The sequence below is a fragment of the Triturus cristatus genome, chromosome 10 (genome assembly GCF_964204655.1).
Source record: "Triturus cristatus chromosome 10, aTriCri1.1, whole genome shotgun sequence".
Classification (NCBI taxonomy): domain Eukaryota; kingdom Metazoa; phylum Chordata; class Amphibia; order Caudata; family Salamandridae; genus Triturus; species Triturus cristatus.
Window position 1 is genome coordinate 630267896 of NC_140593.1, and position 1153433 is coordinate 631421328.

General features: G+C 45.8%; 2 protein-coding genes and 1 long non-coding RNA gene across 6 annotated transcripts; 1 reads left to right on the forward strand and 2 right to left on the reverse strand.

The window, feature by feature from the left end:
- The first annotated feature begins 134373 nt into the window (after nucleotides 1–134373).
- TBC1D24 (TBC1 domain family member 24) lies at nucleotides 134374–796056 on the forward strand. Of its 4 annotated transcripts, XM_085632168.1 has the most exons (8): nucleotides 134374–134705; nucleotides 374329–375347; nucleotides 452736–452753; nucleotides 466294–466452; nucleotides 545616–545679; nucleotides 545762–545857; nucleotides 694970–695192; nucleotides 791423–796056. In XM_085632168.1, the coding sequence occupies exons 2-8, from the start codon at nucleotides 374383–374385 to the stop codon at nucleotides 791575–791577; spliced, it is 1680 nt and encodes a 559-aa protein (XP_085488294.1). In that variant the 5' UTR covers nucleotides 134374–134705; nucleotides 374329–374382; the 3' UTR covers nucleotides 791578–796056. The 4 variants fall into 4 exon arrangements, with proteins under 4 accessions (XP_085488294.1, XP_085488295.1, XP_085488296.1 ...); XM_085632169.1 differs by lacking the exon at nucleotides 452736–452753; XM_085632170.1 differs by lacking the exon at nucleotides 694970–695192 and having other exon boundaries at nucleotides 791423–791721.
- LOC146789815 (uncharacterized) lies at nucleotides 232963–238984 on the reverse strand. The gene is made up of 3 exons (XR_014969869.1): nucleotides 238707–238984; nucleotides 238202–238304; nucleotides 232963–233218 (listed from the first exon to the last, which is right to left on the reverse strand). It is a non-coding gene; the product is annotated as an uncharacterized LOC146789815 (long non-coding RNA).
- An 82732-nt stretch (nucleotides 796057–878788) lies between the features above and the next one.
- LOC146789816 (uncharacterized) lies at nucleotides 878789–917417 on the reverse strand. The gene is made up of 4 exons (XM_085630140.1): nucleotides 917367–917417; nucleotides 910655–910750; nucleotides 908542–908877; nucleotides 878789–879071 (listed from the first exon to the last, which is right to left on the reverse strand). The coding sequence occupies exons 2-4, from the start codon at nucleotides 910712–910714 to the stop codon at nucleotides 879012–879014; spliced, it is 456 nt and encodes a 151-aa protein (XP_085486266.1). The 5' UTR covers nucleotides 910715–910750; nucleotides 917367–917417; the 3' UTR covers nucleotides 878789–879011.
- Nucleotides 917418–1153433: the final 236016 nt, after the last annotated feature.

Consider the following 1153433-nt stretch of genomic DNA (forward strand, 5'->3'; position numbering starts at 1 on the left):
GCAAGTTCGGAAGGAGATCGAGTTCCAGCCTGATGCACTGACCTGACGCTGCCATCCTCCTCGCAGAGAATCCAGCTCCAGTGCTCTCTGACTTCCCTTGTGGGGGGTTAGATTATCAAGTCCAGAAAAGAGATTCCAACCTCTCTCATTCTCAGATATGGAGCTGACTAGAACTTAGAGAAACTTTTGGCAACTCTTGGCTAAACTAAAATATAGCTAGCTATACTTTAGAAGTAGCACCTACTTCAAACATCGTACTGCACTTAGGTTAGGTACACTGGGGTAGAACAATTTAGAAGCATCAGATGAGTATCACATTTTAGCTTATGTTATTTATGTATGTATTTTGATTAATAATTGTCATAGCTACAAACCATGCTATTGCAGTATTATTTTAACTTACTGCTAACCTCGTATATATTGTACTTCGCAGTCTGTCTTACGATTGTAGCAATTTATATCTCTTGCATGAGAAATAAGACTGTTCAATAAACCCTTTTATTGAAACGCCCGTCTCTCTATTTCTGTGCAACTCTGTAGAAACGAAGCATTCACGATTGACTGAGTGAAACTGTTATCTATTGTTTCCACGATTCTGAGACTGATCCGATTCTAAAGGGAAACAAAGTTGTCATGTTTATGCGGTTGTCAGAGACTAATCCCTTCTTGTATATTCCAGAAGTTTCTAGTGACCTCTGACTTAGCTGGCACACATAAGTAATTAAGTTTAATATACTCGATAGAGACATACTGACCTTAGTCCTATGTCAAATCTATAGTGTATGTTATTCCAATGAGCAGAGCCTATCAGGGATATAGGTACTACACTACAATACTGAACCTATGTCTCTGTCTCTTGCAGCATCTACCGAGGGCACGGAAGGATAGGGGCCCAACAGCATTAGGGGAAGCTACTGGCACAACTGGGACACAGGAGTTCAGTGACACTGAGGGAACCAGTGCCTCGGAGGGGGACAGGAGTGCCCCGGAGAATTCACTTCCGGAAACACCAACCTCCACATTCTCCCAGTCCAGTGGTGACTCCTCGATGTTGGAGGGCACCGGAAGTTCCAGATCGGCCTCTTCTTCCACCAACCCTCATCCAGTGCCCACCCTCCCGGATGCTCCCCCAAGTGTTGTCTGTGCCCGCAGCCCTAAGAAGGGTAGAGTCTCCTTCCCCCCCAGGCACCACTGCCCCAGCCCCTGTCTTCCCTGCTGCCCTCAGTGTGGAGGCAGTAGAAATTTTGCACCAGCTGCGTGTGGGTCAGACTGCTCTCCTGAATGCCATCCAGGATCATGGCAACAAGTTGTCACAGGTTGTTGCGTTCATGGAGGGCATTCATTCGGACAGGGTGGTGTACACAGAACTGTCCAGTCTTTGTCCTCCACAGTGACAGCAGTCATTCAGCAGTCCCAAGCTCCAAGTCCAGCTCCTGTCCCTTCAGCGACCACCCTGCCAGTGGCCCACCTGATGAGAGTACACACACACCTGAGTCCTCAGGCACGCAGTCATCCACAAGCAGCACACAACAGCAGCAGTGTGAGTGTACTAGACACCATACACCATCACCACAACACAAAACAAGCACATATGACCGCAAAACAAAAAGCCCATCACAGGACACTCAGGGACACACAGGGAGTCAGAGGAGAAAAAGGCATCCAAAGGGGACGTTTGTACAAGTGAACACGTTGGCTAAGACTCATAGGATGGGCACTCAAAAGGCTATTTAGATACATACTACATACAACCAACATACTACCCTACATACAACCAACCATCCATATATATAACCTACATACTACCTTACATACAACCATCCATACACCCAACCAACCAACCCACCCACCCACCTACCAACCAACCCACACAACCCTCACACCTACATACAACACCCCCCACCGCCCACCCATCCCACACACACCTACATCCCCCACACACCTACACCCCCCACACACACCTACACCCCACCCCACACACACCTATACCCACCCACACATGCCTACACCCACCCCACACACACCTATACCACCCACACACCTATACCACCCACACACCTACACCCCCCACACACCCCCACCACACATCTAAACCCCCCATACACTACACCCCCCACACACCTACACACCCATCTACACCCCTACACCCCCACACACACCTATACCCCCACCGCCACCTACACCCCCACCCCTACACACACACTAAAGGGAATGTGGGATATAACACTCAGGAACTCCAAAAGGTAAGACCGAAGCTCAGTAAGTTCCTCACCCACAATTGCTGTTACAGATACTGACTGCAAATACCCACATATAGGATATGCATGCAAGGCAGGGTCTGTGGAGCTGATACCTATGGTGATGTTATAAATGTAACTCAAAGACAATACTCACAGTGATCAAGAAATACCACCTAGGTTGTCAGCTGTGCCCAAGGATCCTGGTGAGGAAACAGGAATACACAAGGCAGTAACAGCAAGGGGGTGGAAGTAAATATAAGCACAATAGACAAGGAGGAGTGCTTAACAGAAAAGGGAGGAATTCACAGTTCACGCTTGACTGAAAGCAAGTAGCAAACATTCAAGGTAATAGAAGCAAGATAGCAGGAATAGAAAGACAGTAAACTAGGAACTAGAACCAAGGAAATGGGAAGAAAAGCAGGGACTGGAAAAGGATATACAGAAGGTGAGGCTAAAAGGGTATACTAGAATTCAGGAATTAAGAAATCAAAGTAGCATTGAAGGCAGTGCTCGGGCAGGAACAAGAATCGAGCCAAGGCTCAGGAGTCAAGGTAGCACTGCAGGCAGTGCTAGTACAGGAACAGGGAATTACTAAAGCTCAGGAGTCAAGGTAGCACTGCAGGCAGTGCTGTTTCAGGAACAGAGAATTACTAAAGCTTCAGGAGTCAAGGTAGCACTGCAGGCAGTGCTGGTTCAAGAACAGAGAATTACTAAAGTTTCAGGGGTCAAGGTAGCACAGCAGGCAGTGATAATTCAGGAACAAGGAAAACAGCAGCAGCTCAGGAACAAGGAATAAATAAAGCTCAGGAAACACTGGAAACAAAGACATCAAAAGCTCAGGAAACACTGGAAACAAAGATATCAAAAGCTCAGGAAACACTGGAAACAAGGGCCAATCTCACTGGTACACAGCTACAATGACCAACCCTGGACTGAAGGGAGCTGGGGCTTAAAAGAGCTCACAGTAATCCCATGCATCAGGTGTGAGTAGGCTAGCAGGAGCCAGCCACAGGTGAGCTGAATTCCTCCACTCATTCTTGGCCTGCAGGGGTGGAGACAAAGGAGTTTCAGGCATGAGCAGGCTGGCTTCCACAAAACCCGGCATGGATTGGTAATGCATGTCAATCCCAAAATAGTGACCAAATGGCTGGAAGTCAGTATATGCATGAACGGGAGGGTCCAGTAGCTTATTATGACACTGGAGAGTCCCACAGTTCAGCCCCCTGGTGGTGGAAACGAGAACGCAGGGAGCAAGTCGTGAATTAAATAATATGATTCTGCAGCCAAGCTTTGTGTAAAAATATTGTTATTTTCAATATGTATTGAAATAAAGTGGAGCCCTACTCCATAGTGTGTGCTAAACCTCCTACAGGTAGAAAAAGCGCAAGGCTTATTTTTGCATTACCCTCACCCACCAGGGATGGTGGCATGCTTCATAAAGGGTTCTTCCCATTGTGTTAATGACCCTTCTTTCTACAGGGTCATGGTCATGTCGAAAGAAGGGTTATTAAAACCACATATTGGGACCAATTCACAAAGGTAAACTTAGACATTTGGTCTAAACTTAGACCAAATGTCTAAGTTTACGACTTTGGGAATTCACAAGGGCATTTACGAGTACTGTCTTTATGTGCACACCCAGTGCGGGCATAAAGATAGTTCTCGTATATGCCTTTGTGAATTTCCAAGGTCTTAAACGTAGACATTTGGTCTAAGTATAGACCGAACGTGTAAGTTTACTTTTGTGAATCGGCCCATACTTTCTACATTTCCTCCCTTTTCAATCATACCATCTGAAGCATAGCCTTCCTACCTGGCAGGTGTTTTAGTTCACAATAAAACGTCATCATCTCCCATTTACCCTCACCTGGTGTATACCATTCAGTGCTCCGGTGTATCTCACAGAAAGCAGCACGGCCCGTTCCACAGTGGAACAGGAAGAACCCTATGATGAAGCATGCCACCAAGGGATAACACTGGTGGGCGAAGGTTATACACAAAAGCCTTGTGCTGTTTCTCTCTGGAGGAGGTTTGGGGCTCCAGTTTTTTTCGATGTATATGTAACTAGAAGTACGAGCACCCCGCACCCCCTTCACATATTACTACAAAGTAATTTGTAGATATACATAAGGCTGGTGGATGACATTACATTTGACCCCTTAGGTGTTATGAACCCAAAAGTTACAGTACCCTCTCCCATAGCATATGCACATAACCATACAAGAGGGTCTCACCTTATATCAAACAGGCCTGTTGGCTTAAACACCAGAATAAAATGTCCTAATGCATTATTCTTTTTCTGATTTCAATAACCATAATCGATCTGCAACCACTATAATTAATAAACCACTGCAACCATTGGCAAATTATTATAATACACACATTGCAACCTTTCATGAAAAGTCATTACTGTCTGCATCACATTTGAATAAAGCAATAACGCATTGTAAAATATCAATTTTAATAGCATGACTACACAACAATACCTGTGCCTGCATGCTCCTTTGAGCCACCTTAGGCCACAAAACATGCAGCCATTGAGCCAACCATGTAGGACACTGCATTTCCAGGCTGTAGAATACAAGTTCTAGCCTTAGCACCACTTAAACTTAGGATGAGAAGCGGGGCGGGGGGTTATAATTTATCTGACACTGTAAACTTGGGGTCAGTACTTCATAGCTTTCCATTGAGGAGAGGAGCTGCTGCGCTATTGCCGCCCCCCCACACTCTCTTTTGGTCGTCGGTAGAGCCACTGCCATCCTGGGCTGCCACATCCAGTAAAAACAAGCATTTGCAATGTAATAGGTCTCGCATTAGTGAATTTTTGACCTATTGGTGTTGCAAATGATAATGTTTCTTAGCCTTATTTTGTAGTAAAAAAATAGTCCAGCAGTAACATAAGCAATTAAAGAAAATCCACTAAGCAAGGAAAGGGTGCAGTACCACAGGCTGTTACTAGGTGTCCCTGTGGAGTTGCAAATGGACCACTATTAGCAACATACGTTATTGCACCCTCAATGCAATTAGAAACAGAAAGACTGCAGCTGAGCATACGTTTCCATTTGTTTTTATTGGAAGTAAGATTTTTGTTAGCTTGCGTTTTAAAAATGCACCATTGTCATTTATTTAGCATCCTGCTTCCAGTTCCGGAGATGGGACCCTGGGCTCTTTTCCTTTTTCTTGGGGGACACAACAGTGCTCCCCATTCACATTCCATGACGGGAGCCAGGAGATGGGGTTCTGGGCTGTCTCTGGCATAAGGCGGCCTGCGGGTTGGAATCTCTGGGTCTCAAGAGGTCCGGGGAGGGGACCCCATGAACGCTCCCTCCCAGTTCAAAAGCGGATCCTGGCAAGACAAGGATCATACGTAATTTTTTGGGACATGGTACGAAAATCTGGACCAGGAACCCTTAGCTGGCGCCTGTGGTTAGAGTTACAATACAAAACATCACTACCGGCTGCAAAATATCTACAAACAAGTCTGACCACCCTGGGGCTAACCAATCTTTGGGAGACACCCACTAATCATTGCCTTTTCAAAAAAATAGTGTGGAAAACAGTAAAACGCCTATCATGGATGGAGGATAACACCTAATCCAACCCTGCTGCTCAAACATATTTAACACTCGACAGAGCAATATCTCCACCTAAATGCATGGCAGCTAAAAGTTATATATATTTATACTATAAATTGCCTGGGAAATTAACGATTTTCTGTTTTAAATCAAATTCATTATTAAACCTTTTTTGTAGCGAAATTTATAACAATTTTTTTTATTAATATATTTTTGTAGCAATGGTTTTAAGTAACTACGCTAATAAAAATAAATTTGAAACTTGAAACCCTCCCGGAGTTAATTATTATTGAACATTGCGTCAACCCAGCCCATGGGTTTCTGAAGAGCTGGCAACAGAGCTCTATGAGTTCTAGATCTAGGCTGGGGGGCGTCTGTATCCAGGGCCACCTTGCGTAATTTCGTACAAGCTTGGGCTCCTTTTGCTCCTGGTGGCAAAATCTAGCTTTCCACAGGCCTCCAGTCCTCTAACCCGGCACACTTTTCAGGGATCTGGTTCCATCGGCTTCCTACACTAGCCTTTCTCCTTTTTCTTATCATCTGATGCTCCTCTCCTCTTGTTTGTGCACAGATGTCCAGTTCTTCCCCCTACTGCTCCTAGGTGGTGTAAGGGGACTAGCGTCCCTGGCCCTGATCCTGGAGAGACCCTTTAGTCCTGGGGTCAACGGTAGACAGATTGCTCAGTCCATTAAGGTACCAACGGGTATGTCCTTCCAGATGTCCATTATGTTGTCACCGTCCAGGTAGCTGTATCCAACCAACAACAACTCTCCCTTAGGCAAGAGGTTTGTTTCTCGAATACTTTATTTATAGCATGTATCTTGAAAGACAGATTATATATCAGTTATAGAACCCACACAATGGCAAAATGGGAAAAACAGAGAGTCACCCAATTTGAGCCAGAAGGGACTGGGTAATTAAAAACTATAAAACACAAGGATCCCCTTTGTGCTATGTATTACTTCATGAACCTATCATCAAACAGAGTGCACTGAACCAGAGATACACACAGGAATGTATTAACCCAAAAAACATACACAATTCCGTTTCCTTTATATATTTTTCTTACATTTTTATTTTATTTTATTTGGATCAAATTATCATCTAATACATTCACAAATTGCTTATCTTATAGTCATACATAATAAAAAGAGAAAAGGAGAAAATATACATAAGTACAAAAGAAAGTATATATACACACATCAATACGATCATATTATCAATTCACATACACAAATAAAAGGTTTCTTATGCATATAAATCTCCAAAACTTTTATTCAAATACTTCATGTATTTCTTATAATAGAACTAGTGTTGATGCGGCATTTCGGTGGATTGTTAGGTTAATCCCCGCTTTCTTCAGGACAACATCAGAAATACAAATATTCTTAAAACACATATTAAAAACATTAATTGATCTGGGAAACAGAAACAGATAAAATACCTAATTAGATACAAGACATCATTTCGTATAATACTCTGTTCAGTGCACATGACTGACTTAGTGGGTTGCTACCTCACATGTAAGTTATCCAAAATATTTGTCTTTAATATTGTATTTATTTAAATCCGGAGTTCCCTAAATAGGGAATTCATTAAGTATATACATTACTTCCTCTACCGTACTATTTAGGACAGGGTTTCTTTTACGTGCACCCATAAATTACTCATCGAGTGACGGATATTCTGCTGCTGTTGTACTTGAGGATATATTTCTTGGTTTAGATACAAACACTTATTCAGGAGTCTCAACCTGTAAATTTTATACGGCCATCATTATAACAGACCTGTGCTTTATGGAATGCCCGTCTCTCCTAAGGGTCACCTCTAGTTCCATGAATCACTTACTTCTTCTAGCCGTTACAGGGTCTGAGATTAACATATTAATTTTACTTCCTTTTATTGTTCATACATTTCTCACCTATTTGAAACCCAAGAGCAGTGAAAGCACTATAACGATATACTGATGATTTAAATACCTAAGAAAATACAAGGAAGGGTATTCTTTTTAGTTACCCTTCACGTCTTTAATATATTTAATCAGTCATGAATGATGAGTAGTTCTATTTCAAATTATAGAACATTCGTCCCGTTTACAACACAAGGGCGACCCCTGGTCTTCTATGATCCAGGATAGCCTAAGGAGGTTATTAAACAAGTTACCTATTAGCCTTAACTTTCCAAACAAAATTCAAGTTGCTATTATTTTATCAACATGTTTTGAGTGGTTTTATCTACTGTGTGTTTACCCCCCCCCCCCCATAAGATAAAAATGTATCTTGTTAGGAGCATACAGCTGCATAAGGATTACATAATCTTCAAATGCTGCTTCCCATTAATCTAGCTATTGTATATTCCAGCATTCTTACCTACTCTTCAACGCGCTTTTTCGAATTAATTTCATGCTTGTGTTATCGAGTCGTTAGTTGGAGGTGTATAAGTACACTTCCGGCAATAAGCGCGTAAAGACACGTCCTATAGACCATCATGGCTGCCATGATGGAGTCAGGCTTCGGAACGCATCTATGTTCTTATTCCTGAATCCACAGTGTATCCTACATTATGAAATCCTCCCTCAATATTCTGGAAATATCGTAATTATTTGCAACCTCGCTAATATAGAAAATTCTTTGAAACAAATATACAAGGGGATAATTGCTTTAAATAAGACATAGCAAAGCATGTGTTGCCAAAATGGTGGCCATCTTTCAATGCACCTTAAATCATTATGGCGGCCATCTTTGAGTGTGATAAAAAATGTTGAGCTCATTTTTCAGGTATATATCTATCTATTATTTAAAAAGATTTTTCAATAACAATTACTGAGAAAGTACAGGGAAGGGAGTTCTTTTCATTTACCCTTCACGTCTTTATCATATTTAATCCATCATGAATGACGAGTGGTACTATTTCAATTTATAGAACAATCGTCCGTTTACAATACACGAGCGACCCCTGGGCTTCTATGATCCAGGATATCCTAAAGAAGTTATCTAACAGGTGACTTATTAGCCCTCACTTTACAAACAATTTCAAGTTCCTATTTTTTTATGAAGATGTTACACAGTGATCTTATCCTGCTATGTGTTACCCCCATCAAGTGACAATATAGCTTATTGGAAGCATACGACTCAATAAGGACTACATGATCTTCAAATGCTTTTCCCCATTGGCCAAGCTATTATATATTGAGGCATTCTTACCTCCTTTCCTAAGCGCTTGTTCAAATTAATTTAGTGCTTGTGTTGCTGAGTCGTTCAAGGGAGGTGTATAAGTATACTTTCGGCTGTAGGCACGTAAAGACGCGTCCTACAAAACATTACGGAGGCCATGATGGTGTCAGGCTTCGGAATGCATCTATGTTCTTATTCCCAAATCTACAGTGTATCCTATATTATTCCATCCTCCCTCAATATTCAAGAAATGTCGTGATTAATTAAAACCTTACTAATATGAAAAAATCCTTTAAAGCAAATATGCAAGGGCATAATAACTTTAAATAAAAATCAGCATGTATTACCAAAATGGCGCCTATCTTTCAATACCGTAGATCGTTATGGCAGCCATCTTTAAGCGTAATCAAAAGTATTGAGCTATTATTTTAGGCATATATCTGTCTAATATTTAAAAAGATTTTTCAATAATAATTACTGAGAAAGTACAGGGAAGGGCAAATATGTTCTTCATCTTCATGCATTTACATTTGTTATTTTAAGATAAATGAAACTGGAAAAGACTGAAAAGAATGAAAAAGAGAGAAGTCTAAGGATGATGTTATAAACCTCCTCTTTATATATGATTGTAGTATATATTGTGTGGTCTTTCCTCTGTTAAAAATACCCCTATTTCAGATGGAGATTTTGACCTAATATTCTCTCCCACTAATCTCTATTATTGAGCCCATGACCGTATGTAGTACATTTAGATATGAAAAACTGTTCTCTGTGCTTTCTCTTTCTCTCTAAATTGGGGAAAAAAACAGTGAGCTTAACATAAATGACAGTCATATAGTACATAAACCAATGGAGTGGCCCCAGCCAATTGTGAGTTAGGATGGGCACTATTTGCCAGACCGTGGGTAATAAACACTGAAGTTTATAATGGAACAATAAACAGTAATAAACAATAAGAACAATGGCAGCTATCAGGTAGGCAAAGCATGGTAACGGCGTGCGGTGTGGTCACGTAAACCAACGGGGGCAGAGGGGTCAACACTCACTGCCCCTGTATATCACTACCCCAGGTACCGCCACCTCAGGTGCAGTTAAAGGCATGGCTGCATCCATGCAGGCTCCCCATCCATAACCCATCAGGCTCCCCAGGACATACACACTCAGTCCTCTCCCCTCGGTTTCAGGCTCCACCGTTGATCCTCCAGGGTCATTCCCAGGGCATCCGCTTCGTCCAGTAGCTGGTGCGAAGCATCTGGTCCTGTTGCCATAAACTGGTTAACCATCTCCTCCCACCGTTGGAGGTTTCTTTTCACATTCTCATTGGTTCTGACCATACCCAGCCATATCTCCTCCACCAGAGCCCACTCCCGCAGGTCCCCCCACCATCTACCCACATAGGTGGCGCGGCCACCGTCCAATGAATGGCTATGCGCTATCAGGCCAGTACTAGTCCCAGGGCTGCGAAGCATGTGAAAATCTTTACCTTGGCCTGAGGGGTGGGATGAGATCAAGTAGGCAGTGCCTGGAAGAAGCTTCCAGCTGCATGTCAGTTACGTCCCAGAGCTCCCCAAGGACCACGCAACAGTAGTCCTCCAATAGTGGGGAGGTCCAGGTCATGTGGAAGAACATTGCCAGGCTGGTATTACATCTTGGATATCCCTCACTGTGCACAGAGAAGATTCTGTGTAGTTTCTGGGGAGTGAGGTATGTACGGTGCAGATAATGGAATTGTGTTAGTTTTAACTGAGCATTGCTCGCTACTTCCTCAACCTGTGCACATGCCCTATTGATCAGTGTGCTCTGGAGGTCTGCGTCCCACAGCGGACACGTGCGTAAGGGATCCATGTGTCGTCTAGTTTGAGGGTCGTCTGCAGGCAAAAGATAAGGCTCTTGCTAGATTCCATATCCAGGATGAGTCTCAGTACCTGCGACTCCCGTGGCTCTGTAGGGAACGCAGGCCATATTTCCCGAGTCATGCAAGATATCTTGTTGTACTGTAAAAACTGACCCCGAGTGAAAGCAAAGAATTCCCCAGCCTCTGCAATAGATAAAGGTGTCGCCCTGATAGAGCTCCCCTGGCGACCGGCATCCGCCCTCTGTCCATTGGGTGATATCCATTACAGTATGCACCTGCTGAAGCTGACCCAGCCACCAGAGAGACAGTTGCCTGGCGCCAGGCTGGAACCGGAGCACACCACGCGTCATCGAGTTCCAGGCTTTCACCTTCTGCACTAAGCGCGGACAGTTCGTGGAGTCCCTAATGTCATCCAGAAGCCTCAGTGGGAGGTCCGAACCACTGATCAATCCTCCCAGCAGTCATTTCTCCCAATTTGACCCCTCCTCATACCAAAGCGTCACGTACTGTAAATGTCCCTCCAGATAATAGAGGTGAAGATCTGGCACCCCCAGTCCGCCCCTATCCAATTCTAGATGGAGGACAGCGGATTTCACTCTGCTCCATTTACCCACCCATACCAGGGAAGTCGGGAGGCAATCAAGCCAGTGGCGGCTCCTCCGCTAAGGCAGAGGAGCTTCGCCCCACTGCCAGGAGCAGCAAAGAAAGGAAAATATATTCACAGAATGTTCTTATTATTTAATTTGTTCCTCCGTGCTGCGGCAGTGCGTGAGGGGGCGGGATGGAGCTGCAGGGGAGGAGTGGTAGATACTCCTATGTGCAATAACTGTTTGGTCCGCCCTCTCGAGCCCCAAAAACAGTCATGCACACTGCCCTGTTCTCCATGCAGGCTGCATTACAGCCTGCATGGGGAACATGCCCACCCCTACAGCCCCCGGCGTGTCACGGCGCTCAGACCAATCACAATGTTTTTATTTTATTATTATTAATTTTTTTAAGCATCTTGTGAGACACCCACCCCACCCCAGCACCTTTCCCCCCCCACCCGCGAGCTGTGCCGGCCACCCCCGGATTAAGCATGACATGTGGCACGGGGGATGGGTCAGAAGGTATTTTGCAACACGTACAAACACCGAGGAAGTAGCACAATTTTGCTCAGTGCCAACCTACCTTTACCAGAGAGTGGCAAGGTATTCCAAAAGGTGATGGAGGACTCAAGTCCCTGTAACACCCTCCCCATAATGAGATCATACTGCTGCTTTGTGGTGTGAGCCACCTGAATCCCCTAGTAGTGGAAGGCATTCACCCCCAGCGAGCACGTACATCTGGGAGGGTCTCCCTGGCTACACCCTCCAGTGCCCTGAGTGGGAACACAGCATGGTCTTCTGAGTATTCACCTAAAGGCCAGATATGGTGCCAAAGGCGGCCATCATCTGTAGAAGGACAAGAGTGTCATCCGCATACACCGACACAACGCATGTTTGTTGGCCAATCAGGATGCCCCAGGCAGCCAGTTGAGTCCTAAGATAGATCGCCATCGACTCCACAGCCAAGGCGCACAGCAATGGGGACAGGGGGCCCCTCGCTACTTTCAGCTACTCCGAAACACTTCCGGTGCGGACTCTGTCCAATGGTCCTGTATACACCAGCTGCACCCAGAGCAGAAATCGCAGCCCAAATCCCATGTGTTGCAGCACCTACCAGAGATTCTCCCAGCTGAGAGATTCAAAGGCCTTTGTTTTTATCAAGGACCACATGGGCCCCTTCCATATCGCCGTCCGGGACCAAGTGCAAAACATGGGCTGAGTGCCTCAAATTAGTGTGTGTGCCCCTGCCTGGTATGAAGCCGAGCTAGTCTTCCCACAACAAGTGTGGGGCTACTCCTCTCAGCCTAGCAGCCAGCACCTTCAAGAGGATGTTACAGTTGACATTAATCATTCGCAGGAAAGTGCCTCTTTTTATCATGGTCACCCCCACTTTTTGCTAGTGGTACTGATGTTTTTGTGTCTGATGTGCACTGGGTCCCTGCTGATCAGGCCCCAGTGCCAGTGCTCTTTCCCAAATAATAAGGTAAAATAGTCAAATTGTGTTACGAGTGGCACACACTTTAGCACCCCTGTAAGTCCCTAGTAAATGGTACCTCTGGTACCTAGGGCATGGGTACTAAAGAGGGTCCCTAAGAGCTACAGCATGTACTATGCAACTCTAAGGGACACCATAGAATCTGCATGCAGACTGCCATTGCAAGCTGCGTGACATGGTGCAAATCATGTGTGAAAACACATCATGCCAAAGTCACTGCATATAATATAAGTAAGTCACCCCTACAGCAGGTCTGAGAGCCATAAGACAGGGTGCATTATATTCTATGTGATGTCCCTGTGATGTCTAGTTCTATTACTATATATTACAAGTGATCAGGGAAGCCATCTTATGGTATGTACTGGTCACTGGTCATTACGAGTTACTCAGCTACATAATGACTTCACTGAAACCTATGGTGTTTGGTATCAAACACATTGTCTTACTAAATCTATATTGATTCCAGTATTAGATTTATTATGATAGGCACCCATTGGGCACCAGAGAACACTACTAATCTTCTAGTGTGCTAGATGACTAGTATCCTCCACCCTGCCACCACAGACGAGTTTCTGCCCCCTGTAGGTGATAGCCAGTGCTCTCTGAGGTCAGGAAACAATGCCTGCTACAGAGAAGGTGTTATCACCTCCTCCAGCAGAATGGCTAGTGAATCTGCATCCCAGGCCAGAGCCTTCAACCTTTGATTTGCAACCTCGGCTTCCTCCAGACCAGAAGAATGCCACACCCTGCCCTAAGGCACATATGGCACCAGAACTGGCAGGAAATTAGCTATGCAAATAGGCATGTTACACCTCCAGGCTAGTCACACCCCTAAGGTGGGCTACCTGGTGTGTTCCACAAAAGAAGGGTTCCACCATCTTGTGTTTGGAGGAATTAGGAACTCTGGGATAGGATTAGACCTACTCCCCATAGGAAGATGTCATATAGGGGTTGCAGTGACCCAGGGGTTAGTAGCCCATTGTCTACTACCCTTCACTCCCCTTAACACCCCTAAATGTAGTATTTAGGTTGCCCCCTGACTCCAGAGATTCAGATTTGTCTGCCTGAAAGAAGAACAAAGAAGAGCCAAAGACGTAAGCACTGTGGACCAGCATCAAACTGGGTGTAAACCCCCACCTGGCTGCTGCTGTCCCGACAATCACAAAGATGAACTCATCCAGAAGTGGAATAGCCTCCCCAAACCCTTGGAGGTCTGCCCAGCACTTCAGCGACCTAGCAACATCTCCCTTGGAGTGGAGGAGCCACTTTACTTACCACAGCAGGCACTGACCACATCTGCCTGGTACAGCGTTTTGTCGACCCCAAGCCCACTGAGGGCACAGTGCTCCAGACTAAAGACTTCAAGGCTCCCGGAGGTCAGCCCTGGCCACCAGTGAGTACTGAGCCACTGGACCCTCCAGGAGCCCCCCTGCACCAATACCTGGGATACCAGAGCCAGAGTCAAGCACCAGGGTCTGTTTGTGTTCAGTCGGGACACCACTGCCATCAAAACTTACCTGCACGTTGAGGGATTTTGAGAGAGGTCAGCTACATGCCGAGAGTGGCCCTGCTGTGTTTCTTTTCCATCTGCTGCAGGTACACCAAGAACCATGACAGCCACTAACTCACCGACCCGCCGGACAAAACACCTCTGCACCCGAGCTCCCCAGCCCGGGATCAAGTAAACCGATGGTGTCTAGGTGTCCATCAAGGACATAATTAAAGTCTCCAGCCCACAGCAATGGGGTAGCCAATTAGGCTAGGAGCAGAGTTCTAATTAGAGCGTTACAAAAACATTGTCCATATTGGGAGCATACACATTCAGCATACAAACCTCCCTATCATCCAAAAGCCCCTGCAGGAGGACATACTGCCCCTCCATATCTGCCTCACAATAGATTAGCTGTAAGGGGCTCCCAAGTGCTATCCAATGGCCAAATGTGTTTCCTGGAGGAAAACAATGCAGGCATTGTGCTATCTGAGGATGGTGTGAGTCCTGTATCGCTTGACTAAAGTATTGAGGTCACGCTCATTCCACGTAATCATCTTGATGGGATCCATCATTCTGTGCTATATTGCAGTCATGGGACCCTCTTCCTACATGTCCAAGAGGGCACATCACTGGACCTGCCACCAAGCACACCTCCCCATCACTCTCACTCAAACACATCCGCCTGACTATTCCCACATGCAGCTAGCCTTGTGATAACCAAACATCCTGTACCACCCTCCCCCAGGTAAACATTTATAACACCCAACTGTGTCTCCCCAAATATGCGCACGCAAGTAAACCCCACACCCTCTAGTACTCACTCCCCCAACTTAAGCTTCGGCGGGAACATGACTAGTTAGTGTCCCGAGTACACTCAGTGTGGATGGAGATGTCACAGGCCACACCCGAACAGCTAGTGCAGTGTCCAGAACCACTCTATGGCCCCTCCAGCCTACTCGTCAAGCTTATTATATATGTAGAACTTTGACTAAAGCACAGAGTAAAAAGAGAATATGAAAAGAGAACCAACAGCAGAAGCAAGCGTTCAAGCACAGAGTTACATGGAAGAATTTCAGGTGCTGGGGGCCTCCTCAGGTGCACAGGAAAGGCCTGCAACTCACCACCTGCAATTGCTGCCCTGCAGTGTTCATGTCACTCAGTTCAAGTGTGGAGTGAGAGACTGTAGACCCCACCCCCCGGTCCAGTATCCCCAGTGCAGGGCCCCAGTGGGCGACCACTGACCACATCTGATGGTCCTAGCAGTTAAAGCACACAGTACCAGCAGGTATGGTGCCTGTCAAGCAGTTTCTGGGGGCATGCTTGGCAATCTGCTTGCCAATCGGGTGGCCGAATCCTCAGCAGCCACCATCACTGCTACCACCAGTGCCCTGGCCTCCTCCCTTTTAAGGTTGCAGCCCTAAATGCCTAGCATGCCATCCTGCCACACAACAAACCTGTTGTCTGCCCATTTGTCCTCCGGGGCCTCTGCCTGCGGGCTTGGGGCCAATGGCCCTCCTGCTCCCATCCACCAGAAAATTCCCCCACCTCAAGAGGAGCCCCCATGTTCAAGTGTTCCTCCATCCAGGTCCAAGCCTTGTCAAGGGTATCAAAGAAGTGATCCCTGCCACCATGTAGAAGCTTCAGGTTCAATGGAAACAGCAACATGTAGCATAGGCCCTTAGCCAGTAGTTGTCACTTAACTTCCCTGAATAATTGTTGTAGGTTCTGTACCTTCTAGGTATAATCAGGGAAAATGCGGATGACATGGTTGTCGAATTTAGGATCGCCTGCCCTGGGAACTGTCTGCAAAATCACATCCCCTTCGCAGTAGTTTAAGAGTTAAGTAATCATTGCCCTCTGGGGTGCCACCAGCAGGGGGTGCAGGGTCAGGACCTTTTGTGCCCTTTCAACAACAAACACTGACGACTGCTCACTCTGGTCTACCACCGTCCGGATCCAATGTGCAAGTAAGAGCTCCAGCTCCGCCACCTCCACCCCTTCAGGGAACCCAACAAACCAAATGTTTCCATGCTGTGAGCGACCCTCAGCATCCTCAGTGCTAGCTTCTAGGTGCCTGGAGGAGTCTGATTGTGTAGACATTGTGGCCCTTAGATTTTGCATTTCCTCTCGAAGTAGCTTCACAGTTTGCTCCGTTTCATATGACTTTTCAGACACCTTATGAAGGTCTGCCCATAGGAGGTTGACGTTTAGAGCGATAGTATGGATTTTCGTTTCAAGTGTGGTTCAGGAACGTTCAATAACCGAAAGGATTGGGACCTCAATATCAAACAAAGAGGCTCCTGTGTCCCCTTCAGTTGCAGAGGGTGGGAGGCCGCTCCTGTCTGGGCCAGGGCCCGTGTACTGGTCCATTTTTTCTGCTGGGTGCTCTTGAGTTGCTGATCTTTACACGTTTCGCCTTATGTGTAGTAACTTCAATGATTCGCCTCGACGGGGCCAGTCCCACAGATGGTGCACGGCAGGAGGAGAGCCCCTCGGTCCCCACAGTGCTCAACATCTGAGAAGATCAGGGCTCAAACTGTCCCTCACCTGCAAGGGCCCTTCGTCTTAGCATCACTCAGTAGAGCAATAAGATAGGGGGAGGTCAGTGAGGTCATAGGGGCAGTCACTCCGTGCCACCTCAAGAACGGCCAACTTGTCCAGGGAGCAGACAGTTCCCACCTGCAATCGAGGGGAGAAAAGTCAGCAGGGGAAATCAGCAGGATGCTCCAGGGCCCAAAGTGCCCGGGGCAAAGCCCGGCTCGCACGCACAGTGATGTCTTAGGGATAAACCCAAATGTCCAGTAGGTATTACCACTGCAGCTCACCCTGGGATGGGGAAAGGGGGTCACTAATGCTAACCTTGACCCACTTTTGCTCCAGTCGGCTTCCCTGCATTTCTCCAATCTTCTACGGCTCTCCCAGTCCACACAGCAGGGCGAGTCACCTCCTATCTAACAGGAATCTTCTCAGTCCTCCGGGAGTGCCTCTAGCAAGACATGACCACAGGTGGGAGGCTCAGCAGGCACTTCACATAATTCAGCAGGCGGGCGGTGCAACAGACTTCTGGGGCCCAGCGTAGTAAGGTCACGAACTGCCAACTCACAGCGGCCTCAGCCTCCTTCCCGAGTCACCTCCTTGAGAAAGGCCGCAGAGCCCACCCACCTCGGGCCCCAGGCCGGTACAGGAGCACCCGCACCCCAAAGTAGGGGACTCAAGCACCCAGTCGTGACTCACGGCGTCGCACTCCCTTGCTCCGCAGCGGACACTCCATGGCCGCTCGCCAGGAAAAAGGTGGCTCCTCATCTCAGGTAGGGGCGCCACGATGCGGAGGCCGCAAGTCTCTGCACTGAGATTAAGTGTGCTCAGCAGCACCGGGGGTAAAACAGGATCCTCTTTTGGTTATCCCAGCTTCGGAGAGTGCAATGTATGCAATGATGGTGCCCTAGGAGACTCCTAGGCGCAGGATGCCTAAGGATTCCTAGCGGAGACTTAGGAGCCTGTGCTTAAAGCATACTACAAGCCATCTTGCAGGCCACTCCCCCGTGCAAGAGTTTTCAAATCGGGGTGGAAGGTTCTAGAAGCCAGGAACCCTTGGCCAATCCTAGGGTGTCACATCACTCCTCCACCACTGTCCCAAATGTCCTGCACAGCATGCTAGGATGGTTCAAAACACGCAGTCCAGTAGTCACTGATCACACCACCTATGGGAGTTTCACCCCTAGCTGACATCACTGCCAGGGCCTTTTCCACCAAAATTTCAAAGAGGAGCCAGAGGTTCGGGCTTCCTACTTTTTTCTGTGATGCTGTGCTGTCTCAAACCTGGCACAGTGTGACAGCTAATTAATGGATACAGATTTTCTTCCCCACCCCTTCTACATTAGGGGCTGAGTGAAGTACTGTTAATTGTTCCTTTTGTGTGAGGAAGTCTCTGCTCTGCTGGGGATCAGCGTAATTAATTTGTCCCAGCAGGGTGACAAAAGGCCTGGGCTCTGAACAGGAACTGAGCCAGAGAAATATGAAAATTCTGGACGGCCATAAGATGTACATATATCTACTTGCGACTTGCATACTCAATCTTGGGGCACAGTTTTCACCCCAGTTTGATATTTTGTTGGACTTTGTAAGCCAAAGGGAAGCGAAATTGCACACTAAGGCAGATCTCCCCCTATATGTACATTAAAGTGTCACTGTAGGCAAAACAGTAAACCATAGTGACTTTCCCTAGGTGTGAATACCAATATTATAGGGCCTACCCTAGGTCAATACCTAACCCTGCAGAGCCCTCTCTGTGCCATGTTACCTGTGCGCAGTTACCGGGCTGTGCACAATGGTAGTCTTACACTCGCAATCCTTATATGTGTGCACACATGCTAGCACAAGTACAACCAGCCAAGTGCCCCTTACCCTTGCTACATTGCAGCGGCCTTACCCTTAAAAGGCAGACACTGATGGTAAACATGTGCAGTCTGTTTACCATGTGATTACCTTGGGTGAGACATCAGTTGGGAGACTCACCCACAGTAAACAGTCCAAAAACAGGTCATCCAAAAGCGAAAAATCCAGACGGATTAAATGAGCAGAACCAATTTCGATGCACTTATTTTTTCTCAACCTACAGTTTGTGCTTTAAGGGAATCACATGCACCATTATCCCCCACCTGCTTGTTTTTGTATATTGTTGGAGCCAGCGGTAATGCCCATTTTGTGGCATACCAGCCCTTAAAATGCTGGGACACTAGCAAGGAGAATGCTGCTATTATAATTTCGTCATCTGATAGAGCCTCATTTAAATCTTGTGGGAGCCAATCTGTTTCCACAAGGATAATGTGAAAGGAATCAGTCAACTGAGCCAAAAAAAAATTAACCCAGACTTTACAAACTAAATCGGTTCATTAGAAAGCTATTCTCGTGTTTCTATTTGTATATAGCAAAACCAAAGGGGATGATGGACGGAGTGTTGAACATTGCAAGCACTCACCCCCGGTCAACTGATCTGGGTTTAATCCATCATCATTCTTTAGCTCACGCCACCACCCTAGTTCAGACATGGCCACATGCAAATCAGTCTGACCCTGTGCCTCATGGGAACAGTCCAGCCCGAAATGCCAAGCCATGTCTTTCCTGGACTGGAAACAAGCATCCTGGGACCGGTTTCTGGCTAATCAGCCGTCATCAGCCAGGCTAGCTTGAATCCAGTGGCAAAGTGAGCAAGGGACCATTCTATTTGTATATAGTCATTAGTCTCTTCCACAACCAGGCAGGTTTGAGCTTCTGGTGCATTATAGGGTTTTCCTCAGCACTGACTAGTACAACCACCGCCAATGCGCCAATGCCCCATTCCTCAAAATAATTTACTTTCTGTGGGGCTTGCCATTTCCTTGCTGTAGCTCCTCTGTTCGTCTGAAAAGGTTGCTGTTTTGATCAGATCCCCAACTATCCCCTCACCCCCGCTTATAGGTTTGTCCCTTGTTAGGTCCGGGAGAAGACGGGGCACTTTTGCTTGACTTCAATTTCTTGTCCACATGGTTCTGTGAAAAATAAGAATAACGATCATCAGCGTGCTGATGCCTCCCTGGAGCTCAACCCCCCCCCCCCCTCCTATTGCTGAGGTTATAACATCTCTGTTCTTCATCTTTACAATAAAATTGTGGATTCTTTTGAATCCACACTAGAACTTCGTACTCTCAACTCAGGATCGTTTTAGTTGAGGTTTCCCTTTCTTTAGAAGATGTTCATTTTCTACCCTAATTTGTAACAGGGATCTTTGTGGTCTTGCCCCTAGAGTATCTCTCCCCATTGAGTCATAAACTTGAGATATTCTTTTTGGTAGCTCCACCTTTTTCTGAGCTTGTGGAGTTGCAGCATATTTTTAGCAAATAGGCAATAGTGCAGCATCGCTTTCAATCTTACCAAGAACTAGCTCAGCTACAATAGCTATGTTAACTATAATTTTCATTCCTAAATCTACTGCGGGTGATGCTCTGTGTTCTTCTGTATCTATTTCAATACTTCCTGCCATTCTGCAGTCGATGCCTTTGTTATGTGTATTTATAGGGTAGCACATGGTCAAAATTAGGTGTTTATCCTGTGACGTAGAATGAGAAACCACTACTTTCTCATTGGTATGTGTTTCTTGCTAGCAGTGTCTGCCGGCATAGATAGGGGGTGGCAGGGGTGAGGGGGGATTGTAAAAAACAAATGTTTTAAACGTACCCTATCGCCGCGTCTCTCCGTCTCTCCTCGGCGTCGGACTCGGGCCTGAACAGGAAGCACCCAGGCTCCCCTGGCCAATCAAAATGCTGCAATGCAGCGTTGTGATTGGTCTGAGCGCCGTGGTTTGGCTTTCAGTCAGGGATTGGCATGTTCTCCACCCAAGCTGTAATGCAGCCTGCATGGAGAACATGCAAGACGTGCATGAATGTTTGGCCAGTCCGAGAGGACCGGCCAAACATTCATGCGACTTGGAGTGGGCAAACCACACCTTCCCTATCCTGCTAAGAGAGCAGTGCAGCCCCGCCCACTCCAGCAGCAAAGCAGCAGGAACAAATAAAATGATAATGAGTTACTATCTTTTTATTATTCCTTAAGTTACACTGCTTAAAAGCAGTGGGGAGGCACTCCTCCACCTTAGCGGAGTAGCCGCCACTGCTTGCTAGTCAAAATGGCATATAATTTCGTTTAGCTGGGGAACTCCTAATTATAGCATTTAATGTGTGTGGATTAATGGCTGTAGCCTGTGTCTGCGGAGGATTTTATACAGTTCCTACTACTTCAGTACCTCAATGCATTAACATGTACTGTCACTACATGTTAACAACATTTGTATGAATTTCCATAATGGAGTTTCCTCTATTTCATTTTCCTCAGACAGGGAATTGTGTTTGGTAGATCTCCTCCCAGACCCAAGGGCCTTTCGTAGTCTGCCTTTCTGGGATTCAAGCCCATATTCAGCTTCTTTTCTTTGCATAGGGCCTTCTTCCCAAGACATCATGCATATTAAAACTCAAAAATCATGTTATGCTGTCAATTAAACTTAGAGATTTAAAATTTTCAACTTAATAGCTGGGTAGTACTGCTAAATACAAGTTGTGGATCCTACAACTGAACAGAATGTGAGAAAGGGGTTCATTAGTTGGGGTGGATTGAGGTGCATCTCAAGTTATAAAGGCCCCATCCAGTTAAGTCTAATAGGTCTCAGTAATTTAAACCTGAGTTCAACCCTTGGCAACTATGGCACAGAGCAGACAGACTTAACTTAAAAAAATGTGTATATATTTTTTTTGAGTATCAGTTTCGTTACAGAAGGACACATTCATTTTTGTTAGGCAAGGGGAGATTAAGTGATTTGCCAAGAATCACAGGATGTTAAGCATCGTTGCCGAGACTTGAACCTATTTCCCCCACTTCAAAGTCAACCGCTTTAGCCATAAGGCTACAACATTTAATATTATCAAAACGGGTAAAAAGTAAAAGAAAACAGACCAGAATAAAAATCCCACTTCAATTATAAACATAGAAAAACATTTTGTGATTTGATTTTTTTTAAAGATTTGTGTGAAAATAGTGCCAAAAAAAGTTCAAATTGTAGTCAATTGTCCTATTAGACTGAGGCCTAGAAGTGATTTCAGGTTGAACGTGATGGCGCACGAGTTGAATACAACAATCAGATTCGACCCGGTAGAAGGAATTTGATTTGTTTCTAAACATTGAGGTTCTGTAATTCTCGAGTCTGTTCTGTGCCACCATTTGTGTTGCCCTCACGAAGGTAGCCTGGCGAATAAAGTGGCCTGGCCTTCTTAGTTCCTGTATACATTAACTAGGTTTCTTTTTGACTCTGAAATGAACTGTAAGAAACTGACCTCTGCACCTGAAACTGACCCCGCAAAGTCAATTTCCCTGATCGATCTTTGTCTGAGATTGCCAATCAATGTTCAGGACATCGTTAACTTTTAGTTTCCTTGCACATGCCTTATCTTGTTCAGCATCTGTTACCGTTTCTTTTTTTATGTTTCTTCATTACATGGGTTATGCTTTCAATTATAGGTTTGTCCGGCTTGTGGAGATTGAATTTGGGACATTCCTAATAATTAACTATTGGGTTGGGATACCGTAAATTGAGTTTTTGTTATGTGACACTTTGTTTGAAAATTTACCTTATTGGCTAGAATTTTGTGCAGTGGGTGTACATTTATAATGTGAATATTGCGTATAAAAGGAGACGTCTCGCCTTAGTAAAATGAGCAGTCTCCTGAGAATTTACACCGTGATGTATTTCTAGGATCACTGTTACTAGCTGCAGCTAATAAACTTGGTCTCTGATGCCATCCAGAAGTATTCCGTGTCTCTGTATACCAAGACAGGTGAACTCGAAGATCTTAGGCGTGCCCCTGACGCCGCTGGGTTAAACCCCGGTTCTTCAATTGGCGCCCAACGTTGGGCGACTTCAGCGGTACTGGTCCAAGCCCGAAGATTGTGAGGAGCCCCGTGAGGAAATTCTGGAGGACGGCCGCCACTTCATCGACCCCTGCATGTCGACGTGGACCGAAGGTTTTTTCTGCGAGGCTTCCCCTTTCCGACGGCTGCGAAGGACTGCTGCCCTGACTGTCTCCCTGTCTTGGACCCTCTTGTGATGATTTGTAAGGCGAGACGTTAGACGGTCTTCTGGTGGCGTGACAGACATTTTGGTTAAGTATAAGTGGGTCGCTCCCACGACTTTGTTTTGTTTCTTGGTTTTGATTCGGCCATTGCAATAGTCGAAGCCGGGGGGTTCGTATATTTGCGAGTGTATCATTTTTGATAACCCCTTGAAGTTTGAAGCAAGACTAGTGAGCTAAAAGATGCCTGGTTTTAGCAAATTTAGGAAATGGTTTTGTTGTAGTTGTAATAGGGATTCCCGATTGGAGGACTCGTGTCCGATACCTCCGGTTGGAACTCCAACTTATGAGCTCTATTCAAAGCATGGTGTAGGTCCCATTACCTTTAATGCAGTATGGGTTCGTTATACAAGGAAAGATGGTGTTTTACGATGGCCCCAACATGGTAGTTTTGAATCAGATGTTTTAGATAACCTAGAAGTTGCGCTATTTAAGAAGAAAGCCCGGCCGGCGATGTTTGACTCTTTCCGCCTTTGACGTAAGGAAGCCAAACAGCTAGAAATTAAACAAGCTAAGAGAGATAGGAAGGAAAGGAATATATCGGTTATGCAAGCTGCTAGGCAGTCTAAGGAAGATGAAGAAGATCGTGCGATTGAAGTATCAGATAGACAACATTGCATGGCCATTGACAAATGTTACCCGGCTTTGCCACCTACCCTTTCAAATGTGACTGTAGACCCTGAAAAGATCCTTTGATGTCACATTTACTGAGATTACCACCCCCTTATGTGCAGGGTGCTACTGCACCTCCGTTACCTCCAGTTGTTGCACCCCTTGTTGTCGTTCAACCCCCTGTTGTTGTTCAGCCACCCGTTGCTTCACAGGTGGTTCTTCCTCCCCCGGCGCGGCCCCCTCCAGGGCCGCCAGCCTTGCCACCAGCCTTGCCTCAAACTCCTTTGCCTTACACTCCTTTATCTTCGACTTTTCTTATTTCTGTCCCTACGTCTCTGTCACCTCAAAACACTTTGTCTCCTGTCCTCATGTCAACTTCTTCTCCTTCTGCTCGGCAACGAATGACTGAGACTGTCACTAGTCTTTTGTCTCCTTTCTTTGGGTCACTGAATATGACCCCTGTTTCTGAACGTAAGCTGAGACGTAGTCAGCTCCCTGGTCCCGAAGAGCGGGCAGTGTTAGATCTCCTTGCTCGTAGATGGGTTTCGAATACCTCCAAGTACAGTCCACAAGTGGTTATGGATATCTTCCTACAGTGGGAGGCACCAAAACAAAGGTATGGTTTTGATGTCATGTGTACCTTCCTTCGTCAGGAGTGGGAAGATAATGAGTTGGGTTCAATTCCACTGGAATCGCTTAATGTTCAGTCTGAATTTGCTAAAGGGACGATAGTGGGTTCCGATGTTGAGGAAGCGGTAGAGACACTACTCACTTTTAGGTCTAGACTTCCACCTCAGTCATTGTTCGAACCTGACCCTTCTATTAGGAGAAAAGTGAAGCAGTTTCCTATGAGAGAGGATCCCCCTGTATGGAGAGAGGCAGTTGTGGCTGATGCCGCTCATGGTATTGTGGCTGCACCGGCTCATTTTCAGCGAGTGTGGGTGCATGTCCCTTGAAAGAGAGCTGAGGTCCTGGCTCTTAAGCAGACTTTGCCTGACCCCCGTAAAAATCCTGCTGGTTATTATAAGGAGTTGTCTCAGACAGTCGATGCGTGTGTTATGAATTTAGCTGACATAGATATGTTGATGGGTAATGTAGTTCCTCAACCCTTGTGGGCGAAGATCCGTCACGAGGATCACGCGCCAGAGTTAGGAGATACGTGGGTTAATATTACTGCTGCAGATGGTCGGCAGGTAGAAGGTGCCAAACCTGAACCCTTAGTTGCAGGACTACCTGGTAGGATTATTAATTTAACGAAAACTATGATGCCTTCTCTGCGGGTGAATTGGGACAAGTTAGCAGCATGCAAACAAAAGAAAGACGAGAGTGTGTCTGATTTCTTCACTAGGTTTGAGGAAACATTCATTGATCATAGTGGTCAGGATATGAGTACAGAAGGTGGTCAGAGGTTGTTTGTAGATAAGTTTGTTTTTAATTTACTTCCTGAACTTTCTAATAAGTTAAAGGACTCTGAGAGTTCATGGGCTGTTTCTTCTTCGGCTCAGATATTGGCTACTGCACAATACTATGAGAATAGAGATAAAGATGAGAAGAATAAAGTAGAGAAGAAGACTAGAGAATTAAAAACGAAAGTTCTTCTGCAGCAGGCTTATCCGCCTCGCCCAAATCAGCGTCAGTTTCAGCAACCTTCCCAGTTTCAGCAACCCCCACAGTTTCAGAAACTGTTGCAGAAGCCTGAGTCTTTTGCTTCGCGACTCCCGCTAGGCCCTAATCAGTGTGCTTATTGTAAAGAAGAAGGTCACTTCAAGAATAGTTGCCCGATCTTGCTACAGCATGTGAATGGTATGTCTGGTCTGAGAGGTCGTGGTGGTTTCCAACAAGTACCTAGGGGTAGGGGACGTGGTACGTTTCCCCAGAATGAACGTTCCTTTTCCCCTCAGAATTCTATGAATTATTTTGACCAACAGAATGTTCCGACCGTCCAGTCCGCTCAGTACTATACTGATGATTATTATGTTGGAAGTGAGAGTGCTGGTTTTAACCCCTTCAGTGCCCATGACGAGCTGGACTCGTCATGGGCTGCGGTGGCGCTGTGCCCATGACGAGTCCAGCTCGTCATGAACTCCGCCCGCTAATAAAAAGCGCGGCACTGGGCGGGGAAAGGGGCGGGCATGCAAGGGGTTAATGATAGTTAGGACAGCCATGGACAAAGGGAGGGAGTAGTGTCAGTTCCAGTAGACCAGAGTGGACCTTATGTTGAAGTGATTACATCAGGTGTGGCAGAACCTTTTCTTTTGGATACTGGTGCAGCAAAGAGTTCTATCATGCACTCTAAACTCCCTCGGCGCACCTTTGTCTGGCTTGACTAATGTTTCAGTAGGATTTTCTGGCGCCCCAGTTCGTAATCCGGTTTCTTGTCCTTTGCCCCTTTCTATTGGTCCCTGTGAATTGGAGGCTCCCCTTATTCTAACGACGGGCTGTGGCGAGAATCTGTTGGGTTTGGACTTGTTGAAAAGATTGCATGCGACATTACATTGTTCTCCTTCGGGAGTACATCTTACGGTGGGTAAGACAGTGATTTCCCCGATGTATCTGTCTAAGGATCGCCTTCCACTGGAACTGCGTTCTCTCCCTGATACACTTTGGGCTACAGGTCCCAATGATGTTGGTCTCTTGCAGATTCCACCCTACGTTGTTACCCTTAAGTTGAATGCTAAATTACCTCGCATTCCCCAGTACTAAATTTCCAGTGATGGCGAAAGAGCTCTTTTAGCGATTATCTATGATTTGGTTGAGAAAGGTCTGGTTGAAGAAATGAGAGGTAATGTGTGTAACAGTCCTGTTCTGCCTGTTCTTAAGCGTACTAACTCTTCTCAGCTACCTGTGTATCGGTTTGTGATCGACCTTCGAGAGGTCAATAAGATCTTTGTGCCACAGTTTCCTGTTGTCCCGGACATTACTGCTTTATTGACTATGATCCCTGCCTCAGCTGCTTGGTTTTCTGTTATTGATCTGAAGAATGCCTTTTTCAGCATTCCTATTGCTGAAGAGAGTAGGGATATTTTTGGCTTCTCTTTAGGAGGCCGAAGCTTCCGGTTTAAACGAGCTCCTCAAGGTTATTGTGAAAGTACTTCTATCTCTAGTCAGGCTTTGAAAACACAGCTTGATACCTTTCCTCTGCCTCCTGGTGCTACTCTTATCCAGTATGTTGATGATCTTTTGGTTGCTGCTGACTCTGAGGACATTTGTAAAGAAGTTACTCTTTCTTTGTTACGCCATTTGTCTGACCTTCATCACAAGGTTTCACCTTCTAAGTTGCAGTATTGCCGCCAAGAGGTGACCTACTTAGGTCATCTCTTGTCGAAGGAGGGAAGACGATTGACCCCAAAACGTATTCAAGCAATTGCTCAAATGTCTGTACCACGTACACAGAGAGAGGTGCGTGCATTTTTAGGCATTACATCTTATTGTAGACAGTGGATTCCAAATGTTTCTCTGTTAGCGAAACCTCTGTTGGCACTTACTCTTAAGGATACACCACACCCTCTTCCCTGGACAGAGGAATGTCAGAAGAGTTTTATGGATTTACGAACTGCACTGTGTTCTGCTCCTGTGTTAGGTACTCCTGACTATAGTAAGCCTTTTACACTCTATGTGCATGAGAGAGAAGGTTGTGCGTTGTCAGTGTTGGCATAACAATTTGGGGACAAGCAGCGCCCATGTGCGTATTTTTCAGCTACTTTAGATCCGGTAGCTAGGGCGTTGCCTAGTTGTCAAAGAGCTACAGCGGCAGCGGCTGTTTCTATCCGACAGTCTGCTGGTTTGGTATTGTATAATACATTGATTGTGATGGTCCCACATGCAGTGGATACCCTATTGAATAGAACGAAGACTCAACATCTTACCAGTGCGCGTTTGTCATGTTATGAGTTGACGCTTTTGGCTAGCCATGTGCACATCGAGCGGTGCAACACATTGAATCCAGCTACATTGTTGCCGATTTTTGTAGAGACAGATGCTCAGGAACAGCATGACTGTTTTCTCCAGACAGAGGAGGAAACGAAGGGTAGAGTTGATCTGAAAGATACTCCTCTTTCGAATCCTGATGGTACCTTATGGGTAGATGGTTCGTGCTTTAAGCTTCCGAATGGAGAGACGACTGCAGCATATGCTGTTACAACTTTGCATACGATTGTTGAAACAGCACGTATTGCACAGAATTCAGCGCAAGCAGCGGAGTTGATAGCATTGACTAGAGCGTGTGTGTTGTCAAAAGGAAAGAGAGTGAATGTTTATACTGATAGCCAATACGCATTTGGCGTGGCTCACAGTTTTGGTCGCGTGTGGAAAGAGAGAGGATTTCTTACTTCCCATGGTACGAAAATTCAGCATGGACAATTAGTGAGTGAACTTCTTGAATCACTTACTTTGCCGACCCAAATTGCGATAGTGAAGTGTAGTGCGCATAAGAAGGTTACGGATGATGTGGGTCAAGGGAATGCGTTTGCAGATGAAGTAGCGAGAGAAACGGCGAAAGATGTGACGAGTCGGATGTATGTTGCAGGTCCTGCCAGATGGGTTGTGGAAGGAGGAATTTGTGAAGATACAACAGAAAGTGTGAAGATGATTCAGGCAGAAGCTACTGAGAAAGAATTGAGTATGTGGAGAGAGAGTACGTGAATGTTGGATTCAACAGGCTGTTGGGTTGAGTTGTCAGAGCACCAGCGATGGTTGTTGCCGGATGCATATGTGCTTCCGGTGGTTACTATGGCTCATGGGTTGGCTCACATTAGTTCAAAAGGGATATGTAAGTTGTTGGCTCCGGTATGGCAGAATGGTGGAATTCCTAAGTGTGCTGAGAATTTGGTTAAACACTGCATGATTTGCTTGATGCATAATCCTGGAAAGGGAACCCCAACTCCAGCGGGTCATTTTGCTCCTCCAACGTATCCGTTCGAGGTGTTGCAGATAGACTATATTCATATGGAAAGATGCAATAACTTGAAGTATGTCCTTGTGGTTGTTTGTGCCTTTTCCAGATGGATAGAGGCCTACCCCCTAAAGGATAATACTGCCATGTCTACAGCCAAGGTTTTGCTCAAATAATTCTTTCCCAGATATGGTTTGCCGAGGATGGTATGGAGTGATAATGGAAGTGAATTTGTGGGTCAGATTATGAAGAAAGTATGTGCGGGTCTGGGTATTAACCAGAAATTTCACGCTGCGAATCACTCCCAGTCAGCAGGCCTGGTCGAGTGCTATAATGGGACTCTGAAGCTGAAGTTGGCCAAGGTGCAAGCAAGCTCTGGTCTTACATGGCCCGATGCCTTACCATTGGTACTTTTGTCCACGAGAACGACAGTACATTCTCGCGTGGGACTTAGCCCATATGAGATTGTTTTTGGACGCCCGGCGAATGTCTGGGGTGTGCCGAGGCCTAAGAAGTATAGTGATATCGAGTACCCTATGTTGGTTGACTACTTACATGATTTGACTGCTGAATTGCGTGTTCTTCACCAACAGGTCCATGACACTTTGCCTTCAGTTTCTGTAGACGCAGGCCACACGATTCAACCTGGCGACTGGGTTCTAACCAAGAATTTCCAGAGGTCAAAGAACTTGGAACCAAGATGGACCGGTCCATACCAAGTCCTGTTATCAACTCGGACTGCTATTAAGGTGTTCGGCAAGAAAAACTGGGTACATGGTACCCATTGTAAGAAGATACCTTTGCCCTTACCGTATGATAAGTGGGTCCGGGAAGGTGTTGCCGATTCCGAGAGTGAAAGGGTTCCGAGATTTGTACCTTTTAGCGATGCACATCTGGAATGGACGTGCGGATGATAAAGTCTTGCAAGAAGCTGTGCCGCCGTGTTTGAGACTTGATACTACGCGCCCAGAGACACTCTTTCAGGATCAAACTGTGCCTGGTAAAGAACGCTACAACTTAAGGTCTAAAAAGGACAAATAAAATGTGAATTTTTTTGTGAATTACACTCTTTCAGACAAGAGACTATTTTTCTTTTTCTTTTTCGAACCACCATCCGGGTTCAGCTGCAGGGTCGCGGTATAAGAACTTAAGGGGTGGCCCGCGTATTGACGAAAGGTCTGCGGTTCTAGGGACGTCTAGGACGCCTGGACGCACACTTGAGTGAAGGAGGAAAATTGCCGCGAGCAGCACGTTAGAGGATGGAGTCTGTTGTAACCGAAAGAGATGTTGAGAGAATAGATCTTAAGACAAGATTTTGTACATTGATACATAGCAAATGTTTTATAATATTGTGCTTTTTGATGTTTTTAAGTATCACATTAGCTTGTGTGGGTTGGACTGTCTATGCTACACAACAGACATCTGCACCCACCTCCCAAATTATGCTTTCTTTCACCACTGTTTCTTTGCACCCGTTTTATACGTTGCCTGAACATGAACAGACAAGGAGATCAGAATTGGTCAACAACTCGTTTATACAGTTGTTGCATCAGCATCAGTTAGTAGTAAATACCACTAATTGTGGGGTTTGTGGTCTTATGCCTCATACGAGAGATAAAGGTATGCCATATTTGGTTTTGCCTTTTTCTTTTAATGGGTCTGTGTGGGCTTTTCAGACCATGTTTATCTATGCAAATGAGGTACGCCCCTTACGTTCCCTTAAAGATAACTCGAGCAATAGTGCCTTAATAAGGGGAATAGTAGCTATGACCCGAGATATTGATGCATATAATGCTATCCCTAAGGATGAGGTGCAGGTTTACGTTGGTTGGAACGTGACTGGATATAGTACCAGTTTGACAGAGAAGGAGAGACGAAAAAGGTCTCCCCCTATTTGGATTGTACCCCACCGAGGCCACTTTTGTTTTCAAGGTAATGGTCGGAATCCGAAAGCTCAGCTAGGTAAGAGTGTGTGTGCTCAAACCTATGTCTATTCATCTCGGACTTCTCCACCGTTTGTGCCAGCTAAAGGCACATATTTTGTTTGTCATGACAGAGCCTATACATGGTTGCCACCTGATTTTTCAGGAACGTGTTATGTGGCGTTTCTACTTCCCCCTACATACACTACTGCTTCAGACTATCATAGAACAAGATATGGTAGAGGTGTCTTCAATAAGGAAGATACCGCAGCACACGAAGTAGGAGATTTCTTCAAGGGCTTCTTGCCCTTTTGGGGTCCTATGATCAATAGTAGGCATATTCGACAGCTTGTCTGCGTTGTTGAAGCTACTATTAATGAGAGAGCAGGTGCTCTTAGTAATGTTACAGCTGAGCTTCAAGCGGACCGCCTTATGACTTTGCAGAACCGTATGGTATTAGACCTCATACTTGCAGATCGAGGAGGAGTATGTAAATTGATTGGATCCAGTTGCTGTGTTTACATACCAGATAATGCCCCTACAGTGTACCAAGCCATCTCTAGGTTGTATAAAATCTCTGAGTCTATCCATGTAGACGAAGGAGACTGGTCATTGATGGGATGGTTTTGGGGACTGCTGTCCAAATGGGGATGGAAGATTTTGACATTCCTTGGTATGGTTTTAACCATCCTTTTCTCTTGTTGTCTTTGCATCCAGTGTGGTCCCGCCATTTGTAGTCTTTGTGCTACTATGTGTGTTCGGAGACCTGTCCCGGGAGAAGTAGAGAATAATAAGATGATGCTACAGCAACACCTTGATGACCTAATGAATATCGACATAGACCTAGATTCAGATTAACATGAGTCTTAGATTATTGCCTACGTAATGGCAAAAGGAGGGTCTGAGGTTCTGTAATTCTCAAGTCTGACTCCATTTTGCTCTGTGCCACCATTTTGTGTTGCCCTCACGTAGGCCTGTGAAGGTAGCCTGGCGAATAAAGTGGCCTGGCCTTCTTAGTTCATGTATACATTAACTAGGTTTCTTTTTGACTCTGAAATGAACTGTAAGAAACTGACCACTGCAACTGAAACTGACCCCGCAAAGCCAATTTCCCTGATCGATCTTTGTCTGAGATTGCCAATCAATGTTCAAGACATCGTTAACTTTTAGTTTCCTTGCACATGCCTTATCTTGTTCAGCATCTGTTACCGTTTCTTTTTTTATGTTTCTTCATTACATGGGTTATGCTTTCAATTATAGGTTTGTCCGGCTTGTGGAGATTGAATTTGGGACATTCCTAATAATTAACTTTTGGGTTGGGATACTGTAAATTGAGTTTTTGTTATGTGACACTTTGTTTGAAAATGTACCTTATTGGCTAGAATTTTGTGCAGTGGGTGTACATTTATAATGTGAATATTGGGTATAAAAGGAGACGTCTCGACTTGGTAAAATGAGCAGTCTCCTGAGAATTTACACCGTGATGTATTTCTAGGATCACTGTTACTAGCTGCAGCTAATAAACTTGGTCTCTGATGCCATCCAGAAGTATTCCGTGTCTCTGTATACCAAGACAGGTGAACTCGAAGATCTTAGGTGTGCCCCTGACACCGCTGGTTTAAACCCCGGTTCTTCAACATATTTTGTTGAATCTTAGTATTTTTGCACAGAACCTGTACATGGTTAGAAACCAGGCATGTCAGGGTACCCCTCCACAGTGTAAAATATATAATGAACAATATTGAAGAATATTTAAGCATCAGGTGATATTCCCCTAGACCAGTCAGCAGTCATTACAGTAGTACAGCAGTGCATAACAATAGTTACACTTCGGGAAACAGTCTACAAACAGGAGAATACCAATAATTTCTCCCACCTCCCTCCCTTTCCAGTACACCTGGTGTATTGCATCTCATAATAGGTCGATGGTGAAAGGTAAATGTAGATGGCTACAATGACAGGGTATCTACTAGAGTGGAACTTGATCAGCATGTTCGGCGTGCACCTAGTTTCGGTTGTCTGTCCCATCTCCCAACCAGTCTTATGGGTAGTGGGGCAGTCTGACAGTTCTGCCAATCAGAGTCCCGGTTCCCGGGGTCAGCAGGTAGGGAGCATTCAGGGAGAAGGGGCATTGCCCCCCTCATTTCCTCCCTCTCTCTTTGTTTCTATTGGATTCTCCAAGGCTCAAGCAAAGTCTAGCAAAAGTGTCTGAGGAGTGCACCCCGCATTCCACCCATCTAACAAGGTCTGCCTTCCATCTATCAGTCTGTAGTCCAGTGGGTGTTTTCCAATGCATAGTTATGTGTTGCTCGGCCAACATCAGTGCCAGATCAACAAAACAGGATGTCAATTTGTTTTTTGACTGATCGGGGGTGGAGTTCTAGTTTACTAGTAATAGGAGATAATTCACTGCTAGAAACTGCCATTGATCACTAGTCTGTGTGTAGCCTCAGTAGAGCAGAGAAACCGGCAGGCCTGTTGTGTCAGTGTTCAGCTCCTCCCCTCCCCCAATGTTGTGGCCTGGCTGCCAGTAAGACGCAATGTCACAAAAAATGCCCTGCCGGGATGTCGTATTCCTCACTTAATTCATCAAAATTTAGTGGGTCCCCACCAAGAAACAGTTCACCCACTGTCATGAATCCCACGTCCACCCATCTCTGTAATGGCCCTCCATGCTCTTTCCTTGTTAGAGCAGCCAGGTCCCTTAGCAGATGCTTGGGTATGTAGAGCGCGGAAGTATGAGACTTCTGGAGTGTTTAACCACCTTCAAGTCGCTGTGATTTCCAGGGCCAAATTGGGGTCCAGAAGAAAAGACAACAAGTCTGGGGGTGGGGTGTCAAGAATAGATATCCCAGGTTCCCTTCCACAGCTCCTAGAACCAGCGAAGATACCACTCCAGTTTGAGCTGACAAATAATATGTTTCAAAGTCGAGGCTCCAAGACCTCTTGAATCAATTTAGGCAAGGCTACACCCGGTCTGATGTTTTACCTTGGGACTTAATCTTTTTTTCTGGAATTCAAAATTCTTCAGTAGGCCAAGGCAGCAGGCTGTATCAGAGAGGGCTCCACATTGTCGGATAGGCACTGGACGAGGACCTAATGAAGCTATTGGTTTTGATGGGAAAAGCTCAACAGGAAAAAGAAAAACTTTTGCGCCCTGGGAAGTCTGCTTGTCGGTCACACACTTGTGGCTCTCTCTCCTGGTCACGATCTTTACCTTTTGTCAGAGTGGCCATTTTTCCTCAGGATCTGCGGGTGATGCTACAAGGACCGACCTCCTGGCATCTCCAACACCGCATGCTATTATAGCACAGAGCTTTAGAGTGGCCAAGTGGGGGGGAAGGGAACGGAAGGGAACAGCAGGAAAAGAGACACGCAAAATAAAATAATATACAAAACAATACACAAATTTTACACCGGAAATCTCTGGTATGTGCAAGAGAACCAGAGGAAATATGATGAAAGGAAGCACTTAAATCAACATTTTAAAATAATATTTGGCACCCCTAAAAATAAAGAATACCCTAGTGTTTTCAGGGTCCCTATATATTCCTCCATAAAATATATATATGTCTCTAAATGATGATGTAAAGATGCTCTTGGTAAAGAATGCTCATTAAATCATGAGCATAAACCACCAAAACATCTACATACTGCTCTTCAATATTGTATAAACCAGGAAATGCAGAACTATTCGTATGTGATCCTATTCAATATTCACCTATTATCATAAACCAAACAAAAAATTTAAAAAAAGAAATGCATCAACTTACAGCAGCAAGTTGAAACTTCTAGAATATTCTTTTTCTTACCGCGCCGAGTAAGACCAACTCGAAATAAACATTTCTCAATAACGACTCAGCTGAGAATGGTAACAGCCAGTGCTTTAAATGGGCCGGTACTCACTGGTACTGAGTACCGGCACTTCAAATTTTTCTGCACTTGAGTACCGGAACTTCTTCTTGTCCAAAGAGAGTACCAGTACTTGTGGGGCAGCAAGCCAACTCAGTGCAATTTTGACATTTAAAAAAACAAGTATTGGCATAGCCAATAGGTTTCGCCTTTGGGACCTTATAAGTGTTTAGCTATGCAACAGTTGCATAACTAAATACTTATAAGGTCCCAAAAGCGAGACCTATTGGCTATGCAAAGCGGCCGTGCGGCCGCGAAAGTGAAAGGGATCGCGATCACGATCAAACATCAAAGCGGCTGTGCGGCCGCGAAAGTGAAAGTAATCGCGGTAAAGCGCGGCGCGCGCGCCCGCGCACATGCACTGTAGCTCTAGGCTGGCCTGGTAGCACTTTTTGGAGCCCTCTCAATAAGTCTCGCCAGACCAGCGCATGCGCTGGGTCAGGCGAGACCTAAAAAGCGTGACACATAGCTGACGAGTCGGTCTGTTTTTCTGAAGCACTCGAGTGCTAATCTCCCCTTGCCATCTGCTAATTGAGCAACGCTCCTCCCCCCGTCGTGCTCTCTAGCCCAGGCTGCTGCAACCTCCTGGACATAGGGGATTCTTTCAACAGGGCTACTGAGCTTTGTTGACCATCCAAACACCTTCGAAAAGTTGAGGAAGCTTTGTTTTTATTCTTACATTTCTTCTTGTGACCCCTGCAGTCGAGCTCTCTTCAACCCATTTGCAAGGCGTAAAAGACTTGGTGGGGGACAGATGAACGGCCCAATTTGAATCTCGCCCCTCTCCCTACTCAGCAACACACTGCAGCCGTACCTGGTCAGAGCTTAACTTATAAAAAGCAGAAATAATATACATACCTTTCCTTTAAAATGTAATTGAACAAGAAAGTTAGTGATATTGTGGTATGTGGTGTGATTTCTATAGCACTGTCCCAAGGCTTGTGAGGCCCAAGGCCCTATTACACTGGAAACAATTTAAGAAGGGGTTTACATTCAATGAAAAGTAAAATATTTATGACATTAGAAAATAAATGTTAGTGAACTTTTTTCTGAGTGCTTTTGAAACAATTTGTAATCTAAAGCGCCAATTAAAAAAAATCTTAAATGAAGAGTTGCATTCGGTCATGAGGTTTTATCAATGATTTTAATTAATGGCCAGCCCTCCACATTCATCCGCTTGGTCCAGGTAATTGTTGCTTTAGCACAGTTTATTGTGGGTGCAGTAGGTTTGGTTGTACTGCTAAGTGCATCTGGGATTTTCCTTCTCTAGACGCTGCTTTGGCCGTAATTGGCTAAACATGTGTGCCCTTAAACTGCTGAAATCACTATCTTTGCACCCTTGAAGGGCAGAACCCTTCATCTCATACCAAAACATTCCAAACATAGGCCACAATGAACTCACACACTTCTATCCATTGGAATTAGTCAAGAGCACCTATCTCTCATTCCTCTTCATTTCAAATTCAGCAGTGACAACAAGAGGTGGGCAAGCCACTGAAAGCTCGAGCCTGGCTCTGGCTCAGCTTGATGTCCTGTTCGAACCTTGAGCCCGTTATTAGCCGAGCTTTAATGCAATTCCGCCTTCATTCCCCCCTCTAGCCACATATGTGGTGTTTCAGCCAGTGCTGGTGATTTTGGATTTGGGGAAGTAGATTCAAGTCTCGGCGTCAGCTCAACGTCCTGTGATCTGGGCAAATCGCTTAATCTTCCATGCCTATAATCAATGAACGTGATCAACTTGAAGTCATCTAAAGTGCTCCAATTTGTTCTTTGGGTGGAGGTCACGAAGAGGTAAAAACAAAGCCTTAACATAAGGAAAGACCAAGAGATACCCATTTCCTGGCTGATTTGTACAAAGTGAAACCAGAAAACCTGGATAAATAGCAGCTTCACTTCTTAAATTGTGTGATCTTAAGAAAATATATTCTTTCACCAAAACTCTTTCATTAAATACTTCTCAGTGCAGCACAATGATGTGATGTATTAATGTCAAAGCTTCATGTAATGATGTAACATGGCTCCATGCCAGAACACTAGGCATGGAACCAGCTTGTTCTGAGGTTCTGTCATGTGAGGGTTCTATGATGACAGTTGATATGCTGGCTGTTGGTTGAGGCTGTAATAAATACCTCTTACCACATATCTTCATCTGGTGTGGATTTACTTTATTACACTGGCGACGTTTGGGCGGAGAAAAGAACCCAGAGGAAGGGACAGCCTCAACAGCAACAAAGAAGGAAGAGCTTGGATTATTTCAGAGAAAAAAAAGGTGATAACTTACAGAGACGTGCTGGATGAGGATCCAGCGTTTTGAAGCATGTTCAAGCAGTGAAAAGTGGGAAATTGCGGTTGTAAGAGCCTTGTGGAAAGCTGTTTGAGCAGGTACTGAGGATCAAAGTGGTCTCTGTATGCTTCACGACGTCTGAAGGTCAGTGAGCAATTGAAAAAGGACTGAAGGCTGTGGGAAAGGTTGGCGGCCATCTTGAGTGTGGTGAAAGGAGAAGAACAAGCCAGACTAACTAAAGAAAATAGACCGGATGTTTGGTTGCGGCCATTTTGAGTGAGGAAAACGATCCGAGATTGCTCAAAGAGGAAGCAAGCCCAACTGCCTGAAGAAAATGGACCAAATGTTTCGTGGCGGCCATCTTAGATGAGGAAGAGTTTGGTTGCGGCCATTTTGAGTGAGGAAAACGATCCGAGATTGCTCACAGAGAAAGCAAGCCCAACTGCCTGAAGAAAATGGACCAAATGTTTTGTGGCGGCCATCTTAGATGAGGAAGAAGGAATTTTTTCTTATATATATATATTTTTTTTAAATTCTTTTTGGCAGCACAAGTGTTGGAGGACATCGAAGAAGATCATCGACGGTCTATTGGAAGTTGAGAATTGGACGGAGACTGGATAAGGATCACTATATTGGTTGGTGGTCAGGGGAATAAACGTTTCTTTTGAAACTTGATTACACTTGTGGAATACAAGTATTTGAGCGTTGTAAATTGAATTAAACTGAAAAGGTCATCTGCGGTGACAAACACACCATCAACAAACGTGTTTGATATAGCGGTATCGTGCTGGGACATATGGTGACTGACACATCTTTTGGACTTTAAGCACTTTTGGCAACTAGTTGGGTTGTGGGGAAGTAGTGATTTACACCTCTTGTGAGTATGTAGAATGTTACAGCGCCGCCGTTTTTCTTGTCAGATCCAGGAGAACCGGTTATTAAGTGGAAGAAATGGAAAAAGATTTTTGAAAATTATGCCAGGGTGTGTGGAACGAATTTGAGTGGTGAAAGGAAGCAGGCACTTTTGTTACATTGTTTAGGGGGCGAAGGACAAGAGGTGTTGGAAAATCTACCTCCTTTGTCGCAAAATGATCAGAGGGGGTTGAATGAATATGAAATATGTGCAAGACAACTAGATTTACATTACTTGCCAAAGATTAGTACTATTATGGAAAGGTACCATTTTGGTTTGCGGGAGCAAAGAAAAGAGGAGAGTGTGGAAGAATATATTACGGCTTTGCGGAAGTTGGCTTCAAGTTGTAAATTTGGGGCGTTGGTAGAGGAAAGGATTAGAGATCAGTTTATGCTGAGGTGTTGCAGTGATAAAGTGAGGGAAGAACTCTGGCTAAAGGACGAGCCACCGTTGGATGAGGTTATTAGTATTGCAAAAAGGGTAAAGCATATGTTAAAGTGTGTTGGAGAACTAAGTAAAGAACATAAAGAAGACAAGATCAGTGTAAAAGCACAAGAAGTGGAGTGTCGAGCCATACAAAAAGATGAGAGGGAAAAAAATTATGAGGGTGTCTGCGAGAAAGGTGTTGTAATAGAAAAAAACGCAGGAAAGACACAAGGGAATAGGAGGTTTGCAACAACTTTTCAGGGAAATTGCTACAGATGTGGAAGATTTGGACACATGGCTAATGCAAGTGAGTGTCCTGCTAATAGGGTTACTTGCAATGTATGTGGGAAAAGAGGACATTTTGGGAAAAATTATAGGATGAGGAATAGGAGAGATTCAAGATCAGAAATAAAGGAAGTCAGTTTTCAAGTTAGTGAGAGTGAGGTGGAACATCCCTCTGAGTGGGTTTTGGTGGGGGATGTTAGAGTCAAAATGAAATTTGATTCATGCTCTCACATCACGTTTCTCTCAAAGGATCTTTTTATGAAGAATTTTCAAGGAAGGAAGACACTGTCCAAACCTAATATTAAACCTACGGGTTATGGTGGGTTGCCAATTAAGTTATTAGGTTATGTTGATGACTGCATTGAGTACAATGGTAGGTTCACTGATGCTAGGATTTATGTTGCTGAGAGGGGTGATAATTTGTTGAGCTGGAGTCATCAAGCTCGTTTGGGTGTCATTCTCAATCCTAATGCACATCCATCTGTTCAGGTACAATCTATTGAGGGTGACGAAAACAAGTTTGTGAGAGCGTTTGGTGAATTGTTCAGTGACACCTTGGGGTGTTTAAAGGGGTACAATCACCATATTAAGTTGAAACAGGGTGCAGTACCAGTTGTGGCAAAAGTTAGACGCATTCCCATTTGTATCCAAGATGCTGTACAAAAAGAGATAGATAAATTGTTGTCCACTGGTGTTATACAGCCTGTAGAGGCAACGGAGTGGTTAGCTCCCATTGTTGTGGCACGTAAACCAAATAATGAAATCCGTTTATGTGTGGATCTTCGTGCCTTAAATAAAGAAGTAGTGGTTGACAAGTTCCCACTTCCCAATATTGAGGAATTAGTATCATCGTTGGATGGTGCCAGTTATTTTACCACTCTGGATATGGCATCAGCATACCATCAGGTTCCGTTGAGTAAAGAGTGTCAAGAATTAACAGCTTTCATTACGCCAATGGGGGCCTTCAAGTTTTTGCGTATGCCGTTTGGGCTTGTTTCTGCGGCCTCTGTATCTGTATTCCAGAGGATTATGGAAGATCTTTTTAAAGGAATTTCAGGCGTAAAGTGCTACCAGGATGATGTATTAATATGTGGGAGAGACGTGAGAGAACATGATGAGAGGGTACATGCTGTGCTTAAAAGGATGCTTGATGCTGGGTTATCTCTTAGGCGAAGCAAATGTAAATTTGGAGTCACTGAACTGGACTATTTGGGTCATCATATTTCACGGCAGGGGGTAAGTCCAAAAGAGGATTTGGTGGACACTATTGAAATGTTAAAAGAACCGTGTACAAAAGATGAGGTTTCTTCATTCTTAGGTATGGCAGAATTTTATAACAAATTTATACGAAATTTTGCAGATAAGACAGTAAATCTAAGGAAGTTGATGTGTAAGAATGCAGAGTTTGTTTGGACGGAAGAGTGTGGTGCTGAGTTTAAACAAGTAAAAAATGATCTCAGGAATGCACCAAACTTACAAGCTTTTGTACCTGGGAATCCCACTTTCATTGTTACTGATGCGAGTATAAAGGGGCTGGGTGCTCTTCTCTTTCAGATCAGGAAGGGCCAAGAGGTGCTAATAGCTTGTGCTTCAAGATGTTTGAAAGGTGCGGAGATAGGTTATTCTGTTATAGAGAAGGAAGCGTTGGCAATTTTCTGGGCCATAAACAAGTTCAGAAAGTTCGTGTGGGGATCTTCTTTCATTGTCAGGTCTGATCATAAACCCCTGAAAGAAATTTTTGAGAAGAAGGGTTTGGACTCAATTTCCTCGAGGATCAGGAGATGGGTCATTTCCTTACAGGAGTATAACTTCATGTTTGAATACATTCCAGGAAAGGCAAATGTAACGGCAGACTGTCTGTCGAGATTGGTGGAGGTGGTAGAGAATGATAAATCTCAGGATGAAAATGATCAGTGTGATGCTGAGTGTGGCATAAGAGTTTGTGACGCTACGCTGGGGGCTGTAAAGGAAGATGAATGGAGGGATGAGTTGCAAAAGGATAGTGAATTGTGCTCTGTGATGTCTCTTTTGGAACAGCATAAGTCTCGAAGTCTGGTTAAACCTTGGTCCTTAGTTGCGAATGAGTTAGCTGTTGTTGATGGGGTTCTAATGAGGGGCACAAGAATGATTCCCCCATTGAGTTTGAGAGAAGTCATCGTGAACATGGCTCATGAAGGGCATATGGGCATTTCTAAAACCAAAGAGCGCATCCGACAGGATTTCTGGTGGCCTGGATTAGATTTGATGGTGGAACGTACTGTTAGGGAGTGTATGCCTTGTCAAGCTAGTGATAAGGTGCTCAAACCAAGATATTCACCTATGGTTTGTAGAAGTTTACCAAAAAGTCCATGGGATGAATTAGCTATCGATATTGTGGGACCATTGCATGGAGAACATCAGACTCCTTACCTGTTGGTGTTGCTGGATTTGTATTCACGATGGGTGGAGGTGAGTTTGGTGAGAGAGATCACTTCTCTTTCTGTGATCAGTTTTTTAGAATCTGTGTTCAAACGAGAGAGTTTTCCTAACTCTATTCTTTCTGACAATGGTCCGCAGTTCTGTTCTGCTCAGATGGAGGAGTATTTTGTAAAATGTGGAATTGAACATAAAAAAATTGCATTATATCATCCAGAGGAAGTGTCTCTGCAAAACAAAAGGAAGATTTATGTTGATAGAAGGAATAATGCGAAAGTTACAAATTTTGAGGTTGGAGATAAAGTAAAGGTCAGAGCTCCTGTTGGGTGTCAAAATTGGTCAAAATATACCTCTCCAAAAACTATCATTAAGCTGTTTAAAAATGCTGTCAAGACGGATGATGGTCGTATCTGGAATCATAGTCGTGTAGCACATTTTCGGGGGTGTGGTGTGGCCGACAGGAGGGATGATACTTCTTATCGTTTTCCCTCAGACATTGATGTAAGGTCTGATAGTACTTGTAGGGGTGTCAGAACACGCAGGTTTCCTTTGCATTTACGTGATTTTGTGTAGTTCTTTCTACCTTCTTTTTCTTGTTGTTCAAATGTGTTTATTGTTCTCATGTTACTTTTGTTCTAATGTAAAGAGGAAGAAGTGTAATGATGTAACATGGTTCCATGCCAGAACACTAGGCATGGAACCAGCTTGTTCTGAGGTTCTGTCATGTGAGGGTTCTATGATGACAGTTGATATGCTGGCTGTTGGTTGAGGCTGTAATAAATACCTCTTACCACATATCTTCATCTGGTGTGGATTTACTTTATTACACTTCACTTGCTAAAGAAATACACTTTTTAAAATTTTGAACAACTTGGGGGGCGCTAGAGGGCGTCAGGTGAAATGGACGCACACTAAAGCTGCTCCGTCGGCTGATCTATAATCCGCCCAAAATCTGCACTATGATGATGCATCCCAAATGAAAACTGATCGCTGGACATGGAGTGACTCCCCTCGCAGCTACTGGCGCAATATTGGAGCGCCTGGGGGCTCGGTAGTGGGAAAAGACTGCTGAGGAAGCTGCGGCGGCCTAGAGATAAAATGGCGGCGGTCTGTGTCCGGGACTGACCTGACCTGACCTGATTGCCGCGGCTGTTTGTTGGTATCGCCCGGGAGCTGGAGGTGGTGCAAACATCTGATCCTGTCTGCACCCGGCTTAGCTGCTGGGACTGGAGCGACGTGGGGCACCCTGTGCATGCCGGTGGCTGGCTGCTACTGATTCCCGCCACGCTGCGACTGGAGCGGCTCTGCGAGTGTGCAGCTGTGGAGGGACGGCGCGACTGGCCTGGCCAAGCACGGCTGCGTGTGCGGTCTCTGGGTCCCCGGTGGTGGCTGGGTCAGCGACTTGGAGACTGCCGCACACGCTGTCCCGCTCACACGGACAGTGCGGGTGAACTGGGGAGCTGTCCCGGTGAGCGCTGAGTGAGAGCTGCTGTACGATCATGCGGCCGGCGACGGTGAGCAGAGGACGATTTGGCTGGTCCAGTGAGTGAGTGGGCGGGAGAGTGACGGTGCGTTGGACGGCATCCCGTAAGCTCTTGCCTTCATCGCTGCATGCATCGGTGCAGTAGCCCTACAGACTGTACAGTGGTACGGCAGCGCCTCGAGATTGCTTGGCCCCCTGGAGAGCCTGGGACATCGCTGAGTGCCGCCATCGACTCGTGTTGCGGGGCAGTGGTGAGTGGGGTGCGGCCTTGCTTGGGTCTGTAGCTGCGTAGGTGGGTGCGGGCCTGAGTGGTGCGCTGTGCTCTGCGAGCTGCAGCCTGTGGCACGGGGAGTGGTGGTGGAGCACCTGTGGGTTTGTCTCGGGTGGGCACTGCCCCTGCTTGTCCTGGAGCTATAGCTTGTGCTGGTGTTCTCTGGACCTGTGCACATCTATCCGGCTGCTGATCCCTCATTTCTGCCGGCCTCCACGGCCTACTGGGCTGCATTGATATAGACGCGCTTTCTACAGTTGGCTAACGGTATTGCATGTACCCTGGCGCACTGCTGGGGGTTTCTACGGACAATGGTGTCTTGCTCCACTCCGCCAGTCCGGTGAACTCCTTGCTTCGGGTGCACCTGGGTGTGGGTGCATGGCTGGTGCTCCCTGCATTCCTGGGGCTGGACTGTTGAATTGCACGATTTACTGTCTGTGGTCTGCGCCTCCCGGCAGTCATCATGGGGAAGCCTGATAAGTCGCAACCTCGCCTCACTTTCAAAGCGCGTAAGTCTGGAAGGACCCAGCAAAAAGCGGCATCGGACTCCGAGGCAGATGCTCAGGGGGAGGGACCATCCACACTTGAGGTTACACTAATGGCCATGCAGAAAAGCCTCCAATCTATAGAAGGTGATATGTCCACTACTACGCACTGGCTGGACCACATGGCTGCGCAGCTGGAAAAACAAATGTGCGAATGGGGGAAGTGGAGCAGCGCGTCTCCTCCACAGAGGATGGTCTCAGAGAGGTTGCCCGTAAGTCGCTTGATATGGAAAAGGTCCTAGCACTTATCCAGGCTAAGAATGAGGATTTGGAGGCGAGGTCACGAAGGAACAACATTCGCATCACGGGCCTTCTCGAATCTACGAATACTGGACGGATGGAGACGTAGATTGAGAGCCTGCTCAAGGAAATCTTCGGCCCTGAGAACTTATCCAACATGTTCATTATTGAGCGCGCCCATCGCTCTCTGGCTGCTCGCCCTGTTCCGGGCACTCCGCCCCGTCCCATAATTGCCTGGGTTCTGAACTATTGGGATCGAGATACCATTTTGAGGCTGGCTAGGGATAAGGGCAATATTTTTCATCAGGGGAACGCCTTGTCTTTCTTCCCGGACTTCACGGTAGCGGTCCAGGCTGCGCGCCGTAAATTCGGAGCAGTAAACAAAAATTCCTCCAGTCTGAAAGTATCCCATATGCGATGTTATATCCTACGCGCCTGCGTATTGGGTCGGACGGTATCTTTAACATCTTGTTCACAAAAAAAGGAGAGTATGCTGTTCCTCAAGGGTCAACATGTTAAGAGAGGAGAGAGAGGTATATATGAGAATGCATACCGAAAGGACAGTTACACCATTATGGTATACATTCTCATATATACCTCTCTCTCTCCTCTCTTACCATGTTAACCCTTGAGGAACAGAATTCTCTCCTTTTTTTGTGAACTATATTTTGGGCTCTGTATGCTGGACCTCTCCAAAAGCCCTTTAATCCCTCCCCTTGTTAATGAACTTTAAGATCTTCACAGCCCCTAGGGCGGCGATGGACTACGCCAAGCAGCTGAAACAGAGAAACAGGAGGACAAAGCTGCCACAGATGAGGAGGAACAATGATATTAGACAGGGAGGAGCAAATCTACTTTTTCTTTGGTGGGGATCGCATTCTATACTTAGCCCCTAGGTTCACGGTTGTTGTATAATGTTGACCTGAGGGGGGATAACACCTAAAGCTGCATCTGCTGGATGCTTTTTGTTATTATATGTCTTGTTGATTTTTGCACAGGTATTAGACCTGATCAGCCACCTCCTGTATTGCAGGAGGACAGTAGCCCTCTGGTACCTGGAGATCCCCACACTATGCACTATTTGGAGATGGGGTTGTTTTGTTCACATTGGGATGGCTTTGGCATGTTGGGCACGCCGAAGTGGGCGGGGGGATTGAAGGGAGGGACAAGACGGACGCAGATGGCACTGGAGTATTGTACTACACTCGTACCTGGGCAGCATGCTCTGAAAGTTAGATCTCGTATAACTGTATCTTTGATGCGTAACCTTATACATGTGTAGTGACGTTAAATTCCTCACTTGGAACATACGTGTCCTCAATAGTCCCAGGAAAATCCGTACTGTTTTAGCTTCCTTAGATAGGTTGAATGTCAATGTGGCCTTTTTACGGGAGACTCATCTCACCAAGCTATCAAGAGAGGAATGTGGGTGCCCGATGGACTGGAGTGAGAGTGGGCTCGTCGTATTCCTCCTATTCCCGAGGCGTGATGATTCTTGTCAAGAAGGGCATGCCCTTTCAAGTGCATGGTACGGATGTGGATGAGCAGGGTCGGCTGTCTTTGGTGCATGGGACGCTTGGCGGCATAAGTATCCTCCTGATTAATGTTTATGGTCCGAATGTGAATGATCAATCATTTTATGCGGATGTATGGCGTAGAATCTCAGCCTTCCCTCATGCTGAAATCATTGGGGGAAGGACTTCAACACCTGTTTGGATGTGGATATGGACAGGGAGGGTAGTGGGGCAACACCACACAGACAGTCCACTGACGTTCTTCTAGGGCTCTTGGATGCTGGGTTTTTGCCGGATGTCTGTCGTGTAAGGCACCCAGGGGTCGGGGAAAGCACTTTTATCTCTTCTGTCCATGGCTCGTCTCTGAGGCTGTATGTATGTGGGCAGTAGACGTTCAACACTTGGCTAAAACTATCTCTGACCATTCTCCGCTACTGCTTGCTTTGCGGGTTCCTGGATATGAGAGGCCCCCGTTTTCTTGGAGATTGCAGCCGTCCTCCTTGACAGATGTGGTGTTTAAGCACACAGTGAGCGATGCTATTCAGAATTATTTCGGAAAAATTCTGTCTCAGTGAACAGTGCTGGTCTTCTCTGGGAGGCGTTTAAGATGACTATCCAGGGGGTGTGTGACCTGCACCATCGAATCCAGAAACTAGCGGATGAAATAGCCGCTCAGGAGCGCGACTATGCCCGCTGCCCTGCCACCGAAACGCAGGCGGCTATTCGGGAGCGCGTGTCAGAACATAATGCAACAGTGGACCAGGAGATGGCACATAGATCACGTCGGTGTGTTGCCCGCTATTACGGAGAGGGGGGGCGGCCTGGTCGCTCCCTGGCTCAGAAATTAGCGGCGCCGCGTAGTCAGGTTTACATAACTGAGCTACTGGATGCCGAGGATCGGCGCACTACGGTTATTCAGATATTAGTGGGGTGGTGCTGGACTACTACTCTAAATTGTATGGGGAATGTGACCAGCCTCATGCGGATGAAATTCATTTTATTCTCGATGACGTCGCCCTGGGCTGGTTGTCTCTAAACCAATGGGAGTACCTCACGCAGCCATTCGATGTCGATGATGTGAAACAGGCAATCATGTCGACGGCCTCCCCAGTGAGTTCTAGAAGATATTTGCGGACGCTCTCGCGCCGAGGCTGCTGGAGGTATATGCTGAGGCGTACAAGTCCGACACTCTGCCCCCCTCACTTAAGAAAGCCTTAATCGTGATGTTACTGAAACCGGATTAGGCGTCAAATGTTTGCGATTCTTATAGACCATTGTCAATAATTATTATATATGCCCAAAATATTGGCAAAAATGATTGCCACGAGGCTCCAACCCCTAGTTCCAAACCTGGTCCTCCTGGACCAATCAGGTTTTGTGCCCTCTAGATCCACATCACATAACCTCCGCACTATCTTTTCCACACTGCATTATTTTGAGAGTGACTTTCAGGCGGTGGCGGTGCTTCTCGATGCAGCTAAGGCGTTCGATTTCCTACAGTGGGAGTACATGTTTGTCGTCTTGCTGCGTATGGGACTACCCCCGTTTTTCCTGAAATGGATCCATGTTCTATACACCGCTCCTGTTGCGTGGGTTCGTGTAAATGGATGGGTATCTGCCACCTTTTCCATCCAACGTGGCACGCGGTAGGGCTGCCCATTGTCGCCAATGCTTTTTGCACTTGCATTCGCACTCGAACCTTTGGCCTGCAAACTGCGTCAGCGACACGCTTAGGTGGCACTGCGGTTCCGGCAGCGGCCTTTAATGGTGTCCCTCTACGCGGATGATATGTTACTTTATGTATGCGAGCTCGCCACATATTTGCCGGAACTATTGAGAGAATATGTCAGGTTTGAACGCTTTTCTGGCTTAGGCATTAACTAGGCCAAGTCCATGGTCTTTTCCGCTAACTGCTGGCACCAAGGAGATCGAGCTGGACTTCCCCCTGCAGTGGTCGTTTGACCCGGTAAAGTATTGGGGAATCTGGCTCCATAGAGACCCTGAAGTAGTGATTACAGCTAATTATGGCCAGGCTGTTCACACAATAACAGATCAGGCGGCACGCTGGGCTAAGCTGCCCCTCTCACTCGCAGATCGCATCGCGGTCATAAAAATGTTCTTTTTACCCAAACTTCTCTATTTGTTTGTCAACATACCCATTAGATTGAACATTGCATTGTTTTCTACACTGCAATCAGTACTGCTCACGTTTGTTTGGGGGGGCAGGAATCCCCAGTGCAGCTGGAAGGTGTTAATGCAGCCATTTGAGCATGGCGGGTTCGAGGTCCCTGATTATCGTCTCTATTACTTATGTGCCCAGGCGCAATTCGCGCATTATTGGTACTACCAGCAGAAATACCAACCACACACGGCTATAGAAGCGGACTCTGTGCTTCCAGTGCCGCTGGCAGCAGCTGCCCTGTTGGGAGGGACTGCGGGGGGAAATTAGCCCGGTTCATTGTATGGCGTGGAGCGCATTGGCAAAAAGAGCTCGGGTGGACTATCTCTATGCCCCTGTGTTACCTCTTGCGGCGCACCCTGACATATCTGCTGCGCGGGACCTCGCTGCCTTAAAAGCGCTACGTCAAGTGGGGATTACACACATTGGGGGATCTCTATAAACAGGGCCATTTTCTGACACTCTCTGAGGTGCAGGGTCGCCATGTTGAGGGTCTGATGCTCGGTTTCACTTATGTGCGGGTGCGGCAAGCAATCCGAGATATCTACCCTGGGAATCCGGCCGAGCCGCGCGCCCTGTGGGCAGTGCTCATGGGGTCTGAACCTGGAGGCTTGATAACCAAATTGTATAACTCGTCCCTCAGGGAGAATGACCTTGAGGAATCCCCCTCCTATACTAAGTGGGTGACAGTGCTGGGCACCACACTGACATTAAATGACTGGAACTTCTGCTGCGTTCTCACGGGCGGCTGACGGCGAACTGCAATCTCCGTATCATTCACTTTAAATACCTACACCAACTCTATTACACCCTGATGCAACTGCACCGATTTGGCCTCAGGGAGAGTTCATGCTGTGCGCGTTGTGGACAGGCAGATGCTGATTTCGTGCACTTAGCATGGATGTGTGCTGGTATATATAATTTCTGGATGAATGTTACGCAAGTACTTACGGACGTTGTGATGGAACCAGTGGAGTGTCTGCCTGCTATTTGCCAGCTGGGCTGGGTGAAAAAGCTCAAACCGTGCAATAGGCGGCTGGTGGCCATCTCCACTTTATTAGCCAAGGGGGCAGAGGCGCAAAATTGGGGGGCCAGGACTGTCCCGATGGTGAGGAAATGGATCCGAGACTTACTTTATTGTAGGGATCAATTGGAAATTTATGCAGAGGTAATACCGGAGGCCTCTCGCCCTAAAGATTTCTGGGCTCCGCTCACGGGGTATTTGCTTGGGAAACCAGACCTAAGATGATCTTCTGCTATTGTACATTTGGGGATTTCTGGGACGACTATTGTTGTGAACTGACACATTACACTCTGTAGGACTACCCAGGTATATCAGATCGCTAAGTACAGTGCTGGGACTGGGGGGGTGGGGGAGGGATTGGGAGGAGGTTTTATTCAGGGCGGGTTGTTTTTCTTCAATTATACGAGAAAAAACACAGCTTATATTGCTATTCGACGCAATGTTCCTTTTGGACCTCATGTTGGGGTGATGTACACTCACTTGTCTACAAGCTGTTTAACAAAGATATTTGAAGAAAGAAACATTGAACAACTTTATCATATTTTTACGTAATATTTCTTGTGTGATTCACATAGGAAACATTTTCAGGGCTCAGCTCTTGCAAGGGCTCTAAGGCTCTAACAAGCATATTATGCTACATTCTGGTAAGCACTCAGTAAACATACCTTTGGCCAACAATCAGACAAGAGCGCCTTTCTAGACATGAAATAATAAATACCTAATGGAGCATGTTATCCTGCTAGGAAGGAATTGTCAGAGAATTGGCGATAAGGGGCAACATTTTGAAATAACTTTACAAAAACTTGTTTAATGTGCTTTGTACAGAAATCTGTTCAAACTGCTTGTTACTTTACTTCTCTCAAGCTCCTTCTCTAAAGTTCTTTTTAATTAGTCTATAAACATTGTCAAATCCACCAAATCAAGTTTGTTCTGATAGTATTTGGTTTTTTCAATATGTTTAAAATACACAGTTTGACACTAATTTGCTGTATTTGCTCTGAGGATAAGTCCACTTTTTTTTTTTTTTAAACAATTTTTATTGAAAGAAATGTACACCTTTAGTAATACAGGCTTCATCCTCATAACACGTTTCGTTATCAAATCTATCATCGTACAACACTCATTAACCGTATTTTGTCCTTGCGACTACCATGTTCACACATCCTACTGTCTGTCCCATCTTCTCTCCCGTAATCTTGTTGTGACCTCCCCTATAGTGCAATGTTGCCCATCCTTTATTCGCTTAGTTCGGACTCTGAGGCCGACCGAGGGGGTTCACATATATTACACCTGAATGTGTTCCATTTTCCCCAAATCCGCTGCCATCTACGGGGGCACCCCCTGTTGCTACACATCACCCCTTCCGCCAACATGGCCCCGTCTAGATCCCGACACCACCTCGTGGGGGAGGGGGCTGACTGCACCCCCCACTGTTGTGCAATGTTTCTTTTTGCTGGTGCCATACCGAGGGCCACCCAGGTTTGGTCGGCGCGGTTAAGATCCATGGCATCCCATACATTAAGCAGACACATCCGTGGCTCCGGGGGGACATCATGCCCGGTCACCCGGGAGACTGTTGCCATAACCTCCCTCCAGTATAGGGCGATGTCAGGACACTCCCATATGGTGTGATAAAAGGTGCCATGCAGGCTGCATCCCCGTAGACAGAACGGAGATACTGCCCTTCCTATTTTGTGAAGCGTGGGTCTCGTGTAATATACTCGATGTAGTATTTTAAGTTGCACCAGCTTTAGTTTTGATGGGACCGCCACCTCCCGCGGAGACGCAAGTGCCTCCCGCCATTCATGTTCGTCCATTGCTCCCACCTCTACCTCCCAGTTCCTTTTAAGGATCTCTGTAGGGTCTTTTTGGTGGTCCACCAGCTTACGGTATGTCAATGATATAGCTTTCTTTGTCAGGTGGTCCGTAAGCAATCGATCCTCAAGCGGGGAGGATTCGGGTGGTTTAGTCCCGCTAGGGATGGCTCTCTTCATTGTGTGTTGTATTTGCAAAAATCGTGCTCTGTCCGCGTCATCTGAAACTCTGTCTGCAGCTTCTCGAAAGATATCATCTCCCCTTTCTTCCAGAGGTCGCCGACCCTGGAGATGCCTATGAGGTCCCACCCCGCAAATTCTTTACTTAAGTGTAGCATACCTATCTTAGGGGAGACCCACAACGGCGTCTGCTGCGTAATCACCCCCTCCCATCCCAACCTTCTCTGTGCCATGTGCCAAACCTGAATGGTGTGTGCTGTGGGGCCCGTCAGTCTATTCTTCTTGGTTTTGTCGTATAGGGCGTGGAGAACTCCCATTAGTCCCAACAGGTGCCTGTCCATACGTAAAGCTGGGTCGTCTTGTGGCATGTGTAGCCATTGATTGACTATTATGAGCTGGGAGGCCCAGTAATAGAGACGTATGTTAGGCAGAGCAATTCCCCCATCGTACAAACTCCGCACCAATTTACAGAAAGCTATTCTGTTAGGTTTACCCTCCCACAACAGACAGCCCACTTCTGCCTCGACCGATTTAAAGTACGATTCTGGGATCACCGTGGGCGTGTTCTGCAGTGCGTAAAGGAAACGAGGTAGAGCCATCATTTTGAACAATGCCGCTCTCCCCAGCAGCGTCAGCGGAAGGGAGTGCCAGTGCTTGACGTCGCTCTTTAATCTTTTCAAGGGCGGAAGCAGGTTGCGTTCAAGGAATAGTGCTGGATCGGCGTGATGTTTATGCCGAGGTACTTGAAACCCTCCCTTGCCACCGAGATCGTCACACCCTTAGGGAGCCGTGGTGTGGTCCCATGTAGGACGTAAAGAACTGATTTTGCCCAGTTGATCGAGTAACCTGAGAATCTACCATAGGATTCGCAGATGTCAAGTAGGCTACCTATGGATCGCTCCGGCCGTGTCAAGTATACCAAGATATCGTCCGCGTATAGTGAGATACGGTCATCCCAGTTCTCCGTCCATCTTAGCCCCGATATAACTGGATCCTGTCTTACCCATGCCGCCAACGGCTCCAGCGCTAGGGCGAAGAGCAGTGGGGAGAGAGGACACCCCTGTCTCGTTCCTCGCCCCAATACAAAGTCTCTCGAGAGTCGGCCATTCACCACCAGAGGTTCTGTATATAGCAACCGCACCCATGAGCAAAATTTGGGCCCGAAACCAAACTTCGCGAGCACTGCGAAGAGAAAGGGCCACTCCATTCAGTCAAGGGCCATAGTCACGTCCAGCGAGATAATAACTGCGTCTTCGTGGAGGTAGGGGCCACTGGCCAATATGCCGTGCAAGCGTCTCAGATTCATTGCAGTGTTGCGCCCTGGCATAAAGCCTGACTGGTCCGGGTGGATCAGTGTTCGCAAATGGGGCTGTATTCGGGTCGCTAATATTTTAGCCAATATCTTGGCTTCCACGTTGAGAAGTGAGATAGGTCTGTAGGAGGTACACTCGTGTGGGGGCTTCCCGGGCTTCAGTATCGTGACCAATGTTGCGACCCTTAGGTCACGGGGAAGTTTGCCTTCTTTCAGACTGGCTTGATACATTTTCAGCAAGTGCGACACCACCGTATCCGCCTCCCGTTTGAACAACTCCACCGGAATCCCATTGGGCCCCAACGCCTTCCCCGACTGGAGGCAGTTAACCGCTAGGGCGACCTCCTCTACTGAGAGATCTTTTTCTAGTGCCAGTGCGTCTTCCGATGTCAGTCGTGGAAGTTGTATATCTTTTAGGAATGTTAAATTATCCTCAGCGGTAGTCGCCACCGCAGAGGTGTACACCTGCTCATAGTGATTTGCAAAAGCCGTCACTATGTCATCAGGGTTCGTCACGACCACCCCGGAGGTCAGTGTGAGCCGTGCCACCCAACGGCTGGCTTTCTCTTTTTTGTCGAGCCATGCTAGCAATTTGCCCGCTTTATCCCCATTTTCGTATATTGTATGTTGTGTTTTTGTTAGACGCATCCGGGCTGTCTCCTCAAGATAGTCTCTTTATGCTTGTTGAGCGAGGTTGCGTGTGTGCGTGTTTGCATCGGTGGAGTCTCTGGCGTGTTCTCTCTCTGCCGCGGCCACTGTTTCCTCTAGCTTGAGAACTTGATGTGCTGAGTCCCGTTTATGGGCTGTGATTACTGCGATGGCCTGTCCGCGTAGTACAGCTTTATAGGCCTCCCATAGGACGATGGGCGAGGAGACAGACTGTATGTTCTCCTGGAAATAGCGTTTCGTCGTTTTATCTAATGTTTTTCTGACGCCTGGGACCTTCATGTACCCGGGATGGATCGGGAAAGTACGTCTCTTTCCCGGGAGGCCTGAGGAATAGGTGAATAACATCGGCGAGTGATCCGATATACCCCTGGGAAGGTGTTTGATCTCCTGCATTCGGTCAATACAGGTAGGGGAGGTGAGAAAGTAGTCAATACGCGAGAGACTGTTGTGTGCGCTAGCTTGATGTGTGTATTGACGATCTGTGGGGTATCGCATGCGCCAACTATCCAGGAGCCCCATTGCATCTATAAACTCCCGCAATGACGAGGGAGCTGCACCCTGTCTCCTAGGGGGGTGCCTGTCCCACTCCCCGTCCACCGTGGCATTGAAATCGCCCCCCTACTATCAGTTCCTCAGGGGGAAGGCCCAGAAGGAAACCTCCCAGAGCCGGAAAAGCCAGCGAGTGCAGTGCTGGGGGGATGTACACCGTAACAAAGTTGAAGTTGGATCCCTCCCATTGTCCCGACATCGCCGCACATCGTCCCTGGTCATCTGTCCATGTCCCGGCCACCACCAAGGGGCAGCCTTTATGGAGGAGGTTCCCCACTCCCCTGGAACCGGAGGTAAACTCCGAGTGTGCTATCATTTTAAAGCCCCATCTATCAAGCGCTTTCACGGCCGTGCCGACCAAATGGGTCTCTTGTAGGAGAGCCACGGAGGGAGAGTGTCTCTTGATGTATTGTAGCACCAACCCCCTCTTAATCTTGTGACCCAGGCCGTTTACATTCCACGATAACACGGTCAACGGGGCGGCCGTGGCCTGTCGATCAATCTGTTGTACACTCGCCATTGTCATGATATTGCTTGTATTGCGTGTGTGTGCACCCATGCGTCTCGGACCAATCCTGTGTTGTATTTACCCATACAAACTCAAGGTGTCTACTGAACAATGAAAAACAAAGAAAAAACAAAAAAACCTTAAAACAATCCACTAAGAAGAAACCACCCCCTTCCATCACCCCCCTCCCTGCTCCCCTGCCAGGCGGATCCCCAACTACCCGCCACCCCAACATAGCAGAGTGCTTTAATCCCATAAACAGTACTTGTGTGTAGGGGGGGAGAAGTCAAAGAGCTGTTGCAGTTCTCCCCAACCTCAAAGAAAGTCTTGCAACCATGATCGCTGTGCATCGTCTCGATTGGTCCTGCTACCCTTATCCATCGTGAGCCGAATCTGTGAGGGAAGGTCGCCATGTCCATGTCTTCCTCGCTTAGTCAAGACATACCTCGTGCTAGGCTCACCACCTTCCATCGTCGTCGGTCTTAATGTAGCTTCTCGCCCTATTGCTCCCCGGCATGCGCACTTGCAGGATTTGACTCCTTCCGCTCCTTTCCGGATAACTTAAGGTCTTCCTCCTCATCATTATCTTGTCGTTGTCGCCTCCTTTGTCGCCCATTACCCTCCACTCGCTGCCAACCCTCAAGCCAGTCATAGGCCTCCTCCGGCGTTTCAAAGAAACACGTCTTCCCCTCCGCCACTACCCTCAGTTTTGCCGGAAACAGCATTGAGTACGGAAGCCCCCTGCTGCAAAGTTCCTTTTTCACCTCCATGAAGCTTCTTCTACGCTGGGCAACCGCCGCCGTGTAATCCGGAAAGAAGGAGATCTGGGAATTTTGGATGCGTACCGGTGGCGCCACCCTCGCTGTTTGTAGGATGGTGTCTCGATCCCGAAAGTTGAAGATGCGTGCCAATATGGGTCGGGGGGGCGCCCGAGGTTTGGGCTTGCCACCCGGTACTCTGTGCGCCCTTTCCACGGAGAAGTGGGTGGAGAGCCCCCGCGGCTGAAGCTTCGACTGTATGAGCTCCTCTACGTAAAGGTCCATGGCGGGACCCCCCTCGCTCTCGGGGACCCCCGTGATGCGAACGTTATTCCACCTGGAGCGCCCTTCCTGATCCTCCAACTTTGCCGCCATAAGTCTATTTTCAGTCTCCAACCGACCAACTCTCTGGAGCAACGAGGCGGTATCTTTAGTGAGGGTTTTCGCCACCTGCTCCACTTCTGTCATCTTGGCGGTCATTTTTGAAAAATCAGCCCGGAGGAGGGAAACCTCGGTGGACATCGAACCCACCGTGGATTGCACATTGGTAAGAGCTGCCATGATATCCTCCAGCGTAACCTTGGTTGTTCCCCCGGAATCCGGGGTCTCATCCGACAGTTCCTTACGCTCCAACGGGCCATGCAAGTCTTTGGCGAATGCATATTTGTCAAGTTTTGCCTGTACAGTCGTGCGCTGGCCCCTGCCCCCCATCTTCTCCTGGTCCGTTCAGTTCTGCCAGGTAATCCCCGTCGCCTGCCGCTGGAGACAATGCCCAGCGCGGCCTCTCGGTTTTCCCTGTTCGCTGTGCAATAACTGGTCGGTGGGTTCTGGGGCCTTCGCTGCCGCCCACCTGCCGCTAGAAGCAGTTCTTTTCATTCTTGGGGTTCGAGTCTTCCCTTGCCGGAGATCCTGGGTGTCACAGCGCCGCTGGAGTTCCGCGCCTGCCAACGCTCGTCGTCTCTGCTCTCCCGGATCCTTCCCACGTTGGTTGGGCTGGTGGAGGCCCTTCACCGAATAGCGTTGGGATCGCAGCCCCGCCTGAGCGCCGCCATGACCCCCCACGTACGGTTCTTAGTAAATCGTAGGGGCCCCCGGGAGGACACGACCTCCCTCCCCACCTTCGCAGTCCGGGCCAAGCTGTTTATGCGCCCTCTCTCTGCTTCCTGGCGTGTGGCCTCATGCGTCTGGGCCGGCCCCTCCGTTTGTGCTCCGGGGCACACTGCTCGCCTATGCCAGTGCGATCGTTCCTGGTATCTTCACCACTCCACCGGCGATGCGCCCCCTTCAGGCGTCCCTTCCCTTCCCCCGCCGGGCCTCACCTTCAATATCCGGGTTTTTAACAAAAGACAGACCCCGGCTGCAGGTACTTGGCAGGGCCGCTCTGTCTCGCGCTACCTCCGTTGCTTCTCCGGTCCCGGTGGGACACAGTCCATAGGGGCCACAGAGGGGACCGAGCCTCGATCCCCCCTTACACCCTCAGGGCCCAGTTATGTGTGCGCTCCCTCCTTGGTACCTGGCATTCGGCCGCGCGTGACTCAGCCGGCTACCTGTGGTCACGCTTCCGGGCACCCATGCACTGGTGCCGCTGTGGGCGTTTCTGGTGTGATCACCACCGGGATGCAGGCTGTAAACACCCCCGGCGTCTCCCTCCTCCGCCGCTGCTCTCCACGTTTTTCCGGGCCGGCCACCTCACGTCCCCCGCCGGTCCTCACCGCGAGGGTCAGGGTCTCCAGCAAATCCAGGCCCCGGCTGCAGGCGCCGGAAAGGGCCGCGTCCTCCCGCACACCCCACGTCGCTTTCCGGGTCTTATTGCGGACCTACGGCCGGACCGGACGATGCCTCACGACCTCCGCTGCCGATAGCTGTCTTTGGGGCAGGATTTGTGTACGGATGAAGCGCCGGATAGTCAGGGGAAACTCCGCCGCTCTCGGAGCTCCTCTAGTTCGCGGCCATCGTTGTTGGCTGCAGGCCACGCCCCCGCCATAAGTCCACTTTTAATTGTTTGAAGTTTTAGCTCCGCCTCCATTGCTTGGTTTGTCAGCCCCCCCAAAGTTCCAGTCTAGTTGCGCCCCTGGTGTAGACAATAGCACTTTAGGTATGTGAGCAGGGCATGCTAACAGGCACATCTTGTGATTCGGGAAACCTAATAGAAGGCTTCCTGCTGGCATAGAAGAGTAGGGCAGCACTTGACTGGAGCCAGATCGAGGAAGAAGGTGGTGATGGTGATGCTGTAGCACAGCAGGGGTAGAGGGGTTCAGGAATCATGATGTAGTAATGTGGACATCAGCGAATATGTTTTTCTAAAACACATGAACTAAATACCCTATCTGCATGCACAAGTGCTTCTATGTCCCTCTGTGTGTTCTTGAATGAGTGAGTGTTGTCTGCAGTGTGCATATCTGCACACTAATTAAATCACAATCAAATTAAACTCGTGCCTCTGGCCCGGTCCCTCAGCACTATCCAAAGCCCGGCCCCCAAAGCTACACCCCATAGCCCTGCCCCACCTAACCCCGCCCCTAGCCCACATCTCAATTTGGTGAGTACCTCCACTTATTTTTTTCCATTTCAAGCACTGGTGAGAGCCTACTGATAAATTGGCATACTGTGGGAGCCGGCTGCCACACCGGAAGACTGCGGGAACCGGCAACTGAAAGACTGCGGGAACTGGCTTGGAAGACTACGAGAGCCGACAGCTGAATCAGACGAAGAACGCCATCGAAACTCCAATGAACCAAAGGACGTCCACGGAGACCTGCAGGATACAGCAGCAGATCCAGAAGAGCAACTCCTCGCAAAGAAGACCACGCCCGCCGTTGGGGAATAAACAAAGGAACCAACGCCCAAGCACCCGAACCGGAATGGGAAAACACTCCAGACTCGAAGCGCTTCAGCTGAATAGTGCAAAAATAACAATTGATTAACAGAATGCAGAACAATGTCATACATTCACCCCAGTACAGAGCTCTAGGCCTAAATTAATTGTTTTTTTGCTCCCCATGCCATTACAGTTTGTACCCAGCCATATGTAAATCAGTCTTGACCCTGCGCCCAATGGGAACAGTCCAGCCCGAACTGCCCAGCCAGGTCCTCCCTGGACTGGAAACAAGCATCCTAAGACCAGTTTCGTAGTTTCACCCCTGATCAGCCAGGATAGCTTGATTCCAGTGGCTGGCTGTGTGTCTTTTGCTTTCTCGCCCTAAGTGTGCCGGGTATACCCAGACATGGGTCCCAGGCTCATCTTGCCACTGGATTCAAGCTATCCTGGCTAATGAGGGGTGAAACCCCAAAACAGGTCCCAGGATGCTTGTTTCCGGTCCAGGGAGGACCTGTCTTGGCAGTTCGGGCTGGACTGTTCCCATGAGGCACAGGGTGAAGACTGATTTGCATATGGCCAGGTCTAAACTGGGATGTCATGGTAAACAAAAGAATGATGGATTTAACCCAGATCTCTTGACTGGGGGTTAATGTTTTGATTGGTTCTGCATTCCGTCCATTAACTGTGTGTCTTCAGCTGAATAGTGAGCGCTGAGAATAGGGTGTGGCTGAGTAAATAGACCTGCCACACCCAACATGGCTGCCACTAGGAAACATGGGTAATGTAGTCCAATGACTACAACAGGTAAAAAACTGTTAAAACACAAACACACAGGCAGCAGATATTGCATCTCAGCCATACATAAACAACAGATTACCGGAGCACTACACTGTGTAAAAGATGAGCACACCCTATCGCAGATAGGAACACTGCAACCACCAACGTGGGGGAAGAGCTGCTACAAGTGCTTTACCACACCGCGGTTTTGCACACAGTGGTAGAAACGTGCAGGGACGCATCATGGAGGTGTGTGAGGCGGGCCTTAAACCGCCCGTAGTTTGACAGTACTCCCCCCTCCCAAGCGCGGTCTAGGGCCCGGCTTCTGTTGGAAGCGGAGGCGTCGAATACACTGAGGAGTATGTATGTTACCAGAAGGCTCCCAAGAATCATTATCAGGTCCACAACCTTTACATGAAACTAAATACCACAATGAAGAACCTCTATACTTTGAATCCAAAATGACTCGTACCTCATATTCCCACTCCCCATGAACTAACAGGGGTGGTAGGTCGCTCCACACAGTGATTGCCAGCTTGAGACGGGGATGTGTGAAACACTGGATGGATACGCAATGATGTAGGAAGTTTCAGTTTGTAAGTCACTGGATTCACTTGTCGAAGTACCTCATTGGTCCTATACATTTTGGATGAAACAAACTTTTTGTTTTGAAATGGAAATATTTCGTAGAAAGCCATACTTTCTCCTTAGGATGATACACTTGTCCTATTCTATGATGTTTATCATATTGTGTTTTATATCGTTGTTTAGCTTTATTGAGATGTTGATGTATTTTATGCTATGCACCACTGTATCTTGTACTGCTGAATTACAGGGTATAGATTTTGATAAGGTAACAGGTAAAGTTTTTGGATGATAACCATAAAGACCAGCGAAAGGGGTTGTATCTATGGAAGAGTGGTAATAATTGTTGTATGCTAGTTCCGCTAACCATAGCAAATTTACCCAAGACCTGGTTGCATCAAATGTATAACAACGTAAAAATAGTTTCAAAGTCTGATTTAAGCTTTCCGTTTGACCATCCATCTGTGGATGGTAACTGGTTGACATAGTAGATGTAATGTTTGACACCAGGTTTGCCAGAATTTAGAAGAAAACTGAGAGCCTCTGTCTGATAAAAATCCCTTTTGGTAGTCCATGTGGACGGACTACCTGTTGAAGGAATAATTCAGCTAAATGACTGGAAGTAGTTTTTTTTTACAAGCAATAAAATGACCATATTTAATAAAACTATCTAGAACTTTCCAAAATGACTGTACATTGTCGTACCAGAGGTATACCAGTGAGAAAATCCATAGAAACATGTTCCCAATGGGATAAAGGAGTTGGTAATGGTAATAATAAACCCTTTGGTTTTCTGTGGTCTGTTTTACAGGTCGCACAGATTTCACAGTTTTTTATCATTTCAATCACGTCTTTTTTCAAAGTAGGCCACCAAAAATGTCTTCGTAGATTTTCTACAGTTTTCTTAGGTCCCGGAGGACCAGCAGTTGGATCTGTGTGTAAATATTGGAAAGCAGTTTCTCTGAGTTCCATAGTGGAGAGATATACTTGTGTTTCATACACAGGTAAGCCTTGAACTAGTCTTTATATTAGGCTTATGAATCCAGTCAGACCAAGCTGTAACTGGTAAATTTTCACGTATTTTATTCAAAAACTGTTCTGCAGATATGAGACACAGAATTCTCCCAGAAGGGATAATGGACTGTGGTTTTTTCAAAGGGACGAGACATGGATAAATCCTTTCTGGAGAATGCATCAGCTTTTTTATTGTCTAGTCCTGGTCTGTATGTAACAATAAAATCGAACACTGCAACGAACATCATCCAATGGAGTTGTCTAGGTGTTAAGATACGTGCTGAACTCATAAAGATTTCTGTGGTCCGTAAACACTGTGATTATATACTTGGTTCCTAAAAGATAGTGACACCATTCCTTAAAAGCGTCACGGATGGCTAATAATTCCTCTTCCCCCGATTGTATAATTTTGTTCTACACTATTCAATTTGCGCAGACATATAAGCTACTGGGTGCACTTGACCAGAGTCTTGATTTCTTTGAGAAAGAATGGCTCCTAATACAACTTCAGAAGCATCAGATTCGACAATTAAAGGTTTGTTAACGTCAGGATGTATTAAAATAGGAGCAGCAGTAAAAGCAGTTTTTAACTGCTGAAAGACATGATCAGCTTCTGTAGACCACTCAACGGTAACTTTTTTTCTTAACAATCTGGTAATGGGAGATAGTACTAATGAAAAGTGGTCAATGAATCGCCGATACAAGTTGGCGAAGCACAGAAAACATTGCACATCTTTCACTGATCAAGGTGTTGGCTAATCAGCAACTGCTTGAATCTTTCGCTCTGCCATTTTCATTGCAGACATGGTTAAAATCACTGCCACAAATTCCACTATTGTGACGTGAAATTCACATTTACTCAATTTGCAAAAAAGTTGATGTTCCCCTAAAGTATTTTACACCTTCTTAACATGAACTTCATGCATGGTTACCGTTTCAGAATATATCATCAGTGTACACAATGACGAATATATCTAAATATTCTTGGAAAACATCATTAAAAAAAATTGAAATGCAGCAGGAGCGTTGCAGAGACCGAAAGGCATTACCAGGTATTCAAACAGACCAAACCGTGTTTTAAAAGCAGTCTTCCACTCGTCCGCCTCTCTTATTCGAATCAAGTGGTACACTCCTCGAAGATCTAACTTGGTGTAAATTACTGCAGAATTTACTTGGTCCAATAACACTGGAATAAGAGGCATGGGGTACGTATTTTTTTATGGTAATCTTATTTAATGCCCTGTGATCTATTCACATTCTTAACTCCCCATTGGCCTTTGGGATGAAAAAAAGAGGAGAAGCTGCAGGAGAATATGATGGCTGTATGAACCCATTGTCTAAATACTGATCAAGGTATTGCCACAAATGTTGGTTTTCTGTATCTGATAATGCATTGATCCGACAGTTTGGGACACTTGATTTAGGTAACAGGTCTATTTGGCAATCTGTGTAGTGGTAACTTTGCTGCCTTCATTTCACTAAGCAAACACAAACAGATGATGGACGGAGTGCTGAAACTTTTCAGACACTCAACCCCAGTCACAGATCTGGGTTGAATCCATCATCATTCTTTAGCTCACTTCGCCACCCCAGTTCAGACCCAGCTATATCCAAATCAGTCTTGAAGCTGTGCCTCATGGGAACAGTCCTGCCCGAACTGCCAAGCCAGATATTCCCTGGACCAGAAACAAGCATTCTAGGACCGGTTTCGGGGAAACACCCCTCACCAGCCAGGTTAGCTTGAATCCAGTGGCACTTCACTAAACACATCTGCATAATTTAAGTACAGTTCTGGTAGCTTGATATCTTTTTAGGCAGCTGTGGCAACATGTCCTTGCACTTGTTTTTGGTCCTGTAGCAAACAGAGCGTCAAACAATAAAGAGACTGGAATTGAAGGTCCTGGTTTTGACAATCGATCATGGGGTTATGTAAACATAACCTAGGCATCCCTAAAATAAAGCAATATTGAGGGGCTTGAATAACGTGGAATTGAATTATTTCTGAATGTTTTGTTTGATTACAGTCATCATATCTCATATGAAGCTGAATGATTTGTTTTGTTACTGGTCTACCTGTTAACATTTTTCCATCCACAGCTTGTACGGTTTCTGGCACTTCTTTCTTGATATATGGGATGTTCAAATGTTGTGCTGTTGCATGACCTACAAAATCCCCAGTAGCACCAGAGTCTATTAATACCTGCAATTAATGTTTCATCTCATCCAAACATATGTGTACTGGTAAACGAAAATGAGAGTTGTAATGGGACGCACAGGAATTGACATAAGGGAAGGCGAGTAAACCCAAGAAATCTCCTTCCAAACCTCTTGGGTTACTTAGTGTTCTGTCATTGATCTAAAGTTGCTGTGACCTTTTTTAGACCCCCATGCTTGACTTTAGGTTTTATGGGACACTCTTTCACAAAATGACGTTTGCAACCACAATAAAGACATTGTCCGTAAGTCTCCTTCTCTTCTTTTGTCAACGGTTGTCTTAATGTCCTGATTTCCATAGGTTCTGGCATGGACTCAGACATTGTTATTTGTACTCTTAATTTCTTGATGCGCCAATTTGGTTTCTCTGGCCTTTTTCTGTCCCCCTTCCTTTCTGATAATCAATGATCGAGACACAAGGCTAAATTAATCAATTCAGAGCAAGAACTACGTTAGGGATCAATTTGGGCTAACACATCTTTCAGCTCATCTTTCAGTCCTTGATGAAACAACGTGGACCGTTTTTGCCCTGACCAGGCTGTTTCAGCTATGAAGCGATTAAACTGAGAGAGATAAGTAATAAGGTCTTTGTTTTACTGTTTCAACTCCAATAATTCTCTATCAGCTGATACAGTAACATCCTGACGATCAAACACTTTTTCAAACTCTCCCACAAATCGTCTCCAATTATATAACAGATGACTATCTTGATGCAATAAAGGGACAGCCCACGTCGCAGCATCACCTGACAAATAAGAAATTTAAAATGCTATTCTGGATTGTGGCTCAGGCAATGCATTAGGCCTACAATTGAAGTGTAATTCTACTTGTGTGAGAAATATTCGCACGTTATTAGAACCTCCAGAGAAACGCTCAGGAGGTGCTAAAAGAACTTGTGTTGGAATGTTAACAGTGATATTGGTAGGCAGGTGTGATTCAGAGGGAGGTGGGTGCGCCATGTTCTATGGCAAAAGAGGAACACCTTGTTGCTGTAATTGTTCCACTTTATCAGACAGTGTTGCAGTCGCAATTTTAGATCCAGCTAAATCTCTCTGCATGTTGCAGCACACCGGAGGGGGGGCTCGAGGAACACTGACTCGGCGTGCTAGAACAACGTAGCCGTCCGAGAAGTACAAAACAAACTTCACTTCCCAGGATTCTCGGCGCGCTGACGTGACGACGTCAAGACGCGAGCGAGGTGTTTCTTAGAAAACGCTACCCGGGCAGCATAGCGCTGCCGCTTACTTTATCACTGATGAGCCATGCTGAGCGCAAGAGGCGGGTAAGGGTGCCGTGTGCACCGCATTTCAAGTCCTACCTATTGTTCAGTACTTACGCTCAAATCCCCGAGTGGCTGTCTAGGGGGTCTGCATTTTGCTTAGGGAGTGCTCCGTTGGTGGTACCAATTGCCGGTTCTTTGCGGAGCAACCCCTACGGCGGGTCCCATGTCCCAGCATTTCCTCTGTCAAAAATAGACCTGTGACTTTGGGGTTTCACCTGGATTGCGTGCTCACTTCATCCTTCCTGAACGGTGAAAGGGGGCAAACTGTTGTACTACTCGTTTTCCCTGTTGGCGAGCCGCCTTCGGCTCTTGCAGGGGAAAACCTAACTCGTTTTCCCTGTTGGCGAACCACTCCGGTTCATGCAGGGAAAACGCTTATGGTTTCATTATACCGCTTTGCCACCGCCAGGCATTATTGGTGGTTCTAATCTTTTATCATTTATTTTCCTTGGATGGTGATTGTGAGAAACAAACTTCTTTAGCCTCTGTAACGAGAGGGGAACTATCCTTGGTGCTAAAGGGATAGAAACCCTGTTGCAAGGTGCATGTACTATATATTGTCTCTGCGTGTGAATACAGCCTCTACCCAAGATGTATTGGGGAGGAGGGCCCGACAAGTTCTCCGCTATTGCTGGTACTGTGCTACTTGTGAATGTCATGTGATCTATTTATGTGTCCTACAGCAGGGGTATTGAGAGTGAGCAGAGGACAGCTCTTCCGCACCCCTGTCTCAACCTTTGGGATTGTTCCATGGTATGTATTAGGAGCCTGTGTGCCTCCTCATGGTTGATGTTACAAGGTATTGCGCAGATTGCTGACTATGGTCTTTTTTCACTTGGTTGAGTTCTAGAGAGCTACAGCCATTAACCTTGCAGAATAGACGAGGCGGTGTTTTCTTTCCTTACAGGTATTACTGGTAGAACTCTGGGTGAAGTTACAGTGGGGCCCGGGTAGAATAGGAAGGAACGGTACACATGCTCTGGTGATTTATATTACTGTTATTGTCTTTCCATGTCTACCTCCCTGCTGTCCCCTTCCTTCCCTTCCCCCACTTGACCACTCCATGGAGTCTGTGTTTATCTACATTCAGACCGTGGTGGTGTCGAGAGGTGGACCATTCTGAGCAACGTCCGATCCTGAGGAGTCTTGGCCATAACAGAGTAACAGCTCAAGAATAATCTCCCTCCCGGTCGTACGTTCTGCTGGATGTTTCATAGACCAAAAACAAGCAGCAGAATTGGGGTTGGTGCTGCAAACCAAGGACACCCCGGAGGCAGTCTTCGCAGTGGATGGAAGATGTCTGGAAGCAGGACCAATCCGGCTCCAAACAGAGGTCCTGGAAGTTCGCCAGGGCCTAGATCATCTGGAAAGGATTGCCTTTAACGTGATCCAAGCCCCCCAGTACGGGATCATTTTGGGATTACCCTGGTTCAGATTACACAATCCCTGGGTAGATTGGGTGGAGAAAACCTTTCGGTTCACCTCGGACTATTGTACTTCCCATTGTGTTCCCTCATCGTGGAGTCCGTCTCAAGTGATGGCAACGCTGCACCACATAGCCACAGCGGCAGAACAGTTGGTCACGTTACCAAACGAATACCAGGAATACGCCGAAGTGTTTAACGACATGAAGGCTGAGATACTTCCGCCCCACTGGCAGTATGACTGTCAGATCGACTTGATACCGGGGGCAGTCGTTCCCACAGGATGGGTATATGCCCTAACGGATCCAGAAAACACGCACTAGCGAGCATACCAGGACAAGTATTTGGCATTAGGGTTTATCCGCAATTCTATGTCTCCGGCGGCTTCCCCGCTCTTCTTTATCCCGAAGGCTAGCGGCGAACTGCGAGCCTGTATTGACTTCAGAGCGCTCAACGCCATCACAGTAAAGAATAGATATCCTTTACCACTGATCCCGGTCTTACTAGACCAGGTGAAAAAGGCCGTTGTCTATACGCGGTTTGATCTGAAGGGGGCCTATCATCTGGTGCGCATGCGAGAGGGAGATGAGTGGAAGACGGCCTTCAAAACGCGGTACGACTTATTTGAGTCCCTCGTCATGCCCTTTGGGTTATGCAATGTGCCGGCTGCGTTTCAGTTCTTCCTGAACGATGTTCTGCGCGAATATCTGGATCATTTCGCCGTTGTGTATATCGATGATATACTGATCTACTCACCCACCTTCGAGAGCCACACAGGTCATGTACGTACCATCTTACAGACTCTGCAAAAACACCATCTCTATTGCAAGATCAGCAAGTGTGAGTGCCGGGTCACCACGGTGGAATATCTGGGGGTGATGTTAACCCCTCGGGGGCAAGAAATGGCCAAAAGGAAGATAGCAGCGGTAAAAGAATGGCCTATCCCTGTCAATGTCAGAGACATCCAGTGCTTTTTAGGCTTCGCCAATTTTTATCGTCGATTCATCAGCCAGTTTTCATCGTTGGCAACTCCTCTCACCCGGTTGTTACAGAAGAAGACCCCTTTTCTGTGGACCGAGGAAACACAAAAAGGGTTTAAAGCATTGAAAAACGCGTTTACCTCCGCTCCTGTTTTGGTGCACGCAAATCCTGACCAACCATACATCGTGGAAGCAGATGCGTCGGAACATGCGGTAGGAGCTGTTCTGTCTGAAACGCCATGTCACCACAGGCCAGCTCCACCCGGTAGCATACCATTCAAGAAAGCTCAACCCAGCAGAAAGAAACTACACGATAGCCGAAAAGGAGCTCCTGGCGATCAAGGACGCCTTCCAGGAGTGGAGACATTTACTCAAAGGAGCCAGACATGTAGTTACCGTAAATACGGACCACTGGAACCTACAGTTCATGACCGCTGCCCGCCACCTATCTCCTCGACAACTACGATGGACCCTGTTCTTTGCCGAATATAACTTCTTAGTCACTTATCAACCTGGCAGAGACAATAAGAAGGCCGACGCCTTAATCCGGCAAACGAATAACCCGACTCAGGAAGAACAGGAAGAAAAAGCGATAATCAATCCAAAAAACGTCATTCGTGCCACAGTCACGGAACCCTTCCTTAAAAGCGTGGCACAGGGCATGCAGACACAAGGTTGGGATAAGTGGCTGAAAGAACATCCAGAATGGATCCTAAAAGAAGGTCTTCCGATACGGGGAACGCAGTTGTTGCTCCCCATCAGCTCTCTGTGAAAGCAGGTTTTCACCTGGTGTCATACCCTTCCCAGCGCTGGTCACAAAGGGGTAGAAAAAAACACAGAGAGAGTCCTGCGCCAGTTCTGGTGGCCTACTGTAAGGACTGATATCTGCACCTGGGTTAAGGAATGCGTAACGTGTAACCAGATGAAAACCTCACATACCAAACAAGCAGGACTCTTACAGCCTTTGCCCACTCCGGAACAGCCGTGGGAATGCATTTCCCTGGACTTCATAGTAGGCATGCCACCGGATAAGGGACACACGACGATTCTGGTGGTGGTGGATTACCTCTCAAAGATGGCCCACTTCATTGCCTGTAAAGCCATGCCCACAGCCAGTCAGTTGGCTCGACTGCTGTTGGTACACGTGGTGAGGCTGCATGGATTACCACAAGTAGTGGTTTCTGACCGGGATCCTCAATTCACCGCCAGGTTTTGGAAGGCGTGGTGCACAGCCCTCAGGATAACGCCTAACCTTTCTACGAGCTTCCACCCTCAAACCGATGGCCAAACAGAAAGGGTGAACCAAACCTTAAAACAATATTTAAGGTGCTATGTGGACAACACGACCGAAGCCTGGGTGGATAGTTTATGGTTGGCAGAAATCGCTTACAACAGCGCTACACATAGCTCCACCAAAAATTCCCCTTTCTTCTGCTCTTATGGTTTCCACCCTAGTTTCATACCTTTCTTGCACCCGGCTAGAACTGAGGCTTTGCCAGAAGTGAAACAGAGGGTGCTACACATTCAAAAAACTTGAAACAAACACAGGATGAGGTGAGAAAGGCAAAAAGGGTGTACAAAGCATACGCAGATAGACATCGGCGTGCAGGGCCTGTATATAAGTTGGGGGATTATGTATGGGTGTCCACTAAGAACATAAGGTTCAAAAGATACAGCATCTTGAATCCTAAATTCATAGGCCCGTATAAGGTAGTGAAGCTCATAAATCCTGTAGTAGTCAGAGTAGCTTTGCCCTCCTCGCTTAGGATTCATCGATCCTTTCATGTCTCTTTGCTTAAACCCGCTTGTTCATTGGCCAAAAAAGGATTGCCTCCGGTATTGGTGGATGAGGAACAGGAATACGAAGTGAGGGGTATCCTAGATTCCAAGATATACCGTACCAGATTATGGTACCTAATAACTTGGACAGGATACGGGGATGAAGAGAACTCCTGGGAACCAGCAACTGGAGTACACGCCCCTCGTTATGTCCAGCAGTTCCACAAACGGTTCCTGAGAAAGCCCTGCCTTTGTCAGTGTTCATCGGGAAAGGGATGTACTGTTGCAGCCCACTGGAGGGGGGGCTCGAGGAACACTGACTCGGCGCGCTAGAACAACGTAGCCGTCCGAGAAGTACAAAACAAACTACACTTCCCAGGATTCTCGGCGCGCTGACGTGACGACGTCAAGACGCGCGTGAGGCGTTTCTTAGAAAACGCTACCCGGGCAGCATAGCGCTGCCGCTTACTTTATCCCTGAGGAGCCGTGCTGAGAGCAAGAGGCGGGTAAGGGTGCCGTGTGCACCGCATTTCAAGTCCTACCTATTGTTGAGTACTTACGCTCAAATCCCCGAGTGACTGTCTAGGGGGTCCGCACTTTGCTTTGGGAGTGCTCCTTTGGTGGAACCAATTGCCGGTTCTTTGCGGAGCAACCCCTACGGCGAGTCCCACGTCCCACCATTTCATCTGTCAAAAATAGACCTGTGACTTTGGGGTTTCACCTGGATTGCGTGCTCACTTCATCCTTCCTGAACGGTGAAAGGGGGCAAACTGTTGTACTACTCGTTTTCCCTGTTGGCGAGCCGCCTTCGGCTCTTGCAGGGGAAAACCTAACTCGTTTTCCCTGTTTGGGAACGACTCCGGTTCATGCAGGGAAAACGCTTATGGTTTCATTATACCGCTTTGCCACCGCCAGGCATTATTGGTGGTCCTAATCTTTTATCATTTATTTTCCTTGGATGGTGATTGTGAGAAACAAACTTCTTTAGCCTCTGGAACGAGAGGGGAACTATCCTTGGTGCTAAAGGGATAGAAACCCTGTTGCAAGGTGCATGTACTATATATTGTCTCTGCGTTTGAATACAGCCTCTACCCAAGACGTATTGGGGAGGAGGGCCCGACAAGTTCTCCGCTATTGCTGGTACTGTGCTACTTGTGAATGTCATGTGATCTCTTTATGTGTCCTACAGCAGGGGTATTGAGAGTGAGCAGAGGACAGCTCTTCCGCACCGCTGTCTCAACCTTCGGGATTGTTCCATGGTATGTAGTAGGAGCCTGTGTGCCTCCTCATGGTTGATGTTACAAGGTATTGCGCAGATTGCTGACTATGGTCTTTTTTCACTTGGTTGAGTTCTAGAGAGCAACAGCCATTAACCTTGCAGAATAGACGAGGCGGTGTTTTCTTTCCTTACAGGTATTACTGGTAGAACTCTGGGTGAAGTTACAGTGGGGCCCGGGTAGAATAGGAAGGAACGGTACACATGCTCTGGTGATTTATATTACTGTTATTGTCTTTCCATGTCTCCCTCCCTGCTGTCCCCTTCCTTCCCTTCCCCCACTTGACCACTCCATGGAGTCTGTGTTTATCTACATTCAGACCGTGGTGGTGTCGAGAGGTGGACCATTCTGAGCACGGTCCGATCCTGAGGAGTCTTGGCCATAACAGAGTAAGCAGCCCAAGAATAATCTCCCTCCCGGTCGTACGTTCCGCTATGGCCTCCTTGGAGGATGTAGTTGCAGCACTGCAGATAGTCCAGAATGAGTTAGCGGCTTCTAGAGCAGAATCCACTGCCTTACAAGCTACCGTAGAGAGGATGCAAAGAAACCCCTTCCGCGTAGGTGTTCCGCTGACCTCCCAGTCTCCCCCTCTGGTGGTGGAGATACCCACACCTGTCCCGTTAGCCACCCCTGAGCGGTTTCACGGAGAGAGTAGCAAGGTGCAGGTTTTCCTCACTCAGGTGTTGTTACACTTTTCGTGTAAACCTAAGGCTTTCAATACCAATCATGCTAGGGTTGCCTTTTTGATCCCTTATCTAGCGGGGGACGCGGCGCAATGGGCAGTCCCTCTAGTCAAAAGAGATGATCCCCTACTGTATGATTGGGATACATTCATAAAAGACTTTGAAAGAACATTCAATCGACGAACCGACTCGCTTTCAGCGGACAAAGACCTGTTGGAGCTACGTCAAGGGAACCGAGACCTCATAGCCTATTTGAATGACTTCCGTAGGCTGGTTACAGAGACCGAATGGCCCGAGGAGAAACAGGCCGCTATCTTTCATAGAGGCCTCAAAGAAGAGATGAAGGACGTGTTGGCCTAGATCGACCCACCACCTGCAAACTGCGAAGACTTGATACGTCTAGTCCTCCGTCTGGATCATCGTCTCAGCGAAAGACGAGGAGAAAACAAGCGGAGAGACCGCACGTCCTGGCGGCAAGACCCCACCAAGACCTCTGACCGCTCAGCCGCTTCCAAGTCGGAGCCCATGGAGATAGGAACGGTCCGTTCCTCCCTTACCAGCGAAGAAAGAGAATATAGGCGCAAGAAAGACCTTTGCATTTACTGCGGGAAGAAAGGCCATTTCATCCAGGAGTGTTCCTTGAGGACGAAGTACCCCCGCAAATAAGTGGCTGCTACATCAGAGGAGGCATCGGGAAACGACAATGCTTGAGGAAGGAAGAAGGGTATTCCTCAAGCCCTGCTTATATCCCTTCTTTGAGTGGTGAAACCCAAGGCACCAGACAACATTTTTTTATAGACCTTTGCCTGCTCGTGCAAGGGGAGTGGCATCAGGTATCGGCCATGGTGGATTCTGGTGCTGCTGGATGATTCATAGACCAAAAACAAGCAGCAGAATTGGGGTTGGTGCTGCAAACCAAGGACACTCCGGAGGCAGTCTTCGCAGTGGATGGAAGATGTCTGGAAGCAAGACCAATCCGGCTCCAAACAGAGGTCCTGGAAGTTCGCCAGGGCCTAGATCATTTGGAAAGGATTGCCTTTAACGTGATCCAAGCCCCCCAGTACAGGATCATTTTGGGGTTACCCTGGTTAAGATTACACAATCCCTGGGTAGACTGGGTGGAGAAAACCTTACGGTTCACCTCGGACTATTGTACTTCCCATTGTGTTCCCTCATCGTGGAGTCCGTCTCAAGTGATGGCAACGCTGCACCACATAGCCACAGCGGCAGAACAGTCGGTCACGTTACCAAACGAATACCAGGAATACGCCGAAGTGTTTAACGACATGAAGGCTGAGATACTTCCGCCCCACCGGCAGTATGACTGTCAGATCGACTTGATACCGGGGGCAGTCGTTCCCACAGGACGGGTATATGCCCTAACGGAGCCAGAAAACACGCACTAGCGAGCATACCTGGACAAGTATTTGGCATTAGGGTTTATCCGCAATTCTATGTCTCCGGCGGCTTCCCCGCTCTTCTTTATCCCGAAGGCCAGCGGCGAACTGCGAGCCTGTATTGACTTCAGGGCGCTCAACGCCATCACACTAAAGAATAGATATCCTTTACCACTGATCCCGGTCTTACTAGAGCAGGTGAAAAAGGCCGTTGTCTATACGCGGTTTGATCTGAAGGGGGCCTATCATCTGGTGGGCATGCGAGAGTGAGATGAGTGGAAAACGGCCTTCAAAACGCGGTACGGCTTATTTGAGTACCTCGTCATGCCCTTCGGGTTATGCAATGCGCCGGCTGCGTTTCAGTTCTTCCTGAACGATGTTCTGCGCGAATATCTGGCTCATTTCGTCGTTGTGTATATCGATGATATACTGATCTACTCACCCACCTTCGAGAGCCACACAGGTCATGTACGTACCATCTTACAGACTCTGCAAAAACACCATCTCTATTGCAAGATCAGCAAGTGTGAGTTCTGGGTCACCACGGTGGAATTTCTGGGGGTGACGTTAACCCCTCGGGGGCAAGAAATGGCCAAAAGGAAGATAGCAGCGGTAAAAGAATGGCCTGTCCCTGTCAATGTCAGAGACATCCAGTGCTTTCTAGGCTTCGCCAATTTTTTATCGTTGATTCATCAGCCAGTTTTCATCATTGGCAACTCCTCTCACCCGGTTGTTACAGAAGAAGACCCCTTTTCTGTGGACCGAGGAAACACAAAAAGGGTTTAAAGCAGTGAAAAACGCGTTTACCTCCGCTCCTGTTTTGGTGCACGCAAATCCTGACCAACCATACATCGTGGAAGCAGATGCGTTGGAACATGCGGTAGGAGCTGTTCTGTCTGAAACGCCATGTCACCACAGGCCAGCTCCACCCGGTAGCATACCATTCAAGAAAGCTCAACCCAGCAGAAAGAAACTACACAATAGCCGAAAAGGAGCTCCTGGCAATCAAGGACGCCTTCCAGGAGTGGAGACATTTACTCAAAGGAGCCAGACATGTAGTTACCGTATATACGGACCACGGGAACCTACAGTTCATGACCGCTGCCCGCCACCTATCTCCTCGACAACTACGATGGACCCTGTTCTTTGCCGAATATATAACTTCTTAGTTACTTATCGACCTGGCAGAGACAATAAGAAGGCCGACGCCTTAACCCGGCAAACGAATAACCCGACTCAGGAAGAACAGGAAGAAAAAGCCATAATCAATCCAAAAAACGTCATTTGTGCCACCGTCACGGAACCCTTCCTTAAAAGCGTGGCACAGGGCATGCAGACACAAGGTTGGGATAAGTGGCTGAAAGAACATCCAGAATGGATCCTAAAAGAAGGTCTTCCGATACGGGGAACGCAGTTGTTGCTCCCCATCAGCTCTCTGCGAAAGCAGGTGTTCAACTGGTGTCATACCCTTCCCAGCGCTGGTCACAACGGGGTAGAAAAAAACACAGAGAGAGTCCTGCGCCAGTTCTGGTGGCCTACTGCAAGGACTGATATCTGCACCTGGGTTAAGGAATGCGTAACGTGTAACCAGATGAAAACCTCACATACCAAACAAGCAGGACTCTTACAGCCTTTGCCCACTCCGGAACAGCCGTGGGAATGCATTTCCCTGGACTTCATAGTAGGCATGCCACCGGATAAGGGACACACGACGATTCTGGTGGTGGTGGATTACCTCTCAAAGATGGCCCACTTCATTGCCTGTAAAGCCATGCCCACAGCCAGTCAGTTGGCCCGACTGCTGTTGGTACACGTGGTGAGGCTGCATGGATCACCACAAGTAGTGGTTTCTGACCGGGATCCTCAATTCACCGCCAGGTTTTGGAAGGCGTGGTGCACAGCCCTCAGGATAACGCCTAACCTTTCTACGAGCTTCCACCCTCAAACCGATGGGCAAACAGAGAGGGTGAACCAAAGCTTAAAACAATATTTAAGGTGCTATGTGGACAACACGATCGAAGCCTGGGTGGATAGTTTATGGTTGGCAGAAATCACTTACAACAGCGCTACACATAGCTCCACCAAATATTCCCCTTTCTTCTGCTCTTATGGTTTCCACCTTAGGTTCATACCTTTCTTGCACCCGGCTAGAACTGAGGCTTTGCCAGAAGTGAAACAGAGGGTGTTACACATTCAAAAAACCTTGAAACAAACACTGGATGAGTTGAGAAAGGCAAAAAGGGTGTACAAAGCATACGCCGATAGACATCGGCATGCAGGGCCTGTATATAAGTTGGGGGATTATGTATGGGTGTCCACTAAGAACATAAGGTTCAAAAGATACAGCATCTTTAATCCTAAATTCATAGGCCCGTATAAGGTAGTGAAGCTCATAAATCCTGTAGTAGTCAGAGTAGCTTTGCTCTCCTCGCTTAGGATTCATCCATCCTTTCATGTCTCTTTGCTTAAACCCGCTCGTTCATTGGCCAAAAAAGGATTGCCTCCGGTATTGGTGAATGAGGAACAGGAATACGAAGTGAGGGGTATCCTAGATTCCAAGATGTACCTAATAGCTTGGAAAGGATACGGGGATGAAAAGAACTCTTAGGAACCAGCAACTGGAGTACACGCCCCTCGTTATGTCCGGCAGTTCCACAAACGGTTCCTGAGAAAGCCCTGCCTTTGCCAGTGTTCATCGGGAGAGGGATGTACTGTTGCAGCCCACCGGAGGGGGGGCTCGAGGAACACTGACTCGGCGCGCTAGAACAACGTAGCCGTCCGAGAAGTACAAAACAAACTACACTTTCCAGGATTCTCGGCGAGCTGACGTGACGACGTCAAGACGCGCGCGAGGCATTTCTTAGAAAACGCTACCCGGGCAGCATAGCGCTGCCGCTTACTTTATCCCGGAGGAGCCGTGCTGAGCGCAAGAGGCGGGTAAGGGTGCCGTGTGCACCGCATTTCAAGTCCTACCTATTGTTCAGTACTTACGCTCAAATCCCCGAGTGGCTGTCTAGGGGGTCCGCACTTTGCTTTGGGAGTGCTCCGTTGGTGGAACCAATTGCCGGTTCTTTGCGGAGCAACCCCTACGGCGAGTCCCACGTCCCACCATTTCCTCTGTCAAAAATAGACCTGTGACTTTGGGGTTTCACCTGGATTGCATGCTCACTTCATCCTTCCTGAACGGTGAAAGGGGGCAAACTGTTGTACTACTCGTTTTTCCTGTTGGCGAGCCGCCTTCAGCTCTTGCAGGGGAAAACCTAACTCGTTTTCCCTGTTGGCGAACCACTCCGGTTCATGCAGGGAAAACGCTTATGGTTTCATTATACCGCTTTGCCACCGCCAGGCATTATTGGTGGTTCTAATCTTTTATCATTTATTTGCCTTGGATGGTGATTGTGAGAAACAAACTTCTTTAGCCTCTGGAACGAGAGGGGAACTATCCTTGGTGCTAAAGGGATAGAAACCCTGTTGCAAGGTGCATGTACTATATATTGTCTCTGCATGTGAATACAGCCTTTACCCAAGACGTATTGGGGCGGAGGGCCCGACAAGTTCTTCGCTATTGCTGGTACTGTGCTACTTGTGAATGTCATGTGATCTCTTTATGTGTCCTACAGCAGGGGTATTGAGAGTGAGCAGAGGACAGCTCTTCCGTACCCCTGTCTCAACCTTCGGGATTGTTCCATGGTATGTAGTACGAGCCTGTGTGCCTCCTCATGGTTGATGTTAGAAGGTATTGCGCAGATTGCTGACTATGGTCTTTTTTCACTTGAGTTCTAGAGAGCAACAGCCATTAACCTTGCAGAATAGACGAGGCAGTGTTTTCCTTCCTTACAGGTATTACTGGTAGAACTCTGGGTGAAGTTACAGTGGGGCCCGGGTAGAATAGGAAGGAACGGTACACATGCTCTGGTGATTTATAGTACTTTTATTGTCTTTCCAGGTCTCCCTCCCTGCTGTCCCCTTCCTTCCCTTCCCCCACTTGACCACTCCATGGAGTCTGTGTTTATCTACATTCAGACCGTGGTGGTGTCGAGAGGTGGACCATTCTGAGCAACGTCCGATCCTGAGGAGTCTTGGCCATAACACTGCAATTGTGTGATGACCTTCAGGAGATCATCTAAGGTGGCCATTGTAACCCTTGTGTAGATCGGGAGAAATTACATTTGTGGGCTCACTATTCTGTCAGAGTGGCAGTTCTCAACTCAGGATCTGCACATGATGCTACAAGGACCCACCTCCAGGCACCTCCAACTCTGCATACTACTATAGCATAGAGCTTTAGTGGGGGCAAGGGAATGGGAAGGGAACAGCGGGGAAGGAGACCTGCAAAATAAAATAATATACAAAACAAAATTATACACCGGAAATCTCTGGTATGTGCAAAAGAACCAGAGGAAATATGATGAAAGGAAGCACTTAAATCAACAAGTTAAAATAATATTTGGCATCACTAAAAATAAAGAATACCCTACTGTTTTCCGGGTCTGTATATTCCTTCAGAAAAACCAAAGTGTATATATTATCTACTGGCGGTCGCCAGTAGATAGTTATAGTTAGGACCCTGTTTCCATAGGAAATCCGCAACATTCTATTTTGAATAACTTTGGCGCCGGTCGACGAATCCTCGCGAACTTTTCAAAATAGGTGGGGCGCTACGCTCCGCTCCTACCCTGAAAGTCTCGGGGGGATTCGTCAAGCGGGGGCTGAGATAAAAGGGGGGTCCCAAAACGCGTTTTTCCCATGCATTTTTCCATAGGACCTTTAGACAGAGCTACAGCCCGAACGGCTGAACAGAATTAAATGAAATTTGGCAGAGAGGTAGTCCTCAGGTCAAGGAAGTGCCTTTTGTAGGTTTGGTGTAAATCTGTTTAGTAGATTCTGAGAAAATAGCCTTTAAATCAATATATATTTCTGAGCCAGCTTACGGTGCGCTTACGGTGCGCTTACCGTACGCGTACGGTGACGTGCGCGAGCGCGATTCTGATTGGCTCTTAGATCTTAGTAAACATTCGAATCGGCCGAAACCAGGAAGCGGCGGCCGCCATTTTCTCTCTCGCACTCTGAGTGGGGCAACAAAAATGAAGCCAAAAAATGTCTAAAGGGGCAGTATATTGAGATCATAACCACCCAGCAGTGATATACGGGTCCCCAAACAACCCCCAAGGCCAAAAATTTTTTTTTATTTTTTTTCGAAAAATCGCCGATTACGCTTACCGTACGCGTACGGTAAAAAATGTTTTAAAAAAAAAAAATTATCCACACTCTCCCCACCCCGTGTGCAAATGGTGCCCGAAGGGCACCATTTGTGCATTGCATATTTATGTAAGAAAATAATAAAGAATACATTTCACAACGATGCGCATAATATGTCCCCCATGTGCGCACGGTGCGCGAAGCGCATCGTGCGTACATGGCCCATCCCGCATAACGTGGGCACGCGGTGCGCGCAGCGCACCGCGTGACCACCGTGCGTGCACGGCACTAACTGCGTAAAGTGGGCGCGCGGTGTGCGAAGCGCACCGTGCGCGCACGGAACGAACTGCGTTAACAGGGCGCGCACGCCACGAATGGCGTAAAGTAACTTAGCATTTAAAAAACCGTACAAATTCACTGAAAAAACCATAGGTTTCACACACGTTATAGTTAGGAATTAGCATTTAAAAAACCTTGCAAATTCACTGAAAAAAACATAGGTTTCACACATGTTATAGTTAGCTGTACATTTCACTCGTAAAAAACCAATGAAATTCCCCCGTTATAGTTAGTGCAGGCAACTATAACTCACGCGACCGCAATCTTCTGCTGATGACATATGTGTCTTTATGAAAAAAAAATATTTGTAATATATGTATAGCTAAAATTTAATGGAAGAAGACATGGGCAAATAAGTGTCTAAATACAGTATTAGCATCAGCAGAGGATTGCGGTCGCGTGAGTTATAGTTGCCTGCACTAACTATAACGGGGGAATTTGATTGGTTTTTTACGAGTGAAATGTACAGCTAACTATAACATGTGTGAAACCTATGGTTTTTTCAGTGAATTTGCAAGGTTTTTTAAATGCTAATTCCTAACTATAACGTGTGTGAAACCTATGGTTTTTTCAGTGAATATAGATATATATATACATACATACATACATACACACATATATATATGTATATATATATATATATATATATTTCTCCAAGCGTTTTTTTGTCAAAGACACAAAACGTGGCGCACACACTTTGATAATCTTTCAAGTTCTTTTATTCCGCTCCAAAGGCAGACAAACGCGTTTCGGCCATGCTGGCCTATGTCAATGTCAATGCACGCAATGTTTGCACTGAATAAATGATCATTGTTCAACCCACGTCATCTCAGATTGAAATAAAAAGAGGACTGTAACATTCAAAGAACTCTTCCAAAAGCAGATCTAAATAGCTGCCATTTTGAACTAGTGAGGAGATGTTATATTCCTATGACTAGAGTTCTAAAAATAAATATGCACATACATATATAGCAAGCATATTTTTTCAATTTTTTTGGCAGAATAATTCCTAAATTAATTGGAATACCCTTTCTTCGCAAATTTACGCCCTGAATGGGCAGAAACATATATGTGCAAATACAAATACAGCAAACATTTCATTCATGTTTTACAGAGCTATTCTTTAGTCAATTGGAATAGCCCTCCTTCATGATATTTCACCCTAAACGGGCTAAGGATATGTTGCATTTAGTTAATAAAATCTGGCCCTGAATGGGCAATCATCATTACAAAGTCACAATTCCTATCAATCATTCTATGGGTTGGACATATTAACAATTAAAATCAATAAAATTCCTTACAAAATATGAGTTTCTTGGGAGGGAAAAGCTTTCATAAAAATATATATAAATGTATGAAGTTTTTCTCAACAGTATTGCCATTAATTCATTTAAGATGCTCTATTTTCACCACAACACATGCAATTATGATTCTTTTCTTATCATGATTTCATTCTTCCTCACTTTTTCACCATGTACTTTTTTGTCTTATTCATCCTCAATTCTCCTCATAAGATATTATTACATCCTATTATATCACAGTTATTTATAGCAATTAAAAAAAAAAAAAATATATATATATATATATATATATATATATATATATATATATATATACACATATATATATTACCTACTGGCGGTCGCCAGTAGGTAGTTATAGTTAGGACCCTGTTTCCATAGGAAATCCGCAACATTCTATTTTGAATAACTTTGGCGCCGGTCGACGAATCCTCGCGAATTTCTCAAAATAGGTGGGGCGCTACGCTCCGTTCCTACCCTGAAAGTCTCGGGGGGATTCGTCAAGCGGGGGCTGAGATAAAAGGGGGGTCCCAAAACGCGTTTTTCCCATGCATTTTTCCATAGGACCTTTAGACAGGGCTACAGCCCGAACGGCTGAACAGAATTACTAGAAATTTGGCAGAGAGGTAGTCCTCAGGTCAAGGAAGTGCCTTTTGTAGGTTTGGTGTAAATCTGTTCAGTAGATTCTGAGAAAATAGCCTTTAAATCAATATATATATCTGAGCCAGCTTACGGTACGCTTACCGTAAGCTTACCGTACGCGTACGGTGGCGTGCGCGAGCGCGATTCTGATTGGCAGTTAGATCTTAGTAAACATTCGAGTCGGCCGAAACCAGGAAGCGGCGGCCGCCATTTTGTGTATTTCACTCCGGTAAAAAAGAGTGATATCTTGAAAAGGGGGCAAGGGAGAGAGTTACAGACCCCCTAACATTTGTAAGGGGGTCAAAGAAGGACAGAAAAGTACAAAGAAAACATTTATTGATTTTTTAAAAAAATCACGGGGTACGCGTACGGTAAGCTTACGGTAAGCGTACGGTAAAAAAAAAAAGAAAAAAAAGAAATGAAATTCAGATTTAAGTGTTTAGATATTAGGGGGCTCTAAAAAGAGCCGTTGTGTTTATTAAGTGATTTTTTAGTGGTACCTACAAGTAAGTACCGATGCAGAGTCTAAGGTTCAAGAGGAAGACTCTGTTCCCTTCATCATTGAAGTGCACACCATCTCCTCTATAAATGTCTTGCATGTCGTAACGCAAGTTGTTGTGGTAAATGGAACCCATACCATAGTCACGGAGGAAAGCAGAAACAGATTTGTTGACGTGCTTTCTTGCTTTGTCAATCTGCGGACAGAAATGATTGGACCAGTTCCATTTTTGCCTTTGGCATATGTTAGAAAACACAAAGGCAGTTTTAGGGAAAAGTGAAAACAGTTGTGCAAAGGTGTCCTTCTAAGCATTTCCAGACCTACCCCAGTCAAAGTGCCTAGGTCATTGCCACCACAGTGCACTATTATGAGGTCAGGGTGTTGGATTTGCATGAAGGATTTCACCAATGGCATTAATTGGTGCCACTTTAACCCTCTCTGACCAATCCATTTAATGTCTACATTTGGCAAAGCAAGGTCTCTCACCATACCGGTTTTCTCTGCAAACTTTTCACTCCAGAAGACATAGCTGTGCCCTACAATCCACACTGTGAACATCTTCAAAGGAGAACTGGATGCACTCAGGAGGTGTCTTTCAGTAGAATGGCAATATGAAAAGAAAGACAGTTTGGAAATGGAGGCATACATATTTTTTTTTTAAAAAAAAAGAACTGATTGGCTGTTTCATACCATTCTAGAATAAAAACTAGGCTGTATGTGTAAATTAATAGAAGCATGTTTTGTATTGGTACAGAAAAATGTGTTACCAAAGAACAGTACTATGGATTTGCTGTTAGGTTTGAAAAGTCAAGCACTCTTGCTCTGTGGAATTGAAACATTGTTTGGCGAACTTCTGACCTGACTCCACACAGCAGTGTTCCATGAGCTGTTGCTATGGTAGCAGGCAGAAGTCAAGTTGGGGGAAGGGTACTAGGCAGAAGTCAAGTTGGGGGCAGAGTACTTTTGGAAAAGGGTTGGTTTTCAACCAATATAAATGTGTGATTACATTTGAAAAAAAGGGGCAAGCACTGAGATTTGAAACTTACATGTATATGTGTGGAAAAATAGAGGGAAACTTTGCCATTATCTGGTTCTGCTGAGAGGAGAGAGGTGTAGAGAACAGAGATCCTGGCTCTGATAATCTGCTGTTTGAGTGCCACATTTCTTTCACAACTAACTAATTTTAAAGGTGAGGTTAGAGTTTGAGAGGGGATGTATATGGTAAATTAAGAAATGAATAATAGAAATGTAATTCTTTTTGTTGAAGTTGCGTTTATTATTTTCTGTTTTGGGAGAAATTTAAATGTGAGGAACATGTAAAATAATATGGACTATGTTTTCACGATAAATTAAGGTGTATTGGTATAAAAAATGAATAGTTTAAGGGTTTGAGGTTGGACTCAGTAATGCAAATACATTCAGCATCACTAAGGCTGGTTGCCCTTGGTGGAATGTAGGCAGTCACCCAGGTTACACATGTTGGGAAATATAGGCAGAGATTTATTGTGTACAACTCTGGTAATTTTATATTTGCATTAGTAGGAAAAAGGGGGAGCGATTTTTTGGTGCAGAAGCAGACTCTTAGCACACACCCAGCTCCTTTCCATGTATAATCATGCACAGTATTTACAAGCGAGTGGGGTTTGAGGTTTCAGTCTGTAATGCAAATACATTCAGCATCACTAAGGCTGGTTGCCCTTGCTGGAGTGTAGGCAGTCACCCAGGATACACATGGTGGTGGTCTGAAAAAGCAGTTTGGACATGTGCATTTAAAAAAATCTGAAAAGTGGATTCATAATGTGTCAGTCTGTAAAAGTGATTATCACTTGCCAAAAAAAAAGAGCAGTAAGTGTGCATTCAAATTGGCAAAGAAATTTCGTTTTGTGACTAATGTGAAAACATGACTCTGTGTGCAAATAGGAATTACAGGCAGAGATTTATTGCGTTTTGCTCTGGTGATTTCACAGTTGCATTAGTAGGAAAAAGGGGGAGCGATTTTTTGGTGCAGAAGCAGACTCTTAGCACACACCCAGCTCCTTTCCATGTATAATCATGCACAGTATTTACAAGCGAGTGGGGTTTGAGGTTTCAGTCTGTAATGCAAAGACATTCAGCATCACTAAGGCTGGTTGCCCTTGCTGGAGTGTAGGCAGTCACCCAGGATACACATGGTGGTGGTCTGAAAAAGCAGTTTGGACATGTGCATTTAAAAAAATCTGAAAAGAGGATTCATAATGTGTCAGTCTGTAAAAGTGATTATCACTTGCCAAAAAAAAAAGAGCAGTAAGTGTGCATTCAAATTGGCAAAGAAATTTCGTTTTGTGACTAATGTGAAAACATGACTCTGTGTGCAAATAGGAATTACAGGCAGAGATTTATTGCGTTTTGCTCTGGTGATTTCACAGTTGCATTAGTAGGAAAAAGGGGGAGCGATTTTTTGGTGCAGAAGCAGACTCTTAGCACACACCCAGCTCCTTTCCATGTATAATCATGCACAGTATTTACAAGCGAGTGGGGTTTGAGGTTTCAGTCTGTAATGCAAATACATTCAGCATCACTAAGGCTGGTTGCCCTTGCTGGAGTGTAGGCAGTCACCCAGGATACACATGGTGGTGGTCTGAAAAAGCAGTTTGGACATGTGCATTTAAAAAAATCTGAAAAGTGGATTCATAATGTGTCAGTCTGTAAAAGTGATTATCACTTGCCAAAAAAAAGAGCAGTAAGTGTGCATTCAAATTGGCAAAGAAATTTCGTTTTGTGACTAATGTGAAAACATGACTCAGTGTGCAAATAGGAATTACAGGCAGAGATTTATTGCGTTTTGCTCTGGTGATTTCACAGTTGCATTAGTAGGAAAAAGGGGGAGCGATTTTTTGGTGCAGAAGCAGACTCTTAGCACACACCCAGCTCCTTTCCATGTATAATCATGCACAGTATTTACAAGCGAGTGGGGTTTGAGGTTTCAGTCTGTAATGCAAAGACATTCAGCATCACTAAGGCTGGTTGCCCTTGCTGGAGTGTAGGCAGTCACCCAGGATACACATGGTGGTGGTCTGAAAAAGCAGTCTGGACATGTGCATTTAAAAAAATCTGAAAAGTGGATTCATAATGTGTCAGTCTGTAAAAGTGATTATCACTTGCCAAAAAAAAAGAGCAGTAAGTGTGCATTCAAATTGGCAAAGAAATTTCGTTTTGTGACTAATGTGAAAACATGACTCTGTGTGCAAATAGGAATTACAGGCAGAGATTTATTGCGTTTTGCTCTGGTGATTTCACAGTTGCATTAGTAGGAAAAAGGGGGAGCGATTTTTTGGTGCAGAAGCAGACTCTTAGCACACACCCAGCTCCTTTCCATGTATAATCATGCACAGTATTTACAAGCGAGTGGGGTTTGAGGTTTCAGTCTGTAATGCAAAGACATTCAGCATCACTAAGGCTGGTTGCCCTTGCTGGAGTGTAGGCAGTCACCCAGGATACACATGGTGGTGGTCTGAAAAAGCAGTCTGGACATGTGCATTTAAAAAAATCTGAAAAGTGGATTTATAATGTGTCAGTCTGTAAAAGTGATTATCACTTGCCAAAAAAAAAAGAGCAGTAAGTGTGCATTCAAATTGGCAAAGAAATTTCGTTTTGTGACTATTGTGAAAAGAAATGTAGTAATATATTTAAATAAAATAAAGGAATTTTTTTTTAGTTTTTTTCAGGTATTGCTGAAGAGCAGTGAACAAAATTTAAGATGCCTACAAAATCCAGAGTTCAAAAAACTCACAAAAAAAACCTATATTTGAAGACAACTGGAGGACCAAAGTTAGTAGAAGATGCTCATGTTGGGAAAAAGAAAAAATCTTCTGGTAAGCAGAAAAAACAATTTCTAAAAAATATATTCAAAAGAATGAAAAATGTACAAAATGTCTGTACTGGAAAGAATGTTTTGAAAAGAAAAGGACAGGAAAAAATTGAGAATTTAGTTAATGCAAATATACCTTCTGCAACTGAAAAGATTTACATAAATAGAAAAACAGCGTTTAAAGAGATACGTAGAAAAATGTTTCAGAGAAGAGTTATGTCCAATTTGATAAAGGATGTGAAGAAATATAAGCAAAAGACTAAGTTTTATAAAAGAAAAAAAGAAATTGAAGCCATTGCAGCAAAGGCATTAGAATTAAAAAGGAAACTATTCATTTTAATTTTGAATAGGATGCGTACATTAGACAAAATGGTTAATGTACTGAAATCACATAGCAAAAGGAAAAGAGTAGTGAACAGAACAAACTTTTGTAAAGTGTTTTTAGGAAAGTGGATGCATAGTTCAAGTAGTGAACCTTTTTTTAATGAAGAGAGCTATTTTCAAAGTGATAGTTTGCTGCATGCAGTTGACACCAGAGGTCGTGCTTACGAAGTAAAAAATGGTTGCGTAATGGAGAAGGAGATAATGGTTCCAAGAGATGAGGTACAAGTGATGGCAGATGAGGCTATGGGGAGACGTCCTAAAGCCCCAGTGTACACTTGGAATTGTAGTAGTATTTGCACTGTGCGTCAGGAATCTATTGACAAATTTCGTGAGTTTCTAAGAGAATATAGTAAAAAAAGTATAAAACAGAAGATTAAGGTGCTTCAAAGTCTAGATCCATGCAGAGTGAGAGAGAATACTGGTTTGCAGGGTCATTCTCTGGCTTGTCTATCTAGAAAAGTGTGTAATAGTGTTTTCCATCATTTTAGGATGCTGGCTGTTCATCATACTGAAATGAGAAAGTTTGTGAGACGGTTGTATTTTGCCAAAAGTCCAGCAATAAAGTTAAATGAATTGAATAGGGCTCTGTTCCGAGGAACGGTATCAGATGTAGAGAAGGTTGTTGATGAAATTCAGTTTTGTTACTTTGGTCCTGAACAAAACAGTGCAGAGAAGGACACAGTAAATGAGGAAGAAGTGGAAGAGAATGTAGAACCCTCTGTAAGTAACACATTTAATGATCACATAACAAAATTTGCAATAATCTCTAATGAAAGACCAAATTTTACTTGTATTTGTTGCCGCAGAACTCATTATAGAAAACAAACTAGGAATGTTGATCTCTACAGAAAGAGTGAAAATGAAGATAATTATAAGTGGAAGGATTTTGCCACATATATATTTCTTGAAAATTGTTTTGATTTGGGTGAAGATCAGCGTATTTGTAAATACTGTTACAACAAGTTAGAGGAAAATAGAATGCCGACCAGAGCTGTACATAATAATTTAGAATTGGATGCTATTCCTGCTGAACTTTCTGAATTAAATACATATGAGTCTATACTCATTCAATGTGTTCATCCGTTCCAGACCATAGTACGTATGGAGCCCAAAACTGGTAAATTACCTCCTTCCGATTTACTGAGAGGTTTAAAAGGTAGAGTGGTGTATTTGCCCTTGGATTTGAAAAAAAATATGGAAACTATTGATGCGGATACTTTGGAAACTGAACCATTAATTATTCTGGTTAATGGTGTACCTACAAAGAATAAGAAGATTTGGCAGGAGCTGGTAGATGTGCGGAAAGTACAAAGAGCAAATTTGTATTTGAAAAGGAATAACAAATGGTATGAATCAATTTATATAGAAGAAGAAGAAGAAGAAGATTTACAAGAAGACACAGAAACACCAACTGGACAAATTGAAAAAGTGGCCAAGTCAAAGGAAGAAGAAATTTATGAACATTTTAGCATACATCCTCTTCATTCAAAAGAAGTTATGGGAGACAATATTGATCTCTTTCAGATGAAGAAAGCAAAAGGAACTCCCGTGAGTGTATGGGAGGAGAGCTTGGAAGCTCGATGTTTTCCCCAGCTGTTTCCTAAAGGAAAAGGAGGACGATACGATGAACGTCCGGAACAGATTCCAGCTTCTGAGTATCGGACTACAAGACTATATGCTGAAGATCCCAGATTTCGACAAAGTATTCCTTATTTGTTCCATCTTTTATTTGAAAGCGACTTGTCTGCACTGTCTTATGCAGTAAATCACATTTTAAAAAGTGGAGTACATTTACAAAATGTGTCTGCTAAGGATTTTATGGAGAAAGTGCAGCACCGAGATGATCATTTGGAAACACAACTGATCAATCTGATGGCTTGTCAGCGTGGGACAAATGAATATTGGTACCGACGCCATGGTGAATTAAAATGCATGTTACGGAATTTAGGAACACCAACATGGTTCGTTACACTAAGCTGTGCCGAGTACGCTTGGGATGATTTACTGGATTTTCTACGAGAGGCAAATTCAAACATTAAAAACATCGAATACAAGACAGCAGGAGAACTGTGCTCATTCGATCCGGTTAATGTTTGCAGATATTTCAATCATAGATTTGAGGCTATAATGTCCTTCATCTGCAATAAAAAAAATCCACCTCTTGGAGAAGTAGTAGATTTCTTTTGGAGAAAAGAGTACCAGGCAAGAGGTGCTCCTCATATTCATATGCTGTTGTGGATCAAGGATGCCCCAAAGTTTGGAACAGATACTGATGAAGCAGTGTTATCTTACATTGAAGAATATGCAACATGTGCTATACCAAAAAGCACAGAAGAGAAAAAGTTAAAGGAGCAAGTTTTACGTTTCCAAAGTCATCGGTGTGGAAAATACTGTCGACGGAAATACAAGAGCAAAGATAAATACTACACTAAGGTGCCGATCACAATCCGGTAAAAACCGGGTACGAACCGTCGGACGGAGCATATTCTCCGTCCGACGCGTACCCGGTCGTCAAAATATACAAACATGGAATTACGATTCGCACGGGTACACCATTACCGTACGAATCGTAAAAAAGACCGACCGAACAAAAAACACCTACCAATGCGAACCGGGAAAGCGCCGACCTGACGTCGGGACGCACGCAGCCAGCCATTCACGACCCAGGAATCACGATTCGCACCGACGTCACCCCGCACGGTGAATATTTTGCGGCAGCCAAAAACTGCCGGGAAATCAGGACGACGCGAACAAGGACCACCAGTACGCGACGGACAGACGGCGACGCGAACAAGGAGGACCAGTACGTGACGGACACACAGGACGACGCCACCAAGGAGGACCCGTACGCGACAGGACGACGCGATCAAGGAGGACCCGTACGCGACAGGACGACGCGAGCAAGGAGTACCAGTACGCGACGGACAGACATGGACCCGAACCTACGAGTCATCCCTGCCCTCATAGCAGTACACCTCCTCTACAGGTTACGACGCAGACGCCGCAGAAGGTCAGAATAACTAAGGGAGGGGGGAAAGTGGGGTGGGGTGGGGGTGGCACGACCAGGGCAGGCCACAAAACAACCACATGAGTGACACACTACACATGGCCTGGACATACCTGACTCCCATGCCCTGGTCACCACGAGGGGGTGGGGGCGTGTCCTGATAATCCAGCGACCGCCACAACGGAAGTCCGTCACCACGCGAACCGGCAACACAACCAGACAGGTACGTCCCGTACCCACGCCTGAAGAGCGTGGGTACGAGTCGGACCACGCCCACACACGTCACCCCAACAATGGCGGGACGGATCGCACCCACGTGGCAAAGGCCTGGGTACGGGCCGCACAAACATCACATAGCGTGGGGACGGATATGTACGGACCCTACCCCCACCCCGTATGCAAGGAGCGTACCCCCCAGCCCAACAGTGCAAGTACGACCCGTACCCCCACCCGCGGACGTACGGAGCGTACCCCCAGCCCAACAGTGTAAGTACGACCCGTACCCCCACCCGCGGACGTACGGAGCGTACCCCCAGCCCAACAGTGTAAGTACGACCCGTACCCCCACCCGCGGACGTACGGAGCGTACCCCCAGCCCAACAGTGTAAGTACGACCCGTACCCCCACCCGCGGACGCACGGAGCGTACCCCCAGCCCAACAGTGTAAGTACGACCTGTACCCCCACCCGCGGACGTACGGAGCGTACCCCCAGCCCAACAGTGTAAGTACGACCCGTACCCCCACCCGCGGACGCACGGAGCGTACCCCCAGCCCAACAGTGTAAGTACGACCCGTACCCCCACCCGCGGACGTACGGAGCGTACCCCCAGCCCAACAGTGTAAGTACGACCCGTACCCCCACCCGCGAATGCAAGGAGCGTACCCCCCTGCCCAACAGTGTAAGTACGACCCGTACCCCCACCCGCGTATGCATGGAGCGTACCCCCCATGCCAACAGTGTAAGTACGACTCGAACCCCCACCCACGAATGCAAGGAGCGTACCCCCCTGCCCAACAGTGTAAGTACGACCCGTACCCACACCCGCGGACGTACGGAGCGTACCCCCACCACACCAGTGTCAGTAGACTCGTACCCTCACCTCTAATGCAGTGTGCGTAACCCCACCGTGTATGTGCCAAGCGCACATATCCAGAAATCGGAGGTGTGTGTGCAGAGTCCACCCAGCAGTGCCCTGAGACAGGAGTGGTGGGTGTGGAGTCCTCCCAGCAGTGCCCTGAGACAGGAGGGGTGGGTGCAGAGTCCTCCCAGCAGTGCCCAGAGACAGGAGGGGTGGGTGCAGAGTCCTCCCAGCAGTGTCCAGACCCAGGAGGGGTGGGTGGTGAGTCCTCCCAGCAGTGCCCAGAGACAGGAGGGGTGTGTGCAGAGTCCTCCCAGCAGTGTCCAGACCCAGGAGGGGTGGGTGGTGAGTCCTCCCAGCAGTGCCCTGAGACAGGAGGGGTGGGTGCAGAGACCTCCCAGCAGTGCCCTGAGACAGGAGGGGTGGGTGGTGAGTCCTCCCAGCAGTGCCCAGAGACAGGAGGGGTGGGTGCAGAGTCCTCCCAGCAGTGTCCACACCCAGGAGGGGTGGGTGGTGAGTCCTCCCAGCAGTGCCCAGAGACAGGAGGGGTGTGTGCAGAGTCCTCCCAGCAGTGTCCAGACCCAGGAGGGGTGGGTGCAGAGACCTCCCAGCAGTGCCCTGAGACAGGAGGGGTGGGTGGTGAGTCCTCCCAGCAGTGCCCAGAGACAGGAGGGGTGGGTGCAGAGACCTCCCAGCAGTGCCCTGAGACAGGAGGGGTGTGTGCAGAGTCCTCCCAGCAGTGTCCAGACCCAGGAGGGGTGTGTGCAGAGTCCTCCCAGCAGTGTCCAGACCCAGGAGGGGTGGGTGCAGAGTCCTCCCAGCAGTGCCCAGAGACAGGAGGGGTGTGTGCAGAGTCCTCCCAGCAGTGTCCAGACCCAGGAGGGGTGGGTGCAGAGTCCTCCCAGCAGTGTCCACACCCAGGAGGGGTGTAACACATGTGTGTGATGCCACAATTACCCACATCCATACTGCCTACAAGGGAACATGTCCCCATGAACTCATGTCAACTGACTCCACACACAAGTACAGTGATCACCAAGGATGCCACGATTGTTGCAGGTGGAGACATGGCCATGCATGCATGGCCAAAGTAGAAGGGCTCCGTCACACACACAGCTCATGTACACACAGCTCTGCGCTAAACATTGGGAACACCCTGCAGGGAAGAAACTGGGTACACAGAGGAAGGAATACACCCTGGGACAATTGAACCATGCAGTAACTGCTGACATGACCTAAGGAAGTTAGCCAACACCTTGTGATGGCACACAGATCCTAGGGTGGCCCCAAAGAGCAGAACACTACTACAAATCCCACACACCCAAAGCCTTAAACACCACCCAAAACAATGTAGCAGCCCCACCAACACCAATACCACCATAGCAGGAGTGTGAGAATGACAACAAAAATAAGCTTTATTCAGCATGAGCACAATGTCCGTGGATCAAAGGCAGTTCAAAGTCAACAAAGGCCATAGGGCAGTCAATGATTCCCAGCTGCATGGGGGACACAGTGGGATGTGTGTCCCCTACCTTGCCTGCACAGTCAAATGCCATCGTCTTCCATACTGGTGAGGGCATCAGGGGGGGGGGAAGCAACAGGCACCGCAGGGACATCAGGGCAAAGGGGCGGCGTTGTGGGTGCAGGGATGGAGGACTCAACCACAGGGGGTGTGTCATGGCCAAAGGCGGAGGCCAGGATGGCACTACACACCTTAGCAAGGTCCTCCAGGGAGTCCCCTGCACCCGAAGTGACCTCAGGCCCCAAGGAGGGGGGGGGTTCAGAGGGATGGGTTGCAGCGCCACCGGGGGAGGGTGGAGACAGGGGGGGAGACTCAACCACCCTGACCGAGGACTTCCTTGACCGCTTGCGTGGTGGCGTAACTGTGGGGCTCAGGGACAGAGCGGCCATGAAGGAGTCCTTGGGGGAGATGTGGCCAGGAGAGCTGAGGGGAGGGGATTTGGAGGGAGTGGATTGTGTGGAATGCGGACTCCCACTCTGGCTGCGTGTCACACGTTTGCCCCCCGACCCAGTGGGTGTGCCTATCTCACCCTGTGTGTGCGTGTCAGGAGGAGTGCGGTGGACCTTCCCTGCTGGTGTGGTGCCTGTGTCTGTTGTGGTGGGTGCATGCCGACGTCTGGGTGTACGTGGGACAGGCATGGAAGTGGGAAGTGTGGATGGGGCAGGGGTAGGTGGGGGGAGGTCGCGCTGCAGGAGACCCACTGCTGCAGTCAGTGTGGAGTCTAGGGACCTCAGCAAGTTGCGTTGGTCAGCCTGCAAAGAATGAATGCCCTCCAAGAATGCCTCGATGTTGGTGAGGGTTTTCCCGTGGGAATGGAGGACATTCAGGATCGCAGCCTGACCAACCTGCATTTGCCGCTGGATGTCCATAGACTCAGCATTGGCGGCAGCAGTGGAGACAGGGGCAGGGGGTGCGGTGCCTGGCAGGAAGGAGACATGCGGTGACCGGGCACGCTGGGAAGGGACACGAGCAAGTGGGAGGCGGTTGGTGGGAACTGAGGGGGCGGTGGCAGGTGTTGTTCCACTGTCAGCTGCTGGTGCAGCCTCCGCCAACTCTGAGACATCCTCCTCGGACCTGTCAGCTTCGTAGTCTGATGTGCCAGTCGACAGGTCCTCGGCCACACTATCCTCCGCCTCTGTCCCACTCGATGTGCCAGCCCCGATGTCACGGCTGCCACTGGTGCTCGGTCCCTCCGCCTGGTCCGTGTCCATGTCTCCCTCTGTGTCCCCCGACGATGCTGTGGGCAGGGTGGAGAGACAGAAATTAATCAGACACCTGTACACATCTGTCACATGAGTCCAATCTACATAGTCAACATTGCATAGCCTGAAGAGGCAGATCCCTAACATCTGCAAAACAAGGTACCGATGTAGGGCATGAAACACAGTTGGTTGAGCCACCATGCCACTGAAATACCATGGAGAGCATGAGACAATAGCTGATGACAGGAAACGGAGTCTGACATAGCACCCAGGCCCTGGGGACAATCCTGCACTGCCTCTGCACCACACAGCGTTTGTGAAAATACCTATGACCAGGGACAATATCCATGAACTTGAGACACATGCTGCATAGGTAATGCTGCAAACATGCCCAACATAACTCGGTCACTGCACCTTGCGTGTGTGTCCAGTAACATCACACTGTCCAGACCCAGCAATTAGGAATCAGGATTTGACACATAGGCATTGCCCGCCCCAAGCAACCCCCACACGATGCTAATTGCTGAGACACAGGTGGCACCAACATCTCATAGTCTGGGTGATAAACACAGTGGCAGGCAAAAGGCAAGATTGGACGCAAAACAGCAAAGGTGCGCCTGTACAAATAATGAGGTACCAGTGCCCATCCTCAGATGAGTATAACAAGACACACAGGCACTGGCAACTGTGAGTATGAAGAGGGACAATCAGGTCAGGCTGCACAGTGGACACCTGTACATAATAGCACGTCTATATACATGGTGACAGGGGACAATGGCACAGAGCACAACCTACGCTGTAGACAGTGAGAGTGTCCACGTTGATGATGACACAAACAACACTGAGGATAAGGTGCCCCAGGGGACAGTATTGGGGACGCAACTACATGCTACTGAATGGGAATGACTGCTACACACGTCACCATCCCTGCACTATGCGTAGCGCACACTCATGCACATCATGTCACAGGCCACTACATAGGACATGCGCGCTGTAAGGCATGACACATGAGAGACCAACTCCCATGTCTGGAGCCAGCATCAGTGCCAACTGACATGGAACCCACATGCAGTGAACTTGACAGTTCACAGGCAAGGTCCCACAACCTGTTACCCACCACCACCACCCATGATGCTACAGTCATTGTTCTCGTGGACAAAGCGCCAGCCTACATTACCTTGTGAAGGAGTGACTACACACAGACCAGGGAACACATTGCAAGGAGGGGAAGGGTGGCAGGGGCGCAGCGCTACACTTGGGCAAACTGGATGGGCACAGCACCTTTAAACCCTGCCAGTGAATTAATGCCACTGTGCCCTTACAAATGCCGGTGACACACAACAAACGCACATGTACCTACCCCCTTCCGCCTGCTGCATCGCCTGTAAGCGCCTCTCCAGGTCTGGAAAGACCACCGGCAGCACACGCCTGTGGAGGTGGGTCAGACGGCGGCGGCCGCGGTTCTTGTGGCTCTCAGGTGAGTCCCCCAGCAGGAGCCGTGCAATCCTCCGCGTCCAGCACCGGATATCCTGCCAGCGTTTCCTCACCTGGGACAGGCTCCGCCTCCGACCATCCACACGCCTCACGGCACTGACGGCGGTCAGCCAGATCTGCTCCTTGGCAGTGGCGCCTACCTGTGAGGGAGTACAAGTGACACCACATCAATACACCAGCCACATGTCACAGAGAGACATATGTGAACATAATAGCTGGTTACTACATGGCATGTAATGCAGCCAACGCATTGCACCTCTGTCATAGGGACATCATCCTCTGGTGAGGGAAAAGGCAGTACGTGCCATAGTGGGTACTCAGGTGGAATGATGGCAATGTCACAATCAATGATCAAGGCTCACACTGTGCATCACACCCACACCTCCTGTCTCAGGGCACTGCTGGGAGGACTCTGCACACACACCTCCTGTCTCAGGGCACTGCTGGGAGGACTCTGCACACACCCCTCCTGTCTCAGGGCACTGCTGGGAGGACTCTGCACACACCCCTCCTGTCTCAGGGCACTGCTGGGAGACATCAGGCACCCCCCCCCTGGTACCCCCCCGACAGTACATGGCATGTGTGTCACACCGGGTCACAATGCCTGAAGACACAGTCACAACATAGGGACAGTCTGTGGCAGTGGCCTATGCACTCACCTGATACCCTGGTCGCCCATACAGCATGGGGTACTGTGGGAGGATCACATCCAGCAGAGCCATGTTCTCCTCCAGGGTGAATGGCTGTGTCCTCTCCACAGCCCTTGACATGGTTCCAGGGAATCAGTAGCAGCAGCTTGGTCGACAAATGCAAAGATGTGCAGGCAAGTAATCCCTCATGGGACCTGGCTGCCTTATATGTGGCCTTCTGCCCAGTCTCATGCACAGGAGTACAGAGTGATTGGTCACTCACATTTGCATCCTATGTTTCCACCAATCCCTTCAAACCTAGCAGTCTGTGGGTTCTCTATCGGTTTCATTCTCCTGCATGATGTCAGCCCCACAAACACATTGCAACAAAGTAGAAGAATTCCAACTGACTTCTGCTGTGCACCTTCCAGAACAAAATCGAAATTTGAACCTGGTCGCCATGACAACCAGCATGCATGTAGGCCTTAATACTTGTCCCCTATGTAATTAGGAGAATCACACACAGGTACGGTGCGTTTCCGGGCCCTAGGGCACCCCAAATGCATGGCAACGGCCCGTACATGCATGCCTACGTTCAAAATCACTATGGGTCTGCACGCGTATGCGTACACGTAGTGGTACGGACCGTACAAATGCCTGTACGCTCACTATCACTATGGTTCTGCACGCGTATGCGTACTCGTTGTGGTACGGACCGTACAAATGCCTGTACGCTCACTATCACTATGGTTCTGCACGCGTATGCGTACTCGTTGTGGTACGGACCGTACAAATGCCTGTACGCTCACTATCACTATGGTTCTGCACGCGTATGCGTACACGTAGTGGTACGGACCGTACACTCGCATCTACGCTCACTATCACTATGGTTCTGCACGCGTATGCGTACTCGTTGTGGTACGGACCGTACAAATGCCTGTACGCTCGCCATCACGATGGGTACACATACGGCAGCACTCCCACAGTGATTGGGGAACATACACAGGCCCTCTTAGCAGCAGTACGCCGGTTTGTACACATCACTGTGGTGATAGTCGACACACAGGTAGGAATAGGGCGGACATACTTGTCCATGGATGGACATACTTGTCCAGGAATGGACATCAAGGCATCGTCTGTGCATTACTACATGTGTGGGGCACAGGTGTGACAGGCTGTGATGTGGAACATGCCTCCTGAGTGGAGGAGGCACCAGATGTATGATGAGATGTGTACAGGTGTACTGTGTGAGGGTGCAATGTGTGCCAGGCATGCCCTTGACTCCTTTGACATGTGTGCATGTCGTACTGCGCACTTGGGGTGAGCGTCACTGGCATGGCACGGACACCAACACACGGAAGTGTCCCATGATGCCCGGTACAGGGGTCATGACACCTGACTTGTCACTACCCACAGTGCACAATGTGACTATGTCATTTATGTGTCCGGGATTTACATCAGGTTGATGTTGTAGCACCCTCAAAAGCTGCAGCCGTTGCAGCAACCAACATGTGTCTGTGTGTAGATTGTCATTGCACACTGTTCCGCACACCATGCCACATGTGGTATCTGATGTGAGGTGCACATGTATGCATGGGACACGGAGTAGCGTGACAAGGCCATGTCAGCAAACTCACAAGGAATGTGTGGGGAGTCATGACATGTGCACCTTCATGGCAAGGTGTGTGGGCTGAACTAGTGTAATGTCATGTGACCTGTGGCTCAAGTGTTCCGCTGCCAGTCTCTGCAATCAGCATCACACTTCTGCTGATGTGTGGGTGTATGTCACTCCTGTCTTGCGTCGGGCAGTGCACTTGCACTGGGACACAGCTATTCCCATGGCGTGGCATGGGGAGGTTCTCAATCACCGTGTGTAGCTGGGTCTTGGAAGGAGTGTCACCTTGCATCCATACGTGTCCTGGGCATGTAGCACATGCCTGACTCCCTATGTGGCATGTGTGTATTGGCAGATTTACATGTGCTCAGTAGACATGAGTTGTTCTCGTAGTGCACTCACTCTTCCTTGTCACTTCCAAATTACTGCAGAGCGCCTCCTGTTGCCCGAAGAATTCCAGACTTGGCCACCATGCAGGAGAATGACAGGATCCGGCTCTACCGCTTCACCCAACCGTTGATTCTGGAGCTGACGGCGAGACTGGCACCACACCTGCAACCGCAGCACAGGTATCCTACGGCACTGACACCCCAGCTGAAGGTAATGGCTGCCCTACATTTCCTTGCCACGGGTACCTTCCAATATACCATAGCTCATGTTGGTGGCATGTCCCAGAGCATGTTCAGCGGTGTGCTGCATGATTTCTTGGAGGCCATGTTGATTCACCTGGATGACTTCATCAAGTTCCCAACCCCTGAACAGATGACTGAGGTCAAACGTGGTTTCTATGCCCTGGGAGGGATGCCCCATGTCATTGGGTCCATAGATGGGACACATGTAGGTTTGGTACCACCACACGCACGGGAGGTGGCGTACCGCAATCGGAAGCACTACCACTCCATCAATGCCCTTGTGGTGTGTCTGTCCAACATGGTGATTTCACATGTCTGTGCACGTTTTCCAGGATCAGCACACGATGCCTACATCATGAGGTGTAGCGGGATGCCTGATATGATGATGCAGCTGCGCAACGAACGTGCATGTGTTGTTGGTGGGTACAGTCTGTCTGTCCTGTATTCTGTTTGGCCGAGCAGCACTACCGCTTCGCCTGTTCTAACGATATCCATGTGCTTTCCATTTAGGGGACGCTGGCTATCCCAACATGCCTTGGCTGCTGACACCTCTCCGCAACCCCATCACGCCGGCCCAGCTCCGCTACAACACCGCCCATGGCCGGACAAGGCGAGTGATAGAGAGGACGTTTGGCATGCTGAAGAGCCGATTCCGGTGCCTCCACAAGACCGGCGGCGCACTCCCATATGCCCCGGCGAAGGTCTGCAAGATCTTCATGGTCTGCTGCATGCTGCACAACATGGCAGTTGAAAGAGCTGTGCCCCTCATCCTGGATCAAGATGACGAGGACCATCCACCCGTGGAGGACGAAGGGCTTGGCAATGGGGCTAGTGATGTGGAGGATGTGGAGCCGCAAGAGGACATCCGGACTCGGCTCATACGCGACTTCTTTGCTTAGTGGTGAGTACCAGGGTCTGAGTGTGCACGCATTGGTCCCCGTGTGGCATGCGTTGTGATGTGTGTCTCCACCTGCATGTATGGCACGTGGGTCAGAGGTGTGTGTGGGTGTGTCACTGGAGTGATGGTGGCAGTGATGGTAGTATTTCCCCAGGCATAATTGTGACCTAGCATGTTGTCATACATACATGTGTCGAGTACATGCACATGCAAGTGGCTGTGCTTCTTGTGGCTGACTTCTTGTGTGTCTCTCTTCCCCAGGTACCTGCGCATGCCGTTTGCTGGTTGCATTGTTGTGGCACTGCTATTCCTCATGGACATGGCATCGTGGGCTGACTCAGCGTTACAGGCACGGACACGTTTGGAAGTCTCCATGGGGTAAGGGATGCATCTGGGATGTATTGGGTGTGGCAGTTGTTCACGATGTGTGCACACTGCCCCGGTCGGGGTTTGGGTCCTCTGCAGACATGTGGCATCCCCATGGGACACGACATGCAGCTGGGTACACCTGAATAGATGGGCTGCCTGGTTGTCAGTCATTAGTGATGGGATGGTGGATTGTGATGAAGGCATCAATGTGTGTGACACTGCCCTCGGACACATACGGTTAACATTGTCTTGACATGGCGTGGGACTTCCACATCAGCGGATGTATGGTGTATGGCAGGCTCTCCGTGAGCAGCTGTGGGTATTTAGCTATTATCCGACACTTGTGTGCCAGTTCCATGGCTATCACGCATTTGTGCTGCAGAAGGGGGGTGCCAGTGTTGGAGCCACATGTTACTCCACATGATGTGTTCATGTGTACTTCAAGTTGCCTCTGCAATCCCAAACAAATGACTATTAAAGGTGTCCCTATGCCTCCAAGGTGCCTCTTCTCAGTCAATGCTGGTGTGTTGGCACGGTGCATCCTGCATGTCTGGCATGGTATTCCCTGATTGTGGCTATGTGTCAATGTGTCGAGTGGCAAGATGCAAGCTGTGTGTGTGTGCTGAGACTGTGTAATGGGCATGATGTCCATGACTGTGTGGGTATTGTGACATGTGCCATCCCCATGCATCCAACGTTGTCCATGACCCCATTCTCTGCATCCACCGGACTCAAGCTTGCAGGACATGGTTCTGCCACCTGTCTACACGTACCTGGGTGCCCCCCAGGACACGGGCCAGGATCCCTGACCTCTGCGCATGACTGTTGCTGTACTCAATGTGTCTGTCAGCACGGTTGTTCGGCCACCCCCTCAGCTGGTTCTGACCATCACGGGTGTGTATGGTGCTCCATGTCTGTCTTGCCTAGAAAACTGTGACCCATGTGTCCTGTGCCAGACTCAGGCCCCAGGGTGTGGATGGTTGAAGTGAACAGATGACTCAGGCAGGTTTAGACTGTACAAGACACATGTTAGGTAATAATGCTACCAGCAGGCATCTACTCTTAATAGTGTGATTTATTATTGGGGGGGGGGGGCCAAGTGAGGGCCTTTCCGGGATTAGGGAATCCAAAGTTCAGTAGGGGAGTTGGTGTCCTTGCCATTGGAAATCCTCAGAGTCCATGCCACAGTCTTTGTCAACATTGGTCAGCCAGTGACCAGCAGGGCCATGTGGCAGAGAATGTCTCTTGATGCTGTGATGCTGTTGCTCCAGTGGGCCAGGTGCCAGGCCAGGTGTCCTGGGAGATGGTGATGTAGCAGCCACCCTCACGGTCCTTTCCGTGGACGACCCGGCTTCCTGCGGGGAACCTCAGCAGCAGGCCGTGACGACGTCTGGGATGCTCCGTCGGATGTTTCCTCCTCCTCCTCATGATCCCTCCCTGTGGGTGGTGATGTTCTCCGCCTTCTGGCACAGGGAGGGTCGGCCATGGTGTCGGCCATCCGACGGAGTTCAGCGTGAATCCCCTGGGACGCCGTCACTTGCTCAGCCTGTCTGTCCTCCATCCTCCGTTGGTGTAGCTGTAGACAGGCTATTAGCTCCGCATGTTGCTGGGCCTGCTGGACCTTGATCCCCTCGAGGACGGACACAACCTGGGCCATGCCCGTGGTGTCCTGCCGGTATGAGTCCAGGATGTTGCGGACATGGGAAAATACCGGATCCCCAGCCAACTGGTCAGGCTCGCGCCTCCGCCGCTCTCCACTCCCACCACCCCTGCCCACTTGCGCCTGGCCTGCACTTGTGGGCACATGGGGTCTCCGGGACCCCTGAGGGGAGGCATTGGCGTTGTCGCCTGCCTCCTCCTGGGTGCCCGGGACACCGTGTCCCTCCTGGCGAGCCTGGCTGCATTGTGGTGTTGGGGCAGGGATCCTGGGTGTCTCCTGGGATGTGGCAGGAGTGGGGGTGGTGGTTGGCACGGTTGTACCTGACGCAGGTGCTGCAGGTGGTTGGACACCAGAGGGGCCAGGTCGGTCGGGGTCGTCCGCAGAGTGGTGAGAGTGGTCGCTGCCGGTGGGATCGGTCTCCTGCAGATCCGGGTCCTGTGAGTGTTCCCCCCCAGTGTTGGGGGGTGCAGCACGACGTTGACCTGTGTGTGAGAGAGACAATGTTACTTTTGATCCATGCAACATCCATGTTTCATCCGTTACAAAGTTGGCACATTTCCTCTTGGAATTAGGATCTGTCTTGCATTCCACTCACAGTGCACTTGTGCATGTGTGTGTCCCTTGGGCACCAATTTGGCCCCTTTAACTATGTGTGGCACAGTCTTACTTGCTGCGTCAAGTGTGACTGCAGTCAGCAGTGGAGTGTGCATGTGTGCCGAGCTATGCGTTTGCGCCTTCCTTGTAGCACTGTACATGTGCACATGGAGTGGATCCACACACTCATATGATGCAGGTGGCTGTCCTTGTGCTCGTGTACAGGTTGTAACATGGCCCTGCGTTTTGCCATGATGAAGAGGGGGGGTTCTGGCACTGGGCACCCTTGTCTACATGCACGCAGTCCACCTGCTGACGAGCAGACATTCCCACACACCAAAGGACTGATTTGCTCTCCCTGTGTCTCCCTCCTTCTCTGTCCCCCTCTCCCTCCCTCTCTGTCCCCCTCTCCCTCCCTCTGTGTCCCCCTCTCCCTCCCTCTGTGTCCCCCTCTCCCTCCCTCTGTGTCCCCCTCTCCCTCCCTCTGTGTGTCAGCCTCCTCCCTCTGTCCATCTTCCTGAGTCTCCCTCCCTCTGTGTCCCCCTCTCCCTCCCTCTGTGTGTCAGCCTCCTCCCTCTGTCCATCTTCCTGTGTCTCCCTCCCTCTGTGTCCCCCTCTCCCTCCCTCTGTGTGTCAGCCTCCTCCCTCTGTCCATCTTCCTGTGTCTCCCTCCCTCTCTGTCCCCCTCTCCCTCCCTCTCTGTCCCCCTCTCCCTCCCTCTCTGTGTCAGCCTCCTCCCTCTGTCCATCTTCCTGTGTCCCCCTCCCTCTCTGTCCCCCTCTCCCTCCCTCTCTGTCCCCCTCTCCCTCCCTCTGTGTGTCAGCCTCCTCCCTCTGTCCATCTTCCTGTGTCTCCCTCCCTCTCAGTCCCCCTCTCCCTCCCTCTGTGTCCCCCTCTCCCTCCCTCCGTGTGTCACCCTCTGTCACCTTGGCCCAGCTTCCTGGGCACACACTGTTAGCAGATCTTTGAGTGGCCCTTGGCCTGTTGATGTGAGTTTGTTTCTGATCTCCAGGCACCCATTTTGTCTGCTGTGTGTCTGTGCGCTGCTGCTGTGGTGGTGTGTGCTGCCACTCTTTCACACTGTTGGCTGTTCATTAGCTGCTGGCATGTGCAAAACAGTGCCTTCACCCCCATGTGTTGATGCAAGGCATCCGCCATTTGCTGGCAAGTCATTCCTGTGTTGGGACACAGTGTTTGTCTGGCTGTGACCTAGGCCATATGGGCAGAGGGCATTGTTGTCTGCTTTGGAGTCGCACTATGTGATTCTTGGTGCCCACACTCCCGCCATCCGGGTTACCGTGTCATGTGTTGTTGTCTTCTGTGGCCTGTGACTTGACATTGTCCAGCTGGGTGCATGGGGCATGGTGGCAGCAGTGGCATGTGCCTGCTCATGGAGTGTGGTTGAGTAATGCGATGGCTTGTGGTGTTTGCGTGCCTGTTATTAATTTTGGTTGTGGTTGCAGTTCCCCCCATGTGAGGTGCGTTGTTTGTGTACTCACCCGGGTCTCGGAGTCCTTCTACTCCTTCAACTGCCTCCACCGGCAGTATGGCCATCACCCTCTCCTCCCAGGGATGGTACTGTACGGGTCTGCGGGAGGGCCCTCCTCCGGTGGCGTTGGCCTGGTCGTGTTCCTCCTGTCTCTTGGCTCTGACCCTCCTCCGCAGATCGTACCACCTGTTCTGGCAATCCTGCTTGGTCCTCCTGGTGTCCGCAACAGCATTCACAGCATCGACGATGGTCTGCCACATGGCTGTTTTGGCTGCCTGGCTGGTGCTTCTGACCAATGTTCCAAAGATCTGTGGCTCGACTCTGAGGATTTGATCAACAAGGACCTCCAACTCTCGGTGACTGAACTTTGGATTCTTGGTAGTGGGCATGGTGAGGGGTGTGGGTGGGGATGGTGTGGGTGTGGGGGGTGTGTGGATGTTGGGGGGGGGTGTGGATGGTTGTGTGTGTGTGTGAATGTGATGAGAGGGTGTTTGTGAGGGTGGTCGTGTGAAGGTGTGCAAGTGTAAGATGTGGTGTCGCTTGTAGTCTGGTTCTGTGGTGTCTGGCAGCAGTGGGTCTGTTGCAAAGGCTCATGGTTTGTGTGTGTGGGCCCTTTTTATTGGTCCATGGGTGGGTGTGGCAGTGTTTGAATTTTGGGTGGGTGTGTTATAAGGAGTGGTGGTGTATTGGGCCTCTGTTTGTTTTTGACAGTTGCAGGTCAGTGATTGTGTTATTTTAGTGGTTGTTGGCCATGTTTAGTGGCTGTGTGCCTTTCGAATGGTGTATTGTTGAGTTGTTTTGTTTTGTCCTTGTTGTGTACGTGCGTTTTGAGCGTGTGTACGGTGTGTACATGGGCCATTTGGTTGTACGATTTGGTCCTTGTGTGTGGCTTTGTACGACTCGTACATGCGGTTGTGATGTTGGGGCATGGGGTGCGCTCCGTACTTAGGAGGTTGTGTTGGGGGTGCGCCAGGAACGTACTGGGGTGGGGGTACGACTGGAACGTACTGGGGTGTACATAGACGGTGGTACGACACGTACAGGGGTGGGGGGGTGTACATTGACGGTGGTACGACACGTACTGGGGTGGGGGTACGACTGGAACGTACTGGGGTGTACATAGACGGTGGTACGACACGTACAGGGGTGGGGGGTGTACATAGACGGTGGTACGACACGTACAGGGGTGGGGGGTGTACATTGACGGTGGTACGACACGTACTGGGGTGGGGGGGTGTACATTGACGGTGGTACGACACGTACAGGGGTGGGGGGGTGTACATTGACGGTGGTACGACACGTACTGGGGTGGGGGTACGACTGGAACGTACTGGGGTGTACATAGACGGTGGTACGACACGTACAGGGGTGGGGGGGTGTACATTGACGGTGGTACGACACGTACAGGGGTGGGGGGGTGTACATTGACGGTGGTACGACACGTACTGGGGTGGGGGTACGACTGGAACGTACTGGGGTGTACATAGACGGTGGTACGACACGTACAGGGGTGGGGGGGTGTACATAGACGGTGGTACGACACGTACAGGGGTGGGGGGTGTACATTGACGGTGGTACGACACGTACTGGGGTGGGGGGGTGTACATTGACGGTGGTACGACACGTACAGGGGTGGGGGGGGTGTACATTGACGGTGGTACGACACGTACTGGGGTGGGGGTACGACTGGAACGTACTGGGGTGTACATAGACGGTGGTACGACACGTACAGGGGTGGGGGGGTGTACATAGACGGTGGTACGACACGTACAGGGGTGGGGGGTGTACATTGACGGTGGTACGACACGTACTGGGGTGGGGGGGTGTACATTGACGGTGGTACGACACGTACAGGGGTGGGGGGGTGTACATTGACGGTGGTACGACACGTACTGGGGTGGGGGTACGACTGGAACGTACTGGGGTGTACATAGACGGTGGTACGACACGTACAGGGGTGGGGGGGTGTACATAGACGGTGGTACGACACGTACAGGGGTGGGGGGGTGTACATTGACGGTGGTACGACACGTACTGGGGTGGGGGTACGACTGGAACGTACTGGGGTGTACATAGACGGTGGTACGACACGTACAGGGGTGGGGGGGTGTACATAGACGGTGGTACGACACGTACAGGGGTGGGGGGTGTACATTGACGGTGGTACGACACGTACAGGGGTGGGGGGGTGTACATTGACGGTGGTACGACACGTACTGGGGTGGGGGTACGACTGGAACGTACTGGGGTGTACATAGACGGTGGTACGACACGTACAGGGGTGGGGGGGTTTACATTGACGGTGGTACGACACGTACTGGGGTGGGGGTACGACTGGAACGTACTGGGGTGTACATAGACGGGTGGGGGTATACATATACGGGGGGTACGTGTCGGACGTACGGGGGCTGGGGGGAGTGTTGGGCGCGTATGCGGGCACATGTCTCCATGGTTGCTATTGGTGTTCGGTGCGGACGGTGTTTTTTCCATACGGTTGTAGGCTCGGACGCACGGGATGGATCGTGATTCCTCGGTCGGACTTGGCTTTTTACGTTTGTAAGGTAAATCGTCCGAGGACGTGTCGGACACATTTTCCGACCCGAGGACGTGTGGGGAATGATTCCCGGTGCGGGTCGTATGGACTTTTTACCATGCGAATCGTGATTGCCAGTTCGTACGGCACTTGTACGATTCGTACGGTAAAAAGACCCGATACGAGTCGCACGGGGGAATTTTTTACCGGATCGTGATCGGCACCTAAATGTCGATTTGGATTTCCTAGACCTGTTCTTTCAAATGGAAGAGTAAACAGTTTTATGTCAGCTGTGAGACATACTATCACAAGAAAATCACCTAAGAATACCTACAACCTTAAAAGAAAAGAAGAATCAAAAAATATAAATGACTACAACCCAGTCATTTTATCCATGTGGAACGCTAACATGGATATACAGTATGTAGCTGACAATTCCATTGCTGTTGCTCGATATGTAACGTCTTACATTACGAAATCAGAAAAAACAGAATTGAAGGAAATGTGGGAAGAGATTTCTCACGAGAAGACTGTCAGTAAGAAGCTGTACAGTTTCAGTTTGAAGATGTTATCGCATCGAGAAAATTGGATCCTACGAATGTTCAGATAGGTTATCTTCTGCAAGTCTCTACTCGAAGTCAAGAAGAATAATTTGGGCAAGTTTAGGCCTTGCAGCAATGAGAAATCGGGTACTAAAATCTGTTGGAGAAATTGAATATTTGGCCGAGAATGACCCAGAAAGTACAGATATTTTGAAATCAAACATGTTGGACACATATTATCCCAAGAGAAGTCAACATCTGGAGAACATGTGTCTCTATGAAGTGCTGCAGAACTACATTTATTCACGGAAAGCCGCAGAAGACATCAACAATGGAAAATATAAAGTCATTGGTGAGGAAGGATGTTTGGTGAAGCAAACAAAAGGAAGTTTGATAAATCACAGGAAGCTGAGTTGCGACACTACTGACAAGAAGGAATTTTACTACTTGGCTCTTTTACAGTTGTTTAAACCATGGCATACAGAGGATGAACTACTGGGAGAATTTCAAAGCTATGAAGATTCTTTTAATGCTTGCAAAGACAGCATACAATGCAGTACATTCTCAAGTTATCTGCAAATGTTAAATGAAGAAATTGAACAGGAAACTACAATTGCAGCAGAAATAGCTAGAGACAGTTCTCAGGACAGCCAAAGTTCAGAAACACTCAGTCAAGATCCCCTAGGACAACCAATCGTTGAAAATGAAGCATCAATAGCCATGAATGAAGTGGAAACGGCTATGAATCAAGCTCAAGAAGAATTTATAGACTTACAAAATTTGGAAAGACAACTGAACGAAGAGCAGCAACAAATTTATGAAGAGATCAGAAACAAAATTGATCACGGATTTCTACATGAAAAAAAAGAGTGCTCATGCACATCATTTCATCCAATCAGGATGTATGTAAGCGGACAAGCTGGAACTGGAAAAAGTTTCCTAATTAAAGTCATCAGAAGCTACCTACAGCAAAAAACGGATTCTACTTTGTCTTGTGTGGTTACTGCTCCAACTGGGTTAGCAGCATATAACATAAAAGGAATCACTTTACATCGTTTGCTAATGTTACCAGTGGAGCATGAGAACAAAATACAATACAACAAGCTAACTGGAGAAGCATCCTTGGAAGTTTCAAGAGTCTTGAAGAAGATGCAAGTTCTCATTATTGATGAGGTGAGCATGGTTTCAAACTTAATGCTTGCCTTTGTGCATTTAAGAATGCAGCAAATTCTGAAGACAGACTATGACATGTTATTTGGTGGAAAACACGTCATAGTTTTTGGAGATCTTTTGCAACTTACTCCAGTTAAAGGACAACCAGTGTTTAATACTGTCACACATGAAGACACGAAGAAGTCATTGGGAAGCATCGGAAATACAAATATTTGGTCCTTCTTTGAGTACAAGGAACTTACTACTAATATGAGGCAAGCAAGCGATGAAGAATATGGAAGTATTCTGAAAGATATCAGAATTGGACTACTCACAGAAGTTGGCAAAAAAGCATTACAGAGTCGGCTGCTACATAATTTATTTCCAAAGGAAGAAATAGTTGCAGAGAAGATATACAAGAACATTGCAGAAAACAAAAGTATCATCTGCTTAATGCCAACTCTACGTGAATGCTCAATATTCAATGAGGAGCTTTTGAAATTGGAAAAGGAAGAGATCAGGAAATTAGAAGCAGTGGACAAAATTGAGGATGGAAGAATTACTGTCACAGTAACAGGCACACTGAAAAATAAATTGGATTCACTAGAGAAGAACATTTCCAAAACAGCTGGATTAGAAAAAAATCTATATGTTTGCATGAACTGTAGAGTATTTTTAAGGAGAAATTTGGATGTTGAAAAAGGTTTAGTTAATGGAGCTATGGGAAGAGTTGTGGGTTTTATTAATTATCAGAAAAAAGATGGAATTGAATGTTTAAAAATAAAATTTGATCAGATAGAAGAAGTTAAAGACATTTGTCGTTGTACAGTTCGTTTCATGCTTGTGAAAGACTTATATGTACGTAGGAAGCAGTTTCCGTTTTCGCTAGCATATGCTGTAACTATTCACAAGTCTCAAGGATTGACTGTAGATTGTGCATTTGTGAACATTGGTTCAACTGTGTTCAAAGAAGGTATGGCATATGTTGCTTTGTCACGAGTGAAAACATTATCAGGTTTATTCATGATAGACTTTGATGACTCAAAAGTTAGTGCTGATACAAATTGTGTAAAGGAGTATAATAGATTAAGAAGAAGCTATGCTCCTCATTTAGGTCAGTATCCTGTGTTGGAGAAACGTGTAGTTTCTCGTAAAAGGAGAAATGAGAATATCTGTGATGAAGATGTACAGAGGAGGAAAAAAAAGAGGAGTGATGTAATTGCAAGCAAAAAGAGTAAGGAAAAAGAAGAACAGGTTGTAGGATGTCATTTTGAAAATAGCTCTGGTGTCAACTGCTACGCAAATGTAGTGCTGAATGTTGCATTTTATCTGGAAAGTTTGCAAGAGCAGATAATAGTAAATCAGGGAAAAAGATTCTGTTCAGAGCTGAGTCTCCTTTTTCAAAAGCTGAGTAATGATAAAACTCAAATAGAAAGTGCTACTGAAATTAGAAAACTTTTAGATGTATGTTCAGGACGAACACAGTTTTCTCAAAATGAACAGCAAGATGCACACGAATTTTTGATGTTTTTTCTTCAGGTACTGGAAGAAGAAGAAGTTGCAATTGATAATTTATTTGGTCTCTCTTATAAATGGGAACATAGTTGTGAAAACTGTTATAATATATGTGGCTCTAATGTTGATAATGAAAGGTTTATTTTTTTGACATTGCCAGAGACTAAAACAGTCACTTTTGCTAAATTAGTTAAAGATGCTAATCATAGCATGCAATGCGGTGAGTGTCAATCTGACATGTTTTCAACATTAATTTTAAAGGAATACGGACAGTATGTAATTTTAATGATGCAACGATGTAGAGCTGATGGTTCAAAATTGGATACTTTAATAAAGAAGTTTACAGGACAGCAATTATCAATTTCAGGAAAAACTTTTGTAACTGTTGCAATAATTTTCCATGAAGGACCTACTGTTACTTCTGGACATTACACAGTTTATCTTAAATGTGAAAAAGGCTGGACACTGTGTAATGATTCCCAATTGGTTTTTAAGCAACGTTTGCCTTTTGATTTAGCAAATTCCTATCTAATCTTCCTGAAACCTAAATTTTAGAGAGACTTGGCAAGATCTGGACAAAACAATTTTACCATTTTATTGGATTACCATTGGAATTTTCAAAAATAAAGATTTTTTAAATTATCATTTGGCCTAATGGAAAGATAACCAATTGTAATGTGGACTTTTTTAATTTTTAATGAAACTTTCGAAAACCAAAAATTTAGAGAAAATCGGTAACATCTGCTCAATTTAAATTTTGGAATGTTATTGGAGTGCCATTGGAAATTTTTTCAAAAAAGATTTTTTACATTACTATTTGGCCATGTGGAAAGGTAAACAATTCTATTGTGGACTTAATAAATTATTAATAAATATTTAGGGAACCAATATGTTACAGAGAATCGGTGAGATCTGTACAAATAAAACTTTAGAATTTTATTGGATTACCATTGGAAATTTAATCAAAAAAGAATTTTAAAATTACTATTTGGCCTAAAGGAAATGGAACCAGATGTAATGTGGAGTTATTTGAGATATAATATTGTGATTATACTTCTGAAACAAACATATCAGACGGTATTTTAAAGAAATAAGTATTGATATTAGATGATATTTTTTTTAGAATATTATGCATTTCTATAATGTTAAGTTTAAGTAAAAAGAGATTCTGGGCTTTTTTAATACAATCTTTGAGATTGTTATTTTTTTTTGCCCGCTGTAAAATGATGAATGCAATTGCTTTCACAATTTATAGTGAAATGCAATATATTCTGAAAACAGCAAAAATAAGGCAAAAATATTTTTTGATAAATATGTAAATATGTGTACTGTATTATAAAAATGTTTTAAAAATATTAATACTTTTTTCTTTTTTTTCAGATTGATATAGAAAATTTTCGAAAACTAGAACCATTTTTAAAGCAATTTTTTAAAAAAACAAATGAATAAATATTTTTTTGAGTGGGTATGGTAAGTCAATAATAATAATTGTAGTCTCTCAAAGACCTTGTAAATTGATAATTGATTTTTAGTGTTTTAAAAAAAAAAAAAAAAAAATACGCGCACCATACGCGTACGGTAAAAAAAAAACAAAAAAAAGTTTTTAAAAACATATATAAAAAAAAGATGAAAGATAAGGTTGGCTCTTAAAAGAGCCGTTGTGTTCATGCAGGGACAGAGGAAAGAAAGATTGGGAAAATTAGTCTCTGCGACAAGTGTGCTGATCTATTTTGAGGTTCACTAGGGAAACACTGGTCTCCCTATGACAAATTAGATCATGACAAGAGGCGCATCGAATATCAACCCTCAGAAATCGAGGGTTAATTTCCAGAGGGCCAGCAAAAGGAGATGCTCCCCCCACAGATGAAGGGCTCACCTGACCTGCAGAAGAAGGACTCAGCCCTGCAGATGATGGTCCAGGCTGAGCTGCTGTGGATGTGCTTGGTTGACTTACTGAAGGGTTACCTCCAGTAAGTCGAGCATGTGTCCTTTTGTGTACATCCTTGAGGTGCCTCATCATGGTATGATTCCCAAAGGAATACTTCCTGTCAGGATTACCTCTTGAAAGTACACGCTGACACAGCTTGCAAGTCACTAAGGGTGCATTTACCTTTTGCTGGCCTTCAGGAAAAGTAAAATAATCCCATACATAAGAGGTCTTTTGTTTCCTCGCTCTCTGCCTCAAGGTAGTGCTGCTAGTGCTAGCCTCACTCTCAGAAGGGCTCTGCTGTTCTGCCATCGTATCACAAAGACAACCCAGCTCCTTCTCCTAAGGGATCACAAGCAGAAATGAGGGGAATGGGTGTGGTGTAGGAGAGTTCTAGAACTGAAAGTAGTTTCAACCAATCAAAAGTTGTGTTTCATGATCACATGACCTACCGTACGCTTACGGTACGCTTACGGTGCGCTTACGGCAAAAGTACGCATGCGCGTAAAAAAGACACGCGCTTGCGCGCATGCGCATAACAGTCACTACCCGACACTTCCGCGTAACGTGTGCGTGTAGCGTACACGCGTACGCGTCCCACGCGGAGTACGCGCGGCTACGCAAATTGCGTAACTATACGCAAACAGCGTAGATAAATTACGGGCATTGCGTAAACCGTACGCTTACTGTAAGCTTACGGTACGCGTACTAAAAAAAAAATAAAAAAAAAAGGAAAAAATGTATTCCTAATAAATTTTACCTGTTTATTTTATAAAATATTTTAAAAAAACATATTATAGAATTTTAAAAATTTAACCATAGTCTTAAAAAAAGGATAGAAAATTAAAAAAAATATATGTTTAAAAAATAGCAGAAAATAAAAAAATTAGCATTTAAAAAACCTTGCAAATTCACTGAAAAAACCATGGGTTTCACACACGTTATAGTTAGGAATTAGCATTTAAAAAACCTTGCAAATTCACTGAAAAAACCATGGGTTTCACACACGTTATAGTTAGGAATTAGCATTTAAAAAACCTTGCAAATTCACTGAAAAAACCATGGGTTTCACACACGTTATAGTTAGGAATTAGCATTTAAAAAACCTTAGAAATTCAATGAAAAAACCAAAGGTTTCACACATGTTATAGTTAGCTGGACATTTCACTCGTAAAAAACAAATGAAATTCCCCCGTTATAGTTAGTTCAGCTAACTATAACTCGCGCGCCCGCAATGCACTGCTGATGACGTCACATATTACATCACTCATGACATGGTCAGTGACATCACTCATGACATCACTGATGACATCTCAAATGACATCACTGATGACATCATTCAGAGAATGTGTGTTTTTCAGAAAATTACATATGTTTTATATATGTATATCTCAAGGTCGATGGAAGAATAAATGGGTATATAAGTGTCTAAATGGATGAATTGTTTTTGAAAAATTGATTGTATAACTGACTGATTAAGTGTATCTTAGTGAATACATGGCTTAGTGAGTAATGTTTAAATATGTAAATATCTGTATCAGTCTCTCACTTTGTGTAGAAGTGGCTGCATGGGTTGGTGAATAGCTACATGGGTGTCTATATAGGTTATTAGTTGGTTTTTTGAGTATCAGTGTCTGATGTCTGTATGGTTCGGTGGGGGGTATTACGTAGTGCATAGGTGCATGAATGAGTGACTCACTCTTTGTATGTGTTGAAGACAGCATGTGTGCAGGACTCTATGGGTGAATGAGTGTGTGCATGGGTGTGTTAGTGAGTGAATGACTGTCTCAATAGTGTCTCTATGAGTAACTACATATGTTTTAAACTAGTATATGTGACAATTGGTGTATATAAGCGAGTATATGTGAGAGTGAGAGATTGGAAGAGTTCCTGTATGAATAAGTATGTGTTTTATAAGTGATTGTTTAAAAGACTAAGTATGTGTAAGTTTCTGTAGAAGTAAGTGTGGCGGTGTGTGTATAACTGTATATGCAAGTAAATGTATGTTTGATTCTTTATTAGCATTAGTGACTATGTGTGTGAGTACCTCTATGGATGAGTGGCATTGTGTAACAGGATGTATACGTGTATGAGTACATATGATGAGTGAGTACATGTATGAGTGACTGTACAGGACTGTTGGTGAATGAGTGGATGTGTATGTGGATCTTAGAATTACTGAATAGGTTGTTGTAACTGGTATTGGTATGTCCATTGTTTTTAAAATTTTAATTTCTATTTTTGAATGTGTGTATCAAAGGTTATATTAGGGGCAGAGGTGGTCTGCCACTCTATCACAAGGATGATGTCATCAGTGATGTCATCAGTGATGTCATTTGAGATGTCATCAGTGATGTCATGAGTGATGTCACTGACCATGTCATGAGTGATGTAATATGTGACGTCATCAGCAATGCATTGCGGGCGCGCGAGTTATAGTTAGCTGAACTAACTATAACGGGGGAATTTCATTGGTTTTTTACGAGTGAAATGTCCAGCTAACTATAACATGTGTGAAACCTTTGGTTTTTTCATTGAATATATATATACTTCCAATCCTGCTTTAACACAAATAACGGGTCTGACACTTGCTTGGGCTGGTCAACACAATTTTAATGCCTCCAGGGTGCACATAAAGAATCGACGCGATGTCCACGCCATCAGCTCCTGGCAGACGCGTTTCGGCGGATGCCTTTCTCAATGCCGGGCGTTTGGCTGAAAGTTCAAAAGGGTAGGTTTTCGCGGGTCTTTGATAAAGATCTTTCCGAAGGTTCCTATTGGCTAGAAGTTGTAGTAACAGAAAGAGGACAGGGAAAGTTCCACCTAGTCAGTACTAGCCTCTTTCAATCAAAGGATCCTCGTATGTTGTGCATGACCTCCCACTAGAAGAAACAGGACAGTCCATAGTTCAGAGCGTGGTACACTGACCCGCTCTCGTATATGATAATACGTTGGTACCGCCAGCTCCTTATAGAATTGTGGGAAACATCCTGACAGACACCATCGTTGCTGGTCAGCCCACTAGCAGTCAATCTGCTCCCTCTCCCCAGTACCTCTACCAAATCCAGGTCGGGGGGGCGCCGCGTTGTGCAATCCATGCACACAAACCACAAAATATGCCGGCAATACGCGGAGCTCCAGACCGAGGGGCGTGCCAGATAAGCGGAGCCGACCACCGCTTCACATATACTTCCAATCCCGCTTTAACACAAAAAACGGGTCTGACACTTGCTTGGGCTGGTCAACACAATTTTAATGCCTCCAGGGTGCACATAAAGAATCGATGCGATGTCCACGCCATCAGCTCCTGGCAGACGCGTTTCGGCGGATGCCTTTCTCAATGCCGGGCGTTTGGCTGAAAGTTCAAAAGGGTAGGTTTTCGCGGGTCTTTGATAAAGATCTTTCCGAAGGTTCCTATTGGCTAGAAGTTGTAGTAACAGAAAGAGGACAGGGAAAGTTCCACCTAGTCAGTACTAGCCTCTTTCAATCAAAGGATCCTCGTATGTTGTGCATGACCTCCCACTAGAAGAAACAGGACAGTCCATAGTTCAGAGCGTGGTACAGTGACCCGCTCTCGTATATGATAATACGTTGGTACCGCCAGCTCCTTATAGAATTGTGGGAAACATCCTGACAGACTCCATCGTTGCTGGTCAGCCCACTAGCAGTCAATCTGCTCCCTCTCCCCGGTACCTCTACCAAATCCAGGTCGGGGGGTGCCGCGTTGTGCAATCCATGCACACAAACCACAAAATATGCCGGCAATACGCGGAGCTCCAGACCGAGGGGCGTGCCAGATAAGCGGAGCCGACCACCGCTTCACATATACTTCCAATCCCGCTTTAACACAAAAAACAGGTCTGACACTTGCTTGGGCTGGTCAACACAATTTTAATGCCTCCAGGGTGCACATAAAGAATCAACGCGATGTCCACGCCATCAGCTCCTGGCAGACGCGTTTCGGCGGATGCCTTTCTCAATGCCGGGCGTTCGGCTGAAAGTTCAAAAGGGTAGGTTTTCGCGGGTCTTTGATAAAGATCTTTCCGAAGGCTCCTATTGGCTAGAAGTTGTAGTAACAGAAAGAGGACAGGGAAAGTTCCACCTAGTCAGTACTAGCCTCTTTCAATCAAAGGATCCTCGTATGTTGTGCATGACCTCCCACTAGAAGAAACAGGACAGTCCATAGTTCAGAGCGTGGTACAGTGACCCGCTCTCGTATATGATAATACGTTGGTACCGCCAGCTCCTTATAGAATTGTGGGAAACATCCTGACAGACTCCATCGTTGCTGGTCAGCCCACTAGCAGTCAATCTGCTCCCTCTCCCCGGTACCTCTACCAAATCCAGGTCGGGGGGGCGCCGCGTTGTGCAATCCATGCACACAAACCACAAAATATGCCGGCAATACGCGGAGCTCCAGACCGAGGGGCGTGCCAGATAAGCGGAGCCGACCACCGCTTCACATATACTTCCAATCCCGCTTTAACACAAAAAACGGGTCTGACACTTGCTTGGGCTATATATATATATATATATATATATATATATACTCCACATCCACAAACCTCTTCAAAACTGGGACACAGCAGCTCTGGTGCGCGTCAGGGTACAAGGACGCCCTGAATACTTTCCGGTCCACCACGCAGCAACGCTGCAGTGCGCACACTCCTTCCACAACTTAAAAGGCTCAATCCATATAGTGCACATATCAACTTACAGCCGCAAGTTAAAACTTCTGAAATATTCTTATTCTTACAGTGCAGAGTAAGATCTACTCTGAATAAACACTTCTCAATAACGACTCAGCTGAGAATGGTAAGAGCCTACTGATGAATTGGCATAATGCAGGAGCCGGCTGCCTCACCAGAAGACTGAGGGAACCGGCAACTGAAAGACTGCAGCAGCTGGCTTGGAAGACTGTGGGAGCGGACAGCCGAACCAGACGAAGGACGCCACCGGAACTCCAACGAACCAAAGGATGTCACCGGAGACCTGCAGGAGACAGCAGCCGATCCAGAAGAGCAACTCCCTGCAAAGAAGACCACACCCGCCGTTGGCGAAGAAACAAAGGAGCCGACGCCAAAGCACCCGAACCGAAACGAGAAGGTACTCCAAACCCGAAGCGCTTCAGCTGAATATTGAGCGCTGAGTCTAGGGTGTGGCTGGCTAAATAGACCTGCCACACCCAACGTGGCTGCCACCAGGAAACATGGGTAATGTAGTCCAATGACTACAACAGGTAAAAAACAGTTTAAAGACCGATAGCAGATATTGCATCTCAGCCATACATAAACAACAGATTAGCAGAGAACTACATTGTGTAAGAGATGAGCACACCCTATTGCAGCTAGGAACACTGCGACCACCAATGTGGGGAAAGAGCCGCTACATGCGATTTACCACACTGAGGTTTTGCACACAGTGGTAGAAACGTGGAGGGACACATCATAGAGGCATGTGAGGCGGGCCCTAGACCACGCACTGCCCGTAGTTTGACACCTTTGGACTTGTGTCTGTTTTGGGAGCTTGAAATCCTACAGCGGGGCCAGGCTGTGGGCTGTATCAAACGAGGGGTCTATTAGGCCAGATACCGTCTTACTGAGAACCTGATTAAATTGATTTGCTGCGGAGTAGCTCTGAGGGGGTACACCTGTTTTGTCAGCCAACTAAGGTGGACTGGCTTGGCAGGTTTGTCCCAGTCATCCGGAGGTCTCAAACTCCAAACTTTTTCCAAGTCCCAGATTTTCAGGAGTGGTAGAAGTCAGACAGAGCAAAGGGTCCCAAGACCTTAGAAACAGCACTTGGGCATCAAGATTCACTTGAGCAGAGGCCACCAACAGGGTTTAGGTCAGGTCCAGTTGATACTGGAGCAGCTTATCCCCACCCCCAAAATGGTTTTGGTGCCTACCTGACTGCAGTGCTTAATTTTGAATATATAAGTGCAGGTGCTCTTATTTTTCTAGGAGGCCACGGTAAATAGACATAATATCGAAAAAAAAATATCGAGTGGCCAGAATATCGAGTTTTAAATATAGAATGGACAGAATATCGAATTGCCAAAATATAGTGGTGAAGAATATCGAAAAACAGGTAAGAAATATCGATTGCAATAATATAGAAGTAAGTAATATCGACAGTCATAATATAGTTGTTAAAAATATCGAATTTTTTATAGTGTTTTAAGTGTTAGTATATGTGTTAAAAGTATGTATTAATATTGTAATGTATGTTAGTATATTTTTAAAGTAATGAATTTTATGTTATTTTATTTTTGTGTAATTTAATTCCGTAGCGGGTTGTGGGTTTATAGGGGAGTAGGGTGGGAAGTAATTTAATTATAGTACATTAAATAATAATTTATAGGAATTATTAATTATTTTTAATTTAATTTTGCGTTTTACTTCTGTAGCGGGTTGTGGGTTTATAGGGGAATAGGGTGGGAAGTAATTTAATTGTTATTAGTTAATTATTAATTGGTATTGAAAATTAATTGGTTGTTGATTAATTATTAATTGGTAAATAATTTGTATTAATTGGTAATTAATTTGTATTAATTGTTTAATTGATAATTATGTTATTTGTATTCATTTAATATTTGTAGCGGGTAGTGTGTTTATAGGGGAATATGGTAGGAAGTAATATAATTGTAAATAATTAATTATTTAATTGATGTGTGTATATTGTTAATTAATATATCTTTAATTTAATTTAGCGTTTTACTTCTGTAGCGGGTTGTGGATTTATAGGGGAATAGGGTGGGAAGTAATTTAATTGTTATTAGTTAATTATTAATTGGTATTGAAAATTAATTGGTTGTTGATTAATTATTAATTGGTAAATAATTTGTATTAATTGGTAATTAATTTGTATTAATTGTTTAATTGATAATTATGTTAATTGTATTCATTTAAAATTTGTAGCGGGTAGTGTGTTTATAGGGGAATATGGTGGGAAGTAATATAATTGTAAAAAATTAATTATTTAAATAATTTGTGTATATCGTTAATCAATATATTATTAATTAATGATTAATTGGTATTATTAGCATTTATTAATGTTTGTTATTGAAAAACAATTGGTTGTTAATTAATTATTAATAGGTAATTAATTAAACAAAAATATATTGGTATTTATAAATAATCAATTATTAAATCTTGTGTGATTGGTAATTATTTGTAATACTTGTTTTGGTATTAATAATTAATTTTTAACACAATATTAATTTATTATTTTCCCTAATTTTGCACTTACTTGAGTGGGAATAGTAATTTTTACCCCTACGCTATCCAATGCTTTCCCTATTATTGCACTCTCTGGAGTGGGAATAGTAATTTTTACCCTACCGCTATCCAACGCTTTCCCTACTGTTGCACTCTCTGGAGTGGGAATAGTAATTTTTACCCCTACGCTATCCAACGCTTTCCCTACTGTTGCACTCACTGAAGTGGGAATAGTAAATTTTACCCTCCCGCTATCCAACGCTTTCCCTACTGTTGCACTCTCTGGAGTGGGAATAGTAATTTTTATCCCTACGCTATCCAACGCTTTCCCTACTGTTGCACTCTTTGGAGTGGGAATAGTAATTTTTACCCCTACGCCATTAGACGTTTTCTCTACTGTTGTAATCACTGGAGTGGGAATAGTAAATTTTGAACTCCCGCTATCCAACGCTTTCCCTACTGTTGCACTCTCTGGAGTGGGAATAGTAATTTTTATCCCTACGCTATCCAACGCTTTCCCTACTATTGCACTCTCTGGAGTGGGAATAGTAATTTTTACCCCTACGCTATCCAACGCTTTCCCTACTGTTGCACTCACTGGAGTGGGAATAGTAAATTTTACTCTCCCGCTATCCAACACTTTCCCTACTGTTGCACTCTCTGGAGTGGGAATAGTAATTTTTACCCCTACGCTATCCAATACTTTCCATATTATTGCACTCTCTGGAGTGGGAATAGTAATTTTTTTTACCTCCCGCTATCCAACGCTTTCCGTACTGTTGCATTCTCTGGAGTGGGAATAGTAATTTTTACCCTCCCGCTATCCAACGCTTTCCCTACTGTTGCATTCTCTGGAGTGGGAATAGTAAATTTTTACCCTACCGCTATCCAACGCTTTTCCTACTGTTGCACTCACTGGAGTGGGAATAGTAAATTTGACACTCCCGCTATCCAACACTTTCCCTACTGTTGCACTCTCTGGAGTGGGAATAGTAATTTTTATCCCTACGCTATCCAATGCTTTCCCTACTGTTGCACTCTCTGGAGTGGGAATAGTAATTTTTACCCCTACGCTATCCAACGCTTTCCCTACTGTTGCACTCACTGGAGTGGGAATAGTAAATTTTACCCTCCCGCTATCCAACGCTTTCCCTACTGTTGTACTCTCTGGAGTGGGAATAGTAATTTTTACCCTCCCGCTATCCAACGCTTTCCCTACTATTGCACTTACTGGAGTGGTAATAGTAAATTTTACCCGCCCGCTATCCTGCGCAGAAAATATTGAATATTTTTAATAAATATTACGTTAATATATATGTATTAATTATTTTTTTTACTTACATTAATTATTTATTAATTTTAATGTTATTTAAGTATGCGTCAGTTAATTATATGTATTATTTCATTAATTTTACATTATTTCTAAAACATTTAAAAAATTCGGTATTTTGACTAACTATAATATTTACAACGATATTTTGGATTCTATATTTTTGTACTTTCCTGTTTGGAGATAGGGAGTCGATATTTTGGTATTCTATATTTTGGCATCGATATTTTTGTAAGTCTATATTTTTGTAGTCGATATTATGTCAGTGATCCGGAGGCCACACCAACTCCCCGGCTCCACCCACTGGCCTCACCCACTTCATTTATTGGCTCCAACCACATCCATGAGCCTCAATACATCACAGCCACCCCCTCACTTCTTGAGTTCTGCAAGAAGCTGAAGATCTGGCTCTTCATTTAAGCACCTCATCCCTACACACCTGCCTAAGTGCCTGGATACCCTCTCAGGTGATTAGTTCTATAAACAAATCAATATGACATAAAATACGGAAAGCCTATGACAACAACTCAAATTAGAGAATGTGTGTACATCTCAAAATGGAGCTTTAGGAAAGATCATTTGAGGACTGAGACAGCTTTGCAAACTAAAGAGAAGAGTACTGTGCTGTTTAAAAGAAAGGAAGAGATGAAGCAAGGAATACATTAAAGAAGGCAGCAACATATGTAGGCAGGAAGAGGAGTACTTAAGTGAGGAAATAAATAAGTAATGGATGACAGAAGGAGGAATTAAGAAAAGAATGTGAAAGGAAGAAATGAAGGGATAGAAGGAGAAAGGAAATGAACGATGTGTGATGAAAAGAAGAAGAAAGGAAACGAGGAAGAAAAGGACAAGAAAAGGTTGAGGATAAGGAAGGAAGAAATAAAAGTAGGGGTGAAGGAAGGAGCAGAAAAAAGAAAGCATGCAACAAATGGAGGAAGAAGGAAGAAATGCACCATGGGAAGAAGGATGGGGAATGAATGAGGATGTAAGGAAGCAAGAATGGAAAGAAGAAAGGAGGCATGGCTGGAGGTGCTGAGGAAGAGAAAAAGGAAAGGAAAAAAGATGGGATGAAGGAAAGAAAGGAGGTCAGTGGAATGGATAAGAGTATGGAAGGTACTGGGTCAAGGAGGGACTGGTGGAATGACAAGAGTGCAATATTGCAAAGAAATTGAAAAACAAAAGATTAAAATAAAATTCTGAGTCTTTAACACACCATGTATGTTTGTAAATGACATATTCACCAGAGGGGGCCTTGACAGCAAATTACAAATGTTGTTATCGAGCCCAATGATACTAATTTTAGCGACCGATGAAAGACTGAGTGGCCACACCACGATTTAAATGTATGACCCTGAGATAAAACACAGAATCCTCGAGTGGATATAAAGATGTGTGCATAAAGAAAAACATAAAAGGGAGAGTGAGGAAAGATGAGAGGTCTGAAGGCAAAAATGGATACGTAAACAAGGAATGTGAAGAGAAGTGGGGAAACAGAGATTGGGAGTGCAAGATTGGAGTGGAACATGATGAGAAAGAAAAGTGGAAAGAGGAAAAGGGCAAAGGAAGAAGAGCAGATAGCAGGGAGCACGTGAAATGAGAGTGCAAGGTAAAGATGGGAAGGTGAAAAATGAAAAGCAATTAGTTAGGGGGGCAGCGATTAAGAAGAAATGCGGATATAGGGCAGAAAGTGAAGGAGAATGGAGAGAAGGGAAGGAGTGAGGTGTGAAGGGGAGAAAGATACGCAGATACTGAGGGAGAGCAAGAAGAGAGTACATCTCTGCTTAATCAAAGTACAGTAATAACTTATATAAAGTTGAGGTGTGACAGGGCTGTATCATTCTTGGAATTGTTTCATCAATGCGTAGCTGTGCTGTACAGGAGTCAATAGCTATTCTTTAACTGTGTTAAAGTTGTATGCCATCACACAATGTTTTGTGGCATCACAATAGATATTTATTCCTGATAAAAGATAATTAAGTGTCAGTTATAACATCGGGATTAAGTTTTGATGGGGAATCTGGCTCTCATGCTTCAAACAAATAGTTCTATTATACAATCAGGCTATAAGACACAAAATCCCGCTGCCACCTATTTCAAAACGAAATCAGACATTCAATACTATTCAGTGAGGCTTCCACATGCACTTTTGAACTAATAAAGCACAAAATTCAGCTGAGTCTGCCTCACTATTGTTGAGATGAGAGCACATAACACCCACCCCCAAACTTCCACGCCAAATGTAATTGCCACATTCGCTGCACTTTCTAGGGTTGCTACCTGACTGGTTTTCTAATGGCACCAACTGTATTTTAATGTCCTGGCCAGTACAAAAATCACACCGCTTCATTTTGTGCCACAGTCTCAGCCCAGATTCTTTATTGGTATGGCAATTCAATTACTGTCAAGGTTCACATATGGGGTGAACAAATAAGGTAAAATCACAGGCATAGGCGAAATCTGGAAAGAAGGAGGATGAGAAGAGATCGTGATAGATCTGTGTGAAGGGAGTAAGGCTCTAAAGGGCACAAGTGAAATGCTTGCAAGCAGAGAAGAGACAGGCGTGGACATAGAAGGCCTGGCCTTTGTGGCCCTGGGGCATAGTGATTTAGGGATTTAGACTGCCCTCTCCGGTGGCCTTCTGGTCATACCCTGCTCTGGTACTACACTTCAGAGGAATTTCGCTGCCAATCATGAGGGCACAATTAGCAGACTGAGCTGAAAGTGTACACATTTTCTTTTTGCTGGTTGCATATGCATAAATATCTGTAGAGATATTGGTCTGTCTGCTTGAACATGTGATTTCTGTTAATATGCACATCTATATTGTGCGTTTGCAAGCATCTGTGGCTCAACTATTCAAAAAGCCAAGCTATTGGTTTTCAAGAGAACACCTATAGTAGTATTTGCTTCTCAAACACGAGGTGTAAAAAGAAATGTGTGTGGAGCAATAGAACCTGTAGAGGATGAATCAGGTTGTAAATCGGGGTAGTATCACAATTGTGGAAAATAAAGTGGTGCCGATTACGATCCGTTAAAAACCGGGTACGAACCGTCGGTCGGAGCGTTTTCCCCGTCCGACTCGTACCCGGTCGTAAAACTTTACAAACATGGAATTACGATTCGCACGGAAACACCATTTCCGTACGAATCGTAAAAAACACCGACCGACGAAAATATACATACGAATGTGATCCGGGAATGCTGCGACGTGACGTCGGGACGCTTTCAGGCAGCGTTTCACGACCCAGGAATTACGATTCGAACCGACAGCAGTCCGGACGGCAATATTTTCACGGCACCCAAAAAGTGCCGCAAAAGCGAAGTACGGCGCGAATCGACCAGAGTAGGTGGCCCGGTACGCACCGTACCCCCCCCCGCCCCCGTAGGTACGCGCCGACCCCCCCCAGCCCCCGTAGGTAGGCGCCGACCCCCCCCCCCAGCCCCCGTAGGTACGCGCCGACCCCCCCCCCAGCCCCCGTAGGTACGCGCCGACCCCCCCCCAGCCCCCGTAGGTACGCGCCGACCCCCCCCCAGCCCCCGTAGGTACGCGCCGAACCCCCCTGTATGTAGACCCGTGTACGTGTCGAACCCCCCCGTGTACGTTCGAGTCGTACCCCCACCCGTGTACGTTCGAGTCGAACCCCCCCGTGTACGTTCGAGTACGCGCTGGGGGTACGCACCGTACATACACGGGTGGGGGTACGACTCGAACGTACACGGGGGGGTTCGACTCGAACGTACACGGGGGGGGTACGACTCGAACGTACACGGGGGGGTACGCACCGTACATACACGGGTGGGGGTTCGACTCGAACGTACACGGGGGGGTTCGACACGTACACGGGTGTACATACAGGGGGGTTTGGCGCGTACCTACGGGGGCTGGGGGGGGTCGGCGCGTACCTACGGGGGCTGGGGGGGGGGGGGGGCGGCGCGTACCTACGGGGGCTGGGGGGGGGGGTCGGCGCATACCTACGGGGGCTGGGGGGGGTGTCGGCGCGTACCTACGGGGGCTGGGGGGTTGGGTCGGCGCGTACCCACGGGGGCTGGGGGTGCGTATGCGGGCACGTCTCCATGGTTGCTATGGGAGTTCGGTGCGAACGGTGATTTTTCCATCCGGTTGTAACCTCGGACGCACGGGATGGATCGTGATTCCTCGGTCGGACTTCACCTTTCACGTTTGTACGGTAAATCGTCCGAGGACGTGTCGGACACATTTTCCGACCCGAGGACGTGTGGGGAATGATTCCCAATGCGGTTCGTATGGACTTTTTACCATGCAAATCGTGATTGCCAGTTCGTACGGCACTTGTACGATTCGTACGGTAAAAAGACCGGATACGAGTCGCACGGGGATATTTTTTACCGGATCGTGATCGGCACCAGTGACTTGCCTATAATTGCAAAATGTTTAGTGCGCGAGATCGGATAATAACCAGAGCAGTGCAGATGCGTGACAACAGAGGGTAAGAGGAAGATGGGAGGGGGTTTAATGGGGTGCAAATTGACACCTGCGATAAAATAAAAAAAAAATTAAAAAAGATTTGAAGCAGTCTAATCTTGAATCATCGAAATAAAGAGGGACGTTGTTATTTAGGACTTTAATTGAGACAGCTCCATGTGCTCATCTGAAGATTGGTGGCCTGGGCCCAGTTCGCCCATTTCAAAAGCCGGCCCAGATCAGAACCCAGGTAAGGTCTCCATTCCAACCCTTCTCTTGGGTGAGTTGGAAGAAGACCAGTGAAGTTAGAGTTCACCAACATTATCTAATTACCGTGAAAGTGCTTAAGGTGGAAGCCACACAAAAGAAAATTGAAGAACTCATTCATTTATCGCTTCACAACTGTGCCTTATACTTTAACACTAACTAGGTGTCTTTACGCTGAAAATAACCAGGACGCATCGAGTAAGATCGCACACAGAAGCTGAGGTCAGAAAAATGGCAGAAAACGAACACACACATACAAAGGAAGGCTCTAGCAAGAATGGAGGTAGAACTGAAAAGAGAAACCCGTTTTTGACTCATTGGCCACCTCGAGTCCGTGTGCCACTGATAATTAGTTTGTGGTGCACACACACACCTTTAGGATAGGTCGAAGAGGTACCCCAGATTTCCATACAGCCGTGCAGATTTATGAGTTACTGCAAAACTGTGCATTTACCTTATTGATTTTCCTGATGCCCCTCAATTTATAATCACGTTGAACATTATTCAAACTGCAACCCACCCACTTTCCTTAGTTTGTTACCTTGCTCGGAGCTGTGAGGACATTAAACTTCAAGGTATGCTCTGTAGCCATATGAAGTCTGTAATGAGACAATGGTACACCTCGTCGCTTGTAATAATTTACTTCATTAACTATTGACACACTACATTTAAGTGTTGCAGAACAAAAGAGGTGAAACAAGAACTCACAGCGCAAGGAGGCGTAAAAAATCAAACCTGCCTCAATTACTTTGTGCCTCATCCCCCTCTCTTACCATCCAAAACATACCAATGAAACGGAACAAGGACTTCTTCTCTCCCTTTCTAGAAAGTGTGTACAAATATGCACACGCTCGGTTCAACTGCAAGTTAACGCAACTTCCGCTTCTGTTCCGAGGCAGAGGTAATGTAGTGGGATGTTAGAAATAGAAAGCAGACCATAATAAAAACTGTTTAACTACGCTGTCATCAAGCATTGGCAAACACAACCAGTGTCCTGGAGAAAAATTCAATAGACCCAGCCCTGAGAAATAAGTGCTGGTGCTAAGCACCGGCACAAATTAAGCACTGCCTGACTGGGAGGACAAAGAAAGGGGCCTGTTCAGTTGTCATCTGATATCTGCTTGAGAAAGGACTGGCACGTTTGAAATAATGCAAGTTCCTCAGCACAGTCCAACTGGTCTTCCTGCTAGGGGACCAAAAACACCTCCCACACCCAGGTCCATGTCTCTTCTCTGGGGGACGTTTTCATACATCATCTGGTCTATTTACCAGCTGTGTGACAGTTGGAAGGCTATTGCAAATTAGAACTCCAGAAGCTTCAGATAGGGAAATGGTAACCTTTTTAAAATGCCCTTTACATATTTTTTATCAAACATCTGACTTCACTTTAAAGTTGGGCTTTTACCCAGTTAGCAACTGCTACCATATTAACCTAAAACATACTGAACAGAGCTACCTTTCATTACCATAAGATCATCCAAAAGCTGACCTTGTGCAAGCTGCGCTCTTAATATTGTATATGCTAATGCAATATGAAAATTAACAGCATTAAAACAAGCCTTACTTGGTGAGCAAACACTGTACGCAAATTTCCATATTAGTTACCCATCATTACTGTGGATGTTTGATCAAATAGAAGGCCTCTAGTCTTCAATGAAATCTGTTTGCAAATGTACATAAAGAAAATGCATGACTAAACTGACTCCATGTTGGAAGTATGGCAGATCAGAAGGACAAAATTCAAGACAAGAAAAGTAATAACTATGATAATAGATGAGCCTGCTAACACCAAGGTCCAGTGGGTGTCAACTCTTGTTTTGGAGAGCAAGGGATATATTACAAAAATTGCTCCAGGAAAGCAAAGGTTAAGTCCACCCACTTCTTCATCAAGAAAATGGAGAAGGATACCAAAAAAAACGAGAAAAGGAAAAAGAGGTGAAAAGATTCTGCAAGAGTGAGAGACATTGAAGGCATAGTGTTATCGAATAAGGAGGCACGAGTTGGCATATTTACCATTACTGCTCCTCCCTAAATGAGACCCTATATGTCCACATCAGTTCAGTTCATAGACTTTATTCGGGTAACTTAATACCCATAAAAGCACAACATCTTAACAAAAAATAAATAGCAAAATGGAAGATTGACAGTACACAATGATCAAACATTCATAGTAATATAGCTATAACAATTAATAAATTTGATGACATATTAAAAAGGAGCTTCATTGGTAATAAATAGATGATTTTCTGTTAATAAAACAATATATCAGCTAACAATAACACAGAGATAGTCAGTCAAGTGAGGGCTCAGGGATCGGGCATAGTCATACGTACTCTAGTCGCAATTCTCAGGAAAGTGCTTGTGCGAAGGATCAGCTCTTCATCAACAAGGGAAACTAAGCATGTATAGGCATTATCCAGACTGATAGGCCTACTCTTTTTAAAAAATGGATTTAAAAGCCACTTTGTATATTTTATATAATACTTACAAAAAAATAAGAAATGTAAAATTGATTGGCCACTCACCCCATCACAAGGGCATGGTACATGATCAAGATTATGATGATAGCCAAGAGGGAAGCACAATGCAAATCTAACAGTTCCTGCTCTAAGGCGGAATAATAGGCTCCTTTGCCAATGGCTGATGCGTAGGGTGAGATATGTAGGTAGGGAGTGATAGTCCTGTTCAATGGACATGTAACTGAGAACAGAAGATTTCTTAGATTCCAGGCCAATCCTTTCTTTGTTATATAAAAAGTAAAGCGCATCTCTAAGCTCCTTTTTTGGCACAGTGTCAGCTATATTTGGTTTTAGAAAGATATTTTCTTTATTGACACTGCACAGGTTTTAATATACTCCACTAAGCCAGGGGATTTCCATCCCTTTGTCACACAAAAGGCAATCGTTACTAATCTCTCTGGTGAGGGAGGCAGCCTGGTTCTTCCATACCGATAGCCAAAAAAGGGCAGGACGAGCGCGTATAAAATCCGATATAAAATTAAGATTGAGTTCTCTGTGGCAGATGTATTGTGGGGTAAAGATTGGGATGCCCAGAAGTTTCCTACAATACCTATTTTCTTCCTGCTGAATGCAGGAACAATTTTCAATGCCCCAAATCTCAGCTCCATAGGTGGCCACAGGGACACACTGTAATTTAAAAAAATTTAAAATGGCTGATATAGCGCCGGTTGTCTTTGGGCGGGGAAGACTAAGAATTAAGTTGGTGGCCTTTGAGATCTTGCTCCTGGAGTGAGCAAGATGCTCAGTCCAGGAGCCGTTTGCAGCAAATACCAAACCAAGATAGGGAAATGTACATGTACTTGTCAATTTCTGACTACCCACTACAATGGAAATTAACTGTCGCTTCCCAGGACCACAGGACATTAAAAATGATTTATTAAAATTGACACATAGGTCCAAGCTATCCATGTACTCAACAAAAGTCCATACTAACCTACGCAGGGAATTCGGAGTGCGGCCTATGAGGACCGCATCATCTGCGTATAATAGCACGGGAAGAGTTTTACCATTGATCATGGGGACGTCATGGGTCGAGGTTTTGAGCAGATTGTTCAGCCCATTGATATAAATAATGAAAAGGAGGGGGGCCAAGACACAACCCTGTCTGACCCCCCTTCCTACCTTAATTGCCCCCGAAACCTCGCCACTCATGCCGATCCGCACCTGCGCCTGGAGGTCTTTATGGAGGTAAGCTAGGAAATGTACCAGAGGTTCGTCCAAACCATATGCCAAAAGAATTGCCCAGAGCTTCGACCTATTGACAAGGTCGAATGCTGAGGACAGGTCCATAAAGGCCATATAGACCGGGGATTTCCGTGCAATGGTTATTTCCCAATAACCAAATTGAGATTGAGACATTGCTCATTGGTACCCGCCTTGCTACGGAAGCCTAGCTGACAGTGCTCTAAGATACTATTTTCCTCTGTCCAGGTTGAGATTTTATTATAAAGGACTCTTCCCAATATTTTTAAAGTGTTATCAATTAATGAGATCGGCCTATAGTTACTAGGCTGGGACCAATCTCCCTTTTTAAAAATTGGGACTATGATACTCTTAGCCCATGTGCCTGGTAACGTAGCATGTGTTAAACTATTAAAAACATTTAAAAGTAGTGGGGCCCAAAAGTCTGGTTTCCATTTTATTAGATCAATTGGTAGCCCATCTGGGCCAGGTGCTTTGTTCCCAATGCTCTGTTGGATAGCCTCTTCTATGTCAGGGATAGTTAACTCAATAGTGGTAAAAGGGCCATAATCATATTGGTTAAGCTCTGGTTGTGGGGTAGCATACATTTTTGAGAAATGATTTTTCCAGGTCTCGCTTGATATATTGCAACTAATGGGAGTTAGTAGCTGACCCATCGATCGAAGCTCCCTTACTGCAGACCAAAAAATGTTGCCCTTTTTTGTACTTGCAGCCTGGGATAGGGTTTCCCAGCGTTTGTTTAGGAGGGTTCCCTTCCTTTTCCGGATTGCTATGTTATATTCCCTCTTTGCTGATTGTACGTCTGTGGCGCACCTTGGGTTAAGTGACAGTGCCCTGCGAAGATTTCTATTGGCCCATGTACACTCACGGTCAAACCATTTGGGATTGTTTACTGCCAATAAGGCGGGTTTTGACAGGAGTGTTTTGATAGCTAAGCACAGTTTTGAAAAATCTTGAACTACCTCAGTATGTGCAGTATGTAGTGACAAGCAGGAATTAATAAGATGCATGTTACCTCTAACTAACGTTTTAAAACGTTTGCAGCTGTCAACGCCCTTCCAAGCTAATCTCAGGTTATCAGTTGAAGGTATAAGAATTTTTGCTCCGCATTCGAGGGAAAACACAGGCCGAGGTGCAGAGCTCAGCACTATTTTAATGGGGTTATGATCCCCATAATCCGTTGCAATTACTTCAGCGGCCATTAGTTGATCTTCAAGGCAGGGAGAAATAAAAATAAAATCAATGGTTGACAAGCAACCGCTTCCCCTAAATGTTGGCAATTTTTTATTAGTGGTATTAGGGCTGCTCACCAAATCCATAACATTAGTCAAGTTATTTGATTTTAGAAACAAGTTTAACTCTGCTCCCCTACGGGACGAGGGCCCAGGATTACTTGTTCCTTTACCATGCGCCACGCCATTAATTATAGCATTGAAATCTCCTCCCAAAAGAATCCCAATAGGTCCCTTCATGTTTTGCTGACTATCTAAGTTAGAAATAAAGTCAAAAAGCCCAATAAAGTTCCTGTTAGGAACAGAGTAAAAGTCATTGTTATAAAAATTTACCAAATATAAACAAACCTTCCTTTTAAAAAGACAATTTGATAGTTTCTACTATTAGTTGGGAGAACCTTAAAACTGCCGCCAGCAGCCACATTAATCCCAATGAATAGCCCCCCTGATGGTCTTCCCAATTTAGGGGTGGGGGCTACTATACTAAAACAATGGAACCCTTCGATGTGAATATCATCGGTGGCCCAGGTCTCCTGGAACATGACTACGTCTTGTTCCTTTACTATGCGCAACCAATCTTGTTCTCCAAGCCTGGATTGAAGCCCCGCCACGTTCCAACTTAGGATGCTCAGGTTGGCTTCCATGTTTACCATAGTTGGAGCCAATTTATCATTAGTAGATGGGAGTACGATATCTGAGTGATCCTCCGCATAGGCCTCTAAATTAGTCGGCAACAGTGGTTGTCAATCCTGAGCGTCCAAGTTGTAAAGTGCGTGGAACCTATTTGCTGCCAAGGGTATTACATGAGCATCCCCAAACGATGAAACTGGTGGTTTGTAAAAATAACCTAAGGGGAGTGCGCAAATGTCGGTATGTTGTGAAAAAGATTGCTCTTGAGTACTAAGTAAATGACGGACCGTGTGTGGTCTACAAAAATTGAGGACAATGCAGTCACCGTTGATGTTCTTGTCCGAGTGGCCAACCCACCCTCCTCTCCTCGCCATAATGATTTCATTCATTGAAGAGGGGTGGAAACCTTTGTGTTTGCGTAGCCAATCTACAGATTTGTTGCGGAGGTCTGACCAGGATTCCCTCTGTCCCTCAGCAAGGTTGGGAACACCAGCCAATACTAACACATAGGCACTAGAAGCCGGTGGCAGGCTCAGCACGTCTGTATTGGGACTGGAGTGTGTATCTCTAAGGTGGTCCATAGCAACATTGTTTGGGTCAGCCTCAATAGTTCCCTGCTGAGGCAAATTACAATTCATACTACCTAGTGTCACATTGAAATCATTTGGATTACATATTTGGGGTATACCCAGGCTTCCCCTCTATATGGCAATGGGATTTGACACAGGTAAGTTGTTTTGATTACAACGGGAAACACTGGGATTGACGACGAAGGGTGTAACCTGGGAGGCGAGAGCGACATCCATCAATTGCGTAGCAGGCCCATATTTGTTAGCCACTGATGGTATAATGTTCCCTCGTCCCGCTTCATCAGAAACTTTGTACAACCTCCCACCGCTTAAGTTGTCCACAATACGGTCCAATTGATTAAATTTCCCCCACAGCAGTTCAAAATTTTTATCAATCACATCCTTGAGGGTAACCAACGTAGACTCTAGAGCTTCCATTGCGAACCCTATTTGTGTGGCTCCCCCCGCAACACCTGTGTTGGCCTTATTGCACATGGGTTCAAAAATACTGTCTGTCTGGGTTGCTACTGAATTTGTAATGGCAGCCACAACAATGTTTGGGTTCCCAACCGGTTGGCGGCCTTTAACGTTTTTAGAATTGGATTTGGCAGAGGCGGCGTGCATTTTTTTAGCAGTTTGACCGCTTAAATTAGTGTTCTTTTGTGCTTTAGCGGCATTACCCCTAGTATTAATACAGGGTACATCCAAAACAGGCACATTAGGGGAGTCTCCAAATGGTAAAAGTGAGTTAGAGGAGACAGAGACAGGTCTTGCTGGAGATATATTTGGTGATATATTTGGTGTGTTCGGACGAGTTGTGTTGACATTAGCAGAACCACCCAGCGACAAACGAGATTGTAGCGTGGCAGGGTCCAGAGACAACCGTCTTTCAGTCAGGTGGATTTCATGAGTTAAAAGTGATTCAGCCCTTACAATGAATACGTCCAGAGTCCCGGCTACACCTTTTAATTTACTCATTTTGCAACACAAAGTGATGTAGTAGCCCAATTACACAATTGTGGGCCTACCAAACAACAGCTAATACAATGGGCAGTAAGCGGCTTCACAGTACCTTAACACCGGATATTCGTAGGTGGGGGGACAGGACGACAATGACAGCCTCTGCTGGGGCCAAATAACGTGGCCCAGCCCAGCCTCCTTCGGCCTCGGACGGGCCCGCCCTTGGCACGGGCTTTGCACGGCGCGCGCCCGCGCACGTCCCGCGAAGCGGGAGCCGCGCTGTACTTTATGCGCCTCCGGGCGCGGTGGAGTGGCGGCAACGCCTCCTGGCGCTAACGTGGCAGCAAGGCAGTGTGGGGTTTGTAGTCCTCCCCTCTCGTGGTGGTTTTGGAGCGGTTCCCGCGAAGCGGGAGCCGCGCAGTGCTTTATGCGCCTCCGGGCGCGGTGGAGTGGCGGCAACGCCTCCTGGCGCTAACGTGGCAACAAGGCAGTGTGGGGTTTATAGTCCTCCCCTCTCGTGGCGGTTTTGGAGCGGTTCCCGCGAAGCGGGAGCTGCGCTGTGCTTTATGCGCCTCCGGGCGTGGTGGAGTGGCGGCAACACCTCCTGGCGCTAACGTGGCAGCAAGGCAGTGTGGGGTTTGTAGTCCTCCCCTCTCGTGGCGGTTTTGGAGCGGTTCCCACGAAGCGGGAGCCGCTCTGTGCTTTATGCGCCTCCGGGCACGGTGGAGTGGCAGCAACGCCTCCTGGCGCTAACGTGGCGGCAAGGCAGTGTGGGGTTTGTAGTCCTCCCCTCTCGTGGCGGTCTTGGAGCGGTTCCCGCGAAGCGGGAGCCGCGCTGTGCTTTATGCACCTCCGGGCGCGGTGGAGTGGCGGCAACGCTGCCTGGCGCTAACGTGGCAGCAAGGCAGTATGGGGTTTGTAGTCCTCCCCTCTCGTGGCGGTTTTCGGAGCGGTTTCTGCAAAGCGGGAGCCGCGCTGTGCTTTATGCGCCTCCGGGCGCAGTGGAGTGGCGGCAACGCCTCCTGGCGCTAACGTGGCAGCAAGGCAGTGTGGGGTTTGTAGTCCTCCCCTCTCGTGGCGGTTTTGGAGCGGTTCCCCAATGTCCAGTGGGTGTCAACTCTTGTTTTTGGAGAGCAAGGGATATATTACAAAAATTGCTCCAGGAAAGCAAAGGTTAAGTCCACCCACTTCTTCATCAAGAAAATGGAGAAGGATACCAAAAAAAACGAGAAAAGGAACAAGAGGTGAAAAGATTCTGCAAGAGTGAGAGACATTGAAGGCATAGTGTTATCAAATAAGGAGGCACGAGTTGGCATATTTACCATTAATGCTCCTCCCTAAATGAGACTCTATATGTCCACATAATATAGAGCCACTTAGTCGCCCCATTTAAAATGAATAACGTTTCCAAAATGTTCACCATGGGCACTCCTGGCTCTGTAAACCACCGTGGGTGATAGTGGTATCCAACAAGCATCACCCTCATATGCAATCGAACGGTTAATCTCATAGATCACATTTTGTATTTTACCACGAGCTTATAAACAAAGTTAGATGTTTTATATGTTAATTAAAGTAAAGCGGAGAGTTACAATAATAGATTACAGTTTAATAAGAGGAACATCAAAGCAATCATGTGACAGAGACGGCGTGCAAGGTAATTAATGTGCAGTAGGGAAGGAGCAACCACAAGTCTGGGGCCCTGAAGGGACAATAAGGGCAGATAAATCCTCTCCCAACGGGTGAACCGGCGAAAGTTGTCCTCCTCTAGCCTCTCAGGGTATTTGGGGGTAGTTCGGCCTGAGTTAGGAGTGAGACGCACTCCTTGCCCCATTTCTTCACAGCTGTGCAGCACTTAGTGCCAGCTGCAACGTTTAGATTTGCGCAAGTACGCACCCTGGTCTTTCGCTGCATTGGCAGCAGCCCCGACATTCTGGACACAGGGCATTTGAGCCCCTTTGAGACGGCCAGTTGACCAGGGGGACCGGGAGGTTTGTAGGGCGCCAGGCCCCAATGTGTAATTGTGGTGCTAGGAAATGTATTTCTTGTAGTTTGATTTTCGGACCCGGTTCTGACTACCTCGAAATGTGTTTGTATGATTTTGAGGTTGTCTTGCATACTTTGGTTTATGCTAGTGAGATTATGCTCCACCCTGTGCTTTATGCCCCTAATGTTGGAGATTCTTAGGAGGTAAGTGTCTAATATTAGACTACTGAGATTTTGGGCGTACAATGTGTTTGGGGCCTATTGTGATGCTGTGCATAATGTGGTTTATGTCGCAGGATGATGTTAAGTACAGTGATTTTCCTCTTACACCACTCCATCTTCTGTCCTATCTTGTTGAATCAGTCCTGTCCTGAAGTAACAACCTGTTCCTAATCGCCTCACCTTCCTGTCTCCACAATAGCTCAGTTCCCTTCACCCGACGTCTGGATTATGTGCCCCCTTCTTGTCCTCATACTTCTCCTCACCACTGCTTTCCTAGTAACACCCTTCTCATATCCCCACCACTCTCCTCCTCAACAATTTCCCAACATGGCCACCACTCGAATTAAGTCTGGAATTAATTGCTACAAAATCATTTACCCTTCTAACCTGACTAAATCTGTGGCAAATCGTTTCAAGCATAACACCATTGAATGTTTCCCCGATTCCCTTTTTGTTGATCAGTTTTACAATGGTCGTTAGGGGAGGCTCAAAAACGATCTCATTTTTTTCACGCACGACATACCCTCTTGGTCTACCAGCTTTTACAACTCCCTTAACGTCACCTCCTCCTCCTCTATCCCTCATGGGAAACAGCTAAAAATGTCCCCCTCTGCGGGTTTTGACGGCTCCCTCACTATCTCACTCTATAACAACGGTACTGTCATGATCCAAGCCAAAGACACCTGTCTCTCTCTCTTTGACCACCTCTTCCCTTCCCTACTCCCCTCCCCTGTGCCCGGGCTATCCCTTGACTCTTCATCTAGCTCCACCAATTACTCCCTTTCTCCTCCCCTGACCCCCCCACTCTCCAATAGGCTACACCCTTGGGAGGCACAGGTCGACCCTCTTCTCTCCCCTCTGCCCTCCCCTCCCATTCTTCCCCCCTCACAGTATGCCCCGTCCCTCTTCACTTCAGCCTTACCTCTAGCTAACACGCTCCTCGTACATTCTGCACCGTCCCGGCACTCCATTCTCTTCTCCTCCCCCCTATTCCCACCGGCCACCCCCCTTCTTAGTCCACCTCTCCTCCAGCCCTCTCCCCTAGTTAATTTTCCTTACGTTCCCCTTATACCCTCCTCCTCTCTGCTTTTCCTCCCCTCACTTTCTACCCCGATTTCCCCACAAATACATTCCATCTCTCTCCTTCCCCACTCTCCTCCAGCAATGCTGTGCTACCCCCTTCCCCCCCCTGGTAACCCTTTCCCTCCCTCGGACCGAGCAGAACCACTTTCTTTCTTCAACTTCCCTATCTCCCAAGCCCTCCCTCACTGCCTGATACCCACTCCCTCATAGCCACCTCACCTAGCTACCAGGACCTCTCCAACCCCCTCCCCTTTCTTCCTCCCAAACCTCCTTAATCCCTTTGACTTCTCACACTACCCCCTCTCCTTCCGCCCCACCGCCCCACTCCTCTCCTATCGCCCCCTAATTTTGTCCTTAATTCCTAGCCTTCTTGCAACGCCAACAATGACAACTCTCCTCTCACCCCTGGTGCACCAACTCCTGCCCTCATCCAAAACCTTTCCCCACCTCTGAACCCTTTACCCCTACTCCCCTCCCGTTCCCCCACCTCTCCCTGCCTTCCACCGCCAAGTGCACCCCCTCCTATTTCCATCGAGCCACCCAACATGCCGTGCTCTACCTTACTCTCTCTGGAAAATAAGCTAGGCTCTCTAATCACCTCCATCTCCCAACTTGAAGCTACCATTTTAGTTTTAAGCGCCAAGATCTCGACGTTTCCATACACCTCAATTCCTTTGGAAAACACTCTCCCTCCCACAAGATGCACCTCGCCCCCACTCCCCATAATAGCTAAGCATAGCCTGTCGGCTGCAAATTCACACAAGCACTCGAACGCCACCCTTCTTCTACTTTCACTTCCCACTAACCCTGTTATCTACACTATTCCGACCATCTCCTCTGTCAGAACCACTCGTCCACCTAAACCCTCCCGAGCGCCCTCATATAAGTACAATATCCCCATCACCCCTCATAGCCCAAGTGCCCCCGTCACCAAAACAGTCGTGACAGAGCTGCGCTGTATGCTCCACAACTGCAGATCTGCAATAAAACACAAACTTGAAATCTCCGATACCATCAACTTGCACAATATTGACATGCTCTTCCTCACAGATACCTGGTTCAACGATACCGCTCACTCTATGTTTGATCTCCTTGTACCTACAGGCTACTCTATACTTAGAAATGACAGAATTGACAAAGTTGGGGGAGGTGTTGCAGTCATCTTTAGAAACTCCCTTCAACTTAAGGCTTTTCCTAACAGCTCCTTCCACACTTTTGAATGCCTATCTCTTGAGCTTCAATTGCACCACCGCTCACCTCTCAGATTCCATGTTATTTACCACCCGCCTGGTAGCAGCCCTTCGTTTATGGAGGAACTCACGGACTGCATCAGCGACCAATACTCGCAAAATGACAATCAGATCTTCGTGGGTGACTTCAATGTCCACTGGGGTTCGCCTCAAGACACCTCTGCGAATTTGCTGGCCACCTTCCTCTCTGCAAACGACCTTATCCAACACTGCACTGAAATAACACACTCTAAGGGCTCAACCCTGGACCTTGTTATCTCTAAAGCAGGCTTGCTGACCATCGCTACCCCTATTCATGTAGATTGGTCTGACCACCTCCTCATCCCATTCTCTCTTCACTTATCACACTCTATAACTCTTGGCCAGCCTAAGAGGGCTACTTCCTGGGTCCGTGACACTAAAAATATTGACCTTGGTACCCTCTGTGATTCGGCTTTGCTATCACTTCCAAGGCTAGTCCTGGACCTAGATGTTAACAAACTCACCTCCCAATGCCTCACAATCCTTGCAGTCAAAATCAATAATGTCGCTCCTCTCCAAAGCAAAAAGAAAAGGCCCACTCCCTCAGCACCTTGGTTCAACAATTCCCTCTATGAAGAAAGGAAGTACCTAAGAGTCCTTGAGAAACAATGGAGACAAGCGCCCTCCACAGATAATTTGGCCACACTTCGTTCAGCAAGATCCAAGTACCACAAGCACATCTTCCTGGGTAAAGCGTCGCACTTCAAATCCCTCCTTGACTGAGCCATAAACAGACCCAAAAAACTATTCGACCTCATCAAGAACCCAAACAGCTCTCCCCCAACCTCCAAATTGGAGGATTCCACAAAGAAAGCAGCGGAATTCGCTATATTCTTTGACGAAAAGGTGAAATCACTTGTAGATCAGGTCATTCATCCTACCCCTACAGAGGAGCGCAAATCATTAACCATTTGGCAAAACTTTGACCCCATCTCTGATGATGCCCTCCTTAAATACATCCTCGATACAAAGCCCTCTAACCATTCCCTTGACCCCATCCCTAGTGCCATTGCCAATGACTTCTATACCCATTCTCTTTCCTAAAGGTCAACCTCTCCCTCAGTGAAGGCTCCCTTCCTTGTTCCTTCAAAACTGGGCAGGTCACCCCTCTGCTTAAAAAAACCCACCGCTGATGTGAACGACCCCAAAAACTACCGTCCCATCACTAACCTACCCTTTCTTGCGAAAATCACAGAAAAATGTGTAGCGAAACAACTCTCTCGCCATATCAAGGACAATGATCTTCTGGATAATTTCCAGTCCGGCTTTATTCAAAACTGCAGCACTGAAACAGCCCTGCTGCTAGTGATTGATGACGCGCTGCAGATACTTGATTCAGGAGAGTCTTGTCTTCTAATTCTTCTTGACCTTTCTGCAGCCTTTGACACTGTCAATCACAACACTCTCCTTAACACTCTTCAACAGAGAATGGGCATGGAGGGCACTGTGCTCAAATGGTTTGCCTCCTTCCTCTCTGATAGATCCCAAATGATCAAAATAGAGAAAATTCTTTCATCTCCTTTGGCGGTCTGTCAAGGTGTTCCTCAAGGCTCTATACTTGCACCCACACTGTTCAATCTCTACTTAGAACCGTTGGGAAATCTCCTGAGTAAATCCGGGATCCACTATCATCTATATGCGGACGACACTCAAATCTACCTTAAGGTGGCCTCCAATCACGATCTCTCCTTCCTAAGCTCTACTCTCGACTCCATTCAAAACTGGATGTTAACTCATCAACTGATCCTGAATCCCTCCAAAACTGAATTCCTCCTCCTCTCCTCCTCACTTTCTCCTCCCCAAGTGCATTCATGGATGGATCAGATTAATCTACTAAACAATAAACCCATCATTGTCGAGAGCGCAAAATCCCTTGGTGTCATACTCGACAAAAAACTCAACCTACTCTCCCACATCGATTCCATTGCAAAGTCTGCTCGATACCAACTGTGCCTTCTTTGGGGGATTCGTCGCTTCTTCCCGGAGCACGACCTTAAAACCCTGGTCCAATCGCTGGTTCTCTCCAGATTGGACTACTGCAATTCTCTTCTTACTGGCCTCCCCAAATCCCACCTGTCCCCCCTGAAGTCTGTTCTCCATTCAGCAGCTCGCTTCATATATGGGGCCAAAAGCATCGACCACATCACACCCATTTTATCCACCCTCTGGTGGCTTCCCATAGAGGCAAGATCTATCTACAAGACTGCCTGTATCACCCACAAAGCCTTGCACTCCTCCTCCCCTCACTACCTGGCGGATAAACTGAAACTCTCTGGAGGCTCAAGACCATCACGTAATGCAGAAAATGTAGTGCTTGAACCTCCCACTTTCAAGAAGGAAAGATCGATGGCCCAATCCTTTTCAGGCAACGCAGTGAGAATCTGGAACTCACTTCCGCCTCAGCCCCGGACCACCAGCTCTTCCCAGGCCTTCAAAACTGACCTCAAAGCTCTCCTCCTCCAAAGACACTTCCAAATTTAATTCACGCCCTCTATTTTCTGAAGGAAGTCCTTCCATTATAGGAAATTCTATTCTCCATGCCTATAGAAGTGCCTTCCCAGTCTGTTTTTGTGTTTTGAGTGTCTGCCATTTATTGCAGTATTGTACTTGTACTTGTATTTTGAACAGTTTTGTAACATGCACACTTGTCACTTTTTCCTTTTGTAACGTATCGTTTGCTACCTCTAGTATTTTGTGTGCTTTTGATACATGCACAACGGCCATCACTGCCTCATGTAACATAACCTTTGTTTTAGTGTTTTGAGTGCCTGCCATTTTTTGCAATTCTTCTTTTTTTACCTCTACGTGTACTTTGTATGCTCTTTTAACCTGCACACGTCACTTTTTCCTTTTGTAACGTATCGTTTGCTACCTCTTGTATTTTGTTTGCTCTTGATACTTGCACAATTGTCACTATTGCCTCATGTAACGTACCGTTTGATTTTGTAACCTGCTCACTTGTAATTTTTCTCCTTATGTATCAATACTACTCCTATTGTGAAGCGCTCTGACACCTTCGGGTAAAGTCCGCGCTATATAAAAACGCATTAAATAAATAAAATAAAATAAAAAAATCATTGAGGTACTAGACGCTAACACTCCCATCATTTATCGGGAAAGAATCCACAAATCCCCCGTATTGTGGACAGGCTCCCTTACTCCGATCTCTAACTCGCCACGCAACTTACGAAGGTTGGGTTGACAAAATAAGCCTGGGCTGCTTAGATGTCCCGACTCCCAGTCCCAGCCCAACGCTGCTGAACCTCCGTCAAAGTAAGACCGAGAACAGACCTCTACTTAACGTAATGGTCACGTGTTCCTACGTCGTTGCTAAGGAAGCCGATTGGGTCCGTTCCTATAATGAGACCCATAAGCTACTACTAACCAAGCCGTCTAACGATTCCCTTACGCTTGCGCAAAAACCATACCTTTTGACAGGCTAGAAAGGATGCGCATGCGCAGTAGGTAACTCTGGAAAGCGGCGGGTGAGTGTGATCGCCTCTGGCGGTCTTATGGCTTTAGGCTCGCGCCCGACAGTTGGCCCTGAGCGATTTGTGCTGCCCGCCTTCGGCTTGAGCTGCGAAGCTCGTGTCTCTGCGCATGCGCGGAGCTGTCATCCAAAGAGCTGGGAGGAAAGAAGAGGAAGACAACGCTTTCTTCGTACATAGACGAAAGGAGACGGCCTACGAGGCAGGTGAGGATAATTTATCAGTTACTCCTAACGGACCTCAAATATTCGGAACACCAGTACCCCATCAGTTTCCCTGATGGAAAGGGTGTATTGACCTTCAGCTTGTGCACGTGGATTTTAGTCGCCAGTGTTTGCTGACTTAAAACCTTTCATTTTACAGTCCGCAAATCATGGCCAACTTGTTTAGGATTGATGCCTTTTCAATTAAACGACAGTTTTGTTGAAATAAGCTATCGACTTCGCTTCCGCGAATGACGGTTCTGCGCCTCCATGCCCTGTTTGCAATTTAATAAGCTTGTGTTTGTGTGCACCGAACATGTTGCACTCCACAAAGACGTGTTTCACTGCCTTAAGGCTCTTTGATTGCACTAACCTAAATGCTATTTGATCCTTTGAAAGCCACATCCCGGTTCTCCAAAATACTTTACTTATTTCCTTCAACAGTGGTTTGGTCATTGTAGAGGAAGGAGAAAGGGCTTAAAATAGTGTCTGGCTGATGTTCATTAAAAAAAAAAAAGGCCATTTAATATATACGCACGTGAAATCAAATTAACTTGCAGCGTAACAGATTTATTAGAGAGTGCATGACAGGTACTACAAAGGGATACTGTATGACTGAAACTTGGACTGGGCCCTCCCCCCTTTTTTTTATTTTTGTAGCAGAAAACCATATTTGAGTGGGACTTAGTAATACCTTGGGGCAGATTTACAAGCCCCTTGCGCTGCCAATATGTCACTTTATGTGACGTACTGGCAGCACATTACACTGCCCCATATTTCCTGTCCTTGTAAATAAGGCCCCTTAACACGCAGCACTTAGTGTGAAAGGGGCGTTCCATGGGTGTTGCTGTGGGTGTTCCCACGCAACACTCATGGAATCGGACACATTTCCAGATTGACAAGGGTTCGTAAACCTGGAAATGCATATAATCCTACGCCACCCCGCGTAGCGAGGCGCAACAAAGAGAAATGTTTTCATTTCTTCTCGTTTTTCTGTTCTTTCAATGCGTGCTGCATTCTACAGCACACATTGAAAGAGGAAAATGCCTGTAGTGATTGTTTTTGAGCAGGAATGGGCACCTTCCTGCACAAAAACAATCTTCCCATGATGCAGGCATCCTTGCACCATGGTGCAAGGGTGCCTGCGCCCGCGCATGGCAGCATATTGTGCGCCAGCGCAGAGGAGAGCACAGGAATGCAACATATCCTTGTAAATATGTCGCATTCCTGTGCTCTGAAAGTGCCGCAGCGTGGTGCAGCCAAAGGGCTTGTGGTGCCATGCTGCGGCATCTTCTTGTAAATCTGCCCGGAATTGTTTTATATTTGCTTGTGCCGCATGTTCTTTCTCATTCTATTCAACAGTAACACATTTGTAGACTCCATCATTTTAAAGGCTAGAAATTACATAAAAGAGCACTGCTAAAGTGTTGCTGAATGTTCAGTCAGAAGGTACACACAAATAAATACTATATTGTGGCATACAATACCTTTATATTCCTAAGTGAATGAGTAACTATTTATTAAAGTAGAAGGCACTATGATGTGACCCTTACATCAGTCGACCTAGGTTTTTGGGTCCTTCTGGACTGGATGATGGACTGTCGTGGTGAAGGGTCTAAGCCAATGAAAATGGCAGTTCTTAGAGAATCTTGTATCCTTTTTTTCTTTTCTTCTTGTATTCATTAAAGACAATGGATGCTAACATTATGCAAAGATCCTTTTTTGCTACCCAAATATAAAACCCTTTAAAGAACATTAATGCATCACAAAGTAAAAGAATGTTTAGAATACATAAATATCCAGACCATGAAGATGTCCTCCTTTATTAGGCTGCAACAAAATAGGAGATTTAAAGGAGTTTCATTTCTCCACTACGCTGGAACGGAGAAAGTTTTTCAAGCGCAAGAAAGCTAAAATAAAAAATGATTACATTTTTAAAAAGTACCGTCCCTAGCTTAATTCGGGAGCATTGGTTGTGAGGCATAGCTTGTGCTTTCAGTCACACAAGGAAACCAAATTTGAGCTAGTGACTAGAAGTCACAGATGGAGTGGCGTCATCTCCAAGCGTGCCCGAGACACATTTCCACTTTCCTTTTCTCTTCTGCAGACTGTTGGCACACAGGCGGCTCCATCCACTGTCCCAGCACCATGTAGTACATTTTCAGCAGCCTCACACATACCCTAACCGGGGCCTCCGCACCTGGACCCTACAATCTCCAGATAACGCGAATAGGTGGGAGGCACATTACTCTAGCCCAATTCGAACACCGGCGGATTAGTATTGCCTCTCGACCTTGAAATACATTACATGAGAGCAGCAAAGCTAGACCTTTTATGAATCTCACGTAGAGGTGGAGGCACATGTCCCTGCTCTTTGCTCTGAAAATTTCCCCCTGCAGTTCCCTGGCCATCAAGCAAAGGACTTGACGAATGTACAGCTCTGACCTTCACAAGAGCTCGGATGAGGGCTGAGGTGAATGCACCACTCTGACCTTCATACCGAGGGCTGAGGAGAGCAACCACCTTAGACGATCACTATGATGGCTTGGGGCGAATATACACCTTTAACCTTCATATTCAGTATAGAGTGTTCACCGGTAATCAAATAGAGTGATTTGAATACTTCAACTTTGCCACTGGGAGGATGGGGCGGAGAGACTCAAGGATGTTTATATGTCTCTTCCTTGTCATTAAAAATAGACGGGTTGAGAGTTTTTTTTATTATTTTTTTACCAAAACCTGATTAATGTTCTGTTAAAATGTATGGGACTGGATGAATATCTTGGGGGCTTACAAAGGGACGTGGCTAGTGATTCATTTCCGAATAAAGGGATTAAAATTATGTTTTGCCTTATAAATGAGGAACACTTGTGAGTCACCATTAACTACCCGCCGAGACCATTATCAAGCATTCTACCTAGAAGAGCATGCAGCGTGGAATATTTGTAGGTGCTTTTTTTTTCTTTTCAGAGTTTTATATAGTGCGAACTTGACCCGAATCGGGTATCAGAGTGCTTTACATAGCACCAGTTGCATTACATGAGGACACATTCGTTTTTGTTAGGCACGGGGATATATAGGGGCATATTATCAAGCACAGCGTTAAAATTATCGCTGCTTTAGCGGCAGAAAACTCCCGCTAAAACGGCGATAATGGGCCTGATAATATGCCGCAGAGAATTCCTATAGAAGCCCATGTTGACACCAGAACATAGAATTCTCAAGGGCATACTATCAAGCCCATTATCGCCGCTTTAGCGGCAGTTTTCTGCCGCTAAAGCGGCGATAATTGTAACGCCGTTTCTTGATAATATGCCCCTAAGTGATTTGCCCAGATTCACAGGATGTTCAGCGTCCTTGCCGAGACTCAAACCCAGGTCCCCAGATTCGAGGTCGACCGTCCTAGCCGTTAGGCCAACTCTTCTCTGCTTTAAAAGCAGGTTTTTTTAATCACATATTTGGTTGTTGTATTTTTACTTTGAGGCACTTTAAAATCAAGTTTTTGCATCACATATTTGGTTGTTTAAATTGTATTTCATTTTAAGACTATAAAAGTAAAAAAAAAAAGGTCATGCCTGAAAAACTGTTATGAAATTAAATAAAGCTGTTTTCAGGTCTGATGAAACCAGTATTCGGCTTGTGGGACAGACATTTTTCAGGTTGATTTCTTTCCTTTTTGTAGAATGCAGTTAAAACTAGTTTACATATCTGCCTTCCCCAAGCACCTGCTGATAATACATTCTACAACCCTGCCTATGTGTGTGAACCCTTTATGAGTGTGCTGAGGCAGAGTCTTTGTGATGTGCATGTGTGTTCGGTGACAGCTCCTTTCCCCTCATTTTGAGAAAAATGGCCCATCCTGACAACACCTATCCCTCTTTGTCTCACTGGGAGGAATAAACAAAGACCAGCTGCACATATTCATGTGACCCAGGATACAGACTACAGACGCCAAAAGGTTAGGAAAGGAAAATGCCAACTTTGCCAAAACCGTGTTTGCTGCCCAGTGCGTAAAAAGATTTCTGTCCCATCCAGTGCTTTAAATGCACTACAACATTTGAGCAAACAGACAAAGCGCTTCCTGTGATTACAGGAGATCAAAACGGACTCCTGCCTGCGTTTATGGCCTTCATACCACGTTCTGGCAGTAGTGGCAGACTGCCATAAAGCTACAAGCACTTCTCGATGCAGTGCTATGATAAACAACAGTAGATGTGACAGCACCCAGGATAATGTGCTGCATGGCTTGATACTTATATGGTCCCAAAGACGAGACCGATTTCATTGCAAATGCTTTTTTATTTCGGTTACTTTCTTCTGAGGTATATTCAACTGAGATAAAACGATGTCTACCTGAAAACCTAAAAATTCCAGATTCTGAGTAGGAACCATGACTGGCCTTTCTGTTTTCACTATGAAGCTTAGGCTCTCCAGTAACTCTATCGTCCAAGCTAAATGTTATCGAAGTTATAGCCTGTTCTGGGACATTATCAGAATGTTGTCCAAATAAATAATTATCCTCACTCCTCTCTATCTGAGAAAAGCTACTACACAATGCAGCACCTTGGTGAAACACCACAGAGCCTAAAAGGGAGACAAAGGGACTGGTAAAGTACATCTCTCCAGCTGACACACTAGTACTTCTGAATGTCCCTGTCCATAGGTGTTGTAAAGTATACGCCCTTGAGATCTAACTTCACTAACCAATCCTCTGATTGTAAAATGTCCCTTAACAGATGGACCCCCCCCCCCCCCATTGTGACATGCCTGTAGAGAAGGAATGTGTTCAACTCCCTTAAATTTATAACAGGATGCCGTTCCTTGCCCTTTTTTAAGGGACAATGTACTTGGAAATCCCTCTGATCTTTCATGATCAGGACCCCGAATCAAGGCCCCTTTCTTTAACATCTGAGTCACCTCTGAATCTATCAGTAGCATCTTCTCTGTGTCTAAAGATAACTTCCTGGGTTGTCTGATATGTATTGGGTAATCCCTAACCTCTATCTTGAAACCACGTACAGTTTCTAAAACCCAAGATTTTCTCCCAATTGTGGATGAAGAATCTCAGCCTTTCCCCGACGTTTAGTTGGAAAGAACCTACATTTCTCATCTTGCAATCCAAAGCCTGAAGATCTAGTCCCCCCCCCCCCCCTCCAGTTTCTCGAGTTACGCCCTTTCTGGGGGTGGAAGTTTGAATATTGGCGGTACCCTCTGCCATAACTGCCATAGTTCCTTGGCTCCTGTGTGTAAGACTGGGACCTGATAGCACTGCTTCTTACAGCTAGTCCCTTACTGTTAGCCAGTCCAAAAACAGCCCTGGATACTAGGACTCTTCACATAGTGGTCTGAGCTTTACTGAAATCAGTGAATGTAGCAACACATTTTACCAATGACTTTACAAATCGTTCCACAAAGAGAAGCCCCTTGGGATCTCCCATGTTCTCCTAGTGGCCAGATCCGCTAGTTTAGAGTTCATTTGAATAAGTATGTCTTTACGCCACTGTTATTAGGCTCGCATTGGCATTACCGAACATGCAGATGACATGTTGTGGCCATCCTCTCAACATTTCCAGTTTAACTCTATTACTCATTCCCCTGGCCTCCTCTCCCATATATAGGAAGCGTGTAAGTGGGCCCAGGACGTTGAGGACCTTGTCTTGACACTGTTTGAGGCATTTTTCAATTCCTCTGATCTTTTCCAAACTTTAACATAAAGGTTATCAGCTCTGGGTCCAAATTAGGGGAGTTACAAATGTTATCCTCCGTAGAGGGTCTAGGATACTCTGTGCAGATCAAGTTGCAGGTCTCCCTATTGCTAAACTTCCTTACCCAGTGGCTCAAATATTTGGCAACGTGGCCCATTGGCCACCATTCCGCACTACGCTGGTGTTAAATTATTGCATTGTTGAACATCTCACCCCAAAGGGGTCCAGCTCCTCGTTGGAACCGGAGGCCTGCTCCAGGACCTCATCTAGGCTACCCAACAACTCCTAGATGTCTTGGGGGTCAAACATTTACCCATCCCATTCCATGACACCATTGTCCTCCTCCGTAGAATTCAAACTGTCCCGTAATTCTCTTGTGTTATGAAGGGCACTCTTAGCAAACATGCCGCTAAGGGCAAATTTCTTTTGTGTCCCGTCATGGTGGCCCTTTCCTCTTGTGCTGCCCGAAGAACCCGACTCCATTGTAGCGCAAAGGCTACCTGCACCATAGGCGTAGATTAACGCCTTTTCAATATGAGAATGAAAAATAGTTTGCTTCAGCTGGCGTGTCCCTCTTTCTCTTTGCTAGTGTGGTGTTCACCGCCTCTTACAAAGGACCTGAGTTCCTCTCCTAAAATCTTTTTGATGTATTCCCCCATAAAATCCAGTACTTGATGGCCCTGGTTGTTTAGAATCTCACCCCCTCCCCAGCCTTGAAACAGATAAATGTCCAAACACAGAACTACAGCCGGGTAGAAGCAAAACTGTCTGTGCTTATATTAAAGTAGGGAGAAGTCTTAGCTGTTTAACAGATTAGTCTGCGATCCCCTCAAAGAAAATCGGGCAATTGTAGAAGAAATTTGCCTGCTTTGACCAGCTGGGGGAGCCCTGGAAAGTCTTATAATATTTTCTTTCATAAACCGTTTATTCTTCCTACAAATTAGCTACTAACTCTTGTTGCAACTGTAGCGGATTCCTGGCAACGCACAAGCTAGCACGTCACCTGGGAGGCTAAACACAAACTAAAGTCCCGGGCTGGCAGCAATGAGCCGGCCTTGGTGCTAGCGCAGTTTTGTGCATAAGGGACGTTGCCCAGCAACGCGCTCAATGTGATGTTGCTAGGCCTTCCTGTGCAAGGTCAAGTTTGACATGCTGCCTAGCGACGCGCTAATACAACGTTGGAAGGCCCTCCAGTTTGACAGAGGGGAAACCCCTTCAAGGCTACTTTCCATTTAAGAGAGGTGGCCGAACAGAGTAAAATCTTCTGTGACCATGCTACGCCTGCCCTAGCATTGTAGGAAGCAGCGGAGGCCGTGGCAATGGGAGGGGCACCTCCCAAGACTGAAGGAGGCCTCCTTAGCGGTTACGACTGCATTGCTGTAGCTGGCACAAACATCATAACGGTAAGGTGTTCAACTTACTCAATATATTTATGACGACAGATCTTGTTAAGAAAATACAGAAAGGAAAAAATGTTACCTGGCTCAAACGTGTATTGAAGGGGCTTAAAAGAAAGCAAACAACAAAACCAGTAAACAAGATTTGAGAATAAAGCACTAATAAATTACTAAAGCACATAATAAAGACACTCTTTTAAGATAGCACAAAGGAGGTACTTATCCTGTCTGGAGCAGCAAATAGAGGAGGAGAATATCTGCGTTCTCTGGATGTTTATGTGTTCTGAACATTGTTTTACTTTGTTATGTATTGATGTTCTTTAATGGGCTGCATGTTGGGGCAGCAATAAAGGATTATTGCAGAATGTTAGCCTCTGTTGTCTTCAATGAATGCAAGATTCTCTATGCATGTTAATTTGAGAACCACCATTCTCTATGACTTCGACCCTTCACCAGGACAATCCACCATCCAGTCCAAAAGAATCCAAAAACCTAGGCTGACTGGTGTGAGGGTCACATCATACTGGTTTCATGTTGGGGCAGCAATAAAGGATTATTGCATAATGGTAGCCTCCAGTCTTGTAATGAAATTGAAATGTGACTGCCACATATTACAAAATGAATTCTGGAATGTAGCGTTAGGTTTTTTTGACTATTGAAATGTCATTTTTATAGCAAGGACCTAATAGTCAAAGGGCAGCAGAGTGCTGTATGTATGCAATCTTAAAGTTGATGGATGAATCATAGCAGAGGAAGCTGGGTTGTGGACGATTAATTCATTGTCAAGTATTCTTTAAAGAATTGAGTCTTCAACTCTTTTCTAAATTGGAGAAGGCTTGTAGTGGTCCTGATGGATATAGGGAGTTTGTTTCAGATCCAGGGTGCATGAATGTAAAAGGCCTGTTGACCAGTTACTTTCCTACGGTTACATTTTTTTTTTTTTTTGTTAGGCATGTGGAAATTAAGTGGTCGGCCCAGAATTTCAGGATATTGAACTGACCCTGATTTCCTCGTTCTCTTGTTTACTAGCTCACCTTCTCATAATTCATCTTTGTTCTCCTATGTCGTCCTTGTGTTTTTGCTTTCCTTTATGCAATTAAAGTACTTTTGTGGTCTTGAGGACTAACTGAAAGGAAACAATGGGGCATATTATCAAGCCAAAGATTACAAGCATGTTTAACACTGAGGAAATACATCAGACTACGTACACAAATAATGGAGGGTTCTCATTGTTTATCTCGTCCCTAAAGCACATTGGGGCATATTATCAAGCCAGGCGATACAATTATCGCCGCTTTAGCGGAAGAAAACTGCCGCTAAAACGGCGATAATGGGCTTTATAATATGCTCTATGGAATTCCAATTGAAGCCCATATTAAATGTGAAGGGCGTCTAACATGGGCTTCAATTGAAATTCCATAGAGCATATTATCAAGCCCATTATCGCCGTTTTAGCGGCAGTTTTCTTCCGCTAAAGCGGCGATAATTGTATCGCCTGGCTTGATAATATGCCCCAATGTGCTTTAGGGACGAGATAAACAATGAGAACCCTCCATTATTTGTGTACGTAGTCTGATGTATTTCCTCAGTGTTAAACATGCTTGTAATCTTTGTACAGGAAATTACCACGCTTAGACCTATTATGTATTAGAGACAGCTCTGTATTAAATAAAATCTGTGGCTGATCGTGAAGACGTTTTAGCCAACCGTAAATGTATTTACCATAACCTCATGCTTCTTAGTACAAGACCACACTGGTTGGCACAGAAAAATCAAAAGGGCGTCTTTTTAAAATAATGGTCAGCACGGTGATGCAGGTGACCAACTTTGGCGCATGACATAAGTTGTGTGGCACTTCATGCGAGGATGGTGGTGCTACAGGTGGGCTTTGCAAAATGTAAATTATGTTGGCATCATTTGCATAATTTATGGGCTTTTGCGTGTACTTTTTAATGCATGACTTAATTGGGAGATGCTCGGTTCAAAACTCCTATTGCTGGAACAATTCGAGCAGGTAGACTGCGAGCTACTCTTGTTTTCGTCACTTGTTTTTTTTGCCCTACTTTTTTAGCGCAATGTGAGACATCAGGTCAGTTTTGGACTTGAGGACGCATGTCACGCTAAAAAAAAGTAGTGCAAAATGCCAGATTTGCATTTTGTGTAAATTATCCAAAATTTCATGCAATTAAGTAAAAAGAAATTATGGATTTCTGCACACTTCCTAGTTATTAGGCATTACAATGTTCAGCTGTAATTTTGACAGAAATGTTTGCTTTCTGGGCTAAAAATGATAGCAGAATATAACAAAATCTTGGTAACATTTTTGCGTGGAGGTTGATAATTGGTATAGTGCTCTCCTGCCTTCCAAAATTTTGCACGTGTTTGAGTGGCATCCTGCAGTTTTCACACTGGAACCATGTGTTCTGGGAGCAAAATGTAGGTATTGTGGATTAAAATGTGTGCAGTGAGTAAGGCAAGTTTAGCTGCATGACAATTCTTTTTGCGGTTGGCTGTGCAAAACAGATGAGTTTTCCTTTAAGTCATAAATTGTATGAGGCTTGAGGTGTTTTGAATTTTAAAAAGGAGGCTGTCCCTACAAGGTGGAGCGGTGACCAGAGAAGCATTTGTCTCCCATGCTTTTCCTTTTAGTTTGCTTGATCAAAGCATGGTGTAGGTGAGATAGTGGGGTTTGATCTGTTGCTTGTGGAGTGTTTGAGTAGAAACTGACCTCTAGTGTTTTGAAGGTAATTCTGGCATCAACACTTAACCAGTATAGGCATCTTAATTGTGAGAAGATTGCCTGGCATGTTTTTATGCAAAAGAAATTGGATTGATGGTCTGAATTTTTTGTAACCTTTTTGTTTGGAACACTGGCAGGCAGGAGTTGTCCTGGTCAATGAGACAGCATTATTGAATCAACCTGCTTGACCTTGAGTTGAAACTTTATATGATAAATCAGTCTAGCCACATTTGTATCCTGAGGTAAATCCAGCGTCAGGTCAAACATTGTCAAAGAATTGAGAATAAGACGTTCTTTCCCCTGTGAAAGTTTGCTAGCCAACAGACTTTTTTGTTGATATCATTAACTTGAGGGCCCTTTTACGCGCACATAAAATCACAACTCCACGGTATAATATGCATATATAAATCCTACACAAGAGTAGGGAAGGCGGTGATTCAAGACGTTTCTTACCTTCAAAGTTTGTTAACACCCAGAACTGGATGAGATTGTGGGTATTTATAACTTCCTCGCTGACCCTTTTCACTGTGGAAATATGATTGATATTTAATCCTGCCAAGGGCAGAAGTAAATTGCGGTCTAAGACTTGGTGGGAGTGTGAAGGAACAGGTATCTCCATTGAGGAAAATATTGTTACCAAGGTGGAAAAAAAAAAATTCTTCTACCTCTCAAGGACGATGGTATTTTAGCAGGTGCAATTGTACACTGTACAGGTAAATCCAATGGAATGCCGACACAAAGGTGTAGCCAGGGATTCTCAAAACTTCTTTAAGTAGCCTGGAACCCTCCGGCTGGAGTACCTTTCCAGGTGAACATGAATAGGATTTTTAAATGAAGAATGTTATATATTTTTATCTGTGGGAGCATGTGTAAATTTACGACCTCCATTCGTAAATCTGGCCCATTCTTTTTGTTTATTGCACTGCCCGTTTTGTTTTTCTCAGTGCTTCTCTGGTTGTTGAAATGTTTGACACATTTTCGCAAAAGTCAATATGAGCGTTGATTTTTCCCTTTTTTTTCTATTTCCAGAAAATGGGTTTTGCTATGACGGTTTCTGCACAAAATCTATAAACCGCACATTTTTTTTTTTTTGTTAAAACCTTTATTTTCAAAAGTCTGGACACAGCTATTCAGCCGACAACCCGGAGGTTCGGCAGCTTCGATAAAGAGGAACAGAGACGCGTCCACAGTACAGTGAAGGAGGAGTGCAAAGGTTCCATTTTTAAATAAACACAAAACACACAACAACCCCCAGCAAGGCAAGAACACTGAATGCCCATGGTGATAGCCCCCCAGGGGAGGCAGGACCCCAATCATCTACCATTTACAGTACTGTGAAAAGAGGAAGAAGGGGGACAGCAGAGGCCAAAGAAGTCCATTAACCATACTGAGCTGGAAAGAAGGTTAGGAGGAAAGCTGTTCCTCGGGGGGGATCCAAATCAGGGGCAAGACAAATTCCCCCCCTGTATTGATTCCACCGCCCCCAGATGGCGTGCCACTTCCGAGGGCGGCCTCTAGCGCAATATACTGTCTTCTCCCTGAGCATACTCCAATCCATATTTTCTTTCCACGCGGTCAATGTGGGGGGCCCCGCGGAGCCCCACAATCGCGCGATATCTCTCTTAGCGACCATGTTACCCAGAGTCACCCATTGTGTCTGTGCCGCATCGTGGTCTGTGGGCCCCCAGACATTCAGGAGGCAACACCGCGCTTCCGGCTGCATAGCAATGCCCGTCGCCTCCCCCATCACTGCATGAACTCTCCTCCAGAATTCCGTGATGACACCACATTCCCAAATGATATGCAGGAAAGTACCCACCATTCCACATCCCCTCCTGCATAGGCCGTCCTCCGAGAATCCCATGTGGACCAGCCTTGGCCCCGTCACATACACTCGATGCAGTATTTTAAGCTGCACCAGCCTCAGACGCGACGGGATCGCAACCTCCTTAGGAGAGGAAACAGCAGACTGCCAATCCTCGTCATCCAACTCGAGGCCATCCCTAGACCACTGGTCCCTCAGCCCCAGAAGCATATCCGCCCGGACGTTGATCAGTTTCTTATAGATGAGCGAGATCGTGCTCTCGGGCATATGGCCATCAAGGACCCGGTCCTCCAAAGGAGAGGACTCAGGCACCTTCTCACCCTCTATGAGGACTGATCGGAGGGCGTGACGCACCTGAATATAGCGGAAAAACTCGGACGGCCCCAGCTCATACTCCTTCTGCAACTCTTCAAAGGACTTCACCCTCCCCTTAATCAGTACATCTCCGACCCTGGAGATGCCGATCAAGTCCCATTTGTCAAAGCCTTTTGTGTGCCAAAGCCTACCCAGTCTCTCAGATTCAAACAGCGGGGTAGCGAGGGTGAGCCTATCCTTCCAGCCCAGCGAGTCAGTTGCCATCTTGGGCCCCGTGAGGGACGAGTCCAGGGACCGCGAGTACAACGCCCTGTAATAGTTACCACCACGCAGCAACCACCTGTCCATGGCATACCCAGGGCTGAGGGCAGGGCCATAAAACCCATGGTTAATCGCACTCAGCTGGGTGGCCCAATAGTACCCTCGGATGTCTGGAAGCGCAATACCCCCGTCGTACCATGGAAGCGTCAACTTTGCAATAGCTATTCGCGGCCGCCCGTCCCACAGCAACGTTCGTTGGAGGCCTTCGACCTCCCGAAAGTAGTTGGCCGGTACCCAATCCAAAGTATTCTGCAGTGCGTAGAGGAACCGGGGAAGAGACATCATTTTGAACAGGGCCGCGCGCCCAACGAGGGAGAGCGGCAGCCTCCGCCAGCCCTCCACATCCCGCCTCAGGCGCGCTAGGGGGGGGAGCAGGTTCCTCTCATATCGCACGGCAGAGTCCATGGAGATAAAGATCCCCAGATACATGAAGCCCTGCTGAGCGACCTGGATCGAACAAGTTCGAGGGATCGGTGGAACCTCGCCACTAAGAACATATAAATACGATTTACTCCAGTTGATAACGAGACCCGAGTTCCTACCGAAAGATGTGAGTACGTCACAGACCACTATAAGTGATTTCTTGGGTGAGGCAAGATACAACAGGATGTCATCAGCATAGAGCGATATACGGTCTTCATGTTCAGGCGACCATCTAAGTCCCCGTATATCCGGCGACGGGGGAACAACCTTGCCGAGTACCCCTCCCAAGCTGAAACGGAGTCGACGCCCGGCCATTTACCACCACACTCGCAAGAGGGCCCTCATACAGCAACCTCACCCAGCTCACAAAACCGTGGCCAAAGCCGAACTTGGTCAACACGGCCCACAAATATGCCCATTCCACCGTGTCAAAGGCCATCGTGGCATCGAGAGACGCCACAATAGCTGGTTCACGCAGCGTACCCGCCCTGGCGATTACACCATGAAGGCGCCGAAGATTTAACGCTGTGTTACGGTGCGGGATGAATCCGGATTGATCCGGGTGGACCAAGTCACCGAGTACCCTAATCAATCGGGCCGCCAGGATTTTAGCCAGAATTTTCGGCTCTGCGTTAAGGAGTGAGATAGGCCTATATGAGGCGCACTTATCTCGGGGTTTGCCCTCTTTGTGTATAACCACAATCGTCGCCAGTCGCTGATCCAACGGGAGGGCCCCACTCCCCCGCGCCTCCACGAACATGGCGCGCAGGTGAGGGGCGACCCTATCCGGAAACAGCTTGTACAGGTCGACCGGCAAGCCGTTCGGACCCGAGGCCTTGCCTGAGTTCAACGCGCGGATAGCCCCCGCCACCTCATCGATCGTTATGTCACCATCTAGATCGTCCCTATCTATATCGGAGAGACAGGGCAATGCGATATCACGCAGGAGGTCACGCGAGTCCTCGGGCGGCCTGTCCGACACTGAGGCATAAACCATACGGAAATAGTCCGAGAAACACTGTACGATCCTCTCAGGTTCCACAATCACCTCTCCCCCCTCTCCCGTCAACTCCGGCACTACTCTATTGACCCGTTCTTTTTTGTCCAGCCAAGCCAGGAGTTTCCCGGCCTTGTCACCAACATCATACAGACGGCCCTGCTGTTCCCTACCGAGGGTCTTAGCGGCATTCGTCACCAGGTCCTTATACTCGGATTGCTTCAAGCACAGCTCATGCAGTGAGGCCTCTGTAACCTCCTCCTCCAGCGCTCCCTCCAAAGCCGCGATCTCCTCAACCTGCAAAACCTCGCCATCTCTCCGCCGCTTGGCAGCCACTACAAGGGAGAGGGCTTCCCCTCGCAACACGGTCTTAAATGCTTCCCACAGCGACACTGCCGAGTCCACGGATCCCTGATTGTCCTTGAAAAAATTATCTACTGTCTTTACCAGCGCGCTGCGCATCTTGGGGTCTCGGAAATACCAAGGGTTGATGGGGGCCACCCTTCCCCCTCCCTCTCGACCTAGATCCAGCCTGACCCACACTGGCGAATGGTCAGATATACCACGCGCCATGTGCCTGGCCTCAGACACCAATGAGGCATGCGCAGCCAGAGTGAGTAGGTAATCAATCCTGGAAAGGCTACCATGCGCCCCGGAGTGGAAAGTGTATTGGCTCTGTGTGGGGTGCCGGAGCCTCCAGCAGTCTATCAGGCCAAGCGTATCTAGAAAATCTGGAAGCCACTTCTGAGCCCCCCCCAGTGTCTCTGGGCGGGTATCTATCCAGCAGACCGGAGCCAACAGCGTTGAAATCACCTCCCACCACAAGCATACCCCCCGGGAGATCCAGCAGGGCCCTACCCAGATCTGTGAACGTGGAGGCCTGCAGGGCCGGCGGGACATAAACCGAAACTAAAACCAAAGTTCTTCCTTCCCACCGCCCCGCCACCGCCACAAACCTCCCCCTATCATCAACAATGGTGGAGTCCACCTCAAATGGTAGCGAGGCTCTGACTAGGATGCCCACACCCCTGGACCCAGAGGAGAATCCCGAATGAGCTATGAATTTATAACCCTTCCTATTCAGGGCATAGCACGTATTACCTATAAGATGCGTCTCCTGCAGCAGGGCAACATCCGGCAATGACCGTTTCAAGAATTGCAAAACAATCCCACGCTTAATGCGATCCCCCAAACCATTAACATTCCAGCTTATAACACTTAAACCCCTACCCCCCATCCCCAAACGTAAAGAGGCCCACCCCACACCCGAAGAGCCACCATGGAACAGTCCTGGAAATAATCACTATGCCTTGCGGAAACAAACCCCCCAACAACAAACCCAAAATCCCAGAAACCCCCCCCACCCTGCACCCCTGCTGCAGCTTACAAAGCCCCCCCAACTTGCAGTGTGCCTGTCGCCCTACCAAACCCAAAATCTACAAAAAGTACCCTAAGGGAGGAAAGAGCTCCCCTCGTCCTCCCACAACCTCCGTATTTACTGCAAGTCATTATCTAAAGTCAGTCCAAGTCAGTCCGGTTCCGAAGACGTCAACCTTGTTCATCCCGGCCACTGTCCCCGTCTACGGCAGTGTCCTCTTCCGTGCGTCGTCGAGGCAGAGCGTCCAGCCATTCATCCGCCATGGCAGGCGACTCAAAGAAGAATGTTCGGTCTTCAAACACCACACGTAGTCTGGCAGGGAAGAGCATGGCGTATTTCAGTTCCCTCTCCCGAAGCCTCCTCTTCACCCCCAGGAAGCCCTGCCGCTGCCTCTGCACCTGCTGGGTGAAGTCAGGATAGAAATTCACCGACGCGTTCTGGAAGGGGACCGGGCCCGTTACCCTCGAGGCCTGCAGGGTAGCGTCCCGGTCTCGAAAATGAAAAAGCCGGGCGACGATCGGCCTCGGTGTGGCTCCCACCTTGGGCCGCCCACCCGGCACTCTATGGGCCCTCTCAACTGCGAAGAACTTCCCTAGACCCTTAGGCTGCAGATGATTGAGCACCAAGTCCTCCACGAGCAGGTCCACTGAAGTCTCGTCCGAGGACCCCGGGACCCCGATAACGCGCACGTTGTTGCGCCTGGCCCGGCTCTCGAAGTCCTCCAGCCGACGGGCGGCGAGATCACTCTCGGCCCGCAACTTACGGACCTCGGTCTGCAGGTCCGAGACCTCATCGGCGAGGCCCGTGGTCTTGATGTCCAGGGATTTGACCCGTTCATTTGTTTTGCCCAAATCTGCGCGGATCAGATTAACATCCACCAAGATGGTATCCACTTTGTGCGCCAGGGCATCAAACTGTCTCCCAATCGAAGTCTGCAGCCCGTCGAGTGCACCCATGACATCCTGCAGTGAGAGCTCCGGGGCCAAGGGTGAGGCAGTCTTCTGTGTGTCCGGGGACTGGCTCGGTGCACCCGGTGACCCCTTCTGCTGGGCATAGCGGTCCATGTTATTGGCTTGAGTGTAGGCTCCCCGCCTGGTGGCCTTAGGCTTCGGCCGATCCACCTCTGCTTTGCCCGACATGGTGGGCTCAAGCAAGTCGGTTCAAACAGGACTGCCCTCTCTCAGCGAGAGAGATCAGGAGTGCTCCGTCTTACGATGGGTCGCCAGTGTGGCATGCAGAGTGTCCAAATGATAATAAAGCAGCCGCGAGCACTCCCCGGGCTGGGCAGACAAAGGGCAAGAAAGTGAAAGTGAAAGGATAGGGACCTCCGTCCGGCAGTTCACACCTCGCCTGGCCGCTGTTGTTCAATTAGAGGTCGGGCATCCTGCCAACTCGAGCCCCTGGCATCCCTCGGAGATGGGCCTCAATCTTCCGCCACGCATAACTCCGGTTCCCGGTGGGCGATTCGACCTCGGGTGGCATCGTTCGCCTCCCTGACAAGTCATCTACACGATGCCATGCATACAAACAGGATTATATACAGGATAGACGACGGAGGGCACGAGGGTCTCGGGAGCTCAAAGCTCACGCGGCCATCTTGGTCAAGCGCTAGGCTCCTCCCCCCTAAACCGCACATTTTGAATCTTGGGGCATATCGGCAAGGGCCGGCGATAATTATCGCTAAGCGCACTTAGCGCTAGGATAATTATCGCCGGCTATCGTGGAATTTTATCGCTGAGATAGCGTGCTATCAGCAACGCTTATCTCAAAAGCGATAAAATTCCTGGCGCTAACAGCCAAAGTGAGATTATCGCTGGAAATCCAGCGATAATCTCACACATTTTGGCGTTAGCTTGCTGATAAGGGAGGGCATTCTTAGCCATTATATCCACCATACATTGGATATAATGGCTAAGTCAGGGTGAAAGTAGGCGTAAGGAAAGTAGCGTTAACTGTGGTTAACGCTACTTTTCTTATCACTATGCCTGTTAGTGATTCCCTTGATATTTGGAGAAATGTCGGTTAGCGACATTTCTCCAGTTATCTTGGGAAGGAACGCCCACTTTGCATCTCATTAGAGATGCAAATGTGGGCGTTATGGGAAAGGGAGCTAAAGCAAGGAATCGCACGTTAGCGTGACCTTGATGATTAAGCGATAAAATTATCGCGGCTTTTCGTCCGAAAACGGACGCTAAAGCGGCGATAATTTGTCATCACCAGCTTGCTGATATGCCCCCTAATTTGTAAACCGCATCATGGCTCACTTGGAAGTGCAGCTAAAAGCACAACATTGTTCTCTGTCCCTTGTAGTGGATAAGACTTGTGCCGACGAAAGTCGTTCCTGTTTTGATTTGCATTACTATCCATGCTGTTGTGCTAGAATCGCCGGACTCGTCTCTTAAGGGCTGGGCTATTTTAGGATACTGAGTGATTGTTGTGAAAACACAACTGAGTAGACATTATGTAGTCACTTAAAGCGCTTTGTATATTTTCGCAGTTAAAAACCAGATTGACTTTCACATAAAGCAGCAGGCAGTTTGCCTTTAAGCGTGTTTATATTCTTTGTGTGCGTGAATATAACTTTCTAAATTTAGGTGGTCTCGACGTCCCAGTTAACGCGCGAAAGATTAGCCCTGCAAGAGCGATACTAATAAAGAACAACACTTGTTTTATTTGGCATCCAATTCGTTGGTTCTTAATGTATCTGCCCCAAAAGGATGAAATGCAGTGAAAGCTCAACTCAAGTTAAACTATTGGGCTGCATGTTGCACTTTGATCTCAGCACCACGCCTTAATTAACTGAGGTATCTTCGCGGTTATTTAAATAATTTTATATAACGGTTAGTGATTTAGTCTCAGTGAAGTGTATTTCTTGGTTTTGTAACATGCTTTGGCGAACGTCACTTTCCCAACGATATTCACATGTTCCCAATTAAATCTAATTGTGTCATGAGTTTCGTGTTTAGGAGCACACAGCAACTCGCTTTGATCGACATATAAATGACAAAACTAAAAAAAGAAACAGGGTAGGTTTTCGAGCAAGCAGCATGTCTTTTAAAACTGTATTAATGGAAGATCAGTGTCCATGAAGAGCTAAGCTATATCCAAGCATATACCCCTATGGTCTGAAGTTGTCAGCTTTATTCAGTGCGCATATCGCCAAGTTTTCCTTCGTACTACACTATGTGACCTAGGTTTGTTTTTAATTACACTTTACTGTTCGTCAGAATGAAGAGCTTCACTTTGCCTTTTTTCCCCGGCAGCCTCCTAGAATGCCTTGCCTTTTTACGTCTGGCCTTTGAGTTTATCAGTCTAACCAGACCATCATTCCCCGCCCAAAAAAATCATACATAATACACATTCATTGAGTGGCATTTGGTCAACGAGTTGATCTGCTTTCCTGTTAAATTGCCACTCACATTTTGCTTAAGACCAGCACAGTAGGTCAGCCCACCTTACTCACTGGCTTTCTTCACTTTCTGACCGCACAAAGGCTGTGCATATTGTTCACATCCTCCTAAAATTAGTTTTTCTCTTCAGTTGCAAAACTACTTCAAAGTGTGCTTTTTATTTTTTGTAATATTCACTTTAAATAGCTACTATTTGTTTTGCCTGCCTTCTATATGAAATTTATGTTGTAAAGCAATGGGTTATTAACCTGTGGTGATTTGACCCCAAAAGGTCCCAAAGGCCTATTCAGGGAGTTCGCAAAAATAATAAAGCATGCACTAATAAAGAAGAAAAATTGAAAACCTTTTCTATATGTGATAATTACACAAAAGATTTAAATATTTGAGTATTTTTGCTTAGTGTATACTTATTTTTGTATTTCTGAGTATTATTTTGTGTTTCAAATCAAATTGCTTAGGCCAGGGAGCCCCGGCTTCCATTAATGACATAGTAGGTGTCCTGGGTTCCAGTAATGATTTATTAGGTGGCCACAAATGTCGAAAGGTTATTATCCGCTGTTGTACAGTGTTTATTTGACTATGTAGCGCCAAGACACCCCCGGGTATACGTGCGCTCTATAAATTCCTGTAACATAACATAACATGTAACACAGTAGAAGCCTGCAATTTGAGGACTTATTTGGTGGTAATTATTTCTTGTCTCCTTCACAAATGCATATAATAAAATGCATGCCATCACTAATAGGTGGTTTTTTAGACAACAGCTCTATTAAAACTGCCACATCAGTGGATGGTTTTTAAAATCAAAATTTTTATTGTGGACATATGATTGCTACGTTTAAGTGACAGTGTGCAGTTTTTTTTCCCATTTCATTTTTAGTGGTATATGCTTGAGGTAAAAAAAACAAAAAACATTGCACCAGCTTGCAAAGGCCAGACTGTTTGGCTTTACCAATGCTTGTTACATTGTGAGTGATTTTATTTATTTTATTTTTTTTCATTTGCTAGGAAAACATTGAAATCTACGTTGGCAATGCTTACTATCAAGAGACCTTAAGGGAAATCGGGTTCCTAGAGCTGGTCCCTCATAATGTATTGATTTTCATCTTTTGGCAGGAGCTGAGAATATTTTCTCCTGTTCTGGGAAGAATTTTTTTTTTTTACTGTTGCTCCTCTCCAGTCACATCTCGTGGTCATGACATTTGGTAACAAAGGGAGTTGGGTCCAGTCATAGTATACTGTGTATAGGAACTGTGTAGGGGTGACCTATCTAATGGTGTGAAGTGCAAGGATTGTTTGGACTTTGAGTGTTTTTTTTGTGACAATTGGAGTGGGGAAGTTGATACGATTATCTGAAGCTTCTAGAGAGTATACATTACTTCAAACCTTCTTACTTGCTTCCAGTACCTCCAAACATGACTAATATGTTAAACCTTATTGTTTGTACCAGTGTGCATGGACATATTTGGTGTTGGCATTATCAAGTTGAACCTAAGGAAATTGTCAAACAAGAATTTGAAACTTTTGAGAAATTTGAAATAGAAAAAATAAAGACACCAGTGCTTTGCCAAGTCATATTCCTTAACATAAGTTAATTCAGCTGTCAAAAGGAGGATCCAATACTTTTGACACCTGACACTTGTGTGACAAGAGCTTAGAGAATGAAGACTGCTTTAAGTACAGATTGAAAGGAAAACTGGTTCCTCTAGTCAAGCCTTTTCAAGATCAGCCTGATTGGCTATAGTGAAGATCCACTGTGGTAATGTCAGGGTGACTAGATTGCACTGGAGAAACCTTCTATGGAGCCTAGTGGGTGGCTTGTCGAGTAGGGATAATTAATGTCCGCATGTCCATGTGTTCATTGAGGACTTTCTCTAATCTGTTGAGGGTAAAACAAAAGTTCAATGAGGGAATACAGGCTACGATGGAGGCTACCTAACCAAATGATAAAGTGTCCAGTTCAATGACTGCATGTTTAGAGGAGTTGATCTTTGGATTCCCTGATCGTTCTGCTGTCGACATTCATGGAGTGGGGTCACTGGGTGGTGAGTGGGAAAGTGGAATTAGTTGTAGTGTTTTAATGTGTGGGCATCTTCATATTTCCCAATCCACTTATTGGCATGAGCCTTCATTCTTCACCTTTTTCTCTATGTGCCTCCTAATGCCCCCTTTCACATGGTTGCCCACTTCCTCGCTGGGCATAGACTTCTCCTGGACTGAGAAGCTCAACTGTGAGATTGTCAAACGGACCCCGACGTTGGTGATGGTCTTGGCCTGTGGCCATGTTCAATCTACTGCTTCTGTTTGCTCCCTCTGTGACTATGCTCTCTCATGCTGTGTGGTGTCCGTAATTTTCTGTGTCACACAGTTCAATGCAGTTGCCTGTTCGCTACTTGTTTCGAGATTACTGATTCTCTAGTGACCACACATTCTGCTCCTTTCTGTGCAAGTTGTGACACATGCTCCTTTTTTGCAGCTGCAGTCTTTATGCCCTGCGGCAATGTGAGACTCCCCATCAGATTGCTCTTCTGAGGTGGTTAATGGTTATCTTTCTTCAACTCCGGTGTGGCGCAGAATCCTCTCATCCCTTTTCTGAGCAGTCATTTTACTGTTGGTTCACAGTGTTTAAGTTCCCTGGTGACCATGCATTTTGCCCCGCTTATCGCACCTGCAGTCCTATTACAGTTTACGGCCATGCGTCGTCCAATCAGAGATCGCAGTAAGGGTATGTTTCGTATTTCCTTTTAAGAAATATGGTGCCAAAAACCTTGACTAATATGATTATATTATATATATGATAGCTAACTTTTAACAACAAAGCTTTTCCCACTAGATGGGAATTATAATGAAGAAAGAACCTAATATCCACCGAGCATGACACTTTTTCATTGTTAGAAATGACGTGAAAGATGAACTGAAACGCTTACACAAGAAGCTCGTATTGAGCCTGTGAATGCTTCTGAGTGGGTTTCTAACTTCGCTGTGGCATGCGTGGCCTAACAAAAAACTTAGAATCTATGTAGACCTTGGATGACTCAGTGGTAATATTACTGATGATCAGTTTTCTCTACTGACGATCGATGAAATTCTGCCTTAACGAGAAATGCAAAATAGTTCTCTCTAGATCTGTTGTCTACATATCACCAGATAGCTGTGCACCTGCAGAGCCAACACTTGACTGCCTTTGTCATGCCCTGTGGATGTTTTGGATTTGTATTAAAGAGTTGTCAAGCGCACGTACACCGGAGCTTCATGGCGCTAAAAGCAAATAACACTGGAGGGAATAAAAACCAAGGTAATTAAAAAGATTGTTTTTCAGTGCTTGCAAGAAAAAAGCGGTTTGGCAATTGACTGGATTTCATTGAGGGAGCTTATTCCATTCTCTGCTAGCTTTTGCAGAGAAGGCTCTGTCTCCGAAATTCTTAGTGCAATTTTTTGGGGATGTCAGGTGCTCCTTTGTCCCTGTAGTTTAAAGGTTTAGCTGGTACCTACAAAGAGAATTTTGATTGAGACTGCTGTGCAATGCAATGGAGAATATGATGTACGAATACGTTGTATGCCTTTTGAATTAGTTTTGGCGGCCGCTGTGTTTCACAGATTTACGACTGATTTCTTTAGTGATGGAGTGGGATGGGGTTTTTTCCAAGACCATATCCTGTTTATTGAATGGTGCAGAAATTAACATGATGCCAGTGTGAGAAGAGTGATGGATGCTTCAGTTGAAACAAAAAAAAAAGTTCACTGTTGACATGTACAATTGCAAGTTTGCTCAGTAGCTTGTAATGGATATGTGCCATAAAAATAGTTATCGAAAGCACTGTATGGGATGGTATAACCCCATGTGGTTTTGGCGCTCCCTTCTACCGGTATTATATTCTTACGTTATATCTAATTTAGGTGCTCCCGGAGGAGGAATCGTCCATTCCTCCAAAATTGTGACCCCCCCACCGGGGATCTGCCTAATACTTAACCGTAAGCCCGAGCACACATACAATATTTGTCATTTGTAAATCAAGACCAGTACAATGCTTAAAAAATTTCAATAAGGGTTTCTTGTGTTTTAATGGTCTTTTCTTTGGTTGCTCCAGTCAACACGTGTTTCGTCGTCTGGGATTAGCCCACGACTTCCTCAGGGCTGTATTAATGCAACATAGTCGGTAAGCCTCTGTACCGGTTATAATTCCGTCCCTGCCAGGGAGGCAGGGAAATGTAAAGATGATCCAAATTTCTATACCTTTGCTTCTCAATAGAATCCGACAAGTCACGGGATTTAGCGTGTTGTCGACAGTAGAGTGGATGAGCGTTAGTTGTACGCTCGATGAGGCACTTTATTGCACGCAGGTATTGTGGCGTCCAACACCGGCTCCCAGTTACGGCAGATGTATACACATTGGCCGTACTGGGAGCCGGTGTTGGACGCCACAATATTGAGAAGCAACGATCTAGAAATTTGGATCATCTTTACATTTCCCTACTGGATCAACAAAATAAAATTAAAACATTAGAAACCCTTTTTGAAATTTTCTATGCATTGTAATGGTCTTGATTTACAAATGACAAATATTGTGTGTGTGCCCGGGCTTACGTTGAAATCAAATTAGTAATACTGGCCTCTAAGCTAAACAAAACCTTTGAAAGCTATTTAAGAAAAAAAATACATCTGCGATCCAAGGACAATTTTAGGTCATTCTTATGAAAGACTGAATTTTCTTCTAAATTTGTAAACAATGTTTCTGAAGTGACTTGCAGCATGATGCTGCTGTTGAAGAACCAAACCAAATTTGAAGGGTCTGATGAATGCCAGCTGTTCTTTGAAGAAATTACATCTGTTATTTGCAATGCTCCGAACTTGGAGGGTTTTGATCCAGAGCCCAACATCATTGCAACAACTGATGCACGGTGTAGAGGTTTGGGAGCTGTTCTTAACCAAACTGATAGCACTAAAAATAAAGTGGTAATTGTGTATGCCTCCCATTCATTTTTTTCTACTGAGGAGAAATACTTTGTGATCAAACGGGAGACATTGGCTTGTGTGGGACTTGAACATTTCCGCATGTGTGTAAAGGGTAAGAAATTCATCCTCTGAAGTGATCACAAGCTGATAAGTGTTTGTCTAATTGATTGTTTGATTAGAGGATCTGTACATATTGCAAGGTTGTCTGTCTTCATAACTTTGTGTATGATGTGAAGTATCTCCCTGCATAAGAAAAGCAAAGAATGTCACTGCACACTTTCTAGGTAGAAGGCCTTTTACCTTTGAAGGAAGTTGATGATGATGCTTGAAGTAGTTTAATATAGCCTTTATTACGGATATGAAAAGGCAGAACATTTCCAATGGATAATTGATTTACTTGTGTGAGCAGGATGTTATTGGTAAGAAAGTGAAAACGGGGTCTGAAAAGGGGTGGGACAGGGTTGTACCGTAAATTAGTTTAAAGCATATTGGGATATGAGAGTAACTGTATGATGATGGTAAATGTTAGCTGAGGTGGGGACAAAGTCATTTCTCAAAAGGAAGAATTTTAGCATTGTGCTGTGAGGGGCGTATAGAGATTGTGAAAACTAAAAGAAGGATCGAAAAGCTGGACTTGTGGTTAAAATTGATGTGGGAGTGGAATGAGCTGCCGGGAATTGTTGACTGTGAGAAGGCTGATTAGTCTCATAAAACCTTGAGGGCGACAATAATTCTTTATCTATAGTAGAGAAAAGGATTATGCTCTCTAAATTCACTTTATTCTCCAACAGCAGCTCACCTTAAATGCCAACAGCAGCCTACTATATATCCCATAAACCATAGGGATATAAATGTAGTTTACAAATAACCAATCCCAGTCCTACACTAGCAATGAAATATTTATATGGCGATCACCCCCCCTACCCCCTTCAGTCGCTGCTCCTGCAGCAAATAAGTGCACCTTCCTTCTTTCAGTGTGGTGTTTCTCTGTACTCGGAGCATTTCTTTTTGAAGTTTGAAAATGCTTTAGTGAAGAGAATCACATAATAGAAATTATTATAAATTGATAATATCATATAAAACACTTTTAGATAGCAGAAAGGTAAATTGAATTGATCATAAAGTATATATCCACACTACTGTGTGTGTGTGTGTGTGTGTGTGTGTATGCGTGTATGTGTGTGTGTGTGTGTATATATATATATATATATATATATATATATATATATATATATATATATACACACAGACACTAAATTCAATCAGATAATTGGCATTTTAAGAATTTTGAAGATTAAAAGGACGTGAAAAAAACAAGGAAAGAAAAATAGGGGGAGAAGGAGGAAGATAGAGAGGGACATCGTGGTAGAAATATTAAGATTCATAAACTTAACAATATGATAATGCATATACCCTCCTAGTGATCCTTCAAAATAAATTATAACAATAGTTCCGGGGTTACAATGCCCTTTTGAGTCTGTGCAAACCTACTAACTTGCATATTTTAAGGGTTTTCAAAAACTCTTTTCCAATCTTTTCCCATACTGACAAATATTGGATATTTCTCCCCACAATGGCAGACGTAAACCTTCTTACAGAGTTCGGAAAAAAGTGGTTGGAGGGAAAGTGAACTTGCCAACATTCAGATTTTCGCATGAGCAAATCTACAAATGCAGATTTGCTCATGCTAAAATGCAGTTCACAAATATTTTCTGGGAGTACTATTTCTTGTCCTACTTCTGTAAATTCTATGTCAGGACCGGAGGCGAGGATTATGCTCACCTTTCTTCACTTTTAATATAGCAGCCATTTTGAGAAACAGTTTAACAAACTACAATTCCCATGATGCCTTGGGAATTTCAGCAAAAAACAATAGAGTCCAGCATGGAGACAGTCTCTTCCATCATCCAATCAGGGACGTGCAGGCCCAGGTAATCCCTCAACTCTGTCCACCCATTCTCTTTCTTCGCTACTACGCAGCCAAAGATAAGTGCTCCTATTTCTCTTGGTCACGTGTTGAGTTATTGCCTCTGTTTTGGTATATTTTTATTGTATTTGATGTATTTTGGTATATTATATTTGGTATTGCTGTTGATCGCGTCAATTGTAAAGCGCGTTTCATTGCCTTCCGCGTTTTCTCGGACTGGGTTATGCCTGTGTCTTTGTTCTTTAACGCGTGATTTGCTCTTTGTTTTTCCTCAGCCGTGGGGGCGTTCTGACCGCTCCTTCGCAGCTTTTCACCTTTGGTGCAGGATCCGCGGTGCGCTCCTCTCACCGCTTGAGGGCATCTGCCTGGCGCCTCCGGCCACGAAGCGCTCTCGGAATTCCGTGCTTTCCTCTTCCCAAGCGGCACGCCGCAGTTGGGAGCCTTTCAGTCTGGAGAGTGACATCCTTCTCTGAAGGGTCTCGTACTGCCATTAGGCAGCTGTTTCTCTGACGCCATTGCTGTCTGGGTCTGTAGTAGGCTATTTAGCCTCGTGCCTGAGGTGATTCTTGGTTTATTTGCTGTTTTTCCCTCAGATCGGGTCTACACTCCTGCGGGAGTATGTCTTGGTGTTGGGAGTTTTTCTCCTGCAGGGACCCTCCCAGACTAGTTTTCACACCCTCATAAAAGTCTTCAGCACCTGTGGTGAAAGGTCTCTGGGGCTTTGACCCACACAGTGAGCTTTCACTCGCATTCAATTCAGGCTGACACCCAGCCCACCCATAATTAGCAGTCTACCTCAGTGTTGTGTATATATATTTGTCCCTTTGCGTTCTTCCTTTTCAAAGGGCATCTCCCTACGATGAATTCCAGGAGAAGGAGGAACCCTTGGCAGGGCTTCCCTGAGATGATGAAGTTTATGATGCAGTAGATGCATCAATGCATAAGACCGTATTAGATACCATGGCTCCCCGGGAGGAGCGTCTTGTGTGCCAGATAGCCCAGGCCTGTGAAATTTTTACCACCACCATCCCCCAAACGCCCTCGCGAAACGGGAGTGGATGTTGATGCCTTCGCTAGATTGAAGTGCATTTGGTGGACTCCGAGGTCCAGTCCCTTCTAGCGAAAGGCGCTATATCCCTCACCGTGCCACATCCCAAGGGTTTTTTCAGCAACATCTTTTTAGTGGAGGTTGCTGGCCAGCCATCAACCTGCCCGAATTCAACGAGTGGATCGTCTACCGTCATTTCAAGATGGAGGAGATCCACTTGTTGCGGGATATCCTCCGACCTCTGGACTGGATGGTGCGTCTGGATCTCAGACGTTTACCTGTCGATACCGATTTACTCTCCTCACAGGATATTTCTGCAGTTCTGTTGGAAGGGCCAGACTTACAAATTCACTACTCTCCCCTTTGGCCTCTCATCGGCCTCATGGTGTTACACAAAGGTTCTCAAACCAGTCATGGAGCACCTAAGGGCTCACGGAATGAGACTCATTGTCTACCTGGACGATATAATGGCACAATGTCCAAACCGTTTGGTGGAGCAACTTTGGCACATGGTCGACCTCTTACAGCGACTGGGTTTCGTAATCAACGATCTCAAGTCCCTTCTGGTCCCCTCTCAGAGGGTAATTTTTCTAGGTTTCTCAATCAACTCTGTCACTTCTCCTCTCAGCCTCCAGTCACGGAAGGTTGGGAAAATCCGGCACAAGCTGAGGCGGGCTTTAGCCAGGCCGCGCATCTCTGAGACAGGTGGCTTGTCTGGTGGGTCTCGTCTTGCCGTCCATCCAGGCAATCTTAATTATCGCGCCCTCTAACGCCTGAAGGCTGCTCACTTGCGCAAGGGTCTCTCCTACTCCCGTCAGGTGACTCACTCCTGCGACGCGAAGGAGGAAATCAGTTGGTGGCTGGCCAACATGGAGGCGTGGAATGGCTGGGTGATTTTTGGCTCTTCCCCGGACATCGTCATAGAGACCGACGCCAGCAGGTCCGGGTGGGGCACCAGATGTGGCGACTTCGCTACAGGAGGACTGTGGTCTCCATGCGAACATCGTTTACATATCAACTGTCTGGAGCTTCTGGCGGGCTCCTTCGTGATTCGGTGTTGGACCAAAGATTCCGTCCAGTCTTGCGTTCTGCTCAGGATGGACAATGTCTCGGCGGTCCATTACATCAATCTTTTGGGAGGTACCCGATCAAAACCAGTACTGATCTTGCATCCAGTCTTTGGCAGTACTGTTTAGGGCATCAGATCTTGCTCACGGCAGAGTACCTCTCGGGTCAGGACAATCAGCGGATTTCCAGTCCTGCAATTTCCGAGATGGGAGTCTGTGGAAGCTCCACAGTGGTGTATTCTCGGACCTCCAAGCCGGAAAGGGGTCCCTTCTCCGATCTTCTTTTTGCGTCATGCCTGGATCATCAGCTTCCCAGAGTTTACAGTGGGAGGCAGGATCTGCTGGCATCAGCAACAGATGCGTTTCTCCGGGACTGGAGAGGGGAGAAGGGTTATGCCTTTTCCCCATTTGCCATGAATACGAGGGTCTCGGAGCAGGTCTGCCGATAGGAGGCGGAGTTGGTTCTAGTCACGCCGATTTAGGAAGTCTCAAGCTTGGTTTCTAGTTCTTCTGGAACTTTCTTGGGATTCTCCAATCCCTCTCCCCATGTTTCCAGAGCTGCTTCTCAACCCAGCTCAGCGTCCGCATCCCCTTGTTCTGCAAGGGTCTCTTGCTCTCATGGCGTGGCGGATTACCGGGGACGATGGGTGGTCCCCTGCCTTTCGGGAGCAGCTGAAAGCTCTATGTCCAAAGCCTGGGCAGGCAGCACGGTCAAACGTTACAAATCTCCATAGCGGAGATGGTGCCGTTGGTGTCTGTGAAGGAATCTCGATCCCGTGGCAGCAGATGTGATCCATGTCTTGAATTTCCTGGCCTCATTGACAGAGGAAGGTTTTGCGTATACATCGGTTAATACCTTCCGCAACTCTATTTCAGAGGGTCATGCTGTGGTGGAAGGCTTTCCTGTGGGGGTGCATCCATTGGTATGCCGTCTACTATGGGGAATTCTTCTCTCCCTCCCGCCGAAACCCAGGTATTCCCCCCCCTCTGGGACGTGAACCAGGTACTGAATCTTTTCATTTCGTGGCGACCTAATAGGTTTCTGTCAAGGAAAGTGTTTTGGGCAAAGCTTGCCATGCTTCTGTGTCTGGTGTCCTGTAGACGGGATTTGGATATTCGAGCCTTAGATGTCACTGATGGGGTTTTTACCCCTTCAAGAGTAACCTTTACAGTTCGCAGGCGGGCCAAGTGTGGCACAAGGGTGATCTCATATCCGGCTTTTCCTGAATCGCAAAAATTGTGTGTTGTGGCATGCCTTAAGGCTTATGAAGCAATGTCCGAGGAGTTTCGCACTCCGGGGGAGCGTCAGCTATTGATTGCCCTGCAGTAACCTCATAGGGCGGTATCTTCTCCCATGATTGCCAGGTTGGTACGGTGGGGTAATGCAGAAAGGTGGTATTGATCTGCGTCTGTTCGGGGCCCAATCCACGCGTGGAGCAATGGCTTCCAAGGCTGTCGCACTAGGGGCTCGTCTTGAGGATATTTTGAATGCGGCAGACTGGTCTTCAAACTCAACCTTTAAAAGGTTTTATTTAAAGCCAGTGCTGCATATGTTGCAACTGGTGGTAAATAAGCTTTGAACTAGCATAATCCTCGTTTCCGGTCCTGACCTAGAATGAAAAATTTCCTAGCTATCGTAACAGAAAGTTTCAATTCTGTTAAGGACGCGGAGGCGAGGATTATCCCGCCCTTTGACGTTACCACGGAGCACGTGGTTGGATCCTTCCCTACATCAGTAAGTAACTGCTTTGATTATTATTATTGCGTGTTTGCATGGATCAGATGAGTTTTCCTATGCCATGGTAGTTGCTCATTGCCGTTTTCTTTAGAGGTTTTAAACTTTAGCCATGGTTGGATTTTTCTAATCTTTCCTCTTTGTTTCAGGAATGGACTCGAATAAACCGGATGCCTGACAGTTTGGATTTGGCGGACTACGCGCGGTGAAAGAGGATGGGTGGATAGAGTTGAAGGACTATACCTGGTCCTGCGCATCACTGATTGGATGATGGAAGAGACTGTCTCCATTCTGGACTCTATTGTTTTTGTTGACATTCCCAAGGCATCATGGGAATTGTAGTTTGTTAAACTGTTTTTCAAATTGGCTGCTATATTTAAAGTGAAGAAATCTGAGCATAATCCTCGCCAACGTGTCCTTAATAGAATTGAAACTTTCCGTTTCGACAGCTCGGAAATTTTTCAGTCTTGGGGAATTCACGAAAGCCCTATAACTGCACTTAATGCAAGGACAAATACCATGGGTGCACTTTTGAGACTTTCTTTCATAATTGGGCACCTAATTTGGTCTGGCGTTGACCATGACCTTTTGCTTTTTTAAAAATTCTTTCTTTCTCTCTCTGTATCGGCTGGCTTCACTGTGAGTGAAAGCATTTTGGTGTTTCACAAGGAGCATATCGGCACTCAAGGTAGTTTTTTTCAGTGCCAGTAACTACTGTGGCAGTGTGCACTTTTTGAGACCAAAAACAAATTTTGCTTTTGCCAATGTTTGTTATAATCGTAAGGGCCCGGCAGCTCCCACACCAATAACGTTTTACAAAAACCATGCCAAAACAAGTCACACATTGACAAAACTAAAAAGCTGACCACCAATTTCAGATCTACTGGCTTTGCCAATGCTTGTTTATTTGTGTTTCCCATAATTTTATTGAAACTGGTTCCAATGATTTTCCATTATGAATTTCTGGGAAATACTAGCATGCATCAACACATGTTACTAAATGATGCTGCAAAGAAATGGTACCTGAAATTTTACAGTAGTTTAGCGAAATGTTTATTTTTCTTCTTTCATTTTTTTATGAACATTTTATTTTGAAAGCAAAAAATCATCAATCTTGCTTTCAAACTTCTGCAAATATTTGCATCAAATCAGAGAGCATTCTGGGAGCATTATACATAGCCTCCTATTGCTAAACTTTGAAAAACATGTGTAAACATTTTGATACTGGAACCACTTGGTCAGTCGTGCTGTCAGAGCTTACAACATTTACTTAGCCTGCTCACCCTAATAATAAAGGCCTTCGACTAATGAATCATAAATACAAGTTTGAACCGCATTAACAATGGACCCAAATATTACCTTAACTGCAGACAGTGCCCTTCCCTGATCCATAATGTGGTACTGCAAACTGGCAGCCAAAGGGTTTGTGCTGCAGGGGGTTGGGCCTACTTGTCCCAAGGACAAAATACACATTAAAACTTGTTGCCCTTGACCCCAAACAGTATTTCCTGGGTGATCTATAGGAATTCCACATCCCTGATTTTATATTGAAGGAAGATGCTGCTCTGTATGGACCCCCTCTGAAAAAGAAATACAACTTATAATCAAGGGAATGCATAATTTTGCAGTGATGGGCCCTGATGAAATGCCAATTACTGTTCTAAAACAAAATGGTCCTATTTGGAGTAAAATTCTCTGCCTGGTTTTTAAATTTTAGGGAGTATCATAGTTTCACAATTTAAGAAAGGAGACCGGGGCTTAACAGAAATCAATCGTTTGATTGCACTTCTTGACGCAGTGGGTAAAGTCTTTGCCAAATGCCTATTGACCCAGAACAGGGAATGTGCAGAAGTCAAACCTATGGAGCAAACTGGGTTCAGGGCGAAACATGGAGCCATCGATAATATAACTGCCCTTCAGGCATAAATGAAATATATGTTCATGTTAGAGGGGGGAGGTAAACACTGCTTTTATTGACTTCTCCACTGCATTTGATAAAGTAGACCATCCTTTCCTGAGGAGTAAGCTTTTACATTTGAGTATTTTAGATACCCTTTTAGAGTTTGTTCATGCGCTCCATTCTGATAGTTAGTGTAGAGTTTTTTTGGGTGAGGACAGAGGTTTATCGCAAGCTGTCCCTACTGCAAATGAATTCAAACAAGGATGCTTACTTGCCCCCCGCTCTTTTCCCTATATTTTTCAGACCTCCCTTAACATTTGGCCTGAAGTGAGGGCATTGCCCCCACAATTGGGGGGGAAAGCCGATTTGTGTGCCTACTTTATGCAGACATCATTTTTGATCTAACCCCTAAGGGTTTAAATAGCCGTCTGCAGGCCCTCCAAAAATTTGCTGAGACTCTCCACTAAAGATCAATGTAGCCAAAAGTAAAATTATGTGTATGCATGGGGAAGAAGAAGCCGAAATATGGGAATTTTGCATGGTATCGAAGTGGTCAAAAATTGGACATTGTGAAATCGTAAACCTTTTAGGGAAGATAGTGTGCGGAAATGTAAGCGATTTAAGCCCTTATAGTAAGTATTTCTAAAGCCACCTCTCAGGCTAAATGTCTGGGATCCCTTTATAGGGCCACTGGGAGAAGACATTTTACGCTTTTATTGGAGGTTTTTCGCACTAAGATCCCTGCTTCCTTGCTGTAGGGTACAGAACTGATTGATGTATCAGTGGAAGGTCAAATTCTTAGAAGCCTAGTCGTTAATCCGCCATTCTTTGTCGCTGCCCTTAGGCTAGAATTAGGATTGAGGAGCACCTAGGTACAGGGCCTCGCAGGGGTAGTGCTTTGGGCCATGGGTCTAGCAAAGACTGACCATGGTACACTCAGGTTCTGGTTGTGCAAAGTTTTAGATGGTCCGAAAGAAAATTCATCAATTTATAATTTATAAAAAAAAAATTATGATTGCAATAGATTTGTCATAAGGGGACCAGTCTTTGATTCTTACTTTGATGCCACACTAATTGAAAGCTACTTGGAAACAAGCCACTTGTTCCTTACGTTTTTGTATCGACGGGGAAGCCTGTACTTTGTAGAAGGATAAACATCTGGCTGTTGATTCCTGTTCGATAAATAAAGTACAGGTTTATACTTCATGGAATCTGCTTCATGGAGTGTGCCGCTTTTGGCTACTGTTGACGCAGGGCATCCTTCCTGTAAATCCCCTCCTGGCTAAATGGTAAGGTTCATCAGCAATCTGTAACCTGTGCAAAAATGGTCTTCTAGATATTAACCATGTATTATTCATTTGTCCTGTTTTGTTATAATGATGGTGAAAATGGCTGAGGTCAATTTTTTTACAGTTACCTATCGCCTCTGCATTACTACAATCACTTTTGATCCTCCGAATAAAATATTTTGTAATAGAACTTTTTTTTTTTTATTGATTTCAAACTGCAAAGAATCACAAATCATTGGAATGCATACTTTTAAAATATGTTGCATTGTGTATCCATGTCAAAACATTGGACAGTCTATCAGTCCACCGATCCGGATAAGTGCTTATTGCACCTTAACATTTCCATTTCAACAGTTGGGGATATACATGAGTCTCCTCTGTGCGCATTCCACCCTCCAAATTTTTATTTTTTTTAAGTGCTTTTTAAAATTACATTAAGGTACATCATTATGTAGGCTTCAGAGGCTGATACTTTATTATGTGGACGATTTTTTTATCTTCTATGTATTAGTCATTTGTATTGTTTGATTGCATTTTTGTGGTATATAAATGTATTCTTGTATGTGTATATATATATATATATATATATATATTTTTTTTTTTTTTCTCTTTTTATTTTTTTAACCCCTCCACCAATGGCATGAAAGTCACTTTATACTTAGCTCTGTAATTATGCTGCTGTTTGTTAGAATCCTGTCAAATGAAAGCTTTTGAACCTTGGATATTGTTTGATTGTCTGATCTCATGTTGGGTTTGAATACTTTATTATGTGTAATTGTAAATTAGAATTTTATCTTATGTACATGTATGTAATTTTGTGATTACCTCTTTGGAGTTCCATATTCATAAATAAAATAAACTTTAAACTTGACAGGAGACTCCATGGATTGTGTGACACTTTGAGACAGTTCTGGATTTTAGATGACAGTACTTTCCATTCTGGGGATTGTAGATTATTTTTCTCTGTAAGTAAGGGTTAAAAAAAGAAATTCCGCATGCGAAGGGTTGATACCAAAAATCCGGCACTGGTTGAAAATGTCATACATATAGCATGGATCCACTTGGTAGCTACTCAGCCTCTATGTGCTTATTTTGTGGAAGTCAACACACATCATGCATATAAACAAATCTCTACAATGACCATTGTTTTTGGCTTTTTAAAGTGCATAGGGAATGCTTTCAGAGTTCTGCTTATAGCGTATGTTCCATGCATTCCTCTAGGCTGTTGGTGAACCCTTGTATCTCCTGGCATTTGCTTGGATAAGGGAGCAAGATCCACACACCAACTTGGTGGGCATGAGTCTGGCAGAGTAGTAGAATGGAGTAATTTGAAGATCGGGTCAGAGAAAGGTAACAGGAAGCTGTAGAAAGGGAGAAAGAGTGACAGGAAAGTAGAGAAAGTCGAGACATAGAATGTGCCAGAGTCTACCTGCCCGTTATAAAATTTAAACTTGCTTTAGTAATGTGTTACATCTGTAGCTCTCTGTAGCTCCGTATATAGGTGCAATGTAAGTCTTCTGTACATGAGTTAGTACTGGGATCTCAGAGTCAGTCTCAGAATATTGATGCATTAAAGATGTCATAGTAAAGGTTCATTATGTGAACTCCTTGATGCCTCATGAGTGGGACTGTGATCCATGTTGCAGATCAAGAAGTATGCAGATTATGAGAGGTCTGTGAATGTCTTAGTACAAGGTAGAAATTACCCAGACTGGCAGTGTGAGTTCTGTGGATGTTTTAGTTATGCAATAGTGTAGTGGTTTGTTGCAATGTCAATGTGTTAGTAAAGGGATATCCCTGCATCGATGGTGGAAGTCCGTGTAGAGGGCTTTGTGACAGCCATGCTAATACCTTAATACTGGAATATCAGTAAAATAGAACACCCTAGAAAGTAGAAGCATTCTGAAAGCTCGCTACACCAGTCTCATAACTGGCATCCCACTGCAAACAGAGGTGCATTTTGAGCTCTGTGGATGTTCCATTTCTTGAAGTTGTGAAGACTAGAGTACTGTGATGGTCAGACTATAGGTACTTTGCAATGGAATTGTGGATGTGCCATACTGGTAAAGGGTGTTTCAGGTCAGCACAGCGCTTAATTTTTCAGAGATCTTACGATGCTTCAACCCTATATTAGAAGTGCAGGCATGGTAAAAATAAATACCTGTGAGTGCCTCAGAGTTGGATAACAGTGCATGGTGCAGATCAGAAAAAGAGACCTACTAATATTCTTCCTTGTCTCGGTTGCCAGTACAAGGTTTCTCAGACAACTCTGGAAATTTGCCTCACCTATAACATGAAATTAGTCCGTCGTACTGAGACCCACAGGTGCAGCACTGACAAGTCAATGCACCTCAAACAAGTCATACATCAACTGCTACACTTTAGATATTGAAATACATATCCACTCATTAAGGTTGTGTGATGCAACAGCCCGGAGCACTTGCTTTGTCTAGAGAGCATTCCTCGCCTCTCAGTGGTGAGGAGATTAGAGGAAAAGCCCTGAACACAGACATGCCATTTCAAGGTAACGTTTCGCTGGGCTAACACAAAAATGCACCTCTACACTTCCCCTTATTCTCTGTCTCATCTTGTCCCTCCATCCTCTTGTGTGTTAACCACCTTTTGTCTTCATTTCTCCTCCGTCTCCCTTGGAGCCTTCTTGGTCATTTATCCTCCTTCTCATACTCACCCTCTACTTAACATAACCTCTCTTCGCACCATCCTCTTCCAAGCTCTTATCGCGCTTAATCAGCTAACACTCTGCTCTCTGCCTCCCTCTTGCAATCACTTTTCTCTAATATAGCTGTTTAAATACCCTACTCCAGTCTTAATACTTTTTAGGTCGAGCCTAGCGGCATGCAGTAGTCGAGTATGCTGTGGAAGCCTCACCTTCTCTCCGCCCATATTTTTGATTGGCTGGTGTCATTGTCCTTGGTAAATGCTGGCATACGATTGATAATAAGGCTTGTTAGTCCCTCCTTGTTACCGCCCTGTCGCCATTTGTTACCTCCCATGTGGCGTTGCACGGTCTCCTTCATAATAAGGTAAGCACTATTTGTTTTTTTTATTTGCAGCGCGGTCCGCTTTCACTTCAGGGCCGCATGTGTTTGTTTGTTTATTTATTTATTTATTTATTTAATTAATTTGCCGTGCGGACCAAAAGGAAGCGTTTCTACTCACTAATCTAACAAGCATTGCAATGCAATAGGTCTCGCATTTACGCAAGTTTGAACTATTGACATTGCAAATAACAATGCCTTTTATTTTGTTTTCATTTTTTTAAACATAAATAAAAGGCAGTCATTTACAATGCCAATAACTTAAACTCGCGTAAATGCGAGACCTATTGCCTTGCAAATGCTTGTTCTTTCATGCCCTCTAGCCAGACTTCTAGCTTCATTTTCGTCTTGCAGCTTTCTCTCTTTAACATCCCTATCGTACCTTCTCCTCTTATCTACTTTCCTTCTTTAACATACTTTATCCCCATAGTCTGTCACTAAAACTATTCTATCCTGCATCCTCCATACTAACACCCATTTTCCATTACTCTTCCCTTACTAAACCTTCTTATACACCCGAGTCCAGTGGTTCTCAACCGCTGCTGCTCGTAACTTGAGGGGCCAGTCTTAGCTGATATTCTTGCGAGAGCTACCCGCACCACACATCGTGAGCTGACCAAGAGGTATAATCATTAGACTCTATGAAGTAGTCTAATCCAGATCTAAATGGTCTAAAAAATTCCCAAATAACCCAAGTTCTGTTCTTTCTCTGTATACATTAACCTTCTGATCTAAATCCCTGTAGTATTTCACTGAGTTCCACCAGCCTCTCCATGTTGGGGGTTCCGCCTGACGCCATAACTTACAGATCTCCCTCCTTGCTAAAAGGACCAAATAAAACACCAATTTATTCTGTATCCATGTAAGGCCAAACGGCCCTTTGGGCATCAGTACAGTGGCAAACAAAATAAGAGAAGGGCTTACCTCAACCTCAATGCCCAGGACGTCAGACAGAGTCTTACCCACGTTGCCCTAGAACTCTTGAATCACGGGGCAAGAAGCAAACACATGAATATCATCTGCCTTCTGGGCACCACATCTCCTATACCTTGCTTCTCCATTGCCCTTTATTTTGGGAAGTTTGAGTGGGGGCCACTATATACTGTGGAGCTTACAAAAGTGGTTTCTATTTAGTGCAGCAGATTTAATCAATGGGTAAAGTGTGTCTAAAGATACTGCCAAAGATTTTTCAGCTCCTCGCTTGGCAAGTACTTCTCCCAGACCAAATATGGGTGTTCCAGCTTCCTATCGCTGCCGCAAGGAGATGATTATACCACTGTGCTACTTTCTTCTTTTTCGGAATCAGATCTAGTAACTCCTCTTCCATGGAGTTGTCCTCTGGGGAAAGCCAGTGTTTGCTCTTATACCATGTTGAAATTTCATAGTACTTAAATCTAGAGAGAGCACCGCTAGTAAGATTCCTGTAGAAATCCCAGGGAAAACATTTGTTGCCGTCCACAATGTCCTTCCAGTGTGTGACACCCGCGTCTTTAAATGGCTGGACTAAAGCATCTAAAAGACACTCTGTGTTTCCTGGGGAATCACTGTAATAGGACAATCCCAAAAAGAAGGGACAGTCCGAGTATAGCCTGGCCACTGCGTACAGAATCTTCAGCCGGACTTTTTAAAAGAATTTAGGAGCGCCAAATTTATACATAAAAACTACCTCCTCTAAATCCAGCAGTTTATAAACATGCTGTCGATCAGAGAGCTATCTGGCCTAAGAAGTAGCATCCTATAATTCTTTAATTGATACGCCCAGCATTACATCTGGAGATCCGGCAAGCTCATACCACCGTGTGAAAAGTTTGCGCCTTAATTTCTTCCAGGACAACTTGATCCCTTTGCCTGCCCAGATAAAAGAAGAAATCTTGCCCTGTATTTTAAGTAGTTCACCTTTATCAAATTCGAGGGGAATGTTATTTAAAAGGTAGGCATACTCAGGAAGACAATACATTTTAATCAGATTGACCCCCCCGAAATGGGATAGTGGGATGTTCTGCCACCTTTTCAGTAGAATATCCACCTCCTTGGAGACTCTCCAAGTTTATTTTGGGAATATCTCTGAGATCCTGGGTTATTGTTACTCTACGATTTCTTAACTACTTGGAGAGCCTCGCCCCTTGAGCTACAATGTTTCAGGCCATGATTTATGTCTTATCGTTGTTAACCTCATAGCCAGACAGTTTCCCAAAAGCCTTAACTTCAATAGGTAGCTCTGATAAAGTAAGATTGACATTTGATGATAATAAAATCAGGTAAACCCATTTTCTGCGAAGGGAGTGATCTTTTCATTCTGCCCTAAACTCTGGGCCAGAGGCTCAATATACAAATCAAAAAGAATGGGAGACAGCGGGCACCCCTGCCTTGTACTACGCTCTATTGTGACCGCCACGGTAAGGCTGCCATTGACCAAAATTTGAGCCGGGGGACTTTATATATTTTCTTAAGGACCTTCCTAAAAATTTTGTCAAAAGCCTTCAAGGCCTATTCAAGTAGTGCCAGTTGACTCGGTCGAAGGCTTTTGCTGCGTCGATGGTAATGATTGAGAGAGGAACGCCCTGTGCAGTTGCCAGATCGATCGAACCAATTAAGGTATAAACCAAATCCAACATCTGCCTGCCCGGGAGGAAGCCCTTTTGATCTTCATGGATTATCGGGCCCACGATCTTACTGAGCCGGGCATTCAATATGCCTGCAAAGACCTTATTATCTCAATTTAGTAATGATATTGGCCGGTTAGGCTGGCACGGAGTTGGATCCTTCCCGGGCTTCAGAATCAGTGTGATGACTGCTTCACTCCACGAGTCAGGTAAAGGGAAAGTGCCTCTAAGAATTTCATTAAAACAGTTTCAGCCAGACCGGAATAATTTCATAGATCATTAAAGTATAGATCTCAATTGGGATCGCATCCGGTCCTGCAGCTTTCCCTTTCTTAGCTTTGTTTAGGACAGCAAGTATTTCACCCCCTGTTATATCTTGGGTGAGTGTTTTTTGGCTATCCGGATTCAGCATTGATAGGTGTTTCCCAGCAAGCCAATGATCTATGGCATCTTCCTCAACCGATAAATCTTCGCGATATAGGCCTTGAAAAAATTCTATAATAGTCTGCTCAATATCCCCTTTGTCCTCCATAACTTGGCTAGCCACTTTAATCTTGCTGATATAATTACACGATCTATCTACTCTGCTCTTCATGGTGAGAAGTTTGCCACAATTCTCACCCTGGTCGAAGTCCTTCATTTTGCTTACCTCCCACTTCTGAAGGATGATCTCTTCAGTTTTAATTCTAAACTTCAGCTGGAGATCTTCAACCTTTCCTAGTAAACTTTCTTTCACTATGCCAGAAGCCTGCCCGATCTTTAAAGCTGCCTCAGCCACTGCCAGCTGCTCCTCCAAGTCAGCCATCTCCCTTTTCAGATCTAGCCCAGCCTGCTGCAGCACCCTTTAAAGTCCCTCTCAACCAGGCCTTAAAGGCATCCCACACTATATATAGGGGCTCCGAATCCAGATTATGCTGAAAAAAGATCGCTGTGTTCCTCTTTATCATATCTGGGATGAAAGGTTGTAGGAGAAGTCTCCTATTCAGGGTCCATCTCCTCAAAGTGGGCTCTGCGGGAAGTTCTAAGTTTAAGGCTATAGCCCCATGAACAGAGAGGTACATAGGTAGATATGCTATAAACCTTACTTTTCCTAATTCCGGAAATTCTATAAAGTTCAATAAAGATGTAACCAATTGTGGAGTAATGGCCGTTGTTCTTACTGTAGAAAGAATATTCCCTAGCATCACCCATTTTTTCCACCAAACATCACAAAGATTAAGATTTTTTAAAATATTGCATAGAGATGGGCTTTAACCCGTGGTGCCGCAATCTGTTTGAGGGAAGGATCTATCTAGCTTATTGTTTAAAAGAACATTGAAGTCTCTGCCTAGTAACGGGGGGACTTCAAAATCTGCCAGAGCAAGACAAAGATAATTCAGAGGGGTGATGTCATCCTCGTTGGGCCATAACAGCTGGCTAACATATATTTGGAACTCTGGCACCTCACCTCTGCCATTACCCAACGTCCTCTGTCATCCACCTGCGTCTTGATAAGCTCTACTCCTAAATTTATTCAAAAAATAATGGCCACCCCTTTCGAGCAACATTGTTGATCAGAAGCTACAATCTTATCGACTCATCTTTGCTTATCAAACAATGCCTTACATTCTGAATGTAACAGATGGGTCTCTTGGAGCATGAGAATCCAGACAGAACTGTCCTTAAGATATTGCAAGACCAGGCGCGGTCTTCTTTTGACTCTCAGGCCATTCACATTCCAACATAAAATTTGAAGACGCCCACCTTGCCCAGGACCAGATCTACCCACCATCGTAGTCCTGTTTCCACCCCGGCTACATATACAGGCGGTTGTTAAGTCACATGAGGTCCCTATTGAGGTTTTTTTTTCTCCCCCCAATGCTCTCCACCCACACATGTGCAGTGCACCCCTCACCTCCCACCCCACTCATGGGAATCCTCCCTGACCACTTATTGGTAATTAACAATTGGCACTTTGAGCCGAAACCCACTAACCTCAAAGAAAAATGTTATCATTGCAAAAGGTAAACTCCCTCCAAAATGTTTAAGTGAAACCTCAACTAGCCGAAGGTTTATTGTGTTGCGAAAAGCTGTCCGCCTCCTCAGGAGATCGGAAATTATACATCTTGTTGGCCCACATCACTTTCAAAAAGGCAGGGAACCTTAACTGCACTTGAGAACCCAATTCTTTCAGGTTGTTCATCCGCTTACCCAGCTCCCACCTTCTATCCTCTGTTATACGAGGAATATCTGTCCTTATTCTAAAAGACTTGTCTTGTACCTGAATGCTCTTAAGCTTAAGAGCCGCCTCAAGTAGTTGTTCCTTAAGAAGGTATGATTGGATGTATACCAGGATTTTCCTAGGCTTCTTTTGTCCGGGGTTCAGTTTAAATGGATCCCTATGTACCCGTTGAATCTCTGACTCATCTCAAACCTCTTTCTACTACTCTTTCCAATGCACTAACCTATTTATCACCCTATACCTCTATCAATATATCCTCTACATCCACTCTCTCATTCATCTCAAACCCCATACCACTACTATGACCCCCAAAATAGGCCTTTCTAGACTCTTCCCTACTCTACCCCTCCTTGCACCATCTGACACCTCTCTTTACTATACTGATTTCCCAAAACAAGCCTTTCTAAACTCTTTCCTCTGACTTTTCTCCTCCACATACCTTTTTACTCCCACTACTGCTATGGCGTCCACTAAATCCTTTACTCTTCTATCCCTCCGCTATCCTTTTCAATCAAAATAATAGACTAACATGTCCACTATTCAAATTTCATATGTCACTATAGTAATTCACCACTAATCCTTATTGGGTTCCGAGTAGTGTGCTACTCACAGAAAAAAGTGCTGCAACAGCTCATTAGGGGTAGCAAGCACTATATAAATGCAACCCTTTTTCCTCTTCTATCCCTCCGCTATCCTTCTCAATCCAAATAACTGACTAATATCCACCACTCAAATTACTTTAGTATTTCACTTTACTAATTCACCACTAATTCTTTATGGGTTCCGTGCTACTCACCAAACAAAGCGCTTCAACACCCCATCAGGGGTAACAAGCGCTATATAAATGCAAACCTTTTTTAGCCCTCCGCTATCCTTCTGAATCCAAATAACTGACTAACCTATCCATCACTCAAATTACTTTCATATTTCACTATTCTAAGTCAACACTAATCCTTCTTGGGTTACGGAGTAGCGTTCTACTCGCCGAAAAAGCGCTTTGACGCATCGTTGGGGGTAGTAAGTGCTATATAAATGCAAATACAATACAATTTTAATGCATTGATGATTTAAACAATCTGCAGGACTACTATTGGTTCCTCAGGGTGCCTTTTATTGATACGTTTCTTGTAACTGCAATCCTATTCGGTCATTTGGAGCAACCAAATCACCTGTTAAGTAACTGCTCCAGTGAGACAACCCCCTGTCAGTCTCTGAAAATATATCTGATGCGAACACACACACATGCTGCGCAAAGTGCGACCCGAGCCTTAGTATTCACCTGTTAAATTGTTGAGATCCACCACTATCTGGGAGTACGTGTGTAAGAGGTGGAAAGAAAAAGCAATAAGTGTGTGAGTTTTTGAACGTGCGAATGAAAAATGGTGTGTGTCTGTGTGAAATTGAATGTTTCAGTGTATGAAGTGGGCATTTAAGTGTGTGAGGGGCGAGTGTGATTGAGCCACGTGTGTATGAAAGTGGGGAATGTATTTAGACTTCTTTTGAGTGCATCGAGTCTATACAGTCCGTCCCCTTTATTCCCAGAGCATCCACGTTGCAGTCTCTATGTACTCAGCAAAAATAATTACACCTGTTGGAAATAGGATGTTTGCAGCAGCACTTTAGATTCCAGAAACTTCGGAGCCTGAGTGCAGGAAGTGCATTTTAATTTCCTGACGGAGAACACTGAATTGGCTGTTGAATTTTGTCTTCTCAATTTCTTTAAGAAAATATCCGCTTTGTGAAAAAATGATGCAGCAGGTTTACCTTTATGGTGATTTTTTTAAATGGGTACTCCATGAGGAATACCGCAGTTTTATTAATCGGGGAAATATCAAGTGTCAAGGGTTTGCAGCAGAAAGTGGGCAGATTGGCAAAAACAATCTGAATTTATATATTTATTTTGTAAAACTCTTTCCCCCCCCCAAATAATTTGATAACAAAACAAGTTTGATAGCAACTCTGTTCTGGCTTACTTCATTGGGAACAGGCTGCATTTCAGTAGATCACATGCTACAGACTTCTTCGTGTGCGGGCTACTTTTGGGATACAGTGGTGGTTTAATAAATCTGGTGGTTTATGCACTTGTTGGAAAGATCTATGTTAATTCTAGTCCAAGGTACAACTCAACATAAACTTGCATTACGGGATAGTGTGCCTCCTGGTAAAGCATAGCATGCAACATGCTGCTCAGATTTTTTAGGTCAAGCCTAACGCAGCGCGCATGCGCTGCCCTAGTAAAACGACCTCTTGGAATCACTCTGAACTTTTCACACACTAGTGCGTGTGGTTTTTTGGGAGCATTTTTCTATTGGGCTTTGCGTGCGTCTTTGTAAAAAGACAGCACGCAATTGGGCAAAGGCGGGTGCATGTTCCCACCTTTACCAGGAAATGTATCCGCCCACGGCCTACGGTTTACGGTTACGAGCAGTGGCGCGCAGTGTGCCATCTGTTATGTGTCAGATTTCACACTAGCGCGCGTTCACCACTCGGGGGATGCTGCAGCTGCCTTCCTCGCATCCCACGGCGTTTTGCCTGTGGGAGCGAGCCGCTGCAGTGCCGCCTTGTTTTCTGTACTTTATTTCCATCCTCTTTGTTCCGCTAGTTTTTTTTGTTTCCACAAATTGTAGCACTGACCCCGTCGTGCCTCTTTCCTTCTCACAGCAGCTCCTTGATCTCCCAGCAGTACGGCCTCCCAGGCAGGTGCCCTCCCCCCGGCTCACGGGCCTTTGATCTCCAAGCAGCGCGGCGTGCACCTCATCAGCCAGCCCTGTGATCTCCTTGTGACTCACCCGAAAACGCTACAGGCTCGGTGCTGCCACAGTGCTCAGCTTACTTGGTCTAGTTCCCTGTTCCGCCCTCCTACTTTCATGCCTCTCCGGTCACCTCTGGCCCTCTCCCCCTGTATCTTGCTCTTAGTCTGTTTCTCTCCTCTCCTGGCTCTCTATCTCTAATTACCTCTCACTCTGTTTGTCTCTCTTACTCTGCCCCGTCTTATTACTCCGTTCTTCCTCTTTATTTGCTGTCTCCCGGGTTCCCCTTCATTTTTAGGTCTCACCCAAAAACGCTGCAGGCTCGGTGCTCACCCCGTCCCTTTTCCACCCTCCTTCTTTCATGCCTCTCCGGTCACCTCTGGCCCTCTCCTTCTGTATCTTGCTCTTCGTCTGTTTCTCTCCTCTCCCGTCTCTCTCTCTCTCTAGTTACCTCTCACTCTGTTTGTCTCTCTTACTCTGCCCCGTCTTGTTATTACTCCGTTCTTCCCCTTTCTTTGCTGTCTCCTGAGTTCCCCTTCATTTTCATTATCGCCGAATGTAGCATCATTGGTGTGTTGTGATGTCACACTTAATGGATAAAGGACTTTATCGCATGTTAGTATAATGGTATTGTGTTCATGTGGCTGCGCCTTCTCTTTTGCTTCTAAGCGCCCGCTGATTGACAGAGAGGTGTATTTACTGTTTTACCTGCTCCCTTGGGTCGCACAGTCACTCAGCTTGCAGGATACAGGTGAAATTCACCCTCCCCTCACATCCTGCACACCGACAGCCTTGAGCTCACAATGACATGACTAGATGATGTATCAGGACTTCGTGCACCACACCAAACTATTCCCATAGAAGTTATTTCCTACAAACACACACCTTGCAACCAAAGCAGCAGCCGCCTGCAGTCACTCCTGACAGGGCCTCCCTGGTTACAATGATGCGTTGTACAAGATAACATAGCACCTACTCTGTGTACTAAGACACAGTTCAATTTGTGGCGCACCTTACATAAATGACTGTGTAATATCATTAAGGGGATGCTCCAGAAGCAGAGGGCTTGGGCGAGGTCACCCCGGCTTCAAGCAGCGATTAGTCCAGACCGCAGGCCCATCTGCGCCATCAGGCCTCGGTGCGTGATTCCATGAGTGTCTGCGAGGGCAGGGGGAGGGGCTGCATTAGCACTCGGTGTGTGATTCCATGAGGGGACCTTCCAGATCACTTGTCTGCATTGCAGTAATGGCTGCTGAGCTTGGCTGGGTGTGTTGGTAGCTGAGACCCCCCCCCCCCCCCCCCACACACACACACACAAACACAACTTACAATAAAATATCAGGACAAAAGAAAACAGGACATTTTTTTATGTAAATACTTTTTTTTAATATGGTCGTTCAGTTGTAAATAAAAGCCTTTTTGGTCATATATAAGGTAACAAAATGCTTCTGACACTTTTTTATTATAACTTTTCAGCATGCTGCACAGCAGCCACACTTCTCTACAGCATAGTTTAAAGACATTCGCAAAGTCAATAGCTCTGACTGAACACTTATAAGGTCCCAAAGGCGAGACCTATTGGCTATGCCAATGCTTGTTTTTTGTGTCGGTAGCTCAGTTGGTTACTTTTTTGTTGCAGCGGTCATTGAGTTACCAGCAGGTCACAAGTTAAAATCCTTGACATACAGCTTATTGACCTAGATCATGGAACTGCATGCAAACTATGAGACCTAGATTTAGAACCTAGCTGTTTTTCCTCAAACTTTTGTTATTTTAAGATTGCTAAAAAGGGCTACTTTGGGTAGTATAAACGTCAGTTATTAAGTGCTATGCAAACGGCTCTGTGTAATAACCATTAGAATCTGACTCCGATTTCATGCATTCAAAGCGCAAGAAGGTCAGTAAGCTATCCCTGTCCCTTTTCCCACACTCAGCACCACCTTTACTCCCCACCCCCCCAAAAATCCACCCCAGTCCATGCTCCTTTTGGCGAGTACCTGCACTTATTTTTTCCATTTAAAGTACAAAGCATACCCTAGCTGCAGCCTTAATCTTTCTCAGGAGCTGTTGGGAGGCTGCTGGATGTGTTTTTGATTTTCTTAGTGCCAAGCTGTCAAAAGGCTTCCGGTTTTTCCTTTGTCGCTCGCCCTTTCTCTAGCCCTTTCCGCAGTTCTCCACAGAAAGATGAGGTAAATTAAAGAGCCAAAACACAGGCGTGTGCAACCAAGTAGTCTAGATCTGGGCCACACTGCATGGGAACCAGGGCTACATGGTGTCATCACGTGGCCTTGTAGTGCAGGTTTGTCCATCAGCTGCAATCCATTTCTTCTTGCAAAGCTCCCGAAGACCTTACTGATCTAGGCCACCTTTATGTAGTGCATAGATACCTTAAGTACCCCTGCTCAGGATTTAGTGGGCTCCTCCTTGAGTTGATTCAAGGCTGCTTCTTCTAGCGGGTTACAGGACTTCCAGTTTCTAATCACTGAAACTGACAAAGGGATTTTACTGTTAGAAGTGCAACCCATGAAACACCCAAACCTAATATGTATCCAATTTTACTGTAAATAGATGTTTATATGAGTTTTGGGTTAGGTCCCATTTAAGTGGAGTTAACTTTTGGAAATTTGCGTTTTCTGAAGGGTTACCCCAGATTTTTGCCTTCTGTTGCTAAACCAATTTTTGTTTGCCTTAGGAAACCGGACACTGTAGTCCTGCTAACCAGTGTTAAAGTGATTATGCTCCCCTTTTAAATTGGCATATAGCAGTAGTGCCCAAACTGTGTGCTGTGGCTTCCTGGAGAGCCATCAAACCTAGCCAGGGGAGCCGCACACCAAGCACTTTAATGCATTTAATGTTGAAGGGTCTGTTGGCTTCAGTCAAACTAATAAGACTTAAATTAATGATCTCGATGATTTGTAAATGACATGCCGAAAGCTGTAAACGTAATGCTTAATTGATGGCGTATTGAGGGAGATGACTTCCATATTTCACTGGATCCCCATGTTCCAACACTCCCAAAGTACGCGGAAGATGCCTGATTTATTTTATTAGACTCATAAATAGGGGTTTTTTTCCAAATACATTTTACACCAATGCAAGTTATCAGGAAAGTACAGTTGTCCTGTCTATTAAACACATTAAGTATTGACACTTTGTACTTGAACCATAGGTACTTCCAGTACACATTTCCAAACAGGCCTGCTCTCTCCTTGAGCACAGGGAAGTAAAACACCATACACAGCAAAATGGCAACATTTGTAAACAAGAAAGAGGGACGTTTAAAAAAAAGAAATCAGAGGAATTTATTTGGCTTGCATTGTTTTGGAGGCAATTTTAGAGAGGAGACAGCAAAACTAAAGCTGTATGTGGTTTAAAAAATCATAAGTCACCCTGCTGAGACCGGTGTGTTGGCACGTATCACATGGGTAGAAATGGAAGTGCATGCAAATATTCTTCAAGCACAGAAACACTTTGGCAATGGAGCCTATGTGCATACGGGTGCTATCTAGCACTCTAAGTGGGATACAAAAGTTTGAGAGGGTACTTTAAAAAAGGCATCGGCAAAGAAGTGTAACTAAGAATATTTTATTAGAGGCGCCGCCTTAGTAATACGAAACATCCTGTGTATATGATTATAATACCTTCATCAGCTTCATCCCAATTATTGTCAGGGAGAAAAATGCAAGTATTCCCAAGGCTAGGTTACATCCCCCCACCCTCCCAAAAAAGTATCAGTGGGGAGCCACAGGCAATGGCCAATGGGTCAAGGGAGCTGCAGGTCTAAAATGTTTGGGAACCACTGGCATATAGAAAAACACGGGGCTATATTATTACATTTTATAATACTTTACTTCAGTTTAGGAGCAGCTAGAAATACAATTCAAGGACTCATTTTAATAGTAATTTAAAATCCAACTTGATGGTAAAGTCTGATTTTATATTACGGTTTGGGAAATGGCGCTTGTAGAAAGTTGTCAATTTCATGCCTACGTCAAATGTACCTTTCCGCTTGTGTCACCTGACCCCTAATGGCACCCCTGGAGTGTTGTGTGTTGCTCCCAGACAAAGGGCCTTTGGTGTGCGAAGAGGTGTTCTCTTTTGTTCAGGATGGCCTAGGGGCTGTACCCAGCCCTTTCCTGACTACAGAGAGTGCCTACCCTGGCACTGCCAGTTGCAGGTCACACCTGGGCCTGCCTGTCCTTTGACTCTCTGGTGTGGCTTGCTCCCATCCCAGGGGAGTAGAGGAATGGACCAGAACTGGTTTAGGGGTTGGACAAAGGCTTGCCTACCACCCACTGGCTTGCACTGGGCATAAAAGTGGAAACTTCTTCTTAGAAAACTCCTGGTCCTGTGTGGAGCTGAATGACTGCCCTGCTAGCTGAAGAACCTGAAGGAAGGAAAACTGGACCTGCTACCTTGATCCCAATTCCACAGAACTGACATCAATGGTCAGTTGGCTGACCTTCTGTCTGAACTACAGGTAAACAACAAACTTCTAGATGCTTCTCTTGCTGCAACTGTCCAGCTTCCTAATTCCAACTGTACCCACCCTAGACTCTGCTGAAGTGAGTCCAAACCCCAAGCGGTTCCCCTCAGGTCTTGGACCCTTGACTTAAGAGTGTATTTCTTTTATTTATTTGCAGAGTTTTATATAGTGTATTCCTCTAACCGAAGATACACATTCTGAGTCTTCAACCCCTTTAATGGCTGTGCCTGGACCATGCTCTTCAGTAACCCGCCGTCGTCAAGTCCTGTATCTGATCCAGCTGCAGCTTTCCCCGACGACGACTCATTGCCAACCTCTTTTTGGGATTTTTCACATTGTATTTGCACTTTGTTACAGTTTGAGTGCTGCACATATACTTTACATATTGCCTCTAAATTTAGCCGGATTTATTTTGTACGAAGCTAACCGAGGGTTAAGCACTGGTTTATTTATTGACTTTTGTGGGTCACTCTAACAAGGATTGTGAATATTTTTTTTTAATTGGGCTCTAACCCCTTCAATAAATGATCCAATGTCTTACAGAACTTCTATTGCATAGGCTGCTCAGCCACATTTCTTTTTATTCACAGGTTAGGCAGAAAGACTACAGCTGGGTAGTCCTTGTCAGGTATTGAAAAGTAATGTTTCATAAGGAAAGGGGTCTTATGTCTACTACACAACTGCCTGCAGCATATCTCTGAGGGAAAGAAAGCAGCAGGAATGGGGTAGAGGCTGTGCCTGCACCTCATAAGGCGTTTCTGTCCACCAACCTCAATTCTTTTGAGCCTGGCTCACTTTAAAATTACCTAGCATTTGTTCCTGTTTTGTTTTTGCATTTCACGTCACTGTCTGGTAAACCCGTGCTTGGCCTCCATATTGTTATCAATAGACATATAGGAGTATGCATGCAGCAAACATCAGATGTAACAGCCTCCCCTCTGTGCACACAATTGTATGTACTTAAACGAAAAATCCAAAATAGGCAGATATGCAATAGTGCGGCGAGTGGAGATCAGGACAGAGTTGTGTGCTATTCCAAAGCATGCCGGGGAACATTTCAGTTCAAATACATTTTCTCATATACAAATCGGGATGTTTCGCTCACAAATGGCCCCTTCCATTCATACACACACATTCCTCACTTGCTTTCTCCTTTTTTAGGTCTCGCCTGAGCCAGCGCGTGCACTGCTCTGCGAGACATTTAGTAAGTGGGGTTTTCAAAGTGCTACCCCACACTTTTGCTGGCCTAGCCTTTGCAGTTACGCACGCATGCACGCGCGCAGCCGCCAGCTTTCACCGTCTGAGGCGCCATCTGGACCGCGATCAGTTTCAGTTCTGTTGCTGATCACTTTCGCTCGCGCGCACACAACTCCCGTTCGCGGCCGCACGTCTTGTTTAAACAAACGTTACAGCCTTGGATTTTTATTTATAGTTGTCCCGTGAAATTTCCCACAGGATACTTAGACTTGTGGCATTTTTACTGCTTCAATTAAGTGGCTTCTGCAACTTTAATGATGACCTATTTTAAGTTTGACTCTTTAATCTTATCATGTTTTAAATTGCGAAAACACCGACACCTCATTCACTATATAGTAAAGTTATATTTCTAAAGAAAGCATGCTTTTTACAACTGTATTCTAGAGGCGAAATTAAGTCCGTCTTTTCCATTATACCAGCTTCATTCACAACCTATATTGGATTTTCTGATCAGGAATTTTAATGGCAAACATTTAATGTGCCTGAATAACTAGTAGACCCCAAGTTTGGAAGGAACATCTTTAGTGAGGCCTCCAGCTGTTCGAATATTTGTTTCTTCTGCAGTCGGTGTGCTACAGACGTGGCATGTGTGCGGATCCAGTTGCTTCTCGCCTGAAATTGGAAGTCAGCGGAATGCTTTAATTTTCCCCTCTGCTGGACAAGGCTGATGCCTTAAAGGCTTATAAAGCATTTTCTCCTTGTGCAGTGATCCGCTTGTCTAACCTGTGAAAGAATCGACATTCCTCTAACCCTGCAGATGGAACGTGCTTCTGGCGATGGCAAGGTCGCCCATGCAGCTTCCGGTTAAATTGGTCATGGAAGCCTGGAATGAGATGGAGATGTACAGTCTCGAGACCCCTATTCCAGTACTTGGATCTAAAGATTTCATATCAGTGCTCTGACATGGTTGACGTTTTCTGAAATTGATTTTACTTTTTATGCAATTTAAAGCTTTTTATCACGCAGTTCCTGTATTAGGTCTACATTTAGGGAGCGACTTTCCAGGTGGTGAAAATGCTCTGTTTGGTCACATATACATTTTCTGTGGTTGGAGTCAGTGTTTAAAGACGTGCTATTTTTAGTCCGTTATTTCATCTGGCTGAGGTACAAACCATAAGGTCTGGAATGCGGCATTCATGTGATGCCTTGATTTGTGTAAATGTATAATTATAGGCCCAGCTCTAAATATGAGATGCTCATCCGCACTGGGCCGCCCTTGCTCGCCACAATAGCCAGTGATAACATTTTCCATCATCAGGCCTGACAGATGCAGAATTGTCTTTCACAGTTTGCCAGAGAAATCGTAATCCATACTGAAGTAGATATGGATTCGGATTGAACAGTATTAGAAGAAGATGGATAAGTGAGAGAATATTTGGTCACTTTTATGTGTGTGTGGTACTAGTGTTTGTGTGTGTGTGTATCCTTCATTACTAATTCAGAGAACCATAAAAAGAATATTTTTGTGCAGCGCTACAGTTCCGAACTACTGGTGAGGAAACAAAATGAGTGCAGTCTGGCATTTATGCCACGTGGCAAACTTCTATATGTGTTATTTGTTAGTAAACTTTGTTATAAACACAACTCGCATCTATTGTTTTGTCTCTGGTTTCAGGACAAAGACTTGTTTTGTGAGATCAGGGTCCTCTTTCCCACCAGGAATCCTTCCAGTGACACTCACCCCAGCTCTTCCATCCATTCTGCTCTAATCTCTTCTTCACAAACTCGCAGCTGCCCCGTTTCCCACTCCCTCTCATATTCCTTCTCCCCTGTACCATTCTTCTCTACCCACACCTTTTTCCCCGTCACTCGTGCACACTTCTCTCTAAATCTTCTTTCGCTCTGTCTCTTGCACACATATCCTCCGGTATTACGCTCTCTCCTGCCACGCATTATCCACAACGCCTTCCCTTTTTTTAAATTCCTTTTTCCATTGGTGTCACTTATTTTTCACCTCACCTCCCACGTAACCTATTTCCCATTACTAGTTCTACAGCGCTGCAAGGTCATACAAACAGCAATAGCACTATGCAAATATGACGACTGCACTGCAAACAAAACAAGCTTTGGCATAACCAGTAGGTCTCGCCTTTGGGACCTTATAACTGTTTAGCCATGCAACAGTTGATGTTGTTGCACCAAGGATATTGCGCTGCATAACTAAATACTTATAAGGGCCCAAAAGTGAGACCTATTGGCTATGCCAATGCTTGTCTTAATTAACTGTAAGGATCTGACGAAGGCCAGCAACAGCAGAGCTGTCTGTATGTTGATTTAAATCGCCCTCTAGACCCTTGAGTTCACATTGGAACTTTAAGCAGTAGGGGTTAGTTGCGTGAAAATAAAGATTAATAGTGTTAGCCCATGCAGTTAATGCCCATAAAAGCTTAACTGTGGCCTGACCAGGTCCCTGATTTCCAAAGTGATACATGCACCCCTTAAAGGCTTCAGCTTAATTCTAAAGCTGCCATCTGGTCTAATGCTTTGGGCTGTTTATTCAAAGAGCTCATAGGGTGTGTTGTGCTTTGAAAGCTATTAGGTGAGGGTATAATTGTACAGCTTTTAGGGCCTGACTTGGGCCCCAACCATGCTCCTATTTTAGCTGTCAAATCAAATATAGTGCAGGACTGCAGTGGTCTGGTGTAGAACTTGGGTGCGAAAGGTCTGACAATACTCAAATCTGCTTGTTCAAAATAGAAAAAACCTGAGTTGGGAGACTGGGGAAGGAGTCCCAACTAAATTCTGGCTGCCAGATCATGATTGAGTTGAGCTTGTGTATATGATACTTGAGCAAATTCAAGTATAAGGCACTGCAGTAGTTCAAACATGAGCAACTGATTACTTGTACAACCAGAATAAAAGGAGTTGGTAGAGAGCAACAGAAGAATCTTTAAGTATTCTTAGATGATAGAAATGGGAAGAATGGCTTGGCAATTTGTGAAGAACCATCAAGCTGGTTTTCTGTGATAAATCAATGATTGCGCTTGCTACTTCTCTACCAGATCCGGGCAATAGACCAATGTGGGTGACCACCAAACACTTCACCAGTCACAAGGCACAGTTTGAGTGCTCTACCTATCGGCACCCCCTTTTTAATAGAGTTTAGGTTTAAAAAGGTGTCATGCCTCCAAGAAGCAACGGTGATCATGAATTTAAATTATCAACCGGCTTGCTCCTTCAAGTCTCAAGATTATCTGATCATCAGCCTATGATAGTACCTCCAAACGGAAGGAACTAATCAATGGGGCAACATAAACACATCAATATATATGTATTGTATGGCTTAATGATGAGCCCTGGTGAACCCCATAAGAGTTGTTCCTGAAATGAGAAGTGCAAGGAGGAATTGTAACAGTTTGACTCAGACCCTGTAAAAAGGACACCAGCCCCCTGCGTGCTTTATTGGTATCAGTTTATGGCACGCATACAATGTGAGATGAGAGAAAGCATCACACGCTGCTAACAGATTGAGAAGAATAAGAGTACGGGTCCCTGCCCTGTCCAGCTCTATTCGTAGTTGATTAAATAAAGCATGGCGTTCTCTGTTCCATGGTGGGCTTTGCTGGAGTATTGTCCAAAATATTGGTCTCCAAAAATATGGTCAGTTGCTTATTCACTATTTTATTTCTGCTATCTTGGCTACAAAAAGCGGAATTATATTGGTCAGTAGTTCTTCAGAACTATACGGTCAGAGTTCAAGGTTTTTAATAGCCGAATTATCAAAGATTATTTTTGATGTTGTGGGGACTACAACTGTATCAAAAGATAAATTAAGGTGACTAAGATGCATTCCATAATAAGATGGTACACCTGACTGGAACAAGGATCAAGTGATGAAAATGATTTGCTAGACTTGCCAACATTGATTAGCATACATTCGGAAATGTGAGAGAACTGCAATAAAGTAGATACATTCTGATGTGACCAATCGCTACAGAAGGTTCTCATTCTGTTAGATTGCTGAAATCTGCATAGATTCCTTCAGTTTTCTCAGAAAAATATGGAGAGAGGACCTTGCAGAGTTCCTAAGATGGCAAAGCAGTATTACGGCAGACTTTGGGCTTGGTAATTTCCTTTACAAGCTTGAATAATCATGGGTGTTAATTATTGTCCGCACCAATCTTAATAGCATAGTACTGAATCTTGACAGTTCTCATAGCTCATTTTGTAGTTCTGGATTGCTTGACAATATTTTTCATTAAATGTTGAAACGTAATTTCTGATATACATCTGCCTGTGGAATCCTCACCTTTTAAATTACCCCATGCACAGCATTCCACTGACACTTTTCTCCATAACTCTCCCACGTTGATGAGGACCTCACAATGGAACGGATCCGCTCTCGACTTTGCGTGATGTCATTGGAGCCATAAGACGACCTCTTCGGCCTGCTGACATCTGTTCGCTTTTTTCCGCACCGTCAACGCATAATGTTTTTTCCAGGTTTCTCCATTTCTGGGAGTTTTTTTGTTGCAAGTACTTTGTGTAATTGTAGCAGCGATCATGGATACCCAGAGGAAGTCTGGTTTTAAGCCATGCAGGGAATGTGGGGGGGGGGGGGGGGGGCAGATGTTGATTACTGACCCCCATGAAGATTGTTTGTGGTGCCTCTGGTCAGACCATGACGTCGGGAGTGTTCGTCATGCAGGTGCATGAACCCCAGGGCTTTAAAGGACAGGGAGGCCAAGCTGTTTAAGCCTAAAGCAAAAAACCTGAAAATAGGTCAATGGAGGCAAGGTCCCGGTCAGAGTCACTGACTCCGCATACCTCGAAGTCATCGAGGAAACATAAAAAGAAGTGGCGCCATGGATCTCGATGACGTTTGTACAAGGATGGAACCAGATCCAGAATATCCTGTCTTCCCGACTTAGGGTACAGATCCTTTGCATTTCGTCAATGCTATGTTTGGCTTGTTTGCCAGAGCGGCTAACTCTGCTGGTACCACCGGTTGTCCCCATGGGTCTGCTAGCATACTCCTAGGGAGGCTTGCCACCTCACTTCCCTCAGGCACCTCTCATGCCTTTTATGTCATTGGCTCTGGAGAGTTGGTCTCTCCCTACGCTGAGGTTCCCAATACCGGTGCAGTCCCTGGAGGGAAGAGTGCCATTGGACGGATCCTCTCTGATGCTGTCTGGCTCCGGTCTGGCGCCAGCATGACCTCGTCCGGGGTCTTCTACCATCCTGGTGGAACTTCCATCCACGATGGTCCCAAAGTCACCGGTGCCACCTATGGCTCCGCCGACGCCTGTCCCAAAAATGCGGTCCAGAAAGGAAGCACAAAGGCTGATGGAAGAGGGGGAGTATCAAGTGCTGTAGGAGGAGGCTGAAGAGGGTGAGATTGTTGACCCTGTACAAGACTTTGAAGGCCTACAGGAGGCTAGTGGCCTGGATACATCTCCTGAATGGGAGGTCTCCTCACCAAAAGGCCTTCCAAAGCAAGAGGTGTCCTCATATCATTCTGTAATTAGGAAGTCAGTGGATTGGCTAAATTTGCCATTGCCTACTGCTGAACCCCCAAATCTAGCCTCTTGACGGAGGCGCTTCATTCCCCTTCTGTCTCGGAATCCTTGATTCCTTTTAATGAGGCTTTGACTGAGCCTATCTTGGAGGTTTGGCAGAAACCAATTACTGCTCCTGTGGTGTCCAGGTCTGTGGCGAGAAGGTATAAGGTGGCTCCGGGGGAATTCTGCTTTCCTATCTACCCACCCATCACCAGAGAGTTTAGTAGTCCAAGCGTCGTGCTCCTCTAAACAGTCTGCCGATTCATTCCCATCTATACCTGCAGATAGAGAATCCAAACGTATGGGGAAATCTGCAAGGAAGGTATTCTCTTCGGCTAGTATGACTCTAAAGTCGACAAATGCGACATGCATGTTAGGTCGCTATATCCATGCTCGGACGGTCTCAATGAGTGAGGTGCTCCCAAAGCTTCCGGAAAATGTTTTGGGTCATTTTTCTGAAGTACTTTCTGATACTCAAGCTGCGGCCCGCCAGGTCATTCAAACAGGTCTGGACACGGTGGACTCTGTTGCCAGAGTAATGGGATCCTCTTTTGCTACCAGGAGGCATACTTGGCTATGGGGGTCTGGGTTTTCAACGGATGTCCAAGCCATCCTATTGGACTTGCCTTTTAACGGATCTCCTCTTTTTGGTGCCAAAGCGAACTTGGCGCTGCAGCACTTCAAAGATAGCAGAGTCACAGCAAGATCATTGGGTCTTTAGTCCCAGTCCAGGGGCTTTGGATACCACAGGTTTCACGGTTTTGGCAGGACTTTATCCTTTTGAGCCAAGTATCATCCCAACAGCAGCAGCAGGCGAACCCCCTGTACCTGTCATACAGTGGAAAAGGTTGAGGTCTGTCTGTGCGGTACGGCTTGGCAGCAAGCCGCCTCCTTCTCCTCCTCCTCCTTCCCTATCTCCTTCTCCTTCCCTATCTCCTTCTCCTTCCCATCCTCCTCTTCCTTCCCATCCTCCTCCTCCTTCCCTACCTCCTCCTCTACCTCCTCCTCCTCCTTTCCTACCCCCTCATCCTCCCCCTTCCTACCTCCTCCTTCCCTACCTCCATAAATCATCCCACAATCTATGCTGGAGACTAGTTTGTCTTTCCTAAAACAGTGAAAAACCTGGTAGTCTACACAAAGACATGATGTGCAGCCAAAATCTCTTTGGAGTGCCACCGCCCTTTTTTGAAGGAAGAAGACAACAGGATGAAAGACCATGCTACAAGGGGTTTGCAATGTGCTCTACACTGAGCAATTTCAAAGGAAGTAGGAACTTACTTTAAAGCTAGAAAATCCTGCGTCAGTGAGATAAAAAACAGATCTTGCTTGTCTTTCAGTCCAACTTTTACCATCACATGTCTATCCTTGGGCATCCCGCAAGCCCATATCCCGCCGACGCCCACTTTGACAATGCACACATACGGGGGTAACAGCGTATAGCAATTCCATTATGGCCATTTGGATGTCTTGCTTCTCATACTCCTAGGACAGCCCCTCTTCAACTCTTAGGGTCCTCCCTGAAATGCTACCCCTAAGGATTACTATTACCACCTCCCTGGGTGTGAAGTGAAGGGGTATAAATTCCTTGTTACAACCTCCTAATTTTCTACAACAACCAGGAAGCCTGACAGCTTGCATTCAAGACTAACCTTGCCCAAAAAGCCATATCTGAAAACCAAGGGGGAGGGGGGTCATCACATTGACGGGACTAGCTGACACCCCCTCAAACTTTCAACTTGTGCAGAATAGGCATTAAAATAAGATATGAACCTCCATTCCTTTTTAAACACATATCCTTGAAATCTGTTATCTGCCTCATTCGCTGTCACAGCAACCCACTACTATTTTTTTTCACATGATCTTGACCATAAAGGCCTTTGTCCATTCACACCTGAACATCAGTAATTCAGCCACATTTGGCCTGCCAGATAATCTGTATAATATAACAGAAACAATGGTTACCGTGGAAAAGTACTATAATCTATACTGGTAAAGATATGCACAATCTCAATGAAAAAAAGGGTTATGATGATGCCAATGAAGAGACCATGTACACCTCAGTTTCCATTTACAATATTTGTTTTATATGGTTCAACAAATTACTTATATATATTCACTGAAAAAACCATAGGTTTTAGGGAAAGTTATAGTTAGTTGGACATTTCCCTCGTACCAAACCAGAGAAATTCCCCCGTTATAGTTAGTTCAGCTAACTATAACTCGCGCCCCCGCAATGCACTGCTGATGACGTCGCATATTACATCACTCGTGACATGGTCAGTGACATCACTGATGACATCACTGATGACATCATCCATTGACTGTGAGTTTCTCTAAAGTTTAAATACGCTTTAATATATATAGGGAAAGGCGTGTTGAAGAATGAGTGGGTGTATACGTGTCTGACTGGATGATTTACTAGGTGTGTGACTGACTCTATAAGTGAGTGATTAAACATAACTTACTGAATGCATGGGTTAGTGACTAAACTGTGTGAATGTCTGTATTTGTCTGTCTGTTGGTGTGTAAGTGGCTGCATGGGTTTGCGAATAGCTGCATGAGTGTCGATATGGGTTACTGATTGGTTGTCTGAGTATCTGTATGGGTGCCTGAGTGTTTGTGTGGGTGGGATGCGTATGACTCTGTGTATAGATGTATGAGTGGGTGATTCACTGGGTGCATGGTTTTAAGAGTGCATCTGTGATGGACTGTATGGTTGGGTGAGTGTATGTATGGGTGTGTTAGTGATTGTATGTACATCTCAGTGGTACATGTGTGAGTTACTACATATGTGAAAGGCAGTATATATGTGTGTAAGAGTATATAACTGTCTATAGGTGAGTGTGTGATTGTGAGAGTGGCTGTATGGATGAGTGTGTGCTTGTATCAGTGATTGTATAAGAGCGTAAGAATGTGGTAGTATTTTTATGAATAAGTGAACTTGTGTGTGTATAACTGTATAGGTGAGTAAATGGGAGTGTGATTAATTATTTGCATGACTGACTAGGTGTGTGAGTACCTCTATGGATGAGTGGCGGTGTGTGAGTGTCTATATAGGTGTATAAATGCATATGATAGTCCTGTTCTGAGTGACTGTAAGTATGAGTGACTGTGCAGGTGAGTGAGTGGATGTGTGTGTAGAACTAAGAGTCAATGAGTGGGTTTGTAGTTATTGGTATTGGAGTATCTATGTTTTTGAGAATGGCTGTCTGAAATTTTGAGTGGGTGTTTCAAAGGTTATATTAGGGTGTGAGAAGATGCACAAATTTATCACATGGATGATGTCATCAGTGATGTCATTTGAGATGTCATCAGTGATGTCACTGACCATGTCATGAGTGATGTAATATGTGACGTCATCAGCACTGCATTGCGGGGGCACGAGTTATAGTTAGCTGAACTAACTATAACGGGGGAATTTCTAGGGTTTTGTACGAGGGAAATGTCCAGCTAACTATAACTCCCCTTAAACCTATGGTTTTTTTAGTGAATTTCAAAGGTTTTTTAAATGCTAATTACTAACTATAACATACCTGCAACCTATGGTTTGTTAAGTGAATTTCAAAGTTTTTAAAAAAAGCTAATTCCTATCTATAACTTATCTCTAAAGCTATGATGTTTAATGATTTTTATAGGATTTCTAAATCTTTATATTTCAGTGCGTCAATTCCTCGAAAAAAAAATGTTATATTGTTTTTCACCAAGTTTTTTTTTCCAATTAATTCTTTTAAAAATATTTTGTTTTTAATGATTTTTTTTTTTATTTGTTAATTTTTGAAAAACTATTTTTTATGTTTTTAAATATTTTTTAAACTAGATTTTTAATACTTTGTTGTTTTTTTGGTTTGTTTTGTTTTTACAATTTTTTTAGATTTGCGCACCGTATGTGCACCTTTCTCGATCCCTGCGCAGAACAGAGTCGACATTTTACGATTGTAGTGTAGGATCCGCGTACGGTATGCAATGGGTACGTTTTTTCGTGCGCGATTGCTATGCGACCGGTACGCGACTCCAAGCCCATACGCGACACGTACAAAGTACGGAGCGACGCTCGCGCGCTTCCGCGAAACGTTCTGTGCGTGTTTGACGCGGTGGGTGCGCGATTCCCGCTACATATTTTAAATGTAAAAAAATATATATGTATTTCATGTGAATATTAATGTAAGACCTAAACTAAACTACTCCTAAAATTAATATATTTTTATTTCTAATCCTATATTCCCTTTAAATGCAATTTCGCGGATTCGCGCTCGGTGCGTGCCGCCTATGCGCACGGTGCGCGGATCCCATGTGACCTGAGAAAAAGATTTGATTGGTTCATTACACTTCCTATTCTAACTATTGAAAGACCCCACCCATTTCAATCATTCTTCTTTGACCTTCTTTGGAGGAGCATCTCTCTGCAGAGAAGTACTTTTTTTGGGAGATTTCCACAGCTGCCATTCATTTCATTCTGAAGAAAATGGCTTCTGGACAGCAAGCACCATCTGATTCAGAACATTCTTCAGATGATGGGTTTCTTCCTGAACCTCCACGCCCTGAACGATACACTTCAGTGGTATGGATTTTTTTTTTCCTTTCCTGAAGGACAAATAAAAACCAATGCAGCTAAGGTGACGTGCAAAATTTGCCAGAGAGTCCTATCGAGAGGAGATCCAACCAATTCAATTTAAAAGCTTTTATTCGATTTGTACATACAAATCATACAAGCAGAAGATACATAGTTAAAATGTTTAAAATCACCATATGAACACTTATAAGAAAAGATGGTAAGACGTTGTGCAAAAGGCTGAAGTGCAACAATTAATAAGTAATCTTGCCATTTTGAGTCAACGTACTATTATAAAATGCAAGACATTCATAAATGAACAGACAGGAGATCAGTAGGGATTACTCAATGGGCCTTTCCTGGCAGCTGTACATCAAAATTTATAAATAATCATAATATACTGTGGACATCAACAAATAAGAATAATACCTTAATTACAGAAATTGGTATAAAACTTGAAGGCGTATATATACAGACAGGAATGTAAACAGTAATAGCAGCATAATACAATACCTGGCAGCTGTATAACATAGGTGCAGACAGGTAAGTATAAAAATATTATAGTACAATACTTTTCCTGACAGCTGTACACTTCAGAATAAAAGTAGCCAGAAAAAAACAGATCTCCTCGTTCTCTAATGAGGATAAAAGTATCAGTGCTGTTTCTGTAGTACGGATATTATATTTAATAAAAATTGGCTTAAGGTATTTTAACCTGAGAAAATGAAAAAATTTACAGAAAAGTAAAAAGTGGCAACTATTCTGCCGAGAAATACTGTCACACGGACAGGGTATATCTGAACTGGTTCTTGTGTTTGGAAATGCAACCAGATGGTGAACAATACCCAATCTGACACGTGTTAAAACATACTGATGAGAGGGACGGGTCACATACACAAGATAGGATTGGAACCCCGAAGTTAGATTTAAATCTTTATAAAATTTCACGGTAATAAGATTGCCAGAAATTTTATCTCGCTCTGCCTTTCGGAAGTTTAGAAACGTTGTCTTAATTTCTTTTTTTGAGATAGAAACAACCTCTTCAGGCTCACGGAACACATCAATATTAAAAAGAAGGAGATACCAACGGTGGATGTATCTCAACCACTGTATGCGTGAAGAGTGGTCCAAGCCTATACAATCAAGAATAATATCCTGAGTAAATCGAGTCTCTGGTTTAGCCCAAATAGAACGCCACAATAAAAGTGGCCGGACTGCTGCTAAGTCAGAAATAAACTCGATCCCGACTTCTTCATGGATCAGCAGAATGGAGGCAGAAGGGGGAACACATAACAACCTCCTTAAAAACTTATTTTCCAGCCAAAAAAGACTCTTGTGGGACCGCAAGTATGATGAAGCACCTCAGGACTCTCCACCCCGTCAACCTTGCAAGGGAAGAGTACAGAAGAATGCGTCACAACCCTCCGCCAGCAGTGGCAAGTACATCTGCAGCACCGCCATCTGTTATTCACCCGGACATACGTCCCGAATTTGGACAACTTAAAATTAGTTGCATTAAATGCAACAAACTGCTCTGTTATGGTTAGCAGTCCATTGAGCTTATCTGCAGGGCGCAGAGAAACCATCAGTGTTCATTTTTTTTCCCCCTAAAGTTCACTATTTTGTTCATCCTGTTCCCTTTTTTTGTTTAAAAAAAAAATCACAATCGTTGAAAAAAGCACAAAAAAGTATAAAAGAAAAAAGAAGAAAAAAAAAGTTCATGTCAGAACTAACTTCTGTTTAAAAAAGAGCTATATTTGTATGTTAGTGTGTGAAAGTTTAGATGAATGTATGTGTAGTGCGTAATTGTCTGAACGAATGCATTAGTAGCGTATGATGAATGTATAAGAGCAGAACTATAAGGAAGTGCTGCAGCATCACACAGTTACCTCTAACTGCAGTGTGCTGTAGTACTTCCGAAGCACAGGGATGCAACATATGTACTTAAATATGTTGCAAGTCCATGCTTCTCTCTGCACGGCTGCTTAAACTGTAGCCGTGTGGTGACACAGACACCCTTGCACCATGGTCCAAGGATGTCTGTGTCATGTGGAGTTTGTTTTTGTGCAGGAAGACACACCTTCCTGCACAAAAACAATCAGTAAAGGCATTTTTCTCCATCAATGTGTACTGAGCATTGTAGCATGCATTGAAAGATAAAACATGAGGAGAAATGAAAACAACTCTCCTTGTTGTGCTTTGCTACACCAATTGGAGAATGGTGCAGCATTCACACACATGTAGAGATTTATGATTTCTGATAAATCTGGAGATGTGTCTTGTTCTATGAGTATTCTGTGCAATCACGCACAGCAACACTTCTAGAACGCCCTTTCAACGCAAAGTGGTGTTTATGATGAGGTCGTATTTACATGGAGAAGAAAAGGTACACAGAGTGCCTTTTCCTCTCTTTGTAATTATGAAAGAGTGTCTTGTGCTATAACCATGTTACAAAAAGTGACATATTTCTGTTTGGAAAATTGCTTGCGAATGATAGGAGGTAAGCACAGAGTTTTGTCTGCAAAGATGCTGAAAGAAGAATGATTGAAATGATTGCGCTCCTTCAATAGGTACAATTGGAAATATTATGAACCACTCAAATCTGTTTTTTTGCAGGTCACATGATATCCTATGACAGGGAGATTCCAAAACTACATAGGTATAAACAGGGTGTTTTGAAAAACGTATTCATAGTTTGTACCTTCTTGCAGATCTGCCCATTCTGCATATTAATACTTAAACTTACCTTCACAGTAATAGAAATAAAAAATGGTACTCATTTTTTTCAGATGTTTTTTGTAATGTAAATTGGGGTAAATTGCTTATTTTAGAATTGGGATCTGTGAAAGAAAAGAAAAAATAGTTATAACATGTAATAATAAATTTCTAACAACACAGCATAATTTAAACAAAGTAATTTTGTTTGCCTTTTTTGCTGTTCTCAGAATATATTGAATTTCACTAGAAATAGTGTTCTCCAGTATTGGGGTGTCTTTCATAGATTCACATGCCTGAATATTCCCCGTCGTCGAAGTGGGAGTCCCACGGTACATAAAAAAGCAATAATTCTCATGTATATAGATACATACATAAACCATATAAGAATAAAATACATATATAAATAAACTTTATATAGTTCAAAATCACATATCAAGTGAAAAGTACCATAGGATAACATTGACACATAGAAAAGCATTGAAAACAAGGAATCACTTTACTGACATATCCATGTCGTTTTTATAGTCCAAACTGCGGCCAATCCGGCGCAAGCACCCTCTAGAACCTTCTCCTCAGAGGCTCAGGCCCTCAGATTTTCTACCGCACGTCGTGTGAAGGGAGTCTCCCTGAGCTCTGCTCAGTTTATTTCTCTGGTTTGAATTTGCTCATCATGTCTTAAAGTAAGAAGTCTCTTTTTCGTCCCTGTGCCTCTTGTGGAAAGTTAAGACTTTTTTCTGAGGATCCACATGTAAAATGTATTTACTGCCTTTACCCTGACCACAAGGTAGCCAACTGTAAGATTTGTAGAACTTTCTCACAGAAGACACTAAAGGACAGGGAAGGTCGCCTCTTGTTGTGGCTCCAGAAACTGAAGGATACAGATAATCCCCTTTCTGAGGTGGAAAGTGTGGCTTCTGCTCGCACCGGAGTCTCCACGCGTAGTAGTGTTCAGGAGTTGCCTTCTCCTTTTCTGAAAAAGAAAAAAACTTCAACTTGTGGGAGTTTCTTCAGTACAAGTGCCTTCTGCTACTACGCCAACGCCCCGAGATCTCACTCTCAGGCGTCTGTGACTCCTTCAGTGCATGTTTCTGATCAAAAACGTGCAAAACCGTCGACGGGCCCGTCGACGGTTCCTCCGTCGACGAGATCTGCTACCTCTTTAACCTCGTCGGTGACGACGGTTTCAAGCAGATCTGCTATGTCGTCGACGACGACTTCGTCGACGTACTCACCGTCGATGGTGGTATGTGTATCCTTGAAGATTGTCTCGTCGACGATCCCGTTATCTTCGTCGACGACTCAGAAGACTGTTGTCCCGTCGACGTCCAAATCTTCGTCGACGATGATGAAAAAGAAAAAGAAATCGACGTCGCCGATGATTAAAACTTCGTCGACGACCGCCTCGTCGTCGACGGCAGCTTCGTTGACGCGGGTCTCGTCGACGCTGACAACGTCGACGGCGACTTCATCGGCGGCCTCGTCGACGGCGGCATCGTCGACGGTGGGGTCAAATTTTGCATCTCTGCCTCTGGTACCATTGTCTACGCCAACATCTGATTTGGTTGACTAATCTTTGTTACAGCGTCGTCATGCTGTGCTGGACTCTATTCTGATACCACCGGCCACTCGGTCACCCGGTCACCTCATCAGTTATTTCCCTCTGGTGACGAGGATGATTCTGAATCTGATGAGGACGTTCAGCCTTCATTCCAGGCTGCTCGCAGTCCATCTGAACTCTTCATTAAATGCCAGGATTTCGAGGATGATGATGATTCGCATGATCATTACAATCAGGAACAGAAACAAGGTCCTCCTGCACAGGCTCCTATGGCGCAGATTCCTTTGTCGCTCATATCCAACCTCCAATTTATGTTGGAAGATTATAATCGTCGCTTTCCATCCTCATCTCATGGTACTCCGCATAATGCATCACCAATGTTTCCGGCTCCTCCTGTGGCGCCAGCGGAGCCGACACTATACGCACCTCCATTAAATCCCTCTACAGAGTGTGTTGGTGACGGTCTTCAGGATACGGAGGACGGAGAGCTCCAAGACGATGACGATACCATGGCTGAATGGGATGACTATCAAATAAATTTGCCTTCATCACCTCCAAAGTCACCAGCAAATTCTCCGCCTGTCGATATCTCAGGTTTCCATCAGCTAATGGAAAGAGCGGCTCAACGGTTTCATCTTCCCATGGTCGTCAGGGAAGAGGATTGCTTTCTATACGACTTCAAATCGCAACCACAAAAACAGGTTCGGGCAGTGCCCATCATTGACTTCGTTTGGAACGAGGGAATTAAGCTGATGAAGACCCCTAATTCAATCCCTGCGGTTCTTCTGCGATTAGAGAAGAAGTACAAGGCCCCGGATTCTTCTCCAGCTTGCCTGGTGTCCCAACCTAAGCCGGACTCAGTTATCACCCAGGCGGCTCAACGTCGTTCGAAGAACCCCTCGTCTCCTCTTTCGTCTCCACCTGACCGTGATGGTCGACGCCTAGATGCCATCGGCAAGAAATTCTCTACCATGGCCTCCACAACAGTAAGAGCGGCTAATTCACTGGCCATTTTGGGCCGTTACGATCGACAAATGTGGTCGGACATGGAGTCTTTTGTTAAACTTATTCCAGAACCCTCTAGAGCGGACGCTCTAAAGATCTTGCAGGAGGGTGAGAGAGCTTCTTCTGAAATCATTGATTGTTCTGTAGACATCGCCTCCACTGGATTTCGACAGCTTGCTGGAGTGGCTGTTTTAAGAAGGCAGGGCTGGCTGCATTCCACTTCTTTCCGCCAGGAGGTCCAGGCCAAGATCCTAGATATGCCCTTTGATGGGGAATCCTTGTTTGGGCAGCATGTGGAGGACGCTCTGCAAACAATCAAGAAGGACACAGAGACTGCTCGTTCTCTCGGCACGCTCCAGTTTCGAAAACAGCCTTTTCGGGGTGCTCGCGGACGCGGCACCACTTCTTCCTTTCGTGGGAACTCCAATCAGTACCGTTCCTACAACCAAGGGCACCAACGTTTTTCAACCCAGACTCAACAGTCTTACAGACAACAGACTGGTAGATCCTATAGGGGCAAGTCAAATTATAGAGGAAACTCCTCCAAGAAACAATGACTGTCTACGCTTAAGTTCCCCACTTCAGTTTTTCCCCTTCCCCAGTTGGAGGATGGATCTCCCAATTCTTTTCAAGTTGGTCCTCAATCGCCTCGGACCGTTGGGTGTTGGACATTGTTTCAAAGGGCCATGCCCTAGAATTTGTAAAGATCCCTCGAAACACCCCTCCATCCGGACCTCCTCCCGCTCATCTAAAGGAACTTTTCCATCTGATCCACATTATGCTCAAGAAAGGGGCCATCAAAGTGGTTCCGAAATCATAGAGGGGTTTAGGGTTCTATTCCCGTTTTTTCCTCATACTAAAGAAATCGGGGGAGTGGGGCCCCATCCTCGATCAGAGGTTTCTCAACCAGTTCATAAAGGAATAGTCATTCCGCATGATCACGCTGAAGGACATTCTTCAGTTCCTCTCTCAGGGCGATTTCATGACAACAATCGATCTTCAGGACGCTTACTTCCATGTGCCGATCTTACCACGCCACAGGAAATACCTATGCTTTTGTGTAGGTCACAGGGATTTTCAAGAAATCTCCGCTGCTGTCCCAGCTGGCTCAGAAGTTCTGGGATTGGGCCATACTCCATCGGATTACGCTCCGTGCGGTCCACCTGCCCGGCATTTCCAATATTCTCGCAGATGCACTCAGTCGGTCAACGTCATTGACCCACGAGTGGGAATTGCATCAGCCGACTCTAGACTTTGTCTTCGGCCTTTGGGGTCGTCCGAGTCTCGCTCTCTTTGCGACCCTACAGAACAGCAAATGCCAGTCCTACGCAAGCTGGCTTCCCCACAGAGGGTCGTGCGGAAATGCCCTTTTCGATGAATTGGTGCAGGATGTTTGCCTACGCTTTTCCGCCGATCCCTCTGATTCCTCGAGTGTTGTGGAAGATGCGGAGACAATCGTGCCACATTCTTCTGATTGCTCCACGGTGTCCTCGGCAGGCATGGTTCTCGGAGTTGCTCCTCCTCTCCCAATGCGAACCCATCCTTCTTCACCCGAGGCCGGACCTTCTAACGATGAACGACGGTCGGATTTGCCATCCGAATCCCAGTTCACTCAAATTGTCTGCTTGGAACCTGAGCACCTTGAATTTGCTCACTTGAACATTCCGCCGGCCTGCAGAGAAGTTTTGGCTAGGGCGCGGGCGCCTTCCACAGTGAAGACCTACAAGCTAAAATGAAAGCGCTTTTGTCACTGGTGTGCGTCGGTGCAAAGTGGCCCTCCTGCTTGCACTGACTTCCTCCCGCAGAGTAAGTGACATTCACGCCTTTACGATGCAACCTCCTTTTCTTCAATTTAGATAAGACTGTGTTATTCTCCGCACTAACCCTGCTTTCATGCCTAAAGTGCCGTCAGATTTTCATCTCAATGAACCAGTAATTTTGAAAACTTTTTTCCCTCATCCGCAATCTCCAGCGGAACAGAGTCTACACTCGTTGGACTTAAAGAGGTGTCTCAAATTCTACATCAGCAGAACGGCACCCTTTCGCAAGTCTGATCAGCTGTTTGTGGCCTACGGGCGCACCTGTAAGGGACAGTCTGTTACCAAACCAACAATTGCACGTTGGGTTTCTTCAGCAATATCTTTCTGCATCCAGAAGGCTGGCAAGCCTCTTTCTTCTGGAGTGAGGGCGCATTCTACGAGAGCAATGTCCTCTTCCACTCCCCTGTTCACCGGTGTGCCCATCCATCAGATTTGCCGGGCAGCTACGTGGTCCAGCAGGCACACGTTCACGAAGCACTACTGTCTGGATACGATCAATGAGGCTGATACGGCTGTGGGCCAAGCAGTTCTTCGAAATCTCTTTAAATAAGGTGAGCCTCTGCTACTTCCCTCCTCCTTGGGGGTTATCAGTTGCTTATTTTTATCATGCAATGTCATTATATATATTTCATGCAACGTTGATGCGGCCTTTTCAGGCTGCAGGGTACTGCTCACTATTCTATTCAGGCATATGAATCTATGAAAGACACCCCAATACTGAAGAAGAACAAATGTTACTTACCTGTAAACTGTGGTTCTCCAGTATTGGTGTCTTTCATAGATTCACATGCAACCCACCTTCCTCCCCTCAGAGGCTCTCTTCTCCTCATTAGACTTTTGTCACTCTTGTGCTACGAAAATCTGAGGGCCTGAGCCTCTGAGGAGAAGGTTCTAGAGGGTGCTTGCGCCTGATTGGCCGCAGTTTGGACTATAAAAACGACATGGATATGTCAGTAAAGTGATTCCTTGTTTTCAATGCTTTCCTATGTGTCAATGTTATCCTATGGTACTTTTCACTTGATATGTGATTTTGAACTATATAAAGTTTATTTATATATGTATTTTATTCTTATATGGTTTATGTATGTATGTATATACATGAGAATTATTGCTTTTTTATGTACCGTGGGACTCCCACTTCGACGACGGGGAATAGTCAGGCATGTGAATCTATGAAAGACACCAATACTGGAGAACCACAGTTTACAGGTAAGTAACATTTGTTCATTTCAATCGTACTCATCACATAACAGCGGGCACAAAAAACAATCAAAAAGATTGTTTAAAAAAAACATGCTATTCTCAGTAAAATACCAGAAAATACAAATCACATATATATGAAATGCTTATGGCAATAAAATTTTATAGCTTTAAATTATAAAAACTGTAAATGTTGTCGCTTTAAAATATTCACCGAGTCAATGAGCATGAAAAAGTCCATAATTCAAACATATACCTTTCCTTGAGGCCAAATGGTATTTTTGCACTCCTTTTTATGTAAATTGTCCAATGGTAATCCTATTAAATTATAATAATAAATTCCTCAGAGAGTGAATTATCTTCCTAAAACTTTGGCTTTAAAAATATTAAGTAGGAATTTGGTAATTCACTAGGCAAACGTTGTTTCAAAACCAACTGAGCATCATTACAAAGTGTCCAGCCTTTGTCACATTTTAAATAGGCAGTGTAATGTCCAGATGTTGTGGAAGGACCATCATGGAAAATTATTGCAATTGCTACAAAAGTCCTTCCTGATATTGATAGTTGTGTTGCTACACATTGCTTTATTAAAGTATTACATTTTCTCCCATCAGCTGTACAACGTTGCATCATTAAAATTATATATTGTCCATAGTTTTTTAAAAATAATGTGGATAACATTTCTGATTTACATTGGCTACACTCCAAGTTTTGATTTGCACCTTTCAACTAATTTATTGAAAGACACTGATTTACAGTCTGGTAATGTTAAATATAGAAATATTTCAGTGTCTACATTAGTGCTAGATGTATACATGCAATTTTCACAATGATGTTCCCGTTTGTAAGAAAGGCCAAAAATATTTTCTATTTCTACACCTTCATTTTCAAAAATGGTAAGCATATACATTAAAAATTCCTGAGCATCTTGTTGGATATTTTGCGTAAATTGTGTAGAACCAGAACACACATCCAAAAGATTACGAACATCTGAAACAGTTTGTATTTTACTTGTATCTGTTGTCAATTTTTCTTAAACGGAATGCAACAAAGAACAAAATCTTTTTTCCCGATTCTGCATAATTTGTTCTTGCAAACCTTCAAGCTAAAAAACAACATTGAACACTACATTAGCATAGCAGTTGACACCTGAACTATTTTCAAACTGATAACCCACAATCTCTTCAATAGTGTCCTTTTTAGGTCTCGCTGAGACAGCGAAAGCTGTCTCTTTGAGACATTTTGTAAGTGGGTTTTCAAAGTGCTTCCCCTGGCATAGAGCTACAGTGCACGAGGCGTGCACGCGCGCAAAGCAGCCATATGGCTTTACGTCGCTCTCCCTCGTAGCCCCTCTCCGCCCCCTTCCCTGCTGCTATTTCACACCAGTTTTCATCAGAACTCCTGCTTCTCTCCCCCACCATCGTGTCTCGCGCGTCAAATGCTTGTTCATTCTCCCCGCCCCCCCATCGCGTTTTGCGCGGCCAATGCTTGTTCATTCTGTTTCATGTAACACGTACTGGGAAATTCTGCTCCGTTGGCTGCGAGCCAATTCCTTAACCACTGGGAGTCGAGTTCCCTTCCCCTCCCCCCCCCCCCCCCCATCAGTGGGCCCCTCCCCTCCACGGCGCCTCGCCTGACGTACTTTGCGGGGCGCACTAGGCTCCGGCACAGACTTTCAATTCTGTGGTAGTGCTATTGTCTGCTTCCCTCTCCTTCACCGAGTCGTGGATTAGAGCATAAGAACATAGGGGCTTCGCCTCACCGAAAAAAAATATAATCAGGTTTACATTTGTCTTCACGTTGACTTTATATCAAGACCCGCCGTCCGCCGCTATCGCCAGGTCCAGGTTAGAAAAGAGACGCTAAAAAAATACCATAGTTTTTTTTTTTTTGTTTTTAAAAGTTTTTATTGAACAATAATTCGATTACAAGCACGGGCCTACAACCACCAGGGCCGGCCGCTAAGTACAGAATGAAATATACATTTATCAAAGCTGCAGTCGGTTCCCGGGGGTCGGCCCCGTAGTGAGTCCGGATAGTTCTAGAGGAACAGGAGACTTAAATCAACAAACACAGAAAACTAAAAGAAAAACAAAAGGCGAGGCATAAAGACAAACGGCGCAGGTCAGGCTTCCTCCGGGGAACTCCAGTTCAAACCATTAAGCAGCACACGAAAGGAAGGAGTACCGGGAGGCTGGGGACGGGGGGGGGGGGCCAAGGGAAATGAACGTCTATATGTAGTCATTCCAAAAGGTGCCCGGAACCGTCAAGGGTCAGGGGGACATGGCGATATCGGTGTCCACCAGGGGGGGCGTACAGATACCCCCGCGATATGCATTCCATTGCCCCCAGATTCTGCCCCATGCCCCCGGCTTACCACGGGCAACATACACAGTCTTCTCCCTGAACATACACCAGTCCATATTCTCCTTCCATACTGACACGGTGGGCGGCCGCTGGGCACCCCAAAGCTGCGCTATATCTCTCTTGGCAATCATGTTCCCCAGGGCCGCCCACCGAGTCTGAGCCGCGCTATAATCATTGGGCTCCCACACATTCAGGACACAGCGACGCACCTCCGGCAGCAGCACAACCCCAGTGACGTGTCCCATAACCGTATGTACCCGGCGCCAGTAGTCCGCCACCTCGCGGCACTCCCACAGGATATGGAGAAAGGTGGCGCTGAGCCCACAACCCCGCTTACAGAGCCCATCGTCGGAATATCCCATCGAGACCAAGCGAGGACCCGTCACATACACCCGGTGAAGAATCTTAAGCTGTACCAACCGGAGACGGGCTGGAATGGCGACCTCCTTGGGGGACGACAGTGCAGACTGCCAGTCCTCGTCGTCCAATTCCACCCCATCCCCCGTCCAAGCCTCCCGAAGGCGCACCAAGAGGTCAGCCCGATGATTAATCAGTTTCTTATAAATTAAAGAAATAGTACTGTCAGGGACATGTCCGTCTAGTATGCGGTCCTCGAGGGGCGAGGAAACCGGGATCTTGGTCCCCTCTCCAAAGACCGAGAGCAGGGCGTGTCGAACCTGGGCATAGCGGAAGAACTCCCTGTCCGTAAGCTCATATTCGGCCTGAAGAGCCGCGAAAGTCTTAACCGCGCCCTTATGCCACAGGTCTCCCACTTTGCTGATACCAATCGTGTCCCACTGGTCAAACCCCTTCGTAGTCCAGAGGCTCCCCAGGCGATCGGAGGCAAACAAAGGAGTAGCACATGTCAGTCGCTCACCCCAGCCCGTGGCCGCAGTGGCAGCCCTCCAGGTCCGCACCGCAATCTTAGTAGGACCCGTAAGGGTCCGGCCAGCCGAGCGGGAGTAAAGCGCCCTGTTATAGTCCCCGCCGGGAAGCAGGAACTTGTCCATCTCATACGCCGGGTTCAGGCCAGGCGCATACGTGGCATGGTTGATGGCCGAAAGCTGCGCGGCCCAATAATACCTGCGAATGTCGGGAAGCGCGATGCCCCCGTCGTACCAGGGGAGAGTAAGCTTAGCAAGAGCAATACGCGCCCGCCCGTCCCACACCAGTCTCCTCTGCAGGCTCTCTACCTCCCGAAAGTAGGCCACTGGGATGACGTCGAAGGAATTCTGGAGTGCATAGAGGAACCTGGGAAGGGACATCATTTTGAACAGCGCGGCCCGACCCAGCGGGGACAGGGGCAGCCTGCACCACCGGGCCGTATCCTCTCGCAATCGCCGAAGCGGACGCAGGAGATTCTGCTCATAGCGAGCCACCGGGTCCAGCGAAACGTATATCCCCAGGTACTTAAAGCCGCTCAGAGATACCTGGATCGGAAGCCGAGGCGGTAGGAGTGGAGGACCACCGGAGATCGGATAGACGCAGGATTTAGACCAATTGATCGTGAGACCCGAATTATTCCCAAAGGAAGTCAGAACGTCAAAGAGGACGTTGAGCGACTGCCGCGGTGAGGTGAGATATAGGAGAATATCGTCCGCATACAGCGAAACCCGATCTTCAAAGCCCGGGGCCCACCGGATCCCTCTAAGCGAGGGCTCCCAGCGGAGCCAAGCCGCGAGTGGCTCCAGGGCGAGAGCGAAGAGCAAAGGGGACAACGGGCATCCCTGCCTCGTGCCCCTGCCGAGGGCAAAGGGCCGAGAGACCCGCCCGTTCACCACCACCTGAGCCATGGGCCCCGTGTAAAGAAGCTTCACCCAGCCAATAAATCCCTCCCCAAAGCCAAATTTAGCCAAGACAGCCCAGAGGAATGGCCACTCGATGGTGTCAAAAGCCATCGTGGCATCCAAAGAAACCAGCACGGCCGGTTCGGAGAGGAGCTCCGCCCTGGCAAGGGCGCCATGAAGACGCCGCAAGTTAAGAGCGGTGTTACGATGCGGGATGAATCCGCATTGGTCCGGATGAATCAGATCGCACACGACGCTCAACAGACGATTGGCAAGGACTTTCGCCAGGATCTTAGGCTCCGCATTCAGCAGTGAAATAGGCCGGTAAGAAGTACAGCGGTCTCGCGGCTTGTCCTCCTTGGGGATAACGACTATCGTGGCCAAACGCTGATCGGCCGGGAGGGAACCCGCCGCCAGAGACTCACGGAACATGCGACTGAGGAAGGGCGCAAGCTTGTCAGGGCGTAATTTATATAGCTCAATGGGCAGACCGTTGGGACCCATAGCCTTGCCCGAGCGAAGGGAGCGGATCGCGGTCGCTATTTCATCCGCCGACAAGGGGGCGTCCAGCCGCTCACGGTCCTCAACGGACAGGCCGGGCAAGGCGATATCCCTCAGTAGAAGGCGAGAGTCGTCCTCATCCCTGTCAGTCACTGGGGAGTACACAGCCCGAAGGTGGTCGGCAAAACATTCCACAATCTCGTCAGGCTCCGTCACACACACGCCATCCGCAGCACGCAACTCCGGGACCACACGATTCACTCTCTCCTTCCTGTCCAGCCACGCGATCAACTTTCCCGCCTTGTCCCCGGCATCGTACAGTCGACCCTGCTGCTCCCTATACATAGTTTTGGCCGCGTCAGTGACCAGGGACCTATATTCAAACTGTTTCAGGCTGAGGGCATGGAGCCCGTCCGGAGTGACATTCGCCTCCAAGGCCGACTCCAGCCCCAAGATGGCAGTCTCCAGCCTCACCACTGCCTCACTCTTGACCCTCTTAGCCACCACTATCTGGGAAAGGGCGTGTCCGCGGATCACGGTTTTAAAGGCTTCCCACAGGGACATTGCAGACGACACCGACCCCTCGTTATCCAGGAAGTATTGGTCCATAGCCTTAACCAGGCTGTCACGAGTCGTAGGGTCTCGCAGGTACCATGGGTTAATGGGAGCGATCCGCCCAGCAGACCGCGGCCCGGCGTCAAAAAGAAGCCACAGCGGAGAATGGTCGGAGATACCCCGCGCCAGGTGCCTGACCTCTCGAATCCGACCAGTCTGCGCCGCGGGCATAAGGAAGTAGTCTAACCTAGAGAGACTCCCATGCGCCCCCGAGTGAAAGGTGAATTGACATTGGGTCGGATGCATTAATCTCCAACTATCCACCAGGCCGAAGGTCTCCAGCATCCCACCCAGCCATGCCTGGGCAGCGGGGAGGGTCCTTGGTGGGTGACGATCCAGTTCACCCGAAACCACAGAATTAAAGTCCCCGCCCATGAGCAGGAGGCTGTCCGGAAGGTCAAGCAGCATTCGACCCAAGTCAGTGAAGGTGGAGTTCTGGAGGCCCGGGGGGACGTAAACTGAAACCAGGGCAAGGGGCTGCCCCTCCCACCTCCCAATCAAACACACATAGCGCCCTCTGTCATCCGAGACTATCTTAGTGATCTCCACCGGAAGTGAGGTTCGCAGCAGAATGCCCACCCCCCTGGAACCAGTTGTGAAACCAGAATGGGCCACGAGGCGGTATCCCCCCCTGTTCATTGCATGACAAACATTGCCAACCAGATGCGTCTCCTGGAGAAACACCACATCAGGAGTCAAACGACGCAAATATTGCAGTACTACACCCCGCTTGATACGGTCCCCCAACCCATTGACGTTCCATGACATAAGCCTCAACCCGTCCCCCCCCATCCCCCCCAATAGATCAAGGGTCCCCCAGCCTGCAGCACAGTTCCCAAATGTGGACAAAAATCAGTACCTCGCCCTGTAAACAAAGAACACACAGCAAAACAACCCCTCCTCCCCCCCAACCCCACCCCAGGACCAACTCCCCCCACCCTGCACCCCTGCGGGCCAAAAAACCCCCCCAACTTGCAGTGTGCCTGTCGCCCCACTAACCCCATTCTACGAAAAGAACCCAGAGGAGGTAAGGGACCCGTCCCCGCCCGCCCCCCTCACTGGTCCTGGTAAAACACAATATGCAAAAGAAATAAGACCCGACTGTACAGTGCAAAAAGGCAAAATCAAGGACCAAAAGTCATTCTAAAGGGGACCCATCACCTGCGGTGCCCGCAGAGGGTCCGGGACGGCCACCTCCGTCCGGCAGAGAGTCCAGCCAGTCACTTGCAGCCACAGGAGAGTCAAAAAAGGCTGTCCGATCCCCATGTTCCACTCGGAGTTTTGCAGGGTAGAGCATCGAGTACTTTAGGCCCAGCTCGCGCAGACGACGCTTCACCCCTTGGAATCCCATCCGTTGTTTCTGGACCAGTTGCGTGAAGTCCGGATAAAAATTGATGGTCGAGTTCTCATGACGAACCGGGCCGTGGGTCCGTGAGGCCTGCAGAATAGCGTCGCGGTCCCTGTAGTAGAACAGTTTGGCCACGATAGGCCTCGGGGGGGGCCCCCGGCCGTGGCCGACCGCCCGGAACTCGATGGGCCCGCTCCACGGCAAAGAACTTACTTAGGCCAGCCGAGGACAACTGTTTCAGGATAAGTTCCTCGACCACGAGGTCAACCGGGCGGCCGTCGGAGGACTCCGGTACACCTATGACGCGGATGTTGTTGCGTCGGGCCCGTCCCTCGAAGTCCTCAAGCCGCCGGGCCATATGATCGTTAACCACCCTGATGTCTCCAAGCGCGGCCCGCAGATCCGACACCTCCGCACCGAGGGTGGAGGTCCGTGCGTCGAGAGCCTGGACCCTCTCGTTAGTTTTGGAGAGGTCGGCCCGGATCAGGGTGACATCGATCGCGACAGTGTCAATCTTACGGGCCAGGGCCTCATATTGCGTCGCGATGGTTTCCCTAATGCCATCAATGGCGCCCATAATGTCCTGCAGGGATAGTTCCGTAGTGACGGTCGCGCCTCCCTCCGCAGTATCCGAGGGGAGGCCAGCAGCGCCAGAGGGCCCCCTGCCCTGGGTGTAGCGGTCCATGTTATTGCTCTGGACTGCTCCCCCGCGGAGGGAAGCCTTGGTCTTGCGGCCCTCGGGACCCCCTTTGCCCCCCATGTGAACACGGTCACTCGAGGGGACCTCCAATCAAGAGGTGTAAGGGCACCAGCAAGAAGACCACAAAATGTCGGTATAGGGGGTCCGAGGCGATAGGCACTCTAGTGGCAGGTGAAAGAAAACCTCATGCAGAGGCCCAGGAAGCACCTCTCCACCCCGAGCGCACCCCCCTGCCGGTCTCCTGAAGTGCAAAACCGAAACCGAAAGTGGTGGATCGGCAGCTGGCACCGCGCTGAAGCCGCTGTTGTTCAATTGCAGCCCGGCCCCTCGGGTCACCTTCACCCCGGGCACCTCCGTCGGGTGGGTCCCAAAAGTTCCGACGACGACAACTAAGGATTCCCAGGTCCGATTTGAGTTTTGAAAAGAGATATACGCTCAGCTGGTCTTTATCTCCCAGATTCCATAAGCCACGTCAGGATATTCTCAGGATAAATTCCGAGGAGCAGAGAGGGTCCGGGGAGCCCTGTGCTCACGCGACCATCTTGGATGCGCGCTAGGCTCCTCCCCCAATACCATAGTTTTAACTGTGTTTGCTTTGCGCGCGTAGCTTTTCGGCACGTCTTAAACATATATTTTTTTGAACCGCCGAGGAGAGCGCACGTCCTTACCGTAGCCGTTTGAGACCACATAATTACTCATTCGCTGCTACTTATAATAGTGGGGTTTTGTTTACCGCTTAATAGGACACTACTACGCTTTCTAGGCACTGTAAATACTGGGTATATTTATGACCCACTTTTTACCTACCTCGCAAGGACTGAGGTTCCATTAGCATGTAAATCACTATTAATTGGTCTTCTGCCTGGGCCGGAACGCTCCCGTCTGCGCTGCCGACTTTGGTGCAGGAAACCAGGGTTCGAGCCTCGGGGTCGCGTCCACATCCTGTGATTCTGGGCGAATCACTTAATCTCTCCGTGCCTGAATGTGTAATGTAAATACGGTGCTATGTAAAGCGCTCCAATACCTTCGGGTCGAGTTCGCGCTATATAAAAGATGCAGAAAAAAAAAATGACACAATGTGACCAGTTCGAAAAGCTTTGCTGTTTTTCCATGGGGGTCTCGCAGCCTTGATGGGACAGGGCCCTCTCCCAAAGAACTTAAAATGAAGTCCTGCTTGATACTGGCTTCAATCTCAGCGAGAATGGCTTGGATTCGCCTTCAGGTCAGAGTCGGATACCAAATTACAGGTTCTACTAGTGGGACGAAGAAACTCCAGATATTCGAGTGGATGACGACTTGTGCTTAAAGGCAGGAACATTTATTTTGCTCTAATTTTATAACTTTTGTGCTGATCCAAGTAAACTTGGAGATCGAACAGTAAATTAGCCCTTAATAGAAGTCAGTGGCTGGTCGCCACTGTGTAAGGGGGAGGGGCGGGCGTGTGCTTATAAGAGACCACGGAAAACATAAGTGCACAAAGACAATGGACGTTCCGGAGTATGTGGCAGGCCCACTGGTGTAAGATTATGCGGTTAAGTTACGTTGGCACCACGTGTGTGTTTTAAGACCACAATCATCTCGAAGTACAAACGCGTAGTATTCACTGTTGGGTCTGAGGCATGCTTGAAGGGTACATGCGCATCACAATATGTGGAGGTTACATGGCTGCTGCAGGCCTTGTGGTATTACGGTGTGTCGACGAAGCAAAAAGCGATCATGGGTCTCAGACAGCACTCTTGTGAGTTCTAAGAGTCCACTCATGGGTGGAACAGCTCCCCTGCAATGGAAGGCCAGCCATGCATGGAATACCGTCAGGGAGGTTCCTATGACGCTATTTGTGACAGCATTTGAGAAGGTCATAAGGGGAGCAACAGATAACAAAGCTCAATTCAAAACCTTAAATGATTATTTTTTTTAAACTTTTGAATTTCGGGTTTAAACGTAAATGTCATTGAAGTGTTTTGAATTATATATGAACATTAATCAGAGCGCCTAAGATACACAGGCGGCAAGCAGCGCTGTATAAAACTCCTACACAAACAAACAGTAGTATCCCTTCTCGGTGATCTAGAAACCCTTCCTCCCTTCTACCATCACTGAAATCAACAAAGCGGCAGATTGTAAAATCGCCTCTCTTCTCTGCAGACGATGCTACAAAGGACTGGAGATTTGCAGGCCTCTGCTGCAGAGCAGCCGGAGGAACAGACAAGAGCCGTGCGCAGTCTGCAGCCAGGACACCTTGTATAGCAGGCCTGTCTGGGACTCAAGGCAACCACGTAACTCTTCCTCCTGTCCCTGATAAAGTCACCAATCACCAGAGTCGCTCTGTCAGCCCTGCGCGAGGTGACGTGCACGAAACGTCCACCGCAACCTCCTAAATTAGCAATTAGGCGATGCAAGTCTATCTATCCTGCATACAACTCGAAGCCCAGACATGAGCCTCCTTCAAAAAAGAAGTAAAAATGCATCTAATTAACAAATTCACATCCTAAGACTTTAAATCATACGCAACATAATCCTATCTACCACTGTCTACCTCTTTTTGTATTGAATGTCGATTATTGAATGTATGTATATTACCCCCAACCATCTAACGTTTCTGAACGGTGTAATGCAAAGCACTCTGATACCCTCTAGGATCATGTTCGCGCTATATAAAACTTTATGAACTGTATAGGAGAGGTTGACAAATCAATATTGTCACACAAATGCATATTATACCTCCTTCAACCTTTTCCGAATTCCTTGCCAAAACTTTTGTGTTGCATGCAGGGCCGGCTTTAGGGCGGTGCGACCGGTGCCACCGCACCGGGTGCTGGCTTCCTGGGGGCGCCGTGTTTGAAAGTTTATTATGCTTTTGAAGCAACTGCTGCAGCGTGTCTTTCCCCCGGCAACAACAGGCCTCACATAAATGTCAAGATAACTCGTGTGAATAATTATCTTCCTTGAGAGAGATCAGCATTTTGCATAGTTGAGGTTTTGACTTAGGTGAAGTTAGTGCAGAGGGTTAATATGCCTGCTGCAAAGAACATGTAGCAAGCAGATTACAGAGTGCGTATGATGTAAACAGATCAGCAGATTACTGCTTTCAAAAGAGACATCCTTTTGTTACTTGCAATTTATAACTTAAAGTCCTAATATAGAATAGTGAGCTATTAACTTTCAACCTAGAGCTGCATACACATTGCAAAGTATACATTATTAGAGCATTGATTAATGTTGCAAGAAGGGTTAATTTGGCTAGAAATCGATTCTTATTATTAAATAAAACTCCCAACTATGCAGTTTCATTACCGACTCTGAGTTTGTGCTTCTCCACACCAACACTCTTAAACTATACTGCCTACCAGTGTGGATGACATGTGACTCCTACACTTTTAGTCCTTTGGCTTATGTAACATTTCCTATACACTGATTTATACACGTATGATTGATTGTCTCTGTGTAATGTGCGTGTGATGCAAAGTGCTCGGACACCCTACACTGGTATGAGTGGCGCTATATAACGAATTCAAGGCATCTGAGAGAGTGTGGTTAAGGAGACTTGGTCACTGTTAAAGGGTGGTAGTGAGAGAATCCGTGGTGGAGGTGGTCATTGGGGGGGGGGGGGCGCCAACAAACACTGTCGCACAGGGCGCCACCAGCACTAAAGCCGGCCGTGGTTGCATGTTAAAATGAATATATACTGTGCTTAGTGCTGCAGAGTCAGCTGCAAGAACCACTGACAATTACTGAAGTACGAGTTTGTACTCATCGCGAAAAGCATATGTGTGTTGAGCATTAAGCGGAGCGTTGTGTTTTGCTAGTGTAATATTACTTAAGCAATGCTTCCAAACATACACAGACGCAGTGGGTGGCGGGAGATCATTACGCACAGTCTTCAATGCCTTGGCGTGTGAGGACCTCTGCGCCTGTTTCTGACTACTGTTTTTACTTCTACTGTTTGTTTGAACCATTCTCCGGTCCAGTTATCCACAGGTAGCCTGCTGGCTGCAAAGGAGCTATAACACGATGCTGCCATGCTCCTCAGCGTCAAACTCCGCTGTATATGAATGCATGTTTTGTACATGTCCAGTTATGGTATTTTGGTAGTCTTGAAGTCTTTGAAGTGAAAGTAGGCTGCTAGGCCACTGCAGAGGTCAGGTATGGACAGCTTAGAAAACATTGCAAGAATGCATAAACACAAATCCAACTGCAGTGCCGAGCTTTTTCAAAGTATATTATAAAAACAGAATTATGAGAGCGACTTTTTATGGCTTGAAAAAAATTGATTTCTAGTTACAGGCTTCTTTTTCTGACATTCTGTGTAATTAGCTCTCACTGTTCACAAGCTGCTAATCGCACAGCAGCAGACAGTCTTCCACCTCGTGCACAAATCTCAGGTTATTTCAGAATTCATGTTATTCAACGCACGAGGGTTCAGCCAAGGGTAGCGGGGCCGTTCAGCTGTGGGTTGCTGATTCGTAACTAACTCTGGGTTTGCCATCCTTGGAAGGCTGAGAGTGTCTTGCCAAGACTGGAACTCATGATACACCGATGTCAGCAGTGAGCGTTTAACTCCTTGGATTAACTGGCTGTCCGGTGCAGAACACTTGTGTAACAAGTCAAGAAAGGTGCATCTCACTCCCAGAATGCATTGCTTATTCGGTAAAGGCCCCTGACATGGAATAATCTGGTGAGGCTGCCTTTTTAATCACTTGTGATGATTTGATGCACAGACTAGTGACTATTGTGAGAAAACTAAAATTCACTTTGTACGCTTATGCAGTGTTCTAATTGTAAACGTTCTATGTCCGTAATTAGTAAAATATATTTCACATTTGTATTCCCTTTTCTCTTCATAGAGTACTCTTATTTAAATGTATTCCCTTCCTGCTGCCACCTTGTGGCAGTATTGAATATTATTACTCTTGCCTGGATTGTAAAGGTATACCCGTAGAAGTGCAGGTAAGTGCTGGAAAAGCAGGCCGGATGTTTGTGAATAGCCACAAATGTGTCTCACTCACCCTTTTCCACTGCATTGCCTTTAACTTGGTGTTGGGATTACCCTGAGAAGGCTTGTCTACTCATCTTAGTGTCACGTACAAATATAAAGGTTGCCCGTACATTGTGTGACATGTTTTTGCCTGATCACCCGATCACAAACTTTTTAAATGTAGACATTCCACCACTGGGACAGGCAGATAGAAGTTGCCAGCATTGACAGGACAAAAAACAACCTCAAGACATTATTTATTGTTAATACTTTTTTAATATGGTCATTCAGTTGTACATAATGCTTTCTTGGTCATAATCAAGGTAACTAAAATGCTTTTGACACTTCTTTATTATAACTTTTCAGCATGATGCAGACTTCTGACAGCACAGCTTAAAGACACAGGCAAAGTCAATATCTCTAGCTAAACACTTATAAGGTCCCAAAGGCGAGACCTATTGGCTATGCCAATGCTTGTTCTTTTTACTTGCAATCACAACATTATCTTGTTCTTTTCCCTTCTCTACACCTTCAGTGCAGATATTCTCAAACCTTCTTTTTCGACCAACCACACGCTTTTCAAATACAGGATATTGACCTAAATTGGGAGCATACACCCTTTTTACCCTATTATACTTTTTTACACAGTTTGCATCTGCAGTAACCTTTGTCTCATCAAAATCAATCAAAAACAAACCAGATAATGTTCTGACTCGCAACAAAGCAACATATGCCATACCCTCTTTAAACACGGTAGATCCAATGTTCACCAAAGCACTTAATCCTTGAGATTTATGAATAGTCACTGCATATGCCAGAGAAAATGGAAGTTGTTTCCTACGGACATATAAATCTTTAACAAGCAAAAAACGTACTGTACTATGACCAATTTCTTTAACTTCTTCAATCTGATCAAATTTAATTTTTAAAAATTCAATTCCATCTTTTTTCTGATAATTAACAAAATCCACCACTTTACTCATTGCTCCATTAAGTAAACCTTTTTCTACATCCAAATTACGCCTTAAAATTACCCGGCAGTTTACACATGCATATAGAGTCTTTTCTAAACCAGCCGTTTAGATATTTTTTTTCTAAAGAATCCAGTTTTGTTTTCAATTTTCCCGTCAAAATAATAGAGATTCCTTCATGCTCTATTCTATCGATGGCTTTCATTTTTATAATTACTTCATTTTCCAGTTTCAATAGTTCTTCGTTGAATATAGAACACTTGCGCAGTGTTGGCAATAAGCAGATCACTGATTTATTTTCTGCAATTTTCATGTAAACTTTCTCAGGAACTACTTTTTCATTTGGAAACAAATTGGAAAGTAATCGACTCTCCAAAGCTTGTTTGCCATGTTCTGTCAGAAGTCCAATTCTTATATCTTGAAGAATACTTCCATATTCAGCATCAGTTGCCTGTTGCATATTTGTTGTCAGTCCTTTGTATTCAAAATATGTCCGAATGTTCACGTTACCAACACTACCAAGAGACTTTCTGGTATCTTCATGTGCAAGTGTTTTAAATACCGGTTGTCCTTTTACCGTAGTCAGTTGCAGTAGATCTCCAAAAACTATGACGTGTTTTCCTCCAAATAAAACGTCATACTCTGTTTTCAGAATTTGCTGCATTCTTAAATGCTCAAAGGCAAGCATCAAGTTTGAGACCATAATTACCTCATCAATAATGAGAAGTTTCATTTTCTTCAGGGCGCTTGAAACTTCACAACAAGCTTCTCCAGATAGTTTGTGGTATTCCAATTTGTTGTCATGCTCTACTGGTAGCATTAGTAAACGATGTCAAGTAATTCCTTTAATATTATGTGCGGCCAACCCAGTTGGAGCAGTGACAACACAAGACGAATGCGACTCATTTGTTGTCTGCAGATAACTTGTAATTACTTTAATTAAGAAACTTTTTCCTGTTCCAGCCTGACCACTCGCGTACATTCGGATAGGTTGAAATGATGTACATGAGCACCCTTTCTTTTCATGAAGTAATCCATGGTCAATCTGCTCTTTCACTTGTTGATATATTTGTTTCTGTTCAACATTTAGTTGTTCTTCCAAGTTTCCTAACTGTATTACATCTTCTTGAGCTTGATACATTGCTGTTTCCACCTCATTCATGGCAATTGCTGCTTCATTTTCAACAATTGGTTGTCCTAGTGGATCTTGATTCAGTGCAGCAGAACTTTGACTGTCTTGAGAACTGTCTCTAGCAGTCTCAGCTGCAATTGTAGCTTCTTGATTAATTTCATCATTCAACATTTTCACATAATTTGCAAAAGCACTGCATTGTATGCTATCTTTACAAGCATTAAATGAATCTTCATAGCTCTGGAAATTTCCAAGTAATTCCAGTTCTGAACTCCGTGGTTTAAATATTTGCAAAAGGGCTAAATAGTAAAATTCCCTTTTATCAGCAGTGTCGCAACTCCGTTTCCTGTGATTATTAAATTTCCTTTCCTTTGTTTCACTAGACATCCTTCAGAACCAATCACTGCATATTTTCCATCATTGATGTTCTCTGTAGTATTCTGTTTAAAAGTGTAGTTTTGCAGCACTTCATAGAGACGCATGTTCTCAAGATGATGACTTCTGTTTGGGTAATATGTGTCCAACATATTCGTTTTCAAAATATCTGTACTTTCTGGTTCTTTTTCTGCTAAATATTCAATTTCTTGAACAGATTTCAGTACCCGATTTCGCATTGCCGCAAGACCTAGACTCACTCTTTTTTAAAAAATTTTTTATTAATTGTCAAAAAGAAGCGATATTATAATCATACATTTCGAAATAATACATATAACATTATATGGGAGAAAAAGAGAAAAAGCAGAATACAGTAGTCTGTCATTAAATTAAATCATGGAGCAGGAATCATATAAATGAGCTAAATAGGCTTGAATATAAAATCAACATCCAAATCGAAACCATGATCCAAATTCTTGGTTGGCTGAATTACCTTATTAAACAGTCATTTCATTTACATAATTTCTTTGTTTTAAACATGATAAATGACTAGGAGTTTTCCTAGTCTAAGACCCCCCCCCCCCCCTACAGATCTGTATTTTAGGAGAGCCCGAGCTCCTGACCTAGACTCACTCAAATGATTCTTCTACTTTTGGAGTACAGACTTACAGATGATAACCGATCTGAGCATTCATATGCTCCAATTTTTGGAGTACAGACTTACAGATGATAACCGATCTGAGCATTCATATGCTCCAATTTCACGATGCGATAACATCTTCAAACTGAAACTGTACAATTTCTTACTTAGTCTTCTTGTGAGAAATCTCTTCCCACATTAGTTTCAATTCTTTCTTTTCTGATTTAGTAATGTAGGACGTTACATATCGAGCAACAGCAATGAAATTGTCCGCAACATACTGAATATCCATGTTTGCGTTCCACATGGATAAAATAACTGGATTGTAGTCATTTATGTATTTTCACTCTTCGCTTCTTCTTAAGTTGTAGGTATTTTTCGGAGACTTTCTTGTGATGGTATGTCGCATAGCTGACATAAAACTGTTCACTCTTCCTTTGGATAATACAGGACGTGGAAATCCAAAACGACATTTGGTATAGAACTTATCCTTTGACTTGTACTTTTGACTACAGTATTTTCCACACCTATGGCTTTGGAATCGTAAGACTTGTTGTTTTAAGTTTTTATCTTCTCTGCTATTGGGTACGGCACATGTGGCATAATCTTCAATGAAAGACAAAATCGTATCATCTGAATCTGTTCCAAATTTGGGGGCGTCCTTGATCCATAACAACATATGTATATGAGGAGCACCTCTTGCTTGATACTCCTTTCTCCAAAAGAAATCCACAACTTCTCCAAGAGAAGGATTCTTTTTATAGCAGATGAAAGACATCATAGCTTCAAATCTATGATTGAAATATCTGCATACATTAACAGGATCCAAAGAGCACAATTCTCCAAGAGTCTTGTATTCAATATTTTTTATATTGGAATTTGCCTCTCGAAGAAATTCAAGTAAATCATCCCAAGCATACTCAACCCAGCTTAGTGTAACAAACCATGTAGGAGTTCCCAAGTTCCGTAGCATACATTTCAGTTCTCCATGACGACGGTACCAATATTCATTAGTCCCACGCTGACATGCCATCAGATTAATCAACTGAGATTCTAAATGATCATCTCTCTGATGCACTTTATCCATAAAATCCTTTGCAGTTACATTTTGCAGATGCACTCCAGTTTTTAAAATGTGATTTACTGCATATGAAAGTCCAGACAAGTCACTTTCAAACAGAAGATGAAACATATAAGGGATACATTGTCGAAATCTTGGATCTTCTGCATATAATCTTGTTGTCCGATATTCAGATGCACGAATCTGCACAGGACGTTCATCATATCGTCCACCTTTTCCTGTTGGAAACAACTGCGGGAAACAACGAGCTTCCAAGCTCTCTTCCCATACACTCATGGGACTTCCCCTTGCTTTTTTCATTTGGAACAACTCATTCGTATTCCCCATCACCTCTTACGAATGAAGTGGATGTACACTGTAATGTTCATAGATTTTTCACATCTGGACATGTTCACTTTTTCAATTTGTCCACTTAATATTTCAGTATCTTCTGCTAAATCTATTTCTTCTTCTTCTACAAACACATTTCTATAGTACTCATTATTTTTATCAGATACTATGATGCCTTTTGCACTTTTCTAACATCCACTAACTCTTGCCAGATTTTCTTATTCATATTAGGAACACCATTAACTAGAATGACTAGTGGTTCATTTTCTGCATGGTCTACACCAATAGTTTCAATGTTTTTCTTTAAATCTAACGGTAAATACACAACTCTTCCTTTCAATCCTCTTTGTAACTCTGATGGAGGTAATTTACCTGTTTTAGGCTCCATACGAACAATAGCCTGAAACGGGTGCCTACATTGAATGAGAATAGACTCATAGGTATTTAAATCTATCAGCTCTGGAGGAATAGCAACCAACTCTAGATTATTATGAACAGCTCTAGCAGGCATTTTATTCTCCTCTAATTTGTTATAACAGTATTTGCCAATACGCTGCTCAGATCCCAAATCAAAACAATCCTCTACCAACAAATAAGTTGCAAATTCCTTCCGCTTATCATTATTTTCTATTTCACTTTTTAAATACAGATTGACACTCCTAGTCTGATTTTTATAGTGACTTCGCCGACAACAAATACAAGAAACATTTGGTCTTTCACCTGAAATTACCTTAAACTTTGTGATTTGATCTTCAACATTTTTTGTAATCACAGGTTCTACATTGTCTTCAACATTTTGTTCTACCAATGTGTCAGTTTCTGCACTCTCTTGCTGAGGACCAAAGTAGCAAAACTCAATATCATCACAAACCTTCTTCACATCTGATATTGACCCACGCAAAAGAGCACTGTTCAACTCATTTAACTTTAGTGCTGGACTTTTTGCATAATACAATCGTCTCACTAACTTCCGCGTTTGAGTATGATGTACTGCCAACATCCTGAAATGGTGAAAAACACTTTGACAAACTTTCCTAGAAAGACAAGCCAGAGAATGACCTTGCAAACCAGTATTTTTTCTCACTCTGCAAGGCTCTAGTCCTTGCAACACCTTAATCTTTTGTTGAACACTTTTTTTTACTATATGCTCGTAAAAAACGACATAATTTATCAATAGATTCTTGTCGTACACTACAAATACAATCCCAAGTGCACACAGGGTGTTTAGGACGTCTCCCTAGAACTTCATCAGCTATCACTACTTCTGCATTTCTTTAAACCATTTTCTCTTTGTCAATTGGACAACCATCTCTAACCTCATAACCTCGACCACTGGTGTCAACTGCATGCAACAAATTATTGCTCTGTAAATAACTCTCTTCATTAAAAAAAGGCTCTGAACTGAACTGTTTCCATTCTCCCACAAAAAATCACAAAAATGTGTTCTATTAATTACTCCTTTTCCTCCTACTTTTGGCCTTCATTAAATGGATTGGTTTATCTAGTGATCGAATTCTGTTTAATACTAAAATGAATAGTTTCCTTTTTACTTCAAAAGCCTTTTCAACAATGGTTTCAATATGCTTCTTTTTGTTATAAAATAGAGCTCTCTTTTTATATTTCTGCACATCTTTCAGCAAATTATGTACTACTCTCTTGAAAAAATTTTTTTGCGTATTTCCTTATACTGATTTTGCCTTCTTTTACCATACTTCGTCTCCTTTGACTGTCCATTTGCTTTTTTGCTTTTCCTATTATTTTGAATATTTTGTCTAGTTGAAGCATTCTCAGAGGTTTCAGCATTCTGTACATTCTGTCTGGTCCTACAAACATTTTTAATAAATTGCTTTGTGATCTTACCAGAAGATTTTTTTCTTTTTAGCCACATTATGTTGTTCATTCAATACTTGTGGTTGATTTTTCTTCAAGTACCTCTCCTTTCTCTTTTTTTTTCTGGCATGATTTCACTATTTTAATGGTGAAAAAGAGTATCTGTAAAAAATAATCACAAATGTATATTAATAACTTTAAAATGTATACTTTTTTATTACTATACAAACACATTTTATATAAATACTGACTAAGAAATTATAGCCCTGTAGCACAAGTGTGACGATGGTTAAAACACTACATGCATAGTGCATACTACTTTGAAGCAGTTCATGCCCAAAAGCCTGCCTCACTGAAAGACTACATGCTTACTGACTGAATGATTACAGTACCATAAGGAGAGACACTGGGTGAGTGACAGGGTGTTTGCTAGAAGTGTATGGATACTGACTGGGATATTGATGGTGTGAAAGACAAGTGTGTAGGTGATTAGAGACCTACATGCATAGTGGATAGACATTTGAATCAATCCATGTGCTAAGGTCTGCCTCACTCCAATAGTTCTTGGATACTGACTGAATGTTTTGAGTATTGCAAGGAGAGTGCCTGGATGAATTTATAAGTATTTGTTTTTTGGCACAGTAAATACGTTAGTACATGGTGCTGAATGAGTCACTGGAGAAGTATAAGGGGAGTGACAGGGTGTTTGCGGGAACTGTATGAATACTGATTGAAGGTGTGAAAGACAAGTGTGTAAGTGGCTAGAGAACTGCATGCATAGTGGATAGACGTTTGAAACAGTCCATGAAGTAACACCTGGATCACTGCAAAACTACCTGGGTACTGACTGAATCAATAGAGTTCTGCAAGGAGAGTGCCTGGGTGAATCTTTTTAAGTTTTTGGGTTTTGGCCAGAGAATAGGTTAGTACATAGTGCCAAATGAGTCAGCGGATGTGTGCAATTGAAGTGACTGGGTATTTATTGGAGCTTATAGATACTGACTGGGAAATTGAAGGTCTGAAAGACAATTGTGTTGGTAGTTAGAGGCCTCCATGCATAGTGGAAACACGTTTGAATCAATCCATGTGCTAAGGCCTGCCTCACTCCATTAGTACTTGGGTACTGACTGAATGATTAGACTATCACAAGAAGAGTGCCTGCGTGAATTTATAAGTGTTTCTGTTTTGGCGCAGTGAATGCATTACTACATGGTGCTGAATAAGTCACTGAAAGAGTGCAAGGTGAGTGACAGGGTGTTTGCTGGAAGTACATGGATACTGACTGGGGAATGCAAGCTGTTAAAGACAAGTGTATAGTAGGTTAGAAGCCTGCATGCATACTGGATAGACCTTTGAAGCAGTCCATTGGGTAATGCATGGTTCACTGCATGAGTACCTGCGTATTGACTGAATCATTAAAGTACTGCTTGGAGACTGCCAGGGTGAAACTTAAGTTTTTCGGTTTTGACGCAGTGAATAGATTAGTACATGGTACTGGATGAGTCACTGGAGGTGTGCAAGGTGAGTGACAGGGTGTTTATTGAAGAATATAGATACTGACTAGTCAATTGAAGGAGTGAAAGACAATTGTGTAGGTGGTTCGAGGCCTGCATCCATAGTGGATAGACGTTTGAAGTAGTCCATGTGCTAAGGCTGGGTTCACTACACAAGTACCTGGGCACTGACTGAATCATTAGAGTACTACAAGAAGAGTGCCTCGGTGAATTTATAAGTGGTTGGGTTTTGGTGCAGTCAATGGATTAGTACATGGTGCTGAATGGGTCACTGGGGAAGTGTAAGGGGAGTGACAGGGTGTTTGCGGGAACTGTATGAATACTGACTGGGGTATTGAAGGTGTGAAAGACAAGTGGGTAGGTAGTTAGAGGCCTGCATACATACTGGACAGACATTTGAAGCAGTCCATGTGCTAAGGCCTGGTCACTGAATGAGTACTTGGGTACTGACTATATAATTAGAGTACTGCAAGGACAGTGCCTAGATTAATTTATAAGTGGTTGGGTTTTCGCACAGTGAATGGATGAGTACATGGTGGTGAATGGATCAGTAGAGGAGTGCAAGGGCAGTGACCGGGTGTTTCCTGGAAGTGTAAAGATATTGACAGGGAATTGAAGGTGTGAAAGACAAGTGTGTAGATGGTTAAAGGACTGCATGCATAGTGGATAGGCGTTTGAATCAATCCATGTGCTAAGGCCTGCCTCACTCCATTACTACTTATATATTATCTGAATGTTTACAGTATTGCAAGGAGAGTTCCTGGGTGAATACATAAGCAATGACTGGCTTCTAATGCTACCAAAACTTGAGAACAGGAAAGGTTTTTAAGCAGTTATGTGTATGCAAAGATATGAAGTACCCAAATGCTTCTCTCACAGTGGTTCCCAAATGCACACAGACTCACAGTGTGATTCTAGACCAGCAACACTATCCCTTGGACTTTACCAAAACACATTCACTACTCTGGAAGGAGTAAGGGGACTGCCCACAATCTACATATTTCACTACTGCACTTTAGTGTCAAAGCCTGACTCATTTTATGAATCCATAAGCAATGACTGGCTCTAATGCTACTAAAACTTGACAACATGACAGGTTTTAAAACAGTTATCTGTCAGCAAATACACGATGTTACCAAATGCTTTTGTCACAATGGTAGGCCCAACGCACACAGACTCAGTGTGATTGTAGACAAGCAACACTATCCCTTGGACTTTACCAAAAATTAATTCAGTACTCTGGAAGGGGTAAGGGGACTGCCCACAATCTACATATTTCAGTACTGCACTTTAGTGTCAAAGACTCATTTTATCAATGCATAAGCAAAGACTGGCATCTAATGCTACCAAAACTTGACAACATGACAGGTTTTAAAACAGTTATCTGTCAGCAAATACACAATGTTACCAAATGCTTCTCTCACAATGCTTACCCAAATGCACACACTCACAGTGTGATTCTAGACAAGCAACACGATCTCTAGGAGTTTACCAAAAGTCATTCACTACTCTGGAAGGGGTAAGGTGACTGAACACATTCTACATATTTCAATACTGCACACTACTATGAACGCCTGACTCATTTTGCAATTGCATAAGCAATGACTGGCCTCTAATGCTACTCAAACTTGACAACTAACCAAATTTTAAAGCAGTAATCTGCAAGCAGATACATGATGTTACCAAATGCTTTTCTCACAATAATTGCCCAAATGCACACAGACTCAGCTTGATTATAGACAGCCAACTACCCCTTGTACAACATACATTCACTACTCTACAAGATGTAAAGTGACTGCACACATTGCAGAAAATGTTCTACTACACATTAGTACCAAAATGTTTCTTTCAAAATGATTCCTAAATGCACACACACTCGCTGGGTGATTCTAGACAAACAACACTATCCCTTGCACTGTACCAAAACACATTTCTTCATCTAGAAGAAGTACTACATTTTAGTGTAGAAACATGACTCATTTTGCAAATACATAAACAATGACTGGTTTATAATTCTACCAAAACATAAAAACAGCACAGTTATCTGTCTGCAAACACATGAAAAACACAAATGCTTATCACAGAATGGTTTCTACATGCACACACACTGTCAATAAGATTGTAGACAAAAAAAAGTACTCCCTGCACTTTAGCAGGAGAAATACATTAGTCTGATTAAAATCAAAATAGACCACATACATCCCCTCACAATTAAATAACTCACCTTTCAAATTGTTTTGTAGATTAAGAAGTATGTCAGTCACACACCAGATTTTCTTATACAGAATCTCTGTACTGTGCACCTTTCAGCAAAACCAAAGAATGGCAAAGTTTCCCTCTCATTTTGCACGCATATACATGTAAACATCAAATCACATTCCTTCCCACATTAATTCAAAAGCTAACACACATTTCTATTGGTTAAACATTTCAACCCTTTCCAAATGACATAAATTCGAACCCTACCCCCAATCTGCCTTCTGCCCGTTACCATAGAAACAGGTCATGGAACACTTAACTGAGCACACAGGTCACCAGTTCAGCACACAATGTTGCTAATCAAAACCGCAAGTGTGCTTGACTTTTCAACATATCAGCTTATCATATATAATGTTCCTTTCAATCAGTTTTTGTTAACCAATAAGAATCATGCGTTTAAAAAACAGAAACATGCACCCTAGTTTTCAGTGTAGAATGTGGTCCAACAACCAATCATTTCTTTTCTTTTTTCAAAACTGCATCTTAAGCCACTATTATTGAAAAGTCTTACTTTTCAAACTGCCATTTCATTTACAGAGACCATCTGAGTGCATCCAGACCTCCCTTTGAGATGCTTAGAGTGTGGAGTGTGGGACACAGCTATATTTTCTGGAGCCAAAGGTATGCAGAAAACAAAGGCATTCACAAAGACCTAGGTTTGCCAAATGTAGACATTAAATGGATTGGACAGAGAGGGTTAAAGTGGCACCAATTGATGCCATTGGTAAAATCCTTTATGCATATCCAACACCCTGACCTCATAATAGTGCACTGTGGTGGCAATGACCTAGGCACTTTGACTGGGGTAGGTCTGGAAATTCTTATGAAGGACACCTTTGCAGAATTTATTTCATTTTTCCCAAAACTGCCTTTGTGTATTCTAACATATGCCAAAGACAGAAATGGAACTGGTCCAATCATTTTTGTCCACAGATTGAGAAAGCTAGGAAACATGTGAATAAATCTGTTTCTGCTTTTCTCCGAGACTATAGAATGGGGTCCATTTACAGTAACAATCTGCGCTTTCATATGCAAGAGATGTATAGGAGAGATGGAGTACACTTTACTGATGAAGGAAACAGTGTCTTCCTCAACAACTTTAGACTCTGTATAGGTACTTACTTATAAGTACCAAAAACTCTCAATGAACACAACGGCACTTTTTAGATACACTCAAGAACACAACACTTAAGCTTGATGTTTATCTCCCAAAAATTTCAGTTTTTTTCCCTGGGAGTAGCGCACCCAACGCGTTAGGAACCGCGCACCCTACGCAAGAGAAATCGTGCACCCAACACGTTGGGATGCGCGACTCCTAATTTTACCGTAAAAACAAAAATAGCCCCTATCACTAATTTGTATTCTCCCCGGGGACCCCATCCCCCAGAGCTTATTAAAACACGTTGGGGACCGTGGGGGGAGCCCCAACGCCCCCACGGTCCCAGCCGGCTCCCCGCGTCCTTCGGGAGCCGGCATTGCTTTTCCACTTGGGGAGGTGCTGACATGCAGCTCCCCGTGTGGAAACCAATATCGTTTGGATTTTGAAAGAGAGAGCAGGTTTCCCTCCTCTCTCTTTCTTATGGATACATCTTCCAGTGGATTCCTCACCTTGTGAATATCCCCTGCGCCAGCAGCAGTCGGAAACTTTTGTAGCAGTCCACGCCGATGAGGTCGAAGACTACGTCACAGAGACATGGCTCCGTTCGCGAGTCCGCTTACGTCACCGGCTCACGTCACCGGCTCCATAAGAAGACCTCGTCGGCGTGATGACATCAGTTCCCTTTTTTCCGCGCCGTCGACGCAAACGGATTTCGGGAATCTCTATCTGTAGCTTCACTGTTACTTTGTTTTTTCTACTGGTTCTCTTTGTCTTCTTCTGTGAAAATATCGACAAAGAAGTCAGGATTCGAACCCTGTCGTGAATGTGGGAAGCATATGTCCATTACGGATCCACACGACGACTGCGTATGGTGCCTGTCTTCGGACCATGATGTAGAGGGATGTTCTTGCTGCCGCAAGATGGGTTCAAAGGCTCTCAAGGAGAGGGAAGCAAAGCTCTTCATCGCGAGGATGAAGAAAGAGGAGAGGCTGGAGAAAGTCGAGAACGAGGTCAAGATCGAGGTCGAGATCGGCGTCGAAGTCGACATCGGAGCATGCTTCCAAATCCAGGAAGCACAAAAAGAAGATGAGGCATTCCTCTCGGCGTCACTCGGATAAGAGTACGGAACCGAGATTGAAGTCGCCCACTCAACGCTGTAAGGACTTTGTATCTCCCTCACCCGTTCCGGATTCACCTGTTGGCCCGTCTTCACCTGTGGCTTCACCGGAACATTCTCCGGCTCCATCTCCGACGCGGCTCCATCTCCGACGCCGGTCCCATCTTCGGCTCTGGCTTCGTCCCCGGCTCAGGTTTAGGAGCTTCCAGTTCCGGGTGAGCCTTCGGCCCCGCAGATTCCACCGTCTGTGCTGGTTGGCCCGAGTCCGGTGATGCCTGAACAGAATCCGGCGTTCCCTGGACCAGGTCAGGACCCCACGCATTATCTTAATGCAATGTACGGGGTATTCTCCAGAGCCATGTACCCCTCTGGTGCACCTATGGGTCCTATGGCCTTCAGGTTGGGGGTTCCTCACGCCTATCCTCAGGCCCCCTTCATGCCATTTTTTCCGGCGACGCCATCTTGGTATCTACCGGCACCGAGTCCGTCGACGCCGCTCCCTTCTTCACCGGCGCCAACTCGACCTCGTTCTACGCCGGCTGCTCCTGTGGATCCACGTTCGACGCCGGCACCGGCGCCGTCTGATTCGCTCACGGCGCCGCCGACGCCGGTTGTAAGAATCAGGTCTAGGAGGGAGGCTCAGAGAGTGTTGGATGAGCAAAGATACCTAATAGAGGAGGTAGAAGAAGGGAAGCTCATGGAGTCAGATGATGTTTTTGAGGAGTTGAAGGAGGCTAGTGGCCTGGACTTGTCTCCTGAATGGGAGATTACTCCTCCTTCTGATGCACCTTCAAAGGATGTGGCACCATACCATGCGGTCATAAGCAAAGCGGCTGAACTTTTAGATCTGCAGTTGCCTTCAGCTGAATTCAAGACGAACATTTTAACAGAGGTGCTGCACTCTCCCACTACTGTTTCTGAGCCTTTACTTCCCTTTAACGAAGCCATCATAGAGCCAGTGATGGAGGTGTGGCGTAAGCCCTTTTCTGCTCCGACAGTTTTGAAAACCATTGCCAGGAGGTATAGGGCAGCTCCGGGGGACCCAGAATTTTTAACTTCTCACCCGTCTCCTGAGTCTGGTGGTTCAGGCGGCATGTTCAAGGAAATCTACAGGTTCGTTTCCCCAGGTCCCGAGCGACAGGGAGGCTAAAAGACTGGATCAGTCGGCCAAGAAGGTCTTTTCTTCGGCCAGCATGGCCCTTAAATCTACGAATGCCACTTGCCTCTTGGGACGCTATATTCATGCGCTCATGGATTCAGCGAAGCAGCTAGCCCCAAAACTATCAGAGGAGGATAGGGTTGGTTTTAATGAGGCCTTTTCGGATGCCCAGGTGGCAGCGCGTCCGGTTATACAGAGTGGATTGGACACAGCTAACTTGGTAGCAAGAGTCATGGGATCTTCTGTTGCCACTAGGAGGAGCGCGTGGCTTAAGTCATCGGAGTTTTCCCCTGATGTTCAATCAACGGTGTTGGACTTGCCTTTTGATGGCTCCGGACTCTTTGGCAAGAAGGCGGATACTGCACTTGAACGTTTTAAAGAAAGTAAGGCTACGGCTAAATCTTTGGGCCTTCAATCCCAGTCAAGGGGATTGTTCAAGGGGTACAGGAGTTTCGGAAGGGCAACCTTTCGTACTTACAGGCAGCAACAGAAGCAACAGCAGCAGAGCACTCTGTATAAGGGGTACAGAGGCAGAATCAGGGGTCGCACTCGTGGCCGGCAGCTCTCCTCCTGCTCCTCCTCCTCCTCTTCCTCAGCCCCTCCCACCACCGCAAAGCAGCCCTAGATCCACCATTCTGGATCATGTTGGTCCTGTGGGGGGCCGGCTTACCCATTTTCTACAAGATTGGAAATTGGTTACTACAGACCTTTGGGTTCTAGATCTTGTAGAAAATGGGTATGCCCTTCCGTTTCGGGAATTTCCTCCTTGCCAAGGGGCTTGCTCAGAGAACCACCGTCTTCTCCTACAGGAGGAAGTCCTAAAGTTACTAGAGAAAGGTGTGATAGAGGTGGTTCCAGAGCAGGAGTGGGGTGAGGGATGCTACTCCCGGTATTTTCTGATTCCGAAAAAGGACGGCAGATTGCGTCCGATATTGGACCTCAGGATCTTGAATCTTTATCTAAAGCAAGAAAAGTTCAAGATGCTCACCCTTGCACAGGTTCTTCAAGCGCTGAATCAGGAGGACTGGATGGTGTCGATCGACTTGCAGGATGCGTATTTTCACATCCCCATCCTGAAGTCGCACAGGAAGTATCTCCGGTTTACGGTAGGGTCGCAGCATTATCAGTTTGCGGTCCTTCCGTTTGGTCTTACGACTGCACCTAGAGTCTTCACGAAGGTGATGGCGGTGGTGGCAGCCCATCTCAGAAGGTCGGGGATTTCAGTTTTCCCCTATCTGGACGACTGGCTGATCAAAGCGGAGTCGCCAGAGAAGGTGCTTCATCATCTGCAGGATACAACTCCGCTGTTATACAAATTGGGTTTCTCGATAAACGTGCCCAAATCTCACCTGGTGCCCTCTCAGCGCAACCTGTTCATAGGGGCGGTACTGGACACTACTGTGTCGGGCATTCCCACCTCCACAGAGGATTCTCGACATACAGGAATTGATTCCTTTATTTTACAATGGAGCGGTCGTTCCAGTCCTGAAGGTCCTTCGCCTGCTCGGTCTATTTGCTTCCTCCATTCTGTTGGTCAACCATGCACGCTGGCACATGAGGGCGCTCCAGTGGTGCCTCCGCAGGCAGTGGTATCAGCACAAAGGGGATCTCAGGGAGTCTGTGAGGATCTCCAGAGAAGCTGCGGCGGGTCTGTCTTGGTGGAGCGTGGTGGGCAATTTGTCTCAAGGAAAGCCCTTCCATCTTCCTCCATCGGTGGCCACAGTAATAACGGATGCATCCACTTTAGGGTGGGGTGCTCATCTGGGGGATCTGGAGATCAAGGGTCTTTGGTCTCCAGAGGAAAGGTTGCTTCACATCAACCTTCTGGAGTTACGGGCTATACGTTTGGCGCTCAAGGCCTTCCTCCCTTCCCTTCGCAGTCCGTCGGTTCAAGTCCTGACGGACAACACTACCGCGATGTGGTATGTCAACAAGCAGGGAGGAGTGGGTTCGCATTGTCTCTGCAGAGAGGCCCTGCGTCTCTGGTCCTGAGCTCAGGATCATCAGATTTGTCTGATGGCAAATCATCTGGTCGGGGTTCTGAACGTACGTGCAGACAGTCTCAGTCGGCAGTTCTCCGCCGACCACGAGTGGAGGCTTCATCCGGAGGTGGTTCGTCACGTCTTTCGGATGTGAGGAACTCCTCGGGGGGACCTGTTTGCCACTCATGAGAACGCTCACTGCCCGTCATTCTGCATTCTCCAGTATCCGTTGCAGGGAGCTTTGGGGGACGCGTTTCAGTTGAGATGGGATGGGACTTGCATCTCTTTTACGCGTTTCCTCCCATACCCTTGATTCCTCGGGTTCTGAGGAAAATTCGCCAAGACTGGGCCCAAGTCATATTGATCGCCCCGGATTGGCCAAGAAGGGTGTGGTATACAGATCTTCTCCACCTCTCCTCGTGCCCTCCGCTCCGTCTCCCTCTGAGGGCAGATGTCCTCTCGCAGTCGGAGGGGCAGGTTCTACACCCCCACCTCCTCCGGGAGTGGGGACTGCTGTGGGAATCTATTCACAAGGTGATTTTCTCCCTGAGTGGGCTACCAAGAAGTGGGGGGCAGCAACATCCAGAACAAAGGAGACCGCTGATCGGAACAATTGCGTGGTCATTTCCCAAGTAACGAAGCCGTTGGTGAGACCTGCGAGGGAGGAACCGGCTGGTGTGGTTTGCCGTGAGTGTGCCCCTAATATGCTTGGGCAATTTGTTGGACACTATAAACTCGGCAGTCCTGCCGTGGGGGGCAGCAACATCCAGAACAAAGGAGACCGCTGATCGGAACAATTTCGAACTAGTATGCGGTACGGCGATCCGGGATATAACAAGACCATGAAAACTTCTTGGTAGCCCACTCAGGGAGAAAATTAACCTAATAGGAACAGTTTCGCAGGACCTACTTAAGGTGAAATATGCTCTGACAACTACATATCCCATAATGCAGAGCGCGCATTACGCGCGTCCTACTAAAGGCGGAGTCTGCAGAGAGTACCCTGTGACTGTTTGAATGGCGACCTCTGAAGAAGAAGCAACAGGCTTTGAAACGCGTCAGGTCCATTAAAGAAGTTTAACTAAAGAAGCTTTGCGTGGTCATTTCCCAAGTAACGAAGCCGTTGGTGAGACCTGCGAGGGAGGAACCGGCTGGTGTGGTTTGCCGTGAGTGCGCCCCTAATATGCTTGGGCAATTTGTTGGACACTATAAACTCGGCAGTCCTGCCGTGGGGGGCAGCAACATCCAGAACAAAGGAGACCGCTGATCGGAACAATTTCGAACTAGTATGCGGTACGGCGATCCGGGATATAACAAGACCATGAAAACTTCTTGGTAGCCCACTCAGGGAGAAAATTAACCTAATAGGAACAGTTTCGCAGGACCTACTTAAGGTGAAATATGCTCTGACAACTACATATCCCATAATGCAGAGCGCGCATTACGCGCGTCCTACTAAAGGCGGAGTCTGCAGAGAGTACCCTGTGACTGTTTGAATGGCGACCTCTGAAGAAGAAGCAACAGGCTTTGAAACGCGTCAGGTCCATTAAAGAAGTTTAACTAAAGAAGCTTTGCGTGGTCATTTCCCAAGTAACGAAGCCGTTGGTGAGACCTGCGAGGGAGGAACCGGCTGGTGTGGTTTGCCGTGAGTGCGCCCCTAATATGCTTGGGCAATTTGTTGGACACTATAAACTCGGCAGTCCTGCCGTGGGGGGCAGCAACATCCAGAACAAAGGAGACCGCTGATCGGAACAATTTCGAACTAGTATGCGGTACGGCGATCCGGGATATAACAAGACCATGAAAACTTCTTGGTAGCCCACTCAGGGAGAAAATTAACCTAATAGGAACAGTTTCGCAGGACCTACTTAAGGTGAAATATGCTCTGACAACTACATATCCCATAATGCAGAGCGCGCATTACGCGCGTCCTACTAAAGGCGGAGTCTGCACAGAGTACCCTGTGACTGTTTGAATGGCGACCTCTGAAGAAGAAGCAACAGGCTTTGAAACGCGTCAGGTCCATTAAAGAAGTTTAACTAAAGAAGCTTTGCGTGGTCATTTCCCAAGTAACGAAGCCGTTGGTGAGACCTGCGAGGGAGGAACCGGCTGGTGTGGTTTGCCGTGAGTGCGCCCCTAATATGCTTGGGCAATTTGTTGGACACTATAAACTCGGCAGTCCTGCCGTGGGGGGCAGCAACATCCAGAACAAAGGAGACCGCTGATCGGAACAATTTCGAACTAGTATGCGGTACGGCGATCCGGGATATAACAAGACCATGAAAACTTCTTGGTAGCCCACTCAGGGAGAAAATTAACCTAATAGGGACAGTTTCGCAGGACCTACTTAAGGTGAAATATGCTCTGACAACTACATATCCCATAATGCAGAGCGCGCATTACGCGCGTCCTACTAAAGGCGGAGTCTGCACAGAGTACCCTGTGACTGTTTGAATGGCGACCTCTGAAGAAGAAGCAACAGGCTTTGAAACGCGTCAGGTCCATTAAAGAAGTTTAACTAAAGAAGCTTTGCGTGGTCATTTCCCAAGTAACGAAGCCGTTGGTGAGACCTGCGAGGGAGGAACCGGCTGGTGTGGTTTGCCGTGAGTGCGCCCCTAATATGCTTGGGCAATTTGTTGGACAATATATATATATATATATATATATATATATATATCACTCCAGCTCGTGTCACCTCGTGATAGCTTGCGCATGAAGAACGAGTGCAGACCTCCAATGGTGCCAAATTATTTTATTTTTATTTTAGTCCTCTGCCATAACGCGTTTCGGCCGTTCAAGCGGCCTTGATCACATGACGACGGTCAGCTGGTCTGTCCCGCTATTTAAAGTGCCAGTGCATAAAATTCATGAACATAGTAAAAATACTATAGTAATAGTACTATAGTTTGTAACAAACCTATTCTCTTGAATTCTTGTGCATGTTATTAATAGACATTCTATGCATTTCCTACATTTTTAGACATAAAATATGTCCGCATTAAATAATATAAATATAATTTACTGGAAATGTACAATCCATGCTCAATGCTGATAAAACCACTCAAGATTGCGGCCTAAATGCCAAGTTTGACCCTCTTTATCCAGTTCATGAGTATTGAATAAAGTGAATGAACAAATGTTAAGCGTGCTCCATAGCTGTGAAAGAAATACTAACATATACTTCACAAAACCAATAATGAAAGTGCAAATTATATATATATATATATATATATATATATATATATATATATATATATATATATATATATATATATATATATACAAAGAAAAAATAAATTTTGTATCATAGCCATATTAAATCCATTATACCTAGTTCTATAAGTCGTCTACTTTTCTTGGGGTTGATTCCATACTCATATGTTCTGCATACATCATAGGTCTTGTGTTTAGGAAATACTCCACAGCTCTCAATCCATCCTGGTTTCGAATGCAGGTATAAAGGGAGCATACATCCAATGTAATTAATAGTAAATCTTTATCCCAAGCCAACTCCTTGATTTTGTTTAAAAAGTCGCTTGTGTCCTGGATGTATGACTTTAATTTCTTCACATGGACCTGCAAAAAATAATCAATAAACATATAAATATAAATGCATGTAAACATATAAATATACATATATGCATACATATGCATGGTATGTACATGAAAGTTTGAAAAACTCTAATACAAGCAAAGCTAAAAAGCCACCTAATTACAAACAGAATTGCTTTAACTTAAACGAGGGCGAGACCTATTGCATTTTCAATGCTTGTTTACTTTGATTCCATCAAGAAGGCATTCAGATGTGTCACACATTTTCCATAAACTCTGAATGGTAGCACTCTAGTTGCTCATTAGATCACTGTAGTAAAGCTACTGCTCACCAGGGAAGTCTGCTGCTGGTATTCAAAGTGCATGTTTCAGTCTGCGTGTCAGAATTTTTTAATGAAATAGAAGAGGATTTGAGAAGTCACTCAAAATGTGCCCTAATTTTTCTTTCTGCAGCACTAATCATACATTCTATGGCAAAATGAACCCCCTCATTTTGTTCCTTTTTAAATTAAATATTTTAAGAGTTACCACTTTATTCCAATCAAGATGGCTTCAGGTGTGCCATACGTTTATCATAAGTAGGAGTTTTAGCGCTCTAGTTGTTCTTTGGAACACTCTGGGAAGCTGCAGTAGAACACAAAGGAATCAACTGACAGTCTCTGCCCTTGTTGGATGTACATGTTTTACTGAGAATGTCAGACTTCATTCTCACATGACTAAGAAAGATAATGTGAATTTACAGAAAATATACTCTCAGTTTAGCTTATAGATCACCTTCCAAACCTCTGTGGGAGAAGCATGAGAAAATAGTTTTCTCTCAAACATGATTCATGATATCCCAGCAGAAGGCTTTTTCACATGGTAAAATCACCTTAGAACATACCACAATTCCTAAAATGAGTATGGTACCATCATCAAATGATGTATAATGTAACTAAAGTCGTAAAACCTTCTATTAACTGCAATGCTTTTTAATGAGGTGCTATCATGTATATTGGTCCCAAGATGGCTGCCAACACTTCTTGGATGAAGTGCTGACAGCCAATCCGATCTCACGATGAGATGTGTGATTAGGCTCCGCCCAGATATATATGTGATTTTACTTTTGATTTTCTCCGGAACTACTGAACGGATTTACACCATTTAAGCAAAAGGCACGACTCTGAAACAAGGTCTACCTTTCTGCCAAATTTGGTGTAATTCCATTCAGCAGTTCGGGCTGTAGCTGCGTCAACAGGTCCTATGGGAAATTGCATGGGGAAATAGCATTTTGGGACCCCCCTTTTTTCTCAGCCCCCGCTTGACGAATCCCCACGAAACTTTCAGGATAGGAGCGGACCGGAGCTGGCCAAAAGTCTGGAAAATTTTGGGAAGATTCGTCAACCGGCGCCATACTTATTGGGAATAGAATGTTGCGGATTTCCTATGGAAAATAGGTCCTAACTATAACTACCTAGGTAATATATATAATAGTAGTGCGTAGTGTCCCCAGTGAAAACGGAACCATTAAAGCTAGAGACATATTTGTGACATATGTAAAAGGTTTCTACAATCTCTTAAAAACGACCATCAATGAATCCACAATAGGAGCAGTCTCTGTATGGAATAATCGGAGCTAGAAAGAATGGTTAGCTTTAGTAACAGACTATAGATTATAGTACTATTCCACGGGAACCATTGTTTCTGTTATATATTACTTACCCTGGTTCCTAGTGAGTAGGGTGTCCCTTGTTCTTGTTTTCGAGATAATCTGTATAAGGCTGTAATGTGTCCAGAGTTTGTCAGCATGCCTTATTTTGGCCTCCGAGAAAACAATCATGCATCTAACAAAACTTGAGTCCTTCACTGTTTACCCAGTTTTAAGAGATTTTTTTTCTAAAGTTGTTTTATTGATGGTCTGCCTATCCTTCCAATCTTTCTTTGCGCTGCACTATCCCATTACGCATCTGCTTGCACTCGTTTCCCCTCTCCTCTGGCACTTCTCTAAGTTTCCAACATCTACAAGCTTAAATGGGGTATCTGACACTTTATTTACTTAGAACCAGGGTGTGGAACTCTTTATTACTTTCTTTCAGACTTTTATAAAAAGACAATTTCTTTTTGCCCTTGATATTAGGATTTGGTCCTGTTGGCCATCATTCTTATTCCGCTTCTCTGATCCGAAACTCAACCCCAAGAAATCTTCAGAGAGGCAATGTTGAGCTATATAAATGTTGGTATAGTATCGTCCACCATTGATTTTAGTCTTTCTTTGTCACATCCACAACCCTCTCATTCCACCACGCAGCAATTCTTGACCACCAGCCGTTCCAAACCCTTTCATAAAACCATTAACACAGATCATTACAATACATTGCAATACAATCATAAACAACCACCTGTATGAACCCAACTGCCACCTAGTGGTAGACTAACAAACTTGTCTTTGTCACAAATCAATTAGATCCATTGATGACCTAGTCTTCAAAATATCCCTAAAAAACTGAGGAAAAGAAAGACTAATGGGTCACCCTAGACTACTGTTAGAACTTGATATTTACAGATCTTCTTAATGCACATCAACCTTGGAGTACATAGCTACATGCTCTCCATCATCTACAGCACATCTGTAATTGTAGCTGTCCTCCTGGTCTCAATACAACCTTCTTAGGGGAGTTTCTCAATCTCTTCCCCTTCAGGCGAAAGCCAACAAAATCCTGATTGTGGGAGATTTTGTTCTGTGAAAATCTCACCTCAAACCTGCTGCTTCCGTGAACGAGAGCAGCAGGCCCTCCGCTTCAGTTTGAAGGGGAGTGGCTAATAGAATTCCGCAGATCAATTTCAAGCTCATGGTGACCTATAGCCTCAATACATCAGATCTCTGAAAGCACAGATCAGGTCAGACCTCTTTCATGTCCACCAATCTGACCAATTTAGAATACAAACCCACCCCATATAACAAGGGTGCTATTCTCCTGTCCCAACCAGGCGTGTAATTTAAGCAATGAGGAGTTAATTTTAACCACGTAGTAGGTTGACTCTATCTTCTCTGACTGAACACATTTTAAATCCTTGCTGGCAGACCTACACCAAAACTTGACATCCAACCTCCGTGAGCTTGCTTGTACTAACAATTAGAAAACCCAAAACAGTCAGCAAGATATTAAACTGAAACATAGCTGAGTTGAATGAGGTAATGGTAAACTGGTGCAACAAAAGTGTTAATCTGGGGTTGGAGAAGATCAAATTTGATACAAGATGCATAGGAAACATCTATATAAAGCACAGAAGAGCCTAAAAGATTGTCTACACTAAATGCCTCCTTTTGGCACTAACTGAAATCTTTTGTATTTATCACGAGCTGACCAACTTGGATGCCCTGAAATCTAACACCTAGCAATATTTCTAAGACCTCCACGATTTTTTCAAATATCTGAAACAATGTCAAAATCTCACAAGAATATTCTCCCTACTACCATTGTTATCTGGATACTGTTGTTGCAGTTGGCTTTAACTTCATTTCAGCTGGAGGAGACTACTGAGATAGTCGGTCTAACCAAAGAAGGGCCTGGTCCTCCTATGAACCTCTGCACATCCTCATGCTTCAGAGAACTTTTTCCTTCCGTCACAGTGGATTCATCAAATGTGATCAGTTATGCCTTATATACTGAGGATTTTCCTGGTCCTTTGAAATATGCTATAACTACTTTTCTCCTGGAAATAAAGACATTTGCGTATTTGAAGACATTGGCCAACTACCAGCCCATCTCCAACATACACTTCCTTATCAAAATCATAGGAATTGAAGCGACAAGACCGGTGCAAAAATATGTGGAACTCCACCATCTTCTCCACAACATCTAGTCTGGTTTCAGACCTGCTAGGGGAATGGAATAAACCTCAGCCAGAATATGTCCTGAGTTCATTCTCTCCATGGACGAAAACAAATACAGCCTTTTTCTTCTCATATATCTTTAAAAGGCTCATGACACTGTAGACAATACCAATCTTCTTTAAATACTGAAACTGTGTGCTGACATTACTGGACACACTATCACAAATACAGTTTTTTCTCATCAGCACCAGTCAAAAAGCCATGATAGTCTGTAAAATTATGTATTTGTTAAGATGCATATGCCTTACCTCAGGCATCATCTATATCGTGAATACAGCACTACATCTGCATACATTCCATTCTTAATCAACACCATGCTGGCTACTAAACTTACGCAGACAGTACGAAAATCCTCTTCCGGACTGACTGCATGTCTGACAGCCATACGAACATTCTCTTCTGCTTGAACCATGCCATCTCTGGATGAAGAGCTTGAGTGGTGCTAAAACCCTACTCATGCGAGCCCAGATCACCACGTTTCGAGTGGGGACCAGGTTATGATAAGAGAGCCACCCATGCAGATTATCCTTACTCTGAGAGCTGGATACTGGCACCTTTAATTACTCCTTTTATAAAATCCTAATTCCTCCCCAAAGTGTCCACTGGCTGGAGTTGTGAAGAACTCGTGTCTTTTTTTTCATGGAATTCCTACTGTAGCATTATCTGTACTGCTCTCACCAAGAAATGTATCCCAAAACTACAACAGTTACAGCATCAAGCAGACTGGCTGCCTGAATTTGTGCAAAGATAACTACATGAAACCAGCATTGAATGCTCTCCACTAAGGCTCAAAGGGAACTGCATATCTTCAGAAAACATTTGTTCCGCGTCTGTTCATCTGGTGAATTGATGCAACCAAGATCAGGATAAAATATAGGGACGGGTCCTTTGAAGTCCAAAGACTAAGAATGTGGAACACCCTTAACTACGTCATAGATCTGAGCAGGTACATGTGGGTTAGGATACCCTTGAAGGCTGAACTGTACTTATACGTGCCTTCAACACAGACACAATAAAAGAACACCATTCTTCTACCATCATCTGATCAGACTCTATCTCTCCCTGCTACCACCTTTACTACATGCCTGTATTATTGATGCTAGTGCTCTCTCCCTTCCTCCATCCCTACCCACCTCAGTTGACTGGAATAGGGAACATCAGCCTCCACCTCCTCCTGTGTGTTTGACCAGGAGCCAGCAGTTGAAGAATACTCTACAATTCTTCCCGATTTCAAGCCTGTTGAGAAAGTAGAAGAAGCCATGTTCAGTCAGCAAAACGACATTACAACCAAAACTACTCCAGTATGTTAACGTGGAAAGGATATAAATTGAGGTGGGATAGCTGTACTTGGCACTACAACAAAGCAACTTGACACCACGCATTGCTCTGCGTTATTTAATGCACGTGCCATCTACTAAATGTTTTAAGCATCTTAATAAGATTGTAGTCTGCATCCATTGTAACCACTGATAATAGTTGTTTTTTTCCGGTTAACAAATATACAATAACTTGTGTTTATGTAGCTTTTGCTACATCATATTTGCTGCATGTACGCAGCTCGTCCTTTAATTTAGATGCAGATTATACCCCGCACGTGCGATATAAACATACATCGACTTCGACGCTGAGCCAACTCACTTGGGTACTGTGGTTGGTCCTGGGACCGTCGCCAGGGATGTCCTTGAGCACCGTGAAGTGTACTGTAGGGGAAGCAGCAGAGTCCCACAAGCAGCAGCAGCAGCTCCGTCGTCAGCAGCAACATTTTAGGAATCCTCCCGGCCCAAAATATCTACACTCCGTACACACTTGAACTTAGTACACACATACTCGTAATAAACATGAACACACTGAACATCGAAACTTTACGCATCATAGTACAAACCATCGGAATAAACATGAAAAACCGTGAAGAGCAACACATAGTCATACACACAAACTCGTAATAAACATGAACACACTGAACATCCACACTCCGTACTCACGCATGTGTAGTACACACCATCGGAATAAACATGAAAAACTGTGAATATTAACACACAGTAAACACTTGCACTTAGTACATACACACCCTCTCTCTCTTAATCCACACTATACACATAGTACAAACCATCGGAATAAACATGTCACCAGGGCTGTAAGTGGAAGCTTTTTCAATATTATATAAAAGCCATGGTTGCTGCTTATTTATCTTATGCAACTAACAACCATTGACAAAGCCAATAGTACTAACTTGTTGTAGGTATCATGTTTCTTATTGTATCATATACTTGGATGCAATGACAGAAGCAGCTAAATAGAAGCCGGGCGGCACACTATGCAGAACACCGATTTTTAGTTTACCTGTGTTAAGCCACACTCTTAAGTATATTGGCCACGCCCCTTTATGAATTTTTTCATCCCACTTAAAGGCCCGTGTGTGTGTATGTATGTACGTGTATATATGTGTGTGTGTGTGTGTATGTATGTATGTATGTATATATATATATATATATATATATATATATACATACACACACGCACACACACACCCCTCCCCCCGCCACCACCATGAAAACACTGAACATCCACACTTAGTACACACGCTTGCATAGTAGTAGGACAAACCATCGGAATGAACATAAACACTCCATGTTAACTATAATTCAGCAGTTGCCTGTTCCAGTTGTTACTACTTTCATTGGTAGGATGCTGATGGAATTAGCGTATAATATTTTGGGTTGGGAGGATCCTGAGTAGTGGATGAGGTAAATAAATTAAGGGTCCCGGTATTTCGGGATTTTAAAGTCCGTTTCAGGACTGTTTTCATTTCCGTTTTTATGGTTCATTCACTCACCTTCGTCCCTTTGTCCCTCACCCACGATCTCTAATTCTTTTGAGGCCCACACCCCCGTGGTGAGCTGGCCTCTGTGTCTCCAGCCCCCAATAGTGATCCTTCCTGTTAAACGTCCTTGCGAGAAATGCTGCAGCTCCCGCCGCGTTACAAGCCTTTCATAGAAGGACGCGTCACAATGGAAACCTTTCCACATGTCACCATGACATCACGAACCTGTGGGCGATTCCATGTGTTTCTGCGCTGTAGGTTCAAGCACTGTAAGGCATGGGTAAATAGAACCGGTCTCTTGGTGGGATATGCCATTACTTTACTAACTCGGATCCAGCCGTGAACCTATAAAAAAGACCCGTTTCTACCTCACATTCTACATCAAAAATGTTCTGTTTCTCGCTGATGCGGTGGCGGACTCCCCTATGCAGGCTCCCGTATCTTCATAAACCCTGGGACTCAGTGACATCAAACTGAAGCGCCTATGACATTCGTTACCAATGTTCCTTTCACAGACTTCTGATTCTAGCGCTACTGTGTAATGACTTATGGAACAAATAAATGGTTCACTAGGGAGAGGGGGGCGGGAGAGACAAATGGAAGGTCAACTGTATTGATCGAAGTCCATCAAAATACCACATCGAGATAGAATGCAAAAATATTTTTTTTTATCAAAAAACAAATATTTTTTTTTATCAAAAAACAAAAGCAAGTCATATCGACATGTAGTCACAGCACTCAATATGTGCATAGAACGTAACGACGCAAGTAATTGAAACAAGGGGCGGAAAGATCCAATACTCTGAATGGTGGTTTAAAACCAAGCAATGGACCTTGATATCCCCTTATGGTGGGCAGGGGACTTTAATTACGTACTGAAGGGGGTCCCTGGATAGACCACCCCCAGAGACCGCGCAAAGCTGTGACGGGTGCACTTTGACAGATCATGGAGCATATAGGCTGCAAAGATGTGTGGTGAGCCTTGAACCTGTGCGCCAAAGAGTTTTCCTGTGTCCAGTCGTCTGGCTCGATTTCAAATCTCCAAGGCTCTGACCACTTGTATACGGGATGCGCAATATGAGCAGGTGCTTCTCAAATCGCTCCTCTTGTTCTTACGTACACTAGAGAGTTGTGGCTAGCTAGGATTCCCGCCTGGCATGTGGCTCCGGAGACATTTGGTGAGCCTGCTTTGCGACAGGAGATAGGGGAGGTTATAAACACCTACATGGACACTAACTGGAAGTCGACAGAGCATAGGGGGATGGAGTGGAAGGCCCTGAAGGTGGTCTTGAGGGGAGCCTGCCTGGGAACCATCTATGGGATCCATAAGCACTTAAAAATAATCTGTTAAGATTGGATGCACGGTTGACAGGCCTATAGAGGGCGGACAGTGACATAGCACAGACCTCCTAGCAGCCCAACGAGAAGTGAGTGAGACTTTGGATGCTTGTCATAGATTTGGCCACACAGACTACAGCCATCACTTGTATGCGCAGGGGAACAAATCGGGCCACATGCTTGCATGGCTGTTGAAGTGGGAAAGAACCTCGTCCACTGTCCTCACTCTGATGCATGTGGACGGGACACAGATGGTGACCCAACAAACTATAAATGAGGCTTTTGTAAACTACTTGAGTGGGTTGTACAAATGGCGTCCGGATCTGCCGGTGGTGGCAGTACAAGAATTCTTGAAAGGCTGCGCGATACCAAGGGTCTCCCGTGTTCAGGCACAGGACTTGGATAGAGAACTTCACCTGGAGGAGCTGGCGGGGGTGATAATTGGCCTTTCTCGGAGTAAAACACTGGGAACTGATGGGCTGTCTCCAGATTTGTATTTACTGTTTAGGGGCCGACATATGGACCGAGTGCTGGAGGTTTATAATGAGGCCAGGCCAGTCAGTAAATTGCATGCTTTTATGAGGGAAACCACTATCATAATGGTGCAGAAACTGGTCCGGGACCCGGAGGCCTTGGGGTCTTATCGACCCCTGTTCATGCTTAATGTGGACACTAATATACTTGCCAAAGTTCTAGCGAACAGTCTGACCTGAGTGGTGGTGACATTGGTGCATGAGTACCAGTGTTGATTTATCTTGGGTACGAAGTACCCACATAAATGTTCTACGGCTCTGTGATGAGCTGCATTAAACTGAGGGCAGGGATGTGGAGGGGGTGCTAGTGGCCTTGGATATTATAAAGGCCTTTGATACCTTGGACTGGGTCTTTATAATGGCAGTACTGGAGAGGATGTGCTTTGGTCCACAGTTTCGCGGATGGTTTGACTTGCTATACACTGATCCAGTAGCCAGGGTGTGCTGTGGGGGCTTACTCTCTAGCAGCTGGGCAGTAGAGGGAGGAACGATACAGGTTTGTCCTTTGTCTCCGTTGTTATTTGCATCGTCTGCTGGGGTCCCAGCTGTGGGACGTGTTGGGGCAATGGGGACTTCAGCTGGGGACAACTAACCACGTGGTGTCAATGTATGCCGATGATACTCTGGTGTACCTGACGCACCCCGAGATGGCGGTTCCTCAATTAATTGTGAGATGCAGCGGTTCAGTAGGGTGTCTGGTCTCCGGATCAACCGAGAGAAATTCCTGGTGTTCCTTCTGGCCTCGCTGGTGTAACCACTGCGGAAGGACCTACCGGTCCTGCAGTTGAGGTGGGAGATGGATAGTTTTTGCTACCTGGAGATCAGAGTGGCACACACAGAACACCAGCGTCATGAGTATAATATGGGAAGGTTTGTCAAGGGGCTGCACAATTGGGTCCCTTTTTGGAATACCCTGCCGCTTTCGGTGATCTAAGGGTGGCGACCGTGGAGTTTCTTCCACAATGTCTGTATACCCTGCAGAACTCTCTGGGCTTGGTCTCGAGAGCTACCTTTCGGGAACTGGACAGATTATTGGTCTCCCTAGTGTGGGCAGCGACGCGGAGCAGAGTGCAGCTCACAGTGCTAAAGAGGGACAGGGAAGAGGGGCCCTGGGTTTACCGGATTTGGAGCTGTATTATTTGGCTGCCTAAACACCGAAAACTGGGAGACAAGGCTGTTGAGAGGATTGACCGATCGCAGATCAATGCCTGTATGTTTGATGAAGTGGGCGACGCAACTTGAGGAGACCCCGTACATAGTGAGAAAAGTAGTGAGCGCGTGGGAGACAACGGTTAAGAAGTCTTGAGACTGGCTCCATTCTCTGGGGGAAGTGCTCCACATTTGGTTGCAGCCTTTTCAGCAAATTGCTCAGTATATGTCACTACGGAGTTGAGAAGAGGAGGTATTCACTGCACCGTGTGACCTGTATCAGGGGGACATATTTATCACCTTTGCAGAGGCCAGAGAGCTGTTTGGTGTAGGAGCGGGCCTATTTTGCAATTTGCTAAGCTGGTCAATATGGCTAGGGAGGTGTGGCTGTGCTTCCTGGATAGACCTCAGGTAAGCGCCACATTGGAGGCTCTGGTGGGTTGTACCCACACAAGACATTTGACATCCTACCTTTACAATGCCCTTTAGGTGAATCGACCGACGGCGTTGCTGGCAAACAGGAGACAGTGGGGGGAGGATCTAGCGGAGTTACTGAGAGACAGGAACTGGGAAAAAAGCATGCATCTTGGTGCAACACATAGCTAGCAACGCTCGCTCTAAGCCCATTCATTTTATATATCGCACATGCATCACGCTGGAACGGATGTACACAGTATACCTACAGAGATCACCATCGTGTGTCGGGTGCAGTGCCAACAGAGCAACCTTCTTGCATATGACATGGGCGTGTGACTGTTGGAGAATTCTGGAGAGAGGTGGGGACAAACCTGGTCAGGACGACCGCTGTACCCATATACACCACAGTTCATCACTGATTGCTGGAGCTCATTCCCTGCCCAAAACACAGTAAATATTGGCAATTTATTTCTCAACTGTTCGATTAATTAAAATCATCACAGTAAAATATATACAACTATGCACCCCACCTCCATCCTCACTGATAAAAAAGTATATAATACAAGCAAATCCACGGATTAGCCTTTTTTTCCACATTTCATTCACAAGCTCTCTTTCGTCATGCCTCAATGCTATCCTAGTTAAGCCAACGATAATGATTGCACTAATCCCATTATTGCAGTCAATGTTACCAAAAAGTTATCTTTCAGCAAATGGTGCACAGAGCCCATTCTTACACTATGCTTCTGTAGCGCCCAGGGGCATTGTCCAGCTCTCGCCCGTACCCATTGTCATCGTCTCTGTTACGGTATATGCATTTATTAACAATTTCAGTGCCCCAAGGGGGAATCTTCAGATAACATTGCACTAATCCCAATTTTGCACTAGGCTTTTTTGCATCACCCTAGGGCACTTGCCATGACTCAAACATGACCATAAGGCAGTGGGCATTGCACTTGCAAGTGCATGCGGCAATGACTGGGGATGCCGACTTTTTGTTAATAAGGGAGTATTCTCAAATACAGTCAGTTGTATACCATGGATAGGAGCATGTCACACTCTAAAACCAATAAATAAGTAAAAACCTGGTGTCCAATACCAATTAAAATAGATTGTCAATTAAAGTCCTTGCCATAAGCTCCTTCTACCGGGAAAGGGAGCGTGCTGTGCTGTGATGTGTGTGTGTGTGTGTGTGTGTATATGTGTGTATATATATATAAGACACTGGTGACTTTCTTTCCAAAATTAAGAACTTTAAATGGAGCAATGAATACTTCCTAATTACCCTCGACGTGACGTCACTGTATACCTCTATCAGACACAATGATGGACTACGGGCCATGAAATACTATCTAGCGAAGAAGGGATCACAATATGAGGAACACAACAAAATGCTTGTCAATATGGTTGAACTGTGTCTCATGAACAACATTTTTATGTTTCAGAACACCATGTATCAACAACTGAGAGGCGTAGCGATGGGGGCCAGCTTCTCCCCCAGCTATGCATGTTTACACATGGGCTGGTGGGAGGAGCAGGTCCTCATGGTGAAACACTCTGAAACATTTGAACGCAACATCAAATGCTGGCTGAGATTCATTGATGATTTGTTTTTGGTTTGGCAAGGCACTGAGGAGGGAGCTTTGGAATTTATTGAATCACTCAATAGTAATGACCTCAATCTCCACTTCACATCCAACACTAGCAAGACCAAGATAGTTTTTTTAGATGTAGAAGTGTATGTTGAAGAAGGCAAATTAGAAACTAGACTTCACAGGAAAGCCACGGCGGGAAACACCATCCTACATGCAAGTAGCGCGCACCCAAGTCACCTTATACAGAGCATCCCCTATGGTGAGCTCTTACGCATCAAGCGCATTTGCAGCCATCCAGAAGCTTTGAAAGTGGCGCAACAGTAATGTATCAACAGATTTAAGGCCAGAGGATACAATAAAAAATGCCTAGACAAAGCTCTCACCAAGGTTAACCTCCCTAATAACAATAAGACACCGGCCAATAAGACACGGCCCAGGGTCCTTGACAATTCTGTTGATGATTTCAGATTCATCTTGGACTACAATCAGCACCATATGTCAGTTAGAAAAATCATCAACAAACATTGGCACTTTGTCAAACAGGACCCCATCATAGGCACCATGGTACCAAAAAAACCCTCGATGACTTACCGTAAAGGGGTTTCTATGAGGGATTCTCTTGTTGACAATGACCCATGCGGAATCACAGCCAAGGGATCTTGGTTGGCCCAACGATTAGGCTTTTTTAAATGTAAGACCTGTAAGGCCTGCCAGCATGGAGTTTCCACAATGAGCTATTCCACTCCTTTTGGCGGTCCAAACAAAGTCATTACCAAAGCCCTGAACTGCAAGACAGATTATGTAGTTTATGTCTTAGAGTGTCCCTGTAATTTAAGGTACATAGGTAGCACTATACTACCAGGCCACAAAAGGGTACTTCAACATTTACGTGCTATTAAGAATAAAGATCAAGCATACCCGGTAGCACGGCATTTCCATGAAAAGCATGAAGGCATCCCCAAAGACCTCAAATATTTTTTCATCGATTCTGTAACTAGAAACAAAAGAGGGGGTGACAGGGAAAAATCTCTGAGATTATTGGAAATGCACTACATCTTAAATTTGGATAGCAAACATCCAAATGGACTCAATAGCTCGGAGGAATTACATGCGAGTCTTTAATTAGGTTTTCTATCCACAATTTATACATTTTCTGATAATTTTAGCCTTCTTGCCGTCCTATCCAACTACAGTTGCCTAGATCTTTAATATCACTCTAAGACACAATCTTTTATTAACAGTCACAACCATGAGGGTATTGTGGCAAAGACATATTTTATGTTCAATCAAAGTCATAAGTGAAAGTCTTATTGCTGCCTCCTTTTGTAAGACCTACCTCTCCTTTTCTCTCAATAACATTAGTTTTTATCACGGTGTTCTTAGGTATTTTTTAGCACTCAATCAAATATAAAAGTTTTTATATGTACTTCTATCTTATTTTAAGTATATGTTTTTAAGTAAAAAAGCAAAAAAAGGAAAAAATAGATCTCAACACTATGGGTATCAAGTCTTGCACTATTATATGTCATCTAGTAGGTGGGCTTTAACAGTGGTTCAACAAACTTACAAATTGAAATGTACGCTCATAATGAGCTGTTGGGCCAGTTGACTTAATTTAACTTATTGTAACTCATTTAGCTATCAGTCCACGGATTGGTGAGACTATATGTGATCCAACATTGAATACACGAGATTATGATCAATTGATGGTTTTAAATAATATGGTATTTTTAATATTTAATATTTAATATTTAAGGATTGATATTTATTGTGTATTTATATGTGTCTTTTACAAGCTATATTTATGCACAGTTTATATATATTTTTAACTTTTTCTAACTATCTCAATTGTGATTCGTGTTACTCAAATATATTTATTCTTGATATTTATGCATATAAGGGAAATCCCACTAAATGATGGCTCTAATACTTGAGAAACAATATGCTGCACTGGCTACAACAATTCTATCTCATCAAATTCTGATCAACTTGAGCGTTATTATTATCTTTTGTTATTGTATGTTATTTTATTATATTTCATCCTATATTATTTTTTTCTGGATTACCATTTTAAAAATTGGGCCAAAATTTTTTCAATCAATACTGTGAACAGTTTACGTTGAACATTACAGGATTCATCCTGAGATTAATGTAACAGTCTAAACAACAACGTTATACTACACATTTTTGTTGATTAAAAGTCACAGGAAATGAAATATACATAGAAAACCACTGTTAAAATACTGCCCAATCGGATGACGTGATGTTAAATAATGTAAAATGTATTTTTCCTTTAAATACCGCATGTCATTGGTTAAACTGCGTCATGTGATCAAGTCCCCCAGGAGGGATGAAACGCGTTATGGCTGCCTGGTTTGTAAATAAACCGATATTTGAAAAGAATCCGTGGTCCGTGCTCCCTTCTGCTCAGCTGGTCAGACACGAGAGAGGAGAGTGCTCTGCTGATATATATATATATATATATATATATATATATATATATATATAGGAATAAAGTGCGGAGTGTTGTCCTGTTAGCTTCCATTTATTGAATTTATCACGCACATATGCTGGAATAGGTCCTTCCGTCTTACCGATGACTTTCAAATTTGAGGGAGGGAAAAGGATAATGTGCGGTGTGCTGGCCAGTCAGGGACTGGTATTGATCTTGAGCAACTCGGTGAGTGTCATCCTGATGGAATTCGTGAACTTCCCCAGTCTTGCCAGGATCCATGCCGTGTTTTCAGTGAAGCACAAATCTGAGACCTCCTTGCAGTTCCTAACTCCCCTTGCCCTGAAGAGGGGGCAAAGCGGGTCCAGGCGGGATTAAAGTCCAAGATTGGTAGAGTGATGGGCCTCATATAGAGGATTTGCATTCAGTGCCGCTGTGATGGGACAAGCGCAACGTTTTGCATAATCCTTTTCAGATGAGGTTATTAACACCCGCCTGTTGAATGCTTTTTTCCAAGCAGACAGCGGAATGTCAGGGGAGTGCAAACTTTCTGCATTGATTTTCAGGCTGCTGATTGCTGTCCAAGCCCAGTTTGCCAGGGGGAGCCTTCCTCTTCAAAGATCTTCCTCAGGTGATATTTGGGCTTGCAGGACCCGGATGAAAAACTTTAGTAGGTCCCCCTGGCTCGCCAGGACTGGTCTCCTAAGGCCGAACTCCAGCCTCAGCCTTCTGGCTTGCCGCTGGGCTAAAACCACTGTTTTATATGCCTTTATCTGAGCGACAGTTAGGATCCTGTCCATAGTTGAGGGTCGGGATTAATTTTGCTTTCAAGGCTGTCAGCATGGGTTCTGATTTGTGAGCGATTGCTTATGCGGTTCAATGTGTGAATGACACGATTGGTCTTTATACGGAGGTGCCTTAAATGAGCGGCCAGTTTGGCTCCCTCAGAAAGCCAGATGCCAAGGTAGTAGTATGCTGTTTTTGTTACTATTGGAAGATCTCCCGCTTGCCAGCAAGTTAAGTTTTTATGAGGATATTTACCAAACACTACAACGTTGGTTTTGCGCTGATTAACCTGCAAATTTGTCTCTTGGTTGTAAAAATGTAGTGCATTAAGGGCTCTCTGTAGGTCATCTCTTGTGTGGCCTATGATTACCCCATCATCTGCATATTGCAGGATGAGAACTCGCACCCTGCCCAGCCTTGGCGTAACTAGACTTGAGCTTTGCAGGGCTGCCCCCAGATCAGCAGTGTAAAGGTTAAAGAGAAGGGGGGAAAAATACTCAGCCCTGTTTAAGCCCGTTGTTTGTGGCTACTCTGGCTGGTCCTGTGGTAGGGCTTGTTGTAACCCAAACCCATGTCCCTGGTATAATTATATGATCTTCTTTAGGAGCATGGGCAGAATCCCCCATACGGACAGTTGCCCCCATTATCTTCCATGATCCACCCTATCGAAGGCGGTGCTGTAACCGATGAAGCAACAGAACAAAAGAGGTTTCTTCCTCCTAACCACTTGTGTAGATAAGTATGTCAGCTCTATGATATTTTCCATACTTGAACAGTTTGGCCTGAATCCCAACAGAAAAAATGGAAGGATTCCTTTTTCCTTTGCCCATGTCTCCGGCTCCTTCAACAGAACACAGGCATTAGCCTTGGCTTTCAAATCGAGCTGGGCAACAAGCCTATAGTTTGCCAGTTTGGAGCGGTCTCCTTTTTTATGGATGGGAAAGAGTATTGAACCTCTCCTAGAACACGGAGTCGTTGCTGTAGCAAAGGCATAATTGAAAATGGGTGTTAGAGTTGTTGCCCAAAAGTCTCATGCCGATTTAAAAACCGGGGCTGAAATCCTTCGGCCCCGGGGCCCCATTGGTCCTCATTTTTTAAAAGGTCGTTCGTTACAGGTGGCTAGTTACAAGCGGTGCGTTGAAGCAGCTACCACTGCCAATGTATCATTTGAGTATAGCGGTTTGACGTACCACACCCAGACTTGTTCTGCAACGCCACTCTACTTTGTCATTTCTGGGTTGCTGAGCTGATTTATATGTTTCCACAGACAGAAGTGGTTCTTTTCTTTCAGTAGAGTCAAGCCTTTGATCCACTCTGATTCGATGTGATCCCTTTTGAGCTCCCATGCTTTCTTTTGTGTAGGCTGTCCTAAGAGCAGCGATGGAATGGCCGTCAGCTGACTTGCTGCCTCTTTTCCCAGCATCCAAGGCCCTGCGCAGAGTGCTTTTAAAGTTTATTAAGCCCTTAGGACAACAGGGCATGCGGGATGTCATTATGGGGTTATTGCTCCAAAGTTTGTGTTTTCCATTACCAAGCGCCTGTTGAAGGTCTGCAACAAGAGCTTTACAATCTCTTATTACTGAAGTTGGAGTGGATGGCTTGGAGCCAAAATGTACCTTCTCTTTCCAGGCCAGCAATTTATCTCCTTGTTAGCAGACCATTTGATTCTTTGAAGAACCATGTGGTGCTCTTCCCCTGTTTCCCTGATCATTGAAAAATGTTAATGCTGAGGGGACAGCTAGTTGCAGGATAGTGTGCAGGGGCCTATGGTCGTTTTCGCACCCTGTCATCAATTTTAAAGTCTTCAAGCATAGGAGCAGTCCTATCTCTTACTAGGATGTAGTCTATTGTGGATATGTTCCTGAAAGTGGGATTTGGGTGTCAGGAAAGTAAGCTTGCTTGCTTTAATGTGTGGGGTTGAACTAAGCTTATGATTAGAGAGTAAGGCGTGAAGGGTAGCAACTCCATCCGCTTGCCTGAGGGAATTTTGTGTCTTGTCCAGGTCCCTTGTATTGAAGTCCCCAATTATGATTACCTGGTGATAGTCTTTATTTAATTAGCAGGTCATCTATTATTCTTATTTGGAAATCAAAAGTATCTTTCTTCTGATGGTGTGCGGGATTAATAGGGATTGGGAGTTAAGCTTTAGGCCTTTTAGAAGTAAAGCTTGGATAGCAGTTGATTTGAGTTATTTCAGTGGCAGCGATTTTTCAGGTGTTTCAAAAAGACTGAAAGACCCCGATGGTCATCTGAATATGTTCCATTTTGTAGCTGCAACATGAAATTCATAATGGCATGCAAGCGTGTAGTTTTCATGTCCGAAGTCTCCTGAAGGCACACAATATCGCCTTTGGATAGATAGTCATAAATCGACTCATCCTCAAAGATTCTCGTGATTAATGCTATGTTCCAGGAGATAATTGACAACTGTTGGCCGGAACCATACCTCCTTTCCCTGGCCCTAATCATGTGACTAAGCCTGTTGGGAATTCTGCCTCTGTGTTCTTTGATTATTCCAAACAGAGGTTCAGAGTATACGATTCACAATAAATATGAAAGAGCAATTAATGAACTAAAATGACCTGTATAACAATGCACACATTGAAATACAGAAAGAAGAAGAATAAAAAGAAGACCCTAATGAAAAAATAATACAAAATTTATTCAGTGAAAGATATCACCAGGGCTCAGTATTGTAAGCTGGTAAATATAACATATTACAACCATATACATAACCAGACAGGTGGCAGACAGGGAGAAAAAGACATAAAAGGCAGAGTTTCAAAGCTTTACATAAAACTCCGACAAACAAAACAATGTGTCCTCCAATAATTGCGGCCACAATTGCGTCGACGGCGTTTTGACCTTTGGCATTAGTCCACGGTCATCTTCAGGACATAAAATTTAACTGAGCATCCCAAATGAACAGTATATATATATCAAGCGGGTTCTGTGTTGCTCTAAGTTCAATTCAGCAACTGGCCTCCAAGGCAGATTAAAGTAATAAAATTCTCATGGGGCCAAAAACGAATAAATCCTCTTGAAATTATGCCCGTATTGTATCCAGTATAAAAGCAACAATATCTCAGCAGGATACAATGTAATTACTTAAATCTGTATGTACAAGACATTACAGTTTAGCGAACAAAAGAGAGGAGACTTCAAATAGTTCAATCCATGCGCCCGTAGGCGTCATATATTATACGAAGATCAGTAAATATACAGAACAGTTGTAACAGCACTGTAGGGTATAAATAGCCAGGCAACCCTAGTGATATGTGTACAAAGTGCTCGTGACAGTGAAGTAACGGCGCAAGTGACAACGTGAAAGATACCACAGCAGAAGGCGCAAAAGAATATACAGTATTTACAGATTAAAAGGTTCAAACATCACCATCTTTGAGACCACGGGGGTGGTAACTTGAGTAATGTAATAGTGTGTTCCTCTCTGTGGGTTTCCGGTATAGTGCCGTTCCAATTATACCTTCTTCCACATGTATGTTCAGATCTAGGAATGGTAAATCATTGGTAGTGTGTTCACATGTGAATTTCAGATGAGTTTGGGAGTTGTTCAACCATCCGACAAAAGATGTTAAAGTCGTAGCGCAACCCTTCCAGAGTAAGAGGACATCGTCAATGTATCTACGCCACAATGAAATCTGGTGTCTGAATGGATTGAGAGGTGAAAGTATAAGAGAAGTTTCAAGTTTATGGACAAAAAGAATGGCAAAATTTGGGGCAAAACAAGCACCCATAGAAACACCTTTGATTTGCAAGTAAAAATCTTCTTTGTACAGGAAATAGTTGTTCTCTAAGGCAATGTGCAACAAATCCATGATGAATTCAGTGGGGATACGAGTAGGTCTAGGTCTGTTTTCAAGTAATTCAGAGATGGCTAGAAGGCCTTCGTCATGAGGGATGTTCGTATATAGGGATTCTATATCTAAACCAGCCATCAATTCGGTTTCCATATCAAAAGGTCTGTCTTCAATGGTCTTGATCAAGTCCATACTATCTCGTATAAAAGTATCAGTGAGGGGTACAAATTCCTTGATGACAGCATCTATGTATTTTCCCAAAGGCTCTAGGGCAGAGCCACAGCCAGAAACAATGGGTCTACCCGGAGGATTCTGGAGGTCTTTGTGGATCTGGGGTAAGACATAGATAACGGGCGTTCGTGGGTGAGCGTTGTTGAGGAAAGCAAATTCTTTGGGAGAAATGATATTTCTAGATCGAGCTTGTTTGGTGATGTTTTGTATTTTGTTCCTCAGGTCCGGAAGTGGATCACAGGTGAGTTTCCGGTAGTGGGCCACATTGGCCAGTTGTCTTCTAATTTCCCAGTCGGATTTGTCATTGTCCATAACGACAATTCCTCCACCTTTGTCTGCCGGTTTGATGGTTACATCAGATTTTTTCTTAAGGTTGAGTAGGGCCTGTTTCTCAACCAGAGGGAGATTATAAGGAACAAATTCAAAACTCTTCTGTATGTCCGTGATCTCATGGAGCACTAGACGTTCAAAAGAAAGTATTTCTGGAGGCATGGTATGTGACGGTGGATTGAAAGAGGAGGGGGGATGAAATTGTGGGATGTTGGCTTGAAAAGTGTCTGGTCTATCCGCAAAGAATTGCCGCAGTCTAATACGTCTGAAGAACTGTAGCAGGTGTACATGAAGATCAATAAAATTACTACGTTCAGTGGGTACGAAGCTTAAACCTCTACTGAGTAGTTTGATTTCATCTTCAGAGAGAATATATTTTGAAAGATTGAATATGGGAATCAATTCTGGGTTGGTATTAGATCCAGGAGCGTCAGGTATTGCATTGATGACGGGGTTCAAGGTATTCATAGGGGCAATCATTGTTGAGGGCCCCAGCGATAGAATTTGTTTCTTGTTTTTCTCTCTCCTGAGTATTGGTTTTGGCAGTTGTTGCGTGGACGTGGACGGTTCTGGCCGCGTCCGCGGCCTTGTTCTAAAAAACCGGGTGGTAACAAGGATGGAAGTCTGTTGGTATTCCTTGAGGTACTGGGTTCTTCGTTTGGATCTGACTCTTCAATTGAGGTGTTGGAGGAATCCGAAAAGGTGATGTGTTGGTTGTTCCTGAATCTACCCCAGTTGCGTGTCCTAGGAGGATTATAGGGAGTGTTGTAAAATTCCTCCTTTAAGTACGGGTAGGTTTTCTCCACGTTATAGTATTTTATATCCCTTTGTATTTTGGTGATTTTTTTGTTTAGCTCAAAGGTATTGAACGTGGCTATAGTGGAATTGATTTTGTCCAGTAGGTTTTTGGCTTCAGGAATGGAATTATCTTCCAAGATGAGTTTCTCAATTTCAGCAATCTCTTCTAATTCTTTTTGGCTGTGTTCTATGGCTGTATCAATCCCCAAAACCATCCAATGACGAGAGCACGTAGTGGCCAGATGACTAAAGCCAGTACGAAATTTAGGATCTTGACAGACTTGAAAAACTAAAGAAAAAACAGATTCGCACAACTCTTCATGCCCGTATGCTCACGGAATATCTCAAATCAGGAATTATTCCTTTGGGCCTACAAATACGCAACGTCCCAGCCATCTTCACTCAAGACCCTAAATTTCGTACTGGCTTTAGTCATCTGGCCACTACGTGCTCTCGTCATTCGGATTCCTCCAACACCTCAATTGAAGAGTCAGATCCAAACGAAGAACCCAGTACCTCAAGGAATACCAACAGACTTCCATCCTTGTTACCACCCGGTTTTTTAGAACAAGGCCGCGGACGCGGCCAGAACCGTCCACGTCCACGCAATAACTACCAAAACCAATACTCAGGAGAGAGACAAACAAGAAACAAATTCTATCGCTGGGGCCCTCAACAATGATTGCCCCTATGAATACCTTGAACCCCGTCATCAATGCAATACCTGACGCTCCTGGATCTAATACCAACCCAGAATTGATTCCCATATTCAATCTTTCAAAATATATTCTCTCTGAAGATGAAATTAAACTACTCAGTAGAGGTTTAAGCTTCGTACCCACTGAACGTAGTAATTTTATTGATCTTCATGTACACCTGCTACAGTTCTTCAGACGTATTAGACTGCGGCAATTCTTTGCGGATAGACCAGACACTTTTCAAGCCAACATCCCACAATTTCATCCCCCCTCCTCTTTCAATCCACCGTCACATACCATGCCTCCAGAAATACTTTCTTTTGAACGTCTAGTGCTCCATGAGATCACGGACATACAGAAGAGTTTTGAATTTGTTCCTTATAATCTCCCTCTGGTTGAGAAACAGGCTCTACTCAACCTTAAGAAAAAATCTGATGTAACCATCAAACCGGCAGACAAAGGTGGAGGAATTGTCGTTATGGACAATGACAAATACGACTGGGAAATTAGAAGACAACTGGCCAATGTGGCCCACTACCGGAAACTCACCTGTGATCCACTTCCGGACCTGAGGAACAAAATACAAAACATCACCAAACAAGCTCGATCTAGAAATATCATTTCTCCCAAAGAATTTGCTTTCCTCAACAACGCTCACCCACGAACGCCCGTTATCTATGTCTTACCCAAGATCCACAAAGACCTCCAGAATCCTCCGGGTAGACCCATTGTTTCTGGCTGTGGCTCTGCCCTAGAGCCTTTGGGAAAATACATAGATGCTGTCATCAAGGAATTTGTACCCCTCACTGATACTTTTATACGAGATAGTATGGACTTGATCAAGACCATTGAAGACAGACCTTTTGATATGGAAACCGAATTGATGGCTGGTTTAGATATAGAATCCCTATATACGAACATCCCTCATGACGAAGGCCTTCTAGCCATCTCTGAATTACTTGAAAATAGACCTAGACCTACTCGTATCCCCACTGAATTCATCATGGATTTGTTGCACATTGCCTTAGAGAACAACTATTTCCTGTACAAAGAAGATTTTTACTTGCAAATCAAAGGTGTTTCTATGGGTGCTTGTTTTGCCCCAAATTTTGCCATTCTTTTTGTCCATAAACTTGAAACTTCTCTTATACTTTCACCTCTCAATCCATTCAGACACCAGATTTCATTGTGGCGTAGATACATTGACGATGTCCTCTTACTCTGGAAGGGTTGCGCTACGACTTTAACATCTTTTGACGGATGGTTGAACAACTCCCAAACTCATCTGAAATTCACATGTGAACACACTACCAATGATTTACCATTCCTAGATCTGAACATACATGTGGAAGAAGGTATAATTGGAACGGCACTATACCGGAAACCCACAGAGAGGAACACACTATTACATTACTCAAGTTACCACCCCCGTGGTCTCAAAGATGGTGATGTTTGAACCTTTTAATCTGTAAATACTGTATATTCTTTTGCGCCTTCTGCTGTGGTATCTTTCACGTTGTCACTTGCGCCGTTACTTCACTGTCACGAGCACTTTGTACACATATCACTAGGGTTGCCTGGCTATTTATACCCTACAGTGCTGTTACAACTGTTCTGTATATTTACTGATCTTCGTATAATATATGACGCCTACGGGCGCATGGATTGAACTATTTGAAGTCTCCTCTCTTTTGTTCGCTAAACTGTAATGTCTTGTACATACAGATTTAAGTAATTACATTGTATCCTGCTGAGATATTGTTGCTTTTATACTGTACTCACCCAGATCTCAGTTTGGTCTATGGGTAAAACTCCTGTGGTTTTTCCGTATTGTATCCAGGCGGGATTAGAATACCGCACAGCAAGTTAATTGCCGAGTAGCGACTTCATTGCACCGTTTCTTTGAACCTCTATGGGGACAGCTGGAGGTTGCCGAAGGTACACTGCCCGTTGGTTGTTACAGCAATGATCCTAATGTCAATGGGAGAGCAAGCTCGTATTTGACGGATTCTGCCACCCTTGATTTATTTATTTATTTTATTTATTTATTTATTTTATTTATTTGGTGTTTTGTATAGTGCGAACGTGACCCGTTAGGGTATCAGAGCGCTTTACAGCAATAGCAAGTTTAATTATAAGCAAATCCTGTGCACACGTGACAATATAATTAAATTAGATCATAGCAAAGATAACAGGGTTCAAAAAGCAATGGAAAGATGTTTTTTTAATTCAAAACGTTGTCTTTCATCAATACAAAGAGCGCCAGCTGACACGTGTCTCGTCAACAGTACAACAACTGTGACTCTTCAGGGCTGGGAAACAATAAGAATTTGGATCAAAACACCACAAAGCAAAAGGAGTGACAATAAGTGCAAAAAAACATGGTTGTGATAAAGCGTGAAACAATTGAGTGAAAAAAACTATATGTGAAAATGAACAAATGCCAATGAAAAAGGGCTAACAACAAAAAGGACAACGGCACGAGAAACTAAACTGAAAGAAAAGGTTCATATATGGAGACTAAATGGCAAAAGCATGAAAAAGAAACATGTCTGGGAGAAAAATGTCTCACCAAGTGGTGTTGCCAAAATTAACATAATAAAGGCACGAAATGGTAGAAAAATCTTGTCATATTCAACACTATATCCAGCGAAAGCAGTTTAGGAAAACAATTATAAAAATAAAAAACATCCTCAATTTCTCAAAAGAAGATTCGAGAACAGATGAATAAACGAAGCAACAACAATGAGGCAAAAGGGCAAAAAAACGAGGTAAAGGTGCTGTACATGGCGGGGTGAAGAGTATACACAAAAGTGCAATACGATAAAGGGGCGCTAAAGCATGCAACTAACATGCGGTACGTGGCACTGTGTAAAAGCGAAACCAACGATAAGTCTGAGTCGATAAGTGAAATGAATAACAACTAGGACTGCGAAAAGCAAAAACGGCAAAACATTTGGAGCATGCTGAGAGTATGTCATTAGGCCAGACAAACCGTAACGTAGTGCGGATGGGCAAAAGTTACAGAACTCACCCAGATGAGCAATGTCAATGAAATAGATCGAAAGCCGTCGGGATTAAAAGTAAAGTAGTCTCCCACGGGTCGGTGCGACCAGGAAACCAACGGGCTGGAAAAAATGGTAGGAATGAACAACTAAAGGGCACAGCATAAGTACGGCATGAAGCCAAAGCGTATGGGAAGTGGACACATACCTGTGTATGTCGGTGCGTTAAAGCTGAGCTTGCTTCCGAAGTGCGGGAGAATGGCGGTACAACCGGAAAGCGGTTAAAAAAGAAAAAGTAAAGTGAGGACTAGAAGGCTGACCTTCGTGAGATTGGCCGGAAGTGAGGGTCCTGGTGACACGAGTGAAGTAAAAACAGAGAAAAGACTACGCCCAATGGATCATGTTGGTGCAGGCAAACGAAAACAAGTGTTAAACAAAGCAGATAAGCATGATTAAAAAAACGCAAATGAGTGGACAATGCCACATTAACAGTACAGGTGTTACAGATAAAGCAAAATTAATAAAATGCAAGTAAGACTGAAAATACATAACATGGTAGGCAAAAAAAGGGGGGGAAGTGGCGAGATGAATGTAGGAAAAGATCGAAAAGGAAAAGGAAAAAGAAGCATGATTAGAGTATTCACAAAGTTTACAAAAAATATGTAATGCGAGAATAATATGTACTTTGCATATGAGAACTAAGAAAAAGTAAAATGATCTCTTTGAGATTCCTGTCAGTGAGCAGAATGTTCCAATGTTGGTTCATACTTCTTCTAATCACAGAGCTAAGGCCATTGTAGTTGGTGATCAGTCTGGTCGTTTGAAGGGTGGGTTTGATCCGAGTTTTGGGTCGAAGTGTGTTATTCCTGTCCGTTTTGATGGGTTCCTAACTTGAGATGCTCTTCCTTCTCAACTCCGACTCATAGACCTTTTTGGCTAAACTCCTCTCGTGTTCTTTAAATCAAGCCTTCGTAAACTTTTTTCATTACTTTGCTGTCCACTTTTACTTTCCACAACTTGTTCTCTCTTCCTTCCTTGTTTCTCTCCACTATAACTTATAGCCTTATTTTCCTATGCCCTAACTTTCTATTATCTTGTTCTTTGATACACTGCGATATACACACTACTTCTAAAACATGCTATTTCCTTTTAATTTTACTTTTTCTTAGTTCTTATATTCAAAGTACATATTATTCTCGCATTACATATTTTTTGTAAACTTTGTGAATACTCTAATCATGCTTCTTTTTCCTTTTCCTTTTCGATCTTTTCCTACATTCATCTCGCCACTTCCCCCCCTTTTTTTGCCTACCATGTTATGTATTTTCAGTCTTACTTGCATTTTATTAATTTTGCTTTATCTGTAACACCTGTACTGTTAATGTGGCATTGTCCACTCATTTGCGTTTTTTTAATCATGCTTATCTGCTTTGTTTAACACTTGTTTTCGTTTGCCTGCAACAACATGATCCATTGGGCGTAGTCTTTTCTCTGTTTTTACTTCACTCGTGTCACCAGGACCCTCACTTCCGGCCAATCTCACGAAGGTCAGCCTTCTAGTCCTCACTTTTTCTTTTTCTTTTTTAACCGCTTTCCGGTTGTACCGCCATTCTCCCGCACTTCGGAAGCAAGCTCAGCTTTAACGCACCGACATACACAGGTATGTGTCCACTTCCCATACGCTTTGGCTTCATGCCGTACTTATGCTGTGCCCTTTAGTTGTTCATTCCTACCATTTTTTCCAGCCCGTTGGTTTCCTGGTCGCACCGACCCGTGGGAGACTACTTTACTTTTAATCCCGACGGCTTTCGATCTATTTCATTGACATTGCTCATCTGGGTGAGTTCTGTAACTTTTGCCCATCCGCATTACGTTACGGTTTGTCTGTCCTAATGACATACTCTCAGCATGCTCCAAATGTTTTGCCGTTTTTGCTTTTCGCAGTCCTAGTTGTTATTCATTTCACTTATCGACTCAGAGTTATCGTTGGTTTCGCTTTTACACAGTGCCACGTACCGCATGTTAGTTGCATGCTTTAGCGCCCCTTTATCGTATTGCACTTTTGTGTATACTCTTCACCCCGCCATGTACAGCACCTTTACCTCGTTTTTTTGCCCTTTTGCCTCATTGTTGTTGCTTCGTTTATTCATCTGTTCTCGAATTTTCTTTTGAGAAATTGAGGATGTTTTTTATTTTTATAATTGTTTTCCTAAACTGCTTTCGCTGGATACAGTGTTGAATATGACAAGATTTTTCTACCATTTCGTGCCTTTATTATGTTAATTTTGGCAACACCACTTGGTGAGACATTTTTCTCCCAGACATGTTTCTTTTTCATGCTTTTGCCATTTAGTCTCCATATATGAACCTTTTCTTTCAGTTTAGTTTCTCGTGCCGTTGTCCTTTTTGTTGTTACCCCTTTTTCATTGGCATTTGTTCATTTTCACATATAGTTTTTTTCACTCAATTGTTTCACGCTTTATCACAACCATGTTTTTTTGCACTTATTGTCACTCCTTTTGCTTTGTGGTGTTTTGATCCAAATTCTTATTGTTTCCCAGCCCTGAAGAGTCACAGTTGTTTTACTGTTGACGAAACACGTGTCGGCTGGCGCTCTTTGTATTGATGAAAGACAACGTTTTGAATTAAAAAAACATCTTTCCATTGCTTTTTGAACCCTGTTATCTTTGCTATGATCTAATTTAATTATATTGTCACGTGTGCACAGGATTTGCTTATAATTGTTCTGGTATGGGCTTTTGCCCACACCTTATACAGGGGTTTTGGGTATTCCCCTGACCTGTTTGCACCGTTAAGCATTGGTTCTTTGTTCTTCTGACTCCATCTGTCCGTTCATCTGCCTTAGCGCCAATTATCCTGTCTCCAAAACCCTCTCTGGTCTATATAGCAATAGCAAGTTATTTACAAGAAGTAGTGAAAACAAGTTAGTTACAAATTGGAGCAGGCGAACATGAGAAAATCAGTGCAGGGAAAAACAGGCTATTAACAGGGAGTAGGAGTGGCAATCAAGAGTACAGTTGGGGGAGAATAGCAAGAGAAAGTTGGCAGGGGCAGATGGAGATTGCCCAGCACCAGCTTTTGCCCCTAAAGCGAAAGTGTGGTGAAAAAGATGTAGAGTCGTAAGCAGTGTCACTGAAAAAATTAAGTGGTTTACATATATGAGAGTAAAGTCGGCAACCCCGGTAGAATTCAAGTACAGAACACTAGCAAATCGCTGAGCTGCAGAAACTGTAGAAGCACTGAGAGAGTTTAGGGTAGGAACTTGCCCATTAGGAAAGTCTTCACCTCCTTTTTTGTGTTAATCTGATGTTGCTATTAGTACCCCGCAGAACTGAAGGGACTCCCTTTTGCCCCATTAGTGGGATAGAGGACATACAGATATTTCTTCGGCCGAGGGGACTGGACATCTATGCCCCAGTCGGCCAGCTGTGGCAATTTCTCCAGCCCTGCGAGTTGGAGTTGCTGTTGGCAGAATCCCACCAGAGTTGTCACCATGGGTGTCCCCAGGAAGGTTGAGGAATCTTACCAGCTCCAAGTCATCTGAATGAATTTGAGCCAGAGATGTTAAGTGATTAAATAGGTGAAGGATGTTGCTCCTATGCAGGATGTCATGAGGGCCCTTGACTTGATATCTAGGAGTGAGCGCAGCCTCCATAGTTGCTGGGGGTTTCATTTGTCGCATATGATGCTGCTGTTCCTAAGCCACTTCCTTGGTTGATGATTGGGGAGCCAGGGCCAAATGAGCACCCCAGAACATTTCCAGTCTAACAGCTGGCTGACCTTTCTGAAATAGGGGACTCCCTTTCTAGCATTGTGGACATTGGCTGTGAAAGTATGGAAGCTCCTACAGGACGGAATGACTCTGCACCATTTGAGGAATTAGCTGCAAAGGCCTGAATGCAGGCATCCATCTTTGGGAGATTTAGCACTGGTTCAGCTTTGAGCTCAGGGACTTTTTTTGCCACGACTAGATCCTGGGATTCTTGTGTGTTACTGGAATGAATAGAGGATATATGCCTTAGAATCGCTCCCCTCTTTTGTTGCCCCTAGTTTAGCCCCCTGTTTGAAGATAAAAATTGGGTATAGTGGCTTTTCATTGTTGTTTCTTGGAATGCGTCTTTTCAGGGTAGATAGCAGTAGATTCCATTTTAGGTTTGGATTTTTTGTATGCTGCTTCCTCATGTTTTTCTTGGATCTCTTAGATAGAGGGGCATCTCCCGCCTCCTAAGGGTCTCTATAATTTCCCTGAGAATCCCCAGGAGAATGGCCCACCTATCAATAACTGCTGCACATGAACCGGAGCAGAACTTTGTGGCCAGATTGCTAAGGATTTTCTCTTCCATTTTCTTCCATTGCCTCCATCCTGGAGCTTAGGTTCACCAGACGCTGCGCGATCGGTTGTGGAATATCTATTTAAACCTCCATTTTTGTGCACTGCCATATTAAGGCTCTTGCTATAGAGTTTTGTGCAACGCTTATGGCAGTCGAATGCAGATCTTCCTAGCCATTGGAAACTTGTGTATCAGGGGGAGATTCCTTTGCATCATCCAGCGTTCCAAATATCTTTGGAGTGCATTCTAGTATTCTTTCTATTTTTTACTCAAAATTTTGTAGGAAGGAGGCTGTGAAGCCAGTTACTGGTGGGGTGGTCCCTGCAGTGGCTGATAGGATTTCCTGATTTAATTCTTTAGATCCAGATGCGCTGTGATGGTGTACTAGCACAGAAATTACTTGAATGCCGAACCCTTTTTAGGTGTCGCCTGGCATTGGAGTGCTGCGAGAGCTATAGTAAACAAGTTAGTTTGGAGAAGGGGACTCGAGCCCCGCCCCTCATTTCCATTGGGTATCGTCAGCGTTTATGGTAAACGCTGGCTTCCCATTGGAAAGGAGGGTTTTTCGTTGTCTCCCTTTGGCTTTTTCGTGGACTGCCTAGCCTGCTTCACGGCTGTTGTGAAGACTTCTCTTATCTGCTTGTTTATTTAACAAGCAGATAAGAAAAGTCTTCACAACAGCTGTGAAGCAGGCACGGAGCTCAGAGGTGCATGGGGTCACGGGGAGGACAAGGCAATGGCGAGCGCATGTCTGTAATGGTGTTCGTACTTAAAAGCATTTTGTCGAAGGAGCTGTAAGGTCAGTACAGAGTTACTCTTAAGTGGTTTTAAATTGCAGGCCCGTGAACAAGTTTACTGTTTTCTTTTTGTATTGTTTTAAGCAGCAGGCGTCACATTGTATCCTTGTGTCAATGTTTGGCGCACACTTTGGTTTGTTTTCTTGTCCCGCCACTTTGATTGTATTACCGTTTCTCTTGTGTTCTCTTGCAGCCTGCCTTCTGTGTTTAGGGGAGAGTTTGCCTTGAATATCCTTTGCTGCGCGGATTGTGTAGTCCTAGGCGGTGTACGCTTTAGCAGGGCCGGACTGGGAACAGCAACCAGCCCTGGTAGTTTGCTTCTCCACCGACCCTGGGATTGGGAGGGGAGGGGGTTGTCAGCCGCTAATGACTGCTCCCGCTTTTCTTACAGAGGGCCGCTTTGCACTGCTGCAAAACCGGCACCCTGCAAGAAAAGCGGCCCCCTGCGGCCACAAAACCGGCCCCCACCCCTCCGGCCCACCGGGGAAATGCCCGGTGCCCGCTACGGCCTGTCCGGCGCTGTGTGTTAGTGGCGGTTCCACCTAGGTGAGAGCAGGGTCAGACAAGCTTGTTTTTGCTAGGCACGGGTAGATTACATGATTTGCCTAGAATCACAGGATGTTGGAGCCGACGCCGAGACTCGAATCCCCACATCTCCTCACCCCATCTTACCTAGAACGCAGTGCTCCACCACAGAGGACTTGGTACCATGTGCATGGTGTGACTCAATCCGAATGTTGGGAACCGTCAGATAACGACGCGGGATATTGTTTATGCTGATAATGTGAGTGAGTAAGATGGTGTGTCAGCCCCTCGCCCACTCTCCTGGGCTTCCTCGGGGTGAGTGGAGGGGAGTGCCCGCTGTCTGCAGATCTGCAGTCTGTTTTTTCAGTCTTTTGATCCGCGCATACTTGCCAGTCTGGTCTCACTGCAGACTCCACTTTATCGAGCAGCCCTCTCTATCTGCGCATCTTGGCTGCTTGCTGCCCGCGTCTCGCAGGCGCTTCGCCGGTGCCTGGTAGGTTATTCAGTTCGTCACTGGTCATGGCTGATTGAGTCATGAGAAATGTAATGTTTGCGTGCAGGTGGCCAGACACCCTGCCCCAGTCCTGGCACTGAGGGGAGGGGAGGGAGGACTGGGGTGAAGCGTGAATACCGACTTAAGTTATATACACGAGGAGGGGGTCGGGATGTGCGAGAACTGAAGTTAGGCAACTCTATGGTTGAAGAGCAGGTGGAAGGAACCGGGTTCTGGGTGCTAAAGGAAGGGGCGAGGTCAGTGCCAGTTGATGGGGGTGACTGCCGTCCCACTTTATATTTATATTATAACAAGCGAGCGTTTATAAAGGACAACAGGTTTGGACATAGGCGCAGGCCATCCGGGACCTCTGTCCACATAATAGTGGCTTTGTGGGTGTAGCGCTGGCTCCCAGCTTGTGTGTTTTATTTTGTTCAAGGAAGACCTTGTCACTTAATCTCTGGGTTCTGGCCAGACGCAGGATCTGTAAGCGGTTTTTCAGATGTTCTGGGCACACACCATGTACCACATTGTGAACCATGCTGAGCGACTTAAAGCAAGTTCAATATTCCACTAGCTGCTCTCTGGGTGATGGAGACATGGTTAGTGGCTGTGTAGTATTGCCCTGTCTGCAGAGTTCCTTAAGGCCTACTGTCTTTTAACATTATTTTAGAGGTCACTGCGTATAGGGCATTGCAATACAGTTACATCTTGGTGTCAGTGATAGCTCCACTTCTAGTGGTTTTATTGTTGCTTATTTAGCAGAGGTGTCATTGGTCTCATTCATTTCAGCTGCTAGCAAATGGACAATACCACTCAATGAATACGGCTATCCAGAGACACTTTACGTACCAGATGCCCAGTGTCTTAGCCTTGTACTTTGGTCTGACCTACCATGAGAGTAAGCTGGTTTAGTTTGCTTATATGGCCGGGAGTTCAGAACCAGAAACTTGTTTCTTTTTGTTGCGCTGAGACCATTGGTGTTGATGTATTTCTGAATGATTCTAAACACCTCAACTACCTGGTCTTTGGCTTTGCAGTCTACTTCAGATAGATGGAACACCACTTCGATGTAATCTGCGTTGTTGTGAAATTTGGTAAGTCAGCAAGTGCTCATGAAGAGTTTAATGTACATGTTTAAAAAGGAGGTGGAACAAACAAGACCCCAGTGGCATCTCATAGAATAGCATATCATGAGCAGTTGACACCTCCCCCTATCCATATGCAAGTTTTCCTTTCTTTTAGAAAGGTCAAACACATATTCTGTCACCCCACCACGCCTCTTCGTTTTTTTGGCTCCATGTGTTGTTGTTGAGTGGGTCGAAAACTCCCATGAGCAAGAGAGCAGTGTTTCCATTGTCCAGTATCTCTGTCTGCACATTAGTTAAGGTTGGCACTGTGTGTCTACCGAGTCTAAAGCTTGACTGCCACGTCCTAACAAAGTTACCTGCTTCAGTGTTCTCCTGCAGCTACAGGCCGACCACTTACTCATAAAATTTAAAGAGAAAAGCGCTATTAGTTTATTGGCCTGTAATTTAAGGATCGTTTTCATCCAGTCTGTTTATTCAGGAATGGAGTATTATCCCGGTTTGAAGTGATTTGTTAACCTGGAAGATTATAGTTTCGACAAGGACATTTGTACTTGCCTTTAACAGTTTTGGATAGCAAGGGTCCCCAGAACATACCATAGAATCAAGGTTGTTAACAATGGTGACACTCACTATTCGTACTTAGCTTGAATCTAAAAGTCTACTGTAACTGTGTAAGGTGGTACGGCCCATATTTTAACCTACTGGAGAGTTGATGGAACCTCTCCTTTCTTCAGAAGCCTTGCGGATGTTAGAGATTTGATTAGAAGAGTCATTCTGGATGGCCGTGCACCGCACTCTGGATGCTTTACCCGTGGTCATTGCAACTCTAGCCTATGCGTAGCCTTCAGGGGTTAAATGCTTTTTTTGTTTTTATTTCTGTTCTATTTTCAGACTTGCGACAAATGTTGTTTTTACCTCCAAAATCCTTTTTTGTACTGATTTCATGTTTTTTGTTTTGTTTTGTGTTTTTTAGCAGATGACATTTTCTTCCACTTGCTCCTTTTGCCTCTTTCACTTATACTTTGTCAGGCTACTATTAAAGTTTCTTGGCTCCTATACCGCTCTGGTGTTCAAATTCCTGATGCCTCTTGTGCTACCTGTTTCGATGGATGCCACTATATCCACCATTGCATCTTAGTGAGGTTGTAATGTGCTACAGCTTCTGTCAGAGCAAGAAGGGAAAAAGGAGAGCAGCAAGAACAAGCATTGAAAATGCAATAGGTCTCGCCTTTGATTAAGTTAAAGCCATTTGCTTTGCCAATAGTATTATATAGCAAAGCAAATGGCTTTAACTTAATGAAAGACGGGACCTATTGCATTTTTAATGCTTGTTTTTAGAGGCCTCCCTGGTGATCGAGTATTCGTTAGAATTGACGTCATAGGCTCCCTCACTTGACTTATGAGAAAGATGTTGAAATCTTTTGGTTCACGATGAACCTTAATAGGGCCAAATTCAGGCACACCCCTCTCCCCTGGACATGAATGCGATCTGTGCTTCGGGTTGAGCTTGCTAGGACAGGGGATGTTAGTCATGCTCAGGCTTGGACCATCCACAGAGCTGATAATTTTTAATCCATCGGCTTCCCTGGCAGTAGAAGTCGTCAGAGTAGATCTTGATCTTGTAGGTATTTGAAAAAACTGTGTGATGAGGCCTCTTTCAGGGCCTTTAAAAGGAGGTTTCACAGGTGACTGCAGCTGAACGGTGCTCCATGTGACCCTTTTAATTATTGGCAGGGAAATGACTTTCTCCTCAAAGTCTAAGTTTGAGCGAGGGTCAGGTTTCCTATCAGGTGCCATAGTGATGTAGCAGTGGCTCCTAATGTGAGCTGCGGGTGGGGGGTTTAATACAGTCCGTAGTAGGAAGGGCCAGCGCTGGCTTCTGCTAAAAGCTTACCAATTGAGGCCCTCTCGAAGCTTGCTGATGCCTCCTGTTGTTTTTTTGTGATGGATTTGGGGGCTGTTTAATAAGCTGTGTAAGAGGCAAAGAGATTGTTATAACTTGTTCTTGCATGCCTCTGGCTGGTCTTTTAAGCTGAAAGTTCTGGGTGGCTAGGATGGTTGCACTAATTCCAATGGCGGTACTGCAAGTGGGGCGTACCATGGCCCTGCAGGCCGCGCTTAGCCTAGCTGAGCCGCTTCTGCAGAGCCGGGGGGCTCTCTCAGCCGCCACACTTTGTGCACTTACTGTGCTTGCTGTGATGAGGAAACCCAGACTCAAGTGTGGTAGATTCTGGGCTATGGGGTTTCTCAGCTACACTGGTGTTACGGCAGTAGGGAAGCTGTAGGTTGAAAAGGACCTTGTTACAGCTCTGATTTCATGCATCTTGTAGTCTACGATTCAAACACAATGAAAAAATTCAATAAATATTTGTATATTTTAAATAGTTTGAAAATAAACTTCTGGTATGATCATTAATTTAGACAGAATATCTGAAACCTTAATTAACAAGCATTTGCAATGCAATAGGTCTCGCATTTATGCGAGTTTAAGCTATTGGTATTGTAAATGACAAAGCCTTTTATTTATGTTTTAAAAACAAAAATAAAAGGCATTGTTATTTGCAATGTCCATAGCTGAAACTGCTGTAAATGCGAGACCTATTGCATTGCAACTGCTTCTTTTAAATGAAAGCGTGAATTGATCACTCAACAAGTTGGAAGTTACAGTCTGTGTTCCAGAGTCGCTACCCCTCTCCTGGTCAGAGAGTGTTGCATTGCATTGTATCATCGATATAGCGCCCTCACACGTGTTGTGTGCGCGAAGCGCTGTTTGGCACTTCATTTGGTGTCTTTAAGAGGAATGGCCGACTGCACATATATTGCATTTTCTGCGTACGCCCCCCCTTGCCCACATCCAGACACATGTCCCTAGATACACACATGTAAGGACTGGAAGTGGCATCACGTGCTGGGGTGGGGGTGTTCTCCGTAATCTGTTTCCTGTGCACCAGGTGCCGGGGTGGGGTTGTTCTCCCTCATCCTTCGCCTGTATAGTCAGTATCAGCTGGGAGGACCGCAAAATAGGTAAGTCGCAGGCCCAAAATGCAGAAGACTCTGGCGCCTGGCACGAGAGCCGAGGCGCATATGCCAGAAGCAATGACCGCCGCCCCTGACCGCTAAAGCACAGGAGCAGTGCAAGGACTAAAACCTACCACCGCCGCTCCCTAGTCTCTCAGCGCAGGAGCGGCAGAGTAAATAAGGCATAAAAAACAGGACATATACTGCTTCTCCCAACCGCTTGGTGCGGGAGCGGAGGAGACCGGGAGACATACAAACTGCCGCACCACCGCACAGAGCGGTAGCGGCGGCAGTATTGAACAAAGATGAAATAAAAAGCAACACATGGAGATGCTATAGCAGTGCCATTAAGTAAAAGAATAACATACTCGCCACTGTAGTAGTGCACGCATATGGGTGTTCCAGCCAGAACACAGAGAAAAAAACTGAATGTGATCTGGGGTTGCCTCACCCTTATAGTGCAGGTGACCGGTACTTCCTGTCAGGCCGCCATGTTGGGTGGGGAATTTTTTATATGGGTGAATGCTGTGTCCCGAACACGTAGTGCTCCTGGGTGACTGTGACGAAGAAGACCGAGGAGAAAGGTAATGTTGCATCCCCAGTTCCCCACTACTCCATGATCTTGCTTTTATCTCTTTTTTTACCACCCCTGACAATTGAACAGAAATACGAATGGGTGGTCTGTAAATAAAAACATTAAGTGGCCATACAGCATCCTTCTAAATAGTCAAGATTTTGCCAAATTGTAACTGAAATCATGGTTATTTGTTAACCACAAAAAAGAATGGCTTTGTCTTTCAAGAAGTTGCTTGTTTGTCAATAATTAATGATTATTTAATTTACTAGGTGTAGATGCAAATTTTAAAGCCCATCTGAGTGCTGCTGCTAAATTAGAAGTTGTATTGGATTCCTCGGTAGGATGTACGTTATTTCTTGTCATACTAGATCACATGACCACGTTAGTTGTCATTGTATTCAGATGCGAAATCTGTTTTGCATTAGGGGCATGGACAATACAGTAAAACATTTCTCTTTTAGTGGTTAAGTTTTGGGGGTTAAAACCTACTGCATCTGTGTAAATAAATGCATTTAAGCTTTCAATTTCAGAGGGTGACAATTATGCCTTTAAGCTTTACATTTCTGAGGGTGACCATGTGGTGCAGCATGGTGGCCCTTGAAAGGGCCAACACCTTCAATTGCGTAAAGCACTCCCTCTTCCCCTACGTTCATGTTACCCAGCTTCTCTCAAGGGCTGGCGACTACCCATTCATTTCAGATTGTTGTGTATCCTCTCCAGCATTGTCGCACTGATCAGCCTCAGATTGGGAAGGCGGGCAGTCGGGCATTGGACGAAGGGCCGGTTCCTAAGGGTGTGTGCCGGTTCCTAAGGGTCACCTGTGGGCCTGTTTTTGTCAACTGGCCCACAGAGCCTTCCTGTCTTGCTTGCCATGCCACTGTAATTTGGCTCCAGCATCATGCTAGCTTCTGTTGGTCAGTATTGTTCTGGCCACTCGATTCTTTATCCTGCCCCCTCCCTCCGCCCAGAAGCAGTGTTCACACCCCTGCCATGCAGTTAAACTGAGGTGAGGCGTTGAAAGTGCAGCTGGGTGCAGGTGATGTTGCCATTGGGCCTTCATCACATCCGCTCCCGTGGAGCAGCCGGCCTGTTAGCACCTTGGCTCCAGTGTCTTTCAGGCCTTGGTTTGGGGGGTTTATATTTGCATAGGCCTCGCTGTAAGGGACCTTTTCCAGATAGGAAAATTGAGGATTCAATGTTTGGGTCAGAGCTGCCAAACGAGGAACTATGGAAATGGGTTCTATTCCCAGCTTCAGCTCAACATCCTGTGACTCTGGGCAAATGACTTAATTGTCCAAGGCCTAAAATAAAAATAAAAACGAATTTGATTTTCTTTAATTTAACTGGTGCTCATGTAATCTCTGCCCTTGGGCCTAGTTCACCCTACATAAATAAATGTACAATAAAAAAAGAACACTCTGTTTGCTCATCTTTTCAGAGTCTGCAAAGGCTGCAACATAATAATGAGAGCGGATTATTTACACAATAATACAAAAGTCTGTATTCCTTCTTATCATGGCTTTGTTTAGTTTTAACAATTAGTCACCCTTCATTAAAGCATCTTTCCACCACATTTTAAACTGCTTTTTTTTTTTTTTTGCAGAGTTTTATATAGCGCTAACTTGACCCGAATCCAATCGGGTATCAGAGCGCTTTACATAGCTTTCACCCTATGTTTACTGTTTCAACTTTAAAGTGCATATCAGTCAGACGAGAAAGTACCAGCTTTAGGTGATTTTCTTCATTTTTATTATACCGGCAAGGACATTCGAATACTGATAATGCCGGTTAAAAAACGGCAAACCTAGGCAGAACAGGAGTTGTGGCCTGCCGTCCACATTATTTCACCTCGCCCGCCTGGCCAACATATAGTGCTTTTAGTTTTCACCAATGTTTCTGGCTCACTGAGCTTTATAATACAATGTTTATCAAAGGGCGGGTATCGAATAATGAGCCCAATGAGATTTGCTGTTTCAGGAACAGGCGTGATCTGGGAATGTGGGCCACTTTTTAGGTCTCGCTGAGACAGCGAAAGCTGTCTCTTTGAGACATTTTGTAAGTGGGCTTTCAAAAGTGCTACCCACATGGATTTGCTGGCCTAGGGCTTGAGTGCACGATGGCGTGCACGTGCACAGCTGCTCCTCTGCTCCTTGCATTCCCCCCTCCCTTCTCACCCAGCCCTTTGATGCTCTGCTCGATTACTTTCACTTTAGCCGCTTTGACCCTTGCATTCTCCCCCTCCCTTCTCACCCAGCCCTTTGATGCTCTGCTCGATTACTTTCACTTTCGCCGCTTTGATGTTTGATCGCAAACGCGATCACTTCCGCTTGGCATAGCCTGTACTTGTTCTCTTTGTCCTCACATATGCTCTTCCCTCTATGTTTTTCTCTCTGGTCTCACATGTGCTATTCCCTCTGTATTTTCACTCTGCCCTCACATGTGCTTTTCCCTCTCCATTTTTCTCTCTTTCCTCACACATGCTATTCCCTCTGTATTTGTCTCTCTTCCCTCACATGTACTCTTCCCTCTGCATTTTTTCTCTATGCTCTCACATGTGCTCTTCGCTCTGTATTTTTTTCGCTGCCCTCGCATGTGTTCTTCTCTCTATATTTTTCTCTCTGCTCTCACATGCTCTCTTCCCTCTATGTTTTTATCTCCGGTCTAACATGCGCCCTACCCTCTGTATTTTTCGCTTTGCTCTCACATGAGCTCTTCCCTCTCTATTTTTCTCTCCTCCCTCACATGGACTCTTCCCTCTCTATTTTTCTCTCTGCCCTCACATGCTTTTCCCTCTGTATTTTTCTCTCTGCCCTCACATACTCTTCCCTGTATGTTTTCCTCTTTGCCCTCAAGTGCACTCTTCCCTCTGATCACATGCATACACAACTATGCACACATACAAACACACACATGCATTTTCACACACATATGAACATATACAAACACAGACATGCATAAACATATGCATATACATGCACACCAACACACCAACCCCACATACACATATAAACAAGCGCGCACACCAACATACTCACACATATACATACACACAAACACAAACATGCATACACAGACATAGGTATACACACAAACATATGTGTACACATCCATGAAGACAAATGAACACAATGACACACCCATACTTGCACACCAACACACACATGCATACACAAACATATACACATACAAACACACACACATGCATACACACACAGATATATACATATAGACACACACACTATGCACACACACACATCTCCCGTACTGTCTCAGGGGAAGAGTCGGTGTCAGCTGTCTCCTAGAGGGAGATCTCGCATGAGACAGTAAGACTCAGAGACATGTGGCGGTGGGGAGAGACAGACATGCCTCCCTTTAGTTGTGTTGTTGCAAGATGGTGACTATCTTCTGCCACTGGTGCATTCAGATAAGCGGCAGGAAGTTCGTCGGACACATGCACTGGTTTCAATTTCGAGAAAGTGGGGTGAACGTTTCACAGATCGGGAGTGTGTGTCAACACGTATTTCTCCTTCACGGCAAGGCCAATCAGTACGTTTTGTTTAACTCTGTGGTCATGAATCCTTTAATTGCATAAGTGAGCGGGTATGGATGTAAACAAAAATGTAACACTAATACCACATTTTCTGTCACTCTTGTGAACAGGTTTGCTGTGAATGTATGAATGAGAATGGCGTTTTAGAATATGTTGCATGGAAAAGGGTCAACATGGTGTATACGTGTTTTTGGGTGTTTTTTTATTTTTATTTTTTATTGCATGGTTAACGTCATGATATACCGGATTCGGATGCTTCATTGCAGATCAGTTGTTTGGCCCGTGGTTATTTACGAGTGTGGAAAATACTTTTGTATTGTTTCGATTCTTTTTGTCTCTGCCCGATCTCTTGGCTGCGTCCTTACTCTCTCCCATCTTCTCTCTCCACCTCTTTGCTACATGTTCTCTCGTAATGTTTTCATTTTCCCCAACTCTCCTCTTTACTCTCTCTAATTCTTTTTTTGCTCCTTTTCTGTCTCTGTCCCTTCTCTCCTCTTTCTCTCCCCACCTGTCCCTTCTCTAACCCCACTCCTCTTCCTCTGCCCGCCCCCCCATCCTTCTCTCTCGCAGTACTGCAGCATAGGCAGCACCAGGTCTCTGATGCCTTCTCAGTGTTGGCCCTGTGGGTGGAGGAGGTAAGTCAGCCCCCCAAGTGAATCCCATTATCAACAGTTAGTGAACCTCTATTTACCAACAAGTACGGAGCGGTCTCGGGTGACGGATGATGCGAACAGTGATCTGCTCTCGGCCCCGGCAGGGCCTGTGGGGTGGGGGCGTTACCTTACACTAGGAGAGGAAGTGAAAGTGATATCCTCCCCTCCCCCCCACTCCACCACTGTCTCTCCTCACCCTCCACCTCTCTCTCTCCTCCACTTCTGATTCCCTTCCAACTCGGTCTCTCCTTACCCTCCACCTCGGTCTCTCCTTACCCTCCACCTCGGTCTCTCCTTACCCTCCACCTCGGTCTCTCCTTACCCTCCACCTCGGTCTCTCCTCACCCTCCACCTCGGTCTCTCCTCACCCTCCACCTCCGTCTCTCCTCACCCTCCACCTCCGTCTCTCCTCACCCTCCACCTCCGTCTCTCCTCACCCTCCACCTCCGTCTCTCCTCACCCTCCACCTCCGTCTCTCCTCACCCTCCACCTCCGTCTCTCCTCACCCTCCACCTCGGTCTCTCCTCACCCTCCACCTCGGTCTCTCCTCACCCTCCACCTCGGTCTCTCCTCACCCTCCACCTCGGTCTCTCCTCACCCTCCACCTCGGTCTCTCCTCACCCTCCACCTCGGTCTCTCCTCACCCTCTACACGTGTCTCTCCTCACCCTCCACACGTGTCTCTCCTCACCCTCCACACGTGTCTATACTCACCCTCCACGCGTGTCTCCTCACCCTCCGCCTCACCCTCCACATGTGTCCCCTCCTCACCCTCCACACGTGTCTCCTCCTCACCCTCCACACGTGTCTCCTCCTCACCCTCCACACGTGTCTCCTCCTCACCCTCCACACGTGTCTCCTCCTCACCCTCCACGTGTCTCCTCCTCACCCTCCACGTGTCTCTCCTCACCCTCCACGTGTCTCTCCTCACCCTCCACGTGTCTCTGCTGCACGCCTCGCACTGCTGCACGCCTCACACTGCTGCACGCCACACGCTGCTGCACGCCTCACACTGCTGCACGCCTCACACTGCTGCATGCCGCTGCACGCCGCACACTGCTGCACGCCGCACACTGCTGCACGCCGCACACTGCTGCACGCCACACACTGATGCAACCGGCACACTGCTGCACGCCACACACTGCTGCACACTGCTGCATTACTCACTGCTGCATGCTGCACGCAGCTGTAACGTCCTGGCTTTCTCGGGGTTGGGACAAACAGACGACGGACCAGAGAAATGGAGGTTTAAGGATGATTTAAATAAACAGATAAACAACTACAGACAACAAAGAATACCGGTACTGGAATCACCAGTTAAAGTACGATACCCATTCACAGCTCGTCTAACCGTCTTCCGCATGCACACCGGACCCGGTATGCTCCAACGGAGGGCACAGTGCTAAGCAGTGGCCGACAATGCCACTCGACCGCTGTGAAGGGTAGTTCCAAGGTTGTGGAATCTACGGGGGGCACGTGGGAGTCACCCGGCCGGGCTCTCTACCACCTGGGAACAGCCGCTCTACCAGTATCCCCCAGAGTACTGCCACAACACAAAGACGCTGGGAACACCTCCTAGTGTGCGTCTCTTGTATCCGGGTTTAAGTGATGATACCCAAGGTGGCGCAGAGAATGGATGGGAGCAGCCGCTCTACCTATCCCAGTTCTCCTACGAGTGTCGATGGCTAAGACGCGGAAACACCTCCTGGATAGCGTCTTAGCTATAAGCGTGTGTTTACCCAAGGAACGAGGGTTGGGAGCTTCGGCTCGCACCAACCTCGTTTTCTCCAAATTGTCAGGCCGTTGGGAGCTTCGGCTCTACCAACGGGACTTGTGCCCAATGACGTTGAATACGGCTCTCAGAACGGGACAGGACACGGGCAGGAAGCACACGCCAGCACCTCTCCTCCGCTCCTTAGAATGTTCCTTCCGCCGCTCAACTCACCAACGGGTTCGTGTACCTCAACCAGGTACTCCTGCAAAGATCAGAATATCCGACGCCGAGTCCCAGTGATCTTCTCCTTAAGTAGTACTCTCGGCGTTGTATAACCGTGACTCTTGAGTTGCATAACATGAAAACTAGGCGTTACCCTTGGTGTTATGTAACCAGAACTCTTGAGTTGCATAACATGAAAACTAGGCGTTCCCCTTGGTGTTATGCAACCAGAACTCTTGAGTTGCATAACATGAAAACTAGGCGTTACCCTTGGTGTTATGTAACCAGAACTCTTGAGTTGCATAAGGCAATTGTTGCCGGAGGGCATTCTGGGAGTTGTAGTCCGCTCTCCTCCAAGCGCACCAGGTTCACGGAAGTGGCATCGTGGGAGGGAATCCATGTGCGGGAGGGGATTCCCGACAGCAGCACACTGCTGCACGCCGCACACTGCTGCACGCCGCTGCACGCCACAGTGCCGCATGCCTCACACTGCTACACGAAACACTGCTGCACGCTGCACACTGCTGCACGCAGCACACTGCTGCACGCCGCACACTGCTACACGAAACACTGCTGCATGTCGCACACTGCTGCATGTCGCACACTGCTGCACGCCTCACACTGCTGCACGCCTCACACTGCTGCACGCCGCACACTGCTGCACTCCACACACTGCTTTTATGCGAGTTTATGCTACTGACATTGTAAATGACAATGCCTTTTATTTGTTTTAAAACCAAAACATAAATAAAAGGCATTGTAATTTTACAATGCCAATAGCTCAAACTCTTATAAATGCGAGACCTATTGCATTGCAAATGCTTGTTTTTGTTGGTGCCCGGGCCGAATTGTGATCCCAAATCCGACCCCGGCACTGATGTATTAAGCAGTCCATCCAGGTCTACTCAAGAGGCCTTCAGTCTGGTAGATGTCCCGAATAGTCCTGTTTGCATGATGCTCCTCGTGTTATTCTGAACACATTTGAAAGATGGAAAGTATGAACTGAATATTTAATTTTAAAGCACAACATGCCTTCACATTGTCGAAGATGGGGGTAGAGAGATTTCACACCGCGCAACAGTTTCCTTGGTGCAAGAAGGAATTGCCAGCAGCTCGCTTGTAAGAATTTTTCCATGTGAATATCGACCGCCTTCCTGGACGCATCGGGAAGTTGGTGCGTTTGGACACAGTGCATTAAGCAATTATCTGGGAAATCGAACTGCATTTAACCTCTTTATAGAAACGTGTTGGACTATCGAGCTGCTAAACCCTGCTCCCGGAAAATAACAGCCTTTGTGTGAGTGATGGATGTTCAAAAACCAAACGGCTCTCTATACTAATTATGGTATATATTGATTTATTTTGGGGGAGCCGCCATAACACACACATCACAGTAGAGCAACATACGAAATATGCATTTCTTACATACAAATAATAAACCGCATAACATATATCGTATTGTTATATTCTAATTAAACTACTATATCACTCTTCCATGCTACTCTGTCTTAATCCGTTGTACAGACATTGTTGTGCTCATGAAATTATAAAGCCATATACAGTATCATTTCAGTTTGTTTACCATGATTGTCGGTCTTAAAATCAAACCTCCTCTTTCTCGTGCAGCATAGTTACTAGCAAAATATTTAGTGCGGGAAAGGCTGATCCATCATAAAGTTCCCAATGAACTCTCAAATTCTTCAAATAACATTTTGTACACTTAAAAAAGCATAAAATAAATAAGTTAAAAATAATTTGTATCTCTTATTTTATGCATTCACACGTGATTTCTTATGGTCAAATCCAATAACATATACAGCAGAGTTGATTGTATACGGCTTGTCTAGATTACTAACTTGAGAATCTGGAATTGTTCCCAATAATGTCTTGTACCAATGACCGACAGATTGGGATAGTCCATTTCCACTGCAGATTATTATATACGGGCAAAAAAATAATTAATATTCTTCCGTCTATCTAGAGCGTTTACACACTAGGCATTGATTGCTACCTTTCCTACCTTTGCCCCATTTAATAGTATGAATAAATAACAATTTCTGAAGCGTATGTAAAGATTTTTTGCAGTATATTTTAGAATGCTTTCCATATATAGTTTAAACTTGAGAGCACACTTAAGATCCAGGAATTTCAATATAAGCCCCTCACGTTTAACTTCTGTAACCACCCTGCAGAAGACATATTGACAGTATTTTATTTCAACATACTCTGAGTTAGCATTTATAGTGATCAGGTTCACCCAGAGCTGTTCACAATCTGGTTCCTAAAGGGGCTATTTTCCATAACTGAGCCATGGGATAATACATGTTCTATCCGCTTCCATAAGATCAATTAATGCAATCCTGTTGCCCCTTCTGTACCACCGGTATATGTAAATGAAGCTTTGTGAACGCCTTATCTGAAAGAAACACGTTAGTTAGATTCCTCACCTTAGAATATCCCCAGGCGTCAGACTGGATCCGGAAAGATTTTTGTAGCAATACCCCTTGCGCGTCGCTAGGCGTCATCTGCGACTCCGCGTCCGTCGTTGGCGTCGTGCGCCGGAATGACGTCGTCGGAGTACTTAGACGCCGCCCTCGCGCGCAGACGTCAGTTCTTCTTTTTTCCACGCCAGTAAGCGCCGATCCGGGAAGAGCTTACCCCTAGTCACTTTTTGACTAACCTTTTGACCTCTTTTGGTTACTCGACATCTGGTGCCGGTAGGATGCCTGGATTCAAGCATTGTGACGTCTGTCACCGACTGATGTCGGTAACGGATCACCATCGCCGGTGCCTGTACTGCCTGGGTGCCGACCATAACGCGGAGTCGTGCCCCGACTGTCAGCCCTTGACGTCGAAGGCTAGGCGGGAGCGGTCCCGTAAGCTGCTCGAGCTTCAACACTCGGCTCCGCGTCGCTCTCGGTCCCGGTCCAGGAGGAGGTCCAAGGACCGTTCGCGGAGCCGCAGCCATCGACATCGCTCGTCGGGATCTTCGGGTAAGTCCCGTCACTCCAACATTCTAAGAAGTCCAAGCGGCGTCCTCCCTCTTCGGACTCCCCTCGTTGGTCGCGCGACCCAGCCGAGGGTCCGGGTGGTTCCACCCCCGCGGCTCCGTTGGAGCCACAGGAGCCGCGCTCGTCCCCATACCCTCCGGTCCCTGGGACTGACGCGACTCCGGCGGAGGTCAGTGCCTTCCTCTCGGCCATGAGGAATCTGGCTCCGCCGTCGACGCCTGCTGGCGCGCCTTCGGGCCCCGCAGGGTTGACTGGGCGACCTCGTGTGCCGGCGGCTCTGGCGCCGTCGAGGGCTCCGGCCCGACTCCGCAGGTCCCCGAGGGATCCAGGCCTGGATCTCTGCCGGCGCCGGTTGACCTCACGACGCCTCCTCCGCCGACACCGGTTCCGCCCCCGACGCCGTCCTCGCACGGCGTCAAGCCTTAGTTTATCCCTATACCGGACCCAGCGCCGATACGGCGCCGTCAGACGCCGTTACCGGCGCCGATGGGTGACCGCTTCATCCACTGTCCGGCTCCGATCATTCCTCCTGTCTACCAGGAATCGGATGATGAGGGTGACTGGGAGGGGTCTCAGGACCCTCTGGCCGAACAGGCCCAATTGTCTCAGGACTGGGCAGAGGAATTGGGGGACGCCAGCGGTTTGGATACCTCTCCAGACGCTGGATTCATCTCTCCTCCGACTGTGGCCTCGGAGGAAGGTGCAGCCTTTTCTGTGGTGCTGCGCAAGGCGGCCGAAGCCCTGGGGCTCGAGTTGCCGGCTGTGGCTGTGAGAACTAACGTCCTCACCGAGGTCCTTCAACCGACAGCAAGCTCCACTGAGCCTCTGCTGCAGTTTAATGAGGCCCTCATTGACGTTCTCCACGGCACTTGGTCCAAGCCCTCCACAGTCCCTCCTGTGGACAGGAACGTTGCCCGGCGCCACCGTCCTGCTCCGGGCGACCCCACATTCCTCTTCCATCACCCCACCCCCGAAAGCCTGGTTATACAGGCCTCAACCTCCCAATCCTCCTTCCCGTCCGCTCCTCCGGATAGGGAATCCAAGAGGTTGGAGCAGTTTGGCAAGAAACTGTTCTCGTCCCTGAGTTTGGGACTGCGTTTTTTAAATACCGCTTGCCTTTTGGACCGTTATTCCCACTCGCTGTGGGATACGGTGGAGGATGTGCTGCCGTTGTGCCTGGAAGAGGCCTGGGAGCGACTCAACCAAGCACTTGCTAACGGGCGAGATGCAGCGCGGCACGCCATTCGATGTGGACTAGACACCACGGGCTTGCTGGGTCGGACGATTTCCACCACGGTGGCGCTTCGGCGTCACGCCTGGCTGAGGTCCACGTCGTTTTCAGGGGATGTCCAAAGCCCCGTCATGGACATGCCCTTCGATGGCACTTGCCTTTTTGATGAGAAGGCGGACAGTGCGCTGGCCCGGTTCAAGGGCTCCTGGGCCACGGCCAAGTCCTTGGGTCTTTCGGCCCCGCGGCCGCAAACTTCTGCCTTTCGCCCCTTTCGTGGCCAAGGAAGGGGCGCCACCTCACGTCCGCCCAGCCACCGGCCGCAGAACCAACCTGCACGCGGTCGCGGACGTGGTTTCCGCCGAGGCGGTTCTGGAGGACAACGTGCCGGTCAGTCCACATCCACCCCAGCAGCATCCGCCTCAAAGCCCTCCTAGTCCGAGCTTTCAGGCCCATTCAACGCCAGTGGGGGGCAGAGTTCGCCATCACCTGCTCCACTGGCGCTCCATCACTTCGGACAGGTGGGTGCTGCAAATCATTTGAAGGGGCTACTCCCTCCCCGTCGAGACGACCCCTCCAGCCATGCCACCGCACAACCACCATATGTCGGGGGATCATTTGCATCTTCTCCGGGAGGAGGTTTCGGCCCTCTTGGCCAAAGAGGCCGTCGAGCGCGTTCCTGGTCCAGAAGTAGGTCGTGGTTGCTATTCCCACTACTTTCTGGTTCCCAAGAAGTGCAAAGGGGGCCTTCACCCGATCTTGGATCTCAGAAGCGTGAACGCCTTCCTCCGAAAGGAACGGTTCAAGATGCTGACTTTAACTCAGGTTCTTGCTGCCCTAGACCCTGGAGACTGGATGGTAGCGTTAGACTTGCAGGACGCTTATTTCCACATCCCCGTCCTGCCGGCCCACCGGCGTTAACTGCGGTTCACGGTGGGTCAGGAGCACTTTCAGTTCACCGTGCTCCCCTTCAGCCTCACCAGTGCCCCTCGGGTGTTCACGAAAGTGATGGCGGTGGTCGCAGCTCATCTGCGCAGATCAGGGGTCCCAGTCTTCCCCTATCTCGACGACTGGCTGTTGAAGGCGGGCTCGCCCCAGCAAGTCGTCTCCCACCTCCAGACTACGGCAGACCTCCTGCATTCGCTGGGGTTCTCCATCAATGTGCCGAAGTCGCACCTGAGTCCTTCCCAAAAGCTCCTTTTCATAGGGGCGGTTCTCGATTCGGCGCAGTTCCGGGTCTATCCGCCGGAACAGCGGGTCCTGGACATTCGAGCCCTGATTCCCATCTTCCGGCCTCTGTCCTGGATTTCGGTCAGGTTGGTGCTGCGGCTTCTGGGGCTGATGGCCTTCTGCATCCTGTTAGTACCTCACGCCAGATGGCGGATGCGGGCTCTGCAGTGGGACCTGAAGTTTCAGTGGGCCCAGCATCGAGGCAACCTGTCCGACCACGTCTTGATCTCGGAGGGCATTGCGAAACAGCTGCAGTGGTGGCTCACGAATCACGATTGGGTCAGCGGCAGATCCCTCTCCCTTCTCCAACCGGAGCACGTGGTAGTGACGGATGCATCCCTCCTGGGATGGGGGGGCCATATGGGAGAGGCGGAGATCAGAGGACTCTGGTCTCCGGCGGAGACTCGGCTCCATATCAATCTTTTGGAGCTGAGGGCGATCCAACTTGCACTGAAAGCCTTCCTTCCCTCTGTCCGGGTAAGTGTCGTGCAGGTGTTCACAGACAACACCACTGCCATGTGGTATTGCAACAAACAGGGCGGGGTGGGGTCGTGGACCCTTTGTCAGGAGGCCCTGCGCCTCTGGACATGGCTGGAACACCAGGGCATCACCCTAGTGGTTCCACATCTGGCGGGCTCTCTGAACGCCAGAGCGGACGAACTCAGCCGCCGGTGCATGATGGATCACGAATGGCGTCTGAACTCGGACGTGGCGCAAGGTCTCTTTCTGCAGTGGGGAGAGCCTTGGTTAGATCTATTCGCCACAGAAGAGAACGCGCAATGTCAGCAGTTCTGCGTGTTGGAATTTCCAAGGCGGCACTCGCTCGGAGACGCTTTTCGTCGCGAGTGGAGTTGTGGTCTGTCGTACGCCTTTCCGCCTATACCATTTCTGCCCATAGTGCTGAAGAAGATCAGGCGCGACCGGGCCCAAGTCATCTTGGTGGCTCCGGATTGGGCACGAAGGCACTGGTATCCCGAGCTACTCAGTATGTCCATCGATCCCCCGATACGACTGCCTCTTCAGGAGGATCTTCTGTCGCAGCAGCAGGGGACGGTCCTCCACCCGAACCTGTCCAGCCTCCACCTCCATGCGTGGAGATTGAGCGGCGGCAGTTGATGCCATTTGACTTGCCTCCTGAAGTCTGTTATGTCATTCTGGCAGCCAGGCGTCCCTCCACAAAGACGGTATATGCCTGCCAGTGGAACAAATTTGTGGCATGGTGCACAGCAAAGGCTGTGGATCCCCTTTCCGGCCCTCTTTCTGAGGTTCTACTCTTTCTTCTTTCTTTGGCCCAGCAGGGCTCTCCTCTGGGCACCTTGAAAGGTTATCTTGCTGCAATCTTACGGCTTCCTGATCAGCCTTCTCTTTTCAAGTCCCCTGTTGTCTCCCGTTTTCTCAAGGGCATTACTCATATGTACCCTCCTGTTCCTTTCGTAATGCCTCAGTGGGACTTGAACCTTGTTCTCACTTTTCTGATGTGCGCTCCCTTTGAGTCCCTGCATAACTGTCCCATCAGTCTTTTGACTTTGAAAACTGCTTTCTTGGTAGCAATCACCTCCGCTAGGCGGGTGGGTGAGCTCCAGGCTTTGTCATCTTAGCCTCCCTTCCTTTCAGTTCATCTGGACAAAGTTGTCCTCCGGACACGTCCTTCTTTCCTGCCTAAAGTCGTGACTCCCTTTCACATCGGGCAATCTGTCACGCTGCCCACCTTCTTTCCGCCTCCGCATCCTTCAAAAGATGAAGAGAGGCTCCACCGTCTGGACCCAAAACTTGCGCTATCCTTTTATTTGGACCGCACAAGACAGTTCCGGGTGGACGACCAACTTTTTGTTGGATACGTAGGGGCTAAGAAGGGTAAAGCTGTACACAAGCGGACCATCTCTCGGTGGGTCGTGTTGTGTATTAAGACCTGCTATTCTTTGGCAAAAAAGGTTCCTCCTGTTGGGCTGCGGGCCCATTCTAATTGGGCCACAGCGGCCACGACGGCACTGGGACGGGGAGTCCCCTTGCAAGACATCTGTCAGGCTGCGACGTGGGCTTCGCTGCACACGTTTGCGAGACATTACTGCCTGGACAGCGAAGTCCGGAGGGATGGCCACTTTGGCCTTTCTGTTCTCCAGGACTTTCTGGTGTGATCTTGGTTCGCAGACCCACCTCCGGGGTTGGTATTGCTGGGGTATCTATTCTAAGGTGAGGAATCTAACTATCGTGTTTCTTTCAGATGAACAAGTTGCTTACCTTCGGTAACGATGTATCTGTTAGAAACATTAGTTAGTTAGATTCCTCACCGACCCACCCAGCCTCCCCGTTCTGCGAACCGACATCTAGGGTTAAGGTTCTCCCTTTCAGGGCCCTAGATTGTTTGGCACCAGTGTCGGTCTCTTGCATGGCTCAGCGTCCCTGGCGCGGAAAGCTGTGTACAAGAACTGACGTCAGCGAGGGCGGCGTCTAAGTACTCCGACTACGTCATTCCGGCGCACAACGCCAACGACGGACGCGGAGCCGCAGACGACGCCTAGCGACGCGCAAGGGGTAGTGCTACAAAAATCTTTCCGGATCCAGTCTGACGCCTGGGGATATTCTAAGGTGAGGAATCTAACTAACTAATGTTTCTTACAGATACATCGTTACCGAAGGTAAGTAACTTGTTCTTCACTAAGCAAAAGCCAAAGTGATTGACACTGTGAGAGGGAGTGCATTGTCCAAGAGGATGGGAGCAGCGTCGGGAAGGAGCTGGGTGCACGCCAGCAGAAGGGGGGCGGGGTAGGTCATGTACCTGGTGGGTACACAAAGGTGGGTAAAATGCAGGGCTGTGCCCAAATGGGTAGGAGTGCAGCATTGAACTCAAAATGGTAGGAGAACAGCACTGGGTCAAAGGGATACATTAGTAGTAAAGGGTCCTGCGGTTGTTTCCAGAGGAGTGATAACATCTTGTTGAGGTGGGGGAGTTATAGCATCGTATCCTAGCAGAAGGTGATAATGGTTCTATAGGGTCCACCCATTGATGATATCACGGGGTGATGGTATTACAGGTCTCTAAAGGTGGTGAGAACATTGATTGGTCCTGGGGTGTGGAATTGTCACAGGGTTTGGGGTTGAGAGTATCGCTGGTAAGTTGCTAGTCTCCTGAAACAGCTTTGGTCTGTGCTCCATGGGTGATTCCGTGATTTGATTTGGACAGAAGTTCCTGTATGCTTTTCATCTAACACCTCTGATTCTCAGTCATTTAGAAATTAAAGGACTGGCCTAGTTTGTAGTTATTCTGGAGGTCATAGCTTGACCTTGGATCTCACCTCCTAAGCCATTCCTCGAAGGACACACACATCTGTCCCCTCCAAAGTAGTATACTTCTGTCCTTGGAGTAGTATACTTCAGTTCCTACTAAAGCTCACCTTCAGCACCTGGTTCCTGAAGAACTACAGTCTGCCTATGTGGACATCTGATCGGAGCATCCTGAAAGCTACCAGGATTTCTCTCACTAATGCACAATGCAAGAACATGTAGCTCTTTTTATTTTTACTGTACCATGCCAAAGAACATCATCTTGCTTACTTTTCACATGGGTAATATTGTGTCCTTTTCTAGATATCTTGCAGAATCATTTGACTAGGTGAACACCGTCAATACCCACATGACAAAAATTGGACATGCATATTCTGGTTAAGGAGAACATTTCACCACTACCTAGCAGGTTTAATCTGCCCCTTCTCTAGCACCCCACCTTCCCTCTGACTTTGAATCTGATGTTGGACTGATTGATACGGAATTCCTTCATGCTCAGGACGTCCTGCCACCTGAAGCTTCTGTTGGAATATTTCCTTCCGCGCAATAGTTAACTTCAGGCTTATGTGCTGCTGAACTATGAACAGCGTTGCACTAGAACAGTTTTGCCAGCGGCACATCTCCCCTTTATCCCGATGGTGTCAGAACAATGACTTTTCTACTCACATTTTAAACATTCATGCATGTCTTGTAGCCATAGAGAACTCTGCTACACAACCTTCAGTATGAGATATCCCTTAAACTTTGATTTAATAGAACAGGCTCTACATTCTTCAGAGCATTGGAGGCAGTGGTGCTTGCTAAACTCGGGTAAGACCACCATTGCAAGATGGATTACACCAAACATCTCTCAAACCTATACCCTTCCTGGGTCAGACATTTCAAGTCTTACTTAACCATACTTCATCAGCACCAGAGCTAGGGTAGCTTAAGTGGTGTTGTTCAGACCAGTCTGCATCAAAAATATGCTGAGTGGCTACATGGGCTACCTGATATGCATTCTGCAGGTATTATGCTTTTTTAACTTCGCCCCCCCAAGTGCTACACAATTCTGCTAGGTGGTTCTGCAGAGCCAGTTTGCTTATCCCCCAGTGTTTGTGCATTCTTCACTATCTCTATTGGCTATGGTTTGCAATCTGCCCACCGGATGGAAGTTTGAGAAAGCCATGGCAGTAGTATGATCATTTTAATTCCCGATGCCAATCTTATATCGCTCAGATAAGAAGAAAATTCAGATTGGGTCCTTACAGAAAGGAGGGAGCTAACAAGAGTGAGCACCCACGTATAGAGAAAAAGATGTAGATCGGCCCGTACGATGTACAACTCACCTTGTATTGTGAGGGTGTATTAAAAGCTAATCATAGGTTTTGTCCCTGCCACTAGCTCGTGCTAATGCACACAATAGGAGACAGCCCGTCGATCAGGGGTAACAGAGTTAATATAATAGTCAATTTATTCGGCAAGAGTGTAGGAATAACAGGTGGGTGACTTTTTGTTAGCATTGTTTGTAACCGTTTTTTTTATTTTATTGGTACGTGCAAGTAAATGCTTGCACCATTTGATGATGATACAGAGAATGTTCCAAATGATTTCATCCACCTGCTGTTTGGGAAGCAATTTGATTACCTCCACTCCTTCATGTCTCTGGGTCCCAACTAAGTTGCAAATATCAAAATAAATGTTTAAAATGACGCAAAACATGAATTTTATAGTCCATGCAAACCTGGTATAGTGAAGCCAAATCTTAAATTGATCCTCTCATAATGAACGGTTGACGCATAGCTTTCTTAATTTGTAAACATTACCAGGCATGAATAGGACTGCCTAAGTTCAGAGGAATGCTGTATTTTGTTCATTTGTTTTTGTAAAAATTTTGACCTGTATCTGCACCGAAGTTCAACAAAACAAACTATTGCAATCGGCAACACTGATAAGCAAATCAATAATAAACATTCAAGAAGCATTAAAAACGTAAAAATCCAACAAGCGTCATAGAGAAGTTGTAGTGAGTGTTCATATTTGATTCTAATGAAGCAATTCCTAATTTGTGATCCAGGAACATCTTTTGTAAATAATTTTTGCCTGGGTCCTATATGACTCCTCAGACAAACAAACACGATGGGTCCCAAATTCTATGTCCGGACTGGAGGCGAGGATTATGCTTTTCTTTCTTAGCTTTAATCACCAAATTCATCTACAGCAGCCATTAACACAAAACCACATTTCCCATGAACCAGGAAAAAAATAATAAAAATCCATTTAATTTAGTCCTTTCACAGTGTCCGCATTTCCAGGTTACATAACATTCCATGTTACTTCCTGCTATTCCTCTTTCTTTGCTGCTCAGCAGCTAGTTAAGTACCATTTTTCTTATTGTCCTTACGCCGACTGACTGTTTACGGTGGGGAACCCCGCTGGGATACAAAGGCGCGTTTTTAACTTTGTTTGCCTTTCGGAGCCTTTATTTGAGTCGTGGGACCGCTCGACGCTGCTTACGCGACTGCTGTGCCAATCCTGAGGCCACGGTGTGGTCCTCCGCCCGCCAGAGGGCGCTGCGGGGTTCCGCGACTCCTTGGCTGCGGAATGGGCGCGTCCCGTTAGGGAATTCCCAGTCGCGTCCGCTCAGCCTGTCACTGCTCGTGTCCCCGGCTGCCTGAAAACCCCTGAGTGTCTGGGTCTATACAAAAATTCCCTGATTATTGTTCAAGATGCCCGTCTGGTCCGGTAGTGGTGAGGGGCACCGGAGCATTGACTCATTACCCCCTAAAGTATATTTAGCCAGGTTAAGTGAAGCGCTGGGCCTGCTGGCCTGTGCAGGGACACCCCAAGTCAGGCAGTGCATACCCTGTAGATTTGGTGGGTGCTTGGTGTCCTGGGGCTTGCGCCTCGCAAAATTGTGCGCCTCTGTCTGTCAGAAATTTTTGGGGTTGGGTAACCCCTCCACCCAAACCCTCACGCGATGCATGGACCTGCTGCCCTAGGGACGCCTCATCCCCCTGTGGGCCTAGTGACTACCCCTAGTAACTTTATCATGGAGCAGGATTATTATGACGAGGAGGACTCCTTAGCTTACCTTCAATGGGATGATAATTTTTATGAGGCAATTGATACCTCCATCTACAGGGCTGTCAATGAGTTGATCACGCCTATGGAACAGAGAATTGGCGATAGGATTGCGCAGGAGTGCGCCAAGATGGCGCAGTCAGGCGCTGGTGCTTCCCCAGCCCTCCCCCAGGATAAGGGCCCTGATGAAGACACGAGGGATGGCTCTCCCTCTCCCAAGAAGAAGTGCGACCAAGGGGTGGCTAAGGACACCTTTACGTGCCTTAAGAAAGCCTTCCTGGCTAAAACCTTGCAGGTATAGTCCCCGCAGGAGCTCCCGGCTCTTGACCATGTTCCCCCTCAGCCAGATTCAGAGTCAGACGAGGGAGCAGGTTCTTCGAGATCGTGGAGACTGTCCGGTCCTCAGGAGCCTCCCAAGGAGGGCATGTCAGACATGCTGGACCTGGATGACTCAGTCCATCCGAGATCAGCAGAGTGGACTCCTGTGGGTAAGGTAGCAAAGTATGTGGCGGCGCGCCTCAGAAAACCTTTAGAGAATGAGGCCCGCAGCAGACTCATGGCTGAGTGTCCTCGCCACACTTTAGAACCCCTAACCCTGGGGGCAAGGCTCCGGACGCGGACAGTATCCGGCAAACCTGCGATTTAACAACTTCTACCCAACAAGGGGACAACGTGCTGCTTCCTTTCGATTGGATGGTGCGCTTTGACCGGAGGGATGCATAGCTTACGGTTCCGATAATTCCACCCCACCATCGTTTCCTCCAGTTTCTGTGGCACGGACAAGCATACGAGTTCCTAGCGTTGCCCTTCGGCCTCTTGTCCGTCCCGTGGTGTTTCACCAAGGTCCTCAAGCCTGCGGTAGAGTTTTTGCGCGTGCTAGGAGTCCGGTTAATTATCTACCTGGACGACATGCTTATTCTAGCGCAATGCCCCTCGCGACTGGGGGTTCACCTTCAGATGGCCGTGGAGCTTCTTTAGGGTTTGGGTTTTGTGATCAACGAGAAGAAGCCGCTCATGGTCCTGACAAAGAGGGCGGACTTCCTGGGGTTGATCATAGACTCCACCTCCCCCTCTCTGAGTCTTCCCTCGCGGAAGATCCGACACGAAATTCGCCAGATCTTAGCCAGGCAGCCGACCTCTTTGAGGTAGATAGCACGCCTCGTGGGTTGGCTCATAGCTTCAATTCAGTCGTTTTTTCCCAGCCCGCTGCACTACTAGCGCATTATCTAAGGAAGGGCCTTACGTACTCCCAGGTGGTCCCTCTGACGGTCGAGGTGAGAGAGAAGTTGGAGTGGTGGCTAGTGCACATGGAGGCCTGGAACGGAAGGGCTATCTTCGGTTCCGTTCCCGACTTGGTGATAGAGTCGGATGCCAGCAGGTCAGGCTGGGGCGCTCGGTATGGGGATTTCTCCACCAGCGGAAGTTGGTCTCCTCAAGAACAACACCTGCATATAAACTGCCTCGAGCTGTTGGCAGGGTCATTCGCGGTCTGCTGCTGGGCCAAGGATCGGGTTCAGTACTCGGTACTCCTAAAGATGGACAACGTCTCAGCAGTGAGGTATATCAATCATCTGGGAGGCACCAGGTCTCAAGCCTTTGCAAACATGGCCAAGGAATTCTGGAATTTCTGCCTGGACTACCAGTTTGCAGTGACGGCGGAGTACCTCCCCGGCCGGGACAACCAAATAGCGGACTGGCATTCCCACCATCTTCGTGACGCCAGCGTCTGGAACCTGGATTTGCAGGTCTTTCGCCTGCTGGCAGATCGATAGGGCCCCTTCTCCATCGACCTATTTGCGTGCCGGCTCGACCACCAGCTCCCACGGTTCTTCAGTTGGAGGCCGGACCCGCTGGCGGAGGCGTTGGACGCATTCATACAGGATTGGAGTCAAGAAAACGGGTATGTGTTTCCCCGGTTCTCAGTGATCACGTGGACGACGGCCCTGGTCTTCAGTCAGAAGGCAATGCTGGTGCTAGTAATATCGCTTTGGAGGTTGCAAGTTTAGTTTCCGGTTCTTCTGAAACTTTCTTGGGCTTCTCCAACCCGACTCCCCGACTTTCCCTGCGTTCTGACGAATCCGTAGGGCGAGCCCCACCGTCTGGTGGAGTAGGGCTCGTTACGCCTCATGGCCTGGCGGTTTACAGGCAAAGGTAGAGACTCCCAGATCTTTCGAGCCACGCTGAGCTCTTGCTTTCCAGAACCTGGGCCGACAGCACATCCAAACGTTATCGGTCCACATGGACACAATGGGTATGTTGGTGAATGCACAGGAAAGTGGATCCCATGGGTTCAGATTTGACCCACGTGCTTAATTACTTGGCGAGTTTAGCAGGGAAGGGTTTGGCCTATAGGTCAATATATACCGTCAGATCTGCCATTTCGGAGGGACACGCTCTGGTGGAAGGGGCACCACTGGGCGAGCACCCTTTTGTATGCAAGTTACTAAGAGGGAACCGTTTGTCTCTTCCCCCGGAATCTCAATACTCTACCCATTGGGATGTCAATCTGGTGTTGGTAATTAGTGGTGTGCGCAGGAAAGAATTTAAATGTCCAGAAGATCTTTATTAGTCAATTTTGATTCAAAAAGGAAAAGATTCAGCCAACGCGTTTCGTCTATGGTGTATGTGAATACTTATGGCTCATACAATCTGATGTTAGTTTTCCTTCAGAGGGGATATTTCCCTGAGAAGCCCTGACTAAGTTCTCTACGAGAACGAAACGTGTTGGTTGAATCTTTTCCTTTTTGAATCAAAATTGACTAATAAAGAACATTGAAAATACTACGGACATTTAAATTCTTTCCCGCGCACACCACTAATTATCTGTTAAGGGGGGGCGGAGCTTGGCTCACAGCGTAGATGGCTGCTTGAGCCTCGGGCTCCAGAGCACAGCACAATTATCCTGCAGAAATCCTGCCTCACACCGCACGAAGTTTGACAGGTGGCGGTGACCCGAGCATCGGAATTTGTTGGCAACCCGGGATCGAAAAGCTTTTGGGCCGAGAAACCAGTAGCGGACGGCCGTGGAACGCGAGGCCTCTGATCCCCGTAAAACAGTAAGGATCGGGGCGGAGCGACGTTGCAGTGCGTGCGGCACAGCAGACACGGATGGGTCGGTCCTTCCCACTATAGAGGCCCGGATCGGAGCAGATCGGTGAGCGCGGCGCTAGCACCTGTTGAGGCACTGCTGCGGACGGGCAGTGGTCGGGGGAGTCTGACCTCAAGGGTGCGGGGCACATACATTTGAATCCCCGGCTAGCGCGTAGAGCTCGTCTGCCCTCTTGCCCCCTCTTCATTCGCCCGGCGTTCGTGTGGCGGCCGGAGCCGAGTTCAGCGCAGAAGAGCTCTGAAGTACATAATAACGGGCTCAGTGGAGGAGCGCGATAGGCAGACTAGAGGAGCCACGACGTCCCGACAGCGCTCTGCAGGCTGGGGCTTGGCTTAGTAACCAGGGGGAGCCGCCATTTTGCCTGTTGTTGGGGGGGGCACCACAGTCAGCCACCACGTGTATCCCCACGGCAGGCGCAGCAATTTTATACATTGCACCGTGGATGCAGGTGCCAGCAGTGATGTGGGGTCGGGGTGGAGCATAAATGTGCAGGAGCTTGGCAATCGTGGCCGGTTTGCTGTATATGCTGAAAGTGTGACGCCGAGAGGGATATCGTAGCAGAGACTCTGGAACATCCCTGCACTTCAGCTGCAGAGTCTGGGACACAAAGACACAGTTTAGAGAGAGGGCTCCGACTGCAGCGACTGGCTGGTGCACTCACGATTGGGCTTTGTGCACCGCTCAACACCGGGCACTGAGAAAGAGGTGAGGCTGCTGTCTCTGTGGAAAGCCGCTCTGCACAAGAATAACACTGAGGGAAAGGCGGCAGGGGTCCTATCCAGGAGAAGTATAGGTGCTTGCTCGAATATGACAATCCTCTTGGGATGTGGTGTGGAGGGCTGAGCTGAGCTGGACTGAAGTAGAGGCACAGTGGGGACGCATAGTCGAAACTGGATTATCACCGCGACCGGGACGTGCCTGACTGCGACGGTGTACCTGCTCCGGGTCTCAGCTGAGTGGTGAGCGGGGAGTCCAGTGCGGCACGGGGCTCCATGTGGTACAACTTTACTTGCCTAGCTGCGCAACCGCGGATGGAGTATCAGACCCTGGCGGTGCCTGGGTTGAGGCAGTGCGGGGTCTAGGGGAGAGGCGGGCACTAACAGGTGGAGCATCTTACATTCTGCAGCGCCGCAATCCTATATCACGCAGCGGCTTGGGTCCGGCGGTCTCGGAAGTTTGTTAGCTGTGAGGAGTCTCCCTGTGAACCAGTATCATCTAGCTCCTGAGGGGGTAGTTGGCGCCGCTGTGTGTATCGGCAAGCTGCAGTAGTAGATATGATGGGCAAGTCGGACAGGACCCAGTCGAAACTGACATTCGAGCAGAAGCGCTCTAAAACCCAAGACCCTGATTTGGGGGAAGAAAATAGACCAACTCCCCTGATGGAAGATGGATAAGATATCCGGAGTCTGTTGCTATTAATGGAGAAAGGATTGCAGAGTGGCATTTCCTCCCTGGGCACAAAGATTGATGCCCTTTCATATAGGATGGATAGGATGGGGGAACGGCTCGACAAGTATGCTGAGAGACTGGACATGTCCGGGCGACGACTTTCAGAAGTCGAGGAAGCGCAGACTACGCTGAATACGGATCATAAAAAGCTTGGAAGGATCATGCAGGTGCTGCAGGATAAGACTGAGGACCTTTAGGCCCGTTCACGACGCTGCAACTTACGGATCACAGTCCTGCCGGAGACAACGCAAACTGGGAACATGGAGCGCTTTGTGGAGGAACTGCTGGTTGAACTGCTTGGCGCGGAGTTGTTCTCAAATATGTTTGTGGTGGAGAGAGCGCACAGATCCTTGGGCCCCCGGCCCCCACCGGGTGCCCTGCCACGTCCAATTATAGCCAAACTATTGAACTACCGGGACAGGGATGTGGCCCTACGCGTGGCGAGGGACAAACAGACGCTGCCTTATGAAGGGTCGAACATTTCACTCTATCCGGATTTCACTGTCCGAGTGCAGGAAGCTCGTCAGCAATTTATCCCACTAAAGAAGCAGTTGCGGGAGCTGGGTTTGGACTATGCGATGCTGTATCCGGCCAAGCTGCGGGTGAACAGGCAGGGGAGGTCCCACATCTTCATAGTTCTTTATTCAGAGGTCCCACATCTTCTCAGTTCTTCATTCAGAGGTTAGTCAAGTCGGACAAATTGTCCTATATCTTACAGTACACCTGTCACCTGCAGGATTCAGGATGATACGTAATGTACAACAGACAGGATGGTAATGACTAGCGAAGCCACTTCCCAGAGACCGGTGGACTCCCTAAGAACGGTGTCTTGGAACGTTAGAGGCCTTAATGATCACCGAAAACTACGTAAAGTATTGAACTACCTCACTCAGCACAACACTGACATTGCTTTCCTACAGGAGACTCACCTCCCGATCCAGAGCCCCATGATGCGATCTAGGGGTTTGGTGGGAAATATTAACGTGGCTGGCTTCACAACACATGCTAGGGGGGTAATGAGTTGGGCTAACCCCAGGTCAGACTATAAGCTGCAATTGTTGTCGGCTGATGGCGGCGGTAGGTTCGTGATCTCGCGCTGTCAGGGCAGGGGTCTAGACTTACTATTGGTAAATTTATACGGCCCCAACTATGACTGACCGGAGTTCTTCAACACGCTAGCCAACATAGTGAGAGAAAGCGGGATTCCTCAAATCCTCTGGGGAGGTGATTTCAATATGGTTAGGAACCCGAGCCTAGACAGATCAGGGGGTCCGATCAGAAGGCCGGCGGCGGCGGTTAAAACATTAGATAGGGCAATGATCAGTATGGCACTAACGGATGTGTGGAGAACACTCAACCCTACGGAGGGTGGTTTTACGCACTTCTCTGCTTACCATAACCTACACACACGTATCGCTTACTGTCTCGTTTCAACGTCACTCATGTCCCAGGTCCGTTTGTGTCAGGTCCAGCCGCGTACCCTATCTGATCATTCTCCTATACTACTAGTCTTGTCCACTCCTAAGAAGTCCATACCTCCATTCACATGGCGGTTTCCCCCATACTCTCTACTGGATCCCCTCTTTAAAGAAGAGATGGCGGAAGCGGTAGAGACGTTTTTTGCCACCAATATTGGTTCGGTAGACCGTTTCCAAACGGTTTGGGAAATGTTTAAGATTTATATTAGAGGGGTGGCCATAACCAAGCCCTCTGGGATGCTTCGAGATATCCGACAGATTGTCGAATCTGGAGCGCAAATTGGGGGATTTGGAGGCCAGACAGCAGTCAGGGATAGAAGAGGGAACTACAGAAGTGCTGAAGAAGTTGTTAGAAGAATATCATGAGGCAGCGGACAGCGAAGTGCAACATTTGGGGCAATATGCCACAGCACGAGTGTATGGAGAGGGCGACAGGCCTGGATCAGTACTAGCAAATATTCTTAATGCTAGGCGGGGAAAGACCTCCATAACCAAGGTCAGATAGGAAGGGGGGGAGGCAGACATTGCTAACTGCTTCAAATTGTATTATTCGACCCTGTACGCTTCACGCCAGAACGATATAGATGGGGGAAATACTGAATTATTTGGAGCACATTAAGGTACCCTTCCTGACTAATCTGCATAGGGAATTCCTGGCTTTCCCCATAGAAAAGGACGAGATCTTGGAGGCACTAGCCGGAATGAAGGCGAATAGTGCCCCAGGTGCGGATGGCCGTACAGTGACTTTTTACAAAACCTTCATAGATCTTTTGCTCCCACATATATCGGAGTTGTTTGATGACATGTGTGTAACGGGACAAATGCCACAGTCAATGCGTGTGGCTATTCTGGTGGCTATCCCCAAACCCGGTAAGCCCGCGGGGGAGTGTAGCGCTTACCGTCCGCTCTCCTTGCTAAACGTGGACACTAAGTTGTTTGCCAAAGTCTTGGCCATGCGCCTGGCCCTGCTAACTCCGGAGCTTGTCACTCCGGAGCAGGCAGGGTTTGTACCCGGTAGAAACCTCACTTATAATTTGCGTTCGGTGTTTGGCACCATGCAACATGTTCGACGGAATTCTAAGGCGCTTGCTGTCTTCTTAGACATGGAGAAGGTGTTCGACTCGGTGGAATGGCCTTTTATGAGACGGGTTTTGACTAGAATGGGACTGGGTCTGGCCTTTTTGCAGATGATTGGGGTGCTATACAATGCGCCTACTGCGCGGATATGGCTGGGGGACTTGGTCACAGACGCTATCCCCATATCCAGGGGAACACGTCAGGGCTGCCCTTTATCACCGATACTATATGCCTTGATTGCTGAGCCCTTAGCATGTGCACTCCGGGAATACCATAGCCTTAGGGGAATGAGTTTTCCTACCTACAAGATAGTGGTCTCCACGTACGCAGATGACACCCTGCTCTACGTCAGAGACCCTGAAAACAATCTGTCTCCGGTGTTGCGAGAGATGGTGCAATTTGGTGCTCTTTCTGGATTGAAGGTCAATTGGTCTAAGTCCATTGCATTTCCGCTCACCCAGTCCACTACCCCATTTGAGATGGAATACCCGCTGCAGTGGTCAGATGATTCTGTCAGATACCTTGGGATAAGGTTACATATGGACTCTGAAATAGTTCTTAGAGAGAATTATGGGAGGGCGGTTGACAAACTAGAGAATGATGTAGAAACTTGGATCGGGCTTCCTCTGTCACTGGTCGGTAGGATATCAATTATGAAGATGGTTGTGCTACCTAGATTTCTATTCTTGTTTACTAATGTCCCTATAGTGTTGCCGCGCGCCTTTTTTGCCAGGCTCAATAAATCCCTAGTGCGGCTGGCATGGGCGGGCAAACAGGCTTGTGTCAGCTGGCAAGTGCTGACTTTGCCTTACCATATGGGGGGCCTGGGCGCGCCTGATTTTGAGTTGTATTATAGGGTGGCGCAGGAAGCTCAGGCGCATAGCTGGATTCATGGTGCGGTATCAGTTCCATATCTCAAGCTAGAGAGATTGTTTGCCGATCCTCTCCCACTCCCGGCAGTCATCTTTGAGCCGGTCGACCGCAGAACTGGATTTTTGGACTCCTTAAATTCAACTAGGCATGCATGGAATAACATATTGCAGCAAACGGCGGGGGCCACCGCGGAGCAGGCCAAAGAACTTTTGGGGACTCTCCGGAGATGCCCTTGGACTGGGCAGTTTGCATGTCCCCCTGCAGAGATAAGGGGGTGGTACGAGCCCTCCGAGCGCTGGGCATCCACAAGGTAGGGGAACTGTTTGCAGACTGTGTTGCTAAAACATGGGATGAAGTTGCGGCCACGGCGGAAGCTCCCACTTTGCTACAGCGTTTTCAGTTCCACAGGGTGAGTGGGGCATTGCGGCAACATCTAGGGGACGACATGGTCGAACCCCCTGAGGTTGTTGAATTATCGTATCTCATTAAAACTTAATCTCCCCGGAAATTAATTTCCAAATTATATAACATAGCAATGTCCCAGAGAGTTCACCAGTACACCAAAGCCAGACTGGCCTGGCAGAGGGATCTGGACTCTGTGATAGACTACGCCATGTGGGCATATTGCTGTGCCAGCACGCATCGAAAATCACTGCATGGCAAACACAGACTGATTCATTTTAAATACATCAATAGAGTCTATTATACACCAGAAAGATTGCATCGGTATGGCTTGCGTGATGGGGCGACTTGTGATAGATGCTGCCACCCGACGGTGGACTTTATCCACTTAGCGTGGTATTGCCCTGGTGTTTACAAATTCTGGGAAGACATATTTCGGAAGATAGGCGCGATGGTGGAGCTGGAGATCCTCCCAGACCCAGTAGTGGTGCTGCTGGGCTACTCTAGAAAACTGCTGTAGGCTGCACGCAAACTGGTAGACTTAGGATTACTGATGGCAAAGTGCAGGGTAGCAAAGTGCAGGGTAGCAATGTGCTGGATGCTCTACTGCTGCATGCAATCTGAGAATTTTAGTGAGCTTATCCCACCGCGGAGCAGGCCAAAGAACTTTTGGGGACTATACACTGCATATCTTAGAGGAGGTGATGAGGGCATAGTGACAGGGACTGGGACGAATGATGGGACGGATACTGGCACTGCCACTCCCTGAGGAGTTTAGGTGAAAATAAATTTAAGGGCAGGATGGGCTCCACAGGCAGGGGATTTGGAGGGGTACAGATCGAGAATGGGACTGGAAAGGGGGGGACAAAAAGGATATCAATCGACAGCCGCAAGACTTATAGGGGGAAGACGGAATGTAGTATCTTCTGAATCAGAACTTAACAACTCCGTAGTGTGTATGTTTATTGCTCTATTGACAACGACTGGCCAGACACATCAATGTTTGTGGGTGGGGGGGGGGGGGGTATTGGTTTCTTTTTTGTTCTAATGAGAAAACTTCGCATTCCCTTATGGGAATCATGTACGGGTTTTGACATACAACGAAATAATATTTGCAGAATGTATGGCATTGCAATTGTTGGGCACAGCGCTACCTGGCCTCCGGGATACGCTGTGATGAGACGTGCCTTACAGAGCGAGTACAGCCGGCCTCAGGGTTGTAGGCGTATTGCTGTGTATGTCAACATGTGCCTTCAGTTAAAAAAAAATAAAAAAATAAATAATAATAATTATCTGTTAAGGATCTGGAGCACAGTGGCACCATAGGACGGTTGGAATCTGGGTCTGTCGCGGGGGACAACACAGCAGAGAAAACTGGTACAGAGGTGCAGGATTTCTAGTCCACCGTCTTCGCTTTGTTGTTCAATCTGGTGTTGAACCTTTTCTTATCCTGGCAACCCAACCGGTTCTTATTGTGTAAAGAAGTTTCAGCCAAACTGGCGATGTTGTTGCGCCTCATTTCTTGCAGAAGAGTTTCTGACGTTCGAGCCTTAGATGTTACGGCTAGAGTTTTTTTCCCCGGACGGTGGAACGTTCACGGTGAGTAGACTCACCAAATCAAACACCCGCACGATTTCTTACCCAACTTTCGCGGACTACCCGAAGCTCTGTGTGGTAAAATGCCTTACAGCCTACGAGGAGGCTACGGCGGAAGTCCGTCCACCGGACTAATGACAACTCCTGATGGCACTTAGTAAACCGTTTAAGGCGGGTTCTTCACCCACAATAGCCCGCTGGGTCAGGTGGATAATGCAGGAGGTGGGCATTAATACAAAGGCATTCGGGGTCCATTCAGCACAAGGGGCGATGGCCTCTAAGGCATTCAATCTGGGCGCTCATTTGGATGATCTCATGAGAGCGGCAGACTGGTCCTCAGATTCCACGTTTAAGAGGTTTTACTTCAAACCAGTGCTGAATGCGGCCCAGGTGGGGGTGAGTAAGCTTTGAAAAAGCATAATCCTCGCCTTCGGTCCTGGCATAGAATGAAAATTTGCCTAGCCTTGGGGAAGGTAAGTTTCAATTCTGTTAAGGACACGGAGGCTCGGATTATCCCACCCCGCAACCAGAATGGATGCAGACCCACCCGTATGGGAGTAGGTAATCGATTTTGTTGTTGCTTGTTCTATGATACAGCCTTACAGTGTGCATTGCTTATCTATTGCATGTGTTTTCTCTGATGTGACAACCGATTTTACATTGCCAATGCTGATACATGTTATCTTTCTAGATAACGATGGGTCGAAGCAAGACACATAAAAATGAAGTAGTGGCGTGACTCGCGCGAAGACAGAGGGATAGCAGGAAGTGACATGGGATGTTATGCAACCTGGAAATGCGAACACTGTGAATGGACTAAATGAAATGGATGTTTCTGATTTTTTTCCCTGGTTCATGGGAAATGTAGTTTTGTGTTAATGGCTGCTGTTGATTAATTTGGTGATTAAAGCGTAGAAAGAAAAGTATAATCCTCGCCTCCGTGTCCTTAATAGAACTGAAACGTACCTTCCCCCAAGGCTAGGCAAATTTTCATTCCACATCTTTAGTCAAATTAGATATACTTTCCAATTTACACTAATAAGCCAATTCCATACATTTACTTCAAGGGGGGAGACTCCACTAGTCAAGTTGAGGGGAGAATGAAGTGCTTAATGCTCATTTAGACTATATAAATATTATTGATGCATAGTTTAGTGATCTGCACACAGGATAAGCAGAAGACTTAAGATTAGCACAACTGTGCATATCCTTTTCAAAACTGTTTGAAGAGCTCTTTTCACTATTTTCCCCTCTAACCTATTTAAGGTACTTAGGGCCACACCCTTACTTATTCTGTATTCTTTGCACAACGTAGTTAGTTGTTTTAGTAAACTTGATTCGGTGTCAAAAAATCATTGCACATCAGCTCACGTTTGGTATATGGGTATGCTCGAATATCAAAAAATCAGATTTTATCATTTGAAAGTCCCAGTTCTCAACGTATAGCCTGGTAGTGAAGACTGTTCCTTCTACCCAATATAGTTTTCCAGTTGGTACTTTCGACTTTTTAAAATTCATTTGTAAGGAATAGCCACAACAGCAAACAATAGCAATGGCTTACTGTCATCTAGTAGACCTTTTTATGAGATTAAGGGCCACATGTACTAACGTTGGTTTTTGGGATTACCAAATAGCGATTGTTTGCGATTCACTATTTGGTAATTGCAGACACTAATGTATTAAAGTTAAACTTGTTGTGATTCCTAGTGGGTCGCAAGTAGACCTACCTCATGAATACTAATGCAGTAGGGCTCAGTTTGCGACCTACTGGGAATCGCTAAAATCACAGGGATGGCACTTTGCTGGGATCAGCAGACCCCCATGTCTGTGATTGCTTTTTATTTTTTTTTAAAAGAAAGCGGTCTTTTTTTTTTTTAAATGTAGTCCATTTTGAATGTGTTTCAAACAAAAAATGGAAAGTTTTCTTTTCCTTTTTTGGGAGTAGGTAGTAGTCCGTGGGAACACTGCCTGCTCTTAAGACTATTTTTTTCAACCATTCTCAAAGGGGGTTGCCAACAATTTTAAGTTGGTGGTAAAATGTGCATGTTTTCCAACCCAATTTTCGTCCAAAACATTCGTACATACAAATGCGAATCTGTATTTGGAAGGGCCGCCCTAAACACGTCCCTTCCAAATACTGAATCCCAAAGGCAAATTACGATTCGATAACGTGTTACTGAATTGCAATTTGTGTTTTGCACATTTGTAAAAGCCTTCTTGCGGTCAAACTGTCAGATTGGACTTTTTGGATCACAAAAATGCTTCAAGCATTTGGTCCCGAAAGTCTTCTCCCTAGCTTTGTATCGGACAAAATTGGAACTGCTCCATGTGCTATGTGGGCCTGTTTTTGTTTTTTTTCTTCTAAAGTTTGATATTGGCATTTCAATGATTGAGGCCCTCAAGTGATGCATTGTGTGCCCCACTTCGTGGCTGTTTTGTGGAGTGTTTGTAGACAGTGTTCCTGCGCGTCCGCTAGTACCATTTCCGTCAGGGCCACCACTCCTAGAACATAAGAATCTTATATGCAAACGCTCGTGGTGTCCTCCGATAGCTCTGTGTCATCCCCCCATGCCCAGGAAAACAAGTAATCCGCTACCCTATCGATACTTCTAGTCCGTCGCGTGTGTGCCACCTCTGCTTCTGCCCATTCTATCTTTTCTGTACTCCAAGCCTGGTTTGGGGGGGGGGTCTAGGACTCAACCAATGGATTGTTATATATTGTTTGGCTACTGTCAACCCCAATACCGTGAACCTCCTGCCCAGCAGACATTGCTTAATTGTACTGGAAATCACCAACCCAGTTACTGGTTTAATATGGGCCAATAACTCCGCCCACTAGGTTGCAATAATAGGGCAACACCATACAAAACATCGGCTTCTCTACCCCCACATCGGGTGCATGTTGGTGTCCTATCAGGGTAGATAGCGTGGAGTCTTTTTGGCGAGAGATAGGCCACGTGAATGTAATTTTATTGTCTCAATTTAAAACATGCAATAATGAAAACCCCCTTTACCACCTCATGTGTTGTCCTCCATTCCCTGGATGTAATGGGATCATCACTAACCCGCTGCCATGCCTCCTCCACTCGGAGTAGTGCCATCCAGCGATCCGCCCGCAGCTCTTGGTACTGGTGGGTTATCTGCTTCTGTCCCTCAGCCAGAGATGGCATCATCATAAACCTCATCTGTGTGGGTTCAGGAGAATCAGGGAAGGGCTGCCAAAGTTGTTTGGCAGTGGCGGATGTTTTCGCATTTTGCAAAAGTTGTCCGCGTCCAAGTTCGAATGACACAGTCATCCTGCTTCATTATAAAACTGCCTCCTGGGTACAAGTTGGATAACCTAATACAGCCACCCTCCTGCCATGTATCGGTCGATATCGTCTGGGCTATTTGAGCAAAGGGTGCAATGCCATACATCTAGGTCTGGAGCATACGGTGCCCGTTGTATTACCTGTCTCGAAGCACTATCCCACAGCGGCATGTCAGCCGTATCACACGGGGTAGTGCATCCTTGATGTTTCTTCCCCTAATCAGGAGCTCGCCCAACTGGTGGCCATCATGGGAGCCAGCTAGGAGAGACCTCTCCCAGTTCTCCTCACCGTCCAGCAACTGGGCCACTTGTTGGAGGTGAGCAGCCAAATGGAGCTCCTGGTCAGGCACCTTCATACCACCCTTTCCACATTCTTTCCCAAGGGTAGCTAACCTGATCCTGCACCGCTGACCGTCCCACAAGAGTTGCACTAGAGGCGTATCCAATTCACTAAACATCCGATGTGGGATTTTATACATGGCTCCTTGCAGGACTTATAAACATCTGAGCAATGCGACCAGTATAGTAAGGGCTATCTTACCCATTAAGAACAGGTGCAGCATGTTGCAGAACTCTATTGAGGGATGAACATTACAGATCACCCGGACTAGATTTAACTCATAGGTTTGTTGTACCCCGTGTGTGATGTAGGCACCCAGATATCTGACTTTATCCTTCGTCCACGGAATCCCTGCCTCCGGTAGCTGGTCCATTGGCACCATGCTCAATGATCCTTTCAGGAATAAAGCCAACTTAGTCCTATCAACCTTAAGGCTTTTGAATTCTCTAAATTATTGTAAGACTTAGAGCACTATCGGGGCTGACAGGCCAGGTTGACAAAGATAAATCATTCCGTCATCCGCATAGAGCGAGTCTATATGCTTCGCATGACCTACTTGTATGCCCCACCCCCATAGTGCATAATGTTGCTGGCACGCCAGGGGTTCCACTGCTAGGGCAAACAGCAGGAGTGACAATGGGCACCCCCTGCTATGGCCCCGTTGTAGATAAATCTCAGATGATAACACAATGGCCATTGCAGACTCTTGTGATTGGGTGTTCATATAATAGTTTTACCCAATGTATGGAAGTTTGACCCGGCCCTACTGCTTCCAACACCTGCCAGACCTAGTCCCAGCAAACTGAGTTGAACTCCTGCTCTCTAGCTAGAAAAGCTAGCACATATGGGTCACCTGCTTTATTAGGGGCATGAAGCACATGTGTCAGATGTTGGATATTATGCAAAAACAACAGTTGATGGACAGAATGCAGAACAATGTCATACATTCACCCCAGTACAGAGATCTGGGCCTAAATCCATCGTTTTTTTGCTCACCATGCCTTTTTTCCAGTTTGAACCCAGACATATGCAAATCAGTCTTGACCCTGTGCCTCATGGGAACAGTCCAGCCCGAACTGCCAAGCCAGGTCCTCCCTGGACTGGAAACAAGGATCCTAGGACCGGTTTCGGGGTTTCACCCCTCTTCAGCCAGGATAGCTTGATTCCAGTGGCATGGAGAGCACGGGTCCCACGTCTGGGCATAACCTTCCCACTCGGGGTGACAAATGCAAAAACAACAGTTGATGGACAGAATGCGGAACAATGTCATACATTCACCCCAGTACAGAGATCTGGGCCTAAATCTATCGTTTTTTTGCTCAACATGCCTCTGTTCGGGCTGGACTGTTCCCATGAGGCACAGGGTCAGACTTATTTGCATATGGCCATGCCTGAACTGGGGTGGTGGAGTGAGCTAAAGAATGATGATGGATTAATCCCAGATCAGTTGACTGGGGGTGAGTGTTTGATTTGCTCAAACTCTCCGTCCATCATCCCCTTTGGTACAGATGTTGGATATTAGGCAGAGTGTTCCGATAGGGGACAAAACCTGATTGATCTGCATGGATCCGACGTGGGAGGTACAGCAGCAGTTTTGCTGCCAGTACATGGCTGAGTATTTTCTTATCCACATTCGGCATCGATAACGCACGGTAGGAGCCTGCTTTCAAGGGGTCCTTCCTGGGTCTCAGGATCAGGAAAATGAGGGCTTCCCTCATTGTTTCGGGGAGTATTCCTGTCATTAATGCCTCTGTGTATACTTGCAGAAGTGTGTCTATTGAAGCACCTGAAAAAAACGTTATCAAACTCTGCTGGTAGCCTATACCCTCTGGGTGACTTAGCAGTTTTCACGCTGTCGATAGCTCCCTGCAGTTCCTGTTTGGTCAGTGGGCCCCCAATGTGTCGCTGTCCTCTTGCACAAGTCATGTCCGCGATAGTCTCGCTTGGTAACTAGGGAGGGAGTGCAGACTGGCACTGAATGGAGTTGTGTACACGCCTCTTAGATGTTCTGCAAATACTGCGTTAATCACCTGCTGAGTAGTGGCAATATGACCCTCCCAGTCCTTCAGCGCCGACACCGGTTGGGTCAAGGTCTCTGAACTAATGAGACCCCTCAGTAGGCAACCCACCTTGTTCCCCTCCACATACAGTCTATGACGGTTTGTAGCTTGAATATGTTTGCCCAGTTGGTCCACAGCTTGCACACCTGATGCCGGTCTATCCTAGTCCGTCATGCCCCGGTGTGTTAGATAGTGCCTGCACTAAGTTGCCAGAGCCGCCTCACTCTAGCTGCATCAATTTCCTCTCTAGTGTCTGCCGTATACGTACCGATGTCGCCATGCATACACCTTGAAGAACCAACCTCAGTGCATCCCACTCAACGGCCCTGCAGCTTGCACTGTTCCAGTTAGCATCATAACTCGGTAGCCTCCTTTAATGTTTTAAGAAATATTGTGTCCGTCAGTGCCTCCACCTGAAGCCCTCACAGTGGTATCCTGGGCGGCATCTAGAAGAGTGAGTATGTCCGTAGTAGAGGGAAGTGATCAGAGATACTACGGCCCAAAAATGACCTAGCTACTACCCATAAATAGCTGTGCATTGTACCAAGTAGTAATCAACTTATCTATGCTTACCGACTCGGGTGTAGCATGAGTACGATTGGGTATGCTGGTGCTGTTAGTGCCAGACATCAGCCTGTCCCATTCCCTTCCGTACCTATGCAAGAGCTGACGCCATATTGAGTTTAGTAGTGGGGATCTGTTTATACCATTGTCCAACATGCAGTTAAAGTCTCCCGCACTTCAGTTTCGGGGTGTACCTGTGCTGTGGCCAGCACCTTACCAAAGAAGGTGCTGTTATCTACATTCGGCACATAAACATTAATTAAGGAGAGATCTTTTCCATTTAGCGTTCATGTGAGTATGGCCTAAACACCCTCAGCGTCCACCTGCACCTGCGTTTTCTGTAGTGGTACCCCAAATGCTACCCATATGAGTGCCCCGTGTGCATCCCGAGTAGGATGTGACATAAACCTTCCCCCCGGCCACCACCTTTTCAAATATTTGATGCAATCCCCCAAACATGTGTTTCTTGGAGAAATAATACTTCCATCCCATATCTCCTGAGGTATGCATATACCCTATTTTTTTCTCTGGTTTATTCAAACCCCTCACATTCCAGGTAAGGAATTTATACTTGCTCCCTTTGTCTTTCATAGTGGATCCATGTGCACAAACCAAGTCACTGTGAAAATTAACAGCCTGTAGTCCTTCTCATTATACCAATAGTCTTTGGAAGCATCCCCACCCAATAACACAACCGGTGGCAACATGTCCCCCAACATTCTCTCCCTTAATCCTACCCTCAGGCAGAACAAACAGAACCCAATTCACAACCCTTGGCCAATAGGGTCCTAGTTCCTGCCCAAAGCCCCTACACCAGTTTACCCCCAACTAAACTTTGCTGGTAGCATTAGTTGTAGTTACCACCTGAGTCCCCAGGCCCCACGAATTGCAAGACCAACAAGGTTCTCAGCAATCCAGAGGAAGCAGGTTCCTCTGCTTCTCCCGTCCGTGAAGCCAAAGAAAATGTAAATCAAAATAAACCTACATTGGTCAGATATCACCATTAGTTTGTTGAGAGGAGTACCAGTCCACAGAAGGCCTCCCGTCCACCCCCCACACTGGTATACTGGCCACAATAATAATAGGTCACGTCTTGGCATCCTATACAAACCCATTGGTGCCAGTCGAAGTCCAGTTGTTCACCCGGCATGTGTGCTGTCTCTCAGCATATCAGGGACCTCTCCAATTTGGGAAAAGGAGTTTTGGGTTCGCAGTTTCATTCCGCAGTGTCACATCTGGCCAAACCAGGATGCGTCCACCCACTGAATTTTAGGAGTCTTAGGGAGCTTCTGCGACTTTGCCTTATTCCTGTCAGACCGGCGCAGTACCAACTGTCTTGACTCTCCACTCTAGTGGTAGACGCTTCCATCCGATGTCCAGCGAGTCCAACCAATCAGCACCCTCGTGAAGTGTTCGAAGAATTGAACTCTGCCATTATATTGTACTCTGAGCTCCGCTGGATACATAAGACTGTACTTAATATTATGGTCTTGCGGTTGTTTTTTAATTTGGATAACGTTCTTTTGGAGATCTTGGACTTTGCAGCTGTAATCCGGAAAGATAAGGATTTGTTTGTCTTTGTATGGCAGGGGACTGTGAGTGCCCAGATGCTGGAGAATCGCATCCCAATCTCTATAGTTGAACAAGCGAGCAATAAGAGTCCGTGGATAAATACCTGGCCTCGGCATCGCTGCTAGGCACGGTGTGATCCAGTCCTCTAGGAAGAATTCTGCAGAAGGGCACTCCACTCGTTCCGGGAATCCAATGAGGCGCATGTTATTCCACCTAGGGCAGCACAGGTAGTTCTTAATTTGTATGGCGCTGCACTTTAGGTCCACCACAGTGGCCCGGGGCGTTTTGATTTCTTGTTTAAGAGTGATGATGTCATCCTCCACACCAGTCACTCGCTCAGTCAACTTACGCAAGCCCAAGCGGAGGTGATTTACATCAATTGTTATGGTGTCCATCTTAGATTCCAGGGCGGCTCTAGTGCCCTGTATTGCCACAAGGCTTTCGTTTGTGGCTAGCGTTTGTGCCACAGGGTGTGGGCCGGGTCGCTTCTCCTGCACTGGTCCCTGCACCCAAGGGCCCCGAACAGTATATTGGTCAATGTATTAGTCTGCGCCGCCTTAGCACCTTTTATTTTTCCCATTCTATCAGGTTTGTATCACTACTCTCTTCAAGCGGTAGAGTCCTTAGCACTCGTATAACAACCCTTCACAGGTGATGCCAGACAGACACTCCTTTAGTTACCTGGCCCGCTGAGTCAGTGATGCCCAACTGGTAGGTACAGTCGCAGGGCTCCCTATCCTGGACGTTTTGCAGCTGTCACTTTGAGGTGCTCCCTCATGACCCAGCACTACAGTATCAGTCCCCATTGAGAATATAGGGCAGGTGCACCAGTCTCTCTCCGGCCAGCAGGGTCCTAGCACCCCACACTCCGCCAATTCGGTCTTGTGGGGGTTCAAGTATGTCTTCTGTCTCCTGGCTTCAGTGCTAGTAATGCTAGAGGGTCTCTAAGGCACCTAGCCCTCAGTTCACAGCTAGCCCTCCCACTGCCTATGTTCACAAAGCATGAATCGCAGAGTCCAGTTGGTCCTTCCGCAGCACCCGCTTCAACCTCTGGCACTGGGGCCGAATATAGCTGCTGCAAAAGTTCAGGTCAGTCCAGGCCAGCCGCCCTCCTCTTGCAGCACCCAAATGTTTACCCTTCACAGTTTCCTAGGGTTCAACCCTGTAGATTGGGCCGTCTACCTCGCCGCCCTAGTCTCAGCTCAGGCTGCAGCGCCATCAGTCCCCTCAGCGGGGGCACAGGTTGATGGTCTTCTCCCGGGTCAAACCCCCCTCACCCCAAGCAATCAAGGGTGCAGGTGGGGACCAGCGTTCCCGGTCATCACCGAGTCCGGACCCCCACGTAACACCCAGCCAGACTCCAATGTAACTCTGTCTTGCCTTACTCGCTCTCTGTGCTGAAGGCAATGCCCACACGTGTGCAGTGCCGTCGCGAGGCCCCGCAACTAGCTCTGCCAGAGTTTCCCAAGGCAAGGTGCAGCGGGCCCCCACACACCACCCGCTCTCCATACAGCACTTGCCAGGGACTGGGATCTGTATCCTGTTCTCTCCCCCTAGGCTGCAGCCAGTTCACGGGCTCAGAGATCAGTCACCGGCTCAGCCACTATTGCTCGGCACAGTCTTCCCCCATTGCGTTCGCCATCTTAGGAAGGAGGATTCTGCTGCCCAGTCTAGCACGGGCCCGAGCAGGTGGCTTCACCTCCCCCTGCAACGTCCAGCGAGCCTGCTTTGAAGCAGCTTAAGCGTCCCCCGGACGCCACCTTTCGCACTGGGGCTGCCTCTACCCTTCTCTTCAATCGTTGCTTCGCCTTACTCCCTCTGGCCGCAGCAGTTACGGCCACCTCGCCGCGAGTTTGGGGCCAAATCTGCCTCCCTTGGTGCAGATGTGGGCGCTGTTGTGTTTATCTGCACCACAGCCAGGCAAGGGTGCAGATGCTGACGCATTTGTGGAGTCCACACACGCTTGGAAATGAAGGATGTTGAAAGATGATGTGGCCTGGTACTACCTATACCCCCTCCTCCTCTTGTTCCTGATATTCTGTGGGTCTGAACAGAGTTTAGTTGGAAAAGGGGGTCGTAGATGACCCCCGGCCGTATTTATTAACAAAATTAATCAAACATTGAATATTTATTTTTTACAAAAGTTATTCCTATCCGAATCTAAGCATACATCATTCGTAATCATAATGGCAATCATTTTCTGCGTATCCATGTTTGAGCCTACGGCAAGGTCAATAACTGGTGTCAGATCCTTATCCCTTAAACCCCGCCCACCCGCCTGAGTGCGCATGCGCAGAGGGCCCATTCACCGTGAGGGTACTCCCCCCCCCCCCCCCCCCCCCCCCGTACGCCCTGTATACTCTCTCCATCGGGGGCCCTTGCAGTTTTGCGCCCTTTACTGGAGCCATTGTGCACATGCGGGATGGCCAAAAGCGTAACTCCCCCCTCCCCCGCACCCATACAGGCACAATGGCTGTAACTGCCCCTGGAGAGTTCTAGGAGGGACGATTTGTCCCTCCCCCTTGGGCAACCCCATTCAAGCAAGAAATAGCGCCGCACCCTAAGGACCTTAAATTTACTGCTCACCAATCATGACCTTACCGCCACAGGCCAGCATAGTTGCCCGACTATCTGGCCCCCCCCCCTAACACTAGGAAGTCATGCCCCCTCTTCTCAAGCCCAACAACCATACCAGCAGATTCTCTGATAGGATTGCATTCCCCACAGTTGATAAATGGACACCGTCTTTTAAGAAGCACGGGTTCCCCCTGATACACCAATGGGCGATGGTCTTCAACTGGGGAGACCTAAACAACCTCTCTATCTTGTTGTTGATATGTCTTACTGAGTGGTTCAGTGCCTTCACAGACTCCCCCCCCCCTCCCCCTCCCCCCCATCCCCTCCATTGACATCTAGGTACCATTTGCTAACCAGCTGATTTCTGTGACTAAGGATTCCACCAAACCCCTTCTCCCTATCTTCACCAGATCATTCCCTCCCAGATGTAGGATAATGATATCCGGACGGGGACCCTCTTTCTTCAGCAAATCCCTTATAAAAGCCCTGGGCTGACTCAAACACAGGCCCCCACCTCCCATGGAATGCAACTTCTAGACCAGCCTGCTCTGCCCTGTGCCTGTAATTCCCTGAACAGAAAAAAGCCTTTAAACGTGTCGCATAGGAATGGCCAATAATCCAAACCACCGAGTTCCTGATGCCGGCATAGTTGCATGTCTTTCGTTTGTTCTTGGATGATCTGACGCGAGTTTCCCCCCTGCGTAACAGGCTCGAGAAACTGTAGAGATTTAAACAGAAAAAGACCTTGTCAGGACTGTCAAACCTTTAGTCAAGAAAAGACTGTCAGTAAACTCTGTATTGGTTAAAACAATAGGATGAATCAGGAAGGCTAAGGGTCTATGTAAACTACTGACAAAACTGATTCAAAGATGGCCGCCAGGAGACGACAGCTCTAGCGCTCACTCGCAATCATGAAGATCCAGGTGAAGCGCCCGTGCTGTGGCGCACTTCACCTGAGTACTGAGGAGGAGCGAGGTTGTTACTGAGGTGCGTCGCGAAGATAGATAGGGTAAACTTCGTCGCGCAGCACAAACCCTGATATCGGCAGTTTCGGAATTCCTGTGGAGGTCGTCTGAGGAGCGCGGTAAGACTGTTCCGTGTGGAGCATTTAGGGGCATGCGCAAGGAGATATTTTGAAGTGTTGTGTATGCGGTCATGCGCAATTGTTGAAGAGAACACTGTGAGGCAGGAGCCTAGTTATCCAGAGAGAGAGAAAAGCGGAGTCAGCACAGGCTACGAGCTAATCATTAAACAGCGCTGTAGAATACAATAGTCAATAGAACTGTTGCAAAGAGACAAATTAGGAGTAAAAACACCGGCTGGTAAAGATAAAAAGAAAAGAGTTGAGAAGATACATGAACTAGTAATAACAACACCTAAGAAGAATTAGGACAAATAAAAAGAGAGTATTGACTAGTTTAATTCCTCAAGTAAGGTGAAGCAAGACAGATTAAAGATACTCACCAACACAGAATCCATTTATACGCTCAGCTGTTTTCCAAATAGGTGAGGAACCTGTAAAGAAAAAAGATAGTGTAAGAAAGAGAGAAACACAACGAAGAATTAACACTATTTAAAACTTTAGTTACAGCGCATTGAAGCAAGAAAAAGATACTAATAGAAAAGAGGCAAAGGTCACACCTAGACAGGGTAGTGTACAAGTAGATTAAGTAATATAGGAAGAACAGCAGAAAGATGAAAGGACTAATAGTGTCATATTTTATTACAGTCTCAAAGAACACGTGCTAGCCAGAAGAAGACAAGAAGGAAGAGCCAGAAGCAAAGAACAAGATTAGCAGCAGTGTGACTGTCTCTTCTCTGTCCCATCCCCTTTCCCCCCTTGGGGTTTGTTTGGCATACGCGCTATTATGTGCGTGTGCTGAGGAACCCGGGTGGGGCATTGGGAACTTGCGGCCGTTCTGCTCCTGTGCATTGAATCGAGCGTGGTCTGACAGACCTGCATCAGAATACGGAGTCGGTCTACCTACAACATGTGCAGCTTAACATAACGTTTGTAACTATTGGAGGACCACCTCCCAATTTTCTTGACATTGCTGCTGTGTAGCCCTCTTGCTGTAGCCTCGGTCGCAGCCCCTATCCTAAACGAATGCGTTCCAAAGTGCGTATAATCCAAACCTATCCGCAGAATTGCCATGTCCTTGACCCTCTTAAACTGGAACCGAGTGAGAGGTGTACCATCTGCATGAGTTAATAGGTTCCCGCCCCCTATAGCAGATCTCTGACTCAAAAATGCTTCCACTTGTGTTACTGGGCAGCATGGGTTGCCCTGTGTTCTGTGTAGAATCAACCCTTCACTGTGGGCCTCCTGATCAGTCTTGGACTTTTTTATGCAGATCAATATGGCATCGCCCTGAATTTTTACATGGTGCACCTGTAAACCACCATGAGCATCCCGCTTATTCTGCGCGACCAATTCCCCTACGCGAAATGCGCCATAAAATGCAAAGGAAAAGGCCGCCCTGAATAATAAAGCTTCCCCTCTTGTCGTGCAGATAGCGTCCAATGCCCCTAGTAGGGCGGCTAGTACCTCCATCCCAATCGGACGCCTTGAATCGGGTGTAGTCTCCTGAATGCCCTGCCAACCTTTTAAGGCCTTTCTGACTGTGAAGCTATCAGTGGGATCCCCTCTGTCCTTGGCTGGGGCAAAGAAAGATATCGCCGCCACATGTCGCCTAGCTGCCGCCACTGTGCGTCCCTCCTCGTGCGATGCGCCTAAATAGCGCAGCAATGCCCTAGGGGTGTGCCACTCCTCCGCCCAATCCTTCCCCAAAAAGGTGCAATATGCCCAAAAGGCCCCCTCATAGGCTTTCTTGGTCCTGGGAGCTAGGCTAGCTGCCTTGAGGTTCGGTAGTTGGGGGCACCAATCAGCCAAAGTACTTCTGGGAAGGGTGTTGGGTTCGCGTCTGCAGAAGGGAGGTGTGTCCTGATAACCTGCATCTTGGAGCGAGAGAGTGCATCAGCAGCATTATTCAACACACCTGGGACATGTTTAGCCCTAAACAGTATATTCTCCTTCATACACAAAAGGACAATCTCTTTTAACAGGCGGAGGATCATCTGGCAGCATGCAGCCTGCTGATTGATGCACTCTACCACAGTCATGTTGTCAGACCAATATACCACCGATTGGTTACGCAACCTGTCCGGCCATACCGTTAAGGCGACCGAAATAGGGAACAATTCTAAGAAACCAATGTTAGACGTTAAACCAGTCTATACCCATGCGTCTGGCCACCTGTGCGCCACCCACTCATTGCCAAGTATGGCGCCAAACCCCACACTTCCCGCAGAGTCAGTCCATAAACCAAGCTCTGCAGAGGTAGTGGGTGGACTGGGCCAGACCACCCTGCCATTGAAATCTTGCAGGAATGCCATCCAAATCCGCCTGTCCTGCTTGACCTCAGCCGACAGTCTGGTATGATCATGTTTATCCTGAAGTCCAGTCATGGCTTGGGCGATAGAGCGAGAGAATGGGCGTGCCATTGGGATCACCTAAAGGGCAAAGTTCAACTGCTCTACAGTTTGCTGCAATTGGTGCAATGTAACCTTCTCCTTAGCTAAGCACTGTTGTAAGGTTTCTTTGAATTTCTTAATCTTATCTACTGGCAAGCGGAAACACCCCTGGACAGTATCTAGCTCGATCCACAAGAGTTCTATCCTAGTCGTTGGTCCAACCGTCTTTCCCGGCGCCAGGGGGACCCCAAAAACCCGCATGAGTGTGCAGAATTCCTGCAATGCCCACGCACACTTCCTGGAGCCCGCTGACCCTAGGAGAAGAAAGTCGTCTAGATAGTGCATGATAAACTGGTGCCCTGTCACACGTCTAAGAACCCATTCCAAGAATGAACTGAACTTCTCAAAAATGGCGCAGGAGATTGAGCAACCCATGGGCATACACCTATCCATGTAGAATTTGTCTTGAAGCCAAGCAAGTGAGAATCCTCTGGGTGCACCGGTAAAAGGCGGAATGACGATTCAATGTCAGAATTTGCCATCAAGGCGCCCGGGCCCAGCTCCCTGAGCATTTCAACAGCCTGATCAAAAGACGCGTATTTCACACTACAATACTCCTCACTGATGGCATCGTTTAGTGAATTGCCTCTGGGTGCAGACAGGTTATGGATCAACCGAAATTCTCCCTTTTCTTTTTTGGGAGCAACACCCAGTGGTGAACAAACACAGTTATGTACCGGAATGCAATCAAAAGGGCCCATTATTCTGCCCAAGCGTAGCTCTTTAGCAATTTTATTTGCCGCCACTCCAGAGTTAGACCTCACCGACAACTGGTTTTTGCAGTCAGGCGTCCCCACAAAACCCAGGGCAGGAATTTTAAACCCAAATGTGAAACCTTCTTGCAGTGCCCTGGCAGTAGCATGACAGGGGTATTTGTTCAGCCATGGGTACATGGCCATGACGTCAATGGGGGAATGTGTTACTCGGTGGCCAAGGCTGTCAATCCTGCTTTCTCTTACCTTTATCTCTTGATTTTTTGAGACACTTAGATTCCGGGTGGGAAGGGTTTGCGCAAATAGAGCAGGCATGCTTAAACTTACATGTGCCTGGTGCCCTAGTACATGTTCTTCGGTTAAAATCCCAACATGTGCCCTTTCGCCTCCCTCCGCCACCTGAGCTATGCGTAGGGCCTGAGTTCTGTGCCGCCCGAAAGGGCTGATGAGGGTGAAACGCTTGCCCAAATTGTCCTCTGCTCGCTTGCGCTGTGCTAAACTGAAAACCGGTCTGAGGTGCCCCAAACTGATTTAACCAAGATATCGTGTCCACCATGTTCCAAGATAGCGCAGGGTCTAATGCTTTTGCCCTCCTGAAGTTAATGTCCTAGAGTTTCCAACCCCATCCCCCGTATTTATCATGTGCCATGGTAATGCGGTTCTGGTAACACGCCATCTCAGCCTGAATGTTGGGGAAACGTTCCACCATTACCGCCATAAATACTGAGAAACCCCTGATCCAATTTGTCAAGTTCTCCTCCACTCTGAATTGTAACATCTCGCTGGCCCATTCCCTGGGGAGCATCCAGTCTTTTTGTTTCTTAGCTTCTTCCCTCTCCCTCTCATCTACTAGTAAAGAAAACATGCTCACATAGCACCCTGACCAAATAAGCTCCTTCAATTCGCGTGACACATGCCTAACCACATTCTCCCTCCCGGTACGAGATTCCCCCACGCCCAGCATAGGCAGTGTTTCCTGTTTACCTGCTGCGGTCACGCCCGCGGGCTCTGGCAGCTTCTCTTTCACTTGGCTCACCACTGGTACTTCCTTGTTGACGCCCCCTGTAGAAACCCCATTAAGCGGGTGGGGAGAGAAAGAGGCACCTGCCCTGTACCTAATGGCCCTACAAACTGTGCAATCAACTGCCTAGCCTCTGCCTCAGGGTCGCCCTGCAGGTCCTTCCCCCCCCCTACAGCTGGCGACAATATCCCTGCCGTCCCCAACCAAGGCAGAACCGCCGCTAAATGCGCCACCAATCTGTTGGAACCGGATTTATGGTACTATCTGTAGGGACCCCAGTATTTGGCACCCCTGTGCCCTGAGGTGTGATGGCTACAGGAACTGCCCCTGCTGGGGCGACCGGCAATGGCTCAGGCAATGGTTCGCCCCCGGGTACCCCCCCCCCCCCAGTGGCCATGACTGGACCGGTGGACTCACGGGGACCCCTCCTGATGGTCCAGGTACCTCGCCCCCTTAGGCTGCAAAATGGGCGCTGTCGCATTAGGCCTACTCCCCCCTTTCTTTGGCCTGACCCTCTTTGGAAGCGGATCCAATTCGCCTCTGGGTTTGGGCGGTACTATGGTGCGCCTGGGTCTTTCTCCGGTCCCTTCCTGACCTTCCAGCCTCTCCTTGAGATCCGCCAAATTCTTCCCTAATCTATCCACCTTCTTCCATTTTTTTGTCCATGCTAACCATTTTGCGCATCATTGTCTCCATCATGAATTCCATGCGCGAGCGCTTGTCGCCCCGCCTTATTTTTCCTGCCATTGCCACTTAGGAGCGAAAGGCTATGACCCTAGACTAACACCGCGTGTACAATGCTAGCTTAGTGCCCACCCCCAGTGATGATCCCACCTGTCCAAAGTACCACGTAAGAACGCTCACTTGGTCACTTAATGGTCCACACTGTGCCCCTGCAACATATACTGAAGAACACTCTTTAATGACCCCCCGTGCTGTTCCTTGACTGAATGCTACATAAACAGTATACTTAGTTTGCGCAGCACGTATTCAATGCACTGTCGACCACTCTCCTAATTGCTTGAACACTCCCAAATCAGTTATATTCCTACGTATACAAGCATGCACATAAGCCTTACTGCATTACAATATCACATGAAAATCAAGATGACTGGGTACCTTCAAACTCTTTTGAGCTTTAAATTAGAAGCATGTAAAACACCCCCACTCTTAAACTCACATGAAAACCAAGATGACTGGGTACCTTCAAACTCTTTTGAGCTTTAAATTAGAAGCATGCAAAACCTCCAACCTTTACAGTTGGCAATTAGCAGCATGCAGAACACACAGTGTCTAGATCCTGAATTTAGTTTTTAACAGTGCCTCTGAGCTATGGCTCTTTCCCAATTTGTTCTGCCCCCAAAGGTTTTGAGCGCTTTACCCGCTCCTAAAGTACTTCGTTATGGGTGTTTTCACACGCGCGCGCGAGGGCACGCTAACTACGATGCCGGCGCGTTGACTTCCCCCTTTACGCGATGCCTACCCTCACGCTCGCGTCACCGTAATCAGCTACAATCCCCTCAGTACTTCGTTATGGGAAACACCCCCAATCAGGAAGAAATACTTTTGGTGTGCTTTAAACCGCTCCCGCTAGCAATGCTGCCGGCGCTGTCTTCACCGTCACACGATGTCCTCCCTTACGCTCACGTCCGGTAATCGGCTGCAGGAAATTATGCCTTGGGCGCTTTACGATGCGTACGGGTGCCCGCTTACCCGACCTTCTACTTTGCCGTCAAGCACCCACACGCTCCGATCCCGATGTTCAGAACAGCGATCGTCGAGGACCTCCAGCCTTCACCAACTGGTCTAGCCAGGACAGTTCTGAGCGATCGCCCAACTCCTTGCCACCCGCAACAGCCTCTCGTCGATCGACGCCCAATCCTTCCAAAGGATCTTCAGGTAATCTTCCCCGCAGCAACGTAGCACCTGCAAGAAAGAAAAAGCAAATATTAACACAACGACCTCCTAATGAGGTTGCACAATAAGGCTGGGGAGCGCGGAAGGAAAAAGAGGAAGATTCCTCTGCTCCCCAGCCTTTTATTTGTGGCGAGTGCTCGCCCCTCAAAAGGGGCGGGCACTGGCGACTTCCCTTACCCGCAAGTGAAACTTTCACTTCCGGGCCATTTCCTGTTTGCTAATGATTGGATGGCGAGCCTGTCGCGTCTCACGGTGCGCGACAGGCCCGCCTCCGGTGTCGTCGGGGCCGGCAGGACCGCCATATTATCGGCAGGTCCGATGCCGGCCCCGCCTTACTATTCTCTTCACATCGTGAGCAGGAGCAAAGCTAGTCTTCTCGGCCATCTTGACTTGCCAGTGTGTTATCTGTTCTTCTCGAAGTGAGCTAAAGAACGATGATGATTTCAACTCAGATCTGTGACTGGGGGTGAGTGTCTTGTCTGGAAAGTTTCAGCGCTCCGTAATTCATCTCCTTTGTATGCTTTGAACCATGTATGAGGCATAGCTGTGGACTCTTTCTTTTTGACATATTTGTATTATAAAATGTGTTAACTTTGGTTCTAGTAAATCGGAAGTGCCTTTACAGAATCCAGAGTGTTGTACTGGCATGACAACATAGTTGTTTATTGAAGCCCTTAAATGAAGCAACAAGTATAGGATAGTTCCTGACAAGGGAGAGGCGGGAAAATTAAAATGCACCCTACTTTGAATCAAATCTCCAGTGACCCAGAGTGAGTGAAAGAAGTAAGTCCAATCAGTCGTAGATTAGATTTGTTCACCCTAATATGCACTTAGATATCCATTCATCCTTCCTTCCTTCCTTCCTTCCTTCCTTTCCTCCTTCCTTCCATCCATTCATCCTTCCATCCATTCCCCCATATTTCCATTTTTATATCCCTCAGCCCATCGGTTCGGCATACCATTCATCCATCTGTTCACACATTCATCCTTTCACCCACCCAGCCAACATTTCTTTTCCATCCTTCAATTATTAATTATTACATCCATCCATCCTTACACCTTTCTAACCATCAAATGACCATTCTGTTCACAAATCAACCCATTCATCCACCCATTTTCATCCTTTCTTTGATTATTCCTTTCACACATCCATCCATCCTTTTAAACATCCTTGGACCTTTCTGTCCATTCATTCTTTCTTATTTTATCCATGAAAACTTCCTTCATTTGCTCTTTTCAATTTGCCTTTCTTCTAACCCTCCTTTCTTTCTGGTTTCCTTCTACCTTTCCTTCTGTCCCCCCCATTTCTTCATCTTTCTTTTGCCTTTTCATTTTCAATCTACCGTCTCTTTCCTTCCTTTCTTTTTTGTTTTCAAGCTGCTCTCCGCCTTTTTTTGATGTTTTCATAATTTCTTTCTTTGTCTCCTGTTTCCCTCAACATCCTTTACCTCCCACTCTCGGCACTTTCCTGGTAGTTCCATAGAGCATATGCAGCGAAGAGGCCAATAAAATGAATACATATTTTGGTGAGACCCAGCTTATCAGGCCATGGAGGCCAATGGTAACCTTCAATAAAGCTGCGAAAGCGGGGTGCTCATGATGCAACTGGGTCCTGAGATGAATACACTAGAGCTATATCTGATAGATACGTCTAGCCGCAGATTCCTTACATTAGAATTTCCCAGGCATCCCTCGGTGTTCACCAAGGTGATGGTGGTGGTCGCAGCTAGTCTGCGCAGGTCTGAGGGGGCCAGTCTTCCCCTATCTCGACGACTGGCTGTTGAAGGCGGACTAGCCCCAGGCTGTCGTTTCCCATCTCCAAACTATGATAAACCTGCTGCATTCGCTGGGGTTCAATATCAATGTACCGAAATCGCACCTGACTCCCTCTCGGAAGCTCCCTTTCATCTGAGGTGTTCTGGACACAGTGTAGTTTCGGGCCTATCCTCCTAAGTGGCAAGTCGAGTATATTCAGGCTATGATACAGATGTTTCAGCCTCCGTCCTAGATTTCAGTGAGAATTACTCTTAGGCTGCTGGACCTCATGGCCTCCTGCATTCTGCTAGTGGCACATGACAGATGGCATATGCGGGCTCTGCATTGGGACTTAAAGTTCCCGTGGGCGCAGAATCATGGTAATCTCTCAGGCATGGCCCCGATCTCAGAGGCAACTGAACAGGACCTGCAGAGGTGGCTATCCATCAGCGATTGGGTCGGAGGCAGACCCCTCTCCCTTCCCCAACCAGATCACACAGTAGTGACATATGCGTCACTCCTGGGATGGGTGGCCATCTCGGAGAGGTAGAGATCAGAGGTCTCTAGCCTCCAGCGGAATCTGCATCAACTTGCTGGCGCTCCGAGCGATTCATTTGGCATTGATTTCCTACAATTAAGGGAAAGCTGGTTCAAGTGTTCATGGACACCACTGCCATGTTGTACTGCAGCAGACTGGGCAGATGGGGTTGTGGACTCTGTCAAGAGGCCCTGAATCTCTGGACATGGCTGGAATAGCAGGGCACATCTCTGGTGGTTCAACACCTGGCAGGTTCTCTGAATGGCTGGACGAACAAACTCAGCCGTCGATGCCTTGCGGATCACAAATGTCATCTCCATCCAGAGGTAGTGCAAGGTATCTTTCAACAGTGGGGAAAGCCTTGGTTAGATCAAGGCACAAAACTGCTAACATTACGCTGAAGTTTCCAAGGCTGCTCTGGATCAGAAACGCTTTTCATTGTGAGTGGAGCTCAGGCCTCCTATACTCCTTCCTGCACATACCACTCCTGTCCGGAGTGCTAAAATAGATCAGGAGTGACCTGGCCCAGACCATCCTTGTGGCTCCGGACTGGGCAAGGAGTGTCTGGTATCCCAACCTTCTCCAATTGCAGGAGGGCAGTGGTCTTCTTCATCTGCGGTCGGTCAAGAGGGCATCTCCTATAATGTGTAAGGTTGCTGTCTCTGTGCTGTAGCATGATCTGAGATCAAATCAAATCAATCTTTTAATTGATTATGCTGCTAAATATTTGATATTGCATAGTCTTGAGAGTTAATTATAGGATATAAATTCTTTTAAAAATTGTCTTGACTCCTGACTGGTATAGGATAGTATTTGGTCCCCCATACGTTTTTGAAGGTGGATTAAATACTTTGCAAAATTCTTTGAATTACCTTGCCTAACCATATCAAAAAGGAAGCTCCATCCTTAATCCTGTTTTGTATGTGGTTCCCTTATTTTTAACTTACCATTTTTCAGAATAGTCCTATTGGCTTTCTTTTCATTTGATTTTTCCAAATATTCTATCTGCTCAGGTCTTGTGATATGGCGTAATACTAAAGTGTCTTTGATCAGTTCTTTAAACATTGCTAACCAATATTGGCAGTACTATTTAGCTTTGAAAATTTGTGTTTGTTCTCTCTAAAAAGTTGTTTGGTTATTTAATTATACTAGGAGTCCAGTGAAGTAAAGTCACATTTGGTTTAATTTAATTCCACCATTATATATATTGCATCCATTCAATAAAAAACGCTTTAAATGGTATTTCTTGTATTGGAGAAGAGTTCGTACTAGATAATAGCATCATCTTTTGTTGATTTGTAGTTTTTGTCCAAATTGGTGAGTTTGCCTGGTGTGTCTCCATCTATAGTTATTCCGAGGAAAGACAGTAGTGTTTAATCAATTTCTATAACAACTTTATTTTATTATGTGGTAGTGGTGTTACAGAATACTATGTCGGGGATATGCCACTCTTCAAGCTGATCATCTTCTAATTATGTTGCTGCACATTACATGATTTATGAGTTGGTCACCCGCGGAAAAAAATGATTTTCCCCCTTTGTTTTGTTACCTCTTCAATTTGATGGAAAATCTAAAATGCAGAACTAACATGCCTCTTGCAAGATGTTATACAAACATGAAACAATAACATATCAAAACTGGAACCCTGTTTAATATCCAGAATCGTAACTTTTTTTATTTTTTTATATGAGAATATACATATTTACAATCAAACTCTACACACAGTAATATTGAAGGGAGAATGAGGGAAAAGTGGGGTAGGGTGAATGAGGTACGGGTGAGTGTAGGATGGGGTGAGTATGAGACAGGTGTTGAGAAAGGCTGGAGGTGAAAAGTGTGGAGGGAGAGAGAAACAAGAATTTAAGAGTGTTTGAGGTTAGGTGTAGTTGAGATGAAGGTGAGTTGCCAGCTATGTGATGAGGTGAGATTGAGGTGAGGAAGTGAAGAAAAGGTCTGATCCATTGTGATGGGGTTGCATGAATGAGCATGTGGGGTTTAGGAAAAGAGCTTGAGTGCCAAGGTTCACCAGAGCAGGTAGTGCGTCCAAAGCTTTAATTGGTAATAGTCGTGCCAAGTTAGCACCCTTGAAATGCCATCCTGCACAACTTCCTCCTTCACGTCTTTAGACTGTTAACCAGTTTAGGGAAAATAATCTGATTCCTGGTCACTCTTGCACAAACATGGCTTGCATTAGTTTAATATTTATGCTTTATGTATGAAAAATATAAAAGTGGTCTTTTAGAGCCTACTATGCTAATTGGGTATGCCTTGATAAAGGCATGTCAGGTGTCCTGGTTTAATTTGTCACATGCAATAGGGTGTTATCTCAGAGATGCTTTAGAAGGAGACATTCTTCAGTCTATTGAACCACTTTCACTGTCTGAGATGTTAATTGTGTGGTTAGTATTCTATGCATCTTTCATGCCCCATGGGGGATTACCAGAGGTAAGGGCCTCACCTTTAAGATCCTTAGTCCTGGGATATGCCAGGAACGCACGTTGGAAGTGTAGTGGGCATTCCAGTCTGCTGTGATTGATTTGTGAGGTACTAGCTATAAGAGTCTGACATTGGATATACAAATGCTGATATATTCTAAAGGTTTGATGGTCACAGGATTGAAGCCCTGAGGGAGTTCGAAGATGCTATAGGTCTTTGGAACGAATGCTGTATTAGCAGGAAAAAAATATTTTAATTGATGTTGAATGCTACTTCATAAAAAAAGATGTGCCTCAATTTGGAATACATATCGCGAAACAAACTTGGTGGATTATTTTAACAATATATTTTGGGCTACGGAATAATACTGCAATGGTGCGCTGAACCTGAAGATTCATGTAACTGGAACACTTTATGTTCTAAAGTGGGATATTTTGGACAACCAAGTATCCACAAATATTCAGTATCTAAGACTGATATTTGGTATGATGAGAAAAGCCTCCACTATCTGGACTGATGAATGGTGGCCCCACCAATTGGGGTTAACACTTATGCCCAATAAATCTTTTAAGAATCTGGGTCTGAAAATCGATCAAACTCTAACGAGAAAGCCCATCTCGACCACTTCCGGAATATGCTATCATAACATGCGCCTGCTGTGTAGAATTTTTCCCTACCTTGGCCAGAAGATCCCTAGTACAAGCCATAGTAACAAGTAGGCTAGGCTATGGCAACGCTGTCTTGGCGGCAGCAGATGAGATGTTGGTAGCAAAATTGCAAGTAGTCCAGAACACTGCAGCCCTGCTTGTTTTCAATTGCCCTCCTGGCCCCAAGTCGGTCTGCTGCTCAAGGAGCTGCACTGGTTGGCAGTGAAAAAAGGTGCTGTTTTAAGATCTGCTGCCTTACTCACAGTGCATTTAAAGGCAAAGCGTCGTTATATCCAACAAAAAATTAAATGGTGCACACCAAGCCGAAGGCTAACATCATGTGATAAAGCCTTACTATGTGTTCCCCGCATTCGTCTGACTCGTTGCGGAGGAAAAGCCTTCTCTTACCTTGCCCCCCACTACCATAACAAGCTGCCACTGACCGTTTGCACTGGTACAAACTATTGCAAATTCAGTAAACTACTTAAAGCCCATCTATTTTAATTTCCTTCCCTCTCGCGGATACTTATTGTCTGCTACAGCGTTGTGATGCCCCTGGGTGAGTTATGCTCTTTATTAAATCTAAATAACATAACATTGTACTAATGATTGAGGTATGCACGTGGTTGGCTCAGATTGCTGATTTGTAATTTTACTTTAGCATGGTGTGCTCCTACTGATGGCTTCTGGGTCATTGCATGCATATTACATGTGCTGAGTAATGTTATTAGTTTATGCTATTTCACCTGCAGCTCAGTTTTCCGGTCACAACATCTGGTATTCCTCCTCCCCTCAGTCGCATTTGTGTGTGGAAAAAAGTAGGAGGGTGCCAAAACGTTAGTTGTTCTCTAGACTATTGCGTGTCTTCTTAGTGTGGTATGCCATGTGCTTGCACAGCACTCTTGAGCCTTGTCACTGGCTCGACTGCACCTATTTTTGCTAATGCCTACCCTTAGGGCGAATTCTGAGGCTTTCTCAGGCTGCATGCATTATTGCTGTTGTAGGTGTGATATATTTCTTGGCCGTGCTCTGAAACATGGACTGATACGATAGTTATCAGTGTTGCCACCACCTTCCCTCTTTGGACTGTATTCGCCCTCACCCTCTTCAGCCCCATTCTTCACCTAACCTTGGATTGGAGGGGGGGGGGCCAGCATGGCTTGGAGCAATTAAACAATACACACAAACTATGCTCTCGTTTTCATGGAGGTTGGAATTGATGTTTACGAAACTCCATCTTTTTAGTTTGAGCGTCAGCGCGCATGCGCTGTCTGCAAGAGCTGTTGTGTTCAATTAAACTAATTTATTCCCGCCCACTACTTACTGTTGGTTCCCTCCTCCATCGCTCTTCTTTCCTGTCTCCTATGTTGGTCACATAGCGATAAATCATTTCCGGTCAAAGCTAAGGAGCACCGTGCAAGCACGATCTCCTTACGCTCAGTTTCTTCATCTCATGTTTTATAGCACTTTTGTTGTTGTTGTTGCTTTAGGCCTCGTAGCTGCTTCCGCCCTATGACCACTGTCTGACAGAAATGTAGCATTTGGCTGTGCCGCTTCTTTTCACTTGAATGAATATATATATATATATATATATATTTTACATTGCTGACTTTCGCCCAGAAACATAGCATTTGGCCATCGCACTTCTTTTAATTTTAATGTTTTCTGTTTTTTTTATCAGTTTGTTTTCATTTGCACGGGTAACATTTTTGCCCTTCCGCCGGTTGCAGTTTGTTTTGATTGCGCCGCCCTCTCTAACTATTCTGGAATGGCAGTAATGGTGCACGTGCTTGCTTTTCACAAGCAGAGCTATGGATGTGCCACTGCCGCTCTTCTGCTGCAGTCTGCAACTCTCTCACCAGGGAAGGGTCCACTCATCACCGCCCGCTCTTCATTGCAGACACTAGTTGCTTCAGTCACGGGGCTTCCTCCTTCTCCCATTAAGCAGCTGCACCCTACGGATGGCAACAACAGCCTGGCACCTCCGCTGATGTCCTCCCGGTTTCTCAGCACAGGGTGAGGGCATTTAGTAATGCTCATGTTGCTTTCACTTTCTGCCCATCACGGTTTATCATTTAGCCGGGTGCAGTTTGTTTTAATTTACCCCTCCCACCTGCTGCTTATCATGACAAATTTTTTTTTTTTAAACTTGTGAGATATTGTACTTTCAACGAACTGCCCGGCAAGCACTTTGTTGCATGCTTATTCAAAAATAATTGTCCAGTCTGGAGGGAATGAAAATAACCACATGCGTTCTCGATTTATCATGCAACTTTAGTATTACTCCTGTTCTAACTTTTATTCGCATCCAGTCATTGACTGTTTTTCTTCAGATCATCACCCCTCTCCAAATCTTATACTAAACGATTCTTCACCACCTGCACTGTACCAACCAGCCTTAGTATTCGTTTTGTCTTCCTGTCATGATGCCTTTCTAACACATTTATATTCTATGATCAGTCTTTGGTGTAGAGTGAAGCAACACGACGTTGAGCGCAAATGTGAAAATTGCAAAATTGCAGAGGCATCGAATTAATGGTTTGGTCAGTGGTGCATGTTTCAGAGCAGTAATTGATTCATGACTTGTAGAGACTAAATAACCTGTCGCGGATTCCTACAAGAATTAATGAGACTGTAAGCAGGGCCAGAGTGTAGGCCTGGGTCCCAATTAAGTGTCCCTCATTACCAAATCAGTTAGCTAAAATAAAATTGGCCTCCGTTGCTGTCTGTAAGTCGTCTAATTAACTATGTCTGGTTACGTTAAAAAACAGTGCATTGTCCATGTTGCTATCCGCTCATTGCTTATGGGGAAGATTCACTTTGACTTGTTGACTGTTCCTGCTCTATTTTGTTATGTTCCACGTGTTACGGATATTTGTTCAAGTAGCTTAATTGTTACTTGAACAAATAAAACAATGAGGCGGAACGCTGGCTTATTTAGGTCGTTTTTACTTGATATGAACTGAATTTATTTCAGTTGCTACACAGTGGTTAAACAGATTTTAAATTCTGCACAAAATACCATTGTTGCCCCTTCGTTTTCTTCATAGTTTTAACCGCTTGTATATTTGGTTTCTGAAGGGTCATTTACTAGCAGTATCTGAGTCTGTGGCAATGAGATAAAATCTCACTACCCATATATGCCCGGTCATCAGCAGTGTCTATCAATGCAGTTTTACCCTTTCGATTGACAATCTGTACACAGGGGCGTAACGCAGGTCCCTTCAGCGCTGATGGGCCCCCAACCTCTCAGGGGCCCCCATTCAGCGCAAGGCTGATGAATATCGGTGAGATGTGAGAGACTAAGGACACCTCTTCGGGCAGTAGCAGTGTACATAAAATATGCATATACTGTTTAGACAGATTGGAAGTGGTAAAGAGCAGTAGTACAGATCAGTTAAGTAGATGGTTCAGCAGCAAGGGTACTTACTATATGTTATTTCTTGCTAGGAAGCTCATCCACTCTCCGGGCATCCTACATTTTTGTTATTTTCATAGGAGTTACCTTGTTTGATCCTTGTTGGGAGCCTCGAAAGTCTGTATCTCCTACAATGTAAAACCTCTGACCAAACTTGTTTTTGCGGAAGCTGGGTGGTGCATAAGGGAGCAAAGTGTGACTTGAAAGGGGCAGTTTGGGCAGGTAAGAAAAAGATAATCACAAGACTGCATTAAGAAAACAATGGGTAGGACTTGCAGACCTCCATGTGTCAAACATGTTGACCCCATACTTGTTTAACGTTAAGCCATGTTTCACATCAGCTCCTGCTGCTGTGCAACTTGTAAAAAAATGAAAAAGCCAATGGATCTTGCAAAGGCTAAACCTACTGGCTTTGCCAAAGCTTTTTGAGAAATAAATTGCATGTTCCTGATTAACACTAAAGGACAAGAAATAACAAAGGTTTTACTCCACTCAGCATTAATAAAAGTAGCGCTGGAAAAGGCAGAAGCCGGGATGCAAAGGGAAGGAATTAGGATATTAAAAAGAGAGCATGTGCTGAGAGATAAACAAGAGAAACCTTTTCTTAGGAATCATGCAGGGTTGGGAGAAAGGCAAATAAAAATGATCAGTTCAGGACGGGATATGAAAGAAGCCCTCGAAATTACGATAACCCCTAAAAACTTAGGGTGGGATGAGGTAGATGCCCGGGTAGGGAATAGACTTGGAGAAATTACATCTACGGACGATGAAGAAGAAGATGGGGATTTGAGTAAGGTTGATTAGGAACAAGGGTCGTTGCACAGCCTTGCCATACTGTCTTGGAATGTAAATGGATATAAAAGAATATGTGATCATGAAAACTTCGAAGATATTCTAAGGAAGACCGATATTGCCTGTTTACAGGAGACTTTGCTGTGCGACGAAACCCTTGCTATGGAAGGCTTTACATACCATGTAAAGCCTGGAAGAAAGAATAGATTTGGGAGACCATCAGGGGGTCAGATAACATTGGTTTCAACAAGGATAGCGACAAGTATAGAATCACTTGAACTTAAGTGTAACTGGGCTTTAGGCAGCAGAGTGTTGATATTGAATAATAATGTAGATGGGGAAGGTTTTTGCATTGTAAATGTGTATATATGTAATGGCAGAACAAAAGAGTATAAAGCAGATTTGGAACGATTAAAAAAGGACTTGGAGATGTTACAAGATACATATCCAAGAGATGTGTTATTGTTACTGGGTGACTTGAAACACACACTAGACCCCCAAAAAACTGACTCTTGGCAGAGGGAGTTGCTAAGAATATATAACATGGAGTTTGCGAAGTTCCCTAGGTGCGGTAGCTCAAACCAAGACGTGGAGCTAGGTAAACTGCTGGGGGCTATGGGCCTGTTCTGCGTAAATGGAAGAAAGGTATTGTATCGGCCTGCAAAGCGCACTTTTAAAATAGGGCAGCAAAAGTGCCCCATAGATTATGCATTTATTCAGGCATGGAGTTTTCATTTAATCAAACACTTTGAAGTAGGTAGGGCAGATGGTAGTGACCACTACCCACTGATGATAGAATTACAAGTAAACAGGGGTCCGCAGAGGCAAAAAGTGTTACAAGTAGACGTGGAATACCCGAAGCGTTTGACAACTAGGATTAGTGATGACCATATAAGGAAATTGAGTGCACTTCAATTAACAGTGGAAATAGAAAATCGACCAGCAGGAGAGGATTTATCCTGGTTTGAGGATATGATCAGGCAACTAGTAGATTGCCTCAGGATTAATATTAAACGGGGTAACTATGGGCCACAAAACGGACCAAAAGTACCTTCAAATCATAAACCATGGTTTGATGACGATTGCCGAAAAGTAAAAGCCGCTATTAGGCGGAAAGAAAGATGCCTAAGAGATATTTATAATGATGCATTATTGCATGAACTTAAGAAATTAAGGATGAAATATAAGGCAACCATCAGAGAAAAAAAAAGATCCTATAAAGATAGATGCTGGATGAACTTACTGGAGGCAATTGAAGATAAAAATGTCAAAGGCTTCTGGAAAATGATACAAGAATGTATGGGGAAAGTTGTAGGGATCTTGCAGTATTCGGTTCTGGAAGATAAGTGGGAAAGTCACCTTGAAGAAATCTATGGCAAATGGCCAAGGAAGGATGAAATAGTATCAAATAATTGGACAGGGGTCAGGGAAAATGTGAAGCAGCACTTCTCCACAGATCATATTAAGAGTATTATATCAAATTCAAAATTAACACGAGCAGCAGGTCCTGACAATCTACCAGCAGTTGTTATAAAAACAAATCCAGAGTGGTGGGCCGAGTTCTTTTCGAAGATGTTTCAGAGGATACTAATTACAGGAATTCTGCCAGATAGCTGGAAAGGGGCGATTATTAGGCCAATACACAAAAATGGCGATGTAAATGACCCAAAAAAATTATCGCTTGATAAACCTCCTGGATATAGGTGAAAAAGTATTCTCCAAAGTAATCCTAGGTATGCTAAAGGATTGTGCATATGATAACCAGATAGTACCCCCAGAACAGGGAGGATTTAGAGAAGGACATTCGACGGTGGACCACTGTTTTGCTCTCTGGGCCATAGCGCGGAAGTCAATAGAACAGAGGGGTGATTTATTCTGCTGCTTTGTGGACTTCCGCGCGGCTTTCGATCTTGTGGGCAGGGAGCAGTTGTGGACAACCCTGATAGGGTATAAAATACAGGATGATCTGTTGGCCTTGATCCAGGCCTTACATACTGAAAATTGGGCCCAGATAATTTTGGATAAGGAGGGAGCATTGTCAGGGAGGATCCAAATTGGAAATGGATTGAGGCAGGGGTGTGTACTTGCCCCCTTACTTTTTTCCCTGTTCATAGCAGATTTACCTCAAAAATTAAGGGAGGTTAGAGGAGCTAGCCCGAAACTAGGAGGGAACCACGTACCCTGTTTACTATATTCAGATGACCTGGTGATTATGGACCAGACGGAGATAGGTCTCCAGAGAAAATTTAATAGGTTTAAAGACTACTCTGTGAATAAAAAATTAGTAGTGAATATGGAAAGACAAAAATGTTATGCTTCGGGAAGAATAAAACAAAGTTTTTATGGAATCTTGGTATAGAACGCCTAGAGAGAGTAATGGAGTATAGATACCTAGGAATGTGGTTTACGAGTAATTTAAAATGGAATACTCATCTGGAAGCGCTAAAAATGAGGGCAGCGGCCTCTGTGAAGGGCCTAAAAAGATTTAACAGCGTATATGGAGAGATGTCGGACAGGCCGGTTATAAAGGCCTATCTAGCAATGGTCCCGCCACAATTCCTATACGGGATAGAAGTACTTTATTTAAGCGGAAAATCCAGCTGGGACAAAGAAGAGGAAAATATCCTAAAAAGCTTGTTCTCGCTGCCAAAATCATCTATGGTACAAGCAGCAAGACTAGAGCTGGGAATTACCTCTTGGGCCATAACAACCTGTATGGCACTAATACGCTTCTGGCAGCGCTTAGGGGCAGAGGAGTCTCATAAAGTATCCCAGTGGTGTAAAGCGGAAATTGCCACGAGTGAGCTGTCCTGGGCAAAAGAGGCAAAAACTGTAATAAAGGAAGCGTATGGAGTATCAGGTTTAAGGCTTGACCTGCAGCTAGGCTATCCCCGAATAGATAAGAAAGAACTCCGGTCATTGGGTTTTGACACGTCCTGTATACATGGCCGGGAGTATCTTTCGCGAAAAACTTCAGTGTTCCATATGACTTTGGCTTGGGAAAAGGATAAACATTACCCGTATATAGATAGGTTACCAAGTCACTATTTACGACGTGAGGTGCTAAAAGTGCGAATGGGGATAAATCCCTGTTATATGAATAATGGGGTGAAAAATCTCATGATAGATTATAGCGGGAAATGCACTTGCACTTTGGGGACCCCCTGTGATATTGTACATATTTTATTTGACTGTATGAAATTTTTAGATATATGAAAGGAGATTCTACGCCCAATATTTATAAAATACAGAATAAGGAGTAGGACGCAAGCTGTTGAACTTTTAATGGAAATGAGGAACTTAGACATAGCTTGCGCCTTGGGGAAATTTATGTGTAAGGTCAAAGTGATTCTTAGGGGAACAGAGTAACCTTTGTATGTGTATGGTAACGTTGTTAAGAGATGGCGCAACTAAGAGATAACAGTACTGTATTTGATCTATCGGAAATATTGGATGTAAAGGTATAAACGTAGGAATTACCCGGTTTTATTAATTTTAGAATATTTTGTAATTGTTTTAAAAAAGGATATGAAATAATTTAGGCGTGTTGAATATGCGTCATATTTTATATATGTATTTTAACAGGTGGAATAAGATGTAATGTATATACTTTTATAGTTGTAACAAACTAAATAAAGTTAAATTGACTGACTGAGTGTGAAGTCTGCTTCTATGATGGCGATGTGCAGAATAGTACAGCAAGTTAGAGTCTCCGCATAACATCCTGTGATTCTGGGCAAATCATGTAACCTCCCCAGTGCATTAAAAACAAGCATTTTTATAATGCAATAGGTCTCGCATTTGCGAAATATTGGGCTATTGGCTTTGTAAATGACAATCTTTTTATTTATGTGTTGGTTTTCAAAACCGAGAAATAAAAGGCATTGTCATTTACAATGCAAATAGCTTAAACTCTCGCAAATGCGAGACCTATTGCTTTGCAAATGCTTGTTTCTTCTGCAATGTACTTTCCTGCTGCCCAGTGGCGTGGGTTGGTGAGGACTGGGGGCGGGCTATGCTGTACCGCCAGGCCTGGTTGGTAGTGAGACACTCTTAAGACTGCGTCATGGGAGCCTAGCGCGCAACCAAGATGGCCGCGTAGGTGCGAGGCTCCCGAGGACCTCCGCGACCTCCTGAATTAATCCTGGCTATATCCTGTCCTTTTTGAGGGGACTGTGTCGGTGAACCCGAGCTGAGGCGCCACCCGTTTTCCGTGTTCGAATCGGACCCCGAACACCGGCGGGAGCGCCGATCGAAGGTTGCGGCCTTCCCCGCGCCGGCCCCCCGGATTGGAGTAGTGGGGCGATCCGGGGACAAAGTGAACAACAGCGGTGGGCACGGCTGGGCGACTCGCGTACCCCGCACTTTCACTTTCACTTTTGCACCCTCCTCGCCTCCAGCGAGGTAGGGTCGCAAAGCGGGGTGCGGTGGTGTGGTCTTGTCCAGGTGCCCGGCTGACCCGCCAGCTGTGGATCATCCTGCGGTGCGGTGGCCGCCCTCCCCCCCCCCCGGACCCCGTGAACGGGTTTATCGGCCCTTTTGAGGAGATTGGCACGACGGTGGGAGAGCAAGCATGTCCACCAAACAAGATGGCGACCGGGCGAAGGTGAAGACGACCCGCCGTGGCCCGGCGCACCAATCCAACAGTATGGACCGCTACACTCTCCAGAAGGGATCTCCGGAGACATCGCGCACGTCCCCGGCGGGCCTGACGGAGACGCCTGCCCAGCCGGTGGACCTGACCCTCCGGGACGTCATGGGCGCCATCGCGGAGATGAAGGCCTCGGTGGACCAGCGCTTCGACACCCTAGCGCAAAAAATAGACTCGGTCCTTGTGGATGTGAGCCTGGTGAGGGCCGACCTGTCTAAGACGAATGACCGGGTCGATTCCCTGACCCACACCACAACGGGCCTCGAGACAGATGTGGCGGCCCTCCAAAAGGAGGTGCGCCGGCTTGGCCAGGCGAGCGCCCTGATGGACCGGCGACTGGAGGATTCCGAGGGTCGTGCCAGGAGGAATAATGTTCGTATTGTGGGGGTGCCGGAGGGACGAGAGGCGGAGGCCGCCGACCTTTTTGTGGAAGATCTAATCCTTACCCATCTGCAGCCCCGGGGCCTGAGTAAGCTTTTTGCAGTGGAGCGTGCTCACCGGGTCCCTGGGGGTAGGCCGAAGGCCGGTGCCCCACCGCGGCCTCTCATTGCCCGGGTTTTTAACTTTCGGGACAGGGACGCTATCCTGCAGACCTCCAGGCAACAGGGACCGGTCAAGCTTGACAACATGGATGTGCGTTTCTACCCGGACTTTACTCCGGCGGTCCAAAAGCAGAGACTGAGTTTTCTCGGTATTAAACGTCGCCTGCGGGACCTGAACCTAAAGTACTCAATGCTCTTTCCAGCTAAGCTAAGGGTGGAGGTGGAAGGTCGCACACACTTCTTTGATCGACCCGAGGCGGCTGGGGACTGGTTGGACACTCTGCCTGATGATCGGGGCCGGGGGGGTGGGGGGGGTGCGGGCGGTGGAGAGGGCCTGCCGGATCAGAATTAAGGGGTGAATAATAGACCCTGCTCGGGACAATACTTCTTTACCATTTCTCGATCGTGTATGTTCCCCTCCTATGGAGGTCGTACGGGGTCTGTTGGGGGCTTCCCTCCTCCTCTGGGGTACTAGTTAGTCTTTCTCTATGGGGCGACAGGCACACTGCACTTTGGGGGGGCTGACTGGGCTCATGCAGGGGTGCAGGGAGGGGGGAGTTCTGTTGGGATAGGGGGGCGGGGGGGGTGTGTTGTTTGTTCGCACCGCAAGGCAAACCCTTTATTGTATTGCTGTTCTTGAAATGCTCTGTGGGGGACGACTGATTGCTTCTACGTATGATGGGGGGTAGGGACTTGGCTGTGTTGTCCTGGAATGTTAACGGCCTGGGGGACCGGATTAAGCGTGGTGTGGTCCTGCAGTTCCTGAAACGTATATCGCCAGATGTTGTCTTCTTGCAGGAGACACACCTTATAGGTAACTCCTTCCATGCCATGAATCGGCGAGGCTATCGTTTGGTGGCCCACTCGGGCTTCACTTCGGGGTCGCGGGGGGTGGGTATCATGATCAAGAACTCGCTCCCGCTGGAGATTGATGAGGTGCGCCATGACGAGAGGGGACGCTACACTGTCCTGGTGGGTAGAATGGAGGGTAGAGTGTTTGTTTTCATGTCAGTGTACGTCCCGCCTGGGCTACAAGCTACTACATTTGCGGACCTGGGGCGCCTCCTCCTGGACCTCCCGGGTGGCCTGCTGGTGGTTGGGGGGGACTTCAATGCGGTAGTTTCTGGTTCTATGGATCGTCACCCCCCTAGGGACCTCCCCCGGGCACAGGCGTGGCTGTCCGGCCTTTTAGACACACTGGGCCTGGTGGATTGCTGGCGACTAAAACACCCTACGCAGCTGCAGTACACCTTCCACTCGGGTGCCCATGGTAGCCTCTCGCGACTTGACTACATCCTGGTCCCGGCGGCCCACGCTGGGAGGGTAGGAGAGGTGTGCCATCTGGCGCGGGGTATTTCGGATCACTCCCCATTACTGTTACATTTTGATGTCTTCCCGAGGGGGGAGGGCAGGGTGGCCCCAATCAATGCATGGTACTTGCGAGACCCCACTATTCGTGCCGACTTGATCAAATCCTTACAGCGATATTTTGACGAGAATGTGGGGTCTGTCCCTTCGGCCATCTCCCTGTGGGAGGCCTTTAAGGTAGTCCTCAGAGGGGAGGCCCTCTCCTTTATCTCCCATGCCCGGAGGCGTGAGCGGGAGGAGGTGACCCGGGTGGAGGCCGAGATTGTGGAACTGGAGGGTGACCTGGGGAGCGGGGTAACGGATGCCAAGTTGCATGTTTTGCACCTCAAGCAGGCGGCCTATAGGGCCCTCGTCACGGAGGCGGCCAGGGGCCTCAGTAGAGAGCAACAGGGACGATTGTATGATGTGGGCGATAAGGCGGGTAAATTGATTGCGTGGTTGGATAAGAGGGAGAGAGCGAGTCGTGTGGTTCCTTTGATTGAGAGTATGGATGGTGCGCGTGTCACCGAGCCGGAAGCCATTGTCTCCTGCTTCGCGGATTACTTCCGCGAGGTGTACTCCCCGGTTTCCCCCTGCTCGGAGGAAGATTCCCATTCCCTGCTTTGGGACATAGCGCTGCCCTCCCTTTCGGTGGAGGACAGGGATTCGCTGGACGCTCCTCCCACCTCGGACGAAATTGCCCTGGCTATTCGCTCGGTCGCGTCCGGCAAGGCCATGGGCCCTAATGGTCTCCCCATCGAGCTTTACAAGCTGCGCCCGGATGTACTAGCGCCCCACCTGCGCGCGATGTTCCTGGCGGCCCACTTGCAGGGTTCCCTCCCGCCGGACCAGCGTCTGGCCACGATCGTGGTGATACACAAGGAGGGGAGACCCCGTGAGCGGGTCACATCCTACAGGCCAATTTCGCTCTTGAACGCGGAACCCAAAATCCTCGCCAAGGTGTTGGCCAACCGGTTGGTCGGTGTGGTGGGCTACTTGGTCCACCAAGACCAATCTGGATTTATACCCCATCGCAACACGGCTCTTAATCTGCGACGCTTGCACGGGGTGCTCGCGCGTGTCCCGTTTGTGCGGGAGCCGGCCATCTTGGCATCCTTAGACGCCACCATGGCGTTTGACACGCTTGAATGGCCATACATCTGGGCGATGCTGGCGAAATTCGGATTTGGCCCGGGGTTCATTAGCTGGGTCAAATTGTTGTATTCGGGCCCATTGGCGCAGGTGGTGGTGAATGGGCGAGTCTCGGCCCCATTCGAGCTGGGGCGGGGCACGCGTCAGGGTTGCCCCTTGTCGCCGCTCCTGTTTGCACTAGCCTTGGAGCCCTTGGCGGAGTGGCTACGGTGGCACCCTTCTATCCGTGGTCTCCGCTGGACCCCTGAGTATGAGGACCGCGTGTCCCTCTACGCCGATGATATCCTTTTGTATCTCGCCTCCCCGCGCAAATCGCTGATTGTCCTGGTTGATGTTTTGCGCTCCTTCGGGCGTAACTCAGGCCTTGTCATCAACTGGGCGAAATCCTGCGTATATGTGCTCTCCGGGGAGGCTCCGGCCCTACCGCGTGACTGCCCGATCCAGATTGCCTCCCGGGGGTTCCGGTACCTGGGTATATATATCACTCTGGACCCGGAGGCCCGCTATGAGCGGAACTTGTTGCCCCCCCTCCAGCGCTTGCGAGAGGATGTCGCCCGTTGGCGGCGTCTTCCGCTCTCGCCACTTGGCCGAGCGGCCTTGTTTAAGATGATGTCCTTGCCGCGCTTCCTGTACGCCCTCCAGAACACTATGGACTTGGTCCCAGCGCGCTACTTCCGCGAGGTGGAGGGCCTGCAGCGGCGCCTGTTCTGGGACGGGAGGCCGCGTATTGCTCTGGCCAAATTGACGCTCCCGTGGTACGATGGGGGGGTCGCCCTCCCGGACATTAAACGGTATTACTGGGCCTCCCAGCTAGCTGCAATCAATCATGGCCTTTACGGGCCCGCCTTGAACCCGGCATTTGAAATGGACAAGATGCTCCTGCCCGGTGGCGATTATAATCGAGCGCTCTACTCTGGCACGCCCGACTCCCGTCTGACGGGACCGACGCGTGTCATGGTGCGTGTATGGCACGCGGCTAATGCAGCTATGGGGTGGAAGGACCGTTTGACCCGGGCATCACCGCTGTATGCGTCTGAGAGGTTGGGCTCCCTGTGGACATCGAAGGGCTTCGAGAAGTGGGACACGATCGGAATCAGCACGGTGGGAGATCTCTGGACGAGGGGGGGCTTCAAGACTTTTGAGACGCTGCAGACGGAGTTTCAGCTGCAAGGCAGTGAGTACTTTCGATACTTACAAGTCCGCCACGCGCTGGCCTCCGTCTTCCCGGATGTTGCGTCCATTCCGGAGTCTTCCCCCCTAGAGGACAGGTGCTGGATGGCCATGTACCAGACAGCACGATCTCCCTTATATATAAAAAACTGATCAATGACAGATCGTGCCTGCTGACTGGCCTCCGCGAGGCCTGGGTTGCCGATGGGCTGGAGCTGGACGACGAGGACTGGATCTCCGCGGTGGCCTCTCCGAAGGAGGTGGCCATCCCGGCTCGCCTTCGCTTCGTCCAGCTTAAGATCCTTCACCGGGTTTACGTCACGGGGCCGAGGCTTCTACGTATGGGCTTTGCTGCTGACGGATTGTGTAAGCGCGGCTGTGGTGCTTTGGCAACTTTCATGCATATACTGTGGGAGTGCCCGAAAGTGGAGCGATTCTGGCGTGGTGTGCATGAGGTTTTGCGTGTGGTTACGCGTGTCGCACTGCTGCCTGAAGCGAGGAGATGCTTGCTGAATGTGTGGGAACCAAATGATTATTCGGTCCCGCAGACGCGGTGGGTGACTCTGGGATACATGATAGCGAAGCGTGACATTGCCCAATTGTGGGGATCCCAGAGGCCCCCGGCGGTGTTGGCCTGGAAAGAACATATGGATTGGTGTATGTTTCGTGAAAAAGTAGTGTATGTGGCGAGGGGTAAGCCTGGGGCGTGGGTGAAAATCTGGAGCCCCTGGAACGCTTACCGTGGGGGTATTTGTGAGCCGCCACTACTACCGGCAGCCTCGCCAGCCCCATCTCCTTAGCCGACCCCCTCCCTCAGCCGTGGGCACGTGGCTCCCCAGTCCCTGCTATACTCCCATTCCCCTCTTCAGAGTTCTGCTGCTGGTTAGGATCCCCCATCTACGGAGCATGTACTGTCACTTGGATCGCGGGTTGCCTTGCGGGTGTGGTTTTTTGTGTTGTTCTGTTTGATAAAAGAAACCGTATTGTGGGCTAGGAGTTATGCGGCCTACGCTATTGATGTCACCTGATTTGCCAATCTGCTCCGCCAAAAGACTCTCACTGTATGTATGCTATATGCCTTTTGCTACTCTAGCGGCCGGCCGGATGGTTGTAGGCCCATGCCTGTAACTTTTTCATTGTGCAATAAACGGTTTCAAAAAAAAAAAAAAAAAAAAAAAAAAAAAGACTGCGTCATGTTATGTTGTGTGCAATCGAAATTCGTTATTGTTGCATTTGGCAGTGAGTTGTTCCTTTATGCTCTTTTCACGGATGGTCGCTTGCATCGCTCTGAAGTGGAGGAGTGAATTGGTGAGTGTGCAATATCTGCTCACTTCAGTAATTCTGGGAGGCTTACTAAGTGCAGACATATAGCAACGTAAACCTCAAGGAAATGTGGGGCATGTGTATGGTTCAAGGGGCTCTGAACGCATCCTGTGGCACCTTCGACTTCTTATTCACTCTAGCACGTTTGGCAAACAGCGATCCCTCTAAGCTCTCTAGAACAGCTTTTTGAGGGGGCAAGCATTGTTAGATGTCAGAATTCTGCAAATTTTATTTTATAAAATGTTTAACTAGTTAAACACACTGGTCTTCGCAGCCAGCATCCTGTACAGCTTTAATTAACATCAGCATGCAGCCTCACAAGTCACATCGAATACTGTGGCAGTCCTTTGTTTTCGGTATTTTAATCGCATTTATCTACTTTGTGTAATGCCATTTACAACACCTAATCTGTTTTATAAGCAACATTTTGTTTTAGAAAACAAATATTGCATAAAAGAGTAAATGCTGTCTAAGTTTCAATTGACGAATGTCTTCCATATATAGAGTGAATTAATTCTCTGAATCTTGATTAATTATTTTACTCGTGTGACATGCAGTTTGTATTTGCGATTAAACATGAAGAAGCAAGCTGTTAATCAGGGAAGCTTGTGTCAGTGTGAAACAAAAGTCAGCACTGCTCCATGACTTTCGTCTCCAGTGTCTTCAAATTGGACACAAAACCACCTTTCGTTGTTAAACGCCATTGTCTGAAAGTGCCTGTTTGGTTCTTTGATAAGAGCCGTACTAGGAGAATACCGGGGCTGTTCAAATTTGGCGGATTCAGTGCATCTTATTAAAAAGCCTAAAAGTAGAGCTTGGCACACGCTGCAACTTGTTTAAAATTGAGCAGGAGGCTAAGATGCGCGTTAGGCGTTAAGGTTGATTCAAGCACAACTTGTTCGTTTTTAGGCATGTATGTATATTGGTCTGAAAGTAACTAGCCGTTGTGATGGTGTTGATTGTGGAGTATGTTTTAAGTTGAATGTGTGCGTGGCAGCAGCGAACTCTGACTCGAAAGGAAAGTGAACTGTTAATGTCGATTGTGTCGGGAAACATGCTTTTACCTCAGTGGATATTACATGTATTCCCTCTGGGAAGCACTATAGTATTGTGTAGCTTATCTTCTAATACATTCGAGGGTTCCAAGTCCATGCATATTAATGTCCGATCGGGTCCGTTCCTGCCCGAGATCCAGTTCGACTAAAGATCTTGTTGATGCTATGTGCTCTGGACCGAAACGGCAAACAGCTAATGAACCTGCGGCGACTGGCTGTAAAACGTCACCTTGCGCCTCTTTATCAGTGGAGGTTCTCTGCAGTCCCTTGGAATTCAAAGGGTCAAAAACACTTTGAGAATAAACATGTAGGACACGGTTCGCTGCTCACAGTGGCTGTTAGGAATGCAAACCCACCTACCAGTGCTTTTTTGGCCGAAGCCTACCAGACAGCGCTGCTGACTGGTGTGCTAACAACATCTTGAGGACTTCGGAAAGCTTTCCTTGGAATACATTACGCCCGTTGCTTACGGTTCGCATTTTGGTTTGTAACTCGCATTTTCTTGCTTTCTATTTGCTGGCCTTATTTGTTTTAGGCTTTCCCGCTTGAGTTCACCCCTTACCTTGCTCAAACCTTCATTATAGTATCCTTCCGAGTGCTCCCTTTCTGTACACAGGCCTTCACATCTTGTTCTTGTCACTTTTGCTGTGCATTTAAAGACAGACGTCAAATGTGAGGAAGCTTGGTGTTTACTTTTCTTTCTATGACTTCAAAGTGGAAGGATTTATGTGACAATTGTAGGAGAGTAGGATCTGCACCTTATGTTGCCCCCGCTTTTTAGGTCTCGCCTGAGACAGCGCTTTAGCGCTGCCCTCGCAAGAGCTTTTGTAAAAGGGGGATCTGGAAGTGCAAACAGTGCTTTTCAGGCCTCCAAATACAGTGCATGTGCGCTGGGCGCGCGCACCATTTGGCAGCCTGAAAAGCACTGCCTGATCACTTCGCGGCCCCTTTGATGTCCTCAGTGAGCCGCGCGGCCACTGAGGACATCAAAGTGCACACCATTTGCCACCCCCTTCCTGCTTGTTATTGTTTCCTTTGATCCCTATCTTTCCCTTTCTCAATCTCACCCTCTCCCTGCCTTTTACAACTGCGGCCGCACCACTGTGCCCGCCCCACTCCCCCCTCCCACTCCCTCCTCGTCAACTTCAGTGCGCGCTTGTTTATATTTATGCCTAATTTCATTTAATGACATGAAAGCAAATGACCTAAATTTCGCGCATCCCTCCTCCGGATACCCAAAAACCTAGATTTTCCTTCATCAAAACCTCTGGTTGCTGCGCTGGTGCTGAGCCGGTTTAGTGACTTGGGTATCGGCTCGTTGGACGTGCTCTGTACTCCTGCGCTACAGGAACCCTGGTCATCCGTGCCGGGACATACTCCACCCCGTCCTTTCATCACCAAGCCCAAGGCTCGCAGCTCACAGCCGGGCTTTGCACATACTCCTGGTACTGGTGCCTGAGGGTGAGTGAGCGACCGTGCACTGACCATCCCTCCCAAGCCCCGGCCTTGCACGTCCCCACACAAACCTCCACTGATACCCCCTGGTCCTCACTTCCAGGCCTTCGCTCACTCTTGTCTCGCGGGGGCTTCTCCTCTGGAGCCCCCACCCTGTGCAACTGCCTGAAACCCCCGAGGCACGCACATTTACTCCCTTGGCCTCCATAAACCCCGCACCCCCTCTCCCTCTCCCTCCACCAGGCGGGTCTGACCATGTCCCACGGGCCCTTTTTTCAATACTAAGTCCTGGGTTCTGTTAGAAGTTCTGTTTGTGCCAATACATACCTCCCCCTCCCTACTTACTCTCTTAACGACACTTTTTCGCAAGCTCCGTTTTATCTCGTTTCACCCTCTGTGACTTTTTCCCATCTTTGCCTTTCAATGTATGTCTCTTTACCTGTCCTTTGTTGGTCTGTTTTTCATTGTCTCTCAGTACGTCCCTTTCCTGAACCCTTTCGCTGTCACGATCAATGCCTCCTTCTCGAGCACTTTCGTTTTTCCATTCTTTCCAGTTCACTTTCAGTTTCTCTTTCACTGACCCTCCGCTTGTTGTACTGGTTACCATGGTACTTAGAGGCGGCTCTGTCTATTAATAAACGGTGCACTGGGTTCCACACCAGGTACTAATTTCATGATTACAAGAATTTTCACACACATTGCACCCCGTGCAGCGCGGGGGCGCCAGCTCTGTTTTCTACACAACCAGAGGGCACGTGTGATTGGCATACTGCCAGCACACGGCACACGTAACGCGTCTCAGAATGGCATTCTCTTGTTACCTGATGTAACGCAATACGCAGTACAGGTGTGAACAAGTGTGTGTTTTATTTATGGCGCTGCGCTATCAGCGGAAACAGCGCTAACTAGAAATACAACAACTGTCATGTAGATTGTGTGACCTGGGTGTCACGGGGGTTAAATATAGAGCACTATTTATGGCCGTCTACAACAGAGTGGAAGAATCCCTTCTTCTCCGTGTTCTGTTTTCGATGGAATGGAAGGACAAGCATTTGCAATGCAATAGGTCTCGCAGTTATACGAGTTTGAGCTAATGGCATTATAAATGAAAGTGCCTTTTATTTATGTTTTAAAAAAACCAAACTTAAATAAAAGGCATTGTCATTTATAATGCCAATAGCTCAAACTCCTATAAATGTGAGACCTATTGCATTGCAAATGCTTGTTTTCTGATGTTTACACTGGTTTCTGGCTATAGTCTGGCTGGGACCCTGCTAATCAGGCCCCCAGCCTCTCTGTTCTCTCTAAACAACTTGGAGTGCATATTAGGTGCACTAGTGATTGGATACTCTGGTACCTTATGAACCCCTAGTATATGGTACCTTGGGTACCAAGGGCATAGGTACTTCACAGGCCTACCAGGGGCTGAAGCATGTATTATGCCACCCCTGGGAAGCAGACTCAATCTGACACCACAGGCCTGCTACTGCAGCCTGGGTGAGGTAGTGTTAGCACTCCTCACTGAGATATAGGTTCACTATATCTCTCCCTGCACACACATTTAAACCCATCAGTCGCCCCTAAGGCAGGCCCTATCAATCCTGAGGGCAGGGTGCTTGGTTTCCATGTGAGAGGGTGCCTCTGCCTGAGCAGGGCCCCTCTGCAGCTCTCATAGTCTATTCTCTGGGGCTGTTTGTGAATGCAGTGAAACCATATACTCTTAAGTGCATTATACCTTGCGGTTAATGCTAACTCTGGGATGGCTGCATCAAAACATGTCGTGTTTGGTGTCAAACGCTTTGGAATCATACCCCACACCAGTAACTGGTGTGGGAGTATGATCCCACCCTTCTAGAGGGATAAACATGTACCTACTGTGGAAACACGGTGAATCCCGAAGAGCCCTGGCATTACAAAATGGATGCCACCAGTCACAGACACTGGGCTGCCCTCCTGCTGATGACCGAAACTCGCAGTGGAGGAGGTCCAACAATAGGCATCCTGTCACAGGGAGGTGAGGAGGTGTGGTCACCTCCCAGACAGGGTTTAGTGTATTGGGGCTGGGTGGGTGCACTCCTAGAGTGCTTTGAAGTCCTGCACTGGGGGAACAGTAGGCTCCTCTGTGCATGCACCAGTTCAAACCGGCTCAGGGGCTACCTGCCCCAGCTCTGGCGTGAAACTGGACAAAGGGAAGTGGGTGTAGCCACCCACTCCCCTGACCCTCCCATAGGTGGGGTCATAGAGCTAGTCCCTCCCTTCCTTTCAGTTTAAGTTAGGGAACCCTTGCCATTGCAAACTAGATATCCCTGGACGACGCTCTGAAGAAGAATCCTGGCCCTTCAACATTCCACTACCTCTGGAAGACGGAAGAATCTCCCTTGGAGTCAAGGAGTGACTCCCCTGCTTGGCAGGCACCAAACTTGGCAATCAACGGTCGCAAACTTTCCCGCTCCTGCCTGAGTCCGAAGTCCCTGCAGCCCAGGAAGAGGATTTCCTGACTTCTCCAAGGCCATCGTGAGTCCCCTGTGACGCTGAGGCAAGTGGACCCCACAAGTGACGAGGAACCTCAATCCCTGGGTACCGTGCACTATTTTCGAGTGCAACCCCTTCACAACGTTCTACAAATTTGTGCATTGGACCACATGTGGTCCAAGCCTCCACCAGGATATCCACCGAAGATCAGAGGCCTACCCCGTCCCGAGTGACCGTGGGCCCCTGTTGAGTGAATCCTCCTGAGGCGTCTTCGCGATCCCTTGCCGGTTGGCTTGTGGGTCTCCAGAAGACTTTTCTACAATTCCAAAGGGCTCCCCTGGTTGCTCCAGGCCTGCCCTGACTTACCCTTGCAGGGTGAGTCCCTCAGGCCTTGCTGGTCTGCACCGCTGACTTTTTACACTTTCCACGAGACTTGCTGTTGCCAAGGCTTGTTGGCTCCTATCTCGTCGCCGACACAGCAGTAAGCTGCAAACTTTGTGGGACATGCCGAATCCAGCTCCTGGTCATCGTCGACGCATCCTGGAACTTGTGGCTGAAGAGTCAAGACACCTGTGGATCACCTGTAATCACCCGACGACTGGGCATCCATCTTCCTTGCCCCGGGTCACTGCCAAGTGACTTTGAACACTGTCCCCTCTGTTTTCAGGTCTTCCTTCTTCTGAATCCTGACTTGGATTCAACTGGACACTTCTCCTGTCTTCACAAGCAGCAAGTCTTCTTTGGCTCCCATTGAAAACGACACCGCGTCCCGACACCAAAAGACACCTATGCACCTGGCTTCCCTGTGTGAGGTAACTCCAGCACTACGGTGCTCCTGTGGGTGTTGGCTCTAGAACTACTTACCCTGTAAGTGACTTGCTTGTAGACTCTCCCGAAGTATCCTAAAACGTTACAATTCCAACCGCGACTTGCTCCATTGAAGTCAATTGGGATCCGCGTCTCTGTTCTCACACTGCATGCGTCTCCCGTGGGTCCTTTACTTACCTACCTTGGGTGGATTAATGAGGCCCCAGCGCTTCTGAAGGCCCTAGGCCTTGTCCCCTCGCAAGTCGATATTCCCAAGTCTCTTTTTTAGTATATATTCTGGTACGCCCCTAGGGCCCCAGCCATATTTGTGCTTAACTTGTTGTGAAATGTTGATTTGTGCATCACACCTCCCTGTGACAGGATGCCTATTGTTGGGCCTCATGCACTGCGAGTTTCGGTCATCAGCAGGAGGGCATCCCAGTGTCTGTGACTGGTGGCATCCATTTTGTGATGCCAGGGCTCTTCAGGATTCTACCGTGTTTCCACAGTGGGTACATGTCTATCCCTCTAGAAGGGTGGGATCATACTCCCACATCAGTTACTGGTGTGGGGGTATGATTCCAAAGCGTTTGACACCAAACACGACATGTTTTGATGCAGCCATCCCAGAGTTAGCATTTACCGCGAGGTTATAATGCACTTAAGAGTATATGGTTTAACCGCATCCACAAACAGCCACAGAGAATGGACTCTGAGAGCTGTAGAGGGGCCCTGCTCAGGCAGAGGCACCCCCTCACATGGAAACCAAGCACCCTGCCCTCCGGATTGATAGGGCCTGCCTTAGGGGTGACTGATAGGTTTATATGTGTGTATAAGGAGAGATATAGGGAACCTATATCTCAGTGAGGAGTGCTAACACTACCTCACCCAGGCTGCAGCAGCAGGCTTGTGGTGTCAGATTTAGTCTGCTTCCCAGGGGTGGCATAATACATGCTTCAGCCCCTGGTAGGCCTGTGAAGTACCTATGCCCTTGGTACCTAAGGTACCATATACTAGGGGCTCATAAGGTACCACAGTATCCAATCACTAGTGCATCTAATTTGCACTCCAAGTTGTTTGGAGAGAACAGAGAGAGTGGGGCCCTGATTAGCAGGGTCCCAGTCCGACTATAGCCAGAAACCAGTGTTAACATCAGAAAAAAAGTGGTGGCAACATAAGGTGCAGATCCTACTCTCCTACAGGACAGCGCACCCTTTCCACAGCTCAAGCTAGGATCAGTAGGCCACAAACTAGTGTAGGTAGTACAACACTGCACAACACTAGAATTTCCTTAAGGGTTGGAACCAGTGGGTCCACCTAGCCTCAGTCTAAGGACATGACTTTCTTTGACTTGAAAGCCATGTGTGCTGCAAGGCACCTGAAGCTAGGACAGAGTCCCTCCACACTACACCTGATAGATCTGCTGACAGCAGATGACCTTAGATTAGCTCTAGGAGCTAATGAGTCTGAATGAGGGGGTGTGTCATTTACAGTGTCTGGGTCAGATGATGAAAATCAGGATGACCTGGACGCTGTGGTTGAAGGGCCAGACCCACAAGTGTCTGAAAAGGACAGAGGAATTCTCCCTAAGAGAACTGACAGAGTGGAGGAGAGGTCTAGGTCCCCTTCTAGGGAGTCTGACCACTCCTATCACTTTGGCAGGGAATCTGTCCAGCAGAGGAACTCCTACCTTCCTAGAAGGGAGACCTCCTCTGACGGAATGTACAAACTGCTGCAGTATGAGGACGCAAGATTTGCCCTCCAAACCAAGCAGTTGGCATTAGATAGAGAAGCCTTTGAGCTCCAGAGAGCTTCTAGAAGAGAGGGGTTAGAACCCCCTGGTGGCAGCAACAGTGTCCCTAGAGGTAGAGAATATATTCCAGACCATAGGAACCTGAGCAAGGTTGTTCCTCCCTACCAGAGTGGGGATGATATCCACAAGTGGATAACTGCTATTGAAAGGGCCTGTAAAGTACTTCTGATGGATACATCTGCCAGTGGATTCCTCACCTTGTGAATATCCCTTGCGCCAGCAACATTCGGAAACTTTTGTAGCAGTCCACGCCGATGAGGCCGAAGACGACGTCACAGAGACACGGCTCCGCTCGCGACTCCGCTGACGTCACCGGCTCCATAAGAGGATCTCGTCCGCGTGATGACGTCAGTTCCCTTTTTTCCGCGCCGTCAAAGCCAACGGATTTCGGGAATCGCTGTTGTTAGCGTCGTGGATACTTTGTGTATTTTCATTGCTGTTTCCTGTCTTCTTTGAAGATGTCATCGAGGAAGTCTGGATTTAAGCCTTGCCGGGAGTGTGGCAAGCATATGTCCATCACTGACCCACATGAGGACTGTGTGTGGTGTTTATCCTCGGACCACGATGTGGATGGCTGTACCAGCTGCCGTAAAATGAGCTCAAAGGCTCTGAAAGAACGGGAGGCAAAACTTTTTATTGCCAGGATGAAGAAGGAGAAGAGAGGGAGGAGGAAAACTAGATCGAGGTCTCGATCGAAGTAGAGGTCGGCATCGAGGTCGACGTCGGGGCATGCTTCGAGAGCTAAGAAGCACAAGAAAAAGAGAAGGCATTCCTCTCGGCGTCATTCTGACAAGAGTACGGCGCCGAAGCCGAAGTCACCTGGTCGGCGTCGAAGGGACTCCGTCTCTCCTTCTCCTGTGCCGGGTTCACCAGCTGGTCCTTCATCTCCAGTGGTCCCTTTGTCTCCGGCTTCGCCAGTTCCGGTCCGGACTCCGACACCGGTCTCATCCCCGGCTCCGGCTCCATCTCCGGCCCCGGAAGAGCTTCAAGTCCCGGGTGAGCCTGCGACGCCGTTGAATCCACCGTCGGCGCCGGTTGGCCCGAGTCCGGTGGGGCCTGACCAGTATCCTGCCTTTCCTGGGCCAGGTCAGGACCCTTCGCATTACTTAAATGCGATGTATGGGGTATTTGCTCGTGCCATGTATGCCCCTGGTGCACCTACGTGTCCGATGGGGCCTTTGGCCTTTAACTTGGGGGTGCCGCAGGTGTATCCTCAGGCTCCTTTCTACCCATTTTATCCAGCGACGCCGTCTTGGAATCCTCCGGCTCCGAGAACGTCGACGCCGCTTCCATCCTCGCTGGCTCCGGCTCGACCTCGTTCGACGCCGATGGCTCCGCTGGATCCACGTTCGACGCCGATGGCTCCACTGGCACCGGCGCCGTCGGAGTCGATTACGGCGCCGCCGACGCCGAGGATTCGAATTCGCTCCAGGAGGGAGACTCAGAGGATTATTGAGGAGCAGAGATACCTTCAAGAGGAGGCGGAGGATGGAGAATTGGTAGAGTCGGATGAGGTTTTTGATGAGCTTAAGGAAGCTAGTGGCTTGGACCTTTCTCCTGAGTGGGAGATTACTCCGCCATCTGATGAGCCATCCAAGGATGTCGCACCCTACCATGCAGTCATAAGGAGAGCTGCGGAGTTGCTTGATCTCCAGCTTCCTACAACAGAGTTTAAGTCAAACATTTTGACTGAAGTGCTGCATTCTCCGACGACGGTATCAGAGCCTCTGCTTCCCTTTAATGAGGCCATTGTGGAGCCTGTATTGGAGGTGTGGCGCAAACCTTTTTCTGCTCCTGCGGTCTCAAAGACGATCGCAAGGAGATACAGAGTGGCCCCAGGAGATCCTGAATTTTTGTCGTCCCATCCGTCACCAGAGAGTCTGGTGATTCAAGCGGCTTGTTCTGGAAAGTCTAAAGGTGCTTTTCCACAGGTCCCTGGGGACAGAGAGGCAAAAAGGCTGGATCAATCGGCAAAGAAGGTGTTTTCATCAGCCAGCATGGCTTTGAAGTCGACTAACGCTACTTGTCTCTTGGGGCGCTATGTTCACGCACTGATGAACTCGGCTAAGAAACTGGCGCCGAAATTGCCTGAGGACGATAGATCTGGATTTAACGACATCTTGGCTGATGCTCAGGCGGCTGCGCGGCAAGTGATCCAAAGTGGGCTGGACACTGCGGATTCTGTTGCAAGGATCATGGGGTCGTCTGTTGCAACTAGGAGAAGTGCTTGGTTGAGAACGTCTGAGTTCTCTCAAGATGTACAGTCGACCCTATTGGATCTACCGTTTGATGGGTCTGGCCTATTTGGGAAAAAGGCAGATGCTGCTCTGGAAAGATTCAAGGAGAGCAAGGCAACTGCTAAATCTTTGGGACTCCAGTCTCAGTCGAGAGGGTCTTTTAAGAGGTACAGGGGTTTTGGAAGAACATCCTTTCGTACCTATAGACAGACTCAGCAGCAGCAGCAGCAAAGTTCCTCGTCCAGAGGTTACAGAGGAAGAATCAGGGGTCGCACACGTGGCTCTCGTCAGCTCTCCTCTTCCTCTTCCTCAGCCCCTCCCACCACCGCAAAACAGCCCTAGATCCGACATTCCGGATCATGTTGGTCCTGTGGGGGGCCGGCTTACCCATTTTCTACAAGATTGGGAATCTGTAACTACGGATCTCTGGGTTCTAGATCTTATAGAAAATGGGTACGCCCTTCCCTTTCGGGAATTCCCTCCAAATTACCCTCCTTGCCAAGGGGTTTGTTCGGAGGACCACCGTCTTCTCCTGCAGGAGGAAGTCCTGAAGTTGTTTCAGAAAGGCGCGATAGAGGTGGTCCCGGAGCAGGAGAGGGGTCAGGGATGCTACTCCCGGTATTTCCTGATCCCGAAAAAGGACGTCAGATTGCGTCCGATATTAGACCTCAGAATCCTGAACTTTTACCTGAAACAGGAAAAGTTCAAGATGCTCACCCTTGCTCAGGTTCTTCAGGCGCTGAATCAGGAGGACTGGATGGTGTCGCTCGACTTGCAGGATGCGTATTTTCACATCCCCATTCTGAAGTCGCACAGGAAGTATCTCCGTTTCACGGTAGGGTCGCAACATTATCAGTTTGCGGTCCTCCCGTTTGGTCTTACTTCGGCACCTCGAGTCTTCACGAAGGTGATGGCAGTGGTGGCAGCCCATCTCAGAAGATCGGGAATTTCGGTTTTCCCTTATTTGGACGACTGGCTGATCAAGGCGGAGTCGTCGGAGAAGGTGCTGTGTCATCTGCAGGATACAACTCGGCTGTTGTACAGATTGGGTTTTTCGATCAATGTGCCCAAATCTCACCTGGTGCCCTCTCAGCGCAACCTGTTCATAGGTGCGGTACTGGACACTACTGTGTGTCGAGCATTCCCTCCTCCTCAAAGGATTCTCGACATACAGGAAATGATTCCTTTGTTTTACAGCGGAGCGGTTGTTCCGGTTCTGAAGGTCCTTCGCCTGCTCGGTCTGTTCGCCTCCTGCATACTGTTGGTCAACCAAGCACGCTGGCACATGAGGGCGCTCCAGTGGTGCCTCCGCAAGCAGTGGTATCAGCACAAAGGGGATCTCAGGGAGTCTGTGAGGATCTCCAGAGAAGCTGCGGCGGATCTATTTTGGTGGAGCGTGGAGGGCAATCTGTCCCAAGGAAAGCCCTTCCATATACCTCCATCGGTGGCAACAGTGATAACGGATGCATCCACCTTAGGGTGGGGTGCTCATCTGGGGGATCTGGAGATCAAGGGTCTTTGGTCTCCAGAGGAAAGGTTGCTTCACATCAACCTTCTGGAGTTACGGGCGATACGTTTGGCGCTCAAGGCCTTCCTCCCTTCCCTTCGCGGTCAGTCTGTTCAAGTCCTGACGGACAACACGACCGCGATGTGGTATATAAACAAACAGGGAGGAGTGGGGTCTCTTTGTCTCTGCAGAGAGGCCCTGCGTCTATGGTCCTGGGCTCAGGATCATCGGATTTGTCTGATGGCAAATCATCTAGCCGGAGTTCTGAACGTGCGTGCGGACAGTCTCAGTCGACAGTTCTCCGCCGACCACGAGTGGAGGCTCCATCCGGAGGTGGTTCGTCATGTCTTTCAGACGTGGGGGACTCCTTGGGTGGACCTGTTTGCCACTTACGAGAACGCGCACTGCCCGTCATTCTGCAGTCTCCAGTATCCGTTGCAGGGAGCGTTAGGGGACGCGTTCCAGTTGAGTTGGGGCTCACGACTCCTTTACGCGTTTCCTCCCATACCCTTGATTCCTCGGGTTCTGAGGAAGATTCGCCAAGACCGGGCCCAAGTTATATTGATCGCCCCGGATTGGCCAAGAAGGGTGTGGTACACAGACCTTCTCCACCTCTCCTCGTGCCCTCCGCTCCGTCTCCCTCTGAGGGCAGACCTCCTCTCGCAGTCGGAGGGGCAGGTTCTACACCCCCACCTCCAGAGCTTACACCTTCATGCCTGGAGATTGAACGGGGCAACCTGAATTCTTTCTCTCTCCCGCCAGATGTGGTGGATGTTATTTTATCGGCCAGGCGACACTCCACCAAGTCCATTTACTCCTACAGGTGGTCTAAATTTGTTAAATGGTGTGGAGAGAGGTCCATTGATCCCTTGAAGGCTCGTCTGTCTAATATTCTACAGTTTGCCCTTTCTCTTGCCCAGCAAGGCTTTGCTGTGGCTACTGTGAAAGGATATCTATCGGCTCTATCGGCTTTCCTTTGTTTGCCGGATCAGCCGTCGCTGTTTAAGTCTCCTATTGTTCTTCGTTTTATAAAGGGTCTTACAAACAAATTTCCTCCAACTCCCTTTATTGTGCCTCAATGGGACTTGAACCTTGTCTTAACCTATCTCATGGGTTCTCCTTTCGAGCCCTTACACAAGTGTCCCATGAGGCTCTTGTCTTTTAAGACGGTATTCCTCGTTGCAATCACCTCGGCAAGGAGGGTAAGTGAGCTTCAAGCTCTAAGTTCGAAACCCCCATTCTTGACCATTCATGCTGAACGAATGGTACTCAGGACCAGGGCTGCATTTTTGCCTAAGGTGGTAACTCCCTTCCATCTGGGGCAGTCCATTACCCTCCCTTCTTTCTATCCTCCCCCACACCCTTCCAAGGAGGAGGAGAGACTTCACCGCTTGGACCCTAAGAGGGCGGTGAGCTTCTACCTGGACAGGACAAGGGATTCCAGGATTGATGACCAGCTCTTTGTGGGTTTTGCTGGCTGCAGAAAGGGTTGTGCGGTGCACAAGCGCACCCTTTCAAGATGGATTGTGCTTTGCATCAAGATCTGCTACTCCCTAGCTGGTAAGGAGCCTCCGGAGGGTTTGAGGGCTCATTCTACCAGGGCGAAGTCTTCTACATCTGCCTTATCTAGGGGTGTTCCTGTGGAGGACATTTGTAGGGCGGCAACTTGGGCCTCCCTCCATACCTTCGCTAAACATTATTGCTTGGATACCGAGGTGAGGAGGGACGGACACTTTGCTCGTTCCGTCCTTCAGGATTTTCTGGTATAGGGGGATGGACACCCTCCTCCGGGAGTGGGGACTGCTGTGGAATCTATTCACAAGGTGAGGAATCCACTGGCAGATGTATCCATCAGAAGAACAAGTTACTTACCTTCGGTAACGCTTTTTCTGGTGGATACAGTATCTGCCTGTGGATTCCTCACTGACCCACCCGCCTCCCCGTTGTCCATCCTTCTATACCAGTGACTCTATGCCTGTAATTCTTTTGATGGGTTTCAAATGTGTTTATCACTGTCAAAGGCATTATGTTAATACTTCTGCTTTGTTATTTATTTTCCACACTGAGTGTGTTGATATGCATATTGTGTACTGTGTATACTGTTTATGTACATATTGCTGTCAGTCCGTCCGTGTGCCTCGAAGGCACGGAAAAAAGGGGCGGAACTGACGTCATCACGCCGACGAGGTCCTCTTATGGAGCCGGTGACGTCAGCGGAGTCGCGAGCGGAGCCGTGTCTCTGTGACGTCGTCTTCGGCCTCATCGGCGTGGACTGCTACAAAAGTTTCCGAATGTTGCTGGCGCAAGGGATATTCACAAGGTGAGGAATCCACAGGCAGATACTGTATCCACCAGAAAAAGCGTTACCGAAGGTAAGTAACTTGTTCAATAGGTCCCCCAGAAGCAGTGGGCAGCAATCTTGTGGCTCTCCTTTTCAGATAAAGGCAGAGACAAGCTCCTCACTGTTAGAGAAGAGAATGCTGTGATGCTGATGACTATGAAGTCCTGAAGAGTGCACTGATAGATAGGTTTGGCTTAACCACTGAGCAGTACAGGTTGAAGGTCAGAAACACCCAGAAAGCACAGACTCAGGACTGAACTGACTTTGTAGATTGTGCAACCAAGGCTCTGGAGGGTTGGCTGGTTGGCAGTAGGGTTACTGATTTCAAGGGATTGTATAATCTAATGATGAGAGAACAGATCCTTAATAATTGCCAGAACCAGTTCTTGCATCAATACTTGGTGGACTTTGATTTGACCTCTCCCCGAGAATTGGGAAAGAAGGCAGACAAATGGGTCAGAACCAGGGTGAGGCAGAAACCCAGAACCAAGGGGGTGACCCCAAGAAGCAGGATTCTAAGGGCTCTGAGAAAGGTGGGGATAAGTCAAAAGACCAGAAGTCTTCACAAGGGCCCCCAAAATCTGCATCTGGTGGGGAGTCGCAATACAACAAGGGAAAAGGCCAAAAGAAGCCCTGGTGCAAATTCTGTAAACAAAAAGGGCACTGGACTTCTGACTGTACTAAGTCCAAAGACCAAACCACCACCACTCCTGCCCCTAAGGCAACTGTTCCCCCTAGTACAGCTACTGGTGGAGGTGATACCCAGAATAAGGGTATAGTAGGGTTGACCCTGGATCTGATGTGGACACTGGCCTAATCAGAGTACCCACTCAGGCATTGCTGATTTGTGATGGAGACATTGATATGTCCTTCCTAGTGAGCCCCAGTAATCTGGGCAAATACAAACAGCAGCCTGTAATAATGGAAAACCGGCTTTGGCATTCAGGGACACAGGTGCTAGTGTCATCATGGTGGCAGAGGATCTTGTGGACCCTGGGCAGATCATCCTGGGTGAAATGTACCAGGTTACCAATGCAAGCAATGTCAGGACCAACCATAGTCTGGCAGTTGTGAATTTCTCCTGGGCAGGGGTAACTGGCCTCAAGAAAGTAGTAGTCAGTGCAGACCTCCCTGTCAAATGTCTATTGGGCAATGATCTAGAGACTTCAGCCTGGTCTGACGTAGAGTTATGGACTCATGCTGAGATGTTGAGCATACCTGCAGAGGTATTTGCTGTGACCAGGTCACAGGCTAAAATGCATAACACTGAACCAGCTCTGGATCCTGAAACTATGGACCAGGTGCTTCCCAAGAAGAGGAGCAGTAGGGTTAAGGCAGTTCCTTCCCCTCTGTCTCAGATCACAGATTCACCTCTTGAGGGAGGAGAAGCAGATCCTGAAGAAGGAACTGCCCCAGAGGGACTTGAGCCTGATCAGGTTGAGTTCTTGGGGGCAGGGGGTCCTTCTAGGGAAGATCTGAGTAAGGAGCAACAGTGCTGCCCCTCTCTTGAACCCCTCAGACAGCAAGCTGCTGCTGAGGCTGCTGGGAGTGCTAGATGGTCCCATAAGGTTTATTGGGACGAGGGACTCCTATATTCTGAGGTTAGAGATCCAACCCCTGGAGCCGCCAGGAGGTTGGTAATACCTCTGAAGTTTAGGGGGTTCCTCTTGACCCTAGCACATGATATCCTGTTGGCAGGTCACTTGTCCCCATTTTCATTGGCCACATATGTCAGAGGAAACCAAGGAGTTTTGTCGCTCCAGTGTCACTTGCCAAGCCAGTGGCAACTCAGGTGGCACAACAAAGGCCCCCCTGATACCACTAACTGTGGTGGGGGTACCCTTTGAAAGGGTAGTGATTGACATTGTTGGCCCCTTGACCCTGCAACTGCATCTGGGCACAGATTTATTCTGGTGGTAGTGGATCATGCCACCAGGTACCCATAGGCAATTCCCCTGAGGACCACCACAGCCCCTGTGGTGACAAGAGCCCTCATTGGAGTTTTCTCCAGAGTGGGTTTCCCAAAGGAGGTCATATCTGACAGAGGTACCAACTTCTTGTCATGATATCTAAAAGCAATGTGGAAGGAGTGTGGTGTAACTTATAATTTCACTACTCCCGATCACCCACAATGCAATGGGTTGGTTGAACGTTTCAACAAAACCTTTAAGGGAATGATTAAAGGCCTCCCAGAAAAGCTTAGGCGAAAATGGCACCTTCTTCTTCCCTGCCTTCTGTTTGCATACAGAGAGGTTCCACAGAAGGGGGTTGGCTACAGCCCATTTGAACTTCTGTTTGGGTTTCCTGTAAGAGGTCCAATATGTTGGGTGAAGGAGGGCTGGGAGTTACCTCTCAAACCCCCCAAACAGGATGTGATGGACTTTGTACTTGGTCTCTGCTCCAGGATGGCCGAATACATGAAGAAGACAACTAAAAACCTGGAGGCCAGCCAAGAATTACCAAAAACTTGGCATGACCAAAAGGCTGTGCTGACTGTGTACCAACCAGAACAGAAAGTGTGGGTTTGGAGCCTGTGGCCCCAGCAGCCCTCCAAGACAAGTGGAGTGGCCCCATACCATTATTGAGCAAAAGGGAGAAGTCACCTATCTGGTGAATCTTGGAACTCCCAGAGCCCCCTCAGGGTGCTCCATGTCAACAGATTGAAACCATATGTTGACAGGGCTGACATGGGCTTGCTCATGGCAACTGATGAGGAACAGGAGGAGGAGAGTGACCCTCGCCCTGACCTGCTCTCACAGAACCTTGATTATGGGGCAGTAGATGGTGTTGCTTTGGCAAGCAGCATCACTGACCATCAACAAACTGAATGTAGACAAGTTCTGCAACAGTACAGACATATGTTTAGCCTGACCCCTAGTCAGACTACCTGGTGCACCCATGAGATTGACACTGGGGACAGTCTGCCTGTCAAGAGTAAAATCTACAGACCACCTGACCATGTCAGGGACTGTATCAGGACTGAAGTCCAGAAATGTTGCAGTTAGGTGTGTTTGAGCCTTCAGATAACCCTTGGGCTAGTCCAGTTGTTCTAGTACCAAAACCTCATACCCAGGGTGGTGAGAAAGAAATGAGGTTTTGTGTAGACTACAGAGGCCTCAATGCAGTCACTAGTACTGATGCCTATCCCATACCAAGGGCAGATGAGCCTCAGCCAAGTATCTAAGTACATTTGACCTAACAGCTGGCTACTGGCAGATCAGGTTAGCTGATGATGCCAAAGCCAAAACAGCATTTTCGACCCCTAGTGGGCACTACCACTTTGTGGTGATGCCCTTTGGATTGAAAAATGCACCTACCACTTTTCAGTGGTTGGTGAACAAAGTTGTGGCAGGGATGGAAACGTATTGCTCAGCATATCTAGATGATATTGCTGTCTTTAGTTCCTCCTGGCAGCACCACCTAGTCCACCTCAGAAATGTTTTGGAGGTCCTGCAGAAAGCAAGCCTCACTATCAAGGCCACTAAGTGCCAGATAGGGCAGAGTCAGGTTGTGTACCTGGGCCACCTTGTAGGTGGAGGCCAGGTTCAGCCTTTGCAGAGCAAAATCCAAACCATCATGGAATGGGTTGCTCCAACCACCCAGACACAGGTGAGAGCCTTTTTAGGCCTGACTGGGTATTATAGGAGGTTTGTGAAGGGATATGGATCGAGAGTGACCCCCTTAAATGATCTTACCTCAAAGAAAATGCCAAAAAAGGTTCAGTGGACAGGTAGCTGTCAGAACGCATTTGAAGACCTAAAGCAGGCCATGTGCACTGCCCCCATCTTAGAGTCCAGACTACACCAACAAGTTCATTGTCCAAACTGATGCTTCTGAGCTGGGTGTGGGAGCTGTTACTGTCTCAACTGAATGATGAAGGTCAAGACCAGCCAGTAGCTTTTATTAGCAGAAGGCTGACCCCTAGAGAGAAACGTTGGTCAGCTATAGAGAGGGAGACCTTTGCTGTGGTGTGGGCCCTGAAGTAGCTGAGGCCATACTTGTTTGGCACTCACTTCATAGTTCAGACTGACCACAAGCCCCTCCTATGGCTTAAACAGATGAAAGGTGAAAACCCAAAACTTTTAAGGTGGTCCATTTCCCTACAGGGGATGAACTATACAGTGGAACATAGACCTGGGACCCAACATGCCAATGCAGATGGACTCTCAAGGTATTGCCACTTAGAACACGAAGACTCAACTGGTGAAGGTTAGTTTACTGTCCCTGTGTTTAGGGGGTGTTGTGTAGGAGAGTAGGATCTGCACCTTATGTTGCCCCCACTTTTTTCCTGATGTTTACACTGGTTTCTGGCTATCGTCTGGCTGGGACCCTGCTAATCAGGACCCCAGCCTCTCTGTTCTCTCTAAACAACTTGGAGTGCATATTAGATGCACTAGTGATTGGATACTGTGGTACCTTATGAGCCCCTAGTATATGGTACCTTAGGTACCAAGGGCATAGGTACTTCACAGGCCTACCAGGGGCTGAAGCATATATTATGCCACCCCTGGGAAGCAGACTAAATCTGACACAACAGGCCTGCTACTGCAGCCTGGGTGAGGTAATGTTAAGACTCCTCACTGAGATGTAGGTTCACTATATCTCTCCCTGCACACACATTTAAACCCATCAGTCGCCCCTAAGGCAGGCCCTATCAATCCCGAGGGCAGGGTGCTTGGTTTCCATGTGAGGGGGTGCCTCTGCCTGAGCAGGACCCCTCTGCAGCTCCATATACTCTTAAGTGCATTATAAGCTTGTGGTAAATGCTAACTCTGGGATGGCTGCATCAAAACCTGTCGTGTTTTGTGTCAAACGCTTTGGAATCATACCCCCACACCAGTAACTGGTGTGGGAGTATGATCCCACCCTTCTAGAGGGATAGACATGAAACTGGAGGAAAGTTACCCCAGAAACATTAGGACCTATACTATTGAACACCCCTCTGCCATTCACTGGAGTCCCAAACTATGACACTGTATATCTCAATCAATGGGTTACAACGGCTCTTGACCAAGTCACTCCTTTGAAATCGATGAAGCAGTCCAGAAATACACCCTCGGCTCCTTGGTTTACACCAGCACTTCAAGTAGAAAAGAGCCGATGTAAGAAACTTGAACGGCTATGGCGCTTATGCTACGACCATGAAGCCAAAATCACATATAAATAGGCAATAAAACAGTTTCACAAATTAAAACGCGCCGCGATTAAAGACTACATTACCAACCAAATAAAATCAGCTGACAACTCGTCCAAAGAAAGCAGGGCTTTCTCAAACCAAAGGCATTGAGAAGTAATATTATTCCCTCTATGGTACTCTGTGAAAATCTCTCAGCATTCTTCCAAAAGAAGATTCAGGATATTTATGCAACCTTTCCCGCCAAGGATCCGTCCATCACCTCATTGCCCCACCTACCCCCCACAACTACTTGGTCTGAATTTGCCCCCTTCGATCTTGCTACTTCCTTTAAGCAGCTGGATAAAACCAAATCCGGCTCCCCTCTTGATCCTTGCCCGCCTAGGTTCTTTAAAATATTAGCACCTCTGCTTAATCCTGCCCTAAACCAGCTTTGGAATACCTCGGTGGACACTAGCATTTATCCATCTAGCTGGAAGACTGCTATCGTTCAACCAATTCTAAAAAAGGGGAACGCAGACCCCACAATTCTGAAAAATTTCAGACCCATTTCCCTCCTGCCAGTACCCGCTAAGAACCACAAAGGAAGTACAAAATCAGTTAGCAACATTCTTGGAATCAAATAAACTTCATGACACCCAATCAGGATTCAGAGCAGGTTACAGCACGGAAACGGCCCTACTTGAGGTAGCTGAAACTGTCAGGGAAACCATGGATAAAGGGAACTGTGCGATGCTGGTGTTCTTAGACCTCTCGGCAGCATTCAACACAGTCTCTCACAAGATCCTTCTGGACAGGCTTCAACACTTAGGAGTAACAGGGACCGTCTTGGCTTGGTTCAGCTCCTTTATGGAAGGCCGCACACAAAGAATACGGCTACATCCCCATACCTCTGGTACTCGCCCCTGATATGTGGCGTACCTCAGGGTTCGGCACTTAGCCTAACCCTTTTTAAGGTCTACCTTGCCTCTCTCGCCACCTTGGTAAAGAAACACGAAGTCGATGTTATCTCTTATGCTGATGACACGCAGCTCCTGTTCTCTTTCGCAGCCTGTTCAGAAGCCATCTTCTCAAACTTTAGGCAGTGTCTCCTGGACATTGTAACCTGGATGTCGGCCAACTGCCTAAAGTTGAACACAGAAAAAACAGGTGCTATTTTTTAACCATCCCTCTCCCCCGTCATCTCAGCTCTGGTGGCCTACCGAACTCAATCCCCCACCCCTCCCAGTCTCTTCGGCTAGGAATCTAGGGTTTAAACTAGATACTTCCCTGTCTTGCAAGACCCAAATATGCCAAGTCTCTTCCTCCTGTTTCTGGAAAATGAAGGCCCTCCGAAGATTCCTCTACTTCCTACCTATGGATTGTAGAAAAACAATAGTCCATGCAGTAATCACATCACAACTTGATTACGCAAACAGCATGTACCTGGGGCTGCCAGCATACTCGCTAAGAAAATTGCAGATGGTGCAGAATGCAGCAGCCAGGCTCATTATAAATATTCCACTCAAACCTCGAATCTCCCCCCACCTGCGCAGCCTTCATTGGCTGCCTGTCAAAAAGAGATCTGAATTTAAGGCTCTAACTCTCGCTTACAGAGCACTTAATGACATTTGCCCACACTACTTAAAAAAGAGCGTTCGTAAATATCATCAGTCTAGGACCCTAAGATCCAACACCTATGAATACCTCATCATCCCTTGTTTCTCCAAATCCAGAATTGGTGGAAGTTCTTTTTCCGTCAAAACTGCAATCCTATGGAACTCCATGCCCAACCATATCAGAAAAGCCAAATCTGAACTCATTTTTCGGAAGACCTTAAAAACCTGGCTTTTCAGCCTCCCGTTATAAACCGGGGACCGATAACCCTCACACACTCTGACAAATGATACCTCTATTAACACCTCTCACCGTGTCCGCAAGCGCCGGAACACTCCCGTTGGGGTAGCTGAGCGCTATACAAGCTTAGAAATAATAATAATAAATAATAATAATAATAGACATGTACCTAGTGTGGAAACACAGTAGAATCCTGAAGAGCCCTGGCATCACAAAATGGATGCCACCAGTCACAGACACTGGGCTGCCCTCCTGCTGATGACCGAAACTCGCAGTGGAGGAGGCCCAATAATAGGCATCCTGTCACAGGGAGGTGTGGTCACCTCCCAGACAGGGTATAGTGTATTGGGGCTGGGTGGGTGCACTCCTAGAGTGCTTTGAAGTCTTGCACTGGGGTAGCAGTAGGCTCCTCTGTGCATACACTAGTTCAAACCTTCTCGGGGGCTACCTGCCCCTGCTCTGGCGCGAAACTGGACAAAGGGAAGTGGGTGTAGCCACCCACTCCCCTGACCCTCCCATAGGTGGGGTCATAGAGCTAGTCCCGCCCTTCCTTTCAGTATAAGTTAGGGAACCCTTGCCATTGCCAACTAGATATCCCTGGACGACGCTCTGAAGAAGAATCCTGGCCCTTCAACATTCCACTACCTCTGGAAGACTGAAGAATCTCCCTTGGAGTCAAGGAGTGACCCCCCTGCTTGGCAGGCACCAAACTTTGCAATCAACTGTCACAAACTTTCCCGCTCCCGCCGGAGTCCGAATTCCCTGCAGCCCAGGAAGATGATTTCCTGACTTCTCCAAGGCCATCGTGAGTCCCCAGCGACGCTGAGGCAAGTGGATCCCACGAGTGACGAGGAACCGCAATCCCTGGGTACCGTGCACTATTTTCGAGTGCATCCCCTTCACTACGTTCTACGAACTTGTGCATTGGACCACGTGTGGTCCAAGCCTCCAGCAGGATTTCCACCGAAGATCAGAGGCCTACTCCGTCCCGAGTGACCGTCTGCCCCTGTTCAGTGAATCCTCCCGAGGTGTCTTCGTAATCCCTCACTGGTTGGCTTGTGGGTCCCCAGAAGACTTTTCTACAATTCCAAAGGGCTCCCCTGGTTGCTCCAGGCCTGCCCTGACTTATCCTTGCTGGGTAAGTCCCTCAGACCTTGATGGTCTGCACTGCTGACTTTTTACACTTTCCACGAGACTTGCTGTTGCCAAGGCTTGTAGGCTCCAATCTGGTCGCCGACAAGGCAGTAATCTGCAGACTTTTGTGGGACACGCCGAATCCAGCTCCTGATCGCCGTCGACGCCTCCTGGACCTCGTGGCTGAAGAGTCAAGACACCCGTGGATCACCTGAAATCACCCGACGACTGTGGGCATCCATCTTCCTTGCCCCGGGTCACTGCCAAGTGACTTTGAACACTGTCCCCTCTGCTTTCAGGTCTTCCTTCTGAATCCAGGCTTGGATTCCACCGGACACTTCTCCTGTCTTCACAAGCAGCAAGTCTTCTTTTGCTCCCATTGAAAACGACGTCGCGACCCGACACCAAAAGACACCTATGCACCCGGCTTCCCTGGGTGAGGTAACTCCAGCACTACGGTGCTCCTGTGGGTGTTGGCTCTAGAACTACTTACCGTGTAAGTTACTTGCTTGTAGACTCTCCCGAAGTATCCTAAAACTCTAAATTTCCAATCGCGACTTGCTCCATAGAAGTCAATTGGGATCCGCAGCTGTGTTCTCACACTGCATGCGTCTCCCGTGAGTCCTTTACTTACCTGCCTTGGGTGGATTAGTGAGGCCCCAGCACTTCTGAAGGCCCTAGGCCTTGTCCCTTCTCAAATCGTTATCTCGAAGTCTCTTTTTTAGTATATGGTCTGGTACGTCCCTAGGGCCCCAGCCATATTTGTACTTAACTTGTTGTGAAATGTTGATTTTTGCATATGTCATTGACTTCTAATCTCATAAAGAGATTAGTAGAGTGTGTCTAGTAATAAATACATATATATTTTATATATATCCCTGTGTGGTGTCCTTTCAGTTAGTAATTCAAGAGATTATAAGGTAAAACAAGCTGCTTTACATTCCTCTAAAGACTTAGCCTGACGGCTGCTCTCCCCAGCTACCACTAGGATAGCTTTCTTTAAAAGGTTGTCTTAAACCTACTACATAAGAGTCGAATTGTACTGGTGCAAGGTGTCCACTTTATCTAGTGAACAGCATATACCAGGCCAACTTCTTACAACAATCATTCTGGCAACTGGAGGCAGTTGTGAAGTGTGGTGGAAACAAATATTTTAATGCAATCAAAACAAATCAATATACAAGGAATATACATTTCCACCCATTATAGTTTGTGGGCTGTATACTTTCATCATTAAGACTGTATGTCTGAGCAACTGTAATGGTAATTTCAAATAAAGATGGGGGCGTGTCCTGGAAGCCTTTGATAGCGGACGTGTGAGCCTGCAGCTCCACGCCGGCCCATCTCATATCCTGTCCAGAAAGCAAACTAGCTGGTGCTTCCGACACCAGAATACCGGCATCGCGGCAGGGACATCCCCACGGCTTCTGCGGAGTATCCCCTGCTACCAGAGAGTGTTGTGGATGACGTGGAGCACCTGAATGATGGGGCACCGGAGGCCTTAAGACGTCTGACTAGCGAATCCAGGTCGGCGGCCCTTCTTTCCGGAGCTCTCAGCTGTTAAACCCTTTAGAAGCCTGTGGCCTCGAGCAGTGGGCATGCAAGGAGCCCGCGACCTGCACCCCCTCTGGCCTGAAGTCCTGCAGTAGTCGGGGCACGGCATCGTTGTTCACCCTGGGCCCTGCAGTGGAAGTCCAGGCGGAAGTGGTGAGCAGGGTGCCGTGGTGACGGCCCGTACGCCCCTGCCTGAAGCAGAGACGCACAGAGCAGTACCTCAGCCTGGCAGCAGGGGCTATCAACGGCCTTGACCAGGTGAGCAGCCCATATTGACTGGGAGGGTCTGCATACACCCCACACAGGGTACTAGCTCCCAGGATGGTTACAGGGATCCCTGAATGGGCACACCTCGAAGAGGCGGACGGGGGAGTCACTTTCAGATTAATGCCAGAGCCGACTGGTGTTTTTGCTGCTAGTTGATACTCCGGAGTGGGACGTGTGGAGTCCTGCAGTGCTGGGCGGCCGACGTGTGTAACGTCCGTGTCCTACACCACTGCTGATCTGTTAGCCATGTGGTAGAGGCGCAGCTCTGTTGACCGTATCGAAACCTGTGGTGGGCAGCATACAGAAGGTTCCTGGCTGGAACAGCTCCCAGCTGTGAGGCGGAGAACATCTGTGAACACTTGCTGTTGTAATTAACCAGCTCGAGCTGAGTTGTGGAATGTCAGAATTCCATTACCTCATGGATTGTCGTGGGACATTCTGTCTCTGGACACGCTGCTGTGAACATCTTTAACCTGCCGGTGGGTGCGTGAATAAAGCCACTTCTCCCTGCTCCTGTCTACTTTGCTTTTATTACTGGTGACGAGGATGGGATCCAAACCCACGCGTGCCAAGCACAATGGATTAGCAATCCATTGCCTTAACCACTCGGGCATAGTGTCCCTTAATCCCACAGTTGTTAAACACAGATGCTCTGGCAAAACAATTGGGATAAGCATAGGAATGAGAATAACTTCCACACCTATAACATTGTCCCCTTTGATTATCATTGGGATTCCTGTCACGTGTAGTGAAACGCTGTTGTTGTAGATCACGTTCAGTGCGTGGTTGATTATCCCTAGGAGTTGCAGGCTGAGATCGAGTGTTCTTCTAAACATTCTTGTTCTTGAGATCATGTGACACTCTAGCAACGACCTTACAACGCCCATCATCTGAGAAGGGTCTGAGAGTGCCACACTTCAAACTATATTTCCTGGCTGCCCAGCTGCAGTGGCTGGCACAGTGGCTGACAGGCATGGGCCCAGTTGGGACCGACCAAACTGACCTAGGATGCTATACAGACCTACTGTTGGCCAAAATGACGAATTCCACAGTGAACATTCCATATTGGTTTCTTACAAATTACAGCTTTGTTACTGGAAGCGCAGCCTGTCGAAGATAGCGAAAACCCCTCTTTACACCCCAGACCTACCCCTGGCAGGACCCCCTCAGGGTAACCCAAGGAAAATGCTGACCTCAGCATTAATGAGGCCTTGGACTGAGGCTGGGTTGACGTCGGTGGGAGACTGTTACTACTCTAGCACCTTTTGGGAACCTCAGGGAGGGTCATGGCCTACCACCAGGTCAGTTCCTAACCTATGCACCTTTTGGGCATTATGGGGGTTGAGGTCAAGAAGAATCCAAGACGCATGCAAGACTACACTCCGTTATTACTTTATGCACTGCGAGACAACAAGTGAAGTGGCTTTATGCTTACCAACTGGAAATGACGTGCACACCCCTGACAAAGTGGCACAGCAGTTGGGATACTATTCTAGGAAAGGACATCACAGACACAGAATGGATTGGAATCCTAGTATACCCTAAAAGTCTCCCGCAATACTAGATTGAAGTGTACTCAATTTAACTACTCCCACATGACCTATATGACACCTCACAGACTTCGGATGGTCTTTGGTGGGGAGGCAAGTAAATGTCAGAGATGCGGGGGCGTAGACAACTGCAGACGGAAATGGCCGCAGGGTAGCTTTGCTCTGCTGCGCCACTCCCGAAACCATCCGTCAAACTGCATCCGCCCTGGTCAAAATTACTCCTGAGGGGCGCGGGGCAGCTACTGGTGAGCGATCTCGCTGCGCGTTAAGTTTGGGCACTCTTGGACGGAGCAGAGCGACGCCATATCCTGTGCCGACTCGGACGGCAGGTGACGCGCAGCGGTATTGTGATGCCTTCCCGGCGCGAGACCTGAACGCAAGACCGCGGCTGCGGCCTGCACACTGATCGTGCGGCTGGTGAGTACGGGCAGCTCTGCCGTCCCCGGATGGGCGTTGAGATTGTGTTGCCCAGGACGCCGCCTACGGAGGATTCGGTGGGGCGTGAGTGTGGCCCTGGGGCGGGCCATGACAGATCTCCGCTCTGTGTGGATTGTGACTCCGATATCGGAGCGGCCTGACTCGGGGCCTCCCCCCCCCGTCCCCCCCCCCCTCACCCACATGCACTTGACCTCTCCCAGCAAGCCTGAGGAACTACAAATACCATCTGGTGTGCTAGGGAAATTACAGGGTAACTGCTCACCAGTGAGAGAACCTCCCCCTGGCACCATACAGACTACCGGAGGCATATAAATTCAGGCGAAGTGCACGGGGAGTCGCAGCCCCAGAATAAGATCTACCCTGAAGTTGCCCCTCCTGTGTGAATTGCCTGAGGGAGTGTTGATTTCTCTGGACCCACTCCTGCCGCCCATTCGGGGACACTAACAACTGGCTGCTTCTGGCCCATAAGTGCCCAGGAACGCAGTTGTGAGCACTAACATGACTTTTACAGAGAGTTGGCTTCTCTAGGCCACACCCCGGGAGGTTGGTCCTGTCGGACCAGGGGCCACTCCATCTGACAGGCTCTGCTACGCTGAGAAAAGACGAACTATTTCGGCTATGTGCCTGAGGTGCCGTCTTGAGGCCCGGAGGTTGCCTGAGGACCATTCTGAAATTTGTGTGCTTCCCCTCGGCTCTGATTAAATGTCTGAGGCTGCACCCGCCAAACCGGACAGGCCGGGTGGAGGGATGAGGTGTGGCACAGCAACCAGGGCGGCTGACTCCGGAATCTGAGTATCACAGTTCGATCCACGGCGTCGGCGGCAGATTAGCCCAGCACCATGTGACTCTGGGCAATAGCTCGCTTAGTCTTTCCGACGGCCCCCAGTGCCTAGAGAACCTTACGGGTGATTCGCGCTTTAGAAATGTGGATATTCTATTATAATGTATGACATTGTTATGCATTCTGTCCATCAATTGTTCTTTTTGCATTTGTCACCCCAAGTGGGACGGGTTTGGCCAGACGTGGTTCCCGTGCTCTCCATGCGACTGGAGTCAAGCTATACTGGCTGATGAGGGCTGAAAGCCCAAAACCGGTCCTAGGATGCTTGTTTCCAGTCCAGTGAGGACCTGGCCTGGCAGTTCGGGCTGGACTGTTCCCATTGGATGCAGGGTCAAGACTGATTTGCATATGGCTGGGTCCAAACTGGAATGGCAAGCTGAGCAAGAAAACAATGGATTTGAGCCCAGATCTCTGTATTGGGGAGAATGTATGACATTGTTCTGCATTCTGTCCATCAATTGCTCTTTTTGCACTTTTAGAAGTTGCCATTTCTGTGTGCTCTGTGTCTACCTCCCTGATGTGAATTGCACGTCTGGCTTTTGAGTGACAGGGGCTGGTGAAGTGTGTGTGGCTCCAGGAAGGGCAGGGTCAATCGGCGCTAGGCTGAATGGGACATCTGCATTTGGAGTAGTGGGAGGAGTAGTCCCCTGACACTGAATATGGCTGTGCCTGCCTATGTGAATGCTGGCTCCGCTCCCTTGTGGTGTGTCTGATGACGAGCTCCCACCTGACAAAGGGGAAGAGGAGCCTTGTCAACAAAGTGCTCCAAAACCCCCCAGAACCAGTTTAGGCTGGTTCCCCCAAGCCCTGTGCCAGGGCAGACAGAGTATATGGTGTATAAATATTGGGGCTGTGACCCCATGAAATTGTTGTGCTTTTTGTGTTTCCAGGTGACTTGTTGCTGCTGGGCTCGTGGAGAAACCGCCACGAGGGACGGCTTCCCTGCTGGAGGGCTCTGTGAGCTGGCCTGCCTCGGCCCAGCCTTTACCCTGGGACTTTGAGAGCAAGAGGAGAGGACTGCTCCTGTGTCTTGGCATACCTTTTGAGCCTCTTGGCTCTTAGCGCCTCATGAGCACTGAAATTTGGCTCCTAGAAGAGCGCTGGAGCTTCACAGCGCGGAGCCGTGACTTGTTTAGAGGGAATGCCGATGTGGGGATTCCCCCGCATTTTGCCGGAGTGGGAGCGTACCCCGCTTTATCCATATTTGAAAAGCAGGTGCCCACCCCGCATTGCCGCTTACTTGGCGGGACCCACCCCGCGTTTTGCTTTATTGCCGCGGGTGCCCACCCTGCATTGCTGTGGATTTAAATAGCGGGTGCCTACCCCGCTGTGTGTGGCACTCGAGCGGGAGCCCACCCCGCTTTTGGTTTTATTTACAGCGGGAGCCCACCCTGCGTCACGAGTGAAGAGCGGGTGCCCACCCCGCATGAGTGTTTTATTTTCCGGCGGGAGCCCACCCCACACTTTGCCTTCAACAAAGAAGCCACCGAAAGGGACCGCCGCTTCCCGGAAGCCAGGCATCTTGCCTGGTTGAGGGCGGAGCCTCCCACCACCAAGACCGGCTGACTACCGGCCATCCGGCCGACCGTGTCTACTAAGAAGCGGGGCCCCCGTGTGCTATTGGGAGCACCGCGTAACGTCAATAGGCGGAGGACGGCGCCCTGTCTCTAGCCCAGGAAGTGGATCAGAGAAGCAGGGAGTGGCATCAGCGGAGGAGCTGAGTCCCCAATAAAGCCCCGGTGAGTGGGGGTTCTTTGATGCATGTCGCCAGGGACACAAGAGGAGTCCCGGTACAGGGGGCGGAAAGCGGAGCCGTGTTGAGTGCTCCAGCAGCCCTGTGTGAGTGCCTGGGGGAATTTGGCTACAGCTGCACAGCGAGAGAGAGCGGGCAGCTGGAACGTCTTGGGCAAGTTGTTGGTAGAGTCGCAGTGGGGGGTTTATGAGGCCCAGTGGTGCCCGTGCTCATTTTTGCCACAGCTGCACTTTGAGAGAGCAGGCAGCTGCAACACTGGGGCATTTGTGTTTTCATCAGGAAGGGGCACCCCACGCCCCCAGTGCATTTGCGCACTGTGATTTTGCTGCATTGGCAACTACGCCCTGACATTCTGGACACAAGGGCATTGGGCCCCAGAGCCAGGTGGCCTGGGGTCATGGTGAGTACCAGTGTTGGTAGGGCGCAAGGCCCCAATGTTATGCCTACTATGATTGTTAGAATGTTAATGCTATGGTATTATTGCATAATGTGTTTATGCTAATGAGGTTTGGGTATAATGTGATTATGCCTGAGCTAATGTGATTTATGCATCCGGTGTTAATGTTGCTCAGGTGATTATAATACTATGTACAGTATTTTACCAGTTTTAGTTGTAATTTGCCACTTCCTATTCTTTATTTTAATTCGCTGGAACTTGCCTTTGGCATATTATCAATGTGTTTGAGGACATTGCCGAATGCTTATTCAGTGCGTTTTTCTTAATTTATTTTTAGCCTGTGACATTGTATCAAAGGTATTTACCTTGAAAGGCAACGAAATTTCAAATAGCAAGAATGATTTGAATTTTATAAGCATTATTGCGTTACCCTGAGAATTCATTAACTATTTTATGATATTGTGTTGCTTAGAAATATTGTAGTATTTTTTTCTATGTTTTTACATATAAGATTATAAAGATTGCTCACAAGATGGCAGTCGCCAGTAGATAGTTATAGTTGGGACCTATTTTCCATAGGAAATCCGCAACATTCTATTCCCAATAAGTCTGGCGCCGATTGACGAATCTTCGCGAAATTTTCCAAACTTTTGGCCCGCTCCGCTCCGACCCTGAAAGATTCGTGGTGATTCGTCAAGCGGGGGCCGAGAAAAAAGGGGGGTCCCAAAACGCTTTTTCCCCATGCAATTTCCCATAGGATCTGTTGTCGCAGCTACAGCCCGAACTGCTGAACGGAATTACACCAAATTTGCCAAAGAGGTAGTTCTCGGTTCAGACTCGTGCCTTTTGCATAAATGGTGTGAATCTGTTCAGTAGTTCCTGAGAAAATTAGGGTAAAAAAGTTAGTGATATCTATGGCCGGGGAGGATCCGCGCACCCTACCCGCACCGTAAGCGCACCCTCCCCGAACCGAGCGTGCACCCTGACGATCACGCTCTGAATGCTAATTGGCTGTCGAGTGTCTGTCTACATTCGAAACCAGGAACTGTTGGCGGCCATTTTCTGCTTCTGTAGAAGCTAGGCTGAAGAAGCAAGGGGAATAAGTGTGTAAAACATAAAGGGAGCAGAGTGGAAATACTCTGACCCTCTAGATCTGCTTAGGGGGTCCCAGAAGGACCCCCTGGGGCCCCCTTTTAAAAAAAAAACAAAAAAAACTGCGAAATGCGCACAGGGTGCGCGCATCCTATCGCGTTGGATGCACGGATTCTCTCGCGTTGGGTGAGTGGTTCCTAACGTGTTGGGTGCGCGGATCCAAAAAACATGGAAAAAAATATATACAATCAAGTTTTGAACATATAGTTAAAAAAATATTTTTAAAAATATAAAAAAATGTTTGAAAAACCCAATAAAAAAATATTTTTTAATTTTGAAGATTTAAATGAAACAATAGGTTAAAAAAATAGTGTTAAAAGAGAATTTAAAAAAAACATAATTAATGAAATTGACACTGAAATTGAAAAATATAGAAATACAATGAAAATCATTAAACATGATATCTTTAGAGATAAGTTATAGATAGGAATTAGCATTTAAAAAACCTTTGAAATTCACTGAAAAAACCATAGGTTTCATGCACGTTATAGTTAGGAATTGGCATTTAAAAAACCTTTGAAATTCACTAAAAAAAACAAAGGTTTCAGGGACGTTCTAGTTAGGAATTGGCATTTAAAAAACCTTAGAAATTCACTGAAAAAAAACATAAGTTTCAGGGGCGTTATAGTTGGCTGGACATTTCCCTCGTACAAAACCCTAGAAATTCCCCCGTTATAGTAAGTTCAGCTAACTATAACTTACGCCCCCGCAATGCACTGCTGACGACGTCACATATTACATCACTCATGACCTGGTCAGTGACATCACTCATTACATCACTGATGACATCATCCAGTGAGTGTGTGTTTCTGTAAATTTTAAATATGTTTAATATATATATAGGGAAAAACCTATGGTAGAATGAGTGGGTGTAGAAGTGTGTGAATGGATGATTTAGTAGGTGCGTGACTGACTCTATAAGTGAGTCATTAAACGTATCTTACTGCAGACTAGTGACTAAACTGTGTGAATGTCTGTATCTGTCTGTCTGTTGGTGTATAAGCGGCTGCATGGTTTTGTGAATAGCTATATGAGTGTCTATGGGTTATTGATTGGTTGTCTGAGTATCTGTATGGGTGCCTGAGTGTTTGTGTGGGTGGGGTGTGTGTGACTGTGCATACATGTGTGAGTGGGTGATTCTATGGGTGCATGGTTTTAAGAGTGCATCTGTGATGGACTGTATGGTTGGGTGAGTGTATGTATGGGTGTGTTAGGGATTGAATGTATATCTCAGTGGTACATGTGTGACTAACTACATATGTGAAAGGCAGTATATATGTGTGTAAGAGTATATAAGTGGGTATATGTGAGTGTGTGATTGTGAGAGTGGCTGGATGAGTGTGTGCTTGTATCAGTGATTATATAAGAGCGTAAGAATGTGGTACTATTTTTATGAGTAAGTGAACTTGTGTGTTTATAACTGCATAGGTGAGTAAATGGGAGTGTGATTAATTATTTGCATGACTGACTAGGTGTGAGAGTACCTCTATGGATGATTGGTGGTGTGTGAGTGGCTATGTAGGTGTATAAATGCATATGATAGTCCTGTACTGTGTGACTGTAAGTATGAGTGACTGTACAGGTGAGTGAGTGGATGTGTGTGTAGATCTAAGAGTCAATGAGTGGGTATGTAGTTATTGGTATTGGAGTATCTGTGGTTTTGAGAATGGACGTCTGAAATTTTGATTGAGTATATCAAAGGGTGTGAGAAGATGCACTAATTTATCACATGGATGACGTCATCAGTGATGTCATCAGTGATGTCATTTCAGATGTCATCAGTGAAGTCACTGACCATGTCATGAGTGATGTAATATGTGACGTCATCGGCAGTGCATTGCGGGGGCGCGAGTTATAGTTAGCTGAACTAACTATAACGGGGGAATTTCTAGGGTTTTGTACTCGGGAAAGGTCCAGCTAACTAGAACGCCCCTGAAACCTATGGTTTTTTCAGTGAATATATCTGTCTGTCTGTCTGTCTGTCTCTGTCTGTCTGTCTGTCTGTCTCGCTATCTATCTATCTCAAGCCCCCGTAACAGAGCAAAGGCAGGCACTTCCGGTGAGTAGTTAATTTTATTTTCAAGTCGTTACACGGTGATCATCTTGTCCTGACACTTTTCGGCAGTAAACTGCCTTTGTCAAAGTAACTCACTGTTCTATTTTTTTTTCTCTTTTTAAAGGTGCATCTTTTTTCATGTTAATACATTTTTATAATTTTTCTTTCTTTTCTTTCTTTTTAAAATGGTGAAAATATTGCACTTATTTTCCCCTATCACACATCCTATCTATCTATCTATCTATCTATCTATCTATCTATCTATCTATCTATCTATCTATCTATCTATCTATCTATCTATCTATCTATCTATCTATCTATCTATCTATCTATCTATCTATCTATCTATCTATCTATCTATCTATCTATCTATCTATCTATCTATCTATCTATCTATCCTGGAAGGTGATGAATTAGAATTGTTCCAAGTCCCTCCCATTCCAGTCCTGCTACCTAATCAATGTTATGCAGCTTATTTTCTGTTAAAGCAAAGCATTGTGAAACTGAGGAACTGTGTATCTGTGCCCCATCAAAGAGTCAATAGTTGTTTAACATTTTTTTTTTCAATAGCAGAAAATCCAACCGGTGTCTGGTCTGGACTCTTTTTTCGTCGAAAGACAGTGTATGTCCAAGGAAGACGCCATCTGTTTTTTGGGGCTTTTCTTAAACTAATAAAACATCTAGGGGGTTATTAGGATGGCAGGCGGACTTTAGTCTGCCTGCCACCCTAGCAGTGCTGGGACCGGCCGCCAGACATGCGGCGTTCCGGCACCTCTAATTAGGATGCGACCGCCACCCTGGCGGTCACATTCCGCATTTTTGACATTGCAGCGGGTGCGGCTGTAAGCAGGCACAGCGCGGTGCCTGCCACCTTGTGCATGGCAATGTAGGGGGGTACAATAGGTACCCCCCAAGTGCAGCTCCCCCACACCCCCCGGGGGCCTGCAACGGGCCCCCAAATGAATTACCTGCCAGCCTTTCCATGGCGTCATTGCCGCCATGGAAAGACCTTAAAAGCCACACATACTAATATGGATGCCGGTGCCTGCTAGGCACCACCACCATATTGTGGCCTACGTCCGCCTGGCTGGCAATTCCGATTGCCGACCGGCGGTAAAGCGGCAGACGCACTCTGCGTCCGCTGCAATAACCCCCGCCATTATAATATGGCGGGGGTAAATCAGGTTGCGATGGCGGGTGGATCGCCAAGCCGGCGGTGGCGATCCGCCCGCCATCATAATCACCCCCATGTTTCTTTCTTCTTGCTGTTGCAGAAAAATATGCGCCAGAAAGGAGCCTGTCGCTCTTTGAATTGTTTTATTAGCCTAAGGGAAAATGCAAACTGTTTATAGCTCCTTGGCATTTGTTTTTGTGCCCAAGCAAGAAGCCGGAAGCTGTGAATTATTTCTTGGATTATATAAAAAAAAAAAAAATCCAGTCAGTCGTTCAGAACAAGCTTGACATTATTATCCGTGTCCAGTTAATAGAAGCCCTCGTGATACTAAACAATATTGAATTTTAGGATAAGCATCCAGACAGAATGGCTGACAGCTCAAGCAGTCGGGCATCCGCAAGGCCGAAAGCATGAACAAAATTAATAAAGCAATTTTTTGTGTTGCGATATAGCTTTCTTGTCTCGCAAAAACAATGTTTCTTAAGTGCAGAAAAGTGTTTCTTCTCTTTGTAGAGTACACTTTGTACTGGTGACTTAGGGAATGGTAGTAAATTAGTGCGTAATATTAAAATTGGACATATGAACATAGCACCTGACACTGAAGCTTTAATTTCTGTATAGTCGCACGCACTCATAAATTCCACTTCATACCAGTCAGTTTTGCTGCAACACAATCTTTTTTTAATATAACTGCTACTCATTGTCGAAAGAGTAAAGGTTAAGTATTGGGAGGGTGGGGTAGTGCCTGCATCCTAAGCTTCTCGGAAGAGTATATACCCGGCTGTCAAATTAAGGATTCTGCCTTGTTTTTCGCATGGCTTATGACTGTCCATCATTTTACGGGGAGGGGGGGGGGTCTTCGAGAGTGGGAGCCCTGGGCAATTACCCACTTTGCCCACGCCTTAAAATGTATATGCATGCGCTGGTTGGATTTTTCGTTAGTTTAAGACAATAAACATCTAGCACTGTTGCTGGGGTACAGACCACACACACCCGTGTCCCAGGAAGGAGCAGTGCCCCGTTTGGATTTATTCTTGGCCAAAGAAACATACATTGGAATAGCCAATAGCTCTCGCCTTTGGAACCTAATAAGTCTGTAGCCAGAGCTATTGGCGTTGCCTACGTCATTCCGCTATGTTGCAGAGCATTGTGACTGCTGTGCAGCATTTTGAAAAGTTATATAAATTGTTATAAACATTTTTGTTACCTTTTTATATAACCAAGAAGATATTATGTAAAACTGAACGATCCTATTAAAAAACAGAATTAACATTAAAAAAAAGTCTTCTAATTCTTTTGTCTTTGCAGTGCTAGCCGCTTTTTAATGCCTGTTCTAATGCTGTTTGTTATAGCTTTTTAGGTCGAGTCCGGAGATGTAATGTTTTGGAGAAGAGGGGCTTGAACCCGCCCCTCTTCTCCCCTCTTCTCCATTGGCTGGCCTCTTGAATGCTGGCCAGCCATTGGAGAAGAGGTTTGTTTCTCCGAACAGGCCCCGTCCTTTTCGGATTCGGGGGCGTGTTTTTTGCTACTTTTCTGATTATCTCCTCCAGCCAATGGCAAGAGGAGAGAAAAAGAAAAATACGCCCCCGAATCCGTAAACGCCGCTGCCTTTCTCCGAGGCATTTCTGCTTCGCCTCAGAGAAAGGCAGTGGTGTGCTTGTCTTCACATTCGGATCCCTGTTTTTGCAAGACGTAAGACGTGTAGCTTGTTCCTAATTAGAGACGGTCAGAGAGAAGGAGTGAGTATGAGGCACTGATCCCCCGACCACGAAGCTGCGGACTTCCTCCTCTCCATCGAATCGTTGTTTCATCACTCGCTGGACACTTTCTCCATTTGCAATCCCCCTTCTCACGCACTTTACATATGTCTCAGTCAACCCTTCTCCCCACTCAACCTTTCTTCTCCCTTCCTCCGTTCGTCTCTGCGCCCCTCCCCGGCTTTCGTTTGCTTTTGTCTCCCTTCTTCGCTTGTTTTCTACCCTTTCATCCCAGGATGGGGGTATTTTCTTTTATCCATTTCTATTCATATTTTTTAAACTGCAGAGTTATTTAAAACTTTGTGGTTCTTGTTTTTTCTCTCATTTCACTGCACAGTATTTGAATGAAACTCCCAGTTCAATCCGAGAAACTGGCGGCAGGCACCCGCGGGTTGGCTGTAAGATCGCGGTGGCCAGCTGTGGAAGGCCAGGACCGCCCCCCCACACACACCGAAGACTTGTTCATTCTGATGCTAACAGACCACCTCCCTCCCCCCGCCTGAGGTACGGGGAGGGAGGGGGTCACCACATGGTGTGCGTCCTCCGCCCCCAATTGTCATTCTGCAGAGAATGAATGGGGCCAATACCTGGCCGGCTCGGGCCCCCTCTCACCTGCAGCTGGCGCAGTCTATTGGGTAGAAGAACCAGCCCAGGGATGAGGGGGGCTGGATCCACAGAGGGGAAAAGGGCCCATAGCTCTCCTCTGCCACCGGCCCCTCGGGCACCGACCCTGCCCTCAGGAGTCACAGGTGATTAAACGTGGAGGTGCGTGGGGGCGCCTGGGCTGGAAGGGCGATGGGAACCCCCATTCCAGGAAGTCAACCATTCACGAACACATCCTGAGATGAGGAGACAAAACAGAGACCCGTCGTTCACAGACTTCCAGCGGTGCCAGCTGCTCACTTCCGGTGGAGGGGAGCTCATGGGACACTGCGTGCAGCTGCAGGACTACGTCATGGAAAATGAACATTAGTCTTGGAGGCTGCACCCACCGGGCGCGCTGAAGCCATGCTCTTTTCATGCCCTCACCGACCCCACCAACGGACACATATGTTAAGGCATAACCAGGGTCGCAGGAATTATGCGGCAGGCGAGGCTCAAGCTATGCGGCAGGGTTGAGTAAATTACGTGGCAAGAAAAGTCAAATCATGCGGCATAATGCTGCATAATTGGTAATAGTATTAATTAATTATTTCGTCATTTTCATACTTGGTAACAGTATCTGGGCATTGGTTGTGCCACACCAGAACCAGTTTAATACTCAAATATAGTGATAAGCAAGAGAAAGGTGACCAGTACGGCTTTCAAAGGGCCTTCCACCACGCAGCAACACGTGCCAATGCATCTTTAGCCACTTTTGAACCGTTCGAGCAACAAAAATGTTATTTTTTGTTAAAACCTGCAGAATATGTGGCAGATGATGGATTATGTGGCAAATGCGGCAAATCTATAACTATGCGCAAATCACTGCAGCCGCACTATCGCATAATTCCAGTGGCCCTGGGTATAACGGTCCCTAGCAGGAGCGGGAAAAGAGAAAACAGTAACACTGGATTCTTGCGCTCTACCTGATGATTTCAGAGGTCAATGGAGAAGGGAGGCTGCAGGCTGCGTGCAGCGCCAAAATGTCAGAATTAACATGTAATTAGAACACTAAGCTTGATCATAATGATATTAATACTTCAATGGGAATTTCTGCGTAAGTACCTTGAAAGAACACGCGTGCACCAACACCTCTTCCTGTGTAGAATTACTACCTCAAGCTTCGTCACTCCAGGCTCTGCTGAGGAAGAGGAGGACAGCATCTACCCGACTTCTGAAAACTGCAAAATAAGGTATACCCTGAACAGCCTGTTCCTACTCCTAGCAATGTGTCATGCATACGTGCACATATCCTATGATCAGTTTGAGATACCGTCCTGTTACGTCACAAGAGCCTTTAGTAGGGCACACAACTCCAGTCTTAAGAGTGCAGATAACTGTTTTAATGAATGTAGAAAATGAAGAGGGCCAACTCATGTCAACGCAAGCATGAGTTGAAGAGGTGTACAGATGTACATGTTCAAGGAAAAATACAGACCCAAGCTATCTACAGTACATGAATAAAACAAGCATTTGGAATGCAATAGGTCTCGCTTTTACGAGAGTTTGAGCTATCGGCATTGTGAATGACGATGCCTTTTATTTATGCATGGTTTTTAAAACAGATAAAAGGCATTGACATTGTAAATAACAATGCCGTTTCTTTAACCCCTTCCCCGCTCATGACGGAGCCACTCCGTCATGAGCCACGGTTGCCGTGTGCTCATGACGGAGCGGTTCCGTCATGCCGCGACCGTTGGCGGTCGCTCCGCCCACGCGGCGCTGTTTCCCCGCCTGTGCGGGGGGACAATGCAACTGGGCGGAGTCATGACGGAAACACTCCGTCATGAGCAGAGCTCAACCGTGACTCATGACGGAGTGGCTCCGTCATGAGCACAGCGCCACCGCGCTGCCCCCCCACACCCCCCAGCGCTGCGGCGGAATTCCCGCCACAGCGAAGGGGTTAAATGTTTTAAAAACAAAAACATAAACAAAAATACTGTCATGAGCAATGTCAATAGCTCTAACTTTAACAATGCCGAGACCGTTGCATTGTAAATGCTGGTTTTGTTATGTGTTTGGGGGAGAGGGGATAAAATGGAAGGGTGGAGGTTGAGAAATAGTACCGGAATTACAGCATGAGCAGCGGATGGACACTAGGGGAGAATCAACAGATCCCAGATTCAGAGGTCAGATTGAGGTGGTGCTGATATGGTTGTGAGCTGGTGCAGAGGTGATGCTCAGGTGATGCTGAATGATACTTGGTGCTGAGTAATGCTCAGGGGGTGGTGTGCTATTGCGGAGGTGGTGCTGAGTGAGACTGAGGTGGTGCTGAGTGAGACTAGGGTGGTGCTGAGTGAGACTGAGGTGCTGAATCCTGCTGAGCTGGTGCTCAGCTGAGGTGATCCTGCGCTGATGCTGAGGTAGTGCTGCCCAATGCGGAGGTGGTGCTGCCCAATGCTGAAGTGGTGCTGCATTGTTGCCGAATTGCTGCTTAGGTGGGTATACACTGGTGCAGAGGTGGTTGTGTGTTGATGCTGAGATGGTGGTGCTACGCTATGGGGGATGCTGTGCTGATGCTGAGGTCGTGCTGTGCTGATCCTCAGGTGGTGCTGCGCTGATGCTGAGGTGTTGCGCTAATGCTGAAGATGTGCTGCCTTGCTGTTGAGGTTAGGCTGCGTTGGTGCTGTAGTGGTGCTGCACTGATGCTATGGCGGGGCTGCACTGGTGCTGAGTTGGTGATGTGCCGATGATGGTGCACTGATGCGGAGGGGTTGCTGTGGTGGTGCTGAGTCATGCTGAGGGGGTGCTGTGTGGAGCTGCGCTGATAGTGCTGCACTGATGCGGAGTTGGTGCTGCACTGGTGGTGGTGTACTGTTGAGGTGCTGTGGTATTGCTCAGGAGGTGCTGAGGTGATGCGCTGAGGTGGTGCAGTGTGATACTGAGGTGGTGCTGAGTGATGCGGAGTTGGTGGTGCCCTCGTGCTGAGGTTATGCTGCACTGGTACTGAGGTGGTGTTGCGCTAATGTTGAAGTGGTGCGTTGGTGCTGAGGTGGTTCTGCATTGGGGCTGCGCTGGAAGTGGTGCACTGATGCTGAGGTGGTGCTGTGGTGGTGTTGAGTCATGTTGAGGAGATGCACTGATGATAAGGAGGTGATGCTGTGCTGATCCTGGGATCATGATGTGCTAATGCTAAGGTAGTGCTGAGCGATGCTGTGGTAGTGCTGAGCGATGCTGTGGTAGTGCTGAGCGATGCTGTGGTAGTGCTGAGCGATGCTGTGGTGGTGCTGAGCGATGCTGTGGTGGTGCTGAGCGATGCTGTGGTAGTGCTGAGCGATGCTGTGGTATTGCTGAGTGATGATGTTGTGGTGCGGAGTCATGTTGAGGTGGTGGTCCTCCGGTGGGGCTGAGTGATGCTGAGTTGGTGTTTTGCTGAAGTGCAACTACGCTGGTGCTGAAGTGGAACTGCGCTGGTGTTGAGGTGGGGCTGCACTGGTGGTGGTACACTAATATGGAGGTGTTTCTGTGCTGATGCCGAGATGGTGCTGTGCTGATGTTGAAGTGGTGCTGCACTGGTGCTAAGGTGTTGCTGCGCTGATGCTGAGTTGATGCTACATTGGTGGTAGTGCTGCGCTGATACTGAAGTGGTGCTGCGCTTGTGCTGAGGTGGAGCTCTGGTGCTGAGATGGGATGCGCTGATGGTTGTGCACTGGTAGTGGTGCACTGATGAGGTGGTGCTGAGCTGATGCTGAGGTGGTGCTGAATCCTGCTGAGATGGTGCTGAGCTGGTGCTTTGCTGAGGTGATGTTGAAGTGGGGCTGCGTTGCTGCTGAATTGAGGCTGCGCTGATGTTTAGGTTGGGCTCCACTGGTGCGGAGGTGGTGCTGTGGGTGATTAGGGGATGCAGTGCTGGTGCTGAGTGATGTGGTGGTGTTGAGCCATTCTGAGGTAGCGGTGCTCAGGTGGTGCCGAGTTAATACTGTAACAACAAGTCCTGTGCACACGTAGTAAGAGTATTATAAAAATCTGTGATAAACGTAGTATTTGTTCAAGCATAAATGGAGATATGAACAAGATGCCAAAAACCAAGGACACAAGGCGTTTCTTTTGGGTGAGGTATATTTTTGACCTTCATCAGAAGACAAAGCATCAAAAGGAAAAGACCAGCCGACACGTGTTTCGTCAATCGGGTAGTCACCCGTGACTCTTCAGGGCTGCAGTGAGTAAAAGCGCAAACAATCGTAGGATCGGTAGAATATGCCAATCCAGTCAGAATTTCCACTTCCGTACTCAGTCACTTCCACTTTATCGGCCTGAACATGGAGATCCCCCAGTGACGGCTGCACCCGCCCGTTCACTATTGTATGCTACCGAGGGTTTTGACGGATTGGTCTTCCCTTAGTGTGGTTTTTTTGTTATCCTTGTCCGCCACCACTGGTGCCTTTCTCTGTTTTGCATTGTGACCCGATCTGACTGGATTGGCATATTCTACCGATCCTACGATTGTTTGCGCTTTCACTCACTTCAGCCCTGAAGAGTCACGGGTGACTACCCGATTGACGAAACACGTGTCGGCTGGTCTTTTCCTTTTGATGCTTTGTCTTCTGATGAAGGTCAAAAATACACCTCACCCAAAAGAAACGCCTTGTGTCCTTGGTTTTTGGCATCTTGTTCATATCTCCATTCATGCTTGAACAAATTCTACGTTTATCACAGACTTTGTTAATACTCTTACTACGTGTGCACAGGACTTGTTGTTTCAATTACTAAGTGGGCCCTAGCCACTTTTTTTCAGGGGTTATTTTGGGTTTCCTCTGACCTTGTAGCACTGTATTACTCTCTGTTGTTCTCTTTTTTCACCCTACCGCTACCAGTTCCTAGCGCCATTCTTCCTGTACACTCGAAACCCTACGTAGACTTTCCACTGAGTTAATACTGTGCTGAGGTGGTGCTGTGGTGATGCTGAGTTGGTGCTGTGGTGGTGGTAGTGGTGCTTTGCTGATGCTGAGGTGGTGCTGTCTTGGTGCTGCGTATGGCTAGTTAGGAGGTTGGCTCCCGGATCGCTGCACCACGGAATTTTATTCAACTTACAAATAGTGATAAGTGCGATTTAATTGTCTCAGTATCATCTTTGTGAACCATCTATTTTAGTACTACTTATTTATCTTTGCTAATGCTCTTTCTGATGAATGACAGCTCCTGCTGATTTTTAGTGCGCTCCCATTGCGAGGATGTAAAAGAACAAAAAACAAACAGTATATCTATTTTTTTTTCATGGCCCCAGCATGTGTCCTTAGATTTTGAGGGGTGTTTGAAAAGGGGGTCTACATCTAAATCTGTTGAGTCACTTCCAGTGAAGTCTAGGGACAACTCTATCTGGCGCAGATGACTCCACATTGCCAAAACAAGTTTCTAGAGCCAGTCTGATGCCTGGGAAGGGGGCCACTTGAGAATGTGGGTCACAAACAACGTGATTAAAGACAAGAAACTTGCTTTGCTTTTTGTGTTTTAAAGAGTAACAAAAACAAACCGTTTTAAAAAGGATTATGTCTTTGTTCTGATCATTTAAATTTTAGGTCTAGCTGTTTTCAGTCCACATATTTGCCAACTTGAGAAACTGCTTCCCTACGATAGCATTCAATCTAATTGCAGTTAATGTAGCAGATTTATGGAAACTACAGAAATATAGAGCGATACGTACGTCACTATGCAGGACTCATTATATGGTAGTTGATGCTATTTCTGCCTTGTATATTTGTTGGGAATTATTTCAAAATGTAAATCTAACATTTTCTGTTTGTAATTTCAGGAAGAAACCATGCTGTTCTTTTAGAGGCGATACCTGAGCCGTTTCTGTCTGACAATGGATGATACTGAGAACGGTCACTTTGTGGATTGGGAAAAGTTCGAACCTAGCAGTGAAGTTCAACCTTGCAAGGAACTGCAGACAACTGACTTCCAGGAACTGAAGAATTTGGCTCGTCAAGGATACTGGGCTAAATGTCACTCACTGAGAGCTAAAGTGTACAATCAGCTTATCAAGGACATCCCGTGCCGTACTGTGACACCTGATGCAAATGTGTACCGGGATATTGTTGGAAAGATAGTTGGAAAACGAACAGCTAGCTTGATCTCACTTCCTGAGTTTGTGGATGACCGGCCGATACCTACCTATTTCTTGAACACTGAGGGCATATTGGCAGTGAGAAGAATCATCATCTGCATTGAGAACCAGTTTCCCGACATATCGTTTTGCCCAGTTCTGCCCTCTTTAGTTGCATTGTTACTTCATTACAATAAAGACGAGGCAGCTTGTTTTGAGCAGGTTTCTCGTATCCTTGCCTGCAACGATCCCAGAAAGAAGCTAATTGACCAATCCTTTGTTGCATTTGAATCCTCCTGCATGACCTTTGGTGACCTTGTAAACAAGTATTGCCAAGGGGCACATAAAATGATGGTGGCTGTGTCGGAAGATGTTCTGGGAGTGTACTCTGACTGGCAGCGTTGGATTTTTGGTGATTTGCCCTTCACTTATGCTATACGGGTCTTTGATGTATTTCTTGTTGAAGGTTACAAGGTCCTGTACAGAGTAGCCCTATCTCTTCTCAAGTTCTTCCACAAGCAGAGGGCTGGGCTGCACACACAGTCTGGTAATGTGAAAGAGGATATCCAGGCCTTTGTCCGAGACATTGCCACGTCAGTGTCTCCCCAGAAGCTCCTGGACAAAGCCTTTGCCATCAGACTCTTTTCGCGGAAAGAGATTCAACTCCTTTATATGGCTAATGAGAAGGCCTTGAAGCAGAAAGGCATTACAGTCCAACAGAAGAGGTAAATTAATCTGAAATTAGCTCACCAACAACTAACAAAAAAAAATCAAGGAACTTTGGGAGTGTACATAACCTTGTACTCAAGTGGCAAGAGTGCAGCAGGTTGTAGCTTGCAACATTTAGATGTCAAGAAAACATGTTGCAGTATGTATTGTACAAATGTTATAAAAAATGCATATAAGGCACATTACATCCTGATGGTAATGGCACTACTGTCAACGTAGCTAAAAAATACTGATTTGTAGGACCATCTTATTGTCTTTGATATGTTTAAGACATGTGGAACCTTAGGGAAATTGTTTCGCAATTTTAGCAGGTGAGCAGAATTATTTTTTTTCCATTGTATTATACCGCAAAGGTCTAGGACTGTACTTTATCTTTAAAAGACTTTGTACTGTAGTACAAGACCAACATATTCAATGCTATATATGTTGTTACTGTTGCTACCAGTATTTTTCTTTTTTTGCTAGCTCTTCTGCCCAACCTCTTTGGTTACATTGTTGCCAGGAGGCCGTAATGGAAATCAGCCTAAAATATAAATCTCATAATAGGGTTTAAATTATCTAAATGGCCCTGCACATATCTACACAAAAAACATAGGAATTCACCCTGTATATACATTTTGACAATTCGAAATATTTCCTCGGGTACAGAGGAAAAAAACGTTCTAAATATGCTGTTTCTTATGTACAAAATGTATATATTTGATGTTTATTGCAAGACCCGTTTTTTTAATCGAAAAGCAAGACTGAATAAAAAAATAATTAAAAAGCAATTCCCCCTACATAACAGAACCACTTATCAGAATTGTTATCGACTCTACACATCAATTTCAAAAGACAAATTCAAATTAGTTCACTATATTTTCACGATCCAGTGACGTTGAACATAATATGCTGTATTCAGACGGTTGTGCTCACTCTTTAATCATTAACATGTAATTACAGCCTGTAGGAGAGTAGGATCTGCACCTTATGTTGCCCCCACTTTTTTTCTGATGTTTAGACTGGTTTCTGGCTATAGTCTGTCTGGGACCCTGCTTATCAGGGCCCCAGCCTCTCTGTTCTCTCTAAACAACATGGAGTGCATATTAGGTGCACTAGTGATTGGATACTGTGGTACCTTATGAGCCCCTAGTATATGGTACCTTAGGTACCAAGGGTATAGGTACTTAACAGGCCTACCAGGGGCTGAAGCATGTATTATGCCACCCCTGGGAAGCAGACTAAATCTGACACCACAGGCCTGCTACTGCAGCCTGGGTGAGGTAGTGTTAGCACTCCTCACTGAGATATAGGTTCACTATATCTCACCCTGCACACACATTTAAACCTATCAGTCACCCCTAAGGCAGGCCCTATCAATCCTGAGGGCAGGGTGCTTGGTTTCCATGTGAGGGGGTGCCTCTGCCTGAGCAGGACCCCTCTGCAGCTCTCTGAGTCTATTCTCTGGGGCTGTTTGTGAATGCGGTCAAACCATATACTCTTAAGTGCATTATAACCTCACGGTTAATGCTATCTTTGGAATGGCTGCATCAAAACATGTCGTGTTTGGTGTCAAACGCTTTGGAATCATACCCCCATACCAGTAACTGGTGTGGGAGTATGATCCCACCCTTCTAGAGGGATAGACATGTACCTACTGTGGAAACACGGTAGAATCCTGAAGAGCCCTGGCATCACAAAATGGATGCCACCAGTCACAGGCACTGGGCTGCCCTCCTGCTGATGACCGAAACTCGCAGTGGAGGAGGCCCAACAATAGGCATCCTGTCACAGGGAGGTGTGACCACCTCCCAGACAGGATTTAGTGTATTGGGGCTGGGTGGGTGCACTCCTAGAGTGCTTTGATGTCCTGCACTGGGGGAGCAGTAGGCTCCTATTTGCATATGCCAGTTCAAACCGGCTCAGGGGCTACATGCCCCTGCTTTGGCGCAAAACTGGACAAAGGGAAGTGGGTGTAGCCACCCACTCCCCTGACCCTCCCATAGGTGGGGTCATAGAGCTAGCCCCTCCCTTCCTTCTAGTATAAGTTAGGGAAGCCTTGCCATTGCAATCTAGATATCCCTGGACGACGCTCTGAAGAAGAATCCTGGACCTTTGACGTTCCACTACCTCTGGAAGACGGAAGAATCTCCCTTGGAGTCAAGGAGTGACTCCCCTGCTTGGCAGGCACCAAAACTTTGCATCAACTGTCGCAAACTTTCCCGCTCCCGCCGGAGTCCGAAGTCCCTGCAGCCCAGGAAGAGGATTTCCTGACTTCTCCAAGGCAATCGTGAGTCCCCAGCGACGCTGAGGCAAGTGGACCCCACGAGTGACTAGGAACCGCAATCCCTGGGTACCGTGCACTATTTTCGAGTGCAACCCCTTCAAAACGTTCTACGAACTTGTGCATTAGACCACGTGTGGTCCAAGCCTCCAGCAGGATTTCCACTGAAGATCAGAGGCCTACCTCGTCCCGAGTGACCGTGGGCCCCTGTTGAGTGAATCCTCCCGAGGCGTCTTCGCGATCCCTTGCCGGTTGGTTTGTGGGTCCCCAGAAGACTTTTCTACAGCTCCAAAGGGCTCTCCTGGCTGCTCCAGGCCTGCCCTGACTTACCCTCGCTGGGTGAGTCCCTCAGACCTTGCTGGTCTGCTCCGCTGACTTTTTGTCCTTTCCACGAGACTTGCTGTTACCAAGGCTTGTTGGCTCCAATCTGGTCACCGACACCGCAGTAAGCTGCAGATTTCGTGGGACACGCCGAAACCTGGTAGTCGTCGACGCCTCTTGGACCTCGTGGCTGAAGAGTCAAGACACCCGTGATCACCTGAAATCACCCGACGACTGTGGGCATCCAGCTTCGTTGCCCTGGGTCACTGCCAAGTGACTTTGAACACTGTCCCCTCTGCTTTCAGGTCTTCCTTCTTCTGAATCCAGCCTTGGATTCCACCGGACACTTCTCCTGTCTTCACAAGCAGCAAGTCTTCTTTGGCTCCCATTGAAAACGACGCCGCGACCCGACACAATAAGACACCTATGCACCCGGCTTCCCTAGGTGAGGTAACTCCAGCACTACGGTGCTCCTGTGGGTGTTGGCTCTAGAACTACTTACCCTGTAAGTGACTTGCTTGTAGACTTTCCCGAAGTATCCTAAAACCTTAAAATTCCAACCGCGACTTGCTCCATAGAAGTCAATTGGGATCCGCGGCTGTGTTCTCACACTGCATGCGTCTCCCGTGGGTCCTTTACTTACCTGCCTTGGGTGGATTAGTGAGGCCCCAGCACTTCTGAAGGCCCTAGGCCTTGTCCCTTCGCAAGTCGTTATCTCTAAGGCTCTTTTTTAGTATATGGTCTGGTACGCTCCTGGGCCCCAGCCATATTTGTGGTTAACTTATTGTGAAATGTTGATTTGTGCATATGTTCCTGACTTGTAATCTCATAAAGAGATTAGTAGAGTGTGTCTAGAAATAAATACATATATATACCTGTGTGGTGTCCTTTCATTTAGTAATTCAAGAGATTATAAGGTAAAACAAGCTGCTTTACATTCCTCTAAAAACTTAGCCTGAAGGCTGCTCTCCACAGCTATCACTAGGATAGCTTTCTTTAGAAGGTTGTCTTAAACCTATCTACCATAAGAGTCGAATTGTACTGGTGCAAGGTGTCCACTTTAACTAGTGAACAGCATATACCAGGCCAACTTCTCACACAGCCAATGAGAGTTTCCCAGGAACAGCCACTTCTTTAGGGCGGTACAGTAGCAAAACATACAGCAAAAGAAAAAGATATAAACACAAAATAAGTACTGTGAGAAGTTGGCCTGGTATATGCTGTCCACTAGTTAAATTGGGCACCTTGTACCAGTCCAAACAACCCTTATGGGGATTTAGGAGGTCAAAGATAACCTTAGACAGCTATCCAACTCGCAGCTTTGGAGAGCTGCCTTCAGGCTTAGTTTTGAAGGAATGATAAGCAGCTTGTTTTACCAGAATGCAACCTTATTGTATTGGTTAAATGAAAGGAGAACCACACAGTAGTTATACAAATATGTATTTATTATTATAACACACTCTAAATACTTCACAGTATCTGCTACACGCAGATAAACACAAAGCTCACAATACTGTAGCAAAGAAACAATCGTAAGTAGCACTAATACACAGTGGGCTCCGGGGTAAGACCAGACCATATACTAAAATATTGGTATAAGATCAACGACTTAAGTCAAGACAGTGTCTAGAGGATGTAGAATCGTTGGGACTCCAAGGAACCACCCAAGGTGAGTAAGTAGGGACCCTACAAAGGGTGGGTGCAGTGTGGGAACGCGAACGCGTGTTCCATACAGTTCTATTGGAGAGTCACGGTTGCAGTTTTAAAGTTTAAGCACCCTTCCCAGTAGATTATGAGGAAGTCCTTTGGATCATAGGAGGTAGACGAGCCACCCCACCTGTGGATACCATAGTACCAGAGTTACCTATCCCAGGGATGCCGGGTGCATAGGGCTGAAATGGTGCCGGAAACCACTGCCAATCTCAATGGAGAACTTCAAGGAAGAGCCACTGCTGGGAAGAAGAAAAGTGTCAGTTGGAATCCAAAGGTGGATTCGGGATGAAGAGTACCTGAAAGAAGAGGGGACAGAGTCTGGGTCACTCAGGAGTGACCAGGGGCTCATTAGATGAATGTCCACCGATGTTGGGTGCTTCAGGTGCGTTGAAGGGGGTCCTGGACTCTGCAGCCACCGGGTCCAGGAGACGTCCCGGACTACCTGGAGCCGGATACGAGCTGTCCCACGAAGGATGTTGAGTGCTGAGGGGTCAGTGTCGGGCTGGAGCACCAACAAGCCTTAGCAGTGGCAACCCATGAAGAAGATCAAGAAAGGTTACAGTTCAGATCAACAAGGTCCAGGAGACTCGCCAAACACAGGGGAGTAAGGGCAAGCCTGGAGCAACCAGGGAGCCCAAGAAAAGCAGTGTTGATCCTCAAGAGGACCCACAGGCCGGAGGCACAGGAGTCTTGAGGGGACCTCGAGCAGATTTACAAAGCAACAGCCCACTGAGCACTCAGTGTGAGGAGGCCAGAGTTCTTTGGTGAAAATGGTGCCAGAGGTTGGGGCTACTCGAAGCCCAGTGCACTTGTTTTGGGAATGACAACAAGCATATGCACTTGCAAAAGTACGCGGTGCACAGGAGTACGGGTATTGCAGCCCCCACGAGGGATTCTGACCTCAAACTTGGTGAGAGGGCAGCTCAGACCTGGAGGGACTTGGGAACCCACCTCCTGTGTCGCTGGAGCCTTCGGAGTCCGTAGGAGCTCAGGAGCAGCAGACCGGTCAATTGTGATGTGGTGCCTGCGGTTTCAGGGGAGTGACTCCTTCACTCCAAGGGGTATATCTTCGGTTGTCCTTGATTCTCCACAGGTCCTGCACGGAGCCTGTATGGTGCATGGGCACAGACGATGCTTCAGAATGAGAGGGAGACTAAGTCGGGCCCAAATGAAGTCCAGCGAAGTCCAGATTGTCCAGACGGTCAAAGTTCAGTGGTTTCTGGTTCAGAATCTTGTCCACGTCGGATCTAGGGTCCTACAGCCAGGTAAGCCTTTTTGTACGCAGGGGAGTGGGTTGACCGTTTCAGGGGACCCTGCCAGGGGAAGGTGTGGACAGTGGGGAGGTTACTCCCATGTCCTTTGTCCAGTTTCACGCCAGAGCAGGAGCCAACGTCTTCCAGGACTATTTTGAACTGGACTATGCACAGGGACACCAAATGTGCCCCTCATGCAGGCTTTCAGTCACTGGCAAGCGCACCCACCCAGCCCTAATACACTAAATCCTGTCTGAGAGGTGGTCACACCTCCCTGTGACAGGATGCCGATTGTTCTGCCTTCCCCTGCTCGAGCTTGGCTCAGCAGCAGGAGGGCAGAAAGGTGTCTCTGGTCGGCAGCAATCATTTTGGGCTTCCCGATGTTGATGGTGACCTCAGCTAGGCCTACCAGTGCAAGGGGTTCGCCCTTCTCTGCACAGAGTCCTCAGACCAATAGGAAGAAGTTGGCACAGAAACTGGAATAGAAAATACACAGTTTAATAAACCTCACGAGGTGAAACCACATTCATACAGCACCCTGTGGTGCTGAATGAATGTAGCACACAGAGTAGAAGAACCATGGGTCTTTTATACCCACACAGGGGCTCAAAGAGGGCGGTACAAGCACACATAGGAGAATTACATACATAGATGGTCATACAGAAATGCACAGTCAACAGTAAAGGAGGAGATAGCAGTTGCTGACTCTGGTAGAAACAACCTGACAGCTACAGACTAAAAACAGATGCATGAACAGTTAGACTCTTCTGCGCATGTGCAGAGTAGCAGAGTCTTAAGTATAGCCAGTCCTTTAAACAGAGCACAAGGGTAAACAACAGTGAAGAAGGAAACAGCCCTTGGTGAGCATATGGCAGACAAAATTGCTGCCAGAAATACAAAATGGATTCCACAAAATTGACAAGATAGCCTCTAAATACCAGATGGATTCCGCTAATGCTAATGCAATCGCAGCCAATTTACAACAGATGACCCTTTTAGCATTAGCTGAAGACATCTCCCATAATCCAGTAGGAAAACAAAAAATATGCACATTAATTTTTTTACATTTTTTTTTTCTTTTTCCATAAATTTATCAATATCCTAATTCATTGCTAGGTGGGCATTTCTCATTCTAAATATTGTTAAGCTGGTATGTATAAGGTATAAGCAGGAGTACAAACGGAACAGAGCATTGGGTCATACAGATAGCAGGAAAGAGTAATTACTATTATCAGAAACAGAACTATTAGCTTTCTAGTCCTAAGCAAATCCTAGAACCATCCAGTACAAACATTTTCAAGGCTCCTATGCATTTCGGTGACCATCAATTTCAATATCAAAATAGCCAACAGTACATATCTAATAAAAACATTTTCACTAGACTTTTCAAGTGTTTCCTTTATGAGGGCTAGAGTATTAATTAAGGAAAGGGTAAAGTATACAATTATGAAAGCAGTCAGACATATTATTCCAAAAATGATCCTGGATCCAGGGGACCAGGAGGACTACACAGGACCATGAGAATTAGGACGAAGAGCTGCAAAGGGCTGCTCCTCCTCAAAAATGGGACGACCAATGGGGTACATTTTCAACAAAAAAGAAAAAGAAGTCCTTGGGAAATTAAAGCCGCTGTACAACCAACCAGAGGGGAGTCTTCTCCCTGTGTCCGTTTGAGCCTCACAGGCAGGCTCTTGTTGTTCCCACGGTGGAGCTGCACGACTCGCAACTCAGGAATCATGGCCTACTTTCAAGGGAAAAGTTTTTTTTTTCAGGATAGGGCAATCACCCGCCAGGGCAAATGCTCTCAGCGATCCTGTCCAGTGTCTCAGGCAGTGCACCAGTTTTCTTCTTTTCAATCTAACAGGCACCAGAGACACAGCACCTGTACCCTGAACTCAAGTCCTTCCCTAACTCCTGTATTGCTCTGCTGGCACACTGCTCTTTCGTTGGGGCCATAGATTGCATTCAGTGTGCCCAGGTATCTCTTGACCAACAAAGGTGAAAACTTTACAGCCCCTTTGGGACCAGGTTTCAGAGGCCTGATGCTAGGATCTCTGAAGCAACCCTTGTTTCAAAGGGGGTTACCTCAAGCAAAAACTTTCTTGCTGCTCTGGTCGGTTTGTGACTCTCAGCTGGGCATCAAAAACTTGATCCATGATTTCTCCTTTCTGATTTGTGACCCAGTCTTTCGCCCAAGACAGTGGCAGGGGTACACACTTCACATCCCAGTGCTTCTGGCCTTCTACCTTCACTGAGGTCCTGGTTGCCAGCAATGCCTGTGCTGGTTACCTTCACTTTGACTTCAAGCTGGACTGGTGCTGACTCTCCAAGCTGGATCTGATGTCCGCGCCCCTCTGGCAATGGTTGTAAGGCAGCAAATATCTATTGGTGGACAGAACAAAAGGTCTTTAGACAAGGCACAGAAATAATCTATCAACAGAGAGGATAGTCTCAGAATACTTCCTAGTCTAGGGACGCCCCATATATTAGCAAGGCACCCAAGAACCACTTTCATCTATGTGAGAGTAAAAGAAACAACAGCCTGGACCTATTGGCAAGTATAAAAGGAACTCTTTGGTGAACTGACAAGAGTAATACGTCACCCAATCCCAAGCAGCCAAGGAAGTCTGTGTTCATTTACTAAATTCTGAGGAAAAGAGAAAAACAATAGACATACTCCAAATCCTTACATCTGTATATTCCTATCTTAATCATCTAAAGACACTCATGAGAAAAGGAAATGTTCTACACTTTTACTCATAGACTTTGCATTACTTGTACAGGACTGCAGACACTTCTAAAATGATTTCTCTTAATAAAAACACCTACATTGTATGCTTAGGACCATGCTCTCATGTTATAGGAGCAACAGGAAAATCTAAAACTGCTACTTTAACAGGGATTCCTATTACATAAAGAACTAAAAAACTTCAACATAATGGGTACATTTTCTCCAGCAGAACATTTTGTGACACACAGACTCCTATAAAACAATATTTTCCTCAAAAATGTTTGCTAAGGATCACATAGGCATCTTCCCTGCATTCTACTTTTCACAATCCAAACTATGCAACATCAGCTCTAGTTAGGACTGTCAGTTTATTTACACAAACTAGCTAATAAAAACTAGCAATGCCCTTGCAAAACTGTATGTAGCATGAGAATAACAAACAATAGTGGTGTTATCACCTGAGAATTTTAGAACAAAAACTACCCACAGCTAGTTCCCCTTAAAGATCAAATAAGGAAACCACAATCTAGACTACTCATCCTTTCATAATTTCATCAGACAGGATGGGCAGTAACATAGCAAATTTATTTATTCATTTTATTAATGCTAATAATGTTTAAAACAGTATTACTGAATAGCCAATTAAATGTCTCATGGCTATTTCACAGACAGTTTAGACAGGCTCAAAAGAAATTAAGAAGAAGAGAGAGAAAACATAAATTTGCCTACCCTCAATTTGTAGAGGAGCTAGCCTCCTCCCCCCATTTTTGACAGTAGGAAACCTGTAACAGGTTTCATTCTGTCAACACTATCAACCCCAATTTGTAGCAACTGGGCATAAACAAACTCTGAGGAGCTAAATAGCACATTCAGCTAGCTAAAGAACATATTCCTTTAGCAAATGTACAAGTGTAACACGAGGGCACATTAATTCAAACTAAATCCCATTGCTTCCTTAATTCAGCCCTAAAAGAATTAGTGCTATACATATGACAGAGCCATTGTCTTAATAAAAGCTGACATATACCATTATTATTATGCAATCTATTCATGTGAGTGAACAAAAACTTGCTTTTGTCCAAAAAGTAAGCAAAACCTCTTTCTGTCCCTGACCTGCCATTTCGTCTTTCAAATGTCGAAATGTCAAAACAAACGTTGCGGGGAGCCCTGCAGGCTTCTAAATGTAGGACTTTGGCCTTTAACCTATGCAGCTGTCCCATCGTGCGTGCAAGGTTTTCATGGGGGTGTCCCATTTCAAAGTGACCCTAGAAACGGAAAGAGCAACAGCAAAACCCACTTCATTCCTGTGTACCAGCAATTCAGAGGTAAGCTTAATAACTTCTGCCAGATTTTTTGTACATATTTATATTTTTAAGCAGTGTGCCGAGTGCTTGTCTAGCAGTATAGATGTCAGCTATTCATTCTATGCTTACATCTGTGCATTTACTCTAGCCTAAGGCAGTTTAAAAGCTGCTCTGACTGGAGAAACCTCATTTAAATAGTGAATTTTACTCAATTTCGACTTAGATGTTTAGGGCACTTAAAAATGAATATCCTACAATGTTTTTGCATAATAGTCATCCCCAGAATGTCCTCTACATATCCCAGAGATGTGGCATCAGAAATGTATAATGTATACCCTTATAAAAATAAGTTTTGTACGCCTGGGTAAAGTGACATTTCACATGTAAGTGACCTCCTATTGCTGTATAGCACGGCTTAAATTCAATTTGGATGCTAGGAGGTCACAGCATCATGATTAGGCATTATAAATATTAAAAACGAATTTAATGCACATATGTTAAATAACATTTGTTATATAAAAATATATATATATATTTTTTAATAATTCTAATCATTTTGATGAGCCCACATATGAAAAGCAAGCTGCATCCCTTTGCCGATCATATTTAAACGCATTCATTCACAGCCCTAAGAACAGAAGCTTATCTTGAAACATCTTAAGTCTGCGCCACTTTTTAACGGACAGTCATTATTATTTAACATCAAAAACCACTCTTATCCTTATTTAAAAAGTCATTAAGAAAATAAATCCCTACTGTCAATCTGTCCTCTGTTTATCAAAAATAATGAAACTGCATTTCTAACTTTTAAAACAGCAGTCTGAAATGCAGGATTTTACTCCGTGTTTGAACTGACTTAAGGGGTAGTAATTTTAGCTGTTTTCTGTGGCCGGAGTCAGAAATAGTCTTGTTTACACAGCTGCTTGACACATAAAGGCGTCGAATTCACACGCCCTTCAAGTCAAGCTTTCAAGCCAACACAAATCTGTCGTTCTGTAATGTGTACTTTAGTGCAGGAACAACCAACTCACTCAGATAATGTGAATGCCTTTTAATACCTAATACAGAAGGATAAATGCTGTGACATTTTGTATCTTTAATTGTATCTATTGCAAAACACACAATTTCGTTTTTTGAAGCTTTTTTATTCCTATTAAATGTGGATTCTCATTTTATCTTTAACATTGTGGCAATTTGCGCACATGTATAGTGTCTTACTCTGTCAATTTAATGATAGCGTGCAGCTATTTAGCATATATTATATAATTCATTGCTGGATTCTTTTAAAATGTATTTTATTTCAATGATAGTTGGCATAACAGAATGATGACAAAAAAAAACATTGAGCTCATTCCAGACATTTTCAAAACGGTGTCATACACATAATACAGGGCACTTAAGGCTAGCCATTCTTGCACCAAGAGCTCAATCACTACTTACAAGTACCACTAATGACAAACCACAGACATTTAAACACACATTTAACCCACTGATCAACACTTAGGATAAAAACAAAAGACAGCCCACAGACTGTACTTAAACCAAACCATTTGTAAATACTCGTTGTAAGTCATATTCACTAGATTTGGCTGGCAGAACACCAAGAAAAAAAACGCTCTGCATATCACCACTTATGAATGTTACTAAGTGCACAGACCAGGATCCTTCCTATGTACATATTAAGTTCCTCGGGGTACTAGTCACCAAAGAATAAATACTTTTTTATACCTAAACCTAGTTAAGTATCCCCTCTAGAGAAGCCGGCTAATTATATACAAGTTTAAAAATGGTAAATCCAAGAAAGCAACACATTCATAAACTCACCTGGGGGAAAACAAAAGACCATCACGCATTTGCTTACAATTAACTGCTTTGTTCTTCAGCTCTAATGCTTTCACATAAATGTTCTTTCGCTGTTCTTTTTTCAATCAAGGCTTGCTCACGCTGCATTCGTTCACGCACTTCTTTCTCCCACATTCGTACACAATCCAACATCTCTTGCCTAGTCTTTCACTTAAACATACATTGTTCCACATACTCAGTCTTTCGTAAATCAAATGACCCAAACATAGGCCAACGCAATTCAGGATCCTTACGAGTGTATTTATTCCATAATGCGCAGTACATTATAGAAGAAAGACCATACTTAATATACATATCCCTATTAGGCGTCCCCTCGGGGGCGGTTGTGCTTCATCTAGTTTCAAATTCAAATTGGTACCACTACAAAAGCTACACATCCTATGAAGTGTGCTAAAAACAGGCATGCCAAAAATAGTGCAGAAAATGCAGTATTATAATCAAAGTAGCACTTAAGGTACCTTTAGTACGATGTGCCGTTCAAATCAATTCAAATAGAGCAAATTCTCCTCATTACCTGCCTATATAGATTGCAATCCATATATAAATCTCATGACAAACCAAGTTGGCCAACACAAATCTCTAAATCCAAAAGCCACAGTAAGCGTTACTAAACTACCTTACCAATCCCAGGCATCAAAACCAACAGCAAGCGCCACAGAAGGACACTTACCAATCACTTGGTGTCCAGGTTCCAACTGCCAAGTTCTGAAATCGACCAAATGGTCACTGCACGGCAAATCAACAGAAGAGATCTCAGTCAAGGACCGGCACCACCTGGATGGTCAGCTCAGAAGGAAAGGAAAAACGCCGTGGTTGCCAAGACTCGGGTCTCATCGGGCAGCGATCGCGTCTAGAGCGAGATTCCAATCCTTCGTCGCGACCAAACCTTTGGCTATCCGAGTCACCGATGAGCCCCAGTAGTTGGGCGCCAATTTGTTGATGGTGACCACAGCTAGGCCTACCAGTGCAAGGGGTTCGCCCTTCTCTGCACAGAGTCCTCAGACCAATAGGAAGAAGTTGGCACAGAAACTGGAATAGAAGATACAAAGTTTAATAAACCTCACGAGGGGGAACCACATTCATACAGCACCCTGTGGTGCTGAATGAATGTAGCACACAGAGTAGAAGAACCATGGGTCTTTTATACCCACACAGGGGCTCAAAAAGAGGGCGGTACAAGCACACATAGGAGAATTACATATATAGATGGTCATACAGAAATGCACAGTCAACAGTAAAGGAGGAGCTAGCAGTTGCTGACTCTGGTAGAAACAACCTGACAGCTACAGACTAAAAACAGATGCACGAACCGTTAGACTCTTCTGCGCATGTGCAGAGTAGCAGAGTCTAAGTTTAGCCAGTCCTTTAAACAGAGCACAAGGTTAAGCAACAGTGAAGAAGGAACAGCCCTTGGTGAGCACATGGCAGACAAAATGGCTGCCAGAAATACAAAATGGATTCCACAAAATTGACAAGATAACCTCTAAATACCAGATGGATTCCGCTAATGCTAATCCAATCGCAGCCAATTTACAACACCGGTACTAGAAGGCTGGTACCGGGAACACCAGGGACCTCCCAAAGCTCGTTTCTGAGGGGTGGAATCATACCTCCCACACCGGTTACCGGTGTAGGATTATGATTCCACAATGTTTTCCAAACACAATAGGGTTACTTTCAGCCATTTTAGACTTGGTCATTACACAGTCGCATTATGCCACTCCACATGTCGTAAATGGTTGATACACTGACAACCAAGGAGAATGGACTCCGTAGGCTGCAGGGGTGTCCTGCTCATGCAGGGGCACCCTCTCACTTAGAACCAGGCACCCTGCTTTCAGGATTGTTAAGGCCTGCTATAGGGGTGACTTATAGGTTTTAAGTGCAGTGACCCTTAGATCGAGGAAACCTATATCTAAAGTAAGAGGTGTATGCACAATCTTCCACGGGCTGCAATGGCAGGTCTGTAGTTCCATTTTGCATGACCTCTCATGGGTGGCATAATAAATGCTTCAGCCCATGGGAGGCCTCAGGGGTACCTGTGCCCTGGGTTTATGGGTACCATATACTAAGGACTGACAAGAGTACCCCAGTAGCCAATCTGGAGTGTACCCAAGTACATGACATAACATTTTAGGGAGAAAGAAGATAGAGTGGGTTCCTGATTAGCAAGATCCAAGTCAGACTAGTCAAAAACAGTGTAACATGAAGCAAAAAGTGGGGGTAATCCTAAGAAGCAGATCCTACTTTCCTACATGTACCATCACATTGGTTTTAACAAGGCAGTACCATAGTTCGACATCTTTCAGAAATAACAAATTGCAAGTGTGCGAATAATACTGGCATAGCTTTTCCAGAACCATTTGCATAGAAGGGCAGTTGTTTAGAAACATTATACCCTCATTGTTGAAAAGAAAATCTTATTTACGAAGAGAAACAACTTGTACCAAGAGAAATACATAATTATGCAATACACTATTCAAAGGCATGTATAGATTCACATTCTTACTCTGAAAATTCCTCATTTGACTGTGTTTATCTGGGCTGTGAGACTCTAGTCTCTTACTCTTTTGTTTAACTCCTTTAGTTTCGTACTTGGGCTTGCAGTCACCATTTTTTGCCTTTCAGTTGTAGGTAGAAGCTTGCTTTACGACAACTATGAAATCTGTGGGTCATTCAGTGCTGATATTTTTACTTGTGCTGCTGAATAGGAGTCATTCTCAAACATTTCCCATACAGTTACATGTTTGAGGGGACAATCTGAACCCTGCTAGGCACTGAAAGTTTTCTCCCGCCTGGCCAGTGACAGGATGTTTGGACCACTTAGTAATCTAAATTCTGGGTCCTTGAAAGTTCATCAGCAGTTAGATCGTATATCGTTAGTACAAAATCACCTAGGATATAAAGCAGATAAAAAGGAATTAGTTCCTAAAAATGTCAGTGAAAATAAGAAAAGAGTCCTTACTGAAATGTATTCTTTTGTTTCTTTGTTGCTTAGCTCACACCTCCCTATGAGTATTGCTCAAACATTCTCTATCCTCAGCATTTAGAACCAATGCATACCCCACCGCAAACTATACAGTAACCAGTGTCACCCCTTCTCTTTATAGTTGGAAAGAGCGAGAGGCTTGTAATGACTGTTGCCACACTGCAACCTCCACCTCACTCAACAGCAACAAGCCTCCTGGGAAGCTGTATGGCAATAGTCGTAGGAAATCCAAAGTGAGCTCAGTGGCATTAATTGACTGACCAGGCGCCCTGGCTGGCAGCAGCAGGGTAGGATACAATTCAGGCCAACTGCAGCCAAAATGAGGATCAGGTGAAGATGGAACTTTTATACAACGAAGCGGTGTGCGGTGGGAACAGATTGAAGACTTTGATTCAGACATTCAGTAATCTGAATCTTGGTGGCTCTAGTTCACAGTGGGAGCATGCAAGTGGCAGTTGGCTCAGCACAGTCCCCTATGTACTGATTTGAAACCCTATCCCTGAATCCGCCTGTATAAATGGTGCATTCCCTGTGCCTGTGTTTAAGCAACCACTTCTAGGAAAGCATTCGGTTTGCTTGATGATCTGCAGAATATGAGCACATTGTCGAAGTGTTAAGCATTGTGAATGTACTGCAGATGGATTCCTATACCTGGGTGCCACACCATACACATAAAAGAATCCTGAAGTCGATTAGGTTCGCTTGAAATTCTACAAATTTGGTATTTCTCCTGTTAATTCTACTTTTGTATAGACTTTTGCTCTTTCCAGGGTCTGTGAACTGCTTTTACAAGTGCTTTTCTGCATCCTCAGATTCTGGAAAAAGGCCCACTCAGTCTTAGGGAGACCTCTGTAAAGTGGCATTAAGTCCTGTTCAATTTTTCATAATGTTCTGCTATTGGAATCTGACTGTCCTCAGTCCTTAGATGGTAAAAACAAATTTTAAAGGACTCAAGAAGGGAAAAGTTACGGACGATTCTCAACATCTAAATTCCCTGGTAGCGACTCCCTTCAGTGTCAGTAAAATGAATATTAACCTAAATTTAAATCGTATTGTTGCATGTCAGTTGAGCCCATCCAATTCAGTCGAAGATAATTTCTGGATCGGAGTGGAATGAGAAATCAAGCAATGGGTCTAATTGTAGATACCTCCCTTGGATCACCTTGTTAGTTCTTTACTATATCTCTGGCTGAGTATAATTGGAGGACTCCTGAAATCACTCAAATTTTCATCTCCTACATGATTTACTTTAAAGGTGTGTTATCTGATACCGCTGTGAAATTTACAGGGGTATAATGTTCTTGGCTTGCGAGGCTTCAGATTCAGCAAAAAGATTTATCCTTCTCACCCTTTTTATGGCAAGAAAACTTGTGGTTTACAAGGCTTAAAGACCTGGCAAGAGCCTCCTTGGGACATCTGTTACTGAGATATTTGCTGTGAAATAAGAATAAACGTATTGCAATCTTTCAGCCCTTTCCACAGAGATCAAAATATCCACAGGCAGAGTAAAGAATTGTTCACTCTGATGCTCTTGACAAAGGTTCTGAAGCATTTAAAGAGTACCAAATTATAGGTTAACACTACAACTGCTTATGGAAAAAGATGGCGGCAATCTTTAAGTTCACTCTAGACATAGTCTGTGATCAAACAATGTTTATGCGCTATTTGTATAGCACAAACCTACCCGAATGGCAGCGGAGCACTATGCAGGGTCAAAGACAAGCATACAGTCAACAGGTGATGGAAGAGGTAGCTTGGTACTGAGTACTGTTATTACATAGTGTTCTCTAAAGGTTTACCTCTTCAACTCTTTCCTAAATAGCAACAGTGTTTGCAGTCCTCATGAATATGAAGATTTTGCTTCAAATACTGGGTGAGTATATCCAAAAGGCCTGCTGCGTTATTTTTTTTGCATTTCTTTTTTTGCATTTCTTTTTTTTTTTTTTATTGAAAACCAAAAATCACAGCAGAGCAAGAATAATGACACCTGATTAACCCCCTCCATGGCTAGATGAACATTCGGACCTTGGATACTACACACCTTACAATCAGGGCGGCATGTCGCCAGGCACTCCAAGCAGCAATGCAGCCTAATGAGTATACTGAGCTCCCGCGGGGATCAGGGGTCCCCCCGCCCACATCATCAGTCTGGCGGCCCGGGGGCATCCCCAGCTGTATCCAATGCAGCCTGTCTCTCCCTCCTCAGTTCTACAGTAGGAGAAATACAAATGTCTCCCCGATATTTGTTCCAGCGTCCCCACTTATGATCCCATTTCCGGGGGCAACCACGACTTTTATATACTGTTTTTTCCGCCACCATTGTCTGATCCATATCAGTGGCCTACACCCGCAGTTGCGGAACGGTATCCAGCCCCCATTTCTGGGCAATGTTACTTTTGGCAATGACCCACCCCAAGGCCGACCACTCCTGCTCCGCCTGAGTCAGGTCTGTAGCTTCCCAAATTTTAAGAAGGCAGAGCTGAGGGGAAGGGGTCAAGGGCTTATCCATGGACCTCGCCATCTGATGGGTGACTTCTGTCCAGTATTGCTGAATGCGAGGGCAAGCCCATAGGATGTGTAAAAATGTACCTATCTGGTGACAGTGCCGCAGGCAGAACTTGTCCGGTCGCCTTCCCAGTTTACACAGCAATTCAGCGTCAAAGTATACACGGTGTAGGATTTTAATCTGAACGAGGCGAAGTCGCATCGGTATTGCCACCTCCCTAGGGGAGGCCAACGCTTCTGTCCAGTCCTTGTCAGGCAATTCCCCCAAGTCCGTCTCCCAACACGTCCTAATTTTCCGCATTGGGTCAGTCCGATTATTAATTAACTTCTTATACGTCAGGGAGATAGCCTTGCGGTCCATTGGATCCAACAGCAGCCTATCCTCCAAAGGGGAGTATTCTGGGAGGGGGGCCTCAGCAGGAAGGGCACCGTCAATAGCGTGGCTAATTTGAAGGTAGCGAAAATACTCTGACGGTGCGAGCTGGTACTTAAGCTGGAGCTCCTCGAATGTCGCCCTCCTACCCTTGACCCATACATCTCCCACGTCGAGATACCAATCAAGTCCCATTTGTCAAACCCCGCACATGTACTCAGCCTGCCCAAGCAGTCAGGCTCCCAGAGTGGGGTGGCCTTAGTCAACCGCCCATACCAACCCATGCGCCGCTGGAGCCTGTGCCATACCTCCACCGTCCGGGCAGTCGGGCCAGTGAGATTGAGTTTTTTATAGTTCGAGTATAGTGCTCTATTATATCCCCCCCTTCCTAAGAGCCATCGATCGGTACGGAAACTGGGGTAATCGTGGGACCCGAACACCCAGTGGTTAATCGCTACCAGTTGTGATGCTTGGTAGTAAAGTCGCAGATCCGGCAATCCTATTCCACCACCCCATGGTAAGTTTTTGCATCGCGGTGCGTGCCTGTCCACCATCCCATAACAAGTCTCTAACGGCAGCCTCGGTTTGTGAAAAATAAGAGTCAGGAATCGGGTAGGGCGTATTTTGCAATGCGTAGAGGAAGCGTGGGAGGGCCAGCATCTTAAATAGTGATGCACGACCCAATAGTGTGAGGGGGAAATTCTTCCAATGAGCCACATCTGCTTTAAACCTCAGTAGTGGGCCCAGTAGGTTGCTATCATAGAATAGCTTGAAATCTGATGTAATGAAAATACTGAGGTATTGAAACCCCTGTGGCGCCACCGGTATGGTGTATCCTCTGGGGTTGTTAGGTGGGTCGCCCCAGAGTGGGTACATCTGGGACTTAGACCAGTTAATCTGGTAGCCGGAGTGGGCCCCAAAGATATGGAAAATATGCAGAACCCGACGGATCGAACGCGCCGGAGAGGCCAGATACAACAAGATATCATCTGCTTATAAGGATATATGATCTTCATGTTCTGATGTCCACTTGAAACCTCTGATTTCAGGGTCACCTCTGATCCAGACCGCCAGTGGCTCAAGGACCAGAGCAAAGAGAAGCGGCGACAACGGACAACCTTGTCTCGTGCCGCGGCCTAGGGAGAAGGAGCCCGAGCGGTGATTGTTGACTGATACGTGGGCCAAAGGCATGGTATATAAAAGTCTGATCCATCCTATCATCCGAGGCCCCAATCCAATCCGGGCCAGGACCGCAAAGAGATATTCCCATGCCACCGTGTCAAATGCCATTTTAGCATTGAGCGCGAGCAGAAGCGTCACCTCCTGAAGTGTGGCGGCCCGACCGAGCGCCCCGTGGACCCGGCGGAGATTTCGCGCTGTATTCCGGCCTAGCATGAATCCCGACTGATCGGGGTGGATCAATGCAGTAAGGTATGGAAGCAGACGATTTGCCAGCAATTTGGCTAATATTTTGGCCTCTACAGTGATCCTGGAGATGGGTCGGTACGATGCGCACTCATCCGCTGGTTTACCAGGCTTGCGGATAACCACAATAGTGGCAGTACGAATCTCTATTGGGAGGGTACCAGTCTCATAGCACTCCTTATACAAATTTAGCAAATGGGGTGCAACCCACACTGCCATAGATTTCAGGAGTTCAATCGGGAGTCCGTTAGGGCCCATGGCCTTGCCCGACCGGGTATCCTGTATCGCTTTTTGGATCTCCTCGACCGAGATATCCACCTCTAGCACCTCTCTATCCTGCTGTGAAACACCCTGGACGTCCATCGTAGCCAGGAGGTCTGCCGCCCACCGTGCTTGTGAGTGCTGTGGTGGAGTATAGATCTGCTCGTAATATGCTGCGAATGTCTCGGCTATGTTTCGGGGGTCAGTGACCAATACGCCATCTGGCCCCTTGATCGCGACCACCCACCGCGCCGCTGCCTCCTTGCGCTCCAACCATGCCAACAGTTTCCCAGTGCGCTCCCCTAACTCATATATTCTGTGTCTGGTAGCAAGGGCACGCCGATTAGCGTCCTCGAGGAGCAGCTGCCTATAGTCTTGCCTCTTGACATTAAGAGTATGCCGGGTTCCAGGGGACGAGGCCTGTGAAACCTCACGCTCGAGGCGAAGTATTTCCGCCTCAAGCTCTCTGACCCGACGCCTACGTTCAGCCCTATGACCCACCATCGCGGATAACGCCCTTCCCTTTATAACTGCCCCATAAGCACCCCACAACGTTATCGCTGATGCCACCGACCCAGTATTATCTTCAAAATAATGATTAGTGTCCTGCCGTAGGGAATCCCTGATGTGCGGGATTTTTAGTAACCAGGGTTGGATCATAATGGGGCCCGGTTGTCGTGCTCCCTGGGCTCCAAAGGCAGCAGTTACCGGGAAGTGGTCGGAAATCCCCCGTGCTAAACACGCCGACTCAGTGAAGTTTTGAATGTGTTGTGCCTGGGTGAACAGGTAGTCAAGCCGTGATTGCCTGCCATGGACCCCGGACTGATGCGACCATCTCCAGATGTCTACCAGTCCTAAGGCGTCAGTGAAATTGCGTAGTTGTGAGCCCTATGGAGCATCTCGTCGAGTCGGGGCACGGTCCATGGTGCCGTCCATCGTTAAGTTGAAGTCCCCGCACACCACCAGGACACCCTCGGGCAAGGTCATAAGGAACATCCCCACGTCTGCTAAGGTCTGAAGCTGAAGGCCCGGCAGGGCGTACACAGAGAGTAGATTAGGACTCTCCCTTTCCAGCAACCCGAGCAAGCCACATATCTACCCTGTGGTTCGGTCCATATAGTGTGGATCACAAAGGGGCAGCCCTTGCGTAGGAGGATCCCCACCCCCCTGGATCCCGAGGTGAAACCAGAGTGTGCCCCCATCCGATATCCCTTTCTGTCCAGGGCCTTGCAGGAGTTACCAATGAGGTGAGTTTCTTGGAACAGCACCAAGTCAAGTTGGTGCCTATGGATATACTGTATTACTATGCCCCGTTTCAGTTTGTCCCCCAGCCCGTTGATGTTCCAGGTCATGAGGCTAAGTCTCCGACTCACTGCCATAGTACCTTGGCCGCCATACAATACATTTTTTGGATTGACCCGTACATGGATGACCTTCAGTCATTGCAATAAAAACAGTTTTCAAAGTCTCGTTAGGAGGCTGGAAAAGATGCGACCAGTAGTCTGGGGGGAAGTACCTTGTACGGCCTTATGATAGCAAGTGCCCTTCAGCCCTGCTGCAAAAAAACAATTGAAAACCTCACTCCCAACCACCCAAACCAAACAAATCAAGAACCTTATGAACCTACCCCCCACCCTGCCTTTTTTTTTTCATTTCTTAGTCTCTATTCTGATCCTGACAGCAGGTGTGCCATAAACCACCAGAAATGAGTTGAGATTTACAGCACGTTGTTTCCCAACAGAGCATCCTGGTGATAAGAAATAGCAACAGAAGAGGGGCAAGTGGTGACGTAAAAATAGCTTATAGTTAGTATACAAGGCTTTCAGTTTTGATCGAGTTTTGATTTCTAGCAAAAGGGAATTTCATTTGTAAAATAAACTTCTAGAGAAAGTCTTCCAAAAAGGCCAGCTGTTACACCCAAGAACTCAAAACAGCAAAACGAGACTAGAAACGCCTAGATAGGTGATGGCGTTGCCAGCCAGGGCACTCTGACAGGGCAGCCTTCAAGACTTTCCTCAGCCTCTACTACCGCCTGCTGAGGGCAACAAAGAAGACAGCCCCAGCCGGATACATGGAAACCAGCGGCAACAACACCAAGGAACTTTTCAACGTTGTTAAGGAATTCTCCAACCCGGCTGCAAGTGAAAACAATATCACACCCTCACAGGAGCTGTGCGACAGCCTCGCAGACCTCTTCTACGACAAGAACGCAACCATATACAGAAAGTTTGAACCCCAACCCACACCTACTGACTTCCTTGACCGATATGCCACCACCGCAAGACACAAACCAGACTGACAACCTGGAACCTCCTCTCCACCCAGGACACCACCTCCACAATGAAATCCATCCACTCAGGAGCTCCCACAGACACTTGTCTGCACTACATATTCAGCCTTGGAAATCAAAGGATCGGCCAGGAACCCGCCACCCTGCTCAACACCTCTTTTATCACTGTATTTTCTAACGCCTTAGAAACTAGCCAAAGTCAGACCACTACTCAAAAAGAAAAACCCCGCCAACCCCAGCGAACTCAAAAACTACCGGCCTATCTCCCTGCTCCCATTCCCAGCGAAGGTACTGGAAAAGATAATCAACCAGCAACTCATGACACACCTGGACACACCTGGAGCAGAACCAGTGACTCAGTGCCTCCCAATCAGTCTTCCGCAGCAATCGCAGCACCAGAACCGCCCTGACCGCAGCCACCGATGACATCGGAACCCTCCTCATCCGAGGAGAAACGGCAGCCTGCAACACCCTATCCCACCACAGGCTGATCGAAATACTCCAACACATCTGCATCCAAGGGGACTCTCTCAGATTGATCACATACTTCCTCACCGGAAGAACCCAGAGGATCATCCTCCCAACTTTCACTTCCAAACCCAAGGAGATCACCTGCGGTGTCCCCCAGGGCTCATCCCTCAGCTTAACGCACTTTAACGCTTATATGACCCCGCTGGCCAAAAGTGTCAGATCCCGCGGTCTCAGCATAATTTCCTATTCAGACAACACCCAACTCATCTTCTCACTCACCGCTGACCCCACCACCACCAGAACTAACTTCCACAGATGCATGTAAAGTGTGGCCGACTGGATGAAGAACAGTGGCCTGCAGCTGAACACAGACAAGACGGAAGTACTGATCTTTGGCAGGAACACATTGAGCAACTCTTGGTGGCCATGAGACCTAGGACCCGCACCCAATCCTTCCTACCGCACCAGGAACCTCTGAATCATTATTGACAACAAGCTCACCATGAACTTACAGATCAATACAGTCTCCTCCGCCTGATTCCTCACTCTGCGCATGCTAGGTAAGATTTTCAAGTGGGTACCCCTACAATTGAGACGCACCGTGACACAGGCCCTCAGCAGCCGACTGGACTACGGCAATGGCCTCTACATAGGAATCGACGAACACCTCCTACAGAACGCCACAGGCAGACTCATCATTTACTTTCCCTGATGAACCCACATCACACCCCACCTCCAGGCAACTCCACTGGCTCCCTATAGAGAAGAGATGGCAATTCAAGCTGCTGACCCATGTACATGAGGATCTGCACAACCAAGGACCTGAGTACATTAACCACCTCTTGACCTTCCACTAACTGTTGAAGATTGCATCACCCTCCTCTCACTTGCCCATACTCCCGCACCTACCGAAGCAGCAAAGACCTGCAACACCCTCATCACGCAACTGCGAACCATCACCTCACTTCCTTAATTTTGAATGGCCTTCAAGCCCTGGGTATTCAAACGAGCCTCTGGGACCTGCAAGTGAGTGGATATCCTATTGGGTGATTAGCTGTGGTTTATAAATCCTGATTGAATGATTGAAACACAATGGCTCCATGCCTGTTTGAAGTCTAAAATAAATGTAGGTAAAAAATATCAAAATAGGCACTCCCTTCCCCAGATTTTTGAGCATAGAATTCTGATTCTTCCCCCAGATCATCACTTTCTATGCATTGTCATCCCAAAAGCAGCAATGTAAAAGATACATGAAATACATAGATTGAAAGTTAAGACTGTGGGAGTTTCAGCTGGTTCAGGGTTTTCTCATGAGAATGATTTAAGGCAGTGCTTCTTAACCTTTTGATATGTGTGGACTCCAAATAATCATTCCTGGACTCAGGGGACCTCCACTTAATCATTATTGGAATACAGGACCCCAGGTGAAGCAGTTTTGATCATTTGAACTGCAAAACAATACAGAAATAGTATTCATTAAACAATTACATGAATATTTAAATATTTGATTTAATTTGCAAACAAATATATAAAAAAAACATTTTTATTGTATTGGGAAGGTAGGAGATTTTCAAATTTCAATTGAGGTCACCCATTGTCCACACTATATTCCATTTGATGCACTTGCACTGCTCCCACAAATAAATCTGTATATACCAAATACAATTTTAGCCTTCAAATTCAAATTCCTTTACATGTAGAGAACGTTTTACATTTTGCTTCTTTATTTATGTGCACTTTATTAATCTGGTAGTATTTAATTTTCTAGACAGCTACGGGCTGCCTCAGAAGGCATCACAGATCGCCAAGGGTTCCCAAACCACAGGATAAGAGCCGCTGATTTAAGGCCCATGAAAAGACAGAGATAAAATACGTTTCTTAGACACTGAGCTAGCCATTTGTCAATCCTCGCCTATAAATGCAAATATGAAAAGGTAGGCTAAATAAGTCTGTAGCATGAGCGCAGTGCAGGCACAAGTATAACATGGACATACAAAAGGGCTTCTATTAAACAACATGACTTTTCCGTTCAAAGTCATTGTAAAAAGTCCTAAATCATTGACAAAGGGAGTTCACATAGTGTTTGGTGTCTAAGTAGTAAAAGGACAGCCAACAGTGCAGCTGTGATGGATGTGTGGAATGTGGCCCAACTTAAGTTTAGGCAATGGAAGTGTTTGTGAACGCTGATAAAGGTGGGAATGTTCCTAAGATATGGAATGCTGGAGAGAGCACTGAAGACTAAACAAATATATGAACAGTGATATTTTCCAAAAAAGGGAGTCAGTGAAGCTCCTTGATGGCAGTAGTATTGGTGAGATGAAAGGAAAGAATAAAGATCAAATGCACTGCAGAGCTTTGAATTTCTTGGTGGTGGTGGAGTAGATAGCCTGAAAGGCCAAGATAGAGGGAGGCGAGTTAGTTGAATCATGAGGTTACCAAGGCTTGTATTACCATCTTGCAGGTGTAGTCAAGAAGAAGAGAAACCATTTTCTGTAGTAGGGGATCTCTGTGTATAGTCATAATCTATGAATAGTCCCGCCCATGTGCGGGGACCCCGGAGCAATCAAAATATCTCTTAAGCTGTCCTGCATTTGCAAACCTGCAAAGACACTTAAGAGACAGACAAAATAATACAGCCTAATAACAACATGGCTGCACTGGCCAGCACTTCATCTGAAGTGAACACAAAAGCCAAAATAAAGTTTAAATGTCATTTTTATTCACATCTGACATGTTCCTTTATTGTATCACACTCCCTTCACCAAAATCCCTTTAAACAATAGAGAGGAAGGGGTGGACAGACAAGCCCTATAGGCTGTCATTATGTGTCTGCTAAAAGGATACCGTGCCTTTAAGGAACTCTCCAGAGACCCCCGGTATCCCAGGATGCACAGCCAAAGCAAGTTACTTTCAGTTCTTTTTTCCGGCTCCTGCTAGCAGGACCCTGGAGCATTGAGCTCTACCCTTTTGGGTGGATATTTTGGATAAAAAAATTTTTTTTGATAGAAAAGTTTGTTCATTCGACGTCTAGAGCCTTTCTCTGCTGCATCCTGCAATTTGGTGCAGTTTGACCCACTCTTAACATGGCTTTATTTGATAAATGCCCTGAGTGTGGGAGGAAAATGGCCAAGACGGACCCACATGATGTCTGTATTCTCTGCTTATCATCTTCACATGTCCCTGCTACGTGTGACATCTGCAAGACCTTTTCCAAGAGGACCCTGAGGGACAGAGAGAAGATTCACCTTCAGGGACAGGAGCAGCAGAGAACAGGTGGGACTTCTGGGCATGGAGGATCTCCTTCCCCATCCTCTGCCCATGCTTCAGCCACTGGAGGGACCTCCGGGCAGAAAAGGGAGCAGAAACGGCGCCTACCGGCCGGAAGATCCCGCTCGACGTCGAGGACTACGACGTCGACGGCGAAAGGTACAGCACCGGTGTGTTCGCCGTCGATCCAGGGCTCTGGATCTCGGCGTCCTTGACGTTCGCCGTCGAAAGAAGGGCCGGCGAGACCTCGGACTAGGTCGCCGTCGAAGGCTTCACAGTCGACGTCGACACAACATCGACGTCGTACTGAGCCCCGCAGCCAGCGCCGCTCGCCATCGAGGCGAGCCCGCTCGCCTCCTTCGCCGTCGACTCATGGATCGACGTCGACGACATCGACGCGAAGCCACCGGAAGCGGACGTCGAGTCGAGGGAGATCGCCGTCGAGGCGAAGGAGATCGCCGTCGAGGCGAAGGAGATCGCCGTCGAGGCGAAGGAGATTGCCGTCGACGTCGAGAGACTCGCCGTCGAGACGAAGGCATTCGACGTCGAGGAGACGCCGTTCGACGTCGAGGGGACGCCGTTTGCGCTCAACGGCGAGGAGAAGCCGTACGAGGTCCACGCACGGCTCGACGTCGAGGACGAGATCACCTGGAGACACTTCTTCGGTGATTACGATCTCCAGTCGTGGATCTAGGAGAGCGGGACGCTCCCCCTCGTTCGCTTCGGCCTCTTCACGGAGCAGACCCGCAAAGAAGAGAAGGGTGGACAGAAGCCCGGACAGGACTAGTCCGGGTTCTCCCGCAAGGAGTGATGGGAGAGAGTCTCCAATGGACCCCCGGCCACTGCCTCTACCGCGACCGCAGCCTCAGCCGCGGCCTCCGACGCCTCCCACGCCTCCTCCTCCTCCTCCGCCACCTGACCCCCGGCTCCCAGTGGCGCCTCCTAAGCGGCCTACGCCACCTCCGCCACCACCGCCTCCGGTGCCACAGCTCCCGCCGTCTCCTCGGCGGCCAGTGGCTCCTAAGAGACTGAGATCACGCTCTAGATCGCGCCGGACGTCATGGAGCGGACGCAGATCGTCCACTCACACAACGCATGGACGACGGAGGTATAGATCTCGATCCAGAGGCACGAGGTATTTGGACTCTTCTGGCACTGGACGGCTTTCCCCCACGTTATCGGAAACGCCGCCTACTAGAATCTCGCCAGTGGATGATATTGCCACTTTCCAAGAAGTTCTGATGAGAGGGGCGGCAAAATTGGGCATCTCTGTGACAGTACCAGTTCCCCCTACCTCTGTGATATTCGAGACCTTACACAAGGCGCATCTATCACGCCCCCTCCTCCCTTTGGTTCCAGGTCTGGAGGAACCAGCCATGGAGGTCTTCTTGACACCGGCCGTGGTGAAGTCTGCCCCCTCAAGGTTACAAAAGAAATACAGGGCCCCTGATTCGGACCCGGCGTTCCTCAGGGTGGACCCTCCCCCGGACTCTGTCATTGTGGTCGCGGCTAGGAAGCAACATGCCACGTCGCCCTCTTCCACAGCTCCTCCGGATAAGGAGAGTCGCAAGATGGACTCCTTGGGGAGGAGGATGTGCTCTACGTCGGCCTCGACTATGAAGGCTGCTAGCGCCTCCGCTCTGCTGGGTCGCTATGACCGATCGTTATGGGACTCCCTGCAACAGTTTGCTGACTCCCTGCCTAGGGATAAACGGGAAGACTTCCAGGAGGTGTTGAATGAGGGCATGATGGTCTCCAACCAGATCATCAGTGCAGCGGGGGATGTATCATTGCTGGCGGCCCATGGGTACTGTCATGGAGTACACATGAGGAGACATTCCTGGCTGAGACTTACCTCTCTAAAGCCTGAAGCGCAGCAAAAGATTGCTAACTTGCCTTTCTCTGGCACGACATTGTTCGGGTCTCATGCGGATGACGAAATGGCCCGCATGAAGGCCGAAGCAGAAACCCTGAAGGCCGTGGGGTTGGAAAAACCCAAGGAACAGAAGAGATCATTCCGTTCCTATGGCAGGCGTTATTCTAAACAACGCGGCCAAGGGCGTCAGTCTGGTCAACAACAACAACACCAGCAACAACAACAGTTCCCGAGGGCAGTCCTTTCAAAAGTGCCAGAGGGGCAGAGGCCAGCATCAATCCTCGTCGGGGAACAAAGGCCCTGCCGGGTCGAAGCCCTGAAAGGTCACTTCCCCCTCATCCGTTACCCGCTCCGGTGGGGGTGGGGGGGGGGGGGAGGGGGAGTATTCAATACTACCTGGCAGAGTGGAGAACAATAACTCAGGACAAGTGGGTGCTGAATATTGTTTGCAATGGGTACAGTCTTCGTTTCACCAGCCCGCCTCCACAGATTCCACCAGTGCGCTCTCCCTTCATGGTGCGGGAGCTCCAGTGGGAGGCGGATGTTCTGTTAAAGAAGAAGGCGATAGAAACTGTTCCTTTGAGGCAAAAAGGAAAAGGTCTTTACTCAAGGTTCTTTCTCGTCAGAAAAAAAGACAAGAACGAGTTCAGGCCTATTCTAGATCTGCGTCAAACAAACAAGTGGATCCGCAGAGAAAAGTTCCGTATGTTGTCCCTGCATCAGATTTATCCTCAGTTGCATCGAGGAGACTGGCTGTGCGCCATAGATCTGCAGGACGCTTACTTTCATGTGCCGATCGCACAAAAGCATCGCAAGTTCCTGAGGTTTCTGGTAGGCAACAACCATTACCAGTATACGGTACTCCCGTTTGGTCTGAAGTCTGCACCAAGGACGTTCTCCAAGTGCATGGCAGTGGTGGCAGCACACTTGCGGCAGAACAAAGTGTTTGTGTATCCATACCTGGACGACTGGCTGATCAAAGCTTCCACGTACCAGGAAGCCCAGTGTCATTTCAACAGGACAGCTGCCTTGCTTCATCGCCTGGGACTGCACATCAACATGTCGAAGTCGGTGCCGATCCCTGTGCAGTGTCTCCAGTACTTGGGGGCCTCAGTCAATACTTTGAACGCAAGCGTGTGTCCTTCGGAGGAGAGACGCTTATCTATCCGTTGGAAGGCCCTGCACCTCCTCTCAGCCCACTCTCCTACAGTGAGGACGGTGTCCTCTTTACTGGGGTCGATGGCTTCCTGCATCTTTCTCACCCCCAATGCACGTCTGCATATGAGGCCTCTGCATGAATGTCTGGAGGATCAATGGGACCAGAGGCGTGGGGCGTTGGGAGGACACGATTCATCTGTCCCAACACGCTCTACAGTCTCTGAAATGGTGGTGCTCCTCAGAGAATGTCTGCAAGGGGACTCCCTTTCACAAGGATATTCCGGTCCAGACCATAGTGACCGATGCGTCTCTCCAGGACTGGGGAGCGCATTTGGGCCCTCTTCAGATTCAGGGGATATGGTCACAGACGGAGATGACTTACCACATCAACTTTTTGGAACTCGGAGCAGTACACTTGGCCCTGAAGGCGTTCCATCCCTCCTTCACGACGAACTCCCTGCTAGTTCAGACGGACAATACTACTACCATGTATTACCTCAACAAGCAGGGGGGCTCCCGTTCACGCAGCTGTCTCGGGAGGCACAGACGATCTGGAATTGGCTGGTGGCCAGGAACCTAACGATCACGGCAACCCATCTGCCGGGAGTGCAGAATGCCCAAGCCGATGCGCTCAGCAGGCTCGTTCAAGAAAATCACGAGTGGGTGCTAAACGACGACGTGCTAAGAGACGTCTTCGCAGAGTGAGGCACTCCGGATATCGATCTGTTCGCTACGGCAGAAAACAGCAAATGCCGCGACTTCGCGTCCAGGTACTACCAACCAGGGACACTGGGGAATGCCCTATGGATCAGCTGGTCCAACAGCTTTCTCTACGCCTTTCCACCCATTCCCCTGATTCCGGCGGTGCTGATCAAGCTGTCGCAATCCAGAGCCAGGATGCTCCTGATTGCTCCGGAGTGACCGAGGCAATGGTGGTTCACCGACCTTCTTCACCGGTCTGTTCTGCCTCACCGGTGCCTGCCGTGTCGGCCGGACCTTCTCACGAAATTCGGAGGACAGATGGTTCACCCCAATCTCTCGTCCTTGAGTTTGGCCGCATGGCTCCTGAGCTAGTACAGTATGGACACTTGAACCTACCTCAGGACTGTATGGAGATCTTGAAAGAAGCGAAGAGACCGTCTACGAGGACTTCTTACGCATATAAGTGGAAGAGATTCTGCTTGTGGTGCAAGGCAAAGGACATTGACCCTACTTCCTGTAAAGAAGATGTTATTTTGCCTTATCTGCTGCAGTTAGCTCAATCTGGGCTTAATTTTCAGTCTGTTAAAGTTCATCTCGCAGCTTTGACTGTGTATAGAAAGGGCCCTTCCCAAACCTCATTTTTTCAAATCCCTGTGATTAAAGATTTTTTGGAGGGTTTGCGTTAGGTGTTTCCCCCTGTTAGACGACCTTCTCCACCATGGGAACTGAACGTGGTGTTGTCCAGATTAATGAGGGAGCCTTTTGAGCCTATTCATAAGGCTTCTCTGCAGCATTTGTCCTGGAAGGCTGCCTTCCTTGTGGCCGTTACATCGGCCAGGAGAGTAAGTGAGATTCAGGCTCTGTGTTGTCAAGAGCCGTATACTGTATTCCATGCTTCTAAAGTGGTAATGCGTACTCATCCTAAGTTTTTGCCTAAAGTGATATCTGATTTCCATGTAAATCAAATGATAACTTTGCCTACATTTTTTTAGCATCCCTCCTCTCCGGCGGAGAGGTCTCTGCATTCGCTAGATGTGCGTAGAGTGTTGAAATTCTATCTAGATAAGACAAAAGACATCCGCAGGTCGGATCAACTGTTTGTAAATTATGGTTCAGTAAGAACTGGTCTAGCTACCTCGAAACAGTCCATCTCCAGATGGATTGTGTCCTGTATTCAGCTCTGTTATCAGAAAGTTAATAAGACGTTAGGGGTAAGCCTACAGTGCATTCAACTAGGGGCAAAGCAGCGACTACAGCTTTGCTTAGGAATGTTCCAATTGCTGACATTTGTAAGGCTGCCACCTGGAAGTCGGTCCATACGTTTACAAAGCATTACTGCCTGGACTCTGATGCTAGGGCAGATGCGCAGGTTGGACAGGCTTCGCTGAGGAATTTGTTTGCACAGTGAATTGTTGGTGTTCGGTTTTTACTCCACCGCTGTTTGTTGGTTGGGATGGGCTTGCCATTCTATTCATAGATTATGACTATACACAGAGATCCCCTACTACAGAAGGAGTAGTTTCTTACCTGTAACTCCAGTTCTGTAGTAGGGGTATCTCTGTTATAGTCATAAGCGACCCTCCCTCCTCCCCGTGGAGTAACCTGACAGTATCAGGCCTGTTGTTATACACCTTCAAAAAGAACTGAAAGTAACTTGCTTTGGCTGTGCATCCTGGGATACCTGTGGTCTCTGGAGAGTTCCTTAAAGGCACGGTATCCTTTTAGCAGACACATAATGACAGCCTATAGGGCTTGTCTGTCCACCCCTTCCTCTCTATTGTTTAAAGGGATTTTGGTGAAGGGAGTGTGATACAATAAAGGAACATGTCCGATGTGAATAAAAATGACATTTAAACTTTATTTTGGCTTTTGTGTTCACTTCAGATGAAGTGCTGGCCAGTGCAGCCATGTTGTTATTAGGCTGTATTATTTTGTCTGTCTCTTAAGTGTCTTTGCAGGTTTGCAAATGCAGGACAGCTTAAGAGATATTTTGATTGCTCCGGGGTCCCCGCACATGGGCGGGACTATTCATAGATTATGACTATAACAGAGATACCCCTACTACAGAACTGGAGTTACAGGTAAGAAACTACTCCTTCCTCTGGTTTCTTAGTAAATAAAAATATTCATCTGTGACCTGAGATACTTGTGAAGAGACGGTCAGATTGTGACCAGCTCGGAAACCCTCCTTTTTGGCAGATAATATAAGGGTTAGGAATGGTCTAAGATCGGAAGGCCACCAAGAGGCACAGAATATGGAAGTAGTTTACCAAACATCAGAATCTTCGGTGTTGCTATTTATCTTCAAACTGTTGGTTTTCATGCAACGCGCAACACAAGACATACATGCGCCAAATCTTTCTTAAATGGAACTACAGTTACCCAAGAAAGAGACTATAATTCATGTGTCATGAGCATCAAACATGATATGGAAGCAGACGCATTGAATAAAGATGCAAGCGGTTTAATATAGATATTGAAAAGGCAAGGCTTAAGAGCCAAAAGGGAAGCAGAAGGAAATGGGGAGAGGTGCAGAAGTGCAATTGGGAAGAGTTAAAGACTGCGATCTGTTTAATAGAAAGGAGTTAACCCAATGAAGTACTGAATTTCAGATCTAAGGCGAAGGAGAAGCTGGTTATGTGAGACTGTATCAAAAGCAGTTGAAAAATATAACACAACCAGAGTAGCAGATGCTTCCTGGTCTAGGATGTGTCTGAGGCCTTCAGTAACTACAAGAAGGACAGATATGGTGCTGTGTTATAGCCAAAATCCTGATTGTGTATTATCGAACATGAGATTAGTTTGAAGAAAGTGAAAAAGTTGTTTGACTAGCTTTTTAAGGAATTTGGTAGGAAGGATAAGCAAGCTAGCATATATGTTAGAAGAGGAACAACCAGAAAATGTTTTCAAGGATCTATAACTTTGGCTGAGGTTGAAGAGAAAGTGCAGATGTCCCTGAGGGTAGGGCATATAGTGTGTCTGCAAAGATTGAGTGTTTGAGGTAAACAGTCATCTGGTGGGAGAGCCCGATTTAATACAATTCAAACTGACAACAATGTCATAGCTGGCAAGAGTTGTGAATTCTGTAAAAGAGCAAGTTGGTGAAATAGAGTGCTAGATCAGAAGTAGGAAAATCAGGCAAAATGGAAAATTTTATCATGAAAATATCTAGAAAGGCTGGAAAATGATTCCAAAGAGGGGTGTATTTGTATTCCACTACAGGGTGGCATAAGTATTTAACTATGGAGAACCTTTTGTGTGTGAACTATTGGCAGATTCAATGACATTGACATAGAAAGAGATCCAGGCAGGTTTGTGACACGCTTATCTTCACAGAGGTCATCAGTGTGCCAGAGCGAAAAAGGAGATTTACGGTGGGACTGACAGTCTTTTAAAGGAGCGAGAGAGTAAACAGAATTAGAAATCCAGGTTTTGAAAGTACCAGCTAGTAAACCAAGTCCAAAGAGAGGAGTGGGTGCAAGAACTTGATTGAAATGAGTTATTGATTTTAGATAAAGTGCATATCACTTGAGGTGAATATGTTTAAAGCATCGGAAGCAACCAGAAAATGAAAAGAAGAAAGAGAATGGGACATTGAAATGGTGTAACCAAGCAATAGAGGGGGGAGGGGTAGATACATTGAGGAGTTTGCGATTAGAAAAGATTGGGTCAAGGATGTTATTTACCTAGTGAGTAGGGGAAGTAGCTATAAAGGGATGTCCTAAGTAGAGAAGCCCTTCAATAAGTGATGCGGACCCAGGGTGAGAATGAATTTCAAGATGAAAGCCCAGTTTTCTGAGAATACTAAAATTGGATACTAAAGAATATAGGAGGAAATACAAGCTATTAGATTTTTGCTAAAGTTACACTTGGAGTCAAGTGGGTGATACATCAAGGCATCAGAGAAAGAGTTAGTAGGGCTGGCTTTCAATCTGAAAACAATAGTCTCTTTATAAATGAGAGTTGGGTTTCAGCAGGATGCGGAAGAAGTCAAAGTTCCTAATTATTGCTGTCCCTCTTCCTGGTCTGTGATTTTGGTCTTTCAAGGAGAGGGAATAGTCCTGGGGAATGGCAGCAACAATGTACGATCCAGATGAATCTTTATGACATGTTATCATCAGGAACACAGCATTAGGGTTGTGGGTCTGAATGAATGTAAAAATATCAAGTTGGTGTTTGAAGAGCGAATACATGTTAACAGCAAAGCAATGCAGTACTTGTCTGCAGGATAGGCAGGGCCGCTTGTTGTGGTGACTTTGTAAAGGAAGCAGAAGACACATAATTGATGGATGGAATGCAGAACAAATCAAAACATTCCCCCCCCAGTCAAGAGATCTGGGTTAAATCCATCTTTCTTTTGCTCACCATGCCACCCAAGTTTAGACCTGGCCATATGCAAATCAGTCTTGACCCTGTACCTAATGGGAACAGTCCAGACTGAACTGCCAAGCCAGGTCCACCCTGGACCGGAAACGTGAATGTGAACGTTTTGATTTGTTCTGCATTCCGTCCTTCAATTGTGTGTCTTTTGACTTTGTAAAGGATGCAGCTTGTTTTGAAGATTGAGCAGAATGGCAAGAAGAGCAAATGGAGTTCCATCAAGAAGGGGGTGCCATGATCATATTTGTTTTGTCCCTGGATGAGACGTGCTGCTGCACATGGATTGAGCAGCAGTTCTATAGTTGTTTTCTGGAAGAAACGGTTTCACTTTCTTTAGAAGAGAGAGCTGGTCTTTGTTTTTTTTTTTTTTTGTGTGTGTTCCTTGAGGGAGAGGTTGGTGTCCATGGTGAATTTAGGTGACTTGGCATACCATGAAAGTTGAAGTTTGGAGCAGTCAAGGTTGAGGTCATGGAACCAGGTTTGTATTATGTTTTGCTTGTTGTTTTTGGCCAATAGCAAGTCTGCCTGGGTGGAGTTGAGCGTCAGGTAGGCTCTTGGCATCCAGATCTCAATGAGGCATATGCAGTGTTTGAAGAGCTGGGTGTCTGGAGCAGAAGAGACCTTCAAGAACAGTTGTATATTGTTGTCATACTGGTGAATTTTGATGCTAGACTCTGTACGTAGTACCCTAAGGGGCTCTGTTGGACTTGGCCCTCTCTGCAGGGTCACCCTAAACTTTTGCCTTCATACCCCACCTCTCCCCCTAATTTCTGAATTTGTTTTTGTTGATATTCGGATTCTGTGCACTTTACCACTGCTAGCCAAGACTAAATAAAGTGCTTGTGCTCACTCCCTGAAATGGTAACATTGACTTACACCTGATTGGCATATTCAAATTACTTTTAATTCCCTAGTAAAGTGATATAACATATACCAACTGCTGGTAAATTAAATGCTACTAGGTCTGCAGCATTTATTGTGTCATCCACTTAAGTTGCCTCGTAAAGCATCTCAGGCTTGCCATTGCAGCCTGAGCGCAGTTTTGAACGGTCAATTCGACCTAGCTAAAAACACCCTTGCCAGGTCAAAAACTCCCTTTTTAATAGGCTTAAGACACCTCTAAGGTAGGTCCTAGACAGCCCATAGGGCAAGGTGCAGTGTATTTGAAAAATGGGACATGTCATTTCAAGTTCTTCAACATTGGAGCTTTTATATATTCCCATGCTTGAATCCTTCCCTGCATCATGCTGAGAATCCCCAGTACACTCAAATAGCAGTATACAGTGTAAAATGTACATTATAAAGTGTAAAATGACCATAAGCCTGCATTTAGTGAGATTCTGTGCCAGGGAGATCTTTTTGATTGACAGCCAACTGTCACCATGTCTGACTGAGACAAGGAATCTCTTTTCAACGCTTTTTCATCCTGTACTCTTAAAGATTTATATCGATGATCCTCATTTTAAGTCTTTAATGTTCAAAGTATATGTTTATTTAGACCTTCGTCTTTTAAGCAAGGATTCTTAAAGCAAGAGAAAATGTGAATACATAAATACTTAATATAAAACAGTATAAAATGCATTTAAAACTTAATTCAACCAATACAATCTACATTCAGAAATTTTTATTGCACAATTATAATCATTCCAATTCTTACAAAAGGATGTTAAAAGTATTTATATCTACATTCACTAAGATCATTTTTAACAATTAAGCAAATAATTCCACATAATTCAATAAGGCTTTCTTAATCTAACTGTAAAAATGTATACACAGATATTAAAAATCGGCCCATGGTACATGCCACATCAAGAAATCCCATTTCAACCAATAATTTAATAGCTTTCCCCTATCCTTTATATCATATTTTATAAAAATAGGTTTTAAAAAGACTTCCGTTAGGCTAAAATATCCACAAACAATCCACTAGGGTGTGGATTAAATTTCCCTTTGTAGTGAGACCGCACTGCTAATTCTAGTTTAAGTGCCCTATAACAGGTTTGATTCCTCCCTCTAGCTCTCCGGGCCCAGTTTAGCTCACTTTGTAATATCTCCCTTTTACATACCAGGGAGATGTTGCGGACTTCCACACTTTCTATTTGTATCCGAAATTTTCTAATCCCTGCCAGTGCTAAATACGTCCACCCCTATGCCCGTTTCCACCCTAACTGCCTACACCATAGAGGAAGGCGGAGAGAAAGTAGGTTTTTTAAGCACGTTCCTTGTTCGAGATCCCAGCTCTTTTTGCTCCCTATGCCTATCACCTCAGCACCATAGTGAAACTGTGGCCATATCATGGCCTGATAGGCCGCCAGCACAGGTTTCATGGAAGGCCCCGTAGCGATTATTACATTTCTTCAGCCCCACGATCGATTGAAGCGCCTTAGCTTGTGTTGAGGCCAGGTGATCCTTCCATCCTAAATCGTGGGAGAATCACACTACTGAATACTTGTATTTTTTTTTACTCTTTTTAATTTGACTTTATTACTCAGGCCATATTTTTCAATTGCTTCCCTATCAGGAGTACTTTGGTCTTTTCCATGTTTATTTTGAATATTTTCCTCATTACAATAATGCACAAAAATATCTATTTTTCTCTGAAGCCCATTTCCCGTTCGGTCTAAACTCACTAAATGATCTGCATATAACACACAGATAATATGCACGCCATTCATTTTTGAGCTAAACGCATTGGGTAAACTGGGGACTCTTGGAAAATCGGCCAGGAACTGGAAAAATAAAGTCTGTGCCGATACGAACCCTTCTCTCAGACCATTTTTTATATTAATCCTCTTGGTAAGGTAACCTTCAATTGTCCAGTTCGACCTTGGCCCAATTATCCCTGTGAAGTTCCTGCAGAATTAAAAGCAAATCTTTTGGGATACTGTAAGCCAATACTGCTTCCCGCAGCAAATTTCGATAGACAGAATCATAATGCAGAATTAAAGTCTACAAAATAACAATACAGGACCCCACACTGCTCTATAGATTTCTTGGCAGTGGCCCATAAATTAAAACAATGATCGATCGTCAAGTGGTTCTCCTTGAAACCGCCCTCTCCCTGAGGGATGATTGTTTGCTTCAGCTTTAACATCTCCAAAGGATTTTTGAGAAAACTCTCCTACTTATGTCCAACAAGTTTATTTGTCTATAATTTGCTGGGAGGGCATACTAGTCATATATTAATAGAAATATTAATGCAGAGAGTATTCTCTGGAATAGAGTATAAAACAAGCCTGTCCACCATGCAGTATTTGTTTTTATTGTGACTGCCGGCAAGTTACCTGGACCGGCAGCCTGTGTAAGCTTTAGAATTTAAATAGTTTTCTTTTTTTTTTTTTTGAAAAACCTTTATTGACATTTCAATCAATGACACGTACGGGCCTACAACCCCCGGGGCCGGTCGCTAAGCAGTCAGAGTAACGGAAAACAATTTTATCACAGACAGCACCTCGGGGAGCAGAATCTCCACGCTAGCATACTCTCGGTCACTGAACAGTCCAAGGAGGAGATCAGGATACAAAAGGTTTACATTTTATAATAAGGGGGGATGGAGGATCAGGTGCCGAACAGTTTCCCAGCAGCGAAAGATGGCAGGCTGAATAATAAACGTAAACAATAGACAGCAATCTATCTAATCAATGGCGCTGAAACAGGAAGTTCAGGATGTGAAGGAATATCACGGCCATTTGCGCCTGCAGTCCCCTGCCCTGAGACCCAGAAAACACCACGGAATTGCGGCACACAGGAAAAGGCAATGATTAACAACGAAGGAGTTCTACCATGCTGATCCCAGAAAAGAAAGACAAAGAAGAATAAGAGAAGAAAAAGGAGGCCATGGAAAAAAGAGGTTAAAGACTGACGAATCCCCTCCCCCAACCCCCCACCCTGCACCTCTGCAGATGAGTACGCCCCCCCCCCCCCAGCAGTGTGCCTGTCGCCCCGGAACCAGACCCGAAATATAGAAGAAACAGAGAAAAAGGAGTAGGAAAAGAAACCCCACCAGACGGGGGGTAGAGAGAGTATTAATAAACTGGAGGAGGGCCTTCAAAACATGCCTCCGGCTTCTCCCTCCCGCACCATATGCTTCCCCCCCAAAGCAAACAATAAACAACACAAAATCGACCATGTCAGGGAAAAATGGGGAACATTACGCACCTATTACACTAACAGTTATGCCGTGAGAGCACGCAACCCCCGAGCCCGCCCGCCTAGTAGATGACCACCTCTGAAGGATCAGCCCTATCCTTGGCCACTCTTCGCAAATCTACCCATGCAGACCCATCGACCCAGTGCCATGTCCAATGTTACAAGGAAGAGGAGCGTCCGAAAAAGACCAGGAAGCGACACACACAGGTAGGGTGGAAGTCTCTGAATAGCGACACAGTCAGCATTATGGAGGGTCTTCGTTCCCAGTGCTGCCACAGGATCTGCACTGCACACAAGGTCCAGGAAGGCGGAATCAGCCAGAGCAGGCGACCGTTGCTTGAATAATGCCTGGGTCGCCGGAGGCTGCGCACGGGACAAGGCCACCACCCCCCACTCAGGTACAAAACCTCCGGAACAGACCAGACCCACAGCCAGCCGATCACACGTTAGTATACTGTCCGGAGTTTCCAGCCGGTCACTATTCACAGGGGCGGCCACGACACTGTCCTCCTGTGTGCAGTGTAGGAAGTCCCTGCGTACCTGGGGACAGGCAGGCCGCAACTGGTCCGACGCTGATGCCACACCATCAAGCTTACTCCCCAACACCCAAGCGCCGTGAACCAAGGTAGAATGAAGGGCACCGATAGCTTCGAGAAGGTCACCGTACCCCAGTACAGCTCCCGGCGCTCGCTCCGCTACGCTCCTCATAGTGGCACACTCCCAATCTTGCTGCGACCCAGTGTACGGGATGGTGGACTTCGTCCTATCAAGATGGCCGCCGGGTAGGTCCAACCCAGATTGGGACCGGGACCCAGGAACACGCGCCTCGAGTTCCTTGTCACTGGAAACAGGGCACCGGGAGCAGGCAAAAATATGTATCCGGTGTGTGGTCACGGGCAACAGTCATCCCCACCACGGACCAGCGCCTGCGAAAATCCGGGAGCAGCCCGCAAGAATCGGGGCGAGTTACGGGCGGCGTCCGGGCAGCTCACCGGCGAAGGCTGAGGCAATCACCGGAGAATCTTGGAATTGCCACCTCGGGCATGCACTCGTTCCGCTCCGCTCAGTGGTAGGAACGACCACAGCGAAATGTAGGCCGATATTCGGACCGCTCCGGTAGTCCGACTCCACACAGTCACCAAAGGCCGCTGTTGTTGAACTGCCGCCCGGCCATGCTGTCCACTCGAGGTCCCGGTTCCAGGGATGCACAGGCCGCAAACTTCAAATGGACATTTCTCCGGCGGTACAGCAGCCAGAAACTTCGGAGTCACACGATCGGTTGCCGCTCTCATTCACCAACACGGGCATATAGCGCAGGCTAAGGATCTCATGCAGGATATCTGTGCGGGATGCGGAGGTCCACGGAGCCGGGAGCCTACGCTGCCGTCCCGGTCGCCATCTTGGCTCCTCCCCCCTTGGCTCCTCCCCATAAATAGTTTTCTTAATTGCTAACTCTGTGAAGCACTCTTTAGTCTCCTTTTTAATAAGGGACCTCCTTAGGCGCTGCACAGCGATTACATCCTTGTTATAAGCATTCTCCAGGAATTCTACCCACACATCCTCACCTACGGAACCAGACATTTGACTATGGCAATTTCCCCATCCCACTCTGATCCAGCCTCCAACATTTCCTTATTTTTCAACTCTATGGTCTCCATCATTGCTCTTTAAACTACGGAGACGTAGTCTCTCTATTTTTTCTTGATAATCTGGTGTGCCTTTCGAGCTTATGAATGTTGTTTTTTAAAATTCTGCACTCTTTATCAAACCAACAGTTCCCAACTTTCTTAATGGATTTAAGTTTGTTTTCTGTGGTGTTAAAGGTAGACATTTCTCTTTTTAATCAAGCGACAACCTTTTTTTATTAATTCATCATCGCAGGATAGCAGGTCAGAAGATACCATCCCTGATATTAGTCCAACATATTTAAGTTGCAGGGCCTTTAAATGACTTAAATGCTTCTCTGAAAGCCTAGTTCGTGCTTAATGCATCCAACCTTTAAAAGGAAGCCCCTCGTCTGCCTAGGTGCAGTACCCAGGTGGAGGGTTCTACTTAATGGGTAATGTTCACTCCCTTTCAACTGAAGAACATGAACATTTGAAATTTAGTTTGAATAACCCTAGCTGTACGAACACATAATCGATTGGGCAATTCTGATTATCATACCGGAACATATTCCTTGCATGGGTGTCACCAGGCACTCAACCATTTAGACTCACAAAAAGCAATCTAACAAAACTACATCTCTCCCTAAGACCTTGTTGGATGCAGAGAGGATACATTCTATATTAAAAGCAGCTAAACAATCCTCATATTTTTCTCCACAGTCTCGGAAAGTAGTTTGTGATTAAAATCTCCTGTCAAAATTATCAGCTCTTTAGTGTACTGTACACCTATATTAGCCACATCCTCCTTGAACACTTCTATAGTTTCCTTATAATTAGAAAAACTTCTTACATGCATATAGCCGTTCAGGATAATGATACATTTTCCCCCGTACATGTGCTCGTCAATTTAATCCCACAAGCAAGAAGCCAGTTACTCTGTGTCTGAATTTACCATATACTTGAGGCAATTTTGATGGGTACCAAAATTAACAGACCCCCTGATGGTCGTCCTGAAATGTTACCTACTACCTTCGCATAGGCCACCAGAAAACAATCTGTCTGCAGGGGTTCTCTGCACAGCCATGACTCCTGGAAACACAAAATTGTATATTGCTCAATTATTTTTCTAAACACCTGTAGCTTCATGATATTGTTTAACCCATGGGAGTTCCAGGAGAACAAACTAATACTGTGCAAGGAGCCCCATCCCTTATCCACGTTACTTAGATTTGCCCATTAATCCACAGCCTCATCCAAAGCCGGACAATCATACCTATTTTGATCGAAGGGGATTCCCCTATAGCTGCATCAGTCATCTTTGGGCAAGACTACTTGGAGTCTTCCTTCACTACTTTCCACTATATGCCTATAGCTAACGTGACCCTCCTGCAGATCTCATTTGACTTGGTGCGTCTCAAGTCCTCCGTGACATTTCATAAAACCTGTTTTTAGCGGAGCAGCTTGGATTAAGGGTGTTTGCCTAGATATTTTCATCCCCTGAAGTTTTAGCCTTGCTTCTGCTTTAAAAAGAGTATCTCTAACTAACCCTGAAAACAGCAGGATCTTCGTAAGATCCTTCCCATCTCTATACTACAGGAAGCCCACTTTTTTCAGATCAGTTGTGGAGACTGCATATAGACTTGGGTAAAGGGAGAATAGTTTGAGGAGGCGAGAACATATTTAACCGCTTTCCTAGCCTGTTTCCTAGATCTAGTTCTAGGTAAACCCATAGGAGTTTGCCTCTTTACCCTAGTCCTCCTTAGGTCCAAGGTAGTGGGAAGCACCCACCTCCGCAGTCTTACTCGGACGTTATTTCTCTTCTGGGACATATCTAACCTTGGGCGCACATACCTTTCTTCCCCCTTTGGGTTCCCCACTTCCTTTATTTTCCTTAATTGGTCCTGCAATCTGACCCCATTGTAACTCTTTGACCTCCTTCTGGCCCTCCAGGGGTCTGTCAGCTGGCCAATTCGCTGAGCCCGGTGGAGAGGACACTTTTTCTCTTGTTTATATATGTTTTTGCTAGGATAGGCCAGCTGCAGGGCAGATCATTCACCTTTACCCTAGGAGGTGCCTATACCCCCGCCTTTCTTCCTCACCGGATTACTGACTATGGGTAGGGACTTTTGTGTTACACGTAAGGTTTTCTCCAGTATTCAATCTTTCATAGATTCACATGCTTCTATCTTCCCCGTCGTCATGGTGGGAGTCTCACGGTAACAGAATGACCACAGCAGTATTAGAAAAAACTGCATAGCAAAATCCCATAGGGAATCCTCTTATTTGGTAACCAAACCTCATCATTATTTGGTCCAAGACTCAGCCAATCGGCTGCCAGCCCTGACATCACACTCCCCAGCAGAGCCTTCCTGCCTCAGATTTCCAACTGCCTTCGTGTGAGGAGGAGTCTCCCTGAGCCTTTCTCAGTTTTTTTCCTGTGTGAACTTTTGACCTCTGATCTGGAAGTTCTTTCTGTTACTGGATTTGAGGTACTGTGCTTCATATTTTTGCTTACTATGGCTGAAAGCTCTACAAAGAGGCTATTCAGGCCCTGCAGATCCTGTGGAAAACCTAGACTGTTTTCTGAAGACCCCCACAAGGACTACTTGTATTGTCTGCACCCAAAACATGTGCCTAAAGACTGTAAGCATTGCAGAACCTTTTCTGCGAAAACCCTGCGTGACAGGGAGGCACAGCTTCTGTTGTGGCTTCAAAAGAAGGTCACTTCAGAATCTGACTCTGAAGAGGAATCTAGAACATCAAAAAAGAGGAAATCTTCTGCTTCTGAAGATAACATAGAGCTTAAAAAGCAGAAGACAAAAGGCAAAGAGGCTTCTTCGTCTTCACTTCCTCATACTCCTCTTAAAAAATCTACAGAGTCCAGAGAAGTCTCCTCAGCTCCGTCGACGAAAATTGGGGCATCGCCGGCTTTGATTTCAATAAAACCGTTGACGGCTCCGTCGACTCTGTCGACGACTACCATTTTGACGACGACAGCTGCGTCGACGACCAAGACATCGTCGTCGAAGAAAGGCTCATCGTCAATCCCGTCGACGGGGAGGCTCGTTTCGACCTCGTCGACGAGCCCATCGTCAGCGACAGCGTCGACGACTCCATCGACGATGACTTCGTCGACGACCACTTCGTCGACGATAATTCAGCTTTCCACGTCGACGAGATCTCTGTCGACGGGAGCTCCGTCGACGGCATCCTTTAAGTCTCCCAAGGCAAAGACCATCTCTTTAAAATTTATTCCACCGTCGACGGGCTCGTTGACGAAGAAGAAGAAATCATCAAATTTTACGGCCTGGACAAAGATTTCTCCGCTTCCTCCATCTAATCTCCTGGAATTGCAGTCAGAAGACGAAGAGTCTTCAGGAGTGGCATATAGCCCATCTCAACTTCAAATTAAGAGCCAGGAGACTGACGATGAATAATATCAGGAGGTTCAGGAAGTCTTCTCTTTCCAGGATCGTCCTGCACAGGATTCAAGGAGATATGAGTCATTTCAGCACACATATGACTATGAAGAGGAGGAAGAACCTCAGCCTGATTTTAGAGAAGACACTATCTCAATGCCGATTTCCCTAGTAACTGACTTGCGGTTTATGATAAATGATTACTATCAACGTTTTCCTGACGCTAACACTCAAGCGTCAAAAACTTCAGATAAGCCTGCTCAGGTTCAACCACCTCATTCCTCTCCCAAGAGTACAACTCAGAAAATTCAATCTCCTCCTATTGTGACAATTAGGGACGATTTAGAGGAAAGTGACGCAGATCAACCGGAAGAAGGAGAACTTCAGGATGCTCAGGTTGGGGATGAATGGGACCATCCCTGGACCTCTTAGATGATTATTTTCATGTCCCAATCCATATAAATCACAGAAATGTTTTGCGCTTCATGGTGGCGGGGCGCCATTATCAATTCAAAGTATTGCCTTTCGGTCTAAAGTCGGCACCGAGAATCTTTACAAAGTGTATGGCGCCAGTAGCAGCACATCTAAGACTTCAAGATCACCAAATTTTCCCTTATCTAGACGATTTGCTCATAAAAGGTGGTTCGTTCAGAGAAACCCAACATTCTCTACGAGTGTGCATGAACCTTTTCAATCGCCTAGGTCTCAGAGTTAACATAGAAAAATCACATCTCATGCCATCGCAGTCCCTTCAATTTCTGGGAGCTCTAATTTGCACAAAGTAGGCGAAGGCTTATCCTTCAGAGGAACGTATTCAAAAGATCATAAAGCTGACGTCGCATTTGCAAATAAAGTCAGTTTCAGTAAGAACCTACAAATCGTTGTTGGGGATCATGTCCTCTTGTATCCCCCTACTTCCCAATTGCAGACTCCACATGAGACCTATTCAAGAACTGCTAGACAAGCAATGGATTCAGTCTCAGGGATCCTTCGAAGATCGAATAGTTATCACTCCTCAGATCCTAAAGGCCCTGTCATGGTGGAAGATCAGAGATCATTTAGCAGAAGGACTGATTTTCGAACCACAGAACTACAGTTTTGTAATGATGACAGATGCTTCGCTTCAAGGTAGGGGAGCACATCTGCAGGAGCTCGAAATTCAGGGTCACTGGTGAAAGAGCGAAACGCAGCTCCACATCAACTTGCTGGAACTAAAGGCTATTTTCTTGGGTCTAAAAGCATTTCTTCCCAGGATTTGCGGTTCAACAGTACTTGTAAAGACAGACCGCTCAACATCCATGTTTTACCTTCTAAAACAAGGGGGTACAAAATCAAAAATATTGTCAAAGCAAGCACAAGAAATCTGGAAGTGGCTTCTGATCCACAACATTTCACTTCAAGTACAACATGTTGCAAGGGTAGACAACATAAGGGCAGATATTCTGAGCAGATCGTCCAAGATTTCTCACAAGTGGGAACTGGGCCAAAAGCAACTTCTCAAAGTATTCAAGCTATGGGGCACTCCTAAGTTAGATCTGTTCGCGCATCGCCACAATTCAAAATGCAAAAACTTTGCAAGCATGTTTGCACAGAAAGGGTCGTGGGGCAATGCGCTACAGATGTGTTGGACAGGGATGTTTGCGTATGCATTTCCCCCCTTTCCTCTAATATCAAAGGTCTTGAGAAAGATGAAATCAGAGCCGTGCCATCTGATTCTGGTTGCCCAAGCATGGCCGAGACAAGCGTGGTTCTCAGAACTTCTCAAACTCTCCGTGACACCCAGGATACAGTTTCCATTAGTGCACGATCTAATCACTATGAACAGCGGCCAGATACTGCACCCAAATTTGAAATCGCTGAACTTGTCAGCATGGAACCTCACAAACAGGAGTTCCAACTGTTGAATATCCCTCAAGAATGCCGGGAGATTCTGTCACGATCTCGAGCAATCTCTACAAATAAAACATATTCGGCTAAATGGAAAAGGTTTTGTCATTGGTGTGCATCTAAAGGTCTACATCCTTTTCAAGTCTCTTCGGATCAAATTCTTCCATATCTGTTAATGTTGGCCAAATCTGGACTCTCTCATATGTCTATTAAAGTACATTTGGTCGCTATTTCAAGGTACACAAGAGTTCCGACCGACCATCTCTTTGGTCCCAAAGAGTTATTAAAGAATTTCTCAAAGGGCTTTTCAGAATGTTTCCTCCAGTTCAAAGACCAGTAGTTCCTTTGCAGCTTAATACGGTTCTTGCACAGCTAATGAAACCGCCATTTGAGCCAATACATAAGGCGGATTTGCAATTTATCTCATGGAAGACAGCGTTACTATTAGCGCTCACGTCGGCAAGAAGGGTCAGCGAGATCCAAGCCTTCTCAATTGCAGAACCATTTCTACAATTCAGGTAAGACAGAGTTATTCTGAAAACAAATCCAAAGTTTATTCCTAAGGTCCCCTCCAACTATCATCTGAATGAACCGGTGGTTTTACCTAAATTTTTTAAAGACCCTTCATCATTGGCAGAAAAAGCTCTACACTCTTTGGACATTAAACGATGTCTGAAATTTTACATTGATAAGACGAAATCGTTCAGAAAAACAAATCAACTCTTTGTAGCCTTTTCTGGCCCTAGGAAAGGTTTGGCACTCTCAAGATCCAGTATTTCAAGGTGGATAACTTCGACGATCTCCTTGTGTCATGTTAAAGCTGGAAAACCTTTCCAAGCCAAGGTACGTGCGCACTCCACAAGAAAGATGGCAACTTCTACGGCTCTATTCGCAGGAGTGTCATTGCCGGATATTTGTAGAGCTGCGACATGGAGAAATGCGCACACCTTCACCAGACACTATTGTCTGGACACAGCATGGAAAAAAGATGCAGCAGTGGGACAGGCGGTTCTACTGCATCTTTTTCATTAAGGTATTTATTATAATATAATTGGATGTGTGTATATATAGATATATATTTATATGTATATTTAGGCAAATGTTTTGATTTGCATATTACAAACATTTATATATCTTCTCGACTAATGATTTTCTGATATATTTTGAAAACTGTAAGAGCATAAGACACTTCATGGGGATTGTATAGTGCTAACCTTCAAATCACCTGAGTTAGTAAAAAGAATCCTATGGAATGGGGGAAATGGATGCCTAAGCACAGTTGATATTAACATTCTCCCTTTGGGCTTTTTCTATAAACCTGCTAACGTAATGGGGAGGGATGACACAGATTGGACATATAAAATAAGTGTAGGTCACCCCCTCCCATCACATTGAAAAACCGATATGCACCACTGACCTCCTTAGAGGAGATTGACTGACTGACCAACTGCCCGAACAACTCTCCCGATGTCCCTGTATATGCTTCCCCTAAGAGTTGTCAAGTTCAAAGGCAGGATTCTAAAAATTATATGGAAACTGGCCTACATTCAATAGAGGCGCTTACAACAATCAGCACCTGCCTTGAACCCACTTTAGTAACAGGTACGTTAGCAGGAAACATTAATAACCTGTCCCACCTGTAGGAACACCCTCCAATTGCCCGTCAGATATACATAGACCCAATAATACGGGCAGGGTAGATGAGCCAGTTCTTTCAAAAGAAGCAGTCCACACCAGGATATCGCCGTTTAGTCCACATGGATCTCAACATTCCATTAATCAAATCCAGAGACCAGCGATTATAAATAGCATTACGATTCTCTTTTGTAACGTTGCAGAACTACGGTCCAAACTACACAATCCGATATGGCAGAATTTTGTGAACAAATTCGATATACTATGCTTGCAGGAAACTTGGTCTCTGGAAGAAAATCACCTTGAAGGCTATAAGACCTTTAATACACCAGCCCTGCCATCGGCAAGTGGGTGGCCTAAGGGTGGTTTATGCATTTATGTGTCAAATTTACTAAAGATAAACAAAGTGGGGTTGCTTTTTTCAGAACCTAATTATCAAGTCTTGGAAATGAAATTACATAAGCGAGATGTAATCATTCTGGTTAATTTTTATAACAACGTGCAAAAGGAATGTATCCGTGACATATTGAAACAGCTTAGAGATGTAATGTCGAACTCTGCGAATGGTAATAAGGATGATGTATTATTGGTCTGGGGGGGTGATTTTAATACGGCTCTATGTCCACATAGTGATAATGTATTATGTGGTTTAACAGATGAAAGAAAATTTAATCTTCCTCATTTTTCCCACAGCTTACAGGGGGAAGTCTTAAATGAAATTTTATTCTTCTTAGACATGGGTTTTGCGAATGTGTTGACCTCTCCACCTACTTCGTTTATGCAGACATTTCATGGGAGAGGGTCAAATACAACTATAGACTTCATAATAATTCCGAATAGGTTTGCTACCAGAGTCCTAAATTTTAAAACCCATAAAAATGTTCTCAGTGATCACTTTCCCCAAAGTCTGGAGGTAACAATTACGTCAAAAATAAAGAGAACACACTCTGAAAGAATTCAACAACTACAGGGTTTGGAAATAAATAAAATAAATGGATACTCATTGAAATGGGCCCAGGTAGAGCCATCGGTAATTAAGAAACTAGTGGTGGAAAATAGTTTGAAAGAAATGTTTAACTGTTTAGAAGAGACTACATCGCACGAAGATATATTAAAGTCATATATTTGTATAACGGACACTATAAGGAACACATTGAAAAGGGAAGTGAAAAATGGGAAAGGAAAGAAACTTGGTTGGTTTGATAAAAATTGTACAAGGTCATATACCACCTTAAAGCATACTCTGCACAAAAAGGAACTGGACAGAACAGAAATAGCGCAATGCAGAAACGCTTATAATTTAGCATTAAAAACAAGAAAGAGGGAAATAAAAAGAAACGCATGGACCGATCTACATAAGGCATGTGCAGAGGGCGATAGTGTTACATTTTGGCGCGTGCTCAACTTACCTTTTCTGAAACCAGAATTAACTCCAAGACTAGAATTAGCAATCGACGAAGGCCAATGGGTGGACCATTTTTCTAAAATGTATGCTAAGAAAATGGAGTTTAATATTGGAACCGTATGCCCTATATCCTCTAGTCCTATAATAGAGCCCTTCCCAATCAATATTGATTTTACCCTTGATGAGGTCCAACTGGCTCTGAAAGCTAGTAAGGGTGGAAAGGCACCGGGACAAGACGGAGTACCCGTAGATATATTTAAACAAAACATTGAGTTATGGGGCCCATTAATAAAACAAGTCCTTGAATCAAGATAGGACTTCTAAGAACCTGGTCCGAATCTTTAATGGTTCCAATTTACAAGAAAGGTGACAGACAAAGCCCAACATGTTACAGGCCAATTTCCCTACTAGATTCGGTGGGAAAGGTTTTAGGTCGTATCATTTTAAATCGTCTTCAGGAATGGGCTGAAGATGATAATATTTTAACAGATTTACAGTTCGGATTTAGGGAAGGTCTAGGAACTATAGAACAAGGTCTAAATCTAACAATCTTGACGGAAAAATACGTTAAGGCAAAAAAAGGGAAACTATACCTAGCTTTCGTGGACCTTTCAACGGCATTTGATTCTGTATCTCATAGCAAATTGTGGAAGATCCTCAAAACAATGAGAGTTGAACTTCCCTTGATTCAAATACTAAGGGAGTTGTATTCTGACGCAAAAGCTAGAGTACGGTATGGACCAAATGGGAAATACACAGCCTCATTTGCAGTGGAGAGGGGGGTTAGACAGGGGTGTGTCCTGGCACCCTTCCTGTTCACCATCTATACCAATGGTCTGGAAAGGGTGATGCTCGAGGGGTGCCAGGACCTACCAAAAGTATTAAATCGACCCATTCCCACCCTACCGATGATGCGGTGATATTGGCTCAAACCCCACTAGAGCTTCAGCAGGCTATAAATAAATATAACGATTACATGGAAAGCCTCGATCTGAAGATGAATGTTACTAAAACTTGTATAATGAGCTGTGGGAAAGCCAGTTAGAAAGAAAGATCAATTTTTATTGGGAATAATAAATTTGAATACACAAAAACGTATCCCTATTTAGGTATTTTAGTGGATAATAAGGGCACTTGGCAACAGGCCATGAGAGCAAAAAGATTGATTTTTATTAAAACAACTACAGCCCTTGTAAATTTTGCACAGAAATTAGGCAAAAGGCCACCGTTAGAATTGATTAAAATCTACCAAGCCAAGTGTGTCAGTGTAGTAATGTATGGGGCTGGGATCTGGGGATATCAAAATGTAGAGGACATTCAGAAAGTGGAAAATGCCTTTATTCGTTATATATTGGCTGTCCCGCGTTCAACCACAAATTTTGTTTGTCATACTGAGCTGGGGCTACAATACATTACGGATAGAATAAGGGCCCAGCCAGTTTTACTATGGCATCGAATCTGGACCTCAACAAAGACAACATTTAATCAGAGGGTCATAAAAGATTCCTTAAACCTGGACCCGGCCCTAGCTATTAGATGGCTAAAATATATCAAAGACTTCATGGGGGACTTGGGAAGGCCCGAATTCTTCCATAGTCCAGCGAAGATGATTAATATCTCTAGAAAAGATTTAAAAAAACAATGTATGATCCATCTGGAAGAACTCAGATATGCTAGCGAAGCCCACAAACCAACAGTCCAGATAAATCAGATTATTCGTCTCACTACTGAAATGCAACCTTATTTGACATATTACGGAACTGGGTATGACAGATTCGTACTCACACGTTTTAGAATAGGCATTTTTTATCGTTTAGTATCATTCCCTATAATAAACGATTGGTCAAAAAATGTAATACCTTGTCCTTGTGACGGGGTTGCGCCTCAATCAACAATTCATATCATTTTATTTTGTAAATACTATTGGGACTACAGAAAAAGATGGATCCTTCCAATTTTAAAAAATTGGGGTTTAAGGCAATGCCGTCCGGCTTATATTGCACTGCAACTACTGGAAAATGAATGTTATGCCAGAAATATTGCGTTATTTTTAAAAGCAGTGATTAATTATAGGAAAAAACTGTAAATTTTAATCTAATTGTTGTCTATTTTATGGAAAAAAAATTCCAACGGGTATATTTTTATTATTATAATTGTATTTTCTTGAGAAGAAATTAATTGGAGCGTAAAATGTACAAATTCTGTAACTATGTATCATGCTTTTATGGTTTTCTAATTTAACATGAAAATCGAATAAAGTGAATTTTGAATTTGAATTTGAAACTGTAATGTATGTTAACATTCTATACAAAGAAGCAGAGCCCACTGTCTATTGGGGGTTCTATCCTGGAAATGCAGTTTGGGATAAGTACTGCTTGCTATTCTGATACAAGCATGTGAATCTATGAAAGATTGAATACTGGAGAAGAAACTAGTTACTTACCTGTACACTATGGTTCTCCAGTATTATCTTTCATAGATTCACATGCGGCCCGCCCACCTCCCCATTTCTCAGGCAGAACCTCATTATCTCTAGATGTATCCTAGTCTCGCACTCGGGGCTGGAAATCTGAGGCAGGAAGGCTCTGCTGGGGAGTGTGATGTCAGGGCTGGCAGCCGATTGGCTGAGTCTTGGACCAAATAATGATGAGGTTTGGTTACCAAATAAGATGATTCCCTATGGGATCTTGCTATGCAGTTTTTTCTAATACTGCTGTGGTCATTCTGTTACCGTGAGACTCCCACCATGATGACGGGGAAGATACAAGCATGTGAATCTATGAAAGATAATACTGGAGAACCATAGTGTACAGGTAAGTAACTAGTTTTTTCTTATTCCTTCCTTTTGCGGTCACACCCGGCGCTCCTTTTTTATACATATGTCCGGTATTCGATACCCCAGACTGGAGGAATAGCCATAACGGCAGCCTCTTTTCTTGATTAGCATCGGATATTTTGAAATATACACAGAGGGCAGCCCTTCAGAACTTTGGGTCACAACCGTAGATTTGGCAAACTTCCCCTTTATGCCTCTAATACCAGGTCTCACCAATGTAGGCATACAGCCATTTATCTGCTTCAGTTCTGAGGCAGTATGCTGTAAATAAACCTTGTGTTGTTTCAGTGCATCTGTGTTCACCACTGCCGCAAAAATGCCCTGCAGGGTTTTCTGCATTAGGACCATAAGATCCAACATCGAAGATGAGGTGCATGATCGACGGCAAAGTCAGATGGTAGTGTCGGACGAGGATCCTCATTCATCGTGCCTATAGACCTCAACAAGGACACCCCTGAGCTCATATCCTGGGCTCAAGCCTGTAAAGTTTGGGGCCTCCTGTATCTTAGCACTGATAACAGACTCCTCCAAACCAAGTGCTTCTTGGCTCCAAGGCGACCCAGAGATCTCTTCTTGAGAGTTTAATTCCTCATTTCCCTTAAAAAGTTATCAAGGAGACAAAGATAATCTTGGCTCCAGCTGACCAATCGCCTTTTTTGAGCAGGTAACAAGACTCGTGTGACTCTATTCTATATATATCTTGCGAGCTGGGGGTAGGGGCAGAAGGGCGGCATACCCTTCAAATGCTTCCCCACAAGTTCTTTGATTGATTTGACATGGGGAGATGCACTTGTTGACCGTCCTCCATCCACCTCTGGTGCTTCTCCCAGCCCTGAGCCACCATCCAGAAGACTTGTTTGTTCAGAACATTTCTTCATCGCAATACACTGGGAGTTTAGCTGGGGTTTTGCTTTCCTTTCCTTGTTTTCCCCACAGGCCCTTGAAAACTTGCTTCGGGCCATATAGAAAGGTGATGCTCACTGCTTATTATTGAATGTACAAAAAGTCCTTATTTCTGACCTGACTACCACCACAGAAAACGCCACAGTATCCACTTTTTGTCTTTATCTTGAACTCTTCTCTACTGTCCTCTTGCAATTTCCTCAATTATCTCCAGTATATAGGTGATTAGTCCATGCCCTTGACATAATAAAGGGGCAAGCGGGCCGTAGTCCGCTCTGGCAGCTAAACGGCAGTGTGTGGGCAATATATATAGACTATGCAATCGGCAAAACCCTGGGAGCACTGGCAGCTCCGCTGTGCACAGCCTCAGTTCCCTGAGGCAGGCTAACGCAGTTACGGACAATAACCCCCCTGGGCTCACTCAGCTGCAAATCTGGCTTGGCAGCTGCCCTCTCCATACTTTTTCCCCCACTGCTGCTGATGTATTCTGTGTTTCCTGGGCCGAGCTTCTGGACTCAGGGCTCCGGCGTGTGGTAGTTTGCTGCTCACTGTTTGTAGCGTTGCGTGACGTAACGTGACCACATTTCTGGGGCTGGGGAGGTCCGGCACAAGGAAATTTTAAGTGTATTTATTGCCTTCATCCAAATCCTAAGGCATCCAAATGTGACATTTGTAGACATTTTTCAACTAAGACTCTTCAAGAACGGAGAAAGGAGGTTGGCATTGTATCTGGTAGCTAAAGAGAAATGTCTTTCCTAAAGGAGATGCCCCCTCTTCTGGGGAAGATCCTGTCAATATTGGTTTTCCAAACACTTCCGCAAAGACAGCACACGAAAGGAATCTCATTAAGTTACCTGAAATGGACTTGTTTGGAACAGCACCAGTTGCCACTCCTTCTGTCACTAAGCAAGGAAGATGTGCATCTAAAGCACCAGAATTCATTGAGGATCAAGAAGAAAAAATTATCTGCAAAATTCTAAACTTCGTTGATGACTACGTTAATGTTGCTGGCATCGTTGACATCGACATAGTCTATGAGAAGGTCGAGGACGAGACCATCAGTGCCGATGGCGACAACTCTGTTGATGGCAGTCCCGACAATGCCGGCCCTGTCGACACTGACTCTGGCGCTGTACGCCTTGATGATGGAACCTGCTCCATCGATGGCGGCTTTACTGTCGACTACGGCACCGTCAACAGTGGAGACTGACATCATTGACGTCCAAACTGTTGACAACTGTAACGTCGACAACCTTACTGTTGACGAGGGTACAGTCAACGCCTATACTGTCAACAACAATAGCAGCATGAAAAACATTGTTGAAACCTACAATTTCATCAACTAAGGTATCAATATTGCCAATAGTTCAGGTTTTGCAATCCGATCGACAAGAGGAGGCAAGCGACTGTTTTTTGCAAACTGCATCAAGTCCAACACAACTGAATGTGAAGTATGTTCCAGATTTTGGAGAGTATTAATCAAACACAAACCCACTGCTTGAGAGTCATTTTAGCAATAAGCTTCGCGTCAAGGATCAATAACAAAAGGGGACCTAAGGGAAGGAGAGGATGCACCTGTTCTACAAGATCAGGCCGATATTTCCAGATTTAATTCTCTTATGGGAAAGAGCTGCAAAGAAGGTTAATCTTGCATTGAAGTCCACAGATCAACTATGTTTCCTTTATGACTTTAAAGGGCAACCACAGAATCACGTCAGAACTATAACAATTTTAGATTTTATTTGATCGGAAGGTCTTAAGTGAATGAAGACTCCAGCTATGCTTCTGGTGGTGAAACCTCGTCTAGAAAAAAAATATCAGGATCAAGAGTCCACTCCAGCTTTTCTTACTGGACATACTAAGCCGTATTCAGTTATCACCTCAGGGGCTCAAAGAACAGCTGAAAATCCACTTACACCATCTCTGGCCCTCCAGATAGCGACAAATAGACAATTTTGGCAAAATAATCTATTCTGTGGCAGCGACCTCACTGAAGTCAGCCAACCCTTTAGTACCATTAAAGCGTTATGGTTTACAGACGTGACATGATATTGCACCATTGCTTCAACTCATCCCAGAGGATGAGAGGGAGCTAGTGAGTGCTATCCTTAAGGAAGGAGAACTCACTTATTTCAATATTGATACAGCAATGGATGTCTCCAATACAGGTTTTAATCAACTTGCAAAGGGAATGGTGTTAAGAAGACAAGGTTGGCTAAACTCCATACCCTTCCGCCTTGAGGTGCAATCAAAGATTTTGTATATGCCATGTGATGGCCTTACTCTTTTTTGCAAACATGTGAATGAGGCTCATCACGGTCTAAAAACAGATCCTGCCAAGAGTTTGGGTCTCCTGCAGTATCATAGATTTGGATCTTCTAATTTGTGTGCCTTTCAAAGATCACAAAGTTTTAGGGGAGACCTATTATCCTCAAAGATAATCTGGATATGATCAAGGATACTCCTATAATTGTAGTCAAAGGCAGCATTACCGGAATTCAGGAAAAAAGAGAAGTGCGCCCCAGTCATGCACCAATGACACCCAGAAAACAGCTAGACACTCTGCCTTTGCCCCCTATCCCACCCCCTACACTGCATTTGGGGAGGGGAGAATTTTCCAATTTGTTCTTACTTGAGAGGCTATAACATCAGACAAATAGGTGAGGCAAATTGTTATTTCTGATGAATACATCTGCCTTTGGATTCCTCACCTTTTGAATTACCCTCATGTGCAGCATTCCACATAAACTTTTCTTCTCGGCACTCCCACGTAGACTAGGACGTCACAATGGAATGGCTCCGCACCGACTGCGTGAAGTCATAGGAGCCATCAGAATGCTGACGTCGGTTCCCTTTTTTCCACGCCGTCGCGCAAGTTTTTTTTTTTTCCAAGGCCGTCCATTTCGGGGGGGTTTGTTTGTTGCAAGTCTCCGGTCTGTGTAGCAGCGACCATGGCTACAGAGAGCAAGTCCCGATTCAAGCCCTGTAGGGAATGTGGGGGTCAGATGTCTATTACTGACCCTCATGATGACTGTTTGTGGTGTCTTGTCGTCAGACCACTATGTCAGGGAGTGTTCAGCATGCAGGCATATGAGCCCCAAAGCACTGAAGGAGAGGGAATCCAAGTTGTTTATGGCGAAGGCTAAAAAACAGTTAAGAGGTTGAAGTAGGTCCAAGTCGCCAAGTCCGCTTTCCTCGAAGTGGTCGAGCAAGCATAAAAAGAAGCAGCGCCATGGATCTCGACGCCAATCGTCAAAGGATGCGACGCTGAAGTCAGGGTCTCTGGCTCCTCTGCATCATCGGAAGGATGTAGTCTGTCTGACCCCTTCTCGCGAGGTGACTCCAGCCCGTCTCCAGTTCCGGCTCGACCTTGTCCGATGTCATCTACCATACTGGTGGACCTCCCTTACACGCTGATCCAGAAGTTGCTGGTGCTACATCTGGTGCCACCAACACCAGTCCTGAGGATGAGGCCTAGAAGGGAAGCACAGAGGTTGATGGAAGAGGATGGAGTATCAAGATTAACATGAGAAGGGTGAGGAAAGCGAGATTGTCGACCCCAAACAGGAATTTGAGGGCCTGTTGAAGGCTAGTGGCCTAGATACGTCTCCTGAATGGGAACTCTCCTCTTCAAAAGGTCTTCCAGTGCAAGGGGTGACTTTGTATCACTCTGCGATTAGGAAGGCAGCAAAACTGCTGGATTTACCACTGCCCAGAGCGGAGCTGAAGGCTAACATTTTGATGGAAGTGCTTCATTCCCCTTCTTCTGTCTTTTAGCCTTTGCTTCCTTTCAATGAGGCTATGACTGAGCCCATCCTGGAGGGATGGCAGAAACTGATGCGGTGTCCAGGTCTGTGGCGAGAAGGTATAAGGTGACTCCAGGGGATCCTGCCTTCCTATCCACCCATCTGTCACCAGAAAGTCTAGTAGTCCAAGCGTTTTGCTCCTGTAAGCAGTCTGCAGGGTCAGTCCCATCTACACTTGCAGATAGGGAATCCAAACGTATGGAGCAATCTGCAAAGAAGGTGTTCTCTTTGGGTAGTATGGCACTCAACTCAACTAATGCTACTTGCCTGTTGGGTCGCTATGTCCATGCTCCGATGGACACGGCAAGGGAAGTGCCCCAGAAACTTCCAGAGGACGCTCAGGGCCATTTTTCTGAAGTACTTTCTGACGCTCAAGCTGCGGCCCGCCAAGTTATTCAATCGGGTCTGGAAACAGCTTACTCTGTTGCCAGTGTAATGGGTTCCTCTGCTGTGACCAGGAGGAAAGCTTGGCTACGGGTGTCTGGGTTCTCACTGGATATCCAGACTACCCTGTTAGACCTGCCTTTCGACAATTCTCGTCTATGTGGGGCCAAAGCGGACTTGACGCTACAAAGCTTTAAAGATTCCAGAGCCACAGCAAGATTGTTTGGTCTCCAGTCTCAGACCAGGGGCTTTGGGTAAAGCAAGTTTCGTGGCTTTGGCAGGACTTTATCTTTTCGTACCAAGCAGCAGCTGCAGTAGCAGCAGGTGAACCCCCTGTACAGGTCATACAAGGGAAAGGGCAGAGGTTGGCTGTGAGTTTCATCTCTGCAGCAAATCTCCTCCTCCTCCTCCTCCTCCTTGTCTTCTGCCCCTCAAACTGGTACGACAGGGAAGCAGCTCTAGGTCCTCCATCCTAGAGCATGTTTGTCCCATGGGAGGACGGGTGTCCCATTTTCTAGAGAACTGGAGGTCTGTTACTTCAGATCTCTGGGTGTTGGACCTTGTAGACAATGGGTATGCCCTACCCTTCCGGGAGTTTAACCCTCCGAACCTCTTCCCGTCCGAGTTGGTGCTCAGAAGAGCATCACCTGCTTCTCCAGCAGGAAGTTCGATCTTTACTGCAAAAAGGTGCGATTCAGGTGGTGCCGGAGAAGGAGAGTGGTCAGAGATGCTACTCCGGGTACTTCCTGATTCCCAAAGCTGACGGTCGCTTGAGGCCGATCCTAGACCTCAGGATCTTGAATTTTTACCTCAAGCATGAGAAATTCAAGATGTTGACCCTGGCTCAGGTTCTCGTGGTGCTGCAGGAGGAAGACTAGATGGTGTCGATAGATTTACAGAATGCGTATTGTGACATTCCCATTCTGAAGTCGCATCAGAAGTATCTCTGTTTTACGGTGGGGTCTCAACATTACCAGTTTGCAGTCCTGGTGCCCTCTCAGCGCAACCTGTTCATAGGGGCGGTACTGGATATTACTGTGAGTCATCCCTTTCCGCTTCTGCAGAGGATTCCAGACATCCAGGCTATGATTCCAGTTTTTCAGATTAGAGCGGCTGTTCCAGTCCTGAAAGAATTGCGCCTGCTCTGTCTGTTCGCTTCCTGCGTACTGGTGGTCAACCAAGCATGCTGGCATACATGGGCTCTCCAGTGGTGCCTCCGCAGGCTGTGGTTTCAACATAACGGAGATCTCAAAGAGGTGTTCAGACTCTAGAGACACTGCAACGGATCTGTTATGGTGGAGTGTTTCGGACAACCCGTCTCAAGAAAAGCCGTTTCAAACTCCTCCGGTGGCCACAGTTATAATGGATGCCTCCACTCTAAGGGGGGAGCTCTTCTGGGGAATCTGGAGGTCAAGGGTCTTTGGGTCTCCAGAGGAAAGCTTGTTTCACATCAATCTTCTGCAATTGCGGGCGATACCTTTGGCTCTCAAGGTCTTTCTTCCCTCCCTTCGTGGTCAGTCGGTTTAGATCCTGATGGACAACACTACCGCGATGGGGTACATCAACAAACAGGGAGGAGTAGGGTTGTATCTTCTTTGCAGAGTGGCTCTGCAACTCTGGTCCTGGCCTCAGGACCATCAGGTTTGTGCGATCGCGAATCATCTGGCTGGAGAGCTGAATGTGCGTGCGGACCGCCTCAGTCGACAATACTTGGCCAATCACGAGTGGCGTCTCCATCCAGAGGGTGTTCATCACATTTTCAATATGTGGGTGTTTCCTTGGTTGGACCTGTTTGCCACTCATGAGAACATGCACTGCCCATCATTCTGCAGTCTCCAGTATCCAATGCGGGGAGCGTTGGGGGGCGCATTTGTTAGATTGGGGCTCACAGCTTCTCTAGGCGGTTCCTCCCATACCCTTGATTCCTCGAGTTCCGAGGAAGATTTGCCAAGACCAGGCCCAAGTCCTATTGATCGCCCTGGATTGGCCACGAAGAGTGTGATACACAGACCTCCTTTATAACAAGGGGAACCCCTGCAAAAAAGATGTAGGTAGAGACTCAGAGGAAAATAGAATCAAAGAGAGAAGAAGGTACTCTACCTATATGTTTCAAAATGTACAGTGTATCATCTCATTGGTATACTAATACTTGGCCTAGACCTACAAGGCAACAGTTTCAAAGAACTTTCAGCACATAGCCAAAGAAAGATTCATTAGTGTTTTATTTTTCACTTTAGTCAATTTCAGAGAAATAAATTTAATACATAGGATTCTATGTATTGAATTTATTTCTCTGAAATTGACTAAAGTGGGATTTAAATTTAGTTCTCACTTTCTTAATGGGTTCTCCCTTTGAACCTTTAGAAGTTGTCCCTAAGGGTTCCTAGTATTTAAGACAATATTTCTGGTTGCAGTCACTTCTGCTAGGAGGGTGAGTGAGTTGCAAGCTCTTAGCTCCAAGTCTCCGTTTACGTCATTCCATGCAGATAAGATGGTCCTTATGACCAGAGCTGCTTTCCTGCCTACGGTGGTCACTCCTTTCCACCTGGGGCAATCCATCACTTTACCCACTTTATATCCTTCCCCTCACCCTTCTAAGGAGGGTGAGAGACTTCACCGCCCGGACCCTAAGAGTGGTTGAAGGCTCATGAAGGCTAAGGTGAGGTGTCTCTGACTCTATCTCTGGAGGTTGCTCTGGCGTCACCCTCTAGGAGGGTCTTTACTCCATCTGGACGCCCTGATTCGGAGACTGTTCAGGATCCAGTTTTGCTGCAGCCTATGCCTCCTAGACTGGAGCAGGAGTACCCGGCATTTCCGACTCCGGGATCTGACTTGCCGAGGTTTCTGAATGCTATGTATAGCATTTTCAGTAGGGCGATGGCTCCATCTGGTACACCTTGCAGGCCCCATGTCTCTGCTCTCTTACTCCTTAGGAGTTTTTCCTGCACACTATCACCAGGCGCTGTTCCTGACATTTATGCAATGACCTGCGCCATCACCAGAGGAAGAGGTTTGTTGAGAGTCTCCGGTGCTTGTTGAACCTCTGGCATCGACTGGATCCGTGCCGGCGTCATGCTGCTCAACTCGAGTGCTGCTAATCAGGAGGCTGAGTTCCCGACGCCGTTGAAGATGCCAGTATTGCCTCGAACGATGTCGATGGCCAGATATACATCTCTGAGAGAGGCCCAAAGGCCTCTTTTTTTTATAAAGCTGAAGCCAATCTCAGTCACAGCATCAACAGCAGACATCCAATCCCCTCTACAGGAGTTACAGGGGGCGGGGCAGAGGCAGACAACTTGAAGCTGTCCATCAGCATTCTTCCTCTTCCCTCACGGCCGATGTCACAGGAAAACAGCCATAGTACCGCCATCTTGGAGCATGCTTGTTCAGTCGGAGGACGGTTGGACTATTTTCTTCCTCAATGGAGATCTATAACGACAGAACTTTGGGTTTTGGACATTGTGGAAAATTGATATTTCCTACCCTTTCAAGAGTTTCCCAAACCTTTTCCTCTCCAACAAGGTTTTTGTTCAGAAGATCATCTTCTGATTCTCCTACAGGAGGTTCAAATTCTGCTTCAGAAGGGCCCAGTAGAGTTGGTTCCAGAGCAGGAACAGGGTCAGGAATGAAATACCCAGTGTTTCCTGATTCCCAAAAAGAACATTCGCTTGCGGCTGATCCTCGAGCTCAGGATTTTGAACAGGTTTCTCAAGCAGAAATAGTTGAAGATGCTAACCGTTGCACAAGTGCTTCTTGCGCTGGAGAAGGAAGACTGAATGGTTTCGATCAATTTGCAGGGTGCTTATTTTCACATACCCATTTTGTGGTTGAACAGGAAGTACCTCTGTTTTACGGTGGGGTCTCAGCATTATCAGGTTGCGGTCCTTCTATTTGGTCTTACTTCCTCACCTCGAGTCTTCACGAAGGTGATGGCAGTGGTCACGGCGTGTCTCAGAAGGTGGGGGATTCCAGTATTCCTTTACCTGGACCATTGGCAGATCAAGGCCAAGATGCCATAGTTGGTGTTGCATCAGTTGTTGTTCAACTTGAATTTTACTATCGACGTACTGTGGAAATATGGATTTTTCTGATCAGTTATGTCCCCTATCTTGGACCCCAACGGTTTCATGTATAAAACACAAGTACATGTATGTTCCCTCCAGTTCCAGTTATGAAGACGCAAACACATGTGCGTCCACCGTCAACATGTCCTCTTTCAGATCCGCCATGAATGGGCCGGATATTCCATTCCTAAGTATGAAAGGCCACCGGCTTTATATGGTTCATTCATCCTATTTTACAGTCCAGGCGAGTAGGCCCTGATTCTGCCATCAAGCTTTTCTTGCCTTCTACCTCTGAGAGCTCCAGTCTGAGCCTGCATCTGTGACCATGAACTTTGTCTCATTCTCTGCGCGGCTAACGGTGCCTGACATCAGCCTGTTGCCTGCCAAAAACTGTATTTCACCTTCGAAATTATCTGCTCCGCTCCCTACCCAATGCATTCCTGTCTAGTAGTTTAAGTAAACATTCTTCCAGCTACCGAGCAAAAGGCCCGGCTTCTCTGTCTTTATGCAAGTAATTCATAGCCCTGTTACTATGGAAGATTTCTGCCCTCGCATCTAGTGTAGACACTTAGACGCTTGTACACGCACTCACAGTCAGTATAGAATAGATTTTGTTCGAAAGACCTTTCTTTTTGGATAACACAGTTCTTTAAACATAGGATGTTAGATATGATTTGGGATTAGGTTGACTTGACCCTCTAGACTTCTGTCGCCACATGTAGAGCTAAATGTCAAGTCCCCTTCACCCCCTAGTTGCACGTCAATCACACGTCATGCTGCTGCGCGCGCATTTCTGCCAAGTATTTCTGCTGACGTTGCGAAATTCTTTCATGGAACCACCCTATTATGACATCATACCTGATGACGTTCTTTAGTTACACCCAGTTACACCCACTTTTGCTACGCATGTATGTTTTATCTTTACTATCAATTGTTACGCCTCCTGCATTTGCTTCACTGTAATGCCTATTGTATAAAAATGATTACTTATCAATAAAGTAGCGTCTTCACTTCCTGAACCTTCGTGGTGATGGAATATGGAGCTCCTCAATTTAAATTGATTTTGGAATAAAGCCCGTTCCGAACCTCTAATACCACGGATTCTGCCTCTTCTTTTACTGAGCTATTATTATAGATTTTCCGCATCAAATTAAGTTCCGGTAATTAAATTATTTACCACATATATGGCGCCCGAATAGGGACACTTTCTCATCTCACGCGCCGGCGGTGCGTTGCAGGCCCGGTCTCCTGTCACAGCTGGACGGACAACAACGCGTACCCACAGGATTTCCTGTATCTCCCTCCTGCCGAGCGGGGGTAACTGAGGCTGCGATCAACACCCAGACGAGGCGGTGAGAAGTGCGAAGTATCCCGACCAGAGCCTAGCTGAGAGAGCAAGATCCGAGGTATACAGAGGCCCACCAGTTTCCGAAGTTTCCGAGTCGAGTCCAGTCCGGTTCAAGTTCAGTTCAGTTCCGAGGCCTTCCGTTCCGAGCTACCCGGTGAGTACCATTATCGGGGAGGCGTTCTGACGTGCACATAGGTTGTGCCGGTCAAGACGGGTTTGGGTACACAAATCCGGTCTGCACTGTTTCAGCAGTGTATCTGTACTGTTTAGCAGTATATCAAGTATGTCTAGTATATAATTCAGAATTACCTAGTTAGTATCGAGTATTATGCTTAGTGACTAGTTCCTTAATGACCATCATTGTTTATTCATTAAATGTTAAATGTTAGAATGTTTTAAATACGTTCTGTATATTGTGGTGTGAATGACTGTTCATTATTGTGTTTTATGGTATTAAACGTGTTCAAAATTAGGTATCAGATCAGTTCTCAATATGCCGCTCTTTTCGAAATTAAGACAGATCACAACTAGAAAAGGGGTACTCGAAGAAGCTGTTCCCATTCCTCCTAGGGACACTCCAGGGTACTTCATGTATCATAAACATGGCCTAGACGCCATATTATTTCTTGATCTATGGGTAGACTACACCAAGGAATTACCAGAAAGTCAGAGGTGGCCCGCAGCTGGGACCTGGGATGCAGATTGCATCATGAAAGTAGAAGAAGAATTATTGAAAAAGAAAGCTAGACAGTCACAGAAAGATGCCATTGAATTATGGCGTAAAGAATCATATAGACGTACAGAAAAAGCGCTCAGACAGGAAGAGAAAAGTAAGGAGAATTTAAATAAAATTCGAGAAAATGCATTAATGGAAGAAGGTACTCGAGTAAAAACAGAGCAAACAGACAGACAAAGAAAAGCCCTTGTGAATGGTATGTATCCTCTTCTGGCCGAAGGATTACCTAAGGCTACTCCGGAGATACCAAAAGACTTGCCACCCCCATTGTTCCCGATAAAAGTGCATCCCAAAGGGCATCCCAGATCCGCAGAAGATGTTTTTCTTTCCTCTTATTTAGACGACGCAGCTCCCGAGTATGCTAATGCTGCGCCACATAGACCGTCTGCCGAGGGGGTTCAACGCCAAGACCCTCCTCCGTCTGTATCTCAGCAACAGCAAACCCCAACACAAGTTCCGGCAAGCACATCTGTTTCTACATCTGCATCCACACCTATGGTTGCTATATCACGTTCAACGAATCCTTTCACATCCAGCACCCCAGGTGGTGCTACCGGAGGTACATCAAGCATTTTTTCTACGCCACCCAGAACAAATAAACTTTCCTTTCAAGAATTAGCCCACCAACGTACACCCAAACTAGTAACTCCCAACACGCTCAAGGAACTTCTAATAGATTGTAGATATGACCCTGTACCCGGAAAAGGGGACGAAATGATGCTGGCATCATTACGTATCCGACGAGCTGCAATATACTTAGGGAAGCTACCAGGAATGACTGCACATTTAGAAAATATATATCATTTTGTTCAGACAGGGCGAGACCCTGAGAGTATTAACAGAGCCATGGAGTACCAAAAGGTGGAAATACAGGGGGAACTGTTACGTTTCCTCATAAACTGTGTGATCAGAAATCAAGATCAACCAGGGGTAAATCCGGAAGAAATGCAAATTCTTACCACATGGGGTAAGAATATATCAGAGGGGAGACACGATAAACGATCATGTATAGTAGCTATGAGCCGAAAGATCCGCAAAGAAATAGAACGAATACACGAAGAAAGATTAGCAGTAGACGAACCTGAACAAACTGAGGACGAGGAAGAATTAGAACTGCCCACAGGACAGTTAGAAACCATGGCCTATGTAGGTAGAGGAAGATCTTGCAATAATACTAGATGCTTTACTGATCCGATATGTCCGACACGTCCAGATACTAACAGAAAATTCCAAACTCCTATAATAAATATAAGGTCCCCCGAACATTCATTCCAAGCCGCTGACAAATTACTCCGAGAACGAAGGGGTTATCATATACTCGATTCTATGGACGAACAAGAATTAGCCAGGTCATTATGTACACGATTGTCCAGTCTTAAAACATAATATTGCCATAGGTAACACAAAAGAAAGACCACGACCAATTAGACAGGATCAGAACCAACAAGGAGCCCCGCAGCATGCACAGTCCATGCCAGCTCCGCAACAGTCTATGCCAGCTCCACCACCGCAGCCTATTGCTGCCACACAAACAACGACCCGACAGATGTATCAGACCGCACAGTATGACTATCCTGATTATCAACGATACTCATGAAACAGCCTAGAGAGGGAAGTTGGCTTACCCCTTATTGAGGTCCCTGTAGATCAAGAAGGACCTTATGTACACAGTGAACTATTAGGCCAAGATAGAAAATTCTTACTTGATACAGGGGCAAGCCGAACAACAATAAAACGTAGTGAAGTACCAGGGGCACCCCTCTCAGGCACACAGAATATTTCCCTTGGCTTTTCAGGAAAACCCATCATTAACGAAGTAACACAGCCTCTTCCACTTACGATCGGTCCCTTGACACGAACTACAGATTTATTACTTACTAAATCATGTCCAGAAAACTTGTTAGGCATAAAAACTTTGAAAGCTCTAGGAGCTATAATATGTTGTTCTCCAGAGGGAGTAAGATTGTTTTTACGAGATTTCAAAGGGCACTACGTGTCCCGAGACATGGATCACCGACTGCAGACTTTACCGACACATTTATGGGCACAAGGCCCTACAGATGTTGGTTGCATGAACATTACACCATATCGAGTCACACTAAAGGCAGGAGTGGTACTTCCACGAATGCGACAATACAAGTTACCCCCAGATGCTGTAGTGGCTTTACTGCAAATCATTGACGAGCTTATTACCCAAGGAGTGGTTGTGGAAACTGACTCCAATGTATGTAATTCACCGATAATTCCGATTCTTAAACGAACCGATCCAATAGCCCCACCAGTATATCGATTGGTTATTGATCTGCGCGAATTAAATAAATGCATAGTACCACAATACCCCGTAGTCCCAGACATTTCTTCATTACTGACAGCCATTGATTCCGAAGCAACATTCTTTACTGTAATTGATCTCAAAAATGCCTTCTTCAGCGTCCCAATAGATCCGGAAAGCCAATACTTGTTCGGATTTAGTTTAAATGGACGTAGCTTTAAATTCACACGCGCACCTCAAGGATTTACCGAAAGCCCCAGCATCTATAGCCAAGCACTGAAACGAGAACTCGACAGTATCCACATGCCAGTCAACACTGCCCTGCTTCAATATGTCGATGATCTGCTGATCACCGCTAGAAGCGAACCTGAATGTGAAAAAGCCTCACTGACGGTTTTACAATTTTTGGCCGAAAAGGGGCACAAGGTGTCCCCTTCTAAGCTGCAATTCTGTGTCGACAGAGTTGTTTACCTTGGTCACTCGCTGTCCAAGGAGGGAAGGCAGCTTAAACCAGATCGCATCCAGCTAATTGCTAATATGCCAATACCCAAGACACAAAAGGAGGTGCGGGCTTTCATAGGCCTCACTTCATATTGTAGGCAGTGGATCCCTCAGTATGCATTTCTAGCAAAACCACTCATTCAGTTGACAACACAGGAGGCAGCCACATCGACTGTTCTCCCTTGGACTCAGGAACATACACAAGCTTTTGAAAGCCTAAAGAAAGCCTTATGCCAAGCACCTGTTTTAGCAACACCATGTTACAATAAACAGTTTACACTCTTTGTTACAGAACGCGAAGGTACTGCCTTGTCAGTACTCACACAGGAACAAGCAGGATCACACAAACCATGTGCTTATTTTTCTAGTACATTAGATCCCGTAGCTCAGGCTTTGCCTGCGTGCCTGAAATCAGTGGCAGCAACAGCTTTAGCAATCAGACAAAGCGATGCCATAGTATTAGGACATCCATTGACAGTACAAGTACCACATGCAGTAGAGGTTCTCTTGAACCGCACACAAACACAACACTTGACTATAGCACGACTCACTGGTTACGAATTAACATTGTTTCAGCCACATATAGAAATCAGACGTTGTAGTACATTGAATCCTGCCACACTGTTACCTGTAAATGGAACAGACCCACTAGCACATGATTGTATTGAAGTTATCACTATCACGACGAAACCCAGACAAGATTTGACAGACGTCCCATTGTCAGACCCAGACCTGACGTTGTATGTAGATGGTTCATGTATGAGAACAGGTACAGGAGAGCTAGTGGCCGCTTACGCAGTCACAACAGACACTGAAATCGTTGAAACAAATTGCATAAATACCTTGTCAGCTCAAGCCGCAGAGCTCATCGCTCTGACACAAGCCTGTATTCAAGCCACAAATAAAAAAGTCAACATATACACTGATTCACGTTATGCATTCGGAGTTGTACATGACTTCGGCGTGCTGTGGCGAGAGAGAGGTTATTTAACTTCTCACGGTGCCCACATTCAGCACGGACCCCTCATTCATGCCTTATTAGATGCAATACATCTACCCACTGCAATATCAATTATGAAATGTAAAGCTCATACGAAAGTTACTGATATCATTTCTCAAGGCAATGATCTAGCTGACAGAACAGCTAAACAGACTGCTCAAACTCGAACATCCGACATGACAAAGACAATAGTCCCGACGCCAACACATTGTATGACGGTAAAGGATCCCGCTCTTGACGTAATTGACATACAGACACATGCTACACCAGACGAAATAAAGAAATGGACTGAATTAGGAGGGATCCAAACGGATCAAGGATGGATGACGAAGGAAAAATCTGTGTGGTTCCTTCCTGATTCAATGGTCCAAGTCGTTATTAACACTGTACATAGTCCAGCGCATCTAGGAGAAAAAGCTATGCTAGACAGCATTCAACACATTTGGTTCAACAAACATTTACGAGCAGCAGCTAAACAAAAAGTTCGTACCTGTATGATCTGTTGTCAGTTTAACCCAGGTAAAAGCATTCCCGTAGAACAGGGTGGATTTCAGCCTCCTGATCACCCTTTTGAAGTCCTCCAGATGGATTATATCCAGATGGAACGATGTCGAGGATTCAAATATGTTCTCGTAGTTGTCTGTGCTCTTTCCCGTTGGACAGAGGCATACCCGGTTTCAGATTACACTGCCCCGACGTTCGAGAATTCTTCCCACGGTACGGTTTACCACGTGTTGTTTACTCAGATAACGGCCAGCCGTTCTCATCCGAACTAATGAAACACGTTTCACTTTTGTTAGGCTATCAGTGGAAATTTCACTGTGTCCGACATCCCGAGGCAGCAGGTCTCGTGGAACGACATAACCAGACCCTGAAAATTAGATTGTCCAAAATTTGTAGAGAGAAAGGTGTCGACTGGGTAGTAGCCTTACCCGTTGCACTCTTTTACATGAGAATGGTAGCACACTCTCGAACAGGGCTATCCCCGTATGAGGTGATCTTTGGCAGACCACCAAATATGTGGGGGACGCCTATACCACGCAAAATAACTGATATTGACTGTAATATGCTGACAGATTACTTGGCTTCCTTGATGTCTGCACTACAATCTTGTCGTTCACAGGTAGCTGCAGCTTTTCCCGACAACACTGAGGTGAAACCCCATGACGTAATTCCAGGGGATTTGGTCTTAGTGAGGAACTTTGATCGGAAGTCTCAGCTGGATCCTAGGTGGAGGTCGCCCCAACTCGTATTGTTAACGACGAGGACAGCCGTTAAGATCGAAGGTCGAAAAGGCTGGATACATTCAAGTCATATCAAGAAATTTCATGGACTACCGTCCGACGTAAACGACACACCTTGCGTGTCTTCACCGATTGACTCAAAACTTCCTTTGGTTGAACTGAGTAACCATGAACAATACAAACTAAAACTTAGGTCTAACAAGTCAGAAAATTTGATTGTTTAAGTCCTCTCCAAGGTGAATCGGTCGAATTTGTCTCTGACATGTACCCCTTAGACCTGTATAGAGAAAGAAACAGAAGGATAAAGTTGAAACGACATGCGTACTGTAAATCACTGCGTAGTCATTACACAGTGACGTTATTAATTTTGTTTTTCTTAAGTCTTTTAATAATTACTGCAAGTATATTGTTGCACACATATTATCCTATTTCTAGACATGTTTATAATGTTACTGCTGAACATTCTTTTAGTGAATTACCTCCGCATGAGTTGTCTTATAGATTTGCGCTGCGCAATAACACTTTTATTAGTATGTTACATCATTCCCATCAGGTTAGCAATGCTACAAATTGTTGGATATGTGGTCGACTCCCTCCCTATCAGAACTATAAAGGAATTTTTCCTCTTTTTCCATACCCATTCACACACAATGGATCCTGTGGAGCATGGTTTAGTTTAATTAGTTCCCTAGATTCGAATTCTGCAGTTTATCAAGACAACTGGGTATGGGGAAATCTGAACTTAGGTTTACTCAAAGTCTGTTACCCTAACAAGGAGGGACTTCCCAAAAGAACAGGAACTGATCTAGAAAATGAAGTGTATGGATTAGGTAATTTTACGCTTAATCTCATGATCCTAAATGTCGAATCCGAAGCTACTCCAATTTTGCCCGCCATGTCAGTGTTTCCAGTTAAAGGTGAATTATGTGTAAGAAAGAATGGTTCCATACATATGGGCCATAGTAAATGCACCACTGTAATAGAATTTAGTGATCAAGGCAAGTCTACATTTAGAGCTTCCCGCCATTCCTATTTCATATGTGGTCAGACGGCATATATACGTTTGCCTCTAGATTGGGATGGTACCTGCTACATCGGATTCCTTTTGCCACCTGTTTTTCTAGCTCCTCCTGATTATCATAGAAATACTCATTTAGTACACAATAGAGAAAGGAGAGATCTCCCAATCGTCGATTACACTGAGACAGCATGGGAAAAATACACAGATTTCAATAAAGGTCTCTTTCCCTATATAGGTACAGTTACTAATAGTAAGCTGATACGTAGATTAACTAGAACCCTTGAAGCAGTAGTGAACGAAACTATTTACGCCTTAGGCAATTTAACAGAAGAGCAGTCTGCTATGCGGATTGTTGTGCTTCAAAATCGTCTTGTCCTTGACGTCATCCTGGCCGATAGGGGCGGAGCTTGTAGGGTCATCGGATCAAGTTGTTGCATTTTCATACCAGAAAATTCGCCATCTGTATATAAAGCTATAACTCGCCTTCATAAGATTGTAAGCCAGATACACCAGAATCCAGGCACCTGGACTTGGTCCGGTTGGTTTTGGAGTGTATTATCTACTTTTGGATGGAAGGTCCTATCCTTCCTAGGTATTGGCCTCCTCATACTATTCAGTTGCTGTCTATGCCTACAATGTGGACCAGCGATCTGTGGTCTGTGTGCCACATCGTGTATTCCACCACCAAGATTTCATTCATCCCAGAAGAAAAAAGAAGAACAAATGATGCTATATGAACAGATCAATGGATTGATGAAGATTGATATCTCTTAACGGGCAAGTAGGGGACAAGGAGGGAATGTGGAAATATGGATTTTTCTGATCAGTTATGTCCCCTATCTTGGACCCCAACGGTTTCATGTATAAATCACAAGTACATGTATGTTCCCTCCAGTTCCAGTTATGAAGACGCAAACACATGTGCGTCCACCGTCAACATGTCCTCTTTCAGATCCGCCATGAATGGGCCGGATATTCCATTCCTAAGTATGAAAGGCCACCGGCTTTATATGGTTCATTCATCCTATTTTACAGTCCAGGCGAGTAGGCCCTGATTCTGCCATCAAGCTTTTCTTGCCTTCTACCTCTGAGAGCTCCAGTCTGAGCCTGCATCTGTGACCATGAACTTTGTCTCATTCTCTGCGCGGCTAACGGTGCCTGACATCAGCCTGTTGCCTGCCAAAAACTGTATTTCACCTTCGAAATTATCTGCTCCGCTCCCTACCCAATGCATTCCTGTCTAGTAGTTTAAGTAAACATTCTTCCAGCTACCGAGCAAAAGGCCCGGCTTCTCTGTCTTTATGCAAGTAATTCATAGCCCTGTTACTATGGAAGATTTCTGCCCTCGCATCTAGTGTAGACACTTAGACGCTTGTACACGCACTCACAGTCAGTATAGAATAGATTTTGTTCGAAAGACCTTTCTTTTTGGATAACACAGTTCTTTAAACATAGGATGTTAGATATGATTTGGGATTAGGTTGACTTGACCCTCTAGACTTCTGTCGCCACATGTAGAGCTAAATGTCAAGTCCCCTTCACCCCCTAGTTGCACGTCAATCACACGTCATGCTGCTGCGCGCGCATTTCTGCCAAGTATTTCTGCTGACGTTGCGAAATTCTTTCATGGAACCACCCTATTATGACATCATACCTGATGACGTTCTTTAGTTACACCCAGTTACACCCACTTTTGCTACGCATGTATGTTTTATCTTTACTATCAATTGTTACGCCTCCTGCATTTGCTTCACTGTAATGCCTATTGTATAAAAATGATTACTTATCAATAAAGTAGCGTCTTCACTTCCTGAACCTTCATGGTGATGGAATATGGAGCTCCTCAATTTAAATTGATTTTGGAATAAAGCCCGTTCCGAACCTCTAATACCACGGATTCTGCCTCTTATTTTACTGAGCTATTATTATAGATTTTCCGCATCAAATTAAGTTCCGGTAATTAAATTATTTACCACAGTACCCAAATCTCACCTAGAGCCCTCTCAGCGCACGCTGTTCATAGGGGCAGTACTGGACACTACAGTGAATCGAGCCTACCCTCCTCCTCACAGGATTCTGGACATTCAGGCTATGATTCCGATGTCTCACAATGGAGCTATAGTTCCAGTTCTGAAGGTCTTAAGCCTGCTAGGTCTGATGGCCTCTTGCATTCTGTTAGTTGCCCATGCACGCTGGCACATGAGGACCCTCCAGTGGTGTCTCCGCAGGCAGTGGTTTCAACACAACGGGGATTTCAAAGTTCCAGTCAAGGTTTCAAGGGACTTCAGTGGATCTACAGTGGTGGTGTGTGTCCAGCAATCTGTCTCAAGAGAAGCCATTTCCCCCTCCACCTCCGGTGGCCACAGTGATAATGGATGCCTCAACTCAAGGGTGGGAAGCTTATCTGGGGGACGTGGAGATCAAAGGTCTTTGGTCTCCAGAGGTAATATTGTTGCATATCAATCTTCAGGAACTGCGGGCGATATGTCGGACTCTCCAGGCCTTCCTCCCTTCCCTTCGTGGTCAGTCAATTCAAGTCTTAACATACCATACTACTGTGATGTGGTACATAAACAGGGAGGGTAGGGTCGTATCCTCTCTGCGACTCTGGTCCTGAGCTGAGGAGCATGCGATTTGCCTCTTGGCAAATCACTTGGCCGGAGTTCTGAACGTGCCTGCGGACAGTCTCAGTTGGCATTTTTCTGCTGATCACTAGTGGCATCTCCATCCCGCAGTGGTACAACACATTTTCTGGCTATGGGAGACCCTTCAGATAGACCTATTTACCAGTCATGAGAACGCACACTGCCCGTTGTTCTGTAGCCTTCAGTATCTGTTGCATATAGCACTAGGGGACACAATTCCCTTGGACTGGGGCACCCAGCTGTTTTACCCGTTTCCCCCCATATCCTTGATTCCTCGGGTTCTGAGGAAGATTTGCCAAGACCCGGGCCCAAGTCCTATTAATATCCCTGGATTGGCTGCGAAGGATATGGTGTACAGACTTTTTTAACCTCCATCTTAGCACTCTGCTCAGTCTCCCTCACAGGGCAAAGCTTTTCACGCTGCCGCAGGGGCCGGTTCTAGACCCCCACCTCCAGAGCCTGCACCTACATGCCTGGAGATTTAACGGAGCAACCAGAGTTCTTTTTCTCTTCCTTCTGATATGGTGTATGTTATACTATTCGCAAGAAGACGCTCCACCAAGTCTGTTTATGCTGGCAGATGGGGGAAATTTGTAAAGGGGTGTGAAGAAAATTCCATTAACCCTTTAAAAGCCCAATTAGAGCAGCAAGGTTGTGCAGTTGCAACGGGTATGGGGTATTTGTCTGCCCTTTCGGCATTTCGCCGCTTACCAGACCAACCTTCCCTTTTTAAGTCCCCTATAATGTTAAGGTTTGTTAAGGGACTTACTAACCAGTTATTTCCCACTCCATTTATCCTATCTCAGTGGGATCTTAATTTGGTGTTAACCTTTCTTATGGGTGCTCTGTTTGAGCCTCTACATAGTTGTCCCTTAAGGTTACTTACTTTCAAAACTATTTTTCTGGGTTTCCCCCAATACCCGACTTTCTATGCAGACAAGTTGGAATCCAGAATTAGGGCTTCTTTCCTGCCAAAGGTGGTTACTCCCTTCCACTTGGGCCAGTCTATCACTCTTCCTACTTTCTATCCTCCCCCATATCCATCTAAAGATGAAGAAAGGTTCATGGTTTGGACCCTAAAAGGGCTGTGAGCTTTTATGTAGACAGAACTAGTGATTTCCAGCTGGATGATTAGCTATTTGTTGTCAATGTGGGCAAGAATAAAGGAATAACGGCAAGGCAAAACAAATCTCTACTGGTCTTAATGATGTCATATGCCATGTTCCCTTTTGCAGACCTGTTCAGCATGAGCTCTACTTGCAATGGAAGCAAGTCGAAGAATCTTGGGAAGATGCTGTACAAGCCACAAGAAGGCTGGAACAGGCATTGCTGTGGTAGATGCTGCCAATAAATTTGAACGCAGGACTGTCTATCCTACCTGTGTCAAACCGGATGATATCTACCACAGATGCATCCATGGATGGATGGGTAGCACACCTGCAGGAACTCTCAACTAGAGGCCTATGGTCCGATATGAAAAAGATGCTTCAGCTCAATGTGATAGAACTACTTTCCATACGTCTAGGCCTGCAAGCATTCCTTCCCAGGCTAATAGGTCAACCAGTCCTGGCCAGATCTGCCAACATATCGTCCATGTTTTATATAGCCAAGCTAGGGAGAACACAGTCCTGATCCCTCTCGTGAGAGTCTCAACTGCTATGGAATTGGGTCATTTCTCACAAGATCCAGATCACAGTGGAAAACTTGCTAGGTTGCCAGAACAATCCGGCAGATGCACTCAGTCTGCAAATGTAAAAAATTTCACAAGTGGGAACTAGAACAAAAGCAGATGGATGACATTTTTAATCAATTTGGCTGGGGGGGTCACCCCACAATTGATCTGTTTGCTACTCTGACCAACAGGAAATGTCAGTGATTCAAATAAGGGTTTTGACATCCAGGGACAATGGGCAATGTTCTTTCGATCATTCAGTTCAGGATATTTTATTATGCCTTTTCTCCTGAACCCCGGGGTTCTGAGGAAGGGAAAGATAGACCATTGTGCTCTGATCGTCATTGCTCCGGTATGTCCACTCCAATATTGGGTCACTGAACTGCTGCAGTTATCAACATGTCCAGCCATTCCTCTGAAAGTGCATCCCAAGTTTTTTTCCAGACTTCACAGAGAGACCCTCTATCATGATCTAGTCATTGAACTTGACAGCCTGGAGATTGGCCATTTGTATCTGTCGCAAACATGTAGAACTATTTTGTCTCAAGGTCCAGCAACCACAAAGACCTCCAGTGCCAAGTATGAGTGTTTCTTTATATGGTGCAGTAATAATGGTCATTATCCACTGAGAATAAAACTTCATCAAATCATCCATATTTATTGAGTCTAGCAAACAGTGGGCTTAAATACTCTTCAGTCAAGGTCCATCTGGCGGAAATCCCTTTGTTCTCTCAAACAATCAAAAACAATTCATGAAAGGGCTCTTTAGAGCATTTCCACCGCTTTGACAGCCACCAGCTCCATGGGAAGTTAATACATTACTTAGTCAATTGATGTTGCCTCCTTTCGAACCCATACATAAGGCACATTTAGAATGTATCTCATGGAAAATGGCCCTTCTTCCGGCTTTGAAGCAGATGGAGCAGGTTTCTCAGCCAGTCCAGCTAAACCTGTTTAGGTTAAGGTAGGCCTGCTTCCGTTACATATTCTAATGTGTAGTGCTTGCTATTTTGATTCAAGCATGTGGATATACATAAAATCTTCAATGTTGGAGAAGTAATTAGATGATTACCTGTAACACCAGTTCTCCAACATTGGTATCATATATATTCACATGCAACCCTCCCTCATCACCAGTGATAGGCTCATCCAATATTATTCTCACACTTGTGCTTTGAAAGCTGAGCTAAGGTGACTTCTGGAAAGTATGAGATTAAGCTTTCACCACTTTGACTGAAGTTTGGATGTTTTCAAATGAGGTAGATGTGTTACTAAATGTACAATGTTGTTTCAGGCCTATGGCCATTTTACATAATAAACTGTACATTTTAAACTATGCACTGCTATTTTAGTGTACCCAATATTCCCAACCTGACAACTGGGAATGATTCAAGCATGTGGATATATAGGAGATACCAATGCTGGAGAACTGGAATTCCGGGCAAGTAACTCATTTATTTTACATGTCCTGGTAATGAAAAGTCACATTTGATTTTCACTATTGTGAGACCTATCTCTTTCATAGGGTAACATTGGGTTGCCTTATTACATTTAATAAGTGATAACCTTTGTTTTGGATCAGGTAGAAATGGCATGTTTGGTGTCTAAGAAATGCGTAATTTAAAATCCTCTTTAATGGTCAAGCCTGATTTAAGTCCTAGTTCTTAAAATGCCACTGTTAGAAAGTTGACTTTTTCTTGTCCTAAACATTTGTTGCCAGCAGCTTATTTTCTGGCTCACATGATTAGGTGAAGTTGACAGTTGGCCTTTGTGTATTCCTTCCAGGTAGTCACTCAGTAGCGGCACTGAGTGTTGGCAGAATAGGCCATCCAAGTAGGATGGGGGCTGCGGAGCTGTGCACAGCCCCACATGCACTTCAAAGTCCGAGGAGGCAGAAAATTCCAGACACCTTCTGTCTCGGGGAGAACTCCATAAGTTTCTTCTACTTCAAGCCCGGGACTAGGCACAAAATAGGACCCTCAGAACCACTCTTCAGTTCATTTCTTGTCCTGTGAGAAGGACTCTGAGGTGCCTCTCCAGTCTAGGAGCATGGGAAGTTATGCTAATGGAGCCCAGATCCAAAACTTGAGAGTTAGAAATTCTGAGAGGAGACAAGGACTTCACTGTTTGCCGATCCGCCCAAGGTGCATCGCCAGTGAGCATGACTTTGCGGCAGCTCCCACAACGTTAGTCTCCAAGCAGCAAATCCTGTTCAGCGGCTCCTCGCAGAAGGTGAGTCCTAGTCGACTAGAACCGGCAGCTTCATCCCGCTGTAGATTTTCGGCGAACATAAGAGACTAAGTTCCAACTTAGAAATCCTCAATGCAACTTCGCCCAGCGGCCACCCCACCACGGCTTGGCCTCTGAAACCTCCTACGGTAATGGAGTCTGGGCCCAATCCACTTCGTGAATACAAACCATGCTCCTTTGTGGTCTGCCATAGCTTTCGACTCAGCCCCGGACTCACGGTTGGCACTTTGATCTTTTAGGTGCTATTTAACACTTTAAAGTTTAAAAAATCATAATTCCAGTTGTACGGATTGATTTTTTTGTTTTCAAATACTTTATTAAAATATACTCTTTTTCTAAATTGGTGTGGAATTTTTCTTTTGTGTTGTTTTCACTTTACTACTGTTGAAGTGCTGCACAAATACTTTACACATTGCCTGTAAGTTAAGCCTAACTGCTTTTGTGGAAAGCTACCAGTGTCGTACAGTTCAAACTTTCTCATGGCAAATTATGCCAGCATAAATGTCAAAACTGTACCTGACTGAGTCCATGCACACCATCAGGATATGTTGGCCTTAATCCTGGCTAGCTCACAGTTCACCATCTGTACCCCTAACGTAGCAAGGTAACAGGGTGGTATGTGCAGCCTCAGAACATGACAACCCTGACTCCCCAAGGAATCGTGGAAACGGATCTAAAGCCCTTTTGTTTGGTAACTCATGCATACCCAAAGGGAAACACAAGAAATCCTCAAATTGGCATTTCAAATATTTATTGAAGCAATAATATTATTTTGTAGAATACGTGTCCTTCAATTATTAATAGATGGAAACAAAGCAGAGTTATCAGCATCACAAGAATAGTAAAGAAAATGAACAGTTTCACCATTGTGCTGTTACACAGAATATATGTTTGCATATGAGTATAGTTACAATTATGCTTCTATGCTCCCTATCCTAGTGTAGTGTGCTTAGGGTGGGTGAATCTGCCAAAATCCCTGAGGGTGATCTAATTCCCCAGTTACATCTGGGTATGTTTCATCTGGGAGCCCTTCTTGGTGTAGAGCTGTGAACCATCCTTCTCAGGAAGAAACCGGGTTTCAGCTGGGCTGGGATTCTGAAATGGGGCCACCTCAACAGTGCCAGCAAAATGCTCCTCTAACCAAAGAAAGGAGCAATGTTGTTTATAGAATAAACTTGACCCCTGTTGTCATGCCAAAGCCCCAGTCAGGCCGCCGTTATTGATTATATCTTTACAGAGATATCGCAGAGCTGCCAACAACAGCATTTTTTGCAGTGAACTTAGCTCTTGTACAAAATGTTCAGGGATCTGATAATATGCCTACAAAGAAATATAAATGTAAGCAAAGCCATTTCAGAGAATATTATCCCATACAGGCACACAAACAAATATGTCAGGTGTCCACGTTCAAGAAATATGTCCGCTTTAAACGTTTGCATATGAAATATTGGTGTTCCTGCCCAGGCCTAATGTGACAACATAACAGTAAATGGTTAAACATATGTTCATTTAGCGACTTTTTGTAGTTTACATTGACAGGGAGTGTGGCTGTTGCCTGAGTAGGATTTCACCCGCCTCAACCAACAATCCAATTTCTCACTAACGCCATGTAGAGACTGAAAATGACTGGGGGCTGTATGGAACGCTGGGGACTCTGGAGTTAATACGGATCATTTGGGGCCTGGAAATGTCCATGTAAACTAACTGATGTTTGTTGGAAAGGTTAGAGAAGAACCAGTGAAGGACTGAAACGGAGAACTTCTGAATGATGTAATAGCATCACCCAACCAAGGATACTTGCAACTCCAGGATGAAACTCCTGGATGAGTTCCATCACATTTCATAATATGCAGGTAAAATAAAAATGGCTGTGTTTCAGTTGAAAGACTTCCTATTAATTTAGGTTTCTAACATGTCTGATGTCGCAGAATATTCATTTTCCTGAATATTAATTATCTAGACTTTCACCGAAGTATATTAATATCACCTAGGACTTCAGGCTGCACAAGGCTTCCTACCTCCTACAACAACTTTGTCTGTTTATCATATGGCAGTAGTCAGCCTTTGCCTTCTGCGACAGGATGCTCTTGATTGATTCCAGGGATGGGGAGCTCATCTAGGTTCTCCCTGGTCAAGACATTTGGACTTCTTGTGTGTACTCCATATCAACATGTTAGAGCTCAAAGCTGTCCATCTAGCAGTGCAAATCTTTCTTGCGATTGGTAACAGCAAATAAGTTATGGTTCAACCGGTAATGCAGATATAATATTCAGTAATGCAACATGAACCCTATGGAGCAATATATTGCACATTTTCAATAGACGATTGATATCTTTGGTGTGGGACATTGATGCAGCAAAGTTTTCTTTCATGAATTCATTGTTGCCTCTTTTTTCCTGTTTACCCCAGAGATCTAATGTTTTTCCATTCTAAAGATTATGGAGTATGATGATCATGTTGTGCTGAAGGAAATGTTTCTTACTTGTACTGGTGGTTAATTATTATTAAAACTTGTTTTTCTTTATTAAGTGCTTTATAACTCACTTCTGCTGCCAGATATGAAATGCACCAAGAGGAGAGGAAATGTGTTGCTTGGCAGACATTTTTGGGATCATCTTTCCTATCACTACTCCCAAGGAGACCTGGTGATCCTTCTGTCTAGAGAAAGCTGTTGTGTCCAGTGAAACCACCAGGGTATTCTCACCCTATTGCAACCTCACAACGAGAGAAATCCTATGGTATTGAATTAGAAATGAACGGAATCCAATTTCTAGACCCAGACATGGTTCCTTGCTTCAGTCTTTGAAGCTTTCAGGATCCAAGAACTCTCCTGTGATATAGCCTTGTAATAAACCTAATGGACATTGGATCGCTTCTGAGGATCCTTGGCCTGTTGCAAGGTCATTTATGTTTTTTAGAAGCTTTCTTAGAATGTACTGATGACTGAATCAGTTGAAGAGTGACTGTTAATAAGATGAAGTTCCCCCTTTAACTGATAACACTTTTTCAGTCCGTGAAATGACTACATTGTTATTTGGCAGTGACCACTGTGAGCCTATTACGGCATGCAGAGAAGCCGTTGGCTTAGCTAATCACGCTTAAATTTCTGGAGGATTGGCGATTTAGGGATCTCTGTGGTAAGCTCTGGGATCCACTGACTTTCGATTTACATGAAATTAAAAACACCTATAATCATTTCAGTCACTGTCTTTGTTTTCACTATCTTACATGGTGTGCATTATGTACTTCCTATTCAACAACTGAAGAAAGCAATATCATAATAGTCTAAATGTTCAAAATAGGCGGGTTTGTGCTTCTCTTGTCTTTATCTCTAAGCTTTTTACGCTAAGTCCTTTAATTGGACATTTCACTGATGTCTTTTTTTCTATTTCTTTTTCCTTCTGTACATACTCCTGTCCTCTCCGTATCTCCTACACCTTTTGTTCGGGTGGCAGGGGTGCAGCTTATAAAAGGTAGGTTAACGAACGTCTTCAATAACAAAAATTTGCTTTAAATCTGCCTGCTTGGCCGCTTCAACCCTGTCTCTGCTTTCTTTAACACTATTTCTGCGGTTTGTATCTACCTGTCTTTCAAAACATTGGCTAATGTGCTTTGTGTAATTTATAAATTCTTCCTCATTCAGTGAACATAAATGGGATATTGTAGATTACGTTGCAACACTACCCAGCAGTCTTGCATCTTCCCTCACTGATCAACTCAAAAAAGATGCTTTACTACATGTGTTACTGAATAATTACAGAGCTTTAAATTTAATTTGTGCATACTTATCCATATTTGTTAAGAAAGTAATATATTTTGTTATTTAATATATTTTAACATATGTATTGTACAATATTTGCAAGCTATGCAAATGTATTTCATTAAAGCTCTGTGTTTCTTTTGCAGCTTCACAATTCATGGATAAGCTGCTGCCATCCAGTTAGAACCAGAAATAACTTTATAAACCAGTAAAATCAAAGTATTGTTGGTACCGTGCATGCTTACCCCTATGCACGGGTTACTACACTTACTATATAGTGTACAAAGAGTAGCTACACACTCAGCTTCTAATCCTTGAGCATCTTTTTCTTGTATTCATTACTGACCAGTGCACATTTTTGGATTCAGGTCATGGGTCCTGAATGCCCTCTTGATACCAGCTGTTTACTCGTTAATGGACTGGGTCCTGATCTAGTGTGCATTTTGCACACTGACTTCTTTGCAAATGGGAGTGCAACTGGCAGTGGGACCATTCAACCCTCGTACGCAGGCTTGAATCTCAAATGGAATCCACAGGCAATGGCCTTGGCCTTCACTGGTCCTCTTCCTACCTTTCCAACCGACACCATTGTGTTCACATGGTGCCGCTAGGTCCTAAAAATATCCCCATCACCTGTAGAGTTACCCAGTGTTCCTTACCGTCCTATCATCTTCAGCCTCTTCATGTAGTGCCTTTGTACTTTAGTCGCAGATAATTTCATCAGGTTTCACCAGTATGCGGATGATCCATAACTCTACTTTAAAGTCTCCTCTGTTTTAAGCATCCTAAAGGACACCATTCAGACTTAGATGCCCAGCACCTGTTTGAAGCTCAACCCAACCAAAACAGAATTTCTGTTTTTTGCCAAGAACAAGAAACAGTACAAACCTGGATGAATAACGTCAACCTTGATGGCTTCAAACCCAAACTATCACTGAATGCCAAGTCACTTGGTTTCACCCTGGACCTCAAGATCCTCTTAAAAGAACAAACTGCCCAAAAAAAAACAGACGACCTGGTACCGGCTTTCTTTTCTCAAGAAAGTGAAACTGTATCTGACAAAGTGGCTTCAGAGCTGTTGTTCAAGCCCTCATACCTGTATCTGGATGGTAGTAATGGTCTGCTCCATGGCTTCCCAGACTCCACACTGGCCTCCCGATCCTATATGATGCAGAGTGTCTTATCCAGGGCCTGAAGTAATATGATCACATTACTCCTATCCTGATGGGTGCCCATTGGAACCCCTTGCCAAATTTAAAACCAGCTGCAACATTTATAGAGATCGCACCTCCAGCACCTCGCTTATCTTGCAGAAAAGCTCACCATCTTTGATGGTTCTCGACACACGCAGCCATGATACAATCAGACTACTGACTAAGAAGTATAAATAAATAAAAACCAAGGCAGCAGCAATTTTCCATCTATACAGCCAAGATCTGGACCAACATCCCCCATCTCAATCAGGATTGCCTAAGCACTGCTGCTATTTAGGGAAGAGTAGAAGGTTCACCTTTTTAAAGAATGGTACATCACAATGCATTAAGCATCCACAAACGGTCTACATCTCAGATGCCCCATACATAAACCTTTGTAGTTCTAGGTCACACTGCAAATTGTTAATTCACAGTGGGTCACAAAACGACCGGCCTAATAAATATGAAAGGCAGATCACAGTTTCCGAGTGATTGGCTGTGAATGCAGGGATAGCAGCTCTCCATCCCTGTATTTGCTTTCCAAAGTGTGGAAGGTATGTTTTTTCAAGTAGCCTGTGCCCAATAAAATGGACAGGTACTGCTTTAAAATATGCCTCTACCTTTGGGATGACATCGAGTGGAGAAGTCAGTGGTCTTCTGTACCATTTTCTGCTCTCCTTAAGGCCACCAGTACAAATCCTAAAGCAGGATCTGTCCCTTTGGTTGGGGGGGTTTCAGGGGGGGAGGGGGTGAAATTTAACTGATCAATGGCTTGAAACTGCAATTGGGATCACAAATCAATGGTACAATACTTTACAAATCTCAAATAGGAGGGGACTACCCCTTTCATGCAGCGTCCTATTTGCAATTATAAAATGCCTTTTTATAAACCGGAAAGGCTTTTTCAATTTTATTTTGTGTTCATTGTTAAAAGTCTTGTCCTGCCTAATGGATACATGTTCTCACATATCCCTCACCTTATGAATATCCCCAGCATCAGACTGGATTTGGACACTTGTTGAATAGCTCACCAGCATTGCCAGGTGGTGCCATGCAACCTCGACTATGACTTCACCTATCTGGCATGTGACGAACTTGGAGCATACGAGGTGTATGGGTGTCAGTTCATGTTTTTCGATGAGTTGTCAACACGGGCCTTGAGCTCTTCTCAGTACTTCACCAGCAAAATTCTTCAGCTTTTCACAAGCTAATAAGTCAAAAGTGTTTTGAGATTTCAGGGTTTAAACCACGTCATAGATGCCACAAGAGACTGCCTTTGTCAGACCAACATGGCATATGCATCTGGGTCTTCAATTCGAACATGATCTCTCAGCCTACAAAGCCGGTTCCCAGATGCATTCAAATGTTATCAGGATGCGGGATGCCGTTCTATTTTGGTCTGTACGAATATGCCAAAGCTTTACCTTTCTCTTCCAGGTAAGGTGCCCAGTAATGGAACGTTCTTTCAAGGGACCTTCGCACCAAACGAGGAAGAAATGTTCTTCTTCGAGGAAACCTCTACATTTCAAGACCTTTTTAAGTCATGAAGCCTTTCCCCGGAACCAGGTGGTTCCTTGTAGCAGGCAACAATGATATTTAAAATAGAAAAATGAATCTGTTGGTTCAGACTCCATTGGACACATTTTGGTTGGCTCCCCTTCTTTTTGGATCACTTCCTTAGGGTGTATCCAATCCTGTGGTTTAAGTGACTCCGGTGGCTCCGACCCAAATGGCATCCAACTCCACACATCCACAGGCTCTGGCCTTGACACCACCAAAAATGTCAGTGCCCTCCAAAGATCCGTCTCCCTTGTGTTCAATGTTACTTATAACTCCAGCACTACACTTGGTTCCGCTTTTGACACCACTCTGGAAGTCTGATGAAATTATCTGAGTTATAAAAGAGAAAGGTCAGGCCTATTTTGATGACTAGCTTTTGCCACAGCCTCTTCGGGGTCAGAAATTGTCTGGTAAGTATAGGCTGACAGAACATGATGACTCGGTGGCCAATAACCCACTTCGCCCCCCCTTAAGTGTTAAAGTGGATTGTATCTTATCTTAGAAATTGTGACTGGTTTGGATGCCCCTCCAGAAGGGAATATCCCTTACCCCTTTGGGCCCCCCTTTAGACGAAGTCACTTTGATGTTGACTTTTGACTGATCTATTTCAATCCCCTAGTGTTTTGGAGCCTCTGCTACCTTTCAACGAGGCATTTTAAGAAATTATCCTGGCTGCCTGGGAACAACCTTTCTTGGTCCTGACAATCCACAGGAATAGACTGCACAGTCCTGTGGTTGTATGACTGAACGACACATTCCTTAACAACAGTCTCAACCACGACTACGTCTTTACAATGCATGCCTTTACCACGCATACCTTTACTACTAATTTTGTTGTAAAGTCATAATTGGTAAAGGCATATGCGTGGTAAAGATTACACCCCAGGCCCTTCCCTCCCTGAGCCCTATAACATGGCCCCCAGCCCTGCAATAAACCCTGCCCCAGCCCTAAAAACTACGCAACCTCCCCCTCCATACTGAGCCCTAAAACCCGGCCCCTAGCCCTAAAAACTACACCAAGCCCCCCCCTCCCCCTCCCCCCCGCCCTGAGCGCTAAAACTGGCACTGAGCCCTGAAAACTGCCCCCCAAGCTCTAAAACCCAGTCCCAGCGCTAAAAACTAGCCCAACCCCAGCTTCCCGCCCTAGCCCTAAAAACTAGCCTCGCACCTCCCAGGCTTAAATCTTGGCCCCATGCTTCACTTACCAAGCCGCCTTCCAGTCACGATCCTTCCTGCTCCTCTCCCAGCCTATCCGCTCTGCAACTAAAGCACTGACTGCCCTAAGCATGCATATGCCTGGTTAAGGCAAGGATTGTTATGCTTGCGTTGTAATGACCCTCGCGGTTTAGTCCATGTTGTTAATGCCCTTTCCTTCCTGCCATGTGGGACCTCAAGTTCTTGTCACAGCATTCGCTGTGAAGTTTGGTGAACCAAGTTTGATTACAGAATTTAACCCATATGCAATTCCCACAGGCCCGTCAGGCCCAGAGACTAAAAGACTGGAACTCAGCAGAAGGAAAGGTCTTGTTACAGCCTCAGTCTCTTCACAACAAAGCTGTGCATCCTTTGTGAACTAGCAAAACTGCCTGATCAGTCTCCACGACCACATTAAAAACGATTTTCTGATATGATCAATGATGGTTTGGAAGCTTCTAAACTCTCAAAGTGCAGCTTAGGTTTAGGAGCCACCTATCCATGGTCAAAGCTTTAACTCTACAGCACATTTGGATAGATTCCACAAGTGTCTCTGGTAGACTCCTCACTGGAATGGCTTAAGAATGGTAGAGTTCAATCAGTGCCTCTGGCTTCCTGAACGATTCGGTTCTGCCACAAGTACAGGAAGTTTCGAGGCTATATCAGGGCACAGCCTTCCTGGCAGAGACAATTCAAACACACCAGTAAATGTACTGCTTCTTTTTGGGTAGAGGTGGATGCCATACAAGCAGCATCGGAACCTAACATCCCCCATTCCCTTTTAATGCCTCCATCTTCCAGTCTCCCATTTTCCTACCAATTGGGTTCATGATGGATCGCTGGGTCATCCGCCTAATCTGCAAGGGCTAAACCCTACCTTTGATCTCCCTCCCCTCTTTCACTAGCTCAACACTTCTTCTACCAGGAAGTGCCCTCGTTTTTTGAGGCAGAAATTCTTGCCCTGCTTGGATATTCAAGAGGCCACATAGGCTGTACTTCTAGAAGAAAGTGGCACAGAATTACACTTCTTTTGCTTCTTCTTTCCCAAGAAAGGTGGAGGTCTGAGACTCCTCCTCTATCTTTGTTTCTTAAACCTGTTTTATTTATTTATTAAAACCACAAGTAAACTTTTAAACACATATACTGTAAGGAAGGCCATGTAGACATCCCGTAAGTAGTGGGTAGTGTGGGCGCTAACATAAACTGATAAGATTAAAACAGGAGATGTTAAGAAAAAACAACAAAAAAACTGTTGTTGCAGATTAAGAAAATCAAGGACAAATAGGCATGTAAAAATACTACACAGCAGAGTGTATACAATCGCCACCAAAAATATTGTTTAGGATATTTACATTGTGAGGCCCATGAGCTGAAGACACATTAATATGTAGCATTCTAGTTTAAAGAGTTGAGTTTTTAGATTAATTTTAAAGTTATGTAGTTTCGACCTGTCCTCTGTGTTTAACGGGAAAGCATTTAATTTAAAGGTTTGAAGCAGGAGAAAGGATTAGAATTTACAGGGGCTCTGGGTGGTTGGTGTGTTGCATGAAAGCGCTAAATGATTGATTATAACTAGCAGTAAGGTATATACCTTTTAGAAGACTCTGAAAGGTAACCTGGTGCTGGTGCTTGAAATTCGGTGTTAAGAGTTTGTTGGGGACTCTGTTTTTAACGCACAGCCTGTCAGTTTGAAGTTTTCATGTTGACGTAGGGGACAACCTGGGGAGATTGAAAAGTCTTAGTGTTAAAGTTTAAAGCTTTGTCAAGGGAGGCGAAGGCTTGATGAGGAAGGTCCACCTGTAGAGTGTGGTAGTAGTCCAGTTTGCATATAACTAGTAAGATGGTCATTGGTTTGGCAGTGCAGAAGTAATTAGAAGATGGATTCTTTGTTTATTTAAGATATTTAGCTGCTGTGACAATAGAGGTAATGGAGGATTCCATCAGCTTGGAGGAGTTATTGAGTGCTCCTATTTTTTGTACGGACGGTGTAGATTTGTGTCTGGCAGGCAGTAGATGAGGGTAGGTTTAAAAGGAGTTATGGCGGAGAAGGGAAAAAACTGGACCTGTTTTAGAAGAGTTAAACATGAGGAAGTGTAAAGCCATCCAGTAATGAATGGCAGCAAGGCAATCTGACGTCCGAGATTGTAGTGTGTTAGGAAAGGTTGGGAAGGAAAAAGCAAGTTAGTTGCCATTTGCATACAGGCTCTAATAGGCGTAACAGTAGGCTCACAACAAAGAATAGAAACATGCCACTTTCAGTGTTAGGCGGTGTTGGTTGAAGATCTAAGTCAGAGGATTAAGTTGGTAGAGGGGAGGTGAGTGAGATGAGAGGTGTGCCTTGCCTGAATGAGCAACATCTCAGATAATATGAAGACTACCTGCACTGATGATGATCTCTGTGGCCAAATCTACCAGATATGCAATTTCACCGGTACCCAGGAACTACATTCAAGGCCAGAGGGGGAGAGGGAAGAGGGAAGCATGTGTAGGCACCCTACATGTGTCAATAGGCTAGATGTTAATTAGGTGTGACTGGCTCATAAGTGGACAGGAAATACCCCACAGTAGTCCAAACAAGGGTCCCCTTCTGCAGTCAATCCAATAATCTGTATGTGATACATTGATGTGTAGCTAGTAGACAATCTATCACAAATGCTGTCCCAATGGGATTCATCCACGGGTTCCACAGGATACAGATCTTTTCGTTTGAGGGGGGTGTCCACCGATTCCAATAATGACTCAGTGGGGGGTCCCTAGATTCCAATAATAATTCAGTGTGGGTCCTCAGAATCCAATAATTCATTGGGGGTTGTCGGATTCCAATACTGATTGAGTGGAGGTCCACAGAAGTTCACTGCCTTATATAATTTAGACTGGGACCCATACCAGTTATGTGTATTTTTAAAATAGGTGTATTTTAGGAGTTGCTCCCTTAGTGCCCTATCCTGGGACTCGAGCAGGGATTTCCAGTCAGTATGTTCCACCCCCAGCAATGTATTAGTGAGAGATAAATGCATGACACTACTCCTCTCTTCCTCCCTATGTTGTAGCGTCTGATAGGATTGACGATTCTGTGAGTACATGGCTGGCCCAAGCACACTTATTAGGCAATGCTTCAGTTGTCTATACATCTATTACTGGGAAGGCGGCAAGCGGAACCCAAGATATAAATCTATCATTGCTCTTACTGTTGGAGAAAGCACTTAGTTTTGTGCTGGTCTTTTGCAGTAGAAATTGTAGAGACCTGGTCTATTGTCCAGATGTGATCATTCAGAGACGGTCTAATTTGGAGGTTGGACACTTTTGTGGATCAAGTATGCCAGCTGAAACAACTGAGGAGATAGATGACATAAATACATGTTGTGGGGCCAGCCAAAGGCCCTCAGATTCTGCAGCTGTATGTAACTTTGAGGCTTTAAGTCTGGGATTTTTGGCAGCCCATATTAAGGTTTTTTTATGCAATCATTGATCAGCCATGGTCTGTTTTGGGATTGGTAGTAGCCACATTCCCAGAAGGTAGCTGTATCATGAAGCAACTATAAATATGACTACCTACCCCCCTCCTCAAAGAGACAGCTGCAATGCAAACCAACACACTATATAATTGCCCTTCTTGGCTAATTAGTGGTAGCAAGATGTCTTGGACCATGTTTTCCAAATCTCAGTTGACCAAAGCCCTCAAATATTTGAATTTAGATAAGTCACTTCAATCCATAGCTGCACACATCTTCTACCCGCTTGCCTTCAATCAGGACAAGAATGTTACGTTATTACTAATTTAGCCTAAATCTTGAAAAGGAGAAGTACTTTGAGACAGATCAGGTTTGGGATCAATGTATCTGGATTCTTTAATGTGAAGAGGATATTGTCCACACATAGTGGCATCTTAGATTGGTGTGCTACAATATCTATACCTTTAACAAGTCCTGACTGCCTAATGGCCATTGCTAGGGGTTCTACAATAAGCAGGAACAAGAAGTTAAGGAGTGTGCAATCATGTGTCAGTCCTCCATGAATAGGAATGATGTCCAACAGAAATCAGCTATAGGCAGTTTGGGCTATTGTTACTTTATAAAGCCATTTAACGTTGTCCTGGAAAATGAGACTAATGCCTGCCTGAAATAGTACCCCATTCGATCGGGTCAATTAGCGTGCAACAATATCGCGACAGTGTACATTTATTGCACCCTATTCTGAGCTCAAGTCTTTTAGAAAGCATTTGAAAATCTGGTTATTTTAAGCAAGCCCAGTTATGTTCATTATTAACTGTGTCTTAGCCACATGTACCCCTTTCATGGAAATGTAAGAAAAATATGTATCCAACACCAAGAAACTATTGGTGATCATGTGCTATATTAAGCTTTCTTGCCATAGCCTAGTAGGGGGGCCCAGTTAAGGCAGTAATGTTATGATTGCCTTGTTAAATTCCACATGGAAGTGAACAACAGATTACGCCTGCTGGATGACCTCCTACAAGAGTGATGCCAGTACTATCTTACTCATCCTGTACAGTTCACTTGGCAAGCTAGCCCCGCATGTAGTGTGGCTATACACCAGATCAGCGATTACATCAGATAGTTCCCTAATTGTAATCGCCATGTCCAGCGGGGCACTGACTTCCTCTGATAACCTAGGCTGGTGCACTTCAAAAATTCAAACAAAAGGTTTTCTTCCACCGAAGAGTTGACCTGATGTGCAGAGCCATACAGGTTCTGGAAGAAGTCCATAAAGGCTTCTTTACTTTCCTGAAGTATCTTAACTGGAGTGTGAGAATGTGTGTATTGAAAAGATGTCCATGTTGGGCCTCCATGAGTCTGCTTGCCTTCTTGTATTGTTCATAGTGGGACCACTGTAATTGAGCAAGCCATATTTCACCTTGTACTTGAACGAGGCATTGTTCTTATTTCTTACATTCAATGTTATGCCACCGGTCACTCCCCGAACCTGCAATGTGAGTGGTAGTTAGGGTTTTAATATCCTATTCCAAGTCAACCTGGTCACCCTAAGTTAGTTCTTGCCAATGGCTGAGTCCCTCATCATGCTAACCCTCAGGACCACTTTACTAGCCGCTCAGATACCTTTTGATGATTATATGGAGTCCTTTTTCAGATTTAGATACAGATGCAGGTGTCGACGTAAGGAGGTATTTCTGAAGGGTGGTTGAATTTGAAGATATTAATTCTCCTTCAGTTAGAAGAGAACCGGATGGATGGATACATGTCCAAAGTCCATGTCAAACCGAACTTGTGAGTAATCGGAGATGCCTCCCTCAAGGCATAGAACCACCAGTAGTGTTCACACAGGATCGAGACTGATGTGAGAAAGTAACCAACACATGAGCATCTACCATGGATGCCGGACATGAAAGTATGTTCCTTGTTCTCAGGGTGGGATGTGCACCAAGGCTCCTCTAGGCCATGATGGTCGGTGACAACTCATGATTAACAATGTCTTTCTGTGTATTTGGACCTTTCCTATCTTTGAATGGATCAAGAGCAGCATTCCAGTCACTGCTAATCACTGTTTGTGTGGAGCCTTCCTCTTTGACTACCCTCGAGATGGCATCCAAAAAGGGTGCTGTAAAGGCATTGAGACTTTGACTACTGCTGTTCACTACTCTCCTAACCCAGTTCCTCTTTTATTTTACCACTTAGGGGATGATATGAATTCAGGAGGTTGGATCTGTTGTTGCGCTGTAATATGCAACTAGTATCCCACAAGACCCTGTTAAATGATGAGCAGAGGGGTGTACTGGGGTGGTATCCTGACAATAGAGTATTTTGCTTTGCTACCTATAACTAACTCTAAATTGACTTCAAACCGACAAAGCTGACCCTCATTAGTTTTTCACCCATCACACCATTACCAAAGCAAACATTGAGACATTGGCACCCACATTTAGAGCCTCCAATGACCTGTAAGTGATGAGGGTTTGGAAACACTGCACTGTACAAGGATCAGAGTAGAGCATTCTTTGTCAAGCTGGACCCTGGAATAGCGAAGTATCGGACCTAGTCTCCAAAATAGCTCCAATTGACCAAGGCCAGCAATATCAAAACAGCGTTCGGACAGTCAGGACTAGAGAGAGGAGAGAAGACTCCTTGTGGCCCACTTATCACACAGGAGGTTCCTTGCTGGTCAGTGGGGCACAAAACGGTGGCTGTACAGACTCAACTGAAGGTAACATAATAAATGTATTAACTCATTGGAACCAGACAAGGGGCTCGACGCCTTTAGGGGGAATCGGAACTTGCCTCTCTACCTCTGTTAAAGTTCATCCTTGTGATGGTCTCTGTTAGTTAACTTGAGATACCGCAAGTCGATCATTTCACAACTATCGGACACTTAAATGGTTTGCGCAGCAGTATCTCCATAAGCACCAGGTGCCTCCACCACCTCTTGGTCCCTGACCTTGTGAGGCAGTACTATATCTATGGCAGGCAGGTTCATTTCATCTAGGAACTCTCGCAGGTCTTAAGGCTCAAATAATTTGCTGTTCTTTCCTTCTGATAGAGACCTCTAATGGCAGAATCTTCACCTTGTGAATGTCCCCAGGCCCCAGACTGGATCCTGAGAATTTTCAATAGCAATTCCCTTGCGCATCGGTTGGTGGCGTCATGCGGCTCTGCATCGGATCTGCCTCACCCCCAGATATGATGGTGCCACTATATCTGCACCCCGTCTGTGTGCTGATGTCAGTAACTTTTTTTCTGTGTCTTCTGAGACCGAGCCAGAGCACCATCAAATCCTTTCAGCTTGACAGAATTATTTCCCTTCAATTTTCAGTATGCAAGGGACATGTCTCCACCTAAAACTACAGGATTCAAACCAGAAACTCTCATAGCCAGATGTTGTTGACAGACATCCATGATGTCGGTTTCTCGTGTTTCGTCTCCAAGCGCAACTCTGTGTCATGCAACTGCTGGGCAAAAGATGAACAGCAAGTTCATCCCTGACTGGGAAGCCAAGCTTATGGTTGCGGAACGCAGAAGGAAGTCAAAGAAGACCTGATCCCGGTTGAGGGCAAGGAATCGATCTCGCTGCCGAAGCCGCTGTATTCACTGATTATCATTAAAGTCACCAAGCTGTGGTAAGACCGAGAAATCCAAAAAAAGACTCAGTCACAACACAGCTCTCCGTCGTCCCTCCACTCCCACTGCTCGGCACCGCATGACGCCCGGGGCTTTCTGGCTGCGGGGTTCCTTGAGTCTTTCGCAGTCTTTTCTGACACTTGGATGGAATCTGACAAGGTCTCCTGGTACCGAACCGACTGAGACTTTAGATCCCATTGTAGAGCCCATATGTGCCAGCATGCATGGTCCGCAGGCATGAGGTAATGAGGTTAAGACGTCTCAAAGCCGCTCTCGCTGAGAACCATGCCAAGGCATGAAACATGGAGATTATAATCTGAATGTCCTGGACTCGTTGAGGCAGGGGAAAAGATGATCACTGTGTCAGGGATGAATACAGAAGGGGGACTGATGCAAAGAATTCAGTTGTGACTTCAGCACATAGATGGAGAAGCCCAACAATGTCAACAGGGGTTCACAGCTGTTTCAGGAGAGCCTTCCTTTGGCAATCAATTGTTGAGGTATGGAAAGACTTGTATTCTTAACCTAAGCAGATGGGCATCGACTACCACCACCACCTTTGTGAGCACCCAAGGTGCACTTGCAAGGCCAAAGGCAGAGCTAGACCCAAAAAGCGAGCAGTTGCCCTGCATTGGCTTCATCGTTCTAGAGACAAGTCCACCTTGGCTCCAAAGAGCTAAAGCCATCAAAGCGGATATCCATTAAGGTTTTCTGAGCATCGTTGGAAAAACTAGTGGAGCGAATCCAGGCTGTGGGATAGCTAGAAACATGCAGGCTTATTTGGAGGTATGGAGAGACCCCTATTCTATCTTGGCAGTAGATTGGATTTTGAAAGGTGTCCTGTTCTTAAGCCACTAGCCAATTGACACCGTCGGAGTTTTCAATATCCAAATATTGAGGCTTGGTAGGTGTTTTTTTCCCTAAAGGGAGCTAATGTGGCCTTACAGCCAGAGCTGCTGACTTTGGAGCTGGGGAACCAGTTTCGAGCCTCAGCGTCAGCTTAGCATCCTGTGATTCTGGGCAAACCACTTAATCTCTGCATGCCTACCAAAACATGAATGTAACGTAACTTGCGCTCATGTAAAGCGCTCCACTACCTTCTGGTCGAGTGCACGCTATATAAATCTGCAAAAAAAACGTTTTTTTTGTTGTTTTTTTTTTAATCCATTGCCAGACCCGATTCCAATTGCTTTCTTCCCTTTCACACAATGCGTCCCATCTCATCTCTATTGCACCCCGGCCTTATCTTACACCCTGTCGGCTAGCCTTCCCACTTCCCACCATCAGTTTTCCATCCATCCCCATTTAAGATTTCACTTCCTTGTTTGACCCTCAGGAAAATGGTGGTATCCTGGCTCTTGCTAATAGTAGATTGTGCCCACCCATCTCCATTCACTGTCTTGTGTTGACTGTTCTAAAATATTACATATTTTCCATAATAACATATTTTCAAAATTGAGATAAGTAGTTTGTGTCTATTATGAGTAGTCCATTCATGTACAGATGCTTTTTTCTACGTGGTACATATACATCTGCTATGAAATGTGTCACTTTGTTAATATGCTCAATAAATATTCACATTCTACTTTATGCGCTCAGTATTTATTCTCTGATTGTCATATTTTCCCTCTGAAGTTGCTTTTTATGCATGGTGCATAATTTCAAATAGGCTTCTAACTTCCTAACAGCAGAAGTAATGACTTGTATCTACTAACTCCATGTAGCTTGCCCACGATACCTTAGAATAACATATTTTGCATTTTAATTGCTTGATTCATACAGTTCAGGATTTCTTGCTGATGTACACATATTTTCAAACTAAACTGCAACCGATAAATTATTTAGGGCTCGATCTGTCCTTTTATGTAGCCCTTCCCTCATTTGGTGTGGCGACAGATGTACAAATCCGTTAGTGAGCAAAATTACCATTTACTAGGATTTACTAAATCTTGCTTCATTATAACAAAGAACTGTGATTCTTTTTGTAAATCCATTGTGCTGTGAATGCAGGGATGGAGACACGAAAGTAGACAACTAATCTGGCATAAACATTTACAGAACGTTAATTTATTTTAAAAAGATGGTTGCATTCGAATTCCAAAAATGAATTGCCATTTTATGAATGGCGTGGGTGAGGAAGCATCAGCGTCAATAATTGAGTTTGTTACTGCACCTTGTCGCTTACGATTGTAAATGATTATACTGTATCTCACAGGCAGAATGTGCACCTTGCAGTACACGCAGAAAACTTCAGCTCTGAAATTGTCTCCGTGAAAGAGATGAGGGACATTTGGTCTTGGATTCCGGAACGCTTCGCATTGTGTCAGCCCATTCTACTGTTCACCAACCTGGAACATGGCAGCACTCTAAACAGGTAAACTGGTTCATTTCACGGCTCTGTTCAATGAAACCAGCAGCAGGAGCCAATTGAGAAATACTTAAAAGTATAAAACTCCTTTTACAGTTTGTCACTTCACTTTCCTTTCTGGTACCCTATAAGTTTGCTACTTTGAGAGGCGTGAATAAGCAAAAGGCTCAGAAAAACAGTTCAATTTATTACCTCATTTTAATTGTAGGTGAGTTACATGGGAATCTCATTCTACTGTCATCCAGTGACCATCAAGTCTGTTATGTAGTGATGATATCTCCGAACTGCCTTTCTCTAGGTTCCTAGCATTCCGCTGGCCAGTGGGATAGAATGTCTCTTGCAGATTTCTGTTAACTTTTATGGCACATGAGCACCGCAGTTTCATTCTCATGCTCCAGTTGACTCCATATCTACTCCAAAGGAGGCAGATTGAGAATGAAGGTGGACATGTTTGTTGGCAAGTCGTCTGTAGGACCTCACTCTGCTGGACAGGCTTGACTAGGTTTAGTGGTGTTCTTACCGATAGGTCTATGGCCAACCTCTTCAGGATACTAGAAAAATGACATTTATGAAAATATTAATGAAGGTAGCATAGCATATTAGTAACATCAGCTTAAACAAACGACTTCTTGAAGGGTCTGGCTGATCTGATTAGCATCCTGTGAGCTGATGCTAATCGAATAGTATTTATAAAAAAGCCTTTGCCTTGCACCTAAGTAATTTTTCTTATATTTCTGGTGTTTTCACTTAATTATTATAGGTTCAAAATTTAGCAACGACTACTGCGGTGTGCTGGAGAGCTACATTTAATAGGTCTCACCGTTTTCCGCATACTTTTGTGAGAGACTGTTCTATTTCCTAGCCACCATTTTGTTCCTTACTTCGTCTTTTGTTTCTAAAATTCCGGTTAATTTCCTGTTTGTCTCCAATGCCATCGTTTAGATTGTTCTGCAAATTCTTCTTTCAAAGAGAAATCTTTCAAACGTTTACATCATAAAAACGTCTTGCAAAACATAATTTCAGACCGCCTGTCACAGTATACAGTTGGAGGCACTTTAAATGTAGAATTTAGTATATCATACAATTTCTGAAAAGAGAGATAATGCAGTTTGTCTTGGGGAGAGCGATCACCCGTTTCACATGCAGTTAAACTGGAAGCACGCCATAGTCATTACAAAAGTCAGACATCATCTACAGATCCAACCTGACACCCCAAATCTATATCAAACCCATCATGACATCCAGAGGAGAATAGATGAGCGCCTGCACGTGGTGACACACTTCAGAAGGAGAGAAGACAGAATCATCAATATCCAATAGAGACTCCTAGCTGCAGATTACTTACCTTTGAATTTCCCAGGCATCAGGCTGCATCCAGAAACTTTTGCTAAGCAATACCCCTTTTGCGTGCCGCCGGGTGGCTCCATTCGGCTCCGTGTGACTGCATCGGTAGTGTCGCTTATGATGCCGCAGTACCTATATAGGGGCCACCCAGGCGCGCAGTAGTCTGTTCTTTTCTTTTTGCGCCAGAGCGCGACCATGATGAAAAATAGTGCTTGGACTGTCGGGCCATGGCTCCGAAGGCCTTGCGGGAGCAGGCAATGAAGCTCCTTGTGGCCCTACTGTCAACACCATCCAGCGAGACTGCGAGGAGATCCCAGTCCCGATCGAAAAAGAGTAGGTCGCGGGACTGCTTGCGGAGCCCAAAGTCCTCTTGATCCCACTCTAGGTCCTCGGGACACTCAGGGAAGAGGCACAAGAAGAAGAAGTCCAAGCGGACTTCATCTTCACCTTGGCAGTTGTCTGGTGAAAGAGATAAAGAGCACCGATACTCTAGGCATGGTTCTGTGGAGCTGTATCCAGGGTCGACTTCGTGCCGCCTGTGCCACCGGTAGGACCAGCCCCATCCTTATCCCGGAACGACATTGCTCGATGCAGATTCCAGTCCCGATTGAACCCAGGGGTTCTGTGTTGTCACCTGTACACTTTGAGGATGTGTTATGCTTGGAAGAGGAATGGGAGTGGTCTGTGGGCCCTTTAGAACACCAGGATGTCTCTGCAGAGCAGTTGGACTGATACGGGGAACTTGCCGAAGCCAGTGGACTGGATACTTCTCCGGATACTTGCATGCTGTCTCTGCCAACAGTGGCTATGGAGGAGCGGCCATCCTACGCTATGGTGGTAAAAAGGGCAGCTGAGGTCCTTGGACTAGAACTGCCCTCTGTGCAGGTCAGGACTAATCTCCAGACTGAAGTGCTTCAACCTGGAGCTTCCACCTCCGAACCCCTTTTGCCCTTTAATGAAGCATTGACTGATGACTTTCTAGGCACATGGTCCAAGCCTAGCACAGGGGCTCCAGTGAATAGGACAATTGCACATCACCATCGCCCAGCACCTGGTAACTGGAAGTTCCTCAGCGAACACCCCACACCTGAAAGTTTGGTGGTGCATGCCTCCACATCCCAGGGCACGTTCCCTTCCGCCCCTCCGGATAGGGAATCCAAGAGGCTGGATTCATTTGGGAAGATGTTTTCTTCCTCCAGCCTGGCATTGCGGTTGGTGAATACCGCATGCCTATTGGGCCGTTTCTCCCACTCCCTTTGGAAGATGGTTGCGCAAGTGCTGCCACATGGCCCTGAGGATGCCCGGGCTGTGCTCTCACAAGCAGTTAGACTGTAGAGATGCAGCAAAATTCACCATACGGTGTGGCCTTGATACAACAGATTTGCTGGGCAGATCAATTTCCACGACAGTGACCTTAAGGCGCCACGCCTGGCTTAGCACAACTGGCTTCTCGGGCGATTTCCAGGCCAATCTGATGGACATGCCCTTTGATGGAACCAGTCTTTTTGGGGGAAAAGCATATTCGGTCCTGGTGAGGTTCAAGAACTCTCGAAGTACAGCCAGATCCTTGGGCCTCTCCTCTACTCCTCGTGGCCAGTCTTCCTTTCGCCCCTTTCATGGCAGCGGAAGGGGTTTCCAACCACGTGAGCTCTATCCCAGCCACCGTCCTGTGCAGGATTCTCAAGCCGTGCGGGGACGTGGACACTGGTCATTCCGACCTAGGAATGGAAGCCAGAAGTAGTCGACCACCCTGCCCCCGGCAGCCGCAGCCTCTAAGCACTCCTAGTCTAACTCTGCAAGACCACACCGCTCCAGTTGGCAGGAGAATCTGTCATCACCCCCCCCCCCCCCCCCACCCCCCCCCACTGGAGATCCATAACATTGGACAAGTAAGTTTTGCAGATCAATCAGGAGGGCTATTCTCTGCCTTTTCTTACTTTTCCTCCTCTCATTCTGCCAAATCGGGAACGGCTGACCGAGGATCATATGAAATTGCTCAAGGAGGAAGTTACAGCTCTCTTGGCCAAGGGAGCTATAGAAAGGGTCCCGGTTTCAGAAGTAGGCAGTGACTGTTATTCCTGCTACTTTATGATTCCGTAGAAAAACAAAGGACTGTGGCCCATTTTAGATCTTCGGACCGTCATTCTCTTCCTCAGGAACGAGAAGTTCAAGATGCTCACTCTAGCTCAGGTCTTTCATGCCCTAGATCAAGAAGGCTGAATGGTAGCGTTGGACCTCATCTCCACTCTGCCGGGTCACAGGCGTTACCTGCGATTCAAGATAGACTGTGGCGGTGGTCGCAGCTCATCTGCGCAGGTTAGGGGTCTCAGTCTTCCCCTACCTCCATGACTGGCTTTTAAAGCCGTCCTTGCTCCATGCTGTCGTCTCTCACCTTCAGACTACGGCAGACGTCCTGCATTCGCTGGGGTTCTCTATAAACATCCCCAAGTCACACCTGACTCCTTCTCAGACACTCCCTTTTATTGGAGTTGTTCCAGACACAGTGCGGTTTGTGCCTATCCTCCTTAGCAAGAGTCCAGGATATTCCGGTTATGATTCAGATGTTTCTTCCTCTAAACTGCATTTTGGTCCTCATGGTCTCCTGCGTCCTATTAGTAAAGCATGCCAGGTGGCGTATGTGGGCTCTGCAGTGGGACCTGAAGTTCCAGTGGGCACAGCATCGAGGAAATCTCACCATCATGGTCCAGATCGCGGAAAGACTTGCGAGAGATTTGCAGTGGTGGTTGACGAAACACGATTGGGTCAACAGCAGACTCCTCTCCCTTCCCCAAGCAGATCTCACAGTCACGACAGATGCGTCACTTCTGGAATGGAGCAGCCATCTGGGAGAGGTGGAGATCAGGGGACACTGGTCTCCGGTGGAGTCAGGGCTCCACATACATTTGTCGGAGCTCCGAGGGATTCGACATTGAAAAAGTTTCTTCCCTCTGACACGGGGAAGCTAGTGCAGGTGTTCACGCACATCACCGCCATGTGGTTCTGCAACAAGCTGGGCGAGGTGGGGTTGTGGACCCTTGGTTGAGAGGTCCTGCGTCTCTGGACATGGCTGGAACAGCAGGGCATAACCCTGGTGGTTCAACTCCTGGCAGGTTCTCTGAACGCCAGTGCGGACAAACTCAGCTGTCGATGCCTATGACGTCTCCAGACGGAGGTGGCGCAAGGTCTCTTTCAGCAGTGGGGAGAACCTTGGTTAGGTTTGTTTGCTTTAGAAGAGAACGCACAGTGTCAGCAATAATGCATGCTGGAGTTTCCAAGGCAGCTATCACCCGGTGACACCTTTCGTTGCGAGTGGAGCTCAGGCCTGCTGTATGCCTTTCAGCCTAAACCACTCCTGCCCAGGGTTCTGAAGAAGATCAGGAGCAACCATGCCCAAGTCATTCTTGTAGCTCCAGACTGGGCAAGTAGAGTCTCGTATCCAGAGATTCTGAAGATGAGCATCGATCCTCCGATCAGTCTGCGCCTTCGGGAGGATCTGATGTCGCAGCAGCAGGGGAGGGTCCTCCGCCACCACCCGTCAACTCAGCGCCTCCATGCGTGGAGATTGGGCGATGGCAGTTGATGGCTTTTGACCTTCCTCCCGAAGTATATAATGTTATTTTGGAGGCCTGGCGGCCCTTCACTAAGACAATATACGTCTGCTGTTGGCAGAAATTTGTATTGTACTGTGCAGAAAGGCCTATTGACCCTCTTTCTGCTTCTCTTTCTACTGTCCTTCTATTCATTATAACCCTTGTACAACAGGGTTCTTCTTTGGGAACTCTCAAGGTTTATCTTTCTGCTCTGTCTGCTTTTTTGTGGCTACCAGACCAACCCTCCCTCTTCAAGACTCTGATTTGTAAATAGGTTTTTAAAGGGGCTGGCGCACTTGTTAACCTCCCACGCCATTCGTTATGCCGCAGTGGGGTATTAATTCGGTCCGTACTTATCCTTGGTGGCTCCCTTCGAGCCTTTATACATCTGTTCCCTCTGGCTGCTTACCATCAAGACAGCCTTTTTACTGGCGATTACATCTGCCCAAAGCGTGAGTGAATTGCAGGTGTTGTCTTGTACACCTCCCTACATGATGTATTTTCCGGACTAAGTGGTGCTTCGCACCTGTGCATCATTCTTGCCCAAGGTTGTGACCCTATTCCATCTGGTTCAATCCATCTTGCTGCCCGCCTTTTTTGCCCTTCCTCATCCTTCTAAGGAAGAGGAGCGTCTCCACCGACTGGACCCCAAAGGAACGTTTTCGTCAGCCGCTGCAGGTAAGACCGGTAGGGCCGGCTAGCAGGAAGGGGGGGGGATTTCGAGAGATACCCACACGGGAATATTAAATAATTGATTTTCCCTTGTGGTCATCTTTCGAAATCCCCCCAGCCAGCCCCACAGCTCTCACCGGCAGGGGCCGTGGCTGATTGTTGTTCTACCTTGACTGCACAAAAGAGTTCCGAGTGGACGACCAACTCCTTGTGGGGTACGTGGGAGCAAAGAAGGGAAGGGCAGTGAAGAAAAGGACCATCTCTCGCTGGGTCGTCCTCTGCATTAAGGTCTGCTATGCTTTAGTCAAGAAGCTGCCCCCTGAGGGATTAAGGGCTCATTCCACCAGGGTAAAGGCTGCGACTACGCTGCGACGTCAGAAGGAGCTGAATGGAGCCACCCAACAATGAGCTCAAGTTGTATTGCCCAGCAAAAGTTTCCGGATCCAGCCTGATGCCTGGGAAATTCAAAGGTAAGGAATCTGCAGCTAGATAGTCTCTACCTGATAATGCATTACCAAAGGTAAGTAACTTGTTCACCATTACATGGATCAGGAAGAGTCAAATCACACTTGTAGGGAGAGTAGTCTACAACCTAGACCAACAGATGCTCCTTTTAGTGCAGAGAAAAGAAGACGAACGCCCCCCCCCCCCCTCCCCCTCGAAATGCATTGGAGATCACAAAACTGCACCTTATGCACAGACAATGATCAGAAATCATATGAAACTAATAAACTAATTGAAGAAAAAAATGATAAAGAATTTTTAATTGGAAACCTTGAGGTCTACTCGCCGACACTCATTACCGAAGTAAATTATCTAATATGGATTAAAACATGTACAAGAGAGACAGTACACACTAAAGCAGTATGGGTTTCTGTGGAGCATCCCTCACTTTCACACATACCCTAGAGCCCCAAAATAAAAGTATTAGCGATTACACACCCTGCTAAATTTGTCTAAAAGATGGCTCTGTTAACCCTGTCAAAGGCTGCTGAGTACTCCTAAAAGCAGCATGCAGTCTCCCTCCTCGACTTTGACTGCTAATATTAAGGGCTGTAACATTATGCAATGATTCACATATTTCCTGAACCCTGTTCGACAGAAGAGAAGGATATTTACATTTCAACCCAGAATCCAAGTTCTCATAATAACCGCTTAGTGTACAGCTGATCACAGAGTCAAGAATGGCTATAGGGCGACAATCCCTTGTGGTGTTTAAATCCCCTTTTTGAAGCGTTTAAAACTGAGCCCCTCTACCTGTCTGGTATAGCATGAAGGTTGAGGCCAACTGAAAACAGTTATCAAGTCACAAACCCAAATATTTGGCACTATGGATCCCAGAGCTCCTGCTCTTCTGTCTCATTGTAAATTAGTTGCAATCCTTTTTACAATGATCGGTAGCAAATTGGCTTTTGCCACAACCGGTTTGCAATAATTAATTTCCTCTCCATAATAAAACTTGGTGACATTTTTAGACCTATCTTCCTTACATTATAGCCAAATTTTTCTTCCAAATTAGTATTACCTCCGAATATCTTAGAGTGCCTTATTTTGGCCCAATTAATTATATCAAACCACCCCTTTATGCATAATACTGATGTTCCTTTTTTGTAGGTGCTCTTAAGGAAATTGTATGCTCTGAACTTGACTGAGTTATCAAAGAGCTTGTGAAAATTTCCCATTACTGCTATGATTATTTTCTTCTTTGCTTTCAAATTTTCTAAACCATTTCATTTAAACTAAAAAAGAGGAGGGACAGGGACAAAAAAAGGTCCAGCATACAAGCCTCTACAGATAGTGTGCCAACAGAGGGTATGAAGTTCCTGTGCTGTCAAACTCTGTCTTGGATCTTGTGACCAATAACTTGTGGGACAATACCAATTTATATTTTTTAATTTTTTTCAGTCTGTGCCCACCTGCTTTATATGCAATATGGCGCCTCTCAGCTGACACTTGTCAAACCGGACTGCCCTTCCCAAGCATGGGCTGTGTGAGAACCGCAAGTTATCTCAGGACACACCCAATGGATCGCACCGAGATCACTTGAGTGGACCACAATTGTGATGGCCCGCTGTCTTTCACCAGTAATATCCCGCACCATTATAAAGATGGTGCCCATCTTGGGACATGTCAGTCCCATACTTCTCACTAGTGTACCGCCCCCGGTTTTCAACCAATCGGAACTACCTTTATAAACCCACCCACCCGCTCGTCGAGGAAAACACTCCTTTACCAGCTGGGGTTGGTCGGCTGTAGATGCACACGCCAACATTTGTGAGTAATTTTTCCTTTCGTAGAGAGGATTTATTTAACTGTTACCTACTGGCCCACTGTGTTCAGCTCTGCCACACAGAGCCTTTATGCCTCCACTTCTTGAATTTCACCAGGACCTTTGGTAAACCAGTTAGCGTCCGTTCTGTTAAACATGTTGACCTTCTTCTTTTGAAAAAACACCATCATTATATCCATCCCCAGCCAGACTATAAGTTTTAAACCATAACAAAGGAACCCAGTCATTAAACATTATTTTGGGTTCTTTTAGTTCTCCAGTATTGGATCTTTCATAGATTCACATGCTTGAATCATTACCCATCGTCGAAGTGGGAGTCTCACGGTATTATATCAAAGCACTCATATGAATAGCATAGGCTACATGGCACTAGTCTTATCTATGACCTTTTTTACAAAAGGACCAAACTTAGTCACCAACCAATCAGGCGATAGCACCCTCTTTCTAGAACCTTCCCCACAGAGGCTAGCTTCCTCAGATTTTCTACCGAAGGTCATGTGAAGGAAGTCTCCCTGAGCTCTGCTCTGTTATTTTATTTGGTTCAGGAAACGTCTCTTCAGGTCAGATATATATTTTGTTCTATATTCCATTGCAAGTTTCTGACCATGTCATCCCATTCTAAAAAGGGATTATTCAGGTCATATAACATCTGTGGCAAAAAGACTTTAGATTGATGATCCTCATAAGAAGTGCATTTATTGCCTCTATCCTGGTCACACAGTCAAAGACTGTAAAATATGTCGCATTTTCTCCCAGAAGATCCTCAAGGACAGAAAGGGAAGGCTTCGCTTGTGGTTACAGAGGATTAAATCAAAAGACAATTCTGTGTCTGAGACAGAGAGCGATTATTCTCTTACATCTGCCAAGTCGCAAAAAAGAGATTATCTGATAAAGAGCTTTCTGAACACCCTAAAAAGGCCCTTAAGAAATCACAACATGACAAACCTGGTCATTCAAGGAAAATCAGGACAAATCTCATCACAAATCTTCTTCTAAGTTTTCTTCTAAGTCTCCCACACTATCTGAAAGACTTATTCCTGGCAAAAGGTCTTGAAAATCCCACCCATCTATGATGGGATCTTGTCATACTGAAAAAATAAAGATTTTGCCATCTTTTACTCCGTCAACGACGGCACTGTTTTTTTTTTTTTTTTTTTTTTTTTTGAAAATTTTATTGAACAATAAATCAATTACAAGCATGGGCCTACAACCACCAGGGCCGGCCGCTAGATTCAGAAAGGATCATACAGTTCTTAAGGCAATAGTCGACTCCCGGGGCCCAGCCCCGTACATGGCTAAGGATAGTCCTAGGGAAGCAGGATACATAGGTTTAACATAAATAACAAATAAAAACAAAAGGCGAGGCATAAGGGCAAAAAGTGTGGGTCAGGCTACCTCCGGGGGACTCTACTTCAGACCTTCCAATAGCTATCAAGAGGAAGGAGTACTGATAGGTCGGGGGGGGGTCACGGGAGAGGAACGTCTATATTCGGTTATTCCAAAAGTCGCAAGGAACCATCAAGGGTCAGGGGGACAAAGCAATATCGGTGTCCACTAGGGGGGGAGTACAGATACCCCCACGATACGCGTTCCATTTCCCCCAGATTCTACCCCATGCCCCCGGTTTACCACGAGCCACATACACAGTCTTCTCCCTGAACATGCACCAGTCCATGTTCTCCTTCCATACGGACACGGTGGGAGGCCGCTGGGAACCCCATAGCTGCGCTATATCTCTCTTGGCAATCATGTTCCCCAGGGCCGCCCACCGAGTCTGAGCCGCGTTATAATCATTGGGCTCCCACACATTCAGGACACAGCGACGCACCTCTGGCAACAGCGCAACCCCGGTGACTTGTCCCATGACCACATGAACCCGGCGCCAGTATTCAGCCACCTCGCGGCACTCCCAAAGGATATGGAGAAAGGTGGCACTGAGCCCACATCCCCGCTTACAGAGCCCGTCTTCAGAAAATCCCATCGAGACCAAACGGGGACCCGTCACATACACCCGGTGGAGAATCTTAAGCTGGACCAGGCGGAGACGGGCTGGAATGGCCACTTCCTTGGGGGACGACAGTGCGGACTGCCAGTCCTCGTCGTCCAGTTCCACCCCATCCCCCGTCCACGCCTCCCGGAGGCGCACCAAGAGGTCAGCCCGATTATTGATAAGTTTTTTATAAATTAAAGAGATAGTACTGTCGGGGACATGACCATCGAGTATGCGGTCCTCGAGGGGCGAAGAAGCCGGGATCTTGGTCCCCTCCCCAAAAACAGAGAGCAGGGCATGCCGAACCTGGGCGTAGCGAAAGAACTCCCTTTCCGTAAGTTCGTATTCGCTCTGGAGCGCCGCGAATGTTTTAACCGCACCCTTAATCCATAAGTCTCCCACTCTACTAATACCAATCGTGTCCCAACGTTCAAACCCCTTCGTTGTCCAGAGGCTTCCCAGTCGGTCGGAGGCAAACAGGGGAGTAGCACATGTTAATCGCTCACTCCAGCCCATGGCTACATTGGCCGCCCTCCAGATCCGTACCGCAATCTTAGTAGGGCCCGTAAGGGTCCGTCCAGCCGAGCTGGAGTAAAGTGCCCTGTTATAGTTTCCGCCGGGAAGCAGGAATTTATCCATCTCATACGCCGGATTCAAGCCAGGCGCATACGTGGCATGGTTAATGGCCGATAGCTGTGAGGCCCAATAATACCTGCGAATGTCGGGAAGCGCGATGCCCCCGTCATACCAGGGGAGAGTAAGCTTTGCCAGAGCGATACGAGCCCGTCCGTCCCACACCAGTCTCCTCTGCAGGCTCTCCACCTCCCGAAAGTAGGACACAGGAATGACATCGAAGGAGTTCTGAAGTGCATAGAGGAATCTGGGAAGGGACATCATTTTAAACAGCGCTGCCCGACCCAGCGGGGACAAGGGCAGCTTACACCATCGAGCCGTGTCCTCCCTCAAACGCCGAAGTGGAAGCAGGAGATTCTGCTCATAGCGAGCCACCGGGTCCATCGAGACGTATATTCCCAGGTATTTAAAGCCGGACAGAGATAATTGGATCGGAAGCCGAGGCGGCAAGAGAGGAGGGTCGCCGGAGATAGGATAGACACAGGATTTAGACCAGTTGATCGTTAGACCCGAATTTCTCCCAAAGGAAGTCAGAACATCAAAGAGAACATTAAGCGACTGCCGCGGCGAGGTGAGATACAGGAGAATATCGTCTGCATACAACGAGACCCGATCCTCGAAGCCCGGGGCCCACCGGATCCCTCTGATCGAAGGCTCCCAGCGGAGCCAAGCAGCGAGCGGCTCCAGGGCAAGAGCAAAGAGCAGAGGGGACAACGGGCACCCCTGCCTCGTACCCCTACCGAGAGCGAAGGGCCGAGAGACCCGACCATTAACCACCACCTGAGCCATGGGTCCCGTGTAAAGAAGCTTCACCCAGCCAAGAAATCCTTCCCCAAAGCCGAATTTGGTCAAGACAGCCCAGAGGAATGGCCACTCGATGGTGTCAAAGGCCATCGTGGCGTCTAAAGAAACCAGCACGGCCGGTTCGGAGAGGTACGCCGCCCTCGCGAGGGCGCCGTGAAGACGCCGCAAGTTAAGAGCGGTGTTACGGTGAGGGATGAAGCCGCATTGATCAGGATGAATCAGATCGCAGATGACGCTCAACAAACGATTGGCAAGGACTTTGGCCAGGATTTTAGGCTCTGCGTTTAGCAGTGAAATAGGCCTATAGGAGGCACAGCGGTCTCGTGGCTTACCGTCCTTGGGGATCACGACTATCGTAGCCAGACGCTGGTCGTCAGGAAGGGAGCCTGCCTCAAGGGACTCCTGAAACATACGACGGAGGAAGGGCGCGAGTTTATCCGGGCGCAACTTATATAATTCAATAGGCAGACCGTTGGGACCCATCGCCTTGCCCGAACGAAGGGACCGAATCGCAGATGCAATTTCATCTACAGACAAGGGGGCATCCAGCTGCTCACGGTCTTCGACGGACAGGCAGGGCAAAGCAATATCCCTCAGCAGAAGGCAAGAGTCTTCCTCGTCCCTATCAGTCACCGGGGAGTACACGGCCCGGAGGTGGTCAGCAAAACATTCCACAATCTCACCAGGCTCAGTCACACACACTCCATCCGAGACACGCAGCTCCAGGACCACACGATTCACTCTCTCCTTCTTATCCAGCCACGCAATCAACTTTCCCGCCTTGTCCCCGGCATCATACAATCGACCCTGCTGCTCCCTATACATCGTTTTGGCAGCGTCAGTGACAAGAGACCTGTATTCAAACTGTTTCAGGCTGAGGGCATGGAGCCCGTCCGGAGTGACACCCGTCTCCAAGGCCGACTCCAGCCCCGAGATGTCAGTCTCCAGCTTCACCATTGCCTCACTCTTTTGCTTCTTAGCCACCACTATCTGGGAGAGGGCGTGTCCGCGGATTACGGTTTTAAAGGCTTCCCACAGGGACCTTGCGGACGACACCGACCCCTCGTTTTCAAGGAAGTATTGGTCCATAGCCTTAACCAGACTGTCGCGAGTCGTAGGGTCTCGCAGGTACCACGGGTTGATGGGAGCGATCCGCCCTGCAGACCGCGACTCGGTGTCAAAGAGCAGCCACAGCGGGGAATGATCGGAGATACCCCGCGCCAGGTGCCTAACCTCTCGTATCCGACCATTCTGTGCCGCGGGCATAAGGAAATAGTCTAACCTAGAAAGACTCCCATGCGCCCCAGAGTGAAAGGTGTACTGACATTGGGTCGGATGCATTAATCTCCAACTATCTACCAGACCGAAGGTCTCCAGCAGTCCACCAAGCCATGCCTGGGCAGCGGGGAGGGCCCTGGGTGGGTGACGATCCAGGTCACCCGAAACCACCGAATTAAAGTCCCCGCCCATAAGCAAAAGACTATCCGGAAGTTCAAGCAGCATTCGACCCAAGTCCGCAAAGGTGGAGTTCTGGAGGCCCGGGGGGACGTAAACTGAGACCAAGGAAAGGGGCTGCCCCTCCCACCTCCCAGTCAGACACACATAGCGCCCTCTGTCATCCGAGATTACCCTAGTGATATCCAACGGAAGTGAGGATCGCAGGAGAATGCCCACCCCCCTGGAACCAGTTGTGAAACCAGAATGGGCCACGAGGCGGTATCCCCCCCCCTGTTCATTGCATGACAAACATTACCAACCAGATGCGTCTCCTGGATAAACACCACATCAGGAGTCAGACGGCGCAAATACTGCAGTACTACACCCCGTTTGATACGGTCCCCCAACCCATTGACGTTCCATGACATCAGCCTCAACCCGTCCCCCCCCATCCCCTCCAATAGATCAAAGGCCCCCCATTCAGTAGCACAGTTCCCGAATCTGGACAAAAATCAGTACCTCGCCCTGCAAACAAAAAACACACAGCAAAACAACCCCTCCCTCCCCCCAACCCCCCCCCCAAATCCAACTCCCCCCACCCTGCACCCCTGCGGGCCAGAAAACCCCCCCAACTTGCAGTGTGCCTGTCGCCCTCCTAACCCCATTCTACGAAAAGACCCCGGAGGAGGAAAGGGACCCGTCCCCGCCCGCCCCCCACACAGGTCCTAGTGAGACAAAATGAACAAAAGAAGTAAAACCCAGCTGAACAGTGCAAAATGGCAGAATCAAGGACCAAAAGTCACTCCAAAGGGGACCCGTCACCTTCGGCGCCTGCAGAGGGCCCGGGACGGCCACCTCTGTCCGGCAGCGAGTCCAGCCAGTCACTCACGGCCACAGGAGAGTCAAAAAAGGCAGTCCGATCCTCATGTTCCACTCGGAGTTTTGCAGGGTAGAGCATAGAGTACTTTAGGCCCAGTTCACGGAGACGACGCTTCACCCCCTGGAATCCCATCCGCTGTTTCTGGACAAGTTGGGTAAAGTCCGGATAAAAGTTAATGGATGAGTTCTCATGACGAACCGGGCCGTGGACCCGTGAGGCCTGCAGAATCGCATCTCGGTCTCTATAGTGGAACAGTTTGGCCACGATAGGCCTCGGGGGGGCCCCCGGCCGCGGCCGACCGCCCGGAACTCGATGGGCCCGCTCCACGGCAAAGAACTTGCTTAGGCCTGCAGGGGCCAACTGTTGGAGGATGAGTTCCTCGACCAGGAGGTCAACCGGGCGGTTGTCGGAGGACTCCGGTACGCCTATGACACGGATGTTGTTGCGTCGGGCCCGTCCCTCGAAGTCCTCCAGCCGCCGAGCCATCTGATCGTTGACCGCCTTAATGTCACCCAGCGCGGCCTGCAGGTCCGACACATCCGCACCAAGGGTGGAGGTCCGCGCATCGAGAGCCTGAACCCTCTCGTTAGTTTTGGAGAGATCTGCCCGAATTAAGGTGACATCGATTGCCACCGTGTCGATTTTACAGGCCAGGGCCTCGTATTGCGTGGCGATGGTTTCCCTGATGCCATCAATGGCGCCCATGATGTCCTGCAGGGAAAGCTCCGGAGAGACGGTCGTGCCACCGCCGGCGGCATCCGGGGGGGGGGCGGTCGCTCCAGGGGACCCTCTGCCCTGAGTGTAGCGGTCCATGTTGTTGGCCTGGACCGGTCCCCCGCGGAGGGAGGCCTTAGTCTTACGCCCCTCGGGGCCCCCCTTGCCTCCCATGTGGTCACGGATACCGAAGGGGACCGCCGATCAACAGTCGTAGGGGCACCGGCACCGCAGACCAGCGCCTCACCAGGGACCACAATATAGCGGTGCGGGGGGACCCAAGGCGATGGGCACACTAGTGGCAGGTGGAGACAAGGCCTCGTGCAGAGGCCAAGGAAACACCCCGCCACATCAAGTGCGTTCGCAGGCCAGCCCCCTGAAGTCCGAAAGTGAAACCGAAAGTGGTAGAGCGGCCACTGGCACCGCACTGCAGCCGCTGTTGTTCAATTACGACACGGCTCCACGGTTCACCTTCGCCCCGGGCACCTCCGTCGGGTGGGTCCCAAAAGTTCGAACAACGACAACTCAGGATTCCCAGGTCCGATTCGAGTTCTGAAAAGAGATACGTGCTCAGCCGGTCTTCATCTGCCAGATTCCATAAACCACATCAGGATATTCTCAGGATAAATTCCGAGGAGCAGCAAGGGTCCGGGGAGCCCTGTGCTCACGCGACCATCTTGGATGCGCGCTAGGCTCCTCCTTCAACGACGGCACTGTTGACGATGCTTTCGGACGACGTTGATGTCCACATTCACTACGGCGACATCGCCATTAATAGTAACATTGTCTCCGACTGCGTCGACGACCATCATTACTTGAAGACTGTTATCGTCAATGGCATCGAAGTCTACACCTTCAATGAAGCGTTCACCTAGGTGCTCATCGGTATAGTCGTTGATGGCTAAGGATCCTGCACCGTCGACGAAGACATTCATGTAGACGGATATTCCAAAGAAACTACTGTCGACTGAGCACTTGTTGATGACAATACTGTCAACATTGTTAACGACACGTCAACGACAACCTTGACGTCAAGACTTCATCAGAAATACTGGTTTTGTCTGCAAAAATATTGAAATCCTTGTAGACAACTGAGTTTTCATCAAAGGAGGACAGGATCGGTCATCCACAGCACCTTTAACACCTCTAGTGCAAGTGTCATGCCTTGCATATACTGATAAGCCTAATGCTGACGTAACTCTTCTGGCCCACACATCACCAAGCAAGGTTTTGCCTTTTCCACCAGCTCTCCTGCTGGAGGAAGAATCTGATGAAGAAAGTCTTTTTAAGCAGCTCATAGTTCTTCAAAATTAAATGTAAAATGCCAGGACTTAGATGATGAAGAATGGTATGAGGAATAATACCAACCATATGCTGAATATATTCCTCAAGAGCGCTTTATACAAATGCCTTTGTACTTGGTAACCAATCTTCAAGGAAAGTTACAAGACTACTATAAACTTTCTCCGGAACCTGTTCCTTCTACTCCTGGTCCTTCTACTCCTGTTCATTGGCTTCCACCTTCAACTTGGTCCGCACAAAACAAACACTTCCTCCTAGGCTGTGCACTTTGCGAATCTCCGGAACCACTCTATCTTCATTACCTCTGGCAGAAACCCAGACACATGATCCTGAAGTGTCGGAAGGTGGTCAAGAGGAAGAAGAGGGAGAGATCGGGATTGTGCTTCCACTATCAACGAGTGGGATGATGATTTCATAACTACACCATCAACCCAAATTGCTCTTCTGGTAGATTTACCTCCGGACGATATTTGAGGTTTCAATAATATCATGGAGAGGGTGGCGTAACGTTCCTAATTGCCTTTCTCTACCAAACAGGCAGACTGTTTTCTTTATGATTTTAAGGAACCAATAAATTAGTAAGGACCATCCCTAATATAGATTTTATTTGATAGCAAGGAGTGTGTATAATGAAGAACACAGACCGCCACAGTGACAGCCGTTATGCCCAGGTTAGCTACAAAGTACAAGGCACTGGATGACACTCCTGCATGCCTCGTTGGACAACCGAGACCAGATTAGATCATCAGCCAACCGGCTGAGAGACGTTCTAGGAACCCTGCTACCCCTATCCCAACACCACCAGATAGAGAAGGGCGTTGGCAGGACACGACTGGAAAACGTTTCACCAGCATGGCTACAATAACAGTTAGAGCAGCAAATTCTGTGGCAATTCTAGGGAGATTTGACAGACTAATGTGGTCAGATATGGCACAGTTCATTGATCTTCTGCCAGAGGGTGTTGAGCCCAAACCCAGGAAGATTCTCCTTGAAGGAGAGAGCTTCTTCGGAGATTATAGACTGTGCCGTCGATATAGCGTCTACAGGATTCCGACAACTAGCTGGAGCACCGGTCCTCCGCAGGCAGGGTTGGTTTAAATCGACAACTTTAAGACCAGAAGTCCAGATGAAAATCCTGGACATGGAGAAGCGTTATTCGGAAAACATATCAACAAAGTTCCACTATCCATCAAGGTGGATAGTGACACCGCCAAGTCCCTAGGAACATTGCAGTTTCGAAAGACACCCTTTTGAGGAGCTAGAGGAAAAAGTGTTTATTCCTACAGAGGGGGATTCTAAAATTATAGGCAACAATACTAGTCTTAACAAGGGCAATATAGGCAGCAATATGTACAACAGTACAGGCAGCCACCGGCAGCAGCTTACAAACAACGAGCCAGAGGAAAACAGCCCAGCAGGGGACGAGATGTCAACAGAAAACAATGATCTTTCCTTTCGGCCGGGTATCTTCCCCAAATCCAAGATACAACTAGGAGGACGTATTTCTCATTATATTCACCAGTGGTCCAGCATAACAGCAGACCAGTGGGTCATGGACATCATAGATCAAGGGCATACCCTGGAATTCATCAGCAAACCACCGAAAGAGCCTCCAAAACGGTTGTTTACTCCCCATCTGAAACAACTATTGAAGGAAGTCACTATCATGTTGCAAAAGGGGGCGATAGAGAAGGTTCCAAAGTCTCCATGCTTCTACTTCTGTTTCTTCCTGATCAGGAGAAAAATTAGGATACTTACGCCCTGTTAATGATCTTTGACAATTGGACAAATACCTGAAAAAAGTTATTTGTAATGGTCACCATGCAGGATATCTTTAATCTTCTCAACCATGGGGACTACCTGACTGCTTTAGACCATCAAGACACATACTGTCAAATCCCAATCCATCACAGCCATCGGAGGTATCTCCATTTTAAGGTAGCCGGCACACACTTGCAGTTCAAAGTGCACCCCTTTTGACTACGTTCAGTTCCAAGAATATTCACCAAGTGCATGGCCCTAGTGACAGCACGTCTGAGACTAAACGGGATTCTGTTTTTTCTGTACCTAGACAATTGGCTCATAAAAGCTCTGTCATTCCATCAGGCCACAGTGGATATTGCACTCTGCCTCTCATTATTCAAACAATTGGGTCTCAAACCGAACCTACTGAAATCAACTATCTAACAGACAACATCATTAATGTTTCTAGGAACAATCTTAAACACTCAGTCAGACAAGGCTTTTGGATCTCCACAACGGCAGGACAAGATTAAAAAACGGGCTCAAAGACTTTGCAAAAGAAAGTTCGCTTCTGTCTGACTGTACAAGTTATTTCTGTGAATGTGCTCCTCCTGCATTCCTCTGATACCAAACTGCAGACTTCATATGCGTCCCCTACAGAAGAAGTTAGACAAACAATGGCTGCAAGTTCTGGGTTAATTTGACGATGTGATTCAGATAACCCCCAAAAAATAATAAAAGCTATGCAATGGTGCATGGTATTGGCCAACGTTTCTCAAGGGATGACGTTTTTCTCTTATGCAACATATATTGTCATTACCATTGATGCGTCCCTGGAGCGATGGGGCGCTCATCTTCAAGAGCTATCAGTCAGTGGCAAATGGACAACTGTGTAAAAAAACATGCATATCGATCTCCTACAATTGAAGGCCATAGCTCTGGCGCTATGTTCATTCCTCCGCAGAATTGCAGGCCCGTCTGTACTTATCCGTACAGACAATAAAACCAGTATGCAGTACCTAAACAAACAGGGAGGGAAAAAATCAGTGGCTTTATTTCATCAGGCACAAGCAATTTGGAATTGGTCCTTACAACACAAGGTAACACTATGGGCAGAACACGTCCCAGGAGCGTCCAATGTGGTGGCGGACACATTGAGCAGACTAACAACTACTTGCCATGAGTGGAAACACGGTTCTATGGTTCTCCAGGACATTTTTCCTTCGGTGAGGCACACCGAAACTCGATCTGTTTGAAACAGAGACAAACAAGAAATGCCAATATTACGCAAGCTGGCATCCCCAGAGAATATCGTGGGGAAATGCCTTTTTGATCTGTTGGTCGAAAATATTTGTTTATGCTTTACCCCCAATTCCTCTAATACCAAGGATTTTCAAGAAAATGAAGAGGGAACCATGCAGATTAATCCTCATTGCTCCAAAATGGACCTGGCAATTTTGGTACACTGAACTTCTCCTTCTCTCCGAGCAACATCACATTTCTCTGACAGCTACTCCGACGTTATTAGCCATGAACCAGGGCCAAGTACTTCATCCCAACCCGACTTCTCTTCAGTTGTCAGCCTGGATCATGACGACAATGAGCTCGGAGAGTTGAATATGCCCAAAGACTGCACAGAAATTATTTCTATTGCGCGAACAGAATCCACGACTAAACATTTCGGTATGTGGTGTCAAGAAAAAGAATTGGTCCAATACTTGCGACACCATTGCAGATTTTGCCTTATCGTCTTCAATTAGCTAAAACTGGTCTTGCACATTCATCAATAAAAGTGAAACTAGCAGCATTTTCTCATTTCAGGAGATCAAGGAATTCATCGTCTCTATGGTAGGCAAGATTAATTAAAGACTTCCTCAAGGGACTATTTAGATATTTTCTCCCGCAGAAACAACCCCCTCCGTTTTGGCATCTAAACGTGGTATTAACCGAGCTAATGAAAAGCCCGTTTGAACCAATCCACAAAACACAGCTGAAGTTTCTGTCTTGGAACACGGCTCTGTCACTGGCACTAACGTTTGCAACAAGAGTTAGCGAATTGCAAGCATTCACAGGCCGGCAGCCGTTCATGCAATTAAAAAAAGACAAAGTACTATTAAGAACTAACCCTAAATTTATACCAAAAGTCCCTTCGGATTTCCTTCTCAACGAGCCTATCGTTCTGAGGACATTTTTTCAAAATCCACAAACTATGGCTGAGAAATCCCTGCATACTTTGGGTGTTGAAAGGTGCATTAAATTCTATTTACATAGAACAAAACATTTACGGCAATATGAATAAAGGACTATCAGTCTCTAAATCTTACATTGCAAGATGGATTACAACAGTCATTCAATTCTGCCATAACGCTGCAGAACGACCCTTATCTACTAGAGTCCAGGCCCATTCAACAAGAGTGGTTTATATGTCCACTACGTTATTTGCTGGGGTTCCGATTCACCAACTCTGCAGAGTGGCTACATGGTCCACCAGGCATATCTTTACGCAGCATTATTGCCTGGATGCTACAGACAAAGCTGACACGACAGTAGGACAAGCGGTGTTGTCCAATATGTTTCAGTAAGGTGAGCCTTTTTCCTTTTATGCTTTCCTATCCCACCATCTGCTATGGTTATCTTATTTCTTTAATTTTTATTGTTGCATCTATTTCCTGTGTTTGCAAAATGAAGATGTGATCATATGTATTTATACTACTGCTAACTATTCTATTTCAGACATGCAAATCTATGAAAGATTCAATACTGGAGAAGAAAATAAGTTACTTGTAACAGTAGTTCTCCAGTATTGGTATTTTTCATAGATTCACATGCGACCCACCCTCCTACCCTAGAAGCTCTCCTTTTACTTTTGGGATTGCATTTATTCCCTCTTGTGCTTGGAAAGCTGAGGGAGCTAGCCTCTGTGGGGAAGGTTCTAGAGGGTGTTGTCGCCTGATTGGTTAGTGACTAAATTTGGTCCTTTTTAAAAATAAAAATAAAAAAAATAAAGGTCGCAGATAGGCTATTAAATTTATGGCCTAGTACCATTGTAGCCTATGCTATTCATATGATTACTTTGATATAATATCGAGGGACTTCCACTTCTACGACGGAGAATGATTAAAGCACGTGAATCTATGAAAGATTCCAGTACTGAAGAACTGCGGTTACAGGTAAGTAACCTATTTTCTTACTTTAATGCACATTCTTTTGACCAATCTCCTCACATTTTTCACATTCCATCACACCTCACCCCTCACATCAGCAAAAACAAAAAGAACTCCAGCAAAGAGCCCCCCTGCGGGGCCCATTGGGCATTGCAATGCAGGCCCAATGAGGAGCTGCCCTATGATGAAGCATGACACCCCTCTGGGTGCGTGAGGGCCCTTGCTCCTAAGCGAGCAGATCCCTCCACCTGCCCTCTGGAGCCTTTGACCTTCTCTGTTGACAGGAACTACATACCCTGTGTTGGCACACTTAACCCTTTCATTGCCAGGCCAGGATTTCTATATATTTCAGTGCTTTTTAAATGGGGGGTGAAGTACGCCCTGCCTTACACTATAACGATATTGCATGTCACCAAGGAGTTACATGACCATATATACTTTATAAGGCTATGCTCCAAGGTGACTTACAATATCCTTATCCAAAGGGGGTATTTTAAATACCCTATAATACATGGTTACACCACCACCTATCCCATAAACCACCTAAATCATTGGTGTGTAGCTCTTTCATATGAAAGAGAAGTTGTTTGCAGTCCTAAAGAATAAAAATAGAATCTCTAGTGCAAAAAGCTTTAAGATATATGATGTGAAAAGATATTCGAATCAGTTTAATACAAGTTCGTTTTTTTTAAAGGTGCAGTGGCTAGGAATATGCAGAACCCTGCAGAACGATTTAAATGTTTCTATAATTAGCTAAGCAGTGCAAAAAATAAAGATGTTACCATAAACCAATACTTTCTGCTTGTTATTGTACAGCTAAAAAACAGAACAGGAGAAAGAAAAGCCATGTTTTGTTTTTGATCTTTAAACAGCTGCTTTAATTATGCTCTCTGACCTTACCAACCTTTCACCTGGCTCTTGACTCTGGCATCAGATGTTTATAATAGGAAGCTGTGTTTGTCACCGGTCCCCTACTATAAAGCAATTTGAGAAGTATTTGAATACAGGGATTGCAGAATCTGATGTATTATACTGTATTTAAACATCATATGAGCAGTGACGGGGCTTATCCAGCTCTTACGGTTTTTATTATTTATCATCACAGTTGTTGAAGCTGAATTAAGTAAATTGTAAATCTGACAAAGCATCAGAATGTTTCTCTGTTAAACACTGAAGTGGCAGACATCACTGCTGAAAAATTCGCTCCTGATTAGGCACAAACAAATGAGCAATCCAAGTTTGCTAAAGTTTCTCCCCCCCATCATTTGTTTGAAGGGCGGGCACACTACTAAGAAACCAACTGTTAAAAAAGAATCCAATTTGCCTACTTTCTACTTAACAGTGTTCATTTGGAGCAGATGGTCGCTCTGTTCTGCCTATAATTTCAAAGGTACTTACATAGTGGATTATTATCAGACTTAGAAAGTAGATTTTTTATGGAAAATAAGTAGATGAGCTAGGATATTTGGTTGCAATGGGAGTGCTAGTATCCCTCCACACAACTCTCCCTTATCCGTCCACTGAGACTTAAAAGCAGTATTCTGCAATATCTCAATACACATCAATTAGATTACGTTCTTCAGAGCCCAAGGTCTATGGATCCAGGACATCAATAAAATGTCCTGTTAAAATGATATGATCTATCCAAAATCTGTAGGAGAATTCCATTGGAACGGTTAACAGGATCCTCTCAGAATTAATACTCCTTACTTAGGATGTACTCATTGACTAATATTTTCTGAAGACTATAAACTGATTTTTTTTAAATTGCCAATTCTAAGATTAGAATATGATTTGAGGGATTTTTTTTTTACTAATACATTCTACCTAATTTGGAAGCAAGTTATCAACTCTTCCTGCAACCTTCTCTTCCTGCACAATCTAGAGGCCGGCAGATTCCAAGGCAGTGAACCCTAATATCTATTTTGTCAGTATCAAGATTTCCTGTATACAAATGTCACCTATTTTATCACATTCTCTGGTTTGAGTACATGATATGCTTATCACATTCCTGGAAATAAGTTTCATTTTGCTTGCATGATTAATATGTTTGAGTGGAGGTGAACCTTTCTTGTTTGGTGCATTTATGAATGGATTAGGATTGCTGGGAACACTTACGTGACAAAGGCATAGCAATCCAATCTTTCCTCACTTGCTGGTTTTCAACTCTGTTCAAGTTGATTCATGTTAAACAACCCTACTTTCACTAAGTAAAATACCTTTTCCTTAGTTACCTTTTAACGGGGTGAAGCCAATACTAGTAACTTTCAACAGATTAAATGTTTTACAATTCTGAGCAATGTTTTAGGCATTCACTTGCTTAGTACCAGTTCCTAGTACCACCGGATATGCTGGGATCATTAAGTAAGAGACCTAGTCCACATCCATGGAGTACTTTTATTTGCCCACATGATCTGCTTTTTTGTTTGTGACGCCGAGTTACCTTGATCACATCTTCACTATGTTTATTTACACTCGCATTTTCGGAACAGTAAAGAAATTCTGCTGTCAGACTATTCTCTGGTCTGAAGCCAGAAGGATTGGGAACAGAAGCCATAAGGCACAAGATGATTTTGTTGTTAATGATTTCATGTTTTTTGCTTTGCGGCCCATAATTGGAAGTAAACACTAGAATGGCATGCAATTTAGCCCTTCATAGATTACCGGATGCTCTTGTCTTCCTTTTCCAAGTTCTTTAGGATCAAATCTCTTTATTATAATCCTCATTATACGTTTATACACGGCATGTTGCCTACAACCCAAGATGGGCCGGCCGCACTGAAAGTATATGCCATTTCAAAGCAACAGTAACACAGCAAACCCGCTACAACCCAAATGGGCTGGCTGCGAGTCAACTAATTCCGTCATGCCGGCATCATAAGATAATGCTATATCACGAGGAATGATTCAAACCTACGGAAATTAACAAGTCAACCAAACTTATAAAAAGGGGGGATGCCCACCCACTCTACTCATCCCCCCCACCCACTTTCTTCCATGCAGCGCCTTGTGTGGCAGGGTGTGTGTTTTTGCGATAAGTCCCTGGGGAGAGTGAGGTTGAACCCCTGCTCTGAGCCTCGGGGGTCTCCTAAGAGTCGCTTTGCTCGGGGGGATCTGGTAGCAGCCGTAGATATGTTGGGCATGTGAGCTTCCTGAACTCTGAGGCGAGAAGGATAAGTGCTCCATGCCGATCAGGAGCCACAGCTGATGAACCCACAGTCTATGATTGGGAAGTCTGTCCATACCCTAAGGTGACAGAATCACTCTGTGTGCTGTGTTCAATGCCATAGCAATCTTTCTCCCTCTTATAGAGCTGCGTGGAAAGGTGAGGGGATTTGGGAGCCCTAAGATAGTGTATGCCGGTAAAATGGGTATTGAGGTACGGAAAGCAGAGTCTGTGTCATCCAGGACCTGGTCCCAGAATCTGCCTAGTTTCGGGCAGTGCCAGAGAAGGTGGAGCAAGGCCAAGGGGCTACCGCACCCCTGCCAACAGTCCCCTGAACAGTTCTCCTTCCACTTCCATAGTCGATATGGAGTATAGTACCAGTTTGATGTGATTTTGTAGGCCGTTTCAGTGTGTCCCATGCTATGTGGCATGTGGTGTGATCTATAGAAAATGTCATCCCATTCTTTGTCTGGCAGTGTTCAACCTATCTCAGCCTCCCATCTAATCAGCCTCAGCGTTTTACAAGGTAGTTTCTTCTTGGTCAGATGGAAATATATCTCAGAGATGAATCTCTTGTCGTCCCTATTGAGGAGCGACCATTTCTCAAGTTGGGGCATCTGACAACTGGCCCAGGGCAATACTTCGGGGCTCGACACCCAGTGCCGTAGTTGCGCATAGGCAAATTGGTCAGATCCTTGCAAGAAATAGTCGGCCTTGAGTTGGCCAAATTTAATCAGTCCTTCAAGATCGAAGAGGCAGCCCATACGGTTGCACCCTCCCTCCGTCCATCGGCGAAAGGAACTTCGCTTCAGACCGGGGGAGGGGGTTGGGGATGGAGTCCCGATTAGCAAATAGAGGCGTCATAGGAGAAGGGAACGAGGTCAGGCCTGCACTAATTGCCACGGAGTCCTATACTTTAAAACTAGGGCTCGTAACTGGGAAAGAGTAGAGACACCAAGCTCTATGTTGGCGAGTGAGCCAAGTGGCTCTCCAAATATGGGATCCCGCCACAGTCTGATCCATGAATACCCAGTGTTTCTTGGTAAGAGGGCGATTCCACTATACTAGATATCTGAGGTGGACTGCTTGATAGTATTTTAATAGATTGGGTATAGCCAGACCCCCACGTTGTTTACTGCGGTGCAAAAGCTGTTGCTGTAAATCGGGCTTCTTACTGCCCCAGATAAAGTGTTCAATGTCCTTTTATAGCGCGAGTCTTGACCTGTGCGGCAGAGCGAGAGGAAGCGTCAAACACATTGAGCGCGCGCGGGAGAATTATCATTCAGAGGGAGCCGTTGCCATTGTGTCAAGTCCTTACGGGTCTGGAGATCAGCAAAGCGTAGTTTGCTGCTTCCGTTTTGGGAAGGCTTCGTGAGAGTGTGAGTCAAAGATAGGGTAGACTCTCAGGGTAGACTCTCTGTGACCCACTGAAAGTCATACCGTGACTGCAGCACCCACTTGGTATCGAGAGCCACCGTGAGATTTAGTATGTGGGACTTTGGAGTGTTCAGGCTGAACCCCGAGAGGGCGACTAACTCCTGCAATTCTGTGATGATAGCAGGAAGGGAGGTTAAAGGCTTCTTCAATGAGAAGATCACGTAATCTACGTACAAACGAATCAAATGGTGGTCTGCACCAAATGGTATGCCCGTCGCTATGGGGTTGTCCCTTAGCCTTTGTGCCAACTGCTCCATATAGAGTGCGAAAAGGAGAGGAGAAAGAGGACAGCCCTGACGCATGCCCCGCTAGATAGGGAACCTGCAGTGTAGAGCGAACACCATTTACTCTGGCACGCAGGGGCGCTGTATAAGCTCTGGATCCAGCTCCTAAACCTGTCGCTGAAGCCAAATCTCCACAGGGTTTCGAAGAGGTAGGGCCAATGCACTCGGTCATATGCCTTTTCGACGTCGTCCACAAGCAATAACACTTCCGTCCGGGAGCGGTGCACTTTGTCAATGAGGTAACAAATGCGTTTTGTGTTGTCGCTGCATTGGCGCGCAGGGATGAATCCAGTTTGTTCCGGATCGATAAGCCCTGGCATGAGAGGGCTGAGACGGTGGGCTAAGATACTCGCAAACAGCTTTGGGTTGATGTTTACAAGTGAAATGGGCCAGTAGGTGCTACAGTGACAGAGGTGCTTCTCCTGCTTGGGTATGACTGTAATGGAGGCCTCGAGCATGGAATCCTGCAAGGTGCCCATGTCAGCAAAGGAGTTGCAGAGCCACGTAAGCAGAGGAGCTAACTTCGGGCAGAAGGTCTCGTAAAACGCAGTGCTGAAGCAGTCTGGATCGGGGGACTTTAAAGGCTTTAGTCGGGCAATAGCTGCTATCACCTCCTCGGGTACGGATGGGTGTGTCCAGCTTTGTGTAGAACGTCTGAAAGGCCTCCGCAATACTGTCAGCGTCCCTCACCCCAGTCCCGTCCCCGGTCGCAATAGACTTCACAGCGTTCGCATGCTACTTACTGCGCAGGCGATGTTCTAGCAGGTGGCCTGCTTCATCTCCCCCCTATGTAGAATTTGTGCTTGAGGCGTAAAATGGCATTCTGTGCCCTGTCTAAATCCAATTGCTTCAATTGGAGCCGCTCCCTCTCCTAGACTCTCTAGACCCTGGTGCCCCTGTGCGTTTGGGGTAGGTCATGAGGACGCGAACCGGGCCTGTCAGCCCAGGTTTCCTGTGTAGGTGGGCCCAGGCAGGAAAAATAAGAAAAAATAAGGGGGGGTGCACGTCGCGCTAACCGTACCCTGGCGGACTTTAGCAATAAGATTGGAGTCCGGAGGATGTCAGTATCCCAGGGGGCAGGTTGGTCCGGACTTCATTGACCCAGGCCCACGTTTCACAGACTTGCTGCCGTGGTCTGGTGGGGCGAGCCCCGACACACCCTTAGAATGTCTCTTCAGTGGGGCTTTCCACCGCCCCCCCTCCACTTGCTCACCAACCAAGCAAGGAAGCGAGCAGTCCAAGCAAGGGGCCCCACCCCAGCCCTCCTTCGAACGATGGGGCCTCCGCATACAGCAACTCCCACTCCCAGGGTCCTGCTCTGATGTACGGGAGACCCAAGTGAGGGGCATCTAAACACTCGCGGTTGCCTAGTTGAAATCCCACGCGGCCTCCTTCTCCTACCTCCTGTGGGCGATCAGTGTTCCCTTCACGGGCCAACTCAGCGTGTGCAAGCAGGCCACTGCAGTCCAAGGCTGGGCGCCTTCTTTCCCAAGTAGTCGGGCACTCCCGCGGAGCTCCCACCAAAGACCAGTCAGCACTGTCTTGCCTCCAGCCACGAATTTCTCAGAAGAAGGCCGGTGCCTACCAAGATGGCTGCCGACAAAGTTCCGGCAGCTGCGGTCGGGACTCCTGACCCGTCCAGGCCCCGCAGACCAGACACGCAATCCCCTGCATCAGTGGATCCGGCCCTACCACCAGGGGACCGCTCCCGGCCCTCAAGCCAGTCAACGTGCAGCAGCGGGTGTTGCGGGCCGTGGGAGATGCGCACTCTGCTCTGCTCTGTTCTGCTCCCGACCACCTCGGGGCTGCGCCGCCCTACATCCTGGGAAGTGCTCCGAGGCACAGCCGTACATATCGACAGGAAGAATATCGTGGTCAAGAATATCTATTTAAGGTAAGTAATATCGATTTTAAAAATATCAGTGTTTAATATTGTTTGTTAAAATATAGTTAAAAATATCTTTTGTTTATTAATGTTATGCACTTATTAATGTTATGCACTTTATATGTATGTGTTGTATTTTTTTTGTATAAGAATTGTTTGTATTTTTAATATGTTACATTTTTAGTAGTTATTATTTTTTTTTATTTGAATTGGGCATTTTTAGTTCTGTAGCGAGTTGTGGGTTTATAGGGGAATGGAGTGGGAAGTAATTTAATTATATTACATTTATTGATTATTTCTTATTTGTTAATATTTGTTTAATTGAGTTGGTATAGTGTTAAATATGGGGAGTCATTTATTATGAATTAATAATTGGTTGTTAATTTTAATTAATTGGTAATTAATTATAGTAATTGTGTAATTAATTTTTGGTGTGTGTTTTGGTGTTTATAGGCGTAAACGGTGGGAAGTAATTTGTATTTAAGTAATATATAGTTAATTATTTGATATGTATTTTGGGTAATTGTTTATTTTTTTGTCTGTATTTGCTTTTAAAGGGGTAAACGTGGGTACTCAATACATTTTAACCCTTTGGGTGCTCATAACTGAATGGTTCTCCAGTGCTCCTGTGCTCATGACTCAACCATTCCGTCATAAGCACATGCTCAGAAAATCCCTCTGCTGCAGACAGCAGATGGATTTCCCATTTTTTTTATTTTTGCCTTGGGGGGTGGGGAAGAGATTCCTCAACCTCCCCAGGCCTATTTTGTGATTTCCTTGCAATGAGGTGCAATGACGATCGCGCACATGGCGCGCGAACGTCATTGCAACAAAGCAGTTTTGGTGCTTGTGGGGCTATCTCAGCCCCCGCGAGCCCCGAAACAGATTGGAGAGGTATCGTTGGAAAGGGGGGACTCTCCCCTTTGCAATGGTACCCTTCCCTAGTGGATCCCTGCTTGGGGAGCACCCCAGATGGGCGAACCCCAAGCAGGGATCCACCCTCTAGCACCAGGGAAGGGGGCGCGGCCCCTTGGTCAAGGTCCTTTGCTCCCCCCATACATTTTGGGCACAGTCTTTCTGCCCCCCCTGGGGCGCAGTAGCCCCCAATCTGCCTCCCTGGTGGGCAGAAAGCACCCTAGACCAAAGGAGGCAAAAGACTTTCTGCCCCTCCCAGGAAGCAGATGGCGACAATAGCCCCTGATCTGCCCACGGGTGGGGGGGGCAGAAAGCCCACTAGGCACCAGGTTGTTTTTTTTGGGGTTTTTTTTTTTTGTACGTAGGGATGGGGGCTTCCCAGAATGGGCATGCCAATGCCCCCGCAAAAAATAAATGCCACAATCTTTCTGCCCCCCTCAGGAAGCAGATGGGGCAATTGCCCCTGACCTGCCCCTCGGGGGGGGGGGCAGAAAGCCCACAAGGCACCAGGTATTTAATTATACGTAGGGATGGGGGCTGCCCAGAATGGGTATGCCAATGCCCCCACCCCCCAAAAAATTGCCACAGTCTCTCTGCCCCCCCTCCCCGAGGCATATAATGGCAGTAGCCCTTGATCTGCACCCCAGAGGGCGTCAGAGAGCAGACGAAGTACCAGCGATTCTGCTGGCTTTTTTTATGCGTGGGGGCTGCCCAGAATGCCCCCACTTCCCAAACTAATAGCCACAGTCTCTCTGCCCCCCTTGAGGGCATATCGGGGCAACCCCCCACCCCCGATTTTCCCCACAGGACGGCAGAAAGCCTAATAGGTGCGGACTTGTTTTTTGTTGTGTGCCTACCTGTGGATTTTGAGCTCAAGCGCAGCTGGCTTATAGGGAAACCTAGCAAACCTGTACTTTTTAAAGAATTAAACACCAAGGGGAATCCAGGATGGGGTGACTTGTGTGCCTCTCATCAGGTTATGTTACCCAGAATCCCCTGCAAACCTCAAACTTAGTTTTAAAAAAAACCACATTTTCCTCACATTTCTGTGATAGAAAGTTCTGGGATCTGCGTGGATCCACACAATTTCACCCACTGCACATTCCCCAAAATCTTCCGATAGAAATGGTACCTCACTTGTTTGGGTAGGCCTAGTGCCCGTGACAGGAAATGGCCCAAAATGCAACGTGGAAACACCACATTTTCGCAGTGAAAACGTACCCTTTTTTTGCAAAGTGCCTACCTGTAGATTTTGAACCCTAGCTCTGCCGGCACCTAGGGAAACCTAGCAAACCTATACATTTTGTAAAACTAGACACCCAGGGGAATCCAGGATGGGGTGACTTGTCTGGCTCTCACCAGGTTCTGTTACCCAGAATCCCTTGTGAAACTCAAAATGTGTCCAAAAAACACATTTTGCTCACATTTCTGTGGTAGAAACTTCTGGAATCTGCGTGGATCCACAAAATTCCACCCACCACGCATTCCCCAAAGTCTTCTGAGACAAATGGTACCTCACTTGTGTGGGTAGGCCTAGTGCCAGCGACAGGAAACGTTCTAAAACTCAACGTGGGCACACCACATTTTCTCAGTGAAAACAGATCCTTTTTTGGAAAAGTGCCTAGATGTAGATTTTGAACCCCAGCTCTGCCAGCACCTAGGGAAACCTAGCAAACCTAGCAAACCTATACATTTTTTAAAACTAGACGCCCAGGGGACTCCAGGATGGGGTGACTTGTCTGGCTCTCACCAGGTTCGGTTACCCAGAATCCCAACCTCAAAATGTATTTAAAAAAACACATTTTCCTCACATTTCTGTGGTGGAAAGTTCTGGAATCTGCATGGATCCACAACATTCCACCCATCCTGCATTCTCCAAAGTCTTACGAGAAAAATGGTACCTCACTTTTGTGGGTGGGTCAAGGACCCGCGACAGGCAAGGGCCCAAAACGTATGGAGGAGACATCAAAATGACCTATCACAAAAACAACCTGGTTTTGCAAGGTGGCTCCCATGATGTTTTGACCCTAGGCTCGGCGGCCATCTTGGGAAACCTACTAAACCCACACATTTCTGAAAACTAGACACCCGCGGAAGTCCACCGAGGTATGGCTTGCATGGACCCCCTAAAGTTTTCCTACCCAGAATCCCCTGCAAACCTCAAATTTAGCTGATAAAAAAATCAAATTTTTCTTAGATTTCTGTGTGGGAAAGTTCCGGAATCTGCATGGATCCACAAATTTCCTACCACCCAGCGTTCCCCCAGGTCTCCCGATAAAAATGGTACCTCACTCGCGTGGGTAGGTCAAGTACCTGCGACAGGCAAGGACCCAAAACCTATTGAGGAGACATCAAACTTACCTATCACAAAACAACCTGGATTTTTGGCCCCGGGCTCAGCGGCCATCTTGGGAAACTACCAAACCCACACATTTCTGAAAACTAGACACCCGGGGGGTCCATAGACCCACCAACAAGCCTGTCTCCACTTTGTAGTTTCATTTTTATTACATTTTTCTTTTTTTCCTACATTTATATTGGTGTGTATATTCTGCACTGATGGCCTTCCGTTATCTTCCATCGCACTGTATCCCTCCTTCTATTGTTGGTACAGGCTACGTTTTCTCACATTCTAGTTACAATACTGTTCCTCTAGCCATGTAATTACTAGTACTTATCTTTTTCCTTTTACTCCTTTGCTCGCAAGTTCCTGGCTGAGTTCCCTGTGAGTACCCTCCTTTTTCATTTTTTCACTTCCTGGGGTTGCACTCATCTCACTCTGACAGCTGATTCTCAATTCAGGTACTACCAGTTCTTGGTCAGCATGTATCCACTGCCCTATTTTCCCAGGCACTTACTGATACGATCTATCGGTTTTTCAGACGTCCCTGCATTTCTAGGTCCGGAGGAGACCCTTCATTGTTGGCAGGGTCGAAACATCTTCGACAATTTCAAAGATAACCATTTTTCAGCCTCTGTCACTGCATTAGAAGGCTGTATCCATTTGTTAATAGTTTTTGGTCAACGTTGTAAATATAGAAACCGGCTTTGTATGTCACAGAATGTCCCAAATTATTGTGTAGGTTTCATGTTCACTGGGGATACTGTGCACTTGATTCTGAATTTTGATTGAAATTGTACATATAAACTTTTGAACTTAATTACATCCAGCAGTATATAGTGTCATATCTCTCTTTGACATCCACCTACCCCCATTTACCGCCATTGAGCCTTGTATTTTTAATTTCTATTAACTACAATTGTCCACAGGAACCATTGTTTTTGGTGATATAGTATGTACCCTGGTTCCAAGTGAGTAGGGTGTCCCTTGTCTTTCATACACTCCATCTGTATTGGGACTGGTCGGGGCAAAACTCCCTTTATACGTACCCTTTGCCACGGGGCGGAGAGGAGACATACGTATGTTATGACTCTAAGACTGAAGTTCATTTATCAAGAACTTGATATAGAAATGGCCAAGTAATGGATTGAATGTTTTCTCGAAATCAATAGCAATAAGTGCAGCGGGCTGTGAAACTTTATGTATGGTTGCGAGGGTAATGTGTATGTGCCGCAGACCGAGTCTAACCCCTCTGGCAGGCATGAAACAGTTTTGGTCCATCCGACCAGTGATCTTATTATTCCTGACAGTCTAGTGGCCAATACCTTGGCCATTATCTTGGTCTCCGTTTTGATCAGGAAAACAGTCCTATACTAGGCACAGTCAGTCACAGATTTCCCAGGGTTAGGAATTACCACAACAGCAGTTCCCCTTAGGTCATGCGGCCACACTGTAGTATGCAGTGCCTCACGAAACATGGCATCCAGTGGATCAACCAGTCTACGAGCAACCTCTAAAAAAAGAAAAATTAGAGTATAACCATTCAGCCCTGGGAACTTACCAGATGGCATGGCTTTAATTGCTTCCAGAATTTCTTGCTGCTCGTATCGGCTAGTCCAAGGCTTCCAGGTCCCACAGTCTGAGTTCCCTGTCAAAGTGGACTCGGGTAGCACCTTCATGACCACTGCCCCCCACACCATCGCTGTTTGTCGCACCAGGTAAGGGACCGGACGGTCAGAACGTCCCCCTCATCAGTAGCTGCACCAGTGTATCCCCCCAACATGTCTGCATACAATCTCTTCTCCCAGTTGCCGTAGGCGGTCAACCATTTCCCCACGTGTTGCAGTGTGGTTGTATTATAATCGGTTTGTAAATCCAGGAGGGCCAGTCCCCCATCTTCTAAGTTGCCTTTAATGACCGAGAGCGCCACCCTACTGCGTTACCCCACTCACACCAACGAGGTAAGCAAACTGTTTAGTTGCCGGAAGAATTCAGGCCGAAGCAGGAACAATGCATTTTGAAATCGGTAGAGACATCGAGGCAAGAAGAACATCTTTGCTACTGCCACCCTGCCCATCACCGACTGAGGTAGCCTGGACCAGAAAGCTGTAGAGGCATCAGGCATGCTAAAAGAGTATCCACATTTAGATGCAAAAAACAGCCTTGGAATGGGCAACTCTGATGCCTACATATCCGAACCCCTCAGTCTGCTGTTGGATGCCCAACTCCGGCAACCGAGCTTCTGGCACCCCGATCAACATCCCTAAGGGAAATAACATAGACTTACGGACATTCACTCTGAGCCCAGACACCTGTCTGAAGGTATTAAGTAAGCCCATCAAGACCGGCACCGAGCGGTTTGGGGAGTGAACATATGTGTCATCCGCATATAAGAAGACCACATGCAGGGAGCCCCCTATTCCGATCACCCGCCGCAGCAGCTCCCGATATAGCAGCATGACCAGAGACTCAATTGCGAGTGCAAAGAGCTGGGGTGACAGGGGGCAACCCTGTCTAGTCCATCGCCCCACTGCCCATGGCCCGAGAAATCACCCCAGACACGAACACGGACCATACAACCAGTGCATAGGAGTCGCACCCAGCTGCAGAACGTGGGCCCAGGTTTTTCCGTCTTAGCCCCCATATCATGTATCCTGTGCTGCGAAGCCCACCACGCAGGTTTAGCCTACTCCACTAACTTTTCTTTTAAGGACAACCTCATTGAATTCAGTTGTCGCAGAGTATCTGTCGCCTTTGAGTGTGTGTCGTTTCTCTAGGGTATGAAGCTGCAACTCAAAGTCTGCAATGGCCTTATCTTCATCCATACTGCAAAAGAAATTATTTGCCATCGTATTGCTTCCTTTAGTGCTTCCCATGGTGTGGTAGCTGAAGGGGTTGAGGCTCGATTCATATTCAAGTAAATCTCTATACCCACCCAGATCTGTCCTGAAAAATGCCCATCTAGCTGCCTGAAGTTGCTCAACTGCCACTGCACTTCTCCCATCTTCGATAATCCATTCAGAAGAATCTCTTAACAGGGCATGATCAAGCAGGAATCTAGGGAGAATTTCAGAACCCTGTATGACTGATATTTCCACTGTGGACACAAATAAATATTCTAGCCTTTAGTGTGATCTGTGCGTACCTGAGTAAAATGGGTATTCTTGATCAGAATGGTGTCTAGCCCGCCACACATCACTCATCCCAAATTCAGCAGCCCCTCCAGGAAGGGTGATACTTTTTCATTGTTGCCCCCTGTGCTCTGGTATTTAATTTTATGGCCATCAGAGCATTAAAGTCTCCCCCAAGGAGTAACCGATTTGCTGGGGCTCCGAGGACCACCTCAACTCAATTTTGTAGTGTTGTTTCTGCAAGGGTGGGCGACATTTAAGCACTTTTAAATTCCAATGAGAGTCCCAAAGGGGCCCAGTGACCAGCACTTTTCAACCCAGGGGGTCATTTTGTACCTAGTTTACTTTGGGAATGCCTTGTGGATAAGGATGGCCACTCCTGGAAATCCTCTCGTAAAGCTGACATGGTATACCCTACAGTATCCATATCAGCCTAAGAAGCTGCATTGGGTACCCAATAAATGTGTCTCCCGGAGGAGAATTTGCCTCAGAGCATGCTAGTTAAGATACTGCAGTATTGCCAACTCTAGATTTTATGGTTTAAACTATTAACATTCCATTAAAGGACTGTGAAGTTAGCCAATGGTGTTATGATTTGAGAACTAATAATGTCTGTGTGTATATATATTTCTAATGTGCCACTGAAAAGGTTTGATCACCAAATTAATAAAACAAGGAAACACACCGATCAACTCCCCTAAACCCATACTTATCAATATGACGCATTTTTCGCCCTTTAACAGTAACTTAAAGCCCTCCGTACGTGGACCACAGCGATCTGATCGCTAAATGAAATGTCTCTATTTGGGCTCTAGAATCCTAGCTATTCTCCTTGAGATAAGCCCTCCTCCCGGTACAAACTCAAATCATATGTGTGGCTGCCATCCTAGTTAGATACTCCTTGATCGTGAATTGTCCCTTGTCCTGGGTAGCAGTCTTGTCCCAGTTGCCACCACATCCCACTCCCATCCTCTTTTGTTAGAAGCAGTGGAGGACGGGAGCTACTTTCTGTCCTGACCTGCGACGCCAGCAGACAAAGCCCCATCATGTTTTACTCCTGAAACTTTAAGCTCTTACTCACTCCAAAGTGCGCAGTCCCACTGCGGCTCCGCTTCTGGAGTTGCCCTTCTCTGTCTTTCTGCAAAGGTCCGCACATTCCTTCACAGGGTTCTCGTGAGAGTGGGACTGCCCGTGGTGAATAACTTTCAGTGTCGGCTGAATCTTATTTCATATTCTGGGAACATGATGACCCTGTCAGAGTGGCAGTGTTCTTCTTCACGTTCCATATCTGCTTTAAGGATGACATCTCTGTCCACATAGTTGATAATTTTAACAATCATTTGGCGGGGAGGCACACCATATGGGGGGCCTAGGCTCGAACATGCGGAATGCACGTACCATGATAAAGTAGTAAAGTAGGTTGAGAGCACCCATCCCGGGATCCATGATCTGAACCGGTCTGTCAGAAATTGTGTGGTTGGGCTCCTCTTGACACTCTAATATTCCCACTAGATAGATATTATATCTTTGAGACCTAGCTTCGGCACCTTCTACTCTAAGGTCAAATTGAAAAGTAATAGCTAAGTCTTTTGTTATCAGTCGTAAGCACTTGGAACTTATCTTCTGCAGAGGAAGTTCAGTTCTCTGCTATCTTAGTTTGATCTTCTAGATTCTGAACATTCTGGTGCAGGATTACCTCCACGCCAAACTCACTTATTTTGTCATTCAAAGTCTTTTGTGTGTCTTGAATCGCTTGTAGGACCATTTCCGGAGACACTGAACCTGGAGCCTTATCTTTACCCATGTTTGGGGCAAAAGCAGTTCATTGCTGCTGGGTCAGGGGTACACAGATGCACAGTTTTTGTGACCTTGGCCGATCCCTCATAGCAGGCTCTATCTCTCAAGGTTGAGGAGTGAAATTTAGGGTATAGCTATGGAGGTGGTTTGTGATCCCACAGACCATCCGGCATGAAACCGGGAACAAATAGAGAGGCTAGCATGTAACCACTCAAGAGATCGACCAGCCTGCCGAGAGTCTCTGGTGTCCATGAAGCAATAGGAGGGAGCATCCAAGTCTTCTACAGCTTCCAGGTGTCAAATATTCCACTTCATATTCTAGTTAAGACCTTCAGTCCAGTGAAGAATGAGGGCCACTGATGTCACAAATTCCCTTTCCCCAGCCCCACTACCAGCCAGGTCGGATGGGCCCACCTTCTCACAATCTATAAACCAGCAGGTGGATGGACGGGGCACTGCCCTGATCCCCCTCTGCTATACCCAGCCAGCTGTGGGTTTCCATGCTCCATGGTCCTCCAGCTCCTGCCACTGCTGCACGAGGTGCATCACTCGCCTGTGCTGCTCACCTGTTTCTCACTGAGGAGGTTTCTGGAAGTAGTGGAAGCATGCAGACTGCCAAGATATCCGGGGACTCCACAACACTGCGTTGCCTCTTCTGATCAGAGTGGTAGGCCGGTCTACATCTCAGCTCACTTTGCAACCTAGCCCCTCCAGGGAGTGGTGAGTCCACCGATTGGTGGAAGGCATCTGGCTACCTTGGCAGTTTAGGGTGACTGGTCCTGGGACCGCACATCGGGCCGTGGCCTAGAATCGACCGCCCGGCTCTTTGCCTGCACAGGGAGTGCTGACTCACCCTCAGCCTTGGGGGCTTGACTCTACATCGATATTGCAATGTCTTCAGTGGGGGAAAACCACAGTGATCCATCCAGGATGGGAGATTGCAGGCTCATGAAGGATGACCGCAGCTGGTCAATAGGTCTGCTAACCTGCTGCTGCCATCTTGCTCTCTGACCTGGACGTCCATGATTCTTGTGATTTACTTTGTTAGCCCACACCATGCAATAGGTGCAGTTGTAGGTTGGTTAGAGGTTACATGTTGGCCCTTTCAACCTTTTTGTTTACTAGACCAACCATCCTACTTAACATCACCTGTGGTGATGCGGTTTCTGAAAGGTCTAACATACATGTTTCCCCCAAAGCCTATTATCATGACACTGTGGGGCCATAACTTGGTTCTAACTTTGCTATATCCTTGCAAATCTATGCATAACTGTTCCTTGCATCTTTTAACAATCAATACGGTCTATCTCATCGCAATCGATTTTGCACCCTATGAGAGTGAACTTCAGGCACAGTCACTGCTACTTCTTAAACCACCTGCTTACCCCTTAATTTGGTGCTGCAGACCAGGCCGCCTTTCTGCTTAAAGTAGGATCGCCCTTCAACATACAGCAATGCAAAACCCTACCAACATTTTTCTCTCCACCACTTTGCTTAAAAGAAGAAGAGACTTCATGGGCTGGACCCTAAACAAGCCTCAAGCTTCTGTGTAGAACGCACAATAGAGTATTGTTCCAGAGAACAGCTCTTTGTGGAGTTTGCCAGTGCCATAAAGGAAAAGGCAATTTAGAAGAGGACTCCATCCCATGCAAAAAGGTCCTTTGTGTTCTAGCTAAGGAGGAGCCCCTTGAAGGCCTTGGGCTCATAAACACTGGCATCCTTTGGGGGTCCATAGAGGGCCCGCCCTCCCCCCCAAAAAAAAGAATGTATATATATCTGACAAAACAGTGGCAAATGGACACAAATGAATGCTCTGTAAGATTAATGAAAACATTAATCTTGCATGCTGAGCGGAAACTAGAAGGCATTCTGGAAAAAATCAAAATTTTGGAGGATGTGGTGAAGAGGAAAGCTAGTAAATTCAATCGCGATCGTATAGACTATGCTAATTGTCGAATTTATACGTTCGCGAGGAAATAGGACTCCCTGAGGAATAGAGCTGTAATGGACAAATGTATTAGCTATGATATTCAGGGCACATATGATAGTTCTGACTTGAGCTCTGCAGATGAGGACACAGATCTCCAAATTGGATTTTTGTGGGGAAATGCGATTGGCCCGGATGGAGACGCGACAGCGCGGTCGAGCAAGAGGAACAACATGGGGAAGGGGACAAAACCCACCCCAAAACCCACTCCAACCAGACGTAGCAAAAAAAAGAGCAAGGCCCAAAAGAGGAGAAGACAAGAAAAAGCAAAAATAAAAAAGATATCATCAAACAAGGATCTGGTTATAAACATCTCCAGTATGCTTTTAAATGCTGACCACACTAGCCTCCTCAATAAGGGACTAACCTTCTGTCCGAATTCAACCATGGATTTTCCAAACTTTCACATCGACCTGTATGTAACGTCCTGGCTTTCTCGGGGTTGGGACAAACAGACGACGGACCAGAGAAATGGAGGTTTAAGGATGATTTAATAAACAGATAAACAACTACAGACAACAAAGAATACTGGTACTGGAATCACCAGTTAAAGTACGATACCCATTCACAGCTCGTCTAACCGTCCTCTGCATGCACACCGGACCCGGTATGCTCCAACGGAGGGCACAGTGCTAAGCAGTGGCCGACAATGCCACTCAACCGCTGTGAAGGGTAGTTCCAAGGTTGTGGAATCTACGGGGGGACACGTGGGAGTCACCCGGCCGGGCTCTCTACCACCTGGGAACAGCCGCTCTACCAGTATCCCCCAGAGTACTGCCACAACACAAAGACGCTGGGAACACCTCCTAGTGTGCGTCTCTTGTATCTGGGTTTAAGTGATGATACCCAAGGTGGCGCAGAGAATGGATGGGAGCAGCCGCTCTACCTATCCCAGTTCTCCTACGAGTGTCGATGGCTAAGACGCGGAAACACCTCCTGGATAACGTCTTAGCTATAAGCGTGTGTTTACCCAAGGAACGAGGGTTGGGAGCTTCGGCTCGCACCAACCTCGTTTTCTCCAAATTGTCAGGCCGTTGGGAGCTTCGGCTCTACCAACGGGACTTGTGCCCAATGACCTTGAATACGGCTCTCAGAACGGGACAGGACACGGGCAGGAAGCACACGCCAGCACCTCTCCTGCGCTCCTTAGAATGTTCCTTCCGCCGCTCAACTCACCAACGGGTCCGTGTACCTCAACCAGGTACTCCTGCAAAGATCAGAATATCCGACACCGAGTCCCAGTGATCTTCTCCTTAAGTAGTACTCTCGGCGTTGTATAACCATGACTCTTGAGTTGCATAACCTGAAAACTAGGCGTTACCCTTGGTGTTATGTAACCAGAACTCTTGAGTTGCATAAGGCAATTGTTGCCGGAGGGCATTCTGGGAGTTGTAGTCCGCTCTCCTCCAAGCGCACCAGGTTCACGGAAGTGGCATCGTGGGAGGGAATCCATGTGCGGGAGGGGATTCCTGACACTGTACAAATTCTGTCGCAAAGCCAAATTAAAGAAATACTTTGAGGAAAAGCCGGCTGCAGTAGGGGACGCAACATGTTTAAAACCTATGGAAATTTCCCCTCTTAATCAAAATGATCTTCCAGCCCTCAGAGCATTGTCCAACCTAGGGAGCAACACTCCAGATAACGGCTTGAATTCTAGTTTAAATATTGAAGGTGACTTAGCAATCTGCCAAAGAGAAGGTATAAATACTCATCGAGGTGGAGAAAGTGGATTAAAATCCCAGTCTAAATTCTGCCCACAACTACCCCCAGGGAATAAAATTGACTTATTTCATGAAATTGTAGTAGAAGAGATTAATCAGCTTTCCATAAAAAAGAGAAATAACAAACAATCCTGGAATCTCACACCAAGAGAACAAAAAGCACTGAAAGATCTGAGGGACAATCCAAAAATCATCATAAAAGCTGCAGACAAAGGCGGGAATATTGTTTTACAAGATCAAGAACACTATATCTCTGAGGCATACAGGCAACTGAGGAACCAGGACCACTATCAAAAATTGGAGAGGAACCCAATGTAACAATGGACTACAGAATACCATACGCAACTGCTAACTTGGAAAGAAAGGGGATTGATCAACTTTGAGGAATACATGTATCTTAAGGTGGAAAACCCAGTAACCGCAATTATATATTTGCTTCCTAAAGTGCATAAATCACTCATAAACCCCCCCGGGCAGACCAATAGTCAGTTCCATGGGCTCTCTTCTAGAAAAAACTTCTCATTACATCGATGTAGTCCGGATGGAATATGTAATATCACTTCCTTCATACCTTAAGGACACAACACGGCCTTCCTGAACAGACTGCAAGACATCAATTGGAATAATCATCAGATCATGGTAACGATTGATGTGACATCATTGTACACATCAATTCTCCACAAAGATGGTTTAATAGCAGTCAGCAGATACTTGAAAACAAGATCATTGAGCTTTTTGGAACACTCTGAAATGATTATGGATATGTTGACACATAATGTTTTTCTCTTCAATGGGGAAATATTTCTCCAAAGACAAGGCCCGGCAATGGGGACGTCATTCACTCCAACCTATGCAAATGTATTTATGGTGGTCTGGGAAGAAGGAATCCTACAGAGCAGGTACAAGTCAAACATCAAATCTTGGATGAGATGTATCGACGACTTATTTGTAATATGGCAAGGAGATCTGTTGAGTCTTGAATGATTCATCCAAAGCTTGGACCAAAATGATTACAATCTATCGTTCACATCCACTAATAGCAAGACACAAGTGATCTATTTGGATGTAGAAGTGTTTGTTCAAAAACAGAAGCTCTGTACCGAAGTCCACAGGAAACCGACTGCCACAAACAGTATCCTGCATGCAAATAGCGGACATCCACAACATCTCAAGTGGAGCATCCCATATGGAGAGATGCTCCGTACCAAGAGGAAATGCTCAGAAGCCAGTGATATCAAGCAAAATCTAGAAGAAACCAGCTCTAGATTTCTGGCAAGAGGCTACCCATTGGATGTTATTGAAGGTGCCAAAAGTAGGATGATGGAGAAACCAAGATCAGAACTACTAAATGAGCAAGAAGAGTTGGAAAATGACGACACTACCCGGATTATCCTAGATTTCAATGTGGAAAATAAGTGCCTAAGAAAGATCATAAAAAAGCACTGGAGTATATTATTGCTTGATGAGTCATTAAAGAAAAAGTTACCATCAACTCCAAAAATAACATATAGGAAGACTGCCTCACTGGGCGATCTATTGACACAGTCACCTGGAAACAACCAAAAAAGAAATACGAACATGGTTAACAACTCCAGGATTTTGGAAATGTTCCAAATGTAAAGCCTGTGAATATGGAGGCAACACACAATCATATCTACTGTCAAATGGAAAGAAAGAAAGGATTACTGCACATGTCACTTGTGAATCTAAATACGTGGTTTATGTTTTAGAATGTCCTTGTAAAAAACTTTATATTGGGAGTACCATAAACAAATTAAAACTACGGCTCTTACAGAACCTCCGAGCAATGAAAAATAAAGATCATGCATATCCTATGGCAAAGCACTTCTCAGAAAAACATCAGGGAAATGTTCAAGGATTGAGATACTTTGGTGCTAAAATGATAAAACAAAATGACAGGGGGTGGCAGAACCCTGGTCCTCAGAAGAACCGAGTCTAAGCTCATTTTAGCACAGGGGACAGAAAATCCATTTGGCCACAATTTGGACGCTGAATTGCATGTTCATATATAAGAATTATGAAATCCATCTACAGTGCAAACTTGCTCAGGACAAAATAAAGGAGTAAAATGCTGGGGAGAGTAAAAAGAAAAAAGCATTCACAATGGTACCTGACTAAGTTATTGGTACAAACATCTTTTACAGTATAACAATTTCCAAATAATTAACTCAGGAGCAAGGGATTTTAAGAGAAGAGTTGATAAAAGAACATACCATGAGGGGGAAAAGGAAATAAAAAGAAAAAAAACTGTTCTTAACAACGAACGAAATGTCAAAAACAAGGGCTTAATAAGAACAATTGAAGAAATGCCCCAAATGAATTCGATTGACATTATTTTTTATAAAAAACTCTTTTTCTACTTTAAATTGCAATTTTGCACAATATATTTGCACAATGCATTTGTCACTTTATGAATAATATCTCATGAGAATTACGAACATTTGGAGACAGGTTAGAAGGAATTTCAATTTGCACAATGTACTTGCACAATGCACTTGTCACATTTTTGCCTGATCCTAAAAAATATCTCATGAGTTTCTGAAGATCCGACTATGCGTAAAATATATATATATATATTTTTTGCATTGAGCACGTCATTTTACTCTCCAGATAATAATGTAATTTCAGAATGTACTTGGGGCTATCTATCAATATCCTTCCAGTTTCGTAAAATACTCTATTACCTTTACAATCTTCAGATTCCCTTGTGTCACTCTCTCTTTTTTATTCTTCTTTTTTATCCCGCCTTCTATCCGAAAACTGTAGAATAGAGAAACAGGCTGTCAGAAAAATCTAATTGAGTTTCTAGCACTTAATGTTAGTACTTTACTGGCAATGTCGTAACAAAATGTTTATATCCATGACAAAAATGTAAATATAAAGAGAAAAAAATGGTAGCCACTATAAGCCAACTTACCAACTTTTGTATGTGGGTGAATGGTCTAGTCTATTTTTTTAATGGAAACAAACAAGGGATCTCTGCACTTAGTCACTTTAAATAGACAGTTTAGACGGTGGGACTCTATGGTCCAGTTGAAGGTATCTGCCGAAACGCGTCAACCGTCCTTTTTGTTTAGCACATGGTGTTAAAGTAATAAAAAAAAAGTACCTTAATTGAACTGCTGTGACTCCCTCTGTGCCGTGGATACTCTGGTGGGGACTTTGCAGAGTTGTCTTAAAGATATATATATAATCTGCTGGCGGTCGCCAGTAGATAGTTATAGTTAGAACCTATTTTCCATGGGAAAAGCGTTTTTTTCTTTTCCCAATAACTTTGGCGCTGGTTGACGAATCTTAGCGAAATTTTCAAAACTAGTGGGGCGCTCTGGTCAGCTCCTATCTTGAACGTTTCGGGGTGATTCGGTAAGCGGGGGCTGAGAAAAAAGGGGTGTCCCAAAACGCATTTTCCCCATGTTAATTTCCATATGAATCTTTAGGCAAAGCTACAGCCCGAACTGCTGAACGGAATTAAGCCAAGTTTTGCAAAAAGGTAGCCCTTGGTTCAGAAAGAGACCTTTTTGTTAAATGGTGTAAATCCGTTGCGTAGTTCCTGAGAAATTCAAAAAAAAGAGGTGAAAAAAATGCATTTCCCATAGGAAACTTTAGACACGCTATAGCTCGCACTGCTGAACGGAATTACACCAAATTTGGCAAAATGTAGTGCTTGGTTCAGAAAGCACCCTTTTTTTGTTAAATGGTGTAAATCCATTCAATAGTTGCTGAGAAAATCAAAAAATAAAAGTTTTGATATCTAGGCCGCGGTGGACCCACGCACCCTCCCGACCACGAGCTTCATGCTAATTGGCTGTCAACACTCCAAACCAGGAAGTGTTGGCAGCCATGGGGGCAGGGTAGAAACACAAAACACACCAGGTACTCTGAAGGGGGGCTGGGGGTCCGAGGGTATATATATATATTTAAAGACCTGCAAGAAGTTATACCCCTATATAGATACACTCTAAACACATCTCACATCTTGGGTCTGATACAGCTTGAAAGCAAGAGAGCAAAGATAAAAGTATAAAGTGAATCTGTGTCTCTTTAACAAAAGCCTAATAGGGGGTGCCCTCACTCACCAAAGGTGACCTGCTTCATCATTTGGGCTTTCTCCTCCCAGTGGGAAAACCTAGTCCCACTGAGGGCTACAACCACCTCACTAAGAGGTGGGAGCTCTGGGATGTTTTTGTTATACCTCAAATATGGATGCTAAAATCCCAAAAGCGAGCAGTATAGTGATGAGAGGGTGCAGCGCAATAAGTGGGTGAAAAAGTGTGAATCTAAAACTGCCTAGTGCAGATGAAAAGAAACTTTATTGACTCATCTATACTGGCAGAGGTAAAACGCAGAGCTACGCACTATCTATTAAAACTGCTAGATTGGAAAAGAGGTCGACAAGTTTCAGCCATTAGCAAACTAACAAGTATGTCTGGCTTTCTTCAGGACTGATAAACAAAGCTGCTGCTGTGAAGTGAAAAATATATATATGAATAAATCCTTAATACAAAACCAGTAATCCAAGTACAGATGTGGTGTCACTGGAACTTGTCTAAAGAAAAAGACACAGAAAAACACAATTATTCTTATTTCTTAGGTTTTGCCAAATGTTTTCTTTTCTATTTGAGGATGACTCTCTATTCATTCCTCAAATTCGAGTCCATTCAGGTACTCCAAAGTATATTTACTAACCCAATGTTGTAGGACAAGTGAGCCCACCTCAACCTGGTCACAACTCAGGGAAGGAAGCCCTGCTCTGAAATAACAAGCAAGCGTCCAACATGTAGTAAGTCCGTATAACTATGCTATTTTCAAATGTGTTAAAAGTGGTGTCTAAAAACAACCAACAAAAATGGACACAAAGGTAAAAAACGACAAAAGATGGTACTCTTAATAGATAGATGCTCTCATTTTTCTTTTAGAAAATTGTAATCGGGCTATAGTCACATTAGAATAATGCATGCCTTGTGGTGTAGAGGCCTTTTTACAAGACACCTTACAGGCAACATTATGATATTCTTATCAGAAAACGCTCTTACATTTAAATGCGTCTTCATCCACAGATGGTCGGGTATCTCATTATACCCCAACCACCTAGCTCTAACAATAGTGGCCCATAACTGTTGATACGTCTTATACCATACACTGTTATTGTGCCGGTTCAAAATTCAACATAGAGATCGTGTCAACCAATCTTAGAAAAACAAAGCGGCAATGCTTTTCAACAGTAAGATGCAATGCTACATGAATCGCGCTCGTTTTCAAATGCCTACGGTAGCTGGTCTGTTCTTAGAAAAGCAAAGGACAAATACGTCCCAGCGGTAAAGTGTACTAAAACGAGGGCTGTGTAAATCACGCCCATTCCCAAATGTTTATAGGCAGCCAAAAATCAGGACCCTAACTCCGCTAACCTATTCTGCAAAACACCATAGTTTTTAAGTAAATTAAATGTGCCACGATAACAGAGCGTTGATTCACTCTACCCGCCCTCTAACATGAAGGTGCAAGTATCTGTGTAAATATGATTCAAGTGACTTCATGCAATATATAGTAAACTGCCAACTGTTAAACGAACAAAGCAACGGTGTCAGCCCATCTTAACAAACCACCCTACTCACCTCTCCGTCGGTACTCTGTTGTAGTACAGAATTGTAACCGGAGGTATAGACGTGGGCGGCTAGTGTTCTTAAATACCAAAGGGGATTGTCTGCGCGGATAGTCCGAAGACCTCCATAGGTATCCCACTCAATCGCCTGTTAAGCTACTGAGCATGCGCAAATGCTAAGTGTTCAATCTTGCGCAAGCTCACATTGTCGCCGTTTCTTCATACTAGCTTTATTGAGACAAATAATGATTGACACCTACAGTCAGTGCTTGGTTTCGTATTTACAATTAAGTGTGTCCATATAAACACATTGCTTCCAAAGTAGATATTTCTAATATACATGAATTAGATCCTAATGGGGACGGCTATGTCACAGGTACGTATATCAAGGACTATCATGGAGTGCATGATTTGATAATTCCTATTTTTGATAATCTGATAGTTCTAGATGTACCCCTATCGTGTAAGTACTGATAATCTCATATTATAAGACCTAATCTAACCATGTCTTGATGTATGTGGTGGAATCACCCCTATACTATGTTGGGGAAGGGGGTGCCCTACTTTTATAAAAGTCCTCATAACGGGGAAAACTTAATCGGTACCGGCACAACCAGCTAAGGGCCATGCTGGAAAAGAGACTGCCGATCACCCAAAGCATAGATCGAAACCCAAAAAATCGACACCAAAGCCAACTACTGAGGATCATGAACTTTTCCACCCTGATCCCACACAAAGGAAGGTTTATATTAATCCTAAACCCGGACATGTCACAGCTGTGTCATTTAAAAAGAGAAAGCTGGACTCAACACCTTCTCCAGCTCCTAAAAACACAAAGGACTCAACCACTTCACCCATTTGTCCTTCTTCTTCTGTACCACCTCCTACCCCACCCCCCCCCCTCTCTCCACCTCCTTTACCTCTACCATCTCCTGCACATACACCACCTCCACAGGATGATGATGATATCTTAGGGGAGGGGGTAATCCGGATGATGCTTATGATCCTTTCACAGTTACGGACACAGTACCTTTAGACGACTGGGCATACCCACTTGATGTTCCTGCTAATACTCCATACCCTTCAAAGCCCTCACCCCCCGATGACCACCTAGGGTTTGGGCAACTCATCCACAGGGCAGCACTTTATCATGGCGTCACCTTACATTCAGATGCACCTGAAGAAGATTTCTTGCTTGACACGTTTGAACAGTCTCAAAAAACAGTTCAAATCTTACCTATGATCAAAGGGGTCATAAAGCACGCACCAGAGGTCTTTAAAGACCCCGTACGCACCAGGGTACTTAACCCCAGAATTGAAAAGAAATATAAACCTGCCCCAGAGAACCCTGCGTACATTAAAGGACAGCTCCCTCTAGACTCTTTAGTGGTTTCCAATGCCAGGAAAGCGGGCTAACTCCCAAACAACCGGAGACACACCGCCCACAGACAAAGAGTCTAAGTTATTAGAGGCCTCAGGTAAACGGGTTGCAACACAAGCAGCTAACCATTGGCGTATTGCCAACACACAAGCCCTGCTGGCACGCTATGACAGGGCTCATTATGATCAATTAGAAGGTCTTTTACAACACTTACCAGATCAGTATAAGTCCCAGGCCAGTGACCTCATCCAAGAAGGAAAGCTCATATCCAATGCATCCATTAAATGTGCACTAGACGCTGCGGACACTGCCTCTAGGGCAATCAACACCAGTGTCCTTCTTAGACGCCATGCATGGCTACGTATTTCAGGCTTTAAGCCAGAAGTACAAACTACGATATTAAATCACCCATTCAACCAAGAACTGTTATTTGGGCCAGCAGTAGATACTGCATTGGAAAAAATGAAGAAAGATACCGAGACTGCTAAGTCAATGGGAGCATTACAGTCTCCACAAACACGTGGCTCCTTTCGACGCTCCTTCTATAGAGGAGCCTCCAAAAATACTGGAACGGACACCTCCTCCAATTTCAAAACCTCTATGCAAACATCCCCCAATAGAGGATATTTTCAAGGAGGATATAGGGGAAACAATACTAAAGGGAGAGGTCGAGGTAATGACAACACTCGTACCTCCCCCACCACTAAACAATGACTTTCCTCCACTCCCCCCAGACCATTCCACTCCAGTCGGGGGAAGACTCACACAATTCCTACATGTCGAACTCCATTACTACAGACAAGTGGGTAAGACAAATTATCCAATCTGGTTACTGCCTACCACTCACAAATACCCCACCCAACATACCCCCCAGACATCGTCCAATGTCACGAGAACATCTTACACTTCTCAAGCAAGAAGTTCTTTCCGTACTTCAAAAACATGCAATAGAGCCAGTTCCACTCCAACATCAGGGCACAGGAGTATACTCTCTATACTTCCTAATACCCAAAAAGGACGAGACGTTAAGACCCATACTCGACCTCCGACTACTCAATCAGTATATTCACTCGGATCATTTCCATATGATCACTCTTCAGCAAGTGCTCCCACTACTACAACAAGGCGACTTCCTTGCCACACTAGACCTCAAGGACGCCTATTTTCACATTCCCATGCACCCTGCTCACAGGAAGTACCAAAGATTTGTGGTGGCCGGACAGCACTATCAGTTTACTGTCCTCCCATTCGGAGTGACTACTGAGCCCAGAGTCTTTACAAAATGCCTAGCAGTAGTAGCAGCTCATCTCAGGAGACAACAAATTCATGTCTTCCCTTATCTCGACGAGTGGCTCATAAAAGCCAATTCGTTCAGCAAATGCGTTCTGCATACTCACCAAACTATCCAAATCTTACACAACCTGGGATTTACCATCAATTATCCCAAATCTCAACTACATCCCTCCCACATACATCAATATCTAGGAGCTACCATAAATACCTCCAAAGCCATAGCTTACCCCCAGCCCAACCAGGATAGCCAACATACAAGCTCTCATCTTAAAATTCAAACCCCAACACTCTCTTCCAGCCAGTGTGTTCATGCAACTATTAGGCATAATGGCCTCATGCGTCTTCATTGTGCCTCACGCACAACTTCAAATGCTTCTTTTACAAGAGTGTCTTGCACGTCAGTGGAATCAGGCTCACGGACAACTCTCCGATCCGGTGTTGGTGGACAGCCGCTCCCATCGCTCACTAACATGGTGGAACACCATGAACCTGTCCAAAGGGAGAACGTTCCAAGAGCCTCTTCCACAGATCGTGCTGACAACCGACGCATCTCTTACAGGATGGGGAGCCCATCTCCTAGGACACACCACTCAGGGCAAATGGACCACACAACAAAAACTGCTCCATATCAATTACCTAGAACTTCTAGCAGTGTTCCTGGCGTTAAAGTCATTCCAACCCCATCTAAAGAACAAGGCTGTCCTAATCCGGACGGACAACATGACAGCCATGTATTACATACAAAAACAGGGGGGGGACACTCTCTCCAGCTCTCACACCTAGCACAGAGCATTTGGGGATGGGCAATTCCCCAAAACATCTACCTACTTGCAGAACATCTTCCAGGGGTTCACAACCAAATTGCCGATTTGTTGAGTCGACAGACTCAGCAAATCATGAATGGGAATTACACCCTCAAGTCCTACTCCCATTCTTCCACAAGTGGGTTCAACCAGACATAGACCTGTTCGCCACACACAAAAACGCAAAATGCCCAACCTTCGCCGCCAGGTATCCCCATCCACAGTCAAAGGGCAATGCGATATGGATGAACTGGTCAGGCAGATTTGCGTACGCTTTTCCGCCTCTCCCACTCATTCCATTCGTAGTACGCAAGCTCAGGCAACAGTCCCTCAAGCTGATATTAGTGGCTCCTACTTGGGCACGTCAACCCTGGTTCACAACACTACTGGAACTCTCCTTAGTTCCCCATCAAAAGCTGAACCTCTCCCCGTCCTTGCTAACCCAGAACCATGGAGAAATCAGACACCCAGATCCCCAACAACTCAACCTAGCGATCTGGCTCCTGAAGTCCTAGAGTTCGGTTACCTCAACCTACCACCGGACTGCATGAATATTATTAAAGAGGCCAGAAGGCCTACTACCAGAGCGTGCTATGCAGCTAAATGGAAAAGATTTGCCATTTACTGCACTAACAATGATATACGCCCACTAGACGCATCCATCCAAAACATCATTTGCTACCTACTACACTTGCAAAGATGTAATCTAGCGTATTCTTCCATACGCCTCCACCTAGCAGCATTAGCAGCCTACTTGCAAAATCGCCAACACTTGTCACTATTTAAAGTGCCCGCGATCAAAACCTTCATGGAAGGTCTTAAAAGAATCATTCCTCCAAGACTACCACCCTCTCCAGTGTGGAATCTAAATATTTTGCTCACTAGGCTAATGGGTCCTCCATTTGAGCCTCTACATAAATGCGAGCTACAATTTCTTACATGGAAAGTGGCTTTCCTTATTGCTATCACATCCCTTAGACGGGTAAGTGAATTACAAGCATTAACCATACAAGAACCATTCCTACAGTTACATCGTAACAAAGTGGTTCTTAGAACTAATTCAAAGTTCCTGCCAAAAGTCATTTCTCCATTCCATCTTAATCAATCAGTCGAGCTACCAGTATTCTTCCCAAATCCAGATTCTGTAGCTGAACGGGCTCTTCATACCTTAGACGTTATAAGAGCCCTTCTTTATTACATCGACAGAACCAAATCTTTCCACAAAACCAAACAATTGTTTGTGGCCTTCTCCCCACCACATAAAGGCAACCCCACTTCCAAATCAGGGATAGCCAGGTGGATAGTTAAATGTATCCAAATTTGTTACCAAAAGGCTAAACGCACTCTTACAGTTCCCCCTAGAGCGCACTCCACACGCAAAATTGGGGCTTCCATGGCATTCTTAGGGAACATTCCCTTAGAAGATATTTGTAAGGCAGCCACATGGTCAACCCCACACACCTTCACTAAACACTACTGTGTTGACCTGCAAGCAAAGCAACAAGCTTCTGTGGGTCAGGCTGTCCTTAAAACCCTATTCCAAACTGCTGCAACGGATACAGGCGACCACCGCTAGGGGAGATACTGCTGTATAATCTATCCTAAGTGTGTGATCTGCAGCTCATATGCCTCGAACGGAATATGCTACTTACCAGTATGCATCTGTTCTTGGCATGTAGAGCTGCAGAGCCACACACGCCCACCCGCCTCCCCGGGACCTGTATCCGTTCCAGCTTTGTCTTACTTAGACATTACACATGGACATCCTTTTCTTTATTCTGACACACTCCATCATTTCCCATCATGGCGAAAAACAATCTGAGGATGGAGTGGATGCCCATGCGCACTGTTGTCCAGAGGAGGAGTCCCCTATCTCGTGACCAAACGGCTTCTTCCGAAGACAACAACAACCTGCAATCATCCGAGCCCAACACCAGATGGCGATCTTATCCTAAGTGTGTGGCTCTGCAGCTCTACATGCCAAGAACAGATGCATACTGGCAAGCAGCATATTCCTTTTCACTTCACTGCAGCAGCTTTGTTTATCGGTCCTGAAGAAAGCCAGACATACTTGTTAGATGGCTAATGGCTGAAACATGTCAACCTCTTTTCCAATCTAGCAGTTTTAATAGATACTGCGTAGCACTGCGTTTTAACTCTGCCAGTATAGATGAGTCAATAAAGTTTATTTTCATCTGCACTAGGCAGTTTTAGATTCACACTTTTTGACCCACTTATTGCGCTGCACCCTCACATCACTATACTGCTCGCTTTTGGGATTTTAACATCCATATTTGAGGTATAACAAAAACATCCCAGAGCTCCCACCTCTTAGTTAGGTGGTTGTAGCCCTCAGTGGGACTAGGTTTTCCCACTGGGAGGAGAAAGCCCAAATGATGAAGCATGTCACCTTTGGTGAGTGAGGACATTCGTTCTCAGAAGGGATTGCTCCCCCTATTAGGCTTTTGTTAAAGAGACACAGATTCACTTTTTACTTTTTTCTTTGCTCTATTGCTTTCAAGCTGTAGCAGGGTAGAAACACCCTGACCCCCTAGGCCTGCTCAGGGGGTCCCACAAGGACCCCCAGGGCTCAAAAAAGCATTTTTTTTTAAAAAAAAACAATCTGCCGAATTCGTGCTGGGTGCGCCAATCCAGCCGAGAAAATAAAAAAAAACGAGGCTCAGGCTCCTGTGCTTCGTTATTATTTAGCCCCCGGTGGGCCAAGTCCGGGGGAGCAACGTCCGCGGCAGCTTCACCTTGACGAGAGACGAGCGGGCTCTGACATCCATGAACAACCCCTCATCATGAACAATGAGCCTGGGAGGCTCACAGACCAGCAACGGAAGCAATTCAGGGTAAATGGAAGAGATTAATACCAAAGACGTGGCCCAGAGGATCACCACTGAGCTGAAGCGCTATACATCCCCCAGGCCATCTTTGCCCAGAGGGTGCTGTGCCGCTCCCAGGGGACTCTCTCCGACCTGCTCAGGAACCCCAAGCCCTGGAGCAAGCTCAAGTCCGGCCGAGAGACCTTCCGCAGGATGTGGAAGTGGCTGCAAGAGCCCGAGTTCGAGAGGATGTCTGCGCTCGGGCTCGCAGGTGAGCGCCTGGGTGCTTCGAGGAATGTGCCTGGCTGCGCGCGGGCCAAGCGCACTCTCCCCACGTGCTGATCAATGAATCCATGCAAGCAGCGCACCCACTCCGAGCCCATAGTCACTGGCAATCGATGCTGTCAGCTCTTTGTTTAGCAATTACTCTCAATGGTCGTGTTAACAATACAGGCTGCTCCCAGTATAGCCGGCCGGCCAAAACACCACCCCCTGGAAGGTGTGTGTCGCTCACACGGCCCTGAGCAGAGAAAATAATAACTGACAGGGAGACCGTGTAAATCCACAGCTCACACACGAACACATAGGTGCGCAGGTACACACACAGACCAGGGAAAAGAGCAAACAGGCAAACAGGCCTATCGCCAAGTCCGGATTGCGCACCAGTTGTGTGTTTAGAATGCAACTCACACAAAGGCCACTTATTTGTGAGAACCTGAAGCAAGCATGTTGCGATAAATCAGTTTTCTTGCACGCCTATCCCGCCGGCACCTCTTAAAAGCTGCGTGTGCACTTTTACAACCATGTTTAATTAATAGCGTTCATGCATAAGGCTGCAAGTCTGTGCCACACATGCATGTGGACAGAGGGCCATTTTCGGTACCTCTTTTTTTTTTTTACCAATTGTGTATAGTGTTTTCTTTTTTTACATTAATTGCATTTTGCTAAAGAATGCGAACGAAGCTAGCTGGTACAGTGAAGTGCATGCATGTATGTTGATATATGGTCGTTCTTTTAAAGCCTGCGCGCCAGTGCCTTTTTATCAGTTGTGGTGTGCCCATGCCTGATTAATAATTATATCTGTATGAGGAATGTATAGGAGGCCAGCGAAAAAGTCTTATTAGTGTATATTGGCAGAGGCCCATTTTCTTTACCGCCGACGCGCCTGTGCCTCTGTGCAGTTGGGTGCACATTCGCTGTGAATTCTGTGTATGGCGAGTGTGTAAGACGGTTCGCTCTGGTGCGGCCTCGGACGCCCCTCTTCAATGCCGCAGCCCTGTGGAGAGGCTTCAGATAATCTCACAATTCGTCAAGGACCCCTCTCTTGCCGCGGGGCTCTGGGTCAAGTAGACCTGACTGTGACAGCGCGGCTGCAGTGCTGTACATTGTGTGCTGTTTACCTCAGTCTTGCTGGCTGCATGGTGTGGGTGGGTGGGTGGGTGGTGAGGGCAGCTGTGTGTGCCTGTGACAGCTGTGTTGTACAGTGTGCGCTGTTTACCGAAGTCAGGCTAGCTGCGTGGTGTGGATGGGGGTAGGCGTGGCTGTGTGGGCCTGTGACCGTGCGGGCGCTGTGCTACACAAGGCGCATTGTTTACCTAGGGCATGCTGGCTTCAGGGAGCTACTACAGTGATGTAGATTCTATAGGGTGAGTGGCGAGATCGGGCCGTTCCGGATTCCACTCACAAACGCTATTCCCTCTCCTGAAATCTAACAGTAATGTCGTGTAATCCACCGGCCACTAAAAAAGTGGCCACCATTAGCGAACTAAACATCGACTAAATGCCCATATTTGCAAAATGAGGAATATCTGAACTTGTAGAGACCTGCTGTACAAGGTGTGTGAGACGTGTTGGTGTTTGTGCTTGCTGCGGGCAGTATTCGTAGTAATATTAGGGAAACAAACAATTGAAAAAAAAAAAGGCCCACCTGAACATAAACAGGCCCACAATCTTCCAAAAACCAGCCAAACAGAGTGGTTAGCCCAGCCCTTCTGGCGCTGCCAGATTGCCCCATAAACCAGTTCCCCCTGCCTGCCTGAGATAAAAGGGCGGCCATGGACAGGCCTGTAAGTTGTGAGCCGGACACAGACTCTCGACAGTTGACGATTTACTCACACGCCTATTTATATCCACATATAGGTAGGATTATGTATGTTTGTGTCACATTATGATCTGTCGATTTACTTATCGATCTATCAGCCCTTCCTTCACTCTGGCTGTATTTATATCCCTTGGCCCCCAAGCCAATTACCACATCCGGTGAGTTGTAGGAGACTGCTGTGTGCATCTGCCTTCTACACAGTGTCTGTAACGTGCGTGTGTGCTTTGTGTGCATGTTTGCGTGCGTGCTAGTCCTGTAAATGTTGGTGCAGCTCACACACTTTGATTACAATTGCGCTTTCCTCAGTGAGGGCTTGTTAATTAACGGATAGGTCTCCATGAATTTGTCCCCGGGGGCCGCAGGTGGTCAATCGCGCCAGAGTCATGGTCACTCCTCTGTTTTATAGACAACAAGTAAAGGAGAGAACCGGTGCATCTTCTGGCCACTGCACGGAAGAGGCTTTGTTTGTTCATTCTCGAAGACGCTTTTAAACACTCTCTTGGATACAATCTTTTTTCCCACTCTTACACCTCCTTTTATTTTTGCCCACATGTTGGATTAAGTATAATTCCATCTATATTTGTAACAGGAACTGCATTGTTGGGTATTGCTACGCTTTAAGAAATGTATCTGAATTAGGAAACCAGACCCATAGGGTTCTGCACAATTGTAAATGAACTTCTAAAATTAAGTCGGCTGAAGAGTTACCACTCTCTTCTCCTACCGTGTGTCGGTGTTCCGCCCATAGACTAAGGCGCAGCGTATAGATTGCCTTCCCATCTATAACCCGAGGCCGGGCCGGCTCCTGCTCATGTGCACAGCGAGGCTATTTGTCTATGCTATTTCCATATATTTTGCATAGATCGATAAAGGAAACCACCTCCGGGTTCAGCGCTGCCAGGGAAGCGCGCAAGCCCAAAGCTGGCTGCAGAGCGGGCGTTAATGAGTGAGCGCAGAGCGGGGATTAATGAGCGCCAAACGCCGACAGTAACTGGGGGCGTTATTGAACGGCCAGTGCTTGCTGCAGAGGGCATTAATGAGCGTCAAACACCGACTGTAACAGGGGGCATTAATCCCCCAACTTACAACGTGCCAGGGGGTGCATTTGCAGAGTGGTGGAGAAAAGGGGCATGGCCTTTGTCTACCTCTCACCAATCCCACTGTGTGGGGCTTACTGGAGGTAAAAGGTAGGCTAGTTGGCCCCTAAAGGAACCCCAGCAGTGAAGGGGACTTCAATCCCCATCCAAGAGCGTGCTAGGGAGCGCGTTTGTAGAGTGGTGGGCAAAGTGGGCGTGGCCTGAGTACTTACCAATGCTGCTGTGTGGGACTGACTGGAGGTAATAGTTTAAGAAGTTGGACCCAAAGGATGTCCTTGGGGGCCAACTACCCCTCTTGTTACCTCCAGAAAATCCCACACAGTGGGATTGCTAAGACGTCTTCGGAGGCCATGGCCCCCTTTCTCTACCTCTCTGCAAACGTGCCTCGTGGCAGACTACGGGATGGGGGATGAAGTCCAGTTTAGTCCTGAGGGAGTTTGGGAGCCAAGAATCCCTCCTGGTACCTCCTGTAAGTCCGACGCAGCGGAATTCCTGAGCGTTTGTTGGACTCCCAGCACCGTTTCTCCACCACTCTGCAAACGCAACTACTAGTTAAAGTAGCATATTTCTGCACCTTTGACTTAGAGTTAGTTTTAATCCCCCTGCCCTATTATGTACTAGGGCCTTACAGAGGAGGTCATGCTAATCACAGGGGTACCCCAACGCATAGTGTTCCCTAGTGTATGTAGGTGTTTTCACTGTATTCTAAGTGTCTTTTAGCATTGCACTGGCTCTAGGCCTGGTTAGTCAGAGTCAGTTACCACCAGTGCCCATCTGAAAAAGTTGTGGGCAAAGGATTTTGCAACAAGGCCTCTTTCTGCTCCTCTGTTGGTTCTTTCTGCACATCTCTTCTTCTTCCTGCACTTTTCTTCGTCTTTCTGGACTTCTGTTGCCTCTTTCTGCATTTGTCTTGCTTCTTTCTGTGCTTTTCTTCCTCTTTCTTCACATGTCCTACCTTTGTACGCATAGTTAGAAATTAGCATTTAAAAAAACATTGAAATTCACTGAAAAAAACATAGGTTTCAGGTAAGTTATAGTTAGAAATTAGCATTTAAAAAACGTTGAAATTCACTGAAAAAACCATAGGTTTTAGGAACGTTCTAGTTAGTTGGACATTTCACTCACACAAAACCATAGAAATTCCCCTGTTATAGTTAGTTCAGCTTACTATAACTCACGCCCCCGCAATGCACTGCTGATGACGTCACATATTACATCATTCATGACATGGTCAGTGACATCACTGATGACATCATCCACGTCACAATCTGATGCACCTCCTCACACTCCAATATAACCTCTGATACACCCACTGTACCAGTTACTACATACACACTCACTGATTCCTAAGTCTACATACACATCCATTCATTCACCCATAGAATCACTCATAGAGGTAGTCACTCATCAATACAACACTATCATAAGCACTCATACATCTATACAGACACTCACACACCACCACTCAGCCAGACTTACTCACACACCTAGTTGGTCATGCAAAGAATCAATCACACTTCCATTTACTGACCTATACAGTTATACACACACCACATCAGTTATTCAAACAGAAACAAATGCCTACTTACTCTTTTCTACAATCACTGATATAAGTACGCACTCATCCATGGAGCCACTCTCACAATCACTGACTCTCATGTATAGTCATTTATATGCTTCAACTTTCACATACACTGCCTTTTATATATGTAGTTACTTGGAAATGTAACATTGAGACATCCATTCTCTCACCAACACACCATACACACACTTGCACTCATACAACTGTTTCCACATGCACTCTTGAACCCGTACACACAGTGAATCAACCACTCAAACATCTATGCACAGACTCGCACACCTCCCACGCACTCACACACACAAACACACACACACCCAGGCACCCATACAGATACTCAGACAACCAATCAATAACCCATATAGATCCTCATTTAGCTACTCACCAACCCATGTAACCGCTTACACACCAACTGACAAACTAAACTGTGTGAATGTCTGTATCAGTCACTTACCCATGCAATCAGTAAGACACATGTAATCACTCACACACCTAATAAATCCTCCATCCAGACACTTAGCTGAACTAACTATAACGAGGGAATTTCTATGGTTTTGTATGAGTGAAATGTCCAACTAACTATAACGTCCCTGAAACCTGTGGTTTTTTCAGTGAATTTCTAAGGTTTTTAAATGCTAATTTCTAACTATAACTTACCTGAAACCTATGGTTTTTTCAGTGAATATATATATATATATATATATGCAAAAAAGACCTGAGTTGCTGGATGTTGATCCAGAGATTAACAGGTACGGTCGGTCCATCATAGTCTTTAGAGATTCAATTAATTAGCATCCACGGAAACAGGTTGCAGCTTCTTTTTATGAGTTTATTAGCATATCACCAAAATAAGCAGACAAGTGTCCGCCCCGGACGCGTTTCGATCGTAAAAACGATCTTGTTCACCTGACGCGCCGGTGACCGGACTCCATTTTTAAATAAATTGCAACCAATGGGATTCATTCAATCAATTGCTTTCACATGATAGCCCTAAACAGAGTTGAAAGACTATCGTACAATTACAAAATTCTACTTCGAAAGGTCTATACAAAGAGGAAAAACTTATTTACAATTAGTCTTGTTACTTAATGTTGTGAGGTTGTTACATCACTACTCTGAATTTTTACAAATTAATCACTGACAATTCTAGTAAAATCTTGGTTTCTGTAAATAATTTACTGATAACATCTACTGTTCTTCAACATGGAGGTAAAGTAAGCACCAAATTGTGTGAAAAGCCAGGTAAGGAAACACATGGAGAAAATTATATTGCCTTTCAACGGCAAATTGTATAGTCCAAAGCGCTGTTTTTAATATAAAATCAGGGCCTTCGGTGCTCATATCACTAAAAATACAAGATTTGAAAAAAATATTGTCTACGGGTGCTCGTGGAAAACAATTTTTATGGACTGGAATCTAGAAAATGCTAAAGTGATTCTGGTATTTTACTGCCTCTGGTGGTCGTTTTCTATCAAGAAAGTTAAATAGAGGCAGCTGCCAGAAAAATAAAAATAGGAAAATCCCTCAGTAGAAAGCAATTCTGGTATTTTACTGACCTCTACTGGTCGTTTTCTATCAGGACAGTTAAATAGAGGCAGTTTAACAAGCAGAAAGCAATTCTGGTATTTTACTGACCGCTACTGGCCGTTTTCTATCAAGACAGTTAAATAGAGGCAGTTGAACAGAAAAAAAGTCCCTAAGTGGAAGCAGACAAGTCCTAGGGATGATCTCCAGAGCCCACGAAGTACATAGACATATAAGTATATACTAAAGTATATACAAGAGCTCTCTAATGCTCGGCCTAATTTTCCTCCACCAACAATAACAGCATTAACTCAAGAAATTTATGTTCGGGTCAGAAGATGAAAACCACCACTAGAAGATGTAACTCGGCTAATTCAAACTCACAGGGCACAGACAAAATGTCACTATAGTAATGCTAAACTTGCCCAATTAATGCCCCAAAAAGCGAGTTAGTGAATTGTGGATACTATCAATTATTATCTCAAACCGAATCGAAGAACTGGAAAAAAAGAACGGTTGAAACTGAGGGAGTTACAGCAAAGAAGGCTAACCGAACTGACAATGGTGAAAAGGCAGTCCACAATATGCCTTTTTGAAATGGAGTACAGAGAAAATCATCGGCGTAGGAATAACTTTGAATTCTTTGTTTAAAGAAGACCTGCAGAGGAGTGATGCGTGCACATTTATTTTGGATTTATTTCAGAAGGTATTCCCAGATCTTGTTAAATGGGATTTTGACTCTCAAGTACAGTGTGCACACTGTCATCTGTTTCACAAAAATGACAGTGAAGGTGCAGAACATAAATTGATTCTGATTTACATAGGAAATTTGATTCTCAAGTAAGCAATTTATTTTCTAAAGCTGGACCGACTCCACCCTTCACTTGGTAATATCACATACATTTTGGCACTCAACAGTGGAAAGATGTCACCAGTTGCTGTTTTTAATGCCTTTGTTTCAGGAGCTCAGTGAGGAGGTATTTCTTCACGAGCCCCCAAGACGAAAATGTATTCATCAAAGAAGAACTTACATTTGTGAGAGACCGAATCCAAATAAAAAAACACCTTTGACAAACAAACCTCTTTCCTGCGATTGTGATGTGGAATAAGTTCTACACTTCAATCAAATAATCATGGTCACATCGCGTTCATAATAGGGGCTGAACTATATTGTATATCACAAATGTATATAATTTTATTTAATTCTGGGCTCTTTATTTCACTTTTCACTTCTCTGGAGTTTCAAAAACTCTTTTCTTTGTCTCTTCTAATCTTTTCTATTCTAGGAGTGAGGCGAGAGGTCTTGGTCTGTTTGGTTACCTTTATTTTCTGTCACTCCACTTGGCAACCTCAAAGTGGATGACTCTATCTTGAGGGGATGATGAACAGTGTGCTGTGGGACTGGGATGGTCTCAATCGGAGTAATGGATCGATGGGGGTGTCATCAAGAGCATGCAAAAGAGAAGCCAGCATTTGCAATGCAATAGGTCCCATATTTGCAAGAGTTAGAGCTGTTGGGATTGTAAATGATTGTCATTTATCTGTGTTTTGGTTTGGAGTGGAGTGGATGTATGTGGTTTGGAGTGGAACTATGTGGGTTGAATTGAATTTGTTAGTTGTGGAATTGTGTAGTGTTTAGTGTATTTGTGTGGAAATTATGTGACATGGTGTGCAGTGGAATTGTGTGGGTATTAAATTAGGTGGCGTTGGTGCTGTACCTTGTTGTCCCAAAGGCGGTGGTGGGTTACTTACAGCTGTTCTAGGAGCCCGATTCATGGGGGGGGGGGAGGAATTTTGAAACTCATTTGTTTTATGTGCCGGAGCAGAGAGGCAGTCATCCTGATTTTTTAAGCATAGGGATGCAGGCCATGCAAAACAAAAGAAAGACGTGCGGTCGCCTTGATTAAAGATATACCATGGCGGCCATGAATGGATCTAAATGTGTAGTGCGAAGTACAGCATATTCCTTGATTAGCGCAAGGCGTGCTGCATGTCGTACACCAAATGTAGCTGCTACATGGGGAAACGGAGCAAAGACACAGAATGTAAAACACTGACCGCACAAAGTAACAAGCATTTGCAATGCAATAGGTCTCGTACTTTCGCGAGTTTCAGCTATTGGCATTGTAAATGACAATGCCTTTTATTTATGTTTTAAATAAAAATAAAAGGCATTGTTATTTGCAATGTCAATAGCTCAAACTCACGTAAATGCGAGACCAATTGCATTGCAAATGCTTGTTATTTTTTTGGTAGGCACGGGGAGATTAAGTGATTTGCCCCGCTTCTTAGGATGTTAAGCTGACGCCAAGCTCTAACCTGGTTCCCCAGCTGCAAAGTCGGTATCTCTGACCGTTAGGCCATATCCTCTCTGTCACATTAAGGGGGTTTACTAGACCCATTTCTGCCTTCCAGGAGGTGGGGCGGTGTGTTTTCTATAGCAGGGCCCTACAGTCAGAAAGCATCGATTTACACAGAACCAATTCCCAGTAGCCAGCACTGAATAGGAAACGTGCAGCTTATTATCGCCCATCTTTTAGTGGATTTATTTAAACCTCTGATTACTTATTGAAAAACAGTTTAGGAGAGAAAGACAGCGGAGGTCTTTTGAGATGTTCACTCTGGAAGCAATAAATAAACGTAAACATTGAGTAGAAACACTGTCCTGAGTAATGGCATGTGCCCTTTTTATGAGTTTTAAATATATGTGTGTGCGTGTGTGCCTGTGTGTGTTTTATGTATAGATTCGTAGCAGGTGCGTCAAAGATCACAAGGGGCAGGATGTAGAAGAGAAATTATATGCAGGAGCAGGTTAAACAGTATTACTAAAACTAGGATGTGATTGGCGGGGGGGGGCATGACCTGGGCACTTTGCACTACACCAAATCGCACCGCTGGTTTGCACAATTTTTACTGTTTTAGCACATGGATATGAAGTGATACGCCCAGAATCTCACGATGTTCACGGCGAAGTGGCAAAGCCACGATTGTACCGCAGATCTACAGGTTCCCAGCTAATGGAGAAGGGGGCAGGGAGGGACATTGCGAGAACCACGGGGGGAGGGAGGGGTAAAGGGAGAGTGGGTGAGAAGAAGGGGATCGTGGGAATGAGAAAGGAACAAGCGGAAGAAGAATAAAGGGAGAAATGAGAAACAAAGAGAGGAAAGGAGACTTTAGAGAAGGAGACGGGAGAAAAGATGTTTATAAGAAGAGCCTGGAGAGAGAGGGAAGGAGAAGCTGCAGAAGAGAGGGAAAACAAGGCGAGATGCACAAAGAGGAGGGTACACGAGAGGAGACCAAGAAACATGGATGGGAGAAAGAGGAGAAACCAGAGGATGGCGGGAGATTGCAGTGTAGAGGAAGAGAAGCATGGAGAGCTACAAGTAATGGCGGAGGCAGAATGAAAGCAAAGGATGATTGAGTGAGAAGCGGAAGATGGCGCTGAGAGGGGAGAAGTAGATGAAAGAGGACACGAGAGAGAAGAACAGAAGAACGTTCGAGAGATGAGAATGTGCTAACGGAGAACCAAGTGGCAGGAGTCAGGCTATGAACAAAGGGATGGAGTGACGCTGCAAGGGCAGTCCAGGAGGTGTGGCTCGGGCGTGGACAGAGGGGACTGGTGTCACAGTGAGCAGAGAAAACTGTGAGACGCGGCAGAGCGTGGCGTGCGCGCTTGGCGGGGCGGGGGAGCGCATTCCAGGTGGGGGAGCGGACACTTTGAAGTATGATGCCGAGGGCGCCAGTGGGCTGAAGCGCTTCCCCAAACGGATTGCATGGCGGCACGATGCACGTGATTGTGCTCGCCATGCAATCCACTTTTGGGAGCACTTTGAAATGCCCCTCTTACTAAAGTCTTGCATTGCGATTGCGTAAACGCAATAGCTAGGTGAAACCTAAAAAGTGAGGCGAGCAGTTCCCAGGTGTTATTGTGCTCAGCTGATAAACAGCGAGAGGTTTGACACTCGCATTTGTCCCCTCAGAGAGGTGGTCATCCTTACTTTAAAGTACAGGAATGCCACGCTGTTCAGAACAAACAAATGCACGCTGCCCCCATGATAAAGATAAAGCACGGGCTGCCAAACTTGATCAGGGCTTAAATACTGGAACAAATATTAACTCCGATAGTGCTAATTTAAGTGCATCAAGTTGGAAATGTGGGCAAGAAGGCAGGCATTTTACCTTTCCACTTGTAGGAATGCTGCACCGTGCAAAAGGAAAGAGGCGCGCGGAAGCTTTGATTAAAGATAAACCATGGCGGTTGTAAATTGGTCTGCATGTGTAGTGCGAAGAACAGCACATTCCTTGATTAGAGCAAGGAGAGCTGCATGTCGTACACAAACTGCTACTCGGGGAAACAGAGCAAAGTCCCAGTATGTAAAACACTGACCGTACGAAGTAGAAAATAAGGCAAGCAGCACCCGGTTTTTGTGCTTGGCACTCTGCCGCGCGTCCGCCATACTTCAAAATAAACCTTGGCATGCCACAATGCATCAGTTTCCAAAAAACAGAGTTCTCCAAAACAATAGATAAAGAATGAAAGTGGAAGGAAACTTAACTTGGGCGGTGGTGCTCGGTGAAAAATGGAAGTGACATTTCCCTGCGTGAACCGGTTAGGAGCGACAGTGCTTATTGAATACAGCAGGTGTTCCAGACAGCGCGAGCTAAAAAGAATGAAAAACACAAATCCTGATAAATAGGATGCTTAAAAAAGAGGTGATTTATGGATGCTATCTGTTAGTAGCCTAGAAGTGCTTCTCACCATGTTTCTAGGTTCTAGAACAGTAAATCTACAATGTTTAAATGTCTTCAATATCACAAATTGAAATATACACTGATTAAATAGTCCCAATAATCTGCTACTTGTAAGAGAAGAGATAATACACTACAAATTGATTATAGTTTGTCTACTAGAGACGCATATTGCATAGTATGCTGAAATGGCATAGTCTGTAACACACAACAAATGTGTACCTCACAGCCTGCAATATTCATTCAAAAGATATAAAAACTAAAATAAGTATCTGGAGTGCAGCTGCCGATACTCTTGGCTGATGAGCTATGGTTCTTGTCAGCACTGGTATATACTGCTTTGTCATTTTAACTGTCCAAATAATGGCAATCCTGGTATATTTGATCACTTGGCTATAGAATTTGCAAGCTGGGCGATGGCGCCCATTTTTTTTGTAGGTCATTTTTAATAGTGGTCTTGAATATAAAAAATTACACAACTGATGTACATGCTCTACCTAGGATGAAAACAGTTAGATCCACTTCATTTAACTTGATAAATGTGCATGGATTAAGTGACCTATGAAGGTCACTGAAAGAGCAAATATATGGGCTATACTTATTTGTCTGTGGTCTATCGTTATTATATACTGATTGATATGTTTGCGCACGTTACAAATATAACTGGTGTGTCCTATGATAATTTCAGATCATAATCCCGTATTTATTCAAACCCTGTGTGATTCTACCCAAACTACTGAAAAGGTTGACTGTTTGATCATTAATTTTGGCTGGAATTTGAATACAGGAAATGCATGTTTAGTCACAAAAACACATTTCTAACGATTAATCTTCGATCGCGTCCCCATACACGTGTATGGGATACACTTAGAGCTACTATGGAGAACAAAAATAAAGGTCCACATGGTAGGTGAATTAGCTGTAACTGTATTAAGGTTAAGCGAAATAGTTCCTGCTAAAGCTATTCGAACGGGGGTCATAAAGAGAACAATTTATTTCAGCAAATGGTCATAACACAGGCATACATTGGCCGATATCATAGAGGGGAAGACTGCTGCATTATTTTTGTTGAAAAGAAGTCTTTAAGTAAAATATGGTGAGTTGGTCTGCTGAATGTTAGCATATGTAATAAAAACAGTAATATACAAAAAGTAAATTCTTAATTGAAGCATGAGGTCAACAGTTAAGCAAAGTTAAAATTCGTCAGCAGTTTCACCAGTTTTGTCAGTATCTATATACCAAGAAAGAGAAGTTTTGAAGGGTGAACTTGAATCACATATTACTCTTTTACAACTTGGTGATGATAAAGTCACACATCTCTGATGAAATATTACTCAGAAATATTACCCATGCTATTGAGTAGTGGCGAATCAACCACAGAAAGCTTAATACTCCTTGAAATGTTATAAAAAGTTCCCCCCAGCATTATCAATTATCGTCTTGCAAGTTGTTCAAAGTATGGACAAGATGGTAAAATACCATGTTCCTGGAATTCAATCAAAATTGCAGTTTCTTAAAGAAAGGAAAGTTGACAGAGTATGGGTCACACAGGCCTATTTCTTTTATTAACACAGACACCAAAATATTTGCAAAAATATTGGCATCAAGGCTCTGCAGAATAATTTCGCATTTAAGTAAGTCCTAACAGCATGGCTTGATTTCCGGGTGTGAAACAATCTCACATATAAACATTACAATTGCCTTAATAAATGACACTCATTGGACTGCGCAGTTGGTTGGTATGATCGTTTTTGAGGCCGAAAAGGTGATTATTATGAGCTGTCATGTCGATAGAGTAGGTTTCGAATATTTATATATTAGAAGAATGTGACGATGTGGACCCATATCACCCTTGCTATTTGCAATTCACTTGGAACTGATTCAGTCTCATCTTTGGAATCAGGCTACTATCCTAATCCCAATTAATGGGTTGATGTTGAAGCTATGAGCTTATGCTGAGGATATTGCATTTTATTCCCCATATGCTGTATCCAAGAAAAATCCGATAAAGAGAGAAGCTGAATGCTTCTGGTACCATTCTGGGTATTCATTGAATGTATATAAAACTCAAATTATTCCTAATTATAAAACAGTATACTTGACTTCTGCATTGTCCCAGTCACTGTGTTGTACACTTAAGGTATGAGGCTCTCTTTAAGCATTGTAATATATTAATTTAATGTGTCAATGGCATCATTTGTCCATGGGTTTGGTCAGCCAATGTAATTTAATTTAAATCCATATACTCCCAAAATTCTTATATATTTTCATATACATATTTGAATCCTTACCAAATTGTTTCCTCACTTGTCTTGTTTCTGTGATATGTACAAAAGTGTATTCTGATTAATTAAAATAATCGCATACAGTAAAGTAACAATTGGATGTGCGATGAGGCATGCACCATATCCTTTGTTCTTCAGTTAAAAACTCTCCATTTTGTGATCGACCCTTAGTAGAAACTTTGTGCAACTGCACTTTAAAATAGTGTCAGTCGGATTGAAGTATGCAAGAATTATTTGCTGATTAAAGCGAATTCCATGCTGGATAAAAGCCCTCCTCACGAGTTTTCTTCTGTCCTGCAGCAAAGCTGGGCATATACATACCAGATGGAGTAAGTTCTATTTGCACATCCCGCCAGGGGCATAGGAGACACTAAAATTCTGGGCGGGACAGGGACAACCTTGTTGACTTTCCAGTGAACCTATACAAATCACCACCCGTTAAACAAATACAATTGCATACTTTCGAAGTGAAATATTGAGAAAAGCAGGCATGTAGTCACAGTTTGCATGTATGCTTTATTGTTATTCACATTCATATAGTAATGAGACCTAATGTTTAAAAAAAACATGTATGTGAATCTTGCATCTTCATGCACAAAGCAAACAAAGGCCACTGACTTAGGGTGGGGGTGTCGTGTTTGCAAGTGCATTATGGTTTGGATAGTACCTGCTGCTGCATTCCTGATCTCAAGCAATTGTCAGGCAACAATAAAAATGTGAAGATAACTTCTGTGATTAATGTTCTTTATTGAGAGAGATCGAAAGTTTGTCTAGTTTTAAATCATGGTAAGGTAGCCACAGTGGGGTAATATGCCTGCTGCAAAGAACGTGTACCACGCAGATCACCAGATGCATATCATGTTAATAGGTCAGTGAGTTACTGCTTTTGTCTGAGAGATTCTTTTGGTATTTGCAGTTTGAGTTAAAATCCGAACCTTGAACAGTGAGCTATTAACCGTCATCAAAGAGCTGCATGAAAACTTCAAGGTATAGATTAGAACGTTATGATTTTTCCCCAGTCTTTCCCTATCCTAATGTTGGAAAATGGGTTCATTAGGATAGAAATCAATTCTGATAATTAAAGAGAACCCCCCAACCATGGTGTTATGTTTTAAATTCTGAGTTTGTGTTTCTCTAGTGTTGCAAAGCCACCCTGTGCCCTGGGCACTCCCCAACCTTTTGCTGACTGGTGGTACCGGACTGACTGACCCTGGCCTCTGCCTAAACCGCCAGTGCTGTTCTGAAAGAGACTCTTAAAAATACAGTGAAAACACCTACATACACTAGGGTGCACTATGGGTTAGGGTACCCCTATAATTGGCATGACCTCTCCTATAAGGCCCTAGTACATAATAGGGCAGGGGGATTAGAATTACCTTTTAAGTCCCTAGAATATAATAGGGCATGGCAGTTTAGATGCCAGCAGGCCTTTCTGCGCTTGCATGTGTGCACTGCTGAAGCCTGAGGTCAGTTTAAAAGTAGCCCGTGTTGTAGGACTGCATTTAAAATGCAAATTGTGCCCAAACTCGACTTTTGGGTTTGGGGAATTTACAAATTGATAGACTACAATGTTGGGGCAAAATTAAGTGGAAAAATGTTTTCCACTTAACTATGGCTGTATCATATTTGCCACATAATACACCATCTACTGCATAATCTAACGATTTCCCCAAAACAATTTTGTATCTCAAACGGATCACAAATTACTAAAAGAAATGTTACTTATGTTGCTGTGAAGTGTAGGGCCCTTTGCAAAGGTTAGTAAAGAAAACTATTGGTCCCAGACACTCCTAATTACACTCAAATGAATACCTGTAGGAGAGTGTAGTATGCAATCAATTCATACAACCGAAAATATATAATGTAAATGCACATTCAACAGGGAAAATCTCATAGATAAGAGGCCAACCATTGCTGCATAACTCCAGTGGCCCGAAAGCAGGCTGCACATGTTAAAATTGTTTGTGCATGAAGCAGAGACCAAGAAGTTTGCAAACTTAGGGGCCGATTACGATGGCAGGCGGACTTCAGTACGTCCGCCATCGAATCGGGGAATGGGACCGCTGGCCTTCAAGTTGGCGGCCCCACGATAGGCATTACAAAGCGACCGGCACTACAGCGTTCGCAGTGCCTATCTTTTACATTGCAGCAGGTGCTGCTGGCTGCATCATCCGCCTCAATGTAAAAAAGTGACATGTTACATATATCACTGCACTATGTGGCAGGCACAATGCGGTGCCTGCCACTGGTGCAGTGATATGTAGGGGGGCATCTATGATGCCCCCCAGGTCCCATGTCTGGGGGCCGGGTGTAAAGGAGCCTGCTACGGGCCCCCAATGTCCCTTTCGCCAGCTTTTCCATGGCGGGTGAACCGCCATTGATAGGCTGGCGGGTAAGGGGCATCGTAATCCCTACTGCGGTGCCCGATAGGCACCACCAGCATTGTAGGAACCACGAACTACGAGCCCCTCTGCCGCACCGGCGGGCTCAAGGAGCCCGTCGGGTGTGTGGCAGTTGGTCTTTCCGACCGCCAGGGAGCCACCCGCCATTGTAATATGCGGGCTGTTGATGCAGTCATCAATGGCGGTGGGACCGCCACCGACGGGGCGACGGGGCAGTCCCACCGCCATTATAATCACCCCCTAAGTTTGGTGTGCATGCAAATCCTACATTGCCAACTCCTGGCAAGTTGCACTACTAGTGCTGGAAAAAGGCCAATGGAGGTACCAATGGGTGAGGTGGACTGGCCTCAAGGGTCTTGTGACCTCAGTGACAGATTCACTGTCGATCTAGGGTGTGCTTCTTCGTATGCCTGCCCATAAGACTGGAAGTGAACTGCAGTATGGATTGTGGTGGACAGGCCTTCAAGGTTAAGTCGCACTTGCCACCGTTAGGGTCCACCTACGGGTGCTAAGACACATGTGTTTCTAAGGTCTATCGGGCCTTCTAAGGTGTAGCATCGGAATAAATTCTGTCAGGAGTGTGGTCTGGTGGACTGGTCATGAAGGCTGAACATGGTTCTCCAGTTCCAAATTCAGCAGCTCTGGCCAGAGTGCCACATTCTCTCCCACACTGAACACCATCCTGCCCCACTGAGAGAAACTCGCACTGCCTTCAGCTACAACTCAATTGTGCTGCGACTAAATTAAAATTATGCACTAGACAACAGTAAAATGCTGCCTGGAAAAAAATGAATAACACCCTGGAAAAAGCAAACACTCGTAGGGAATGCAAGAATAAGCAAAGAATGTGAACTGTAATCAGTAACAACATGGTTACCTTAACGGTTTTAAAGCTCATTATTCAGAAATCAGTAAGTGATTTTGCCTGAAAAGTTCAGGACATGGCTACATGACCATGAAGGGACCCGTTTCAATGTCCATTGCTTATATCCTTTCAAAATGTAAGCAGTTTGGTTTAAAAAAGACCACATCCCCGAACGCAGAGCCACATTTTATACGCTAAAATAATTAAAACAGTTGAAAACGATCATATTAAATGTTTCCACTCTACCCATCAACAGGTATTGCAGTCCCTTTAGGAATGGCGCACTTCCCCACCCTGGGAAAACAATGTTGTTCAAAGAAATAAAGATAAAAAGAAAGTAGCGCTTTCACTGGCAAACTGTGTAAAGTGGCGCTAATGTGTGTGGCTGTAAATAACAATCTGGCCTGTCTGCTGACCACTCTGTATTGCTTTATTTAGGTTTTTAATATGTTTTCTCTCCGTCCCGAGGTGTTTTTTTTTTCAAAATAGAAAACGGTCAGAAAATGAGGACATTTCCAGCCAAAGTGTTCCGCCTTCTTTGGATCCATTTCACAGGGGAACAAATAAAGAAAAGGAGAGGCAAGAGAGAGTAACTTAAGAGCTGCCTCTTGAAATCAGCACGTAAGCAGGAGCGAGACAGAGACAGAAAGAGATGGAGGAATAAAGAGAGGAGGGCAGCTGCCAGAGGCAGATCAGGAGTAGTGGACACGGACCTTGCCATGAAGGAAAAGAGACAGCGTTTTTTTTCCTTCTCTGCCCTTCCCAGAATGGCTGAGCCTTACTGCAGAATAACAAAAGGCAGAGGGCAGGTGGCCTCTTTGACTCCAGGCAGGTCAAGTGCAGGGGCCATTAGGTAGTGCTTTCGTGCCTAATGGCCCTGCTAATAACAGAAGGGAGAGGGGAAATTCTTTTGTCTCCTCGTCCCCCCCACCCTTGTCCCCCGTGTCCCCCCCACTCCAAAATCTGGGGGGGGGGAAATACCCCCCGCGTCCCACACACTTCCTACGCCCATCCCAGGTGAGTTTCCATGGGAGGCTATAATGAAGTGAGGATAAGCATCCAAAGCGAAAGATGAAGATCTTGCTTTTTTTAAAACAGGGAAGCCAGACTGGGAGTGGAGGAGTAGCTTCAACTTCTTATAGTGCTGTATCACCATCCAGGCATGCGATCTTTTTGATTGTGTCTCCTTATTTGCGACAATCAAAAGTTTCTTCATTGAGCAATTAATCAGTTTTGTACAATATGCTTAGATCCCAAAATGAGGCAAGATCAAAAGCTTGTAGAGCTGACTCCAGATACAGCCTGGCTTTTGTTGAAGGGCACTTGGCTATCATCGACCATAAAACTGTGTTAATGGAATACCCAGTTGTGGTTCTTAGCCTGTATCATCTTTTAATGTAGGCCCCCTGTCTGGCATATACTTGTTTACTTATCCCGAATTCCAAACTCATTTGGGCTGGCAAGGCATTTTTAGGAAAGTTAAAAATACCCTTTTACACTTTTAAAACTGTGTCCAGTAGCGCAGTATCGTGGCCTCGCAGAGCCTAACAGCCGTACGTTGATGTAGGTAAAAGCTTGCCATGATACAAGCTTTACAAATGGGGTAAGGCTAAGTCCCTTCAGAGCTCTGTACCAAGAACTGAAAGCCTGTAACAAAGCAATGCCTTTCTGTAGGGTCTGTAACTTCTGGGTCTAAATGGAACCATCTGCTGCAAACAGAACGCCTAGATATTTATACTCTTCCACAGTGTCCAGGGACTGGCTTTGAAAAAAACATTTTTTGTTTCTCTTGATACGTCTATTGATCACCATGACTTCAGATTTCGATTGATTTATCACCATCCCATTGGTTATAGAGTATTGATTTAGTGCATCAAGTTAGCATTGGAGGCTGATTTGCCGATTTTGTTTGGCTTAGCATGATCATAGGAGATTTGAAAGGCTCCAAGCTGTGGAGAATATGCGTTTACTTGTTTCAAGGTAGTGGTCATGTCTGCCTGAATAACCGTGGTGCCAGCACACATCCCTGCTTTAGGACTTGATGTGTGGCGATGCTTCTTGAAACTCAGGTGCCATCAACAATCTTGAGTCTTAGCCAGGTATTGGTATATAGTAATTGTATTGCCTGGAGCAGGTTTTGAGATATTCATCATTTCAATAGTTTGGACCAGAGAAGGTTATGGGGTACACAGTCAAATGCTGCCTTGAACTCGATGAAGCATACATTGAACGGTTGTCGCTTTGGGAACATTTGGTCTATGAATAGGGCCACAAGTGAAGCTGGCTTGGTTTAATGGAATTATGATGTGCTCAGAGGACCAAGTGCTTAATTCCTCAAGTATCTGTGAAATGAAATACTTTGATTCATTGTCAAGTAGGACTATTAAGCAATAACTATTGTGATGGAGCCTCTCCTGGGATCAGTGATGATGGTCCTGAGTGATGTAGTCAGTGTCTCTGACCAGTACCCTCTGTTGATCCACAGTCGCCTGGAGGATGCTATTAGGGCGTGGTGCTTCATCTCAATGGCCTTTTAAAAAATATTTTTTTGACTTTGGATTGAGTTAGCGTTGTTGTTCCAAATGATGAAGTATGATTGGCTACGAGAGTTGAGTGTACCTCTAAAAGTGGCAGTTTTGTAGTCTATGCCACCAGTGTCATCACTGTTTCTTCTTGTCCAATTATTTATGAGCGATCCCCAAGTGTCACAACTTGCGCCCATCCGTGTCTGGACCATGCCCAGTGCCTGGAATGCTGTTTCTTCACCTACCCTCCGCCACCCTGCCACACTCCTCCGTGCTCTCAACCCCAGTCCACACTCACCACACTGCACAACACAACATGGAAAGAACATTCTCATGCGCTCTCCCACACTGCAGACCCTCCACTCCCACGCCAACAAATCAGCCATTCGCTCAAGCTCACACAGACCAAACACCACCTACACAACTTGAAACACTCTCATGCATGCTCCTCAACAACCGCTTGCTCACTAAACACACCACGGATATATGGGACACCCTGCACGATGATGCTCCAAATCTGCCTGCTCTTCTTCACAGAAACATGGCTAAACTCAGCCTCTCCACCAGGCATTGTTACAACCATTCCCGTCGGCAACAAGATTGCCAGATAAGACCGTCCGCATCAGCCCAAAGGCGGAGTTATCATATCCAAAGATACCATCAGCTGAACCACCTACACGCCAACCCCACAAGCTACATGGAACACATCACGTTAAAGGTACACATCACACCCAACGTTTCTCTGAGTGGAACTCTTGTATTATGACTACCAGGACCCTGAACAAATTTTGCCAGCAACATCACTGACTTTGTCGCACCTCTAATCATCGTCAGCACCTCCATCCTCCTCAGAGACCTTAATTTTCACCTGGAAGACAGTGCCAACCCAAACACCACGGCCCTTCTAGAAAACCTTTAACTCGCCCAGTATGTTATCAAACCAACCTACATTGCCGGACAGCTGTAGGAACTGATTTTCTTCTCAAACAGCAACTTCACAGTCAACAGGCCAACAACTATGAGCAGGACAGACCATGCCCACATCCATTTCAGCATACCTATCCTGCACCACCATAGACCTAACACCATCTGAACCACCCGCAGCTCAAAAAGTGTCACAGAAGAGGAGTTTGCTTCTGCCCTCTATGCGCACTGTCCTGAGCACATTAGCAACTTGTCAAAAGCCATCAGTGACCTCAACAGCTAGACCACCACAAGCATCAACATCCTGGCTCCCCTCAAGCTCAAACCAAGGGCAAGAGTTCGACCACAGGCCAGTTGGTACTCAGAGGAACCTAGGCTGATGAAACATCGCTGCAAGCACCTGGAGCAAAAATGGATATCAAGTCATGACACTAAAAATAAAGGCATCTTCAAATCAGCTCTAAGATGCTACCACCAGCAGATACGTAACACCAAGCGTGCAGCCCTTGCAGATCGCATCAACGCCGGCTCTAACAACCAAAAATAAATCTTTGCATCATCAAAGATTCCACCACGCCTCCTGCCGCCTCATGCAACCTCACTCTCTCAAAAGACCTTTGCAGTAAGCTCTCTGAATTTTTCTGTAACAAAATCACCTTCTTATATAGCATCTTCGACCCTCAACTGGACCCAGTCATCGCCCCAACTCAGCTTCTTATCATGGCCAAAGAACAAACCCTGACTGTGTGACCCGCTGTTACCACTGTCTAAATGACTGCTCCCACTCGTGGGGCCCATGCGAGCCTGCCCCCACCACACCTTCACCAAAGGACTCCTAACAGTCCGTGAAGCACTAACACCCATACTCAACACTTCCATCGCATCAGCCATTCCTGGACACCTGGAAAGATGCCACAGTCATGCTCTTGCTCAAGAAGAAATCTGCCGACTCAGCCCGCTTTCCAACTACATACCTATATCCCTCACACCAAATACCGCAATGGGTTTAGAGAAACTAATCAACCGGCGCCTCACCAACCACCTCAGTAACCACCTGCTGCTCGATGCCACACAGGGCGGATTCAGGCCTAACCACACTACAGAAACAGCAATTCTCATCCCCACAGATGACCTCTGTTCCTTGACAGAGGAGACACTGCAGCCTTTATGCTCCTGGACCCCTCTGCAGCATTTGACACTGTCTCATACCCCATCCTTCTCCGGCGCCTTCATGAGATTGGCCTCCAAGGAACAGCTCTCCACTGGATATGCACTTTATTAAAGGCTAGATCACAAGCTGGCAGCTTAGCAACTTACTTCGCAGAAGCCCGCAAACGCCTGTGGAGTGCCTCAATGCTCATCGCTCTGTAACACCCTCTTCAACGTATACATGATCCCTCTGGCCAACATCATCCCAGCAGGAAACATCCTCTCCAATGCCTCGCAACTCATACTCTCCCTCTTTGATAAGACCCCTCAACACAAGAAACAAGTTTATTGCCTGCATGACAGAAATCGCTAACTGGATGAAAGTCAACTGTAGTGATCTTTGGCAAGAAACTTCACCATGGGACTATGTGGTGGCTGGCAGAACATGGACCTACATCCACACCAGGAACCTCGGAATAATCATGAACTGCAAACTGGATATGACTGTACAAGTCTGCGCCATCACTACATCCTCCTTCCACTCCCAAAGATGCTGGGGAATATCTTTAAATGGCTACCACGCAGCACTAGAAAAGTTAACTCATGCCCTAGTCACCAGTAAGTTGGACTATGGTAATGCACACTATGCTGGGACCACCAATCGACTCACTAGAAGACTACAAACCATCCATCACTCTGCAGCCAGTCTTATCCACAAAATCCCATGCAGAACTCTCATCACACCACACGTCTGGGACCTCCACTGGCTCCTGATGCTCATACGTTCACATTTCAAACTCCTCAATCACACATTCAAGGCACTATTCAACTTAGGTCCCTCCTACCTGAATAATCTCATCTCTTTCCACCACCCACCAAGACAACTCCACTCCGCAGGACTCCTACTCGCACACAACCCACACAGAACCAGATTAGACGGACATTCTCTTATATCGCTCCTAAAGCTGGGAATAGTCTTCCATTCTACAACAGAGCCTCTCCCTCACTTCCTGCATTCCCCAAGCAGTTGAAGACCTAGCTTTTACATTCACCATCCTGTCACAGGCAAGGCTAGGTACACACACCTGCTCAGTGCCAGAATAACCTCACAGGTGATGGTGCACTTTACAAATACACATAATAAATACACATAACATCGCTTTGACTGTAAGAGGGCCCTTGTACATCAATCGGGCCAGAAATCATCAGTTCGATGGTAAATGTGTAGTGGGCTTCTCTGGAATGAAAAATAGAAAAGCAGTGTGTAGAAGGCCGGCTCTCTATATGCTATGCCAAAAAGAGCTACAGTGTGCAAGGAGTCCAGTGAGTCCCCAAAGGTATGGCAGAGGTTAAAGTAGATAATACCTTACTCTCAATTTAGTGGTAGCTGGGCTGAGCAGTTAGGCTTATCAGTCGTGTGAATGAATTTGTTGCACACACTCATACAAGGCAGTAACACACACTCAATGACTTGACTATAGGCCAATGGTTGTAAAAATATTACTTTAGTTACTTTTATTTTAGGGAACCAAGTGAACTCAGTTACACACTGTTAGAAATGGCGATTTCTGGTTGGCTAGGGCTTGCGCCAAAGCCAGACAGAAACCACCACTCTAGTCAGGGCTGGGGAGTTGCACGCCAAAGATAACCCCTGCTCACCCCCTTGGTAGCTTGGCACGAGCAGTCAGGCTTATCCCGGAGGCGATGTGTAAAGCGTTTGTGCGCGCACACAGCAACAACACCCAAGGCCCACCACAAAAGAAACTCCACACAAGGTATTATATAAAAATAGCCTTTGTATTACCAAAACACATTAGATAAAAACACACACTTTACAATGTGCCAACAGGCACGGGCAGAGTTTACAAGGGATTATATGTACAGGGGACAGGACCACATGGACCACTGTCAGGAATTAGCACTTTGTAGAAATTAGCACTTAGAACATAGGAATAATGCTTAAGAACATAGCACAAAACAACACATGTAGCACACAACCAGTAACTACTGGTAACAGGTAAGTGTCACCTACGCAACCCTAACCACCTTAGGAAAATGTCACGCAGGGAACCAGGACCTCACTAGCACCACCTGTACTAGGAGAAAACAACCACCTAAGTATCAAAATACCTGTAGGGGTAATAGCACGTTACACATGATGCATCACAACACATTCAGAGGTGTAGGGAAGGAAAACACATGATGCATAACATACATTCAGCGGTGTAAACACAAGGCACATAACGCATAAAAACACATTCAGAGGTGCAGGTCAGGAACAATAGCGCAAGAACTCACATAAACCACCACCTGTGGCAGTCCCTAGGCCAACTGGCCTTGTCAGGGCTAGGACGCCCTGTGTCTCAATGTCCGGGGGGCCTAAACGTGGCAGCTGCCCACTAAGTGCTGGGCAGCTGGGGAAATACTGGGGCACCACTGTGCCTTCCAAACCAAATATGCAGCACTCGCGTGGAGACTCCCTGGGCTCTAACCACACGAAATGCCCCCTAGAGCCTCCGTGGCTCTAAACAAACAATGCGCCGTCGTTGGAGTCCCTCTATACTCTGAGCAACAAATAATGCCCCCTTGAAGGCAGTAGCCCTTCTGGGCCTTGAACAGATAATGCCCCACGTTGTCGGAGCGCACCAGCGCTCTAAGATGACGGGCCCCACGTTGGAGACTGTCAGGGCTCTTATAACACTTTTGCCCCCGACGTTGGAGTCTCTCTGGGCTCTGCATCAAGCAGGCCCCCTGTAACGTGGGAGCCTCAGGGCTCTAAACAAATACCCGCCCCGTTGTGGGAGCCTCGGAGCTCAAGAACCAATGCCCCCAAACGTTTAGAGCGTCCAAGCGCTCTGCAATGGAGAATACTGGCCTCACGGAGCCCACCGGGCCCTCCCCTACTCACCGGGCCGCTCGCAGGGGGGACTCCGTTCCTCTCTCCGCCGGTCTGTACTTCGCTTAGGGAGCCTCCGGGGCTCCCGTCACACTGGACTCTTCCTGAGCAGTGCGATGCGTCACCAGAGAGCTCCCGCTCCTCGGGGCTCTCTCGCTCTCCGTGGTTCTTCCTGCTTCGTCTGGGACATCGCGGGGTAGGCTCCCGGCTACTTCCTGGTTGGGCCACGCCCCTGTCCCAGTCAGCGCTGCCTGACTTCCTGGGCTTCCCCGGCGATAATTCCCTGGTCGTAAGAGGGGTGGGCTCCCTCGTAATCGTTACAAATAAGCGGGGTGGGCACCCGCAACTAAATAATCAAATAAGCGGGGTGGGCACCCGCCAACGAGCACACAATGCGGGGTTAGCACCCGCTTCACTTTCCGGCAACACGAGGGGGGATCCCCACGCCGGGGATTCCCTCGTTTAGGAAACACAATTCGGTGCGGCAGAGGCGTCACCGAAGCGCTCTCTCAGCGCTGGGGTCCAAAATAAAGCGCTCCTAGCGCTATAAAGCAAATAAAAGCGCTCCCAGGCGCTTAGGGATAAAAACAAGATCCAGAAACAAAGTCTTCAGATGCAGGGGGCAAGGACTGGTCCCAGGGGCCAGCTCACAGGGCCCTCCAGCAGGGAGGCAGTCCCCAGTGGCGGTCTCTCCTGGCGCCCAGCAGCAGCAGGCCCCCCTCAAATTAGGATCAGCAAGAGAACAAATTGTAAGGGGACACAGCCCCGTCTTATACTGTAAAACCCTTTGTTCTTGGTTCAGGGTGAGGGGGAAAACCAGTCGCAGCTGGTTGGGGAGCACCCTTGATGTGCTCAGCCCCTCACTCTATTCACTGGCAGGGCTAGGGTCGTCAGTCGCACCACAGGGGCGGAGCCAGCATTTTGTGAGGAAAGCTCTGCCCTATTCAGGTCCAAGGTGCACTCCTCCCCAGCCATCAGCATGCTAATCTCACACTCACCACTGGGGCAGACTCAACCAGACTCCTGGAGCCAGGCTCACCAGCCAGCTCCAGCCAATCACACGCCAGACACATTTTACACTAATACCAACTCCTAGAAGTGGCACTTCCGCACATGACATAATCACGCATTATACATCATTGCGAAGCATTCAATCCCACGAGTCCGCACATACCAAACTCAAGCCTGCACACCCCACGCATCAGGAACTACCAGGGACACATACATTCCACATGCATTCCTATGGGAGGGCAGGCCTATCTCACCACATGCACTCAGAGTGCGCACGCACTTTACTCTGGGACACAGGGAAAGTGCGCAGAAACCAAAAATCACTACCACCAGGTCACCAATAAAAGCAAAAAGTTCAGGGGTGAACCTGCCAGAAGGGCCAAGTCCAACACACACAAGTAGACTTTCCAATTATGCAATATTTTCAATATTATTGACAATAGGTTTGTATAGCATCAACTAATACTTTTCATGTAAATCGAACTCGTTTTAGTCTAGTAGAAGATAGTTTGTATACAGGCTACCACTGAGCGCAGTGTCAGTCGTGGGGGCTGTGCCCACTCGAAAGGGGCAGAATTCAGTATCCGCGCCTGAGGGGGTCGATACCGGCAATGATATTTACCCTTGTGGTCGGCGGGATAGATTTCAACAATAGCCCGATACAAGTACCATCTCGGTTGCAGGCGGGCAGTTGCTGTAGATCAAATGGGTTTCCACCACCATCTGACCCTCCTGGGGGGTCTCAGACCGCGCCAGGAGGAGGCCAACAGGGCCATTTGTATGGGCTTTCGGGCATGGGGCTGTGAACAGCTGTGGTCGTGGGATCGGGAGGATCCCTCGAGGTTGTGGAGGCCGTCCGGCTGCAGTACTTTCTTCTGGCAGGGCAGAGTTGCTTCGGCACAAGTGCCGGTCCTCTAGTGCGAAGGGAGGTTCTTTGCACTTTTGCGAAGGTTGCAGGGTCTCTGGGTTTTCTTGGAGGCTGGGCAGGGTTTCTGGAAGGACAGCAGGTCCCGTGGTTGAACTGGGTGCAGGTGGCTGGAGTTCTTGCCAGGTTCAGTCTGCAGAGATTCAGTTCTTGGTCCAGCAGGGGTCCTGGTAAGGCTTCTTCTTTGCTCTGTCAAATCTGAGGAACAAGGTTCAAAGAAGCCCTTAAATACTACATTTAAGGGTGTTACTAAGGTCGGGAGGGGCAGTAGCCAATGGTTACTGTCCCGTAGGGTGACTACACCCTTTGGAGAGGGGGACAATTCAAGGTGGAGATATTCAGAGACATGAGATCACCTCATCCACCTGTGACCCTAGGGATGTGCCAGGCTGAGGTGGGCACTCGTACTCTGTTTACTAATTTTCCTGCCTGTCCTACAACCAAAAGTGGGACACAGACTGGGGGGTGGTTATCTCCACTAGCTGGAGCTGCTCAAATCAGCAAATCACAAGGTGAGGCTTTAAGGCTCACCGCCAAGTGTCGCTGTTCCTGCGCAGGTGAGGTGTGAAGCACCTCCATCCAGAGCAGGCTTTGTTCCTCAATTCAGAGTAAAAAGGCTCTCACCCAATGAGATCAGAAACCTGTCTGGTTCTGGCTGGCCAGCGGGGACCAGTCTGCCAATACACTAGGAGTTGGTCGTTTTTCAAGGGACATCTCAAAAATGCCCAATGAGTGCACTTTATAATCTATCCAACACTGGCATCAGTGTGGATTTATTATGCTGAGAAGTTTGGTACCAAACTTCCCAGTTTTTATTAAAGCCATCATAGAGCTGTGAAGTTCGTAATGACAAACTCCCAGCCCATGTACTCAAAATGGCTTGACGTCACTTACAATGTCTGTGAATGGCCCAGTACTGTAGGGACATAATGCTCACACAGCTACGCCCTCACTTGTGGTATGGTGCACCCTGCCATAGGGCTGTACGGCCTACTAGAGGGGTGACTTACCCATGCCATAGGCAGTGTTGGTGGGCATGGCACACAGGTGTGTGTACCATGTCTACTCTTCAGTTTGGTCTGCACCAAAACATGCAGCCTGCGATGGCAGTGTGTGGGTGTTAAGGTGAGGGGTCTCTGAGGGTGGCATACTACTTGCTGCAGCCCTTACAGGCCCTTCCTGGTCAAATGAACCTTCACCTGGTGGATAGTTCTGTGTTAAGATAAGCTATGGGCTAACCAATAAGCAAGCCCCAGGAGGCTAGCACACTCATTTCACCAGAGCAAATACTGCTTCCACTGAGCAGGCATACGTTGTGTCAGCCTTAGACATCTTCAAGGCTTCTACGTGGGCATCCTCTTACACTCTGTCACAAACCACTACGGCGTGGATAGCCAGGTCTGGTGGGAGGGTCACTTCGCTCAATTGTTCCTGTAGGATTTCCTAGTTGGAGTCATTCCATAGACACACCACCTGAGGAGGTACTGCTTTGGTATCTATTCAAAAGCTTCAGAACCTGGATTAAAGAGTCTATCAGTAGAACAAGTTACTTACCTTCCATTACACTTTTTCTGGTTCACTAGTTGCCACTAGACCAAGCATACCCCTTAACTTGGCTTCCAGCCCAGTTATATAATTCTCTTCTAGCTCCAAACTGTAGTCTTTCCACCTTGAACACAACTGCATTGTTTGCTATGGTAAAGAAAATTGGAAATCCATTTTGCTGTATGAATGGAAATACCTATCTTATTTCCCTGCTTGCCATTTATTATCTGTTCAAGATCCACATTCACCTCCTCTTTAGGATGTACAATCCTATGAACATCTGTAGCTGACATCTAATATACTGTATGCATATATTGTAGTGCTCCAGTAGCCCACTATTTGCATAAGTGATAGCCTGATACTTTGCTTGTTCATTACTATTCTAAGTAGTAAGGACCATGTTACCCAAGTAATGCAGGTTTTGTCTTTTTCGAAATTAGGTTTTATACTCTCTGCGAGGAACATGAACCGACTCTTCTCCTGATAAAGACATCCGCCAAAGAGGTGTGTGAGTGATAAGGATCAAAGTGGTATTTGGAGCCTTTTGGGGGGGGGAAAAGTTGTCCTAAATTTGTTTCTCGTTCAGGTCTGTGGAGCATTCCTGTCGACTGCCTGGGATCAGCGTAAAAAAGGTGGTAACAAGTTGAGTTTCTTTGGTACGGGAGAGTGTTTCGTGTTCAAGGTAAGAGTTTTCATTCTGCTGATTTGAGAGTTGACACTGCATGTGTGTAGAAAAGGACTGAAGAACAGAGAACAAAAATGCTTAACAGTGCTGTGCATGGATTGTGTGAGTGTTTAAAATGAAGACCCCTTGTGTTCTGTAAATCTGGGTTTACTGTGGTTGGGGAAGTGACTTGTTTTTTAATTGAGGCACTCCTTGTGCATGATGTGTCCAATCTGATTCATGTTTTAGCATAGAGAAGGCAATGAGAAATAGTCGGCCTCTCCTATTCAGACTGTGTAGGTACCATGCCAACTAGTTGTGGACCCGGAATTGCATCTCCACAGTGGAAGAAGCATTTTATAAGAAAGAATGGGAAAATAGTGGTCTGATTAACTGCCTTCGTAGGAGAAATGCACTGATTTAAGGGACATTTTTTTTCCTGGTACCTGATGAGTCGACTTATCTGGGACTTGAAGTTAAGGTTCAGGGAGTAGCATCATCCAACCCAGAAAAACACAATCCTTTAGAGACTAAACATTTCACAGGTCCTCCAAAGACGATGGGCTTTTAATTATGGTAAAACAAAAATTCTGTTTTTTGAGGCCTCAGTTAACCACTATATATGAGAACGTGTTTTTCTGTCTTGACTGTGATGGCTTTGGGACTTTGTACAAAAGTGGTGTGTACTTCTCCATACCTGGATTTATTTCGATTTCACCTCCATCTGCACCTGTGACAGTGTGTAGTTTCATGAATAATTGAGTCTACCTTCTCCTGTGTTCACCTTCCATGTTTACGCCCATTGAAATTCCTTCCCATCCCCAGTGTTTGGATCTCACTTTGTTTCATAGTTTAAAGATTTAAGAGAGACGGCCTACTTTACAAAGAGAAGCTAAGTTCTTAGTTTCCAGCACAAGGCCAAATATCTATCTCAGCCTCCGGGTGGTACTGGTAAAAGTGCAGTTACCTGGAGGCATTGGCTGCTACAGACTCCACCCCTTCAGCCATCCAGACACAGCAGGTAGCTACTTGCGAGTATGTGTTTGCAGCACCTCCTCACTCTCATCACATATTTGTGGAAAAATATGGTGATTTAGAGTCATATCCACTCCATGATGCTTGAGGTGGCTGGACAGCAACCATTTCGTGATAGTGGCCTACCTCACTTAACTTTGACAAGGATTGTTGTCTCAGGAACGTTGTGCTCCTTGAAATATATTTGAGACCAGAATATATTAAGCACCTCGTCTGGCGACGCAAGATCCATTTGACCCTGTTAGCGACTTTGTCACTGTGCTTTCTTATTGCCTGGTCCTTTCTTAGACACCTTGCGCGTCAAGCTATGGTCAAAAGAAATCACCCTATTTCTTCTTTTTTTGACTCCTACTGGCAGTTGACCTCACAAATTCATTTCCTCTATCTATCTTGTGTGACTGGATCCTGAGAACATTTTACACCTTTGATTCCTGGAAGAAAGTCTTGCCTAATTTAATCTTTATTTTCTCTTGATGTCTTAAGAACACATGCTTCTGTGTAATATGTTTCCAGCTTTTTTGAGACTTTTTTCCATTAAAAATGCCATTTTGCCCCTGTTATAGGAGGGAGAAATCTGCTACAGACCCTCATAATGTCTGTGTGGGAACTTTCCTCTTTTCTTCTTCTCATGCTGCCAAAGAGGGTGAGTTGTGACAGATTGTGAAAAGAAAGCTTAAGGACAAGGAAGGCGCTTATGTCAGAGGCAGACATAGACATGCAATACCAGGAAAAGAAGGAATGTTGGATACCCCAAAGAGACTGCTCTAGTTCTTCTAGCAAACCCCACAGAGGGTGATACAATGACAAAAATGGTGAGAAAAAAGAATAGAAACATCATTGCCCTTTCTCACCACCGGCTGACTCGTTCGTAGTTGAAAGTTTTGGTGTCTCAAACAAGTCCATTGGCACTGACATGCTTGCCGTCCTAAGTATTGATGTTGAGACGACCTTGGACACAATTCCTCAAGATGTACTATGGCCCCACTGATGTCAAGGCATTCAAGACAACCAATGGTGTCCTGCTTATCATCGATGCAGTCCACAGGTTCCAAGTCGCCACAACACTCATCGACTGCGCCGTCAGCGTGAAGGCCTCTCTCGAAGTCACCCTGAAGATCGACTTTGAGAATCTTGACGTTTATCCCAACTACAAAAAAGAAATTAAGACTGTCTCCAGGCATTCAACCACCTCACTCCCTCCAGGACTACAGAGGCTTATGATCCCTGCTGAAGATTCCCTGCAGGTTCTTACGGAATCCCTCAATCTGCTGAAAACTCTTCTGGAATCTCTACTTACTCTGGTGGTAGATTTTCTTGAGCTAGCAGTAAAATATTTCTTCTCCAGTATTGGGGTGTCTTTCATAGATTCACATGCTTGAATATTCCCCGTCGTCGGAGTGGGAGTCCCACGGTAAATAATATAGCAATATATACCAATATATACAGTCATAATATATATATATATATATATATATATATATATATATATATATATTCTTTTCCAACACAACCCGCTTCAGGAATCATGGGCGCTCTGCGGTGGTGCGTTCGAGGTACGGCAGGGTTAAGCCGTTGTAATATCCACTTCGTTTACCCACACAGGTTTCCTCGCGCACTCCCAGAAGGACAAACAGCTTCACCAATGATCGTTTTTTATAATTCCTTTACTTTCAGCATGCCAGATACAAAAAGACAAACTCTACGCGTTTCAGTCTCAGCAGAGACCTTGCTCACGAGTCTAGCGGTTGCTCAAAGGTAGTCAAGTTTTTTAAACATACAAACAAATCAATTAGTGACATCACTTCCTGAGACAGTGCTGCTTGGCATTCTGGTAATTGTAGTGTCCAATACATTTTCTGACAAAACCCAACATTTTCCAACCCAAATAAAGTTCGTTATAAACAAGAGTAGGAATGTAAAAACCCATTCCATAGGCTTATGCGTCTTTCTGTACATTTCAGGTCATTGAAACCATGCAATGTTACGATAACTATGATAGACATTTGTAATGATAATGGTGCATAGCTTAGTCTACGGGAATGTTAACAGTGTCTGATCACCGTTTAATTATTCACTTTCTACTAAACATAGTAGTAAACCACAGATTTCTTTTACAGTGAGTCATAATGTTACACCGTGGTGATCTTATATTGAGGATTGGAATTGTTGATTTTGAACATAAATCAAGCCCTCTAGTGGGCAGTATTCTACAACTTGTGATATGAAGGCACTGTCTCTCATAGTGAAAAAAGAAGAAATAAGAAGAAAAAAATGTGAAACATACAGTAATGTAATGAACCTAAAAGTGTAAAAATGTAGGGGGCCAATGTCAGTGTCCTTGGTCAATTCTGACCCTTTCCTTGATGATTTAGGATGGCATAATTAAAGATGGTAATGAAGTTCCTCATCCTGATTTAAACCAAAAGGAGTCAGAGTCCTGAAATTCAAAATGTGTTTAGATTCTTTTTGCCGAAGAGTTTTCTCTCGGTCTCCTCCCCGTGGATGTATTCCTACGGATTCCACTGCATAGAATTTCAAGTCCTTCCATCTTCCTCCATGCTCCTTCTCCATATGCTTTGCGACAGCATTACTCCTGTCAGTGTTGACGGTGGCACGAACATGTTCCAAGATACGTTTTTTCAGTTCGCACTTGGTACTTCCAACGTACTTTAGTGGGCAGGGACATTCGATGATGTATATGACGAATTGGCTTTTGCAATTGATTAGTTGTTGAATTTTCCATTTGCGTTTATTAGCCATCACCACCTCCTTGGTATTCTGAGCAATGGGGCATACCTTACAGCTCGTACATTTATAGAATCCTTTAGGTTTTAACCAGGTTTCTTTTTTGTTCTGATGTTTGAAGTGGCTGTGGATCAATTGATCCCTAAGGTTTCTGGTTCGTCTGTAGGTAATGTTGGGATGATCACCTACAATTGATGACATTGTTGGATCCATGTGTAAAATGTGCCACCATCAATCAACACCCGGGGAAGGGGCAGAGGACGTGGAGGTGCCCGCAGAAACGCACAAGAAGAGGAAAGCGGAAACACAAATTCCAGCACTACTCGAGTGGGAACAATGACGAGGAGCATGCGACAGAAATGGAATTAACAGACTCACAAGAAGTCGTCGCAAGTGAGAATCAAGAACTACAAGTAATCAACCTCTCCAAAAAGACACTGACCGAAATGGAAATAAAACTTCTCCAACGCGGTTTGAATTTCTGTCCCACCACCGGCATCGATATAGCTGAAACAAGAATTGATCTATATAAATACGTTCGCAAAATTAAACTAGCAAAATTGTTTGTTGAAAACCCTGGTCTGGATAAACATCGAAAGATCACCCAAATACCAGAAATGGAACTGCTGGCACAAGATGCAGAAAACTTTGTTACTCTGATGGAACTAGACAAAAATCCTGCACATGAGAAAGGTGACGTACGAACCTACTGTAACCAATTGGGAGCTGGCTGCAGCAGTAAAAAACCGAAGTCTAAATTCTATCCACAACTACCACAAGGCAACAAAATTGATTTATTTCATGAGTGTGTTATCAAAGACCTTTACAAAATTAACCACTCCAAGAAACTTGACAATCTCTCACATAAAGAACGCAATGCCTTAACTGATCTATAAAATGATGATACCATTGAAATAAAGATGGCAGATAAAGGAGGTAACGTCATCATCCTACAGAAAGAAGCATATGTTAAAGAAGCATATTCACAATTGGAAAACAAAGAATATTATGAGAAATTGAAAACCAACCCCACCAAAAGATGGAAGGAGGAACTAGATTTGAAATTGGATCTGTGGAGCAAACAAAATCTATTGAATGAGGAAGAAGTAAAATATCTGAAAATGGAACACCCTAAAATGGCTACAATATACTTTCTTCCAAAAATCCACAAACATCCGACGAAACCACCGGGAAGGCCTATAATTTCAGCAAAAGGAGCCCTACTCGAACCAATGGCCAATTTCCTGGATGTTTTCCTACTACCATATGTGAAGGGGTTATCTTCTTACCTACAAGACACAGGAGATTTGTTAAGACACCTACAAAACACCCCATGGCAAGCGTCCTATAAATTAGTAACAATGGATGTAATATCATTGTACTCAAACATTCAGAATGATATTGGATTGAAGGCATGTAAACAATTCCTGGCTGAAAGAAACATACAATTCTCTGACCACAACGAGATGTTATTACAAATGATACAGCTATGCCTTGAACAAAATACATTCATGTTCGGCGAGGAGATCTACCGCCAAGTAAAAGGTACGGCTATGGGCTTTTCATTCAGCCCATCGTATGCCTGTTTGACTATGGGCGTATGGGAAAAAGCATGGGCATGGAGCCAAGAGAACGACACCTATGTGAATAAAACCATAGCTTGGTTTAGGTATATAGACGACCTATTGATCATCTGGGATGGAACAAATAGCGAGTTTGCAGAATATTTTGAAATCTTGAACAACTCCAACTTCAAATTGAAATTCACATACAATATCAGTGACGAAAAAGTGGTGTTTTTGGACACTGTAATTTACATTGTAGACAACACTGTACACACCACTCTACATCGCAAAGACACTGCAACAAATGCAGTACTGCATGCAGAATCCTTCCATCAAAAAAGTTTGATACAAAACATCCCTTATGGGGAATTTCTCAGGATCAAAAGGATATGCTCCAGGGAAGAAGAGTGGTTCAAACATCGTAATCAGGCAATAACACGCTTCAAAAAAAGAAATTACAGCTCCAAAACCATCCAGATGTCTTTACAACGAACGGCAACTATCAACAGAACAGATTTGTTAAAGGACAAAGAAGCTAAAACAAATGAAGAAAATCAAATACGATTCATAACTACCCATTCAACAGGAAACCAACAGGTGATGAAAATACTACGCAAAAATTGGCACATTTTACACATGGATCCAACAATGTCATCAATTGTAGGTGATCATCCCAACATTACCTACAGACGAACCAGAAACCTTAGGGATCAATTGATCCACAGCCACTTCAAACATCAGAACAAAAAAGAAACCTGGTTAAAACCTAAAGGATTCTATAAATGTACGAGCTGTAAGGTATGCCCCATTGCTCAGAATACCAAGGAGGTGGTGATGGCTAATAAACGCAAATGGAAAATTCAACAACTAATCAATTGCAAAAGCCAATTCGTCATATACATCATCGAATGTCCCTGCCCACTAAAGTACGTTGGAAGTACCAAGTGCGAACTGAAAAAACGTATCTTGGAACATGTTCGTGCCACCGTCAACACTGACAGGAGTAATGCTGTCGCAAAGCATATGGAGAAGGAGCATGGAGGAAGATGGAAGGACTTGAAATTCTATGCAGTGGAATCCGTAGGAATACATCCACGGGGAGGAGACCGAGAGAAAACTCTTCGGCAAAAAGAATCTAAACACATTTTGAATTTCAGGACTCTGACTCCTTTTGGTTTAAATCAGGATGAGGAACTTCATTACCATCTTTAATTATGCCATCCTAAATCATCAAGGAAAGGGTCAGAATTGACCAAGGACACTGACATTGGCCCCCTACATTTTTACACTTTTAGGTTCATTACATTACTGTATGTTTCACATTTTTTTCTTCTTATTTCTTCTTTTTTCACTATGAGAGACAGTGCCTTCATATCACAAGTTGTAGAATACTGCCCACTAGAGGGCTTGATTTATGTTCAAAATCAACAATTCCAATCCTCAATATAAGATCACCAGGGTGTAACATTATGACTCACTGTAAAAGAAATCTGTGGTTTACTACTATGTTTAGTAGAAAGTGAATAATTAAACGGTGATCAGACACTGTTAACATTCCCGTAGACTAAGCTATGCACCATTATCATTACAAATGTCTATCATAGTTATCGTAACATTGCATGGTTTCAATGACCTGAAATGTACAGAAAGACGCATAAGCCTATGGAATGGGTTTTTACATTCCTACTCTTGTTTATAACGAACTTTATTTGGGTTGGAAAATGTTGGGTTTTGTCAGAAAATGTATTGGACACTACAATTACCAGAATGCCAAGCAGCACTGTCTCAGGAAGTGATGTCACTAATTGATTTGTTTGTATGTTTAAAAAACTTGACTACCTTTGAGCAACCGCTAGACTCGTGAGCAAGGTCTCTGCTGAGACTGAAACGCGTAGAGTTTGTCTTTTTGTATCTGGCATGCTGAAAGTAAAGGAATTATAAAAAACGATCATTGGTGAAGCTGTTTGTCCTTCTGGGAGTGCGCGAGGAAACCTGTGTGGGTAAACGAAGTGGATATATATATATATATATATATATATATATATATATATATATATATATATATATATATATATATATATATTACCTACTGGCGGTCGCCAGTAGGTAGTTATAGTTAGGACCCCTTTTCCATAGGAAAACCTCAACATTCTATTTTGAATAACTTTGGCGCCGGTCGATGAATCCTCGCGAATTTCTCAAAATAGGTGGGGCGCTACGCTCCGCTCCTACCCTGAAAGTCTCGGGGGGATTCGTCAAGCGGGGGCTGAGATAAAAGGGGGGTCCCAAAACGCGTTTTTCCCATGCATTTTTCCATAGGACCTTTAGAACGAGCTACAGCCCGAACGGCTGAACAGAATTACTAGAAATTTGGCAGAGAGGTAGTCCCTAGGTCAAGGAAGTGCCTTTTGTAGGTTTGGTGTAAATCTGTTCAGTAGATTCTGAGAAAATAGCCTTTAAATCAATATATATATCTGAGCCCGCTTACGGTACGCTTACGGTACGCTTACCGTAAGCGTACGGCGGCGTGCGCGAGCGCGATTCTGATTGGCTCTTAGATCTTAGTAAACATTCGAATCGGCCGAAACCAGGAAGCGGCGGCCGCCATTTTGTCTCTCGCACTGAGTGTTGTTTATCAAACAAGATGGCCAAAAACATGTTACGGGGCTGTTTTGACAACTCCCTCCCACATAGTCATGTTGAGGGAGTCCCCAAACATCCCCCAAGAGCAAAAACGGTTTTATTTTTTTTTCGGCAATTTCGCCGAGTACGCTTACCGTAAGCGTACGGTAAAAAAAAAAAAAAACACTATCCACACTTACCCCACCCCCTGTGCTTTTGGTGGCCGTAGGCCACCAAATGTACAGGGCTTATTAATAGGTAAAAAAAAGGAAATTTTGGCAACATGAAATTATAAAATCGAAATAAAAAAAACACTATCCACATTGACCCCACCCCCTGTGCTTTTGGTGGCCGAAGGCCACCAAATGTACAGGGCTTATTAAAGTTGATAAAAACCGTGCACGGAACGAACTGCGTTAAGTGGGCGCGCACGCCTCGAATGGCGTAAAGTAACTTAGCATTTAAAAAACCGTACAAATTCACTGAAAAAACCATAGGTTTCACACACGTTATAGTTAGGAATTAGCATTTAAAAAACCTTGCAAATTCACTGAAAAAACCATAGGTTTCACACATGTTATAGTTAGCGGAAATTTTACTGATAAAAAACCAGTGAAATTGCCCCGTTATAGTTAGTGCTGGCAACTATAACTCACGCGACCGCAATCTTCTGCTGATGACATATGTGTCTTTATGAAAAAAAAATATTTGTAATATATGTATAGCTAAAAATGTATGGAAGAAGACATGGGCAAATAAGTGTCTAAATACAGTATTAGCATCAGCAGAGGATTGCGGTCGCGTGAGTTATAGTTGCCAGCACTAACTATAACGGGGCAATTTCACTGGTTTTTTATCAGTAAAATTTCCGCTAACTATAACATGTGTGAAACCTATGGTTTTTTCAGTGAATTTGCAAGGTTTTTTAAATGCTAATTCCTAACTATAACGTGTGTGAAACCTATGGTTTTTCAGTGAATATATATATATATATATATATATATATATATATATATATATATATATATATATATATATATATATAATATATTACCTACTGGCGGTCGCCAGTAGGTAGTTATAGTTAGGACCCTGTTTCCATAGGAAATCCGCAACATTCTATTTTGAATAACTTTGGCGCCGGTCGACGAATCCTCGCGAATTTCTCAAAATAGGTGGGGCGCTACGCTCCGCTCCTACCCTGAAAGTCTCGGGGGGATTCGTCAAGCGGGGGCTGAGATAAAAGGGGGGGTCCCAAAACGCGTTTTTCCCATGCATTTTTCCATAGGACCTTTAGACAGGGCTACAGCCCGAACGGCTGAACAGAATTACTAGAAATTTGGCAGAGAGGTAGTCCTCAGGTCAAGGAAGTGCCTTTTGTAGGTTTGGTGTAAATCTGTTCAGTAGATTCTGAGAAAATAGCCTTTAAATCAATATATATATCTGAGCCAGCTTACGGTACGCTTACCGTAAGCTTACCGTACGCGTACGGTGGCGTGCGCGAGCGCGATTCTGATTGGCTGTTAGATCTTAGTAAACATTCGAATCGGCCGAAACCAGGAAGCGGCGGCCGCCATTTTCTCTCTCGCACTCTGAGGGGGGGGCTGTAAACAAAGGCAAAAAACATATAAAGGGGCTGTTTAGACAGCGCCCATGCACATAGCCATGTTAGTTGAGTCCTCAAAGATCCCCCAAGGCCAAAAACGGTAAATTTTTATTTTTTGAAAATTTCGCCGATTACGCTTACCGTACGCGTACGGTGCGCTTACGCTAAAAATTTTAATTAAAAAAAAAATCACTCTCTGTGCATGGCATATTATTGTCATCACTTACAAATTAAATTTAACAGATTACCTATCACAAGGAAGCGCATAATATGTCCTCCATGTGCGCACTGTGCGTAACGTGGGCACGCGGTGCGCGTAGCGCACTGCGTTCCCACCTTGCGTGTACGGCACTAACTGCGTAAAGTGGGCGCGCGGTGCGCGAAGCGCACCGCGTGCTCACTGTGCGCGCACAGTGCGCGAAGCGCACCGTGCGCGCACGGAACGAACTGCGTTAAGTGGGCGTGCACGCCACGAATGGCGTAAAGTAACTTAGCATTTTAAAAAACGTACAAATTCACTGAAAAAACCATAGGTTTCACACACGTTATAGTTAGGAATTAGCATTTAAAAAACCTTGCTAATTCAATGAAAAAACCATAGGTTTCACACATGTTATAGTTAGCTGGAAATTTTACTGATAAAAAACCAATGAAATTCCCCCGTTATAGTTACTGTAGGCAACTATAACTCACACGACCGCAATCCTCTGCTGATGACATATGTGTCTTTATGAAAAAAAAATATTTGTAATATATGTATAGCTAAAATTTAATGGAAGAAGACATGGGCAAATAAGTGTCTAAATACAGTATTAGCATCAGCAGAGGATTGCGGTCACGTGAGTTATAGTTGCCTACAGTAACTATAACGGGGGAATTTCATTGGTTTTTTATCAGTAAAATTTCTAGCTAACTATAACATGTGTGAAACCTATGGTTTTTTCATTGAATATATATATACATATACATAAGTAATCATATAAAAACAGAGATATAAGTAAGTGATAAACATCAAGAATGCCCCTATATGAAATCTCCATAGAGATACATGGAAAGAGAAAAAAGACATTCGCAGTCTATCTCTGTCATTCTGTTAGTCCAAACTACGGCCAATCAAGCGCCAGCTCCTCTCTAGAACCTTCTCCTCAGAGCTCCTCACCTCAGATTTTCTACCGCACGTTGTGTGTAAGGGAGTCTCCCTGAGCTCTGCTCAGTTTTGTTCTCTTCAGCATGTCTTCAAGTAAGAAGTCTTTGTTTAGACCTTGTTCTTCTTGTGGAAAGCTAAGTTTATTCTCAGAAGATCCTCACAGTAAGTGTATTTACTGTCTTTACCCAGACCATGAAGTGGCTAAATGTAAATTCTGTAGAACTTTTTCTACAAAAACTGTGAAAGACAGGGAAGGCCGTCTCTTGTTGTGGCTCCAGAGACTTAAAGATAAAGATGAAGTGGTTTCTGAAGTAGAAAGCCTTACTTCTGGCCGTTCCCACACAGCCTCAAAGCGCAGTAGTGTACAAGATTTACCTTCTCCTTTTCTGAAAAAGAAGAAAATGTCTTTGACTATGACATCTGCCACTTCTTCTTCTTTGACTACTGCTTTGTCGCACACGAGACATAGTTCTCAGGCTGCTGAGGCTTCCACTTCCCAGTTTTCAGGAAAAAAACTGGCTTCATCGTCGACGAAGTTTCCGACAACGAAATCCGCAATTTCCTGCTCGTCGACGGTGACGACGACGTCCGCATCAAAATCGTCGACGACGGTTCCGTCGACGTTGTCGGCGTCGACGATGATCATCAGTACCATAAAGACTGTATCATCTATATTACCTATTGCATCGTCGTCGACGAAGAAGGAAAAGATCTCGTCGACATTGACATCGTCGTCGGCGAAGGTTGTAAAATCCTCCTCGTCGACGATTACGTCGTCGATTGACCCGTCGACGAGTGGTCCGTCGACGAAGAAGAAGAAAACCTCATCGTCGTTTCTGTCGACGACGACTCCGTCGACGAAGGTCCCGTCGACGATAGTTCCATCGACGATAGTTCCATCGACGATAGTTCCGTCGACGATGGTTCCGTCGACGATGGTTCCGCCGACGCCAATTCCATCGACTATGGTTCCGTCGACGATAGTCCCGTCGACGATGGTTCCGTTGACAAGTCCGTCTACAAAGATGTCTTTCGTACCTGCTATGTCTCCGATCCCGTCGTCTGCAGTCTCATCAGGGAAAATAAAGATTAAAAGGACGACTTCTGCTCAGAAGTCATTAAAAAATCAAATTTCTTCCACGTCTACAGCACCTACTTCGTCTTTTACCGCTGTTCCTTTGTTACCATTGCCACCGAGTTCTCGACCAGATATGTCAGGTGAAGTTATATCGTTGGAGGATTCCCACCTTCCTTCACCATTGTTTGCCACTGATTCAGATCAAGATTCAGAAGAAGGTTTACCTGAATCGTTTGGGACGGCACGCAGTCCCTCAGATTTAATAATAAAATGCCAAGAGTATAGTAGTGAAGATGAGGAACAATTTTATCAGGAAGAAATTCCTACAGAAAGGCAAACTGCGACGCTACCACTGTCTCTGATAACAAATCTTCAACTCATGTTGGACGATTATAATCGGCGGTTTCCTTTATCACCACAAGAATCTGTGGTTCCGCCTCCTCCAGTGGTGCCAACAACTATATCGGAACCGGTGCCGGCTCCAATTCCATCTGTGGTAACACCTTCACTACCGCTGCGACATTCTTCAACTCGGACAGTACCTTCTCATGCTACTGAAGAAGAAGAAGAAATTCCTCAAGACAGGGAGGATGGTGAGATTCTCGATTATGGTGGCGATGATGATGATGAGGATGATGGTATGGCGGAGTGGGATGATTATCATGCTCAAACACCATCTCCCTCTCCAGTGATACCTGGTGACTCACCACCTTTTGATATTGCAAGTTTTCACCAGTTAATGGATAGGGCAGCACAAAGATTCAAATTAACAACGGAACATAAGGAAGAGGATTGTTTCCTTTACGATTTCAAAAATCAACCTTTTAAACAAACACATACAATCCCTATAATCGAATTTATTTGGGAGGAAGGCAAAAACATTATGAAGACCCCAAATAGCCTTCCGGCACAGGTGCCCAGATTGGAAAAAAAGTACAAGTCACCGTTAGGAGCGCCAGCGTGTCTCACTGGTCAAGCAAAGCCAGATTCTGTGGTCACACAGGCAGCGCAACGTCGGGCTAGAAACCCTGGGTCGACGATCACTGCACCACCTGATCGTGATGGACGTCGTTTGGATGCCATAGGGCGAACATTTTCTTCAATGGCTTCCACCACTGTGAGGGCGGCTAATGCTTTAGCCATCTTAGGCCGTTACGACCGTCAAGTATGGGCGGATATATCAACGCTAGTTGAACTGCCGGAACCGTCCAAGAGTGAAGCCCTAAAGCTACTCCAGGAGGGAGAGAGTACATCTGCAGAGATGATAGACTGTGCAGTTGATATCGCCTGTATGGGATTCCGTCAACTTGCTGGAGCAGCGGTATTGCGCAGGCAAGGTTGGTTGCGCTCAACATCCTTTCGTCAGGAAGTACAGGCAAGAATATTGGACATGGCTTATGACGGAGAGGCTTTATTCGGAGATCATGTGGATGAAGCTCTCCAATCGATAAAGAAGGATACGGACACTGCTCGCTCTCTGGGCACATTACAATTTCGGAAACAGCCCTTTCGGGGTGCACGCGGACGCGGCACCTCCTCTTATTTTCGAAGAGGAAACAACCAGTATCGACCATATAACCAGGGTTCCAACCGTTTTTCCTATAACCAACAGCAAACCTCTCGACAGCAGTCTTCCAAGACTTACAGAGGAAAATCCTCTTATAGGGGTTCCACCCCTAAGAGACAATGACTTGTATCAGTCCCAGAAAATTGGAGGTCGAATCTCTCTGTACTCTTCTCAATGGTCCTCCATAACAAGGGACCGTTGGGTTTTGGACATTGTACAAAGAGGTCACACTTTAGAGTTCATCGAATTCCCTCCACCCACACCACCTACCGGACCACCACCGACTCATATCAAGGAACTGTTACATCAAGTTCAACTTCTAATAAACAAGGGAGCTATAGAGGTCTCAGAGGAAAAGGATTTTATTCCCGATTTTTTCTTATCACCAAAAAGAACGGGAAATGGAGACCCATTCTAGATCTGAGGGCTCTCAACAGGTTTCTAAAGAAACAATCCTTTCGCATGTTAACGCTTGTAGAGATCTTGCGATTACTCTCACAAGGAGATTTCATGGCAACAGTCGATCTCCAAGATGCATATTTTCATATCCCCATACTACGACAACATCGGAAATGTCTTCGTTTTCGAGTGGGTCGGAACGATTTCCAGTTCAAGGTACTACCATTCGGGCTTCGCTCGGCCCCTCGAGTGTTTACAAAGGTGCTAGCCCCTGTGGTAGCGTTCCTACGTCTCCAGGGTGTCCAGATCTTCCCATATCTGGACGACTGTCTCCTAAAATCACAATCGGAAGTGCAACTTCGACAGCACACACGTCTTTGCAAGGAGGTGTTTCGCGCCTTAGGGTTCTCCATAAATACCACAAAGTCCCATCTACAGCCTTCTCATCACAAGGATTTTCTGGGGGCAACTTTGGACACAGTGTCAGCAAGGGCACTTCTCTCCCAAGACCGTCTCCAAAGGATTCTCCGACTGGTAACCCTTATCAGATCAAAAAGATCCGTTTCTGTAAGACTGTTAAAGTCATTTCTGGGAATGGCGTCATCATGCATTGCATTGATCCCTCATTGCAGATTACGGACACGCCCCATCCAAGAAGAACTGGATGTTCAATGGCGTCAGGTTACGGGTTCTTTCAACGATCTCGTAACCGTCACAGATCGGATGAAGTCGGCGCTGAAGTGGTGGACACAACCGTTAAATCTAACGGAAGGCATTTCATTTCTGTCAATAGTACCAGACATGACAATAACAACAGACGAATCTCTAGAAGGATGGGGTGCTCATTTGGAGGATCTATCAATCAAGGGAAAATGGACAGTATGCCAAAAAGCCTGGCACATCAACAGGTTGGAGCTCATGGCTATATTTCTGGCTCTCAAATCTTTTCTCCCTTTAATCCAAGGAGAATCAGTCCTAATACAGACAGACAACACAACCTGCATGCACTATATAAACAAGCAGGGCGGAACAAAATCTCCGAAACTGTCTCGACTAGCTCAGTCGATCTGGGATTGGTCTCTCGACCATCACATCACGATTGCAGCAGTTCATCTACCGGGGGTATCCAATATTCTAGCGGATTCCCTGAGCAGGTCCTCCTCATCGACTCACGAATGGGAGTTACATCAGCCAACTCTGGAGAAAATATTTCAACGGTGGGGTCGCCCACAACTGGATCTCTTTGCCACACCAGAGAACCGGAAATGCCGAGATTATGCAAGCTGGCATCCCCACAAAGGATCACGGGGCAATGCCCTTTTGATTAACTAGTACAATCTGTTTGCCTACGCTTTTCCTCCAATCCCACTCATACCTCGTGTCCTGTGGAAGATGCGGAGGCAACCTTGCCATCTACTTCTAATAGCCCCCCGTTGGCCTCGGCAGGCATGGTTCTCAGAGTTACTCCTACTGTCTCAATGCGAACCAATCCTTCTACATCCTCGTACAGATCTACTTACAATGAGCAAGGGGAACATTTGTCATCCGAATCCCTCCTCACTGAGCTTATCAGCTTGGAACCTGAGCACTGTGAATTTGCCCATTTAGATATTCCACAGGACTGTAGAGACATCTTGGCTCAGGCGAGGGCTCCTTCTACGGTAAAAACGTACAAATTAAAGTGGAAAAGATTCTGCCACTGGTGTGCAGCTAATGGGGTTCACCCCTTTCCCTCCACGCCACAACAATTGTTACCTTTCTTTTTGCAGTTAGCTAACTCCGGATTGTCTCATGCAACCTTGAGGGTTTTTCTGGCGGCAATTTCCCGTTTCCGTCAGGATGGTTCGACGTCCCTTTGTTCTTAAAGGATTATCCATCAATTCTTCAAGGGGTTATTTCGCAAATTTCCTCCTGTTAGACGCCTGCCTCCATTGTGGCATCTAAACATCGTATTGGCACAACTAATGAGGCCACCGTTTGAACCTATTCACAAGGTCGAGTTGAAGTATCTAACATGGAAGGTGGCTCTTCTTCTGGCACTAACGTCTTCACGTCGCGTCCGTGACATTCATGCATTTACCATAAATCCACCTTTCCTACAGTTCAAACCAGATTCTGTAGTAGTGCGTACAAATCCAACTTTCTTGCCGAAGGTGCCTTCAGACTTTCATATTAACGAACCAGTGATTTTGAAAACCTTCTTTGCTAATCCTCAAACTCCTGCGGAGCAAAGATTACATTCCCTGGATGTGAAACGATGTTTAAAGTTCTACATCAGCAGAACAGCTTCTTTACGAAAGACTGATCAACTCTTCATAGCTTATGGACGCTATCACAAGGGACGTCCAGTTACAAAACCAACTATTGCACGTTGGGTTTCAGCAGCCATCGTCTACTGCCATCAAAAGGCAAACAAGCCATTGCAGTCACCAGTGAGGGCTCACTCCACTAGAGCGATGTCTTCTTCAACCGCATTATTTGCTGGAGTGCCTTTACATCAGATCTGCAGAGCAGCTACGTGGTCAAGCAGACATACGTTTACAAGACATTACTGCTTGGCAACTTTAAACGAGGAGTATGCTGCAGTTGGGCAGGCAGTGCTTCGCAATCTTTTTAAATAAGGTGAGCCTCTTCCTTCCCTCCTCCATATTGTTTCCATGTACCGTTGAAATAATGGTTCATTTACACTTATATAGATATTCAGTAATATCATATATATAAGGATATTGATTGGCATTACAATTTTTTAGTGCTGTTATGACTATGGAAACAATGATAATTGTTACTGCTGGCTATTCTATATTCAAGCATGTGAATCTATGAAAGACACCCCAATACTGGAGAAGAACAATTGTTACTTACCTGTAAACAGGTGGTTCTCCAGTATTGGTGTCTTTCATAGATTCACATGCGACCCTCCCTCCTCCCTTCAGAGGCTCTCTTCTCCTCATACACTCTAAAGTCACTATGGTGCTACGAAAATCTGAGGTGAGGAGCTCTGAGGAGAAGGTTCTAGAGAGGAGCTGGCGCCTGATTGGCCGTAGTTTGGACTAACATAATGACAGAGATAGACTGCGAATGTCTTTTTTCTCTTTCCATGTATCTCTATGGAGATTTCATATAGGGGCATTCTTGATGTTTATCACTTACTTATATCTCTGTTTTTTATGATTGCTTATGTATATGTATATATATATATATTATGACTGTATATATTGCTATATTATTTACCTTGGGACTCCCACTCCGACGACGGGGAATATTCAAGCATGTGAATCTATGAAAGACACCAATACTGAAGAACCACCTGTTTACAGGTAAGTAACAATTGTTCTTACGATGCCATTGGTAAAAGCAACGAACCCTAGATTAATAAAAAAAAATCCAACTCTTCCCTGCAAGGTTCATAGAGGTTACCCTAGGCCTAACTCCATCCTGGTGTCATCTGTCTTAGTAGGTATAGACCTGATTCGGTTCAATACATTTCTGCTCCTCAACATCAGAAAAGTAAGATAATTGAGATAGCTTGGATAGAAAATATATAGTACAGCAGGCACAGCACTAAGCTGCTGGTACTGTGCATCTTGGCCGGTATGGTCATGAAATTTGAGATTGCCTGAAATAAACTATAAAGCAACTACTAGAATATTAAAAGAGAGGTCCTTCAGGAAATGGTAATAGATGAAAATTTTCTCTCAAAACAGATGATTAGCAATGCTATGGTGGCAGACCAGCTTTTAGCATTAGGCTGTTGCAATGGAGTTGCTTCCCAGGTTCCTAACGGTTGAGACTGAGACTCAGTTGAATTTTTTTTAACCTACCCTTCTCTGTCACATCTCAGTCTGGCAGCATACAAAAGAGGAAATAGCCAGAATGGAAACTTAAGCTGAAACACTGAAGGTGGCAGGTTTAGAGAAACAAAAAACTCCCAGTACAAATACAAAGACAGACTTTTTTTTTTTAACCCAGACAGGGTGAAACCCACCAGCTGGACCCCAACAGCAAAAGCACCACCAACAAGGCCAGTGGTACCCGTACAATAAGTGATGGTTGAAATTAAAACTGTATTACCCCTAGGCCTCAAACACTATAAGCCGGCCACTTGCGAACAACAGACAGTGACATCCTCACTACCCGCTCCATTCTGTTCACCACTCCAGTGGGCTACAAAGAAGAGTGGAGAAAAATGACAGCAGATCAATGGGTTCTCACTATTGTTGAGCATGGCTTTGATTCAACATAAAACTGCCTCCAGCACCACCAAAGGAGGCATCCTCTTACAATCTTCCAGAGTTAAAAAAAAAGAAACTGCAATCTTACTAAAAAAAAGTGGGCAATGAACCTGTACCATCCCACCTCAAAGGAAACAGAATGTACTCAATTCTGAAAAAAAGCCTGAAGAGGGAATTCCGATAAATATTAGATCTGCGAACCACCAACAAGTGGATCAAGAGAAATTTTGTATGTTAGCCCTCCGTCATATCTTCATCTTAGGCAGGGCGACTGTATGTGAGCACTAGTTCTCCAAGATGCATAATTTAATTTACCCATCTGCAGGACATGCAGGAAATATCTGAGAATTGAAGTAGGGAATGCACATTACCTGTTAACAGCTCAGCCATTTGGTCTGAAATCAGCTTCTGACATGTTTTTAAAATGCACGACAGTAGTGGCAGCCCATTAAAGACTTCATGGAATTTTTGTTCACCCTTACTTGAACAACTGGCTAATAATAGCTAAAAGCCAGGTCACAGTTCAGCAGCACAAAATCATTGCTCCAGCATCTAGGTCTGAAGATCCTCCTACAAAAGTCCAGACCAGCATGAGTGATTTCATATGTAGGAGCTTTATTATATGCAATCCTGGGAAGAGTGTTTCCTTCACGGGATAAACTGTCATTGGTTCAGGAGAAATGCCATCTTATCCTAAAGACAACCAATCAATCAGCACGACAAATCTCTGCCCTACCAGGTTCCATGGCTTCTTGCATTTTCATTTGGGGTAATACAAGGCTCACGTTCGAGACTACTCCAGCAGTGTCTAGAGGACCAATGGTAACAGAAATGCAACAATTGGAATGACAGGCTACTTCTCACAACAGCAACAAAACAATCCTTCTCTTGGAGGTGCAAAATAGAAAATCTGAATCAAGTAGTTCTAATCCAAGAGAAAGCTCTTTGTCAGACGGTTGTCATATATGCCTCATTTTTGGAACGGGGTGCGTATCTAGGAAGTCTGGCAGTGCAGGGTCAGTTGAAAAAGAAGGAAGCCCTGTGCCACATCAACTGCTTGGGACTGAGGGCAGCCCTTCTGACTCTCAAGGTCTTCCTGCCTGTCCTAATGGAAAACACAGCCTTTACTACAACAGTACTGCATCAATGGATAACCTGAACACACAGGGCGACACAAGGTTGAGACCTCTCTCCGTAGAGTCTCAATAGATCAGGACTTGGGCCTGACCAGATGTCTATCTCTAGAAGCAGTTTACCTGCCAGGAACTCTCAACTAACAGGCAGATTTCCTCAGTCTGCTCTACGAAGAGATTCACAAGTGGGTTCTAGACTATCCAGTCGTAGCACAAATACCCCTGGAATTGGACACTCCAGGAATACATCTTTCTCCCACGCAGAAAACAAAAAATGGCCAGACGTTGATCCAAGGCTACTAGAGATGGGGGACACTGCGAAATGCACTTTTGATTCCCTAGTATGTTGTTTTACACTTTTCCTCCATTTCACTGATTCCTACAGTGATCCTCAAACTTCGAAGATATCAGTTAACATTGATACTCATTGCACTGAACTGGCCTTGCCTTCTCAGTGGTGGTATCTGGACCTTATACACATCAATCAACCACACAAGGTTGCTTTGAAAACAGAATCGCCTAAAAAGATCTCTTTGAGCCTATTCACAAGGCTTTGTTATGCCATCTATTTTGGAACACTGCTTTCCTCATAGCTATGACAGCAGCACGTAGAGTAAACGAAATGCACACATCTTCAAAAGAAACTTCTAGTCTTTGATGCCAACAGGCTGGTTTTGAGGACAAATCCTTCATTTATCCCCAAGCAAGCTTCTGAAATTCACGTTGATCAGACCACTCCCATTTTAACTTTCTTTCCCAGCCCATCAATTCCAGCAGAATGTGCCTTGCATTCCTTAGATTTTAGGAGACTCCTTCGCATTATTTAAATAAAGCCAAGACATTAAGAAAGTCTAATCAGCTTTTTAGCAATTATGGTCACATGCATCAGGGCCTGGCTAATAAACAATACATTTCCAGGTGGGTAGTAGCTCGCATAGTTCTCTGATATCTGTTTCCAAAACATTATTGCCTTGATACGGATACAAGGGACTACTGTATAGTTGGTCAAGCCGCTCTAAAGAATATTTGTAATCTTTCTTAAAGATAGTGTATATGTAACCACCCACAATATTTCTATAGCTGTTGTCTTTTATGCACAAGAGCCACTACATTTTCTTTTATTATAATGTTTATGACCATCTATAAAGATTCTATGATGCTGAAGATATGGTTACTTGCAGTCCTGGTTCTGCGTTGAAGGACTCTTTATTGTAGTCAAGAAACGATCGGTTCAAAGTGGGGGTCATGGTTGGAGTCGTCTGCGGTGTCGTTTAGAATTACCTTGGATCCCACACCACCATAACTAGCAGAGGATCCTAAAGCCTCAATTTGTAGCACATATTTTCAATTCTCATACTGAAAGTCTATCAGGCTGCATTTTTTTCATTCTTGCTACTGATGGTCAATGCTACAATGTAGCTTGAGAGAGGTGCTTTTTCATGTTTACAATAACTGCTGTTTGCAAAACCCCACATTGTTTTGGCTTCTAGAAGGTAATCTACAGTATAAGACATGTTGGATGCTTCTCCCTTTCTTACTAATTGTACGACAATACTAAAAACGTATTTTGTTGAAGGAGGATTCCGGGATCCCTCAACACAGCGAGCATTATTCCAACAATTATTACTTCATTGAAGATTCCTATCATGGCGAATCACATTTACAAGAAAGTTACCATTTCTTATCCATGGCTCACCTCTCTATTGTTGGAGTTGAAGGGAGCATGGAAAACGATGTATTTCTCTCCATGATCACCGCTGGACCAAAAGTGGCTTCTGAGTCCTCTTGTGATCACTTTGCTCTACAGCTACCCTTGCTGCCATAATTGTTACTGCCTGTACTTTGGTCAGTCAGTAAAACCCCTCTTGGAGGAAGTGAATTGGTTCCGCCTCTTGGGGCCATAGCACATGTCCCACGCCAGAAATGGGCAAGCTACTCCTCCCACGGTTACCCTGCACAAAAAAAAATTTTGAACTTCTCAATGTGCAGGATTTATTTGGTTTGTGCCAGTTCAAGAATATGACTCTGGCCCAGTTATCGACCGCAATCGAGTCTATTGACTGTTTTGTTAGTATACATTATAAATAATTTCATGACCTGTCCGGCAGGCTAACAGTTCCTCAGGTTCAATGTAGAGATGTTGTGTATTGGTGTATTTAGTGCAGTGTGCATCCCTTGGACACAACAATCTAATCTTTCCTCAAAATGTCATAGCAAAACTTATTAGTGTGACTGACTTTAGTTGTCCTGATCATCTTATGCTTATGCAGTTTTGTTTCCTAGGGTGTCAGAGACATTTGTTTCTTGCTGTTTTTATTGTAAAAATGTACCTTTTCCTTCTTTCATTTTTCTGCTTGCCTTTTTTCCTGCACATAAAGTGCTCCCTGTATAGCCACAAACATTTTCCAAGAGGCATATATCTAAATTCTGCCTATCTTCATCAATTAATATAGTTCATATATTATCCAGCTTTATTTTTTGGCCCACGGTAGTGTCACTCTTTCCAATTCTGGCTCCAACGGTTCCATACCACCATCCTCCTCACAAACCTATTGTAGTTGCAGCTCAGGTTAATTTTTCAGATTCTACTACAGCTTCAACTTTTCATTTGGACCTTCCTTAAGCAAATGGGTGAGGAATGTAATCAACTCTTCATTTGTTCCTATTAAGGGTATCTGTTTTCTCTGTTTGTGGATTCTGTAATTGAAAGTAAACTGGCATGGGATCATCTCACTTGCCATTTATTCTCTTGATTTCTCCCTCTCCGCTACATCACTCTCCATTTCTTCTCCTTATTTCTCTTCCACCAAGTATTCTCCATCCTTTTTCTCTGATTGTTTCAAGCTTTTTACCATTCCTTTTCCACTGGAACTTAAACATGTCTCTCCGTTTCTGAAGAGCTTTTTCTGCGCCAGAACGGATGCTGCCAATGCTCCATACTTTGTGAGATTTCCATTCCTTTACTGTTAGTGAAGGAATTTGAATTTTGCCAAGAAAAAGAACATTAAAAGACCATTTGGCCAAAGAAGGAATCCGGAAGACATGAGGAGCAAGGGATGTGCATTTGAGAGTGATATGGAAATGGCTCCTGCTATTGTGTTTGAGCTCTGAACCCCAAGCATTGCCACAGAGGTAGACGCAGAGAAAAAAGGAAGCAGGAGAAGCATTGACATTGCCCTTTGTGGCAATCCGGAGTAATATTGAATGTCGAACTTTGCTATGTTCGCTACATGCTCTCGTCCAAGAACGGATGCAACATCATGCATGATTTTGGCGTCAATATGGAAACCGTTTTTGACTCCAAAATACCAGTTTATTGTCTAGTGTATTGAAAGTCCAACAGTCACCAGCTAGCCATTCAGCTTGACACCACTCGGGAACATAGACACCTACAAAAAAAGTTTGAGGTCGAGAATAGTTCAAAAACTGCCACTTTTGCTACTTTTCCAACTTCCTCAGGGTTTTTGTAATTGTGTCAAAGCACAGAACTTTAACTGTGGCATGAAAATGTCCTACTGTCTCTCGGGAAATGAAGACATCACCTCGGTCAGTAACAGTTGCTCTCTTAGTTCCCTTTTCGAAGCCTTCACACAGAATTCTATCAGATTCTGCCAGCGACCCGATCTTGGTCAAGCTGCCTCCAGTGAAATGATGAGAGAACACTTGTCTGCCAAGAAATGAAACAGACAGTGACATTGATCCAGGCACATTTACTTTCTATACTCGACCTCTCTACCTCATTCTCCATTTAGAATCTTGCCAGTGGATGACATTACCATTTTTGACAACACTTTGGTTAGAGGACCTACAGAGCTCAACACCCAAATGTAAACACTACATACTACTACTGTTTAATTGTACACATTGCATTGGATGTGTCATAGGTTCACATACTTGAATCATTCCCTATTGTTGCTCTGAGACTCCAGGTAACCTTACATAGCAGTAAACATTGTTTTAAAATGGCCATAAGCCCAGCAATTGTGTTAGTAGCAGCCCAACCATCTCATTTGAAGCAAACCAAACTTCAAACTCTTGGCGTCTGTACTCACCCTCCCGCTGCCCCTCCCTTACAGGCCACCACAGCTCAGATTTCTTCTGCATGTCGTGCATCGGGTAATCCCTGAGGGTAGCTCTGATCTCATCTGATTTTTACCTTATTTTTCCTACATCTTGACCACTACTCCCGTTTACCTGGACCTCATCCAGTACTGAATTCAGCCTCCTTAAACTGTGAGTTTATATAGGTTTTGTGGGTTTTTTCCACCTTCTGACCAAGGGGCTTTTCCAGTTACCGACTGCCACTTTGACAGTAAAGAAAAAAGATCTCTGCAAGTCCTGCACAGATTGTGGACAAAATAATTAGAAGGATAACCTGTGCAATCAATAACATCCGATAGAGACTTCTAGCCGCAGATTCCTTACCCTTGCATTTTCCCTAGGCATCAGACTGAATCTGGAAATTTTTCTTGAGCAGTACCCTTGCGTACCGGTAGGTGGCATTGATCAGCTCCATGTGGTGTTGTCCGCGCCAGAAGTGACTTGCACCATGCACATAGGTGCCACTCTAGCACGCTGGTGTCAGTTCTTTACTTTCTGCACCAGTCAGTGCGGAACCAGACTGAGCTTTTTTCGACTTTTGGCAAAAACGTTTTCGAGAATCTTTTTCTCCTGGTGTGGCAGGAATGTCATTGAGGGAGGCTGGCTTTAAGCCCCGTGGTGCCTGCCACTGGCGGTAACGGACCCGCACTTTGTTTGCTTTTGGTGCCTTGAGTGCGACCATGACACTAAGACGTGCGTCAACAGCCGCGCCATGAATCCAAAGGCCTTGAGAGAGCGGTCCCTAAAGCTCCTGGTGACTTGACTTGCGATGCTACGACTGTCTCGAGCCTGGTCGAGAGGAATGTCCTCGGATCAGTTGCGGAGTCCAGGCTCTTCATCGCATTCGAAGTCAGGCCACTCTGGTAAATACCACCAAAAAAGAAGAGCACCGAGTTGAAGAGGTCTACGACTTCACCTCGTCCGTCGAAGTCATCTGATGAGACGAGGGAGCGTCGTCAATCGAGGCATGGCTCCACGGTTGAGCCTGGGCCGACTCGGAGCCTCTGCGCATATCCAGGAGTCTGAGTGACCCCCGCTCAACTCCCAAGAGTTTTATGCGGCCATGAACCTCATATTTTAGCAGCCCATTCTTGCTAGCGCGCCTTACGGACCTTGCAGGTTCAGGATAGATGCCTACCGGTTCCGTTGGGTCACTTGGATCCACGGACGGATCCAGACCGGCAACTGGTATTCCACCTCAACCTTCCCCGGCGTCAGTCCCGATGCAGACACTCCCCATACCATCCTCATTCTCGTCCCCGACATATAGCCGGAGGGGTGTCGCTCGAAGACAATGTTGACTGGGGCCTTGCCTCCCAGGCCTGATCCCGAACCCTATTCCTATGGTTTGGGACTTGGGGAGGAGTGAGACAGGTCTCTGAACCCTGAAGATTGCCAGCCCCTAGAGGCAAATATGGACTTGTGTGAGGACCTGGTGGACGCCAGCAGACTGGATACTTCTCCAGATACTGCCATGGTCTCTCCTAACATGGCTATGGAGGAGGGAGCCTCTTTCGTTGTGGTGGTGAGGAGGGTGGGTGAGGTACTGGGCTTTACCCTGCCCTCAGTGGCAGCCAACACTAATGTCTTGACAGTTGTGCTTCAAACAAGAGTATCTCCCTCAGCACCGCTTCTCCATTTTAATGAAGCCCTCACAGCCGTCCTACTAAGGTCTTGGTCCTAACCCTACATAGGGGCTCCTGTGAACAGGACGATCGCACGCTGCTACCTTCCTGCCCCAGCAGACCTCAGCTTCCTCACCCAACACTCTATACCTGGAGAGCTTGGTGGTCCAAACCTCAACATTCTGTGTAAATGCTGGCATATTTCCTACCACCCTGCCGGATAGGAAATCAAAGAGGCTGGATACATAAGAGAAGAAATGTTTTCTTCTGCCAGACTGGTACTGCGGTCCATGAACACACACACTGGGATTTGGATACGCAGGTGCTGTCAAAGGTCCTGAAGGAGGCCCATGCTGTATTAACCGAAGCTCTTGCTGATAGGAGGAATGCAGCTAAGTATACCATCCGATGTGGATTGGACACCACCGACTCATTGGGCAGAGTGGTTTCATCGATGGTGGCCTTACAGCGCCATGCCTGGCTGAGGGCAACTAACTTTTATGGGGATGTTCAAGCATCGTTTTTGGACATGCCCGTTGATGAAACTAGTCTCTTCGGGACATGGCGGAATCGGTGCTGGAGAACTTCAAGGATAGTAGTGCTATGGCCAGATCCTTGGGTCTATCCATGGCCCCTTGTCAACCTCAGTCTGCCTTTTACGCCTTTCCTGTCAACTGAAGGGGCTGCCAGCACTGTCTCCCAGCCACCACAGCATGCACGCTTCCCAGCTTATGCGTGGCCAAGAACGCTGTACCCAGAGGCCCCTGTGGTTCGGGTAGCCCAAGGTCGGGCTAGTCCATCACTCCCCCGGCAGTCGTAGCCCCCAAACCCCTTCAGTTTGCCCTTAATACATCATGGGCACCCAGTGGGAGGCAGGATGCACCATCACCATCCCCACTAGCAGTCTAGAACATCAGACCAGTAGGTTCTTCAGATTGTCCGAAAGGGTTACTCCCGCCCCTTCAAGACTTCCTCTCTACCCATGCAACCTGCTTGCAAAAGACTGATGGAGGACTACCTTTCCTTTCTTCACCAGGAAGTGACAGTTCTCTTGGACAAGAGTGCCATAGAGAGGGTGCTCTTCCCAGAAAAGGTCTTGGTTGCTATTCCTGCTACTTTCTGGTGCCCAAGAAGGACGGAGGCCTTTGTCATATCCTAGACCTGTGCCCTCTCAAATTTTTCCTCAAGAAGGAGAAATTCAAAATGCTCCCACTTGCTCAAGTCCTGTCTTTCCTGGACCTGTGAGACTGGATGGTAGCTATTGCTTTCACATTCCCGTCCTGCCTGCTCACAGGTGTTACCTGCAGTTTGCGGTAGGCCACAAGCACTTCCAGTTCCCTGTGCTTCATATTGATCTTACTAGTGACCCTCGGATGTTCACCAGGGTGATGGCACTGATAGCAGCTTGACTGCAGAGATCAGGGGTGCCAGTCTGCCCCTTATCTCGATGACTGGCTTTTGAAGGCTGAGGAGAGGTCCATAAAAGCCATATGCATGGCACCTCTCGTCACCTTGGCGCCTGAACTACAGATTATATCTACTTTTAAGCAGTGTGCTGGTCTACCAATTCAAGGCACTCCCTTTTGGACTAAAATCAGCTCCCTGAATTTTCTCAAAATGCCTAGCGCCAGTGGTCGCCTTCCTACACATGCAGGGACCCCATGTGTTCCTCTACTTAGACGTCTAGCTTGCCAAGGCTCCATTGGAGTAAGAGGCATGTGCCTTTAGAGCCGCTGCCATCAGCCTTTCTACCAATTGGGTTTAACACAACCTCAGAGTCCCCCATCTGCTCAGGTACAAGGTGTTCGTTTCTAGGGCTATCTGGACCACTTAAATTGTGAAAGGAATCCTCTCAACAGAGAGGTTGACAAAACTTATTGGCCGGAAGACACTCCACCAAGCCTGTCTATGCGGGCAGGTAGGCGAAATTCATTAGATGGTCTGGAGAGAAGTCAATTGACCCTTTGAAATCCCATATATCAGATGTTTTAAGTTTTGCGCTATCCTTGGCGCAGAAAGGTTGAGCTGGTGCAACTGTTAAAGGGTATTGATTTGACTTATCTGCATTTCTTTGTTTGCTGGATCAGCCTTCACTGTCTTAAGTCCCCTATAGTTGTGAGATTTATTAAGGGTTTCATCAATAAGTTTTCCCCACTCATTTTATAATGCCTCAGTGAGATCTTAATCTTGTACTTGCATTTCTTACGGGTTTTCCTTTTGAACCCTTGCATAGTTGCCCGTTGAAGCTTCTTAACTTCAAAACTATATTTTTAGTTGCTGTTACGTCTGCTAGAAGGGTGAGTGAGTTGCAGGCCCTTAGTTCTAAGCCTCCCTTCACATCCTTCCATGCAGATATGATGCTTAGGACCAGAGCTGCTTTCCTGCCAAAGGTGGTCCCTCCATTCCACTTGAGACAATCCATTACCTTGCCTACTTTTTACCATCCCCCACATCTATCAAAGGCGAGGAGAGACTTCATCGTTTGGACTCCAAGAGGGCAGTGAGTTTCTATATGGACAGAACTGGTGAGTTCAGATTGGACGACCAGCTGTTCATTGGATATGTGGGTAAGATGAAGGGGAAAGCAGTCCACAAGAGAACTTTATCCAGGGGGATATTCCTGTGCATCTAGATTTGCTACACCATGGCTAAGGAGCCGCCACCTAAAGGTTTTAGAGCTCATTTTACCAGAGCTAAATCTTAAGCTTCTGCCTTGGCTAGAGGTGTCCCTGTGATTGACATTTGCAAAGCGGCAACTTGGGCCTCCCTCAACATTTTTGCAAAGTTTTATGGGTTGGATTCAGAAGTGAGGAGGGATGGCCATTTTGCTCGTTCGGTGTTACAAGATTTTTTGGTATAGGTAGGCAGGCACCCTCCTCTGAGTGCGGGACTGCTTGGGGATTCTATTCAAAAGGTGAGAAATCTACAGGCATATGTATCCATTAGAAAAAAGTTACTTACCTTTGGTAACGCTTTTTCTGGTGGATACAGTATCTGCCTGTGGATTTCTCACTGACCCAGCTGCCTCCCTGTTTCCTGTCTGCTTATACCAAAAATAAGTTTATATGGGTTACAAAGCTGATAAAGCTCCACACCTTTTGGATGGACATATATATATATTTCATGTGCATATTTCTTATGAGATTTTTTATAAAACTCATGAGGATGCTATTCACTTGGCAATTCGGTTGCATGTGGTTATTTCATTAATATGCAAAAACAACAGTTGATGGGCAGAATGCAGAACAATGTCATACATTCACCCCAGTACAGAGATCTGGGCCTAAATACATTGTTTTTTTACTCGCCATGCCATCCCAGTTTGACCCAGCCATATGCAAATCAGTCTTGACCCTGTGCCTCATGGGAACAGTCCAGCCTGAACTGCCAAGCCAGGTCCTCCCTGATCTGGAAACAAGCATCCTAGGACCGGTTTTGGGGTTTCACCCCTCTTCAGCCAGGATAGCTTGATTACAGTGGCATGGAGAGCATGGGACCCACGTCTGAGCTTACCCGTCCCACTCGGGGTGACAAATGCAAAAACAGTTGGCAGTTTGGGCTAGACTGTTCCCATGAGGCACAGGGTCAAGACTGATTTGCATATTGCTGTGTCTGAACTGGGGTGGCAAAGTGAGCTAAAGAATGATGATGGATTCAACCCAGATCTGTTACTGGGGGTGAGTGTCTGAAAAGTTTCAGCGCTCCGTCCATCATCTCCTTGTGTTTGCTTTATTTCATTAATATGACATGTACTGTATACTATGTGTGCTTGTTGCAAATGTTGTTGGTTCACCCATTCGCCTCGAAGGCCTGGAAAAATGGGTGGAGACTAACATCAGCACTCTAACAAGGTCTTCTTATAGCTCCGATGACGTCACGTGGAGTCGCGAGCAGAGATGTGGTATTATGACGTCCTCGTCGACATGGGAGAGCTATGGAGAAAAGTTTCAGTGGAATGCTGCGCATGGGATATATTCAAAAGGGTGAGGAATCCACAGGCAGATACTGTATCCACCAGAAAAAGCGTTACTGAAGGTAAGTAACTTGTTCTTCTGCACTCAAAAGTAAGCCAGCATGAGAATGTTTCTTCATGCTACAGATGGCGTTGCTAAACGTAGGAAGAGCGTTCTCATACATATTGTAGACACCATGTTTTGTTGACTTTACATTTTACAGAGAGACTAATCTGAGAGAAACTATAGGTTGCATTTGGTTAAGGCAAATCTTTTTGTATTCATAGCTTTAGTGGTATGTCTGAGCCCTTGTTAATTGACAGATGCACAACCCTACCAGCCTTCATGCACTGTAGGGGAGTGACACCAGATTTACAATTCCAAAAAAGGGAAAACACCTTGCTGGACAACTCGGAATGATTACCCATAAATGAAGTTTGCCCGCTGTACCCTTTCTGGTGCACCTACTTTAGGAGAGACTAGCAGTATGCAGTTTTGGCTGCTATTGAAAGATTTGTTATCTTTTTATAAAACTACCTAGAAACGTATGAGTGAGGCTAGGCTTTTGTTGTTTGCTGAGAAGAACGGAGAATTAGATAATATCCCTCCAACTCGGAGACTCTTCAACAGCATGTACTCCAGTGCCCTACAAGACTGCATATAATTGGGTAAAGGCCTTCAGAAGTTGCCTTAGCTCCCGGACTCAAATATCTTTGTTTGAACTAGAGATTAAAGCCTTTGTCGTATCAGTCACTGCGGTTCGCTCAACTGCCTGCAAGTACCAAGTCCCCAGTATTGATCAGGTATAACTGTAGAAGTGCTTCGCTGTGCCAATGCACAAAGGCTGACTTACCTTGAAGCTCACTTTCTTTATCTAGTGGTTGTGAGCGAGATGAGGTTTAATTTCATGAACTTTTAAAAAAAACTTTAGAGAGTAAAACATTGTTCGTTTTTAAACCTAATCAGTCAGTTTATTGTATACATAAATAACATTAATCAGAGACAGAAGGTAAAAAATTAGAAATAAGTTATATTTTTCATAATGAACTTGATTTTCACGTTGTGAAATGATTACAATAAATAATTACTTTGACACTTTTCGAAGAGGGAAAAATGTATTTGCTATATGACCTTAAGTTTTCAGTAAAATCCTACTTCTGACATTTCCTTTTATAACATAGTTTGTTATCGGGAGTATTTATAAATCCAAATTAAAAACCCTAAGGTCTCTCGGTTCTACAGTAAAATAAAGTTGCAAACATCTAGTGAGTTGGTAAGCAAATATGATTTAAGCTTTTTTCCAAAAAAGGGAATGGGGAGGGATACACATAAAATCGAGTGAGGGATCTTTCCATATCCAAGGAGCTATGTAATGAAATGCCTTACCTTTGTTTTTGAAATTACCTTTGGTTCACATTATTTACTGACCTTTAGTGCTCGAGTTGAGAAGGCTTTGAAAGGAGTTACCTCATTCATGTAAATAAAAAGCGGGTTTTCCAGTATAAGATTAAAGACAGGTGCTTGCGGGTACAAACAGGAATCTCCTGTAAAACATTTCTGTATACGGCAAGTAGAAGTTGCAAGTGGTGCATTGTAAAGCCTTATGTAGCTGTGTACTCCGCGTGCTTCGCCCCATGCTTTTCATTCTCTTGTTTTGTCTCTCATGATTCCTACTGTATTGTGTTTGTGCTTATTGCATTGGTGAGGCTAAATTACTTCATTAGAGAGGTGGGGTATCTGGTTGAGGTTTTATTATTTTAGTAATCTACCTTACTTCATAAAAGAGTTTTTAAACTTTGGCTTTTTTTCCTCTCTTCCTCAACTCGTGTGGTGTTTGGCACTTTCTCAAAGTTGATCCTGTTTACTCTCTTTGGCATAGCGAATCAACAGTGTGGGTTACTTCTAGAGTCACCCATATCATCCTGTCTGGTGCAAATCCAACAAGGTAAAAGGCTGGCTTTGGCCATCTCTTATCAAGCAACGGTGGAGAAAGATTTTTCACCATTCACAGATTACTTGAAAATTGAATCAATCAATAGGAATGAGGAGACTGATTGCAGGATACCCTAGAGAATATATATAGTCAATTTGGAAGTCTGTAATCTGGGGATGATCTATAAAGGCATTTATGTACAAGACCTAAAGCTTTAAATTTGACCCTGTTGTGGATAGGTAGCAAGTGAAGTTTAGCAACAATAGGGACACTAGAGGAGAAAATGAACACTGATATTCTACGTCTAATTGCTTGATTTTTAATAGTTTTTAATCCCTGGATTTGGTTATTTTGAATGCCTAATTTGAGAACATTACAGTTATCAATTGCTGATTTCTCCGCTTTTGTGGAAGGATGAGGTTGGATGGATTTCAGCTTCCGCAGGTTGAAGGACCAGTTAAACTTTTGTATACATTTTATGTTTCAAAATACATTTGACACATGAGGATTATACAGTGGATATGGATTGAGGGAAAGGACTAGGAGCAGATTCGCACAATTCAGTATGCCAGGTTAGAAGGGCCTGGACCACCACTACAATCTCTGGTTTTATTCATGTTTATCTTGAGCCAGTTAGAATCTAGCTGTTTTCTTGTAATTCTTAATGAGACTATCAATCATAGATTTATGGTTACCTTTAGGATAATTTAATCAAAATAGAAGTTGTGTCATCAACATATATGTAAAAATCACAGCAGAAATGTCTGAATAGCAAAGCGAGAGATAGAGATGTAAATAGATATGAGTAGAGAGTATAGAGCATTGAGGGACCCTGATGTTTAGGGTAAATTGAGGGTAAATTGTCATTTAGCTTCACACTTTGAGCTCTGTCATTCAAAAAAGAATTTTGCCACAAGAGGGTGGTTACTGTGCTCCCACACTGTACTAGTCTGGTGGTCAAAAGTTGTGGTCTGCTATCTTGAAGGCTGCAGAAAAGCCCAATAAAATCAAGGCATACAAAGCTCATGTGTGACAGGAATCAAAGCTGATTGTGCTTCTGTTAAGGTGAAAACTGACCTGGGAGTCCTCTATTATTTTGAACATTTCTAAATAGTTTGACAGCTGGCTAGCTACAAATTTTTGAAGGTTCTTGGCCACCACCAAAAGAAAAGCAATTAGTCTACAATTTTATTACACTGTGATCAAGACCAGGTTTTTTCAGGATATGTTTGATAATTCTCCGTTTCAGTTCTTGGGGGACCAATCTAGAACTTGGAAAGAGACATTAACAATTTGCTGAATAGATTACATGAGAAGGGATATCTTTGTGTAAGATTTTAATAGGCACTGGATCAAGAGGGGACCCTGATTTGTATTAATTTTTTTTTATCTTTAAGAGGTAGTGTTTGAAAGTATTCCAAATTGTTTGAAGATAAATTATCCCCTAGTTCAACATGTTTGTGGGCCTACTAATGGCTCACCTTATATTGATTAAAGGACAAGGGCAACTGTATATAGAAATAACGTTGATATTTCATTGCAAAATTATTGTGTACAGACCATTTTCAGTAAACCAAGGAAATAATTTGGATTTGTCCTTCCTTTTTAAGAGAAATAGTGGCTACAGCATCAGAAATAGAGGTAATCGATTGTACTTATTCAAGATGCTTTAATTTTATACAATCTAATACTAGTGAAAGGGACAAGAATTCCAATTTCCTCAGCTGGTCATCCTATTTTTCTAAATAGATTTTAGACTCCCTTAACATAAACCATGTTTGATTGGTTGTAATAACTACGATGGCATCAATACATTATGGGGGATATTTTAGACTGATGCAGTGGGATGATAAATTAACTTTAATGCAGATGAGCAGCTTGATGCAGTAGTACAAGGTGCTAGTAGAATTTCAGCATTCATAATAGAAAGTGATCAAATGTTATGCATTTTAAAATATTTTGATAGATCATAGCTACACCACCACCTTTCTTGGAGCCAACTCAATAATACCTAGTAACAGAATAACCTGTAGTTAGAAAATCATAGATGATTGATTTATTATATGCCAAGAGGCTTCTCTCCAAGAGGACATATGTCTAAAATAGAGCTTTCTAGCACACACCACTAACAATACAGCTAATTATGTGTTAAATAGGGTTGGGGGGGGTCCAAAAGAAAGCCAAACATTCTGACTGCTGGGTGGATGCTACCCAGCAACACTGCAGCTTAGCCTGTTCATCCTATCTCATGTGTTTTCCCAGTAGGGCCAGTACTTATGACACCCTTGTCAACAGTGAGCGAAGTTGCATTGCTACTGCACATGCTGTACTGTGTGTGTTTGGGTTGTCAGCTTGTATTCCTGCTGGGCTACTGCTAGCTGCTGTTTACTTGCTCCTAATATTAGAGTGCTTGCACAAGTCCTACCCATCTTCGAAACCTGGTTTGTGTTATGAACCATTTACCTGTAAAAAGATGATAACGATTGACTTTGCCGTAGGCTTTTTAATTTCAAGTTAGGCAACCACTCCCCGATTATTATGCATCACATGTCTTTTGATTACTCTCCATTTTGGGGAAATGAAATTCACTGGTCTTTATTTCAGATTGGCAGCAGAAGGCATCCTATCACATCTTTGTAGAACGTGCATGTTTGCTTAGTCTTGCTGGGAAAATATTTCTAAATTGTTATGGGCTTTTTTTTTCTTTTTGTCGGAGCATTCTCTTTCAAGAGTTCCTTTATCTTTATTCGGTTATATATAAAACCATAAAAGCATACATCAAGATCATAAATACAGTACGATAAACAGATATGTATTTAAAAATATACAACACAATTAATCTTTCCACATACCCCTTAATTTCATAGTAGCTTTTAAAAAACAAGCAACGTTAAAAATGATATTCATCGGAGAGCAGCTGTAAAAACATAAGAGGAGGTCGGACTTGTAAGAATCCCCTGGCTTTAAGTAAAGGCACAATAAAAGCTTTCCTGGGCACTACAAAACATAGTAAAATATATTGTGTCCTGCGGAGATACATTGTCGCAGCTCCAGTAATCCAGGTTCAAAACTGTTCAGTGACTAAATATCGAGGGACACAATATAGAATGCCCAAAATATCGACGCCAAAATATAGAAGGACAGAATATCGACTCCCTATCTACAAACAGGTAAGTATTAAAATATCGATTCCAAAATATAGAATGTTAAAATATAGTTAGCTAAAATATCGAGTTTTTTAAATGTATTAAAAATAATATAAAAGTAATTAAATATTAAAAACAATTAAATTAAACATACATAATATAATATAAAAAAGCTTAAAATGTAAACATAATAAAAGTAATGTAAAAAAAAGTAGAGCTTTTGTTGGATAGTGAGAGCGTAAAAATTACTATTCCCACTCCAGTGAGTGCAACAGTAGGGAAAGCGTTGGATAGCGCAGGGGCAAAAATTACTATTCCCACTCCAGTGAGTGCAACAGTAGGGAAAGCGTTGGATAGCGTAGGGGTAAAGATTACTATTCCCACTCCAGAGAGTGCAACAGTAGGGAAAGCGTTGGATAGTGGGAATGAAAAAATTACTATTCCCACTCCAGTGAGTGCAACAATAGGGAAAGCGTTGGATAGCGTAGGGGTAAAAATTACTAATCCCACTCCAGTGAGTGCAGCAGTAGGGAAAACGTTGGATAGCGTAGGGGTAAAAATTGCTATTCCCACTCCAAAGAGTGTAACAGTAGGGAAAGCGTTGGATAGCGGGAAGGAAAACATTACTATTCCCACTCTAGTGAGTGCAACAGTAGGGAAAGCGTTGGATAGTGTAGGGGTACAAATTACTATTCCCACTCCAGTGAATGCAACAGTAGGGAAAACGCTGGATAGTGTAGGGGTAAAAATTACTATTCCCACTCCAAAGAGTGTAACAGTAGGGAAAGCGTTGGATAGCAGGAGGGTAAAAATTACTATTCCCACTCCAGTGAGTGCAACAGTAGGGAAAGAGTTGGATAGCGGGAGGGTAAAAAATACTATTCCCACTCCTGAGAGTGCAAAAGTAGGGAAAGTAATGATTTAATTTTAAAATAAGATTACATTAATTATCAATACCAATAAAAACTTAATTAAAAATAATTACCAATTAATAACAATTAATTACCATTAAAATAAATTAATTACCAATTAATAATTAATTATCAATACACATAAATGAAAAAAAAATATTTACTTTATTACAATTAATGTACTTCCCACCCAATTCCCCTATAAACCCACAACCCACTCCCAATAATAAAAAATACAATTAACATTATAATCAATAAAAATAATTTTGTAATTAATTAGCATTTCATACAAATTATTTACCCAATAATACAAATTAATTACCAATTAATAATTATCAATTAATTAGCAATACACATAAAAAAATAATTATTTACTTTATTACAATTAAATTACTTCCCACCCTATTCCCCTACAAACTCACAACCCGCTCCTAATAAAAAATATAATTAACATAATTATCAATTATTCAATTAATATAAATTAATTACCAATTAATAAAAATTAATTACCAATTAATAATTAATTTTCAATCAAGTAATTATCAAAACATATAAAGATAATTAATATTTAATTAACCATAATTAAATTACTTCCCACCCTATTCCCCTATAAACCCACAACCCGCTACGGAATTAAATTACTCTAAAATTAAATTACATAACATTCATTAGTTTAAATAAATGAAACATACATTACAAAAATAATACATAATTTTAACACATATACTACCATACATAACACTAAAACAAAATCGATATTATAGATATCTATATTTTTAAATTCGATATTATGGTAATCTATATTTTTAAATTCGATATTATGGTAATCTATATTTTAAAATTCGATATTATGGAATTCTATATTTTTTAATTCTATATTATGGAAATCTATATTTTGTACCCCAATTTCGATATTCTGACCGATCTATATTTTAATAATTCGATATTCTGTCCACTCTATATTTTGTATTCGATATTCTGGGCAGTCGATATTTCTGAATCGTTATTTTGGGTGTTCACCGTTCAAAACATCCTCTAGGAGTAGCTAACAGCAAATGTAATAAATTAAATCTAACCCTTGTGAGCAGAAATGGTTCCATATTATTTTTCACAATTACTAAATAAGGCTCCATCAACAAGGTCATAGTCAACAAAACATACCACCGAGCAGTCGATTTCAACAATTCGATCTCTTCTCTAGCCAGTGTTTTCAGGTCTTAAAAAACTTCTCTCACCGATTTACGGTCGGTCTTGAGTATAGCCTCAGGATATGGAATAACTCCGCCCTACCCCAGCGTTGGAGTGACTCCTTGATATAACTCAACCAGGGGATTTTAAGAGCATGGTCTAGTGACAAAAACTTTCAAGAGTACCTTCTGGACCGCCTCTTTCTGTTTGTCCTGCCTTCCTTGCAAGCATTTTAACAATTTTGGATAGGGTCATTTGATGATAAATGTGCATCTCCTGAAAAGAGAACTCCCTTAAAACAGTACTTCTCCATCAGCATAAAAACTTGATAGTCCCACCCCCATGCGGAGCTACTGAAGCCTATTTGGTGCATTTTTATTGAAAAGCTGAATTTACAGATGTTTTGATAGCTTATCTGAAGTCTACATTGACCCAATTGTATTTTTTTTTAAAAAGCAATTAAAATAGCAAATTGCTAGTGGCCAGAAATGTCTTCCACATATGCCCTCCCCCCCCCCCCTTTTTTAAGGTTTTGAAGGAACATAGGTTTTGGAGCTACATGGGCTGCAATCTGCAGAAAATGAAAAAAATGAAAACGAATACTACTTTATGAGAGACCACACCATAAGTAGCTCTTTTCTGGTTTTTCATGGAGCTTTAGGATCCTCATGATAATTTTCCTGCTCTTTCCACCAGAGAGGTGGAACAGTTGCTTATGACTTTTATATTAATGAAGATTACCTTGATGGAAAACTAAGATTTCAGTCAAGTAACATTTCATTCTTCAAAGGATCTTCTTTGATTGTCATCAGTACTGACCAGAGTAGCAAGCTCATCCCTTGAAAAGTGGGGTAAAGAAAGCATAAGAATCATATATACGACACAACAAGAGTAAGGGATACATATACCACTTGGCTTTCCGCTCTGGAGTCTAACTCAAGACAGTATTGTATTGTAAAAGTATAAACTGATTTCATGGTGATTACGTAGTTGATCTCTTCAATTAGAATGTTTCCAAGGAGCACAGCCGTGGCTGATTTGCCTCTTATAGAATGGGCCGTTGGTTTGCTAGTGAGCGATCCGTCATGAAATAGATTACTTTTGAAGTATCTGAACCCTTACACAAGGCCGGAATGGCTGTAGCGGGCATCTGGCGTTTGCTCGGGAGGCTGGAAGGGTGGGGGGCGGTTTTGGAACGGCTGGGGCAGGTTTTGTTACTGGGGGGCGGTATTGCAGCGATGCTGCAATATCGGCCCACAGTAACAAAAGCAGCAGTTCTGAGGGCCGACTTTGTTAAGCATTGCACGTTTGTACCCCACCCTTCCTCACCCGGGTGGGGGTTGGTCCGACAAAATTACCAGGACCACTATGGAGTCCCAGTCCGGCCCTGCCCATACATACTGTTCCATAGTTGACAAACAAGTATTTTTTTTTCTAAAGTCTTAGACTCTGCCTTACCTTATCTCTTATCTGATATCCAGTCTTTGGAGATTCATCGCAACTGGAGAAGGATTTTGAGAAATGTTGAAATACTTGATGGTCTGGAACCTATTGAAGTCTATATGTGATTCATGAGCGCAGAACACTTCCATTACACTAACACCTTGAATTGAATTGAATTGAATTGAAAAGACTCTTATATAGCGCATGGCTACTCGAAAGCATCCCAGCGCTCAGGAAAGATAACCAAGGGATAGTGAAAGAACCATTAGCTGATCTAAAATCTCTACTTTCTCGGAAAAAGCCATGTTTTTAGCTTCTTCCGGAACACAAGGAGACTGGGCTCTTGACGAAAAGATAAAGGAAGAGAATTCCACAACTTGGTATTAGATAATGACCACCTTCCAGGCAAGTGTTCAAATTGCCTTATGAAAAAGTTCGAAAGATGAACCCATCAGGTTTGAATCAACGATCATCCGCTCGGAAAGTGGGCATTAACTTCCTGGCTGAAGGTGAAACTTTATTGATTCACCTACTGAATCCTTTAATGCAGGAGCTCTAAAAGCAAAGGATTATGAAGGACACTGTGTGATGTAACAGCAGCAGGATAAACTTAACTTATAAACTGCAGCCATGATTTCTCCACGTTTAACAAATAAGGGAGAAATTCTTGTACCTTGCACTGTGTAAGATCGAAGTTATTTTGCATAATTTAGATGCAAACCGTCTTCCCTTTCAGAAATGTAAGATACTCTAGTAATGGGACGCTTGAACTCTTTTAGAATGTCCATGAAATCTTTTGAAAAATGTAGATGCCCTTGTTGGATGAAATCAGGAGGCAGGCTGCCAAGCTCAGTGAAGCTAGGTTGGTGTTGAATTGAATGACCAAACATGGAATCAGGAGAAAGTTCTCAAGGAGAATGAATTTCATGTAGTAACATTACCCAGACCTTGTGAGCTATTTTCCTTCCACCGCACAGAAACTGACAAGACAGAACTTAACATGAACATTGTAATGGAGGCTTCCACTAGTAAGTAAGTAAATGCTATTGGCGCACCAGAAATGTGTTTCATTAAATTGAAAAATACAAATTTAAAAATCTAATCCAGTACTTATAATAATCAGTTTACAGAATTGTTTGAAATAGGGTCTCTGATTGGCTGAGGTATGTCAGTGTCCAAAGAGAAATCACAGTCCTAGTCAGGTTAGTCAGATACACACCCTAAATTAACCTGTGCTCACTCCCTGGTAGCTTGGCACAGAGCAGGCAGGCATAACTTAAGAGGCAATGTGTAAAGTATTTGTGCAACACTTAAATCAGTAAAACTGTGAAAACACAACACAAAAAAGATACAACATCTGGTTAGGAAAGTAGAGCTTCATTTGTTTAACAAAACAAGACCAACAAAATGACAAAAATCCAATAAGTATAATAAGGATACGTCTTGATTTGGGGAACGTGGCGGCTGACAGGTAGTGCCGGTCTTGAGCTCTCCCTCTCATACGGCGGTCTACAGCATTTTTACTAGTAATGCTTACTTCGGTGTAGACAGCGTTTTCTTTTCTTCTTTTGCGGGCATTGTTGTACGGAGGTTTCGGTGGGATTTTGTCGGGTTGCAGAGGGACTCAGAGGCTCAGAGCCGCGGGTCGGCTCTCTGTGGAGAACAGCGGTTCTACCACGAACAAGCGTCTGGGCGGAGGATGCAGCACGGCTCGGCAGGGGCCGACGAGCCGCTGCTAGGATCAGCTTCCTGGGCAGCTGCAGTGGCAGAACAACACGTGGAGGAGACACCTTTTTTTCGGGACAAACGATGAACTCGTATGGCGGCAAGCTGGAGGATACTGCTTACAGGCCACCCATGATCCCGGTGAGGAATGGGAAAGGGGATTGGGAGACTGTTACATCTTGAGGGGACGCCTAAGCAATCTGAACCAGTCTCCCTAGAGGCGGTATGTGGGGAGATAGTTCGCCCTCCTAACAGATATACTTTGAGAAGTAGGAATATTTGGGAGAAAGGCACTTTAGAGCCCCTTACAGTTTCCTCTTCCTTAAAAAAGAATCCCCCAAAGACTACACAGGGTAAGTAATTTCAGAGTAAAGCGAGCCGAACGTCTGCCCCCACCCATCGTATCCATAAAATCATTGGCTGATAAATCATAACCTAAAACAGCAGGAAGAAAGTTTTCAAAAAAAATCTGATCGAGTGAAGATAACTCCCTCGCTCCGTTCCTACTTCAAGGTCCAGTCTAAGGGAGATGTCTCTCCTCCCCCTCCGGTCCCTTGTTCCCCTCTACACGTCCAGCAGTTGTTCTAAAGCAATGAAGGACACCGTGGTTAATAAAAGGACTAAAGATATTCTTTGACTAGATAACAGGTTCAGCCCCCTAGCAGTAGAAGATAACCTGGATAACAAGGAGCATGAACAGAGAACCCATACATCTATGACTGCTCCCCTTCAATCTCATGACTCTGGAGGGCCGAAGTTCTGGAAGAAAAGATCATTAATTTAATGGAAAGAGTGGGGGTAATGGAGCTGTTGTTAAAATTCCTTTTAAAAATGTTTATACTAATAAAGACGAGATTCAAAGGTTGAAGAAAGGGGATAAAGAGCTCTGGGACAAGATAGAAGCCCTTGAAAATAGTGCAAGGAGAAGTAATATCAGGATTTTTAATATACCAGAAGGACTTGAGGAAGAGAACGTTAGGAGCTTCACAATCAGCGTCATAAAATAATTTAACCCGGACATCGATGAACGTACCTTAGAAGAGCATATCCAAAGAGTACACCGTGACCCATTCCTGAAAAGACCAGCAAAGAAGACCCCGAGAAAGATCCTGGTTAATTTTAAGTCGTAGTCTCTGAAAGAGAAAATTCTTGCAGGGGCTTTGAAAGTAGGATCATACAAGAAGGACTGGTCCTTCCGAATTAGTTTGGATATTTCGCGGGCCACGCAAGACAGGCAATGGGAGCTAGGGAAGTTTATTCAAGAATTGAGAGGCCTTGGTGCTACTGCTAACATTCGCTTTCCCGCCTCTTTAAAAGTGATGTGGAATAACAAAATGCACTATATTAGATACCCCAATGAAGTCAGTACTTTAATTGAACAGATTAAAGCTCAACAGAAGTGACCTCATCGCCGTGATATAGGTGGAGAGCTCAAAGAGGTAATCTTTTAGAGTACCTATAGTTATTCAGGAGGGTTCCCCGAGAGGGGTGGGGGGGCACCAGGAAAAAAAATATAAAAATAACCACAGTTTGTTTTCTTTTTTTTCTTCATTGGGTGGGGAAGCATGTGCGAAAGAAAAAAGTCCTCTTTAGTCAAAATTGACCTAGTAGTTTAGGTAGACGTACCTGGTTTGCATTCTTACACCGAGAAACTCCTGGCCATTTTAAATTTGCTTACTTAATGAATGGCGAGTGTAGAAACACTTAAACACTTGAAAATTCTATCCTGGGATGTTAATGGCCTTAGAGTTATTCCCAGAAGAAAGAGAATTTTGGAGTATCTTAGGCTCTCAGATAGTTAGGTCTTTCTTTTGCAGGAGTCCCACTTATGAAAAGAGGAATGGGGGTGATCTACTCAAAGGACAGAATTGGATAGACCATTGTGTGTGTACTATTCAATCGTGTTCGGTGAAGGGGGTGGCACTCCTTTTTAAGAAATCCATTCGAGCCACTCTTGGGCAGTGTGTTGTCGACTCCTTAGGCAGATGGGCAATAGCTAAGGCTAAAATCTCTGGCTTCTGGTTGACATTTGCAGGATATTATGGGCCCAATATAGATGACACTTTTGGCTTTATTTCTCCATTTTGTTGTCATTAATATTCCTATCATACTGGGAGGGGACTTTAATGTAGTTATTGACCCTGCCCAAGATACGTCATCTAGGAAGGCAACTGGTGCTACACTCAATATGAGAATCGTGCTGAAACAATTAATGGTAGATAATGTACTAATTTAATATCTGGAGACTAGTGGGTAGTAACGAGGAGATTGCAGGGGGAAGGGTAACTTTTCATAATAAAAAATATGGTCATCGGTCTAGGTTAGACTTCTTCCTTGTAGACTCTGTTACCAGTAAGAATACCATTAGAACTAGCCATGTATCGGAGCACCTATCAGATCACTCAGCAGTTAGATTAAGATCACTCTAACAAATAGGTTTCTTCACCGGAGATGGACTTTAAACCGTACCTTACTCTTATACTTACAGGTGGTTGCAAAACTGAAGGTTGCCACAAATGATTTTTTCCTGTCTGATATAGATTCTGCCTTTCTGCATATTGTATGGGATATTTATAAGGTCTTCCTAAGAGCTACTCTAACTAGTTTGAATGTTGCCCAAAATTGGAAGGTCATGAGGAAATTCGCAAATTAGAAACTATAGTACGTACCCTTTAACTACATCTCGAAAAGGCTCTGAATGTCCAAAGTTTGAACCAAATCGAACAAAAATTACAATTAGCAAGATCAGAACTTATTGAGTATTTGGAGGCAATAGTGAGGAGAAATCCTCATGAATACGGGGATGGCTGTGGCAAATTGCTAGCCTGGAAGGTTAATTCCGATCAGACAAGGAATATGATTATGGAAGTCAGATTTCGAAATACAGGTAAAATACTCTCCGACAAAGTTGAGATTGAAAATGCTTTTGCACACTTTTTCTAAGACCTCTATACAGAAGACCTGAGGGTGGGGGTAGATCAAATTTAGTCCTTCAGGACTTGGAACTACCATCTTTACAGGAGGCCTCTAGGGATGGCCTGAATGGTCCCATCTGTCTTGATGAAATTCTCAAAGTTATTGGTAGCCTTAAAAAAGGAAAAACAGCTGGCCCTGACTCCCTCCCTAATGAGATCTATATGATTTTGAAAGAGGAGCTGGCACCTATTCTGTGACAAATTTTTATCTCTGCCTTTTTATATAGACTGGACCTTCCGCCTTCTTGGGATGTAGCCACTATAAACATAATCCTTAAGCAAAACAAAAACCCCAGGGTATGTGAATCTTACAGACCCATTTCTCTCCTTAATACTGATTATAAAATTTACACACAGATTCTATCTAAGCATCTCAATAAGGTGGTGGGCGCTTTGATTTATAACGATCAGAAAGCTTTTATGAAAGGAAGGCTACTCTACGATCTAACTCATGATCTAATAGGAGCAATAGACCTGGCTGGAGAATATAGTAAACCTTTGACAGTATTGTTATTCGATGCTGCAACGGCATTCGATAGGGTCAGCTGGCCCTTTCTGTACAGAATGATTCTGCAGTTTAATCTAGGAGAGGTCTTTTTAGCGGCAGTCAGTTCGTTGTACAAAAACCCCCTGGCCGGTATTTTGATTAATGGGAATCTCACCAAATTAATAAATATTAGAAGGGGGACTAGACAAGGGTGCCCTCTCTCACCGCTTCTTTTTAACCTTTACATCGAGCCATTGGCATGCAAATTGAGGGCATGTATGAATATCTCTCCCTTTGTCTGTAATGGATGGGAGAAAAAAGTTGGTTTATATGCCGATGATTTGGTGATATATACTGGAGACTTGCCTAAATCCCTCTCTGACATTTAGGAGATTCTGGAAGGGTGTCTAGATACTCTGTTAATCAGCAAAAAACAGAGATAATGCAATGGAACACGCAATACACGAGTGACCTAATAAGGCAAGAAATAAGGTACTTGGGAGTTCAAGTAGTCCACAACCTTGATAGAATAGCTCAGCTTAATTTCAACAAGGCAGCCTGCGGAGCTAGAAGACTACTCAAGGTGTAGGGGGGCCCTTCCACTGTCATTTATAGGTAGATCTAATCTCCTGAAAATGTCTATTCTCCCTAAATTTACTTTTTTGTTTAAAGCAATTCCTTTAGAATTTAATAAAGAGTGGTTTAAGAAGGTACAAGGAGAATGTAGTCGTTTTATTTGGAGGGATGAAAGGGCTAGAATTTCCTGGAAGAAGCTGCATAGAAAGAAGGAACATGGCCGCATCGCAAGCCCAGATCGCTATCAATATTTCCAAGCCTTTCACTTAAAGAATTTTCGACAATTGTTGATGCGTAGCTCCTCCTTGTCGCTGATTTTCAGAGCTCTCACTGTCAGGCTCTCAGGACATGGAGATTTTCTTCTCAAATTCGGCTACCCGAAATAAAATAAAAAAGTTAGATTGAAGATCCTAGCGGATGCATGTAAGCTGTGGTAACAAGTAAGACTCTCCTTACAAATACATTACTAGAGGAACTTCGCTCCGATATTGGACTCCCCCAATACTCCATCTTGCCTCTTAGAGACACTCGCAACTCCCGTACGCAAATGTGGCATCCACATTTGGGGGAAATTAATAGAGGATAATCAGCTAATATCCTGGCAGCGTTTGTTGGATATGTCTGAGAGCTCTGTCTCCAAATTTAAATACTACCAATTATTGAGTTGGGCAACAACTCTAGGAAAGGATGGCAAGGGGAACCAGTTTTGGGAGGACAGGATACGGCTTTGGCTGTCTTTGCGGAAGGAAGTCTCAGAGTGGTATTGGGTGCTAATCCAGGCCTGGTAAGAAGTACAAGCCTTGCTCACGGAGATCTGGAGGGAACTGCTGGATCAAGACCTTGACTCACTCTGGCAAGTATCTATGTCTTATATGTGGTTATCTGTGAAGTCTGCACCACTCAGAAAGAATCATCTTTTTACTGTCCATAAGACACTGGACGCCACGGAAACTGTCGTAATTAGGAAGTCGGGAGGTGAAGAAGTATCCTAAGTACGGAGAAGAAAACGCCAATAATGTCCACATGTTCTGGCAGTGCTCATCATTCCAGATCTTTTGGTATAAAGTGGGTTAGACGCTTTCGGGGATTGTGGGCCAAGAGATTAAGGTGAGCCTGGCTTTTGTAATTTTCGGGGTGGATGTTGGAGGGAATGATAAAAAACGCCTTCTAAAGGCACACAAATCACTTATTTTTGTTTTAATTCTTCTTGCACAAAGAGAGCTGTGTATTAAGTGGATTCTCCCTTGTCCTCCCCTGAAGATAGAATGGATATGATCAATACAAAGAATCTGTAAATTTGATCGGGGCACTTTTCACTCGAAGAGAACAGAGTTTTGGGAACTTTGGGATAACTGGTTCAAATATCACTTCACTGACACAATCCCTTAGACTTCTCCTTTGCTTGGTCTTTTTTTCTCTCCTTTTCTTTTCTTTCAATTTTCCCTTTCTTTTTTTCACTGGTGTACAACTTACTGGTCCAATGATTAGCGATATACTATACAGGTTGCGTGGGATTTGGGTTGCCGTTTACGGCTATAACCCTCCCCGGCAACGATTACATCTGTATAGAGGAGTCAGATCTTTGCCTGGGCAGGTTGTGTTTTCTTAGCCCGGGATCTTTGCATCCCTCCCAGGTGGAGAGACCGGGCATTCCTAGTCAGTCTTTTAAGATTCCTTTTGACACTTCAGCATAGCTTTATAAATGAGGACCCCAAAAAAATAAGTATAATAAGTGTTACAAATTTTCAAAGAATATCTTGAAATATAGTGGTTAAAAGTATAAAACACCAACTGGAGCTATCTGGCCACACTTGACTTGGATAAAGGTAAAAGTTCAGGCTGATCGCAATGGAGAGTGAGTCGGATACGGGGACCAGGCTTGGTCTGCCGCATCGTACCTGGGTCTGTCGTCCAATGATAAGAAATGCGAGCATCAGTAGGGCTGATGTGCCATTGCCGAGCTTCCAGCTGAAAATGCATTGCACAGTCGGCAGGCGATGTACTGGATCCTCAAAGATGCATTGGAAAGGTAGATGCTGCGCCACTCAGTCGGCGATCAATGTTCGGGATCCTCCCAGATGTGTCTGCATTGAGGCAGATGCACCCGCGGTTCCGATCGGCGCAACGGTGCGTATAGGCGCGTTCTGGAAGATGAAGCACTTTAGGCCTACTTCCTTGTGTGTTCAGGTAGTTAATTGTCATTTATCTTAATTAGTAGTGAATTTCTTGGGGATCATCAAAAGGGTCTCCTCATAAAAACTTCATCCCACAGATTACTAGCCTTTTGTATTGTCTCCAGGTGCCAGACTTGATCTAGAAAACTTAAAATGGCTTCCCACTGTTGACAGAGTGGCATTGGGTGGCTCTAATCCATTCCTGGATATGACAACAAAAGCCTTCAATCTTATATCCAAAGCTTCCTCGTGGTGTTTGGGTATTTTTACTGAGTACCTTACAAATATTTCAAGACTGGTTGTTAACCTGTGTACCTCTGTTGGCTTGAGGATGTTGCTGTAAATGATGTCCAGTTTAAAACAATGCTTCTTCTGTGGGAAGCATATCTCCATATCTGATTCTCTGTTAGGGGCACTGCCTTCGTATCGATGTGAGAGACGGAGTCAGGCAATGTCACCAAAGCCATATAGCGCCCCCTGGCGCAACAATGTTAGTTCCATTTTTTCCACGTCTTCAATGTAGATTCGGAGCTCACTCTCTCTTAGAGTCATGAGTTTTCCTCACAAAAAAAATTCTTTGGTGGAGTGATATGTTGCCCCCTAACCGCTCGGGCTTCAAGCCCCGTAGGGACTGGGAAGACACATTTTTATTTCAGATCCACACACCTGCTTGTGGTGCCTGGGCTCCGACGAAGATTTCCCTTCTGCAACTACTGCCGAAGTATGCACCTTAAGGCAATAAAGGAGCATGAAGCCAAGTCGTTTAAGATTGAGGCCAAGGTCCAGATCTCCATCTCACACTCTTCCGAAGCAAAGAACAAGAAACACAGAAGCACAAGAAGCTTGAATGAGCTAAGACGCCTAGGCGACTATCAGGCGCAAACAGAATCTTTACCCTCGGCGTCAGATTTAGTCGAACTGGAGTCTTCTGATCCAGCTGCTGCAGTCTCCTAGTCTGTTCCAGAGCCAGACCTACGCTTGAGTCAACCATACCAGTGACATTGGATCCATCAGTGGCGACGACCTCAAATCTGCGTTGTCCAGCGCCGCAGATTTCCTTCCAGAGTTTCGGCGCCAGGTACCGACCCCACAGCATTCCTCAATGTGATGTTTTGCATCTTTGCTAGCGCCTTAAACCAATCTGGTGTACCGTTTGGACCTGGAGCATTGTTTTGCCGTCCCATGTTTATGCCAATGGCGCTATTCGGCATGGGGATGGTTGCTCCAATGCTAGTGCCAACCTTCACCCCAGGACACTACTATTCAGTTCTGCCTTTGATGCCATCACCAAAGCCACCAATACAACTGCCCCCACCTCCACCAGAGGCACATCCAGGGCAGTTGATGCCCCTACTCCATCCATGGAACTCCCTCCGCTCTAGTGGTAGCAATCTTTCTGGTAGATACTCAATCTGCGTGCAGATTTTTCACCAATCTGTCCGCTACCCGGTTTGATAGTTAGTTATAGGGAACATTATTAAAATCCCAAATATGCATATATATTTGCACTGGACCACTCTATTGATGTCATTCCATTTCCTGCTTTTAAGTCTAGGAGGAAAATGGATGGAAACTGATGTTATTGCACCAGTGTGTGTGCTATATTGTTTCGGTGACATCATCTGCCGCCACTTACGGCATCGATATGAAATAGGAGCCACTTACCTGCGACGTGAAATCTTTGAAGTTTCTGGATCCTGTTTGACTCCAGGGATAATACTACAGGTGCGGACTCTGCAGGTAAATATACTAGAAAAATCGTTACTGCAGGTAATTAACCTTTTCTTTTTGAAGATATCTTCCAACAAGAAGCTTAATAAGAACAAGACCTATTCGACGCTCAGATTTTCATCTCTTTCCATGCATGGGTAAGTCAGTGCCATGCCTCCATTCCTGAAGTCCAACATTGCTATTGTCTTCAGAGTCCTTACCTATTCTTAAGAAGTTGAGCCTGGAGTTCCTAGCGATGCCTGATCATACTTAATCAATGGCTGCTTTCACCAAGGCTAGGATTGGAGATCAGCGGCCTACTCCTCTACCCACTCGTGTGCCTATGCCTATCATGGTTCCTTTGGGACCAACAGCCAACTCTCCACAGAGAGCTCAAGCCCATACTTCATAAGAAGGTATTCAGAGGATACTATGGCACCAAGTACAACACCCACCTCTAGTATTACCATTGCCTGTATTGGCACCACCAGCTGTACACCGAGTCACCTGCTTATAAGCGTCCCCACCAATTATCACAGAACACTTGTTCAGAGCAGAAAAGAAAGTGCAGGCCACCTTTGATTTTCCCCTTGTTGAGCACATGTCTAGAGCTCAGACATTCAATAAGATGAAGGCAATATTTGGTTCAGACTCCGATGAAATTTGAATGCCTACCCTGCCCAATCCACTGATGATGACAACAGTGAGTCTCTTCATTCTCTGTCCTTCACTTATAATTGCAGAATGCATTTGGGTTAGACACCTCCCCTGAACTAGAGATAAAATGCCCTTAAGTCCCTTGTTCTGATGAAGTGGCTTGATAAACTGCTGTCATTAGTAAGGCCAGACATCTTCAGTATTTGATCGGGGTTTTGGGTAGTCCCATCTGGGAGGGTGGGGGGTATTTTTGGATAGGACTGTCCCCTGCATGATGTACCTCTATGTACTCCTGCCCTGACGGACTCAACTACACACTAATCTAGTATTTGTACTGAGACTTGAGCCTTTTTTTTTTTTTTAAATAACTTCTTTTAACATGAGACTATTAGCCATGTCCATGGTTGTTGACATAAAGCAGCGGTGGCAGCATTCCAATTCTTTACAGATTAATGAGTCTAAGCAGATTTTCTTCTGTTCTTGGAGAGAGTAGGACTTACTTGTTACACTCCTGTAAAGTTCCACTTTGAATTAGCACAAAGGCCCTTGTGCTGAAATTCAGTTTGCAAGGGTAGTGCGTGTATTTGTGATAGATGTGTTGCACTTGTATGGTAGCAAGACTCAGTGTGTAGTGAGAATGAGTGCTGGGACAGCAGGATGCATTATGGGTAACACCTGGTTTAGCATGGCGCAGGACAAAGGAAAGATACAACCCCAGATAGTGGAAATTTATTGACTGCATTCCTTAAGCTAGAAATGAAGATCCAAGCACGGAAGATGAAGGCAGAGCCTCCATTTCTTCCATTTCGTGAATGGTAGAGAAGGAGTTATGCAGAAGATTTAGTTAGAGGTGAGGAAGGTGCTTGCTTGTGCCTGCCTTTTTGCCTGTCTCATTGCTTCTTCAGGAAGGCTGATGATAGCCAGATGCAGTGTCTTCACCCTTAATTCTGGTGATGTTTTGGATACTTCTGCTTGGTTCCAGGATTATCATTAACTGCTGTGAGAGCTATCACCTTGGTCAAAGGGTGTGTGCAATACAGCCAGGAAATTACATTTTAAGGGGAACCACCTGAAAAGGTTCCAATACCTTAGGCAGTGGGTCCTTGCCCCCCACACTAACCATTGGCTGCTCACTCTCGCTACTCTGACAGTCAAGTTTGAAATTAGTGTTCTGTGCCCAGTTTACAGAGCCATAGAATGAAGAAATGCAGGACTCCAGACGCAGATGACCCCAACTACCACAGTTTTACACGATCTCCTGCCAGACTTCAAACCCTCCCCACAAGTCCTTCCCAGAATGGAATCGACTCAAGCATTCAGACGATGATGCCATCTATTCATGTTTTCTACTGACTTCTCTGTTACAGGTCAACCTCATTGACATGCCATGTGATTGTGAAAGGCTGTGTGAATACAAAGCTGGTTCTGCACTGAAGCACTTCGAGCAGAGAGGGACCAAAGTGCACTCATTGGGGTTGACATCCCCTTCACATCAGCTCCACCAAAATACCGAAGATTCAGATTCTCAAGAGCACCTCCATTTTAAACCACTGTCTGTCCCAGTCAGTCCCGCATATACGTGTTTTTTCATGGCGACAAGATCAAAAGCAGCTTAAGAAGAGACATCATCAGATTCCTCTTGTACCGTCTCAACTACACCCACCACTCCAAAAAATGCTTTAATTTAATCTTGTCACCATGTCAACCTATTGCGCAGACAGATGCAACAGCTCTGCGAGCATTGGAAGAATATAATTTAGGACTATTGGTTATTGCCAATTATAGGCACTAGTTTTGCTCTTCCAGACTTACTTGCATTCCTTCTGTTTTCTGTTTTAGTCCCACTATTTCTTAGTCTTGAAGGATGGCAACTTATAGCCCATCGTGGATTAGAGGATTCTCAGTTTTGCCGTGTTGCAAGAGCGCATTCTTAATGATCAAGGCTTTTAGGACTTGGACTGTCTAGGCTGAGTGGTGTCCATGGGTCTGCAAGATTTATTTTTTTATCTCTGTCCTGCAGTCCAGCAAGAACTGTGTGAGGTTTGTGGTATGGTTCAAACTTTATTAGTTTGTGGTCCTCCCCTTTGGTCCCATGTATTTTTTGCCAAGAATCTAGGTGTGATGGCGACTCTTCTATACAGGTGATGGATACATTTATTTGCTATCTGGAGGATTGGCTTGCAAATGCAGGATTGCCTCTGCAGATATTTTGCCACCTTCAGCACTCTGTTTCTGTCTTGTGCAGTCTGGGGTTTGTGGTCACGCATCCCAGTTCACATCTTCTGATGCGCACAGTTCCTCTTTATCATGTGGTGCTGGGATACTACTGTTCTGAAAGTTTTTTCATCTTGAACGTGGAGTCTTGGACAACTGGGACATGATACGAAGGGCATCAATTCTGGCTTTGACAGTATTCTTCCCTCTTTGACTTCTGGCACCCTACATTCGTTTGGTGCCCCATGCAAGCTGATAGATGAGATTCCTGAAAATCCATTAGCTTCTCCAGTGGTTCCAGCACTGGTGAAACTTCACACTGAATCTTCATTTTCCCAGAGATATCTCAGTCTTCAGCAGTGGATGGTTGTGGATCAGCTGACTTGCACCAGCCATGTTTGCCTCTTTTCTTTCAAGTAAGAGTCACAGATGTTTCTTGCTTGGTTAGGAGAACAGGTGGAGATGGGTCATCTGGAGAATATAGAGATTATTTGGCTCTAGTTGTCCATTGAGCAGCATTTTCAGATCGTCCTGCTCGTTGTCACTCTGGCTATGAATCAACTAGCAAGATCCCTATTGTTGGGGCAGACGTGCTGAGCGGGGTTTGGCTTGTAGGTCACGAATGGGAATCTTCATTTGGAAGTGATTGCTTATCTTCACCCAGTTGGGCGTCTCTACGGGGGAACTGTTAATAACTTTGCTAAATGCAAAGTTCTCTCTTTTGTTTGAACTTCAGTTTCCTTAATGGGGAGCCTTATATGGATGTGTTTTGAATACCTTGGCACTTCAACCTTCATTATCAAGCTAAATCTTATGTTTACATCATCTGCCTTTGTTATGCTGCAGTGGATCTTCAATTTGGTAATGGCTTCACCCTTTGAACCCATGCACAGTTGTCTTCTTTGACTGCTCACTCTGCAGTTTTTCTTATTGCCGTTATGTCGGTTAGACTTCCCAAAGAACTTTTAAACCCTCTATGTTAACCCACCTGACATCATGTCCTTTCCAAACAAGCTTGTTATGTGCTCTACTTCAATTTCTTCTGAAGGTGGTGTCTCCTTTTCATGTGACTCAAACTGGTGGCCTTTCTTTCCTTTTCACCCCATCACTATAAAGATGGGGAAAGGCTACACTGTTTATGTCCCAGGCTGTCCATCAGTTTCTACATGGATAGGATCAGAGGGAAGTCTGGATGACCAGCTGTTTGTTGGCTTCGCTGGTCACAGCAAGGGTAGAGCCATATAGAAACCCTATATTCTGCAAAATAGTTTTTAGCTTAGCACCACCTTGGGACAGAGTGCACAGCTGCTGAAGTCAGAGTTGGGTTGTCTTCCCCACTGACTGAGTTTTGACACATTGATCTTTACTGCACTCCTGAAGTTGCTCTTATTGGGGCCTGCTTTTAACTCTTACAAGATTGATTCCATGAAGCCCAGGAGAGATGAAATCTGGTGGGCCTTTGCATGGACCATCTTCTCATGACTAACATTTGGATGTGTAAAGGATGGTTTCTTCTCCAAAGGAGAAACCTTTCCTTTGTAAGACTTAACCCCATCGCGTACAGTGTAAAATGGAGACTGTCATTTGATAGTAATGTAGAGCCTTTTAGGAACTTGAGGTTTTGATGAGTCATTTGTCAAGGCAGGAATTGACTTTTCTTATTCTGAATAGTGTAGTAACCATTGCCATGCATTTGGAGAAGGCTGGTGGCTCTGATTTTGAATGAGAATATTTTGTACTTGTAAACATTCCCTGCCATTACGAACCTGAAGAATTGTTTTGAAGCCATTGGGATGTTGAAGTTTATTCCTTGAAGGCGTTCATACATTTTCCTCAACAGAGCTGATATAGATGTGATTGAGAGCCAACATACTGTTATATCTGTCCTTCATCCATTTCCTTACCTGCCCTGAATTCTTGTTTGTATCATTTCTTTCAAACCACCAGGTAACGGGAATAGACTGCCTTTCGTCTTTTGAAAAATGGAACTTCTGTATTGCTTGTTTTTCCAGCAGGATGTTGACATATGTTTGCAGTCTTGTTTTGATGGTTTTGAACTGGGGTTTTTCAGCAATAACAAAAGCTTGAACCTTGGACAAGGTAGCTTCCGCTGGACTGGAGGTTTATCTGCTGCAGCAGTTGTTTGCTTACTACGTTCTCCTCTGCATTTATGTTGTTGCTGTTTTGGCGCTTGAAGCCTCTGCTGGTTATAACAGTATTTGAGAATTGTTGTGACCTGTCTTGAGTCATTTTTCTTTTCTAAGCATTCTGCCTTGAGTTTCTTACCTGATTCAACTGCTACATTTTCCTTCCTTCCTTTCCCTCCTTTCCCTACAGTTTCTCCTTTCTTATTCTTGCATCTATTTTTCCGTTCTCTTTCCCTATAGCTTATGTTAGTTCATCCCCTTATCTCACTTTCGCTTGCTCCTACTTTTCCCTCCTTCTTTCTGCTTCTCTTAGTCTCTTACCAAACGTTCCTAAATTCCACGAAATTCCTATCCATCTTTTGTAGTAAGCGGGCGAATCTGCAGTACAAAATGCTTTACAGACGCAGTTGAAGGCATTCAAGTATAAATGTGTAGTAAAAGATCTAAAATGAATGCTTCCAGATCAAAATTGATGATATTTGATTAGTTTGATTAACAGACCCTCAATTGGAGTACAATTCTCTGGATGACCGTAGATCGATATTTGGGATTTGAAGTGGTCAGCATCTTAATCTGAACGTCTTTTATATGTACAGCATCGACAATATCGAAGCAGCAGGCTACAACACTTAATAAGTAAATATGCGTGTACTTGTTCCCTTCAATTGCCCGAGACGGTTGGCACATCTGATATATGGAATGAATGGATTTTTCCTTTTGTATGCATGCGAGGGACGTACAGGTCAGCTTTCTTTACGGGGCTAAGAGGGCTCCCCTATTCAGAGTCTATCCTGTGCATTTGAGACATTGCACTGGTGGATGTGGCGTGAATTGTTTAAAATAGATTTCCTCAAAGACTGAGGTGCTCTCGCCAGCAATTCTCTCAGTGTCTGTGACAGCAGGCTGTGGTCTCTCAATATGGGGCGCTGAGTTAAGATCTAGTCTTAAGACGCAATCCTGAGCCCAGTATAGATTTTGTAGTAGATTTATTAAGTAACTCCCTAGTGCTATCGTCCTACAGCAGTCTCCCAACCAACTGCTCCTATCGTATCATAACGTTTCATAGAATCAGTTCTTAAAGAGACAGGGCATGGGACTTCTACAATACACAAATGTTTAAATGTTACATATCCTTTTGTCTTAACAAACATATATATAAATCTAATATATTTCTTGGATGCATCCTGCTTACAAGTAATGTGTGTGTGTGTGTGTGTGTGTGTGTGTGTGTGTGTGTATATATATATATATGTATATGTATGTATGTATATATATATATATATATATATATATATATATATATATATATATATATATATTCACTGAAAAAACCATAGGTTTCAGGGGCGTTCTAGTTAGCTGGACTTTTCACTCGTACAAAACCATTGAAATTCCCCCTTTATAGTTAGTTCAGCTAACTATAACTCGCGCGCCCGCAATGCACTGCTGATGACGTCACATATTACATCACTCATGACATGGTCAGTGACATCACTCATGACATCACTGATGACATCTCAAATGACATCACTGATGACATCATTCAGTGAATGTGTATTTTTCTGAAAATTACATATGTTTTATATATGTATATCTCAAGGTCGATGGGAGAATAAATGGGTATATAAGTGTCTAAATGGATGATTTTTTTTCAAAAATTGATTGTATAACTGACTGATTAAGTGTATCTTAGTGAATACATGGCTTAGTGAGTAATGTTTAAATATGTAAATATCTGTATCAGTCTCTCACTTTCTGTATAAGTTGCTGCATGGGTTGGTGAGTAGCTACATGAGTGTCTATATAGGTTATTAGTTGGTTTTTTGAGTATCAGTATGAGTGTCTGAGTGTCTGTATGGTTAGGTGGGGGTATTGCGTAGTGCATAGGTGCATGAATGAGTGACTCACTGTATGTGTTGAAGACAGCATGTGTGCAGGACTGTATGGGTGGATGAGTGTGTGCATGGGTGTGTTAGTGAGTGAATGACTGTCTCAATAGTGTCTTTATGGGAAAATACATATGTTTTAAACTAGTATATATGACTCTTGGTGTATATAAGTGAGTATATGTGAGAGTGAGAGATTGGAAGAGTTCCTGTATGAATAAGTATGTGTTTTAGAAGTGTTTGTTTAAAAGACTAAGTATGTGTAAGTTTCTGTAGAAGTGTGGTGGTGTGTGTATAACTGTATATGCAAGTAAATGGATGTTTGATTCTTCATTAACATGAGTGACTATGTGTGTGAGTAACTCTATGGATGAGTGGCGTTGTGTAACAGGATGTATAGGTGTATGAGTACATATGATGAGTGAGTACATGTTTGAGTGATTGTATAGGACTGTTGGTGAATGAGTGGATGTGTATGTGGATCTTAGAATTACTGAATAGGTTGTTGTAACTGGTATTGGTATGTCCATTGTTTTGTAAATTGTAGTTTCTATTTTTGCATGTGTGTATCAAAGGTTATATTAGGGGGAGAGGAGGTCTGCCACTCTATCACAAGGATGATGTCATCCGTGATGTCATGAGTGATGTCACTGACCATGTCATGAGTGCTTAATATGCGACGTCAACAGCAGTGCATTGCGGGTGCGCGAGTTATAGTTAGCTGAACTAACTATAACGGGTGAATTTCAATGGTTTTGTACGAGTGAAAAGTCCAGCTAACTATAACGCCCCTGAAACCTATGGTTTTTTTCAGTGAATTTCTAAGGTTTTTTAAATGCTAATTTCTAACTATGCCTACAGAGATAGGACATGTGAAGAAAGAAGAAAAAACGCACAGAAATAAAAAAAAAAAGGAAATGCAGAAAGAAGCAACAGAAGTCCTCAAAGACGAAGAAAAGTGCAGGAAGAAGGATAACGTGCAGAAAGAACAAACAGAAGAGCAGAAAGAAGCCTTGTTGCAAAATCATCCTGTACCCTCAACTTTTTCAGACGGATACTGGTGGTAACTGAGTCTGACTAACCAGTTCTAGAGCCAGTGCTATGTTAAAAGACACTTAGAATACAGTGTAAACACCTACATACACTAGGGAACACTATGCGTTGGGGTCCCCCTGTGATTAGCATGACCTCCTCTGTAAGCCCCTAGTATTTAATAGGGCAGGGGATTAAAACTACCTCTTAAAATGCGCCACAGGGCGTGTTTGCACACGTCACCTCCGGCCCCGTCCCCACCCTTCCCCACTGTGTAAACACACCCTGTGGCCGTTTTAAGTTGGGAGATTAAGTCCCCTTGAATCCTGAGGGTCCCTAGGGGCAAAATAGCCCACTAGGTACGTCCAGTAAGCGCCATTGCAGAGAGGTGTAAAAAGGGGCACAGCCTGCACCACCTCTCTGCAACGCAGAGCAGTGGCGCTTACTGGAAGCACCCGTTGGGCTAGTTGGCCCCAGGGTACCTCAGGATTGAAAGGGAATTATTTCCCCAACTTAAAACGCGTCACAGAGCGTGTTTGCACACGTCACCTCAGGCCCCGTCCCCTCCCTTCACCGCTGTGTAAACGTGCCCTGTGGCCGTTCTAAGTTGAGAGATTAAGTCCCCTTGAATCCTAAGGATCCCTAGGGTCAAACTAGCCCACTAGGTACCTCCAGTAAGCCCCACAGAGCTGCGTTGCATAGAGGTGTAAAAAGGGACGTGGCTTCAGAACACCTGTCTGCAAAGCAGTTCCCTGGCGCATACTGGATATACCTGTTGGGCTAGTTGGCCCTCAGGGACCCGCAGTATTGAAGGGGAATTAATTCCCCAACTTTAAACTGGCCAGGGGGCGCGTTTGCAGAGTGCTGCAAGGAGGGGGCGTGGCCTCTGGCGCGATGCCGGTCTTTTATTTTTTTAAGAAGGAGGGCTGTGTGGCCCCCCTTCTTTTTCTAATTTATTGGCCCTGGGGACCCCATCCCCCAGGGCCTGCACCCTAATTTTTTTGTTGAAAAAAATAAATTTGGAAGGGGGTCGCGTGGCCCCCCTCCCAAGGCCTTAATCGGCCCCGGGGACCCCAACCCCCGGGTCATGGCCTTTTTAAAAAAAAAAATCTTTAGGAGGAGAGCTGCGTTGCCCCCCTCCTCAGGCCACTTATGGCCCCGGGGACCCCATCCCCGGGCCGGCCTTTGTTTTTTATTATTTAAAAAAATATATATATTTATAGAAACACCTAGGACATGCTGGACAAACCGTATGTACCTATCACCATGACGATTTGCGTGATATTCATTAAAAGGCGTCTATGCATACAATGAATCCACGTGGAATGTATTTACACTGCTAGTAAAGCTCTGACGTGTCTGACGCCCTACCGTGCTTAATCCCGGCGCCCCCGCCGGTGGGTACTCTCCAAGTAGACACCCTTGTCGTTTATTTATACAAACATAGGTAGCTATTGACAGGCACATTTAATATACACGCACACCAAGCCATTCGACAAAAATTCGACCAAACTATGCAAGAAACCCCCCTCACGATTAATAAAATACACATCCGCCACCGGATGTGTAATACTTTTTATTTTACTCTCTGGAAAGGAGATGAATCTCACTTGAGAGTCACAGCGTGCTCCGGGCTGAGCCCAATGCTGTGTTACACCCACCAGTGCCCGCCGAGTGCCACACACCTCTGTGTTGTATTCCACCAGCTAGTGCGTATGCTATGACACTCTCTAGCCCATGTGCACTGTAACACCACCCCGTGAATGTCATGCCACAATTGCCTTCGCACTGGTTATATTGCCCCATCTAACGTGTCTTCCTCGATGCCTATGTTATAACGCACAGCGCTATGCCATACATATTACAATCTGGGATCTATATCTTTGTCACAGTGCCTATGCAACGTTATACTCCCCAGCACATATTTTATATTACAACTTTAGAGACTAGTTAGGTTACACAACACTGCCCTGTGCATATTACACTCCAAGGCACATATCGCATAGCACGCGCTAGTGCCTGTGCTATCTCGCGCTCTCCAATGAATCTGTCATTGCGTACAATGTATTGCATATTATATTTCACGCCCCGGTTCATCTTTTATCACACTTTTTGGTGCATAGTTTATACCATATACTATATCTAGTTTTCATTTTCAATCCTGCTCTCAGGACTATGTTCTATATAACACTGCGTCCACCTACCCTTTTCACAGGTATTACATTTTGCGATGGGGGGTGGAGGGTCAGGAGGTGTGTCTGCCAAGTGAGCCCGGAGTCACAGTGACAAATGTCCTCTTCTTCCTGAATGAAAGTGAGATTATGCTGCATACTTGTTCATATTTTAAGTAGTTCGCACAGACACACATTTTAAAAACAATAAAGTTCCTAATACCCACCTTCTCTGAACAGTTAGCTTGCTGCCCCAATCACCTCCTCCCTATCCTCTGTTGTCTGAATCCATGGACTAGCCTCCTCCCTCCTGCCATGCATGGTCTGATGTGCCGCCACTGTCCTCCATTTAGCATGATGTACCAGCCCACTCCTCCTGCCCTCCATTGCCCAATTGTATGGCCCATCATTGACCTCCTGCTTAGCCTCTGTGCTTAGCTTGATGCCCCTATTCTCCTTCACCCTGCCCTCCGATGTCTTTGTGCATGCCCCTGCTCCATCCTTTTTGCCCACCATGTTCCATGGACCTGCCACTCCTATCTACTCTGAGTGTTCTGTTGAGCTGCCACTCCCCTCCCACCTGCCTAGCATTGTCAGATGACTGTAACCTGTCCCTGCCACCTCCACCCTGCCTGTCCACATGCCATGCCCCTATCCCCTTCCTCCTGTCCTCCATGGTCCATTTTACTGCCACACCCTTCTGCCCTCCCTGGTCTGCTGTGCTGCAACTGCTCCTCCTGCCTGCCCCGCGCGATCTGTTGTGAGGCCCCTTCATCTGAACTCTCTTGTCTGTGCCCAGGTCCTGACCCTCCCTTCTATCCTCCATTGTCCTTTGTGCATGCCCCTGCACCTCCTTCTTGCCCATCATAGCCATTGTGCTGCCACTAACCCTTCCCGCTTGCCATGCATGGTCTTCTGTTCTGCCATGGCCCGCCCACCTTCCCTGTGTGGTTAGCTAGCTGCCCCTGACCCCCTCCCACCTTCCCTCCATGGTCTGTGTGTATGCCATCATAGTCTTACTGTTGCTCTCCATGGTGTGTTTTGTTTCTAGTGCCCATCCCGCCTGACCTCCATGGTCATCTTGCTGCTCCTGCCCTTGCCCCAGCCCTCTGTTTCCATGTGCAGACCCCTATTCCATCCCCCCTGGCTTGTCTGTTCCATTGTAATGCCCCTGATCCGTCCCTCCTACCCTTTATGGTCTGTTATGCTGCAGCTTTCTCTCCTGTCTGTCCATTATGGTCAGCTAGCTACCATTGCCTCATTCCCCTCTGTTCTCTGTTGTCCATGTGCATGGTCCTGTCCCCTCGCTATTGCTTTCTATGGATTGTTGTGCTGCACTCCCGTCCCGCATGCCCTGTGTGGTGTATTGTGCTGCTGCAAACCCTGATGCCTGCCCTGTAGGGTCAGTTTGGTGCACCTCTCCGTGTCTCTCCTGTCCTCTGTTATCCGAATCCATGTCCCTACCCCAATTCCTCCTGCCTACCATGATCCAATGTACCATACTTGTGAACATTTTGAACTTGGTAAGAGGGAGATTTTGAAAAAAACTGGGGTATTGATTTTCCCCTTTGAGTTACATTGAAAAAGAGGAGATTGTAGACAGGAGACAGATCAGATAAAGCCCATTTGAGCTTAAAAACATTGGACGTTTCCTGGCTGAAACGGGTCTGTTGGCATGTATGGTTGTACTACCACTGCCTCTTCCTTCTGCCCACAATGGTCTATTATATTGCCACAGCCTCTCTTGCCAGTCCTGTATTGTTGGTTTGTTGCCCCTGCCCCCCTTTCCACTGCCCTCCATAGTCTGTTGTGCTGCCAATGCCCTTCCTGCCTGCCCAGTTTGGTCAAATTGTTGCCTCTGCACTCTCTTACCTGCCTTCAATTTTCATAGTCCGTGCCCTGGCCTCTGCCTCTCAACAGTATCCCAATGAATAACTAGATTGCTAACATTCTATATTTATTGCAAAAGTGTGGAACGCCTGACGTCATCTTGATGTAATCAAAACTGTAATACCTAGAGCATTTCCTTTAGAAACTACATATATGAGAGGGTCGTATTTGCGTCAAAATTATGGTTAGTGCTCTAAAAAACAAAAATGAGGACTTATTTTCTGAGTTTTCAAATAGCGACAAAGAACTTTTAAATTATTTGTAATTGTTTTTTTATCCAGTTGACCACTTGATTAAATGTTGCACTTAGGGGAGAGGATGTGGTGTTACTTCCAGAGCTGCAGACTTTGCAACTGGGGAACCAGGTTGGAGTTTCTGCTTCAGCTCGACATTCTGTAATTCTGGTCAAATCACTTAATCTCCCCATGTCTACAACCAAAATGAATTTGATCTTCTGTGATGTAACCAATGCTCATGTAAAGCACTCCAATACCTGACAAGTCTGCCCTATATAAAACTGCAAATACACAAAAAATATGTGTTTTGCACACTTCTGTCATTGGGCTACATGTGGGCTACATCTGGGTGATATTTGTGCTGCATTTGGGCTCTTTTGTCTCTAGTGGCCATCTTGGGAGATTTATTTGTTATGAAGTTTCCTAATTTCCTCATTTACTGCAGTCTCCTCAGTAGGACATACTTTCAGTTTTTTACTTTGGTTCCATCAAGAAGGTATTCAGATGTGTCACACATTTGCCATAAATTCTGAATGTTAGCACTCTAGTTGCTCATTACATCACTGTAATAAAGCTACTGCTCACCAGGGAAGTCTGCTGCTGGTATTCAAATTGCATGTTTCAGTCTGCATGTCAGAATTCTTTTATGAAATAGAGGATTTGAAAAGTCAAAATGTGCCCTAATTTTGCTTTCTGCAGCACTAATCATACTTTCGATGGGAAATGAACCCCCTCATTTTGTTCCTTTGTAAATTAAATGTTTTAAGTGTTACCACTTTATTCCAATCAAGATGGCTTCAGGTGTGCCATACTTTTGTCATAAGTAAGACTGTTAGCGCTCTAGTTGTTCGTTAGAACACTCTGGGACATTCTGTCATTGGGCTATACTTGGGCTACATCTGGGTGATATTTGTGCTACATTTGGGCTCTTTTGTCTCTGGTGGCCATTTTGGGAGACTTATTTGTTATGAAGTTTCCTAATTTCCTCATCTTGTGTGATGTAACCAATGCTCATGTAAAGCACTCCAATACCTGAAAAGTCTGCACTATATAAAACTGCAAATACACAAAAAATACGTGTTTTGCACACTTCTGTCATTGGGCTACATGTGGGCAACATCTGGGTGATATTTGTGCTGCATTTGGGCTCTTTTGTCTCTGGTGGCCATCTTGGAAGATTTATTTGTTATGAAGTTTCTTAATTTCCTCATTTACTGCAGTCTCCTCAGTAGGAAATACTTTCAGTTTTTTACTTTGATTCCATCAAGAAGGCATGCAGATGTGTCACACATTTGCCAATAATTCAGAATGTTAGCACTCTAGTTGCTTATTAGATCACTGTAGTAAAGCTACTGCTCACCAGGGAAGTCTGCTGCTTGTATTGAAAGTGCATGTTTCAGTCGGCATGTCAGAATTTTTTTATGAAATAGAAGAGGATTTGAGAAGTCACTAAAAATGTGCCTTAATTTTTCTTTCTGCAGCACTAATCATACTTTCTATGGCAAAATGAACCGAGAAAAAAGGGGGTCCCAAAACGTGTTTTCCCCCATGCAATTTCCCATAGGACCTTTAGCCGCAGCTACAGCCCGAACTGCAGAACGGAATTACACCAAATTTGGTAAAGAGGTAGTCCTCAGTTCAGACTAATCTGTTCAGTAGTTCCTAAGAAAATTACAGTTAAAAGTACATATATATCTATTGCCGCGCTGGCTCCGTGCACCCGGAGAGCACCCTCCTGATCACGCGCTGAATGCTAATTGGCTGTCAAGTGGTTGTTAACATTCGAAACCAGGAACTGTTGGTAGCCATTTTGTGCCTCGGTAGAAGCGGGGCTGAAGAAGTCTGTGGAATAAGTGTGCAAAACGTATAAAGGGGGCAAGGTAGAAATACCCTGACCTTCTAGACCTGCTTAGGGGTCCCAAAAGGACTCCCAGGGCCCCCCCAATGTTTTTTTGTTTTTAAACTGCAAAGTGCGCGCAGGGTGCGTGGATCCTGCCGTAAATAAAAATAAATACATAAAACTGAGCTTTTTTTATAATTAACCCCCGGGGGGCCAAATCCCAGGGGCAAAGTTATTAAATTTAAAGGGGGCCCAGAGGGGTCCCCCAGCCCCGGGGACCGCCACCACCCCGGGGATACAAAATAAATTAAGAGGGGCTCGAAAGCCCCTCCCAGTATAATTTGTGGGGGGGGCTCAACGGCCCCCCCAAGCCCCGGGTACCACCACCCCCCGGGGCTTTATGTATTGAGGGAGGGGGGCTGCGTGACCCCCCTCCTGGAGCCCTTGAGGGCCCTGGGATGGGGTCCCCGGGGATAATAAAAATTAGTGATAGGGGCTATTATTATTTTTTTTACGGTAAAATTAGGAGTCGCACATCCAGCACGGCTCTCAGCGTGGCCCCCTGGTGTGCACGCGTTGGATGCACGACTAGTAACCTGTAGGGTGCGTGACTCCAGCGCGTTAGGTGCACGACTTCTACGCGTCGGATGCGCGATTCTAACGCGTTGGATGCGCGACTCCAAGCACAAAAAAAAATATAAGATTTTTTTGAAGAATATAATATATATATATATTTTTTTTTAAAGGTTTTAAATGTGCAGTGTAAATTAAAAAAATATATATATATATAAAAAAATAAGTAGATTAAAAAAATGTAGTGAAAGAATATAAAAAAATTAGACCAAGAAATACATTTTAAAGATTTCATTTAAAAACCTTTAAATTCACTGAAAAAACCATAGGTTTCAGACATGTTATAGTTGGGAATTAGCATTTTTAAAACCTTTGAAATTCACTGAAAAAACCATAGGTTTCAGACATGGTATAGTTAGGAATTAGCATTTAAAAAACCTTAGAAATTCACTGAAAAAACCACTATAACTTGCGCGCCCGCAGTCCACTGCTGATGATGTCACATATTAAATCATTCATGACATGGTCAGTGACATCACTGATGACATCTCAAATGACATCACTGATTACATCATCTAGTAGATGTAATATATGACGTCATCAGCAGTGGATTGCGGGCGCGCGAGTTATAGTTAGCTGAACTAACTATAACGGAGGAATTTCAATGGTTTTGTACGAGTGAAATATCCAGCTAACTATAACACCCCTAAAAGCTATGTTTTTTTCAGTGAATATGTATATATATATATATCATAAAGCAATTGAAAGGAAACGCCGCACTCGCGCCAGTGTAGTCAGTTGATGTTTGGTGAAGAGCTATGTAGTCAATAAACATCAACTGACTACACTGGAGCGAGTGCGGCGTTTCCTTTCAATTGCTTTATGAAATTTTTACAGGGACAGGTCCTTTCCTCGACGCCGGCACCAGCACAAGTTGTTCCCCTCTTAAGGATATTATTGCTCGTTATATTTATTTATTTTTTTAGAAATATATATATATATTTATTTAGAAATCTGCATGCAACCCTCCAAACTGACAAACTCGTTTCGGCTCTGTGGCCTTCATCGATGTTAGTCAATTCCCTACGATTGTGACAAATTTAACATCCATCATATTGATTGGAAGATTATGGAGTCAATTTAATAGACAACGGACTACCCTTAAAAATGGTTATCAGAGCATTGCAAATGGGGTGGCCATTTTGAAGTATCCAGTATTTACATGATTGCATATATTACGTGGTTGGGGCAAATCTCATGATTCTTATTCACTCCATAAAATTGAAAAATAAAACTGAAAAATAAAACTTTATTAGCTTACAGTGCATTCATATGATGTCCATTATCATAGAGTGGATAAAAATTATACTTAGAAAAAACATTGAGAATTACCATGTAACATTATTCACATATACATATCACCATGGACATTGCTAGCCTATACACCTGTATTCTTCATGAGAAAGGACTCATCGCATTGGAATATTTCCTGAAAAGTAGACCACTGAAATTTCATGAACAAAATCAAATGTTAGCCCCTTTCTGCTTAAAGAATATCTTTCTCTTTTTTGGTGAGCTGTTATGGCAAATACAGGGGACGGCCATGGAGACGTGCTTATCCCACAGCTAAGCAAACTTGTTTGTTGACTGGTAGGAGATGCAGGTGGCCTGGGCGGAACCTAATGAGCTGGGTAGAAAAAGTTGCCCTGTGGGCGATATATATGCATGATCTGTCCATAGTATGGCGTTGCACCCGAAGAGAAGCTGAGGAGTACATCAAAATCTTGAACGAGAATGATTTGAATTTAAGATTCTGATGGATACATCTGCCTGTGGATTCCTCACCATATGAATATCCCCCTCTGCGCCAGCATTCCGGAAACTTTTCGTAGCTCTCTGCGCCGACGAGGTCGTCACAGCGTCGCGGCTCCGCATGACGTCCCCGGAGCCATAAGACCACGTCAGCGTGATGACATCAGTTCCATTTTTTCCGCGCTAAAAGCTAACGTATTTTCTGGGACTCTCCTGCCTTTCAACTGCTACTTTGTTTCGAGACTTTATTTGTTATTGTTTCGACTATGTCTGTTCCTAGGAAGTCGGGTTTCAAGCCCTGCATGGAATGCGGGAGGTCACATGTCCATCACTGACCCACATGATGACTGTCTCTTGTGCCTATCCAGTGATCACAACGTCGAAGGTTGTTCATCCTGTAGAAAATTGAACCCTAAAGCGCTGAAGGAGAGAGAGGCCAAACTCTATATGTCCAAGGTGAGAAAGGAGAAAAGAGGTCTAAGAGATCCAAGTCGAGGTCGTCGACTTCGCATGGATCCAAGAGAAGGCACAAGAAGAAGAGGAGGCATGGGTCTCGACGTCAATCGTCCAAGTCTCGAGCTTCGAAGTCTCCTTCTGCTCCTCGACATCGTACCAAGGATGTTATTTCTCCCTCAACTTCCGAGTCTCCACAGGCCTCTCCAGACCGGTCTCCTGTTTTGGTTTTTCCGGTGCAGTCTCCGGTGCCGGTTGGTTCTCCGGCTTCGGATGGGGATTAGAATCCGGTAGAGGAAGAGTTTCCTGCTGCTCCTGTGGCTCCACCTGTTACTCCAGTGAATCCGACTCCAAAGACTCTTCGTAAGGAAGTCGAACCGGCGCAGTATCCTTCGTTCCAGGCGCCGGGTTCGGATCCATCTCACTTCATGAATGCGATGTATGGTATTTTTACCAGAGCCAGATGCTCCTCTGGAGCACCTTCGGGTCCCATGGGCCCTCTGGCATTTAATTTGGGCGTGCCTCAGCATTATCCTTCGGCCCCCTTTATGCCTTTTATGCCGATGGCGCCGACATGGCAGTATCCGGCGCAGAGGGTGTCCACGCCGCTTGAGCAGTCTCCGGCTCCATCCGGCGTCCCCTCTTCCAGGATTCTTTCGACGTGGATTGTCACAGAGCCTACTTTGACGCCGTTGCCGGATCCGTCGATGCCACGGATGGCGCTGCCGACGCCACAGCCGAGGATGCGTTCTAGAAGGGAAGCTCAAAGGTTTATTGAAGAGGAACAATATCGGGCTGGTGACATAGAGGAAGGAGAAATTTATGAGTCTGAGGACTTATTGGAAGATCTGTGTGAAGCAAGTGGTTTGGATGTCTCTTCGGAAGGGGACTTTGCTTTACAGAAGGCTTCTCCTTCATAGGATGTAGCTCCTTACCATGTGGTTATCAAGAAAGCAGCTGAACTGTTGGGCCTACAGCTTCCTATGGCTGAATATAAGCCTAATCTTTTAACAGAGATGCTTCATCCTCCTTCTGCTGTGGTGGAACCTCTTTAACCATTCAATGATGCTCTGGCGGAGCCGATATTGGAAGTCTGGAGTAATCCTCTTTCTGCTCCTGCGGTTTCTAGACCTGTTTCTAGGAGATATAGGCCGGCACCAGGGGACCCTGCTTTCCTGTCTTCTCACCCGTCACCTCAAAGCCTGGTAGTTCAAGCTTCTTGTTCGAAGCAGTCAGTTGGCTCTTTCCCTCAAGCACCGGCAGATAGGGATTCAAAAAAGCTTGAACAATCGGTAAAGAAAGTATTTCCTTCGGCCAGTATGGCACTAAAGTCCACAAATGCGACTTGTCTATTTGGCAGATATATCCACGCCCTCATGGACTCTGCCAAGCAGATTCTCCCTAAGGTGTCTGAAGAGGATTGGAACAACTTGATTGAGGTCTTGATGGACTCCCAGGCTGCTGCTCGACAAGTAATTCAGTCGGGTCTGGACACTGCAGATTCAGTGGCAAGGGTGATGGGCTTGTCTGTTGCCACTAGGAGGCATGCTTGGTTAAGATCGTCGGGATTCTCACCTGATGTGCAAGCTGCCTTTTTGGACCTTCCTTTTGATGGTTCTAAGCTCTTCGGGAGAAAGCGGACTTGGCCTTGCAGAGATTTAAAGACAGTAAAGCCACGGCACAATCTCTGGGTTTGCATTCTCAGTCAAGAGGGTTTGGTTACAGAAGGTACCGTTGTTTTGGAAGGTCTTCCTTTCGTTCCCGTCAGCCTCAGCAGCAACAACAGCAGCAGCAAAACCCTCTGTATAAATCCTACAGAGGTAAAGGGAGAGGTCGCCTTTGTGGAGCTGGACGACATCCCTCTTCCTCCCCCTCCTCTACCTCCACTCCCCTCCCCGGTAATGCAGGAAAGCAGCCCTAGATCCGCCATCCTGGATCATGTGGGTCCTGTGGGAGGTCGGCTTACCCATTTTCTTCAAGACTGGAGATTAATAACTTCGGACCTTTGGGTCTTAGATCTTGTGGAAAATGGGTACGCCCTTCCCTTCAGGGAATTCCCTCCTCCTTACCAAGGGTTTTGCACGGAGGATCATTTGCTTCTCCTTCAGAAGGAGGTTCTTACCCTGTTACAAAAAGGTACGATAGAGGTGGATCCGGAGAAGGAAAGGGGTCAGGGATGCTATTCCCGGTATTTCCTGATTCCCAAGAAGGATGGCAGGCTACGTCCTATCCTGGACCTCAGAATCTTGAATCTATTTCTCAAGCATGAGAGGTTCAAGATGCTCACTCAGGTTCTTCAGGCGCTGCAACAAGAGGACTGGATGGGGTCCATCGACTTGCAGGATGCGTATTTCCACATCCCAATCCTGAAGTTGCACAGGAAATATCTCCGTTTCACGGTTGGGTCGCAACATTACCAGTTTGAGGTCCTTCCGTTTGGTCTTACTACTGCACCTCGAGTCTTCACCAAAGTGATGGCAGTGGTGGCATCCCATCTCAGAAGGTTGGGGATTCTGGTTTTCCCATACCTGGACGACTGGCTACTAAAGGCAGAGTCTCCAGAGATGGTGTGTCGTCATCTGCAGGTAACAACCCAGCTGTTGTACAAATTGGGTTTTTCTATAAATGTACCCATGACTCACCTAGTGCCCTCACAGCACAACCTGTTCATAGGGGCAGTACTGGATACCACTGTGTGTCGTGCATTCCCTCCACCTCAAAGGTTTCTCGACATACAGGAAATGATTCCCTTGTTTTACAGTGGAGCGGTTTTCCAGTTCTAAAGATCCTTCGCCTGCTCGGTCTGTTCGCTTCCTGCATCCTGTTGGTCAACCATGCACGCTGGCACATGAGGGCGCTCCAGTGGTGTCTCCGCAGGCAGTGGTATCAGCACAACGGAGATCTCAGGGTGTCTGTGAGGATCTCCAGAGAAGCTGCAGTGGATCTGTCTTGGTGGAGGGTGGAGGGCAATCTGTCTTAAGGAAAGCCTTTCCATCTTCCTCCATCGGTGGCCACAGTGGAATTGCGGGCGATGCGTTTGGCGCTCAAAGCCTTTCTCCTTTCCCTTCGCGGTCAGCCGGTTCAAGTCCTGACGGACAACACTGCTGCGATGTGGTATGTCAACGAGTAGGGTCTCTGCAGAGAGGCGTTGCGACTCTGGTCCTGGGCTCAGGACCATCGGATTTGTTTGATGGCAAATCATCTGGCCGGGGTTCTGAACGTGCGTGCGGACAGTCTCAGTTGGCAGTTCTCCGCTGACCACGAGTGGAGGCTTCATCCAGAGGTAGTCCTACTCATGTTCCGGATGTGGGGGACTCCTCGGGTGGACCTGTTTCCAGTTTCCGGGGCAGGGAGCATTGGGGGACGCGTTTCAGTTGAGTTGGGGCTCGCAACTCCTTTACGCGTTTCCTCCTATACCCTTGATTCCTCGGGTTCTGAGGAAGATTCGCCAAGACCGGGCCCAAGTTATATTGATCGCCCCGAAATGGCCAAGAAGGGTGTGGTACACGGACCTTCTTCACCTCTCGTCACACCCTCTGCTCCGTCTCCCTCTCAGGGCGGACCTCCTCTCTCAGATGGAGGGGCAAGTTCTACACCTCCACCTCCAGAGCCTGCACCTTCATGCCTGGAGATTGAACAGGGCAACTTGAATTCTTTTTCTCTCCTGCCTGACATGGTGGACGTTATATTATTGGCCAGGCGACACTCCACTAAGTCTGTCTATTCATACAGGTGGTCTAAATTTGTTAAGTGGTGCGGAGAGAAATCTATTGATCCCTTAAAAGCTCATCTATCTGATGTTATTTGTTTTTCTCTTCATTTGGCCCAGCAGGGTTTTGCTGTGGCCACTGTTAAAGGGTATTTGTCGGCTTTATTTATTTATTTATTTGCGGGTTTATATAGCGCTGGAATCGACTCCAATGGAGTATCTCTGCGCTCTGGAACGGGTTTCAGCTGATCATTAGCAGACAGGGAGAGCCGTCTTAGATGTCACTTTTAAACAACAAAGTTTTAAGCTGTTTCCTGAATTGCAAGTGTTCGGGACATAGTCTTAAGGTTAGGGGTAGACTGTTCCACAGTGTAGGTCCTACGACTGACAATGCTTTACCCCCATGTCTTGCTTTTTTGGCACGGGGCACCACCAGCAGAGAACCATTGCTGGATCTCAAGGACCTGGTAGGAATATAGGGAATGAATTTGTTTTCCAAGTACAGGGGACCTTGGCCATTTATACTTTTGTGGATCAGGCAACAGATTTTAAACTTAGTCCGTTGCCGGATTGACAGCCAATGCAGTTTTTCCAAAAGAGGTTTAGAAGCTGTTCTCGGAGGGGCGTTAAGGACCAGTCGAGCTGCTGTATTCTGGATCACCTGTAACTTGGCCAACACTCCCTCATTTGCTGCGAGGAGCAGGCCATTACAGTAATCCAGCCGACTTAGAACAAGAGCCTGCACCAGGGTCCTCCTGGAGGCATCCGGCAACAAAGGAAGAATCTTACGCAACAGGCCAATAGTGTGGAAGCATACACCTGTAATATAGTTGGTATGCTGCCTTAACACTAAATCCTGGTCAAGGCGTATCCCCAGATTTTTAACAACCTGCTTCGGTTCAGGAACCATACCCAGATCCGTGGGCCACCAATCGGGGGACCACAGTATCTTGGCCCCTCCAAACAACATAATCTCTGTTTTGCTGACATTGCATTGTAGGTAATTAGATGACATCCATTGCCCTACAGCCTTCATGCCTGCCGAGAAAGAGTTCTTAATTTCCGTCGTGAGGGTTTTGAAAGGGAAGAGGAGCTGTGTGTCGTCAGCATAAGACACTGGAATAAAACCAAATTCGCGCATCACTCTTGCCAGGGGTGCCACATAGATGTTAAAAAGTGTAGGGCTCAGACAGGAGCCCTGTGGCACCCCTTTCGTAATTTCTACTTCCCTGGAACGGTAAGTACCCATGGTGACAGTCTGGGTACGGCCAGTAAGAAAGCTTCTCAGCCAGGCAAGGGCTTTGTTCTTCACTCCCATGTTCGACAGCCGGTCAACAAGAATGCTATGTGACACGGTGTCGAACGCTGCCGACAAGTCAAGCAAAACCAAGATTACAGAGTAACCCCTATCTTGAAGCATATGTAGATCGTCTACCACAGACAGAAGAGTAGACTCTGTACTGTGTTTTGGCCTGAACCCGGATTGTGAGTAGTCCAGGCCACCCACATCTTCAACAAAGCCGGACAAGTGTCTGTTGACATGTTTTTCTGTCAGTTTCCCCAGAAAAGGAAGCAGTGAGATAGGTCTTAAATTGGTAAGCTCGGTCCAAGGAATAGATGTATTTTTCCTGATGGGCCTTACCAACGCACGCTTCCAATCCTTGGGAACAGAGCCCAAGCCAAGAGACAGGTTGACCAGTCCTTGAATCATGGGGCCAAGTTGTCCAGAAAGGATGGGCATAAGTTTGGCAGGTATGATGTCATCCGGGCTACCACTTTTTATCTGAGTCATCAGAGCCAATAAGTCTGGGGAAGAGATTGAGGGAAAGGTGTCTAAAACTTGTGTATTAGGCACATGTTCAGTATCATTAAAGACCTGACATGGGACCATGGCAGTGGAGGCGAGATTAGAATTGACAATATTCTCGTAAATCCTGTCTATCTTATTAGAAAAGAAGGACGAAATTTGATCACAGAGAAGTTGGGATGCTGCTTCAGAGCTTTCGCAGGCAACTGGCTTCACAAAAGACTGTAAAACCTGATAGAGAACCCTTGAGGAGTTCCCTGCCGCAGCAATTTGTGATGCTATATGGGTTTTACGCGCCCTTTGTCTGCATTTTTGTGTTTACCTGATCAGCCTTCTTTATTTAAGTCTCCGATAGTCTTAAGATTTATCAAGGGGCTGACAAACATGTTTCCTCCCACTCCTTTCATTATGCCCCAGTGGGACTTGAATTTGGTGTTAACTTTTTTAATGGGTTCGTCATTCGACCAATGCATAGTTGTCCTTTAAGACTTTTAACTTTTAAAACGGTCTTCCTGGTAGCTATCACCTCGGCCAGGAGGGTGAGTGAACTCCAGGCTTTCAGTTCAAAGCCTCCTTTTCTGACCATATATGCTGAAAGGATGGTACTTAGGAACAGGGCTGCTTTTCTGCCTAAGGTGGTGACTCCCTTCCACATAGGTCAGTCCATTACCCTTCCTACTTTCTTTCCTCCCCCTACCCTTCCAAGGAGGAGGAGAGACTTCATCGTTTAGATCCAAAGAGGGTGATTAGCTTCTATTTGGAAAGAACAAATGACTTTCGTCAGGATGACCAGCTCTTTGTTGGATATGCTGGTCGTATGAAGGGCAAGGCGGTGCACAAGCACACTTTATCATGTGGGATCATCTTGTGCATCAAGATATACTACTCCCTGGCTGGTAAGGAGCCTCCTGTAGGCATTCGAGCTCATTCCACCAGGTCTAAATCTTCTACTTCTGCATTGTCTAGAGGTGTACCTGTTTTGGACATCTGTAAGGCTGCAACTTGGGCCTCCCTCCACACTTTCGCAAAGCATTACTGCTTAGATTCCGAAATGAGGAGGGACGGCCATTTTCCGCGCTCTGTTTTGCAGGACTTTTTGGTATAGAAGGGGGGACACCCACCTCCAGGAGAGGTACTGCTGTGGGATTCTATTCATAAGGTGAGGAATCCACTAGCAGATGTATCCATCAGAAGAACAAGTTACTTACCTTCGGTAACGCTTTTTCTGGTGGATACAGTATCTGCCTGTGGATTCCTCACAGACCCACCCACCTCCCCGTTGTCCACCCTTTTATACCCTAAAAGCTGAGGTTTTCGTTTTTTGACGTATTGTGTACTCAAGACTTTATTACCTCTGTTTATTTGCTATTGTCTTGTTTGAAGTGCAAGCTTTCTTCTTTCTTTAAACACTGAGTGTATTTGTGTGTGAATTCTGTATACTATGTATACGTTTTTTCTATGTCGGTCCGCCCGTTTTGCCTCTGTGGCACGGAAAAAATGGGTGGAACTGACGTCATCACGCCAACGTGGTCTTCTTATGGCTCCGGTGACGTCATGCGGAGCCGCGTGCGGAGCCATGGCGCTGTGACGACCTCGTCGGCGTAGAGAGCTACGAAAAGTTTCCAGAATGCTGGTGCAGAGGGTGATATTTATAAGGTGAGGAATCCACAGGCAGATACTGTATCCACCAGAAAAAGCGTTACCGAAGGTAACTTGTTCTTCACTAATGAGATCAGTAAGACAGAGGTATCATTTTTAGACCTAACTGTTTTCATTCATGATAATAGATTGTGCACTAAATTATTCTGAAAATCTACAGCAGGTAATACTGTTTTACATGCTCAGAGTCAACATCCACGATGTCTGATAAACCGTATTCCCTACGGGGAACTCTTGAGATGTAAAAGAAACTGTTCTCTCCCCATGGATTATGAGAAAGCGGAGACAGAAACCCGTGGGAGATTTTGAGAGGGGTTATTCCCTGTCTGTACTTGGATATGTGAGTGAAAAGGTGAGGAGGAAGGATAGATGGGAATTACTTGCAAAAGCAGAGAGGAGATCAAGGAAAGGGGAAGATTTCACAAGTGAACACGTGAGATTAATACTCAATTTGTCCTCCAAGTCTAAACCGATTTGGGGGATAATTGAAAGGAATTGGGGTATTCTCCAACTAGACCAGACGTTAAATAAGGAGCTGTCCAACAAGCCAGACATTATATATAGCAAAAGTGTTTCTCTAAAGGACATGCTGGTCCATAGCCTCTGCCAAGAAAATCCCAGTAGAAACATAGGACTTTGAGATTCCAGGCAGACAGGATAAAAAGAAAATGACAAAGTTATTAAACTGCAATTCGGATTTTGTAATTTATTGTCGAATCTGTCCCTGTGAAAAGTACATTGGGAGTACAGTCCACCAAGCTAAGAAAAGGGTCTTAGAGCATGTTAGAGCCATCAACAACCGTGATAATTTCTATCCGGTTGCTAGACACTTTGCTGAAGTCCATCAAAGTAAAGGAGATAAGTTGAGATTCTTCTGTATTGACCAAGTACAACATAGAGAAAGAGGTGGAGACAGAGTGAGAACCCTGAGACAGTTGGAGTCCAGATACATAGTGGATCTCCAAACTAGGATCCCGGCAGGTCTAAATACAGAGGAAGAGCTCTGGATCCACATAGGATAATGGAAATAATAAACAACAATCCTAAGGATCCTTACATCAAGTGTTCCAAGAAGTAGTCTTGTTGAGTTTATTAGTTTAATTATATTCCTTTTATATAATTTTCTTCATTTTTCTAACTTTCATATTTATATTGGTGTTTTTTTAGGATAGTGTTCGATTAAAACAATAAGAATGGGTGGGGGCCAGTGGTTGGCATATTTTGGGGAGGCCAAAGTAATTTATAACCTGTGATATCATCTTAGCTTCCATACATAGCATTATTATGATGAAACACAAGTGCTTTGATTAAAAGGTGACCGAGTTCTGTATTTATATATGTGAAAATAGCCCCATTGAGGGCTTTATACACGATGTGATATTAACGAGATGTTATGTTTATATTCCTTTTAAATAAGGTGTGTTGAGAATATTGGTATTTATGTCGAGCAGGGATTGGAGTTTGAGCATGCCCAATTGTTCTCTTAGTAGCAAAGCCCATACAGGGCAAAATCTCGAGATCAGGAATTATAATGAATAAGAAATGTAATATGGAAATTAATTTGAACATTTCCATATGTCCTGGTTAAAGTGATTTATAAAGTTTGGCTCTATAATGAATGCATATAGACGATAATCCGGAAGGCATAGAATGAAATAGAAAGTCAATTGGATGGTAATAACTAGCACTTATGCATATGTGAATAATGTTACATGGTAATTCTCATTCTTTTTTCTAATAATAATTACTATCCACTCTATGATAATGGACATCATATGAATGCACTGTAAGCTGGTAAAGCTTTATTTTTCAATTTTATTTTCCAATTTAATGAAGTGAATATGAATCATGAAATTTGCCCCAACCACGTAATATACGCAATCATGTACATACTGGATACTTCAAAATGGCCACCCCATTTGCGATGCTCTGGTAACCATTTTTAAGGGTAGTCCGTTGTCTATGAAATTGACTCCGTAATCTTCCAGACAATTTGATGGATGTTAAATGTGTCACAATCGCAGGGGGTAGCGGACATTGACGAAGGCCCCAGAGCCAAAATACGTTTGTCAGTTTGGAGGGTTGCATGCAAATTTCTGAATAAACTAGCCAAGTGAATCATGAAGCCTGGAGTGCCCAGCATTTTTGTTAGGGGTAGAGGTGTTCGTGAGTCAGTCCTCGCGAGCTGGAAGCACCTCCTGGGCAGAGAGCGGCAACGATTGGCGGAGAACGGTTCACAAGAGATATATACCTTCCTACTTACATGGAACCAATTTACATCTATATACACAATGAATTACAATGCTTGTATAATATTGAATATAACATACATGCTAATTTGGACACATGTTTGACTTTTCGTACTTCATCTGTATTCTTCTGGAGCATGGATCATTTCCCCACCACTTAATCTTTGAACTTCACAGATAAGACCTAGTTCTTTCCACTCTTTTTTCGTTTTTTCCCTCTTCTTGTGATCTATCTCTGCTCTGAAATCGGCATCATACTTCTTGTTTTTGCACACCTCAATTCTACTTTTGCTCCAAAGAGTTCCATCCTATACCTTGAAATAGTTTCTACTTACTTTATTTACCTCCATAGGTTCTGAAAACTTAGCATCCCCTTTCCGCACCATCCATGGATACCCCCACTCCCACCATTTGACCTACATACACGCCAGTATGCTTTACATTTTTTTTAATCAAATCATAATTTATACGTTTCCTGTCTCCTCTTAACCTTCAATCCTATTTTGTCACTATCACACTTGCTACTCCAATCTACTCCACCCTCAACCAACATGGTTTTGGGTTTCCTGCCTCTCAAAAGTTCAGAAAGAGAATGTCTGGTAATATCATGAATGGTCATCCTGTATGACTACTCCATCTGACTAACATGTTCAATAAATGGTTTGCAACTAACATTCGCCAACTGAATACTCTCCTTAACAACGCAGTTTACCTTTTCTACTAAGCCATTAGCTTTAGGGTTGTGCACAGCCGTCGTCTTGTGCCCAATATTGCGGTCTGCTAAATATTTTTTCTTTTCACTTGATCACAGTTGTGCACTATTGTCTGAAACCAGCTCCTCTGGATAACTTTCCCTTAGGATTGTTTTCCCATTAATCTTACCTTTCTGGTCGAAATGTCACCCATTAACTCAATCTTAAACCACTGTGAAAAATAATCTTCCATTACACCAACATACTCATGACTCAGTCCAAGTAGCTCAGTGAGACCTATTATGTCTACTGCGATGTTTGCCCAAGGCCTCTTGGGAAATTCTATTGGTTGCAAAGGTTGTATATGTGTTTTATGTATTTTATCACTGTTCATGCATAACAAACACTCTCAAGATCTTCGTCCATATCTGTCCTCCATTAATCTGCTCTTGGTTCTGTTGCATCTCAAGTTGCTCTGATTTCTCAGTCCAATTAATATGTTCCTTAATATCTTGGAAGGAACCAACTTGCTGCCCCCTTCTTAGACCCCCACTTATCTTCACTTCAGCTTTTATAAAACCAGAACCTCTTAAAACCGTCATAAGATCTGGGCCAACCACTCTGAAACCCACTTTGCCACTGTATTGAGTTCTTCATTCTTTCTCCATAACTGCGCTCAAATTCACAGTGGTCATATTTGCCACCCACTCTTGCTCCATCGTGCTCTCTGCACCAGTTGTGTACATTCACCAATTTAATCCTTGATCAGCATATCCATTGTGTCTCCCTCCCACATACTCAATCACAAAATTATATTCTTCCATGTTTGACAACCACCTTGCTAAATTGGGTAAAGCAAGCCCAGATCCTTACGTAGATCATAATGTATCAGTGGCTTGTGATCAGACCGAACCTTAAAAGGAATTCCCCATATGTTCAAAAATGTTTCACAGCCCAGAATACTGCAAGGTTTTCTCTTATTATCACTGAGTGTAGTTTTTCCTCTATCAACCAATGTACACAACGCATAAGCAGTGATGTTTTCCTCATTGTTTTGAACCTGGCTGAGCAGTGCTCCTAGACCATGAGCACTTGCATCGGTTGTCAATATCGTCTTATTCTTAATGTCAAACACCCCTAGAGGTGGTGTCACTTTAACCTCAGATTTTATGTTCTCAAATTCACTTGATACTCACCTGGGCATAATATTGGACAGCAAAAGCACATTCTCGCAACAAAAAGAAGCCATAGCAAGAAGAGGGAATGCAACTGCAGTTCCATTAAAAAACATTAAACCCAAAATATCCGGCCCGAGTCTTACTCCTTTGCTACAGGTAATTCATGCGAAGCTCCTCCCCACTATCACCTATGGGAGCGAGTGCGTACGAGGAAGAGACGCAGGCATTTTGGACAGCACGGTAGCCTGGGCAATGAGAACAAAATTCAATCTATTCAAATATACCTCGCCGGCTCAAATAATACTAGAATTCGGCGTATGGAATCAACAAATAGCACGTAAGGGTGCCTTCGTCAAATGCTGGCACAAACTCAAGGGAGCGGATTCTGGGACTCTGAACGTGCACCTTTGGAACGAGCTTAAGTAAAAAAAAAAAAGGTAGCACGGCCATGGCCTACTTGCAAGACTCAATAGACTGGTCGTACGAGATCTCTGGGAGAATGCTGGATCCCACAAAAGCTTCAAAGAATAGGTAAACAAAATGGTAAAAACGATGTCCCATGTGGAAGACAAAGCCGCATTAAAGAAAAGTTCACATGGCTGGTTTGTCTGGCAGAGCTATTCAAGAGGTTCCACTCAACCCTACTTAGGCGCAGGCTTCACTAGAGCAACAAAGGAAAAATACCTTCATCTGCGGCTAGGTATCTTTCCATCATTGCTTCATTTGTCACCATGGAAACGACCACAGATAACATCTCACTGTCGATTATGCGGAGAATCAAAAGAAGACGTACATTTACTGTGCATATGCGGGAGACTAAACAAGGAAAGAAGACTCATATTAAAACCTTGCCCTGAAGAAAAAGGGGATAAGAACATGCAGGCAGGCAGTGAAAGCATGCTTTAAAGGCGAGATTATCCAGCTAGCCTGCCGTCTGGTCCAATTTATGGATACAGTAGGAAAAATGTTAAACATCAGCACTTAGCTGACTAACTGGGCCAGCACACCATGTATTTAAGATTCAGCCACTGCTCTGCTAGCACCCACGTGATTCATCCCACTCTTTGTTTATCTTGTATTCTGCTCACCTCAGCTTCTGGAAGCCCCACTGTGGACCGTGAATTTGCTACACAGGAGGAAAAACTTGGAAACGTCGGGGTTCACACATCGCCAACAACCCTGTCTCTCAATGGTACTGCAGTTTTAGACCCCTTAATTTGATTAACCCTTCTAACAATGTTAGAATGTTGCTCCGGCTAATATGACAAACTGTCTACTAATGTCTTATGTATGCGTGGGTCTTATCTCAATTCAAATCATGGTTTTAGAATCCGGGTAACCTGTGCAAGTAAACGGGGTTTCCTTCTCTCTTCCGTGAGCGCTGTCCCTTCCTTTGAAGAGTTGTTGCCAGTTATAATCGGGAAAAGATACCACCATACATCTCTAGGTGGCACTGCTGCACCATAAAGTCAGTTGATGTAGAAACTGAATCAGAAAAATAAACCTCCATTGCATGAATGACAAAGAAGTCTTTGAGGAGCTTCCAGATGAAAAGCAAACTGAAAAACAGATGTACCTGGAGAGAAGACATGAATGCTATGCCTATAGATCCAATGTGCGCATATATAACAATCCTTTACACTGTATTTTCTAGACTGATTGTCCTCACAACAAACACAGCATGTTTCAGATTAACCTTTCAAAAGTACCTGTTTAATAAATGTAGCATATCTGAGCTCCTTATCTGTACATCAATCAAGTCTCGCTGCCCAATGAACTCACAGATGATGGACGGAATGCAGAGCAAATCAAGCATTCACCCCATTCAATAGATTTGTTTTAAGTCCATCGTTGTTTGCTCACCGTGTCACCCCAGTTTAGACCCAGCCATATGCAATTCAGTCTTTACCTTGTGCCTTATGAGAACAGTCCGGCCCGAACTGCCAAGCCAGGTCCTCCCTGGACTGGAAACAAGCATCCTGGGACCTTTTGGTAAGGTTGATAGATTTCCTGAAAGGGGGGTTTCTGGGGAGTTCTGTAGTTTGTTACCTATGTTAACATCACTTCTTAAAAAATGCAATCCATAGCACAGTGTAGATTTACTAGTAAATGTATTGAGCAACTCCCCAGTGCTGTCGCCTTACAGCAGCCTCCCATCTGACTACCCAAATCATAGCATTCCATTCAATTGAATCCAGACTCATGGGAGTTATACAATACACGTTGAACATTAAATGTAACACCTTGGCTCCCAGTTATAAAAGCAGTAAAAAGCCTGGGCTTTTATTTCTTACTCTTATGGCCAAGATTTTAAGAGTGGTCAAAATCTGTTTCCCCCAACTTACACGACTGTTTATACCTCTTCCATTTGTTAGCCTCGTGACATGGTTGTACCTTTATACATGCCCTATTAACAATCAAAGTGCCGCATGTTTTGACCTCCCTGCAAAAGCTATAATGAAACCACAATCGGCCCACAATACTGCTGCATGGGCCCTTTTTGGACTTAAGAAGAACTATCCTATATCTGGTAAAATCAGGGAGCTACACTGGCTCCCTGTGAATACGTTTTGTATGCCTGGCACCGCCTATCTCCTTCAAACACAACCCTCTTTGCTTGCAGGTTATAGGATGAGCAGGCACTCTAGTTCACTCAAACTTTGACCTGTATCTCAGTTTCTTCTCAGTCTTGGAACCAAGCGAAGGTCTTTGAGGCAATAAAGTCTTCAGTATAATCAGCCATGGGCTTTGCAACTCTTTCTCTGAGCTGAAATTTGAGCCAGACCTGCTAAATTCAAGCTATTAATGTTACTCTCTTGCCTTTCCCTGCTCTTTGTTTCGCCTATTGCGGCTACTTGGCAAAAGATCCTATACGTGACGCATGTGGCACTCTCCAAATAACTGAATAGAATAAACGTGAAAGAATGGCAGTATTCTGACAAATTGAGCTGATCTGGGGTCTGACTCCAAACGTCTCATAGATCATTGCCAGTTTTAGAGCAATATGGAGAACAGTGCTGCTCTCAAACTTTTTTTTAGGTCTCGCCTGGCTATCGCGCAAGCGATCGGTCAGCGAGACTTATGTAGGGGCTTCAGAAAATGCTCCCAAAGGCTTCCCAGGCGGATCGGGTGGCGGTTACGCGCACAAGCATGCGCATTCCATTTGCCACCAGCTACTTCCTGCACGTGCGCTGCCTCACGCATTCAGAGAGATTTAGTAAGGGGCACAAGACCTAAGGAATGCGGTTTATGGCCAGTGCATGTGAGGCATTCAAGCGCAAAGCTGGCATCTGGCATCGGACTTGAAAGCAGCAGACTGCTTTCGCCAGCGCATGCTCGGCCTCACTTCCTGCATCCCCTCTTACAACAATTAACTTTCGTTATAACTCACACCTCATATGCTCGTTCCCTCCCACCCTTCCTTTGATGTCCGCTTTTCTTGTTGTTTACAAACCACGCCACACACTGCTGCACGCCACACACTGCTGCATGCCGCACACTGCTGCACGCCGCACACTACCGCATGCCACACACTGCTGCGCACACTGCTGCATTACACACTGCTGCATTACTCACTGCTGCATGCCGCACACTGCTGCACGCCTCACACTGCTACACGAAACACTGCTGCACGCCACACACTGCTGCACGCCACACACTGCTGCACGCCTCACACTGCTGCACGCCTCACACTGCTACACAAAACACTGCTGCACGCCACACTGCTGCACGCCACACACTGCTGCACGCCGCACAATGCTACACGCCGCACAATGCTACACGAAACACTGCTGCACGCCACACACTGCTGCACTGCAGCACTGCTGCACACTGCTGCATCCTGCACGACACTGCTGCACGCAGCACACTGCTGCACGCCGCTGCACGCCACAGTGCTGCATGCCTCACACTGCTGCACGCCTCACACTGCTGCACGCCTCACACTGCTGCACGCCTCACACTGCTGCACGCCACACACTGCTGCACGCCGCACACTGCTACACGAAACACTGCTGCACGCCACACAGTGCTGCACGCCTCACACTGATGCACGCCTCACACTGCTGCACGCCTCACACTGCTGCACGCCAAACACTGCTGCATGCCACACACTGCTACATGAAACACTGCTGCATGCCTCACACTGCTACATGAAACACTGCTGCATGCCTCGCACTGCTGCACGCCTCACACTGCTGCACGCCTCACACTGCTGCACGCCTCACACTGCTGCACGCCTCACACTGCTGCACGCCTCACACTGCTGCACGCCTCACACTGCTGCACGCCTCACACTGCTGCATGCCACACACTGCTGCACGCCGCACACTGCTGCATGGCACACACTGCTGCACGCCGCACACTGCTGCACGCCACACACTGCAGCACACTGCTGCATTACTCACTGCTGCATGCTGCACAACACCGCTGCACGCCTCACACCGCTGCACGCCTCACACTGCTGCACGCCTCACACTGCTGCACGCCGCACACTGCTGCACGCCGCACACTGCTGCACGCCGCACACTGCTGCACGCCGCACACTGCTGCACGCCACACACTGCTGCATGCCGCTGCATGCCACACACTGCTGCACGCCGCACACTGCTGCACGCTGCACACTGCTGCACGCCGCACACTGCTGCGCATCGCACACTGCTGCACACTGCTGCACGCCGCACACTGCTGCACGCCGCACACTGCTGCATGCCGCACACTGCTGCACGCCGCACACCGCTGCACACTGCTTCACGCCGTACACTGCTACACGAAACACTGCTGCACGCCACACACTGCTGCATGCCTCACACTGCTACAAGAAACACTGCTGCACGCCTCACACTGCTGCATGCCACACACTGCATTCCACACACTGCTGCACACCACACACTGCTGCACACCACACACTGCTGCACGCCACACACTGCTGCACGCCGCACACTGCTGCACGCCGCACAATGCTACACGAAACACTGCTGCACGCCACACACTGCTGCACGCCGCACACTGCTGCACGCCTCACATTGCTGAATTACTCACTGCTGCATGCTGCACAACACTGCTGCACGCCTCACACTGCTGCATGCCTCACACTGCTGCATGCCTCACACTGCTGCACGCCTCACACTGCTGCACGCCTCACACTGCTGCACGCCTCACACTGCTGCACGCCTCACAATGCTGCACGCCGCACACTGCTGCACGCCGCACACTGCTGCATGCCGCCGCACACTGCTGCACGCCGCACACTGCTGCACGCCACACACTGCTGCACGCCACACACTGCTGCACACCGCACACTGCTACACAAAACACTGCTGCACGGCACACACTGCTGCACCCTGCTGCATTACTCACTGCTGCACGCAGCACACTGCTGCACGCAGCACACTGCTGCACGCCTCACACTGCTACACGAAACACTGCTGCACGCCACACACTGCTACACAAAACACTGCTGCACGCCTCACACTGCTGCATGCCTCACACTGCTGCACGCCACACACTGCTGCACGCCACACACTGCTGCACGCCGCACACTGCTGCATGCCACCCACTGCTGCATGCCACTGCACGCCACACACTGCTGCACGCCACACACTGCTGCACGCCGCACACTGCTGCACGCCACACACTGCTGCAGGCCGCACACTGCTGCAGGCCGCACACTGCTGCACGCCGCACACTGCTGCACACTGCTGCATTACTCACTGCTGCATGCTGCACGACACTGCTGCACGCAGCACACTGCTGCACGCCGCACACTGCTGCACGCCGCTGCACGCCACACAGTGCTGCATGCCTCACACTGCTACACGAAACACTGCTGCACGCCACACACTGCTGCACACTGCTGCACGCCGCACACTGCTGCACGCCGCACACTGCTGCACGCCACACACTGCTGCACGCCACACACTGCTGCATGCCTCACACTGCTGCACGCCGCACACTGCTGCACGCCTCACACTGCTGCACGCTACACCCTGCTGCACGCCGCACACTGTTGCACTTCACACACTGCTTTTATGCGAGTTTATGCTACTGTCATTGTAAATGACAATGCCTTTTATTTGTTTTAAAACCAAAACATAAATAAAAGGCATTGTAATTTTACAATGCCAATAGCTCAAACTCTTATAAATGCGGACCTATTGCATTGCAAATGCTTGTTTCACTTTCTCTTGAAGTTGACTTCGCTTATAATTACAGCGAAACGGACTGTGCATTATTGTCCTGTGAAGTATGCTGTTTAAACGATGTCATCCTATACCGAATATTTGTTTGACAAGCTTGAGTTGAACAGCTACAATTAGATTAAAAATCGGGATTCTATGTGCAATTAAGGTGGTTCTTTCGACATCATACTTTTATATAATTTTATCCTTAATCCTGTATTTGTTTTTTAAATTTGTGTTCAGAGAAGACTTCTGTGAAAAAGCTGACACCATCTAATCTGTTCTTTTAAAAAAAAAAATCTCGCTCACTCCTCCCACCTCACTCTGCCTCTCCCCTATTTCTTTGGCGTTGGTCATAGGCCACAAAGTAGTACACCAACATCAGTTCTTTCAGTATTTTATTGTAATGATATTTTTTCCTTTCTAAAAGTAATTGTTATGTTGTCTCAATGTAATATAAATGTTTTGATTCAACGCTTTCTTAAATTGTGACTAGAGGTACGGAAGGAACTATAGGAATTGCTATGTTGTTTTTATCATTCAGTCCCTTCAGCAAGAGTGATGTTATAAGATTTTCCTTTGTATTCTTTTTGGGCGTAGTGGTCAATTGTCCCTTTTATCCCTGCAGCCGCCTAGCATCCAGTTCCCCTCGGTCTCCCTAACTACCCAGTGTTTCTCATTCACTGCTTCACTTTTCCTCGCTCCCTTTCAGTGTCTTCTACGAGGGAGGTAGAAGGTGAGATTGACTCCCCCTTCAGGCACAAGGCTAGAATAAGCATCCAGGCTTTCGTCACATTTTTAGGTCTCGCCTAGCGAAAGCAGCGCATGCGCTGCTATTGCGAGTACACCTTTTGGAATTGATTCTGCGAAGGGCTTGCGTGCACACGTCTGCATGGACAAACATGGCTGCTCTTGCCATTTTTCTATAGCAGACAGCATGCGCGTGTCCGTCGGACTGTGGACAGTCCGCCATCTTGCGAAGCTTTCGTTGTCATAGCAACGAAAATGCCGCTTCGCGTGTGCTTTGCTTTTATTTTTGCTGTCAGTCCCCCCAGGGCACAAGCAGGCATCCACTTCTTTTTTTTTGCTGCGATCAGCTGTCCTGACAGAAGTGGATGCCTGCTTGTGCCCCGGGGGAACTGACAGCAAAAACATGCAGGCATCCACTTGTTAACAGGTTGCAGAGAGCAAGACGGTGCCCATTCCTGAAGTCCAGCTCATACCTTTTAGCGCTAACTTCACAGCGCCCGTCCGGGCGCCGCTAATCTATTTAAATGAAGTAAACCAGAGGATACCCCACTCTGAAGAGGTGTGTGAGAAATGCACGTGTGTGTGCTTGGGGGTATCGTCATGTGACCTCGGGCAGCATATATACTCCTCCCCTTCTCACCCTGAGGGACAGTAGCCTACCATCAAAGACATACTGCTCAACACACCCAAAGCAGGGGCCACTTACCAAGCCCAGCCAGGAGTCTGCAACGTCAGCCACTGTTCCCTGGTGCTTGAAAAAGACAGCAGCTACTTTCCCTTAAACGTAATGGCTTGGGGCAGGCTCAGGTATCACGTGGGGACGGACGGACCAAACCTGCGGGGGAGTGAGGATAAAGCCATGTCCCCCAGACGGAGGCGGAGAGCTAACAAGCTGTATTTGTTGTACAGTTAAAAGGATTATTACTCCCAATATGGTCACTAGGTGATGCCAGAGCTATCTATCGAAGACTTTCTAATGGTCCGGAGAATCCTTTACGGAAAGCGAATCTTCGCTCATTTAACACAATAACTTAGCCCTCGTTATGGAATTGTGTTTATTTGGTCCAGCGGTTTGTTGTAAGTCCATGTGCCCTCCATCGTACACCAACATACCTACCTCCACATACCTCATGCTTAGACCAAACCCACCAACATACGTCCACACAACACTCAATATGCCAACACATCCACCATCATATGGCAAGACATCCACCAGTACACCCACCATCATACCGCCAACTCCCCTTCCATTGTTCCTCCACACAGCCATCATATGACAAAACACCAAGCCACATCATATGACAACACAGTAGTAAACAAAAATATAAAACAATAAAATTCTCTTTAAAAAAAGAATAAAGTTGAAAGATTTCCTATAAAAGCAAGGTCCTGAAATGAGCTGTCAGCCTCTTGAATGCATTTTTGTAGCGGATTATAGTTGGTGTATGTTTGCTGTTCCCAACTTTAACACGATAAAATAAATAATTAATAAACACTGGCGTATTTTGACCTCCATCCAACTGTCTTTTGAGAAACCCCTTTTCTCGTTCAAAAAGAATAGAAGCATCCAGGACATTCTGGTGCACACCAGATGTAAAGAACACAAGCATTTGAAATGCAATAGGTCTCGCATTTACGTGAGTTTTAGCCATTGGCATTGTAAATGACAATGACTTTTATTTATGTTTGGTTTTTAAAATGGAAATAAAAGGCATTATCATTTACAATGCCAATAGCGTAAACTCTCATAAATGTGAGACCTATTGCATTAATTACGTAGCCCACGCCTCTTGGAAAGGATGCCTAGCTATGCTCCTTAAGCTACGCTCCTAACAGAAACCACCACACTTTTCTCACCCCAACTACTGTCCTTATGGGACGCATTGGCCTAAAAAGATTTAGGTCGTAAAGAGCGTGTATCAGACAGAGAGTACTAACAAACGCACTAACTCACTGAGTTGTCTTGTCAGTATCCAATAGCTTGCTGTTGTTTCTTACTTTCTGTTGCCCTGAGTGTACCCAGTTTTGAACGTATCCATTCATCATCCATTCATTGTTTATTATCAGTGGTCTAAGGGGACACCCTCTCATACAGAAAGCGCCTGGAATTCGCTGGAAGTCTTTGGCGCGGAACTATAGTAAAGTTGAGACGTGGAGCATTGCTTTTGAAAAGCTAAAGTTCACTTTCAAATTCAAAAGAATACCTCGTCGTGGCAGGGACTTACATAACATGCTTCTGAGACGCAAGACATCCATGATCCGACATCCCTGGAAGGCAGACCGACCAGAACAATGTCTTTTTTAAAGGTTTAGGCGGATTCTCGTGCAGCCCTTATTACACCGTGACTGGATTGGATTGACCCTAACCTGCAGAGAGCTCAGGCCATCGTGCGCTTAGACAAAGATGGAAAACGCTTCAAAGCCACCATCACCACACAATAAGAGTGACATCTCAGGCCTATCCCCTTGTCACAGATGGCATTTGCTTGCATGCATAAGCGGGATGCACACAAAGCATGACCGGCAGTTACCCGAGCCCCTTCCCAGACAGGATGCTTTTTGCGCGTCCCGGCCCAGAACGCGCACCTGAGGTACTCCCCTTTCACTCTGAGGCGTGATATGACAGTGGTGACGCCGAGCTGCTTATCTGCACACTGCGTGTGGCGAGCCTGGTTTATCCTGCTATGCCACTGCCATTGTGGACAGACACCTTCACGAGGTGCGCCGCGCCATCAGTCGTTCGCGGTGCTGTGTATGTGTGTGTTTTTACAGTGCACCACCATAATTCTGTGCCCTTTCATTCCCATACCGGCTTGGTCGGGTTTGAGGGAGGCATTGACGGAGCAGGCACGCTCGCTCCCATGTCAGTGTGAAGTGAAGCGTTTGTGCTAACGCGAAACCCAGCCACTCTCCAAGCAACCTGACAACGCAAACATCCAGATGTCGAGGTTTTCTTGTCTGCGTAAAGGTCATGAACGCTGGTTGCCATACGCCATAAATACCACCACATTTACACCCGACAGCCAGTTGCTGTTGCCCGCCGCCATGACGCTGTGCTGGGACCCCAAACCTCCAATGCTTCCGAGCTCCCCAACTTACTCCACCGCCCGGAAGAAGTCTTCATAACCCTCCTCACGTGACTAAATAGGTGTGGAGAGAAGGAAGTGGAGGGTCAGTACGTCGACAACCTGCATGGCAAATTAGAAGAAACGTAGAATGAATGATGCGTAAAGAGTACTACAGAAAACTTACTACATGAACAAGGAGTCTGAAAAGTTAAAACGTCATCCAAAACACATTTTCGAAGCCAAAGTGCACAATTGACGTGTTCTCGATAAACACAATTTCAAGAAAATTATAGCTTTCAAGTGAATGGTGGAAGGGAAACAGGACACAACGTGAAGAGACACAGCGCGCATGCGCTGCAACGCTAGGCGAGTGGGTGGGGCATAAGAGAGACAGGGCGGACACAAACCCCACTTCCAAAGAAGCCGGACAGAAAACCAACAACTATAGATCTCGCCAAGGCGTGCAGCGCATGCGCTGCAAGGCAGGCGAGACCTAAAACATCACAAAGTCTGTACCCTGTAAAATCTCCCACCTGTAACTCGCCACTGCCCATGTGGTCGATGTACCCGCCTATCCCCTAACTGAAAACAGCAAGCATTTCGGCGTGGGTTCAGCCACTCGTTGGGAACAGCAGACATACCAAGTTTAAATCTGAAAAAGTGGTCTAACTCATTAAGTGCCCTTGCAGGCTATGCTATGTAGATATGACAACCAGAAAATTAAAAGATAAGGATTGGGGGACACAGGAGTGCCATCTGCTGCAAAAAGGAATCCACAAGCCTGACAGCTCATTACCTTGAGAGAAATCGCAGTGAAAACAAGATGTATTAGACGATTATAGAAAAATTGCCACAACACATGGAAATCACAAAATCACTTCTGGAAAAAGAACAATGTGAGTGTACAAACTGAAGAGACACAAGACCGGCCTCCACTAGGCGATTCCATGGAACCAGCTGAATTCCTTTTACTGATACGTGCAATAGATGGTATGGCGGAGTACTTGTCACCACCAGGAACCTCCTCCTCTCCCCCTATTTGTCTCTCTAGAAAGAGAATAAATATTTGTTCACCATTTAACACAAAAGTCAGTCTTAAGTTTCAAGCCACCAGCTGTGAGCCGGAGTGTATACTGACTCAGTATACCAACCCTCTACTCCGCCACTATAATATAGCCACAGAGTGGTCAGATTTTTTTAGAGGATATTTAACATAATGTGTAGGGACTACATCTCACACAATCCACCTTGGAAACTGTTTTTCTTAAAAAAAACATTTTTAATCCTTTCCTCCTTTATGGACTAAACCTTTCCCACCCAACATGTGTATTAGAATGTCTAGATCAACAAGACAAGATCATTTAAATAGCTGTTTATTTGCCACTCGCGCGACATTTAGGGAGTGCCTATGCAATTACTTTACCCACAGTATTTTTAACATCACTTCAAGTAGCAGTATTATACTAATTTCAGCACCAATAGGGGACTCTGAACCAAGTTTTTTTTACACTTTTTCTAAGGTAGTTTTCTTATTTAAAAAAAAAAATTCATAGCACTGTAACACACACGTCAGTGTGACCCCACCTGTGCCCAAGGAGGAAGTCAATTTTTCATGAGTTCCTTTGCATATACATGATGTAGTGATGACCCTCAGCATCATCACGTGACCATCACCAGACAGCGCTTTTAAAGCCGTTTTCCCCGCATACAAAGTTTAGACAAGCTGGGAGAGTATGGGCACTGAGTTAGGTAGCTAAGAGACATGTTATCCTTGATGATGTGACTGGGGGACCCTGTCTTCATAATTTCAGCTATTCCGCACATTTCTTCTTTCTTTCTTGCCAAATTTTAATACTTGCTTAGAACTTTCACTCCACTATTTACCTCCTGGTAGTGGCCTGAATAATATCAGTGTTTGACTACAAGGATATGCTCCCCCGTCCCGAGTGGTAGGGCTAAAATCCCAAAAGGGGTTTGCCATTAAGCCATGAAAAACGAGGATCACAAAATATGTGTAACATATGATATGTAGTAGTCCAAAGGAAGGGACAAGGGGCTTTATTTAAGGAGGTCCAACGTACTAGCCCCAGAGGCCTATTTTCAAAACGGGGTACAGAGTTCCTCAGGTACAGGAAGAAGAGAGATGTGGACCAGGCGGAGACCCAGTCGGTCGCCAATTGGTTGTGGAAAGAGGTATACAGGGAAGGCCAGGGAAGTGCCCTTTGCGGAACTAGAGCTCTCACACACCCAGCAAGCTAGGTGTCATGCTTCATCATATGAGCACTGCCCCTCGTCAAGTCGGCGCTGCAATCCTTGACGGGCTCCCGGAACCGGGGCTCTTTAACGGGGATCTTTTGTTCCTGCCGATTGTGCTTGGGGGTGAGGGGCCTAGTGGAATAGATGTAGCAGAAAATGGAGATATTTAAAAAGGGTTAGTCAGTCCTAATCATGTATTTATTCTAAAGGTAGACTTCCCTGTTAAAATAAGTGTAGAGTGGCTAAGTCGTAGAATTTAAGGTGTCCAGACGTATAGCTCTACTCTAAAAGATCGACATGTTTCTTGCCATAAAATGTCTGGAGGATCAAGGCAATTCTTCAGGATCATAACACTGTCTACATAAAAGTGGTAATGTGGACTCTACATACCACGTCCTAGGTTGCTGCCCTGTGGAGATAAAGTGACAACATGAAGACGGGAAATAAATTTATAAACATCATCTCTTTATCTAGTACATTATTGGTCAAGGGTGGTGTTGTATAAATCACCAAGCAAACGTGTACAGTAAAACATGGTAAAAAGTGTATTATGGTTAAAACCAGTGAGGGGGGGGGGGGGATGGGTGTGTTGTGAAGTAGATCACTAGCTACTAACGTTGTGGCTAGTGGAACTCTCAAGGACAAGCAGGGGTACACTCACCTAGTAATTTGACTAGAAGTGCTAGCAACGGTACTGGCGGTTACAAAGGACACCTGTTGGGTCCTACATTAAGAACGGTATACAAGAAAAAATGAAACTTAAGAAGAAGGTAAAATCACTTGGTCAAAATGACGTAAACTGTCAAGATTACACGGAGCTTATCGATGCGTAATAGCATAGCCATAAAACAAAATGCCCATCATGACCACAGCATTAGTATGGACTCAGTGAGCCCGGAGATCAAAAAGCTAAAGTCTGTAATGACTCGTCGTTCCCAGCGAGAACGAGGGAGAACGATGTAGCGTGGCATACCGATAGATGAAAGATTGCACTCACCAGACGTCAGTAGACGTAATTCCGTCGACCTACCCAAAACCGCCAGGGACCGGGGTGGTGAAGTGCTTCTGCCGCTACACGTAATTATAGTGTAACTGATAATGACGTATCAGTAGTGCGCCGTTGTATGGCGCGATGACGTCAACCGTTGCTAGGCGATGGCCTGGGACGCTCTAGGTAACGGAGACGTGGGGGCGTGACAGGGTGTAACAACGCCGTCAATAGAGGCGTAGTGTGTTACTTAGCAACATGAACGTGTGTGTCACGCCGCAGATAGGTGGAGGGAGGAGACCGTCTCTGGAACGTGGATGGTGTCAGGGGGAGACGCGCAAAATCCAGAGCGCCAATTTACACATGGTTAGTGTAAATTTCACCCAATACAGTCTACGTAGTGGAGACATGTGTTCACCAACGATGTATATGTTGGGTCTGCCGTGGGGGTGAACCTAGTGCATGTTCACGGGACAACTGACTAATTTCAATCCATATACCCAGTATGGTGATTAAGTCAGGTATGGCAGTTATGTTATAACATAGAGGTAGAACAGTTATAACAAATTGGTGAATTCGTATTCAGTGGTAATTCAAAGGCCTGTGTGTCATGATGTTGAAATAGCTGTACCCCATGAGCGTAATATGTAATCATGGTATAGAGCTCCAAGGGATGTCATCATTAAGGCCTAAAGTGTCACAAGAGAGTCTATGCACCCACCTCTGTTCAATCCTGAATAGAGAAGCTTTGGAAATCTGTGTGTGGGATTCTAGTATAATCCAATGTAATGACTCAGGGGAGTGATGTGACTCTAAGAAATGTCTGTAAAGTTTGGTCGTGGTACGTTGACAACGTATACTGCTTCTGTGTTCTATTATGCGGGTTTTAACTGGTCGCATTGTCATGCCGATGTATTGTAACCCACATGGGCACGTGATCAAATAGACACATTGTTTGGTGTTGCAGTAAGTGTGTTTCTTGATTATCCATTTAAAATTGGCATGTAAAGTGACTTCTTTGGTGGTACTGGTGAAGTCACAGACAGTACAGGTACCACAGGGGAAATGACCTCTAACAGGTGGAAGGCCCCAAAGTGTAGTCTGTAAAGGGGTAACTTTTCTCTTGGGTCTAGTGTGAACCAACATATCCCGTAGGTTACTGGTCCTCTTGTAGGCAAATCTCGGCCTTGGTATCTGTAATTCTCCTGTATTAAGGATATCCCAATGTTTCAAGATGGTTTTCTTGATCAGGGTTGAGTTAGGTGTAAAGGAAGTCACACATGTCAGGGTCTCTCCAGATGGTTTAGGGTGTATCTCTAGAAGTGATTCTCTAGGGTTATTGAGGGCCCTTTTCATGGAGTCTTTAATCACCTTGTGTGGGTATCCCCTTGTCATCAGGTTGGTAGCTAGAGACTTAGCTTCCATTTTGTAGTCCTTGGTTGAGGTGCAATTACGTCTAATACGTAAGAATTGGCCCACTGGAAGGTTATCTCGAAGGGCTCGCGGGTGGTAACTTTGGTATAGCAGAAGGCTATTGCGATCTGTTGGCTTTTTGAATAAGCTAGTCGAAAGTAGGCCCCCCGATAGTTTAATATTTAGATCCAGAAATGCAACAGTTGTATCTGAAATCGTGTGGGAGAATTTAAGAAAAGGGTTCTGTATGTTGATCCACTGCACAAAGGTGTTACAGATGTCAGTGGGCCCCTGCCAGAAGATGAGAATATCATCAATAAATCTTTTCCAAAGAACTAGATATTGTTGGAAAGGATTGTGGTCAGTATTGATGATCTGTTCCTCAAAAGATGCCATATAGAGGCAGGCCAGACTGGGAGCAAATGTGCTCCCCATCGAAGTTCCCTGGCACTGATGGTATAGTTGCCCCTGATACTCAAAGAAATTCTCAGTCAGTGCTATGGAGGCTAAGTCCATTATAAACGTGATAGGAGTGGGGGAAGACCATTCCAATGAGTTTAGGGCTGTCTCTACTACTGCCAGGGTATCACCCTGAGGGATGTTTGTGTAGAGGGACTCTACGTCAAGGGTTATGAGCAAATCAATACAAGTAGTGTCTTCTATTGAGTCGATTGTTTTGAGAATATCTGTGGTGTCTCTGATGAAGGACGGGATGTTCCTCACCAGTGGTTGTAGGAAATGGTCGACAAACTGAGATAAGGGCTCAAGGATAGAGCCGATCCCTGAGACTATGGGTCTCCCTGGTACCGGACTTATACCTTTATGTATTTTTGGCAAGGTATAAAAATATGGGGTTCTTGGTTCTGTGGCAATCAGGAAAGCTGCTTCTTTCTTGCTAATCCAACCATTGGTCAGACCCTCGTGTACCAATACTGAAATGGTGTTAGCGAGGCGTGGAGTGGGATCAGTGGAGATGGGTGCATAGTACCTGTCGTTGTTAAGCTGTCGTTTACATTCTACGTCATAGTCATCTCTGGATTGAATCACTGTTGCCCCACCCTTATCCGCCTGCTTGATGATTATGGATTCGTCATTGGCGAGAGTTTGGGCCGTAAGTGTCTCATTCTTGGATAGATTATAGAATGGGGTAGGGGAAGGACTTAGGGCTAGATCCTTTAGCACAGCCTTCTCAAAAGTTAGAACCTCAATGGGGGTCATGGCATTATGTGGTGTAAAGGTGGAAGGGTTACTCAATCCTGAGTCTGCCACCTGATTGATTGGTTTATCCAGGAAATAAGAACGTAGTCTGATCTTGCGGAACAATTTCTGAACCTCACATATATCTCTAAATTTGTCAGTTTTAGGAGTGGGAACAAAGCCTAGCCCTTTCTGTAGTAGAGATGTCTCCATGTCTGTCAGAATACGTTCCGACAAATTGACCACTAGTTCTTTTTGTTCTGGGTCTTGCTCCTGGTGTCCATCCCTCCCATGGGGGGGTCCTGCCAGTGAACCTGTTTTGGAGGCCCTCTTCTGTTGCGCCCTCTTCCTCTGCCCCAGCCTCTGTCTAAAAAAGGGGGGCCATTATTGAAGAATTGGGGAGGTCCTTGTTGGAATGGCTGGTATTGCCAATAGGGAGGTGGTGGAAGGGGACCTGGAAACACCGGCGGTCCCTGGAACGTGGGGATATTGTATTGGTAGTTGGCACGTTGATTGCGACGGCCAGAGTTGGTGCCCCAGCTACCCGTACTGGAATTGCTATCAGAAGAACTTCTCCTATCCGAGTTGTCATCAGACGAATAGCTATTCTTAGCTGATGTATAGTCCGGCCTAAGGTATGGATACACTTTTTCTTTATCAAACTTTTGGATATCCTTTTGCAATTTAGCTATCTTCTGTTTCATAAGGTAATCTTTGTTTTCAGATATTTCAGCATTGATCTCCGCAAGTTTATTCTTATATGAAGAGATCTGGATGGTGGTTTTAAGTGCCCCTTCCGCAATTTGTATTCTCACCAGGAGAGCATCTGCCAAACGTCTCGCAGTATTAATGATGAGAACTAGGAGGTCCCTAGTGCACTTCCATGCAATCAGGGACCACTCCCTTTTGAAGGTGGCGTCATCAAGAAAAAGTCTAGGGAAATTATTAACAATCAACCCTGTTGGAGCGATGTTGGCACGTAGATACTCGGTCATTAGAGCGCCATGTAAAGTTATTTTAAGCCACTCTCTTTTTAACGTTGTCAAGGAGTTCCAGTCATCAGACTGAGACCCAGAAGCAGCATTCCCATCTGTTCCCAAGAGGGAAGGAGTTCTATCAAGAATGTCCGAGACCGCTTCATCTCCGAAGCTGAGGCCTTGGTTGTCCATAGAGAGGGAGGGGAAGGGGAAAAAACAAGTAATTGGTCCAAGGTGGCTAGAATTACTAGACCATTGGTAACCCTATCTAATGTCCCACGGGGGTCACCCGCGCAAAACCAGTAGTCCAAAGGAAGGGACAAGGGGCTTTATTTAAGGAGGTCCAACGTACTAGCCCCAGAGGCCTATTTTCAAAACGGGGTACAGAGTTCCTCAGGTACAGGAAGAAGAGAGATGTGGACCAGGCGGAGACCCAGTCGGTCGCCAATTGGTTGTGGAAAGAGGTATACAGGGAAGGCCAGGGAAGTGCCCTTTGCGGAACTAGAGCTCTCACACACCCAGCAAGCTAGGTGTCATGCTTCATCATATGAGCACTGCCCCTCGTCAAGTCGGCGCTGCAATCCTTGACGGGCTCCCGGAACCGGGGCTCTTTAACGGGGATCTTTTGTTCCTGCCGATTGTGCTTGGGGGTGAGGGGCCTAGTGGAATAGATGTAGCAGAAAATGGAGATATTTAAAAAGGGTTAGTCAGTCCTAATCATGTATTTATTCTAAAGGTAGACTTCCCTGTTAAAATAAGTGTAGAGTGGCTAAGTCGTAGAATTTAAGGTGTCCAGACGTATAGCTCTACTCTAAAAGATCGACATGTTTCTTGCCATAAAATGTCTGGAGGATCAAGGCAATTCTTCAGGATCATAACACTGTCTACATAAAAGTGGTAATGTGGACTCTACATACCACGTCCTAGGTTGCTGCCCTGTGGAGATAAAGTGACAACATGAAGACGGGAAATAAATTTATAAACATCATCTCTTTATCTAGTACATTATTGGTCAAGGGTGGTGTTGTATAAATCACCAAGCAAACGTGTACAGTAAAACATGGTAAAAAGTGTATTATGGTTAAAACCAGTGAGGGGGGGGGGGGGATGGGTGTGTTGTGAAGTAGATCACTAGCTACTAACGTTGTGGCTAGTGGAACTCTCAAGGACAAGCAGGGGTACACTCACCTAGTAATTTGACTAGAAGTGCTAGCAACGGTACTGGCGGTTACAAAGGACACCTGTTGGGTCCTACATTAAGAACGGTATACAAGAAAAAATGAAACTTAAGAAGAAGGTAAAATCACTTGGTCAAAATGACGTAAACTGTCAAGATTACACGGAGCTTATCGATGCGTAATAGCATAGCCATAAAACAAAATGCCCATCATGACCACAGCATTAGTATGGACTCAGTGAGCCCGGAGATCAAAAAGCTAAAGTCTGTAATGACTCGTCGTTCCCAGCGAGAACGAGGGAGAACGATGTAGCGTGGCATACCGATAGATGAAAGATTGCACTCACCAGACGTCAGTAGACGTAATTCCGTCGACCTACCCAAAACCGCCAGGGACCGGGGTGGTGAAGTGCTTCTGCCGCTACACGTAATTATAGTGTAACTGATAATGACGTATCAGTAGTGCGCCGTTGTATGGCGCGATGACGTCAACCGTTGCTAGGCGATGGCCTGGGACGCTCTAGGTAACGGAGACGTGGGGGCGTGACAGGGTGTAACAACGCCGTCAATAGAGGCGTAGTGTGTTACTTAGCAACATGAACGTGTGTGTCACGCCGCAGATAGGTGGAGGGAGGAGACCGTCTCTGGAACGTGGATGGTGTCAGGGGGAGACGCGCAAAATCCAGAGCGCCAATTTACACATGGTTAGTGTAAATTTCACCCAATACAGTCTACGTAGTGGAGACATGTGTTCACCAACGATGTATATGTTGGGTCTGCCGTGGGGGTGAACCTAGTGCATGTTCACGGGACAACTGACTAATTTCAATCCATATACCCAGTATGGTGATTAAGTCAGGTATGGCAGTTATGTTATAACATAGAGGTAGAACAGTTATAACAAATTGGTGAATTCGTATTCAGTGGTAATTCAAAGGCCTGTGTGTCATGATGTTGAAATAGCTGTACCCCATGAGCGTAATATGTAATCATGGTATAGAGCTCCAAGGGATGTCATCATTAAGGCCTAAAGTGTCACAAGAGAGTCTATGCACCCACCTCTGTTCAATCCTGAATAGAGAAGCTTTGGAAATCTGTGTGTGGGATTCTAGTATAATCCAATGTAATGACTCAGGGGAGTGATGTGACTCTAAGAAATGTCTGTAAAGTTTGGTCGTGGTACGTTGACAACGTATACTGCTTCTGTGTTCTATTATGCGGGTTTTAACTGGTCGCATTGTCATGCCGATGTATTGTAACCCACATGGGCACGTGATCAAATAGACACATTGTTTGGTGTTGCAGTTAGTGTGTTTCTTGATTATCCATTTAAAATTGGCATGTAAAGTGACTTCTTTGGTGGTACTGGTGAAGTCACAGACAGTACAGGTACCACAGGGGAAATGACCTCTAACAGGTGGAAGGCCCCAAAGTGTAGTCTGTAAAGGGGTAACTTTTCTCTTGGGTCTAGTGTGAACCAACATATCCCGTAGGTTACTGGTCCTCTTGTAGGCAAATCTCGGCCTTGGTATCTGTAATTCTCCTGTATTAAGGATATCCCAATGTTTCAAGATGGTTTTCTTGATCAGGGTTGAGTTAGGTGTAAAGGAAGTCACACATGTCAGGGTCTCTCCAGATGGTTTAGGGTGTATCTCTAGAAGTGATTCTCTAGGGTTATTGAGGGCCCTTTTCATGGAGTCTTTAATCACCTTGTGTGGGTATCCCCTTGTCATCAGGTTGGTAGCTAGAGACTTAGCTTCCATTTTGTAGTCCTTGGTTGAGGTGCAATTACGTCTAATACGTAAGAATTGGCCCACTGGAAGGTTATCTCGAAGGGCTCGCGGGTGGTAACTTTGGTATAGCAGAAGGCTATTGCGATCTGTTGGCTTTTTGAATAAGCTAGTCGAAAGTAGGCCCCCCGATAGTTTAATATTTAGATCCAGAAATGCAACAGTTGTATCTGAAATCGTGTGGGAGAATTTAAGAAAAGGGTTCTGTATGTTGATCCACTGCACAAAGGTGTTACAGATGTCAGTGGGCCCCTGCCAGAAGATGAGAATATCATCAATAAATCTTTTCCAAAGAACTAGATATTGTTGGAAAGGATTGTGGTCAGTATTGATGATCTGTTCCTCAAAAGATGCCATATAGAGGCAGGCCAGACTGGGAGCAAATGTGCTCCCCATCGAAGTTCCCTGGCACTGATGGTATAGTTGCCCCTGATACTCAAAGAAATTCTCAGTCAGTGCTATGGAGGCTAAGTCCATTATAAACGTGATAGGAGTGGGGGAAGACCATTCCAATGAGTTTAGGGCTGTCTCTACTACTGCCAGGGTATCACCCTGAGGGATGTTTGTGTAGAGGGACTCTACGTCAAGGGTTATGAGCAAATCAATACAAGTAGTGTCTTCTATTGAGTCGATTGTTTTGAGAATATCTGTGGTGTCTCTGATGAAGGACGGGATGTTCCTCACCAGTGGTTGTAGGAAATGGTCGACAAACTGAGATAAGGGCTCAAGGATAGAGCCGATCCCTGAGACTATGGGTCTCCCTGGTACCGGACTTATACCTTTATGTATTTTTGGCAAGGTATAAAAATATGGGGTTCTTGGTTCTGTGGCAATCAGGAAAGCTGCTTCTTTCTTGCTAATCCAACCATTGGTCAGACCCTCGTGTACCAATACTGAAATGGTGTTAGCGAGGCGTGGAGTGGGATCAGTGGAGATGGGTGCATAGTACCTGTCGTTGTTAAGCTGTCGTTTACATTCTACGTCATAGTCATCTCTGGATTGAATCACTGTTGCCCCACCCTTATCCGCCTGCTTGATGATTATGGATTCGTCATTGGCGAGAGTTTGGGCCGTAAGTGTCTCATTCTTGGATAGATTATAGAATGGGGTAGGGGAAGGACTTAGGGCTAGATCCTTTAGCACAGCCTTCTCAAAAGTTAGAACCTCAATGGGGGTCATGGCATTATGTGGTGTAAAGGTGGAAGGGTTACTCAATCCTGAGTCTGCCACCTGATTGATTGGTTTATCCAGGAAATAAGAACGTAGTCTGATCTTGCGGAACAATTTCTGAACCTCACATATATCTCTAAATTTGTCAGTTTTAGGAGTGGGAACAAAGCCTAGCCCTTTCTGTAGTAGAGATGTCTCCATGTCTGTCAGAATACGTTCCGACAAATTGACCACTAGTTCTTTTTGTTCTGGGTCTTGCTCCTGGTGTCCATCCCTCCCATGGGGGGGTCCTGCCAGTGAACCTGTTTTGGAGGCCCTCTTCTGTTGCGCCCTCTTCCTCTGCCCCAGCCTCTGTCTAAAAAAGGGGGGCCATTATTGAAGAATTGGGGAGGTCCTTGTTGGAATGGCTGGTATTGCCAATAGGGAGGTGGTGGAAGGGGACCTGGAAACACCGGCGGTCCCTGGAACGTGGGGATATTGTATTGGTAGTTGGCACGTTGATTGCGACGGCCAGAGTTGGTGCCCCAGCTACCCGTACTGGAATTGCTATCAGAAGAACTTCTCCTATCCGAGTTGTCATCAGACGAATAGCTATTCTTAGCTGATGTATAGTCCGGCCTAAGGTATGGATACACTTTTTCTTTATCAAACTTTTGGATATCCTTTTGCAATTTAGCTATCTTCTGTTTCATAAGGTAATCTTTGTTTTCAGATATTTCAGCATTGATCTCCGCAAGTTTATTCTTATATGAAGAGATCTGGATGGTGGTTTTAAGTGCCCCTTCCGCAATTTGTATTCTCACCAGGAGAGCATCTGCCAAACGTCTCGCAGTATTAATGATGAGAACTAGGAGGTCCCTAGTGCACTTCCATGCAATCAGGGACCACTCCCTTTTGAAGGTGGCGTCATCAAGAAAAAGTCTAGGGAAATTATTAACAATCAACCCTGTTGGAGCGATGTTGGCACGTAGATACTCGGTCATTAGAGCGCCATGTAAAGTTATTTTAAGCCACTCTCTTTTTAACGTTGTCAAGGAGTTCCAGTCATCAGACTGAGACCCAGAAGCAGCATTCCCATCTGTTCCCAAGAGGGAAGGAGTTCTATCAAGAATGTCCGAGACCGCTTCATCTCCGAAGCTGAGGCCTTGGTTGTCCATAGAGAGGGAGGGGAAGGGGAAAAAACAAGTAATTGGTCCAAGGTGGCTAGAATTACTAGACCATTGGTAACCCTATCTAATGTCCCACGGGGGTCACCCGCGCAAAACCAGTAGTCCAAAGGAAGGGACAAGGGGCTTTATTTAAGGAGGTCCAACGTACTAGCCCCAGAGGCCTATTTTCAAAACGGGGTACAGAGTTCCTCAGGTACAGGAAGAAGAGAGATGTGGACCAGGCGGAGACCCAGTCGGTCGCCAATTGGTTGTGGAAAGAGGTATACAGGGAAGGCCAGGGAAGTGCCCTTTGCGGAACTAGAGCTCTCACACACCCAGCAAGCTAGGTGTCATGCTTCATCATATGAGCACTGCCCCTCGTCAAGTCGGCGCTGCAATCCTTGACGGGCTCCCGGAACCGGGGCTCTTTAACGGGGATCTTTTGTTCCTGCCGATTGTGCTTGGGGGTGAGGGGCCTAGTGGAATAGATGTAGCAGAAAATGGAGATATTTAAAAAGGGTTAGTCAGTCCTAATCATGTATTTATTCTAAAGGTAGACTTCCCTGTTAAAATAAGTGTAGAGTGGCTAAGTCGTAGAATTTAAGGTGTCCAGACGTATAGCTCTACTCTAAAAGATCGACATGTTTCTTGCCATAAAATGTCTGGAGGATCAAGGCAATTCTTCAGGATCATAACACTGTCTACATAAAAGTGGTAATGTGGACTCTACATACCACGTCCTAGGTTGCTGCCCTGTGGAGATAAAGTGACAACATGAAGACGGGAAATAAATTTATAAACATCATCTCTTTATCTAGTACATTATTGGTCAAGGGTGGTGTTGTATAAATCACCAAGCAAACGTGTACAGTAAAACATGGTAAAAAGTGTATTATGGTTAAAACCAGTGAGGGGGGGGGGGGGATGGGTGTGTTGTGAAGTAGATCACTAGCTACTAACGTTGTGGCTAGTGGAACTCTCAAGGACAAGCAGGGGTACACTCACCTAGTAATTTGACTAGAAGTGCTAGCAACGGTACTGGCGGTTACAAAGGACACCTGTTGGGTCCTACATTAAGAACGGTATACAAGAAAAAATGAAACTTAAGAAGAAGGTAAAATCACTTGGTCAAAATGACGTAAACTGTCAAGATTACACGGAGCTTATCGATGCGTAATAGCATAGCCATAAAACAAAATGCCCATCATGACCACAGCATTAGTATGGACTCAGTGAGCCCGGAGATCAAAAAGCTAAAGTCTGTAATGACTCGTCGTTCCCAGCGAGAACGAGGGAGAACGATGTAGCGTGGCATACCGATAGATGAAAGATTGCACTCACCAGACGTCAGTAGACGTAATTCCGTCGACCTACCCAAAACCGCCAGGGACCGGGGTGGTGAAGTGCTTCTGCCGCTACACGTAATTATAGTGTAACTGATAATGACGTATCAGTAGTGCGCCGTTGTATGGCGCGATGACGTCAACCGTTGCTAGGCGATGGCCTGGGACGCTCTAGGTAACGGAGACGTGGGGGCGTGACAGGGTGTAACAACGCCGTCAATAGAGGCGTAGTGTGTTACTTAGCAACATGAACGTGTGTGTCACGCCGCAGATAGGTGGAGGGAGGAGACCGTCTCTGGAACGTGGATGGTGTCAGGGGGAGACGCGCAAAATCCAGAGCGCCAATTTACACATGGTTAGTGTAAATTTCACCCAATACAGTCTACGTAGTGGAGACATGTGTTCACCAACGATGTATATGTTGGGTCTGCCGTGGGGGTGAACCTAGTGCATGTTCACGGGACAACTGACTAATTTCAATCCATATACCCAGTATGGTGATTAAGTCAGGTATGGCAGTTATGTTATAACATAGAGGTAGAACAGTTATAACAAATTGGTGAATTCGTATTCAGTGGTAATTCAAAGGCCTGTGTGTCATGATGCAACACCAAACAATGTGTCTATTTGATCACGTGCCCATGTGGGTTACAATACATCGGCATGACAATGCGACCAGTTAAAACCCGCATAATAGAACACAGAAGCAGTATACGTTGTCAACGTACCACGACCAAACTTTACAGACATTTCTTAGAGTCACATCACTCCCCTGAGTCATTACATTGGATTATACTAGAATCCCACACACAGATTTCCAAAGCTTCTCTATTCAGGATTGAACAGAGGTGGGTGCATAGACTCTCTTGTGACACTTTAGGCCTTAATGATGACATCCCTTGGAGCTCTATACCATGATTACATATTACGCTCATGGGGTACAGCTATTTCAACATCATGACACACAGGCCTTTGAATTACCACTGAATACGAATTCACCAATTTGTTATAACTGTTCTACCTCTATGTTATAACATAACTGCCATACCTGACTTAATCACCATACTGGGTATATGGATTGAAATTAGTCAGTTGTCCCGTGAACATGCACTAGGTTCACCCCCACGGCAGACCCAACATATACATCGTTGGTGAACACATGTCTCCACTACGTAGACTGTATTGGGTGAAATTTACACTAACCATGTGTAAATTGGCGCTCTGGATTTTGCGCGTCTCCCCCTGACACCATCCACGTTCCAGAGACGGTCTCCTCCCTCCACCTATCTGCGGCGTGACACACACGTTCATGTTGCTAAGTAACACACTACGCCTCTATTGACGGCGTTGTTACACCCTGTCACGCCCCCACGTCTCCGTTACCTAGAGCGTCCCAGGCCATCGCCTAGCAACGGTTGACGTCATCGCGCCATACAACGGCGCACTACTGATACGTCATTATCAGTTACACTATAATTACGTGTAGCGGCAGAAGCACTTCACCACCCCGGTCCCTGGCGGTTTTGGGTAGGTCGACGGAATTACGTCTACTGACGTCTGGTGAGTGCAATCTTTCATCTATCGGTATGCCACGCTACATCGTTCTCCCTCGTTCTCGCTGGGAACGACGAGTCATTACAGACTTTAGCTTTTTGATCTCCGGGCTCACTGAGTCCATACTAATGCTGTGGTCATGATGGGCATTTTGTTTTATGGCTATGCTATTACGCATCGATAAGCTCCGTGTAATCTTGACAGTTTACGTCATTTTGACCAAGTGATTTTACCTTCTTCTTAAGTTTCATTTTTTCTTGTATACCGTTCTTAATGTAGGACCCAACAGGTGTCCTTTGTAACCGCCAGTACCGTTGCTAGCACTTCTAGTCAAATTACTAGGTGAGTGTACCCCTGCTTGTCCTTGAGAGTTCCACTAGCCACAACGTTAGTAGCTAGTGATCTACTTCACAACACACCCATCCCCCCCCCCCCCTCACTGGTTTTAACCATAATACACTTTTTACCATGTTTTACTGTACACGTTTGCTTGGTGATTTATACAACACCACCCTTGACCAATAATGTACTAGATAAAGAGATGATGTTTATAAATTTATTTCCCGTCTTCATGTTGTCACTTTATCTCCACAGGGCAGCAACCTAGGACGTGGTATGTAGAGTCCACATTACCACTTTTATGTAGACAGTGTTATGATCCTGAAGAATTGCCTTGATCCTCCAGACATTTTATGGCAAGAAACATGTCGATCTTTTAGAGTAGAGCTATACGTCTGGACACCTTAAATTCTACGACTTAGCCACTCTACACTTATTTTAACAGGGAAGTCTACCTTTAGAATAAATACATGATTAGGACTGACTAACCCTTTTTAAATATCTCCATTTTCTGCTACATCTATTCCACTAGGCCCCTCACCCCCAAGCACAATCGGCAGGAACAAAAGATCCCCGTTAAAGAGCCCCGGTTCCGGGAGCCCGTCAAGGATTGCAGCGCCGACTTGACGAGGGGCAGTGCTCATATGATGAAGCATGACACCTAGCTTGCTGGGTGTGTGAGAGCTCTAGTTCCGCAAAGGGCACTTCCCTGGCCTTCCCTGTATACCTCTTTCCACAACCAATTGGCGACCGACTGGGTCTCCGCCTGGTCCACATCTCTCTTCTTCCTGTACCTGAGGAACTCTGTACCCCGTTTTGAAAATAACATATGATATGCAAATAACAGCGAGTGAAAAACGTGGTGTATGAATGGGTGGGGTGGCTCACATGAGCTTGACACCAATTGCACAAATATGCAGAGTGTGGCACTACTCAGTTAATGGCCGCCAATACCATCAAACACGTGCCATGGGAAGCAGACAACGTCACCTTCCAGTTCGTTTCCATGTGGTAGACGAATGATATTGATTTATCGCCTTCACATCTTCAGGAACGAAGATCCTACACCGAGCAAGTACAATTACTCACCTTGCATGCAGTTTAGCATTGCTTGCCTTTAGATATATAGATATATATGATACATTCCGAATGCATGCAATACCAAGGCAATTAACACTGAAATGTCCTTATGAAAGCCCTGGATCGGAGAGGCCGTAGAATAGAGGCGGAAACTTGTTGATGGTCATTTTAGTGTCATAGGACCATTATATCCTAAACCCCCTTCAATAGAAGTTTTAATCCATACCTACCCAGACCACTAATAAATGGATACTTTTTATCCTTTGAAGTGTTCCCGGTCAATGAAAATATCAAAAGTTCTCCCTGGAACACGGTCAAACCCATCATAGCTTTTAGGGGAAAGGACAAGACACGATGATTAAGCATGCCAAAACTAGAGTGGGTGAGGGTCTTACTAAAAAACGAAGACGATTCATTTTTCGTGATTGATTATTGACTGGGTATCCATGTGGGATAGGACTTTCTCTAGACAGGCAAGGGATACCCAGTGTTTGATTTAGTATTGTAACACTAGGGAGAGTGTATCCCCTGGGTTAGTTCACTCAGAGATCTCCCCTTGCCTCCCTGTAGGTGGGGCTCGATTAAGCCCCTTACTTTACTGACTGTATAACGAAGTATAACCCCTTCAGGACTTAACTAAGTAGTAGCTATTGCAAACAGTTGCAGGCTTTTCAGGAAGGTTGGTATGAGGGTACTACAAACTCCGGGGTCAACTACACACACAGCAGTGCACTAGCTTGATAATCTATCCCTGTGCTTTTCTATTAGAAAGTAAAATACTTTATTCTGCAGTAAGGCATAACACTATACAAATCGCAATAATGTCTCAGAAACCCAGTGTGTCGGTAAAAGCCCAATATGCTTTAAGGTGGGGGTCCCCCTCTTCCGCTTTAGGAACTCTACCCTCTTGCTCTAGCCAAGCGCCTGGTGGTGTAGTTACTAGTGCAGGTGCAGCTCTGCCTCCGTGGTTACCATATAATTTCTTTCTGGCTTGAGAGAGCCAAATAGTCTCTCGCCAGCTCCTCTGGGCAGTGTAGGGCCGCGATAGGCCTTCGCTTACAGTCTGCAAAAACAACAGTTGATGGACAGAATGCAGAACAATGTCATACATTCACCCCAGTACAGAGCTCTGGGCCTAAATCCATCGTTTTTTTGCTCACCATGCTATTCCATTTTGAACCCAGCCATATGCAAATCAGTCTTGACCCTGTGCCTCATGGGAACAGTCTAGCCCGAACTGCTAAGCCAGGTCCTCCCTGGACTGGAAACAAGCATCCTAGGACCGGTTTCGGGGTTTCACCCCTCTTCAGCCAGGATAGCTTGATTCGAGTGGCATGGAGAGCACGGGTCCCACGTCTGGGCATACCCGTCCCACTCGGGGTGACAAATGCAAAAACAACAGTTGATGGACAGAATGCAGAACAATGTCCTACATTCACCACAGTACAGAGATCTGGGCCTAAATACATCTTTTTTTTTGCTCACCATGCCATTCCAGTTTGAACCCAGCCATATGCAAATCAGTCTTGACCCTGTGCCTCATGGGAACAGTGCAACCCGAACTGCCAAGCCAGGTCCTCCCTGGACTTTGCATATGGCCAGGTCTAAACTGGGGTGGCATGGTGAGCAAAAGAATGATGGATTTAACCCAGACTGGGGGTGAATGTTTTGATTTGTTCTGCATTCCGTCCATCAATTGTGTGTCTTTTGCTTTCTTGCCCTAAGTGCGCCAGGTATGCCCAGACGTGGGTCCTGGGCTCACTGTGCCACTGGAATCAAGCTATCCTGACTGAAGAGGGGTGAAACCCCGAAACCAGTCCTAGAATGTTTGTTTTCGGTCCAGCGAGGAACTGGCTTGGCAGTTCGGGCTGGACTGTTCCCATGAGGCACAGGGTCAAGACTGATATGCATATGGCCAGGTCTAAACTGGGGTGGCATGGTGAGCAAAAGAATGATGGATTTAACCAATAACTCTTGACTGGGGGTGAATGTTTTGAATTGTTCTGCATTCTGTCCATCAATTGTGTGTCTTTTGCTTTCTCGCCCTAGGTGTGCCAGGTATGCCCAGACGTAGGTCCTGGGCTCACTGTGCCACTGGAATCAAGCTATCCTGGCTGAAGAGAGGTGAAACCCCGAAACCGGTCCTAGGATGCTTGTTTCCGGTCCAGGGAGGACCTGGCTTGGCAATCTGACAGAGACGTCTAGCCGCAGATTCCTTAACTTAGAATATCCCCAGGCGTCAGACTGGTCCAGAAAACTTTGCGCAGCAGCACCTCTGCGCGCTGGGCGGTGGCGCCGTATGGCTCCGCCCTGATGTCGTCCATGGACGTGACGTCAGCGGAGCCATATATGCCCCGCCCCGGCATGCCGACATCAGTTTTCTTCTTTTCCGCGTCACTACGCGGACCCTGGAAACCAGCAGTTCCTGGCCTTGTTTTGGGCCTTCTCGACACCGTTAGTGTCGTACCGGAACAGTGTGCAATGCCCTCCGGGTTCAAAGCCTGTGAGGCCTGTGGGCGTCAGATGTCGGGCACTGACCCGAACCTTATTTGTATGTGGTGCCTCGGTGTGCACCACGATTCCAAACAATGCGGTGACTGTCAACAGATGAAGCCGAAGTCCCTACGGGAACGCCGTATGAAGTTGTTGGCTGCACGGCTGTCCAGCCCAGCTTCTTCTCGTCGCCGCTCTCCCTCTCCAGAGGGAGCTCGTTCCCGAGGCCGCTCCCGTGACCGCGCCCTAAAAAAGGTAAGCGAAGCCACAAGCGTCCACTGAGGTCCACATCTCGTAGGCATGTCTCTGGTGCCCATTCCGCTCGTAAGGGGTCAGCTACGGGTGCCCGGAGGTCATCTCCTCCTTTTCCAGGAGTCGGAGCGGCGCGCGCCCAAATTGAGGCCTACTCCCGGGCTCTTCAGGCCTACTTTGAGTCCCCCTCTCTCCCTGGCACGCCTTTGGGCCCCACAGAGGGGGAGGGTACTCCTGCCGGGCACTTGTTGGCAGATCCTTCCCCGACCAGGGTTGTGTGCACAGACTCCGGAGCCGAGGCGACGACGTTGGGCCATGGCCCAGACCGTCCTGGTCGCTCTAGCACACACCGGCAGATAGCGCATAGCCCTGGGCGGCTTCTTGCGCGGACGGCTGGAGCGGCGTTGGCGACGCCGAACTCGACGCCAGGCTCACACCGCCAGTCAATGCATAGCCCTGTGCGGCTTCCTGCGCGGACACCGGAAGCAGAGTCGGCGACGCCAGGCTTAGAGCCGGGCACCACGTCGGACCCAATGACAAGCTTGATGTCCAAACCCACACCAAGCTCTAAGCCTGATCCCACGTCTGGGGCACCGCATCATCCGATGTCAGTCGAGGTAGCGTCCATCACGGAGGCCGTCGAAGTCCAGTCGACTCCGACACGGCGCCCACCGATGCCGCTGGCGACGCATCCCTCGCCGCCGGTGTACATCCGTTCATCGACACCGGCGTCCATGCCTGGGGTTAACCTCCCTCCGGATTCCTCATCTCTGTCCCCTCAGCGGGGTCAGGCGACTCTGGTATCCGCTACGGCCTTTTTGGAGGCTGCTGCTGCTTCCTCTGGTCGGGGGCCACTGGTGCAGGTTCCGAGTGTGGCATGGCCTTCAGGTCGTTCCCCAGCCCCGCTTTTTATGGCAACTGGGAGAATAAGCCTCCAACCCTCTCCTACAGACGGCCTCTTGTCCACTCCTAGGGTGACTACTGAGCTAGGGGCCGCCTATGCGTGGACTATCAACCGGGCAGCTGCTATCCTCGGCTGTCAGCCTCCTGTGCTACCCCTCATCCCCAATCCCTTAATGAATCTTGCCCATGTCGATTCCATTACCGTAGAGCCCTTGCTACCCCTTGGGGGTGCTTTATTAGAAGCCCTGTGTGGCGCGTGGGCACGGCCCTCTTCCGGATCCCCGGTTGATCGGGCCATTGCTAGTAGGCACCGTCGCGCCCCGGGGGATCTGCTTTGCCTGTCCCTCTACCCTACCGCTCAGGGCCTGGTAATTCAGGTGGCTTTTGGGTTGCAGGACTCCTCCACTTTGTCCTTGTTTCCTCCCACCTGGGAATCCAGGTGGCTGGATGCATGTGGAAGACAGCTTTTTACCTCTTCCAGCGCGGCCATCCACGCTTTAAACACTACATGCGTGTTTGCACGTGCGGCCTCTGTACTCTGAGACTCCGTGGCTAACCTTCTCCCTTCCCTTCCTGAGGAATTGCGCCCTGAGTTACTCCGTCTGGTCCTTCACGGCAAGGAAATGGCTCATTTTACAATACACTCCTCCCTGGATACCACAGACTCTGTGGGCCGTGCTCTTGCACTGTCGGTGGCTTTGCGCCGTCATGCCTGGATGCGTGACAGTCGCTTCCCTGATAATATTCGGGAGAGCCTCCAAGACATGCCGTTTAATGGAATAGACCTTTTTGGGTCCCATGCTGACTCAGCGATCTCCAGGCTTCTGTCAGAGCTACCGTAACTCTGTCATGCCACTGACTGCTTGACTTTTCTTCTTCGTTGCGGTCTTCCTTTACGGACCAGTTTTTATCAGGGGCAGGTTGGTGCCTCTGTATTGTCTGTATAGCCGTATGGCTGGGTTGTTTTTGTTTCAAGTCCTCTGACTGTCTGTTTTGCCAAGAGGACCCCCTTCTTGCCAGGGGTTGAACCTTGCCTTATGTGGGGTATTGGCTGGTGGCAGGTGTCTGCCTTTGCCTTAGTATGCTCCTGTGGAGTTTTCATTATGGATATCACTCTGGGGCTCATATACCTGTTGTCTGTAGTGCTTGGACTCCGGATCTAGGTCTATGCTGTGCGGTATCTACCTCGAATAGCCTGGCATCTTGCTTTTGTCCTATGGTCCGTGTTTTGGTGCCAGCCCCTTCTGGGTTGTTCTCCCAAGTAGGGAGTTGCTGTGGACATCTCTGTTGTAGGCTGTTATGGCCTTTTGGCTTATTCCCCAACAGTTTTCTCCACATCCCTGCTGCTTTCGCGCAGGGATTTCTACGTTCTTAAATGTGGCGGACTGGTGGAGGAAGTTCTCCTTGAACACCGCTCTTCCTGGCGTCTAGGACCTGTGAGTTGGTCCTGAGTAATCTCTTGTTAGGCTCGTCTTTTCTGCTAAATTGTCCTGCGAGGGGACTGTTCTCTCTCTTCCGGACTGCCGGCTGATGTTGCTTGTAGCCTAGCCTAGTTCCACTTTCTGTGTAACTGTGGGTACTTTTGAGCACACCCTAGTGCCTGGGTTTGGACGGGTTTCAGCATCTTCTTGAGGCTGTTTCTGCACGATGTTCTTGCTCATGGCTTGAGCGGCCCGTTGCCTTCTTGCTAATGGGCACTTCTCAGCTGTTCCTGCTGTCTTGCTTCCTAGTGTTCCTTCTGGCCACGTATGAGCGTCTTTTGGACTGTGTAGGGGCATCCTTTCAATGCTCTCCGCATGTCTGACTGGCTAGGGTCTCCGCAGTACTCTTCCTCTATGGTACATGTGAGGGCGCTACGCGTTCTCTCCACCATACCACTTAACGAGTCCTTTGGGTTGGCTTGTTGACTGCCGCATGCTGCGGTTCTTTCTCACCATAAGGTTCAGTTCTACTTCCTGCGAGGAGCTGAGCTATCTTTTCACGGCAGTTCTTTGCTGCATGTATTTTTCTTCCATTTCGGCCCGTGCTGGGCGGTATCCTGCTGCCTTCGTATCTTTACGGGAGCAGGTTTAACAGTGTTTTACACTGTTCAAGTTATTTAGCTGGGGCTAGCTCTGGCTTCTTGTCGACACCTTGGATACTGTGGATCCTTCATGCCTCGTGGTCTTCTTTCGAAGTTCGGCATTTTTTTCAATCAGGCACAAGCATTCTGGCTTGGTGTTTTCCTTCTCTCATACCCTCTACATGTGGGGGTTTTCGTGTTATTCTGGATGGGCTGTGGTGCCCTCCTCTCCTCTTGATTCCCTGCTCTCTTCAGGGCTTAGGGGTCTGGTGGTTGGCTGCGCTGTCACTTCTGTCCCCACTGCGTTTCGCCCTTTGGTTGACAACACTCTTTTGGTCATGTTATTGACGTCTGGGTTCTCTCTGGACCTTTGTGGGGTTCAGTCGCAGTCCCGCCTCCTCTAGGGGTACGGCTTTGGTATCTATTCTAAGTTAAGGAATCTGCTGCTAGACGTCTCTATCAGATGAACAAGTTACTTACCTTCGGTAACGATGTATCTGGTAGAGACATAGTCTAGACGCAGATTTCTTAACGCCCGCCCGTCCTCCTCGTCCTGCGACAATCTTTTCAGGTTGGGCTTCTTGCCTTCGCCTCCCTTTAGGTGGCTTTATTCCTCTGCGGGGTGATGTCTTCTCTTCACTCTGACTCACGAAGCTACATTCTGTTTCGGGACTCTGCTCTGCCCATTCTTGTGATTGGACGTTATGCTCATGTGCCATGTGTCCTTTACAACCCCTACCCTGGGTTGTCTGATGTGAGTCTAAATCCTCCCTTCTATCTTCTTCAACCGCTTGAGGTCTCTTGCCTCCCCTGCAATCTAGCGGTTGCCGTCTGAGAATGCTGCATTCTGCAGGTCCATTTTTCGGATCTGACGTCTCCTTTTGGGTGACGCTTTATGGTACTTTGTCTTTGCTCTTGGGTTCTGGACGGGTTGTCCTTCACTGTCGTATATTGTGGTTGCAGCCTTTCTGCCGGCTGCTGTGATGGTTCACCACGGAGCTATGGCTCAATGGGGAGTCTTGTGCCCCTGGTGGCACAGGCTCACACAGGCCAAGGGTTCAATCCTGCCTATGCTCTGCATCTTTTTCTGTCTGCAGGGAAGGTTTTGGACTTAACGATTGAAGGGGTTCCTCCCAGAGAGGTGCTCTGTTATTTTGCCTCAGTTTACAATATACCGTGCCTGGCACTGTCTTTCTATGGTGATGTTTTTTTTCACCATACCATGTTTTTTCTTTTCTTTTTCCCCACACTGTTCCCATATTTTCACAGTTTTTGTTGGTGGCTTTGCGTCCTGATGTGAAAGAGTCTTCTGATGAAAACTGATGTCGGAGCACCGGGGCGGGGCATATATGGCTCCACTGACGTCACGTCCATGGACGACGTCCGGGTGGAGCCGTACGGCGCCGCCCCCCTCCGGCGCGCAGAGGTGCTGCTGCGCAAAAATTTCCGGACCAGTCTGATGCCTGGGGATATTCTAAGTTAAGGAATCTGTAGCTAGGCTTTGTCTCTACCAGATACATCGTTACCGAAGGTAAGTAACTTGTTCGTTCGGGTTGGACTGTTCCCATGAGGCACAGGGTCAAGACTGATTTGCATATGGCCAGGTCTAAACTGGGGTGGCATGGTGAGCAAAAAATGATGGATTTAACCCAGATCTCTTGACTGGGGGTGAATGTTTTGATTTGTTCTGCATTCCATCCATCAATTGTGTGTCTTTTGCTTTCTCGCCCTAAGTGCGCCAGGTATGCCCAGACGTGGGTCATGGGCTCACTGTGCCACTGGAATCAAGCTATCCTGGCTGAAGAGGGGTGAAACCCCGAAACCTGTCCTAGGATGTTTGTTTCCGGTCCAGGGAGGACCTGTCTTGGCAATTCGGGCTGGACTGTTCCCATGAGGCACAGGGTCAAGACTGATTTGCATATGGCCAGGTGTAAACTGGGGTGGCATGGTGAGCAAAATAATGATAGATTTAACCCAGATCTCTTGACTGGGGGTGAATGTTTTGATTTGTTCTGCATTCCGTCCATCAATTGTGTGTCTTTTGCTTTTTCACTTAGTCTGGCGCACCTGAGCTGGCTGGGCCTTGTTTAGTGACTTGGCAGAACTGCTTAGGCTAAAGAGGAGCAGACCCCTTCGCTAGGTCCTGTAGATAGCTGTGGGAGCTGTTGACTTATGACGTTGGCCCTCTACTGGGCTATGGTGAGTTTAGAAGGAGAAGTGCCGCATAGTTTCAGTGAGCCTGGTTCTTCCACACTGGTGAGTAACTATGGCAAACCAACAAGCTTTATTGTTCTCGGCAATATCCTTAACAATATACATACGCCTATTTAGTATACAATATGATATTAAAACAGGCAAATACATGAACATAAGATAACCTTAGCTAAAACATTTAATAAAAAAACACACCCTGTTTTTTTTCCAGAGTTTTCCATTGTTTTGACAAACTGTAAAAATCAATGGTTATTAGTGTTTACTGTTTTTCACTCCATAAACAATAATGGGGATGGTGTTTTTCCAGTGCTTATAAAAAAACTGCCTTATCTTTCCTTCCTTCCCTCGTTTATTCTATTATAATTCTTCTTTCCAGTTCCTAATTCTTATTGTGTACCTTTTCCTTGTATTTTGTCTCCTGAGTAACTTTTCATTATTTTCCTCTCCTTCCTACCCATCTTGTTTACCAGCATCAAAATCCCTCTTTCCAACAGTCCACCCCTATACTATTTGCAGGATGCACGTGGAAGGGGATATCTCTGCATCCATTAAGATTTGAGTCCTGCAGATAAAAGGCTAATGGTGAAAATTGAACTGACCTTTACGCTGCGCTGTTCTTTAGATGAACGACAAAGATTGATCGAATGAAGATTTTTTTTATTTGGGACTGAAGATATGTATTTTGTGGGGTGCTCAGTGCTCTGTTATCACTAACCAGTGTCACACTGCCCTGCTCTTTGTCTCAAGATACCAAGAACGTGATTAATAAATATGATCGTACTTAATAAATATGATCGTACTGTGTGATCTAGGCCTGTTTCTGCTCTTCACAGTTGTAGGGGAGATGTCTGCTAAGAAATAATAAGAAGACTATTGGCAATTCAGTATTTGGTGACCACAAACTCTGCTGCAGGATGCCTTGATTGTCTGCCTGGGCAGTTCACATCATGAATGAGGTTTACCTTACAGTGTAGGGCCATGCCTGTAGAACTTTGTGTGTTTTTGAAAACCAAAGCTGTAAAAATGCATCAAAATCTGGTCTTTTATGGTTTCTACTGGAAAACAAATGTTGGTGGGTTTTATCAGATAAAATTGGTTTTAACTGGAAACCCTAAATGCAATATATTTGTTTTAAAAAATACATTGCAAAGGGCTTGTGTCTCTAACCAAAGATCTAAGAATAGTATTCAAAAACCCACTAAGCCTGCCTAACTAGGAGTCAGGCAGACCATAGGTAAGTGACTTCAGCAGAATAGATCATGAGATTGTCTGTTCTATAACAAAGGTTTAGGACTTCAACACAGGAATTTATAGAGGAAGCTTTAGATAATGTAACAAGCTAGGAGCTACTGTTTTTATGCATAAAAGTATGAAGTGCAATATCTTTGCCCTCCCTCCCCCCTCCGCCCCTCAAATCACAGTTTAAAAAACAAAACTTTATTTAACACCATACTGTTACATTTTGCTAGATAAACTTTGGTTGGCAGAGTCTAAACTTGATGTATAAAATGCATCATGCGCCTGGATATATCCAGTCAAGGTAGTTCTCAGACCTATTATAAGTTTATTCAATAGGTAAATCAGTTACCTCAGAGAATCCCTAGGCGTGGTAGTCACGTTTTTAAACCTCTTGACACAATTCTCTTATTTAATTGACTCGCGCCCAGTGGTTGAAGGGTCGATCCAAAGATGCCCAAGGTCGTGAGGGTTCTCCTGACATGTAGTGCTCAACAAATACTAGCGCCTCCGCTAGAAGATAAAAGCCCCAACACTTTTTCAGATATGGTGCGCTAAAGCAATTTCAGTGCAGTCTGAGGCAATACAAAACTTGGAATAACTTGATAATATATGAAATGAGTTTAATACCAGTCTGCAGGTAGAGGGGTGCCAAGGGGCTACCTGGGCCTAGCTCCAATAATCTTAAACGCCTATTCTCAATTATTTGCATATCCTTTGCGTTTGTGTTGCCTCACAATTTAGCTCCAAATAAGGGTGCAGTGACTGTGTTTTGCCTGTGCACTTGCAGAATTATACTGCAAGGTTGACTGCTGACCTAATGTTGAAATCTTAGGACCGCATTATTGGTTCACTTGAAAATAGTTTGAACCTTCTCTAAATGTTCAATTTCCAATTGAAGCCTGTACCTAAATAGTCAAAAGTGTACACATTTTCTACTTCTTTAGCACAAATGAAGGATGCTGTCTTACTCTGGGGACTACCCCATTGGTCTGGCAATTCAGGAAAGAACTCAAGACCTGGCTGTTCAAATGAACAGATCACCACAAAGCAGCTAGCAACCAGTGCCTTGAGACCGTCACAGGTGATATGACGTGCTTTATAAAGCCTTGATTGAAAATAATTACCATTAGTTTACTCTTTTCGATGTTGATTGTCCGATCTTTCTCCTTGCAGTAGTTGATGAATTGATTTGTCTGCTTATGCGTGGTATTCTCTGGCACAGATGCAAGGACAACATCATCTCCAAAGAGTCGTATTGATATTTTCTCATTGCATAATTTGAGTACATTGGAGGTGTATTCACAAAAGTACTTGACAAAGTTGTTTAGAAATAAGATAAAAAGGACTGAGCCTAGCACACAACTTTGCCGAACAACTATCTGGTTATCAAAACCACCACAGCATACTCCTGCCAAGTCACCACAAGCATTAGTTTTGTTGTGCAAGCCTCTTATTGCCTACAACAACGCATTGCTGATCCCCATAGAGTTTAACTCTTGCCCTAGTTTGGATCTATTAACCAGCTCAAAAGCAGCATTTAGCTCTATAAATGTTGGATACAATGCGACTTTCTTAATATTGCTGTATTTTACACAGGCCGCTTAGAACCGTGTAAGTGGAACCGTGTAAGTGGGACAATAGGTCCAGAAAATCAGGGAAAGATCAGATGCCAATAGTCTTAGTTGAGTCAAGAAGCGCGACCCTCCAGCCACCTAAATATTGCAGCATTTTTCGTATCAATTAGCATTACATACAGTTTCAGTTTGGTCAAAAGACCGAGAGTGCGGGCTGCCTCCGGAAATCCTTCTCAGAGAACGACAGTACCCCTGCCCTGCCCACCATCCCACACCACACAGGAGCCTGTCAGGCCATTTCCTGCTAGGAAGACCAAACAGTCTCCACGTCAACTCGAGTAAGAAAAGAAATGGGGAAACAATCATTCGCCAGAGATAGACGCAAACGTGTGAAAGTCCCCCAAACCAAACAGCATCAGATCGAGGGTGCCAGGAAGTTCCAGTGGGCTGCGCTTGTTATTACAGAGCTAATCACACAGTTGTTTTCTTATTTCACAGTACTTCTGTTTTTCCCAGTTTAGCGCTGGCAGAAAATTGGCATCCTTCAAGAGCCAGAGCAGCCGTTTTCCTCCTAAGCGGCAAAATGGATCGCAGATATGTGTCTGTATTGTTTTGCCAGGCCACAGGTTTGTGAGAACCGCTCGTAGTCGTCCATTCCACGGCACTTACGGCGTGCCAGCCTTGTAGCGCCAGGACCTGCAGCAGCATAGCTCAGAATGCTGTCACTTTTTAGGTCTCGCCTGACCCAGCGCATGCGCTGGTCTGGCAAGACTTTTTGTGAGGGCTCAAAAAAGTGCTACCATGGCCAGCCTAGGGCTACAGTGCATGTGCTAGGGCGCGCGCGCCACGCTGGATTGCGATCACTTTCATTTTCGCGGCCGCTTTGATGGTTGATCGCGATCACGTTCACTTTCTTTGGTGTTCTCCGTGAGCCAGTTCTTTTTTTTTTTTTGTAGAGTATTTTCACCAACTGAGGTTCTTGTCCATTACACATAATTTAGCGAAAATTATTTCTATAAGCTCAGGTGTGTATTCATGCCTCAATGTAATACACATGTTTATGTAAACATATTATATAAAGTAAATCAACAACTTAGTAATTTTCAGTGAAAAACATGTGCTGATAACCTGACCTTTCGAGAGGCGTGACCCCAGCCGGCGTGAGTTATACCGCCACATACAGCGAGAAAGATCAGCATTAGATGCCATCAGAATTCAGTTGGCGATAAGAAAACGCGAACACAGCAGAAGAAAAGTGTGACCGCCGTATATATCCGCCGGCAAAAGAATTAAGCTGGCGAAAAGACCGCACCTTCCATCTAGAACAAGGTTCTTTGAATAAATAAAGTGAAACGATTGAGCTCGCACCAATGCTTTCTCAAGCATTGAAATAATTAAAGACACATTCTCAGATAGAGAAAGAAAAGAAACTTACAATATTTTCCCCGTGTTATAGATCGGCTGATCTATCCACCGGTTGATTGAGTTTACAGGTCCTGATAAGAGCCCCGTGATTGGAGGGGGCTTGAAACGCGTAGACCTTTATTCTGGCCATAAGAATCACAAATTAATTAGAAACTGTGGAATATAGTCACAACTTTGTCTAGTATTATTCTATGGCTTGTACGGAAGAAGTTTTAGAATTTGCCAAATGTTGGTAATGAGAGATGAGAGGATGTATGTTTTGAGTGTGTAAGTTGAACGTGGGTGTTGAAAAAGGTGAGATTGAAGTGTATGAAAAGAATGAATGGAGTGTGTAGAAAATGTAGGTGGAATTAAAAAAAAAATTGTAATCATAATTTTGTGTTGTATTTCTGAAGTTTCAACAAATCACTAAATTGAAGGTGTAAAAAATGAATAAAAGAATTTCTTGATTAACTCGACGAAAGAGAGGTCTAAGGTTCATGTTGTTTCACTTCAATATGTTCCCTCGCAATTAAATGCGAGTCTAAAGAGAAATAGCAGTATTGGTATTGTTGTTGTTAATTGTGATAACCTGACCTTTGGCAGTCCAATCTGTGCTGTTACTCCACTTCAATTTCGGTAGTTAAACTGTAGCTAAGCAACCATCCATCCTCGGCAACTTCGTTGATGACCATAATAGTGAAGGAGAGGGGGATTCTGCTTCAACACACTATCCTTCTAGAGAGAAAAGTCTACATTGAGCTTCTGGTGAACCTTAGTTCTCCCCTTTCTGGGTAACTGCTATGCCACCTGAATTATTTCTCAAAGTCCAGCCCTACAGGAAAGATGACCCTAAAAAGGAGTTATCCATTCCTTACTTCTCAGAGGAGTCCTTTCACGATGAGTTATAGATAGAAGAGCTACACCTTCATAAACGTTATCCTTGCTTGTGCTTCTTCCTACACTGATCTTGAATCACTGTCAAGAGTTTTTGTTGACTGTTTTAGGTAGTCCTATGATCATGTTCCATCTTCTGGGAAGATTAAATAACCCAGAAAACCACCAAGAACGTGATACATTTCAGAAGTGAGACTAGAAAAACTTGCAGTGAGGCAGTTTGAAGGAAATGGGGGAGGAGTTATATTGAAGAGTGTCGATACCCTCAGAGAGGGAAAATAAAAAAGAGAACGTTTTCCAGACCCAACAACTAGAAGGTGGATTAAAGCACAGCATGTTAATCTAGAATAGCTCCAAGCTACAAACGTATTGCTGCAGTTCACTGATTTGTTTTTTACTATCCACCGTGAAGGCAATATAAACTGTCTCTCAAAATTGCCAAATCCAAGTTATTCAGTAATAACATTTCTCAAGCCTCTAATTCTGCAGAGGTTGTCAAACTTCCCCCATTTGTTTTGCCATTTATGCTTTACATATCTGTACGAAACACGTTAGTTAGATTCCTCACCTTAGAGTATCCCCAGGCGTCAGGCTGTATCCGGAAAGATTTTTGTAGCAATACCCCTTGCGCGTCGCTAGGCGTCGTCTGCGGCTCCATGTCCGTCGTTGGCGTCGTGCGCCGGAATGACGTCGTGCGCTGGAATGACGTCGTCGGAGTACTTAGACGCCGCCCTCGCGCGCTGACGTCAATTCTTCTTTTTTCCGCGCCAGACAGCGCCGATCTGGGAAGAGCTGACCCCTTAGTCACTTTTTGACTAAACTTTTTTTACTCTTTTTGGTCTTCTGTCGACTCAACTCTGATGCCGGTAGGATGCCTGGGTTTAAAGCCTGTGACTCCTGTCATCGACTGATGTCGGTGACGGACCACTATCGCCGGTGCCTTGGGGGTCGACCACGGCGCGGAGTCGTGCATCGATTGTCAGGCCTTGACCTCGAAAGCTAGGCGGGAGCGGTCCCGTAAGCTACTCGAGCTTCGGCACTCTGCTCCGCGCCGTTCACGGTCCCGGTCCAGGAGGAGGTCCAAGGACCGGTCGCGGAGCCGCAGCCACCATCATCGCTCGTTGGGCAAGTCGAAGCGATCTAAGAAGTCCAAGAGGCGACACCGCTCTTCGGACTCCCCTCGCCGGTTGCGCGACTCGGCCGAGGGTCAGGGTGGTCCCACACCCGCAGCTCCGTCGGAGCCGCGTCAGTCTCCATACCCGCCGGTCCCTGGGACTGACGCGACTCCGGCGGAGGTCAGTGCTTTCCTCTCGGCCATGAGGGGCCTGGCTCCGCCGTCGATGCCTGCCGGCGCGCCTTCGGGCCCCGCGGGCTCGACTGAGCGACCTCGCGTGCCGGCGGCTCCGGCCCCGGCGCCGTCGACGACATCGGTCCCGACGCCACAGGTCCGCGAGGGATCCAGGCTTGGATCTCTGCCGGCGCCGGTCGACCTCACGACGCCGCCGGCGCCGACACCGGTTTCGCCTCTGGCTCCGTCCCCGGACGACGCCGTTCCCCGGTTTAGTCCGGGGCCGGCGCGGCGTCGCTCGACGCCGCACCCGACGCCTATGGATGTACCTTTCATCTACTGCCCGGCTCCGATCATTCCTCCTGTTGATCAGGAATCGGATGACGGGGGCGACTGGGAGGGGTCTGAGGACCCTATGGCCTGACAGGCCCAACTTTCACAGGACTGGGCAGACGAACTGGGGGATGCCAGTGGTCTGGACACCTCCCCGGACGCTGGTTTCATCTCTCCTCCGACTGTGGCCTCGGAGGAAGGTGCAGCTTTCTCAGTGGTGCTGTGCAAAGCGGCCGAAGCCCTGGGGCTCGAGTTGCCTGCTGTGGCCGTGAGGACTAACATCCTCACAGAGGTGCTAAAACCGTCAGCAAGCTCCACAGAGCCTCTGCTGCAGTTCAATGAGGCCCTCATTCATGTTCTGCAGGGCACTTGTTCCAAGCCCTCCACAGTTCCTCCTGTGGATCGGAACGTGGCCCGGCGCCACCGCCCTGCTCCGGGCAACCCCAGTTTCCTGTCCCAACACCCCACCCCCGAGAGTCTGGTTATCCAGGCCTCAACTTCCCAATCCTCCTTCCCGTCCGCTCCTCCGGATCGGGAATCCAAGAGGTTGGAACAGTTCGGAAAGAAGATGTTCTCTTCCCTGAGTTTGGGCCTGCGGTCCTTGAACACCGCTTGCCTCTTGGACCGTTTCTCTCACTCTCTGTGGGAGACGGTGGAGGACGTGCTGCCCCTGTGCCCGGAGGAGGCCTGGACACGACTCGCCCAGGCGCTGGCTGACAGGCGAGATGCGGCACGACATGCCATACGGTGTGGACTAGACACTACGGACTCGCTGGGTAGGGCGATTTCCACCACGGTAGCGCTCAGGCGCCACGCCTGGCTGCAGTCCACGTCTTTCTCGGGGGATGTCCAGAGTACCCTCATGGATATGCCCTTTGATGGCACTCGCCTTTTTGGTGAGAAGGCGGATAGTGCGCTGGCTCGTTTCAAGAACTCCCGGGCTACTGCCAAGTCCTTGGGTCTCTCAGCCCCGCGGCCGCAAACTTCCGCCTTTCGTGGCCAAGGAAGGGGCACCTCCTTATGTCCGCCTAGCCACCGGCCGCTGACCCAACCTGCACGCGGTCGCGGACGTGGATTCCGCCGAGGCGGTACTGGAGGACAACGTGCCGGTCAGTCCACATCCACCCCGGCAGCATCTGCCTCAAAGCCCTCCTAGTTCGAGCTTTCAGGCCCATTCCACGCCGGTGGGCGGCAGAGTTCGCCATCACCTGCTCCACTGGCGATCCATCACATCGGACAGGTGGGTGCTGCAAATCGTCCGAAGGGGCTACTCCCTCCCCTTCGAGACGACCCCTCCAGCCATGCCACCGCAGTGCCACCGTATGTCGGGGGATCACTTGAATCTTCTGTGGGAGGAAGTTACGGCCCTCTTAGCCAAAGAGGCTGTTGAGCGCGTTCCTGGTCCAGAAGTAGGTCTTGGTTGCTATTCCCACTACTTTCTGGTTCCCAAGAAGGGCAAAGGGGGCCTACGCCCTATCTTGGACCTCAGGAGCGTCAACGCCTTCCTCCGGAAGGAACGGTTCAAGATGCTCACTTTAGCTCAGGTTCTGGCTGCCTCGACACTGGAGACTCGATGGTAGCGTTGGACTTGCAGGACGCCTATTTTCACATCCCCGTCCTGACGGCCCACCGGCATTACCTGCGGTTCACGGTGGGTCAGGAGCACTTTCAGTTCACTGTGCTACCCTTCGGCCTCACCAGTGCCCCTCGGGTGTTCACGAAAGTGATGGCGGTGGCCGCAGCTCATCTGCGCAGATCATGGGTTCCAGTCTTCCCCCAATCTCGACGACTGGCTGTTGAAGGCGGGCTCGCCCCAGGCAGTCGTCTCCCACCTCCAGACTACGGCCGACCTCCTGCATTTGCTGGGGTTCTCCATCAATGTGCCGAAGTCACACCTGAGACCCTCCCAGAAGCTCCTCTTCATCGGAGCGGTTCTAGATTCGGCGCAGTTCCGGGCCTATCCTCTGGAACAGCGGGTCTGGGATATTCAGGTTCTGATTCCCATCTTCGGCCTCTATCCTGGGTTTCGTTCAGGTTGGTGCTGCGGCTTCTGGGGCTGATGGCCTCCTGCATCCTGTTGGTGCATTACGCCAGGTGGCGAATGCGGGCTCTGCAGTGGGACCTGAAGTTTCAGTGGGCCCAGCGTCGCGGCATCCTGTCCGACCATGTCTTGATCTCGGAGGGCACTGCGAAACAGTTGCAGTGGTGGCTCACGGACCGCGATTGGGTCAGGGGCAGATGCCTCTCCCTACCCCAACCGGAGCACGTAGTAGTGACGGATGTGTCCCTCCTGGGATGTGGGGGCCATATGGGAGAGGCGGAGATCAGAGGCCTCTGGTCTCCGGCGGAGTCTCAACTCCATATCAACTTGTTGGAGCTGAGAGCGATCCGGCTTGCACTGAAAGCCTTCCTTCCCTCTGTCCGTGGAAGTGTCGTGCAGGTGTTCACGGAAAACACCACCGCCATGTTGTATTGCAACAAACAAGGCGGGGTGGGGTCGTGGACCCTTTGTCAGGAGGCTCTGCGCCTCTGGACATGGCTGGAACACCAGGGCATCATCCTGGTGGTTCAACATCTGGCGGGCTCTCTGAACGCCAGAGCAGACGAACTCAGCCGCCGGTGCATGATGGATCACGAATGGCGTCTAAACTCGGACGTGGCGCAAGGTCTCTTTCTGCAGTGGGGAGATCCTTGGTTAGATCTATTCGCCACCGAAGAGAACGCGCAATGTCAGCAGTTCTGCGCGTTGGAATTTCCAAGGCGGCACTCGCTCGGAGACGCTTTTCGTTGCGAGTGGAGTTGCGGTCTTTTGTACGCCTATTCCACTAATGCCCAGAGTGCTGAAGAAGATCAGGCGCGACCGGGCCCAAGTCATATTAGTGTCTCCGGATTGGGCACAAAGGTACTGGTATCCCGAGCTACTCAGTATGTCAATCGATCCTCCGGTACGACTGCCTCTTCAGAAGGACCTTCTGTCGTAGCAGCAGGGGACGGTCCTCCACCCGAACCTGTCCAGTCTCCACCTCCATGCGTGGAGATTGAGCGGCGACAGTTGATGCCATTTGACTTGCCTCCTGAAGTCTGCGATGTGATTCTGGCAGCCAGGCGTCCCTCCACGAAATCGGTATACGCCTGCAGGTGGAACAAATTTGTGGCATGGTGCACAGCAAAAGCTGTGGATCCCCTTTCCGCCCCTTTTTCTGACGTTCTCCTCTTTCTTCTTTCTTTGGCCCAGCAGGGCTCTGCTCTGGGCACCTTGAAAGGTTATCTTTCTGCGATCTCTGCTTTCTTACGGCTTCCTGATCAGCCTTCTCTTTTCAAATCCCCTATTGTTTCGCGTTTGCTTAAAGGCATTACTCACATGTTCCCTCCTGTCCCCTTCGTAATACCTCAGTGGGATTTGAATGTTGTCTTGACCTTTCTGATGTGCGCTCCCTTTGAGCCTCTTCACAATTGTCCCCTTCGTCTTCTGACTCTTAAGACTGCTTTCCCGGTAGCTATAACCTCGGCTAGACGGGTGAGTGAGCTCCAGGCTCTGTCATCTAAGCCTCCTTTTCTTTCTGTTCATCCGGACAAGGTTGTCCTCCTGACTCGTCCTTCTTTTCTCCTGAAAGTGGTGACCCCCTTTCACATCGGGCAATCTGTCAGATTGCCCACCTTCTTTCTGCCTCCGCATCCTTCGAAAGAGGAAGAGAGGCTCCACCGTCTGGACCCCAAACGTGCGCTGTCCTTTTATTTGGACCGCACCAGACAGTTCCGGGTGGACGACCAACTTTTTGTTGGATACGTAGTTGCTAAGAAGGGGAGGGCTGTACACAAGCGGACCATCTCACGGTGGGTCGTATTGTGTATAAAGGTTTGTTACTCCTTGGCGAAAAAGGACCCTCCTGTTGGGTTGAGAGCCCATTTCACCCGGGCCACAGCGGCGACGACTGCCCTGGGACGGGGAGTTCCCTTGCAGGACAACTGTCAGGCGGCGACGTGGGCCTTACTGCACACGTTCGCCAAGCACTATTGCCTGGACAGCCAAGTCCGGAGAGATGGCTTCTTTGGCCGTTCTGTTCTCCAGGACTTTCTGGTGTGATCTTAGTTTGCAGACCCACCACCGGGGTTGGTATTGCTGGGGTATCTATTCTAAGGTGAGGAATCTAACTAACGTGTTTCTTTCAGATGAACAAGTTACTTACCTTCGGTAACGATGTATCTGTAAGAAACATTAGTTAGTTAGATTCCTCACCGACCCACCCATCCTCCTCGTTCTGCGAACCGACATCTAGGGTTAAGGCCATCCTGTACAGGGCCCTAGACTTTTTGGCACCAGTGTCGGTCTCTTGCATGGCTCTGCGTTCCTGGCGCGGAAATCTATGTACAAGAACTGATGTCAGCGCGCGAGGGCGGCGTCTAAGTACTCCAACGTCATTCCGGTGCACGACGCCAACGACGGACGCGGAGCTGCAGACGACGCCTAGCAACGCGCAAGGGGTATTGCTACAAAAATCTTTCCGGATCCAGCCTGACGCCTGGGGATATTCTAAGGTGAGGAATCTAACTAACTAATGTTTCTTACAGATACATCGTTACCGAAGGTAAGTAACTTGTTCTTCAAGTCTTTTGTGACAAGTTCGCCAATTACTTTATGGAAATAATTGACAGGTATGTGAGAACATTAAAATTGTGGATGGTGTGAAGGTACTACTTATCCTGTCAACCCACACAGATTAGAAGTACCCATGCTTCCAAGTTCTTTCTGCTGTTGGTGAAAGCAAAGCTTATTCTCTCTTGTCCTTGCTAAAATCTGAGTCTCCTGATGACTACTGCTCCGAGTTTGCCTTCAGCTTTGATCCACCTATGAAACACCTGCTTTTACACGTAGATTTTACTTGAAGCTTATAGGTGTGGGGGGGTGTCAGGCCCCCTCTTAAGAAGCCTGATCTGGATGCAGTTGTCATTCGATCGTTTCCTACCAGACATAACAAAGATTGGTAGATAATATGTGGCTGTTAGAAATGGGAATTCTGGTTGGCTAAGGCTTGAGCCAAAGCCAGGCAGAAACCACCACTCTAGTCAGGGCAAAGGAGTTACACGCCAAAGATAACCCCTGCTCACCACCTTGGTAGCTTGGCACGAGCAGTCAGGCTTATCCCGGAGGCCATTTGTAAAGCATTTGCGCACCCACACAGCAACAACATCCCAGGCACACCACAAAATGAACTCCACACAATGTTATATCACAAAAAGTCTTTGTATTCTCATAACGCATTAGAATAGTAATTACACAATATACACTGTGCCAACTGGCACTGGGCAATGTTTACAAGGGATTATGTACACATGACAGGGGCCCATGGACCACTGTCAGAACCATCACAAAGCGAACTTAGTAAAAGTAAAGCAGATCATAAACGTACAACCTGGAACCACTGGTAATCACTGTACTTAGCATCAGCCTGTAACAAACTACATTATGCACAGTATCACATCAGGCGCGAATTACATTCTGCGCCAACCTCACCAGCATAAACAAATTATGCAATCCTCTCACGAGTCTAAACACATTAGACCCTAACCTCCTAGGCGCAACTCACATTAGGGGGCATAAATCACACAGAGAGACAGAATCTCACTAGCATAAACCATGATATGCAAAACAACCTCATAATAATAACAGACCACATTTAGAGGTATAACACAGGGTGCGTAAAACATACTACATGAATTACATTTCCCAGCACCACACTCACATTAGGGCCTGGCGCCCTACAATCCTAACAGTGCCCCTGGCCAACTGGCCACCTCAAGAAGGGGCTCAAATGCCCTATGTCCACAGTCGGGGCATGCTGCCAATGCAGCGAAAGTCAAGGGTGCGCCACTACGCAAACCTAAACGTAGCAGCTGCCCCCTACTTGCTGGGCAGCTGTGAATCTCAAGAAGGAGGCCTAAACGGCGCAGCTGGCACTAAGTGCTGCGCAGCTGTGGGTCACACCGGCAGGCCTGGCACTCACTGTGCCCTCTGATCAATTAGGCAAAACGGGCCCTGGCACGGCTGTGCCCTCGGGGGCCTCACTGGGGCTTCTTAAAACAACCATGCCCCACGTTGCAGTTGCCCTCTGTCAAGCGGGGCAACTGTAAAGGATGATGGCCAACGCAGGGAAATCACGGGGCCCTCTGGACCCTCTTTCAATAAACGTGTCCCTTCGTTGGAGTGGCCCACTGCCAGACAATGCACCTCGATAGGCCCCGAAGACTCTGGGGCTCTTCACAACAACTGCCCCCAACACGAGGCAGCATGGGAACCACTGGCCGTAGGGACCCCCCCCGGGCCCTTTAAACAAATAGGCCCACATTGGAGCCCCGTAGGCTCTGGAAATCACTATGCCCACCGTTGCAGCTGCCCTCTGCAAGTGGGGCAGCTGAAGAAATCGCCATGCGGGGAAGCATGGGTCCCTCTGGGCCCTTAAGCAAACATGCCCCCTTTGTTGGAGTGGCCCGCTCTCTTGCGGGACCACTCAGCACCACTGCTATCATAGTGCCGACCTCGACACTAGCAATGCGCCTAGCCTCCCTCCCCTTAGCCGTTGCAACCCACCGGCTCTTGGTGGGGGAGGACTCCTCTCGTCCTGGTCTCCTCTTCACCCAGGTCCCCTTGTGGGACCCGGGACTCCTCTCGGGCTGGCGCAGGGAATCCGCGGGGCTCTCTCCTCACTATGAGAGCCCCACACACCGGCAACCGGGTCCTGCAGAAAAGAGCCCGCGAGGCTCTGCGTGGCTTCTCCCCAGCCGGGGGAAGCGGTAATGGAGCCCGCGAGGCTCCGGCTTGCGTCACCGGCCCCGCCCACTACCAGGCCGATGGCCGGACTTCTGCTTCCGATGCTCCTCTTCTCCCGGGCCGTGGCGGTGAAATGCAGGGTGGGCACCCACATTTAGAACCAAGGTATCGGCGGCATAACAGCGGGGTGGGCACCCGCGAAACAGCGAAAAATGCGGGATGGGCACCCGCCGCTAATTAAGTCACCACGGCATGAAAGCGGGGTGGGCACCCGCGACTTAAAATGAAGATGAAGCGGGGTGGGCACCCGTGAAAGCACGATCACTGAGCGGGGTGTGCTCCTGCTTGGCAGCCATCACGGGGGAATCCCTCCGGGGGGGGAATCCTTCTAAAGGGACGGGCAGCGCCGCGCTGCACCGCCCACGCTCCTCTGGAAAACACAAAAGGTAAAGGAGCACAGCGCTCCCAATAGCAGAAAAGAGCCAGGTGCTCTAAAAAAAAAAAAAAAGCAAAACGCTCACAGGGCCCTAGGGCAGCCTAAAGTCCATAAAGCTGAAAGAGATGAAGCAAAAAGGTTCCAGGGCATAGCTGGGCCCAGGGAGGCAGCCCTCCTGGCAAGTCCTTTTGGGCACCAGCAGCAGCACGCCCCACAGGAATCTGGATCCAAAGCAGAACAATTTCATGGGGTCACAGCCCCTACTTATACCAGTAAATCCTCTGTCCTAAAAGTGTAGGCAATGGGAGAACCAGATACAACTGGCTCAGTGGAGCTCCTGAGCACTTTGTTTTGCTCAGCTCCTCTCTCCCTTTCACAGGACAGGCTAGGTGCTCAGACGCACCACAGGGGGCGGAGCCAGCATTGTGGAGGGAAGGCACAGTCCTATTCAGGTCCCAGGTGCAACTCCTCCCTCCCATCTACATGCAGATCTCTCCATTCACCACCGGGCAGACTCATCCTGGCTCCTGGAATTGCCCAGCCCTCTCCGCTCCTGTCAATCACAAGCCAGACATGCACTCCACATCAGGCAGGCAGACACAGTCCACAGAAATGCCAACTTCTAGAAGTGGCACTTCTCCACCAGTCACCATAAATCTGCGCACACCATTGCGCAGCATTTATTCTCATGAGTTCGCACAATCCAAACTCAACCCTGTGCTCCTCTCACACCTGGAACTACCAGGGACACGCATATCCCCCATGCATTCCTATGGGAGGGCAGGCCCATCTCACCACACATACACTGAGAGCGCTCGCACTTTACACTGGACCCCAGTGCTAAAGTGCTCAGAGGCCTAAAATCACAAACACCAGGTTACAGAAAAAGGCTAGGAGAACGCAAAAAGTTTCGGGGTGAACCTGCCACAAAAGGGCCAAGTCCAACACAACCCCCTTCCAGCCACAACGCAGGGCAGACCAATCACTCCCTTGATGGGCTTCCCTGCTTTTGGCGATAGAACACGGACGCGGGCCCGCAACGGCAGGGACACCCTCCGTTTCCACGCCACTCTGAACTCACTGGTTCCCTCTAAACAAGAACTCTCGGGCCCAACTAGGATACCCCACTGGTACTCCCTAGTTGTCCATGGCCAGGACCAGGCCCTCGGCCATCCAGATGTCACAGGTCCTTGCCAATCCACAGAGTGGGGGGCAGTAACCCCTGGCACACAATAGCCATTCTCCACTCTCCCTCTCAGTGTAGTTGCAAACTACCACTGATCAACCTAGGGTCCGCACCCTCAGGCTGTCCAGAGGTCACGGGCAAGAGTGCCCCACCCTACCTCTACTTCTGGGGTTCCGCACCCTCCCAGGGAAGCACCCACCAGAACACCACTCTCCCACCAGTTCATGACCTCTCCCCATCAACTGGTCTACCACCTGGGATCTGGAGACTCTTGTCTTCGGAAAAACAAGGCACACAGCACTGTTCCGCTTCAAGCTGGGGGGACACAGCACACAGCAAAGTCCCTTAGTCCTCTACCTTAGCAGAAACAACAAACTATAGGTCAGCCCCCAGACACACATCAATAACGGCACTTTTCCTAAGTCTATTCAGCTGTTCTCTTTGGCAGGGATTCTCTGTCGACCACGAAGTTTCCAAGCCTTCCAACCTAGGGTCTAAACCCTCAGGTTGTACCGGGGTCAGAGGCGAGGACGCCCTCCCTCTGCACCCCCTTCCAGAGTTCTGCACCCTCCCACCTTGGGGCGGTACCCCTGGAAGACAAACCGGTCAGGACTCTGTTTACAGATGCCCTTCCCTCCAGGTCAGGCTGAACCTGAACCTGGCCTCCCCAACCTCGGGGCTTAACCCTTTGGTCAGACAATTGCCCAGCGAACCAGGACTTACGGGGCAGCACGCATGCCCCCCCCCCTTGAGGGTGACTCATAACTAATGGGTCGTGTGACAGTCTGCCTGGCTCTAATCTCGCGACCTCCTGTCCACTTGACAGGGCGCAGAGATCCCCCAGGACAGAAGTGGCGTCACCATGGTCACTCATTGGTGGCTCAGCCCTTCTGGCTGGCCCCTGACCCAATTGCTCTTCCACTGGGGACTCTTTCCCCCTCTCACCCCTCAACCAGGACTACTGCACCCTCCACTTAGGAGCGGTACTGCCCAACACCAGGACCCCTGGAGCTCTGGTTACAAACACTCCACGTCCTCTAGACACTAGAAGATCCTCCTCAAATGACCTACAAGTACAGTCTAGGCCCCCGACCAGGCGCTCCCTTAGGGAACCCTCCAGGCCCTGAGACGGGGTTTCGGGCCACCGTGGGACACACCGTCCCACACTCACTCCATCTCCACAGAGACCGGAGGTGAGCCCCTACATCCCTCCCATTCCACTGGGACCTAGCTGGGCTACACTGAACCTCTTCCCCCACTGTAGGAGAGTAGGGTCTGCTTTCTATGTTCACCCCCACTTTTTGCTTTTGCTTTACTGGTTTTCGACTTAGATGTGGCTGTGGGCCTGCTAATCAGACCCACAGCCCTGCTGTTCTCTCTCTAAATTAATACTATGTACTTTAGGTGCATAACCCATTTGGATAGGGTCACCTTATTGGCCCCTGTACAGTGTACCTTAGGTACCCAGGGCCTAGGTATCCTAGGCCTACCAGGGGCTGCAGCATGTATTATGCCACCCCTGGCCTGGCCTTCCATTATGACACAACTGGCTGATCACTCAGCTGGGGCAAGGTCGTGTAATCACCCCTTGCTTAGGTGTAGTATTCCTATACCTATCTTATATATAGACACATGTGTACCTATCAGCCACTCCTATGGCAGGCCTTAACAATCCTGGAGGCAGAGTGCTTGGTAACATGTGAGATGGTGCTCTAGCATGAGCTGAGCCTGTCTGCAGCTTTCGGAACCATGTCCTTATAGCTGTTCTATGATACAGCCTACCATATACTCTTAAAGTGCCTTATAATTTTAAACGGTTATGGTAACTATGGTTTGGCTTTTTTCAAAACATGTCGTGTAAGGTGTCTAACACTTTGGAATAATACCCCCATCCCATTTCTGGTGATGAGGATATTATCCCTCCCTTCTAGAGGGAGAAGACATGTTGAAACCTACTTACCCGGTTAAAGTTAACCAGAGCCCCAGCATCACAAAATGGATGCTGCTGCCACGACACAAGTCTGACCTCCTGCTGCTGGGAGTGATCCCGGCACGGGAGGCTTGGACAATAGGTTTCCTGCCTTGGGAGATGCGAGCACCACCCCAGACAGGCCTTAGTGTATTGGGGCAGGGAGGGATGAAAAGAATGAGACACTGCCTGGGGCACACAAGGTGTCCCATGCATAGTCCAGTTCAAACCGGTGCTGGGGCACGCCAGCCCCAGTCCTGGCGCGAAACTGGACAAAGGGAAGGGGGTGTAACCACCCCCCTCCCAGGTCCCACCCATAAGGCGTGACCTAGCAGGCAACCCAGCCCCCCAGATTAGTATAAGAGTGGTAGCTGGGCTCCAGGAGATTAGATTATCCTGAACCTGCAACTTGAACAGAAACTCTGGACCTTCGACATTCGACGAAAGAAGAAGACTGAAGAATCTCCCTTGTGGCCAAGGAGTGGCTACCCTGTGCAAACAGGCACCATCAAGAGACTTACCCTGTGCTTTGCTGAAGTTCTACGAGGGACCGACTGCAGAGCCTGACCAGAGCCTTGACTTCCAGACTTCTCCGACCCTGATCCACATCCACAGCCGAGCTGAGATCCGTGGAGGCGACGAGAGACGTGGGACCGGCTACCTGGGAAAAGTGGCGAGTATCTTCCAGTGCAGCTCCTGAGGTACCCTCGAAGTTGTGCACCGGGGATTGAGAAGCCCCAACCCCAAGCACCATCTGCACCGAGGATCAGCCCCCCACACTCCACGAGTCCTGCGTGGGGCCCTTCTGCATTTTCCTGCTTGCCGCGTCTGTCCGGTTGCTTGCCCGTTGGCTAGCGGCCTTTGCGACGACACACCTTTGAATCTTCACTGCTGGTTTGGCTCCTCCAGACTGGCTCCCGCTCCTCTGCAAAAGAGAAGCACCCCAGACCTTCCTGGTCTGCAGCAAGTCCTCCATTCTTCGTGTGATCCGCTTGCCAAGGCTTGGTGAGTCCTAGTTCGACTTCGACGCCGCCGACAGCAAGAGCCTTCGTGTGACAGCTCGCCTCCTGGTCATCCTCGAAGTCTCCTGGTACCTGTGGCTGCTGCGACAAGCTTCACCTCTTCACCTGCAATCTTCACGACATCGCCTGGTTCCTTCCTGGTTCCACATGGTCACTGGCTAGTGACTCAGACTCTGTCCCTTCTGCTTGCAGGTACCCTTCCTTCTTGATCCCGGCCTTGGGATCCACCGGACACTCTGCACTGACTGCCTGTCAGCAACTTTCCTTCAGGCATCCATAGAAGTCCACGACGAAACACGACGCAAGTTCACACCTATGCACCCGCAGCCCGTGGGTTAGGTAACTTGGGTACTTCGGTGCTCACAAGGGTAGTGACTATCCTAGGGTCTAGTTTCCGAGTCTCGACTTTCTAGCTATACCAGAAGTGTCCTAAAACTGCTTATTTCAGAACTGTACTATTTCTATCGACTATACGCATTACGCGTGAGTGTTTCCACTCTGCACCTGAATCCCGTGGGCCTCCCACTTCCTAACCTTTGGTAGTGTAGGGTAGCCCCAGCGATTCCCTAGGCCTATCCTATTTCCGTGACAGTGGTCCTTATACCACTTACTTAGTATATGGTTTGCGTGGCCCCTAGGGCCTAACTGTATTACTTACCTGTGTGACTTAATGTATGCTTGAATAAGACTGTGTTGTACTTACCTCGAATCTCATAAAGAGTGCTGAGGGTTTGACTAGAATAAATACACTTTATTTTATATATATATCTGTTGTGGTGTCCTTTCATTTGGTATTCAAGGGGTTACAAATGGTATAACAGCTGGCTTCACATGCCATTCAGAGTTTAGCCTAAGACTGCTCTTGTCCATGCTACCACTAGGATAGCTGGTCTATAAGGCTGACTTTACAACCATCACCATAAGGGTTGTTTGGACTGATATAAGGTGTACACTAGAACTAGTGACATCATACATCAGGCCAACTTCTCACACCCACACAGGACCAGAAGATACCCAAGCCACTACTTTTGGAATCACTCCCCAATGCCTCTGCAAGACCTCTAGCACACAGCCAGAGGTCCACCTTCCATGCAAGCTCCTTATCACCAAAATAACTCACACCCCTTCGTCCAGTGCAATACATCACTCATCCACACACGCCCCCCCCCCAGACTCTTGAGACAGTTCGTCACTGCCCCTGAATCTCAACCTGCACCCCTCTTACTGAGCACCAGGTACCATACCCTGGGAACGGGAATGGGGCGTCCTGCACTGGACTCACTTCTGCTGCCACCACTGGATCCCACCCTTACTGGTGAATCCAGACACTCACACTACGCTCAGGGGATAACCACTTTCCTGAGCTAGCTGTTTCTCCTCCACACTCCCTCTCTTCCCTCCTATCTACCCACACCTCTGGGGACAGGAACAGGGATTGGGCACTGGACCCAGCAAGGGACTCCCTATCTATGGGAACCTCCCCACCTACTGGCGTCCCTCCATGTCATTTTCTCTCTTCTGCCACACAATATAAAAGTGCAGAAAACACCATTTAAAAATGACACTCTTGAGGAGAAAACAAAATCATAAACAATAATCCCCAACATGTGATCTAAAATGCAGAGTTTTGTAGTACAGCCAGTTGTCACTGTGGTACTGCGCAAACTCAAGTCCTATCCTCACCGCTGACAACCAGTGTTAGAAATGGGATTTCTGGTTCGCTAAGTCTTGCACCAAAGCCAGGCAGAAACCACCACTCTAGTCAGGGCAAAGAAGTTACACGCCAAAGATAACCCCTGCTCACCCCCTTGGTAGCTTGGCACGAGCCGTCAGGCTTATCCCGGAGGCCATGTGTAAAGTATTTGCGCACGCACACAGCAACAACATCCCAGGCACACCACAAAAGGAACTCCACACAAGGTTATATCAAAAATAGCCTTTGTATTCTCATAACACATTAGAATAGTAATCACACAATATACACTGTGCCAACTGGCACTGGGCAATATTTACAAGGGATTATGTACACATGACAGGGCCACATGGACCACTGTCAGAACCATCACAAAGCGAACTTAGTAAAAGTAAAGCAGATCATAAACGTACTGTGAGAAGTTGGCCTGATGTATGATGTCACTAGTTCTAGTGTACACCTTATATCAGTCCAAACAACCCTTATGGTGATTGGTTGTAAAGTCAACCTTATAGACCAGCTATCCTAGTGGTAGCATGGACAAGAGCAGTCTTAGGCTAAACTCTGAATGGCATGTGAAGCCAGCTGTGATACCATATATAATCCCTTGAATACCAAATGAAAGGACACCACAACAGATATATATATAAAATAAAGTGTATTTATTCTAGTCAAACCCTCAGCACTCTTTATGAGATTAGAGGTAAGTACAACACAGTCTTATTTAAGCATACATTAAGTCACACAGCTAAGTAATACAGTTAGGCCCTAGGGGCCACGCAAACCATATACTAAAGAAGTGGTATAAGGACCACTGTCACAGAAATAGGATAGGCCTAGGCCTAGGGAATCGCTGGGGCTACACTGCACTAGCAACAGTTAGGAAGTGGGAGGCCCACGGGATTCAGGTGCAGAGTGGAAACACTCACGCGTAATGCGTAAAAGTCGATAGAATTACTAGCAGTTAGAAATTAACAGTTTAAGGACACTTCTGAAGCAGCTAGAGAGTCGGGACTCGGAAACTAGACCCTAGGATAGTCACTACCCTTGTGAGTACCGAAGTACCCAAGTTACCTAGCCCACGGACTGCGGGTGCATAGGTGTGAACTTGCGTCGGGTGTCGTCGTGGACTTCTATGGATGCCTGAAGGAAAGTTGCTGACAGGCAGTCAGTGAAGAGTGTCCTGTGGATCCCAAGGCTGGGATCAAGAAGAGAGGATACCTGCAAGCAGAAGGGACAGAGTCAAGGTCACTAGCCAGTGACCACGTGGAACCAGGAAGGAACCAGGCGATGTCGTGAAGATTGCAGGTGAAGGTGAAGCTTGTCACTGCAGCCATGGGGACCAGGAAACGTCGAGGACGACCAGGACCAGGAGGCTAGCTGTCCCACGAAGGCTCTTGCTGTCGGCGGCGTCGAAGTTGAACTAGGACTCACCAAGCCTTGGCAAGCGGAACCCACGAAGAACGGAGGACTTGCTTCTGGTGCAGACCAGGAAGGTCTGGGGTGCTTCTCCTTTGCAAGGAAGCGGGAGCCAGTCTGGAGGAGCCAAACCAGCAGTGAAGATTTCAGGATGTGTCGTCACAAAGGCCACTAGCCAACGGGCAAGCAACCGGACAGGCGCGGCAAACAGGAAAATGCAGAAGGGCCCCACGCAGGACTCGTGGAGTGTGGGGGGCTGATCTTCGGTGCAGATGGGGCTTGGGGTTGGGGCTTCTCAATCCCCGGTGCACAACTTCGAGGGTGCCTCAGAAGCTGCACTGGAAGATACTAGCCACTTTTCCCAGGTAGCCGGTCCCACGTCTCTCGTCGCCTCCACGGATCTCAGCTCGGCTGTGGATGTGGATCAGGGTCGGAGAAGTCTGGAAGTCAAGGCTCTGGTCAGGCTCTGCAGTCGGTCCCTCGTAGAACTTCAGCAAAGCAAAGGGTAGTCTCTTGATGGTGCCTGTTTGCACAGGGTAGCCACTCCTTGGCCACAAGGGAGATTCTTCAGTCTTCTTCTTTCGTCGAATGTCGAAGGTCCAGAGTTTCTGTTCAAGTTGCAGGTTTAGGATAATCTAATCTCCTGGGGCCCAGCTACCACTCTTATCCAAATCTGGGGGGCTGGGTTACCTGCTAGGTCACGCCTTATGGATGGGACCTGGGAGGGGGGTGGTTACACCCCCTTCCCTTTGTCTAGTTTCGCGCCAGGACTGGGGCTGGAGAGCCCCAGCACCGGTTTGACCTGGACTATGCCCGGGACACCTTGTGTGCCCCAGGCATGTCTCATTCTTTTCATCCCTCCCTGCCCCAATACACTAAGGCCTGTCTGGGGTGGTGCTCGCACCTCCCAAGGCAGGAAACCTATTGTCCAAGCCTCCCTTGCCGGGATCACTCCCAGCAGCAGGAGATCAGACTCGTGTCTGTGGCAGCAGCATCCATTTTGTGATGCTGGGGCTCTGGTTAACTTTAACCGGGTAAGTAGGTTACAACATGTCTTCTCCCTCTAGCAGGGAGGGATAATATCCTCATCCCCAGACATGGGATGGGGGTATTATTCCAAAGTGTTAGACACCTTACACAACATGTTTTGATAAAACCAAACCATAGTTACCATAACCGTTTAAGATTATAAGGCACTTTAAGAGTATATGGTAGGCTGTATCATAGAACAGCTATAAGGACATGGTTCCGAAAGCTGCAGACAGGCTCAGCTCATGCTAGAGCACCATCTCACATGTTACCAAGCACTCTGCCTCCAGGATTGTTAAGGCCTGCCATAGGAGTGGCTGATAGGTACACATGTGTCTATATGTAAGTTAGGTATAGGAATACTACTCCTAAGCAAGGGGTGATTCAGTGCCTGGGTTACCTTGCTGTCTCTAGTTTCAGGATGTCAGCAATACACTTCCGCTGTCATAGAAAGCAACCATGCCTCTACCTTGTGCATATGAACAAGCCAGGGTCTTCTAAAATGGAACCCACGATCTGTCACTACTGCAGGCTTGCCTGGTGCACCCCTCTAGTTCCATGACAGGTCCAGGACCAATTGCAGATCAAAATCATTCCGAAGCTTTATGTATTTGGCACCCCATCTCTTAGATAGTGGGGTCACTCCCTTTCTATTTTTAACTACTTTAGAGGCTCTGCACGTCATTTTGTAGCAGAACGGAATCAGTGTGGATCCACACAGCACCACCTACCAGCATGCAGAGGTACTACGGTTTCTGGATCTAGTCAAACACCTAGGGAAATAGTCAAAGGGTGAGGAATCTGGAGCTAAATAGTCTCTAGTAGAAAGTGTTACAGAAGGTAAGTAACTTGTTCATTTAAGCATGTATTGGGAGTCGGAGTGCTTTGTACAGCTATGTGCCAAACTGAGCGGAGTTCATAATGCAGTGGAGATATTTCATTGAATGAAGAATAATTTCTCCAGTATTAGGGTGTCTTTCATAGATTCACATGCTTGAATATTCCCCGTCGTCGGAGTGGGAGTCCCACGGTAAATAAAATAGCAATATATATATATATATATAATAAAATATATACATAAGTAATCATATAATTAGCGCATATAGGTGTAAAACACACATAGTGTACCTATAAGAGAAAAACTCCATAGGAATACAATGGAGAGAGACAAAAGACCTTTGTAGTCTATCTCTGTCATTATGTAAGTCCGAACTCCAGCCAATCAGGCGTCAGCCCCTCTCTAGAACCTTCTCCTCAGAGCTTCTCACCTCAGATTTTCTACCGCACGTCGTGTGACAGGGAGTCTCCCTGAGCTCTGCTCAGTTTTTGTCAGTAAGGATGTCTTCTAGTAAGAAATCTTTGTTTAGACCATGTTCTTCATGTGGAAAGCTGCGTTTGTTCTCTGAGGACCCACACAGTAAGTGTATTTACTGTTTATATCCTGACCATGAGGTGGCAAAATGTAAATTTTGTAGAACTTTTTCTACAAAAACTCTAAAGGACAGAGAAGGCCGCCTGCTATTATGGCTACAGAGACTGAAGGACAAGGATAACCCACTCTCTGATGTGGAAAGTCTCTTTTCTGGTCGTTCTCAACCAGCCTCTAAGCGCAGTAGTGTGCAGGAGTTACCATCTCCTTTCCTGAAGAAAAAGAAGCTGGCTTTGCCTCTGACAACTGCCACCTCTGTGGTCTCACCTACTGCTTTGTCGCCTAAGGGACACTGTTCTCAGGCTGCTGAGGCGTCTACTTCCCATTCCTCGGGGAAAAACTTGTCAGCCTCGTCGACGATGCTCCCGACGACGAGATCTGCTGTTTCTACCTCGTCGACGGTGACCCCGACGACGACGTCAGCTGCTTCGTCGTCGACGAGCGTTATGTCGACGTTATCCTCGTCGACGATTACCATCAGTTCTTCAAGGGCGTTGACTTCTGTTGTGCCCATTACTTCGACGTCGACGAAGAAGGTAAAGGTTCCGTCGACGAAGACTGTGTCGTCGACGAAGACGTCGTCGAGCTCGTCGACGCCCACTCCGTCGGCGAAGAAAAAGAAGATCCCGTCGACGACACTGTCGACGGTGGTTCCGTCGACGAAAGCCTTGTCTACGAAGACCTCGACGACGGCTCTGTCGGCAGCGGCTCCGTCGACGGTGGCTCCGTCGACGGTGGTCCCGTCGACGACGGCTCCGTCGACGGCGAATCCGACGACGGCAATTTTGTTGCCACAGACTTCGTCGACGATAATTCCGTCGACCATCATTCCGTCGACGACGGCTCCATCGACGAGTACATCTCCACAGACATTCGTAAGGGTACGAATAAGCGGTGTGGCGTCTACCCAGAAAACAAGAAGGGAAGGAGTTTCTTGGACACCATTACCTCCTACTGTGGGCCCGGATAGCCAGGAACATAATATTCCTTTGGGAGTTGCACAGCCTCCCTCACCATTATTCGCTACAGATTCGGATCAGGAATCCGAGGGGTTACCGGAGTCTTTCGGAACGGCACAAAGTCCATCCGACTTGGTTATTAAGTGCCAGGATGTCAGTAGTGAGGATGAGGATCCGGTATATATACACCAGGCCCCTCCGAAGCATAAAACGGCGACTCTTCCTTTGTCGCTCATTACTAATCTCCAACGCATGTTGGACGACTACAACCAACGGTTCCCTCTATCCCCTCAACGTTCAGAGGTTCCGTCAACCCCGGTGATTCCAGCTATGATTCCACCGGTACCTATTGTAAATCCTGCTCCTCAGATGCCGCCTGTACCTCCAAGACAGGTTCCGGAAAGGTTGTTGCCTCATTATGAGCCTGTAGAGGAAGGCCCTCAGGACACAGAAGAGGGTGAAATCCCAGATGGTGATGGGGATGTAGATGACAATGATGATGATATGGCGGAGTGGGACAATTACCAGGCACAAACACCATCCCCCTCACAGATAGTAACAGGGGATTCACCTCCAGTGGACATAGCCAATTTTCACCAACTGATGGAAAGGGCATCACACCGTTTTAAGTTAACAACGGAGCGCAGGGAGGAAGATTGCTTCCTTTATGATTTCAAGAATCAACCTTACAAACAGACTCATGCTATTCCCATAGTTGAGTTTATTTGGGAAGAAGGCAAGAAATTAATGCAGACACCGAATACCTTGCCAGCACAGGTGCCTCGATTAGAAAAGAAATATAAGGCACCAATAGGAACCCCAGCATGCCTCACGGGTCAGGCTAAACCTGAGTCGGTCGTTACGCAGGCAGCGCAACGTAAGGCGAAAAATCCGGCATCTTCTATCACCTCGCCTCCGGATCCTGACGGACGTCGGATGGATGCCATAGGGCGTAAATTCTCTTCTATGGCCTCTACTGTGGTTAGAGCAGCTAATGCCTTGGCCATCCTGGGACGATATGACAGACAAGTTTGGGCTGATATCTCGGATGTGGTTCAGGAGTTACCAGAGCCATCTAAAGTGGAGGCAATGAAGTTGCTCCAAGAGGGAGAAGCGGCATCGGCGGAAATAATCGATTGTGCAGTAGACATCGCCTGCATGGGTTTCCGTCAGCTTGCCGGAGCGGCTGTTCTGCGTAGGCAAGGATGGTTAAAATCAACATCCTTTCGTCAGGAGGTTCAGTCCATGATCCTTAACATGGCATATGACGGCGAGTCATTATTTGGGAGCCACGTCGATGAAGCTCTACAGTCCATAAAGAAGGACACTGAAACAGCTAGATCACTAGGAAACCTTCAATTTCAGCGGAGTAATTTTCGTGGTGCACGCGGACGCGGCACCTCCTCAAGTTTTCGAAGAGACAATAAACAATACAAACCTTACAATCAAGGGTCCAACCGTTACTCTTATGGCCAGCAACAGCAAACATCACGGCAGCAAACCTCCAAGTCATATAGAGGAAAATCCTCATACAGAGGAACCGCATCAAAGAGACAGTGACTCTTACCAGACGGACAAGGTTGGAGGTCGAATCTCTCTGTTCTTTTCCCAATGGTCCTCCATCTCAAAGGACCGTTGGGTTTTGGACATTGTGAAGAAGGGACACGCCTTAGAATTCACCAAATTCCCTCCTCCCACTCCACCCTCCGGACCGCCACCAGCTCACATGAAAGAACTGTTGCATCAAGTACGACTTTTAAGGCAAAAAGGAGCTATAGAACTGGTACCAGTGTCTCAGAAGGGAAAAGGTTTTTATTCCCGGTTCTTTTTGATCACAAAGAAAAACGGAGAGTGGAGGCCCATCCTCGATCTAAGAGCACTAAACATATATATAAAGAGCCAATCCTTCCGTATGATGACGCTAGTAGACATCTTGCGCTTACTCTTGCAGGAAGATTTTCTGGCGACGATAGATCTCCAGGATGCCTATTTTCATATCCCTATTTTACAGCGGCATCGAAAGTTCCTGCGTTTTCGAGTGGGTCAACACGATTACCAATTCAAAGTGTTACTATTTGGCCTGCGCTCGGCCCCTCGAGTGTTCACGAAGGTACTGGCTCCAGTAATAGCGTTTTTGCGCCTCCAGGGAGTGCAAATATTTCCATACCTGGACGATTTTCTCCTGAAATCTCAGTCAAGCACTCACCTGCGACAACACACTCTTCTGTGCCAGAACGTGTTTCGCTCTTTGGGCCTGTCCGTAAATGCGGAAAAATCCCAACTTCATCCGTACCAACAAAGAGATTTCCTGGGTGCAACTCTGGAAACTGTGTCAGCAAAGGCATTCCTCTCCCAGGAGCGTCTCAAAAAGATGCTGCGACTGGTGGCTCTGATCAGATCAAGAGAGTCAGTTTCTGTGAGACTATTAAAATCATTTCTGGGGATGGCATCATCATCCATTGCCTTGATCCCTCATTGCCGGCTGAGGACACGTCCTATACAGGAAGCTCTGGATGCTCAGTGGCGTCAGGTAACGGGATCTTTCCACGACATGATATGTGTCACAGATCAGATGAAGTCAGCACTCGCATGGTGGGCAATTCCAGCCAACTTGACGGAAGGCATGTCCTTTCTGTCGCTGCCACCGGACAGAACACTCACAACAGACGCCTCATTGGAAGGATGGGGCGCACATTTGGAGGATCTCTCTGTGAAGGGAAGATGGTCCACACATCAAAGATCTTGGCACATCAACAAGTTGGAGCTCATGGCGATTTTTCTGGCTCTAAAATCGTTTCTGCCTTTGCTCCAAGGAGAGTCAGTGCTAATACAGACAGACAACACAACCTGTATGCACTATGTCAACAAACAGGGCGGAACAAAATCCCCAAGTCTCTCCAGGTTAGCTCAAAGAATTTGGGACTGGTCTCTCAGTCATCAGATCATGCTTACGGCAGTACACCTGCCAGGAGTATCCAATGTCCTAGCGGATTCCCTGAGCAGGTCCTCCTCGTCGACCCACGAGTGGGAGTTACACCAACCCACTCTAGAGAGGATATTCCAACTATGGGGCCGTCCGCAACTCGATCTCTTTGCTACGCCGGAGAACCGGAAATGCCGAAATTACGCAAGCTGGCATCCCCACAAGGAATCACAAGGGAATGCCCTTTTGATAAACTGGTGCAATCTATTTGCGTACGCCTTTCCTCCAATACCCCTCATACCTCGGGTTCTTTGGAAGATGAGGAGACAACCTTGCCACCTGATCCTAATAGCCCCGCGCTGGCCACGACAAGCGTGGTTCTCAGAACTGCTCCTCCTGTCCCAATGCCAACCAATCCTCCTGCAACATCGGACGGATCTGCTCACAATGAGCGAAGGGAGAATTTGTCATCCAAATCCCTCCTCACTGAGCTTATCAGCCTGGAACCTGAACACCATGAGTTCGCCTACCTAGACATCCCGCAGGATTGTAGGGATATTTTGGCCCAGGCAAGAGCACCTTCTACAATCAGGACGTACAAGTTTAAATGGAAACGATTCTGCCATTGGTGTGCTGCTAACGGAGTTCATCCGATACATTCCACGGCAGAGCAATTGCTACCATTCTTCCTCCACCTAGCCAGTTCTGGACTGTCGCATGCAACCCTAAGGGTTTTTCTAGCAGCCATTTCCCGTTTCCGGCAAGATGGATCAAGTTCCCTTTGTTCCTCAAGAATAATCCGCCAATTCTTTAAGGGTCTATTCCGGAAATTTCCGCCAGTTCGGCGTCCTCCTCCGTTGTGGCACCTCAACGTTGTGTTGGCACAATTGATGAGACCTCCGTTCGAGCCCATTCACAAGGCCGACCTAAAATATCTCACTTGGAAAGTAGCTCTACTTCTGGCACTAACGTCTTCTCGTCGTGTCAGTGACATCCATGCTTTTACCATCAAACCTCCGTTCCTGCAGTTCAAACCGGATGCTGCAGTGTTACGCACCAATCCATCATTTCTACCCAAAGTGCCTACTGACTTTCACATTAATGAGCCAGTAATATTAAAGACCTTTTTTGCCAATCCTCAGACACCTGCAGAACAAAGATTACCTTCTTTGGACGTCAAGCGGTGTCTTAAGTTCTACATTAGTAAGACAGCTTCTTTCAGGAAATCCGATCAACTTTTTATAGCTTATGGACGCTGTCATAAAGGACGTCAGGTTACTAAACCAACGATTGCACGCTGGATCTCGGCAGCTATTGTCTTCTGTCACCAGAGGGCAAATAAGCCTCTGCAGTCTCCAGTGAGGGCACACTCCACTAGGGCAGTATCATCATCTACTGCCTTATTTGCTGGAGTATCTTTGCAACACATCTGCAGAGCAGCTACGTGGTCGACCAGACACACGTTTACTAAGCACTACTGCTTGGCAACTTTAAGCGAGGAGGATGCTGCAGTGGGACAGGCAGTGCTGCGCAATCTTTTTAAGTAAGGTGAGCCTCTTCCTCCCGCCTCCATATTGTTTCCATATATATATTATGCATTTACAATGTTACAGTTGTTCAATACTGTTTTTATGCATAAGAAGATTGATTATCTATATATGTTGAATCTATTTTGGCATGGAAACAATGGTGATTGTTACTGCTAGCTATTCTATATTCAAGCATGTGAATCTATGAAAGACACCCTAATACTGGAGAAGAACAATTGTTACTTACCTGTAAACAGGTGGTTCTCCAGTATTGGTGTCTTTCATAGATTCACATGCGACCCTCCCTCCTCCCTTCAGAGGCTCTCTTCTCCTCATGCACTTTACAGTCACTCTTGTGCTACGAAAATCTGAGGTGAGAAGCTCTGAGGAGAAGGTTCTAGAGAGGGGCTGACGCCTGATTGGCTGGAGTTCGGACTTACATAATGACAGAGATAGACTACAAAGGTCTTTTGTCTCTCTCCATTGTATTCCTATGGAGTTTTTCTCTTATAGGTACACTATGTGTGTTTTACACCTATATGCGCTAATTATATGATTACTTGTGTATATATTTTATTATATATATATATATATATTGCTATTTTATTTACCGTGGGACTCCCACTCCGACGACGGGGAATATTCAAGCATGTGAATCTATGAAAGACACCAATACTGGAGAACCACCTGTTTACAGGTAAGTAACAATTGTTCATCTTTGTTAAATGCATTCTGTGCAGTGCCCATGTTATTATCATTGTGACACTTACTATTAGGTAAGTGTATAGAGTGTAAGAATACTCCTGCAAATGTTTAGGGTAAATTCTTCACCACAGCTTGTTTTCTCCAATATTCATAATAGGTAGAGTATCTCAGCACATGTACGTGATTGCATAACACATTTGGGAAAATTAGTATTTTCCAAAATATGCGACATATCTAGAAAACGTACCCTGATAGGAAACACTTTGTGTGTTGTTTAAACTTGTCGAAACAGTCCCTTTATTTTTAGGACACCACCCCAAAGTACCCCAATGGGAACTCTGTCAAAGCGAGAATGGTGTCGTAATGGCAGTCGATGCAGAGCAATAAAAACATGGTCCTGACATTTTTAGAATTCTAGAAGAATACACTAGCCCACCATACCCACAAAAAATGTATTTTGCATCTCGCTTTTTCAAGACAGTTTTTAGCTACAAACACCAAATTTCTAATTTTGTTGCTTTTAATGGTTATTGTTTGACATTTTCTACCCTTTTCAGTATTTGTTCTGGAAATTATGCCATTGTTGCTGTCTGTTCCTGATGGTGTTTCACCTTCGCAGCCTGCTAGCCGCCATTCATTTGCTCTTTGGCAGTTGTCCCACCCGTGGGGGTAAAATGTCTAGGAAAGGCGACCATGATGTGCGAGTAGGTGGTCTGTCTCTCCGAGACTAATTCCAGAAAGGCTTTGACATTCGCAGAAAAGTGCCATAGAGGAGGATGAGGGAGGGAGAGAGAGAAGAGATCCTTCGCAGGGCTAAGGGAGGTGAGACTTTTCTGTGGCATCTGCATCCGCCTCAGAGTTGAAAGGGCACTCTACTTCTCAGGACACCTATTCTGCCTCTTCAAGAAGAGAGTGCACAGCTTCATGATCACCGCTATTCCATGTCGACAAAGAGGCGGTCGACATTGAGAGGCCGTTCAAGATGTTGAGGCACTTAAAAATTCGCCCTTCATTTCTTCCCAATGTCATTTCAGATTTAAATATTAACCCTACTACTAAATGAACGAGTCTTCCCTCTGTCCATGTGTCAGACACAGAGGAGTCTTTACAGACCCATGATGTTAAGGGAGCTTAGGGCATTATTTGGTTAGAGCTAAAGATATAAGTCAAGTTAAACAGCTTTTTGTAAATTATTGTATTCTCATGCATTATGCGATAGTCGTTTGGTATCTGATGCTTCTAAACAGGCTATATATAGCTAGATGAATAGTCTTTTGCTTTTTTCTTTTGTTTTTGGAAATCTAATGGGCCTTTGCAAATGGGATAAGTGTAGGGCCCACTCTACAAGAGGTAAAGCAGCTCCTGATGCTTTGATGAGAAATGCCTCCCCCATACCTGAAATTTGTAGGGTTGCCATTTGGGGGACAAGCATTATTGTTTGGACTTAGTATGCAAGTGTTCCTTCTGAATAGCGCTTTAAGGTTGTGTTTGCCTGCTACTCTGGTCTGCCTTTTATGACAATTGAGGAGAAAGCCAAGTTGAAGAATGAAAATGTACTTGTAGCCATAGTACTTCCAGTGGCGGCTGCTATGGAACGGATGCGAGAGAAGATAACAAAAATAATTTCGCTTACTTGTTTACAGCCATAGTTTCTCCTCCATCCTCTTCCCTTCTTGGCTAGTGGCAGCACACAGGTTTCTCCAAGCCAATCACGATGCTGCTGTCACCAGCATGAAGCACAGCTAGGACCCTAAGGTCTCAATAAAAGTAAACCAAAAATATTCAAAATGTGCAACAATTATACAGTGAGACAAGATTCAAATAGTGTAAAATCAATAAACAAATAACTGGTTTAGCCACTGTTTGTTTTTATATATTAGCTGGTTCAGTTTGTACTGTTAGCGTCACAATACATCAATTATAGTATATGTGTTTTACAATCCAAATCAAATTAAATTGTTCAGCAATTGTAACATAAAAGATCCCAATGCATTTCGGGTTGATTTCTAACCCTTCGTCAGGGGATATATACATTCACAAACAACAATGAATAAAGAATGAAGTTGCCCTCTTTTAAATTCTTTCAGCCTCCAACCGGAGCTACAACAAAAGCCACATAAATACAATTAGTAAAATGACATCCTTGTTGAGTTTATAGGATTTGCACTCAAGAGAAGATCGTAGAATAGGAACCCTCATCAAGTGGTTAGCGTGTGAAGAAAGTGAAATCTCGCCAAAGGGTGTATGTCAAAGAAGCTGTTTAAAAAGAGAGAGCGTAGTGCTCAAAGTCAGAAGATGTATGCTTACCGCAATGTTATTTAGTCGTGCATAACTCAAAATATCTGTAAGAGAGCGTAATTGATGAGCTCTTAGTAAAGAGCGTGCCTAAACTAAAACCAATGAACAAACACTAAAGAAAAATAAATTTCACGCTGACTCACCCTGCTGTGCCGCCTGGAGTCGTGACAGTGTTTGAATGTCTGCCGGTCGATAAGACAATTATGTCTACGAAAAACGAAACCACGGGTCAGCTTTAAAATATCACAACCGAGTGGTTGTAACGTGATATATAAACTTAATGTGCAATGAACGCTGCCGCGTCTCACCTTTCTAATGAAGAGTTAGTGCTTCTCAGCTTAACTTCCGGGAATCGCAAGCTATCTTCAAGCGCATGCGTGTAAATGGCGATTGTGTCGGTTTTATTGAGCAAAGTGGTGACACAAACGAAGGACTAACGCAATGTTAATGTGACGGAAGTAAAAAGAGTAAAAGACGGTGACTATTCGTGATTGGCCAATTTCTTGACAGTGTTTGTGCTAGAAAGCACTACGTGTAGGAACTGATCTGCCACCTATATGAAAGAAGGAAAAAAGTGCAAAAGCAAAAGTGAGGTTTGAAGTGGGTATGAAAAATGGGAAAAGGTTGGGAAATTGTAGAAAAATGAAAAACTGAATGAAATAGATTCCGAGTGCAAATCCTTTACAAAGAAATGGAATACATGATGTAACGAAACTTTCAAATGAAGCATAACATTTCATAGTGATCATTCAGACCACCCGGGATCACCGTTCCCAGGAATTTTATCCAATATGTCTCTCTACATGAAAGAACTGTGTTCATATCTCTGTCTGACAGTATGGGAAGACGTTCCAAAATGGTGAATCGTAATTGGGGGATGGTATGAGGTGTGTTGATCCAATGTGTAACCAAAGAGGAGGTCATGTTCCTATTACGAATTCTGCTCTTGTGTTCGATAATTCTAGTCTTAATCTTACGGCTCGTTCTCCCAACATATACCAAGCCGCAAGGGCATTTAATAGCATAAATGACCCACTCAGTATTGCAGTCTGATGTATGTTGTAATGTGATTGTTTTGCCTGTGTGTGGATGTGTGAAAACTTTGCCTACAATGACATTGCCACATTGCCCACAGTTGTGGCATTTTTTCATCCCTGCATTATTCGGTGTTTGAGGTTTGACTTTGTTTTTAAGAAGATCCCTCAAATTCTTCGGTCTAGTATGTGCAAACATAGGGGGATCCTTAAACAACTCGTGAAAATCAGCCTCCTGTGCAATGATGTCCCATCGTTTGTAAATGATCGATTTGATGTTTTTGGATTGAACAGAGTGTCTTAATACAAAAACTTCCTGTTTAGGAGAGGACTTAGAGATAGTAAGAAGTAGATCTTCTCGTCTTTTTTGTGCCACTTTTTGTTCTGCCTCTAAAAGGATATTATCAGGATAGCCCCTGTTTTTGTATTTAACCAATTGTTGTTGAATGTCCATCTCACATTGGTGGTTATCTGAAGTAATCCTTTTGATTCTCGTAAGTTGAGACACCGGTAAATGTTTCTTCAAAGAGTATGGGTGGGCGCTGCTAAAATGCAGTGCATTGTTGACATCTGTGGGTTTCCTGTATATCGTGGTGATTAAGCCATGGGTGGATTTGTGAATTTCAATGTCCAGAAAATTAATCTTGTCATGTTGAATGTCATGAGTGAATTGTATTCTTGGGTTGCACTGATTCAACTCGGCGATACTGTGCTCCAAAAGAGTTCTGGAACCCTTCCATATGACTAAGATGTCGTCAATGTATCTCAAGAAAAGAGTTGTATTGGCTCGCCAGACTGGGTTGTGTAAAATGTATAGATGCTCAAAGTAGGCCATAAAAGTATTAGCGTACGCTGGGGCTCCTGGAAAGCCCATGGATGTGCCTGTAATCTGAAGATAGTATTTGTCCTTCCATGAGAAATAACTGTGGTACAATGCGAAGTGTAGTAATTCCAAGAGAAAGATGCTTTTTTCTTTGGTCAATGATGAGTTAAGAAGTCTCCATTCTACAGCTTCGAGACCTTCATCGTGGGCTATCGATGTGTAAAGTGCCACAACGTCAATTGTGCATAGGAGATAGTCAGTGTCCAGATGTTGTTTGATCGATTCCAATTTTAATAGGCAATCAGTTGTATCCTTGATGTACGTTTCCCAAGTTTGGACCAAAGGTTGCAAGTGGTGATCAAGATATTGACCTGTAGCTTCATGCATGGATCCACAGCCTGCTACTATAGGTCTAAATGGTGGGTTTTGTTTGTTTTTGTGTATTTTAGGGAGCATATATATATGCGGAACCTTTGGTGTGGATTGAAAAAGGAATTTCCGGGTGTTAACATCAATGATGCCATCTTCTTCTCCTTTCTGTAAAATGCTATTGAGTATTGTGAGAAATTCTTTTGTAGGATCTTGGTCCATGACAATGTATGTATTGACATCTTTCACGTGCTCATCAACGTTTTTTATGTAGAAATCAGTATCCATAACCACTAGGGCACCGCCTTTTTCGGCTGGTTGAAATGTGATGGACATGTCTTGTCGTAATGCATTCAAGATACGTGATTCTTTGCAGGAGAGGTTCAAGTGTTGAGGTTTATTGTATTTAATTGATTCCAGGTCCTTTTTAACCAGGATCTCAAAGGTGTCTAGAGTTTTGTGTGACAAAGGAGACATGAATTTACTTTTTGGTCGAAATGATTGTGTAGTAGATGTCTCATCCTCAACTCTGGGGTTAATGGAAAAAAACCATTTAAGTCGTAGTTTGCGCATGAATTTGAAGAATGCAATTTCAGTTTCCAGGCTATTGGATATGTAGGTTGGCACAAACGATATCCCTCTATTCAATACTCTTAGTTGTTCTGTATTGAGTTGTTTCTTGGAAATGTTTACAACTAGGGAATTGTTTTCTTGACACTCCTCTGTGGTCTGCCCGTTTCGGTGTTTTTTTTGGATTTTTCTCCTGCGGGTGCGTTGTCGCTTGGTGTGTTGATTTTGTCTGGAGGAGATTTCGAAGATTGGCCCTCGGCTAAAAAAGAAGGTTTGGTGGTTGAAGTGGTGGCTGGTTCTTCTGTTTGATCACCAGGTTGAAATCTTGAACCAACTGTTGGTCTGTGGAGTAACAGATCTTGTTCATTAACCACACTTTCTTCAGAGGAGGAGTTCCCCGTTTTTTTGAAAGGGCGTTTTTGAGCATAAACTTCAGCCCATGAGTAAACTTCGTCAAGTTTGTAATCGATTGTGTCTCTTTTGAATTTTCTGATTTTGCGCTTGTGTACTTCCCTGGCATGTACATCAAGTTTGTTATTGATATCTTCAAGAACTTTATTCCAATCTTCCTGTTCCATATTTTCAGCAATTTCATCTTTCAGTTTGTTGATGTCTTGATCTAATTCTTGGAGTATGGACGAGATTTCTTCAACTATAAGTAATATGAGATCCAAGGAGCATTTGTTCAAGATTGCATACCAACGGGACATGAAATGTTTATTGAATTTAAAGAGCATAGGTTTTAAAGCTATTCTTAAGCCTCTGGGGATTCTTTTTACTTTGTGGTACTCGATAAGCGTGGTAGCGTGGAGACGCTGATTAATTTCTTTCCTCATGATATATTCCAATTGTCGTAACTGTTGTGTTGTGGTTCTAGCGGAGGAGCTGAAAGTACGTGTTTCTTTGACAAGAGAATAAATAGATGTGGCTTCATCAGGTGTATAAGCTTTCGTTTGTGCCTGATTGGTGGTTAGATCTGCTATGTCTTTCCAAGACATTTTTATTGAAGGGTGCTGGACCACAGGGACTCAATAGCATGAAAATTATGTGGTTAAGTGGGCCTGCACACCTATTCTTTGTACTGGTATATATAATGAAAGATCTGAAATTTTTTTTTAATTATTTTAAGCGTGCTTTCACGCTGAGGGATGTGAGTCTACGTCCCTGTTTATGACAATAGTTGAAAGAGGTTCTGGAAGGACCAGAGCCTGCGTGAATCACAGCTAGGACCCTAAGGTCTCAATAAAAGTAAACCAAAAATATTCAAAATGTGCAACAATTATACAGTGAGACAAGATTCAAATAGTGTAAAATCAATAAACAAATAACTGGTTTAGCCACTGTTTGTTTTTATATATTAGCTGGTTCAGTTTGTACTGTTAGCGTCACAATACATCAATTATAGTATATGTGTTTTACAATCCAAATCAAATTAAATTGTTCAGCAATTGTAACATAAAAGATCCTGCAAAAACAGGGGCTATCCTGATAATATCCTTTTAGAGGCAGAACAAAAAGTGGCACAAAAAAGACGAGAAGATCTACTTCTTACTATCTCTAAGTCCTCTCCTAAACGGGAAGTTTTTGTATTAAGACACTCTGTTCAATCCAAAAACATCAAATCGATCATTTACAAACGATGGGACATCATTGCACAGGAGGGTGATTTTCACGAGTTGTTTAAGGATCCCCCTATGTTTGCACATACTAGACCGAAGAATTTGAGGGATCTTCTTAAAAACAAAGTCAAACCTCAAACACCGAATAATGCAGGGATGAAAAAATGCCACAACTGTGGGCAATGTGGCAATGTCATTGTAGGCAAAGTTTTCACACATCCACACACAGGCAAAACAATCACATTACAACATACATCAGACTGCAATACTGAGTGGGTCATTTATGCTATTAAATGCCCTTGCGGCTTGGTATATGTTGGGAGAACGAGCCGTAAGATTAAGACTAGAATTATCGAACACGAGCAGAATTCGTAATAGGAACATGACCTCCTCTTTGGTTACACATTGGATCAACACACCTCATACCATCCCCCAATTACGATTCACCATTTTGGAACGTCTTCCCATACTGTCAGACAGAGATATGAACACAGTTCTTTCATGTAGAGAGACATATTGGATAAAATTCCTGGGAACGGTGATCCCGGGTGGTCTGAATGATCACTATGAAATGTTATGCTTCATTTGAAAGTTTCGTTACATCATGTATTCCATTTCTTTGTAAAGGATTTGCACTCGGAATCTATTTCATTCAGTTTTTCATTTTTCTACAATTTCCCAACCTTTTCCCATTTTTCATACCCACTTCAAACCTCACTTTTGCTTTTGCACTTTTTTCCTTCTTTCATATAGGTGGCAGATCAGTTCCTACACGTAGTGCTTTCTAGCACAAACACTGTCAAGAAATTGGCCAATCACGAATAGTCACCGTCTTTTACTCTTTTTACTTCCGTCACATTAACATTGCGTTAGTCCTTCGTTTGTGTCACCACTTTGCTCAATAAAACCGACACAATCGCCATTTACACGCATGCGCTTGAAGATAGCTTGCGATTCCCGGAAGTTAAGCTGAGAAGCACTAACTCTTCATTAGAAAGGTGAGACGCGGCAGCGTTCATTGCACATTAAGTTTATATATCACGTTACAACCACTCGGTTGTGATATTTTAAAGCTGACCCGTGGTTTCGTTTTTCGTAGACATAATTGTCTTATCGACCGGCAGACATTCAAACACTGTCACGACTCCAGGCGGCACAGCAGGGTGAGTCAGCGTGAAATTTATTTTTCTTTAGTGTTTGTTCATTGGTTTTAGTTTAGGCACGCTCTTTACTAAGAGCTCATCAATTACGCTCTCTTACAGATATTTTGAGTTATGCACGACTAAATAACATTGCGGTAAGCATACATCTTCTGACTTTGAGCACTACGCTCTCTCTTTTTAAACAGCTTCTTTGACATACACCCTTTGGCGAGATTTCACTTTCTTCACACGCTAACCACTTGATGAGGGTTCCTATTCTACGATCTTCTCTTGAGTGCAAATCCTATAAACTCAACAAGGATGTCATTTTACTAATTGTATTTATGTGGCTTTTGTTGTAGCTCCGGTTGGAGGCTGAAAGAATTTAAAAGAGGGCAACTTCATTCTTTATTCATTGTTGTTTGTGAATGTATATATCCCCTGACCAAGGGTTAGAAATCAACCCGAAATGCATTGGGATCTTTTATGTTACAATTGCTGAACAATTTAATTTGATTTGGATTGTAAAACACATATACTATAATTGATGTATTGTGACGCTAACAGTACAAACTGAACCAGCTAATATATAAAAACAAACAGTGGCTAAACCAGTTATTTGTTTATTGATTTTACACTATTTGAATCTTGTCTCACTGTATAATTGTTGCACATTTTGAATATTTTTGGTTTACTTTTATTGAGACCTTAGGGTCCTAGCTGTGATTCACGCAGGCTCTGGTCCTTCCAGAACCTCTTTCAACTATTGTCATAAACAGGGACGTAGACTCACATCCCTCAGCGTGAAAGCACGCTTAAAATAATTAAAACATTTTTTTCAGATCTTTCATTATATATACCAGTACAAAGAATAGGTGTGCAGGCCCACTTAACCACATAGCTGTCACCAGCATGACAGCAGTGGCGAGATTGGTGTGTAGTGCCTTGGGACTTTCTCCATCCGGCTGTGCAACACAGCCAGGTGGAGAAATGCTGAGTGCTCATAACTGTTTGGCCGGCCCGAGGCGGCCGGCCAAACTGTCATAGGCACTTATGGTACACCAACCACTCCTCACTGAGAGCCCAGCCCACCCCACCCTAACTCCGTACTAAAAATATGATAACGTTGTTATTGTTATTCTTTTACCACTTCTCTGAGAGCAGTGGGGCGACACTCCTCCACCTTAGCTGAGGAACGCCGCTGACATTACCGTGGACATTACTTGTGCAGCTGCAGCCTGAAGTTGAACGGTATGAATGGGTTTATCAAAAGCCTCACTCTCGTTCCTGAGTTTTAGGACCAGTTTTGAAACCTGAGCATTAGGTTGCTATATTCTCTGCACTCAAAAAAACAAACTTCCTTCCTGCTGACCACACTGGAATAGTGCAATTTACTAGAATTCTTAAAGCGGGCATAATCATGCTGTCGCTGTTCTGCGTGAAAGGATGGATATTAGGACATCATTTTTTTCTTTATAATTTTTTCCCTTAAGGTATTTTGCAATGATGGTTTCTGTCACATTACCCTTTTTCAATTTAGCGGTTAGCAAGTTTACAATAGAGTGCATTTTGCCTAACAAGGCATGTTTTAGATTTTATTTGTTTTGGAAAACATGTTTTTCTTGAAACGGGTTCTAGATTCTCACACATGCCGAGATATTCTGTCTTTTATGAGTTTGGAGAGACTATCTATCGTGAAGAAGTTGGATTGCAGGTAACACAAGATAGATCTATTTTTTAATCTATTACTGGCTGAGGGAAGCCTTCTCACTCAAAACGTATATTGCAGTCAGTAATTTTTTGCAGCGCATGTAGGTAACTAATATATCCATCTTGTGCAGCTGCAGCCTGAAGTTGAACGGTATGAATGGGTGGTGATCAAGAATCCAAATGTGACCAAGACAGCTGAGCCTGAGGCCTTGAGCACTACTACAGCTGTTACTGAATTATCTCAAGAGGACCCTTCGGACCGTCTCTCTCCCTTCCTTTCTACAAGACACTTTAACCTGCCCACCAGAACAGCTTCCATGTTCATGGCCGGCAGCATGGACTGCATCATTATAGGTATGTGTTCTGTGTCCGTAACTCAGCATGACCCATCTAAATTAAGCAGGTAATTAAAGAAAAGTGAACCCTTTGGCATGTCAGCCTCTTCTTTGTTCAAAATGGTAATACAAAATGCTGTAATTACTTTGATGTTTGTGTCTAAGTAGTCATGGATTTATATCTAGATGCGCCAATAGACAGAAGCAGGCCGCTTTACTCTTAATGTATTCAACATTCACGCCTTGCTGAAATGTAGCTAGAAGGAAGTATTACAGTGAACTGGATGCTAAAGGATTTCCAGAAAAAGGATATACTGTTTATTAGATGGTGTATAGAAAATTTATTAGTGGAATTTCTGTTTTGTTTTTTAAATGAAATGTAACAAATTGAGATTTTGATAATGTGAAATAAAGAGGTTGTGGTGGACATTTGTGCCATAGGGTACATTTCGCAGATGTTATCCTTTTTTTCTTTTAAAGCTCTGCCCCCCAAAAAGGTTAATCTTAAAGCAACATAGCAATATAAACCTTAACCTGGTTTAAATGTGATTTAAAGACCTGCAAGAAAAGAAGATTCTAAAGTGGCCTTCCAGTTGGATGTTGAAATAAAATAAGTATTGTTTAAAACCCCCTGAAATTTGCCAGTTATAGTTCAGTGATCCAAGTATAATTAGCGCCCCGGTCATGCACTGCTTATGACCTTGCATATTACATCACTCATTGCCTTTTAGATCATATCCCGAATTACATATCAAATGACTTAATATATGATATCAGAGAAGAAATCCAAAATCACATTGTTTATACTGCTATTCACATAATGCAGTCCACAATCCCTTACATCACTTTAAAAAAGAGAAATGTGTTAGTAATAGTAAAGGGATTATAGTCCTATGCAGATTAGATTTACTGTGGGTGCATAGAATGGAAATAGTGTATACCTTAGAGACAATTGTGTTTGTGTACTTTGAAATTTATATGGTGCACCATTTATAATCCAGTAAAGTATGGAGTGCTGGTAGCACTCCAGGTTAAACAAAGAAAAGGCTGAGCGCACTCGATGTAGGTTGTATAGACATGTATCTTATAGACTTTTAGCTGCAGATTCCTTACCTTTGAATTTCCCAGGCTTCTGACTGGATCCAGAAACTTTGGCTGAGCAACACAACTTGCGCGCAACCTCAGATGGCTCCATTCAGCTCCGCGTGACATCGGCGGCATAATTAGCATCAGTTATTATGTTGCTGTACATATATAGGTGCCACCGAGGCACGTGGAAGTCAGTACTTCATTTTCCGCGCCAGTTATGTGCCGATCCAGGAAGAGCTACCCCTCTCCACTTCTTGACAGGCTTTTTCTTGACTTTTTTGTCAAATTCCAGATTTTTTTCCATCGTGTGCGAGGATGTCTTCAAGGAAGATGGGGTTGAAGCCTTGTGGGGCCAGTCCCCACACGATGTCGGTCACCGATCCCCACCTCGTCTGTCTCTGGTGTCTCAAGCACAACCATGATCCTAAGTCATGCTCGGACTGTCGGGCCGTGGCTCCTAAGATCTCACAGGAGCAGGTTTTGGAGCTCCTTGCGGCCCCACAGCCAACACTGTCAAGTGAGACTCCGCAGAGGTCCCGGTCCCGATCAAGAAAGAGGTGGTCTCAGTACCGCTCTCTGAGCCAAAAGTCCTCTCCGTTCCACTAGAGGCCATCGGGACACTTGGCGAATAGACACAAGAAGAAGAAGTCCAAGCGGACTTCACATCGGCTGTCGTCCGTCGTCGAAGGAAGTAAGTTGCACCGACACTCTAGACACAGTTTGCCGGAGACAAGGTCGACTTAGCGCCTCCCTCCTTTCCAGGAGTGGGAGCGACCCCCGCTCAGATCAAAGAGTTTTACGAAGCCATGTGCTGCGTATTTGAGTGGGCCGACCCCTCTGGTAAGCCTTCGGGCCCTGTGGGGTCGGTAGGGGCCTTATCTGATTTTACGCCGTCGGCTCTGGCCACGGTGCTGGTGGGGCCTCAGAGATCCAATCTGGGTCGAATCCAGTCATGCCAACACGACCTCCCCCCAGCGTCAGACCCTAAGTCGGTGTCTTCGGCGCCAGCGGTGCCAGCCCAATCCTTATCCCTGACAACACAGTCAGAACAACATCGCTCAATGCCGATTCCGACGCTCATTGAACCCAGGGTCAGATCATTCAGGAGGGCTATTCTCTGCCTTTCCTTTCCTCCCTCCATTCTGCCAAATCAGGAACGGCTGAGAGGAGGATCATTTAAAATTGTTCCAGGAGTAAGTTCTAGTTCTCTTGGCCAAGGGAGCTATAGAAAGGTTCCTGGGTCTAGAAGTAGGCAGTTTCTGTTATTTCCGCTACTTTCTGATGCAGAAGAACAACAAAGGGATGCTGCCCATTTTAGATCTTTGGACCGTTAGTCTCTTCCTCAGGAAGGAGAAATTCAAGATGCTCGCTCTAGCTCAGGTCTTGTCTGCTCTAGACCAAGAAGATTGGATGGTAGCGTGGGAACTGCAGGATGCGTATTTTTACATCCCCATCCTGCCGGGCCACCGGCGTTACCTGCAGTTCGAGGTAGGCCGCGAGCACTTTCGGTTTACCATGCTCCCCTTAGGCCTTACCAGTGCCCCTCGGGTGTTCATTAAGGTGATGGTTGCAGCTCATCTGCGCAGGTTAGGGGTGTCAGTCTTCCCCTACCTCAGCGACTGGCTGTTGAAGACGTCCTCGCCCCAGGCTGTCGTCTCCAAACTTCAGACTACGGCAAACCTCCTGCATTCGCTGGGGTTCTCTAGAAACATGTCGAAGTCACACCCGACTCCTTCTCAGACGCTCCCTTTCATCAGAGCTGTTCTGTACACAGTGCAATTTCGGGTCTATCCTCCCGAGCAGCGAGTCCAAGATATTCAGCTTATGGTTCAGATGTTTCGGCCTCTATCCTGGATTTCAGTGAGACTGACTCTGAGGCTGTTGGGCCTCATGGCCTCCTGCATCCTGTTAGTAAACATTCCAGGTGGCGTATGGGGGCTCGGCAGCGGGCACAGAATCAGGGAAATCTCACCGATGTGGATCAGATCTCAGAAGGAACTGCGAAAGATCTGCAGTGGTGATTGACGATCCGCGATTGTGTCAACGGCAGACCCTTCTCCCTTCCCCAACCAGATCTCACAGTCATAGCAGATGCGTAACTTTTGGTATGGGGCGGCCATCTGGGAGGGGTGGAAATCAGAGGACACTGGTCGCGGAGTCGGGGCTCTACTTAATTTGTTAGAGCTCTGAGTGAATCGTTTGGCAATGAAAGCATTTCTTCCCTCTCTCAAGGGGAAGCTAATGCAGTTGTTCACGGACAACACCAACTGCCATGTGGTACTGCAACAAGCAGGACGGGGTGGGTTCGTGGACCCTTTGTCGAGAGGTTCTGCGTCTCTGGACATGGCATAACCTTGATGGTTCAACACCTGGCAGATTCTCTGAAAGCCTGGGTGGACAAACTCAGCCGTCTGTGCCTAGCGGATCAGAATGGCGTCTCCAGTCGGAGGTGGCACAAGGTCTCTTTTATCAGTGGGTAGAACCTTGGTTAGATTTGTTCGAAGAGAATGCGCAGTGTCAGCAATACTGTGTGCCAGAGTTTCCAAGGCGGTTATCGCTCTGTGACTCCTTTCATTGCAAGTGGAGCTCAGGCCTGCTCTATGCCCTTCCGCCCATACCACTCCTGCCCAGGGTTCTGAAGATCAGGAGCAACCTGACCCAAGAGATTCTTGTTCCTCCAGACTGGGCGCGGAGAGTCTGGCTTTCAGAGCTTCTTATGATGAGCATCGATCCTCTGATCAGGCTGCCCATCCAGGAGGATCTTCTGTCGCAGCAGCAGGGGAGGGTTCTCCACCTGAAACTGTCTACTCTGTGCCTCCATGCGTGGTGATAGAGCGGCAGCAGTTGATGGCTTTTGACCTTCCTCCCGAAGTATTTAACGTTATTTTGGCGGCCTGCCACTAAGACTGTATACGTCTGTCGTTGGCAGATATTTGTATTATAATGTATAGAAAGGTCTATTGACCCTTTTTCTGCTTCTCTTTCTACTGTTCTTTTATTCATTCTGACCGTTGCCCAGCAGGGCTCTGGTTTTGGAACTCTTGCCTTTCTGCTGTCTCCTTTTTTTAATGGCTGCCAGACCAGCCCTCTCTCTAGAAGTCTCCAATAGTACATAGGTTTCTAATAGGGCTGGCTCACTTGTTTCCACCCACACTTCGTTATGCCACAGTGGGACCGTAATTTGGTCCTGACCTACCTAATGTGTGCTCCCTTCGAGCCTTTCCATTACTGTCCCCTCTGGCTGTTGACCATCAAAACAGCCATTTTAGTGGCAATTACATCTGCCTGGAGGGTGAGTGAGTTTCAGGCGTTATCTTGCACACCTCCCTATCACTTTTCCAGACAAAGAGGTTCTTCGCACCCGGGCTTCCTTTTTACCAAAAGCTGTGACCCCATTCCATCCAGGTCAATCCATCACGTTGCCCACCTTCTTTTCTCCCTCACATCGCTCTAAAGAGGAGGAGCGTCTCCTCTGTTTGGACCCAGCCACAAAAGAGTCCTGTTGGATGACCAACTCTTTGTGGGGTACATGGGTGCTAAGAAGGGAAGGGCAGTGCAGAAAAGGACCATCTTTTGCTGGGCGCCCTCTCCCTTAAGTTAGGGTATGCTTTGGCAAAGAAGCAGCCCCCTGAGCTATTAAGGGCCCATTCCACCAGGGGAAAGGCTGCCACTACGGCCTTGGCTCGGGGTGTCCCAGTCCTGGACATCTGTCAGACAGCAACGTGGGCAGCTTTGTACACGTTTGCCAAACATTACTGCCTGGACAGTCGGGTCCGCAAGGACTGGCATTTTGCACCTTCTGTCCTGCAGGACTTCCTAGTTTGAGGTATTGGTACGCAAACCCCTGCCGGGATGGTATGGCTTGGGTATATAATTCAAAGGTAAGAATCTGTAGCAAGAAGTTTCTATCAGATGAACAAGTTACCTTTGGTGATGCATTATCTGGTAGAGACTCGTATCTAGCTGCATATTTCTTACAGCCCCACCCATGCCTCTCCGCTTTGCGGACTAATATTGCAGAGCTAGGGTTACTCCCCCCTTTCAGGGCTCTAGTTTTGCACACCACTACGTCAATTACTTCGTGGCTTTGCCCTTCTGGCGTAGAAAAGGAGTGATGTCTCTGTGCCTGGGTGGCGCCTATATAGGTACTGCGACATCATAAACAACACTAATGACGCAGACCACGTCATGCAGAGCCGAATGGAGCCACCTGACGGCACACATAAGGGGTATTGCACAGCAATAGTTTCTGGATCCAGCCTGATGCCTGGGAAATTCAAAGTCAACAAATCTGCCACTACACAGTCTCTACCAGATAATGCGTCACCGAAGGTAAGTAACTTGTTCTTCAAAGTAGCTTGTGCCTTAAACCAAAAGCCAAAGCTCCTTTTGACAATAGATTTCCAGCAATGGATGTCTGGGCATGTACCCTTGTTAAATAGTAGTAATACAGTTCTATAGACAGATTCTATGCAACAAGGACAGCACAGGGTTCTGCTGGCAAGATAGCCTAACATAATCACCAAGTTAAGGCTCACAAAGCTTCACATTCATCCTTCAGCATCCCCCCATTCCCCTTCCTTGCCCCTCCCCCACTTGATAAAGCCTCCCCTGAATGTCATAGAAGGTGTGGTGACACTGCATAAACCAATTAAAAGTTCAATAGAGTGAAGAAAAGAGTTTTGTGCCCCCATTGCAGGACCTAGGACAGAGCATTAGACCGAGCATTAGGCACAAAGATGGCACCATCCATGTCAGACTAAGCCAAAGTATTTCTCCCTTTCAACAGCTAGGTGAGAGCAGGTCGCATACCCGAAGGTGAAGTTGTGGAAATACAGTCTCCTAGGTGCTATCAGACCTGCGTGGGCACCTGTGCTGCTCTCTGCAGAGGGGCTGAAGCGGAGCACCTCTGGGCACCTCTGAGCCTGGGGTCTTCTCTCTGCATGATTTCAGCCATGATGGCTTCTGAAGGCATCCAAGCCTGAATGGACAGATCGCTGGCCAAGAGAAAGCCATGATGAGCAGTGGACGTGCCAGTGGGGAAGCAGATGGGTTGGTTGTGCCTTGCGGGATGTGGTGGTCCACATCACTGAAAAAGACACTGATGGCAGCCCTTACCACCTCCTAGATCCTGACATGGCAGCCACAGATTTGCCTAATTAACTGTTAGAGAGGCTGCTCACTTCAGTACTGCTGTAGATGCTGCAGAATCCTCGCGCATGACTGAGTGTGCTCTAATGGACCTTTAAAAGAGGATAACAAAGAGGATGTTATGGAGGCATGGACTGACACAGCACATAATTATATCACCCCTCCGGTGCAATAAGGCCAAGTGTGGTCAATTTCTTGCAGCAACTTCAGAGATGACCCATGATTACACAAACATCCCAAAACAAACTTATGGATAGCTAGGTTAGCCTTGCTAACACAGGATGGCAGAGCTTCTGTAGTTCCATTGCAGTATTTGCAGTGGGGGAGGCGAGAGTACCCAGATGAACATGTGAGAGTGAGGAAGGTCTTTGCCAGATAGTCTATGGACATTACAATCATAGGTAAAGATAGGCCACCAAGGACCATTTACCAGACAAGAAATGAACAATTTTCTGGTGGGCCTCGAGAATAGAACAGCAGTGGAGGGTGGAGCATGCCCAGCACCATGGAACCCCGGTATGCGTTTGGGCCCTAGATCCTGGAAGCCTTTCAAAGGGTCTACATAAACCCTGAAAACTAAGATAGACACCTTTTCGTTGGAGGTGAACTTGCTCAGGGCTGACCTTCTCAAAGTCACTGAGACACCTGTGGAAATTTATTAGAACATGGATATCATTAGGAAGTAGATGGAAAGCCTAAAACCCAAGGTCCTTTCCCTCTCTGAGCTGACTAACATTTTTGACGACCGGCTTGAGGATGCAGAAGGCAGTTCTGATTGTAGTAATACTCTTCCTGCTGTTTCCATAGCAGATTGAGGGAAATACACTGAAGCTGTTTCTGGAGAGATGGATCAGAGACTGTCGGAAACCAAGTGATCTGTCAGAAAAGGCTCACAGGGCTCTGGACACCAGCCCCATTGCTGGGCGCATCCCCAAGAACAAATATAGCTAAAATACCCACCTGTGTGGTCAGACATTATAGTACAGTCAGAAACGATGAAGAGACGAGGAACGAAGGCAGGCCTATTCACATCTTCCCAGATTACAGTTGGAAAATTCAAACCCTTTCAGAAATTATGTGCTGCAGTGAACAGAAACTTAAAGCCATGAACCTAAAAAATGTGCTCCTGTTTCTAACGAAGCTCTGTGCAATCCAAAAGGAAAGTCTCATTTTTCATTAGGTCTGAAAGAAGTGTGGCACTATTGCCAGCAATTGCCTGAGAATCTCATTCTCAAACGTTTTAGTTGCATAAAGCTGTATGTGGAATAGCGTTGATCTGCCGCGGGGCAAGCGGCACGACTGACCGTCCCATCAGCTTCCAATGACCTGGACGATACCGGGGGCTATTAAGTGAAGCCTCCCACAAGGGTGTGTAGGCTGACGCGAGGGATCGCTTCTGAGTTGCCTGACCCTACGATTGTGGCCTATCCTGAGGAAACTGTTATCTGTGGGACTTGTCAGTGCCTACAGGGAAAAAATCGAAATACCGGAGTCCGAGGCGAGGGGCCGCGAGACCACTCCCCTAAAAGGTTGGACCGGAGTCTGCATACTCTTAGCGTCAAGTGAGCTTCGACCAGCTGAAGAGAGACGAGTGCCGGAGAGATGAAGGTTTGAGGCAGACGGCTCCTCCCAGTAACACCGGCACTGTTGCGGCCGATGGATCTATGACGATGCCCCCTAGGTGAAAACCTTTTCTATTGTCCTGACCGCTGAGCCCGAGCAACATGGCTTATTCGCGGTGGAGCGGTTGAGCGGTTAAGTCCGCTATAGAGGAGATTGACTTTGGTTTTACCCCTTGGCCGTCACCTACCCAGCCGGACATGGACATTGTTTTTCCTCGTCTCTCTACTGTGTCTCCTTTCCCTCCCCTGCCTCTTCCCTCCATGATCCTGTGGCTGCTTCCTCCCCCTTCCAGCCCTGCCTGACTTTGTCTGTTTTGCTTTTCATCCCCTACACCCTTGTCTCATTCCTCCCCCCACCCATCTTCATGCTCCTATTGACTCGTATCTGTGTATATTGTATGCTATTGTAACTAATGTAACTATGTACAATCTGTTCTCATCTAAAGCGCTCTGATACCTCCGGGTCTAGCCAGCGCTATATAAAACTCTTCAAATAAATAAATGAAATTAATAAACTATTTAGATATAGCTCCCATGAGTCAACCGGGGCAAACATGAGGTTCACAAAAACTTGCCTACGAACAGGCAGATCTTCCACTGCCGGGGGTCAGACTGTGGTTCCCAGCCAGGACAACTCCAAAAGTATGGTAAGGGAGAATAACACAATTGTTTCATTGAATTACCGCTTCTGGTTCTGTGTTCATGTTAAAGCCGTGCTGCGTTGTTCCCATATTCACGGCTGCTGACGCCAATTATGAGCCCCCCGCGGAGCCAGCTCAGTGTGGCGGAGCCCGTTGCGGCTTGGGGAATCGTTAGAGTCCGCACCAGCAGAGTCACCAGTAGAAGCGGGCAGTGAGGTGAGTGGGATTTAACACTGAGCCGGCCCGAGCTCCTGCAAGTTAATAGCCAGAAACTTCTCCAGACACTCCTCCTCCAATAGTGACGTGTTCTGTCGTAGTAGGAGGACTAGAGGCCAACGGGGGGAGTAGAGGAATCTCTGAAGGCTGGGGTAAGAGCATTGCTGGTGGCATCCTGAAGGAGAACCGGTGGAGGTAACTCTTCAACTATTTATAACCTCGTGTGCATGACTATTTTGATTATTAATTATAGCCGTCCGTTAACCTGTTTTCCTTTCAAACCCTGCAGCTAAATACTTGCTGTTTCGGAGCCTGAGTAATCCGGGGGTGGCCCAAGGGTGCTGCAAGGAACATTTTTGTAATAAAAAAACAATAGCTGGGTCTATTTTCAGGCTGTGCAAGTGGTGGTTAGGGGTCTGCCCATATATATGGAAGCAGCCCCATTTGGACCAGGTTCCGCTTGTGAGCAGACTTGCGCCTCCCCACCCTACCCACAAAAAAGCTACGTTTCGCGGTTCGATCAGTTGAGGTCCTGAGACTTCGATCTTTAATTTAAGCTTGTGCCTGCTGAAACCTTGGAGAGCGATACAGAACCGTGGGAGTTAAGAGTATTGGAAACATCATCCAGTAGCCTTCTGGCGACTGTTATCCACCTGCGAAGCAGTGAGATGGTGAGATCCTGAAGGAGTGCAACATTGTGACTGTCTCAACCCCTGAGGTTAGACTTAGCAGAGAGATCAATACAGCTTACCAAAATCTTCTTGGGATGGCATTTAAAAAAACTAAGGAGCCGCACAATATTTATGAAAATATTGGGAACAGCACAATCTCTGAGGAAAAGCAAAATGAGATAGGCACATATAGGAGTAGGAGCTCATATAATCGTAGATTTTCCACCTCCATTATTGGCAGTTACAAATGCAAACAAAACAAAGATAGAAGAAAAAGGAAAACAAATTGTATCAGAGAACGAAGGGGAAAATGAGGCCACAAAACAGGTGATAGAGGGAATTCAATGAAAGGAATACCCAGTTAGTCACTTCAACTATGAAAGATTTAATTCAACTGTTCTCACCAGATTTCGTAAAAGGAAACCTCAAACTAGACTTTACACTTCCTGATGTAAATAGAAGTCAGTATCCACAAATAAACAAAGTTAAGTGTTCTCAAGAGACGCTGGAATTATTTATTAGTAACCCAAGTAATCCATCTAAAACAGAAGAAAATCTATCTCTTTCTAGATTTCCCAATTTTTCCCCTGTCCATTCCAATAACAAACAAGAAATTCTATCTGATGCATTATATATTCTCCAAAAGATACTCAAATCAATTCTCTCATTGCTTGAAAAATGTACAATTAACATAGACAATCTTTTGGAAATGCAGTACATGGTGGATCATCAAATTAACCTCCTAAGTAGGAGGCCTCGAACCAAGTGAGGAACAAAGGAGGTGCTAGAGCTACAAAAAAACTCAAGGCATTGAGAAAATAGAAGTCTTAAACAGAAAAACAATTGTCGATTTTCAAGCCGAAAAGCCCATTGGAAGGGAAAAAAGATCAAAAAGGGAAAGGCAGAGACCGTGTACTCCCTGCGGAAATTATTTAAACAAACAATAAGTACGAAGAGCAATTAACAAAAAGAAATCAAAATGCAGTTGAAAAAACCCTTCCTAGCTATGTGAGCTTTAATTTTTAAAAAGAAGCCACCACAACCAGATCAAACTATAACGGGTCCAATAGCAGTGAAGGAGTCAAATGAGGAGGCAGAACAAAAGCTAAATCCATTATAGAACTCCATCAAAATGAAACTAACGACCACTAAGAGAAAGAATAGAGGTAATCGAAGAATTGCAAAGAAAGCATTGAGTAAAATAAAATTTGCAGGACTTGACAGCTCTGCTGAAACGGAAATAAAAGGTGAAAACATAAAAGGGGATGAAGAAACTTCTATCTCTGTGAATACCTAAGATCAAGTCCCAAGAATCCTATTGGCCAGTCAAGATCCCTTGAGGGAATTAAATCCCCTGGTATTGGAATTTAAAAGCACTAGCTTAGTTACTAGTCATTATCGTTCATTACTGCGCATAATAGATGTAGACGCAAGCACATAAGCAATAGACCAAAATGGATCTCAAAATTCTTTTAACACACTCGAAATACCTAACCTCTTTGCCACAGCTCATGATCCTTTGAACCAACTGAACATTTTAAAGTTATTACATAGTGTATCTTCTTTACAGTCACATCTTCAGAAATAAAGTTGGTAACATTTTTTGATAACCTCGAAACCACCTCTGTGCGGGTGGAATTCTGGTCTTATGTGAGTCCATCTATATTCCTTAAGGAAAGAGACAAGTTGTATAAAAATTAGTTCAATGTAATAGGTGTAAGAAATAAATCCTTCACTGCAGCACGTGGTCCATATATGGAAAGCTCAAGGTTAATTATCAGCCTTGTAACACAACAGCCCTAAAAGCATAATTCAGGACTGCCGGACAAACTAATAATCAGCCTTGAGGATGGAGTCAGACGGATATGGAACCATGATGTAAATGATATAAGTAACAGCCAAATCGACAACGTATGGTCATGGCTACCAAGCAACCTGAACGGAAATAAACATTCTAAATAAGATTGCCAAGCTTCCTTTTTAGCAATCGGCCAACCATAATCTCATGCAATGCAGAGGGTCTAGACTCCAACAAATTATCCTGTCTTGTAAGTAATCATCCTTCAATAGTATGCCTCCAGGAAACTTGGTTAGTTGACAATTTTTATCAGAAAACCTATTTTGTCTTTAATATTCCGGCCATAAGGTCAAGATGAGGGCATGCAAAGGGAGGCCTGGCTATCCTGTTATCAGAAGAGCTAAAATGGGATTTTGAAATAATCCACCTTACCGATCCCAATGTACAGTGTCATAAGCTAAAGAACATAGATAAAAATGCCTGTGTTAGGCCATTATTCTTGTTTAACATTTATGTCCCTCCCAGCCTTGAATATAATGTAGTGCTTTTAAACATATTTGATCAAATAGACACCATATTAGGTTCTAACAAAAATGTGCAAGTACTTTTAATGGGAGATTTTTTTATGCACAAATCTTCAGTTCTCTTCTCATATCGGAACTCCGAACTCAAAGAATCTTGCTTTATTCCAGCTTCTGTCGTCCCAGTCTCCATTAGGGCCGACAAGAGAGGGAAAATTTTACTGGAACGAATCAATGGAATTGATGGGATAATTTTGAATGGGAGAATGGAATGTGCCAGGGTCCTATACAGGGAAAGACCCTACGGGTTTATCTATATTGGACTATGTCATCAGCAAGCTATGACTTATACAACAAGTTTTGTAGTTTCTTCTCACAATATGTCCAAAGTAGCGACCATGCAATACTCCTCCTGGAAACAGACCTTTGATTACAGCCAGTATCTATATGGTCTCTATCATATGGAAAGGGAGAGGTTATTAATCCAACACTCCACAGTAACAATCCATTACTCTGGAATAGTGAGAATCTGAAGCTAATCAATAAAGAAATTAATAGGACAATAGAGTAACAGTTGTTTGAACAAACCAACAAATGAGCAAATCCAGTACTCCCCATTTCGAAAGCACTCTTATCTCGGTATCAACACCCTGCAGAGGAAGCCTCTCCTCATCAAAAATAGCTCTTTTAAAAAGAAAGCCTTCATATGAAGCCCTCTTTCTAGTAAATTGAATAAGCTAATCAGACTCCAATTTATCAAATTCTCCCCAGCCAGGAAGACCGAAATTTCCATCTTAAAGAAAAGACGGAAAAGGCTCCGCATGAACGATAACAGAACAAAAATGGACAGAAATTGGGTGGATCTTCAAGAAGCAGTGCAGCAGAAAAACACCAAGGTCTTCTGGGCTATAAATGCAGAAGCTAGTGGGAATAAAATACATCTGACAGCAACACCAGTCCCACAAAAAGAATGGGTTGTCCATCTGTCCAAACTGTATAGTAACAACCTGACAACCACTGATAATGGAAAATCTCATACAGTTGGAACCTGCAGTGAGATCGATCAGCAGATAGTCTCCTACAGAACAACAAATCGCCTTATATATAAGCAAAGCGAGAGGTACAGCAGCAATGGGACCAGATAGGATCCCTGTGAAGGTTTTAGAGGAAAACATAGAAGGATGGAGTAAACGTCTGCCCCCCTTTTTATGTACTGCTACCAAACTGGCCATATTCCACGTTCTTTGTTAGGCAGTATTGTGGTCCCTCTCTTGAAAAAAGGTTCCCGCCTTTCTCCTAATAATTATCGCAAATTGCCCTCTTTGATGCCACAGGGAAGATCTTTGCCGCCAGCGTTTTGGAGCATCCTGGGGAGCCGTTCCCATGGACCAAGCAGGTTTCCGTCGAAATCACACAGTGATTGATAATATCGCTATTCTGCAAACTATTATTGATAAATTTGTAGTCATTAAAGCCCAGGTAGTCTATAGTCTATTTGTCGACTTTTCTACAGCCTTTTATAAGGTGGATAGACTTTCCCTGTGGAGAAAAGTACTGAAATTAGGTGTCCCGGCAACCCTATTAAGGATAATAGTAGCTCTCCACACATCTACATGGTGTAAAGTTCGAATGGGAGAGGACAAAGGTCTAACCGAGGAGATTCCCACACAGAATGGTCTCAAGCTGGGATGTCTACACCCTCCCCTTCTTTTCTCACTATTCCTTACCGCCTTGCCGGATTGTTTTCGGGAGGTAAACAATTTCCCCCCTTCAAATAGCAACTCAAAAAATTAATCTTTTAATGTACGCTGATGACGTGGTCCTTTTTGACCTCACCCCAATCGGTCTTCAGCGTAACTGAAGGCACTCTTTAACTGTATAGAATTGTTTGATGTATAAACATATCAAAAACAAAAATATATGGGGTAGGAAAAATGTCAATTCCTTCACCTGGAAATTAGGAGGAATACCAGTTGAAGTAGTATCTACTTACACCTCTTTGGGAAGAGTTTTCTCTCAGTCTATTGGAACTGCTTCACATTTCCAAGGGACTAAACTAAAAGTGGTAGCTCATCGTAGTGCAAAAAATAAAGGTTTATTCATCTTCGGGAAGGCAACATTTTTGAGCCATTCTAGAAATTTATTGTACAATGATTACCCCTATATTAATCTATGGGTTAGTGTATACATATATAAAAAGATGGGACTTTTTTAATTTCATAGAAGGAAAACTCTTACGTACGATCACTTCTACAAATCAAGCTACACCTGTACAAGCACTTCAACTAGAATTAGAGGTAGGGAGCGCATTTACAACAGCCCTGACAAACATTGCATGCACCTGAAGGCTCATTGAGAGTGCTTTTCTGTCCTGAAACTTTTAAGGCGGAGTCAGAGAAAAATATTTTTAAAGAAAATCTAGAGGCTGCTTTGGAACATTAATAATGTTCTACAAAACGTTTGCAAACTTGGTCGCCAGCCATCTTGAAGTTCTTTTTTTAAAAAATATACCCCGAGATTAGGCTTTGATATAGATAAGCTTTATTGTCAACAGAGTTATCTCATTATAAGCTATTTTTAGCCAGTGTAGAATATAAAGTGACTCCAAAATATCTGAGATTTTCACTAGACCATTTTGATGTTAAGATTGAGGACATTACCACTAAAAGATTTAACAAAAAGCTGGGCCGGTACATTTGACAGATCTGGCCACTTTTTTTGTAGTGTGGGTATTCAAGATTTGGTTCTTTCGTTTGCCCCAATAAATGTTTGGTTAATGCACGCACCCGTTTTTTAAAACCTATTTGCACTAAATATAATATCTCTAGAGCTATGAATTTGATTGAGTTAATAAGAGCTCCCCCAGATTAATTTGTATGGTATAAAGTTTTTTAGTTTTTTTTAAACGTTTCTTCCGTTGTTTGAGATGTTACGACTATGAATAACAATTTTTTCTGTATATATTACAATTTTACATTGTGGTATTATGGATCAGAATAGGCCAACAAGAGTTCTCCTAGATGAATTTGTATGTCATAAAGCATTAAACAAAAAAAAATAGTTTTTGACATTTTTGCCCTTGTTTTAGAAATGTGGAATCGATGAATAAGAATATTTCCTACAATTATTGTATTATCATATTGTGGATCTCTGATGAGGTCTATAGCAATACAATTTGATTTGATGTATTGAAACGGTTAAGAGTAGAACCTTAAGAGTTGGCCTAGTGAATTCCAGTGTGGGGTTCATGGAACACACACACACACAGACACAGACAGACCTACTGAATCATATAGTCAATCAAGATGAGAACTGCATTGGGACATCCTTTACAAAAAGGATGACACTTTACGATCTGCTAGCTCATTAGAGATGGTCGTAATGAGACTTGGGGTGGTGCAAAAGTATGAGAGTAAGACTGTTTAAATGGCGTGATATGGGTGTTGTTAACTGTATGTATGAAGTTATGGTAGGTGGAAAATGATGGACAGATGAGTTTATCTTCTTAATAGGGACCAGGTATTACTTTGAGAATCTGTCACAGTTTTACCTCTCCTGGTGGAAGACTAAGTAATTGAAGTTGGGGGAGCTGGGAGTGCATTCTACCAACTAGATTCCCCGCGTCCCCTCTGTTGGGCTCCAGGCTCTTTCTGTGGGATGTGACCTTCAACATATAGATCACAATCAGTGCTAGAGTGTTCATTTTATAGTTGTCTACAAATACCTAGAAATGGATATTTGAGAGAGTAGCAGTAAGGGGGGGGAGGGGTTTGAGTTCATACTACTATATATTTGAAGACACCAATTGCTTATTTTCTGGAGTGTTTACCAAGGAGGGAGGGGGTTTATCACACGTTCAGTTTAATTGAAATTTTTGACTATTGTTCCTAGATGGCAACTCTTGGAGTGATCCCGCATAGTACATTGAAATGAATAGCAGGATTATAAAAATAGCCACATGTATGAACGTCCAAGGTATCAATTTTGTAATAAGACCCATTGTGCATATGTACCTGAGACATCATGGTTTGGAGATCATGTTTCTCTAAGACTTCGCGCCTAACATGCTTTGTGGAAAGTAATGGACCAGGCAGTTCTTTACATCCACTCGCACAACCTACACAAGAGGGTTGGCACTGAGAGTCCCTCTGTGCATAGTTATTTCAGGGCAGACATTGAAAGGACATTTTGATATAGAGACTCTTAGATGGAGCTGAGATCTACCTAATAAACAGATAGGCCCCTAATGCAGACAACAGGCACCATTATTGGGAACTATCTTAGATAATAGTGCCATATATAGATAGCCCCAGGTTTTGGGCAAGGGATTTCAAGTAAATTATTAGAAAGTGACATGGATAGGCAACTGCCCAGATCTAGTCAAACCTGACGATGTCAGGGGCGCTTATCAACCCACATATAAACTAGATTGAATGCTATTTCCTTAAGAACTAGGGCAAAGGATTCAATCAGCACAACATCTGAACAAGTTTCACATCACTCCCCATTACTGATAGAGTACAAAAGTGGTAGGCCCAGGCCCTGTGTCCGCTCTTGGCAATTACATCCGGATTCCCTGCAAGATGTGGCCTTTCAAGCTAATATTCATGGTACAATAAGGACTTATTTAGACCACAACTGGCAAACAGTTTTAGCTGAACTCCAACCTTTCCTTTGTTGTATGGCCTACAGATGCATCTCACCAGCAACACAAAGCCCAAGGGTCGAGGTTTGTCTGGCAGCCAGAGTCACTAAAAGAGATTTGTAATCCTGGCCCCATTCATTTGTTCAGGAGTGACTCTAGCCAAGTCACAAACTGAGGTGCTTAAACTGCCTTTGTTGGAGTCCAGTCCAACAAAGGAGCCTTCCTTTTCCATTCTCCAAGATGATGAGTCATATCAGACAGTTGCAATTGGCTTCACAAAGAATTTCAGAGGAAACGACTAGGGGGGGGGGGGGGGGAGATAAAAGTTCTAACTGCCCCTAAACTCTATGGTACTCCCTCAACTATAAACTGATTTATTCTTCTGGTGGTAGGCAGAAATGTACCCCTCCTTTCATGTGTGGTCTGATTAATTGAACTAACACATCTTCTGTAAAGATCTGTGTTTGATACCCATAGTCACAGGTTTAAGTATTGGCTCAACAAGTACTCATCCTCTAGAAGTTAAACAGTCCTTCCTTCTCTCAGCAGACAGGTGGGCTTCTAGGCACTTCAAGCGCTCCCTCAGCTCCTCCAGCAGAAAGTGAACACTTCAGGAAACTGATTGTCAGTCATACACTATCCCTATTTATACAGTATTGGGGTATCTTTCATAGATTCACATGCCTGAATCATTCGCAGTTGTCGAGATGGGAGTCCCACAGTAGCCTAATCAAGCAGTATTTAAATAATGCCTTAGGGAATAACGGCCTAGAGCCATGTTTTAAATATCCTATCTAGGTCCTTTTTTAAAAAGGAATAAATGTTGAATGCAGCCAATCAGCTGCCAGCACCCTGTAGGAGGCTGGCTTAGTATATGGTGCACACTTATGTAAGTGTAGCACTCTGCACTACTCCAGACAACCCTTATGGTGATTTAGTGGTCTTAGACAACATTAGAAAGCTCTCTAAGTGGTAGCTGTGGAGAGCAGCCTTCAGGCTTAGTCCAGAAGGCGTGTAAAGCAGTTTTACCAGTACTTAATCTTATGGCGTTGGTTAAGTGAGAGAGAACCACACAGTGTAGCTATAAAAATATGTATTTATTATAAAAACTCCCTAACACATTGCAATATCTCCTACCCGGAGATATAACCACAATACACACAATACTTTGGTAATAGATCACGTAAGTAGCACAAATACACAGTGGTCTCCAGGGGGAGACCAAACCATATACTAAAATTGTGGAATGCAAACCACGACGTAAGTCAGGGCTGGACCCAGAAGATGATTAAGAGTCTGAAACCCAAGTAATCACCCAAGGTGAGTATCAAGGAACCCCACGGAGGCTGTGTGCAGAGTGGGAACACCGCCATGTCATAAATACAAGTCAGTAGGGGGAGAGGAGTTGGGCTAACGGCTAGGGCGGTCGACCTCTAATCTGGGGAACCGGGTTCGAGTCTCTGCAACAACGCTGAACATCCTGTGATTCTGGGCAAATCACGTAATCTCCCCGTGCCTAACAAAAATGAATGTGTCTTCATGTAACACAACTGGTGCTATGTAAAGCGCTCTGATACCTGATTTGGGTCAAGTTTGCGCTGTATAAAACTCTATCAACAAAAAAAAAGGTAAACCGCGGTTGCAGTTTTAAAGAAAGAGGACCCTTCCCAGCGGACCCTGAAGACACCCAGTGAAAGATGGAAGGTTGGAGAGTCACCTCACCCGTGTATACCCTAGGAACCAGGATACCTACATCAGGGAAGCCAGGTGCAAAGTGACGTCTGAGACCATCGTAGACCACAATGGGGGACTTCAAAAACGAAGCTGCTGGCAGAGAAGACGAAAGAGTCCTGTGGAACCCAAAAGTGGATTCAAGATGAGAGGTACCTCTAAGTAAAGGGGACAGAGTCTATGCCACTCAGGAGAGACAAGGAGGCACAGAAGACAAATGCCCACCGATGTCTGGGATGCAAGGGAGTTGACTTTGCCCTTGAAGTTTCAGCAGTGCGGACCAGGCGATGCTATGGAAGACCCGGAGCTATTCACGAGCTGTCCCACTTCGGATTTCAAGAGCCAGGGGGTCAGTGTCCGGCAGGGACACCAACAAGCCTTGATAACCGCAACCAAAGTAGTAGTCAAAAAGGGTGCAGCGTTGGAACCAGCAAGGTTCAAGTGACACCATGAGCAGGTAAGTCAGTGCAGGCCCTGAGCAAGCAAGGGAGCCCACTGAAGCCAAAGAAGACCCTCCAGAGGATCCACAGGCCGGAGGCACAGGAGTCGCAAGAGGACCTTGATCAGCTCACCAAAGGATGAAGGCCCACGGTGCAAAGGATGCGGTGCAGGCAAAGATTTTGGCTGCAGGAGATGCTTGAGGCTGGAGCTTCTTGGAGCCCAAATATCTCTGAAGGAGAGAGTCAACAAGCCTTGGCAACAGCAAGTCGACGTGGTTCACAGGGGTGCTGCTCCAGTGGTTCCGACGAGGGATGCTGACTTCAAACTTGCTGTGAAGACAGGGCAGACCGAGAGAGAGAGAGAGATAGAGAGAGAGAGAGAGAGAGAGAGAGAGAGAGAGAGAGGGAGAGCTGCAGAACCAGTACATGTGTTGCTGAACCTTTTGTAGTCCGTAGGAGCTCAGGAACAGCAGACCGGTCAGCTTTCAGGTGAGTAACTTATTCACTCCATGGGAGATTCCTTCAGGTGTCTTAGATGTCCACAGGCCTTGTGAAGAACCTTTATGTATCACAGGCACAGATCTTGCAGAAGACTGGCAGGACGACGAGTCCAGGAGCAGCAGGAGTCTTCCCAGTTGCAGTTTGGGTTCGCAAAGCGAAGTCCCAAGTGCTCAGACGGTTGAAGATGAAGTGGTTTCTGATCTGGATCTTGTCCCATGACTAATCTAAAGAACTACTAACAGGTAAGCCCTTAAGTACCCTAAGGAAAGGGTAGAGATGATTCAGGGGTCCCACCCACAGTACAGGCTGGACAGTGGAGAGGATACTCCCATGTCCTTTGTCCAGTTTCATGCCAGAGCGAGAGCCAACGGCTCCCTGAACTGCTTCCAACTGGAGTAATTAAGGATGGCACCAAATGTGCCCTTCAAAGCAGTCTAGTGGCGCTGGCAAGCGCCCCCACCCTGTCCCACTACACTAAGGCCTGTCTGGGAGGTAGTCACACCTCCCTGTGACAGGAAACCTATTGTCCTGCCTTGCCCTGCTTGAGCTTGGCTCAGCAACAGGAGGGCTGAATCTTGTCTCTGGTCAGCAACAGCCATAGTTTGCTGTCCGGGTCTAGAAGACCGGTACCGGCAGCACTGAGGGCCTCCCGGAGGAGCTTTATTGTGCATGGAATCATACCTCCAACACAGTTGGAGGTATGATTCCAACATGTTTGATACCATACACAACGGGGTTCGTTACAGCCAGTTTAGAGATAGCCATCCCGTGATAATGCATGGCCACTCAATGTATCGTAATGGCTGATGCACTTACAACCTGGTACAATGGACTCCGAGGGTCATAGGGATGTCCTGCTCATGCAGCGGCGCCCTCACACTGATAACTAAGTACCCTGCCTTCAGGATTAGGGGTGACTTATAGGTTTTAAGTGCAGTGACCTCAGATATAAGGAAATGTAGATCTGTTGTAAGTGGTGCTAGCACCAACGTACACAGGCTACAAAGGCAGACCTGAAGTCACAGTTTGGGTGGTCTCCCTTGAGTGGCATAATACTTACTTCAGCCCATGGGAGGCCCCTGGTGTACCTATGCCCTGGGTACCTTAGGACCATATACTAGAGACTTATAAGGGTACATCAGTAGCCAATCTGGGGTGTACCCAAGTACTCAGCATGTCCAATTTAGGGAAGAAGCACAGATACTTGGGTCCTGATTAGCAGGATCCCAATCAGACTAGTCAGAAAAACAAATTGCCACCAGCAAAAAGTGGGGGTAACCATGAAAGCTGAATCTACTTTCCTACGATATGAAAAGGCAAATATATGTGATACTTTTTTTATGATTATGTCCTGTGCACTTTTTTTCTTGATCCCTCTTATCCAAAAATATTATAACAGTAGGAACAGGTATAGCCTTTAAGGTGCCTCTTGTGTTACCTCCAAGTTTTTGGATTGACTATGTTTTAGAAGTCCCCCACCATCCACAACAGATGAGATAATATTGCATGAGACTGCTTGCTACTCTGATTCAGGCATGTGAATCTATGAAAGATACCCCAATACTGAATAGGAAAATAAGTTACTTACCTGTAAATACAGTTATCCAGTATTTGTATCTTTCATACATTCACATGCACCCACCCTCCTCCCTGTAGAGGCTGAGTATTTGTATGGGACACTGAGTTTGTGTGTGGTTGGATGGAGTGTGTGTAACTCTGCATAGATGTGTGAATGGTTGATTGACTAGGTGTATAGGTTTAAGAGTGCATGTCGAAACAGTTGTTTGGGTGACTGAGTGTATTTATTTGTGTGTTGGTGAGCGAATATGTTTTAGTTGTACATCTTCAACAAAGTAAAAAAATGAAAGGCATTGTATGTGAGAGTTGGTGTATATAAATAAGTATGTGTAAGAGTCAGTGATTGTGAGAGTAACTATATGAATGAGTGTATAATTGTAATGGGGATTTTTTAACATATTAACTATGAGTTACTATGTGTTTGAATAAATGAGGTGTTGTGTGTATAATTGTGTAAGTGAGTAAATGTAAGTGTGATTAATTTTTTTCATGAGTGAGTAGGATGACTGCATAACCGACTAAGATGACTGCTGATGTGTCAATGTCTATATATGTGTATAAGTGCATTTGATAGTGTTCTATTAATTAGTGACTGCATGTATAAATGATTCTGTTGTTAAATGGAGAGTTGTGTGTAGACTTAGGAATCAGTGAGTGGGTATGTAGTAACTGGTATTGGTGTGTCAATGGTTTCAAATATGGTACTTTGTATTTTACAGTGAGTGATGAAAGGTTATACTAGTGTAAGATGAGGTGTATCAGATTGTCACGTGGATGATGTCATCAGTGATGTCACTGACCATGTCATGAATGATGCAATATGTAACATCATCCGCAGTGCATTGCGGGCGCGCGAGTTACAGTTAGCAGAACTAACTATAACGGAGGAATTTCTATGGTTTGTACGAGTGAAATGGCCAGCTAACTATAACAACCCTGAAACCTATGGTTATTTTCTGTGAATTTCTAAGGTTTTTTAAATGCTAATTTCTAACTATAACGTGTCTGAAACCTATGGTTTTTCAGTGAATTTCAAAGCTTTTTTAAATGCTAATTTTTAACTATAACGTCTCTGAAACCTATGGTTTTTCAGTGAATTTCAAAGCTTTTTTAAATGCTAATTTTTAACTATAACGTCTCTGAAACCTATAGTTTTTTTCAGTGAACTTCAAAGGTTTTTTAAATGCTAATTTTTAAGTAGTTAAACCTATTTTTGCTACTGATTTTCTACAGTTTTTTAACTGTTTATTTATAAATATTTTAATCATTAAATAACATTATATATTTTTCTGAAAATTGCAAAAAAAAATTTAAAAAACATTCAAACTAAAATATTGATAACTTTTTTTATTTTCATTTTTTATTTTAATATATTAATATTATTTTCTTTAAAAAAATTATTTTTTCAATTTATTTTCGGAGTCGTGCACTCAAAGCGTACACATCACGGTGGGTGCGCGGATTCTAGCCGCCATTTTAGAAAAGTTGTGAAGGATACGCGTACGGTGTGCAACGGCTGCGTGTTTTTCAGTTACATCATATACATTTAATATTACATGATGTGCGCGATTGGTATGCGACCAGTCCGCGACTCCTGCTCCCGTGCATGAACGACACATGCACATTACGGTACGGTGGCGGGTCCCGCGTGACATCATATACATGCTGGGGCGCGAGACTCCCGCTAAAAATGTTTACGTTCCAAAATGATATGCATGTCTCTTTAATATACATATTAGGGCAAGAGATTATCTAAGATATTCATAAAAATATTATATTTGTACTTATAATAAACTTATATTATTTTTAAATATATGTTTGTGAAGTCGGGTGCGTGCATCGTGAGCGCAGAGAACCAGGTCAGCAGAGCTGCTGTAGAGCCAGAGAAACCAGGTCAGCAGAGCCGTTGTAGAGCCAGAGAACCAGGTCAGCAAAGCTGCTCTAGAGCCTAAGAAGCAGGTCAGCAGAGCTGCTCTAGAGCCAGAGACCCAGGTCAGTAGAGCTGCTCTAGAGGCTGAGAAACAGGCCAGCAGAGCTGCTGTTGAGCCAGAAAAACCATGTCAGCTGAGCTGCTTTAGAGGGAGAGAACCAGGTCAGCAGAACTGCTTTAGGGCCAGAGAACCACGTCCGCAGAGCTGCTCTAGAGGCAGAGAACCAGGTCAGCAGAACTGCTTTTGAGACAGAGAACCAGGTCAGCAGAGCTCTTTAGAGAGAGAGAACCAGGTCAGCAGAGCTGCTATAGAGCCAGAGAACCAGGTCAGGAGAGCTGCTCTAGAGCCAGAGCAACCAGGTCAGCAGAGCTGCTTTAGAGCCAGAGAACCAGGTCAGCAGAGCTGCTCTAGAGCCAGAGAACCAGGCCAGCAGAGCTGCTTTAGAGCCATAGAACCAGGACAGCAGAGCTGATTTAGAGGGAGCGAACCAGGTCAGCAGAGCTGCTCTAGAGCCAGAGAACCAGGTCAGCAGAGCTGCTTTAGAGCTATAGAACCATGTCAGCAGAGCTGCTTTAGAGCCAGAGAACCAGGTCAGCAGAACTGCTCTAGAGCCTAGGAACCAGGTCAGCAGAGCTGCTCTAGAGCCAGAGAACCAGGTCAGCAGAGCTGCTGTGGAGCCAGAGAAACCAGGTTAGTAGAGCTGCTTTAGAGCAAGAGAACCAGGTCAGCAGAACTGCTTATGAGCCATAGAACCGGATCATCAGAGCCGCTTTAGAGCCAGAGAACCAGGTCAGCAGGGCTGCTGTAGAGCCAGAGAACTAGGTCAGCAGAGCTGCTCTAGAGCCTAAGAACTAGGTCAGCAGAGCTGCTCTAGAGCCAGAGAACCAGGTCAACAGAGCTGCTCTAGAGCCAGAGAACCAGGTCAACAGAGCTGCTGTAGAGCCAGAGAAACCAGGTCAGCAGAGCTACTTTAGAGGGAGAGAACCAGGTCAGCAGACCTGCTGTAGAGCCAGAGAAACTTTCCAAAATGATATGCATGTCTCTTTAATATACATATTAGGGCAAGAGATTATCTAAGATATTCATAAAAATATTATATTTGTACTTATAATAAACTTATATTATTTTTAAATATATGTTTGTGAAGTCGGGTGCGTGCATCGTGAGCGCAGAGAACCAGGTCAGCAGAGCTGCTGTAGAGCCAGAGAAACCAGGTCAGCAGAGCCGTTGTAGAGCCAGAGAACCAGGTCAGCAAAGCTGCTCTAGAGCCTAAGAAGCAGGTCAGCAGAGCTGCTCTAGAGCCAGAGACCCAGGTCAGTAGAGCTGCTCTAGAGGCTGAGAAACAGGCCAGCAGAGCTGCTGTAGAGCCAGAAAAACCATGTCAGCTGAGCTGCTTTAGAGGGAGAGAACCAGGTCAGCAGAACTGCTTTAGGGCCAGAGAACCACGTCCGCAGAGCTGCTCTAGAGGCAGAGAACCAGGTCAGCAGAACTGCTTTTGAGACAGAGAACCAGGTCAGCAGAGCTCTTTAGAGAGAGAGAACCAGGTCAGCAGAGCTGCTATAGAGCCAGAGAACCAGGTCAGGAGAGCTGCTCTAGAGCCAGAGCAACCAGGTCAGCAGAGCTGCTTTAGAGCCAGAGAACCAGGTCAGCAGAGCTGCTCTAGAGCCAGAGAACCAGGCCAGCAGAGCTGCTTTAGAGCCATAGAACCAGGACAGCAGAGCTGATTTAGAGGGAGCGAACCAGGTCAGCAGAGCTGCTCTAGAGCCAGAGAACCAGGTCAGCAGAGCTGCTTTAGAGCTATAGAACCATGTCAGCAGAGCTGCTTTAGAGCCAGAGAACCAGGTCAGCAGAACTGCTCTAGAGCCTAGGAACCAGGTCAGCAGAGCTGCTCTAGAGCCAGAGAACCAGGTCAGCAGAGCTGCTGTGGAGCCAGAGAAACCAGGTTAGTAGAGCTGCTTTAGAGCAAGAGAACCAGGTCAGCAGAACTGCTTATGAGCCATAGAACCGGATCATCAGAGCCGCTTTAGAGCCAGAGAACCAGGTCAGCAGGGCTGCTGTAGAGCCAGAGAACTAGGTCAGCAGAGCTGCTCTAGAGCCTAAGAACTAGGTCAGCAGAGCTGCTCTAGAGCCAGAGAACCAGGTCAACAGAGCTGCTCTAGAGCCAGAGAACCAGGTCAACAGAGCTGCTGTAGAGCCAGAGAAACCAGGTCAGCAGAGCTACTTTAGAGGGAGAGAACCAGGTCAGCAGACCTGCTGTAGAGCCAGAGAAACTTTCCAAAATGATATGCATGTCTCTTTAATATACATATTAGGGCAAGAGATTATCTAAGATATTCATAAAAATATTATATTTGTACTTATAATAAACTTATATTATTTTTAAATATATGTTTGTGAAGTCGGGTGCGTGCATCGTGAGCGCAGAGAACCAGGTCAGCAGAGCTGCTGTAGAGCCAGAGAAACCAGGTCAGCAGAGCCGTTGTAGAGCCAGAGAACCAGGTCAGCAAAGCTGCTCTAGAGCCTAAGAAGCAGGTCAGCAGAGCTGCTCTAGAGCCAGAGACCCAGGTCAGTAGAGCTGCTCTAGAGGCTGAGAAACAGGCCAGCAGAGCTGCTGTAGAGCCAGAAAAACCATGTCAGCTGAGCTGCTTTAGAGGGAGAGAACCAGGTCAGCAGAACTGCTTTAGGGCCAGAGAACCACGTCCGCAGAGCTGCTCTAGAGGCAGAGAACCAGGTCAGCAGAACTGCTTTTGAGACAGAGAACCAGGTCAGCAGAGCTCTTTAGAGAGAGAGAACCAGGTCAGCAGAGCTGCTATAGAGCCAGAGAACCAGGTCAGGAGAGCTGCTCTAGAGCCAGAGCAACCAGGTCAGCAGAGCTGCTTTAGAGCCAGAGAACCAGGTCAGCAGAGCTGCTCTAGAGCCAGAGAACCAGGCCAGCAGAGCTGCTTTAGAGCCATAGAACCAGGACAGCAGAGCTGATTTAGAGGGAGCGAACCAGGTCAGCAGAGCTGCTCTAGAGCCAGAGAACCAGGTCAGCAGAGCTGCTTTAGAGCTATAGAACCATGTCAGCAGAGCTGCTTTAGAGCCAGAGAACCAGGTCAGCAGAACTGCTCTAGAGCCTAGGAACCAGGTCAGCAGAGCTGCTCTAGAGCCAGAGAACCAGGTCAGCAGAGCTGCTGTGGAGCCAGAGAAACCAGGTTAGTAGAGCTGCTTTAGAGCAAGAGAACCAGGTCAGCAGAACTGCTTATGAGCCATAGAACCGGATCATCAGAGCCGCTTTAGAGCCAGAGAACCAGGTCAGCAGGGCTGCTGTAGAGCCAGAGAACTAGGTCAGCAGAGCTGCTCTAGAGCCTAAGAACTAGGTCAGCAGAGCTGCTCTAGAGCCAGAGAACCAGGTCAACAGAGCTGCTCTAGAGCCAGAGAACCAGGTCAACAGAGCTGCTGTAGAGCCAGAGAAACCAGGTCAGCAGAGCTACTTTAGAGGGAGAGAACCAGGTCAGCAGACCTGCTGTAGAGCCAGAGAAACCAGGTCAGCTGAGCTGCTTTAGAGCCAGAGAACCAGGTCAGGAGAGCTGCTCCAGCTGACACTGACTGATTTACACTGACTGACTGACTGACACGGACAGATTGACTGACACTGGCTGATACTGAGTGACTGACACTGAGTGACTGACACTGATACTGACTGACACAGACTGACTACTCTCTACTACTCTACTATTCACTCTCTACTACTCTCTCTCCTACTCTCTCTCTCCTACTACTCACTCTCTACTACTCACTCTCTACTACTCACTCTCTACTACTCTACTACTGCTCTACTACTCTCTACTACTCTCTACCACTCACTCTCTACTACTCTACTACTCACTCTCTACTACTCACTCTACTACTCTCTCTACTACTCGCTCTCTACTACTCGCTCTCTACCACTCGCCCTCTACCACTCTCTCTACCACTCTCTCTACTACTCGCTCTCTACTACTCGCTCTCTACTACTCACTCTCTACTACTCACTCTCTCCTACTCACTCTCTACTACTCACTCTACTACTCTCTACTACTCACTCTCTACTACTCTCTACTTCTCTCTACTACTCTCTCTCTACTACACTCTCTTCTACACTCTCTCTACTACACTCTCTCTACTACACTCTCTCTGCTACACTCTCTCTACTACTCTCTCTCTACTACTCTCTCTACTTACTCTCGACTACTCACCCTCTACTACTCACTCTCTACTACTCACTCTCTACTACTCACTCTCTACTACTCGCTCTCAACTACTCTCTACTACTCACTCTACCACTCACTCTCTACTACTCTACTACTTCTCACTCTCTACTGCTCTCTCTACTACTCTCTGCTACTCACTCTCTACTACACACTCTCTACTACTTGCTCTCTACTACTCGCTCTCTTCTACTCTCTACTACTCACTCTCTACTACTCCACTACTCTCTACTACTCACTCTACTACTCTTCTATTCTATTTACTACTCTCTCTCTACTACTCTCTCTACTACTCACTCTCTACTACTCACTCTCTACAACTCTCTACTACTCTCCCTCTACTACTCTCCCTCTACTACTCTCTACTACTCACTCTCTACTACTCGCTCTCTACTACTCACTCTCTACTACTCTCTACTACTCTACTACTCACTCTCTACTACTCTCTCTACTACTCTCTCTACTACTCTCTCTACTACTCTCTCTACTACTCTCTCTACTACTACTCTCTCTACTACTCACTCTCTACTACTCACTCTCTACTACTCACTCTACTACTCACTCTCTGCTACTCTCTCTACTACTCTCTCTACTACTCTCTACTACTACACCTCTACACCTCTCTACCTCTCTCTACATGCACACATATGCACATATATATATGCATATTACCTACTGGCGGTCGCCAGTAGGTAGTTATAGTTAGGACCCCTTTTCCATAGGAAATCCGCAACATTCTATTTTGAATAACTTTGGCGCCGGTCGATGAATCCTCGCGAATTTCTCAAAATAGGTGGGGCGCTACGCTCCGCTCCTACCCTGAAAGTCTCGGGGAGATTCGTCAAGCGGGGGCTGAGATAAAAGGGGGGTCCCAAAACGCGTTTTTCCCATGCATTTTTCCATAGGACCTTTAGAACGAGCTACAGCCCGAACGGCTGAACAGAATTACTAGAAATTTGGCAGAGAGGTAGTCCCTATGTCAAGGAAGTGCCTTTTGTAGGTTTGGTGTAAATCTGTTCAGTAGATTCTGAGAAAATAGCCTTTAAATCAATATATATATCTGAGCCCGCTTACCGTACGCTTACCGTACGCGTACGGTGGCGTGCGCGAGCGCGATTCTGATTGGCTCTTAGATCTTAGTAAACATTCGAATCGGCCGAAACCAGGAAGCGGCGTCCGCCATTTTGTCTCTCGCACTGAGTGTTATTTATCAAACATGATGCCCAAAAACATGTTACGGGGCTGTTTTGACAACTCCCTCCCACATAGTCATGTTGAGGGAGTCCCCAAACATCCCCCAAGAGCAAAAACGGTTTTATTTTTTTTTCGGCAATTTCGCTGAGTACGCTTACCGTACGCTTACCGTAAGCGTACGGTAAAAAATAGAAATAAAAAAAACACTATCCACACTTACCCCACCCCCTGTGCTTTTGGTGGCCGTAGGCCACCAAATGAGCAGGGCTTATTACATCAGTAAAAAAACTATATTTTGGCAACATGAAATTATAAAATCGAAATAAAAAAAACACTATCCACATTGACCCCACCCCCTGTGCTTTTGGTGGCCGAAGGCCACCAAATGTACAGGGCTTATTAAAGTTGATAAAAACCGTGCACGGAACGCACTGCGTTAAGTGGGCGCGCACGCCTCGAATGGCGTAAAGTAACTTAGCATTTAAAAAAACGTACAAATTCACTGAAAAAACCATAGGTTTCACACACGTTATAGTTAGGAATTAGCATTTAAAAAACCTTGCAAATTCACTGAAAAAACCATAGGTTTCACACATGTTATAGTTAGCGGAAATTTTACTGATAAAAAACCAATGAAATTGCCCCGTTATAGTTAGTGCTGGCAACTATAACTCACGCGACCGCAATCTTCTGCTGATGACATATGTGTCTTTATAAAAAAAAATATTTGTAATATATGTATAGCTAAAAATGTATGGAAGAAGACATGGGCAAATAAGTGTCTAAATACAGTATTAGCATCAGCAGAGGATTGCGGTCGCGTGAGTTATAGTTGCCAGCACTAACTATAACGGGGCAATTTCATTGGTTTTTTATCAGTAAAATTTCCGCTAACTATAACATGTGTGAAACCTATGGTTTTTTCAGTGAATATATATATGCATATGCATTTATATATGTATGTGTTTATATAATCTGCATATCTATATAAATACAAATATAAATACATGTATGCATACATATGCATGTTATGTACATGAAAGTTTAAAAAACACTAATACAAGCACAGCTAAAAAGCCACCTAATTCCAAACTAAATTGCTTTAACTTAAATGAGGGCGAGACCTATTGCATTTTCAATGCTTGTTTACTTTGGTTCCATCAAGAAGGCATTCAGATGTGTCGCACATTTGCCATAAATTCTGAATGTTAGCACTCTAGTTGCTCATTAGATCACTGTAGTAAAGCTACTGATCACCAGGGAAGTCTGCTGCTGGTATTGAAAGTGCATGTTTCAGTCTGCATGTCAGACTTTCTTAATGAAATAGAAGAGGATTAGAGTTGTCACTCAAAAAGTGCCCTAATTTTTCTTTTTTCAGCACAAATCATAATTTCTATGGGAAAATGAATCATTTTGTTCCATTTAAATTAAACTACTGACTCTCTACTACTCACTCGCTACTACTCTCTACTACTCACTCTCTACTACTCCCTCTCTACTACTCTCTCTCTACTACTCTCTACTACTACTCTCTACTACTTCACTACTCTACTACTCACTCTCTACTACACTCTCTACAACTCACTCTCTAATACTCTCTACTTCTCACTCTTCTACTCACTGTCTACTACTCTCTACTACTCACTCTCTACTACACACTCTCTACTATACACTCTCTACTACTCGCTCTCTACTACTCGCTCTCTACTACTCACTCTCTACTACTCATTCTCTACTACTCCACTACTCTCTACTACTCACTCTCTGCTACTCTCTACTTCTCTCTACTACTCACTCTCTACTCTCTATTACTCATCCTCTACTCTCTACCTCTCTCTCTACTACTCTCTACTTCTACCTCTCTCTACTTCTCTCTCCACTCACACATATGCACATATATATATGCATATCCATTTATATTTATATGTATGTATATATCTATATCTATATATATATATATATATATATATATATATATATTCAGTGAAAAAACCATAGGTTTCACACATGTTATAGTTAGCTGGAAATGTTACTGATAAAAAACCAATGAAATTCCCCCGTTATAGTTAGTGCAGGCAACTATAACTCACGCGACCGCAATCCTCTGCTGATGACATATGTGTCTTTATGAAAAAAAAATATTTGTAATATATGTATAGCTAAAATTTAATGGAAGAAGACATGGGCAAATAAGTGTCTAAATACAGTATTAGCATCAGCAGAAGATTGCGGTCGCGTGAGTTATAGTTGCCTGCACTAACTATAACGGGGGAATTTCATTGGTTTTTTATCAGTAAAATTTCCAGCTAACTATAACATGTGTGAAACCTATGGTTTTTTCACTGAATTTGCAAGGTTTTTTAAATGCTAATTCCTAACTATAACGTGTGTGAAACCTATGGTTTCTTCAGTGAATTTGTACGGTTTTTTAAATGCTAAGTTACTTTACGCCATTCGTGGCGTGCGCGCCCACTTAACGCAGTTCGTTCCGTGCGCGCACGGTGCGCTTCGCGTACCGCGCGCCCACTTTACGCAGTTAGTGCCGTGCACGCACGGTGGGCACGCGGTGCGCTACGCGCACCTCGTGCCCACGTTACGCTAGATGGGCCATGTACGCACGATGCGCTTCGCGCACCGTGCGCACATGGAGGACATATGATGCACGTTGTTGTGAAAGGTAATATTTTGATTTTTCACATCTGTGAAATGCCATGCTCAAATGGTGCCCTTCGGGCACCATTTGCACATGGGGTGGGGAGAGTATGGATAATTTTTTTTTTATTATTAATTTTTACCGTACGCGTACGGTAAGCGTAATCGGCGAAATTATCGAAAAAATTTAAATTGCGTTTTTGGCCTTGGGGGGTCTTTGAGGACTCCCTCGACATGGCTGGGTGCTTAGGAGCTGTCTAAACAGCCCCTTTACATGTTTTTGGCCTTTGTTTTTTAACCCCCTCTCAGACTGCGAGTGAGAAAATGGCGGCCGCCGCTTCCTGGTTTCGACCGATTCGAATGTTTACTAAGATCTAACAGCCAATCAGAATCGCGCTCGCGCACGGCGGCGTGCGCGTACGGTAAGCGCACCGTAAGCGCACCGTAAGCTGGCTCAGAAATATATATTGATTTAAAGGCTATTTTCTCAGAATCTACTGAACAGATTTACACCAAACCTACAAAAGGCACTTCCTTGACCTGTAGACTATCTCTCTGCCAAATTTCAAGGAACTCTGTTCAGCCGTTCGGGCTGTAGCTGTGTCTAAAGGTCCTATGGAAAAATGCATGGGAAAAACGCGTTTTGGGACCCCCCTTTTATCTCAGCCCCCGCTTGACGAATCCCCCCGAAACTTTCAGGGTAGGAGCGGAGCGTAGCGCCCCATTAGTTTTGAAAATTTTGCGAGGATTCGTCGACCGGCGCCAAAGTTATTCCAAATAGAATGTTGCGGTTTTCCTATGGAAACAGGGTCCTAACTAGAACTACCTTCTGGCGACCGCCAGTAGGTAATATATATATATATATATATATATATATATATATATATATATATATATATATTACCTACTGGCGGTCGCCAGTAGGTAGTTATAGTTAGGACCACGTTTCCATAGGAAAACCTCAACATTCTATTTTGAATAACTTTGACGCCGGTCGACGAATCCTCGCGAATTTCTCAAAATAGGTGGGGCGCTACGCTCCGCTCCTACCCTGAAAGTCTCGGGGGGATCCGTCAAGCGGGGGCTGAGATAAAAGGGGGGTCCCAAAACGCGTTTTTCCCATGCATTTTTCCATAGGACCTTTAGAACGAGCTACAGCCCGAACGGCTGAACAGAATTACTCGAAATTTGGCAGAGAGGTAGTCCCTAGGTCAAGGAAGTGCCTTTTGTAGGTTTGGTGTAAATCTGTTCAGTAGATTCTGAGAAAATAGCCTTTAAATCAATATATATATCTGAGCCAGCTTACGGTACGCTTACCGTACGCTTACGGTAAGCGTACGGTGGCGTGCGCGAGCGCGATTCTGATTGGCTCTTAGATCTTAGTAAACATTCGGATCGGCCGAAACCAGGAAGCGGCGGCCGCCATTTTGTGTATTTCACTCTGAAAAAAAAGAGTGAAAACAAGGAAAGGGGGCAATGAGGAGAGTTACAGACCCCCTAACAATTGTAAGGGGGTCAAAGAAGGACAGAAAAGTACAAAAAAAACATTTATTGATTTTAAAAAAAATCACGGGGTACGCGTACGGTAAGCTTACGGTAAGCGTACGGTAAAAAAAAAAAAATTAATAAAAGAAAATCAGATTTAAGAGTTTAGAAATTAGGGAGCTCTAAAAAGAGCTGTTGTGTTTATGGAGTCATTTTTTTAGTGGTACCTACAAGTAAGTACCGATGCAGAGTCTAAGGTTCAAGAGGAAGACTCTGTTCCCTTCATCATTGAAGTGCACACCATCTCCTCTATAAATGTCTTGCATGTCGTAACGCAAGTTGTTGTGGTAAATGGCACCCATACCATAGTCACGGAGGAAAGCAGAAACAGATTTGTTGACGTGCTTTCTTGCTTTGTCAATCTGTGGACAGAAATGATTGGACCAGTTCCATTTTTGCCTTTGTCATATGTTGGAAAACACAAAGGCAGTTTTAGGGAAAAGTGTAAACAGTTGTGCAAAGGTGTCCTTCATAAGCATTTCCAGACCTACCCCAGTCAAAGTGCCTAGGTCATTGCCACCACAGTGCACTATTATGAGGTCAGGGTGTTGGATTTGCATGAAGGATTTCACCAATGGCATCAATTGGTGCCACTTTAACCCTCTCTGACCAATCCATTTAATGTCTACATTTGGCAAAGCAAGGTCTCTCACCATATCTGTTTTCTCTGCAAACTTTTCACTCCAGAAGACATAGCTGTGCCCTACAATCCACACTGTGAACATCTTCAAAGGAGAACTGGATGCACTCAGGAGGTGTCTTTCAGTAGAATGGCAATATGAAAAGAAAGACAGTTTGGAAATGGAGGCATACATATTTTTTACAAAACAAAAAGAACTGATTGGCTGTTTCATACCATTCTAGAAAAAAAACTAGGCTGTATGTGAAAATTAATAGAAGCATGTTTTGTATTGGTACAAAAAAATGTGTAACCAAAGAACAGTACTATGGATTTGCTGTTAGGATTGAAAAGTCAAGCACTCTTGCTCTGTGGAATTGAAACATTGTGTGTCGAACTTCTGACCTAACTGCACACAGCAGTGTTCCATGAGCTGTTGCTATGGTAGCAGGCAGAAGTCAAGTTGGGGGAAGGGTACTAGGCAGAAGTCAAGTTGGGGGCAGTACTTTTGGAAAAGGGTTGGTTTTCAACCAATAGAAATGTGTCATTACATTTGAAAAAAAGGGGGAAGCACTGAGATTTGAAACTTACATGTATATGTGTGGAAAAATAGAGGGAAAGTTTGCCATTATCTGGTTCTGCTGAGAGGAGAGAGGTGAACACAACAGAGATCCTGGCTCTGATAATCTGCTGTTTGAGTGACACATTTCTTTCACAACTAACTAATTTTAAAGGTGAGTTTACAGTTTGAGAGGGGATGTATGTGGTAACTTAAGAAATGAATAATAGAAATGGGAATTGTTTTTGTTGTAGTTACACATGGTGGATTCATAATGTGTCAGTCTGTAAAAGAGATTTTCACTTGGCCCGAAAAAAAAAGAGCAGTAAGTGTGCTTTCAAATTGGCAAAGAAATTTCATTTTGGGACTAATGTGAAAACATGACTCTGTGTGCATAGAAGAATTATAGGCAGAAATGTATTGCGTCTTGCTCTGGTGATTTCACAGTTGCAGTAGATGGAAAAGAGGAGCGAATTTTTGGGGGAAGAAGCAGAGGCTTAGCACACACCCATGTGCTTGCCATGTATAGTCATGCACAGTAATTAGAAGCGAGTGGGGTTTTCAGGTTTAAGTCTGTAATGCAAATACATTCAGCATCACTAAGGCTGGTTGCCCCTGCTGGAGTGTAGGCAGTCACAGAGAATACACACGGTGGTGGTCTGAAAAAAAAACAGCTTGGACATGTGCATTTAAATAAATTTAAAAAAAAGGTTTCAGAATGTGTCAGTCTGTAAAAGTGATTTCAAAGTGTAAAAAGAGATTTTCACTTGGCCCAAAAAAAAAAGAGCAGTAAGTGTGCTTTCAAATTGGCAAAGAAATTTCGTTTTGGGACTAATGTGAAAACATGACTCTGTGTGCATAGAAGAATTATAGGCAGAAATGTATTGCGTCTTGCTCTGGTGATTTCACAGTTGCAGTAGATGGAAAAGAGGAGCGAATTTTTGGGGGAAGAAGCAGAGGCTTAGCACACACCCATGTGCTTGCCATGTATAGTCATGCACAGTAATTAGAAGCGAGTGGGGTTTTCAGGTTTAAGTCTGTAATGCAAATACATTCAGCATCACTAAGGCTGGTTGCCCCTGCTGGAGTGTAGGCAGTCACAGAGAATACACACGGTGGTGGTCTGAAAAAAAAACAGCTTGGACATGTGCATTTAAATAAATTTAAAAAAAAGGTTTCAGAATGTGTCAGTCTGTAAAAGTGATTTCAAAGTGTAAAAAGAGATTTTCACTTGGCCCAAAAAAAAAAGAGCAGTAAGTGTGCTTTCAAATTGGCAAAGAAATTTCGTTTTGGCACTAATGTGAAAACATGACTCTGTGTGCATAGAAGAATTATAGGCAGAAATTTATTGCGTCTTGCTCTGGTGATTTCACAGTTGCAGTAGATGGAAAAGAGGAGCGAATTTTTGGGGGAAGAAGCAGAGGCTTAGCACACACCCATGTGCTTGCCATGTATAGTCATGCACAGTAATTAGAAGCGAGTGGGGTTTTCAGGTTTAAGTCTGTAATGCAAATACATTCAGCATCACTAAGGCTGGTTGCCCCTGCTGGAGTGTAGGCAGTCACAGAGAATAAACACGGTGGTGGTCTGAAAAAAAAACAGCTTGGACATGTGCATTTAAATAAATTTAAAAAAAAGGTTTCAGAATGTGTCAGTCTGTAAAAGTGATTTCAAAGTGTAAAAAGAGATTTTCACTTGGCCCAAAAAAAAAAGAGCAGTAAGTGTGCTTTCAAATTGGCAAAGAAATTTCGTTTTGGCACTAATGTGAAAACATGACTCTGTGTGCATAGAAGAATTATAGGCAGAAATGTATTGCGTCTTGCTCTGGTGATTTCACAGTTGCAGTAGATGGAAAAGAGGAGCGAATTTTTGGGGGAAGAAGCAGAGGCTTAGCACACACCCATGTGCTTGCCATGTATAGTCATGCACAGTAATTAGAAGCGAGTGGGGTTTTCAGGTTTAAGTCTGTAATGCAAATACATTCAGCATCACTAAGGCTGGTTGCCCCTGCTGGAGTGTAGGCAGTCACAGAGAATACACACGGTGGTGGTCTGAAAAAAAAAACAGCTTGGACATGTGCATTTAAATAAATTTAAAAAAAAGGTTTCAGAATGTGTCAGTCTGTAAAAGTGATTTCAAAGTGTAAAAAGAGATTTTCACTTGGCCCAAAAAAAAAAGAGCAGTAAGTGTGCTTTCAAATTGGCAAAGAAATTTCGTTTTGGCACTAATGTGAAAACATGACTCTGTGTGCATAGAAGAATTATAGGCAGAAATGTATTGCGTCTTGCTCTGGTGATTTCACAGTTGCAGTAGATGGAAAAGAGGAGCGAATTTTTGGGGGAAGAAGCAGAGGCTTAGCACACACCCATGTGCTTGCCATGTATAGTCATGCACAGTAATTAGAAGCGAGTGGGGTTTTCAGGTTTAAGTCTGTAATGCAAATACATTCAGCATCACTAAGGCTGGTTGCCCCTGCTGGAGTGTAGGCAGTCACAGAGAATACACACGGTGGTGGTCTGAAAAAAAAAAACAGCTTGGACATGTGCATTTAAATAAATTTAAAAAAAAGGTTTCAGAATGTGTCAGTCTGTAAAAGTGATTTCAAAGTGTAAAAAGAGATTTTCACTTGGCCCAAAAAAAAAAGAGCAGTAAGTGTGCTTTCAAATTGGCAAAGAAATTTCGTTTTGGCACTAATGTGAAAACATGACTCTGTGTGCATAGAAGAATTATAGGCAGAAATGTATTGCGTCTTGCTCTGGTGATTTCACAGTTGCAGTAGATGGAAAAGAGGAGCGAATTTTTGGGGGAAGAAGCAGAGGCTTAGCACACACCCATGTGCTTGCCATGTATAGTCATGCACAGTAATTAGAAGCGAGTGGGGTTTTCAGGTTTAAGTCTGTAATGCAAATACATTCAGCATCACTAAGGCTGGTTGCCCCTGCTGGAGTGTAGGCAGTCACAGAGAATACACACGGTGGTGGTCTGAAAAAAAAACAGCTTGGACATGTGCATTTAAATAAATTTAAAAAAAAGGTTTCAGAATGTGTCAGTCTGTAAAAGTGATTTCAAAGTGTAAAAAGAGATTTTCACTTGGCCCAAAAAAAAAAGAGCAGTAAGTGTGCTTTCAAATTGGCAAAGAAATTTCGTTTTGGCACTAATGTGAAAACATGACTCTGTGTGCATAGAAGAATTATAGGCAGAAATTTATTGCGTCTTGCTCTGGTGATTTCACAGTTGCAGTAGATGGAAAAGAGGAGCGAATTTTTGGGGGAAGAAGCAGAGGCTTAGCACACACCCATGTGCTTGCCATGTATAGTCATGCACAGTAATTAGAAGCGAGTGGGGTTTTCAGGTTTAAGTCTGTAATGCAAATACATTCAGCATCACTAAGGCTGGTTGCCCCTGCTGGAGTGTAGGCAGTCACAGAGAATACACACGGTGGTGGTCTGAAAAAAAAACAGCTTGGACATGTGCATTTAAATAAATTTAAAAAAAAGGTTTCAGAATGTGTCAGTCTGTAAAAGTGATTTCAAAGTGTAAAAAGAGATTTTCACTTGGCCCAAAAAAAAAAAGAGCAGTAAGTGTGCTTTCAAATTGGCAAAGAAATTTCGTTTTGGCACTAATGTGAAAACATGACTCTGTGTGCATAGAAGAATTATAGGCAGAAATGTATTGCGTCTTGCTCTGGTGATTTCACAGTTGCAGTAGATGGAAAAGAGGAGCGAATTTTTGGGGGAAGAAGCAGAGGCTTAGCACACACCCATGTGCTTGCCATGTATAGTCATGCACAGTAATTAGAAGCGAGTGGGGTTTTCAGGTTTAAGTCTGTAATGCAAATACATTCAGCATCACTAAGGCTGGTTGCCCCTGCTGGAGTGTAGGCAGTCACAGAGAATACACACGGTGGTGGTCTGAAAAAAAAAAACAGCTTGGACATGTGCATTTAAATAAATTTAAAAAAAAGGTTTCAGAATGTGTCAGTCTGTAAAAGTGATTTCAAAGTGTAAAAAGAGATTTTCACTTGGCCCAAAAAAAAAAAGAGCAGTAAGTGTGCTTTCAAATTGGCAAAGAAATTTCGTTTTGGCACTAATGTGAAAACATGACTCTGTGTGCATAGAAGAATTATAGGCAGAAATTTATTGCGTCTTGCTCTGGTGATTTCACAGTTGCAGTAGATGGAAAAGAGGAGCGAATTTTTGGGGGAAGAAGCAGAGGCTTAGCACACACCCATGTGCTTGCCATGTATAGTCATGCACAGTAATTAGAAGCGAGTGGGGTTTTCAGGTTTAAGTCTGTAATGCAAATACATTCAGCATCACTAAGGCTGGTTGCCCCTGCTGGAGTGTAGGCAGTCACAGAGAATACACACGGTGGTGGTCTGAAAAAAAAACAGCTTGGACATGTGCATTTAAATAAATTTAAAAAAAAGGTTTCAGAATGTGTCAGTCTGTAAAAGTGATTTCAAAGTGTAAAAAGAGATTTTCACTTGGCCCAAAAAAAAAAGAGCAGTAAGTGTGCTTTCAAATTGGCAAAGAAATTTCGTTTTGGGACTAATGTGAAAACATGACTCTGTGTGCATAGAAGAATTATAGGCAGAAATTTATTGCGTCTTGCTCTGGTGATTTCACAGTTGCAGTAGATGGAAAAGAGGAGCGAATTTTTGGGGGAAGAAGCAGAGGCTTAGCACACACCCATGTGCTTGCCATGTATAGTCATGCACAGTAATTAGAAGCGAGTGGGGTTTTCAGGTTTAAGTCTGTAATGCAAATACATTCAGCATCACTAAGGCTGGTTGCCCCTGCTGGAGTGTAGGCAGTCACAGAGAATACACACGGTGGTGGTCTGAAAAAAAAAAACAGCTTGGACATGTGCATTTAAATAAATTTTAAAAAAGAGCAGTTTGTGTGCATTCAAAATGGCAAAGAAATTTCGTTTTGTGACTATTGTGAAAAGAAATGTAGTAATATATTTAAATACAATAAAGGATTTTTTTTTTAGTTTTTTTCAGGTATTGCTGAAGAACAGTGAACAAAATTTAAGATGCCTACAAAATCTCGAGTTCAAAAAACGCTAAAAAAAAAACTATATTTGAAGACAACTGGAGGACCAAAGTTAGTAGAAGATGCTGATGTTGGGAAAAAGAAAAAATCTTCTGGTAAGCAAAAAAAACAATTCCTAAACAAAATATTGAAAACAAACAAAAATGTACAAAATGTCTGTTCTCGGAAAAATGTAACAAAACCTACAGAACAGCAAAAAATTGAGGATTTAGTTAATGCAAATATACCTTCTGCAATTGAAAAGTTTAACATAAACAGAAAAACAGCATTTAAAGAGATACGTAGAAAAATGTTTCTGAGAAGAGTTATGTCCAATTTGATAAAGGATATAAAGAAATATAAGCAAAAGGCTAAATATTTCAAGAGAAAAAAAGAAATTGAAGCCATTGCAGCAAAAGCATTAGAATTAAAAAGGAAACTATTCATATTAATTTTGAATAGGATGCGTACATTAGATAAAATGGTTAATGTACTGAAATCACAAAGCAAAAGGAAAAGAGTAGTGAACAGAACAAACTTTTGTAAAGTGTTTTTAGGAAAGTGGATGCATAGTTCAAGTAGTGAACCTTTTTTTAATGAAGAAAGCTATTTTCAAAGTAATAGTTTGCTGCATGCAGTTGACACCAGAGGTCGTTCATACGAAGTAAAAAATGGTTGCATAATGGAGAAGGAGATAATGGTTCCAAGAGATGAGGTACAAGTGATGGCAGATGAGGCAATGGGGAGACGTCCTAAAGCCCCAGTGTACACTTGGAATTGTAGTAGTATTTGCACTGTGCGTCAGGAATCTATTGACAGATTTCGAGAGTTTCTAAGAGAATATAGTAAAAAAAGTGTAAAACAAAAGATTAAGGTGCTTCAAAGTCTGGATCCATGCAGAGTGAGAGAGAATACTGGTTTGCAGGGTCATTCTCTTGCTTGTCTATCTAGAAAAGTGTGCAATAGTGTTTTCCATCATTTTAGGATGCTGGCTGTTCATCATACTGAAATGAGAAAGTTTGTGAGACGGTTGTATTTTGCCAAAAGTCCAGCAATACAGTTAAATGAATTGAATAGGGCTCTGTTCCGAGGAACGGTATCAGATGTAGAGAAGGTTGTTGATGAAATTCAGTTTTGTTACTTTGGTCCTGAACAAAACAGTGCAGAGAAGGACACAGTAAATGAGGCAGAAGTGGAAGAGAATGTAGAACCTTGTGTAAGTAAGACATTTAATGATCACATAACAAAATTTGCAATAGTCTCTAATGAAAGACCAAATGTTACTTGTATTTGTTGCCGCAGAACTCATTATAGAAAACAAACTAGGAATGTTGATCTCTACAGAAAGAGTGAAAATGAAGATAATTATAAGTGGATGGATTTTGCCACATATATATTTCTTGAAAATTGTTTTGAATTGGGTGAAGATCAGCGTATTTGTAAATACTGCTACAACAAGTTAGAGGAAAATAGAATGCCGACCAGAGCTGTACATAATAATTTAGAATTGGATGCTATTCCTGCTGAACTTTCTGAATTAAATACATATGAGTCTATACTCATTCAATGTGTTCATCCGTTCCAGACCATAGTACGTATGGAGCCCAAAACTGGTAAATTACCTCCTTCAGATTTACTGAGAGGTTTAAAAGGTAGAGTGGTGTATTTGCCCTTGGATTTGAAAAAAAATATGGAAACTATTGATGCAGATACTTTGGAAACTGAACCATTAATTATTCTGGTTAATGGTGTCCCTACAAAGAATAAGAAGATTTGGCAGGAGCTGGTAGATGTGCGGAAAGTACAAAGAGCAAATTTGTATTTGAAAAAAAATAACAAATGGTATGAATCAATTTATATAGAAGAAGAAGAAGAAGAAGAAGATTTACAAGGAGACACAGAAACACCAACTGGACAAATTGAAAAAGTGGACAAGTCAAAGGAAGAAGAAATTTATGAACATTTTAGCATACATCCTCTCCATTCGAAAGAAGTTATGGGAGACAATATTGATCTCTTTCAGATGAAGAAAGCAAAAGGAAATCCCGTGAGTGTATGGGAGGAGAGCTTGGAAGCTCGATGTTTTCCCCAGCTGTTTCCTAAAGGAAAAGGAGGACGATACGATGAACGTCCGGAACAGATTCCAGCTTCTGAGTATCGGACTACAAGACTATATGCTGAAGATCCCAGATTTCGACAAAGTATCCCTTATTTGTTCCATCTTTTATTTGAAAGCGACTTGTCTGCACTGTCTTATGCAGTAAATCACATTTTAAAAAGTGGAGTACATTTACAAAATGTGTCTGCTAAGGATTTTATGGAGAAAGTGCAGCACCGAGATGATCATTTGGAAACACAACTGATCAATCTGATGGCTTGTCAGCGTGGGACAAATGAATATTGGTACAGACGCCATGGTGAACTAAAATGCATGTTACGGAATTTAGGAACACCAACATGGTTCCTTACCCTAAGCTGTGCCGAGTACGCTTGGGATGATTTACTGGATTTTCTACGAGAGGCCAATTCAAACATTAAAAACATCGAATACAAGACAGCAGGAGAACTGTGCTCATTGGATCCGGTTAATGTTTGCAGATATTTCAATCATAGATTTGAGGCTATGATGTCCTTCATCTGCAATAAAAAAAATCCACCCCTTGGAGAAGTAGTGGATTTCTTTTGGAGAAAAGAGTACCAGGCAAGAGGTGCTCCTCATATTCATATGCTGCTGTGGATCAAGGATGCCCCAAAGTTTGGAACTGATACTGATGAAGCAGTGTTATCTTACATTGAAGAATATGCAACATGTGCTATACCTAAAAGCACAGAAGAGAACAAGTTAAAGGAGCAAGTTCTACGTTTCCAAAGTCATCGGTGTGGAAAATACTGTCGACGGAAATACAAGAGCAAAGAAAAATACTACACTAAATGTCGATTTGGATTTCCTAGACCTGTTCTTACAAATGGAAGAGTCAACAGTTTTATGTCAGCTGTGAGACATACTATCACAAGAAAATCACCTAAGAATACCTACAACCTTAAAAGAAAAGAAGAATCAAAAAATATAAATGACTACAACCCAGTCATTTTATCCATGTGGAACGCTAACATGGATATACAGTATGTTGCTGACAATTCCATTGCTGTTGCTCGATATGTAACGTCTTACATTACGAAATCAGAAAAAACAGAATTGAAGGAAATGTGGGAAGAGATTTCTCACGAGAAGACTGTCAGTAAGAAGCTGTACAGTTTCAGTTTGAAGATGTTATCGCATCGAGAAATTGGATCCTACGAATGTTCAGATAGGTTATCTTCTGCAAGTCTCTACTCGAAGTCAAGAAGAATAATTTGGGCAAGTTTAGGCCTTGCAGCAATGAGAAATCGGGTACTGAAATCTGTTGGAGAAATTGAATATTTGGCTGAGAATGACCCAGAAAGTACAGACATATTGAAAACAAACATGTTGGACACATATTATCCCAAGAGAAGTCATCATCTGGAGAACATGTGTCTCTATGAAGTGCTGCAGAACTACATTTATTCACGGAAAGCTGCAGAAGACATCAACAGTGGAAAATATAAAGTTGTTGGTGAAGAAGGATGTTTGGTGAAGCAAACCAAAGGAAGTTTGATAAATCACCGGAAGCTGAGTTGCGACACTACCGACAAGAAAGAATTTTACTACTTGGCTCTTTTACAGTTGTTTAAACCATGGCGTACAGAGGATGAACTACTGGGAGAATTCCAGAGCTATGAAGATTCTTTTAATGCTTGCAAAGACAGCATACAATGCAGTACATTCTCAACTTATCTGCAAATGTTAAATGAAGAAATTGAACAGGAAACTACAATTGCAGCAGAAATAGCTAGAGACAGTTCTCAGGACAGCCAAAGTTCAGGAACATACAGTCAAGATCCCCTAGGACAACCAATCGTTGAAAATGAAGCATCAATAGCCATGAATGAAGTGGAAACGGCTATGAATCAAGCTCAAGAAGAATTTATAGACTTAGAAAATTTGGAAAGACAACTGAATCAAGAGCAGCAACAAATTTATGAAGAGATCAAAAACAAAATTGATCACGGATTTCTACATGAAAAAAAAGAGTGCTCATGCACATCATTTCATCCAATCAGGATGTATGTAAGCGGACAAGCTGGCACTGGAAAAAGTTTCCTAATTAAAGTCATCAGAAGCTACCTAAAGCAAAAAACGGATTCTACTTTGTCTTGTGTGGTTACTGCTCCAACTGGGTTAGCAGCATATAACATAAAAGGAATCACCTTACATCGTTTGCTAATGTTACCAGTGGAGCATGAGAACAAAATACAATTCAACAAGCTAACTGGAGAAGCATCCTTGGAAGTGTCAAGAGTATTGAAGAAGATGCAAGTTCTCATTATTGATGAGGTGAGCATGGTATCAAACTTAATGCTTGCCTTTGTGCATTTAAGAATGCAGCAAATTTTGAAGACAGACTATGACGTGTTATTTGGTGGAAAACACGTCATAGTTTTTGGGGATCTTTTGCAACTTACTCCAGTTAAAGGACAACCAGTGTTTAATACTGTGACACATGAAGACACGAAGAAGTCATTGGGAAGCATTGGAAATACAAATATTTGGTCCTTCTTTGAGTACAAGGAACTTACAACTAATATGAGGCAAGCAAACGATGAAGAATATGGAAGTATTCTGAAAGATATCAGAATTGGACTACTCACAGAAGTTGGCAAAAAAGCATTACAGAGTCGGCTGTTACATAACTTATTTCCAAAGGAAGAAATAGTTGCAGAGAAAATATACAAGAATATTGCAGAAAACAAAAGTGTCATCTGCTTAATGCCAACTCTACGTGAATGCTCAATCTTTAATGAGGAGCTTTTGAAATTGGAAAATGAAGACATCAAGAAATTGGAAGCAGTGGACAAAATTGAGGATGGAAGAATTACTGTCACAGTAACAGGCAAACTGAAAAATAAATTGGACTCACTAGAGAAGAATATCTCCAAAACAGCAGGATTAGAAAAAAATCTATATGTTTGCATGAACTGTAGAGTGTTTTTAAGGAGAAATTTGGATGTTGAAAAAGGCTTAGTGAATGGAGCGATGGGAAGAGTTGTGGGTTTTATTAATTATCAGAAAAAAGATGGAATTGAATGTTTAAAAATAAAATTTGATCAGATAGAGGAAGTTAAAGACATTTGTCGTTGTTCAGTTCGTTTCATGCTTGTGAAAGACTTATATGTACGTAGGAAGCAGTTTCCGTTTTCACTAGCATATGCTGTAACTATCCACAAGTCTCAAGGATTGACTGTAGATTGTGCATTTGTGAACATTGGTTCAACTGTGTTCAAAGAAGGTATGGCATATGTAGCTTTGTCACGAGTCAAAACATTATCAGGTTTATTCATGATTGACTTTGATGATTCAAAAGTTAGTGCTGATACAAACTGTGTAAAGGAGTATAATAGATTAAGAAGAAGCTATGCTCCTCATTTAGGTCAGTATCCTGTGTTGGAGAAACGTGTAGTTTCTCGTAAAAGGAGAAATGAGAATATCTGTAATGAAGATGTAGAGAAGAGGAAAAAAAAGAGGAGTGATGTAATTGCAAGCAAAAAGAATAAGGAAAATGAAGAACAGGTTGTAGGATGTCATTTTGAAAATAGCTCTGGTGTCAACTGCTACGCTAATGTAGTGCTGAATGTTGCATTTTATCTGGAAAGTTTGCAAGAGCAGATAATAGTAAATCAGGGAAAAAGATTCTGTTCAGAGCTCAGTCTCCTTTTTCAAAAGCTGAGTAAAGACAAAACTCAAATAGAAAGTGCTACTGACATTAGAAAACTTTTAGATGTATGTTCAGGACGAACACAGTTTTCTCAAAATGAACAGCAAGATGCACACAAATTTTTGATGTATTTTCTTCAGGTAGTGGAAGAAGAAGGAGTTCCCATTGACATTTTTTTTGGTCTCTCTTATAAATGGGAACATAGTTGTGAAAATTGTTATAATATATGTGGCTCTATTGTTGATAATGAAAGGTTTATTTATTTGACATTGCCAGAGAGTAAAACAGTCACTTTTGCAAAATTAGTTAAAGATGCTAATCATAGCATGAAATGTGGTGAGTGTAATTCTGACATGTTTTCAACATTAATTTTAAGGGAATACGGACAGTATGTAATTTTAATGATGCAACGATGTAGAGCTGATGGTTCAAAATTGGATACTTTAATAAAGAAGTTTACAGGACAGCAATTATCAATTTCAGGAAAAACTTTTGTAACTGTTGCAATAATTTTCCATGAAGGACCTACTGTTACTTCTGGACATTACACAGTTTATCTTAAATGTGAAAAAGGCTGGACACTGTGTAATGATTCCCAATTGATTTTCAAACAACGTTTGCCTTTTGATTTAGCAAATTCCTATCTAATTTTCCTGAAACCTAAATTTTAGAGAGACTTGGCAAGATCTGGACAAAATAATTTTACCATTTTACTGGATTACCATTGCAATTTTGTAGAAAAAATATTTTTTAAAATTATCATTTGGCCTAAAGGAAAGATAACCAATTGTAATGTGGACTTTTTAAATTTTTAATGCAATTTTGAAAAACCAATAATTTAGAGATAATCGGTAACTTCTGCACATTTTAAATTTTGGAATGCTATTGGACTGCCATTGGAAATTTTTACAAAAATGATTTAAAAAATTACTATTTGGCCATGTGGAAAAGTAAGCAATTCTATTGTGGACTAAATATATTATTCAAAAAATTTTCGTGAACCAAAATGTTACAGAGAATCGGTGAGATCTGGACAGATTAAACTTTAGAATTTTAATGGTTTTCCCTTGGAAATTTATTCCAGGGAAAAAAAAAAAATACTATTTGGCCTAAAGGAAATAAAATCAGATGTATTTTGGAGTTATTTGAGATATAATATTGTGATTATACTCCTGAAACAAAAATATCAGACGGTATTTTGAAGAAAAAAGTATTGTTTTTAGATGATATTTTTTTAGAATAATATGCATTTCTGTAATGATAAGTTTAAGTGAGAAGAGATTCTGGGCTTTTTTAATACAATCTTTGAGATTGTTATTTTTTTTTGCCCGCTGTAAAATGATGAATGCAATTGCTTTCACAATTTATAGTGAAATGCAATATATTCTGAAAACAGCAAAAATAAGGCAAAAATATTTTTGGGTAAAAAATGTAAATATGTGTACTGTATTATAAAATGGTTTAAAAATATTAATACTTTTTTCTTTTTTTTCAGATCGATATAGAAAATTTTCGTAAACTACAACCATTTTAAAAACTATTTTTTAAAAAAACAAATGAATAAATATTTTTTTGAGTGAGTATGGTAAGTCAATTGTAATAATTGTAGTCTCTCAAGGACCTTGTAATGTGATAAATGATTTTTAGTGTTTTTTTTAAAAAATAAAAAAAAAGGTACGCTTACCGTACGCGTACGGTAAAAAAAAAAAAAAAAAGTTTTTAAAAAAAAATGTAAAAAAAAGATGAAAGATAAGGTTGGCTCTTAAAAGAACCGTTGTGTTCATGCAGGGACAGAGGAAAGGAACCATGGGAAAATCATTCAAAGCTACAAATGTGCTGATCTATTTTGTTATTCACTAGGGAAACACTGGTCTCCCTATAACAAATTAGAGCTTTACAAAATGTGCAATGAATATCAACCTTCCGAAATCGAGGGTTCATTTCCAGAGGGCCAGCAAAAGGAGATTCTCCCCCCACAGATGAAGGGCTCACCTGAGCTGCAGAAGAAGGAGTAAGCTCTGCAGGTGATGGTCCAGGCTGAGCTGCTGTGGATGTACTGGCTCGTCTTTCTGAAGAGTTACCTCCAAAAAGTTGAGCATGTGTCCTTTTGTGTACATCCTTGAGGTGCCTCATCATGGTGTGATTCCCAAAGGAATACTTCCTGTCAGGATTACCTCTAGAAAGTACACGCTGACACAGCTTGCAAGTAACTAAGGGTGCATTCACCTTTTGCTGGCCTTCTGGAAAAGTAAAATAATCCCAAACATAAGAAGGTTTTACTTTCCTCGCTCTCTGCCTCAAGACAGTGCTGCTGGTGCTAGCCTCACTCTCAGAAGAGCTCTGCTGTTCTGCCATCGTATCCCAAAGACAAACCAGCTCCTTCTCCCAAGGGATCACAAGCAGAAATGAGGGGAATGGGTGTGGTGTAGGAGAGTTCTAGAACTGAAAGTAGTTTCAACCAATCAAAAGTTGTGTTTCATGATCACATGACCAACCGTACGCTTACGGTACGCTTACGGTACGCTTACGGCAAAAAGTACGCGTGCGCGTAAAAAAGACACGCGCTTGCGCGCATGCGCATAACAGTCACTCCCCGGCACTTCCGCGTAACGTGCGCGTGTTGCGTAAGCGCGCACGCGTCCCACGCGCAGTACGCGCGGCTACGCAAAGTACGTAACTATACGCAAGCAGCGTAGATAGATTACGGACGTTGCGTAAACCGTACGCTTACCGTGAGCTTACGGTACGCGTACTATAAAAAAAAAAAAAAAAAAAAAAATCTGGAAATAAATTTTACTTGTTTATTTTAAAAAATTTATATAAAATAAATATTTAATGATTTTAAAAAATTAAGCATAGACTTTATAAAAGGTAAGAAAATTAAATTAAAAATATGTTTGAAAAAAATGAAGAAAAAAAAAAAATAGCATTTAAAAAACCTTGCAAATTCACTGAAAAAAACATGGGTTTCACACACGTTATAGTTAGGAATTAGCATTTAAAAAACCTTAGAAATTCACTGAAAAAACCATAGGTTTCACACACGTTATAGTTAGGAATTAGCATTTAAAAAACCTTAGAAATTCAGTGAAAAAACCATAGGTTTCACACATGTTATAGTTAGCTGGACATTTTACTCGTAAAAAACCAATGAAATTGCCCCGTTATAGTTAGTTCAGCTAACTATAACTCGCGCGCCCGCAATGCACTGCTGATGACGTCACATATTACATCACTCATGACATGGTCAGTGACATCACTCATGACATCACTGATGACATCTCAAATGACATCACTGATGACATCACTGATGACATCATCCTTGTGATAGAGTGACAGACCGCCTCTCACGCTAATATAACCTTTGATACACACATTCAAAAATAGAGACTAAAATTTTCAAAACAATGGACATACCAATACCAGTTACAACAACCTCTTCAGTAATACTAAGATCCACATACACATCCACTCATTCACCAACAGTCCTATACAGTCACTCATACATGTACTCACTCATCATATTTACTCATACACCTATACATCCTGTAACACAATGCCACTCATCCATAGAGTTACTCACACACATAGTCACTCATGCTAATAAAGAATCAAACATACATTCACCTGCATATACAGTTATACACACACCACCACACTTACTTCTACGGAAACTTACACATACTTAGTCTTTTAAACAATCACTTATAGAAACATATACTTATTCATACAGGAACTCTTTCAATCTCTCCCTCTCACATATACTCACATATATACACCAATAATCACATATACTAGTTTAAAACATATGTAGTTACTCCTGAAGACACTATTGAGACAGTCATTCACTCACTAACACACCCATACACACACTCATCCACCCATACAGTCTTGCACACATGCTGTGTTCAACACATACAAACAGTGAGTCACTCATTCATGCACCTATGTACTACGTAATACCCCCCACCGAACCATGCAGACACTCAGACTGATACTCAAAAAAACAACTAATAACCTATATAGACACCCATGTAGCTACTCACCAACCCATGCAGCCACTTATACACAAAGTGAGAGACTGTCACAGATATTTATATGTTTAAACATTACTCACTAAACCATGTATTCACTATGATACACTTAAACAGTCAGTTACACAATCAATTTTTCAAAAAAAAAACAACCATTTACACACTTATATACCCATTTATTCTTCCATCGACCTTTAGATATACATATATAAAACATATTTAATTTTTCAGAAAAACACACATTCACTGGATGATGTCATCAGTGATGTCATCAGTGATGTCATTTGAGATGTCATCAGTGATGTCATGAGTGATGTCACTGACCATGTCATGAGTGATGTAATATGTGACGTCATCAGCAGTGCATTGCGGGCGCGCGAGTTATAGTTAGCTGAACTAACTATAACGGGGCAATTTCATTGGTTTTTTACGAGTAAAATGTCCAGCTAACTATAACATGTGTGAAACCTATGGTTTTTTCACTGAATTTCTAAGGTTTTTTAAATGCTAATTCCTAACTATAACGTGTGTGAAACCTATGGTTTTTTCAGTGAATATATATATATATATATATATATATATATATATTCACTGGAAAAAACCATGGGTTTCATGTACGTTATAGTTAGGAATTGGCATTTAAAAAACCTTAGAAATTCACTGAAAAAACTATAGGTTTCAGGGGTGTTATAGTTAGCTGGACATTTCCCTTGTACAAAACCCTAGAAATTCCCCTGTTATAGTTAGTTCAGCTAACTATAACTCGCGCCCCCGTAATGCACTGCTGATGACGTCACATATTACATTACTCATGACATGGTCAGTGACATCACTGATGACATCTCAAATGACATCACTGACAACATCATCCATGTGATAAATTAGTGCATCTTCTCACACCCTAATATTACCTTTGATACACCGACTCAAAATTTCAGACGGCCATTTTGAAAACCATAGATACTCCAATACCAATAACTACATACCCACTCATTAACTCTTAGGTCTACATACACCTCCACTCACTCACCTGTACAGTCACTCATACTTACAGTCACTCCGTACAAGACTATCATATGCATTTATACACCTATATAGACACTCGCACACCGCCAATCATCCATTGAGGTACTGACACACCTTGTCAGTCGTGCAAGTAATTAATTAAACACAGTCCAATTTACTCACCTATACAGTTAAACACACTCAAGTTCACTTACTCATAAAAATAGTACCACATTCTTACGCTCTTATACAATCATTGATACAAGCACACACTCATCCATACAGCCACTCTCACAATCACACACTCTCACATATACCCACTTATATACTCTTACACACATATATACTGCCTTTCACATATGTAGTTAGTCACACATGTACCACTGAGATATACATTCAATCACTAACACACCCATACATACACTCACCCAACCATACAGTCCATCACAGATGCACTCTTAAAACCATGCACCCATAGAATCACCCACTCACACATCTATGCATAGAGTCACACACACCCTACCCACACACACACTCAGGAACCCATACAGATACTCACACAACCAATCAATAACCCATATAGACACTCATATAGCTATTCACAAAACCATGCAGCCACTTATACACCTACACACAGACGCATACAGACATTCACACAGTTTAGTCACTAGTCTGCAGTAAGATACATTTAATGACTCACTTATAGAGTCAGTTACGCACCTAGAAAATCATCCATTCACACACTTGTACACCCACTCATTCTTCAACAGACCTTTCCCTATATATATTAAACATATTAAAACTGTACAGAAACACATACTCACTGGATGATGTCATCAGTGATGTCATTTGAGATGTCATCAGTGATGTCATCAGTGATGTTACTGACCATGTCATGAGTGATGTAATATGTGACGTCATCAGCAGTGCATTGCGGGGGCGTGAGTTATAGTTAGCTGAACTAACTATAACAGGGGAATTTCTAGGGTTTTGTACGAGGGAAATGTCCAGCTAACTATAACACCCCTGAAACCTATGGTTTATTCAGTGAATTTCTAAGGTTTTTTAAATGCCAATTCCTAACTATAACGCCCCTGAAACCTTTGGTTTTTTCAGTGAATTTCAAAGGTTTTTTAAATGCCCATTCCTAACTATAACGTGCATGAAACCTATGGTTTTTTCAGTGAATTTCAAAGGTTTTTTAAATTCTAATTCCTATCTATAACTTATCTCTAAAGATATCATGTTTAATGATTTTGATTGGATTTCTATATTTTTCAAATTCAGTGTGTCAATTTCATTAATTATGTTTTTTTAAAATACTTTTTTATCACCATTTTTTAAACTTATTTTTTCAATTAATTCTTTTAAAAATTAAAAAATATTATTAGAATTTAATGGGTTTTTCAAACATATTTTTTTATATTTTTCAAAATATTTTTTTAACTATATGTTCAAAACTTTATTTTATATACATTTTTTTCCATGTTTTTGGATCCGCGCACCCTATGCGCACCGTTCTCGATCCCGACGCGTTAGCATCCGCGCATGGTATGAGTTGGGAACGTGTTTAGTGCGCGATCGTAATGCGACTGGTACGCGACTCCCAGCCCATACGCGACACGTTCAATGTACGTAACGCGACGTTTACGCGCTTCCGCGATGCGTCATTTGTGTCTGACGCGGTAGGTGCGCGGATCCCGCGAAATATTTGACATTTAAGAAAACATATATATATGTATTTCATGTGAATATTAATTGAAGACAAACTCTAAACTAGTCTTAAAACTAATATATTTTTACTTCTAATCCTATACATTTTTTTAATTCAGTTTCGCGGATGCGCGCTGGGTGCGTGCTGCGTAAGCGCAGGGTGCGCGGATCCCATGTGACCTGCAAAAAAATAGATTTGATTGGTTCATTACACTTCCTGTTCTAACTATTGAAAGACCCCACCCAATTCAATCATTCTTCTTTGACCTTCTTTGGAGGAGCATCTCTTTGCAGAGAAGAAGATTTTTTAGACTAAGTTTACACTTAGCTCTAACTTTTTTCAACTAAAAATGGCTTCAGGGCAGCAGGCATCACCTGCATCTCCTCATACATCTGAGGATGAATTTTTGGAGGAGGCACCACTCAAAGAACGTTTTTCTTCAGTGGTGTGGAATTTTTTTTACTTTTCCCGAGGGGCAGAATAAGAAGAATGCCACCTTGGTCACGTGCAAGATTTGCAAAAGAGTGCTGTCGCGAGGGGATCCTAATAAGAAATACTCGTGCAGCACGGCAAGTATGATGAAGCACCTGAGGACCCTTCATCCGAACAATCTTGCACGAGAAGAGTGCCGACGGATGAGAAACACTCCTGCGCCTTCCACCTCATCGCAGCCGAGCACTTCAAGAGTGCATCCATCAGCCCAAAACTTGGACATCCGTCCTCAATTTCAATATTTAAAAGTGCTCTGCACTAAGTGCAATGCGACTTTGTGCTACGGTGAGTAATTGATCTGATCTGCCGCCGGCAAGAAAGTCACATTTGCTAGCTTTTTTTTTTGTTGTATTTTTTTGTTCCCTGAAGTTCGTTGTTTGGTTCCTCCTGTTTTGTTTTTTGTTTTTTTGTTTCTTTCCAGAAAAACCAAAAAAATCACAAAATTGTTAGAAAAACCTAAAAATAAATATAAAAGAAGAAGAAAAAAAGTTCTTTTAAGAACTAACTTTCCGGGTTTAAAAAAAAGCTAAATTTCTTTTAGTGTGTGAAAGTTTAGATGAATGTATGTGTAGTAAGTGAATGAATGCATTAGTAGCGTATGATGAATGTATAAGTGCAGAACTATGAGGAAGTGCTGCAGCATCACACAGTAACCTCTTTAACTACAGTGTGCTGTAGTACTTCCAAAGCACAGGGATGCAACATATGTACATAAATATGTTGCAAATCTATGCTTCTCTCTGCACGGCTGCTTAAACTGCAGCCATGTGGTGACACAGGCACCCTTGCACCATAGTGCAAGGATATCTGTGTCATGTGCGGTTTGTTTTTCTCCAGGAAGACACTCCTTCCTGCACAAAAACAATTAGAAAATGCATTTTTCTCCTTCAATGTATGCTGAACATTTTAGCATGCATTGAAGATATAAAAATGTTGAGAAATAAAAATAATTTTCCTTATTGTACTTTCCTACACCAATTTTAGAATGGTGCAGCATTCACATACATATCGAGATTTATGATTTCTGATAAATCTAGAGATATATCTAGTTCTATGAGTATCCAGTGCTATCATGCACAACCACGCTTATAGAACACCCTTTCAACGCAAAGTGGTGTGTATGATGAGGTTGTATTTACATGGAGTAAAAAAAGTACACAGAGTGCCTTTTCCTCTCTTTGTAAATATAAAAGAGTGTCTTGCGCAATAACTATGTTACAAAAAGTTACATATTTCCGGTTTTAAAATTCCTTGCGAATGATAGAAGGTAAGCACAGAGTTTTGTCTGCAAAGATGCTCAAAGAAAAAAGATTGAAATGATTGCGGTCCTTCAATAGGTACAATGGGAAATATTATGAACCCCTCAAATCTCTTTTTTTGCAGGTCACGTGATATCTGAATATGGTCACATTTCAAAACTACATAGGTATAAACAGAGTGTTTTTAGAAACGTGTTTCAACTTTGTAGCTTCTTGCAGACCTCGTCTTTCTGCATATTGAGACTTAGTTAAACTTACCTTCACAATAATAGGAATAAAAAATGGTATACATTTTTTTTTAAGATTTTCATTGCAATCTAAATTCATATAAATTGCTTATTTTAAAATTTGGATCTGTGAAAGAAAAGAAAAAAAAAATATAACATGTAATAATACATTTTTTACAACACAGCATAATTTCCACAAAGTAATTTGTTTGCCTTTTTTGCTGTTCTCAGAATATATTGAATTTCACTAGAAATGGTGATTTCAATCGTACTCATCACTTAACAGCGGGCAAAAAAAAAACAATCAGAAAGATTGTTAAAAAAAAAAACATACTATTCTCAGTAAAATACCAGAAAATATAAATCACACATATATGAAATGCTTACAGCTTACAAAATGTTATAACTTTAACTTCTAAAAACTGTAAATATTGCCGCATTAAAATAATAACCGAATGAATGACCTCCAAAAAGTCCATAATTCAAAAATATACCTTTCCTTGAGGCCAAATAGTATTTTTGCACTCCTTCTTTATGTAAATTGTCCAATGGTAGTCCTATTAAATTATAATAATAAAATACTCAGAGAGTGAATTATCTTCCTAAAACTTTGGCTTTAAAAATATTAGGTAGGAATTTGGTAATTCACTAGGCAAACGTTGTTTGAAAACCAACTGGGCATCATTACAAAGTGTCCAGCCTTTGTCACATTTTAGATAGGCAGTGCAATGTCCAGATGTTGAGGAAGGACCATCATGGAAAATGATTGCAATTGCTACAAAAGTCCTTCCTGATATTGATAGTTGTGCTGCTACAAATTGCTTTATTAAAGTATCCAATATTCTTCCGTCAGCTGTACAACGTTGCATCGTTAAAATTATGTATGTTCCATATTTTGTTAAGAATAATGTGGATAACTTTTCTGATTTACATTGGCTACACTCCATGTTTTGAACTGCACCTTTAACTAATTTATTGGTAGACACTGATTTACAGTCTGGTAATGTTAAATACAGAAATCTCTCAGTGTCTACATTGGTGCTACATGTATACATGCAATTTTCACAATCATGTTCCCATTTGTAAGAAAGGCCAAAAATATTTTCTATTTCTACACCTTCATTTTCAAAAATGGTAAGCATATACATTAAAAATTCCTGAGCATCTTATTGGATATTTTGTGTAAATTGTGTAGAACCAGAACACACATCCAAAAGACTATGAACATCTGAAACAGATTGTATTTTACTTCTATCTGTTGTCAATTTTTCATAAACAGAATGCAACAGAGAACAAAATCTTTTTTGCCGATTCTGCATAATTTGTTCTTGCAAACCTTCAAGATAAAAAACAACATTGACCACAACATTAGCATAGCAGTTGACACCAGAACTATTTTCAAACTGATAGCCAACAATCTCTCCAACAGTGTCCAATTTCTTTTTACCTGCATTCACAACATTATATTGTTCTTTTCCCTTCTTGACACCTTCAGAACAGATATTCTCTAACCTTCTTTGTCGACCAACCACACGCTTTTCAAAAACAGGATATTGACCTAAATTTGGAGCATACACCCTTCTTAACCTATTAGACTCTTTTACACAGTTTGCATCTGCAGTAACCTTTGTCTCATCAAAATCAATCAAAAACAAACCAGATAATGTTCTGACTCACGACAAAGCATCATATGCCATACCCTCTTTAAATACGGTAGATCCAATGTTCACCAATGCACTGTCTACACTTAATCCTTGAGATTTATGAATAGTCACTGCATATGCCAGAGAAAATGGAAATTGTTTCCTACGGACATATAAATCTTTAACAAGCAAAAAACGAACTGAACAACGATCAATTTCTTTAACTTCATCAATCTGATCAAATTTAATTTTTAAAAATTCAATTCCTTCTTTTTTCTGATAATTCACAAAATCCACCATTTTCACCATTGCACCATTAACTAAACCTTTCTCTACATCCAAATTACGCCTTAAAATTACCCAACCGTTTACACATGCATATAGTGTCTTTTCTAAACCAGCAGTTTTAGATATTTTTTTCTCTAAACAATCCAGTTTTGATCTCAACTTTCCTGTCAAAATAATAGTAATTCCTTCATGCAGTATTTTATCGATGGCTTCCATTTTTACAATTTCTTCATTTTCCAGTTTTAATAATTCTTCGTTGAATATTGAACACTCGCGCAGTGTTGGCATTGAGCAAATCACTGACTTATTTTTAGCAATTTCCTCGTACACTTTTGCAGGAAGTGCATTTTCATTTGGAAAGACATTGCAAAGTAATCGACTCTCCAAAGCTTCTTTCCCTTGTTTTGAAAGAATTCCAATTCTTATATCTTGAAGAATACTTCCATATTCAGCATCATTTGCCTGTCGCATATTTGTTGTCCGTTCTTTGTATTCAAAATGACTCCAAATGTTCACATTACCAACACTGCCAAGAGACTTTCTGGTATCTTCATGGGCAAGTGTTTTAAATACCGGTTGTCCTTTTACCGGAGTCAGTTGCAGTAGATCTCCAAAAACTATGACGCGTTTTCCTCCAAATAGCACGTCATACTCTGTTTTAAGAATTTGCTGCATTCTTAAATGCACAAAGGCAAGTATCAAGTTTGAGACCATGCTCACCTCATCAATAATGAGAAGTTTCATTTTCTTCAGGACTCTTGAAACTACACAACAAGCTTCTCCAGATAGCTGTGGCTTCTAAATCGTAAGACTTGTTGTTTTAAGTTTTTGTCTTCTCTGCTATTTGGAAGAGCACATGTAGCATAATCTTCAATGAAAGACAAAACAGTTTCATCTGAATCTGTTCCAAATTTGGGGGCGTCCTTGACCCATAACAACATATGTATGTGAGGAGCACCTCTTGCTTGATACTCCTTTCTCCAAAAGAAATCCACAACTTCTCTAAGAGGAGGATTCTTTTTATTGCAGATGAAAGACATCATAGCTTCAAATCTATGATTGAAATATCTGCATATATTGACAGGATCCAAAGAGCACAATTCTCCAGGTGTCTTGTATTCAATATTTTTTAATATTGGAATTTGCCTCTCGAATAAATTCAAGTAAATCATCCCAAGCATACTCAGCACAGCTTAGTGTAACGAACCATGAAGGAGTTCCCAAGTTCCGTAGCATACATTTCAGTTCTCCATGTCGACGGTACCAATATTCATTAGTCCCACGCTGACATGCCATCAGATTAATCAACTGAGATTCTAAATGATCATCTCTCTGATGCACTTTATCCATAAAATCCTTTGCAGTTACATTTTGCAGATGCATTCCAGTTGTTAAAATGTGATTTACTGCATATGAAAGTCCAGACAAGTCACTTTCAGACAGAAGATGAAACATATAAGGGATACATTGTCGAAATCTTGGATCGTCTGCATATAATCTTGTTGTCCGATATTCAGATTCAGGAATCTGCACAGGACGTTCATCATATCGTCCACCTTTTCCTGTTGGAAGCAACTGCGGGAAACAACGAGCTTCCAAGCTCTCTTCCCATACACTCATGGGACTTCCTGTTGCTTTTTTCATTTGAAACAACTCAATCGTATTCCCCATCACCTCTTTGGAATTAAGTGGATGTACACTGTAATGTTCATAGATCTCTTCACATCTAGACATGTCCACTCTTTTTATTTGTCCACTTAATGTTTCAGTATCTTCTGCTAAATCTATTTCTTCTTCTCCAACAAACACATTTCTATAGTACTCATTATTTTTTAACAGATACAATGACACCTTTTGCACTTTTCTAACATCCACTAACTCTTGCCAGATTTTCTTATTCTTAGTAGGAACACCATTAACTAGAATGACTAGTGGCTCATTTTCTGCATGGTCTACACCAATAGTTTAAATATTTTTCCTTAAATCTAATGGTAAATACACAACTCTTCCTTTCAATCCTCTTTGCAACTCTGATGGAGATAATTTACTTGTTTTGGGCTCCATACGAACAATAGCCTGAAACGGGTGAACACATTTTATGAGAATAGACTCATACGTATTTAAATCTATCAGCTCTGGAGGAATAGCAACCAACTCTAGATTATTATGAACAGCTCTAGCAGGCATTTTATTCTCATCTAATTTGTTATAACAATATTTGCAAATACGCTGCTCACATCCCAAATCAAAACAATCCTCTACCAGCAAATAAGTTGCAAATTCCATCCACTTATAATTATCTTCTATTTCACTTTTTAAATACAGATTGACACCCCTAATCTGATTTTTATAGTGACTTCGCCGACAACAAATACAAGAAACATTTGGTCTTTCACCTGAAATTACCTTAAACTTTTTTGATTTCATCCTCAAATGTTTCTTTAATTACGGGGTGTACATTGTCTTCAACATTTAGTTCTACTAATGTGTCAGTTTCTTCACTCTCTTGCTGAGGACCAAAGTAACAAAACTCAATATCATCACAGACCTGCTTCACATCTGTTACTGACCCAGGCAAAAGAGCACTGTTCAACTCACTTAACTTTAGTGCTGGACTTTTTGCATAATACATCCTTCTCACTAACTTCCGCATTTGAGTATGATGTACCGCCAGCATTCTGAAATGGTGAAAAACACTTTGACAAGCTTTCCTAGAAAGACAAGCCAGAGAATGACCTTGCAAACCAGTATGCTTTCTCACTCTGCAAGGGTCTAGTACTTGCAACAGCTTAATCTTTTGTTTTACACTTTTTTTAGTATAGGCTCATAAAAAACTACATAATTTTTCAATAGATTCCTGTCGTACACTGCAAACACTACTGCAGTCCCAAGTGTACACAGGGTTTTTAGCACGTCTCCCTAAAACTTCATCAGTTATCACTTCTTCTGCATTTCTTTCAACCATTTTCTCTTTCTCAATTGGACAACCGTCGCTAACCTCATAACCTCTACCACTGGTGTCAACTGCATACAATAATTTTTCGCTCAGTGAATAACTCTCTTCATTAAAAAAAGGCTCTGAACTGGAACTGTGTTTCCATTCTCCCAAAAAAATTAAACATTTTGTTTTTTATTAATAACTCTTTTCCTCCTACTTTTGGCCTTCATTACATGTATTGGTTTATCTAGTGATCGAATTCTGTTTAATACTAAAATAAACAGTTTCCTTTTTACTTCAAACGCCTTTTCCACAATGATTTCAATATGCTTCTTCTTTTTATAAAATAAAGCTCTCTTTTCATATTTCTTTACATCTTTCAGCAAATTATGCACTACTCTCTTGTAAAATATTTTTGGGCGTAATTCCTTATACTGATTTTGCCTTCTTTTACCATACTTTATCTCCTTTGACTGACCATTTGCTTTTTTACTTTTCCTCTTATTTTGAATTTTTTTCTTACTTGAAGAATTCTCAGTAGTTCCAGCATTATCTACATTCTGTTTGCTTCTAGAAACATTTTTAATAAATTGCTTCGTGATCTTACCAGAAGATCTTTTCCTTTTAGCCACATTATCTTGTACGTTCAGTACTTGTGGTTGATGTTTCTTCAAATAATCCTCCTGTCTCTGTTCTTTTCTTTTTTTTTCTGGCATGATTTCTCTATTTTAACGTTGAAAAACAGTATCTGTACAAAAGAATCACAAATAAATGTATATTAATAACTTTCAAATTTATACTATTCCATTACTGTACAAACACATTTTATATATAAACTGACTAAAACTATAGCCCTGAACCACAAGTGTGACGATGGTTAAACACTACATGCATAGTGCATACTACTTTGAAGCAGTTTATGCCCTAAAGCCTACCTCACTAAAAGACGAGATGCTAACTGACTGAATGATTACAGTACTATAAGGAGACACACTGGGTGAGTAACAGGGTGTTTGCTAGAAATGTATGAATACTAACTGGGGAATTGAAAGTGTGAAAGACAACTGTTTAGGTGGTTAGAAGACTGCATGCATAGTGGATAGGGGTTTGAAGCAGTCCATGTGCTAAGGCCTGGCTCAGTGCATGAATACTTAGGCACTGACTGAATGATTAGAGTACTGCAAAGAGAGTGTCTTGCTGAATTTATAACTGTTTGGGTTTTGCACAGTGAATGGATTACTACATGGTGCTGAATGGGTCACTAGAGGACTGCAAAGGGAGTGACAGGGTGTTTCCTGGAAGTGTATGGATACTGACTAGGGAATTGAAGGTGTGAAAAACAACTGTGTAGGTGGTTAGAGGACTGCATGCATAATGAATAGGCGTTTGAAGCAGTCTATGTGATGAGGCCTGGCTCACTGCGTGAGTACTTGGGTACTGACTGAATGATTAGAGTACAGCAAGGAGAGTGCCTGAGTGAATGTATAAGTGGTTGGCTTTTGGCACAGTGAATGGATTAGTACTTGGTACTGAATGGGTCACTAGAGGAGTGCAAAGGGAGTGACAGGGTGTTTCCTGGAAGTGTATGGATACTGACTAGCGAATTGAAAGTGTGAAAGACAAGTGTATAGTATGTTAGAAGACTGCATGCATACTGCATAGACATTTGAAGCAGTCTATGTGGTCATGTATGGTTCACAACATAAGTACTTAGAAACTGACTAAATCATCAGACTACTGCTAGGACAATGCCTGGGTAAAACTTTTAAATTTTCAGTTCTGGCACAGTGAAGAGAATAGTACATGGTACTACACCTTAGTGTCAAACCCTGACTCATTTTATCAATGCATAAGCAAAGACTAGCTTCTAATGCTACTAAAACTTGACAACATGACCGGTTTTAAAACAGTTACATGTCACAAAATACACGGTTACCAAATGCTTCTCTCACAGTGGTTCCCAAATGCACACAGACTCAGTGTGATTCTAGACAAGCAACACTATCCTTAGCAGCTTACCAAAACTCATTCACTACTGTGCAAGGAGTAAGGAGACTACACACAATCTACATATTTCAGGACTGCACTTTTGTGTCAAAGCCTGACTCATTTAATCAAGGCATAAGCAAAAACTGCCTTCTAATGCTACTAAAACTTGACAACATGAAAGGTTTACAACAGTTATCTGTCAGCAAATACACGATGTTACCAAATACTTCTCTCACAGTGGTTCCCAAATGCACACAGACTCAGTGTCATTCTAGACAACAACCACTATCCCTAGGAGTTTACCAAAACTCATTCACTAGTCTAGAAGAGGTAAGGGTACTGCACACAATCTACATATTTAAGTACAGCACATTAGTTTCAAAGCATGACACATTTAATCAACGCATAAGCAAATAATGGCTTCTAATGCTACTAAAACTTGACAACATGACAGGTTTTAAAACAGTTATCTGTCAGCAAATACACAATGTTACCAAATGCTTCTCTCACAGTGGTTCCCAAATGTACACAGGCTCAGTGTGATTCTAGACAACAACCACTATCCCTAGGAGTTTACCAAAACTCATTCACTACAGTGGAAGTGGTAAGGGAACTGCACACAATCTACATATTTCAGGACTGCACTTTTGTGTCAAAGCCTGACTCATTTAATCAAAGCATAAGCCATAACTGTCTTCTAATGCTACTAAAACTTGACAACATGACAGGTTTTAAAACAGTTATCTGCCACCAAATACGCGATGTTACCAAATGCTTCTCTCACAGGGGTTCCCAAATGCACACAGACTCCGTGTGATTCTAGACAAGCAACACTATCCCTTGCACAACACCAAAACACATTTCTTCATCTAGAAGGAGTACTACATTTTAGTGTAGAAACATAACTCATTTCACAAATTTATAAACAATGACTGCTTTCTAATTCTACCAAAATATAAAAACAGCACAGTTATCTGTCTGCAAACACATGAAAAACACAAATGCTTATCACAGAATGGTTTCTACATGCACTCACACTGTCATCAAGATTGTAGAGAAAAAAGTACTCTCTACACTTTAGCAGGAGAAATACATTAGTCTGATTAAAATCAAAATAGTCTACATACATACCCTCACAATTAAATAACTCACCTTTCAAGTTGTTTTGTAGATTAAGAAGTATATCGGTCACACACCAGATTTTCTTATACAGAATCTCTGCACTGTGCACCTGTCAGCAGAACCAAAGAATGGCTAAGTTTCCCTTTCATTTTGCACACATATACATGTAAACATCAAATCACATTTCTTCCCACATACATTCAAAAGCAAACACACATTTCTATTGGTTAAACATTTCAACCCTTTCCAAGTGACATAAATTTGAACCCTTCCCCCAATCTGCCTTCTGCCCGTTACCATAGAAACAGATCATGGAACACTGTACTGAGCACACAGGTCACAAGTTCAGCACACAATGTTGCTAATCAAGACAGCAAGTGTGCTTGACTTTTCAACATATCAGCTTATCATATATAATGTTCCTTACAATCAGTTTTTGTTAACCAATAAGAATCATGCGTTTAAAAAACAGAAATATACACCCTACCTTTCAGTGTAGCAGGTTGTCAAACAACCAATGATTTCTTGTCTTTTTTCAAAACTGCATCTTAGCCACCATTTTAGAAACATCTTACTTTCCAAACTGCCATTTCATTTACAGAGACCATCTGAGTGCATCCAGACCTCCTTTCAAGATGCTTAGAGTGTGAATTGTGGGACACAGCTATATTTTCTGGAGCCAAAGGTATTCAGAAAACAAAGGCATTCACAAAGACCTTGGTTTACCAAATGTAGACATTAAATGGATTGGACAGAGAGGGTTAAAGTGGCACCAATTGATGCCATTGGTGAAATCCTTCATGCAAATCCAACACCCTGACCTCATAATAGTGCACTGTGGTGGCAATGACCTAGGCACTTTGACTGGGGTAGGTCTGGAAATGCTTATGAAGGACACCTTTGCAGAACTGATTTCACTTTTCCCCAAAACTACCTTTGTGTATTCTAACATATGCCAAAGGCAGAAATGGAACTGGTCCGATCATTTTTGTCCACAGATTGAGAAAGCTAGGAAACATGTGAATAAATCTGTTTCTGCTTTTCTCCGAGACTATAAAATGGGGTCCATTTACAATAACAATCTGCGCTTTCATATGCAAGAGATGTATAGGAGAGATGGAGTACACTTTACTGATGAAGGAAACAGAGTCTTCCTCAACAACTTTAGACTCTGTATAGGTACTTACTTATGAGTACCAAAAACTCTCAATGAACACAACAGCTCTTTTTAGAGCCACTCAAAAACAAAGCACTTAAGCTTGATCTTTATCTCCCAACAATTTCAATTTTTTTTTTCCTTGGATCCGCGCACCCAACGCGAGAGAATCTGTGCACCCAACGCAATAGGCTGCGCGCACCGTGCGCGCATTTCGCCGTTTAAAAAAAAAAAAGGACCCCAGGGGGTCCTTCTGGGACCCCGTAAGCACCTCTAGAGGGTCAGAGTATTTCCACTCTGCCCCCTTTATATGTTTTATACACTTATTCCCCTTGCTTCTTCAGCCTCGCTTCTACCGAGGCAGAAAATGGCCGCCAACAGTTCCTGGTTTCGAATGTAGACACACTCGACAGTCAATTAGCATTCAGCGTGCTATCGGGAGGGTGCGCGCTCGGTTCGGGGAGGGTGCGCTTACGGTGCGGGTAGGGTCAGCGGATTCTCCCCGTCCATAGATATATATGTACTTTTAACTCTAATTTTCTCAGGAACTACTGAACGGATTCACACCATTTATGCAAAAGGCATGAGTCTGAACTGAGGACTACCTCTTTGCCAAATTTGGTGTAATTCCGTTCAGCGGTTCGGGCTGTAGCTGCACAACAGATCCTATGGGAAATTGCATGGGGAAAACGCGTTTTGGGACCCCCCTTTTTTCTCGTCCCCGCTTGACGAACCACCACGAAACTTTCAGGGTAGGAGCGGAGCAGAGCTGGCCAAAAGTTTGGAAAATTTCGCGAAGATTCGTCAACCGGCGCCAGACTTATTGGGAATAGAATGTTGCGGATTTCCTATGGAAAATAGGTCCTAACTATAACTATCTACTGGCGGCTGCCAGTAGATAATACATACATATATAAACATATATATATAATATGCATATCTATATAAATACAAATATAAATGCAAGCATATATATACATATACATATATGCATACATATGCATGTTATGTACATGAAAGTTTGAAAAACTCTAATAAAAGCAAAGCTAAAAATCCACCTAATTACAAACAGAATTGCTTTAACTTAAACGAGGGTGAGACCTATAGCATTTTTAATGCTGGTTTACTTTGGTTCCATCAAGAAGGCATTTAGATGTGTCACACATTTGCCATAAATTCTGAATGTTAGCACTCTAGTTGCTCATTAGATCACTGTAGTAACGCTACTGCTCACCAGGGAAGTCTGCTGCTGGTATCCTCTCCCCTAGGTGCAACATTTAACCAAGTGGTCAACAACATAAAGATTACAAATAATGTAAAAGTTCTTTGTCGCTATTTGGAAACTCAGAAAATATGTCCTCGTTTTAGTTTTTTAGAGCACTAACCATAATTTTGATGCAAATAAGACCCTCTCGTATATGTAATTTCTAAAGGAAATGCTCTAGGTATTACAGTTTTGATTACATCAAGATGACGTCAGGCGTTCCACACTTTTGTAATAAATAGAGAATGTTAGCAATCTAGTTGTTCATTGGGATACTGTTGAGAGGCAGAGGCCAGGGGCACGGACTCTGAAAATTGAAGGCAGGTAGGAGAGTGCACAGGCAACAATTTGACCACACTGGACAGACAGGAAGGGCAGTGGCAGCACAACAGACTATGGAGGGCAGTGGAAAGGGGGGCAGAGGCAACAAACCAACAGTACAGGACTGGCAAGAGAGGCTGTGGCAATATAATAGACCATTGTGGGCAGAAGGAAGAGGCAGTGGTAGGCCAACCATACATGCCAACAGACCCGTTTCAGCCAGGAAACGTCCAATGTTTTAAGCTCAAATGGGCTTTATTTGATCTGTCTCCTGTCTACAATCTCCTCTTTTTCAATGTAACTCAAAGGGGAAAATCAATACCCCAGTTTTTTTTCAAAATCTCCCTCTTACCAAGTTCAAAAAGTTTGCGCAAGTATCATGGTAGGCAGGAGGAATTGGGGTAGGGACATGGACTTGGATAACAGAGGACAGGACGGACATGGAGAGGTGCACCAAACTGACCCTACAGGGCAGGCATCAGGGTTTGCAGCAGCACAATACACCACACAGGGCATGCGGGACGGGAGTGCAGCACAACAATCCATAGAAAGCAATAGGGAGGGGACAGGACCATGCACATCGAGAACAGAGGGGAAAGAGGCAATGGTTGCTAGCTAACCATAATGGACAGAAGAGAAAGCTGCAGCATAACAGACCATAAAGGGCAGGAGGTACGGATCAGGGGCATTACAATGGAACAGACAAGCCTGGAGGGAGGGAATAAGGGTCTGCACATGGAAACAGGGCAGGGGCCAAGGGGGCAGGGCAGAAGCAGCTAAATGACCATGGAGGTGAGGCAGGATGGGCACTAGAAACAAGACACACCATGGAGAGCAACAATAAGACTATGATGGCATACACATAGACCATGGAGGGAAGATGGGAGGGTGCAGGGTCAGCAAGCTGACCACACAGGGAAGGTGGGAGGGACCATGACAGCACAGAAGACCATGCATGGCAAGCGGGAGGGTTAGTGACAGCACAATGGCTATGATGGGCAAGAAGGAGGGTGCAGAGGCATGCACAAAGGACCATGGAGGATAGAAGGGAGGGTCAGGACCTGGGCACAGACAAGAGAGTTCAGGGGAAGGGGCCTCACAACAGACCGCGCGGGCAGGCAGGAGGAGCAGTTGCAGCACAACAGACCAGGGTGTGGCAGTAAAATGGACCATGGAGGACAGGAGGAAGGGGATAGGGGCATGGCATGTGGACAGGCAGGGTGAAGGTGGCAGGGACAGGTTACAGTCATCTGACAATGCTAGGCAGGTGGGAGGGGAGTGGCAGCTCAACAGAACACTCAGAGTAGATAGGAGTGGCAGATCCATGGAACATGGTGGGCAAAAAGGATGGAGCAGGGGCATGCACAAAGACATCGGAGGGCAGGGGGGAGGAGTATAGGGGCAGCAAGCTAAGCACAGAGGCTAAGCAGGAGGTCAATGATGGGCCATAGAATTGGGCAATGGAGGGCAGGAGGAGTGGACTGGTACATCATGCTAAATGGAGGGCAGTTGCAGCACATCAGACCATACATGGCAGGAGTGAGGAGGCTAGTCCATGGATTCAGACAACAGAGGATAGGGAGGAGGTGGATGGGGCAGCAAGCTAACTGTTAAGAGAAGGTGGGTATTAGGAACTTTATTGTTTTTAAAATGTGTGTCTGTGCGAACTACATAAAATATGAACAAGTATGCAGCATAATCTCACTTTTATTCAGGATGAAGAGGACGTTTGTGACTGTGACTCCGGGCTCACTAGGCAGAAACACCCCCTGACCCTCCACCCCCCATCGCAAAATGTAATGCCCGTGAAAAGGGTAGGTGGACACAGTGTTATATAGAACATAGTCCTGAGAGCACGATTGAAAATTAAAACTAGATATAGTATATGGTATAAACTATGCACCAAAAAGTGTGATATAAGATGAACCAGGGCCTGAAATGTAATATGCAATACATTGTGCGCAATGACAGATTCATTGGAGAGCGCGAGATAGCACAGGCACTAGCGCGTGCTATGCAATATGCTCCTTGGAGTGTAATATGCACAGGGCAGTGTTGTGTAACCTAACTAGTCTCTAAAGTTGATATATAAAATATGTGCTGGGGAGTGTAACGTTGCATATGCACTAGGACAAAGATATGGATGCCAGATTGTAATATGTATGGCATAGCACTGTGCGTTATAACATAGGCATCGAGGAAGGCACGTTAGATGGGGCAATATAACCCGTGCGAAGGCAAGTGTGGCATGACATATTCATGGGGTGGTGTTACAGTTCACATGGGCTAGAGAGTGTCATAGCATACGCACTAGCTGGTGGAATACAACACAGAGGTGTGTGACACTCGGCGGGCACTGGTGGGTGTAACACAGCATTGGGCTCAGCCAGGAGCACGCTGTGACTCAAGTGAGGTTCGTCTTCTTTCCAGAGAGTAAAATAAAAAGTATTACACATCCGGCGGTGGATGTGTGTTTTATTAACCGTGAGGGGGGTTTCTTTCATATTTTTGTCGAATCTCCTTTGAATGGCTTGGTGTGCGTGTGTATTAAATGTGCCCGTCAATAGCTACCCATGTTTGTATAACTAAACGACAAGGGTGTCTACTTGGAGAGTACCCACCGGCGGGGGCGCCGGGATTAGGCACAGTAGGGTGTCAGACATGTCAGAGCTTCACTAGCGGTGTAAATACATTCCACGTGGATTCATTGTATGCATAGTCGTATTTTAATTAATATCACGCAAATCGTCATGGTGATAGGATCATACGGTTTGTCCAGCATGTCCTAGGTGTTTCTATAAATATATTTTTTTTTTAAAAATAATAAAAAACAAAGGCTGGCCCCGGGGGATGGGGTCCCCGGGGCCATAAGTGGCCTGAGGAGGGGGGCAACGCAGCCCCCCTCCTAAAGAAAATAAAATAAAAAAGGCCATGACCCGGGGGTTGGGGTCCCGGATTAAGGCCTTGGGAGGGCCAAATGTATTTTTATCAACAAAAAAAATTAGGGTTTCAGGCCCTGGGGGATGGGGTCCCCAGGACCAATAAAATAAATAAAAGACCGTCATCGCGCCGGAGGCCATGCCCCCTCCTTGCAGCACTCTGCAAACACGCCCCCTGGCCAGTTGTAAGTTGGGGAATTAATTCCCCTTCAATACTTAGACAGTGAGACCTGTCCCTTGAACGGACATGACAGGAACGCGGAGAGCACGATCTGCGGGGACTTCCTCTTCTAGAAGACACCACCGTTGGAGATCTTGACCTTCGTGGTGTTCTTTGTGGAGCCTCAGTAGTTGAAGGAGATATTGGTAGGTGTAAAGGACAGTAGGTACGGGAATAGTCCGAACCCGGGCTACTGAGGGCTTTAGACTTTCAGCGCCGAGACTCTTCGCCAATCGCCGGAGAGCTCTCCGGAGAAACCTGGACAATATGGAGTCCCAGCGACGATGAAGTCCTTGAGGGCGAACGAGATGCAGCTCCACCCTCCTCCAAGGCAGCAGCAGGATCTTTGTCCCTCGACGTCGTCGGCTTCGACGTCGACTTATGCATCTCCTTCGACCCGTGCTTCTCCCTCGATGTGGGGCGATTCAACGGGGACTTCGACGTCGGCCGTATATGGCGTCGTGGTGATCTCGACGGCGAATGCTCTCGCCTCCTCGACGTCGACTGCAATCCTCTCGACGTCGACCGGTCTGGAGCTCTTTGTCGTCGGCGAACTTCTTGACGTCGACCTATGGTGAGGCGACGGAGAATGCCTTGACGTAGATGGGTGTCTGGACATCGATGGGTGCTTACACGTCGATTGACCCACATCCTGAACATACCTCGAGCCCGAGGCAGTCCGCTTCGACGTCAAAGCCTTTCTCGACGACGGAGACTCATGCCGTCTCGACGTCGTAGACTTAGTAGGCCTTTTCTTCGACGGCGGTAACGACGTCGACCAGTCTGGAACCTGCCGTTTTTTCAATGTTGCAGAGGCAGATTGATGTTGGCGTTTATGTTCTTGATGAGAGGAGGGATCTTGACTTCCAAGGCCACTTTCCAACCGGGCTAATCCTCTCTCCAGCACAGCCTGAGGGAGAAGCCTCTCTCTATCACGTAGCGTCCTCGCAGAAAACTTTTTGCAGTGATAACACAAGTCTATCTTCTGACTGGATGGAAGACAGGCGATACACACAGAATGTGGATTTGAAATGGCCATCTTCTTTCCACAGGATGGACAGTTGTGGAAAAGAGCCATGATTCTGACAGGAAAAGATGAAGAATTTTTGTCAGAAAATGAAGATAAACTTCAACCAGCACAGGAGAACCGCAAAAAACACAAGAAAAATAACAATTCCTGACAGAAAAGTTAGAAAACGGTCAAGCTCAAGCGCCAGGATCCTCACAGAAGGAGCCGGAAAAAAGAACTGACCTAACTGTCACCTTAGGGCATGCTGGGAGCAGAGTGTTCCCTCGGGTTCTTAAAGGCAAAGTGCATAGATGCTTGTAAGCCTTAAAGGCAAGGTGCCAGTTGTCTTTTCTGTGCTAAGACAGTTATTCTTAGACAGCCTATGGGCCAAACTGCCTGCACTTACCTGTTATTCCTTATTTTTGGAGAATAAAGGAGCCTTGTTTGAAACCAATATAGTGTATGGTCTCTATTACAAGCAGTCTTGAATGACTTATTGTTATACACTGTTTTGATGGGGCTGCATATTTACATATATGTAGGTATGCATACATATGTAGGTGTTGAAAGTCGTTATTTACTTTATGTTCTGGGCATAAACATGTTATATATATATATATATATATTCACTGAAAAAAACGTAGGTTTCAGGCACGTTAAAGTTAGGAATTAGCATATAAAAAACCTTAGAAATTCACTGAAAAAACCATAGGTTTTCAGGGATGTTCTAGTTAGCTGGACTTTTCACTTGTACAAAACCATTGAAATTCCCCCGTTATAGTTAGTTCAGCTAACTATAACTTGCGCGCCCGCAATGCACTGCTGATGACGTCACATATTACATCACTCATGACATGGTCAGTGACATCACTCATGACATCACTGATGACCTCTCAAATGACATCACTGATGACATCATCCAGTGAACGTGTGTTTTTCTGAAAATTACATATGTTTTATATATGTATATCTCAAGGTCGGTGGAAGCAGAAATGGGTATATAAGTGTCTAAATGGATGATTTGTTTTTGAAAAATTGATGGTATAACTGACTGATTAAGTGTATCTTAGTGAATACATGGCTTAGTGAGTAATGTTTAAATATGTAAATATCTGTATCAGTCTCTCACTTTGTGTATCAGTGGCTGCATCGGTTGGTGAGTAGCTACATAAGTGTCTATATAGGTTATTAGTTGTTTTTTTGAGTATCGGTATGAGTGTCGGTCTATATGGTTCGGTGGGGAGTATTACGTACTGCATAGATGCATGAATGATTGACTCACTGTTTGTATGTGTTGAAGACCGCATGTGTGCAAGACTGTATGGGTTTAATGAGTGTGTGTATGGGTGTGTTAGTGAGTGAATGACTGTCTCAAAAGTGTCTTTATGAGTAACTACATATGTTTTAAACTAGTATATGTGAGTATTGGTGTATATAAGTGAGTATATGTGAGAGTGAGAGATTGAAAGAGTTCCTGTATAAATGAGTATGTGTTTCTATAAGTGATTGCTTAAGAGAGTAAGTATGTGTAAGTTTCTGTAGAAGTAAGTGTGGTGGTGTGTGTCTAACTGTATATGCAAGTAAATGGATGTTTGATAATTTGTTTGCGTGTGTGACTATCTTTTTGGATGAGTGTCGGTGTGTAACAGGATGTACAAGTGTATGAGTACATATGAGTTTGTAAATGTATGAGTGACTGTATAGGACTGTTGGTGAATGAGAGGATGTGTGTGTAGATCTTGAAATTACTGAATAGGTGTGTTGTAAGTGGTATTGGTATGTCCATTGTTTTGAAAATGTTAGTTTCTATTTTTGAGTGTGTGTATCAAAGGTTATATTAGGGTGAGAGGAGGTCTGCCACTCGATCACAAGGATTATGTCATCAATGATGTCATTTGAGATGTCATGAGTGATGTCACTGACCATGTCTTGAGTGATGTAATATGTGACGTCATCAGCAGTGCATTGTGGGCGCGTGAGTTATAGTTAGCTGAACTAACTATAACGGGGGAATTTCCCTGAAACCTATGGTTTTTTCAGTGAATTTCTAAGGTTTTTTAAATGCTAATTTCAAACTATAACATGTCTGAAACCTATGTTTTTTTTCCAGTGAATTTCAAAGGTTTTTTAAATACTAATTCCTAACTATAACGCCCCTGAAACCTATTGTTTTTTCAGTTAATTTCAAAGGTTTTTTAAATGCTAGTTTCTAACTATGCCTACAGAGGTAGGACATGTGATGAAGAAGAAACAACATACAGAAAGAAGAAAAAGAAATGCAGAAAGAAGCAACAGAAGTCCTCAAAGACTAAGAAAAGTGCAGGAAGAAGCAAGGTGTCGTGCTCCTCCGTCCGATTCCTCGGGTCGTGCTGATGCTCAAAGGGGGCCCACCTCTGAATTACCCCAAGTCTGGATTAGCAATGTTCACACAGACTATTGAGGTCATTGAGCGGGGGAAGGATAGGGTAGGAACTGCGGGGAGGGAGACCTGCGGAGGAGACAAGAAAACAGCGTAAGACCTCCTAGTTCAGTACTTCCCCACAACCTTTCTATACAGTCTGTTTCTTCCCTATAACAACCCCTACCTGAAATAAAGAAAAAAGGGGTTGTAACATCAGAAGAGAGCAGAGGGTGATGGCAAGTTCGGAACACCTTCTAGGCAAATGAGAAGACGACAGAGAATACAAAGTTAGGGATGGCTTCTGGTTCCACTTCCCCTCCCCTCTTTGAGTCTTTACTATATACCTTTGGATAAAGTGCCAGACCCTACACCTACCCAGGATTTCTGTCTTGTTTCCTGTTCGCCAAGATCTACCCTCTCTGAAGGATCTCTCTTCTGAATGACACTAAAGAAAGAATAATCACACAACACCAACAATCAAAGTGTTATTCTGAACCACAGGATCAATAATGCTTGATCCCAATCCATTGAGATAGTGTCCAAAAACTGTTAATCAAAGGCAGTTCAAACACCAAGTTATCATACCTTGTTTGTGTTCTGCACAAAGTTTGAAAATAAGGAAGAACCAACTTAAACTTAAGTAAAAGCGTCACTTCCAAGCTAGTGGGTTATTGCAGAAATATCTCGCGGGTGCGTCGATTTCCCTGAATGAGACCGAGGAAGCTTTACAGTCTCTCCAACAAGGGAAAAAGGCAACCCAAGCGCCGTTAAGGCACCTAAAGTCCCCTGCAAGAGACAACAGTTCCGTGTGTCTCATCCAACAGGGGAGTCCGAAGAAGAGTGCGGTGTACTCACCGCCGTGTTGCTGCTGCGATGGTCTGAGATGCAGAAAGGAGCGAGAGCACTCACTAGAGCTCCCCTGCACGAGACCGCGAGTCCTCCGTGTCTCAACCAACAGGGGAGAGCTTAGAGGGAAAGACAGTGAGCTAGTCACCGTAATACACGGAAACAGAGAAACGAAGAGAACCACAGTAGCACCCTTACCGCTCGGTGATTCAGGGAGTATCCAGAGGAGTCTGACGCTACGAAACCCGAAGAATAATCGGCAGCGTCTTCAGGCAGATGCCGTCTTTATTCTTACCTGGTACAACGCCCGCTTTACGTGAACCGGGCGGCATGCCGATAAACTTAGTTTCTTTCCTAAGCGCGCTTCCGTGCAGAAAGGGCAGATAGTGTAGCCTTGCCACGAACCTGACAGCACATCCAGCCTCCCCGGGAACGCTATCTGCCCGAGGGCTTCTCATGATGTAGACGATGGAACTTGGCCACCAGTCTAGGTGCGTGTAGTGCCTCCACGGTTCCAAGGAATTATCCTCTGGCCCATAACCCTTCCAAGCCACCAGGTACCACAGCCTACCCCTTATTCTTTTGGCGTCTAGGATACCCCGAACCTCGTATTCCTGTTCACCTTGAATCCAAACAGGATCGGGCTTCTTCTTTGCCGGACCATGTGAGGTTTTCAAAAGGGATATGTGAAATACCGGATGAATTCGGAAATGGGTTGGCAACTTCAGCTTTACTGCCACGGGATTCACCAGCTTAATCACCCGGTAGGGGCCTATGTACTTGGGGTTGAATATGCTATATCGTTTGAATCTAATGTGTCTTGTTGATGACCAGACCCAATCCCCGCTCTTGTACGAAGGACCAGGTCTCCGATGTTTATCGGCCTGGACCTTGTACCGTTTGGCCTTAAGCAAGTTGTTACACATGGTCAATAGAGTTTTACGCAGCTGCTGTACTCTTTGGCGTAGGTCTGGGTGCGTGGTGTTTGTACATGGGACGATTAAGGTAGTAAACCGGGGGTGAAAACCATAAGTGCTGTAAAAGGGAGTGAACTGTGTGGAAGAATGCTTGGCGCTGTTGTATGCAATCTCCGCCACCCATAACCAATCCACACATGTGTCAGTGGTAGTATCGACGTAGCACCTGAGGAACTGTTTGAGGGTTTGGTTAAGCCTCTCAGTTTGTCCATCGGTTTGAGGGTGAAAGCTCGTAGAAAGTGACGTGGCTATCTTTTACTCTAACCACCAGGTCTTCCAAAACCCCGCAGTGAATTGGGCCGCCCTGTCAGAAACGATAACCTTAGGAAGGCCATGAAGCCGGACAACGTGAAGCAGCAGTAGTTTGGCCAGCTGACTTGCCGAAGGTGCTTGTTAACACGGGATGAAGTGGCCCATTTTGGACAAGTAATCAATGACCACGATGATCGCCGTGTTTCCCTGATCCTTAGGTAAACCCACGATGAAATCCACCGAGATTCTTTCCCACGGGTTTTCCGGTGTGGGCATGATTTGTAGGAGTCCCTGTGGCTTTTGATGGTCGGATTTCATCTGGGCACATTTATCGCATTCTTGTACCCATTTTAGAACGTCAGGACGAACAGACGGCCACCAGCATTGACGCAGCACTTTTTCCAGCGTTTTTGTGCCCCCCAAGTAACCTGAACACGGAAGGTTGTGACACCATGAGAATTCGATTTGGCGTAGGCTGTTGGTAGAGACCAGTACTAGTTGGCCCTTTAATGGAAGACCTTGCCGTATCTGCCAATCCGGACGTATTTTGAGCCAGCTTCTCCAAGCGAACGTGCGTATACGCTGTCGAACCTTGTGAAGGAAGTCGTTAGTTTGTGTAACACCCACCACCTTGCTGGGTTTGATGTTGGACTCTTCTGGAATGACAGATGGAAGCGGGCAAGAGTCTTGTCTTGTGAGGTCCTCCGCTTTTTTGTTGTCCGCACCAGGTTGGAAGGTTACTACGAAATGGTATCCCGCAAAGAATAACATCCAACTAAGCTGACTGGGTGTGAGGTGGCGGGCGGCCCGCATGTACTGGAGATAACGGTGGTCTGAGTAGACCGTTACCTGATGCACTGCCCCCATCAACCAGTGTCTCCACTCCTGGAACGCATCCCTGATTGCTAGGAGTTCCTTTTCCGCAATGGAGTAATTCTGTTCCGCGGTATTCAGTTTTCGGGACATGAACGCTATGGGGTGAAGGCACCCAGTGGTTTCATGTCGCTGAGAGCACCGCTACATCGGATGCGTCGACCTCTACAATGAACGGTAGATCTGGATTGGCATGAGTGAGAATCGGAGCCAACGTAAATGCCTGTTTAAGGCGCTCAAACGCCTGATGAGCTTCTTCGGGCCACAGGAACAGAGTCTTTTTCCTGGTTAGTTTGGTCAGAGGCGCAACCATTTCTGAGAAGCGTCTTATGAACCTTCTGTACAAGTTTGCAAATCCGAGCAGACTCTGGATTTCCTTTACGTTGTGAGGACATGGCCAGTCCGTTATGGCTTTCACTTTTCTCTCTGCCATGACTTGTCCCAAGGGAGTGAGTATGACCCCTAAGAACTCTCTACCATGGTCACATGGAATTCACTTTTTGTGATTTTGCAGAACAGACGATGCTTCCGTAGAGCTTGTAATACCAGGCGTACATGCCCAATGTGTTCTTCTGTCGTGGAGTATATAAGGATGTCGTCTATATAAACCACGACAAAGAGATCCAGGAATCTCCTTAGAACTTCATTCCGAAGGAATTGAAATGCCGCCGGTGCATAACAAAGTCCAAAAGACATTACCAGGTATTCGAAAAGCCCATACCTTATTTTGAAGGCGGTTTTTTATTCATCTGGTGGATTCGGACCAGATGATAGGCCCCTCTCAGGTCTAGTTTCTTTTAGATGACCGCCGATCGTACCTGCTCTAAAAGAACGGGGATCAAAGGAAGCGGGTAGTGGTTCCTTATGGTTATGGCATTAAGTGCTCTGTAATTGATACAACATCGCAGATCGCCGTTCGCCTTCGGAATAAAAAAAAGGGGAGAAGCGGCAGGGGATCTGGACGGACGGATAAAACCCAGTTCCAGGTATTTATCCAAGTATTCTTTTAGGTGCTTGTTCTCTGGCATAGTAAGCGCATATATCCTTCCACAGGGAACTACTGACCCCGGAATCCGGTCTATGTGACAGTCGTAGTCTCTGTGCGGCGGCAACGTCTCTTCCTCTATATCGCTGAAGACGTCACGGTATTCGTCGTAACACTTCGGCAAAACCACATCCTTTTCTGCCACTGTTGTGATTTGATGTAGTGTTGCTAGGATGCTTGAGGGTCGCATCGCTCCTCGGTTGCAATGGCTCTGACAGTATGAGGAGTTCATCTGTAGCATTCGGTTGGTCCATTGTATGGTGGGTTTGTGTCTCTGTAACCAGGGAAGGCCGAAGATAACGCTGTACTGGGGAGCTCGTATGACACTGAAAGACAGCCTTTCCCTGTGATCCCCTTGATACATAAGGTCATACTCGGGAGTGTTATACCGAATAGGACCTGACTCGAGGACCTTGCCGTACATGGCATATACCAGTTCGGGGATAGGTTTCTGGATTAACTGTGCTCCTATCCGTAGTGCCTCCTCCTGATCCATAAAACAGCCAGTGGCTCCCGAGTCAACTATAGCCTGAATGTGTACGCGTTCATGGTTAATTACTATAACCAGTGGCAAAAAAAAATGGTCTGTTCCTCCACTGTCGAAGGTGTTTACCGAAGGGATTACACAACCGCTTGAAGCCCTCCCTTCCTGAGCCTTCAAGCGTGGTAGTTTTCCTCCTTCCTTTCAGTTGTTGTGGCGGTGGCTAACCCCGATCGAGGATGACCGTATTTCGGCTTTACAGGACACTCCCGAAGAAAGTGGCCTTTCTTTCCACAGTACCGGCAGAGGCCTTGTTTGCGGCGATGATCTCTTACGCTGAGCGTCAACGATGCCCTCACCGTTTTGATCTCCATTGGTTCCGGTTTATTTTTCTCGGCGCCCAACGCGCGCTCGCAGTAGGTACTTCCTTTCTCTTTCCTTTTGTGCTCTCCTTTGCGCTCACGCATTCGGTGGTCTAATCGAAGGGTGAGTTCTATGAGAGCTGCACACGTACGGGGCTGGGGGTCGATCTGAGCTAACACATCCTTGAGTTCGTCCGTGAGCCCTTGATAGAAAATAGCCGATTGTTTGGCCTCTGGCCAGTCGGTTTCAGCCACCAGTCTCCGAAAGTTGTTCTGGTAGCTAACTAAATCAGAGGTTCCTTGGCATAACTCCAGCAAGTCTCTATCTGCCGAGAAGGTCTCGGCACGACGATCAAAGGTTTTCTCGAAATGTTCTCTGAATTCATCCCAATCGTAGAGTAAAGGGTCATCCCTCTGCACAATCGGAACCGCCCATTGTGCGCCTTCCCCTCCCAGATAGGAGATCAGGAAAGCCACTCTGGCTTGGTTGGTGGCGAACATTTTTGGTTTACAAGTGAAGTGGAGCAGCACTTGTGTGACGGACACCTGCACTTTCTTGATGTCCCCATAAAACCTCTCTGGCGGGGCCACCGGTATATGAGCAGGCATCTCCACCACCACTGACGTCGGGTGAGAGGGTTCCCCTGCGTTAAACGGATTGCGTTGTAGCCTATTCATTCTAACCTGTAAGGCTGCTGTCTCCTGGCGTGAGGCGACTAGTTCAGCTTGAACGAGTGCCAAAGCCGCCATTACATCTTCTAAGGTGGCCATCTCTAAACACAGCACGACCAGGAGGAAGCCAATTCTTGGGCCGATTATTCTGTTATGCTCCTCCGTCCGATTCCTCGGGGTTGTGCTGATGCTCAAAGGGGGCCTACCTCTAAATTACCCCAAGTCTGGATTAGCAATGTTCACACAGACTATTGAGGTAATTGAGCGGGGGAAGGATAGGGTAGGAATTGTGGGGAGGGAGACCTGCGGAGGAGACAAGAAAACAGCGTAAGACCTCCTAGTTCAGTACATCCCCACAACCTTTCTATACAGTCTGTTTCTTCCCTATAACAACCCCTACCTGAAATAAAGAAAAAAGGGGTTGTAACATCAGAAGAGAGCAGAGGGTGATGGCAAGTTCAGAACACCTTCTAGGCAAATGAGAAGACGACCGAGAATACAAAGTTAGGGATGGCTTCTGGTTCCACTTCCCCTTCCCTACGAGTCTTTACTATATACCTTTGGATTAAGTGCCGGACCCTACACCTACCCAGGATTTCTGTCTTGTTTCCTGTTCACCAAGATCTACCCTCTCCGAAGGATCTCTTCTGAATGACACTAAAGAAAGAATAATCACACGACACCAAAAATCAAAGTGTTATTCTGAACCACAGGATCAATAATGCTTGATCCCAATCCATTGAGATAAAGTGTCCAAAAACTGTTTATCAAAGGCAGTTAAAACACCAAGTTATCATACCTTGTTTGTGTTCTGCACAAAGTTTTAAAATAAGGAAGAGCCAACTTAAACTTAAGTAAAAGCGTCACTTACTTCCAAGCTAGTGGGTTATAGCGGAAATATCTTGCGGGTGCGTCTATTTCCCTACAGGAGACCAAGGATGCTTTACGGTCTCTCCAACAAGGGAAAAAGGCAACCCAAGCGCCGTTAAGGCACCTAAACTCCCCTGCAAGAGACAACAGTTCCGTGTGTCTCGTCCAGCAGGGGAGTCCGAAGAAGAGTGTGGTGTACTCACCGCTGTGTTACTGCTGCGACGGTCTGAGATGCAGAAAGGAGCGAGAGCACTCACTAGAGCTCCCCTGCACGAGACCGCGAGTCCTCCGCGTCTCAACCAACAGGGGAGAGCATAGAGGGAAACACGGTGAGCTAGTCACCGTAATACACGGAAACAGGGAAACGAAGAGAACCACAGGAGCACCCTTACTGCTCTGTGATTCAGGGAGTATCCAGAGGAGTCTGACGCTACGAAACCCGAAGAATAATCGGCAGCATCTTCAGGCAGCTGCCGTCTTTATTCTTCCCCGGTACAACGTCCACGTCCAGTGTTACGTGAACCGCGCGGCATGCCGGTAAACGTATTTTCTTTCCAAAGCGTGCTTCCGTGCAGAAAGGGCAGATAGTGTAGCCTCGCCACAAACCTGACACAAGACATGTGCAGAAAGAACCAACAGAGGAGCAGAAAGAGGCCTTGTTACAAAATCATCCTGTGCCCACAACTTTTTCGGACAGGTACTGGTGTTAACTGACTCTGACTAACCAGGCCTAGAGCCAGTGGTATGCTAAAAGATACTTAGAATACAGTGAAAACACCTACATACACTAGGGAACACTGTGTTGGGGTATCCCTGTGATTAGCATGACTTCCTCTGTAAGCCCCTAGTACATAATAGGGCAGGTGGATTAAAACTACCTCTTAAAACGCGCCATGGGGTGCGTTTGCACACTGGTAAAGGGAGGGGGGGGAGCCTGAGGTGACGTGTGCAAACGCCCTGTTGCAAGGATTCTGCTCATGCACAGAACTATGCGCAGGAAACCAGGACCTCAGTGAATTGTGGTGTACCAAAAACTCACCTCAGTACTCAGAACCCCTATCTGACCAGCATCAGTGTCCCATTCGTTATCCGTATTCTCTCGGAGGTCCCAATGTATAGACAACCCAGAACAAGCGACTTGGAGTACTCTCAGGAATGGTGTGAATCAGAAATACCTGTTCACTATTATTCTCATATCAGTCCACAACATGAGTAATCAGAGACACGGTAAAGTTTAAAAGGTTTATTTTATAAACTACGTGTCCTAAGATGCAGTACTTTGGCTAACATAAGCAGACAAATGATTATAATTAAAACCATCAGCATTGTTACAATACCATAGAAAATGAAGGGGGAAATCATATTACAAATGACAGTGGATTACAGCCACCTTCCCTTAGCTAGTAGGGTAGTATTATTATATTAATAGAAGGTCTCTAGGCTTGAATGGGGAACCCCATACCGTAAAGATCAGCGTAGGTGAATCACATCACAGGATCAGCTTTGCTCTGCGCCTGGAAATGTTCTTCTCCAGAATGTGTTTCTAACGCATGCAAACTGTAATATTAAAGGCTCTCGTCATTCAGGTATTTGCAGCTGTGTGCATATTATGGCTAGAGAGTGGGCCGATCAACCTGAACTCAAAAACATACATTGTCTGTCTGGCAACTTAGAGTGTTTTGCACACAATGTTCAGACCAAGGTCGCAGTGCATGTCTAGGGATGTGAACAACAGACAGTTCTCATGTGAAGAAAAGGCAAGCAAGCAGTGTTGTGTGCAAAAGCAGCAAAAGTGGCAAGATGGCTTTCTAACATCTAACGCGCTTATGCTAACATAGCAATGTATGCATCTAAATCGCTTCCTTCACTACACCCCCCCCTTGATCGGACCACGAACAAGTAGGGATACAAAAAGGAACGCAGAGTTCAAGTTCGATAGAGCGGCTCCAAGTGCATGTATTGAAAATCCAAATAAAGAGGAGTGAACGTTCGAAAAAAAACGTAAAACAACCAAAACGAAGGGAAAAAAGAAAATGGTAAGTCAATACATCATGCAAAGGCTCAACGAGCCCAGATGTTGGAACACACAAAATAAATATGTGTGGTTTGTGCAAGGGAAGCTGGACGATGGTCAAGTTAATCCATCAATGTGTAAGCACAGTATGTAGCAACAGCTTCCAAAAGAAAGTCATTGGAACGAGTTGCAAAAGTGTCCGCCATCCAGTCTAATAAGGTAAACGAACATACATGTTCTTCGACTACTGGAGCCTCTCGCACTTTCAGAGGACAACTGGCGTGTTCTTCTAAATAACTTTGTGCCAAGAAGTCATACGCTGCCGTTCCGATGTCCCAATTCCCTAGGACTCCATGTGCCGCTCCACAGGCCATAATCCTAACACCTGAACAGTCCAACTCATGAGCCACTAATGGACCCATCAGTCGATCATAATCCGGGGCAGGAGACACCGAGTTTGACAAGCACAAATCCAGAGCCCATTCGAAAGGACAATCTAGGCAATGAAAAACAGGTTGTACGCATGTAAAGTAGGCAAACTGGAAGGATAATCCATAGGCTATGCTCAGGGTAGCCAGTGGTAAAGTTCCATAATATTCAAGCATCCGGTTACGAAGATGGAGCAGCCGGGACGGGCTGTCGCGTGACACAAAGTGTACAGCCATTGCGCAGTACGCAGACCAACAGCAGCACACCAGCCGTGAGGGCGAGAATCAACGGGAGCCCTCCAAAGACGCTGGGAAAAATAAAATGAAAAAAGGCCGGTATCACACCAAAAATAGTTTGGAAGGAGGTCACGGGGCCGGAGCCCACAATTTTGAAAAAATGTGCCAAGCCAGTTGTTGACGAGGCGTTGAATATAGTTTGAATCAGGGCACCAAAATGAAGTGGGAGATCAGTATTTAAAAGCGCCTGCACCTCGCTACGGGTGTTGGCTATGTGAAGGACAAATGTTTCACGGGACGAAGTCAGAGCGACTTCTTTTTGAGACAATATAGCCCTTATTCTGCTCATCTTGTTGAACTCTGCTTTCAAGGTTGGAATGGAAGGCCAGATGGATACATCCAGCCGCCCATGCGGGGGTGGGAAAAGGACATTTTTACAGCAGACTACGGTCTGTGATAGTCACAATGTAAGGAATTCCCACTAGCATCCCACAGCAAGCTTCATTATTTAAAAGCAAATAACTACCGTTAGCTAACAACGTGAAAGATGGTGTAATAGCTGGCACTGAAATCCCTTTCAGGACGCATGTTAAATTAGTCGCTTGTACATTGCACGCTCCATGCAATTGGATGTGCCTACAGACTACAGAATGGTCAGGTGTGGAAGAGCATTCCTACCCTTCAAATTAACTTCTTTACCTTCTCTCATGCACCTGTATGTAAATGGGAGTGACCATACTTCATGCAGGAAAGCAGTACCCAATGGTTCATATCTGCCTAGGGCATAATGTTTCATGCACGAACTGAATTTAAATAAAGGAAATGGCAATGTGATTAACCCGTGGATAAGCCACACAGCTGAGTTCAATTCGGCCACTGAGAAAGGCAAAGGGTCTAACTTTTTAATATGCAGTAATGAGTATGTTGCATATTTCATGGACATGAATTGTTGTTTCGCAGTTCGATTAAAAGGAAGGAATAATGATGAAGTATTCATGTAGTCCCAGGGGACTTTCCCAGCTTTTAACATTTGCAATGTCCATGCAAACTGCATTATAGAACGCAATTGATTCTGACCATGATACAAAACAGACACATCATCCTGCACGATATCAACAACAGATGAAACAATATTATCTAATGTGTAAATTCTGGAAGAAAGGGTGTTAATGCTGTTATCTATAACCGCTAGCACCTTTTCCATATTAGCTTGATCAATAGCTCTCAATCTGGAAGCAGCTTCAATTTGTGACAACTTCCAAACTTCATTATAAATAGCATACACCCATCTTTTGGACCTGCCACCCACAGGACCTTTAACAAAATCATTCAAATCTATTTTGTCATGTAATTTAGATAAATGAACTTTAACAGATGACAAGGTGGAGTGTTGCAGCCAAGACTGGCATAATTTCCCAACTGAGTAGGTAGTAACAGAACGAGAAGATTCAAAGCGAGGGTCTACGCGAACCTGCGTATACTCAGGCTGCAGACCCAAAAAACGATGTTGACAGGAATCTGAGCTTGTCTGCCAAGTCAACCATCCTTCCGAATTTAATTTGGAAATATTGAATGATGTGTTAGTAATGTATGACTGCAACGCATCAAGGGACAGATCTGTATGATTATCCCAATGTGGATAAGCACCCAGATCTGGAATAGAGGGGGAATTCAGCTTTTTAGAAGTAGCCAATCCAAAACAGGTGGTCTGAAAAATAGTCCAATTCAAAAACAATATGTGGTTCTGGATGAGGCAGGCACGATGCAAAGCTTATGTTCCTTGTACCTGCCATGGTTTAGAACCCCAAACAGATTTAAGATCAATAGTATCTTTACACAGATCATAACCCCTGACCGCTAAATCATCCATAAAGGATTTGGAATATAATAATTTAGTGTGTGTCAGCCTAACCTTCGAGGTAGACTCCGCTGCCATTTTAAAATAAAAGGCGGCAGGTTGTGAAACACTGAAATCGGTAAAATAGGCAAATTTGTTCACCAATGTGCTTGAGCTGCCTAACATTTGCGTTGGACAATGTTCCCATAGTGTATAATTTACAAAATTACGAAACATATTGGCTTTATGTAGGAAATGATTGCGATAATGTTGATAGCAAAACAACTCTCCGTAATTAGCAGTGTCTAAATACAAATCTTCAGCATCAAAAGCGGCATAATATTTCAAATCGGAAAACAGTGCTTCTATGGCCTGAACGTCCCAATCATCAGAGCGGTTGTTTTGTTTAACCACATCACCCATAGAAACACGAAATACATTTGGAACATTAATAAACTCAGTGGGTTCCTGAATTTGAAATTGAACAGCATCCCACGCAATCCCATATAACACAGGCCAGGCAGTAATATTCACAAAAGACTGGTCTTGCTTCATGATGTGTGATGAGGAGTGGGGGGCCAAAGTTCCATCAATTAGTCTAATTGTAGATCTTTCTTTTAGGTAGTGTCCGTTCACAAGACAAAAAAATACCACCACAAATTCGATGGAAATTAAATAAAAAAACACATATGAGCATTAGCCAAATGTAAGTCCAAGGGGGAATCAAAAAATGTCTTTTAAACCAAACAGCAAAAATAGAAACTTTTGAAGGGGCCCTGGAAGTCATAGAGTGAGAATCAAAGGAGAAACGTGACTGGGTAACTGCGGTTGATTGTAAAACAGGTAATGTTACATCTGCAGGATAAGCATACTCAGTATCTTCAGGTAGACCACCAGCCGGTGGTAGCAACAAAGGATCAATAACTGTATGCATCTCGATGGCAACATCAGGCATGGTGGTAGAAGCCGGAGCCAAAACATAATTTCTCAGCATCGCAGGGCAAGAGACCACTGGAGTCATACTAAGAAGAATCGGCCACTCGCTGTAGTTTGACATTGTCAATGGAGATGTACCTGTTAGGCTTGCGACCAGGAAGTGGAGGTAAAATTACTGTTCTTGTACTCTGCACGCCAAGCACTGGAACCGGGGCACGATAAGAGGAGCCAAACTTCTTCTTGTTCTCCACCTTCTCATGGACCAGGTCACTAACTCGAGGTAGCCAGCCAACTACCGGAATCTGAAGTGCAGCATCAGATGTGGAGGGCATGTGCTCCTTCGCGAGACTATCTCTGGTCTCTTGTAGACTCTGTAACACAGCACAGTGATCATCTACGTCAAAGGGTACGGCAGACGCCGCCATGCCTAGATCATCAAGGTCCGGGACAAACATTTGTATGCCAAAGAGCATCATGTATGGGGTCCGCCCACCCAGAGACCTTCTAGGGAGATTATTAAGTGCACGTTGAACGTTATACAGATGGGCAAACCAGTTCCGGCCAGTGCCTAAACCCTAGCTGTCAATGATTGCTTTAAGTCCCGGTTCATCCGCTCCACTACACTATTACCCTCAGGTCGGCATGGAGACGACAATTTGACTTGGACCCCCAAGGATTTCATGGCTTCTTTGTACGCCTTAGAGGCGAACGCAGGGCCCTGATCAGAATGAAAGGTACCACACGCAAAACTTCCCACAAAGACACGCAAATCCCTGATGACAGTGCGAGCATCAGCACTCCTTTGTGGCCATTCCCGAAAACGTGTGCACAAATCCACTGCAACTCAGATATACTTGTACGCAGTATCCGAGGAGAAAGGACCGCAGTGATCTAAATAAACACAACCAAGTGGTTTATCAGATATGTACAACTGAGTTTGTGGTGGGTGCGCAGCAGTTGAAGGTTTAATCTGCTGGCAAATGTCACAATCAAGAACATAAGTGCGAGCCTGTTTATATAACCCGTTGCACCAGTAACGTTGTTGTAACAGGGTAACAGTTGCTGCAACGCCAGCATGGGCAGAGGCCATGCCCTCGTGAGCCGCTGTTATCAAGGATGGTCTGCAGTCCGCGTTGAGAATCAATCTGTCACCAACATCGTTAATTCTCACTAATGGGACGTTATCAGGACTTAGATGATAATGGTAACGAGAAGGGAAACCTCTCGGGTAATTACTTCCCTTCTCTGTTGCAGCGATAGCTGCCAAAATGTCATCATCTATCTTACTTTTGGATCTTGTAACTGCTGCTACTAGATATGTCGCCACTACTGTTTTCGCTGCCTCGTCAGCCAAGCTGTTGCCGACAGCGTGGACACCAACTCGTTGATAACCAAGAGTGTGAATTACATTCACGAGAGGCAGATGTTCTTTAAGTTCTGCCACTCGAACCCAAAGCATTTTATGCTTAATTGTGCTACCTTTGGAATCACGCTATTCATTTTGAGACCAAAAGAATAGATTGTCGTTAAAAGACTGAACACAGTAAAACGAGTCACTCACTATAAGAATAGTAACCCGAGGATTAGCAAACTCCAGTGCAAGCACCAGAGCACGGAGCTCCGCCAATTGTGCGGTGCAATCACCGAATGACTGCGTATGCACGGCATCAGACTTGAATTCTCCATTCTCAAAAGTACCTGCAACAATTGCGCAAGCTGCAGAATAGGCGTGCTTCGAAACCGTCGCCGGTTGCTCCGAACCGTCAGTATAAATTACACAATGGTAATCTTCGAGCGGGTGCAAAGACAGAGGAGCCGGATGAACGAATTCATATTGCAAGTACTCCTGCGTCTGTAATGAGGCATCAAAGATATAAGTGACATCTGGCGATGTCAAAGAAGTTGCCCATTTTATCCAACGTGGCTGCAAAGCTTTTGAAATGGGTACACTGGCTTTCGTCACTGCCTCTAGGGCAGGATACGGTGTGACCACCAACATGCGTTTTCCTTGCGACAGCGCTCGTTCTTTAAGAATCGCCATCTGCACCGCAGTCAAAACTTTCTCGACTGAGGAAAAGCGCAGTTCAGCCGAAGTGTACAAGTGTGATTTGTAGACAATGGGGACTGTGTCAACCTCATTGAACGTTAAGTATGTGAAACCCACTGCTCCTGGTACTATTCTTATCACCAGGTTAGTGCGGTTATCACGTGTCAGTAAGTATTTTGAAGCAAGAAGATCAGCCTGCAAAGATTGCAAAATAGCTGAATGCTCTGGCAGCCAGCTCAATTTGGAAAAAGTTGGTTGTACCAAGGCATAAAGCGGCTTGATACGCTGGGCATAGTCGGGAATGTTCGTACGACCGAAATTCAGAAAGCCCAGCAAAGATTGTAATTTTTTCAATGTTGTTGGAGCGCACAGACATGCGCACTGCTCCAGAAAGTGAGGAGCTAATCCTCGATCCTCATTGTTGAGCTTGTAGCCCAAAAACAACACTGTATACTCTGCAATGTGAGACTTCACAAAATTGAATTTGTAACCGAAGTCTGCAAACATAACAATAATGCGATCAACGCGACACAGATGCGGCCACAACTCGTCGTCCGTGAGATAGATTTCATCAACATACGAGTACGCATCTGGGTCAATGCTCTCTAACAGAGTGACTACACGTGCGGCAAAGACGCCAGGGCTGTTTTTATAGCCCATGGCCAATCTTTTAAATTTTTTGGGTTGCCACCAGAAGTAAACGCTGTCCACTGACTACTAATAGAGGACAGGTTATTTCTGTAAAAGCCATTGGATATGTCAAGTGTGGTTTTAAACCTTTTACGCACAAGACCATCAACGAGGGCAGAACTGTGGGTATTCTGTACCGCGCACGTCCGGCAATGAGAGTTTAAATGCCGGTAATCCAAAACTAGGCGGTACGGCCCATCAGGCTTTGTTACAGTGAATAAAGGATTATTCATTGGTGACACACATGTTTCAATAACTCCCTGATATTCCAATTGCTCAAGGATGTCCGCAACGTGAGATCTAGCTTCGCGACACACCGGATATTGGGGTTGTGGTTGAGGCATAGACCGCAAGGAATCTCATGGCTGGGAGACAATTTATCCCAGCCCACCTGAGTACGATACAAAGTCGGTGCAAGCACCTGAGCCCACTCTTCGGCAAACCTTTCAGCGTGCTCCCTTGGCACTGTGTGCGCAAAGGACAGGAGGATTACCTCCTCCCCTCTAGGAGCATCTAAAATGAAAGCCGGGGGCCAGAGGTCAGATTATCCCAAAAAATCCCTTGTATCGTACGTTGTATGTCACCTTCAATTAAGAGGACTATGTCATATAGTCTGTCAGGGGGAGCCACTCTAGTGTCAGCAGTTTCTACAGTAATGAACGTGTCAGTTGCTGTCGCCTCCAGAAATGGACGCAGTGCTTGCCGCACTACTGTAACTTCCGCTGCGCTGTCGAGCAGCGTTAGTGCCCATGTCAGGTTCCGAAGCTGCGTCCGCACTATTTGTGGCATACCTCGCTGTTAGCACAGCAACCTTCTTCTTCTGAAACGAGGGACGTTGACGTGCAAACTCGTCTTGCTTGCCTTTACCGTCAGCCTGACGGGGTTGCTCACGTCCCTGTTGGGCACCCTGACCCTTGCCACGTTCTCCGCCACCGGACTGTGATGCCGATGTTTCCTGTGAGGAACGAGGAGAGCGTTGTTCAGTAACCTGAAAACTATCAGGTGACCTAATCCTAGTGCGATCGCGCAAATTGTATGTGCGTTCACTAGTCGGCTGTACGAGAGACGCAGGACGAGACCCCTGTTTCTGTTGCAGCGTTCCCTGTTTTTTTGTTCGCCAATTTTGCTTTGGAAAAGTTGGACGATCGTCTTTAACAGACGAACTCACCTTAGTGTGTTGTATTAAGTCAGGAATGACTATAGTTGGTTTGACCCCTAAACTACTGCAGCCAATAGTTCTATGTGCTTCAGCAATAATTTTAGGCAACTCTTTGGGCTTATCGAGCTCATCGACACGGGCTAAGCCATTAGCCACTTTGAACTGTACCGCATCTCCCTTGAGGTTACCAAGGACGAGAGAGGCAACTATGTCGAACACCCCGACAAGCCGCATTCCCAACTCAACAGCCGCCTCCGGACCGTGGTTATCTTGAACACGTTTAATGATGGAGGGAGTGGACCGCGGCAAAAACCTTACCCCAGTTGTCACAATCGGACACTTCTGGGATTAAATCTTTCGACAAACTAATGGTGAGGATCCTGTATTTCTCAACAGGAGTAGAGTGCGGAAATACTGCTTCCAGTTAGTCAAATTTCTCGGCCAGCCAATAAGGCAAATCGTCCTTATTCTGGGGGCGCTTGCCCATCACCGAATTAACTATGATGGGGCTAATAACAACCGCGGGATGACCAGCCGGTAGTCCCGCAACAGCAGGTGCCCCCACCTGCACGTTGCGTAAAACGTATTGCACTAAAGCCCTATATACTGCAATAAGGGCTGTATGGAGTGTACGCAATTCATCCACCGCAACAGTCAAATAGCGGGGGTGAGGCGTAAATCCGGCCAGCACCGGCCATGTGGCCCCTGGAATCGACAAAGGGCCCATTCTAGCCGGTGCAACTGCATGGGGAAGGGCGCCATTAAACCAAATGCTATGCTGCCAGGCTGAAAGGTAATCTCTTGCATCCTATATGGTGCATAATTAACTGGGACCCGCGTGTGAGTATACGAGTGAAACGTTTTATCATCCGCATTCACAGCCGGCAGCGTTACCCAAGAGTAAAACAACTTGTAGGGGTGTGACGCATCGGCACTCACCACAAAAATAACGGACATCTCATCGTCCGGTACCCCATACTACGTCAAATGACGCCGCAGAGGCGTACGGCTATGTGCTGCAATATCGACCGCCATAAGGACACAGAGAAGAACAACAATGGATTTTACAGTAGCACCAGGGTTCAGAAATGTAAAACACCTTCTTAATTAACAAGCTTGTGTGACCCTATTAGGTGACTAACGGGTAGGTGAAATCCGTCACTCCCGTTATCCGGAAACAAGAGTGAGTGTATTGTGAACTAATATAAGCACTACTAAGGCGTTTCAAATCAAAAGCCCAAACGTTAGGTGCGCCATGTTGCAGGGACGCTGCTCATGCACAGAACTATGCGCAGGAAACCAGGACCTCAGTGAATTGTGGTGTACCAAAAACCTCAGTACCCAGAACCCCTATCCAACCAGCATCAGTGTCCCATTCGTTATCCGTATTCTCTCGGAAGTCCCAATGTATAGACAACCCAGAACAAGCGACTTGGAGTACTCTCAGGAATGGTGGGAATCAGAAATACCTGTTCGCTATTATTCTCATATCAGTCCACAACAAGAGTAATCAGAGACACGGTAAAGTTTAAAAGGTTTATTTTATAATCTATGTGTCCTAAGATGCAGTACTTTGGCTAACATAAGCAGACAAATGATTATAATTAAAACCATCAGCATTGTTACAATACCATAGAGAATGACGGGAGAAATCATATTACAAATGACAGTGGATTACAGCCACCTTCCCTTAGCTAGTAGGCTTGTATTATTATATTAATAGAAGGTCTCTAGGCTTGAATGGGGAACCCCATACCGTAAAGATCAGCGTAGGTGAATCACATCACAGGATCAGCTTTGCTCTGCGCCTGGAAATGTTCTTCTCCAAAATGTGTTTCTAACGCATGCAAACTGTAATATTAAAGGCTCTCGGCATTCAGATATTTGCAGCTGTGTGCATATTATGGCTAGAGAGTGAGCCGATCAACCTGAACTCAAAAACATACATTGTCTGGCGGCTCAGAGTGTTTTGCACACAATGTTCAGACCAAGGTCGCAGTGCACGTCTAGGGATGTGAACAACAGACAGTTCACATGTGAAGAAAAGGCAAGCAAGCAGTTTTCAAATAATATGTATCTGCAGTGTCGTGCGCAAAAGCAGCAAAAGTAGCAAGATGGCTTTCTAACATCTAACGCGCTTATGCTAACATAGCAATGTATGCATCTAAATCGCTTCCTTCACTACAGCCCTGTGGGCGTTTTAAGTTGAGGGATAAAGTTCCCTTGAATCCTTAGGGTCCCTGGGGGCCAACTAGCCCACTGGGTACCTCCAGTAAGCACCACAGAGCTGCGTTGCAGAGAGGTGTAAAAAGGGGCACGACGTAGACCACCTCTCTGCTATGCAGCGCGGTGGCGCTTACTGGAAGCACCTGGTGGGCTAGTTGGCCCCCAGGGGCCCTCCGGATTGAAGGGGAATTATTTCCCCAACTGACACACGTCACCTCAGGCCCCGTCCCTTCCCTTCACCACTGTGTAAACACACCCTGTGGCCGTTTTAAGTTGGGAGATTAAGATCCCTTGAATCCTGAGGGTCCCTAGGCTCCAACTAGCCCACCAGGTACCTCCAGTAAGCACCGCAGAGCTATGTTACAGAGTGTTGTAAAAAGGGGAATGGCCTGGGCCACCTCTCTGCAGCGCAGTGGCGCTTACTGGAGGTAAGTGGTGGGCTAGTTGGCCCCCAGGGACCCTCAGGATTGAAGAGGAATTAATTCCCCAACTTAAAACGCGCCACAGGGTGTGTCTGCACACATCACCTCAGGCCCCACCCCCTCCCTTCACCACTGAGCAAAAACGCACCCCATGGTGCGTTTTGAGTTGGGGGATAAAGTCTCCTTGAATCCTGATGGTCCCTGGGATCCAACTAGCTCACCAGGTACCTCCAGTAAGCGCCACAGAGCTGTGTTGCAGAGAGGTTAAAAAGGGGCGTGGCCTCTGAACACCTCTCTGCAATGCAGCTCCCTGGTGCATACTGTAGGCTAGTTGGCCCCCAGGGACCCTCAGTATTCAAGTTGGATCAATTCCCTAACTTACAACTCGCCAGGGGGCGAGTTTGCACAATGGTACAATGGTGAAAGAAGGGGGCGGGGCCTGAGGTGACATGTCTGCAAACACGCCCTGTGGCGCGTTTTAAGTTGGGAAATTAATTCCTCTTCAATCCTGAGGGTCCCTGGGAGCCAACTAGCCCACCAGGTACCTCCAGTATGCGCCTGGGAGCTGCATTGCAGAGAAGTGTTCAGAGGCCACGGCCCTTTTTACAACACTCTGCAATGCAGCTCTGTGTGGGGGCTCGAGCCCCCCTACACAGGTTTATTTTTTTTTAAAACAAGCCCCGGGGGTCGTGGTCCCCAAGGCCATTACAATATAAAGATTGCCCCCGGGACTTGCCCAACCCGGGGGCTAAGTAATAGCGAAGCGCGGGAGACCGCGCTTCATTTTTATTTTTCGCTGCCTGATCCGCGATTTAAAAAAAATATATACTTGGGGCCCTAGGGGTCCTTGTGGGACCCCCTGAGCAGGCCTAGGGGGTCAGGGTGTTTCTACCCTGCCCCCTTTTCGTGTTTTGCGCGTTTGTTTTTCTCTTTTCTTGTGCCTCGGTTCTACCGAAGCATGAAGCTCGTGATCGGGAGGGTGCGTGCATCCTCCGTGGCCATAGATATCACTATCTTTATTTCTTAATTTCTCAAAAACTACTGAACGGATTTACACCATTTTTAAAAAGGTAGCTTTCTGAGAAGCAGTACCTTTTTGCCAAATTTGGTGTAATTCCGTTCAGCAGTTTTTGCTATAACATTGTCTAAAGTTTCCTATGGAAAAGTATTTTTTCACCACTATTTTTTAAATTTCTCAGGAACTACTGAACGGATTTACACCATTTAAATAAAAGGGCGCTTTCTGAACTAAGGGCTGCCCTTTTGCAAAATTTGGCGTAATTCCATTCAGCAGTTCGGGCTGTAGCCGTGTCTAAAATTTCCTATGTGAAATACCATGGGGGAAACGCGTTTTGGGACCCCCCCCTTTTTTTCTTGGCCCCCGCTTGACGAATCACCCCCAAGCTGACCGGAACGGGCCATTAGGTTGGAAAAATTTGCGAAGATTCTTCAACCGGTGCCAAAGTTATTGGGAATAGAATGTTACGATTTTCCTATGGATAATAGGTCCTAACTGTAACTACCTACTGGCGACCGCTAGTAGGTAATATATATATTGCTATATGCTCCGGGATCCCGCACGAGGGCGGGGATAATTCACTGCGAATGACTTTAATGAGTACACCCCTGAAAGAGAACTAGGATTACAGGTAAGAAACTTATCGTTCTCTACCAGCTCTAAGAAAGAGAAATCTTAATATTCATGAACTTGAGTTACTCATACTTTCATATTCCCATATATTACAAGCATTGTAGTTTTGTTCACTTTGAGGTGACAATTTGCCATTATTCAATACAGTAAATACAATAAAATTTATAAAGCGCTTGGCTGCCTCCGAGGAGGCATCCCAGCGCTAGCAGTTCTAAAGTGTGCTGAGGGGTTAGTCCCCACTGTAAATGGGAGCCTACTTTTCAACAGTTTGCGGAAGGTTGATTCGGAGTGTGTGAAGCGAAGAGTTGGCGGTAAGTAGGTCCAGAGTTTGGTGGTCAGGTAAGAAAAGGTACATCCACCTCTTCTTGTCTTGTTAATCTCCGAGACAAAACAAGTTTTTGCTCATTGGACCGGAGTGCCCTCGTCTGATGATAGGGAATTAATCTCTTCCTCAAATAGCCAGGCCTTTATGCTCTATAGGCAAGTGTTAGGGTTTTCAATTCAATGTGGCTAGCAATGGCCAGCCAATGAAGGTTGAGCAGGGAGGCTGTGGCCAAGGCACTGGCAGGTAGCTTCAAAATCAACCGGGCTGTCACATTCTGAATGATCTGTAAGCGGTGGAGCAGGTAAGCTGGCAAACCCAAATACAGGCTGTTTGCATAGTCAAGTTTTGAGGTAGTGGTCAAACGGCAACACACGCAATTGCCGCACGGGTAGTGACCCGTTGGTCTGGGTTGGCTCCATAGGGTCTTTTGACTATAAGTGGCACCATTGGTGGGATTTGAGTGTACCAAGTTATCCCTCCGGTTTCTACTTTGTTTGTATGCAAAGAGTGGGGGTTCCCACTTCCGGCTTCTGCTGTTTAGGATAGCCCATTTCTTTCTGATAATGTTCTGAATTTTGTTTGAAACGGGCGTATATGTTGTTACGCAGACTAGACGGTCTTTCTGTTCCTTCGGTGTTGTTTCCAGAAGGGCATCCCGGTTATTATTCCTCACCCTCTTTTTCGCTCGTTTGACCATTCTTTTGGGATAGTGTCTTTCTAGGAGTTTACTCTCAAGTTGTTCTGCCTGTGTTTGGAATGTATTGAGCTCAGAGCAATTCCTGCAGATCCTCAGAAATTGTCCTACAGGTAGATTTTTGCGGAGAGCCCTCAGGTGGTAGCTCTCGTACAGGAGCAGACTGTTCCTGTCTGTTGTTTTTCTATGGACTTTGGTGGAGATCCCTTCTGCCGTCAAGGTGATGACCAAATCCAGGAAAACTGCGTGGTTCTTGTCAATGGTGTGTGTGAACCTGAGGTGGGGGTCTTTTACTGTTGACCCACTCCACAAACCGTGCGTCTTCATCTGTGGTGCCCCTCCAGGTGACAAGAATGTCGTTTATATACTGCTTCCATGTCTTCATCTGAGGTTTGAAGGGGTTAGAGGGGTTAAAGATGTAATACTCCTCAAATTGATGGACATACAGCCATGCCATGCTCAGCGCAAAAGTGCTGCCCATGGACGTGCCTTTTACTTGGTTGTATAGGGTGTCCTCAAACTCAAAAAAGTTCTCGGTGAGCGCTAGTTCAGCGCACTCCATGATGAAGTGCGTGGGTGTCATGTATGTCCACTCCAGTTCTTGTAGGATCTGTTCAACCACCTCCAGGGTGCGCCTCTGGGGGATGCTTGTGTAGAACGCTTCGATGTCCATGGTTATGAACATATCCTCGCTGGCGTCAGTATCCAGGTCTCTGAGATGGCAGAGAACGTCCTTGGTGTCTCTCAGGTAGAACCATGACTTTTGTACAATTGGTTTCAAGAACCAGTCTCAAAACTGGGAGAGGGGTTCCAATGCTGATCCTATTCCCGATACTATCGGTCTACCCGGTGGGGGTGTTTTGTTTTTGTGAATTTGGGGGAGGGTGTAGAACCTGGGTGTCCTTGGTTCAGTATTCACTAGAAATTCAGCCTCGTGTTTAGTGATCCATTCATGGGTCTCTGCTTTACTGACCATGTTCTTAATCTTGGTCATGATGCGTGGTGTCGGGTCTTCCTCTTGTACCTCATAGCTAGTGTCGTCTGATAGGAGGCGCAGGCACTCCTCCTTGTACGAAGTGTAATCCATCAGGACTATAGCGCCTCCCCTGTCAGCCGGTTTGACAATCACAGCATGGATGTTCTTTAGTTGTTCCAAGGCTGTCCTCTCTCCTTTGGTCATATTTTGAAAACCCCTTGAATTATTGAAGTCGATTTTTTTCCACCTCAGTGAGGACTGCCTGTTCGAAAGCCAGAACATTATAGGAAACGTTGTGAGTTGGAGGGGAGAAAGTAGATTCTTTTCGTAGACCAGTGTTGGTCCGGTCGTTGTCCAATCCTTCGGTCTCGCCAAAGAAATCCTTCAGCTTAATCTTCCTGAAGAACTGGGCTAGTTCTGTGTTGAGGAAAAAAAGAATTGTTGTTTGGAGTGGGGACAAACCCCAAGCCTTTCGCTAGAACCGCTTTCTCCTCCATGCTGAGTGTGTGCTTACTCAGGTTCACGACATTTGTAACTCCTTGTTCATTGTTAGTGATGTGCCTCTGCCCCTGTTTCGTGTTACCGCCCCGCTGGTGGATGCCTCGTCGTCCCATTGCACCCTGGTTGTTCTTCTCGGTTTCTGTCTGCCTCTCCCTCTGCCTTGGCCTCGGAATAAAAAAGGCTGCTGTCCTTGTTGGGACCCAAACCCTGGTGGGTAGAATTGTTGTGGCCAGAAACCAAATGGCTGCATCGGTGGTACAAACATTGGTAGGTTAGGATTTTGATACCGCCGTGTCTGTTTTCCCCCTGTGCTCTCAGCACTGCTGCTATCGCTTCTTTCTTCCCCTGAGCTGTAAGTCCAATTCTGGGTTGTGGGTCTAAAGCGTGGCTGGCTTCTAGGCACAGATTGTTGTTGAGGTTTGTCGTAATATTCGTCAGTTGTGTAGGGATACACTGTCTCCCGCTTGAATTTCTGAACATCCTTCTGTACTTTGGTGATTTTAGACTGTGTGAGGTATTCCCTGTATGCCGAGTGGTCGTTATTTATCTCTTCAAGCTTTTTCTTGAAGACGGTCACATGAACTGAGGTTTTTAGTTTGCTCTCACTCTGTTGTATCTCAACTAGCAGAGCATCCGCTAGCTGTCTGGCTGTGCTGATGATCAGCACCAGCCAATCTTTGGTGCATTTCCAGGCTATGCTGGACCAATTAATTCTGAACTCCTTGTTATTTAAGAATAACCTGGGTTCATTCGTGACCACGAGTCCTCGTGGTGCCGTGTTCTTACTCGGGTATTGTGTCATAAACGCCCTGTGCAGGCCAGTACGGATTTGTTCTTTCTTTTTCGCTGATAGCGCCTCCTACTCATCTGAGTTCTTGATGGTTTGCGACACTACTGCTTCCACTAGGATGGATGGAGTTCTCAGTATGTCTGCGTATGTACTCTCGTCGAATGCCAGTTCGGTCTCCATGGTTATAGTACTAGGGTAATGTGCAACAGGGTGGAGTAATTTATCAGCACCCTTACTTTCTAGCGTGATTTAAGAGGGTCGGTATAATATTAACCGGTACCCTGGTCCTTCGTGACCACTTAGAAGCCCCTCAGTATTCCCACAGCTCAGAAGCTGTACAGTAATCCACACACACTAACCTCAGCGCTTGCCAAGGGTGGGAACTAGAGGTACGGGGCCAAGGGGCAAGCCAGCCTCCACTCTATTATGAATACACAAAAATGGGCTGCCCCTAGAGTTCGTTCCTACAGTTACCTACAGAGTTAGAGAGAGAGAGATGCGAGTTTTAAGACGGCGAGGACAACCGATGATGAAGCATGACACTGGGCGGTGTGTGAGGCCAGTCCATAACTTTTTATGAGATGCCCCCATTGGCACCGCATCTCTCTCTAACTCTGTAGGTAACTGTACGAACGCACTCTAGGGGCAGCCCATTTTTGTGTATTGAAAGGTGATGGTGTGACCATGTTTTATATGGCATAAAGTACCCTCTGGCGTACATAAGGGTATCGCAAGCTACTTCAGAGTTTTATAACCTTATAAAGGAAATTGGCCTGTGTCCTCTATATGGTTATGGAACTCCTTGGTGACTTGCAGTATCCTTATATGTACAGCGGGGGTACTTTGTCCCTTATATTAAATAAAATAATGAATCTTTTGGCCATTGGGGCATACATTCTATAAAGGAGTCTTTCCTTATCAAAATAATTTGCAGACATGCGACTTGGCTTATATATTGGGCAGCCAGACAGACGGACCTCACCTAGACTGGCACATCTCACATACAGGCACATACGTAGAACCAACAGCACACCTACAGACATACATGCACACACATACTAATTTGAATGCAGTTGCCCATGCATACTAATATTCTTATTTAATAGCGTGCATAAAAACTGCCATGTACCCTGGTAACAGTTGTACATATACACACAAACACTCAGAAAATATGTATAGAGACATAAACAGATGGGTGGGTGCATGGTGGTGGGCAGATGGTACATTAGATCCCTGCCAGGACAAATACATGGATGAGTGTGAACAAGTAAAATAACTAACTGTTTTTTCGTAGAACTTAATAAAAAAACATTCCATAGTTAAAACCGCAGCCGGACAAGAAATAAAAATATCTTTGCACTATTTTAGACGAAGCTATTCCTTATGGAATGGGGAGACTTGCTAAGGTAGGCAGATAAGAAAGGGAAGGAAGGCTGAGGATCAAGCCCAAGGTGCCAGCAGACCCAAACAGATTGCGCCCCAGAAATATCCTCTTTAATGTGTTTACCTTTTACATGGTTGGCTTGAAGGGAAAGATGGGTTATGCGCTGCATCAGGGGGCATGGATTGTGCATCTTTTTCATGTAGTATTAGCCACAAACGTATACACAATAAAACTGGAGGCAAACATTACAGACAAAGGCAAGAAATATGAAAACCTAGTTTAAGTGCAGTAAACCTTAGGAAGGTATGCTTCCTGCTTACTAGCTGCTGTGGTGCATCCTTGCACATAAAGCTAGGGCAGATGCAGCTTGAATGAATATTACAGGCCACTGAGTTGGGCTGGAGCTCAAAAAAATTCTAAACTCTGCCTAAGACGTTAAGTATGCAGTCAATTGTTCTTTTTTGCCAGACTGCGTAAATTATTTCATAACTTTAGTTATCTTCCCAGTAATTTACAGAAGGGGGAGCGGTTAGATGTTTGAAAGGGGCACAGTGGTTTGGGGGATTTAGCCAATTTGCCAGATGGGTCCTCATTGCCAGGGTCGTACATCAAAATGCTTAGGGACCCACGTTTAAGGTGCGGTACACGAGTTTGGAGTGAAATATAACTTTATGTATCGACTTGATATTGTCATGTTTTATCTGTTGTTAATGACTTGGATACATGTATTAGCCCACAGGCTGCATTCCATTGTATTAGGGCAGCACATATTAATACTTCTTTTCGTTTGAGGTATCACACTTTTAGAGATTTCATATTTTTAGGACTTTTAGTATATTGTTAAGAAGTTTACAAATGGAAAGCATCTCGAAAAGATAAGTTGGTTCTACTACCAAGAATCCCGGTCATCACTTGCATTGCCTTTGGAGTTCTGTGTTATTGGCCCACTCTCTGAATCCCCTCTTGTGTACGTTTCATTTGTGCATCCAAGTCAATGTCGGTCATTGTTAAGTGTTTTTGTATTCGAAAGGGTATCAAAATTGCCTGATTTAATCTTGCGTAGATTAACAAACGTGCATCCATTGAGAGAGACATGTTTTAAAGGTGGCATCCTATTGAAGAATTGTCTGTTCACCAAATCCTACATCTCTAAGAGTCATCAACTATGAGCATTCCAGAGTGTTCCCTTGTTTGATGATGTCTGCTTGGGTTTGGAGACCTACTGTGGCATCATTTCTGTGCCCCATTATTGTATGATAGTAAGACCTTAATGGGTCAGGTTCAGGTGTACTGAATAAAAAAACTAATGCTCAAGATTGACTGGTGTTGCATTGAGTTGCTGACGTGAAATTTCTTGTTCCCACAGGTGGTGGTGATGGTCAGGCGTTGTATATTGACTCGGACCTGCATCATGGGAGAACTAGCCGCTGCAGTACCTTCAACAACCAGCCACTTTGCTCAGAGACTTTCCAGATATGGGTCATGGAGGTTTGGGGGTTTAAGGATACAATGAGCACTTGAAAACCAACAGGATGTGAAAGATACCAACCTGCAGACACACCACAAAGTCCTCAGATGGAAAAAAACGACTGCACGAGATATCCACCTAGTTTTGCTGCACAAAATTGACCCCTCCGAGACTAAGATGTACTTCACCAGTAAATACTATTTTAGCCATCTGCAGGTAGACGCTCAATACTTGGCACTAGGAGACTCTCAAGCAAGCAGAAGTGGTGGCTTCCTGCCCCACTTGGAACATGTTCACACTCTCAAGGACAAAGTGGTACCTTACCCGAAGGGCTGAAAGTCCCAACTGTGAAATGTGCATCTGATTTCTAAGCTAGTCTTCCGACTGGGTGGCTTTTGCCTGAGGAATTGATGGTGACAATGCTGTGTTTTCGGCAGTAGAGCCCAGTGTTTGTAAACTTGTGGGTAGTCAGCTTTGAACAAGCAACATATGATTTGTAGCTAATGAAACTGAAGTAAATAAAAGTAGTTTTGATCTATTGTGGGCCGGAAATATAAGCATAATCCGCCATCTCGCGTATCAGTAGCAGCTTCTGACGCAAACTCCACTTTAAGGGGCTAGGCACTGTCCATAAACAGTTCATATTTTTTTGACTTTGCTTTCTATCAATTTTAAAGATGAGAATAGGTATCCTGTACGAATATATGAGCGACTGTAGAGAAATTAACCTGTTTACCCAACACACTTTAATCCATGCAGGGTATATTGAAGCACCTGACTGTCAAGAGTTGCACTTGCTGTTTATTTGCTTTCACAATGTTGCCAAAGGCTCCATATAGCAGAGGTGGTAAAACTTCGCACATGTTATTGTGTCATTAGAGTCTTACAGTTGTGCAATAGAGACTTACCACTAAAGACAGGACATATGAAGTGTAAATGCTAAACCTGAACAGCAGGTGTCAGCAGACCCAAAGTCTAGAGTGGTGAGGGGCTGCTTTCTGGGTTAGGGATGAACAAAGTAGGGAGACGTTCACTACAAAGAGTTAGAATAACCGGGCCTTTTGTTTGTAATTATACATCTGTCTGAACTTCATTTTACACCTCTTCCTGTAAAACAACATAATCAGATATAGTTGGAAATTTTGTCGACGCCTACATTGATTTCACTGCAGACGACTGGGAACTGGCAGTTTTCTTCTTCATTAGCATTCTCACTTGGTGCTGATCTGTCGTCCCCAACAACCTCATTTAAATCCAGAACGCGCACCTTGCTTGAACGTACCAAAGGGTAAATTCAGACTGATGTGGAATCGTCTGCCTTTTCTGCTTCGGTGCTGCAAGGATGTTACAAATTTCAGTAAACATTTGTTGTGTAGTTTAAAAAAAAATAATCTCAACAACCTCACCTGGTGTTATTGACATACCTGCCTGCTTGAAATTTCCCAAAATTGCTTTCGGAAGCACCAGAGCCTTGCTGAGCTTTTCTGATTAGAGTTGATTCAAAAGGCTACGTCATCATTTTGAGCAAGAAAGGCCTCCCTTCATTTTGGGACAGCCTTTCTGGGAAGATAAGACTGTCATGTTATATGGTCGATCCTGACCTCCATATTTACTGTGTGTATAGAGTACTCAACTTCGTCAGTGACCTGACTAGTGTAGTGTGCCATTTGTCGAAATATGTATGTCTGGACAGAGTTGAGGATTTTCCCTCAGTTTTATAGTAGATTTTGCCACTGTGCAGATGACTCAATTGCTACAGTGGAAAACGTTGGAAGGTTGGTGAAGCATATTTGCCCGTGGTTTGCAGCACAGATTTTAGGCACGACAACCAAATTAAACTCTATTTCTAGCCATGGATGTGGTCTGCTCATCAAACAGCAAAATGAGGGAATGAGCTTGGCTGGAACGGTGTATAGCTTTTTCCTTCCAAGTGAGAGCACAAAATGCATATCTGGCTGTGCTTCAAAGTAAACTACATATTAAAAAGTCTCATTTGGAGGACTCCAATCTAGCAGTTTCTTATTGTAGCCATCTAAAGCTGATCCCTGAGCTCCAGTGAGCTAAAAATATTTATCTTCTCGCTAATTTTTTTTTTGCGCTTGTCCTCATGCTTCCAACGTCAGTTAGGACACTTGATGAGTTGATTTTCTATTGATCTTTAAATTGTCTGAGGAGGAAAAGGCAGATTTCACCCTGCTTTAGTTTAGTTACCTCTAAGCATCTTTGAAACTCTTTTGCTTTCATATTTGTTTTGCCAATTTAGAAAAGCATTTATGGAGTTGATGTGGTAACTGTGGTTCCTTATCACAGTATAATGTATTTGATGTTCAGTTTGTGCTAAATAAGAACCAAGAAGATGGGATTCTACCCATGTATTGCTCTCTTAAAACTGTCTGGTGTGTGGGTGAGGGAGATGCTCAAAATTCACTCCAAATTACATTATCTAAAGGGTGTCCTGTTCTTTGATGTGGACCGATAGCAGAATGCTTTTGTGCATGTGAACTATGTACAGGCCATAGGAGCTTTTGCATGGAACTGCAAATTGTCAAACTATATCTTGGATCTTTGGCAAACTTTGAAAATAAGAAATTAGACCTTTTTATTTGTAAATCTTAATAGTTTGTTAATCTGAGCCATGGCATCTTCACCCAGAATCCCATCATAGAGCAGGATTGTGCGAGCAATTGTAATTTGGGGTAATTTTTATTTTAAGCCAGGTTTGGAGTCTCTAAGTTGAAGATCGGATATTCTGGCCCAAAGTTCTCCTCCAATCCCTGATATTCACAGGATGTGGCATTTGCCATAAAGTGTTTGAGAATAAAAGCAACATTGAAAGAGGCCATTCTTCACCCATTGTTAATTTGCTAAGAGGATATGGTGTTTTTCTTGGTAAGTAGGGTTGAAAGAGAATTTGTCTGATTGTATAAAATAAGCATAATAACCTGGAAGGGTTTTTTTTTTTTTAGCTTAGGCAGATCTTTAGCAGTCTTTCCACAGCACAGTTCAATAGTGCCTGTGTTTGTAGATCTCCTTTTGTAGTTTAAGTGTGATGTGCTTCATTCTGTGACTTCACAGCTGACACTGTGTTGTCTGGAAATGGTGTGCCTAAAACCCCACCTTGTGGCTATTGCTGGTGCACAACATACAAGTGAACACTTTCTATGGTTCTAATCAATAAACACTTGTACTCCTGCTTTGTCATGGAAATATCTTAAGTTTTAAAACAAACTTCCTTACTCTTGCTTATTCTGGGAAAGAGGATTTTTCTTTTGTCAAAGAAATTATGTTTTGTTGGTTCTCTTTGATACATGAAAACCAAACCAACAGTCCTCAACAATGTGTCGTGAAAGTTAGAATTTGAGTAGTGGATGTTTGATCTTTTCATGAAGAATTCATGATCTATTTCAAAGCCCTAGTAGGAGATCAGAGAGTGTTGCATAATGCATTAAATAATGACTCATTTCTCTTGGGACCTGACTTGTTGGGAGAAGCCAGTTAAGTGGGCAAATAGCAGTTTAAATGTGCCAGTATTTCATGCTTTTAAAGTACAGAATGAATGATAAAGTGGTCTAACGTCTCCGTAGACTCTTTATTCACTGTTATAAATTGAGTGGAGATCTATTAGACAGAAGTATTTGGCGGAAAATGTCCCTCGTTTGCACAGGCTTCCACAGCTGCGTTTTCCTTTCTTCAAAGGAAGTCCTGTTTGTGCCCTTGTGTAATGCTTAAAATTGCATTCTTTATGATCCAGATGTAACATTGAACGCTTGGAGCACCTTCCTTACCATTTTAATGGCAATGTGACTTCAGCACCTAGTCTGTATGCAATAAGACCAAATTTCGTATTGCACATTACATCCGCTTTTTTTTTTTACATAGCAGAAGAAAAGGATAGAGGTAATTTCGTTATCTCCCATGATCTGTGACTTCCAAGTTCACTCAACATAGCCTCCTGATCCTACAAAATCCCTGATCTGTGGAAATTTTGAACCCAGTCAATAAATGCAATTGTGTTGACCTTAAATAGCATCTTCAAATGTTTAGCCAGGTACTATGTGGAGGCCAACAGACATGCCTATACTTTCTTCTGATGATCCAACTGTGAATGTATGAGTGTTTATCTTGAACAAATTTGTGGTTCGTGCATTGACTATTTAATATTTTGTTTTCTCTTGTATTAATCAAATCTGGGTGCCGTGCCATCCCTGGAGCCTGTGTTCTAAACATGTGGACCAAATGAAAAAAGGTTTAACTTAATGATAAGGAAACTGCATATCACTCTTATTTCTTTATAAAGAAAGCATCTCTCGTTTGCTGCTCTGGATTTATTAAAAGCAATTAAATAATTTGTAATTCAATGGCATGATAGTAATGCTGCAGAAAACTTCATTTATTCATACACTTGACAGTATGACCCTCTAACTGCAGTATTTATTCTCCTGCTTGCGATCTATTGTCTTATATTGTGATGTGATGTAATTTGAAAATAAATAATTTGTAACCAGTGCCTGGTGTTCACCAGTAAAACTAAATGTGATTCGTCTTTGTGCTTTCTGTGCAGGCTGCTGCTTTACCATTTTTAGTTTGACAAGATTAATTGATAACCACGTCTTCCCAGTGTAGATCAATGTTTCTGCGCTCTCATACATTTCAACCTAATCCTTGTAGTTATAGCAATATGTAACTCATGAGGGAAGGACGTTCAGGCATGCTCTTAAACCATGAAGGTTTGATTTGTGTGATTGTGTGCTGTTGTACCTGCTTAAAGTAAACACAGTGTCTGTGAGCAAATATTTGCATTGCGAACACACATGTTACCCACTTTCTTGGTTCTGTGAGATGAATGTAGTGAAGTAAATCGGGCATTTTTCCAGCCTTCAACAATGTTTTTCTTGTCTTCTAAAATTGTGAGATTTCTCTGAAACTCACCTGAGAAAGCATAGATGAACCATTGTGTTACGCGTGACTGGAAATGCAAGACTCCCACCCAGCATCTAATTTATGAGACTTTACCCTAAGACCAACCCTAAACTGCATCACTACTTTATCCAAAGACATTGCAGCCAACCTTCTAGACCCCTCTTCCTGTCCCCTGAACGGACTACTCAAACAGATTCACCATATTCCTGCTCGCTGTGCTCTATTCACAATCTCAAACAAAACAATACACTGTTCAGACCTAAGCCCAAATCCTTTCAAAGGAATAAAAAAACGTCTTCTGGCATAACATCCATACTGTCCCTTTAAACCACCCCAAAGGCATTCTCAGCAACCCGCTAAATGATCACTTTACTCAGCAGTAGACGAGAAGTTCTCCTTGCAATCTTTCTCTGCCAATTCAACATGCCACAGCTCCTTCTCCCCAAACCTCACTGTGATTAAACAGGGCAGGAACCCTTGAGGAAAGCATAAACTGTCCTCTGGTTTGACCATACCATGTACTAAGAACATGTGATTAATTAACCATCAGAAGCTATTCCAAAAGATTCCACAATAACATCAAATCCCACTTAGGCAGTCTCAGGCAACCTTGAGTGTCCAACAATGCCATTACTGCAACTTTGCAAAATATGTTTGTGGCTCACTCTATCATAGTTCTCATTCAGATGGTGTGTGGCTTAGCAGTTCTCCAGTATTGGATCTTTCATAAATTCACATGCTTGAATCATACCTGTTGTTGAAGTGGGAGTCCCACAGTATCCTTATAAAAACAGTAGATAATACTATCATAGGCAACAATAACATGAACAGTCACTGCAATAGCCTGTCTACCTTCTTTTGTATAAAAAAAAAAAAACAAACTCAAGTAATAACCAATCAGGTGACAGCACCCTGTAGAACACTCCCAAGTTCTCGAATTTTCTACCACACGTCGTGTGACAGGTAGTCCCCCTGAACTCTACTCAGTTTTTTTCCTTCAAAAGGTCAGATATCTTCTAGAAAATGTTGAATTCTTCAAAAAAAGGTCTCTTCAGGTCGTGTGGAACATGCGGTAAGAGGATCCATGCTGAAGACCCCCATAAAAACTGTATTTACTGTTTGTACCCCCAGCATAAAGTAAAGGACTTCAAAATTTGTATAACTTTCTCAACCAAAACCCTCAAAGATAGAGAAGGCAGGTTGTTGATTTGGCTGCGGAGACTTAAAAGTAAATCTGATTTAGCTCTGCCTCACATGCATCTCTGGAAAAATCTGAAAGGAGAGAAAGGTCAGAAGAATCTACTGAGGGTAATAAAAAAGCTTCTAAAAACTCCTGTCATGAAACAGCAGGTTCCGCACAAAAAGGAAAGCATCAATTTCCTGCTCAGTAGAAAGCTCATCTGACCTCAAAGCATGAGAAACCCTCTTCAGAGCGATCTACTATAAAGATCACAGTCTCTAAAAAGTGTATGCATCGACGGCACCATCGTCTGGGTCCCCGTCGACGCATAAATCGCCGCCGGGGCATGGTTCCCCTCCATCGTCGTCAAAAAAACAATAGTTGAAGAAGTTCTCTGATGCGCTGTTGACGACAGCTCCACCAACAATGCCTGGCAGCAAACTTCCTCATAAATTCCTTCTCAGACGATGACAACTTCCTCGTCGACGACATTTGTTCCGTCGACTACCACCTCTTCGTTTACGATAACTGCAACGACAAGAGTGTCTGTACCGATGGCGATGATGGTAATTTAGTCTTCTGTTCCCATTATTTCCTCGTCGACTAAGCTGTGACGGCGCTGCATGCTACACCCAGCCTTAAAAGACTGTCACATTGTAACTTACTCCTCTTTATCCGTCGACGACGTTGTCATTGACACTGTCGATGAGGCGTTTTCTTCAGAATCCATCATTGATTTTGCTTTTACCTCCTTCAACATTTTTCGAGAAGTCACATGAGGATGACCTGTTTGGCCCTGCTCACAGTCCCTCTCAGCTTCATGTCAAGTATCAAGATGAAGATGACTGAGGGTTATTATCAGCAGGATTTTCAGTCTCCGCATGCTAAAATGCAATATATGGAACCTGTTTGGGAACCCATAGTTCACCTTCTTATTGTATTAGTTCAAAAATTGTAATGTATGTTGCAGGATTATTGTACTCGCTCTCCCTCATCGACAAGTGCACCTCTGCCTTCACCTCCACCAGCATCTCCACCACGCATGTCTGAACCTTCGCCTAGGATGTCACCAGCAACAGATAGTGTTCCACCTCTGCAACAGCATGACACCTCTGATGACGAGGATGTAGAGGAAGGCGCAATTCAAGGTACTAGACCAGCTGGCAATGAATGGGAAGATTACATAATCTCAACACCTGCTTCCCCATCTCCTCAAACAGCTGATTTTTCGCCTAAGGACTTTGGCAGTTTCCACGCATTGATAGAGAGAACAGCCTCTTACCTTCAGTTACCGATGACAGTCAAGAAGTCTGACTTCTTTCTTTACGATTTTAAAGAACAATCTCAGAAGACTGTGATAGCAAGCCCTATAATAGACCATATTTGGGAGGAAGGTGTGAAAGTCATGAGAACACCTGCTACAGTGATCGCAGTTTTGCCTAGAAAAGATGATGATGATGCGCTTTTCGGTAAACACATTGATGATGCCTTACAAGCCATTAAGGCAGACACAGAAACTGTTAAAGCCTTGGGCACGCTCCAATACAGGAATACCCCCTTTCGTGGAGCTCGTGGTAGAGGAGCCTATTCATTTCGTGGGATCTACCAGAAATTCCAACCTCAGACCTATCAGTCATTTCGCCCTTCCTACCAACATCAACAGACCTATTGTGCACCACCACTGGCTGCATACTCCAGACAACCCAGAAATAAACACCCACTGCAGTCCACAGATGCTGTTAGAAAACAGTGACAATGTCCCGGCACCTGCTGCATTCTCCCCTGTCCTTCCAGCCAGAGGAGTACGCATCACACGCTATTTCAGTCAATGGAAAAAAATTACCACAGACAAATGGGTCCTGGATATAATAAAGTATGGTAATCACTAGAAGGCACTGTTCCAGGGTCGGTATGGTTGTAAATCAACCAAGGCCAAACCACAATAAGAAGCAAAAAAAAAGAGAGAAAGAGATAGATCTAAGGGTTTATGGTCTAGGGTGAGGTACTCTGTATGGGGGGAGACAGCAGAAGTGTCTCTTGTTGCCCTCACACACCCCGAGGGATGTCATGCTTCATCATCGGGCGGTGCTCCTCGTCGGGCCGGCGGTGCAATGCCCTACGGGTCCCCCGAAGGGTCTCTTTAGCGGAGATCTTTTTGAGAGCTGCCGATGGGTGCATGCGGGTATGTGGAGGGGGAGTACCGGGGTCAGTGGTGAGGGTAGTGTGTGCAAGGATAAAAATACCTAAGGGTTACCTGGGAGGCTATTTTAATAAGGAGGTACCCTTGGCACAATAAAAAATCGTGAATAAATTGTTACTTGTCGAGACGTAATGTGTCTGTGGTAACTGGAGATAAAGGTCAAATGGTCGACATGTTTCGCGCCTTTTAGTGGTCAAAATGATCCCTGGCGTTTCATCAGGACCAGTAGAGGTGAAAAGTGTGGGAAGAGGTGCCCAGACTATGTGTAGTGGGGGGGGTTAAAAATCACCCTCTCACTTGGCAACAGGGGGGGAGTGAAGTGTCTCCTAAACAGGTAGTGTGTGAAAAAGGAGTCTGTTGTGCCCCCTTTGCACTGGACCTATTAAAAGAGTTGGGATTACTCCTTGAGTTTAAAGGCGGCGTAGGAGGCCCACACCATCTAGGGGGGTTGCTCAGGTGACGGCACTGGAAACCTGCCCGGTCCAGACGCCAGCTCGAAGCTGGTGTGGGCCTCCTACGCCGCCTTTAAACTCAAGGAGTAATCCCAACTCTTTTAATAGGTCCAGTGCAAAGGGGGCACAACAGACTCCTTTTTCACACACTACCTGTTTAGGAGACAGACATGGTGCCCCACGCACGTCTCAGGATGAGACCTTACCAGGAGCAGCTGGACAGGCAATGGCTTCAGATGACTGGATCATTCGAGGACGTTGTTCAGATCACTCCGATCATAAAAAAAGCACTTCCTTGGTGACAGCCCGCCAGCCATCTCTCTGTGGGCTGACATTCCTCTCTCCTCTTCCGGAGTTCGTTTTGACCATGAATGCCTCCTTGGAAGGCTGGGGAGCCCACCTCTAAGACCTTAAAGTAAGTGGCAAATAGAGTCTCTCCCACTCCAAGATGCACTTCAACATCCAGGAATTTAGGGTAATTTTCCGAGCTCTTCAGTCGTTTCTCCCAAGAATATGAGCATCCTCCGTCCTCATTTGTACAGACAATACGACCTGCATGCAGTATCTCAACAAGCAGGGAGGAACGAGGTCTCCGATTCTATCCTTGGAAGCTCAAAAGATCTAGAAGTGGGCGTTACTGCAACGCATCATCAAGGCAGAGCATCTAATAGGAGTGAGAAACAACCTAGCAGACACCTTGAGCAGAATAGGACAAACATGTCATGAGTGGGAACCCGATCAGTTTATTCTCGACTCCATCTTCCGGAAATCGGGGACACCCAACTTAATCATCTTTGCATCTCAGGAGAACCGAAAATGCTGGTTTTTCACCAGCAGGGAACCTCAGTGAGGGTCATGAGGGATTGCGTTTTCCATAAGATGGTCAGGAATCTTTGCTTATGCCTTTCTCCCATGCCTTCTCATCTACAGGGTTCTAATGAAGATGAAAAGAGAACCGTGCTGGCTGATACTCATTGCTCCATGTTGGCACTGCCAGCATTGGTTCACAGAGCTACTCCTGCTCTCGGACTCCAAGCCTTATCGCCTTCCAGTGATAACAACTTGCCTGACCATGAACAAAGGACAAACCCTGCACCCACATCCAGCCTCTCTCCAGTTGCATGCTTGGCACCTGAATTCAAGGCATTCAAAGATTTAGACTTTCCCAGGACTGCAGGGATGTGTTTTCCCTGGCTAGAGCGGAGTCCACCAATAAAAAATATAGATTGCAATTGAAGCGTTTTTGTTCTTGCCCCCTTCTGGATCTGGTAACTTAGTGATGCAGCTGTAGGACAGGCGGGCTTACATCATCTGTTTCAGTAAGGTATGCTTCTACTCTTAGATGTATTTTTTCCTTCCTCAGTTATGTGTTTTTACCATTATAGAGTTGTGATGTGCTGTTTTGCTCTCGCTTGTTACATTACTGATATGCTAGTGATGAACAATTAAATTGTATGTATATATTTGCGTGTATGTAAATGTGTATATATTCAGTCACTCCAAATCGCTAGTTATCCTGCCTCTTGTGGCGGTGGGCTCGCGGCGAGGTAGCGAACCTCCCAATGTTCTATCAATTGTTCCTTTGTTAAAAGACACGCCACAGAGTCTTCCCAGCTCTTCCCGCTTCCCGTCCGGCAAACAGCGAAGAGAGAGTCACGGACACCAGTTTTCTTCGTGGCAAAGTCAGGTCTTTATTTGAATTGCAGCTTTTCGACGCGTTTCGGATAACACAGTATCCTTGTTCACATGCGGAAGTGCAGTCCGCCAACAGTTTTTATACCCGTATACCTTTTTTTTGTTACGTGTGTAAGTGCATAGTCACGTGATAATCGACATAAACAACATCCTCTTTTAGCGCTGGTCCATTGTCGTTTGGTTTATACATTATGCTAATATAAATTCAAATACACTTTGTATGACACTAGACAGTTATTATCGTCCATGCAAATATGAGTTGCATATATTGTTACTTAATGATTGCATAAATGCTGTACACGTTCCTCAATATATCCTTTTTCTCGATACATTACGTTATGTGGCATCTAAATACCTGAAAATAGGATGAATCCTATACCATGTGAAAAAATGAATATTGCTTTATATATCTAAGATCCATTTGACCCCAAATACATAAGGTATAACCGCATGAATGCTGATTCCTAAACAATTTCATGTGAGGATCGATTTTATAAATATAATGCAAAAGATGAAAGCATGGAAACAAAAACACATTGATAGTTGCTTGTCAAAATTTGTGCAAAATTACGCATTTATGTAAACCACTGGAAGCTTCCATATCATTTATGTTAAGCTTCAAAGTGCAAAGCGCTAAGTTTTATAAGGTGCTGAAAAATTGGTGCAAATGGTGCAATTAATTTATAAAATCATAAAGTTATAAGTGCCTAAAAAAAGGGGGGAAATTTTAAAACAGGGGGAGGAAGGATGTTTCTGTTAGCAGCTGAGGATATATATGTGCAGAATGACCTAAGCAAATACAATATAAAAATCATTTATAAAAACCCTCTACAAAAAACTCTTAAAAGATAAAGAATTTATCATAAAAGGTCAATATAAAAAACCTTCATGTAAAAGCATGGTATTAAAAGACTTATAGAAAACTTATAAGAAACTATAAGAAATTATGGAGATCTTCAGTGTTGTTAAGCCCATTTGGATGTTTTGTATCAAGTTCGACAATCATTCTTGATTCTAATTGTCGCAACAATCTTTCCCGATTTCCCCCTCTTGGGGGATTTGGGATGGCGGCAATTACAAAATATTTCAGACATTTAATGTCATTTCCATGTACTGCTTTAAAATGCCGAGCAACCGGGTATGCCGAATCATTGTTGACAATTGCTCGTAAATGTTGTAAGATCCTGACATGCACCTGTAGTTTTGTACTGCCTACATATTTGAGGCCACAAGTGCATGTCAGAACGTACACTGCATATTCGGTTTTGCAGTTGTGGCTGCTTTTGATCTTGTGTTCAATGGGGCTGAAAGGAGTCATGTATTTGGTAGTTGTTTCACCAAATCTACACGCTCGGCATGAGGCACATTTATAAAAACCCTGTCTTGGTTGAAGCCAAGTGGATTTTTTAGCTACAATCTCGGGAATTTTTCTGACCAACTGGCACCTCATGGACATACCTCTCCTATATGTGATGGTAGGATTGTTAGGGAGATCAGGAGATAAGACGGCATCAGTCAAAACTATGGGCCAATTGCGTTTGATTATAGATCTTATTTGGCGCTCCTGCTTATTGAAGGTGAGAATCAGTCTAGGAGTATTGGAATCTGATGTTGGCTCACACAAGCTGTTGTTACCTTCTAACAGCGATTCTCTAGACCTTTGGGCTACCTTAATAACTGCTTGTTTGAGAGTATATGCATTATAGGCCCTTTGTTTAAACCTTACAAGTGCCTCATTAGTACATTTCTCCTGTTGTTCATAAGAACTGCAGATTCTTTTTAACCTGAGGAGTTCCCCATAGGGAATGCTTTGTATCAGATGTCGTGGGTGGGCGCTTGACGCATGCAGCGTTGAGTTCCCTGCCGTTTCCTTTCTGTGCAAAGTGGTGTTGATTATGCCCTCATTGATAAACAATTTCACATCAAGAAAGTCAATTTCTTTTTCACTGATATGTGAGGTAAATTTAAGGTTCACTTCATTGTTGTTGATGTTATTGACAAATGAAATGGCTTCATCCTCATCACCCTGCCAGATGACAAACACGTCGTCAATATATCTGAACCAATATTTGACATGACTATTATATTGTTCAGCCCAGGTTTTCTTGAGGACCTGCTCCTCCCACCAGCCTACCATCAAACAGGCATAGCTGGGGGAGAAGCAGGATCCCATCGCTACACCTCTTGTTTGTTTGTACATTTGTGACCCAAACATGAAATAATTGTTGTTAAGACACCAATGAATACATTTGATAATGATCTTATTATGTTCATAGTATTCTACAGATCTCGTGTCCAAAAAATGCTCGGTCGCCACGAGCCCAATACCATGTTCAATACATGTATAAAGGGACTCAATGTCCAGGGTGATAAACCTCATGTTTGTTCCCCATTGTATGTCTTTGATTTTATTGAGAAAGTCACCTGTGTCTTTCACATACGTTGGTAGATTCTTAACCAGATCCTTCAAAAAATAATCAACATACTGTGAAATGTGTTCACCCATTCTATTGATGGCGGAGATGATCGGCCGTCCAGCAATTGGGTTTACATTTTTGTGAGTTTTCGGTATGAAATATATAGATGGAATAATCAGATATTCTATCCACAGGAATTTGAATTCCTCTGTTGAAATCATACTATCACGTTTGAATTGATGAAGCAATTTGGTTAACGAATCTTTGGCTTTGTTGTAGTCATTTGTGCTGGTTTGTTGGTAGCACTGTAGATCAGATAGTTGACGTTGTGCCTCCTTGATGTAATCGTTTTGGGGCCATAATACGATGTTGCCACCCTTGTCAGATTGTTTGATTATTATCTCATGGTTTTTACTCAGTTTGTTGATCAGCTCATTATATTCAACTTCCTTGTTGGATTTTTTCCGTCGTTGATGTTTGACCCGATGATATAGCTGTTTGATAACTTCCGTCACTCTTTCATGAAAAATATCAATTGCATCTTTCGGCATTTGGGGGATGAAGGTAGATTTCTGTTTGTAGGGGCTGCTGCCTGCCCCTCGTTGACCAATGTCCGCTTGAGCCAGCAACTCTTGCGTTGATGCAGTTGCATGGGAAATGCTGTTGTTTTCATCAATTGGTTCATGAAGAATAGATTGTATAGCCAAAACAACGGGAACATCCAAAGCTTGTAACGTGTTTGCTTGTTGTTGTTTCGATTTGGATGTATTTACCGGGTTATTCGTATTGCCGTTTTTGATGGTGTAAAATTTCATGAGTTTAAGTTTCCGGATATAGTTGAATACATCGATCCTAGCTTGGGGATAGTCGAAGTCATTTGGAGGACAGAAAGAGAGTCCCAACATGAGCACTTGCTTTTCTTTTTCAGTTAGCTTCATGGTTGATAAATTGATGATGGTTTTATTCTCATTCATATTGATTTTCACTTGCGCCAATACCTTCTTTTTGGCTTTGGATTGCCTCTTTTTACTTCTGTCTCTCCTTTTTGCATTTCTGCGTTTCCTTGAGGCTGTGTTTGTTTCCGATTTCTCAAGGTGTTGCGCCGGTCCTCGACTAAAAAATCAATTTCTTCTCCAAGATCTAGCCTTCTTTCTTCTCTGATGTTATCCGCACTTAAATTGCTATATTCCGAGCCTGTGTCGCTGGTAAGTGAACCATCTTCCGATGTAGGTTCCATAGGGAGGCCTGCCTGATGTTGTTGACTTGTGCTGGCACCTACGGGGTTAAGTTTGAGTTTTTTTGCTGTTGCATACTTTCTGGCAAACGTGTAAATTTGGCCTTGTTCATAGACTGCCCGGTCCCGTGCAAATTTAAATATTTTTCGTTGTTTAATCTTTTCTTCATGTTTAAGTAGACGTTCTTGTATTTCCTTTCTTGTTTTAGTTATGTAGTCGTCTGGTTCCCGTTTCGCCAGAGCCTCATTGATCTCATCAATCTCTTTCATTATTTTTACCCGATCCGACTCTGCATATTTGATAAGAATACGAACTAAATTCATTGAGGCATCTAAGTTACTTTTGCCCCATTCTTTCAGCATCGCCGGGTCCGGGCTTTCATAGCTGGGAGCCAGGAGTATTCTACGTCCCCGGGGTACCCGCCCTGCTTCTTCGTATTTCGTAAGTGACTTGTTTTCCCACCACTTGGTTATCTCGGATCTCATGCATTTCTCCAAACGTTTTAATAATGTTTTTGCCGTGTCATCCACATTGGTGCTTGTGATATTATGCGCACTATTGCCCAGTATTGTAATATTGGGTACTTGATTAAATAATTCCTCTGCTGCTGCCTCCCGGATTCGAACAGCCTCCGCTGACATAATAGCTGTTGTGTTCGCCTGACTCCAATCGTGGAGCTGGCGTTGCCTGGCCACACCTCCCAACCGAGAACAGTATCGCCGGACACTCACCGTGGTTCGTGGGTCGCTGAAGGGTCCTCCGACCCCGCGTCGATCTCACTCCAGACGGCTTATTGTCCGATTGCTGCTGTCGGGGGTTGCCGCCAAAAAAATCCTTGCAAGATCCAGTTTCGAGTGTGGCTGTGGGCGGCTACCTCGTCCCAGGAGGGGGTCCGTCGGCGGAATCAACCAACTTCCGCTATTCAATCAGAAATACTTTTCCAGCTCTTCCCGCTTCCCGTCCGGCAAACAGCGAAGAGAGAGTCACGGACACCAGTTTTCTTCGTGGCAAAGTCAGGTCTTTATTTGAATTGCAGCTTTTCGACGCGTTTCGGATAACACAGTATCCTTGTTCACATGCGGAAGTGCAGTCCGCCAACAGTTTTTATACCCGTATACCTTTTTTTTGTTACGTGTGTAAGTGCATAGTCACGTGATAATCGACATAAACAACATCCACTTTTAGCCCTGGCCCATTGTCGTTTGGTTTATACATTATGCTAATATAAATTCAAATACACTTTGTATGACACTAGACAGTTATTATCGTCCATGCAAATATGAGTTGCATATATTGTTACTTAATGATTGCATAAATGCTGTACACGTTCCTCAATATATCCTTTTTCTCGATACATTACGTTATGTGGCATCTAAATACCTGAAAATAGGATGAATCCTATACCATGTGAAAAAAATGAATATTGCTTTATATATCTAAGATCCATTTGACCCCAAATACATAAGGTATAACCGCATGAATGCTGATTCCTAAACAATTTCATGTGAGGATCGATTTTATAAATATAATGCAAAAGATGAAAGCATGGAAACAAAAACACATTGATAGTTGCTTGTCAAAATTTGTGCAAAATTACGCATTTATGTAAACCACTGGAAGCTCCCATATCATTTATGTTAAGCTTCAAAGTGCAAAGCGCTAAGTTTTATAAGGTGCTGAAAAATTGGTGCAAATGGTGCAATTAATTTATAAAATCATAAAGTTATAAGTGCCTAAAAAAAGGGGGGAAATTTAAAAACAGGGGGAGGAAGGATGTTTCTGTTAGCAGCTGAGGATATATATGTGCAGAATGACCTAAGCAAATACAATATAAAAATCATTTATAAAAACCCTCTACAAAAAACTCTTAAAAGATAAAGAATTGATCATAAAAGGTCAATATAAAAAACCTTCATGTAAAAGCATGGTATTAAAAGACTTATAGAAAACTTATAAGAAATTATGGAGATCTTCAGTGTTGTTAAGCCCATTTGGATGTTTTGTATCAAGTTCGACAATCCTTCTTGATTCTAATTGTCGCAACAATCTTTCCCGATTTCCCCCTCTTGGGGGATTTGGGATGGCGGCAATTACAAAATATTTCAGACATTTAAGGTCATTTCCATGTACTGCTTTAAAATGCCGAGCAACCGGGTATGCCGAATCATTGTTGACAATTGCTCGTAAATGTTGTATATATATATATTCTCTGTCAGCTCACAGATTCTTCATCTCCTGTAAGTACGAGCCACACGAATCCAGTTGAATTGCGATATTTTATTGTTTACGGGCAAACAAAATGACGCGTTTCGAGCAAACGAGCTCTTGGTCATATATATATATATATATATATATATATATATATATTCACTGAAAAAAACATAGGTTTCAGGGGCGTTATAGTTAGCTGGACATTTCACTCGTACAAAGCCATTGAAATTCCTCCGTTATAGTTAGTTCAGCTAACTATAACTCGCGCGCGCGCAATGCACTGCTGATGACGTCAGATATTACATCACTCATTGCATGGTCAGTGACATCAATCATGACATCACTGTTGACATCTCAAATGACCTCACAGATTACATCATCCAGTGAATGTGTGTTTTTCTGAAAATTAAATATGTTTTATATATGTATATCTCAAGGTCGATGGAAGAATAAATGGGTATTTCAGTATCTAAATCGATGATTTCTTCATGAAAAATTGATTGTATAACTGACTGATTAAGTGTATCTTAGTGAATATATGGTTGAATATATGGTTAGTGAGTAATGTTTAAATGTGTAAATATCTGTATCAGTCTCTCACTTTGTGTATAAGTGGCTGCATGGGTTGGTGAGTAGCTACATGAGTGTCTATATAGGTTATTAGTTGGTTTTTTGAGTATCGGTATGAGTGTCTGTATGGTTCGGTGGGGTTATTACGTAGTACATAGATGCATGAATGAGTGACTCACTGTTTGTATGTGTTGAAGACAGCATGTGTGCAGGACTGTATGGGTGGATGAGTGTGTGTATGGGTGTGTTAGTGAGTGAATGACTGTCTCAATCGTGTCTTTATGAGTATCTACATATGTTTTAAACTAGTATATGTGACTATTGGTGTATATAAGTGAGTATATGTGAGAGTGAGAGATTGGAAGAGTTCCTGTATGAATAAGTATGTGTTTCTATAAGTGATTGTTTAAAAGACTAAGTATGTGTAAGTTTCTGTAGAAGTAAGCGTGGTGGTGTGTGTGTGTATAACTGTATATGCAAGTAAATGGATGTTTGATTCTTTATTAGCATGAGTGACTATGTGAGTGAGTAACTCTATGGATGAGTGGCGGTGTGTTACAGGATATATAGGTGTATGAGTACATATGATGAGTGAGTACATGTATGAGTGACTGTATAGGACTGTTGGTGAATGAGTGGATGTGTATGTGGAGCTTAGAATTACTGAATAGGTTGTTGTAACTGGTATTGGTATGTCCATTGTTTTGAAAATTTTAGTTTCTATTTTTGAATGTGTGTATCAAAGGTGAGAGGAGGTCTGCCACTCCATCACAAGGATGTCATCAGTGATGTAATTTGAGATGTCATCAGTGATGTCATGAGTGATGTCACTGACCATGTCATGACTGATGTAATATGTGACGTCATCAGCAGTGCATTGCGGGCGCACGAGTTATAGTTAGTTGAACTAACTATAACGGGGAAATTTCAATGGTTTTGTACGAGTGAAATGTCCAGCTAACTATAACGCCCCTGAAAACTATGTTTTTTTCAGTGAATTTCTAAGGTTTATTAAATGCTAATTCTTAACTATCACATGCCTGAAACCTATGGTTTTTTCAGTGAATTTTAAAGGTTTTTTTAAATGCTAATTTCTAACTATGCCTACAGAGATAGGACATGTGAAGAAAGAAGAAATAACGCACTGAAATAAAAAAAAAAGAAATGCAGAAAGAAAAACAGAAGTTCTTAAAGACGAAGAAGAGTGCAGGAAGAAGGAAAACGTGCAGAAAGAACAAACAGAAGAGCAGAAAGAAGCCTTGTTGCAAAATCATCCTCTACCCTCAACTTTTTCAGACAGATACTGGTGGTAACTGAGTCTGACTAACCAGTCCTAGAGCCAGTGCTATGTTAAAAGACACTCAGAATACAGTGTAAACACCTACACACACTAGGGAACACTATGCGTTGGGGTCCCGCTGTGATTAGCATGAACTCCTCTGTAAGCCCCTAGTATATAATAGGGCAGGGGGATTAAAACTACCTCTTAAAACGTGCCACAAGGCGTGTTTGCACACATCACCTCAGGCCCCGTCCCCTCCCTTCACCACTGTGCAAACACTCTATGGCCGTTTTAAGTAGGCAGATTAAGTCCCCTTGAATCCTGAGGGTCCCTAGGGTCCAACTAGCCCACTAGGTACCTCCGGTAAGCCCCACAGAGCTGCGTTGCAGAGAGATGTAAAAAGTGGCAAGGCCTAGACCACCTCTCTGCAACGCTGCGCAGTGGCGCTTACTGGAAGCACCTGGTGGGCTAGTTAACCCCCGGGGGCCCTCAGGATTGAAGGGGAATTATTTCCCCAACTTAAAACGCGCCGTAGGGCGTGTTTGCACACGTCACCTCAGGCCCCATCCCCTCCCTTTCCCACTGTGTAAACACGCTCTGTGGCCGTTTTAAGTTGGGAGATTAAGTCCCCTTGAATCCTGAGGGTGCCTAGGGGCAAATTAGCCCACTATGTACGTCCAGTAAGCGCCATTGCTAAGAGGTGTAAAAAGGGGCACGGCCTGCACCACCTCTCTGCAACGCAGTGCAGTGGCGCTTACTGGAAGCAGCTGGTGGGCTAGTTGGCCCTCAGGATTGAAGGGGAATTATTTCCCCAACTTAAAATGCGCCACAGGGCGTGTTTGCACACGTCACCTCAGGCCCCGTCCCCTCCCTTCACCCCTGTGTAAACGCGCCCTGTGGCCGGTCTAAGTTGAGAGATTAAGTACGCTTGAATCCTAAGGGTCCCTAGGGTCAAACTAGCCCACTAGATGCCTTCAGTAAGCCCCACAGAGAGGTGTAAAAAGGGGCGTGGCCTCAGAACACCTGTCTGCAACGCAGCTCCCTGGCACATACTGGAGATTGATACCTGTTGGGCTAGTTGGCCCTCAGGGACCCTCAGTATTGAAGGGGAATTAATTCCCCAACTTACAACTCGCCAGGGGGCGTGTTTGCACAATGGTGAAGGAAGGGGGCGTGGCCTGAGGAGCCATGTCTGCAAACACGCCCTGTGGCGCATTTTAAGTTGGAGAATTAATTCCTCCTCAATCCTGAAGGTCCCTGGGGGCCAACTAGCCCATCAGGTACCTCCAGTATGCGCCAGAGAGCTGCGTTGCAGAGAGGTGTTCACAACACTCTGCAACGCAGCTCCGTGGCGCTTACTGGAGGTACCTGGTGGACTAGTTGGCCCCCAGGGACCCTCAGGATTGAAGAGGAATGAATTCCTCAACTTAAAACGCGCCACAAGGCGTGTTTGCACACATGTCACCTCAGGCCCCGCCCCCTCCCTTCACCACTGTGCAAACGCGCCCCATGGCGCGTTTTAAGTTGGGGGATTAACTCCCCTTGAATCCTGAGGGTCCCTGGGGTGCAACTAGCCCATCAGCTACCTCCATTAAGTGCCACAGTGCTGCGTTGCAGAGAGGTGTAAAAAGGGGCGTGGCCTCAGAACACCTCTCTGCAACGCAGCCCCCTGGTGCATACTGGAGGTTCTGGTGGGCTACTTGGCCCCCAGGGACCCCCAGTATTCAATGGGAATTCGTTCCCCATCTGCAAACGCACCAGGGGGCGCGTTTGCAGAGTGCTGCAAGGAGGGGGCGTGGCCTCCGGCACGATGCCGGTCTTTTATTTATTTTATTTTTTTAAGAAGGGGGCTGGGTGGCCCCCCTTCTTTTTCTAATTTATTGGCCCTGGGGACCCCATCCCCCAGGGCCTGCCCCTAATTTAAAAACATTTAAAAAAATGTGGAAGGGGACCGCGTGGCCCTCATCCCGAGGCCTTAATCGGCCCCGGGGACCACATCCCCCGGGGCATGGTCTTTTATTTCATTTTTAAAATTCTTTAGGAGGGGGCTGCGTTGCCCCCCTCCCAGGCCACTTGTAGCCCTGGGGACCCCATCCCCCGGGGCTGGCCCTCTCCGTTGGGGAATGTGGGGGGGTCCCCAATCCCCCACGGTCCCGCGGCTCCCCGCGTACCTCGGGAGCTGGCATTGCTTTTCCACATGGGGAGCTGTTAAGATGCAGCTCTCCATGGGAAAAAGCAATTTGGTTTGCATTTTGAAAGAGAGCAGGTTCCTGCTCTCTCTTTCAAAATCCAAACCAAGTTTGCTATGGCTGGGCGGGAGCCACGAGGCTCCCACCCTGCCATAGCAAACTACAGTGTCCCAGGGGTGGGCACCCCGGGACACTGCAGGAGCCGGCCCTGGGGGGTGGCAGTCCCCAGAGCCATGACAAGGCTCCAGGAGGGGAGCCACACGGCCCCCCTCCCACAATTGGTGGTCCCACAAGTGGTGGTCCCCGGGGCTGGGGGGGTCCGTCACGGACCCCCAAATTTTAATATTTAAAGCCCGGGGAGGTGGCGGTCTCTGGGGCGTGTGGGGGGGCTTGAGCCCCCCACACAGGTTTTTTTTCTCAAAAATGCCCCGGGAGTTGGCGGTCCCCGGGGCTACGGGCGGGGCAGTGTGCCCCACCACAATAACAATTAAGTAGAGCCCCGGGGGTGGCTGTCCCCGGGGCTTGGGGGGGACCTTAGAGGCCTGGGTTAAATTAGACCGTGGAGTCGTAAACTCCCTCACAATGGTGAAAATCTCCTTGCAGGAATTGGAGGCAGCCTCAATCCTCCTGGCAAAATAACCCTTTTTCTCAAGGAGGATATCGCGATGATATGTTTTAATCGCGGTCCTATAAACCAGCCTGGCCGCCGGGTCATAATGTGAGCGCCACGCCCTCTCAGCCACCTTGCACTGCCGGCGAGAAGCTGACAGTGCTTCCGTAAACCAAGGGGCAGAAACCCGCTTCGATGTTACTCGGGGTGTCCTCACAGGGGCTAGATCATCTAGCCTGTCCGTCAGCCACGCCTGCAGAGACTCCAGGTCCCGTTCCAAGTCGCCCGAAAGGGGGCAGGGATGATCAAGAGAAGCCTGAGCTAGCATCTCTGGGGTCACCCGATGGAATGCCCTCGATCCTAGCCCCTGCTGTCTAAAGATGGTACTAGGGGGTTTCTCCGAACCTAGCACATAAAATTTGGCCAATCTGTGATCAGACCAGAGCACCGGTAGAAGTTCTAGCCCCTCTAAGGGGAGCGTCGAAAAGACCTGATCCAGGGTGTGGCCCCTATCGTGTGTTGGACCGGAGAGGTAAGGGACAAGGCCAAGGGGGGCCGTAATATCGATCAATTTAATCGCCTCAGGGTCCTCTCCCTCATCCATATGAAAGTTAAAATCTCCAGCCAACACACAATGTCCGCTCTTAAGGCCAGCATCGAAATAGCTGACTGCAGCTCCTCGAAGAAGGATCCAGCCGGTCCAGGGGGTCTATAGACCAACAGCCCTTTAAGAGCTTGATGGGCGGCCAGTGCGATAGAGAAGGCGAGGGATTCCGAACCTGTAATAGCATCCATAGGGATAATGGAACAGGCGGCAAGTTTATTCACTACAAGTGCCACACCTCCACCCCTCCTCTCCAACCTATCTTGCCTGAAAATATTATAATCAGGAGGAATTGTTGTGGCGATATCGAGATAGGACAGATCCCCAAACCATGTCTCTGTCAACATCAGACAAAGAGGTTTTTCCGTAACAATGAGATCAAAGATCTCCTGAGCATGTCTGGGCACAGATCTGGTATTTAAAAGCAGGCAAAAGGAGCCTAACATTGTTGGGGTTCACTTTCAAAATGCCAAAGTCACACCTAACTCCTTCACAGATGCTCCTGTTCATTGGAGCTATTCTGGATGGATGTATGACGTTACAACGCACACTTTTACAACGCATGACATTACAACGCATGACACTACAACGCATTTTTAAAAAATACCTTTACAACGCATTACCATTACAACGCATACTACCTTTACAACGCATACCATTACAACGCATAATATTAAATTACATTTAAGGTAAGTATTAGATAGTATAGGGGTAAAAATTACTATTCTAACTCCAGGGGGTGCAACAGTAGGGTAAGTGTTGGATAGTGTAGGGGTAAAAATTACTATTCTAACTCCAGGGGGTGCAACAGTAGGGTAAGTGTTGGATAGTGTAGGGGTAAAAATTACTATTCTAACTCCAGGGGGTGCAACAGTAGGGTAAGTGTTGGATAGTGTAGGGGTAAAAATTACTATTCTAACTCCAGGGGGTGCAACAGTAGGGTAAGTGTTGGATAGTGTAGGGGTAAAAATTACTATTCTAACTCCAGGGGGTGCAACAGTAGGGTAAGTGTTGGATAGTGTAGGGGTAAAAATTACTATTCTAACTCCAGGGGGTGCAACAGTAGGGTAAGTGTTGGATAGTGTAGGGGTAAAAATTACTATTCTAACTCCAGGGGGTGCAACAGTAGGGTAAGTGTTGGATAGTATAGGGGTAAAAATTACTATTCTAACTCCAGGGGGTGCAACAGTAGGGTAAGTGTTGGATAGTATAGGGGTAAAAATTACTATTCTAACTCCAGGGGGTGCAACAGTAGGGTAAGTGTTGGATAGTATAGGGGTAAAAATTACTATTCTAACTCCAGGGGGTGCATCAGTAGGGTAAGTGTTGGATAGTATAGGGGTAAAAATTACTATTCTAACTCCAGGGGGTGCATCAGTAGGGTAAGTGTTGGATAGTATAGTGTAATATTATGCGTTGTAATGGTATGCGTTGTAATGGTAGTATGCGTTGTAATGGAATGCGTTGTAAAGGTAGTTTTTAAAAATGCGTTGTAGTGTCATGCGTTGTAATGTCATGCGTTGTAATGGATTATGCGTTGTAAAAAATGCGTTGTAATGGTAGTGCGTTGTAAAAGTTGCGTTGTAAAGGTTGTTCCCCATTCTGGATACAGTATGGTTCCTTGCCTTTCTCCTAGAGTGGAGAGTGCGGAACATCCAGGCTTTGACCCTGATGTTTCGGCCTCGGTCCTGGATCTCAGTTCGGATGAGACTGAGGCTGGCACCTGAGATTGTTGGCCTCCTGCATTTTGCTCGCCAAATATACCACGTGGCACATGTGGGCTCTGAAGTGAGACCTCAAATCCCAGTAGATGCAGCTTCAACAGAACCAGTAGGATTGTATTCATATTTCGAAGGAGACTGCAAAAGATCTACAGTAGTGGCTACTAGACTGTGCTTGGATCATTTGCAGACCCCTCTCCCTACCCCACCCAGAGCGAGTGGTGGTTACGGATGCATCACTACTGCGTTGGAGAGGCCATCTGGGGGAGATGACAATCCGAGGCTTCTGGTCGCCGGTGTAGACTCAACATCAATTTGTTGGAGGTGAGGGTGATTAGTTGAGGATTGAAGGTGTCCCTTCCCTCCACCATAGGAAGGCTGGTGCAGCTGCTCCTCCATTTGGTACTGCAAGAAGCAGGGCAAATTGGGATCCTGTGTTCAGTGACCGAAGGCTGCGTCTAAAGAAGTGGCTGAACTATCAAGAAATGTCACTGTTGGTAAACCACCAGATGGAATCTTTAAACGTCAGGGTGTACAAACTCAGCCACTGATTCTTAGTGGATCACGAATGGCCAGGAGAGTGTTACATGGATGGAACTCATGGGCATGAGCATCTGTCCTTTGATCAAGCTGCTGCTTTGGGAGGATCTTCTGTCGCAGCAGCAGGGCTGAGTACTGCACTGGACCTGCACAATTATGATCTAAATACTTGGAGATTGAGCAGCAGCAGTTCACTTACTTCAACCCCCTCCTTGAGGTTGTAGGTGTCGTCTTAGCAGCGAGGTGCCCATCCACAAAATCAGCGTACGCCAATCTTAAGGACTGATTTGTGGATTGGTGCAGCACCTGACAAATTTACCAATTGCAAGCGTAATTGTCTAAAGTTTTGTTGTTTTTTTCCTTAGCCCAGCAAGGAACTGCTATGGGCACTGTTAAGGGCTACCTATTGACTCTTTTGCACTTTTTGTTGTTGCAGGGTCAACCCTTTTTATTTAAATCACCTGTTATGATGAGATTTTTTAAAGGTTTGCAACATTTATTTCCACCAAAACCCTTTGTGATGCCACACTGGGACTAGCCCTTGGTTCTTACCATTTTTTGTATTTGAATCCCTTTTGAGCCATTGGACAGTTGCCCATTGATACTTCTGAAAATGTAAATGGTCTTTATCATTGCTATAAATCAGCTAGTCATGTGAGCGAGGCTCAGGCTCTTCCTGTCAATCCAACTTAAATGATTTTCTTTCTGGGTAACTTGTTGTTGAGGACCCAAGCTTCCTTTGTACTAAAAGTTGTCACTCCATTTCATGTCTGGCAGACTATCACCCTTACAGCATTTGTTGCTCCACCTCATCCCTCTAAAGAGGGAACAGAGACACCATTGTTTGTACCTTGTAAGAGCACTAAGTTTTTTTTGCACCAAAGAACATCGGGTGGAAGATCAGCTAGTCGAGTTTTCTGGATCAAAGAAGGACAGGGCGGGGGGCGTGGCCAACCGGGCAGCGAAATGGCCGCTCTGTGAGCGAGCTCCGCCGGCTGCACTATTAATCCTTTCCGTAATCCTGCACCGCCCGCACTGAGAGTCCCGATCTACATTCCGGGAGGCTCCGCTGGACTCGGTGTGGCACCTACTGTAATTTGAAGCCTGGCTGCGACCGGGGGGCGGAGATATGCACATTGGCTTCCCGAGCGCGACGATCCTGTGACGCGGCGGCGGCCGGGGGCGGCTGGCAGCGGCTACTAGAGACTGAGGCTGAGTGGTCCTGAGGCGAGCGTGGTGGCTGTGGCCCACACACTGGGGGCCGCGGTCGGAGCGCAGGACGTGCCGAGCGGAGCGGTTCCGCCCGAAGACCTGACTGCTGTCCTGCGGGTGCTGCTCTGGGCGCGCTGTTGCTGGTCCCGGCTGCCGCTGGCGCGGTGAGGGGAGACGCGAGGGGCGAAGCCGCCATTTTGTGGCCTCTGCAGGAGGCGGACACACAGTGCTCCCCGGCTGCGGACGGCTGGTTCTGATCCTTGGTGCCCCGAGCCGCCACGTTCACGCTGCTGTGGAGCCCAGCGACGGACCGAGGTGAGCTGGTGGGGGCGGCTGCCGCCGAACTCCCGAAGAACTGCTGTGGGGGCACACACGTGGCGCTCACCTGGCCTCCCTGGGAAGTAACGGCCACACTAGCGGACTTGGGGCTCTGTCCTGCTCCTCGACGGCAGCCTATAGAATCGTGCATGCGGCGCCCTGCGGTGGGTGGTCTAGAGCGGCCTGACTGGCGGCCGAGCTGCGAGGTCTAGAGATCCTGCCATCCTGCCCCATTTCGCCAGCTCTTGTGACATCGTGGCATCGCCGGTGCCCCGGCGGGCCCGAGATCGGTGAAGCGCCAGCCCTGGGAAAGGGTGAATAGCCTGCCTGGATAGCGACCGAGGCTGTGGGAGCCGTCCTGAGGCCGCCTTGCTGTACTCGACTGGCACTGCCCCGTAGTCATGGGAGGGAAGAACGAGACGAAGCAGTCCAGGCTCACGTTTGAGCATAAGCGTCAGGCCAAACAGACGGCGGCAGACTCGGAGGCGGCGGAGTCCTCCGCGCACGGGGCAGAACCGGAGGTTGACTACCGAGCACTGATGCTGGAGGTCCGCTCGAGTCTTAAGAGCATCGATACCAAATTAGATGCCATGGCTACCCAGCTGGACTCCGTCAAACAACGGGTCGATTCGCACGAAACTAGACTGGACAGCCTGGAACGTGGGCACACTGAATGCTGCGAGTTCAGGCGCGACACCAAGAAACAACTCACGGCAGTGGAAAAAGAACTGGAATACCTCCGGGCCAAAACGGACGATTTAGAGGCGAGGTCCCGAAGATCCAACATCCGAATCACGGGCATACCAGAGACGACGAACATTGGAAGGATGGAACTATATGTCACAGAACTACTCCATGAGCTCTTTGATCCGGCGCTCTCCCCGGTGTTCGCAGTGGAAAGGGCGCACAGATCGCTCGGTAAGAAGCCACCGGTGGGAGCGGCGCCGCGTCCTATCCTGGCAAAGATCCTGAATTTCCAAGACAGGGACCTCATCTTACGCCTTGCTCGCGAAAAGGGGAGAATTATACACAAAGGGAATAACATCTCCTTCTATCCGGACTTCACTCCCTTGGTTCAGGCGGCCCGGAAGGAATTTCTACCTGCTAAGAAACTGCTGCTGCAGGCTGCCATCCCTTATGCGCTGTTGTACCCGGCGAGGCTGAGGGTGTCGCACGAGGGTACCACACACTACTTCACAGAGGCGAAGGCAGCGCTGAAGTATGCCAAGCAACTTGGGGGGACTGCGTCTAGGCGCAAGACGCCACTGGCTGTGGCGGACGAAGGGCGCTTGAGTGACAATGACTGACCCTGGAGGGCGGTTGTGTAAGTTCTGTGTGGGGTGTCCCACCTGGCCGGTGGGACGCAGGCCCCGCTCTGCCTATTGTTGCTCCTGGTACACAGAGTTTGGTTGCTGAGGGGCTGTGGGTGGCCTGCAATTGTTAAAGGTGCTACATTTGCCGAATTGTTCCTTCCTGGTATGGTCTCCCGATTAGATATAAGCTTAGCTCCGAGTGAGACGTGCTCAGCCGGTGCGGAGTGGTGGGTTACATTGTGCAGCCACCCTGTGCAGACGGGGGAGTACGCTTGGTGCACCACGCCCCATGGGGTGCATCCCAATGTTGGACAGTTTGAGTTGCAATCACGCGTTGCGTGATCCACGGGGGGTTCTGTCACCACCTAATTGGGGGGTTGGTGAGGGTGGGGGGTGGGGGGGGAAAGCGGGTTGGTTTGTGTTATGTTGGTTTTGGTACGATGGAGGGGTATGCTCGCAGTTCACCAGGATGCTCCCGTATGCATGGCCCTGTGTGCACACTGGGGAAGTGATGCGGTTTATAGATGGGGGCGGGGGAACCGTACAGGCAACATGGCTGGAGGTATAGCAGGCGTTAGGATATTAACGTGGAACATTAGGGGACTCGGGGACTATAAAAAAGCTCAGCTCATGCAAGGATACCTCTCCCGACACAAGATAGATATCTGTTTCTTGCAGGAGACGCATGTGCGGTCCACCCCCTCCCCTAGACTGAAGCGCTCACGCTGGGCGTGGGTACATTCCACAGCTTATTCTAATTACGCTAGAGGGGTGGCAATCCTCATTAGAGCAGGGCTGGATTGGAAGGAACACCGTACTCATGTGGACGCAGAGGGGCGCTACGTTATCACTCACGGAGTGCTGCAGGGGAGGGAGATGGTGCTGGCGGCGGTGTACGGACCCAATGTAGATGATCCTGACTTCTTCCGGGATCTATGGGCACGGATACTGTTGATGGACTGCTCCACGATCATCCTCGGAGGGGATTTTAACGTACCACTGGTAGATGCGGTGGACCGTAGAGGGGCGGGAGGTCCCACACACACCAAAGCGAGACAGGCGGTCCTTGACATCATGGAGGAGGGGTTGCTGTCGGACATATGGAGAGTCAGGCATCCCGATGATATTGTAGGGACGTGTATCACGAGTCAGCACGCGGCCTGGTCCCGGCTGGACTACTGGCTTGTCTCGCCGGAGGTGGCGACCTGGGCGGAGGGAGTGGATATTCAGGCCCGGTCACTTTCTGATCATGCTCCCTGCCTGTTGGTGGTGCGGATGCCTGAGGCCCCTGCTCGCGCGTTCTCCTGGCGGCTGCCCCCGTACGTGTTTACCGACTCTGTGTTTACTGAGGAAATCAGAGAGGATATTGTGCGCTATTTCGATCTCAACGGGGGCACGGTGGAAACAGAGGCGGCCCTGTGGGACGCATTTAAGGCAGTGATCCGAGGCCAGTGCATCTCTAGAAGAGCGGGGGTCCTCGGGACAATCCGCGGCACACTGCGCAGGCTGGAGGGGGAATTGCGAGACTTGGATGCCAGTTTCTGTGCTGACCCGTCGCCCGCACTGGCGGTTCGGATGAAGGCTAAGCTGTTGGAGTTTGGTGAGGAGGCGCAACGCGAAGTAAAGTTCCTGGGACGACAGGCGGAGGCCCGTCGATATGGGGAAGGGGATAGGCCTAGCAGAACCCTGGCGAAGCTCATCTCCCCGCGGGCGCGATCAGATTTCATAGCGTCCATAAAAGATGGGTCGGGTGAACTCCGGCTAGGACATGATGCAGTTCTGACTGCTTTCGCACAGTTCTACTCGGCCCTCTATACGTCCAGGCAAACTACAATCCCGGAGTCACTGGACGCCTTCCTCGACTCCATTGCCATTGTCTGGTTCAATGACCACCACCGTCGCTATATGGATGTCCCGTTCACTGTTCAGGATGTCGCGCAGGTGATTAAGAGCATGCCGGCGCACAAAGCCTTCGGCCCAGATGGGTTGACCACCAGTTTTTATAAGACCTATGTTGAGGAACTGGCCCCTAGGCTCCTCGCGGTCTTCGCTGAGGCCCAGGAGACGGGATCCCTGCCAGACTCGATGCGAGAGGCGCTAATAATCACGTTGCTGAAGCCGGACAAAGACGGCCAGCTGCTCGACTCGTATCGACCACTGTCCCTCATCAACGTGGACGTTAAGATCTACGCTAAACTGATTGCGGACAGGCTTCAGCCCCTGTTGCCCATGGTGGCATTGCCTGATCAATCGGGGTTTGTCCCCGGCCGTGCCACGTCGCACAATCTAAGGACGATATTCTCAGTGCTGCACTACCTACACCCCTCCATCCGGGCGGCGGTTATTTTTCTCGACGCCACAAAGGCGTTTGACTCGCTTGAATGGCCCTACCTGTTTCGGATCCTAGGCAGAATGGGTTTTAGCCCTCTCTTCATAAACTTAATACGGCCCTTATACGCGGCTCCACGGGCGAGAGTGCGAGTGAACGGGCTGATATCCAAGCCTTTTGGCATATCTCGCGGGACTAGGCAGGGGTGCCCCCTGTCCCCGCTGCTATTTGCCATTGCCATGGAGCCTCTGGCGGCTCGGGTCCGTCAGCACCACACTGCCCGGGGTATTGGCTTTAGCTCTCGTAGCCTGTTGATATCCTTGTATGCGGATGATGTAACGTTATATGTTGCTGACCCCACTGAAAACCTAGATCCACTGCTGAGGGAGTTTGTCAGATTCGAGGGCCTGGCCGGAATAGCTATCAATTGGTCCAAGTCTGTTGCGTTCCCTCTGACGGATGCCACCCCGGAGGTAACTTCGGATTATCCCTTGCGCTGGGAAACAGACTCGGTCAAATACCTGGGGGTTTGGATCAGTCGCAACCTGAGTGATTTGTGGACGATGAACTATGGGCGAGCGATAGACTGGCTGGAGGGGAAGATCGAGATCTGGAATAAGCTCCCCCTATCTTTGGTTGCGAGGATAGCCCTGGCTAAGATGGTAGTCCTCCCGAAATTCCTATATCTCTTTGTAAATTTGCCGTTGCCCTTGACTGCGCATTTCCATACTCGATTGCGCTCGCTGCTGTTGACGCTGGTTTGGGCCGGAGGCCAGGCGAGATCGTCCTGGGCGCTGCTCACCCTCCCGTTGCGACAGGGTGGACTGGGGGCTCCAGACATGGCGCTGTACGCGCTATGTGCGCAAGCACAATTCCTACACTTCTGGGTTTTCCCCACCCCCTACCAGCCGCATGTGGCGGTGGAACGGGCGGTGGCAGCTCCATTGCCCCTTAGCGTGGCATTATACGTGAAGGCGCCCCGCCCGACTGGGGACGTCGACACGGTGGCCTTGCTCCGCTGGTCGTGGCGGGAGTTGCAGAGGAGGGCACGCCTCCCTCTCCTGTATGCACCTGCTGTGCCCCTGAGGGGCAACCCATTGATTCCCTGCCTGCAGGACAGCGGGGGGGAGGTCGTGATTAGAGGAAAAGTTCTGCGTACTTTCGCGGACCTCTACCCCGATGGCACCTTTGGGGTTCCTGTAGAGGAGGACTCTGAGACACCGGAGACATTTGCGGACACGTTCGCGCTCTATAAGCTTAAAGAATCCTGCAGGGCGCTATGGCCTCTGTTCCCAGAGGAGCCCCCGCATTTTCAGGCGTTGCAAAATTTACTGTCCAGGCCCTCCCCCAAAAAACTTGTGTCCCGATTGTACAATTGTATGCAGGAGCAAGCTCCCATTATGGTGCCGTCCTCGCTGCATGCGTGGAACGCGGAATTGGAGTCCCCTCTCTCGGACGAACAATGGACCTTCTGCTGCGGGCAACTGAAGGAATTGTCGCCTAACTATAGGTTGCGCCTAATACACTTTAAGTTCCTACATAGATACTACCGTACACCGCGGCTGCTACACCGTATGGGACTCAGGGAAGACGACACTTGTTGGAAGTGTGGTGCCGAAAATGCCACGTTTCTTCATGTGGCGTGGAGCTGTCCCCGCCTGGAGGAATACTGGTCGAGCATTTTTGCAGCTATTAACCAAATCCTCCATAGAGCCGACACGCCGTCTCCACATCTGGGACTACTAGGTCATGTCCAAAATACTCTACCAAAAGCTAGGAAACTGCACGCGATGCTGCTCCTTTATGCTAAGCGACAGGTGGCGGTACGTTGGGGACGCAGGTGCTTGCCTAAATTTGAAGACTGGGTGGCAGACGTTACATATGGCAACACACAACTTGCATGCTACTGGGAATCTATGCCGGTCACCTCCCGACCTAGGGACATCTGGGAGCCCTTTCTGCACTGGTCCCGCGAGAGGGCGGAATCCCCACGAGCCACAGGCTCACTGTCTGGTGCGGTATCTGATGATATGGGTTAAGGTTGTTTGGAGTTGTGTGTGGGGCCGCATGGGCTGCTGAGCTCTGCATGACACTATGGGCTGTGGGTGGTGGTCGGATGTCGGTGAGGTGCGGCTGGGCCGCACGGTCGGCGGGGTGGGGCAACAGGGTGGATGGTTCCCCGGGTCAGCGGGGGGGAAGCCCACTGGGGTCCCGGCTTGCTGGGATGTGTGTCCAAATGTGATTCCTCTGGCTGCGAGCTTCTCCGACCTTGCCGTCCCCTCTGCAGGAGACGTGCATCAATCGATAGTGTGAACTGTTAGGGTGTTGTTACCTTCCATCTGTACCATTGTTTGTTTTTGCTATGGTTCATCTGTTGACGACTTTAGGTGTAAAAAAGGGACAATACACTGATTGGAATACCTATGCTACGTTACAGTTATCAATTGTATCAGTAAGTTGCCTGCTCTTGCCATGGCTCTACGTAAATTTAACTGTAATGTTCGATATCTGCTGTCCTGAATAAAAAAAAATAAAAAAATAAAAAAGAAGGACAGGGCAGTACAAAAACCAACCATCTCGCCATCGACTGTCCATTGCGTAAAGATCCGCTACACACTGGCTAAAAGTAGCATCCAGAAAGCCTTCAGGCTCACTCCTCTAGGGCCATAGCAGTACAACCATGTTGGCACGCGGAGGGCCTCTCATGAACATTTGCCTCATGAAACACCACTGTCTTGACACTCAGATCTTTTGAGAGGCATGTTTTGCTCAGTCCTGAAAGATTTTTGATCTGAGCCAGTTCGCCTAGGGAAGTACTGCTATGGTATCTATTCAGAAGGTGAGGAATTTGACAACAAGTTACTTTCCGTTGGTAACGATCTTTCTGGTGGATACTTTAGCTGCAGATTTCTCACCAACCCTCGCACCACCCCATTCTGTGAAATGCGCTTGTTTCCAATCTAGAAAGATCCCACGTTAGAGATCTGCACACTGGTCATACCAGTCGTTCAGTGGTCTCTGCATCTGAGGGCGCCGTCAGTGTGGAAAGTAACTACCTAGGTAGTGCGTACATGCACACATGCTTGTTACTTTCAGAACAGACCAATGTCTTTGTGGAGCTACAAGATACCACCTACTGATGCACAAGAGTAAAAGATTTCCACAGCCAGTCTACTGCATGGGCAATATTTACACTGTGTGGGATCTGCAATTAGAGAATCCACCAGAAAGATCCTTACTTAAGGTAAGTAACTTGTTCGTCACAGAAATGAAAACATTCAGATAAAGGGATTAAAGCTTATAAAGTAAACAATACAATTAAGGTGAATGTAATATTCAGGCTTTTCCTTTGAGAAATGATATATGAAAAGATGAACAATTAATTGAATCGGCCCGATACGAGTTAGTATCTACTTTTGCTAAAGGTTTTTTTCCTTTGGATGTACAACCCATTCTTGTAGTTGGAGTATTTTCTATGATGCAAGCCTGGAAGCTGTAACTAAAAAGAAATACACACGAGTAGATGCATTGCTTTAGTGGCCCCCCTTTCAACTTCTCACCAAAGTGTTTGTGTGCAGGAACAACAGTATTGTTAAAGAACCTTAACTATCCTTTTTTCTGGATTAGTAAAACGTTTCACAGATCAACCAGGAGTGAAATTGTTTCACGGTCAAAGAAAAAGCCTTGGATATTTGAGACTGGATCCAGGCTCTTTTCCCAATTGCATTGGGGTTTCTTCAACTGTCCTTTGAAATCTGCAAGAACTGTCGAGTTCCATCTGGTCCACTGGGAGTTCTTTTGTCTCGGGTTCCTCGGCAACTGTCAGCCACAGGAGGGAAGTTACACAGGGATAAGCAGGCTCCTTTGGGAGGACCATGACACACTTGGTTCCAGATGGCCAGCAAGAAAATAACACTACTTGCTCTGGAACAAAATGCTAGGACATTGGTTCAAGACAGAACTGTATTCAACTTCAACTTGTATTCTAGCGTGGGTGAATCCTCACTGAAGCAGGCATCTTTCCATTTAAGTTATAGGAAGCTTATCAGTATTTTAATCATTTTGTTAAAAGAATGAAAAACTCAGTCATGTGTGATGGGGTATATGCAGTATTTACAGATTTCCCAGGCTCTTATAACCAGTTTTGGAAGAAAGCGATGCAGATCTTAAAGTATAAATGTGGTGTGATAACATACAGAGACATGTAAGCCTTTTGAAATGCACTTTAGTTGAGCTCAAACAGAATGTGCTTCATATTCCACAAATGTATTAACCCCTTTAGTGTCGATGATATTCAATTAATTTATTGTGTCAACCTGGGATAGACAGGCCATACAATATAAATTGCAAAATATACGCACTTATAAAATGTGATATACTTCCATAACATTTACAATAAAGCATGCTAATGTATAGCAGACTACCAGCTCTAAAATACTAATATCTATAAGAATACATTCATTGGTGCTGATCAAAGTGACAAGAATTATAGAGCCACGTAGATAATTAAAATGTCACCAAATCAAATTGAAACATTGATAAAGTGCTCCTCGAAGTGACCCTACTACTATAAAAGTGCTTGTGCCTGGCTGTTGGCCAGCTTTGGGGGCATATCATCAAGGACCAGCGATAATTATCGCTAAGCGCACTTAGCGCTAGGATAATTATCGCCAAGTAACGTGGAATTTTATCGCTGAGATAGCGTGCTATTAGCAACGCTTATCTCAAAAGCGATAAAATTCCAAGCACTAACTGCCAAATGTGAGATTATCGCTGGAAATCCAGCGATAATCTCACAAAGTTTGGCGATCGCTTGATGATAGGGCAAGGCATACTTAGCCATGATATCCACCTTACATAGGATATCATGGCTAAGTCAGTCTTGAAGCAGGCATAAAGAAAGTAGCGATAACAGAGGTTATCGCTACTTTGCTTGTTGCTCTGCAGGTTAGCGTGCCCATTGATAATTGGAGAAATGTCGCTTAGCAGGAACGCCCACTTTGCATCTCATTAGAGATGCAAAGCTGGGCGTTCAGAAAACGGGCGCTAATGCAAGGTTTCACGCGATAGCGTGACCTTGCTGATTAGGCGATAAAATTATCGCTGCTTTTCGTCCGAACACGGACGCAAAAGCGGCGATAATTTCTTATCGCCACGTTGATGATATGCCCCTAGGAGCTTTAATTTTTGTAGGAACACATTATTGCAGCTGACCAGAAAGACATCAATTGCTGGGACGCCAAGATAATTTTAGAACCAACTAAAATAAATTGGCTCACTAATGAAGTGAATCTCAGAGTGGCCCTGATTCAATAAAAAGTGCACATGCATAAGCTTGAACCGGGCTGGAGTGTAAATAGTTCCACAATTAAGTTTGTTACAGCTAACCAGAACAACATCTGGTTGGAAAGTCGCAGAAATATGTGAAAAATCGTTCAGAATAGGTCATATCACTCAAATGACCCCACCACTTGCCACGAACGAATATAGCGATACCAAAGGGGATGATGGACGGAGCGTTTGAGCAAATCAAATACTCTCTCTCCCCCCCCCCCCCAGTCAACTGATCTGGGTTTAATCCATCATCATTCTTTAGCTCACTCCACCACCCCAGTTCAGACATATGCAAATCAGTCTGAACCTGTGCCTCTTGGGAACAGTCCAGCCCGAACTGCCAAGCCATGTCTTCCCTGGACTGGAAACAAGCATCCTGGTACCGGTTTCGGGTTCATAACCCTCATCAGCCAGGCTGTCTTGAATCAAGTGGCAAAGTGAGCAAGGGACCCACGTCTGGGCATACCCTGCCAACTTAGGGCGAACAAAGCGATACCAAAGGGGATGATGGACGGAGCGTTTGAGCAAATCAAACACTCACCCCCAGTCAACTGATCTGGGTTTAATCCATCGTGGGGGCATATTAACAAGGGCCAGTGATAAATATTGCAAAGCGTGCTTAGCACTTGCATATTTAGCGCCGGCTATCTCTGGTCGCCTAACTTTGCATCGCTAATGAGATGCAAAGTAGGCGTGGCTGTGAAACCACCCAGGGAATATATCGCGAAGGCAGCTTCGTGATATTAACAAGGAAGCGTAGCGATTATTTAAATTGCGTTAAGTATGCCTTAACGCAGGAATTTAACGTCTGTTAAATTCCTGACTAAGGCATACTTAACATGGGGGGTTGATTCTGTGGCTAAAACGCGCATCGCAGAGGCGATAAAAATTCCAGAGATAGTGTGGATATCGCCGTTTTCCATGGTGGAAAATGGCGATATCCTAGATGATAGGGCCTGTGGTCTTAGCCACAGAATCCACCCCCCTTGTTAAGTATGCCTTAGTCATGAATTTAACAGACATTAAATTCCTGTGTTAAGGCATACTTAACGCGATTTAAATAATCGCTACCCTTCCTTGTTAATATCATGAAGCTGCCTTCGCGATATTTTCCCTGGTTGGTTTCACAGCCACACCTACTTTGCATCTCATTAGCGATGCAAAGTTAGGCGTGCTGGAAAGGGGCGCTAAGTCAGCAAAACACGTGATAGCGTGTCTTTGCTGATGAGGCGATAAAATTATCGCCGCTTTTCGGCCAAAACGGCCACAAAAGCGGCGATAATTTTATAGTGCCGCCTTGTTAATATGCCTCATCATTCTTTAGCTCACTCCACCACCCCTGGCTTGGCAGTTCGAGCTGGACTGTTCCCATGAGGCACAGAGTCAAGACTGATTTGCATATGGCTGGGTTCAAACAGGAATGGCATGGTGAGCAAAAAAACGATGGATTTAGGCCCAGATCTCTGCACTGGGGTGAATGTATGACATTGTTCGGCATTCTGTCCATCAACTGTTGTCTTTGCATTTGTCACCCCGAGTGGGACCGGTATGCTCAGACGTGGGTCCCGTGCTCTCCATGCCACTGGAATCCAGCTATCCTGGCTGAAGAGGGGTGAAACCCCGAAACCGGTCCTAGGATGCTTGTTTCTAGTCCAGGGAGAACCTGGCTTGGCAGTTCGGGCTGGACTGTTCCCATGAGGCACAGGGTCAAGACTGATTTGCATATGACTGGGTTCAAACTGGAATGGCATGTGAGCAACAAAATGATGGATTTAGGCCCATATCTCTGTACTGGGGTGAATGTATGACATTGTTCTGCATTCTGTCTATCAACTGTTGTTTTTGCATTTTTCACCCGAGTGGGTCGGGTATGCTCAGACGTGGGTTCAGTGCTCTCCATGCCACTGGAATCAAGCTATCCTGGCTGAAGAGGGGTGAAACCCCGATACCGGTCCTAGGATGCTTATTTCCAGTCCAGGGAGAACCTGACTTGGCAGTTTGGGCTGGACTGTTCCCATGAGGCACAGGGTCAAGACTGATATGTATATGGCTGGGTTGAAACTGGAATGGCATGGTGAGCACAAAAACGATGGATTTAGGCCCAGATCTCTGTACTGGGGTGAATGCATGACATTGTTCTGCATTCTATCCATCAACTGTTGTTTTTACAAACGAATATAGGCAGCTGCAGGGCAATCAATAGTATGTATAGTTAAAATAAATAAGTAAAAACTGCATCAAAATCTCCTAAATATCAGCCGGACCCCACGAGGGCCCTTAAGGAACGATGGGAAGCAGACGTAGGCGATCTAGATGAGGAACACTGGCAGGCAGCCCTTACGTCCCTTAGAGAAGTAGCAATACCTTCCACACTAAAACTAATACAATTAAAAATCTTACACCGCGTGTACTACACACGAATCCTGCTACATAAGCTAGTAAGGGCAGACACAGCACTCTGTCTGAGGCAATGCGGTGCGTAGGCACCTTTTGGCACACAATTTGGGAATACCCAACAATTACACTCTATAGGGAGGCAATCATGCATACAATTTCGCGGGTGACTAGAGTAGAGGTCCCACCAGAACCAAAGAGATGTTTGCTTAACATTTGGGAACTCACAGACCTCAATCACGCAGGTCAGGATTGGGTGGCACTAGGAATGGTGTTGGTGAAACGCAATATAGCACAACATTGGGGTTCAGGGACGGCTCCGACTTATCGGAAATGGGGCAGTGATATGGACGGCATAATGGCAACCGAAAAGTCTGTTTATATTCATCGGGGTTGTCCCCAAAAATGGACCCGGGTATGGGGAAAATGGAACACATTCGGTGGCATATTTGCGAACCCCCTCAGGAGGGGCAGATGTCAGAAGATAGTAATTAGTTGACAAAGATGGGGTAACCAGGGTCGGGGACGCAACACAAAATAGATCAAAAACCGCTAAGTGTGAGTTGTGATTTATTGTTGAATGTAAGAGATGTACTATTGATAAATGACGCCTATGTTATTCACTGTATGCACTGCGGAATAATCCATTGATATCTTGAGTGTTACATAATACTAAATGCCAATAAAATGTTATTTTTTTTAAAAAGCTCCTAAATCGCATGGTTAGTGCAGTTGTCTAGCTACTCTCCAAGCCACTTATATGTATGAAGAGACATGGTTAATAATGTAATCGGAAATTTAGGGCATACACAATGTCAAAGCATCCTTACAATTTCCCGTGGCATAAGCAATAAAAAGCGAGCAGAGGTATTCTTTTCTGGCTTTCAACGTAAAAGTACAAAACATAAAGTGCATTACAGACTCTGCTACCCCATATTCACATCCAAAATTAGATGCACTACTCCCACCCTTTTTCCATGAGCTAGTGTACTGCTTTCCATGCTGAGTACCTAGCTTAAAATTAATATACAATGATCTTTTAAAAGCGTGGGTCAACTTGTCCATATATGGTACAAAAGTGGGGGTGGGCTTGAATGCCCAAAGCTGTTCTATCTTCTGGGCTGATAGATTAATGGATATATTTTACCAAAACCTTTCCTTCACCTTCTTCCCAATATCCTTCGTCATTTGTCCATGTTCAAATCAGAAGTCTGCATGTCCTGTGGTTTGCAGGGTGGTAGCCACATAACTAAATCAGGGTAATTTAACTGGCATGGCTTACACCCACACCTCTTGCATAATATCTAGGTAAGGTTTAAATTCTGGTTTTGTCCAAATATTTACCCAATATTGAGGCTGCGTACTGCCCAGTGGATATAACACCCAGCTCGTGCCTCAATGCATCCAGTGGGGTCCCAGGACCAAGCAGAAGTAGGCAATATATGAATTTGTTCACTGCCTTAGCCAACCCTTCCACATTTTTATAGCCCCATAACTTTGCCCCATATAGTCTTGCAGCAAGGGCTTGCACTCTGTAGGCTTCAAGGGTGGAGGTTAAACTTTCCTTTTGCCTATCTTGGTCATTGTGTTTTACAGTTTTTGGTGCTTTACATGAACATTATTCTATCCGTGCAGTTCTGATGTCTTATCAGGCTCGTTTTTCTACGGTTTTTCTTTAGTGGTTTTTAAAACATTTTATACAGCTGTTGCTTATAAGATTGCTTAAGGTTGCTTTCTTTTCTGTGGTTCTGAGGAATAGCCAGATCTCGTGGATAAAGCACTATGGTTAGCGCAGCCATGTGACCCGTTATCTGCTCTAACTTCATGAGCTACTGATAATCTCTGGGCCTCGCTGTAGACCTGCCTTTGTTCCGCCCATTGTGTAGGAGCACTGGAAATATTCGGATCTGATTTAATTGCAGTTACAGTCGAAATTCCTCTACCCGTTGTCTTTTTGCAATCTAGCATTGAACTGATGACTTACGGATTCGGGCCAGTTTAGGGACAATCTTTGAGCACGTTCTGATCTCGTTGGAGAATGCATTGCTCTTTAGTGACTTTCACCGCACACTCCATTGCTTGCATACGTGAGTCAATAATTGCTATGCTGGGTGAAATTTCACAAAGGATTTTTCTTTGTTCATCCAGTTTATTTTATGCGCTGTTAGATTATTCACCGTGAGATCCATTGTTCTACACTTCGTGTGCATAATGGTGAGAATTGGTTGCTCGGGAGGAAGACAATGTGTAGCTTTAATACACCTGTGTTTTGCTAATTGACAGTCGAAGGATGCTGATTTATTAGTGCTGTTTAGGAGCTGTTGGGGCTAAGTGCACCATGGTACGTATCTACTATGCCCAGGACTTCATCATCCAGCTCAAAGGCGATGTCAAACTCCCCTCTAGTGATAGCAATAATTGATTTGGGCAGGCCAATAAAAGGGGTAGATGGACATTGTCTGCCATTCACATTTGTTCCATTCTTTACAGGACAACTATTTGATATACTGGGCCTTAGCTCCTGGCTATTATTTTTCCCAGCATTATATTCTTTGTGAGTGGGTGCTACAGTTATGATGTGACGCTTAGAAGAAGTGCAATCAGACAGAGTTGAAGGAGAACCTGTCTCTACTTCAAAACCTTTGTATGTTCACTTCTTTGGCAAGCACTTTCCTGCACGGTTTCCAGACTCTTGGGAGAGTTAATTTGTACACTGGCAGTCTTTCTATGACAGTCTTTACTTTACAACGCCCGCTCTATATTTGCCTTTGTTGATGGCTGCTCGTTGGTTACTGCAATCATAATGAAGTATTTAGTAATTTTATTTTGTGTGTGCTGATGGCTGCTCCAACGCCTTCTGTAAGAAATGTATCCTAGCTCTAGGTGAATAAGAATTAACTGGCACCAACACAGGAGGAAGCAACTGGGCAGGCCCAGTGGGTCGTATAGTAGACACATGCCTGTTCTTGTCATGTGTTGGCTCTAGGCATCAATTTCCCAAAATCTAAGATTGAAAATGATCTTTTGACTGTAGGATCAGATATTTCCTTTGTGGCAAATACAACATCGACTTCCTTTACTTCTACTACTTCTATAGTATCTTCTGTAACATCAGTTAGGAGCTTTGAAACAAAACGTCCACTGTTTCTGCAGCCACTTTATCCATATTGTCCTCCAGAGCTCACTCAAGGATGTCCCCACTAGATTTACTTAAATGTAGTCAAGCTGTCTTGAGATTTGTATTTGCCTGTTTTGCCTCGACATTTTTACAGATCGTGGACTGCAACAAACTGGTTTGATGTTTGATATCTGATTTTTGCCGTTTGGTGGTTGTGTCGAGCCGCCTTCACTGGCTGAGATCCTTTGATCCCCTAGACCTTCTCACCATGGACATGAGCACCCTCAGACACTGTGTTCAGATAACTCCCCCAGCAGCAATTTTAAGACCACAGCAGCAATATAACTTGCAACAATATAACTTGCCCTTGTTTAACCTTCGTCTGGTGTGGTCCTACACTTGTGTCTTGCACTTGTAATCCTCAATTGTGCATGTACTGTACAGGTACTGTAGCAGGTACTGATGCTGGTAAACATGCTGGTGAGGCTACATCCAATATCACTAACACCATTAGTGACAGTAACACCAGTCCTGCCAGTGCAATTACTTTAACTTCTATTTTATAGTTCCAGCTTCTCCACTAGTGCTCAACAGGTGCTGTGGTATTGCTGTGTTATTGCCGCAAGTGACTCATGTGTCTCGTATATAACTCATGCAGCTCTCTATGCTGTCTTAGGACTTCCTAGGAAACTTTGAGCAACAGACTGCCTCCCACAAGCCAAGCCACACCCAGGTCGCCAGCCAATTGTCCTTAGCAAAACTCAATGTCCAAAATATCCCACACACCCACTGTGCCATCACACCACCGGGCGCCTCCGCTGCTCCCCCACATACCACAACAGCAATTCCAACTCAATTCACCTCCCCTCCATGACGTGAGAGGAGTGTGCTTTGTGGATGATCAAACAGGTGGGGTGGGGGGGGGGAGGCAATGCCAGAATATGGTGTTAGAAAGTCAAGTAGATCAGAAGGAAAAAAGTATGGATTGAGGGGCTGACCTGTACTTGTATTGGGCAGCCCCCCCAGTTACAATGACCCAAATCTTTCTCCCTCCCCCCCACCCCCCAGGGATCAGGTTGGAGTATTTAGCACCAATCTGTCCACCAGAGGGGGCCAGGATACTTGTAAGACAAACAGGAGAAAAAAATGAGAAAATAATTGGAGTTGGGTAGTGTGCCTCACTCCTGGGCACCAATAAGTATTTTTTTTAACCAGAATGCCCTACGAATGTCAAAACTGTGCCTAAAATCTAACTTTTTCCATCAGCATTGACTGCAACATTTTAACACTGTGAATGTCCTAGTACAGATGAAAAAACGCACCATTTTCCCCATATTTATATAACCGAAATCTTGGCCACTTCCCGCCAATGGCAAAACTCTTACTACTGTGCATGGTTACAAAACTAACCACGTGTAGACCACATTGACACTAGATTGACCTCACACAGTCAAATGTTTGCCCAGTTTCCGGCGAATATGATAGTCTCTCTAGAATTGTGAAACACAAATGTAGTAGTGTCCCATTTTCATCAGAAGACGCTTGGGAATGCAGGGCGTTTGCTGCAAGTTACTGGATTCTTTCACGGGAACTTTGTTATTCATCATAAGCATTGAACTGTCCCACCCACACCTAGGGTCCCAGAGCATTTTTACAAAAATATATATATACACAACATGATTTCTGTTTTTAAATATTTTTTTTTTTATAAAAAGCTAAAATTAGTCAGTTTTGGTCTATTTTCTTATTAAAAAAAGAAGTTAAAGTAACATGAAATAACATAGGGTCACCAAAAATAGGCATAGTGGCAAGAAAACGTACAAATATTTTTCTTCAAAAGACTGAGTGAAAGCACAATGGGATAATGTAGCCTAATGGACTTCAGGCTGAAAGGCTGGAACGACTGATGCTGTTTCTTTAAAGAATAGCTTACTATCAATGGCCTATCATGCCCTGTCAGTGGCAGGAAAGCAGTTTTGTTTTCTGGCTCCAGGTCAAGATCCTGGAGCACTGAGTTAGACCCTTTTGCTGCTTTCTCTTCTTTTGAAACCTAGACTATTTATTTTGCTGCTTCCTCAAGTAAAACAATCTTATCTTAACAAATTGCCTTCCATTTTTTTGACGTGCCGTACTAGGGTAGGAGTAACGCACAAACAGACCGTCACAATGTCTGCATTATGTACCTTCCCAATCTCCAGATTCCTGCCAATATTGACAAAATGTAAAGGAAATTAGGATAGGGAGACAATCTGACTGCATTGACTGTAGGAAGACCATTGCAGGCATGAGGCATTGGCATCAGAAAGTTCTTTATGACCGCAGCTCCTTCCATCATTTTCAGTGACCCCTCACGATAGCAATCCAAGGAAAAATCTCATGATGAAATACATGAGCGTACATGTTTGATGTTGATATCCATGGCGCTGTGGGTAGGAATAGTTCGTGAGCGTTACAGCCAGCAGAAGGAGGTGCTCTTCCTAGCCTGATCCTGACGAAGACCCCACCAAAAGGAGCCAATCACCATCTTAGACTAGGGGTCGAAACGTAGATAATCTACCACCTCTCTGCAAGCTCAAAGAACAGAATAATTGAAACAATTTGTACTTTTTTTTTTTAAAACAGTTTTTATTATTTTCATGTTCAAGGCATAGACATTTCTAATACATTTAAGCAAATACATTTAATCATTACCTTTGCATTGTTGAAAAATTATGGCACTTGGTGTTACAAAATCATAAACATTTCCGTAAATTGAGAACTATCTTCACATTACATTTCCATCACCCCTCCGTTTTCAGTATCTGAGTCCTCCTCTACTCTGATGTCGGGGGGTTCACAAATGTATCCCCTGTACTTATTCCAGGCCCCCCATATCTTGTTCCATTTCCCCGCGCAGCCACGATTTACAAACACAGCTTTCTCTGCCACCATGGCCAAATCGAGATCCCCACACCAGGCGGCCAGTGACGGTGTCTCTTTTGCACCCCACTTTTGTGCGATGTTGCGTTTTGCCACCATTATCCCCGTTGTTACCCATTCCTGTGCTGGGCGCGTCAGATCATTCGGTTCCCATACATTTAAAATGCATCTTCTGGGCTCTGGCGCCAGCGATATCTCCACCACTTGTGATATGGTCCTCATCACTTTTACCCAGTATTCCATTATCTTGGGACATTCCCACAAGGTATGAAGGAAAGTACCCTCCTCCCCGCAGCGTCTCAGGCAGTACGGATGTGGTGCTGACCCTATTGTGTGCAGGACATATCTAGTGTAATAAGTTCTATGTAGAATTTTTAGTTGCACAAGTTTAAGCCTAGACGGTATCCCCACCTCCCGTGGTGAGGCTAGCGCCTCTCGCCATTCATAGTCGTCGAAATCTCTCATGACCATTTTCCCCTGAGTGCCCCGTGAGGGTCCGGAAAATTGTTCACTAGCTTTCTGTATGTGAAAGAGATGGCTCGTTTATACATGCAATCTGTCAAAAGCCTATCCTCTAAGGGGGTGGCCTCAGGGACCTCTGTGCCGGGTGGTAGGGCCGCCTGTAGTGCTTGTCTGATCTGCAGGTATCTAAAGCGTTCATAGGGCGCCAGGTCGTGTTGTGCCCTGAGATGCTCGAACATGGCTATTCCTCCCTTATGCCACATATCACCCACTGTTGATATTCCAATTGCATCCCATTTGTCAAAGCCCTTGCAGTGTCTCAAGACGCCCAGCCGCTGTGTCGCCCATAGAGGGGTGAGTTGTGTTATCTTTCCTGCCCATCCCATTTTAGCATGCGCCACATGCCAGATGTCAATCGTCTGCCTAGTGGGTCCGAGTAGTATCGGCGTGCGCTTTCTGTTGTAAAGTGCGGACATCATGCCTTCAGCCCCAAGCCCAGATCTATCTGCCTTATAGGCGGGATTCGCCTGTGGAGCATGTACCCATTGATTAATGACTTTCAAATGCGCCGCCCAATAATATAGCTGGACGTCCGGCAGTGCAATGCCCCCATCATACCACCCTTTGTTGAGCTTGCGTTGCGCGATGCGTGCAGGTTTGTTCACCCACAGTAGCCCCGTGACCTGAGCCGCAATGTGCTTAAAGTAGGTGGGCGGCACCGAGATGGCGTATTTTCGAGGGCATACAGGAATCGAGGCAGTGCCATCATCTTAAAAAGCGCTGCCTTCCCCAGCAGCGTTAGGGGAAGAGTCCCCCAGTGGGTGGCATCTCTTTTGAGACGCTCCAGGGGAGGCCCCGAGGAATTTCTTAAAAAATTCATCGGGGTCTGCCGTGATGTAGATTCCCAAATATCGGAATCCCGCCACCGAGATCTGCAGTGGACAATCCTCCGGGAGCTGTGGCGGCGGGCCCCGGAGTACGAAGAGTATTGATTTGAACCAATTGATAGTATAGCCTGATGCACGATCGAATTGGGCACATAAATTGAGAAGTACCAAGATGGAACGCCTGGGTGAGGCCAGGTAAAGCAGAACGTCATCCGCGTAAAGCGATATACGATCTTCCCAGTCTGCTGTCCATCTCAGTCCGCGTATTTGAGGCTCCCACCTAATCCATGCCGCCAGTGGCTCAAGCACCAGTGCAAACAGTAACGGCGACAGCGGGCAGCCTGACGCGTGCCTCGAGACAGTGGGAAGTCCTCGGACATGTGGCCATTAGCCGCTACGTGGGCCAGTGGCTTTGTATAGAGTAGGCGCACCCACGCACAGAACCGTGGGCCAAACCCCAAGTGCGTCAAAACCGCAAATAAGAAGGGCCATTCCACCATATCGAACGCCATACGGGCGTCCAATGAGAGGATAACTGCTGGCTCCTGAAGATAAGGTACACGGGCCATCACTCCATGCAGTCGCCTCAGATTTAACGCCGTGTTCCGCAAGCCACGCCCCCACAATTTGTACTTTTGAGCTATGTGTAAACTTGGGAACAACTAACCTATGTTAGGCCGGAAAGGTCCAGTTCTTTGTAACTACAAATGTATATATGTCACTATACCTTTTCCCTGTCCCTCACTCACCGATTCACTACCATTGACCCTACCCTCCTCCTCTTCACGATAAGAGCACTGTAAAAACTGAATGCACTACCTCTATGTGGAGCAACTCTAATGCCAATCATTAATGCTTTGATGTTATATTGCATTCATACTTGATGGAATTAAATTCCGTTTTTGAATCATATCGAATTTGTAAGCGGTGAATGCTTCTTTCCAGCATATGTGTCTTACAAATAATACTACCACGACCAACTTCATAACATACTGTGAGTAGGAACAGTAGCAACATGTTAATGTTATAAAATGCTTGTTAAGCGCTCGAATGCTGAGGCGTCTTGGTGCTGGTGTGTGTAGGTGGAGCGGAATGAAAGACTGATAGCTACTCGAGGTTAAACAGACGAGATTTCAGGATTTTCCTGAAGCAAGAAAGATTTGGCTGGAGTCTCAAGGCCACCAGTAATTTGTTCCACAATTGGGCCGCACAACTGGAAAGTGAGCGGCCACCCCATCTGGCCTGTCTATATCTAGGGGTACAGATCGAGCCAATATTGGCTGATCGTAGGTCTCACGGGGGGGGGTATAGAGCCTGAACCTATCATGACAGTCCTCAGAGCCACCACCATATTGTGCCTTGTGCACCAAGCAGAGTGCCTTAAACTCGATTCTCTGCTGGACAGGGAGCCAATGTAATGACCTTCTTCCCTGAGAGGTGGGGTGGCCCTTCGGAAGCTTTAGAATCACTCAAACTGCAACATTCTGCAGTGATTGAAGTTTACTGACCTGATGCTTATCAATGCCCAGGAACATCGCATTACAATATTCCAATCTGGACATGAAGAGGGCGGGCATTACCGTCTTCGGAAGTGCCCGGGGGATGAAGGGGAAAGTTTTGCGCAGGGTCTTAAGTAGGAAAAAGCAAGCCGATGTTAGGCTATTCACCTGAACTGACATGTTCAATTTGTCATCGAAAATGACCTCAAGGTTCCTCACCTTTCTTACTGGTAGAGGACACTCCCCCGCCTCTAGTGGCCACCACAGATTGCTCCACATTGGTGATCCGTTCCCAAATTCAATCACTTCTGTTTTCTCCATGTTAAAATTTTCAGGAAACTCAGGCTCATCCACTCCATAACATCCTTCAGACAAGCATGGAATCTTGCCGCTGTTAACTCCGGCATGTCTGAGACAGATATCACCAATTGCGAGTCGTCCACGTACGACACAAGGGTAAAGCCATGTTTCCTCACCAACCTGGCCAGCGGCTTCACATAAACATTAAACAGTGTTGGGGACAGAGCTGAACCTTGCGGAACACCGCAGGGCAGATTAAACCTGTCCGATTGTAGGCCCTCCCAGTTCAGACTTTTTTTCCTGTTGTCTAGAAACGAGGCAAGGAGGGCCAGAGCCAGCTCACTAATCCCTATCTCCTGTAGTCGCCGCACCAACACCGCGTGGTTAATGGTGTCGAATGCGGCCAAAAATCAAGGAGAACAAGGATTGCCCTCCCCATCGACTACTGACCGAATCCCCTCAGCTGCTGCGATTAGGGCAGACTCAGTGGAGTGTTTTGGACGAAAGCCGTGCTGGGATGGATCCAGCAGGCTCTTACTATCCAGATATTCAGTTAATGTTATATTAATTGATCTTTCAATGACCTTGGCTACTAATGGCAGACCCGAGATTGGCCGATAGTTTTTAAATTCATTGGGCTCCAGAGTGGCTTTTTTCAGGATCGGCCTGACACTGGCCGTTTTCCAAGCTGTAAGGTAGATCCCAGATGCCAGGACTTGATTAATCAGAGAGGTAAGGGTTTCACTGATCCTCTCCGCCGCCAGATGCAAGATTGCCGGGGGACAGGGGTCACAGGCTGAGCCAGATTTAATAGATTTTAAGATATCTATTACCACCTCTTCCGATAGGGGGTCAAAACTTGTCAGTCTGCATAACACTGTCTCCTCCCCCTGGGGGAGTTGATGTGTACTTGACAAAGAGCATGTTTGTTGATGAGCGGTCATTCAACGTGGAAGGGAAGTTGACATACAAGACTGCATCAGTTTTGAGGCACTTGATGTTGAGGTAGATTGCACCCAGCAGTTCTCTCCAACCATTTGTGAATTAGGTCTGCAAGATGAAGAACAGGAGAGTGCCATTTACTCCAGATCCAATCTACTATAGTCATCCTGAAACAGATGCGAAATGGCTAGGTATACTAGGCGCACTTTACCACTTTGGTTTGAAAGTACAGAAAATAAAACGTATAAATATGCAAATAGTCAATCTGGTGCTTCAGGAGGAGAGGAAGCCAACCATTCATTCTCAAAAGGGACAAAGTCCAGAAATTATCAATCAATCAATCAATCAGGTGTTAAGCGCGACTACTCACCCGTAAGGGTCTCAGGGCGCTGGGGGGGGGGGGGTCACAGGTACCAGTCTATCAAGGAGGGGGTCTGTCGAAGAGCCAGGTTTTGAGGTTTCTTGCAAAGATGGGGAGCGATGTTGTCTGTCTGAGGTGGAGCGGAAGGTCGTTCCAGACTCTGGCCATGCGGAAGGTAAAGGAGCGGCCTCCCGATCAGGTCTTTCTAGAGCGGGGGACCATGGCGTAGGAGAGCTGGGCTGATCGTGGGGTCCTTTGGAGTGCGTGGAATTTGAGTCGGCTGTTCAGGTATGCTGGTCCGGTGTCGTGGAGGGCCTTGTGAGCGTGGGTTAGCATCTTGGAGGTGACTCTAGCTTTGATGGGGAGCCAGTGGATTGTGAGCAGGTGCTGGTAGATGTGGCAGTGTCTTATCAGGTTGAGGACCAGTCTTGTGGGGGGTTTTGGATGTTCTGTAGCTTGCGGGTGAGGTTTTTGTTTATTTCGGCATAGAGTGTGTTGCCGTAGTCGAGCCTGCTGGTGACCAGGGCGTGAGTGACGGTCTTTCTGTGTTCGAGGGGGATCCATTTGAAGGTCTTACGTAGGAGGCGGAGGGTGTGGAAGCAGGAGGACGAGACGGAGTTGATCTGGTGGTACATTTTGAGCTCTGTGTCCAGGATGATTCCCAGGTTGCATGCGTGGTCTGTGGGGGTGGGCGGGCTTCCGAGGGCAGGGGGCCACCAGGTGTCGTTCCAGGCATCGGGGTTTGGGCCCATGATGAGTACTTCCATTTTGTTGGTGTTAAGTTGTAGGCAGCTGTTTTTCATATATTTGGCGACGGCTTCCATGCCTTCTCGAAAGTTTTGTCTGGCGGTGTTGGGTGTGTTGCATAGGGAGAGGATTAGTTGGGTGTCGTGTGCGTATGACACAATGTTGAGTCCGTAGGTTCTGACGATGGGGGCGAGCAGAGCCTTGTAGACGTTGAAGAACGTAGGGCTGAGGGAGGACCCCTGGGGGACTCCGCAGGTGGTAAGTGTAGGGTCCGAGAGGAAAGAGGGGAATCTGACCCGCTGCGTTCTGCCGGAGAGGAAGGAGCGGATCCAGTCGAGGGCCTTGTCTTGGATCCCTGCGTCGTGGATTCTGCGTATTCAGGTGCGGTGAGAGACTGTGTCGAATGCCGCTGAGAGGTTGAGGAGGATGAAGGCTGCTGTTTCTCCTTTGTCCAGTAAGGTGTAGATGTTGTCTGTTGCGGCGAGGAGGGTGGTTTCCGTAATGTGTTTTTTTCTGAAGCCGGATTGGGAGGAGTCGAGGATGTTGTGCTCTTCGATGAATGTGGCGAGTTGGCTGTTGATGGCTTTCTTGATGACTTTAGCTGGGAACGGGAGCAGGGAGATGGGTCTGTAGTTTTTGAGGTGGGTGGGGTCCGCCGAGGGTTACTTCAGGAGGGGGTTGATCTCAGCGTGTCTCCAGTCGTCGGGGAACGAGGCGGTTGCCAGGGAGCAGTTGATGGTGTGGCAGGGCATGGGTGCGATGGTGTCGGCGGCTCTGTTGAAAATGTGGTGGGGGCAGGGGTCCTTGGGGGCCCCGGAGTGGATTGACTTTGTCTTCAGTGTGTCTTCGGTGGTGAGGGCTGTCCAGTTGTCGATCGCTGGCTTCAGGGTGTTGGGGTGGTTGGTGAGGGTTCAGTGTGTTAGTTGTCTTCGTCAAAGTTGTCGTAGATGCTCTTGATTTTGTGATGGAAAAAGGTGTTGAGTTTGTCGCAGAGGTCTTGTGAGGGAGGGATGTCGATGGACTTGCTGGTGGGTTGGGCGAACTCCTTGATGATGTTGAAGAGTTCTTTGCTGTTGTGTGCATGAGTGGAGATTCTGTCTTCAATCGCTTTTTTCCTCGTTTTTAGGTTGAGCCTGTAGCAGCGCACATGCGCTGTTCTGGCAATACTTTATGTAAGGGCTTTAAAAAACTGACCTAACAATCACACACGCTTGTGCGTGTGCTTTTTGTTTGGTCCCACGCTATTGGCCTTTGCGTGCGTCTTTTTAACAAAGACAGCACGCAAATGGCCAAAGGCGGGCGCATTGCTCCGCCCATGGCCTATTGGTGTCGGTTACCCGCACGGCCGCCATGTGGTTTCAATTATCGTGCCCAGACACAGGCGCGATAATTGAAACCAGATGTCTCGCTGTGGCGCACGCACGCGCACCACTTGTTATAGACAGGGTGCTGCTTCTCAGTCACTTGAACCCTTTTAATTTTCATTCATTAAACACCTCTGATGCATTTAAAACTTAAGTTTACCTACGCCCCCCCAACTCTTACTGTTAAATCTTTACCTTTTTTGCTTGATTAACATATGCTAATCGTCTCATCCGTTCTGGTTAGTATTAGAAAAGATGCAGGGCTAGCCTGCGGTTGCGAGTAAATGTTCAAAACACAGTAGGTTACAGTTCATTAGTTTGTACAGCTGCCAGGCTGGTTTCTTCTTCTGGCCCCCAGGAAGTGGGGCTGAGTAGTGTGCCCCTTCCCTTAATAACACCGATTTACTTTGATTTTCAGATATTAATTACAATATTAATATGGCAAATGACAGAGCAGGAAGTGCAAGCTCGGGCTGAGCAGAGAGAGCATCATTAGGGGATGTTTGTCCCTCGCTTTATCCTCATGTTTGTGTCACTGTGGGATGGGGGGCTCTGTGTCCAGACAGCCCCACTAGTCCCCTGGGAAGGTGTCCAGCATGTGCCATGTGTGTATTCAGTGGCACCCCGCTCTGTCTGGTGTCAGGTGTCCCGTATGAGCTGTTTGCTGTCCCTGAAAATGAGGACCCCCTGCGCACTGGCCATGCTGACTCCGCAGGGCCTCTGCTAGCTTCTCTGGACCACCATGATCTGTGTCTAAACATCGAGCCACAGCCAAGAACTGGGAGCCCTGTGCATAGCACCCTCTCCCCTCTAAGGCCTCTTTGGCTTTGTGAATCACATGCGTTAACTGACAACAGTCAACGTCCCTCTGGGTGCGCCGTGAATACTTCGCTGGAAGCGAATGAAATGTTTGTTTAGGATTAATGAGACATGGAGGTTAATCTTCAATTCCAAGCTTTAATTCATGGAAGTTAGGATCAGTTCATGTGATCAAGTGGTGAAAATTGCATTCATGGGATAACATCACAGTGTTAAATCTCCACTCGGGTGTTAAACTCAGTCCCAATGCATTTCGGGCCCCTCTGGCTCTTCATCAGGGGAATCTATGTTGTAAAGAAATATGTACATATCAGTAAGTTGCAAAATGAGGAATCAACCAATATTAACAAAAGAAAAAAGGACTTTGCCTAACAAAGGTAGGTTTACGCTCAACAGATCACAATGTATCAATGTTTGCTAAATAAACAATATGTTATGTTATATATGTTATATGTTATATATATTTGTTAAGCGCAAACAGCTGCCCCAGCAACGGAGCGTCCCGGCGCTGACCTAACCAATACCAGAGGGGAGGGGGGAACCAGCAGAGGAATTAGATGACAGAGAAGAGATGGGTCTTAAGTGCTTTCCGGAAAGCGATCAGATTGGTTTGGGCACGGATGTGTGGCGGCAGTGAGTTCCATAGCTTAGCTCCTAGGACTTTGAAGGAACGTCCACCCTGTCTGCAGAGCTTAGTTCGGGGGACCATCACGAGGTGTTGTCCCAGAGAACGCAAGTTGCGCTGGGGCGTGTATGGTGTCAAAAGTGGGCGTAGGAGTTCAGGGCATTCGGATTTGAGAATTTTGAAAGCCGTGGTCAGGGTTTTAAATTGGATCCGAGATTCCACAGGCAGCCAGTGCAAATTGCGAATGGTGGTTCTGGCAGAGCACCTGCGTGGGAGACCAACCACAGCTCTGGCGGCCGAGTTCTGGATACGCTGCAGTCTTGCAAGTTCAGTTTTGTTTGCTCCTAAGAGCAAGACATTGGCATAATCTAGCCGGGCAAGAATCATGGCTTGCATGATGAGTTGACGGGTTTTGGAGTTAAAGAATCCAAGTATGGGGTAGAGGCTCCTCATGAGACCCACACACGTGGCTGCCACTTTCTTTGTGTGGGACTGAAAGTTAAGTGAGGGGTCGAGCCAGACTCCTAGATTTTTGACGACTTCTTTTGGCACGGGAGTGGGGCCAAGCACAGCGGGCCACCAATGATTGTTCCAAAGGGCGGGGTTTTTTCCCAGGAGGAGGACCTCCGTTTTCCCGGCGTTTAGCTGCAGGCAGTTGAGTGTCATCCACTGTGCGACTGCCGCGAGGCCGTCTCTGAATTTGGTTGCCGAAGGTGAGGGACCTTCAGAGAGTGTGATGACCAGCTGTGTGTCGTCAGCGTACGACACCAGCCTAAGGTCCCACTCTTTTGCTACCACTGTGAGAGGCTGAATGTATATGTTGAATAAGGATGGGCTAAGTGCCGACCCCTGGGGGACTCCTTGCCCGATGGAGTGGAGTTGAGAGATGTAGGGGGGGGCTGAGACTTGGAAGGATCTGTCCTTTAAGAAGGACTGGAACCAATCAAGGGCTAAATCGCCAATCCCAATGGCCTCAAGTCGTTTCAGCAAGATGTTATGTGAGACCGTGTCAAAGGCCGCGCTGAGATCCAGCAGGATCAGCGCGGCACTTTGACCGGCGTCTAGGATTCCTCGAAGGTGCTCCGTGGTGGTTAGCAGAGCCGACTCAGTGCTGTGACCTGGTCTGAAGCCGTTTTGGGAAGGGTCCAGGACATGGTTTTGCTGCATGTGGTGGGATAGTATTTTGTTGACGTGAGCTTCAGCTAGTTTTGACGTCCAGGGGAGCAGGGAAATAGGTCGGAAGTTTTCTGGTTTATTGGGATCCAGTGCGGGTTTTTAATGATGGGTGAAACCCAAGCAGATTTCCAACAAGTGGGAACCACCGCTGAGGAAAAGGAAAGGTTGAGTATTTTGGCAAGCGGGGGGAGAAAGAAGCCAAGCGATTCCAAGAATTTGGACGGTCGCATGGGGTCTGCTGGGGAGCCAGACTTGACCTGTCTACATAGTTTAGCGAGGTCGTCTAGGGATATATCGGGTATTCTTAGCAGTTTAGATGTCTCTGCCGTTGAATGGGGAATGCTATGGTGCGTAGCATCGTCCTGTGGAAAGGACTCGTAGATCTTCCTCACTTTTTCAGTGAAAAAGGTGGCAAGGTCCTCGCATTGTTTCAGGGAGGTGATGCAGGAGCCTGGATTGGGGATGTTCTGCAGGTTTTGGACTAGGTTGAAGATGGTTTTGGTGGGGTTGGAACTGCATTCGATTTCCTTTGCGTAAAAAGAGGCTCGAGTAGTGCGAATCGCCTTGTGGTAGATGCGAAGTTTAGATAGATAGAGGGTTTTGTTAGTATCTAAGTATTCTTTCCTCCACTCGCGTTCGGCTTTTTTGCACTCTTTCCGTAACATTTTAAGTGAATCATTGTACCATGGGTTAGAGGGGGAGCTGCGGGTTTTGGTCAATTTGGGCGGAATTAAGGCATCGAGCCCTGTGACTATCCATTCGTGGAAGGCGGCGTAAACTGTATTAATATCCCTATTCTCCTCGGGGGGGTGGAATTCACCTAGATGGCTGATGAGGTCTCCGGAGATGAGTTTATGCCAAGGTCGTTTGTGGCAGGAGTTGGCCGTGCTTTTGGGGGGTGGTTTTTTTGCCATAATAGTAAGTTTGACAAGAAAGTGGTCAGTCCAGCCCATGGGTTCAGGGGGATCAGCCGTGACTTCTGATAGGTTCGAGAAAACGGGATCCAGTAAGTGCCCAGCGGTGTGGGTGGGGGAGTGAACCAAGGGGTTTAGCTGCAATGCTGTGATGTCGGCTAGCCGGTTTTTGATGGTGGGGTCAGTGGTGGAGTCGAAGTGAAGATTGAGGTCACCCAGGATGGTAAAGTTGGGGGAGGAGACTGCCAAGGTATGAGCAAGTTCCAAGAGTTCCTCAATAAACCTGGCAGAGGGGCCAGGAGGCCGATAGACGTAAAGGCCAGAGAGAGTGAATTGCGGGCAGGTGGCAATCTTGAAGCGTGCGCATTCGCAGCCCCAGATTTCTTCTTTGGTGAAGGAGCAGTGGTATATGGTTTTGTACACAACGGCTATTCCTCCGCCTCTAGAGCCTCTATTAACCAGTTTCATGGAGAAACCGTTAGGCAGCGTGAGATTTAAAATGCTGGTTTGATCGTTATGGAGCCAGGTTTCACATATGAACAGAATATCAGGATTTTCGTCCATAATGAGAGTGTTGACTTCTGCATGGTGTTTTACAAGAGATCTAACATTCAGTTGCAGAACCCGGAGGGAGGGTAGTTTGGGTATCGCTGCTGTACCACTTACCAGGCTGGGCAGGGGCGTTGCAAAGTTACAGGATTCACACTGGAGTGTAGTTTGCCCGAGGTGGCCTTCGAGCTTGTTGCATATAGTTTTGGCGTTTAGTGCGTGGAGATGATTTCTGTCATAGCTGACTCGAAGTGAGGGATTTTGTGCAGGGGGACTGGCGAGAGGCGATGTCTTGGCGATGACGGGCGCAGACGGGCTTGCCTTAGGCGCTCCCGCTGCGCTCGTCCGCTGCGCTTCCTATACAGGCACATATCAAGGAAAGGGGGGGGTGTGGCCTAAGGTGGGCGTGGCCTCGTGACCTCGCCGTCAATGGCGGCAGGAAAGTGATTCTGCCAGGAATATGTTGCAGCGAGAAGCGCTGTTTAGGGGGTTTCTGATGCTCGTTCTGGACAAGCCAGGTAAGTGAGTGAGGCTTAAAAGCAATAAATTCGGCGAACAAGGTGACACAGAAAATACAAAGTTTTTTAAATGGTGGACTCCCGGCTTCCGCCTCAGGAGTAGTCAGGTTCTGTTTTCGTGGCGCTGCGAGCGGAGTCTTATACTCGGCAGAGCGGTGGGCGTGGCCTAAGGTGGGCGTGGCCTCGTGACCTCGCCGTCAATGGCGGCAGGAAAGTGATTCTGCCAGGAATATGTTGCAGCGAGAAGCGCTGTTTAGGGGGTTTCTGATGCTCGTTCTGGACAAGCCAGGTAAGTGAGTGAGGCTTAAAAGCAATAAATTCGGCGAACAAGGTGACACAGAAAATACAAAGTTTTATAAATGGTGGACTCCCGGCTTCCGCCTCAGGAGTAGTCAGGTTCTGTTTTCGTGGCGCTGCGAGCGGAGTCTTATACTCGGCAGAGCGGTGGGCGTGGCCTAAGGTGGGCGTGGCCTCGTGACCTCGCCGTCAATGGCGGCAGGAAAGAGATTCTGCCAGGAATATGTTGCAGCGAGAAGCGCTGTTTAGGGGGTTTCTGATGCTCGTTCTGGACAAGCCAGAACTCAACGGTTAGTCATACTTTCAAGGTGACGTGAAAAGGTGCTGGTGATATACCTGGAAAAAACCAATGATCGTGGATGTTTCAGATAAACCCTCTGACGGTGAAATATTTAAACAATAGAAGGAACAGTTCACCCTTGAGCGTGTGCCGTAGTGAATCAGAAAGTAAGAACGGAAAAACGTGCCGGGCGTGCCCAAACTTAGTCAAAAGACCCATGTGGTGTGTAGAAAACGCTCAGTGCAAGACTCAGGAAGATGCAAGGAAAGTTGAAAAGTGAGAAAGAAGCGGATTCAGAATAATCGAGTTCGAGAGGATACGCTGGAGCGAACGAAAGGCTCACTGTTGAAGCAAAAGCTCTGTACCTGATGTGTTCAAATGGTGTCGGTCAGTCTCGCATGGGGGTTTGCTAGAGTATTGTGGGACGTGCTCTTAAAAAACTAAACACCGGAAGTGACGTGAACGGTAGTGGGATTACGAGTGTGTGTTTAAAGTAACTGGTCAAACATGGGCGCCATCTTGTAGGGGGAAGAATGAATCGGCTGTGGGTACCGAATGGCTCGTAACAAATAAGTATATCAACTTCAATGTGAGTGCTCATGTAAAAAAGGAAGGAAGAAACATAAAAAATGGTAATCACACAAAAGTAAGCGAACATTGATAACAACGAGATAGTGTTTATAGTTCAAAGGTAGCAAGCGAATTCCAAGCGGTCATTGAGACCCTTCGGCTTCATGGACTCCAGTTTGTAAATCCAGTAAATCTCGCGTTGCAACAAGAAGGAGTTGTTGTCTCTACCTTCTCTTTTCATTACAGTTTCTAAGACCAAAAATTTGAGTTGGGCGATGCTGTGTTGGTTTTCTAGAAAATGCATCGCTACGATGGATCTGGGGTTGCTGGTGCGTATATTACTCTTATGTTCATGGATGCGGGTTTTTATCTTTCTTTCGGTTTTGCCCACATAAACAAGGCCACAAGGGCATTTTAGTAAGTATATTACATTGGTGGTGTCACAGGTGGCATTGACTTGAAGCTTGATCGGCGTGCCCCTCATGGGGTGTGAAATTTTTTGACCCTTGATGATGTTATTGCAATTGCTGCAATTCAAACAGGGAACTGTCCCTCGAAATATCATGGTTGGATTTTCGATTTTGGGTCGAATCAATTCCTGTATGTTTTTATTCCTGGTGTGTGCAAACATTGGTGGATTGCTGAAAATGCCATTGAAATCGGTTTCAAGGGCCAAAACTGGCCAGTGTCTCTTAATAGTTTGCTTGAATCTGTGACTCATGGTTGAGAAGCGGGAGACCACTACCATGCGATGATGTTCACTTCGTATGGTAGGTTGCAATAAAGTTTCACGTGATGCATTGGCCACTTTAGTGACAGCGCTTTGTAAAATGGCTTGAGGATAACCACGGGTGGCGAAACGTTGTATCATTGACTATGTTTGAATTTGAGACTCAGAAGGATCAGATACTATTCTTTTCACTCTTAGCAGTTGTGAGAATGGTAGGTGATTTTTCAAAGATGGTTGGTGAAAGCTTGTATAGTGTAAAAGGTTATTGCGATCGGTTGATTTCCTGAATACAGATGTGGTAATCTGTTCGTCCTGGATTCTCAACAGAACGTCCAGGTAAGTGATGGAAGTATCATCAACATTGAAGGTGAATTGAATGCGATCATTCATCATGTTCAAGTTATCCAAAGCTGCCCCGAGAGAGTTACGGGGGCCGAATCCAAATCCATAGGACAAAAATGTCATCTATGTAACGTAAAAAAATGCGTGCGTGTTTCTTCCAAGTGTCCAGGCTTAAGATGAATTTGTTTTCAAATACATGCATGAAAAGGTTGGCATAGGTCGGTGCGGCGCAATTGCCCATCGATGTGGAATGTGGAACGCACTTCCTCTAAACATTAAGATCGCTCCGACCCTTCTTAACTTCAGAAAGCAACTAAAGACATGGTTGTTCCCTGCCTAATCTCCCCCCCCTCCTCCGGAGAGTTCTGCAACTACAGCGCCGAGACACCCCAGGGTATTTGCGCGCTCTAAAAATCGCCAGAAAAATAAATAAAATAAATGTGCCAGATAGCTGCAAATAATAAGTGTCATTCCATCTAAAATAACTCTGATACAGGGTGAAAGAAAGAAGTTCCATCAAAAAAAGTTGAAAATCGTGATCTAACTCTGACTGTAACAATGTTTCTTCGATGGCTTCAATGCCCAAATTGTGGGGGATCGAGGTATAAAGTGACTTAACATCGATCGTGCACAACCAAACTTCCTCTTCCTTGGGTAGTACAATTTGATTGATCTTAATCAGGAAATCGGTTGTGTCTTTGACATATGACTCCATCTGTTGAACAAATGTTTGTAAATGGATGTCCAAAAATTTGCCTACAGATTCGTGTATGCTGCCTCTTGTGGAAACTATTGGACGCATGGGTGGATGTCTCAAATCCTTATGAATTTTGGGTAGCATATGTAGTGTGGGCGTTCTGGGATGTGAAGAGGTCAGGAACTTTTTTGTTTTTTCATCGATGATGCCGTTCGCCACAGCTTTGTTTATTACCTCTTGTAAATAAGTTTGAAAAGTGGCAGTGGGATCCTGTTGCAAAACCATGTAAGTGTCTTTGTCATTTACGTGTAAGTTGACTTGACCTTGGTAGAAAGACATGTCCATTATGACTAGGGCGCCGCCCTTGTCTGCTTTTTGACAAATGATGTCACGGTTGCCAGCCAGTCTTTGGCTTTGTAACACTAAAGATCACCCCCGAAGCTGAGCCTCCCTGCATATTGGCCTTGTTGCCTCAGCGGGACCTCTGCCGCCGGGTCTGCAAAGACCACGGCATGAATACAGAGTCAAGACGCAGACATGCGACCCTCTGTGCAAAGGCCCCTATTGCCTTTCCGGGACCTATTCCGCTGTGCAACGTCAAATACCTCCTGCTGAGTCTCCGCCGAAGGAGAGGACCTCGCTGCAGTAGTCCTAATGCTTCCCCAGGCCACAGGCCCTCTGCAGCCGAGTCAGTAACCCCAAACGCCTCCAGAGTGGGGTGTGCATGCGTACAGACACTCCATTAAAGTTGGGGACAACTGTGTGCCGGCCCTGCTGCTGCCACAGACTTGTGTGGGCCTGTGGAAAGGGCACAGTCACATCTGTGGGACCACTGCTGCTGGCCCAATAACACCACAGACTTCCACAGCATGCAAGGCGTGTGCACACAGATCCCTCCTTGTGGACCATAGCCCCTCCTGTGCACGAAGCCTACTGCCTCACTGGGTCCTCTTCTGTCGGCTCTGAGAGGGAACAGCCCTATGCAAATCCTAAGCGCAGCCTAGCGACATGCGCACAACAAGCATTTGCAATGAAATAGGTCTCGCATTTACGCGTGTTTGAGCTATTGACATTGCAAATAACAATGCCTTTTTTTGTTTTTGTTTTTAAAACATAAATAAAAGGTATTGTCATTTACAATGCCAATAGCTTAAACTCGCGTAAATACGAGACCTATTGCATTGCAAATGCTTGTTCTGATGAGTTGGTGGTGGGCGTTGGTGGCAGCTCTGAAGTTGTTGTGGGCTTCTGTGGATTTGGTATTCCTCCAGGCCTTTTCGAGGCGGCGGCAAGTGCATCTGGACTCTCGAAGTTCGGTGGTGAACCATCTAGCTTTCTTGGTGTGGATGTTGTTGTTTTTCTTGAGGGGGGCTATGGTGTTGGGGCTGTTGGAGATCCATCTGTGCAGGGTTCGGGCTGCGGTGTTGGGGTCGTCGCTTTCCGCGATGGTTGGGGTGGAGTTGGTGAGTGATGAGGTTAGCTGGTTGTCGGTGGTCCAGTTTCTTCGTGGGAGCAGGTCTGTGGATGGTGGATGTTCTGAAGGTAAAGTGGTCGCATCGATGGTCAGTCCATGGGAGTTCGGTGGTGTGGCTGAAGGTGACGGAGTTTCCTCTTGTGAAGAGGGGGTCGAGGGTGTATCCTGCTGAGTGCATGGGTTCCGTCGCGATCTGGTGGAGTCCAAAGTTGTGGAGGTTGTCCAGGAGGGATGTGGTGCTGGGGTCCAGTTGGTTGTCGTGGTGGAAGTTGAGGTCTCCCAGTAGGGTGTAGTTGGTGGATGCGATGGCATGCGGGGAAATGATGTCCGTGATGGAGTTGGCGAAAAGTCCGCAAGGGGGTCAGTAGATGAGGGTTCCTCGGAGGGTGGAGGTAGGGCTGGTCAGTATCGTGAAGTGAAGGTGTTCCATCAGGTCTGTGGGTTCGTCGGGAGTGTGCTCAAGCGGAGGGTGGATTTGTGGACGATGGCGATTCCTCCTCCCGGGCGGGTGGGGCGGTCCGTCCTGGAGATCTTGTATCCTTGGGGAATGGCGATGTCCGGTCCCAAGGTGGTGTTGGTCCAGGTTTCTGTAAAGAATGCTACGTCCGGGGTGGTGCTGTCGAGGAGGTCCCAGATTTCGGTTGTGTGTTTGTGGAGGGATCAGACGTTGAGGAGGATACATTACAGGGCTTCGGTTCGGTTGTGTTCTTGCGGGCGGGTTGCGCTGGGTCCGTGGTCTTGGCGATGCTGCAGGTGTGCCGGCAGCGGTGACAGTTGAAGGATCCCTGGGTGTCGGCTGGTGATGCTAGCTTGCAGTTGTTGTTGTGGCCTGGGTTGGGAGCGTGGAATGCCGCTGGGTCGTAGCGTTGGCGGTGCAGAGGTCCAGGGTTCCTGGTGCTGGTCGCAGTTGGGTCGCAGACGGGCTTGCCTTTGGCGCGCCAGCGGCGGGGCCGCTGCGCGGCTGCGCAGTGACCACCATTAAGTAGGGGTCCGGGATGGCTGGACAGCTGGGAGGCGAGAGCGAGGAGGGGAGCTGGATTGGGCCGGTCGCACTGGTCATGCGGGGGGCGGGGCCGCGGGGGCAGCAGCGGCGGGGAAGAGCGGGCTGAAAAAGGCAAAAGGAAAAAGGCAAAAAGAGAGAGAAAATTGCAAATAAGGCAGGAAAAGTGCAAGAAAGAGTGGAGGAAAGACACAGAGGACACAGAAGGAGAGTGAAAGGGGGAGATTGAGATGAGGGTAAAAAACGAGTGAAAAACAGAGGAAAGACACAGAAGGAGAGTGAAGGGGGAAGCTTGAAATGAGGGGAAAACGACAGAAAACGGAGGAAAGACCCAGAAGAAGAGTGAAGGGGGGAGATAGAAGTGAGGGAAAAAAACGAGTGAAAAAGGAGAGAAAAAGCAGAGCGAGAGAATGGAGACAGAGGTCCACTGGACCACCAGGGATGAGGCGCAGGTGAAACCTGCAGGTGGAGGAGGGCCTCAAACATCAACACTCGAGAGTGCAGGGGCTCGGGGGAAGGCCTCACTTAATGGTAGAGCTGCGAGGGAGGGAGAGCAATTTCACTGACAATGAGTCAGTGGTCTTGCTCTCCTGTCCCCGCAGCAGCCGCCATTAAGTAGGGGTCGGGGAGGGCTGGACAGCTGGGAGACGGGAGCGGGGAGGTAAGCTGGATTCGGCAGGTCTCACTGGTTGTGCTGGGGGGGCGGGGGCAGGGCCGCGGGGGCAGCAGCGGCGGGGAAAAACTGGCTGAAAAAGGCAAAAAGAGAGAGAAAAGTGCAAATAAGGCAGCAAAAGTGCAAGAAAGAGTATAGGAGAGACACAGAGTACACAGAAGGAGAGTCAAAGGGGGAGAATGAGATGAGGGTAAAAAACGAGTGAAAAACGGAGGAAAGACACAGAAGGAGACTGAAGGGGGAGCTTGAAAAGAGGGGAAAACAACAGAAAACGGAGGTAAGACCCAGAAGGAGAGTGAAGGGGGGAGATAGAAGTGAGGGGAAAAAACGAGTGAAAAAGGAGAGAAAAAGCGGAGCGAAAGAATGGAGACAGAGGTCCACTGGACCACCAGGGATGAGGTGCAGGTGCAACCTGCTGGTGGAGAAGGGCCTCGAACACCAACACTCGAGAGTGCAGGGGCTCGGGGGAAGGCCTCACTTATTGGTGGAGCTGCGTGGGAGGGAGAGCAATTTCACTGACAATGAGTCAGAATTTCAAACTGAGGTCACGGTTTCAGAAGTCTTTTATTCCAAAGTCTTTAGCGATGCCCATATGCCAACACATGTTTCGTCTAGAGCTGTTTCAGTCACAGCAGACTTCATCAGGGCAATGCATTATGTCAACTAGAGTAAAATATTATTTGAATCCAGAGTATCAGATGAATACGTAATAATAATAGTTCTTATATCCTGTGTTAAGTGTCTCCAGTCCAAAGGTTGGGAAATTACTAGTCCAGCAAGTATGTTGGTGAAAATCCTGTGGTCCGCAGAGTAAGCAAGACTGAATATCTGATATGTGACTGAAACAGCTGTAGACGAAACACGTGTTGGCATATGGGCATCGCAAAAGACTTTGGGATAAAAAGACTTCTGAAACCGCGACCTCAGTTTGGAATTCTGTGTGCTTGGAGAAACTGTTTCACTATAGTCATTCTCTTGAGCAGTCTCAGCAGCAGCAACACTATCTTCTCCCTCTGAACCCAGATCACCTTCTCCACTGAGGAGGGACTCTGGCACTCCCTGCCATACTAGTCTTGATTACCCCTCATGGGCTGCCTCCATAGCCAGCTTTGCCACCTCTGCATATTGAGTCTCCTGTTTCTCTAGTTAAATGCCCTTATGCAGCTAGAGGGAAATCATGAACTCTGAGAAGACATTTTAGGAATCCTGAAGTATGCAGACCTCACCATTCCAAGTCTTCAAGTTGTCGCTCTTCTGGTCACTGGCACTCAAAATGACGCTATTCAATATCTCTGAATTGTACATGCTCTTCATTGCATTCTTTTTGTTTTTCTATGAGACCGTATTCGCCAATTTGGTTGAGGGTTCCACCAATAAATTACAACTTTCAGCTAAATCCTAGAAAGAGTGACTACTAAGCTCAATATACCCATCCCAAATGGTCAGCCAAAGACTTTAGTTATCTTCAAAACCCTTCATCATTCCTCTGCAAGACCTTTATTTTCCTTGGTCCTAGTTACGTTAGAACCCGCTATGGAGATGTTCCTAGCACCAGCTTTAGCAAACTGTACACCAGTATGCTTGAAGAAGAAACATAAACCAGCAGAACAAGATCACTTGCTTTTATGGGCACCCCTACCTCTGGACTCTGATTCTCTTTGCTGTGAAGAAATACAGTCCCACCTCCCCATCTTTGATGGTGCCTCGTGAAAAGGAGAGTAAAAAAATGGATGTATTGGAGAGGCAGTTCTATGGCACGTCTGCAACTGCCATGAAGGCGCCAAGTGCTACTATCTTGCTTGGGAGCTATGATAAATCCTTCTGGGAGACTCTCCTACACTTTCAAGAAAAAGTCCCTCTTGAGGACAGACAAGACTTTTAAGAGGTGTTACAGGAGGGGTGATGGTCTCCAATGAAGTAATTAGTTCTGCTGCTGACTCAGCTGATTTGCCACTCCTGAATACTGTCATGGACTGGCTTTAGGATGTTCATCATGACTTCGCCTTATCATTTTGAAATCTAAAGCACAAGAGAGAATCTTAAACCTTCCATTCTCTTGAACCATTGTGAATCACAAGAGGATGACAAGATAGGGGCCATGGATTCTAAATTGAATACAATCAAAGCTTGGGCCTTGAGAAAAGTAAATGATAGAAGAAACACCTATACAAACCCTTTAGTAGCATCATCAATTACCAAGGGTTCAAACCCCTCAGTGGCTGCAGCAATACCAACAATATTAGCAACTGGGGACACTTGCAGGTTGGCGCTTGAAAAAACGGAAAGAGTGCAAGAAACACCAGTACAGACCCTAAGAACAGCATTAACAACAGCAGAGGGGTCAAGCACCTCAGAGGCCACAACAATACCAACAACAGCAACATCAGAAGCCCTACCAAACTTGTAAGTCTGCAAAAGTGAAGCCATCAAACAGCAGCTGCACCAGGAAAATCCAAAAGGTAGTGACTTCCCACTTCCTCCTCTTCTCTTCTTTAATCCAGTGAAGAGACATATTAGGAATCTTCTGGACGAGTGGTAAAAATAACAAAGACAGATGGGTGCTAATTATTGTGCAAATTGGCTATTCTGAGGTTTCATAAATTTCCTTCATCAATCCTTCTGTAAAAAAAATCTCAATATCATCAAAAGTTACTAAAACTGGAGGTAAGCATTGTTCTGATCAAAGCAGCAGTGGAACTGCCCCTTCATTCCCAACAAGGAAAGAAATTACTTCTATTGCTTCCTGGTTTGAAAGAAGGGAGCTAATCAAGAATTTTGACCCACTCTCAGTATACAAAGAAAGTGCATGAAACTTAATCATATGTACTCCCATCTTCATCAAGGGGATTAGATGTGTGCCATAGATCTTCAGGATGCATATTTTCACATCCTCAACTTACAAAACCATTGCAAATTTCTAAGGTTTCAGTTGGGCAGTGTGCGCTATTAATGCTGGGTCCTTCCTTTCAAATTTAAGTCAGCCCCACAAACATTTTCAAAGTGCATGGCAGTAGTTTCTGCAATTCTCAGGAAGATGAAAATGTTCTTGTATCCCTATGAAGACAATTGGCTTATAAAGGCTTTGGCCCTGACTAAGAGTGGGGCGATAAATTCTGACCTGTTTACGCATGGGGTGGAATTACGTGTTTGACTGCGTATTTAACTAATCCGATAATTATCGGATGCATTAAATGCCTCAACTGTCACTAAATTTCAGCAGGTTAAACAAGTAAAGTTGTACCGTATTTACCATATTATGCGTTAAACACTGCAATCTGCATGTTATTACCCACAAAGTTGTGATAGGTGTTATTTATCGCACACAATAAATAACGGACTCCATGGTATCATCATCATGTGCGATAAATAACCCCTAAAATCACAATAATGGTCCTTGACATTTCAGGAGGTTTAACATCACTTCAACCCTACAGTCTCAGTCCTTCAGTGCTTGAGTCTCACAGTAAGTCACTCCAAGTGTACAGCGGTCCCTGTTCAGTCCATCCATTACATGGGAGAAGTTATAGACACACAGTGTGCAAGAGTGCAACCTTTAGAGGAGAGACGTGTTCTATCTGTCTGTAGTGTCAGAGGCTTCAAAAGATGAGGCATCTGACAGCCTAGCAAATCTCATAACTTCGGTGCTCAATGACATACTGAATATTTTTGGTACTCATTACACATGAGACCATCACAACAATTCCTGGAAGACCAGTGGTGCCAGGTCTCAAGCATTTGGGAAGACCAACTGTCGTGGTGAGGCTTCAATTGAGTCTCTTCCTTGGTGGTGCCAATAAGCTAGTATCCATAGGATTTTCCATTTAAATTGGCACTCCTTCTCAAAGCATAGTTTGAAATCCCACATGGATCGGCTTCATGCTCAGAGAATATGCTCTGAAAAAGAGAAGGCTTACTAGATCAAGATGCTAAAGTTGAGGACAGCCTAAGTGTTAAGTCTTTCCTACTGAGATTAAAAACAACATTCCTTCATGTTCAAAAGGACAATATGACTAAAATGCATTAGATCAACAAGCAGGGAGTCATGTTCCAGAGCTCTGTTTGTAGAAGCACAGACCATTTTGAAATGGTTGATTTTGAGGAATTTGTGTATCTCAGTCATCTATACAGAGCCCAAAATGCATACACGGATTCTTTCAAGTGAACAATTCAAGAGAATACCGAATGGGAGCATGACGATGATGTGCTACACAACATCTTTGCAAATGGGGAATTACCAGAAATAGATTTTTGGTAAATAGAGAAAACAAATATCCAAGTTGCTCATCCGGGTATTACCAACCTGTAATCTAGGATACACTATTTTGATCTGTTGCGCCAGAGAGGTTTCTGTATGCATTTCCCCTGACTCCACTGATTCCATCAGTAATCATCAAAATAAGACCGAGCGAGGATGAACCTCATCTGAAATAGCCCCTGAAATGGTGGTACATGGATCACCTGCACTTATCAAAACGTCCACACAAGAAACTGCCGTGCAGTCCAGTTCTTTTATTCAAGTTTAGAGGCTAGATCCTGCATCCCCACCTTTCATCGCTGAGCTTAGCAGATTCACTCCTGAACTCTTGCAATATGGACCTTTAAATCTCCTATGAGAGTACATGAACATTTTCAACCACTAACACTTTTTATTCTTTCAGATGGGTGAAGTTGTGCATCTGGTGTATCTAGAAAAACATCTATTGAACCAGATGTCAAGAGGAAGAAATACTTCCAAAACTTCTTGATTTGGCAGAAGCTAAGCTGCTGTTCTCTTCAATAAAGGTGCATCTAGCAGCCATTAGTATTTAAAGAAGAAGTCCTCTACAAACCTCATTTTTTCCAAATCCTATTTTTAAAAGATTTCTAAGAAAGAATTTAGAAAGATTTCCCTCCCTTAAGGGGACCTTCTCCTTTGCGAGCTTAATGTGTTCCTTTCTAAATTAATGTGTCTACCATTTGTAAAGTACCCTATCCATAAGGCTACTTTACAATTTCACTTCTGGTAGGCAGCTCATCTAGTGGCCATAACCCATAAAGTGTTTGAAATTCAGCCTCTTTGCATTAAAGAGCCACATATGCTTCATCACAACCAAATATGGTTGTGATGAAGACCCATCCCAGCTTCCTTTTGAAAGTTTCAAGCTAATTATTTATTCTCCAGCCCACTAGAATCCATCTTCTTCACTAGAAAGGGCTTTAGATTATCAGGATGTTACAGGTGTTAAAGGTTTACAGTGATAAAACCAAAGCCACTCTACAGACTAACCATCTTTTTGTAAATAATGGACCAATATGCTAGGAGTAAGCCACTTTGAAGTAGCCCATCTTTAGTGGATTCTTTCTGTTTTTTAAATATATTGCAACAAAGTCACAAAAACTTTGTGCTATGCCCATGCCCATTCAGTAAGAGGTAGACCAACTGCTGCAGTATATTTAAGGAACACAACCATTGATATACTTGAAATGGCTACCTGGAGCTCCATACAAACGTTATTCGGTATTACTGTCTCCATACAAATTGCAGAGCAGATGCTCAAGTGGGTCCGGCTTCTGTCCAGAAAGTGATTGGTTAGTGTAGTGTTGTTGCTTTCTCTTTACTATGTTCCTAGAGATGATTTTGCTATTCCATTCCATGTTTATGACTGATAATGAATATCCCCTGGAGAAGAAGGAATTGTTACTTACTTGTAATCCTAGCTCTCCTCCCGGAAAATCTTCATTATATTCATGAGCAGCACTTACTCTTTTCCAGAGATATGGTAAAAGAATGAACCTTAGTTCCACCATGATCCTTGATTCAGGTAAAATCAGAACCAGCTCAACTGCCACTGGTGGGGTATGATGGGATTCTGGTGGTTTGCTATTCCCTAAGCAGCAACACCTTTTCCCAGCCTTTTAGTCTGCAGCCTATAGTCTCCTTTTTCCTCTCACCCTTTACAAAGGGTTTGTGAAAGAGTTCACTTGTCACAGTGTTATTTATAGCTACCCTTCTTATAATGAAGGCTGCCCTGGATGAGAGCTGGGATTACTGGGAAGTAGGGATTCCTTCGATCATAAAAATATTCAGAAACTGATTTTTTTTTAGCCATACTTTAACATTCATAGGGTATTTTAAGTAAGAAAATGTGTCAAGATACACTCAAGCGACAACTGTCACGATTCGCTCCCTGCGTTCTCATGACCACCACCAAAGGGCTGAACTGTGGGACTCTCCAGTGTTCTAATAAGCGTCCAGACCATCACCTTCATGTACATACTGACTTCCAGCCATTTGAACTCTACTTGGAAATGGCCATCCATTTCCAATCCATGCCGGGTTTTGTGGAAGCAGCCTAGAATTCCATGCTCACTGCTTCGTCTCCACCCCTGCAGGCCAAGGATGAATGGAGGGATTCAGCTCATCTGTGGCTGGCTGCTGCTAGCCTGCTCACACCTGATTTATTTTTTAAACACATTTTTATTGATTTTCCGTACATCCAAAAAGGGGGATCCGGTTACATACCCTAGACAGTTACAAAAGTCACAGTTTAAATACGTTTATTTGAGGCACAGTTGAAGCACCATAGGATGTCCATGCCAACTTTTTGGGCACATCATACAATCATCACAATACGTATTTCCAACCATTGTAAATTCCCTTCCCCAACTATCCCTCCACCCTTCCTCCCTCACCACCACCCAGGCGTGTCACTTAGGTGCAGGCTGCAAGAGGTCAGTAGAACTGTTATCTCAGTGGGGCGACGTATTTGAATGGGAGGCAGCTGCAGCTGAGTGTTATCTGGCTTGCTTGTCTAGCGCCACTGCTGAACGTGAGGCTACAGATCGTGGTGGTCTTAGAGCTACCTATGTGTCAGACCATGGCCGCCACAGGGTCACCTATAGAGCATCATCCGCATCCTCTTCGGGGGATTTGAGTGCTACAACGGGCGTTTGCCAAGCTCTCACCCTTTCCAGGGCCTTTTCATTCCCTGTTTGTTTACCTATTTGTAGCCTAATCACTCCTTCACACTTGGCTCATTTCAGGAATTCTGCTTTCCACTTTGTTATGCTGGGGCCCTGTTTCGCCTTCCAATGTGTGGTGATGTTTCTCATGGCCAGGAGCAGACCCAAGTCTAAAAATGTACTAGTCATTTTGTTCTTTGACGGATGGGGTAACCAGTGTAAAATACAGTGAGCCAGGGTTGGTTCTAGCTCTGTCAGTGAGGTCTGACAGTATTGTCGTTAAATCCTCCCAATAACTCGTGGAACGGGCATTCCCATAACATGTGCTTAAAATCTGCGCTCTCTGGATAAGATCACAGGCAGGCTGCTGATTGGGCCGGTAAATATTTGTGTAGTTTTTCTGGGGTAAGGTATGCTCCATGTAAAATATTGAAGTGCATTAAGTGAAACCATGCATTCCTAGTGCTCTTCCAGGCTCTCTCCACTAGCTCTCTCCATGCCTTATCCGGGATGGCCTCCCCTATATTAGCTTCCCATTTGAGCTTCAGGGCAGACAGGGGGAGTAGGGATTCTAGCGTCATGCGTCTATAGAGGCACCTCACTGCTTTAAAATTGCCGGCTGCCATCACCCCGTATTGGCAGCCCAGGGAAGTTGGTGGTTCTGTAAGTCACCCACCCCAGTGCTTCCTGATAGCTGCAGTGAAGGCCATGTACTGTAGGAAATCACGGGGTTTGTAGATCATTAAACAGGATCATGGCTCACTCCTCATAGAGGTCCCCCATGGTAGTCTGCCCTTGTTCCCCCCAAGTCTCCAATCTCTGCCAGCTGCCACCGTGTGGCAGGGCCCTGCACATTATCAATGGTATTTCTGGCTCGTAGGGGCACTTAATAGAGGCTCTCCGAAAATATCTGTTCCAGCATTTTCGTGCCGTGTTAAGTCTAGCCTGCTCACACCTGATGCATGTGATTACTGTGAGCTCTTTTAATCCCCAGCTCCCTTCAGGCCAAGGTTGGTCATTGTAGCTGCGTACTGGTGAGACCGATTCTTGTTTCCAGTGTTTCCTGAGCTTTTGATAACTTTGTTTCCAGGGTTTCCTGAGCTTTTGCTATCCTCGTTTCCAGTGTTTCCTGAGCTTTAGTCATTCCTTGTTCCTGAACTACAGCAGTTTCCCTTGTTACTGAACTAGCTCTGCCTGCAGTGCTGCCTTGACTCCTGTGCTTTTGCTCACCTCTAGTTCCTGCTCCAGGACTGCTTTCAGTGCTACTTTGTTTTCTTGATTCCTGAACCAGCACTATTCTTGTATACACTTGTAGCCTCACCTTCTGTATATCCTTTTCCAGTCCCTGCTTTTCTTTCTGTTTCCTTGGTTCCAGTTCCTAGTTTATTGTCTGTCTATTCCTGCTGTCTTGCTTCTCTTACCCTGTATGTTTGTTACTTGCTTTCTGCCAAGTGTGCCCTGTGATTTCCTGCCTTTCCTGTTAAGCACTCCTCCTTCCTAGCTCCTTGTCTTTTGTGCGTGTATTTAGTTCTACCCCCTTGCTGTTACTGCCTTGCGTGTTCCTGTTTGATCAACAGGATCCGTGGGCACAGCTGACAACCTACGTGGTGTTTCTCGTTCACTGTGAGTATTGTCTTTGAGTTACATTTATAACATCACCATAGGTATCCGCTCCACAGACCCTGCCCTTGCATTCATATCCCATATGTGGGTATTTGCCATCAGTATCCTTAAGATCAATTGTGGTTGAGGAACTTACTGAGCTTCAGTCTTACCGTGTGGAGCTCCCGAGTGCTTTACACCCCACATTCCCTTTATTGTTAATGTTGTTGTGTGTGTATATATATATGTATATATGCCTGCACTTCCATCCTGGGTGTAGTTATTCTGAATGCTAAATTTCCTCTCGAGTGCCCATCCTTTGAGTCTTAGCCATCTTGTTTACTTGTACCCCTTCAGTGACTGGAATCCTCTCTCTAACGTCCCCATCCTTGCCCCACCTAACTTGGGCATAGTTCATCATAGGTAGCCTCATTAGAATTCCTACCAGGACAGATAGAGCCCCCATCAACCTGAGAGAGTCCCAGAGCTCACCTAGACAGACCATGCAATCGTCCACTTCACCATCACAGCAGCCCCCAGCACTACCAACAGACTGCTTAACACATCACACCACAGTTGGAACAAAGTATCTAAAAGCCAATGAAACAACACTGTGAACACCACCCACCCGACACCTCTACCAGCCTCAAACATGTCAAGAACTTCACTGCCTGGATCTCCAACTCTGCCGACAGTTGCCTATATCAAACTCAATAGATCCACCAAACACGCCAGCTGGTACACCCCGGAACTGAGAACCGCGAAACGCAAATGCAAGCAAGTGGAAAAGAGATTTCATTCCAGCAAGGAGCCCACGGACCAAACTACCTTCAAGGCATCACTCAGCCAGTACCACTGACTCCTGCAAGAGACCAGAAAGAGCGCCTTAGCCGATCGCATCGAAGCCCCCTCCAACCACAGCAAATAACTCTTCAGCAGCGTCAGAGTTCTTCAACCCCTCAGCGACTGAAAACATCATCTCCTCCTCAAAAGAACTCTGCGACACCATGACAGACTTCTTCCACAACAAGTTCTCCACCATCTACAAAAACTCATCCTCAGCCTCCCCACTCCCACTTTGCAACCTCTGACCACCTGATCATTGCCTCGGACTAGCTCACCATGCAGAGAACCACTGACATTATACACTCTATCCACTCAGCAGCTCCCACGGACCCCTCCACATTTTAAACCTCCGCATCATCAGGACCATTAGCAACAAGCTCACAGCCATTTGCAACACATCCATCACCTCGGCCTCCTTACCAAATGAGTAAAAAGATGCTGAAGTCAAACACCACATCAAGAAACCATCTGATGATCCCAACTAGCTAAAAAACCACTGCCCCATCTCCCTGATACCCTTTCCCGCCAAAGGTCTCGAAAATCCATCAATTGCCATATCATGGAATACATCAAGAACCACGATCTTCTGGACACATCCCAAACCATATTCCGCACGAACCACAGCACTGAAACCCACCTGATCGTAGCCACTGGTGACATCAGAACCTTTTGGGGAGAAGCGGCTGCCCTGATTCTCCTCAATCTCTCTGCAGCCTTTGAAACTGTGTCCCACCACACCCTGATCAAAAGGCTTCATCAGATCGGAAACCAAGAGGACGCTCTCAAATGGATTGCATCCTTCCTCAATGAAAGAACACACTGGAAGAGAATCTGCCTTCCACTATTCACCTTGAAGCCCTAGACATCATCTGCAGTGTCCCTCAAGGCTCATCCCTCAGTCCTACTCTGTTCAACGCCTGCATTACCCCCGGGCCAACATTATCAGAAGCCACGGACTCAACATTATCTCTTATGCAGACGACACCCAGGTCATCCTCTCTGTCTGAAGATCCATCCACTACAAGGGCCAATTTCCACATACGCATGACCAGCGTCGCGGACTGGATGCAAATCATCTGCCTCAAGCTAAACACAGACAAGACTGCAGTACTGATCTTCAGGAACAACGCCCCACAGTGGAAGGACTCCTGGTGGCTTGCTGCCCTGGGACTCACTCCCACCCCAATGGACTATGGCTGAAACCTCTGCAACATCTTGGACAGCAAACTCACTATGAAGAACCAGATCAAAGTAGTCTCTGCGGCTTGCAACCTCGCTCTGCGCATGCCCCGCTATCTTATTACAAGCCGCTTGGACTACTGCAACGCACTCTAAGCAGAAATCACTTCTCACCTTCTGAAGATACTACAGACTACTCAGTCTGCAGGGGCTAGATTCATCCTCGACCTCCCTAAGCGGGCCCACATCACCCCTCACCTGAAGAAACTCCACTGGCTCCCCTTCCACAAGAGTTGGCAATGTAAGAACCCGACTCGTGCCGACAAAGCCCTGCACAATAAAGGACCAGCATACATCAACCACCGCCTGAGCTTCCACCAACCCTCCAGACTCCTGTGATCCGCCTCTCTATCTGTCACTCACACACCCCAAATCCGCAGAAGCAACAGTGGAGGACTCTCCTTGGCCTACCTCGCCGCAAAGTGATTGAACAGCCTCCCCCTCCATCTCTGGACTTCACCCTCTCTTCAAGAGTTCACAAGGGGTCTTCAAACCTGGCTATTCAACTGATGCCCCTGAGCAGTGCGGATCTCCGCTCCAGGATACTCTCACAGGTGAATAGCCGTGCTTTATAAATCCTGTTTGATTTGAATAAGAGACAAGCCCTAGGAACCAGATCGAATGCTGCTCTCAGGTTGATGAAGGCTACATAAAGGTATTTCTTCTGGATCTTGATATATTTCCAAATGATCAACACAAGCCTAATTGCATGATGATTATTAACAACTGACTAACACTATATATAGAGCGGCAACTAGAAGTTTATGACAGGCCTAAACTTATTATTACTTTCGGTTATCACCCTTCAGTGCAAAAATGTACAAATTAAAACATATTAATTTATTTCTATTTAATTACAATATTAATTTCATTTCAACCATTAGCTTGTTCATTGCCCAAGCTCACACTGAATTGGTATGACGGGGGGATGGGGGGATTAGCCTCCCAGATATCAAAAAATACCACTGGGCAGCACACCTTGCAGCCAGTAATCATGGCACCTATGGTCGACCAGATGATCTGGGCTATGCCATGGACAGATGGCTTCTGCCGGGAGGGAATTACAGTAGGGCACTCCATTCTAAACCTAAACGATGCAACTTGACTGGACCAACCGACCACTCGGTCACGCCGTTAACAAAACTCTGGGCTGGGAGCGAACACTCACTTTGGCAACCCCCTTATGGGACTCCGAAAAATTGGGTGACTTGTGGAGATCGAAGGGATTCGATAGATGGGACCTCATGGGACATCATCAGGATTTCACAGATCAAGGATATGTGGGAGAAGGGCGGAGTGAAAACATATGCTTCTTTGCAACAACAACATGAGTTAGCTGACTCAGAGCACTTTCGATACACTCAAGTCCGTCATGCACTGCAGTCCCACTTCCCGAAAGGCTCCTCCCCTCCAGAACCCGCTCCACTGGAGGATAGGCTGCTGGATGGTCACTCACCTGAGAAAGCCATATCGTTAACCTAAAAAAAATTGATCAATAGTACGGCAGACCGCCTTGGTCGACTGCGTGAGAAATGGGTGAGGGATGGCATTGAGCCAGACGATGAAGATTGTCAGGAAGTAGTGTCCTTCCCAAGAGTGGTAGCAATCTCTTCTAGACTCAGGCTAGTTCAACTCAAAATTCTAATAGAGTATACTTCACAGGGCCTTGTCTGGTACGCATGAGTAGGGCTGCTAGAGGAGATTGTCGGAGACAATGCGGTCAAGAAGGCACATTTCTACACATAATATGGGAATGCGGCTACATACAATCATACTGGCGAAAAATCCACGACATTCTAAGCGATGTGCTCACACTTGTCCTCCGCCCTGAAGCACGTAGATGCCTCTTGAACATATGGGAACCTACAGATTTAAATAGTCTCCACACGCAGTGGGTCACATTAGAATTAATGCTGGCAAAGAGGAACATTTCACAACTGTGGGGAGCGTCGCAGCCACACAAAGTAGAGGCCTGGAAAGAAGACCTAGACTGGTGTATGTATAGAGAAAAGACTGTTTATACAGAACAGGGCTGCCCTCAAAAATGGTCACAAATATGGAACCCCTGTAAAACCTATCGAGGATATATTCGCAACCCGCACATAGCATTGATTCAGACGATCCCCTCACCCCATAACCTGTACTTACAGTGCTCTGACATAAAAGTCTATCTATTATTGCCTTCGCTTATTGTAATGTACTTGATTCCTCTGTATTGTATACTACATGTCGATGAATGTTTATAAAAAAGAAATATAAAAAAACAATTAGCTTGTTCTGAAAAACCATGAACGATCAGCACACTTGACCCCTTGCTAAAATCAGAATTTCTCTTTATTTTTTTTATTTTTTTTAAATACATAGCTTTCCAGATCACCTATAGGTTTTACACCTATTTCCACAAAACAACAAGTGGATAGACACTGCAAGAAAGAGGTAATGGTGACCACAACTTAGAAAATTTCAAAAATTGGGGCGTAAAATATGATTTATAAAAACTTTTTGGAAGACTGTGAAGCGCGTGATCTTAGCTCACAAAACCTATTGATGATGCCATTTTTATTAATTTATTTATTTTTAGGAAAAGACACTTTCTTACACAGCACATTTCTATTTTACTACACTTTGGCTATATTCTGGATTAACTCCAGAAGAAACTTCAAACCCTGGTTACCTTTAGAATCCCAAAGGATAGAAGTTATGAAGGCTTGCCCACAAACTTCCCCAAGTAGCAATAAAAAAAGGGTTCAGCATTTTCTGCAGAAAAGATTCGCAATTAAGAGGTTAAAGATGATAGAATTTGAACACCTTTGGTCTACTCAGCCCAGGTTACCAATATAAATTGGTTTTGATCACACAAGTTCTGTTACATTTTATTCAGCTGGACGTGTCCTGCAGCAGAACTTGTTCAGCAGCTACAAAAAGTGTAGCAGTGAAGAAGGTGGGAAAATATCACCTCGAATCCTGGATGTCACATCTGTGCTATCTTCAACTGTAAAGGGACTCTGTACACACATTTAGCTCACCAGAGTGATAGTTAAGGTCATTTGGAAATAAAAATGTATACCCTTATTTTATAAAGAGACCTGGTGGTTTCGCCTTTTCCGCCAGCTATAGACCTGGCAGAGGTGAAAGCACCATATACCCTAACAAATAAAATGAGGATGAGACTTTGAGTACACTAGCCGTACATGCCACTAACATTATCATCAACTTTCACATTTTACCCTATGTAGTCTAAATAACTGGATGGGTGTGCTTAAATCCAGATCTCTCTTTTGATCAGATCTCCAGCTTCTGCAGATACTCTTTTGTCTATACTTTTTCTGCTTATCCTTCAACATTTATACAAGCCTTTTGTATGAGTTTGGCATTGAGATATCCATGACCTAGCTATACATAACTGCGCAGGAGTAATTATAATATAGCCGTATAGCCTGCCGTAGCAGGCTGTACCTGCAATTAAAGGCCCGCTGTAGCGTTAAAGGCCCGAGCCGAATGGAGCAGGACTTTAATCACCGGTATAGCCCAGCTACGGAGGGCTATAAGGCTATTAGAACATTCTGCCACTAGAGGGCAGAATGTTCTAACGAATAAAATAAAGGCCTCTTGGAGTCCGAGGGGTTTTAAATCCCCTCGGGCTCAGAGAGGCCTTTGAAATATTGCTTTGTGGGCTTTTACGAGCCCGTAGAAGCTCAGAGCACTCCATTGTATTCAATGGAGTGCTCCACATTCCAATGTTCTAATAAACATTAATGGCCTAGAGTTGAAATTGTGCTCATTTTAAAACCCAGCATGAGCTCCCTAATGGACAGCTGAAAGTCACAACCAAAACAGAGTATTACTGGTTGAAACACGCCTGGCCAGAATTCCTGAAGGGCAGGACAGCTGGCAAACATATGTACAATGTCTGCTGCGTGACAGCTGCACTTCGGGCATTGAGTCTTGTCCGAACCATAGTTCGCGATCCATCTTGAAATCCGTTCAGGTGTATAATAAAGCATACAGATGGTCTTAAACTGCTGTAGCTTTAAACTTACAGAATGAACAGGGCATTCAATAATCTTTAAAGCAATCAGGGAACTCATCTTATAAAATCTCTGAAGTAAGCCTCCTGCTCCACTTAGAAGTGGTAATAAACTATGTATACAGAACCTCTGATGTAGTGCACTGATCAAGGCTTTTCTGGGTGCCCTGTATAGGTAAGACAAAATGTCAGATTTTTCAAGATCTATTGAGTGCTTATACCCACAAAGAAAGTAATCCTGCAGTTGTAAATAATTAAAGAAAAACTGACGAGGAAGGTCATACAAAGATTGAAGGCAAGCAAATGAACAAAACCCTACTCAAACGTCTTCAAACCTAACCTTGCCCATTGAGTTGTGGAATTTCTCACGAAATGCTGGGTTTCCCCAGAGTGGCGTATATGCATGCAAAGTGGCCAAGGAGTACTTGGAGCAAATTTACCTCCAGATATGAGCGATGTCCCTGACAATATTAAATCTGACCCATTTATAGTAATTGAGGTCCATGTGCCTAGGAAATAGAAACCTGACATCAGACCGAAGAGCAAGTTGATAAGCGAGAATGGATGGTCTAGTTCCCGCCCAGTAAGCAGATATTGCATGCAGCCAACCAAGGCTGCCCAAAACTAAAGTTTCAAGTCAGGTAACTGAAACCCCCTTGTTTGTACAGGAGTTTCAAAAAGTGAATAGCCCATCTATAGCCCCATATAAAACTAATGATAGTACCCTTGAGATGTTTAGAAAAGAGTCCTGGAATCAGAATGGGATTGCTTGAAATAGATACAAGCATTTTGGCAGAATGTTCCTTTTAATAATTTTGCAGCTACCTATTATGCAAATAGAGAGCCGATTCCATGAGCGGAATTGAACAATTACTGAGTGTAATAATGGTTCATAGTTGAGTTTAAAGTGACTATCAACCCGACTACTCACCCTAACTATGAAATCAGTGACCGTTGCTGCGGCTCCCGGGATCGAATCCTCAGACTTAGAAATAAGCAGAACACGCGTTTTGGCTAGATTTAATTTATAACCAGAGAAGGCTCCAAACCTATTGGCCTCATCAGTTACTTGGCTGATATCAGCCAGTGGATCGGTCATAAAGACAGTAATGCCATCGGCATAGGCTGTAATTTTGAGTTTACAGCCATTAGCTATCACTGGCTGAACTCCTTGATTTGACAGCAGGGACATCAAGTACTGTTCAATATACAAAGCAAATAAGAGGGGGGAGCAGGCACCCCTGTCAGGTGCCCCTAAAGATCTTAAATGGTGAGGAGCAGTTCCCACCATTGGGTATAGGATTCTTGTAGCGGGATTGTACCCATTTGGTGATTCTGCCCCCGAAATCAAAGAACCCCATTGTTACACAAAGACATTCCCATACAACCAGGTTTAAAGTCTTCTCTGCATCTAATAGTGTCTTACTGACCCTATCACCTGTTCTTCCAGCCACATCGAATACGGCATTTGCTGAGTTTGTATGACTTGTTGTATCCCTACCAGGTACAAAACTGTGTTTATGAGGCTAGACATGTTTCAGCATTAAGGAGACCAGTCGAGTTGCCAAAATGTTTGCAAAAAACTTTGCGTCCAAATTGATCAGGGAGATAGGCCAATAAGAGCCCCTGTCCTCTGGTGGCTTGTCTTTCTTCAAAAAGACAGTTATGTTAATAAGATTCCATGTAGCAGGGACCTCTTTCCCCCATCAATATGCCGTAGTAGGTTAATGAATTCTGGTAGTGTGATATCAATGGCTGTTTTATCAAATTCAAGTGAAATGGAGTCTTCACTGCCCCCTTTCATAGCATCCTACATAACCTGCGGTGGGGCCGTTCTGGTATTTAACCGTATAAACTCCCTGAGCAGCCCGGACAAATATATTCAATAATCCAGATTAGAAAGAATGTGGTGCAATATTTTTTCTAATCCAGATTATCGAATGTATTTTCTGGGCAATGTTTTCTTTTTTAAGTTTTAAAGGGTAATTTTATTAGGATGATAAATACAAATTACAAAAAATGTCATATAAAGCAAGAAATTATAACATTGAAATGAGAAGAAGGATTACATATCATTTAAATAAAATTTGGTAAACTGTGGTAATTAATAACCATACACATTTGTTAAATAGAGATAATATTAACAATCATGTAATGTGGAATGTCAAGGAGGCTTCAAAACTTCTTGCTCTGCAAGTGTTCTTATATTATAACGTTTTGCACTTCCATCAATGTATTGAGTGACAGGGGACCATAACAATAGTCTCTTCATAGCGAGAGAAGGAGGATACACATAAACTGTATCTAATCTGTGGTTATGACAATCTGCGTACCACCAAGCCTGGAAGGACAATTTGGATAAATCTTTCCAATTTTTAGGGATGTGCTGAAATGCAACTGCTATGAGCAAGTCCAGAATTTGTGTACTTAAAGAGCAGTCATCCCAGTCATCTGCCAGGGAACCTAAAAACAAATTAGCGTTAGAAAGAGGAGCCACGCAATCAAAAATCACGAATATCTGCTTCCAGACGTCGTCCCAAAATTCGTGAACAAAAGGACAGGCAAAAAGTACATGTTATAAATCAGCATGTGCCTTGTTCATTCTATGCAGGGTTAAGGGAGAAAGGAGACGCCTATTATATATATATATATATACATATATATATATATTACAGCTCCCAAAAACTCTCGTTGTTCGCACAGAGTTAAGCACTCAGAGGAGGGGTTCTGTATCAATAGTTATTTTATTTCGGCAGAAATCCAAATAGCAGCGAGACAGACGCGTTTCAAATCAATCTTCATCAGTGTCTCAGCGGTTAGACCGCGCGCTTACATTTAAATATACATTGCGTCATGTATTGCGCGACAGCGTGAGACGTAATCAATTGACAGCCACTGAAACAAAAGATGGCTCAAATCCCGTTATTTACAACATTCTTGGGGCGGCCATCTTGGAGTGATATATTCACTTATCATGTCCAAGCAACTTAAGTCTTATGCTCAAAGGAGCCATGATACAGTTAGCAGTCATGTGGAGCATAATTCATTAAATCATACTGCATATTTAAATAAATCAACAGAACGCCATAGAAAGGTATATACCATATCATGCAAAAAACCATATAACGCCATGTATTGGCCATAGCTCCCCGTACATTTAAGGAGACAGGTGATGGACAGAAATAAAAAGAGAAAGAAATGGGAGAGAGAGGATGGGAAACATGGGAGACACTGTACAGGAAAGACAAGGAAAATTGAGGAATCCAACAGTATAATAGTATCAAGCATTGCATGTTGGGATTTCAAACTTGTTTCATAGTTGCCGGTGCAACTTTGGGAGCCTTCATATATATATATATATATATATATATATATATATATATATATATATAGTGTTTAAGTAGTGTTTGCTGCTCTAGAGGTTTTCCTGACCTTAGACCACATTTTAGACTAGGTGGTAATTGACCAAACCTTTCCAAAGTCTTGTTCCCAAGCTAATTCTATTTTAGTTATGTCTCCAGTGTTATTGGGCTTGCTTAGAAGAGAGTAAATGGTGGAATCTCTAGGGTTTGTTTGAAGGAGATTACAAAAAAGAATAATGTTTTGGAAGTATTAGGGGTAGATGATGGAAACTGGGCGAGGAAATGACATAAATGTCATATAATAGTAGGTATTTATTTCGAAATGAAGGAGGAAAGTCAAATAGGAGGCTAGCCTGGGAGAAGGACATTACTCTATCAGCTTCAAATAATTTATTCACCCAAAGTAAGCCCTTTTGTCTCCAAGTTTTCCAGTAGAAAGTTTGACCTTTGATCGATATACATTTATTATGCCATAAAGTGGTATTAAGAAACATTTCGCGACTGTCAGGGAAGAATGAAAGAACAGATTCTAATAAGCGACATGAGTGTTTAAGAATGGGAGTGGATATATGCTGGGGTTTGCGGGTGAACGACAGGTATTCTTGAAAAGAAAAGGGAGATAAATAAGATTGCTCAAGTGATGCCCAAAAAGGTGGGGCTCGTAAGGAATCTGATATCCAATTGGAGTTTTGGCACAATAAGAATGCCCTATGGTATTTGGAAAAATCAGGAAAATTAACACCTCCCTCGGTTTTTGGGCGCATAAGTTTTAATAAAGACATGCGAGCTTTCTTGTTGTTCCAGAGAAAAGAAGAAAGAGTAGAATTAATTTTCTTGAAGGATTTAGAGGGTATAGCAAGTGGAATATTAGAAATAGTATAAAGAATAATGGGAGAAAGCATCATTTTGATAGTATATAAGGTTCCCCACCAGGACAAATAAAGTGGATGCCACCTGCTTGTCAAGTTAGCCAATTTTGACAAACTTTTCTCTACATTCGTGGAAATAGAAGTTTTAATTGACGAAGTCTAATATATGCCTAACTATTTTATATGTTTGGGATTCCAAGTAAAGTTAGTACTGATAAAGTCTACTTTGAAGGTAAACTTGGTCAAGGGTAGAATCTCGCATTTATCACTGTTTCGTTTATAACGCATTCCATTACATCGCATGACACTACAACGCATGTTTAAAAACTACCTTTACAACGCATTCCATTACATCGCATACTACCTTTACAACGCATACCATTACAACGCAATCCAACACTTACCCTACTGTTGCACCCCCTGGAGTTAGAATAGTAATTTTTACCCCTATACTATCCAATACTTACCTTAAATGCAATTTAATATTATGCGTTGTAATGGTATGCGTTGTAAAGGTAGTATGCGATGTAATGGAATGCGTTGTAAAGGTAGTTTTTAAAAATGCGTTGTAGTGTCATGCTATGTAATGGAATGCGTTGTAGTGGATGTTGCGTTGTAAAAAATGCGTTGTAAGTGCATGCGTTGTGAAAGTGTGCGTTGTAACGACATACATCCCCTTTAAATATCAACAAAAATACCGAGACAGGGCCCCAGAAAAATATAAAAACAGTACTAAATATTCTATGCCATTTAAAGAACAAACAATTCTGATAGTCAGCGAAATCCTGGAATATTAATTTGAATAGGAAGACGAAGGTCTTGAAGTATCCATGGTCTCTGTCTTGCAGGAGTTTATAAAGCTTCTCAATTTGCTGGGATCTTTGTAGGCAATCGTGTTGTTTCTGTAAGTAACTTTAAAGAGGCATGGGTGGAAAAGGCCATAGCTGGCTCCCAATGAACGAAGCTCCGGTCTCATGCTGAGGTATTCCTTACGTCTGTTAGGCGTGTTCTTGGCGTAATCCTTGAAGAAGAACAAAGCATGACCATACCAAGAAATGCGATTGAGTGATTTTGCCACTGAGAGAACTTTGAGGAGATCTGTATATTCCCAAAAATTCAAGATAACGCCTCTTGGGCGTCTTGGAGAAGAAGCCACAGCAGGCAAGCGGCACAGTCAGTGAGCACGTTGTATGTTTAAAGAGGTGTTTTCAGGAAGTTTTAATAGTTCTGGGAGAAAATTCATGAAGAAAGGGAGAGGATCCGATCCCTCCACATTTTCCTACAGTCTAAAAATATGTAAATTATTACTTCTGTTTCGATTTTACAACTCTTCACCATGTTTTTGTGAAAATTAAACCTGGGTCTGGAGAGAACTGACTTTATTTTCAGTATCACTAAAAGAGAGACGCTGCGCTCCACTTCCACCAAGCGCTCGTCCATTTGAGACCATCTTTCTGTGAGGTATTGCAATTTATTATTTGTTTCCTCCATAAAAGGAGGTAGGGCTCGAATTTCAGCTAGCAACAAGTCCAATGAAGCTGGAGGGGAAGATTTTGCAGGGGAAGGTGGGTCTTTCTTGAGACAGTTTGTTGAGGCTCAAGGCCGTCGAGCCAGAGTTTGTGTCACACAGAGCACCATTTTTAGGAGTAGAGGCTGCGAAGGAGGCTTCCATGGCTGCGAATTTTGAGAAGACCTTGGAATTTTTGATACATTTCATTTGCACCACAGACTCAATGCAAGAATCAGCTCTCCTCAATCTCCCCATAGGGTGACAGATTTGCAAGTAAATAAAAGTCTACAAAGCTGCTAAGGTACTGCAATGAATATGGTGCTGTTCTGGGGGAGAAGCTAGGCAACTTCAGAGACCAAAAAGACCATAGCCACGTTTCACAGACTCGATACAGGACAACCAATCCTCAAATTTCCCATATGATGACCAATAATAGGTTGCAAACTGTTCCACAGAGTCACTAAGGTAAAGTAGTGAATATGATGAGATTATAAGGAGAATGTCATTCAGCATCATTGAAAGCCCAGAAAGATCAAAAACATGTCAGGTTGCTCAAAAGATCATGTAGAAAGAAGTGCTGAAGGGAGCATACCTTAAAATCCTTGACACTCAGTGTATAGGAGGAATTCCCCTCAGCGACGTTTCCTTGGCTTAGGTAAGTTGAAAGGAAGCAGCTGCAATTCAAAATGGCGGCCACGTCTGAGGTGAGAAAGAGCACACCGCCCAAATGCTTAACATTTACTGCTGCGAGGGTGAGGCTCTTGTTCAGCAGCGCGTAGCTCTCCACGTCCTCCCGAACCCATTTCGGCTCGTCAGGAGAGGTGAAGACGAGGTCAGTAGTCCGGGTCGACCTGGTGAGAGTCATAGACGCGACGCCATCTTCCTCGGGCGTCAAGCCACGCCCCCGGTCAATGTTTTCTACTGACATTTGTGAGGAGGTCACCTGACACAAAATTACTAGATAGATAATATTCAGTTATAAGACTCCCAGCCACCTCTAGCATCCTAGAGAAGATGGTGGTGGCACGAGTACAACAGTTTTGAGAGACTTAGGATATTAAATACCTCTGTGGTACCTACCTTAGAGAAGGAAGTGGCACAAGTACAACTTTGTGCATAGACTTTTTGGCTATTGGATAAATAAATGCATCTTGCACCCAGATATCACATGAAGTGTGTTCTGGTTACTCTATAAAGTGGTGCATTCTGTCGAGTGTAGTAAAAAAATCCCATGAGTATTCTCATTCTACTTGTTAGACCTGGCACCTTGGCGTGAGTCTCCCTTCCACTTTTTGTCGCTGTGCCTCATGTGTTTTGCTGGTGTAAGCTGCTCAGAGCACTGTGCCACTGCCAACCAGTGCCACAGTGCAAGTGCTCCCTATTTAAAATGTATATGTTGGTTGGATTCCATGATTGGTTTATTTGGTTTACTGTCAGACCCCAGTAAAGTGCACCAGGGGTGCCCAGGGCTTGTAAATACAAATGCTGCTGGTGGGCTTGCAGCACTGGTTGTGCCACCCACAGAAGCGGCCTGGTAAAATGTATCTAAGGTCTGCCATTGCAGAACCTGCGTGCAGTCTGGTACTGTCATGCTGACTGGGCAAGTGCACCCACGTCCCAGTCCCTAAACCTTCCCTTAACTTCATATTAGTCACCCCTATGGTAGGCCCAAGGGCAGTGTGCATTGTAAGCATAAGGTAGGACAAGCCCTGATGTGTGTGGCATGTCCTGATAGTGAATTGCAGCCATTTTCGTTTTTCACTATTGTAAGGCTACCTGTTCTCCATAGGCCAGAATGGGCTGTCAGAATTGTTACATTCTATGATCCTAACAGACCCAGGGAACATGGTAGAAATTCGAGTTTAGTATGCCTGAACTCAGAATAATAAAATACATCTTTTAGTAAAGTTTATTTTAATATTCTGTGTTTGCAAATACCACTTTTAGAAAGTTGGTATTTGCTTGCCTGACCATTTCAGCCCGCCTCTGCTAGGATGTGTATCTGCCTGTCTAGTTTGTGTGAGTGACAGGGCTGGGGAAGCCCAGAGGGGCAGGGCTAGGTAGCCTGGTGGTGAATAGAGAGATTGACAGCCAGATTGGTGGGATGAGTACACCTGGACTCTGAATAGGGCTGTGCTCTGCCACCACAATGCTGGCTCCACCGTAGCTGACGCATTGCACCACATCAAGAGAAGAGTCTCGCCTCGAGGAAGAAGCGTGTCGCCATCGCAGCCATCGTAGTTGTCGCATTGCACCGCATCAAGAAAAGCGCCTCGCATCCACGGAGAAGCGTGCCGCCGTCGGAGCCGCTGTCGTCGCATCACGTAAGGAGGTGTCGCCGCTGCAGCATCGCATCGAGCGGAAGCGTCTCGCAAATGTCGGAGAAGAGTGCCGCTGCCAAGGCCGCTGTCGTCGCATCTCGTCAAGGATGATGCCGCTGTAGCTGATGCATCGAGTCGAGTCTTCTCGCAACACCGGAGAAGCGTAACGCATCTGGAAGATCCCGTCTTTATTTCTTTTGCACCAAGAACTTCATCGCATCACATCGTTGCAACACTTTCGTTGCCCTGCGTGTCGCATCTAAGGTACATTGACTTAAAGTGTCGCATTTCAGAACTTAAGAGAACTAAGCAAACTTCTACCATCTAAAGTAACAGTATTGTGTATTTTTGTCGTTTAATGGTCTTGTGGTAACTCTATATAAAGAATCCTTATTTTTAATATAAATACCTGTGTGGTGTCCATTTGTAGTGTTGTCACTTGGTTACTGTATGTGTTCACAAATGCTTAACCTATAACGCTCTGAGATAAGCCTTGTCTGCTCGCGCCAAGCTACCTAGAGGGTGAGCAGGGGTTATTTTAGGAGTGTAATCCCTTACCCTGACTAGAGGAAAGGTTCCCTGCTTGTCACAGGTACCTACCTGTGCCAACCAGAGAACCTGGATTCTAACACTCCTTCTCCAGTGCAGCTGACACAGGGTTTCACAGTGCGCTTATTGACAGAGTCCAGCAGGCATCAAAGATCATAAGTACATTGCTTGAATGTTTTAAATCCTTCCTGAGTGAATGAGTATAGTGGGTCATAAAGGTCCAGTGCCTCGAACCCGCTGCTTACGCTGTCATTAATTCTTTTCTAACCTCGGTCTACTAACAGACTTGCTGTCCCACCTTTAGTCATTGTGTAGTTCTGACACAGGGTTTGCAGCTTACAAAACACATTTACTCATGTCCTGTCTTCACATCCTCAGAATGTACGAAGGTGCAAAATGTTGTAATTGCACTAGCTCTTTAGAAGCTGAAAATGTTCATTGGTGGAACCAGAAAACAATTCCAGAACTTATACATACGCAGGGCATCTTAAGGATTTCGGGGCCCTGGCCCAAATGTATTTTGTGGGACCCTGTTCCTAACAGCTTTGAATTTATGATCCAATTTCAGCACTTTTGTGCCAGTGCTTAACTTGAGCAGGTGGTTGCCAGTGCTCGGCACTTAATTGCCGGAACCTGCACTTATGACAGCTGCCACATGGTGTTCCGTTTCTGCAATTTAAAGATGAGCAGAAAAACTGTTGTTTGTTAATTCAATATACATTAAAAACAATTATTAACTGCCACCCGAAACTTTCTTAACCCCTTCCCCGCTCATGACGGAACCACTCCGTCATGAGCCACGGTTGCGCTGTGCTCATGACGGAGTGGTTCCGTCATGCTGTGGCCGTTGGCGGCCGCTCCGCCCACGCGGCGCTAATTCCCCGACTGTGCGGGCGATTAGCGCAGTGGGCGGAGACGTGACGGAACCACTCCGTCATGAGCACAGCTCAACCGTGGCTCGTGACGGAGTGGTTCCATCACGAGCACAGCACCACCGCGCTGCCCCCAAACCCCCCCCCCCCAGCGCCGCGCCGGAATTCCTGCCGCGGCGAAGGAGTTAAAGCTTTTGGCGACCTAGAACAGTCTGAATTGTCACACTTGCAGCAGTGTGATGGTTAGTAGTTGTGTAAGTACAGTGGAATTGTGTGGTGCAAGCTGCAGTGGCCTCCTGGCGAGGGCCTCAGCACTTATTGTTTTACAAATTTCTCACATGTGAGGTCCTATTTTGATCCAAAAGAAACTCTTTATATGGATGTCGCATGGTGTTGAAAGACATTTCTCTGTCAAACGTCTGTAAAAAAAACTCCAATACATTACCCATATTAAAAATACCATAAAGGAAAACGGTATTTAAAATCACGTTAAGAGTTCTTCAAGGTCATCGAGGCAAGGCCCGAGCTGGCTGTATCAGTGGCCCCTGAAAGGCGGGGCCCTGGACAGAGCCCACTTTGCCAATGCCTTAAAACGTCTCTGTATAGATTCTGACTCCGCCTTCCTTCATCTATATTAAATTCCAGCCCAGGCACAAAACACCAACCCACCTCATTCCAGCAACCCCACTCTTTCTGACACATTATTTTGCTACAGGCACCTAAACTCGAACCACCTCTATGAAAGAGCTACTCCTCGTTAGCAGTCAATCTACGGTTTTCCTCCATGAGTTAGTTGGTCTATCCTTCTGATAGGGGCAAAGGGGCAACTGAGTGCTCCATAAACATGTAACCATGAACTTCATCATTTGCAACACAGCCTGCTAGCAGGACTTCCTTTGGGGTGTTTATGGTAATTATTGTTGCGATGTCCCCCAGAGGTAGCGCTCACTTGCTCCCTATGCCGCCACCATGCCTGGGTTCAATGGCGGGAGACTGCAGTGGACGGTCTCATCCGGCTCCTCCCGGGTGTCCACACACCTATGGGAGGCTGAGGCCTGCACCAACTGCCCTCCCACGTCAGCCCAGGTCTCTGCAAACCTACACTAACAGCAGCTCTCACAGAGCCACCTGAGGCCAGGACCGGCGCTGCTGTCCGTGTGAGAGCACGAAGGACAGCTCTGGGCTGGGAGAGGGTGGGCATGGGTGCCAGCAGGCCAGATTATTGTATTCTTTTCAGTTTTGGCGGAGGGGGTTGCAGGAGGCCAGGGCACAAGTCCTTAAAAAAGACGTGGGGGTGGATAACCTAGTTAGGCAGTATGCAAGTGACATCACGGCACGTGACATAACGGTGCACAACTTCAGGGCGCATGACTTCACACATGCCATCACAGGAATTGACATTATAGAAAGTGGCATCACAAGCCACGACTTCACAGGAAGTGACATCTTAAGCCCCCACATATATGTTTAGCAGGTCTATCATGAATACGTTTGAGCACATTGCGAGGATAATAGCACCTTGAGCTATGGAAGATGATATATGACTTCTACACCTTGCAGTCCCCCAGTTTTATGTAACAATCCCGTACATTCATTTACAAACGTCTATAATATATTGTACTTTTAATATGCACGTGTTGATGTAAAGCGCTCTGACACCCTGCATTGGAATGAGTAGGGCTATACAAGAAAAAATAGTGATACTTAAATTATTTCAACACCTCCTCAGGGGTAGTAAGCGCTATATAAATGACATTTATTTTGTATAAATACTGGTAAAGACCAACACATCTGACATTCTTACAGTGCCCGCATATCTCCTAAACAGGGACTGAACAAAGTGAAAAGCTGCCTCTCAGAAGTATGTGTGAAGTGCTAGCAAGGTGTGAGCCTTTGTTTCCCCTCCGCTTCATGTGCCTCAGGTGTGAGGCTCTTGACTGCTCCCACATGTTTTGCTCTCATTAGACCTCATCAGAGAAACATTGCTTTGTCCAGACAAAAGGGAGAAAGGTATGTATTTATAATTAGGGCTCCCAGTTTTATGGTATTTATTTTTTTGCCTTTTCCGTCTGTATTTATCCATATTTATTTCTTGCAAATTTTATCTGTATTTATCCATTTTTATTTTAGTTTGGGGGGAAAAAGTAAGCTGAAATTAGTATATTTCCACATTTATTGAACCGATAAATATGCACTCATACTTGAATGTCTGCCAGGTTTCAGGGCTGTGAACACCCATAGAAGATAAATCAGTGCACTTAAATGAAAATATGCAAATTTCAGTATCAACCTTGTGTATATTTATCTACTGCTGTTAAAGCCTCTTTACTAAAATCCCTGTCTTTTTTAACCCCCTTTTTCTACCCATCCACACATTTATTGGCCTGGCAGTCATGGCAGACAGTGTTTAGAATTACTCAAAAAGCAACCCAATTTCCGTTTTTATCCACATTTAAAAAATAAATACAGACAAGAAAATGAATGTTTTCTGTCTGCATTTACCTGTAAAAATCAGTAACAACGGAAAACAGGGAGCCTTATTTATAATACTAGAACAATGTATTTACTAATATGCCTAGGTATGAAAACTGAAAATAGTGCAGTTTCGTTGGAAAGTCTTTGCTGTTGTTGATATTATGGCACCAGGTGGGTACTGTAACAGTACATGCAACCTTCAGGCCGCAACCTATTTTTTTGCCTTTTTAAGAACCTGATTTATAGCCACAAGGCAAGAAGGTGGTTTCTAAATAACAATCCTGGGGATTGTGGCTTTTTACCACTGATGTCCTGGGGTCTGACCTTCTATGGCACTACAAACTGAGCACTCGTTCTGCACTTGACTCTATAAGCAGCGAGGGCAGCCAGCCCAATGTTTCCCAGGGAGTTAGTGTGGGGGTAGAGAGTCCAAACTCAAGCAGTCAAACACACATAATATGTACTGCCCAGTCAATTTTTTTTCTTTGTGAAAAGATAAGTACTTTAATCACATGCTACAATTTAATACTACACAATAAAAATATTAATCAGCTACAAGGTTCTAAGACACGCGCTATGGGGTTCTATTTACAGAAATACACATATATATATGGTACAGGTGCAAGATCACTATACTATAGTGCAAGATGCTTTCCTTATTCTTTGACCTGTGTGCAGTCATTATACATCATTATTAAGTTTATTTAGGTCGATTCAGTCCCAATGGATTAAAAAGCCAGCTGGAGTTTTAGCAGAGCAAGACAGACCAAGAGGATGTGGTCCGTCGGCTGCGCCGCCGCCTCTGGTGCAGGAAACCAGGGTTCGAGCCTCGGTGCCGCGTCCACATCCAGTGATTCTGGGCAAATCACTTAATCTCCCCGTGCCTAAATGTGTAAAGTAAATACGGTGCTATGTAAAGCGCTCCAATACCTTCGGGTCGAGTTCTGCAATTAAAAAAAGAAAGAAAAAAAAAGGTCCATTAAACTGTTACGAGTCGAAACTCAAGCTTACTTCAGGAACTGCAAGTTTCTGCGATCTGTAAATACCTCTGGAGTGTGTTTTTGCCTAATGGGTAAAGCCTGCATACTTCAAAAGATTTTTTAATTGCTGAAAGTTCCTCATCAGTGCTAGTGTAAATAAACTCTGCTGGTGAGCATTTCTTAGAGGAATAGGATTGTGGATGAATCTATCCAGTAGTTGAATTTCAGTGAGATAAATCATTCCCTATAGCTTGAAAGGAAGCATCTGTGTCCACAATAAAAGGACATCCTACATTAGGATGTTGTAAAATTGAGACAAAAGGAAACATTCCTTTAATAAACAAAAAGCCTTTTGTGCCACTTTTGACCAATCTATACTGCTCCCTTCCGCAGTAAATTGGTCGATGGTCTTACGATCTGAGAAAGAGACCCAGAGTGTTGAGGTTGAAAGGCGTCCTGACATTGAAGCGCAACTCGACACTTAATCATAATTCATAATCCAGCAATACACATCCTAACCTTTGCACTTCATGGTTTAAGAAATTAAAAATTAGACGCCTTGCGCATGTATCTAGTTCATGATATTCGAAGGCTATATCGATCATTACTCTTTAAATAGTGGAGATCTTTAGTTCTCCTTTACCAGCATCTTCCTAATGTTCCTTTCATTAAAGGTCACCCTCTGTGGTAGTACCGCCACCAGTAACTCACTTTGATTCACTGCCTTTGGTAGCAAAGACTGTGACCACTCTCCAACCAGTCCCATTAGTAACTACTCTAGCAACATGTACACCTAAACCACTGAGGCAGACTCCTGCATCTAAAAAGGTTCTTGTTTCCCCAAGAAGACATTTCTCCTACCAAAACATCATTCCCATTGCTTTCACCTTTCCAGATCAGGGCACTCAAGGAGAAGTTGAGGACACCAGATCTTCTATTTCTTATCATTAAGTTTCAGAAGGTACTCTTCCTCATTGATGACATCAGTACCTTCCACGAGGTGCTTGCAAGGGGGCAGCAAAACACTCCATTTCCATTCCTGTGAATCTGCACATACTTTAGTCTTTTTTATCAGCTTTACCAACAGAGCTGCAGCATGCGTTTGCCTGACTGTACTGTGCGCTCAGCTCTTCTTGACTCTTGCTACAGTCGAAACTGCTCCTTCTCATCTGCATAAAAGGTATAGGCCTCCTTAGCAAGGACCCCTTTTTCAAACAGCAGAACAGGCACTGGATTCAGCAAACAGGTCTATATGAAAAGATTTCATGCTACTGCTCCTTCTACAGAACCATGTCTCACAAAGTAAAAAGTGGGATTCAGAAGGAGGTAAAGTCGACAGCAGACCTCTTGAGGAGGTGCTCTTGGCTTAGTCTCACAGGTTAAAACAAGAAACTCAACAGAGTATGCTCAATCTATCCTTCTCTTGAAACACCTTGCTCGAGAATGACATTGATAAATGTATGGAGCATTTAAAGCCAGAACCAGAGACAGTCAGAGTTGTGGTCTTAGAAAAAAAGGAGCATAAAAACATATTGACAGTTCGCAGGAATGGTGTAACATTCAGCACAGGGTTCAAGCCCCACATAATATCAAAAATAGTGTCTGCGGCCTACCAACATGAAAACCCAACCAGAAGATGAGGATGCCAGCCAATTTCTACAGCTGCAGAAAAGTTTTAGACTGTAGGAAATCAGTGACGTCTCTCTTCCTTCTCTACTATTGGCCTGTCTGGAAACAGGAAGATCCTCCAATCATCTATAAGAGTGGCAAAGCATTACAAAGTATAGATGATTGCTAAATATTGTGCAAAATGGCTACTTGCTCAGGTTTCATTCATTGCCTCAGATTCCTCCAAATATGTTCCAATAGCACCAGGACATCAACATTATCCTGTAGAAACAATCTTGGTCATGCTATGCAGAGAATCTGCTAAAGGAGTTCTTTTTCACCAAGACATTCTAACAAAGACGATTATAATGGGTTACTCCTTAACAGAATACAGCGTCTACTTGGATCCCATCGAGGTACAAGTAATGTGGTAGCAAAATGAATACACAGCATGCCACATAAATCTCCTGGAATTCAGAGCAGTCCATCTGGTTTTTCAGTCCTTTGTTCCACTTTTCAGATAAAGGTACCTGCTAAATAGGATTGACAATAAAACATCAGTACACTAAACCAAAAGCTCGAAAATCGTATCTCAAGAAGCAAAAACAATTTGAAATTGGCTCATAGACAGAGAGCTTAAGATCACTACCAATGCTCCCAGGATGTCCCAGGTTTTCAGAATCTACAAGGAAATTCTCACAGCATAACTTTTCAGGGAAGCCACAATGGGTCCTAACTAGCAAAGTGCTGGACAACGTCTTGTGTTATTGTGGTTTTCCAGAAATAGACCTCTTTGAAAATGCAGACAACAAAAAATGCATAGAATTCCCTTCCACATTTTTATAACCAGTAAAAAGTATCCATACCCTCTTGAAGAGCTGGTAAGATACATTTCTCCATGCCATTCCTCTAATACCTGATCCTGTTGGTCATCAACAAGCTGACATACTCCAAAGCCAGAATGACCCTCATAGCTCTAGAGTGGCATCAGCAATCTGGGTATACTGCTCTTATGTATTTGTAGGAAGATCCACACTAGACATTCATGTGGAGACCAGATCTCCTCCTTTGGTACAGAGGCTAGAAAAGATTCTTTATTAGGTGTATCCGACAGAGCATCAGCTCCACCAAGTTTCCAAATTAATGTTGTTTTTTCATGTTAATCGGGTCATTACTTTGTCTGCCTTTTTCAGAGAAATGTCTCTTTCGAACATCTGTTTGTCAACTGTGGGCCCATTTGAACGGAGTGGGACAAAATAAAGCTAATAACCTCAAAAAGGATAGTTTCCTGTATCCTACTTTTTTTTTACAGAAAAGCAAACAAGACCTACTTGATATATTTGGGATTCATTCCACCAATGGTCAAGCTAGTAATAGTGCTTTGGTGAGGAATATCTGGTTGCGGAGACCAGCAAAGCACACATTGAGAGTCTGTCCACACTTTCAAGTGTTACTGCTGTCTTGAATCAAAATCCAGGATTGATGCCAAATCTGATCATGCGTTTTTTGAGGAACATTTTTCCTAAATTCTTTACTCCATGTTTACAGAGGATGTGCTTGCTATTCTATTCAGTGCTTATGATTATTAATGTGATCCCTGGGAGAGGAAGGGAAATATAGCTACTTGTATTCTGAGTTGTCCAGGGGCATCATTAAAATCACAAACAACTTATTTTCACTTACAGGTTCTTTAGTATCTGTAACTGACACTTTGGACACTGACCTAACTGACTGCCGTTGGCAGGGGATAATGGTGTCCTGTAAAATGTGCTTCCTTTAAGGGGTTACGTATATTTTTCAGCCTGCCGGGGTTGTAGGCCATATATGTACAATGTCACTGTTTTATTTCATTTTTCTTTTACAATGTTTGTGAAAGATGTTTTTCTGGTCATTGCCTTAATTGTAGTGTTTTTTGTTCTATACAACTGGCTATAACAACAGAAACAAAATTTGGTCAAAATAATCCGTAGATGGACTACCACATTTTCTTTTGTTCTCTACAATTGATGAGTTATAAATAACCCTGGGCGTAGTTCGCGAAGTAGCACTTCGCGAAGCTACGCAAAGTGCAGTTCGCACTACGCGAGCTACGCGTAGCACTTTGCGAACTGTGTAGTACCTTGTTCGTACTGTGCCAGATGTCGTTTTCAATGATTGCACAGTGCGGACAAGCAACCGGCACTGTGCAATCATTGAAAATGGCATCTTGCACAGTGCGAGCTGTAGTTTTCTGCTGCTCGAGTAGATTTTTACTCGAGCGGCAGCATTCTGAACGCGAACTGGTAGTTTCTCATCGCGAGCGGTCGCGAGCATACACGACCACTCGTAATGAGAAACCTGACCTCCTCGCGTTGGGAATCTCGCCGGGAGGTTTATTTTCCATGCTCGCGATCGCCAACTTGATGTTGCTGATCGCGAACAAGGAAAAAGTCTCGCCGGGATGTCATTTTGCTTGCTCGCGGTCGCCAACTTGACATTGAGGACCGCGAGCAAGCAAAAAATGACCGCAGCACTACGCAACACTATGCTACGCGTGTTCGCACTGCGCTACGTGCAATTCGCGTAGTGCGAAGTAACGCGAACTTCGCAAACTACACGAGCGTAGCGTAGTGCTGTACCCTGGCTGAGTTATAAACCCCTCACTTTTGTTTCTGCTCAGATCTGGCTTTACCTAGTGTGGAACTGTGGAACTGCTTCTACTTTCTGGTCCATTAGTTTTCAATTCCAGTGTTCACAGGAAGCATGCTTCAAAATTAATGTTTTTTGAGTGAGGAGAATCAACTCAGTCACTGCATACTCTCCTTCCTTCATCACTCAACACAGCTTTTTATACATTTTGATTGTTGACACAGTCTTTCTTTTTGCCATAACATCAGCACCACCACATTTCCTACCCTGACAAGATGTTTTAAAGGACTAACATCTTCTTCCTTTCAAAATGTATTAAATCTTTCCAGTTAGCTTCCTATATGCTTCCTCTAAGTGGAAAAGCTGTACAAAAGTTTAGGATCCATAAGCACCCCTTTACTTTTGTATCGAGAGAACAAAGGAGCACAGCATTGATAATCATGTTTTTGGCACAAGGAAAGAAAAGGCTTTGAGAAAACATTCATTCTATATTTCAATGGGTTACAAATATTCATAGAGAGAGCATCACAAAGGTATAGGAGCTCATTCAGTTACAAATATGAAAGAAACTTTGGGCAGTTTCCCCAAGTGTTTATAAATTTGGCAAGCTGCAATTTGGCTATTGCTTGACAAGGAGATGTGACATACGTGTTTGGGGAACTTCTATCACAGTTTCTTGTGGAAAAGTCAAACATTCGTAGGCGGGTAATTCTACACATTGTCGGCCATATTTATGACCTCACTTGCACGACACAACTGAAAAATGTGATTTATGAAGCCACACAAGGCCACTTTGTGTGGCCCAAAGTGACTTTATAAATCTCTAGTAGTAGTAGGTGAGTAAGAAATGTATTGTTTTAGCCCAAAGATTACAATAAGACAGTATATCACAATTGGCATAAATGTCGAATAACAATAATAGTTAAAAAGTACAGGACATATATTGGTTAAAATCTTTGATAAAAATATTGCCAGATTGAAGTAAAAATTTGTAAACTTCATCTAAAACTTTTATTAGTCTCATAATTGCACTATTATCTATGATTCTAAAACAATATCTAACAGCCTCTAGAGTAGATCTTATTTTTGCCTTGTTAACTATTGTATGTAGGTACATTTTTCTTAGATACAAGAGTTTGGAGCAAATGCATAAAATGTGCAAAAGGTATCAATTGTGAGTCCACAAAGTCGACAGGCAGATTTTCCTTTAAGCGCTGGATTCAATTTCCCCTCAAATTTCTAAATGGGAATATAGGAAAGCCTACATCTTAAGAATTTCGTTTTAATGTGGCTGCGTAGATTTGACCCAGGATATTCTTGGTTCATTGAGGGGAGGGTTTCAGAAACGAAATCCATGTGTTTTATTGTTGTAGCTTGGGCAAATCGTTCTTCCTCTGTCTACTGCCTAAAATCCCTCGAAGCAGGCATTTTGGGCTAGTCGGTTTAACTTTGCCAGCGTCTCTAAATCAGGTAGATCAATAATTTCTAGAGCCATTTTGATGGTACAACATTCAGTGCCATATCGTTGTGTAATGTTTTTTAGGTCTCGCCTGACCCAGCGCATGCGCTGGTCTGGCGAGACTTATTGAGAGGGCTCCAAAAAGTGCTACCAGGCCAGCCTAGAGCTACAGTGCATGTGCGCGGGCGCGCGCGTAGCGCTTTACCGCGATTACTTTCACTTTCGCGGCCGCACGGCCGCTTTGATGTTTGATCGTGATCGCGATCACTTTCACTTTCGCTGCCCCACGGCCGCTTGGAAGGCCAATAGGTCTCGCTTTTGGGACCTTATAAGTATTTAGTTATGCAACTGTTGCATGGCTAAACACTTATAAGGTCCCAAAGGCGAGTCCTATTGGCTATGCCAATGCTTGTTTTAATTGCTGGTGAGTTAAAGAATTTAAGGTTGACGAATCAGCCCTTGCACAATCACAAGAGCAATTCAAATTGCTTCTGTAGTGAAATAAGGTTAGAGTTTTTAGATTCGGCTCTGGCCTGATGACGCAGTGTGGAGGGGCTGTGCCAAGATGCAGAAGATTACTTACACACTGCTTGTAAGTTTTATCTAAACTGGCTATGACCGTGCTAATTAACGCTGGTGATGCTTAAAGTTAGTAAGGGATATGTTTCAATTGTAGCACTTTCAACGAAGATTTGATTGCTCTGCCTCCAAACAGTTTGTAAAGTCTTATAATAACTTTTTTGATCATGTTTGAATTATGCTTTCTTGTGAATAGGTTGTTAGTCCACGATTGCCTTCTGTGAAATGTAACTCCAAGGTACTCCTATTGATTGACTTTTTCGATCGAGGCATCTCCTAAGACCCACAAAATGGACTTGGTTTTCTTTCCAAATGTCATGATTTCGGTTTTTGACAGGTTGGCACTTAATCCATTCGCCAAATTAAATTAATTTAAACGATTGTTATCACTTTCCGGAAGCAAGATGGCGGCCCTTCATCTTCCCAGAGCCAACCACGGTAATGCTGTCTGCAATTGTATCTTTCCCTCTGATGTTGGTGTGGATGGTATGTTCGTGCCGTAAGGTCAGCGTACGTTGTTCCTCCTGGCTGAAGGATGAGCTAGTAGCAACAAAATTGCTGGTCCGTATCACTTGTCTGTGTGGCAGAGAGCTGACCGGCACTCCAACTGTGTCCCCTTGGGGGGCAGCAGCAAAAGTCATGGGACCGCAAAACAGCTGCAAGAGCCCACAGTGGTAATGTCTCCGTAGGCAGTGCGGGGAGGGAAAGCCCAATGTACAACATCTTACAACAGAAACTCATAGTAAGGAGACGACAAAACACAAGTATAGTTTGGTTGGACAGGCCGGACCTGTGGTGAGTATCTTTAAGAAAAAGCCCACGTTAACAGCCGGTGATATAGTGGCAGAGAAACTGGAGGAGAACTCCTCGGAGGGTGAATCTCAGCTCATGCTCCCTCTGGGAGAAAACGCGGCTGTGGATTTGGAGAGTCAAATGGTGGTCTCAACTTGTCAATCTCCACGGAACTCGTCTATGGGACACGAGATGGAAGCCTCGGTAGGTGCCCCGGATGATGTGAGTACCCAGCCTCTTTTAACTAATGCTATTGGTGCTACCGTGGATACCCCGTCCCGTCCCTCACCCAAATGGATCATCAGTAGTGAGTAACTCTCAAAAGACTGGGGGGAAGGAGGGGCTCATGATGGGAAATGGAGACGGTAAATTATTCAATTATAGAGAGGCACAAAGGGTTCTAAAAGGAGACAGAAGTGCTCCAGAGATGTCCGTAACGGGAGAAATAGAACCGTGAGAGCAGTTTTTTCTCTCTTTCAGAACAGTCAGATGGGTCAGCGGAGGATACACAATCCCCAGATGATGAACTTGGGGGGTGGGGAGGTCAAAAGTGCGCAACAGAGGTGCATCAAGCGAGGCAAGTGAAAAGGGTGTTCAAAGCACCAGTTTGGCCACTAAGAAAAACCCATTCAGAGAAAAAGGAGATAAGACCTGGTAGGCGGCTGGTCTCAAATGGAATTGCTCTGTCATGCCTCAGCTAGAGGGGAGTTTAACGAACTCCTGTGAGGTGGCTGGTGATTCAGCTACACTGGATGGCATCTATCAGGGAATTATGTCCCATAGAGAGGAAACATAGACAGATAGCTATCAATCTCAGCAAGCCACAAGGAAATCGCAAGATGCTATCTAAAAGGTGGCTAAGACATGCTCTGACTTTTCGGAAAGATTGGTTTCAATGGAAGGTAGGTTTGTAGCACTGGAGGGTGAACTCGCAGGTAAAAAGAGCTCAGTAGCTGCACATGAGTCACAGCTAATCGATATACAATTGAAGCTGGAGGTGTTTGAGAACAGACTGAGGCGTAAAAATCTTACGATTTTGGGTTGATCGGAAGGCCTGAAAGGAAACGACATAAGGTCATTTCTTGTTCAGGAATTTAAAGACACCTTCTCAGATCTGGAAGAATGCAACTGGGAGACGGAGATACGGAGAGTACATCAATTTCCGTTAACACAGAAGCAACCAGCTCGAGTTGGGAGACCCTGGGATATTCTGTATTTTTTTAGGGATCTATCTCCTAAGGCAGGCTGTATTTTAAAAAGGCATGCCTGGTGTAAGGCGCACCGCTTTTTTTCAAGACCAGACTTCTGCCACATCACAGAGGAAAGACTTTTGAGATTGAGGCAGGTGATCAAACCCTTTCAGGAGAAGGGGGCCCAAGCATTCCTGATTAATCCAGCTAGACTGAAAATATTCATGCATGATAAGACATCGATATTTTATTCAAAGATCAAGGCTAAGGAATTCTTAGATAAACTGAGTTGAGAGTATTGCCTCAAGGTCTCGAGACCCTCCTGTTGATAATGCTAGTAATGTTTGAAATAATTGAATTTTGACTGCGGTTTGGATAAGGGCCCACAACCATCGATAGGCCTTGGTTGATCTAATTGCTTTACATGGGCAGTTGCGGCCGGCACAGGCGGGGGTGATGGGCAAGGGGCCAGAGTGAGGGGGGAATATAAAAATATATATATTTTTTAAACTTACCTTATCGCCACATCTCGCCGTCTCTCCTCTGTGTCAAACTCGGACCGGAACAGGATGCAGGAAGCATCCAGGCTCTCCTGACCAATCCTAGTGCTGCAATGCAGCATTGTGATTGGTTTGAGCACCATGGTTTGGAACTGAGACGGGGACTGGGGGCCTGGGCATGTTCTCCACCCAGGCTGTAATGCAGCCTAGGTGGAGAACATGCTGGCTGGCCAAACATTTATGCGCACTTGGAGTGTGCAAACCACTGCTCCCCTGCCCTGCTCTTAGAGCAGAGCAGCTTGTCCGCCCGCAAAGCAGCAGAAACAATTAAAATGATAATAACATTGCGTTATTACAATTTTATTTTTTCTTTAGTTACACTGCTTAATAGCAGTAGGGCGACGCACCACCTCCTTAGTGAAGGAGTCGCCACTGCACATGGGTGGTGTAGGGGGTGGGAGGGGAGGAGTGCGAGGGGTTGAGGGGGCTGTGGGGAAGATGGCAGTGAACTGGGCGAAAATTGAGCTTAAGAGTTTGTTACAGCAGGCAAAGTTACAGGTATGGAGTAAAAGGTCTTTTATATTTTAATAGTGCACATTTACAGCTACCCTTAAGTTTTAATATGCTCAGTATTCATATTGAAATGGTGTTTATAAATATGGTAACAATCAGGACACAGGATGTAAAATAACAGATCATGTATCTGTTCCATAAACATCTGTGGGCTAAACGACAGAACTAAAAGGGGGAGAGAGGCATTAGGCCGTAGGCCTTAGATCCACGAGACCGGACATTATCTGTATCTAGGAGACATATGTTGCATGAGATAAGCGGAATCTGTCGGGGGAAATGGGATATATGCTCTTTGGATGTACAACCCAAGGTTCGACCTGCAGGGGGATGGCAATAATTGCTCACAAAAATTGCTGCTTGGTACCATGTATAGCCACAGAAACATTTGCCAGATATGGGAATGGAAAATTTCAATCTATGGGTCTAAGTTAGATGAGGCTGCTGTGATGGGCTATCTGAACTCAGAGCTCTCACCTGTGTTGGGGCTCCTCGTTGTATGTGGTGATCTTAGCATTCACATAGAAGTAACAGGTGATACAGGGCAATATGGGTAGGAAGCCATTGGTGTATGGTACAGTTCAGTGGTTGATTAAAGATCATGGCTTGATAGATGTTTGGGATAAAATTGAAACACCAAACCCTGAGAGATAACCAAGGGTACTCTCAGACCATAATCCATTGGTCTTAGAGATACCAGCTGAGGGTCTACTTAAGCCCAGGTCAGCCTGGTCATTCGATAAGAAACTACTCTCTGATGTAGAATATATAGACCATATAGGGGAATGGATCTCATATTGTATGCCAACACATAGGGGTACTGCTACTAATAATGCTGTGTGGGACATATTAAAGGCCAGGTTTAGAGCTGAAACTCTGAGATACTTCTTATATTGGCAGAAGCAGAGGCTTAGCCAGATTCCAGAGCTATTAAATGAACTTTCACTCATGGAATCACACCGGATTAGGGTGATTTCAGAGAGAGGGGATCATAAGGAGATTCAAAAGAAGATAGCTGAACTAAAAGCCCAGATAAATCAGTTTTATAGTAAGGAAATTGCTGCAAAATTTAAAAGCCACAAGACAGAATGTTATGAATATGGGGAAAATACTGTAAGACATTTAGCACTTTGCATTAGACAAAAGAAGACAAAAGGGGAAATAAATGGGTATATTGGACAGACAAGGCCATAAGTATGACACCTCGGAAGGTATTATCTGGATTTTTATGGAGTTCTATGAAAATCTTTACACTAAGGACATATCTCCCCTGTCAGACAGCAATTCAAGATTCCTGTGTACACTAGAAGCTTGCATGTTAACAAAAGAAGATTGAGCCTCGCTGGAAGTATCAATATCCACCTAAGAGGTGGCGGGGGCCGTAAGATCTCTGGCACAGGGAAAAGCCACAGGGCCAGATAGCATACCTCTGGAGTTCTATAGGATTTTTTACCCAGAATTAGGAGTGGATATGACCTCAAATTTTGTAGGAATATGGCTGGAGAGACAGGCTCTACCATCTTGGGAACTGACTAATAAATTTGTTTTTAGGAAACAAGGAAGCTTCCCCCTCGCCTAAATCCAGGCTCCTATCAATCAATAGCTTTAATTACAATTCTAAACTTTATGCAAAAATACTTGCAGCATGTCTAGGGAGGGTAGTTAGTAGCTTGTTTTTGGCCCCACCAGCATGGCTTAATTCCTGGCCGTGGCACTGTAGATCATGTTAAAAGGGTAGTTACTTTAATTGATATAGCCGAAACCACCCAAGCATCTATGGGCCTAATTTTATAAGACGCAGAAAGAGCCTTTAACCAGGTCTCCAGGGCCTGCTTATGGGAGATATTAAAGTGGAAGGGACTCAGTCCTGTTATCATCAAGGCTATCAGGGCTCTATATCAGACTCCCCATGCTAGATTACAGAAAATGGGGAAACTATCATATAGGATCCTAATAAATAGAGGGACAAGACAGGGGTGTCCATATTCAGTGCTTCTGTTTCACTTTATATTTATCATCTGATTGGATAAGAATTTTATAATAAGGCCAGTACTGATACAAAAGGTTAACTACAAAGTTTTGGCTCATGCGGATGATATCGCCGTTGTAACACCAGACCCTGTGGAAGAGTGATGGAAGTAGAGAACAAGGCTAAAATCTTTTGTGCACTGGCAGCACATATCATCTGAAGGAGGGCAAAACTCAAATAGTATGCACTGGGGATATCGACTTGAGGGACCAATGTATAGTTGATAATGTAACCTATGTGGGGGTCAGGATAACATCTAAACTGGACCAGATGATTGATTTGAATTTAACACCAATGTTACTCAAGGCAGGATCTAAGCAGAAATAATAATCTATACCTCTCATTGTAGGTGTAATGTATTGAAAATGGTTGAAAATGATAATTCTATACTACCAAAAATGTAATACATGTTTAGAGCTATCCCTCTGGACTTTAATAAGCAGTGGCTCTCAAAATTTGAAAATCTCTGCTTCAGTTTTTTGTGGCAGTTTAAGAACAAAAGCAGAGTCTCTGATACTATGATACTACCCAGGAATGGGGGGGGGGGGGGGGGGTGGACAGTCTTCAACATAACACCTTATTATTGGTTCTGCATGCTGCAACAATGGGGATATTGATTACTGAAGGTCACACTGTTGTATTCCATATAGGTAACCTATATAGGCGCAGGTAACATTGCAACCTTTCACTATATTCTTCCCTACATTTCATACATAACGGTTCTTAGGGACTGTCCTTTTACCTAGATACAACACTGCATTCAGAACGCAGATTTTTTCCAAGTTCGAATCTCATACATTAAGCATGAGGCTTCTTGGAAGCACCGCAGGAATAACAGCAGGACGAACAACTCATTTGTAATATTTCTGTATAAAGTTCAGGCCCGATGTCATCCTTTAGGCTGGCACAGTAACCCAGCAATATAGGAACCCTGGGGAGACCTATGGGTATATATACATCATGTCTTGTTTAGAAAGACAGAGGAGACCGAGGCGGACACACTGACCAGAGACGCTGAGGTTCCTGCATGCAGACGCTCCAGCTCGCAGTAGTCTAACATCCCTCGTGGGGAGTCCAACTCGAGACCAGGGCAGGGTCTCATATTCTCTCATTCTCATGTAATAGGGTTGAGTAGATCCTAGAGGGATTCTTGGCATAACAACTACATAGATGCTAGGTACATTTAGGTACATCTAGTTAGGGAGGCAGCGTAGGAGTATGCACCTTTTATCATGTGTTTTATATACTTGTATCTATTCATGATCATTGCAAGATGGTAGAGCTATACCATCCATTTACTTTCTTAGTGCTTCTAATCATATATCTCTGCTACTGTCTAAATGGTTGTTGCAGCTCATCTATTCTACACTAGATTAACAACCGTTCAATAAACTCTTAGTGAAAACGCCCAGCCTTTTTATTCTGTGTATCTCTCTGAGACAAACTAACTCAGCTTGAGTGGCTGAGCGAAAGGTAGTATATTGTTTCCACGATTCTGAGGGCTCAGGGTTGTCATGTTCTGAGGTTGTCAGGAACTATTCTCTCCCCGATAAGAGGAATTCTAGTGGCACTGTGAGCTAGCTGATACAAAACAGGCGAACGTATCGGGTGGGAGTGCACAGAATCAGTCTGCCACCAATCCCACAGTTTATGTTATCCAACAGGCAGATGCTGTATAGGGTATATAGGAACTACACGACATGGCGCCGCCAATGTTGGTTGGGTACTTATTTAACAGTAGAATCCGAGTAGTTCATTGTGCTATTCTCAGAGACCCCTACTCACGCAACGCCAGAGACATCTGGAGTGGGTGGGCACAAAACTCTGCTACAGCTGAGTAGACTAAAAAATCCTATTTATTGTCTGTTGGTTAATTAAGCTTGAAGGACACAGTGTTCCTAAAAATTGTGCAAAACACCTTATCTTAGTTCCCTTGAAAAGTTATTAAGTGTTCTAAAAACAATGACTACCCAGGTCTTAGACCCACTGCAACAAGCACTGCCTCTCTCGGAAGATGAGGAAGATGCAGATGCAAAACATATTGTAGAAATACGGTCACCCTGAAACTGCTGGAGCATGATGTCACATCTAGGGGTGGCATAGTAGTATTCGTGATTGAGGCGCACGAATCATACAGAACAGGGGTATTTTATTCATGGGCTACATTCCCAGCAGCAAATGAAAGAACAAAAACATTCCACTCCTACACAGAAGGACTTGTACCAGTGGAATATTGTCCATTTGAAGACATTGAGGTTCCACTCACGCACCAGGAACACTTATACTGGTTTAAAGGCGCTCTATCCCACATAAGAAGAAGAGTAAGACTCTGCCTGCTCGGCAGAGAAGGGGCAACATGGCCAATATTAGTGGCCTACACACCACATCCTGACATTGAAACAATGCCACCAGGAGACTTACTCACACAACACAAGGAATTGAGAAAAATATACATAAACTTGACGCAATTCGTCATGAAGACACTTACAGTCCAACCAGCAATAGTTGCAACAAATGGAACTCAAGCTCAGGGTACAGCAACTAAAATCACACCACAAACATTACACGCAGTGATGGGCTAAATGCCCACAAAACGTGAACAAATGCCATTCTGGGTAGGTCAGAAAATAACACAGCTCGAGTCAGTATTACCGAATACTACCCCGTATGAAAAATACAGATTGCTAACAATCTGCTTGCACATGGGGATAACACCACAAGTGGAAGATTGTACCACTTGGGGTACAGTCTTTGCTGCCATTTATACCAGAACTCATGGTATTCTATCATTAGCAGTAATACCAGACGTATTGAGACAAATACAAAATGAGTTCGGAGCAGAACCTGCCTTGAACTTAGGGATGAAGTTACTAGGTAACTATGCCCAGGTATCAACCATAATATTAGCTAATATTAAAGGGGAAGCAGCTTTAGTGGCTATCCACCAACACCTAAGAGAGTTCAGTCCTTTAGATCAGGAACACAAATTAACAAATATAATTGAAACTGCATACGCAGAGTTAGGCAGAGACAGTTTGGGTGGGAAAGCGTTAAAACCACAACTGATGGGCAGTCCTGAAAAGGACACTTCCAAGCAGCCACCTGCTTCAACAAAGAAGAAGTGGGACAATAAAAAACAATAAAACTTTAAGGGTAACAGATCTCAATCCAGAGGTAGATCTCCTCCACAGGAGCCCTCTGGAAAGAGGTAAAACCTTAGGAATAGGGATAACATTAGGAAACCTGACAGGAATCAGGATAATGATACACGTTCCTCTCGTTCCTTTCAGGGTTCATTGAAAAACTCAGAGAGTGAAGGGCGGTCAGACAGAGAAGAAGAGCGTACAAAGTCCAGAGACAAGCAGCACTCTCAGGATTACGCTTCTAAAAAGGAAAAAAAAACAAAGCAAAAGCTACAGTTCAAAAAGAAGAAGGTTGCAGGTCTAAAGATCAGACATGCCCAGAATTCTGAGACTCGACTACTGAATGGGGAATGGGCCCTGATGATGCTAGACAGTGCGGCAGAAGTAACAATAGCTCGCCAGAACCTGATGGAATTTCTGGTGACAGTGGACTTGAATCATTATATCATGGTAGAAACACCTGATACTAGGGTAAGTGCCCCACATAAATTATATGAAATAACACTCCAAATGGAGGGGGCCAAATGTAGGACATTTAGAGGTCTCTTTTGGGAGAACCTGTCATTTGGTATGAAATTTTGTTAGCTGAACAAGATTGGCTGCCAGCATTCGTCATGGATTGCCCTAAAGGAGAAACAGTAATTTTACCAGCATTCTCAATACATATTCACAGGCCCTTACAATACACATATGCACAGGAGTGGGTGGTAGCCCAGGCTCCAACATTATACAAAAAACATATTGGATGGGATGAGGATTCAACCCACCACATAGTTCCTTAAAATATACTCCAATTGCACAGAGGCAGTATCCAATAAAGCAGGAAGCTAAAAAACAGGTCAGGGTGATCTTAGATCAACTTTAATACCAAGGGGTGATCGAAAATTGCATCTCGGGGGAGGAGCCAAGATGGCGACCGGAGCAGACGCTTGAGCGCCCGGCTCCGTCGGCCCTTGGCCTCGGACTATCATCCTGATCCCTATCCTCGCCGATTTTCGAGGTGCACCGTGTGCGACGACGCGCTGACCGCGCCGCCGCTTTCCCGGAGTCTTAGCCCGCCCGGATGCCGGAGTTCTTGGTGCCTTTGTACTTCGCACTGGACCCCTGCTCTATTGTGGCCTTGGCCGGCCCCCTGGAAGCTCCGCAGTCACCGGACCCGCTGGCGCAAACCTGAGCCCCGCGGTCCCGATCCCGCCTCACACCACGTACTGTCGCCAGATGAGCCGGGGGAGAGAAGCCCGGACACCTCCTGCGCCCTGCACCTGACGGGCTGGAGCTATAGGGTAAGCCCCGGTGTGGCGGGTCTTCTGGCCCGCTCTGTGGACCGCGCTGTGGGAGGCTGCAGACCCCCTTCTTCTATCGCCTAGTCGGCGGCACAGAGAGCCCGAGGGAGGGGAAGCGACTGTTGGCTTTCACCTGTTGCGGCGCAGACCTGATGGGAATTGCCTCCTTGTAACGACCCCCCCCTGGCCACTGCACCGTTCAGCGGTAAAACATGGCGTTGATTGCCTGCCTGCTGCTGGGGGGGGATGCTCCGGTCTGGCCCGCTACCCGCCTCGCCCTCCCTCTACCAGATTCTAGCTCCACAGTGCCATCCCGGATTGCTGCCGATGTGGGGGCGCAGCTTCCGCTGACATGCGGCTCCGTTCTGGCTGCCCTGCGGGACTTTCGTCTGCAATTGTGTGCTGGCTTGCAAACACTGAGTGAGCGGTTCGACTCCATACTGTCGGCTGCGGGTCGTGAGCGCCCCGTTTGTTATCAACAAGACATGGGTCGGCCGGTGCTTCTGTCCTCTTGCGGGGCCGCAATGACTGTGTATAACCGTGCTACGCTGGTGTCTGCAACTGGCTTTCCCGGTATCCAGGATCAATCGCTCTCCTGCTCAATTGCGGATACTTTGTTTCCCCGTTCATCGCTGCCTGCTTTGTTGTTGCCTGCCCCACCGCGCCCGCAAGAGTATCCAGCTGAGCGACACCTGACGTCCTCGAGGAATCGTTCACGGTGGCCTACGGCTTCTTTTATGTGGAACTCGTGTACTTTACAGGCCAGGTCTGGATTTTATATGGTGCACAAGGGGACCTCAATAGCCGATCGGCGGCCATTTTGTGACTCTACTTCTCCATCTTCTCCCCAGCGGCCATATTGTCTTTGTCTGCACGGGATGCGGGGCCTTCATGTGGGGGCTGGTCTAATCTTAAGTCCGCGATCGGGCCAGGGCTAGGTTGAGTTATATCACCATGGTTTCACGGCTGGACTGGACTCGGACTGGAACTGTTTGCATATGTTGTGCGCACTCGTCGCGAATTGTCTGCCTTCATTTAAATTGCTGTGACACGTTATCTTCACACGATCGCTTTTGGGTATAGTGGGTTTTCAGTGTGTGGAGGCGTGGCTGGCCGGTGGTCCCGGGCGCTCCGAGGTTATGTGGGGCTCCTCCCCGCTTTCTTTCTTTCTTGTTTTCTTATTTTCTTCATTCTATTCCTACTTTCTCTCTTGTCTATATTTCGGGTTCATTGGGCGACAGGCACTATGCTGGGGGGGGGCCGGCCGTAGCCTCCGCTATTGGTGTAGGGTGGGGGGGTAATTCACTGTTTTTTTAGTTCTATGGGCCTTTTTCTTCTATGTCTCTGCGCTATACTTGTTTCGATTCGGGGTCCGGGTGTGGGGTGGATTGAGTGGGGGCGGCTTTGGAGGGGTGCGTATTTACTCACGTGACTATCCTGTTATCTAACTGCACCGCCTCACTGTCTGAGAATTTCTATGGTCGTTTTAATGATGCTGCTGCTCTCCTGTGTGGTGAAGCCATCTTGCGGACTCGAATCTCCTTGGTTCTATCCTTTACTGACTTTTTCTCGAACAATTATTTTAAAAACCTTAAAATTAACCTTCACTTCTCCTTCCCCTGGTGTCAAGGATCTCTCCAGTGTATACCTCGTGAATCGTAGCTAAGCTTGATCATCAATGCACAAGGGATGTAATGTTTGACTCAGTGCTTAACCGTATTGTGGCCGGCCTGATGGTTGTAGGCCCGTATTTGTTCTTTTACTATGCACAAATAAAGGTTTTAAAAAAAAAAAAAAAAAAAAAAAAAATTGCATCTCATCAATGAATAATCCTTTGTTTCCGGTCATGAAACCTGACAATTCATATCGTTCAGTTTTAGATTACAGACATCTAAACACTTGCACTAAGACAGTTGCAGTCTAAAATGCACACAGTGCTGCATTAATGAGTAACATTGTGCAGAAAAAATATAAAACAACACTTGATATCTCAAATGGATTTTTCTGCTAAAATATAGCGCCTGAAAGCAGGTATCTAACAGCATTCCCAGCGTTAGGGTCCTAGCGTCAATTTTGTCGACTCCCCCAGGGGTATAAAACAGCCCGGGGTTGTTTTCGGCCAGAGTAACTGAGTTACTTCGAAATTTGGATGAATAGGCATTGTCCTATGTGGATGATATTTATCTACCTGCCAGTGACCTAGAGGAGCACTTGAACAGAGTGAATACCCTAATTTTGGGTTTTGCAACTGAGGGCTACAAATTCAACTTTAAAAGTCAACAATTGCCCACCTCAGTGTCCTGTTTTTAGGATATGAGCTTTCAAGTGAAGGGAAAAGCCTGCCAGCCAATTTTTTTGTAAAATGCGCACTGCTACAACCTCCAAAATCATTGAAAAATTTACAATCAATCCTGGGATTCCTAAATTTTGGTAAAACATACATTTTAGATTACGCAGAAAGAGTAAAACCTTTCTACGATTTAATAAAACCTGATTTTTCAGTAAGACAATTGACACAGGAACACCAAGATACTCTTTGTTCCTTACAAGCTGACATGATAGCTTCCAAACACTTACCGACAAGCGTAAACGTACGCAACCTGGTGATCTGTATAATTGGGGGTCAATCTGGGTACACCTATCTGACACATAATGACGGTGAAACAGTACCAATTGCATAAAAATCGCATTTGTACACAAATTATGAGATGCGTTTCGTATCTACAGAAAATATTCTAACAGCAGTACAGACTGCTGTAGTGAGAGAAAGAGCACTGGCTCAGGGAAAACAAATAACAGTAGTGACTCCAGTTCCAGCCTTAGAGGCTGCAACAAAGGCGAGCGTTCCTAACGCTAAAGTCTTACATCCAAGATGGATACAATGGACTAATTCTCTCACTGCAACAGGTGTAGAATACAGGTATGACTCAAATCTAAAGACACAAGCATTTCTGCAATACAAAAAAGAATATCCTCTATCAAATTAAATAATGCCTCTAGATTAGTATGAGAATATAATTTACACTGACGGATCTGCTCAACCGGCCATAGGAAGTAAACAACAATATAGCGCTGCATGCGCAATCGTTAAAGGTCGCGTGCGGGATGGAATGTTCCATCCAGGTTGCACGAAAACGCAATCTCTTGGAGACTGCACAGCACAGCTGGCAGAGTTAAAAGCCATGATACTGGCACTGGTAAATACGGATCGAGAATTCCCCCACACTAATTGTGTGCGATTCATTTTACTGTGTGCAGTTATAGAATGAATATTTGCAGCACTGGGTTCAAACGGGTTCAAAGATGCAAAAGGTGGCACAATTAAGCATAAAATGCTATGGGAACAGGTAGTGGAGTTGAAAAACAAACTACTGAGAGCTCATGTGACACATACACTGAGTCATCAGTGTGATGGCGCTCACATTGAAGGGAATTCATTGGCTGATGAACCCGCACAGGGGGCTGGACGCACAGCTTCTATAGCTGCAATCACTCGTTCTAAAACAAAAATAGACGGTGAGATTATGGTGGCTGTCATTGCTTCATGCAAAAACAGCAAGGCATTACCGAAAAGGTTTCCACTCAAGTACTCATACAAATTAGATGCCAATAACATTCCATTTGCTCAGATTCCAGGAGTGGGGATAGAGTAATTCCAAACATGGATCGTAGGTTAGGTTTAATTCTAGTGGCACACGAAGGGATAGGTTCTGCACATGCAGTTGTTACGGCGACTGTTTTTCTGTTGAAACAACACTATTGGTGGTCTGGCTTAACAAAGCAGACTAAAGACTATGTCTTGAAATGCAAAATCTGCCAGCAGATGAAAGGTTCCACCGTAACACGGCCAGCGCAAACACCATTGTTAATATCTGACAAACCACTAGCGTGTGTTTACTTGGACCACTCCAGCCCCTTACAAAGAGAACGGGCTTACAGGTATATCATGGTTAAAGTGGATTTCTGCTCAAGATTCCTAAGTTCTATATTTTTAAAGGTTTAATATGTCTGACCCAGCCTCATATTATCATAAGGTTACACCAACATCAGCGCCAAAAATTATGTTAACAAACACCAAACAGATTTACACTGCATCCTTTATTGCCCAGTTGTCCGAACAAGGTTTTGACTTATGGAAAGACACCATAGACTTAAAATCAGTCAGGGGTACTGGAGAATGGCAAGTTCAGGGAACAGAATCTTTATTTAGAGCATGCCTCCTCTCTCAACAGATCATGTTTTTGAACGAGACAGTGCAATAGACATCTTGCCTTGGACTAGCCAAGAACAAAGACTTGAACACACCTTGGCTGCCAACTCCATCACACACCGAGGGTAAGATAACATTACAGAAAGAGATTACAGTAGATGACATTATACCATTCAACAGATCAGACCCCGATTGTAAGAAATGGGTGATTTGGCCCGCAGACACCAATAGTTGTCAGGCAAGATTCATGGGTAAAACCGAAGGGTTTAGTATCCATAGGCCCGATCCACGTTATGTACAGAGGGAACATCCAGGGGTAGCGACATCCTACAGTATTGGGAAGTTGTGCCTTGATTGCCTAAAAACCTAAACACTCACACAGGTGAAACAATACCTATCCTTACTGTCACAGGATGTGGATCTTAGGAATTTTTTACTAGGTCCCAGGAAGCCACGTCAGAAATGTTTCATTTATGCTGCCTATAATGAAATATGGAAGATATCACAACAAGAGGCCGCAGAGAGATTACGTGAAATAGACTGTATAAAACTGGAAAAATCTCTAGCAGTGGTAGACAATGGGTTAACTACATTGACCTCCAGGATGTATTCCTTAGGCAACATTGTATCTTCTGCAATAGACATACTAGAACAAGATTTGGCCATATTACAACACGGGCAATCTCAATTACGTTCTATTGTGTTGTTAAGCTGGACGCTGCAATCTTTTCGTGCTGGCTATGTGCCTTGGCGTTTTATCAACAGTACGTCTCTGTTTTCTGCATACAATCTCACAGATAAACAGACATTAATGGCTTAAAGGGGAGCAAATGATACAATGCTGAGTATCGAAAAACTGGATAGATTACCGTTCACAGTGGCAGAATCACCGACCATGGAATGGCTAATCCATGGCCACATAACTCTACCGGTCACTGCTTTTGAGTTTCAGTATTACCTTGAACAAAAGCAGGCAGGCAGATATGAACAAATTGGTATGGAATACATTAAGGAATCATGGGAATTACCATACAGATTTTGATGCCGGAGAGGGAATCGAGAAGTGTTTCTAAGCGGTACAAACTGTGAGAACGCTTTTAGTGGATCACTCATATGTCAGGAGATATTGCTGCACGGGGCTTGTAATTAAGCCTGGGCATTGAACTACGCTCCGTTCGCGGAGCTTGCGAAGTTTAGGCAACTTCGGAATTTGCATAGAGCGCGAAGTTGCAGATTGCTATGCAATCTAGCGCGTAGCGTAGTAGTTTTGCTTCCTCGCGCGCTCTATATTCATTCTCGCGCGCGCGGTAACGTCTTACCGTGATTCTGCGATCGCCAACTTGCTTTTCTGTCCGTTCACGAGCGCCACGAGATTTGTACTATGGCTCCCAATCCCGCGAGAGTGTGCGAACGCGAACACGTCATTCGGGAGCGCGAGCTGACTTCCGGCGGCTGTCTTGGTAAGATCGTGATCCCGAACATGCAAAAACTACAATCTGGCGAAGAATATCTCGCGATCTTCATAAAACCTTCTCTAAAATGATCATTTAGCTCATAAAACTCCTCAGATTGTGATTTTGCTGTAGTCTTTTGTGTAAGGAGGAGTCCTTTAATTTTTTTAACTCTTTTTTTCAAGAGGAAGGAAGTGCCCCTGAGTCTACAACTTCCTGTTCCTGTCCAGCAGGCTCCTCCCAGTGCTTTGTGCATATGCTGTTCACTTTCATTTGGATTTGGAGCTGGAAGGATCACTTTTTGTGTCTGTCTGCTCATACCATTGGATTGGATTTATTTGAGGACTTTTTGATTTGAGATTTAATTTACTACAAGTAAGTTGGAGAATTAGTGTGTTTGTTTCATTGGGGCTTGTATTTGTATTACCTACATTTTTCTGGGTTTTTCCTTGTTTTTTTAAATTATTGTTGTGGCGGGTGGCCTGTGCTTTCAATAGGGGCCTAGTTGTTTTTCTCTGCAATTTCAGCCAGTAGGGTACCCATGGGTTCATGTTTCGTGGTGTCTGTAGAATTTTCAACATCATGTAGGGCATGGATGGCATAGGATTATTTGATATGCTAAATGTGGCTGTAGTGTATTTCTCTGTTGGTGTGTGTGTGAAATACCTTTGTGGGATGTGTGTGCTTGATGTGTAACTTCTTTCCAATCCTTTCGTAGCCCTGCTCATTTTCATTTGTGTATTAAAGCTGTGTTGTTTAGCAGGCCTCCTTTGTCCGGTCATATATTATAGGCCTGCTTCAGTTCATTGTTTCCCATGGCCTGTTGTGACTGTGAGTGCCCATGTGGCTTGTGGCAATTTTGTGGTGGTAGTTTAGTAGTGTGTGCTTCTTTTTCCATAAAGGCCTGTATTTCTTTTCTTTGTTCCCCTTGGATTATGCTTGTTGTTGTGTCCTCCTGGCCATGTGTGTGGCGGCCATTTTGTTAAGGCAGGCATTGTGCTTTTGCCATAGGCTTACATTGAGTGTTCCAAGCTTGTGGCCTAGTCTGCCAGTAGGCCCAGAGGTAGTCAGCCTCAAATCTTTGGTGCGTTATTTAAATTTACAGTTTGTGTTGTCTGTTGATTTTCTTTTACACCATGGATGGCTTTGGATTTTATTGCAAAAGGTGTTTTTTGGGGTGGAATAGCATGTTTTGGGTGTGTGTTAAATAAATAGGGCTTTTTAGCCAGTATGTAAGCCTAGGGATTCAGCTCGCGTACTTTTGGTAACTCTGCACAGCGCGACAACGCGGACTTACAGTTTCCGTCATTTTCGCGCTCGCAATATGCGTGTTCGCGCACGCGATAAAGCCTTTTTGTACAGTTCGCGATCCCGAACACGCAGCTTTTGCAATCTGGCAAACAATATCTCGCGAGCAACATAGACCCTTCTCGAAAACGCTTTTTTGTGCATTTCTGCTAAAAAAACTCCTCAGGTTGTCATTGAGCTGTAGGTTTGGAGCACGGAGAAGCTTTTATTTTTTTCAAAATATTTTTATGACAGGAAGTCAGTTCCACAGACACTAAAACTTCCTGTTCCTGTCCTTTGTAATCACTTTTTGGTTATTTGTGGTGGGTGGCCTGTGCATGTGTGTGGCGGCCATTTTAGGAAGGCAGGCATTGTGCTTTTTGCATAGGCCTCCAAGCTTGTGGCCTAGTTTAATAATTGTGATGACCACCCACCAGACACTAATAAGTTATATATTATATTATGGATTTTTTGACTGATGTTCTTCTGGCTTTTTTGCTTTTAGGTGCACAAAAGACAGAGGAGGTGTGTCATCATCATCCACTGTTGTGGTGCCAGACCGACGTCCTGCTGCTGTACACAACGTGACGTGTGAGTGACCTGACCAGGCATCTCTGCAACTTGTGCTACTGAGTGCTGTTTTGACATCTGTTGAAGATGCCCCCAAAGAAAGCAGGTAGCAGGTCCTCCGGTACCAAGAAAGTTGCCATGGAGAAGAAGGAACAGAAGAAGAAGGAAGTGTTACTTAAGTCTGGTGTGCCTCCCAAAACCTTTTTTGGTACACCGAAAATGACGCCTGCAGCAGCGGTGTCGGGGGGCCAAGCTGGGGGCAGCACCTACACATCAGTGGGCCCAACCCACCAACCCAGGCCCAAGCAGATGAGTGTGGAAGAGGTAGCCAGCCTTATGGTGGAAAGCAGTGATGCTGAGCCTGAACTAAACTTATCGCTATCTCAAAGTAGTACACAATCAACGCAGGAGGGAACATCATCAACACAGCAGATAAGTGGTCAATAGCCGCAGCCACCGCCCGCAATAGTAGCTGTTGTTCCTCCCGAAGTAGGGGCAGTTCAGGAAATTGAGCCTCATGCAGAGGAAGAAGAGGAAGCCACTCCTTTAGAAGTTCCATTGGCATCCAAATCCCCAGCAAGGGAAAGGAGGGTTAGTACATCAAGTTCTTCACCAAGCCCCCCTGCTGATGATCTAGATGCCACTTGGAAGCCACAAACTGAGTCTGAGAGGGAAACACATCACAAGAGCAGGCATGGGAAAAGGAAGGTTCCAGAAAGCCTTACACTTATGGATGTTGATGTAGAAGAGCAGGATGATGATGATGATGAGCCAGTCATCACAAACATTACTCTCGGTCCTGAGGAGATGAAGATCAACATTTTTACACTATCCAAAATGGCTGCGAGGGATGTAGCACGCATACCTCCAACACAGGTAACACCAACACGACCTCCAGCTTCCATATTTACATTAGCAAAGGGCCGGCAGCGTCCTACATCCAGCACAAGCACCACCTCAGCAGAAGTAGGTAGTGGTCCTGCACAGAGTCAAATTCAACACACACCCTCCAGTTCATCCGGCATTGGAAGTGGGAGTGGCACCTCCAGCAGACAAAAGTTAAGCTCCCCAGTGTGGGACTTCTTTAACGTTAGCGGAAAGGAGGAGAACATTGCTATATGCTCCGTTTGTCATACCTCTGTTAGTCGTGGTAAGCTTGGTACAAACTATGGTACCGGAGGCCAAATGACCCATCTGAAAAACACCACGCAATCCAGTGGGAGGAGCACCTTAGTCGCTTCAAAACTGGAACCATTGCTGTTGGGCATAAACGAGTAGAAAGTCCGCTCCCGGTGGAACAGGAAGAAGAGGGAGACATTCTCTGTGGTAGTGGTACACAAAGTAGCCCTGTCCCCAGCACTGCAGTGGTAACGCCCACATCCTCAGCCACATCTCATTGGCACAAGAGTAAGAGTCAGCCTGAGACACCAAGGAGTACTGCTGGCCCAAAAAGTGTGACGTTGACCACAGGAAGGAATACCATGCAGCCTACCATTCTTAGCGTGTTTAGTAGGCCGGAGGGGCAGTACGAACGCAACCACCCAATAGCACGTTTGTACAATGCAAAGCTGGCAAAAATGTTAGCACTGGACCTTCTCCCTTTTTCTTTTGTTGAAGGGGTGGGTTTTCTTGAGTTTGTGACCACCATCTGCCCAAAATGGAAAGTTCCCAGCCGCTACTATTTCGCAAGAGTTGCTGTTCCAGCACTACATGAGGACGTGCTGGAATTGCTTGGAAAAGCCTTAAAAAAGAGTGCTGTTCAGAGTATACACCTGACAACAGACATGTGGACCAGTTGCCAAGCCACTGATTACATGTGCATCACTGCACACTGGGTCTCTTTTTCGGGTGTTAAAGATAAGATATCTGACGGTGTTGTTGACACCGCTGAGATTTTTAAAGACACTCGAAAACATGCAACTGTAGCCATGTTTGCTATGGAGAAATCTCATACTGCTGCAAACATTTTGGATGAGTTTAACAGCAAGGTGTTTGAGTGGCTGCGACCAAGAGGGCTTACCATTGATTTTGTTGCCACGGACAATGGCAGTAATGTAGTTAGGGCCATGAAAGATGGTGGCTATTTCAGGGTGCCATGTTTGGCACACTGCATTAACATTGTTGTTCAAGACTTTCTGAAAAATGAAAGCAAAGTCAGCAGCTTACTGACCACCTGCAGAAGAATATGCACACATTTCAACCATTCTTTTAAAGCCCGGAAGCAGCTGAGGGTCATTCAGCGTGAGCATAAAATGCCAGTCAAAGCACTCATCCAGGAGGTGCCAACACGTTGGAACTCACCGTATTACATGCTTGAGCGTCTGTTTGAGCAGTACATACCACTTAATGCTTATGTCATGAAAAGGTCAGGGGATCCTACTGTGAAAGGCATGAGAGTTGAGATGGCCCAATGGGACCTCGTCAAATGCCTGACAGAGATGCTACTTCCTTTTGAGGTTTTCACGCGTGAAGTGAGCAGGGAGGACTGTACTATGGGCCAAGCTATCCCATTGTTGTACATGCTAGAGCAAGAGCTGAAGGAGGTGTCAGAAATGTATGCAGGTCTGGATGACAAAGTAGACGCATATCATTTGGCAGACACCTTATCCGCTCGCTTATCTCACAATACAAGGATTCAAAATAACATTGTGTCACATCCACATTACATTACTGCCTCAATTTTGGATCCACGTTACAAATTATTGCTGCGCAGTAATGAAGTAATTCCTTTTTCAGAAGTGAATGTTGCCCAGTACAAAACTTTGATAGCTGGGGAAGCCACTGAGTTTGAAAACGAAAGGATCTTAATTAGAGGCCCGCCCCCCCCAGGGCAGAAAAAGTACTGCAGGGCACCCAGAGCCAAGTTCTACTTCGGAGGCCAAGAGCAGTGCGTTTGCCTCCCAGCAGTCAACAACACTGCCAGCAATAACATCAACAGCACCAACAGGATAATCAGGCACATTTAAAAAAACGGCAGGTGATTGGTTTCTACGGAAAGGGTATTGTACGTCCATGACTGATGCAAAGGCAAAAGAGGCGCAGGAAATTGGAGCACCCCTGAACATTGAGCGGATGGTTCAGGCCTATCTAGATGACACAACAGAGGTCTTCATGGAGCAAAGCCCATTGGTGTATTGGTATGGGAAAAGAAGCCAATGGCCAGTGCTCAGCAGGCTGGCGATAAAGTATGTGGCTTGCCCTGTTGCAAGTGTCTCTTCAGAGCGTGTTTTCAGTGCTGCTGGTGCCATTGTTACTGTCAAAAGGACCAGTCTCTCGCCCAAAAGCGTTGAGAGGTTAACCATGATCAAAATGAATCAACACTTTATACCACCGGAGTACAAAATACGTGAATCACAGCAGGAAGAGGAGAGTGACTTCGATGACATAAGTAGTGGGTTGTTAGACGTACTTCTGTCTGAACCACCAGAGTTTGAGGACGAGCTCCTCTTCCCTGACAACTAGGCTTTCAAATTGTTCTCCCTTCCTTTATTTGTGTGTGACTGTGTGTATCTGTTTTTCTGGTTCAAAATCTAATCACAACAAATCCATCAACAGTCTCCTCTTTTTATTTCCCTATTGGAGTTGCACGTCTGTGAATAACTGTCCACTCCACTCCTCAGGGTCCTGCTCCATCTTCCTTACTCTCCCTTTACATTTCAAGCAAGCCAGACATTGGATGGAGATGGAGAATAGTACAATACATGTTGCCTCTAACAGTCCCTCCATAAGAAGTGAAACGTGACTCCAGCTATATTCCATTTTGTTTCCAAGCCGAAAGAAACTCATCACTGACTGGCAGAAGGCTAGGCAGGCATCAGATCAGACAGCCAAAGAGGACACCAAGACAGGTAATGAGTGATTATTGTGAATGATGGTGGCATGCATTGCATTAGATGCTGGCTGACTACGAATAATTGTGCATGAAGTAGAACTATACTAGTTTATAGACAAAGTAAAAGTGACTCTGGTGTGGTGACAGTTAATGTTTCCTTGTTGTTTAATAATAGCCACATTGTACTCCTACCATTGCAGGTGCCGGCCAATATCCGTTGCAATTTAGTAATATGGAATATATTCTAAACTTAATCAGTCACTACAGACTGAGTTGGTGTTGAAGAAGACGTACCACACGGTCATCATCATGATGCTGCTGAGCATACTATCTTTGCACACAGTCAGTTGGATCTGAGAAAATTGATGGAATAACTGTGTTTCATGGGCTGACTTAAAAGGTAAACATTTTGAACAAGAACCACAGCACAGACCTAGGCTAGATGTCCGTGTAGTGGTGTGGACTGGAGTACAGTGTAGTGGTATGAGGGACAGTGGCGCATTGATTTAGTCACTTCATTTGGAAAATGCTCGGTTGCTGCAGTGCATATGACATTTCTCTGGCTCGCTCAAAATGTAAGTAAGGGGTAGGGTGCCTGGCCTGTGCCGCGGTTCTCCTGTTCTGTGGCTGTGCTGGCTCCTGAGTACTGTCCCGTTGTTGTTGTACCTTAATGCTGTAGAGTAGACACTTATGTATCCTATCCAAGCTGCCTCAGTCTGAAAGTGTTCTCTCCAGAGTGTTGTCTTCTCGTCTTGCACTCCACTGTAATTGAGTTTATTGTTTTAAATGCAGTAATTTTTCAATACCCCGTTTGTTTTTCCATCTACACTTACAGGCCGGCCTTTAACCTGTGCTATAGTGGGAGAAACGACTCACACTTACCTTACCAATCCGCATCAGGCAGGCAGTGGTACCCAAGATTGATGTGCGGAGTGTCCATGGAAGGGAGGACCAAGAGGAATGACGATAATGATGCAACTCCACATTTGGACCAGGATAATACAGTAACTTTAGTATCATTCATCATTCGTCTTTAAATGTATTTGATTGCTTTTTTCTCTTCAATCATTACCACTGTGTCTTGTGGTTTGTTTGGTAATTGATCCCTACAACTATTTTTTAATTTCCTTTGCTTGCTTGAAAAATAAAAGTAAGCCCGGTACAGCATGTAATTGGGTTCGGTCTGAGCTCTGAGGGCGGCAGACAGGCAAGGCAAATTTCAATTTCTTCCCTGACTGTACTGTCTCATTGGGTAATAGGTATAGTAAGTACAACTCATTATCATTACCATCAAGTTCTGTTCCTCAGCATGCATGCATTTGCTTTTTCTCACTTTATACTTTGATTTCTTTGATAATGGATCATGGTCGTCTTACAAGATTGTGTTTTACTTTTGTTGTGTCCATGCATACTGTCTGTTTTTCTTTCTCAAACTTTCCCAAAACCCCACTTCCCATCCATTCATCAATCCCTAACCCTCTTCCCCTGGGCTGTGTGATTTATATTGAGGTGTGATGTGATGACTACATTATGTACACCAATTGATCACACGCTTGCTGGGGCAGATGTGGTGAAAGCAACACTAATTGAATTTCAACTGAGGCTGTGCAAGGATCTTCTGCTGGCCCACCCATGCTGTAGTTTACTTTGTGTTCTGTTCTACTACTCCTCCCACAGTCTCTCAGTCAAGTGACTTTCTCTTTCTTTTTTCAAATGCTATTGCCAGTGTCTACTACTACCACCACAATAATGGCATCTTGTCCGTTAATTTGGGAAACCAACCATGCAGCCATCAGTGTGCCGAACTTCATCATCAATTGCAGGTAAGATAAGTTTTGTGGGAGGCATGGACGAGAAGGAGAGACTGACAGTACTATTATGACAATTAAAATAACTCAGTGAGGGGTACTGCATCTATCGGTTTGTGTGTTACAAAATCGGCAGATCTTTTCAATCAAACACTGGCTGTGGGCATGCAGCAGCACGGAAACAAAGTAAACAACCATGTAACTTAGTTTGAATTCGGAAAACTGTAACCCACCACAAAACATTAACATCGTATAAGTAAATAATAGTATATATTTAATACCCCTAACAAAAATAAACTATCCCACTCTGACCTAACCCACCCCCCTCCCTAACCCCAACCAATGTCCAAAACGAAAGTTGCGAGTCCCATATGTCCGGAAAAATCCCCAACGCCCACAAACCCACCCACCAACAAAAGGAATTTAAAAAGGGGCAAATGACGAGGTCCTCTATTGTCGGCGGGCCTTGAGGTGTTTATCCACCAGGATCTTTACCTGCTCCTCCAGGTTCTCCTCCAAGCGGGCCATCCGGCGGAGCAGCTGGTGGCGAAATGCCCTGCAGTTACATGCAGGGTGGGGGGCAGCAGTGCTTGAAATAGATGGGCGTCGGCGGCCGGCTGCCGGCTGCCGGACCACGGTGCCGTGAAAGTGGAGGCAGGGCCTGACTGGGGCCCGAGGCATTGGAGGAGGCTGCAGCTGCAGCCACCTCCTCTTCCTCATCCGCTCGAGCCACCAGCCGGCGATAATGTTCACAGATGGCCTCCAGTTTCCGGCGCCGGGCCCTAGCGGCCAACTCCTTCCGAGATGGTTTTGTTGGTGTGGAAGGAGTATCTAGAATCAAGAAAGAAAAAGAACATGATGTAGCCAATACTCTTAACTCTGAAATCATTCAACACATAGTGTCACAGTATCACTAGCAAGCACAGTTCATAACATTTGTGATTTGGTGGTAAGTATTTCTACTCCTACTTCCTTGGACTCTAACATTTGTGGGAGTTTCCAACATTATAAATATAATCGTACTATGTACTCCAGTACACCAGTCGTGTTGTTGTTATCTGTAGTTTAGCCCAATTACATAACCTTGTTGTAGCCGGCATGCCAGCTCAGTCAGCTAAGCTTGCACCCAAGAGAAACAGATATGAGCCACATGATGCAGACTCACGTTAGTTTTATTTACTACTACTGTCTGCAGGTGGGGAAGCTCATATTTTTGTATGACGCCTTACGGCCGTTGGCACTGGCCATACTATGTTACATGGGGGCAAATGGCATGCACAATTTCACTTACACCCTGCCATGGGTACTACAAAAAGGCTGATTATTTATCTGATCCAATGATCATTGCTTAAATTCATATTATAGATGCTAATACGATACGACATCAGGCCAGTAGCGGTCAGTGGTGGGAGTGCTGCCGGGCGGTGAGTCGGTGACGTGGGAAGGTGCAGGGTGGGGATAGTAAACTATGGATTAAGGACAATCACAGGTAATTAAACAATACATTAAAAAAAATTGTTGCAAGCACTGCATCGCATTCGGCGGTGCAGCGCGCACATTGAAAATAATGTTATTTATTTTTATGTTGATTACCTGTATTTGGCCGTAATACACAGTTTACTCGCCAGTGCCACCCACCCGTCCCCTCCCCATGTCACCGCCCGCAAACACTCCCACCACCAACCGCTACTGCAGAGGGTACTTTGCTTTCATTGATTGTGTAACCAATAACCATAAACAACAGATAGGCTACCCTTTGCAGGCTGGCTGCCACAATTCGAAAATACATTAATAATAATAGGTAGGGAGTGGTCCCCAGAGTGGGAGGAAGGGGCTTCCGCTTGATAATGTATATATATATATAAATATATATGACGTGCTTGTAAACTACTGCAAGTGTACTGTATTCTGATAATACTACCTATATTCCCCTAGGCTTTGCTACTGTCGCGCAGTTTCTTTTACATTTTCTTCAAAGTAAGAATCTTTAGTGACACTTTCCAATCCAATACTGTCTATAGTACATCCAGGAATTCATCGATTCAAGTAAACGTTTATCCTTTTTTTTTATATCTCTCATACTTAGTTGGTTTCACCAACAACCACCCATGCTTCCGCTCCTTCCTTGCTTGCCTTGGCTTTGAGTTTGAATTTGAACCAAACAACGCTGATTTTTGCTATCTAGCACTATCCACCCATACTTTGTCGTCCACCCAGGCAGGTATTCTTTCACCTTCCACCCATCCTTCAACAACCCTTGCATCTGATCTGATTACTATCAGCCACCTATGCATGCTTCCAACAACATATCCTTCTCTGCCAGTCAGTCATATTATTTATCTCGCCCGTCCTTCCACCCTTAGTTCTTTCCCTCTTTGTTCAACACATCCATCAAGGTCATCTGATCTGAGTTTGTCTTCTCCATAAAACCTTCACACAGCTGATTTTGGAGTCATATCGAAGAGGCCATTGGTTACTCTAATCACGCTGCTAATGCTAAGTAAAGGGTGTCTTCTTCAACCGTTGTATAATAATAAGTCGCACAGTACAGTGAAATAGTGAACACACTTCCATCTAGTAGTAATGTAATGTAATGAATATAACTTACCGCCGCTGCATCCCCCCCTGTCTCGTCTACAGGCGCCTGCCCCCTCCGGAATGGCCGCATCGCTGGCCCCGACGGCACTGGTGGATGGTAGTGTGCCTATAAAAAAACATCACAAATTTTTAGATGCCTGGAAACCTCCCCCTATTTTAAGTGTTGTTCACTTGGAACATTGAAAAAAAAGTTAATACAACATACATCAGCACTAGACAGTATGTACAGTCAGTAGACAGACACTAGTGGTGATATGGTTCCACTTCCTAGGGTCATCTAGTCCTACTCTACTCTTTTGAAAGTTAGCCTGAGCCATGTGTAACCCTTTTAGATTCATCATGTCGACTACTACTCTTTTGGCGCATATTTAATTATACCTGCAAGCTTAGTGAGATGTGCAGTAGAGTAGATGCCTTTGAGGCCACTTGACTGTTGCGTTCAAGTGACGAGGTCGGAAAAAAACACACTTATTGAGTTTGTTTAGTTCATATTGCTTAGCCATCACATACATGTTACAATTTTTGCCATCACTGCAAAATGCTTCCATTCACCAGTATCCTATCTAATGGCTAACTCGCAGCATTTTTCTCATATAATAGGCGGATGATTCCCTTCTACAAAGAGATTTACAGAACATATTATGATGCAAGATTATGTAACCAGTATTTCTACGTTCTACGGTAAGAGGTCTTCCAGACTTCTAAAGATCTTGGCTCTTGTTCTTGTTGTCATGCACTTGTAAATGTTTACTGTTTTAATGTTAGGCTTTTTGCTGGCTTATTGACTATGGCTGTAGTAAAATAAATTTCATATTAACGATGTACAGAGTTTGATACTTGTTTCAAATAAACCTTTTGAACTTACACATAGACTCTGTGGTATTTGGTGTGGTGGGGTGGACTTACACAAGAGAGTGTGCAAAATGGTATTATTATGTTCTGGGTTGTCTGTCTCAGTCATCATCAACATTTTATATCTTCTTCGTGGGGGGGTTCGGGAGTGGGACCCTAATGTGAGACACTATAGCTAGTCGGTCAGGGGATCCTGGGTTCTTCGGACTGAGGTGTGATCAGTAAGGTCCAACCTCCCATCAGCAACATCCTATTTTGTTGTGCATAGTTCTGTATGTGGCTCTGCAGAATCACTAGACAATAGTAGTATCATGCACTATCCGATCAAAAATACTAGTCAAATATCTGGTTGGCCATTTTGTTTGTGGTAATTGTCAAAACCTCAACATTGAGAAGACTTGAAGAGGACAACCCAAAGGACAGGACACAGTGGCTAGAGCTATTGGTCAATCAGAGTTTTATTATTCCGAAGAAAACCTTCTATAAAGAGTGGGCAGCTGTGCAAGCTTCGCTACAGACAGAGTAATATAATAGTAATAGTAGTAGTAGTACAGAGAGTCATAGCAGAGGCAGTTAGAAGCAACTTAGTTAGAGGCAGGGATAAACAGAATTTGGAAACAGATAGTCAAGGTCAAAGAAGTAAGCTTTTGTAAAAATAGAATTAGAAAGTGGAACCATAATTTATAGTTCGGAAAAAAAAGATGCAGTAAAAGTTAGGGAAATATAAATGTCAATATAACCACTGGAGGACTTATTGGGGCCAGCAGCAGGAGCCTCGGTAGAGATCGCGAGATATATCCCCCGAGCATGCAAACAGCTCCCCGAACATGCTTACCGCGCTCGCGAACAAGAAAAAGCCATTGCAAACAGGTTGCCACAAGCAACTACGCAAGCTCGCGAAGCTACGCGAAGGTCGCGTAGTGCAATGACATCTTCGCGAAGCTTCGCGAAGCGCGGCTACGCGAACTATGCCCAGGGATACTTGTAATGGTTCTGAAGCGAACCTGTCTTCTTATCTGAGGGGTGCCCCAGCTGCAGTGATGACTCCAGCATTCGGGCTACTTTCAAATGGGAGTTACTTGATGCTGAACAGTGACGGCTGCTGTGGAATGCTCCCGGGCATTCCATATCTGGAAAACCGTGAGCTCCAGGGTTACTTGTTGTATGCAAGTATTGTTTCCACCGACACATACTGTCAGGGAGGCACCGTTATGGACTTCACTCAATGTTTCTTTGATATGGTTTGATACTCTTAGCAGAATGAAAGCCATGCTTTTACAGAAGTCTGTGCCCTTAACCTCCACTCGAGAGACTTTTGATCTCCAGATCGCAAGGTCTTCGGCAGAGATACAGGCGCTTATCCATACACACTGCCCTTTCCATTTTGCAGAAATGGTAAATCGTATCTTTAACATGTCTGATACGACAGGCATAGTCTACCTATTTAAGAACATAGGTTCTGGACTTCTAGGCACCTTTCAGATGGTACTTGGAGTTATAACAAACTTCATACACTCCGTATTTGGGAGCATCTTTGGAGGACTTCCGCTGATCCTGTTTCTAATAGCAGGTATCCTGATTATTTTCCACCTGCTACACAATGGACGTCCCAGTCACCAAGGAGATGGAAAAAGCACACCTGGAGCGTAAATGCCGTGACCGCAAGGTACAACATCAAGGCACACCTCGCCTGACAGAACTAAGTGCATCTTGGTTCTTGTTATGTCGACCAGTCTGGATGGACTCCATCTGACCTGTCCTCCGATGCCTGTTTTGCGGTGAAGAATGCATGTTAGACTTTTGTTTGACACTCCCATAATATGCACAACTGGACGTGAATGCTCTACTCAACCTGATAACGGCCCATGTTCTGCAGTGTCCTCAGCGTATTCCAATGTTGATGGTGGCATTCCTTGTGCCACCACAGGTAGTAACTGCACCTGTTGGTATGGACACTGGCTCCTCCACTAACACCGGGGGTTTGGACGGTGCACAGGCTGCCCCAGCACCGGCTGCGGACAGTGTGGAACATCATCTGTGCTCAATTGACGTAGTCTGTGTGGTGCTACAGGGACCTTCTACTGTGGAAGCAAGCAACAAAATTGTTGCGTCTACCATCCAACACACTTAATCATTTGACTCAAATTTGGCTCATCGTGTGCTGGAAGAAATTCACCCTTTTTTTAAACAAATTTGGAACTCAAAAACAAAATTGACATACCTTTCATTAATTGGGCATACATGGCTTTCTAATGCTTATAGTGGCTCGGACTATAGCTACGGACACTTTAGAGCTATGGCTTGCAAAACATTTTTTTAACATTTTAAAGTTCTTTAGAAATGTTTAGAAGTTTTAAACATTTTAGCAAAATAAATGTTTTTTAAACTTTGTGCGTACCAATATCTAGTTAGGATAGTAGTACGGTAATAAGTTACATATGTCGTCCGGTCGGAAGAGGAGTGGGTGTTATAGTCCATATAGGTACCCTATATAGGTGCAGGTAACATGGCAAACATTCACCTATATTATTCCCTACATTACATACATAATGGTTCTAAGGGACTGACCTTTTACCTAGATACAACACTGCATTCAGAACTCGGGTTTTTCCCTAGTTCGATTCTCATACATTATGCATGAGGCTTCTTGGAAGCACAGCAGGACTAACAGCAGGAGGAACATCTCCTGTATAATATTTCTGTATAAAGTTCAGGCCCAATGTCATCCTTTAGGCCAACAAGTCAAAACACACTAGCCCTAGTTGCTGACTAGGGTTGGGAACTAGAGCCACAGGGCCTAGGGACTAGCCAGCCTCCGACACGGAACGTAAACACAAATGGGGCTGTCCCTAGTTGGGATTTCTACAGGATTTCTAGAGATGTGTATCCAATGAGGGCATCTCACAAAAAGTGAAGGACTTGCCTCACACATCACCTGGTGGTATGCTTCATCATAGGCCGTTCTCGCCCTCTAAAAACTTTGTTTGATAGAGGGCAGACATACACCTGGAGACAGGGATGCACTTCTAAACTAAGTGGTGGCCCGTGAGTAGTGAAAAGGTGATCTAAAAACCATTGCAGTTGTCAAGAAACTAATTTAATTAAAGAGGCAACTGCATGGTATTAAAAAGAAGTGAGCGGTGATTCGGGAAATAATTATCCCCTCACTGTGCAAAGTGGTGCAACGAGGAGAAACACTTTTATGTTTTGCTCTTTCTATGTATGCTTCATTCTGCAGCACACATGGAAGGAGCAGATCTCCTTTAGTGATTGTTTATGTGCAGGAAGGTGTCCCTTCCTGCACATAATCAATCATCCCTGCAACGCAGGCACCCTTGAACCATGGTGCAAGGGTGTCTGCGTTAGCGCTAGGCAGCTTTTTTAGCGCCGGTGCAAGGGAAAACACCTGGGCGCACCATATTCTTGTGCATAGGTACATCTTCGTTTTTTAAATGACACAGTGCGGCGCTGCTAAATTGCTTGCAGCACAGTGCTGCTTCATTTCTCTGTAAGTATGCCCCGAGGTGTGTACATGCACTCCTGTCAGTGAAAGCTCCCTATGAACCTAGCAGATCACAGAGCTTCTGAATTTAGGGTCATATCAAGCCACACAGTGCACTGCTGCCTTCTGGCTAGGATTGCACAACACAAATACCACATAAATACATACAATCACACTAACTGAAGAGACAAAACCAATTACAAGATATTTTCTTTTCATCTATTAGGTAGTTAGCCTCGACCATATTCACACTTTTGAACTTTGACTTTCCTATGGTTTTCATCAGATGTTCATCCAACATTCCAACCCTGCCCTAAACAAATGTATTAAAAATATCCAGATTCCAGGTCATCTAACGTTATAATAGTTATATGGTGTCTGGCACATGTTTTTCTTCATTGTTATGGAGGTGGCTTCATTAAAAAATATTTTTTTAATTGTTGTGCTTAACATCTACCTTTGTTTTAATTTACATGTTAAACTGTACTGCCTATTTTAAATTGTGCCTGCAATCATTTTCAGAATATGACCTTTGGACTCAGTCTTGAAGCAGACAGGGAGCAGTGAGTACACCTTTTGGGGCTATCTTCTCATCTCAAATTTGCCTGGATATTTTGTCAGGCGCATTCTGAGACCAGACCATGCCTTCAACCTAAGGAAAGTTGTTTTTAGACTAGCTACAGGGCCTATCACATATTCATGAGTTTTAGGCAATCTTCACTTCTGCATTTTTTTCTGAAGCCTCCTTTGAAAGAAGAAAGGACATTTCACAATCTGATATCTGCAGGGCTGTCCGATTCTACTTGGATGCACAAAGCCTTTGAGCTAAACGACCATTTTTTTGTCATCTTTAGCGGCTATAGTTCCAGGAGAAAGAGACTGACAAAGCCTCTCAGCTGCTTTACTGTAGCATTTTGCAGTGTTTTTCATTTCATTTCATTGAAAAGGAATTTCCAGATGTTTCTTTTTCAACTTCCTGCCACCCCCTTCGAGCATTTGTATGCACCTTCTGTGAAGATCAGATGAAATGTACATGTGCTATCCCTGTTATGAAATGCGAATACAAAGTTGTTGTAGCATGAATTTGTTTTATGTCATTTATGTCGAAGCACTTTAGCAATTACAAAGGTAACCCTTCCCCACAGATCCGTCAGTCTCTTACCTCTTAACCTCATGAGTCCCCAGTAAGGCAGAAATCGGGTGTTTGTGTCAGGTGCAGAGACGTTTTAAGACATGGGCACAGTGGGCTCTGACCCAGGGCCCCAGCCTTTCAGGGGGACCCCTGATATAGCCAGCTCTGTTCTGCAGAATGTCTTGCACAGATGACCTTATATAATTCTTAAATAGATTATTTTAAGTACAGTTTTCATGCAACAGCCATAAAAAAATGTTTTTTAGATCAAAACAGGACCTCACACGTGAGAAATGGGAGGGAGCCACAGAGATAATTTGCAGTGATATTAGTGAGCTGCTGCTATATTTCAGTTTTGCAAATACACATCATTATTCTTGAATATTAGATGTATTTAGACCAGTGTGTGTGTGCACTGTCAGTGGCCTGGCCAAATAGGCCATGAAAGAGCTGAAACTATATCATAAATCCAAAATTGTTCCGAACATGGGCCCCCAAAAAATCTTTGGCTCAGGGCCCCATGAAATCCCTAAGATGTCCCGGGGTCAGGTGATCGCATGGCAATCAATAGAGCCAAAAGGCTTTTGGAGAGTGAAGATGGTTGGCATGACCAGTGACTGCTTTGAAGTATATGGGAACCCTTACGCTTGTCAGAAGGATGAAAATGCCATCCTCCAGCCGAGAGTAAGCGGAGTAAACTCTCAACTCCATCCACAACTGGATGTTAGCTCACCAACTCATTCTAAATCCCGCCAAAACTGAATTCCTCCTCTCTCTCTCACCTCCTCCTGTTCAATCGTGGATGGATCAGCTGAACCTGCTCAACAACAAACCCATCATTGTCGACAGCCCTAAATCTCTAGGTGTCATTCTTGACAAAAGACTCAACTTAATCTCCCACATCAACTCTATTGCCAAGAACGCACGGTACCAGTTGCGCCTTCTATGGGGATCCGTCGGTTCTTCCCGGAGAAAGTCTTAAAAACCTTGGTACAATTGCTGGTTCTCTCAAGACGGGATTATTGCAATTCTCTTCTGACGGGCCTACCCAAATCCCACCTCTCCCCTCTCAAAACCATCCTCCATTCAGCAGCTCGCTTCATTTCAGGGTCTAAACGAAGCGACCACATCACTCCTATCCTGTCCTCTCTTCGATGGCTTCCGATTGAGGCAAGATCTATTTACAAAACTGCCTGCATCACACACAAAGCCTTGCACACGTCCTCCCCTCGTTACCTGGCAAATAAATTGAAATTGTCCGGAGGCTCTCGACCCTCTCGTAATGCGGAAAAGCTTCTGCTTGAGCCCCCCGTCTTTAAAAGGAAAAGATCGATGGCGCAATCCTTCTCAGGCAATGCGGGGAGGATGTGGAACTCACTTCCCCCGTTGCTCCGTGCCACCTCCTCTACCCGGATCTTCAAAGCTGAACTCAAAACTCTTCTCTTCCAAAGACACTTTCAGAACTAATGCTTTCATACTCCGGCCCCTCTTGGAAGTTCGCTCTTTATTGTAAATTTGTATTTTTTCCTGTGCATCCCTCACCCCTGCGTGCTGTGTTGGATTTTGTGTTTGTGTACCCTTCATTCTCAGGCCCTTCTTGGAAGTTCGCTCTTCGTTGTAAATTTGTATTTTTTCCTGTACATTCCTCTCCCCTGTGTGCTGTGTTGGATTTTGTGTTTGTGTACCCTTCATTTTTAGTCTGTGTAATGTTATATTCTGTACCACTTTTCTCTTGTAACGTAACTAGCTCTATTGTACAGCGCTCTGACACCTTTGGGTAATGTCCGCGCTTTATAAAAATGCACTAAATAAATAAAAATAAATAAAAAGGTATGAGATCTAGGGGTGACTCTTGGTGCTTGTGCTGTGTGTGTAAATGCAGCTCCTGGGCGCTGGTTGCCAGTGGCAGTAGATTCAATGGTGCTTGCAGGCGGGGAATCAGGGAGGGATCTTCTTTCATTATGCCCTGCCACTTGGTTGGTCCAGAGTGCCATCGCCATCATCGTCATAATGATATGCATGATTTTTACGGGTATAAAGCAGCTTGCTTCGACATTCCCCATTTCTAGACCTCCCCACCACGTATGGGCTGAGGATAGGATGAAACCCTTTCTCGCTGCTCGTAGGAGCAGTGCGAAGCGGCTTCGCGGTGGCATCACTACCTTTTTAGCATGGTAATTCATTCAGCAGCAGCCTGCCTGCCAGCTCTGAACGCAGGCTGCCCTCGGCATCATGCGACGCGCGTTCCCTGACACCTTGTTTTAAACAGAGCAGGGTGCGTGCCTCGTGGCCATCACCAGGAAGAAAGCGACCTTGGCACGGAGCAGTTCAGGGCTCGGCTACATGTTCCTAGGCTGCAGGGACCAAAGAGCTATTTAAAGGGAAACTAGAAAAGGGAACCGCTTGGGTCGTTTCCCAATTTGTCAGCAAAAGCGGTTATTCCAGCGAGACTCGGGCGTTTATTGCCTCGTGACAAACTCTGAATCACGAGGAGACAGACAGCAAGCACTCGTGGGGGCGGGGGAGTGAGGGGGGTGGAGGGTGAGCGCGCACGTCGCAGTCTCGATCTCAGTTCAGCGGGGGAACATTCTTGTCATCATTTTCTTTCACGCTGCCTTGCGTTCCCCTTTTATGCCGTTGCTGATTCAGAAGATTTTTGCTGGTTGTAAAGCATCCCAGCCACTTATCACACAATGCACAGCATTTTTATGTTGGAAGGGGCTTGCTTCCCTTCAGGCCCGGCTCCAGAAATTATTGTTTGAGTGGGCCAAGGATGCATCCGGGTGGGCCACTGTGGGCCCGATTTGTCACTTATATGACTAGCAAGGCCTGCTTCAGGGCCCTCCTTTATTAGGTCTCGGCTAGCGAAGGCTGCGCTTGCGCAGTCTCGCTCGCGAGATTTAATGTTTTTCAGAGGTGGGGTTTAAACCCGCCCCTCTTCTCCATTGGCTGGCCTCTTAAATGCTGGTCAGCCATTGGAGAAGAGCTTTGTCCGTCATTACAAGCCCCGTCTTTTTCGGATTTGGGGGCGTGTTTTTTCGCCTCTTTCTAATTTTTTACTCCCTGCCCCTTTTACGCGTGGTGGGCATGGGTTTTTTTGTTTTTTTTTACCGTCGGAAGGTTCGGCCATTTTGTGCGTGGTCGGAACGGAGCGGGACGTGGGGTCGCCTCTTCCTTGCTGCAGTGTGTGCTAATGTAGCGGCTGCTCAGAACCGTATGCCACTACAGAACAGTATTATTTTCATTTACATAGTGCTCGAGCCTTCCACCCGGTTTCGTCTCTCACACTTGCTCCTTCGCTTCGCTGTCCCTCACTCTCTTCCATTCTTGTCATTTACATAGTGCTCGAGCCTTCCACCCGGTTTCGTCTCTCACACTTGCTTCTTTGCTTCGCTGCCCCTCGCTCTCTTCCATTCTTGTCATTTACATAGTGCTCGAGCCTTCCACCCGGTTTCATCTCTCACACTTGCTCCTTCGCTTCGCTGCCCCTTGATCTCTTCCATTCTTGACCGCATCGCCCCTTTCTGCCTTTTTTTCCAATGACCACCTCCCTGCCACCTTTATCAATTCCTTCTATTTGTCTCCCTCCCCCACCTGTCTGTTTCTCCATCTCTCCTCCTTGTTACGGTCTCCCTCATTCTGCCTCCCCCACCCCGTCTCTCCTATCTCCACCTCACTCGCCCCGTCACCACAAATCTCACCTTCTGTCTCCTCCCCCTCGCCTGGCCCAATCCCCCCCCCATTTCCCCATCTCCCCTCCTGCCCACTTCCAACCTTCTCCCTGAATCTACGGCATGCCCTCCACATCGCTAGCTCCTCGTTCCTTTTCCTCACTTGTCCTCTCCCACCCTCTCATAAGTCTTCTAGAGCTTTGATCCCCCACGTCTCGGTGCTTTGTTACAATTCCCCTGACTACAAACACAGGCGCCAGCACCTTACCTGGCCGAGACGGTGACAAGTAGGGACAGTCGGAACTCCGAAAACAGGCAATTCCTGTTTGTGCTAAAGTTTATCTACCTGCCTGGGTCTGCCTGGCCCCGCACGGCCGGTGACATCACCCCGGAGATGCCGTTTTTCCCTCCCCAAGGGAATTCAACAAGGAAGCAGGGAGATGTGGTGGGGCAGGCTTCGTGCAGAGCTTGGGCGTGGGATGTTATTAACTATTGAACTAACTTCTACCTTCCCTCCCACGGATCCTGGACGCAGGGCGCAGGGGGAGGGCGAAGGCAGTGCAGAGCGAGGTTGACTGCCTCTGATCACCGAGTTGTATGGCCATCTTTTGAGTTGTCGGGATGCCTGCGAATACGACTTTCAGGCACAGCAGCTCTGTGTACAAGCTGAGGCCTCTCGCCTGCTAGCCCGGCAGTTCTTCTCTCACTGAAAACCTTGACTTCAAGATGGGGTTCTCACTCTCTTTCCTCTACTTTCTTTTATTTGCTCCCCTGTGAAATGGATCCAAAAAAGATAATCATTTTTGCTGGAAATGTCGTATTTTAATTCTAAGATGCAGCATCTGGAATAAAAGGTTAAAAATATGAAAAATAACTAAATAAAGTAAAACAGTGGTAGAAACGGGCCAGATTGATTTTATTCACACCCAAACACATTAGCGCCACTTTTACAGAGTTTGCCAGTGAAGCGCTATTTTTTTTTTTTCCTTGTCTTTGTTTTCCCGGGGCTTGCAACTAGTGCACCAATCCTGGAGGTACTGCAAAGTGTGGATTGGAAAACAAAATGTGTACTGCGGTTCTGCGTCCAGGGATGTGGTATTTTTACCATAATGCTAACGTTTTGTAAGGATATCAGCAATGGACATTGAAATGGGACCATTCAAGGCCCCTTTAAGGCAAAAGCACTCACTGATTTCTGAATAGTGAGTGTAAAAGCGTTAAGGTAACAATGTTGTTCCTGCTTGCATTTCACATGGTTTGCTAAATTTTGCATTCCCCTATGAGTGTTTGCTTTTTCCAGGATGATGTTACTTTTTTCTGTAGGCCGCATATTGCGCTTGTCTATTGCGTCATTTAAATTGAGCCTCATCCAGGTGTTTATAGCCGGCAGAAATTGGGTTGTAGTTGAAGGCAGTGTGAGTCTTTCTCAGTGGGACAGTATAGTGTTCAGTGGGGGAGACGATGTGGCACTATGGCCAGAGCTGCTGAATTTGGAACTGGGGAACCAGGTTCAGCCTTAATAACCAGTCCACCAGACGACTCTCCTGAGAAAGCACAATTCCATGCTAGACCTTAGAAGGCTTCGCAAGACCTTAGGAGCGCTGGTGTCTTAGCACCAGCAGGTGGACCCTATCACTGGCAAGTCTGGGTTAACCTTCAAGGTTTGTCCACCACAATCCATACTGAAGTTCACCTCTAGTCTTGCTAGCAGGCCTATGAAGCAGCACAGCCAAGAAAAACAGTGACTCTGTCACTGAGGTCACACAACTCTTGAGAAGGGCCAGCTCTAGGGCAGTGCAACCGGTGAGACCGTGCGCTGACTTTGGGTGGAGACATTATGTTTGCACGTAAATTAAGGTTTTAAAAGCGCTTGCTGCCTCCTTCCTGGCCTCCAGCAATTTTCGGCAACAATAAAAATGTCATGATGACTCTGGTGTTTAATGTTCTTCCTAGAGAGAGATCAGAGTTTTGTCTAGTGGAAGTTTTGACTCCTGGAAAGGTAGCACATAGAGTTAATGTGCCTGCAGCAAAGAACATGTACCATGCAGATCACAAAGTGCACATAATGTACATAGGTCAGTGGCCTACTGCGTGTGTGTGTGTAGGTGGCTCTGTGGGTGGCTCTATTTGTGTTTGGGTTGCTCTATGTGAGTGGCTCTGTGGGTGGCTCTGTGTGTGTGGGTGGCTTTGTGTGTGTGGCTCTGTGTGTGGGTGCCAATGCAATAGGTCTCGCATTTGAGAGTGATTAAGCTATTGACATTGTAAATAACAATGCCGTTTCTTTAAATGTTTTAAAAACAAAACCATAAACAAAAATAATGTCATGAACAATGCCAATAGCTCAAACTTTAAGAATGCCGAGACCATTGCATTGTAAATGCTTGTCTCTTAGTCTTACAAGGGCCAAGTAAAACACATTATTTTCTTTCCAAATCTCTTTCTAAATGTTATCACTCTCAAAAAGTGTTTTCTTCCATGTAATGTCCTTCTGATGGGAAGAGGTTTCTGGGGTGGGAGTATCAGGCAAATGACGCTTCTCAGGCTCTCCCCCATTTTTTTTGTGTGCATATTTATATAGCGCAAACTCGACCCAAGGGTATTGGAGGGCTTTACATGAGCACCGTATTTACATTACACATTCAGGCATGGAGAGATTAAGTGATTTGCCCAGAATCACAGGCTGTGGATGCAACCTCGAGGCTCGAACCCTGGTTTCCTGCACCAAAGTCGGCAGTTTAAGCCGACGGACCACATCCTCTCCCCATGACCTCCTCCTTGGATTCCCTCACTGCCACACTGCACCAACCCCCCTCATCTCTCCGTAGCCCCCCCCCTTTGACCTCCTCCTCGGATTCCCTCACTGCCACCCTCCACCAGCACCCCTCATCTGTCCATAGCTCCTCTCATTGACCTCCTCCTCGGATTCCCCTCACTGCCACCCTCCTCCAGTGCCCTTCATCTCTCTCTAGCCCCTCCCCCTGTTGACCTCCTTGGACTCCCTCACTGCTACCCTCCACCAGCACCCCTCATCTCTTCGCAGCCCCACCCTACTGACCTCCTTCTCCCTCACTACCACCCTCCTCCAGCACCCCTCATCTCTTCGTAGCCCCCAACTATTGACCTCCTCCTCGGATTCCCTCACTGCCACCCTCCACTAGCGCCCCTCATCTCTCCATAGCTCCTCTCATTGACCTCCTCCTCGGATTCCCCTCACTGCCACCCTCCTCCAGTGCCCTTCATCTCTCTCTAGCCCCTCCCCCTGTTGACCTCCTTGGACTCCCTCACTGCTACCCTCCACCAGCACCCCTCATCTCTTTGCAGCCCCCACCCTACTGACCTCCTTCTCCCTCACTACCACCCTCTTCCAGCACCCCTCATCTCTTCGTAGCCCCCCCCTATTGACCTCCTCCTCGGATTCCCTCACTGCCACCCTCCACCAGTGCCCCTCATCTCTCCGTAGCCCCCACCTATTGACCTCCTCCTCGGATTCCCCCACTGACACCCTCCTCCAGTGCCCCTCATTTCTCCGCAGTCCCTCCCCCTATTGACCACCTTCTCGGACTCTTTCACTTTCACCCTCCACCAGCACCCGTCACCTCTCCGTAGCGACTCTCTCAGATGCATTTCATTTGTTATATAGCACTACTCATATCAGTGTAGGGTGTCACAGTACTTTACATCACACACACATTATACAGAGGCAATCAATCATTCAAGTATGTAAATCAGTCTACAGGGAATGTCACATAAGCCAATGAGGATTACAAGGTGTAGGAATCGCATGTCATCCATACTGGTGGGCAGTATATTTTAAGAGGGTTTGGTCTGGAGTAGCACAAACTCAGGATTTAAAGCATCCCCAGTGGTAAGGGGTTGGCTTTACTGATAAAAATGTATATCTGCCCAAACAAACTCTTTTTAACAACATCAGAATAATGAAAGACTGGAGAAGTTCCAACTATATTACAACACACTAAAAAGCTAAGTTCTAACTATATCATTCAGGTTTGCACGCATCTCTTTGATGACAGTTCATAGATCACTGTCCTATGATAGGATTGAAACTTCTGAACTGTAAGTAACACAAGAATATGTGACAAAGGCAGTAACCCACTGAGCTATCCACATAAAATACTGTTTATTTGCATTTCAAAACTACCAACAGACAAAGGATTGGCAGGATCATTATTCACCAGTTATCTGAACATTTTTATTGTTGTCTTACATCCGTGGGAGAGCCGGCCTTGAAAATGATAAAAACTGTTTAAATAAAGCATACAGGAAGTATGTGTCTTGCTGGGTCTTCCCTGATGATTTTAAAAAGAAGAACAAATACCCAGACATTCTCTCACCTGCTTGGTTCTTCACCACAGCCCGATCTGATAAGCAGCTAAAGCGGCCAAAAAAGGTGAATCCGGAGAAACAAACTTTTTTTCCCCATGTGAAATAGAAAAGGAAATATCCACACAGCAGAACGGTTAAGGTTACCCAGTGTCAAAGAGAGGATTTGTCCCCTTCGCCATGCCCATATTTTATCTGTAAGAGTGGGCAGGGACACATCCCACCTTTCTAAAAGGAGATGCTTGATCGGGGTGCCGGTGAGAGAGAGCCCAGGCCCAATCACGCAAATCTCAGAACCGGAAGAAAAACAACGTTCGGAGGAATGTTTAACCGCTTCAGTGCCACGCCCTTTCCCCCTCCTGTGCCGGGCGTTGCACTAGTGGGTGGGGTTCATGACGAGATAGTCTCGTCATGGGCACAGCGCAACCGTGCTCCATGACGAGACTATCTCGTCATGGGCACTGAAGAGGTTAAAATAAAAGTGTCCATTTACTACTGGCCTTCGTGCCGTCACTGCCAGGGCCAAAGCTCGTATTTAGGTGGGCCAGGCTTATATTTGGGTGGGCCTGGCTCACCTGGCCCACCCACTAGAACCGGGCCTGCTTCCCTTACTAACCAGTGCAAAGCGTGCTTATGTTGGAAGGGGGTCTGCGTCTAGCTCCCAAACTGAGGTGGTGCATGAACTGCAAGGTAAACCAACGGCAGACTTATAAGGCCGTACAATACTGCTGTGTTCCCTTTTGTAATCGTTTGTTTAAAGAGTCTTTAGACGTGTGCACAAACATCTGCCTTTGGTGGGTGCAAACTGCAAGGCAGATCAAGGAATGGATGAGAGTGGAGAGGTGCACCACTGGAATGTATATTCAAAAGATGTAAACGGACAAAGTTCCTTAGTGTTTGAAATCCTTTATTCAGACAATGTCATAAGATGGGCTTCAACCAACGCGTTTCGTTCAGACAAGACTGAATTTCATCAGGGCTTAATTGACATATGTAAGTAGTAGATAGTTCAATAATGGGGTGTTGGGAATAGTAAACAGGTATCAGTCAACCGTTGGATACACGATCACCCACAGAGTTTCAAGTATGGTAACCAGTAACCGTTACTAGCAGAACTGCAAAGGTGTCATGATGGGGCTCAGAAATAAGGGTCCAGCATCAGTACCTGGGACACGTGCGTATAACGTCCTTGCTCGGGTAGCAGGTGGTGCATGCTCTGCAAGTGGGATCAGTTTCTTGCTCAAATTCATAAGTTACACAGCTGTCCTGATATGCTGAAGGAGGTTGTTCCGGGTTTAGAGTCTGCCAGGTAAGACAGTACCCTACCTCTAGTCTTGCTTCTAATGATATGGGAGGTATGGGTGACCCCAAGTGATGCAGAGCAGAGGTTTCTGGTTAGTTGATGGAAGTGTAGATGGAGGGTGAGGGTGAGGTAGGTGGGACTCTGGCAGTCTAGTGCCTTGTAGGTGTGGGTGAGCATCTTCAACTGACAGTGTTTCTGAAAGGGGAGCACGTGTATTTTTCTGTGGTGGGAGTGATGTGTGTGCAGTGAGGAAGGTTAGTACTAGTCTGGTGGTGGTGTTTTAGATGGTTTTCACCATGTGTAGCAGATGTGCAGGGATGCTACGGAAGAGGGCATTGCTGTAGTCAAGTCTCCATGTGATGAGGGCCTGGGTGACGGTCTTTCAGGTGTCTGGAAGAAGCCATATGAAGAATTTTCTGAGCATGCAAAATATGTGCAAGCAGGCCGAGGTCACAGCGTTAATTTGATGTCTCATGGTGAGGTTGGTGTCCAGGATGAAGGACAGGTTTCTTGGGTGGTTGGAGGGTAAGGGGGTCGGGCCTAGTTATGTGAGACATCACATGGAGTCCCAGGGTGTGGTATTATTGTAGAATATCATAATTTCTATCTTGTCAGATTGAGTATGAGGTAGCTATCTTTCATCGAGTTAGCCACATTGGTCATAAGCATATTGAATTTAGGTTTGATGTTGTTGGTGTCTTGTGAGAGGGATAGGATGATCTGGGTGTCATCGGCGTAAGAGATGATGTTGAGTCTGTGGGTCTGAATGGGGCTTACTAGAGGAGTCGTGTATAAGTTGAAGAGAGTGGGGCTGAATGAAGAGCCTTGCAGAACTCTGCAGAGGAGGTCCTTGGGTTCTGAGGTGAATGGAGGAAGCTTGACCTGTTGCATTCATCCGGTCATGAAGGAGGCTATGCACTTGAGAGCTGGTCCTTGGATTCTGGGATTGTGGAGTCTGGAGATTATTCTGTGTGCTAGGAACTGCAGGATTCCCCTGTAAAATGTGAATATGGCACATACATGCCCTTGCCCTTCACACAGTACAGCAAAGTGGCTTGCTGTGTATTGTTGTGTGCATGTTTGTAAAAGAGGACCCCTAGGATGCTTAAATGCACAAATAGAAAACCAGACAGTACAGCAAGGCAGATTGGTGTGTTGTGCTGCATAAAAGGTAGAGTGCAGGAATGTGTGAGGTTTAACAATATATGGTGCAATACATCTCTCAATTAGTGCTTGGCACAAATTGATGCTTACAGCAAGTGCAGGCACCCTTGCAACATGGTGCAAGGGTGCCTAAGGTGGTCCTAGGCAGCACATTTTGTGTCAGTGCAGGTAGAGGGCAGGAAGAGAGCAGGAATGCACCTTAATATGTTAAATGTGGCTGATTCCTGCCCTCTCCTCCCTTTCAGGCAAAGCAGCACATTAAGCTTCTTAGCTGTGCTGCACTCTTTGATAATAACAGAAATATGCCTACTAGTGAATAATGAGGTTGTGTGATTAATGTGCATTGATTGCCATGTGAAGAGTAACAATAATACAACTTGGGCATATTCAAACATATGTTCTACATGTCCCTGGGTACTTGAAAGTGATAGAAAAAAATTCTGTTGGAATGTAGTAGAAATCAATTATGTCATTTACAATCATGCAATCTTTGTAACATATGCCTATTTATTTCTAGAGGGACAAGCAACATCTCCAGGAGATCAGCTTGTCTGTGATATTCAACCTGCTGATATCACCACTCTGCTCCCCCCCCCCCGCCCTCCCTTCCCCCATGGGTGAAGACACCTTCCAACACCTCCTGGACACATTTGAAGCATCTTATCCGGTTTTGGCAAGGGTCTCCAGATGAACTGACCCAGACTGGACATGGAACACCAACATACCTTTTAACAACTGAGGACTCTGACGACCCCCAAGTTACATTTCAATGGCGAGTGGTGGGAGTCCATCAGCAAATGGCTAATTAAGTCTAGTTAGGGAAGGAGCAATAGCGGGCACTCTTGAAGGAGTCTGTAAGTGTCTTAGCCCCAATAAAGGGTTGTCAAAGGCAGTAATAGACACCTACTCTTGGCTCCATGGGCTTGATGAATCCCTAGCTGACATTGCTGGTGTCATGATGTTGAAGGAACAACACCAGCCTTCAACATCTGACACCAATGATGTTGTTAGGCAGCTGGGAGCCATCATTTTTTCCATCCAGTCCTTGGAAAGAGGCCTTAGGCCATCATTTGGAGGCCAAGATGGATTCCTTCATGGCTACAACAAGTGCCCTCATTTGCTATGTTGTTGCTTTGTTTTCCAGCCAGAAGTCCTTGCCAGGGAGTTCCATGTTGCCATACTGGCATTCATGAATGTATTTGGAAACATGGGAATTGCATCTTTGGCTTCTTATGTTTGAATTTCAGAGGAAAGTGCCATCACTCATCTGCCTCCCATTCCAACACCAAAACTTTCAGTGGAAGCAGAACACTCATCAGAGAAGGAAGATGTACCGGTCACCAGTTTCCGAACCAGAACTTCCCGATAGGCATTTGTGAAGGCCCCCTGGCCAGTTGTATGATCCATCTATTGTAGGACATCATGCCACCTTCTCTAGAACCCACTAAAGTACTCAATGTTTGTGTAGTATTTGATCTTGTCCACCTGTTATCATCAAATATCATCCATAGTTGCTAATGGCAGTTAGTTCCTCCACACTTTTCTCATATCACACATGTAAATATGAAGTCCCATTTCTAGCTACTTGTATTTGGAACCACTAACCATTGACAGTTAGCACTATGTGATGATGTAAGGTGAGAATATGAACTTGGTTAATAATAAAAACATTTAAAAACCCAATACAAGATTTTTACGTTCTAATCACACAAGTCTTCCAACAAATTGTACAATAATACAAAAAACTTTTTTAAATCTAAAGAGGGACCAAAAGTAAATAGCACAATAGCATAAATTTTAATATGGAAATACAACAATGACATCCATTGCAATAGTAGAATGAGCAATGTGTAGTACAGAGTGAATCAACTAGCAACATCATCTTGATGGACACACAGTCAGATTATTGCAAAGTTCACAAATACCTACTACCTACAAAAGGGCTGTGTGAGGTATGTGCCCCCAAAATACTGTTCCACTGATCCTAACAATTGCTGCTAATAGCCCAATATCAGTACATAATTTGCACACCTTACTCCCCACACAAACATTTATCATCAATACATTACTCTGGATGGTTGTACCAATACTAGCCAGATTCTCATGCACATATTCCTCATAGATTTGCATTCACTTGTGCCATACAAATACAAGGAGGCACAAGGGCAACGCAATACCTTGAATGCCAGTTACCAAGCTGTGCAAGGACACCTTGCGCGGCCCTGTTTGTCATGGTAAATGTGGAGTAAGGCAACGCAGGTCAAACTAACTGCCTTGCGTTACTCTGCCCCAGAGAGGCGTTAGATGTGTTGAGCGTGTGGGCATCCACATACTAAATCATTAGAACACACAGATTATAATACATTATAGACCAGGACACCTGTAATGACACTACACCTCTCCAGGGGAGGGCAAATGAAAAGATAAATGGTTAAAATATCTTGTTGTGTCCTCTTTCAAAGTGAGCTGCATTTTGCGGAACACTTAGCAAGAAGTAAATGCTTATGCAGGTTTTTAGGTCTCGCCTGACCCAGCGCATGCGCTGGTCTGGCGAGACTTATTGAGAGGGCTCCAAAAAAGTGCTACCAGGCCAGCCTAGAGCTACAGTGCATGTGCGCAGGCGCGCGCACCGCGTTTTACCGCAATTACTTTCACTTTCGGCCGCACGGCCGCTTTGATGTTTGATCGTGATCGGATCGCGATCACTTTCACTGTCGCGGCCGCATGGCCGCTTTGCATAGCCAATAGGTCTCGCTTTTGGAACCTTATAAGTATTTAGTTACGCAAATGTTGCATGGCTAAACACTTATAAGGTCCCAAAGGCGAGACCTATTGGCTATGCCAATGCTTGTTTTTATCCAGGCAGTTGTCACTTACTGCAAAACACTAATCCAGGTAACAACGCAGGCCCCCTTACATTATGGTGCAAGGGTGTCTGTGATAGCATTAGGCAGCAGTTTGTGTGCCACCGCAGGCACACAGTAGCAATCTGTTGTATCATCTCAAATCCAACACTTCTCTGCATCCCCCTTTCATGCAGGGTACTACAGTAAGGAGACTACCTGTGTTATACTATGTGTCAAATCAAATACTGAGCCCCACTTCCAGTGTCTATAGTTTGGATATGAGTACATACATTACTCTAATGTGAGGAAGACCTACAGAAACGAGGAAATGTCTACACCATGAGGTGGGTGGTTTAACACGATGTTCAAGACGCAATTGTACACTCACACCTGATCCTCATGGGTATGGGGATACATCTGTCCCCCACACACACACAGATATTTCTACTCAGTCGCGCGTTGCCCGTGTGCACATGTACAAAGATATATATGGGTTCACTTCGGAATGGTCACATCTATGGCATGTTGACCTTACTCAGTGTCCTTGCTGCTTGTACTATTGCAAATGATTCTATATGTTATTTCGTCAATGTCTCTGTTTAGTAACTTTCCATAATGTTTTACTGTGCACTTTGTACACTGTACCACTACATGTAGTATTGCTTGTTTTATGGCCGGACTGTTGCACATTTTCTATGACATGTATATGTGAATCACTAAAATGCAATGAAGTTTGAATAAAAAAAAAATACAATACACATGTAAACTACATCATAAACATATACTACCAACACATATAAGCCTAAACAAGTATATATTTCTTTGTAGTTTTTATTGGATTTTTATATTTTTTTGGGAGGGGGGGGGGGTTCTCTGATTTTTATATTTTTTTTGGGAGGGGGGGTTGTTCTCTGAAGGTCTGAATTAGAAATAATGTTGAGATCAGTTACGTATTTATTATTGTCGCCATAGGAGTACACTGACAGTTTTGTATTGAAAGCAGAATTCAATACTCTTACATGATACTAAGGTATGATATTGATGCAGAACATAAATGATTTGTTTTTGGTCTGCACTATTAAAGAGCACTGTACTACAGATACTGTAAAATTACTGAATTTCTTAGCTGCCCAGTGACATAGGGTATCCCCTGATATGATACAAATGTGTTTAACAGGTAGGTTTCTACTTGGGACACCTTTTGGTGAAAGGGCAGAAACAATTAAAGACAAAGCACATAAAATATATTTTGGCAGTACCACCTCTAAACATTCAGTAGCAGGTGTGCACATTTTAAGGAATGGCTGGCTAATGCTACCATTGGATTTCAAAATTTTGACTATTTGTAAAATTATTATTGGCCCTTACTTGCAAGGACACACCCGAACCATTGCCTCGGACAGTGGACCATGAACATAGCTCGCTTGCCATTTAGCAAGCTCTCTGTGAATATCTTGCTTTGGGGTTTAACCATAGTATTTTTCTGCATGACTACTCTAAAGACTTTCGTCCTTTTGTTAATGGGTCTGACTGGTGTGCTCTTGTAATATTCACCTGAAAGTGGGAGGATTACAAACAAAAAACTATGTGCATGTTTCTCTGCCACCTTTGATGTAAATATAATAATTTGAATGCAGCCACCTTACTACCTGATGCTGAAAGTGTACAGCAACACTTTGATAATCACAATCGCATTTACTGAAAAGAGGAGCAGACAAAGGGCAGGATAGATATGCAGGATACATCATTTGATGATGCTGGATGGGAGTCATATTAGGGATGGATATATTCTGTGGCGGATAGGATGACCTGGGTGTCGTAGGCCTAAGAGATGATGTTGAGCCAAGAGTCTGAACAGTGCTTGCTAGAGGAGTCATGTATACGTTGAAGAGAGTAGGGCTGAGTGAAGAGCCTTGCTGGACTCTTCAAATGAGGTCTTCGGGTTCTGAGGTGAACAGAGGGAGCTTGACCTGTTGCATTCTTCTGGTCATAAAGAAGGCCAGCCACTTGGCAGCTGGTCCTTAGATTCTAAAGTTGTGGAGTCTTGAGATGGTTCTGTGTGCTAGGAAACTGCAGGATTCCCTTGTAAAGCATGGGCTGCCAGAAGGGCGGTGCCAGTAAGGTGAGTGTAGGGGAGTGCGGCATATACATCTTGTAGCTGAGTTGCACAACGTGACTCAGGACACCTTCGATTGGCAGGCTGTGTGATCCTAAACAATAGTTTGATTTCACTTTCTCTCCTTTTTCAGTACATATATATGAGGACGTTGTGGGTGCATGAATTCTAGTTGTACATTGTACAAAACACTCTCATGTTTTTGATTTAATAATCTATAATGTTTTTCATGTATAACGGTAACACAGCCTAGAGAGTGCACTTAACGGTTTGCCTTTTTTGAGAGTTTAGCTGGCTTATCAAACAACAGAAAATAATAATGGCATTATATTTAAAATTATTGAAGGATATCATTATGTACATTTTTATCATCACAAGGGTGAGGAAGGCAAGAAATTTAAGTAGACATAATACCTCAGTCACAAGAGTCAACAGGACAATTTCGCCAATAGCATCATTATTTGTACAAAAATAATGTGTTGAAATGTATTTTCTCCACTGGCAAATATGCAAATATGCAAGTGCAGGTGTAATATTAATTGCAGGAAGCGCTGAAGACGCAGTAACAGTATTGATTTAATGTTGAGGGTCAATAAGATGGAGTAACAATAGGCAAAATGATTATTACACTGTGTATAATGTTAACTTTTGTGACATATGCTCAAGTTAATATTTTGTTATGGAACATGAAAGATTCTTTGGGAATGGAATACCATATTATCACATCCTCTGCACTGTGGACAGCATATACATTTTGTGATACCTTATATTTTGATAAGGAAAATATGACTTTTACTGGGTTTCTAGGTATCTATGGAATAAATGACTATTGACATGACGCTGGAAGGTATATGAGAAATACAAAAACGTGCTACTTAGGAGAAACAAATATAATGGTCTGTGAGTGGCACACATTTGAATTAGTGCTGCATGGATAAAACCAGAACACGTTATATGCTGCCAGACAAGAATCTCTACACAATAACAGTAACATTGCATAGCTCTGCACACAATCAGTAGAAGTGACTTGGGGGCATATTATCAAGAAACGGCGTTACAATTATTGCCGCTTTAGCGGCAGAAAACTGCCGCTAAAGCGACGATAATGGGCTTGATAATATGCCCTTGAGAATTCCCATAGAAGCCCATGTTCTGGTGTCAACATGGGCTTCTATAGGAATTCTCTGCGGCATATTATCAAGCCCATTATCGCCGCTTTAGCGGCAGTTTTCTGCCGCTAAAGCGGCGATAATTTTAACGCCGTGCTTGATAATATGCCCCTTGGTGAATTATGTGACCATATTTTGAGTTAACAAGAACATTGGAAAAATATGCAATGGAGGTGTGGCATACTTGTATGGTGTGTGTAAAGCTCTAGGGGTGAGCTACAGTTCCACTGTGCCCATCACCTGGAAGCAGTGGGTGCAGTTGGTGATCTAGGTGTGAGCTACAGTTCCACTGTGTCCATCACCTAGAAGCAGTGGGTGAGGTTGGTGCTCAGAATTTAAGAATTACAAATATGTGCAGAATTATTATTAGCACGGATGGACGTTTTCTGATTGCACTTATGAGCATGAGAACATCCCTTGATGCAAGCCCAAAATTAAGCCTCGTGGAATAATTACTGCCAGTGGGGATCACCATTTAACACCCCATCAAATACTTACAGGTAGACCAATGTCTGCTACCATATCACCTACCAGACGTGCTTCAAGCACTAACAGAAATTCTTAATAATGAAATGCATGCCTATCTCTCTAAACTAACAAAGGCTGCAAAGTTATTTTCCAAACAGCCAGCTAAACTAAACAGAAAGTGTGCCAACGCTGAGGTCGACCTCCCAGCCGTGCAAGTAGGCGACCAGATGTACATCAAGAACTTTGCCCTGAAATGGAAGGATCCCAAGTTTGAAGGCCCCTTCTCAATGACAATAAAGACCCGCCACAACGATAAAGGTTAACAGCATGAATGGATGTTCGACTGGACTCTCCCTTGCCTCAGATGTGTCCATAGACAGAAAAAGAGAAATAGGGGACAAGAGATGATGACCGGTAAAAATCCAACCTTCTAATGCACAAGTGGGACGATTTTTCGATTCTGCAAATGGACAGTTATGTATTTCTGTTTTAGTTTTCCTTTTATTTTTATTTATTTATTTATTTCGAAAGTTTTATATAGCGCGGACATGACCACCGAGGGTATCAGAGCGCTGTACAGATTGTGCATCGCCAGGGAATAATATAGCCTTATAGCCCGCCGTAGCGGGCTATACCGGCTGTTAATGGCCCGCTGCAGCGTTAAAGGCCCGAGCCGAAGGCGAGGGACTTTAACAACAGCAGCGGGCCATTAACAGCGGTATAGCCCTGCTACGAAGGGCTATAAGGCTATTAGAACATTCTGCCACTAGAGGGCAGAATGTTCTACCAAAACAAAGCCCTTCAGGGAGCGCGAGGGGATTGAAATCCCCTCAGGCTCCCTGAAGTCTTTGTTCACAGCCAGAGCTGTGAACAAAGACACATTGGAATGTTGGTGCTCCGGGCTTATACCGGCCAGTATTAGCCCGGAGCGCTCCATTGTCTTCAATGGAGCTGCCAACGTTCCAATGTTCTAATTATGCATCACAGGGGTATAAGCATAGAAAGCAGAATAAACAAAACGACAAGATGAGAGTGTATCAAATTGTCTTTTTATGTTGCTTTTTACCTTGTGCTTTCACAACGACTCATTTCTCAGCTTATGACAAAATGTCAGGCACCTGCAGAGTAAAAAAACCTATATTTAGCAATGCATCTCATATATTCATGCTAGCTTGTTAGACAATATGTGGTATCCACACATGTCAGAAATAGGGCAAGACAGCACCAATGAATCATGCTTTGTATGCTCATAGATACCCAATGCTAAAGAGCCAGACAGATTACACTCACCTAAGGAAGCACCCCTTGGAACAGCCTAATGCCATCACATCTCTACCTTGTAGGATTAATTCCTGAATGCAGCCAACACTTGTCCGGGTAGCACATTTTAGGGTTAACGCTACAAAGTATGACTCACTGGAAGCAACATTACATATCCTCACAGATATGCAGGGCACTGAGGGTGAAATGAGGCTAATAAAAAAATAGGTCATCAAAAGGCCAGTCAAAGAATGGATATCAGCAGTTCTAGATTTAGGCTTTTTAGGGGTAGCATCCCCACCCACCGGGTGCAGCAATTAGTCAGTAAACCCCTGTCACCCAGACTGTGCAAGTATGCCATTACTCAAGATCATTGGACCATTCTATACCCATGACCTGTGACATTCTGATATTCAGTTTACCTGTAGGCCTATATCCCTGTGGCATAACACTGTTATTAGTCAGGATGCAACAGGGAAGTGTGCACGTATGTAGGACAACAACATTGCATGGTACACTTAGGTGGATGGTGCAGTAAACCAACGGTCAGTGAATGAGATTAACATCTGTTTCTTTATGTTTCAGAGGGAGTGGCACCATCAATGTAGGTAAAAACATCAACTGCAATACAACAACGGGGCCCCTCCAGCCTCATAGACTATTACTGGCAGTGTGGAAAATCAATCTATGTCCACCTGCCATCTGATTGCAAAGGACTCTGTTCTCTGGGAACCTTGCAAACCCACCCCCCCACCCCCACCTGTTAATACCAGGAGAGGACATTTCAGAATTGCATGACCATCCCATGAGCCGTCCACAACATTGCTACACCAACATCACCAGAGAAGAAGTGCAGCGCAGTACTTTGGTTCTGACACTGTAGGAGAGTAGGATCTGCACTTATGTTGCCCCCACTTTTTTTCTGATGTTAACACTGGTTTCTGGCTATAGTCTGGCTGGATCCATGCTAATCAGGGCCCCAGTCTCTCTGTTCTCTCTAAACAACTTGGAGTGCATATTAGATGCACTAGTGATTGGATAATGTGGTACCTTATGAGCCCCTAGTATATGGTACCTTAGGTACCAAGGGCATAGGTACTTCACAGGCCTACCAGGGGCTGAAGCATGCATTAGGCCACCCCTGAGAAGCAGACTAAATCTGACACCACAGGGCTGCTACTGCAGCCTGGGTGAGGTAGTGTTAGCACTCCTCACTGAGGTATAGGTTTCCTATATCTCACCTTACACACACATATAAACCTATCAGTCACCCCTAAGGCAGGCCCTATCAATCCTGAGGGCAGATTGCTTGGTTTAAAATGTGAGGGGGTGCCTCTGCCTGAGCAGGGCCCCTCTGCAGCTGGCAGAGTCTATTCTCTGTGGCTGTTTGTGGATGCCGTTAAACCATATACTCTTAAGTGCATTATAACCGATCGGTAAATGCTAACTTTGGAATGACTGCATCAAAACATGTTGTGTTTGGTGTCAAACTACTTGGAATCATACCCCCACATCAGTAACTGGTGTGGAAGTATGATCCCACCCTTCTAGAGGGGAAGACATGTACCTACTGTGGAACACTGAAAGTGCCCTGGCATCACAAAATGGATGCCACCAGCACAGACACTGGGCTGCCCTCCTGCTGCTGACTGAAACTCGCAGTGGAGGAGGCCCAACAATAGGCATCCTGTCACAGGTAGGTGTCACCACCTTCGAGACAGGATTTAGTGTAGTGGGGCTGGGTGGGTGCACTCCTAGAGTGCTTTGAAGTCCTGCACTGGGGGAGCAGTAGGCTCCTCTGCGCATATGCCAGCTCAAACCGGTTCAGGGGCTACCTGTCCCTGCTCTGGCATGAAACTGGACAAAGGGAAGTGGGTGTAATCACCCCCTATCCTGACCCTCCCAGAGGAGTGGTCATAGACCTAGTCCCTCCCTTTCTTTTAGTATAAGATAGGGAACCCTTGCCATTGCAAACTAGATATCCCTGGATAACGCTTTACAAGAAGAATCCTGGCCCTTCGACGTTCCACTACCTTTAGAAGACAAAAGAATCTCCCTTGGAGTCAAGGAGTGACTCCCCTGCTTGGCAGGCACCAAAAACTTGAATCAACAGTCGCAAACTTTCCAGCTCCCGCCGGAGACGGAAGTCCCTGCAGCCCCAGAAGTGGATTTCCTAACTTCTCGACGGCCATTGTGAGTCCCCAGCAGGCGAGTGTACCCCACGAGTGACGAGGAACAGCAATACCCGGGTACCGTGCACTATTGTCGAGTGCAACCCCTTCACGACATTCTACGAACTTGTGCATTGGACCACGTATGGCCCAAGCCTCCAGCAGGATTTCCCTTGAAAATCAGAGGCCTACCTCGTCTAGAGTGACTGTGGGCTCCTGTGAAGGGAATCCTCATGAGGTGTCTTTGCGATCCCTTGCCGGCTTGCTTGTGAGTCCCCTGAAGACTTTCTCATCAAACCAAAGAGCTCCTCTGGTTGCTCCAGGTCTGCCCTGACTTACCCTTGCTGGGTGAGTCCTTCAGACCTTGCTGGTCTACACCGCTGACTTTCTTCACATTCCACAAGACTTGCTGTTGCCAAGGCTTGTTGGCTCCAATCTGGTTGCCAATACCTCAGTTAGCTGCAGACTTTATATGACACTCTGAATCCAGCTCCTGGTTGTTGTCAACGCCTCCTGGACCTCGTGGCTGAAGAGTCAAAACACCCTTGATCACCTGAAATCACCCGACTTCCGTGGGCATCCATCCTCCTGGCCCCGGGCCACTGGCAAGTGACTGTGAACACTGTCCATTCTGCTTTCAGGTCTTCTTCATCCTGAATCCAGCCTTGGATTCCACCGGACACTTCTCCAGTCTTCACAAGTAGCAAAACGTCTTCGGCTTCCATTGAAAACGACGAGGCGACCCGACACCAAAAGACACCTATGCACCCGGCTTCCCTGGGTGAGGTAACTCGTGCACTCTGGTGCTCCTGTGGGTGTTGGCCCTCGAACTACTTACCTTGTAAGTAGCTTGCTTGTAGACTCTCTAGAAGTACCCTTAAACTTTAAAAATCCAACCGTGACTTGCTCCATTGAGATCAATAGAGAACCCGCGGCTGTGTTCTCACACTGCACGCCTCTCCCATGGGTCCTTTACTTACCTGCCTTGGGTGGATTAGTGAGGCCCCAGTGATTCTACAGGCCCTTGGCCTTGTCCCCTTGCAAGTCGACATTCCTAAACCTCTTTTTTAGTATATGGTCTGGTACGCCCCTAGGGCCCCAGCCATATTTGTGCTTAACTTATTGTGAAACGTTGATATTTGCATGTGTTCCTGACTTCTAATCTCATAAAGAGATTAGTAGAGTGTGTCTAGTAACAAATACATATATATTTGATATATATACCTGTGTGGTGTCTTTTCATTTGGTAATTCAAGAGATTATAAGGTAACACAAGCTGCTTTACATTCCTCTAAGACTTAGCCTGAAGGCTGCTCTCCACAGCTAACACTAGGATAGATTTCTTTAAAAGGTTGCCTTAAACCTATCTACCATAAGAGTCGAATTGGACTGGTGCAAGGTGGCCACTATAACTAGTGACCAGCATATGCCAGGCCAACTTCTCACATTGGTGGGCAGCGTGTGGGATTCCAGCTTGCCATTGTTTTACCAGAAAATCTCTATTTGAATTACAACCTGAAAACCACTAAAGGTACTCAAGGTACATATAAAAGTCAAGCTTAGTATCAATAAGTTCTACTGAACTTAGAGCTGTGAGTGAAGGGATAGCACACCCTTGCTACAGCTCAAGATGGGATCAGTAGGCCACAAACTAGTGTAGGTGGTACAACACTGCACAACACTAGAATGTCCTCAAGGGATGGAGCCAGTGGGTCCACCCAGCCTCAGTATAAGGACATGACCTTCTTTGACTTGAAGGCCATGTGTGTTGCAAGACACCTGAAGCTACGACAGAGTCCCTCCACACTAGGCCTGATAGATCTGCTGACAGCAGATGATCTGAGGTTGGCTCAACAGACCTGAATCAGGGAGTGGGTCAATTACAGTGTCTGGGTCAGATGATGAAAATCAAGATGACCAGGACTCTGTGATTAAAGGGCCAGATCCACATGGGTCTGATCAGGGCAGAGGAATTCTCCCCAAGAGAACTGACAGAGTGGAGGAGAGGCCTAGGTCCCTTTCTAGGGACTCTGACCACTCATATCACTCTGGCAGAGAATCTGTCCATCAGAGGAGCTCATACTTAAATAGAAGAGAGAACTCCACTGAAAGAATGTACAAACTGCTGCAGTATGAGGAAGCAAGGTATGCCCTGAAGGCCAAGCAGTTGGCATTAGATAAAGAAGCCCTTGAGCTCCAGAGAGCTTCTATAAAAGAGGGGTTAGAACCCCCTGGTGGCAGCAACAGTGTCCATAGAGTCAGAGATTACATTCCAGATCATAGGAACCTGTCGAAGGTTGTTCCTCCCTACCAGAGTGGGGATGATATCCACAAATGGATAACTGCTATGGAGAGGGCCTGTAGAGTAAAACAGGCCCCCCAGAAACAGTGGGCAGCAATCTTGTGGCTCTCCTTTTCAGATAAAGGTAGAGACAAGCTCCTCACTGTTAGAAAAGAGGATGCTGATGACTATGAAGTCCTGAAAAGTTCATTAATAGATGGGTTTGGCCTAACCACTGAGCAGTACAGGTTGAAGTTCAGAGACACCCAGAAAGCACAGAATCAGGACTGGACAGACTTTGTAGATTGTGCAACCAAGGCTCTGGAGGGTTGGCTGGTTGGTAGTAAAGTTACTGTTTTTAAGGGATTGTATAATCTTATGATGAGAGAACAGATCCTTAATAATTGCCAAAACCAGTTGATGCATCAATACTTGGTGGACTCTGATCTGACCTCTCCCCTAGAATTGGGAAAGAAGGCAGACAAATGGGTCAGAACCAGGGTGAGGCAGAAAACCCAGAACCAAGGGGGTGACACTAAGAAGCAGGATCCTAAAGGCTCTGAGAAAGGTGGGGATGAGTCAAAAGACCAGAAGTCTTCACAAGGGCCCCAAAAATATGCATCTGGTGGGGATTCACAGTCTACAAAGGGAAAAGGACAAAAGAAGCCCTGGTGCAAATTCTGTAAACAGAAAAGGCACTGGACTTCTGATTGTACCAAGTCCAAAGACCAAACCACCATCACTGCTGCCCCTAAGGCAACTGTTCCCCCTAGCGCAGCTACTGGTGGAGGTGGTAATCAGAATAAGGGTGTAGTAGGGTTGACCCTGGGTTCTGAAGTGGACTCTGGCCTAGTCAGAGTACCCACTCAGGCATTGCTGATTTGTGATGGAGACATTGATATGTCATTCCTAGTGAGCCCCAGTAATCTGGACAAATACAAACAGCAGCTTGTAATAAATGGCAAACAGGCTTTGGCATTCAGGGACACAGGTGCTAGTGTCACCATGCTGGCAGAGGATCTTGTGGACCCTGGGCAGATCATCCTGGGGGAAATGTACCAGGTTACCAATGCAAGCAATGTCAGGACCAACCATAGTCTGGCAGTTGTGAATTTCTCCTGGGGAAGGGTAACTGACCTCAAGAAGGTAGTAGTCAGTGCAGACCTCCCTGTCGAATGTCTATTGGGCAATGATCTAGAGGCTTCATCCTGGTCTGAAGTAGAGTTATGGACTCATGCTGAGATGTTGGGCATACCTGCAGAGGTATTTGCTGTGACCAGGTCACAAGCCAAAATGCATCAGACTGAACCAGCTCTGGATCCTGAAAGTATGGACCATATGCTAGATGATATTGCTGTCTTTAGTTCCTCCTGGCAGGATCACCTGGCCCACCTCAGAAATGTTTTGGAGGCCCTGCAAAAAGCAGGCCTCACTATCAAGGCCACTAAGTGCCAGATAGGGCAGACTCAGGTTGTGTACCGGGGGAACCTTGTAGGTGGAGGCCAGGTTCAACCATTGCAGAGCAAAATCCAGACCATAATGGAATGGGAAGCTCTAACCACCCAGACACAGGTGAGAGCCTTTTTGGGCCTGACTGGGTACTATAGGAGGTTTGTTAAGGGATATGGATCTATAGTGACCCCCTTAAATGATCTTACCTCAAAGAAAATGCCAAAAAAAGGTTCAGTGGACAGCTAGCTGTCAGAAGGCATTTGAAGACCTAAAGCAGGCCATGTGCACTGTCCCCATCTTACAGAGTCCAGACTACACCAAAAAGTTCATTGTCCAAACAGATGCTTCTGAGCTGGGTGTGGGAGCTGTACTGTCTCAACTGAATGATGAAGGTCAAGACCAGCCAGTAGCTTTTATAAGCAGAAGGCTGACCCCTAGAGAGAAACGTTGGTCAGCTATAGAGAGGGAGGCGTTTGCTGTGGTATGGGCCCTGAAGAAGCTGAGGCCATACTTGTTTGGCACTCACTTCATAGTTCAGACTGACCACAAGCCCCCCTATGGCTTAAACAGATGAAAGGTGAAAACCCTAAACTGCTAAATTGGTCCATTTCCCTACAGGGGATGGACTATACAGTGGAACATAGACCTGGGACCCAATATGCCAATGCAGATGAACTCTCAAGGTATTTCCACTTAGAACACGAAGACTCAACTGGTCAAGTTTAGTTTAGTGTCCCTGTGACGGGGGGGTTGTGTAGGAGAGTAGGATCTGCACTTATGTTGCCCCCACTTTTTTTCTGATGTTAACACTGGTTTCTGGCTGTAGTCTGGCTGGGTCCCTGCTAATCAGGGCCCCAGCCTCTCTGTTCTCTCTAAACAACTTGGAGTGCATATTAGATGCACTAGTGATTGGATACTGTGGTACCTTATGAGCCCCTAGTATATGGTACCTAAGGTACCAAGGGCAGAGGTACTTCACAGGCCTACCAGGGGCTGAAGCATGTATTATGCCATCCCTGGGAAGCAGACTAAATCTGACTCCACAGGCCTACTACTGCAGCCTGGGTGAGGTAGTGTTAGCACTCCTCACTGAGGTATAGGTTTCCTATATCTCACCGTACACACACATATAAACCTATCAGTCACCCCTAAGGCAGGCCCTATCAATCCTGAGGGCAGGGTGCTTGGTTTACAATGTGAGGGGGTGCCTCTGCCTGAGCAGGGCCCCTCTGCAGCTGGCAGAGTCTATTCTCTGTTTCTCTGTTTGTGGATGTGGTTAAACCATATACTCTTAAGTGCATTATAACCTAGCGGTAAATGCTAACTTTGGAATGACTGCATCAAAACATGTCGTGTTTGGTGTCAAACAACTTGGAATCATACCCCCACACCAGTAACTGGTGTGGGAGTATGATCCCACCCCTCTAGAGGGGAAGACATGTACCTACTGTGGAAACACGGTAGAAATCTGAAAGAGCCCTGTCATCACAAAATGGATGCCACCAGCACAAACACTGGGCTGCCCTCCTGCTGCTGACTGAAACTCACAGTGGGGGAGGCCCAACAATAGGCATCCTGTCACAGGGAGGTGTAACCACCTCCTTCCAGACAGGATTTAGTGTATTGGGGCTGGGTGGGTTCACTCCTAGAGTGCTTTGAAGTCCTGCACTGGGGGAGTTGTAGGCTCCTATGTGCATATGCCAGCTCAAACCGGTTCAGGGGCTACCTGCCCCTGCTCTGGCATGAAACTGGACAAAGGGAAGTGGGTGTAACCACCCACTCCCCTGACTCTCCCATAGGAGTGGTCATAGAGCTAGTCCCTCCCTTTCCTTTAGTATAAGATAGGGAAACCTTGCCATTGCAAATCAGATATCCCTGGATGACGCTCTACAAGAAGAATCCTGGCCCTTCGACGTTCCACTACCTTTGGAAGACTGAAGAATCTCCCTTGGAGTCAAGGAGTAACTCCCCTGCTTGGCAGGCACCAAAAACTTGAATCAACGGTCGCAAACTTTCCCGCTCCTGCTGGAGTCCGAAGTCCCTGCAGCCCTGGAAGTAGATTTCCTGACTTCTCGACGGCCATTGTGAGTCCCCAGCAGAGATGAGGCGAGTGGACCCCACGAGTGACGAGGAACAGCAATACCCGGTTACCATGCACTATTGTCGAGTGCAACCCGTTCACGATGTTCTACAAACTTGTGCATTCGACCATGTATGGTCCAAGCCTCCAGCAGAATTTCTCTTGAAAATCAGAGGCCTACCTCATCCCGAGTGACCGTGGGCTCATGTGAAGCAAATCCTTACAAGGCGTCTTCAAGATCCCTTGCCAGCTGGCTTGTGGGTCCCCTGAAGACTTTCTCATCAAACCAAAGGGCTCTCCTGGTTGCTCCAGGCCTGCCCTGACTTACCCTCACTGGGTGAGTCCCTCAGACCTTGCTGATCTGCACCGCTGACTTTCTTCACATTCCATGAGACTTGCTGTTGCCAAGGCTTGTTGGCTCCAATCCGGTTGCTGACACCTCAGTAAGCGGCAGACTTTGTAAAACACTCAGAATCCAGCTCTTGGTTGTCGTTGATGCCTCCTGGACCTCATGGCTGAAGAGTCAAAACACCCTTGATCACCCAACTTCCGTGGGCATCCATCTTCCTGGCCCCGGGTCACTGGCACGTGACTGTGAACACTGTCCCTTCTGCTTTCAGGTCTTCTTCATCCTGAATCCAGCCTTGGATTCCACCAGACACTTCTCCAGTCTTCACAAGCAGCAAAAGTTCTTCGGCTTCCATTGAAAACGACGACGCGACCCGATACCAAAAGACACCTATGCACCCGGCTTCCCTGGGTGAGGTAACTCGTGCACTCCGGTGCTCCTGTGGGTGTTGGCCCTCGAACTACTTACCTTGTAAGTGGCTTGCTTGTAGACTCTCTAGAAGTACCCTTAAACTTTTAAAAATCCAACCGCGACTTGCTCCATTGAAATCAATAGGGAACACTGCACGCGTCTCCCGTGGGTCCTTTACTTACCTGCCTTGGGTGGATTAGTGTGGCCCCAGCAATTCTACAGGCCCTAGGCCTTGTCCCCTTGCAAATCGATATTCCTAAACCTCTTTTTTAGTATATGGTCTGGTACGCCCCTAGGGCCCCAGCCATATTTGTGCTTATATTATTGTGAAATGTTGATATTTGCATATGTACCTGACTTCTAATCTCATAAAGAGATTAATAGAGTGTGTCTAGTAATAAATACATATATATTTGATATATATACCTGTGTGGTGTCCTTTCATTTGGTAATTCAAGAGATTATAAGGTAAAAGAAGCTGCTTTACATTAATCTGAGACTTAGCCTGAAGGCTGCTCTCCACAGCTAACACTAGGATAGCTTTCTTTAAAAGGTTGTCGTAAACCTATCTACCATAAGAGTCGAATTGGACTGGTGCAAGGTGGCCACTATAACTAGTGACCAGCATATGCCAGGCCAACTTCTCACAGACACGTTCGGCGAAATACCACATGAGCATTGCCTATTGAGTGAAGCACAAGTATTCTTTGGAAGCTGGTTCCGAGCCTTCCAGAACAAAGCTAATATCTGTTAGTTGCAGATAACTAGGTGGGAACTGATGAAAGTGATCAATGCCACCAAGGATGGGTTCAATGCCATCAGAGAGGAATTGTAAGCCTGGAGAGTGATGCTAATGCAGCACAGGTATGTGCTGGACTTAATGACGGCAATGGAGGGGGAGTGCAACAAGATTGGGACTGCTTGCTGTATGTATATCCCTGCGAATGATACAGACTATGGGAAATTGTCAGAGGCCATAAAGACACTGTACAATTTGCAAAAGACAATGGTCACCGAAAAAAGTGCCCCAGATGACTGGTTTATGGGTTGGTTCAATTGGCTACCATCCTGGATGTCAGGGCTGTTTAAGGCCTTGTTGCCTATTATTGTGTTTTTGCTTTTGATGTTTTGTGTCTATAGCTTGCTGCAAGAGGATAAGCACAAAGGTGGGAGGGATATTCACAGTTAGGTCACTTACACAAGTAGTAGACAGGGCAATATATATCAGCTGCTACTGAGCGCAGTTCTAGGATCACAAGAAGTCGTTGAAATATCAACTAGAGGGGGGAATGTTAAGGAAAATATAAAATGCGAGGAGATCATAGACAGGCAAGAAGGCTCACCACCACAGACATCAGCAGAGAACGCTGTAGAACTGCACTTAATTAAAGAGCACTACAAGCCTAAGCTTCACAAGGACACAGAGTAGTGGGAGTTGAGAGGAGCTCAGAACACTAAATAAGCAAGTTCAGTTAAACAGAAAATACAATTAGCAATTAGCTAGCCTGAAAGAATTTAAGGCCACAACACGGAACACGCATCCCCACTGCCACCCTTGGCAGAGACACAGTGTTAGGAAAATATGTGATCAAAAGGCAGTTTGAGTCTGCAGTGCAGGGAGTTAGACAAGAAACCCTAAGAACATCGCAAAGGAATGTCCACATACCCAGGGAAGGACGGTTAATGCACTGTCAGTTTCCAAGTTCTGTCATTCTCACAAAATAAGGAGAACCAATGAAAGAAAGGGCACGAGTTCAATGATGTAAATAGTGCATTTTTTCTTTTGTGAAAATATATCAGCAGCTTGTCATATTCTGCGACTTGTTTATTGCGTTCTTTAGATAGCAAGCAATAGATCATCATATTTTTTAGCATAAAAAGGGGTTGCCTGTGAGCAGCATTTTGAGACAGTTTTTCAGTCCTACGGGATTGACTGCCTCCCCGCCGTACATTGATTGAACCTATATTGCATTGCCAACCAGATCTTGCCTTTCTTTATGTTCCAGTCAACAACATGTGCCTAATATTGGGCTAGATAAATGTTCAATATACCTTCATTACAAAGACATTCTCTTCAGTCACAATATACAACCCAGCATTTCACTCACACCAGTGATCCCCACTCATACTGATGTTTGAATGTAAAAATTAAAACCACAGGCCTAATATAAAAAGTTGGTGAGTTGGCCTTGCATCATGCAAGGTGGGGCACGGTCAAGCCAGAAGCTAAGTGAGATGTGTTAAGGTAAGCAAGGGCAGCTTGTGTGGCTCCGCACGTCTTGAGTACTCTGGAATTTCGCAAGGCTGCGCAAAAGGCTAACTTTCCTTACTCTGTGCCAGGGAGGCATTCCATGAGTGGAGGGTGGATGTCTCACTTTACCAACCCATGTATTTTGATGGCTACCCAGATTTAGCATCAGTGCTAGATCTGGAAGCGTGTCAAAATGTATTAAGTCCCCAGGTGAGCCTAAACCAGGAGAAAAATTGAACTTTTTCATAGTTTGTACCTCATTCTACCTGTGCTGCAATCAGCAGCACACAAAGAAAGAGGAAAAAGCCTCTTGGGATGTGTTCGTGCAGGCAGGAATGCACTGTATAATGTTTAATTCGGCGCATTCCTGTCATTTCCTTTTTAGGCAGCACAGTGCGGCAAGGTGACTTCCTGCGTTGTGCTGCATTAAACATTGATAAATCTGCCCCTGTATATATTCAATATTATCTACTCATGCACACATATTTACATACACAGAAATATGTACTGCTTCTTCGTTGTACATTGAGCAGTATATTTATTAAAATTATGTTATGCACCAGTGTCCTGCAAGGTCACACAGAAATATTTGGAACATAAATAATAGCCTTGCCACGGATACATACCTTGTGCAGCGTGGGTAATGATATGTATGTGAATCTAGCCATAAAGGCAGATTTCGTTACATTTTGTGGAGTTTTTGCTTCACAAAAGTGAGGTAAAACTGCACAAAATATTAGTTTCCTAGTTTACTTACGAGTGCAAACCTTCTTTAGTGCTGGAGATTGCTTAATAGTAACTCTCATTTGGGCAAAGGGCTGGTTTGCATTACTTAGCGTCAAGTGTGCTACCTCCCTGTAACACAATGCAGCACAGCATTTTTGTCTGCTGTGCTGCTTTGGATGACAATTTGATACATCTGACACCTGGTGTCACTCTGTCGTGCTTTGTGTGTCAAAAAACAACCACAGATCACAACTAAATGTTGACAATGATTTATACCCTAACACGGTTATTTATATGACTTCAAGCTGATGGGAAATGAATGCATACCCACAAGGCCTCCAACCTCCTAACCCAGTAGGTCCAGCACATCTGTCTCCATTGTAATAATGTCCCCCCATCAATGTTTTAGCTGTTACACAGACCGCTCTTCAGGGGACACCTTCAGTATGTGCCTCCACACATGATCCCATCGATCTTTCCAAACCTTTGGTGGGTAGCCTTGGCTGGCCTTCCCTCCAGCAGCAAGCATCCGTGGTAAGTAGTGCAAAATACGCCAAATCAGCGCACTGATTATATTTTGTCCTCTCGCCTTCCCAGACATACCCGCAGTGTCACAAGCCCTATCTCAACTAATACCTAAAAAACAGAAAAATCCTTAAACCCCTAAATATAACTAACAGATATATGCCCAAAAATAGACAAACACCCAACAATAAAAAGTACAAAACGCAACACTTAGGCACAAAAATACTTCACAGGTCCTGAACGGACACAGACTCCACAAGAAACAGCACAAAAACTAATGAGCACTCTCCAAACTCCTTACACTACCAGCACAAACCAACACACAATACCAGAAAGTGAAAGTAACTTTTACACTCCTGGTATGCAGCCACACCCTCCTAATCATTTCCTGGGTGTGGCAGGCAGATTGTCATATTTTGCATGGATTTTTCTGATGCATTTCTAGGTAAGTGGACATTCCATGACACACTACTCTATCCGTAACCACGCAAGAGCGCACGCTATACCTATGTGCCTATACAGTGGCCTATATATAGTGCAATATTAATAGCCACACAACTCATATGTTTCCTATGCAGTGGACTATGTAGCACAGCACAAATACCCATGCAGGAGCACTTATGCAGCAACGCAAAGGGTCATGCAGTGGTGTTTATCAGAAAAATAGTTTAGCAGTTATTTAAAGCAATTGCATGTTGTAGATGTACATGTGACCCAGCACAGTAATGCACACAAAAAGCCATGTATTTAATACATACATGCAGCACAGCAAAATACCTTGCTAGCCTGTGATGTGTGAAAGGGAAATGGCCGGAATGCTCCATAATCCTCCTTATATGTCGCATTCCTGTCCACTCTTAGTGTTGACTACCTTGCGCTAACAAAGCCACCCTTCCATCATTTTGCAAGGGTGCCTGCCTTGCAGGCAGGTTGTTTGGTGCAGGAAAGTACACCTTTCAGTACATAAACAATCCTATGAGGCATGTTTCAATTTGTAAGTGAACTGTTTAATGCAGCACACTTAGAAAGTGGAAACAAAGTGGAGATGATGTGATAAGTTATTCGCATATACTTCTGGTGAGGAGTTGTTCAACAAGTACGCATTCTATGGTTTAGCAATATATGTAAATCCAGTGATGAGTCAGAATCCATGGCTGGATGCTTGGTAACTGCCACACTTCACCCTTGGCACACCTCTGTGCTGCTGAGCAACCCAAGCCAGCATTCTCTTCAGACATGTGTTACCCCATAAGGTGCCTTGGCACTGCTTGCCAAACCTCATTTAGTTTTGTGATTGCTCTTGTGTCCCCTTGCATGGAGCAAGTGCAACACAACACCTAATAAATATGCCCCAAAGTGTTGCCATACTTTGTGCACACGTTTATCTAACATGCACAGGTATGCATGTAACTGACCATTACGTGGTTTGCAAGTGTTTCTGGTGTTACAAATGCTATTCTGAAAATGTGTTCATATGTGTACTGTTTCACAATCCCCACACCATTTCCACTTTGGTAGGGCTTTGTGGCACGGGTGGTAAAGATATTACTAAATATGAGTGTTCACATTTCACTCCCCTTGTACACTCACACATGGTTGTATTTGGTGTATGCTTCTTGATCCCTGTAAGGTTGGCATCAGTCTCCATCACCTGGTGTAGCACAATTGGACCTCACAACATTCACAAAGACCAGGCTTTCTATGTTGGGGATGCACATATCAGTCCCTTGACTTACATGCAGTGTCCAGGTGTTTTTGTAACTGAACATAAGACATTGTGTGACATTGACATGTCTCAATGGATAGTTAAATCAAGGCCTATGGCATGACACAATAGAGATTGCTGTGGACTTTTATGAGCCATATAATAGGATTAGGCTGTGTGAAGATTGTCATAATTGACTAAGATAGCTATATCCATTAGACATCACACTCCCTTGCACTTGCACGCAAATAAGGACTGTTGATGATATCCCTTTATCGTGGTATATGTAAGTTCTACAAACGTGACATTTTGCCAGACTAAGATGTTTTGGTTTGATATTCTGAGTTCTCAAGCTTTCTCAGCACTCTGATTCAGAGACGTTTTAAGGCATGGGCAAAGTGGGCTCTGGACCAGGGCCCCAGCCTTTCAGGGGGCCCCCTGTTAGAGCCAGCTCTGGTATTTCCCCCATGACCTTAAATAATTCTTAAACAGGTTGTTTAAAATACCGTTTTCCTTTTATTTATTTTAAATATGGTTGATGTGTGAGAGTCTATTATGGATATTTTGCTTAGAAATGTTTTTTGTTTCATGCAACAACCTTAAAAAAACTTTATTTTAGATAAAAACAGGACCTCACATATGAGAAATGGGAGGGTGTCTAAGAGATTATTTGCAGTAATTTTAGCGAGTTGCTGCTGTGTCACAGTATTAAAAACACATGCCACTTTCTCTGAATATTAGATGGAAACACATTTAAAATTGGGAAGAGTGTGCCTGTGGACTGTCAGTGACCTAGCCAAAGAGGGATGAAAGATATCAAATTGGATCATAAATTCAAAGTTTATCGAACAGGGGCCCCCAAAATACATTTGGCCCAGGGCCCCCAAAATCCTTAAGATGGCCCTGCTCTGATTATGTCATACCAGTGCTTATGTCTCAACATTTTAAGTTCACTGTAATTACCAGAGTACGATTGGCATTTATTGTGAGTCAGTCTGTATAAACAAAATTATGTGTGTATAACTTTGTACAAGTACCTGTTTGCCTTTTTTTAGCTTCACTGAATATTGCTGTATTTGAAAATTACAGGTGTAGTGGTACTTTTAGATTTCTTTTTTAACTTAAAGTATTTTTATTGATATTGATGAATATAAAAAAGTACATCACAATGCTTGGACAGGGTGCAGTACATTCTGAAATACAGTTTGCATCTCCAGTGCCAATGTGAGCCCCCACAGTTTACATCACACAAGTATAAGAATGCTGTTAATACATTAACGGGAGAGCTCCAGTACTCTCACAACAACCGCAGTATAGGCTCAGAATAATACAGCCACCCATTGGCTGTCACACAGGGGCGTCTGTAGATAGCAATGCTGACAACTAGAATTGAACGCCTATAAAAGGTCAGGTTAAGTCCTGCAGCACAAGTGCAAGCCAGTATGCTGCATCCCACCCATGGGGAGGGTCCTCATTGGCACTTCTATAGCTATTGTTATATACCCTGTTGCATTTCAAGTTGAAATGAATATCAATAAAATTAGTGAACACTTCACAAACATTCTCAAAACAGGTCTTATCTAATACCAGGGTCGAGATGTAATAGCCAGCGGGAAGTGGGTCGGATTGGCCTCCCTCTTCACTCAGTGTTCCTTGCGCTAGGGGGATGAGGCTTGTTTGGTGTCCCTAATCGAAGAGTTAGAAAGCTCTAAGTTTTGGGGGACTGAAGCATACAATTTCTATACACATGAGGTATTGTATTAATGGTCGCCATATACGCTGGAATTGTTTGTGCTGTATTAGTCAGGTTGTGGGACAGCTATTCCAATGTCAGAAGACGCCATATTCAAGCAAACCATCGTACAATTGAGACGGGGCAGGTTGCTTCCACATGGCTGCAATGAGCTGTCACGCTGCTAGCAATAAATGGCTGATGAGGGCCCACTCTTTGTGCACCATGGTAGATTGGCGGGGCGTATGCCAAGTATGATCGTGGGGTAAAGGCCCGGGATGGGAAAGCCTATAATGCCTTTGATGTACCCCAGAATCTCCTTCCAATATGTGGCAATCACTCAACATGACCACCACACATGACAGAAACTTCCTTCGCTTTCCCCGCAGCGCCAACACAGAGGAGAGGCATCTGAGTAAATTTGAGACAGATGGGCCGGTGTACGGTACCACTGGGACATCAGTTTGTATGCAGTCTCATGTGAGGAGAGGCTATGGTAGATTTTAGGTTTATCTCGCCACAGTGCCTTCCCCTGTTCAGGAGTGGTCTCCCCTGTGGTGGTGTTGTGCCATGTGGACTGATACTGATGTGTGCGACTCGGGAGTGAGTGCTGTAGAACCCGGTATGTGTTAGATATTAGGCCTCGAGTGCCATCAAAGGCGTGGACAAGGAGTGTATGGGTGAACAACTGCAGGGTAGACCTCAGGGTGCAGTGCGAAATGCCGCCGCTGGTGGTATTGAAGACGCGTGGTGTCCGGAAGGTGAAATTCGGCCTTACACTCATCAAACGTCTTCATAAGGTCCTGTAGCGTCCGACAGTCCCCTTCACTCCAGCTAAGAAATGAGGAGGGTGATAAGCCAGGGAGGAAGGCGGGGTTACAGGCTATAGGTGTGTGTGGGGATGGGAAGGTGGTCAGACCCTTTTTCAGAGTTATCTTAGCCCAGATCTCAAATACTGTCCTAGTCGGTGTGGAAATGTACACGCTGTGCAGCCGAACCTCTTTGGGTAGCCAGGTGAGGTCCCACAGAGGCATACAGGCGACCGCGCAGTCCATGTGAGTTCCATTTCTTCCTAGCAGGAATGTCATGTTTTGATGAGACAGTTTCTGAAGGTCTAACTAAACACGGTCACTTTTCTTTTAGTGACACATTACATACCGTCCTGAAAAATGCAGCTGTGGTTTGAATGGAGCAAACACAAAGAGATGATGGACAAAGCGCTGAAACTTTTCAGACACTCACCCCTATCACAGATCTTGGTTGAATCCATCATCGTTCTTTGGCTCACTTTGCCACCCCAGTTCAGACAAACCTATAAGCAAATCAGCCTCAACCCTTTGCCTCATGGGAACAGTGCAGCCCGAACTGCCAAACAATGTCTTCCCTGGACCGGAAACAAGCATCCTGGGACCGATTTCGGGCTAACAGCCCTCATCAGCCAGGCTAGCTTGAATCCAGTGGCAAAGTGAGCAAGGGACCCACGTCTGGGCATACCCTGCCAACTTAGGGCGAACAAAGCAAACATAAGGAGATGATGGACGGAGCGCTAAAACTTTTCAGACACTCACCTCCATTCACAGATCTGGGTTGAATACATCATCGTTCTTTAGCTCACTTCGCCACCCCAGTTCAGACACAGCTATATGCAAATCAGTCTTGACCCGGTGCCTCATGGGAACAGTCCAGCCCGAGCTGTCAAGCCATGTCTGCCCTGGACTGGAAACAAGCAACCTGGGACCGGTTTCAGGATAACAGCCCTCATCAGCCAGGCTAGCTTGAATCCAGTGGCAAAGTGAGCAAGGGACCCACGTCTGGGCATATCCTTCCAACTTAGGGCAAACAAAGCAAATACACGGAGATGATGGATGCAGCGCTGAAACTTGTCAGACACCCCCAGTCACAGATCTGGGTTGAATCTATCATCCTACTTTAGCTCACTTCGCCACCCCAGTTCAGACACAGCTATATGCAAATTAGAGGTGGGCGACAATTTTCGTTCCGCTCGCGGAAATTGTGAAATTTCAACATTTTTGCGTTCCGCGAAAATGTCGAAACTTCTGCGATCCACGGCGGAACGGAAATATACAGGGCAGGATTCATTCTGGGGACGCGCTTGGAAGAGAACTATCCTGCCGTGAGGGGAACGGCTGAGCCCTTGATGCTAGTGCCCTGACATTCTGCCTGAAAACCGCGAGTGGAGCGGCGGTGAATTGGCCAGAAACTACGACTCCCAGAGCCCACAGCAACAACCACGCCCACACAGCTAATTGAGGCGGGACACTCGTTAAAAGGCCGGTGCGCCTCCCGCAGCGCGGGACGCGCTTGGAAGAGAACTATCCTGCCGTGAGGGGAACGGCTGAGCCCTTGATGCTAGTGCCCTGACATTCTGCCTGAAAACCGCGAGTGGAGCGGCGGTGAATTGGCCAGAAACTACGACTCCCAGAGCCCACAGCAACAACCACGCCCACACAGCTAATTGAGGCGGGACACTCGTTAAAAGGCCGGTGCGCCTCCCGCAGCGCGGGACGCGCTTGGAAGAGAACTATCCTGCCGTGAGGGGAACGGCTGAGCCCTTGATGCTAGTGCCCTGACATTCTGCCTGAAAACCGCGAGTGGAGCGGCGGTGAATTGGCCAGAAACTACGACTCCCAGAGCCCACAGCAACAACCACGCCCACACAGCTAATTGAGGCGGGACACTCGTTAAAAGGCCGGTGCGCCTCCCGCAGCGCGGGACGCGCTTGGAAGAGAACTATCCTGCCGTGAGGGGAACGGCTGAGCCCTTGATGCTAGTGCCCTGACATTCTGCCTGAAAACCGCGAGTGGAGCGGCGGTGAATTGGCCAGAAACTACGACTCCCAGAGCCCACAGCAACAACCACGCCCACACAGCTAATTGAGGCGGGACACTCGTTAAAAGGCCGGTGCGCCTCCCGCAGCGTGGGACGCGCGCGGGCAGCGCCCGGGCGAAAGGCCGGAGAAGGCTGGGCTGGGCATATCCTCTAACGTGTATTGGTGGACAGTGATTTGTAAGTACGTATGTGCTAAAAGATCAGGGCAAACGTGTGTTTGAGCCTGAATGCCCGGGGTCCCAAATCTTAAGTAGTTATTTAAAGTTTATCAAGTAGGGTCAAAAGTACGGGGGAGCCACCCCTTAAGGGGGGACACCACCGTAAAGTTTCAGTATTTTAAGTATTATCGGTCCCTTGCTTTAGATTGGAGGCCCTTTGTTTATATATTATACACGATGAACACTAGGCTTAGCTCGAATAGGAAATCATCGGTCGGAGGATCTGTTAGGGGTACCCTAGACCAATTTATTACTAGGGCAGCCTCACTGTTAGAGCGCGAAATAGTGCACACTGAAAGACGCATCTCAACTGAATTACAGAGGAAACGCTCCTCGTTGGGGGCCATTCAATTTGTAACTACACCATCACACAACACTTGTTGCATTACACACCCTGAACAAACAGGGGATACAAATGTTATCTCACAGCCTCATATACAGATAGATACTCAAATAAGCTTGAATGATACTGTCACTATAGATAATGGCACAGGGACAGAATCGGAACACCACACTGAGGGCCAGACTCAGGCAAATAAGACTTCCACAAAGACAAATAGGACAAGTAAAGAAAAAGACGCACTGCCCAGTAGCGTAAAGCAAAAAAGGACTCGCGGCACTAATAACAAAAAAGGTGGGGTTAAAACATCAAATAATTCCACTAGCGTCATAAGCCCAATTGACCATGGCCAGCCTAAAATTAATACAGATAGTCTGGCAGCACACCCCTATCAAGAACTATTTAGTGACATAGAAAAATTAATTACATCTTTGTTGTTACCCCTTGCAGAAAGGGTAAAGAGGATGACAGAACAGCTAGTGTTAATAGAAGAAAATAGTTCGGCTAATGCCAAAGCACTGGGAGAAATAGCTGTGAGAATGTGCACGCTGAATCCTCTAGGTCCAGTATCTGAGCCAGCGGCCAACTCAGTTAATCACACAAGCAGTGTAAAGTCAACCCCTATACCTAGGGAGACTAGCCTGGCCACACAGAAGATGAACCCGGACTTAAGAAAGGACATAGACAGTGGGCTCGTAAACAAGAAGAATACTGAGTGTGATAAGATGAGTGGGCGAGAACGCATAGATAGAAATCATGAGGGATCACCCCAGCATATAGATCTTCCACCAGAAGCTGAACCCTACGTCATTGTACTCACAAAGGTACCCGAGCTAGCACATGGAAATTATGAAGGCTACCAGACCCTTAAAAATAAGGTAATGCACTGGCTCAGAGTGAACAGGCCACTACCCACAAAATTAGACGGGGAAATTCTTCACGTCAGAAGGTTAGGATGGGTGGGACGACGCCCCAAAAATGAAAAGGGAGACGCAGTCATTGTTAACTTTAGGGATTATAGAGTGGTAAACCATATTAGAGACTGGTACCCGGGGGGCCGGGGGGGAGGTATAGCCACACATGATCTGAGTTATTTTTATCCTAAGACCCTGGTAGACAGAGATGAGTGTGTAACACGCCCAAACTCTCAGCCAACGACAAGTTTAACGTTTAGTGTCCCAACCTCAAATCAGTTCGCGACACTCTCTGGTCTGGAGGAGGTTGATTGACTAACCATTCCCATGATCACCAATATAACTACTAATGAGAAATTGCTAACTGATGATTTGGGATTAGTCTCCTGGAACATAGCGGGCCTTGCCTCAAAATTTGATAACCCTGAGTGGAGGGAATATATAGCAAGGTTTCAAGTGATATGTCTCCAGGAAACGTGGGCGGTGGATTACAATTCTTTCCAGTTAGAAGGGTATGGGTGCTTTTTTGTGCCGGCACAAAAATCAGTTATGGGTAGAGCTAGTGGTGGATTGGTCACCTATGTGGACTTGAGATTGGAAGGTGTGTGGACCAATCTGAATTGGAATTCCCATCATATCCAGGGCCTAAGCCTTAAAATAAATAAAATGTGCATTATTTTAGTTAACTTTTATAATGCCATTACCTATAGTAAAGAAGGCTCAATATTATGTGACCTAAATAGCTATTTAATCAGTGCAATGGAGCAGGGTAATTCCACAGTGGCCCCTTGCATTATTCTAGTGGGCGACTTAAATTGTCACCTGTGCCCAAATGTAAAATTCCGTAGGGGCACGTGGTCTGGGTGTACCATAACAAATGGTCTGCACCTTGAACATACCAAGGAAGGGAAGGAGTTAGAAAAAATCGTGAAAACCCACTCACTAAAATACACGCTTGACTTGGTATCAATGGAAGAAGGAAATGGTGCCCCAATAACTTTTAAAGGAAGAGGATGTAGCTCAACGATAGACTTTATATTAGTTTCAAAAATATTCTGGCAGTGGATAAAAGAGAGGACCACGGACTGGAGTATATTTAGTGACCACAACCCATTAACGCTTGTGATTAAAAATCAGTCAGCCCCTAAAGATAGAAGAGGCCCACAGAAAGGCACTCTTGAGAAAGTAACAGATCAGGGGAGACGATTAAGATGGTCCTGTATTGATGGAGCTGCCTTTTATGAAACCCTTATCTCGAATGGGAGAAAAGAGTTCGAAACATGTAATGACCCCCTATCTGGAGGTTTGGATGTGATAAATGCATTCGAGTCACTGGCCAATCACATAAACAGACTATTAAAATCCACTCGTTCAGTGAAACACAATAATGTGCCTAGATGGTTCAATAAAGACTGTTCACGAGCACAGAAGGATTTAAAAAAAAGTCTGAAACAGAGACCAAGAGATAAAATGCAAATTGCCAAATGTAGGGCTGCTTATAAAAAGGCTGTAAAATGTAGAAGACTTGCCTTACAGTCACACACATGGGAAACTTTAAGGGAAGCCGCGGAAAAACGAGATCAGGGTACTTTCTGGAAAATTATAAATAATCCCTGTTTCCAGGACGTCGCAGCACCAGTAATTGGCACAACCATCCTCCCCGAGCAGTGGTCAACTCATTTCAAAAGTCTGTATAATTTCTCATCCGCAAACTCTCTGGTGGAAGAGGACTTGTGCCCATGGAGGGCAGAGATCGAATTTACTATTGGTGAAGTTAAAATTGGAATTCTGGGGCTTACACAAAATAAGGCACCTGGCCCAGACGGTATACCACCTGATTTGTTTTTATATAAGGTAGAATTTTGGGCACCAATTCTGACTAGTGTAATTAATGAGGCCATCAAAGTGGGTATGCCACGCTCTTGGTCCACAGCAATAATAGTACCCATTTTTAAAAAAGGTAAAAAAGACGACTCACAGTGCTATCGCCCGATATCGTTGATTGACGTGACAGCAAAGGTTTTAGGTAGAATGATTTTAAACCGCCTATTGGACTGGGCCGAGGAACACCATATAATCTCTGACTTCCAATATGGTTTCAGGACAGGCAGATCAACTACGGATCAATGCCTGAACCTCTACTTACTGGTGGCAAAATATACTATAGCCAGTGAACAATCGATATACCTGGGGTTCATGGATCTTTCGGCGGCATTCGATCGCGTAAATAGAGAAAAGTTATGGGCACTTATGACAAGATTGGGAATTGACCCAGAACTTATAAATATCCTGAGAGCATTACATTGGAAAACCTCTGCAAAGGTACGGTATAACATGGCCGGGGATACAACAGGACCTTTTCGTTGTACAAGTGGAGTAAGACAGGGCTGTATATTGGCCCCATTCTTATTTTCCTTGTACATGAACGAACTAGAAAAATCATTGTGCACTCTGAATGCAGACACTCCAATGGTAGGTCACCGCCCGGTTCCAGTGTTATTGTACGCAGATGATGCGGTTCTTTTGGCACGTACGCCGAAAAGTCTGCAGAGTCTAATAGACGGTTTTGTTGATTTTATGAATACCCTAGATTTGTCAGCTAATCTATCAAAGTCCTATGTATTGTTAGCGGGAGCTAAACCATGCAGAAAATTCACTTATCACATAGGGTCACATAACTTAGAAGAAGTGAAAACTTTCTCTTATCTGGGTCTTTTATTTGACGGGCTTTTAAATTTTAGATTTTTAACTGAAGAACGGAGCATAACATTGATTTCTTCAACAGGAGCAATTATGAGCCATGGAAGGAGGCTGGGTCGCTGGTCACCTGAACAGGTCATGCACCTCTATGGCTCCGTCTGTTGTGCTAAAATAATGTATGGAGCAGAAGTATGGGGATTTGCTGGAACTAAACAAATACAGGTTGAGGAAAATAAATTCTTTCGTAAGATCCTTAAAATTCCTCAGAGCTCGTCGGCTTTTATCACCCATGCCGAATTAGGGAGACCATATATTGAGGATTTAATCCAGACTAGACCTGCCATGGCTTGGATTAGGATATGGTCCAATACGGATGCAGAATTAGGACGGCAAATTATAGCAGACTGTCTGACCAGGGATAAAGGGATGTGCATACCATGGTTGAGATATGTAAAAACATTATTCGAAGGTATAGGTTGCACAGACCTTTTTACTAACCCATCCACCATAATACCCCAAGACAAGAATAGGATTAAAGATTTGCTCCTGGAAAAAACTGGAGAGCAAAGAATTAACACTGAGGGCAGAAAGACTCTAGCTAGTACCTACTGTAGGACTAAGACAGTAGTTGCCATGGAACCATATCTTGGTTTAATATATAATGGACAGAACAGGTTCTTGTTCACTCGTTTTAGGCTCAACCTTATTCATCATATTTTAGCGGACCCATCGGGATATACCACTACAGTTGAGCAGAAAGGTGCCTGCGGCTGCGATAATAAATCTCCGCAGGACACCCTTCATTTTGTATTGTTATGCCCTTTTTATTCTTTTCCCAGACGTCATTATTTAATAAGACTTTTAAAAAATGGCAAATTTAGACAAGCCAAGGTTGCCCTGTTGTACTTACAAAGGGCAGAAGACCCATTGACCTTGGCTAGTATTACAAGTTTCTTACAAGCTGCACTTAAATTAAGAAATGCTAGGGGACACCCAGGGTCAAATTAGGGCCAAGTTAAGAAATGCTGTTTTTTTAATAGAAACCATTTTAACTGTATTTAGAAATTATTGCCTTTCATGTCGTCAATGGTTTTTATTAATTCATATTCTAGCCCTAGCACTTGCACTTTAGGAATTGTAGTCTATTCTTCTTCTATGTATTAACAATGGAAAATGTGTGATGGAAAGTAGCAGTCCATGTGTATATGAAGGATGTATGACGTTACAACGCACACTTTTACAACGCATGCACTTACAACGCATTTTTTACAACGCATAATCCATTACAACGCATGACATTACAACGCAGGACACTACAACGCATTTTTAAAAAATACCTTTACAACGCATTACCATTACAACGCATACTACCTTTACAACGCATACCATTACAACGCATAATATTAAATTACATTTAAGGTAAGTATTAGATAGTATAGGGGTAAAAATTACTATTCTAACTCCAGGGGGTGCAACAGTAGGGTAAGTGTTGGATAGTGTAGGGGTAAAAATTACTATTCTAACTCCAGGGGGTGCAACAGTAGGGTAAGTGTTGGATAGTATAGGGGTAAAAATTACTATTCTAACTCCAGGGGGTGCAACAGTAGGGTAAGTGTTGGATAGTGTAGGGGTAAAAATTACTATTCTAACTCCAGGGGGTGCATCAGTAGGGTAAGTGTTGGATAGTATAGGGGTAAAAATTACTATTCTAACTCCAGGGGGTGCATCAGTAGGGTAAGTGTTGGATAGTATAGGGGTAAAAATTACTATTCTAACTCCAGGGGGTGCATCAGTAGGGTAAGTGTTGGATAGTATAGGGGTAAAAATTACTATTCTAACTCCAGGGGGTGCATCAGTAGGGTAAGTGTTGGATAGTATAGGGGTAAAAATTACTATTCTAACTCCAGGGGGTGCATCAGTAGGGTAAGTGTTGGATAGTATAGGGGTAAAAATTACTATTCTGACTCCAGGGGGTGCAACAGTAGGGTAAATGTTGGATAGTGTAGGGGTAAAAATTACTATTCTAACTCCAGGGGGTGCAACAGTAGGGTAAGTGTTGGATAGTGTAGGGGTAAAAATTACTATTCTAACTCCAGGGGGTGCAACAGTAGGGTAAGTGTTGGATAGTGTAGGGGTAAAAATTACTATTCTAACTCCAGGGGGTGCAACAGTAGGGTAAGTGTTGGATAGTGTAGGGGTAAAAATTACTATTCTAACTCCAGGGGGTGCATCAGTAGGGTAAGTGTTGGATAGTATAGTGTAATATTATGCGTTGTAATGGTATGCGTTGTAATGGTAGTATGCGTTGTAATGGAATGCGTTGTAAAGGTAGTTTTTAAAAATGCGTTGTAGTGTCATGCGTTGTAATGTCATGCGTTGTAATGGATTATGCGTTGTAAAAAATGCGTTGTAATGGTAGTGCGTTGTAAAAGTTGCGTTGTAAAGGTTGTTCCCCGTATATGAATAGTGCCTCGTGGCCTCTTTATCACGAACTGAGTTTTTTATCTTGGTGAAGATATTTTAAATGTATCTTTTAAAATGCTAAGTTGAATAAGTGATGAATGTACTGTATCATATTGTTTATCAATCAATGTTGCTTTTATGGTGACTTGTATTGCACCGAATAAAGCTGATTTTTGAACTTTGAACTTGATTCATTCTGGCACAACAATTTGCTGTAATCCTTGATGGAGGTCTGAGCATCCATGAGTTTCTAGAGCGCAATCCCCGTGTAGTTCCTGACACCAGGAGGTTCTGTCTCCTCATCTGCTCCTCTGGTCGGTCTCTGACCCTTTATAAACAAGAGGCATGTGAACTGCATAGAATCCCTGCTGTTTGGCCCCAGCCCACTCACCAGCGGTGTGCAACGTCTTCCTGCCCTTTCACCACTATGATGGACAGCTCACTCGAGGGACACCGGCACCCATCGGCGTGGTGGCAAAAGTTACAGACACACATGGTCGCTGGAGACAACTCTTCTGGCCCTTTACGCAGCTGTAGTGTAGGAAAAGCACTATACATTTATCCACCGAGGTAGCACTTACTGATTAGCCAGTAGAAAGTATTCCAGTTAAGTAGAGGTATTGCACAAAACGGTGGCATCTTCTTGGATAAATATGCAGGGCAGGATTCCTTCTGGCACGATGCTCCTGTCACAAGAATTAAACCTCAACAGGAAGCACTTACAGATATAAATAAAGCAGGTGCCGAAGTTGAAGGTCAAATTCATTAATGCATTAATCAGCACAAAATCTCCGCGAGCACGCAAAATTTCGTGTGTTCGTGTTTTTTTTTGCAGTTCCGTGAAATTTTGCGAAAGGCACTTTCGCGAATTCCACCCACCCTTAATGCAAATCAGTCTTGACCATGTGCCTCACGGTAACAGTTCAGCCCGAACTGCCAAGCCATGTCTTCCTTGGACCGGAAACAAGCATCCTGTGACTGGTTTCGGGCTAACAGCCCTCATCAGCCAGGCTAGCTTGAAATCAGTGGCAAAGTGACAAAGGGACCCACATCTGGACATACCCTGCCAACTAAGGGCAAATAAAGCAAACACAAGGAGATGATGAACGGATCATTGAAACTTTTCAGACACTCACCCCCAGTCACAGATCTGGATTGAATCCATCATTGTACTTTAGCTCACTTCGCCACCCCAGTTCAGACACAGCTATATGCAAATTAAGGGTGGGCGACAATTTCCGTTCCGATCGCGGAAATGGCGAAATTTCAACATTTTTGCGTTCCGCGAAAATGTCGAAACTTCTGCGATCCACGGCGGAACGGAAATATGCAGGGCAGGATTCATTCTGGCACAACAATTTGCTGTAATCCTTGATGGAGGTCTGAGCATCCATGAGTTTCTAGAGCGCAATCCCCGTGTAGTTCCTGACACCAGGAGGTTCTGTCTCCTCATCTGCTCCTCTGGTCGGTCTCTGACCCTTTATAAACAAGAGGCATGTGAACTGCATAGAATCCCTGCTTTTTGGCCCCAGCCCACTCACCAGCGGTGTGCAACGTCTTCCTGCCCTTTCACCACTATGATGGACAGCTCACTCGAGGGACACCGGCACCCATCGGCGTGGTGGCAAAAGTTACAGACACACATGGTCGCTGGAGACAACTCTTCTGGCCCTTTACGCAGCTGTAGTGTAGGAAAAGCACTATACATTTATCCACCGAGGTAGCACTTACTGATTAGCCAGTAGAAAGTATTCCAGTTAAGTAGAGGTATTGCACAAAACGGTGGCATCTTCTTGGATAAATATGCAGGGCAGGATTCCTTCTGGCACGATGCTCCTGTCACAAAAATTAAACCTCAAAAGGAAGCATTTACAGATATAAATAAAGCAGGTGCCGAAGTTGAAGGTCAAATTCATTAATGCATTAATCAGCACAAAATCTCCGTGAGCACGCAAAATTTCATGTGTTCGTGGATATTTTTTGCCGTTCCGTGAAATTTTGCGAAAGGCACTTTCGCGAATTCCACCCACCCTTAATGCAAATCAGTCTTGACCATGTGCCTCACGGTAACAGTTCAGCCCGAACTGCCAAGCCATGTCTTCCTTGGACCGGAAACAAGCATCCTGTGACTGGTTTCGGGCTAACAGCCCTCATCAGCCAGGCTAGCTTGAAATCAGTGGCAAAGTGACAAAGGGACCCACATCTGGACATACCCTGCCAACTAAGGGCAAACAAAGCAAACACAAGGAGATGATGAACGGAGCATTGAAACTTTTCAGACACTCACCCCCAGTCACAGATCTGGATTGAATCCATCATCGTACTTTAGCTCACTTCGCCACCCCAGTTCAGACACAGCTATATGCAAATTAAGGGTGGGCGACAATTTCCGTTCCGATCCCGGAAATGGCGAAATTTCAACATTTTTGCGTTCCGCGAAAATGTCGAAACTTCTGCGATCCACGGCGGAACGGAAATATGCAGGGCAGGATTCATTCTGGCACAACAATTTGCTGTAATCCTTGATGGAGGTCTGAGCATCCATGAGTTTCTAGAGCGCAATCCCCGTGTAGTTCCTGACACCAGGAGGTTCTGTCTCCTCATCTGCTCCTCTGGTCGGTCTCTGACCCTTTATAAACAAGAGGCATGTGAACTGCATAGAATCCCTGCTGTTTGGCCCCAGCCCACTCACCAGCGGTGTGCAACGTCTTCCTGCCCTTTCACCACTATGATGGACAGCTCACTCGAGGGACACCGGCACCCATCGGCGTGGTGGCAAACGTTACAGACACACCTGGTCGCTGGAGACAACTCTTCTGGCCCTTTACGCAGCTGTAGTGTAGGAAAAGCACTATACATTTATCCACCGAGGTGGCACTTACTGATTAGCCAGTAGAAAGTATTCCAGTTAAGTAGAGGTATTGCACAAAACGGTGGCATCTTCTTGGATAAATATGCAGGGCAGGATTCCTTCTGGCACGATGCTCCTGTCACAAGAATTAAACCTCAACTGGAAGCACTTACAGATATAAATAAAGCAGGTGCCGAAGTTGAAGGTCAAATTCATTAATGCATTAATCAGCACAAAATCTCCGTGAGCACGCAAAATTTCGTGTGTTCGTGGATATTTTTTGCCGTTCCGTGAAATTTTGCAAAAGGCACTTTCGCGAATTCCACCCACCCTTAATGCAAATCAGTCTTGACCATGTGCCTCACGGTAACAGTTCAGCCCGAACTGCCAAGCCATGTCTTCCTTGGACCGGAAACAAGCATCCTGTGACTGGTTTAGGGCTAACAGCCCTCATCAGCCAGGCTAGCTTGAATCCAGTCGCAAAGTGACAAAGGGACCCACATCTGGACATACCCTGCCAACTAAGGGCAAACAAAGCAAACACAAGGAGATGATGAACGGAGCATTGAAACTTTTCAGACACTCACCCCCAGTCACAGATCTGGATTGAATCCATCATCGTACTTTAGCTCACTTCGCCACCCCAGTTCAGACACAGCTATATGCAAATTAAGGGTGGGCGGCAATTTCCGTTCCGATCGCGGAAATGGCGAAATTTCAACATTTTTGCGTTCCGCGAAAATGTCGAAACTTCTGAGATCCACGGCGGGACGGAAATATGCAGGGCAGGATTCATTCTGGCACAACAATTTGCTGTAATCCTTGATGGAGGTCTGAGCATCCATGAGTTTCTAGAGCGCAATCCCCGTGTAGTTCCTGACACCAGGAGGTTCTGTCTCCTCATCTGCTCCTCTGGTCGGTCTCTAACCCTTTATAAACAAGAGGCATGTGAACTGCATAGAATCCCTGCCGTTTTGCCCCAGCCCACTCACCAGCGATGTGCAACGTCTTCCTGCCCTTTCACCACTATGATGGACAGCTTACTCGAGGGACCCCGGCACCCATCGGCGCGGTGGCAAAAGTTACAGACACACATGGTCGCTGGAGACAACTCTTCTGGCCCTTTACGCAGCTGTAGTGTAGGAAAAGCACTATACATTTATCCACCGAGGTAGCACTTACTGATTAGCCAGTAGAAAGTACTCCAGTTGAGTAGAGGTATTGCACAAAACTGTGGCATCTTCTTGGATAAATATGCAGGGCAGGATTCCTTCTGGCACGATGCTCCTGTCACAAAAATTAAACCTCAACAGGAAGCATTTACAGATATAAATAAAGCAGGTGCCGAAGTTGAAGGTCAAATTCATTAATGCATTAATCAGCACAAAATCTCCGTGAGCACGCGAAATTTCGTGTGTTCGTGGAGATTTTTTGCCGTTCCGTGAAATTTTGCGAAAGGCACTTTCTCAAATTCCACCCACCCTTGATGCAAATCAGTCTTGACCATGTGCCTCACGGGAACAGTCCAGCTCGAACTGCCAAGCCATGTCTTCCTTGGACCGGAAACAAGCATCCTGTGACCGGTTTCGGGCTAACAGCCCTCATCAGCCAGTCTAGCTTGAATCCAGTGGCAAAGTGACAAAAGGACCCACATCTGGACATACCCTGCCAACTAAGGGCAAACAAAGCAAACACAAGGAGATGATGAACGGAGCATTGAAACTTTTCAAACACTTACCACCAGTCACAGATCTGGATTGAATCCATCATCGTTCTTTAGCTCACTTCGCCACCCCAGTTCCGACACAGCTATATGCAAATCAGTCTTGACTCTGTGCCTCATGGGAACAGTCCAGCCAAACTGCCAAGCCATGTCTTCCCTGGACCGAAAACAAGCCTCCTGGGACCAGTTTCAGGCTAACAGACCTCATCAGCCAGGCTAGCTTGAATCCAGTGGCAAAGTGAGCAAGGGACCCACGTCTGGGCATACCCTGCCAACTTAGGGCGAACAAAGCAAACAAAAGGAGATGATGGACGGAGTGCTGAAACTTTTCAGACACTCACCCCCAGTCACAGATCTGGGTTGAATTCATCATCGTTCTTTAGCTCACTTCGCCACCCCAGTTCTGACACAGCTATATGCAAATCAGTCTTGACCCTGTGACTCATGGGAACAGTCCAGCCCAAACTGCCAAGCCATGTCTCCCTGGACCGGAAAAAAGCATCATGGGACCGGTTTCAACAGCCCTCATCACCCTGGCTAGCTTGAATCCAGTGGCAAAGTGAGCAAGGGACCTTCGTCTGGGCATACCCTGCCAACTTAGATCAAACAAAGCAAACACAAGGAGATGATGGACGGAGCGCTGAAACTTTTCAGACACTCACCCCCAGTCACAGATCTGGGTTGAATCCATCATTGTTCTTTAGCCCACTTTGCCACCCCAGTTCAGACACAGCTATATGCAAATCGGTCTTGACCCTGTACTTCATGGGAACAGTCCAGCCCGAACTGCCAAGCCATGTCTTCCCTCGACCGGAAACAAGCATCCTGGGACCAGTGTTGGGCTAACAGCCGTCATCAGCCAGGTTAACTTGAATCCTGTGGCAAAGAGAGCAAGGGACCCACGTCTGGGCATACCCTGCCAACTAAGGGCAAACAAAGCAAACACAAGGAAATGATGAACGGAGCACTGAAACTTTTCAGACACTCACCCCCAGTCACAGATCGGGATTGAATTCATCATGGTTCTTTAGCTCACTTCGCCACCCCAGTTCTGACACAGCTATATGCAAATCAGTCTTGACCCTGTGACTCATGGGAACAGTCCAGGCCAAACTGCCAAGCCATTTCTCCCGGACTGGTAACAAGCATCATGGGACCGGTTTCGGGCTAACAGCCCTCATCACCCTGGCTAGCTTGAATCCAGTGGCAAAGTGAGCACGGGACCTTCGTCTGGGCATACCCTGCCAACTTAGAGCAAACAAAGCAAACACAAGGAGATGATGGACGGAGCGCTGAAACCTTTCAGACACTCACCCCCAGTCACAGATCTGGGTTGAATCCATCATTGTTCTTTAGCCCACTTTGCCACCCCAGTTCAGACACAGCTATATGCAAATCAGTCTTGACCCTGTGCTTCATGGGAACAGTCCAGCCCAAACTGCCAAGTAATGTCTTCCCTCGACCGGAAACAAGCATCCTGGGACCAGTGTTGGGCTAACAGCCGTCATCAGCCAGGTTAACTTGAATCCTGTGGCAAGGAGAGCAAGGGACCCACGTCTGGGCATGCCCTGCCAACTTAGGGCAAACAAAGCAAACACAAAGAGATGATGGACACAGCGCTGGAATTTTTCAGACACTCACCCCCAGTCACAGATATGGGTTGAATCCATCTTCGTTCTTTAGCTCACTTTGCCACCCCAGTGCAGACACCGCTATATGCAAATCAGTCTTGACCCTCTGCCTCATGGGAACAGTCCAGCCCGAACTGCGAAGCCATGTCTTCCCTGGACCAGAAACAAGCATTCTGTGACCGGTTTCGGGCTAACAGCCCTCATCAGCCAGGCTAGCTTGAATGCAGTGGCAAAGTGAGCAAGGGACCCACGTCTGGGCATACCCTGCCAACTTAGGGCAAACAAAGCAAACACAAGGAGATGATGAACGGAGCACTGAAGTCTTTCAGACACTCACCCCAGTCACAGATCTGAATTGAATCCATCTTCGTTCTTTAGCTCACTTTGCCACCCCAGTGCAGACACCGCTATATGCAAATCAGTCTTGACCCTGTGCCTCATGGGAACAGTCCAGCCCGAACTGCCAAGCCATGTCTTCCCTGGACCAGAAACAAGCATTCTGTGACCGGTTTCGGGCTAACAGCCCTCATCAGCCAGGCTAGCTTGAATGCAGTGGCAAAGTGAGAAAGGGACCCACTTCTGGCCATATTCTGCCAACTTAGAGCGAACAAAGCAAATACAAGGAGATGATGGACGGAGCGCTGAAACTTTTCAGACATTCACCCCCAGTCACAGATCTGGGTTGAATCCATCATCGTTCTTTAGCTCACTTTGCCACCCCAGTTCAGACACAGCTATATGCAAATCAGTCTTGACCCTGTACCTCATGGGAACAGTCCAGCCCGAACTGCCAAGCCATGTCTTCCTTGGACCGGAAACAAGCATCCTGTGACCAGTTTCGGGCTAACAGCCCTCATCAGCCAGGCTAGCTTGAATGCAGTGGCAAAGTGAGCAAGGGACCCACGTCTGGGCATACCCTGCCAACTTAGGGCAAACAAAGCAAACACAAGGAGATGATGAATGGAGCACTGAAGTCTTTCAGACACTCACCCCCAGTCACAGATCTGAATTGAATCCATCATCGTTCTTTAGCTCACTTCACCACCCCAGTTCCGACACAGCTATATGCAAATCAGTCTTGACTCTGTGCCTCATGGGAACAGTCCAGCCCAAAATGCCAAGCCATGTCTTCCTTGGACCGGAAACAAGCATCCTGGGACTGGTTTCAGGCTAACAGACCTCATCAACCAGGCTAGCTTGAATCCAGTGGCAAAGTGAGCAAGGGACCCACGTCTGGGCATACCCTGCCAATTTAGGGCGAACAAAGCAAACACAAGGAGATGATGGACGGAGCGCTGAAACTTTTCAGACACTCACCCCAGTCACAGATCTGGGTTGAATCCATCATGGTTCTTTAGCTCACTTCGCCACCCCAGTTCTGACACAGCTATATGCAAATCAGTCTTGACCCTGTGCCTCATGGGAACCGTCCAGCCCAAACTGCCAAGCCATGTCTCCCTGGACCGGAAACAAGCATCATGGGACCGGTTTCAACAGCCCTCATCACCCTGGCTAGCTTGAATCCAGTGGTAAAGTGAGCAAGGGACCTTCGTCTGGGCATACCCTGCCAACTTAGAGCAAACAAAGCAAACACAAGGAGATGATGGACGGAGCGCTGTAACTATTCAGACACTCACCCCCAGTCACAGATCTGGGTTGAATCCATCATTGTTCTTTAGCCCACTTTGCCACCCCAGTTCCGACACAGCTATATGCAAATCAGTCTTGACTCTGTGCCTCATGGGAACAGTCCAGCCCAAACTGCCAAGCCATGTCTTCCTTGGACCGGAAACAAGCATCCTGGGACTGGTTTCAGGCTAACAGACCTCATCAACCAGGCTAGCTTGAATCCCGTGGCAAAGTGTGTAAGGGACCCACGTCTGGGCATACCCTGCCAATTTAGGGCGAACAAAGCAAACACAAGGAGATGATGGACGGAGCGCTGAAACTTTTCAGACACTCACCCCAGTCACAGATCGGGGTTGAATCCATCATGGTTCTTTAGCTCACTTCGCCACCCCAGTTCTGACACAGCTATATGCAAATCAGTCTTGACCCTGTGCCTCATGGGAACAGCCCAGCCTGAACTGCCAAGCCATGTCTTCCCTAGACCAGAAACAAGCATCGTAGGACCGGTTTCGGGCTAACAGCCCTCATCAGCCAGGCTAGCTTGAATCCATTGCAAAGTGAGCAACTGACCCATATCTGGGCATACCCTGCCAAATGAGGGCAAACAAAACTAACACAAGGAGATGATGGACGGAGCGCTGAAACTTTTCAGACACTCACCCCAGTCACAGATCTGGGTTGAATCCATCGTTGTTCTTTAGCTCACTTCATCACCCCAGTTCTGACACAGCTATATGCAAATCATTCTTGACACTGTGCCTTATGGGAACAGTCCAGCCCGAACTGCCAAGCCATGTCTTCCCTGGACCGGAAACAAGCATCCTGGGACGGGTTGAGGGCTAACAGCCCTCATCATCCAGGCTAGCTTGAACCCAGTGGCAAAGTGAGCAAGGGACCCACGTCTGGGCATACCCTGCCAACTTAGCTAGCCTGGCTGATGAAGGGTAATACCAATAAACCGGTCCCAGGATGCTTGTTTCCGGTCCAGGGAGGACCTGGTTTGGCAGTTTGGTCTGGACTGTTCCCATGAGGCACAGGGTCAAGACTGATTTGCATATGGCTGTGTCGAAACTAGGGTGGCATGATGAGCAAAAGACCAATGGATTTAACCCAGATCTCTTGACTGGGGGTGAATGTATGATTCATTCATCATTCCGTCCATCATTTGTTTGCGTAGCACTTTTCACCCATAGTGGGATGGGTATGCCCAGACGTGGGTTCCTTGCTTACTGTGCCACTGGATTCAAGCTAGCCTAGCTGATGAAGAGTAATACCCAGAAACCGGTCCCAGGATGCTCGTTTCCGGTCCAGGGAGGACCTGGCTTGGCAGTTTGGTCTGGACTGTTCCCATGAGGCACAGGGTCAATACTGATTTTCATATGGATGGGTCTAAACTGGGGTGGCATGGTGAGCAAAAGAACGATGCATTTAACCCAGATCTCTTCACTGGGGTGAATGTATGATTCATTCGGAATTCTGTCCATCATTTGTTTGCGTAGCAATTTTCACCCTAAGTGGGATGGGTATGCCCAGTCATGGGATCCTTGCTTACTGTGCCATTGGATTCAAGCTAGCTTGGCTGATGAAGGGTAATATCCAGAAACCGGTTCCAGGATGCTGTTTCCCGTCCAGGGAGGAACTGGCTTGGCAGTTCGATCTGGACTGTTCTCATGAGGCATAGGGTCAAGACTGATTTGCATACGGCTGGGTCTAAACTGGGGTGGCATGATGAGCAAAAGAATGATAGATTTAACCCAGACTTCTTGACTGGGGGTGAATGTATGATTCATCGAGCAGTCCGTCCATCATTTATTTGCGTAGCACTTCTCACCCTAAGATCGGATGTGTATGCCCAGACGTGGGTCCCTTGCTCACTGTGCCACTGGATTCAAGCTACCCTGGCTGAATATGGGTAATACCCCGAAACTGGTCCCAGTATGCTTGTTTCCAGTCCAGGGAGGACCTGGCCTGGCAGTTCGGGCTGGACTGTTCCCATAGGGAACAGAGTCAAGACTGATTTGAATATGGGTGGGTCCAAACTGGAATGGCGAAAAAAATAACGATGGATTCAGGCCCAGATCTCTGTACTGGGGGTGAAGGTTTGATATTGTTCAGCATTCCATAGATCAATTGTTTTTTTTGCATTTTTTCACCCCGAGTGGGACAGGTATGTCCAGGTGAGGGTTCTGTGCTCCCCATGGCACTGGAGTCAAGCTAGCCGGGCTAATGAGCCAGCATTCTGTCCATCAATTGTTCTTTTTGCATTAATCATGCAATAAGACATTATCAGATCTTCTCAGCATGATTTTAAACTCACAGTGGCAGAATGTTTTAGAAGGAATTATATAGTTTCAATGAAACTGCAGGTCGGTTATTCTTTAAATTAGACAGCAATAGAACTTTCTATTTTAATAGTGCAATAAGACTAAGTATTTAATAAAATAATGTTCTCTTCATTTCTTTGCACATATTCATTTTACTTAAACCTTTCTAGTAATAGGTATCATAATACACTGACAGAAAACAATAAGTAGATGACCTGCCGTACCTTACATAAATCATCTTGAAATCGCTTACATTTGAAAGCCGTGGCGCTTGTAACAGGTTAACATGGTGGAGGGGCCACAGTGTGATTTACTTAAAGATCTTTCCTGTGTTAGTATTTCAAAGACAGATTGCTATATTTAAAAAAGTTTCTTGGCACGTCCAAACATAAAAAATATTGCCAAAACGTGACCATTTAACTAATACTTTCATGAATTAAAAATAAAAAAAATGGGGCATATTATCAAGTTAACACCAGAACGTGGGCTTCTATTGGAATTCTCAAGGGCATAATATCAAGCCCATTATCGCCGCTTTAGCGGCAGTTTCCTGCCGCTAAAGCGGCGATAATTTTAATGCCGTTCTTGATAATATGCGCCCGTATCTTTTGGTGATTTAACATCTTTTTGCCTCTCTGTGCGCAAGCACTAGTTGGCCAAAACAAATCGCGATATGGAGCCTTAGCTTTATGCGAATTGCTCACTCTTAAAGTTAAATTATGCAGAGTACGCACATCTTATTGTTAATCATCATCATCATTAAAAGCTTTATTTCGGTTCAATGACCATAAAAGCGGCAATCATTATCACAATAGATAATACAAATAAAAATCTTAAAAAATAGAGCCAATCCAATCATTTTCGAAATAACACATTACATTCAAGATGAGCAGAAAAATGTTTGGCAGGATAATCGATTATAAAAATTTCCTACGTGATAACCAGACAGAGTTGAGGAACCGGGAAACAGCGAAAACTATCAGAGGTTTTGTGTCATATTTTAAAATTCTCATTGCTTTTTCGCATTCTCTAAAACCAAGATTATTGCAAAGGGGCTTGATCCAGCGTTTCCTTTGGTGTAGATATATTGGGCAAAAGAAAAAGACATGTTTTTCATCCTCAAGTATGTAGCTACAGGCCGAACAAGCAGTGGTTTTATTGGCATCCCATCCAGATGTAAATGACCTGAGCGGAAGACAACCCATTCTCAATTGGCAGTAAAGTTTCCTTGCGGCCGGTGGACTGACCAGGTCTAAGAATTCCTCTTTCCTGTAAGTATCTTTAATTTGGAGGAACACGGCCGTCAGCCTGCCGATCTTAGGGTTTTCATACAGACACGCAAGGTGATGATTTTTAAACTGTTCGACCAATTTAGCTTTGGGTAGGGCCAAACATGAAGCCTCCGGAGTAGACCATAATTCTGGAAGGCCAATCTTAGTGCAAGAATCCCTGACAAATCTCAGCCATGGAATATTCTTGCTCTTGAGTTGGGACCAGACTCCCTTAAATTCCTCACGATAAAATCCCAACTCCTCATTTGACCATAATCTCTTCCAGTATAACAATGGACGCAGCATTACCACTTGTTCAATGGGTAGTAGCCCACAATCCAGCCTGATAGGGGTCAGTGGGGAGCTAGATGGAAGGCCCAACATGCTCCTCACGAATGAATTTTCTGACCCAGTCAAGCTGTGTATTCTGGTGTGGCCCCACAGTTCCGCTCCATATATGGAGGCTGCTCTTACTTGTGTCCGATATATTTCCAAAGCAGGGGACACTGGTTTGGAGACCGAACCCCTGAATACTTGAGAGATTCCCCCGGTGGTTTGTGCAAGTTTTAGCACGGAGTTTGCAACTTGGCCACCCCAGCCAAAGTTTTCCTGTAGTAAAATCCCCAGATAGCTGAATGTAGTTACCCGCTCAAGGTATACACCATTCAGAACTGGGTTTGGCCGTGTGTGTTTGGGGGGATTTAGAATCATATATTTGGTTTTGGCCAAGTTGATCTCTAAGCCTCTTTCTGCACAAAAATCCACAAAGCCATCCAGGATACGTTGGATGCCGGTTGATGTGCGCGATAACAAAAGAGTGTCATCGGCGAACATCAACGCTGGCACCAGGCCTGTGGCAAGTCTGGGCGCATCAATGTCCCTGATATCTGCCAAGTGCTTAATAAGCCCATTGATATAAAGACAAAATAATGTGGGTGCCAACACGCATCCCTGTCGGACTCCACGGTTTACAGGAAAACGGGACGAAAGTTCACCGTATTTGCCACATCTAACCTGTGCAAAATTTTTTGTGTGCAGTCTGCAGATAATGTCCAGAAGATACAAGGGGACATTAAGAGCCAGGAGCACCTTCCACAGTTTTTCACGCGGAACCAGGTCGAAGGCCGACCTCAGGTCAACAAAAATGAGATAGAGGCTGCCACCCTCTAAACTCACGGTCTTCCAATGTATGACCTGAAGTCGGAAGATCTGGTCCACAGTGGAGGTGCCCTTTCTAAATCCTGCTTGCAGTGAACTTAAGATGTTGTTTTCAGTCTCCCAGGCCTGGAGTCTGTCCAGTATTATACGCCCAAACAGCTTCTGAGTGATGTCGATTAAGCTGATGGGCCTATAATTTGAGGGTTTTAGGGGACAGCCTTTCTTAAATATGGGCACAATCTCCGCTCCTAACCATGACTCTGGTGGATCATTTCCCGACAGGATGGAATTGAATAGGACACAAAGGTATGGCACCCAAATCATAGGTTCAGAGCGATAGAGGTCGCCCGGGATTTTGTCCAATCCTGGAGCTTTGTTTGGTATTAAGAGATGAATAGCCCTTTCCACCTCCTTTATGGTTATCATCGTTGAGGCCGCGCATTGGGTGATAGATCCGGGAGAGAAGATAGGCAAAGGAGGAGTATTGGTATATGTGCTTGAGTAGAGACCTCCATAATGTGCTTCCCATACAGCTGGAGCTATGTTTGGGAATGGGCTCGTTCCTGCTTCTTTCCTCCCCTTGCTCACGGTTGTCCAAAAGCCCCTGAAATCCTTCGCTATTAGAGTAGATCTTAATTCTTCCCAAATATCAGACTCCCAACATTTTTTGGCCCTTTCTAAAGTTTGTTTGTGTTTGACCCTAGCTACTTTAATCCTATCTCTATCGAGGGTTTTGATGGCGATAAGTAGCTCGCTCTTCGATTTCCTGCACTCAGCAGAGTACCACGGTTGCCTTTTAGGCAGATGGGGCCTCACGGGCCCTGTCAGGCAAAACGCCTTCGAGAGTTTATCTACTAACTGTAGGTGGATGCCTGTGGGTCCGGCTGCATGTACAGGTGGTAGACGTGATGATTCCACCTCAGACATTTCCACAAGATAAGGAAGAGCAAGGCTATAGATTTCGGAGATTTTATTAGGGCTTGCGGCAATGTGCGGCCATCTCACCCTTCGTTTGTTGTTGGATAATATGGGGTGTTGTGCAGTGGTGGGTGGTGGTGCATCATAGGTGCTCATGCCCCAACAGCCTGGTTTAAAGGTTATAACCAAGGCATTGTGGTCGCTATCATTGCGATCTAACACCCTAAAGTCAAGCACCTTATCCCAAGATCTAGTTTCAATAAGGATATAGTCGAGAATGGAAGTATGACCTACCCTATTGAAGGTAGCTCGACCAGGTCTATCAGAATCAAATCTCCCATTACAAGCCCTCAGTGACAAGGAAAGTGTGAGAGCGGAGATTTGAAGGGCCAGAGGGGACCACGCTTTGACCTTTGGAATCATAGGATCAGGGATATTTCTGTATTCATTCTCTGTGTTTAGATCGTCCAAGGCCGACACACAGATTGGTTCGTATTGGCAATTGAAGTCGCCACCTACGACCACGGAATAATCTGAGTCCAGGGTCAAGATAAATTTATTGAGCGATTCCATAACCTCTGATTCTCGTCCACCCTGGGAAGGTCTCGAATAGACATTCAGAAGAGCCAAATGAATATTATTAGGCAACACTAGAAGAATACATTGAATGTCTTCCGAGTTGGTGTATATCTGCCTTGCCACGGCGCCCAGATGAAGCGCTACCCAGGTGGTAAGACCCCCTGAGGGTCTGCCCCTACCACTAGATACAGCCAATATGTCAAAAGATGCAAAGCCAACCCTGTGCGAATTTTCCAATGCCCAGGTCTCTTGCATCAGGCAAATATCAAAATCGTCTATAAAGACACCCCAGTCCTCGCAGTCCAGTTTGCTCTTGAGACCTGCCACGTTCCAAGATAGAAAACAAGGGCTCGACTTTGGTTTACTAGGGGATGGGATCGGGTCAGCAACAGGGGTAATAGCGGATGAAGAACTCAATGCCCTCTCTGTAATTTCCCACAAGGGCCTATTTGCCAGCCCTTCCATTTCTGGCTTGTTCCCTGGGGTTAGGGCCATTTTCGCAGTATTAGCGTTCAAACGTCAATCCACTTGCTCAAGAGTGCTGTATCTGTTAGGGTGGTAGAAAGCTTCAAACGAAGGTGAACAGGGTCGGTCTGGACCTTGAGATGTATTATAGTCAAGGGGTAATAAACCAGCCCTATCAGTTCGCGCAAAGTCCACCCTTACCCTATTTGGATTGATAATACTGGGATGATGGAGACCTGGGTAAAAATAGGTGAGGGGGAGAGCTCTAATTGCTGAGTGATTGTTGGAATTAGGGCCTGGCTGAAATGTGCAGATGTGTCTGACCGTGTTTGTGTTCCTAAAATTGATGACTATACAATCTCCCTGTACATCTTTGGCTCGATGTCCAACCCAATTTATTCGCCTGGCGAATAAAATCTCGCTTGAGCACGGTTTCGGGAGTGGTTTGTGGCAATTTAACCAATGTATACATTTGTTTTTTAAATCAAGAAATGACTCCCTTGATCCTTGGTTCAGAGTGGGGACACCAGCAAGGATCACCACATATGGAGCCGATTCGGGAGGAAGATCCAGACAGGGTAATTTCCGGTCACAGGAGGGCTGTAACTGCTTGCTAGGGGATTGGGGGAGCCCGGTAGACTTAGATGGTGAGGTGTTAGGTATGTTGGGAGTTACAGTGCTCACTCTATTTCTGGTGCTCCCTATGCTAGCTGAAGCATGGGCGGCTACTTGGGGGACAATGAACAGTCCCTGACTCTGGCCCTTGCCTTGGGCAATTGGTTGGTCTACAATGGTTGTCTGGGCAGTTGGTGAGATTTGGGCAGAGTTGCCGGGGACACCAGTCCCAGCAGGGCTAGCTGTTATTCCCCCTCTTCCCTCTATGCCCTTAGAATTAATAGCTGAAGCAATCATAAGTTCAAGATTAGTAAGACCATTTTCTAGGGAATCGAGTCTGTTACAGATGGGGCGACAGATTGCAGTAAAAAGCTGTTCCATCTTTTGCCAAAAATCATAGTTCTGTGCGGGGCTTGGTGGTGCCTCTAGGCAGTCAGCCATCAAGTCTATAGTAGGTGCAGGTTCAGATGCCCCCTTGTTACACCGCTTTTGCACTTTGGATCTTTTATTAGTCGACGCTGGTGGGCCACCCCTTTTGCGTTTCACCGCCTTTTCAGGCATTTTAGTAGAGGTGGCATCGGGGCGGATGGAATGGCCAGATCTGGTGGTGCCTTCCGATATCGCATCAACTGAGGAGACTGGGCGACGAGAATCGCCAGGGTCAATCACAACACAAACACTGTTATTTGCTGGAACATCCACGCACTCATTCCCACTCAAAGGTGGGACATCTGTGCGGTGGACTAATACAGGTGTGGATGCTGCCGGTGATTTAGCAGAAGCAATGTTACCCAGAGAGGAGCGCTTGTCAAGGACTAGTTCGAGAGACAATCTTTTCTCTGTCAGTTCAATTTCCCTCTGTAGGACAGATGCAGCTCTGGTTATAAAACTGTCCATAGTTCCAATTACTCCAGTCCCTATCACAGACTTCCGGCCCTTTCCGGCGCCGGCAGTGGCCATGCTCAGATGTTAGCGTAAGGAGATATCAACAAAACAGCTCGCGGCTAGGAAGGAAATGTTCCAATGGCACCCGAAACGGGGGGATTAAGTCTTATGGTCTTGGGCAGCTATACAGTGCAGTATTACGACATTCACTGGCGCACGGCTCACCTGTTTCACAGCAGAACCATGAGGGGTGCCCCGTCCCGGCCTCAGTCGGTCTCTGACGGGCTCAGACGGGCCCGCCCTTGTCCCGGGCTTCGCCCGCGCTGCGATCCGCGCTGCGGATTGGTGTGTGCAAGTAAATATTGTGCCGTCAAGGGGCGGGTCCAGAGGAAGAGGCAGGCAGCAGCAGCAGGAAGCGGAGGGCTGCTGGGCCTCGCAGTCCTCAATGCGGTGTACCAAGGCAAAAGGTCAGTTTCCACCACGAGCGGCTCCCGCGAAGCGGGGGCCGCGAGCTTTTAACCGGTGTCCAGGTGTCCAGGGGCGGGTCCAGAGGAAGAGGCAGGCAGCAGCAGCAGGAAGCGGAGGGCTGCTGGGCCTCGCAGTCCTCAATGCGGTGTACCAAGGCAAAAGGTCAGTTTCCACCACAAGCGGCCATAACATCAGCTTAATTGAATGTTAAATGCCAGTGCCCAGTCCATCCTAAGCATTGATTGCACAAGCACTGAATATAAATGGACGCAGCAAAGAATGTACGTGTCTGACAAATCCTGCCAAATTGTGTCACCTGACACCATTTTGTAAAAAGCATTGGCAACGCCGATATGTTTTGCCTTTGCTAAATCATTTGGCTTTTTCAATTTTTTGACATGTTGCACAGCAGCGCGAGATCGAAGCCCAGGAGAAAGAGGAAGACAAGGGGGAGGCGCTGACGGATAGAAAGCAAGGAAATGAGAGTGACATGGGAGCCAGCCAATTGTAATTAAAGGTAAGTAATGGACAAGCCCTTAAGCCCCTTTTAAGATTTTTTCTTTTAAATACAAGAGACTTCGCAAGCACTCTGTAGGCGAAACCCAGAAAGGCATGAACTGATGTGCAAGGAGGATTTAAAAGGGCTATACTCTGAAGTCAAGTTGATCCAACACGAATGGCCAAAAATGCAACTCTTTAGGGAGGTTTGATGAGTTAGTCAACTGTGCCTGCAGCTCCATGAGGTGAATCCGTTGTGCCAAGAGCCCCAAACACCTGTACAGCGTGCTCAAACCTATGGTCAGCCCTTATGGTTTGTTTGGTCTTATAGAACTTTGGCCTGAAGGCAATGTCTGGCTGCAGCCAGCTGGTATAAACAAGCATAGCTCTCTGGGTACTTGCCTAGCCATTTACTCATGATTACATTTGCATCATGAGTTCAGTGCACCGTTATGGAAGACACGGAGACCAAAACCAACTGTTCTGTATGGTTCAGCTCGTAGGCACTGGAGACATCTTGTCTATATTAAAAATGAATCCAAAAGCCTGTACTGTCTTTGCCTCCAAGAAAATATGATTAGAATCTTTTGTGTGTGTGCTCGGGCTTTGATAGCTCTTCATTTCTGCTCCCCACTGTCACTTTGGACATTCTGGTTGACTAAATCTTATTTCATTTGATAAATCAGAATAGCAGGTCGCTGTCGCCCAAATTCTTTTGTTCCGGTCAATTATAGTTATTGTATCGTATATTTCATCATCGTTTCAGTGTAACTCCAAATATAATTTTAGTTCCATTTGGAGGACATCGGAAGAGTTTAGGTTGATAAGCAGCTAGATATTAATTTAGCATAATACGTCAGCACCAGTTCATATAATGTGCTTCCTTAAAAGCCTGGGAAGCCAAAAACTGGATTTAAAAAACCTCTTGTTCTGGCCACAATTCAACAAACAAGCATCAATCTCTTTGAGGTTTTTTTCATCACTTTGGCAGCTCTTTGTCTTCTTCTGATCTCCCACTGCATTGTGGACCAAGCAGTTGCATTTTCTGCTGTTAGCTCATCCCGTCACAGTTGCAGGTTTCAGAAGGTTGAATACTCTTCAATGTTTGCGCTGTCTATACCCAGAGACATCTTAAGGATTTTGGGGGCACTGGGCCAAACAAATTTTGGGGGCCCCTGTTCAGAACAGATTTGAGTTTATGATCCAATTTCAATCAATCAATCATGGCATTTGTAAAGCGCGCTACTTACCCGTGAGGGTCTCAAGGCGCTGGGGGGTGGGGAATGCTGCTACTGCTCGAAAAGCCAGGTTTTGAGGTGTCTTCTGAAGGTCAGTAGGTCTTGGGTCTGCCGTAAGTGGGTGGGGAGGGTGTTCCATGTCTTGGCGGCGAGGTGGGAGAACGATCTGCCGCCGGAGGACGCTCTTCGGATGCGGGAGAATTTGGCAAGGGTGCGGTCGGCGGAACGGAGCTGGCTGGTGGGGGTGCAGAAGCTGAGTCGTTTGTTGAGGTATGCTGGTCCGGGGTTGTGGAGAGGCTTGTGTGCGTGGGTGAGGAGCTTGAAGGTTATCCTCTTGTTGACAGGGAGCCAGTGCAGGTCTCTCAGGTGGGGTGTGATGTGGCTGCGGCGAGGGGTGTCGAGGATCAGGCATGCTGAGGCGTTCTGGATGCGTTGAAGCCATTTCAGGAGTTTGGCTGAGGCTCCTGCGTAGAGTGCGTTTCAGTAGTCCAGTCTGCTGCTGACGAGGGCCTGGGTGACCGTTCTTCTTGTTTCAGTGGGTATCCACTTGTAGATCCTGCAGAGCATGCGGATGGTTTTGAAGCAGGAGGAAGATACGGCGTTGACCTGCTTCATCATGGAGAGGGTGGTGTCAAGAATGACCCCTAGGTTGCGTGCGTGGTCGGTGGGTGTAGGAGCCGTTCCCAGTGCGGTTGGCCACCAGGAGTCGTCCCAGGCCGACGGGGTGGATCCGAGGATGAGGACCTCCGTCTTGTCCGAGTTCAGCTTCAGTCGGCTGTTCCTCATCCATTCGGCGACAGCCTTCATTCCTTGGTGGAGGTTGGTTTTGGCGGTGTGGGGGTCCCTGGTGAGGGAGAGGATCAGCTGGGTGTCATCGGTGTAAGAGATGATGTTGAGGTCGTGCAGTCGGGCGACGTGGGCGAGCGGTGCCATGTAGACGTTGAACAGCGTTGGGCTGAGGGATGAGCCCTGGGGTACGCCGCAGATGATCTCGGTGGCTTCGGAGCGGAAGGGGGGAGGTGGATGCTCTGTGTTTTGCCGGAGAGGAAGGTGGTGGTCCAGTCCAGGGCCTTCTCTTGGATCCTGGCATCATGGAGGTGTGTGCGTAGTGTGCGGTGGCAGACCGTGTCGAAGGCGGCTGATAGGTCCAGGAGGATCAGGGCCGCGGTTTCTCCGTTGTCTAGCATGGCCCTGATGTCATCGGTGACGGCGATGAGGGCAGTCTCGGTGCTGTGGTTGCTGCGGAACCCGGACTGGGACAGGTCCAGGATGCTGTTCTCCTCGAGGTAGCTGGTCAGTTGTTTGTTGACGGTCTTATTGATGACCTTCGCCGGGAAAGGGAGCAGGGAGATGGGCCGGAAGTTCTTGAGGTCCTTGGGGTCCGCCTTGGGTTTCTTGAGTAAGGCGTTGATCTCGGCGTGCTTCCAGCTCTCCGGGAAGGTTGCTGTCTCGAAGGAGATGTTGATGGCTTTCCGGAGATGGGGTGCGATGGTGGTGCTGGCTTTGTTGAAGATGTGGTGTGGGCATGGGTCTGACGGGGATCCGAAGTGGATGGTGTTCATGATCTTGATACAGTCGTCGTTGTTATTGTTGGTCAAGGAGAGTAGGCGGTTGGTGCGGATGGTGGTTGCGGGGGCGGAGGTCTCAGTGGTTGTCGGGGCGGTCGTGGCGTTGAAGCTGTCGTGGATGTCTGCGATCTTGCGGTGGAAGAAGGTGGCCAGCGAGTCGCGCGGGTCCTGTGAAGGTGGGATGTCGTTGGTGTTGGAGCTGGGGTTGGAGAGTTCCTTCACGATGTGGAAGAGCTCTTTGCTGTTGTGTGCATTGTTGTCTAGGCAGTCTTTGAAGGAAGCCTTTTTGGCTGATCCGATGAGGTGAGGGTGTCTACGGGTGGTGTTCTTGTGGGCTGTGTAGCTGTCTGGTGTTCGTTCATGGAGCCAGTTCTTCTCTAGCTTTCGGCAGGTTTGCTTGGAAGCCAGGAGGTCTTCAGTGAACCAGCTGGCTTTCTTGCTGGTGAGGCTGTTGGGGGGTTTCTTGAATGGGGCGAGGGTGTTGGCCGTCGATCCACTGTCTGAGGTTGCGGACGGCGGTGTCGGGGTCAGTGGGGTCGAAGGGTGGGCTCTGGGCGAGGGTGGTGGTTAGCTGGTCTTCGGTGACTTTGCTCCAGCAGTGGCGAGGCATCTGTTGTGTGCAGTGGTGCGTGGTGGGTTTCCGGAAGGTGAAGTGGATGCAGCGATGGTCGGTTCAGTGGAGTTCGGTGGTGTGGCTGAACGTGACGTGGGGGCTTGCGGAGAAGATGGGGTCAAGTGTGTGGCTGGCGGAGTGGGTGGGTGTTGTGATGAGTTGTCTGAGTCCGAGGTTGGCGAGGTTGACGATCAGGGTGGTGAAGTTGGTGTTGTTGTTGTTGTTCTCGAGGTGGAAGTTCAGGTCCCCAAGGAGGATGTAGTCTGTGGAGGCGAGGGCGTGGGTGCTGATGGAGTCGGCGATGGAGTCGCTAAACTGTGGTGGGGGTCTAGGGGGTCTGTAGACGAGGGCTCCTCTGAGGGTGGTGTTGGGGTCGGTGTGGATCTGGAAGTGCAGGTGTTCGGCGGTGCTGAGGGTGTCGTCGAGTTGGTCGAGACTCTGAGAGTGTTCCTTGGATGATGACGATACCTCCTCCTACTCTGTTCATGCGGTCCCTGCGGGTGATCTTGTAGCCTTCCGGGACGGCTATGGCGATATCGGGTGCCGAGGAGGGTTCATTCAGGTCTCTGTCAGGAAGGCGACGTCTGGGGTGGTTGAGTCGAGTAGGTCCCAGAGTTCGACGGCGTGTTTGCGGGCGGAGCAGGTGTTGAGAAGAAAGCATCTGAGGTGGTTGGCTTCTTTCCTGGTTGGTGGGTTGGTGGGCCGGATGCTGGTGAAGCTGCAGTTCCGGCAGGAGAAGGGGCCTTGGATGCGCTTTGGGGTGGCTAGGAAGCAGGTGTGTGATCATCCGGTGTTGAGTGCATGGAGGGTGCTGGCATCATAGTTGTGTCTGGTGTCGTGGCGTTCGCGGGGGCCAGGGGTTCTGGTGCTGGGCGCGGTCTAGGTGCGGACGGGCGCAGACGGGCCTGGAGCGACGAATGGGCGAGCGGAGGGGGCGGGGTCATAGGGGACGCAACAGCGGGAAAAAAAGGGACGAAGCAAGGGGTACAGAAAGCAAAAGACGGGCAGGGGGGCACAGTAAAAAGGGAAAACCAAGAAATAAGAATACACAAGGCAAAATACACAGGCAAATTTCAGCTCTTTTATGCCCACTGTTTTCAATATTTTAACACAGCAGCAGCTCACTAATATTACTGCAAATAATCTCTATGACACCCTCCCATTTCTCATATGTGATAGCCTGTTTGACCTAAAAGAAACTTTTTTTATGGATGTTGCATGAAACAAACGCATTTTTCTGCAAAATGTCTGTAATAAATGAAGACGCGGTCTTCAAAGATAGGCTGGACATAGCTATCTCTCTCTACTTCAATGAAAACACTAATTCCGCCTCCTTCCGTCTAATTGAGTGGGATGCATTCAAGACTGTACTACGTGCTACCTTCATAGGAGTGCTGGTGGGGAAACAATAGAAAATTAACAAAAAAGTCACAACCCTGGAGGCCACTCTGCAGGACTTGGAATGAGATGCAAGTGCTGAAGTGCTACACAATCCCATTTACAAGAAGGCAGGATCAGACATGCTGAACTCCTTAAGGAACTTCGTCTGATAGACTACAGGGAATACTCCCAACGCTCCCATGCTGAGGCGTACAAGTCAGGCACCTTACTGGCCCGTTTGCTATGGGATGCGCCCCCCGGTAACACTACCAGAAATTCTACTACAGGACGGCACTAGTGTGCACACACAAACAGCAATAAACAGAGCCTTTAGGGATTACTACGAGGAACTATATCATGCACCAGAGCCGACGCCGCCGGAGCAAATACATAGATTCCTGGATGGCCTACAATACCCCAAACTGCCGAAAGTAGCCCAGAAAGAACTAGAGGGTGCCATCACTAGGGCGGAAATTAAGGAGGCCACGTAATAAGACGCCAGGCCTGGACTGACTCCCGGTAGAGTTTTACTCCACGTATGTAGATAAGCTAGCGCCACAACTCGAACAATTATATCAAACAGCGCATGACACTCACATGCTCCCACTGTCAACTATGCAAGCGTTGGTTATATCGCTCCCTAAACCAAACAGAGACCCACGAGATATGGCGGGATACCGCCCCCGTCCCTCCTTTCCACGGAGTACAAGATACTCAGTAAAAGTTTGGCCCACCGGCTCCTGCCCAATCTCCCTAAACTGATCCACTTAGATCAATGAGGCTTTGTGCCAGGCCGCAATACGTCCCTAAACATACGCCGCTTGCATTGCGTAATGGAGGCAGCAGCCAAACTATCGGACATGACGGGATGCATAACACTTGATCTCCAGCAGGCATTTGATACTATACATTGGGGCTACATGTTTCAGGCACTGAGCAAATTTGACATACCACCTAAATATATCCAATGGGTCATACTCCTATACACCGCTCCCACAGCCCGGGTTCGTACGGGCTCCCATATCTCCGACCTGTACCCTGTGTTGAGAGGCACTAGACAGGGATGCCCCCTTTCCCCCATCCTGTTTGTGCTGGCCCTGGAGCCCCTTCTCCTAAGACTCCGTATGGAGGCTGGGGAGAGGGGAATCCTTCTAGGAGAAACCAATCATGTGGTATCTGCGTACACAGACGATTTAATATTATACCTCAATGACCTACAGTATGATATTGAGCCTGTCCCCTCTATCTTTGGCCAATTTGAATCCATCTCTGGTTTAAAAATTAACGACACAAAATCATATGCCTTTTACATGTCCCATAGAGAAAACCCGGAACCTATCCCCTTTGGCCCTATTAATCTGTTGGTTGCAGCACATACCTTCAAATATCTAGGTATACAACTATATCTGACGTCACAAGACCTAATTAAAGGGCAACCTTATGAAAGCTATACGGTTGCTAAAAACCCAGGTTGTGTTCTGGACAAAACTTCCTCTTTCAGTCATGGGAAGAGTAGCGTTGTCCAAGATGGTCATGCTCCCCAGGCTGCTTTACTTCTTCACTAACCTACCACGCCTACTTCCACACAGTATCTTCCGTACATTGGACGTTTTGCTAACGGACCTGATCTGGGGGAAGGGCCGCAGAAGAATAAGGCTAGCAAAACTCAGGTTGAGGCCGGGAGAGGGAGGTCTGGGAGCCCCTGACTTTAGAGCTTACTGCATGGCCAGTCAGCTGCAGTGGTTGTCGTACTGTTTGGCTGGACGCTATTTGCATGAGATTGACTACATGCTACAGACATTGGCCTAAGGATCACTGCATACACTGCTCCTGCCGGGGACCCGTGTGCCTCCTACAGCCCCTCCTCTACTTAAAGTAGCCCTTGCCTACTGGAAGCTCTCCTTACAATACACTAAGACAGTTACCCCATACTCATATAACATACCACTTTTAGGTATACCGATCGCTACGGGACTGATAACTACACGACGTATACAACAGTGGATGCAAGAGGGGGTGGAAACAATAGGTAGTCTAATGGTCCCCTACCGGCGTAGAACCCCCGATGCACGAATTAGTACATGCAGTGTATTTAATGGGAAGAGGACGCCACTTGGTCCGATGGCTCTATAGAGGCATCCGGGCTCACGCAGGATCTCACTTGATCCCCTGCGAGCAAAATGGGAGGGAGACATCGGGTGGAGCCTCACGGATAAGGAATAGGGAGTCGCTTTAGAGTACCCCAAGAAAGTGTCCAGAAATGCAAGATTCCAGTACATCCAATATATGGTTCTACACAGGGCATATCTTACACCTCATAGATTGAACTGCATGTACACAGACGTCCAGCTCAATTGCCCTAGGTGCGGGATGGCAGAGGCGGACTTACCCCACATGCTATGGAACTGTCCAAAGTTAGGGAGATTCTGGGCACAGATAAGAGAAGCAATAACAGACACAACAGGCACATCGGTATGGAACGCAGCCGAAAGCTGCCTTCTGAGAGTACACCCCGTCCCAAAAAACAGAAAACGCAATATAAGTTTGCCGACCTGGCCATGCTTTTGGCAAAGCACGCCATTACCATGAGATGGAAGTCTGCCTTCCCTCCCCGACTACACATGTGGCACGCGGAGATGGTCCGATGGGGTGTGGCAGAGAGCGCCACTCTGCGGCGTGAGGAACAGAGAGGACAGCGCAAAATACCCATCTCCATGGAATGGGACTGCGTGTTAGAATCAATTAAGGCAGTGGATATATCGGAACTGGCTGGTCCTCGGACAGGGTAGAGTATACCCAAAACACACGCATAGAAAGGAAAACATTATATCTACGCTCCAGTTCACTTGGGGGCATATTATCAAGCACGGCGTTAAAATTATCGCCGCTTTAGCGACAGAAAATTGCCGCTAAAGCGGCGAAAATGGGCTTGATAATATGCCACAGAGAATTCCAATAGAAGCCCATGTTGACACCAGAACATGGGCTTCTATGGGAATTCTCAGAGGCATATTATCAAGCCCATTATCGCCGCTTTAGCGGCAGTTTTCTGTCGCTAGAGCGGCGATAATTTTAACGCAGTTTCTTGATAATATGCCCCTTGGTTTGTTATGAGTAGTATTGTAACGATATTTCACTGTTGGAGCACTGTGCGAATAGTTGAATGGTAACATGTATTCGGTGGGCCTACCGAGAGGGTGGTGGGAGGGAGGGACGGTTAAGTTACATTAAGATTGATCATTACACTGTAAGCATAGACAACTTTCTTACTACGAAATCGGATTGAGCATTCAGCTTATTCAGATAAACGACAATGTATATACAGAGTCTAACTGTCCGGATGGACTTGCAACGATGACAAAATGTTCGCAATGCTTCGGTTGTATAGATATGCATGATCATTAAAACAATCTGTTCAAGGATTATGCAAGTTCATTAAGGCAGGGTTATCTGCAGAACAGAGCTGCCTGTATCAGGGGGCCCCCTGAAAGGCTGGGGCCCTGGGCCAGAGCCCACTTTGCCCATGCCTTAAAACGTCTCTGTCTATACCATCAGCTCCGTCATAGTACTCTGCAATGCAATGCTGGAACTCTGGATTACAGAATTTCAAGTTTTTCCTACATGGTCGTTTTCTCTTTTTCTCGATGGTTGGGACTTCATTGTGTCCATCAGAACCTGCTTGTAAATTCTAAGCAGCGAAAATGAATGGCGTGAACTTTGTGGAATTCTGTGGACACTAGGAACAGGCAATGGACTTAAATCATCATGGTTCACATTTCTGTTTTCACTTACAATCAAGATAACTCCCCATCTTGTGTTGTTGTCGCCAACATACGCCTTTGATAAGGAAAGGACATTTTGGGCAAAATAATTGTAATCACTTGGATTAATAGACAAAAAAAAACCTACTACTGTTGATCTATGGAGCACTGCAGTTCGCCGCAATCAGTATACAACTCCATACTCCCTAGTTAAATATGGCTCGTCTAGCACCCTGTACTGACAAAGCTAGAAATTACTGTGAACTAGAAGATAACTAGAATACTGCCAGGCCTTTTCTGCAGCTCCTTGTGCTATCAGTGACTACTGAGGAATAAATTGAGGGAATACTGAAATGTATAACTGCTGTCACGGGATTAAAGATACTATTGAAATGCTACCAAAAACTATTTTTCTATACATGACTCTCCAGTGTTAGTTTGGTAGAGCAGTCACGTTTTACTTTAGGAGGTGTATTGATTTGAGTCCAATTGTAGTATGACACAGCAGTCACACACAATAAAAATAAATAAGATGTTGTTTGCAATCATCCATGGTATAGCAATTAAAATAAGATTAAAAAAACAAAGCCGAATGACTTAGCACATTCGGAAGCCATGATACAAGTCCTCAAGAACTCTAGAGGATTGCGGTAAGAAGCCACTAAGACAAATGTTCTTTCAAAGGAGCTTGTTGTTACTATTGCAAATCTTGGTGCTATTGCGGGCATGGAAATCTAATAACATTTTATAACATTTTATAAATAGCTCCACTTAAAAAAAATTACTAAGCGAATCTCCAATTTCCATGCCTCTTCAGGTCGATGTATCCTTGCCACCGTATTAGAATGAAGCACAATCCAAATACATCTCTAAAATTATCATCATCTTACAGCATTTAGGGCCTCATGTAGGTAGCCAAATACCGGTCGGTAACGGCCGATTTTCGGTAAATATGCCGTTACCGACCGGTATTCAGACAAGTGAGATGTAGGAGTCCAAAAACCACTTTTCGGTAAATATGAGGCGGTAAATACCGAATCAGATTTACCGAATTCCAAAATACCGATTCATATTTACCGAAGACATAATTAACGAATCGGTAAACATGAAGTGGTAAATATGAAGTGGTAAAATTTAAAATGACATGTAGGAGCACTCGGTAATTAAGAAATCCAGGAAAATCGGTAAATAAGAGTCGGTAATTAACACGGATTGAAAGCAGGTGGTAACCATCAACAATGCATATTAGCAAACCCAAAATGCAACAGCGTGGACAACATGGCCGCTATGTACGTCATTGCAAGGCGCCTACGTCTACAGGCAGCAGGACTGAGGGTGTGGCGACGGGAGGAACAAATCTACAGACAGCGCATCACACTATTCCAGCTGACTGATGCAGAGATACATGAGAGGTACAGGCTACACCCCGAAACCATCATGGACTTAATCAGGGACCTACACCCACTCCTGGACCAGCCAATAAAAAGGGCGCACGCCATACCCCCACATGTGCAGGTGCTCTGCAGCCTACATCTGTTGGCATCCGGCAGTTATCAGGTGGTGATAGCTGCGGTGGGTGGGGTATCCCAGAGTTGCCTGTCACGTTTCTTCAGGAAGTTCCTGGATGCCATGATGCAGAGAATGCACCACTACATAAGCTTCCCAAACACACAGGCTGCACTGCAGAAAACAAAAACTGACTTTTATCACATGGCACAGTTCCCCCATGTCCTCGGCTGTATTGATGGTACACACATCCCAATCTGTCCACCAGCTGATACAGAGCACATCTACAGGAACAGGAAGTCCACCCACTCCATCAATGTGCAGGTGATCTGTGATGCAGGGAACATCATCACAGATATTGTAGCAAAGTTTCCTGGGAGCACCCACGACTCTTACATCTTCCAGAATAGTGGGATCTACACACGACTGAGTGCCGGAGAATTCGGAGAGGGATACCTGCTAGGTGAGTAACAGTGACGCCCCTTGAAACCTGCAAATCATAGTGTATAGAGGCATGTTACTGATGGTTCCCTTTTACTCATCCAGGCGACAGTGCATATGCATGCCGGTCATTCATCCTCACTCCCTACCTACACCCAGCAACCCAGAGTGAGAGACGATACAACGTGGCACACAAAACAACACGCAATGTGGTGGAGCGCACGTTCGGACTACTGAAGAGCAGGTTCCGCTGCCTGCACAAGAGCGGAGGCGCACGCCAGTACAAACCCATCACCTGCTGCAAGATTATTGCCACTTGTGCAATGCTGCACAACCTTGCCACGAAAAAAGGTACAGGTGTGGAACTAACATATTTTGAGGACAACGAGGATGAGTCAGGCCAGCCAGAGGGCAACGCAGCTAGAGTGCCAACTGCAATAGATGGGAGAGAGAGACGGGCAGAGATCACATGCAACTATTTCTGAGTAAGTAAGGGGACACAGCGAGTTGTGAGAAGTCATGACGTAGTTTTAATGTGGCACCACGCCATGAACACAATAACAGGCCAATCTGGCAATATGCCATCTATACAATGAGTATGTCCAGGGTTACGTCACCCAATGGCAAGTGGATAAGCAGGGCAACATCAATGTTTGCGCATACGCGCTGCAGTGGTGGATTGCACGGCCTGTGCATCCTCACTAGTGCCAACCCCAAGGCGCCTGCTGCTCCTGCGTGCTTCTGGGACGGGGGGTGTGATGCTGCTGCTGGTGTCGATGCTCTCCGCAGCATCCCCTGCAGCAGTTGTCGACGCCTGACTAGTCAATAGCACCCCTAGTGCACTTGTCACCTGCACCATCCCCCGAGACAGGTCGCTGCAGCACTGTGTTAGGCCCTCCTGCATCGTCACAGAGCGCCGGCACAGTAGAGAAGTCGCCGTTGCCAGACGGTTGAGTGCCCTGTTGGTAGTGTCCCTTCTCTGGCGTTCCCGGCGCCGTGCTTCGATGTCAGCATCTAATTTGCTGCACAACTGCTGGATTGACTGGGACATGTCCCGAATGCCCGCAGCCATGCCGCTAATGTTAGTGTCCATGTTGACTAATGTTGTCTTCATCACCCGCATGTGCCTCTGGACTGACATGACTGCCTTTGATTGCAGGCGCTGTTGCTTCAACATTTGGCCCTCGAGCCCCAAGAAGACACCATGGCCGTCAGTGGGTGCTGGTGGACTCTGGACACGCGACCTGCGGCGCCCTCTTGCTTCCGTCTGTGCTGCCTGTGAGGTGTGGGGTACAGTGGCATGGCTCCCTTCCTGGGGCCCGGTGCGGTCTTCTGGGCCCATGCTGTCGTCTGACGAGGTGTCTAAGGCTCGTAGCCTGGCTGCTGGACGCCTCCTCATTCTCACACCTGCAAGCGGAGATGTGGCCGGTGATTCGAACATGAGTGGCGATGCTGGCTCTGGTGGTGGTGATGCTGGCTCTCGGTGAGGTGATGCTGGCTCTGTGTGCGGCGAGGCTGGCTGTGTTGGTGGTGCGGCTGCCAGTGGGCCTGCTCCCTGGTCTGAACTTGTGCTGGCTGGAGGTGATTTATGTGGCCGGTGTGCCGTCTCTCCTGCAGCATGCCCTGTCCTGCATGATGTCACATCTGTGGACAGAAGTACAACATTGGCTCAGTGTCCCCGAAGGGCTGCATTGCAAGCGTCAATATCAATCATTTCACATTCCAATATGTCCCCTGTCTCCTTGTGCCTCGAGTGCGTGACATGCCTTGTTGCCCTGTAACATTTACGTCATGGTTAGTGTTGCCCTGACTACATCTCCCGGAATGCATTGCCTGTCTGCACTGACACGTGTGGACTGCAGTGTGATTATCGTTTCACAATGGGGGATGTGGGATAGGGGTAGGGGGGGCTACATTGCTGTGCTTTCGTCTTACCTTGGTGTGTTGCGGCTCTGGCAGAACTGTCGGCGTCCCCGAGACCCACGACGCTCTCTTGCTCGATTGTGGCCGCCACCAGCTCCTCCAGTTCGGTGAGGGCAGGTGCCCTGTTGGTTCCACCTCCGGTCTGGCTGGCCTCCTTCTGGATGTCGCCCATCTTTCTCTTGGTTACGATCCTGAGGTCATACCATCGCTTTTTGAGGACCTCAATGTCCCTGTGGGTCACTCCCACGGCATTGACCTGCGCCTGGATGGCCAGCCATATGTTGCGCTTTTCCACCTCAGGCACTTGCAGGGATTGCCTTCCAAACAGCTTCTGGTGCTGCTTCACCACCTCCTCCACCAGCACCTGGAGTTCCTTGGGGCTAAATTTCAGCTTCCTCCTCCTTTCCCCTCCGTCTTTCTGTGTTCTCTGGCTGGACATGCTGTTCGTTTACCCGCTCGCACATGCAACGGCTCCCTGCCTCTCCTCTGCACTCCAAGCCTCTCCAGGGTCGGCTAATTATGTACACCTGCCTGGGTGTGGCCACTTCGGATAATTATGTACACCTGCCTGGGTGTGGGCACTTCCTGGTTGGGTGGGCTGTCGTTGCACTGGATTAGCTGTTTCGTCAAGTCATGTGATTGTATTTACCGAATCCGTACATACCGATTCGGTATTTTCCGATTCGGTAAATTCCACCTCGGTATTTTCCGATTCGGTGAATACCACCTCGGTATTTTCCGATTCGGTAAATACCACCTCGGTATTTACCGATTCGGTGAATTCCGATTCGTAATTACCGAATGTTACCGAATCGGTAACTGTTACCGAATTTTTACCTACATATAACTTACCGATTCTAATTTACCGATTCGGTACGGCTCGGTATTTAAGAACCGGTAAAATTTATTTACCTACATGAGGCCCTTAATGTTCTGTCAATGATGAGAGGTTTGATGATGTTTTAAAAGCTGAATTTTCTCTTTAAGAGATTTGTTTGTATTTGTATCTTTTTTTCAGATTAGTCAAATAAATCCATTTACAGAAATATTGAGAGAAATTGGTTAGAAGAAGCATGGAAAATAACAGTGTGTTCTATAAAGGAATTATTCCTTTTCTTATTCTGAAGGGTCTAACCTATTCTAGCAAGAACACATAGGGGCATATTTACAACAAGGCGATAAAAAATTATCGCCGCTTTAGCGGCCGTTTTCGGCTGAAAAGCGGCGATAATTTTATTGCTATATTAGCAAGGTCACGCTAATGCGTGAAACCTTGCTTTAGCGTGGGGATTTCTAACGCCCTGCTTTGCATCTCTAATGAGATGCAAAGTGGGAATTCCTGACCTGACATGACAGGAGAAATGTCGCTAAGCGACATTTCTCCTATCATCAAGCCCCACGCTATGAAGCATAGCGTCAGGAAAAGTAGCGATAACACCTGTTATCGCTACTTTCCTAACACCTGCTTCAGAACTGACTTAGCCATGATATCCTATGGAAGGTGGATATCATGGCTAAGTTTGTGAGTCCCTATCAACAAGCTAACGTGAGATTTTCGCTGGGTTTCCAGCGATAATCTCACGTTAGCCAGTTAGCGTGAGGATCTTTATCGCTATTGAGATAAGCGTTGCTAATAGCACGATATCTCAGCGATAAAAATCCACGCTAGCCGGCGATAATTATCCTAGCGCTAAGTGCGCTTTGCGATAAATATTGCCGGTTGTTGTTGATATGCCCCATAAAGAGTTATTTTGGAAAAGAGTAAGAAAAATTTGGACCAAATGGCTATTAGCTATGAAAAGTCAAACTCCCCATAAAGAGTACTTATGGAAACTCAGCCAAGCTTCCTAACAGCTGCGGTAGCAACGGTTAACACTGGTACAAGGAATTTTTCACAGCACTAGCTATAATCAGCATAAATACAAAATGTCTCCTCACAAAGGGTAAGGAAAAAAATGGAAATCCCAGTTAACAGTAGCTTATGGCAATTCAGGCTAACACAGCAAACTGCTAAGGGGCATGGCAGGGTGGGTGTGCATAGAATGCCTTAACTCTCTAGCTAGGAACATAGACTATATAGAAAGCACAAAGCATGTTGCAAACTCTGAATGCTGAATCATTTCTGGCCAATAGAAAAAGATCTTCTGATGGTCTGTTGTCTTCTTTCTCGATCACCATGGTAAAAGACCATGTCAACATGTAGGTATTTGAATGCGACTACAACATATTACAAAAATACTACGAAGGTTCTCATGAGAATCTTTGCGAGCCTACTCTGTTAGCTGTTCAGTGTCCCATTGTTTAACGGACTGCTCTATGAAATTAAACATTGCTATCTAGCCGCTCGAAGGCGAGGGAATTCTTCAGTTTTATCCTTCATTTAAATCCCTTTTTTCCACGGAGCTGCTGGCGGACAAGACATTAAGGCGCTGATAACTTCTGGGGCTCTCTTTGTTTCCGGGACTGCGAGGACCAGTGTGCCTTGCTTGACTTTGTTACACGCACCTGGTTCCTCTTACCGGCCCCTCCTCCTACTGCTACTTCAAGCCTTGCGGCCCCCGCTTCGCGGGAGCCGCTCGAAGGCAAGGGAATTCTTCAGTTTTATCCTTCATTGAAATCCCTTTTTTCCACGGAGCTGCTGGCGGACAAGACATTAAGGCGCTGATAACTTCTGGGGCTCTCTTTGTTTCCGGGACTGCGAGGACCAGTGTGCCTTGCTTGACTTTGTTACACGCACCTGGTTCCTCTTCCCGGCCCCTCCTCCTACTGCTACTTCAAGCCTCGCGGCCCCCGCTTCGCGGGAGCCGCTCGAAGGCGAGGGAATTCTTCAGTTTTATCCTTCATTTAAATCCCTTTTTTCCACGGAGCTGCTGGCGGACAAGACATTAAGGTGCTGATAACTTCTGGGGCTCTCTTTGTTTCCGGGACTGCGAGGACCAGTGTGCCTTGCTTGACTTTCTTACACGCACCTGGTTCCTCTTCCCGGCTCCTCCTCCTCCATCTATATTAGTTACGATCCATCTACGCGTGAGCGGGACGCGTGCGGGGCGCAGTCCGGGGCGAAGCCCGGGCAAAGGGCGGGCCCGTTTAAGCCCGTTCAAGCACGGTCAAGACCGGACCGGGCCCCCCTCTTTCGCTCTCACCGCTCACAGAGGCCATCCAATGACTACACGGAAGAAAACATTGCCTTCATCCCCGATGCTCCCAAGTACATTGGATAACTTTCTCATTAGGGCCAATTCTGTGGTTAATAATGAGCTGTATATATTAGAACAACGACTTTCGGAAAGTATTGAAAACACCAGAAGATCCTCCCTTGGTCTACTTGCATCTGCCAGATCTCCGGAGGTCTTGAATAACTCCCATACTGCTCTAATGAATAGTATCGACCAAACGATTGAGTCGGTTCTTCGGGATTTAAGAACTAGTACAACTTCTCGGCGGGACTCTTCCCAATGTATTTCCGAGAGTTCTAATGTACCTCCATTAGACGCTGTTGTAGTCCGGAGGAGTGAGTCAATCTCGAGAGCAGCTCATGGTGGACGCGAGGGCACTGTACCTAAAAGGAAATGAGCTAGAAAGATGAAGGGTGGGAAAAAGGCTAGAATGGATAGTGTTCGTGAATTATTTGCTGAGGTTCCATCTAAGGTACCGACTGGTCCTATTGAAACCCCTATTCTAACACCCACCCTAATCTGTGAACAAACATCCCATTACCCTTCTTCTCCCACCTCCGTTCAGGGACCAGGTGGAGAGATAGATTCTTTAATTAGTACTTTAGTGAATGCGCTGAAGGTCTTTTTTGATCCCCTATCGGCTAGATTTGATTCTATTAATGACACACTAAAAGAAATAGAAAAGACCACAGGGATTATCTCTAATTGTTTAATGAACAAAGGTAGGAATAGTCTTACAACGGATAATGCACAACTATTGCTACCCTCCGATTCCATGCTTTTGTCTACTGTTAATTCAGGAGGTCCTCCCAATCCTACAGGAGCAAGGGAATTAACTGTCATAGATGATTTCCCACTACCCATGAATTTACCCCAACCTACTGCCGATACGTTTCCAACTTTACAGAAACATCCATCTCACCCTTCAAGGTTCATGAATAATGCTTCAGAACTGAATCCTGTTAAAACAGGGAACATCCCTAGTGCCAGTGCCGGAATCGACAATAATGACTTGGGGAAGCTAAGCTGGAAAGATGTGGTGAATTTACCCCCTGAGGCGGCTCCCTACGTAATTGTCTTGGCGGGAGTCCCTAAGTGTACTAATCCTGACACAGAAACTTACGAATCTCTAAAAAATAAAGTCACTAGTTGGTTAAATACCCATAGGCCACTTCCACCACTTGTAACTGCTGGTATTCTGATGGTTAGGAGGATTAGTTGGTTGGGTAATTCCATAAAGCAACATAAGGGTGATTGCGTTGTGGTGAATTTTAGCAACCCCAAGATCGTGTCATATATTCTTGCCTGGAAGGGGAATCAGGGAGCCTCATCTATTCAACCCCTTGCACTTTCTTCATTCTATCCTCCATCTAATCACCTTGCACATACCGGGAATGTGGATAATTGGACAAGGGTGGGTTCAACCTATCACAGTCGTAAGTTTACTAACTCATGGTTTAACCAGCCTGTAGTTTATGATTTTCCCTGTTATAATAGGTTTAGTCTTCTAGAGGAGGTTGATTGACTGCGAGCTGAAATCCCCGCCAACGGAGATAAGCGCAAGTCCCTTTGTAAAGCACTGACTCCGACAGTTCTGAATTATGACATTAGTCATTCTGGTCCGACCTTCAATCTAGATGTCGATGTTACATCTAGTGACCCCCTTGAAACCCCTTCCAACGGAGATAATTGTGAGTGCCTTTACCAAGCATGGATTCCGACAGTTCTGATCCATGACACCATTCATCCTGGCCCGACTCCCATTCCAAATTCCGATGTTTCATTTGGTCACCCCCTTGACTCCCCTTGTGGCCGCTCCTCATTAAAAATTCTCTCTTGGAGGAGGAGCCTAGCGCGCAACCAAGATGGCCGCGTAGGTGCGAGGCTCCCGAGGACCTCCGCGACCTCCTGCATAAATCCTGACCGAATCCTGTCCTGAATGAGGGGACTGAGTTTGTGAACCCGAGCTGAGGTGACGCCCGTTTTCCGTTTTTCAATCGGACTTCGGACACCGGCGGGAGCACCGATTGAGGTTTGCGGCCTTCTCCACACCGGCCCCCCGTACTGGAGTAGTGGGGCGATCCGGCGACAAAGCGAATAGCAGCGGCGGGCAAGGCTGGGTGACTCGCGTGCCCCGCACTTTCGCTTTCGCTTTTGCGCCCTCCTTGCTGCCAGGCGAGGTAGGGTTGCGGAGCGGTGTGCGGTGCTGGGGCCTCGTTGGGGTGCCCTGCCGGCCCGCCGGCCGCGATCCGTCCTGAGGAGCGGTGGTCGCCCCCCCCCGGAGCCCTTGAACGGGATTGTCTACCCCCTTTCTGAGGAGATTGGCTCGATTTGGGGATTGCGACCATGGCCACAAAACAAGATGGCGACCGGGCCAAGGTGAAGTCGACCCGTCGTGGCACGGCCCATCAATCCAATAACATGGACCGCTACACCCTCCAGAAGGGATCTCCAGAGGCGCTGCGTAGGTCCCCCACGGGCCCGACCGATGCTCCTGCTCTGCCCACGGACCTGACCCTCCGGGACGTCATGGGCGCTATAGCCGAGATGAAGGCCTCGGTGGACCAGCGCTTTGACACTCTGGCGCAGAAGATCGACTCGGTCCTCGTGGACGTGGGCCTCGTGCGAGCCGATCTGTCTAAAACAAATGACCGGGTCGATTCTTTGGCCCACTCTACCTCGGGCCTCACAACTGACGTGGCGGCCCTCCAACAGGAGGTGCGCAGGCTTGGCCAGGCGAGCGCCATGATGAATCGTCGACTGGAGGATTCCGAGGGTCGGGCCCGGAGAAACAACGTCCGCATCATCGGGGTGCCGGAGGGACGAGAGGCAGAGGCAGCGGATCTGTTTGTGGAGGACCTGGTCCTCACCCATCTACAGCCTCGGGGGCTGAGCAAATTCTTTGCAGTGGAACGGGCCCATAGGGTCCCCGGAGGTAGGCCTAAGATCGGCGCCCCTCCGAGGCCTCTCATCGCCCGGATCTTCAATTTTAGGGACAGAGACGCTATCCTGCAGACTTCTAGGCTCCAAGGGCCAGTCAGACTTGACAACATGGATATTAATTTCTATCCTGACTTTACTCCGGCGGTCCAAAAACAGAGACTGAGCTTTCTGGGTGTCAAACGTCGCCTACGGGACCTGAATCTCAAATATTCGATGCTTTTTCCAGCTAAGCTGAGGGTGAAGGTAGATGGCCGCACGCACTTTTTTGATCGTCCCGAGGCGGCCGGGGACTGGCTGGACACTTTGCCCGGAGATCGGGGCCGGGGGGGCGAGGGGGGAGCGGTTGGTGGGGAGGGCCCGCCGGATCAGGACTAAGGGACTAATGGTAGGCCTTGCTCCGGACTGGGTTATTGTCACCATTGATTGTTAGGGTAAGTTCCCCTCCTGTGGGGGTCGTGTGGGGTCTCTTGGGGGATCTCCCTCCTCCTCTGGGGGACTAGTTAGTTTTCTACTATGGGGCGACAGGCACACTGCACTTTGGGGGGGCTGTTTGGGCTCATGCAGGGGTGCAGGGTGGGGGGAGTTCTTTGGGGATGGGTGGGTTGGGGTGGGGTGTGTTTCGTTTCTACCGCAAGGCAAACCCTTTATTGTATTGGTGTTTTTGAGATGCTCTCGGGGGGACAAATGATGGCTTCTGTATGTGATGGGGGGTAGGGACCTGACTTTGTTGTCCTGGAACGTTAACGGACTGGGGGATAGGATTAAGCGGGGTGTGGTCCTGCAGTATCTGAAACGGATTTCGCCTGATGTGGTCTTTTTGCAGGAGACACACCTTATTGGTAACTCCTTTTGTGCCATGAATCGACGGGGTTATCGTTTGGTGGCCCATTCGGGCTTTACATCAGGCTCACGAGGGGTGGGCATTATGATCAAGACCTCGCTCCCGCTAGAAATAGACGAGGTGCGCCATGATGAGAGGGGACGCTACACTGTTTTGGTGGGGAGAATGGAGGGCAGGGTAGTCGTCTTTGTCTCAGTGTACGTCCCACCGGGGTTGCAGTCCACCACCTTTGCGGACCTGGGACGCCTCCTTCTTGACCTTCCGGGGGGGCTTCTGGTGGTTGGGGGGGACTTCAACGCGGTGGTTTCTGGGACTATGGATCGTTATCCCCCTAGGGACCTCCCCCGGGCACAGGCGTGGCTGTCGGGCCTTTTGGACACACTGGGATTGGTGGACTGCTGGCGTTTAAAGCATCCCACTCAGCTGCAGTACACCTTCCATTCGGGTGCCCATGGTAGCCTTTCGCGGCTTGACCATATCCTTGTCCCTGCGGCCTATGCCGGGAGAGTGGGGGAGGTGCGCCATCTGGCGAGGGGCATTTCAGATCACTCCCCACTCCTGTTGCACTTTGATGTCTTCCCGAGGGGGGAGGGCAGGGTAGCTCCAATCAATGCTTGGTACCTGCGCGACCCCACTATTCGCGCTGACTTGATTAAATCCTTGCAACGGTATTTTGAGGAGAATGTGGGGTCAGTCCTGTCGGCTATCTCCCTGTGGGAGGCTTTCAAGACAGTGCTTAGAGGGGAGGCCCTCTCCTTTATTTCCCATGCCCGGAGGCGCGCACAGGAGGAGGTGACCCGGGTGGAGGCCGAAATTACTGAATTGGAGGGTGATTTGGGGAGTGAGGTGACTGACGCTGCCCTTCACGTTCTGCACCTTAAGCAGGCGGCCTATAGGGCCCTCGTCACGGAGGTGGCCAGGGGCCTCGGCAGAGAGCAACAGGGGCGATTGTATGATGTGGGTGATAAGGCGGGCAAGTTGATTGCGTGGTTGGATAAGAACGAGAGAGCTAGTCGTGTGGTCCCGTTGATTGAGAGGACGGATGGCGTGCGTGTTACTGAGCCGGAAGGCATTGTTTCTTGCTTCGCGGATTATTTCCGCGACGTATATTCCCCGGTTTCTCCCTGCTTGGAGGAGGATTCCCATGCCCTGCTGCGTGACATCGCGCTCCCCTCCCTTTCTGTGGAGGACAGGGAGTTGCTGGATGCCGCCCCCACCTCGGACGAAATCGCCCTCGCCATCCGCTCGGTCGCTTCTGGCAAGGCCATGGGCCCGAACGGCATTCCTATCGAGTTATACAAGCTGCGACCGGATGTACTGGCACCCCACCTCCGCGCAATGTTCCTTGCGGCCCACTCGCGGGGCTCCCTCCCGCCGGACCAGCGTCTGGCTACCATCGTGGTCATCCACAAGGAGGGGAGACCACGAGACCGGGTCACATCCTATCGGCCTATCTCGCTCTTGAATGCGGAGCCTAAAATCCTCGCCAAGGTGCTCGCCAACCGGCTGGTCGGCGTGGTGGGCGATCTGGTCCACCAAGACCAGTCCGGCTTTATTCCCCATCGCAATACGGCTCTTAACCTGCGACGCCTACACGGCGTGCTAGCGCGTGTTCCGTTCGTGCGGGAGCCGGCCATCTTGGCGTCTTTGGACGCCAATATGGCGTTCGACACACTCGAGTGGCCGTACATCTGGGCGATGCTGGCGAAATTTGGCTTTGGGCCGGGATTCATCAGCTGGGTCAAACTGTTGTACTCGGACCCACTTGCGCAGGTGGTGGTGAATGGTCGAGTCTCGGCCCCATTCGTGCTGGGACGGGGCACGCGACAGGGTTGCCCCCTGTCGCCGCTCCTGTTCGCACTGGCCTTGGAACCCCTGGCAGAGTGGCTGCGGTGGCACCCTTCTATCCGAGGTCTCCGTTGGACCCCCGAGTATGAGGACCGCGTGTCCCTCTATGCAGACGACATCCTTTTGTACTTAGCCTCCCCGCGCAAATCACTGATTGTCCTGGTTGATGTTCTGCGCTCTTTTGGCCGCAATTCAGGCCTTGTCATCAACTGGGCCAAATCCTGTGTCTATGTGCTTTCCGGAGAGGCTCCTGTCCTCCCGCGGGGCTGTCCGATCCAGATTGCCTCGCAGGGATTTCGATACTTGGGTGTCTACATTACGCTGGACCCGGTGGCCCGCTACGAGCGAAATTTGCTTCCCCCCCTCCAGCGCTTGAAGGAGGATGTCGCACGCTGGCGGCGCTTGCCGCGTTCGCCGCTCGGCCGGGCGGCGTTGTTCAAGATGATGTCACTGCCGCGCTTTCTGTACGCCCTCCAGAACACTATGGACTTGGTCCCAGCGCGCTACTTCCGTGAAGTGGAAGGTTTACAACGCCGCCTGTTCTGGGACGGGAGGCCGCGTATAGCCTTGGCAAAGTTGACGCTCCCGTGGTACGACGGAGGGATTGCCCTCCCGGATATTAAACGGTATTACTGGGCCTCCCAGTTAGCTGCAATTAATCATGGCCTCTATGGGCCCGCCCTAAACCCGGCATTTGAAATGGATAAGATGCTCCTGCCCGGTGGCGACTACAATCGAGCGCTCTACGCTAGCGTGCCTGACTCCCGCTTGACGGGACCCACGCGTGTCATAGTGCGAGTATGGCACGCGGCTAATGCGGCTATGGGCTGGAAGGACCGTTTGACCCGGGCGTCACCGCTGTATGCGTCTGAGAGGTTGGGCTCTCTGTGGACCTCGAAGGGCTTTGAGCAGTGGGACACGATAGGCATCAGTACTGTGGGAGATCTCTGGACGAGGGGAGGATTCAAAACATTTGAGACGCTGCAGGCGGAGTTTCAGCTGCGGGGCAGTGAATACTTTCGGTACCTGCAGGTCCGTCACGCACTGGGCTCCGTCTTCCCAGACGCGGCCTCCATCCCGGAGTCCTCCCCCCTGGAGGATCGAGTGCTAGATGGCCATGTTCCGGACAGCATGATCTCCCTCATTTACAAGAAATTGATAAATGATCGCTCGGGCTTACTGACTGGCCTCCGCGAGGCCTGGGTTGCCGATGGGCTGGAGTTGGACGACGAGGACTGGATTTCCGCGGTGGCCTCTCCGAAGGAGGTGGCCATCCCGGCTCGCCTTCGCTTCGTCCAGCTTAAGATACTCCACCGGGTGTACATGACGGGGCCAAGGCTTCTGCGTATGGGCTATGCCGAGGACGGATTGTGTAAGCGTGGGTGTGGTGCTTCAGCGACTTTTTTACACATTCTGTGGGAATGTCCGAGGGTGGAGCGATTCTGGCGTGGTGTGCATGAGGTCCTGCGAGCGGTTACGCATGTCGCGCTGTTGCCTGAAGCGAGGAGATGTTTGCTGAATGTGTGGGAACCGACCGATTACTCGGTTCCGCAGACGCGATGGGTGACTCTGGGCTATATGGTGGCTAAACGTGACGTTGCACAGCTGTGGGGATCCCAGAGGCCCCCGGCGGTGTCGGCCTGGAAAGAACACATGGATTGGTGCATGTTCCGAGAAAAGGTGGTGTATGTGGCGCGGGGTAAGCCTGGGGCATGGGTGAAGATATGGGGCCCCTGGAACGCCTACCGCGGGGGTATCTGCGAGCCGCCGTTGTTGCCTCCCGCTTCACCAGCTCCATCCCCCTAGTTTGCTCCCTCCCTCAGTCCCGGGCACAGTGTTCTCCCAGTCCCGGACCTGTTTCCCTTCCCCTCTCGGGGGTTTTTTTTTGTGGATGGTTTGGGGTCCCCCATTTGAGGAGCACGTGTTGCCACTTTCGATCGTGGGTTGCCTTGCGGGTGTGTGTTTTTTTTTTATGTTGTTGTGTTGTAGAAAATGAAACCGTATTGTGGGCTCAGAGCCATATGGCCCGCGTTGTTGATACCTCCTGCCTTAGTGTCTATGCAAAGCCAAGTGCCTCATTGTATGTATGTCATTTGCTATCGTCACTTTAGCGGCCGGCCGGAAGGTTGTAGGCCCATACCTGTATACATTTGAGATTGCAATAAACGGTTTAAAAAAAAAAAATAATAATTCTCTCTTGGAATATTGCGGGCCTTCTCAATAAGCTTAATTGTCCTGTATGGGGCTCTTTTATAGACCTGCATGACATATGTTATTTTCAGGAGACATGGGCCAGGGTCGAGTATCATCGAGTGGGGTTTGCCTCTTTTTTTCTCCCGGCTACATGGGGAGGCAAGGGCCGACCCTCTGGTGGTCTTTCAATTTGGGTTGCAACTCATTTGGGTTGCACTGCTACTGTTTTGGATACAGGGTCTGACGACGTGCAGGGCATAATATTGAAATGGCGGGCTAAGACACAACTGGCCCTGATTAATGTTTATTCCAGACCGGTCAGTTCTTCGGCAGAATCAAGGGCTGTGGAAGTGTTATCTTTTGTATTGTCGGAAATTCCTGAGGGAACCCTATTAGTGGTGGGTGGAGATTTTAATTCTCACTTTGAACCTCTTGAGGGTTTATTAGACGCTATAAATCAGGACGAGGATGACCTTTGGGAAATTCCACTTCTGGTTGGTCCTACTGTAAGATCCTGGACCCCACTGGCTGTTCAAATCACCTCCCTAGCGCTCGTCCATTCTATCAGAGCATGTAACGGGCGAACAAAATCTGACAATCCTCCGAAGCCTACTTTTAATACATTAGGCAGAGAGGCTCGACTTGATTACATCTTTGTTCAATGTAAGGAATGGAAGCGAGTGCTGGACTTTGTGGTCCTTTCTAGGGGCGAAAGTGACCATAACCCCTTGATTTTGGATTTTGCACTACCAGGCTTGGGGTCGGTAGAACCTCTGTTGCAATTGGATAATACAAATACTCTTGCCCTTTCTAACAATAGACGCAGGGTGAAATGGACCAAACTAGCTAGAAATTCAGAAGACTTATCTAGAGTCTATGCGAGTGTTAGCCAAACTCTGGAAGGGATGGCTGACCTCATTGACTATGAATCTACCCCAGACACTAATAGAAAAATTGCTGCACTGAATAATGCACTTTTTATTAATCTGTCAAATATTCTGAATCCCCTAGCTCCCACGAAGAAAAGGCAATCCAGGAAGCACCCATGGTATAACAACGCCTGTAGAGTGGCAAAGACAGAATTAATGATTGCATTAAAGGCAAATGTTAGTAGAGAACTCATCAACCATAGACGACGGGTCTACCGTTACCTCATTTACCATGCTAAGCTTGAGTGGGGCAACGAGAACTGGGCTACCTTAACAACTGCCTTGGCGGAACGGGACTCCCGCAGATTCTGGCAGATTGTGACTACCGGTTCGGTAACTCCGGACTCTGCAATCATTCCAAATATTGCTCCAGAAGTTTGGGAGGATCATTTTACTCTTTTGTATAAGGGCGACTCTCTCAATATGGCCCCTCCCTTGGATGATCTGCTGTTAACTGATGCCTCCGAGTCCCATCCGATTAGTTTTTCTCCGCTGGAGCTGCAGGCTGCCATTTTGGCACTTCCTGCGGGCAAAGCTCCTGGTCTCGACAGGGTCCCCGGTGATTTGTACAAACATGAACCAAGAGTCTGGGCTCCCTATCTTTTAACTATTTTTAATGCAATTGCTATGGGCATGAAGATTCCTCATACTTGGCTGGGTGCGGAGGTGGTTCCTATTTTTAAGAAAGGGTCGCCTCTCCTCCCAGCCAATTATCGCCCTATTAGTCTCATTGATGTAGCCCAAAAACTCTTCGCCAGGCTGATTTTAGATCGTCTGTTGGACTGGATCGAGGAATTTGAGATTTTGAGCCACTACCAGGCTGGTTTTAGGAAAAGTGTATCTACCATTGACCAGATCTTCAGATTGAACATGTTGTTCTGGAAGACGGTCGTCGTTGACCGCGGATCTCTTTATACTGTTCTTGTAGATCTGCGCTCAGCTTTCGACCTAGTGCCACGTACCAAGTTATGGGCTGTTTTGTGCGATTTAGGAATTCCACCCCCTTTATTGGACATTATAATACGACTCCACACTGATAATTTTGCTAAGGTCAGGTGCGGGAGAGAGGGTAACTTATCATCTAGCTTCCCTGTTAACAGGGGGGTTCGCCAGGGATGTGTCCTGGCACCAACCCTCTTCTGTCTTTATGTAAATGGAGTTATTTCCTATTTAAGTGCTGTCCCCAACAGAGACGCGCCCAAGCTCGCTGGCACGGGGATTTCGGCGATCATGTTCGCTGACGACACTCTGTTACTTGCTAAGTCTCCGATGGGTATCCAGCGAGTTCTGGATGGTTTCGTCTCCTTTTGTCATGATAGGGGGTTGGAAATTAACACGGCCAAAACAAAGTTTATGATCCTGAATCCTCCTAAAAAATCCCGCCCCAATCCGACCATTGGCGGTGTTAGTTTGGAGAGAGTACAGATGTTTGAGTACTTGGGAGTAACTATAAATGAGAATTTTCTCTGGACTCAGCATCGGATTAAATCCCAATTAAAATTAACCCAAAAAATTGGAGGGATTATTAAACTTTGGAATAAATCCCATACAAAACCTATTGGTCCGCCACTCGAGATTTACAAAATGCAGGCCAGAGGGGCAGTAATTTACGGGCCGAGTTGTGGGGTCATGATTGCCCACAAGCAATGGTGGCCATTGAAAATAAATTTTTCCGCCAACTTTTGTCACTTCCTATTAGTACTCCCCTTCTCCCCCTTAGGTTAGACTTAGGAATAAGATCAATAAAGGAGGAATTAGGACTAAAGCCCCTAATTTATTGGAGGCGTCTCTGGGCAACCCCAGAACTTAATACCTATAGATTAGAATTCTTGGATCTATTAAAATACCAATCCATACACAAACTCCCTTGGCTAAAATATATAAAGGAAGAGTGTGATAGACTGGGTTGCCCCTCCTTGTGGACCAGTCCAGAAGATGCTTCAAAAACTATATCCCGTAAAGATCTGGTCAGATTGTACCATGAAAGTAACCAGTCGGTCTGGCTAGCCGCTGACAAACTGGGCTCCATGACAAGTTCATTTCTTTTATTTAAAGATTATTACAAGCTTGAGACAGTGCTGAATGACATTTATCCCACTAGTCTTAGAAAAGTATACCTTCAATGGAGATATAACTCGCTCCCTATACGAGCTCTTACGAGCAGATGGCACCCTCCATCTATTTTAAATTGTCCTCTTTGCACTGAACAGCCTGAAAATGATCTCCATATAATGTTTTTCTGTCCTTTGTACACAGCCTCTAGGAGAAAGTGGATTGTTCCACTATGTAAAAAATGGGGCTTTAGGAAACATCTGGAGGCTTATCGAATATTAAAAACTGATTTATCATCACTAACCGTTTTTGCTGTTCGTAAGTTCCTTGATGTAATGTGGAAAATCAGAAGAAGATCTTTGGAAAAATGAGATTACTTTTCTATATATGATTTCTTGAATGTTGGTCGATTGCTTTCTAGGTCATTTTCTGTGTTTGTTAAATTCGATAATTATTCACTCTCCGGATAATTGTGTATCGAGGATGTATTTCTATCATATATTGTATATCCGCAATTTTATGTTTTACTTCTGTGTTCTGTTCTTTTATGACTCTTTGAAGTCGAAATAAAGATATTAAAGAAGAAGCTATCTAGCATATCCTGGTTAAATAATGGAATTTAAACCTACAGCAAGCATTTTCTTTCATTAATATACTTGTTCATTGTAAGCATGTGTCAGAAGGAAAATATGCAGTACAGTCATATGGTGTGAGAAAAGAAAGAAATACATTTTGCAGCAAACAGCTCATTTCATGAAGATGTCAAGTTATGCAGTTCAATTATAATGTTAAATCAGCATTTACAAAAGGCATTTATTTTATTAAAAGGGCCCGTAAAGAACAAAGAGAAATTTTGAGCCCTAGCAATGATAGAATAATAGAAATGGACACGTTTTGCAGAAACAAACAGCAGTTTAACTTTTTGCACATTTAATAAAGGCACTTTTTCTCTAACCACTATTTTGACATGCATGTTCTACGCTAATGTTAAATTACATTTCTACATTGTTATGAGGTAAATTTACATAAACATTTTCAACTTCACCACTAGCAAGACTTCCTTCATATTGACTCAATGGTTCAAAAGCCTTAGTAGGTTTTCTATGATTAATATAGTCTTGAGCCCATGCTCTAGCTAATACTGTCACAATGTATCTCTGCTGTCAGGTCATTTGTTATACATTTCTGAACAACAGAGTTGGGACTTGTAAAGGCAACTCATGATATGTATCTCAAACTGGAATGATCCTTCAAAATACACCAACACATGTACCAATATCAGAGATTTAAAAAGGGCCTGTCTACAAGTGTAGGTCACAGTCAGCAGGGTGCACAACAGCCACAGACCTCCTGGTAATTTTTGTGGGGAGTTGTGTGGAAAGGGAGGATATAGGGGCCTGGCCTCAGTTCCTAGTGTTGATGAATTAGTCAGTTGTCATTAGCACCCAAGGTTCCTAGTCAACGTCAGGGCCCATATTATTGTGGACAACACAGTGAATGGCACAAAGGGTGTCCTAGGATGAGGACAGGAGTCAAACCCCAGCTATGGATTTGACGGGAATCCAAAGGGTTTGCACTCAGGGCTAGGTAATTGATGTAAGCCTTCAATAGGGTGAAGCATTCTTCAAGTCAGTGAACCAGACAGACAATTGATCATGGGTACATGGTTTTTCTACCTCCATCCCGTGGTGTGGTGTGAAGGGATTGCTCCAACAGATGTTTGTGGCGACCGTGTTTGACTGTCACTCCTCTTGGGCTCAGCAGGACTTCACCTCATTATGTTTTGTGTTAATTAGGAAGGCTGTCTTTACTTGGGTTTTCAACAATTAGGATACGCTCTTTGATGCCACCCTGGTTCTTGATGTCCTCTTGGTGTTGGAGCAGCTTGAGGAGGCCAGGCATACTCCCCTCCAAGCAGGGAGGTCACCACAGTTCCAGGCTTAATTCAGGTCATGCAGACCTGATGCTGAGTTTGGGGATAATGGCAACAGAGTACACGTCTGGAAAGCTCTCTCAACTGTCCTATTGAGCTGCTTCTCAAGTCCAGAATGTTGCGCCAGAAGACGCTACTTACCCAACAAATAGGCTTTCTGACAAGATACCAAGGCTCAATCAAGATTCTTACTTAATTAAAATGTCATGCCCCAACCAATCAGTGTTTTGGCGACTTACGTGAACTTCCACCCTGATTTTCTCCAGTCAAAGTGAAGGACAGGCAGCCCGGAATGGCCAGAGCTGCTTGGATGTGTATTATTGCAGAACAGCAATGGAGCCTCTAAATAAAGCTGTGGCATCTACCCAAACCTCATGACATGCGAAGGCATGACCACTGAATAAAAACGTCACTGTGTGTACAATATGATGTTCCACTCAAAACAGGGACTCAATGCAGAAACACCAAAATGAAGAACACCTTTTATAATGGCAATCAGATGCACTCAGAGAGTCAGAGGACCCTCACCAAGGGGTCCAAGTAAAAGTCTTTACCCATGTCAAATCATTGCCACGGTCAGTCTCTCTGAAGAGCGGCGGTGAAGGGTTATTTACGCCATTTATAGGCTGGTCATACTTTCTGTGTATCCCCTGATCAGCATAGTCAAGTCCCTTCTGGGGAAACAATAAAAATGTGGGGTCAACCACATATTTCACATGGGGCCCCATCGCTGTGCATTACACCGCTGGGCAGGCCATCCCACAGGGTTCAGATTCAGTTTAAGCAAAGGTCCCTTCATAACTTTTGGACCACAGCTGTAAGCGGTCGCAAGCATCAAGCCGACATGCTGATGTTCAGCATAATACGTCAGTAGATGAATAACTGATCTTTAGGCTTCACTTGCATACACAGAGACATGTTAAGGCACAGTGCTCATGTGCCTAGGGCCCCCACCTTCCAAGAGGCCCCCTGGGGAAAGCAAACTTTATCACTCTCATCTCAATCTAATCCTGTATGTCTACATTTTTCCTCACTGGCTACCTCTAACCTTGTCTCTCTTGGCCCAGGGCCATTTTAAGGTTTTCTTTGGGCCCTGGGAAAGGCATATTTCTTTTTGCTTTTTATAAAAACTTTTTTATTGCTTTTAACTTATTAGCAGCAGGGATAGTAAGTATTTTCATGCATACAGTGCCAAGGAATATTTGAAGTGTTGGTCTGTAAATTTGCTTGGCATCATGTAGACATAAATTAGCAGAAAATGTGCAATAAAATTCAATCCCAACAGGGGCCCCCCAAGGTAAGTCTTACCCGGAGCTCAAAGAATTCCTAAGAGGACACAGTGCATCTGTGAGGATTCGCAAGCTTGTTTCATGTTAGCCTATTTGAGACATTTACCTGTGCGTCTCTGCATTGCTCAAGCGCGACTATTTCGTCGGACTGCCGGAGTCCAATCAATTTGGGGCCATATGTAGGAAGCCAAATTGCGATCGCAAATGCTGAAATTCGCCGAATTTCGGCGTTTGCGATCGCAATTTGGGCAGTGTGCTATGTAGCACACAAAAACCCACACGCAAAATAAGGAATCGCAAAATTTGCGATTCCTTATTTTGCTAATGCATTTAAGGAATCCCAAATTGCGATTCCTTAAATGCAATGTAGGAAGCACCCAAGTTGTGCGATTTTGGCTTAAGGAATCGCATATTACCACCAACCTCAGGTTGGTGGTAATTTGCGATTTCTTTGAAAAATGCACTTTTTTGCATTTTTCAAAGTGCCATGTGGCGCACATACATGCCCTTAGCGCATGTATGTGCGCCACATGTGCACACATGTTTATTTCAGGGGTGCAAAAGGGTGTCCTATTGACACCCTTGCAACCTTGAAATTGCATTCTCAATTTGCGATTCTCTAAGTGAGAATGTCTTCCTATTCATTCCTATGGGCCTTCTAGCCCATAGGAATGAATGGCAAGGTATTCCTTATTTGCGAATCTCAATTTGGATTCGCAAATAAGGAATAGGTGGGAATCGCAAAATATTTTGCTAATCCTACCTACATTCCGTTTTGCAATTCTCTAATTGCGATTCCCTAAAAATTGCAATTAGAGAATCGCAAAACACGTTTTACCTACATATGGCCCATAGTTCCTTCTGTCACCCTGGCCCTCTTATGTCAGCCCTATGAATGACTGAATGCACTGAGCGGAACTGCGGCCATGAGAAGGCTTTTTCATGAGGCGGGGAGCTCGGAGAAGATGGCAGGCAGTGCTGTAGAGAGCCCTGGGACTTGGTGAGTACTCTTGAAGATTAAATGCCTCCAGAAGGTAGGGGCATATCAACAACAACCGGCGATAATTATCTCTAAGCGCACTTAGCGCTAGGATAATTATCGCCGGCTAGCGTGAATTTTTATCGCTGAGATAGCGTGCTATTAGCAACGCTTATCTCAATAGCGATAAAAATCCTCACGCTAACAGGCTAACGTGAGATTATCGCTGGAAACCCAGCGATAATCTCACGTTACCTTGGTGATAGGGACAGGCAAACTTAGCCATGATATCCTCCTTCCATAGGATATCATGGCTAAATCAGAAAAATACCAGATGTAAAAAAGCAGCGTTAACCGCGGTTAGCGCTGCTTTTTTTGTCTCTAACAGGGTTAGCGACATTCTTGATAATAGGAGAAATGTCGCTTAGCGACATTTCTCCTATTATTTTACTCTGGAACGCCCCCTTTGCATCTCATTTGAGATGCAAGGGGAAGCGTAGAGTAAAAGGGTGCTAACATGCAAATTTGCATATTAGCACCCTGTTGTTGATAGGGCGCTAGTTTTATCTCTCCTTTTTTGGCTTTTAAAGCCAAAAAAGCAGAGATAAAGCCCTTGTTGATATGCCCCGTAGTTCTTTATTCACCGGTCGATGGACGCTAGCAGTGACGGCACTTTGCAACCTAAGCATGTTTTAATTAATTGGGACAAAAGCCTTCAGCACTTATGAGCTGGGAGCTAATAAGGCGCAAGGGGCTAAGGTTGGCTCCAGAGGGAGAACGGACGCCAGATCGGAATGTAAACAGAGCAGTCTATCGGAGTCATTTTGTTTACGTCTGAATAACCAGCTTTGAGCTGCGCCTCACGGCGGCGCTTCAATTTTGAATTGTGATTTAATGTGTTGTTAAAATATGTGCCATATTATACGCACCTAGAGAAATGTATTACGCTTTTCAACATATGATTTTTTCATGAGCTGTCTGCTTTTGGCAAAGCGGGCCCTTTGCTAATGACATAGGTATTTAAAATCAATCAGTTCACGAATTTGAAAAAAAACTGCTCAACAGCTATTTCGAATCAGTTAGCAATTGAGAATTCCCTTTACACAATGTCAAATGCTTAAAAAGTGCTACTCACTGTAACTTCTACCTTGTGTGGGCCTTATTTATGAGACCTTGCAACAGTTTTGCGCTGTCGTTGCGTCACTTTTGTGACGCGTCAGCGGCGTAACACATGGCCCCTGTTGCTCCCGATTTAGAAAGTGATGCATCTAATCAGAAGTGTCACTTTGTAAACCCCTGCACTACATTATTCCTGCATTACGTATAATGTATGCAGGGGGACATTCCCATGCAAGTTGGCCTTGTAGAAGTGATGCAGCGAAATCTATGAGATTTCACTGCACCAATTCTAGGATGCAAATGCATCAAAACCTTACGCCTGCCTCATGGGAGCCGTAAGGCTGACGCAGTGCTATATCCATAGCCCCCCTGCATTGCTGGAGTTGCGTCAGGCTTCGAACCCAACTCCAGCAATGCGTCATTTTTGCTCAGACAGACACATCAGTAAAACTGATGTATCTGTCATTCCTGGTGACCTGATGCGTCATACAGTAAATATGACGCATCCATCATGCCGTGAAGAGGGTGCAATGAAAAGTGACGCATCGTTGATTTCATGCACCGATGCGTCACTTTTCATAAATTAGGCCCTGTGTGTTTCCTTTCCTGTCCACATCAGATGTCTCTTGATTGAAAGCTGAGGGGCTGTTTTACAAGCCTCTTGTGCAATTTGTGTGTCATTTTTAACATGGGAAAAAGTGGCGTACCGGCTGCGCAAGGGGCTTGTAATTAAGTTGTGACTTGACTAAAAGACTGCTGCAAAAACTCTTCCTTATGATGAACCATTTGATACCATTAAGAAATTACCCAGAGAGCCTTGCATCCAACAGGTTAACAGAGCCTGTTTTATCTTTTTCATAATAGTTTATTTATGATTGTATTTTGATTTTATGTCTGCCGTACGGAGATGGGCTGTCGGATGGTCATGCCTCTTCCTCATTTCCTAATTGTATTTTGTGCTTTGAAAATTGGATAAGCCAGCACGAGAGCTGCCTCTCACAATGAGCTGGACTTCTGAAGATCTCCAGCACCGACAGGGTTTTGAGAATTCTAGGATCAGCACACAGGTGTAGGAGGAAAGGCCACGCGATGCAGCACCATTATGGATCCCCATCTGGGATTCGGACCACCTCCGCCTTCACAGTCGCTCTTTGTGTGAATTGCAGCATTAACTTGGAACCTTCTTCGTGAATGCCTCAGGACCTGACTTGTCAAGGATGGTAATGCACAATTAGGCTACCTGTCTTTCATTGGGTTGTGCAGTCAGATGGGTCAGTGAGTTTATCAGGGACTTTCCAGAGACAGAGAACACTTGATAAAGTGGGACCCTTCAACCCCTTGGTTGGGAAAGGAGCCCAAATCATTGGTTGTAGAGGTGCTGGTAAGGTACAGATGGGAGTCCTACGATGAAGATACCCACTAAGGAGTGGGGAAGGAAATGATTCCTTTTGTTTTAATTACCCTCACACACCCTAGTGGTGTCATGCTTCATCATTGGGTCACCCTGACGCCTACAAGTCAGGGTGGGCTCAACGGTATTTTAGGGAGCTCGAAATGATAATATGACCAAGGGGAATTAAAGATTAAAAAACCTCAGACAAATCCCAGTATCCCCTTATTATTGGATCTGCTAGGGTTATTTAAAAAAAGATATAAAGGGGGTCAAAAAGGAGTATTTATGGTCCTATGACCCTAAGGCCAACATGTTTCAGTCCTGCAAGGGCTGTAAAGGTCCTGGACTTTCTTCAGGGCAACAACACGCCCACCTTGGCAAACGCAGAAGGAGATTTCCCTCTACTGCTGTTTATATAAGGGCAAATAGCTGCTCCTTATTCTTCTTAAAGAAGATAATTTATCTATTTTTTCCTCTTAACACTCCATCTGTTAAGAGGACAAAAGGATAAATGATCTTCTTTAAGAAGAATATAAAAAGCAGTGACACCACTAGGGTGTGTGGGGGTAATTAAAACAAAAGGCATAATTTCCTTCCCCACTCCTTAGTGGGTCACTTCATCGTAGGACTTCCCATCTGTACCTTATCAGGGTCTACTATGGAAGGAGTACTTATTGTGTTATAGTGTTTTGCACACGGGAGGGTGTACTCCCTCGTGAGATTTCCTCTTGGCCCTTACGGCTGCGGGAAAGTGCTCTTTCCCTTGTTTGCCATAGTTGTGTTAAAGTGTAGACGTGCTGGGCCTTTTCTTGGTTATTGGCTACATAGGTGCAAGTCATTCCTCAATGGCATAAGGACTACAAGGCCCTACCAGGATGAAGCCTCTATTTTTAACTGCAGTAATTCTTCAAAAATTAACTGAAAACAAAATATATGGTTTATCAACTTTTGATCTCCAAGGTTTTGAAAACGCTTGGATTTTCTGCACACAATCCCTGTATCAACCTTGCCTCGGTAAGCCTTCCGGCTTACATCTGATGCAGTGCGAGAAAATTTGCTTGTGATGGGGTTATGGACAAAGGACCTTGCCAATGCTAAGCTTTGTGAGAATAGTTCGAGCTTTCTTATACGGTGTCAGCACTTTTGGAGATTTCCACCTACAGAGCACGAGTAAGCTTTCCAACAGAAGATCCAGTGGGGGGCAGTCCACTTGACTCTAAGAGGAGGCCGATTGAGGGTTTGGCTAACAGGGTACTCAGCCACGCTTGTACCAGACTACCCTGTCCCCCAAATTCTAAATTGGGCCCTTTGTCTGACTTTGGGAACTTTTTTTTAAAGTCAATCATTACATGTTTTAATGATGGTTATTGACATATATTTGACTTGCTTTATTGATAATTCCAAGTTAAACAGTGAGTCATGATAAGCCTTACTGAATGCCATTGTAAGTTGGTACCATCTGTATTTATTTCAATTGTGTTATTTTTTTTTTTTTTTAATTTCCGTTTATTAGCATTTTATCGTTTTGACATTACAGGTTTCCAGTTTCACATCTCTTAAAATATTTGCAACAATTTGGGGAGGTAAGAAGCCGCGATTCTCTAACAAAATCCTAAAGCTCCCTCGGGATAGAGGCGGCCTTGCTTGTCCTAATTTACTGGATTACTACTGGGCGTCACACCTACGATATGTCCTGGAGTGGGGGGCGTGGGAAAGCGAGAAAATTTGGTTCCACATGGACAGGGCAGTTACCTGTCGCCCGATTTGGGATCACGCTTGGCTGCCCCGGGCGGCGCGTCACCGTAGTGCGTATATGGCGGTCCCCACTAAGACGGTCTTAGAGATCTGGGATAAGGTGGCGGTCCGCAGGGGCCTCACCACCTTCCCCTCACCGCACACCCCTCTAGCTCGCAATCCCCAGTTTCCGCCGGCCTGCCGCTCGCCATACTTTGAGAACTGGACGGAAAGTGGCTGCCGGACGATCCGAGATCTTTTTGAGGGAGGGACCTTCAAATCCTTCCAGCAATGCCAAAGGGACTTTGGGCTGACTGACAGGGACAAGTTCCAATACGCACAGCTTCGGCATTGGGTGCAGGGCTCTTCGCTGGTGCAGGCGGCCACGAGACCTCTCACCCAGTTTGAGCACTTAGCGCGCACGTTTGGCACATACAAGGGCCTAGTCTCTCGAGTCTATAAAGTGCTCCAGCATTCCCAGCGGCCAGGCCTACACCCGTACCAAGAGCGATGGCAGAATCTTTCGGGCTCCGGGATTAATTCCGCCCAGTGGACAAGGCTCTGGAGCGATATCCCTAAAACCTTCCGCAGCATCCCCCAACAGGAATCGGCCTACAAGGTGATGACCCAGTGGTACTACACCCCTGTCCGACTGCAGAAGATGTTCCCCAAGGTTTCCCCGCTGTGCTGGCGCTGTACCCAGGCGCCAGGGGACTTTATCCATATTTGGTGGACATGCCCGAGTCTGACTACTTATTGGAAGGAAGTCCTCAGCCACATCAAGAGGGTGCTGGGCTACCCCCTGCCAGAGGACCCCCTCACGATTATTTTGGGCCTTCGGCCGACGTCGCGACGGGCAATGACAGGCCGTGATTGGCACCTGAGCCTTCATATGCTAGGTGCTGCAAAACAAACGGTGGCGGTGTACTGGAAGAAGGCGGAGCCACCGTCCATCAACGTGTGGTTCGCCCGCCTTTGGCAGGTTTTGGCGATGGAACTGCTTACAGCCCGCCTCCAGTTTAGAGATACTAGGTTTAAGACCCTCTGGTCTCCCTTGGTGGACCACTTGGGCAGGATAGAGCACGCGCGATTGCAACCGCCGAGACTGCGGGCCTTGAAACTGTTTGACGACGAGATTTCCCTGACGCGCTCCGAGGTTCTCACACGGCCGGTGGCGTTGACACCCTCGACGTTGGTGGGTCCCTAGCTGCGGGTGGGCTCGCCGGGGTCGGATCCTCCCACGGTGCAGGCATGCTTCCCCACAGGGGTGCTGGGGGCGGCGGGGGACCGCCGGCCCAGCCTGCGCGAGGCTGGTTGCGTCCCTTAGACTTTCCTTTCCACCCCGCTGCGGCGCCTGCCGTTCTGCTTCCCCTCCTCCGCCGCCCTCCCCCTCCCCCCACCACATCCCCCCCGCCCACTGTTTACTTAGTTTGTCCTGTCTTCAGGACGTGTAGAGGTTGAGTGCGGTGATAGGGCCTTGGTAACCCAGCGCGGTGGCGCGACGCTCCTCCATCCAACCCCTTCCAACTTTACGCGCTTACCTCGGGACACTACACTACCATACATGAGCTACCCAACACATTGTATACGCACGCGGCATGGATCAGGCGCGGACTGTAGCGCCTACCTGCCCTGGGCAGGCCTACGGCACGCACTAGCCCCGGCCTAGAGGTTGGGTGGCCCCCAGCTACGGGACCCGTGTCGGAGATTGCCGTGCAACACCAGCTACACTTGCCTTACCTGACCCCCCAGCGGGTGCGTACACGGCTTTAGGTAGGATATGGGGTGGCGGGCGCTCTGGGTACGATACGCTGAAGGCAGAGAATTGGAGGGGGAATATATGTGATATGTTATGCTGTAAGGCCTTTGTTTAATGGGACTTGACTTCGTTCGCTGCCGGCCAGGATGGTTGTAGGCACACAGCTGTGTACTTTGAGCTCACCTCTTTTTCTAAATAAAAACAAAGTTGGATATAAAAAAAAAAAATACTTGCAACATTAGGTCTAAGATCAGACTTTCCATTGACCCACATCCACTCCCATCCGTGAAGTACTATTTACATGTTCTGATATCAGCCCACAGTTTAACCTGTGCTATATGTATATTTAAAGCTTGACAAATGGGTAGGAAGGGAGGGCCCCCCTAGCGGAGAGCCTATGTCTCCCTTCAGAAACTTTAGGACTTTAGGAAGTACTTCTTTAGCAACTGCAAACATTCTCTTTCACTTGATTAGAGCTCTGTTCATATTGGATGGTGGGTTTTTCGATGAGATTATGTTTGGACTGCTCTTGCGGATTTTTAGCCCGATGAGTTGGCAGTATGTGTGCCCAGCGCTGCTGGGAAACTAGGGCAAATGGCAAGTGCAGTGCATCAAAGTTAGCTTGATGCACTGTAGCTTCCTAGTTGGAGCCTTTGTGATATATGCACAGTGATTTGTAGTCAAGGGGTCATAGTAAAATCAGGAGACTTCCTGAAGTTAACCAAAGGCATCTGGCGCCATCCCAATGCTGAAATATGCACCATACAAACTGTGCTATTGGTGTTATGGCACTTTACCATGCTTTACTGCAACTGTCATTCAAGTTGTATTATAGTTTTAACTAGCCTATTTTTTGTATATCAATTCTTTTTTAAAAGCCCTGACTGGACATTGAGTTTGATTGTTATTACTTATCATTGGGTACCTGATTTTAAACACCGCTACTGTTCCAGCGGTTCAACAACAACAAACACTCTACTACCATATACTCACCTGGGCCCATAAACTCACAGTGCGTAAAACCGCTGGTTGTCAAGTTTGTAATTTTCACAATGTTTAGGATTCGTTTTTCTTACTCCTATTTAACTTTTCACTGATCAAGAAGTTCTTTCCTCTGGTCAATGGACCATTGGTTGAACTAGTAGAAGGTGATAATTAACATAATTCTAACTTTCTATACCTGAAAATAAATAACCACAGACTCAAGAAAGTTTTAAATCTTTATCTAAATTAAATGCATGTGAACCACTTCAAAAATGCAGTACAGTCACCATCATTCACAGGAGAGAAAATTCAATTGATTAATCATCAAACACATACTACGGACTCATACAGTGATAAATGCTCAGAAAGGGAGAGGACAGAGAGAAAAGAACATCTGCAAATATCAAAACATTTTAGTTACCAAGAATGGTGTGAAGACCAACCCCTGGCCAAAGGGCTGGTAAGGGTCCCCGGGAAAGGTCAGGAGACAAAGACTTCAGGACAGGATTCAGGACAGGATAGTTGACCTATCTAGAATACCGACGATTGCGCCGCACCCCTCGAGATTCTTCTGCGATCTTCCTATCTAACCCAATTAAATTAGGATAGAAGGTTCTGCATTCGGCTTCTTCATCAGCATCTCTTCCAGCATCTCCCGCTCCAAGCTCACAGCATCTGGACTAACTAACTAACTAAAGCTATCTCAATTATACCTTTCGTTCTTCATGTCCCACCCACTTGAGTTTCAATATCATAAAAATACGAGATCTAATTGGTCAGGCAAGGGGGCAAGATCATCACACCATGCTTATATGTCATCTAAATCAGTTCGACCATTGTTCACAAACCCATCCCCTCAATTTTTATTCATAATTTGAGTTCACACACGCATTTACGTTTTATTTGCAACATTTTTATTAACAGTCTAAATGTGAGTCCACATCATTGAACTTTTCACCATCCATTCCCAGGGTATAACACTGGGCGACCTTGGCTCCCGTTTAACATCCAAGTCATCATTCCGGGTTAAATTTCAGTGGACATGCGCAGTCTTCCTTTTACTCAGCTTACTTCAGTTATACAAGAGATGCCCAAATGCGCACTAGTGATAAAGTCAGAAAGACAAATATTAATATAACCAAAAAATGGTTTCACTGTATACCAAAACCAAAGGGGATGATGGACGGAGTGTTGAACATTGCAAGCACTCACCCCCAGTCAACTGATCTGGGTTTAATCCATCATCATTCTTTAGCTCACTCCGCCACCCCAGTTCAGACATGCCCATATGCAAATCAGTCTGACCCTGTGCCTCATGGGAACAGTCCAGCCCGAACTGCCAAGCCATGTCTTCCCTGGATCAGAAACAAGCATCATGGGACCGGTTTCTAGCTAATTAGCCGTCATCAGCCAGGCTAGCTTGAATCCAGTGGCAAAGTGAGCAAGGGACCCACGTCTGGGCATACACTGCCAACTTAGGGAGAACAAAGCAAAACCAAAAGGGATGATGGAAAGAGTGTTGAACATTGCATTAGTTTTACACAAAACAAATTCAATAATTTGTTAGTGAGTTAAAGGAGCGGATTGCTTCTTTTCTACCAGTCCTTGTTCCATCACTACCACCTCCTTGAGTAAGCACCCTTATTTATTCTGTAGAGTAAAGTGAACAAAATAAGTCACTTAGGGGCTGATTACGATGACTGTGAGACCGCCACTGAGAGCCCGTCGGTGGCGGGCTCACCACCATCGTAGTCAAGTTTACCACCTGCCATATTACAATGACGAGCAGTGTGTTGGTGGTCGGGAACACCGATGGCCACGCATCCGACGGGCTCCTTGAGCCTGCCGGTGCATTGGAAGCTGGCATAATACCCACAAAATGGTGGCGGTGCCTGCCAGGCACCACCTTAGGGATTATGATGTCCCTTTCCGCCAGCCGTCTTATGGCGGTTCCACCTCCATGAAAATGCTAGCGGAAAGAGACATTGATGACCTGTTGTGGGCTCCCACCTCCCCCCGGCCCTTGGTTTTGGTTGTTGGGGGGCACCTATGGTGCCCCCCTACATATCTTTGCACCATGTGGCAGGTACCGCATGGTGCCTGGCACGTAGTGCAGGGATATGTACAAGGTGCAATGCAAAGAATACATGATGCGACTGCCTTGCAGGCGGTCGCATCGTAATCCCTCCGACAGGTCCGCTGACAGCTAGTCGGTTGGTCCTGTTTGCATTAGGGTGGCAGGCGACGTAAGTCATCCTAAACAGGCCCTTAGTTATTCACTTGCTGTGCATAAGAATTCAGAGCACTTGGACACAGCATGGATGCTACCCAGTAATTATTGACTATCCCAGCGCGCAGAGAAAAGGCCTCCCAAACAGGATAGTGAATTTACTAATAACAGCGTTTTCAGAATTTCCAGAGTTCCCCTGCCTCCTGCCAATAACACTTGATGGTCTGTTGCTCATCATCAGATGAATCTACACTTGGAAATTCCCTGAAAGTGATGTCTCATTCATCAGCACCAGCACTGACTGTAAGCCATCCTTTAAATGATCATATTGCTTTTGGAGGAATCTGCCAAAATCAAAAATTTCCTAAATTACAACCACTTTGTCCCATAGACATACACGCTGGCAATGACTCAATTGTGTGAAGTGAGGCTATAGCTCTCCAGCTGTCAACACTGTAATTAGAGTTTTCTGACAGTGAATCATGTTCACATCTGGTTTTAGCATAGAAAATAATTGTACGGGATGATCACTGTGTTTGGCAGACATGAGAGAAGAGAGTAAAAAGACAATCAGCCTCGTGCCCTCTGCACCATGGATGCTGTAATGGCAAACCATCTGTGTACTAATTCATTTTTATTTGTAAGAAACAGATTTACAAAGAGATCCACTTTACAAAGATCACAGATTACATAATCAATATATATATCTAAAACCTTTTTTTTTTTTTAAAGTAAACATTTTATAACACATCATTTAATTTACTGGGTTAAATAAAAGTTGCATAGCATCGTTCGCTGAGTGCACTCTGTATTTCAGAAGCAATGGTTTCAACAAACATTGACGGTTACTATGCAATGCGTGTCACACTAGAGGACATGCTCAGAAGTTTGTACCAAAACCATGCAGAGATTACACAATCTGAATTCTGGAGCCATGCCCAATGATGCAACCATGCACCTGTAATATAGCCTTATAGCCCGCCGTAGCGGGCTATACCGGCTATTAAAGGCCCGCTGCAGCGTTAAAGGCCCGAGCCGAAGGCGAGGGACTTTAACAAAGCAGCAGGACTTTAATTGCCGGTATAGCCCTGCTACGAAGGGCTATAAGGCTATTAGAACATTCTGCCACTAGAGGGCAGAATGTTCTAACAAATTAAACAAAGCCTTCAGGGAGCGCGAGGGGATAGAAATCCCCTCAGGATTCCTGAAGCCTTTGTTCACAGCCAGAGCTGTGAACATAGAAACATTGGAATGTTGGAGCTCCGGGCTTATACCAGCCATTATAAGCCCGGAGCACTCCATTGTTTTCAATGGAGCTTCCAACATTCCAATGTTCTAATAATATTTAATGGCAGAACGTTCACTCAAAACAATAGAAAAAGTGTTGGATACTATGCTCCAGGTTCCACTTTAAGGGCCATATGTAGGTAGCATACAAGTTACCACTTCTTAAATACCGAACTTTACCGATTCGGTATTTAAGAAGTGGTAACTCGTATGTAGATAATCATTCGGTAAATATTACCGAATCGGAGAAATTCGGTAATTACCGAATCGGTATTTACCGATTCGGTAATGAGGCATACCTTCCCATTGATTGAATCAATGGGAAGGTATGCCTCATTACCGAATCGGTAAATACCGATTCGGTAATGGGGGGAGCACATTCAAGGGGGGCAGGGTGTCACATTGACACCCTGTTGCACCCCTGATTCCTGCATGTGTGCACATGTGGCGCACATACATGCCCTAAGGGCATGTATGTCTGCCACATGGCACTGTTAGTCCAGCAAAATATTGCTTTTTGCAATGAATTCGGTATTTAGCACCAACATGTATTTGGTGCTAAATACCGAATTATTTTCCCTACACATCACTCATTTGAGTGTCACCTACATCTCATTTCAGGATTCGGTATTTACCGAATCGGTAAAATTACCGATTCGGTAATTTTACCGATTCGGTAAATTACCGAATCCTGAAATGTTCCCCCTACATAGAAAAAGCCTAAATACCGGTCGGTAACGTATATTTACCGAAAATCGGCCGTTACCGACCGGTATTAGGCTACCTACATATGGCCCAAAGTGTGGTAGGGATAAACTACAGAACATGTAGCAACAATCACCTCCATCTTCCTTTCTTCCCTACAAGCTAGCACATCTAAATCCCTTGAAGTAATCTTAATGCTATGTTTTAGAAAGATCTTAAGTGCTAAACGAGACACTGCCATAACCTCACCCTATTCAAGTTTAAGTGCTGTAGTGCTTTATTAAAATGCTCAAAAAACAAGTTAGTAGACCTACATCGGGCAAATGCTTCTGAACAAAGTAGTCTTCTAAAGGGATTCGTGTTACTAAACAAAAGACTTAGGCCCCAACGCAGGATGACAGTTAGCCCCCCTTAACATAGACACCCAGGAGCCCCATTTCTAAGCGTAAGGCTTCAACCGGTGCGAGGGTACTTACGTTACAGATTTTATGACATGTTTCACCCTGTATTTTATGAAGAAAGCTCCAAAATTTCACATCCATTATTTCAAGTGTACTATACAAATGCCAATAATAATTTGAGAGTTATTTAAACATAAACAGATGGGGATCCTCAATCAGGCTATTTACTAAGGCACATCCGCCTATTAAATGCTTCCTAAGATTTGAAGTTTGGTCCAGGGACTCAGAGTTGGATGTGGCATTGTTTATGCTTGGTTTCCCCTGGTATCAGCAGTACTTTGGGGCACAGTCACACCCACACCGTCCTTGAACCTTTAAGAGTTCACTTTCACCCACTCCTCACCCCCACACATCAAAGGGTATGGGAACACAAATAGAATAATGACACACATTAACATGTTGTCTATTGCTCATTAGGAAGAGAGGAACCTTTCCTATTTGGAAACCGTGATTCGTGCCCTTACTTCAGTGGGAGAACGTTTCATTTCCTTATTTTTGTACTGGATACATGGAAGGTCACAGACTCAACATGTCCAAATGTATTTGCTGTGGTGGTGAGGGGGAGAGTGAGAACAGAGGCCTCTCTGGCGGCTCTTCTATTGTTTGGGAGAGAGGTAGAATTGGATAGAGAACTAAAGTACAGGTAATCCTTACTATTGAATTTTGAGAAGGCACATTTTCCTATTATTGGAGAAATAAACAATGTAAGAGGTACCTTCTCAAATGCAAACATACTTCTGCACTCTCTCTCACATTTGTAATCACTGCATTTATTGTATACACTTTCAAAGGAATTTATGTTGACATTGGAGCCTGCAGACGTGGGCTCTACAAATTGTGAGCTTGTGGGAACATTTGTGTATCTCCCTGCATGTCAAATTGTGATTATGTCTAATTTAAAGCAAATTCATGATGTAAAAAAGAAGTTATTTGTGCTGTTTCTCCTAATAATATGTTGCTATACTGCACATCATCACATTGCAGATTTTGTAATACTGTTTTGTTAGAAATTAGGGTTTCTGTTTGGCAGAGGTATGCACCCTGTCCAAGCAGGAACCACAATCCTAGTGAGGGTAGGTCACAACACAACCTATATTATCCCGTGATCACCCTCTGGTAGCTTGGTACAGAGCAGTCAGGCTTAACTATTTTTTTTTTTTTTGCTTTTCCAAAACCTTTATTTCATTAAAAGAATGGCAAGGTACAGATTATCACTCCAGCAACTAATACAATATCTATTCTAGTGACAAATAAAACCCACAGTCAAGACAGTAGACAACAAAGGGTGCACACCATATATTCCAGCAATGTCGAATTGAGATTCAGGCACTGTAATGGATGTACAATCAGTGAGACCAGGGTTAGGGATGGTGACCATGGTGTCGCCCCGGGCATCCCGTGTGTCAGCAATCGGGGAGTTCGCCACTGAATCATCAGGAGTGGTCGACTGCTGGAGGTAGGAGATAAAAGGAGCCCATATGTCAGGGGGTCTACTGGCAGCCGGCATCAGATCGCAAAATTCGCCTAAAAGTGTCTGGCAGTGGGCTGCGTCGTCCAGCCAGTGCTTAACCGTAGGTGCCGGTTTACGCCCCCAGTGGATGGCCACGCTTCGCTTAGCTAGCACTAGAAGCTTTGCAATGAGTTTGCGATTTGCATCTGACATGTGTTTGACGTAGCCTAGGAGGCACGTCTTGGGGTCAGGGGAGATGCGTTCAAGTGTTATGTCGGTAATAGTTGCACACACCTCCCGCCAGAACGATGAAACCCTGGGGCATGACCAGGCCAGGTGAGCACAATCTGTGCCGGGAGTTGCGCAGCGCGTGCATCTATCATTGTTGCTTAGGCCCATCATGTGTAATGACGCAGATATTTAAAATGGATGAGCCTCAGACGATAGTTGGGGGAGAGGCGCCTGATCTCGTTGCAGCAGTAGAGCCAGTGCTCAGGAGGGAGGTCTCTGCCTAAGTCTGCGCACCACGCGTTCAGTGTTGGTGGGGGAGGTGGTCAGTGTAAGAGCGTATAGTCTAGTGACCAACTTCTGCGGGGAGCTGGAGGAATGGACTAGCTCAAGGGCGGTGTTGGACTGTGGGGCATGTGGGAACACAGGGTTGTCTTCTCTGTATGTCGCCCCAAATTTGATAATGAAGCAACTTGTCAAGGAGGGCTGTGTAGTCACAGGGGGCAAAGAACTTGTTGTCGGGATAGATGTCCACTATGGTGGTAATGCTTAGGTGAGCTGCACAGCGAGTCATGCCTTCTGTCTGTAGTGGGGGAATGAGGGGTTGTTGGCGAGTAGGATGGAAGGTGCATACAGCACGCCCGTGCCAGTGTATTTACGCAGCCCGTTCCAGGCCCAATGCAAGCATTCAACCGTATTGATCTCACCACGGGGGGTTTTGGCGGGAGGAATAGTGCAGTCTGTAGCGGCAATGGGGCGGCAAGGTCTGCCTCCACTGCCACGTGAGGCGGGAAAGGCGTTGGATGGAACCAAAAGTGGAGAAAGCTGGCTTGAGCACAAAGTGGTATTGTTAGAATATCATAAGCGATTCTGGGTTGGCGTCTGGCCCAGATCAAAGTGATAATGTTGAAGTGAAGTTTTTGAAAAAATTGTGACGTGAGAGGGATGGGAATGCTTAAAAAGAGGTATAGGAATTTCGGGAGTACCACCATTTTAGCAATGGCAATGTGCCCAGCTAATGACAAGGGGAGTTTTTTGCCACACGTGGATCTTTGTTTCCAGCCAGTCCATGGCCCTGACAAAATTGGACTTCCAAAGATCGTCCACGTCCCTCCTCAGCCAGATACCGAGGTATCTGGTAGGGCCCGATACCCAAACAAAAGGGTAGTCACGAGTGAAGGTCTTTGTAGCATCCGTGAGAGGAAAAAGGACCGACTTACTCCAGTGGACCTGGACTCCAGAAAGGCAACCTAAATGCACCACTTCTCTGGTCATGGGTGCAAGATTCTCCAGAGGTTCGCGGATGTACATTGTGACATTGTCAGCGTACATTGAAGTTACGGGAGCGCGCGCCGAGAAGCCGATGCCCCGGTGGGTGTGAAATTTGCGCAAACGTGCCGCCAGAGGCTCCATAGTGATGGTGAAAAGCATAGGGGAGAGGGGACAGCCCTACCTAGTACCCCTTGAGATGGCGATAGGGTCAGAAACCTGCCCATTTATCCGGATGCTTGCCGTGGGAAGCATATACAGCAATTGTATTCTACATACGAAATTTAGGCTGAAACCCAATCTAGGGAGAAGGTAAAAGAGGAAGGTCCACTACAGAGTATCGAAGGACTTAGTAGCGTCCAACAGGGTAGCCACGGCCGGTAGTATGGGATTGATTTGGTGAAGGACTGAAAAGATAGTGTGTAGGTTGTGGGAAGTGGTGCGTCTCAGGATAAAGCCTGACTGGTCGGGTGAGCTATCAGTGACATGAGTGGGAGGAGGTAGCTGGCCAACAATTTAGCATACATTTTATTGTCCGTGTTAATGAGGGACAGTGGGCGAAAGGAATTGCAACTCTTGGGAGGCTTGCCCGGCTTCAGGAGAAGGGTGAGCAAAGCATCGCAAAGAGAGACAGAGGGAAACCGCCCCTATCAAGAGAGTTGTTGTACATTGCAGTTAAATGCGGGACAAGAAGGGGCGCATATTGTTTGAGCCCGTCGGAACCCGGAGCCTTGTCAGCCGGGAGTCCTGCAATGACAGTGGAGATCTCCTCCTGGGTGAACTGTTCATCCTGGTAGTCCTGGTGATTATTACTGAGCCGAAACAGTTCCATGGAATCAAAATATTGATCCATGACCTCCCGAGGAGCTGCCTCCCTGGCAATGTACAGCTGGGAGTAAAAAGCAGAGATTCTGTCAGTGATTTCCGTAGGAGAGGTAGTCCGACAGGCGGTCTCATCATGCAGTGCTGTAATATAGTAAGAGGTGTGCGGTTGCTGGAGGAGATTCGTGAGAGATTTGCCAGGGCGGTCGCACTCACCATAATGATGGGCACGCGCCTCTCTACCCAGAAATGCAATCTCCCTATCCGCCTCTTCGTGGAATTCAGTAAGTTTGGCTCTGATCGACGTGAGAGTGGCAGGGCAGGGATCCTGAGATTGTTGAAGGTCTAGAGCCTTAACATAATTCTCAAGATGTTCAAGGGTGCCCCTGATGCACCGCAACACTCCAGATTGTTTGGCGATGCACTCCCCCGAATCACCACCTTGAAACCCTCCCAGAGGGTTGAAGGCGACTCCACGAATCCAACGTTGTGTTCAAAGTAGGTGACTACGGCACCGCGAATTGCTTCACGGAAAGCAGCATCTCGAAGAGCATTAGGGGGTAATTGCCAAGCGAACATGCGGGGCAGCGTGAGCGGGAATCGCAGGCACAGACAAACCGGGACATGATCAGAAAGAGTGCGGGCCATGTGGTTCACAAAAGTAGTCCATGAAGTGATGTCCTGAGTAGTAATCCAAAGATCGAGGCGGAACCATGAGCCTCGGGAACCCGTGACACAGGTTCCCTTGCGCCTGTCAGGGTGCGCATGTCACTATGCATCCAACAGGGAGTTGTCCACCAAAATGGAGTGGACAAGGGAGGTAGCCTGAGGGTGTTGGGTGCGATCCCCAGAGCGGTCTAGCGCCTGCATGGGAGCTATGTTAAAGTCTCCTCCCAAATCAGAGAATAGGGTCCTAGCGAGGAAATGAGCTGCCAGATATGTGTGAAAAAGTCAGGGTCATCGGAGTTGGGGCCGTATATTGCTGCTAATATCAATGGCTGATTGTATAGGGTACCAGCGAGGACAACATATCTACCCTTCGGGTCGATGAAGGAGTGAGTGTTGTGCCAGGGGAGACCTCTCTAGAATAGAATGGAGAAGCCACGAGAATAATTAGAATAGAAGGAGCTGTACGATTTCCACCCAATGCCTGGAAAGCAGCCTGTTTGCAGCAGCGGGAAGGAGTTGCATCTCCTGAAGGAAACAGACTTCCACGTGGTGTCTAATAAGCTGCGCGTACATAAGGCGTGCCTTGCAATGGTTGTTTAGACCCCTAATGTTCCACGTCCAGAATGTAGTGTCCGTCATGTGGGAACGAGGAATGAGTGAGTAATGGATTGCCAGTGGTCTGGAGTAGAAATGTCTGAAGTAAGTGCCATGGGAAACAGTGCATTACAGAGTGAACGCTGCAACAGTATGCCAGAAACAAAACAGAAAAGGGAAAAGAAATAGGCCTCTCGTAGGAGACGTCAACTCTGGAGGAGAACTCTCGTCCCACCTACCACATACTCCAACCCCCCAATTAGGTTGAGTATCCACACCCACCCCGCCTAGGGACCCCAAACTTGGAAAAGTAGTAAGATAGATGGAAAAGGGAATCATCCCGTGGGGGCATGGTTCCACCTGGCATACACCCCTGCCAGATAGACATGGTGGCCAAGCCACGCTAGTGGACGGACCGTTAAGTGAACAGATCTGCTTAAGCATTGAGGCTCCCTGGCTCGATAGAGACTTATCAGTAGGTCTGAGGCATCGTCACATTAGCAGCTCGAGGAACTAGGCTGCGCCACGATATAGACCCAGAGAGCACAGACCTGCACTGTAATCAGTCATTATCACTCATTTTTCCTTTGTCTCTAATCTTGGGGTTCTTGGAGGAGTTCTGCTTTTGTGCCTCTAGCTTCTTAGCGAATGACAGTGCAGCCTTGGGGTCACTGAAAATCTGCGTTTGAGTTCCTCTCTGTAGCTTGGCGGGAGAAAGCAGAGCGTACTGCACCTCTTGTTTCTGAAGGAGTCGTTTTGCTGGAGGAACTCTTGACGGGCGGCCTGTACCGCCAGGGTGAAGTCGGAATAGAACGACAGTAGGTTCCCCTGGTGCCGCACTTCGCCCATCTTCTGCGCTGTCCGCAGCACAGCGTCACGGTCGCAGTAATTTAAGAGCTTGGCTATGATCGGGTGAGCAGGTGCGGCCCCAGTGATCTGTGCGCACGCTCTACTATGAACACTGAGGAGAGCACATTTCCAAAGAGGTCCCGCAGCAAGGTCTTCCATCCTAGCAGGATTGGTGGATTCGGGCAGGCCTGTGATGTGGATGTCGCCCCTCCTGGAGCGCGCCTCCAAATCCTCTTTCTTCGCCCGAATCAGTTCCAACACCTTATCCATCTTGAGCAATTGTTGCTTGTCCGCCGCCGCTGAGTCTTCAACATCAGACCCTCGGGTCTCAAGCTGCGTGATTTGCGTCTCTTGCGTGTCAACTCTGGCCTTTACCTGGTCAAGGCGGTCAGTCAGCCGGTCCAGTTTAGAGTCAATTGTGTTAAGGCTAGATTTTATTTCCATCAGGAGTGCCTTCAAATTGTCATCACGCATTGCAGTAGCATCCGTCTGAGTGGAATGCTCTTCCACTTCTTTGATGGGGTCTTCCTGTCTTGTTTGTTGCCTGTTGTCAAGTGTTGGCTTAGTCTGCTTAGCCACCGCCTTACCCATTTCCCTGCAGGGGTGGCAGAGAATCAGGTCAAGTTGGCGCCCAAAGACTCTGGATCAGAGCCGTTTGTTGGTCCCTCGTGCAGGGTGGGGTTCAAGCAGCCACTGGGCCACCAAGTGTACACTGGTGCTGTAGGCCACGCACCCTCTCCGCAGTGTCTTGTGGTTTTTGTCGGCTGCAGTGATTGCTCCCTGCCCACTGTACAAACAGTGATTGAGATACCGCATATGGGCCAGCGTGCACTGTGCTGCAAGTGATCAAGAACCAGTAATGGGCGTTCGCTTCCCCACACCGGCAGGCACTACCCACTTCTGCCCCAGGTCGTCCCGCGCAGCCAGATGACTCACCAGTGTGTGGGCCGCAATCGGTGGTTTACGCTGCAGGCCCTCTACATTGGTAGCATGGTTGCAAAGCAAGGGAGATCACCGAGGGTAGGTCTGGTCCGCAGTCAACCTCCTCCGCACACAAAGTTCGTAGTATGAAGGCCATACAGGGCAAGAGATCCACCTGATGTTGAGGGGAGGCCCACAGAGCACCAAGCAAGTTGAAGTGAGGGCCCCGCCTTCCCCTTCAGAGTCTGATCACCGTGCCTGCAGCCACACGCAGGTTTGAGTACAGGGCCACATTTGCCTCTCTGGGGCTCTCCGCTGGGTGGCACATGCAGCGGGAGCACCTTGGATGGGGATGCCAGGGGGCGCAGCGCTCCCGTCGCCGGCCTCGCGGAGACACTCTAGCCACCTGGGCCTCATCCACATGGCTCCCGCGGTACAGCACCCGTGCCCCTACTCTGCCCTCAGTCCCATGCCGCAACGAGCCACGTCACTTACTGGGGCCTCAGGATGCTCCGTGTCGTCCAATGCAGTTCCACATCTCAGACGCGGCGCAGTCTCCAGACACCTTCTGCAGCCGCGGCGTCGTCCATCTCAGCGGGTGCGCCTTTATCGAATATTCTCTGCAGCACCTCAGAGCAGTCCGCTTGCACTGCCGAGGCAGCATGTCCAGTTACACTCGGTTAGCTCACGGGGGCCGCCATGTTGCTCCGGCACCTCCGCTACGCCCGAAGAGATTTTACCCCACTGAATCACGGAGTTCAGGGAAATGTCGCTAGCGTCAGAGTCTCCAGACTACAGGCACCTCACAGCACCGGTAGGAGGGGGTCAAAGAGCCCCCAGTCCACAGGATGGTTACGGATATTCGGCTTGGCCGGCGGAGCCCACTCAAAGTGCGGCCATCTTGCAGCCGGCTGAGCCATGCCCCCCAGTCAGGCTCAACTTAAGAGGCAATGTGTAAAGTAGTTGTGCAACACTTCATACAACAACATGGTGAAAACACCACAAAAACTCTTCACACCAGTTTAGAAAAACAGATTGCGATTTTATCAATGAAACAAGACCAAAACAACAAAAATCCATCCAGTGGAAGTCGAGATATAAGATTAAGTGTAAAATATAAGGCTTAGAAAGATGTAGCACTTAAAGAGTTAATTATAAGACCCATGCAGGCCCGTAGCAAAAGTACCTTGATAATGATCGCAATAGCAAGATGAGTCAGTGATCCCCACACAGCTGAGGTATTGCACCGAATTTCTCCACACACTGCAGCAATGCGTTGGTTGTTAAGTGTGGCAGCTCTGAATGCAATGCACCAGGTTTCTCCCTGCTGAAGAGGTGATGTGTCGATCTTCTCCATGCTGTGGCGGCGCTGGTTCAGTTCTGAAGAGGTGGTTCAGAGTGTGACGCAGCTGTTCCAAGTGTGATGGACTGAACAGGTTCCTGCAACATCGGCAATGCGTTGATTCTGCTCTCGCAGAAGAGGATGCAGTGGTTCCACTGGAGCAAACACTTAGGTCCACTTCCAAGGGTCCAGGAGAGGGTTGGCACCACTTGACAGGACAGACTCACAAGCCGATGAGCCCAAGGGTTGGAACAGGAGAGCTCTAAGTCTTTTTTATCCATGGCACAACAGGGGGCGAACCAGCAAGCCCTTGGGGTCACTCTGGGTTCAAGTGATGCTGGTCCAGTCCTTCTCACCCAGGCAGAGAGAGTGCAGCAGACAGCAGGGCAATGCAGCAAGGCAGGAGTTTGACAAACCTGCAGTTCCAGTCTAGTGGCTGTCCTTAAGCAGCACAGCAGATCCTCTTCTTCCTGGCAGAGTGGTACAGGTCCAGAAGTGTACTGATTTGGTAGTGTCAGAGGTCCAGCACTTATACCCAGGGGTGGCTTTGAGGTTGGGAAGACTTCAAAGAAAGCTTTGAAGTGCACAGATCTTCTCCCTTCCTGTCTTGGCCCCAGACACACTACTGGGGGTAATTATTCATTTGTGTGGGTACAGGACACAGCCCTTTAAGGTGTAAGTGTCAGCTCCTCCCTCCCATCCAGTTCAGTATGGCCCATCTGCATGCAGATGACATTCAGGCACACCTACATTTCCTTTGTGTGTGACTCTCTAGAGGGAATGCAGGAAGACAGCAGTCCTCCACCACAGCCATGTATTCCAGAGACAGGCAGAAGGCCCTAAATGGCTGAAGTAAGCAAATGCCAACTTCCTAAAAGTGGCGTTTGCTAAACTGGAATTTAAAATCAAACTTCACAATTTAAGTTCAGTGACACAAAACTTGAAAAGTGTATCTCTTCACAGTTGGAAGTTACACTTAAAAGATCAAATAAGGTAATCCCAATGTTATCCTATGAGATAGCCCTTACAATAGTGAAAGGCTAAATTGGGAATTTTTCACTACCAAGACATGTAAAGTAAATGTCCTGCCTTTTAATACACTGCACCTTGCTGGTTATAAAGGGCCTACCTTAGGGGTGACTTATATGTATAAAAAGGGAAGGTTCAGGCCTGGCAAGAGAGTTTACTTGTACAGCTTATACTAAAAAAACTGGCGCATATTAAACTCAAACAGACTAGATGTGAAAAAACCTTTGTTCTTGTTCAAAAGAAGCGCGAATTTATGAGATATCCTAGTCCGCACTAGACCCAATGTTATGAAACCGACTAGCATACAGCATCCAGTTACACTACCCCCTGTCACAGGACATACAAGATGTGGCTCTTGCGATATATGCCACCTAACTAAGAACATGAAAAGTGTAGATGTGGGTTTACAATTTCCGTGGGAACAGACAACACATATAAACTGTAACTTAGAACACATTATTTACTTCATTACATGCCCCTGCAGAAAACAATATATAGGCATGACCAAGAGGAAGGTAAAAACACGCATTATGGATCATAGAAGCACCATTAGGTGTCAAACGTCAAATACAAAACTAACAAAACACTACTTGGAAAAACACCACACAGAAAATGACATAGCATGGACCGTATTGGATAAACCTAGATTTTATTCAAACTCGGGCGACAAAAAGAGTTCACTCCTGCTAAGAGAACAGAAATGGGTATATAGATTCAAGAGTCACGTCACTGGGTTGAATGATGACATTCCATGGAACACTGTTGGAAGGGCGTTCTCCGGGGGGCTTCGGAATACGTTCCTGACCACCCTTTGACCCACCTCTCCCAGAGTTAGGCCGAGCAAGGGCAGGGAGGCCCTTCCTGGAAGGGTCTCGTTCCTAGGATCGCACACGCTGAGCTTGCACTATATGACAGAGGGACACCACACAGTAGTTCTTCGTAAGACAGTATACTTTATCGATAGTTTCAGGGGATCTTTATGATCCGAGATGCAGTTATTAAATCAATGCCACAAGCGGCGGCGGTCTCGTGATGGGGGTATTGGGGTAGCGGGACAGTCTTTGAATTCAGTGTCTCTGCGGAGTATCCTTCGCACAGCTCCCAATCCTCGAGCTGGGGGATGTTGTTTCTCTCGGCACTCTCTGCCGATTCTCCTGGAGGGGAGTGCCGCGAGTCACTCAGCAGGCACAGGTGGTTTTGGAGTCGGGGAGCCGCGACAGCGTCAGCAGGGCTCAGATGGTTCAGAGTTCGGGGAGCCGCGACAGCGTCAGCAGGGCTCAGATGGTTCAGAGTTCGGGGAGCCGCGACAGCGTCAGCAGGGCTCAGATGGTTCAGAGTTCGGGGAGCCGCGACAGCGTCAGCAGGGCTCAGATAGTTCAGAGTTCGGGGAGCCGCGACAGCGTCAGCAGGGCTCAGATGGTTCAGAGTTCGGGTAGCGTTCTTCAGTTCAGGGATCGATCGAGCCGCGACCAGGTCACCAGGGCTCCTGTAGGTCCAGGTCTTTTCTGCCTCCCGTCCCTTCAGCACCCCTTGTTATACTCCCCCTCCTCTTTGAAGTCCGGAGTCCTCGCTGAGAGGGGTCTTGGTGCCTGGGGGCGGTGTGTCGGGATTTCCTGTCGCTCGGCCCTTTGATCTGTTCAGGTGGGTCTGGGAGGGACTCCAGACGCTCAGCAGGTGAGGCGCCCGCTAACCGGGGGCCTGGTGGCCGATCGAAACCCTCCTTGGGGAGGAGATCAGAGGTGTGACTGAGACGGCGTCTCCTGGTCTTGCTTGGGGGCTTCCCGCTCCCTCGGCCGGGCATGCGCGGTAGTGTTGTGGGTTCGGCTGGGGCCCCGGCCGGCCATCGGGTTTGTTGGGTCATGGTGGCCGGAAGTCTGTGACATCGGGGATCAGGTGCGGTTGCAGGGTTGCTTGCTGGTCGGGAGGGCCCACGCCACGTGGCTGGTCTCACAAACACCATCAACAGATAGGACTATATAATATTCCTATCAACACTTCTCATTTACCTAGCCTCGGAGCAATGAACCACGTAATAACCACTCTTGTGAGCTATATTGCACTAGATCACTGGGTATGGTGTCAAGAGAGAGGGGATCTCTAAATAGACACTGGAAACACTTCTGCGTTTAAACTTGTGTCTTTACCCTGCATCCCATTGCCCCTTTACCTTATTAGACACCTCTGACACAGGTACTGCCCCAAATGTTGCTGGTATGGCCACACAAGCAGTGATTGTTCTCATGGGTTTTTTCTGGTTCATACCTCCTCTTCATTTATTTAGCAGTGGAGTGCACATTATTTGATTTAGACTTTACAATACCGGCATTGAACTGGCTCACGTTGGGTCCTCGCATTCCATTTACAGCGTGTATACTTACACACTGGAAGTGGATAACGTTTTCCATCCCTGGAGACCAATAAGTGCTTGGTCTTCGGTCCCCTAGCAACGCGTTGGTGAACGCAAGAGCCGCGGTCATGTGACACGGCCACGTAACGCCGCGTACCTCACGTGACCAGCAGTCCTTCCACTATGAGAGACGCTTCGTCTTGCTGCCTTCGCAGCGGTAACTGGAAAATTGCCTGGCAGAGTACCACCCTTGACGAAGTAAGGAGTTGTAGGGGTGGCTTTTCGGTGGGATGGAACAATGACTTGTGGCCACTTGTTCCACAAGCTAGACTGGCCCGCCATGAGAATTCGCACTACTATGTGCGGTGACTTTGAATGTATATTTTACTATATATACTTTTTTAATACATCTAGCCATTCAGGTAGACCGCGGTACATCCCCATATGTGCGGAGGTGTGATGAATAAGTAACCTTAATAACTAGCAACCCATGCTGCTCTGGGACATGACTTATCGACTATTGAACAACATTGAGTTCCCCAGCCACACTACAAAGGCTAAGAATCTCGATGCATGTACTTATCAATACTGACCTCTTGGGGTCCTGCAAGCCAACACTATGTGTCATGCTACTGCCTAACCCTTCTTCTCCATGTTTTTATTCTCCCCAAGAGTTTGACTACAGGGAGTCTCTCCCATTTACTCTCCAGTTTTTAGCATGATCACAAATAAACTCGGTGATTTGGGTTTTTTAACTGCGCAGCATGTGTGAGCGCAACGAGAGCGTCATGGACTTCTGTACTACTAAGTTCAATTTCCTGCAAGTATTTAGAGGGAAATTTTCCCTAGATTGGATCATATGTTCTACAATGGACATTTAGATAATTTGCAAAACCAATTGGGTGGCGTACATACAGAAGTGGAATATATGTTCCGCTAAGTGTTTGAGAGTTATGAATGGGTACTTCGAGTTTTCTAAGTTTGTATACTCGGCCGGTAACCCACGCATGAGTTATTGAGTTATTTGTGTCTTCCCCCACAGATTAACTGCTGTGACTTACTTAGGGTGACCCTCCCTCCGGAAACCACAGGTTCCAGGGATACCTAATTACAGGTACCAAGGGTAATACGTTATTGGGATCAGAAAGATCATTAGGAATGCCAGTGTGACCCAACACTGTGGGTACTTGAAATATGGCAGAAACATGTCGACACTTTGTCAGTAAGGAGGGGTGAAAGAACTCCTAATTCTTTCCTGTCACCACCATCCTTCACATTTTTAGACCTAGCCGGTGGGTCCAGGAATAAATTGTTGAGCAGAGACACCACCGTACTAGTTTTAACCTTCACTGCACTTCTCTTTCGTTGATCCCAGAAATATATCTGTATATTATCCGCTTTGTGTTTGTATTGTCTTCCCCTCCCTTTGCTCCACCCCAGGTGTTGGTCTGCGCAGGGGTGTATTGAAGCAAGCCCAATGATAAAGCATGACACCATTTTGTGAGTGAGGGCAGTATTTTTTCGCTGAGCACGTGCCACCTTCAAAATATTATTCGCTACTCCTCCATGTGTGTTGCAGTTATGTAATTGGGGAGGCCGTAGTACAGAGAATTTTCCTTTCCCCCTTCCGTCTGTTTAATAAGAGGGTTTACATGCCAGGATGACATGGCAGTGTGAAACTACACTCGCTGGCTCTGCAGAGGCAGGCCACAAACATGGTTGAGGGGCTTCTTATGTGGAAGGCACCATCAGTGCTGCAGGACCACTAGTAGCATTCAATTTACAGGTCCTGGGAACATGTAGTGCCATTTACTAGAGACCTATAAGTAAATTAAATATGCCTATTGGGGATGGACTAATATTACCATGTTTAGGGCAGATAGCACAAGCACTTTAGCACTGATTAGCAATGGTAAAGGGCACAGAGTCCTAAATCAAGCCAAAACTATCTCAGACAAATGGAGGGAAGCAGGTAAAAAGTTGGGGAGAGACCACCCTAGGGATGTTATGTTTAACATGTTTCAACTGGACCCTTTGAACACAGTACTGTTCTATGTATAGGACCATGATTTTCAATGCTCCTACTGACAAAAAACATAATCCTTATAAACGCTCCACAGCTCCTTGGAGCTGGGTTCATGCTATAGCAGACCCTACAATCTAATAACAAAAAGTGCAACATGTGCATTAACCTAACAGGCTTACTTACTGCCAATGGACCCTGAGGCTGGCAGGTTACACACAGACCACTGCATCAGTCGCACAACCTCGCAAGCTATTTTACAGAAAATGGTGCCTGTGACCAGCATGTTATATATGCTGCATGCTCAATCCACAGATCCACTGTGTGGTTGTCATGACTTCCTACACAGTAAACTGCATGCTTCTTCCGATTTAAAGTGGTTCATTCAGACAGCACACTTAACATAAACTACCCAGAGGCAGTTCATAACAAATTATATTGTTAAATTGAAAGGTATTCGCTCGCAGGCTCAGGACTCAGTACCACGCACTGGATGGGCAAGAACTCTCCTACCTAAAGGATCCCGGCGAGGACAGCACGCTGAAATATTTTTAAAGGCACGGGGCGTTTAAAATAAAACTCTTTCTCACACGGGACTGCGAGGACCAGGGTGCTTTTCTCAACTGCTGATTCCCTGCACCTGGTTCCTCTTCCCGACTCATCCCTCGGCCACTACATTACATTACGCCTCGCGGCCCCCGCTTCGCGAGTGCCGCTCGCAGGCTCAGGACTCAATACCACGCACTGGATGGGCAAGAACTCTCCTACCTAAAGGATCCCGGCGAGGACAGCACGCTGAAATATTTTTAAAGGCACGGGGCTTTTAAAATAAAACTCTTTCTCACATGGGACTGCGAGGACCAGGGTGCTTCTCTCAACTGCTGATTCCCTGCACCTGGTTCCTCTTCCCGACTCCTCCCTCGGCCACTACATTATGCCTCGCGGCCCCCGCTTCGCGGGAGCCGCTCGCAGGCTCAGGACTCAGTACCACGCACTGGATGGGCAAGAACTCTCCTACCTAAAGGATCCCGGCGAGGACAGCACGCTGAAATATTTTTAAAGGCACGGGGCTTTTAAAATAAAACTCTTTCTCACACGGGACTGCGAGGACCAGGGTGCTTCTCTCAACTGCTGATTCCCTACACCTGGTTCCTCTTCCCGACTCCTCCTCCTGCCTATTTAACTTTTACCACCTCTCGCGTGAGCGGGACGCGTGCGGGGCGCAGTCCGGGCGAAGCCCGGGCCAAGGGCGGGCCCGTTTAAGCCCGTTCAAGCACGGTCAAGACCGGACCGGGCCCTGTCCCTTTTCTGTCGCACATTATTCCAACTGATCCCGAGGCAACCGGCCACTATGGACACTCGAAGTAAGCTACCGAGATGCCAATCAAAAGTTTCTGGTACATTGGACAACTTTATTACTAGGGCTAATTCTGTAATTCAGGGGGAATTGAATATGCTTGAAAGGCGTTTATCCGATGGGATTGCCAGTACGCGTAGGTCATCTCTGGGACTAATTGCGTCCGTAGGCTCCCCATCCAATTTTGATGACTCGCAGGCAGCATTAATGGACAGCATTGATCACACCATTGAATCTGTATTACATGATTTAAGATCCAGTTCTCCCTCATGTAGAGACACTCCCCAATCTATTCTCGAGGCTACTGACCAAACCACGCAACCCTCATTGCTGGTATTGCCCCAGAACCGAGCCCAGGCTGCTAATGAGGGTGCTCTACCTAAAAGAAAACGTGTGGGAATCTACAAGATAGGGAAGAAAGCCAGACTTGATAGACCTTATATTAGTACTACTAATGTATCTACTTCAACACGTACTAGGTCTACTCAATCCATTAATGGTACCTCTAAATCTCTTCCGGAACTTTCCTCACCGTCACTTAATACTCCTATACTTATTTCTGACCGTGATCCGGAACACGATGAGGGGGATGGTCGACTTACCGCCATTATAAATACTGCTCTTAAGGGTCTTTTTCTCCCACTGCTTGCCAGGTTTGATGCAATTGATGCAAGGCTAAAGGAAATAGAAAAGGCTGTAACATCCCCTACTAATCTATTAGAAAGCAGAGGCAATTCACATGTTGTATGTGGAGCATGTAGGGCCAAGTTAGGTGCTGTGAACTCTTTTCCCAGGAAGGATATCCCTCAATCTAGAATTCGAGAATCCATTCCAAGAATCCCTGAATCCATACCCAACACCTTACCCAATACCTTGCCCATACCTTCTGCCGTCCCAAATACATCTCCTGTCCCTGCTCAATGCCACTCACAAACCTTAATTGAGAGTTCTATTCCGATATCCAATCCAAATCATATAGATGCGGGCCAAATTTCCAGGGATTCAGGAGCTCACACTCACCTAAACATGGCCCTAACAAATAGGAGAAAGATGATTAATCTCCCACCTGAAGCTTCACCCTATGTTGTTATTCTAACAGGCGTCCCAGAACTTACTATTCCCGAGTCTGAAACCTATGCTTCTCTAAAAAATAAAGTCATTAACTGGCTTAATAAGCATAGGCCTCTCCCCCCGAATTTTAGGTCACAGGTCCTAATGGTTAGGAGGGTTCCTTGGTTGGGTAGCACTGTGAAGAATATCAAGGGTGACTGCATATTGGTCAATTTTAGTAATTGTCTAACAGCTTCCTATATTCTTAATTGGACTGATAGCAATGGTACCTCCCTCATAAACCCGTTACCTCTTTCTTTCTTCTATCCCCCAATTCACACTCTTTTTCAGGCTGAGACGGATGGCAATTGGTCTAAAGTTGGGGGTAATCGGTTTAGAGGTAGGATGAGGCATACCCATATTGAGGAGCCCATACGACCCGATTATTCAACTTTTAACAGGTATGCTTGTCTGGAAGATATAGATTGACTCCCCCATGAGGCCTCTATGTCTGTTCTGCCATCTGTAGCGCATTCACCTTCTAAATTTCAGCCTACTTCCCCAGCCCTTCCCCCTGTTCCTACCATTGCCTCTATTAGGTCGGATTTCTGTAATCCACCTGCCTCTAAAACTCCCGTTGTCGCTTCTAAGTGCATAGCTAGACAGAAAGTCCTCTCATGGAATATAGCGGGCTTATCAAGTAAACTTGACTGTCCAATATGGGGTTCCTTTATAGATCTACACCAAATATGTTGCTTTCAAGAAACTTGGGCAAGACAGGATTACCATCGAATGGGTTTTGCTACTTATTCAATTCCGGCTGTTTGGGGTGGTCGTGGCCGCCCCTCTGGCGGTTTAACTATCTGGATTGCTACTTACTTGGGATGTACTGTTACGAACCTCCCTACTGGCTCTGAGGATATTCTATGTTTGTTACTTGACTGGGGCCTAGATACTAAGCTGGCGGTAATTAACGTTTATGCCAGACCCGTGAATTTTTGTGCGGAATCCCGGGTGATCGAGGCCCTGTCAAATTTCTTAACTGGAATACCTGAACATACAATGCTCCTTATAGCTGGTGATTTCAACTCTCATTTTGAACCTCTTGAGGGTTTGGTGGACCAAATAAACCTAGAAGAGGACGAAATCTGGAACATTCCCCAGGTTGTAGGCCAAATGGCTAGGGCAGTGGTTCCCAAACTTTATTGACCTGCGGCTCCCTTGACCTAATTGCCCATTGGCCGCGGCTCCCCATCATATCACTTTTTTTTTTTTACAGGTGCGGGGATGTAAGCCCTACATTGGGAGTACTTCCACTTGTCTCCCTGTCATTAATTGTGATGAAGCTGATGAAGGTATTATAGTTTGAATTCGGAAGCGCAACAAAATCTATGTCCATCAGAGAACAAAGCTGACATATCTCCTTTTCGTACGTGGCACCTTCAGGCATTTCCACCTTTGCTACCAACAGCACTTTCATGCTAGGTATTTTAAAGTTCATATCATGTTAAATGCGAAACTACAAGTCCCAGAATACAACATTCTTTTGGGTAAAAAAGCCATAAGGGGCTGAATGTGTCCTGTCATACACAGGCTAGCACAGCAAAACAAAACCAGATTTACAAATACCAGAATGTAAACGTAAAAGTAAGACTGGAAGAGCCTTTTGCAGAAGACATGAAACATGAAGCCCTCTCGGGTTTTACAGATCACTTCCATTAATTAATCCTGAACCATACGTAACCACATGCTGCTAACGCTAACCAAAAATTTAACGTGGTTAAACTCACATAAAAGACTGACATGGCAGCCGAAGGGATAAAAGGACATTATCATAAATTGCAGCCAGGAGCTCCCAGAAGTGCCCGCCTGTAAAGGCTGCTGCGCGCTCTCCTGGGCCTGGCTGGAAGTGAGCACGCTTGCCGGGCCCTAACGTGCTGCTAATTCTAATACATCATGATCACGGTAATGAGGACTCGCTTTCAGCAGATTATGTGTAGTGTACGGCCTACAACTACACATAATCTGCTGAAAGCGAGTCCTACAATGTAGGCCCTAACCATCTTCATAGAGCTGTCACCTGTAAGAACCGAGCAGCCAGCCCTAATCACTACCCCGCCTCATCATTGGCATGTAAATTAAAATGCGGGCTGCAACACTTGACTTTCCTGACTTGCTGGCCTCACTGCACAGGCCCAGCCCAGATGCTCGGCCCTAACACGGTTGTGCAGCGAGGCCAGCAAGTGCCAAAGCCAGGAAAGTCAAGTGTTGCAGCCCGCATTTTAATTTACATGTCACTTATTTTGGATTTCTAACGGTGACCATGCGCATGGGACATGAACCTACCTACTCGATGTTAAGCCGGTCTCTAGAGTTGCGGCAGAACCCGGGAAGCAATAACGCTGGTCATCGCTGTATGTGCGTCTTATGCTTGGCCTGCCTAAACTACGTGAAGCACATACGCGCGTATGGGGGGCGTACACTTTGGACCAAACCATGATTCCGGGTTTTACAGGTTGCACTTATAACTCCCCTGTTATGTTGCACTGCAGCTGGGCCAAACCACAACCAAATGCCGGCTGACAGGTACCGCTATTACCGGTCCCCGGTATTTATTATAATTATACACTGCGGCTGGGCCAAACCACACTGGCTGACGCTGGCTACCGGTAGCGCTTTTCATTCCCCACCCACGCACATGACATACTCGGGGCGACCATTGATTTTAATATTACAACACCCGACATCTTCCCTAAATTTCAAAGACGTGCGCGGCGCCCGTAGCTGGTCCTAATGGCGCACCAGGGCGCCGCGGCGCACAGTTTGGGAACCACTGGGCTAGGGCCTGGACCCCTTTGGCCATCCAGATTACTTCCTTGACAATGGTCCATTCGATTAGGGCCTGTAATGGTCGAACCATTTTAGACAATCCCCCAAGGCCCACTTTTAATAAACCAGGTAGGGAGGCAAGACTAGATTACATTTTTGTTCAAGCCAAGGAATGGAGTAGAGTCCTTGACTTCCAAGTTATCCCCAGGGGGGAGAGTGATCATAATCCTCTTATATTGGATGTTTCTCTGGTGGGCTTGACCCCCTTAGACCTTGCGTCACCAGTTAATACGGAGCCTTCAGATGCGGCTATTCTTACAAATAACAAACGGAGAATTAAATGGAACAAACTGGTTTCCAATCATAAAGAACTATCCCGAGTTTATGCTGTAGTGGCTTCTGTTCTAAATAACGTAGCTGAGACTCTAGTGCACTATCCCCTCCCAAATTATTTCGACAAACTGGCTAGTGTTAATCAGGAATTATTTCTCACACTGTCTGATTTGTTTAATCCAATTGTCCCCTGTAAAAGAAGATCGGTAAACCGGCCTAATTGGTATAATAAGACCTGCAGACTGGCCAAGAGTGAATTGCTTGATGCCATAAAGAAGAAAGTCTCAAATCCTGATATTCAATACAAAAGACAGACTTATAGATGCCTGATACAACATGCTAAATCGGAGTGGGCTTCAGAAAACTGGGAAAATTTAACATCAGCTCTAAAAACCAGAGATTCCCGGAGATTCTGGTTGATCGTATCTACTGGTACAACCGAACCTCCTGCAATTATTAAAAACAACATTGCCCCAGAAGTCTGGGAAAATCACTTTAGCACTCTTTATAGGCCTCCAACATCTGCCATGGCGGCCCCTTTATATGCTGTACCTAGTCAGGCACAAGTAAAATTTACGTTAACCGAGATCCAGCTTGCAATTTCTCAGCTTCCTGTAGGCAAAGCACCAGGGCTAGATGGGGTACCAGGAGATCTGTACAAACATGAACCCAGAGTATGGGCACCTTACCTCACACTATTATTCAATGCCATCCTTGATGGTCTGCCGGTTCCTTTTACATGGCTTGGTGCCGAAGTTGTGCCAATTTTTAAAAAAGGGTCCCCTCTGCTCCCGGGAAACTACAGGCCCATTAGTTTAATAGATGTTGCCCAGAAGCTCTTTTCGAGGTTGATCTTGGATCGGATCATGGAATGGATTGGGACCTCTGAGATCTTGAGCATCTACCAGGCTGGTTTCCGCAAGAGCATTTCCACAACTGACCAGATCTTTAGATTGTGCATGCTCTTCTGGAAAACTGTAAAGATAGAGGGGGGCTCCCTTTACACAGTCTTTGAAGATTTGCGTGCGGCATTCGATTTGGTTCCCCGCACAAAACTATGGACTGTATTACAAGATATAGGCCTCCCAGGCCCACTTTTGCACATATTAGTTCGACTCCATACTAACAACTATACAAGGGTAAGATGTGGGAGAGATGGTACCCTTTCAGCCAGATTCCCTGTCGATAGAGGGGTAAGGCAGGGATGTGTCCTTGCGCCCACGTTGTTTTGCCTTTATGTAAATGGCCTTATCTCCCACCTAAATGACGTACCCAATAGAGATGCTCCACGGCTTGGGGGCTCTGGCATTTCTGCCATTATGTTCGCTGACGACACGTTGCTCCTAGCTAAGACCCCTATGGGGCTTCAACGTGTCTTGGACGGCTTCGTCTCTTTTTGTACTGACCGGGGGCTAGAGATCAATACAGCCAAGACCAAATTTATGATCTTTAATCCCCCTAGGTCCCTTCGCCCTAATCCTACCATAAACGGAATTACCCCAGAGAGAGTTCACACTTTTGAGTATTTGGGATTAACTTTGAATGAAAAAATGACTTGGTCCCATCATCAGATTAAATCAAATTTAAAGTTAACTCAAAGAGCAGGTGGAATTCTGAAATTATGGAATCAATCTTTGACCCATCCTATTGGTCCACCGTTGGAAATTTATAAAATGCAGGCACGTGGGGCTCTAATATATGGCGGCGAACTATGGGGTACTGATTGTGCCCCTGAAATTACAGCCACAGAAAACAAGTTTTTACGAAACTTGGCTGCACTTCCATCTAGTACTCCGCTACTCCCCCTAAGGCTCGATATGGGACTGAGACCAATAAGGGAGGAACTAGGTATAAAGCCCCTAACCTTTTGGAGGCGCCTTTGGACAACCCCTGAACTCTTGAGTTATCGTTCCGAACTTATGGAACTCTACCTCCATCCAGCTCTAGGTAATATTCCATGGCTTAAGTACGTCAAGTGTGAACTTTCTAGGTTGGGCCTCTTGACCCTCTGGACAAAACCGCTAGAGGCCTGTGCAACTATATCCCGCAAAGAACTTGTTGCACTTTATTATAACTTCAATCTTTCGGCATCTATTTCAAGCGATACTCTGGGATCCATGACTACCACTTTTTTAACCCTGAAGGATCACTATAAATTGGAAACTGTGTTAAATGACATAAATCCCATTGCTCTGAGAAAACTATTCTTACAATGGAGACACAATGCGCTCCCAGTTAGAGCCCTCACTAGTAAATGGCACCCGCCCACCCCTAAAAATTGTCCTGCTTGCTCTTGCGAGCTGGAGGACGATATTCATTTAGTATTTTTTTGTCCATCTTACATTAAATCTAGGAGGAAGTGGATTGTCCCAATTTGCAGGAACTGGGGCTTCAGGCACCACTTAGACGCCTATAGGCTGCTGAAAAGTGATTTATCCCCTCTTACTGTATTTGCTAATATTTAGCAGCAGCATGGTATATTAGAAGAATTCATCTGTTGAAATGAAATGTATAATTGTTACTTTGTGGTTTGGATTATGCCGAAGTATTCCTGTCAATTGCATCTGCTTCCATTCTATATTATAGTTTTTATCATTGTTTTTTATTATTGTCTTTGTAGAAAATCTGTTTTCTCAAATTGTATTTGTATGACTTCTTTTATGAGTCGAAATAAAGATTTAAGAAGAAGAAGAAAGGTATTCATTTTATGGATGAGAAGTGGAGTAGGCTTTCTAAAGTAGTAAACGTGCAAGTTTACCAGATCTTTGAAGTAAAAATATCAAACCCTGAACTAGTTCACCAGAAAGAATTTTCTTTGACTGAGCACTGAAACACGTTGAGTCAAAGTATATGAGTGCTCTGAACGTTTGAGTACCTCTATGGTGGAGTGAGTGTGTGTGAGTACTAGTATGGGTCTGTGCATGAGTATGTGAGTGGTTGTGTGGGAGTGAGACATCTCAAATGTTAACATTGATTATATCATCCACAGAACCTCCCACACACCCACTCACACCCCCATATAACCTCACACATGCCCACTCCCACACAACCACTCACATACCCATTCACAGACCCATACTAGTACTTACACACACACTCACTCCACCATAGAGATACTCACAGTCCCACTTACTCACTTGTACAGCCACTCACAGAATCAGTAACTCACTCATACAACCACTCATACAACCAGTCACTCACCCATACAGCCACTCATATAGCCACACATTCAGCCATACAGCTACTCACACACCCACTCACCAGTACAGCCTCTGAGCACAGCCAATCATTCGCCCATACAAGCACTCACTCACTCAGACACCCACACAACCACTTACATACTCATTCACTCATCCATACAAGCCCTCACACATCTGCTCAGTCTTCCATACAGCCATCCACACAGATATATATACTCCAATATAGTGACTCAGAAACCAACTCACTTAACCAAACAGCCACTCACACACCCATCCATCCACTTACACACTGAGCCACTCACTCACACAGCCATTCAGACACCCACTCACTCACCCATACAGTCACTACAACCCACTCATACACCCATGGAGTCACTCACACCGCCACTCACTCACACATACGGCCACTGACACACACACTCACTCACCAATATTGCCACTCACACGGCATCTCACTCACCAAAACAGCTACTCACACGCCCACTTATATACCCATAAAGCCACTTACATACCATACACAAAAGAATACATACAGTCACACATCTACTCACTTAATATAAATTAGAAGTAGTATCACTTAGTAGTAGTGCACCTAATATACTAATTTAACTTTTGCAGTAGGTTAGTTTATATAACACCCATAAACTCCTAAAAACAATTACACTCACTTGATGTTATCATCAGTGATGTCATTTGAGATGTCATCAGTGATGTCACTTACCATGTCATGAGTGATGTAATATGTGAGGTCATTAGCAGTGCATTGCGGGGGCATTAGTTATAGTTAGCTTAGGTAACTATAACTGCTGAATTTCACAGTTAGTATGTATATGTGTATGTGTGTATGCATGTCTGCGCGTGTGTGTAGGTGTGTGTGAGTTAGGGTAAGAGCATTTTTAAAGCTTTAGGGTGTGTATGGGTTTTGGGTGGAAAGGATTTGTTTAGGGTTTAGGGTAGGTATGGGTTCGTGGGTGACATGGGTATTGTTATGTGTTTTTCAGTGGTGAGGGATTTTTTAGTGTTTAGTGTGGGTAAGGACTTTTGGGTGGCAAGGGAATTTTAGGGTTTAGGGTGGGTATGTGTTTTTGAGTGGTAATGGGTTTTAGAGTTTAGGGTGGGTATTTGTTTTTGGGTGGCAAGGGAATTTTTAGGGTTTAGGGTGGGTATGGGTTTTTGGGTGGCAACGGAATTTTGGGGGTTTAGGGTGGGTATGGGTTTTTGGGTGGTAAGGGATTTATTAGGGTTGAGGGTGGCAAGGGAATATTTAGGGTTTGGGGTGGGTGTGGGTTTTTGGTTGGGAAGGGGATTTTTAGGGTTTAGAGTGGGTATGGGTTATTGGGTAGTAAGTGATTTTTTTGCGTCTTTTTACTTGCCTTGGTTTGTGATTACCTGTAATGGTCTGAGTGGGTGCATGAGTGGCAGTATGGGTCAGTGACTGGGTGTGTGAGTGCTGTATGTGTGTGTGACTGGTTATGTCGGTATGTGAGTGGCTGTATGTATCCGTGAGTTGCATACTACTAAGATGGATGGGGCACGCCAAATGGGGGATGCCTCCAGGTGATTTTGCACATTTTCACACTCACAGTCATTTAAAGGGAGAACCATGTTGTAAAGAAAGAACCCACTTCTCACAGTCACTACAGATTGCGCTCTGATAGATCAACGATGAATTCACCTTCACCAAGGATTTCAGATTGTTATTCAATGTGGAACTGCCCAGAAAACACACTTTCTTTGCCTTTGCCAAGCCAGGAAGCTAGGATCATTTTTCCTTTCCGGAAGAGGAGCTTCAACTGGGGCACATGCCATGTTTATTTTCGTAAGTACTTCCCTTTGAGGTCCAATTTCTGTGAAATGAGCATTAGGGCCAGATAGGAACCTCACCTGCACATTTATCCAACAAGAGTCCACAGTTTTCCACAAAATGCCTACCCAACTTGAGTAGCTCTACTGGTTAACTAGTAAGTGCTACCTAGTTGGGTAAAAGTCTAGTACGTAGTCCACACTACAACTGCGTAATGGAACACGGGGAATTGTCTCCAGTGGCCTTGTGTGCATTTCAGCAATGTGACAGTTTCTATGCATCTTCACCCAGAAACCTGTGCTAACTTGGCTCCTCCTATAGCGAAGAAAACGAGTCAACAAAGAGGTGAATCTCCACCAAACTAGGATCTTTAGCTATATGAAGCAACTGCTTCTTTGTTTGGTGGAGATGTCCTCATATTATTTGACATCAAAAAGGCATCACCAAATTCAGCAGAAATCGAGCTAGGAGCCTTATGGTAAGGTATTCATCAACCGGGTAAAAGGCGGGAAGATCTTTGTATACTACTAAGGTGGATGGGGAGGGGCGGAGCAGTGCTTTAGGTGATTTTGCACATTTAAAAACTTGTAGTCATTTAAAGGGAGAACCATAGGCCTTGCTCTCACCAGGAGCGGCCAAGAAAGAACTCACTTGTCATAGTCCCTACAGATTGCACTGTGATAGATTAATGGTCCATTCACCTTCCCCAAGGAGATCAGGTGTATTCCAGAATTATTCAAGACGCTAGAGCTACAAATTAGTGTTCTTTAATTTCTCAAAAATTCCACAATGGGTTTACACCAAATAACAAAAAAGGGCACTTTCTGGACTAAGAGCTACATTTCTGCCAAATGTTGTGCAATTCTGTCAAGCGGTTTGGGCTGCAGTCATATTCGAAATGCCTATGGGAATTAACATGGGAAACACACTGTTCTTGACCCGCCCTGTTTCTCGACCCACACTTGACAAATCACCCAACACTTTCCATGCACAATAACATCCAGTGACACACATTTGTTTTTGTGTGTGCTTTTCCTACAATACAACCTGCTCGATTGCATTCAGCTTGTACGGCAGAGGCGTTCCCCTAAGTGTGCCTCTGAGTTCAGTAAACAGATGTTTTTCTTCAAATATTTTTATTTTGCACTTGTGTCTGCGGGTCAGTGACTGCCAGAATAAGAACCGTGTTGTAAGATAATTGGAGTTAAGCAAAAAACTCTGATGTGCAAACCATAAAAAGAGACATCACGTTCATACCTTTGTGCCTTGCCCCAGGGACTCATGCTTCATCACACTGAGATGGCCAAGGTGGGTAAAGCGGGGCTGGGGATGTTTGTGTTTACATTCAGAGAGGACAAAGCCTAGCAATTTGTGCTGTTCTGTATCTTTAAAGGTGTGGACAAGACAGATTTACATATGGCTGGTCCTTCTCTTTAATATCACAGGCGTTGGGGTTCAAGCATCTCCTCACAGATGAGTCCCAATGAAGTTGAAACAGGTCTGAGGTTCATTGTGTTGTGGAAGATTCGTGAGTCAAAATTATCATTTTAAAAGTCATTTTATTGTTCCTAGTGGAGAGAATGGGACAAGAACACAGGGAGAAGCTTAGGTGTAACATATGTATCATCTGCCCACATCTTCCTTTCCACAGAGCCAAATCCCAAACTAATAATCTAGTTGGGCGGAAATTTGACTAGTGTACCAGCTTCCCAGTTGCTGCCACTCTTTATTCCTTTCCTCCTCTTGACAAAATCATTGGCTTTACAACTCAAACACTTTTTAACCTCTATAAACTCAGCCTTTGTCCCCCCTAACACCATCACAGGATTGGAAAACAACATCAACCCAGCAAAAAATGTTAAATCCAGCCCCACACAGCAGGGGACCATTGGTAGAATAGGACAGTGGGATCTGCTAGGGACATAGCAGCCCATCCTGCTCAGAAAGCAGACTACATGAAAATGCTAGAGTGGAAGAACAGCCAGCCTACTGCTACCCAGTCTGCCAGCAATAGACTCAAGAGATGGCACTCTGCAAGCTTCTAGTACTAGCCATAAGTGTATCACCTAGTACTTCACACCTAAACTCTATTAACACTTCTCCCATGTTATCATGAGTATTTCAATCTGCCAACCTGGACTGGAATTCTAGCTGCAAAGAACTTTGCTTACTTTCAAGGTTCAGATGGTTTCAGTTATTTTCATCCTGGCGCTGCAATAATATCCCAGAGATCTTTGGGCTGAACCCTCCTATCTTGCATTCAAAGTCCTCCTCGGGGCCCACATCTTCATTGTCCAAATTCTGGACAGCTGATTAGACATAAAGATCCCATTACCCACCAGTGCCGGCTGGCTCAGGTAAGCATGTTGGGGCGATGCAGTGGGGTGGTAGGGTGGGGTAACTCGACAGACGACGGAATACGTATAATTAAATAAATAAATAATACCTATTCTGTCGTCTTCCCTCCCTGCCATACCCTGCTCCGCCCTACCGCGCTTACCTGAGCCAGCCGCCGCTGATACCCACTCTCCACCTCAGTCCTCTGAAAACTGTATAATTCATAAATAGGAAACCAGTTAACTATAAGCAAAGTGGGAGAGGAGTTGGCCTAACGGCTTGGGTGCTCGACCACGGACCTGGGAAACTGGGTTCGCATCTCCGTAATGACGCTGAACATCCTGTGATTCTGGGCAAATCACTTACAGGCACATGCATCATCATAGGGTTTTGCGATTCCTTAATAGCGATTATTAAGGAATCGCAATTAAGGAATAGCAAAACCCTATGCATGTAGGAATCGCTAAAGAAATAGCGATTCCCACAAATTCCTTAATTGCGACTAGCAAATTGCGAGTCGCAATTAAGGAATGTCTTCCCATTCATTCCTATGGGCCTCCAGGCCCATAGGAATGAATTAGAGATTGCGGGAGCAATTTGCGAGTACCAGTAGGTACTCGCAAATTGCTCCCGCAATTTCGATGGTGCAAGGGTGTCAAAATGACACCCTATTGCACCCATGTATGTTCACTCTGCACAAATGTTGCATACACACATGCTCTAAGGGCATGTGTGTGGGCAACATGAAACTTAGAAAAATGCAAATAAGTGCATTTTTCTAAGTTTTCGCAAATTACCATGAGGTCCAGCCTCATGGTAATTTGCTCACGCTAATAGCGAAATCGCTATTTTTTAAACTGTAATGCATTGCATTTAAGGAATCTCAATTAGGGATTCCTTAAATGCAATCGCTATTTAAGGAATCCCAATTTTGAGATTCCTTAAATAGCGATTTTTGCATTTGGGATGATGCATCCCAAATGCAAAAATACCGGGAGCAAAGGGTCAGATTCTGAGAATCTGCCCGTTTGCGACCGGTATTTTGCTTGATGCATGTGCCTGCTAACCTCCCCATGCCTAACAAAAAATAAATGTGTGTCCTCATGTAATGTAACTGGTGCTATGTAAAGCACTCTGATACCTGATTGGAATTGGGTCAAGTTCGCGCTATATAAAACACTGTACAAAAAAAAAAAAAGTACTGTCACTGTGTTGTGTCATGCCACACAAGTTATCTCCACCAAATATCAGTTACCATAGTGCTTCTTGTGTCCTTATGTACCATCCTGAAATGATGCGTAGTGCTTCTTGTCAAAGTGGTTATTGCTTCAATAACTACAAAATGTAAATATAAACTCGAAAAATGTATTCCCTAGAAATGTTCTCTTTAGTGGCTGGATAGTAAACAGTGCCAGCTGAAACGATGGGAACAAAAATACTAAATGAATTAATCAGCAAAAAGTGGGATTTTCACACAAGAGAACGATCATGCTGAGTACATGAAGGCAAAGTAGGAGATGCTTCTTTTTTCAAGAGAAAGAATTACGTGGTTGTGCTGGATGAGTTTGGTGGTGCTTAACTTCAAGGCATTCTGAGGCTTATAGACAAGCCCCTTGCGCATGTGTGCGTCACTTTTAATATAGTAAAAAGTGACGTACCGGCGGCGCAAGGGGCTTGTAAATAAGCCCCTCTGGTTTTAGGTGTGGCCTAGAGACAGTTTTTGGTTCCTTTCCAGCCTCGTGATTTAAAAAACAAAATCATAAATTGCATAGATATATATGTACATGCATTGGCTTCCAGTCAGCCCTTGTTATCCATTGTCTTAAGTGTATTTCACATTTTGTATCTGCCCACTACAGCATCCATCATGGTCCAATGGGTCAGCCCACTTCAGCTGTTGGGTTTCTCACTGAGAGTGATTGAGTTTTGCTTATGCACATGTTCACATCCACCTTTAACACAGTACACTACAGCGCCGGGGCTCGTCGGACAGTCTGTACTTTTACATCTGCTTTAATTTAATGTTTTTTTGTTTATATTTGCGATGGGTCATTTTTTTACCTGCTTGTTTTTGCAAAAATGTGTACACTACATTTTAACAGCAGCACATACACTTGTATTACCTTTACACTTTTTTTGTCCATTGCGTATGTATACAAAACAAAATGTAACAAAACAATAGCCTTGCCAAGACCAGAGCATTTCGTTTTGCCAATATTTGTTAATCTTGTTTTAGGAGCCTAACCTTTAATGTTACTGTAATTACATGTTTCAATTACTTGAAGGAGTGTCATAAGCATTTATCACAATCCAGTAAGTGGACTATTGGCAATAGCCAGCATGACTACAATTAATCCATTTCACTTTTACTCCGCTACTGTAAACTAATAATGGTATTACCCTCTCTAATGATTTAATCTATGGTTTATGAGTTAATGTCTCTAACAGTAAAAAATAAAGATAGTGGTCAAATGTATTACAATAAGTTAGGACCAAAACAATGTATCGAGTGCTACATTGTTTTCACTAGCCTTTGACCGCTATATTTTAATACTCACATGTTTTTGGTGTTTTGCTTAGTGCCACAGAGGCCACCTCACACGACTATACAGATGCACGAAAACAGCCCCAGGTGTGCTGACGAATACCGTTAGGTAGGAAGGGTGAAAGTTCTGTGCGTTTCTCTGTGAGATTTAAAAATTGTTTGAAATATTGCTATTTGATGGCACGCGGCGCGTATTATACCACCTGAACATAATAGTTTATATTTGTTCATTGAAGGCATCAGGATCCGGAGTACTTGCATTTCGAGACACAGATAACAACGTAATGAATGTTTGAGAAAAATGACTTTCCTTTAGGAATCCAGCGCTGACCTGGGTGTCACCTCAGGAGCCTCACCCACCCCCATCTCTCCCGCGTGCTCGACATCACGCACCGCCGCCTGCCCCTAGTGACGCCATCCCGCCTGGTCGCGCTGGGCCTGGGGGAAGTTCTAGCCGGTTCTGTGAGCTCTCCACTCCCGAGCACGCCTGGACAGTAGCGGAATGTCCTGGGGAGCGACCGGCAAGCTCTGCTAGAAGATATTATTGCAACAAACAGCATCCCTGCCCTGACCGGCTGCAGCCAACATTTTCCAATAATGGCCTGCGCTGTGTACCCGTCCCGCTGCTCCACCGTCCCTGTTCCAAGGTGACCCCACCCCAAGGTGCTTCTTCGGATCTTCCTAGCTCAGCCAGTACAACCAGGGTTTCTCGAAGTCTATGAAACTCGATAACACACATACATGAGGCTGAACAAATGCTAAGGGGGGATTATCAAAAGTGGATAATTGGCGTAGCAAAGTGTTCCCTAATCGAAGCAACGAAAATTGCCCGTCATACTTCGTTGGGCATAAATAAATACAAACCTGGCCCAGTGTCACTGCACCCGCTTCGCTACTGAAAGCTAAAACCAATTGCAATGAAAGATACACAAATTCTCTGAAAAGCAACGAGTTGGTGGGAGGACCCGCAGACATAGAATGGTTTCTCAGTTATACAGTTTTGGTAAACTAGGAACAGTTTGGCAAATGCAAAAATGTTCTCGCTATGAAAAGTCTTTTTCGGGAGGAGGCCAGCAGGTTGTGTGGCTCTGATGCAGCCAGCAGGATGGGAGGATGCGAGGGAGAGAGGTGGATGAGGAGGGCCTATGGGACTTTGGCTGCTGTCTTTGCAGTATTGGAGGAGGTAGGTCTTTGTCCAACGGAACTCAGTGCCATCACATGGATCTACCTTGGTCTCTCGCTTTCCTCTGTTCTTCCTCATGCCTTTCTGTTTGTCAGATCAGAACCAGGTGGTACTGTGGTGATTGAACGTTTTGGTGTACAAAGTGTGTTTCCCACAAGGGAGCTACATTGCATTTACTGCAAGAGGTGATTGTTGGCATGCACTACTTTGAGTGGCCTCACCGAGACATAGCAGATAGCTTACCAGTTATACAGTTATACAAGGGATGCCAACCACCTCCTATTCTTAATTTGGCATTGGTATCAAGAGAGTATTCTTTTCTTGTATATGGTGGTTTGGTGGTGCCATCACCACCTGGAAGCAAGAGTGCTTCCAAAAGTAAATATACCTATGCAATAAGGTTTGCATACTTTTTGGAAAGAAATCGAGCCACAGAGTCAGCGGAGCGTGTGCACTCCATCAGACTCCTTTTGGAGTTTCTTCCTCTGTTCCTCTGGAGAAGTGGAACGTGTTTAACTCGGAGCACCTATCACTTGGTTTTTTAGCTGTCACTTTACTGCAAAAATAGTGGATCAAACTGTGGTTGCAACATTTCTGCTTGATATGGAATTCACCCTCTAGGCAAGACAGCTGATGGCCAGGACATTGTCTATGGGGACAGTGAACAAGAGCAACAGCAAGGAGGATAAGAAAATGTAGATGATGTGATGCAGGCAATGTTTAATTTGAAGAAGAAAAAATATATATATATGTATATTACCTACTGGCGGTCGCCAGTAGGTAGATATAGTTAGGACCTATTTTCCATAGGAAATCCGCAACATTCTATTTGGAATAACATTGGTGCCGATTGATGAATTTTCGCGAAATTTTCAAAACCTTTAGCCAGCTCCGGTCCACTCCTATCGAAAGTTTCACGGTGATTCGTCAAGCGGGGGTCGAGAAAAAAGGGGGGTCCCAAAACGCGTTTTCCCCATGCATTTTCCCATAGGACCTTTAGCCGCAGCTACAGCCCGAACTGCTGAACGGAATTACACCAAATTTGGCAAAGAGGTAGTCCTTAGTTCAGACTTGTGTCTTTTGCTTAAATGGTGTAAATCCGTTCAGTAGTTCCCGAGAAAATGACATTTAAAAGTACATATATATCTATGGCCTCGGAGTATCCGCGTACCCTAAGCGCAGCCTAAGCGCACCCTGCCGTGCACGAGCTGTATTATAATTGGCTGTCAACACTCCAAATCAGGAAGTGTTGGCAGCCATCTTGTGACTCGGTAGAACCGAGGCACAAGAAATCAGCAAAAGAAATGCAAAAAACGCAAAAAGGGGGCAGGGTAGAAACACCCTGACCCCCTAGGCCTGCTCAAGGGGTCTCACAAGGACACCCAGGGCCAAAAAAAGCATTAAAAAAAACCAAAATCGTCGAGATTTGCACAACCAGCGCGAATTTCGACCGAAAATAAAAATAAAATGAAGCGCGGACCCCCACGCTTCTTTGGTAATTGGCCAAATCCCGGGGGCATTTTCAAAAAATAGTGTGGGGGGGTCCCAATCCCCCCCACACTGCCCCAGGGACTGCCACCCCCCGGGGCTTCTTCAAAATGTGGGAGGCGGGCCATGCGGCCCCCTCCTGGAGCCTTGTCTTGGCCCTGGGGACCGCCACCCCCCAGGGCCGGCTCCTGCATTGTTCCGGGGTGCCCACCCCCGGGACACTGTAGTTTGCAATGACAGGGCGGGAGCCTCACGGCATTGCTCCCTGGCGCATACTGGAGGTACCTGGTGGGCTAGTTGGCCCCCAGGGACCGCAGGATTGAAGAGGAATTAATTCCCCAACTTAAAACGCTCCACAGGGCGTGTTTGCACACGTCACCTCAGGCCCCGCCCCCTTCCTTCACCATTGTACAAATATTCCTCTAAAATCAGCCGAACTACGAATTCCGATTTACTCACCTGTTATCAGGAGAGAACCCAGTGCTGCATCTTTTAGCCCAGCACTGACCCTGAAAAGTAATTCTAAGCATACTTACCAGTACTTTCCTTCCATAGGAATCCATTGTGTGGTTTTCAGCAGAAAAGTTTCTAAGTGTCTATTTTCACAAACTAAAAATATTCCTAAAAAATCATCTGTATGACTTAAACACATTGTTTCAACTGTTTACAGGAGACGCACCAGTGCTGGATCCATGTCCACCACTGAGTAAGAAAAACTAACGATAACACTACTTACCTGCTAAGTGAATTTTCTGCCATAGGATAACATTGGTGATTCTATGTGAAAAAATTTCGAAGTGTCAACTTTTAAAATACAATAATATTCCTTAAAAATCACTACTGTAACCAAAACGCTTTTACTCAACTGTTTACAGGAGATGTCCAAGGACTGATTCTAGGATCCAGTCCTGTGGTTAGAAAAGCAATCCCTAAAGTAACTAATTGCATTTGACTAGAAATTCACATTGAGCTCAATGTTGCATTGTGTTTGAAATTGTGTTGCCCATTGCAACAACTGTAACTACTGTACTTAAAATTCTATTGCCTATTTGCAAAGTATTTAAACGAAAGTAATTCATTCTGAGAAAGTATATTTTGTATTATAATGTATAATGTAATTATAATGTAATTAAAAAAATAAAATATCTAAAAGTAAATATTTTAAAAAATGTAGTAAGTCAGTATAAAAAAAATCAGTATAACAATAATACATTAAAAATTGTCATTTACAAAACCTTTGAAATTCACTGAAAAAACCATAGGCTTCACACCTGATATAGTTAGGAATTAGCATTTAAAAAACCTTTGAAATTCACTGAAAAAACCATAGGTTTCAGGCCTGATATAGTTAGGAATTAGCATTTAAAAAACCTTTGAAATTCACTGAAAAAGCCATAGGTTTCAGGCCTGATATAGTTAGATATTAGCATTTAAAAAACCTTAGAAATTCACTGAAAAAACCATAGGTTTTAGGGGTGTTATAGTTAGCTGGACATTTTACTCGTACAAAACCATTGAAATTCCTCCGATATAGTTAGTTGTACTAACTACATCTCGCGTGCCCGCAATCCACTGCTGATGATGTCACATATTACATCATTCATGACATGGTCAGTGACATCACTGATGACATCTCAAATGACATCACTGATGACATCACTGATGAGATCATCCACGTGACAATCAGATACACCTCATCATACACTAGTATAACCTTTCATCACTCACTGTAAAATACAGAGTGCCATATTTGAAACCATTGACACACCAATACACGTTTCTAAACACCCACTCAGGGATTCCTAGATCTATACACACATCTAATCACTTACCTATATATTCACTCATACATGCTGTCAATGATCAATAGAACACTATCAAATATACTTATACACCTATATCGACATTACACACCAGCACACATGCTAATCACTTATGAAGTCATCCTACTCACTTATGCAAACAATGGATCATACTTACTTTTACTTAGCTACACACTTATACAAACACCACTTCATCTATTCATATAGATAGTAACTCATACTTTGTGTGTTATAAAATCACTATTACAAGTATACAGTTATCCATACAGTCACTCATACAATCACTGAGTCTTATGTATACTTATTTATATACAACAACTGACACATACACTGGCTTTTATTTTTCTAGTTTGTTGGATATGTACCATTGAGACATATATTTGCTCATCACCACACCCATAAAGATATTCACTCACCCAAACAACTGTTACAACATGTAGTTTTAACTTCATATACCTACTGAATCAACTATTCACACATCTTTGGGCTGTCACACACCCCCCACCGAACCACACACACATTCACTCTCCCATACAAATACTCGGTTAATTAATCAATAACTAATATAGACTTTCACGTAGCTAGTAACCAACTGGTGCAGCAGTTTACACAACAACTGACAAAGTGATACAGATATTCACACAGTTTAGTCACTATCCAATATATTTAGTGAGACACTATAAATTAGTCAAGTAAACAGTCAATCACACTGCTACTAAATCCTCCATCCAGATATTTATATTTATATATCCACTCATTCTTCAATGCAAATTGCTATATATATTGTAGTCCCGCGCTCTTCGCGAGCAGGACTTCCAAGATGGCGCCCGCGACTAGACCACCGGAGAACACCGTAGGCGGTCTAGTCTTTTCCCCAGACAGCGCACTGAGGCAGGAGGAGGAACTTCAAAGCAGGAAGCTGGAGAACAGCACGTCGGTTTTTAGCGTCGCCGAGACTTGCAGACTCGAGGCAGGAGACGAAACCGCAATGGAGGAGGAAGACCCCAAGAAGGCCAAAGAAGAGAGCACCGAACCGCCCAGTGGAAACGCGCATGAGTCCAGCCGGCCCCACGGAGAGGAGGAAGAGGGCGGCAAGACTCCGACAGCCACGACCCCGGAGGGCCATGGCTGGAGACAAGTACCCTTGTTTACTTTCCTCACGTTAGGCTGGTGGAGGGCAGGATTGTAGAGAATGCCCCCTGTCTTCTGTACCACACCACTATTATCTTTATGCACTCCCATCCTCAATAGACAACACCCCCTCCCTTCTTGAACACATACACACTTAAGGGTGTCGGTGGTGGCATACATAAGCCTGTGACTTAATTGCTGACCGTGCTGTCCCTTTTTCTTGTCCTGAGGGAACCGGCCACCCGTCGCTGCCCCTGAGGAAGAAGAGGAACCAGCTGACACTGGTTGACAACCACTACAGCTTTCCCCCTCCCCAGAAGACTGTCAAGGCGCTTATTCTTTCCCCCCCCTTGAAAACACAAAGACTGAGTCAGCGTCCAACGAACTCTCCTAACCTCCTTACTTGGACTGCCTCCATAGCAACCAATAAAGGAATCACGTAATCCACCAGTGTCTCTGCCTCGCAAACGCCTAAGGGAAAAGGGAAGGGGGCGGGAACCACATATATAATACATATTTAAATAACGAACCAAACCACCTTCACTGGATGATGTCATCATTGATGTCATTTGAGATGTCGTCAGTGATGTCACTGACCATGTCATGAATGATGTAATATGTGACATCATCAGCAGTGGATTGCGGGCGCGCGAGATGTAGTTAGTACAACTAACTATATCAGAGGAATTTCAATGGTTTTGTACGAGTGAAATGTCCAGCTAACTATAACACCCCTAAAACCTATGGTTTTTTCATTGAATTTCTAAGGTTTTTTAAATGCTAATTCCTAACTATATCAGGCCTGAAACCTATGGTTTTTTCAGTGAACATATATATACACACACACATAAACACATATGAGTATATATATTTTCACTGAAAAAACAAAAGGTTAAATTAAAGTTATAGTTAGGTGTGATAAAAAAAGATCTGCTTTTTCTTTTTTTTTTCTAAAACTCTTACAAATTCACTGAAAAAACAAAGGTTAAGGGAACATTATTGTTAAGTGAATTTCTCAGTGACAACACTAACATTTTGAACTAAAAAATATAGAAATTCAGCAGTTCTAGCTAGCAGCGCCCCCGCCATGCACTGCTTATGACCGCTCATATGACATCACTCATGACATGTGCTATTACATTATTTATAAAGCAAACACAAGGAGATGATGGACCGTGCACTGAAACTTTTCAGACACTCACCCCCAGTCACAGATCTGGGTTGAATCCATCATGCTTCTTTAGCTCACTACGCCATCCCAGTTCAGACACAGCTATATGCAAATCAGTCTTGACCCTGTGCCTCATGGGAACAGTCCAGTCCGAACTGCCAAGCCATGTCTTTCCTTGACCGGAAACAAGCATCCTGGGACAGGCTAGCTTGAATCCAGTGGCAAAGTGAGCAAGGGACCCACGTCTGGACATACCCTGCCAATCCTGGGATTCGGGCTAACAGCCCTGATTTGCCAGGCTAGCTTGAATACATGACATTATTTATGACATCACTCATGACATCTCAAAAGACATCATTGATGGGATCATCCTTTGAGTATGTTAGTTTGTTTTACAGTTTACATAGTGTCTGGAAACTACTATATTGCTTTTCTACCTATAGCCTAAATCCAGTTAATCAGTAAAAGAGTTACAAAACATGTGCTCCTAATGCACCATTGGTGTGTAGAAGTATTGAAGAACTTTATACATTTTTCTATACATTTTTGTATCGAAGACTCATTCTGTCTGCAAGTGACTGTTCACTTGTGTTACACACACTTTTTTGGTTCTACATAGCATAAAATCTTGTGTGCTATGTATGTGTGCTTGTTTTGGTTCAGAAGATGGTCTATCTGTAATGTTTTCACCACAGTATGACGACTGCAGGTAGTATGACCTTTAGCACCTTCAGACCTTGCTTATTTTAAGTGAATAGTAGTCCTTTGGCCAAGTTTTGCACAGAGAGTATACCGTTCTTAGTAGAGACTCTTTAATACTCTGCAGTGTATTTCTCATGAGTGTTCCACTGCCTGCAAACAGACTGGTACAGAGTAAACTCTCTCCATAGAGTAAATAATGTTAACACTACCCATGTTTCTACTTATTTCCACTTTATTTCTCATTGTAAGTTCATTTACTGTCAGTGGTTTGATACAGGTAAAGACTGTCCATAGTTGGGCAATAGTTATGCAATAAGGCTTCAGCATTTTGAAGGATCTTGGCTTTCCCTGAACAGTTATATACCGATTGAACACTGTGTGCAGGATTGGTTACCCTTTCATCTGTGGTTCATATTCAACATGAAATTGGCTATCAATGAAGTGCATAGTATAGGGTCAATGTTGCACATAACATAAGCTTGCTTTAACTATGGGGGCTGTATGTAGGTTAGCAGTAATAACACTTCATATTATTCTGAGTAATTTTGCACTTATTTTTAAAGCTCTAATGGTGTACCCGTTTATAGAGCAATGTGTACAAAAGAAGCTTGTATGATATCATCAGTGATGTCATTAATGATGTCATTTCAAGATGTCATCAGTGATGTCATAAACGATGCCATAGAACATGCCATGAGTGATGCCATATGTAAGGACATAAGCAATGCATGGTGGGGCTACAAGTTATAGCTAACTATAACTACTGAATTTCTATGTTGTTTTAGTTCAAAACGTTAATGTTGTCTTTGAGAAATTCACCTTACTATAACGTTACTTTAACCTTTGCTTTTTTCAGTAAATTTTTAGTTTGTTTTTTTTAAAGTAAATTATATATTTTTTTAAGAGTATGCATGATAGAATAACTGAATAATATATCCTGTGTGCACACATTATTCTGGAAAGGGATTTGCTTTCTAATTGTAACTTAACAGGTAAGGGTTTGCGAAATGTTTCTAAAAATGAGGTTTGAGTATAAAACAGTAATACAACAATATTTGTGTTGAGAATGTCTATCTCCTAAGTTCTTCTGACTCTCATATTGAGACATTTACCAAGCAAGCCCATTGGTATTGTAATAGCATACTTTTCATACCCTTTGTATGTGTTTCTACATTAAAGTAATAGTTATAATTCAGAAAGAGAGTGATCAGTTTTCCGAATATTGTATAGTATTAAGTTCATTCTATGATTCTATTTTTAAGGTATGTGATTACTCTCTAGAGTTCTATATTTTGTTTGAATCTACTGCTGAGAGTTCTTTTTCATGTGCTCAATGATTATTTAATATTAATCTGCAAAAATAAAGTCTTTAAAATATGGTTTTAATATTCATTTTTAAATAAAATTGTAGTGACTCGTGCGACACGCCTGCGGGAGTCCAACACACAGTTCCCTGCGTGGACTCCGAGGGGATATACTTCCTGGTCACTCTTGCGACCCTCTCGTAAGATTGTACATTGGGATTAATTTAAGAACAGTGTTTTCCTGTAATTCCGAACAGATTACAGTAGTTGATTATATTAGTAAAATTGATTATGATTTGTTTCATTCAATATTAAAGCAATAATATTTTTACGATCTTGTAAGACACTTGCCGGTATGTAAAACACCTTGTCACAGGCCCAGTCATTTTCCATGCGGAGCTCGCAAGACTCTTGTGGGATGGCAAAAGAATTGTAGGGAAATAGTGGTATATGGGAAGGACTAGCCTCTCCACTAAAAACCCTCTGTTGGATAATAGGTGTGCATACTGGAGTATGAAGAGCGACTACTCTCTGCTTTCAAACCTCTCACTCAAATAACAACTATGAATAGTAGGACATGTGCAGGGGCTGGCCTCTCCAGTGAGACCCCTCTCTTGCATAATAGGTGTAAATAGTAGGGTGTGCGTGGGACTGGCCTCTCCTTTCAGACCTCTCTCTCTGATGACGGGTGTGCATAGTAGGGTGTGTGGATGGAGAACGGGTCTCCAACTAGTACTTGTGAGCTACTGTAGTTCTCGAGCTAACGCTGAGCAGCTCACCTGTGTGCAGCACAGCTTATTAAATTAGAAAGTTTTTACTTGGTTGAATTATTATACATATAAAAAAATCACATTATACAACACTAATAATATAAGTAGCTCTCAATGCGTTTCATTGAACATAAGTAGCTCTCAGTACAGAAAAGGTTGGAGACCCTTTTGATAGAGTAAACTCTCAGTTGAGACCTCTCCCAAAGGAGGGGTGTGCATAGTAGTTAGTGGGAAGGGACTGGGTGTGTGTAGTGAGTGGAGAGGAACAGCCCTCTCCTTTCAGACCTCTATCTCAGATGACAGATGTGTGTAGTAGGCAGTGTGGAGAGAGACTGGCCTCTCCACTGAGACCACTCTCTCAGATGGTGTGTGTGTGTAGTAGGATGTGTGAATGGACTGGCTTTTCCTTTCAGAGCTCTGTCTCAAATGATGGGTGTGCGTTGTAGTATGTAGAGAATAACAAGCCACTCCTGTCAGACCTATCTCTCTCTCAAATGACAGATATGTGTAGTAGGGGCATGGTGAGGGAGTGGCCTCTCCTTTCAGACCTCTCTATCAGATGACAAGTGTGCATGGTAGGGTGTTTGGAGAGAGACTGCCCTCTTCGCTGAGACCCCTCTCTTAAATGACGGGTGTGTGCAGTAGGGTGTGGAGAATGACAGGCCTGTCCTTTCAGACTTCTCTCTCAGATGTTATAATCTTTGATTTAATCCGTGCTTGCCTCTCTCTCTTTCTCGCCCTCTTCTCCCTTTTCTTTGGCACCTTCCTTCTCCCCCTACTCCTTTCCTACCTTGGTTCCTCCCGAGAAGGCACTGAGAGTGCATGATAGAATGTTGTGATGTTTTGACCTGAGGAGCTTGTGGGTTGACAGATGGGGAACTGCATGGAAATAAATCCACTTACCTGCAACCACTTTGCCTCTGGACTTATTTACTACAGTTTGAGACCCCTGGGATAGAGTAAACTCTCCTTTGAGACTTCTCCCAAATGAGGGGTGTGCATAGTAGTTAGTGGGAAGGGACTGGGTGTGTGTAGTGAGTGGAGAGGAACAGCCCTCTCCTTCCAGACCTCCATCTCAGATGACGAATGTGTGTAGTAGGCAGTGTGGAGAGAGACTGGCCTCTCCACTGAGACCCCTCTCTCAGATGGTGTGTGTGTAGTAGGATGTGTGAATGGACTAGCTTTTCCTTTCAGAGCTCTGTCTCAGATGATGGGTGCGCGTTGTAGTATGTAGAGAATAACAGGCCTCTTCTGTCAGACCTATCTCTCTCTCAAATGACAGATGTGTGTAGTAGGGGCATGGGGAGGGAGTGGCCTCTCCTTTCAGGCCTCTCTATCAGATGATAAGTGGGCATGGTAGGGTGTTTGGAGTGAGACTGCCCTATTCGCTGAGACCCCTCTCTTAAATAACGGGTGTGTGCAGTAGGGTGTGGAGAATGACAGGCCTGTCTTATCAGACTTCTCTCTCAGATGACGGGTATGCATAGTGAGGTCTGTTCAGAGAGACTGGGTTCTCTGCTGACACCTCTCTCTCAGATGATGGGTATTTATAGTAGTGAGTGGAGAGGGAGTGTTCTCCCTGCTAACCCTTCTCTCTGTGATAATAGGTGTGCATACTAGTGTCTGGGAAGACACTATACTATATTCACAACTCTCATACAAACGATGGGCGTAAATAGTACACTCCGATAAACACCATCTCCAGTTATACTCCTTCATACAGTAGTTAAGTGTGCATACTACAGTGTATTCAAAGATCACCTACTCCTTTCTACTTTTCACAATCCCCCAAGAGTCTCGCAAGAGAGAAGGGGTAATTAGCAGTGCATAATGAGGGTGGGAGTTATAGTTACTTTAGGACATGAGTTCTAGTTTCTTGAGATACGTATTATTGTAACTGCTGAATTTCAATGGTTTTGTGTGTATAAAATCTGAAGCTAACTCTGATGTCCTTGTAACTTTTTTTAACTCTATTTTCTAACAATAACATCCCTCTAAACTTTAGGTTTTTTCAGTGAATTTCTAGTTTAAAAAAAATATTAAGTAATATTTAATTACCATACATCAATCCAAATGCCGCAGCGCATGGCCATTGGCCACAGGATCTGGCCTGCTACCAGACCCGGTGGCCAACCCACCAAAGGCAGCCAATCCAGGAGGGGGTGAGGCAGCCCCCCCAGGCTGATTTCAGCCCTGGGAACCCACCATCATCTTGTTGGGGGCTTCAGGGGGAGCCCCAAGGCAACTGCGGCTCCAGCGAGCTCCCCACCTCCAGCAGGAGTCAGCATTGTTCCCGCCTGTAGAAAGCAGCTAAAAATGCTGCTCACTGCGGATGGGAGCAACATTCAGATCTGTTTCCCTGCTTGCATCACTGTGGGCAGGGAAACAAATCTGAAGTCCGCTCCCAGCTTGCGGGAGCACTTTTAAAGCTCCCACCAGCTGGGAGCGGACTTTGTGTTTGTTCTCGCTTGGCAGGAGCTTTCTATGTACCCCTGCTAAGCGAGGGCAAACACAGGTTTACCTGTCTGCGCCAGTGTGGGCAGGGAAACTGCTATGTCTTGGGGGTAGACACCTCGGACATAGCAGGAGCCTGCCCTGGAAGATGGGGTCCCCAGGGCCATTAATGACATGCGGTCCCCCTCCCATTTCTCTGCATAGCTAGGCCCCAGGGGTGGGGTCCCCTGGGCTAAAATCATCCCGGGGTGGGGGTTCGGGTGGCTTTCTCCCCTTTATTAATCTGGCCAGGCCCTGGGAGATGGGGTCCCTGGGGCCGAAATTGGCCCGGCGAGGGGGGCTTTGTGCCCCTCCCCTTCTGAACCTTTAGCTGAGCTCCGGGAGGTGGGGTCCTCCCCTGGTCCAAAATTTGCCAGGTTGGGGGCCCGGCACCCCCTTCTGTTGTATTTTAATGGCTGAGCCCCAGAGGATGGGAGGAGCACCCGCACCCCGCTTCCATTGTATTTTAAAAGCCAAGGCCAGGGGAGGGGTCTCCAGGGCCAAAAAAGACCTGGGGAGGGGGCCATGTGTGCCTCATACCCCCAAATCTAAGTATTCCTCCACCACCCCTGGACCGGCCCCACCCAAGGGGCATAAAAAAATATTTGCAGGAAACTGCCCTTCTTTTTTTGTTTTTATTTCACTGCAGACTTCGGATCCTACGCGTAAAATGAAAAAAGAAACGTTCTTGGCTCCAAGCCAGGTCCTTTTTGGACCCCACCGCCAGACCTAAGGGGTCAGAGTATTCCTATCCGGCCTCCTTGTGTATTTTTTTCAGTTTTTTCTTGGGACTCGACTGAATCCGAGTTCCAAGATGGCGGCAAACACTTTCTGAATGAAGTGTTGGTAGCCAATCAGATCCCACCATGTGATCTGTCAGATCCACGGAGGATTTGTGTTCCCCAGATACACATAAACCTTTATTTCTTTAACCCCTTGAGTGCCCATGACGAGATAGTCTCGTCATGGGCCGCGGTTGCGCTGTGCCCATGACGAGACTATCTCGTCATGAACCCCGCCCGCTAATTCAACGCCCGGCACAGGGCGGGGAAAGGGCGGGGCACACAAGGGGTTAATAACTCCAAAACTACTGGACAGATATACACCAAATTACAAAAAGAGATCTTTCTGGACTAAGAGCTAGCTTTTTGCCGAATTTGGTGTAATTCCGTTCAGCAGTTTGGGCTGTAGTCGTGTTCAAAATCCATAGGGGGAAATTGCATTGAGAAAATGTGTTTTGGGAACCCTTCCCCCTTGGTGTCAGCACCTGCTAGGCGAATCACCCCGACACTTTCCAGACACCAGCTGAAGTGACTGGCGTACTTGTTTTGAAAGTTTCATCAAGATACGCCAAAGTTATTAGCAAAACAAAAAATGCTTTTACTATGATAAGTAGGTCCTAAATATAAGTACCTAGTGGCGATCGCCACTTTGAAAAGTTAGGGAAATAACCCCTCTGAACATCCAGGAAGGGAATCTCTGTTTGCCCTGAAGAAAGCCCTGGACCCAAGTGGCCTATACACTGGGCTGAAACATGTTGGCATGACACTAGGGTCATTGAACCATCACTTCCTGATGACCCCTCTGTATATAATTCTAATATCCACTACGTCTCCACTAATAAAAGGATACCTGGAGACGGAGTAGGATTTTTATCTTTAGACCCCTTGGCCTATCTCTCCTAAGCGCTCCCTGAAATACAGTCGAGCCCACCCTGACCTTTAGGAGTCAGGGTAAACCCCATGCTGAAGCCTGACACCACTAGCGTGTGTGAGGGTTACTTAACAAAAAGGAACTGCTTCCTTTCCTGCGTCTGAGCGGTTGACGCCACATGAGTCTAGTACTGAGCTTTTATTCTTCAGTTTGGGTATACCTTGAGTAAGTAGCATGTTCCCATGCAACACCCATGGCTTTTTGACACTGCCCCAGATTTAGAAGGATTCCTAAATCTGAAGCAGCGTCATAAACAAATGCCTTTCCAGGGGAGGCGTTAAAGTGGCGCAATGAGGAGAAACACTCTAATTTCTCCTTGTTGTTTGCTCTTTCTATGTGTGCTGAAGAAGAATGAGAAAAAAGCCATTAATTATTGTTTTCGTGCAGGAAGGTGTCCCTTCCTGCACAACAATCATCCCTGTAACGCAGGTACACTTGCACCATGGTGCAAGGTTGCCTGCATTGGCGCATGGCTGCTGTCTTAGTGCCAGCACAGGGTAGCGCGGTATTCTTGTAAATACGGCACATCCCTGCATTTTTTAAATGACGCAGTTCTGCTCAGCAAAATTGCTTGCAGCGCTGCACCATTTCATTGTAAATATACCCCTTGGTTCTGCTGCCTTCTACAGAGCCTCAGCTGGCTACACCTTCGGAAGTACCAGCCTATCCTCCAAGGACGCTGCTTGATGAGCCGCATTTCAGTCCTCAAGCTCTAGTCTAGGAACTATAAAGTCTTCTTGTACCATCCTGTTGTATTGTTTATTTATTTTAATTTGTCTGGCATTGTATGTGTGTCATTACATTGTTAGGGGCAGATGTACAAGCACCTTGCTTCACTTTTGCAACGCCGTTGCGTCACTTTTTGTGACGCAGCAGCGGCGTAAACGTTACCCCATGTTGCGGCCCATTTACTATGTGACACATCTAGGGAGATGCGTCTTGTTGTAAAGCCCTGAGTCACATTTTACCTGCGTCAGGTATAATGTATGGAGGGTGGGCGTTCCCACGCAAAAAAAGCCTTGTAGAAGTGATGCAGTGAAATCTACAAGATTTCACAGCGCCGCTTCTAGGATGCCACTGTGTCGAAACCCTACGCCTTCTTGGAGCAGGCGTAAAGAGTGACGCAGTGTATTTGGAATAGGCCTCCCCGTGCATTGCTGGAATTACGTCGTGCTTGTGATGCAACTCCAGAAATGTGTGACTTTTGTGCCAACAAATGTGTCAGAATTTCTGATGCATCTGTCAATCCTTGTGCCATTGTGCGCCGTATTGTAAATATGAGGCATCCATGGTGGTGCAAGGGTTTCGCACGCAGGCGCAGGGAAACTGACGCATTGTTTGCTCAAACGCAGAGATGCGTCAGTTTCCTGTGAATCTGCCCCGCAGAGTCTGAAGGATCTACTGTTGCCTAATGCAGTCAGTTCCTAAGCTCCTGGGTAACCTCCTGAGCTCTTCATAGCACTCGCTTTGTGAGATTGTGAATGCGTGTGCTTGATCTGTCTAATAAACATCATTTCAAGCACTAGTCTTTGACTTATGTCTAAATACAAACTGAAACTACAAAGAATGCTGTGCCACTTTTTTTTTTGCTCTAAAGGTGAAATTAATCACTTGGTAAACGTATGGTAATCAGCAGACACGAAACACCTTTCTAAGAACAGTTCACCACGAGAGGTAGTCCAAAATGCCATAAAGGCAACTGAGAACCCGCTCCAAGAATCCTAACGATAACTCAGAGAATGAGGAGAAGAAAAATGCAGTGGCGGCTGTTGGATAGGATTTTAAAAGTTTTGAGGCAAAGTGGTTTAACCCGAGTATAACATGCTAGTTAATGCAGCTAGCAAGCCTGCGTTGAAAGAGGAGGTGCAAGGCATGGTTTCTTACCTGGGTGCAAATTATTGGGCATATTTACAAGCCCCTTGTGCTGCCGCTGCATCACTTCTTTTGATGCTCCAGTGGTGCAGTGTTCTGACCCATATTTACAAGGCCATGCAAAGCCACCATGCGTGGCTTTTCATGGCCTTGTGAATATGGCCCCCTTTGACGCATTACTCAGCATGAAAGGGGCATTCCATGGGTGTTGCTGAGGGTGTTCCCACACAATACCCATGGATTCTGATGCACCCCCAGATTTACAAGGTTTTATAAACCTGGGAATGTGTCAGATTCTAACGCTTTCCCAGGGGAGGCATAACAGTGACACAATGAGGAGAAATAGCTTTATTGTTGTAAATATGATGCATCTCTGCACTTTACTAATGAGGCAGCTCGGCGAAGCAAGATGTCTTGCAGTGCCTCGCTGCGTCATTTCCTTGTAAACATGTCCCTATGTAATTTAACAAATGCAGTTCAGGAAAATACAATATCATTTTGTTTTAAAAAAAAGGATGCAAATGGTACCCTGCTACACTCACCATGCTGCACGCACAGACCCGAGACCCACCCTGCACTCACACAGCTCTCTCTGCCATCACTTAGGAGCACAGGGCACACCCCCTATTTACCCAGTTTATTTATATTAGCAGTTCTATATAGTGCAAACTGGGCCTAGGAGCTTTGGAGCACTTTATGTGAACACAAGATTACATTACACGAGGTCAGATACATTCTACTTGTAGGTAAGGGGAGATTACGCGATTTTCCCAGAATCACAATATGTTAAGACAAAGGCGGAACTCAAACCTGGTTCCCCAGTCCAAAAGTGGGCAGCTCTGGCCATTAAGCCACGTCTACCTTGCACGCACACAGTCCAATTTGCACTTACAAAGGCCCATCACTTAGTGACACCACTGCCCCTGTTCTCACAAAGGCATGAGACTCATTCTGCTCTCCCACAACAAAATACTCACCCTGCACTCACAGGTTCATGGCACAACCTGAACTCATACAGGTACACTTCGCACTCACACATGCACACTGAACGCACATGGGCACACCTCAGATTCTGCACTTGCAGATACACCCCCCACCCCACACTCACATAGACACATTGTTCTCCCTGCATGTACAGAGGCACACATCAGGCTGCAGCAGAACATATAGCCAGGGAAGCAGCTTGTCTACTCAGGGTCAGAAAGAGAGGGTGCTTTCCATCTACTATTTGTAGTGGTATCCTGGGTGGGGTGTATGGGGGTTAAGAAGGCAGAGCACACAATCTGCAGCAGCCAGGCAGACCACACTGATGGTGACCAACTCATCAACAGGAGAGTCATGTTATGGACAGTGCTGGCAAATTCTGCCTCAGGTTCCTGCAGCGTCTGAGGGATGAGGGAGGAAGGGGGCTGTAATTGCAAGCTTTCAGCCATTCACCTGGACAGGACCCTGTGAGGGCGTCTAAAAGGCCTCTCTATGCATACTGTTAGCCACAAATCATTTGGCTGCAGTGCTGTCAAAACACAGACCTAATAAAGGAAAATGTGACTCATATGCCACAAGTGCCTATTAAAGTGCATGGGATTTCCTTGTGCACCTCTTCCTCTCATTTGCACCCTCAAGTTTTCCAGTTTGATTCATGAGTAGCTCATCCAGGCCAATTTTTTAGAACTTACCCTGGCCAAGACTTTTTGTTTTTACAAAAAAAAATATATATATACATATACATACACATTCCAGCTCACAAGGTGCCCATTAGGCAAGATGCACTCGATAGCCAGCAAACAGCTTCAAGCCCAGGGCTTTAAGTCGGATGAAAAAACTGGAGGGTCTCTCGAAGGGGCGTGGCCAATGTAAATAAGGGTGTGCCTTAAAACACAAACTAAACAAGCATTTGCAATGCAATAGGTCTCGCATTTTCGAAACGTTGTCCTATTGGTATTGTAAATGACAATGCCTTTTATTATTGCAGTTATTTCAAACATAAATAAAAGGTAGTCATTTACGATGCCAACAGCTTAAAATCTTGCAAATGCGAGACCTATTGCATTGCAAATGCTTTTTTTCCAAGTCAGCAATGCAGTGCACCGTGCCATTATATATTTGTGCTGTTATTGAATTACCTTCAGTGAAATGATAGAACAATCAAACATAGAGGGGTGTCGCCTGTAGCACCCAAACGAACACATAGACATGGCAATAGTACTCCCAATGGATATCAGGATGTGCAAAAGTGAAGGGTAAAGAACACTGAAGCAAAAGAACCCAAGAGGTGAAAATCTGAAAACTCATGCTCAGTGAAGGGACATGATGAGATGGTGATCCATGCAGACAGTGTAGAAGTTTTTTTCATAATACAACAGTATCTCAGAAAAAGTAAAAACCGTCACTACCATTGCTCAAGAAAGACTACCACTTAAAGAATGGCTCTGCAACAATATATAACGACTTATAGCAACCACAGCACTTCCTCTGGAGTGATCTAAAGACAAAACGTATCATAATGTATCCGAACCTCGTGTTTGAGCTTGTTAAAGCCACACTGTCTAAGAATGTCAACAGTAGCTGATCAGTATCCCTTACCCGTGAACAATGTTGAAAAGCGTGGAGTTAAACCCCAAATTTAAATTGCTGCGTGCAGTAACACTGAAATTCTTCCTTACCCTGTTGTTAAGAAATGGTAGAAAGCAGAGGTAAACTCTGCTAACTTACGTCCATACAACGTGTAAGCTTGAAAACGTCAAGTAATTACCTCATATGACCAAATGCCAGTGAAACTTGATCGGTGACCGCACTGTCACCCGGTGAAATGGTCTCAAAGGTTGCTGGAAAGAATTAGTAGTCTCAATATTAGCATAGACGTGCGCAAAGTAACTATATTAACTCTTGATCCAAAGTACTGGCATTCTTCTTACCTCAACACACCAAGACTGCCGTGCCGAACTCACTCCTAGGAAAACCGAGTTAACAGAACAGGTACGCCAGGAAGTTTTAAAACGCCCTGGAAATGGAAAAGGGACTAAAAATGAATACCCGAAACGTGCGTCATGTTTAAAGGGTGCTCCGTGTATAAGGCTATGAATTATGATGTGGAGAGTGCGCGGAAAGCTGAAGAAATAAACAACTCAGAAGGAATGAAACTCAATAATAACAATGTGCCCTTACTGAGCGTGGCCTCGGCCGATGTGCATGCTTTACTCAAATTTAATGACCTTGTTTCAAATACGAAAAGTACAGAGTGCCCGGAACACTGAAGAAATTAACAACTGAGAAGGCACGAAACTCAAAAATAACAATGTGCCCTTACTGAGCGTGGCCTCGAGCGATGTGCATGCTTTACTCAAATTTAAGGACCTTGTTTCAAATACGCACGATGAAAAAAAACGATGTCGGAGATGAACACCCACCGAGCAGTTTAAAAATGAGAAAACTGAGCGCGGCGCCGCTTGACGGACACTGCGCTTGGTTGCTTTTCTTTTTTAACTTTAACACTGAGCGCAGTGTCCTTAACACGGGCGCCGCGCTCAGTGTTAAAGTTAAACAAGACAAGCCCGGCGGAGCGTGGCGCGCGCGCTTGGCGGGGGCGGGGGAGCGCATTCCAGGCGGGGGAGCGGACCCTTTGAAGTGCGATGCAAAACGGATTGCATGGTGGCACGATGCGCGTGATTGTGCGCGTGCTAGCCATGCAATCCGCTTTTCGGAGCCCTTTTGGGAGCCCCTTACAATAGTCTCGCTTTGCGATCGCTTACGCGATAGCAAGGCAAGACCTAAAAACCTGTGCTCAGCATAGTGTGCCCCCCCCCACATTATTTTGCTGTTTCTGTCATTGCATCTAGATATATGATTCAGCAACTAACATCATACCTACTGCAAGTCAGGACTAATGGCTTTGTCAATGGTTGTTAGTTGCATTAGATAAATTAGCAGCAATTATGGCTTGTTATATGTAATATTGAAAAAGCTTTCACTTCGAGCGCTGGTGACACCGGGACAGTGTTGCTTCTCCTGAGTTTCAAAAGGAGAAGGGAAATCCAGAGAGTAAATGACTCTCTTTAAAGGATTTCCCTTCCCCTACAACGCTCACCTGGCATGACGTCATGCCCTAACTAGTGAGAAGTGGACAGTGTGAGCAGCGCACATCGATGTGCCTGCTGTCACTGCAGTCCGGAAAGAACACGGACTGCAGTGACAGCAGGCCCAAAATAGAGCCCGATAGAGACCCGTTTTAAGGCCCCCCTTTAAAAAACTGTCGGTGCTCAGACCCGGTGAGACCCGGCCCACTTAAAGCCCTGTACAAGCCTTTCTATGTATGAACGGCTTCCAGCATGTCGAGTCCTTTAGCAGCTAAGCCGTCATTTGATGCCTGACGCGTTTCAAAGTGAGTAACTTCTTCTTCAGAGGCTTTTGACGATTAAGTATTTGCGCTTTCTGATCCTGCCCCCTTATTTGCATATTATTACACGCCCTTAGATGGGCTGCTCGATTGAGTCCTGTGCATAGAATTCTGGGCGTTGTAGTCACAACAATGCGCAAGTGCTACTGCTCGACTTTGCTTCTTCTCATAGACTAAGCTTTCCAACTTGAACTAATAACTCACTGATAACTGAGATATCTGATAATAACTTGATTAATAAAGTAGACCCTTTGGCAACCTCTGCAATCCGGTCTACTCTTACAAAGGGAGCACTCTGACTCTGATATTAGATCACAAAAGTGAATACTTTTGTTAAGATGATTATGTTCAAACTGGGTACTAGATCCTGGAACTAGTAACTCTTGGTTATACAGGGAAGAATATAAAGGAGAGAAATAGGGAGGTCAAAAGCATTGTCTCCTCAGTGGGTGGCTTAAATATAAAACTCCCCCTAAAAGAAGAACAAATGTGCCAAACACCTGGAGAAACCATCAAAAAAGGTCAAGTTTATCAATTCCTCTCAGTCAGGTATAATATCTAACCCAACCTGAAGAGCTTTAATCAGGAGGTGAACTATGAGTATAATTTCTCATCAGAGAAAAATACTGGCCACTATAGGTACATTAGATGATAATCCGACTTCACATCATTACAATATGAGCGTGAAAGGCGGTTTTAGGTTGTTCCTTTATCAGAAATGAAAATCTTAGAAAGAGTGGAAAATCCTGATTATCCAAATGCCAATGTATTCGTCCCTAGATCTCACCAGTGCATGAGGAAAAGTGAATCAGCCGTCTCAAACTTACATTTTTCCTAGTCATTGAGCACATATACACACTTTAATATTCACTGAATTATTTCCTATTCAAAGTGCACACTCATTTTTGAGTAGTCAGGCTATTTTGAATATTTTTGTTCAATAAATGTATGATTTTAGACGTATTTCCAGGTAAGGTACTGAGCTAGTTCAGTTGAATTTGTATGCTAAAGGCAGGAACTTCAGGAATTCAATATTTCTTTTTTTTAAATCAATTTTCTCCCTAGTGGAACACTGCTTTTCTTTCCCATATAATGGGTATGGGTGTTTCTTTAGCACCTGTAAATGACACTCCTGTGCAGTCTTTAATTAAATCTAATCTGTTTAGGCCTTTGTGTCATGCTCCTTTTCCTGGAATTTGCAGTACCTAGATGCAAATTCTGCAATCACTCGACTGAATGACTGTAGACAAGTTAGAGAGAGAGAGAAAGTGATACGGAGTGTAAATATAGTAATCATTTAGTAGCAGAGGATAAGATCTGGTCCTGACTTTAAACTGAGCTTAACAAACACTTGCCATTGAACAAATCGTCTTAAGGATAATTTACTTCTTTCGGATAAAAAGATTGCAACTAAACTGTTTTTATGTAAGATATAGCATTATGCTATTTTATTTGAAAGCTAATATTTGTCCACTTGTACGAAGATTCTTTATGAAGTTTTTCAGACAGCTTGTCACTAATACAGTTGGAACAAAGTACACCTACAGACTACATAATGCTCATTCTCTACAAGTAATATAACATAAGGTGTATTTGTAAAAAAACACGTTCACTCAGTAGGCATCTTGGCACTGAATAACAGATGTTTAATGTTACCCAACTGTACTCATTTTATCCACCTTTGATGGATGAAGGGCTGAGTGGACCTGCTGGGATTTGAACCTGTAACCATGAGGTGAAACAGAGGCCCCTGCAGTGGAGGAATTAGTCCACTGAGCTACCCAGTATGTTTTTCTGTTGCTTGTTTTTCGAACATCACTTTGGAAGTTTAGCTATTATGTGTCTCAAAAGTGTGGCAAACTTTTGTAAATCAAGCACTGCACACTACTTGAGAAATCAACAAAGTTTAGGAACATGAGATCTTTTTTAGGTGTTGCCTACACAGCACATAGGCTGTACTGCTAGACGAATACTTTACAATTCAGTGGGCTTACATTGTTTTCGTAGTCACTCTCATCTGCAATCTTTCAATTTCTTACTTCCCATAGTCTTTCCTTTCTTGTGTTAGCTTCTACCTGGAGCATGGACCAAGTACATGTTCTTCCTCAACCTTTGCTCTTCCTTGTCTTTTTGCAACAAGCTATTTTTTTATTCCTGGAAATGCAATGTGCTTTCCTACTTTTCAAGTCAAGTCAAGTAAAAACTTTATTCGGTCATTTGACCATAAAAGTGAAAAGTGCAAATTTGGCCATGCGCTTCAGATTGGAAATGGTAATAAGCATAAAATACATAACAAATTCATGGAAATATAATATACAAATCATTCCATATAAAGTTAAATAGAGGATAAAATGATAAATCAATTCCTAGGTAAAAGCTTAGTACACTGAACAAATCCGGAGCAGCCCCCTAACTGGTGAATCCCAATCCATGCATTCCTTCTTGATGCAAAAACTTCTAGCAGGGACTACTCTATTGCTACAAGGCTTTTTTGGGGTGCAAGTCACTCAAACATGGGTGTTTCCTTCATTAGAAACTTTGCGACTAATACTTGAATAGTTAAAACCTGATAAAGTGCATAACTTTCAATCTCCTCCTCGAAGCATCAGCTTCATCATTATTGCCCACATGTGGCCCAAACATTTTGCAACTGCGCAAGTTATCACTAGTAAGGAATCAGATCTTAAAATTCGCAAGGCTTCGATGTGTTCACGTATCCCCAGCTGTTTACATAAGGGTGTAAGCCACTTTGCTCTGGGGCGAGAGTAAGTGGACTAAGCAAATAGAACGTGCGCAGGTGAGGCGTTACGCCATGAGCCGATGTGTGCATTAAGGGAAAGCGTGCGAAACCTAAATTGCATGTACAATTTCCCATCCAATGGTGACAGGATATTATCTAGATAGGCTTCTAGGGAGAGATCGAATTTAAAATCTGTGAACTCTGAGCTTAACCTGCCCTCAATAGAATTAGCAGCAGCTTGCTCGGTGACCCAGCCCCAGTACTGCAGTTTAATTTGATCTTTAGTCGGAAATGAGGCTGGGTCCTATTTTCCCAGAGATCCTCTAACCCTATATTGGCTGTCTGGATGGGGATGCGGGAGCCCGAGGTCACGGCATGGATGAGAGACGTGCGTGAGTGGACACTAGCTGAGGAGGTATACATGAAAGGGTGCCATAGAGACGAGAAGTTAGAGGAGGAATTAAGGGCATGGAGGTAACTCTGCCATGACCTACTGGTCGAGGATCCTCAGGCGAGCCCAGGAAGCACATCGGGGGGGGGGGGGGGGGGCGACAGCATGAGCTCAGAAGGGGAAAGGGATTAGATGGTCGGCACAAATAGGGGGGACTCCCATGGGATTGGTTACACTATGTGTAATGGTCAGGTTTGTAACCAACGCGTTTTTGCATATGCTATCCATGAATGCTGACTTCAGAGTGTACACCTGTGTTAAGTGTTATTCAAAACAAATAAATAAAGTGAATAAAAAATATGTATATAGGCTAGTCAGTGCTTTATATTCTTTAACCATCCAAGCTTGTTCTGCTTATCTAGGGAGATTACTTCATCTAGGGCCTTGGCATAGGAGCTTAACTCAGGAGTTGACCAAATTCTCTGCCAAAAGAGCAGTGATCAGAACTTAGCCTTATCAGCAATCATTTTCCTACCCAGGTCTAGCCTCAATGGATGGAGAGGGGTACTCTGAGGGAGTTGTACTAAGATCCTGAGGAATTTATTCTCAACTCTGGAGAGCTCATCAAACCTATCAAAATCCCACAGCTCTGCACCATATAGGGCTGCGCTCACCGCTTTGGAGTCATATTTCTGTAATGGGGCCACCACAGGTTTACTGTAGGATGACCTCTGTTCTTTACTCAAAGCCCCGGCTATTCGGAAGAGTTTCAGAGTAGATTTAGCAGCTTGGGTCTTCCACAACATGTTATCGGCTAGCGAAATACCCAGGTACTCAAAGGTAACCGCTCTCTCCAGCGATTACCCAGAGTTGGTCTACCCTTATAAGACTTATGGGTATTGATTATCAAAAATTTCGTTTATGAGGTGTTTATCTCAAGACCCCGAATATTACAGAAATCTTTAAAATTAGTGAGCGATTTTTGTAGCCCCCCCTGGATTTTTGACACCCCCAGGGTGTCATCTGCAAACAGGAGCGTCACGATCCTTTCGGCCCCACCATTGCTGCATCAGAGGGAGAAAAAAGTGTGGGAGCCAAAGCACACCTTTGGCGGACAACCCTGCTGACTTCTATAGGATTGGTGTACCGTCCTTGATCATCCCATCTAGCAAAGTTCGCATCATGGAGGCAGATTACAAAGGATAGAATCTCTGGCCGCATCCCCATATCTGATAAACGATTATGGGGCATATTATCAACAAACGGTGTTAAAATTATCGCCGCTTTAGCGGCAGAAAACTGCCACTAAAGCGGCGATAGTGGCCTTAATAATATGCCAGTGAGAATTCCCATAGAAGCCCATGTTCTGGTGTCAACATGAGCTTCTATTGGAAATCTTTGCGGCATATTATCAAACCCATTATCGCCGCTTTAGCGGCAGTTTTCTGCCGCTAAAGCGGCAATAATTTTAACGCAGTGCTTGATAATATGCCCCTATATGATTAAACAACTACCACTTAAACAACGAGTGCCTAAACCACGAAGGCTAAACAACGAGCAAAGGGGCGTCACTTCCGGGGCTTCATTGTGCGAGGGGGGAGGCTATATAGCCCTCCCCCACCATGCTGGCGACCTCTTGATCGCCTCGCACGCCGCACGTGATAGGTGCCTCGCGGGACTCTCCGTCTTGCTGTTAGGTGTGCCCCAGACCTCCAGGAGCTATACCCGGCGAGTGCGTTAACACCTTCCCCCCCCAACCCCTTAGGCAGGGCTGCTTAGCCCGGCCCTTGCCTAGGCAGCGGGCCACCATGGGATGGGTCGGTCAGCTCCTGGGGGGCACAGGCAGTCTTCGCAGGAGGCGCTGTGGCTTAGTTGGAAAGTGCCTGTTTAGTAAACAGGAAATCGGCAGTTCGCCGGGTCCAGTGGCTTAGTGCACTGATGCATCAGGTGTAGGGGCCCCTGTTTCACACAGGTTCATATCCCGGCGGTGGTTCTGAAGTCGGTTCTTATGTAAATATATTTTAAAACGAATTAATGATTGCAAGCATTTTCATCCCCGACCAGATCCCCGCCACACCGCTCGGCGCTGGCCTGGCCCCGGTGTGTGCCTGATGGGAAGCCAGCGAGGGCAGCGAGGCGCCGCTCAGCTCTGTGATGCAGGGGTAGGGGGGGATGAGCAGCGAGTGCCACCACCCTCCCCCCCCCTTCAGCTGTTTAATAGGATGCGGTCCGTCAGCCAGAATGCGTCTCCAGCGGGAATGTAGCTCCGTGGTAGAGCGCATGCGTCGCTTGGTTGAGGCCCCGGTTTCAACCCTCGGGGTCACGTCCACAACCTGGGGCTAATCGCTCAATCCCCTCGCATCCAGCTTTTCTAGAAAGGGTGCCGGTTTCAGGTGACATCGCCAGGGTTGCGGGTTTGACCCGGGCAGGCCTCAAAGTGTTGCGCTGAGGCAATGTCACGGCAGATGAGTGTTAATTATTGGAAAAACGGGGCCTGCATTAGGCGGACACAGGGCACAGCAACGGAGTGTCTATGATGCGCAGTTGCAGGGTAACTCGGGTAGAACCTCTTCCCACGTTACTGCAACCCGTGTTCGCCCCTGGTAACACTGTTTGGCGGCTGCTTGCGGAGCTCTAGGCTAAAGCGTCAAGGGCCCCATTGTCTGATTTTCAGGTACGGCAAGGAAATCTATTTAGGCTGTTCATTTCCAGGAGGCTGCGGTGTAGGGTCTTGGGCCATATGTTAGACACGTTACGTGTGGGACACCATGTCACGCACATAGCAAATGCACTTTGGGGAGGGCGGGCAGACACTGTCGCATCAGTGGCACGCCCTGCTCTCCGTTGCGGTATTCCGGGTAAAACGGACCTGGGCCTCCCCGGAACCTGTGCTCCTACCTCCTGTTGGGGCCCGCATTGGGAAAGGGCTACCCCTGTTTCCAGGAAGCCTTGCATCGGCATGGAGCGGAGGCGGCCTCGGGCGGTGTCCCTCTTACTGGGGGGACTAGACAGCAAAGGGTGTGCGCTATGTGGAGTGTCTGACGTCGGGAGGAGTCATGGGGGGGCGTATCAGGGTCAGTCACAGCTGCGGTGGGATCGACTGTTCTCATCTCTTCCTGCGAAGCTCCCACTGCTACTTCTCAGGAAAAGAATCACACACACAGGGTTATAGTGTGAACAAAGGTTTTGGCACAAGCGAAGATACGTGCTTATTTATCTCATGCAACTAATGACCATTGACAAAGCCAATGGTCCTGACTTGTTGTAGGTATGATGCTCCTTGTGATATCATATAGCGGGACGCAGTGTAAGAACCAGCCATATACAAGTCGGGCGGCACACTACAGCTAAGCACAGATTCTTATCTTACATGTTTTATGTCACGCAAGTCTTTAAACTAACTGGCGGAAAACATTTGAATGCATGGCCCGCCCCTGGGCACTTGGATTTCAGGGGTTTCGTCCCTCGGGAGTCGCGTCCTTTCCGTTGCCTGACGAGTCTGTCCCGAAGGAAGTAGGTCGGGCATGGAGGCCCTTGCTGTCCCTCAGGACGGGCTTCTTTTGCCTTATTTAATCCGGCGGGGCATGCATGGGAATATGCCTTAAGCAACGCTGCCTGCCTGCCCCGGATGGTGGGGGGTTCGAGCTCCATGTGCATGCAGTAGCCTGCTTTTAGTTGTATATTTCCGGCACTCTTGCCTATTTTAAAGCCAGCGTGGCCTGCATCGCTATACGTTTTAAGCTATGTCGTGGGCTTGGCCCGGAAGGTGGGAGGGTTGGGCGATGAGTGACCGTGTGTGGATTTTGCCTGCCGCCATAACTCAGAGTAGCTTGAGTGCGGCGAGTGGTGGGTGCACCCCCCATCCAGTGAGGGTAGCGATTCAAATCATTTTCCTCACGGCGGGCTGGATGCGGCCCATGCGATTGCTCGCGGATTACTAGGAGCAGTAGGTGAGGCTCTACGAGCGTGCTCTGGGTAGGGAAAGAGGCACGTCGCGCCCACACCCGGTGTCTGGGCAAATGCTTATCTCCCATGCATGCATGTACTATGCAAGTGCTGCGCAGGCTAGCGCTCCAATACCGCGCTGTGCTCCGAGGCGAGGCACCTATCTCCCGTGCCTATACTGACCTGTGCTTTTGAGCAAATCAATCTCTCCCGTGCCTGTGCCGGCAGTGTATAGCTGGGCGCACAATAGCGCTCCCATGCCGTTTTGCACTTCCGGGCAATTCACTTATCTCCCGGACCCCTTTGTGCAATGGAAGCAGGGCACTGCTAGCGCTCATAGGCGCTCTGTGCCGTTGAGCATACTGACTCCTGTGCCCGATTGTGCATTGTAATGTGCTCACGCACGTAGCGCGCCAATACCGTCGGTGGCTGGGCAAATCAATTATCTCCCGTGCCATGGTGCTAAGTAATGCAGTGGGCAGGATAAGTGTGCAGGTTCAGTACCTGCAATCATTGTGTTAGATATGTGTGCAGTTAATGCCAAGCTTTTAGGGCTGTTTCAGGGCCTGCGCCTAGCACGTGTATTGCAGTGACTGCCAACACTGGGGATCATAGGCGTATGTGGCCAAAACAAGGATCCATTGCACGGCCCCCCCCCCACCGCCTCGGCTTCCCATCACTGTCACTCTGACTGCCTGCCCCAAGGGCGCTATCCATTTTAGAGATGTCCACTCCAACTGGCATCGACCAAGTTATTATGCATTGAATTCCGATTGCCTGCTGCACAAGCCACGCTCACAGCGTCATGGGCCAGGCATAGTCGGGATGCCCTCTTGCACATGCTCAAGGTTTATAGCAGGGATGCTACTTTTCTTGGCAGCACGGCAGGAGCTAGGGTGGGCCAACCGAAGGTGGCCGCCTGAGGTGCATGCAGGCATACAGTTGCACATATGGCTGCAGCGGGCAGACAAGGGGCTAGGGAAGTTCCCGGGAGGGTCTCTGCCATCAAAGGCCAAGGCGATGCTCCTAGGATGACAGGATAGAATACTCATATTGTTTGGGGCGAAAATCTAGCACACAATTTGTAGTCTCTGCAACGATGCCCAACAGCCTGGAATCCTGGGCAAATCACTTAACCTCCCCGTGCCTTACAATATGTAGTTTCCTCAAGGTACGGAACTGGTGCTCATGTAAAGTTCGCGCCATACAAAAACTCTATAAAGAAATTAAATAAACGAATAGTCATAGTCCAGCCCTGAGGGCATGCAAAGATCCAGTGACCCAGCTGCCCACATGAAAGGCAGAGCTAGCACATAGTGGATACATGCTACCGATAAAATGCAGAGGTTTTTATGGTTCCAGTCAGGGACCTTAATGTATGTTGCAATTTTGCACTGGCCATTCGCCAAAGTGCAAAGTAAGACTAAAGGCAGCTACTTGGGCAATATATAAAAAAAAAAATAACAAAAATGTGCCTTTGGCTCTGGCCTGTTTAACATGGCATTTTAAGGTTTGAGGTCAGGAATGCCTACTCGTGCACTACAGCACATGCGCTAGTATTAGCAGCTGCCCTTGGTAGACACTTAATTGAGGGCCCCTATTTGGAACAGCGTTGTTTTTGATAAAGTCCAGCCCCCCTTTTATGCCCACTTTGGGAAAGTTACTGACAGTGCACGGGCACACCCTTCCAATTTCTAAATGAGTTTGCATACAATATTCAGGGATGGTGGCGTGTTTTCAACACGGTTACACAGCAGCAGCTCACTATTATTACAGAAATAATAGGTGACCCTCCCACTTAGCATATAGGAGGTTCTGTTTTACCAGTGAAACCTGCTAGTGATGGTAAGTGTGAAACACATGGCCCAAGCAGCGCATGGGGAAGCTTTGCAGGTAGGCATACCGAGGTCGTTAAGTGGAGCGCTGTGGGTCGGTAGTGCAACCATTGGTGTTAGTTTTGCTCCCACAGGTTGAGAGGATTAAAAAGAAACCAGTTCCTGGTTGGCACCAACTTGATAAAGGACTGCGTCCTTTGCAAGCACATGGAGTTGGCTAACCAGTGGGTGGCTACATACAATCAGGGGACCATTCACAATGTGGGCAATTCCAGGGGTGGTCTAAGCAGACTCATGCATTATAGGTTTAAAGCATTCAAGAAGGATATTAAGGGACCAATTTGAACATGCTCTGGTACCCTAAAGGCGTCGATTGTCCCATGACTTCAGCTTTGCGAGCACAAACTCCTGGAGTTGCCCTGGTCCACTGGTCTTCAGTTAATAAGCTTTCATGGCTGCAGCTCCAGGGTTTTCATTTTCTATTCAGGTTCAGGGATATCTCTCCACCAGCCTAGGTCACATGACCGCAGATTATGCGTTGGCAAGTAAAGAAAGCACCTTATGTTAGTCAGCGCCTATATACCACCAGGGGAAGGTATTCAATTAGTCAGAAGTGGAAATGTGAAAGTTTTGTTCCCACCAGCACATGAGCTTTATGAATGGGGGCTGTCATTCGGCAGGCTGGGAAGATGTGGTTGGAGCACAACTGCCCACAACTACCTGTACAGTTGGCTTCTCTATTTCAGAAGGGGCAAGTGTTGAGTATGTTTACTCCCTGTCCTCTTATCCAAGTACATTGACTAACCTCTTGCCATGCTGGGATACTGTAGCAAAAGTTGTTATGGGACACATAGGCTGGGTGAGGGACGTACTCGGAATCTGTTTGTATGCCCAGGGTCTGCCTGCCTTGCCACTGGTTAACAGCCCTTCGATGGGAAGTACAAATTTCACTCTCACTCTGGAAATTACAACGCAAAGAGAGGCGCTGCAAAACGCTGAGCTGCATTCGGCACGAGGGCCTTATTCAAACATCGGCTGAAACCAAATAGACGAATACCATGTACTTGGGTGGGCATCCCTCTGCAACCATGGGTAGGTTTTAGGTCGCTTCAGTAAGACATATTCACCCGCGCTTTAGCCAGGACAGCAGGCGGGTGGTGGTCGTGCCATCTATAAGGGTGCTGCGGTGTGTAAAAGTTAGTAAACACTGCGTTAGAGCCAATTGGCAACAGGGTATTAATGACCTGGCATTACCTTTATTCCGGAAAAGGGCAAGTAGTTGCACAGAAGGTTCCCTGTCTGTCTCCTACAGACTTGCCTGCCCTCTGGGTTTTCCTGCTATGGGCCAGAACCTGAAGATTGGAAGGGGCACCTTCGGCGACCGGTATCACTAATACGTGGATAGTCAACGCCGGGGTAGATATACCATGAAGGGCATGATTACTACTTTGGTTTTCCCCAAATTTTGGGGGTCAAACTAGGTTGGAGCTTTAAATCCACAGTCCTTATGAAGCACCCAGCATTCCTCCAATCCAAGTAAGGGCAGTTGTCGATAGATAAGTAACAGCAAGGCGGGTAACAGACACCGGCTGGTCAGTGACAGCGGGCCCCGGGAGCACGCGCGCTTCACAAAACCACAGAGCGGCAACCAGTCGGGTACCAGGGGGCAAAAAACCAAGTAGATAGGTGGAATATATATGTCTCTCTGGCCTTACAGCTGGGTGGAGGCGGTCTCATCGTGGGGTAGGCACAGGTGAAAATGGTGTGCTTCTCAAGGTTCTCATGACCAATACGGTTTGTGGTAGCACACCAAGCTGATTGTTTAAGGTCATCCTGGGCCGCATTTACACAGCCCAGTAGGAGCACTTCAGCTGGGTGGAGCCAGGCCCATTTAGAGGCACGCCGGGGGGAAAATGCGGGGCTCCCTAAGGTTCCCATGACCTAGGCGGTGCGTGGCATCTCCCGCATCAAATGTTAGGCACCATAGTACAGACAGTGCGCCCTGTATTGAATCAGACAGATTCTACATGCGGGTATGCCCAGGGGGCTCCACCAGAGGGAGCTGAGTGGGCGAAATTCCCTGCAGGGATAAGGGTTGCAGGGCAAGTGCTGGAGGGCAGCTTGGCTCATTGTCACAGTACACTTAGTTATGGACATTCCTGTGCGCCTTCATTTGGCAAGCACAGGGACTGTTCAAAGTTCAAGTATATTCCTCCTTGCCATAATAGCCATAGTAGGCAGGCGGGTCGGGGAGTAGTCACCTAGCAAGTGGGCTGCTGTCCCATAGATGGGCACGCTGGTGTTCATACACACTCGGTGCTAGAAGTCCGGCAGCTAGGTGAGATCAGCAAATAGATGGGGCTTTGTGAGCCTGGGTGTCGGCATCGCCCCCGCCCAGACTTGGCTCGGGGCTGAGGCAAGTGAAGCAGTGGAACTTTCCCTCATGGGGGTGAATAGTTCTTGGCACAACTTCTCATGCCTAACGGGCCTTTTGTTTCATCAGACACTATCTGACCCAGGCTAGCGTCAAGGGCTTTGGGATATAGATTGGGCAATCTATAACCAGTAGGGATGGTTCTCTTTCATCTAGATTTGCAGGAAGCTCTAGACAGGAGAGGTTGCAAGTAGGACCATAGCGGTGGTGGGGGGCCCTGGCGGTGACAGGGGCCACCTCCAGAGCTGTGGCAGAGTTACAGGGCGATCGGAAGCAGGCCGGTACAAAGGGTACGTCTGCGCGGCACCATAGGGGGTGCCAGAGCAAAATCCGAGGAGCCTCTTGGGAGGGTCCTGGAAGCCGTATCGGCGCCCCGCTAGTCCTTCAGGCGGTTGTGGGCCTGAACAACCGGGGGTTTGCTATGTGACGCTCTGCCCTGGGAACGTGACCGTTGGTAACTTCTACTCACGCCCCTTCCCAGGGCAGAGCGTCACATAGCAAACCCCCGGTTGTTCAGGCCCACAACCGCCTGAAGGACTAGCGGGGCGCCGATACGGCTTCCAGGACCCTCCCAAGAGGCTCCTCGGATTTTGCTCTGGCACCCCCTATGGTGCCGCGCAGAGGTACCCTTTGTACCGGCCTGCTTCCGATCGCCCTGTAACTCTGCCACAGCTCTGGAGGTGGCCCCTGTCACCGCCAGGGCCCCCCACCACCGCTATGGTCCTACTTGCAACCTCTCCTGTCTAGAGCTTCCTGCAAATCTAGATGAAAGAGAACCATCCCTACTGGTTATAGATTGCCCAATCTATATCCCAAAGCCCTTGACGCTAGCCTGGGTCAGATAGTGTCTGATGAAACAAAAGGCCCGTTAGGCATGAGAAGTTGTGCCAAGAACTATTCACCCCCATGAGGGAAAGTTCCACTGCTTCACTTGCCTCAGCCCCGAGCCAAGTCTGGGCGGGGGATCGCCCCCGCCCAGACTTGGCTCGGGGCTGAGGCAAGTGAAGCAGTGGAACTTTCCCTCATGGGGGTGAATAGTTCTTGGCACAACTTCTCATGCCTAACGGGCCTTTTGTTTCATCAGACACTATCTGACCCAGGCTAGCGTCAAGGGCTTTGGGATATAGATTGGGCAATCTATAACCAGTAGGGATGGTTCTCTTTCATCTAGATTTGCAGGAAGCTCTAGACAGGAGAGGTTGCAAGTAGGACCATAGCGGTGGTGGGGGGCCCTGGCGGTGACAGGGGCCACCTCCAGAGCTGTGGCAGAGTTACAGGGCGATCGGAAGCAGGCCGGTACAAAGGGTACCTCTGCGCGGCACCATAGGGGGTGCCAGAGCAAAATCAAAAGTTCCACTGCTTCACTTGCCTCAGCCCCGAGCCAAGTCTGGGCGGGGGCATCGCCCCCGCCCAGACTTGGCTCGGGGCTGAGGCAAGTGAAGCAGTGGAACTTTCCCTCATGGGGGTGAATAGTTCTTGGCACAACTTCTCATGCCTAACGGGCCTTTTGTTTCATCAGACACTATCTGACCCAGGCTAGCGTCAAGGGCTTTGGGATATAGATTGGGCAATCTATAACCAGTAGGGATGGTTCTCTTTCATCTAGATTTGCAGGAAGCTCTAGACAGGAGAGGTTGCAAGTAGGACCATAGCGGTGGTGGGGGGCCCTGGCGGTGACAGGGGCCACCTCCAGAGCTGTGGCAGAGTTACAGGGCGATCGGAAGCAGGCCGGTACAAAGGGTACCTCTGCGCGGCACCATAGGGGGTGCCAGAGCAAAATCCGAGGAGCCTCTTGGGAGGGTCCTGGAAGCCGTATCGGCGCCCCGCTAGTCCTTCAGGCGGTTGTGGGCCTGAACAACCGGGGGTTTGCTATGTGACGCTCTGCCCTGGGAAGGGGCGTGAGTAGAAGTTACCAACGGTCACGTGATCCTGTAAGAGAATCACTTGGACGGCAGCAAAGGCGGGGTTCGGGGTTGCGGGGGACAGATTGATATGTGCTCCTGAGTCTTTGACATGTACATTTTGGCTTGGATGCATCTTTGGCTATGTATTGGTGTTGTTGTGTTACATGTCCATTGTGACAGTGGGTAAATTCATTGCCTGTCCCGGGGGTGTCTGCTTGTGTAAGGGGTGTGTGTGACAGGGCCTGCTGGTGGGTGTAGTGTGATTTGGCAGTGGGGCTCCCAGGTGATGTAGCTGGCCCCCCGGCTCAGCAGGCGGGCAGGCGGGCCAGTTGGTTGCCTGCCCTTGGATCGCCCGTAAGATAACCCACCTATTACATAACGATGTATGTAATAAACCTGCAGCATTTTGTACCCAATCAAACAGTCTGTGTTGTGTGATTATTATTGGGTAATGTATTTTGGTTGGAGGGGGGACCGAGGGGTGCCAATGGCGATACTATGTGGGGAATTACAGACATAAAGAACAGCATTCCTCAAACCAGCGCTTGTCAACATGTCTGCACAGCCCCTTACATGCATGTAGAGTGTCTGGTGCACCCTTCCCCTCACATCACTGCAACGCGTCCCTCCCACTGGCACACCAACCCCTCTCCCAGGAAGTTGAAAGCCGTACAGTGGTTCTCTGAAAATCAGATAAGTGTGTTTCGAGGCGTTAGAACATGCATGCTATTTTTATAATGCGAATGCCACCTGCCAAGTACGGTGATGGGTGACATCTCATATTCGGGAAACGGCCTTATTAAAGAATCCCTAACAATGAGTGGGCTTAGAACCAGTTGTTAAGGAGGTCGTGTTTCTGGTACAGGTCATTGTTTAGGAGTCATTGTTAAGCCCACTCGTTGTTAGGGATTCATTATTAAGGCAGTTTCCCCTAATAAACATTGCCACCATTTTTGTCTGGGGACAAGATCGAACACGGTTTTAACCCCTTGCATGCCCGCCCCTTTCCCCGCCCAGTGCCGCGCTTTTTATTAGTGGGCGGAGTTCATGACGAGCTGGACTCGTCATGGGCACAGCGCCACCGCAGCCCATGACGAGTCCAGCTCGTCATGGGCACTGAAGGGGTTAAGGTCCATAATGGCCACGTATAAACTCCCCTGACCAATGACCATGGTCTTCCAAGAAAGTAAAAGAAGGCGGAACACCTGATCAATTGTTCCCGTCTTAGATCTAAAGCCTGCCTGGAATGGAGTTAAGATATCGTTCTCACTGATCCAGTTCTGTATCTTATTCAAAAGTGCTCGGCTGACCACTTTTTGAATTGAATTAATGAGTCTAATCAGTCTATAGTTGCTGGGGTTAGATCTAGTGCCTTTTTCAAAATCGGAATCACCTCTGCGCCCTTCCATGACTGGGGTACTGGGGCGCCCCCTGCAATGGCATTAGACAAAGTCAAAATATAGGCTGACCAGTTTTCCTTGTCATATAAAAACAAATCACCGGGAATACCGTCGGGACCAGTAGCCTTTCCTTGAACAATTGAGGTAATGGAAGATTGTATTTCACTACTAGTGAAAAGCTCCTTGATATATGTCAGGGGAGGGTCAGACTGAGATAGTTGAAGATCTGTGTGCAAAGGACCCGCACACAGTTCCTTCAACTGATCGTGCCAAAAAGAGGTTGCGCTGTTACTGGCTGGTTGGGGGGGCCCTCTTGGCATCCCCCTTGGTTACTAAGAGCCAGAACTGTTTGGTGTCTTTGCCAGGACATGCCTCTCCAATAAGCCTCCACCTTTTCTCATCCCACTCCCGTTTTGCTCTTTTCTGTGCTTTTTTATAGGACCTTCTCAGGACTCTTACCAAATTGGTTTTGAGGGATCTAAGGGCAGACACTAGTTGCCGTTTAAGCTGCCTACGCTCGTGGTTGAACCATACTGTCCGCGGTGATGCCTGAAGACTATGCTTCTGATTTGGCCAAAGATCACTAAAGTGGGCAGCCAATTTTAAAAAGAGGCAGGAGTGTCTATGAGTTGTATCTACCTATCCCCTCGGTTTCTCAAGCAGAGCTCTCAAGTCAGCCAGGCACGCAGTTAATTCATGGGTAAGAGACTGAAGCTTAGCCTCGTCCGAAATCACCCTTTGCCACTTTAGGGGGCAGTTGTCATTAGTTGGGAGGAATTCTCTAGTCGCTGTGAAGGTTCTAGGCATGTTTGGGTGCCTCCTCCCAAGGGGACGAGAGGTTCATGCACAAAGGGTTGTGGTTGCTATCAACACTTGAGCCTACAACCATATCAATTAACAGCAACCACAGCCTCAGGTCAAGTAAAAAATAATCAATGCAGCTTATTCCCTTGGAGCTATTGAAGGTATTGGCACCCAATTTATCATACTTGGTCCGCCCATTAGTGGCCCTCAGCCCGTGCCCCAGAGTGATTGCGTTAAGCTAAAGAACCACTTGGGTCCATTTACGGATTGGTGGCAGATCAAGTTGGGGGACTAACCAAAGATCATCCTCTTCTCTTTCCTCGCAAACAGCCTCTTTCCCCAATGGTTCAAACGTCACCTTGAAGTCACCCGCTAGAATCAGTGGGTGCAAAAAATGCCTTGCTCCCAGGAGCTCCTAGAGGGTAGTGGATCTACGCACCCCGTAGTTTCTCTCGCATAGACATTGTAGATGTTGAGGGTACTGCCTGATTTGTCCTTAAATTGAAAACCCAAGATGTTGGGGTTGTTACCGGGAAGTACTTGGGCCTGGCAGTTAAGCTCAATCTTCACCCAAACTAGCATTCCCTCCGCGGGAATGCCTACTTTATTCTTCCTAGAGGGGAGATAAAACATTATGTAACTTGGCTTGTATAATGGTGTTGTGCTCCAGGTTTCCTGCATTATACAAATATCAAAAGATTCCATAAATTGGATCCAGTGCGCAAGTATCAACTTTGACTTCACCCCTGCCACGTTCCATGACACCATCTGTAACTGGCGCATGGCCTTCGGCGTATCTTAGGAGGGTTGTGTCTTGGGGTCGACAGTTCTGCACAGGTCTGTTAATTACAGAGTGTATATGGAGTGGCGCTACCCGTGAACTGTTCCCTAAGAGTGGTTGAACCCCAAAACTCTGTAGCCTTTAAATCAGGGGTAGTATCACGTCTCTCCTTTGATAAAGGACTGTATGGCTCATTGTGACTGGGGTTAAAGCACATCGGTTCAGTCAGTCATTTGCGGCCAGGGTCGAGTCTTGGCCCAAATATGGAGTGGTGGGAGGGAATTTAGTTGGTGGGCTAGGAAGCTGGAACTTAAATTGGATGCCCGTTCTCACTGTGGGGCAGGTTCTTGCTTCCAAAGCAACTAAATTGTGAACCAACCTACCATCTTCCAAGGTCAGTTCAATGGAATCCAAAGAACTATGGGGAGGAGATAGCCTTCTTGCACGCAAGATATCCTCCCTAATTACTGAACTGCAGCTTCTGACATGTCTAATCCAATGAATTGCTTTATTCCTAAGCGAATCTTCGCTTTCTCACTTCTGGTTAAAAGTATTTTTCAAGACATTCGTCATGTAATTCCTATTAGGGATTATAGGGTCTTTATTCTCCTCTCCCGTTAGACAATTACTTTGAATGCTCCTAGATTGACTAACACTGCTATATGGTCTCTCCTACTTTTAACACAGACATACAGCTTCCTATTTATGTTGCTTTCACCCTATCTGCTGTCTCTATTGATGCTTTAGTTACTCTCAACTTCAACCGTACTTGGCTACGCCACTCTACTCTAGGCTACTTCACTCTATGCCACTCCACGCCACTCTATATCACTCCACACTACACCACTCCTCTCTATGCTACTCTACTCCAATTTACGCCACTTCACTCTATAGCACTCCATGCCACTCCACCCCACTATACGCCACACAACTTTTCTTTATGCCACTCCACTCTACACCACTCCACACAATGCAGCTCTATGACACTCTATGCCTCTCCGCTCTATGCAACTGTACTCTACGCCACTCTACTCTATGGCACTGTACTCTATGCCACTCCACTCTATGCCAATCTGTGCCACTCTACTCTATACCACTCTACTCTAGTCCACCCCGCTCTACTCTACGCCACTCCACTGAACACTATGCCACTGTAGTCCACTCCACCCCACTCTATGCAACTCTGCTCTATGCCACTCTATTTTACGCCACTCCACAACATCCTATGACAGTCTATTCTAAGCCACTCCCCTCTGGCACTCTACATCACTCCAGTCTACGCCACTGAATGCCACTCTACTCAATTGGATTCCACTCTACACCACTCTATGACAGTCCACTCTATGACAGTCCGATCCACTGTATGCCACTGTACGCTACTATTCTCTATGCCACTCTATGCCACTACACTTTACAACACTCCACTCAATGCCATTCTATGCCACACACCCTATGCCATTGCATGACATTCCACTCTATGCCACTCCACGCTACTCTTCTCTAAGCCACTCCACTCTGCACCACTCCACACTACTTTACGCCACTCTAGTCCACTCCAGCCCACTATAGATTGTTTACTCTATGCCACTCCACTCTATGCCACTCTACTCTATGCCACTCCACTCTATGCCACGCCACTCTATACCACTCCACTCTACACCACTCCACTCTACTCTACACCACTCCACTCTACACAATGCGGCTCTACGACACTCTACGCCACTTTACTCTATGCAACTATCATCTACGCCACTGTGCTCTATGCCACTCCACTCTAGACCACTCTACACCCCTCCACTCTATGCCACTCATCTCCACTCTCTGCCACTCCACTCTACGCCACTCTACTCCACACCACTGTACTTCACTCTACCCCACTCTACTCTAGGCCACTCTACGCCACTCCACTCTACTTTATGCCTCTCTAGTTCAGTCCACCCCACTCTATGCCATGCTACTCTATGCCACTCTGCTGTACACCACTCAACACTACTCTATTCTACGCCACACTACTCTATGCCCCTCCGCTTTCCGTCACTCCACTCGATGGCACTCTACACCACTCCACTATATGCTACTGAATTCCACTCTGCTCAGTGCATCTCCACTTTACGCCACACCACTCTACGCCACTCCACTCTATGACACTCCACTCTATGCCACTCTACTCTACGCCACCCTACCCTATGCCACTCAACTTTACTCTACACCGCTCCACTAAATGCCATTCTATGCTACTTCATTCTACACTACTGCATGCCACTCTACTCTGCAAAACTTCACACCACTCTATGGCGCTCTTCTCTAAGCGACTCCACTCTTCACCACTCCACTCTACTATTCTCCACTCTAGTCCATTCCACACCACTCTATGTCACTCTACTCTACACCACTCCACTCAATGCCATGCCACTCTACACCACTCCACTATACGTCACTCTACTCAATGGCCCTCTGCCACTCCACGCCACTGAACGGCACTCTAATCTACACCATTCCACACCACTCTGCATCACTCCACTCCACTCTACTCTATGCCACTTTACTCTATGCCACTCCACTCTACTCTATGCCACTCCAGAAATGGCACTCTATGCCACCCCACTCTACACAACTGTACACCACTCTACTCTATGGCACTCATCCCCATGCCACTCTATGCCACTCTACTTTAAACCACTCCACTCTATGGCACACCACTCTACACCATTTCACTCCACACTACACTACTCCAATCAATGGTACTCTACACCATTCCAAAAACAAAATATGAGACCTGCCATGTCACACCTATTACCTTTGCCAATGTTTTTCTTCTGTGAATCCAGTCTGTTACTTGTCATCCTCTGTTTATTTCATTACAAATTGAGGACTACAGGTAGTCAAAGGCAAAGAATAGTTACCCATGAAATTGGTAAAGCGCTGTACCCAGAACTTAAAGTGGGCCGGATCCCTCCAAATCTTAGATCCGGTAGTATTTAAAAAGGACATTGAAACGAGTCCATTTCGAGCCTTATATTTATGTTCTTAACTTTAATGGCAAAAACACTGATCAGTTCCTGAACAATGAATATGAAAGACAGTAATCTGGTCCATATCAGCAATTTAGTTTGCGTTATATTTCGTATTTACTAATCTTGCAATCCCTAACGATGTTCGATGTCTAATGGGTGTTGTGTTTCTGTATTTTCTATGTAGCATACTACTCTTTTATAGTGCATACTTTGAAATAAATCACCTCCATGTGTTTATAACGAACCATTATTGAGCACTTTTGAGTTAAGGCTGAAGGCAGTGCAAATTTCCTCACAGTGCCTGTCAGGAGGTCAAAAAGGTCAAAAGGTGTTCGGAATACATGATCATCCAATCCTTGGCCTCTCTGCAGTGTGCACAGAGCAAAGGTCATGTATCTCACTTGCAATTGTGATTCTCTGCAAATGTGTGAAGGAGGCGCACAGTTGTCAAAATACTGCCAAGGCTAAAGTAAAAGAAAATGCAGTTCTTACAGGTGAGAGGTGTGTGATGTGTTTGGGAGTGGTGAAGTCAATTAGATGTGCTTAAAGGTTAAGTGAGTGCGCTGTGTCTTTGGCGAAGTGGTGAAGTGAAAGATAGGAGAGGAAGTGCATTCAGGAGAAAGTGAAAAGAGGGTGCTGAAAATAGATGTGGTGTAAAATATGCAGATGGAAATGAGGAGAGAAAAAGGTCTAACAGAGTACACTTAACTGGAGTGATTTAGACACTCCTAAGACCACTACCGCTGCACAGGCCTCAGTAATGTTCAATTCACAGACTCATAATTTCAGAATTTAAACATTTTTCAATATTGATTATTAACTACAAAATCACTGTTGGTAGTCATCTCAAACAGCTAACAGCCACTGACAAAGCCAATAGTCCTGGCTAGTTTTAGGTGCATGTCAGTTGTTGTCTTATACATCTGGATGCAATAACAGAAGTTTAGAAAGGAACGAAAATACCAGTTGGGTGGCACACTGTGGGAATCAAAGCAATGAATTTTAGTATTTAAACCGCAGCCTTAATTACATAGGCCATGCCCCTTTTAGATCATTTTTTCATCCAACTTAAATTCCTGCCTGAGGCCGCCAGCATGGTCTTGCATCATTGCAGAGTATTTTGATAACAAAAATGTTTGATCTATCAATTATGAGCACCAGAGGCGCAACTAGAGCCAAATTTCGGGGGGGGGGGGGGGGGCTAAGAAAAAATTTCGGGGGGGGGCTGAATCTTTAAGCAATAGGCAGAGTGGAGCTGCAGGGGCTCTTATAAGGGGTGAAACAACAGCGAGGCCTCATTGACATGCAAATCGTCTTTTAAAGACCTGTGAAGTGTTTGGGTGTGGCTGTGTGTGTGCCCGGGAAACTGTCTCATCCCGGGCTGCCACACACGAGGGGGGGGGGGCTGTAGCCCTGTGAGTCCAATGGGTGTTGCGCGCCTGATGAGCACAACCGAACTGGGAACAGCAACTAGCCCTGGCAGATTGCCGCTCGATCAGCCCCAGGAGCGGAGGATGGGGTGCAAGTGGGAAGCACCGCTCCCGCTTTTGTTACAAGGAACCGATATTGCAGCCCTGCTGCAAAACCAGCCCCCAGTAACAAAACCGTCCCCCACGGGTACAAAACCGGCCCCACCCCTCTGGCCACCAGGGAAACGCCCGGTGCCCGCTATGGCCTGTCCTGATTATGAGGTTAAAAAGGCACTACCGGTGGTGGTCACAGGCAGGCGCGCCACTTACCTGGCGTTAATTTGCTCGTGGGCATATGTGTTTCGAGCGCAAATCAAGTGGCACACACCCTACCACAATTACCCCGTCCATTCTCTCTCATGCTGTACCCGAGGTATCACTGCTTGATTGATAGGGTCAAGAGACATTTATGCAGTTTTCAGCCCTCCTGAAGAATGGCACCTTTGGCCTGGACCCAGCTCTCCCATGTCAATAGCCAGCCCTGGATAGGTGTCATTTGGAAGCATTGAGAAACATTTGAGGACTGTTGCATTTAATTTTGGGTGTAACAAGCAAGCATTGGTGGCCGAGAGAGAAAGTAGGTTGCTCGGTAGGCGATGGATGGTTGTCAGGGTGAGCAGTTTCTATAAATAGACATGAAATCGCTTCCGGCGCCACTGACCTGAGACCAGCACTATACACTATAAAATAAGAAAAACTGCTTCAAATACTGAGTATAGTCCCAGGGAAATGGTACCCAATCTCTTCCAAACCCTGTTTTGTGAAGCCCCCCTCCCCTCCCCTCTCAACCTCCACCTCTCATCCCGTCTGTCTAATCTCTCCTCCCCCACAGACTCCCAGTTATTTCTCTCATCTCTGCGGCCCTCCAGGCTCGTGCACGGAGATGCGAGGCGCGGGCCGGGCACGTGTGAAGCAGCGGAGCGCTCGCGGCTGAGACGTAGGCCCGTGGAAGCCTCCTTCCTGCTGCGCACTCCCGGAAGAGGCCGCGATTAGGTTTGCAGCCGACCGTACAGCTCTCTGCCTTCGCTGATCTACGTTAATTGCCTCATTAAATCGAAGATATGTTTTCATAATATAAATGCTTATGTTAGGATAGGAAATGAGTGCAGTGACGTAGCAAGGGTGACGGGGGCCGCTAGAGTGGGCAAGTCAACAACTTAAGAGGGCGAGAAGAGTCAAGTGTCTGGCTCGGATCTTAGAGGCCGTGCTCGAGCCAGCCCTGATAATGTTGGTATGTAAACCAAGCAACACATAAAATATGAAAAGCTCTCTTCAAAATTAAAAAAAGGTGTACTTCTTTAACTCCTAGAAGCGTTTACATTAATAAACCACATTTTAGCACTGAACTTAAAAGTGGTAGTTTTTAGTAGACATGAACGATTAGTGAACTCGGAGGCAAGACAATTATTATGTAAAAACCTGTACTTGGCCTAGATTGTTGTACAGCAACATTATCGTCTATTAAATTAAACACTAAGGGGCATATCAACAACAACCGGCGATAATTATCGCTCAGCGCTCTTAGCGTGAGGATAATTATCGCCGGCTAGCGTGAATTTTTATCGCTGAGATAGCGTGCTATTAGCAACGCTTATCTCAATAGCGATAAAAATCTACACGCTAACAGGCTAACGTGAGATTATCGCTGGAAACCCAGCGATAATCACACGTTACCTTGTTGATAGGGACAGGCAAACTTAGCCATGATATCCTCCTTCCATAGGATATCATGGCTAAGTCTGAAAATTAGCAGACGTAAAAAAGCAGCGTTAACCGCGGTTAGCGCTGCTTTTTTTGTCTCTAACAGGGTTAGCGACATTCTTGATAATAGGAGAAATGTCGCTTAGCGACATTTCTCTTATTATTTTACTCTGGAACGCCCCCTTTGCATCTCATTAGAGATGCAAGGGGAAGCGTAGAGTAAAAGGGTGCTAACATGCAAATTTGCGTGTTAGCACCCTGTTGTTGATAGGGCGCTAGTTTTATCTCTGCTTTTTTGGCTCTTAAAGCCAAAAAAGCAGAGATAAAGCCCTTGTTGATATGCCCCTTAGGGGCATATTATCAAGCCAGGCGATAAAATTATCGCCGCTTTAGCGGCAGAAATCTGCCGCTAAAGCGGCAATAATGTGCTTGATAATATGCTCTATGGAATTCCAATTGAAGCCCATGTGAAATGTGAAGGACGTCTAACATGGGCTTCAATTGGAATTCCATAGAGCATATTATCAAGCCCATTATCGCCGTTTTAGCGGCAGTTTTCTGCCGCTAAAGCGGCGATAATTTTATCGCATGGTTTGATAATATACCCCATAGGTTTTTGTATAACTGGTATTCTGAACTCACGTTTGAAAGTGCTTTTATTCACAATAATGAAGAAAAATAGATTTGGTGAATAAATTATTTGCCTAAGATCACACAATTCAAGCTGGGAAGCCACAATTTATTCAGGTTTTCTGGTTTCACTTTGTACAAATCAGCCGGTAAATCGATATCTATTTCTTTCCTATTTAAGGCCTTGTTTACACCTCTGTGTGCTTTTTCCCATAGTTTTTATATCGAGTGAACTCGACCAAAGGTATTGGAGTGCTTTACATGCGCACCAGTTACATTACAAATGGACGCATTCATTGTTCATAGGGATGGGGAGATTAAGTGATTTGTCCATAATCATAGGATGTTGAGCCAACACCCAGACTTGAACCTGTTTCCCTAGATCTAAAGTCAGCAGCTCTGGCCCTAACGCCACATCCATGGTACAGGGGGGGGGGGGAAGCAGGCTGAAGCCACATGAAAGCTAAGCTTGTTATGGGCTTGAGGTCCAGCTACAGCCAGGCTATAGGTTCAAGCCTGGCTCGAGCTCTCAGTAGCTTACCCACCTCTACAGTGCAGGCAAGGAAAATGGACGTCTTAACCCCTTGTTTGGTACTAAAAGAAGGTCTGAATTGGAGCATTGACTGTCTCTCTCTCACCCATGGGCCCTGGTACAAATTAACCCGCTGCACCATTGATAGCTACATCCTGAACGAGCCCCTCTCTCAGCTGCCCATGGAAGTTTACTATGGTGTTAAATCACACTTAAAACAACATGCCTAGATTTGGACTTGTACTTCATAGAGTTAGGTCTGTTTTAGAGAGTTCCAGCACAAATCAGTTCCACTTTGATTGAAAGTTGGGGGGTACAATGAAGGTCAGACTTACCCAATGAGGGCTTCTTCAGTGCTTTAAAAGGGAAGGTATTGTACCTGCATTTTAAATAATCTAAAAGGCAGAGAGTACTAGCACTTCTAAGCAGAGGTGCAATACTTTTTTAAGAAGAGTACCACACTACTCAGGCGGAAACAGGTATGCTGGGATTGCGCGTATCAATAGATCTACATTTCCATTTCAAGCACTGTTCTTGCGTAGATGCAAATTGACTAGTTTGAGATGGGAGCCACCCACTTTTTTAAACCAAAAATGGCTTCATTTTGGCTGTCTCCTGCCTGAAATTGCATCTTCAATAATAGAAGTTAAAGGGGGAAATATATTCTCCTGATTATTATTTTTAAATCTCCCACTTTCCTTTTCTAAAACATTGGCATGTATGCTCTTGATAACTATGTTCTCAAGGTTGCACCAACAGACTTTGATCCAGATCAAGAGAGAAGAACTCAAAAGAAGGAGGAAAAGAAAGGCAGAAGAACAGTGACAAAAGGAGAAAGCTGGGATGAAAAAGAACCTGCAAGCATGTGCTAAAGAGGCAGGGAGTGTCTGGTGATGGATTAAAGAGGCATGAGACTGAAGCAAGATTATGCAGCCTTTGTATTTCACACTCGACTTTCAATCGCGGCGGCTGCGGACGTCTGGCAAAACTTTGGGTCCTAGCACTTATTCTTTTACAAAGAAAGCACTGCATGATTTTCGGGAAAGGGAGTGAGCTAACCATAGGGCAGTGTGTGGTTGGCAGTATTGAATTTGTTGTGATCCTATATGGCAAGTGTTTTGGCGTGCGTGTGAGAGACCACACAGGTGCTGTTATCATATCATGAGGTGCAGGGCCTAGCAGTGTGATGGAGGAGGAAGTGTGATATAAGCACAGTTAGGACTAAACCATATAGGCAGCTACACAGCACCAGCCAATCCACTGAGTGGGTCAGCAAGGTACTGTGTACACCAAAATAAAGAGTGGTATTCAGAGAAGAACAGCTAATCTGTATGGCAACATACAAAAGGTAGAGATGCTGTCAAGAGAGTAAAATGATGCCAGTGGGCAAAAATGGGAGTTGGTCACGTGAGCAGTAGCCATACACCCTTCTTAAAGGCATGGATACTGCCTACTGCTGGTCAACTATACATCATGAGTGAGGAAAGGAGGGCAAGAGGAATCAAGCTTGGTCACCAGAGCTGAAACTACACACTTTTAATGCCCAGTTCACCTGACCCTGTTAGGCTGACAGAGGCCAGACATTTTAGCTGAGGGTCGGACCCTAAGCCCCTCTTAGGCTCCATAGCAGATATTTACTAATACACACACACATTTCTTCACAATACTCGATGAGGTACTCTGTGTACTCTCGTCTAAGGCTCTTTGCATATAAATTGTGAAACATTTAATTTGCTACATGGATGAAATGGATGAATGCATGTCTGCCATATATTTTCTAGCCAGCTGCACATTCTATAGTGTAGTTTAACATTGATGAGAGTGGGTAAATGGACCCCTGGTCTTGCCTTAAACCAGACCAGGTGGCATCTGTTGAGTCACTAATCTGCAGCACTCCACAACTACCTGATGTAGGCCATGGGTTAGTTAGGCACACAGTAGTGGAACTTGTAAAAATGTAAGTGAGCCTGTAGGCCTCACTCCAGTGATATAGGGTAAAAAGGTTCTTTTCGGTACAACTGATCACTACACGGTCCGCTGCCGCCACCACACTCTTGCTGCTTAACTCCTGGTGAAGGCTGTAGTCTTCCACCACTATCAAGGTAGTGCTTTGGGCTCCCCACCCGCTCCAACAAGACAGCAATCAGTGAGGCAGGCCTATGTCAAGGCACACACGCATGATCCGAGTTCGCCTATGACAAAAAATCAGCTTTAGGGATCCAGACAACAGAACAGTTGGGCACTTAAGGGCAGGGGCACAGGTTTTTCCCATGCAGACAACTTTTCTGTCCCAACAGGGTTAATTATTTAGAGTGACGTGCATAAATTATCTCTTTCTGAATTTCGAATTCTATATATTTATAGCAAATGTGTATGTTAAATGTTCACTTATTTATAAAAGCATGTGCAGATATTTAGAAACTTTAAAAAGTATTCCTTCTAACAAAAGTGTAATACATAATGAACATATTATATTTCATCTGACTCTGTTTTAGTAAGTCTTACATGTCTAAGCTTTATGTTGGTTTTACATTTAGGTATTAACACTAAATTCACTACGTAGTGGGAATAATAATGCAATTGTGCTCTTATTTTTTATTAAAATGTATTAAGGTTTGGTTATGGTTATCCTGAAACATAAACAATGGCTCAGTGTGGGGGGAGGGGGTTAAACCCATTAACACTTAAGGATTTAGACTCCCAAACAGACGTTGACTATCGGCTTATGGTAACTTCCTAATTGAATGAACTGCATTATCTGGCAAATGAACCAGCAGAGCAGAATACTGTAGATCAGATCTTCTCGAATGGAACATGGCCCCTCACATGAAATACAGGAAGTGGGCAAAAACCTTTGCTGACACCAGAAAGACATTTTCCATGTGAAAATATAACACATATTAAATAGACTAATCAATTTTCTTTGATGTCGAAATGAATTGTTGGAGATGTGTTTCTTCTTTGATCTACTGCTACCCTGGGCAAACAGAATGAGAAGGCCAACTCAATGTGCTGAGATTCAGAAAGGCCCCCTCCCTCTTCAAATCATAGAAACCATCTTAGCTGCTTATGGTCTGGCATGTAGAAGTAGTCATGTTGGAGGTCTGTGCTGGGCATCCATTGCAGGTTACCAGGCCTCAAAGTCTAGAGTAAGCATCTGTAGCATTTCTATTCTAAGAAATGTGTTACATTTTCTGGGTTCTTCGTTGTGTGGCTAAGGCTGGTGTTGGTATTCGACAAAGTAGTTGTATTCTGTGAACTACCTTGGGTAGATAGCTAAAACTAATGGGCATATGTACAAGTGCCTTTCGCCATGGGAACGTCAATTTTACAGACGTTCCTGTGGCGATAGGGGCTTTGCCTTATTTACACAAGGCAGCGTTAAAGCCACTTAACGTGGATTAAAGCTGTCTTGTAAATAAGGCCGTCCTTCATGCTATGCTTAGTGGGAAAGGGATGGGCAGTGGGTGTTGCGGTGGGCGTTCCACAGCAACACCTATTGATTTTGACGCTGCCCCCTCTATACAAGGTTGGTGTAACTAGGAGGCAGCGCCGAAATTAAGACCAGAGAAATCCTGGTCTTAACTTGGCGAAACGAGGACAACTGCTATATTTCTCCTCGTTTTTAGGTCTCGCCTAGCTATTGCGTAGCAATTACTATGCGAGACTCTAGTAAGGGGCTCCCAAAAGTGCTCCCAAAAGTGGATTGGATGGCGAGCACGCGCACAATCATGTGCATCGTGCCGCCATGCAATCCGTTTGGCATCGTACTTCAAAGGGTCCGCTCCCCCGCCTGGAATGCGCTCTCCCGCCCCCGCCAAGCGTGCGCGCCACGCTCCGCCACGTCTCGTGACAAATTTGCTTTCACTTTCGCGCGGCGGGCGCTCGCTCGCGTCCGGACCACTTTAGAAGCCGGGCTTGTCTTGTTACTAACCTGTTAGTATGGTGGTGTTGTTGTGTTTTACTCTCCGCTGTCACTGCTCTGAACACTTTCCAACAGCGGCTCCTGGCTTCATATCATTCTACTGTGGCACTATTTCAGTTCTTATCGCATTGCGACTTAATCTGGCCACAGTGCGTTTTTGTTGCTCTTACTTATTTTAAACTGTCTATCCTGCAACCTTCAGGCCTGCTGTCACCCCAGTACCTTGATCTGCTCCCGCACCGCGCTATTATGAATCTCTGCCTCGACTGAACAGTGATCTCAAACCCGTATGGAGGAGTTCGGGCTGCGCTATACAAGACAAAGAACGGTGAAGCCGATAAAAGGCAGAGCGACGAGTGCATCTGAGCTGTGTGTACAGCAGGTGCGGCGCATGCGCAAACACTGCTGGTAAAGGCAGGCCTGCCCTGTATGTGCCCCTCATGTGAGCGCCGCAGTCTCAGCCACAACGCGTTTCCTCCGAGCTCGAACGCTTAAGCAGCTGTTCTTTTGGTTGAGCTAGATCTGAAAACACGTTTTGTGGTTGGTTTTTACTTTACTAATTTTTTCGCTCACGCCGGGTGTTTTCGAACTTTTCGAAGCACACACAGAATTCTGGGGACCGCGGCCTGAATCCCGTTGTTGTCACGGTAGGCATTTTTGTGACTTACGTTTTTGTGCAGGACAATGACTATTTCTGTCCAACGCTGTGTTGTTTAATTCCCTCATCTAGGAATACTGTTCTGAGTACTTTGTGGAGGTGTGTGTGTGGGTGGGGGGTATGGGTTGGCAGCTGGTGGCCCTTTAGACAGATTATGGTTTATTGGTTACATTTTCAGTCCAATAAGATTCCACGGATTGAGGCAGAAAACCAACAGCAAAACTTTTAAATGTAACGTGCATAGAAACATCTTGCATTTTCAGAGGCATCGGTTTAGTTTCAAGCGGGGCCGTTTTAGACTCTGTGCAGTGACTCTGGACGTTTTTGGCTCTGTGTAGGGTCAGACTGGCCTCTATACTATTGCTATTAAGTTGCTGCTGATATCTTGCTTGGGGTATGAACTCGTGAGTCGGGGAATGCTGCTGAACAGGGACAGTGGTGTTCCTAGCGTTTGGGGGCGTGGCCTGTTAACTCACTCTGAGAATCTCCTGCCCTGCATCCCTCATCTCCTTGCCCAGCCAAATAGCCGGTGTTCTTGCTCTTCAAAAAGATACCGGCGGCTTTGCATTTCAAGATGCCTTTGGGTAGCTGTGAGGCAACTCTGTTGGTAAATGCTTCCAAAGCTTTGCTGGAGGTGCAGGAAGGCGCGGCTTCCAGCCCAGGGCAACTATCTGAGCGGCGGTGGGGATGGTACCCGCATTTCAGCCCCTAGGAAGAACAGGGTGGCGTGTAACAGCGACAGAAGCTTTTCCGCAGGTGCGAGGACGTCCGGCACTCAAGCTGCTGGTTGTCTACCTAACTGCACTCGTCTGTGTTTACTTTTCATGCCCTTCCCTGACCCTTGGCAGTGTGTGTGTCTCCTCCCAGGTCAGAGTACAACGCTGGAGCAGGTGGTGGAAAGCACCGTGCACACAGGCAGAGCCGGGGAGAACAGACATAAGGGTGAGGGCGAATAGTCGCTTGAGGTCCGGAAGTCGGAGGGTGGTTGTGGGACTGGCACAGGCTTACGCGTGATCACATAATTGATAAGAGTCCGCGTACCAAAATGTGTGGCGGCTACAACAGTTTAGTTTAGCGCTAGGGAGAAGTTATAATAACACCAAGACCTTGTATTTTATATATTGCCTAATGCTGCCGTTTGACGTTTCTTCTCCTCATCAAAACAGGTGCTCCTATTAACCAAATTAATGATAGTAATTTATCAACTTAAAGATTGACCATGTGCCCTGCAGTACACATACAGATGCTGCTGCCAGCGTTAACCCTTTAACCCCCCCCTCTTAGTCAAATGTCGGGACTGGGGTAATAGCAACCCTCTCACTCTACAAGTGTCCCTACTTTGCACAAAGCCAGACTTCACCACCGACGCTAACACTGCTGCCCACAGGCTTTCCACTTGGATTAAAACCGCAGTAGATCCTTTAGCTCCAGTGAAGACCTTCCTCTCCAGGCGGAAAAATCCATCAGAACCATGGTTCTCTGACAAACTAAGAGCACAAAAACAAAAACAATTCTGTAGAAGGGTTGATAGACAGTGGAGAGGAAACTACGACCCCATAAAACAAGCATTGGCATAGCCTTTGGGACCTTAAAAGTATTTGGTTATCCAGCACAATATCCTTGGTGCAACAACATCAACTGTTGCATGGCTAAACACTTATAAGGTCCCAAAAGCGAGACCTGTTGGCTATGCCAATGCTTGTTGCTTTTTCCATGTGTGCTGCCTTCTGCAGATGGAAATCTCTCGAGGCGAGATCATAGCATAGAGGGAGAAAGAGCTGCACTCTACAATCTTATTTCACAGTCTTTGACAAAGTCCGATGGGCAGAGTTAAGTCTGCCTCAATGGGATACATTTTTTTTTTGTGGACAGACACTCTGATGTTGTCTAATGAAAGGTTCTTTAACCGACAATGTTGATGTAAAAGTGGTCAAGTTTCCAACCTGACTCTGCTGACCTTAGCCCACAAATCCTAACATTTAGTAGCAGGGATGGTAATTTTTTATTTCTAAATATATCCACTGTAAGAAATTGGGTTATTAGTTGAGAGGGATGAGAGCTCCCCTCGAATAATAAACACAATCCTTTTCAGGGTGAACCAAAAAAGTTACTAAATAAACATGTGTTTAACCCTCTGGTAGCGTGGCGCAAAAGCAACATTACGGCAATGTGTAAAGTATTTATGCAGCACTCAAACAATAGTAGAGTGAAAACACAACACAAGAACAATCCCAAACCAATTTAGAAAAATCGAGTAAATTGTAATAAATAAAATGATACCAGAATTTCTAACATCCAATAATTAGGACCAGAGCTATGAATTTTTAAAATTTCAGGTAAAAATAGCACCAAGAAGCCAATTGTGGTTATCTGGTCATGCTAGATCAGGACAAAGTCAATCTATTAGGCTGACAGCGATGGAGTGTGGGTCAGATACAAGGTTCAGGTTCAAGCCGTTGTGTTGGAACGTTTACTCTGAACTCCCTACAGTTCCATGCAAGGAGCCTCAGCCAGAGCTTCGAGTTGAGCTAGAGCGTTACTTTGGCTGGGGTTGCAAGGAGGTTGCTGTTGACACGAAGAGCAGGTCACCACTGGAGGCTTGCCTTGGTGGGCACCACGGACAGTCTTTGTTGATGTGAAGAGTACAGAATTTCAGACTTGTCATCTGGAGTCCATTTCTTTCAGTTTTGAAGTAGGAAGAATACACTTTGACATCAGCCAAGGGCTCAGGTGGTACTGGGCAGAAGTGGGATTGCAGGGAAGGTCTCTGGAAGCTTGTTGTCAGGTGCCCCACAAGACTTACCTCTGCTTGTGAAGCGATTCCGCAGAGACGACAAGAGCACCCGCCCCTGTACCCACATGACCCTCATGGACTGTAGGACCCAGCAGGGATGAGATGGACGCAGGGAAGGGAACCAGAAAGAAAGTAGCGGCTTGGTGTGTGGGGTATCTAGGTGCCAACTGGAAGACAGGAAAGAACCAGATCAGTAGAGAACCCCAACTCCCTTTTTGTTAAGCAACCCTTAAAACACACACACACAGAATGCGTTCTCCTTCCGGGGACCCACCAGTGCGTCTGTGGACCATGGTACCCAGAAAATCAGTGCAGCTCCCAAGAAGGCCAATCCAGGCGAGGTGCTCCTGTGCCAAGATACCTCAGCATAACCAAGGGAAAGCGCTCCTGCGCAACGTGCCAAAAGCAAAAGTCAAAACCATAAGAAATGGCGCTCCTGCGCGTATGGCTAAATCAATAAGGCAAAATCAAAACAGAGGCATCCCTGGAAGGCAAATGTCGGTTGTGAACAATGCTCCAGCTCTGTGGAGCTATTCCCCTATAGAGCGCTCCTGCGCGATGGGGGGAACAGAACAACTGTGCGAGAAACCCAAGTAAAGCACTCCTGTGCTATAAACCCTGAACCCCCTTACAGCGCGCCTGCGCGGCAAGGGTTACTGAAAACGGAAAACCAACCGCCCTGGATCGTGCTCCAGCGCGGAGAAAACAAAGTATCAATAAGCGCTCCTGCGCAGAGAATCCCCAAGTAAACCCACAAGCGCTCCTGCGCAGAGAAACCAAAGTAAACCCACAAGCGCTCCTGCGCAGAGAAACCAAAGTAAACCCACAAGCGCTCCTGCGCAACAAGGGCTCAAAAGTCGGGGAAGGTTCAGTACCTCGACTTGCTCTCCAGCGCGGCGAGGATGGCCAAGCAGCAGCGCTCCAGCGTGGAGAACACCAGCTTATTCCTGACGCGCATCGGCTCTGGGAACAGGACTCGCGTCCAAAAGGAATCCGGAAGAATTCGAAGCACGGAGCCGGCGGGAAACGCGAAGTTTAAGCGTTTCCCCCGGAAGTGCTTCTGTGACCTCTCGTCTGCTGCCAAGGACTAGACCGGGACTCAACCTCCACCTGGAAGTGAGTATCCCGGCATTCCTGTGTGTGTTTTTGCGGGGACAGCGGGGAACGGCAAGCGCCGTGGAAACACGACAGTACCCCCCCCCAAAACAGATCCCCCCCAACACCCCCAGAACTCAAAAAGGGGAGGCAGGGCGAGGGCTCAGAGGATGACTCAGATGAAAAGCACGTACCAGAACAGGAGCATGGTGTACATGGGACAAAGGCTCCCAAGACCTCTCATCCGGACCGTACCCCTTCCAGTCCACCAGGTAGAAAAGCTTACCCCTGGTACGACGAGACCCCAAGATGGCCCTGACCTCATACTCAACATGGTCCTCCACCACCGACGGAGAAGGAGGAGAGGGAACAGCGCTACCAGAGCGGACCGCCTGCAGAAGGGAGACATGGAAGACTGGGTGGATCTTCATGTGCGGAGGAAGCGAGAGCTTCATAGCCAATGTTGACCGCCTTCTCGATGACAAAGGGCCCCACAAAACGGGGCAACAGTTTCTTGAGGCCATGCCCGTTAAGGTGCCGAATGGAAAGCCACACCCTGTCACCCAAGCAGTATTTGGGCTCCTTCTGTCTATGAGCGTCAGCATGCGCCTTGTAGGTGTCCTTCGCCTTGGCCAACTCAAACCGTGCCTGCTGCCAGAGTCTGTGCAGGGAAGCTCGATACGAACGTACCGTCGGTAACCGGCTGACCCGGGGTGTCTCCCAGGCAGACGTGCGAGGGTGACGGCCGTGGAGACAAAAGAAGGGGGACATGCCGATGGCCGAATGCTTGCTGTTGTTGTATGCGTATTCCGCCATCCATAGCACCTCGGACCATTCCTTCTCAACCATAAGCAGCAAGCAACGGAGGTACTGTTCCATGGTGTGGTTAGTTATTTCGGCCTGACCGTCGGTCTGGGGGTGGTACGCTGAGGACAGGCGCACGTCCATCTCAAGGATCCTGCATACCTCCTTCCAGAAGCGGGACACGAATTGCGATCCCCGGTCCGTTATGACCACCGACGGAATGCCATGGAGGCGAACCACCTCGTGCACGAAGATCAAGGCCAGTTCCGCAGCTGTGGGCAATTTCACCATGGGTACGAAATGCGCCATCTTGGAGAGGTGGTCAACTATGGTGAGAACCGTGGTGTGCCCAGTCTTGGTGAGTGGGAGTTCTACCACGAAATCCATGGAGATGGTGTGCCATGGACACGGAGGCACAGGGATGGAACGCAGCAGACCAACAGGGGGCTCTGAACTGTTCTTCCCCAACAGACAAACGGCACAGTTTGTCACATGGTTTCTCGTGTCGGTCACCATTGTTGGCCACCAAAACTGTCTTTGTACGAGCTCGAGCGTCTTGTGATAGCCAGGGTGGCCGGAGAGGACATGATCGTGGCACATGCTTTTTGCTGACAGGGCACCCCAGGTAGGTACAACCGTTCTCCTCGAAACAGCAACCCGTCCATACAAGTCACCCCTTCGTGTCCCTCTGCCAGGACACCTGGATCAGACTGCTTCGTGTCTTCTTTCACCTGAGTCATGAAGTCCGAGGATGCTACAACGCCCTGGAAGTGTCTCTCCGAGATAATGGGAACAGGCTCGGCATTTTCGACTTCCTCGTCGGATTCGTCTAGCCGTGAAAGGGCATCTGCTTTGGCGTTTTCTTTCCCGGGTCTGAGCGTGATCACGAAGTTATATTCATTGAAGAATAGGGTCCATCGAAGCTGTCGGGCAGTGAGGGCACGTGCTGACCGTAGAAACTGGAGGTTCCTGTGGTCTGTGTAGATGGTTACTGTGTGTTTGGCGTCTTTTAGAAAGTGGCGCCATTCCTCGAATGCTGTCTTGATTGCCAGGAGCTCCCGGTCGGACACCGTGTAGTTGTGTTCAGCTGGTTGGAGTTTCTTGGAGTAAAAGGCCACCGGATGCAGCTGTCCTGTGCTGGTGCTTCGTTGATATAACACGCCCCTATGGCGTCCTTCGAGGCGTCTGCCTCCACTATGAAGGGCTGCTCGGTAACAGGATGCACCAGAACCGGGGCTATGGTAACACGCCTTTTCAGTTCTTGGAAGGCGTTGTCTGCTTTCTGATCCCAACCAAAACGCACCCCTTTGCGCAACAAGCGTGTAATAGGAGCCACCATCTCGGAGAAGCCTGTGATGAATCTACGGTAGTAGTTGGAAAAACCTAGGAACCTTTGGACCCCTTTTACGGACTCCAGAGGAGGCCAAGATAAGATGGCTTCTACCTTTTTGTTGTCCATTTGGATGCCTGCCGGAGTGATGATGTGCCCCAGGAACTCAACAGAGGTGACGTGAAAAACGCTCTTCTCCAGTTTCACGTACAGACGATGTCTTCCCAGCTGTTGAAGGACAGAACGCACGTGCTGCACGTGTTCTGCGATGGTCTGTGAATATATCAAGATATCGTCTATGTAGACAATACAGAAGACGTCTATGTAGTCCCTCAACACCTCGTCGATGAAGAACTGGAACGCTGCGGGGGCGTTACAGAGTCCGAAAGGCATGACCTGGTATTCGAACAGACCAAACTTCGTCCGGAAGGCAGTCTTCCATTCGTCGCCCTTTCGGACTCTGACTAGATGGTAAGCACCCCGCAGGTCGAGCTTGGTGTAAATTGAGGCGTTTTTTACCTGATCCAGGAGGTTGGGGATCAATGGTAGTGGGTACCGGTTCTTCACGGTGATGGCGTTCATCGCTCTAAAGTCTATACAGGTTCTCAGATCACCTTCCTTCTTCAACACGAAGAAAAGAGGAGAGGACACCGGAGACCTGGAATGACGAATAAAACCGTTGTCCAGATACTCGTCCAAATAGGACCGAAGGTGGATGTTCTCCTTCTCCGTGAGAGAATAAATTCTGCTGCATGGCAACGTGGAGCCGGGGATCAGATCTATTCGGCAATCGAACGACCGATGTGGTGGCAGAGTGTTGGCTCCCTTCTTGTCGAACACTTCCGCTAGGTCCTGATATTCCTCCGGTATGGCTGCTTGGGAAACCAACCCCATGCCTTGTAATGGCAGCGATCGTGCTTGTATGGAGCGACCCCCAGGAGGTCGTCCTTCGTATAACAGGTCCCACAGCAGTGTTCCGAATCCAGGTGTATGATTCTGGACACCCAATCGATGCGGGGATTGTGCTTCACCAACCACGGCAATCCCAATATAACCTTGAATTGAGGGGCATCGATGATGTCAAAGCAGATGGACACGGCGTGGTGGTTAGCAAAGGACATAGTCATGTTCTCGGTTCGATGCCTGATAGGGCCGGAAGTCAAGTCCGTTCCATCAACAGCCTTGACTGTTTCGGGTTGTGCTTTTGACACTGTGTTTATGCCCAAGGCACGTGAAAAAACGGTATCAATAAAGCAGCCTGTCGCACCGGAATCCAACGTAGCAGTTACCCACCAGGTTCTGCCCTCCTGATTCTGTAAGGATACTTCTACCCCTACGTGGTGACTACCGTCGAATACGGCAGGGATCGCTGAGGTGCCATACGAAGAACCCAGAGGACGGATCCCCTTGTCTACTGGGTTGTCTCGTTTCCCGACTTGTCGCCTTTGGTGATGGGCAACGCAAACGGCCTTCTGCCCCGAGGTCTAGTTGGTTTCACCGGACATTCCCTGACGAAGTGTCCGCTTTTTCCACAGTACAGGCATTGGTTCTGCTTCCTCCTTTTTTCACTTTCTTGGCTAGTCAAGGGTCCTCTGATGCCCCCGATGTGCATGGGTTCAGGAGCCTCGCCCTGGGGAATGGATTCGTCTTTGGCTTTCTCAATACCCTTGTCCCCAAAGGTCAAGAAACGGTTGTCACTGCCTTTTTCCCTTCTCGGTCCTCCTTTCCTGTAGTCGGAAGTTCATTTTCACCACCAAATCGATGAAGGGACCTATTTCATCAGGCGGATTAGGTAACTGTGAAATGAGATCCTTTAGGTCATCGCGCAATCCCCGATAGAACACTGATACCTTCTTATCCTCAGGCCAATGGGCCAATGGGCCTCGATAACAAGCCTGCTGAACATGGTGATGTAGTGAAGCAGGTCTTGGTTGCCTTGTTTGAGGTTGAGCAACTCATTGTCTGCGGCTTGCACAAAGGTGTGACGAGCGAACATACGCCGCATGGCTTCCTTAAATGTCGGCAGGTGGTGGAGCATAGGGTTGTCATTTTCTACCAACGCAATGGACCACTGAGCGGCGTCCCCGCCCATTTATGACAGAATGTAGGCGACCTTGGATGCATCGTCAGGAAAAGCCGCGGTTCTAGCCATGAAATGCAGGTGGCATTGATGGATGAATATACCGTACTTGGTGCTGTCACCGTAGAAGCGTTCGGGTGGTGCCAGCTGTACAGGATGGGGGGTGACGACTTGTATGGCTGTGTTCTGCTTGGTGGCATCGGAGGACCCCCCATATGTAAACGTAGGCTGTCTCAACAGACCGTCTTGTCTGATTCTGTGGCTAGGGGTAGTTCCCCAAGGACTGGTGACCCCGGCTGCCATCTGGCCCTGTAGGGCAGTTATGTCTTGGCGTAAACTGAGGTTCTCTGCCTGCATGGCAGCCAGCATGAGTGCTATGTCTTGCAGGGTAACCTCCGGGTCGCCCATGTCGTCTGGGCGGAATGGTTATCGTGGGCTTCGAATTCTGTCAGGTACCCCACAAGACTTACCTCTGCTTGTGAAGCGATTCCGCAGAGACGACAAGAGCACCCGCCCCTGTACCCACCTGACCCTCGTGGACTGTAGGACCCAGCAGGGATGAGATGGACGCAGGGAAGGGAACCAGAAAGAAAGTAGCGGCTTGGTGTGTGGGGTATCTAGGTGCCAACTGGAAGACAGGAAAGAACCTGATCAGTAGAGAACCCCAACTCCCTTTTTGTTAAGCAACCCTTAAAACACACACACAGAATGCGTTCTCCTTCCCGGGGACTCACCAGTGCGTCTGTGGACCACGGTACCCAGAAAATCAGTGCAGCTCCCAAGAAGGCCAATCCAGGCGAGGTGCTCCTGTGCCAAGATACCTCAGCATAACCAAGGGAAAGCGCTCCTGCGCAACGTGCCAAAAGCAAAAGTCAAAACCATAAGAAATGGCGCTCCTGCGCGTATGGCTAAATCAATAAGGCAAAATCAAAACAGAGGCATCCCTGGAAGGCAAATGTCGGTTGTGAACAATGCTCCAGCTCTGTGGAGCTATTCCCCTATAGAGCGCTCCTGCGCGATGGGGGGAACAGAACAACTGTGCGAGAAACCCAAGTAAAGCAGTCCTGTGCTATAAACCCTGAACCCCCTTACAGCGCGCCTGCGCGGCAAGGGTTACTGAAAACGGAAAACCAACCGCCCTGGATCGTGCTCCAGCGCGGAGAAACCAAAGTATCAACAAGCGCTCCTGCGCAGAGAATCCCCAAGTAAACCCACAAGCGCTCCTGCGCAGAGAAACCAAAGTAAACCCACAAGCGCTCCTGCGCAGAGAAACCAAAGTAAACCCACAAGCGCTCCTGCGCGACAAGGGCTCAAAAGTCAGGGAAGGTTCAGTACCTCGACTTGCTCTCCAGCGCGGCGAGGATGGCCAACCAGCAGCGCTCCAGCTTGGAGAACACCAGCTTATTCCTGACACGCCTCGGCTCCGGGAACAGGACTCGCGTCTAAAAGGAATCCGGGAGAATTCGAAGCACGGAGCCGGCGGGAAACGCGAAGTTTAAACGTTTCCCCCGGAAGTGCTTCTGTAACCTCTCATCTGCTGCCAAGGACTAGACCGGGACTCAACCTCCACCCGGAAGTGAGTATCCCGGCATTCCTGTGTGTGTTTTAGCGGGGACAGCGGGGAACGGCGAGCGCCGTGGAAACACGACACTTGTAGTGTCTCTGTAGCTCAAACAGGAGGTCAGCCAACTGACCCTTGGGGTGACCTCTGGGATCCTGGGCTCAAGGCAAGCAGATTCAGTCATCTTTCATCAGACAGCAGGGCAGTCCTTCTTATGGATCTTCACCGCAGGTCCAGGAGTGTTCTGGTGAGAGGTTCTAAGGGTGCCATTCTTATACCCAGTGCCAGCCTGTGGGTTGGGGGTGCCTCCTTTGTCTAAGTTTTCCACTTTCCTTGCTTTGGCTCCAATCTGTCTAGGGAGACAAAGGCAGGTAGGCAGGCCTAGGTGTGAGCTGAATTTGTCAATGGCAGGGCAGGCAGCCTTAGACGTCAGGAAGGGGAGGGGACAGCCCTTAGGCTAGCCTTTAATGCTCAGGAAGGGCTGATTGGTATCCCCCCAGGCCATCCTGCTCAAGAAAGAAACACCCTTTGTCACTCCCTAGGTTATTTTGTACCCATATTAGTAATAAATACACATCACACCACAGGAGAAGCATTCACAGTTATGCAACCCTGGACATTATCAGAAAGGCGCATTTGTTATGTTATGTTAACAGAATTTGTTAAGTGTAACATATACCCGGAGGTGTCTTGGCGCTGGTTCAGCAAGCAAAGGTGAGGAAAAGAAAAGGAAAAGAAAAAGAGAGCCTACTGTTTAAAAAGCCATGTTTTCAGGTGCTTTCTGTATTGAAGTAGAGAGGGGGCTGGCCTTATGTGTAACGGGAGGAGATTCCAAGATTTGGATGCTCCAGCCAAGAAGCTTCTCCCTCCCCATTTAAGTTTCTTAAATCTGATGGAATTGATTTTAAACGAGCCTGATGATCTTAGATTTCTGGTAGGAGTGTACCAGGAAAAGGCTTTCTTCAAGAAGAGAGGCCCAGAGTCGTGAAGCGCTTTATAGGTAAGACAGAGAGACTTTAACTTGGTTCTGTTCTGTACATTCAGCCAGTGTAGATCTTTCAATGCGAGAGAAACTGAGTGGTGTCTAGGCAGTCCCAGTACAAGTCTGGCTGCAGAATTGAGAAAACTTGAAGCTTGTTCATGTATTCGGCCTGCAAGCAATTAGAAAGGCCATTGCAGTAGTCTATTTTGGACAGTATTAACGTAGAGATGAGTGTTTTCCTAACAGAGGTGGGAAGAAAGATGAATATTTTCTTGAGTATTCCTAGGGTATTGTAGGATGAGGAGACCACAGCATTGATTTTTTCGCCTAGATTTAAACGGTCATCTAAAATGACCCCCAGACTCTTGGCTTTACTGGTGGGAGGAGGAAGGGGTCCCATTTCTAAAGGCCAGCAAGATGCTGACCAGAAATTGGGGTTGTTACGGAACAAAATCACATTGGTTTTCCCGGCGTTGAGCTTGAGACAATGATTGCTCATCCAGGAGTTGATATGTCTCATACAGCTCTGAATCCGATGACTGGTATCATTAGCATTGTTAGAGACGGAGAGCACAATTTGTGTGTCCTCTGCATAGGAAGTGAGAGAAAAACTAAACCATTGGACAGGTGTGGCAAGTTCTGCAATGTATACATTAAAGAGGGTGGGGCTGATTGAGGACCCCTGCGGGATGCCACAGGGCAGGCAAAAAGAGTCGGAAGAAAAGGCATCTATTTTGATTACATTATCCCTATTGGACAGGAAAAAACATAGGAATTTTAAAGCAAGATTTTTGATACCTATTGCTTCCAAACGGTGAATCAGGGTGGAATGATCCACCTTATCAATTGCCACAGATAGATCCAGCAGGATCAGAGCTGCTGATCCTCCGTCGTCCAGAATAAACGTGAGTTCATCAGTCGCTTTGATCAGGGCCGTCTCGGGGCTATGTTCCGATCTGAACCTGACTTGAGTGGGATCGAGGCAGTTGTTATCTTTGATGTACTGGTTTAGTTGGGCGTTCATCACCTTTTCGGTTATTTTGGCGGGAATGGAAGTCTGGATATGGGCCGGTTGTTGGCTGTATCTTCTGGGTCCAAGTTTGATTTTTTTAACAACTGCAGAATGGAGGCTTGTTTCCAGTAGGGTGGAAAGATGCCAGTTCTGAACATGGTGTTAAAGACGTTAGTCAGTTTGGATGCAATAATGTCAGGAACCAGCTTAAGAACTGAAGGCGGACAAGGATCATCCGGGATCCTGGCTTGGTGGTAGGAATGAGGTCTTTGGTTTGACTAGTAGTCACCAGGAGAAAAGTGTCAAAGATGGCCGCTGCCGAACCATTAACAGGGTGATCAGCTCTTATGCCGTGATAGGCAGGCAAGATATGATTGCAAGAGTGATCAAAGGAGTCAAAGATTAGATCAATTTTGCTCCTAAAATGCAAGGCAATTTTATCGCAGAAGGACTGGCTAACCCAGTCCTCTTTGTGATCAGGTTGTTTGGTGAGTTTATTAATCACCTGATATAATTCTTTTGCTGTGTTTTTAGTGAAGATGATTTGCGAGGAAAAGTAGGACACCTTTTCCTTTACCGGAAGAGTCTTATATTTAGATAATGAGAGTTTTGTATATTTCTCTCTTATGAGAGTAATATTGGGCTCTCCATTTGCTCTCTTGGCGTCTGCAGCTTTGTCTTTCTAGCCTGAGGGCTTCTGAAAACCACGGGGCAGATGGGCGGGTTCTATCTTGGCCAACCTTTTTTGTAAGGACCATTAGGGTGAAGGCCGAATTAAGCCAGTTAGAGTAGTTCTCTACTGCTAGCTCCGGATTTGCAACAGGTGGTGGAGCAGATATAGTCAGCGCTTGCTGTAGTAAATTTTGGTCGAGTTTAGCCCAAGCTCTATACTGTGCTGAAGTGTGCCGCTTTTCTGGAACTGTGTCAGCTTCCGAGCAGGTGAGCGTAAAGAAGATAGCTGAGTGATCAGACCAAGACAGAGGAAGCACGTTGAAGCTACAGATGGCTTTATTGTTAGACATTAACGCGTCAAGCTTGCGCCCTGCACTGTGGGTGGATTCGGTTATTTGTTAGGAAAGATCAAAGGCATCCATGACAGTTGCTATTCCAATGTGAAATGCATGTTATGTTATTTATTCCTTCATTTGTGCAGTCTTCATTATCATATAGATCCTCAATAACAGTGTCTGGTACTGAATATTCCATTTCCCCAACATTTTGTCTATAATCATGAGTCTCTTCTTGCAGCAGGACACTGTCCTCACCACCATACATCATATTAGGAATGCACAGTGCAGGCATTTTAAAGATTTTAATGTTATAGGAATCATCTACGGCTTGGTCTTTGCTGTGCTTTCTGCAGCAGGGGGTAACGAAGAAACACAGCCATTTCATATTCTATTGGTAACCTCCAATCTGGGACCACATTAGAAGGGTTTTGCCAATTTGGATCTTTTTTTAGCCACTTTAGAGCTGATATGTATGTTGCGGTCACTCACTTAGCGAACTACGGCTCGAAACAAATAATCAGACAAGTCAGTATCAATCAGAAATAGAGAACTACACTTATCCAAAGCCAAACTCACTACAGTAGATTGTACAAAAACTGGACCTATTTTTGGAATAAAATAGCCAACAAAACTGCCCCCCCCCAAAACAAATACTAAAGGGCACAATTCCATATGGTGCATGTAAAGTCAAAATTATTGATAACTAAATATAGAAGTCCAAAACGTCAAAAATGGGTAGGTATACAAAATGTTAACTATTATACACTATATCAACCGAAAAACATACATTAACTTTAAAAATAATATTGCATTTTAAAACAATAGACGTATAACAATATGTACAAATGTATAACTTTTAAGCATAACATAAATAATGTGTACTTTAAAATAAATGCAAAACAATCAATATAATATTTTAAAAATATATTGAAAGTTGGGACAGTGTTGGACTTTTGGGTGGAGTCAAAATTACTATTCCCACTCCCACCTAAGTAACAGTAGAGAAAGTGCTGGACTTTGTAAGGGGCCAGAATTAGGTTTTTCACTCCAAAGTAAGCAACAGTAGGGAAAGTGTTGGAGTCAGGTTCAATATGCCCACTCCAACCTGGACAACAGTATGGAAAAGTTGGATTTTGGGGGGTCAGAATCACTTTTAGCACTCCAATCTAAGTAACAGTAAGGCAAATATTAAACTTTCGAAAGCTCAGATTTTCTTTTCCACATCCTAAATTAATTCAAAATAAATTACATTCATATTATATATATATATATATATATATATATATATATATATATATATATATATATATATATATTCACTGAAAAAACCATAGGTTTCATGCACGTTATAGTTAGGAATTGGCATTTAAAAAACCTTTGAAATTCACTGAAACAACCAAAGGTTTCAGGGGCATTATAGTTAGGAATTGGCATTTAAAAAACCTTAGAAATTCACTAAAAAAAACATAGGTTTCAGGGGCGTTATAGTTAGCTGGACATTTCCCTCGTACAAAACCCTAGAAATTCCCCTGTTATAGTTAGTTCAGCTAACTATAACTCGCGCCCCCGCAATGCACTGCTGATGATGTCACATATTACATCACTCATGACATGGTCAGTGACATCACTGATGACATCACTGATGACATCTCAAATGACATCACTGATGACTTCACTGATGACGTCATCCAGTGAGTCTGTGTTTCTGTAAAGTTTTAATATGTTTAATATATATAGGGAAAGGCCTGTTGAAGAATGAGTGGGTGTACAAGTGTGTTGTGAATTTCTAAGGTTTTTTAAATGCCAATTCCTAACTATAACGTCCCTGAAACCTATGGTTTTTTCAGTGAATTTCAAAGGTTTTTTAAATGCTAATTCCTATCTATAACTTATCTCTGAAGATATCATGTTTAATGATTTTGATTGGATTTCTATATTTTTCAAATTCAGTGTGTCAATTTCATTAATTATCTTTTTTTTAAATACTTTTTTATCACCATTTTTTAAACTTATTTTTCAATTAATTATTTTAAAAATTAAAAAATATTATTTGAACTTAATGGGTTTTTCAAACATATTTTTTTATATTTTTCAAAATATTATTTTAACTATATGTTCAAAACTGTATTTTATATATTTTTTTCAATGTTTTTGGATCCGCGCACCCTATGCGCAACGTTCTGGATCCCTACGCGATAGCATCCGCGCATGGTATGCGTTGGGTACGTGTTTAGTGCGCGATCGCAATGCGACCGGTATGCAACTCCCAGCCTATACACGACACGTTTCGATGTACGTAACACGACGTTTATGCGCTTCCGCGATGCGTCATCTGCGTCTTTGACGCGGTAGGTGCGCTGATCCCGCAAAGTATTTAACATTTAAAAAAACATATGTATGTATTTCATGTGAAGATTAATTGAAGACAAACTCTAAACTAGTCTTAAAACTAAAATATTTTTACATCTAATCCTATAATTTTTTTTTATTCAATTTCGCGGATGCACGCTGGGTGCGTGCTGCGTACGCGCAGGGTGCGCGGATCCTATGTGACCTGCAAAAAAAGAGATTTGATTGGTTCATTACCCTTCCTCTTCTAACTATTGAAAGACCCCACCCATTTCAAACATTCTTCTTTGACCTTCTTTAAAGCACCATCTCTTTGGAGAGAAGAAGATTTTTTAGACTAAGTTTACACTTAGCTCTAACTTTTTTCAACCAAAAATGGCTTCAGGGCAGCAGGCATCACCTGCATCACCTCATACTTCTGAGGATGAATTTTTGCCGGAGGCACCACCCAAAAAACGTTTTTCTTCATTGGTGTGGACATTTTTTACTTTTCCCGAAGGACAGAATACGACCAATGCCACCTTGGTCACGTGCAAGATTTGCAAAACAGTCCTGTCGCGAGGGGATCCTAACAAGAAATACTCTTGCGGCACGGCAAGTATGATAAAGCACATGAGGACCCTTCATCCGAACAATCTTGCACAAGAAGAGTGCCGACAGATGAGAAACACTCCTGCGCCATCCACCTCATCGCAGCCGAGCACATCAAGAGTGCATCCATCAGCCCAAACCTTGGACATCCGTCCTCAATTTCAATTTTTAAAAGTGCTCTGCACTAAGTGCAATAAGACTTTGTGCTATGGTGAGCAGTCGATCGATCTGATCTGCCGCCGGCAACAAAGTCACATTTGCTAGTTATTTTTATTTTTATTTTTATTGTTCCCTGAAGTTCATTGTTTGCTTTCTCCTGTTTTTTTTTTTTTGTTTTTTTTTGGCAGAAAAACCAAAAAAATAAAAAAATTGTTCAGAAAACCCCCAAAAAATTATAAAAGAAGAAAGAAGAAAAAAAAAAGTTCTTGTAAGAACTAACTTTCCTGGTTTAAAAAAAGAGCTAAATTTCTTTGTTAGTGTTAGTTTAGATGAATGTATGTGTAGTACGTAATTGACTGAATGAATGCATTAGTAGCGTATGGTGAATGTATAAGTGCAGAAATATGAGGAAGTGCTGCAGCATCACACAGTAACCTCTTTAACTGCAGTGTGCTGTAGTACTTCCGAAGCACAGGGATGCAACATATGTACATAAATATGTTGCAAATCTATGCTTCTCTCTATACGGCTGCTTAAACTGCAGCCATGTGGTGACACAGGCACCCTTGCACCATAGTGCAAGGATATCTGTGTCATGTCCTGTTTGTTTTTCTACAGGAAGACACACCTTTCTGCACAAAAACAATGAGAAAATGCATTTTTCTCCTTCAATGTATGCTGAACATTTCAGCATGCATTGAAGATATAAAAATGTGGAGAAATTAAAACAATTCTCCTTATTGTGCTTTCCTACACCAATTTTAGAATGGTGCAGCATTCACACACATTTCGAGATTTATGATTCTGATAAATCTACATGTGTCTTGTTCTATGAGTATTAAGTGCAATCATGCACAACAACACTTATAGAACACCCTTTCAACACAAAGTGGTGTGCATGATGAGGTTATATTTACATGGAGTATAAAAAGTGCACAGAGTGCCTTTTCCTCTCTTTGTAAATATGAAAGAGTATCTTGCACAATAACTATGTTACAAAAAGTGACATATTTCCGTTTTTAAATTTCCCAGCGAATGATAGAAGGTAAGCACAGAGTTTTGTCTGCAAAGATGTTCAAAGAAGAATGATTGAAATGATTGCGGTCCTTCAATAGCTAAAATGGGAAATATTATGAACCCCTCAAATCTCTTTTTTTGCAGGTCACAAGATATCTGATTATGGTCAGATTTCAAAACGACATAAACAGAGTGTTTTTAGAAACATGTTTCAACTTTGTAGCTTCTTGCAGGCCTCTTCATTCTGCATATTGAGACTTAGTTAAACTTACCTTCACAGTAATAGGAATAAAACATGGTATACATTTTTTTCTGTTTTTCATTCAAATATAATTTCATATAAATTGCTTATTTTAAAATTTGGATCCGTGAAAGAAAAGGAAAAAAAAAACATGTAATAATAAATTTTTTACAACACAGCAAAATTTCCACAAAGTAATTTTTTTGCCTTTTTTGCTGTTCTCAGAATATATTAAATTTCACTAAAAATAGTGATTTCAATCGTACTCATCACTTAACAGCGGGCAAAAAAAACACAATCTCAAAGATTGTTAAAAAAAACCCAACATGCCATTCTCAAAATACAAATCACAGATATATAAAATGCACACAGCTAAAAACTGTAAATGATGTTGCTTTAAAATATTCACCAAATCTAAAGATGAATTTTTGGAGGATGCACCACGCCCACAATGTTTTCCTTCAGTGATGTGGAAATTTTCTACTTTTCTCGAGGGGCAAACAAAGACCAATACCACCTTTCTCATGCACAAGATTTTCAAAAGAGTTATGTTACGAGTGGATCCTAACAAAAAATACTCATGCGGCACAGCAAGTATGATGAAACACCTAAGGACCCTTCATCCAAACAATCTTGCACGAGAAGAGTGCAAACAGATGAGAAACACTCCTGTTCTGTAGCTGTAAAAAAGAATCACAAATAAATGTATATATTAATAACTTTCAAAATTATACTATTCCATTACTGTACAAACACATTTTATATAAATACTGACTAAGACACTATAGCCCTGAACCACAAGTGTGACGATGGTTAAAACACTACATGCATAGTGCATACTACTTTGAAGCAGTTCGTGCCCTAAAGCCTACCTCACTAAAACTCTACATGCTAACAGACTAAATGATTACAGTACTATAAGAAGACACACTGGGTGAGTGACAGGGTGTTTGCTAGAAGTGTATGAATACTAACTAGGGAATTGAAGGTGTGAAACACAACTGTGTAGGTGATTAGAGGACTGCATCCATACTGCATAGGCATTTAAAGCAGTCCATGTGCTAAGTCCTGGCTCACTGCATGACTACTTGGGTACTGACTGAATGATTAGAGTACAGCAAGGAGAGTGCCTAGGTGAATTTAGAAGTGCTAGGCTTTTCGCACAGGGAATGGATTAGTACTTGGTACTGAATGGTCTCTAGAGGAGTGCAAAGGCAGTGCAAGATGTTTGCTGGACTGTATGGATACTGACTAGGAAATTGAAAGTGTGAAAGACAAGTGTCTAGGTGGTTAGAAGACTGCATGCATAGTGGATAGGGGTTTGAAGCAGTCCATGTGCTAAGGCCTGGCTCAGTGCATATATACTTAGGCAGTGACTGAATGATTAGAGTACTGCAAAGATAGTATCTTGGTGAATTTATAAGTGTTTGAGTTTTCGCACAGTGAATGGATTAGTACATGATGCTGAATGGGTCACTAGAGGACTGCAAAGGGAGTGACAGGGTGTTTCCTGGAAGTGTATGGATACTGACTAGGGAATTGAAGGTGTGAAAGACAATTGTGTATGTGGTTAGAGGACTGCATGCATAGTGGATAGGGGTTTGAAGCAGTCCATATGCTAAGGCCTGGGTCACTGGATGATTTCTTGAGTACTGACTGAATTATTAGAGTACTGCAAGGAGAGTGCCTGGGTGAATTTATTAGGGTTTGGGTTTTGGCGCAATGAATGGATTAGTACATAATGCTTAATAAGGTCACTAGAGGAGTGCAAGGGGAGTGACAGGGTGTTTGCTGGAAGTGTATGGATACTGACTGGGGAATTGAAGGTGTGAAAGACAAGTGTGTAGGTGGTTAGAGGACTGCATGCATAGTGGATAGGGGTTTGAAGAAGTCCATGTGCTAAGGCCTGGCTCAGTGCATGAATACTTAGGCAGTGACTGAATCATTAGAGTACTGGAAAGAGTGTCTTGGTGAATTTATAAGTGTTTGGGTTTTGGCACAGTGAATGGATTAGTACATGGTGCTGAATGGGTCACTAGATGACTGCAAAGGGAGTGACAGGGTGTTTCCTGGAAGTGTATGGATACTGACTAGGGAATTGAAGGTGTAAAAGACAAGTGTATAGTATGTTAGAACACTACATGCATACTGCATAGACATTTGAAGCAGTCTATTTGGTACTTAGAAACTGACTAAATCATCAGACTACTTCTAGGACAGTGCTTGGGTAAAACTTTTAAATTTTCAGTTCTGCCACAGTGAAGAAAATAGTACATGGTACTGCACCTTAGTGTCAAACCCTGACTCATTTTATCAATGCATACGCAAAGACTAGCTTCTAATGCTACTAAAACTTGACAACATGACAGGTTTTAAAAGAGTTATCTGCTAAAAATACACGATGTTACCAAATGCTTCTCTCACAGTGGTTCCCAAATGCACACAGACTCACAGTGTGATTCTAGACAACAACCACTATACCTAGGAGTTTACCAAAAATCATTCACTACTGTGGAAGTGGTAAGGGAACTGCACACAATCTTCATATTTCAGGACTGCACTTTTGTGTCAAAGCCTGACTCATTTAATCAAAGCATAAGCAAAGACTGCCGTCTAATGCTACTAAAACTTGACAACATGACCAGTTTTAAAACAGTTATCTGTCAGCAAATACACGATGTTACCAAATGCTTCTCTCACAATCCTTACCCAAATGCACACAGACTCACAGTGTGATTTTAGACAAGCAACACTATCCTAGGAGTTTACCAAAACTCATTCACTAGTCTAGAAGAGTTAATGGTACTGCACACAATCTACATATTTAAGTACAGCACATCAGTGTCAAAGCATGACTCATTTAATCAACGCATAAGCAAAGACTGGATTCTAATGCTACTAAAACTTCACAACATGACAGGTTTTAAAACAGTTATCTGTCAGCAAATACATGATGTCACCAAATGCTTCTCTCAAAGTGATCCCAAATACACACTAACTCACAGTGTGATTCTAGACAACCACCAATATCCCTAGGAGTTTACCAAAACTCATTCACTACAGTGCAAGTGGTAAGGGAACTGCACACAATCTACATATTTCAGGACTGCACTTTTCTGTCAAAGCCTGACTCATTTAATCAAAGCATAAGCCATAACTGTCTTCTAATGCTACTAAAACTTCACAACATGACAGGTTAAAACAGTTATCTGTCAGCAAATACACGATGTTACCAAATGCTTCTCTCACAGTGGTTCCCAAATGCACACATACTCGCTGTGTGATTCTTGACAAGTAACACTATCCCTTGCACTATACCAAAACACATTTCTTCATCTAGAAGAAGTACTACATTTTAGTATAGAAACATAACATAACTCATTTCACAAATTCATAAACAATGACTGGTTTCTAATTCTACCAAAATATAAAAACAGCACAGTTATCTGTCTGCAAACACATGAAAAACACAAATGCTTATCACAGAATGGTTTCTACATGCACACACACTGTCAATAAGATTGTAGAGAAAAAAAGTACTCCCTACACTTTAGCAGGAGAAATACATTAGTCTGATTAAAATCAAAATAGTCTACATACACCCCCTCACAATTAAATAACTCATCATTCAAGTTATTTTGTAGATTAAGAAGTATATCAGTCACTCGCCATATTTTCTTTTACAGAATATCTGCACTGTGCACCTCTCAGCAAAAACAAAGAATGGAAAAGTTTCCCTTTCATTTTCCACACATATACATGTAAACATCAAATCACAATACTTCACACATAAACCCAAAAGCAAACACACATTTTTATTGGTTAAACATTTCAACCCTTTCCAACTGAAATACATTTCAACCCATCCCCCAATCTGGCTTCTGCCTGTTACCATAGAAACAGGTCATGGAACACTGCACTGAGCACACAGGTCAGAAGTTCAGCACACAATGTTCCTACACAAGAGAGGAAGTGTGCTTCACTTTTCAACATATCAGCTAATCATATATAATGTTCCTTACAATCTGTTTTTGTTAACCAATAAGAATCATACCTTTACAAAACAGAAATATACACCCTACCTTTCAGTGTATAAAGTAGTCATACAACCAATGATTTCTTGTTTTTTTTTAAAAAAAATCCGTGGATCCGCACACCCAACGCGATAGGATGCGCGCATTTCACCGTTTGTTTTTTTCTTTTTAAAAAGGGGGCCCCAGGGGGTCCTTCTGGGACCCCCTAAGCACCTCTAGAGGGTCAGAGTATTTCCACTGTGCCCCCTTTATATGTTTTACACACTTATTCCCCTTGCTTCTTCAGCCTCGCTTCTACCGAGGCAGAAAATGGCCGCCAACAGTTCTTGGTTTCGAATGTAGAGAGACACTTGACAGCCAATTTGCATTCAGCACGCGATCGGGAGGGTGCGTGCTCGGTTCGGGGAGGGTGTGCTCACGGTGCGGGTAGGGTCCGCGGATACTCCCCGGCCATAGATATTTATTTACTTTTAACTCTAATTTTCTCAGGAACTACTGAACGGATTCACACCATTTATGCAAAAGGCACAAGTCTGAACTGAGGACTACCTCTTTGCCAAATTTGGTGTCATTCCGTTCAGCGGTTCGGGCTGTAGCTGCTACAACAGATCCTATGGGAAATTGCATGGGGAAAACACGTTTTGGGACCCCCCTTTTTTCCCTGCCCCTGCTTGACGAATCACCACGAAACTTTCAGGGTAGGAGCGGAGCGGAGCTGGCCAAAAGTTTGGAAAATTTTGCGAGGATTCGTCAACCCGCGCCAGACTTATTGGGAATAGAATGTTGCGGATTTCCTATGGAAAATAGGTCCTAACTATAACTACCTACTGGCGACCGCCAGTAGGTAATATACATATATATATATATATATATTATCTACTGGCGGTCGCCAGTAGATAGTTATAGTTAGGATCGTGTTTCCATAGGAAATCTAAAAATTCTATTTTGAATAACTTTGGCGCCGGTTGACGAATCCTCGCGAAATTTTCAAAACAAATGGGGCGCTCCGCTCAGCTCCTACCCTGAAAGTCTCGGGGTGATTCGTCAAGCGGGGGCTGAGAAAAAAGGGGGGTCCCAAAACATGTTTTCCCCATGCATTTTTCCATAGGACCTTTAGTCGAAGGTACAGCCCGAACGGCTGAACAGAATTACTTGAAATTTGGCATAGAGGTAGTCCTCAGGTCAGGGAAGTGCCTTTTGCAGGTCTGGTGTCAATCTGTTCAGTATTTCCTGAGAAAATAGCATTTAAAAGCATATAAATATCTATACGCGCGCACGGTGCCGTCCGCGAGCGAAATTCTGATTGGTTGTTAGATGTCGGTAAACATTGGAATCGGTCGAAATCAGGAAGTGTCGGCCGCCATTTTGTCTCTCGCACTGAAAAGGAAAGGGGGAAAAAAGGTGGAAAACGTGAAAAGGGGGCAGGGAAGAGAGTTCCTGACCCCCTAGCCTTTGTCAGGGGGTCACAGAAGGACCCCCAAGGGGAAAAAAACATTTTATTTTTTTCGAAAAAAATCGCGGGGTGCGCGCACGGTGAAAAACCTTGAAAAAAATAAATAATTAATAAATACATAACTTAGCATTTAAATAACTGTACAAATTCACTTAAAAAACCATAGGTTTCACACACGTTATAGTTAGGAATTAGCATTTAAAAAACCTTGCTAATTCACTTAAAAAACCATAGGTTTCACACAGGTCATAGTTAGGTGGATATTTCACTCGTAAAAAAACAATGAAATTCCCCCGTTATAGTTAGTTCAGATAACTATAACTCGTGCGACCGCCACTCTATCACAAGGATGATGTCATCAGTGATGTCATGAGTGATACCACTGACCATGTCATGAGTGATGTAATATGTGACGTCATGAGCAGAGGATTGGGGGCGCGTGAGTTATAGTTATCTGAACTAACTATAACGGGGGATTGGCTTTTTACGAGCCAATGTTGGGCAACAGGCTGTGGATAAGGACGAACTGGCAAGCGAGGGGCGCATCCAGAGCCTCTAAGAACGACAGATAAGTAGCACCGATTCACGGTAAAATAAGTGGACTCTCTTTCCCATAAGGCAGCAAGCATTGAACCCATCTGGGCGGCCCATCGAGGGGCGTGTCATAATGCCGATATAATGGAGGGAGAGTGTCCGTAACTGCAAAACTTCAACGTCCAGCCTCTGAAGAAGAGATGATACTCGAAACGCGTCAGGCAAAGCGTTGAGACTGTTTGTTTCCTCGCCTGCAAAGTTCGTCTGTACCGAAGATTAAAGGTTGTGAGGTGAACCTTACCTGTTGTTCGAGTGATTCCTACTCGTGTGGCAAACCTCAAGAGCTTTGATATATATATATATATATATATATATATATATATATATATATATATATATATATATATTCCAACAAAACAGGTTGCCCCATATGAAGACGCCACTAGCCAGGGAGTATTGACACCTTTAATTGCAGACTTCAGCTTTACAGAGTCACAGTCTCCCACCAATTTCATCACCAGCCCTACGCGTTTCAAGCACTCCTGTGCTCTTGTTCACGGGCGAAATGGAGAAGAGTGATGGCAGTCTCTCAATAGGGAACACCTGATAACTTCAGCAAGTCACACCCCAGTGGGCGTATGCATGCAAAGCATGCTGGTACTTGGAGTTCCTCGTGAGTACCGCCTCATCTCTCCCAGTAGTCCAAATTAAAAAACCCCAGTGGGTTTGGAGGGAGCTGAAAAACACCGCCGTGCTGACTTGTAAATGTCCAACAACACGGCTATCCCTGGTTCCAGCGTGTTTGAGTTTGCAAACACAGGATCTGCACCTCGCAGCAGGGCGTCTTCGCGACCAAGCCAGCCGCTCAAAATTCCAACAAAACAGGTTGCCCCATATGAAGACGCCACTAGCCAGGGAGTATTGACACCTTTAATTGCAGACTTCAGCTTCACAGAGTCACAGTCTCCCACCAATTTCATCACCAGCCCTACGCGTTTCAAGCACTCCTGTGCTCTTGTTCACGGGCGAAATGGAGAAGAGTGATGGCAGTCTCTCAATAGGGTACACCTGATAACTTCAGCAAGTCACACCCCAGTGGGCGTATGCATGCAAAGCATGCTGGTACTTGGAGTTCCTCGTGAGTACCGCCTCATCTCTCCCAGTAGTCCAAATTAAAAAACCCCAGTGGGTTTGGAGGGAGCTGAAAAACACCGCCGTGCTGACTTGTAAATGTCCAACAACACGGCTATCCCTGGTTCCAGCGTGTTTGAGTTTGCAAACACAGGATCTGCACCTCGCAGCAGGGCGTCTTCGCGACCGAGCCAGCCGCTCAAAATTCCAACAAAACAGGTTGCCCCATATGAAGACGCCACTAGCCAGGGAGTATTGACACCTTTAATTGCAGACTTCAGCTTCACAGAGTCACAGTCTCCCACCAATTTCATCACCAGCCCTACGCGTTTCAAGCACTCCTGTGCTCTTGTTCACGGGCGAAATGGAGAAGAGTGATGGCAGTCTCTCAATAGGGAACACCTGATAACTTCAGCAAGTCACACCCCAGTGGGCGTATGCATGCAAAGCATGCTGGTACTTGGAGTTCCTCGTGAGTACCGCCTCATCTCTCCCAGTAGTCCAAATTAAAAAACCCCAGTGGGTTTGGAGGGAGCTGAAAAACACCGCTGTGCTGACTTGTAAATGTCCAACAACACGGCTATCCCTGGTTCCAGCGTGTTTGAGTTTGCAAACACAGGATCTGCACCTCGCAGCAGGGCGTCTTCGCGACCGAGCCAGCCGCTCAAAATTCCAACAAAACAGGTTGCCCCATATGAAGACGCCACTAGCCAGGGAGTATTGACACCTTTAATTGCAGACTTCAGCTTCACAGAGTCACAGTCTCCCACCAATTTCATCACCAGCCCTACGCGTTTCAAGCACTCCTGTGCTCTTGTTCACGGGCGAAATGGAGAAGAGTGATGGCAGTCTCTCAATAGGGAACACCTGATAACTTCAGCAAGTCACACCCCAGTGGGCGTATGCATGCAAAGCATGCTGGTACTTGGAGTTCCTCGTGAGTACCGCCTCATCTCTCCCAGTAGTCCAAATTAAAAAACCCCAGTGGGTTTGGAGGGAGCTGAAAAACACCGCCGTGCTGACTTGTAAATGTCCAACAACACGGCTATCCCTGGTTCCAGCGTGTTTGAGTTTGCAAACACAGGATCTGCACCTCGCAGCAGGGCGTCTTCGCGACCGAGCCAGCCGCTCAAAATTCCAACAAAACAGGTTGCCCCATATGAAGACGCCACTAGCCAGGGAGTATTGACACCTTTAATTGCAGACTTCAGCTTCACAGAGTCACAGTCTCCCACCAATTTCATCACCAGCCCTACGCGTTTCAAGCACTCCTGTGCTCTTGTTCACGGGCGAAATGGAGAAGAGTGATGGCAGTCTCTCAATAGGGAACACCTGATAACTTCAGCAAGTCACACCCCAGTGGGCGTATGCATGCAAAGCATGCTGGTACTTGGAGTTCCTCGTGAGTACCGCCTCATCTCTCCCAGTAGTCCAAATTAAAAAACCCCAGTGGGTTTGGAGGGAGCTGAAAAACACCGCCGTGCTGACTTGTAAATGTCCAACAACACGGCTATCCCTGGTTCCAGCGTGTTTGAGTTTGCAAACACAGGATCTGCACCTCGCAGCAGGGCGTCTTCGCGACCGAGCCAGCCGCTCAAAACTCCAACAAAACAGGTTGCCCCATATGAAGACGCCACTAGCCAGGGAGTATTGACACCTTTAATTGCAGACTTCAGCTTCACAGAGTCACAGTCTCCCACCAATTTCATCACCAGCCCTACGCGTTTCAAGCACTCCTGTGCTCTTGTTCACGGGCGAAATGGAGAAGAGTGATGGCAGTCTCTCAATAGGGAACACCTGATAACTTCAGCAAGTCACACCCCAGTGGGCGTATGCATGCAAAGCATGCTGGTACTTGGAGTTCCTCGTGAGTACCGCCTCATCTCTCCCAGTAGTCCAAATTAAAAAACCCCAGTGGGTTTGGAGGGAGCTGAAAAACACCGCCGTGCTGACTTGTAAATGTCCAACAACACGGCTATCCCTGGTTCCAGCGTGTTTGAGTTTGCAAACACAGGATCTGCACCTCGCAGCAGGGCGTCTTCGCGACCAAGCCAGCCGCTCAAAATTCCAACAAAACAGGTTGCCCCATATGAAGACGCCACTAGCCAGGGAGTATTGACACCTTTAATTGCAGACTTCAGCTTCACAGAGTCACAGTCTCCCACCAATTTCATCACCAGCCCTACGCGTTTCAAGCACTCCTGTGCTCTTGTTCACGGGCGAAATGGAGAAGAGTGATGGCAGTCTCTCAATAGGGTACACCTGATAACTTCAGCAAGTCACACCCCAGTGGGCGTATGCATGCAAAGCATGCTGGTACTTGGAGTTCCTCGTGAGTACCGCCTCATCTCTCCCAGTAGTCCAAATTAAAAAACCCCAGTGGGTTTGGAGGGAGCTGAAAAACACCGCCGTGCTGACTTGTAAATGTCCAACAACACGGCTATCCCTGGTTCCAGCGTGTTTGAGTTTGCAAACACAGGATCTGCACCTCGCAGCAGGGCGTCTTCGCGACCGAGCCAGCCGCTCAAAATTCCAACAAAACAGGTTGCCCCATATGAAGACGCCACTAGCCAGGGAGTATTGACACCTTTAATTGCAGACTTCAGCTTCACAGAGTCACAGTCTCCCACCAATTTCATCACCAGCCCTACGCGTTTCAAGCACTCCTGTGCTCTTGTTCACGGGCGAAATGGAGAAGAGTGATGGCAGTCTCTCAATAGGGAACACCTGATAACTTCAGCAAGTCACACCCCAGTGGGCGTATGCATGCAAAGCATGCTGGTACTTGGAGTTCCTCGTGAGTACCGCCTCATCTCTCCCAGTAGTCCAAATTAAAAAACCCCAGTGGGTTTGGAGGGAGCTGAAAAACACCGCTGTGCTGACTTGTAAATGTCCAACAACACGGCTATCCCTGGTTCCAGCGTGTTTGAGTTTGCAAACACAGGATCTGCACCTCGCAGCAGGGCGTCTTCGCGACCGAGCCAGCCGCTCAAAATTCCAACAAAACAGGTTGCCCCATATGAAGACGCCACTAGCCAGGGAGTATTGACACCTTTAATTGCAGACTTCAGCTTCACAGAGTCACAGTCTCCCACCAATTTCATCACCAGCCCTACGCGTTTCAAGCACTCCTGTGCTCTTGTTCACGGGCGAAATGGAGAAGAGTGATGGCAGTCTCTCAATAGGGAACACCTGATAACTTCAGCAAGTCACACCCCAGTGGGCGTATGCATGCAAAGCATGCTGGTACTTGGAGTTCCTCGTGAGTACCGCCTCATCTCTCCCAGTAGTCCAAATTAAAAAACCCCAGTGGGTTTGGAGGGAGCTGAAAAACACCGCCGTGCTGACTTGTAAATGTCCAACAACACGGCTATCCCTGGTTCCAGCGTGTTTGAGTTTGCAAACACAGGATCTGCACCTCGCAGCAGGGCGTCTTCGCGACCGAGCCAGCCGCTCAAAATTCCAACAAAACAGGTTGCCCCATATGAAGACGCCACTAGCCAGGGAGTATTGACACCTTTAATTGCAGACTTCAGCTTCACAGAGTCACAGTCTCCCACCAATTTCATCACCAGCCCTACGCGTTTCAAGCACTCCTGTGCTCTTGTTCACGGGCGAAATGGAGAAGAGTGATGGCAGTCTCTCAATAGGGAACACCTGATAACTTCAGCAAGTCACACCCCAGTGGGCGTATGCATGCAAAGCATGCTGGTACTTGGAGTTCCTCGTGAGTACCGCCTCATCTCTCCCAGTAGTCCAAATTAAAAAACCCCAGTGGGTTTGGAGGGAGCTGAAAAACACCGCCGTGCTGACTTGTAAATGTCCAACAACACGGCTATCCCTGGTTCCAGCGTGTTTGAGTTTGCAAACACAGGATCTGCACCTCGCAGCAGGGCGTCTTCGCGACCGAGCCAGCCGCTCAAAACTCCAACAAAACAGGTTGCCCCATATGAAGACGCCACTAGCCAGGGAGTATTGACACCTTTAATTGCAGACTTCAGCTTCACAGAGTCACAGTCTCCCACCAATTTCATCACCAGCCCTACGCGTTTCAAGCACTCCTGTGCTCTTGTTCACGGGCGAAATGGAGAAGAGTGATGGCAGTCTCTCAATAGGGAACACCTGATAACTTCAGCAAGTCACACCCCAGTGGGCGTATGCATGCAAAGCATGCTGGTACTTGGAGTTCCTCGTGAGTACCGCCTCATCTCTCCCAGTAGTCCAAATTAAAAAACCCCAGTGGGTTTGGAGGGAGCTGAAAAACACCGCCGTGCTGACTTGTAAATGTCCAACAACACGGCTATCCCTGGTTCCAGCGTGTTTGAGTTTGCAAACACAGGATCTGCACCTCGCAGCAGGGCGTCTTCGCGACCGAGCCAGCCGCTCAAAATTCCTACAAAACAGGTTGCCCCATATGAAGACGCCACTAGCCAGGGAGTATTGACACCTTTAAGTGCAGACTTCAGCTTCACAGAGTCACAGTCTCCCACCAATTTCATCACCAGCCCTACGCGTTTCAAGCACTCCTGTGCTCTTGTTCACGGGCGAAATGGAGAAGAGTGATGGCAGTCTCTCAATAGGGAACACCTGATAACTTCAGCAAGTCACACCCCAGTGGGCGTATGCATGCAAAGCATGCTGGTACTTGGAGTTCCTCGTGAGTACCGCCTCATCTCTCCCAGTAGTCCAAATTAAAAAACCCCAGTGGGTTTGGAGGGAGCTGAAAAACACCGCCGTGCTGACTTGTAAATGTCCAACAACACGGCTATCCCTGGTTCCAGCGTGTTTGAGTTTGCAAACACAGGATCTGCACCTCGCAGCAGGGCGTCTTCGCGACCGAGCCAGCCGCTCAAAATTCCAACAAAACAGGTTGCCCCATATGAAGACGCCACTAGCCAGGGAGTATTGACACCTTTAATTGCAGACTTCAGCTTCACAGAGTCACAGTCTCCCACCAATTTCATCACCAGCCCTACGTGTTTCAAGCACTCCTGTGCTCTTGTTCACGGGCGAAATGGAGAAGAGTGATGGCAGTCTCTCAATAGGGAACACCTGATAACTTCAGCAAGTCACACCCCAGTGGGCGTATGCATGCAAAGCATGCTGGTACTTGGAGTTCCTCGTGAGTACCGCCTCATCTCTCCCAGTAGTCCAAATTAAAAAACCCCAGTGGGTTTGGAGGGAGCTGAAAAACACCGCCGCGCTGACTTGTAAATGTCCAACAACACGGCTATCCCTGGTTCCAGCGTGTTTGAGTTTGCAAACACAGGATCTGCACCTCGCAGCAGGGCGTCTTCGCGACCGAGCCAGCCGCTCAAAATTCCAACAAAACAGGTTGCCCCATATGAAGACGCCACTAGCCAGGGAGTATTGACACCTTTAATTGCAGACTTCAGCTTCAGAGTCACAGTCTCCCACCAATTTCATCACCAGCCCTACGCGTTTCAAGCACTCCTGTGCTCTTGTTCACGGGCGAAATGGAGAAGAGTGATGGCAGTCTCTCAATAGGGAACACCTGATAACTTCAGCAAGTCACACCCCAGTGGGCGTATGCATGCAAAGCATGCTGGTACTTGGAGTTCCTCGTGAGTACCGCCTCATCTCTCCCAGTAGTCCAAATTAAAAAACCCCAGTGGGTTTGGAGGGAGCTGAAAAACACCGCCGTGCTGACTTGTAAATGTCCAACAACACGGCTATCCCTGGTTCCAGCGTGTTTGAGTTTGCAAACACAGGATCTGCACCTCGCAGCAGGGCGTCTTCGCGACCGAGCCAGCCGCTCAAAATTCCAACAAAACAGGTTGCCCCATATGAAGACGCCACTAGCCAGGGAGTATTGACACCTTTAATTGCAGACTTCAGCTTCAGAGTCACAGTCTCCCACCAATTTCATCACCAGCCCTACGCGTTTCAAGCACTCCTGTGCTCTTGTTCACGGGCGAAATGGAGAAGAGTGATGGCAGTCTCTCAATAGGGAACACCTGATAACTTCAGCAAGTCACACCCCAGTGGGCGTATGCATGCAAAGCATGCTGGTACTTGGAGTTCCTCGTGAGTACCGCCTCATCTCTCCCAGTAGTCCAAATTAAAAAACCCCAGTGGGTTTGGAGGGAGCTGAAAAACACCGCCGTGCTGACTTGTAAATGTCCAACAACACGGCTATCCCTGGTTCCAGCGTGTTTGAGTTTGCAAACACAGGATCTGCACCTCGCAGCAGGGCGTCTTCGCGACCGAGCCAGCCGCTCAAAATTCCAACAAAACAGGTTGCCCCATATGAAGACGCCACTAGCCAGGGAGTATTGACACCTTTAATTGCAGACTTCAGCTTCACAGAGTCACAGTCTCCCACCAATTTCATCACCAGCCCTACGCGTTTCAAGCACTCCTGTGCTCTTGTTCACGGGCGAAATGGAGAAGAGTGATGGCAGTCTCTCAATAGGGAACACCTGATAACTTCAGCAAGTCACACCCCAGTGGGCGTATGCATGCAAAGCATGCTGGTACTTGGAGTTCCTCGTGAGTACTGTGAGAAGTTGGCCTGATATGTAGTGCTCACTATTCTAGTGATCACTGTGTATCATTCCAAACAACCCTTATTGATGATTGGTTGTAAGTCAACCTTATAGACCAGCTATCCTAGTAGCGTGGATACGAGCAGTCTTAGGCTAAACTCTAGAGGGCGTGTTAAGCCAGCTGTTTACCATCACATATACCCCTTGAACACCAAGTGAAAGGACACCACACAAGTTGTTATGAAAATAAAGGATATTTATTTATAACAAGACTATCCTGGCTCTTTATGAGTCAGGGAGCTAAACACAATACAAAACTCTTAGGAAAATACTTCTGGTTGCACAATTTACACAAATGCCCGAGGGCACGAAACCATTACACTGCAAGTGGAAGGGGAGAAGTTAGAAAGTCTAAAGTTACTTATTCCGGAGTGATCCGATCAGTGGGACTAAACGAAAAAGGAACTGGACACTTGTAAAGCGAACCTGCGATGGAGCACCGAAATGCTCGAGTTACCTAGCCCAGAGGCTGCGGCTGTGGAAGGTTCGACCAGATGTCGGAAGTCCTTGTTGTAGTCTCAGGAGCCTGAAAGAAGAGTTGCTGGCAGGCGACCAGTGTCGAGGTTCAGCGAGATCCAAACCTGGATCGGTGATGAAGGAAACCTGAAAGCAGAGGGGACTCAGTTCTCAACCGCTAGCCAGCGATCGTGTGGGCACCCGGAGGGTACCGGCTGAAGTCACCTCGACCAGGTGAGTGGATGACGTCGGACTCGGCTGTTCCTCGGACCAGGAGGCGCGGCGGCGACCAGGATGGAGGGCGAGCTGTCCCACGCAGGTGTCTGCTGTCGATGATGCTGGGCCCAGGAATGGGGCAGCGGATCTTGGCAGTGGCAAGCCCACGCGGTGGAGTCAAGATGGCGTCTGGAGTGGACCAGGAGGGTCCGTGGTACTCCTCTGTTGAAGGGGAGCAAGAGCCAGTCTGGAGCAACCAGACTAGTGGTGAAACAAACGTGGTGCGTCGTGAAGAGGGCCACAAGCCGGTCGGCAAGTGGTCGAACAACGCGGTGAACAGCAAGGAGCGGAAGGGCCCCCACGCAGATCTCGGGGATGCTGGGGAGGCAGGCTTCGGTGCTGGAGCTGCTCAGGGTTAGGGCTTCTCAAACCCTAGGTGCACTCACTCGAGGGTCCCTCGGTGGGCGTGCTGGATAAGCGTCGTGCAGGTTCTGAAGATGGCCGGTCCCGCAGGTCTCGTCACACCTATGACTCTCAGCTGGGCTGATGAGGGAGGTAAAAGGTCAGAGATGGCAGGGAACTCGGGTCTCGTCGAGCTGGGCAGTCTTGATCCGTGGGAGAGACTTACAGCAAACCGCAAGCGCTTAGGTGGTGCCTGCTGGTGCAGGGTGGCTACTCCTTAGCCACAATGGAGAGTCTTCAGAAATAGTCAAGAGTTCCTTTCGTGGAAAGTAGTTCAAGATTCAGAATTATCCAATTTGGGAAGGGGACTCGCTCCTACCTTTATTCTAAGAAAAAGGGGCTGGCCCGTGACTAGGTTCTACCTATGGGTGGAGCCAGGAGGGGGGTGGTTACACCCCTATCCTTTGTCCGGCTTCGCCCCAGCTCAGGGGCTGGGGTGCCCCCGAAACTGGTTTGAGCCGGGCTATGCGCAGTGAGCACCGGGGTGCCACTGGCAATCACCTTCCTTTCAGCCCTGCCTACCTGGGATACACAAACCCTGTCTGGGATGGTGCTAACACCGCCCTCGACAGGAAACCCTTTGTCCAAGCTCCCCTCGCTGGAAGGTCTCCCAGCAGCAGGAGGTCAGACTTGTGTCTGGTGGCAGCATCCATTTTGTGATGCTGAGGCTTGAGTCAACTTTAACCGGGGTTCAAGGTTACTTCCATGTCGTGCCCCTCTAAAAGGGGGGAATGCTAACCCCGTCGCCAGAACTGGCGAGGGGTTCGTCTTCCGATTCGTATGACACCTTACTCGACATGTGTAGGTGATGCGATGCCAAAGTTAGCAAATAACCACGAGGATTATAATGCATTTAAAAGTAGTTGGCCCGCGTCACCATGGAACGGCTATTGGGACTTGGTTCCGCAGCCGTCGACGGGCTCAGCTCGCGCCAGAGCACCGTCCCACATGATTCCCTGCACTCTGCCTTCAGGATTGATAAGGCCTGCCATAGGAGTGACCGATAGGAATCCATGTGTCCATTTTAGGGTTAGGTGTAGGAATACTACACCTACAGCAACGGGTGATTACACCACGTTGCCCCAGCTGTCATGCAGCCAGTTGTGTCAGATTTGGGCGGCCATTCCAGGGGTGGCATAATACATGCTGCAGCCCCTGGTAGGCCCTGGGTCCACCGATGCCCTGGATACCTGTGGTATGCCGAGACAGGGACTGACAAGGCGGCCCAGTTCCAATTGGTGGATGCACCTAATGTACATGTGTTTAATTTCGAGAGAGAACAGCTAGGCTGTGGGTCTGATTGGCAGGCCCACAGCCGGGGAAAGTCATAAACCAATGAAGCAAAAGCAAAAAATCTGGGTGATCATAGGATTGCAGACCCTACTCTCCTACAAGTACCGCCTCATCTCTCCCAGTAGTCCAAATTAAAAAACCCCAGTGGGTTTGGAGGGAGCTGAAAAACACCGCCGTGCTGACTTGTAAATGTCCAACAACACGGCTATCCCTGGTTCCAGCGTGTTTGAGTTTGCAAACACAGGATCTGCACCTCGCAGCAGGGCGTCTTCGCGACCGAGCCAGCCGCTCAAAATTCCAACAAAACAGGTTGCCCCATATGAAGACGCCACTAGCCAGGGAGTATTGACACCTTTAATTGCAGACTTCAGCTTCACAGAGTCACAGTCTCCCACCAATTTCATCACCAGCCCTACGAGTTTCAAGCACTCCTGTGCTCTTGTTCACGGGCGAAATGGAGAAGAGTGATGGCAGTCTCTCAATAGGGAACACCTGATAACTTCAGCAAGTCACACCCCAGTGGGCGTATGCATGCAAAGCATGCTGGTACTTGGAGTTCCTCGTGAGTACCGCCTCATCTCTCCCAGTAGTCCAAATTAAAAAACCCCAGTGGGTTTGGAGGGAGCTGAAAAACACCGCCGTGCTGACTTGTAAATGTCCAACAACACGGCTTTCCCTGGTTCCAGCGTGTTTGAGTTTGCAAACACAGGATCTGCACCTCGCAGCAGGGCGTCTTCGCGACCGAGCCAGCCACTCAAAATTCCAACAAAACAGGTTGCCCCATATGAAGACGCCACTAGCCAGGGAGTATTGACACCTTTAATTGCAGACTTCAGCTTCACAGAGTCACAGTCTCCCACCAATTTCATCACCAGCCCTACGCGTTTCAAGCACTCCTGTGCTCTTTTTCACGGGTGAAATGGAGAAGAGTGATGGCAGTCTCTCAATAGGGAACACCTGATAACTTCAGCAAGTCACACCCCAGTGGGCGTATGCATGCAAAGCATGCTGGTACTTGGAGTTCCTCGTGAGTACCGCCTCATCTCTCCCAGTAGTCCAAATTAAAAAACCCCAGTGGGTTTGGAGGGAGCTGAAAAACACCGCCGTGCTGACTTGTAAATGTCCAACAACACGGCTATCCCTGGTTCCAGCGTGTTTGAGTTTGCAAACACAGGATCTGCACCTCGCAGCAGGGCGTCTTCGCGACCGAGCCAGCCGCTCAAAATTCCAACAAAACAGGTTGCCCCATATGAAGACGCCACTAGCCAGGGAGTATTGACACCTTTAATTGCAGACTTCAGCTTCACAGAGTCACAGTCTCTCACCAATTTCATCACCAGCCCTACGCGTTTCAAGCACTCCTGTGCTCTTGTTCACGGGCGAAATGGAGAAGAGTGATGGCAGTCTCTCAATAGGGAACACCTGATAACTTCAGCAAGTCACACCCCAGTGGGCGTATGCATGCAAAGCATGCTGGTACTTGGAGTTCCTCGTGAGTACCGCCTCATCTCTCCCAGTAGTCCAAATTAAAAAACCCCAGTGGGTTTGGAGGGAGCTGAAAAACACCGCCGTGCTGACTTGTAAATGTCCAACAACACGGCTATCCCTGGTTCCAGCGTGTTTGAGTTTGCAAACACAGGATCTGCACCTCGCAGCAGGGCGTCTTCGCGACCGAGCCAGCCGCTCAAAATTCCAACAAAACAGGTTGCCCCATATGAAGACGCCACTAGCCAGGGAGTATTGACACCTTTAATTGCAGACTTCAGCTTCACAGAGTCACAGTCTCTCACCAATTTCATCACCAGCCCTACGCGTTTCAAGCACTCCTGTGCTCTTGTTCACGGGCGAAATGGAGAAGAGTGATGGCAGTCTCTCAATAGGGAACACCTGATAACTTCAGCAAGTCACACCCCAGTGGGCGTATGCATGCAAAGCATGCTGGTACTTGGAGTTCCTCGTGAGTACCGCCTCATCTCTCCCAGTAGTCCAAATTAAAAAACCCCAGTGGGTTTGGAGGGAGCTGAAAAACACCGCCGTGCTGACTTGTAAATGTCCAACAACACGGCTATCCCTGGTTCCAGCGTGTTTGAGTTTGCAAACACAGGATCTGCACCTCGCAGCAGGGCGTCTTCGCGACCGAGCCAGCCGCTCAAAATTCCTACAAAACAGGTTGCCCCATATGAAGACGCCACTAGCCAGGGAGTATTGACACCTTTAAGTGCAGACTTCAGCTTCACAGAGTCACAGTCTCCCACCAATTTCATCACCAGCCCTACGCGTTTCAAGCACTCCTGTGCTCTTGTTCACGGGCGAAATGGAGAAGAGTGATGGCAGTCTCTCAATAGGGAACACCTGATAACTTCAGCAAGTCACACCCCAGTGGGCGTATGCATGCAAAGCATGCTGGTACTTGGAGTTCCTCGTGAGTACCGCCTCATCTCTCCCAGTAGTCCAAATTAAAAAACCCCAGTGGGTTTGGAGGGAGCTGAAAAACACCGCCGTGCTGACTTGTAAATGTCCAACAACACGGCTATCCCTGGTTCCAGCGTGTTTGAGTTTGCAAACACAGAATCTGCACCTCGCAGCAGGGCGTCTTCGCGACCGAGCCAGCCGCTCAAAATTCCAACAAAACAGGTTGCCCCATATGAAGACGCCACTAGCCAGGGAGTATTGACACCTTTAATTGCAGACTTCAGCTTCACAGAGTCACAGTCTCCCACCAATTTCATCACCAGCCCTACGTGTTTCAAGCACTCCTGTGCTCTTGTTCACGGGCGAAATGGAGAAGAGTGATGGCAGTCTCTCAATAGGGAACACCTGATAACTTCAGCAGGTCACACCCCAGTGGGCGTATGCATGCAAAGCATGCTGGTACTTGGAGTTCCTCGTGAGTACCGCCTCATCTCTCCCAGTAGTCCAAATTAAAAAACCCCAGTGGGTTTGGAGGGAGCTGAAAAACACCGCCGTGCTGACTTGTAAATGTCCAACAACACGGCTATCCCTGGTTCCAGCGTGTTTGAGTTTGCAAACACAGGATCTGCACCTCGCAGCAGGGCGTCTTCGCGACCGAGCCAGCCGCTCAAAATTCCAACAAAACAGGTTGCCCCATATGAAGACGCCACTAGCCAGGGAGTATTGACACCTTTAATTGCAGACTTCAGCTTCAGAGTCACAGTCTCCCACCAATTTCATCACCAGCCCTACGCGTTTCAAGCACTCCTGTGCTCTTGTTCACGGGCGAAATGGAGAAGAGTGATTGCAGTCTCTCAATAGGGAACACCTGATAACTTCAGCAAGTCACACCCCAGTGGGCGTATGCATGCAAAGCATGCTGGTACTTGGAGTTCCTCGTGAGTACCGCCTCATCTCTCCCAGTAGTCCAAATTAAAAAACCCCAGTGGGTTTGGAGGGAGCTGAAAAACACCGCCGTGCTGACTTGTAAATGTCCAACAACACGGCTATCCCTGGTTCCAGCGTGTTTGAGTTTGCAAACACAGGATCTGCACCTCGCAGCAGGGCGTCTTCGCGACCGAGCCAGCCGCTCAAAATTCCAACAAAACAGGTTGCCCCATATGAAGACGCCACTAGCCAGGGAGTATTGACACCTTTAATTGCAGACTTCAGCTTCACAGAGTCACAGTCTCCCACCAATTTCATCACCAGCCCTACGCGTTTCAAGCACTCCTGTGCTCTTGTTCACGGGCGAAATGGAGAAGAGTGATGGCAGTCTCTCAATAGGGAACACCTGATAACTTCAGCAAGTCACACCCCAGTGGGCGTATGCATGCAAAGCATGCTGGTACTTGGAGTTCCTCGTGAGTACTGTGAGAAGTTGGCCTGATATGTAGTGCTCACTATTCTAGTGATCACTGTGTATCATTCCAAACAACCCTTATTGATGATTGGTTGTAAGTCAACCTTATAGACCAGCTATCCTAGTAGCGTGGATACGAGCAGTCTTAGGCTAAACTCTAGAGGGCGTGTTAAGCCAGCTGTTTACCATCACATATACCCCTTGAACACCAAGTGAAAGGACACCACACAAGTTGTTATGAAAATAAAGGATATTTATTTATAACAAGACTATCCTGGCTCTTTATGAGTCAGGGAGCTAAGCACAATACAAAACTCTTAGGAAAATACTTCTGGTTGCACAATTTACACAAATGCCCGAGGGCACGAAACCATTACACTGCAAGTGGAAGGGGAGAAGTTAGAAAGTCTAAAGTTACTGATTCCGGAGTGATCCGATCAGTGGGACTAAACGAAAAAGGAACTGGACACTTGTAAAGCGAACCTGCGATGGAGCACCGAAATGCTCGAGTTACCTAGCCCAGAGGCTGCGGCTGTGGAAGGTTCGACCAGATGTCGGAAGTCCTTGTTGTAGTCTCAGGAGCCTGAAAGAAGAGTTGCTGGCAGGCGACCAGTGTCGAGGTTCAGCGAGATCCAAACCTGGATCGGTGATGAAGGAAACCTGAAAGCAGAGGGGACTCAGTTCTCAACCGCTAGCCAGCGATCGTGTGGGCACCCGGAGGGTACCGGCTGAAGTCACCTCGACCAGGTGAGTGGATGACGTCGGACTCGGCTGTTCCTCGGACCAGGAGGCGCGGCGGCGACCAGGATGGAGGGCGAGCTGTCCCACGCAGGTGTCTGCTGTCGATGATGCTGGGCCCAGGAATGGGGCAGCGGATCTTGGCAGTGGCAAGCCCACGCGGTGGAGTCAAGATGGCGTCTGGAGTGGACCAGGAGGGTCCGTGGGACTCCTCTGTTGAAGGGGAGCAAGAGCCAGTCTGGAGCAACCAGACTAGTGGTGAAACAAACGTGGTGCGTCGTGAAGAGGGCCACAAGCCGGTCGGCAAGTGGTCGAACAACGCGGTGAACAGCAAGGAGCGGAAGGGCCCCCACGCAGATCTCGGGGATGCTGGGGAGGCAGGCTTCGGTGCTGGAGCTGCTCAGGGTTAGGGCTTCTCAAACCCTAGGTGCACTCACTCGAGGGTCCCTCGGTGGGCGTGCTGGATAAGCGTCGTGCAGGTTCTGAAGATGGCCGGTCCCGCAGGTCTCGTCACACCTATGACTCTCAGCTGGGCTGATGAGGGAGGTAAAAGGTCAGAGATGGCAGGGAACTCGGGTCTCGTCGAGCTGGGCAGTCTTGATCCGTGGGAGAGACTTACAGCAAACCGCAAGCGCTTAGGTGGTGCCTGCTGGTGCAGGGTGGCTACTCCTTAGCCACAAGGGAGAGTCTTCAGAAATAGTCAAGAGTTCCTTTCGTGGAAAGTAGTTCAAGATTCAGAATTATCCAATTTGGGAAGGGGACTCGCTCCTACCTTTATTCTAAGAAAAAGGGGCTGGCCCGTGACTAGGTTCTACCTATGGGTGGAGCCAGGAGGGGGGTGGTTACACCCCTATCCTTTGTCCGGCTTCGCCCCAGCTCAGGGGCTGGGGTGCCCCCGAAACTGGTTTGAGCCGGGCTATGCGTAGTGAGCACCGGGGTGCCACTGGCAATCACCTTCCTTTCAGCCCTGCCTACCTGGGATACACAAACCCTGTCTGGGATGGTGCTAACACCGCCCTCGACAGGAAACCCTTTGTCCAAGCTCCCCTCGCTGGAAGGTCTCCCAGCAGCAGGAGGTCAGACTTGTGTCTGGTGGCAGCATCCATTTTGTGATGCTGAGGCTTGAGTCAACTTTAACCGGGGTTCAAGGTTACTTCCATGTCGTGCCCCTCTAAAATGGGGGAATGCTAACCCCGTCACCAGAACTGGCGAGGGGTTCGTCTTCCGATTCGTATGACACCTTACTCGACATGTGTAGGTGATGCGATGCCAAAGTTAGCAAATAACCGCGAGGATTATAATGCATTTAAAAGTAGTTGGCCCGCGTCACCATGGAACGGCTATTGGGACTTGGTTCCGCAGCCGTCGACGGGCTCAGCTCGCGCCAGAGCACCGTCCCACATGATTCCCTGCACTCTGCCTTCAGGATTGATAAGGCCTGCCATAGGAGTGACCGATAGGAATCCATGTGTCCATTTTAGGGTTAGGTGTAGGAATACTACACCTACAGCAACGGGTGATTACACCACGTTGCCCCAGCTGTCATGCAGCCAGTTGTGTCAGATTTGGGCGGCCATTCCAGGGGTGGCATAATACATGCTGCAGCCCCTGGTAGGCCCTGGGTCCACCGATGCCCTGGATACCTGTGGTATGCCGAGACAGGGACTGACAAGGCGGCCCAGTTCCAATTGGTGGATGCACCTAATGTACATGTGTTTAATTTCGAGAGAGAACAGCTAGGCTGTGGGTCTGATTGGCAGGCCCACAGCCGGGGAAAGTCATAAACCAATGAAGCAAAAGCAAAAAATCTGGGTGATCATAGGATTGCAGACCCTACTCTCCTACAAGTACCGCCTCATCTCTCAAAGTAGTCCAAATTAAAAAACCCCAGTGGGTTTGGAGGGAGCTGAAAAACACCGCCGTGCGGACTTGTAAATGTCCAACAACACGGCTATCCCTGGTTCCAGCGTGTTTGAGTTTGCAAACACAGGATCTGCACCTCGCAGCAGGGCGTCTTCGCGACCGAGCCAGCCGCTCAAAATTCCAACAAAACAGGTTGCCCCATATGAAGACGCCACTAGCCAGGGAGTATTGACACCTTTAATTGCAGACTTCAGCTTCACAGAGTCACAGTCTCCCACCAATTTCATCACCAGCCCTACGAGTTTCAAGCACTCCTGTGCTCTTGTTCACGGGCGAAATGGAGAAGAGTGATGGCAGTCTCTCAATAGGGAACACCTGATAACTTCAGCAAGTCACACCCCAGTGGGCGTATGCATGCAAAGCATGCTGGTACTTGGAGTTCCTCGTGAGTACCGCCTCATCTCTCCCAGTAGTCCAAATTAAAAAACCCCAGTGGGTTTGGAGGGAGCTGAAAAACACCGCCGTGCTGACTTGTAAATGTCCAACAACACGGCTATCCCTGGTTCCAGCGTGTTTGAGTTTGCAAACACAGGATCTGCACCTCGCAGCAGGGCGTCTTCGCGACCGAGCCAGCCACTCAAAATTCCAACAAAACAGGTTGCCCCATATGAAGACGCCACTAGCCAGGGAGTATTGACACCTTTAATTGCAGACTTCAGCTTCACAGAGTCACAGTCTCCCACCAATTTCATCACCAGCCCTACGCGTTTCAAGCACTCCTGTGCTCTTGTTCACGGGCGAAATGGAGAAGAGTGATGGCAGTCTCTCAATAGGGAACACCTGATAACTTCAGCAAGTCACACCCCAGTGGGCGTATGCATGCAAAGCATGCTGGTACTTGGAGTTCCTCGTGAGTACCGCCTCATCTCTCCCAGTAGTCCAAATTAAAAAACCCCAGTGGGTTTGGAGGGAGCTGAAAAACACCGCCGTGCTGACTTGTAAATGTCCAACAACACGGTTATCCCTGGTTCCAGAGTGTTTGAGTTTGCAAACACAGGATCTGCACCTCGCAGCAGGGCGTCTTCGCGACCGAGCCAGCCGCTCAAAATTCCAACAAAACAGGTTGCCCCATATGAAGACGCCACTAGCCAGGGAGTATTGACACCTTTAATTGCAGACTTCAGCTTCACAGAGTCACAGTCTCTCACCAATTTCATCACCAGCCCTACGCGTTTCAAGCACTCCTGTGCTCTTGTTCACGGGCGAAATGGAGAAGAGTGATGGCAGTCTCTCAATAGGAACACCTGATAACTTCAGCAAGTCACAGCCCAGTGGGCGTATGCATGCAAAGCATGCTGGTACTTGGAGTTCCTCGTGAGTACCGCCTCATCTCTCCCAGTAGTCCAAATTAAAAAACCCCAGTGGGTTTGGAGGGAGCTGAAAAACACCGCCGTGCTGACTTGTAAATGTCCAACAACACGGCTATCCCTGGTTCCAGCGTGTTTGAGTTTGCAAACACAGGATCTGCACCTCGCAGCAGGGCGTCTTCGCGACCGAGCCAGCCGCTCAAAATTCCAACAAAACAGGTTGCCCCATATGAAGACGCCACTAGCCAGGGAGTATTGACACCTTTAATTGCAGACTTCAGCTTCACAGAGTCATAGTCTCCCACCAATTTCATCACCAGCCCTACGCGTTTCAAGCACTCCTGTGCTCTTGTTCACGGGCGAAATGGAGAAGAGTGATGGCAGTCTCTCAATAGGGAACACCTGATAACTTCAGCAAGTCACACCCCAGTGGGCGTATGCATGCAAAGCATGCTGGTACTTGGAGTTCCTCGTGAGTACCGCCTCATCTCTCCCAGTAGTCCAAATTAAAAAACCCCAGTGGGTTTGGAGGGAGCTGAAAAACACCGCCGTGCTGACTTGTAAATGTCCAACAACACGGCTATCCCTGGTTCCAGCGTGTTTGAGTTTGCAAACACAGGATCTGCACCTCGCAGCAGGGCGTCTTCGCGACCGAGCCAGCCGCTCAAAATTCCAACAAAACAGGTTGCCCCATATGAAGACGCCACTAGCCAGGGAGTATTGACACCTTTAATTGCAGACTTCAGCTTCACAGAGTCACAGTCTCCCACCAATTTCATCACCAGCCCTACGCGTTTCAAGCACTCCTGTGCTCTTGTTCACGGGCGAAATGGAGAAGAGTGATGGCAGTCTCTCAATAGGGAACACCTGATAACTTCAGCAAGTCACACCCCAGTGGGCGTATGCATGCAAAGCATGCTGGTACTTGGAGTTCCTCGTGAGTACCGCCTCATCTCTCCCAGTAGTCCAAATTAAAAAACCCCAGTGGGTTTGGAGGGAGCTGAAAAACACCGCCGTGCTGACTTGTAAATGTCCAACAACACGGCTATCCCTGGTTCCAGCGTGTTTGAGTTTGCAAACACAGGATCTGCACCTCGCAGCAGGGCGTCTTCGCGACCGAGCCAGCCGCTCAAAATTCCAACAAAACAGGTTGCCCCATATGAAGACGCCACTAGCCAGGGAGTATTGACACCTTTAATTGCAGACTTCAGCTTCACAGAGTCACAGTCTCCCACCAATTTCATCACCAGCCCTACGCGTTTCAAGCACTCCTGTGCTCTTGTTCACGGGTGAAATGGAGAAGAGTGATGGCAGTCTCTCAATAGGGAACACCTGATAACTTCAGCAAGTCACACCCCAGTGGGCGTATGCATGCAAAGCATGCTGGTACTTGGAGTTCCTCGTGAGTACCGCCTCATCTCTCCCAGTAGTCCAAATTAAAAAACCCCAGTGGGTTTGGAGGGAGCTGAAAAACACCGCCGTGCTGACTTGTAAATGTCCAACAACACGGCTATCCCTGGTTCCAGCGTGTTTGAGTTTACTGGAACCAGGGATAGCCGTGTTGTTGGACATTTACAAGTCAGCACGGCGGTGTTTTTCAGCTCCCTCCAAACCCACTGGGGTTTTTTAATTTGGACTACTGGGAGAGATGAGGCGGTACTCACGAGGAACTCCAAGTACCAGCATGCTTTGCATGCATACGCCCACTGGGGTGTGACTTGCTGAAGTTATCAGGTGTTCCCTATTGAGAGACTGCCATCACTCTTCTCCATTTCGCCCGTGAACAAGAGCACAGGAGTGCTTGAAACGCGTAGGGCTGGTGATGAAATTGGTGGGAGACTGTGACTCTGTGAAGCTGAAGTCTGCAATTAAAGGTGTCAATACTCCCTGGCTAGTGGCGTCTTCATATGGGGCAACCTGTTTTGTTGGAATTTTGAGCGGCTGGCTCGGTCGCGAAGACGCCCTGCTGCGAGGTGCAGATCCTGTGTTTGCAAACTCAAACACGCTGGAACCAGGGATAGCCGTGTTGTTGGACATTTACAAGTCAGCACGGCGGTGTTTTTCAGCTCCCTCCAAACCCACTGGGGTTTTTTAATTTGGACTACTGGGAGAGATGAGGCGGTACTCACGAGGAACTCCAAGTACCAGCATGCTTTGCATGCATACGCCCACTGGGGTGTGACTTGCTGAAGTTATCAGGTGCTCCCTATTGAGAGACTGCCATCACTCTTCTCCATTTCGCCCGTGAACAAGAGCACAGGAGTGCTTGAAACGCGTAGGGCTGGTGATGAAATTGGTGGGAGACTGTGACTCTGTGAAGCTGAAGTCTGTAATTAAAGGTGTCAATACTCCCTGGCTAGTGGCGTCTTCATATGGGGCAACCTGTTTTGTTGGAATTTTGAGCGGCTGGCTCGGTCGCGAAGACGCCCTGCTGCGAGGTGCAGATCCTGTGTTTGCAAACTCAAACACGCTGGAACCAGGGATAGCCGTGTTGTTGGACATTTACAAGTCAGCACGGCGGTGTTTTTCAGCTCCCTCCAAACCCACTGGGGTTTTTTAATTTGGACTACTGGGAGAGATGAGGCGGTACTCACGAGGAACTCCAAGTACCAGCATGCTTTGCATGCATACGCCCACTGGGGTGTGACTTGCTGAAGTTATCAGGTGTTCCCTATTGAGAGACTGCCATCAATCTTCTCCATTTCGCCCGTGAACAAGAGCACAGGAGTGCTTGAAACGCGTAGGGCTGGTGATGAAATTGGTGGGAGACTGTGACTCTGTGAAGCTGAAGTCTGCAATTAAAGGTGTCAATACTCCCTGGCTAGTGGCGTCTTCATATGGGGCAACCTGTTTTGTTGGAATTTTGAGCGGCTGGCTCGGTCGCGAAGACGCCCTGCTGCGAGGTGCAGATCCTGTGTTTGCAAACTCAAACACGCTGGAACCAGGGATAGCCGTGTTGTTGGACATTTACAAGTCAGCACGGCGGTGTTTTTCAGCTCCCTCCAAACTGACTGGGGTTTTTTAATTTGGACTACTGGGAGAGATGAGGCGGTACTCACGAGGAACTCCAAGTACCAGCATGCTTTGCATGCATACGCCCACTGGGGTGTGACTTGCTGAAGTTATCAGGTGTTCCCTATTGAGAGACTGCCATCACTCTTCTCCATTTCGCCCGTGAACAAGAGCACAGGAGTGCTTGAAACGCGTAGGGCTGGTGATGAAATTGGTGGGAGACTGTGACTCTGTGAAGCTGAAGTCTGCAATTAAAGGTGTCAATACTCCCTGGCTAGTGGCGTCTTCATATGGGGCAACCTGTTTTGTTGGAATTTTGAGCGGCTGGCTCGGTCGCGAAGACGCCCTGCTGCGAGGTGCAGATCCTGTGTTTGCAAACTCAAACACGCTGGAACCAGGGATAGCCGTGTTGTTGGACATTTACAAGTCAGCACGGCGGTGTTTTTCAGCTCCCTCCAAACCCACTGGGGTTTTTTAATTTGGACTACTGGGAGAGATGAGGCGGTACTCACGAGGAACTCCAAGTACCAGCATGCTTTGCATGCATACGCCCACTGGGGTGTGACTTGCTGAAGTTATCAGGTGTTCCCTATTGAGAGACTGCCATCAATCTTCTCCATTTCGCCCGTGAACAAGAGCACAGGAGTGCTTGAAACGCGTAGGGCTGGTGATGAAATTGGTGGGAGACTGTGACTCTGTGAAGCTGAAGTCTGCAATTAAAGGTGTCAATACTCCCTGGCTAGTGGCGTCTTCATATGGGGCAACCTGTTTTGTTGGAATTTTAAGCGGCTGGCTCGGTCGCGAAGACGCCCTGCTGCGAGGTGCAGATCCTGTGTTTGCAAACTCAAACACGCTGGAACCAGGGATAGCCGTGTTGTTGGACATTTACAAGTCAGCACGGCGGTGTTTTTCAGCTCCCTCCAAACTGACTGGGGTTTTTTAATTTGGACTACTGGGAGAGATGAGGCGGTACTCACGAGGAACTCCAAGTACCAGCATGCTTTGCATGCATACGCCCACTGGGGTGTGACTTGCTGAAGTTATCAGGTGTTCCCTATTGAGAGACTGCCATCACTCTTCTCCATTTCGCCCGTGAACAAGAGCACAGGAGTGCTTGAAACGCGTAGGGCTGGTGATGAAATTGGTGGGAGACTGTGACTCTGTGAAGCTGAAGTCTGCAATTAAAGGTGTCAATACTCCCTGGCTAGTGGCGTCTTCATATGGGGCAACCTGTTTTGTTGGAATTTTGAGCGGCTGGCTCGGTCGCGAAGACGCCCTGCTGCGAGGTGCAGATCCTGTGTTTGCAAACTCAAACACGCTGGAACCAGGGATAGCCGTGTTGTTGGACATTTACAAGTCAGCACGGCGGTGTTTTTCAGCTCCCTCCAAACCCACTGGGGTTTTTTAATTTGGACTACTGGGAGAGATGAGGCGGTACTCACGAGGAACTCCAAGTACCAGCATGCTTTGCATGCATACGCCCACTGGGGTGTGACTTGCTGAAGTTATCAGGTGTTCCCTATTGAGAGACTGCCATCAATCTTCTCCATTTCGCCCGTGAACAAGAGCACAGGAGTGCTTGAAACGCGTAGGGCTGGTGATGAAATTGGTGGGAGACTGTGACTCTGTGAAGCTGAAGTCTGCAATTAAAGGTGTCAATACTCCCTGGCTAGTGGCGTCTTCATATGGGGCAACCTGTTTTGTTGGAATTTTAAGCGGCTGGCTCGGTCGCGAAGACGCCCTGCTGCGAGGTGCAGATCCTGTGTTTGCAAACTCAAACACGCTGGAACCAGGGATAGCCGTGTTGTTGGACATTTACAAGTCAGCACGGCGGTGTTTTTCAGCTCCCTCCAAACTGACTGGGGTTTTTTAATTTGGACTACTGGGAGAGATGAGGCGGTACTCACGAGGAACTCCAAGTACCAGCATGCTTTGCATGCATACGCCCACTGGGGTGTGACTTGCTGAAGTTATCAGGTGTTCCCTATTGAGAGACTGCCATCACTCTTCTCCATTTCGCCCGTGAACAAGAGCACAGGAGTGCTTGAAACGCGTAGGGCTGGTGATGAAATTGGTGGGAGACTGTGACTCTGTGAAGCTGAAGTCTGCAATTAAAGGTGTCAATACTCCCTGGCTAGTGGCGTCTTCATATGGGGCAACCTGTTTTGTTGGAATTTTGAGCGGCTGGCTCGGTCGCGAAGACGCCCTGCTGCGAGGTGCAGATCCTGTGTTTGCAAACTCAAACACGCTGGAACCAGGGATAGCCGTGTTGTTGGACATTTACAAGTCAGCATGGCGGTGTTTTTCAGCTCCCTCCAAACCCACTGGGGTTTTTTAATTTGGACTACTGGGAGAGATGAGGCGGTACTCACGAGGAACTCCAAGTACCAGCATGCTTTGCATGCATACGCCCACTGGGGTGTGACTTGCTGAAGTTATCAGGTGTTCCCTATTGAGAGATTGCCATCACTCTTCTCCATTTCGCCCGTGAACAAGAGCACAGGAGTGCTTGAAACGCGTAGGGCTGGTGATGAAATGGGTGGGAGACTTTGACTCTGTGAAGCTGAAGTCTGCAATTAAAGGTGTCAATACTCCCTGGCTAGTGGCGTCTTCATATGGGGCAACCTGTTTTGTTGGAATTTTGAGCGGCTGGCTCGGTCGCGAAGACGCCCTGCTGCGAGGTGCAGATCCTGTGTTTGCAAACTCAAACACGCTGGAACCAGGGATAGCCGTGTTGTTGGACATTTACAAGTCAGCACGGCGGTGTTTTTCAGCTCCCTCCAAACCCACTGGGGTTTTTTAATTTGGACTACTGGGAGAGATGATGCGGTACTCACGAGGAACTCCAAGTACCAGCATGCTTTGCATGCATACGCCCACTGGGGTGTGACTTGCTGAAGTTATCAGGTGTTCCCTATTGAGAGACTGCCATCACTCTTCTCCATTTCGCCCTTGAACAAGAGCACAGGAGTGCTTGAAACGCGTAGGGCTGGTGATGAAATTGGTGGGAGACTGTGACTCTGTGAAGCTGAAGTCTGCAATTAAAGGTGTCAATACTCCCTGGCTAGTGGCGTCTTCATATGGGGCAACCTGTTTTGTTGGAATATATATATATATATATATTACCTACTGGCGGTCGCCAGTAGGTAGTTATAGTTAGGACCACGTTTCCATAGGAAATCCGCAACATTCTATTTTGAATAACTTTGGCGCCGGTCGACGAATCCTCGCGAATTTTTCAAAATAGGTGGGGCGCTACGCTACGCTCCTACCCTGAAAGTCTCGGGGGGATTCGTCAAGCGGGGGCTGAGATAAAAGGGGGGTCCCAAAACGCGTTTTTTCCATGCATTTTTCCATAGGACCTTTAGACACAGCTACAGCCCGAACGGCTGAACAGAATTACTAGAAATTTGGCAGAGAGGTAGTCCTCAGGTCAAGGAAGTGCCTTTTGTAGGTTTGGTGTAAATCTGTTCAGTAGATTCTGAGAAAATAGCCTTTAAATCAATATATATATCTGAGCCAGCTTACGGTGCGCTTACGGTACGCTTAGCGTACGCGTACGGTGGCGTGCGCGAGCGCGATTCTGATTGGCTCTTAGATCTTAGTAAACATTCGATTCGGCCGAAACCAGGAAGCGGCGGCCGCCATTTTCTCTCTCGCACTGAGAGTGATGATTAAAATACAAAGACCAAAAACATGTAAAGGGGCTGTTTGGACAGCTCCAAAACACCTAGCTATGTTGAGGGAGTCCCCAAAGATGCCCCAAGGCCAAAAACTGAATTTTTATTTTTTCGCTAATTTCGCCGATTACGCTTACCGTACGCGTACGGTAAAAAAATATTTAAAAAAAAAAAATTATCCACACTCTCCCCACCCCGTGTGCAAATGGTGCCCTACAGCGCACCATTTGCGCATGGCTTATAACAGGTTGCGAAAAATTAAAACATTACTTTTCAAAACGAAGTGCATCATATGTCCTCCATGTGCGCACGGTGCGCGAAGCGCATCGTGCGTACATGGCCCATCTAGCGTAACGTGGGCACGCGGTGCGCGTAGCGCACCGCGTGCCCACCGTGCGTGCACGGCACTAACTGCGTAGAGTGGGCGCGCGGTGCGCTTCGCGTGCTCACTGTGCACGCGAAGCGCACCGTGCGCGCACGGAATGAACTGCGTTAAGTGGGTGCGCACGCCACGAATCGCGTAAAGTAACTTAGCATTTAAAAAACCGTACAAATTCACTGAAAAAATCATAGGTTTCACACACGTTATAGTTAGGAATTAGCATTTAAAAAACCTTGCAAATTCACTGAAAAAACCATAGGTTTCACACATGTTATAGTTAGCGGAAATTTTACTGATAAAAAACCAATGAAATTCCCCCGTTATAGTTAGTGCAGGCAACTATAACTCACGCGACCGCAATCTTCTGCTGATGACATATGTGTCTTTATGAAAAAACAATATTTGTAATATATGTATAGCTAAAAATGTATGGAAGAAGACATGGGCAAATAAGTGTCTAAATACAGTATTAGCATCAGCAGAGGATTGCGGTCGCGTGAGTTATAGTTGCCTGCACTAACTATAACGGGGGAATTTCATTGGTTTTTTATCAGTAAAATTTCCGCTAACTATAACATGTGTGAAACCTATGGTTTTTTCAGTGAATATATATATATATATAATTCGCGTTTGTGCGCCTTACTGGTAAAGAACAAATGAAGCCAACTCCATGCGGATATATTTCCTTTTTATAATCAATTTTCAGCCATAACGCGTTTTGGCCACAGCGACGGCCTTGGTTGCATGATAGGTACGCGATTTTGCGTGCTATTTATTTGCGTTTTTTTCATAAGATATAGTAAAAAGACTATACCCTCACATTGTTAATTGCAAATTAATTGTGATGTTTCATGATCGGAAATAAATAAAGTATTTTTACACCACTCTTCAAACTCATTAATACAATTTGACATTAAAGTAAAAACGGATCAGTGCGATTCATTTCATTTTCAGGCAAGTGCCTAATAATTGTTTAAATATCTGTTTATTGACTTAACCGACAGTTACAAATGTATATAAAAAGCAAGTACCTGGTTCATTACGCAGTTCAATCCATTTAGTTGAGTTACAGTTTGAAGATTAATTCTGTTGAAGGTGATATAGTGCTATGTGCAATATCATACTTGGCAAGTGCCAATTTAATTAAGTATCTCCTTCAAATTGTTAAAGAAAAACCAATACCAATCAAAAATAATAATGCAAGGGTAATGTATACATACAGACTAAACAGAACCTAAATTCACAAAAATTCCCCAAAGTTCTGCTTCTTATTTTTCTAACTGTCGATCCTACTCAAGATTTACAAGCACAAGTGCAGTTCTTCATCATAATTAAGCCCATTGGGAACCATACTATCTAACAGCATTATATATCTAGTCTCTAATTCTCGTAATGATTTTGTGAAGTTCCCCCCATCTATTCGGTGGTATAGAATCAATAACAAAGTAATTAATATGCACAGGATTCATTTGATGCACCACCTCACAGTGACGTGCTACTGGGTATGAACGATTCCCGTTGTTAATAGCCCTCATGTGCTGTAAAATTATTTTATGCACCTGCAAGGTTGTACTGCCTACATACCTCAGGTTACAGGAGCACGTTAATACATAAACAGCAAAATCTGTATTGCAGTTGTAAGCTCCTTTAATCAACACATCCTCTTTCCTGAAGGGAGTACAGTATGATGGTGTATTTTTACCTATACTTCAGGCTTTACAGCAAGTGCATTTTTTAAAACCATTTCATGGTTTTAACCAGCTTTAGTCTCGATTCTCCTCAGGACTACTCTTCACTATTGAGTCTTTTAGCGAAGGTGCTCTGCGATATGTTATAGGCGGGTGCTTAGGAAGTGTCATCCCTATGATTGGATCAAGTTTAAGAATATGGCAGTTTTTATTTAGAAGGTCCCTGATCTCTTTGTTTTGTGTGTTATATGTAGTTAGAAACCTCACTGTTGATTCAGTTTTCTATTTTGGAGGTCTCTAGTAGAAAATAAGATCAATATTCTGTTCTTTTTATTTGCTGATCGTCTAGCTTCATCATTTATTAATCTACTATATCCTCTCTCAAGAAATCTCCCAGTCATATCATCTTGGCATTTTCTTAAACTATTGTCTGTGCTGCAATATATTCCCATGAATGAATTAAAATAAGTTCAACATTATATAATTTATATAAATAATTAAAAAGCATGAAATAAACATTTAAAATTATACATAACATAATATGTCATCAGTAATTTTTTTTAGCTTTATTACTCTGAAATCCAAGAAACCCAAAAACAAATTAAATTAATAACAGATAAATTAAGACACATTATTTAATACACAATATTTAAATATATAAAAAATAACATTTATCAATCAAAAAATAAACATACAATTAATAATTAGTATTCCAATTATTAAAACAATCTAATTAAATAATTGACACAATCAACCAGTTAACCAAATAACAAGTAAAAAAATGCTTACCAAATGTTCATATAATTTGTTAAATACTGAAAAATATACATTTGTATCTAATTAAATTAAAACTTATAAACAAAATGTATAATCAGTTAAAAAGTAACTATTTAAAATACTTAGCTCCTATTCCCCTGAAAAGTCATCAGTCCTCCAAAAAACATAAAATTGACACAAAGAAAGTATTACCAAATCAGAAAAAAACACTATAAAATAATTCAACATGCTTAACATTAAAATAAAAACAACTTATAACTCAGAAACTAACAAAACTCAACTGAATAATTTTAAAACATTGTCTTATGTACCAACGGCATTTACAATACAAATAAGTATATAAAAGACCTAAAAACACAATATTCTTACCTTTTACACATGAATTCTTGACATTGCGATACTGCTGACACAATATTCCTTCTCCATGATATTTTTTACATAATATTTGTATTTGAAGAATGGGAAGGCCTGATTAAGGGCTTTGCGGTAATGCAAAATTTGCAGATTCTAAGTGAAAATTGTAACTCTGCCATGACAAGGTGTCTGCAGAATTTCCTGTCTGCTGTATTACTGCTGCCATGCTACAATACAGCAGTAGTAATGCTGCCTGTAGTAGAGTCACTGGTGAACATTCCGCTTATGGCAGATTGACTACATTCACTGATAACTAAATAACGTAGCTGTAGAAGTCGGACAAGGAAACAAGTGCATTTTTATCCACCTTAACTAATTACATTTCAACTTTTGCAGAATTATTTACCAAGTGTGAGTTATTTGGGCCTCTCTGCGCTGTCTTTTGTCGGCACGCGTTTTTCATTGGATTCATTATTAATGAAACGTTGTGAGAAGAGTTTTTGAACATTAGTTGATAGGTTTATGACCCAACCTTTGAATGGTGTCGTAGTACAGTAACGTGTGAATCGAATGCTGTGTGTGGCTAGGGTTTCCCTTTCAAACCGTTGGTTTTGTTTCAAATGCCTCTTATCAGGAAGCCCCCGATGGTGAAAGAATGGTCTGAGCCAGCAGCTCCAGGGAGATAGGCTTTAGAGAAAGACGTCCGTCTGACGGGGGCGGGGCGACCTTGGGCAGGGGGTGGCAGCAGCAGCTACTGGTCGTGAGCTATTTATCAATGACAGGGCCAGGGTTACGTGTTCGCACACAGTGCTTCTTGTTTCCAGGAACTGCTTACATGTTTATAGTAATCAGGCCTACAAGTCTACCAACACCTAGTTGGAGTAAGTGGGCGTAGTTTAGCTAGAAAGAGCTGAGAAGGGCTATGAAGAGAACAGGCAGCCTGGGAAGGACAACTGATGTTGAGAACAGGGAAGGGGCAGTGCCGCCAAAGCTGATTCAGGGAGATGTTGACTGGATGGCAGGGAGAGATATTTTTTCCAAAGTAAAAGGAGAAGAAGCTGCTTCTGTGATTGGCCTTACAGTACTGCAAAGCAAGGCGGTCGATGCATGCCACCTAACTACATGAATGTTTAAATTTGTCCCTAATAGGAAATTATTTATGAAGGTCATTCACTGAACTTTGAATTAGATGCTGGTGATTGTGACCATAATTGAGCTGAAAAATAATTACTTGCCAATCCAGAGCCTACGGAAATATATGTTATGTGAATTTGTAGGGCACAGCTAATCACCAGGGAGGGTATCCTATAACCTATAAAACCTATAACCCAGTATTTGTAAAGCACGAACTAATCACCCCTAAGGGTTTCAAGGCGCTGCGGGCCATTGGGAAAATTAGACAAGCTATTGCCCAGAGTCACATGGTGCTAGGCTGAGCTGCCACCGGCGATGGAACCATGAGCCCCGTGCCCCTGAATCAGCCGCTGTGGCTGCTGCGCCACACCTCTCTTATCCAGGCACTGAGTAGGGAGGAGAACATGACTGTTGAGTCTGGAAGAGCCAAGTCTTGAGGTTTCTTTGGAAGTCCGTGAGGGAGGTCATGAGCTGTTTTGGGAGGTCGTTCAATTGTCTTGACTGAGGAGTATGAGAAAAAGCGTCACCCGCTTCTGGTCTTCTTGATGCGAGGGAGGTGTGCTCTTGCCTGGGACGCAGATTGAAGGTGTCTGGTGGGTTGGTAGAAGTTGATGCAGTGGTTGAGGTAAGCTGGACGGGTGTTGTGGAGAGCTTTGTAGGCGTGGGTAAGTAGCTTGAACTTACATCTTTCCTGGACTGGGAGCCAGAGTAGATTATTGAGGTGTTACGAGATGTCGTTATTTCGCAGAATGTTCAGGATGAGTTTGACTGTGGCATTCTGGATGGTTTGGAGTCAGCGTAGGTTATGGGCTAGGAATCGGATGTTGAGGGTGTTTCCGTAATCAAGTCGACTTGTGATAGGAGCCTGGGTGACCGCTCGATTGGGGTTCAATGGGATCCACTTTAAAATCTTGTGTAGCATTAGCAGAATATGGAAGCATGATGAGGAGAAGGCATTGATCTGTCTGCTCATGAAGATGTTGGTGTCCAGGGTGAGCCCGAGGTTCTTGGCATGGGACGCAGGAGTGGGAGGGGGACCAAGTGTGGAGGTCCATCAAAAGGTGTCTCGGAGGGAGAGGTTGTTACTGAAGATTAGGACTTTGGTTTTGTCTGTGTTGAGCTAGCGACAGTTGTTTTTATCCAAGCAGCGATGTTGCTCATGCAGTTGGTAAAATTTGCTTTGGCGTGCCGGTTGCGTTGATAACGGAGAGGGTGAGCTGTGTGTCATTGACATTAGATACTGTGTTGATGCCGTGGGCTATGACGATGCCCATGAGGGGAGTCATGTAGACATTGAACCCCAGATGAGTTTCTTAGGATTTGAGGTGTAGGTGGAAAACCTAACTCATTGAGTTCTGTCCATAAAAAAGGAGGATATCCACTTCAGGGCCAACTGCAGATACCCCAGTGCTGAAGCTTTCTGATGACTGACTTGTGTGAGACCATATCGAGTGCTAAGAAGAGGTCGAGGAGGATGAGTGAGGTTGTTTCTCCTTGGCCAAGGAACCTTCTGGGCCTGTATTACACAAGGTGCCCTGGGGGCACAATGGGCACTTGCGCCCGCTCTGTACGCCCCTGGGTGCTTTGGTATTACAGAAGGTGTCTCAGACATTTGTGAGCCCCCTTCTGTAATACCTATAGCGCTAGCTCACATAAAGCTATCTTCAGGGGGCGTTCCCTCAATTGCATGGGGGTGTGCCCAATGCAAATGAGGGAATCCCTTTGCCTCTGCGCATTATTACAGATGTGGGCACAAAGGCAAAGAAGCCCTCAGGAGGTTCGCTAACAGTGCGCCACCTAAAAGGTGGCACAAGGGGGTCCCATGGACCTCCCAGACATTCCCTTGCAGGCAGGTGCAGACACTGACTGCACCTGCATGCAAGAGGATCTTTAATCACCTTCAAAAGTGCAGGAGGTATACCGCCTGCACTGTGAATACATGGAGCAGCTTTAAAGCAGCTGCTCCGTTTTTTACATGAATGCACTGCCCCCATCGCAGTGCGAGTTCGCAGCTGCCCGGGGGGTAGCACATTTACCATAATGCAGCGCATTTCCCTGGATTGCACTGTCCAGGAAAATGTGCCATGCATCCCCCAGCACCACAGTTGGGCCTTTCGCCTGCACCCATTGCGATTTCAGCTGCGATACCTCAGATGTCTACACCACCACCTCCAAACAACCCATGCACTCCATCACCACCACCCCACACCAACTGTCCACCATGCTCCTCAACATCCGACCCCTCCGGAAACCCTCCGCCGTAATATGGGACCTCCTCAACAGCAACAGTCCTGACCTTCTCTTCCTGACCGAAACATGGCTCAACCCAGCTTTCAAACCAGACATCGCCGCAGCCATCCCGCCCGCCTACAAAATCCTACACCAGAACCAAACCCACAAACCAGGTGGAGAACAACTCAATCTAGCCATCAGGCAAAAGTAACCAAAGGAGAGGTTGATAGGTACTGGGGACTTTCAGTCATTCTAGCATATGCCCTAAAGGTGAAAAAAACAGGAGGGATTTTGACTGCTCCCCACATATCTAACCAGCAACTTTCTACACATGGAGCTGTGGCAGAGAATAGCAATGTGGTAAAGGGAAATGTAGCAATCTGGTGATCAGAATAAAAGACACCCCTTATTTCTTGGATATATTTAAAATCCATAGTTCACCTCATCACAGAGGCTTCGGGAAATGGACCTGCCTGACGTTTCAAACGTACTCCGCAATCTTTTCTCAAAGGTATCAAAGCAGCTCTGACTCTGGTGCATGAGTCTGGCAAAACTCTGCCTTTTAAGATCTGATCTTCTGCAATGATTTATAGGCAGCTAAATCACTTAATTTACTACCCACCAGACTGGGTAAAAAACATCTTTGAAATTTTGTCTTATGCATACCCGGATTTCTTGTTCATTGCACACTAAATCAGTCCTGATGGCAAGCACTATTTTGGATTAAGTTAGATGTGGTTTTGGAAGGGGCCTCTTATTCACATATGACTTAATTCGAGCTAGTTATGGACATAGACATATAAATCAATTCAGAGTGGACCATTCTTCTCCACTGCTAATGAAAAGTCATCTCTTAAGACTCTTATGGAATCTCAGATGAACTGATATAAGCGGATTTAAAATTCCATTCAAAGTGCAAGAGACGAGAATTCCACAGGGACGGGGCTAGTGCCATTGGAGAGAAGGCTCTACCACCCTTGTGGAGGTGATACAAATCAAGACTGAAATCCGTTCAAATCCGAGTAAAACATAGCTGACAATCTTATCTTTAAGAAATGCTGCATATATTTTTACAGGATACCCCATACATAATATCTTCCAATCATGCAAGCTCTGTGCATTGTTTGAAACAAATGGGAGGAGTTTTTTAACATTCTGGCTGAGATATAAGGTGAGCTGCAGTATTCTGTACAACATACAGTCAGTGTACCAAACACAAATTACTTCACACGGTTTAGAAATCTTGACGTGGAAATGTTGACGTGATGGCTGTGTTCAGCAACCTTTCCTTGTGTCTTAGTACAATACATCTGAACTTCCGCTGAATTATTGGAGTAATCTGGTATTCACAATCTTGTGACTCTTGAGAAGTGTTAAATTATTTTCAAGATTTTATAGAGAGGTAATAGTTACTTTACAATTTCCAATCATAGACCCTATTGGAGTGGGCGGTCTGTCCTTCCTGATTATGCTGCAGATGTCAGCAGTGTTGGAAAACATGGACCACGCCCCCTTGACGGATTGGCTAGTCTTGGTTCCTCAGGTCTCTGGCACTGCCCTTGTGAGGTTCAAAACCTTTTTTGGTTGATAGGGTGCAGAGGGTAAGGCTTGGACCCTATATAGTAAACATCTCTATTTGTGTGGTCTAGGGTTCCTTACTCTTGAATTTGTCTGAAACGCGCACCGTCTGAGGAGCCACTCCAGCTACTCGCGGATTTTGCTGCATTGAAGAGGCCCACATGACAGTTTTAGTGATTGCTCAGGTTGCTATAGATTGCAGTAGTAAACTTGCAATGTCCAGAAGGTGAGTGCAGCTCAGCCTTCATCAAATGTTGTCTAGCCATGTAGAATGTCAGAGAGCCCAACCTACTCTTTACCTACATAACATTTTTTATGATAAAAATAAAAACTTGGGTTTGCTTAGAACCCTGCTTTTAGTCTTAACTCCCACATCACTGGATCTTGTTTTACATTCTGTGGGCTTTGTTTACAGTCTGTGAGCCTTGTTTTACATTCTGTGAGCTTTGGTTTAGAGTCTGTGACATTCTGTGAGCTTTGGTTTACATTCTGTGAGCCTTGTTTTACATTCTGTGAGGTTTGGTTTATAGTCTGTGAGCCTTGTTTTACATTCTGTGAGCTTTGGTTTACATTTTGTGGGGCTTGTTTTATATTCTGTGAGTTTTGGTTTACATTAAGTGAGCTTTGGTTTGACAAAGGCGGCTCCTGGAATCAAGCTGTTAAAACAAGGTTGTTACTTTTTAGAAGTGCCTGCATGGCACTACGTAAATTCGCTCTGAGATTGGGCACAAATCCCCTAAGGAAATGCTGATCATCTGTAAGGCCTGGTGTGTCAGCAAAGCTATTTATGGGGCAGGCATCTGGGGACACGTGAACTGCAAGCCAATCCAGTTAGTGGAAAATTAATTTTTAAGATACCTGCTTGCTACTCCTAAATCTACATCAACGTTTGTCTGTCATGCAGAGCTGGGACTACCTTTTCTTACAGATTTAATTAAGACCGAGCCCATACTCTTGTGGCATAAATTGTCGACATCCGAGTATACTGGTTTTAATCAACTTGTCATTGGGGACTGCCTAAACTCTACTCAATATGCACAAATTACCTGGCTTAAATATGTAGAGAGTTTTTGCAACGATTTTGGGCACCCAGAATATTTTAATAATCCTGAAAGCTTAGCAAAACTAAACAGGAAAGACCTAAAAATTGACTGTTTAGTACACCTGGAGAATAACAGGCTGTCGGAAGAACTATTGGAAGGTTCTGTTCAAAGAAACCAGCTAATTCTAACTAGTTATGATACTCAATTATATCTTATCCAGGTCCCACACCAAAAGCATAGATATGTTTTAACACGTTTTAGGATGGACATTTTTCACCACATGGTTACGTTTCCAGATGTAAACGATTGGTCCTCCACTTTATCCAAGTGTCCATGCGATAATGTTTTGGCACAGACAACAATGCATGTTGTTCTCTTCTGCAAATGTTATAACAAATGGAGGAGGCATTATATGTTAAGTTACCTAAAGCATCAAGATTTTCCTTAATGTCGTCCAG

What these genes read in the sequence shown, in the direction of transcription:
- TBC1D24 (XM_085632168.1), top strand. Translation starts at nt 374,383, where the DNA reads ATGGATGATACTGAGAACGGTCACTTTGTGGATTGGGAAAAGTTCGAA. An exon ending in TAAAGACATCCGCCAAAGAG is followed by an intron (nt 545,680 to 545,761) that starts GTGTGTGAGTGA and finishes TTTCTCGTTCAG; the next exon opens with GTCTGTGGAGCATTCCTGTC. An exon ending in CATGGACTGCATCATTATAG is followed by an intron (nt 695,193 to 791,422) that starts GTATGTGTTCTG and finishes TTGTTCCCACAG; the next exon opens with GTGGTGGTGATGGTCAGGCG.
- LOC146789816 (XM_085630140.1), bottom strand. Translation starts at nt 910,714, where the DNA reads ATGCGGCCATTCCGGAGGGGGCAGGCGCCTGTAGACGAGACAGGGGGG. An exon ending in CAGGGGGGGATGCAGCGGCG is followed by an intron (nt 908,878 to 910,654) that starts GTAAGTTATATT and finishes TCTTGATTCTAG; the next exon opens with ATACTCCTTCCACACCAACA. An exon ending in AGGAGAACCTGGAGGAGCAG is followed by an intron (nt 879,072 to 908,541) that starts GTAAAGATCCTG and finishes TTTTAATTGCAG; the next exon opens with AACTCGACCCGAAGGTATTG.